General features: G+C 33.3%; 13 protein-coding genes across 26 annotated transcripts; 8 read left to right on the top strand and 5 right to left on the bottom strand.

The window, feature by feature from the left end:
• The first annotated feature begins 5,662 nt into the window (after positions 1 to 5,662).
• Positions 5,663 to 45,505, top strand: su(r) (dihydropyrimidine dehydrogenase su(r)). Its single transcript, XM_085949785.1, has 22 exons — positions 5,663 to 6,041; positions 16,021 to 16,131; positions 18,281 to 18,451; positions 21,875 to 22,036; positions 22,740 to 22,927; positions 23,985 to 24,111; positions 24,802 to 24,952; positions 25,121 to 25,296; positions 26,067 to 26,144; positions 26,668 to 26,800; positions 28,148 to 28,335; positions 28,777 to 28,992; positions 30,292 to 30,456; positions 34,363 to 34,515; positions 35,580 to 35,700; positions 37,039 to 37,122; positions 38,477 to 38,655; positions 38,993 to 39,172; positions 39,948 to 40,172; positions 41,632 to 41,696; positions 44,444 to 44,536; positions 45,298 to 45,505. The coding sequence occupies exons 1-22, from the start codon at positions 6,003 to 6,005 to the stop codon at positions 45,398 to 45,400; spliced, it is 3,108 nt and encodes a 1,035-aa protein (XP_085805911.1). The 5' UTR covers positions 5,663 to 6,002; the 3' UTR covers positions 45,401 to 45,505.
• A 5,823-nt stretch (positions 45,506 to 51,328) lies between these two features.
• On the bottom strand, positions 51,329 to 58,542 carry FucTB (alpha-(1,3)-fucosyltransferase 10). Its single transcript, XM_085949673.1, has one exon. The coding sequence runs from the start codon at positions 58,177 to 58,179 to the stop codon at positions 56,887 to 56,889; it is 1,293 nt and encodes a 430-aa protein (XP_085805799.1). The 5' UTR covers positions 58,180 to 58,542; the 3' UTR covers positions 51,329 to 56,886.
• Positions 58,543 to 71,091: 12,549 nt separating this feature from the next.
• RpS9 (ribosomal protein S9) lies at positions 71,092 to 74,655 on the bottom strand. Its single transcript, XM_085949953.1, has 4 exons — positions 74,610 to 74,655; positions 73,900 to 74,142; positions 72,937 to 73,123; positions 71,092 to 71,340 (listed from the first exon to the last, which is right to left on the bottom strand). The coding sequence occupies exons 2-4, from the start codon at positions 74,120 to 74,122 to the stop codon at positions 71,166 to 71,168; spliced, it is 585 nt and encodes a 194-aa protein (XP_085806079.1). The 5' UTR covers positions 74,123 to 74,142; positions 74,610 to 74,655; the 3' UTR covers positions 71,092 to 71,165.
• Positions 74,656 to 75,277: 622 nt separating this feature from the next.
• On the top strand, positions 75,278 to 278,238 carry LOC147070500 (spermatogenesis-associated protein 20). Of its 8 annotated transcripts, none has more exons than XM_085949534.1 (6): positions 75,278 to 75,412; positions 75,961 to 77,634; positions 116,129 to 116,337; positions 209,912 to 210,114; positions 258,342 to 258,477; positions 276,791 to 278,238. In XM_085949534.1, exons 2-6 carry the CDS (start codon positions 76,043 to 76,045, stop codon positions 276,910 to 276,912), a joined length of 2,262 nt encoding a protein of 753 aa, XP_085805660.1. In that variant the 5' UTR covers positions 75,278 to 75,412; positions 75,961 to 76,042; the 3' UTR covers positions 276,913 to 278,238. The 8 variants fall into 8 exon arrangements, 7 of the variants coding, with proteins under 7 accessions (XP_085805660.1, XP_085805658.1, XP_085805659.1 ...); XM_085949532.1 differs by having other exon boundaries at positions 75,291 to 75,412; positions 258,342 to 258,492; XM_085949533.1 differs by lacking the exon at positions 75,278 to 75,412 and adding an exon at positions 75,603 to 75,633.
• Positions 278,239 to 332,570: 54,332 nt separating this feature from the next.
• On the top strand, positions 332,571 to 962,873 carry LOC147070499 (voltage-dependent T-type calcium channel subunit alpha-1G-like). Its single transcript, XM_085949528.1, has 34 exons — positions 332,571 to 332,661; positions 335,852 to 336,066; positions 417,024 to 417,051; positions 418,332 to 418,693; positions 741,454 to 741,565; positions 742,154 to 742,287; positions 742,855 to 742,952; positions 756,545 to 756,716; positions 837,829 to 838,105; positions 843,833 to 843,925; positions 851,680 to 851,912; positions 864,823 to 864,931; positions 877,687 to 877,803; positions 879,663 to 879,873; positions 880,756 to 881,416; positions 885,502 to 885,711; positions 909,412 to 909,532; positions 931,790 to 931,945; positions 935,188 to 935,322; positions 935,835 to 936,194; positions 937,379 to 937,901; positions 938,947 to 939,146; positions 939,894 to 940,041; positions 941,958 to 942,342; positions 944,747 to 944,939; positions 945,953 to 946,102; positions 947,425 to 947,586; positions 950,371 to 950,589; positions 952,196 to 952,388; positions 952,975 to 953,544; positions 956,329 to 956,558; positions 957,128 to 957,301; positions 961,159 to 962,075; positions 962,115 to 962,873. The coding sequence occupies exons 4-34, from the start codon at positions 418,458 to 418,460 to the stop codon at positions 962,776 to 962,778; spliced, it is 8,163 nt and encodes a 2,720-aa protein (XP_085805654.1). The 5' UTR covers positions 332,571 to 332,661; positions 335,852 to 336,066; positions 417,024 to 417,051; positions 418,332 to 418,457; the 3' UTR covers positions 962,779 to 962,873.
• Positions 962,874 to 975,725: 12,852 nt separating this feature from the next.
• On the bottom strand, positions 975,726 to 987,359 carry LOC147070498 (luc7-like protein 3). 2 transcript variants are annotated; one of them, XR_015070984.1, is made up of 8 exons: positions 987,100 to 987,359; positions 986,808 to 987,003; positions 985,341 to 985,578; positions 983,478 to 983,615; positions 982,867 to 983,202; positions 982,401 to 982,498; positions 981,451 to 981,682; positions 975,726 to 977,387 (listed from the first exon to the last, which is right to left on the bottom strand). XR_015070984.1 is itself a non-coding variant. In XM_085949862.1 (7 exons), exons 1-7 carry the CDS (start codon positions 987,202 to 987,204, stop codon positions 981,579 to 981,581), a joined length of 1,215 nt encoding a protein of 404 aa, XP_085805988.1. In that variant the 5' UTR covers positions 987,205 to 987,359; the 3' UTR covers positions 980,443 to 981,578. The 2 variants fall into 2 exon arrangements, 1 of the variants encoding a protein (XP_085805988.1); XM_085949862.1 differs by lacking the exon at positions 975,726 to 977,387 and having other exon boundaries at positions 980,443 to 981,682.
• Positions 987,360 to 987,919: 560 nt separating this feature from the next.
• Positions 987,920 to 996,911, top strand: LOC147070497 (protein D2-like). 5 transcript variants are annotated; one of them, XM_085949864.1, is made up of 6 exons: positions 987,920 to 988,061; positions 992,531 to 992,669; positions 993,403 to 993,512; positions 994,393 to 994,516; positions 994,699 to 994,912; positions 996,674 to 996,911. In XM_085949864.1, the coding sequence occupies exons 2-6, from the start codon at positions 992,636 to 992,638 to the stop codon at positions 996,810 to 996,812; spliced, it is 621 nt and encodes a 206-aa protein (XP_085805990.1). In that variant the 5' UTR covers positions 987,920 to 988,061; positions 992,531 to 992,635; the 3' UTR covers positions 996,813 to 996,911. The 5 variants fall into 5 exon arrangements, with proteins under 5 accessions (XP_085805990.1, XP_085805989.1, XP_085805994.1 ...); XM_085949863.1 differs by having other exon boundaries at positions 987,920 to 988,107; positions 992,578 to 992,669; XM_085949866.1 differs by lacking the exon at positions 987,920 to 988,061 and adding an exon at positions 990,049 to 990,436 and having other exon boundaries at positions 992,578 to 992,669.
• Positions 996,912 to 1,003,898: 6,987 nt separating this feature from the next.
• On the top strand, positions 1,003,899 to 1,009,615 carry LOC147070496 (protein D3-like). The gene is made up of 4 exons (XM_085949526.1): positions 1,003,899 to 1,004,907; positions 1,006,477 to 1,006,600; positions 1,006,786 to 1,006,999; positions 1,009,445 to 1,009,615. Exons 1-4 carry the CDS (start codon positions 1,004,692 to 1,004,694, stop codon positions 1,009,587 to 1,009,589), a joined length of 699 nt encoding a protein of 232 aa, XP_085805652.1. The 5' UTR covers positions 1,003,899 to 1,004,691; the 3' UTR covers positions 1,009,590 to 1,009,615.
• Positions 1,009,616 to 1,017,415: 7,800 nt separating this feature from the next.
• Sap130 (Sin3A-associated protein 130) lies at positions 1,017,416 to 1,040,967 on the bottom strand. 2 transcript variants are annotated; one of them, XM_085949524.1, is made up of 17 exons: positions 1,040,013 to 1,040,967; positions 1,038,201 to 1,038,308; positions 1,035,488 to 1,035,671; positions 1,033,969 to 1,034,028; positions 1,033,214 to 1,033,285; positions 1,032,975 to 1,033,054; positions 1,032,677 to 1,032,728; positions 1,031,987 to 1,032,049; positions 1,031,800 to 1,031,879; positions 1,025,539 to 1,025,593; positions 1,024,444 to 1,024,746; positions 1,023,953 to 1,024,052; positions 1,023,569 to 1,023,871; positions 1,022,329 to 1,022,522; positions 1,020,483 to 1,020,673; positions 1,019,630 to 1,019,731; positions 1,017,416 to 1,018,775 (listed from the first exon to the last, which is right to left on the bottom strand). In XM_085949524.1, exons 1-17 carry the CDS (start codon positions 1,040,241 to 1,040,243, stop codon positions 1,018,623 to 1,018,625), a joined length of 2,331 nt encoding a protein of 776 aa, XP_085805650.1. In that variant the 5' UTR covers positions 1,040,244 to 1,040,967; the 3' UTR covers positions 1,017,416 to 1,018,622. The 2 variants fall into 2 exon arrangements, with proteins under 2 accessions (XP_085805650.1, XP_085805651.1); XM_085949525.1 differs by having other exon boundaries at positions 1,017,738 to 1,018,775; positions 1,020,483 to 1,020,667; positions 1,040,013 to 1,040,432.
• A 219-nt stretch (positions 1,040,968 to 1,041,186) lies between these two features.
• Positions 1,041,187 to 1,041,918, top strand: LOC147070494 (protein CFDP2-like). Its single transcript, XM_085949540.1, has one exon. It carries the CDS (start codon positions 1,041,187 to 1,041,189, stop codon positions 1,041,916 to 1,041,918), a length of 732 nt encoding a protein of 243 aa, XP_085805666.1.
• A 122-nt stretch (positions 1,041,919 to 1,042,040) lies between these two features.
• LOC147070493 (uncharacterized) lies at positions 1,042,041 to 1,051,095 on the top strand. The gene is made up of 2 exons (XM_085949539.1): positions 1,042,041 to 1,042,573; positions 1,050,933 to 1,051,095. The coding sequence occupies exons 1-2, from the start codon at positions 1,042,041 to 1,042,043 to the stop codon at positions 1,051,093 to 1,051,095; spliced, it is 696 nt and encodes a 231-aa protein (XP_085805665.1).
• A 5,970-nt stretch (positions 1,051,096 to 1,057,065) lies between these two features.
• Positions 1,057,066 to 1,067,745, top strand: LOC147070492 (ribosomal L1 domain-containing protein CG13096). Its single transcript, XM_085949522.1, has 5 exons — positions 1,057,066 to 1,057,606; positions 1,058,670 to 1,058,808; positions 1,064,305 to 1,064,731; positions 1,066,601 to 1,066,766; positions 1,067,432 to 1,067,745. Exons 1-5 carry the CDS (start codon positions 1,057,185 to 1,057,187, stop codon positions 1,067,676 to 1,067,678), a joined length of 1,401 nt encoding a protein of 466 aa, XP_085805648.1. The 5' UTR covers positions 1,057,066 to 1,057,184; the 3' UTR covers positions 1,067,679 to 1,067,745.
• Positions 1,067,746 to 1,070,799: 3,054 nt separating this feature from the next.
• Positions 1,070,800 to 1,079,506, bottom strand: LOC147070491 (ankyrin repeat domain-containing protein 40-like). The gene is made up of 4 exons (XM_085949523.1): positions 1,079,281 to 1,079,506; positions 1,077,645 to 1,077,919; positions 1,073,015 to 1,073,148; positions 1,070,800 to 1,072,301 (listed from the first exon to the last, which is right to left on the bottom strand). The coding sequence occupies exons 1-4, from the start codon at positions 1,079,400 to 1,079,402 to the stop codon at positions 1,072,119 to 1,072,121; spliced, it is 714 nt and encodes a 237-aa protein (XP_085805649.1). The 5' UTR covers positions 1,079,403 to 1,079,506; the 3' UTR covers positions 1,070,800 to 1,072,118.
• Positions 1,079,507 to 1,081,005: the final 1,499 nt, after the last annotated feature.

Below are 1,081,005 nucleotides of genomic sequence, written 5' to 3'. Positions count from 1 at the left end.
TGTTAATTATTGTCAATTCTTGGTGGAAATGCACTATACCGCCTGTACACGTGCATGGATTTACTTACTGGCAACAATAGTGTGTATTTTAAAATATCGTGACTATACCTAACTGTTTACACGTAAAAGTGTAGACTGCCTCTAATTTCATTCAAGAGTAAGCGAGACGCGATGTAGTCATATTATGGTACTATTTGACAGGTCGTGAAGATCGGTCAACCTCAAAATGAGTCTCTCCGTGGTGTTGTTCGTTTTTTGCCGGCAGGTTCGCCACTATCGTTCTACTGCGCAAGCGCAGATCGAAAAGATCCCAACTGTCGCATGAAAAATCAGAATCTTCAGAACTTTTTTGATTCATGCATGCAATCTTACATGACAAATACGCGTTTATACGTGCATTGTCTTGTTATGGCCGCGATAATACGTACTGTCCGCAGTAAATCCATGCACGTGGAAACGGGGTATTAGGATTGACATTGTAATCTGCATTAAATTATTTAATACAGTGTAATAAAGATTTATATCTCACAAAGATGTACCCACTCATGCTGCTATGCAGATTACGCAGTGGCAAACTTCACACTAGAAATAATTTCCAACACGCTAGGTGGGGGGGTGTGTTCATTCCAAAACACCCCACCAAAGCGCCTTCGTGTGATACAAAATATACTATACAGTAGGTAGGTACATATCTAACTATCTATAACAGGGTTGGCGAACCTTTTTATGTACGCGTGCCAAAATTTCCCAAATATTATTTTTCAACTGTCTGACGTGCCTAGCAGTTTTTCATGAGGAATAAATACTTTTTAAGAATTCTATTTAAACAAATGATGATATTCTAGATACCACTCAAAGAACATAGCACACGTATAGCGTTTCATACATTTCGGTCCACCAATTTTAAAACTGTCTGCCAGAATTACTACTACTAGCTTCACCAAGTTTTTGTTTCTTATTTGGTGCAATCATTTTTTGCGGGTAGAAATGAAATTGTTTGTTAATAGTCAGTTTGGTTCTTATCGCACAAATTGACACGAGAATTGCTCCGATCAGATGAGGCATTCTCTCGCTACAGTGGTCTCAAGCACTGTAATCGATCAAAATTAGAGGTTCGCGGTGCAGCATCCTTCGCCGCCTGATGAAGTTAGTGTGGTAATATTATATGTGACGCATAAAGTCTAACGACCGACCTATGCTATTATACATTTACATTAAACGTAATGCTTATTCTTGAAGAGTATTTGCCTCCTATTTTTTTATACAATGCGATCTGTCATTTATTATTATTATAGGTATTTTTTCTCTCTTCAAACGCGTGCCATGCAAAATCATCTCGCTTGCCACCAGCGGCGCGCGTGCCATAGGTTCGCTACCCCTGATCTATAATAACGTAGATAGGTACTTATTTTACGACTAGTACCGATAAGGCGAACTTGCTATGGTCAATATTATTATGTAAATGTTACTTTGAGTGTTACGTGAGGATGTCTTATAATAATTAATTAATTATTTATGATCAGTCGTCAGCGCCATTCATGTTATCGTCTGTTTATCAGGCCTTCTCAACATTTTTCTTAGCAACACGTCAAGGTTACAAAAAATATCATATTATACAGACCTTCAAACTTATCTGAAGAATTGACGGGGGAGCCACAGTCGAAAACTACCCAATCAAGACTCGCAACTGGACAGAATCTGACATTCGAATGACGTTTTCAATATGGCGTCGATCTGATAGTTTTTGACCGTTCTTCAGATAAGTTTGTAGGACTGTTCATCATTTGGAACACCTCTTAAATATTCATATTAGCAGGGCCGGTCTAGAGAGTACGAGGCCCGATTAAAGGATGGAGCGAGGCCCCTTCATACTAAGAAATTCTCACATACACTAGCAGACAGGCTGACATGACTCTAGCCTAGGGGCCCGGGTTCAGGGGGAGGGGGGCGGCGTGGCGGATCGACCACACAATTGAGGTAAACACACATCTTAAATTTGCTCTAATAGTAAAAAAGTCACCTGGGGCCCGATTTCCAAACTATCGTCTCGTGTGGCACCAGACGCCGACGCCGACGCCGACGCCGACGCCGACCACATGCCGCCCGCTCGAGCGTGTATTGGCTGACGTCACAATTACGTCATGTCGTCTGGTGCCACACGAGACGATAGTTTGGAAATCGAGCCCCTGGAGCGCTATTTTTCTCCGGGGTTATTGCCATTTTAAAATATAGATTTGGTTGTGTGATGCAATTTTTGGTTATTGCGTGTTGATATTCGACAACTCCATAATTCGATGTGTTAAAAATCGCTAAAAATACACTGAATTTTTATTGACCTCAAAAACCATTTAGAAAACGCCACTGTAGAACGTCGGACTGCCTTTAACCTTGGTGATAGGTAGGGGGCCCGCCAAAGGATCTTGGCCCGGGGGCCCGCTTCAGGATGTGGGGGAAGCCCAAGAATTCTACTCCCCCAAATTAAAAAAAAAAAATTAAATAGAAATTTGGCAAAAAACAAACATGAAAAAATATTTTATTGTCATCAAAAATAATCATATCAAAATTATGACATATAACTCAACATGTTAAATAACATTCTGAATTATGATGCAAAGCGACTTAGAAAGATCGATATGTATCGATGGAACACGGAAGCCTAAATTTATAAAATAATCTTAAGTAACATTCAAGAAAGCAGTTTACTATCCATGAAACAAAATCATGAGAAAATTGTTTTTTTCTTGAAATAGGCATTGTAGGTACCTTTATGATTCAGTTAATTTTTAGTGACTAGTTTGGGTGTTTCGCACCCCTAACACAAAACAGAATTAACTGAAAATGAATTCAATTCTACTTAAAGATGGCTGAAAGTATTAAAAAATGCATTGGCATTGTGTTCTGATATATTCTAAAAGTTTCAAATGTCTAGCTAGTCGGGAAGTCTGTTAAAAATCGATTGCAATATTTGTACCGGATAAACAACCACCGGACACATAAGAATACGACCTAATAAAAACGTTATAATGAAGCTTGTTCGACAAAATTTAAATAAAACAAACCTCGGTTCTCTAGACTAGTGTGCTGTCCATCTTTTGACAAATTTTAAAAACTCGTAGGTCTCGTGGTTTTAAACATGTAATTAAAACCTCGTATTTCACAACCAGTATTAGCAGATTCATCGATTAGAGAGGTGTCTAAAATATTGTTTTTATTTCGTTTTTCTTTCCCCTCAACATTCTTCTCTAACAGACTTACTTAGGGCACACTCAAGTTGTTATATATAGTGACAGTTCACATCCCGGGATACTGGTCTGAATACGATATAGCATATTTATCACTTTTTTTATTGATTTTGAAGTTAAGTGATAGGTATGTTAAAATAGTCCTGAAAAACCCTCATCCAAATACGGTATAGCAACACAACGCAGATCTTGCCTGCGTTCAATTGGAATATTAGTCTATGGAATCAAGCAAGATCAACGTGTGGTGCTGCAGTTTGCGAAAATTTGCAGCGCCGCCATGATATAATAATATTAATATTATTATAATGACAATGCTTGGAACTACTTCTACCGCCAATTTAACCAACGGACGACATGTGATACTGTTGATGAGTAGTAACAGTCAACAGTAGATATGCGTTGGTGGTCGTCGGAGCCGGTACCTACCTAATTGATGGCGTGTTTAAATCACTTTCATTCGCGGCCCTCGGATAACCAAACGGTGATCCGCGGAGTAAATTAAGAAATGGTTCAAGTATATAATATGTACCTACAACCATTATTTTTGTTACCTACTGAATTACTTAGGTAATTTTAGGGTTGTGACTCCAATAAAACATTCTGCACGTGTAGTGCTAAATAAAATAATGCCGAGTTCTTCTTATTATTGTGCCATCCCCTAGTGGAGGTCGACCACCATCAATGCGATCTTAGCTTTGCTTAATAGTTTAGCGGAGCTGCACCCGTACCAATCACGGAGGTTTTTAATCAATGAAACGCGGCGTCATCCTCTGATACGCTTACCATTGATTTTTCCTTGAATGACATGTTGGGGAATGCTGTACTTTTGTCCTCTCATAATGTGGCCGAGGTACTGTAGTTTCCTGGTTTTGATACTACGCAGAACTTCTCGAGTGCGGAGTTACTATTTTCAACAATGTTAATAATATGTACCTACCTTTCCAACACAATCACCGCTAACCTTTTAATTACCACATTTAAATAACACGTTAATTATATCTAATGGCCAACGACTCCAAACGCGCCAGTCGCGGTGTTAGCACTAAATTAGTTAACCCCTCATTTTTTATAAAGCAAATTTTTCAATATTTTGACGGAGAGACACTGAAACTTTCATAACAAAAGCAACGGTATGCTCAAAATTTGACTACGTAATTAATTAATAACTTCTTTCGATTTTTAACGCACTTTTTAATATCAGCACTCGAAATGGAAAATTTTACGAACCGGAGCGCTCGATAATTTTCCGAAAATATTACCATATTTATGTACTTAGGTATATTTTGTAAAAATAAGTGTGTCATATTTTTGTTATATGGCCTACCTTGCTCAGACGGTTAAATTATTTTTTACACGAGATGGAACGATAATCTCGGGGATTTCATGAACCGGAGCTGCGTTCCGGAGAGCTCCCGTCGATTTCGATTCGATTCAATTTTCCTAATTAAAAATAGTCTTTATTATCACAATTCAAAATATTTTGTGTAATATAATATCGATGACAACTTACTGTCACGCTGACAAAGTGCGAAAACGTGGTACGTCCTGAAAAAATGTCCCGTATCGCTGACCCGGCTCTACTGCACCACTTTAGGTTCCGCACACAACCGACGTAAAGCGATAGAAAAAAAATGCAGCCATTTTTTTATGTACATTTATCAATAAGCAGGGCTTGATATGAACGGGAGGTTTCGAGAAATCTTCGAGAATAATACCCCGTTTACACGTGCATGGATTTACTGTTGACAGTATTTAAGAAAATGTATGGGAAAACATGTATTATCCTGCTATTGGCAAGACTGCATGCATGCATCAAAAAAGTTTGGAAGCTTCTGAATTTTCATGTGACAGTAAGATTTTTTCGATCTGCGCCTGCGCAGTAGAACGATAGTAGTGAACCTGCCGGCAAAAAAAACGAATTTTCAGGTTGACCGATTGTCACAAACTGTCAAATAGTACGAAATTTTACCATACAATGACAACATCGCGTCTCGCTCACTCTTAAAGAATGCATTGCAGAGACAGTCTGCACTTTTACGTGTAAACAGTTATTAATTGTCACGCTAGTTTAAAATAAGCACTATCGCCGCCTGTAAATCCATGCACATGTACATGCTCCGTTTCGTCAAATTTTGTCTTGGTTGGTAAATTAAGAAAATTCGGGTGGGCGCAAAAATAGTATTTGCGACTATCGTAGGTATGTAAATCGTTGAATTAATTTATTTAGAGTAAGTACATTTACCATAATGATGGTTAAAAATATGACAGAATAGTAATAATGTGTTAGTGTATGGACATTTTATAATTTGAATAATACGCTGTGACACGTAAAGGTTTGAGAGGCAGAGCTTTACTTGATAATTTATTCAGATTTATATTTTATACAACGACATTCGTATATTCACTTTAGTTTAGAGTTCAGTCAGTGAGTTGTTGTCAGTGTATAACACCGCTTTCTGCTACAAACTAACGGTCAAGAAATCATTTATCAATATTTACCAAATTAATAAAACAAATATCGATATATAATAATTATTATTTAACGTACTACCTACCGAGTTTTAATTGCTTCAATTAAATACAATTAAATGCCTTCGTAAGTGAACATATAGACTTTTATTTTTTGGAATATTGAGATAAATTGGTGGACATAATTAATACGTTTTTAAAAATATTATCGTTTTACGATAGATATCAAGGTCGTTTTTGGTAAATAATAAAAAAAACTCGTTTGAATACGTGCAAATCGTACGCGAAATCATGGCATGTTCTGTGAGCAGGGAACTTCCTGATATCGAAGTAAGTACATACTTTACAATTAATTTACATAATAATATTATTGTGTTTTGCACGTGTTTGTTGATGCTAGGCAAGTGCCTAATAAAAACGCCCCAAAATAGATTTGTTAAACTCTGTTTTAAAGCAAATACCTACACACATTCCTAGTTTTGAAACTCAGTGGTGTAGTGACTTTGGCGATCCGGGAATTTCGACGAATTTCTCGTATTCTTCTGCGTATGTTAGGCATGGCCCCCACAAGGAGGGGGCTGACAGGGCTCTAGCCTGGGGGCCCGGGCTCAGGAGGGACCCGGTGTGGTGGATCAATCAGATATGTTAGATAAACACACAACACAAATTGACCCTAATAGTAAAAAAGTCGCCTGCGGCGCTAATTTATTTATAATATTAATGTTTATTATGATTTTAAATCATGTAGTTATGCGATGCAATTATTCATGTGTGACAATTCAATAATTCTGGTGGATGTATTAAAAAATCCACTAAAAATATACTTGATAAATACCTACTCTTAATTTTACCTCGAACACCATTTGGAAAAAGTTACTGTAGAGCGCCATACTGCCTTTAATATTAGTGATAGGTAGGGGGGTTACCAAAGACCCTGGCCTAGGGGCCCGATTCAGGTGTGAGGGCCATGATGCTAGGTATCAATACAATCCTTGTCCACACGAAGAGTTATTATTGCTCTTTTAAAGCAATTCTATTTAGTTCTTAGTGGGTTCATTTACAATCCGTCTATATTGCCTAATATTAATTTTCATGTTCCCACCAATATCACTCGCAAATCTGCGATCTTCACGATACCCCATCGCAGGACGGGTGTCATGTTTCATGATGCTGTGTATCGTGCGATTAGCCTGTTTGATGGCACCATAAAGTTTGATTTTTTAAAACTATATAATATTCGTGGATGTGTTAAATAGATAAAATGTGTAATTATTTTTATCATTTTACTTTAATATTTACAACGATTTTATTTGTATTTAAATAATTTTTGTATAATTGTATTTATTATGTTTTATGGCCCATTGGCCAATCTCTGTAATGTTATAATCCAGCGCTCGAAATGGAAAAGTTTACGAACCGGAGCGCACGACAGTTTTCTGAAGAACAATACATAGTTAGCATAGTTAGAAGACATAGTTATCATTTTTTTGGGAATTTCATAAAAATAAGTATGTTAGATTTTCTATTATATGGCCTATCCAGCTCAGACGGTCAAATTATTTTTTTCCATGAGACGGAGCGATAATTTTACCGATTTGAACGACAGGAACGGCGCTCCGGTCCATTTCGAGCCATGTATAATACTATTCTTTCTAAATAAATAAGTAAATAAATAAATAATTGAACGTGCCCTCAGACAGGTTTCTCCAATATTATTACGTCACCCACTAGTTCTAGTTTTGAATTACAGTGAAAAAGAAAATTAAGTAATTCGCTGTTAATTTGAACTTGAAAAAAATCGTGAGCCAGTAAACTGGGAGTAAAATGCAAGAGTAGTGATTAGGAGTGGATATGGAAAAATGAATTGCTTCTTCAAATTTTTTAGCATCCCATCCCTTAATGTTTTTGTCTATCTTTGTCATTGGTGTTACGAAAATTTTGGTACGTATCCGTAGAAATATTAAAAGACCTATGTGAAATTTAGAAAAAGTGTGCTGTGGGCGATAAGCAGTGGCGTACGGGAAAATTTAATAATAAAAAAAAAACATCCGGAGCAGTGGAGCACTACAAATTTCCGGTACTCCGGCTCCGCTCCTGCTCCGAGCTCCGCTCCAACGCTCTGGAAAAAAAGTCTATTTTCCTTCAGGTTTATTCCCATTTTAAAATACATGGTTGTGCAACGCAATTTTTAGCTGTTGTGTGTTAAAAAATCTCCACTGAATTTTATTTGACGTCGAACACTATTTGCAAAACGCCACTGTAAAGCATCGGATTGCCTTTAACCTTAGCGATATGTAAGGGGGCCCGCCAATGATCCTGGTATGCGGGCCCGATTCAGGATGTGGGGGTCATGGTAGGTAGTACCTATTCACTGAGGGAATTCATTTTATGAATAAAATACCAGAATAATAATTGTAACATTATTGTTATTTTTATGAAAGATATCATTATTTTAACAAAACTCCAAAAAACGGTATAAAATACTGAGGTATTTTATGACAGTACCTATCAAATTACCGTGGTATTTAAATGCATATTTAACAAAAAACGAAATTGTTTATAATTTATTATCGATAAACTGATAGGAGCCGAATGAATTGAGACCGGTAAAACAGACATCAATGGTAAATATTTACTTTAAACCGGGCTTGGGCCCAGATGGAAACGTGTTAATGTTTTAATAAGATTCATTGAATTTCTTGAAAATAAAAACTATATAAAGAAACGGTATGTAGGTACTATAAAGTTGGAACAGGTTGGAACACAAAAAGCATTTGCATACGCCATATCCACATATTCGATGAATGTAATCTAATGACATAGGTACTATGTAAACTTGTAGACTAATGATCTTTTTTCTCTAATTAAAATTTATTTATTTAAGTACGTACCTTGACATTAAAAATTACTAGCTTATACCGTTCACAGAATGTAATGAAACATATTATTATTAGAAAAGATAAGGTAACATAATGAAATAGTACATAGTAATTACCTAGGTACAATGACACTGTGATGATTTTGATGCAGATAATGCAATCAATTCATCAGAAGATTTTAAAAATGCGTAATTTTCACGAATTGGGTACCCATAAAATATTACCAAAACATAACAAAATCCCTGCAACTAACAGCAAAAGGGCCTATAACAGATTCGTACTATAACGTCATCAGTCATCACTTTAATTTTCAATAATATTTGAATACCAGAAAAGATACATTGTTACTTTTTATAGGTATAGGTACTGTTACATTCCCAAATGGCCCCCATTTGGGGATGTCTTTGTGAATCTGGAGAGGCCCAAATCGATATCAAATCAACAAATAGTAAGGGTTGATTGCGAAAATAATTAAATAATGTTAAATATCTGACCGGCAACGTTGTCTGAATGACGTTAAAAAAAAAATTGAATGGCAACGCCGCATTTGTACGGCTCGTAAGCGACCGTTTGTTTTAGCGGGAGAAGATTTTTGACAGCAACGCAGTAAGCAGTGTTAACCTCGCTATCCGACAAAACCATAAATTGAAAAGAATTTGTGTAAAAATGTAACCTTTAGAATATATTAACGTAAATATACCTTGCCGTTTCCAACAAAATTCCGGTGTGTTATTTGTTCACCTCCAAGTCCCGAATCCAGACGAAAATCCATACAACGAAGCATGCATGTTTTCACTTTCCAAAATGGAGGGAAATGACAGTACCTAGGTTCGTAGTTGCAATTAATTTTTTATCGTGAGGGACCTCAAAATCAGTCAGTGCATCGAGACTCTACGTCCTAAATCCGCCACTGCAATGATAGCTGCTATATAACATTATATTATTTAGCCAAGTGCATTGCACTCCTTGTATATGTTGGCATCATTATGCCATAGTACGTTTTCAGTTATCATCACTGTTGGCAGACTATCACATACTTATCGCAATGGATGTAAGCATACACTGCATTAAAACAAACATTGTCCAACATGCCATTCATAATGTTATGTATAGATATATACTTGGGTAATCAGTTTAATCACTGTTATCAGATGTCTAACTCACTATCATTTTCAATAGGCTATATAATATGTATTATTGTGAACTGAAGTCAGAATATAGGCTAGTTGGTGTAATATTGGTGGTAAGAAACCCATTCAAGCATGAAAACATGTCTGTGCATCCTTGATTAATACCTACCTTTTGACCACGAAAAAAGTTTTTTTGGAAAGCTTGAAGTTTGATGTTCAGAATTAAAATGTTGATATCTTTATCCTGAAGAGAATGATTCGACCTCGAGATTTTGACTGATTTGTATCAGGTATCGCCTAGTGATTTTGTTTTTTCAAATAAGTACTGAAATATTTCGCGGCTCCCTAGGGAGTCGCGTCCCCTAGTTTGAGAAGTACCGCACTAGCGCACCAAAGTAATATTGCCTGGTGTATTTTATTTTTTAATATCCTGCGTCGCCCATGTGAATCATACTTTGAAAACCTCTGGATTATCCCAGTAGTAGGTATTCAAACTGCGTCTACTTTTGTTCTAAAATTTAAGAAACTGCCTGAAGAACAGCTGGCACACTCATCCACTAATTGGTTAATAGGTAGATACATACCTACTACTCTAATGAATTGGAGTGACCTTTAACATCTTCCACTTTCCTGTAAGATACCAGTGCCCATTGTATACTTACGTAGAGGACAAAGTCATAAAATATGATAATATGTCATATTATGCAGGCAGTTAATTATCCCCGAAAGTTAACTGTCAGGCGTGATATTTTTTAATACGGCCGCCCATGAACGCGTTAACCGCGAGCTGTCAAAATGTCGTTTAGTATAATAACACATTTACCACGTCTTACTTGATTCTAATCAGATGCACTTCCAGACTCTGTGCAGTGTTATAACCGCTTTGTTTATGGAATTGATCTGATATTCGGGTTATTTTAGAGCAATAAACCCATTAACGTCCCGGGGGGTAGGCAGATTGAGCGTCGCTTGGGGGCGGCAGTCACTCGAAGGGCGGCAAATCGAGGAGAATCATTTGGTACCTATATATAGAAATAGCTACCTAAACTTAGTAACAACGAGAATATCTTTCCATTAAAAATTTCAGCTCACTGGTTGGAAACAAAATGTATTAATTAGCATAAAAGGTTTAACGGGACTGTATCTTTTGTATATGGTTCGCGATATCTAGTTTACTTCCGTTGCTTTTCGGCGTCCTTGGTGACCGTAACCGACACGTGCATATTTGCGAATAATTATAGTCTGACTTATTAACCAGTCCGCACGGAAGTTGCGTTATCGAAGAGTCGCTCCGATAATGCCTAAACCTTTTAGATCTCAGGCTAAAAATATCATCACAAATATTGCCAAATATGAAGAAGACAGCCACTGTGACATTGCACATTACCAACAACGTCAAAAATCCCTACATTTGGGGAAAATAATATTTATAAATTTAATTTTGTATATTTTAGTGGTACTTACTTATATATTTTGTTAGTAATGTATCCAAACAACACATTTCTTAGACATTGCAGTCATGAAAAGATTATAAAAATACTGTATAAAAAATGGGGCGGCATTTTGGCTCTGCCTAAGGGCAGCATTTTGTCTAGGGACATCACTGAATAAACCGTTACCGTATTTAACTATTTAGAATAACCCTGCTGAAGTGGCTAGCAATAGTTTCTACCACTCACCTAATCGTTCATCCAACTCATCGAATTGGTAAACCTGCCAGCCCATAATCTCAAAATGATTTGAGGATTATGTTAAATCATCGAGAAGATTTTGGGTGAAATGATGTTATAAGTAGAGTATACGCTTTATGACTTTGCACCCCGGATCTAGGATGAAACGATGTAATATTTATATAATATATACTTATAATTACTTATTCATTACCTAATACAAGTGAATATCTAATGATCTAATTTTATACGAAGTAATCAGAAAAAGAGGCGTATCAGTGTACCTAGTAAAAGGTGCAAAAAAGTGTAAAGTTATAAAACGTATAAGTACTCTACCCTCTACCTACTTTAATTCCATTTTGTTTGTTCTTCTGTAGATGATAATGTGTGAGCAACTTCAAATGATCTTATCTCGTGAATTAAGCCACCAAGTCGTGTTATTTTTCGTGCGTTGTTCAGCCTAATTTTGGCCAAGGAATCTTCAGTAAAAATTCAGCGCTCTATATCTATAGTCCATCGATTCGGAGTTTTTGAATCCCGGACAGTGTTGCGATCTTTTTCTATGCTGATTATAGTACAAAGGTGTAAAAATTATAGTATTTCTAAAAAATATATAGTAGAGGAACATTGGTCGTCTTGAATCCTGTAAAATTATAGCATTTTGGCATATTTGGCGTAAAATTATAGTATTTTACATTTTTCACAGAATTAAAATTATAGTATTGCACTATAACTCTATAATACGGTTGGCATCACTGATCCCGGACAAACTTTGTGCTTTATCGTATAGATGAGAGAGAATCGTCATTATTTTCAAAAAACTTTGTTTATCAGTTAGCTAACTAGGTAGCATAGCATAGCATCTGCGTCTTTGTTCTTACATTATAAACATATAAACAAACATAAAATTTATCTCAAGGCCGCTTGATAAAATTGCAAACATTATGTACGTAGCAGTGTTGCCATCTTTTTGTCACCGAATTATAGCACGCGGTCCAAGAAATTATAGTGTTTTGGCAAAAAAAAATATAGTACGCATTGTCATAATATGTTGAAAATGTATAGGTTTCTTTGTTTCTCTCCTTTTATTTAGGTAATTACCGCTTCCGACGAATTCAAGAAATTTTATTTTAAACCGAAGTCTAGGGTTTTTTTACGTTTTTCGAGTAATTTTTTCCAGGTTCTCCATTTTTTTTTAAAATCAGAAAAAAAGTTGGCAATAGATGAAAAATATCGCTAAAGTAACCTGGGAAAACTAAAAAAAAAGCCCTTTTGTCTAAAAAAAACGGTACGTAATTATTTTACGCGGAATTTTTTGAAAATGCAGAAAAATATTCGTCATTCAACGCGTACTATATTTTTTGCCGAAATAGTATCATTTTGGAGGCTCAATACTATAATTCTTTCTCTCTGTACTTTGAAGATATTGTACACTGGTAGGTAGGTACCAGTGACGTCCCTAGATAAAATGCCGCCTCTAAGTAGCGCCAAAATGCCGCCTCATTTGTTCATACATAATTTTTATCATCCTTTCATGAGTCCAAAATCTAAGAACTGTGTTGTATGGATACATTACTAACCAAATATCAGAGTAATTTTATTATTCGCAAATCTGCACGTGTCGTTTCTCGTCACCAAGGTCGTCGAAGAGCAACGGAAGTAAACTAGATATCGCGAACCCGACAAAACCAGTGAGCTGATTTTTTTAATAGAAAGATATTTTCGTTGTTACTAAGTTAAGGTACTTAGCTATTTCTATATATTCTAAATGATTTTCCTCGATTTGCCGCCCATCGAGTAACTGCCACCCCCAAGCGACGCTCAATCTGCCTACCCCCATGGGACGTCAATGGTAGGTACCTACCAGTGGCGAAGGGTGGAGGTAGGCTGTTAAGAATCGCTATAAATAGTGCATACTAAACTTTTTTAGTCATATGTATTTGTTTTTATTGAACTAAGACTACAATTTACAGATGGTGTTAGTTGGTTTTTAAAAATCAATTAAACCATGCCTAAACGAAACCATAATAGTTTTGGTCTAATTTGGGCAATACGACAAAATTGTACACACTGTTTCATTCATAGTTATTTGTTTTTGTTGGATTAAAAATACATATTACACATATTTTTGGTTAATTTTTTTAATTCATTAAGCCCTGCCTAAACCAAACTATAATAAATAAAAAATATTATTCTATTTATAAAATATTCAAAGTTATGTATGATTTAATTGCATAATTTTAGATATTTTATAGATAGACATGTATTTTTTGACTATTATCTATTATGGCTTGGTTTCTCAGGGTTTAATTGAATTTTAAAAAACTAACCAACACTATCTTTAAATTGTAGTCTTATTTCAATGAAAACAAATATGTATGTATGAAAAAAAATAATGTGCACTGTTTATGGCAGATCTTAACAGCCTACCTCCACCCTTCGCCACTGGTACCTACTTACTTCAGCACTGTCATCAGTAAGCAATGCATTATGCATTTATGCATTGGATTATTACGTGGTATCCACATTATTTATAATTTCGTTTTAACACTGGTTTTAAAAACTTTGATGTATTAAATTGCAATACGCCATGAATACCGAATCGTAGATATCGAGACTTTCTGAATAAGTGTCGAGCTTACAAAATACGCATCTGGCATATGGCATTAAATCTAGAATTTTTGACACCGCAAACTTTGTAAACCCACATGCTTTCCTCTTGTATATATTTTATTTCACTGATAAATTATTAATAATTAATATAACATACGGTATTTAAATGAATAAAAATTTCGTGTCTGATTAGGTCTAGGTTGTATGGTCTAGGTATTTATTAGTTGCGAAACAATTAATATTATCCTTCAATATATTATTAAATTGTCTTGTTCGCACAAAACATATTGAAAATTATTGTCTCATTTCTTTAAAGTGGCAGTACAATATAGTTTCTAGACATTTTTGATAAAAAATCTAGCATTTTTATAAATGACAGTTGTAGTGGCGGCTCAACGGCTTTCTAGGTGGTGGGGTTTGGCCATTAATTATACCTACATTCCTACCTACTTTCTCATATTGTATTTATTATGTACCAAGCTACTTATAACAAGATGATTTTATTGATGGGAAATGAGTAATTTTTCAGAATAAATAATTTATGTTTATCGTCACAAATCACACCTAAAAAGCGTGCTTAAAATATTAACTTAATTATTAATTATTATTATTATAGACTTTGTTTACACTTTTGAACAACGACATACAAAGAGCGTTTTTACTCACCTAGGGGTTATTTGATTCGCTCGCCATTATGCGTATACTAACGCTAATGCATTCACATCATTAAATTTGTAGAATGAGATTTGTACCGCAGCGACGGGATGGGACTGAGTCATCCCGGTCGGCGAAAAATAGACGCCATGGCTTTCTTAATGTGTAATGGTACTAATGGTGTCACCGTGAAATAGAGCGTATTTTTTTTTAATACCGCATAATCATCATTATGTTATTACATAATTTATAATCACTGCTTTATTTAATTGCATAATAATAATACATATCTCTTTAGAATTGCGACGGGCTTAGAAGATGGATGGATAAAATAAATTAAGCAGTTCATTTTAATCATGCAATTAAGTAGGTATATTACGACAATGATAAAAATATCGGACGTGTATTTTTAACATGATTTCAATGTGGGGATGGTCCCTACGAACCCTTAAGGTAGAACCGCCCCTGGACAGTTGGCAACCTGATCGAGACTCGAGAGATTACCTATGCAAGGGATGGCGAACCTTTTATAAAAGTGTGTCAAAATATATGCAAACATCTTGAAAAAAATAGTCGCGTATAAAGGGAAAAGTTAGCAACCTCATAAAATATTGAAACACTATCTACTAGGTCAGTGGTCGGCAAACTAATTAGTCAACAGAGCCAAATACAAGCCGAGTACAACGATTGAGATTTCTTTTGAGAGCCAAATTTCTTAAACTTAAGCTATATAGGTAGGTACACTGTTTATTAACTTAATAAACTTTAATTAAAGTTTTAAGTCTTGATTAAACTATAGGTACATTGAATAAAACTTGATAACAATGATCTTATTTATTGATAAAAATTAAATTGTATGTGAGGTATCCATAAAATTAAATCATGACAATGCCTGACAAACATTTAATGTGAACAATGGCCTTGGAGATTTATCTCTCATCTCAATTTACTCTTGATAAGATTCATGCTTGAAAAAGATTGTTCGTATGAATAATATGGAGAACCGAAAAGGGAAAGAACAGCAAACGTTATTTTTTAACTGATCATATGAAACAGAGCCGCATTCAAGGGACCAAAGAGCCACATGCGGCCCGAGAGCCGCGGTTTGCCGACCACTGTACTAGGTGCTTGTCAAAATTTATTTTACGTTAAATTGATGTAATTGGTTCATTTTTATTACGTTTCCGAGATTTAATGGACAAACCGAGCCAAGTTGTCGTTTTTATGATATTGTCAACTTGTGTGTGTACAGCTTTTATTAATGTTTTTTTTTTAATCTAAAGAAGGGAATTTAGATGGGTATCTATAAAATTACCTTGTGATTATTTAATTAATTAAAAAATAAATATTTATATTTTTTCAGAATTTACTAAAACTAAACCCGAGAGTGACCAAGTATTCCAGCCTCGTGCCTACATCATTCACAAAATCTAATAAGCAACATTGGAAACGCAATGCAGATCGTAAATGTGGGGTAAGCTATGTTAAGATAAACAAATTATTATCACGGCTATTAATATATTATGCCCAGCGGTTTCCAACCTATTCTGGAGCACATTTTTAATAAGTGAGCCAAAAAGTGAGCTTAAAAACATATCATAATGGTACTTATTGGGTAATGATACTTAGAAACGTGCAATACTTTTTTTACTAAACAAATAAAGATAACCATATTATACCTTACTAGGCGGCTCTCATGGTACAGTGCATAAGGCGCTGGCCTTCCACACGAGAGTTCTGGGTTCGATTCCCGGTGAGGACACAATATTTATGTGTTTTTCTCAAAGCCTGGGTGTTTGTGATTGTTCAAAATTACTAACAACCACTTTGTTCGAAAAATCATGGATATGGTTATTAGTAATTCTAAAAAATAATCTACACTTGGCACAGGTGCGCGAGAAAGCCCATTACCTGAACGTCTTTTACAGGGGGTAGTAAGAAGATGATAATGCTGTTTTGGTACTTTCCTTGGAGGGCAATGATACGGTCCTGCTATTTTTCTCGGTCCAACACCACATCCCATTCCTCATATTGTGATGCCAGCATGGGACATGTCGGTCGTTTTCATAGTCTCGTTACACCATGAGGAAGGATCGGCCACGATGACGGACCTTATAGGGTTTTACCACGAGGACGGAAAGTTTTGCACTGTCAGGCAGCATCAGGAGCAGGGACGCATTTACCATAGGGTTTAATATACTATAGCCCTGGACCCCAGGTGAAAAAACTCATGAAAACCGCTTGATCAACATTTCTTTAAATTACGTTTTGGAGGCCCCACTACGTATCGGCCGAGGTCCTCTTCAAATGTAAATCTTTCCCTGATCCAGAGTACATGTTACACGCATTGGAGCGCATCTTCGTTTTCACAGTCCTGTCTGCTCACAGACTCGAGTGTATCTGATGCTGTCTTACCTTTACACTCATATGATTTGGTGGAGACATCGTTTCGCAGAACTTAAAAGCCAAGACCCATGCATTTTGACCTGGATTATAATATGTCTCACAGCTATACATGAAAACAAGTGGTACGCACGCACTGAACAATAAATTGACTTTTGGTCCTCTCCTAAAACAGCGGTAAGGAATCTCTCTGTGACTCCGGGCGGCAGGATTTAAAGGACGGCAAAAGTCTTAAGAGATCATAAAGGCATAATATTCCAATAAAAACCATTAAATGTCTCAAAAGCTTGTTTCGCAGAGAGTCAATCATTGTTTTACTTTCTGTGACATATGCATGGTTGGACGTCGCTCATGATTTTGGCCTTCATTTATTTATTTATTTATTTATTTATTTGAAAAAGACACGTTGAGTACATAACAAATTATTAATTCAGGACGTTCACAACATGACATTTAGAATAAAAATTACAAGTAATCAGTTAGGAAAATCAGAAAAAACAAAGTGGAGGAAAAAAAGAAAGCAAAAATAGTTTTATACAAAAGAAATAAAATTTAAGAAAACAACAATGATTCAAAAAGTACAAATTAAACAATAAAATAGAATTTAAAAAACAGAATATATAATGGATCGCCAAAAATATCTACATCTCTAGGGAGTGCATTGACCAACCGCACAGCCCTCGCTATTGGTGCCTGGTGAGCCTGACATGAGGAAACAGCTTTAATCCAAAATAGGTCATGGCTGCGACCACGCATGTAATTGACGGGTGTGTAAAAATTTAAATTTTCTAGAATATCGGGATTGAAAATGATACCACGTGAGAGCAGGGAAAAATGCTTTAAGAGCAGAAGTGACCTATGAGCTTCAAGAGAATGAGAGGCGAGCATGCCTTGAAGAAAGTTAGTCGGAAAATACTCGTTTGAGAAGGTGTCAAAAGGAAAATAATTATAAACTTTAAAATAGAGATGACGACGATGACCTAACCTAACCTAACCTCAAACCATTTGCTAAGTCCTTGAATTAATTCATCCACATTCTTCTTCTGCCAGGGCCTTATGAGGTATCTTTCTTGTTCTGACATCTTTGGTAAATTTTTATTATTTATTCTTCGACATATCTGTGTTTCTTGGTGTTTCCAACTGTGCTTTCAGCAATTACAGAGAATAATATGTCCTTCACCCACAAGAATATTTTAATTTAATTGTATTTTAATCGCCAGGATTGCAACACGTTGACGAATGACTTCCGCGATATAAAGCACACCACGCTGTCCGAGCGCGGAGCTCTCAAAGAAGCGTCCCGATGCCTGAAATGCGCCGACGCCCCTTGCCAGAAGTCCTGTCCCACTCAACTCGACGTCAAGAGTTTCATCACTAGCATCGCCAATAAGGTGGAGCATTCATTATTATATTATTATTTGAATCCACTTTATGGTGGAGTGTTCAGTGTTTACCTGACGTTAGGTAGTTCGTCATAAAATGTTCGAATTTAATTTATCAAGTAGATGGCAACCACTTTCTCTCGCAAGCTGAGTATATGGACCTCTACAGACAGTGACGTCCCGTGGGGGTAGGCAGATTGAGTGTCGCTTGGGGGCGGCAGTTACTCGAAGGGCGGCAAATAGAGGAGAATCATTTAGTATATTTTATTATTTCGTTATTATTAACTAAATTTAATAATAACGAAAATAACCTTCCATTAAAAATCAGCTCACTGGTTGGAAACAAAGTGTATTAATTAACATAAAAGGTTTAACAGGACTGTAATTTTTTGTCGTGTTCGCGATGTCTAGTTTACTTCCGTTGCCCTTTGATGTCGTTGGTGACAATAAATGACACGTTCAGCTTTGTTAATAATTAAAATCTGACTTATTAAGTTATTAATTAAAAATATTTATAAATTTAATTTGGTATGTTTAGTCGTATATATTTTGTTAATAGTGTATCCATACAACACATTTCTTATATAATGGAGTCATGAAAGGATGATAAATAATACTGTATACAAAATGGATCGGCATTTTGGCACTGCATAGGGGCGGCATTCTGTCTAGGGACGTCACTGTCTACAGATCGGAATGTATGTTTGATCCAACGCAAGAACCCGATGAGTTAAGTCCTTGCGTTGGATAAAACACACATTGGAAAATAACATCATATTTGGCACGCTTTGAGTACAATAATCGTTTCATATTTATACAACATTATGAGACCGAATTGTCTCAACTATTCACCCTATTTGTCGGTACCTACAAGATAATAAAATGTCAATAGTATAAAAATTGTTCAGCTGATAACCAAAAGGTCATGTGAGGATATCATCGCAAGCGTAATCTATTCATCTGTTGGTTTTATTTTTTATTTAGAAATGTAATGTAAAATTGAGTAGGATGCTGTGGTCAGTCTCGTAATTGAAATTTATTTGTCAACATGAGTGAACATCGGAAATCGTAAGTGATGTGGAAGAGTATAAAGAAATAATAATTATTTATTATGTATTTATTATCATTTATCATAATATGCACGCTGTATATTTGTGAAATAAAAATTCACAAGTATACCACCCAAGGAGTGTTGACTAAAAGTACCAATTATTTTAAATTTTCATTGATTTTTTGCTTTAACACCGTTTAAAAATACTAAAAAGAATAAAAATACCTATGCTTGTACATATTTATCAAAAAGTTGCGTTGCAATGGACCGCACGCCACTATTGTCGCTGTACATATGTTGTCACCGGATGCCACCCAAACATACATACATGGCGCCACTAGTCAGTCACTTCGGGTTCGATACGAGAGACACGCCGTATGCTTCGGCGTCAGCGTCATTAAATATTTCCAGCAATGAGAGTGATTTTTCGCCAGCGAAAAACAGCATAAACGGGCAAGTGTATTGTCAAGTAGCGACACTGAATGAATATATTTCTCTTGCTAAATTTAATTTAAATCGAAAACTGTATTTTTATGAATAAATATTTTTATGTAAGTATAAATAAATTCGATTTGTTTTTGAGTTCAAGAATTTCGTATTTTGAGTTGATTTTAAGTAATGGAACCTATCTACCATTTTTGTATGGGCACCTTATCTTTTTTTACACGGCAGTCTTTGGTACGTATCCCCCGTGCATAAAGAGGATCGGGTGTATTACATTTCACCGTAGCACATTTCGCCATGAGCTTTCTTATCGGAAAGAGATGAACGTATACTATACGGTCATCTCTATAGCTTCGAGATGAAAAAATTACGCGTTGTTCGTGGAGCATTTTCATAGCCGATTTTGGCCTAACTTAACCTAACCTAACAAATAATCCAGTATATCGGCCATTTTCAAAATTTGTTTACTGCTGGCTTCCTGTAAAGTGACAAGAACCATGTTTTATTTAGACATGAATTTTATCTAAGTACTATACGACCCAAAGATGTTGGACGTTCTTTATATCATCATCATCAGCCGGGGTCAATCCACTGCTGGATGAAGGCTTCTTCCAACTCTCTCGATCTTGTGTCGTTCGGTGCCACGTATTTCCGCCGAACTTTACCAGTTCGTCAATCCAGCGGCTTTTAAGGAAACCCTGTGGCCGTTTTGTGCCCCTTGGGTACCACTGGATGACGGCATTTGTCTAGCGGCCGTCCTTTCGGCGAGCAATGTGCCCCGCCCATCTCCATTTCAGCTGTTTGGCAACGTCTATTACATCGCATACTCCTGTCTTCTTCTTCTGTTCTTTATATATGACCATATATTTCCGATACAACATTTCACGGTGAAGTGTGATACGGCGAACTGCATACGTACAAATTTCCGGACACGGTATTCAATACAATCCCTTATTATAAAGAAAAACATTTAGCGTTAAAACAATGCTTTTCAGCAAACTGTATAATATATTGTAATACCGTTGATAAGATAAAATAATATAATAGGAAATAATAATACATAAATATTAATCCGTTATTATAGGAAACACAATCCTATCAGACATAGTAAATCGGCATCGATACATAAATAGGGTGACAGTAATCTGTTCACACCATAATTCTAGTAATGATTTTTTTCAAAGATTGCAAAAGTAGGTATATCACTGTATGTATACAATACATTCAAACATTTACGCTGCAGATTCGTATGATGAAGGTATGGTTGACAAAATCACCGGCGCTGGCCATTGATTGTACGGCTCAAACACAGCACTGCAGTTGCAGCGCGTCGACTCAGGTCTTACTTGATTCCTAATGTACCCATTCGAATCTCAGATTGGATTTTTTTATCCTACTGGAGATTCTAATCGGATGCTTTTGGAATCAAGTAAGACCTGTGTTGACACACTGTAACTGCAGTACTGTGTATCTGAACCCATAATAGGGCACAAGTCGTGCTCTGTCGGTGTTAATAGAGATGGGATTGACACAAAAATAATAGGGATGGGAAAGCGAAATATTAATTATTAATTTCTACAGTAGGTAGGTATAATGATTTGTTTGTAATACAATAAATAGGTATGTCGTATAGTAAACAAATGTTTGTTTTTTCAACATTTTCATTATTTAATTGTTACCTGTATCACCCCTTGAGGCCCTAGAGCCACCACTGCACTCAAATATGCGTTAGAATATTGTATACATCAAAAAGCTTTGACGTATAAGGTGCCAGGTTATCGAATCCATGTCGAACACTTGATAACAATTCTGGAGGGATTTTTAGTATGCTAAAATTGTTAAGAAAGATGTTAATATTATTATCTTTTCTCATTGGTATTGCAAATATATAAGTGTGCACTGATTAACTAAGGAAGAGTACATACATAATGTTGCAGAACTACTATGGGGCGGCGAAAGCGATCCTGTCAGATAATCCCCTGGGGCTGACTTGCGGCATGGTATGCCCCACCAGCGACCTGTGCGTAGGCGGCTGCAACCTGCACGCCAGCGAGGAAGGCGCCATTAACATCGGTGGACTTCAGCATTTCGCCGTTGACGTATGTCACTTTCTCACAATATATGTTTACAGTTATTACACTTTAGTATTCCCAGATTATAAATCAAAGCATTCAGCCTCTCGATCAGACCACTGTCTTCCAAATTCGCAAAGGAGGCAGACCAGGCGTATATACAGAAAAATGGTATAGTGAGGTCCATTTGTGTTATGGATGAAGAAGTCGAGATTTGGTGATTTTCTCCGATGGATGGAAGAGTGAGTTTTATTTGCAGCGTAAACAATTGGTACAAGAGTATGTTATAATACTTATGATACTGTTCCGAGTTCCGAGTCTTGGTGGAATGAGATGTTGTGCGGAGCGATACAGAAACTGAGATACTAACAGACCGGGAAATTATGATCTGCTATTTATTGACGTACTCACAATCAAATTAATATTTAGGAAATATTTATTATAATTGAGTATATGGAGTTACGTCATTGGATATGCTAAGTAAGCTATTTAATGAGTTTGCCATAATTGGACACTCTACAACAGATAGTGCACGAATTCATGAGTGCTACGGTTCTTCCACAGACACAGGCCTTGCGTGTCCTAGAATGCCGAGAGGAGTGTGGCCAAGTCGTTGAGAAAGCTTTTCGACAGCTAAAGTATTTGAGTTACGTATTTTACACAAGTATTCTTCCATACCAGAATAATAACTATTAGAAGAATAATAAGGAGGTCTCAATCGCCTTTGCAGATTTTTCGTCAGATGGGTGTGAGGCAGACACGCGATCCCAACACGGCACCTCTGGCCCGCGGGGGCGCTCAGCGTGTTGCGCTCATAGGGGCAGGACCTGCCAGTCTCAGCTGCGCCTGCTTCCTCGCCAGGTTGGGCTACACCGATCTCACCATCTATGAAAAGGAGAACTACCTCGGCGGCCTAAGGTAACGTACCATCACCATTCTGAATGTATCCACTTTGATGGTAATCAGAGACGTTGTAGAAAACCTTATATAGTATACAGAGCCTAAATATATTATGAAAGTGCAGCAGAGAAAAGGAATCTTGTTTAAATTAGCCGCAATTCATTTCACATTTCAGATTCTTTTGTATCTGTCAAAACCCACAGGCATTTCAACCAAATTTAATTTCTACACAATTTAGATCTACTGAAACAGTCAATTCCATAAATTATAGTATTATTATTTTGAAGAATGCAGATATGCATTTCTTGATGATTTTTTTGATTGTTTTGCACTCTCACTTTGATTTATTCAGATCTACAAAGCTTTGTATTCTGGTCTTTTCGCTTTTTAAGATCGAAATCGAATGACGCCAATTCATGGCCCCCACATCCTGAAGTAGGCCACCAGGTCAGGATGTTTGGCGAGCCCGCTACCTATTACTAAGGTTAAGGGCAGTGTGATGCTCTACACTAGTGTTCCCTAAGTGGTATTCCGCGGAACCCCAGGGTTTCGCAAGGTAAAATTAAGCACATTCCGTGTATATTTAAGCGATTTTTTGTATTTTCAAATAAATTCGCTTGAATTATTCAGTCGTTGGCACTCGGAATCATATTACGAAGCACGAATAGCGATGTCTTTTTGTGGTAGCCAAGTAAGATCACCGTTTTTAATAAATAGCCATTTTTATTAGACTCTAACAAACTAAAAATAATTATAAAATACAATTCTAAACATGAATTATAATTATTTAATTATATCAGTCATGATATTATGTATATGAAATTCCATTGAACAGCCACATATTTTGAAATCTTAAAACTTTCGAAGCGCCTGCTGGGGATTTTTTAAATATTAGAGCACTTTTGTGGTGTGTTTATCTCATTTAACTCTTTGCCTATTTAACCCTAAGCCCGGACCCCCAGGCTATAACCCTGTCAGTGCCCCTCCTTGTGGGGGCCATGGACGTCATCATCACATAGTTAAAGCTGTCGATTGAAATTTAAATAGATAATATACTTTTATTTTGTTCATGCAGCACTTCGGAAATTCCCCAGTACCGTCTGCCATATGAAGTGGTGCAGTATGAGATCGACCTCATCAAGGACATGGGAGTCAAGATTGTCACCGGCCGCTCTCTCTCTACCAAAGACCTTACCGTCGAGGTGAATATTCTACTTTATGTTACAGTAGGAGAACCTCGATTATTTTGATTTTTGATAAACTTAATTTCATTTAGTTCGTATGAGTATCAGAAAAGACAGTTTCAAAGACCATTATGAAATAAATGTTCATTTCAAAATTCCAGAATGAAAAGGGTAAATGATATTTGAGAAAACTTCTTTTTGTAGATGCAGTCTTTTACATGATTGAGCTGTGACAGACTGGTGTTTTTTAGAATAGCCACATGGCGACACCGGTAAACACCCTACAGCTAGGGCTTCCTATTTAGAGATATTTTTGATGAGACTTGTACAGACTGGACATCTTTGAGAGGAAAATAGAAGAGTCTGAAGAGATCGAGGAGGTGGAATGTGATGAGGTGATAAAGGCAGCGGTAGTGTAGATGTTTATTGTCTTGATGCAGAGTACAGAGAGTTACATTGGTTGGAGGAAGATAACGGTACAGCGGTGAGAAAGATGGCATATGGTGAGGAAGGTTCAAACACAGAGGGGAGTAGAGACGTTTCCTGGAGGTGACCAAGACCATTGGTTTGTAGTGCCGATGATGATGATTATATGGATTTATCATTACCTGGTCTACATTCATCTTCAGTTTGCCCAGATTGTTGAAAATTCACTTTATTTCCATTTTGAATGAGTTTTATTTGTATTAATTGAATTCTCTGTTTTAGAAATTGTTGAATGACGGTCACGAAGCTGTGTTCTTGGGAATTGGGTTGCCTGAGCCGAAAATAATTCCAGTCTTCGAAGGATTGACAAAAGAAATGGGATTTTATACCAGCAAAAACTTTTTGCCAATGGTAGCAGAGGGAAGCAAAAAAGGTATCTAGTTCCATAATTGTATTGTTTACATTTTGCAATCAGACAGTAGCAGGGATCGAGTTGATTTGTGTAGTTTCATCATTAGTAATGTCGATAAAAATTACTGCAATAATTGTACTTGAAGAGTTTATAAAAGAACATTTGTTTAGATATAAAATTGTATTCTAGGTATGTGTGGTTGCAAAACGGTTTCATCGGTACCACATTTGTCGGGCAACGTGATCGTGCTGGGAGCAGGCGACACGGCCTTCGACTGTGCCACGTCAGCGCTGCGCTGTGGCGCTCGCCGAGTCTTCGTCGTCTTCCGAAAGGGTTTCACTGGCATCAGAGCCGTTCCCGAAGAGGTCTGTCCCTTATCTTTAACTTCAAAGCAAACCTGTACTCCTTTATTCAAATTGGGATTTACATATTTTATTTGACTCACTTACAGATATAAATGTGTAGGGAGTTTTTGTGATTACAGTCGAACTTGGTTATTCCGAGGAAGATGGGACCGACTGAATTTTCTCGTTATAAGCAATACTCGTTATATCGTTATATAACATTTTTCACGCCACGTTCTATTTAAGCATAGAACATAAAAAATCTGAAAACCAAACTACAAAAGAAGTTGTTTATTTTTTTTACATGCAATTTCAACCATATGCGTGGATACTTTACAATGTTGTCGGCGAAAACACTAATTAGGTACTTAGACAGTTAAGTAGTGTCATAAGCGTAATCCAATCCCGGCGGCATCGGTCTAGTTAACTGCCCGGTCGGATTTTATTGCTTAGGGTTGAAAATGTTGTTTTTAAGCGATTGAACAGTTTTGCTCGATATAACCGAGAAGTAGCTTGTTATAAAAGTGAATGAATGTATGGAGAAAATCATAAACTAAAATGTCAACGAATGTTTTCTCGTTACATCCGAGATCTCGCTATTTCCGTGATCGTAATAACCAAGTTCGACTGCATTTGGAAATAAATATTCATTGAGACAACTAATTTCTAAATTAATTATCTTATATCTATTTGAACCCATATAATATTGAATCAACATTGCCAAATCTATTAATGTAAAATGTATCTATGGTCTATGTGTAAAATAATTACTAATCGGACCGTTTTCTCAGGTGGAGTTGGCCAAAGAAGAAAAGTGTGAATTCATTCCGTTCATGTCACCCATGGAAGTCATCGTGAAGCAAGGAAAGGTAATCACACCACAAATTTTAGCACATTATCATGATCTTTTACCATCTGACAGTCATCAGTGGTGATGTTTTGTGTCGTAATAGATTTTTGGGCTTCCACCGTGTGTATTTCTTCCTTCTTTCCTCGACGTTTCGGGCTCGTTACAGAGGCCATTATCAAGAGATGATATCTTTTATGATGAAGTGTAGTGTAGGTAATGTAAACGTTGCTCTAAGAATGTCAAAAGGAATCCGATTAGCTAAGAGCAAACATTGCTCAGAGTAATGTGTCAATCGTTACGACCAGAGATACCGGCTCGAATATTGGATTTTGCTGATAGTGCCGGAAGCCTTGACGTTTTTAACCGTAACCCATCATCCCTATTAATATTATCATAAAACATATCATCTCTTGATAATGGTCTCTGCAACGAGCCCGCAACGTCGAGGAAAGAAGGAAGAAGTACACACGGTGGAAACCGTGAAAGCCTCGAACATTATATATTTTGTGTAGTTTGTAATGTTTTTTTTCTGTTGAATACAGATCACAGGAATGAAGTTCTGCCGCACGGAGCAAACGGATGATGACCAGTGGGTAGAAGATACCGATCAAGTGACTTCTTTGAAGGCCAACTACATTATATCGGCGTTCGGCTCCGGTCTCTTCGACCCGGACGGTACGTGCCCAACTAAATATCTAAATATATTTATTAAGTCTCCGAGTCAACCGCATTGTTAATAAAATTAGAGTAAACTTGTCAGACTTATTCAGTCGCTTCGTAAATACATTTCTTCGATTTGGTCCTCTTGTAATTACCAAGATATCCGAATTATTGACAGAATATAATATCATCTTAAATTTTACTTACTTCAAACATAGTATAATATGTTATGGGTTTGTGGATATAAAAAACAAATTTATAAAGTTGAGAAATTAAGGGGGGACATGCTCAGCGTAGGTCAAAATGGAGCTTTTGTTCTATTTTCAAAGCATGATCCTGGACATACCTTAAACGTTGTAGATAATCTATTTATATAATTTTGAAGCCTTATTATCCTTTATATTTATTTTAAACATTTGATGACTGCATAAAGTATTTTTATTACATAAAATAGTATTCTTTTAAACCTCTCGCTCTAATGTTTTGGAATATAGTCATATTTCAGTACATAAATGTGCAGTGGTGTTTAGATTTTTTACATTTATTAATTTTTAAACGCATTTATATAACCATCAGTTTTGAGTCAGCTTCAGATAAGAACTATGATCAGGAATCAATAGGGGATAAAGGAATGCTAATCGCTTTCCGTCTATCAAATCAAAGCCATGAGTTGATAGTGCTATAAAGTATGATTCACTTGAGATTGGAATGAAGGATTTGTAATAAACGTAACATATAACATGAAACTGTTTTTCGACCTTCTAGTTATCTATATAAACGATGGCCGCGCGGATTAAGCGTCGGCCTATAGCGTCATGGGTCCTAGGTTCGAATCCTGGATCTGGCAAGTTCACATATTGTTTTTCAATTTGTGTATGAGTCAGAGTATCGACCTAATAGGATGAGAAAGTGGCTGACATCCATTTCTCGTAAAAACAAAATCTGTTAATACAAACCTCCACTCTGTGGAGGCCCATATGATCTTATTAGGTTGTTCCGAGATCGTGGATATAATCCAATTTTATATCATTCCTAAATAACTCGTAAAATCGAATTATTAAAAATTGTGTGAACATTTTGGATAATTCTTTTGTAGGAGACACTCCGATCCATACTATTAAAATTTAAATGGTATTTATGGTGAAACAAAATGATCAAAGCACACTGTTGGGTTTATAATGTCATAGTGTTCATTTATTTTCTTCAATTTTCTTCAAAATAGCAGGGAGTAGGCAATACTTTTCTGAATAAGCTTACAAATCTTTGCACATGCACCATGTTTCGTAACGTCAATAGATCAGGTGCAAAAAACTGATCTTGAGCTAAATGATCAAGTTAGATATTGTTTATCTTGAATTGCAGTAAAAAGGGCCATGTTCTCGGTGAGACTAAACAGATGGGGCCTTCCCGATATCAACCCGGAGACGATGCAGAGTCTTTCTAACACATCGGTGTTCTGCGGCGGTGACCTGGCCGGTTGCGCCGAGACCACCGTGGAGTCTGTCAACGATGGAAAGACTGCAGCCTGGTTCATGCACTGCCACCTACAAGTACTCTTTATTTCACGCTCTATTCTATATTCTGGGAAAACTTAGTAACACCTGAATTCTGTAACTAAATATAGATACAATGCAAATGTAAACATGATTATTTGACTCCTGAACACAGCACTAGGTTTGAACTACACCAACTGAGGTAGATTCTAACTTCCATGAATGAAATACATAATTTGTAAAACCTTAGAAATAAATATATCCATTACAAACAAAAAAAACCTAACAAATTATTTGTATTGAATGTAGATTCGAACTCTCGTGCTTTACCAAGAAAGCTATTGATTCAATCACTAATTGAGGAAACACTTCCCAATAATGTGCACTTAAGGTGTTATTTAAAATTACATTAATTTTGGCAACTATCTTTTGTAATTTTCAATCAAGGTAAACTACACAGCTACATCCCATAATCGTATAAAATTAATGTTTTTCCAGGGCTTATCGCAGGAGCCAGGTGCAGTTCCTGTGGCGCTGCCGAAGTTTCACTGCGCCATCGACGAGGTGGACATCTCAGTGGAGATGTGCGGTATGCGCTTCGAGAACCCCTTCGGGCTGGCCAGCGCCCCACCCGCCACCACCTCTGCCATGATCCGCCGCTCCTTCGAGCAAGGATGGGCCTTTGCCGTCACCAAGACTTTCTCACTCGATAAGGTTACCACTTTCAGACAATCAGATTCACCAAAAATTTTTCAAAGCATTTTTTGAAAGGAAAGAAAGGACTGTAGATAATATTATAATATTATCAGTGGATACCAGAAAACCTGGACTGGAATGAGGCTATAAAGAAAATGTGCCATAGTATGTGGATAGATTTTCACCATAGGGCATCATTAGAAAAGGGGAAATGGAGTAAGTCGATTCTACCAACACCACGAGAGGTGCCCTGGTTTGTAGAGTCTTCTTTGACGAGGAATGAGCTTAAGTTAATACTGAGGCTAAGAACAGGGCACACCATGGGCAAAAGATTTGATGTCCTCATGGGAAGAAGCGAATCGCAGCTCTGCGATGAATGTCATGTTTTAGAGGACATTGTACATATAGCACTGCAATGCCCCAAATATGAAGTTCACAGAGTACAGCTGCGAATTGCAGATATCTATGAGAATGTCGACGAATTGAAGGGTGTCCTGGCGGTGGGTAAGACGGAAGAGCTAGGCAAAATTGTAAAGTTATTTAACAGAATAGGAGTGAGGACCTGATCGACGGATCCCCTTCTAGAAGAGAAGAGGCGATATGACAGCGAGTCGCAGTCAAAGCCTCGGTAAAATCACAAACAAAAAAAAAAAAAAAAAATATTATAATATTATAATACTGTCATAAAATACATATTTTATCATGATAAATACTGTACGCAAAGTGTTGCAATTTCTCCATACCAGTCAATTACAAACATACAAACTCCATTGTAAAATTAAGGATGGAAAGTCTTGGTCGCTCAGACGATGGTAAAATTAAAAAATGGTCACGATACTCAGCCATGAGTGTACGACCAAGAAGAAGAAGATTTTACTATATTACTTATGTGAGATTAGATGAAAATGGAAGACATAATGCACGTATTGACAAAATATTAAGATGTACCAATTAATATAGCTTTATTCTCGACTTCAACATGACGACGTCTACAATAATACTCTTTTAGTGTATTAATATATTTTACGTGATCATTAAAAGTTAATTTATAAGATGAGAAAAGACAAGGTATTATAATGACACCTACAAAGTCTACATATTATTTAGGCTAAGTTCGTAAAGATATCTCAAATTATTCGTTTTAGACCTTCACACACTACGTTTAACATTAAGAAACACTTTTCCATTTCCATGTTTTGTCTTGTATTGTGCACCTTTTCATAAATAGGCAACTTGTATAACCATGCCATCTATGAATATTTAGTGGTAGATGTTATGGGGTGTTTGACAAAAGTATTGCCACTTTGTTTCTTGCAGGACATGGTGACGAATGTCTCCCCTCGGATAGTGCGCGGAACGACTTCCGGGCAACACTTCGGTCCCGACCAAGGAGCCTTCCTCAACATCGAGCTCATCTCGGAGAAGAGCGCCGCCTACTGGTGTCAAAGCGTAACCGAACTCAAAAGAGATTTCCCCACTAAGGTCATTCCTCATTCATGATTTGGCAATTTTTCCACTGTAATGTAATGAATCATTAATTACACATGCATAGACTTAGTATCGACGGATTTTACTTTATAGTAATACGTTAGAAGATAACTAACTATTTTCATCTATGCGTGTAATGTTACCATTGGCAAGACAGTAAGAGTTTCATATATTTTATTTCTATTGGTGCACTAGTTGACAGCAAATCTTTTGAGACGTGGAGTTGAAAACTGATTTGTAACATTAAAAAAAAAGAACTTTACATCAACGGCATTGAAAAACCTTTCTCCATTGAGACAAATTTATATGTGAAGCAGAAAAATGGTTACCTACATTATATTGTAGCAATGCAAATTCATTTGTACCATACTTCATACTGTTATGATCGCATCTGTCAAAAACTTCAATATAATTTTAGATTCACACAATCAGTCAATTATTCGGTAATGTAAATGTACCAGTAGTTGACCATGTACCAGTAGTTGACCTTTTTTCAATAAAATGCCCAAAATAAGATACGTAGACACGGGATTGCTCTAAATTGTAAAGTTGAGACAAGTGAAGCCATCTGTGGTCGGATTGAGGAACTAACACATCACCATATGTCATAGGAGCGTCATAGCAGCTATTTGAAAACAACACATCACGCCGTAAGCATTTTATTTTTAATTTCTTAAGTAAACTGTTAAGGATATCAGTGGATGTAAGCATATGGCAATTTAATGTTTTTTTACTTCATAATATCAAGTTAATGCATTACGGGCAGTCATAACATTGAAGTATCGATATCATTTGTAATTTTTAAGTTATATTTGTCAGGAAGCAAGTTTGTGGGGGGGTCAACTACTCAAACTTTTTTTAATACTTTTTCAGTAGTTGACCAGGGTGGTCAACTACTAGATAAATTAAATAAAATTATGTCACTTAGTTTTGAACAATTTTTACATTCATAAGTATGGAATGATGATTATTTATTAATTAGAAGTGTCTAGGGTGGTTCTGTCCAGTAGATGACCTAGGCGTCAACTTTTTTTTTTGGTTTGTGTATTTTTTCTTCGGAAAACAAAAATTTCTTGAATTATAGCCCTGAATATATAGCAACTGAATGAAGCAGCCCAACAATAGCCGACTACTTACGAGAAATAGTGACGCGAGAAAAAAAATGCAAGGCATCACGGAGGATTTACTTTGGTCATTATAACGTACCCATATAATTAATAATGTTAACGTTAGTTTTGCCGCAAATTGTTTATCAGCCTACCTCACCATACTTTTTTATATAACCTGCCTGCTTCACCATACTTTCATATAACCTGCCGCCCCTAGGGGAGCAGGGTCTTAGCCAAAAAAGGAATCGAGACAGTGTACCAGCAGGTAAATGCCGACGATAAAGAATGCATAACCGTCATAGTAACAGGGAGTGTCGGTGGGGCTGTCACACCAACGACAGTCCTCTACAAGTACAAAAGAATTCCTCAAGACATTTCCGAAAATGTGGACTTTGTCCATGGAGCCCTTAAGCTGTAACAGTACCAGGAGAATCGTAAAGTGTGCTTTCAATGGTTACATCAGAGGAACCCAAGCGGTATTTAGAGGAGTTCCTGAGTAAAAACATTGATGAGGAAAATCTTGAATCATTCCGCAAAAACAATGAACCTGATAAAGATGATAAGTCACTGTCACGAAAAGTAAAAAATGAGTTGGAAAATATCACTCCACCTGACCCGGTCAGACTCAGCGATGACTCAGCATTGCAAGAAGAGGAATCCGATGATATGTGATATGATGTCTTTGGCCGCCTGGAATACTATGAATTATTATGATGTTTCATCTCCAATTGCTAGGGCACCTGTGGCTGGTCTAACGACTTGTGATGGTGATTCGTCTCCAATCGCCAGTGCACCTAAGGCTGGTATAAGGATTTGTAATGATACTTTGTCTCCAATCGCCAGTGAACCCGTGGCTGGTCCATCAAATATTCGTAGTCCATTCAAGAGACATTTTTTCTTCCCCGGTGAAGGGGAAGAAAAATTCAAGAAGAAAGCAAAAAAGGGAAAAAACCCCCACCCCACTTGCCAGGAGTATTTCCTAAACAAAAAGAGGAAGAAAAAAGAAATGGAACGGTTGAAAAAAGAACGAGCTGCAGAGAGGCAAAGAAAGAAAGAACTAAATGAGCAAGCAAAGGAAGAAAAAAAATGGGGGAATTGAAAGCATTCAAGAAGAAAATGCGTTTTTCTTCTGAGTCTTCTAACCCAAGTGTTGAAATTTCAGACTCAGCGGAGAGTGAATGTCATAAGTCTAGTGATGAAAGCTTTAAGCCTAAAACTCGATGGCTGCCCGTTATGAAAGTCATTAATGAACATTATATTATAATACTTCCCGGGGAAAATCGTCCATATTTCTAAAGTAAAAGCTACTATTTCATCGACGCAAAGTGCGGGAGACTATGGAAATGGCCAGAGCAATCCGGTGTACTTAGCCATGAATGGAAGGCTGTAGTATCCCACATAAATGACCCGACACAAGTAAGCAAAACTCGTAATGTTTATTTAGTTCCGGAATTGGACTTTATTTGGAATATCTAAGGATTTTTATGTTAAGTTTTATTTTGGTAAGTACTGAGCCTATGCGTTACTATGTAGTATGTATGTACTTAGTTGCTAAAATAAATATATTTTTGTATTTTTAGTTTGAAGTAACTAATTTTGCACTTTTTGTTACCCGAACAAAGCTGATGATTGGCTGTCAAACAAAATCCTCTCCTATGTAACTTGTTACTAAACCGCCCATTGCTACCAAGTTGATTCAAGTAGCTATGGGCTAGAGTGGTCTGACAGGAAGCCCTGAGGCAACTCTGATGACAGATTTGCCATAAAGCCTTCGGATTAGACATGGTCAACTACTGAAAAATATAGTGGTCAACTACTGGAACCCCTGATTAGACATGGTCAACTACTGAAACATATAGTGGTCAACTACTGGAACTTTCAATTTTTTGGATGGTCAACTACTGGAACAAAAACATGGTCTTGAAAAATTGAACACAATTTTTTTGTAACAGACCCTTTCTTAATTTTTGTCTTGTCATATTAATTAAGACATTTGATCCATTATGAGTAGACTTGCTTTGCCAACATTCGGTGTAATGCTAAACGTTAATCGTTATTTTTGCTGAATTTTTTTCTTAAATGGTCAACTACTGGTACGTTTACCTTACTGTTCGATTATCAGGAATACAGCGGATAACACATAGTATATTGAAAATAGCCTATAAACTGGATTATTTGTAAGGTTAACCTAACCAAACCTAACCTAACCTGACCCAACCTAACCTAACCTAAACTAACCCAAACTAACAAATAATCCAGTATATCGGGTATTCTCAAAATGTGTTTTCCGCTGTATTCCTGATAACCGAACAGTACCAATTATTCTAATAAAGGATTGGATGTGAAGATATTGTCAAGATAAAGATAAATCGTGAAACTTGAATGGATCATGAACCATTATTATTTAAATGAACAATCAGGTAAAATCGCATACGTATATTAAAATAAAATATCAAAATGGTCATTTTTTAAAGCGGCAACATACAGAATATTATTTTATATGATTCTGTCTATAGTGGAACAACTTAATCTTGAAATTGCGCAGAATACAATTTCTTCTACTGTGCACAAATTAGACAGGATACATTTTATTAGTGTTGCTGCTATTATTTCCGGCTGCTTTTACATGAAGCTTATTGCTTCGTTTTCTCTCGCTTGGTATCGCTCTAACTACGTCATATTTTCAGTCAAAACAATCGAACTTCACGTTTATGTGGTATGTTTATAGTTAGGTATAGTCTTTACTATGAACAAAGTTATATTTAAAACTGTGGATTGACTCCGTTTGCAGATTGTGATCGCATCGATAATGTGCTCGTACAATGAAGAGGACTGGACGGTGCTGGCGAAGAGGGCAGAGAAGTCGGGGGCAGATGCGCTCGAGCTCAACTTATCCTGCCCGCACGGCATGGGGGAGTCCGGGATGGGGTTGGCCTGTGGACAGGTGCTCGCCCACTTTTATACTTATTCAGTATTCTGTTTGTAGAATTTCCACGTCACCAAATACTGAAATTCCGTCAAATATTTATTACTGAATGATTCCCCTGTCCTTTATATGGTTGTTATATGGACTGTTGGGCAATCATGTCTCGAGGATGGAATATGCCCAAATATTTGGAGGTCTCTCTTTAATTGATCAGAAAGGAAAAGGAAGGTCGAGAGGGCTAGTTAAGACCGCTAGACTGCGGTAGTTGAACTGTATAAAAAGAGACACAGTAGGTACCAGTAGCGATGGGTGAAGGTAGGCTGTTAAGATCCGCCATAAAAGTGCACATTAAACTTTTTAAGTCATAGGTATTTGTTTTTATTGAACTAAGACTACAATTTACAGATGGTGACGGTTAGTTTTTAAAAAATCAATTAAACCTTGCTTAAACCAAACCACAATAGTTTTGGTATATTTTGGACGATATGACAAAATTGTAAACACCTTTTCACTCATACTTGTTTGTTTTCGTTGGATTAAGAATACATATTATTACACATATTGTTAGTTCATTTTTTTGAATTCATTAAGCCCTGGGCAAACCAAACTATAATAGATAAAAAAATATTATTCTATCTATAAAATATCCAAAGTTATGTATGATTAAATTGCATAATTTTAGATATTTTAAAGATAGACGAGTATTTTTTGACTATTATCTATTATGGCTTGGTTTTCGCAGGGTTTAATTGAATTTAAAAAACTAACCAACACCGTCTGTAAATTGTAGTTTTATTTCATTGAAAACAAATACTTATGACTGACAAAGTTTAATGTACATTATTTATGGCTGATCTTAAAAGCCTACCTCCACCTTCCGCCACTGGTAGGTACACAGTTTGTGGCTGAGATAGAGGAGTGGAGACGTTTCCTTGAGGTAGCCGAGATTCACGTTTGGTTGTATTATCGATTACGAATGAATAGAACAGAATAGAGGTGAAACGGGGAGTAGTTGCATTCAATACATCACAAATTATCCCATGCGTCCTGGACGAGGCAGTGACTTAAGCATAATATTTCAGGAGCCTGACCTGGTAAGGGGCATCTCCAAGTGGGTGCGAGCTGCTGTGAAGATCCCTTTCTTTGTGAAACTGACACCCAACATCACCGACATCACCACCCTTGCTGTCGCCGCCAAAGAAGGTCAGTCGTCATATCTTACACTAAGCAACCTATGTTTTTTAAATATTGTAGCAAGCTAAGGTTGAAGCCTGTTTTGAATGAAGCTAAATGAGGAGTATATATAAAATTAAGAGGTATTGTGGTATTACTTAGGGGTGGTTCATAAATTACATCACATGGTTTTTGGTATTTTTTGATCCCACATCTTTCAGTTCTCATCAAAATATTATTTGTAATCGGTTCTAGTTTTTCTAGGAATCACAAAATTTTGAATCCTGTGTTACGAATTGTTGAACAAGAACTTCTTGCCCACATGTTAAAACTGTGAACTAACAATCCCGCCCCAGTGCAGCTAATCGCACTTCCGTTTTCAAATGAGGAAAGCCCCCAAATTTAGCATTTCATTTTAAGCTCCGGTGGTGTACAAATCTATCAATTTACGTAATTTGAAGCTTTTTATAATATAAATATGAGTGATGGCAGAATTATTATTAGTAAACTTTTGGTTTATTGCGCGAAGAAGAAAAGGAGTCGCATCTATAAAGAGAGCCAATACATTATTTAATAACCCATTCACTGCGTCCAACGCAACTAGTGCGTTGGCCATCAGGTGGCCATTAGATATAATTAGCATGCTATTTAAATGTGGTAATTAAACATTATTTAAAATGGGTACACGCCTGTAGCACGCGTTGCAGCCATGACAGGTACGTCACTGAGAAGTCTTCTATATGCGACTGCAGCGACTTCTTGTTAGACAGTAGTGTACGATTCCTGTTCTAATATAATTTATTATGGAGCTCTAAGGATTCTCTAGAAATCATTATTATAACTAATACTGTATTAATAATAATATTCGATAAATTATGTAGGAAACAGGAGACAAGGTGAGACAAGGCGATATAAAAGACACGATCATATAGAGTCAGTAATAGCAACCATAGACAATTAAGAGTATACTTCAATGAAACGGCAAATAATTTTCAGCAATAGGTGGGACATAATTTCGCTTGCGTTGCCGGTCGGAGAGCGATAGTCGACCTGTGAGCACGTCAATTTGTTTTGTGATGGCGTCGGAGGAATTAATTCTTAAATCGTGTAAAGATGACTAAAAACGTTACGTATTTACTCTAAATAACAATAAACATAACATTAAATGGACGCATGTTAAATTTTTATGACAAATTATGTTTTGTTCGTCACGCGTCGTTTGTACAATCTGCGCGTCGCGTAGTCACAATCGTTTTAGACCATGCCTCAGCTGAAGTATAGCCTTAATAATTACGCTGTGTTACGCGGTCGCACTATAGATGACTGTCACGATTAATTGTTTTTGACGTGAGCACTTAAATGTTTCAGGCAATGCGGACGGAGTGTCAGCCATTAACACAGTTCAAGGTCTGATGAGTGTGCGGCCCGATGCCGTAGCATGGCCTCATGTTGGTAAGTCTACAATTTCTATGATTGCATTTGCATTAAATATAGCTCTGTCGAAGGTAAATCAATGAGAAGCTCGTTACCAAGTGTGAATCGAATACATAATACTTTTCAACCATCGATAAAATCAATAACTTTAATATTATTACATAGTTGTTCACTAAGTAGGTACATGATTTTTTATTATGCTTGTGGATAATGGGTGTCTTGGGTTTATATTACCCAAAAGAGTTTGTACTACTAACAAAATTGAATATAGAAAAAAAACATATTCTGTCATGGCATTCTAAACATAAACATTTGTTTAAGCTTATCCCATATTTCTCCACACTCGAGAATCGTACCTTTTTTCTGTATAAAGATAATTAGTTGAGTATGTGGCTCTCTTGGTTCAGCCACACAAATTGTACATAAGGATGCGGTACCCCTGCCTATATAAACAGTAACATAACCAACCTATGTCAGTGGTCGGCAACCTATTACCCGCGGGTAATTGAATTACTCACTACAACATTTTGCCAAGAAAATATGATAATATTTAATAAATAGATAGGTAAATAATCTAAAATTAGAATACATTGAATTCAAATGTTCAGTTCTATGGACAAATAAATTTAAAGATCTTCGCCAGCATCTAGAAAACACAGAACACGATCACATGAATGCAATATCATCATGCTGGTAAACTTAAACAAGCATTTAATTTAAGCATTGCTTTTGTTCTATTATCAGCATTTGGTTCAACATGAGCAAACATTTTCTCAAATGAAATGTGTCCAGAATACTCTGCGAAATTGAGAATCTTGATTCCTGTGTTTGACTTAAGATAACTACGTATTTGCCAAATGCTGAAAAACTTGCAAAAAAAAATCAAAACCAAGGAAGCCACTAATAAAAATATTATATTATAATGTACAAAATAAATTTGTATTTACACATATATATGCAAATGTACGCATCATATTATAATATTATTATGTATATATTTTTTGTTTTATAAAAATATATTAAAAATTTGTTTCAAACTTTTACCCACTAACAAAATAAATTTTTCAAAATTGTCAGAATGTAAAAGGTTGTCAGTAAAATGACATTTATGGAAACGTACAAAACTTTTATAAATTAGAATCCATTGTGTAAACGTAAACTATGTGTTTTGCTCATGTGGTGTGCTATTTGAAAATGCTGACAATATGAGCAAAACACGTATTGTAAAACATGGTGAATGGGTGTATACATGGTGAATACCAATTGATAAACACATTTTATAAATTATAATGAATTATCACTGAATAAACGCTACATTTTTGGAAGAAATTTTGAATAATTTCAAAGACTAACGAGCATAATGAATGCGTAGGTTACGAGAAGCGGACGACATACGGAGGCGTTTCTGGAAATGCGACCCGCCCCATGGCCCTGAAGGCTATTTCTTCCATCGCTAATAAGCTGCCTGGTTTCCCTATCCTTGGTATTGGTGGAGTCGATTCGCCCGAAGTGGCTTTACAGTTTCTGCAGTGCGGTGCTTCAGTTTTGCAGGTGAGTCTGTTATTATATGTTTACCGCACAATTCAGATGTTTCTTGCACTTACATCTTTTTTTTTTCTTTTCTTGCACTTTTTCTATGTAATTTAGTTGGTATTTGAAGAACATATCGTTAACTTAGTATAAAAGCTCTTGAAAAGATTAAAAATATATATTTATAATTTAATGTTATAAATATTTAAAAACTAACCTAAGCTCTATTTTATTTGGTAAAATGTTAAATGTTCAGATTAAACTTTTATTGCATTTATTCTCTGTATGCCTTATAGTCCTACAACCTAAACAATAGTCATTTAGAAGTTTAAAGAGATACGCTTTGTTTGATTTTCAGGTGGGAAGTGCCATACAAAATCAAGATTTCACTCTAATCGATGACTACTGCACAGGACTGAAGACGCTTCTGTACCTTCGTAACAGTGCCCCCGGCGATAATTGGCTAGGCCAGTCTCCGCCTACTCCTTTCCACCAGAAAGGAAAACCCGTTACTACCCTCAGAGACGACAATGGAGAGGTCCGCATTTACATTATGAAATTGAAGTTTTATACAATATACAGTCAAACTTGGTTATTGCGATCTCGGACATAGCGAGATCTCGGATATGGAATGAGGAAACATTCGTTGACATTTGGTTCATGATTTTCTCCATACATTTATTCACTGTTATAACAGGCAACTTATCGTATATACCGAGCTAAAATACTGTTAATGTGTCGATCGTTTATAAACATTTAGACCCTAAGCAATAAAATCCGATCGGATAGGATGCCGCCGGGGACGGATTACGTTTATGACACTAGTTAAGTGTCAAAGTACCTACCTACTTAATTGTTGTTTTCGCCGACAATAATGAAAAAGTATCCACGCATATGGTTGAAAAATCCAAGGTTTGTGTGTAGTCTGTAGGTACCTACCAGCGTTAATTACAATAAACAACTTCTTTTGTAGTTTATGAATGCCATGCTTTTTTCAGGGATTTTTAAGATGATTTTCAGATTTTTTATGTTCTATGCTTAAATACATCGTGGCGCAAAAATGTTATAAGTATAACGATATAACGAGTAATGCTTATAACGAGCAAAGTCAATCGGCCCCATCTTCCTCGTAATAAGCAAGTTCGACTGTAATTTTTGTTAGCTTTACTTCGCGATTGTATTAAAATCCAACACCATGTCACTAGGACGCCAAGCTGCAAGACCTTGCGAGACAGCTGGCTCTGCTAGTTCTTATTATTATTATAAGCCCGCTTGCAGTCAATCAGTTGCGTAATAAATTGTCTCTGTTACAGATTCTGGCCAATTTCGGGCCGTATGCCAAGCAGCGAGAGTCCAAATTGAGAGACATCCGATTGAAGTCGAGTCCCGCTCAAAACGGCAGTGAACCGGAGGTTGCTCCCGACAGTATACCCGCAGTTCCACCGACCATCAATCAGATCATCGGGGAGGCTCTTCCCAAAATCGGCGCCTACAAAAAATTAGACAACAAGAAGCAAGTGGTCGCACTCATAAATGACGTAAGTGAATCAATTATAATAGCAGAGTGCCGTTGTCATCGTAGATAGCTGCATTGTGTTCTCCGACTTATGTGTTCGAATCCTAGGTCTGACAAGTACGCATATTGTTTTTCAATTTGAGTATGAGTCAGAGTATGGAATTAATAGGTTGAGCAAGTGGCTGACATCCATTTCTCGTAAAAACAAAATCTGTTAATACAAACCTCTACTCTGTGGAGGCCCATATGATCTTATTAGGATCGGACATGGTCGAAAGTATAAATGAAGACTCTGCCAATCTTCGTAGTATTGATCGGTGTGTCCCTGGAAATCATCAAAATGTGGCAACCAAAGAATTTAGACTGTAAATAGGAGCTTTATATATTGTTATTTTATGTTATTTAACATACCCATGATGCATGGTTAAAATGATAAACTACACAAAATATTAACATCGCTCAGTTGCCATTTCAATTTTCTTATATTCAGCAACAGCACCATTTTTTTGTTCATTGTGATTACTTACTCGAGTGAAGTTGAAATGGTTTTACATCAAATGCTTTTGACTAAATAGAAGGAGTCTATATTGCACATCTGGTGCAACAACGTCACAAGCGCTAAAAAATCAAAAATGAGATTAATGTAATTTAAGCTGGCGTTGATGTTATGTCGCTCGCGGACGGAAAAAGCATTATGTTATTGCGATCGACTGTTGCAAGTTTTCAATGGGAGGGAACAAGAGAGAATGCAGTGTTAAGATGCTGAAGATGCTGCGGGGGGAAAACCACACGCCAGCATAAAGAATACAGTCCCTAGTTCTTATAATTTCTGTCAAAGGTCTCGCATGTCAAATTATTAAACCATGTGACTCTATCAAGTTCATGATCTTAAAATTTTTCTCCTGAAAAAAGGTGTGTTTTGCACTTATAACGTTATTGCACTGGATGTTATATCTTTCATTTGAAATTGTTTTGCAAGTGCATGAAGTTTGGCTAAGTTAGTAAACTCTACAAATATTAAGATCACTCAGTTGCCGTTCCGATTTTTTTACATATCGTCGTTGAAACTAGAAAAATGTGTAACTCCGTTTTAATCGAAAATTGACTTTGAATGCCATCTAGTGACCGTTGTTAATATCTACCCGTCTTGCGAATGATGTAATTCCAAAAAAGTCGTAACATTGTTAAATCATATATTTGTATACGAAACCATAATGTTTTTTGTCTCTCCTGTAAAGTAGTGTTTTTGGAGTTACACAATTTTATAGTTTCAACGACGATATGCAACGGCGGCCATTTTTTATGTTCATTGTGATTACTTACTCGAATGCAGTTATAAACGGTTTTACACAAATTTTACATGATTTTTCAACAAAATAATAATGCTGAAGTGCAGTATTATTGGATATATAGGTAACGATTTTTTATTTGTAACCTCACCTACCGCTGTCAATAACATAATGTATAAATATATTTTTCAGGACATGTGCATCAATTGCGGCAAATGCTACATGGCGTGTTCGGATTCAGGATACCAAGCGATCAGGTATTTTATTTGGAAATGTCATAAATAATTCGATGACCCAGTATTGAATGGTAACAATAGAGGTGAGTTAGAAATACTGTCACCAGTTTGCGTATTCAAGTCTCGGCATGTACTATCTATACTCAGTACGTGTGGCCCAATAAACTTGTTCCAAGAAACTTGAAACGTATTAAAAGTTCGAGTTCGAATGCATTCGATGATATCATATCAACTATCATTGCTCTCCCTTTCTACCCAGTTGTAAAGTTGGTATAGTGAAGGACAGAAATGGTAACATGTTCGTTTTATAGTAATACTACGGAGTTAGTTTTAGTTTTAGTTTCAGTTGAGTATTTATATCGAGTTGACGTCAGTCGTAAGTCCCGGAAAAGGTACTAGTATTCGAGTTCTGATAACGCTAACTGACTACGCGTTTATCTGGTTTCGTCACGTTGAGTTTCTCGATTTTTTAGTGTTATAATTGGAACTTATAAACATAAACTGAATTCAAATTGTATGCGTGATTGTATAAATGGATAATAATTATAATATTATACTTAATAAACAATTTGTGTAAAAATGGCTACTAAAAGGTTAAGTTTTGTGTGGAATCGTTTCATAGACAAATTATGCCATCTGTAATATTTGTAAAATAAAAAATTCATATAAGTCAATGTCAAATTTGAAGAAACATTTACAGCGCAAGCACCCAACTATTCATATTGAATTTGCCAGCCAAAATATAGCTCTACCTGTACATGAAAATACTTTACAAATAAATGAAACCAGCACTTTTAATGCTTCAGTATTTTCTACTGAAACAGGAGTGACTAGCGCCACAGTTTCTGCTGTACCTGTTTCGAAAATGGGACTTTTCGAAAAGCCGATGTATTTTTAACGATTCAATTAAAGCCGATATTTCAAATACCAGTAAGTATTTTGGAACAAGTTTCGCTACTAAGTATTTTTTTATACTGGTAGTAAGTATACTTAGTCTTCAAAATCGACCAGTTTTCCCACCCCTAGTAACAAGTCAAAAATTCGATATTTCGCGATATTGGTACTACTCGTAAAAATGAGCTCTTGTTGGTTTTGTATAGAAACAATTGGAAAAAAATAATTTAGATACCTTGAGAGCCAAAAACCCAATGAAATTTTACAAACTTTCAAACAAAACCAATTTTGTACAGATCGAATTGTTTCCATTTAAAATTAGCGATTGACCATACGTTTAAATTTAGAATAGATAAATTCTGACATATATCCTTTTAAAACTTGTGAAATCTTGTGTATTGAAAAATATTCAAAATATTAAAACATAATTATCTCAAAACTACGTTTTTTGAGTTGTTACTGTTTCATACTGGGTCATCCAATTATTATACTGATGATTTTTAAACGCAAACATCTCATTTGTTATTTATGCGTACGGTTAAAGAATTTGAGGTATCACTAGTATATTGATATGTATCGTTACTTTATTATTTTTAATGGCCACAAATATAACCGCCTGAATGTATATGCCCATCATGTTGTTAATAGTCAACCTATTCTATCGTTGATCAAATAATATAAGTTGGAAAATAGCATAGAACTTTCCCTGTAACTATACGTATTTTTGAATAAGTATAATACAAAATGGTCGGGTTCAAATTTCACATACTCCATCAGTGTTGCCATATTTTTCGATGCTGATTATAGTACAAAGGCGTAAAAATTATAGTATTTCTGAAAAAAATTATAGAATAGGAACATTTTTCATCTTGAATCCTTTAAAATTATAGTATTTTGATATATTTGGCATAAAATTATAGTATTGTACTATAATTATAGTACGGTTGGCATCACTGTACTCCATTAACTATTTAACTGTCATTGCTATCATTGTCTAATAATATAGTGGAATCCTGATTTTACATGGCCGGAATTAATGTTTTCTCACTTTTTGTGTGTAATTTATGCAGTCGTTTCATGTTTTTATTTCTAGCAATTTACATATAAACATATTCAATTCAATGCATGGCAATCATTGAAATGAATTCCAGACGCATGTGTGCGTTTCTATTTATAGACATGCTAGCAGTACCCAATACTAAGGTTACACAGGGCGATTGTATAAGATCATTGTTTTTTTTCTGTTTACGCCCGTTCAAATAATATCTCAGCTAAGAAAAACATTATCGGTTCAAGAGAAAACGAACATTCTCAAAAACTTTAACATAATATTCTTCCAAATTAATTTCTATGCTTTTTAATAAAAAATAAATCGATTTACATTTTCCCTTTATTGTATGTTTGGTTAGTTCCTTCAAAAATGTAAAATTGGGGGTTTCACTGTATACTCTTTATACGACAGATCATGAGACCCAATGATAATAGTGTAGTAATAAAAGTGAAACAATTACAAAAACACCCAGACTTTGAGGAAATCACATAAATGTATTGTGACCTCACTGAGGTCAAACCCGGAGTCCCCGGACAAGAAACCAGTGCTATACGCATTGTACTACAAGAGCCGTCAAGAAGTGGCATTTTCAAATAATTTACTCATTTATCTTGATTCAATTTGAGCAGTATGAAATAAACTTCAAGCGTAATACGTGCACAGCATTTGTGGGACACTTCTCGAGAGACTGAAGAGAAATATAAGGCGTACAGTCAGCGCAAACTTCAAAAGTATACAATCATACTTGTAGCTTTATGAACTTTAGATGGCTATATTCACCATGTCAGCGAAATTATAAATAATCGATTGTTTGTTGTTACAGCTTCGACGCGAAGACTCACATCCCGCACGTGACAGACGACTGCACGGGATGCAACCTTTGCCTCTCTGTCTGCCCCATCATTGACTGTATCACGTCAGTATCTTTATTTTGTATTCTCTTTTAGATACTACTTTCAGAATATGGCTTTTATAATATTTATAGATCCAGTAAGGTTTACAATAATTATGCTAAATAACTATGAAAAAAGTATTTCAAGCGTAAAGACCATATTTGATGATTCACATTCAGCTTTTCATAATATATCACATGTTTTTAAACCTAAGAAATATACCCAGCCAAAAATATTGCATTTCTAAAATCAACTTTTGACAGTACAAGATAAAAATGTGCGGCCGTTGCAAGATCAATTTTATTATTTATTGTTCTTCTTTTTATTCCTGGAGCTATGACCCTATATGGATATTGGCCTTCTCCAGCATCTGACTCGATTCATGTCTGTCCAAAGTCACTTTTCTCCAGTTTTGGACAACTGAAGCCTTTAACGGATTCTATGCCTTCAGCAAGTTTTCTCGCTCTATGAGGCTGGGATCGACAGGCCGTACATACAAATTTCCGACTTCAAACTGAAATTACTAGCCACTGTTGATTGATTTGCATAATACAACAAATTAAACACACAGTTAAATCTGTTTAAATAATTATGAAATACTAAGCCACAAATTATCTGTATTATATTACAGCGATTTTAGTAAAGCTTTATTTACTCTACATTCAACATGTGTCGTTAAAAATTTTCGGCCTGTCAGATACTGCCATAGTAATATCGTGAGGCATAAAAAAGGTTAAAACTGACATGATAATATCTATTGTAAATGTGTTGTTTTACATTTCAGCATGGTGCCTAAGACCATTCCGCATGTCATCAAGCGAGGTCTGGTGGAGGGAGACCCCAATATTTACCCCGTTCACGCCCTACATGGAGGAATCTGTCAATGAATTACATTTCATTATTGTTATTAATTAAAAATGCATGTAAATAATATATGAAAATGTATATTTGATATAAAATTATATTTTATGCAATAAAACAATTATTTCTTATTTATTGTGTGATTATTATAGTTTTTTTATGTTTAAATTATGTTTCCTAGCTTACAATTACATAATATAACACGTATCTCTACATACAAAAAGTTGCATGTTATAACGCTACCACTATTATCATGGCTATGTGCGTGTTAGCATCGAGCTGTGGGACTACGTTTCTCTCCCCACTTTCAGTGTATTTTTATGGCCCCGATCCTCGTTAAAGTCTTGACAACTGCATACAGCATTTTAAAATCGTAGCCAAGATATTTATAATGGTTCTACTATAGCAAGCAGCCAGCATATATGAAAGAATTTATCTTCAAACAATTGTATCAACCGGCAGGTTATAGTACAGCGTTATCACCGGCCTTCTGCGCGCTCTGAAGCGGAGATGGCAGGCCGTGATAACGTCAAGGTCAAAGCGGGGGTGGGGGACAGAAACGCACGGGGTATTTGGTCAAGGCTGGTTTATTTCATCGTATTGCAGGGTAGTCGTTACAGATACAGGTTATTGTCGTCGTTGGCGGTCGGTTGGTAATTGGCGGGCTGCAACGTGGTGTCGCGGGCTTGGCTGCTGGGGCTTCGCATCCGAGGCGATGCTCGCTGTCCGATGGGAGGTAGGGTCGGGGCTTGCGGCTTGGCGTGCTGCCGATGTCAGATGTGGTCTTTTTGGCGGGCTGTCCGGAATGCTGGCTTGGCTTCGCGTCCGAGGCGAGCGAAGGCGAGAAGAGATTTTGCCGATGTCAGATGCTGCTGGTTCGGCGGTTGATGTAAGAGAGATGCTGGCTGGTCGACGTATCAGGCAAGAGAGAGCTTTCGCGCCCATCCAGATCCAACTGCCAGATTCGCGGCGTCCTGTTTTATCCGTCGGTCAGGAAGCTCCCTGTTTTACCGACGGATTGACTAGTGGCGGCGCGAGCGGCCGTTTTTGATAGACCGCGTCTGTTTTGGCGGGGAATTTGAATTTCAGGAGACGGGTTCCGCTCGGCCGAGGGTTGCGATCACTGCGAAGAGTGGACGTAGGCTGTGGTATTTTGGGAAATATGATGGTTCGGTCCGCCCTTTGAGGTAGTCTCCTGTGGGAGATTTCCATCTGGTATCAGCGTGTTCTGTGCATAGTTATTTTGTGTGAAGTTACATACCTATTCATCTTGTTATATTGATTTTTGGGATCCGACTGAGCGGAGCTGTGTGTGAGAGTCCGTCCACACACGGACCCAATTGGCCAAGCCCACTTGATATCAACCAAAGCCAACTTTGATCACTTGAAAAATTTACTGCGTTATATGGAGGACGGAATAATTCCGATCGCTCCTTAGATTCATCACTTTCAATTCCTGACTCCTCTGTTTCGGCAGAGTTTCATTACACAGGTACACTTCATGTCATTAAAGATAAATGAGCAAGTCAAGATTCTTTTTATTTTCTAAAACTCTTTCTTTAAGCACTAAGGTGCATGGTTGCTACATCAGTCCCGTGCAGCATTGCTTCAGGACAAGGAAAAGTGTGGCACTAAAATCTTTTCACTCTGACTTGTTTATAGCGTCATGGAAGGCGGCCGTGCACAAACCGCGGCTGCATATACATGGCGGGTGGAGATGGAGAAACTCAAATCATTGATCAACTATGTACATATTATATGTTGTGGTGGTCCCTTAAAATATTGGGGGACATTTTGCAAAGCATGAAATGCATTTATTGAAAGGTTTAAGACATTCTGGCCATTTGGATGACTTCATTAAATTATTAATTGTAGAAATAATACTTTTACATATGCAAGACATTTTTCTTGGCAGTGTTAAAAAAAAAAAATGGGTTTGGTACCTACCTATTAACTTTGTAAGGGATTTTTAGACAATCATTTTTTGTTATTTTACATAAGGCACGTTCAGTGATGTCCCGTGGGGGTAGGCAGATCCAGCGTTGCATGTAGACGGCACATTATAAAGGAACGGAAACAAATATTACAACTTTTGAGAGCAATGGCGGTTTTCCACGAAGCAGACGATACGGATGCTTGATTAGAAAGTGTCTTAGTTTAAAAAACTGTCAAAGCATAAAAAATCCTGATAAAATAAGCATTATTGTTTAGTAATACATGTTGTTATGGCGGTTTATCGCTCATGCAGAATTTTCACAAGGGTGCCACCAAACCTGTCAGTGCCACAGACCAACACATATCTAGAACAACCAGTAGATTTCATGGAAATGCTCAAATTTTCAGTAGATGGTGCTTATGTCAATTTAAGATTTTTGGTGTATTTGTCAGTTTAAGAACACCAAACAAACTTATCGACAATTTGAGACTAAAAATCTAAGGGGACTGTATTCTAAGTCTGATTAAGGGCGGCACTTTGTCTAGGGACGTCACTGGGCAGGTTCCTAAATTATAGATGCCAACATAAAGTTTCAATCCATCAAATTAGGCCACCTTAGATGGCTGAACCATGTACATAGGATCGACAAGTCATGTATGATAAAGAAGCTTATATTCGGGAAACCGAAAGGCAAATGAAGACATGGTTGATCTCACGCAAAACAGTGTCGACTTGAATTAAAATAATCTTCATGCATTATGTTGTTATTTTATACTCGCTTAGCGTAAGGCCTGGATGGATGGCGTTCAGTGGGGCGTTCAGCGGCATGCGCAACTCAAACGTATAAGCATGTGTGAAATGCCCAAAAAGTCGTTAAACGTTTGAGTTGCGCACGCCGCTACCGCCCAGCTGAACGCCGTCCACTCAGGCCTTACGCTTAGAGTCGCTGTGTCATACCTGAGCTTTGGTGGAGAAAAGATAGGAGGTATAGGAAGTGATGGAGAAGGGGTGGGTTGCAAAAAGCTCTACCACCCCACTTAAGGGGGGACATGCTCGTCGAAGGTCAAAATTGAGTTTTTATTGTATTTTCAAACCATGATCCTGGACACTCCTTAAACGTTGTAGTTAATCTATTTATATAATTTTGAAGCCTTATTATCCTTTATATTTATTTTAAACATTTGATGACTGCATACAGTATTTTTGTTAGGTACATAAAATAGTATTCTTTTAAACCTCTCGCTCTAATGTTTTAGAATATAGTCATATTTCGGTACATAACTGTGCAGTGGTGTTAAGATTTTTTACATTTATTAATTTTTAAACGCATTTATAAAACCATTAGTATAATTTATTACGAGATAATTTTTGTAAAATATTCACGATAAAAATTATATTGATAATCTCTGTGATCCCAAATTTGACAAGAATTAGGCATTTTATTATTCAAAAAATCGGCAAGATTAACACATTTGAAGATGATTCTAAAGATACTTATTATAAGCTATGTCTTTCACCATTCAAAAGTGATAAACATCTTATGAATAATGATTGCTTTATAATAATTATTGACCTAAGAATAAGGTAGTCTTTTTTTGAAATACGCCATTTTTTTTGTCATTCCCCAGGGGCCTTATGTTAGAACTTGCGAGTCGTGTGAAACATCGTAGTCATTCGCGAAAGTGACGTAGTTATCGAAATAAGGCATGTCGAAACTTATCACTACCTGAATTAGTCATAATCTGTGTCGACAATATTACCCATACCAAAGGGCACTCGTGACCATAGTCCCCCATACGAGTTGAGTATGTGAGCATGCGCACTGATGTCTCGCGCCGATAACGCAGTTTAGTTTTCAACTGTCAAATAAAAGTGAAAGGTTAGGCTGCGAAAAGATAGTATTTTATTATTGGGCTCGCGAGAATAATTACCTACATATTATTATTTTATATTTCGCCAAAGCATTGCTATAGATTTGTATCGTTCACCCAATTATTGTAAAATATGTCAATCCCATAAATAGTTACTTTTGCGGCACTTTTAGGATCACGTAATCATCCGCGAAACAGATCAAATAATTATGTTAACTTATGTCAAAATGCTTTTTCACTCAGTGATGCACTATTTATACGTAATTTTCGATTAAACAAAGAGCTTGTGAGATATATTTTACAAATTCTCACGCCATATAGGTTTATTAGGTATCTTAAGTTTAATGTTACTACCTACCTACAAGCGTGAAGAGTTTACAATGCGAAAAAATGAATATGGTTGTATAGATTAAAATTAATCAAAGACATAGAAGATGTATGTTATATTTTGACACATTATTACGTTTATAATATTATATCCATGGAGAATTAAAAAGTCGTAGGTACCTAGGTATAATGTTGAGACGGACATAACCTCACCTACCTCATTTCAATTAAGATCACTTAATTGAAACCTCTCCATTCTTTTGCTACTTTTGCACGACGAAGGACGTGAATTCATGTACCTATTACCCGATTTCCATGTTTATTTTGATATTTCGTTTCGTATGTGACAGTGACCTTGAAAATCAAAACGTCAAAATGAATGAGTTCGCTGACGGAAAGAACACGGCATTACCAATTTATAAACAATAAAGATGCCGAATTATTATATTACCTATTCACAATGTTACTTAATACTCTGTTATCTTGAGTTCAATTAATTATGTTAATGTTTTATAATGGTTTGTAATGAATAAATACCTACATAAAAATAAATGTTATTGAAGACACTGTGTTTATTTTGTTAAATCTTGTTTTACAGTGTAATAATATTATATGGTTTCGCATTTATGTAAGGTTATATTCTACGTACATATATCTATATCATATTATACTAAATCAATCGAATATTGTAGGAATTATACACAAACATAACCAACAAAAATAATGATTTCGTTTGACATTTCATTTTTGATGTTTCATCTTGTACCATAGACACCGATTTTCTCGGTTTTGGCGATGTTGCCAACTAGTCACTCGCGAATTAAAATAGTCCGTAGCGAGTGGCTTCAAAAATAGGTGTTATCGTATACGGTATGAAACGGGCGATACTAACTTGTCATACCACACGGTTTTCGACCATACGACTCGCAAGTTCTAACATACCCGCCCAGTGGTTAAGCTACAACATACGGCCGTAGCCATAAAATGACAAACTATAATTGAAGTAGGGAGTAAAATGATATTGACGCGCGTGTTTGAACATGTACCGTTTAAAAAAAAATAAAAAAAAATTCGGTTAGGTACATGTTCAAACACGCGCGTTAACATAATTTTACTTCCTACTTTAATTATAGTTTGTCAATTTATGGCTACGGCCGTATGTTGTAGCTTAACCACTAGGGAATGACAAAAGAAATGGCGTATTTCAAAAAAACACTACCTTATTCTTAGGTCAATAAGTATTATAAAGCAATCATTATTCACAAGATGTTTATCACACTTGAATGGTCAAAAACATAGCTTATAATAAGTATCTTTAGAATCATCTTCAAATGTGTTAATCTTGGCGATTTTTTGAATAATAAAATGCCTAATTCTTGTCAAATTTGGGATCACAGAGATTATCAATATAATTTTTTATCGTGAATATTTTACAAAAATTATCTCATAATAAATTATACTAATGGTTTTATAAATGCGTTTAAAAATTAATATATGTAAAAAATCTTAACACCACTGCACAGTTATGTACCGAAATATGACTATATTCTAAAACATTAGAGCGTGAGGTTTAAAAGAATACTATTTTATGTAACAAAAATACTTTATGCAGTCATCAAATGTTAAAAATAAATATAAAGGATAATAAGGCTTCAAAATTATATAAATAGATTATCTAAAACGTTTAAGGAGTGTCCAGGATCATGGTTTGAAAATACAATAAAAACTCAATTTCGACCTTCGACGAGCATGTCCCCCCTTAAAATAATAATAAAAAATACACTGTTATTGTAATCATATTTTTATTTATTATGGTAACGATTGACATTCAATCTAGGAATTGATAAAGTATTGTCAATTTTGTGAAATATCATTCGCTTGACAATTAATTACAACAATTAGCTCATCTCATCCTGTCACAGTAAAACTTAATTTAACACCAAAAACTTTAATAAACCATTTTTTTTATTCAACGAATAAGACACAATATTTCAGAATGTAACATTCTATATACCTATTGAATATACATAATTTGAAAACATCTCATACATATACACACTAGAAAAAATCATTTTGTAGAAAAACATACGACACCCGACAGGATATATTAATATACTAAAACCGATAACCAACATTATAACGCAATTCGATAAGCATTTCATTTAATAACTGCTAGTTAAAATCGTCGTAATTTACTAAGATCGCCGTAGCCTAATTGGAAAAGCATCCTGGCGCGAATCCAGCAGATACAGGTTCAAGTCTCGCCGGATGTCATATTTTTTCTAGTGTGTATATGCACAAGATGTTTTCAAATTATCTAAAACTTTGTTTCATCTAAATTTTTATTGCACACAAAGGATTTATTAATTAATTATTGCGAACTTTCAGTTAAGTTACTTAGAGATCATTTCGCTAGGCCAAATAATTTTATTATTAAGCCAAGGTAAATCAAATTCATGCATCTCTCAGAATAAAAAAATGGTAATTGGATACAAAATGAACACTCATTTCCTATATAATACATTAAGGTGCTATTGAGCAACAATATAATTGGCAAAATGTGGCAGCATAGGAACAAATCTACAATCAATAATTGAAGGCACCCCCGAACAACGATAAGCGGCACATATTTCGCATATTAAGTTAAGAGCATACATAAGTGAAACGGCAAATAATTTTCAACAGTAGGTGGAACGAAATTTTGCAGTCGTCGCCAATCGGAGACTGATAGTCGAGGTGTGAGCACGTCAATTTGTTTTGTGATGCTGTCGGAGGAATGTATTCTTAAATTGTGAAAAAATGACTAAAAAACGTTCCGCATGTACTTGAAGAAGAAAACATGTCAATGAATATACTATTATTATTATGAATATAATAATAAACATAACATTAAAAGGACACATGCTGAATTTTTATGACAAATTATATTTCGTTCGGCTCGCGTCATTTGCACAATCCGCGCATCGCCTAGTCACGATCTTTTTAGACCATGCCTCAGCTGAAGTATAGCCTTAAGTATAGAACAATGAGAAGTAGATCCTTGTGAACGTTTTAATGTGTCGAACAGGTTTATCTTTCTCTCCTAGATGGTGCTGTAAGGTTTTGAAAACTACTTAATCCAAGAACAACAATAAGCAGATCAAAGATGGTGGATGTTACTGGTGTGAGCTTGTCAATCTTTTTTCCGACCATGCCCGATCCTAATAGGATCATATGGGCCTCCACAGAAACAGATTTTGTTTTTTTACTAGAAATGGTTATCAGCCACTTGCTCAACCTATTAGGTCCATACTCTGACTCGTGCACAATTTGAAAGATCCAGGATTCGAACCTACAACGCCATAGGCCGGCGCTTAAGCCGTGCGGCCATCGTATAGTAATAGTGGCTTAGATCAAGGCAGAAAAAGGAAGATTCTATGAAATCTAGAAGTATAGAAATCTATGTTTTCTATATTAATCATAATATAATATCAATAAATAAAAAATATTATTTTCCTGTAAAAATATTTGATTAAATATTTTTCTTCATTTCTCAAATTTATTGAAATGTGCCCCTTATCGTTGTTGCCTTCAATTATATTTTAATTAATGACAAATTAAACACTTTGGGAAGGAAGATACATCAGCGAGAACAAATCTTTATCATTTTTTTTAAATAATGGACCAGTGCGGTGCATGTTCCAGTATTTTACAAAATATTTACCATAGGTGTAGTAATTTAAACATTACACAAAGTATACTAGAACCATCATATCTTGGCTATGATTGTATAGCGCTGTATGGAGTATTATAGACTATGTACATATCGGAATGTGCAGGTCCGTAGTTCCCCAGATCACCGTTATGATGTCCATAGTCAAGATATAATGGTAAGGCTATACTCAAACTCTTGGAGAGTTTGAAGGGTACAAGATAATTATTGTCACTTCCCATTTAGTATTAAATTAAAACAATTATTATATCTTAATATCACATAAATAATATTAATTTAGTACTTCTATATATCCTAAATTACAATTTTATTTATTCTTTGGATTCCAATAAGACCTATTGAATAGGTAATAATTCGTGGTTTATTGGAGGGAACATTAATTATACAGTATACTAACTAATTGCGATATACTATACTTAATTATACAGTATCCGAACTAATTGCGATATACTATACAATATGCTAATTATAAGAACATTCATTATTACTGTCATAGTACATACAACTCTAAAATATTTTCCTCATTTATTCTTGTCTTTTCTCACACGTGCATGGATTTACTTGCATAGTGTGTATTTTAAACTATCGCACTAATAACTGTTTACACGTAAAAGTGCTGACTGTCTCGTCAATCTCATTCTTCAAGAGTAAGTGAGACGCAATGTTGTCATTTTATAGTACTATTTGACAGGTTGAGAAAATCGGTTAACCTCAAGATGAGTCTGCACGGTGTAGTTCATTTTTTACCGGTAGTTTCGCCACTATCGTTTTACTGCGCAGGCGCGGATATCGAACAATCCCAATTGAATACCATTGAGTAGAAAGGTGCAAAGTACCAAAAAAAACAAAAAACCATATTTTACGTGGGATGGGTGCCAAGTACTATATATATATATATAAGTACAGTATAGAGCTATGGCTCCAGAAGTATAGAAAACATTTTATGATCGATCAACAAATGGCAGTGTCCCGTGTTGTACACCATTTTTAATTTCATTTTTCATATCTATTATTATTATATTGATTTTTTAAGTATTGTAACATATGAAGCGTAATATCGGAGCTGCATTGTAAGTTTACTGAAAAAATGAATAAATGTTTTTAGCAAATAAAATGTTTTTCTTAATTTCCCACATTTTGAGTTTTGGCACATAGCACATTTCTACTCAACGGTATTCAATTGTCACGTGAAAATTCAGAAGCTTTCAAACTTTTTTGATTCATGCATGCAATCTTGCAACTTTACTTGTACGTGCATTTTCTCATTATGGCTGCGATAATACGTACTGTCAACGGTGAATCCATACACGTGTAAACGGGGTATAAGATTAGAATAATATTGAGGTTCTATTTATTGTATGTAATATTATTATAAAATAATGGTGTATTAATTCGTTGCTACTTTTAAAAAGTAAAATGACGTAATTATATATAATATATGACCACACAAATACAATATCTTTACTATAAAAAGCACCCAGTTTAGCAGGTCATAATCAATTTTAAATTATTATACAGTAATACCATGACTTCTCCGATTATTTCCACTTATGTCATCTGTATTTAAATAATATTAACCCAATGTTTACGGGCTCTTTTAATTAACGTGTTAATTTGCATTTCAAAAGCAATTAGCAAAAACACAATTTTGTACGGCCCGTAAGCATTGGGTTAATGATATTCTTTTCATTGAAAGTCTAGCAATTGTAACCCCAGGCATAAAAAGGATGATTGATTGATTGATAAAGAATTTTTATAGGAAAGAAGAAATCTTTTAACGTTCAATTTTTTTAAAAACTATCCTCTTTTAATCCTCTCTATGCCGCAATTAGTTAATTGGTGTAATTAACGTAAGAATTGGTGTAATTACGGCGAATAAACGCGCTTTCGACAGTTCAACGGTTAATTACAGGTAATCCCCGTTCATCGTGACCCCGGCGAGTACGCATTCGTTATATCGCGATCTTTTTTTAAAACTCTAAATTGTGGAAAGGGGAAATTATCCACCAAATTTAATATATACTGTGAATTAGACGGAACTCTATTGGAAACTAATGCTATCACGTACGTTTATTTCCATAAAGGAGAAGACTGCTACTGGATTAAAAGCATCCAAGGATTGTCTAACTCTTCTTTTCTCAACTCATTGAAGAAACTGATGGACGTGATAGAGATGCCATGCGGGTTTGGTGGAATCAATTTAATATTATGAAAGCTATCAGAAACATCGACGAAGCGTGGAATGAAGTCACCCAGTCGTGTATGAAGGGTCTTTCGAAAAAGTTGTTCAGTGAAATTGTTGAAGTTCACCACAATTATGAAAATGATATTCAAAATATCATCGAAGAGATAAGTCTTATAGCCATATCCGGAGGCATCGAAGGTGTTGATGTAAATGATATTCAGACTTTGTTAAAATTACAGGCCAAACCCTCAACTAATGAAGAGCTGCAGGAAATGGACTGCCATACGTCCCTAGAAAATGACTTCTCCAAACCTGTTCCCGTGCGAAAGTTAAGTGTTAAAACGATTGACAAGGCCCTTTCTCTTCACAATCAATGCATGGAGTTGTTAGAAGAGAACGACGAAGATGACGAGCGAGTGAGTGCTGTAAAACGTGGCTGTAATGCATTACTTGACAGTAATCGCAAATTTTTCACAATATGTAAACGTGGAGAGGCCAAACAAGGGAATCCCCTGTCCCCTGATCACGAAATTAGTGACAAAATCCTGAACGTCCTACGTCATGTGTATGTCACGCTGTCGGCACCTATGTTGACAATGTCTTTACTTTATTGTTATGCTATGTTACACAAGGTACGATCTATACCAAAGAGTGTTGTGAAAATTCATTCTTCATTATTGATAACAGTGTTTGAATATTTAATGAGCTGTAAAATAACTTGATATTATAAACATAATCACACACGCACACGATGTTTACGTATTATAACCATGGGGTTACTAATTGAATTTGCTAATATTTAATTATTGATCAAACTGATTGTCAAGAACAAAATCATGTCACTTAATCGATTACTGCGAAACCACAAACAACATAACTTCGGAGTATTACTGTACATTGAATAATATAGGTAATTTACATTTATATAAAAATAAATTTATTTGTCATCAATATTTTTACCTCTTTAATGTATTAATTAATATTAATGGCACATTCTAAAGGCAAGATTTTAGATATCACAATATTATGTAAATATTAAATTACATTTTTTCGGTAACTTTTATAATAATATAATTTCTTATAAGTAAAGAATTAAAAATTCTCATGTAAATATAATATGTAAGTAGGTAGGTACTTAAATATCTTTAACAGATAATAATATCGACACAGAATAAATTCAATAAAATTGAAATAGACCAGGGTTCTTAACCACTAGGTCGGAACCCAAAATTGGGTCGATTGGCGTATTGAGTGGGCCGTCAAATATTTTTGAGTTAATAACGTACTATACAGATGCACAGTACATATTTCAAACCTTTCGAGCCAATGCGTTTAAGGACGGAATTATGAAACATGCAATATTATACAATTTACTGATACAATATAATCGGAGGAATTATAAAATTCAAGCTGAATTATTATATTTAGTAAACTATCCTTGATAGTTTAGTGACGTCAGCTGTTTGATTGATCCCGGTCATTTAAACTATGTCATATAATGTATTGTAAAAATCTTGCTCAGTGTAATTTCGGCGTCCCTGATCGATCACGAGGCCGGAGAGGGCGATGGCCTTTCGGCGAGACGTCTCCCACTCTTCCATCCACCAACTATGCGAGTGTTCGTGGTCCGGTACGGAGGGGGCAGGCGCGGCGCAGCGGTAGTGGCTGCTGTTCGCCACGGAGGACGGTGCGCCATCGCCACGTCGGCTATCGTGGATCTTTCGGCACACAAAACACTCAAAGGCCTCGACGAAACTCCATTCGGAGACTTCGCGGGCGTCAACGGACCACGTCCGCTCTCTCAGAGATCTCAGCAGCCTTCGGTTGGTGATGCCGCCTCCGGTCTTGTGGGCCAAGTGCTTGTCGTACTCCTCGTCATTCCCGTTGAGGTGTTCTATGTAGCGGGCGAGCTCAGCAGGCGATCGGAAGTTTGCAGTCAGAATGGCAGAGTCAGGGTGCGGCAGCCAGTCCTCGACGGAGGGCGATCCCATGTAGACGGGCACGGAGCCCACCGCGAGGGGCCTCCAAAGCTTTTCTGTGATGTAGTCATCACACACGGCATTCTCGAAGGCTATGGTGAACTTGTAGCAGGCGACGAAATGCAGGAAGCGGTCGGCGTTCAAGTTGTTCAGGTAATCCCGGACGTGTCTCCGAGGAAGCTCTCTGTTGTTCAGGCACGCTCCGTATGAGTCGACGGGAATGTGCTTCATGAGCTCCCGCACGTAGCGATCTCGATCAGAGGCCGTGTCGCAGTCGGACTGGAGGTACAGGATGGGCGCGATCTCCGCCAGCAGGTCGTTCTTCTTCGCTGTAGGGACGAAGTACTTGGCAGAGAGCAGCTCTTCCGGCCCGTGCAGGTACTGCAGCGTAAGCGGCACATCACTGCATCTGCCAGCGGTCGAGGAGTAGTTGAAGAGCGCGAGGGCGGGCGGCTGCGCGAGGATTGGCGCATTTCTCGGGGACTCTTCGTGCAGCAGTCCCCACGCGATCTGCTGCGGCCGCCGGGGCAGCGGCAGGTCCAGGACGTCGAAGTCGCTGCCGTAGAACAGGAATCCGGCCGCGTTTGTAAGGCTCCTATCATTGGAGAAGATGCACGTCCATCCGCCCTCACAGTCTAGGGTTTTCCGGGCTTCCCCGGGAAAGTTAGGAGTCCACCAGATGACGACGGGCGTCCCGTGACCGTCGACTGCGCGGCGCGGCGGCAGCAGCAGGCGGATGGCGACGCAGGTGAGGGACGCCAACAGCAGAACGCGGGCGCAGGTCGAGCGCTTCATTTTTGGCGGAGCGAACGGGCGTCCCGCGTTATCATCGCGGACGCTCGACGGACAGGAAGCGGTTATCGGAGCATATAAAAATAGATAACCGTCGGTTTCCGCGTAGACTGTGAGATTTTATTATATTAGTAAAAAGTGGACGGTCGCTTGTCGAATTAATAAACACTGTAATACGACCATGGTTATTTTAAGTAGAACTTATATTAGGTGAAGGTGAATGAAGAATCTGAATAGCGATATGCAAACATTTGAACAATGGTATCGTTATTTCTGTCGGCGACGAAATGTAGAAATATACTGATATTATTAATTAGACTCGTATAAAAGTAAGATCGTTAAACATTGTTGACGTTTAATGTTTATTGTTTTGACGTCTAATCCGGACTTGTCACTTGACGGTTGGCAGCGGTGGTGTCATAGATAATATACATGGTGGTGTGGTTTATTAGTCTATGGTATTACCTATGGGTGTGGTATTGACACCTTCTTTTCGTAAATTATTATTTATGGTAGTCAATACAATAATAGATTACTATTACAAAAATAGACTATAATATGACGATCGGGCACATATATGCTAAGAGCGTTTTAGTGTCTATGATCAAATCTATGCCATTCCGACATACATATTGTATGAGAGCTATGACATCATATTTACACTCTGTGACACCCCGTGACACAGGACGCCAACATAAGAAACGGGTTTTTCGACATATATAATAATATGACGGATCGTCATAGAGTGTATTTGAAGCATTATAAATAAAAGCCATCAAAAATAGGCAAAATAAAATTGGACGTAGCGCTATTTGTATCTCACTTTTTAATTTATTCCGCATAAGGCATATAATTCCGTGGCACTGTCGTGAGTTTACCAGATGCATGGGAGACGCCCTTTTCAATATTGAAAGGAGTTTTACCTACCAATAAAACTCTTATTATTCATGTTAACTTTGAAGTCCTTCAGATAGGGTTTGCTCTTTCTTCTTCGCGTGAGGTTGTATTCTAATAATTTATTTTCCTTTTTCTTGTCATTGGTCATTCCTCCCTTTTTATTTACTGGTCATACCCGCGCGTCTATTTTTTATCTAATGAGTTTGGCACCCTTTTGTCTTCATTATGATATGGCTCAAGGAACCAGGTAGAAGTTACCTGGACTTCAAAGTCAACATGAATAATAAGAGTTTTATTGGTTGGTAAAACTCCTCTCATTATTCGAATTTGACTTTGAAGTCCTTTAGATATCTGTTTGTTATCACCTGGTGTTGGGTATGTCAAATTCCTGTATGTGACAATGATTCATTGACGAGGTATAGACCATCGTGACTTTCAATGTATATGGTTGAATAGAGAAGTTAATGGGTTCTTTTCCCCTTCTGATGGTGGTGTGTCCATCGTTCTCTGGTAGTTGTCGTGAAATGTCGACTCACTACGCCAGTTACCTCTCTTTAAGATATCATCTATTGGGTATATTTACAGTTTAAGGAAGCCACCACTGAGCGAATACTGCCTGGTGGTTCTTGTACACCTGCTTCGAACAGTACTGACCTTATCCAATTCCCTACAACTGAGGAGGTGGCTGGTTTTGGTGGTTCTCTGGAAGATATAAATAATTCCGAAATATCATTCCTCTCTCCTTGGGTTTGACATGCAGACGAGTTTCCGTAACCAGAATACTGGGTCGATGTTTTGACACGTGGAAGCGCTTAGCTTCCATTCCGATTGACGAAGCTTGGCGGTATCTGTCTTTGCGCCAAACATTGGCCATACAATTAAGTGGTCACCTTTATCCACTAATCCATTGTCTACTATTACTGAGTAGTGTGAGGTCATGATCCCTTCATCCCGATGCGAGAAGCAGCCGAGTAGGTAGCTGTCCTACGAGACGTTTCGAATAGGTTGTACTCCACCGGTGTTGTTTTCCTAAGAAGATCTACCACTCGTCCTGGATCCCAAACCAGTGGTTTGACGGGTTTCGTTTTGTGTACCGAAATTGCTTGTAACATATTGTGTTGTACTACCACGTTGAGCTGATATCTACAATGATAATCTGTTTGCAAAATGTGGCTATGGCTGACTTATGCACCAGGATGGTGTTGTACGACAAACCCTCCATGTTGTGCAAGTAGCCTAGGTATCTGGCCACTTGAATTGGTTGAGGGCTGTTATGATCCATTAGGTTCATGTTACACCATGTCATTGTCTTCCATTTGTTCCAAGCTGGTTTGTAAGTTGTTAGAGTAGAAGGCCGCCATCTGGAAGTACCCTTTCTTCCACCATTCAATTTGATGTTATTTCACCCCACCCGAAATTATCCATAGTTAAAGGGACAGGTCCTGGGTCCTTGGAGGTGGACGGTTGGTCTCCATACCTACTAGTGTCGTATGTAGGTGAGGCATTGTATAAGGAGGTACTATCGCCCCTTTTCGTAAGTCCACTTCCCAAAAGCATTGTTTCCAGCCCGATGCCACTAGTAAGTACTTCCCTTTTGCTGAGTTCAGGTGCGCTAGGACTCGTGAAAGTAAGTTTGGTGGGGGAAATATCCACGCAAGTCCTATACTCAGCTGAAGGCGTCGTGAAACAGCGCGCCACTGTCTGTAACGTCTCGTGACACATACGTTGCAACGACATGTGCTGTTTCGCTTGCGAATAAATCCACCTCGGGAACACCCCATTTTTGAAACAGGGGGGTGGTTGCGGTGTTGATGAGGTGCCACTCGGGAATGAGTTGTATGCGGGAGAGATGAACTGCCACACAGTTGTAATTTCTGCCGAAGTATTGTGCAGTAAACGTGATGTTGGCTTGACTGGTAAATACTAGTATCTGTCGGCATAGGTTTAGGAGGGTGACAGATTTTGTGCCGCCCTCGTTGTTGTGTGTCTGCAGAAGCAGATCTGATCCTATGATTGATTGTACCCGAGATTGAATTGCAAACATTTCCTTCCTGTTGGAATGCCATGCCATGTTAACTGGTCTTGTTCCCACGTACCTGATAGGTGGTGTTCATTCAGTTGGGCTTCCTAGCCTGTGTCGGCTGCGTCTGTCGTCAGGAAGTGATTGAATGTCGTTCTGTGTGTCAACTCTGAGGAGCCTATCACCTGGAGCCACCACATGATGTCATGTTAGGCCTTTGGTGGGATTGTCGCCTATTGGCGAGAATGGGACCTCGACAATATTGCTGACTGGAGCTTTGTAGCCGTCGGCAATGCAACCTTCCTCGTGGAGGTAGGATACGAAGTTAAGTAGCCCCAGAAGGGATTGAACATGTGCCTGCCTGAGGGACCAACTGCCTTTTTGTACCTGCGTTGTGTCAAATCTGAGGATCCTATCGCCTAGGGCCACCACATGATGCCCTGTTGGGCCTGTGGTGGGATTGTCATCAATTGGCGAGGATGGGACCTCGGCCATATTGATGACTGGAGCACTGTAGCCATCGGCAATACAACCTTCCTCGTGGAGGTAGGATGTGAAGTTGAGTCGCCCTAGAAGGGATTGGATATGTGCCTGTCTGAGGGACCAACCGCCTTTTTGTACCTGCATTCGCTAGCTTAGTATTGGTTTGTGACACAGACCACTTTTATCGAAAAAAACTTTTTTACGTAAAACGATCATTGAGTATTGTTATTGAGATCCCCGGGGTTCCAGCGGCTAGCTCAGGTGTCCATCGAACCCCGGATTCACAAAAAAAAAGAAATTCAAACGGTTGGAGTATAAATAAAACACGGTCTTTCGTGCTCGTAACGTGGTCTTCTTATATTTTCTTAATTTTTAGTTTTACAAATTATATTTGGGATTTTTACAGTGGTAGTCGTCAGGTCCGTACCTATCGGAAAGGGGACGCTTACTAATTACTTTTTTCTTTTTCAAACTTCGCGTACCCACGCCATTCCAGCAAAAAGGACTCTCGTGATTGGCCAAATTTTATCGCGTGATCTTTGATTCGGCGAATCACGAGCCTGACCCTGGCGCAGGCGCGTCGAAATTTGGACGTTGCCGACAAGCGCGGCAAAATTTATTATATTTAAATACTTATATTTAGTCTTAAAATTATCGCTTTCATCCATCATCATTTATACTTTTTAAATTAAATTAAATTTATCTTAATTACACCTCCGCCCAATATGTCATTTTCACACACCGGACGAAGGCCCTTACTTATAAATAAAAAATACTTACGTGGTTGAGCAAGGAATCAGATTAGATGTTTTATGAAGCCGTTTCTAGAGGTCAGGGTTACGTTTCGACTTGAGCTACTAAATGATTATTTTACACCGGGAGAAGCCCGCCTGTAACAGGGGTGTATCAATTCGCCCCATCTGGATTAAAGTCGAAAGGTACGCCCTGATCTCATCGGCCACCCATCCAATTCCTTGTTCATCCGTTAAGTACATGGCATGATAACAGTTTATAAAAAAAATTCAACTACAATCTAACTATTCTAACAAAAAAAAAACAACTAACTTTACGTATTGTTTCGATATTTATTTTAATTACTATTTTCCTGCTCAAAGCAATGCTCCTGAATAAGTCAGAGTTTGATTTATTTTCCTTTCTTATTATCATTTGTCATAATTTATTATTATTTTATTTTTCTCCTGTAATGTCGTGCGTTTATTTTGTTTTCGTAATGGTTTTGTTATTCTTCTCGTTCTTTTATACTAGTCAGCGAAGGGGTCGTGGAGCTGCAGTCTTTGACTCTTGGGCTGTCCAGTTTTTTTGTATTCCGAGAGGCTACATTTGTAGACGTTTGGCCCTCGTTCGGAATTATTATTTCGTGTTATGTTTTTCTTCTTCTGGTGCAATAGGAGCGTACCTCGTTTGGCGTCGTCTGCCTTTGCAACCAGGGCGTGGTAGTGGCGTTACTATTGAGCCAGGCTCGTTCCGAGCAGCGGATATCTTTCTGTGGAAAGTTTTCCACTGATCTGCTGGTCTCTGGAGTATCACCTCATAGATGGACAGGTACTGTGTCTCCATCTGTTCCTATTACTGCGGGCAAGGCATCGTATAGCGGTACAACGGCCAGGCTCGTTGACGGCGGCACGGCTTTCCCACAGGTACTAGGATGGATTTTCACAATAAGTATCCTTTTCCCTTTCTTTTTTTTTTATAATGGTTACACTTCGGAGGTACCTCTTGTTGTTTCACGATATCTTTCAGGCGTCACGTCCCTAGTCTCTCCATGAACCTGCGCGAGAAAGGAGAGTGCGCACTCTCCACTCCATCAAGCTTTGGTATCATGAATTTTCGGCTACGCTGCCTTTGGATGCGCTTACTTCGAGAGGTGGCTCCCTTTGTGCTTCCAAATTGTCTTCATCTGTATTTATTCTTTTTCTTTCTTTAGTAATTTATTCGTTCATTAGACTTCCTGTACTTTAAATTTATTCGAATTTACTTTATTAATTACTACTACCCCATACATTAAATAGCTACTAATTTTATATAAAATCTTCCCATTGTACTTATGGTACTTACTATCACTTTTAATATTTTACCCTAATACCCATAATTATTTTGCAACATTGTATTGACTGTATAAATCACATTGATATTAAAAATTGAAATATTCCACCCTCTCATTATATTTATTTCTGAATCAGTACACTTAAAACTGTGTAATTAACTTTATTTTTAGTGAAACCCATTTTATCTAAAAAAAAATTGTTGTTTCGTTTTACGCGCCCGACATCCTATTCCAAGGCGCGCCGCGCCGATTTGCGGTGCCTCTCACGTTTTGTTATTATTATTGAAACCCCGTTGAGAAATTTACGGCTTATTGACTCATCTTTTTTTTTTTTTTTATCACAGGCATACAATCTCTACTTTCATCCTCTTATACCTAATTTTAACTTATTAAAATTTAACATAACAACTTTCGTCGAGTGATGCCTTATTATTCCCGTTCCGTTTTCGCTGTGTTAAATTTACGATTGGTAATTTGTAAAGAAATAATAGTGACGGTCGTATACTATTTACTTCGTTTCTCTTTGGATTCAAATAATTATTAACACGGCGTAACTTTGAAACAGGTTTCGCGCTACTGTAGAATATCCTCTTTCCCGTTTATAAAATTGTTTGCGATTTTCAATGTTAATGTTTTCGAATTCATTCATATTTACTTTATTTGAACGGAAAGAATTGGCGTCACTTTGCGAAGCGTTATTTTTAGAACTAGAATGTACATTTTTCTTACTAACGAACTTAGGATTATAGGGCTCAGAAAGTGGGTCCTTAATTAACTTTTTATCCGTAATTAGAAGAATTTCCGGATATTTACGATTATTATCTTCACTTTTAACTACACTGTTTACACTGAAACTTCCAACAGCAACTCGGCGTTCACCCTTGACTAGAGGGTTGGCGACTGGTCCTGCTTCATCTCCTCGTGGTCGAGCCTGCGCCCGTACAGCTTCTTCGATTCATCTCAGCTTGCGCGCCTTCTCAGCCCTCTTGTGAGGCTCCCTAGCCTCGCGTTTCCTTTTTCTCTCCTCACCGAACATCCCGTGGTCGACTAGGGTACACGACATGTTAGTGATACCCTAGGAAAATCGGCATTTTGCTCGCCGTTTTTCGTCGTGAGTGGGCCGTGGCCTCTACGAGCCCTCCTCGCTGGATACCGTCAATGATGCGTCTGGTCTCCATAGGTGGGATTTGTGCAGCCATTCGTCGTACTGGAGACGCGCCGGTGCTACGGTCTCCAGCACGACGCTAGGCGCGGTCAGCTCCGTATGTGGACTGTCTTCGAACACCAGAGGGCTCTCCCGGTTTGATGTTGGAGACAGCACTTCTTCTTCGATAAGGGTTACGTCGGAGTCCACTTTTTAGTTAACCATTTCTTGGTTGTTCCGGCTCCTGGATCATAAACTTTTATTTAGCGTTCGCGGGCGTAAATTTTATTTCGCGGGTTCGGAAGAATCCATGCGATTCTTCGAGCTTCACGTTGCCAAGGGCGCCATTGAGATCCCCGGGGTTCCAGCGGCTAGCTCAGGTGTCCATCGAACCCCGGATTCACAAAAAAAAAAGAAATTCAAACGGTTGGAGTATAAATAAAACACGGTCTTTCGTGCTCGTAACGTGGTCTTCTTATATTTTCTTAATTTTTAGTTTTACAAATTATATTTGGGATTTTTACAGTGGTAGTCGTCAGGTCCGTACCTATCGGAAAGGGGACGCTTACTAATTACTTTTTTCTTTTTCAAACTTCGCGTACCCACGCCATTCCAGCAAAAAGGACTCTCGTGATTGGCCAAATTTTATCGCGTGATCTTTGATTCGGCGAATCACGAGCCTGACCCTGGCGCAGGCGCGTCGAAATTTGGACGTTGCCGACAAGCGCGGCAAAATTTATTATATTTAAATACTTATATTTAGTCTTAAAATTATCGCTTTCATCCATCATCATTTATACTTTTTAAATTAAATTAAATTTATCTTAATTACACCTCCGCCCAATATGTCATTTTCACACACCGGACGAAGGCCCTTACTTATAAATAAAAAATACTTACGTGGTTGAGCAAGGAATCAGATTAGATGTTTTATGAAGCCGTTTCTAGAGGTCAGGGTTACGTTTCGACTTGAGCTACTAAATGATTATTTTACACCGGGAGAAGCCCGCCTGTAACAGGGGTGTATCATTATGTTACATATCCAGTGAAAAAAGACCAAAAAATATTGAAATAAACTAGTTGTAAGTATATTTTTGTTCCAAATCCATAAAAATAATACAAAAGATTGGATTGGCTTGTTCCATATCCGGATATAGAACAAACCAATACTAATAATTCGCTACGCTATATTATAAGTTGTATTGGTTTGTTCCATATCCTTTTCGACCAATGGCATTGCGCATTTTATCTGGAAGAATGTGGACAAAGAACAAAACAATACGCAAAATAGTCAGTTTATTTAGTCATAGTTACATTTAGTTACGTCATGCATAACGTTTGACTGGCTTTAATTTGTTTGTGATTCGTATTGTATTATTATAAATATAAGTTTTAAAGTAAGTAAATAATGGATTTATCTCTATCTCCCTTAGAATTTCTGATAACATTTGATTTATAAAATGTTTTTTTCTCTTCCAAAGGCAAACGTATCAAATTTTTTTTGAATATCTTTAATTTTACAGCTTATTGCAATATAAATAAAACTGTATACAATTATTGTATTTGGCACGAATTCCTAAATGGCAGACCTGGAAATGTTTTGGGAAGTGCATTGATCAAAATACTGACACAGATCATTCGTGACATTCCAACCATAAATTAAGGCGAATTCTTCACTGAGCCTTTTTTAAAGAGGCACATAGCGGAAAAATACGAAGCTTGCAATTTGAGACATTTTTTTGATAATTTACAATTTCAACTGTATTAATGAATAAATATGTATCTGAAAACATTAAAAATAAAAATATTTTTTATTTTAAGTCAAAGACAAACTTACAATTGTAAAAAATGTAATAAAATGTGAATTTGTTCTATCGGTCCGCACCCTATTATATTAAATATTTTATGGTCATATTTATTATTAAAATTTAGTTTATTAGGTTTTCTAAGCATCACCTAAGCGATTTTTGACAAATTCATAGTTTTAATATTTTTTATATCTATTTAAAAAAACATCGATTTTTATAAAAAATATAAATGTGTATAACTTGAAATCCTTTTTATTTATATCAAATCAATTATTTTTATAAATATAAATAAAATATTAATATTAATATAAATAAAAAGGATTTCAAGTTATACACATTTATATTTTTTATAAAAATCGATGTTTTTTTAAATAGATATAAAAAATATTAAAACTATGAATTTGTCAAAAATCGCTTAGGTGATGCTTAGAAAACTTAATAAACTAAATTTTAATAATAAATATGACCATAAAATATATGTAATAATAGGGTGCGGATCGATAGAACAAATTCACATTTCATTACATTTTTTACAATTGTAAGTTTGTCTTTGACTTAAAATAAAAAATATTTTTATTTTTAATGTTTTCAGATACACATTTATTCATTAATACAGTTGAAATTGCAAATTATCAAAAAAATGTCTCAAATTGCAAGCTTCGTATTTTTCCGCTAGGTGCCTCTTTAAAAAAGGCTCAGTGAAGACTTCGCCTTAAGTATATAATTTTGTGATCGGATAAATGTGTAGGTAGGTACCTCAAAATAAAAATTCCGTAAAAACGTAATTGAACAAAAGTTTTCTGAACCTGGGCATGGAACATTACAAAAGTTAGATACTGCTCATAGCGTAATTGAACGTTTCCTAAGAAATTGGGAGGTTTATTCTCCATTTTCATTGATTCGGTAGGTACTTTGATATATTGAAAATTTCATAGGAAAAAAATGTTTTTTTAAGTTTTACAGCTAATGTTGGAGGCTGATTTTTTCGACTACCAAGTCATTGCAGCCTCTTATGATTTAACCAATATTCAAATCACAAAATTAAAGCATTTACAATACGAAAAACGATCTCTTCTGTCCAATGTGAAATGGCGAAAGGATTTCAATGATCACTTCATTGAAATTAATTTGATTCGTCGTAATATAATTACCCCTTCGTATACAAAATAGTAATTGCAATATTTTACCTCAAATTCCTATTTTAAAAAAGTATGTTCCAACAGGAAACAAGAAAATCGTTAACATTAAGTCACAAAATGATAAGGATATTTTCAAAGCATTATTTGCACTGTAAGCAATAATTAATGAGATTTTTTTTTCTAAAAACCTTTGTATACTTCGTTCAATTGCCTTATTTCCCTTTATAATTCTTATTTTTTTCGATGATATTGTATTATTATTAGAAATTTCTATTATGTCTTTTTTCAATAATTACTTACCTACCAAGATTATTTTAATGTTTTATTGTAATAATTTTTCTTATCGCATTAAATAATAAATATAATGACCTATAATGTATTTATTATTATTGATGAAAACACAGTAACAATGAAATATTACGCACGTTGTAATACAAAAATAGGAAAAAATATTATCTTGGTTTGTTCCATATCCATAATTTGTTCCATATCCACAAAAACGAAAAACATTGTGCATTTTGTGGATATGGAACATAACAAAAACGTGAAATAAAGCATTACGGTGTATAAGTGCCATGTAAAATCACTATTAATAAGATATATAGCTGAATATAATAACATCCCAACAGAAAGTTTGATTCTAAACCAAACGCAATCGCAGTAGTAAGCATGTGTACATGTAATGCTCGTTTCCCGCTAATTATTGAAGTTATTTGAATTGGTCTGTGTCACAAACCAATAGTAGGCTAGCGAGATGGTGACGGAGTGCTACACACTTCTCCGGCGACAGAAACCTCCGCTTGTTGTGTGTGTCCCACGTGATGTCCAGGAACCCTCATTGGCTTGGGTTCAGACAGGATCTTTTAATATTTATTAACCACCCTAAAGACTGTAGGAAGGTTATCATGTATTCCACCTGAACCGAGATTGTTTCTCGGATTGGTTGGCTACTAAGAAGTCGTCTGGTAAGTGAATATTCTCAGCCATTCTTTCGTAGGCGTTCGGCGACCCAATTGGTCAGGGATGCAAACATAATCGGAGCGGCTGACAGCACGAACGGGAGACACATGAATTGTAGGAGCTCCCCTTGGTAGGCTAGTCGAACGAATCGACGATGTCGAGAAGCCATGGGTACCTGGAAGTACGCCTGGCTTAGATGGTGGGTTGGCTGGTGGAGCCCGTACCTCCGATGGAGAACTCCCTTCCCGCAGGACGTCCCCCCTTGGGAGTACCCCGGCCATAATGTGAGTTGGAGGGCCTTCCGAGACTCTGAGCTCGGAGGAATCCTTGATAGTGCCTCCCGAGTGAAGGTATCCTTCCGGTAAGGATCTGAGTCATGTTCTCGCAAATTTTATTATGCGTTGTCCCCAAAACCCTCTTCGATTTTTTGGTACAGGCCCATCGCTGTTGTGATGTTTTGAGGATTGGTTGCCCAATCCACTAACCCTTGTATACCCTTCCAGAAGCTGTCCCGTTGGGAAAACATCGTATTCTGGGTTAGCTGATGACGAGTGGTCGCACCGACGCAACTTGTCATTTAGACCTAAACCTGGCGTTGTCCCACTCCTTGCCGGTCCCCCTGCTGAAATAAGGTACGTAACGAGGATACCTCAAACATCAGCATCTTAATCGACGCTCGTACGTTGAACTTTTCCTCCTGTAGCAGTTCTGCTTCGCCGTCTGGGGTCCATTGCTTTTATAATATCCTCCTCACGGTCATTCAGATGTTGCGCCACAATCACTGATCACTTAACGTCCGTTCAAGATAAATTTTTGATAGTTATAATGAACTGTCAGACGCAACATGTAAACAATAAGAAAGCCATATCATAATGAAGACAAAAGGGTCCCAAACTCCCTACATAAAAAAATAGACGCGCGGGTATGACCAGTAAATAAAAAGGGAGGAATGACCAACGACAAGAAAAAGGAAAATAAATTAGTAGAATATAACCTCACGCGAAGAAGAAAGAGCAAACCCTATCTTAAGGACTTCAAAGTCAAATTCGAATAATGAACGTTCCCTTATTGGTTGAATTAAACACGCGTGAAATCAACCAAGCTTTAAATATTAAACACGGACTTGGCGCTTTTTGTAATAAATCGAGACTTAAAATATTTTTTTTCGTAGGGTAAGGGTTATGTCGCGTTTTGGAATTTATAGATCAATACATATTCTGTAAAATTATACAAATACTTGCGTAATTTTTTTCTCGATTTTGACCAAATGGGGACTTATCGCTTTTTGGAATTAGACGCCTCATCTCATCTGTAGAATGGCCAAAAATGGAACTACCATAGATAGGACGCCGTTTTGAAAATTTCATTCGAATGTCGGATTTTTCATTATTTTACGAGTCTTGATTGGGTAGTTTTCGACAATGGCTTCCCCATCCCATTCTTTAGATAAGTTTGTTGATCTGTACCAATGACATTAATATGGACGATGCATCTGGAAAAAAAATGACTCACTTTTTCGTCGGGTGTGCCGAATGGCATAATCTGCTCTAACGCCATTACAATAAAGGTGATATTGCTATAAATTCCCAATGCTTTTTGTCGGTCTGCCGAATGGTTCGCTCAAATGAACATGACACTAGAAACACTGTTCTAACGCCATTACAATAAAGGTGATATTGCTATAAATTCCCGATGCATGATAGGTATCGCATAATGGAAATTGCGTGACATCTACTTGCGGCTATGCGTGAATTTACTTGCAAGCTACTGTAATGAGTGCGTTGTTCATTAATAATGTCATTGGTCTGTACATATTTAATTTTTTTTGTTTTCAGAATGCCTGGTAAACTAGTACAGGTAGGTACACTTTTATTTGGCTATAACCTGAAAACTGCTTTCCTGGTCACTATTATAGTCTATTATTTCATAATAACTCGATACCTACTTTCATTTGAAATGCTAGGTATGGTAATAATTTGTGAACAAAGCAGTTACTTTGGTCAAAACATGACCAAATAATACCATATCAGTTTCATCCAGGGAACTGAAATACCTAATGGGCCTGAATACTCTCAGCATTGCTCATTTAATATTGTATTACAAGCCTCAGTGGCGTAATTGATAATTAGTTAGGTATATTGTTTAATTTAAAATGTTTTTTAAGACCGCAAAAAAATTAATGTGGGCAATTCAAAGAGCTACCCTTTTGTAAAATCAACATTTTGCAGGCAACAGCACCAACTTTTACACCCGGCTTTTTCTTCATTAATTCTTTAAGTTTGATCACTGAATTCATGTTCCGACAAATATCCTTGAAAAACTTTAAATGTTCGTGGGTCGATCGTATAATTAATGCAAGAAAATTATTCAAAGGGATGACAAAAATAATAACAAAGGGCTAAGTCTCAAGATATTTATTTATCAATCTGAATCATCAAATACAAAATAAATCTTAAGAGTTAGGGTTCCGTGTTCAATCCTCCTCCTCATCAGCAGCTGCTGCACCGCCAGCACTCTTCTTCATGTTCTTCCTCTTCACGCGACCAGGGCGTCCGCCTCCGAACGGAGACTTAAGGCTGAAGTCGATGTGCTTCTGTGAGTCAAGACGCACCAGGAATGATGGGATGTTCACCACTTGCTTGCGGACACTGAATCAGAAATGAGTGTAAATTAGAATACTGGCATAAATTTTATAAAAGGCACATCATACTAAAGTAAACCATTTCGGCATGTTATTGGAATGTGAAATACCTCATGGTGTTAAGGTAAAATTACTACCGTACATTCTTATAGAAAATGTATTATAAAAAACTAATTCATAGTATTGCGTTCACTCTACTATAGAGTAAAAGTACTTAAATTTACCAAGTCGGCAAATACTAAAATAATAATATTGCAGCAATCTGATGTGTATATGCCTCTAAGAAAATTAGAGCATGAGCCGTAAAACATAAGTCTGTTAATCAGATGGTTGATCGCGTTATGCGACTAAAACCTGCGTTGGTAGGGAAACGTTATTTGCAACATTACTACATAATGTTAAAATGCTGTAGACTTGCCCAAAACATCATAAAATTAATGAAGACAAATGATAAAAATGAAAGAGCAATAATAGCACTGTTTGGAAAATTGTTTAATGCAGCATTTACATTACTGGCATGTCTTGTATTTAAAAGTAGCTCTCTATTCTACAATATAGTCAATATTAGTGTACCTTGCCACTGAACATCATAATAAAATGATTCAATTTCAAGACGTTGAATGCCGTTAAAACGACAAACAAGTGGTCCGTACGAAATGCTTGTTCAACTAGTGGCAATTTCCATTCCAATGAAAGACAGGTCTCGTCAAAGATTGCAAAACCTTTCAGTCATTCAGCATCCTATTAATAAAAACATGATTATAGTAGCACATAAAATTGGTTATACGTAATAAAAATATGGGAATTTAATCAGTGTCGGTATTGTATCCATTGTTTGAAACAGGAGAAACTATTGAAAAAATTCCTCCTGTGATTAATCAAGGACGATTTATCTTGCCTTAAAGATTAGAGTACAGTTTCAATGAATTGAAATGCCCCTTGCCCAGAAAATAAGGCTTGCCACATGAATCTTTCCAAATTAATATTCTGATATGCAAAATCGAGGGAACTCTGCAGCTTCATTAGAAATTATAATTGTACTGACATGTGCCAAACAGGTCACAGAATTCAAATATGTTAAGAGGAATCGCATAGTATTGCAACTCTCAGCAGAGGCCGAATCTGAACCCATAGTACTAGGGTCCCAAGTGTCTTCTGCATTAGATGAGGCCTTTTGGGGATGTCGTTTGTTCCTGAATAACTTTATACCGGTAACCCTATTCCAGCAGTGTATACCAGAAAATTTAGCGCCCACAATAGATAATTTTGATGATATGCGCATTAAGCAAGTGCTAAAATTGGTGTAGTAATTACTGCTAGAATAGGACTGTCAAGTAGTACCTATGATCTGAAAAAATGCTTTAGCCCATATGTGGAGACTAAGTGTACGTCCTGAGTGGCAGCGTTTTGCGTATAACTGTGTGAAAATGTTCATTGGAAATGTCTTTTTTGGTTATACATTTATACGGTTAAACGTATGAGTTGTGCAAAACGCTCAACGCTGCGCCGAACGCTGGCACTGAGGCCTCACACTAAAAATCATCAGAATACCAAATGGAAATATGGGATAAAGCAACAGCAAAATGTTTAGATTTATAATTACCGGATATGTCTCTGTCTGATCAAGACACGGGCATGATGGATGGACTTGGCGAGTCCAAGCTTGAAGACCTGTGTCTGCAGTCTCCTTTCTAAGAAATCCTCAATCTTCAGACCGAGCACGTAATCAAGCTTCATGCGGGTCTCATCGAGCACACCGATGCGCACAAGACGACGGAGGAGTGCATTACCTGGAATAAATTAAACAGGCTATAGTAATTTGCTTAAATTACCTTTATGAACAGGAAATTTGAGATAAACGTCAGTTTTTGTGTAATCAGCAGAGCTCGTCAGTCAAGAGGTACCAGAATATTTTATTTCATCACGTTGAATAGTAGTTAGTAGCAGTAAAAAAATAATCACTTAGAAACTAGGTGAGCCACATAGGTGTTTACTTATGCTAGCTGTTCACAATAGCCCAAGTCAGGTGAATGTTAGTGCATGTGGTGCCCACTGATAAGATGTGACGTGCATTTATAATTTAAACACAGATCAAAATGCGCGAACATTCACCTTGCTCGGGCCATTGCGATGAGGTGGCGTTATTCCGTGATGTTGGTACATCAGCAGACAAGTCATAATAATGCAAATCAAATCTAATAGGGAATAACTTTTGGTGTATGGAAATGTGTCAAAACAAGAAGGTTCTACGGAAAAACAGTAAACCTAATAATGCTGTAGTGGCATCTAACTGTTTCCGCAACTAAAAATATACAAATGGTGTGATACACCATGTTCACAAAGCCCACTTAAAATGTCTAGTCAAGCACGGGGTATAGGTCTATTGAAAATGAGGCACGTCTTAATATGCAGATTTCTAGCACTGTAGTGGAACGGATAAGACCATTATGAAATCATGCCACGATGGTGTTCCTATGTTCTCAAGCGATTATGAGGTCTTTTGAAACCAAAACCTATTGTAACTCAAAAATTATGGTATAATTTGGGGGAAAATCACTTTACCAACCTTCGAACAATCTCTTGGGTTCCTTCTCATCGAGAGTAAGAAGCTCTCGGGCAGCCTTTCGGATCTTGGCGAGTGTGTACTTGACCCTCCACACCTCACGTTTGTTGCGGAGACCAAACTCTCCGATGATTTTTAACTCCTGATCGAGACGGGTCTTCTCGTATGGACGACGTGGAGTAACGTACGTCTTCGAGAAGACGGATGGCACGCGGCCGTTCACCATTTTGAAGCGTGTGACCTAACCTAAAACAAACCGGGAAAACTTTAGTAAAACAATAAAAAAAAAAATACCAACAGGAATTGATTGTAGATAATAATTGGGGAATGCTATTATTTTCTCCTGGAATTAATACCAATAAGACAACTGCATCACTTAAAAATTACACTTATGACACGTGTAAAACGAAAAGGTTATAGAAAATTCACTTTAGAGAGAGATTGAAATACAAATGACAATAATTATGTTCTGTTAAATAAACAGAATGTGGTAAGGTTATAAGTTTTGACTGATGGTGCTGCACGAGAAAAAGAATGGTAGGTAGGTACACATCGTAATCCATAAATATGTACACCATCGTTGAAAGCTTACACGAAAAATTAATCGGGTAATGTTTTAAATTCATCAACGATTATAAAGATATGAATATTTAGTATTACTTTATCTATTTGAAATATGAAGAAATCTTTTATAAAATCTGTAGAATATTTACCTCACACGAGTAGACGTCCACCGGCCAACGATGGAATTTAATGAAGGAAGAGGAAGTGGAGCCACGAGTTTTGACATAAATCCAAAACTACGAAAATTGCCAGTATTATAAAATTAATCTATGGTTATTTTTGGAAAAAAATATATGCAAACCATAAACAAAGGTAGTTATCTACCTATTTAATTTAATAAAATAAAAATATTGTAGGTACAGCTTTTCACAGTTGCTATGATCAATTTCAATCTGCAAACTAAAATATTAATAATATTATGTAAGCAAAGGGAATAAATAATAAGATTTGGTACATACCTAGTCGTATCACGGATATTTTTTTTATAAATATTAGGGTATGTACAATAAATTATTTTAATACACGAATAATAATAAAAAAATCTAAAAAATGTATAAACGCACATATGAGGTTTAATTTATTTCATATTGTATTCGATTTATTAAAATAACAAAATTGGGTTATAGGTAGGTAGATATGGATAATCAGTAGTATCTGTGTAAAATCACCAAACATACAAATGGTAAATTTTACACAGTATTTAATTTAGTTAAAGTAATTCATTATTAATTTATAAACATTTCAAAGTTTTTAAAATTAAGACGTAGTCTGTAGAAAATTGTTGTTTTAAAAACGAGAGATGCAAATAAAAATTCCAAAAATAAATCGCCGTCTTGCTTATGGTTTTGCGGAGTTAAAATTTGAAACTCTATTTCAGTTTTCTATGATCATTTTTAAATAAATAAAGTCACTTTTGACAGAACGAAATAATTTGAATAGTTTAGGTGTGCAAGTGAGTAATAATATTTTCATTCTTTATATGGATACTAAAACATTCTATCTTCTATTGCATACCTAAAAATAGCCCGAATATATTTTTTTGAACTCCAGAGAAATATACATAATTATAAACACAGCAAGGCCGCGCGCCAACCTTCTCATTCGTCAACTGATGTACTTTCTCTATATGGAAACGAAACGTCACATTACATAAGGGAAAAATACGTCGTAGAGGTTCGTCGCGTTTTAAATATTTCTCTATTAATTTTGCCAATCGACGGCAACGAGAACTGATGAAGCCGTATTATGCAGTCTGGTAGAGTTGTACAATTAGTCAGAAGATTGTCAACCGGAGACAGTAGATTAAAACCAAATTTGAATGTGAATCAAAACATAACCAAGGACTGTCATATTGCCGTACCAAATAAAAACAATGACTTTAGTGATGCGAAACGCTTTTTCCGGTTTGTCATTGTTTTATGTATTATTCAACTAATAACAACCATCGTGTTCGTCACTTTCAATATTTTAATACGTCGAAATTGCTTTTGTTTGTTTCAGATTTAGGTCTTCGTCGAATCCTTTCTCGCCGGAAGTAACTCGCGTCTCTCTATTGATTTCTCCGGAAATATTAAGCAAAGCCATGTCTTCTGTATCGATGGTCGACGGCAAGGAAGCCACCGAGCCTCCCAAATTCACCAACCGCCTGGCGAAGGAGCAGTCGCCTTATCTGCTCCAACACGCCCACAATCCCGTGGATTGGTATCCCTGGGGAGAAGAAGCCTTCGAGAAAGCAAAGAAAGAAGACAAAATGATTTTCTTATCTGTCGGTTATTCAACATGTCATTGGTGCCACGTTATGGAACACGAATCCTTCGAAAATGAAGAGACGGCTAAAGTTATGAACGAGTATTATGTGAATGTGAAAGTGGACCGCGAAGAAAGGCCTGACATAGACAAAGTGTACATGATGTTTATTCAGGCCACGTCAGGTAGCGGAGGTTGGCCGATGTCGGTGTTCCTAACTCCGGACCTGCATCCTGTGACGGGGGGGACGTATTACCCTCCCGAGGACAAGTACGGCAGGCCGGGTTTTAGGACGTGCCTGACAAATTTGGCCGGTAAGTGGGCCAACCAACGCGAAGATTTTATAACCACCGGTGCTCATATTGTGGAAGTGTTAAAACAAGTGTCAAGCGTCGGTAAGCCTAATATAAATCCGAAGTCTGTGTTACCCGGTGAGAACATTTGGAAATCGTGCATCAGACAGTATATTGAAGATTTTCAGCCTGAATTCGGTGGCTTTAGAGAAGCTCCAAAATTTCCTCAGGCTTCTAATTTTAATTTCCTTTTCCACGCTTATGCGAGAGACAAAAATTCTGACATTGGTAAACAGTGTTTGGATATGTGCCTGCACACTTTAAAGAAGATGGCGTACGGGGGTATTCACGACCACATATCGAATGGTTTTGCTAGATATTCTGTTGATGACAGGTGGCATGTGCCCCATTTTGAAAAAATGCTCTATGATCAAGCTCAGTTGGCCATTGCATATACAGACGCCTATCTTGCTACGAAAAATGATTTCTTTGCTGATATCGTTAGAGATATTCTGACTTATGTAAATAGAGATTTGAGTCACGAATCTGGTGGATTTTACGGTGCCGAAGATGCTGATTCCCTTCCAACTGCAGATGCAACTGAGAAGAAAGAAGGAGCCTTCTGCGTTTGGGAGTATGACGAAATTGAAGAATTGTTAGCGAAGAAATCAGTAAAAGGGAGTGACAATCAATTGGGCATGATAATCCCTTACGCAGATATATTTCGTTACCATTTCAGCGTAGAGCGAGGTGGAAATGTGGACTTGGATGCAGATCCTCACGGAGAACTGTTAAATAAGAGTGTATTAATTATATTGGGAAGTCCAGGTCAAACAGCTGAGAAATTCGGTCTAACGGTACCTAAATTAAATGAAGTCTTAACAGAGTGTAAAAAGATTTTATATGACGCGAGACAGAAACGCCCCAGGCCGCATTTGGACTCAAAAATGCTGTGTTCCTGGAATGGGCTGATGATCGCTGGATTTTCAAAGGCCGGACAGACGCTTGGAGACACCGAGTACATCGACAGAGCGGTGAAAGCTGCGAGTTTTGTGAAGAAGCATCTTTACAATGAGTCCGATGGTACTTTGTTGCGGTCCTGTTACCGTGACGACGACGGGAAGGTTACACAAATGTAAGTTGAACTATATTTGTTTTTATTAATGGCTGCTTAATGGATTATTTTTAACATTGACACGTATTCTATTTTAGTACCACACCTGTTTGTAGACTGCAATAGACATTAGTTGGCTAGAGAAGTATCTACAGGTCCAAGTATCTTTTTAAAATCTTTTAATCTCATTTCTGCTGGAATCGTTCAAGTTTTTTAAGTTATTAGTACTCTAGAATCGAGGTTGATGACAAATAATTATTCTATAGTCCTTTACAATTAAAATAATGATGAAGTATCGCTTCTTATTCATTTGACTAAGTGCTTAGATTATTGATTATTGCATTATACTACTACTATAATAATATTTTTCTTCATTATTGTTAAATAGCTAATTAAATATTGTCTCTTATATTTTGAAAATGCACTAGTATCAAAATGAGTAGGTAATAATTGTTTTTTTTTACAAAACAAAGTTATCATCATGTAGGCATGTAAAAGAGAATTGTAAATAAACTAATGACAAATTTAATTAACATCACTGTTAATTCTTGATGACATGACACACTATCGGAAATAACAAACACTTAAATGTTTATTTATAAATTTTACTAGTAAGTACTTATCCCATAATGAGTATAATACACCCAAGACCTGTTTCAACGAATATTTTCAATTGAATATTAATTAAAGTCAAGACTAAACATATTAAATGTTTGTTATTTTTAATAATACATATGTATTGATATCATAAATTAAGTTTGTAAATAAGTAAAGGCAAATAATATGGTAAAAATATTTTTGTGACACACAATAAAATAATACTTTACTTTTATTAGTTGGCAACAATTTATACCGGTGACCAAAAGGTTTGTTTGCGGCGAGGGGTGAATGTAGGTTTTTAAGATTCAGCATTAATATTGCACACCAAACTTTGTCAGTCATACTTATTTGTTTTCATTGAACTAAAACTACAATGTGTAGATAGTGTTTGTTAGTTTTTAAAATTGAATTAAACTCTGCCAAATCCAACCCATACTAGATAATAGTAAGTCAAAAAATATTCATTAAATTAAAATGTGAATTTTCAATAATTTTAAAATTGCAAGCTTCTTATTTTTCCACTAGGTGCCTCAAGGTAGGCTGAATATTCGCCTTAAGGATTGTGGGAATGTATAGGTACTATTGACATCTGGTGACGGAATTACGAAACATGGAATTGTATATAATATTTTTTTTATGTATTATTACTAGTAGTGATCTGTGATTCAGTAGTTATAATATAATACAAGTGACTAGGGCCGTTATATTGAAAGAAAAAGTATTGATAACTTTACTGGTGTCATTATCGAATTATGTATTGGTCAAATAATATCAATACTCTTTTGACGGCACTAGACTCCGATTTCTTTAAGCTGGCGTACACGTCATTGCGTCGTATTGACGATGGAGCTGGTGGGGGGCGGACGTAATGCAGTGTTAAGAGCATACTTCAGTGAAACGGCAAATAATTTTCAACGATAGGTGCGACGAAATTTCGGACTCGCTGACAATTGGAGAACGAAAGTCGAGCTGTGTACACGTAAATTTGTTTTGTGATGGCGTCGGGGGAATTAATTCCTAAATCGTGTAAAGATGATTAAAAAATGTTACCCATATACTTGAAAAAGAAAACATATCAATGAATATATTATTATTATTACTAATAGAACAATAAACACAACATTAAATGTACGCATGTTGAATTTTTATGACAAATTATGTTTTCTTCTGCACGCATCGTTTGTACAATCTTCGCGATGTGTACTCATGATCGTTTTAGACCGTGCCCCAGGTGAAGTATAGCCTTAAGAGTTAAGATGCTGAAGCGGGGGGAATTTAGGAATTTAGTTCCACTAGTTCATAAAAGAACCGTGATGAAGTGTATACCAGCTTATAGAAATCGGACTCTAGTAATGACACACAACAGTTAGATTCTGTGTAGATATATTATATTCTCAAAATATATTACCTTTCTTTTATTAATACTTACAGGTATCTATCTAAAACCTTTATTTATATTGAACCAAGGTTTGGTATTATGAGTTGTGACCACACTGCAGCATATTGAATAATATAAATAAACAGAATTTCAAGTTATAATTTTTATTAAAATGCATAAACCTTTATGGAAGCAGACGTAGATCATTATTTTAGAGTATTAGTAGAGTCTGTCTTCTATAAGCTGGCGTGCCGGTTTCCCCAGCTGCTTCAGCATCCATCTCGTTTCCTTCCACATTTGAACGCGATGGCACAATGTTTTCCTTGTGACGTGTACGCCAGTTTATAGAATACAGACTCTAGTGAAGAGAAAAGAGAAGGAGGAGAAACAGAAAATAAAGCTTTTAAAACTTCTCAATTTTATCAGAGATAGATTATCTATTATGACAAGGCAACAAGCAAAGAGCACGTGACGTAATATTGTGAACGCATGCAGTGTTGTGACGTAAAAGACTTGACATAGAAGTTGGTCTATTACAGTTGACCTTGGTCTCTAATACATGTTTCTAGATGCTATTTTTTATAACGAACATCTTATGAATATAGTGAAATAATATGATTCTTTCGAGGATTGTGATATAGATAAATATGTAATTCATTTAATATTTCTGTAGATAGATTATTAATTCTATTAAACGAAATTACCAACAGCAAATCGTCTTTCGTTATCTACCCTTCTGTCAAAAAAGTGAGGTTATTTATAACTCGGCAGTGTTGCCGTATTTCAAATTCTAATGTTGCAAATTGTCAAATATAATATTTTTGATATTATTGTGATTGGGACGAAAATTTAATAATAATAAAAAAACATCCGGAGCAGTGGAGCACTACAAATCTTCGGTTCTCCGGCTGCGTTCCTGCTCCGGGTAAAACCCCATTGCTCCACTCCTCCGCGCTCGTGCTCCGAGCTCCGCTCCAACGCTCTGCATTTTTTTTTAGATTTTCCGACCAGAATCAAGCTCGTCAAAAATAAACAACAATTTAAAAAATAATACATGAAAGTGAGTTTTCCAAAATAAAATACAGCTCTCATCGTCACGGTCAAATAAAGGATTGTTCTCTTAACTAAAATACCGATGGTATACTTGAACATTTCAACGAGTATTCGTTATTCTCCCTGACAGGCGCGCACATAGAAAACTCTTTTAGGGGGGGGGGGGGGTTCCATTAAAAAAAATATCCTTAATCCGGACCCGGAAACCCCTCCCCCTTGCATGCGCGCCTGGTCCCCGATAATACAAGCTTATGTTATCGTGACAATTATTGATTATGTAGGTGTACATAATAGTATATAATAAAATATAATAAAATAAGATGGAAGGCCGGGCCATGTAAATAGCATGAGCGTGAATAGCTTTGACATTGGCCAAGTGATACTGCAAACTGCAATCATTGCTTATTCATGGCCTTACTCTTTGGTGCACTTAATACCAAACAGCCACACATGGAGATCGAATGTCACCCAATCAGCTGTTCATTTAAACATTAATACAGCGGAAGACTAATGTTTGTTAAACCATACCATTAAGATTCCACTTGCTTAGCAATGTGTAATAATTAATAATTGATTTATTGATTTTTGTCGTCATTATTTATGATATACAGTGATTCCCAATAATTTAGGTACTACTTACTGTTAATAACTTCCACTATTTGTTATAACTAGGGAGCGGATTTATATGCAACAAAAAACATGATTATATGCATGCACGTATGCACTTAATATCAATAAAATATTCACTAAAACCGAAGAAATATGCAGTTAAAAATTTACATTTTTCGTGGGAAAAATTGTAAATACCCACTTTATCCAATATTACTGACAAAAAATCGAATAACTAGTTAATAATTTTTCAACATAATACGATAGCAGAACAAAAAAAAAACACAAATAATGAATATAAAGTTAATCAATTACAATTTTCAAAATAGTTCAAAGTACAAATAATTGAATAATAAATGCAATATAAACCAAACAACTTAAAAAACAAAAACGACACACTTCACTATTCCTAAAATAAATTTTCTGTTTTTTGCCCGAAAAAAAATATTTTTTTTTCTCAATAATATGGCTCTGGCATTAAATTTTTCCGTATAAGTATGTCGGTATTTTGTTTATATGCGGAAAACGACCTCTCAACGTCCACAGAGGTGATTTGGCAAAATTTTAAATAAAAGTGCCCGAGTTGACTTCACTTTTTCTGATAAATCCACAGTTCGGAGATGGCATTAAAATGCAAGTTCATCTAAACTATCTATCTTCCTAACTTAGTAATATTTCGATAAAATAATTAAAAAAAAACAAAATTATAAATTCAAAAGTTCTAAAATATGCATTTATTTATGAAATGTGCACTAATAATGTCTCAAATATGCTCTAACGTCTCAAATATGCATTTATATGCACAATAAAATTTTATTTTTGGATTCTGTGTCTTTCAAAACAGATTTCTGTGCAACTCTCATAGCTGTGCATACACCCTAACAAAACATGCACTATAATACCATATAACTCCGGGCCCTAGTTATAACTCATGTTGCAAGAGATCAGGTAAATATTAAATAATAATATTTAAAAATATTGTGCCTTTACCACTGGCAGATTTCCCTGGCCCCAGCTGCATTTAATATATTATTTCAAGTTCATTGTTTTCGTGTTTTCTTTCGAGTCGATAACATAATGTTGATATAAATAGCCGGCCAGCATACAATACGGAATAAGTCATTTTTATTTTCGCTCCAATCATCTCCCGATTTTACAAAGCAACATTCCGTGTAATATTAATTTTATGCAATATAAGTTAGGTATTTTGAATGTTTTATCTTGTCCGAGAAACGTAGGTAATACAATAATAATGTATATTATAATATTAGGTATATTTCTTCTTCTTATCATGCCATCCCCTAGCGGAGGTCGGTCCAACAGGGCGATCTTAGCTTTGTCACCTTACTACCCATAACAATTCAGTGGAGCTGCATTCGTACCAATCACGGAGGTTCTTAAATGCGTGTCGTCCTCTGCTACGCTTACCGTTGATTTTTCCTTGGATGACGAGTTGGGGAATGTTGTAGTTTTGTCCTCATAATGTGGCCGATGTACTGTAGTTTTCTGGTTTTGCTACTACGCAGAACTTCTCGTTCCTTTCCCGGCCAGTCCAAGGAATTTTAGGGATGCATTTCGACAGCCACATCTCGAAAGCTTCAACTCTCCGTGACATCCCTTTGTTTTAGCGTACATACTTACATACCATAGGAAAGAATTGAGAGAACATCACAACGTACCATACGTAGTCTCAGACCTAGGTTAAGGTCTCGATTGCTAAGGAGGCGTCTCATTTTGAGAAAGGCACTTCTTGCGAATATCAATTCTAGTTTTAATTACCTGAGACTGGTCCCATTTCTAATTAACCCATGTTCCTATATATTTATAATGCGTCATATGTTCAATTGGTTCACTGTTTAAATATAATAAAACTTATTTAATGAATTTAATGTAATATAATGTGTAGTTATAGTAATAGATTCTTGGGTTTCCACCGCGTGTACTTCTTCCTTCCTTTCTCGACGTTTCGGGCTCGTTACAGAGGCATCAAGAGATATTTTATCTCACGCGGTGGAAATCCAAGAATCTATTACGATAAAAAAAACAACCGTGAAAGTCTCAAACATTATAATGTGTAGTTCATGGCCCCCACAAAAAGAGGGGGCTGACAGGGCTCTTATCTGGAGGCCCGGGCTCAGGAGGGGCCCGGCGAGGCCAGTCGGTACTTTAATAGTAAAAAAAAGTCGACTGCAGCGCTGTTTTCATTCAATAATATTGTTACTTAAAATGATATGGTTGTACGATAAAAATTTTAATTGTGTATCGACACTCGACAACTCCTTAATTCAAATGGATGTATTAAAATATACAACAAGAAACACTAAATATACACATTCATTTTACCGCGTACACCATTTGGAACGCTGCTGTAGAGCATCACACTGCCTTTATCCTTAGAGATAGGTAGGGGGGAGGGGGGCCCGCCAAAGATCCTAGAATGGGGGCCCGGTTTATGATGTGGGGGCCATGGTGTAGTTAGTTTGTATGTGAGAAACAATTAGTGTCCTATATATTTATAGTTAACATAACGTTTTGTGTGTCCGTAGAAGTGGAACGCATAATTTTTGGACCAATTACCATTTTATAAAATATAAATGTATTGAAGTAGTTATTACACTTTAAAATGTAATAAAGCCAAAATTATGATTCGAAAAATTACGGAATTATTTAAGCTGCTTCTATTCGATAGGATTTGACCCAGTCTGGTTAGCTCGGAAAGTTAGAACGCGGACGACTTGTCGCTAGTGATTGCAATACCGAATGAATATATCAATACCGGTATTTCTGTATTTATTTTTAAATACCGGTATTCGTCAAAACATATTGTAAAAATTAAAAGAGGTACCTACCTATCAACAGTAGCGCACCCAGGGGGGGGGGGGGGCAAGGGGCCCTGGCACCCCTCAAAATTATCAGAATAATTTTAAACATTGAAATTGAAAGCCGACAAACAATACCTTTGGACTTAGACAAATAAAAACACGACAAAATATGATTTGTAATTCTCCAGCACCCTTTTTAGAAAAAAATCTTAGATTTTAATTTCTAACACAAAAATTTCGAAACACTAATGTCAGGTTTTTTTAGAAACTCAATCCCTAATGGAACTGTCAAAAAATTCTCGGTGTCCACCCGAATTCCGGAGTGGTGTAGGTCATGGCTGGGGAGGGCTGACAGGGCTCTAGCCTGGGGGCCCGGGCTGCGGCGCTATTATACGTAATGGCCATGAACATTTTCAATTATATAATTGTGCAATATATTTTTTGATTATTATGTATCGATATTCGACAGCTCCATCATTAAAGTAGATGTATTAAAAATCGCCAATAATTCACTGTATGAGTATCCTTAATTTGAACTAAAACACAATTTGAAAAACGTTAATGTAGTGTTTCACACTGCCTTTAATCTTAGCGGTAGGTAGGGGGCCCGCCAAATATTATAGCCTGAGGGCCCGTTTCAGGATGTGGGGACCATAGTGTAGGTACACCGAGTGCAATAGACAAAAGGCCGAGAGAAAAGAAAACGAGAAATTAGGCTGTGAAGAAGAAAAAGATCCTATGGGACTAATTTACATTCTCGTCCTTGGCCCCCCCCAATATTAAATCCTGGGTGCGCCACTGCCTATCAATAAAACTAGCTATTAAAATCTATTGAAAACACTTTTTTATAGCACACGAAAGAACCTACTTACATTTATTATGTTGACCTTTATAAATATGTATAGATCATAATATTTAAAAACTGCTAATTTTTACAAATACCATCTCTTAAGTCCAGGTACAGGAAAATCTCTCTCAAATTCAACATTTGTTGGATGTACTATCAACGTTGGATCAATAGTTATAGAATAATTGGAAATATTTGCCACGGATGTTTTATTTTTCGAAATTTATGTTAATTCATCGTAAGTATATTAAATTTGAGGGATTTTGTTTTATTGTTATTTAATATTTGCTAGTTTAACTCAATATATTTGCGTTTTGGCAGCATTAATATGAGTACCTACAATAAGTGATGAAAAATTACCATTAAATTCATTTTTTAAAAACACCAACGTGTATGCTTTCTTAATACCGAAAATACCGGTAATTTGTATTTTTGAAACCGGTATTTCGGTATCGATAAATAATTGAATACCGCTTTTGAAATACCGGTATTGCAATCCCTACTTGTCGCAGTGATCTCGATAACCAGCACCGCAATTTCCTAACTATCAACTCGTGTGGCACCAGACGACATGACGTAATTGTGACGTCAGCCAATACATGCTCTAAGTATGCCGCCCAGCGCCAGTGCTCACCGTAGATATTATTACGATGAAACACCTATATGTGTATGGTGACAATGAATAGCGCCGCTGTCTGAGTAGCGTAATTTTCTCGAATGCTATTATCACTCCGGTAGTACGTCACAATGATGTCATATGACGTCATGTCGACCGGGCAGCTGGCACTCGCAAGTTCTAACATAGGGCCCCCTCAGACTAAATAAATTACGTTACAATTTTTCGAGTGCAATATTTACATGGAAAAGTGTAATACACGTAGACGCCTACAAAATTTTTGTGTTTTCAACTATTGGAAAATCGGAAAATACATTTTGTTGAATTTTCATATGCCCTATTTTTTAAGTCACTAACGTAATATGGTGTCCTTGTTCCGATCAGTCCATAATTGAAGTAATAAGAGGTCAAGCAACTAGAATAGTTGGTAACTACTTAATTACTTTTTGTTGTTATGCAAGCACTGTGATATTGCAATATGACCTTTATGATAAATATTGATTGAACATAATTAATTTATTACAAAGTAATAAAACGGTAGTAATGTGGGTGTTAAATATACGGAAGGACGTATTGGACGCATAGATTATTGGTATACCTATAATTATAACATATTGTTTAGTCCAGTGATGGAGGTCGATGCTATGCAATTTTTTAACGTTTGCCTTTTTTTCTAATTTAAATAATACTTGATATTTAATAATACTATTTAATGAATACTTGAAAGTGAATTCCATTCTGAAAATAATGAAATTACAAAACTAGCGACATTTTTAAATACTATGAAATTATTGGGTCTGTAATCGTAACTAATATTTGTGTGAACATACGTGATTTGCAGGTCGTGTGTGTCACAATATGTACACAATATTCATACTCAATTTGATATAAATAAAAAAGATTTTAAGTTATACATATTATACAGAAAACAACGTTATTCAATTATTCAAAACTCTTTTTAACAAACCAATGAGAATTGATAATAAGATTTCGGTGATAAATATAACCATAAATTAATAAGTATGTAGTAATCCTATTAGATTCTTTAACAAAACACATTTCATAACGTTTTTTTTTATTGTAGGCTTATTTTTTGACTTTAAAAAATATGTACATTTATTTTAATTTTTTTTAAAAATATGTATTAATTATTAAAGCACGTCAAAATGTAAATTCGGTGGTTGCAGGGTAAAAGTTCTTAAGTCGCGTTTTTACGAAATTAAGATTTTCTTAATGTCTATATTGTGTGTAAAGAATTTTGCTCTTTTTGTGTAGGTACATATCATTGAATTTGTCACATATAAGCAAAAGAAATATATTTTTTAATTTGTAGACATAGCGTAAATTGTGAACATCATTTTTAACTCTAAGTAAAATTACTTACTTATTCAAAACATTGAATATAACATGTTAAAAAAATAATTTTGCATAGGTAGGTACATAATGTAAAAGAAATAAAAACAGATACACCAATTAACTTCTAAGCAAGAGTATTTTGAAAACTGTGATATATTACAAAATCGATTATCGCAGCTGCAACCAAACTGATTTTTACCCCGTAACCACAGAATTATCAAGAGATTGTAACAATTTGTATGGTTTGCCGTGATGTGAAAATCCATTTTATAGCGGCGCGGCCCATTGACTGGACGCCGCAAGCGCAATGTATACAGATTATGATTTAACTCTATATTATAGTGGCGTGACTTCGAAAAGAGACCCATAGATGGCGCTGCCCATTGACTGGACGCCGCAAGCACTATGTAGACAGATTAAAATTTAACTCTATGTCGACTCTGTAATTATTAATATCTCTCACAATCTTACAGCCAGTCAGTTTAGTCTGATTAGCTCTAACCCTTTTGATCATACAGGTCCTCTATTTTGAGAATAAGAAAACAACTGCCTAAAATAGAAACAATACTATTTGATACGTGGAATAGTTTGCCTGAAACATATGACGCGTTAAATAAACTAGGTTTTGGTATTCTCACAGTCTTTGGCTCTACATATGCGAACGAACATTTTCATCTATGAACCAATTAAAAAATAAACTTAGAAGCAGAATAACGGATGAAATTTTACAATCATGTATTCAAGTAAAAATATAAGTAGATATTTCCCAGATATAGTAAAGCTATCAAAAGCGATGCATGGACGCCGTTCTAATTATTTTTTAATGAAAAATCTTGAACTTTCCCCCTCCTAAAATCTATATACATATGTATATTATATATTATTTATATGCGGCTCTCTGGTCTCTTTGTTATCCTGTTTCTTTGACAATTTGGCTCTTCTCACTTGACAAACTGCCGACCCTAGCGCTAGGCTAATTCGACTGTGGGTGTACCCCTGCTCTTATGAGTTACGATTCCGTTGCAATAACAAATTATAAATTGATGCATTATCGGAAAATGCTATAAATCAGATCCGTAAACTTTTCCACTTCAGTATGCGGAATAATACAGCGAATCATAATGCCAACTAAAACGTGGTTTACATTGATAGACACATTCTAGCACCGGTCCAAATATTTTGAGACTTGCGTGGGTGCATTAACGAATGTTCGAAAATTTATGTGAAGCTCGTTGCAAGTTTTTAAACTGTGAAATATTTGAATCATAATTCATAACCCGTCAGTCGTAAGGGTTGAGTGCTGTCCCGGTATATGGGACAACTGGGCGCCAGGACAATTAAGCGCCGCACTGTCGAATGAAATAAATACATTCTCGTCACGATTTATACACAAAGTAGACGAGTAATTTTAATCAGTTTCTATCTACACCCACGTTGGCCGCGCGGTTTAAGCGTTGGCCTATCTATAGTGTCGTGGGTCCCAGGTTCGAATCATGGGTCTGACAAGTACACGTCATATTGTTTTTAAATTTGTGTATGAGTCGGAGCATGAACCTAATAGGTTGAGCAAGTTAAAATTTGTCGCAATTAGTACGTCGCCTTGTAGCATAAAGGATAAATGCGCGGACGGGGCGTAAACCCAAGAGATGCAGAGTTCGATTCCCTGCCGGGGTGGCTTACTTTTTTTCAAAGAAGATTTTTTCTATTGGTTATAATATAATATATTTTCTCAGAAGTGCTTTTCAAAATTATGTATGTTCAATAAATATTTTTTTTAAAGTGCCTATAAGTACATAACGTCTATTTAATTTCGAATTGCGTGGCGTACAGTTGTCCCGGCGCCAAATCGTCCTAGACCCGATAAAAACGATTCATTTTCAATATTGTCCCTTCACACTAATTGCACATTCCACTTTATCGTTTCGTTAATACTGATGGTTGTTACTTGTTATGCTATAAATACATTACCATTACGTCACGTGAGATCACTTGCTAGGACCACAAGAATATTGAATAATTAAATTTTATAACGTACAAAATATTGTTTCACTTGCCTGTAGCTCCCTTCCAAACTACTGAAAACAAAAATAGGTGAGAGCAAGTGACACGAAAATGTGTAAATTATTAGAAAATCAATCTTCTATCACTCGTGAGGTGACCTTAGTGTGGTTCTTTTACATTTTGACAGATTTGACAGAACTGACACTTCGTTTTCGGCCTCAAATGTGTTAGCGATAGGAACGGAGCATCTTTGGTGATAATATTTTAAATAGCAAGTAAAACCACATTGCACACAATTTTAACGTAATGTTATATTAATGTGTTTCAAGCATTATCGTCATATTTCTTCAAACTTGTCCAAACACCGTTTTATCAAATGCTTTCGAATATCGGTATAATATTCCACTTGCGTGAGAGAATTTTGGTGGACGTTATTGATTAATAAAATTAGGTCTGTTTATTAGCTCAGTCAGTATCACTCATTTATCAATATTTTTTTTCTTTTAATATACTATAACTTGTCATTTGTAATCATCACTAAAATGAAAAAAATCCATAGCATCAAAATGCTCATGGCTTGAAGAATATATCGGCACACTTCAGACTTTCCTAGAGTCCCAGATATTTTGTATGAATTTGATCTCACAGAGTTCTTACAAAGTTTTCGTTCTTGTTCATTTATGTGCCTGCATTTATAATAATATTTCTACCATTTTAAGCAGTGGTGCACAACTTGTGGGACGCATACCCGCCATGCTATTTATCGTGTCCCACTTAAATGAAATATTCTTCTTCTTCTTCTCCTTCTTCTCCTTCTTCTTTCTCGGCACTACATCCCGGGGCGGGATTTGGCCTCCTCTACAATTGTCCTCCACACGCTCCTTTCCCTGGCTTATGTGATACCCTATTATGTGATACAATAATTTGGGGTTTCAGTGAAATGAGGTAACATATCATTGATGTACCTATGTATGCTGTAATATAGAGTTTTATGATAAATCTTTGAGAGATGAATGTGCCATGACGTCAAAATTACTTTACCTGTCAGTCCAATGAATTTTGCACATACGCCTATGTATGGCGAAGGGTGGAGTTAGGCTGTTAAGATCCGACATAAATAGTGCACACTAAAATTTGTCAGTTATAATTATTTGTTTTCATTTAACGAATAATACAAACTGCAGCTGATAGTGTAAGATAGTTATTCAAATTTAATTAAATCCTGCCTAAACCGAGCCATAATAGATAATAATAAACAATATTCGTCTATCTATAAAATATTTAAATGTATGCCATTAAATTATAAGTAGGTACATAACTTTAGATATTCTATAGATAGAGAATACTTTTAAATCTATTATCATTTGATTTCAGCAGGGATAACATGAATTTAAAAAAACTAACCACCACCATCTGCAATTTGTACTCTTAATTCAATGAAAACAATTAATAAACCAATTCTGACGTTAAATGCGGCATAGAAAGGATTACATATGACTGATATGGTGTGCACTATTTTTTTTGGATCTCCACAGCCTACCTCGACTATTGTGGCTTGGCCTAGGCAGAGTTTAATTGAATTTTAATAATTACAAGATGAAAATAACTTTTTATATACAACGTTTTTAAATTTTCTGTTGAATTATTATGCTCCACAAACAAACAAACAAATATAGAATACTAAAATGTCATTTTGACATTTCATTTTGATTTCCATAGTAACGCACGTATATATTAATAATTTAGTTGCTAGGACCACCCCCTTAGCAACCAATAATAGTCTTTTACTTTTTACAGATTTTTTAAAATAACTTTCCATACAAAACAGAATTAACTAAAAAATAATTCAATTCTGCTTAAAGATGGCTAAAAGTATTCAAAGAATGCATTGGCATCGTGTTCTGATATATTATTCTAAAAGTTTCAAATGTCTAGCTAGTCGGGAAGCTAGTAAAAATCGATTGCAAGATTTGTACTGGACAAACAACCACCGGACAAACAAGAATACGAGCTAATCAAAACGTATTTCATATATTCATTATAATAATGTCAACATAAATTTTACTAATGGTTTTATAAATGCGTTTAAAAATTAATAAATTAATTTTTATTATAATAAATAATAAATATAAATATATAATATAAATATATATAATAATATAAATATATAAAAATAATAAATAAAAAATTAATAAATAATTGTAAAAAATCTTAACACCACTGCACAGTTATGTACCGAAATATGACTATATTCTAAAACATTAGAGCGAGAGGTTTAAAAGAATACTATTTAATGTAACAAAAATACTTCATGCAGTCAGCAAATGTTTAAAATAACTATGAAGGATAATAAGGCTTCAAAATTATATAAAAATATTATCTACAACGCTTAAGGAGTGTCCAGGATCATGGTTTGAAAATACAATAAAAACTCAATTTTGACCTTCGACGAGCATGTCCCCCCTTAAGTAAATACAAAATCTCTTGAAAATTAAAAAATAAATGATTGGAGAAATAATGACAGACTGTTAAACTGTGTTGTATCGCTGATTTATTTTAATGCCAACTCGATTAAAATCTAAATGTGTTACATTTCTCTTAATTTAGCAGCTGTTCAAGATTTAACTCTGAATGAAATAAGAAGTTACACTGCGAATACATAACGTGTAAGTTTTCTGTCACCTATAAATAAAGCATTAGCCGCTTCGTAGAATATCCAGTGCGATATCAAAAATATAATCCGTAGAGAAACGTCTCGAATTCAGCATTTCGGAAGGCCGTCAAACAACTCCATCCCACTTCATAATTGTGATGTCTTTGATTTTTATTTTCTTTTTTTGTCGCTGTTTCAATGAGTCAAATATACGAAAATAAGAAACTGTGGAAAGTATCGTAATTAAGTTAATTTCCGAAAGCAGTGAAATGGACAGTTGACTTGACGCTGTGGGTGAATGCTTGAATAATTAATAGGCGCTAATGTTATTTTTCTGCCACGTATTTTGTGTCCAAAATTCTCCAATTTATTAGCTCTATCACAGAACAGATTAAGACGGTACTTCAGTGAAACGGCAAATTAATAATTTTCAACTATAGGTGCGACGAAATTTTGGATTCGCTGGCAATCGGAGAGCGAACTTCGAGCTGTGAACACGTCAATTTGTTTCGTGATGGTGACGGGGGTATTAATTCTTAAATCGTGTAAAGATGACTAAAAAACTTTACCCATTTACTTGAAAAAGAAAACATGTCATTGAATATATTATTATTGTTACTAATAGAACAATAAACAGAACATTAAATGGACGCATGTTGGATTTATATGACAAATTATATTTCGTTCGGCACGCGTCATTTGCACAATCCGCGCATCGCCTAGCCACGATCTTTTTAGACCATGCCTCAACTGAGGTATAGCCTTAATAAATAGAATTCCGACAGGCTATATCTCAATACACTACATTTTGACGCAGGATTTTGAATGTGTGAGTGTCCCATGAAAAACTACACATTATAGACGTGCAATAGTGTGTGTTGCAACTTTCAAATATACCGATATTGAATGAGCGTCAGTGCATAAAACGAGAGCAGTTTTCAGAACGAAATACAAGCGCGTTCTTGACACGTTAAGTTTATCCCATATTCTTCCACACTCTAGATCGGTTGCCTGTTCCTCCACACCCGTAAGGTATTTCAGTTCCCATTATTTCTGAGTTCCTTGAGCTAATTATATGGTGTGTAGTGGCCATGCCCCCCACATCCTAAAGCGGGCCCCCAAGCTAGGATCTATGGCGGCCCCTCCTACCTATCGCTTAGGTTAAGGGCAGTGTGATTTTTTACAGCAGTGTTCCCCAAATGGTTTCCACGGAACCCTAGGGTTAAGGGTTTTCGTGTATTTTTACCGATTTTAAATTAATCCAGTTGTTTTATTGAGTTGTCGACACTCTGCATATTATGAAGCACTGATCGCGACCTCATTTTGCGGTAGGCACCCAAGTAACATGGAACCTTTTGCCATATATTCGCCAGAAAACACACAAAATTATTATATAACAAAATTCTACGCGTGAATTATCATTTAATTATATCAATCAAAATATCACATCAAATTATATCGCACAGACACATATATGTTTAAATGTTAATAATCATTTAAGGAAATAGCGCCGCTGGCGACTTTTTTACTATTAGATCAAATTTGTGGTGTGTTTTCTCATTTAACTGGTCGGCTTGCCACGCGGGGCCCCCTCTAAACCCGGGCCCCCAGGCTAGAGCCCTGTCAGCCCCCACCCCTTGTGGGGGCCATGGAGTGGCTCTAGTTGATTTTTAATTACATTATATTATATAATACATAGCACGTCGTTTCTTTGGTGTATTAAAAAAACTATTCGTTCGATACGTGACCGGAAACTTGTACGTATGCAGTTCGCCGTATCACACACTTCAACGTGAAATGTTGTATCAGAAATATACGGCCGTATATTAAAGACCGTCCAACCTCTTTGAGTCATATAGTATTTACATAAAATTTATGTCTAAATAAAACACGGTTCTTGTCGGTTTACACTGTTTACAGGAAGCCAGCAGCAAACAAATTTTGAAAATAGCAGATATACCTACTTACTGGATTATTTGTTAGGCTAGGTTTTCATTCTTAAATTCATGAATTTTTCCAAAATCTGGAATATAGTATACGGTCATCTCTTTCCGATAGAAAGCTCACGGCGAACTGTGCCACGGTGAAATGTTTTACGTACAATTTACATATAACCCGTTCGATATCAGGCGAACAACATTCAAGTATTTTATATTTTACATAACTATGTCATTGACAGTGAAAACGTGATAGACATACAATAATTTATTACAAAAACAGAAAGTGATTATATTTCAGGTATTTAAACGAATAACTTATAAACATGTCTCATATACATGGTTTAATTTATTTAAGATATTCTAAGGTTATCAAAATTGAACTTTAGCAAATATAAATAAATATAAATCACCAGACATGACAAGAGCATAATATAATATTATATTATACTTACATAGTAGTTATTTATGGGTCCTCAATATTTTTATATAGTTCGTATTAAAATAGGCACTATGTAAGTAAATGAAAAACATTAAAGGAAACTATGTCTAGTCTACAAGATGGTATCGAAATATATTAAAATGATGCGGGTTATTAAATTTAATTAATTTCAATTTAATTTCAATTTCAATTTTAATTTATTTTACATATTGTGGACATTACAAATTATAAGTTTAAGACGTTCACAACATGACATTTAGAAACAAATAAATATTATTAAAAAAGTATTATGTAATATTGTAATTATGCAATATTAAGTTATTCTATAGTATAAATACAAAAAATATGAAGTATATAGGTACAAGGAAGTACACCGGATGAGTTAAGCAGACCCTATTTTAAGAATTTATAAAATAACGTCCACCTATACTCATTCTCACGTAGATGGAATATATCAACATCCGAAGCAATTTGGTTGAACAGAGTTATTGCTCTACCAATTGGCATCACCAAAGGCAGGTTAGTTCTGCTCCTCGGGAGAACAAACAACTGATGCTCCCGATTTCTAAGATAGTTATCACGGACACACAAGTCAATATTACCAAGAATGGCAGAGTTCTCATTCACACCACGTATTAGTCGAAAAAAATACGTGGCCAAATATTGATATCTTCTAGCACTTAAACTACAGTATGTTAGCATACCTAAGAGAAAGTCAGTTGGATAAAGCCACGGATAGTATCCATATAACCTCAAATAAAGGAGTCTCAAAAATTTCTTTTGAACTCGCTCCACCATAAGGTCATATTTCAACTGATGCGGGGCCCAAACAATCGACCCACTCTCAAGCCGGCTTCTCACTAAGGAATTATAAAGAATTTTTAATACAGTAACATCCGAAAAGACCCGGGAAGTACGCAAGACGAAGCCCAACATTTGTAGCGCCTTTTTACAAATGATAGCTATATGACCACTAAATGACAGCTTACTGTCAAACGTAATGCCAAGATCCCTTACAGATGGTATTCGCGAAAGAGCTCTGCCATTCATCGAATATTGGAAAAATAATACTCGCGAGGCTCTGGTAAATGATAAAATATTGCATTTTTCAATATTGAAGTCCAGTTTGTTACGCCTGCCCCAATCTAATATATTCTCTATATCAAGTTGGAGTTGACGACAATCGTCCAAGGTGACAACTTCCATGAAGAGTTTCAGGTCATCAGCGAACAACAAAAACATAGCATTTTTAATGATCATTGCTATGTCATTTATAAAAATCGTAAACAGCAATGGCCCCAAGTTTGAGCCCTGAGGGACACCAGAAAATGTATTGAACATCTGTGACTGATAAAGGACTTATGCACATAACATATTGTATTGTGTTACCTGGACTCGTGGGTTCCTGTTTAAATTAGATGGGATTCTTTTCGCACTGCGGATCTATTTGCAGTCAACTTTACAATTTTCCATAAAAACCGCAAGGATTTCAACCATATTTAAATTCACTGTAGCAGCAATTAATTCCATGAATTATTTAAAGATTATTATTTTGAAACGAAGCTATTTTTGTTAATTCTACTTTAATACAAAACAAAGTAAAGTGGAATTAACAATAATAAATTGTGTTTCAAAGTCATTATAATGGCTGCGAGACGTGGACCCTCAACACGAGAGATGTCCAAAGGCTAAGAGTCACACAGCGAGGCTTGAAAAGGTGCATGTTGGGCATCACGCGAAAGGACCGTAAGAGAAACGAATGGGTTAGGAAGCAGACAAGAGTACGCGATGTAATAGACGTTGCCAAACAGCTGAAATGGAGATAGGCGGGGCACATTGCTCGCCGAAAGGACGGCCGCTGGACAAATGCCGTCATCCAATGGTACCCAAGGGGTACGAAACGGCTACAGGGTCGCCCTAAAAGCCGCTGGATTGACGAACTGGTACAGTTCGGCGGAAATACGTGGCAGCGAACGACACAGGACCGAGAGAGTTGGAGAAAGCTTGGGGAGGCCTTCATCCAGCAGTGGGCTGATGATGATAATGGAGCTGATGATGATAATGGATAATGGATAATGGATAATGGAGCGAAGTCTTGCGTACTTTCCGGGTCTTTTTGGATGTGACGGTCCTCTATAAATCCTTAGTTAGAAATCGGCTTGAGAGTGGGTCGATTGTTTGGGCCTCGCATCAGCTGAAATACGATCTTATGGTGGAGCGAGTTCAAAAGAAATTTTTGAGACCCTTTACTTGACATAATATTACACCCATGTGAGGGTGAGAATAGATGTGCATTGTTTTATAAATTCTTAACATAATATGGTCAACTTAGCTCATTCGGTGTACTTCCTTGTACCTAATTTATAAGTTATGTATTTACTCTTTCTACTGTTTACAGTTTTAATATCATTTCTTTGTTTTTTAAAAATCATGTTGTGAACGTTTTAAATTAATAATTTGTAAAATTTCTTTCTTCTTCGACCATGTCCGATCCTAATAGGATCATATAAGCATCCACAGAGTGGAGGTTTGTATTAACAGATTTTGTTTTTACGAGAAATGGATGTCAGCCACTTGCTCAATCTATTAGGTCCATTCATACATAAATTGAAAAACGATGTGTACTTGTCCCAGGATTCGACCCTGGGACCCACAGCCGCGCGGCTAACTGTACGTAAAATAAATACAATTTGATTGATTTGATTTAATTTAAACTTTAAATAACAGGTTTGTATTAACAATTAATATTTAAACTGAGTTAAATTATGTTTACCGTAAGAATAATGTAGGTTTTAAATTTATAGTTGAAAATTCCTAAACAGCAATAAAACATTAATTAATAATATTTTAAACCGTAATTGGTCCTTATGATTTTCTTATTTAAACCCCCCCTCTAATGATAACTTTCACACATTCGATAATAATGTCTTTTGCTATTAGCCCCACCACACAATATTGACAATAATATTATAATATTTATAAGATTGCATAAAATCACACGTAAATTTTTCTACTGATACTTGATAAAGTTCACCACGTGAGCGTGCTGTCGTAAAACAATCTTGTTATGTTGTGAATACCACGTGATAAGTTCGTTTTATAAATTATCTTTTTCATGACATAAGATTCATATTTTTTTTTATTATTTTTATGGCCAATTCATGAAATTGTCGAATATATAACGATACGCGGTGGTAATGAGCGAACATGTGAACAAGCTATCATGAAATGATCGGTTACGTCATGTAAATTGTACGTAAAACATTACACCGTGGCACAGTTCGCCGTGAGCTTTCTATCGGAAAGAGATGACCGTAGGTATACTATAATATGTATAATATGCAGCCCTATGTTATAACTGTGATATGAAGTCAACCGACGACATGACGTAATTGTGACGTAAGCCAATACACGCTCGAGGCAAGCCGCCCAACGCACACGGCTCACCATAGATAGTATTATGCTGAAACACCTACTATATTTGTAGTATTTGAGTAGCGTTAATTTCTCGAATGCTATTATCACTCCGGTAGTACGTCATAATGATGTCATATGACGTCATGTCGACCGGGCGACTTCAACTCGCAAGTTATAATATAAGGCCCATGGTCTCTAATTTTATTAGATTCAATATGAACGTTCACTCAATTTTCATAGCTGATTTTGGAAACATTCATGAATTCAAGAATGGAAACCTCACCTAACCTAACAAATAATCCAGTATATCGGCTATTTTCAAAACTTGTTTGCTGCTGGCTTCCTATAAAGTGTAAACCGACAAGAGCCGTGATTATTTTAGACTTGGATTTTATCTCAGTACTATACGACCCAAATAAGTTGAACGGTCTTTAATATACGTCCATATTATAATTATTTCCGATACAACATTTCACGGTGAAGTCTGGTCCAGCGAATTGCAAACGTACAAGTTTCCGGACACGGAAATGATCAGGCAATATATAGGTATATCGTCAAATAACTTCTCAATATGGAATTGAATCGTGGTTGTTCGTGGATTACACCGGATAAGCAGAATATGTGAGAATTAACACCCCCTTTTTGTAACGGCACCCATCTGGGCGCCATCTCGCTCTTAAAGTCAATTCGCCACGCATTTGGTTTACGACGAACCAACTCTCGGATGCATAACGTTCATTGGCCTAATAAAGAAAATTGTTATATCAGATGGAAACGTATCGATATCGGAATCAAATAATGCTTGTTTGCGAGGGATTTTTTCTGAAAAAATACGCAAAATATCGGTATCTGCACCGAAAGAAAGTATCGAAACTTATATGACTTCCCTAGCCTTATTGGCATGAGGGCAATGCTCTGATTACATTATGATCACGTTACGTGCTGTCACATGCTGTTACAGCGACAAATTAAGTATATGGTTCCGCAAAGTATTTTGAATGATTACTATCTCCATAAATTCAATGATGGAGAGTGTCAACTCTAATGTATTAGTATTTTGAATTATTATTCCTTATTCATGGTAATTTTAATTAAATTTAACAGTTTCTACGTGTGCGTATGTTAAAATTACATGCGATATTGCATCCATAGATACTAATTTAATACAAACCAGAGAGAAAACCACTAAAAACAAAGAACACGCGATTTTGACGTGAGTTGAAAATGTGTAGGCCTGCAAAAAATAGAAAAAACGCCGTTCACTGACTAGTGCGGTCCATGAAGTAGCACGATACGCGTCAGGTGACCTCATTGTTGTTCTAGCGATTTCGGCAGATTTTGCTAACTGACAATGTTCGTTTAAACTTTATCAAGTTGTCCTTTGATGAACAATCACAAATAATTAATAATGTCATTCGTAAAAAAGTCAATTAATAAACGATGACGCAAACACGTACGGAAACTTTCCAGAAATGGCAAAAAAGTGTTGTAATACTGCAATTTCATGAGGCTCCTTCATACTGTGGAAATAGTCTTGCTGTAATATTTTTGTATGCATTTATGTACCTACCTGTTGTAATTTGGTTCAGATTTTTTTTTCATTACTATTTGCTATTTTGTTTTTCCGTTGCACTTGCAACATCGTTTGGCGTAAATCCAAAAAATTGTGAAGGTCATGCAACATAATTTTGTTTGCACCTCTATTTAATTGGCCCGAGTGACTTAGAAAGGGTATAGTTTATAGTCCTGCCAGCAGTGTTGCCAATTCTTGTCGACAACAATGATAATATGTCAGGCAGGGTAAAATAAGCTATTTGGCTGGAACAAACGAAATAAAATATCGCAAATTGCGCTTTTTGCCGAGAAAAACAAAACCCTCTCAGTAGTAACGGAAGAAAAATCGAAGAAATACAAGAATTTTTAAAGGTCTTTCGGAGATTAATCTGCAGTGGTATCAGAAATTTTCCTTCCAAGGAAAAATGTGAGACACTGTTTAGTTTGTCAAGAACTAAACGTAAGAAACTAGTAATCGTAACTAACATTTGTGTAAAAACCACACATTTTAACAAATTTGTGTCAACGGCGTTTAAATTTCGTTTCATGTTTGAAGACAAGAGCTTTTTTTATGGGACAGTCATAGAGAATTAAAGACCATACCTTTTAGATGACTAATTGCTAAATTTTTATTTTATATACGCGAAGATTCGGAATAATATACAAAAACATTAAAATAATGCATTACAAATTGTTTCATCGTGTTTTATCACTAAAATAGGTACCGACCTATAGTATAATGCTTCATAACTTTGCGCTCTGGCTCTTGGATGAAAATTATGTAATATATTCTAAATTTTTTTTTTTAATATTTTATCTATCTATTTATTTTCTACTACATATAATAATACAAGAGAACATCATTTTGATCTAATTTTATGCGAGGTAATCAGCCAAAGAAGGAAATCAGTATTAGTAAAGAGTGCAAAAAAGTGCAAAGTTATAAAACTTATACATATTCTACCTGCATTAAGTATCCGACAGTCAGAAATTTGATGTGCATGAAATTAAATAAACTAAATATCTAGCGTTATTTCAACACATTTAAAGCTGTTGGAGGCATCAAAAAACGCTAATAAAGACGCCACAAGCCAGATGCGTTTTTTTGCAAATGCCTATCGAAAAATTCTAGCAAAAAAACGCTAAATTGGCAACGCTGATTGTAGTACCTGATGTATATATAATTTTATATCTCGAATTACAAACATTATATGTAATTATGTATTGTATATATATATTTAAATACAAATTATATTAAACGTAAGTGTTAATAAATTAAAAATTTACATAGTGGGTCTAAATACCTCGCGTGTCAACAAAATGGAACATTTCGGCGTTGTCTGAAATCATATTATTTATATGCAACATCTGTTGTATTAATACAGTAATCGTCAACGTTTCTAGCATTATTCAAAGCTATCACATTGTTACTAAATTTTAAAATTGCAACTTTGTCGATGGGGTCAATAATACCATTCAGCTAATAATCATAGTATTTTTCTAACACAAGCAGAGCAATATATGGTAACAATCATGGCCTCCACAAGGGGGGGCTGGCAGGGCTCTAGCCTGGGGGCCCGGGCTCAGGAGGGGCCCGGCGAGGCCAGTCGACCAGATAAGTGAGATAAACACACAACACAAATTTGCTTTAATAGTAAAAAAGTCGCCTGCGGCGCTATTTTCCTTAAATAATGTTATTACTTAAAATTATATGGTTGTACGATAAAAATTTTAATTGTGTATCGACACTCGACAACTCCTTAATTCAAATAGATGTATTAAAATATACAACACAAAACACTAAATATACACCTTAATTTTACCGCGTACACCATTTGGAAAACTTTACTGTAGAGCATCACACTGCCTTTATCCTTATAGATAGGTAGGGGGGCCCGCCAAATATCCTTGCATGGGGGCCCGGTTCAGGATGTGGGGGCCATGGTAACAATATTCATAGCTAAATAACGCATCGATTTTAATACTAATGCGTGTAAGTAAAATGCATTATATACATGACTAAGCAGCGCACATGAAAGGGTTGAAACGTGGGTGTTCTATCTATGCGATCGCGCAGGAAAGACGCGTGCGTGCTTGCGTAAGAGAGATTGACAGGCAGATAGATAAATCAAGTCGAAAATATATATTGTTATACGTAGTCCAGATCAAGATATGTGGGTGAACAAATGAATATTGTATACAAATTGTTTGAAAGTTTATGACTGATTAAAATGTTTTGGTACAAATGTTCAAGTTTTGTTAAAATTCAGCCGCCGGTAGATACATGCGCGAAAATATTTCTAATAAATAATCTTTACATTAATTAATTCGGAACATTTCTCGTTTTGTATCATTAATAAATACCTATAGTATTTTTGGCGCATTTGGCGTAAAATTATAGTATAGTATACCTACTTATTATCGTGGAATTGTTCGGTCGGTAACATCGGTGATGGAACTACGTACTCTAGCACTTTCATCACGAAAAACAAACATTTTAAATCGGTTTGAGGCAGGCAATGCGCAGACTATGCATGCACTGCGATGCGTTCAAGCGAACGAAAAAATGCCCAAATGTAGGACAGGACTGAGTATAAATATGCCCAATGCATCTATTCTATACACAATACTGCTATCGGCCACTATCGGCGGCTATCGAGGGTAGTTTATTATATGTTTGTATTGAGGTATTATAATTGTTACAATAACCTAACCGTCTAAACAGTCAAAACTGTGTTAAAGTTAGCACAGCCAAGAGAGGTGCTGTTAAATCATTGCACCAATTGTAACAATTACACCTACATAACTTATTGTAAAAATTATAATACCTCCATATAAAAATATGAAAAATTATCCTTGATAGCCGCCGATAGTAGTCTTGTGTATAAAAGAGATGCGAAAGTGTGGCATCCAATTATTTTTATGGATTTTTTTTAAAGTGTAGGTAGGTACTATAATAAATTTTGTTTTGAGTTTTTAAACTCATATTACCCAGTATTGTGAACACTTGTTTTTTATGTCATGTCAATGCTTTGAATTTGTAATTTGCATGTTCATTATAATGTATGCAAAATAGGCGGCTCTCGTGGTGCAGTGGATAAGGCACTGGCCTTCCGCCCGAGAGTTCTGGATTCGACCCGGTGAGGACACAATATTTATGTGTTTTTCTCAAAGCCTGGGTGTTTGTGATTGTCCAAAATTACTAACAACCACCTTGTACGAAAAAGCAAGGAACATGGTTATTAAAAATTCAAAAAAAGTATGTAAAATAGATAAATTTTAATTCGAATTTTGGAATCGCATAACGGTTGATTACTAATGCATTTTGAAGTCAACGTAAGCAAATTGTCGAATCGTAAAATAAATTTGCACGGATTTCTCTATTAATTTAAGCAATTATTTAAGTTGGCTGGATTAGCGGTGTGATATTATAATTTTGAATGTTTGTAAAGCAGTCATGGACGTTTCACACGTCGTGCATGTGTATGTAATTGATGTAAATATACTATTTTCCACGCATTGTTTATTGGTATATTTCGACTGTAGATTATTTGGTTATTTTTATAATCATTTGCCGACTTCATTGTTATTTTACAATAGGTACACTGCAGTGGCGAAGACTCCATGTATACTAGGCGATTATTTAATTACTAAAGCCTACATTCTTAAGAAAAATATTTTTAAATTTTATATTGACATTAACTAATATAATCACATAATAATATAATTAATATGCCCAACGACATTTATAGTATAAATGTCATAATAATTTTACGATCTTTTCCCGTATTTCAATAAGCACCATTTATGGTATGCCTCGAAAGCTTAAAAAAATAAGCGACATCTCGCTTCGCTTCGCATATTGTTTGGATTATGTTCGCGTGAATCGAATTTTTTTTATATGAAGTTTTTTTCTCATATTTTCAAGACGTCTGGTTTGGCCCATACAAATCGCTAAGCTATTTACGGAGCGCTTACATATTACGTAAGTGCACATTTATTCAAAATAGTTAATAAGATAATTTAAAAAAATAATTTCTATGGGATTCAATCACATGCATATAAATATTGATCGTTGTTAAAAATATAAAATAATTTATCTCGTGATTTTTATTTATCATTTAGTTCATTCATAGACTAAGACAATTTATTCAGTCACTTATGTCAGTTGAAATCGGATATTGTATCTACATAAGTCTTTGTTTTAAATATAGAAGTACTTATTTTAAAATATCTAGTTTTACGGATTAAATTATAAATTGTTATGGAATAGATAAACAACGGATTTTTTCAAACATGACAATATATTTACATAATTCAAATTAATTGTTTAATTTAATTCCATCAGTGAGCTTTTGAACTTTCATCGATTTCTGTGTACCTCTTCATCAGTAGTAATTTCGGATTATCTTCTTATTTAATATATCTAACAAGTGTGCTTTCTCCACAGCCTACCTCTTTCCAAAAGTCACCCTTCGCCACTGTGGTACAGTAAGGCCGATATGCATATTATAATGTCCAGTTACGTTATATCATTTCGATGGCTAGGTATACTGATTCCGAGTTTTTTTTAGAAATAAATCCCTCGCGGAAAAGCATCATTATTGATACCAATAGTTGCAAGCATCGATACGTTTTCTTTCGATACGACGGCCATACATGTAGATATATGGGTGGTTCACAATAATTATGGATCAAATCCATCAAAATGGATCGTGAAATAATTGGACCTAAAGTTAAAATTCCATTCAGGAATGTTTTCACTGAGGTATACCCACTTACCATATTTTGATAGTACATGGATCAATAAATAAATAATCGAAACATAAAGTTTATTTAGGCTTTATTATTATTAGCGAATTAATGTTAGAAAATACCTCTTTATATTGTCGAAGGAACTGTCAAAATGGACACGATTCACATTCAATTTGATGTCTTATCAATACTAGTATTGCCATTTCTGCGGACAATTTTAGAGCTACTATTGTTATATTAACACACAATATAGAAATCTGTTTTATCTCGTCACGAAACGAATTTTATGAAAATTGGACTTGGTCAGAGCCATCTTTAGATTAATAAAGGCTGAGCATAACTTTTTGGACAAGCAACGAGTGGTCCACTGTTCAGCTGTCAAAATCAGATCCCAGATTGCTTGACATTTCGCCCTTTCTCGTTTCAAATTGAATTATAAAAAAATCTCAAATCAAATATATTATTAACTATCAGTGTTATTTATAAATAATATACATTCCTGTTATTCATCAGCTGTCAAAGTCAGACTAGTCCTTCACACAAAAACCGGTGGTAATATCGATTTTCAAAAAATATATAGCATTGATCTATGCATTACATTTGTAGAAGATGTGTTAATGCTAGTGTATTATTTAACATGTAACCATTGATATACTACTGGATGAATCATATGCTTCTTAAAATGACGCCCGATTTTCAGCGACTCGGCCTTTGTTAAAACTTACTGAGTAAGCCCGATCTAGCTTGCATCTTACTCTAACTAATAGTCAGCGCATGACGACTTGCTCTGTCTGTTTTGCATTGCAACACCCTTAGGTTCACTATTCCAAGAACGCAAATTTAGTTTTACAGCCAGGGCAATACGGGTGAAATTCGGGAATCCATGTTAACGGTCTTAACGCATTATACCTACAAGGAAATATTATAAGACGATATTCGTAATATCTTTTGTGGTACATTTTTAAAATGACACTTGTATGGGAACTGCTCATCTAGTAGTATATCAATGCATGTAACTCATATACCCAAATCAAACCATTCCCTGTGTGAACACGACAGATGCATCAGTATGAGCACTCTGTAGAAAAATGACAGGCAATGACAGGTCATCCTTAAAGTGCGGCCACACCGGCAACAAGTCGCGCGACAACTCGTTAAATTTTACGATAATTATCATAATTGCTTAAGAAATTTTACGATAATTATCATGCTTATCGTAAAATTTAACGAGTTGTCGCGCGACTTGTTTTCGGTGTGGACCCGGCATTAGACAACAATGAGAGTTGGGGGAAAAGTAAGCCCAGTCGTTGTGAATGTATCAGCTTTCTACTTGAGTCGGCAATAAATTGGTCCATAATTATTGTGAACCACCCATATGTAGGTCATAATTATTGACAGTTGCGAAAGTTAATTGGAAATTAATAGTAAATAATATGACTTCAATAATTTAATCGTTGCTTTATCAGTGGTTAATTGAATAAATGGGCACATAAGGATACATTATACCTACAGTGCCTTCTCATTCGTATTTTTTTATTTATATGAAAATGAAGTTAATATATTATTAAGATCTTTGTCGGAAGCGTGTTTGGTTTATTTATATAACCAATCTAGTGTTGATAGTGTGAAATATATAATACGTAATAAGACATTTTCTGCTAGTCTTTCGTGTTTTAGTCGTGTATCCTACTAGAATAACTGTTATTTAGCGTTTTGTGAATAGTGCATAATATGCATCTCGGCCTTAGCATACAAATATCAGTAGCGAAGGGTGGAGGTAGGCTGTTAAGATCCGCCATAAATAGCGCACATTAAACTTTGTTAGTCATACGTATTCGTTTTTATTGAACTAAGACTACAATTTATAGATGTGTTTTTAAAAATAAATTAAACCCTGCCTAAACCAAACTATAATAGTTTTGGTATACTTTGAGCGATACGATAATATTGTGCACACTTTTTCATTCATGCTTATTTGTTTATAAGCAAAAACTAAACAACAAACAGCAAAAAATCTAAACCAAACTATAATAATATTATAACAAATATTATTATATCTATAAAATATCCGCAATAAAATATTGCAATATTTTATAGATAGACGAGTATTTTTTGAATATTATTTATTATGGCTTGGTTTTAGCAGAGTTTAATTTTTAATTTAATTTTAAAAACTAACCAACACCATCTGTAAATAATAATTATTGTAGCTTCATTTCAATGAAAACAAATACGTATGACTGACAAAGTTAGTGTGCGCTATTTATGGCTGATCTTAACAGCCTACCTCCACCCTTCGCCACTGATACATATTATTATTATAATATACACTCGTGGTATCTATTTGTAATGATTGCTAATAGTATCGCAAGCTCAGTGAATTCTCACTAGTAGGTACTTATGTTAAAATACATTCGCTGTTATTTTAGCCTTAGCTTTCATCTTCAATTTACACAGATTTGTGCTGCATAGATTTAACCTTCATTCCGCTCGTAATTGCACAAGTTACGCGATTACACGCGACACCCACATGTTACGAGTACCTACCTACTAGTTAGATAATACATTTATTATTATCGTCACTCAGTAAATACTAATTTAATATTAAATTACTATTGAGATACTTCCTCATCGTTATATTGTAATCCTATGTATTTTTACAACGTTTTTATTAGGTCGTATCATTATTTGTCCGGTGGTTGTTTATCCAGTACTAATCTTGCATTCGATGTTTTACTAACTTCCCGACTAGCTAGACATTTGAAACTTTTAGAATATATCAGAACACGGTGCCAATGCATTTTTTTAATACTTTTAGCCATCTTTAAGTAGAATTGAATTCATTTTCAGTTAATTCTGTTTTGTATGGAAAGTTATTTCCGAAGAAATCCGTAATCCAATCCACTATTACTGGTTGCTAGGGGTCTGGGTCCTAGGAACTAAATTATTAATATATACGTGCGTTACTATGGAAATCAATATGAAATGTCAAAATGACATTTCACTATTATTTCTATCAAGTACAAATTTTTTTAATCGTTTAAGCTAGTCAAGTCAAGTTTATATGATTCAACAGAAAATTTAAAAACGTTTATAAAAAGTTCTTTTTATCTTGTAATTATTTCCAGTGTCGTTCTACGGTAAACCATTGATTGAACTGTCGGCATGGTAGAACTTCATTATTATGATTAGAAACGAACTTTTTTGCTTTGAGTAAAACTGTGGAATTAAAAAAAATGTTTCTCTCTAATCATTAACACCTTACACTAGTATTATAACCTCAGAGTTATAATACTAAAGAAAGATGGTTTTGTTCAGCTATATTATGTTGTTTTTTCAAGCGTTTTCTATCCACAGTAAAACCTCGATTCTATTGTACCTACCTATGAAACGTTATACCACCATATTGCTTCTCAGTGTGCCTACCAACACATTTAACCATATTTTCCGACGAAATTAACTAAAAGTATTTACCAAGTTACCACTAACGTTATATTTTGCATAAAGAGCTTAGATTTTTTAACGACTTATTTAGTATTCATCAGTGGCGAAGGGTGGAGGTAGGCTGTTAAGATTCGCTATAAATAGTGCACACTAAACTTTGTTAGTCATATGTATTTGTTTTTATTGAACTAAGACTTCAATTTACAGATGGTGTTAGTTAGTTTTTAAAAATCAATTAAACCCTGCCTAAACGAAACCATAATAGATTTAGTCTAATTTGGGCAATACGACAAAATTGTGTACAATTTTTCATTCATAGTTATTTGTTTTCGTTGGATTAAAACTACATATTACACATATTTTTGGTTCATTTTTTTGATTCATTAAGCCCTGCGTAAACCAAACTATAATAAATAAAAAATATTATTCTATCTATAAAATACTCAAAGTTATGTATGATTTAATTGCATAATTTTAGATATTTTATAGATAGACATATTGTATTTTTTGACTAATATCTATTATGGCTTGGTTTCTCAGGGTTTAATTGAATTTTAAAATCTAACCTACACTATCTGTAAATTGTAGTCTTATTTCAATGAAAACAAATATGTATGTCTGAAAAAGTTTAATGTGCACTATTTATGGCGGATCTTAACAGCCTACCTCCACCCTTCGCCACTGGTATTCATGTAAGCTTTCTGAAACTTTTGTGTAAAATTATATGCTTTGAGCATTTCAGTGAATATTTATACCAGACGAACGATACGAAACTGCGATGGGTTTGGGTTTAGTACACAAATCATTATTTTAACACACTGTACAATTATTTAGTTACAATGTAAGTATATTTGAGTAGTAAGTAGCAAATGAAATTCTCTCCATTTTTGAAATACACAGCAGTCACTCTTTAAAATGTTCATTTTAGACCAAATTATTTTATTATTTTTAATTTAAACAATGGTGTATTTAGTGTACTTTATTAATATAACATATAATGTACCTAGAAACGCGTCATTATTTTTATGTTAATATAATCAATGTGTACCGAAGTACTGTAAGCATGGCCCCCACAAGGGGGATTGACAGGGCTCTGGCCTGGGGGCTCGGGCTTAGGAGGGGCCCGGCGTGATGGATGGACCAAATAAGTGAGATAAGCGCACATCAAATTTTTGCTCTAATGGTAAAAAAGTCGCCTGCTGCGCTATTTTACTATATTAATATTTTAAAATATCTAATTATGCGATACAATTTTTAATTATTGTGTGTCAATACTCGACAACTACATAATTCAAGTAGATGTTTTCAAAACTACATAAATCGCTAAATAATTATACCTCGAATTTACCCTAGCGATAGGTAGGGGTGTCCGCCAAAGATTATAGCCTGGGGGCCCGTTTCAGGATGTGGGGGCCATGACTGTAAGTGATGGAGATAAGCCCGTTTGCTTGTAACCTAGGTACTCATTTGCATCGGCAAGGGATTAAGAGCGTACTTCAGTGAAACGGCAAATAATTTTAACAGTAGGTCCGACAAAATTTCTCACTCGTCGCCTGGACTCGCTAATCGGCGAGCGACAGTCGAAGTGTGCGCACGTCGATTTGTTTTGTCATGGCGTCGGATTAAAATATTCTTAAATCGTGTAAAGATGACTAAAAAACTTTACGTATGTACTTAAAAAAGAAAACATGTCAATGAATATACTATTATTATTAGTAATATAACAATACACATAGCATTAAATGGACGCATGTTGGATTTTTATGACAAATTATATTTCGTTCGGCACGGTCATTTGCACAATCAGCGCATCGCCTAGCCACGATCTTTTTAGACCATGCCTCAACTGAAATGTAGCCTTAAGAATACTTCTACGATTATTTCTTGAAGTATGTTGGATATATGTTATATAGATATACCTAATGTTATTTTTTTACAATGTGGAAATAAAGACTTGTGGTCGCTGTAAAATATGAATATGTAAGAATCGTGCGAAATGCATATAATAATGTTTAACATTACGGAATCACCTTGTGTCGATATTTTTATAGACTGCTAACAACAGTAACACTTAACTAGTTGCAGTCCAAGGATGGTCATGTTTACGCTTAGACCACCAATAGATTTGTTTACGGATATTATATTCAATTTCGCAAGAGATTGTGTTGAAAATCATTGTATCTTTGTATTACTGACATTGCCATTTGTATAAGCCTTCACCTACTTTTAATTGTTTGAATACTTGTATAAAATATTTTTTTATGTAATTTAATATTATATTATACTTACTTAATATTAATCAGACCTATCCCAAGTAATTCGGCTGCCTCTGTGCCAATCCTCTCTTTACTTTCATTCAATTTACAAGAACAAACAATCGAATTAAAAAAAAAACTTATCGAAATAGATAGTATAATAAAAGTAAGTATGTCTATATCATGACCCCCACACCCTAAAGCGGGCCCTCAGGCTAGGATCTTTGGCGGCCCCCCTACCTGCCGCTAAGGTTAAAGGCAGTGAGAAACACTACATTAACGTTTTTAAGTGTATTGGGTCAAATTAAGGGTAGGTACTTATACAGTTGTATTATTAGCGATTTTTGATACATCTGCTTTAGTTATGGGGTTGTCAAGTATCGACCCACAATAATGAAAAAATATATTGCACAATCATATAATTTAAAATTTTAATGGCCTTGAAGTATAATAGCGCCGCAGGCGACTTACTATCAAAGCTAATTTATGATGTGTGTTTATCTCACTTATCTGGTCAACCTGCCACGCTGGGTCCCCCCCACATCCCGGGCTCCCAGGCTAGAGCCCTATCAGCCTCCTCCCCATTGTGGGGGCCATGGTCTACATATCACTGCGTGTTGTGGTACCTACTGTGAAATTTAATGTATTTGCAAACTTAAATAAGCGTGGGTTGGTTGTAGCTTAAATTAGCTTAGTCGATATACATTGATACCTGACAACAATGACATTAATATGGACGAATCATCTGGAAAAGAAAATGACACTCACTTTATTGTCGGGTCTGCCGAATGGCATAATCTGTTCTAACGCCATTACAATAAAGGTGATATTGCTATAAATTCCTGATGCTTTTTGTTGGGTCTGCCGAATGGTTCGGTTCGAACGGGTTCGCTCAAATGAACATTGACATTAAAAACACTGCTCAAACACCATTACAATAAAGGTCATATTGCTATAAATTCCCGATGCGTGATATCGCATAATGGAAATTGCGTGACGTCTACCTATACATGCGAATTTACTTGCTAGCTACTGTATTGAGTGCGTCGTCCATTAATAATGTCATTGCCTGACAACAAATTAAAACAAAATGGAAAATATTTTTGCCGCCCTGTAAATTCGACCGCCTTTGTGGGTGCACATTTCACGCCTATAAGTAAATACTTTAATTATGTACCTACTTGCACAAACTGTATCAGGTTATTAGGTAGGTACCTACTTCAATTGAAATATGAAAAATATATTACCTTATAAAGATTCTGCTGAACCAATAACATTGCCCACTCTATATATTATATATTATACAATTTTTGTTGTAAGTTTTAGAGTAATAGTTCCTTGATCCAACACTTGAAAGAAAACTTCACGAAAATTGATCATAAGTAGATAGCGAAAATACATTTAAAAAATTCTTAAGGGGGGACATGCTCGTCGAAGGTCAAAATTGAGTTTTTATTGTATTTTCAAACCATGATCCTGGACACTCCTTAAACGTTGTAGATAATCTATTTACACAATTTTGAAGCCTTATTATCCTTTATAGTTATTTTAAACATTTGATGACTGCATGAAGTATTTTTGTTACATAAAATAGTATTCTTTTAAACCTCTCGCTCTAATGTTTTAGAATATGGTCATATTTCGGTACATAACTGTGCAATGTTGTTAAGATTTTTTACATTTATTAATTTTTAAACGCATTTATAAAACCATTAGCATAATTTATTACGAGATAATTTTTGTAAAATATTCACGATAAAAAAATATATTGATAATCTCTGTGATCCCAAATTTGACAAGAATTAGGCATTTTATTATTCAAAAAATCGGCAAGATTAACACATTTGAAGATGATTTTAAAGATATTTATTATAAGCTATGTCTTTGACTATTCAAGTGTGATAAACATCTTATGAATAATGATTGCTTTATAATAATTATTGACCTAAGAATAAGGTAGTGTTTTTTTGAAATACGCCATTTCTTTTGTCATTCCCCAGTGGTTAAGCTACAACATACGGCCGTAGCCATAAATTGACAAACTATAATTGAAGTAGGGAGTCAAATGATATTGACGCGCGTGTTTGAACATGTACCGTTTAAAAAAAAATAAAAAAAATTCAGTTAGGTACATGTTCAAACACGCGCGTTAACATAATTTTACTCCCTACTGTCAAATTTGGGATCACAGAGATTATCAATATATTTTTTTATCGTGAATATTTTACAAAAATTATCTCGTAATAAATTATGCTAATGGTTTTATAAATGCGTTTAAAAATTAATAAATGTAAAAAATCTTAACACCACTGCACAGTTATGTACTGAAATATGACTATATTCTAAAACATTAGAGCGAGAGGTTTAAAAGAATACTATTTTATGTAACAAAAATACTTCATGCAGTCATCAAATGTTTAAAATAACTATAAAGGATAATAAGGCTTCAAAATTATATAAATAGATTATCTACAACGTTTAAGGAGTGTCCAGGATCATGGTTTGAAAATACAATAAAAACTCAATTTTGACCTTCGACGAGCACTTCCCCCCTTAAGGCAATCAAATTGTTTCGATAGGTTTTTAAATTCATTGCAATCAATAAACAAAAATACGTTTTAAAGAAAATGACACTTTCTGACATTAGAGAATATAAATTTTCATATAAAAATAATATAAGATGGAATATGTATTCGTTTGTTTGTTTTTTTTAATCTTCTATAAAATTAGCGGATAGTATGCAAGTGACAGTATTTGTGAGTTCTTTTGTTTTTTTTGAAACCTATATAAAATGAGTGGATATCAAAATAATACGTTTTGAATTTAGAATGGTTACATGTAAAAAAAATAAAATAAATATAAAAATACATAATATGCATTTTACTAAACTAAAAATTCATTTTCCCAACAATGATCTATTAGCGGTAGTTTTAAGGTGACGTTATAGATAAAACACGAATCTTGATTGCATATTATATTATATATTTAAAGTTCATGTTAATTTGTGACAAATGTGGTAATTAATAATGGTTTTGACCACCGCCATCCGTAGATTAATAAAGCCTAAGCATATCTTTTTGCACAAGCAACGAGTGGTCCACTGTTCAGCTGTCAAAATCAGATTGCTTGACATATTGCTTCGCCCTTTCTCGTTTCAAATTGAATTATAACAATTTCTCAAATCAAATATATTAATTATCAGTGTTGTTTTTTATAAATACTAAACATTCCTGTTATTCATCAGTTGTCAAAGTCAGACTAGTCCTTCACACAAAAACCGGCGGTAATATCGATTTCCGAAAAATATGTAGTATTGATCTATGCATTACATTATTGTAGAAGGTGTGTTAATGCTAGTGTATTATTTTTCATGTAACTCATCTATCCAAATCAAATCAATCCATTCTCTGTGTGAACACGACAGATGCGTCAGTATGAGCACTCTATAGAACAACAATGACAGGTCATTCGTAGACAGCAACGGACGTGGCGGAAAAGGTAGGACCACTCGTTGTGAATGTATGTTTTGACTGATTTCCAAGGTCTTTTCCGCGAAATAACCCAAATTTCGAATAATGTTCAAATTGGCAAAATAGTCAGGTTGACTCAGTGCGTCCTCGATGGATAAATTATAATATTCTGATCATCTAAGGCTGAATGTTTGAAGGTTTGAATTGGAGTGACCCTGCAAGCGGCCGAAACGTGCTTCTCTCTTCGCAAATATCAGCTGTTCGCGTAAATTATTAGGTAAATATTCACCTTGCAGCGGTGAGATTACAAGTTTCGAATCTGAGCATTGAATTAATTTGACGTCTGAAATGTATGAGGTGGCGATCAAAACCGGAATTGTCCAATAATATGAGTTTTTCGGAAATATTATTAATCTGACGTCACTACACTTAATATGGCGGTCATTGCATTGTTGCAGGGGTTCACAAACTTTTTCGTCAAAGGGACAATTTTGAAATAAAAATATTTGGCGGGCCGCCCTTTCTTTTGTAAATATTTTCTGTTTTTAAAAAACCATATCCGATCCTAAAAGGATCATATGGGGCTCCACATAGTGAAGGTTTGTATTAACAGTTTTTTTTTTTTTACGAGAAATGGATGTCAGCCATTTGCTCAATCTATTAGGTCCATACTCTGGCTCATACACAAATTGAAAAACAATATGTGTACATGCCAGACACAGGATTAGAACCTGGAACCCACGACGCCAAAGGCCATCGCTTAAGCCGCGCGGCCATCGTGGGTGTAAAATATTACATTGTGTCAACTTATATTTTTAACTAACTATACTAAAAAATTATATTTTTTTTTCACCATCTGATTTATGCAATAAAATTGTTTGTTTGAAACTCAATCCTGCAATCTAGGCTCAAATTTTGTGGTGTGAATTCGCAAAACATATGCGATATGGTTGTCTATGAATTTTCATTATTAATGCTCATTGTAGAAAATGTTTTTTCTCGAATATAGGTATTTCCAAATAAAGAAGCCATTTGATGAGCATGTTTAACTATATTTGTATATACCTACATCAAGTGAAAGTCCTTTGTAGAATTCAATTCAATTCTTATCACGATAAGATGCTTTTGCTTCCACGTTCTCTTGCAAAACTATTATTGTCCGGGTTACTTGAAAAGGGATCTTGAAAAATATTAAAATTCATTTGACGTTTCTTTTCTGAATAAAAAATAATACATATTATCCAACATTAATATCGCGGGGCACATCAAAAAGTTACGCGGGACACACTTTGTGAACCCCTGTTATAAATGATGTTTGTATTAATTAAGTATAAATCCCATAAATGCATTGACTCCAAAACATAAATTACACATGCATAAGCAGCCTTCAAAGTATAATGCCAGGGTAGTACGAAGAGTATCACACCGACCTGACAAATAAAAATACAATAGGTTGATCATAACTTGATAGTAAACAATTTATTTTTGGTAGGTAGGTATATAATAAAATGGTCTGGTATATTTTCAATATTTATAATATTTTTTCTGATTTTATTGAAAACTTCTCGGTTATAAGTTATAAGTTATGGTGCATTTATTGGTAAAAAAATCTAGACTTTATAGATCTGATTCGGCCGGCCATAGAGACATTTATTCAGACGTGGGATTGGACATGTGCGGTTATGATCGCCACCTCTTTGTTGAATTATTGATAAAACCTTGTTTCTCGTTTTCGTTTATCACCGGTAGGTGGTTACGTGTGACATTGCACGTTTGTCGATTGCGATGAAATATTATATTATTAATGCTGTGCCGGATTCGTACCAACGAAATATTGCTTGAGATTATAACATATTGTGGAATATTGTAACCATTTGTTGCCTCCATTTTTACCCCCTTAGATATTGGATAACCAGTGGTGAAAAAAAAACTCAGCGTAGCAATGCGTAATGTATGCGGGGTCTGGGCTCGATTTCCGGATAGCTCACAATCGTGGAGGCTGACAGAGCTCTAGCCTAAAGGCCCGGGTTCAGGGGAGCCCGGTGTGGCGGGTCGATCAGATATGCTAGCTAGATAAATACACATCACAAGTTTGTTCTAATAGTAAAAAAGTCGCCTGCGGAGTTATTTCACGAGGGGGTAGGTATTACCATTTTAAAAATGAGGTTGTAAGATGCAGTTTTTGATTGTTTTGTGTTGATACTCGACAACTCCATAATTTAAGTAGGTAGATGTATTAAAACTACAAAAAATCGCTAAAAATACGAGTAGACTGAAGGCTCTTACTTTTAACACAATTGAGAAAACTCTTCACTTGCCATTAAACTTAGCAATAGGTAAGGGGGCCCGCCAAATATCATGACCAGAAGTCCGCTTTAGGATATGGAGGCCATGGTAACAATACATTGTAATTTTCTGTCTCGGTGTTTTGTGATTGTTTCATTACTACTACACTACTTTAATTGGCCTTATGGCCTATTGTAGTGTTAAAATAAATAAATTTTCATATTCTTAAATACACCCCTGCGATGCACTGCGGCAGCGTGCTCCGAATGCACGCCGAACGAGTTTTGCAAACTTGGTGTCGGTATTTGTCGCGAACACAAAGGATTTCGCTGTTGCAGTGTGGGCGGGTTAAATATTTTTTTTCTCGCGAAACGAGCTCGCCGCGCGCATGGAGTGATATGACGTGATTCCTGGTATTTATATTATTGAAGTGCTCGTCCCTTGCGCTAAAAATTCAAATTGTTCGTCGCGCGCTCGTTGGTCGTTCGCTGTGTGCGCGGGAAAAAATAATCTGTTCACGCGATGCGCGCAACTGCCGCAATTCGTATGTATTTACAAGGCATAAGAATCCACCCCCCCCGTAAATGACATTTCAACTTATAAATAGAAAAGAGAGGACTAGTCAAAATTAATAATCATTATAATTAAATTTGTTGCAATATTTCTTTGTTATAAAATTCAAAGAATAAACGTATCAGTCAGAAGTTATGTGTGTTATATGTGGTTGGTGAATCTCTTACCGATCAACTGTCAAAAAAGTAGAACTCTGAATGCATATTATAGGCTATTCGAGTTTTACAAAAATATATGGTTGTGGACGTTGTGGTAGACCTCCCAGTCAGAGAGCTGAAATTTGGTAGGAATGTAGCCCTTAACCTCTTTATTGAAAAAAAAAAGTCCCCAGCGATCTGAGTGGTGCAGTGCCTTTTTGCAATCTTGACTTGACTAATATTTTGGAGTAATCATTCACCTTCTTCTTTAGATGTTATATTAATTACACGTTATTTATTTGTTTTTCAGATCTGTTCCAATCAAAGGATTCTTGGACGATTATGCCTTCCTAATCAAAGGTCTTTTGGACCTGTACGAGGCTTCCTTAAACCGCGAGTGGCTGGTGTGGGCCAATAAACTCCAGGACAAGCAGGACGAGCTATTCTGGGACGAGAAGGGACATGGATACTTCACCAGTTCTGTCGGAGATGCTTCTGTTGTGCTGAGGTTGAAAGAAGGTATGTTAAGTAGTTTTTCTTATAGTTATTTTTCGGCGTTAATGATATTACTTAATTAGTTCCTGTGCGTGTGAAGTAAATAGAAAACCGTTGGAGATGGTGCTTTTCATTATATCGTGGGGTTTTTATGGATGACCTTGTTTTCTTTCTAGCATACAATATAATTATAATATAGACTCATTATCTGTTGTTAACTCTAAATACCTAAATTATAGACTTACCAACTTTTGGCAGCAACTAATGATATTATATAAATAGGTTGCAGTTTGGATGATACGTGAGATGATACCACGTCAAGAAAGCCAGGGCAGCTTTAACATTACAAAAGAAAGTACTATGTAACGATGACCGAAGCCTGGGAATCATAACGAGAATAGTAACATGCTGAGTCTAAGAAGGCATGAATACTCATATAGACACCGTTTAGAAAATTTGACACTTTTCATACATGGATGTATGGACGCAGCTGCATAAATATCAAAATATCAAATGGCGAGGATGAACAAGGCTGAAAAAATAATCAAATAAGTCACATCTAGAAAGATGGCATACTTTGGCCACATCATGCGGCATCCCGAGAGATATCAATTCCTGCATCTTATCATTTAAGAGAAGATTTTCGGTGACTAAGTAAAGAAGAATGTCCTGACTCGTTAAACTCAGAGACTGGTTTGAGGTCAGCAGGTCGATGCTAGAACTTGCGAGTCGTGTGGTCGACAACCGTGTGGGATGACAAGTTAATATCGCCCGTTTCATACCGTATACGATAATACCTATTTTTGAAGCCACTCGATACGGACTATTTTAACTCGCGAGTGACCAGTTGGCAACATCGCCAAAATCACGTATAATCATTTATGATGTACCCCGGGAAGTTGAGGACGTAGACTTCCTACAAGGCATTCATCAATCAATCCGCGAAATACAATTACCTGCCGAAGTGTTCACAAAAACAACCATCCGCAGTCATCTTGCAGGACCTCGAGAAGGCCCTACATGTCACCGAGTATTTTATGTCCAACCAGCAGTAAGGCACCTATTAATAGAACAAGGTCGGTGCTATTTTGAATGGTCGTCACACAGAGTGCGTGACTTTACTGGTATAACATTGTGCACACAATGTTGCATGTATGGACATCCGAGCAAATTTTGTAAAGAGCCTCAAGTCTGTTCCCACTGTGCATCACAGGGTCACATATCTACCGAGTGTCCAGAGTCTAATAAAACACCAATATGTGCAACTTGTACACGCTACGGGAAGCCCGCTAGTCACAAAACAGGGGAAAAACTATGCCCTGCACAAGAAGCATATTTAACAAAGTCTCTCAACTCAATTGATTATGGCTGCTAAAATAAAATTAGTACACGCCAATATCGGTCATAGCCAGATAGCAACAGTCGACCAATGGACATCAGACCAAAAGAAAAATCAAACTTCTAGGAATAAGGCAGTCAAAAAAATTATTTTTCTTTAACAAAATCTTCAGCGATGCCGCTCAGCAATGGATCACATAATAGCTCAGGCCAAATACTATGATATATTACTTCTTCAAGAGCCTTACGTCGGAAATACGGGCAGAGTAACATCTCCCAATAATCTAACAATATATCAGGCCGACGGAACATCGGAAAACCCCTGCAAAGCCGTAATAATCATCTCCAATCCTAACCTCCGCCTTCTTTGGAGAAGCGACATATCTGACCAGTGCAATGCATTTGCAAACTTGAAATCTGGAACCTTGCAGCTAACGATTGGATCAATTTATATACCACCACCATCCTCAACATTGGTAACACTCCAAAAAATTGAAAAATTAGGAAAAGATAAAGGCGAATATATAATAGGAGGAGATTTCAATGCAAAAAGCAGCTGGTGGGGGAGCCCGAAAAATGACAAAAGAGGCTATGAGGTCATCAGTTGCCTAGCCAGCATTGGGTGGCACGTATGTAATGAAGGATCAGTTCCAACTTACAGCACCTGGCGGAACGGGAAACATTTAAAATCTCATATCGATATCACTATCTCTTCACCAAACACAACACACAAAATTGCTAACTGGACAGTAGAAGACCAACACAACCCCATCTCAGACCACAACCCAATCACCTTTACTTGGAACAATACAATTAGCGTACTCTCACCCATGACCGACTCAACACGCATTTTTATAACAAATGAAAAAACCGACTGGAGAAAAATAAATGAATTGACAAGGGAAAACATGGCCGAGCTTAACATAGATAAACAGTTCCTTGAAAACATACATACAACTCCTGAACTCGACACTGCAGTGGAAACGGTCACCTCGGCAATCTCTATCGCATGCCATAAAATACTCCCACAAAAAACGCAACATGATATCAGGAAAAATCCAATCTGGTGGAACGCTGAATTAACAAAAATGAAAAGAATAACTCTCAGATCAAAACGGAAATTACAGAACTCAAGTGACATCATGCGACCACAAAAGCTCACTGACTATATCGACAAAAGAGAAGCATACAAAACAGCCATTGAGGAAGCAAAAATTAAAAGCGCTAAATTATTTTATGAATCTCAGACGCCAATGACAGCATGGTCTTCGCTATACAAAATAACAAAAAAAACTAATGCCAGCAATATTCAATCGACACTTACTACAGAGGGAGTAAAGCACTCATCCGCAAAAGACTCTGCAAAAGCCCTAATGGAAAAATTCTTTCCATACGATGATCCAACAACAGATACACCGATTCAACACTACATGAGACACACATCAGACAACCATATTCCGGGCAGAGAGGATGATATCCAATTCACACTTACTGAGATCCTATCCGCCTTACAGAATATGACTCCAAAAAAGGCACCTGGACACGACAACCTCACATTAGATATCTGCCAAAATTTCGCAAAAAACTTCCCTGAAGAAATTCTACTACTATACAATAAATGTCTGACACTCGTTCACTTCCCGAAATCCTGGAAAATAGCGATCATTAAGGCCGTTTCTAAGCCTGGGAAAGATGCTATGGACACAAAATCGTACAGGCCTATCGGCCTCCTTCCCGTTTTCGGAAAAGTGCTAGAAAAACTAGCAATTCAGAGAGTGCACTGGCATCTTACAAAAAACAACAAATTGAGCACTAAACAGTTTGGCTTTACCCCTCAAACATCAACAGAACACGCACTAAACAAAGCCGTACACATAATCTCAACGCATCTCGAATTGAAAGAATCACTCATAGCAATTTCCCTAGACATTCAAGGTGCATTTGATAACGCATGGTGGCCACACATAAAAAACGCCCTTGCAATCAAGTCAACACCGCCTAACTTGTACAAACTGTTTTGCAGTTATCTACAAGATAGGGAAGTAAAACTAAAGTATGCAGACGAAGAAATAAAACAAGACCAAACCCAAGGTTGCATCCAAGGATCAACTTGTGGCCCAACACTATGGAATATCGCCTTAGACAGTCTATTAACAATACTCTTACCCCACAATACACACATACAAGCCTTTGCTGACGATGTGTTAATATTGATAGCAGCAAAAGACACCGACGAACTGGAAGTAAAAACCAATAGCGTGCTTCAAAAAGTAAACTCATGGGGTGAAGACGTAAAACTAACCTTCTCAGATATTAAGACAAATATAATGTTTATCAACAAAAGGAAAATACGAACACCAGAAATCCAGTGGAAAGGAAAACCGAAAGAGTTGGTCGATTCCTTTAAAATTCTTGGCATAATACTAGACAGGCACATCAATTGGGCGAAACACGTCGACTACATATGTAAGAAAGCAGCTCAAATGGGAAAATTCTTTTTAAAAACAGCAAGAGCCACTTGGGGGGCGTCTCCTGAAGTTTTAAAAATTATATATCATGGAGCTGTGGAGCCAACCTTAACTTACGCGGCATCGGTCTGGAATAAAGCAACTCACAGAAAGTCGATCCAAAAAAGACTGAATTCCGCGCAAAGACCTTTCGCAATATCAATTTGCAAGGGATATCGCACAATATCGCTAACGTCAGCACAAGTCCTGGCAGGAATAGCGCCAATAGATATAAAAATACAAGAACTTACAGGAATATACCAAGTTAAAACAAGCCACATACTTCCCCGACACTTACCTACAGACAGAACATACGAAAACAAAATACACTACACACAACTTCCACATCCTGGTAACAGACATCTAGAAAATATAGAACACATAGGAACAGTCGACGAAGACACTAAAACAAAATACCACATCACAGGATTGGAGATCTACACAGATGGCAGTCTAATCGATAACAAAGTAGGGGCAGCTTTTGTAGCCTACAAAAATGGAACATTAATAACCCCCCGAAAATTTAAGCTCGAAAGCTACTGCACTGTTTTCCAAGCAGAAATATTTGCTATCAGAGAATCTCTCGAGTGGACACTCAAAAGATTAAAGTTCCACAGACACGACTATGTAAACATATTCTCAGATAGCCAATCCAGTCTGGTAGCTCTCCAAAACCCATCATCGACACACCCACTTGTAAGAGACATTTTAACACTGTCAACACAGCTTCGAATGATAGGAACAAACCCCAGATTCTTCTGGATAAGAAGTCACACAGGGATAGCCGAAAACGAGGAAGCTGATAAATACGCTAAACAAGCCACAACAGACAAAAGACCTTTAACCTATACACACTTCCCTCTGAGTTACGCAAAACAAAAACTAAACGAAGATACCATAGAGCTATGGAACCACAGATACACAACATCCGCCACAGGATCAATAACGCAGAAATTTATTCCAAACATAAACTGTGCCATCACTCTTGCCAGGAACTTAAAAATATCACACGAACTCACACAGATACTAACAGGCCACGGATCGGTGCGAGCTTATCTAAAAAGATTTAAATTGAGGGATGAAGACTGTTGTCCATGTGACAGCAACACATCTCAAACTGTGTGGCATGTCATCAACGACTGCCCTATACTAGAAAGGGAGCGATGGACTCTCAGGACTCGATGTAGACAACATAATCACGAAATTGACCTCCAAAAGCCTCACGAAGCACTAAGCAATAGAACAACACAAGAACACTACACAAAATATTTAATCCTGGCCATAAAGAAAATTAAAGATATAAATGGAGGCACCTAATTAGCCCCACATCAATGCAACTAACCCACCCAACCACCTTGTACGAAAAAGCAAGGGTATGGTTATTATTAAAAAAAAAAAAAAAAAAACATCGCCAAAACAGAGAAAATCGATGTCTATGGTACGAGATGAAACGTCAAAAATGAAATGTCAAACGAAATCATTATTTTTGTTGGTTATGTTTGTGTATAATTCCTATAATATTTGATTGACTTAGTATAATACCTATATATATATATATATATATATATATATATATGTACGTAGAATATAACCTTACATAAATGCGAAACGATATAATATTATTACACTATAAAACAAGATTTAACAAAATAAACACAGTGTCTTCAATAACATTTATTTTTATGTAGGTAGGTATTTATTCATTACAAACCATTATAAAACATAACATAATTAATTGAACTCAAGATAACAGAGTATTAAGTAACAATTGCCGTGTTCTTTCCGTCAGCGAACTCGTTCATTTTGACGTTTTGATTTTCAAGGTCACTGTCACATACGAAACGAAATATCAAAATAAACATGGAAATCGGGAAATAGGTACATGAATTCACGTCCTTCGTTGTGCAAAAGTAGCAAAAGAAAGGAGAGGTTTCAATTAAGTGATCTTAATTGAAATCAGGTAGGTAAGGTTATGTCCGTCTCAACATTATACCTACCTACGACTTTTTAATTCTCCATGGATATAATATTATAAACGTAATAATGTGTCAAAATATTACATACATCTTCTATGTTAAGCTATACAACCATATTCATTTTTTCGCATTGTATACTCTTCACGCTTGTAGGTAGGTAGTAACATTAAACTTACGATAATAAACCTATATGGCGTGAGAATTTGTAAAATATATCTCACAAGCTCTTTGTTTAACCGGAAATTACGTATAAATAGTGCATCACTAAGTGAAAAAGCGTTTTGACATAAGTTAACATAATTATTTGATCTGTTTCGCGGATGATTACGTGATCCTAAAAGTGCAGCAAAAGTAACTATTTATGGGATTGACGTATTTTACAATAATTGGGTGAACGATACAAATATATAGCAATGCTTTGGCGAAATATAAAATAATAATATTTAGGTAATTATTCTCGCGAGCCCAATAATAAAATACTATCTTTTCGCAGCCTAACCTTTCACTTTTATTTGACAGTTCAAAACTAAACTGCGTTATCGGCGCGAGACATCAGTGCGCATGCTCACAGACTCAACTCGTATGGGGGACTATGGTCACGAGTGCCCTTTGGTATGGGCAATAATGTCGACACAGATTATGACTAATTCAGGTAGTGATAGTTTCGACATGCCTTATTTCGATAACCTACGTCACTTTCGCGAATAACTACGATGTTTCATACGAGTCGTAAGTTACGGAATCGACCTGCAGCACTCTATCCTTGTTTATAGTAGAATTAGACAAGGAATAGGTGGCCAAACTCATCGCTGACATCTGATAACGGATATGGCACAGAAAGAAGGAGATTAATTAGTTGATAGGCAATCATCTGTCAATCTTCAACCGATCAGTATTATCTGTTACTCTTTAATTATGATGTCTGAAAAGGGGTTGAGTAATTGCATTACAATTATCGTATACTTTCAGAGGGTAGTTAAATAAAGATGCTGAAGAAAAATCTTTTTCTGTTCATAGTGGCATAACTATAAATGGTGCGAGACCCCGCAATGTGTGGTGTATGGGGCACCTTTCAATGTAAATTGGTACATATTCAAAAGTGTTAAAAAAATTAAATTATGTCATGTCTAAATGTATAATTCTATCATTTCTATGACATGTTATCTAAGCATCCATTGAAGGTGACTGAAGTGCGTCTAGTAGAACTTAACTATAAATCCTATAGAGTAGACTATAGAATCCAAAAAAAATTACAAATGGTAGTAGTTTTGCATTGCAGATTTATTTACAGCAAAACATACTTACTTGCGCCATGAGATTAACTTTCCAGGGTTGCACTGCTATCAAAACACTTTCATTAGTTTTATAAGCCAGAATCGTTTATACAATTACCCATCATTATTTAGATTTAGTTAGATGAACAATCACGTTATTACGAATGAAGTAACTTAGTAAGTAAGCCAAGTTAGTCTTTCAATTTTATTTACAAACATTGTTGAAACAATAATAATATGTTTCTGTTATCTAACAATTCAACCATACTAAAAACATCTTGGAATCTGTATAATTTACTTATTATAGTTAGTAGGGCAGGGCAATCTCTTAGAAATATGTAGATCTTTTGATTTTGATGTATTTCACACAAAATTTTTAGTGGTGTTGTGTGTCTTCATAGAGACAAATTAAAAAAATATCAACTATTTCTAATATAATAGTAGAAAATATAGTTATTTTCTTATTATTGACATGAAAATTCTTTTGAAATGTTATTAAAAAAATAGATATGGCGAAATAAATAGTAATAATAAAATTGTGTTGCATTTTGTTAGATTTTTTCACAAAATGAATATTAACGTATGCGCTGCCATCTGTTAATTTTTTTAGCCGGAAAGGCAGTTCTCTTTATTTTTATCTGTTGAAACTTTTATCGCACAATCACAGATGGCAGTATAAGACACATTTCGATGCTATAATTTCGTTAAAAATATTATTATCTTTTCTTTGACGAATAAAAAAATAATAATGCACGAAAATTATTATTGATCATTTTTTTATGACAATAATATTATGTTGTTGTTGAACGTCGAATAATATTACGGTTATACGGCCGTAGTCAAACGCCACGGGCGCCCTTGGAGTGGAAATTGCTCTCAAACTGTTTTATCGCGTTGTTGCGTGCCCCGAAAGCATCGTATTATTATCCATTTCCTTGTTTCCTCTAATAAACCATTATACCCCCCCATTGTAATCGTGATGATACTAAAGAGAAGATCACTTTCCGTGCACAATTCATATAAGACTTATAAGAGGTAGTAAACACTTAATTTCCTGTAACGTATTTTATGTTCCTGTCAGGTAAGGTATTCTTCGCATTTATGCATCGTGCCCTACTTCTTGGTAAATATAATGCAATTTCGTTAGCATAATATTTAAAATTTAAACAATGAAATTAAAAAAAGGTTTCATAAACAAACTTAATAAAGATATCGAAAATTCAGAAAATAATAAATTGCTGATAAAAATCCAGAGCTTTGGAGCGGAGCTCGGAGCGCACGGAGCAGTGGAGCAATGGGGTTTTACCCGGAGCAGGAGCGGAGCCGGAGTACCGAAAATGTGTAGTGCTCCGGACGTTTTTTATTATTGTTAAATTTTCGTCCTAAAATCCAATGAAAATATTATATTTGACACTTTGCAACGCTGGAATTATTTGAAACTGCCGAGTGATAAATAAGCTCACTTTTTTAAATAATGAAAATGACAAATAATAAACCTTCTTTTAAAACTAGTTATTTTAAAATAAAATAACATTTGTATATATATAATACCTATTAAAATTACCCGGAGTAGAGCAGACCCTGGAGCGGAGCTGGAACAAGTACCTATTAGGTCCCGGAGCGGAGCAACTCAAAAAAGGGTCCTCTCCAACCCTCTGTAAAAATCATCTTCACCATTATGCTATTATCAATTCCGTATTGTAATTAATATTAATGCAAATACCACTAAACATATTTCGGTGTTTGATAGCTTGCATGAAAGACCTGTACCAAAAAAGTTCTTCTCCTAAATGGGGGCTATTATTTAAAGTTTAAACTATCAGTTTTGCTAATATAGTCAATACGATCTGATTTCTATTGGTACCTGCAGCCAGGCGCGCACACAGAAAAATGATTTGGGGGTATCAATTTCGGCAAAGTATCGATAATAATTTATTTTTGAATTTCGGCGAGAATTTAACCAAGTCTAAGTAGGTGGCACTGACTTCCGAATTTATCCCACCCACTAGTATTAACCGTGGACTCCCATCGCAGTCTTCTGGATACATTCCTCATACCTAGACACTCCGCCTTTTTATTCTAGTGATGAACACATGGCCTGCTGCTCACCTACGAGTTATAGTGATGTGTCGCATCCATAAGTGGTTATCAAATGCGCGTAGCTTAAAAGCCATAATTATTAGTGCTAATATATATATATATATATATTATATTGTTTTGAATTTAATTGAAAAAAATATATATATATAAAATATGTATAGATACAACGTTAAGGGCTGCACTAGTAGAGTTGGGTTTCTCGAGAATTTTTCGAGATTTTCCATCCCGAATCTCGAGAATTGAAATTTTTAACATTTCAGGAAATCCTGGATCTCGAGAATCTTTTCTCGAGATTCGGGATCTTTATTATCAAATATTAATTGAAAAAACGATTTCTCTATATGAAAAAAGTGGACAGAAAACACAAAACGTTCAAAGACTTCTCGGGGCATTTAACACAATTAAGCCAACGTCGACTCAAAATGAGCGCAATTTTACAACATCAGGGAATTTTGTGTCTCAAAAGCGTACGCGATTGTCAGACGTAGCGATTGACAGTCTGTGTTTTTTGAAATGCTATTTTAATAAGTAATGTTTTTAATTATTTTTGTTTTCCTACTTCTATTTTTACACTGATTTTAGGATTTTTTCAGGTTTATTTTAAATTTCCCGATATATCGAGAATTCTCGAGAACTCTTTTCTGGAAATCCCGAATCTCGAGATTGAAATTTTCTCGGGAAATACCCAATTCTATGCACTAGTGATACGGACGGGCCGCGAGAGTGCTTGTTTTTACGTCGGTCAAGGGCGCCACGAAAGAAAAACAACGAAAATACGTTGAACTGGTTTCAAGTGTTGCCACCGGCGTGATACGTTGGGTGGATCGTTGTTGTTATTTTTACCGTGTACCACGGAGCTGAGTATGGATTAGCTATTTAAGCTATATATTGATATGGCTAATGACAATGGTCTAATTCAGTGGTTTCCAAACTTATTATACTATGTTACTACGCCTCCCTTTAAAAAAAAACTAATCTTGGCCCCTCCGCCCCCTTTTTTTCATTAAATAATACAGACACATTTATAAATATTCAACAATGTACTAATACAAAAATGAAAAAAAAAATAAACAAGGTTTTACTAAGTACTTATATATTCATTTTTAAATTAATTTGTTTTTCATGCGATGAATGTGCTTGTTTATTAGCACAATCAGTTTCAATAGTAGTCAATCCAAATTTATCATCGTTCATTGACAAATAGATTCTATCATGGGCTTCACATCCTGAAGCGGGCCCCGAGAGCAGGATCTTTCAACCACATATTTAAAATATTTAATAGTTCTGAAACAGAACAGCGCTTTTTTACTATTAATAAAATAATGTTAAAAGTGCATTTAACCAAGAACTCAGTAAATAGATTTTTGTTTGCTTCAATATATATCTAGCGTAGAAATAATTTAAATGTGGATACATGGCGAACTTATTTTTTTTGTAATTTTGATTTCCAAAGCTCCAAATTTTTATGAATGCCTTCACTTTGTCTTTTTAAATCGGTGAATGCATTAGTGATCCTTGCATTGATTTATTCACTCATTTTTAAAAAAAAATTTCAACCAAATACAACCAAATACAACAAAATAATTATCGTTCCTAAACAAACTTGCGTCAAATTTCAACACTATGATTTGACCCTTTTATTCAGACTTCATTTTTTCACGGGATAGCCAGCGTGCTTTACAATAGGGTGGAAATGCGGTATTATAAAATTTGTCTCCATATTTTCAGACAGGTTTGCAAACAACCTTTTATAGGACTGTTTTTTCATGTAGTTTATAGCTAGCGGCCGTTTTATAAACTATGCATTTGCAAACCTGTTGCTACATTAATTATTCTATTAAACTTTTCGCGCCTCCCTTTGCAACACTCCGCGCCTCCCATTTTGGAAATCGCTCCATTAGGGGAAGTCAAGGAACGCGATGAGTTGCCTCACTAAGATATGGCAAAATCGCAGCATCATCAAAGGCGAGTGAAGTAAGCTTAAGGATGCCTTCATACACCAGTGAATTGAAACAGGCTAATGTGAATGATTAAATTTGTAAAGATTAAAGTAGTTATTATTGTAAAGCCATCAAAACATATTTACCTTTTGAACTGCTTATTTCCCTTTATTAAGTTATTATAATATATATGTCAGACAACTACGGCGATAGTTACTCCAGATAATTTAATATAACAACGACAGTTGTGCCACTTCTGTCGCAAAAATATGACTTACTTAGTTATGTTCAGATTGCAAAAACCCATCGTCATCATCTGTCAGATGTTTTTAGCGTAATATATTTTTTACAGTCGGCCATTTACTTTTTAAAAAAATCTTGCGGCCACATTAGCATTAGGAGCAAAAGGAGATGGTAATATTCGCGAGATGAGACAGTGATGCGCTATGTACGATACACGAGCGAAACTTTTATCCGTTGGTTATTTCAGTGGCGAAGGATGACTTTTTGAATCAGGTAGGCTGTGGAGAAAGCACACTTGTTAGATTTATTTACGGGAAATAAGAATATAATCTGACATAACTACTGATGAATAGGTAGGTACACAAAAACCGATGAAATTTCAAAAGCTCACTGATCGTATAAAATTAAGCAATTAATTTGAATTATGTATTTTCTTAAATATAAACGCAAGATACGCTCAAAATATATTGAAAATATCCATTGTTGTGAGTCTGTTCCATAACAATTTATAATTTAACCCGTAAACTAGACATTTTAAAATACTTCTATATTTAAAACACAGACTTAGATACAATATCAGATTTCAACTTACATAATTGGCTGAATAAATTGTCTTAGTCTATGAATAAACTAACCGACAAATAAAAATAACGAGATAAATTATTTATTATTTTTAACAACAATCAATATTTATATGTGATTGAATCCCTAGATTTTTTTTTTTTCAATTATCTTATAAATTATTTTGAATAAATGTTCACTTACGTAAAATGTAAGCGCTCCTTAAATAGCTTACCAATTTATATGGGTCGCCACAGACGTCTTGAAATTATGAGAAACAAACTTCATATAAAAAAGTTTTCGATTCACGCGAACGTAATCCATACAATATGTGAAGCGAAACGAGATGTCGCTTATATTTTTAAACCTTCGAGACATGCCATAAATGGTGCTTATTGAAATAGTGGAAAAGATCGTAAAATTATTATGACAATTATACGATAGATGTCGTTGGGAATATTGAATATATTATTATGTGATTATATTATTTAATATGTCAATATAAAAATAAAAAATATTTTTCTTAAGGTAGGTTTTAAATAATCGCCTAGTATGGAGTCTTCGCCACTGGGTCATTTTATGTGTAATAAAATGATGGGCTCGGTTAGGTGTATTGAAGTAGGTACTTCGCTCATTAGGGTGGCGTCAACCACTGGTTGATCGAAGCTCAACGAATTTTTCGGCCGTAGGTCAGGTGTTTCATTGTACGGATGAAAGCAACAAGGCGCGGTACGGTAATCGTCGGGGTACGCAACGGAAATCATTCGCGTCATTCATCTACATACATGAACAATGTATAAAGGTAATGTGCGGTGACGCGCGGTAATAATTGGTAACACATGCTGCAGAATTGACATTGTCCACATGCTAAAATATCGCTCGCACATCGCCTCTTCTCTGTATATGTTTTTCACGTTGAGGTGTGAGATGCACGATTACATTACCGCGCCATGTTGATTACGTCATCCACCGTCAGACACCTGGCCTACAGCAAAATATGGTGGGTTGCTCAGTCGAATTGCCGCACCATAGAGGTATTAAATTAAAAGAGGGGCACTGAATCGGCTTTCTCATACAACTGAATGAAGCAGGCCAACAATTATTAATAGCCGACAACTTACGAGAAAATAGCGACGCGATAAAAAAAATGCAGGACATCACGTTTAAGTCAGTATTACGTACCCATATAATATAATGTAACGTGGAAATTTTGCCGCAACTTGATTACCAGCCCGCCTCACCACAATTTTTCACCATACCTGCCTGCTTCACCATACTTTCATATAACCTGCCGCCCCTAGATTACACACACTGTTGATTATTGTGTGTGTGAGGCCTCATGCACATGTCTCGGATACGTCAGAAGAAAAAAAAGCTGTAAGACGTAAGATCTGATCGCGGAACGTATTTCTGTATGTCCTCTCGACTTATACTTGGTGATGCCATTAACCCAAAAATGGATTAATTACAAATTCAAGACGTTCACAATGTGACACGAAAAACAAAGAAATAAGCAGTACTTATCGGAAAACGATTATAAAGAGTAAATAATATACAAATTGTAAACTACATAGAAGTACGCGTATGAGTTAAGTAGGCCATATTTTAAGAAATTATAAAACGACGTCAACCTGAACTCATTCTCTTGTAAGTGGAATATATCAATATTCGAAGCTATTTAGTTGTACACAGCTATTAGCCGCCTAATTGTCATTGTCATTGGCAGGTTAGTTGTGCGTCTTCGGAGAAAAAACTATTGATGTTCCCGAAGAATGGTAAAGCTGGAAAAAGCTCGTAGCCAAATATAGATCTCTTCTGATATATTATTATAAGTATATTTCGGTGGTTCAAAATAATTATGGATAAAGTCCATCAAAATGGAGGAATAAAGGAAAATTTAAAACTTCTTTTGAAAAATTCTGGAATGTTTTTACTGTATATACTTACCATATTTTGATAGTATATGGATCAATTATAATAAATAGTCGGAACATAAAGTACCTATATTTAGGCTTTATTAATATTGGCTATAATATAACTGATGTTGGCAAATAACCTCTTTATACTGCTGAAGGAACTGTCAAAATGGACATGATTCACATTCAATATGATGTCTTATCAATACTAATATTGCCATTTGTGCGGGAAATTGTAGAGCTATTATTGTGATATTAACACACAATATAGAAATCTGTTTTATCTAGCCATTGAAACATCGAAATTTATGAAAATTGGACTTGATCCATAATTATTGTGAACCAACCACCCATTTAAGAGAACATCAGTCGGATAAATGCACGGATCTTTAGTATCCATACAGCCTCAGATCTCGAGAATTTATTCTGAATGATGATCAACTAAACCACGTTGCACCTTAATCCATCCAATGAATTTAACCACACATTTTTCTTGGCTGTGTATATTTTTTCAGTTATTATGGAGAATGTAATTTAACCCTTTGCCCATTTGTATCTGTCGAGTTTACTGTGTTTTTTTTTGTTTAGCGCGATTTTTTTCTATTTTTCTTCGGAGCCGTCTAGAAAACTTTCTTCAGTAAATGTTTACTTTTTTATATTTTTTCTGTTTTCTTTGTTCTTGTGATTGTTGTGTGAGCAAAGAAAAAATAGAGAAAAGAATTAGCAGTGGCGGCTCGTATATCTAATAGTCTTTTATGCTTAGTGTATTCTTATTTTATTTGGAGTTTACTATTAGAGAATGAAAACCTGTGCTACATTATAAAATGGTTGGATTTTTGATTAATTTAATTTATCGTATACTTTAATGGATTCAGCGGTGCATTTCTTTGACGCAAATGACCCAACTGATTCGTCATAAAATTTAAAAAATGGCCTTCGAAGAGTTAAAACAGTCTCAAAATAATTAAATTATATTTCATTTTTAATAAAGATGTGCATTTCTCACAAACTGAGTGTAAAATATTACCCAAAGTATAACAAATATCCTGAATTTATTATTTGAATTTTTTTTACATATATTGTTATTTTTTTTTATCTAAATCAGTCAGTGCGTTGGGCCTCTATGTTTGCCACATCCAATCAATATATGCCCCACTGTAATACTTAATTATTTTATTAACGGCCCACATGCCCAACGTAGGTCAAAATAAAGTTTTATGGTATTTTCAAAGCATTGGCCTGAACATTCCTTAAACGTTGTAGATAATCTATTTATATAATTTTGAATTTTTAAGATTTATATATTTATTTTAAACATTTGATAACTTCATAAAGTATTTTTATTAAGTACATAAAATAGTATTCCTTTAAACCTCTCGATCTAATGTTTTAGAATATAGCCATATTTCAGTACATCCATGTGCAGTGGTGTTAAGATTTTTTAGATTTATTAATTTTTAAACGCATTTATAAAACCATTAGTAAAATTTATGTTGACATTATTATAGTGAATATATGAAATATTTAAGATAAAAAATTATATTTATAATCTCTGATTCCAAATTTGACAAGAATTAGCCATTTTATTATTAAAAAAATGGGCAAGGTTACCACATTTGAAGATAATTCTAAAGATACTGATTATAAGCTATGTCTTTGAACATTCAAATGTGATAAAACATCCTACGAATAATGATTGTTTTATAATAATTATTGACCTAAGAATAAGGTATTTTTTTGAAATACGCCATTTCTATTGGCATTTCCCATTGGTTAAGCTACAACATACGGCCGTAGCCATAAATTGACACACGATAAATGAAGTATGGAGTAAGATCATGTTAACGCGCGTGTTTTTAAATGTCAAAGACTTAGCTTATAATCAGTATCTTTAGAATTATCTTGTAATGTAAATATCAGGTTGTGAACGTCCTGATTCTTGATTTGTTATGTCCACAATCTTTTGTTTTCTTACATAAATAACAACAAATGAATAAATTAATTGTTAGATTTCTCGGCGCATGCTTCACACTTCATGTCGTAAATAATTATTGACATATAATTTGTTAAATTTTTATACCCGAGTTATAATAATTGATACATTTCACCGACGCGTCTTTAACAGTGTTTCAAAATCAATTTTTTCATACGAATGACCCGTTACTCGTGGAGTATTATGCCAATGTGCGGCTTGTATGTAGTAGGCTTGGTTTCCAGATCGCGTCTGGCACAGTAACAAGTAGGCCGCACAGTGGGACTATAACTGGGACCGAGTAACAGGTTGACCCGGTTACGGCGGCTGAGCCTCTCCCGAATCACCCGCCCCCTTCCAAGCCTGCCCTGCCACCCTGATCCCTTATTTTCAATGTAGATACAGTCGTTGATCAAATTTTATAAATATATTTTTAACATACATAATTTTCAAAGACACTTCTGAGAAAATATATTATAACCAATAGAAAAAATCTTGGTATACCTAAGTCGGTTATCCTGGATACAGCGGCAAACACAAATCAAGCTACTATTAGCAATCGGTTTTTGTTTATTAAATCAAAGTAGGCACCTACTACTTTGATTACTAACCGACGTCGCGGATCTCGCCAATATATGAGTACCTTGGTATCAAAGTGGGACATAAGCCATTTACAAAATTTTACAGGAGACTCACAAACATGTGTGAAAAGTGTCTGTTTTTCATATAACATACCAACTTTAAACTCAAAAATTTCTATGAAAACTACCGTTTTTGATACTTTTGGTGGATTTTTTGAAAAGAGCTTCACTTGCACTACCATAATCAATTAAAACATGAATTTAGTGGGAGGTGGCGTTTGTCCCACTTTGATACCAAGGTACTCATATGCTCTCTCTCTCGCCTCGCCAATATGTTGTAACTAACTCGAACTTGCTAATAATTTTTAATCAACTATTTCTTTTATTCAACGAATAATTCGCAAGATTTAAGAATGTACCATTCTAATTAATCTTGTGAATTATTCGTTGAATAAAAGAGTAGTTAATTGAAAATATATTTTTAAAGTGATGTCTCGTTGGCCGCGTTAGCGTAAAATAGCACAAAAAGGAATTTACCAAAATTTGTCACACCATTTCATAAAATATAAGATCAGTATGATATAGATAGACCAGTGGTCTCCAAACTCAAGAAGGATGTGAGCTACTTTCAGAAATTAAAATTGTCTGGCGAGCTGCTTACCATCTGCGCTCACGTGACGTCGTCTGTGTTTCTAACATTAGACTCTCCACCCCTCATGGTCCTCTGCTTCTTTCAGGGCAGGGTGAAGGCTGCTCCAAGTAAATTCCTTCATTTGGGTTCATTCTCTACTTCGCCTTCCCTGGAGGCTTCTCGAACCCACTAACTGACCTGCGCTGAATAATATGCCCGAAAAAACTGTAGAATGCATCTCAGACATTCTCTGGATGATTAATGTGTCCGTGCTCAAGAAATATGGACCATTCGGCCCTAACACGATATTTTGAAGGCATCAATTGCTTTCGGCTCCCTTCCCCTCAGGGGCCATGACCCTGTAAATGTATAGAGAATACTAATCTTTACACAAGCATTATTTCATTACAGTAAAGGGTTTATTGGGCTATAAAATATTGCATATTGGCCTTAATGACAAATTTAATACACTATAAATGGAAAAATAATTTAACGATCTTTTCCCCTATTTCAATAAGCACAATTTATGGCATGTCTCGAAAGTTTAAAAAAATAAGTGACATCTCGTTTCGCTTCACATATTGTTTGGATTATGTTCACGTGAATCGATTTTTTTATATGAATTTTGTTTCTCATAATTTGAAGACGGTTTGGCCCATACAAATCGTTAAGCTATTTAAGGAGTGCTTACATATTACGTAAGTACACATTTATTCAAAATAATTTAAAAATATATTTTCTATGGGATTCAATCACATATAATTAATATTGATTGTTGTTAAAATTATAAAATAATTTATCTCATGATTTTTATTTATCAGTTAGTTCATTCATAGACTAAGACAATTTATTCAGTCAGTTATGTCAGTATTTTAAAATGTCTAGTTTTATGGGTTAAATTATAAATTGTTATGGAACATATATACAACAACGGATTTTTTCAAAGATGACAATATATTTTGAGCGTATCTTGCGTTTATAAATGTTTAGGAAAATACATAATTCAAATTAATTGCTTAATTTTATACCATCAGTGAGCTTTTGAAATTTCATCGATTTTTGCGTACCTATTCATCAGTAGTTATGTTGGATTATTTCCCGTAAATATATCTAACAGGTGTAATTTCTCCACGGTCTACCTCTTTCCAAAAGTCTCCCTTCGCTACTGCCATTTACACACATTGAATTATCGGGTTTTTCATAGATGCTTAAAATTATTATAAATGTTTTCCAAATGCAATTTTGTCTCAGGTGTGAAAAGATGAATTTTATTTGTGCCGCACGTAGAGGCACGCACACATTATTGTTGAACACGAATCTTATAAAAAGTTTGCCCAATCAGTGTAGAAAACCAACCCCCAGACCTGGCCTCCCTCCGCCCCGTATTCCTGTCTACCCTTCGCTCGCGAAACCGAAAACTGTTGCGCGCCACCCGCTAATTATTACTTCGCAGGGCGGCCGGGCGACGTGGCGATGTGGAAGTGTGGAAACTTGGAAAGTTGGGGAAACGTGGAAGTGGGAAACAGGCCCGTACCTGCCTGCGAATGTCGGCTATCGATTTTATGGAGTGCCCCGTTTCGTGTTGTAAATTTGTTGTGTAGGGTTTGATTGACTTTGTATCGCTTATTGAGAATTTTGAAAGCATGCAAAATTTTTGATACGCTAGAAAGACGTTGAAGACAAAATTTTACAACAGATGTCGTCTAAATTTTGAAATTGCAAAACGAAATATTTTTTGACGTCGTTATCGTTGGACGTAGACGGTTTTATTTTTTGTGTTTGATAGTTGATAGGGTAGGTTGTTTCATTAGAATCACTATAACTTTAGAAGAAATAAACATAGCGTAACAAAAATTAAACTAATTTGTAGATTCCCAACCTTTTTATTGTATGGTGGAACCCTTGGGATTTTTTCTAGTAACTTGCTCCAGTTAAGACAATTATAAAATATACATGTAAAGCAGTAAGTAGTTATATACAGTGAATAAAATGTCACTTAGCGTCTTTTAAGTTGACAAGATGGGATAGTTATTTTAACATACCTTTTGTCCAAAGCTATTGGGCAAGCCAATAAATGTTATTATAAAAATCATATTTGTGCTGTAACTATACCGGTATATTGAAAAAATTAAACGCTTTGAAATAGTGCATAGTAGGCGGTGACATACGTTACTGACAACTGGATTTTTCGCTGTTTACTTTAAACGTAAAAATACTTTGTCAACATTGTTCCCTACTGGTAAATATAAGGTGTAAAGCGATCGGATCTTCTAAGCCGGCGAGACGGGTGGGAGTAAACAGGCCCGGATAACTGCGTCCCGGCGGTCATTGTATCAGATTTCAATCAATTTGGACGTTTTCGATGTTTTTTCTAAACCATTAAATAATTCAAGAAACAAGTAAGTATATTTAAAAAATATTTATTTTGCTAATTTCGCTCAAAACCTGACAAACTTCGATAGAGAAACCACTGATGTTTTTGGGTTTATAAGTCCTCAGTGAGAAACATTTTTAGTATCAATGCTCCTAGCTAGCATCGCTGGCCATGGTCATTTATTCGCTGCTACGTACATCTACCGTACTTTATGAGTTCGTCTATCCAGTGGGTTTTAGGGCGTCCTCGTGGTCGTTTAGTGCCCCTTGGGTACCACTGTATAACGGAATATGTCCAGTGGTTGTCCACACTCCGAGCGACATGTCCAGCCCATTGCCCATCTGCTTAGCGACTTCTATTTGCTGGAATGAAATGCCAATAGAAATGGCGTATTTCAAAAAAAAATACTACGAGGGTGGGTCAATAAGTCCTTAGAAAAGCCGACAGGTGGCGCGACTAGTACTGTAAGCGGTTTGTTTTCATGCAGCGGCACTACCGATTCAGTATGCTGCGAAGTTTCAATCAGATTAGTCGGGTTGTTGTGTGTTTCTCGTACATTAAAAAAAAAATTTGCTTGTGGAAAATGGAAAAATGGAAAATGGAGAAAATTGAGTTTAGAGCTGTTATTAAACATTTTAATATAAAAGGGTTAACAGCAAAGGAAATAAAAAATGAGTTGGATTTAGTTCACGGCATATCTGCTCCTTCACTTGCAACTATTTATAACTGGTTAAATGAATTTAAACGTGGTCGTACATCAACAAAGGATGAACCACGCTCAGGACGTCCTGTAGAGGTGACTACACCAGAAATGATCAACAAAATCCACGATATGGTGTTAAGTGACCAAAGATTAAAGTTGAGTGAGATAATTGAGGTTACAGGGATCTCAAAAGGTAGCGTCATTTCTATTTTACATGACAAATTGGGCATGAAAAATATTTCTGCAAGATGGGTGCCGCGTTTGCTCACAGTCGACAATAAACGCAATAGGGTGGTGGCCTCTAAAGCCCTGTTGTCGCTCATGCAACGCAATCCGGATGAATTTTTTCGTCGCTTTGTGACTGTAGATGAAACATGGATACACCACTATACTCCCGAGACGAAAGAACAGTCAAAGCAGTGGATTGCGAAGACAAACCATGTCCAAAGAAGGCGAAAACCGTAAAATCAGCTGGTAAGGTTATGGCTACTGTATTTTGGGATGCACGTGAAATTATTTTCGTTGACTATTTGGAAAAAGGAAGAACAATAACAGGGGATTATTATGCATCTTTATTGGACCAGCTAAAAAACGAAATTGAAGAAAAACGGCCTCATTTAAACAGGAAAAAATTCCTCTTTCATCAGGACAATGCCCGTGTTCACACATGTTTACGATCAATGGCTAAAATTGAAGAATTGAAGTTCGAATTGGTCGACCACCCACCGTATTCGCCAGATTTAGCCCCCAGTGACTTTTTCCTTTTCCCAAACTTAAAAAAATGGCTAAGTGGACAACGTTTTTTTTCAAATGAAGAAGTCATCGATCGGACAAATGCTTATTTTGAGAACCTTCCGAAAACTTATTTTTCTGACGGTTTAAAAAAAATTGAGAAACGTCAAACCAAGTGTATTGAGCTCCAAGGAGATTATGTTGAGAAATAAAAAAAAAATACAAAAATAAAAACTGTTTTAATGCTTTTTTCTAAGGAATTATTGACCCACCCTCGTACCTTATTCTTAGGTCAATAATTATTATAAAACAATAATTATTCGTAAGATGTTTTTTCACATTTGAATGGTCAGAGACATAGCTTATAATCAGTATCTTTAGAATTATCTTCAAATGTGTTAATCGTGCCTATTTTTTGAATAATAAAATGCCTAATTCTTGTCAAATTTGGGATCACAGATTATAAATATAATTTTTTATCGTAAATATTTCACTATATAATGTTAACAATAATTTTAATAATGGTTTTATAAATGCGTTTAAAAATTAATAAATCTAAAAAATCTTAATGTCCTGAAATATGACTATATTCTAAAACATTAGATCGAGAGGTTTAAAAGAATACTATTTTATGTACTTAATAAAAATACTTTATGCAGTCATCAAATGTTTAAAATACATATAAGGCTTCAAAATTATATAAATAGATTATCTACAAGGTTTAAGGAATGTCCAGGGTTATGCTCTGAAAATACCATAAAAGCTCCATTTTGACCTACGTGGCACATGTGGGCCGTTAATCTATGGTAAAAATTCAAAATTGGAAGGAAACATAACTACTTAGTATGTCATATTACGATAGTGGCCAACCACTGGAATGTTTACAAAGCTGTCGTGTTAGAAGAATAGTCGTACCATTTTTATTTATTATGCATTTAAATTTCGTAAAGTATGCTGGGTGTAGTGCCATGTTGACCTAATCCTCGTATCTACGCGCTGTACCATATTCCCAAGCTCGATAGCCAATCGATAGAAGTGGCCGTTTAGAAAATACACAGTGGGATAACTTCCGACGTATATCGCACACGGACCCGGCGCGCGCGGGAAAGTCTCAAGGACTTAGTAGGGTCTCACCGGGATAAGTCTGCGATGCCAACAAGTTAGCGGCGGTAAACACGGGATAATGGGCGATCGTTATTTTCGCGAGACGTGTCCTCCTCGTTTGCGTGATTTCTGCGGCTATTTCTGGCGCTCTGATACTTTTTCTTCCCGCACAATGTAGAACTTTATCTATCGGCAAATTTAATTAGTACAACCTGATCGGCATTACGTGTTGTGAGATTTCTGGTTCTATTTCTGTCCGCCTGATACTTTTCCTTCATGAAAAATCAGCCATAAAGTGATCCAGAACTCCATTATCATTATCCAGGGTCGGTCCACTGCTGGATGAATTTTACTCTTCTCGGTTATTAGTTCTATAGTAGAGGGTGATTTTAGGTGGACGTTGCTTAATAAGTTTTTAAGATAGGGTCTATCAATAGTTCACTCTGTGTGCTTTCATCTACTTTTATTTTTGTTATTTTTTTTTAAAATTTTATTATTAACTCATATTGCTCTGTATTTTTATTTGAAAAAAAAACACTTATTTTATGTCATGTGAACGCTTTAAATTTATAATTGGTTCATTATAATATGTAAAATAAATAAATTTGAATTTGAATAAATCCATCGAATTTTATGAGTTAGTCTATCCAGCGGGCTTTAGCCGGCGCTCACATCAAAACTCGTCCGCCTGAAACGTGTCGAATACGTCGATGTGACGTCATCGTGATTCACAAAACGCACTTTGCCAAATGAAGTTCCGCAGATTGGTCGAATGCGACTTTTTTTTTCTTCTTCCATGTCCGCCCCTTAGTCGAAGCATATGAACACCACGCGGCGCCTCCAAGAATCCCTGTCCTTCACCAGTCTTCTTGCTTTGTTCCAGGTCAAACCAGTATCCCGTAGCTCCGCCGTATACACTTGCGACTTTTTAGTTTGAAAAAAACATCTACTGTTGCAATCGACAAGTTGAACCGCACGGTCTTCATATGCCTCACCGAATCGCCGTTCTTGGAAGGTTTGATTTTAGGCGAGTTTACATGTGAGAGGGCGTCCCTACGGTCATTCAGTGCCGTTTGGTTGGCCCGTCGGTTAGTAATTAATGTAATCTACTTTGATTTAAAATACAAAAACCGATCGCCAATAGTAGCTCAATTTGGAAAGTGCTTCAGAGAGTATCAAAAGTCATTAGTTGAAATTTGTCGCAATTAAGAATGACGCCTTTAGCAAAGTGGTCTATGTAAATGGGCGCGATACCTGAGAGATGCAGGTTCGAGTGCTGCGGGATGTCTTACTTTTTCAAAAAGATATTTTCTATTGGTATTGATACGTAGCAATAATAAAATGTAGTATGCAATAAATTTGTTCAACATTTATATAAAATGTTTGAAAATCACTGCTTGTACCTACTACGGGATATGCGAGTTGTATTATAATTTGTGCCTTTGGGGAAAAACGGTTGAATTTCAAAAGAATTGAAACAATACATTTGTTAAATTTAATAATTGCTCATTTTGAGACACTCTGTGTTGGTAGTGTCTTTCTACACTACGTAGGTACCCAAACAATTCCAATTAAACGTAATAATGTAGATCGTTGACTAATATAATACACTTTTTTATATCTAATCCACTTTGTAAATAAAATTAATTATGAAAGTGAATAGCCATATTAGAGTCGAAACTATAAAAAAGTCTTGTTAATATGAAGGGTGTTAGCTACAATTTCTCCCTCCCAAATGCCATCGATCGTCTGTCCTTTTAATTAAAACAAATTATTCTATATCTATGTAGGCCAGGGTTCGCGAACCTTTTTACGTACGCGTGCCAAAGTAGGGAAAAATAGTTTTTAAGAATTCTATTAAAAAATGATGATGTTCTAGATATCATATCTTAGTGCTAGTAATATAGCTTTATCACTTTTTTCAGTTACGCCATTCATTTCCGTTCACCAATTTTGAAACTGTGCTAGAATTACTACTACCTACCAGCTTCACCAAGGATTATTTGATGCAGTCATTTTTTGTGGGTAGAAATGAAATCGTTTGTTAATCTATTAGTTTGATTGGTTATTTACGCATAAATTGACACCAGAATTGCTCCGACCAGATGAGACATTCTCTCGCTGCTGTGGTTTCAAGCATTGTAAATCGATCAAAATTATAGGTTAATGGCGCGGCATTCCCTCCGCCGCCTGGTGAGGTTAGCGCGATAATATTATATGTGACACATAAAGTCTAAGGACCGACCTATGAAATTATATATTTACATTACACGTAATGCTTGTTCTTCAAGAGTATTTGCCTGGTATTTTTTATACAATGCGAACTGTCATTTATTATTATATGTATTTTTCTCTTTTCAAAGCGTGCCATTCAAAATCATCTCGCGTGCCGTAGATTCGCCATCACTGTAAGTAGGCTCTTGTGTTTACAATATCAGCTGGTAGAGAATATTTCAATTATGCTGTCTGGGAATTCTTCGCTTTCTCGATGGGTTTGTTGCTTAGATAATTATTTAGTGTTTGCCTCCATATTTATTTATGACATTCTCTTGTGTCAATTTTCGTGAGAGAGGCATTAATAACCAAATTTTCATGTGTGACAATGGAATATTTACATACATTATAATCCGGCAACTAATTGAGTATACTATATGGTTGTGTTCCTTTCTGTAGTACTGTAGTGTAGTGTGTTATGAGTTATAAGTCAGTGGCGTATGAAGAGTGCCGATGCGTGTATAATCCAGCCATGTTATGGTTTTATTTGGAAATAATTCCCCATAGGACACTTGTGAGTCTTTGTATGAAACGTACGTATGTACGTTGAAAATGCGTAGTATTAGTGCCGAGTAATAACATACTACAAATCAACAGTCGTACATGCTGTGCTACGGCCGCCATTTTGGAAAATAGCGGACAATTTTCAGTATTTACTCATATCTAATAAACGGCTGAAATATCGAAAAATATTTCCAATCAAAATTGAAGATAATTTAAAAATACACATTTTTATTTTGAACAATTTTTGTCGTATCTACAACGGTTGCTGAGTTTTATGTTATACAACGACTGGATGAATGGGGATTTTAATGTTTTACGCTTTAAGGAGTGGGGCGTGGACACTTAGCCGGTTCTCACATCTAAACTCGCCTCGTCTGCCACACAGCCATAAATAAAATCTTCCAAGAGCGTCGATCCGGTGTTGCATATGATGACCGCGCACATCAACCTAGCGACAGTCGCACGTAACCTTCGAAACGTATAGATATGTTGGATGCGTCGATCGGCGAGTCGGTATAGGAATGACCAATTTGTATGTGTTTGTATGCGTCGTGGCATGTTCGACTTGCAGCCCGAGAAGAACTTGTCGATTGCAACTTCAAACACTTTCAAACTAAAAAGTCGTATTAGACCAATCCAGTTCCATTTGACAACGTGTGTTTTTTTGAATAAAGATGACGTCACATCGACGTATTCAACACGTTGCAGGCAAGACGAGTTTTGATGTAAGAGCCGGCTTATACAAACAAAGCTGATAAAACTTGAAGCTCTTGAAATGAGTGTGTACAGAAGTATGATCTGTATTAGCTGGAAAAACAAAATTACGAATGTTGAATTGATGTCGAGGATGTGAACAGCCAAGAAATTGGCATAATTCGCTTATCTCATGTTACATCCTGAGAAATGGCAACTTACGCCGCTTATTATTCAAGGGAAGATGAATAACGTCCTGGATCAAGACTGGTTTGAACTCTGCACTCCATTTCTGTTAAGAGCAGTGAAAGACAGGGAAAACATAGACGAAATCATCGATGACAACAGATAGCGAATATGGCACAAAAAGAAGAAAAGTGAAAGTCTCGAACAAATATTTAAATTTAATATACTATAGGTTAATAACTAGTAATACATTATCAAATATACCCGAGTCGAACTGAACTTTCCACAGTACAGTGATAGTAATATTACGTTCTCACCTTTTGGATACATCGCATTTTCTCTCTCTTACCCTCATGAAAGACGTATGGACGTTAGGAAATTACTATGTGTATTGGTATAAGCTCTTCTTACGTGTGGGAGTTTATGCGCTAATGAAAATCGCTGCAGTAGGTTTTTGCCCATTTTCTTTCACATGCGTACGTCTCTGAAAGTAGGTGTTTTTTTTTCTATACAAGTTTCTTAATGTAGATACAAGTAGAACTTATATAATCGAGATTGGTTTATCAATTTTTTGAAATTTTTAAAATTAAAGTATCACACGAGTTAATCGTTGTATTTCCGTCCAGAATTTATTAACACGGTACTTCAGTGAAACGCCAAATAATTTTCAACTATAGGTGCGATGAAATTTCGGACTGGCTGGTAATCGGAGAGCGAAAGTCGAGCTGTGAACACGTCAATTTGTTTTGTGATGGCGATGGGGGAATTAATTCTTAAATCGTGTAAAGATGACTAAAAAACGTTACCCATTTACTTGAAAAAGAAAACATGTTAATGAATATATTATTATTATTAGTAATATAACAATAAACATAACATTAAATAGACGCATGTTGACTTTTTATGACAAATTATCTTTTGTTCTGCACGCGTCATTTGCACAATCTTCGCGTCGCGTAGTCACGATCGTTTTAGACCGTGCCCCAGCTGAAGTATCGCCATAAGTCGAGATCTGTTCGTGCCAAAAAAATTCACCTGCAAATTTTCAAGAATCAAAGTCGAGAGCGTTCTTTTAACAATGTGAGAAATGAGACTATGAAAATTCTTGAAAAATTATCTCGAGAAACGAGAATCAATTTTCTTTATTAATTTATGAGAATTATCGGTCATATTATGCTCTTTAGAAATACATTAACATTTTGTACAAAATATTTTTTGCTTTGTTTTCTCTCTCTACTAAGTTGATTTACCTGTACTTTTTATTCTAAATGTCATGTTGTGAACGTCTTGAATTAATAATTTGTTATGTGATGGATTTGTCTTTTTTAAATAAATAACACTTGTCATAGTAATATGTTGTAGATATACCTATAAGCAGGTGCAGCTTTTATTTATATTAAAGTAGAGTTTAAAAAGATTACTATGGCTAATGATTAAAATAGATGTTATTCATTTCGTATTGCATATTTATTTTTTAGAGAGACATACCTACGTTTATTATTAGATTTTCTTTCAGATCTCTGCGCGTTATTCCTGAAATGCCCCTATTCATACCGCGTTGTTACTCTGGTGAGTGAATTCGTACCGAGTAAGAATGGAGGCCATAATATAACAATAATTAGTGCTTAATTAAATATTTTGTATGTGGATACATTGTCATACTATAATTTAGTTAATAGTTTACGTAGCCACTTCCTCGAATATTTCGCGAGTTTCACATTGTTTAGCAACAATATTGTACCCGAAAACCAAATATTCTCAAAATGTATTATTAGATCGCGGCTTGGCGGATAATTTTATTACATCGCCGGGCCCTCCATTGACAAAGTCTCCCAACATGTTTTTGTGTTTAATTTTCCTTAATAACTTAGTTGATAAGATCGTAAAGCAATTTAGGCGAGTCGCTGTGTTTTTGGGAAACTCATTTCGTTTTTCTTTTGGCGTTTTATCATCCTCTCCCTGCATAGTTTCTGAGCAAATTGGACGCCGAATTATTTATTCATAAAAGAAAATTGACTTGCTAATGTTGTTTCTTTGACAATGGAAAAGAATGAGGTGCATAGGCGGGGTTGGAAATTGATTTTAAACTACATTAATTCAGTGCCCTATTGAATGTTTTCCCATCTTCATAGTTGATGGAGTGCAATCAAAGTCTATAGTCTATGGCAGGAGTGGCTACACTTTTTTATTCTAGGATCGACTAGTTGAAAAAATAATTTATGGCGATCTACTGATATCACTTGTAATTATATCATGCGAGAACAATAAATACCCATTTTTATAATTCAAATACTTATGTATTTTGAAAACAGATATTTTATACATATAAAAAAATAATGATACAGAAACATCGAATTAACGACAATAATATACTTAAGTAATATTATTATGTCTTTCACTTATATAAAAATTAAGTAGGTAGGTACACATTAACACAATTTACCTGTATATCGAATATTAGAAATGTTGTAGTAGCCAAGTAACATGCAACCCTTCGCCAGGAAACATACTTAAAATAAATTCTATACAATGTGAATTATCATTTTAATTACATCAATAATCATATCACACCAAATTGCATCGCACAGCCATGTATTTTAAAATTTAAATATTCCTCGAGGAAACTAGCGCCTTTTTTACAATTCGAGCAAATGTGTGGTTTGTGTTTTTCTTACTTAACTGGTCGACAGCGGGGTCTCAGGCTAGAGCCCTGTCAGACCCCCCATGGCTGTTGTTGTATAATGCAATGATAACTGATAAAAGTGGGTACTGTTTCCTCATTTTTACATAAAGTAATAAACCCAACATGATTCCCAACCATCGCAGGAACTCCATCAGTCGTTACCGATACTAGTTTATGAATAGGAAATCGAGTACGATTAATATACGACTTAAATGCATTAAATATATCTTCTCTTTTAGATCGTTCCTCCATTCGTAAAACTGTTAATAATTCTTCTGAAACAAACATGTCTTTAAAAACCAATCGAATAAAAACGCATAGTTGTGCAATATCCGTGTAATCCACCGACTCGTCAAATTGCAAGGATATGAATTTACATTTATTTTATTAATGTTTTCCTGTAGAATTTCTTCCAAGTTCTCATCACTTGTGTTCTTCGCATGAGTGTATTTCTTGATAATGGTATGTAAGAGAAGAGATGAGAACTAGCGGATTTTAAGAGCTGGAACTTCGAATAGTTTTCACTCGTTCGAATAAGAAATAGTAAAATATATTATTATGTCCGCGATCGACCAAAAATACCTTCGCGATCGACGCACTGGCCATCCCTGGTCTATAGTGTAGTGTAGACCATGGATAAACATTATATCGATTGTCAATGTTTTATCTTTTACCTATCTAAATACATAGGTTTCATCGTTACGCTATGCTATGTTACACGAACTAATTTTATATATTATCATATCCTGTATTTATTGTTACCAATGAATTACTTAATAAATGTTGTTTCTCCCTATTTTCAGGTAAGGAAATTTCTATCGTCCACTACTACAGGCGTGGGTTAGGTAAGATTTTTTTAATGTCAAAATCTTTTATTTATTTCCACGTATGTAGGTACATAGTTTTAAAAAAATGCCACGAACCAGTAACAGGTAGTATGTTTAAGTTTACCAGGTTCAAAAAGTTGTGTTTAGACTTTATTTTTAGGATACCATGGGAATGAATCGCGAAGTTTTGGAACAAACTCGGGTATTCCCCAAGGTTAAAATCTTGGTCGAATTTTATTTTAAAGTTAAGTTTTATCTCATTCTTCTTGTTTGCTATTCGTAAATGATCTAAATCTTTTTTGAACTATTGAAAGCCCACCATGCTCTGCAATGATCTAGATGCCATTTCGGAATGTTCTAACGAAACGGTTAACTGTCAAACCGAGCTGTGATACTGGGCTCAATTTTTGACATTTATGATCAGTATAGTCTGGCAAATCATCATGAATAGAGTCACGCTTGAACAACGCTACCAAATAATCCGAATTTACTTAGAAAATCAGTCATCGAGTCAGCATCTTGTTACCGCTGTTTTAACCGCAAAATTGCGTTCAGCGACAAGGCTCATTTTTGGCTTAACGAGTTTATTAATAAGCAAATGTTATATATTTTTTATGAACTAACTGTGTAATGTTTGTGGACGTATTACACATGTTAAAACTAAAATTTGTTGAGATCCTGGTGCTATATAAGAATCAGTGTTAATACGTCCTATTGTTTATACTTTGATTTAATCATACCCATTATGGTCACACATATTACCTAACAATAATTTGAAATAATACTTAATCGATCCGGAATGAGTTGTGTATTCAAATCTCATTTTAACAATAATTTGAAATAATACTTAATCGATCCGGAATGAGTTGTGTATTCAAATTTCATTTTAACAATAATTTGAAATAATACTTAATCGATCCGGAATGAGTTGTGTATTCAAATCTCATTTTAACAATAATTTGAAATAATACTTAATCGATCCGGAATGAGTTGTGTATTCAAATCTCATTTGGTTTATTTTTTTCTCTCTTATCACTCTTAATAATTAAGATATTAATAATTACTAGCTGAGCCAGCTGGCTCTCGCCAGTCTGTCTCGCTAGTAATTATTATTGCATGTTGTTGAATTAATCCTTATATTTTTGTGTGAATGAAATTTTATTTAGAAACTTGCAGTTTTCTGCAGTGGAAAAAGCGTACTGACAAAATAGTTACTTATTGTTTTTATGCAGAGGTGCCACTGTTAATTTATAATAATACATGAAATGTGTTCGATTAGCAAAGTAATATGTAGGCTTAGGATTTTTAGATGGTAAAAAATGAATAATAGGTACCTAAAATATGTAGATATAATTGGAAAATATGTTATTGAAATTTCATAATTTTTTGCTAAAAAAACAAAAATAGGCGCTAAAAATTTAAGTAAGTAGATACGAGTATTACAATAAATCATATATTTTCAACAGTTTAATTTATTATTTATTTACAAACAGAAAATGCTTTATAAATAATAATAAATAATGCTTCAAATTTACGAAAGTGAATCTTTGACGATTTGTAACAAATTTTTATACATGGAAAAACTTCTTTCCACTTATACAGATGTTATTATTGCGTATGTAAATGAAACTATTTCTGAAGTAGAAAAAATTGAAACATCTGAGGCATCTGATGGATTTTCCAAAACAGCTTTAATATTATGCAGCGTTTGAAGTCCAGTATTTTTATTAAAAACACTATTTAATTGTGTACTTATTTTTATTCCAATTGGTCCAGGAACATTTCTTATGTAAGCAGCAGTAACATTAATTTGCTCCACTAGTGACTTTGCAGATGATTGTAACATTTCAATTGTGTTTACTAGTGTTATTGTGTAAATAAATTTTGTGTTTATGAGAAAATATGTGCTTAAACCTAACATATGTAAAAATATGTAATTATCCAAAAATATTTAAAAATAGATGCTAACAAATAGGGCTTAAATGTTTCAAAATTGTCTGAAACAGATGATTATTTTTGATATTTTGTTGTAGGGCCTAAATGCCTAAATACCTAAGAATACTAAGCCTAGTAATAATATGTAATACATACACTGCAGGATTAAGTAGTATTATTATTGATGTGTTATGAAAAATATGTATATTATGTCCAATAATATATATCAATAAATATTCCAAATTAAATAAATCTGAATAATGAAATTATTTTATAGCAAAAATCCATTTACGTTTTTCCCAAAATCTTTTATTTTATGGCAGTAATTTCAACTTACCTGGTTACCTGTTGTAATAACTAACCTGTTTTGTTACTGTCTATTAGAAACACTACGCTAATATTATCAAATACGCGTAAAATATCAAAACACGTAATAAAATGGCGAATGAGTAGATATAATATTTTATGAGGGTTCAAAAGTGTCCCCCCCTGTCACGTACCGCCACTGCTCGCGTAATAAATTTATTTTCCATGACAATTTCTGAAAGATGAACTCTACCCTACTACCTCACCGTACATTATCGTTAGTTTAATTCATATTTTTAAATAAAAGACACCGTCGCTTAATACGACAAATATATCATATAGTATATTCATTATTTTTGAAGTTATACTTCTTTAGGCGCGTTTGGGAAATCAGATCAGAGTGTATTTTTGGCGTGTGACATGTAACACATTTTTTCACACGAAAAAAAACGCACTCGATTGGATTCGAACCACCGATTGTTCGGTTATCAACCGAACGCACTACCTTTACGCCAGAGTATGATACTCCAATCGTGACGATTATACAGTATAATATTATAGTTTATAATTGTTCCGTTGCCTAGGCAGCGAATTTGTTATTGTCGGCCATTTGCAATTCCTTACGTAAACAAATTATTAAACGTGATAGTGGCAGTTGTTACTTTAAAAATAAAAAGAACCATAAATAATTATATAATTTAGTACTCGTAATATAAGTTAAAGTGTATAGAAATAAACCAACGGCGTTCCAATAAGCGGTCCCTTTTCTTGAGTTTGTAATTTAACAAGATAATTAAGAGCTAGTCGAAGGATCTATGTTATCACAAGTTTTGTTTTTGTTTTGTTACGCCAAATAAGTATAACTTCTAACGCGCGTACATAAGTACACACACCGATTTAAAAAAAATATATAAATCATTTATAAAAAAGTGCGAATTTAATTTTTTCATTGCATTGTAGCGCTCACGTGACGTTTATCAAAATACAACAACTTATCGCTGTAATCCAGTCTAGACTTTTGATTTATATTATTTATTTTTTCGTTGTTCTATTTTCAAATTCCAAAACATTTTTTTTGTTCATAGTATCTGATAATGACTAATGGTTTTTCGAGAAGGTATTGTGAAGATGGGAAAAACCTAAGCGATTGTAATTAATTATTGTACTAATTTTAGCGATAGTATTAATACAATGAGCTTAAACTGGGTAATTAATCATTGATTATAACTTCAATAATCTTTTGTCACTTTAAGATAATCTTTAGGTCATGATGCTCGCGATATTTTTTTGTTGCGCAAGTTTACGTAGGTATTTTCCGTTTATGCTACATCTAGGGTTATATTAATATCTGTATATATCTACCGTGCCAGACACTTAGGCCCAACGCAGACTATAGTGGAAATAGTCTTTAGTCACATTAGTCTTTGTCGTAAATAAATTGAGACAAAATAGTTTTGACTAGCACATATGCATAAGTCAAATCAGTCATTAGACTACGACAAATTTCTTAGTATGTCACCCAGGTTGCCGCAATGAGTATCGTAGTATTACGTAACGAATATTCAGATATTATATAGTCTAGTGGTGGAAGGGTGGAGGTAGGCTGTGGAGGTCCAACATAAACAGTGGATAGTAAACTTTGTCAGTATTACTTATTTATTTTCGTTGAATTGAGAATACACATTGCAGATGGTGATGGTTAGTTTTTAAAATTCAATTAAACCTTGCGTAAGCTAAATCATAATATAGTCATTACATCTATAACATATTTAACACTATATCTGATTTATTGGCATACTTTTAGATATTTTATCGACAGAAGCCGAGCCATTATTATAATATATGCTTTTACTATAAGTATATATTATTAGATTTGACTAAGTAGTATAGTAGAAGAATTATGAATGAAAACCGTTAATAAAACTGACAATTTGTGCACAGTTGTTACAGATGCATAACGAAATTATTTAAGTGTGATTTTGAAAAGCTTCACATTTTACTATGTGTATGTACTTTGTACTAATTGTGTCATTCTTACATATTGTCGTTAGAAAGGTTTAATCTCAATACATTGGTAACATTTCCTAGCAGTCTCCATAAGCGATAACTGATATTGTTTGTTTGTATGGCCGATATTACGTCTGCAAGGGCTCTTGTGAGATTTACTTAGACCTGTGATTCCAAACCTTTTGTACTTTGTGGAATCCTTGGAACATTTTATATAATATGTGAAATCAAGGAACCATTAACTAGCCGAAAAAATAAAAAAAATATACTTACCAGTAAAGCAGTGGGCGGTGAGAGACAAAGTGCCCTTTGGCAGGCCTTTATGTTGACAAAAGCGTTGTCTCTTATCATTTTAAATCTTAAAGTAAACACTGTATTAGCGCTGCAGGCGAAACATTCGATGGGATAATTAATTTAACATACATTTTGTCCAAAGCTATTGAGCAAACGCATAAACACACATTTAACAATATATAGTATACTAATAAATTATTTCTATGCTATACTGTGTTGCCAACCGTACTATGATTATAGTACAATACTATAATTTTAATTCCGCGAAAAATGTAAGATACTACAATTTTACACAAAATATGCCAAAAATACTTTTTACGGAATTAATTCCTGTGCTATAGTTTTTTTTTCAGAAATACTATGATATTAAAATTTACACCTTTGTAGAGAGGTGCTATAGTTAGCTTAGAAAAAGATGGCATCACTGCTGTGCTATAATTATAACGTTATCATTCAAATTTTAAACACTGACAGAAATAAAATGCACAGTGCGTGGTAGGCGGTGGCTTTCATTACTGATAATTTTATTTAAAACATATCACAGAAGCGTGAAGTTCGATAGTTTTGACAGAAAATATGACGTAGTAAGAGCGACGCCGAGCGAGAGAAAACGATGCAATAGGCTGAATAGGCTTCGTGTCAGAGTAGTCGGAAATAATAACGGTAACACTAATTAAAATTGACCTATGTAATTTGTGCGCAGTAGACAAAATCGCAATCTGTGCAATTTCAAAGTTAAGGTGTAAACTTTAACATAGGTACCTACTTCATCATTTAAAAAGTGAAACCTTTTTGAAGTTATACTTCTTTTGAGGCGTTTGGTAGAGAGTGAAATTGAGAGCCGTTACGCAAGTAATTGACAGTATGAAGTTAGCTGCGAATCAGTTAGCTGTATACGAACGCAAGTTTGATAGTAGAATTCCGTTGGGAACGAATTTATTATTGTTGGCCAAAATAAAATAAAAACAACGTAAAATAATTATATAATTTATTTAGTGATATAAGTTACAGTGTACAGAAACAAACCAGCGGCACTTCAATAAGCGGCCCTGAAGCGACAGATCTGAAACATGACGTCTCGCGCAATGATGTGATCATAGCCGACCATAGATAGTGACCATAGACTAAGGAGTATGGATTATTTTGCTTGATGAAATACCTATATTGTGAATTGTACTCCTTTTTCAATGTGATTAGCTGTCAAAACTAAGCTAACTTATATTTTTAAGTGTGATAGGTACGTTACCTTTGTTTGGTATTATTTAGTTTATGTGAAAACTATTTTCTAATTGTTTGAATATTTTTGGTTGATGTGAATTTTGACTAACGCGGTGTGCGATTATTTTGTTTTGTTACGCCAAATAAGTATAACTTCCAACGCGCGTACATAAGTACACGCAATTTTTTTATACCTATTACTAAATTTGTTTCAAGTGGTAGCTTTTGCAAATTCATGCCTAGCGGAGGGAACCCGATTGGGAATCCCTGACTTAGACGGAAGCATTACTTGAATGCTGAGATACCGGTGCGGCCTTGTTCTCATAATTTTCAATATCTACTCAGTAGCCTTTTCTCTGGATAATATTTATTTTATATATATGACACATTTATATAACCATATTTATATCTGTATATATATGATATGTATGTTATTCCGCAAACTGTAGCCAATCGTAATTTCATACGGACATGTGATGGAAAAATAACTTTATTTTCTCCGGGTCAGCTCATGTGTGTTATTTCTTTTTCGACATATTGGAATTATTGTTGATCTGTGGTCCGCAGTGTATTATTTACTGCATGAAATAATATATCACCACAAAATACTTCCATCAGCTCTATGTCATAATCATCGTCAGCCTGTTGTTAATATTGATGACCATCTTTTGTAATTTTGAGTCAAGGTTTAGGCAATAAGTATTAACCCTGATTCGTAGGTGTCAGGATCTCTCCAAATTTTAGTTATAATGTACTTGCACTTTCAATAAATTATTAAACGTTTTTTTTTAATTCACCGCATAATTCACAAGCTATCAAAATGTAACATTCTACATTTTGATAGCTTGTGATACATATCTAATTATAAGAAAAAATCTTTGAAAAAATACGTCGCCCGATGGGACTTTAACTCGTATTGACTGGATTCGCGGCAATGTACTTTGATAGAAAAAAAATCCATGTATCCATGTACGATGTGTACATACATATTTAAAAAAAATGTTTACTAGAAACAGGACTCTTAAACATTATTTCTGTTATGACATTTGAAATTATTTACCAAGCACATGAAGCATTGTTAGGTTGGTAAACTCCACAAATATAAGAACACACAGTTGCCAACGGTGGACATTTTTTATATTCACTTACACTAGTTATAGTAGGTTTTACACACATTTTATATGATTTTTGAAGTTATACCTACTTATTTTGGCGCGTTTCGGAAATCAGATCAGAGTGTATTTTTGGCGTGTGACATGTAACACATAATTTATTTTTTCACACGAAAAAAAAAACGCTCTCGATTGGATTCGAACGACCGATTGTTCGGTTTTCAGCCGAACGCACTACCTTTACGCCACAGTATGATACTGAAATCGTGACGATTATACAGCATAATATTATAGTTTAGAATTGTTCCATTGCCTAGGCAGTGAATTTATTATTGTCTGCCATTTGCAATGCCTTACGTAAACAAACGATTAAACGTCAGAGTGACAGTTGGTACTTTAAAAATAAAAACAACGAGAAACCATTATATAATTTAGTAATATAAGTTAAAGTGTATAGAAATAAACCAACGGCGTTCCAATAAGCGGTCCTTTTTCTTGAGTGTGTAATTTAACAAGATAATCAAGAGGTAGCCAAAGAATCTAGTTTATCACAAGTTTTGTTTTTGTTTTTTTACGCCAAAGAAGTATAACTTCTAACGCGCGTACATAAGTATACACACCAATTTTTTTTGTTCAATTTGATACATGTATGCGTTATTTATACTTATAGAAGAAGGTTTTTTCAATATATTTGGTAATTTTAATTATTTCGATATTTTTTAAAAATGTGTTTGGAAAATTCTAGATGAAATTGTCAAATTGACTAATATACATATAAAAAGATAAATTTAGTACGGTATCTATCTACTCATTGTTTATGAGGGATTTGATTTTATATGCAGTTCTTTTATTATTGCAATTTTGGAATGATTAATTGGCTCCGTGCCATAAAAAGCTACCTCTAATGTTTGACTGTGGGATATAAGCAACTTAAGTTTTTAGCGCGCGTAGACAGAGCGAAAGAATTATATTTATAAGGACTATTTTTTTCTATTATTAAGTTAAGACTATTCTAAAGACTTTAATGTTTAGAATAATCAAATATGCCATCTTCACTGGTATTGTTAATTGAATTGTTTTAAATGTCAAAAGAGTGGTTTTGCGCATTGTCTCTGCTGCCTACAACGTTTCGAGGTCTATGCTCATGTTAAAATGTAGAAGTTGTTTCGTACATTACGGGAGCAGACATGTAAACCAGCCCTGTCAATTTTGATACCTTAACATAAAACAATTTAACGTTGTAAGACTATATTGTTAATTCAATATAAACAATAATCAAATATGCATAATTTTTAAAACACTTATGAGAAAATATATTATAACCAATAGAAAAAATCTTTAAAAAACACCCCACCCCGCAGGAATCGAACTATTGGCTTTTATATATTTTCTCAGAAGTATTTTCAAAATTATGTATGTTCAATAATTAGAATGTTACATTCTTAAATCTTGTGAATTATTCGTTGAATAAAAAAAATAGTTAAAAAAAAATATTAGCAAGATCAAGTAAGTTACAACAAAAAATCTTGGAGTGATCCGCGACGTCGGTTATTAATTATTAAAGTAATACCTACTTTGCTTTAAAAATAGAAAAGCCGATCGCCAATAGTAGCTCAATTTGGAAAGCGCTTCAGTGAGTATTAAAAGCCATTAGTTAAAATTTGTCGCAATTAAGTATGGCGCCTTAAGCACAGTAGTCTATGTGCATAGGCGCGATACCCGAGAGATGCAGGTTCGATTGTCTTACTTTTTTCAAAAAGATTTTTTTCTATTGGTTATAATATATTTTCTCTGAAGTGTTTTCAAAGTTATGTATGTTCAATAATTAGAATGTTACATTCTTAAATCTTGTGAATTATTCGTTGAATAAAAAAATGCTTAGTTAATTATTAATCAAATAATCTTACACAACCTTGTATCAAAAAGCAAGACAAAAACAATGAAATTGTTTGAAAATTATCGTTTCTCACAAATAAATAATATATTTCTTTTACATATTACATAAATAATATATTACAGAAAAGGGGTCCGCAATTCATAAAAGTTTGCTTAAATCTGACATATTGGTTTTGTTTTTTCTTCCTACCTGATAGACTCGTTACTCATCCTGCAAGCTCAGGTTATATAGGGAGAGTGGCAGGTATTGTATATATACATACCTGAGGATTTACCATTGCAGGTGAGCTTGTAGGCGGTCGGTTCGTTGATATGAAATTTATTTTTTGCAATCCTGTATGAGCAGGAAATTGAAAACTACGGCTTCTACTTTTATACGATTTGCTCACTATGAGAAAACTATTGATGTTATACATAGTTGTGTATATTATATGTTCTGTGTGTGACGTTGTACTTATATGAGACGTAATTAACTTTCATCTAAATAGTGTGTTATAATGATGCAGTATATGCCAGAAGTGTTCAGTCCAGCATCTAGGAATGCGAACCAAGTACCTAAGTGAACCACGAAAAATATGCAGATTTGCTTTCCGTTTTGATACTGGAATTTGAAAACAGGTTACGAGATTCTCGAAGATATTCAATAGTCTCCTCCATTATTTATGAAGACGTTCGTTTATTTGAGAATGGTATGATGTTTTAGATTTATTTTCTGTGACATTCTGTGAAAATTTTCCTTTTATTTTTCCTGAACCCGAGAAAACACTTCTGCGGACTATCTATGGGTGTAAAAATAATTTTAACATATTACTATTAAATTCTAATGGATTTATGTTTTGTACTATTCCATTTGAGTTATTTTTTTGCAATCCGGGTTTCGCTTTTCGGCATCTTCAAGCACTGTGTACACTTACCAATAGGCAAATGCACACTGACAACGAATACTATTAACTCTAACTTATATAAAAATCAATACAATAAAGTAGGTGAAAACTTTATCTTCTATCTATTCAGTCAGGGATCACAATAAAAAAAATATATAAAAAACAAATTATGCATAGTTGGTGTTTGTAAAAAAACCCCTACCTTATCAATAATAATACACTCGATAAGCGTATATATATATAACGTCAAACCTAATAATAGATCATTAGTAATTATAAACAATAAAAATACTACACTAAAGAGGTGTAAAATCGTCCATTCTGGGAACAATGGTAACGTATTGGGAATTAATGGAATTACCTAATGAGATATAAGTATCTATGATATCAGTCTATAAAAGTTATTAGTTAAACAATTAATATTCAATTATATTCTTACATGATACCTACTTTTTATTTTTAAATGTAACACATCCAAAAATAAACCCTGCTAATATATATATATATATATTTATATACACACGTATACATACCTACATCCAAATACATACATATAAATGTTGTATATCAATAAGTACCATTGACCATATTATGGTATCGCATGTAAACTATCATATAGAATATAGATTATAGGATATAGCAATGGGCTATTAGGAAAGCTAAGTTGATCATTCAAGATAGGTAGGATCTGCAACTGTGCTCTATTCATATCTATTATACAGGTTGACATCTATATGCATTAGGTCATCTTCAAGTGTTTTTGCAATGTATTTATCCAATACGTCCATCTCAGAGCGCGATGCAGAACCATACTATGGACGTAAGTCCCTAAAATACGCGTCAATAAAGGCCAATATCGGCAACTTAGATTGCGTCGCCCACAGTATCCATAGATACTAATAAGTACGTCATATAAAATTGCAACGAACTTCAAAGTTATTCTTTCTAATGTTAATGTCTTGCAATTGTAAAATACGTTCACCTTAAATTTGCATCGAAGCTTTTATATCATTTGAACTTTTTCTAGTGGAACTTTTTGCATGTAAAACTTACGTCTAGTTGAATATCGACCGATATTGAACTTGCAGTTCAAATAAAGGCTGTCACTGAGTAGAGGTACCTATGCAAGATCCCCGTTGGGTAGAATTATTTTACTTGAAAACTTTTGCTTGGAAACGTGAGATAGTTTTCACAAAATTGGCAGAGAGCACTGCAGTTTTTAAAGTTTGGATACTTTCGTTGCATTGCACTAAAAAACGTTTTTTGTCTCAAGAAATGTGAAAAATCAGTTAGACATATTCGGGACATGTACAACTCTTTGCAGTTTACGAGTATGTGATCTATTTCAAATCATATTTCACATTTAAATGATAGTCTTTATTTTTACTGTGAACGGTAATTAGCCACTCGCCTAACCCAACAGGTCCGTGCTTTAATTAAACGCTGATTGAAAAATAACATATTATAATTCTTGGCAGATACGCATATACGTATATCTGTATTAATATAACTTCCATTGTGGATGTCCATTGTCCATATGCTCTGTTTAGACGTGTAATTGTATGTACATGGTAATTTATCCCAATGTCACGTTCCGTTTTCCGATCATAAGGCGCAAATGCTATAGAAAGCGGCGTGACGATGGACAGACAATTTCACCTAAATACAATGTAAATTATGTTCACCGAGAGTCTGTTGAATATTCCTTTCACGCCGTTCGCCTTTTTGTTATTGGTTATATCGATCTGAAATTTTCATCAATTGATTATTCGTTTTCGATTTCCGGAGAGAAGTATTAAAGAATATTCCATCGATCACACTTTTCGAGATAATTAAAACAAAACATTTCACGTCGTGAACCATTTCAATTGTGCATGCCATGTACGTAAGTCTTTTTTCGAAGACAATTTCCCATCCTTTCCACTTCGCATTAGGGGAGTAAGGGGGAATTGGAGCCTACTAAAGAAATTGTTGAAAAAAATTAACAAAATGTTCTAATCGCTTATTATTAAGACTTGAAATGAGTCCTTTGGTTACATAGTAATAATATTACTGCAATTTCCACTGCAAAATTTTATAACTAAGGTACAAAAAAAACGTTTTCCCAAAAAAAACCTTTGGCTCCAATTACCCCACATATGGGGTGATGAGAGCCAAAAGTTTACCAAAAATTTAATGGGGGGTTCATATTTTAATCGACACTTTTGACATCTCTCTTACTCTAGACGTGAACGTATGTATAGGGTTGTGTAACGAGCTGTATGGCATGTTGCACCATGAATATATATATATTTTAAAGATATTTTAAATATTCTGGCAATCATTTTTTTCTAATTATTGTTGGTGGAAATGAAGGGTTTATGACGCCACGTTTTAGTTAAACGAATCGGGTTTTGGTTCGCATAATACTCGCGGTCATGTCTTCGCGTTGCTTGTCTGCTTAATTGAAAGAACACGTTTATGCTTTCAAGTGGATTATAATATAACGCAATATATGACGTATTTGAGGGGTTAACAGCACGACATGAATAAGTCCACGGGCGACACTTTTGAGATAAGTATTAGAAGCTTTGTTAAAAATTATTATAATTAAACGATATTCGCGGAAATATTATTTAATTTAATAAATCGAGCAGAATTTGAATCTCACTTTGAATTTTAATTTTTAAACAAATAAATGCCTTCAAATCTGAGCGGATTTTTTTAAGAAATTCACAAAACATGCTAGGTATATTATATTATGGGTAATTTAATTCGATTTAAAAACTCAAAACCTGTCTATAGTATTTTTTCAACATTTTCTTATCAGATGGAGCATATGGACATCACAATTTGAAGGTATTATTAACCACGCTCGGAAATAGACATGCCGGAATGTATAAGAAATTATCATGTTAATTATACTATTTTCCATTCGAAACGGAACCCTGTAAATTTTAAGGGGTTCGGTTCCGACTCTATTTTCAGCTCTGATGTTAAGTTGAGAATAATTTACTACTAATCTGAGTTTTGTTTAAATGTGGACTTATTCAAATCGTGATTTGACCCCCTCATATGGCAGTATATTAATATAATTAGTTAGTTTGTTGAAACTCATAATTATTATTATAATGCTGAGTAGCAGTATTTATTATTATGTTCTTAGTTGGATGATTAACCTTCCAAGCGCCGCAGGGGTGGAAGTTCACCGTGATGATGATAATTATTATTTATTATTAGTACCTACCTACGTAGAGAGAACAAGACACGCGGTTGGCTGTAGGCGGCAAGGCATTCCGTGGTAACTGTATGATTATTAGACTGAATATTAAAATCTATAGTGGAATAATTTGAATGATGTTTTAACGTGGGACTTGTCTATAGTTATTAGGGATTTAGCCTATAATCTATATTTTAATAGATTTTGGCTCTATCTATGAATCAAAGTGGGTATTGTTATTGTCATGATTTTAAAATTATAAAAAAATGGCTGTTGGTGGCGCTTTTCGCAGTGGACTGTATGAATTGAAGGATGATGAGCCCGGATCTTGGGGTGAGGGTGATTTTTTAGAATGCCAGACACTGACCCTTTTGATGATTTATGATGGCTCCGTGGTATGGTTGCACTGTCACTGCGCGGTATTGTTTGTTTTAAGTCACCCGGTGCGCGCACTTGACGTTACGCAGTTTTATGGATGATAATTATATTGATGAATGGTGATGATTGATTATATGAGTGATGATAGCCTGTATCACTGCTTGCCAGGTATTCAGAAGTATCCGACGGTCCCACTATATCAAGCTGACGAACTACTTCTGAATCAGTCTGTATTATTGAGTCAATCACTAAGCGATGGAAAGCTATTGGATTGAATTATGACCGTAACTCCGCACTTGCCTGGTCTTGTGAAAATACCAAAGATTTTGGAGGTGGGTGGGGAAATAAGGAATAAATGCGAATAAAAATGGCTCAACCAGGCTGTTAATTTTAGCAGAATTATGTAGGAAAAATCGGCAGCTTAATCAATAAATTACACAATACCCTACAATGCGATACACGTGGATTCGTGTCCCACACGATTAAAGATTTTTTCAAGAATTATTTTATTATGTATTTATCTGCGGTTGTTACAAGTTAAGTGTATTTCAAGTTTGAAGATAACGATAAAAACTGCGATTAGTTTATATTGAGTTGATATAAGATTGTATTTATCATATTAAATTATGGAACATGATATGATTTCATTTATTGATATATCTACCTCTGCAGGTACTGCCACCTTCACAGTAGCTACGGTATTATGTGGATCATGGCCCCCACAAAGGAGGTTTGACAGGGCTCTAGCCTGGGCGCCTGGGCTCTGGGGGAGGGGGGCGTGGTGGGTTGACCTGATAATTGAGATAAACACACACCACAAATTTTCCCTACTGCGGAAAAAAGTCGCTTGCTGCGCTATTTTATTTGTGGAGTTTTAAAATTTTAAAATGTTTAGTTGTGTGATGCAATTTTTGATTGTTGTGTATCGATATTCGACAACTCCATGATTCAAATGGATTTATTCAACAATATAAAAAAAATCGCTAAAATACACAGAATACCTTTAATTTTACCTGAAACAACATTTAGAAAACGATTCTGTAAAAAGTCCCACTGCCTTTAACCCTAGCGATAGGTAGGGGGGCCCGCTTCAAGATGTGGGGGTCATGATGTGAACATAATATAAAAGTATATATATATATATTGAAAAAAGACGCGTTGTAATTATTATATATTTCAGCCCTTCAATAAATATTTTATAAAATTGTTAACTTTTTATTTATATGAACAAGGCTTAACGGATCGTTTCATGACAAGTGGACAGCCTCAATACAACTATAAAATATGTTTTCTTACTTTTGAAATATAAACGAAAAATTCACGTTTAAATTTCGTTTCGAAGATTTTGTACGAAATATAAAATGTATTTTTTTTTGTTCGCTTTCAAAAACCAATTTAACTCTTTCCGGCATTTTCGTCCTGAATTTAATAAGCAAATTCCATCGCGCGATGTAACTAAAGATATGATATACGCTTATCAAGTATCTCTCTATTAAAATTATTATTTCACTTTGCATATTTTCAATACTGCGGTAGATTGGGAAAATTGATTTTAAATTTAAAAAATGCCCTTTTTAAAGCTTCACTTGTGAAAAAAAATGATTAGGTAAATTTTATATTTTATCCCACTATTATACTACATATTAGGATACAAATATTTCATATTCAACATTTGTATAGATAGAGGACGGTGTTTTTACAACGTTTTTGTTAGCTCGTATTCTTGTTTGTCCCCGTGGTTGTTTGTCCAGTACAAATCTTGCAATCGATTTTTAACTAACTTCCCGACTAGCTAGACATTTGAAACTTTTAGAATATATCAGAACACGATGCCAATGCATTCATTTAATACCTTTAACCATCTTTAAGCAGAATTGAATTCATTTCCAGTTAATTCTGTTTTGTATGAAAATTTATTTCGGCAGAAATCCGTAACCCAATCCACTATTATTGGTTGCTACAGAGGTGGTCCTAGCAACTAAATTATTAATATTTACTTGCGTTACTATGAAAATCAAAATGACATTTCAGTATTCTATATTTGTTTGTTTGTTTGTTGCAAAATAGCAAAAAAATGATTGTTGGCAATTGCCGTATTTGTCCTAAATTATTCATACATAGAATTGTCAAGCTTATATGATTCAGCAGAAAATTAAAAAAACGTGGTATATAAAAGGTTCTTTTTATCTTGTAATTATTATATTTATTTTATTAACTCATTTGGTGCTAACACCGCGACTGGCGTGTTTGGAGTAATTGGCCATTAGATATAATTATCATGTTATTTAAATGTGGTAATTAAAAGGTTAGCAGTGATTGTGTTTTAAACATCGATTTTTATGAAGTTTAAACTTCATTTGATTAACATAAATCTAAACTATAATTATTATTTCGAATAAAAATGGAAAATTGTGCTTGTCTTATTGGGAACAATTAAATAATGTTTAATTGTAGATATATTATTTTATTTATTTAATGCATCTATGGTTTTAAAGTTATCCAATATTTTCAAACACAAAATTAATACAGTTACCATTAACTTCTGACTTACCTAGTTGTATCATTTTGTGGAGAAGGGAATGTAGAATCATATTTAATAGCTATTTCAAAAAAATCTAGTTATAATATTGAGAGGTGGCGATAATAATATGTACTTACCTTAAATATTGATATGTGTAATGTGTTATTTTTTAGTTATTATAGCAATAGTAATATTTACTAATGTATACATATGATGCAAAATTTAATGCTATGAATATTGCAATGCAAGTTTCCCGTTAAAATAAAATTTGCTTTTAACCCTGACCTCGTGCAATTAAATCAACAGTAGGCACAAACCGAGCGGGGGGATTATTGAAAATTGCATTGTGTTTGCAGCCCTGCCGGTTAATTATTTCGGCATTATAAGCCGAAGTCTGCCTTTCACCCGTTTGCTAATAATAACAGCCTGGTAGTGCTCACCTGTAAAAGCTTTGTGGATTCAACATCAGCAGCATTTTGTGCATGCTGTTTACCAAATTGTGTAATCCTGAAAGCGTCTAGATTCTGAGAATTTTAACATTGCTAAATAAACACGTATTTGACGGTATACATACAATGATGGCAGGCAGTGATAACATGCTCTTTGCAAGGAAAATAAATAATAATATGGAACCGTCACAGACACATTCGAGTACATATTATTGAAACCATTGAAGAAATCTTGAACTGAATATGGTCTATCACTGTAGCCTTCCCTTATGGAATTAAGTGATTTTATAAAGCTTGTGTCTTTCTGTGATCGGTTCACTACCTACTGTAATTGGTGGTATCCATGGATGACTGTTAAGGTGAATGCGCCACCCACCAGAAGCACCTAACGGAAAAATACGTTTAAAACTTTTTTTGATTATTAATAAATACGTATGTAGGTATCTAAATCATAAAAAGACAAATATTTAAAATCAAATCGAGTGCTTAAAGTCAAACAACGTTATCTGAAAAGTGTTTTTTTTGAGATAACGTTATTTTACATTTATGGCTACATGATAGTCAAACAACGTTATGTTTATATTTTCTAATTTCTTATTAAATCGTCAGTAAAGTGTAACGCTAACTACATAAGTTACCCTTGTTTTCATATTTTTTTAAAACTATCCCTATAAATTTTAACATCATCATAAGCAAGATAAATGTACAATACACAATAAATTATAAAATATTAACATTAGGTTTTAAATAAACCTTTCCCTTGTTGAGTTACAAGAATCTAAAATAACGATTTTTGGCTCTCCTGTAAAGTTGCACTTTTGTAGATGGTGTTGTTTGACACTAAGCCCTCGAAATATAAACAATTAAAACTTTATAAGATTTGAATCCGTTAAAAGATGCAATCTTATTGCTACATAATATTTTATCGTCATGTTTATTATTAAAATTTAGTTTAAATTTTCTCTAATTCATTGAAATGATTTTTGACTAATTCATAGTTTTAATGTATTTCACCAAGTTTTTCTTAGCTCGTATTCTTGTTTGTCCGGTGGTTGTTTATCCAGTACAAATCTTGCAATCGATTTTTAACTGACTTCCCGACTAGCTAGACATTTGAAACTATTAGAATATATCAGAACACGATGCCAATGCATTCTTTTAATACCTTTAGCCATCTTTAAGCAGAATTGAATTCATTTCCAGTTAATTCTGTTTTGTATGAAAATTTATTTCGGAAGAAATCCGTAACCCAATCCACTATTATTGGTTGCTACAGAGGTGGTCCTAGCAACTAAATTATTAATATTTACGTGCGTTACTATGAAAATCAAAATGACATTTCAGTATTCTATATTTGTTTGTTTGTTTGTTGCAAAATAGCAAAAAAATGATTGTTGGCAATTGCCGTATTTGTCCTAAATTATTCATACATAGAATTGTCAAGCTTATATGATTCAGCAGAAAATTAAAAAACGTGGTATATAAAAGGTTTTTTTTATCTTGTAATTATTATATTTATTTTATTAACTCATTTGGTGCTAACACCGCGACTGACGTGTTTGGAGTAATTGGCCATTAGATATAATTATCATGTTATTTAAATGTGGTAATTAAAAGGTTAGCAGTGATTGTGTTTTAAACATCGATTTTTATGAAGAAAAATGTGTATGTGTAACTCGAAAATATTTTTTTTTATATCAAATCAAAAATGTCTTCAGCTTTCAGTTTTCCGATTGAGGCCTCTGATAGGCGGCGCATTTACCTTAACGTGTCCGATCATGTAGTCATGGGCGTACGGTTCGATGGTCTGGAAAAATTAGTGTCGTTTGTCAACGCGTGTTTGGACCCAGAGCATAGATCTAAAAGGTTTAACAATCATCCATTTCTCGTAAAAATACATTTAATACGAAAACATCATGCGTAGAATACCATATTTTGGTTTGTTATTTTTCTCGCTCTGATTAATTACGCTGGTAGCCAAGAGATAAAGCTCTCGAACCTGGTGTGGGTATTCTGTTTTCTGCATTGGCGAGTGGTGGAGGTAGGCTGTTAAGTGCCGACATAAATAGTGCACACTAAACTTTGACAGTCATATTTATTTGTTTTCATTAAACTAAGAATACAATTTGCAGATTTTGCAGGTTAGTTTTAAAAAATTAAATAAACCCTGCCTGAACTAAATCATAATAGTTGAGGTATGCAATGGGCAATCCGACATATATTATTACAGATAGATTGGTGGTTAGTTTTTTTTTTAATTCATTAAGCCCTGCCTAACTAACCTAACGGTCTACCTCCACCCTTCACCACTGGTTTGCTGTGAGCATGGTAACAAATCCCGGCGACTTCACCAAAGGCTTTTTTTATGTATTGTTTGTAAAATAGATTTTCAAAAAAAAGTGACACCACCGCGTTCTGCAGATAATCGTATTCTACTAGAGCTTTCTAAAGCCAATGCAAAATAAGTCAATAAAGTAAATTTTATTAAATCTTGCGGCACACCGGTTGAAAAGCTTTACTTCAATGTGTTTAGCAATGATCTTGCAAATTTTACATATCTTCAAAAGGTTTTTCAAATTAATTGTCGATACTGGTTGAGAACCACCGGTTTCAGCTGTGGTGCAAAACTGATTTAAGTTATAATGTGAACTTTTCCAGAATTGAAAATGTTAACGCTGCGTTGAAAGAAATTTATGGGTTATTTTATACCCCCTTATCTACGACATATTAACGACATTTTCTGTTGTGTGGATTGTGCACTTTCCTAAGTTATATTATAAAATTTATCGCCAAGTTTTAGCACATAAAACCGTTAGCATTTCGATTATATTGCATTGTGCACTGCCATATCGTTAATATCATTATTAATGACATAACATATCTCTACATAATTCTTGTAGCTTGTAGTTGTTATTGACCAGAAAAAAAAGTATAAAATAAAATTTTCAATGTCTTGAACATACATTATTTGACCTCAGATATACAGGAACTTACTAGAAAATAATTACAAGATAAAAAGAACTTTTTATATACCACGTTTTTAAATTTTCTGTTGAATCATATAAACTTGACAATTCTATGTATTAATAAATATTTTTCATTCAAATGTCAAGCTAGTCGGGAAGTTAGTTAAAAATCGATTGCAAGATTTGTACTGGATAAACAACCACCGGACAAACAAGAATACGACCTAATAAAAACTTGAATTTGTAATCACTGGATTTGTGCCAATGTGCTTTATCAATTTAGTTACGGGCGTCATATCTAATCGCGACAATTTTAACTAGCAGTTTATTAGCTAGCGATTGGTTTTTGTGTTTTTAATCAAGATATCAATTCTGTTATCCAATGGCCAACTGATACTAGGATCACTAATTGAAAATAGATACTTCCTGATAGTGGCGAGGGATGGAGGTAGGCTGTTAAGATTCGACATAAATAGTGCACACTAAACTTTGTCAGTCAAACGTATTTGTTTTGATTGAACTAATACTACGATGTACAAAACCCCGCCTAATCCATGTCATAGTAGATAATAGTCAAAAAATATTCTATTATCTATAAAATATTTAAAATTATGAAATTAAACTATATATAATTCTTTTCGATTATGGTTTGGTTAGGGAGGGGTTAATGAATTTTAAAAACCAACCAACACAACACCATCTGTAATATAATATATTCTTAATTTAACGAAAACAAATAATAATTACTGATAAGTGTGCACTATTTTTGTCGGATCGCCCATAGCATACCTGAACCATCATGGTTTGGTTTAGGCAGGGTTTAATTGATTTTTTAGAACTAACCAACACCATCTGAAAATTGTATTCTTAGTTCAATTAAAAACAAATAAGTATGACTATCAAAGTTTAGTGTGCACTATTTATGTCGAATTTTAACAGCCTACTTCCACCCCTCGCCACTGCTTCCTAATATAATATATTTTACAATTTTTATTTATGAAATTTATTAGTATATTTACCACTATGATTGTTATATTCTTATATTTATTTTGTATTTGTATTACATTTAAATCAATTTTTTGTCTTTTTAAGTAATAGTATTTTTATATTCATACTGTATAAATGTGTCTTTATGTCCGCTAATATAATATAATATTGTTAGAACTACATGCTTTACAGTTTACATACGTATTATGGTTTTATGCAATCTAGCAACCCTCTATTTCACCGTGCTCGAATTGCTCAAGTGCTCAAAAAGACAATTAAAGGGATATATTAACTGCGCACTCAACGGGTGGATTGCCCCACTAATAAAATTATTTTATTGCAGTCTAGTCTTCGGCAACTTACTACTATCAAATGGGTTATTTGCTAACCTATGAGGAACCCTCGCAGTTCAACATTGTATCAATTTCAAATCAAATCAAATTTTTATTTTTCAAATCAAATTTATTTATTTTACATATAATGAACATAACAAATTATAAATTCAAAGCGTTCACCACATGACATAAAATAGGTGTTAATAATTTTTAAAAATAAAAATACAGAGAAGTGTGAGTTAATAATACAATAAGTAATAAAATAAGAAATAAAATAACAAAATAATACAATAAAAGTAGATGGAAACACACAGAGTAAACTTTGATAAACCGTATCTTAAAAAACTTCCACCTAAATTCACCCTCACGTAAATGGAATATATTAATCACTAGTCGCTATTCACACAACATTTATCACAAATAAAATTTAATAATACAGATTGGAGTGACTGCTTAATAATTTTTATTCATTCCTAAATAATGCGGCAAATATACAGCAGATTTCAATGGTTTAAAAAATCTTGGTAAAAACCAATAGATTCTGGTCTTTGTACTTTGCCTGAGAAAAGCCTTTGTACTGAGAAAATCAGTCGGATAGAGCCACGGATAATATCCATATAGCCGAAAGTAAAGGAGTCTCAAAAATTTTTTTTGGACTCTCCACCATAAGGCCGTACTTCAACTGATGCGGGGGCCAAACGATAGACGCACTCTCAAGTCTGCTTCTAACTAAGGAGTTATAGAGAATTTTTAGTACCGTAACATCCGAAAAGTTGTTTTCAAGTTCGTACAGTTTTCGTTAAAATAGCTACAGAAAATCGTCCCTTTCTAATTTAACACTGAACCGAAGTTGATAATCAGAAACATAAATAAAAACTAGTTAAACAAAACTTACTTTCTTTGGGGACTGAGAAAACAGAAGGTCAAAAGTTTATGGTTGAGCTTTTGTGGACTGTACTTTTGAAGAATGCTTGTGGATTCCGGATCTAGGGGGGGTTTAAACAGGATTCCAGGCACTGACCTTTGATGTTGAGAGGGATGGCGCGCGCTAGAGCTGGTCCTGGGTCATACACTCTCGCACTAGTATGTAAATAATTTCGGAGTGTCACTCTCACTGTTACACCTGGGTTAATATGAATGATTATGACGTTTGTATGAATGATGAGATACCCTGTGCCGGTAACACAGCTTGAATAGATGATCTGATTGACTAAGCTCGTACGGAGACTCGTATTGAGTTCTTACTTGGACGACGGCCACACTGTAGCAAGTTGACCCTGTCGTTGTCTACGAATAACTACGAGTATCTATGTCTATCGATTTATAAAAAAATCACACATTTATATTAAATTATGTCGACATTGATGCAAGAAATCGACAGGATCACTATTTTGAACAGTATAGTTTGGAGCCCCGGACCGTCCCTATATTATCACCGCTCTAGCATATGTGTACGTAATTTAAAATCTTGTGTAGAACAAAGAATTGCAACCCGAACGACTAGTCAATAGCGGAATTATCGATGTTAAGTATATTTAACAGAGCGTTGGAGCGGGCCCTTTATTGGGTTGCTTCGCTCGGGGACCTAATACTTGCTCCGGCTCCGCTCCAGGGTCTGCTCCGTTCCGGGTAAAACGTTTTACTAAGTATAATATGTACCTATACAAATGTTGAAAACATAAAAAAATAAGTAAAATAATTAATTCTATTAAAAAAAAATTCCGACAGCAAAAATCGTCTCTCATTATTTGCCTCTTCTGTCAAAAAGTTAAGTAATTATCACTCGGCAATGTTGCCATATTTCAAATAATTCAAGTGCTGCAAAGTGTCAAAATATAATGTTTTCATTGGATGTTAAGACGAAAATTTAATAATAAAAAAAAACATCCGGAGCAGTGGAGCACTACAAATTTTCGGTGCTTCGGCTCCGCTCCTGGTCCGAGTAATATCCCATTGCTCCAGTGCTCCATGCTCCTGCTACGAGCTCCGCTCCAACGCTCTGATATTTACGTAATCTAAATTTTTTGTTTTAGTTAAAACTTTTTGTATCTGAGTACCATGAAAATGCCTGAAGGAAAGGAACTTGGGACCAATGTAAATAAAGCAATATCATAAAGTATCGGGTCAGTTTTTCGATTTGATTTGAATGCAGAGATAAAGACAAATTTAAAATATATAACGTTCGAAACAAATGAAATATATTTTCTTGCCGGGTAACTGAATTGATTACAACATAATAATTTACGTAGCTCGATGTGTTTTGAAACACAAACAGACAGTTTTTATGATCGTCGTATATGTCGCAGTATCAGCCAATCGTATTCATTCACCAGAAGTTTCTTACGTATACTGTTTCATGGATAATTTTTCACTGACTTTAATACGAAATTTGAGCGTCAACTTCGCCTCACAAGATTTTCAAATTATTTCCACAAAATTTTCGATTTAAATTTCCGGACAAGTACCTATCACTTAAAAAATAATGTTGATTTAGGTGTATCAATCACGAAATTCGGACCGACCGTTGACCCGGTATTTGCAAGATTTGTGAGTCATTTTCAATCAAGAAAATTTAAATAATACTTTAGTAACCATTAATCGGTTTTAAATTGAGAATCAATGACAGTTTTAGAATAAAAAATTACGAATTTTATATTTACTTAAGAATTGACGTATTTTTTATTTAAGTAATAATTCAAAATATTTAAGAATGTAATATTCTTTTATTGATATACATAATTTGAAAACACGATACCCATGGGATTCGCGCCCATGTGAGCTGACCTCTAAGCTCTACGTGTCATATCTAATTGCGACGAAGTTAACTAATGTTTTTACAATACTCTCTGAGGCGCTTTCTAAATTGAGTTAATTTTTGGCAATCGGCTTTTGTATTTTAAATCAAAGTTTCTTTTATTTTGTTAACTGTCAATTCATGGTGGAACTGCATTGTATTGTTGTTTTTATTTAATAAAACGCAATTTTTTTTGTAGTACTTATTCCACTTTTAATCAATAGATTAGGACCGGTTTCGTCCGCCTCAGAGGGACATTTTCAACATTTTCAACCTTTGAAAATGTCCCTCTGAGGCGGACGAAACCGGTCCTAATCTATTGATTAAAAGTGGAATAAGTACTACAAAAATTTGCGTTTTATTAAATAAAAACAACAATTAAATCAAAGTATTAATATTACTAAACCGTTTCTTTTATTCAATGAATAATCCACAAGATTTTGAGAATGTAACATTCCATATATTGAACATGCATAACTTGAAAACACCTCAGATATATTATACCCACTAGAAAAAATCATATTTGAAAAAAAAATACGAAAATCGACGGGATTTGAACCCGTATAACGATTGGTGTCGCGCCAATCTGTGCATCTGAGGTGGTTTTCAAGTTATGTATATTCATATTAAATCAGTAAAGTATCCTAACACCGGTTAGTAATTGAAGTAATATTACATAATAGCAATTTTTTTAAAATGCATTTCAATATTTGAAAAATATGTACTAAAAGTAAAATGAATAGAATACGTTTAAACTTATAATACGTCTAACAACGTATTTACCATGACAACTGACGACACCCGAGTAGGACATGCAATCGGGTTTATCTACTAAGCCTTATTGTCTCCTATTATTGTGCGATGCAATCTTGTACGTGAGGGGGTGTTACACGTCGACGTCGGGACGCTTTTACGGGTGTCCCTTTCAGCCGGCGACGCCCGCCGTCGCGCGTACCCACTTCCCGATGATTAGGCACTCCAATATAAACCACTTTGCTATTGCTTTGTCCCAGATGATTTTATGTTCGCCTGGTAGTTTGTGTACATTTGCTCGCAGAATTCGCAATTGAAAATCGCAGTACGCTGCAATAATTATTATTGCTTGCAGAGTTTATGTAAGCCTGGTAGTTCCTGGCAGTACTGATTGATAAAACTAGTTTTTTTTAAGTGTACTTTAAAGTAAACTACATTTTAAATGTATATCAATAATTAAAAAAAGCACACAGCACAAAGCAAGTCATTGCGTCATCGTCATAGATGAATATTTTTCTTTTCTCATTACACCAGTTAAACTCAATATGTACACAAGGATACCCGAGAGATACAGGTTCGATCCTGTGGGGTGTCTTACTTTTTTCAAAAAGATATTTTCTATTGGTTATAATATATCTTCTCAGAAGTATTTTCAAAATTATGTATGTTCAATAATTAGAATGTTACATTCTTAAATCTTGTGAATTATTAGTTGAATAAAAAAAATAGTTAATTAAAAATTATTAGCTAGTTCAAGTAAGTTACAACAAAAAATCTTGGAGTGAACCGTGACGTCGGTTAGTAAATAAAGTAATACCTACTTTGATTTAAAATACAAAAGCCGATCGCCAACGTAGCTCAATTTAGAAAGCGCTTCAGTGAGTATTAAAAGTCATTAGTTAAAATTTGTCGTAATTAAGTATGACTCCTTCAGCATTTTGGTAAATGTGCGCGGGCGCGATACCCGACAGATGCAGGTTCGATTGCTGCGGGGTGAGGAGTCTTACTTATTCAAAAAGATTTTTTCTATTGGTTATAATATATTTTCTCAGAAGAATTATTTTTTATGCACAAAAGAATAAATTGTTAAATTAAATATTAATTTAAAACTAACAAATTTATATCATGCCAGTGCTATTAATCAAGCCTTTAGATTGTTTTTAATTTGATTATATATGTTAATTATGTATATATACAATTAGATAGATTGAATTAATTTCTATAAAATAATGTTTAGGTATATTATAAAACAGAAACTATTGAAGGTTACAATTTTAATGTCAGTTTTTTTTACAATGTTACGAACCCGCGAACACGACATTATAAGCCGACGCGGTAGCCGCTCGGCCATTGTGGGCGTTATTTAATTTAACCATAGTAAAATCGCTATCAAATATTGCAACGCAAAAAAAAATCTTTTCCTCTAGATATATAGTCCAAACTTAATAAATAAATTTAATCGATTTCGGAAAAAGAAACGCGTTCGGATATGAATTGTGTACTTTAATGGTTCAATTTGTCACCTCCAATTGGCGTATATTACGTATATTTACGAATAAAGATACGTTATAGTGCGGACGTAGCTTGCAAATATGACAGGGTAGCTGAAATCTGGTGAAAAAAAATGATTAGTGTACTTTCCTCACACGCTATCTAACCCGCCAATACAAACATAGAAACGCTAGAACGAAATGTAGTTGCGCTACGTACCTACCTATAATTTAATTGATGGCAACATTCATTCGATGACGTAAATTTACACAGGTGTACATGGAGTGACGTCCCTAGATAAAATGCCGCCCCTAGCCAGCGCCAGAATGCCGCTTAATTTTTTATCATTCTTTCATGAGTCCAATATGTTGCATGGATGCATTACTAACAACATATCATACTAATTATTCGTAAATCTGCACGTGTCGTTTCTGGTCACCAAGGACGTCGAAGAGCAACGGAAGTAAACCAGATATCGCGAACCCGACAAAACCACTGAGCTGATTTTTTTTGGAAAGATATTTCGTTATTACTAAGATTAGGTAGCTATTTCTTTATATTCCAAATGATTCTCCTCGATTTGCCGCCCTTCGAGTAACTACCGCCCCTAAGCGATGCTCAATCTGCCTACCCCCACAGGACGTCACTGTGTACATGTATACTATATTAAAAACAGAAAACAGCTATATGTAACCAATAATTATTATAAAAATCCTTTTTCCGTTATTTACGACTTGCTCAACGATTCAATATCCTTTCACTTAGCAGTGTTACAGATTTCTCTAATCTGATTCTGCTCACCGTCGCGTTTTCCTGCGCGCCGGATATTCAAATGTGCGGGCCGCCAGCCGCGCCACTTTGTTGAGCGAGCTTTTTTATTTTTACATCCAAGTTCACGGAACATTTCCCGAATCGAGCTCGTAAAATCTTGTTTCGATTTCGTTTTAATGTCTCTTCTGCACCGTTAAGTTCCGCTGGATTGCGGCGGGTCTGCATACATTGTTAGCGAGGCATGATCTATCTCCTCAAACCCCCGCCGCCCTGATACATAAAATCACATTCTTCACCACGTCTTGATTATATTTAAAAAAAAAATCGGTGTGTGTACTTATGTACGCGCGTTAGAAGTTATACTTCTTTGGCGTAACAAAACAAAAATAACAAAACAAAATATTATTGCGGAATGTACCTGCTTTGGAGAAAAAAAATCTCAAAACCTGTATTTGAAAAATTTAGTAAACCGCTATTTCGACCATCTTTGCTTAAACAGACGACTGTACAACTATTTTCGTTAACAATAATAATTTATTACAAATCAAAAGTATAACATAGCCTATGCCATATTTAATGGTTTAGCTGAAACGTGATATTGGCTTTTGTGATGAAACATAATAATTATTATTGTCTTCAATTATTATAAACCGCTAATAAATAAATTGACATGGAATATACGACAAATATTATTTTAAACTGGTAAAAATATGTATTTTTGTGTATGAAGTGTCTAAATATTGTAAATTTACAACATACCATTGTTTAAATTATTTACCAACTTAACATTCACAAAATTTATTTATTTATTGATATATAATTTTACTCATAAATAAAAGTTGCAACATTCAGTTTTTACCCAACCGGCTTAAGCCACAGCCCTCAATATCACAGCTGAAAATTACAAACCTTCAGCATTTAGAACACCTGGACGTCGCCGCGCAAAATAAATTATTTTGCATCGGCGGGCAAAACTTCCGTCCCACGCCAAATTAATGCGTTACATTTGCGCGCGCAACTTCGTCCCACGCCAAAAATACACTTTGATCTGTTTTTCCAAACGCGCCTAAAGAAGTATAACTTCAAAAATCTTACAATATACGTTACATTTTACATTGTTTCACGTAACTTTCTGTCCCATGGATTCATTGGTTCTGAATGAAATGAATTGTTAGCGAATTGTTACCTCCTTAAACTTCTGTTACCCTTATAGATAGATACATTACAAAATTCTTATCCAAAATAAGTACTTTTATAATTTTTCATTAATTACTTTTTTTATTCAACGAATAATTCACAAGATTTAAGAATGTAACATTCTAATTATTTAACATAAGTACATAATTTTTGAAAACACTATATATTATATTATAACCAATAGATTTTTTTTTTGAAAAAATAAGTAAGCCACTATTCTAAGGGTACCATACTTAATTACAAGAAATTTTAACTAATGGCCCTTGTAATAATCTCAGAAGCGCTTTCTAATTTTGGCTATCGGCTTTTGTATTTTAAATCAAAAATATTTTTTCTATTGGTTATAATATATTTTCTCAGAAGTGAATCCGTGACGTCGGTTAGTAATTAAAGTAATACCTACTTTGATTTAAAATACAAAAGCCGATAGCCAAAATTAGAAAGCGCTTCTGAGATTATTACAAGGGCCATTAGTTAAAATTTCTTGTAATTAAGTATGGTACCCTTAGAATAGTGGTCTGTGTACGTGGGCGCAAAACCCGAATTTTTCAAAAAGATTTTTTCTATTGGTTATAATATATTTTCTCAGAAGTGTTTTCAAAAATTATTGATATATAATTTTTCTCTTTATTGAAACCAAGTCGTGTGTACCAACATGATCTAAATTAAAATTAGTTTATCATATTATATATTTCTTAGTTATTACATTGTTTAAAATAAATTTCCGTCTCATGAATCCAGTTGCTCTGGATACATTGTTAGCGAGGCGTGATTTAAATTCTCAAACTTATGTGACCCTAATACATTTTCCCGAAATATTTCCTCTCTAATGGAAAATTTTCATTGCTAGTCTTTACTAGACGGAGCCTGAATATATGAATGTGGTGGTGATAAAACGGACTCCTAGATTATCATTTAATTTAGCTGGAAGTGTTTTCATTCAAGAGATGGTGGTAATTCATGAAAAATGGTATTTAGTAACAGTTACTAAACTGATCTTATAGGCAGCTTATTAAAACGGAAACAAGCGAATTACGTATGTAAACGTACCTACTTACACTCGGGAGTTTTAAATGATATAGCTACAATTTGTCGTAAAATCACACATTTTGTAGATCTATCCACAAACATTTAAAAATGCATGTCTTATGACTGCACCAGTATTTTATTTCAATAACTTAGGGAAAATACTTTCAAACCACAAGGACAAAATAAACCTTTAAATGATATTAGCGGCATTTATGAATTAGCATGCAATGGCTGTGATCGGGTCTACATCGGAAAAATCCGACGGGCCTTCAATATTATGATTAATTAACATTTTATTAGATGCCTAAAAACTAACCATATTTCAGAATATGCATTTGTTAAAATTATCCGAAAGCGGTTTCTTATTTCGGATTCATTTGTGGTAAACTTTACACAATTATTGCTCCCGGCATGTGTTAAAAACAAATTTTCGATTCAACAGAATTTTAAATTGATAAAAACAGTTAATTTATATTAACATGAAATTAATTTAATATTTATCCTGAGTAACCCTTACAGCTCACTGGCATATTATATTTATGAGTCTTTTTTTAAAATATAAGGCTTTCTTGAATACTTTTGTGATACCTATATACATATAGCAATCATAAGTGTGACACACTTCACTATTTATGTTTTGTTGTCGTGCCGGAAGCGATTGTCAGAATTTTCTCAATCATAACCTAGATCAATAGTGTATATTATCATTTAATTCCGACAATGTTTATTGTAATGTATGAGCTGCATTTGTATAAATAGCAAGGACGATCCATAACTGGTCACTCATCACGAGTCCGGTCACTCGACACAGTCAACCCCCATTCACTCGAGTCCAGTCTCGCCATACGATTAATCTCTCAATAACATCAATCAGTACATCCGTACCCACGATTCCAACATTACTCTGTCACCTTTATCATTGTATCTATATTTATTCTTGTATCGATAAAATAAATAATCTTTATCCTCGAAACTTCCTTGTCAGTCATGCGTATTTGTTTACATTGAACTAAGTTTATAATTTAAAGATGGTGTTGGTTAGTTTTTAAAAATAAATTAAACCTTGCCTAAACCAAACCACAATTGTTTTGGTATATTTTGGACGATACGACAAAACTGCACACTTTTTCATTCATACTTATTTGTTTTCGTTGGATTAAGAATGCATATTACACATATTGTTGGTTTATTTTTTTTAAATTCATTAAGCCCTGCCTACATCAAACTAAGATAATAGATAAAAAAAAATTATTTTATCTATAAAATATCCAAAGTTATGTATGATTTAATTGCATAAGTTTACATATTTTATAGATAGCCGAGTATTTTTTGACTATTATCTATTATGGCTTGGTGTTCGCAGGGTTTAATGGAATTATAAAAAAATAACCAACAGCATCTGAAAATAATTATTGTAGTCTTATTTCAATGAAAACAAATACGTATGACTGAGAAAGTATAGTGTGCACTATTTATGGCGGATCTTAATACTTTGGACGCGGAAGACGCACACGGTGCGTAATGACCAGGCGGCCGATCGATGTAATTAACGTGCATTTTAAAGGGGGCAATTAAAATCTCATTATCTATTCAGCAGCGAAAGCGTTAATAGCCTACCTCCACCCTTCGCCACTGATCCCCTGATACATGTTCATAAGCAGAAAAACAGTGTTTGTCGTAAATATGTATGTACATTATTATTATATTTAAAATTTCCTACGTAAAATAAAATAAATGAATATACGAGTGCTTTTTACACTGTAAAAGTTGTTTTTTTCTTTGCCAAAGTAGCCGGGATTTTTTCATAATTTTCTCGTTCCGTCCGTCGCTTCGTCGGGGGAGAAACACTGCCTTTTACCTATATTACCCAATAATGAGCTTTCTATGGAGGCCTGCCTCCATTCCGGGAAAAAATCTCTAGAAACACAAAGGTTAAGGTCGCCGGGAGAAAATTCATCTTGATTAGTTTGTATACAAAGTAAATTTTAAGCACAGTAGAAAAACTAAGAACCAGTCTATACCCAATGAATAGCTTTTCAATGTAAGTTACGTAGGTATTTTATGTTACCCTCTGTTGAACGACCTATTTCATGACGATAGAATTGAAAAGGGCCAGATTGATGGTGCGTACCTATTTAGATAAGTCAGATTTTTTTAGTTACCTACACTATATTAGGTATGTCATATAAAATACTAATCTTTAAGTTGGTTAACCTTTTCTAATTTGTTTTATATTATAAATAAATAAATTAATAAATGCAATTTTAAATTAGAGACCAACTAACACATGGTAACTACCTACATTTTGAATATCCATAATATTTTTTAATTGATTTTTAAGGCGTCGAGAGGGGGTGGCGAGTCAAGAAAATCTAGCAGGTGTCACTGACTTCCACATATACTCCACCTTCTACTTATAGCTTCTCGTCGCTTTAATCACGAAATATCACACTTTCCAGATACATTTCCCATACCCTGATACTCCGCACTTTAAATCTAGCGATAAACACCTGGGCTGCAGCTATAACTAACCTATGATTTATTTTGAGTAGTCTATGTGCGTGGGCGCGATACCCTAGAGATGGAGGCTCGATTCCTGCGGGGTGTCTTACTTTTTTCAAAAAGATTTTTACTATTGGTTAGAGGTAATATATTTTCTCATAAGTGTTTTCAAAATTATGTGTGTTCAATAATTAGATTGTTACATTCTTAAGTCTTGTGAATTATTCGTCGAATAAAAAAAATAGTTAATTAATAAGTAATATGCTATAGTAATAAGTTATAACTGTAGTTGTTTAAAACAATACAATACTCAATAATCATTTTTAAATAATCTAAATTTATTGACAATTTACATAACAGCGAAGTGACACAAAATATGGATGCAGTATGCAGTTGATAAGAATGCAACTGACGTTTTTTGTTGTTGATTGGTTGTTGCATCGATACGCGACTATCTGATTATTTTATCTTGTTATTTCGCTCCAATGGCGGCCGAATGTCACTGTGAAGTATGCTTCGTGAAGCTATCTATATCAGAGATAGTATACATAATAATTTGAACGTATTGCACAAAATAAATATACACAAACGAATGTATATGTATCGCCAGTATCGTATTCAGGAATGGGGGGCCTAATTAAATATTGCACAGTGCTTGAATGACTGAGAAACTACATATGCCGTAATTTGGTAATAGTGAGATAGTTTTGCATTACAAAAAAAAACTTTAAAGTGACTTCAAAATATGATAATATACTTCAACATATATGGAAGAGAAAGGTATTGGGCAGCAGCCGAGTATGTAGAAAGAACTTAACTTGACTACGACTACACAATTTTTGTAAGTAGTTAAATGTTAAGGCATTGTTGATATAATACTATTATTCCAAGATAAGGTGATGTATTACTAGCGCAGAACAGATTAATAAATAGTAGCGATAAGCTATATTCCAATACACTACATTTTGACGCAGGGTCTTGAATGTGTGAATGTCCTACGAAAATGAACCACAACCATTGACGTGCAATAGTCTGTGTTGCAACTTTCAATACACCAATTACCTATATTAAATGAGCGACAATGCATAAACCGAGAACAGTCGTTAGTATTCGACGTATGGCGTTTTCTTGACACGTGATTAAGTTTATCCCGTATTCTTCCGCACTCGAGATCGGTTGCCTGGTTCTCCATACTCGTTAGGTATTTCAGTTCCCATTATTTCTGAGTTCCCTGATTACATTTTTTTCGATAACCTTCGATGGAAGACGACACTAAGAGAAGAGAGTGTTTAATATTTTAAGTACCTACCTAATACAATAAGTAAGTACCTAAAATGTTGAAATACGATTGTAATATTGGATGGGTGGCTATAAGTGGGTAAGTGAATACATTTTTGTTCTAATCATCAAAATGCATTGGACATATTGTAAGATTATCTTATTTATATACTTAAGTGAAAAAATAATTTTAATCCTAATGCTTTTTATATATTTAAGTATATTATTGTTTTGTTAATGTATTATGCAGCACGCTGCGCTAATGATGCGTATCATTGTTAGGTGCTAGTCAGTCAATAATCGTATATAGTCAATATTATCGTCGTAGTATACTTACTGTCAATACATTATTCTCCATTTGGGGCAGAATATTAATTAATTTAATTTGTAAAGGCCAACAACATGACGATTTACAGATATATACAATAGATCATTTGAAAGTCACAGATCTAATCATAACAAGTCACAGTGTTACAGGAAAGGTAATAAATCCACGCACATTGTGGTAAAAATAAAATATACCCAATTTGTGAGGAATACACACCTTTAAGATTTTGGTATAAAACATAAGTACATATTTTTTTTGAAAAAAGTAAGACATCCAGGAGGAATCGAACCTGCATCTCTCGGGTTTCGCGCCCATGCACATATACCACTATGCCATAGGCGTAATACTTAATTCCGACACATTTTAATTAACGGCTCTTAATACTCTCCTTAATACTGAAGCGTTTTCCAAATTGAGTTACTGTTGGCGATCGGCTTTTATATTTTAAATCAAAGTAGGTATTACTTTAACTACTAACCGACGTCACGGATCACTCCAAGACTTTTTGTTGTAACTTACTTGAACTTGCTAATAATTTTTAATTAACTATTTTTTTTCAGCAAAACAAATAATTTTCAATAATAAATTTTTTCTATTGGTTATAATATATTTTCTCGGAAGTGTTTTCTAAACTATGTAAGTATGTTCAATAATTATTAGAATTTTACATTCTTAAATCTAGTGAATTATTCGTTGAATAAAAAAATAGTTAATTTTGGTATAATTTGATACTTAATTATTTGTCTAGTTTTAACTGTTTCAAGGCCCCCTTTTAAATCTTCTGACGAATCGATCGCGTCACATGCGTCAAAGAAAATTGCCGCTGATTGCATATGATATATTTTTGATGAAAATGATTTGACCTAGTTATTTTATTAAAAAGAAAAACTGTGGCCAACTTACATAAAAACATGTTTTTTCAATTACTTTGAAAAATATATTATAACAACAAAGGTCGGAAAAGATAAAATCTTGCCCACGATATTACGTAGTATAAATGGCCACAGATCTGCAGGTAGATATTGTACCGCTTGATCGTCAGATAAAAAGAATATTTCCTTAGATTACGCAATCCATTTTATTTTCTCCAAACTACATAAGCAAGTTCAGAGATATCAGGTAGGCGAAGTTAAAAATACCCTGGTAATTGCTTGCCTACGTTCGCCGGGTGAAACAGGTGTTTTTAAATGAGGAGTTTTTGCACCCTTAGGGAATTTTTATTCTGAAGGTTTTTTATATATTTTTTTTTATCTCCCCCGGTATTCGAACCCTCAATCCTCTCGTTATCCGAATTAACGAGGCGCAGGGATCTCTTACGGACCTCTTCTCTCGGACCCTCCTCGCGAAGTCCGCGAGTTTTGCGTCAGGGGTCTACAATATGACATGATATCTTATTCTTAAATACAATTCCCGTTTGCTTATTCGTGATTAATTTTCCGACCATTTTCCGACCATTCAACGGAGTGGAGGAGTGGAAACAATATGTGTACTTGCCAGACCCAGGATTCGAACCTGGAACCCTCGACTCAATATGCTGGCGTTTATGCCACGCGGCCATCGTGGGTGTCGATATAATATACCTACGTGAAAAATCGTTTTTTTTTTTGAAAATACGACGCCCGATGGGACTCGAACCTGTAAACACTGGAACCGCACTAAGTCTGTTTTACCAACTAGACTACGGTTGTCCTATTAACTAATTACGACGAAATTAATTAGTAGTTTTTACACAGGTTTCAAAATGCGTTAATTTTGCTTATAAGGTAAGATGTAACTACATTTTTTAATATTAAAATCATACACCTACTAGAAAAGTATTTTTTTGAAAAAAATACGTCGCGGGACTTGAACCTTTAACCACTGAAACAGCGCCAAATGTGCTTTACCAATTAATCACGCCTGTCCTATTATCTAATTACGTCGAAATTAATTACTTAGTAGTTTTTATATGAAATGCTTCAAAATTCGTTAATTTTGGTTATAACGTAAGATGCGACTACAGACATTGTTTAAATATTATAATTAAACCATTGCTGGACCGCGATCCTTACATCGTAAACTACTGAAATCTACGAATCTATTGTGAGTATAATATACCAGCCAGAACGACTGGGATATAAATATTCGACCACACATTAAGCCGGCATCAGATAAATATTTTGAATATATTAATATTAAGCCATGTACTCGATACTTTGTTTACTTGTTAATTAAATATAATATTTCCATCAGGTAAATTAGATACATACGTAATATATAAAAATGACGGGTTGAATTGAAAGCTTTCTAAAACTTTTAAAAGCTAATAGCATTATGTACTTTTACGTATAAATTATTTAATGTGAGAAACTAATATTTTCTTACAAATTTACTTTTTCGTGCGTTGGATGTGAATAGTTTTTTTCGGAATATGAATCCGTCAAAAATTTCATCAGAACCAATTCTTATTAACGAAACCATACATATTATATATACTGTTAATTTAACTGTTAGGTTAATTTTAGTATATAAATACAAATATTGTGTAATTTGAAATATATAAAAAAACTCTCATTATCATTATGTTATTATATTATTAGCGATGTTTTGCGTAAAATAAATGAAATATACAACAGTTAGATCTAAGCACGCACTCTTTTACCATCACCTCATCACAAATCTCCACCACTCTTATCTGCTCCCTGTATATACATACACATTTTTCTTCTCGATAAAAAAGTGCTATCAACACCTTTACATGACGTATTGACGTAGTTATTAGGAACTATTCGGTAGAAGGACATTTGGGTTAGCAGTTTAAGATTACTCAGTCGCCCAGCAAGGAAACTATGTGTATACTTCTTATCTCGCGCCTCTTGCCATGCCAGACCTGAAGCACTGCTGCGGAGCCTTGAGACTGTGCCACAAGGGTAAGTATCGGACTCTCTGGCGGCATCCGGAACACATGTCCCAGCCACGTAAAAGCGTCTCTTCGTGATTAACTCAATCACTGAGAACTGCTGTGTTCGCTCAATAACTCGATTGTTTATAACGCGGTCGTACCAATGTACCCCTAAGAATCGGCGGAGACATCGATTCTCAAAGCTCAAAAGCCGAGACCTTTGAAGTTTAGTAACATGCCACGTCTCACAGCCATACAGGAGTGTTGCCAATAAAAACAATGCTACATTTTCAGTCTTGAATAATCGATGTGTAAATTATTGGTTTTATATACCTAAATAGATTTAAAAGAAAACATTTCAACTTATTATAAGGATATTAAATAAAATCTTCTTTACTGGAGAGGCGTCCACATAACTATATAAAGATAAGGCTATATTTGAAAAAAAATCGATGCTCGACGGGATTTGAACCCGTATAACCACTGGTATCGCGCCAACTGTGCATATATAAATAGATTTAAAATAAAACATTTCAACCAAGGATATTGAATAAAATCTTCGTTACTGGAGATGGCGTCCACATATATAAAGATAAGGCAGTACTAATTTTCACACAAACTGAAATGCAGAAGTACCTACTACTATATTTTTCTATTGACTTGTTTCAGAACACCTTTCTATGAGATTTAGGAAAAAGCTCTTCATTCTAGTTCGAAACAAGCTTTTAATATATATACAACATGAAATCAATAATGGTTTATAGATATTATTATAATTTTTAATATTTTTCAGCATCTGTGACTAGGCCTTTACCGCCCTTATAAAATATATCCACTCTCATTCGGTGGTATATCTTCGTGGATAGCTTTTTATCTTATCACGCCGACAGTATTGAAATGAAATGAGAGTATGTAGGCATCTTCTAATTTATCACCATACTTCATTGAGATATATTTTATGTGTGCTGTTTTACAACGCCATCCACAAGTCCACAACTGATTTATATCTTTCAGCGGTGAACATTCCATACTAAACGATTATTTAGCGTTTACCTTGACGTATAAAGAAATCATTTATTTAACACAACTTCTATAGCAGGTATAACTTCGAAAAGAGACCCATGGATGGCGCGGCCCATTGACTAGATATCGCACGCGCTATGTAGACAGGTTAGGATTCAACTCTATATACAGCGGTGTAACTTCGAAAAGAGACACATAGATGGCCGATGGCGCTGCTAATTGACTGGACTTCGCAAGCACTATGTAGACGGATTAGGATTTCACTCTATGTTGACTCCGAAATTGATATCTCTCACAGATCTTTCACAGTTTTCTCAGTCTGATTAGCTCTGACCCTTTTGATCATATATGTCCACTATTTTGAGACTAACCACCTTACACTATTCAGATTCGTTTCTAATGATACGTGTGGTATCTAGTTTCCAAATGTGATACCTACCTGAAATGAACTAATCATTTGGCAACTGGTTATTTTGTCGAGCGAGTCATCTTATCTTGTTAATTCGTTTTCGTGTATCGTTTGAAATATTCTCTGATATTGTTTATTAATCTCTGTGAACACGGAATAAATACTAAAACCGGAAGTGTTCATATTTTATTATTAAAACATACTATAACTGGCGACCAAAAGTGTTTCTAAGTTATAAATAAATAAAAAACCATTCTATACTTATGTTACCGTGAGGTCTTCCAATGTCATGGGGTTTGTTCACCAACGTCATGAGTTCTGGCTCTTTCAGCAGAATGACATATTTAATCTGTTATCTCTAGTTGTAACTGACACGTATACTATTAGCCGTCTATACTCGGAGCAACTTACGCTATTAGCTAAACTGGTCCCCCTGATACACGTAACAATACAAATGTCCCAAGAAGTATAATAAGTAACTTCATTTAGTTGTCTGTATGTAATTATCCCAAGGGGCACTAAACGACCGTAGAGACGCCCTAAAACCTGCTGGATAGGCATATATAAAGTACGTGGTAGCTAAGAACTAATGCTCGAGAAGAGTGGAAGGCGCTAGGGGAGGGCTTTATCCAGCAGTACATAAGTGGACTTATAAATCACTATCGAGCGCATAAAAGCTTTTAATACTTCAGCCACATTTTCCGCAATGAGAAGTATGATTTTACTCCAACTTATAATGCAGGATAAGGTAGAGTGCACCATAAGTGTTTTAAAGATTTTCTTGGCTAGGTTCTAAGTGGTTCAATGTCAATGGGGTATGGGATCTGATACTTCAAGTTGGTCGCAAACCTTTAATAGCAAACGGTACCAAAAGAAGAATATAAATAAGTTTATATGATACACCGACGATATATTTAGGGATTGCAATACCGGTATTTAATTATTTATCGATACCGAAATACCGGTTTCAAGAATCCAAGATACCGTTTTTTTCGGTATTAAGAATTTTGAAAATGAATTTAATGATATTTTTCCATTACTTACCTACTACTATTGTATATTAAATTTAGTGTATAAGATTAATACTGCCAAAACAAAAATATATTGACTGAAACCAACAAAAGTTAAATAATAATAAACAGAATCCCTCAAATATACTTATAATTGTCATATAATATGTAATATATAATTGTCGCGATAAATTATCATATTTCGATATAGAAAACATTCATGGCAAATATTTCTATTAATTATTCTTTACTGATCCAACGTTGATTTTGAGAGAGATTTTCCTTACCTGGACTTACTAGTATTTGTAAAAATTATCAGTTCTAAAATTTTATGATCTATACATAGTCAATATAATAAATGTAGGTACTTAGGTTCTTTAGGTTGCTATAAAATTGTGTTTTAAATAGATGTTAATAGCTATATTTATTTATATGTACTTTTTTTTTTACTATAATATTGTTTGACGAATACCGATTTTAATACCGGTATTCAATAAGAAATACCGAAATACCGGTATTGATACATTCATTCGGTATTGCAATCCCTAGATATATTGCATGTTACTCGTAAGTTGCTCTATCTATACCTACATGGCTTCGTCGGTAGTATTTTTTGATGAATTGCTCTAACCTTAATAGTTTAAATTAGAGTAATTAGTATAAACATCGTAGAGTACCTACAATGTACAAAGGTACAGTGCAACCCTGAAACTGCCCCAAGCACACAAAGTGCTCTGCGGTCGCGAAAGGGTTTTGCTTACTGAATTGCGCCATCGACATGCTATGAACGCGTGGGATACGTACCTGAAATGTCTAAACCTGCTCTCCAACTCACCACATGATCCAATTCTTGACTGATGATGGCTTCCCTTGCAAACTCTCGGTCTGGCCTTGTACATCACTTACATGTCTGTGGTTACGAATTCTGGGATCCTAACTACGTGCTATGTGATGTGTTACAAAAGGGAAGCACTACTCAAGTAGTTTCAACCGATTGATCTTAAATTGCCTATCTCCACCCGTCACGTATGTTCAGCTGTGGACGTGCAGGGCCGCCTTCCATGACGGTTAAAACATATCTGAAAGAAAATAATTAATGTGCTCGATACGGAGCAGCACGGGACTGATGTAAAATCCATGCACCGTGGTGTTTAAAGAAAGAATTTACAGATAAAAGAGAAGGGTTGGACTGGCTCAGACAGTGTCGGTGACTTTATGTGTCCTCTGTATCAGCATACTGAATACCAAGATTTGAATGCGATGATGATTCTACGGAAGTAATCGGGATGAACCCGATTAATCTGCTCACCATACGACCCTGCAAATTTCTCAAATACCCCAAAGTGTGCCTCGGTTGATATCAAGTCTGCTTGGCCATGGAGCCTGGAAAACAGCTCGGCTCGCTCAGAATTCATAAATAGGCAATCCCAGATGACGTGTTCACATATTGGTGGTTTCAACCGACTGTTGAACCGTCCGACCTGGTTTCTACAAAGGCCAATTTTACATAATATGTATATACGGCGAGCGGCTCTCGTGGTGCAGTGGGTTAGGCGCTGGCCTTCCACCGGAGAGTTCTGGGTTCGATTCCCGGTCATGACAAAAACATTTATGTGTTTTCTCAAAGCTTGGGTGTTTGTAATTGTTCAAAATTACTAACAACCACCTTGTACGAAAAAGCAAGGACATGGTTATTAATAATTCTAAACAAATATATACGGCGAGTGACTGATTTCATCTGTTGGGCCTACCGGCCATCGATGACTAGATGCAACCACAAATCACAGGAAATAGCAGCCTCGATGAACCTTTCTAGGATGAACATACATAACTTGAAAACACCTCAGATATATACCAACTAGAAAAAAATATATTAAAAAAAAATACGATGCTCGACGGGATTTGAACCCGTATAACCACTGGTGTCGCGCCAACTGTGCATAAACCAATTATGCTACAAGCCTCCTATGTAATTGTGACAATTTAAACTAGTACCTAGGTTATACATGACATGCCTATCAAATTGCGTTATTATTGACTATCGGTTTTTGTGTTTTAAATCAAGGAATATTAATTATTCCTAATCTGTCAATCTAATCTATTGCGTCGTGGGTCTCAGGTTCGAATCCTGGGTCTGACAAGTACACATATTGTTTTTCAATTTGTGTATGAGTCAGAGTATGGACCTAATAGGTTGACCAAGTAGCTGACATCCATTCCTCGTAAAAACAAAATCTGTCAATACAAAACCTCCACTCTGTGGAGGTCCATATGATCCTATTAGGATCAAAAATGGTCGAAAATTTAATCAGTGTCATGTTATTAGTGTATTCCGGTCTGTCTACCAATTATTGTCCAAGATTATATCTGCAGCTCGTCAGCGAAATTGTCCGATCCATTCAGTGAAAATGACAAGGTTAGCAAGTTATGTAGAAATCTGAATATCTCGTAAAAAATGTTTTCTTCAACCCCCGTTGGATATGACCCCTTCACACTATAAGCCTTGGTGCGCTGTGGGACTAACCCTTTAACGGTGTGTTGTTTAATTAGCGTTGCGGTTTTAACCCCCACATCCCCGGCACGCCCCTGCGGCCGACATCTTACGTCGCGGAAAATAATAATATCTTGTTCATTTAAATATATTCCTACTCAGCAGACAGAAAGAGTAAATACGAGAATATTATATTCTTATTTTTGGAAATACATAGTTTTCTATATGAAAATTCCCAGAAAAAAAACCTGCTGTTGATTCGTACCCCCGTCTTTTTCTCTCCGGGCGAAGGCTTTTATCCATTAAGATTCCGATCCAACTGTTCTTTTTGCGAATGATTGATAATAACGCTAACTGAGGTATTTCAGGCTCTAAACGCAATGAGTATTGATTTATTCTTCTTCTTCTTCCACCCTGTCACGACCCAGCATTGGGGCATAGGGCAAGCACAAGTTCGCGCCACTTCCTTCGGTCCATCGTTAACTCTTGCTCCTCCCGTCATGTCAGACCTGCAGCACGTATGTCGCTTTTGTAGCACCGCTGCAGGGTGAGGGAGGGCCGGCCACGGCGACGGAGTTCTTGAGGCTGTGCCACAAGGGTACGAAGTGTCGCACTCTTTGGCGGCTTCCGGAACACGTATCCCAGCCGCGTAAAGCGTCTCTTCGCGATAACCTCAATTACCGAGTATCGCCTAACTTTAATAAATTCATAATATTATCATTTTGTGAAATAAAGTTGTAATTTGGAGAATGAATAGGTACGTTAAATTTGAAGCAAGATGATTCAGCAAAGGTAGAAAGAATTTATCAAGAGTCAAGACTGACAGAAGAAGACCGTGATGACCTAAAATATCAGATTTGTTTAAGGCTATATATTTCAGCTGAGGCATGGTCTAAAAGATCGTGACTAGGCGATGCGCGGATTGTGCAAATGACGCGAGCCGAACGAAATATAATTTGTCATAAAAATTCAACTTGCGTCCTTTTAATGTTATGTTTATTATTATATTCGTAATAATAATAGTATATTCATTGACATGTTTTCTTTTTCAAGTACATGCGGAACGTTTTTTTTTTGTCATCTTTACACGATTTAAGAATATATTCCTCCAACGCCATCACAAAACAAATTGACGTACCCACACTCGACTGTTAGTCTCCGATTGGCGACGACTGCGAAATTTCGTTCCACATACTGTTGATGAACATGCAGCACATGAACCAGATTTCCCGCATGACGTTTGGTAATATATATGACAAGGAAAGAGGATAATATGAATTGATCGTTGTATTTAGTTTTTAACAGTGACGAACACAGTTCAATTAGATATATGTCAATTACTGTAATATTATTAATGATATCTGAATGTTATATTGTATAAGGAATTCTCGTGCTCTTATTTCGAGGCGGTTTGTTGATTCTTGAGCATCCATACGTGGCATGTGGCAGACTACGTCAGGCTCATCGAATGGTTATTGAGCTCATGGTTGCAGTGACGTCTCCAGATGACATACTCAGTTGTTACTAAAGATCTTTCGCAAGATTCTACCCTCAAATGCCTGTTACTTTTGGGTAACACTGATACTTAATGTATTTTTTTAACATACTTACATGGATAACTGTTAATTATATGGGGATGTGAATAAAGTCGAGGGTAGGTGAAGTTCTAATGATAAGACTCAGATTAGATGCGTGTACTAGGAAAAATACCCACTATATTCCCCCACATAAATAATACAAATATTGTGAGAATAAAAGTGCTAATATGAATTATTGGACGTAACGGAGTGACTGTCGAATAGACATGGGAAAACTGGTCGATTTTGAAGACTAAGAATACTTACTACCAATATAAAAAAAATACTTACTATAGAAACTTGTTCCAAAATACTTACTAGTATTTGGAATACTATATAGATTATAGAGCGTTTGGCGTGCGTATGCGACAAAAGTTTCATACTCAACTGAAACTAAAACCAACTCCATATTAGTTTTTGAAATACGTATCGGCTCAGGGAACTCAGACTGTGTATCGACTTCAATAGAATCGCTAAAAATATGCTGAGCTCCGCTTGTTGAAAAGTCCCATTTATTATAAAATTTTAAACACATTTTAAATTTATGAGTTGTTTTTCTGTTAGGTTACAATATTATTGTTATTAAAAATGAATAACAGTGATTTTTTTTAATAATTTTAACATGTTTTGAGCGGTCATATAACAAGCGTAAGCCTGTGCGTCATCTCACCACTGTGCTGCGACACAAAATTTATGACCTATTATTCATACATTCGAACGCAATAGACTAATAAATTAAAATATACCTATATTCAAGTGCTATCTCGTTCGCGCGCATTTAATGTCAATAGTGTTAAAAGTCTACCAACTGGCGAGTGCACAGAACAGCGACTTGCGATGATATCATCACAAGTTTTTTGGAATAAGTTTATTGTGCCACACATACTGAGTATGGGTGGTTTCATCCGAAACTTGAGTACACAAACTGGTGACAGTATTTCCAACTCACCTCTACTGTTGAATTGCTCGTAAAGACTGATTTGTCTTGGGAGTGCATTGACTGAAAATTTGCTGTTGTGTTACTATTTTGCAATGACAATGAAATGTATGTTTGATTTTTAGTTGTTTAGTCATGTGTGTTTTTGTTTCATAAATTGTAAATATGTTACTTTTGTTAAATCAGCTTTTGAAATTTAATTGCCCTACATAATATATGTCTTGTTTCACCATAAGTATTGTTTTTTAGGATTTTAAACAATATGGTGTCGCGATATACATTATAGTTATGAATAGAGTTGGGTATTTCCCGAGAAAATCTCAATCTCAAGATTCGGGATTTCCCGAAATGATGAAATTTTGAATTCTCGAGATTCGGGATTTCCAGAAAAGAATTCTCGAGAATTCTCGAGATATCAGGAAATTTAAAAAAAAACCTGTAAAAATCCTAAAATCAATGTAAAAACAGACAAATTCCAAAAAAATATGATTTTTTTATTTATGTAAGAAGACAAACAAAATAGAAGTAGGAAAACAAAAATAATTCAAAACATTACTTATTAAAATGCAATTTTAAAAAATACAGACTGTCAATCGCGTACGCTTTTGAGATACAAAATTCCCTGATATTGCAAAAATTGCGCTCATTTTGTGTCGACATTGGCTTAATTGTGTTGAATGCCCCGGTCAGTCTTTGAACGTTTTGTGTTTTCTGTCCACTTTTTTCATATAGAAAATAGTTTTTTCAATTAATATTTGGTAATAAAGAAATCCCGAATCCCGAGAAAAGATTCTCGAGATCCGGGATTTCCCGAAACGTTAAAAATTTCACTTCTCGAGATTCGGGATAGAAAATCTCGAAAATTTCTCGAGAATTCCCGAAACCCAACTCTAGTCATGTGTGTTTTTGTTTCATAAATTGTAAATATGTTACTTTTGTTAAATCAGCTTTTGAAATTTAATTGACCTACATAAATGGCTTGATTCACCATAAGTATTGTTTTTTTGGGATTTTAAACAATATGGTGTTGCGATATACATTATAGTTATGAAGTAATGGTTTTATGCCCAGTCATGCTGGATGGTCCGTCTTGCTTATCGATGAGGTTATTGAGTTCATGTTCGTAGCGACATCGCCATATGCTATTCTCACAGATGGGACTAGAGACCTCTCATAATATTCTACATGTTACTTCTTGAAAAATTGACAGGTAATGTGGCTGTATCTTTGAACCATAGCATAAAACCGATCTCAGCTATGCTTTAAAAACTTTGTTTACCATTTTGTAATTTTTTGCATATCTGAAATACGTAACTGCGAATTATATTATTAGTGAGAATTGATAAAGTGCCTATATCTCGCTAATTCCATTACATTATGCTCGTATGCTAATTCGAATGGCCTAACTTGATTTATGAAAACACATATTATTATTAATCCGCTTGAAAAGTCTATAAATATGCCATGAATATGTATGAGAAAATAATATTACGAACGGCAATAAATCTCTCTTATTGGCCTACAAATACGGTCTGGAATGGTTTTTATTTTGCGATTTTACATGCCGTAAACGCATCGATCGAATGTGGTTTGGATGTAATATCTTTTTGGCTGTGAATCTCTCTCTATATTCAAAGAATCTATTACTATCAAGAACTGCCGATATACAAGGGTAGTTTTCAACAATAATTTACAGCTGTAAAGATACACACTTGATCAGCTGTTTTTCCAAGCAAATTTAGCCGTGTGGACCCGTTTATATTGTTTTTATATAAGGTAATGGAACCCCTTATATGTTTTGTTTCTAATTTCGTTTTTAAGAAGTGCAGTGGAAGAGTTTTATTTTAACCACATCTCAGGTACATGATTGCAACTTATGAGACAGTGAAAATATTTTATATTTCGCATTAAAATATTAACATTTTTTCTTAAAATGCTGAATCTACTTCATTTAATAAACTATTTCTTTATTCCAAGAATTGAAAAATGAATTGAGAAACATATAAGTAGCTTAGTTGGCAGAGTACGTTTTCGCGAATCCAGTAAACGCGGATTGGAGTTTCGCTGGGCGTTGTATTAAAAAAAAAGATTTTTTCTAGTAGTTTTAATATATTTCGCTGAGGTGTTTTCAAAGTATGTATTTATGTTCAATAAAGAATTTTACATTCTCAAATCATGTGATTTATTCGTTCAATACAATAATAGTGGGTATATTAAATTATTAGCAAGTGCAAGTACGTTATTATAACTAAAATTTGCAGAAATCTTGACAACGGATAGTAATTAAAGTACTTAATTGATACTTTGATTTAGAATACAAAAGCCGATTGCCAAAATTAACTCTATTTGTGAAGCGCTTGAAAAATCTAATAACTATTATTTAATTTCTTCGTAATTAAATAGGGCGCACATACCATATATGGTAGAGCACAATGGCGCGAATCCAGTGAACGCGTGTTCGAGTCGCACTGGGCGCTGTATTTAATTTTTTTCTTCAAATTATGTGTATCAAAAAATAGTTCCTACCAAACCACAAAACCCAGTCGCCAGTATTAGCTAAATTTGAAAGAGCTTCAGTTGGACTACTATTAGTTAATTTCATCGTAATTAGGTAGGTAGGTTACCAAATTAGCAAAGTACGTTGACCGGAATCCGCTGGATTTTACCAGGATTTTTAAACTATTGAAATCTGCTGTATAATTGCCACATTATTTAGGAATGAATAACAATTATAAAGCAGATACCTACTCCAATATGTATTATTGTGAATATTGACTAGTTAATTACAACGTAGTTAATTCGTATGACTTATAATATATCGGTGGGTAAGAGCACTCCAGACAGTGAAATTTTGAGTTCGAACCCCACTCGATTCCACCTTTTGATGTTATTTAAATTGTCTATTCTCATTACCTAATTAGAATTAAATTTTTTTAAATGTTGTGGAAATTAACTATTGACTAAAAAAACGATAATTTAAGTAATTTCTGGGAAAATACCTTAAATATTTCCCCCCGACTTTGATTCTTGAGGGGATTCGTTAAATTCTTTGCTGTTTTTTTCCCCTGGACGAACTAAAAAAATTCGACTCACAATTACAATTTCTTGAGAAATTAAGACGGTACCTACTTAAGTGAAACGGCAAATAATTTTCAACTATAGGTGCGACGAAATTTCGGAATGGCTGGCAATCGGAGAGCGAAAGTCGAGCTGTGAACACGTCAATTTGTTTTGTGATGGCGACGAGGGAATTAATTCTTAAACCGTGTAAAGATGACTAAAAAACGTTACCCATTTACTTGAAAAAGAAAACATGTCAATGAATATATTATTATTATTAGTAATAGAACAATAAACATAACATTAAATGGACGCATGTTGGCTTTTTATGACAAACTATGTTTTGTTCTGCATGCGTCATTTGCACAATCTTCGCGTCGCGTAGTCGCGTGCCCCAGCTGGAGTATAGCCTTAATGAATCATCTTGATTTCTCGTGAATAAAAAACATTTAATTCGAGAATTGAAATAATCACATACTCTACTTGGGTGCGCGAGTAAAATAAAGGTTGAATAACGCTGCGTTGTAGGTACTGTTTAATTAATTCTGGCTGTCTTATGAAATTATTATCACTTATTTTCCTAACAACATATAAATCTCGCTGACTTATATTCTTTAAAATTGTGCTACGTATTTATTGTAAGAGGCCAGGCAATATTCATAAATTACTCTCAGTTTGTCAGACCAGACCGCTGCGTGTGTCAAGCGTACGCCGATGTGTTTCAAGCGAACGAGACTCGCAGTGTTGCTGCCTCAAAATCACTTCTGCTTATTAGTTTTTTAAGTGTCTCTAAGGGAAAAACACTTGCCAACGAACCCTGGAGCTAATTTACGAGGGAAACTTATGTTCGACTGTATTTACGCTACTTGAGTGATTTTATTTTAAATGTATCTACCTATAAACAGAATAAACTGTAGTCTTAATGCAATTCTCTGAAGATCTCCAAAGAGCACTGCAGAAACTCACTGAATATAATGTCTCAATTAATAGTCCATAAAGTTCAAAGATAAACTCATAAATCACGTAATTTATTGTCGCTATATAAATATTTACGGTGATAAATACAACAACGCAACAGCATTCGCCATAGGACGTATCAACAAAGGCGTCCGGCAAGATGATACAATCGCACCCAAACTGTTTACAGCTACCCTTGAATTTTTTATTCATATGGGTACACGGGAGTATTTGAGTCATCTGCGCTTTGATAATCAATTTTCTGGCAAGGCTCAGAAGATCTGAAAGTCATTATAGAGAAACTAGTCAATGTAAGTGTTCAGTAGGCTTGAAAATAAACGTAGCAACGACGAAAGTAGTGTTTAAGGCTATACCTCAGTTGAGGCATGGTCTAAAAAGATCGTGGCTAGGCGATGCGCGGATTGCGGGTTGCGGGTGCAAATAACGCATGCCAAACGAAATATAATTTGTCATATAAATCCAACATGCGTCCATTTATTCTGTTTATTGTTCTATTAGTAACAATAATAATATATTCATTGACATGTTTTCTTTTTCAAGTAAATGGGTAACGTTTTTAGTCATCTTTACACGATTTAAGAATTAATACCCCCGTCGCCATCACGAAACAAATTGACGTATTGACACATCGACGTTCGCTCTCCGAATGCCAGCGAGTCCAAAATTTCGTCGCGCCTATAGTTGAAAATTATTTGCCGTTTCACTGATGTATCGTCTTAACTGCTTTGTTGGCAGAAAAAAGATCTTCATTATCGACAATCAGCTCGAACAGGCAACAGAATACATCAATTCATACAATCATACAATGATCAGATGTGTATTTAAATGAATGAATGAAATTGTTCGCAGAACACAGATGTCATGCAGAATTTTTGTGGCTAAAACGTAAAATTCCCGTAATCACATACGCATATGACATATTATGAACCCTCGATAAAAGAGAGATCAAGAAACTCAAAGTAGCACAGCGTAGTATGGAAAGATCCACGCTGGGAATAACGAGTAAGGACAAACAACGAAATACTTTGATAAGGGAACAGACAAGGCTAGTAAGCTAAGTAATAATTTAAAAAAAATATATATAATATAGCTGGTCGAATCTAGTCATTACGTATAATTGGTAATAATAATCGTGTAGTTCAGCTATACCTACGAAAATACGCGATAATGCAACACATGTGACCAAAATGAATGATATCAGTTTAGTGTAGCAGCAGTGGATTTGTCCATGATAATGCTTATGTTAATGAATATAAAATTATCTTCCATCGTTCAAAAATTTATCTTTACCTTCACTGAAAGATTGGATTGTTGGAACGCTCACCAAGGCCGACGAGCGTACTTTTAATGTATTCTAAATAAAGGAGCCGAATATATGTGAAGAGATGCATGTTGGGCATAATTATTTGGATATAATTAAAAGAAATACATGGTTAAGGTAGCAAACAAAATAGCGGACATAATACAATACGCCAAGATCTCGAAGTATAGATTGACAGAAGCCACTTCGCTCGAAGAATATGATCGTATATATATAATATTGTGATTTCACAAAATCACATTGACAAATTCGACGCGTTGCAGTCGAGACGAGTTTGTGTGTGCGACCAGGCTTAGTCCTAGAGGAAAACGTTCTGGGTTTTCTAGATGCACTAACGTTTCTGTATTTGAAAATATGCACATCCAGGATTGCCTTTCAATATCATGCGAGAAACGCGCCGAAAATTGGGAAAGAGGCTGTAGTCTCTGGTAAAGCTGTACAGTATAAAAGTATTGTATTTTGGTTTGCCTTTAATCACATTATCTTCCCATTCAATTTTCAATAACCACCCTTTATTAGATAATATGGTAATCTGACACTAATACAACGTGCAAATAAACAACCCTCATCTATGACACTGTCGTTTTAACGGTGAGTTGGGTTATGTTTATACTGTATCTATTATTTCAGTGTTAAGAACTTGTTGTTTTGATCATCGCATACCTCTTGCAAATTAACCTATGCTATGAAAGTACGTAACTACATACTAAATAATATAATCTGCTTTAAATGTATTTTTAAAAACTTGGAAACTAGTTTTCGCAGTGGGTAGTTTTCTTTTAGTTTTTTCTGATTGAATTTTTACTTTATGCGCGCCAGGATCTAAGTTTTTATGGTGCAACTATGGAAACGCCATGCGTGACAAGCGACTTCAGGATTAATTATTTTTATGTTTCCATTGTAGTGAAAGTAAATTTTTATTTTGTTGTAGGTTTTTGTAATAAAAGATACGATTGAAAGATAAATGAGTTGTTGATAAATGAATTGAGTCAATTTATGCAACCAGGGTTTCGCCTTTCGGCATCTTCTCGGCATATATCTCATTAGTGAACGATCGAGAGGTTTAAAAGAATACTATTTTATGTAATAAAAATATTTATGCAGTTATCAAAATGTTTAAAATAAATATAAAGGATGATAAGGTTTCAAAATTATGTAAATATATTATGTTTAAGGAATGTGCAGGCTTATTATGCTCTGAAAATACCATAAAATCTCCATTTTAACCTACGTGGTGAATGTGGGCCCTTAACAGGCCCTTATACAGGCAATACTAAGTATTTTAATAATTCTGTTCACTTCGTCCGCTTGGACTATAGTGTGGTGCGTCGTCCCGTCACGTAAGGCTGTGCCGACCCCGGAAGGTAGGCTCCTGTCGACGTGAGAAAGCTGGGAAATGCGACTGAATTAACGGTTTGGTCGTTGGCGATGCGGGCGTCTCTGTAACGGTGGAAAACCGAAAGTCTTGTGTTGACGAAAGGAAATTCTGTATTGCCGGCTGAATATTAACAATGCTTTACGTTGGGTATTAGTGAAATATCAACTGCATCTAAGTAGAGAGTTGTAACATTTAAGAAGGGCAAATCACAATCAAATCAAATCACAAAGTCTCAAGACAATATAGTATATGAACGTCCACAGTATGGAGTAATTTTTAAAACGTCCTGGCTTTTTAGTGAATAGTGATCAGCATGGCCCCCACATCTTGAAGCGGGCCCACCTACCTATCACCAAGGTTAAGGGTAGTGTGATGTTTTACAGTAGTGTTTCACAAATTCTACACGGGAATTATCATTTACACATATCAATCATCGTATCATATCGAATTGCAAAGCACTACCATATATTTAAAATATTTAATAGCCTTGATGAAAAGTAGCGCCGCAGGCGACTTTTTTCTCTGTTAGAGTAAATTTCTGATGTGTGTTAATGTCACTTAGCTGGTCGAACCGCCACGCCGGACCCCTAGGCTAGAGCCCTGTCAGCCACCCCTTGTGGGGGTCACGGTGATCACTGGCGAAGAGTGGGGGTAGGCTGTTACGATCCGACATAAATAGTGCACACTAAACTTTATCAGTCATACGTATTTGTTTTCATTGAGTTAATACTACAATGTGCTGATACTGTTAGTTAGTTTTCAAAAATCCATTAAACCCTCCCTAAACTAAACCATAATAGTTTAGGTATGCTATGGGCGATCCGAAAAAATAGTGCACTTTTTCTCAGTCATATTTATTTGTTTTCTTTTGAATTAAGAATACATATTATTACAGATGGTATTGGTTAGTTTTGTAAATTTAAAAAGCCCTGCCTGCAAAATATCCAAAATTATGTATGATTTAATGGCATAATTTTAGATATTCAATAGATATATGAATAGTTTTTGACTATTATCTACTATGGTATGGTTTACGCAGGGTTTAATTGATTAACCAACACTATCTACACATCGCAGTCTTAGTTCAATCAAAACTAACGTATGATTGAGAAGGCTTAGTGTAGACTATTAATGTCGGATCTTAACAGCTTACCTCCACCCTTCGCCACTGATAGTGAATCTGCTGATGTGTAATGAAAAACCATCACAGCCGATTTGAAAATTGACAAATAAAAAACGCCCAGGGTCAGCCGCGAATCACCAACCTTTCGGTTGATAATCATGCACGCTACCAATTGCATCATTAAGCCCGTTGAAAATATTTTGTATGTAATTGACATGATAAATAACTTCTATTGTTTTGATTAAAAGTCGGCCGGCCAACCATGTAAATCGCTCTACGGTAAAAAAGTAATGGATTTTTATATAGTGCACTTACGATGGCCAAGTTGGTTAAGCTAGTATGTTAAATCCATTTCAGTTTGACATACCTACCTAATTTGTTGGACGAATGACTGACAATGATCTCTCTCATCTCATCACCTGTGGAAGTGTTTAGCAAGCATGGTCTTTTACTTTACCTACTTAATATTCATTTACTTATATTACCCACACAGTTGGATATATCGACATATAATATTTTTTAACGCAATATAATTTTCAAACGAGTGTGCAACGAGTTGTTCAAATAGAAATTAGTCAATTTCATCAAAAGCACCCTCTACCATTTTCCCGTAATCGAGTTGCTTGTTTTAGAAAGGTTTTTTTTCAATACAGTTATTTTTTTTTCCATTTATAAATAAACTCGCTACATTTTCAAAGAACTCTCTTCCTTTTGACCCACGGTATTCTTTCGCTCCTTTGGGCTAATTAATACGAAATCAGTCTTGCTTTATCTAGCCTCGTCTACACTACGGCCCATAAATAATAAACATATATTTATTATTATTATTCGGTATCAATATTTATCTTGCATGTTAATTGCCTATCCCACATGCGGTAGATGCAAGGTTCGAAGTCGAACTGCCAAAACTAATTAATTATTGTTTTTGTTGTGCAGACTGTAAAGTGAATCTGGCTAAATTTAATTTTTCTGTATAAAATTGTACTTAAGTATGTTTTGATTTTTTTTGTTATAATTATTATTTTCTATATTCTCTTCTTCTCTTTTGTGAGGGTAATATTTGTTATAATGTAAATTCCATGTCGCACCCCCAGTAAAATACTGTAGTAAGTCAAAAATTGGCATTTTGCAGGAGAGCCATTTGAAGTTTCAAATATTCTTTGTAAATACAGGAAAAGTCTGAATGTAAAAATTATTACTCATTTTTATGGAAAAACATGATCTATTTTCAACTGTATTCATAATTTTTCTCTAAAACATATACAAACGGAGATATTTGAATATTTCTGAGTTACGACTGTATTTTATTAGGATATTTGACAATTTCATGGTAAAATTTGAATCAACTCAATAGTTTCTATGTAAATTTCCCTACCATCACTCTAATTATTTCAACTAATTTGTTGGGCACTGTAAAGGAAGGTTTTCAAAATATTAAGTTATGGTACAATCTTAAAAGATTTATTGAAAAAAAAGAAAAATACAATTATTAGTTCAAAACAACAAAAAAAATACTTAATTATTTAATTTAATGGGAAAATAAAATTTTTACAAACGATTTTTAATTTTTAAATATCACTTGGAAGAGAAGCAAAAATATCATAATAAAATTCACGATGTTTAGCGGTGCAGAGGAAAGCAAATCCTTTTTTTTAATTGTCATTGTTTTTGGCCACTCTTGATATGCTTTGGATAAATTGAGACCATCCATTGGTAACGGTTTACCTATTTGCTGTTGTCGAACATTCAATTTCCTACATTCTTCATGATAACTGGTTTTAAAAAAAATAATGTATGGATAGTCTCTGTCTACTTTTATAACTTTAATCTTCTGCCACAAAATTTTTTCTCTATTTTCATCCGTGTTGTAATTTTTAACGATTTCATCTGCTAGTTTTTTCATGTTGAGAAAATTATTTGTCGTCATGGGTTTAACTATCTATGGTTATCCTGTTTTCTTACTTGTTTGTACAATGGTAATCATTTGGCTGTGCACAAATATTGGTCCACTTTTTAGAGCCCTAGTCTTCTGCTGCTCAATTGTAGAATGGACGATATCGCCTTCATTTTGTTTATGCCCGGTGACCAAAAACTTATGAGAGATCGCTGTATTTTTTTTTGTGAATTTCCGGTGGCATATAAATACATTGCAGCAATGTATTTATTTTTATTCTGCCCGGCACAATTGTCACTGTAAAAAATAAAATGCTCATTGTGGTGATATTTTTCACATGCATTGTAATCGAGTACACAGCTACCAATTTTATTGGATCCTCGTGCAGCTTGACTCTCGTCCCACATGTATCAGTTTGCAATATTTTCAGTGATATTATAGACTGTACGATTGTACATTGCCAAACTTTCGCTTATAATAGAAAGTTGACACATTTCCGCAAGGAAGCGGTAAAACAGCCTGCAAATCATATACAGCTACATTAATGACGTTATTTTGGCCATTAGTTCGGGACTCTGCTACGTCTTTGATCTTTTCATCCTTTGCCTCTTTTTTCCAGGTTGATGTGTCTCATATTTTTATTGAAGTTGTTTTTTTTTTATCTGGTGGTGAAGAATTATTGTATAGGTCGCATTCAACGCACAAAATCTTTTTTTAGGCTTAAAGAAGCCAATATTAAATTCGTCATTAAATATGAATGCGTATAATAGTGTTCTTTTCCAAATGGCATATTGCTGTCAGCTTGTTGTTTTTTGTATAACCGATACATTTCAGCAACTGTTAATTTACCATCTAAATACAATTTAGACGTCTGTGCACGCAAATAATGTTACTCGATCACTGGGAAAGACTTAATGTGAGCTCTTATATCATTTTTTTAATCATCACCAATTTTTTTGTGATTTTTTGTGATCTCTTTGTTCTGGAATTGGCGTTCCGGAAAGAAGATCTCTTGTTTTCCACGCAGTGAAGCAGTACCTTTCACTCACCCCAAATGTGTTGATAAAGTATTTTTTGCGTACTTTTTGTATTTTACTTCCATTTAATTGTTGATAACAAAAATTGTTGCCTCTGCTGCTTCCTGTTTTTTTTGTTTGAATCCTTTGGAACAATAATATCCATGCAATTAGTGAGAAAATTACGCTGTATCTCAAGATTTTCCTGTAGTAACAGAGTTACAACAGTATTTTTTTGAAAAGTATTGTTTTAGTTTTTTAGAAAGCTTCTTGTAAAATACTGTCGTAACTTAGTTACAACACTATTTTATTATCTATTTAACAGTTTTCGGAAAGTAATGTACTGTATTAAGTGCTTTCTCTCCGACATTATTTGAGTTTGAGGTACGACAGTATTTTATTAAAATAGCAAAAAAAAAAATACGAATCCAACCACACCCATAACTCGAAAACGCCCATTTCAGACTTACGACAGTATCTTACTGGGGGTGCGATGTTGTGTAGGTCTTGAATTTAGATTTGTTATGTCCACAATGTTTTGTTTTCTTAAATAAATAAATATTTATTAAAATATATATAAAAATATTAAAACTATAAATTAATCAAAAATCTTTACAGTATGTACAATATAGAAAACCTATCATTGACTTAGAAAATAAAACATATTTTCTTTTTAATGTTTTCAGATACATATTTATTGAAATACTTTGACACTTGAAATTGTAAATTATCAAAAAAATGTCTCAAATTCCAAGCTTCGTATTTTTCCGCTAGGAGGATTCGCTTTTTTGGTGGATATAATCCATCCCTCCCGCCTAGTCCGCAACATCGTATGCCACGATTATTCACGCTCCAGGCAATATTTTAATATAATATAATCTTTGAAATTAAAATTATCTTATTAGATTGTATTAAATTGTAGTCAGCCTGTTACCTCAAGTGGGTAGGTGCTCACGCTTTGTTTCACGATGGCACTCGACGTCAGAAGTCGAGCACGTTCCGCTTTTGTGTTTTGTTGAACTTTTCCTTTTCCCCATCTTCTCCGTGTTGTTGTTATTATTATTATCAATATAATAATGTCACATCTTGGACGGAAACACTGCGTAACTCAATTTAGTCGAAAAATCAAATTCACAAGTTTTTTTCTTTACAAATTACGAAATTTTACGCCCTTAGAAGTAACATGTTTTAATTTAACAAACTTATTGTTTGTCTTTTCCAGCATTTTAAAATCTGGGTGTCTTGCCCACCAGTAACGTGTGGTTCATAGATGCCGGTGCCGAGGGGTGGAGGTAGGCTGTTAAGATCCGCACATACATAGTGCACACTAAACTTTGTCAGTCATACGTATTTATTTTCATTGAACTAAGACTACAATTTACAGATGGTGTTGGTTGGTTTTTAAAAATCAATTAAACCCTGCGAAAACAAAACCATAATAGTTTTGGTATATTTTGGGCGATACGATAAAACTGTGCATACTTTTTTATTCATATTTATTTGTTTTCGTTGAATTAAGAAAACATAATATTACACATATTTATGGTTAATTTTTTTAAATTCATTAAGCCCTACCTAAACCAAACTATAATATTAATACTTTCGACCGAAGGTACTTGATGGAATTTGAATTTAAATTCTAATGGATTCAAGCTCTGTACTATTCCATTTAAGTCGTTTTTTGCGACCCGGGTTTCGCCTTTCGTTTGTTATATCCTATAATATGATGTTTTACATATGAGACTATATTATGGTCAATTATTGTATTGACACACAATTTATATAATTATGTTTGTATGAGATTATATATATTTGTATGAGAGTCTAGGGATGAGGATTTAGGTATGCATAATTGTATAATATATATATATATATATATATATATATATATATTATATTAGGTGAGTTATATATTATATTATATTAAGCGAGTTTATATGTATAATTTTGTTTTCTTTTTATATTGTGACATTATATTGTGATATTATGACATCTCATTAGTTAACTCGATTAATTATTTTTCTTAGAATTGACGATTTACACCTCTTGAGTGTAGTATTTTTTATTGTTATAAAGAATTTTGACCTATTATTAGGTTTGACGATTTATTATAATAATATGCTGTCCAGTGTATTGTTATTAATAAGATAGGGTTTTTACTAATTGGGTTTTTTACTGACACTTCAGCTATTCATAATTTGTTTATTGTACTTTTTGTTGTAATTTCTGACTAAATAGGTAGGTAATGGAGTTTTTACCTACTTTATTGTATTGTTTTACTATATAAGGTAGAGTTAAGGGTGTTCGTTGTCAGTGTGTGTTTGCCTTTGGTGAGTGTACACGACGCCTGAAGATGCCGAAAGGCGAAACCCGGGTCGCAAAAAACGACTTAAATGGAATAGTACTGAGCTTGAATCCATTAGAATTCAAACTATAATAGATAAAAAATATTATTATCTATAAATTATCCAAAGTTATGTATGATTTAATTGAATAATTTAGGATATTTTATAGATAGACGAGTATTTTTCGACTATTATCTATTATGGCTTGGTTTTTGATGGGTTTAATTGAATTTTAAAAACTAACCAACACCATCTGTAAATTGTAGTTTTATTTCAATGAAAACAAAATACTCATGGTTGACAAAGATTAGTGTGCACTATTTATGGCGGATCTTAACAGCCTACCTTCACCCTTCTTTTTCTATTTTTTATTTAAATATAATATTTTTTAGTTATTATGGTATGGTTTAGGCAGGGCTCAATGAATCAACAATATGACGTGTAATATTATATATTCTTAATCCAACGAAAACAAATAAGTATGAATGAAAAAGTGAAGGTACACGATTTTGTTGTATCGCCCAAAATATACCAATATTATTATGGTTTGGCTTAGTCAGGGTTAATTTAGTGATTTCCAATCTTTTTTTGTATGACAGAACTCGTGAAGCATTTTGTAAAATTTCGCGGAACCCCTACTTAAAAAAAATTAACAAATATACGTAAAATGTCACCTCTTATTATATTAGTCACAATTTCAATGCAACGTAAATATGGAGCTGCAGGCGAAAAAATGATCACCAACACAGAACCTACTCCAAAAAATAAATTAGTCGCATTTGTCTATTCGCATTATTAACACAATCACTGCGTACCTTTTAATTATTTTTTAATTACCACATTTAATACTTGAGTTAGCGTTTACTTGGTAGAATTCCATTTTACAAGAAATGAAAATATAATTAATATTAAATTCTACAGGTTTTTAAAAGATTTGTCGATAGCTATTTCGGTTGTATGGTGTTTTTTTTTACATAACATTTACACATTTACATAACATGCTAATTGCATCTAATGGTCGTTTAACGGGGACACGGCAGCCGTGTCGTCCGCGTTGAACGAGATATTAAGATGTGTCGAAATGATGCAATGCGTGGCGAATTTTACTGTTAAAGGCCATACCTCAGTTGAGACACGGTCTAAAAAGATCGTCGCTAGGCGATGCGCGGATTGCGGGTCACGGGTGCAAATGAGGCATGTCAAACCAAATATAATTTGTCTTATAAATCCAACATGTGTCCATTTAATGTTCTGTTTATTGTTTTATCGGTAACAATAATAATATATTCATTGACATGTTTTCTTTTTAAAGTAAATGGGTAACGTTTTAAGTCATCTTTACACGATTTAAGAATTATTACGGCCGTCGCCATCACGAAGCAAAATGACGTGTTTCCAACTCTACATTCTCTCTCCGAATGGGAGCGAGTGCAAAATTTCGTCGCGCCTATGGTTGAAAATTATTTGCCGTTTCACTGATGAATCACCTTAAGTAAGTAACTATCATTTTGAAAAAAAAAACATTAAAAGATTACCAATTTCAATATCTAACATAAAATTCCAAAATGATTTAATGCAGTAAAACTACCCTGTGATTATCCTATTGCCAAGAAGGTTTTAAGTTGTACTTTTTTCGCGAGATTTTATGTTAACCCCGGTTGGAATCACTGGTGTAGAGTTATTGCGAAATCGTTTGGAATGAATTACTTATCTCCACTTCTAAAGATTCTCTATTATCAATATTACGTAATTATCTTTAAAATAAACCGAACCCACTGGGCTGCAACAGACATATTATACCATACTCTTTCATCGATCCCCGTCCCGATTCATTTATTTACAAAACTCAAATTAGATAAAATAACAAATAGTAGATATATCTGTATTATTCAACAGCATCCGCTCCTCACTCTGGCGTGGCGCGAGTGTTCTCCCAATATGCCGCCTAAATTAATAAACCTTTTAAGTGCAACATAATATTCTAACAACCGACACACACGATAATGAAAGGAAGATTTGCTACCAGTTAGACAAAATTAAGTGATCTTTCTTTGCAAGGGTGTACACGTCTGCACCGCGATTTCCTAACTCTCGTCTCGTGTGGCACCAGACGAGATGACGTAATTGTGACGTCACGCTCGAGGCATGCCGACCGCGCACAGAATAACCATAGAAAATTTTATTATGATACACCTATGTGTATGGTGACAATGAATAGCGCCGCTGTCTGACCACTCGCTATTTTCTCGAATGCTATTATCACTCCGGTAGTACGTCATAATGATGTCATATGACGTCATCTCGACCGGGAAGCTTGCACTCGCAAGTTCTAACATAGAGCCCCTGTTTAGCTAATCACTTTCGCACGACGATCGACCAGCAACTGCAGCCCTATGTTGTAACTTGTGACATGAAGTCACCCGGCGACATGACGTTATATGACATTATTGTGACGTACTACCGGAGTGAGTCAATAGTCTTCGAGAAATTAACGCTACTCTAATACTGGCGTTATTCATTGTCCCCATACACAAATAGGTGTTTCAGCATAATAATATCTATGATGAGCCGTGTGCATTGGGCGGCTCGCCTCGATGCGTGTATTTTGTTTACGTCACAATTACGTCATGTCGCCGGGTGAATTCATGTCACAAGTTACAACATAGGGCTGCTGTGGTCGCTCTCACGTTTCGAGCATTTTCAGTAGTTTCTACGTTTCCGCGCCTCCTGTCTAACCGCGCCGTGTCCCGGTTGACTGGTGACAGTGATTTTAAAATCATTTGATTTATCATGAGCACCTTATATGATTCTTCTTCTTCCACAACAGTTTTGTGTCCTTCTGCGTCATTTCTTACAATTAATATGTCGTTGCTTAGTGTCCCTCGGGTTAAGTGGTCAGCTTCAGTAAAATGTTCAAAAACACTGGTCTATTGCACTTAGTTTAATGATGCCCTCCGATACACCGCATGTAAAATAATACTATCGATGAGGGTACGTGGTGCATATTGAATTTAAATTAAAATTTTCTTGACATTTTTTTTTTTTTTTTTTCTAAAGACATTTTCTACTATTTTGTGTTAAGGCTATACCTCAGTTGAGGCACGGTCTAAAAATATCGTGGCTAGGCAATGCGCGGATTGCGGGTCGCGGGTGGAAATGACGCATGCCAAACGAAATATAATTTGTTATATAAATCCAACATGCGTTCATTCTTCTTTCTTAACTTTCTTCTTTAAGCACTACGGTGCATGGTTGCAGCATCAGTCTCGTGCGGCTCCGTCTCGGGATGGAATGAGCACTTAAAATCACTTCTTTCAGATACGTTTAAAGCGTCATAGAAAGCGGCCGTGTATATCCACAGCTATGCATATATGACGGGTGGTGGTGGGCACTAATGTTCTATTAGTAACAATAATAATATATTCATTGGCATGTTTTCTTTTTAAAGTAAATGGGTAACGTTTTTAGTCATCTTTACACGATTTAAGAATTAATACGCCCGTCGCCATCACGAAACAAATTGACGTGTTCCCAGCTCGGCGTTCTCTCTCCGAATGCCAGCGAGTCCAAAATTTCGTCGCGCCTATAGTTTAAAATTATTTGCCGTTTCACTGATATATCGTCTTAATCAGTTTTAGCTACCTGGGTTTCGACTTTTTCGGTGAGTTTTTACCATATTAAGATATACATACACATATATACGCACCTCACCCCACCTCACTACATATGCTATATGACCGCTTTACATACTCGTGACGAATTGTAGTGGGTTATTTTCGAGGTTATATCTTAACTTCGGAACCTTTTAAGATATCTAAATAAAACCAATGATAGTTTTTTCTATAAGCTGGGATAGTTTCATCAACACTGATCTAGTAGTTTTTGAGTACAGACAAAAAAACTTTTATTATTATTGTTATAGGTATCGTGAAAATAGTCAAAACTTTGATCAAACGGAAAATATTTCAAATTCTTTATTTTATTATTAGTAGTTATAGATTTCTTGACTGATCGTGTTTTTCTACCATGTAAAAGTGTAAAATATTATTCCAGCTAGATATCAGTGGCGAAGGATAACTTTTGGAAAGAGGTAGGCTATGGAGATCTGTTAAAAAGAACACACTTGTCAGGTATACTTACGAGAAATAAGAAGATAATACGATATTACTACTAATGAATAGGAACACACTAATGACAACGACACACTAATTTAATGAAACTTCAAAAAGTCACTGACGACATAAAATTAAGCGATCAGTTTAAATTACGTATTTTTTCAAAACATTTATACACATCAAAAATCATTAGATAAAAGTTCTTTTTATTTTTAAAAATGGTCTATATTTATTAATATTCGATTAAACACCATAGAAATATTTTTTTTAAATTATCTAATTAATAATTATTTAGTTTTAGGCTCTGCGATCGGAGCTTACCTTAGTTCATACAATTCGATAGACTGGGCGGGGCTACGTGACGTAAAGTCCATATAAAAAAAATTGAGAATTATTTGAAACATAATTGACCTTTATTTATGTCAAGACAGATGGCGCGCTGTGGTATATTTTTTAAAACCTTTGCAGATTATTTGGTAATTATCTGTGTAATACATTCCTACACATACGCCATCTCTCGTTGGCAAAATAAATTATTTTATAGAATATAATAATTATAATCAAGTGATTATATAAATAAGTCAATATGCAATTAAGAAATATTTTTCTTAAGAAGGTAAGCTTCATATAGTCGCCTAGTATGGAGTCTTCGCCACTGCCAGATATAACCGTTTGACATTTCATTACAATGTTTGAGATGTTACCACTTGGGTAGTTACTTAAAAATAAATGTCAAATTATCGATACACTGTTCTGTTATAATAGCGTGTGTGTATAAATAAACGTTTTTCGTGTCAAAAAGCGCTGTCTCCCGCCTTTCTGAAGTTGGTTGGCCTTGGCGGGCTATTCAAGAGCTTCGCGTGTATCGATTAAATAATTTTCATAACAGCTCTACATACGAAAAAGTTTGACAGTTTGTTATCATATCATTGAAAATATTGAATAAAAATAAGTATATGCTTACTCTCATTTATTTATAACTAGGTTGAAGTCACATCCAAGGGAAAACAATATCTAAATTCATATGACTTAATAAAATAAAACACAATATGTACATTCATCACCAGTTGGTAATGTCCTTTAGAAGCGAGTAAAAACCATCCTGCAGCATCTATTCTATACACAAGACTGCTTTCGACCGCTACAGCAGCTATCTAGGGTAGGTTTGTATCGAAGTATTAGCACTAATTGTAAGCCGTCTAAATAGTCAAAACTGTCTATCTCGCTCGAAAATTTACCACAGCTAAAAGAGGTGCTGTTAAAACATAGCACTTATTGTTATTGTTACAATAAGTGCTTATACTTCGATACAAACCTACCCTAGATAGCTGCCGTAGCTGCCGAAAGCAGTATTGTGTATAGAATAGATGTGACGACTAATTAAAAAAACAGTGAAACTAGTACAACATAATATTGTGTTTTGTTTTATTTTATTAATACAATGTATTTTCACCAAAAAATGACAGTTAACATCATAACAAATCTGAATTCTTATTGATTATTAGGAGCTTTATCCTGGCATATATAATATACAAACGTGTCTTATGTAAAATAGTAGATAAATATTGCCGCTATGAATTTTATTTGTTATCACTAATTAATGACTACGAACATATAATCTAAAAACACAATCCCCAAGTGCCGCGTCTTGGCTATAGACGGCCTTGCCCGGATCTCGAGAAATGAGCCATTATTTCGTTGCTATCCCCCAGAATAGGTACTATTATTACCTGTTGCATTAATATACTTACGTACCTGGATATTAATTATTATTAATAATTATTGTTATTGAATCCAGCATTCTGGTTGCGTGTTTCTTGATATCTTTTGTCTAAGTTATTTTGTTCTATATAAGTGGAATTATGTGGGATGTAGAAATCTTTTAGGCTGGACCTCGAAATACTTCAGACACGCACAAATAACTCTAAATCGTCGACGTTTTTGCTATCGTGCCCTTTATTTATTACTTGAACATTTCGCAGTGAGCAAATAAGGAAAATTCTATGCTTTCTTTTTTGTCGCCAATACTGTTCAACTTTGTTAAGATTCATAGGTTACTTATACCTACATGGTATCAAACTTCCTAACATACTGCGTAATACAGAGCATAAATTTTCTTTTATTATTCATTATTTGGAATTCCGTAGAAACATACATATTCGAAAAAAAAATGTTATAAAGCGGGAATCGAACCCATATCTATTGGAATCTTGTGAATTTGCTTTGCCAACTAGCCAATCTGTGTTATACATAATCATATATAACTTGGTTCTATGCGTCCTAGTTTAATCATAAATTTTGTTAATATTGGCGACCAGCTTTTGTGATTTGGAGTCAATATCAATCGACAACAGGTACTTAACAAATGGCGTGCGGTGTCTTTTGAGACAGGGCATTATCGTTTAAATAATATATTAAAATCAAAAGATGTGTTTGAAATACATTATTTCTACTGAATTCTCAATGCCACATTTTTAAAGAAATAAATTTTGTGTTACTAATTAAAGTGTTCGTAAAAAAAAATGTAAAGCATGAAAAAAAATACTATCAAATTACAAGTCACCACTATATTTGGTACCATAATTATGAAGTAGTACTAAGCAGCTACTATCTTTAAATTTATTTATTGGTTTTATGAATACTTATGGGCTATCGTGTTATTATCTTATCTTGGAATAATTAAGGCATGCACGGCTGCATCCACAGCATCTATGAATTACACGCTACTTACATTGATTCTTAGGCAGCGTCAGGATCTCTCCAAATTGTAGGTTTAACGCATTTGCACTTGCTAATATTTTTTAATCAAACCTTTTTTTCATTGAAATACACAAGGTGTATGATATTTTAACACTTTCTCTTCGTATATCTACTACCTACATACCTACTAATTTATTTATTGAATCCAAGACTTACATAATCTTGAAAATATTTATGTATAATCGTAAATCGGATATTCATTCATCTTTCAGTTTAATTTATTGCACTTAGGGCATTTGTACAATTATTAAAGATGCTAATAATTTCGTTCATTTTTGTTCGTAGGTTATTTTACGTTATAACCTAACCTAACTTCCTCTTCGCCATGCTCGTGTCCGGAAAGTTGTATATATGCAATTGGTCATATCAAAGTTTACCGTGAGCCGTTGTATCGGCAACAGGTGAACTAATAGCATTGAGATCAAATACAAGGGAAAGACGGATGATTCAAAATTAGGTTAACAAGTAGATGCTCGTAAGTATCAATACTTAGGTACCTCTACAACAGTGCTCCGAAACCTTTTTCCACCCACGGCACACCAAAGGTATTCCCAGAATTTCGCGGCACACCACACGTAAAACAATTTATACACCAAAACATGGACCCCACATTCTGAACGGGGATCCCAGGACAAGATCTTTAGCGGGCCCCCCTACCTATCGCTAAGATTAAAGAGTGAAGACAGTGTGATACTCTAAAATAGCGTTTTTCAAATAGGGATAATTTTTATTGACCGAAATCCAGTAAATAGCCAATGGAACATCGGCGAAGTTTAGTTCCCGATAGCGTCCCGTCGTTTATCAATTCAACAAATTTCTCTCGAATTTATAGAAAAAGCGCTTCTATAGAATTTTCGGCATTGGTTGCAAAAAGGTTTTGTATCCAGTAGGATTGATTGTATGAAAGTACTGATGAAATTTCTTTTGCAGCAAAGTTAAATGTTTTTGAGACAGAAAATTAATTGCTTGTTTTCAATGGTGTTCTGGTAGTTCCTTTGGAACATTTGTAGAGATCCTTGTCTTAACTCTTTCTGCCAAAGTTCGAGTTTATTTTTGAATTCTTCTACTTTATCAGAGTACGTCAATATATTTTCATTCTGACCTTGCATTGTTTTATTAAGTTCATGCAGGTGCTCAAATATATTACCAGCCATGTACGCAAATTTGGCTGTTGCAAAGCGGCACACCTACCATCGTCTCGCGGCACACCAGTGTGCCGCGGCACACGGGTTGCGGAGCACTGCTCTACAACACGGTCAATCTATTTCATTTGTGTAAATATACTCGTAATGCATCTATGATGACCGCGCGGCTTAAGCATCAGCCTATAGCGTCGTGGGTCCCAGGTTTGAATCCTGGGTCTGGTAAGTACGCATATTGTTTTTCAATTTATGTATGAGTCAGAGCATATACCTAATAGTTTGAGCAAGTGGCTGACATCGATCGACAAGGATCGGACATGGTAGAAAAAAAATATACTCGTTGGTATTATGTCATATAATAACTAATTTCTATATCTTTTTGTTTTCAGATCAAGATGGTGCGGAGCCATCTGGAAACAGCGTTTCCGCCCATAACCTGGTGCGTCTGTCGGCTCTCGGAGATGGTGCATCAGCCCGTCGCAACAAAGCTGAACAGACCCTGGCAGCATTCGCTGACAGAATGAAACATGCCCCAGCCGCCTTGCCCGAGATGCTGTCGGCTCTCATGTTCCACACTGATTCGCCAACTCAGGTTAGATTATGAAATGTCATTGTCAATATAGAAAGTAATGTACGCTGATTATGAATGAATTTTCTAACCGATTTCTGATTGGCTCTTTTTTGTGGACCCATTATTATAATAGATTTCATAATGCGCAAGACGGTTCGTGCCGATAGTGGGATGCACCTATATCACGATGTTGCCACAGATGCATATGAAAAAAGACTGCGTTATGGGGTATGCAGATTAAGCTGTCATATTTGACTGTATGGTCGAACGGTTGGAGGTAACTGTGGACGATGTATCTATAGTCTATGCTGTGGACACTTTAGCCGCGAAATCGAACCGTGTAGGTCTTCGTCTGAATGCGTCGATGACAAAATTTATAAGCAGTGCTGAATTGACGCCGACACTCCTTTGCAAGTTAAAATATTTGAAATCCGCATGGGTGTGGTGGGTGCATTCAGCCAACTTGCAGTCGCGTGGAGGTCTGTTAAGACCAAATGTCGTTTGTTCAACGTGTGTGTGATGACAATATGTTCTCTTGTATGGCTGTGAGACATGGCTGAATGTCTCCACTTTTGAGTATTGAGTTTCGATCTCAGAGTAATAATATAAAGATAGTGTTTATTGTTAAGCTAGAAGTCTTTTTTGTAGTTCTTCTCACAGTAGAATCTCAATTTTATTATTATTAACTTAACTACACGTAACTTACAGTACGGATACCAAATTTAAACACAACATAGTTAACGATATTTTCTACTAAAAAATAATTGAGTACCACTAACTTTAAATTTAAAACAAAAACAACAAATTTTAGCAATACATGCTCGCAGTTTTTGAATTGAATGGAGTCATTCATACCAATTAAATTCAGCCGTATAAATTCTATCCTACTCTAACGCATATTGCGGAGAATATACACGTGCCGAATGCTTTTCCACTCGCACTTATGGTTTGTTTTTGTTCAGGCTTTGGTTTCGATGTATCCGCCGAATCTTATGGGTACGTTGGTACGACCGCGTTATAAACAACCGTGTTCGTGAGCGGACACGTCAGCTCTTGGTGATTGAAGTAGTCGCGAAGAGACGCTCCAAGTAGCTGGGATATGTTACGGATGCAGCCAGAGAGTGCGATACTTTGTAGCTTCGGGGCACACGCTCTAGGATTTCTTCGGCGTGGTGGACTCTCTCTCACCCTGCAGCGGTTCTACAAAGTGATCTTAGGCTCATTTACATGAGTCACTGCGGATGATCCTCCGCAGGGAATTGGATTCAGGCATTCACTATTTGTTTACACGTGTCACCGAAAGTGAAATACTCGTTTCATTCCGAAATGGCGTCAAGTGAAATAGCGAATACAGAAATCGCAGAAACAGAAACCAAGAACCACAAAACAACACTTAGTTTATTTATTACTATCAGTATGTACTATCAAATATTATGTGGACTGCAGGAACATCTATTTAACCGGTTTGTTTTCAATTATTCAAAATGACAGATTACGTATCTATGTAAATATGATGACAGTACTCAGGGGCGCAGTGCGCATGCGCGGAATCATCCACAGCAATGTTATCTGTAAGGTGTGCGCGCGCACACTTACCAAAATGTGTACGCACACATGTTTTCATCGTAAAAAAGTTTCCTTTAGCAGATTTTAGTTTTGATCGAATTCACGAAACCATCACATGCACAATTATTCGACTCATTTCTCGAAAGGCGAAGGTCAAGTGTGACTAACGCGAGCACGCAAGTGAAGTTTTACGTCGAGCGGGATCACTATACCCGTCCCGTTCTACTTCATTTACTCAAAAAAAATATCGTTAGTGTTATAATTATATAAAATCACTGAAATTTTTAATAAATACCTTAAAAATATAAGTTTTAATGAAATTGTATTTGTGTGTTTGTGGAGCAGGGGAAGGTGTAAATTTACCGCACAGGGTGATGGCCCGTCACTGACGGGTGACAACGACCCTAGTTACGCCACTGCTCAGATGCGTTGATGATCCACACACACAATAGAAAAATTATAAGGAACGTTGATCCGCAGTGATAAAAATATGATCCAATGTAGAACAAGTTCAACTTCATTCACTTTTGATTCCGGATGATCACTTTCGATGATTCGTTGATGAATGTGCGTTTACACGGGTCACTGCGATGATCGTCAAAAGTGAACCATGTAAACGGGACTTAAAATTACCATTTCGGATGGTACAGCTCACCAAATAGTGACCGCACCAAATCACTAACATACTCCTTTTTCTGGAAATGTTGAATAAAGTGATATGTTACTGGTCTTTTGGGCGGTTTCCTTACATGGAAACAACGTGTCATATATATGTTAGAAAACTGAAACGTTAATTTTGAAAATAAAATACAATGACCTTTGAAATTGCTCTGTCGTAAAGTTTTCCGTAATAAATTACCAAGGAACCAGGGGCAGATTTAACTAGTCTGAGGCCTTTCTCGCAGCATAAATAATTAAGGCCCCTCATAGAAAAAATAAAAACATTGCAAAATTGGTAATTTCGGCTCTCATTTTTATTCACACCTAAGCAGATTCAATTGATTCCGTTCCTCTTTTCAATTTGACAACTAAATGGTATCACCGACAAAGTACATTATATAGCAGTGACACTCAAATGCTGGTCCGCGGCCAACGAAGTATACATGAAGCGCCTAGTTTCAAAAGCCCCTAAAACGGTTTTTGAAAATTTTTGAGTTAGATAATAATATGTAGTTAGATGGATATTTTTGTGACATATATATTATGATGGCCAAAGATTGAACTTTAAACAACGCCAAAATTCGTCAATACGTATGATCAAAAATTAGGGTAAATTTCAAAACTCGCTGAAATGGTTGGGTGTGCCTTTCAAATACCGCTAAAATGGAAAACCAAAATACTCTTTAGAATGTAACGAATTAAAAAATAACTACATAAAGTTCACAGATTTAATAGATATGATTTTTTCTCATTTTTATCAAAACTACCTAAAATCGTATTTCTCATTTTTCTCAGAACTACCTTAAATCGTTTTAGGGGCTTTTGAAACTAGGCGCTTCACATGTAGTTGAACATATGAAGACAATATTGTTAATATCAGGTTTTTCGCAAAAGTGGTCATTTGAGCAAAATATTCATTTACTTTTTGTATTCCATGCACATTCTCTATAATAAGAGTTTAATATTATTGTAAGTACCTTCACAGTGTCGTCAAGTATTATGGCTATTTTTGAATATTGGGGCCCCTTGTCTTTTAAATGCGGACCCTTATTTCTGTGCGCAGAGTACCAACGAATCCGCCCCTGCAGCGAGAGTTACTTTTGTCTTCGAGAGTAAAAATAAATATTTAGCAATAGCAATGAGTGACACACTTTAATATGTATGTTTTTTGTCAAAATAAAACAATAGAGCGATGCTAATTGTCTGCATTCCCTCAATCATAACTAGATCAGTAGGGTATGTTATGATTTGTAATTGCGACAATATCTCTTGTAATATATTATGTACTGCATTTGTATAAATTGGAAAGACACTCATGAACTCTCACTCAACTCATCGAGTCCGTCATTAGACACACTATTATTGTCACGAGTTCTTAGTTACTCGAAACAAGTCCCTCAGTTCATCGACACAAGCAGATCTCGATTACATCTCCTCATCAAGACAATACACATCTACATCCATCTACACCGCTGCCTCTATCAACTCACCTGCTTACATCTTCACCTAAGCCAGTGTTTCCCAAACTTTCGACATCTGTGTACCCCTTCTATATTTTTCGTTACAGTTAGTACCCCTCGTCAAAAAAAAATGCCTGAACTTTAATAACAATCAAAATATGTTTATTTTTTCCCCTTTTTAGTACATAAACAAAATAATAGTAAACGAAGAATAAAAGTTATGTTATAAATAATATTCATTATAATCGATGAAATTGTTTATGTTGAGACAGATCATCATAATTTGGTTCCCTGGTTGTTAATTTTAATCTGAGATGCGGTTCCACATCCAAAAGCCTGTTCTTTTTTTTGACTTAATCTCTATAAATAATGAAAAAGCAACTTCACATAGATATGAAGTTGGAAAACGCAAGATGTATTTCAGAACTTTCTTCGCTAAAACTGGATACACATGTTGCATTTGCAACCAGAATGATGTTAAAGTACACTCCTTATATTTATTTTTCAAGAATTCGTCTGAAGCTAATTCCAATAATTGCTCTTCTTCCGCATGCGATGAGCCTTCTAGCATGGATGTTGCATTGATGTCGTATTAATTCTTGTTGCACCAGGCGCAGCCAAAATGGTCAAGTGATTTGTTTGTCAATCTACATGTATGTTTGCCAATATGATAGCCAGTGCTTTAAGAGTAATCTGGTATGGGGAAAAATGCGGGGATTCCCTTTTATCGGGCGGAAAATGCGATGTAAACATTTTTGTGACGTCAATAATAATCACAGTTGTAAGCTTCCGACTTGTGTATTTTTCCCAATTGTACCTACTTAGATGAGTACCTTGATACAGTGCTCTTAGTATGCTATTATTTTGCCAATAATTAATACGCACTTCGCGTTGATAACTTCATGCCATACAAAAAATATTTGTATAACTGACAGTGAATTTAGATACACGTGCTAGTAGCTTTTATCTGGCGTACTGGAAACACGTGCATTGTGCCATTAGGAAGTGTGCTTTCCGTCAACATACCAATAGATCGCTTAAGGCTATACTTCAGTTGAGGCATGGTCTAAAAAGATCGTGGCTAGGCGATGCGCGGATTGTACAAATGACGCGTGCCGAACGAAATATAATTTGTCATAAAAATCCAACATGCGTCCATTTAATGTTATGTTTATTGTTATATTACTAATAATAATAGTATATTCATTGACATGTTTTCTTTTTCAAGTACATACGTAAAGTTTTTTAGTCATCTTTACACGCTTTAAGAATATTTTCATCCGACGCCATGACAAAACAAATCGACGTGCGGACACCTCGACGGTCGGTCTCCGATTGGCGACGAGTGTGAAATTTCGTCGCACCTACTGTTAATTACAACTACAATTATTTGCCGTTTCACTGAAGTTGCTCTTAATTATTTGGAGTGAGTTCAGCGATAATTTATAGTGTTTTTTTTTATATACCGTTGCGGTTTTGTTTTGGTCGATTTCTTCGCATGGCTACACTGTCGAAATGTTGTAGAACTGTTCACCTAGATCTGTTCATTTAAGTAGTCAAAACAACCAAACAATCTGGTACTATCAAATCAGATGAATAAGATACCCAATCGATACATTTACATTTTTACATTATTCGTCCATGAAATGGTTTGCTCATCTGTGTGCAACGTTGAAACCACAAATCTCACATATACGTAATGTTTTAGACTTTCACGGTTGTTTTTTTTTAACGTAATAGATTCTTGGATTGCCATCGCGTGTACTCTTCCTTCTTTTCTCGACGCTTCGACTCGGTAATGGCCTCCGCAACGAGCCCGAAACGTCGAGGAAAGAAGGAAGAATCTGCGACATATACCTACGTCGTTGCAAGGCGCACTATAACCAAGCCGTGACACAAAACTGTAAATTTTGACGGTAGTTCTAGTTATTGCTCATACTCGAATGCAATATGGTGAACTGTTTGTAAAAATGTGATTCTTGCATATTAAAATAACGTAATAATTTGAAGAAAATATGCAGTGGAAATTCTTCATTTATTGCAAATAGGTTACTGCTTTGCATTCGAAGATACCCAATAGCTAGCACTACCATCGTAATTCGCAATTCAGTGCCACAGCCTGAATATAGTCGACTTTGATGTCGTGGGTTCATATTTTTCAGTTACCTAGGAATTGGATAGACCAGCGTCAGAATAGAACAGCGATAGAACCTCTTATATATCGTAGCACGTTAAAAATGCGCCGCAGGCGACTTTTAATTTTTTCGTTTCGAATATTTTAGAATTCAAGTTAGAATTATTCAAATAAAATCTTAAAATAGTGTTGAAAGGATTTGAAGAGATAATGTTGCAGAGTTAAAATCCAACATTGTAACTTATATTACAGTGAATATATTTTACCACTTGCATAAAAAAAAGTTAACGTTTTTTCATTGGGGAGATGATAAACATAATATGTAGTTACTTCAATTAATACCACAAAGTATTTTGTAATCAATCAGGTACATAGGTAATTAAAATTTATGATCCAGGACATGGCAGTTTAAACATCCTAATGAGGCCTTTATTTCGTGATATCCAACGGACTTCTGAATGCATAAAAACTTGGGCCAAGTGATGATTATCCATAACGGCACATATAATTTTAATTATTACATTATTAAGATGGGTTTTAACAACCCTTTCATCAAAATCATATCGTACACAAAAACCAGCGACCCTTGCATAACGTTTAATTTTAATTCGCCTAATTATATGAACAGCACGCCGTAGGTTCTGGCTAGGGATTGCAATACCGAATGAATATATCAATACCGGTATTTCGGTATTTCTTATTGAATACCGGTATTAATACCGGTATTCGTCAAAAAATTGTATAAAAAAATAAGTAGGTACCTGTCAATAAATATGACTATTAAAATCTATTTAAAACACTATTTTATTACAACCTAAAATACCTACCTACATTTATTATGTTGAGCTTTGTAAATATGCATAGATCATAATATTTTAGAACTGCTAATTTTTACAAATACAATACGTCCGGGTCCAGAAAAATCTCTCTGAAATTCAACATTTGTTGGATATACCTACTATCAACGTTGGATCAATGGTTATAAAATAAATGGAAATATTAACCACGAATGTTTTCTTTTAGAAATATGTCAATTCATCGCGACAATTATTATCCTATAAATATATTTGAGTGATTTTGTTTTAACATTATTTAACCTTTGTTAGTTTCAGTCGATATATTTGCGTTTTGGAAGCATAAAACTTATATATTAAATTTAAAATACAATAAGTAGTAAGTAATGTCAAAATAACATTAATTTCAATTTGGAAAAACAAATGTGTATTCTTTCTTAATACCGAAAATACCGGTATATTGGATTTTTGAAACCGGTTTTTTGGTATCGATAAATAATTGAATACCGGTATTGCAATCCTTAGTTCTGGCTACTGGCATGGTTTTTACAGGCATTTGTATCGGTTGCATTAGCATAGATAAAACATTTCGACCTTTTATCTGATGTTGGGTTAACACTCATTGATTTTTGATAACGAAATAATACTTTCACAGTGCTTATGTCTTGCTGTTTAAATGTTGATAATGTTATCAGTACATGTTATCAATATTATCTTATTACTGGCAGTGGAAAAACTCGTTTGATGTATAAATATGTAACATTTGATTTTATTTTTCGGTAGATGGATTGAAATGTTTCCCTGGCAATTTAAAAAAATAAAACTACTTTATTTGCGATAGCATAATATCACAATTCCCAGGGGTGAATAATATGCCAGGAGGTATTCAATTCTGAGTAACACGAATTTATGGAAAAATAATAACCAATATGTTGGGTCACTAGTGTGGTGTTCGATGTGTAGATTGAGGATGATGATGATGAAGTCTACGATGTAGCAGGGTGAGATTTATTAGCAGCGTATCGGTACAATAGTATATTATACATGATAGTTACGAGCTAAGTACTTGGATTCGAGTGACATCTAGATAAATTATTCTTCGTTATTTATAGGTACACTAAAAGGTAATACATTAACATTAAATTCTGTTACATAATCATATTGAACTAAATATAGAGTCAGCGTTTTAAATTGAGTAGCGAAATGAAATATTATTTGTTATTACAGTTGTACGAAAATATAATACTATAAAAAATGATCATTCAGCTAATACACCGTAATGATTTATAATGTGCTGTGATATGTAATAATATACCGTATTTAATGTCGCCAAACAACTTGCTGATTTAGCTAAGATTGTTTGCTGGAAATGGATTCGCTGGGAATATATTACTGCAGAGCAATTTGATATAATAGATATTTGATCGCTTATTATTCTGCATCTACAAATATTGATTATAGCACAAAATGAGCATATTCATTGTGTAAACCTTTCTTTTGAAAAACGATTTTATATTCCTAAAAATAATGTAAGATTTTTTAAAATAATGTTAATATGTTTAACTTGTTACTATCTCAGTATTTTATCACCTACGTCAGGGTTGGGGAACCCTTTTACATACGCGTGCCAAAATTTCCCAAATATTATTTTTCGTCTGTTTGACGTACCAAGCAGTTTTTCAAATTTTACACTGTGGCTTTAGTAACTTGTTTAAAATATCTACATTCATAATAATATATTTGAAGTTAAATTAGAAGTTTAACATATTGTAATATATTACAAAGACACTAAGTACATGTTATGCAGAAGTGTTAGCGAACCTTTTTACGTACGCGTGCCAAAATTTCCTTAAAATTATTTTTCGACTATCTGACGTGCCGAGAGTGAGGAAAAATTAGTTTTTAAGAATTCTATTAACAAATGATACCACTAGATACCTAGAAACGACACACAGAACATAGCACACACTAGCTTTATCACTTTTTTTAATTACGCCACATTTTCGGTCCACCAATTATGAAACTGTCTGCCAAAATTACTACTAGGTACTAGCTCCACCAAGTATTAGTTTCTTATTCGGTACAGCCATTTTTTCGGAGTTATAGGCGAGTGAATAGTGAATAATGAAAGAATCGTTATTCACTAAGGGGGAAACGCTCCACACAGGCGCGAGATAAATGGAATCAGCTTAGAGAGGTCTTCGTTCAGCAGTGGATTAAGTAATCCAAGCTGATGATGATGGTGAAAAGGAATAGAACATAAAAAAATCATGAAATATTCTCCACCTAAAATCACCCCACGCACGTGAAATACATACATATTCGAAGCGATATGGCGGAACGCAGTCATTGGCCACCCAATTGGCATTATTTTACCAATGTCAGGTTAATTATAGACCTAGCGAGAACAACGTGCATATAATCACTGTCTCCGCGATAAAAAAAGAAAATCATAAATCACATCATTTAACTAAAAATGATTATTATTGAGGATGACACTAAGTACACATTACTGGTCTATTTTTGGTGTACAGGAATGTATTCGTAAAAAATTCAGTGGATGCGGGTTCCAGTCCAGCTAGGCGTCGTATATCGTATAGATTCTTTATAATATCTGACGTGTTTTCAAATTTTGTAAGAACGTATATTTGTTATTATATGTTATAATGTTTGAATGGTTAGGTCATGGGCTGCTTTCATGTTGATTTTAGAGATTTTGTTATACTTTCGTTAACATTTTATACTCAATTTGTGTGTAATGCAGGGCGTCGAATCGTTATTTTTTTCGTTTCGGTTTTTGTTCCGGTTCAAGTAAAGCATTTATATCGGTTCGGTTTCGGTTTTCGTTCCAAAAAAATAACGGTTTTTCCGGTTTTCGGTTCAGCTCCGAGTGATAATTTTAAAGTGTTTTTATTTGTATTAAAAAAATATTTTTCACCATTAGAACATTTTATGGTACTTTATAATATTCCGGCGCCACGCTACGAACCCAATTGTTATGCTGGACCGCACGGCCGTAGCCATATTTTTTTTAAACATAATATATTATGAATTATGAGAATTATATTGAGGTGCATCACGACAATTGAAGTGTTGAGTAAGATCATGTTAACGCACGTATTTGAACATGTACCGAACTGAAAAAACCGATAATATATTTTTTTTCGGTTGGGTTACGGTTTTCGTTCCAACAAAAATAACGGTTTTTCCGGTTTTCGGTTCAGGTCCGGTTCAAAGCCTTTGTATAATGTGCTTAATTTTAAGCTTTTAGTATAATTGAATAATTTTAATGCAGCTATGAACTTTTTCGAGGCTCCTTATTAAATCTTTTGACGAATCTATTGCTTCATCTGCGTCAAAGAAAATCGCTGCTATATATTATAACATCAATGGGTTAGTCCAGTTTTTAACGAAATTTAAATTATTATAATATAAACAAAAAAATAAATACGTATAGACCTTGATGTCAAAATATTATACGTCCAAATGCAGTAGGTATTTGCGAAGATATTGTTTCATTTGGATACACAATACATCGATTTAGATTTTTTTTAAATTTTAATCAAAACATAGAACACCTGTGCACTAACCCATTGATTGATATAATATGAATTTAAAACTAAAACTTTATGTTTTGATTGATTTATGAAATTCTTCGTCATCAAATGAAAATCGGAATTTCGCATTAAAATTTTTCGCTTTACTGTTCGCTGAGACGAAAATAAATAATGTGGGCACATTTTTTATCGCCGCAAAAAAATTTTGCGATACCTTTGTGTACAGGCAACAATAATTTCAAATGTTTTTTTTACGTTTTTTTTTCAGTAGGTACAACACGAAAAATTGTTTTTCCAAGCGTGACCGGCACGCGGCCTTTTCAATAATATGAAATCTTCTTTTTATATTTCGGTCAGGCGATGGCGCTCTGCTGTAAATAAACCAGCGGCTCTCAAGTCGTCCTCCGTACTCCGAAAGGTTGGAAATGCACTCATCTGTCAAATTTAAAGTTAATTATTTTCATGAGAGAACATATTATTAGCGAATTATGTACTTATTTAGGACACAACATGACATAAAAATATTATAAAGGTATTTAATACGTAACATTATTCGAAAGTTTTAACGAAAACTGTCTATAGTCAGGCCGCGACACTGAATTAAGAGTTCTGACGGAAGTGCTAGTTATTGCTTAAATTTTAATGCAATGAAATTAATTGTAACCTGTTCGCTGTAATTGAAAATTTCATTCATAACGTAGGTACTAACATTTTTTTTCATTTTCATAATTATGTAAAATAGTATAAAATATTGCATTTGTAGAATAAGCAACAACTAGCACTACCATCGAAATTCACAGTTTCGTGCCGCAGCCTGAATATAGTGGGCCTTGACACGCGCAAGTGAAATACAAGCGGTTCGGGCACAGGTGCTGTTCTTTTAATTGACATAACCAATAGCAGACGATGTCGATGTCTAAGATGGCTATCAAGGGCACAGATCAACACTAGCAAAAATATACATTATTCAAAAATACACATTATTTGAAAATAAAAAATATTTTTTTTTTTAAAATTATTGGTACCGGGCGGAACTCAAACCAGCATCCATTGAATTCTAGTCAGCTTAGCCACTTGCACCATATCAAATCACTATAAATTAAGCAAAATTTTGAATCAATGTATTACAGCAATAGATATGTATTTGCCTTAATTCCTAAACGGCGTCAGGATCTATTAAAATTTTAGTTCTATCGTTGGTATTTACATAGCAAACTATTTCTTTATCCAATGAATAATGATTGACACGATTTAAAAATGTCGCATTCTTTATTGGACATACATAATTTAGAAACACCTGTTTGACTTGCATATGTTTAATACAGAATGCTACATTCTTGAATATTGTCAATTATTCATTGAATAAAAGAGATGGCTTAAGTATTAAAAACTAGAAAGAATGGCAAAGTTTTAATTTACACTATATAAAAATTTATTTTAATGTTAAAAAAAATGTAGCACCTTATTACAAATGTTAATATGGCCACTAAATATCAGTTTACCTACATATTGCTATAAAATGCAATGTGTTGATCTATCGCCGTTGATATTCACGAGAGAACTCTGCCATGCATCGAATTTTGGAAAATGAATATTAATGAGAATCTAGTTCATAAACGTCAAAAGATTATATTTATCAATATTGATGTCCAGTTTGATCTGCCTGGCCCAATCCAATATTTGTATCGAATCGGAGTTCATGACAATCGTTTAAAGTGACAACTTCTAAGTAGAGATTCACGTCATCAGCGTACATATAATCAACAAAAACGGAACATTTAAAAGAATTTTCAGCGACGAGGGAAACCAAAGCGAAGAATTTGGTAGCCAGAAAAGACTATCGCCAGAGATAAGAGAGATATATAATATTATTATGTACATATTAGATACTGGCCCAAAGAGATTCGTATTTTAGAAAAGTTTAATATTCTTTCCACCGAATTCCTGTACCTAAATGTACGTTTAAAAATGGCACAACACGTGGTCGATATAACCTGTCGTGTGTGTTGTACAATGAATTGGAGAAATTTCTGAAAATGAAACTTTAAATTAACATTTAATAATAGTATGTGGGTGCCTATTGTAATCTTTCGACTGCGGCCTACCTTCCAATGGACAACAGGGGGCTATACATTGTGATTTCATTTCAATGGAGTGGGGTGGTAAATGGTGACGAATTCATACAAGTCGAGATCACACCAGACGTGTTTATTTTATTTCGAAACGTTAACAAAAGAGGGACTTGGGTATATTTAGGGATCCAGACCGTTTCTGAATCCGTTAGTGTTTTTTTGCATTTGCGACCATTTTTTTAGTGTCTTATTGCCCACTTGCTCTTAACGCCCCCACACTGACCCTGAGACCAGAAACTCTCCCAAAGATCTCTTCGGTGTCTGCAGTATCTAGATTCCCAAAATATTTGATCTACTACCTAGAGGAAAAGGTGGTATCATGGGCCCCTGCTAGTAAATTAGCCCACCTAGGATTTTCGTATTTCTGATAATGTCATCCAGCAGTGTATCATGAAATATAATTCTCCTATGTATTACGTGTCTAGGGAATCACGATTCCTCCGCGTGAAGCATACGCGTCGTCAGTGTCGGGCATTTTTATCACAACGTGTAAAGTGAAAGTTTATCGTCCTGCACAAAAAAAATATTTTCTTAGACTTTTTTAGGATTCAGAGACTTCTGAACTCTGAAGTGATTTTGTCTACATCGAAAGAACGTGAAATCAATATTTTCAAGTAAGTTTGCTCAGTCTTCAATATTTTAAATTATAATTCAAAAAATACCGCGACAGTGTGTGTTGATACAATGGCCCCCCATGGTGGTGTATAATTTGGCACCGGAGGCCATATTGCAACCATTTTACCTCGAGTAAAAATATTATTTTTAGGCATGCCGCGGATGAATCTTTCTCCGAGAAATAAGCATAAACTAAAATTATGAAGCGAGGAGTTATGATAAGTGCAGTAGTTGCAGTGCGGGAGAAGATGGTGGGCTACAAAAAGCGGTGATTCTAGGTGTCTGGTATATATGCATTCAACAGAAATATATTTAATAATGCTGATTTTATCGCAGCAGAGCATGAAGCTGCTGAACCTACAGTATATGAATCCATCTCAACTCCGATTGTTCCTGATCAGCCAAATTCCGTCAATGACTCTGCAGAAACGCTTCGCTCTCGACAGTCCTCTGAGAGTTCTCTTGTACTGCCTGAAAATATTGTGCCAGTTCCACAGCCTAAAAAGAAGAATTCAAACAGGGGACGTAAGGCATCATCGGCTGCTCTCCTGACCGGGTCCGCCCTACAAAGCTGGCTTAGAAGATTCTATGAAGAAAGCTGAACTTAAGCAATCAGTAACGGAAGTAGCTGGGCCTAGTCTTGGGAGGGTTAATCGAGGCCGTGGTGGTGGTCGTGGCTATGCTAGAGGCAGGGAGTTAACAATATAGAAAAACGACGTCGCATGAGTTCTGACTCAGAAACAACTGAAGAATCTGGACCTCCGAGCTCTGCCTCGGATATGTCCGAAGATGCAAATGCGATATCCATATTTTGCAGGGAACCTTATTCCATGGACCGACATGGTGAAATTTGGATTCAATATCTTATTTGTCACTTATGGGCACACAGCGAATGCACATCGTGCGAAAAATATGAATATGTGTCTGATTGTTGTTTAAATAATTAAAAATGACAAGATTACAAATTGTTTGATTGGTTCTGTAATATTTGATGCTTAGTTACTAGTACATACTGTCATCGACAAATATATCTTGTAAATTTCGATGGGGGCCATATTACCCTCACATTTTTCAAAAGTAGGAAAGCTTGGTTTTTTGTTTACATGTTTAATATAATTCAATTGTTTTCTTTTTGGTTCCACGTTTTAGCAGATACAAACTTAATAGTTTATTGAACATTAAACAATTTAGAAAAACACTTTTTGAGAGAGTATATTATAACCAGATTATAACCAATAGAAAAAATCTTTTTTGAAAAAAGTAAGCCAGCCTGGCCGGGAATCGAACCCTGCATCTGCTGGGTTTACGCCCCGCCCCATCCGTCGCATTTAACCAATATGCTACGGCGTGACATACTAATTGCGACAAATTTTAATTATCGGTCAATTTTAATACCTACTCATCAGCGCTCTTCCAAATCAAGCTACTTTGGCAATCGATTTTTGTTTCTTAAATCAAAGTAGGTAACTATTTACTATTACTTCGATTACTAACCGACGTCGTGGAATTTCTCCAATATTTTATTAAATCATCATTATTATATCATTATTAATCAATATTAAAAAATAAAACAATGGTTTCGACGAAGATTGTTTCGTTTATTTCCAATTCCAGTATACTGTCCAAGCTGGCCGAGTGTCCGGACTTTACTTCCTCCAAATATGTATTTAATATGATGATAATTTTCTTTTTATAGTTTGACACTATACCTAACTAGATTTTAAATGTTTCAATAAATTCCCCTTACTACTCTTGACCGACTTATTTATTTATGCTAACTTACGAAAATCTACGTAAAGAAAAGTTTTTGGGAAATTCTTGGTTCAGTGTCCTATGAAAATATTACTTTTTTGGAATGTTTTAACATTGCCTTTCTTTGTCCGGTTAAACCAAGCTCATAAATAATATCGCCACCTAGTAGGTACATAGTGTTCCGGAGAATTTTTTGCTGTAATTCAATTTAGTACGGGGCTACCCTAAAGCACTATTTCGACTTGTATGAAACTTAGTTATCTATGCGTTATAGTATTATTATTTGAAATAATACCCGTTTATATAATATTCTATGGGATTTTAAGAGCAGCCTTTCTTTGTTCCATTTCAAAGTTGTCAAACATATAAAAGTTTTGTCTGAATTCTGTCACAGTTTAGTTGGATGTGTGTCAAAATATATCTCACTTGATAAAACATCAAATAGGAAATGTTATATTGTGTTATATTTTTGGCGTATGAAGAGGTGTGTGAATAGAAAGGTCGTTTTTGTTGGGATGTTGTGAAGGGAGAGTTTATTTATCGGTACAAGAATATAATAAATACAATAATAAACGTGTGGTTATAATCGCGGGTACAGATGTACTGGTGAGATCGATGTGATCGAGAGATTGATTATATTAATGAACTGAGAGACTGGACTCGAGTGGAATGACGGTTGACTATGTCGAGTGACGGACTCGTGACGATAGTAGTGCGTCGGGTGACGGACTCGATGAGTGAGTGAGGATTCATGGATTATCCTTCTTATTTATACAAATGCAGTCCATAATATATTACAAGATATATTGTCGCAATTAACAAATCATAAAAAACACTACTGATCTAGTTATGATTGAGGAAATGGTAACTTCGTTTTCGCTCTATTGTTTTGTTTCGACAACAAAACATACATATTATTAAAGTGTGTCAATACAATACAAATATTCATCATCGTCAGCCGGGGTACCGTATCAAAAGCAGGTACAGGTGTATCAAAACAGTCCAGCTTTGTGATTATGATTAAAATCGAGGTAATATTAGGTATCTACTAACAAGAATAAAATTTATATATGGCGCCAAATAGGTGCGCAGAAAAGTGTTTTACCCCCCAGGGCAGTAACAAAAAATGCGCCCCATACGTAATACAAAACTTTTACTTAACCTATAACTTACCTCTAAATATTAAGTTCACATGTTTACCATTAACACATTAAAAAAAATAACTTATAATATACGTGTCATTTAGGCCCCGTTTTTGTTAGTATAAAAATACTTGATTTGAAAACACAACTTAAACACAAATATATGTCCAATAGAAAAAAATCGAACCTGTAAGTAGTACTTATTGTGAAAACCATTAGTTGAATTTGTCGCAATTCGATAAGATACATATAGCATAGTGGTCAGTGCGATTCCTGAGGGACGCAGGTTTGAATCCCGCTGGGTGTCGTATTTTTCTCAGAAGTGTTTTCACATTATGTATGTTCAATAAAAGAATGTCTGTCTTTTACTTGTATTCCTGTGGTTTTAATTGTGCATTGCACATCTTGCATATTTTCGTGAATGTTGGCAACACTGCTTGTACCTCAGATCTTCAATAAAATACCGTTCTGCGCAACAAACCACTCTGGCTTATTGGGCCCCGCTAGGTCCTGCATTCTGACCTTAGGTGTGTCATCGAAAGGGATCCAGTTTCAAGCCTTATATAGTAAAATTTGTGTAAAAATTTGAACTCCTTCAGAATAGCCATATTCATGGCCCCCACATCTTGAAGCAGCCCCCCAGGCCAGGATCAAGCAGTGGGACGCTTTACATAATCGTTTTTTTAATGTTGTTTCAGGAAAAAATAATGGTATTTAGATGTATTTTAGCGTTTTTTTTAATTGTTTAATAAATCCACTTGAATTATGGAGTTTTCGAATATCGTCAAACAGTAATAAAAAATTACATCACACAAATAGACATTTTAAAATCCTACGATAATAGAAATAAAATAGCGCCGCAGGCGACTTTTTTCCCATTAGATCAAATTTGTGATGCGTGTGTTTATCTCACTTATCAGGTCGACCCGTCGCGCCGGGTCCCCCATAGCCCGGGCCCCCAGGCTAGAGCCCTGTCAGCCCTCCCCTTGTGATATTAGATACTATTTTAGATGGTGATAGTAGTTAAACAGCTACCTTAATTTAAATTCTACTAATCGCCCAAGTCGATAGTTAATAATTATGTTAGTTAATTGAAAATATGAAATATTACCCCCGATTTATAAGTTAAACTCATTACGCTCAACTGATAGACTTTGTTTGTGTTATTTTCTACTCCGTTTATCTTCATTTATCTAGGCCCATAATATTAACTACGTGACCAATATAATTTTCAGTAGTTTAAATTCAATTTTCCCCCCTCTACGTTTAATGGGAATACCCCTGGCGGTGTTAATTTAATTCATTTTCGGCTTCTAATTGATATCACCGATCCGTTTATGCTGCTCTGGGGCTACACTGGACACTGGGGTGGAGTCGTAAGCGGGGTTGTAATTAAAACTATAAAAACAAAAAAAACACAAATTTAATGACATTATAATTAATGATTATGCGGTTATTCTAGTGTAAATTGGCAAGAAAACGCTGTGTTGACACTGTAACGCATTTCCGAAAATGGAAGAGCAAATCGTCTAAAATGCATCTAGTAAGAACTCTTGTCATCCCAATTTTTATAATATATACGTATTTCTACTCTGTGATGGTTACATCAATAAAGATGGATTTAAATTGTGGTACTGAAGGCAGATGCTTACTGAGATTCGTGGATGGCCAAACGAACGAACACGTCAATCATCAGCGATTTCCAAATTCGGAGCTGGATTTTCCAATTTTTCGGTCATATAGCTCGCAAGGAGCCTACAATTTGTAAGGAAATGAAGGGGCTGTTCATATCGGTGCAACCAGCGGTTCGGCCCATCGGATCGTATGATCTGGTCGCCACAGAGGGCAATATTGTTACAATTTAAAAAAACTGTGGCGTCACACTCAATTTGAAATTCTCTTTACTTAGATTGTTCGGAAATTTTGTAATAATTTTTGTTATTTACCATTTTTTTAATTTGCCTTTTTTGTGCACGTCATGTAAATTCAGTCAAACACACTTGAGTGCATGGCGGCATAAATCATGGGTAATTGCTTCTGAGATATTCCCAGTCATAAAAAAATGAAGGGCGAGTGTGGTTTGATGGAGCCATTAACTTCAATGATCGCAGGGACCACGACAACCTGGAAAAACTAATGGTATTTGGTCAAGTCTCAGGGATGGGGTGAGCTCTCTTCTGGACGGACTAAATCAAGAATACCTAAGTGGAGCTAAGTCACGGAGAATGCTGCCTGACGGCCAAACAATTCGGGTCTAAATCCTCAGTAATGGGGTCTGTACGAAGAAGACCAAGCAAATGTTAGTCACTTTCAATTCTTGGCAGAAAGACATCGTAGTAATTGTAAAGTTAGTAATAGTAATACGTTTGCCTGGCTCCTTTCCTGTATATAATAATTATTGGTATTACAGCAGTAGATGAAGAATACCACACGGACTCTCCGTCGATCGATTGACATACGACTCTGTCAGACCTCACGAAAGATGGAAGTATGGCTGCCATTCAATTTTAGATACAACACAAAGAGATGTTATTTTTTTAAGGTAGTAAAGGCAGAAAATAAAATTGAACATTCTGTTCAACCACATAAGTAGGTTTTTTTTTTTTGTGATTTTACCGAGGCTTTGACTGCGACTCGCTGTCATATCGCCTCTTCTCTTCTAGAAGGGGATCCTTCGATCAGGTCCTCACTCCTATTCTGTTAAATGGCTTTATAATTATTTTGTCTAGCTCTTCCGTCTTTCTTTCTTTCTTCTTTAGACGCCAGTGTTTTATGCACCAGAATCGCTCTCCTCCGTATCCATCCCTTCTGTATTTTCGATACATCGTGTAATCATTGAATTTCAGATAGTCTAATTCAGACCTCAGCCAAGTCTCTGAGATTAATGCTATTGAAATTTTTTGTCTTATTAAGTAGAGTTCTATATCATCCTTTTTTTTGCTTCATACTTCTGGCATTCCATTGTAAAATCCTAATTTGTTTTTTATTATCCATTTTGCTCCAGAACCTCCCCTAGAATTTCCTTTAAGTGTCCTTCTTTGAATTGTTTGCATACCCAGTCCACTGCTTTAATTATTAGTTGTTTAATGATCTGCTGCCAGTCTCCCCCTTTCAGCAAGACTTTCATAATTTCTCCCATCGCGTTAACCTCTGTCTTCCCTTTTGAATTTTTCTTATTTTTTGTAGGCTTTACGCTACTACCTGTAGATATTATTGTTGAGCCTGAAGCTTCTACCACCGCTTCTTCTTTCTTTTTGTTTTCCTTAGTTTTTTGAATTGTTTCGCTTTCATCTCTTCCTACGATTTTTTTTTGTTTTAATATGTCAGCATAGCTATTATTTAACATATTTTTTTTGCTTCCTTGAAAGGTATGTTCATTTTTTTCATTGCTTCTTTGCAATTCTTTTCCTCTTGCCACTTTGGGCATTTTTGGCTGTTTGCCGCGTGGTTACCTTTACAATTGATGCACGTAATTTCCTCATTTTTTTCGCAGGTTTTGTGGTTTTCACCACACTTAGGGCACGTTTCTACTGTACGTCCGCAATTGTTCGCGATATGCCCATATCGCCAGCATTTGTAGCATTGCATAACCCTGAATACATACGGTTCTACAGCAAAAGAGACTCCATATATGTAAATTGTTCTCGGCAATATTTTCTCCCCAAATTTAATACTGACTGACGAGGTCTTTGTCAGCTCTCCTGTATCACATTTTCTTGTCAACCTCTTAAGGTTGATTACTTTTGCATCACTTTTGATTTCCATTTGCAGTTCTTGGAGGTCCATATCAATATCGACTTTTCTTATTACTCCATAAGAGCAGGAGTCATTCTCTTTGGTCACAAAACCGAGATCTTTGAGTTCTCCAGCTTGTTTCACTTTATCTGCTTCTTTTTCGTCTTCTACTTGGATGTACGTCTTTAAATTTGTATTGTAAATTTTCTGTACTTTTACTCCTGCCTTATGCAGCATCTGCGCTATTTTCAATTTTAATGGAATTTTACTTCCCGTCGCTATCATGACGATGTTTTGGTTTCCCTTTGGAGTGACCCCAGAGTCTCTTCTGGGTTTTTTTCCAGAGGTCACCGTCTGCCATTCTTCTTCTTTTTCTCCAACCACTTCCTCTTCATCATCGTTTCTTTTCTTCTTCGTTTTTTTGGTTTCATTCACTTCCATCGTGGTGTTTTCCATTTTATTGCTTTTGCCGTTCACGCGGTCTTGGAATTCGCGCACAGTGTGAACAAAAAACAGTGTGGACAACCCCTCGCTTCACAGCGTTTGACGCACTCCCCGCACAAAGTGCACTATCCGTGCAACAATAAATATTTTTCACTTTTTCTCAAGCACTGGCACTGATTGTCAAAATCACATGGGACCACACATGTTGAGTTTATTGTCAAATTCATTTACAAACAATATTATTTTTGTTGTATCCCGTATTTATAACCGTTCGCGAGTAACCAGGCGAATTGCGTCCCGAATACGCAAGCGAAGTTGTACAACCTCACTCCACCGCTGTTGGCTTCCGACGCATAAGTAGGTTGTCAAGTAAAATGTAAGAGTTATCGAAAAAAACTTAATATCTAAAAATACCCCAGACAATACCGCTCCACCCCTCGAACCGCCTGCTCGAAACGAAGACAAACTTTAACCATTAATTACAGAGGCGGTGCGGGGTTATAGGCAAAACATCGGGCAGTCAGTACAACGTTGGTATTTATTTAATGTTTATTTTTACGCCGGAGAAAGTTTTAGGTGCCATTTTTTGTTTATGTTGGGTGAAAAAACAAAAATATTACCTTATGACAATGCAAGTGATTTTTATTTTTAAATGGAAATAAACAAAAAATTCTCCGCTTATTAAATCGATAGATAGAAAACAATTAAAATATTTTTTTAAATTAAGCAACTTTCAAGAAATAATAACAATAAATACTTAATAAATACTGAATAAATACTAAAAAAAACTTTTATTGTGTAAGTAAATACATCCGAGCCTGTTATCTAAAAACATTTGTAAACAATAATTGTTCTTTTTATACAAATATAAACCCAACCTTAAGATATAATAATCAGAGTTCAGTTAGAATCTGACCAACATAAGTGCCTACTATGCATTTTTTCCTTGGTTCATCATTGTTTATTAATTATCTTGTATTTTTCAATTAAAATGTAATCTCATTCGTTATAACGTAATCGAGAGTTCAATTCAACTCTGAGAAAAATGAAATGACAATAGGTAGTATTATAATTACAAGTCTTTCTAAACATGTACGATTACGGTTCCAGAATATGTTAAATCAAGATTGGGGTACTTTTAAATGTATAACAGCGATGTCTTCTTCTTTTTGGTATCGTCTATAATCGATGGTTGACGTCCAACATACAGTACACCTTTCCTATCCTGATTAGATCCCCAACGCCTTGACATTTAGTAAATTATAGAGTTTTCGTGGCTAAGAGAATTTCCTTCTACTTACGCTTCTGTGGCCATCTACCTTTCCCTGCGTGAGTTGGATTAATTCGTACTTCTCATTGCGAAAAATTTGGTCGAAGAATGCAGCTTTTCTGCGCTTGGTAATAAAATCTCGTCATTGATAACGTGATCAATCCGTGATGTCTTCATGGTACATCGATGCAGCCACATTTCGAAAGCCTCCAGCTTTCTTGTTAGACACATCGTAAATATCATCATCATAGATGAGGACTTTTCTATGATCATCGCATCAGAGTCGATTGAGTAATAATCATTTAAAAATTGTGTAATCATTGTGTCTTTAATTAAGTATATTAAATTCCATTAATCAAAATCAATTAAAGTCCATTTAAAAAGCAACCACGTGGAATAGATCAGTGTAGATTGAAGATTGAATGCTAGCAATCATTTTAGTTTGTTATATTGTAATGCAGTGGCGATGGGTGGAGGTAGGCTGCTAGGATCCGACATAAATAGTGCACATCAACTTTGTCAGTCACTCGTATTTGTTTTTATTGAACTAAGACTACAATTTACAGATGGAGTTGGTTAATTAAAAAAAAATTAAACCCTTCCTAAACCAAACCATAATAGTTTTGGTATGCTTTGGGCGATCCGACAAAAATTGTGCACACTTTTTCATTCATACTTATTTGTTTTCGTTGAATTTCAAATGCATATTACACATTTTGTTGGTCAGTTTTATAAAATTCATTAAGCCCTGCTAAACCAAGCCAAACTATATAAAAGTATTATTCTATTTATAAAATATCTAAAATTATGTATGATTTAATGTCATAATTATAGATATTTTATGGATATGTAGAAGATTATTTTTTGATTATTATATAATATTATGGCTTGGTTTTTGCAGGGCTTAATTGAATTTCAAAAACTATCTAACATCATCTGTAAATTGTAATCTTTGTTCAATGCAAATAAATAAGTATAACTGATAAAGTTTAGTATGGACAAATCTAGTCATCCGGTGGTATCCAAGAAGTCCAAATCGTCCGCAAGGTAGACCTAGAGGCCGCTGTATCGATGAAATGATAAATTCTGCGGAAGTACGTGGCAACGCAATGCACAGGACCGAGAGAAGTGGAAGCAGCTTGAAGAGGCCTTCATCCAGCAGTGGATAGATTCAGGCTGTCAATTCAATTTCAATTTCAATTGATTTATTTTACATATTGTGGACATTACAAATTATAGGTTTAAGACGTTCACAACATGACATTTAGAAACAAAGAAATATTATTAAAACAGTTTTATGTACATAACACAAGAGATAGATCAGTATTAAGTTATTCTACAGTATAAATGTGGAAATACAAAAAATATTAAGTATATAGGTACAAGGAAGTACACCGGATGAGTTAAGCAGACCCTATTTTAAGAATTTAAAAACAACGTCCACCTAAATTCACCCTCACGTAAGTGGAATATATCAATATCCGAAGCGATTTCATTAAACATGGTTATTGCCCTCCCAATTGGCATTACTAATGGCAGGTTAGTTCTGCACCGTGGGAGAACAAACAACGGATGCCCTCGATTCCTAAGGTAATTATCAGAGACACACAAGCCAACACCACCAAGAATGGCAGAGTTCATATTTACGCCGCGTATAAGTCTGAAAAAATATGTAGCTAAATAAAGATCCCTTCTAAATTTTTTGATGATGATGATGTACTATTTATATCAGGTCTTAACAGCCTACCTCCACCCTTCGCCGCTGTGGTAATGTTATACGAGGAACCCATGTTTGGAGCATTGGACCGCCGCCAAACTTTATGATATAAAGTTTTGTCACCATATTAATACTTGTCGACCGAATTTCATCAACTATAATGGGTAATAGGATAAAAGCCACTCACAGTTTAAAACAAATGTAGATGTATTCACAGCACCAAGTAAAGTTTGTTAAAATCAAGTCCGGTTTCGTAGGTTAAAATATTTTATCACGAGTCCAATGATGGTAAGTAAATTATAAATTATTTTTATTTGTTTTTACGTCCACCAGTGGGTCTATTCTATGCTTATCGACCGCTAAAGTGATAAAGTGAAAAATATTATCAAACTTAGGGTAGGTTTGTATCAAAATATTAGCACTTATTGTAACAATTACACGAAGCCGGTTTTTATTGTTGCAATAAGTGCTATATTTTAACAGCACCTATCTTGCTGCTGTTAAAATATCGCAATTATTGCAACAATAAAAACCGGCTTCGTGTAATTGTTACAATAAGTGCTAATATTTTGATACAAACCTACCCTAAGTTTGATACTATTTATCAATTTAGTGTTCGATAAGTATAGAATAGACCCACAGGGCCGGCCTTCATGAGTTTAATGGTTACTTTTAATCTTTACTATAATATTACCATTGGTATGTAAAAGATACGCGCACCAGTATATTTAAATTAAGTTGAGCTTCGTGGAGTCTGTATTCCTTTAGTAGTATAACACATATTATCAAGTCAACGCAATAACGACACAGCAACTTTATCTGTGTAATTTAGTTGTCATTCACATAATATAATACAACTTTGACACATAGTCACCGCAACTTTTTTTTAATATGTATGTATTGATAATAAAATACACGACGGCGTGGCGTGTTTGTACAGCGAAATACCCAACAAAATTATAGTATAAAAAAAAAGTTATACTTCTTTGGCGTAACAAAACAAAATAAGTCGTTACCTGAGTCTATTAATATTACAGTGGATTAGGTTGATAAAAACGTACGCGATTCATCTGTGTCTCATATAGCACATGATAATTGTAATTTAATTATTGTATTGGACTAAAACTCATCTTTGCCATACAGCGGATATAATCGATTCAGAAGTGCCCATGATGAATTAATAAAAAATCAAATTTTAATATATTTTTTGAATTATTTACCAAGTCAACATTCAGAAAATTATATATAATAATATATAATATAATAATATATAATTTTACTGATAAATAATACTTACATAAATATAGCCTCAAATCTTGATACGCAATCTTTACAATGAAAAATAAATATACACTCCAATATAAATTAAAGTTTTATGAATATAAATTAACAGTGTAGAATGTTAGTCTCCAGAAATTTGTTTATAAACATATATATTTATTATGACACAATATCGGTTATGTTTACAACATGTGCTGTTTACTTGGTTGTATTAAACGACTAACTAAATGACACTATGCGCATGCGCATGTACCCCTGAGACCGAAATGAATATAATCATAATAATAAATTATATGTTGAATCGGCGCGCGCAACTTCGTCACACGCCAAAAATACACTCTGATCTGTTTTCCCAAATGCACCAAAACAATTATAACTTCAAAACACATGCAGTAAATGTAAATTATTATGTTAACACAGTAGTTATACTTACGTTTTCTGGAATAAGAGCAAAGTTTTTGAGCAGCCGAAAACTGACGGTCCACGGACATCTAAGTCTAAAGCAATTGTTTCAATTTTGACAGATTGTTGAGTTGCTTTGGTGTTGCCATCCGAAATATGAAATTACCATCAGTAAAAAAAAACTCCCATTATGATGATAAATACGTAGGATACTTGATAAAGTCGCGTTGAAATTATTCATACCATGTTTTTGTTTCTATTCACCCCACATTCTCTATTTACACCAATCTACGGTAAGTAAAATTAGTTTTTATAAGTAGATATAGGTTTGAGTTGATGTTGCGGTCGTTCTCCGTGTGCGGACTGCCTTACTGTTACAGAACAAAATGAAAATGGCACTTTAGTGTGGAGGTCGCGATGACCCAACCTTATCAGGCGAGGCCTAATTTTATAAGCTAGCGCCATATGCTACCTGTCCGGTCGTACCTGTAAGTTTAGGATATTAGTTAAACCTGAAGCGGTTTACGAATAAATTCGTGCACATTATGTAGTTATAATATAATAATATGTGGGAATTGGAAATGTTTAGGATAAGTGATACTATTGCAGTATAATAGAATTGGTATTGTTATTGGCGTGTTGAAATGAAGTAACAGATCAGTAAAGTTGAGATTAGATTCATTGTTTTCGTCCGAGATTTTGTCTTGCCTGGTTAGTAATTGTTGAGTTGTAGACTAACAATTTTTATTATCCAAATAAGGCTAAAGATTAATGAATTGTATAATATGTGGATGCGTTGTATTGATACTGAAGTTTCGGGAGTATAATGTTTGAGATTTCCATAGTTATGTAGTCTTTCGTCGACGTTTTGGGCTCCTTGTAGAGGCCATTATCAAGAGATATGTGATTATATTCGAGGAATGAAGGAAGAAGTACACGCGGTGGAATCCCAAAAATCTATTACGATAAGTTTGGGGAGAATCGGAACCAACATTTAAATCATTGTCGAATTATATTATATAGTGTATATTATATACATACCTACATATATAGTAAGTATTCTTTTATTTGTTAATATTTACACAACCGTTTAGTTTATGTCAATAGTTGTAGTTATGACGCGCGCACGAATATTTTTACTCTAGCTTACACAGTAATATTATAGTTCAATTAAGATTGTGTCTGTGATTATTAAAATTCAAATCTATTTATTTTTACTTAGTGAACTTTACAAACTATAAATTCCAGACGTTCACAATATGAAATGAGGAAAAAATTAAGAAATCTCTAATAGCATTGACAATATTTATATAAAGAACAAAGTAAACAGAAACATCTTATAAAGTACTAGCTGAAGTACCCGGCTTCGCACAGGGTCGCTTCGTGGTTATATTTATCTTAGATATTTGAAAAATAATAAGAGGTAATTATTTTTTTAATATTAAAATATCTGTGTAATACAATATGGCAATATGAAAATAATTCTAATAGGAGTAAAGGTCAAACATAAGAACACTAAATTAAAATTGAATCCAAAATATGAAAACGTTATTAATGTTATTAATATGTAGTAAAAAAAAAATCTAAATTGGATGGAACAAACAAACAACAAACTTTGTATTTTATATAATAATAATTTAGAAACCTTCGCAGGTGTGCGCACAACAACTGACAAAAGTTTCATCCCAATCGGATGAATGGTATAGGAACGCATACGAATAGTAGAAGAAGATGATTTTCTAAATCTGAAATCTTCGTGGGCATGCGCATGACAACTCACCAAAGTTTCATTGCAATCGGATTAATGGTATAGGAACGCATACGAATAGAAGAAGACGAAGAAAATGGTTGTACTAATTCAAAAACCTTCACGGGCGTGCGCACAACAACTGGTCAAAATTTCATCACAATCGGATGAATGGCATAAGAACGCATACAAATAGAAGAAGAAAAAGATGATTGTACTAATTCAGAAACCTTTGCGGGCAAGGGCACAACACTTGATCAAAATTTCATTGCAATTGGATGAATGGTATAGGAACGCATAAGAATAGAAGTAGAAGATGATTTTCTAATTCAGAAATCTTCGTGGGCATGCGCACGACAACTCACCAAAGTTTCATTGCAATCGAATTAATGGTATAGGAACGCATACGAATAGAAGAAGAAGAAGAAAATGGTTGTACTAATTCAAAAACCTTTGCGGGCGTGCGTACAACAACTGGTCAAAATTTCATCACAATCGGATGAATGGCATAAGAACGCATACAAATAGAAGAAGAAAAAGATGATTGTACTAATTCAGAAACCTTTGCGGGCAAGGGCACAACACTTGATCAAAATTTCATTGCAATTGGATGAATGGTATAGGAACGCATAAGAATAGAAGTAGAAGATGATTTTCTAATTCAGAAATCTTCGTGGGCATGCGCACGACAACTCACCAAAGTTTCATTGCAATCGGATGAATGGTGTAGGTACGCATTCGAATAGAAGAAGAAGATGATGGTTTTACTAATTCGGAACCTTTGCAGGCGTGCGCACGACAACTCACCAAAGTTTCATTGCAATCGGATGAATGGTGTAGGTAGGCATTCGAATAGAAGAAGAAGATGATGGTTGTACTAATTCAGAAACCTTTGCGGGCAAGGGCACAACACTTGATCAAAATTTCATTGCAATTGGATGAATGGTATAGGAACGCATAAGAATAGAAGTAGAAGATGATTTTCTAATTCAGAAATCTTCGTGGGCATGCGCACGACAACTCACCAAAGTTTCATTGCAATCGGATGAATGGTGTAGGTACGCATTCGAATAGAAGAAGAAGATGATGGTTTTACTAATTCGGAACCTTTGCAGGCGTGCGCACGACAACTCACCAAAGTTTCATTGCAATCGGATGAATGGTATAGGAACGCATACGAATAGAAGAAGATGGTTGTACTAATTCAGAAAACTTCGCGGGCTTGCGCACAACAACTGGTCAAATTTTCATCGCAGTTGGATGAATGGTATAAGAACGCATACGAAAAGAAGAAGATAGAATGAAGAAGAAGAAGAAAATGATGATTTTTCTAATTTAGAAACCTTTATGGATGTGCATACAACCACTTACCAAAATTTCATTGCAATCGGATGAATGGTATAGGAACCAAGGAAGAAGAAGAAGATTCTTGTACTAATTCAAAAACCATTGCGGGTGTTACCACAATAACTGACGAAGGTTTCATCGCAATCGGATGAATGGTATAGGGACCATACGAATAAAAGAAGATAGAATGAAGAAGAAGAAGAAGAAGAAGATGGTTGTACTAATTCAAAAACCATTGCGGGTGTTACCACAACAACTGACGAAGGTTTTATTGCAATCGGATGAATGGTATAGGGACCATACGAATAAAAGAAGATAAAATTGAGAAGAAGAAGAAGATGGTTGTACTAATTCAGAAACCTTCGCGGGTGTTGGCACAATTATTGACGAAAATTTTATTGCAATCGGATGAATGGAATAGGAACGCATACGAATAGAAGAATATAGAATAGAAGAAGAAGAAGATGGTTGTACTAATTCAAAAACCATTGCGGGTGTTACCACAACAACTGACGAAGGTTTTATTGCAATCGGATGAATGGTATAGGGACCATACGAATAAAAGAAGATAAAATTGAGAAGAAGAAGAAGATGGTTGTACTATTTCAGAAACCTTTGCGGGTGTTAACACAACAACTGACGAAGGTTTTATTGCAATCGGATGAATGGTATAGGGACCATACGAATAAAAGAAGATAAAATGAAGAAGTAGAAGAAGAAGAAGATGGTTGTACTGTTTCAGAAACCTTTGCGGGTGTTAACACAACAACTGTCGAAGGTTTCATCGCAATCGGATGAACGGTATAGGAACCATACGAATAAAAGAAGATAAAATGAAGAAGAAGAAGAAGGTGATGATTTTTATAATTCAGAAACCTTTATGGACGTACATATAATCACTTACCAAAATTTCATTGCAATCAGATGAATGGTATAGGAACCATACGAATAAAAGAAAATAGAATGAAGAAGAAGAAAAAGATGATGATTTTTCTAATTCAGAAACCTTCATGGGTGTGCATACAACCACTCACCAAAATTTCATTGCAATCGGATGAATGGTATAGGAACGCATACGGGACAGACACACAGACAGACAGACATACAGACATTCATTTTTATATATTAGTATAGCCTATACTCTTTCCGCAAGTGCAAGCAATAAGTTTACAAAGTTTTATTGCAATCGGATGAACGGTATGGCTGCGCATTAAATACGAACAAACAAACACACAAATATTAATTTTTATATATTAGATAGATATGGAACTACTCCGAATTAGCTAAGTAGATCGTATTAAAAATACAATATATATATCACAACGTCCGCCTAACTCACGCAAGTGGAATATATAAATATCCGATGCCATTTGGTTGAACAAAGTTATTGCCCTGCCAATTAGCATTGCCAATGCCAGGTTAGTTTAGTTCTTCACCATAGCAGAGTAAACAATTGTTGTTCCCTCAGACCAATTAATAGGTGGTTCCGATTTCTAAAATAATTATCAAGAGACACAGCTCAACACTACAAATCTCATTTACATCGCGTACCTATACGTCAAATATAGATATCTTCTCGCGTTTATAATACAGTACTTCGTTCTAGGAAGCCACAATTTGGTGGGTGTGTATGTTTTTTTTTATTACCGAAGAAGTCCCTATTCACCCGACTGATAAAAAAATTGATACCTATAACTACTTTAAGTTTTGTTGAATTCATACAATTTTACTGTCGGTTAGAATATATTATATATATATATATACATACAGGCAAAATGAGGTGCTTCAATAATAATATTCAGCATCTGCAGGTATGGAATATTAACAATAAGGAGTTTTCAGTTGTTGGGTTTTACTTCTTGGATTAACCCCTAACTGTAAGGGTGTCGTCAAATCAAAATAATTTGTCGTCTTTATTTTTCAGTGTGTCGTGGATTTTTGTTGACGGTAGTCATATCTGTAAACTGTTTGAAGAATTCAACCTTTCCGCTATAATTTTGAAAACATGTAATAGCAACCCCTTCATAAGGTCGCCATTCATTAGAATATTAAAAATATATTTTATTTTTATTTTATTTTATTTTATTTGGGAAACCTCACAGTCGACATTGAAAGTACATATTACAACTTTTTACATAATATACAAGGACCAATAATGGGTTTCCACATTTATTATTACATTTATATTAAACTAAAACAAAGTGAGATAGAAGAAACAACTTTAAAATAAGTATATAATATAAGGTATGTGTTTACGTGCGTGTGTATATATGGGTGAGAGTGCGTGGGAGTAGGCTTTGGTATTTATTGCGGTAGTGTGAAGTTAGTTTTGTATGTTTTTTCACAAATTGTTTTTGTGAATGTGTCAAATGTTAGGTGTAAAATGTCTGTATCGCTGAAAAAATTATTGTACGTAGTCATTATTCTAACGAATACAGCATTACTAGCGTAGTTAGTGTTGTGTTTAGGTATATGGAATAATTTTTGAGAGCGCGTGCGTTTCTGGGGTACATTTAAACATATGCTGGACTGCACTATTTCGATCGAGTCAATGGCGTTATGTATGATTTGGTGTAGGAATTTAATGTCGTGGACAGTGCGTCGTGATTCCAGGGAGTTGATGTTGTAGTTATGTGTGCTGGTGGAATTATGTTGTGTTACTTGGGTTGGAGGTGATGATTTGTGATATCTTAGGTGCTTGATGAATCGTTTTTGTACTTTTTCAAGTCTGATTTTTTGTGATTTATAGGTGGGTGACCAAATAGTAGAAGCAAACTCTAAGATGCTGCGTACGTAGGAGAAATAAAGTAGTTTTATGACGTGTGTGTTGGTAAATGGCTTACCTGTACGCAAAACAAAACCTAATGCTTTTGAGGATTTTTGTGCAATGTGATCAATATGAGCATTAAAGTTTAGTTTTATATCCAATAGGACACCCAGGTCTCTGACTACCGGAGTGAATGGGATTGGCGCGGAATTAATTTCATACTGAAATTTTATTGGTGTACGGTTTCTTGTAAAATAAATAGATTGACACTTGGAAGCATTTAGAGTAAGGAGATTCTGGACACAATATGATGTTAGGCGTTCTATGTCTTCTTGCAGTCTATGGCAGTCAGCAAGGCTATTCACCTCCGTGTATAGCTTTAGATCGTCTGCATATAAAATATAGTTTGCGTGTTGAAAACACTTGCCAATGTCATTGATATATGAGTTGAATAAAAGTGGCCCCAGATGAGAACCCTGGGGAACGCCTGAGGGAATAGAGATAAAGTTTGAGCGGTGTCCACCAATAACTACGGCTTGGCATCGGTTGTGAATGTATGAAGTAAGCCAGCGGAGTAGATCTCCGTGAATACCAAGTAGTTCTAGTTTCTGGATCAGGATAGTATGATTAACTCTATCAAAGGCCTTAGAAAAATCGGTGTAGATGGTATCTACTTGCGATTTTTTATCCATGGAATTAAGAAGATAACTAGAGAATATTGCAAGATTTGTTACCACCGACCTGCGTTGCATGAAACCGTGTTGTTTTTCGCTAATGTTTTTACATATAGCAGGGTAAAGTTGATCATATACTATACGTTCGAAAAGTTTACTGAGTACTGATAGTATCGAGATTGGTCTGTAGTTTTCTGCTCTCGAAGTGGAGCCGTTTTTGAAAATTGGGATCACAAACGCTTCTTTCCACTTGTGCGGAAATGTACCGTCTCGGAGAGATTTTTTGAAGATTATGGATAAGGGGTATGCAAGCTCATCTGCGCAGTTGATTAGGTAAACTGGGGGAATATTATCGCTTCCTGTGCCTTTGCTTACATCAATGGTTTTAAGGTATTTCAGGACGATGTTTTCGGTGATGATTATATTTGACGTCGCGGCGATGTTGTTTTTTGAGTTGATGCTGGATAGGCATGGATCTAGATTGGGATCAGAATTGAAAGTTGTCAAGAAATATGTAGAAAATAATTCGGTGACTTCAATGTCATCTGAAGCAGTGACGCCGTTGTAATGGATGTTTTTGGGGATTGTATGAAATTTTCGCTTGTTTTTGACGAAGGTCCAAAAATATTTAGGGTGGGACTTAATGGAGCGTTCGGATATTGTGATGAAATTTTTTTAGCACTCTGTCTGCAATTTCTTTTGCCTTTTCCGTAATATACTAAAAGATTCATAATCTAGATAGTCACCATGAGTTTTCCATTTTTTATGGTACTTGTCCTTTTCTTTAATAATTTTGATAAGAGGTGTCGAATACCATCGAGGAAATGCTGAATTTTTTGTAGCTTTTTTAGGAATATGTAGCTCGATACTTTTGTTGAGAATGTTATAAAAACGTTCTACGGCGTCATCAATGTGAGGTGTGCTAAGACATTGAGACCAGTTGACAGAAGATAAATAGTTATTAATGGATGCATAGTCGCCCCGTCTAAATGCGAGTGTTTGTTTTTGATTTAACTTAATTCCGGGAGTTAGCACAGTATAAGGAAGATCGATCTCGAGAGCTGGATGATATGTATCCTCTGGGACTAATGGGTCATTTGAGTGACGCACTATTACGTCATTGTTTGACAAAACTAGGTCTAAGGCTCGATTTTGGATATTAGTTTGACCGTTATATTGGTTGAGTCCAGCTAGCGAAATACTGTCGACAACCAGAGATTCTGTAAAGTTATTTGTTTGAGATGGCGAGAAATATTGTGAGTGAATATGTTTCGTCCAAGATAAAGAGGGTATATTAAAGTCACCGATGATGAGGAAACGATCAGCAGCATATTCTACAGTCAGTCTGCAGATCGATTGAAAAAAGATAGATAATTTTTGTGAGTGGTAAGAGGTCCCCCCTGGGATGTATACGCATGCGACGTGAAGGTTGTAAGGAGTTCCGAGTGATTTGGAGGTAATAGTTACCCAAATACATTCAATGTTCTCAGGTTGCCAGGAACATTGTCGAACAGCGTTGAGGGTACGCATGGTGCACAGAAAAACACCACCGCCCTTGGATTTTTCAGAGTTAGTGAAGCTACGGTCGCAGCGGAACACATCGTACCTGTTGTCAGTGATTTCGGCATCAAAGATATCTGGTTGCAACCAACTTTCAGTGACACCTATGATGTCGTAGGCGTTACTCATAACGTTACTGGAAAATTCGTTAGTTTTCGAGCGAAGTCCACGTGTGTTTTGATAATATATAATAAGATTAGGCATATTTTACAAAAGTCTTATTGAATGTGTTTAGGCCAAAAGTATAAGGGTATGCCATAAATAGTTTATTATTTTTATTTATTAGCAAATTAGTGCCAGTAAATAAATGATTTAGATTCCGATGATAATTGTGTATATTATAAGTATTACAGTGCTCAAAGTAGATTATCAAAAAGCATTGTACGTAACGTAGGTGACTAATTGGATTATAAGTATTCGATGTAAAGATAATAATTAGTGACACTAAGTTGCTTACGATAATATCTATAATGGTATATTTACTAAATGGGTAATAACATCGTAGTGTTAATGTGTGTGTTTTGTGAAACGTAATATGAAGAAAACAGAAAACATAAATGAATATTATAAGTGAAAAAAAAATCCATGTCCATAATATCGCCGTTATCCTTTGGCCAGCTTTTCTAGGTCCCCCTCCGAATTTATGAGGATAGCTGGAGACGTTTCCAGCTTCCTCACGAATATTTTTCCGTTTCGCACCCAAGTAAAACGGAACCCCAGGTCTTTCGTGATGACTTTGGTTTTGCTGAGGAGAGCCTTAGTTTTTTGCGTGAGGTGCTCGTTCACGTACACCGGGAACGATGGGCCTAGAATGTTTAGAGCTGATGATTGGCAACCACCTTTTTGAGAGGCCAATCTGCGCATGCCAGAGATATATTTATTATCTACTCACTGCAATATTGAAGGAAACTAATAATTATTTTATTAATTACAAAACAATAATAATTGGGTTTTTGAATTTTGAACAATTCAAGTTTACATCTGATTAAATGAGATACGCCTAGAGGCTGTATCGAGAAATTATCAGAAAAGGTGAATCTCGAATTTAGAGAAATCATTTTTCCGAAATTTCGAGAATTTTCATTTCTCGAGAAATCATTAATGAGAATTTCGAGAATTCAGTAAATTGTTACTAGGCAAAAATTTGGAACGTATCAAGAATTATCGTAAAATTTGAATTTAAAACGGCTAAAAAATAATGAAAATATTTTTCGATAATGAGAGATTTCTCGAGACAAAAAAAATAATTCGAGTATTCCTGAGAAACGAGTCGACAAATTACAAGCTCAAGTTACGTCGGTGCATTTTTTTCCATTTTTTAATTATGTATCAAAACATAATGCACCCTGGAATTAAAATTTGGCTTTGTTTTTCGTCAGCCGTAAATATTTTCCGGAAATACATACCTACTGTAAATAATAATGTAGATGGAGAATGGAAAGGGCTGGTTGTTAGTTTTTTCACATATTATATTACCTACACTACTAGAAATATTTGAAGAAATATTTTAAGTTGAATGCAGTTGGTTTAATAAAATATATCGAAATTGACCGCATCAAATTTTCGTCTCGTAACTATAACAAAGTATGAAATGAAAAAAATAATTAAGGCTGCCGTAAACTTTTTGAATTTGGAATGTCTATTATTTATTTTCTGCATCGCTCGTTTTATTTATTTGTGTTTAATTTATTCGTCTACCCCTGCGTCCAGTAAACGAATCGTTTCGAATTTTGCTCTATTTTCAAAAATTGAAGCGTTTAAATCCCACAGTCTGTGAATAAAGCGAACAAAAAACGGGTTGATTTTCTTTCATTAAATCGTCGAGAAATGAACCTATTAATAATGCCCTTGATCCGCCGAGAGATGGCAGTCTATCTCCAGACCGCGAGCGTTTTTCATTCCCGCCTAAATTTTGCCACCACACTGTGTCAAATTATTGGGCATGCTGTGCATTTGTGAACGTCAAGCGCAGAATGGGTTTTAAGGAGACTTAGCCAAGTAATTTTATTGAAATATAATGTAATGTGTATTTTTTTTTAAATATTTATTTAAAATACGCGCAGTCTTTCAAAGTAAATATGTACCGGATTGCTTTTGGTAAGCAGTAATAGTTAACTGTTTACAAAATTAATACTATCGACTGATTCTAAGTGAGGGTAGAGGGTAGTTTTGTACTTTAGCTATTTTTTTATGACGCGGGTTTCGTCTTTAGGCATCTTCAGGCACTATGCACAATACATCATCAGCATCGTCATAAGTGGCCCAACAACCCAGGACGGGTCATATCCTCCATCAAGAACTTCATGCATCTCCGCCTATCCTGGGCGAGTGTCCTTTAACTAAGTGTCTGCGCCGGCTGTTTTAGCAATTTGTTGACAACGTCCAACCACCGGAGTCCAGGCCTGCCAATCACCCTCCGACATTCCGGTCGTGTATTCAGGAATCTCCCTCGGTTGAACACTGCCCATTCTTGCTACATGGCCAGCCCATCAGAGCCAACCAAGTTTAACGAATAACGAATTATTCTCGGAAGAGTTTATAGAGCTCCATGTTATGCCGAAAACGCTATTCTTCCCCTTCTAGTATGTGCCCATATATCCTACGTAGCAGCTTCCTCTCGAATATATCGAGCGCTATGGACACTGATAAATAGTAAATGCATACTGACACGGTATATTCCATCTGGAGTAACATATGGGTCCCACCTCGACCCTTTACTATTCATATTATATATTATTGATGTCAGCACCTGTTAACTTACCTCACAATTTTCTCGTCTCGTCAATAGAGTTATAATCTGATTTAGATAGACTGTATAAATACTGTCAATTGAATTACCTATATTTAAATGTCAATAAGTACTTGTTAGCCTTAAAATTACTAATTTTTGTTCTTCGGATTCTAAACCTTAGGTACCTACTTTATTTTTTATATATTCAATCAATAGTTGAGTTTGCTTCTGTCGTATGGAATCCACAGTAGGTACGTTATTTATATAAACCGTCATCCCAATAACTTTGTTTCAAAACCATAAACAATGAAACTATTGTAAACTTTATAAAATTAGGTAATGAGACGTAACGATAAGAAGTGATTCCATACTAACAAGCGCAGAAAAGCTGTATACTTGGGCCATTTTTTAGGTATATGGCAGCAGAGGTGTGGGGTATGAAGAGTTTGGCTATCCAACCTCTGTAAAGGCCAAATTACACCGGAAGTTTCTCACGCTGATCGCCTGCCACGATTGTCACTTTGGATCGTTGCCAAAATAGAACAATTCCTATTTTTTGTTCACGATTCAACGTAGTGTAGCGATAATTGGGCTGACGATTACCGTGTGTTATTGGTAATTGTCGACTGAACTGTCACCAATCTTCGATTAAGTTATGCACAAAATTAGGAATGACTCTAGGGAACGATCCAAAATTACATTTCACGATCGGGGCAGACGATCGCTGTGAGTATCTTCCAGTGTATTAATTGGTTGAATGTCCAAGGCGTTGCTGATCTGATACGACTGCCACAGGATAGTGAGATGTAGGTACTGTTTGGTTGCCGAAAGCAGGCGTCAAAAGAAGATGAAAAGGTCACTCGGTTATATTTTTTTATATATAGCTGTTTGTCATATTACATCGTAAGCATGTTTTTAATATATTATTTATTTTGCTTTGATTTTTTGTATTGTGAACTGCGTAATGTTAATTGATGGTAATAAGTAAATTTATTATGTTATATCAAAGCAAATTTCTTTAATGAGGAAAAGCTTATCGATGTAAGCTTTCTGGAAAAAGCTCCGACGTCTAGACGCTCAGACAGACAGACTGACAGACACCTGCTGTCATTACTTATTTGTCCGCCGCAAATTACCATGGACGCACCTTCCTAATGTCTTTTCATCCAAACCGCACTGCGGACCCATCAGCGTTAAGTATTTTTAGATCAGCATTTTATAGCTATGAAAAAAGAAAGAAAAATTTAATAGCAAAATACTATGTAGGTATGTTAATACAAAATATATCGACTTTTCTCGAAGACGTTAAAGAAATTCTTCTCTATATAGATGGAGTCCAAATATATGGAAGCGAAATTGATGAATGGGTTACTAATGATCCGTGACGTCGGTTAGTAATTAAGGTATATAATTAACCTTGATTTAATATGAAAAAAAAAACCGATAGCCAACATTGTAACGCAATTCGATAAGCATTTATGTAAGAACTACTAGTTAAAATCGTCGTAATTAAGTAGGTTGCCCGTAGTTTAATTGAAAAAGCACACTGGCTTTTTTCTGGTGGAGATATGCATGAGATGTTTTCAACTTATGTATATGTTCCACGATATGTTAATGGAAACATTTGGTATAAAAGCGAGAAATAACTATATTGTACGTCCCAGAGACAAACACCACAGATGAAGGGGATATGTGCCAAGCGCCTAGGTGCCCCGTCAAAAGCACAATACCCCAGGTGGCCCAAGTAGTATTAATTGTAGGGTCTAGGACGATTTGGCACCGGACAACTGGACGCCACGGAATTTGAAAATAAATAGACGTTAGGTACTTACAGGTACTTTAAAAAAAATATTCAATATTATTATTTATATTTCAATGATTATATTATGATTTAATAGTTGGTGAGAATGTAAATATGCAGACGTAAACAATGATTTAATCGTGCATATGTTTGAGTTCCAAAGAAAAAAGAGTTTTTATTTTATATAAAGCCTTAGGCATGATAATTCTCAATCCGCGATAAAGAATAGAGTAAAATGAATTCAAACTACTAAGTAGTAGATAGAAACTGATTAAAATACCTCGTCTACACGTATCTACGAAAGTGTCGCATTTGTCATTGACGAGTGTGTGTCGTGCCTGAAGATGCTGAAAGGTGAAATCCGGGTCGCAAAAATGAGTTAAATAAAATAATACAGCATTGAGAATATAAAGATTTATATTCATTTTTCCTAAAATCTTAAATTCACCAAATGCCAAAAGATGCTGTTTTACGGTATCGAGTCATGCAACCTTACAAATGCAGACTCACCAACCGTATTGTGGAACTTCTATATGATTGCAGCTGTAAGTAACGGTGAATTTTCAGAAATAATTAAATAAACTACCCTCTTGTAGGTGAAGGTTCGACATTTGACCTAGTTCACACCTAAATAGGGTTTCAATTTGGAATGCGCTTTATTCAAGCTGGCCAGATTTCAGAGTCCCGGCAAGCTTAACTAAATACCACCCACAAGATATATACGTCTGATATGAGATCCTGGTATGAATGACATGAAAAAATGGAAGAAGATTTCCGAACAATTCGGTGTCCACAATATGCTCCATCTAATACGCGAACATGGAGTGGAAAGAAAGAAATAATTTACTACTTAAATAAATTTTGTTGTGTATTAGGCATATAGAGTGCTTATTTAAGTTGTACATTTATTATTTCTATTTCATTTAGTAATTTTTGAATTACCCGTATTTATATTTGAATGATCTTTATCAATAGATATGTTCAATACGACCTAACCTTGGATAAAATCCTTTTCTAAGATAAGTTTCAATCACTATCTAAAATGGCACATTTTTTGGTCAATGTAAAGATAGATGGAATTTAGTTTTGACCAAAACTTTACTTTATAGTTTATGGTTTATGACATTCAAAACGTACGAGGTATAAATGAGAACTCTGCCATTCTGGGCAGTGTTGACCTGTGTGCCCCTGATAACTATCTTAGAAATAGAGACCATCAGTTGTTTATTCTCCCAAGGTGCAGAACCAACCTGCCACTGGTAATGCCAATTGGGAGGGCGATAACTATGTTCAACGAAATTGCTTCGGGTGTTGATATATTCCACCTACGTGAGAATGAGTTTAGGTGGACGTTGTTTTATAAATTCTTAAAATAGGGTCTGCTTAACTCATCCGGTGTACTTCCTTGTACCTATCTAATTTATTACTCATCTATCTCTTTTTTATTGTAATACTGTTATATTTACATATATTTGTTTCTAAATGTCATGTTGTGAACGAAAAAAAAATGAAAATTGAAATTATGCATAACTTTGAGTTTATAAATTAAAATTAATTACTTGTTTATAAAATATTGATTTTATTTAATAAAAAAAATGTCAACTCATTGTGATCTGACTCGATTACAATATTAAAAACGTTAACTCGTAAACTTGTGTAGTTTGTGAATGAGTGACTTAAAATAGGTGAGTCAGCGGCTGCTTGAAAGTCATTCATTGGCTATTTTTAAATTAGTTTGGTCATGAACGACTGAATTTTCATGCACATGAATGAAGGCAACGTCCTTTACCAGTGTTGGTGAAAAGCGATTTGTATTGGAAAAGAAACGCGTTTGAGGATGGGTCATAATCAGTCGTACACTGACTGTCAAGAGCCGTTTCAGACGGGACACCGGTGTCGCGCTCGTATATAATATAAGAGGCCTTTGTATTTGAATAAAGGGGTATTTGCATTATGTTTATGTATGCCCCAGAGCTTATGAGTCAACGCATAATTTCGCTTTATAAATTAGAACATAAAACTGGCTGCGGTAATAAAAACAAGTATATCGGCGGCTTGAGAATGTAGCGGCCGACGGAAAAGTGTACCGGACACGCGTTGATTCATTAGCTCTGGGGCGTTCATAAACATAATACAATGGCCCATTTATTCGAATACAAAGGCCTCCTTATTATATTCGAGCGCGACACCGGTGTCCCGTCTGAAACGGCCCAGTAATTACTTAGATGCAAGGGTATTTTAATGAATGAGACTGGCATTGTGAAGGGACGAGTGGTATCAGTCTTACTCACTCATTCATGATCCATGACATCACAAATGTATGACTGAATAAAATGTAATCGAAATTTCTTCTTTTAAAGTCTTCTGTTGACATTTATCACTTCTTGGTCGTGCACTCATGGCTGAGGATCGTGACCACATTTAAATTTCGCCATCCTTTGAGCGACCAAGACTTTCCATCCTTCTCGATCTTCCGCTTCTGTTGACATTTATATAACGTATTTCGTGAATACACTGCGAAAGCGTTGTCGTGGACCACCGCATATAATTATGGTGCCATCGACGTTTGTTTATAATTAATTGTTGTTCGGACATTATTCATAATTTGATAGGTGTTTTTGATATTTTTGCATGTCGATCATTTTGTACAATAGTTATATTTATATATTATTGGCGATTGCAGTAAACGGCGTATTAGAGTTTCCTAAACATCTTTGATATAAATGGGTAGGACACATAAGTCAAAGGAGATAATCTCTGGACACATTTTATTAAAGACGTCAAGTTAAATTCAGTAAAAATAATACAATTGAGTGCGTGGCATAAATACTCTTGAGACATGCAAAAAACTGCTGATGATAGACATCCAAACGTTCGATTATGACCGATGTTCGCGGGTTGGTTTGGTGAGTCCATATTTGTGTTGGACAAATTATTTAGTCATCGAGAAATAACCAAGCGGTAAAAAACGACTGAAAGGTCTTATAGGTTGAAAGAAAAGTTAATTTCTGCTGAAGTACGTTGTAACGTAAATTATAGTAACTTAGAGAGGCGTTTATCCAACGGTGGATTGATGATAATATCTATAAGCTTGTTTAATGTATATGTTACGCCGAATGTGCGAAATTGAATATTACATGAAATGGGCAAAATTTTGCCTAAATCATGAAAAATGCAAGCCCGTTGCATTATTCATGAATTAGACAAAATATCTGAAGAGTGCGTGAATTCGGCAGTAATTTTTCTGCCTAGTTCATGTATTGGACAAATTATATAGTAGCGCTACGGTGGTATTTTTTGCAACTAAACTAAATGTATCAAATGCTCATGCATTGGTCAAAATGTACATATATTATCTATGGTCAAAATAGGTGATCGCGCTCCGGTGGTGTTTTTTGCAACTAATCAAATTAAACAAATGTGTCAAATGTCGTCCTACAATGACGTTCATATCCATTTACTATGCGCAAAAAAAATCTAGAACTATAATATGATAACGGAAGAATTTTATTGAAAAGTATTTTCGCGATTTGATTCGTGCTTGGGTATCAAACGTGCAATGGTCGATTGAATGTTTGTGATAGTTTGTTGACACTTGATAGCTAACCTCAAAATGGACATTCAGTTGAATAATTTAATTCAGAATTACAAAACCTAACCTAACCTAACCTAACCTAACCTAACCTAACCTAACCTAATAATAATAATATTATATTATGTCCAATTATAACTAATAAAACCATCCGTATTAAATTTACTTTTTCTTCTGTCATGTTGACAGTTCAAGAATTCCACACCCTGGCGAATTCATGTACTCAGCAGAAAATTTACCTAATTCATGAGTAAGGCAACAGGCTTGACTATTACATGAATTAGCCAAAATTTTGCGCATTTCATGTAATAGTTAATTTCGCACATTCGGTGTAACATATATACCAGGGAACTCAGAAATAATGGGAACTGAAATACCCAACGGGTAAGGCGATAACAGGTAACCGTCTCGAGTAAGGATGAATCAGTGTTAAACTTACACACGTGTCAAGAATACGTTGTACGTCTAATACTGAAAACTGCTCTCGGTTTATGCATTTACGCTCATTTAATGTTAGTGTATTACACACACTATTGCACGTGCGTAATGCGTGCTTCATTTTCGTACGACACTCACACATTCAAAAACCTTGCTTCATCGTGCGGCGTATTGAATATAACCGATCGGTATTCTATTTATTATCTGTTCTGTGGTATATACATACTGACTTCTCTGGGTTCATCTCCAGCCTACTCTCGCTCGTAAAGTCAATTAGCACGCATTTCAGTTTACATGGCACGACGGATGTATAAAGTTAACTCCCCCCATTTGAACAGTGTTTTTAAAATTCAGTTTTAATCTGACCGGCACGAGAATAAGACGCGTTCCTAACTGAATATGTACTCCTCTTTTGCATAGGCGTTGTGCAAATAAATTGTTATAAACCAACTTTGTAATTTCAATACCTCAATAAATCAGTTTGCAGAAACAGTTTTCATTCTGAACCAGCTACCCCTAACTAAAAACATTCCGTATACTCAGTTTTCGTCCGGAGCGACGAAGGCGGTTTGTTAATATGTACCTACTCGATTTATTTCTGAAAAATATCACCGTGCCTATATTATGACATTGCATAAACCGCGACGGTATCTTTCAATATTGTTAAAAGCCAATCCTTACCTCGGCACAGAAACGTCTGCCACATCAATGATACCGTTGCGGAACCGATGCCTGTTGGGTTATTCGTGTCTTTTGACCCGGGTGGCACTTAGCAGATTGAGATACTCGCAACTATACTGCGAAGGTCCCGTCTGAGGGTTAACAGTTCGGTTATAATATCACTGAAAGGTGCGTGTAAAAAGCCCCGGATTGATGGAATATAGTATTTTACCACGTTATTATTAGCTCGTATTCTTGTTTGTCCGGTACAGATTTTTTCTTGTTTGTCCAAGATTTGTATTGGACGATTAAAGATTTTTAACTAACTTCCCGACTGGCTAGACATTTGAAACTTTTAGAATATATCAGAACACGACGACAATGCATTCTTTTAATACTTCTAGCCATTTTTAAGCAGAATTGAGTTCAGTTAATTCTGTTTTGTATGGAAAGTTATTATTGTTGGTTGCTAAGGGGGTCCTAGCAACTAAATTATTAATATATACGTGCGTTACTATGGAAATCAATATGAAATGTCAAAATGACATTTCAATATTCTATATTTATTCAGAATTTCTATCAAGTAAAATAAAAGGTTTTTATCAATACATAGAATTGTCAAGTTTATATGATTTAACAGAACATTTAAAAACGTGATATATGAAAAGTTCTTTTTATCTTGTAATTTATATAATATGTATCTACAGTTAATTGATAGACCGTCGAGTGTTTATATATGGATTATTCAAATACTCCTCAGTCTTACAAAATGATTATATAAGTTAATTATTATATTAAATTCTATATGTTGTTTTTTTAAGTTGATACCTATTTCGGTTGTGACACCATTATCAAGAATTTTCTCTCCACTACCCGCCACGTATCCACACTCGTTATGCAGGCGTATACCGTGGCTTAACGAATGTTAGGTTGTGCTGAGAGTGTCTCAGGACCTACTTACCAAGACAAAACAATCATATGTGCAAATTTACATCATTTCGAAAACACTCATGAGAAAATATTGCCAATAGAAAAAAATCTTTTTTGAAAAAATAAGACACCCTGCAGGAATCGAATCTGCATCTCTTCGGTATCGCGCCCTGTGCATTAACACTATGCTACGACTGCCATGCTTTATTGCGAAAATTTTTAAGTTTTAACTATTATTGGCCTTTTTAATACCTCCTCATGAGCGCTCTCCAAATTGAGTATGTTCAATAATTAGAATGGTATATTCTTAAAATCTTGTGAATTATTCGTTGAATAAAATGAATAGTTAATTAATATATTAATATTAATTAATTAATTATTAATAATAGTTAATCACACATAACATATTATGTGTGATTGAAGTGTTAGAATTTTCGTTATTATTGTAATAGCAACGACGGGGAAGGCGATTGATGCCTTCGTAATGAAATGTTGGGGCCGTATTTCTTGGATAGAGCACAGGACTGCGAACTTTTAAGTTTTGCGACTTTTTAGTTTGAAAAAAAAACTACTGTCGCAATCGACAAGTTACGCGCTTCTCGGGCTGGGAGTCAAAGACGCCAGGACGCATACAAACACCTACGGATTTGTCATTCCTATACTGGCTCACCGATCGCCGCATCCAAATATCTATACGTTTCGGAGGTTACGTGCAACTGTCGCTAGGTAGATGTGCGCGGTCTTCATATGCGACACCGGATCGATGTTCTCGGGAGCTTTGATTTATGGCTGTGCGGCAGACGGGGGAGTTTAGATGTGAGAGCCGGCTTACTTAAAACCTAGGTACTTACTTTAAAATATTTTAGCTGCAATGAAATCCAAATACCGATCCCGTTTAGTAGAAAAAGAGCACATTGTGCTAATAAACAAGGACATCCATTGCATGAAAAACAAATTAATTTAAAGATGAATATAATAAAAGTAGTAAAATCTTGTTTATTTTTATAATTAAATTTTCCTTCATTCTTGTATTGGTGCAATTTTGGCTATTTAAAAAGGTATTATTTCATGAAATAAAGGGGAGGAGGCGCCATGATTATTTTTTTAAAAGAGAGGCGTAGTAACATAAAGTTTGGCAACCACTGCTCTATTTAGTGAAGGAGTCAATGTAGCTTTTATTTACTGGCGGCGTCAATTAACCAATAGAATCACTGACCACTGAATCCGTCGATATAGACGTCGCAGCGCTTTTAAATTCAGGTATGCGACGCCAGATTACTTTGTAAGTTAAAGCTGTCCGTGTGTTGACCCGCGAGACGGCGTCGCGACGCCTTACTTGGCGATAAACAATATGTTACTTTGCTGCCCAGTCAAGCGTCCACTGGAAAAATACTTCTTTTATCATGTTTTCTACTGAACTTTCGCGTACGTCAGAGATATACAGTACTGGGCTGAAAAAGCATTCACTAATGTTCATTGAATATCATGCAGTGGCGAAGAATGGAGGTAGGCGGTTAAGATCCACCATACATAGTTCACACTAAACTTTGTCAGTCATACGTATTTGTTTTCATTGAAATAAGACTACAATTTTATTTTACAGATGGTGTTGGTTTGTTTTAAAAAATAATTAAACCCTGTGAAAGACAAGCCATAATAGATAATAGTATAAAATACTCGTTTATCTCGTATACTCGTCTATATATTATATTCTCAATCCAACGAAAACAAATAAGTAGGTATGAATGAAAAAGTGCGCACAACTTTGTCGTATCGCCTAAAATAATCCAAATAATGTATTATGGTTTGGTTTAGACATGGTTTAATTGATATTGGAAAACTAAACAACACCATCTGTAAATTGTAGTCTTAGTTCAATAAAAACAAATACGCATGGCTAACAAAGTTCACTGTGCACTATTTATGGCGAATCTTAACAGCCTACCTCCAACCTTCGCTTCTGATATCATGAATCATAGTAGATTTTTGGGTTTCCATCGTGTGTCCTTCCTTCTTTCCTCGACGTTTTGGGCTCGTTGCAGAGGCCATTATCAAGAGATGACATGTTTTTATGATGAAATATAGTGTGAATGTAAACGTTGCTTTAAGAATGTCAAAAGGAATCCGATTAGCTAAGAGCAAACGTTGCTCAGAGTAATGCGTCAATTGTTATGACCAGAGATAAAACAACATATCATCTCTTGATAATGGCCTCTGCAACGAGCCCGAAACGTCAAGGAAAGAAGGACACACTGGAAACCCAAAAATCTACTACGATGAAAAACAACCGCGAAAGCCTTAAACATGATATCATGAATCATGATAGTTATATTCCTATTTATTCTATATTCCTATATTCTTTATTATATACCTTTTCTAAATTTTCATAACCATGTGGTACTTCAGAGTTTCCCAAACTTTTTCTGCAATGGAACACTTCGCAAACCCGGAAATTTTAACGGAACACTTAGCTTATTTTTTAGATTGATTTCTACTAGTTAAATTTAAAAAAATGTTATTAAAACACAAAATTAACAAATTTTAATAGTCACAAAGTATAATAGTCATAAACTATTAAAGCAACTCGCCCAGAAATCATTTAAAGGCTGATCTTCAAATCAAACTCACTAATTAAATCAATAAGATTTTTTACTAGTTTTCAGAAAATATTGCAAAAGTGTATAAAACCTTTCCAAATTGTCGCGGAACACCTATTCAGGTTCGACGGAACATAGTTTGGGAAACCCAGTGGTACTTAATTACTGTGCAACGTTAATTTGTTATTTGAAACCAGTATATTTATATATCTTGCAAAAAAATAGAAATTATACAAAAAAATATATTAATGGTCCTCCACAAAGAGTTTAAAATAAATAAATGAATACGCTTGACTCGCCCATTACATTTCTTAAAGTCATAAAAATGAATTTAATTATTTTGGCAGACAGACAGAGCGAGAGTGTGTGCTGTGTTAATACAGACAAATATATTATTAAATTGTAATATTTTCTGATATTTACAACTGTTCATTCACTGGGTATTAGCAGCTTTGTGGAATATTGATTACCAGTAAAAGAAGTTTTCGTAGCGATTTCGTAAGCACGTCTCACTGTTATGATTTATCTAATTCTATTTCGACCACTGCAACTTTTATGGTACCATCTTTGGAAAGTCGACGTTCTATATCTGATCAATATTTTCTTTTTAAAATTATCAATGGTTTTGTTGACTCGCCAAACCTACTCGAAAGGGTGGGTTTCTATTGTCCATTAAGATTTACGCGAAACCAAACTTTATACCATATCAGTCGTAGCGGTTCTAATTATGCACAAAACTCTTTTATTCGGCGCTCTTGTTTAAATTCTTATATGTATTTCTCCACCGTTGATTCTTTTAATAATTCACCTGTTTCATTTAAACGCGCTATCTCCAAAATTTTGTATAAATAGATATATATATATATATATATATACCTACTTATATGTATATTTTTTATGTTACTTTTTTTTGTATATAATTTAATTATTTATTATTCTTCCTCATTTTTCTCATATAATTTTCTTATGTAATTTCTTTATATTTATGTTATTCGTACTCTCTATCTTGTTAGGCTTAACTATATTATAATGTATACATGGAAACTTTGCTGGTTGCAATAACTTTTCATTATTATATTTTAAATTTTCGTAATCAAAATGTAACTGTTTGTTTCCTTAATAAATAAAATTAAAAAAAATTTATATATAGGTACCTATTATTTACATAATGAAACCGTTACACATCTTTTATTGACGGAAAAACCAATTAAATTATCTTGATTATGATATCTTGTATTCGCTAATAAAAAGTGTTTACATATTATTATTATGGATGGATGATTATACAATAACAAATATTTTATTCTTTCTTTCCCAATTTCTTTATTTTTTATACAAATACTAACTTACCGTCGTTTACCTCTGACTTTTAGTTTTATGCATCTGTTTTCGTCGTATCGCGAAAGTTGGGAGTTTTTTTATTATTATTTTTCAAAAACAGTGCGCTGAATTTCTTCCTTACGCTTGCGAATTTGAAGAAATATCTACATACATTGTACCGTGGCTATTTTGTATTACATCAGCGTATTACCTATCTTACATTCTTGTAGAAATGTTCAGAATATAATATATTTCGTAAGTTTTATTTTTGTCTAACAATACATTGTTAGTGAAAACCATATTATGCACCTAAAAAATATTCAGTTGTCTAATTATTGACAATCGTAGTCTTTATAAACAGTTCTCCTTACAATTATCCTCTTCCAGTTTTCCCTGGAATGAAGATCCTGTGGGATGTTTGATTTGATCAGTTCAGCGTGCGAAGTTTCTTCCTTTTCCTCTTTCACCGTTTACTCTGTCAATTTTCATGAGCAGCTCCAGGCTAACCACAATAATGTGATATAGCACGTAAATTAATTACAGAAAACTGTTATTTTTTGAAAATCACGCAGTAGAATTATGTGTTTTTTTTTGTGTGATTTTACCGAGGCTTTGACTGCGACTCGCTGTCATATCGCCTCTTCTCTTCTAGAAGGGGATCCGCCGGTCAGGTCCTCACTCCTATACTGTTAAAGAACTTTACAATTTTGTCAAGCTCTTTCGTCTTACCCACCGCCAGGGCATCTTTCAATTCGTCGACATTCTCAAAGATATCCGCAATTCGCAGCTGTACTCTGTGACGTTCATATTTAGGGCATTGTACTGCTATATGTATAATGTCCTCTAAAACATCACATTCATCTCAGAGCTGCGAATCGCTTCTTCCCATGAGGACATCAAATCTTTTACCCATTCTCAGCCTCGGTATTAGTTTAAGCTCGTTCCTCTTCAAAGTAGACTACAAACCAGGGCACCAACCGTGAATTATGTCAGTTACACACTGGTACTCGAGAAGTCAATTCAGTAACATTTAAAATATAAATTCGTATTCAGTTAAAATTCCGACAGTTAAAAGACCATGTTCCCTATACCAAATCCGATTTAGTTTTTTCTATTATTAATGAATTTTACATTGTACAGTGTCTTGATCAGTGAATAGACTAGAATTCATTCAAATAATCTTTTCGTTCTAATCCTGATATTTCCATACCGGTTCACGACTTTCGACCAACTCGAGATAATATTATAACAACGTATGAAGAAGTGTTGGCTCCAGGTCAAGTCGGCCGTCCGTTGATACTTTACTCGTCAAATGTTTCGAAGATAACCACATAATTTAGTTTAAAATTTGTGACATGAAATATATATTAAAATAACCATGCAAATGTCTATTGTTAAATTGTCTTTATTTCTTCTTCTTCAGGTGTTCATAGCCGGCGGCCGCGACGACCCTCGTACGCTGGCCCTTCTGAGCGTGGTGCGAGCTCGTCTTCTTCCGGGCAGGATCGTCGCCGTGGCTGAGCCGGGCAGCAGCGAAGGTGCCGCCAATGGTAACACAGGTGTGTCAGAGATCCGTGAGTTTCGACTATTATTATCTTCGCGTGGTCTGCATCCAACTAGTACCTAGCTGCCTAAGAAAAGTGCTTATCCCCCCTAGAGTGTGTTGAGTTATAACCGCCAAAGATAAGGCTGGTATTATCATTTGTTGATGCACCGCATAAATTTGGCATGTATTTTGATTTCATTTCATTTATTCGGAGTCCCATCATTGCAGCAGCTGACTTATGTAAGTAATGCATGTCTGAGGGCGTCTGGGGATTGGGCAATAACACAAATATCATCGGCATTTTATGCATATTGAATTGAATTGACTTATATTATTATAGTTAAAATTAGGGTGAAAAAGTAAAAAACTGTCCATTTCATGACATTCCTCCCCATTTTTCCTCCATCTGACCTATATGTATTGTTACCATCGCAATAATAGATCGATGATACGTGTGAGTTGATGTATCACTGTAGTTGTGATCGATTGCCAAAGAGATCCGGTTTGATTTATTTAAAATTGCCGCGTTTTAGCAAGACGCGCGCTCCTTGTGGTGAAAATACTATAGCATAGTAATAATTGATTTCCGACATTGTTTGACATACCTGATAAAAGGTCAGTTGACTGACGTCCGCTACCCTTGCGAATACAAACAGGCATTCCATTAAAAATATAACTTTTCCAGGTTTGTTTTATTCGGGCCCCTTTAAATCTAATATATAAAAAATAATATTTGTTTGTTTGTTTGTTTGTTCGTATTTTATGCGCTGCTATACCGTTCATCCGATTGCGATAAAACTTTGTCAACTTATTGCTTGCACTTGCGCGAAGAGTATAGGCTATACTAATATATAAAAAATGAATGTCTGTCTGTCTGTCTGTCCCGTATGCGTTCCTATACCATTCATCCGATTGCGATGAAATTTTGGTAAGTGGTTGTGGTAACACCCGTAAAGGTTTCTGAATTAGTACAACCATCTTCTTCTTCTTCTTCTTCATTCTATCTTCTTTTATTCGTATGGTCCCTATATCATTCATCCGATTGCGATGAAACTTTCGTCAGTGGTTGTGCCAACACTCGCGAAGGTTTCTGAATTTGTACAACCATCTTCTTCTTCTTCTTCATTATATCTTCTTTTATTCGCATGGTTCCTATATCATTCATCCGATTGCGATGAAACCTTCGTCAGTTGTTGTGGTAACACCCGTATGCGTTCCTATACCATTCATCCGATTGCGATGAAACTTTTGTCAGCTGTTGTGCGCACACCTGCGAAGGTTTCTAAATTAGTATTATATTATATTAAATAACACCCACGGTGGCCGCGCGGCATAAACGTTGGACTACAAAGCCGTGGGTCCCAGGTTCGAATCCTGGGTCTGGCAAGTACACATATTGTTTTTCAATTTGTGTGTGTCAGGGTATGTACCTAATAGGTTGAGCAAGTGGCTGACATCCATTTCTCGTAAAAAACAAAATCTGTCAATACAAACCTCCACTCTGTGGAGGCCCATATGATCCTATCAGGATCGGACATGGTCGAAAAAAAAAATTATATTAAATACAAGCAAACCTGCGAAGGTTTCTAAATTAGTATTATATTAAATACAAACTTTGTTGTTTGTTTGTTCCATCCAATTTTGGTTTTTTTTTTTACTGCATATTAATAACATTAATAACGTTTGCATATTTTGGATTCGATTTTAATTTGGTGTTCTTTTGTTTGACCTTTACTCCTATTAGAATTATTTTCATATTGCCATATTGTATTACACAGATATTTTAATATTAACAAATAATTACCTCTTATTATTTTTTAAATATCTAAGATAAATATAACCACGAAGCGACCCAGTGCGAAGCCGGGTACTTCAGCTAGTAAGAAAACAAAAATCAATTCAATAACCGCGTATATTGTATAATAATTATTGTTATATGAATATGCTTTATCAAATGTGTAATAAAGTAGTGCTGAAATAAATGTGTTTCTCTGAAAATAAAGTGCCAGTTGTCAATTACTTACCCCTCTATTCGAGATTGTGTCTAGTTTCTTGCCATTCCCCGCAAAGCCTTTAGCTCTAGTATCACATATAATTATAGAGTATGCAGGTGGATTAAACTAATGCACATTTTTTAAACGTCTTCGTTGAGGCTACATTCAGTTTCTTTGAATAGAATTTTTAGTTACATTGATATGTACGCAACTAAATTCTGTATTAAACGAGATGTAATTTTATAGAATACAGAGTGAGTGTACATATTAATAATATACAAGCATGCACTTGTCTCATAACGTGTCTACCTGTCTAAATCACCTGGCGCAGTAGACAAATTGCGCACATCTATAGAGCTTTGCGAGTTATATAACACCGCTTATCAGAGCTTTAGAACACTAGTTTCCAACCCATGGATTTCGCCAACTAAATATTAAACTTAAAAATTGACTGTTATTTCATATTTAAATTTATTTATTTTGGATATAATTTATGTATAGTAGGTATAGTATATACAGGGTTGGCGAACCTTTTTACGTACGCGTGCCAAAGTTTACCCAAATATAATTTTTCGACTGTCTGACGTGCCAGGTAGTTTTTCTAGGGAAAAAAAATCTATTAAAAATGATGATGCTCCAGATACCACTCACAGAACATAGTACACGTAGCTTTTTCACTTTTTTCAATTAGGCCATACATTTCGGTCCACCATTTTGAAACTGTCTGCCAGAATTACTACTACATACTAGCTCAGCCAAGTTTTTGTTTTTTTATTTGGTACAGCCAATTTTGTGGGTAGAAATAAAATTGTTTGTTACTGCATTACTTAGTTTGGTTCGTAATGCGCAAATTGGCGCCAAAATTGCTCCGATGAGGCATTCTCTCGGTACAGTGATCTCAATCACTGTAAATCGGTCAAAATCAGAGATTCTCGGCGTGACTTCCCTTACCGCCTGATGAGGTTAGCGCGATAATATTATATGTGACGCATAAAGCCTAAATATCGACCTATGCAATTATATATTTACATTAAACGTACTGTTTAAGAGTATTTCCCTGCTATTTTTTATACAATGCGATCTGTCATATATTATTATTAAGTATAGGTTTTATGTTTCTCTTCAACATAAAATATTGGCGTGCCGTACAAAATCATCTCGCGTGCCACCACTGGAATAGTGTAGATGTCTTTTTATGTGATACTTCCTCGATTGATCCTTCGACTAAAAATATCACAGAATTTGGCTGAAAGTGGGTTTCATTAAACACACGGTTTCATTTGAACAAACGGTTTCATTATACATTTTAATAAAAGAGGAACAAATTATTTATCCACAAATAAAATCAAGCTGCTGTCGGTGGAAAAGTTAAAAATAGTCTTCAAGAGACTATGAAGATGAGATTGTCTATAGTAAAAGTAGAGAATAATTACGATAAACCAAATGCAAGGTTTGTTAATTTAAAAGTACAATCAAATCTGTGTAAAAAGTATAGTGTTTGACAGTATAAAAAAGTGTGAAATATTTTTTAATTTACGTTCATTTTCATTACGTTTTTTTTCCATCATATTAAAACTGTAGGTATTTTATGTAAATAACAATGGGTGGATAGCAAGTTACTTTGCTATTATAAAAGACAGTCGCGCCTCGAAAAAGGTTAAGAATTCCTGCTTTTGAAGATGCGCTGTTGAATATACAAAGCCATCTTTATTCGAGAGTAGGCACTTACCAGTGGTGAAGAATCGTTACTGAACGATTATTTAACTTTCCCTAAAAAAATATTTCAATCACCAAAATATCCAAGTGGCACGAATATTGTACATTATAATTTTATTATCAAGTCTGTTTTAATAACACAAATATATTTTATACCGAATAAATCCCTTTTCCAGGCATGAATCCTTAACATTCCCCCTGCATATTAATTTTTGGCCTATATCCCGATATCCTTTTCCACCACCAAATTATTGACTACTTCTTTTCAAGAGATATAGATTTTGATTCAAGGTTTACTATATATAGTCAGGCCGTGACACGAAACTGTAAATTTCAATCGTAGTAGGTACTTACTAATTATTGCTCACACATTGAGTGCAATATGGTAAACTGTTTGTAGATACATAACTCACATATTCGAATTCAAAAGTATTGAACTACTCCTACTACTCCTAAGGCACACTATGAGAAACAGATCTCCCTGATTGGTTAGAAAGACTTTGATGATAGAACTTACATTATTCGTTGAAAAATGTCAACAGTCAACTTTATCAACGATTTTCACATGGTTTAAAGCAGCGGTCCCCCACCGGTTGTCCGTGGACCACCAGTGGTCCGTGAGAGAATTTTGGTGGTCCGCAGAGTTATTCAAATATACCTACTTGCAATTTTCGTATTTATTAAAAAGTCATTGGAACCAAGACTCCAACAGCCTGTTTCAGACAAGCAGCAACAAAGGTCACACTGATTATCTTTCTGTTACCTGTAGTTAATCTTTTATGCACCTCTATGTCGACGTAGAAGTCATATTAATTTAATAATTGTATCGATTCTTTTTTAATAAAATGAAATTTAAAATGTTTTTTTTTTGCATTTTTCGTAATGAATCAGTGTTAATAATATTTATTAGAATTATTTTATCATTATATTGATATCGAATTTTTAACAAGTGTGGAAAAAATACGTGGTAGTGGTCCGCGGGATTCAAGATTTTGAGATTAGTGGTCCGCGAGGTCCAAAAGGTTGGAGACCGCTGGTTTAAAGTGACGTTTTAAGCCAACTGTTTTTCGTTATACATACAGGTTAATGTTTTTAGAATCACTTGGTCTATTATTGTAACACTGACAATGACAAACAATGACAAAATTGCAATATGTGAGTTATGACTGAGAGCGGCTACTCAATTGATTTGAAATTTGAACGAAATATGAAATCGAAACAATGAAGAACTAGCATTAACTAGTAACTTGTAACTCGCAATTTAGTGCCCCGGCCTGTCTATAGTCGGCGTCTGTTTGCTTGGTGGTAATTAATGATAATTTGTAGTATAGGTTTATCAGAAAATCGTTTGTGGCTGTTTTATCATATTTTAAATTTCAATTGAGTTACAGAGAGTGAAGTTTGAGAACCGTTCCCACAGGTTCAACCTTATTAACCTTGCATCAAAAGGTTATTCACGTTGGGTTTACTTTAACGTGCGCTGTAGGAGAAATTTGCATTTAATTGTCAATTCTGGTTTGGAGACAAGATTGCACTCTAAGTAACATGCACATTTCATATTTCGTATGTAAATTAATTCCATTACGATATAATTAGGTACATCATTTCATACAAAGTTTCTATGTAGGATTTTTTTAATTAATGCATTTACTGTGAGTATCGTCAACAAGTTAAGGGCCCGAGATAAAAGTCGAACTCGGTTATTACGATCACGGATATAGCGAGAAACATTCGTTGACATTTTAGTTTATGATTTTCTCCATATCATCATAATAAAAATCATCAAAAAGCTCAGTGTCTGGCATTCAGTTAAATGGCCCCTCCCCTAGATCCGGACTCCTCATCATCCTTCAAATTATACAGTCCACTGCGAAAAGCGCCACCATAATATGATATTTAGTTTACGTTTCACATTTTTTTTTGAGCTGATTTCGCGTTAACACAACGTGATATTTTAGTAATTAATTTATCATTCTTTTAGGTAATCAATATCTATTTTATGATTTGCGGAGCATGCTAGCAGATTTACCATAGCTCGTTATTTTAAAATATTAAAAAAACGTTTTGAATTTAAAATATCTACCTTATATTATATTTGACATTACTGTGGCATACAATTTTACTAGAAACATAAAGTTAATAGTGGAAAAAATATATTTTATGGCTGAGTATTACTGAAATATTAAAATAATGGCGAATTTTAATCTCCCCTTTCATCACACCGCAGACCAGGGAAATGGGAAATGAGGAAAATGCGTCATAATTATCCCTTTTATGTCTCTGATTAATTGGCATACTTATGAAGACGCCGCGAAACGTTGCAGACTCTACTTTGAAATGTAGCTATTTATTTTGTGGAATAAATAATTATTATGGACGCATGCAAATACTTAGGCCCAGATGCAAAGAATGTTGACGTTACGTTAAATCAAAATAACGACATATATTAATTGTCGCACTTGTAAAGAAAACAATTGAATTTTTTGAGAAAAGCACCAAACTTGGCCAATAGGTACTAATACATTTTTGAACTCAGGTGTGTGTGTGGGGGAGTCCTTCATTCGGGTAGGTATTTTGATGAATTGGTGAGTGAGAGACAATATTATAACGGGCACAACTATACAAATGGATAACACTGATGTTTATTTTATAATTCCGCGCAGAATTATGTTTTATTACACTAAAGCATGGACAAGCATTGGTCTTATTACAATTACATTTAAAGAGGTCTTAAATTAGGCACCGCACTATTGTTATTTTTGGGGTCGATTCGTTATTGTTATCCCACGCGCTTAACACTGGTTCACTTTTTATTTATTTCACTCTTGCGTGGTAGGGGTTATACGATTATTTATTAACACGGGAACACTACAAGGGATATACTGATTTGTAAAATCGAGACGGATGGAGTTTACTTTTTTCTAGGCGGCCCCCTCCGCAAAGACAAAGGGGACGCCGGAGACGTGTCTCCTGGCTTCGCGGGCGAAATCGTACTAAAAAGTTATTTTCGTCTACCAACTTTTTGGAAATCTAACGGTAGATTTTGGCTTGGTCTGTCAAGGTCGGATGTATCTTACAAAGGGTACTCAGGTAGGCTCTCTGTTTGAAAGCACGCAGGAATGCGCGTTTTGTTTTTGGCAGATATCGTTTTCGAAATATTGTTTTAGTGATATCTCTCAGGGGTTGCAAACTTGCGGGGCATATAGTGATTTTACGGGACGGTAGTCGTTCTTTTATCTAAGGTTTCTGATATGGGATTGGCGACGTCTCTTCGCGAGAAGTTGTATTTGGTATCAATACCTACATCATGTCCATACCTGTTGTCGACGCTTAAGAAGGGAAACCACCTGAAATTTTTACCCCTAAAAAAAGGCGGGCATGTTTTCCAAATTGCCCCTCATAGAATTTAAAATACTTGGAAGTAAGGTGTCAAATTAGATGTTGAATTAAAAAAAAATGTTCATATATTGTTTGTAGTCCATAAGACGAGATATCCAAAATGGCCAACGTGTAAAATTATGAGATTTGTGCTTATGACAATCATTGCGTTCTTTGTTATTTAAAAAAATAATTCAGATGTGTCTCACAATGACGTTGTTTGCACGAGAGACTATGATATAACTACGAAACTTTTAAAAGATTAAAATAAATTAAAAAGGTTACGTTGCTTTCGCATTCAAAATTTTATTATTGTCATGTTGAACACATGAGAAACCAATGGATTAGGAGAATATTAAAGCCTAAATAATTAAAGATCCCATCGTCCAAAGTATTTTGATATATAACTGCATCTTTGTATTTGGCGAGGTAGGTCGCCAACTCCTCGGTAATGATGTCCAAGAATCACTTACAACTTTTAAGAAATAAACACAGTGCAACAAAAATTAAACGACTATAAATAAATATTGGGATTAAACCGATCAAATCTCGAAGATCGGTGAGGCGAGTGGGGGCAAACAGGACTCGATTACTGCGTTCGGGTGGCCATTTTATTTGCATAACTCTATTTATGCGAACTCAAATAATCCAGATGTTTATGTTGTACTTTTAAAACCCTCAATTTGTTCAATAAACAAAAGAAATTCGAAACACCAAAGAAATAAATGGAGGAACATAACTCACTTCAGATTTCATCTAGACTTGACCTTTAATCGAGCATTAAAAAAAATATATTAGCCACAAATGCGAATATGTAAATAATTTTATGTAATTATCTCTTTAAACCACCTTGTACGAAAAAGCAAGGGAATAGTTCAGAATAAATAAATATTAAAAAATCTCTGGGATACCTGTGCTCCGATACCAGCTGAGATTTTCAACCTACTCGAGACCAAGATACGCCGTAGAACCAGCCGACCGATCTACATACCTACAAGACACCCGCATAATCTACTAGAAGATTATCGAAGAACCGGCCGACCAAGCAAATTACCTACTTGTTACATCCCGCCGACCAAGCAAAATACATACTTGCTATAACCTGCCGACCAAGCATATTACCTATTTGCCATACCGCCGCAAGTGACCAGACGATCAACCTACCTACTTCACAATGGAGCAGATCACCATAGAGATCACCAGACTCGCCGCATTCAGACCAACCAAACTACGGGACCTCATGACGCTGCACTTACTGCTCCTGACGGCATATCAGGAGCAGGCCGAGTCAGCTTTTCCCGCCGACCCTCCCGCCCGCCCTCATACACGGAGGACGAACAACGCTAGACCAAACACGCCAAGACGTATGACATCACAAACATGGACCAACAGGAACACCAAACACCACTACAGACCATCATCTCACTACAATAGATCACCATCTCGCACACCGATCAAGGATGCAGACCCCGTCACACACACTCAGGACGCAATAACGATCAACTATCCGTCGTTATCAGGGGCTTACCGATCGGCGTTCACACCGAGGACATCACCAACGATCTCCTTCGCAGTGGCTTTCCGATCATCAATGTCATGAGGATGACCCGGGGCAGGAGTCAGCATCCGATGCCTCTTGTCCTGGTCAGCCTCCTAGACAATGACAGAGGGAGGCAAATTCACACGCTACAGCACTCACTACACCGCAGAATCGAGATAGAATCGCCGAGGGGGTGCAATAACACACTGACCCAGCGCCCGGAGAGAAACCTCAGACAAGACCACATACGGAGCTCTCCTGTCATCTCAGATACTCACTCACCGACCAGACCACACAAAGACTGCGAACCGAATGAAGTAGAAGCACAGAGCGCCATCGTCCCGGCGCTACCCGCAACCCGACAGACCGCCAACATTGAAGTTAAAGTCCCTCCACCAAACCCGCCCAAACAGACAGACAGACCGCTAACAATGAAACACAGACGGACATGCTTCCGTCAGACAGCCCCATAACCACACTACTTCAGCTGCCAACCCCAGCAGACTCAAACCACAAGCCCAACACAGATGAACCCACCGCTGTGCCACCCTCGCCCACTCAACAACATGATGCCGACCTCAGCAGCGACGATGGGGAGATCTTGTTCACTCCAACGGGGTCTCCTTTCTTGTCACCGACCGGAAACCCCCAAACATCCCCGGAAACAGATGACAGTCTTGAAGCTGACATGAGATGCGCTGAAGGCACGGAAAAGCTGATGACACGACTCAACATCTCAAAAACCGACACCATCGCCAAAAAAGTCCTAGATGACGTCCGCAAAGCAGTGATCAAACTCGACGAGCTCGATGAGAACTTCACGCCACCAAAAACGGCAGCAGATCTTTTCGATCTGTTGGGTCTCGATGAGAGTTTTCTCTCGACACCACAAGCACAACAAAGCCTAAAACACGTCCAAAGAAAAACGAGAAAAACGATCAAATTTCAAACCGAACACGGCAACCAAACCATCAGGACAAACACAGAACACGACAACCCTTCAGAACCAGAACCCGAACAAGATAACACCCCTCAACAGGGGTGGAAAAGAAAGCCAAGAAAGAGAAATCACCATCGCCGACGATAAGAAAATCCTACGCAACAACGAAGCTCATGATCACCGCTCGAACAAGACCTAACTGGAAATAGACGACAAATCAACCAAACCAGATTCGGATCCAGAAACAGACGCTGATCCGGAACTGTACCCCGCAACTGGGGAAAAAAAGAAAAGGAAGAAGAAGAGCGAAGAGAAGATAGAAGACCGATGTAGCCGACAGAAGAGGTCGCGAAGCAAAAGAAGAAAGAAGCGAACGCGGTGGCCGAATGGATTGCCGAGATCGCAAGAATTAAATTAAACTCAATTGAATCAACAACACTTGACCTTGGAGGCATACAGCCTCTCCTGGTCCTCATCAAGAACCGGGAACAAATAACATCACCGCGTAAAAGCAGCCAAAACCAGCCTTCCAGATATAAATTACAAGATGAAGGGGATGTGGGACTATCCCGGGTGCCCCGAATCCATGGAATATCAAAAGCAAAAAGGATTTAATGAATCGGAGCTGTGCTCTGGTTCGCTCCGGTCCATTTCGAACCATATGTATATAGGTTATATGTAAATTGTACGTAAAACATTTCGAGAGCTTTTTTATCGGAAAGAGATGACCGTATACTATACGGTCTATAATTTTATTAGATTCTATAATCTATATGAACATTAATTCAATTTTCATAGCTGATTTTGGCAAAATTCATGAATTCAAGAATGAAAATCTAACCTGACAATAATAATCCAGTATGTCGGCTATTTTTAAAATTTATTTACTGCTGGCTTCCTGTAAAATGTAAAAGTAAACCGGCAAGAACCGTGTTTTATTTAGACATGAATTTTATGTCAGTTCTATACGACCTAAATATGTTGGATGGTCTTTAATATACGGCCATATATTTCCGATACAACATTTCACGGTGAAGTGTGATACCGTACGTACGTACCATACGTACAAGTTTCCGGGACACGATGTTTATAGCATACAATACTCGATTACTTAGGAGAAACCATGATTGAAACGCAAAAAATTGCATATTTACCAGATACTGTGAAAGAAAAGTGTATTCGGTGATGTCTGATGCCGTACTCGTGTGAAATACTACTTTGCCTTTTTTTATATGCTGTGATTTATATCTGGAATTGAACCAGTAAAATGATACTAATAACATTACAATCCGCAGGGAATCTGGCCGCCACTAATTGTGCCGTCTCCAATCAAACTTCTTCTGTTTCGTTCTTTTATTCTTCTTCTTCCGCTCTCCTCTTTTGTGTCCCCCAACATCCATCATCCTAATTCACGCCCACTTTTAGGCATCGACCTTCTGAAGACCATTAGGATGTCTTGTAAATGTCGCAAAAAATAATTACTTAACGAATGATTTCGTTTATTTTTTGTACGATTCGTTTGTTAGGACACAATATGTGTATTTAGATGAAAACGAATATAGATAACATTAATAATATCTCATAGTTTTAGAAATATATTATTAATAAGTGCCCGCGGTGGAGTAGTAGCAAAAAATGAGCCGTATTTTCTATGCTGTCTTGTTTGGATCTAGTTGGTCTATTGTATACTTATCGACCGCTAAAGTGATAAAGTTAACATTATCAAACTTAGGGTAGGTTCCTGTCAAAGTATTCGCACGTATTGTAACAATTACAATAAGTCAGTTGTAATTGTTGCAATGAGTGCTATATTTTCACTGCACCTTGGCTGTGATAAAATTTAGAGCGAGATATACAGTTTTTACTGTTTAGACGGCTAACTTATTGTAACAATTATTATAATAACTCAATACAAATATGTAATAAATACTATCATTTTATCACTTTAGCGGTCGATAGTGACCTTGTGTATAGAATAGACCTGCAGATGTAGTATTTTGTATATTTAGCAGCTACCTGAAAAATATGTAGACTTTATTGAAAATAATATGTACCTATATGTCATTATGATGCACTGTTTTTCTCATTCTAGACATGTCATTTCATTATCACAGAAAATAATTAAACCATAACATAGTAGGTAGGTATTATTTTAAACGCCAAAATTCTGGAGTCATTAAGACAGGGTATTACAATGACATACATATACATTTTTCTACAAAGTCTGCGGATTGTTCATGCTTAGCTGCCAAGATACAGTAAATTCTTTATTGTTTACCTACAACCGGTACTAGTTATCGTGTAGTATAGTGTAGGTCAGTATCAAAGACTGGCTGTTTGAGGGAGGTAAAAGAATTGAACCAAGAACGTCAGTAGAAACACTCAGGCAGAACGTCATTTAAGTACTTTTAAAACAATAATATTACGATGTTGCTACTGATGAAAATACTTAAACTATATAAATACGAAGTTTATGAAATAAACAAGGTGACATGACTTCGAAATCAAGTCGTCGGTCGTCATAAAAACAACAAGTACGCCTGCATGTCTGCTGCATGAATTCGGCACGCTTTATAATGTTATGTCTCTCTATCGATATTTTTAAAAAAATCACCACCAAACGTCGCCACCGATTTTCATATATATTATTGTTTTTACATTTTTTTTATATATTTACAGAACGTAGGTATGTACTTACCTATGTAAATATACATTTATCCAATAAGTAGGTATATCTGCGCATCTATTCTATACACAAGACTGCTATCGGCCGCTGTCGGCGGATATCGGCGGCTATCGAGGGTAGTTTTTCATATTTTTGTATTGAAGTATTATAATTGTTACAATACGTTAGTTGTAATTGTTACATTTAGTCCTATGTTTTAACAGCAACTCTCTTGGCTGTGCTAACTTTTAGAGCGAGATATACAGTTTTGATTGTTAGTTTAGGTGGCTAACTTAGATAGAAGTCTTATCTATAGAATAAATTCGATCGTAATGTTTATAGTACCTAAGTATAACTATGTAGATTTTTTAGAATTTCACGCTAGTATCACAAAGTGAACGAAAACATTGGCGAAGTGGCCAACGTATCAATTTAAACCAACACAGCACCGCATTACATTGGTGAATGTGAGTTGTATTCTTTTTACGAGAAAAACAAACCTGCGAACAAAAGATATCTGAAAGACATCAGTATAAAATGCGAGTTTTCTTGTTGTTTATGAGAGAATAAGGCGTTGATGGGGTGGGAGGGAAGGCGGGTTAAATGGTGGGGATGGATTATATTTGATTCGGCCAATGACCGCTAATCTCTGCTCAAATAAAGATTAATGGACCGATCTGTGGTGATCTCTTACTTCACATCTGAGACAGTCATGGCACACTATTGTTTTTTTGTTCTGTATATTTTACTTGGACCATAAGAGAAAAATATGTTCGAGAGATTGATGGTTTTTTAAGTTTGAAGTACGCATTCTGTGTTCGTTTATTTTTGAATTTAGAATTTTTTATTTACACCGTTTTTTTTTTACTAAATGTTAAACTCCGGCGGCATAGCTCGGAAAATTCACCCTATTGTGCACTATTGGATAACAGCATACACAAATTACCATTAGTCATTCGTAATATTTTTTTTTTGTAAAACCTTTTTACACAGATGGTAATTATATAAAATGAAAATTTTGGCCACCGTTTTGGCATTTTATGGGATTCCAATTGAAAAATATAAATTTTCACATATATATTAAGAGCGTACTTCAGTAAAACGGCAAATGATTTTCAACAGTAGGTGCGACGAAATTTCTCAGTAGTCGCCAATCGGAGACTGATAGTCGAGGTGTCTGCATGTCGATTTGTTTTATCATGGCATCGGATGAAAATATTCTTAAATCGTGTAAAGATGACTAAAAAACTTTACGTATGTACTTAAAAAAGAAAACATGCCAATGAATATACTATTATTATTCGTAATATAGCAATAAACATAACATTAAATGGACGCATGTTGGATTTTTATGACAAATTATATTTCGCTCGGCACGCGTCATTTGCACAATCCGCGCATCACCTAGCCACGATCTTTTTAGACCATGCCTCAGCTGAAGTATAGCCTTAAGAATACTTCTACGATTATATATAGGTTGAATATCAATGACTTTTTTCTTAAATGTTTGTTTCAAACTATATGACACCATGTTAGCTGATCAGATGATTTTACAGTCACTGTTATAGAAGTAAAAACAATCTTCAAGCAAACCATATAACCAAAAATGTTTCGATAAATCAATTGAAATTTTCTGGCAAATTATTTCGTATCGAATCACTACTACATCTGTTTATTTAACTTAGTTATTTTTTGTTATGTTATTTTCTGTAAAATGTAAGCTTTCTTTTTAAAAATATATTAAATATATAAAAAAAATGATAGTTTAAAGTGCCATAGCCTCCATTTATTATTATGGTTTGTTTTAGGTAGAATTTAATTGATTTTTTAAAACTTACCAATACCATCTGCAATATTTTTTTTATTCTTAATTCGATGAAAGCAAATAAAAGATGAATGACAAAGTTTAGTGTACATTATTTATGTCGGACCTCTACAGGCTACCTCTACCCATTCGTTACTGTTTAATAGTATTGATGATTATAGTCAGAAATGGTTGGGAAGCGATGTCCCCTGCCCCTGCGAACTTTACGTTCAAACTGAAGATTGTCCTTTTTACTGGTCCCATGAGTGCTTCTGCGATCCCCCAAAACCGTTTCTGCCCAATGAAGGGGCAATAAGGCGAGACGTTACCGAGTTGCTTTAAATCCATCTACATCACAAAGCCCTTTTCATGTTTGCCTGCTTATTCGTTTGATTTATTAACGCACAAGATATAAAGAATGAGTTTATTTTTAAATCTATCTTTTGGCTTGTAATGGAAGGGACTTATGGCTCGTAAACAAAGTAGAAAGCTGAAATTCGACACATTCGTAGATAAGCACTTATTGCAGTTCAAGCATATTATTTAGTATTGCACAGTTTTTGGAGTGGGCAGACTATGCAAAAGCTTTTCATAACTGTTGATTTTTATCTAAAAAAAATACTCGAAAATTCTACAAGTTGTTGGTCATTACTTGCCTTGTGAGACTTACAAGTTACTAGAATGATGTTGCCAATGTTGTGCTGTTGATGTCCATGTTGAAAAAATTTAACGCTTCACCTATATGATTTTTGAAATAGGTTTAATTTTTTATAGGAGTTTCTTCTTCTTCTTCTTTCACCCTGTCACGTCCCAACATTGGGGCATAGGGCAAGCACAAGTTGGCGCCACTTCCCTCGGTCCATCGCTAACTCCTGTGCCTCCCGCCATGTCAGACCTGCAGCACGTAGGTCGCTTTTGTAGCATCGCTGCAGGGTGAGGGAGGGCCGGCCACGGCGACGGAACCCTTGAGGCTGTGCCACAAGGGTACGAAGTGCTGCACTTTTTGGCGGCATCCGGAATACATGTCCCAGCCACGTGAATCGTCTCTTCGTGATAACTTCAATCACCGAAGGCTGTTGTGTCTGCTCACGAACTCGGATATTTGTAACGCGGTCGTACCAATGTACCCCTAAGATTCTGCGGAGACATCGATTCTCAAAGCTCAAAAGCCGAGACTCTTGAAGCTTAGTAAGATGCCATGTCTCACAGCCATACAGGAGCACAGGTAGCACGCACGCGTTAAACAAACGACATTTGGTCCTCACAGAATACAGCCTTGACCTCCATGCGACTCCAAGTTGGTTGAACGCAGAGCCCGCCACACCCATGCGGATTCCAAGCTCACTAGAAATACCACCATCATCGGCAACCGTGGCACCCAAGTACTTGAATCTGGACACCAGCTCGACGGGCAGACCAGAAACCCGCAGAGGAGTGTCGGCGTCGATGCAAGCAGCACTGCACATGGATTTGGTCTTAGCGGCATTCAGATGAAGACCCACACGCATCGAGTTCGCGGCTAGCCTGTTCACGGTCACCTCCAACCTCTCGATCGTCGAGTCAAACACGACTGCGTCGTCTGCATACTCCAAGTCGCACAGTCTTTCTTCGCATAGATCGCTTGTGTCATCATGATGTAGGCGTATCCCACTGTCGGGGCAAACCGTCTTACGCATTATGAAATCCATCATGATGATAAAAAGAAAGGGCGCAAGTACACATCCTTGCTTGACTCCTGACGTGATTTCAAAGAGGTCAGAGGATGTTCCGGCTGCTCTCACGCGACACTCTGTATTGGTGTAGAGAGCACTTATCACGGCGACCAGTATCCGTGGGACACCATATCCTAGCAGAATTTGCCACAGAGATTCACGATGAGGACTGTCAAATGCCTTTTCATAGTCCACGAAGCAGCAGGCGACAGGTATATTCATCTCTTGGTACTGTTGCAGAAGGCTTCGGAGAGTTGAAATATGCTCTGAGCAGGACTTCCCCGGGACAAATCCACTCTGCTGCGCACGCAAAACGTCCAGCATGGGACTTCTAATCCTGTACAGGAGAATCTGCGCCAACACCTTCCCGGGAACGCTGAGGAGAGTGATTCCTCTGTAATTATTACAGTCTTGTGGGTTACCCTTTTTGTGCAGAGTAACAACGGTACCATCCCTCCAGGCTTTAGGGCACTGCTCCCTTTCCCACACCTCGTGCAGAAGGTCACACAAGGACGGCAATACAGCGCTCAGTCCGCAGAGCAGAAATTCTGCATGGATGCCATCATCTCCAGGAGCTTTCCTGCGCTTCAATCTTTTGACAGCCTCTTTAGCAATTACATTTAAATATTCGCTCACGTCGAGGTCAACATTGTAGGATTGTTTTGGTAGGTCGCCAAAGACACACGTGTCGATACTTTTGGTTGATTATATATAAGACAATTTTGTATGACTGGTAAGTGTGCGTGTTGACAGTGCTGAGGTCCGCCATCGACTAGCTGGTAACGCCACAGTTTTTTTTCACGACCCAACATTGGGGCATAGGACAAACACAAGTTCACGCCACTTCCCTCGGTCCATCGCCAACTCTTGCGCCCCTCGCCATGTCAGACCTGCAGCACGTATGTTGCTTTTGTAGCACCGCTGCAGGGTGAGGGAGGGCCGGCCACGGCGACGGAGTCCTTGAGGCTGCGCCACAAGGGTACGAAGTGTCGCAATCTTTGGCGGCACCCGGAACACGTGTCTCAGCCACGTAAAGCTTATTCTCTCTCTCTCAAGCTCTCTTCATGATAATCTCAATCACCGAAGGCTGCTGTGTCTGCTCACGAACTCGGGTGTTTTTGTAACGCGGTCGTACCAATGTACCTCTAAGATTCGGCGGAGACATCGATTATCAAAGCTCAAAAGCCGAGACTCTTGAAGGTTAGTAAGATGCCATGTCTCACAGCCATACAGGAGCACAGGTAGCATGCATGCGTTAGACAAACGAGATTTGAACCTATTTGTGTACCTATCTAAAATATAATATTATGTAAAAATTAAAATTTTCGTTTTTCTAAATTGTTATGGCGGTAATGTCCGGGTTGATTTGTCGGGACCCCATTTGGCTGATTACATTACACGCAACGTTCCCTCTAATTTTTCTACCGTGTGTGCGCATCATCAACGCATCTGAGCAGTAGCGTAACTAGGGTTTGTGTCACCCGTCACCCGGTGTGTTAAATTTACACCCTCCCACAAATATACACATACAATTTTTCATGAAAACATATATTTTGAATGTATTTATTTCTGGCACGAACACATTTACCGTTTAAAAAATATTGTAAGAACTGTGATGTCTTCACAATAAGGACTACTATGAGACTATACTGACAATGTTTCTTGCAAGTTGAAACATGTCAAAGACTAAGAAATGTAGAGGACCCGGCACATAGGTGGTCACTGATAAACACTAAAATACGTATCTTCTTTTCGTATACTTTGGCACGCGATAGAACGGGCCGGATATAGTGATCCCGCTCGACGTAAAATTTCACTTGCGTGCTCGCGTCAGTCGCACTTGACCTTCGCCTTCCGAAAAATGAGTCGAAGAATTGTGCATGTGATGGTTTTGTGCATTCGAGCATATCTAAAATCTGGTAAAGGAAACTTTCTTTTACAACATTTTTGTGTGAGGACTGTGCGGGATATGAAAACATGTGTGCGGACACATCTTGGTAGTTGTGCGCGCGCGCGCACACGCGCACACCTTCCAGGGAACATTGATTACAAGATGAGCCAATTAGCCAATATAATTTATTGCTACTATCTATCTATTTTTCCGCAATGTATGATGTAATCTAAGTTAGTCATAATGCAGGCAAAGGTCGACGGTAGTAGAAGATTCTTGTGACTACGACATCTTTAATTAGTGACTCAATTTCCAAGGCGTTGGTGATCTGATACGACTATCCGGTACAGGGTGGTACTGTAATTTGGTCGCCAACCTTCGATAAGCGATACGACAGTGGCATCCTTGTTGACGTAATATTTTAAGTATGTAATTCTAACCGCTGCAAAGGGCGAATATTCTATTAGCTTAGGAACTTTATTATTTTATTATATTAATACTATTTTTTAGTCTCCATATAAAGTTAGTGTTTTGAAAACTTGTTTGATTTTGTTTTGTTAATCAATCTAGACGTGTTTTATTTTATGCCCCTCTCTTCTCATAATCGATTTTGTAAATTGTGTTTACCAGTCTGTTGAAGCACTTAGCATAATATTGTTTTCATTTTGTTTTCATTTTGTTTTCAGTTCTCTCCAGGATCAGACCCCTCGGCGGGGCTCCCGCAGCCTACGTTTGCCGCCATTACACCTGCTCTCTCCCAGTGACAGAAGCCTCAAAGCTCGAGGAACTTCTGGATGAGAAGCCTTGAGGACGTCGTCTCCGTAGTCCATCATCACAGAGTGGCTTACGTTGTAGTTTTTTGTAATACAATACAATTTGGAAATTGCTTAGGAATAGAGATGTTTAATTATCAAACAAATATTGTATTTTTATTGTTGATTCTGCATTTCCAGCTATGTGCGTGTTTCGACAGTTGAGAATTACAAACTTACATGGTTGGTTTGGTTATTTTTTACTAACTTAGATAAATATGATTCTGATTAGCATCACACTCCAATCATATTTTGTCAAAATAGCTCCTTCTCTAGAAATAAATCACTTAAAGGGGGGACTTTGAATATGCACCTATGATAGTGCCAGTGTCAAGTAACAACATACCAAAAATCAACACTCGTACATGCCGTGCTACGGCTGCCATATTGGAAAATGGCCGATGATTTTAATAAAAATAAAAAATACGTATCTTAACTATAACTAATTTGTATCGTATTTGCAGCGGTTATGTGACTGTAGAGTATGAATAATAATGTAAAAAAACAAATTTTGAATTTCGAATGTGACACTTTTTTAAATATACTGTGCACTACTGTCTCGTGAACTAAAATGGCTGAACATTTAAAATCAGCCGCAGTTTTCCAAGATGGCGGCATTACCACTTACTGGAAACCATGGTTACGCAAAAACAACTCTCTTCTTGAAGGGGATTACTTACGGATAAAACATTTATTGTAAAAACCAACATTTTACGAAACATTAATAAAAATCAAAGAATACCAAGAAATACAGCCAAAAATACATTTAAAAAATTACATTAAAGCCCTAGTAGGTTTTTACTTGGTAGGTACTGATTTCCTCAAAAGGGATTATATGCATATTATATAAATAGGATGCGATTTATTATTATTGAGTTAATCTGAATTATAGATTGATTTTAAATATAATATAAAGCAATATTGGTGTATAGGTGAAAATATAGAAATATCTACCAAGAAAAGATCAAAACTATACATACAACTTATTTGTGAAGTAATGAAGTATTTTTTCCCTTAATTATTAAGTTACTTAGTAATTTACCTTTTGTGTTACATGGCAATTTTAATACATTAGGAATACGGATGTATGCTCATGGCGGGTATTGTAGAATCAATAATGATATTTGTATTCAATATAAATTCATGGATGCCATTTATTCAATAATTTTATTTATTAACAAAATGCATAATAAATATCTGCAATTTTTAGCATTCTAAACAATTAATTCTAGTTGTTTTTGACAATATTTTGTAGTTACAATAAATTATTTATTTTTACATAAATAACAATTAAATAATGAATCACTTTGAATTCATTTCTTAAAAAAAAGAATACCAGTTATCATTTTTTGGTTACAATATGAGAAATTTAATAATACAGGCAATATTTGTATATAAGGCCTTATAATTGTTTACATTTTTATATATAGATAATATTATATACAGCCAACAATGCTATTTATGTGCTTTTTTGTAATAATTACTAGTCTTAAGTCACCTGTGTATAACATTACCACTGTTAGATCAACAGTGAAACACCGCTAAAATATATTGAAATTATGTATCAAACATAACGAAATTTATTGAATCGTTCTTAGTTTTTGTTCTTAGCTTTGTATCGGAATTTTTAATTTTTTTAAAGCATTTTAATTTCCCAATACTTATTCTATGAAATGTGTAACGGTTTCTATTTAAATTTCTATCTTACTCATTGCACTAGTCAGCAGGGGTCGGCAAACTCTTGGACCAAAAGAACCAAATATGAGTATCACAACGGTTAAAAAAAATCGAGAGTCATACATTATTTTTATAAATATGATTTATTTCAGTGAATAAGGAAGAAGTTTTGCAAATAAAACTAACGCAAATATAAGTTTTTTTATTGTTGACATTATAAATATATTTTTTACAGAAAATGAGTTACATACAATTTTCACGCATTCCTTAAAACTAAAGTAAACAATGACCTTCCTTGCATTTCTTTGGAGAATGTCTGTATGTTTGGTATGTAACTTGTAGTTTTCAATTTTAGGCGGGACTCCAAATTCTCATCGGTTATTTGGCATCTCTGAATGCTATTTATATTGTTCATCGTAGTATCTACCTTATTATGTAGATCTTTTAGAGCGCTCCGCCGTGTTGTGAAATTAAATTGTATTTTTCTCTCTCCAAATCCTCAATTTTGGTGGCAAGACCTATAAATTTGGAGCTACATAACTCTTTGCTTGTTAAATCCACCAAAAAAAATCTATTTCAAAAGTGTTCGTGTCAATATGAAATGGAGAAAAATTTAATTTGTCGACTTTTGCAATGGGCGGATTTAAAACGACAAGAATCATACCTTTTTTGTAAAAAATGTGAATTGGGAATATGGCAAAGAGCCGCACGCTAATACCCAAAGAGCCGCATGTGGCTCGCGAGCCGCGGTTTGCCGACCCCTGCACTAGTGCACTGTAAAACCTTTTCTTTCAATTATTATTTTCCCATAAGACCACCCGACCAATCACCATGAGCTTTTTGTTATTGGCGAGTTGTAGATGGCAAGAAAAACATCAAAAAAGCTTTTTCGGTTGTAGTACCTTAAAATATAGCTAAATATAACCGTCTCATAAAAATGAGATGTCATTCGCTGGCAAGCCAATTATTATTGAAAAATTGTTTAATACTCGTAGTATGTTGTAGGCATTGGGAAAGTATTGGAATTTATTATGAAAGAGTATTTTATTTATTATATTTTATTCGTGATTCGTATATAATACGTGGTAATGTTATTAATATAAATATATAATAATTAATTGTATTTTTATAGCTTAAGTTGTTATACGGGTATATGAGGCGTAAATGGGCGGTATAAATATATATATATCTATTAAATGCAATACTTATTATGTATGTACAACGGAATTATGTGTCATATACTTAATGACAAATGCTAGTAAAACATCATTTAAACATAAATATATATATATCTATAAATTAAAAGTCGTTGTACCGATTCCCTATAACACTTAACCAATTTCTCTAAATGGTTACATGCAGCATATTTGTATAATGACAATTGACCGAATCTATAAGGTTGATTCACACAAAATAGTAAAGCATTATTTGCACGGAATGTATTTTTTATATATCAGGTCCTTCTCGATGCGATAATCTGTTAGAATTAAATAAACGTAGAATTTATCTGAAGACAACGATGTTTCACTTGGAAAACATTAAAGAATTTAACACTTGAAATTAAATTAAGTACACTGGATAGTTACTTACCTGTCAGTCGTTTTGAATGGTTCCAGTAATTACATTTTAATTTAATAATGCAATTGCATCGTGTCCTTTTAATGACAATGCCCATGTATAAATGAAAATGTGCCGGGAACATAGGTCTACAATATATACAATATTTAGATACATTTAGTAACGCAGCGCTATACAATTGGTTGTCAATCATCAGAAAGGTGGACTTAGATGCCGCTGGATCGACGAAATAGTTATGTTACGTGAGAACGTAACGCACATAACCAAGACAATGGAATCAGCTTGGAAAGGCATTAATACAGAAATAAATATAGCCAGGCTAATGATAATGCTTAATAATATCGTATTGTACCACGTTTTTCTTAGCTCGTATTCTTGTTTGTCCGGTGGTTGTTTATCCAGTACAAATCTTGCAATCGATTTTTAACTAACTTCCCGACTAGCTACACATTTGAAACTTTTTGAATATTTCAGAACACGATGACAATGCATTCTTTTCATACTTTTAGCCATCTTTAAGTAGAACTGAATTCATTTTCAGTTAATTCTATTTTGTATAAAAAGTTATTTCGGAAGAAGTCCGTAATCCAATCCACTATTATTGGTTGCCAAGGGGGTGGTTTTAGCAACTAAATTATTAATATATACGCGCGTTACTATGGAAATCAAAATGACATTTCAATATTCTATATTTTGTTTGTTTGTTGCAAAATAGCAAAAAAATGATTCGTTGACTTGTTGATAGAATTGTCAAGTTTATATGATTCAACAGAAAATTTAAAAACGTGGTATATAAAAAGTTCTTTCTATCTTGTAATTATTTAATGATCATCGACAAAGATTTAATTTAATTTAATTCGATCTGAATGCTATTCTACATTTTGTGAATCGGCGTGATATTTTCGGCCAATTTTCTTTCGAACAAGTGTTTTCGTACACATTACATTCTAACTAATATTATATACTTAGAAGCAGCTGAATCTAATTCTCATTATCAGAATAACTTAATTGCAGTAGGGTTAGCCTAATTATGCGTTTAAATTGAATAGAATAGGCGTCAATTAATCCGTTCGGTGCATCTAAATGCAATCTGCTAATTCCAAGGACGTGACCAAACGGCTCGTATCGGAGATTAGTTCTAACATGCGCTGTTTCCGGGATTAACAGGATGATCGGGATTACTGATGGTTGTCGATTTACCCGTACTATAGACTCATTCACCGCCGTATTGGTAATCGGCACGTCGTGACGGGTACACAGAGATGTTAATTCTATCCAGATAGAAGTGTTATATCAATGAGTCAGTATACAGATATTATTGTATGTCACGCTTTATTATGTTTTGAGGAAATCGAATTTGAAAGGTTCGAAATTTAAAGTTCGACAAATAATGAATATATTATGTATATATTTGCAATTAAATACGACATTAATATCTTCATAATTACCCTATATGGACGCATAATATTTTTATAATATAATAATTATGATGCAGAGTGGTTTGGGCATAATAACTCAAATCCGATAAAAATTAGATACAATTGTGTATTAACCAATCGATACGGTAAAGTGAAGCTGAAAAAGGGTTACTAAAGCTAATACATAATTTGGATTCAAACCATTTTGCACTGGAGATTAATTTGTAGCAAGCTTCACATTGTTGTGCTCGTAGATTTATTTGCTAGGGTTGCTCCGAAATTAGTACACATTGCTTACTATAAATAGTCAACTATTTATAGCATGTCACTTTCCGAAATAAATGTTTTATTTCTCGTTCATATCAAGATATGTGCTTTCAAACACTATAGTATCATGTTTTGTACATCCATAAGTTGTGTTGAACAATCCGTGAAGGTAAAGCAACAATGATATTCCTGTTCGTAAAGTGACAAGCTATGTTGTGTGTACTATGGTGTAGTGTTACAAAAAATAAAAGATTTTTTTTTATGTCATGAACGATTGATATTTATATGAAAAATCACGTAAAATATAAGGTTTTAGTTAATGTTCACTAACTAACTGTTTAGTTGTTTTCGCCAAGACAGCGAACCAAGCGATTGAATGATAATACCCCCCCCCCCCCGTTTACGCAGTCACGCTCTTTTAATATATTTTTATCTTTACCTATTTATTTATGTTGTTAGTAAATTTAATTATTTTTTTTAATAATATTTTATCAAGTTATACTTATGTATAATTCGGTACCCCATAGGTATAAAAATGCAATTTATTTATTTTTGTACCAAATACGTACTATAGTTTTTTTTATCTAGAAGTTACTAAAAGCAAATTCAGCAAAATCATAAACCGTCAATTTTAATTTAAGTCTAGTTTAAAATATCATAAATTCCTGCAGTTATTAGTTTCAAAGTCCACAAGTTAGATAAAAATCTAACAATGTTATTTTTTTTATTTATTTAAAAAAAAATCTAAATTATTGAATAGCTTATGTTTGATAATTCAACGTGGAAGTTGTTAAAAATAACCGTTGTATTAAAAAAGAAGATATATTATAATCGTACTCCGTTGTATTTGCTTTTATTAGTTTCAATTATGATCAGTGAACAATAATTTAAAATATGAATAATTCCCGGTTAATTCGTCAATTTAAGTAAATAATTATATTATGTAATTTATATTATACTACATTTCCCGAGGGGTACCGAAATACTTTTAGTTACCTACATATTTGTATGTTATTTTATAAAAAAAAATATATATATTCATGGAAATAAGTTAAATTATAATATCATTATTTATTGATAATAATTTTATTATTTGTTGTTTTTAAGTTACCATTTATTGGTTCTAAATAATATATATTTAGTTGTATTAAAAACATAATTTTTTTCTGGCTTCATATTTTTTTTTAGAAAATTTGTGTAGAATGTAATCTTGACATCAGTTTTAACCAAGTTTTTGAGTGTTTAACACCAACTGTATTTAAAACTAATACATTACAAATTGTATCACAACTAATTCTAGTTACTTGATGTATTTTTTAAATTGTATTAAATATATCAAACAAATTAACGAATTATTGTAGTTGCCTGCTGGAATTTTCTACATGACAGCTCGTGCCATTGAAAAAAAAAACATGTTATATTCAATACAAAATAATAAAAAACTGCAAAAAAAATATTAGTAGGTACGTTTTTTAATTACTTAAACCAACCCTGATTTCCAAAAATTTGAATGTTTATTTTTTAATTGAAGATTATAATGGAAACCAACAAGAGAATCGTCTACATTCACCTACACCTCGAAAACCTAGACATTATTGAGCACATTTTGGCAAAAAAAATATCTCTCGAATTTATGGACCAATTACGGATAGCAACATTTGAAAGAGAAGTTACAATGCTGAGTTCAATAATAGCCTGTAGTTTAAGCAATTAAGATTGGGAGACTGTGCTGGTTAGGTCATGTGCAACGTAAGAACGACGATTAACCTAGAAAGAGGATAATGTCAAGCAACCCTATAGGAAGAAGAAGCAGTCTAAATATTCGATTGCTAGATAGGACCAGGGACATTTTAAGACCTTCGTAGGCCCTAGACACTTTTATTTCTAGAGATCTTACTACTAGTCAAATAACCCCCAGATAGGGCCGGGCCGTCCAATCGAAAGAAAAATTATCGATACTTGGTATGGGTATTGAAACTTCAAAGTATCTATTGTGCCTTATGGATAAGGCGGCCTTGGGTGGGGGCTGAGGGCTACTGTTGTGTGCCGAATATTTAAGAGAACTGGACAGCAGCTATGATGGATAGGGATTGCTATAGTAAGAGTAAGCTAGAACCTATATCGGATTGTGAGCCTCCTGAAAATCACTGGCTTTGCCAACAATCTCCATTCATCTTGAGGAAGTAAATGTATGGACTGTAAATGAGTCATTTGCGTGTCTACACATAAGCGGGGCTGAAGATGAAACCGAAACCGAACCCTGATACCACGGGAACCATTTAATTAATATAAAATTGAGACTGGAACCCTTTATTACGGATCTTAACCCGAAACGGAACTGAAACCACTTAAAAATGGTGGCGTTTCTGAGGTTCTATTATTTTTGGGTATAAATGCTCCCCTGTTAAAAATATTCTCAAAAAATGTTAAGAGACCTAGTGTTTTGGGTTTTAAAATAAAAATAAAATATCTAAAATACAGTTATAAATAAATCATCATCATCATCAGGGGCGCGACAACCCGGTGTGGGTCCTAGCCTCCTCCAACAGCTCCCTCCACCTGTCCCTATCCAGTGTGGCCGCTTTCCAATTTGGTACCCCCAGAATACGGCAGTCACTGGCAGCTCCATCTAACCAGCGAATCTTTGGCCTCCCTCTTCTTCTATGTCCTATTGGATTGATGGACATCACTCTCTTTGCCGGTTCATTGTCATTCATACGGTGCACATGACCTAGCCATCGCAGTCTCCCAATCTTAATTGATTGAACTGCGCTGCAATCTTCGTACAGTCTGTAGAGCTCAGCATTATATCTTCTCCAACAATTGGTGCCATCCCTGATCGGTCCATATATACGGCGGAGAATTTTTCTTTCAAAGATGTTCAGGGCTCGTTCATTTCGCAGAGTTAATGTCCAGGTTTCCGATGCGTAGGTGAGCACTGGCTTTACAAGTGTCTTGTAAAGAGTGCTTTTAGTTCGACGAGATAGTAAGCGGGACTTAAAATGTCTTAACAGACCAAAGTAGCATTTATTCGCAGACATGATTCTCTTGTTGATTTCTTCTGTAATATCATTATGTCGAGTTACAAGAGATCCAAGGTATATGAAACTGTCGACCGTATCAAACTTGTATGCACCAATATCTAACTTTGGTGCGACTTCTCGTGGTGTGACATAGACAGGCATGTATTTAGTTTTTGCCTCGTTTATTTGTAAACCCATTCTTTTGGCAGAGGCTTCTAGTGCTGTGAATGCCTTTTTCAGAGCCAATTATTCTGATATGGCAATAATGTCGATATCATCGGCATACGCCAGCAGCTGCACAGGCTTAGTAAATATCGTGCCGCTGCCACGGGCATCAATCTTTGCATCCCGTATCGCCTTTTCTAGCGCAATATTGAAAAGAAGGCATGCCAGAGAGTCACCTTGCCTTAGGCCATTCAGTGATACAAATGGCTCGGATATTTCCGCTTGAAGCTTTACCCGGCATTGTACTGGTGTCATTGTCATTTCTACAAGTTTAATTATTTTCGTCGGAATTTAAAATTCTCGCATTGCTTCGTATAGCCGGTATCGATTAATGCTATCATAAGCTGCCTTACAATCGATGAACAGGTGATACGTGTTAATATTGAATTCAGTGGTCTTTTCTAGAATCTGCCTTAGAGTGAATATTTGAGTAACACATGATCTCCCTCGTCTAAAGCCTCCTTGATAGTGCCCGAGTATTCCTTCTACAATGTCAGAATCGACAACAGTTAATATGCAGAGTTAAGAGGACGTTCTACAGAATTGGCCTTGAGAATTGAAAATATAATTTTTTAACATGTGGTCCATCATATCTGGTCTACTAGTTAATATAAAAAGGTCGTGTGAAAGTTTTTTGTGTCAATAAATTTGCTCTATGACTGATCAGACTCATATTTCACATTTATTTCATCAGGGCTGTCGAAGACATAAATCATAAATAATTATAATTTTAAATTTTTATTTATAATAATATGTATTATTTAAGTTTTGTGCATCTAATGCCGGGTCCACACTGGCAACAAGTTAAGTTGCTGGCAACCTCGTTAGATTTTACGATAATTATGATGATTATCGTAAAATTTCTTAAGCAATTATGGTAAGTATCGTAAAATTTAATGAGGTTGCCAGCAACTTGTTGCCAGTGTGGAAATCACTGTGGTTCACGTAGTGGCATGGACCTGGGGTTAACTAATTCAGGAAGTCAACACCCATGATAGAATTTTTTCCAGCTTTGGTTGCATGACCTATTCCAAAACTCTTCTTTAAAATTCGTTTCCGATTTTATAAATGGAAATTTCTCGGTGTACATAGTAAACAAACCTACGAATAAAAAAAGACAAGAAGGAACATACTGATTCATCGCAGTAAAATCTGGCAATCAAATTCGCCATTTTAAAAAGCGACGATTTTGCGTAAACAAATATCACGTGGTCTGTACGTGTGCGGCAAACTTCGAATGTGTTTGTAATTTTGTGTATTTTATGTTTGTGTATCACGCATTGTCGGCCATATTTGCCGGCCTTTCTGATTGCCGTGATTTGTACACATCTTCCTTCCTGTCTTTTTTTATTCGTAGAAACAAACAGTATTTTTTATTAGTTATATGAAGTTGGCATTGAATTTGTTATAAAATAATACACAATTAAAAGATTTTAAAAAAGAAAAAAACACATTTCCAAGCTTTCAGCCGTGCTCACTCATGCATGTCATTCGTCATTTAGATAAGTATATACACATTTTGATGTTATCTTTGCAAAGTGCGAATGTAATGTTTTCAAATAATTGATATGGATTAATTATACCATCGTACTATTTTCTCGAAATCATAAACATACTATAATAGTATTTGAGTATCAACCTATGTTCAATTTGAATTGGGTTATAATACTAATATACCCGTATATATATCAATAGTATGTTTGCTACAAAATCCACCCAAGTTATCAGTACGTACTTGCACAGGTTTGATTAAAAACTATGATGAAATTAACATTTTAAAAATATTAATGCTTAATATTATTTTGCCAGCCCTGTTTTCTGATCGGCTTCATCTCGCAGGTGTTCATAAAATAATAATAATGCTCCGCGCGGCAGACAATATCAGTAATAATAATAATGTTTCTTGAAATAAAATCTCCGATGATTAGTGATTTTTGCGAAAAGATCGATTTAAATTAACGTAGTTACGACGCCGAGGTCCTTTTCATACTGAATTATATTTGAATGTCGAGCTCTTCAGCGGCCCCTTAAGGAGTGTCACCCCTCTGTAGTTACTACATTCTAGTTGGTCTCCTTTCTTGTGCAGGGGACAAATCAGCCCATCCTTCCACTCTTCTGGCATCTTTTCTGAAGTCCATACTTGGTGGATTAGGCTATGTAAATTTTTGAGCAGGCTATAAATAAATAGACAGGTATTATGTAAATACGAGTATCGATTTTAATAACCAGCACTGAACCACGCAACCGAATTTTATTTCTTGGAATTATTGTTTTATTTTGTGGAATCGAACTCATCCCGATATTTACGAACTACGAACCGAGCACTTTAACTGGTGTGCTAACAGGTCTGCACATACATAAGACACTACGTCATACATGGCTTCCACAAGGGAAGGCTGACAGGGCTCTAGCCTGGGGGCCCGGCGTGGCGAGTCAACCAAATAAGTGAGATAAACACACATCACAAGTTTGTTCTAATACTAAAAATAGTCGCCTGCAACGCTATTTTCCTTTAACAATGGTTATAGTTTAGAATATGTTATTGTGTGATGTAATTTTTAATTGTGTCATTACTTGATAACTCCATAATTCAAGTGGATGTAAGTATTAAACATACACTAAATACCCTTAATTTTACCGTGAACGCCATTTGGAAAACACTACTGCAGAGCGTGACATTGACTTTAACCTTTACGATAGGTAGGAGGGCCGACAAAGATCATAGCCTTGGGGCCCACTGCAGGATGTGGGGGCCATGGCGTCATATTATACATAGGTACCATTATTGTTTATTTCTTGGTAGAGAATAAACAGTTTTTTGGCAACATTGTTTTATAATAACTACAGATAATGTTGTACCATTGGATGAGTGACGTAATTTGAAGATATGTATAAAAACATGGCGAATTATGAGAAACTTTATTCTGAATACCAAGGAGCTAACAATTACAGCTATGAAAAGGCATCAAGCTTCACTCTATATATTATAATATAATCTATATAGTAAAATGATAGTGTGCTCCAAAAACATTATGAATATTTTAGTAGTTTTTTGAAATAAGTAATAAGTACAAAAAGTTTTGTAGTACTTGTACAGTTTAAATTATAGAAGAATCTAAACGACTAGAGCATCTAGACCTTTTTCACGAATTCGAAATTGGTGTATTGATCTCTCGATATCACGAGATTCTCATTGACGATTTTTCGAATTATTCGTTGAATAGAAAAATACTTTATTAAATTATAGCGAGTGCATGTACGTAATAAATATACATTATTTGGAGAGATCTTTACACCGGTTAGTAATAATTAAGGTAGTTAGTTATTAATACTTACTTAGATTCATAATACAAAAGTCGATTTCCAAATAATAACGAAATTTAGAAAGCGTTTCAGTGAGAATTGTAAAAATCACAATTAAATAGGACACACGTAGCGTATTGATATAGCACAGGGGGCACGTGTTAGAATCTCGTTGGGTGACGTATTCAAGAAGATTTTTTATAGTGGTTATATGATTATTTCTATGAGGTGTTTTAAAATAGGTAGGTACTTAATCATTTTTCAAAAAAAAAAATGAGCGAATTGACCACAATAGTATGGTCACAATACCGAATATCGATTCGATAATATATACCTACTTAACGAGTTTTTTTTTACATAGGTTCTGCAAAATTGCATAATACACTAGTCGTCGCTATAGGATTTGTTTCCCGAATAGACCAAATGTCAATTTTTCAGGAGACGAAAAACAAATTTCATTGTCGTATATTGAAATATCAGTAGATGTATCAATCATTCTTTCTACACTGTATGATTGCAACATTATCTAAGAATAGATTCCAAGAATAATATACTGGTATAAATCAGTAAATGCACTGAAAATGCGTTTTATTTACAAGTACTCGTTGTGGATATTCGGGAATTTTTTTGCGCTCTCTCAGAATAATGGATATTCGGGACAAAACATGGACGTTCGGGACTTAAGACCGTAGCGTATTGCTGCACGGCCCACGGATTACTGAGTGGTTAAAAAGTACGCACCTCAAATGTTATATTTATTTACACGATAATTGGTAATGATTACTTTTACTATTTAAATACCTAATGATCGTAATAACCCAAGTTCGTAGGTAATAATAACATGCGGCATTCGCTTTTTTCGGTTTTTTTCGTAATAAGTAATAGAATAGTTTTTAATAATCTTTTTTTTTATTCAACGAATAATTCACAAGATTTAAGAATGTACCATTCTAATTATTGAACATACATAATTTTGAAAATCACTTCTGAGAAAATATATTAAAACCAATAGAAAAAATCTTTTTGAAAAAAGTAAGACGCCCGGCAGGATCGTCCCTGCATCTCCTGGGTTTACGACCAAGTCAACGAATTATCCACTATGCTACGAGGTGACATACTTATGACGACAAACTTTAACTATTGGCCTGTTAATACCTGCTCATCAGTATTCTTCAAAATCAAGCGACTATTGGCGATCGGTTTTTGTTTATTAAATAAAAGTAGGTATCTACTACTTCAATTACTAACCGACGTCACGGATTTATCAAATATTTTATGATGGTACTTACTCGTACTTGCTAACAATTTTATATTAATACTTAAAAAAAAAAAAAAAAAAAAACTATGTATATATATCTGTATATTATTATACCTATATATTTCTATAATTAACAATTAAACTTATTACAAACCACCAAATAAATATTATATATATTTACTATTGGAATGACAACACAAAATAATAGCATCTATAAATTAATTACCATTGGCTGCTAATATTAGGTAGGTACCAATATCCTAAGTATATAATATTCACCAAATAAATAGTTACTAACATACATATTAAATTAAATTAACTATCAGCACATTCAAAAATAAATCATAGCATCGCCTTTATTTTCATAGAAATACCTAGATTAAAAGTAAAATAAAGACAAACAATGTTTGATTAATAATAATTTGAAATAATAATTATTTTTTACGTCATAGTAGTTGCCGGGTCATACTGTAGAATTCATATAACCGTTGGGATTTTGTGTCATTTATCAAAACAAAATGCAGTTATTTAGGTTAAAATACTCACTTCCATAACTTTACTATAAGTTCAGGGCAAACTGGTGATGTATCAGCTATAAACGATCTCTTCAAATTAGATGAATTCACTATTAAAACATTAGTAACTTTAAAAACAATATCAATAAGACGAAATTTGAAAGAGGATTCCAGACGGCCGAAAAATATGAAAGTGGGCGTGATTGTTTTAGAGCTAGACAGCGTGAATGTGGGAGCGAGATGCACGGCGTCAGCGCGGTTTGATTGGCTAAAAGTCATATTCGGGAAATAAAAACTCAGCCAGAGATTTATTTCGACCGAAATTAACTTGGATATTCAGGTACGAATAGTTGGACATTCGGGAGAACAACACGGAGTAATTGTAACTTAACATGGCGTATTCGGGTTTTTCAAAAAAATATCTCTGTTCCTAGATAAAAAAATATTTTTTTTATAAATGATTTCGGTAGAGTTCGATAAAAGAAATTGAACTGCATTAAAATGTCGATTTCGACAAAAATGGATATTCGGGAAACAAATCCTATAGCGACGTAGTGACTAAGATATTAAAAAGGTGCTCGTTGATGTTTAAATTAAGACGAGAGATGCCAGGACCATTGCCGACTCAAGTAGAAAGCCGATACAATCACAACGACTGGTCCTACTTTTTCCACCCCTCCCGTTGTTGTTTATGTATGAACTGTCATTACCTGTCATTGTTCTATAGAGTGCTCATACTGACGCGTCTGTCGTGTTCACAGAAGGAATGGTTTGATTTGAATAGATAAGTTACATGATAAATAATACACTAGCATTAACACACCTTCTACAAATGTAATGTATAGATCAATGCTACATATTTTTTTGAAATCGGTATTACCACCGGTTTTTGTGTGAAGGACTTGTCTGACTTTGACAGCTGATGAATAACAGGAATGTATATTATTTATTAATAACACTGATAGTTAATATATTTGATTTGAAATTTTTTTATAATTCAATTTGAATTGAGAAAGGGCGAATCAATATATCAAGCAATCTGGGATCTGATTTTGACAGCTGAAAAGTGGACCACTCGTTGATTGTGCAAAAAGTTATGCTCAGGCTTTATTAATCTAAAGATGGCGGTGCCAGGATGCATGTAGGCCAACGTCGAAGAAAGAAGAAGACATAGTGATAGCTCAAATATAAAAGATAACAAATATAAATTCAAACGTAATATTTTTCAGCAATGTTACGTCAATCACTGTTGTTTCTTCTTCTTCAGCCATATCCGCCCATTAGTCGGAGCATATGGACACCACGCGGCGCCTCCAAGAATCCTTGTCCCTCGTCAGTCTTCTTGCTTCGTTCCAGGTTAAACCAGCATCCCGTAGCTCGTCGCCAACGTTGCCTCTTCACTCTCAGCGTGAGAGGCTGCTTGGTGCGTTCCATTATCTCCTCGTTGCTCCTAAAGTCATACACCCAGTATCCTTCCCAAACATCTGTTTTCGAAGCTCAGTATACGATTGCTCTGAGCCTTCGTAAGGTGCCATGATTCGCTACCGTAAAGCAGCACCATCAGAATGCAAGCATCGAATAGGCGGGGTCTAGGACGATTTGGCACCGCGAACTGGCCTCCGCCGATTGGCCTCCGGTTATTGGCCGCCGGTACAATCGGACACCGACCCAATTGGCCTCCGGGACGATCAGACGCCGGTACAATCGGGCGCCGGCCCAATTTGACACCGGCCCAACTGGCCGCCGGGAGATTGGACGCCGCACCGCTGAATAAAATGCGCAAAGGAAAAGACCTACGTAACGACTTCGTAGAGAAAGTAGACACGACACTTTAATAAATGCTTCTATCTACTTAGTGGTTGTACCTAATACATTTTGCGCTTAATATATTTTTATTATGATAGATAATAATTATTATTCATGCTTTATGCTGTTTATAAAAGAAAAGAATTCTTTTCTCGCCAGAACTTGAAGATGTGCATAATTAAGTAATTTTTGTGTATACCTACCTATCCATATTAAAAACAACAAATATTAATAATGAATTGGTTAGTTAAAATTTTGTCTTTTGGCGTTTTCTCGATTTCATGTTATTATAATTGAACTTTATATGTGTATATCACCCGTAAATAAGTATTTTGAAGATTATGAAATTACAAACAATATAAGTAGGTAAACTACTTGAAAGGTATATACATATTACATTAGATATTATGTTGACAAAGCGAATTTGTAACTTTATTGGAAGTTTTAGTCATTTTTATTTAAGTACATATAGTATATATATGATGTTTATAAAAATAATGGAATTCTTTCCTCGTCTTTTAAAGATGTGCACAATTAAATTTACGTATTTTTATTTATATTTACGAATCTGTAAGTGTTCCTATAAAGGGGATAATTAAGTATATGTTATGCGAAACTCAACTTTACAGAAAGCGAGGAAAAACACCAAATAAAAACAGTAAGTAACCAAAATCTATGTATTCGTATTTGTTATTTTTTTAAGTTTATTAAATGTATATGATTTAAAATACAACCATAAAACACTAAAGCTATTGTTATTTATTTCGTCGTGTGTTTTTTATTTTTTTGCCTGTTTCTAGTTTATTAGTCAAATTGGAGCCAGTTTGAATGAAAATTATATTCTTTCAAACTTTTCTTAAATTAAAACAATACATTTTAAAGTGTGTTTTAGGGTAAATAAAAATATCTTTAAATATTTAGGAAAATAATCTGCTGTAAATATTTCAGTAGGTTGATGGATAAATATGTAAAGTAACCTTATAGTACCGTCGTTTGGGGTGAATAGAGACTGTGGGGTGAAAAGAGACAAAAACATGGTATGAATTTATTTCAACACAACTTTAATAAGTATCCTACGTATTTATCATGAGTATGTGAATATTTTTTGACTGCTGGTAATCTCATATTTTGGATGACAACACCAAAGCAACTCTATAATCTGTCAAAATTTAAACAACTGCGTTAGACTTCGGTGTCCGTGAATCGTTACTTTTCGACTGCTCAAAAACTTTGATATTATTCCAGAAAACGTAAGTATAACTGTGTTAACATAATAATTTACATTTACTGCAAGTGTTTTTTATACTATAAACACAAGTTTGTATAGTATTTCATCGAATTTCGGCATTATTGGGCTCTTTTTACAGAACTTGAAATTTTCACATATTTTGGGGTGAATAGAGACGAGAAGGGGGTGAATAGAGACGCCATAAGGGGTGAATAGAGACGCAATACGGGGTGAATAAGGACAGCCTGTGGGTGAATAGAGACAGTGATGATACAGAAAACTTAAATTTAAATAGTTTGAAAAGTGACTATGTTTGGTATAATATTTCTTCTTTTTCTTTTTTTAGAAAGATCACTGTACAATATAAACATGCCAAGTGTTTTAAACCAGATCCCCGAAGCACCAAAAGACACCTCAAACACAACCCATAGGTTTTGAAGAATGCTGTACAAGCTATTATATTGGGAAAACTTCCAATAATACTAATTAATGTTAATAACTAAATAATAATGATTTTATTCATTGATAAATATCTTTTTAAATAGTGCACATGTAAAATTAATAATTTCATTTAATACCTAAACTCCATAGATTTGAGCATTTTTAATTTTCAGTTACCTACTCATCTACCTAATAAACTCACAATATTAATTTTATGTAACTAGATACCTACCTATTTTATAATATTTTCATAATTGATTGATAATTATCTTTCAAAAAGAAACCTAGTGCAATAATTGTAAAATAAATATTTTGATTTTATAAATTCCATAAATGTATGTAAAGTTAGTGTAAGGAAACCAAATGCTTATATATTTTATATATTGATAAATATTATGTTTTATAAAATTGCACTTGTAACATTATAATTCGATTTAATAATCTCAAATGTATGAATGTTTATAAATGACCTACATCTACCTACCTCCCTATACATTTTGTCTCTATTCACCTTCCAAGTCTCTATTCACCCCAATTCAAGTTAAATAGAGACATCGAACAAAATTGGCTGTTCTTTAATAACCTTAAAGGATATTTGAAAAATATGTCCATAAACATGTAGAAGGACTATAAAAACAAGTTTTAAGCTAATCGTGTTGATATAATTTGGAATAAGTATGCAGATACATTATCGTCAAGGGAAAAAAGTGTCTCTATCCACCCCAAACGACGGTAATTAATAATATTCACTATTTGCTAAGTCATATTTTTATAATAATACTTACATATGAATTTCTTTAACGGTATTAACTCACAGTGAAGCCTTGATGAAAAGACAGTACCTATATTAAATAATAAAATAAAATAAAACACAATATTATGCAGTGCTAAGCAAAATTGATAAATAAAACGACAATTATAATAATACATTTATTTTCAATGACAACCTATTTTAGACAATACATTTTAATAATATAAAAACAAAATGCAGTTCATAAATACACATCGTATGGGTATTTTATAATCCTACTTATGATGATTAAATAACATAATATACGTACATATTCATCTCAAAAAACCTCATAACAAAATAACATACGAAAACTACACAAAATATTTATTACTTTCCATAAAAATAAAGGAATAAATGGAGAAACCTAATAACACAATATTCTCGTACCTTCCTACCTATCTACCTAAAACTTGTAATGTAAATACACTTTTAATATATTCTACCTAACCGAATATTTTACTACTTTTCTTAATAAATTCTCAAAAATTCAACATACCTATATATTTGAATGTAAGTAAACTAAACGAATAAATTTTAATGGATTGAAGTTTTGTACTTTTCCATTTGAGTCGTTTTTTGCGACCCGAGTTTCGCCTTTCGGCACCTTCGGGCACTATGTGCATTTACCAAAAGGTAAATACACACTGTCGATGAATACAGTTAATAATTCTAACTTATATAATAAAGTAATACAATAAATTAGGTGAAACTTTATCACCTACCATTAAGTTCACAATAAAAATATAACAAACAAATTATGAATAGTTGAAGTGTTTGTAAAAAAACCCTACCTTCTCACTAATAATACATTCGATATGAGTATTAATCGTCAAAACATAATAATAGATCATAAGTAAATGTAATCAATAAAAATACTTACTACACTCAAGAGGTGTAAAATTGTCAATTCTGGGAACATAGCAACGTATTGGGAATTTAACGGAGGTTACTAATGAGATACCTATATCAATGATATCAATCTTGTGAAACAAATATTCGATATTATTCTTACATGCTACTTTTTTCCACTTCACTTCAAATACTTCAACTAATCATAATTTATTTGTTAATTTTTTATTATTATTTATTGTTATATTTTTTATTGTGATCATTGACTTAATAGGTAGGTGATAAAGTTTTTACCTACTTTATTGTATGAATTTGTTATATAAGTTAAAATTGACTGCATTCGTTGTCAGTGTGTGTTTACCATTGGTGAGTGCGCATAGTGCTTGAAGATGCCGAAAGGCGAAACTAGGGTCGCAAAAACGACTCCCTTGATACGTACCCTCGATCGATAGTAATAATATTATAAAGAGATAAAGCACAAAGATTAATCTTGAATAACAAATGAATCAAACAAAACTAAAGTTCAAATCTCAGAGTTATCGACTTAAGTTTATTGCAGAATCAAAGAAATAATATTATCTGTCCTATGTAATATTACTAACAACAGAACCATACTATAGGAAAAAGCGTATGACACAAAATAATTTTAATAATAGAAAAATAGGTACATAATACAAGTTGAGATATAATATGCATGCACATAGTGAATGATGGAAGTTGACTTATACATTTTTTTACGAATAATGAATTGTGTTTTCAAAGCCGGTTTGGTTCTAAAAGAACATAATATAATAACTTAGATGCAATTTTAATGTATTTTTAAATTTAGTTGACGTAACAATCAAACTTTAATGTAAATGCAGATAAATGAAAATGCATGTATAGATTTAGACTACCTTCATTTTTACATTAACAATATTATTTAAAATAAATTAATTGGATAACAATAATTGGTTGTTTTCCTTTGAAGCTAATTACAAATATACAATTTTAATACCACAATGATATTCTTAATAAGTAATCAAGTTATTACACAAATAAGGAAGTCAATTTTATTTATTAACTGTCTATGACATCATATCCGTTTTAAATCAATACATACTATAAATCAGTTTTAAGAAAGTACCAATGTAAATACAGAATTGGAAAAATATACCTAGCAATAACTAAAAATCTTGGAACGAGTAGGGTTTAAATCATAAAGATATTAAATGTTTAAACACACGTCTTTCGCCCAGCAAGCGTAGTAGGATTTTTCAATACTATATTTTTGATTAAGTACTTCTTCTTGGATTATTTACTGAATTGGCCAAAATATTTAAAATTAAAAATATTGTAAAAAATATGCTTACATATATTTTCATTCGCTGCGTCCAACGCAACTGGTGCGTTACCCATCAGGTGGCCATTAGATATAATTAGCATATTATTTAAATGTGGTAATTAATTATTAATTAAAAGATCCACAGCGAATGGGTTCTTAAAAAACAGTACAACTAAGAACTAAAATTTCATAATATAATCAATACCTATGTAATCTTATCATAATTTATATTAACAAATGATTTCAGTCAACAATGCATAGGGACCTACTGAAAATACTTAAAAATGTGAAACTTTGGATTTTCATCGTTGCTCGTTTTAGATTAAATGTATAGCATTTAACATAATAATGTACAGTGATAATCATAACTATTTAATAAATAATTTCCAAAGATATTATGGTACTTAGGTATTAAAGGATTAACCTCACATTTTATCAATATTAAGAAAAGTATGTCGAAAATAGAAAATAGTAAAAAAATGTTGATAGGTATTAATAATTAAAATATATATCAAGGATTACAACATTTGGTAGTTGTGAGAGAGTCCACTTAAATATTCTATTGGGTTTCTACTACCATACTCCCGTACAATTTTTAAAATACGGCTATCAGCATCTCTAATTTTTTTTAAATTTCATTGGTGGTTGATGTCCAGCCACTAAATGCTCCATATATACATCTCAACCTTTTTGTACCTTCCAAAGTCTATCAATGAATTTCCAAATACATGGATTTTTCATCCCTAATTCTACTTGTAATCGGCGATGCGCTGCCTCCGAATAATTATTTGTTCGGTCTTCTCCATGCAGCGTCCTCTCATGGAGATTCCAAATACATGGTGAAAATAAAGGCTGGTGCCTGCCAGTCCCACGTCTATTCCGGCGGCCCATATACGTGTCCTCAAACCAATTAATTACAGGGCTTAACTCTAATGGTAAATGTTCATATAGCGCATCTAGATATACATCCAGGTCTTCAATTTTCACGAATGCCAGGGCAATTATCATTCGAGCTTTTAAACTAAAATCAGCATCATTATTAAATTCACTAAGTAGGCCCATATATGCCACATGTTTCCTTAAATTCTGTGAAAGATGAAAAAAACATCCTTTGATTGTCACACCTGGAAACATTTCTAATGCTGCGCTTATTGCTGCCTGCTCAAAATCACAATTGATTGATTGAGGTCGCAGATTGGGCTGCAGCTCTTTAAGCGCAGCGAACATGCGAATATATGTTGTCCGTTTCTTATTAGGAAGAAGTGCATATATCACCGGTAATATGCCACCGTATCTCTCACACACTATAGTATACACTTGTGTAAACAATTTTGCTTCCACGATCTCCTTGAAATTTTGAAAACAAGGAAAAAATTATTGAACGAATAAAAGATTAGCCTTCGGCTAGAAACACAGTGAAAATAGAATCTCAAGAACTAAATTATAATCTTTAAACTTTTTCAATAGCATTCTTAAAAACTGTTTTTCATTTTTTTCTCATGAATCTCGGTATGTCAGACAGTCGAACAATTATAATAGGGAAATTTTGGCCCACGTACGTAATGAGGTTCGCCAACCCTGATCGAAATAATACTATTAAACCTATTTTTTCTCAAAAAAAGGGGTTTTCAAACTGTGTTCACTCGTATAATTCTGTTTAATATAATATTTATTTTATTAATTTTATTATGTTAACTATAAATTCATGGTGGAAATGAATTCTATTATTGATTTAATTTAATAAAACGCAATTTTTATCGTACTGACTAGACTAGCCTCTGGGTGGACGAAACCGGTTGCAGTTAAAAAAGGTTCATGTGATTGGGTCATCGATATATTTAATAATATGTTTACTGTTCAATTCTACTTATTAAGTCATAATTTGTGTTATACTAATTATTTAATTTATAAATACGCGCTGCAATATAATCAGTCAATGTCGATTTAATGATTTATTTTCTTCCAAACTCAATAATTACCCAGTATTATTTAACCTAACTAAGAAAATACGACATCCAACAGGATTCGCGCCCAGATGCATGCTCTGGCCACTAAGCTATACGAGTCCTATCTACTTGTATCAAAGTGAGCTAATGCTTTTATAATTCTCTCTGAAGCACTTTCTAAATTGCGTTACTTATTGGCAATCGGCTTTTGTATTTTAAATCAAAGTAGGTATTGAATTATCGATTTCAGGATCACTCCAATGCTTTATATTATATTTTGCTGATATTTTTGGACGAATTCACTGGACAGCCGGCTCTTAGATTGTTAGCCGATGAGTTAGACATTTTTCGAAATTCTTGTCCTATTAAAAATATTTTAAACGCTATTATAATATTTTGTATAATTCTCATGACAAAGGCCAATCATTTTTTAACCCCTGATCGAGCTAATGAGGTAGTTAGATCAGATTATTTTTAAATATATGGGGCTTTCCCACGTACCCAGGTATTTCCACAGATAAATTAAAAATAATTCCCTATTACAAACAACGGCTTCCTAGTGATTAATATAATAGGTATTATATATTTCGACGTAGTTACACAAAACAAACATTTAGTAATAAAAATGGAATAAGCAATTTTAAGCCGAAGATACCTAACACCTATTTCAAACGATAGTCTATTGATAATAATATGCACCTACATACAAATTTGCTTTGTCAACATAATATATAATAATGTAGGTACAGAATACATGTAGGTACTGAATACGGTATAGTTTGTTAATTATTATAGACTTGTATTATTTATTACGTAAACGCCTTGATTAATATAAATTGTACCTAATTATTAAAGATCGATTGACCAACACATTTCAAACAATAATATAATATATAATGTAATATGTAGGTACATTTCAAGTATTTTACCTACTTATATTGTTTGTAATTTCATAAACTTCAAAATACTTATTTACGGATGATGAATATAAAGTTCAATTATAATAACATGAAATCGAGAAAACGCCGAAAGATATTATTTTCACTAACCAATTCATTATTACTTAATTATGCACATCTTCAAGTTCTGACGAGGAAAGAATTCTTCTCTTTTTATAAACAGCATAAAGCATAAGTAATAATTATTATCAATCATAAGCGAACAATCTATAAGGTACAACCACTAAGTAGATAGAAGCATATTAAAGTGTCGTGTCTACTTTCTCTACCAAGTCGTTACGTAGGTCTTTTCCTTTGCGCATTTAATTCAGCCGTGCGGCGTCCAATCTACCGGCGGCCAGTTGGGCCGGTGTCCAATTGGGTCGGCGCCCGATTGTACCGGCGTCCGATCGTCCCGGAGGCCAATTGGGTCGGTGTCCGATTGTACCGGCGGCCAATAACCGGAGGCCAATCGGCGGAGGCCAGTTCGCGGTGTCAAATCGTCCCATTCCCAATAGGCGGCATTTGGCATTGCTTACTATTCAATAAATACTATTTAATTAATATAGGAGAAAAGATTTATTTGTTATTCAATTGTTTACGTGTGGCCCTGTACAAGATAAGTCGTTCGAATTAAACTAACTCGCGGCTTTGCGTATTTACGTTAAGTACCTGACGGCGCAAGAACGGAGTTACGATTTCGCAAAAGGCTGCCTTCATTCAAACTGCCGTGTACGCAATAATAATAATGTTATGTTATGTTAAGATGATCCAAAGCTGAGGGGATGCTTTATGTAACACGACGGCAAGGATCAAATTAACATAAGTACCGTCCTTCACAATTTCCTACATTTATGCCGTAAATTGCCTGAACCGGATGCGCTCGAAAGCTTTTCCTGTCGCGCGAAATTCGACTTAGCTATTTTGTGGTGATTAAATGTTCTTATATTTTAGCAATACCCATATTATGTAAAAAAATTGGGTAAGTTATAATTATTATTATATTTCATATTGTTCCTTGTGCATATTATTTAATTTCTCATTGTTGAAGGACGAGGCCGCTGTACTAATAGGGATGACCAGTGGGTCTATTCTATACTGCCCTTCCAAGGAAGAAGGCATATTCTGTTCACTTTAAAATTAGAATTATCAATAAAATACGGTTAAAATCCTTAGTGAAAAAATGGAATCTGCTAAAATAATACAAATTTCTTAGCAAAAAGCCAGTAATTGCACCTATTTATTACAGTTACTGCTTGTTTATTATTACTTTATTTGTATTTTAACATCCTACTAATAAAAATTATCACCATTTTTTATTAATTCACAGTACTAAAGTTGTAAAAAAACTACATTATGTCATTTATCTCGAAAGTGTGTGAGAGTCAGTTACTGCCTTCTTCCTTAGAAGGGCAGTATACTTATCGACCGCTAAAGTGATAAATACGACGGCTAACTAGAGAAGGTGTGTGCAATTTTAATGGCTGATTTTCGGAAAATTCATGAATTCAAGAATGAAAAACTAACCTAACCTAACAAATAATCCAGTATATCGGCTATTTTCAAAAATTGTTTGCTGCTGGCTTCCTGTAAAGTGTAAACCGACAAGAACCGTGCTTTATTTAGACATGAATTTTATGTCAGTACTATACGACCCAAAGAGGTTGGATGGTTTTTAATATACGGCCATATATTTCCCATGCCTCGCTGTGCGACTCTTAGCTTTTGGACATCTCTCGTGTTGAGGGTCCACGTCTCGCAGCCATACGTGAGCACGGGTAGCACACATTGGTTGAACACCCTACGCTTAATATATAATGGTTGGTCACTCTTGAAGATACTATTCAGACGTCCGAAAGCACTCCATCCCAGCTTTGTTCTTCGAGCAATTTCATCGTGCATGCTTCCGTCTATGAGCACCTGCAGTCCGAGATAGACGTAGCTGCTGACTTGCTCGAGTTGGGGCCATTAATACAGATAATCGCAGGGTCCGAAAAACAGTTCCTCATCACTTTTGTCTTTGAGACGTTTATCTTTAGGCCGACCGTAAGCCACGCGAAAGGACCGTAAGAGAAACGAATGGGTTAGGATGCAGACAGGAGTACGCGATGTAATAGACGTTGCCAAACAGCTGAAATGGAGATGGGCGAGGCAGATTGCTCGAAAGGACGGCCAATGGACAAATACCGTCATCCAGTGGTACCCAGGTCACCCTAAAAGCCGCTAGATTGACAAACTGGTAAAGTTCGGCGGAAATAAGCGAAAAATAAAGCGAAAGACACAGGACAGAGAGAGTTGGAAGAAGCTTGGGGAGGCCTTGATGCAGCAGTGGATTGACCCCGGCTGATGATATTTCCAATAAAAAATTCACGGTGAAGTGTGTTACGGCGAACTGCATACGTACAAGTTTCTGGACACGAAAAAGTTCATAATAATTAATTGAAAAGAGCTTTTCACCTAATTATTTATAAATATGAAAAATCGCAAAATTAAATTAAATTTCGACAATTTACGTAATTAGACACATCAGGTGTATTTTATGGCATATAAAAAATACGACGTGAATACAAAGCTACTGAAATCAAACGTATATTAAAAACTTATTCTGACAGCTGTATGCGTTGTCATATTTTAGTAATTAATCACTCAGCGAAATATTTATGGAAATTTTGGCGGGAACTAGACCTGTGCAGAATCATTCCTAATATTACACATTCAAAACGCGCTGGCCTAGTAATTATTCACAATATTGCAATGGCAAAGACTAAACGATTAATCAATGTAATTATTGTAACCATTTAACCATTACCACTATCGGCATGGTATCGATGAAAATGAATAGATACTTGTATTAATTCAATCGAATTAATAGATTTTTTTACAAGTATTACGAGCATACTTCAGTGAAACGGCAAATTTTCAACTATAGGTGCGACGAAATTTAGAACTCGCTGGCAATCGGAGAGCAAAAGTCGAGCTGTTAGCACGTAAGTTTGTTTTGTGATGGCGACGGGGGAATTAATTCTTAAATCGTGTAAAGATGACTAAAAAACGTTACCCATTTACTTGAAAAAGAAAAAATGTCAGTGAATATATTATTATTATTACTAATAGCGCAATAAACATAACATAAAATGGCCGCAAATGATAGAATTATTTAGGTATTACAAAATAAAATTCTACCTAATATTAAGAGCGTACTTCAGTGAAACGGCAAATAATTTTCAACAGTAGGTGCGACGAAATTTCTTACTAGTCGCCAATCGGAGACCGACAGTCGAGGTGTCTGCACGTCGATTTGTTTTGTCATGGCGTCGGATGAAAATATTCTTAAATCGTGTAAAGATGACTAAAAAACTTTATGTATGTACTTAAAAATGAAAACATGTCAATGAATATACTATTATTATTAGTAATATAACAACAATCATAACATTAAATGGACGCATGTTGGATTTTTATGACAAATTATATTTCGTTCGGCACGCGTCATTTGCACAATCCGCGCATCGCTTAGCCACGATCTTTTTAGACCATGCCTCAACTGAAGTATAGCCTTAAACAATAATTACTTTTTTTACTCAACGAATAATTTACAAGATTTAAGAATGTAACATTCTTATTATTGGACATACATAATTTTTGAAAACACTTCTGAGAAAATACAGATCCGTGACGTCGGTTAGTGATTGAAGTAATACCTACTTTGATTTAAAATACAAAAGCCGATAGCCAATAGTAGCTCAATTTAGAAAACGCTTCAGAGAGTATTACATGAGTAATTAGTTAATTAAGTATGGTACCTTAAGCATTGTGGCCTATATGCGTGGGCGCGAAACCTGAGCGATGTAGGTTCGATTCCAATGGGGTGTCTTACTTTTTTCATAAAAGATTTTTTCTAATGGTTTTAATATTATATTTTCTCAGAAGTGTTTTTAAAAAGGGCGGACGTGCTGAGCGTGGGTCAAAATGAAGTTTTTTTTCTATTTTCAAAGCATGATCCTGGCCATACCTTTAACGTTGTAGATAATCTATTTACATACTTTTGAAGCCATATTATCCTTTATATTTATTTTAAACATTGGATGACTGCATAAAATGTTTTTATTACATAACATAGTATTCTTTTATACCTCTCGCTCTAATGTTTTAGAATATAGTCATATTTCAGTACATAAATGTGCAGTGGTGTTAAGATTTTTTATATTTATTAATTTTTAAACGCATTTATAAAACTATCAGTATAATTTATATCGACATTATTATAGTGAAATATTTACGATAAAAAAATATATTGATAATCTCTGTGATCCCAAGTTTGACAAGAATTAGGCATTTTATTAATCAAAAAATGGGCAAGATTAACACATTTGAAGATAATTCTAAAGATACTCATTATAAGCTATGTTTTTGAATATTCAAGTGTGATAAACATCCTATGAATAATGATTGCTTTATAATAATTATTGACCTAAGAATAAGGTAGTGTTTTTTTGAAATACGCCATTTCTTTTGTCATTCCCTAGTGGTTAAGCTACAACATACGGCCGTAGCCATAAATTGACAAACTATAATTGAAGTATGGAGTAAAATAATGTTAACGCGCGTGTTTGAACATGTACCTAACCGAATTTTTTTTAAACGGTACATGCTCAAACACGCGCAAACACCCTGTAGCGGTTCTACAAAAGTGATCTACATGCTGCAGGTCTGGCTTGGCAGGAGACGCGAGAATTGGCGATATACCGAGGGAAGTTGCGTGAACTTGTACTTGCCCAATATCCCAATGCTGGGGCGTGACATGGTGAAAGAAGAAGAAGAAACATTCATTAATGTTCAATACAAGGCCGACTATATTCAGGCCGTGGTACACTAAATGGCGAATTACGTTACTATTGCTAGTTATTGATCATCTTCGAATGCAATGCGGTAACCTGTTTGCAATAAAAGGTGATTTTCGATTATTTATTCAGCCATCTATTGAAGTTTACAATATTGTATTCGAAGTATGACAACACCTCACACTACAATCAAAGTTTACAGTTTCCTGTCACGGCATGACAATAGTGTATCTTAGTCCAATCCGTGCTACAATATATTAATACTATTATAAGATGCACTTAAATGTGTCTTTTGTAGTTATTTTTTTCAGTTAAAAATAGTCGAGTGAAGAGTACGTGCTTAAGTAATTTAATGTTTTTGGTTTTCGTTTTATGACTTCTGTTACTTCGCACAGGTTTAAGTCGTTAACGATTTTTTGCAGAGTGGAAAACTGGATTTGTTTTCAACGGCCACTAATGACCGGGCATACAAAAAATAAAACGAAAAATATAAGTTAGTTGAACAATATTTTAACGTTTGGCAAATAAATAGGTGTCCCAGAGTCAATATTTGTTCTCACATCTTTTCACTTGTACATAATCATACATAATGAAACATAAATAAAACTAATAGCTTACTATTGATAATAATTGTCCGGTTGTCGACTCTGCAGAACTATTAATCATTACAGTGATGAAGTGGAAGTGGTTTGCAGTCTTGCCTTTTTTAAATTAGGTTGCTTCAAAATTTACCACTCATTGTAACCAGAGGGTTGGAGCGGACCCTTTTTGGGTTGCTTCGCTCCAGCTTCGCTCCAGGACCTAATACTTCCTCCAGCTCTGCTCCGTAGTCTGCTCCGCTCCGGCTAGGTATTATATTATTATGTATAAAAATGTTAAAAAATAAAAAATTGGTAGTTTTCAAATAATCGCCATTTTCATTATTAATTCTATTAAACTACCGGCAGCAAATCGTCTTTCATTATTTGCCTGTTCTGCCAAAAAAGTGAGGTTATTTATCACTCGGCAGTGTTGTCGTATTTTAAAAAATTCCATTGTTGCAAGTGTCGCGAGTGTGATGCACGGACTGAAAAGGGTATTTATTATAATTGTGTACATGGAATAAACTGTTTTCGTAAAAAAAAATATAAAAGCTCATGACATGTGCGGCACAATTACCGATATTTTTTCTAGTTTTTATTAAATTTAATCTTCTACTAAAAAAGAAAAAAAAATAACATCAATTTAATTTTACGTTGTATTGGGTTTAATTTTAATTTTGTCAGGTCGTTTATAAAAATGGTAGAAAAATACAAAAATAATGCTTGCTTTTTACGGCTGTTATCAATTTAAGTCGATTTTTTCGAACTTAAAATCTGCCAAATTGATTGAATTTTCCCGCAGAACGATTACCAGACATTTTTTGAGATATTTTTCAGATGTCGATCGTAATTTTTATTTTGACGTGAAAGGCATTGAATATAAATTGAAAACGAATCAGTGTTGTAATATCGCGGAAAAGAGGCTCATAAATTAAAGAATTTTGTAAAACAAAATTTAAATAATGCAGTATAAAAGGTGAAATAAAGGTTTGATGACAATAATTTAATTTTGAATTGTTGAATAATATTATATTCCAATTATATTTGGGTAAATGTGCCGCGGAGGTGGCCATGAGATTTTACAACTTTCTTTTTAGACCAAACCAAACCTAACCTAACCAATCTAACCTACCCCAACCTAATATTACCTCATATAATCTTGGTTTGTGATAATGGTGTATCGAAAATGTATGAAAATTTCAAATTTTCAATTAATGATTTTTGGATCGAAAAGCCGATGCGCCGACAAAAAAAGATATGTATTACATGAAATAAACTGTAAAATTATAAAAGCTCATGGCTACATCTGCGGCACAATTACCTATATTTGTTTTTATATTGGCTGTACAATATGATGTAACATAGTAAAATCTATCGGCATAAAATAGAACTAACGATATTAGTCGATATCAAACCTTTCAATCAACCAGTTCATAAATAATCCCGCAATTGAATAATCGTTACTCGTATACTGTCTTTGTCCACAGTATACATTCAACGATTAAACTATCAAAATAATAATAAAGCCATACCATCATGTAATATTAAAATAGTTGTGAAACAATAAAACAGTCCTGTGGTTATTGTCAAATATGTATCCATATAAAATTAAAATACCTAACAACTGCTGGGTGATCACGACGGAAAGAGATTTACAGCTAACTATAGTAGATCTTGACCGTCACATGGAAAGACCCCTGGGGGCCACAAAATGTTTCAGTATAACAACAAATATTAATATTTTTACATTGTATGTGTATATATTTAAATTTGTCAGATAAAAACAAATTATACAAAGTTTTTGATAAAATATCTATATTGACCGAAAAGATTATGGATAAAGCTGAGGTAAATAAATACATTGAAAAAAAGTTCAGGAATGACCTGTAGGTTTGTTCATCATTTTCCATCGGGATCACCATTTGAAGTTGTTTACTATTTTAATTTGGTATGGTGTCCAACTATTAAGTTTAATTTTATATGGATATATATCTGATTATCAAACACTGAACTGTTTTTATTTTTGTTTTATTGTGTACATTTGTACATTGTATTAGGTACACTTTGAGGATGTTTATATTTCGATAACGTGAATTTAGTATTTTTTAAATAGTTTTACATCATTTTAGGACAAACATTGTGTGCGAGGAACGAATATTCAATTAAGAAATTATTTGTGAAAAGCTTGATTGAAAGGTTTGATATCGACTAATCAGTATATCTAATACAATGTCATAATATGATAAGTACGAGTGACGAGTACTTAATTATAGTCTGAGATCGTTAGTTCTATTTTATGTTGATATATATTACTATATGACAATGGCGAGAGGTGGAGGTAGGCTGTGAAGATTCGACATACATAGTGCTCACAAAACTTTCACAGTCAGTCATATTTGTTTTCATTGAACTAATACTACGATGTGCAGACATTTTTGGTTAGTTTTTAAAAATCAATGAAACCCTGCGTAAACCAAGTCATAATAGATAATAGTCAAAAACTTCATCCATCCATAAAATATCTAAAAATATGCCATTAAACCACACAAATTTTTTAATATACATAATAATTAACGTTAAATAATACTCTTCTTAAACTGTTTTAAGCCTCAAAGATAATTATTAGTGAAATATATAGGTAATAATAAAAATAAATTCCCACAAATAATAAAAGAATGGAGATATACACCCTCTCTTTTTGACATTACTAATTGGGAATTGCAAGAGTTCGGCTTGGATTTTAAAAAAAATCGGTGTGTGTACTTATGTACGCGCGTTAGAAGTTATACTTTTTTGGCGTAACAAAACAAAAACGAAACTTGTGATAACCTAGATTCTTCGACTAGCTCTTTATTATCTTGTTAAATTACACACTCAAGAAAAAGGACCGCTATTGAAACGCCGTTGGTTTATTTCTACACACCTTAACTCAATGATACTCAACCTTTTTTTTCTTCGGGCCAAATACATAGATTTGTAAAGTAACGCGGGCCGCATCACTACTGGTGTGACGAAAAAAATCATGAAACCCCCCTTTTTTACAAAACATTTTTGAGATTTAAAAAATTATGCGTGTTTTTTAAATTAATCGTGTGCAATAGCAACACTCTTATACCAGATCTGATGTGGACCATAATGACAATCCTCTTCGGGTGTCACTATCTGTGCGTCAAAGTCGAAACGAATCTCAAGATATACGAAATTCCTGATAATAAATGTGTTTCGGGCCGCACATAAAAGCTTTAAGGGCCGCATGTGGCCCGCGGGCCGCAGGTTGAGTATCGCTGCCTTAACTTATATTACTAAATTATATAATTATTTATCGTTGTTTTAAATTTTAAAGCAACAACTGCCACTATGACGTTTAATAGTTTGTTTACGTAAGGAATTGCAAATGGCCGACAATAATAAATTCGCTGCCTAGGCAACGGAACAATTCTAAACTATAATATTATACTGTATAATAGTAACGATTGCAGTATCATACTGTGGCGTAAAGATAGTTTGTTCGGTTGATAACCGAACAATCAGTGGTTCGAATCCAATCGAGTGCGTTTATTTTTGTGAGAAAAAATAAAATTTGTTTTACATGTCACACGTCAAAACACTCTGATCTGATTTTCCAAATGCGCCTAAAGAAGTATAACTTCAAAAATATTTTTCTAAAGATTGTTCTGAAGATTGGTTTTAAAGTCTGACACCAGCTTTAAATTTAATCAAATATCGTAGACAAAAATCTTTATTTTAAAACCATTCTGACATATAATTAAATTTGAATTGTACGTACAAAATATTTAACGTTTTCGTTTCTACAATAATATAATATAGTTTATCATCACACTGACTATTTTTTGAATAAAAAAAAATAACCTTGAAAGGAAAAAAACCAAACCACAGAATTTATTAGTCGCTTGAGTGACGCAAAGTCTTAAGTTTTTCATATTATATACTATATAGCATTATTTTCATTTTCCTTCCTTTTGAAACAGCTGCGAGTGACGCCCAGGGATAATTTTAATATTATTATCATTGCTTACTGTTGAGATTTTTAATATCTCTTCTGTTTTGTTCTTTCTCCCTTTGTGTTATGTCGCCGGCATCTCTTTGACTTGACGGAAACGTCTTAACTGATAGCCTGCTCACCTTGCGAAAGAAAAATGCCGGGATGATGGCATTCTATAAGTCAGCGACACAGTCCTTGAGAAGAGTATTTTGGATATATTTGACGTTAGTCCTGATCATTTATTATTAACTACAGATGGTATCTGATCAACGTTACTGTTATGTGCCATTCAAATTTGTACCGTTAGTTAGTCACCCAGCGGGTTCGAGCGGCTGAAACATGTCGCATCTTGTTCATTTCTTTTGTTTGTTTTTATTGTTTCCTTCCTAGAAGTATTCCAGAATAACAAACCACTCGACAGCTGGACGTCTCACAAGAAGGACGCATTTGTGTACCTTGTAATTTTGTGTACCTTGTAATATTCAACATTATATTAGTTTACCAGAAATAATAATTGTATGTGATTTTGTGTTATAAATCGGGAATAAAAGAAACGTTAAATATAATTAATAATATCTTTTAATTAAAACCAACCCATAACATAAAATTGGTGTCAGGAAGTGTGGATAAAGCTAAAATAACGTGAAATAAATTAACGGTGAATTCAAATTCTTTAAAAATAGCAAGAATCCTAAAAATAAAACACATACTAATATTACGTATAAACTAATTGTTTTTTTAAAGTACATCGTTGTGAAAAACGAACGGAAATTAAAAATCTATTTAATAATATAAAGTTGTATATTCTCCTAAATCATCAAAATCATTAAAGCAAGAGTCTTCAAATATCTTCAAATTCCTAAATTCGACGAATAATCTCCAATTCTCCAATTCTTCAAAATCAAAACTCGAATTCTACAAGCTCCAACTTCAAATCTTCAAGCTCCAGCTTCATATTCTCAAGCTACAGCTTCATAATCTTCAAGCTACAGCTTCATATTCTTCAAGCGTCCATCAGATCTTCAAATCTCCAATATCATCAAGACATAATCTCCGAGTGTCAAGTGCTTAGTGTATATAACAGTGACAGTGTAAAGTGTAGGTATTTATTCTCCACAACAGAACGGTAAATTAATTATTTATTCATTTATATGAAAATTATCAATAACTACAATAATACTATGTCGTCACTAAGCTTAGATACCCTGATGAAATTTATTTCAACCTTCGATGGAGAAAGGAAAAATCTATACCCATTTCTTAATGACTGTGATACGGCTATTGAAATATGTCCGAATGAATTAAAACCCGTCCTGTTAAAATACATGATTCACTGCGTAGTAGGCAACGCCAAATATACAATTTCGAATTATAAATTTGAATCTTATGACAATTTCAAATCTTTTCTAAATACTACTTACGGTGAAAATAAACATACGTCTCAATTAGAATTAGAACTCAGAAATTGCAAACAGGATTATAAAGAACCTATTATCAAATTTATTCAGCGTGTAGAGAATTGCAGAAATAACCTCATCAATGCAATCAGACTTATACATAAAAATGACGACGAGTTAAAAGGTCGGATTAAACAAATCGAGGATAGTGCTCTAAATACCTTCATGCTAGGAATCCATCCTCAAACGTCTATGGTAGTTCGATTGTCTAAGCCAACAACATTAACAGAAGCAGCAAACGTGGCTATAGACGAGGATAAGATTTTAAATGATTTCAAAGGTATGCACATAAACTATAAAAATAATAATCATAATCAGTCACATCATTTCAATTACAACAATCAAAATATAAATCAGTTCAAAACTTCAGTAAATAAAGTGTGCAGGTATTGCAAAAAATCAGGACACTTAATCGAAGAGTGCAGAAAACGACAGTACAATAATCGTTTTAAAAATAATTCGAATCCTTCTCAGCTTCAAACTAATCAAACAAATCCAAATGTTTCTTTCGATCAATCTCCGCAAAATTCACAAAATTCGCAAAATTATCCAAACACTTTAAACTTCCAGCACTCCAGGAGACCTGCCTCCTCCCGGAACGTGCAAAGCATTCAGGCAGAATATTTTCATTAGAACCAAGTACAGCGTATGTTGAATTTCCATATACAGAAAAAAAAAATCTAAAATTATTGATTGATACTGGCGCCGACATCTCATTAGTAAAAATAAGTTCCCTAGATGGAAACGAACTTGTTAATGAAACTGAACTCGTCACGCTCAAAGGTATCGATAACTCTCCGAATCCAGTAAAAACTATCGGAACAGTTAATTTAACATTTCCTTTAAAATATATGCAAATTCGTCATACTATTCACATTATTCCAAACCATGTCACTAATGTTCCTTTAGACGGATTACTAGGTCATGACTTTTTCGTCAATAATAATGCGAAAATTGACTATGAAACTAATACATTACATATACACGATGAAATTATTCCTATATTCAATGAAATCAATAATCCTATGTATACCTTAAAGCCCAGATCTAAAACCCTTATAGAATTAGTTATTCAAAATCCTGAAATTAATGAAGGTGTAATACCAAATATCCAAATACTTCCAGACGTATACTTATCACGTACTCTTGCAAAGGTACTTCCAGGAAATAAAGTATATGCCACAATCGTCAACAACAGTATTAAGTCGGTCAATATCTTATCAAATAAAATAACTCTGGAACCATTTAATAAACACGAAAGTTTCGTTGATTTTACAAACTCTAATACTAACGCTTTTTCTCAAATCGGAAATCAAAATACTGTTCTTGTAAATAACCCATCTACCAATAATCCTTCATATTCATACAATGACTTTCTCGAGAAACAAAATGAACGTTTCAATGTCAACTTAAATGAAATCGACGAATCCCTTCTAAATCAAAAACAATCAATTGCGCACTGTATTTCAAATGATAAATCAATGTCCAAAGGGATAGCTTTAGAAATAAGTACAATCATTACCAATCATGATGAATTAGTTAGTACACATTCGAGAATAGGAGATGTACTCGAATCAAAATTTCGTAAAAATAATATTTACCACTTAATCACAAAACAAAATTTTTGGGAAAAACCAAACTATAATTCCGTTTTTCTGGCATTATCAAATTTAAAAAATATTCTTAAAAATAACAAAGAACCAAATATTTCATTTCCACGACTCGGTTGTGGTTTGGATAACCTCAATTGGGAAAAAATTAAAAAGATTATTCAATATGTTTTCAATAACTCAAATATAAATATCACTATTTGTCATAATACAATAATTAGCCCTAATCACAATGAAATTCCACAAATACTTAAGGAATACCATGATTCTCCTTTAAGCGGACATTCAGGATATCACAGGACCTTGAACCGTATACGACTTAAATATCGATGGACTTATATGCAAAAGGATATTAAAATGTATATTAAACAATGTGAATCATGCCAAAAAAATAAAATATCCCGAAAAAACTTAAAACAGCCCATAGAAATTACTACCACCAGTCTAAAACCATTTGAACGTATTGCTTTAGATATAGTAGGTCCTCTACCTTTAACCGAAAGTGGAAACAAATATATATTAACCCTCCAAGACGATTTAACAAAATACTCTCAATGTTACCCAATCCCGAATCATGAAGCAGTAACCATTGCAAAGGAACTAACTTCAAAATTTATTTGTCAATATGGAATTCCAGATAAAATACTTACCGATCAAGGAAAGGATTTTACTTCAAATATTCTCAAGGAAGTAGCCAAACTTTTTAAAATCGAACAGATACAAACTAGCGCATATACGCCTACCAGTAATGGATCCCTAGAACGAAGTCACGCTACTTTAGCTGATTATCTAAAACATTATATCTCTCCGAATCAAACCGATTGGGATGAATGGCTTCCATTCTCCATGTTTAGTTATAACACTACTCCGCATACCGCCACAAAATTTACACCATTCGAATTAGTTTTTGGAAATCCACCAAGTTTGCCGACAGCTCTAAAAACATCTGAATTCAAGTACACATACGATTCATTTATCGATAATCTTAAACTTAAATTAACGAAATCACATGAAATAGCTAGAAACAATTTGATAAAAGGAAAAGAAAAAACTCAGATAAGGTATAACAAGGACAAAACATTAAGAACATTTGAAATCGGTGATAAAATATACTTAACCAATAACGCCTCTAAAATAAATAAATCAAAAAAATTATCTCCTATTTTCCAAGGACCTTACGAAATTGTCAAGGTTAACAGTCCGTTAAATGTTACAATTAAGGTTCAGAATAAGTTAGTTAAGGTTCACACAAATAGAATTAAGCAAGCTAATTTAGATCCCTCACAATAAATAATCTCATTCAAAGGATTATGTTATTATTTACTTTATTATAATATGTACTAATATTAAGAATTTTATTGTCTTTCTAAATGTAAAAAAAAAAAAATATATATATATATATATATATACCTGTATGTAATATGACTTCAATTGTTCTAAATCTATTTGTCACACATCACAATCTATTGTTCACAACAAAATCTATTTTCGAAAACCAATGTATTAATATGATTATAATTTCTTTAACCAAACTCATGGTAAAAAAATTGTGTACCATAAGTTTATTCTTTTGAAGGGAGGTGTTATGTGCCATTCAAATTTGTACCGTTAGTTAGTCACCCAGCGGGTTCGAGCGGCTGAAACATGTCGCATCTTGTTCATTTCTTTTGTTTGTTTTTATTGTTTCCTTCCTAGAAGTATTCCAGAATAACAAACCACTCGACAGCTGGACGTCTCACAAGAAGGACGCATTTGTGTACCTTGTAATTTTGTGTACCTTGTAATATTCAACATTATATTAGTTTACCAGAAATAATAATTGTATGTGATTTTGTGTTATAAATCGGGAATAAAAGAAACGTTAAATATAATTAATAATATCTTTTAATTAAAACCAACCCATAACATTACCTCTAATTTTTCTATTATGTGTGCGGATCATCAATGCATCTGAGCAGTGGCGTAACTAGGATTGGTGTCACCCGGTGCGGTAAATTTACACCCACCTCCCCAAACACACACATATATTTTTCATTAATACCTATATTTTTAAGGTATTTACTAATTTCAGTGATTTTATATAATAATAACACTAACAACGATATTTTTTGAAGTAGATAAGTTTTGTATTATAAATATGTTAAGTAAAAAACACTGCTTTTTGGCACGAACACTTTTACCGTTCAAAAAATATTGTAAGAACTGTGATGTTTTCACAATAAGGACTACTATGAAACTGTACTGATAATGTTTCTTGCAAGTTGAAACATGTTAAAGACTAAGAAAAGTAGAGGACCCGGCACATATGTGGTCATTGATAAACACTAAAATACGTATCTTCGTTTCGTATACTTTGACACGCAATAGAACGGGACGGATAAAGTGATCCCACTCGACGTAAAATTTCACTTGCGTACTCGCGTTAGTCGCACTCGACCTTCGCCTTCCGAGAAATGAGTCGAAGAATTGTGCATGTGGTGGTTTTGTGCAAAGGAATCTTTCTTTTACAATATTTTTGTGTGAGGTCTGTGCGGGGGATGAAAACATGTGTGCGGACACATTTTGGTAGGTGTGCGTGCGCACATGCGCACACCTTACAGGCAACATTGTATCTGATCTGGATCCACTAATAGTCAAAATAATATTAAAATCGGAAGTAGCATTGCGGTTCATTGCTTCCGAAGTAGGATGTGTTATTTCTGACTTATACATTATATTTATAATAATTGAAGTCTGCTATTTTTGTTTGCAAATGATATATATACAGTTAATTCCACATTAAATTAAATTAAAATTTATTTCTATACAATAGACAGGATAATAATAAATTATCATTAGTAGTTAGTCCAGTGGCAAAGACTGTAGACTAGGTTATTATTTAAAGCCTACCTTTATCGGGGGTAATAGGAAGATGCTTGGTAGCCCCCGATGTTATGTATATCTGTTCGGAAGGTTGCGGATGTGTGCGTGCAATGGAGTGTTTCGGGACGTGATGAACAATACACAGAGATGGTATTTTCATGGTATTATATTGTGGTAATAAATTTAGTATTAAGTAAATTGCTGTCACATTTATATTGGTTGATTTAAGTAGATTGAATATAAAATTTAGAAAGGATGCGCGGACGAGTGGGGCGTATCGACTACATTGTAGCTAGGCCGGAAGACAAGCGTTTAATTATCGTTGCGTTGTTATTTGTGGTCTATCAATGACCACAGACAACAACATGACAGTTTGTAGAGAAGAAAAATGATTTTAAATTGCCTATTAACGAATTTAAATAACAATTTATTTATTCCATATTCTACAAAAATAATATAATTTATCAAGGATATCTGTCTGTAGATAGATTGATAGTCGGCTTACCAATTGAACGTGTCCAGTTATGGCACTAATATATCCAAAGAAAGTCTGCAGAAATTATAAAGAACATTTCACGCATACAGTACGTACATAATATGATTACACACGTATTGTAAAAAATATACATTGTCAAATCCAGTATCAAACTATCACGTGCCCTGATGCTGTATGTATTTTAGCCTAACGTGTTTACAGCGATGTAATTTTTATAAAAATACATAAATAGTAATTTACGTGCGCCGGATTCGATGCCAAATGGTCTCTTAGTTAAGACGCTCAACTATCGAGACAGTAGAATATTCTACCCCGTTTGGTTAAATATCGTGGTTGGGAATTACTTTTTCAGACCTTCCGGGGACCATGGCAAACGAGGCCGAAAGAGATGCTCAAAATATCAGTCCTATGCGACATTTCTTTTACCACGGGAAAACTCGTTTATAAATCGCAGTCCTCAGTTCCTAATGCATGCAACAAAATATTCATCAGAATCACCACCGCCTTTCGCTACAAAGAATTTTCCAGGGTTTTCGCAAGGCGGTTTCATAGGCCCTGGCCGAATTCAAATTAGCAATACCCGATGCGGGTAGAAGGCATATTTTCTCAGCCGGCACAATTTTCATTTGACTAGCATCAAGTAGAGTAGTTTGCGTGCCAAGTCGTTAAAGAAATCTCGATTGTAAATGCCAGGTATCCATAAAGGCATCTAGAAAAAAATAAATCTTATTTAGTGTCTATAGTCCTTTTTTTCGTGAAATATATTCTATAAAACGGTAAAATATAATCTTATTTATTTAACCTTTGCCAGTGACGTCAAAATGTGTCAAACTTATTGTTTTTTGTTTTTCTATGCACTTCTACAAAACCAGCACAGGTATTTAGTACAGATATGGGCTTCCTTCATTGGTCTCCTGTATAAAATAAAACTGTACATTATATTAAATTGTTTATAATTACTTTTTCTTGAGATTGTGTGTAACATCTTAAATTTACTATCCCGTTTAAGCGGAATGTTGTCTCGATTATGCGATTTAAATTACTGTCATTTCCTTAGTTTCTGGTCGTTGAGATTTGGCCCCAAATAACATATGGCCCACTTAAACGGAACCGTCTGTAAAAACGTAGAAACGGTTATTATGGATTTTTTCTCACTATTCACAGAAGTAACTTGCTATTGCTGATGTCAATTATGGAATAGAAAGTACCTGACTGTGTTCAGCTTAATTGCTTCGGAAATCAATACTCACTTATATCCACTTCAGTGAGGTTAATTTAGATGGACGTTGTTTACTTTCACTTGGCGAGTTGCTCTAATTTTTCACTGTTCACTACATTTTGTATGCCTTTTTATAAATATTTTGTATTTTTCAATAATAATAATTGTATCTCATCTTCACATGAGCTTTATATAAAACAACTCAGTTATTTTTCTTCTGAAACAATTGTAAACGTCATCTTCATCTATGGAATTAATAATAAAAGATCGTTAAAAAGCAGAAAAGACCAACGATTTCATGACAACATATATATATATATTATACTTAGCTATTATGTTTTGGTTTAGGCAGGGTTTAATTGAATTTAAAAAAATATTAACCATCACTGTCAGGCTGTCAGGTCATCGTAGCATTAGTTAAATGTTAGTGTCCACCATTTATGTCGGATCTTAACAGCCTACCTCCACCCCTCGCCAGCAATAGGTATGCCATATTTATTGTATTTTTGATGTATACGGTAAGGTAAATCTTACCATAATACGCTTTTAATGAACTATTTCTTTTATTCAAATGAATAATTCAATAATCAATTCAGATCACATTTGAAAAAAATATGAATATCTGAAGTGTTTTAAAGTTAGTATGTTCAAAATTTGGAATGTTACATTCTCAAAATCTTGTGAATTATTCATTTGAATAAAATAAATAGTTTATTAAAAATTGTTAGCAAGTTAAAGTAGACGTTTTAACTAAAATATTGGTGAGAGCCGGAGGTCGGTTAGTAATTAAGGTAGTTAATTTTCCTTAATTTAATACACAAAAATCGATAGTCAATAATAACGCAATTTGATAAGCATTTCATGTATAACGTACAAGTTTAAATTTCGTTATTAGATAGGAGTCTTGTAGCATAATTAGTTAATGCACAGATTGGCGCGACACCAATGGTTATACGGGTTCATATCCCGTAGAGGTTGGTTTTTTTTTGTATTTTTTTCAAATGTGATTTTTTCTAGTGATTATGTATCTGAAGTGTTATGTATGTTTAATAAGTTCTTATAAATATTATTTTATAACTATCACGTACAAATAGTATTTTTAAACAGAGCGTTGGAGCGGAGCTCGGAGCAGGAGCACGGAACACTGGAGCAATGTAGTAAAACACCGAATATTTGTAGTGCTCTACTGCTCCGGATGTTTTTTTTATTATTAAATTTTCGTCCTAAAATCCAATGAAAATAGTATATTTTGACACTTTGAAATTTGGCAACACTGCTGAGTGATAAATAATCTCACTTTTTTGACAGGAGAGGCAAATACTGCCGAGTGATAAATAATCTTTTTTGACAGAAGAGGCAAATAATGAGGGACGATTTGCTTTCGGAAATTTTGTTTAATATAATTAATAATGAGAATGACGATATTTTAAAACTACTTATTTTTTTTAACATTATTTGTGTACATATAATACTTATTAAAACTTTTTACCCGTAGCGGAGCAGACCTTGGAGCGGAGCCGAAGCAAGTATTTGGTCCCGGAGCGGAGCAACTCAAAGAAGGATTCGCTCCAACGCTGTAAAAAATGGTAAAAAATAAATGCGAGGACTTGATACACGCGCAACACCGCGCTCACTCTACGAGGTCACGGAGTCGATTCATTTTGATATGCAACAGGCAACAGGGTCGGCATCAGGTAGCGTCGAGTCCCTCCACGTATTGTTCCGGTGGAGAAATTTACTTATGCACGAAGGTGCTCTCGGTAGAGGGGCGCTCTTTTGGTTAATAGATGCGAAGGAAACTTGAATAGTATGTAAATTATTCAGTGCGATGCTCTGTCGGCAAGAAAGTATTGTTTAAATTTTATGTGTAGGTACTGCATATTAATATAAATTCAATTGATTTCTTAAAACCTTTTTTATACTTTTTCTTTCTCGATATTCGCTCCTTAGGTAGTGCATATGTAGGGATGTTAATAAATACTCTGAAGTGTCCATACGTTAATACTTTTTTTTTCAATATGTACCAGTATTTTCTCATACTATGCTTTTGTTCCAATACATTATGGATAGGTAGGTAAAATTTATGAATACTTTGATGTTTTTTGATACCTAGATGTAAAGAAAAATATATCGGGGAGTGTTTGGAGTTGTCATCTTACCCCCCGTTAATATATTATATTCAGACGGTTGCATTCGTATGTGTGATGTGATATTATAGGGGTCTGTATTAAGGAAACACGCGTGGGTATTTATATCGTTTTGTATTTTATATAAAGCACACTTACACTGGTGATATTACACTGCAGGATAACGATAACAACTGTGTCGTTTCCGTCTCGTTATTGTCTATGCTCTAAAATGAGTATAGATAATGGTATTATGTCGTCAGGTAATGATATTATGTCGTCTTCAGGTGGTTAATTTTTCCGGGAAATTTTTCCGGTCTGTCAGACGTGATTTTTTTTTTAACACGGCCGGTCATGACCGCGTTAACAGCGAGCAGTCAAATGTCGTTGAATAGCGCTGCAAGACATTATTATCATGTCACACTTGATTCTAGTCGGATGCACTTGGAATCAAGTAAGACGCCGTGTCATTTACTAATAATTATTATGCGTGCTCAGTATGCTAAGTTCCGGTATAGAGAAATACCTAGACACAACGACATCCTACTTCCTCTAAATTGAATATTTAATGGTATTTAATAGTCAATGTCTTGAGGGCGCGAAGACTCAGATAGCTCGGTCACGTTGTTAGATGCGATGGATTGAGATCTTTCTATAAAGTTTATGAAAAAACCTCTGTAGGCACTCGTTGTCTGGACCGCCCCCGGAAGAGATGGACGGATAACGTCAAAAGGGACGTAGCCCGACTGGAGAGAGAGAGAGAGTTTGGGATATAGATTCCTGGAGGATGGTTGTGCAGTCAACTATGTACTTGAACGTTTTGTAGCGCTAGCCTAAGTAGTAAGCAATACATCTGCTTCACGATTATTAGGGCTAATTAATGTTACTGTTTAGAAAGATTAGAAAAAACGATAGCTTGAAAATCCAATACCTAATGACGTATAATTAAATAGTGTTTAATATATACGAGTATTATACTATAGTAATGTATCTTGTGCGAAGAGTGACTTTTGAAAGGAGGTAGACTATGGGAATTTCAAAATACGGTACTTATGTCAAGAAACATTTCACAATTTCATCCCTCAAGCCAAAAGCGTACATAATAAAGAGAGATTTTTTTTTATTCTGTACTCTAAATAAGAATGATAATATGTTTGACTGATAAACCTGACAAATAATTATTAGCAATCCCATTACCATGTAGGTATATCTCATTTAGTGCTAACACCGCGACTAGCGCGTTTGGAGTCGTTGGCCATGAGATATAATTAACGTGTTATTTATGTGGTAATTAAAAGGTAATTAAAAGGTTGGTAAGGATTGTGCTAATGCAAAATGGTGCTCGTTAGTTAGTTTTTAAAATTCAATTGTAGGTACCCTCCACAAAAAATATCATAAATGATAAAAATAAAAATTTATAAAAAAATATATATCCATAATAATAATATAATGGCGTAGAAACAATTTTATTTTCAATATTTTATTTTAAGTTATTTTTTACTGAGGCTGACTTATATAATAAAACCTGCCACATTTTATACAACTTGCCAAAAGCTTAGTTTATCTGCCGCTGAATGGACGTCCAATTATATACCAAAAGAACAACGAATTACAGTAGCCTTTGATCGTATTAGAATCGGTGATGCATATACATATAATACCGCATGGATACCGCCCATACACCTGTAGATATATCTGGTTACTATTAAATTGCAATATAAATAGATGGGCTGGTTAGCCTTTTATTAATACAATCAATAATATAATAAAATTATTATAAATACAAATAATATTGAACATACATAACTTGAAAACAACTCAGATAAATACCCACCAGAAAAAAATATATTTGAAAAAATACGAAGCTCTAGTGATTTGAACCCGTATAACCATTGGTGTCGAGCCAATCTGTGCATTAACCTATTATGTTACGAGCCTCCTATCTAATTACGACAATTTAAACTAGTAGGTCTTACGTGAAATGTTTATCAAATTGCGTTATTATTGACTATCGGTTTTTGTGTATTTAATCAAGGAATATTAATTACCTTAATTACTAACCGACGCCCGGCTTTAGCCAAATATTTTAGTTATAACGTCGTCTACTTGAACTTGATAACAATTTTTGTTTTCATGTTATGTAGGTATGTCCAATATATGAAATGTTACTTATATAATTTTAATATATGAAAATCTTGTGAATTATTCATTGAATAAAAGAAATGGTTTATTACAAATATTATTATTCAAAATTTATTCTTCTTAGTAAGGTAGGCTCTTCATAATCACCTAATCTAGAGTGTGCTATTTTAGTATTATGTACCTATATACTCGTACCTATATATAATATATAAAAGTATACATATTTTAATAGTTTGAAAGCTCTTTTCGAAAGCTCCTTATGCATATACTTCGAAGGGGATAACTAGAAAATGGCTTAAGATGGATAAGGCTCTATAAAGTGAAATCGAATGTCCTTTAGTCATAGTGGAAATAAATGATGTATGTATTTCAGTTTTTTTTTTTTTAATATTGTTTAAACTCTGGATGATACGAGATATAGCAATTATTTTATCAAACAACAAAGAAAACTAAGTATATTATACTCGAGAGGTATGTAATAATATATTATATGGAATAATTTAAATAGTTCTTTACCCCGTGGGTAACTTTAGATCTTTTACCTGGTAGGTACTTCAGACAAGGCATCCAAATAACCGTTGTTTTTTTTACGAATAACTAACCGGTTAACCGGATTAAACCGTAAGATTTACATAATAATATATTGTATGTTTAAACATTAAAAAAAAAATATATTTAGATCCATAGTATATCAGTTAAGATTAGGGATTCCAATCCCGGGATTCCGAGCTATTTTCGATACTTATGAATCCCGGGATTGATAAACATAATCCCGAAACTTCGGGGATTGATTTTTTTATCAATTTTTATGGAAAATAAAATAAAAACGAAAATATAACAGAAAAAATACTAATAACAAATAACTACATTACAAATAATCTGAGTTTGAATGAAGTTTGATTTATGATGATGTGTAAGTTGCCGATTCAGTTTATTTTTTCACATAAATTAATACAAATGAGAAAGATTGGAAAAAACAATGTTTCGCACTATTAACAAAGTAATTCCACCATGATCTCATACGTTTTACGGCAGTTTCATATTTGGCTGACTAATTAGATTTATGAAGCGGATAGGCCGTAAGTGCACCATGATTTGCTTTACTATTTTAAATCTCGCTAACCCAATCATTAAGTCTTTACTATCAGAAACAGCAATCTCATATTAAATTCATATTATTATTTATATTACAATATTATTTACTCCATTAAACTTATCTATTTCCAAGATTGAACGTATACGATATTAACAATAAATGTCTTAAATAATATAAATTATGCAAGATTTATTTTTGACCGATTTTATCAATTTTATTTGTAAATATAAAAAAATATTATTAACAATGGAAAAAAATGCCAATCCCGGGACCAGTCCCGGGATCCCGGGATTGTCAAGTTATAATCCCGAAATCCCGGGATCAGAATTTTGGCTCTGGATTGGATAATACTTATCAGGCCATCTATATGTATCTACTTTCTCCGAAGGCCAGTAATTAGGCTTATTTTTAAATAAGCCAGTGCGCGTGTGATGTGATTCTAGCTAAGTAGTTAGAATTTGTGGACATTACTTTTGTATTTCAAAAAGGTTTTATTAATTGACTAGTTCCCACTAATAATAATAAGGATTATCAATTTATTGCGGAGTAGTAAACAAATTTAATGGGTAATATTTTATTTGTTGTAATGCTGTCTTGTTATGTCTTTGTACTAAGGCCGGAACAAAAACGAACCATAAGTGCGAATGAGAAAGCATTCGGCACTCTTACATCTCTGCAACACGCGTTAGTTTAGAGCAAGATAGAATTTCTACTGCTGAATTAAATATTTTTTGGAAACGTCGCCGGTAAATATTTTCATTTATAAACTGGGAGCACGTGTTGCTAAAATTTATTGTTTTTGTATTAAATATAAAGTTAGTGGTAATTATTTTTAGTTAATTTAGTAGAAAATGCGTTTAACAATATGTTGTTTTTAAATTTGGTAGCCGTACTGAGAAGTAGTAATATGATGGTATAACATTTATATAATTCTATTTTTTATTTACCTATGAAGAATTCAGACGTTTAACCGCGTAAAATTACCCAGTATATCGCGCTAATATGTATTGAGGCTTTACATGTGCTTATTATAGTACTAACAATGTGATTTTGTGTGTTACTGTGACTGTCCTTTTATTAATGTATACACCCGATCCTCTTTTTGCACGGGGATACGTACCGAAGACTACCGTGCAGAACAAAACCGTGTAAAAAAGGGTAAGGTGCCCATACAAAAATGTAGATAGGTTCCATCACCTAAAATCAACTCAACATACGAAATTCTCGAACTCAAAAATTAATCGAATTTATTTACTATTTATACAGAGATTATTAGCACAGAGAAATATATTTATTCAGTGTCGCTACTTTGACAATAGTTTACTGCTGTTTTTCGCTGTCGAAAAAATCACTCTCATCGCTGGAAATATTTAATGACGTTGACGCCAAAGCACGCGGCGCGTCTCTCGTGTCGAACCCGAAGTGACTGATTAGTGGCGCCATGTATTTCTGGGCGGCATCCGGCGATAACCTAATATGCATGCACCAGTGGCGTGCGGTCCATTGCAACGTAATTTTTATATAAATAAGTACATACATACGTATTTTTATTGTTTTCAGTTTTTTTTTAACCGTGTTAAAGCAACATAATCAGTGTATTAAATAAAAAAGAATAGGTACTTTTTTAAACCGTGTTATTTCGAAACAGTGCAATAAAAAGCCATGCAAAAAGAGTATCGGGTGTACCTCGATCCCGTCACCGACACCTTGCCGCCATACGAGTGAATGAATGAAGTAAATGCATCCAAACGGTCGAGTGATGCAGAAACGGCATAGAAATAAAACGCTTTATCTATTTATAGACCAAATCGATAAACAACATTGTTATGCACCCAGTGATTACAATAGATAACCAAAGGTATGCAATCTTTTCATAAATAATGATTGGTGTTTGGCCTATTTGGTATAATATGACAGTTCAGATTATTTCATAGTGGATAGCTGATAAGGCCGCATTGCACATGTCGATTTTCACATATAGAATATACATATACTTACCTATTAAGTTGTGATTATATTGAGATGCACGTTCCGCACTGTCACGCTGTCACGGTGACAAATTTAGTCTATAGTTAGGTCATTTTGCAGAATATTTTGAACTATCACCACCTCTGTAAATTCAATGTTGAAGAGTGCCCACTCTAATGTATTAGTATTTTGAATTATTATTAATGCTCATTTCAATTCATTTTAACACTTTCTACGTGTGCGTACGTTAAAATTATTTGCGATATTATATCCATAGATAATATTTTGAACAGAGCCCAATCTGCAGACCATATATTATAGACAACATTCTTATAGAAAATACATAGTGCCAACCGCTAAAAACAAAAATAACGATATTTTGACATGAGTCGAAAATGTGTAGGCATGTAGAAAATGATAAAAAATGTTCATTAGGTCATGTAGCAGGTGTCGATGTAGTGCGGTACAACGTGAGGTGACCTCATTGTTGTTCTGGTGATTTCGGCAGATTTTGCCAACTGACAATGTTCGTTTAAAGGTTGAAAATGTGCTACGGGGTGGGAGCATCAGTCTGATAAGATTTTTAATACCAAGAAAAACGACATTACACACTTGTCTTTGTTCCTGTAGCGGCAGCTTACTGTGACGTCACGTCTCACATCTGAATATAATCATAACTTTAAACGTATTATTTATTTATTCAATACAGGAATACTTAAGATGACCGTGTATTGTTATTGCCTGGTGGGGGGAGGGAGGTAAACGATAAATAACCGAAAAAATGCACATTTAGACGGCTATACTTGTGAGACAAAAGATAGTAGGTATACTTTGTAGCTATATAAAATTTTAAACGTCACCTGAAATGCGCACGGGTTAAAATTAAAAAAAAAACATTATTTGAAGTTGATTGAAGATGGAAAAAACAAATGAAAATGGTGTCATTCGAAAAATATTTATTGAAGATATGAATAACAGAAATTAAATACAATTATAATATTCTAAGAGAAGTTATGTAAATTTAAATGATTAACTTTGAACAGACAATTTCGTAGAATTGCCTTTTTAAATTTGTATATAAATATCTGTACTTACTCTTTCCTAGTTGACAATCATCCTTCGGTCGGTCCTGACTAATATTAAAATAAGTGAAACTAGTGATTATTTATAATTTAGTAAGATGCCCGTAGCTTAATTGGTAAAGCATACTAGCGCGAACCCAGCAGATACAGGTTCAAGTGCCGTCGGGTGTCGTATCCCCTGAAAAGGAGTCTATATAATACATCTTGTCAAAAAGTGATTTTACTGACTAAAACAGGTCTATATAGCATTGCTCACGTTATTGGAAAGTTTTATTATTTTATCTGCCACAGTTTTTGAGATATTAGCAATACTAAAATGATACCTATATAAATACCTACTTATATGATTTATTTTATTATCCAAAATAAAACGATTTTTTTTGTTAATGATAAAGAGTGCTTTCATGAACATAATTATTATTACAGATATACTCCTAAAGTCCGCATGATCGAATAAAATGTTTTTTTCCTCTCCTGAACAATTTTGTTTTTGCATATTGACCCCTTTTCGGGGGACGCCTTCAATTATATAAGGAAACGGGAGTATTAAAAGTTTGTTTTCTAAAGATGCAGAACTATTAAAATATCTGATAGCTGTATGTAGCTTATGTGTAAATAAGGCAATTTTTAGGGCATAAAATAATTGTTGTACACATTTCCTAAAAACAATAGAATTTATTAAATTAAATATATTTATATTTATTAAATTTAATAAGTTCTGAATGTACAATACGTACATTTTTCGCAGGGCAATATTGTGTTTAGAATAGACACGTGTAGTTTTGTGGGGGCAGGCGTTTACCTGGTTTCTGCAGAGCCCCAGACTTTCCTCCTTTCGCTGCAAATGAATAATTTATCGCCCCGCAAACTCCTCGCTTTGCAAAATCAATAGTTCATTGAGCTAACTGGCTTCTTACTGTTATTGAAATAGTTTTGCAGGATCGCAATACCGACTATACGCAGTTATGAATGAAAACCGTCCCTCTGATAAGAACATCAGAACAGCTGATGAATAACAGGAATGTATATTATTTATAAATAACACTGATAGTTAATATATTTGATTTGAGAATTTTTTATAATTCAATTTAAAACGAGAAAGGGCGAATCAATATGTCAAGCAATCTGGGATTTGATTTTGACACCTGAAGAGTGGACCACTCGTTGCTTGTGAAAAAAGATATGCTCAGACATTATTAATCTAAATGCTGCCTTCTTCTGATGCAGTCGATGCGTCCTTCTCTAAGATTGGATTTAAACTGAATTGAAAAGCTATTTTGATTTTATATAAAGCAAATATTATTAATATTACGTATGGCATTCACAGACGACAGTATCCGTTAGAACGAAGTTTGAAACAATAAGCGATAAAAATGCATTGCATTTCAGAGACTAGATTGATAAGAACAATGGTGCGATAAAGAAAATCTTTATCAAATGATTTCCAGCCATTCATTATGCATGGTTGTTTATTACTTTTTGATAATAATACAATCATAGGCTCAAAGCTGCGGGTCGAAGATTGATAACCAACTAAATTGTACTAGATAGTCCATCATTGTATTAGAGTGAAGGTATTGCTTTTATTCATGTCTTATTCGATTCGATTAAGAGCATACTTCAGTCAAACGGAAAATTATTTTCAACTATAGGTGTGACGAAATTTCGGACTCGCTGCCAATCGGAGAGCGATAGTCCAGCTGTGAACACGTCAATTTGTTTTGTGATGGCGTCGGGGGAATTAATTCTTAAATCGTGTAAAGATGACTAAAAAACGTCACCTATTTACTTGAAAAAGAAAACATGTCAATGAATATATTATTATTATTATTACTAATAGAACAATAAACATAACATTAAATGGACGCATGTTGATTTTTTATGACAATTTATGTTTTGTTCTGCACGTGTTGTTTGCACAATCTTCGCGTCGCGTGGTCACGATCGTTTTAGACCGTGCCCCAGCTGAAGTATAGCCTTAAAATCTAAGAAAAAACGATCAATATGACGTTAAAAAACTCACCAAAACGTACAAAAAAAAAATGATTTACCCCCATAAAATTGACCAATTTTATTAGGCTCATATTTATAGTAATGAAGGGTTTAAGGGTTTATTGGCTAAAATAAACTATTCAATTAAATTAAATTTAATTAAATAAATAAAATATTCCATTTATAAAAACAATAAAATTAACCATTTTTTATTCAACTAATAATTTACAAGATTTAAGAATGCACCTTACATTCTTTTTATTGAACATAAATAATTTTGAAAACACTTCTGAGAAAATAATATATAACCAATAGAAAAAATCTTTTTTGAAAAAAATACGACACCCGGAAGGAATCGAACCTGTGTCTCTCGGGATTAGCGCCCACGCACATCGACCACAATGACATCCTATCTAATTGCGAAAAATTTTATCGAAGTGCGCGGATTGCGATTCTATTATTGTCATCGCTATTATTTCCGACTGCTCGTACATGAAGCCTATTGCACCGTTTTCTCTCGCTCGACGTTGCCCTAACTCATATTTTCTGTCAAAACTATCGAGCTTTACGCTTCTGTGGTATGTTTATAATATTTTAAAAGTATTGTATTTTAAAAGTATTGTTTCAATCTTGAATTCAGGTTTATTTTATATCGCGTATGTATAAGTGAAATAATATAATAGTATATTCGGTTGAATTGTGTGTACAATATTCCTACTTCACTATTTTGACGTATGCCACAATATAGCAGTGGCGAAGGGTGACTTTTTGAAAGAGGTAGGCTGTGGGAGTAACCATGCTTGTCAGATATATTTGCGGGAAATAAGAAGATAACCCAATATTACTACTGATGAATAGGTACGCTAAAACGAAAAAATTTCAAAAGTTTCATTGGTTTGTTATAATTAGTTTATAAAAATAAGCAATTAGTTTGAATTAATTATGTATTTTCCTAAACATTTATAAACATAACATACGCTCAAAATATATTACCTATCATCTATGAAAATATCCGTTGTTGTATATGAATTATGTTCCATAACAATTTATAATTTAACTCGTAAAACTAGACATTTTAAAATACTTCTATATTTAAAACACAGAGTATTCAATACATATTTTATGTGATTGAATCCCATAGAAATTATTTTTTAAATTATCTTCTTATTAATTATTTTGAATAAATGCGCTCTCGCGATGCAAGCGCTAACGAAACAGCTTGTATATTTGTGTGCGGGACGCCAGACATTTTGAAATAATGAGAAAAAAACTTCATATTGAAAAACCCGTCGATTCACGCGAAAATAATCCTATACAATATGTGAAGCGAAACGCGGTGTGTTTTATTTCTTTAAACTTTCGAGAGATGCCATAGATGGTCGTTATTGAAATATGGGAAAAGATCGTAAAATTATGACAATTATACGATATATGTCTTTGGGCATATTGAATATATTATTATTTGTGTTTATATAAATACGTCAACATGAAAATAAAAATTATTTTTCTTAAGAAGGTAGGCTTTAAATAATCGCCTAATATGGAGTCTACGCCACTGCAATATAGTAATTACACGCGATTAGGTATTGCAATACAGAATGAAAATGTCAATACCGGTTTTTCGGTATTTATTATAGCATATCGGTATTAATACCGGTATTTCTAAAACATTAGAAGTAGGTGCTTATCAATAAATGTAGCTGTTATTTTTTTTTTTTAAATATTATTTTATAGCAAAAATCTTTTAAAAGACATTTAAAAATACGTATTGATCGAAATTGTAGAACTAGTGATTTATTTCAAATAATTTGAATATATTGATAATTTTAACTAAAGCCCTCAAAAGTTCATCAAGTGCAAATAAGTCCCGGCTGCAGGAAAAGCTTCTTAAATTCAACGCTTGTACAGTCATCAATAATTATAGAATAATTGAACATTTTTGTCACGGAAGTTTTCTATTTCGAAATAATATTATGATAATTCATCGCGACAATTACTTATATAAATTATATAAATATATTTGATGACATTTTATTTTTAATTATTTTTCCATCTCTGTTGGATTCACTCAATATATTTGCATTTTCGCATCACATAACTTATAATTCATTTTCAAAAACGTAAACGAATGTGCTTTCTTAATACCGAAAAATCCGGTATTTTGGATTTTTAAAACCGGTATTTCGGTATTGATAAATACTGGAATACCGGTTTTAAAATACCGGTATTGCAATCCCTACATACGATTATCATGTGTGCCACTATTTAGAAACGGTGCAGTTAGTTAAGTTAATTCAGTTGCGGTATGTCTGCATCTGGCCCATACCTAGCATTTGAGAGTTCAATATTAATGACTACCTACCACAACTGTGTACCTATGCCATGTGTTTCCGTCACGTGGATCGGCGTATGTTATTGCCTGCAAGAGTAAAATCTGCATATTTCATTACTTTCACTAAGTACATAACCTTGACGGCGGGTTTAACAGCACGTGCATTATCATTAGCCTCTACGAGGACCTCATAAAATATCTGCAGGATTTTCAGAATGGAGTCTACTTAACTTCAAGGATAATATTTATCTAGGGGCAAAACTTTTTATCAATATAGGGAAAAACGGCCTTTACCAGACAGAGCCGTGATAACATATATGAAACTGATACTGAAAAAAGGCTCATGGACTAACGATTAAATTAGCTGATTGTCAATTTTTATTGATAATTAATCGAAAGCAGACTCCACACCAGTGGCGAAGGGTGGAGGTAGGCTGTTAATATTTTACATAAATAGTGCACTCTAAAATTTGTCAGTTATATTTTTTGTTTTTCGTTGAAATAAGAATACAATTCGCAAATGGTGCTGGTTAGTTATTCAAATTCAATTAAAACTAAACCATAATGGTTTAGGTATGTTATAGGCGATTCGACAAAAATAGTGCACACTTTTTGGTCATACATATTTGTTTTCATTGAATTAAGAATACATAATTATTATAGGTGGTGTTGGTTAGTTTTTAAAATCCATTAAGCCATGCCTATATCAAACCGTAATCGATAAAAAATATTCTTCTATCTATAAAATATCTAAAATTATTACCATTAAACCATACATAATTTTAGATATTTTATAGATGCATGAGTATTTTTTGTCTATTATCTATTATGGCTTGGATTGGGCATGGCTTAATTGAAGTTTAAAAACTAACAAACACTATCTACACTCTGTAGTCTCAGTTCAATGAAAACTAATAAGTATGACTGAAAAAGTTTAGTATGCACTATTTATGCCGGATATTAACCGCCTACCTCCACTCTTTGCCACTGCTCCACACAATTATTGCTTCCGGATAACAAAAATCACTGAAAAAGTAATTTATATACAGTTTTAAATTTGTGGTATTGCAATAATAAACCAACTTGATATCCTTACGAATGGGTTTATTGTTTTATTAATTACTACGTGGATGATTAGTATTGGAACGAAGTGTCAATAGTGTGCATCTAATGTAGGTATCTACTACGGGTTTTTACAAACATTTCAAATATTCAAAATTTGTTTTTATGTTTCATTTTGGGTGATAAGTTTTTTTGCCAACTTTTATTGTATTAATTTGTAGAAATCATACTACTCAGAATTAAATTAGTGATACACTTAAATATGTGGGATTTCTTGTTAAAACAAAACATTAGAACAATAATACATGTCAGCGTTTCCTCAACCATGACTAGATCAGTAGTATTTGTTTTGATTTGTAATACGACAATATGTATTATAATATATGTACTGCATTAATATAAATAAGAAGTTATGATTTATCTAATTCTATTTCGACCACTGCAACTTTTATGGTACCATCTTTGGAAAGTCGACGTTCTATATCTGATCAATATTTTCTTTTTAAAATTATCAATGGTTATGTTGACTCGCCAAACCTACTCGAAAGGGTGGGTTTTCATTTTCCATCAAGATTTACGCGAAACCAAACTTTGTACCATATCAATCGTAGCGGTTCTAATTATCCACAAAACTCTTTTATTCGGCTCTATCGTTTAAATTATAATATGTATTTCTCCACCGTTGATCCTTTTAATAATTCACCTGTTTCATTTAAACGCGCTATCTCCAAAATTTTGTAGAAATGGATATACATATTTTTTTATAGAATTATTAGTAACCATGTCCTTACTTTTTCTTACAAGGTGGTTGTTAGTAATTTGTAACAATCACAAACACCCAGGCTTTGAGAAAAACACATAAGTGTTTTTGTCATGACCGGGAATCGAACCCAGAACTCTCGGGTGGAAGGCCAGCGCCTTACCCACTGCACCACGAGAGCCGCCTGTCTAAAAGTTTCAAATGTCTAGCTAGTCGGGAAGTTAGCTAAAAATCGATTGTAAGATTTATATAGGACAAACAAGAATACGAGCTAATAAAAACGTGATAAAATACTGATGATTAAACAAGACTAAACTGTCCAAGTGCACACGTTTTTCGGTTTCGTATAGCTTATTGCCAACAGGCAATCTCAGCCACTGCTTGCAGTTATTGAACATCCGTCACGACGAAGACATGAACCCTTCCAAACGGAAGTCCAATCTCCCTTCAAACGTCCAAGGCTGTACTCATTTATTTATTTTGTCATTATTTTATTATTATCTATGCCAATCTACAATCACTCGTGTAATATTGATACGTTATTACGTGAAAACAAACAAAAAATAATATCAGTGTTTTAATTGCTAATACCATATATTATATTTTACTCTACCCACATATAATTAAAGCCTCACTATGTCATTACGCTATCATTTCGATTCTATTATATTTGACTATAATATAAATTCTAACTACTATTGGTGGTTCGATCGTTTATATTCGGGGGTTTTACAGACCCGGTTACTAAGGTTAAAAATTAAAAATATAAATTAATAAATTAAGAAATAGGTAGAACAACTACAAGTATTAGTAATAAAATAAAATATAAAAATATTTGTCGGAAGTTGGATTCGAACCCACGCCAACAGAACTCCAATTCAATTTTTATACAATTACTGCAGCCTAAGATCGCCGTGCTCGTTGTGAAAAATTGTAATAAAATGAGTCTCACGGTAACATTTTACATTACACTCAAATTTGGTGCACAAAATTTTATTTTAATGTCACAGCGGAACATATACATTGTAAAAATAGTAATTAAGTAAAATCACTAATTATATACATTGCTCGCAACATCCATACGTCAAATCGATCATATTCCATTTTCAATTGGTGCGCGGGAGAACGAAAGGTAAGCGCCGCGGCGCCACCTGCGTCCCCACGTCGACGCTGTTGCTCGCTTATTATTTCACGTCGCCCCCCTCGCCTTCCAACCATATCCATTCCCTTAAAATACAACATCACAGAAATATTACACCGAACCGTAAAAACGCAGAAAGACCGTTCGACGGCAGGGGATGAAACTAAATTTTCAGTGTGTGTTTTCTTAGTTACAAATCACGCCGCCGGATTCGCGCGCGTTGTATGTGGTGATATCAGTACAGGGCTCGGTATAAGGTACAAAGAGTTTGGAGTCCGGTGGAATATTGTTCGCCAGTCGACCGCCGAATAGCGCCGCGGTAGGGCGACCGCGACTCGCGATTGAATATCGCGCACGAATTCCAAATTCGAATCGGGTGCCCGTTGGTTCGAATATATATTTTTTGTTTATTTTAAATAAATGTGACTTGGTTCGGTTCCAAATTCAAAATGATAATTTATTATAACATTTTAAAAAAAGAATTATAATTTTAACATACTTACCTATTATTAATTTATACAATGCGTTCGGAATTTAAATTTTATATGCAGATTTTATAATTTAAGGAAAATACATTTAAAAAAATATATAATTATAGATACCTAAGTATATTTTTGCAATAATAATTATCAATAATTTAAATTATATTACTTAAGATAACGATTAGATAATAATTATAATCTAAATTGTAAAATATTAAATAAAACATAATTTAATTTTTTTAGATTATTTTAAAAATATAAATTTTATTCACTTATAACAACGTGTATGCTATAACAATGAAAATCTAAATATGCAGCGACGTCTAGGTATAAAGGAAATCAGCTCAGTCTATAATTTAATTGAATAATATTGTTAAGGTTGTCAAAATATTTCACCAAAAACCATTTTCAGTAGGTACCTACCTAATAAATTTAGGAAGGAGTAGGAATAATTTAATTTGTCTGGGGTAGCCTTCATTAAGACGTCACTATTCTTCTACATAGCATAAAAATAATATCAATATTTGTGATAATTTATCTAAATAGTTTATGCAATGTACATTATATTTATAAAAATGATATATTATACAAGCTAGATGTGAAGACCCTCGTGAGATTCCCAGTTTTTTAAGTCCTACACATTTTCCATGAGTGCCTAGATAGGTTAAAATAATAAAATTGTATAGAACAATAAAAAATAACTTAGTTGAATAGTGACAATAAAATTGCTATATTATCCCATTACACTTAAATCGAAATATATTACTGTGTTCTAATGGATTTAAGTTTTGTACTATTCCATTTAAGTCGTTTTTTGTGACCCGGGTTTTGCTTTTTGGCATCTTCATGCGCCGTGTACACTCACCAAAGGCAAACACACATGAATTTAAATTCAAATTCCATCAAGTATCTTCGGTTGATAGTATTAATAATATTATTGTGTTATTTATACGTTATACCATATTATTATAAATTAGTGAAAATTATTATGATTACCAAAATATTATATCTATTGATAAATAGAGATTTAACAATTATCGATGAAGTTGTAATATAAATAAAATATATAAATTACAAAATGATATTAGAATCCGTGTAAAACATTGTCGATAATTCATAATTTAAATACCTATTTGAGTTTAACTATTGTTCTATTTCAAATTTAAAAAATAACGTTCCATATTCGATTTTTAAACTAAGCAAACAGAGCTCGTTGATAGCGATCTAAATATCGAATATACAGTTTCTTATATTCTCGACGGAAGGTTCATAATTTGAAAATAATATAAACTTTCTGTTCAAAATTCAAATTTTGTTTAGAATTGCTATTTTAGTGTGCCATTAGCTTCACTCGCGTGAAGTCAGTGCGCGGTTTGAATTTCGAATCGATCATGATTTGTCGATACGAATATAAAACCTACAGTGGTTAATTAATACGATAACCATTATTGAAGGCCTCTCCAAGCAAACGTATGTTTTTTTGTGCAAGAAGAATATTATATAATATATATATATATATGCTAGACACAGTGACAGATCTTCATAATTGTGCATAAATTAATAATTGATTGATTTATATAGTAATAATAATTATTCAACACGCCGGATAAAGAAATCTATTTTTTTTATTTATTAAATAACGATTTTATTTATTTATCTCTATAATTAGTTTGAATAGATAACGCTTTGGTTTTTTCCCCTATATAATTATTATAAGAAACCTATATAAGTTTAAGAAAAAAATATTTGTCGTAATATAAATATAATACTTATATTAATAAAATTTAGATAGTCTTGAACTTATGGTCATACTGTAATAAAATGGTTTTAAGCAAGTAGTTTACCATTTTCTATCCTAAATGGAAAATGTTAGAAAAAACATTAGAGTTAGAGTCATTCATCGATTTGTAAAACGAGGAATGGCTGTTAGCTATTCGCCTAACTAATTAGGCTGTAGTGCTGGATCAAACGCACATTGAAAAAAACGACATTCATTATTTTATCTAGCCGCAGGATCGAACCCGAAAATCACGGATACTATAGATGCATAATGCTGTCGTTGTAATGATAAAATCATTAATATAGTAGCATTTTTTGACCAATGTGCCAAATATATTGTACTATTTAATATATAATAAGATACAGTAAATATTATACCTAACAGAAATTAAACAAAAATCTTGATCGATAACCAATATATTATGAGGAAACATAATGAAACAAATTTATATAAAAAACAAATGATTTATAAAGCTTAGTATATAATTAATACCTTATATTATTTTTATTGTAATTGTAAATTTTGGTACTCATACTCGATAAAGCTCACTATGTGAGCGACATACGTGTTGTAAAGCAAGTGTTATAATATGTGCTAAACTCATTTTGTAAATTATCATGAATTACCATCAAGTAAACATTGAATATTATCAAATTAATAGGTCCATATTCCAAGCATACGTTGAATGTCAGTTTGCCAAAAATGAATTTCGAACTCGAGACCCATTGCTCCATATGCGTAATTTTATCCTCCGTCCATCGCGGGCGGTAAAAAATCTGCGAAGAAAACTCTTTGTTAGGTGGATTGTAGAGACAACGAAAGACATAGAATCTGTTAAAAATATTACCATTAGTGTTGTTATACTATAGAATCAAGCTATCTCTATCCTACGGTAATATTACCACCATATTAATTTAAATTATTGAATGTAGTTCGATAACGATCAGTATATTACTAAACAGATCCATCTCAAATAATGGTATGTTAAGCGGACGAAACCGGTGCTGAATTAAAATAAATTATGCGGATATCTATTAAATTATATTAAGTATATTTTATTTTTATAAATACAATATAAGCCAACAATGGATTATGGGCATAGTGATAACATAATATTTTTTTTGTAATTATTTCGTCTGAGATAATAAGATTAGATAATATTTATGCATATTTTCGTAGTTTGAAATATATATCGGCGTTCCTAATTCGCGAATTCAATGTTATTTGAGTCACATAAACGTTAGCTATAGAATAAGGTGTAATAAGTATATTATAATTTAAAATTAATTTCTTTAATATAATTTTTTATTCTAGTGTTGAATTTCTTTATCGACTGACATAACAGTATTAAAACAAAATGTGACAGTCTGTGAAAACTACCCGTTTGGTTTTTTATGAAACTGATTTTATTTAACAATATTATTTAGTTTTTTGTTTTGTTAAGTTAACGTGAAATAGTGATTTTGTTTTGTGAAGTGAAGAATAATCAGGATTGCAACTGTATGGTGCGAAGTGACCAGTAAAAAACGGTAAGAAATGAATATAGTTTTATATAATTATTATAATATTTCCTATACTGTCTTAAATTGGGTTACATCAGTGTATTTAAATTTTCATGAAGTTTTTCTCATATTATTTACCATCTAATGAACAATTTAAAATTAGGCATACATATCAGTGCGGTGAAAATATATTTAATTATATTTTGGGGGCGGTCCGGTGCTCTAAACATGGTATCTTATATGAATTCTTCATCAATCGATTTATAGCGGTTCGTACCACAACCATAAATATTTTTTTTTGAATTATTAATAACCATGTCCTTGCTTTTTCGTACAAGGTCGTTGTTAGTAATTTTGAACAATCACAAACACTCAGGCTTTGAGAAAAACACATAAATATTGTGTCTTTATCGGGAATCGAACCCAGAACTCTCGGGTGGAAGATATATCATATTATTACTCTTTAACCCGAAGTATACATTTAAAATTTTATTATTAAAAATAATTATTATAAGTCTAACCTAATTACTCTACAGTCTACACCTAAAAATTGAATAAATAATTTAGGAAAATTACTACTATCGACCGAGGGAGGGTACATGATTTAATTCGAATTTAGTATAGTTTTGCTTTTCGCCCACTCTGCGTATGCAATTCACCAATGGTAAATTCACACAGACATTGATTACGGATTATAGTGATTATACCATAACATTGTTTCTTTGTTTTATATTTAATAGGTATATATAGCAGTAGTGAATGGGCGGAGGTAGGTTGTTAAGATTCGGCATAAATAGTGCACACTAAAATTTGTCAGTTGAACGTATTTGTTTTCATTGAACTAAGACTACGATGTGTAGATAGTGTTTATAAGTTTGTAAACTTCAATTAAACCATGCCTAATCATAGTATATTATAGTAAAAAAAATATCTATACTATATCTAAAATTATGCCATTAAACCATACATCATTTTAGATATTTTATAGATAGAAGAATATGTTTTTATTGATTTTGTTTTGATATAGGCAGGGCTTAATGGATTTTTAAAACTAACTAACACCATCTGTAATAATATGTACTTATTCTTAATTCAACGAAAATGAATCAGTATGACTCAAACAGTGTGCACTATTTTTGTGGGATCGCCTGCCCTATAGCATACCTAAACTATTATGGTTTGATTTAGGCAGGGTTTAATTGAATTTCAAAAAACTAACCAGCACTATCTAAAAATTGTATTCTTAGTTCAATGAATGCAAAAATATGACTGAAAAAATTTTGTGTGCACTATTTATATCGAATCTTAACAGCCTACCTCCACCCCTTACCACCACCTCTTTCTCATTAGTTAATTTTATTAACTTTATCACAACTTTATCTAGTTCTATTGTTAATAAGTAGTGATATTTTAATGCGCCTATCGAATGTATTAATAGTGAGTATCTAATGTAACCACTACGGTTTTTTTCCACTATAAATGTCCAACATTAGTGTTTATACATCCCTTTTTGTAAGTAAAAAGGTTGTCTCGTTTTTTTTATTGTAGTAATTTGTAATATTAACGACAATTAATTTATATTTTGTCAATGTGAATTTACCATTGGTGAGTGCGAATACCGAAAGGTTGCAAATAACGAACCAAATAATAGAATTGTACAAAACTTAAATCAATTATAAATTAAATAGTTTCAGAACAATAGAGTAACTTCAATAATTCAAATGAAATATATAGCTTAATCTCAGGGTTAACAGTATCATGAAACATTGCATCCGTTTTTAATTTACATACTTATAGTAAACATTACAAATTATTAATTTAAGACGTTCACAACATAACATTTAGAAGAAAAGAGATAATAATAAAACAGTATTTATATATATATATATATATATATATATATATATATATATATATATATATATATATAAAAGAAAAAGATCAGCATTAAACAATTCTTCTTCTTATTGTGCCATCCCCTAGCGGAGGTCGGTCACCATCAAGGCGATCTTATCTTTGTCGTCTGCTACCCGGAACAGTTCAGTGGAGCTGTACTCGTACCAAACACGGAGGTTCTTAAGCCACGAAATTCGGCGCCGTCCTCTGCTACGCTTCCCATTGATCTTTCATTGAATGACAAGTTGGGGAATGCTGTATTTTTGTCCTCTCATAATGTGGCCGAGTTATTGTAGATTCCTGGTTTTGATACTACATAGAACTTCTCGGTCCTTCCCCATTCGATTGAGAACTTCAACATTTGTCACCCGGTCAGTCCAAGGAATTTTGAGGATGCGTCTATACAGCCACATCTCGAAAGCTTCAAGTCTCCGTGACATCTCTTGGTTTCGCGTCCATACTTCCATACCATAGAAAAGAATTGATAGCACATAACAACGTACCATACGCAGTCTCAGACCTAGGTTAGGTTAGGTTAGGTTAGAACAATAGAAAAGTGTAAATACAAAAAATATATAAATTAGATACAAGTACAGCGAATGAGCTAAGCAGACCCTATTATAACAATTTATAAAACAACGTCCACCTATATACTCATCTCACGCAGGTGAAATATGTCAATATCCGAAGTGATTTGGTTAAATAGAGTTATTGCCCTCCCAATTCGCATTACCAATGGCAGGTTAGTTCTGCACATTGGGAGAACAAACAACGGATGCCCTCGATTCTCCTAAGATAATTATCAGAGAAACACAAGCCAATATCACCAATAATGGCAGAGTTTCCATTTACGCGTCATATAAGTCGGAAAAATATGTAGTTAAATAAAGATCCCTTCTTATGCGGTGGGGTAGCCTGAAAATCACAGTAAGTGTATATCGTCTTGAATATAGATTATTTAAAAAAATATCAATATTACTATACGATAACATAATACAAATGTATAATTACCACTGCATAAAAATAAATCACGTAGGTAAACAATTTTACTGCCCTTCATAGTGTGTATAATGTAAAATTTGTATTGTTTTAGTAAAAAAAGTGTAATAATTATACATAGGTACACCTTGGTATTTTTCACTTAGAAAGTGACCCAAAAAGGTAATTCCCCGTGGACGAAATTACATCGGTGCCGCAAGATGCGTACATATTTTTTTACCATTGGTGTGTGAATAAATACAAAAAAAGGGGTACAATATCAATACTAGTAATTTGCTGGAATCATAATATGCTTGTCATATTGAACGATTGATAGTAATTACAATGTTTTTATTAGCTCGTATTCTTATTTGTCCGGTACAAATCTTGCAATCGATTTTTAACTAACTTCCCGACTAGCTAGACATTTGAAACTTTTAGAATATATCAGAACACGATGCCAATGTATTTTTTTAATACTTTTAGCCATCTTTAAGTAGAATTGAATTCATTTTAAGTTAATTCTGTTTTGTATGAAAAGTTATTTCGACACCATTATTGGTTGCTAGAGAAGTCTGGGGTCCTAGCAACTAAATTATTAATATATACGTGCGTTACTATGCAAATCAATATGACATGTCAAAATGACATTTCAGTATTATTTCTATCAAGTAAATTTTTTTTGATCGTTTAAGCTAGTCAAGTCAAGTTTATATGATTCAACAGAAAGTTTAAAAACGTTGTAAGTATATAAAAAGTTCTTTTTATCTTGTAATTATTTTATTATTACCTATTGCGAATCAATTACAATATATCGGTCAAGATCAAAAATATCAAAAAAATCCTTTTCCACTAGACGCAACATAAATATTATACAAAAAGGTGAAAAAATGACTCATAAATTATTATTCTTCTTCTTCTTCGGCCATGTCTACCACTTAGATGGAGCATATGGATACCACACGGCGCCTCCAAGAGTCCCTGTCGCTCGCCAGTCTTCCTCAGTCATTCCAGGTCATACCAGCATCCCGTAGCTCCACCGTATAAACTCTATAGCGGCCTTTAATCAAGTTGGCTTGAAGAATAGGAGAGCCACGTTAAAGTTATCTTCTGGCATTTGCAGTACGTGGCCGAGCCAGGTCCAACGTCGAGGATACATGGTTCGTTATATATTAATGATAACAATTTAAATGAACTGCAAGTCATTTAGCATTGCAGCTTAATAAACGCATCTTTCCTTGACGCAGATGATGCAATCGATTCATCAGAAGATATAAAAAGGGGGGCTTGAAACCGTTAAAACCTGTTATACAAATACTACATTGTATCTACAAAAATCTTAAAATTCTCACACATTTTGTATAAAATATTACCCAAAGCATAACGAAATCCTTGCAATTAACATCAAAGGAGACTGTAATAATGTAACTACTCAAACATATACGTAATTGCACACAAAAAATACTAATATTAAGACTTAAGTCATTGGACGCTAAAGACGCACCTGGCGCGTAACGATCAGGCGGCCATTCGATGTAATTAGCATGCTATTTAAATGTGATAATTAAAAAAGTAATTATGTACTCAGCAGTCAAACAGGATGTGATTTATGGTTTTTATTTTTTTTATTGTAGAATGAGGGGTGGTTAAAAATCTATCGCATAATCCCGCCACTAAAAGGCAGCCAAATACACTAAATTGTAATTATTTTGAATATTTAGATGAATAAAAGAATGTGTAGAACAGCGATATTACAGTTCCCAAAAAGTAAGGTATTATTTATATATAAAACGTTCTATAAATTCCCTAAAGTATTATAATAATATATGGGCAACGCATGGATCGTGGTGGCATCGTTTAATTCACCACACATTGTAAGTTAATGCAACTTAAAGGTCCAATTAAATCTGTAACAGCCAATCGATAGCGACCTCGCACACAGTTGCATAATTTAACAGTACGCGCACCTGTCATCTGTCAAATGCCTGGAACGTCATAGTAAGCAAAATGTAATTACATAGGTACCAGAAAATAGTTTCGTGAAAATTCATATTAATGAGATTGCTAAGCCAAAAGAGAGAATAGAAAATCGTACATATAGTAATTTAATATACCCATTAAATTGTTAAGCATTATATGTTAAAGGCGGACGTGATCAGCGTGGGTCAAAATGGAGCTTTTATTCTATTTTTATATAAATTATATTTATATTTCTGTGAAAAAAAAGATTTTTTTTTCGGTTAGGCACATGTTCAAACAGTTATCAAACGAGATATCAGAATCATTACCTACTAACCCAAAAGAAAAAAATCGTTTTTTTTAAACAGTACATGTTCAAACACGCGCGTTAACATGTTCTTACTCCCTACTTCAGTTGTAGTTTGTCAATCTATGGCTACGGCGGTATGTTGTAGCTTAACCACTGGGGAATGCCAAAAGAAATGGTGTATTTAAAAAAAACACTACCTTATTCTTAAGTCAATAATTATTATAAAACAATCATTAATCGTAGGATGTTTATCACAGTTGAATGGTCAAAGACATAGCTTATAATTAATATCTTTAGAATTATCTTCAAATGTGTTAATCTTGCCCATTTTTTGAATAATAAAATGCCTAATTCTTGTCAAATTTGGGATCACAGAGATTATCAATATAATTTTTTATCGTAAATATTTCACTATAATAATGTCCACATAAATTATACTGATGGTTTTATAAATGCGTTTAAAGATTAATAAATGTAAAAAATCCTAACACCACTGCACAGTTATTTACTGAAATATGACTATATTCTAAAACATTAGAGCGAGAGGTTTAAAAGAATACTATTTTATGTAATAAAAATACTTCATGCAGTCATCAAATGTTTAAAATAAATATAAAAGATAATAAGACTTTAAAATTATATACATAGATTATCTATAACGTTTAAGGAATGTCCAGAATCATGCTTTGAAAATAGAATAAAAGTTCCATTTTGACCTACGCTGAGCATGTCCCCCCTTAAGTATCTCAAAAGTTTCGTCATCAAGAGTTATTCCTTGATGAAATTGTATCATTATTTTTTATGACGTTAGCGAGCTCTATTATAAAATTGCATAATGAACAACTTTACATACATTTGATGATCGACCCACAGCAATAACTATCGTATTATACGATTAAATAGTGTTGTACTTACATATTAAAAGTATGAAATTTGTTACATATTTAACTAGAGTTTTTTTTAATTATATTTAATTTATTGAGATGCTAAATAATTTTTATGTCCTTTGATATTGTTTATTCTCGAACTATTTACTGATTTTGTACTAATATAAATGTTATTGAATAATTAACTACATGGCCCCACAAGCCACAGCCCGGGCTCTTATAAGTGAGATAAACACACATACCAAATTGCTCTAATGATAAAAAAGTCGCCTGCGGCGTTATTTTACTTTAGGAATATAAATATTTTTAAATATGTGATTGTGTAATGCAAATTTTGATTATTGTATGTCGATATTCGTAAACTTCATAACTCAAGTGGATTTATTGAAAGATACAAAAAAAATCGTTAAAAATACACTGAATACCCTTAATTTTACCTGGAACATCATTTGGAAAACGTTTCTGTAGAGCGTCAAACTGCTTTTAAGCCTAGCGATAGGTAGGAGGCCCGCTTCAGGATGTGGGGGCCATGATTAACTATATATTATATTTGATGCACTGGACATCAGTTATGCCGCATATGTAATCAATAACTAAGAAACTTATTATACAAAGATATACGATATATATATGAAAAATACTTACTAAAGCTGATAGATAATTAACTTAGTTGCAAGTCATTTCGTGTTAAAAATTCATTTGTAAAAGGTATTTTATAGAGTGGCTCATTATTATTTAGATGAAAAACCATAAATAATCGTCAATAACATATTAACATCAGTGAATCAAAATATTCGACCATTTTGTTTTTTGTTTCTTCTTCTTCTTTCTCGGCACTACATCCCGGGGCGGGATTTGGCCTCCTCTACAATTGTCCTCCACACGCTCCTTTCCCTGGCTGCTCCTCTCCAGTCTCCAGCCCTCCCCATCTTTCTCCAGTCCTCTTCGATACAGTCAGCCCACCTCTTCTTTGGTCTGCCCCTAGACCGTTTCCACTGTGGGATCCACTTGGTCATAATTTTTGGCGTTCTGTGCTCAGGCATTCTCTCAACGTGTACAGCCCACCTTAGTCTTTGGGATCGACAGAATTTCACCACCGTTTCATGTTTTATTAACTCTTCTAACTTCTTTTTGTTTAGAGGAATTCTTTTCGAAAAACATATTTAAAATTTTTAGCATCCATTGCAAAAAAAATCCCTTCAACCAGTTTAAAACACAAAATCTTTCAACACCCAGGATTGAGGAGGTCTAACCTAACATTTTCTCCAATATGATCAGCTTTTATGCCAAAAAAATCCGCCCGGAAATGTTACAAAAAGTACGATAAAATAGTGTTTCTAGAAACGAATAAATTCAAAGGGCACATAGCTCGAATAAAGGACTATCCAAATAAAGACATCAACTTACATAATTTTATCAGTAGCAAAGGCTGGAGGTAGGATATTAAGATCCACCATAAATAGTACACGGTAAACTTTGTTAGTCATACGTATTTGTTTTTATTGAACTAAACTAAAATTTACAGATGGTATTGGTTAGTTTTTAAAAATCAATTTAAAATCCTGCTTAAACCAAACCATAATAGTTTTGGTATATTTTGGGCAAAACGACAAAATTGTGCACACTTTTTCATTCATACTTATTTGTTTTTGTTGGATTAAGAATACATATTAGACATATTGTTGGTTAATTTTTTAAATTCATTAAGCCCTGCCCAAACCAAACTATAATAGATAAAAAATATTGTTCTGTTATAAAATATTAAAAGTTATGTATGATTGAATTGCATAATTTTACATATTTATAAATAGACAAATAATATTTTTTTACTTTTATCTATTGTGGCTTGGTTTCGCAAGTTTTAATTGAATTTTAAAAACTAACCAACACTGTCTGTAAATAAATTGTAGTCTTAGTTCAATGAAAGTAAATACATATGACTGATAAAGTTTAATGTGCACTATATTTATAGTGGATCTTAACACCCTACTTCCACCCTTCGCCACTGGTATTTATAATAGTAAAGAATATTGTTTTTGTATACCTCTGTAATATAATTACTGTCAAATATTCTAATACAAAGAGTTATATAATAATATAAGTCTCTTAAGGTATTATGGTCCTGGGTCTTTGAACGTCACTGTTTTCCATTCCCTCTCTCTCCACGACGGACGTATTGTTACAAGCTAAGACCCCGAAAACCTTAGAGGAAGAAGTTAAGAGTAATCGATCTTAATTAAATCTGTATCACCGAGTCTTTCATCATCGTTAGGAGGTCAATGCGAAAAATCTTTTTGATTTATTAATATGTGCCAGACTTACGTGTGCCCATTTCCATTTTTTATCGCATATTTTTTCATATATATTTTCCGGCTTAAACGACCTTTACGTCAGCAATTAAATGCATATTAAATATGGTATTTTGAACATTCAAATGGATAATTGCAACATATTAAAACAAACTTATATTTGTGTTAACAGGACGCTTTTCCAGCAACTGTAAAGTTTGTGCTCATCTATGCCTTGAAGACATGTACATTAACTCTGCAAAATGAACGAACCCCGAACATTTTTGAAACAAAACAAATCTTCTTAAGGCTATAATTCAGCTGGGGCACGCTCTAAAACGATCGTGACTACGCGACGCGAAGATTGTGCAAACGGCGCGTGCAGAACAAAACATAATTTGTCATAATCTATTAGTAACAATAATAATGTATTCATTGACATGTTTTCTTTTTCAAGTAAATGGGTAACGTTTTTTAGTCATCTTTACACGATTCCAAAATTTCGTCGCACCTATATTTGAAAATTATTTGCCGTTTCACTGAATGCTCTTAAAGAATGAGATTGGAGAGACAGTCAGCACTTTTACAGTAAACAGTTATTATCACGATAGTATAGAATACACAATATTGGTGCAAGTAAATCCATGCACGTGTACAGGCGCTATAAATGATATAATGCCAATGACATTATTACATCGACAACTCACTTCATACCGGCGCGCGCGAGAAATTGTGCATGAAAGTCATTCACAGATGTATAGGTAGATGTCACATGACCATTATGACGTATTCATTTCCATTATGCGATACAAGCTTCGAGAATTTATAGTAATATAACCTTTATTGTAATGGCGTATTAGTGTCATGACTCATTGCGTTAGAAACAGATTCTCGGTTACTTACGACTTCTCGGAGATTAGACGCAAGTAAGCCCAGCGCATCACAGGCGACTGTCCAATGGTTTCTGTCATTCAATTGCATTGAATAAACATTATCTTAAAATGGCATTTTATAAATAATAAATAATACTACCACATGAAAAGTGATATCCCATCTTTCTTGGAGTGTTTAGTAGATTTTTTTTACAATTTTTAACTAGGCACATTGGCATTTTGTAACACAATAATAACGGTGGAGTCAAAACCTGACAGTCAGAAATTTTGTATGGGCAGACCCAGCGGTGTCGCCAGACCGCTTGCAAGCAGAATGTTCATTTGAGCGTAGGATACCGATATTAAAATATGAATTTCGCCATCCGGCAGACCCGACACAAAGTGAGTGTCATTTTATTTTCTAGATGCTTCGTCCATATTAATGTCATTGTATAATGCAGAACGTAATTAAAATACATATATTTTGAGGCGATATAGGTGTAGTGAGTGGCAACAATTTAAGTCTGCTTATGGATACAACTTCGCTTACTGATGTACACGTCAATTTCGTAATTAGCCTCTCTGGATCTTAATATAAACCACTCTGGCAGGGTATTTTCCCGATATATTACAAAGTGCCCCTATAGTTGAAAAAAATGTTGAGAATCACAGTGTTATTTATAACAAAATTCTTTAATACCGTTTGCCATCAGTGCACTCATAGAAAATAATTATCAGTTTATTAGATAATATAATACGCACGAATGCTATGTACAATTATTTTACCAGCGGATTTAAGGGAAATATATTATTATGGCTGAAATTCTATCCCAGTAGTGTTTTAAAACCCTGTATTTAATATAATAACCTTTTGAAATACCGATAAATAAAATTGAAATATATTGATGAAGGACATGGCAACAGATATTGCAAAGTTTGAGCCATGTGGTCAAGGAATATTTTCTGGCGATGATTACTAATAGAAATATTACTCACAATAATATTGCATCATTTTTATGAGCTTTTAATATGAGAAAACGGGAGTCTAATGATAACGCGTGTTATTTTCTGCTTACGTATCTTAGAATTCGAGAGCATCCGTTGTTTTTTCTTTCAAGGTGCAAAACTAACTTGTCATTGGCAACGTATATTGGCTGGTAAATAACTGTGTTCCAGCAAATCGTTAATATATTCGATATTGATTATATATTCAACATACTTATAAAATTTTGAAAACACTTCTGAAAAAATATATTATAACCAATAGAAAAAGTCTTTTTTGAAAAAAGTAAGACAATCGAACCTGCATCTCTTGGGTTTCGCGCCCATGCACATAGACCACTATCCTATAGGCGTCTTACTTAATTACGACAAACTTTAACGAATGGCTTTTAATACTCTCTGAAGCGCTTTCCAAATTGAGTTACTATTGGCGATCGGGTTTTTTTATGTATAATCAAAGTGGATATTACTTTAATTGCTAACCGATGTCACGGATCACTCCAAGATTTTTTGTTGTAACTTACTTGAACTTGCGAATAATTTTTAATTAAGTATTTTATTTATTCAACGAATAATTCACAAGATTTATGAATCATTCTAATTATTGAACATACATAATTTTGAAAACACGTCTGAAAAAATATACGAGTATTATAAACAAAAGAAAAAGTCTTTTTTGAAAAATAAAGACAACCAACAGGAGTCGAACCTGCATCTCTCGGATTTTGCGCCCATGCACATAGACCACAATGCTATAGGCGTCATACTTAACGCTTTCGCTGCTGAAGAGATAATGAGATTTTAATTGCCCCCTTTAAAATGCACGTTAATTACATCGATCGGCCGCCTGGTCATTGCGCACCGTGTGCGTCTTCCGCGTCCAAAGTATTAACTGCGGCAAACTTTAACTAATGGCTCTTAATACTCTCGTTTTACTCTTGAAGTAATACTTTGTTATCTCTACAATATGGTAAAAATAAATAAATATTTGGAAACAATTATAACAAATCGTCAGGAAACAGGTTGCTATCTTACTAAGTCAAACAATATTTTATTTTAAATCATCATCATTATCATCAGCCGGGGTCAATCCACTGCTGGATGAAGATCTCCCCTAACTCCCTCTACTCTTCTCGATTCCCAGTTATTTGCCGAACTATATCTGTTCGTCTATCCAGCGGGTTTTAGTGCATCCCGGTGAGTGTTTAGTACCCCTTGGGTAACACTGTATGACGGCATTTGTCCAGTGGTTGTCATTTCATCTACTTAGCGACCGCGTATTCTTGCCTGGTTCCTTATATATTGGTTTATATTGTGATCTATACGCGTAATTCCCAACATGCACCTATCCATGGCATGTTGTTCTACTCGTAATTTTTGAATTTCTCTTACATTAAGAGTCCACGTTCCACATGCATATGTGAACTTTGGTAGCACACATATTATAGCAGTCAATTCAACCGTAATACAAAAAATGAAAAAAAAAACACTCTAGGTAAAAAATGTAATCCAAATTATTTATAGTAACTACTGCGTAATCATAGTAAAGGCTTGTTTACACGGGCTTAGTACTAATTATTAGTACTCAGTACTGACATTAATACCGACACGTATAAATAAACCGAATTCTAATAAGCGTTAATTTAAATCAGAGTACAAATGAGAGTAAATAGATAGGTACGCATCCTATTTACTAATCATTAGTAGTTACTCTCACTACAACTCCAATGGCACTCGCAACTTGTAGCAATGCGTAAACTAGTATTTAGTGACAAGTAAAAATACGAGTATGTAGTAGTGCCTCTTTTTTTGTCACTACTAATACATTTTTACTTGTGAACTCATGTACTCGTGGCTAGTACAACTAATACGTACTAATAAGCCCGTGTAAATAAGCCATTAATGTAGCATGCAATAGATCAGTGGTCTACAAACTCAATAAGGATATGAGCTGCTTTCAGAAAGTGAAATTGTCTGGCGAGTTACTTAAAGATATTCCTCCTTTATAATTTTTTTATCATCGTCCTTTATCGTACCATACAAAATATTATTAAATTAGTTAAAAGAAATTAAGACATCGAACTACCAATGAAACATAAAATGCGTACTTCAATTATTTATTTATAAACTAAATAATAAATAAAATATATCTTGAAATAAGTCTGAATAAAAGTAAAAATAATTAGTGAAAAGAATGGCATTCACTTTCCTCCACATTTTTTTCAATTTTCGGTTAGTACCTTGTCACTCCCATCCGAATGCAATTTTCATGATGTACATCTGTGGTATGTTTTTATATTTACTTTTAACCACCTTCATAGTGGAAAACGTTGATTCACATAAGTAGGTAGAACAAAACAATGCCTTCATTACGAGCGCAATTCGAACTGAAATTGGATACTTTTCTGTTGCAACGAAAGGCCATACAGATTCTACAGTTGACGCAACACGCTTAACGCTTTCGCTGCTGAATAGATAATGAGATTTTAATTGCCCCCTTTAAAATGCACGTTAATTACATCGATTGGCCGCCTGGTCATTACGCACCGTGTGCGTCTTCCGCGTCCAAAGTATTAAGCGACAAATCACATTGATAATCTATCAATACCATTTCTAATAAAGGGCCATCTTGTTGAAAATTTTCGACGACACAGCTGGATAGTTTTTCATTTCGGAGTCCAATAATACAATTTGAGAGGCAAATTTATAAATGATAAAATATCCTACGCGAGCCACCGGTAGCTCGCGAGCGACCGTTTAGCGATCACTGCAATGGAGTATTAGGATAATTATTTGTAATGTTGAACATCAAGAATTCAGGCATCCTATTAAACAATATACTAAATAAAAACAAATGAGAGGTATATCATACTATAATCAAAAGAAACGTCTATCAAAAATAAAGGTTGGCACATAAAGCACTGAGTAAAAATGTATATCTACCTACCTACATTTTCATGTCATTGAATTCCGGAAATGGGTTTGCCAGAGACTTTTCATTCTGGAGACATTGTTCAATTCTAAATTTAAACTACTCTTGGCCTCAAAAGGGCAAAGAGATATTATGCAACCTTGACCGGAAATTCTGAGTTTGTAGTTATAGACTGTGCGAATATTACATAATATAAAGAATATACAATAGGCCGATAGTAGTTTGTTATATTTTAATTAATACAACCTACATAAGAGTGTTAGAAAATAATTGAGAGTCAAATATATTTTTTCACTACACAATTTAAATTAATGTATTATGTTATACTTGAGCTTCGATATTATGACAATACTGAAACTAAATTCGATATAAATAAAAAGGATTTCAACTTATATGGTAAAAATAATCGATATTTTTTTTACATTTAGAATAAATTAAAACTTGGTATGAATTATCAAACATTTCTTCGGTTACTTCGACAGAACTTATTAACTATATTTTATTTTATGAAAAAAACATAAACTAATAAGCTGAAAACCTTAAATTGAATGAAATCATATTTTATAATGTTTTTTTATCGTTGACTATTATTTTACGTAAAATTATACCAATACATTATTATTTTTGATCTATTTTCGATTTAAAGTTTTAGTTTCAATTAATATTTATTTTATTATTAAAAAGAAAATTTCGTCAAATCAAAAAGAATCCATCATTTAAAAAAAATCGAAGTTTGACATTTTAAGTTAAAACATGAAAAAATATTTCATTACTACAACTGATCACCAGCGAACTTACCATACCTTGTAATAAAAATATTTTAATAATATTTTCGTGACTTTTAATGTAAAAAATCAGACTGAGAACTCATTATTTTTTTAGGATCACCCAATAAAAAGTTTTCAAATGTAAACTTTGAGAGTTGAATTTTGATATTTTTCTATGAAAAAACCTATCAATTGAAACTTTTAACCATTTAAGGTCTTAGGGACTTACTATTGAAAATAGCATAATATATTATACTTATGTATACATCGAATCATCTTAGTAGATGGTATTCGTATTCTAATGGTTTGATAAAAAAAACACTTTCTTTTGATTAATATTCATACTTTCGTAATCAAGTTTCTGGATCCGTGAGATATGGTGATTTAGTAAAAAATGTAAGTTTTTCATTTTGCAATTATTTATCGAAAGAGACTTCTAATGGAATTAGAATTGAATTTTTAAACTAAAATATTTATAATAATGTGTACTTTAGAATGAAGTGACTGCATCGTTTGCTTTATGAAAAACCACCACTGCAATTCAAAATTATAATATTTGTATAAGTTTATTCATTCGCCGCCTTTTATAATGTGACGTCCCTATGCAACGCATGATCTGCATACCCCCCACTGAACGTCACTGGCTGAACACATTTATCAAAGTAGAATGTTATATAGTCTTCCGACAACACAAACATGGACCCTCCAAACCACCCCCCTACCCGCCCCGCACCACACTCTATCTTAATCGAGCGTATCACCCTACGTTTGGTGTGAAGCATCAGAAGTTGCTTACGCCTGGGTATATCTCAGGAGCATATACCCAAGACAGAGGTCGCCATGCTCTCAAGTGAACTTTGACTGAGTTTAGAAAATTTTATAAAAGTGCCATGGGAGATAAAGACACGAAGGACGTAATTCACACAAATCAAATTTTACAGGAGGCACTAAAACGCTTCTGTTATGGTTTTCAGTCAAAGTTAAAATACAAAATATACATAATAATGAAGTGGATAATTCATAATTTGGTTTTTATATCCCTAATCTGATACTAATTATTGAGTTAACTAAAAAGAACAACACAAATTATGGCTTAGTAGTTTTTCCCTCTTAAAAAATGCTAGCTAAATTCAAATAATAAATCGGCATTTACAGCTAACATCCTTTGAACACAACGTGTATTTAGTTGTTTACAACAATATTATCTAATAAAACCTATTTTGAAAAAACTGAGGATTTTGTCATTTTCCTTTCTAAAGTCGATATATAAGCAACAAAAAATACAGCACAATACTGATAAACAAAACTATATAATCACGTCTCTGTTAGAGAACCAGCAGTTGTGATACTCAAAATTAAACCCATTTTGTATTTCAAAAATGTAACTACGACCTACCGATATCACTCAAAATTTTGGTGAGTAACTATTAAATAGGCTATGCTAAATTCCTAATTACATTTTAAAGAAATACTGGCAATACCAATGTAATAATAATGAGGTTTACCTTATCGCCAATGCACTGTGTGTTTTTGAGATAAAATTTATACGAAAAATCTATGTAAGTCGATCGAATTCTGCGCGTTTGGTGCAATCATGGAACGTATAATTTTATTATGAATTTATACAGGAATAAGAAAACTACACGCAGTAACATCCCATGGGAGTAGGTAGGCAATGCACAGCGTAAATAGAACATACTGTAATGGGCAACATCCTATGAAATGCGAATCATTGCGGACACCAAAAAAATCACCCTCTCACAAATGAAATATAACACGAGAAAAAATGGAAAATGCATATTATCATGGGTTGCATGGAAATTGTAAATTGTAAAGTTCACCATAAGTTGTCGTACCGGAAAGAAATGGCCGTGTAGCTAGAGTTGGGTTTCGGGAATTTCCCGACGGGAACTTTCGAGAATTTTTCAAGATTTTCTATCCCGAATCTCGAGAATTGAAATTGTTAACATTTCGGGAAATCCCGGATCTCGAGAATCTTTTCTCGGGATACGGGGTTTCTTTATTGTGATAAATTAATTGATAAAATGATTTTCTATACGAAAAAAGTGAACAGAAAACATAAAATGTTCAAATACTGATCGGGGAATTAAACACAATTAAGCCAACGTCGACTCAAAATGAGCGCAATTTTTGCAACATTAGGGAATTTTGTGTCTCAAAAGCGAACGCGATTGTCAGACGCAGCGATTTACAGTCTGTGCTTTTTGAAATTCTATTTTAATAAGTAATGTTTTGAATTATTTTTGTTTTCATGCTTCTATTGTCTTCTTACATAAATAAAAAAAATCATATATTTTTTAGAATTTGTCTGTATTTACACGGATTTTAGGATTTTTACAGTTTTTTTAAATTTACCGATATCTCGAGAATTCTCGAAAATTATTTTCTGAAAATCCCGAATCTCGAGAATTCAAAATTTCATCATTTCGGGAAATTTCGGAATCAGGGAATCTCGAGATTGAGATTTTCTCAGGAAATACCCAACTCTACGTGTAGTATTGCGATCAATGAAGACGGGTTTGTTCGTGGAGCATTGCAGATGTTCCAATTTTAATTTGATATTGATTGGCATTAAAATATCTTATAATAACGCTGTCATTATTATCAGATATTTGATAGGTATGACTTGATACTAACGAAAACCTACATGCTTACCTACTTTTGAATCACTCAGTATTTTATATAAATATATAAAATATGACTGAATTTTTAATTTACTTACTTACCAATCTATGTTCTTCTGCATTTCCTTTGTATTCCAGTGGTTAACGTATTTTTTAAGCATTTTATTTAGACTTGAATCTCAGTGTTATACTGCCATCGGTTTCCAATACACGGTGAACTGTAAAACGGACAATTATATACGTACAATTTTCTTGAGACGATTATTTTGAGTTTATTATATACCTTATCGTCACTGTTCTGGCAGAAGACACTAATTCGAAAAAATGTCATATTGAGTTAGTTATACCAAAATGTTCCTTATTTCAAACTTTACGGTCTGGAAACCTTTTTAATAAATAAACAGTCTTTATTTTAAAGTCATCCTTTTTAAGATTACTTAATAAACTCACATGATAGACCATTTCAAACATTTTAACAACTTCAAAGTCAAATTACTCAAAACTAGTATTCTCCAGTTAATGTGTTCTGCCAGAACAGAGACGATATTATACTCGCATAAGAAAATTGGGTACTGTTCGGTTAAAGCGGATACAGCGGAAAACGCATTTTGAAAATAGCCGATAAACTGGATTATTTGTTAGTTTGGGTTAGTTTAGGTTAGGTTAGATTGGGTTAGGTTAGGTTAGGTTAGGTTTGGTTAGGTTAACCTAACAAATAATCCAGTTTATCGACTATTTTAAAAATGCGTTTTCCGCTGTATCCGCTTTAACCGAACAGTACCGAAAATTGTTTACGTAGTGAGGAGCTTTTTCAAGTAAGGCTGCTGAATTTTTCGTTTGAGTTGATGTAATGACAATTGTGATAATAATTATTCTCAATACCTACCCTGCCTGCGATGAAGATAGTAATACTGATTATAATAATAAGCTAGTTATATAAATAAACATGAATTACTGGAAAATAAACGTGTAGTCTCGTATAGTAGAGGAAAAGATATGGGTAAAGCATTTACAAGACTTGTTTGGAACTTTTCATGGAACATAAAACTGAATAATAAAACTAATTCTAAACAATTTAAATCTTAGTCTTTAATGGTAGTAAATACAATACGTATTGAAATCGTTTCTTGGAAGGATTTTAAACGGAGTGGTATATCAAAAGATGAAAACTTGTCTGTTAAGTTTTCATTCAACTGAGAAGTAGTATCTATCCTATATTTAAAACATTTAAATAAGTTACTCTTTGACGATTCTATGAGTTTGCCTGAAATCACAGCGACAACAACTTTGGGATTTGACTTTCAAGCTTTAAGCTCCACGACTTTTGTCTTTTGTTTGTCTTTCTCAGGTTTTGCTTCAATCAACTTTTCATACATTTCCAGAAGTATATAAAAGCATTGGTTGAGAGGTGTGGCTTGCGAATCGATCATATTTATTTTCGCGTTATAATACACATTCTACCTGCCCGGTATAGCTTCCTATGGGAGAAGATTGGGCGCGATGTGGGATTTGGTAATAGGTACAAGACGCAGATGACGCAATAGATTCGTCAGAAGATTTAAAAAGGGGCCGAGAAACAGTTCAGACCAGTCCTATAGTTGTTAAAATATACCAAAAATATAACGAAAATGATAAGGTGGTAAGTAATAATATGGGTAGTTCACGTTAATTATGGATCAAGTCCAATTTTCATAAAATTTGATTTTTTTGTTTCAGTAGCTAGATAAAACAGATTTCTATATTGTGTGTTAATATCAAAATCCTCTACATTTTTTGCGTAAATGGCAATACTAGTATTGATAAGACATCAAATTGAATGTGAAATCATGTCCTTTTTGACAGTTCCTTCAGCAGTATAAAGATGTATTTGGTAACATTAATTTGCTAATATAGCCTGAATATACTTTATATTTCGACTATTTATTTTAATTGATCCATGTACAATCAAAATATGGTAAATATATACAGTGAAAAAAATCCTGAATTTTACGAAAGGAGTTTTAACTTTACGTCCAAATATCTCAGGATCCATTTTGGTGGACTTGATCCATTATTATTTTGAACCATCCATATATATGTATATCTTTTTGATCTTCTTGTATAGAGTGGTGGTGTGGACCCGTACATATACAATGCACAAAAATGTTTTTTTTTCAAATGTAGATTTTATACTCGATTTTTGATTTTCATCTTGGTTTGTCAACTATACCCATATTACGTAAATCGCTCTTGGAGTATCACATTAATTAGTTGTAGGCTGAGTGTGAAGTTTGTAAAAGAAATATATAGTTTATTCTAAAATACAAAATGCCTCACCTTTACACTCGTTATTACTACGTTTTTATTAGCTCGTATTCTTGTTTATCCACAACAATTTTTTTCTTGTTTGTCCAAAATTTGTATTGGACGATTGAAGATTTTAACTTACTTCCCGACTAGCTAGACATTTGAAACTTTTAGAATATATCAGAATACGACGACAATGCATTCTTTTATTACTTTTAGCCATTTTTAAGCAGAATTGAATTCATTTTCAGTTAATTCTGTTTTGTAGTATGGAAAATTATTATTGTCGGTTGCTAAGGAGGTCCTAGCAACTAAATAATTATTAATATATACGTGCGTTACTATGACACATTTTATGATACATTTTGATATTTCAGTATTCTATATTTATTCAGTATTTCTCTCAAGTACAAAAAAAGTATTTATTAATACATAGAATTGTCAAGTTTATATGATTCAACAGAAAATTTAAAAACGTGGTATATACTCGTATAAAGTTCTTTTTATCTTGTAATTATTTTTTATTGTTTTTTATCAGTACTATTCTATAATCAACGTGTCATGGGTTCGATTCACAAGCATACTAAGTATAAAGAGTGGAAGCAAGGGTCGTGAGTTATAAATATATGTGACATATGAGTTTGTGGTTCCAAAAATCACCTTAAAACCTAACTAAAATAAAACTCTTGTTATATGTTGTGTAAATACGGTTTTATTCACTTCAAAGAGACATAGTCACTGATACAAAATATATAATAATACAGATATTTAAACTAATAAATTTTAAGATTATTTTTTGAAGATGTAAACAATAATTAAATAAAAATATAACTACTTATGATCCATGAAGTGTATATTAATATTTAGACAATGAAAAGTATGTGGACTATAATGAATTATCTAGAATTAGAAAGAAAAAAAGAAACCACTGATAGTTAACAAAAATAAATAAAAATAAAAATAGTAACAATGAAAACGGACTTAACTGAATAGTTAACTATCTAAATTCTAAGATTACCAGGTTTGATATATCACAGATATATTTTATATTAACGTATTATCAATATTTAATTAGATAATAATACATTTATATTACATTTACAATAAAAATATATTATTAGTAAGAAATTTAAAGAACGCACGAGTAAAATAATAATAAGTAGTGGTTAGTTTATTGAAATAGTTAAATCTCATAAGTTTAGAATACGGTGTACATTATTTAGTATTTTAACTTACTATAGTGTAATGTAATAATATTATTATTATAAATGTGAGGCTTTTTAATTGTCTTGCCATTATCGTAAGGTTTCAAAGCGCTGTCTACCCTCGCCCCGGTGTTTTAACGAACTTACCGACGATTTTGATGCAAATAAACGGTGAAAAGTGAGGTTAAGTTACCAATTTATACGTGTCTGAACAAACAGCCCAGAATTAATAATATTTGCGCCGCAGGAGATATTTTAAAACGGCTCAGAAGTAATAATTTTAACTTTAAACATGTTAATGTAAACGATGGAAGACTGATCAACTGTGAATGCTGTTTGAATTAATTATATATATATATATATATATATATGTATTTATACGTTGCGATATCATCTTTTATATGTTTTATATGTATAAAAGAATTATTGAGAAAAGATTAGATAGATTAGAAAAGAAAATAACTATTAAATAAAAAAAAAATCGGTGTGTGTACTTATGTACGTTAGAAGTTATACTTCTTTGGCGTAACAAAACAAAAAATAACAAAACAATAATTATTATTATTATAAACCGCTAATAAATAAATTGACATGGGATATACGACAAATATTATTATAAACTGTAAAAATATATATTTTTGTGTATAAAGTGTCGTGTAAATATTGTAAATTTACAACAAACCATTGTTTGAATTATTTGCCAACTCAACATTCACAAAATTTATTTATTTATTGATATATAATTTTACTCATAATAATACTTACATAAAACATAGCCTCAAATCTTGATACACAATCTTTACAATGAAAAATAAATATACATAATAAATAAAAATAATAATAAATAATAATAAAAAAAATAAATAAAGTTTTATGAATATAAATTAACAGTGTAGAATGTTAGTCTCCAGAAATTTGTTTATAAACATATATATTTATTATGACACAATATTTGTTATGTTTACAACACGTGATCTTTACATGGTTGTATTATACGACTAACTAAATGACACTATGCGGACCGAAATGAATATAATCACACTAATAAATTGTGTTGCATCGGCGCACGCAACTTCTGTCCCACGCCAAATGCGTTACATCGGCGCGCGCAACTTTGTCACATGCCAAAAATACACGCTGTAAATACAATATGATCTGTTTTCCCAAGCGCGCCAAAATAAGTATAACTTCAAAAAGGTAAAAACAAAACGACGATTCAAATATTTAACTTCCAGAGGCTTGTTTTTTTTTTGGACCGAGAGAGCATGTTGTGATATCGGCCAATAAGTTAGTAAATTCTATAATCTGTACAGTGCACGTATTTAGTTGAACTTGACGGAAAATCAAGTGCCCTTTGTCAATTACCTACCTTTCAAATCGTGACAATGTCCAATTTACTACCATTTCCCGTACCATAAGCTACAGAATCACAATACGCATTGATTTCGTTTGCTAGAGCATGAGGCAGAATGCACACGCGGGTATGAACATCAAGACGCTGGATACGTCCTCTGGGACTGCCCGCTGATGGGATCCGACTGAGCGGAACTATTTGCCAGGTCCGTCCACACATGGACCCAATTGGCCACGCCGACTTGATATCAATCAAAGTCAACTTTGAGCCATTTGAATAGTTTGCTGCGTCGTATAGACGACGGAATAATTCCGCTACGGAATAATCACTTTTAACTTCTGACTCCTCTGGCTTGATGAGGGCATTTCAAGTCACTAAAGATAAATGACGGCAGAGCAAATGATCAAGATTCTTTTTTATTTTCTTAACTCTTTCTTTAAGTATTAAAGTGCATGGTTGCCGCATCAGACCCGTTTTGGAAGGAAGTGTTACACTAAAATATTAAATTTTCATTTTAGTGTCATGGAAGGCGGCCGTGCACAAAACTCTGTTGCATATACATGGCGGGCATTCAAATCAATACGTTTTGATTATTTAAAATACAGTTTTCGTATTCTTAGTGTCAGGAGGCCACATAGTTTCTTTTATTTATTATAGATCATTTTTAAGAAATCATAAAATTATATGCCATTGTTAACAAAGACGAAAATTGTTATAGCACGTGCGCTCACATAATGTAATTGTAATATTGCACATACATAACTTGAAAATACCTCAGATATATACCCACTAGAATAAATACGAAACTCGATGGGATTTGAACTTGTATAACCATTGGTATTGCCTCAATTTGTGCATTCACCAATTAAGCTACGAGCCTCCTATCTAATTACGACAATTTAAACTACACAAGAAATGTACATGAAATTAATTAGCTTAATTACTAACCGACGCCCGGCTCTCGCCAAATATTTTTGTTATAACGTCTACTTGAACTTGCTAACAATTTTAATAAACCATTTATTTTATTCAATGAATAATTAACAAGATTTTGAGATTATAATATTGTATGTTATGGGATGCTACATTCTCCAAATCTTGTGAATTATTTATTGAATAAAAGAAATGGTATATTAATAATAATTTATTGTAGTATGTTTCTAGCAAAGTCTCATATTGTAGTGAATTGAATAAACAAATATACGTCACCACTGACATCGTACATAAGTAGGGATTGCAATACCGGTATTCCAATATTTATCAATACTGAAATACTGGTTTTTAAAATCCAAAATACCGGAATTTCCGGTATTAAGAAAGCACACTCGTTTACGTTTTTGAAAATGAATTATAAGTTATGTGCTGCTAAAATGCAAATATATTGGAGTGAATCCAATAGAGGTGAAAAAATAATAAAACAAATTTCATCAAATATATTTATATAAGTAATTGTCGCGATGAATAATTATCAAAATATTATTTCGAATAGAAAACATCCGTGATAAAAATGTTCAATTATTCTATAATTATTACAATTTTTAGTACACTCGTTGAATTTATGAAGCTTTTCCTGCAGCCGGACTTATTTGCACTTGATGAAATTTTGAGGGCTTAATTAAAATTATCAATATGCAAATTATTTACAAATTATTTGTAAAAAATCACTAATTCTACAATTATGATCAATACGTATTTTTAAATGTCAACATAATAAATGAGCAGGTTTTTGCTACAAAATAATATTTAAAAAATATTTTAATAGCTTTATTTATTGATAAGCACCTACTTCTATTTTTAATGTTTAAGAAACACTAGTATTAATACCGGTTTTCAATAAAAAATACAGAAAAACCGGTATTGACATTTTCATTTGGCATTGCAATCCCTAAACATTGGTGCTGTCTCCATGAAATGTAATGTTATTATGTCGAGCGTGTTATTGTTATTAGGTTATGTGGGATTCCTTCAGACGCCCTTGTTTACATGGGTGACTTGCGTGGTTTGCGTTTGATTTAATTCAAACCGGATTAGTATAATTTCATGCACACGCGAAGCTTCCTTGCGATGTGATATTTAGCGTAAACAATAATACGTCGATTGCTAAGACAAAAGCGCGTAAGTGACGCATCTTATTTAAAATACTGGTAAGTCACGATTAAATACAAATTGTAAATGACATTGTTATGCATCTAGATAACTATGTCAGTGGAGAATAACTGGTTAGTTTTGACGTTAGTTTATTTATTATAGCGTGCACGATAGCCGAGAGGTTACCACATCGACTTATAATATCGAGGGTCGTGGGTTCGACTGCCGGGTCTGACAAAATTTACATGTTGTTTTTCTAAAATCAATTTCTCGTAAAAAACAAAAGAAAAATGTTAATACAACCTCCACTCACTGGAGGTCCATATTATGATCTTTTTAAGATCGAACATGGTAAAAAAACATATTATATATTTATTGGAATGTATGAAAAACCGAAATATATCAACAAATAACAATATCAAAAAAGATATCAAAAATGTTTATATCACTTTAATCGGTTTCGATATGGCGTTAGGTTTATAAAAAACATTTTTTTTTGTATTGGAGTAGCTGAATATCATTAAATGTTGTGTATGGATGGGATGTTTCTTCGATTTTAACTATATTATATTATATTTATACGGTTTTGTTATTAAATGCCTACATCAAGTGCCAATTTTAAACTTTTCCGAGAGCAATTTAAAAATATCGTCCCATTTGTGTTATTATGTGATTCTAAGCGCGCATTTCATATTGTTGCAAGTGCGATTTCTTCGAGGTAAAAGTTTACTAAAAGTCTACTAAGTTTATACAAAAAAATATAGCCTATCAGTTATGGAAGTTTCATCAACATTCGTCGAGTAGTTTTAAAGTTATAACGGAACGGACAGAATGATATACAGGAGAATTTAATGACGTAATGTAGAAATTTAGAATGTAGATAGATGTTTAGGAATTAAATAATGAAAAATAAATTATCTCGAAAAGTAAATCGATGATGCCTACGTTTTACACATTTTTTAAATCTGAAAACTAATCATGAAGAAATTATCGCAGGGCTATCAGATTGATAGAATCATTAACTAAAAGTTTTTTTTTTTTGAGAAAGTTGTATGGAGATTAAGTATAATAAAATATTGGTTTTTAGTAGGTACCTACGTAACAAATGGAAACGGTCGTACGGACAGTAACATTTTAAGTAGTATAGAATATGGTATATAGATAGATTTTGAAAAATCGACTATTGAAATGTTCAAAGTTAACGAACTCGAAAAATAAATCGACAATACCTACTTTTTAAATTTTTTTTCTGGAAACCGAACATGAGGAATTTATCGCTGAAGGTTTCCGATTAATTTAAAATTTTATTAAGTAGATAGTGTGCGTAGACATATACGTCTACACACACTATCTACTTAATAAAATAGTATTTATTTTTTGGTTTCGCAATGTCAAAAGTTTCCGGTTAAAATAACTGAGTAGGAGCTTTAGTTAAAATTCTCCAGTACATACGGCAATAATGTTTGTATGTGCGAAGTTTGCAGAACAAGCCGATCTATTTCTGTTCAAAATAGAAAACAATGAATCGCAAATGATTGCATTCGTTGGCTCAATCGTCGCCGAACCTATCTCAATCTTAAAATACCGCATATGACTACTTGAGATAACAGTTTCGAAGAGTGCCTGTTGCGGAGAGGAAAGGGATGGATACAGCGGAAAAACAGGGTGGACTTAGATATATGCCGTCTAAGTGCACACTACAGAAGAACTTACGTTAAGAAGATACGATATTGATTAAATCATTTTTCATTCAATATCGATTGAATTATATTACAGAAGATTTTTTTTAATCAAAATGCATACATATATTTTAATTCAACGAATAATTCATAAGATTTAAGAATGTAACATTCTAATTATTGAACATACATAATTTTGAAAACACTTATAACTTATAACTATAAATAAAAAATATATTTTAACGAATCGAACCTGCATCTCTCGGGTTTCGCGCCCGTGCACATTGACCACATTGCTAAAGGCGCCGTACTTAATTGCGACAAATTTTAAATAATGGCTCTTATAAATACTCTCTGAAGTGATTCTCAAAATTGAGCTACATTGGTTATTTTAAATCAAAATTGGTATTACCTTGATTACTAACTGACGTCACGGATTACTCCAAGATATTTTGTGTTGTAACTTACTTGAACTTGCTAATAATTTTTGATTAACTATTTTTTTATTCAACGAATAATTTACAAGATTTAAGAATGTAACATCTAATTATTGGACATACATAATTTTGAAAACACTTCTAAGAAAATATATTATAACCAATTTTTTATTTAAAAAAAAAATAAGACACCCCGCAGGAATCGAACCTGCATCTCTCGGGTATCGCGCCCATGCATATATACTACTATGCTAAAAGCGTCATACTTAATTGCGACAAATTTTAACGGTACTGTTCGGTTATCAGGAATACAGCGAAAAACACATTTTGAAAATAGCCGATAAACTGGATTATTTGTTAAGTTAACCTAACCTAACCTAACCTAATCCAACCTAACTTAACCTAAACTAACCCAAACTAACAAATAATCCAGTATATCGGGTATTTTCAAAATGTGTTTTCCGCTGTATTCATGATAACCGAACAGTACCATTTTATCTAATGGCTTTTAATACTCTCTGAAGCGTTTTCCAAATTGAGCTGCTATTGACGATCGGCTTTTGTAATTTAAATCAAAGTAGGTATTACTTTAATTACTAACCGACGTCAAACACAATGCAATTTGTTTACACATCGGAATAGGATAATGGTTGATATCATTTAGACAATTACACTAATCTAACTATCGCTGGTATGAGGACCTGATTAAGTTCGGTAGATTATACTGTGTCAATAAAAAAACAAGGATCCAGAGATATGGAGAGAGCTAGGGGAGAACTTTATTTAGTAGTGCATTGACCTCGGCTGATGACGCGTGTCCAGAAATACAAAACAATATAAATTTATACTTCGGATGATATCGTTATCATTTTTTTGGAATATTATATTAGTTATTCAATTAACGAAATTTTCTGACTCCTTTATGAAAGTGAACGTAAGCGGTTTCAAGCGAAATTTACATTGGGGTAGAATTTAAATGGCGTGGAAATTCATCCCCCGTGTTAATTGTTAAACAATTTTTCAATTAAGTTTGAAAGTCGCTCCACGGGGGTGAAATTGTACCGAATGTGACTAATTCAGCCGGCTAGATAGAGCAGAATTATGTATCTTTTTGAGGATGAGGGCCACTCTTAAACAAAGGTATTTTATATTATCCTTAGTGATCATTCATTGAACTTACAAATGAATACTACATCTGAAGAATCAAAACATGTTCATAAACAAATCTAATATATAAAAATCAATATTTGTTTGTTTGTTTGTTCGTATTTTATGCGCTGCCATACCGTTCATCTGATTACGATAAAACTTTGTCAACTTATTGCTTGCACTTGCGCGAAGAGTATAGGCTATATCTTATATATAAAAATGAATGTCTGTCTGTCTGTCTGTCCCGTATGCGTTCCTATACCATTTATCCAATTGCGATGAAATTTTAGTAAGTGGTTGTATGCACACCCGCGAAGGTTTCTGAATTAGTACAACCATATTCTTTTTTTCTTCTTCATTCTATCTTCTTTTATTCATATGGTTCCTATACCACTCATTCGATTGCAATGAAACTATTGTCATTTGTTATGCCCACACCCGCGAAGGTTTCTAAATAGTACAACCATCTTCTTCTTCTTCTATTCTTTATTCTTCTATTCGCATGCGTTCATATTCCATTCATCCGATTGCAACAAAACTTTCGTTAGTAATTGTGCCAACACCCGCGAAGGTTTCTGAATTAGTACAACCATCTTCTTCTTCTATTCCATCTTCTTCTATTTGTATGCGTTTCTATACCATTCATCCGATTGCAATGAAAGTTTGATCAAGTGTTGTTCTCACGCCCGCAAAGGTTTCTGAATTGGTACAACCATGTCCCTCTTCTTTTTCTTTTATTCTATTTTCTTCTATTCATATGCGTTCTTATACCATTCGTCCGATTGCGATGAAATTTTGATCAGTTGTTGTGTGCACGCCCGCGAAGGTTTCTGAATTAGCACAACCATCTTCTTTTTCTCTATTCGTATGCGTTTCTATACCATTCATCCGATTACAATCAAACTTTAGTCAGTTGTTGTGCGCACGCCCGTAAAGGTTTCTGAATTAGAAAAACCATCTTCTTCTATTCGTATGCATTCCCATACGATTCATCCGATTGCGATGAAACTTTTGTCAGTTGTCGTGCGCACACCCCCCGCGAAGGTTTCTTAATTTGTATTATATAAAATACAAAGTTTTTTTGTTTGTTTGTTCCATCCAATTTTTAATTTTTTTACAACATATTAATAACGTTTGCATATTTTGGATTCGATTTTAATTTAGTGTTCTTTTGTTTGACCTTTACTCCTATTAGAATTATTTTTATATTGCCATATTGTATTACACAGATATTTTAATATTAAAAAAAAATTACTAATTATTATTTTTTAAATATCTATGATAAAAATGTATCCACGAAACGGACCCTGTGCGAAGCCGGGTTCTTCAACTAGTAAGAACATAAAAATGACATTGATGGAAAATTAACTCTGACTTCATTGCATACACGCGTTATTAAAAATCCTATAAAGAATTGTTCTATTATTCTCTGTACGTATCCAATGAAATATTGTCAAATACTATGTATATACTTGATAAATGAATTCTGTGGAAGTTCAATGTTGCAATAAAAGTGTGTAAGGCGTAATGGGATCTAACTTGAAGAATGATATAACCAGCTCTTTCGACAGTTTAATGCACAAGGAAGATTCCAAGATTAGATCTGTGTGAGTCAGATAGTTATGGCATTGAAGTATACTCTTTTATCCAGTAAAGCATTTTAAGACTTAGCTGAAACATCCAGAGAGTAGAGGTTCTATTAACATTTGATATTAGCCACTTGCTCAACCTATTAGATCCCTGCTTTGGGTCCAAACTTACATTGAGAATCGGGCAAGCAATATTTTTTTTTGAATCGTTAATAACCATCTCCTTGCTCTTTCGTCCAAGGTGGTTGTTAGTAATTTTGAACAATCACAAACACCCAGGCTTTGAGAAAAACAAATAAATATTATTTCCTCACCGGGCATCGAACCCATAACTCTCGGCCTTGTGCAAGCAATAGTTGTATTCAACCAAATCGCTTTGGATATTGATATATTCCACCTACGTAGAATAGGTTTAGGTGGACGTCGTTTTATAAATTCTTAAAATAATGTTATATTTCTTGTTTTTTAAAATACTATTTATTTGTATTTTGTTAAATGTCAAATTTAAATGTCACTATGTATAGGTATGTAAATAAATCAATTTTTATTCTTCTTCTTATTGTGCCATCCCCTAGCAGAAGTCAGCCACCATCAAGGCGATCTTATATTTGTCGTCTGCTACCCGGAACAGTGCAGTGGAGCTGCACTCGTACTAATCACGGAGGTTCTTAAGGCACGAAATGTGGCGCCGTCATCTGCTACGCATTCCATTGATATTTCCTTGAATGTTAAGTTGAGGAATACTGTACTTTTGTCCTCTCATAATGTGGCCGAGGTACTGCAGTTTCCTGGTCTTGATACTACGTAAAACTTCTCGGTCCTTCCCCATTCGATTGAGATCTCCAACATTTGTCACCCGGTCAGTCGAAGGAATTTTGAGGATGCGTCTATACAGCCACATCTCGGAATCTCGAATTTTTATTGGGTATGTTTAATTGCTAAATTAAATCAATTTGTATTATATTTATTCAATTTACAATAATATTAACTTACAACCAATACAGGTATGTATGATCTGTCTTGGAATGAAATTTGTAACTTATCATTTATAAGTACAAACTTTTATCAAAAAAATGTAGTGCTCACTTACGAAAAAAACCGTTTTCTCACGCGTCGCTGCCCGAAATGATACTCGTATTATAACTTGCGGGTAACTTGTTACAATGTTGGAATTTAATGTAAACATTTTAGGAAGTCCGTTATCACTGCGTGGTCATAGTAACATAAATGCCGCCATGAGTGTTTGTATTAAAATTATTATTTCGCGATAAATAACTTTTAATTGACTGGCCACAACCTACAGAAAAGCTATTATTAAGCTATTGCCATTGCAGGGTCATGATTTAAAAGTTTAGTGTGAGAATATTATACAAAAGTTAGCCTTAGACTGTATACAATGTGTTGACATGTTGTATACAAGAACATATTATTATATTATATAACATCATCAGTCTGGATCTGTTCACAGCTGGACGAAGACTTGTCTAAGCTGATCGCGTTCCGATTTCAAGTACTTCCGAAAAATTATTGACCTATTGGGTCGATCTGGTGGCCTCTTTTGGACATTTGGATATTGTACCACTGGATGACTAGATTTATCGACCGATTGTCTCTTTTTCGTGCTATATGTCTAGGCGGGTTATATGTATATTGTGGGTACAACATTTCACCGTGGCGCAGTTAACCGTGAGCTATCTTATACGGTCTCACATTTTATTAGATTCAGTATGAACATTAATTCAATTTTCATAGCTGATTTTGGCAAAATTCAAGAATGAAAATCTAACCTAACCTAATCCAGTATATCTGCAATTTTCAAAATTTGTTTGCTGCTGGCTTCCTGTAAAGTGTAAACTGACAAGAACCGTGTTTTATTCAGACATGAATTTTATATCAGTAGGTACTATACGACCCAAAGAGGTTGGACGGTCTTATACGGCCATATATTTCCGATACAACATTTCACGGTGAAGTGTGATACGGCAAACTGCAAATGTATAAGTTTCCGGACACGGTTTAGGCTCACAGGTGTGTAATGTTATTATTTAAATTCAAAAAAAATTCTTGGGTGCCATCAGTATTTTGAAAATGTATTGCTCTATCGACTTACATTATTATAATTTTCATTCAGTTTATTGCCCGGAATATATCGGAGTGGGCAAGGTAAATGTTATTAAATTATTTATAAATTAATTTAATATTATAAAATGACTCCATTTTTATGAACACAAATTTTATTTTTCACTACCGAATAGCAAATCCACATCACACCACATTTTCTCCTATATAGACTAGTATGATGTATTATAGTTTTAAAGTTATTTATTACATTAATACCTAACAGTGACTTAAACCATTTGTACAAGTGAGTCGCATTATAATTAATTTTCGGTACATTAACAAAAAGGTCCACGAAACAAAATCGCCGCGCACATCTTATCCATAAAGCATATTCAGCTAAGCGCCCCCAGTGCCAAGAATATCAATTACAAATTCAGTTACACAGAAGAGCAGAGTTGTTGGGCTTGTTTACATAATGGCGGAATATACTGCTACCAGATACAAGTAACTTTGTCGTATTCAAATGAATTGAGTTAAGCGAGGTCTAGGACCTTTGTTTTCCCGGTCCCCCAAAGGATAGTGTAATCGTGCGTACTGAAGGCTTTCAGAATTTCATAATATAGTTAAGGGTGAACGAATATACGTAGACACCTATTCAATTTGACATATGTACATAATATATACACACGTATAATATATTTAAAGCGTAGTGCGCCAAGCGACGTGAATTTTCAAAAGTATAATGGTGTCCTGGACAATAAACTGTATTTCAAGGGATTCAACGTTTGATGATTTATAAAATGAGTCACTCAGTGTTCACCACATACCTATAGCTTGGGATTTTTTGAGTTTTTCATTTTTCGAGATTCGAGAATTTTCTAAATCAAGAATATTTGTTTTATAGAAATTTCAAGATTAGTTTTTTGATTTTTTAAGACGTCTCGACATTCTCGAGACATCTAAAAAGATTTTTTTTACCGGGAAATTTGATAATTTCCAATGAGAATTAAAATTGAGAGCTATTTTTTAGCTCTTTCGGCCAATATAATATAATCAGATTTCCTGGGCAGCTTAGCTTAGTGACAATTTATCAAATTCTCGAGAATCTCATTTATCGAATAACGAGAATTCTCAAAATATCGGAAAATTAGTTTTTCCAGATGCGAGATAGGCGTTTTCTGATTATTTCTCAAGAATTCTTGTGACAAGATTTTGCGATCATAGCTTATATATACACTTACCCCTGAAGAATGCTTTAAGTTTAAGAGATATATTTTACGTACGATATTTGGAGTAGTATATAATAATTTTGTAACCATGTCTATGTTTTGCTAGCCGGATAAACTCTCTAATTAATAATCTACCGACCCAAGTATAAACGCTGCAAAAATTACTTTACAATCAAGTAGTAAATTAAATTAAGGTACTAAGATATTACTTTTAATTGTTTTTCTTCTTTTCTAAGAAAGAACGTAGAAATAACGTTAATTATTCATAGATAGCGTCAAGATTGTTTAAATTTAAAAATAAAAATGTCATCAGGTTGTATTTGGTTCATGGTTTTTTTTTTTTTTTTAAGATTTTCGTCGCAATCTGTTACGACGTGAATGATACATTTAAAATCATGTGTATGGTCAGTTTTGAAAAAAAATAAAATATGGGGCACTTGATACCTTGATTTAAATACACAAAAATCGATACCAAACATTAACGCAACTCGATAAGTATTTCATTTAAAAACTACTGGTTATTTTCGTCGTAATTAATTTAAAAAAAAATTTGAGTGAATCCAGTGGTTACAATGTTCAAGTTCCATCGGACTATAATATATTCAATATAAAAATCATAACATTCTCAAGTCTTGAGAATTATTCGTTGAATAAAAGAAATAGTTTATTAAATTATAAGCAAGTGCAAGTACGTTATAACTAAAATTTGGAGTGATCCGGTCGACGTTTAGTAATTAGGAATCTTGATTGATACCTTGATTTAAAAACACAAAAAACGATAGCACAACCACAATTTGATAAACATTATTTTATGTAAAAACTACTAGCTAATTTCGTCGTTATTAAGTAGTATGCCCGTAGTTTAATAATTGGTAAAGCGCATTAGCGCGAATCCAACTGTGACAGTCCCGTCGGGCGTCGTATTTTTCAAAATAGACTTTTCCCCTTATGTATAATATCTGGGGTGTTTTAGAATTATGTATATTTATTTAACTATTTTTTATTCAATGAATAATTCACAAGATTTAAGAATGTAACATTCTAATTATTGAACATACATAATTTTGAAAACACTTCTGAGAAAATATATAATAGCCAATAGAAAAAGAGAGTGTTTAGAACTATTAGTTAAAGTTTGTCGCAATTAAGTATGACGCTTACAGCATAGTAGACACTCCGCAGGAATCGAACCTGCATCTCTCGGCTATCGCGCCCATGCACATCGACCACAATGCTGTAGGCATCCTACCTAATTGCGACAAATTTAACTAATGGCTCTTACAATATTCTTTTTGGCGTTTTCTAAATCTTGTGAATTATTCCTTGAATAAAAAAATAGTTAATTAAATTAATAGCAAGTTCAAGTAAATTTTCAAGATTTTTTTCTACTGGTTATAATATATTTTTTCAGAAGTGTTATGTCAAAATTATGTATGTATATTTATTAATATTAAATTATGTTGGAAGACGCCGATTCCCTCAGTGCGTCACGGTTTGATTATGATACAAATTAAGAAGTATCATATTTCTGACACGTTGCAAATTATTCTCATCCATCTCCAAGTCAAAGTATTCTCAAGATACCCATAGTATCCGTGATATTATGTTATTTCCCTTTTGTCGTCTTTAATGTACACTATGACGTTATGCCGCATGGCCCAGAGACCCCTGGGGTACCTACATTACATTTTGTCTTTTCAGCTTTTCTATACGGATCACACCGCAAAGGAGTGACCGGTATGCAGATTTAAGCAGAAGAGGGTAAACTAACCCTGTTAACTGCCTTTGTGATAGTTTGAATGGTGAGAATAATTAGCCAAATTTAATGAATTAGGTGGTATATTCGTATAATGAAGGCATTAATTAATATTTATATACTATCCTTTTTTATAAATAAAAAATAAAAATGTTAAATAAATTAATTTATAATATGCTAATTAGCGTGACACCCAGTGACGTCCCGTGGGGGTAGGCAGATTGAGCGTCGCTTGGGGGTGGCAGTTACTTGAAGGGCGGCAAATCGAGGAGAATCATTCGGTATATATAGAAATAGGTACCCAAACTTGGTAACGACAGAAATATCTTTCCATTTAATTCAGCTCACTGCTTGGAAAAAAATGTATTAATTGACATAGAAGGTTTAACAAGACTGTAATTATTTTGTCGGGTTCGCGATGTCTAGTTTACTTCCGTTGTCCTTAGACGTCACGTCCTTGATGATCTGCAATGACACGTGTAGATTTGCGAATTATATTTGAATTATAGGTAGGTACATACTTACCTAATTAATTTATCCAAATATTTTTGCCGGTCACTCGATAGTTTTGAAAGTTGTCAGGTGTATTTTTAAATGTATCTGAAACCATGGACTCGCAATACTGTCTATTGAAGTAGAGATGGCATTTAAATTAGATTTAGTGGTGTTATATTTTGTTAGTAATGTTTGTATATAACACATTTCTTAGATATTGGAGTCATGAAAGGATGATAAAAAATACTGTACTTATAAAAAATGGAGCGGAATTTTGGCGCTGCCTGCCATGGGGCGGCATTTTGTCTAGGGACATCAATGGTTACACCCACAGTGTACTAGTGGTAAATCATTTGAATATAAAAGTTTCGGGTCGCTTTGTGTAATACTGCGTCAGGTAAACTCACGTACTGATTTTCTGAATGGTTACTAAATCGTAACTATTCTTCTTGAAAAGACTTGTCACTTTGAAGCGAAAATAGCAATCTACCGATTCATTAATTTTAATCAAAATTAATAACTCATAATAAATTGTAATGAATATAATATATAATCGTGTCCGAAAATGTGTACATTGCAGTTGGCCATATCACAGTTCATCGTGGGATGTTGTACCGGAAATAAATGGTCTTATACTTATAAAATCCGTAATAAAGCTATCTAAAAAAACGGACAGACAATAAAATAGATGAATGCGTAAATTCACAATCATATTATCATATAATTAATGTATCAATACCATATTTCAATAAGGGTAAAACTCAAAATTTCAAGGTTTTTAGTTAATAATGCCATTAGATGTAAAAAGGTCTTCGATTTATAATTCAGCAAAAATTAGTATCAAAAATTTCTTCAATGTCGGAAAGACAATAAAGTGCGTAAATTCACAATCATATTATCATCTAATTTATGTATCGATAGGTACCATATTTAAATAAGGATAAAACTCAAAATTTCAAGGTTTTGAGTTAATAATACGTACCATTCGATGTAGAAAGGTCTTCAATTTATAATTAAGCAAAAAGTACTCAAAAATTTGTTTAATGTGTCATACAATCGAATAACCCTTTCTGAGATTAATCATTAATTCAAATACTGAAATGTCTGGGTTAATTCCTTATTAAACTGTAAAATTTCATTGTGCATTGCTGAATTACACTAAACAAAATTAAAAAAAAACATTATCCTCAAAATCAAGACTTTAAAATTAAAATGAGTATTTATGCAAAAATTTCAAACGACATTATCTTGGAAGAAGGTTTTTTGTGTTGTTTCTCTATTGAAATATTGTATCGAATTATAATTCCGGTACATGTTAAGTGTCAAGTCGTACCTATCAAATGTCTGATATATGTAATAATGACAGCGTTAAGTAATGTTCTTATTCAATTTAATAAAATTGGAACATTACTGGACAATGCTCCACGTAAGACGTGTAATTTTTTGATTTTAAGGGGAGACATTATCAGCGTAGGTCAAAATGGAGATCTTGTTCTATTTTCAAAGCATGATCCTGGACATTCCTTAAACGTTGTAGATAATCTATTTATATAATTTTGAAGCCTTATTTTCCTTTAGATTTATTTTAAACATTTCATGACAGCACATATGTTCAAACACGCGCGTTAACATCATTTTAATCCTTACTTCAATTATAGTTTGTCAATTATGTATGTTGTAGCTTAACTACTGGGGAATGCCAAAAGAAATGGCGTATTTTAAAAAAACACTACCTTATTCTTAGGTCAATAATTATTATAAAACAATCATTATTCGTAGGATATTAATGACATCTGAATGGTCAAAGATATAGCTTATAATTAGTATCTTTAGAATTATCTTCAAATGTGTTAATCTTGCCCATTTTTTGAATAATAAAATGCCTAATTCTGGTCAAATTTGGGATCACAGAGATTATCAATATAATATTTATCGTAAATATTTCACTATAATAATGTCAACATAAATTATACTGATGGTTGTATAAATGCGTATAAAAATTAATAAATGTAAAAAATCTTAACACCACTGCACATTTATGTACTGAAATATGACTATATTCTAAAACATTAGAGCGAGAGGTTTAAAAGAATACTATTTTATGTAATAAAAATACTTTATGCAGTCATCAAATGTTTAAAATAAATATAAAGGATAATAAGGAATCAAAATTATATAAATAGATTATCAACAACGTTTAAGGAATGTCCAGGATCATGCTTTGAAAAAAGAAAAAAAAGCTCCATTTTGACCCATGTTGAGCACGTCCGCCCTTAATGATATGCAGTGTTCTCTTCCCGCTAAGTTCAACTGTGCTACGGAGAAATTTAATGTAATACCTACAAATGATATTATGTAACCATATATAACAATATTTAGTTTAGTCATTCACGTAATTCAATATGTAAGGCAGTGCGTCACATATGCAATTAGATTTCCGGTGAAGTCATGATACATCTTTAAGCTAAATGTGTTTCTATGATCTTTGCACTGATACTATTATACTACATACTACTGAAAGTCTTGTCTTGATGGTGTTTTGAAAATCTACATATAGCTATAAACTAAAAAACAGCGACTTTTGAGGAATTGATAGAATTATTAAGGTATTACAAAATAAAATTCTACCTAAGAGCGTACTTCAGTGAAACGGCAAATAATTTTCAACAGTAGGTGCGACGAAATTTCTCACTAGTCGTCAATCGGAGACCGATAGTCGAGGTGTCTGCACGTCGATTTGTTTTGTCATGGCGTCGGATGAAAATATTCTTAAATCGTGTAAAGATGACTAAAAAACTTTATGTATGTACTTAAAAATGAAAACATGTCAATGAATATACTATTATTATTAGTAATATAACAACAAACATAACATTAAATGGACGCATGTTGGATTTTTATGACAAATAATATTTCGTTCGGCACGCGTCATTTGCACAATCCGCGCATCGCCTAGCCACGATCTTTTTAGACCATGCCTCAACTGAGGTATAGACTTAAGTAAATTCGAACTAATCTAACGGATATGTTGAATTTTTAAAAACTTTAGATAATTTTAAATTTTGCTTGACATTTCAAAACGACAAGCAGAATATTTAAATAAAAATAAAAATAATTGTTTCATTAATATTCTCGAAAGTTTAACTTTGAGCAGCAATGCACGCCACTGTTTTTTTAACTCAATATTTCACCCGTAAAGAATATTGCCGTATTTTAAGGTTCATCATTTTAACATATTTTTATATTTTACTTCTCAGCAATATTTTTATTATTAGGTAAATAATACAAAAAACTGAGGAAAATTATATATTTATGAGTTTTACGGTAGATGTATGAGATGCGATAAGCATTTAATGTAACAACTACTAGTTAAAATCATCGTAATTATCTAAGGCGCCCGTAATTTGATTGGTAAAACATACTGGCGCGAATCCAGCAGATACAGGTTGAAGTCCCGTCGGGTGTCGTATTTTTTTTTCTACTAAACGATTTTTTCCTAGTGTGTATATGCATGATATGTTTTAAAATTATGTATAAACAGTATATAGAATATTACATTCTGAAATCTTGTGTCTTATTCGTTGAATAAAAGAAATAGTTTATTAAAATTTTTTCATGCTTGAATCTTATTTCACCTATAAATGAGTTACCAGTTACCACAAATAATTGTGATTAGGTATATGAAAACACTCCTAACCTAATTTTTAATTATGTGACTCTTGTACGTGGTTAATCCTCAGATTTTCATTATTATAATATATTACATATTATTTATAATAACCTAATATTAATATTTCAACACGAAAGTGTCTCAAAAGACGTCATTAAATTCATATTATGGTTCTATTATTACTAAGCCGTGCTCGTTTAACGGAATCCTTTTTATATAGCTAACCTTTTCATGATGGAAACGTTATGATAGCTGTCCAAACTGTCGACAGACTCTAAGTTATCGAGTTTGCGTGCAGACAAGCTTCCAAAACTTTACTCTATTATGAAATTATGTGAGTATCGAATATTTTTTGTTACAAGTTATGAAATGGCTTAGTATTTCAGTGACAGTTATTCGTAGTATTCAAACTTATTAGATACATAGATAAAATTCATAATAAATATATACGTAAACAAAGTTTTCCAATTTAGAAATAGCCCAAATAAGTATTGGAAAAATTTGAAATTGAAATATTCATTCACATTTAAAATTAAATTTTTGTGGTACCCACCAGTGTTGCTAACTGTCGTTGACAAAAACATGCTAGACGGGGTAAGAAAATAAGCTATTTGGCAGGAAAAAATGCTAGAATTTTCGAAAATAAAATTGCAAGTAAATTTACTTTTCAAGAAGAAGTCAATACTTTAGAAGAAAAAACAGTGCAAACTTCGATATGTCGATACGTGTAAAAACCAGATCTTTTAACAGAAATATATTTCAAAATTGACAAAAAATACCTATATTGTGTCAACGACGTTCAAGTTTCATTTCATGTTTGAAGACGAGAACTTCTTAATTGTGGGACAGACATAGAGAATTATTAAAGAACATACCTTTTAGATGAAAATTGCTAAATTACTATTTTATATGCGCGAAGCTTTGAAATAATATACAAAAACATTAAATAATGCATGAAATTGTTTCATAGTGTTTATTTTTCATTAAAATAGTATCGATAGACTACCTGCATTAAGTATCCGATAGTCAGAAATTTATTGCGCATGATAATAAATAGACTAAACATCTAGCGATTTTTCTACAGATTTGAAGCTGTCGGAGGTAACAAAAAACGTTAGTAAAAACGCCACAATCCAGATGCATTTTTTGCAAGCTATCAAAAAATGCTACATCTGGCATTAAAAACGCTAAATTGGCAATGCTGGTTCCCACCAACTAATAATTATTTGTCCCTAGCCGGAGTTTTCAGTTTTTTTAGACTAATGGTTTTAATCAGAAAGTGTTAAAATAATGATTAAAAATATCTTATGAATTTTAAAAAGACAAAAAGTGTTTACAATACGAAATATGAAATAAACATATTATTATCCATTTTAAAATCTGAGTGAAAAATCGAAGCCGCCGAGAAAAAAAAATATTATTTCTTAAATTCATGGTCGAAAATGATTGCTATCAAATATTAAGACTATACCTCAGTTGAGTCATGGTCTAAAAAGATTGTGGCTAGGCGATGCGCGGATTGCGGGTCACGGGTGCAAATGACGCATGCCGACCGAAATATAATTTGTCATATAAATCCAACATGCGTCCATTACTGACATAACCGAAAAACTTGTCACACGAATAGATAATCGAAATGTGTACGATAATTTAATAATGGCTTTTTAACTACACATACCTAACACATGTCAATTTAGTATCAAAATACAACTCGATTAGGTTTCCTTAATCTCGACATTACTTATATTTTGACTGAGGATTTGCTTGGAATATTTAGCATTTACATTTTTAAATGACAACTATTTGCGGACCGGCGATTGGGAAACACTGATCTAGACCACTGGTTCCAAATATTTTTCAAGTCGCGACCCCCTCATTTACAAAAAAATGCATTTAACTAGGGTGAAGGGGACATAAATAGCAAATACTCATTTAACAAAAGTTTACTTGTGTATTTTTTCTCAGTAAGTTTGCACATAAAATCAGATTTTAATTTACAGTTATTGTTTTTTTCATGCCATCGATTGTTAATCGTGATATTTTTCTTTACTTTACTATAAATAAATTGTACCTACTTTATTTGGTTACCGTTAAAAATTTTACTTCCTTAGCTTGAAGTCTAATTTTATTTTTTTTCACCGATAACTGACAGTCATTATTTGTGAATTAATTAATAATTCATTTGGTTTTTTTTTTTTTTTTACTGAAACTGTATATTTCTAATATCAGCCGAATTCTCTGATTGTCGTTCGACGAGATTACTCAAGATTTTCACTATCAATATTTTCTTTAGTTTTATTTTCAGTTGGGGACTTTTTGGGGGTCACGACCCATGAGTTGAGAATCCGTGCTCTGGAAAATCTTTGTAGCAATTGTATTTTAGGGATGATGAGGAGAAGTTGTTGAGGGTTGATAAACGCAGCAGTAGTAGAGATGGATGAAGCGTTTATTATCTTGATGAAGAGTTACAAAAGGTTACAATGTTTAGAGTAAAGATTAACAGCGTGGAGTAATCGCGGTGAGCTCATGCTCAGACCGAGCCGCGATCCGGTGGAAATGACTACAAATCTACTGTTAATAATAATACTGAGAGCGAATGATGGAGTGACTATGATCGAATGACGAGTCAGGAGTGAAGAGTGAGACTGAGTCGTATCAATCGTTCTTCGCTATTTATATAAATGAAATCAATACATTACAAAAGTCACTTTTTATCTATGTTAATAAATCATATATAATTAATCTTTGTTGATCTAGGTTATGATTGAGAAACCTGGTGATCGCAGTGTCTTACGACCAGAACGTTGGAGCGTAGGTGGGAAGAAATTTCGCACTCGTTGCCAATCGGAGAGCAAAAGTCGAGCTGTGAGCACGTCAATTTGTTTTGTGATGGCGTCGGAGGAATATATTCTTAAATCGTGTAAAGATGACTAAAAAACGATACGCATTTACTCGAAAAAGAAAACATGTCAATGAATATAATATTATTATTAATACTTATATAACAATAGGCATAACATTAAATGGACGCATTTTGAATTTTTATGACAAATTATGTTTTGTTCTGCACGCGTCGTTTGCACAATCTGCGCGTCGCGTAGTCACGATCTTTTTAGACCATGCCTCAGCTGAAGTATAGCCTTAATAAGTATATGTATACAAATGTTAAAAAAATAAGTAGTTTTAAAATAATCGTCATTTTCATTATTAATTCTATTAAAAATAATCACTGACAGTAAATCGTCTCTCATTATTTGCCTCTTCTATCAAAAAAGTGAGGTTATTTATCACTCGGCAGTGTTGCCATATTTCAAATAATTCCAGTGTTACAAAGTGTCAAAATATACTATTTTCTTTGGATTTTAGGACGAAAATTGAATAATAAAAAAACATCCGGAGCAGTGGAGCACTACAAAATTTCGGTGCTCCGGCTCTGCTCCTGCTCCGGGTAAAATCCAATTGGTCCAGTGCTCTGGGCTCCTGCTTCGAGCTCAGCTCAAACGCTCTGCTTACGACTAGGAGTTTAAGAAGTCGAAATTCATGTTGACCAGGCATAAGGTTATTGATTGCTACATTATCATGAAAAAAATACACTCATTGTTACTATTATGATGCTAAATTTTTTAAGAACAAACTACCTCTGTATTAATTTACTAATAATTATAGTGACTTATTTTAAAGATATTTTGCGTTTAATTGGTGGTACGTAATTATTCGAGCTTCAATATTGGGACCATACCTAAATAAGATTTGATATAAATAAAAACGATTTCAAGTTATACACATTTATATTTTTATAAAAACCGATGTTTTTTAAAATAAATAGAAAAATATTAAAACTATGAATTATTAGTCAAAAATCTGTAATTATAAAGAAAAATAAATTTTAATAATAAATATGACCATAAAATACAATGTAATACTAACCTAACTGTGGACATAAATATGTAACAAATTCAGATTTTTTTTACAATACTTAATTATTGTAAGTTTATCTTTGACTTAAAAAAAATATTTTTTTTTTTAATGTTTTCAGATACATATTTATTTGGTACTGTTCGGTTATCAGGAATACAGCGGAAACACACATTTTGAAAATAGCCGATAAACTGGATTATTTGTTAGGTTAACCTAACCAAACCTAACCTAACCTAACCCAAACTAACAAATAATCCAGTATATCGGGTATTTTCAAAATGTGTTTTCCGCTGTATTCCTCATAACCGAACAGTACCAAATTTTATGTAATAATAAAAATATACGTAAAGATAATTTTATATTTTATCGTATTTGTTTGATAACCGAACAGTACCATTTATTTTATTAAATAACACAGTTGAAATTGTACATTATAAAAAAAATATCTCAAATTACAAGCTTCGTATTTTTCCGCTAAGTGCCTCTGTTGGTATAAGCATCCCCCTTAAGTAAGAACGTTGACGGCTGATAATGATTCAATACTCTCAGTGCACATGCACTCTTGTAACATCTGTGGAATCTTGATTCGCGTATGTTTATTTGGTGTTTTGTTAGTGCCGGCGGTATATTTAGCCGCAGTGTTCCATCCTGCGGGGCATTCTGACTTCTGACCATTGCGATTGAGTTATCGCCGGCGGCCTCACTCTATGCACTGTTCTGTTTGCCTGATAGCTTCAATTAACTTAGAGATATATTCTACCTACAGTATATTAATATTTTCTAGTAAGTTGATACGCACTTCTGTTCACTCTGTTATGTTTACAGTGTTTACCTGATACTTACAATCAGTTGCAAGATGAAAGTACCTATCAACATTTAGATCAATCCTAGGTTGTTTAGTACCGTATGATTTCATTCAACTAGCGGTTGTATATTTATCAATTGACAGTCCACCTACAACAGCTTTGTGATCTCTATCACACTATTTCATTATCTATTTTTTTTTTGCCGACATTTCTCTTACATTAATCGTCCATATTTTATATGCATAACATTTTATGCTTTAGCCACAATGGGAGGGTAAGGTTCGATGTGGGTCATCAATGTGGGGTTCGATGTGGGTTACCACTGTGGGAGTTGTCGACGTGTCGTAGGTCATTATGTTGAGGATGATGATGAAGAAGTCGAAGATGGAGAGATGAGAAGTCGAGATTTTGTGGTTGCTCTGATGGATGTTGGAGCGAGTTTTATTTGCAGCGTAAACAGTCGCTACAGGAGTATGTTATAATACTTATGATAATGTTCTGACGTCCAAATATCGGTACAATGAGATGTTGTGTGGGACGATACGGAGATTGAGATAGTAACAGACCAAGTGCTTAGATTATAGTGACATTTCCGATGAATTATTATTCGCTATTTATACAATCAAAATAATATTATTGTTATTGAAATAATCGTATCTGACGTTTGCGTCAATGGGTGACTGACTAAGTGAAAAATGGATATGCAGAATTTATTATTTAGGTCAGCTCCTTACCTAGTTTGCTATAATTTGACAATACGAAAAATAGATATTTAATTTGTAGTTCTATATCTCTATAGGAGCTCCATCTATGATGGCCGCGCGGCTTGAGCGTCGGCCTATAGCGTCGTGGGTCCCAGGTTCAAATTCTGGGTCTGACAAGTACAGATATTGTTTTTCAATGTGTGTATGAGTCAGAGTATGGGCCTAATAGGTTGAACAAGTGGCTGACATCCATTTCTCGTAAAAACAAAAATCTGGTACTACAAAACCTCTACTCTGTGGAGGCCCATACATGATCTTATTAGGATCGGACATGGTCGGAAAAAATAGGAGTTTATTTTTAAAGATAATAGTTATTTAGATGCCCAAATACGCGCCAGTTTGCTTCCACGCACATACCACGTTATATAATATACTAGATATTGAGATCGAGAAATCTTGTCTTGAGATTTTAATAGAGAATATGAGATTCTTTCGTTATGATAATGACAAGTTTTCTTATGGGTATGGTATCAATGCAATCTTCGTCCACCCGAGAAGTGATTGCTCTTTGAAATCGTTTCTTTTTAATTCTTTATGAGTTTATTTACAATCCGTCTATACTCGAAGAATTTTCATGTTCCCGTCAATATCACCCGTAACCCTGTAGTCTTCATGATACTCCGTCGCAGGACGGCTGTGATGTTTCATGATGCTGTGCACCGTGAGATTAGCCTATTTGATAGCACTATAAAGGTTAATTAATTTTTGTTGTAGTTGTGGTACTATATATTATTTGTGGACGTTAAATTTATTTTAGTTTTTATTATTTTTCATCGCCATCGTAGGTCGAATTTGTCAACGTAAACATAAAAATAAACTACATTAAAAATATTGACGAATCTCCATTAAGTGTTGTTTAAGAAAAATTTATGATACATACTGAAAAATAACTATAAATATTTACAAGATAAAAAGAACTTTTTATATACAACATTTTAAATGTTCTGTTAAATTATTATGCTCAATATGCTCAAACTTGTACTTGATATGAAGAAAATAAAAAAAACAAACAAATATACAAATATAGAATACTGAAATGTCATTTTGATTTCCATAGTAACGCACATATATATTAATAGTTTAGTTGCTAGGACTACACCCTTAGCAACCAATAATAGTCTTTTACTTTTTACGGATTTTTTCCATACAAAACAGAATTAACTGAAAATGAATTCATTTCTGCTTAAAGATGGCTAAACGTATTAAAAAAATGCATTTGGCATCGTGTTCTGATATATTCTAAAAGTTTCAAATGTCTAGCTAGTCGGGAAGTTAGTTAAAAATCGATCGCAAGATTTGTACTGGACAAACAACCACCGGACAAACAAGAATACGGACTAATAAAAACGTTGTAATAAAATAAACTACATTAAAAATGTTGACGAATTGCTGTTAAGTGTTGTGAAAGAAAAATAACTATAAAAATATGTAATTAGCAATATAACAAAAATTACTACATCTCCACTCTATTTGATTTCGTGATAGTATGTGTGTATGCTAAAATGGTGACGTCTAGGTACCTAATATACTTTCCTAATATGAAAAAGCTCGCTTTTAAGCCAATCATATTTCCCGTGAAATTATTATAACGTATGTACATAGTTAGAAATTTCTTATTATTTTGCCAAAGAAAACAATTTATACAGGCACCCGAAGGAGTCGACCGACGTCGCATCTTCCCGAAGAAGCCCGCTTTCAATTTTAATATGGTGGAATCCAATTAAAAGCATTGCTTTTACGAGCAGGCGGTCGCAATTTGAGTTATTTGTCAAACACAATTACTAAGTAATTATATTGTTGAAAGTAATCCGGTGATGCGAGCTAGACGACATTGTACCCACTAATTCGAATTAATTTATGAGCATTTATGAACTTTGATGTGTGTTCGCAAATTCGCGAGACATAGATGAAGCTTCCAGATAATACGGCAGAGAGATCAGACTAAGTCGGATTAAGTTTGTTCACCTGATTAATCAGCATATTACGCATATGATTCAACGTTGCCAATTCGGTACAGGATTAAAGTTTGATATAGTATGTGTTAGTCTTATAGAGATATAGAATTACAAATTAAATATCAATTTTCCATAGTGTAAAATTATAGCAAACTCGCTAAGGAGCTGACCGCAATAATAAATTCTGCATATCCGTTTTTCACTTAGTCAGTCATCCATTGACGCAAACGCCAGATAATAGCTGACTCGATTATTTCAATATAAAGAATATTATTTTGATTATATAAATAGCGAATAATAGTTCATCGGAAATGTCACTCGAATACACGTTTCCGGTCTATTACTATCTCAATCTCCGTATCGTCCCGCACAACATCTCATTGCACCGAGATGCGGACCTCGAATGCATATCATAAGTTTAGTATTGTAACATAGCTACTGGAATATACTCTTTTACCGATTGTTCATGATCTACGACACGTCGACGACTCCCACAGTGGGGGAATGGGACGATTTGGCACCGCGAACTGGCCTCCGCCGATTGGCCTCCGGTAATTGGCCGCCGGTACAATCGGACGCCGGCCCAATTGGACGCCGACCCAATTCGACGCCGACCCAATTGGTCTCCGGGAGGATTGGACGCCGCACAGTTGAATTAAATGCGCAAAGGAATAGACGTACGTTACGATTTGTTGGAGTAAATAAGCAAGTCAGTTTAATATGCTTCTATCTTCTCAGTAGTTGTACGAGGGTGGGTCAATAATTCCTTAGAAAAAAGCATTAAAACAGTTTTTATTTTTGTATTTTTTTTTTATTTCTCAACATAATCTCCTTGGAGCTCAATACACTTGGTTAGACGTTTCTCAATTTTTTTTAAACCGTCAGAAAAATAAGTTTTCGGAAGGTCCTCAAAATAAGCATTTGTCCGATCGATGACTTCTTCATTTGAAAAAAGACGTTGTCCACTTAGCCATTTTTTTAAGTTTGGGAAAAGGAAAAAGTCACTGGGGGCTAAATCTGGCGAATACGGTGGGTGGTCGACCAATTCGAACTTCAATTCTTCAATTTTAGCCATTGATCGTAAACATGTGTGAACACGGGCATTGTCCTGATGAAAGAGGATTTTTTTCCTGTTTAAATGAGGCCGTTTTTCTTCAATTTTATTTTTTAGCTGGTCCAATAAAGATGCATAATAATCTCCTGTTATTGTTTTTCCTTTTTCCAAATAGTCAACGAAAATAATTCCACGTGCATCCCAAAATACAGTAGCCATAACCTTACCAGCTGATTTTACGGTTTTCGCCTTCTTTGGACATGGTTCGCCTTTCGCAATCCACTGCTTTGACTGTTCTTTCGTCTCGGGAGTATAGTGGTGTATCCATGTTTCATCTACAGTCACAAAGCGACGAAAAAATTCATCCGAATTGCGTTGCATGAGCGACAACAGGGCTTTAGAGGCCACCACCCTATTGCGTTTATTGTCGACTGTGAGCAAACGCGGCACCCATCTTGCAGAAATTTTTTTCATGCCCAATTTGTCATGTAAAATAGAAATGACGCCACCTTTTGAGATCCCTGTAACCTCAATCATCTCACTCAACTTTAATCTTCGGTCACTTAACATCATATCGTGGATTTTATTGATCATTTCTGGTGTAGTCACCTCTACAGGACGTCCTGAGCGTGGTTCATCCTTTGTTGATGTACGACCACGTTTAAATTCATTTAACCAGTTATAAATAGTTGCAAGTGAAGGAGCAGATATGCCGTTAACTAAATCCAACTCATTTTTTATTTCGTTTGCTGTTAACCCTTTTATATTAAAATGTTTAATAACAGCTCTAAACTCAATTTTCTCCATTTTCCATTTTTCCATTTTCCACAAGCAAATTTTTTTTTAAATGTACGAGAAACACACAACAACCCGACCAATCTGATTGAAACTTCGCAGCATACTGAATCGGTAGTGCCGCTGCATGAAAACAAACCGCTTACAGTACTAGTCGCGCCACCTGTCGGCTTTTCTAAGGACTTATTGACCCACCCTCGTACCTCATACATTTCGCGCTTGACACATTTTTAATACAGATTGAGAATAATTATTATGCCTTATGATGTTTATTAAAAGAAAATAATTCTTCCCTCGTTAAAACTTAAAGATGTGTATAATCAATTAATTTATTGTCTATACATGGGTACTTATTTATATTTACAACAAATATTAAAAATAATGTTAGATGTTAGAATGAAAATTCATTATATTTAAGCGTTTTATCGTCGTAATATTATAATAAAGCTTAAACATGTATATTATTATGCATAAATGCGTATTTTAAGATAGTATGAAATTACAAACAAACTATTAAGTAAGTTATCTGCTAAGTATAAATGTTTCAGTATTTTGATTGATAAACTACTTAGGTACTGGGTGCCGGACGAAATCTTGAAGGCCAAAATCCCGAATGCTGAAATCCAGAATGGCCGAAATCCCGAAAAATAAGAAAAATACAAACATCAATAATTGCGCAATTTTTGCATGAGAGACAAAACCCCATTTTTTGTGGAAATATAAAAAAATGTAAAATACAAACATCAATAATTGCGCAATCTATTATAACAATTCTATTATAGTGCCGTCGATTTTTAAGTTAAGCTGGTTTTGTCTCTTGCCTCTGGCAAAAAGAACCACCTTAGTTTTGCTGGGAGCTACTTTGAGGCCTCGCGTTTCCAATAATAATTTCATTTCGTCAAGACTCTTCTACATTAACCTTTGACATTCATCTACTCTTTTTCCCGAACAAAAAAGTGCGAAATCATCTGCATATTGTACAATGTTGACCCTTGTTATTAACTTTAATATGTCAGTTGTAAGAATGTTGAATAGTAATGGGGATAGGGGGTCTCCTTGCGGAAGGCCTCTTGAGCATACCGTACTCTTCTTTTCATTATTAATGCACATGGTGATTTTTCTTTCATTTAAATACTGCTTAAGATATTTAGTGATCTTCCCACCGATTCCCCATTCATTCAACACCCTTGACACTTCTTTCACATGCACATTATTATACGCATCCTGGATGTACAGGAATGTTGTCAGGGTTACTTCGTTTTTGACCTGTGCTGCATTGATGTCTAGTACTAGGTTGCCTATGTTCTCCAGAGTCGACTTTTGCCTTCTGAATCCCGTAGTATTGTGATGAAATAGTTGTTTTTTCTCTGCAAACCATTCGATTCTTCTTGCAATCATCTGGTTGAACGTTTTGCACATGCATGATACGAGTGCAATTAGTCTGACTGACGACACTAAGGTAGGGTCTCGCCTTGGTTTTAAGATTGGGATAATCATCGTTTCCTTCCATTGCCTAGGGTTCCATGATTAAGTTGAATATCTCCACCAGTTTATTTTTTCCGATCTCTGGCAGCTGAGCGATCATGGAATATGAAACTTCGTCCATGCCGGGGGCAGTGTCTTTATTTTTGGTTACTGATCTTAGTTCCGCCACTGTAAGAATTTCATTCATTGTATCATTAGGATTATATGTTTCCTGTTCTGCGATTTCTTCCTTCGTTTCGTCACTTTTACTTGCTAGTTGTTGAAGGAGGAGTGACGCCATGCTTTCATCCAGTTGATTTTTGAATTTGTTTCCCAATTTGCCCTTCATCCAACTCATTTTTCTCCACATTTCTGAGTAGGAAGTTTCCGAGTTGACGGAGTCACAAAATGCTTTCCAACTTTCTCTTTTGGCTTTTAGGATTACTTTTCGAGTCGTGGCTTGCTTTTTCTTTAGTTCTAGGTAGTTTTCTGTTGAACTGATTTTTTTGAAGCGAGTATAGGCAAGCCTTCTCTCAGCGATTGCCTTTGATACTTCGGAGTTCCACCATGGTTTTGGTCTAAAGTTTGGGTGACTGCATACTTTGAGTCTCGGAATGCTTGAATTTGCCCCATTATTCAATATTGCCTCCAATTTATCATACTCTACTTGTACATCTCTGGTAGGTTCTGTAAGTCTGTCTATGTTATTTGAGATTATTTCTCGATATTGTTCCCAGTTTGCTCTAGGGTAATTTCTTCTTGGGATGATTTCTGTTTGGCATTGAATTTCCACAAACTCGATGATAATGGGTAAGTGGTCACTGCCCATCGTATCGGAGTCTATTTTCCAATCGGTTTCCAGTACCAGCTCGTTGGAGATAAATGTTATATCCGGTGCCACTCCTCTCTGATTTGGAGGGGCGGCCCTGGTACTTTGTCCATTGTTAATCGCTACTAAGTCAGAGTCAAGGCATACGTCAGCGACATCCTCTCCTCTTGCGTCTCGAAGTATATGATCCCACATTGGGTGGTGTGCATTGAAATCCCCACCCATAATTGATCCCTCTCCCATTTGATCGAAGAGCCTGCTCCATGCGTTTTTCCGAATGGTAACATTGGGTTTACAATATATTGCTGTCACTGTTTTTAGTTTTTGTGTCCCTCTGATTTCGACTTGACATGCCTCCAGTTCAGTTGGAAGGCCTTGTAGGGTCTTTTCTTTAGACGCCAGTGTTTTATGCACCAGAATCGCTATTCCTCCGTAACCATCCCCTCTGTCTTTTCTATACATCGTGTAATCATTGAATTTCAGATAGTCTAATTCAGACCTCAGCCAAGTCTCTGAGATTAATGCTATTGAATTTTTTTGTCTTATTAAGTAGAGTTCTATATCATCCTTTTTTTGCTTTATACTTCTGGCATTCCATTGTAAAATCCTAATTTGTTTTTATTATCCATTTTGCTCCAGAACCTCTCCTAGAATTTCCTTTAAGTGTCCTTCTTTGAATTGTTTGCATACCCAGTCCACTGCTTTAATTATTAGGTGTTTAATGATCTGCTGCCAGTCTCCCCCTTTCAGCAAGACTTTCATAATTTCTCCCATCGCGTTAACCTCTGTCTTCCCCTTTGAATTTTTCTTATTTTTTGTAGGCTTTACGCTACTACCTGTAGCTATTATTGTTGAGCCTGAAGCTTCTACCACCGCTTCTTCTTTCTTTTTGATTTCCTTAGTTTTTTGAATTGTTTCGCTTTCATCTCTTCCTACGATTTTTTTTTGTTTTAATATGTCAGCATAGCTATTATTTAAAATATTTTTTTTTGCTTCCTTGAAAGGTATGTTCATTTTTTTCATTGCTTCTTTGCAATTCTTTTCCTCTTGCCACTTTGGGCATTTTTGGCTGTTTGCCGCGTGGTTACCTTTGCAATTGATGCACGTAATTTCCTCATTTTTTTCGCAGGTTTTGTGGTTTTCACCACACTTAGGGCACGTTTCTACTGTACGTCCGCAATTGTTCGCGATATGCCCATATCGCCAGCATTTGTAGCATTGCATAACCCTGAATACATACGGTTCTACAGCAAAAGAGACTCCATATATGTAAATTGTTCTCGGCAATATTTTCTCCCCAAATTTAATACTGACTGACGAGGTCTTTGTCAGCTCTCCTGTATCACCTTTTCTTGTCAACCTCTTAAGGTTGATTACTTTTGCATCACTTTTGATTTCCATTTGCAGTTCTTGGAGGTCCATATCAATATCGACTTTTCTTATTACTCCATAAGAGCAGGAGTCATTCTCTTTGGTCACAAAACCGAGATCTTTGAGTTCTCCAGCTTGTTTCACTTTATCTGCTTCTTTTTCGTCTTCTACTTGGATGTACGCCTTTAAATTTTTATTGTAAATTTTCTGTACTTTTACTCCTGCCTTATGCAGCATCTGCGCTATTTTCAACTTTAATGGAATTTTACTTCCCGTCGCTATCATGACGATGTTTTGGTTTCCCTTTGGAGTGACCCCAGAGTCTCTTCTGGGTTTTTTTCCAGAGGTCACCGTCTGCCATTCTTCTTCTTTTTCTCCAACCACTTCCTCTTCATCATCGTTTCTTTTCTTCTTCGATTTTTTGGTTTCATTTACTTCCATTGTGGTGTTTTCCATTTTATTGTTTTTGCCGTTCACGCGGTCTTAGAATTCGCGCAACAGTGTGAACAAAAAACAGTGTGGACAACCCCTCGCTTCACAGCGTTTGACGCACTTCCCGCACAAAGTGCACTATCCGTGCAACAATAAATATTTTTCACTTTTTCTCAAGCACTGGCACTGATTGTCAAAATCACATGGGACCACACAAGTTGAGTTTATTGTCAAATTTATTTACAAACAATATTATTTTTGTTGTATCCCGTATTTATAACCGTTCGCGAGTAACCAGGCGAATAGCGACACGAATACGCAAGCGAAGTTGTACAACCTCACTCCACCGCTGTTGGCTTCCGACTGAATGAATATATTATTATTATTACTTAAATAACAATAAACATGACATTAAATGGACGCATGTTGAATTTTTATGACAAATTATGTTTTGTTTGTCACGCGTCGTTTGCACAATATGCGCGTCGCGTATTCACGATCTTTTTAGACCATGCCTCAGCTGAAGTATAGCCTTAATAATAAGATGATATTCAACGTGCACTTTGAAGCCGGCCGCAATTTTTAAGTAAGTATTGAATACTTCGATTTAATATTAACCTTATCTTTACTCTAATGTCACATTGGGTTACCTAACCCATTAAACTGCAATTTCTTCAGTTAATATGCTTTTCGTCATCTTCATATTTTGACTATTCCTGGAATTAGCAATATAACATTATCCAGTAAATACATTATAATTGATTTCATTTAAATGTCATAACATATAAATGCATATGACAGAATGACTTGTAGGCTGTTTTAATCTATAGAAATATTCGATTGATTATAATTAAGTTTCGGTGCCTTTTTGATAATTTTATAGATAAAACAATTAGCAGATAATGATGATGAAATCTTATTAGACTTATCTATATTTCCAAAATAGGTATTTCCCTTTTAACAATTGTAATATTGTCAATCTCATACGGTAGCTCAAGGTGACATCACCGGAACGGTCAGAATTTTTCAGCATCGTGTAGGGTAGGTTAAATTATAAACATTGGTGGCCGCAACAACACTGGTCGTATTCGTGGCCGCATTTATGGGCTTTAAGGTAAAAGAAAAACATCTTAACATGACCAACTAAAGCGCTATCAACATAAAGCCTGGTTCAGATTATGCTAGTATTTTAATCGAACGGCGAGCAATTTAGTAACTAAACGTGTTTGAATTTAGTAACTAAATTAGGTCGAGTAATTTTGTAAAATCATTTAGTCGACTGAATCAATCTTGTACTTTTTTTTTCGATAAATTAACAGCCTCTACCACTCCTCACTAAAGACCAAATAAACCGCGAGACAATTCTGATTACGTTATCAAAATTCATTAATGTATGGGGTGGGAATAAGGAACGAGGTGTTGAGGTTGAAATAACAAGAATCAGATAGGGTGCGTGTGATTGAGAAAAATACCCAGTTTATTCCCCCATAAATATAAATATTATTACAAAAATGAAATTCACTATAAAATATGACTGCAAATCAAATTAGAGTAAATGGCATAAATATGATACACGTAGTAAAACAAACAGATTCTATTTTACTTTGAAATGGCGATGAGTAACGTAACTGATGTGACGCGGTGTTGTTAATACAAATGCTCGTAAGAAAGTGGATGAGAAAGTGTCTAAAAGTAGATGTTTATATAGTATTTTATAGATTGAAAAACTGCATCGTGCTACTATTTTGAAATGACAATGAAATATGTTTGATTCTTAGTTGCTTGTTCAGGTGTGTGTTTTTGTTTCGTAAATTGTAAATAATAAATAATATTAATATCACTTTTGCTAAATCAGCTGTCTTTTGAAATTTAATTCACCTACATAAATAGCTTGTTTCACCATAAGTGTTTTTTTGGGATTTTAAGCAATAAGATGATGCGATATAAATTATAGTTAAGAAGTAATGGTTTTCTGCCAAGTCATGGTAGGGTACCCTGCAATTGAACGTAGTTATGCAGAATATAGCTATTCCACAATAATTCGAGCTGAGATAATGGCACTTTAGCAACAACATGATATTAAAAATGTATGTAAAATGTAAAATTGTAAATAGTATTTTATTTCAAGAATAATTTGTTTGCAGCTTGGCTATTTTCGGCAGAACGTAGAGAAAATCTTCTCGCATCTGATCCATATCATATCTCATTTTTTTAAATTTTTTGTGGACTAGCTGTTTTCTTCATAACTATGTCCAATTAATGTTCCTAGTATTTTGTTTTTGCAAGGAATTGCAATTCTTAAATTGTGAACGTCAGTTGAATTTGTGACTGAATTTTTATTATCAGCAAATTAATACAAATCTCCATCATTCTTAATGTTGAAAATTATTCTTTATGTTTTTTTACTCTAATTCCTTAAATAGGACATTTATAGCTCTAAGTGGTCTCTCTTATTGAACCATTTTATTGTCCATATTTATTTTGTTTTCCTAAACTTCTTGTAATTAAGCCATTACAAATAATTAAATAAATGTATTTATTTTGACTTTGCGTTGTTATCTGTTTATCTCGATACGCCACTCACGAATGAACTGTGTTCGAACACATATCAGTTTAAAACATTTAGCGGTAAGTAAATCACTCGCCACTCGACTAAAATACTAGCATAGTCTGAACTAGGCCTTCGAACGCTTACGGACAGGGGAGAGCATAAATTTTTCTCGATTAAAATTATATATTCTTTTAAAATATAATTTATCTCTAAGACTAGAGTGCCTGTTTAGTAATAAACAAGATTTACTTGTTTATGTATAAATTACACTAGACCGATACTTTCTATAAGCGTTTTTATGACTTATGACCATTGACCATGCGTATGTCTAGTTAACCTAATGTGTCAACAAGATGCATATATGGGTGTAAGTTTGTTGAGTCAATGATGAAAGTAGTATGTGAGTATATTTGTTAAACTAATATAACTATTTAAAGAGTGATAGGTATTATTGATATATCTCATTAAAACCAATGCTCATGGGCCGCACAAAATTGTGTTTTTGCTAATTGCTATTCAAATGCAAATTAACACGTTAATTAAAAGGGCCTGTAAGCATTGGGTTAACTCCATTAAATTCCAAATAGGTTGCCATTGTTTACCAGTATTTACGATTTTACACCTCTTGAATGTAGTCTTTATTGATTATTATTTAATGATCTATTATTAAGGTTGACGATGTATACGCCGATTGTTGTATTGGTATGGGTAGAGTTTTATTAAAAACACATTAACTCTGCATAATTTGTTTGATATATTTTTATTGTGATCCTTGACTTAATATGTAGGTGATAAAGTTTTTGCCTACTTTATTGTATTATTTTTTATAATAAGTTATATTCATTGTCATTGTGTGATTGCCTGTTGGTCAGTGTACATAGTGCCTAAAGATGCCGAAAGACGAAACCCGGCACGCAAAAAACGATTCAAATAGAATAGTAGAAAACTTAAATCCTTTCGAATTTAAATTCAATTTCCACCAAGTTACCTTCGGTCGATAGTATTAATATTGTCAAATATGCGTAAGCGTTGGACTATAACGCCATGGGTTCCAGGTTCGAATCCTGGGTCTAGCAAGTACACATATTGTTTTTCAAGTCAAGGTATGGACGTACTAGGTTGAGCAAGTGGCTGACATCAATTTCTCGTAAAAAACAAAATCTGATAACACAAACCTCTACTCTGTGGAGGCCCATATGATACTATTAGGATCGGACATGGTCGAAAAAAAGGATGTTGTTGATATTTTACTATTTCAAACAATTAATCTATAAAGTTATCAATCATCGTATTGCTTGTGTATTACTTACATCATTTAAAAAAAATCATAATAAATACGCGAATTTGTTTATATAAAACGGCGCGAATTTAGATTGACTTAATCGTGATCGTTTAGCTGTGGCGTTTATAAACTGTGTTCGAAAAATTTCGACACCGCCACCAAATGGCCGCCGACCTTGCCTTCTCAAGATGGCGGACAAATATTTACACCGCGAATATTTAAAGTTTTCCCGCGCTCTCGATTGGTTTCCGCGCGTTCGCTGTTTAGTTTACGATATTTCGCGCGCTTGATGACGAGGTATTTCACTTTCATTCTGAATGCGTTCCCACGAAAGAGTTTCGAGTGTTTGTTTTTATTGGGAAGCCATTTTTAAACAATATATCATAGATACATGAAGTCGATTCTGCAAAATTCGTGAGTTTTTTTCTTTCAAACAAAATTATTCGGACTTAATAACGGTGTGTATCATTTCAATCGTCATGTTAGTTATTGATTTTTAAAATTGAATATTGAATATACATATGATTAGTGATTGCAATACCGAATAGAAATACTAATACCGGTATTTCGGTATTTCCTATTGAATACCGATATTAATACCGGTATGCGTGAAATATATGGAAAAACAACAAAAGTATCTATCAATAAATATTAATATTCGATAGCTTGTGCCAGTACTGGTCTCCAAGGGCGTTGAAGAGCAACGAAAGTAAACTAGACATCGCGGAACCTGATGAAAAAATACAGTCATGTTAAACCTATTACGTTAATTAATACATTTTGTTTCCACTTTCAATACCGAATATATCGGTATTTTCTGATTTTGAAAACCGGTATTTTGGTATCGAAATATACTAGAATACCGGTTTTTAAATACCGTTATTGCAATCCCTACATATTATACAAGATTTTAAAATGTTTAATTTTTCATTAAACAATTTTGAAAAACCAACACATACCTACGCTTTCATACATCTACAGTACCTTAGTTAGAAGCCGGCTTGAGAGTGGGTCAATTGTTTGGGCCCCGCATTAGTTGAAAAATGATCTTATGGTGGAGCGAGTTCAAAAGAAATTTTTCAGACTCCTTTATTTGAGGTTATATGGTTACTATCCGTGGCTTTATCCGACTGACTTTCTATTAAGTATGCTCGCATACTGTAGTTTAAATTTCAGAAGATATCATTATTTGGCCACGCATTTTTTCGACTTATAGGTACGTGGTGTAAGTGAAAACTCTGCCATTCTTGGTAGTATTGACTTGTGTGTCCCTGATAACTTAGGAATCGGGAGCATCAGTTGTTTGTTCTCCCGAAGAGCAGAACAAACCTGCCATTGGTGATGCCAATTGGGAGGGCAATAACTCTGTTTAACCAAATCGCTTCGGATGTTGATATATTCCACCTACGTGAGAATGAGTATAGGTGTACGTTGTTAAATAAATTTTTAAAATAGGGTCCACTTGGCTCATTCTGTGTACTTCCATGCTTTATAATTTATAAATTTTGTACCTTTTACTTTACTTTTCATACTGTTTTTGTGATACTGCATATCGTCTCTGTTCTGGCAGAACACACCAACTGGAGAATACTAGTTTTGAGTAATTTGACTTTGAAGTTGTTAAAATGTTTGAAATGCTCTATCATGTGAGTTTATTAAGTAATCGTAAAAAGGATGACTTTAAAATAAGGACTGTTTATTTATTAAGAATGTTTCCAGACGGTAAAGTTTCAAATAAGGGACATTTTGGTATAACTAACTCAATATGTAATTTTTTCGAGTTAGTGTCTTCTGCCAGAACAGTGACGATATATTTACACTATTTTTTTGTTTTTAAATGTCATGTTTTGAACGTCTTAAATTTATAATTTGTAATGTTCACGGTATGTAAAAAATAATTGAATTGATTTTGAACATTATTATCTCTTGATAATGGCCTCTTTAACGAGCCCGAGACGTCGAAGAATGAATGATGAAGAACACGTGGTAAAAACCCAAAAACAAACCACGTAAGTCTCAATTATTATATCAGTCAAAATGAATAACAGCATCATTTGTCCGCTTTCAATCTATATCATCCCCTGCATCAATTGAAATTTACACTGTTGACAGCGATGCTTATGTGCTCAGAATTTATAATATGTGACATGTTCACATATCTCCATAATACCAAGGATTAAAAGCTTCCGCAGAAGAGTAGGTGGGTAATAAACGCGATTGCCTCACTAGGTAGAATAACGTATAGGTAGTCGTTTGGCTAAAACCGCATACGTTTTTTATACTGTGGTGTTGCCAGTGTGCTGAAGGAAAACCCATTTTTCTCTAAAACCTAATATACCTACGTATTTAAATCTATTTACATAATATATTTGTGTAGATAAAAATCATAAATAAGCTTTTAAAAAACATTTTCAACGCTGGAAATAGACTATCAAATATCTTTGACAAAGACGTTTTATCAAATTAATTTTAAGAGCATTCTTTTATAAAACACGAGAAAATATTTTTATGGAGATATAGAATTACAAATTAAATATTTTTTTTTCGTAGTGTCAAATTATAGCAAACTCGGTAAGGAACTGACCGCAATAATAAATTCCGCATATCCGTTTTTTACTTAGTCAGTCATCCATTGAAGCAAAAGCCAGATAGCTGACTTGACTATTTCAATAAAAAGAATATTATTTTGATTGTATAAATAGCGAATAATAATTCATCGGAAATGTCACTCGAATATATGTTTCCGGTCTGTTACTATCTCATAAGTTTAGTTTTGTAACATAACAACTGTAACATACTATTAATTGTACCGACCTTTGCGCCGCAAATAAAACTCGCTCCTGCATCAATCTTCGACTTCTTCATTATCATCCTCAACACCATGGCCTACGACAAGTTAACGACTCCCACAGTGGTAACTCCAATCGAACCCCACATTATTATTACCCTGCATCAAATAATTTAATATAGACTGTTATGTTTCCAATGCTTTATTTCTATTTTTGTAAACTCTGTGGCGAGTATTTTATTAATTTCTTGCCATCTTCCATATTGTAATGAGCTGTCAAAATAACAAAGACCGACTATTGCAATGTTTTGTGAAATCTACTTATAGTAATATGAATATAACAATATATTGCACAAAAGGTCATATTTACGTAACTTTTTTTGAAAATACTTTTTAAAATTATAACAATTACACGCTTTAAAAGGCCACTAATAATCAAGTAAAATTGTTGATTTTTGTACGTTTTAGTCACACTACTGATTTTTGAAAATTTCATCTGACGACATTGAAAAATAATATTCATAGACGTATTTTTGATAACACATGGGCCAAATTATCCACGTAGGCTTCATATCAACCTTGGCCAACTTTGAGGCATTTGAAAAATTTGCCGCGTCGAACGGAGAATTGAATAATTCCGATTGTCCTTAGATTTTTCCCTTTCAACTAACGATTCCTCTAATTCGATAGAGTTTTAAGTACATGGGTACAGAGGACAGTTCGTATTACTAAAGATAAATTGTGACACTGCAAGTCAATATCCTTTTTTATTTTCTAAACTCTTTCTTTAAGCACCAATACGCATGGTTGCTACATCAGTCCCGTGTAGTTTATTTTCGAGACAAGAAAGTATAGCACTAAAATCTTTTTATTCTAATACTTTCAGCATCATGGAAGGTGGTTGTGCACAAATCGCGGCTGACGAGTGAAGATAGGTAACTCAAATCATTGGCTCTAACCTCCAAAGAGTTTTTCAGTTCTTTGCCTAAATATCCCGAAAGTAAAACAATACTTTAGAAAGCCTCATAGTCATTCAAAATATCAAGAGGCGACATGGAAGATAAAAGTTGCCTACAATGACTTGACTAACTGAGGAACGCTACAGATTTCTTAATGCATTGAGTTATGTGAACGGCGAAATGCAGGGAATTTTAGAGACATAACTAAGATATTTTCAAGAAGATATTGAAACTATGAAAAGAAGTATTTTATTTATATTTATTAAAAAAGACACATTGAGCACATTATAAATTATTAATTCACGACGTTCACAACATGACATTTAGAATAAAAAGTACAGGTAAATAAACTTAGTAGAAAAAAATGCAAAAATTAATTTTATAGAAAAGAAATAAAATAAAAAAACAACAATAATTAAAAAAAATACAAATTAAACAATAAAATAGTTATAGAATTTTAAAAACAAAATACATAATCCATCACAAAAAATGTCTACATCTCTAGGGGGTGCATTGACCAGCCGCATAGCCCTCGCTATTGGTGCCTGGTGAGCCTGATAAGAGAAAACAGTTTTCACCCAAAATAGGTCATGGCTTATATATGTATAAATACTAATATTAAAGTGGGATGTAATATCACACTAAGCACTATGACCAAATATTTGATACCCTCACCAAAACTGGCTCATTGGTCTAGCAAATAATTAATTCATTGGTTTATGATTTTATAGCCTTGTCGTGGGGTACAAGTTTTATTTTTAAAATTGTATACAACGTCAACAGTATAAAATAAAACTATTTTAAACAAAGCTGTAAATTCTTACAAATTCCATTTAATCCTAAGTTAATTTCAAAACTTTTATTCTTTCCGAATATTTCGACCTTCGTTAAAATATTCCATAATCGCCGGGGAAACGCATTACTTGGCAACACCGACGGGGCACTTAGTGATATTAGTTTTACCCCAGACTCGTGCGAAGCCACGGGCGAAGACATTGCGAGATGATGTTTGCAGCCAACTTACTTTACTCTTACGGACGAGTCGGGGAACACCACTCCAATGTCACCCGAATTCTTTTCAGTGTAAGTTTAGATCAGTTCCCCAAACTTTTTGTCGGCTGAACCTTTAAACCTTTTGTAATATCCCAAAGACCCCACCCTTTTTTTTCTCCTCGCATTAACTATCGAGGTTTCTTAAGGACTTTGGCACGCAAACTACTCTACTTGATGCTAGTCAAAAAAATTGTGCCGGCTGAGAGAATATGCCTTATTGAAAACTATTCTTCTACCCGCATCGGGTATTGCTAATTTGAATTCGGCCAGTGCCTATGAAATCGCCTTGCAAAAACTCTGAAAAATTCTTTGTAGCGCAAGGCGGTGATGATTCTGATAAATATTTTGTCGTATTCATTGGGAACTGAGAACTGCAATTTGTAGTCGAGTTTTTTCCCCGTGGTAAAAGAAATGTCGCATAAGACTGATATTCTGAGCATATACTTATCCTATCATATGATTGCAGTCACTGGATCTGAAAGGCATGAATCATCATTACATGTCACCATTTATTATTTTTATTCTTTTTATTACCTGATACTTATTAATGTCGAGAAAGGTAAATAATTACAAAATATGTGTATGTAGCAGTACATGGTGAAGGGTAGAGGTAGGCTGTTAAGATTCTATTAATATAGTGCACACTAAACTTTGTTAGTCTTAATTGAATTTGAAAAACTAACCAACACCATAAAACAAATAAGTATGACTGACAAAGTGTAGTGTGCACTATTTATCTCGGATGTTAACAGCCTATCTCCATCCTCGCCACTGGTTATGTAGTAGCATAATAACTAGGAAGTAGATGCCGCTTTTAAGCAGACTAAAATCAGATTTTTCCTATTTTAGACTTGATTTCAAAAGAGTAAAATTGTATTAACTTAACTAAGTTTTAACGTAGGTACATAAAATAGTATTCTTTTAAACCTCTCGATCTAATGTTTTTGAATATAGTCATAGATCAATACATCCATGTGCAGCAGTATTAGGATTTTTTAGATTTACCTATTAATTTTTAAACGCATTTATAAAACCATAATAATATAAACCAAATAATAGAAATATTTACGAAAAAAAAAAAATATTTATAATCTCTGCGATTCCAAATATGACAAGAATTAGGCATTTTATTATTCAAAAAATAGGGACGATTACCACCACATTTGAAGATAATTCTAAAGATACTGATTATAAGCTATCTCTTTGACCATATACATGTGATAAAACATCTTACAAATAATGATTGTTTTATAATAATAATTATGGACCTAAGAATAAGGTAATATTTTTTTTGAAATACGCTATATCTAAAGGTTTTTCCCATTGGTTAAGCTATAACATACGGCCGTAGCCATAAATTGACAAACTATAACTGAAGTTGGGAGTAAGATCACGTTAATGCGCGTGTTTGAACATGTACCTAACCGATTTTTTTTATCGGTTCGGTACATGTTCAAGCGCATGTTGGGCATGTGGGCCGATAACTTTATTTAGCCTATTACCAAGTTGATGTCAATTTATAATATTATCGCTAGCTTGGGTTTTTGCAGAACCTCTAGATCGTGTTTCGGAGCCACGGTTGGGAATCACTGCGTTAGATACTTTGAGGCACTCTAACCTTGCGGTTTACGGACAAGACGATATTAGAGTTTCAATTTTGGAAAAGTAATGGATGCATTCAAGGATTCCGTGTTTGTCAGCAAACGACTGGTAAGATTGCTGTAATCAAGTATTTACTTTATATACTTATACTATATACTTATATATATAAAGTAAATAGTTTCTTTTCACAATTTAAATATACCGTACATATCCACACCATTTTAGATCTATACCATGGCATGGTATACAAGAAAACTTTCCAAGGCTTTGGTTGTGAGTAGTGTGCATTAGGGTGTTGAGCCTAGACGAGGAAAGCTATTATTTATAGCCATATTATGACGCCGTAAACTACTAAATGATAAATAATTGACATTAATTAAAAGACAAGACACTATATCGTGCATATTCCGACTAATTATATTATGCTCAGGACTAGTTTCATCCGTTTTAATAGATTGTCGACTCTAGTTATACTTTACTTAAAATGGATTTAAAAATGTTTTATAGAAAGTACAAATTATGAAGAATGACGAGTTGCGATTACAAGTATTTATTATTTTTTCAGCTCAGGCATGGTCTAAAAAGATCGTGACTAGGTGATGCGCGGATTGTGCGAATGACGCGAGTCGAACCAAATATAATTTGTCATAAAAATTCAACATGCGTCCTTTTAATGTTATGTTTATTATTATATTCGTAATAATAATAATATATTCATTGACATGTTTTCTTTTTCAAGTACATGCGGAACGTTTTTTAGTCATCTTTACATGATTTAAGAATATATTCCTCAGACGCCATCACAAAACAAATCGACGTGCTCACACCTCGACTGTCAGTTTCCGATTGGCAACGACTGCGAAATTTCGTTCCACCTACTGTTGAAAATTATTTGCCGTTTCACTTATATGCTCTTAAGTTAAGAAAAAAAAAATCCTAAAGTTAAATTTTTACTCATATTATAATATTAGAGATTGCAATAACCACATGAAAAAATCAATACCGGTACATATTCTTTATCAAAAAAGATAGGTAAAAAAAACTCTTTAAACATTGATATTTTATAGAAAAAGTATCTTAATACCTACATAATATTCTGTTATCTTTAAAAATATATATTGTAAAATTAATTGATTAATAGTTTTTTTATGATCGATCAACACTTTAAATAAAAAGTGTAGACTAGCGTCTGCACTCAAAATATTTGCATTTTGGCAGCACATAGTTTCTACAGTAAATTTAATAGGCAAGCAATGAAGAAATAACATTATATAGCGGCATGACATCGAAAAGAGACCCATAAATGGCACTGCCCATTGACTGGACGCCACAAGCACTATGTAGACGGATGAGAATTTAACTCTATGTTGACTCCGTAATTGATATCTCTAGCAGATCTCTCAGAGTCTTACAGCCAGTCAGTTTAGTCTGATTAGCTCTGACCCTTTTGATCACACATGTCCTCTATTTTAGACTAAGTACCTTACACAATCGAGATTCGTTTCAAGTGATAAGTGTGGAATCTAGTTGTCAAATGTGATACCTACCTGGACTGAACTAATCCTTTGGCAAGTTCATTTGGTTATATGATCGAGCGAGGCATCTTATCTTATTAATCTGTTTTCGTGTGCCGTTTGAAGCATTCTCTGTTGATTAATCTTTGTGAACTCGGAACAAATACTAAAACCGGAAGTGTTTCTATTTTATAGCTGAAACATACTATAACTGGCGACCAACGTGGGCCCAAAGTGTTTCCAAGTTATAAATAAATAAAAACCATTCTATAAATTGAAATAAAACAAGTATATATTATATGAATATAATTCTGTAAGGTAATGTTATTTGTACTAACTTGATATAGGCTTTTTAATAGAAGATAAATTTTCTAGCTCATGATTTAAATTAGTTATAATATAATCTAAAAGGGTGGCAAAGTTAATTTAATTTCTGTTAGCACTTTGGCAAAAACAAGAATATGTTTTTTACTTATGATAGAAATAATAGTTTGCATTAGCCATTACTAAAGTTTGTGGTAAACCAGCTATGTTGAGCTTTTAAATGCGTATAACTTTAACTTATAGGTGTGTTACATTTATTTATTCGAAATAAAGTTCAATGCGACTTACATAATACATATTGAGGCTTACTGGTAAGAACGCTATACATGTTGTTGGAAAAGTAGTCAAAGAGCGTGTGGGCATGCCGATTTCATTTTATTAAAGTCAACCAACAGGACCAATCACGGAATTATAAAATATTGATGGATGTATAAGTTATCAAGTCACCAGAGTAATAAAAAAAGAGCTAGCAATATAGGAAAGAAAAAAACAGACATAATTTAAAAATTGAATATTTGAAATATATAATCACTGGAAAAAAGAATCGGTGTGTGTATTTATGTACGCGCGTTAGAAGTTATACTTCTTTGGCGTAACAACTTGTGCTAACCTAGATTCTTCGACTAGCTCTTAATTATCTTGTTAACATCACAGTAGTCAGTGCATATGGCCGCGATTACCGAGAGACGCAAGTTTGAATCCTACTGGGTGTCGTAAAAATATTTTTGAAGTTATACTTCTTTAGGCGTGTTTGGTAAATCAGATCAGCGTATATTTTTGGCGTATTACATGTAACACATAATTTATTTTTTCACAGAAAAAAACGATTTGTTTGGATTGGATTGGATTCGAACCACCGATTGTTCGGTTATCAGCCGAACGCACTACCATTACGCCACAGTATGATACTGCAATCGTGATCATTATTCAGTATAATATTATAGTTTAGAATTGTTCCGTTGTCTAGGCAGCAAATTTATTATACAGTATAATATTATAGTTTAAAATTGTTCTGTTACCTAGGCAGCGAATTTATTATTATCGGTCATTTGCAATTTCTTACGTAAACAAACTGTGAAACGTCATAGTGGCAGTTGTTACTTTAAAAATAAAAACAACGAGAAACCATTATATAATTTAGTAATATAAGTTAAAGTGTATAGAAATAAACCAACGGCGCTTCAATAATCGGTCCTTTTTCTTGAGTGTGTAATTTAACAAGAGCTAGTCTTAGAATCTAGGTTATCACAAGTTTTGTTTTCGTTTTGTTACGCCAAAGAAGTATAACTTCTAACGCGCGTACATAAGTACACACACACATAGATTTTTTCAATAGATAACTGACAAGTGTCAATATCCTGAAAACATTTCTGTATGAGTTAGTTCAAACTGTAGTTAGTCGAGTTATAAAAGTACACAAGATACGTAAAACCAATAATATTATATACACACAATGCGAATACCTAACGACGCTATCTAAAATTACTTCTGACAGTTTGGATGGCCCGTCTAAAAGTCAGTGAAACTTCATGGAACATTTACACTACAGAATTAATTTTCACAACGTGCCTGTCATATATGGACGAGGCTAAAGTAACACCTAAATGGGATTATATGGTCAAGAAGGAAGATGGTAACGTTGAGTTCAGTCGTAAGTTGGAAGATACTTGTATGTAGTGTTTACCACTACTGAATTTAGTTTCAGACACTACCGTAATTAATTGAGATAACATTTTATCGGAATACCATTTTATAATAATTTATCATATATAACAGGGGTGGCCACACTTTTTTTTCTAGGATCGACTAGTTCAAAAAATTATTTATGGTGATCGACTGATATCACTTGTAATTATATCATGTCTGTACAATAAAAAACCATTTTTTTATAATTCAAATATTTATTTTGAAAACAGATATTTTATACATATAAAAAATAACGATACAGAAATATCGAATTAACGACAATAATATACTTAAGTAATATAAGTATGTCTTTTACTTCTAAAAAAATTAAGTAGGTACACATTAACTGTAATTTTGATATAGTTACACAATTTACCTGTATATCGAATATTATAAATTTTGTAGTAGCCAAGTAACATGCAACCCTTTGTCAGGAAACATACTTAAAATAAATTATATACAATATGAAATATCATTTAATTACATCAATAATCATATCACATCAAATTGCATAGCCATGTATTTTAAAAGTTAAACATCCCTCGAGGAAAATAGCGACACAGGCGACTTTTTTACAATTCGAGCAAATTTGTGGTTTATGTTTTTCTTACTTAACTGGTCGACCCGCTATGCCGGGCTCCCCTACGGCTAGAGCCCTGTCAGACACCCCTTGTGGGAGCCATGCCTGCTGGTATATAATGCAATGATAACTGATAAAAGTGGGCACTGTTTCCTCATTTTTACATAAAGTAATAAACCCAACACGATTCTCAACCATCGCAGAATTTCCATCAGTCGTCACCGATACTAGTTTATGAATAAGAAATCGAGTACGATTAATATACGACTTAAATGCATTAAATATATCTTCTCTTTTGGATCGTTCCTCCATTGGTAAAACTGTTAATAATTCTTCTGAAGCAAACATGTCTTTAAAAACCAATCGTATAAATTTAATTGTTGTACAATATCCGTGTAATCTACCGACTCGTCAAATTGAAAGGATAGGAATTTACATTTATTTTATTAATGTTTTCCTGTAGAATTTCTTCCAAGTTCTCATCACTTGTGTTCGTCGCATGAGTGTATTTTTTGATAATGATATGTAAGAGAAGATATAAGAACTAGCGGATTTTAAGAGCTGGAACGTCGAGTAGTTTTGATTCGTTTGAACAAGAAATAGTACAATATTATATTATTATATCCGCGATCGATGCACTGGCCATCCTTGATATATAATATATATGTATATATTATCACTGTCGGTGAGGTAAGTAAACAATAATTATTAATACGTATTACAAATATATTTTATAACAGTTTTTAATACAAGTAAATTCCTCAGTTTTAGTTCCTTCTCATCAGTGGCGAAGGGTGACTTTTGGAAAGAGGTAGTCTGTGGAGATCAAAGAAAAAGAGCGCACTTGTCAGGTATACTTATATAAGACGCTAATACGATATTACTACTGATGAATAGGTACACACTAATGTCAACGTCACACTAAATCGATAAAATTTCAATAGCTCACTGACGATATAGGTACACCAGAGCGATGAATATAAATTATGTATTTTCCTATACCTACACGTAACATACGCCTAAATAATGCCTAATCGGTAAATACAGCGGTATCAACAGCTCAAAATGACAAACAACTAAACAAAAAAATAATATATATTATATAATTATGTTAGAATATGACGTAATTAACTGATAAATAATAATCACTAGATAAAACTGTTTTTTAAATAATCGCCTACGATTGAGCCTTCGCCACTGCTTTATAATATAGTTATTTTATGCTATGATATGATAAAAAAATTCTCTTCCCAAGACAATTTTTTTTGGTCTATTTCAATAATAACTATTGGTTGCGCTTTTGTTGCTGTTGTTGGACTATCATTTTGTGGATGGTTGTGGATTACGCTTCAAGGGGGGGGGGGGGAATTTAAACAGGATGCAATTGTAATGTTGAAAGAGCTGGCGCTGGAGCTGGTTCGGTCTTCACACATTCACGCACTGGTAAACGGACGGTTCGGAATGTCACTCTCAGGGTTTCACTTGGGTTTTGGGATAAATTATGATGACAAATTCAGAGTAGATGACAGACGCGATGTTCGCTCTAACCGTATCAGATTTAGTGCAACAAAGGTTGAACAGATGCGTTTTGGATGAATCACTCTGTAGTTAGCAACGGCTTAGCTTTCACAAGCCTAGGCGCATCCACTGTCTTGAAGTAACTAACTGTAACTATAATCACGGTCGACTCATGACCAGTTACTGCTGGTCGCTTGGTCTTTCGACAATAACTGGGATTTTGGTAGGTAGGAAAAAAGGCCCAACCAACTATGATAACCTTAAAACAAGCCCAACTTTTCACGGATCTTTCAACAGATCACGTTAAACCCGGCTGTTTCTATTACGAAATTATAAAGTGAACCCGGTTTGGAATAACTGGTTTAACTTATCATGATGTTAACAAAAAGATTACGATTCGTACTGTTAAATTTCTACAAAATATACCATGTATATTAAAAAGCTATCGCGTTAAAAGATGTAATGTTTTTCGCTTCGTAGAATTGAAAAAGCTCATAAAAGCTATAGTCAAAAAGCTTGTTATTTTGTTGAGTGGGTAAATACACAAATGCTAAAAATAGGTCTGATTGGTGTCTTGGAAGCACTTAAAGCGGCTTTATAAGATTAACGCTAGCGATAATTCCTATGAATAATTATTACAGGAAGGAGTAAGTGCCGAAATAACTGTCATTACGTTTTATGTGGGCGACCCCTTGCGGGTTAGGAATTTTTGAATTTTAATGTATTTTTGTTGCGAAGAATGTTTTGATATTAGAGTTTTTGATTACCAACGAGAAAGGTTAGAATAATTGAGTCAGTTATTCAGGAATGAACTTGTATTATTCTTTACATTATAGCTTTTTTGCTTTAGGAATTATTTGCATTCTTTACGACTTAAAGCTTTTAAAGTTTACGTATAATATGAAAAGTTAGATGAATTCCTACATAAATTTAAAAAAATATGGTATTTATAAAATATGTTTATCATTTGGTACTCACCACATCAAAAAAAACTACGATACGTATTTCACACCCATGGTAAGCTTTTTCAAGTATTATTGATAAAGCTCATAAGTAATATTAGCGAAACATATTAGTTTTATATATTATTGTGAATTTAAATTCAAATTTATTTTTTTAAATATAGTATATAAATAATAATATACAGTCCTACGATGGCCGCGTGGCTTAAGCGTCGGTGTATAGCGTCGTATACAGGTTCGAATCCTATGTCTGGCAAATAAACATATTTTTTTCAATTTGTTAATTTTTTGAGTGTTCTGAAATTGTCTGAAAATCGTATCTTATGGTAAGATAATACGGAGTCAAAGTCCAGAGTACCAACTATTACCCTATTAATTATGATGGTTTTTATCGGGATTCACTCTACCTGGTATTTTGCATGACATCGCGTAAAAAGTTTCACTTCAATAACAGTGTTAACCATGGCCCCCACATCCTGAAGCGGGCCCCCAGGCTAGAATCTTTGACGGCCCCCCTACCTATCTCTAAGGATAAAGACAGTGTGACACTCTACAGTAGCGTTTTCCAAATGGTGTACGCAGTAAAATTAATGCGTATATTTAGTGTTTTTTTTTTTTGTATATTTTAATATTTACACCCATTTGAATTATTATGGAGTTATCAGTATCTATACACAATTAAACATTGTACAGAATTTGTGTAAAAATATCATTGAATGACAATAACGCCGCAGGCGACTTTTTTTACTATTGGAGCAGATTTGTGATTGTGTTTATCTCACTTATATGGTTAACTCGCCACGACGGGCCCCACCTGAGCCCGGGCCCCCAGGCTAGAGCCCTGTCAGCCCCCCCTTGTGGGGGCCATGGTGTTAACATGGCCGAGCGATAACGTATCGACTTGTAATGTCGTGGGTGACAGGTTTCGAATCCCGGATCTGGAAAATTCATCTGTTGTTTTTAATGTATGTATAGCATGGATCTAATATGTTGAGCAAGTGACAACTATCCATTTCTCATAAAAACTAATAACATTTGTTAAGTAACAAAACCTCCACTCTGTGGAGGTCTATATTATGATCTTCTTTGGATCGAACATGGTGATGTAATGTAATAGAATATATTAATTCGTATTATTTGTTTACAATCAATTCTAAAATGGAGGTTTGTTTGTTTGAAGGTTTACTAGTTATTTTTTGAAACTTTAAATTTGGTTAAAATGAGGGGGAGTAAGATTGTTTTTAAATAATTATAGATGATAATTATATTATACATATATACTTAATGCTTAAATAATAATAATGTTACAAAATCGTAAAAATCATTCGAACTTCAAACTGTCAAAAATGAACTAACTGAAAATGCCTAGCAATTGGTTTTTGGTTTTTCATAAATCATTCAAAAAACACGCACAAAAAGCATCTGGTAAATATTTTGCAAAATGTTTGCTGCATATTTGTGCTTGGCCTAGATATTTGAGAGTATTGTGACCAAATGAGAAAATATTGAAAGAATCTGGTCACTTACGACCATTAACAAAAATAATTGTATCTTTCACACCATTAATTAATATGTAATTTTAAATGTATATTATAATGTATACAACATTGACATTTTAGTGGAGCATGCTTAATATGACTGTAAAAGTGTTAGCGGGGTGGTAGGGGTGTTATAATAATCAATAATATAAATAGATACCTCAGGTTTTCACGTATATAAATCATTATATGAATTTTTAACTTATGGTATTTTATGCGTGTAAAATAACACACATTGTATATTAGCAGTATGTGCACCTATTTCCGTTCCATTTGATGTAATTTGATCAAGCTTTCTACATATTGTGTATGAAAAAATCATCGCATTCTAATAGTATTTTATTAGTATGTATATCATTTGATTTATCAACTTATAGTGATACGGTCTGGTTATACAAAAAAAATATTACATTAATAAAACAATAATTTTTATTCAAATTTAATTTTTAATGGATCAATTTTGGTTAAATTTATAGTAGAATGCTGACAATAATAATATATAGGTTACCAACTCGTGGGTAGTGGTCATTAGAGGGTCGTGAGATGATTTATAGAGGGTTTCACAATTAATTTTAAATTCTAATGAAAGGTAACATTTTTAAGTACCTAGAATAGGAAAAGAATTTAGCTCTTACTAAAATTTGATAAATATGTGGTAATAAAGTAAGAATTATCTATTTTTTTTTAAATTTTGATAAGCAAAAAGAGAAAAAAACATGTTGCTTGATAATTCATATTGAAATAGTAATCCACGTTTTAAGTTTTATTTTTAATTATTTGGATGTGTTTTTTAATTATATTAAAAATGCCTTTTTGATGTTAATTTTTGGGGGTTGTAATTTTCTTGGTTACTACAAATAAGTGGTCGCGACATTAAAACAGTTGGAAGTCACTCTAAAAGGTGACGGCTACGTGTAAGTTGTACATATGCAGTTCATCGTGGGACACTTATTCGTGCACCGCAGTACGTGAAACATGAGTTCGTATAACATTTCTTAATCAAATGACGAGTTCTTCGTTGAACATTTCACCGTGAAATACATTTGTACGTATCTTACAAAATGCGGCGATAGTTTGCAAATGGTACTGTTCCAATTAGATTAACCCTAACCTAACCTAATCTTGTAAAGACATCTCATAAAATTTGCCACATGTTGTGGCATACGTACAAATATACTCCGCGGTGAAATGTTCAACGAAGAACTCGTCATTTGATTAAATGTTACACGAACTCATGTTTCACGTACTGCGGCGCACGAATAAGTGTCCTGCTATGTCTTGAACTGTTTGAAGGTGACGGTAGTCATTTGCAATGAAAATGGTTCAGATATATTGTTTTTATGTTAAGTTTTATTTAATAAGCTAAACGCATGGTCACATTGTGTAATAATTCCAGGGGCGTAGAGTGTTTACCCGTTAGTTGTGTTTTTCATGCGCGCGTTAAAATTATGAAAATATATTTTTTAAATGTATGTAATGGCGGTGAAACTATTTCGGTCAGAGCAGGCCACCTCTGCTATCTAAACAGAATTTTAATGTTCCACAAATGGGCGGGATGAATATTTAATGGAAACTTTATCGACACCGCATTTTTATGCCGCTCGAAGCTACGATGGCGGCAGTACCGGATGTGAACTTGAAATATGGAATGCACGTCAAGTCACACTGCGAATTTTATAAAAATATAATTTATTTTGTCTGCACTAAGGCCTAGCGCAGACTGTAGTTAGACAGTAACCAGTAAGTAGATCAGGGATGAGCACACATGAGGTGAATGAGAGCCACATTGTGGATTTTCATAATATATATAAAGAGCCACACCATAGCCACGTTCTCACGTAGTATTAAATACCTACACAAATTTAAATTTAATTACATTTCTACACACATCTTCAGTGCTATAATTATATAAGTATAAAAAATACATATATAAGAAAATATTTTTTTTTCTTTTTTTTGTTAACTGTCAATTCATGATAAAACTGCATTGTATTGTTGTTTTAATTTAATAAAACGCATTTTTTTTTGTAGTACTTATTCCACTTTTAATCAATAAATTAGGACCGGTTTCGTCCGCCTCAGAGAGACATTTTCAACATTCCTTTGAACGTTCCCAATTTATTGATTAAAAGTGGAATAAGTACTAAAAAAATGCGTTTTATTGAATTAAACAACAGTACAATACAGTTCCACAATGAATTGACAGTTAACAAAATAAAAGAAATTTATTTAATCTCTAAAATTTTGTGTAAAATTTGTTACAGCCGTTCGCAGAAAATCTGTCAAATTCTCGTTTGTTAGCTGTGAACGATTTTTTTGATTTTACAAATCTAGATTCTAGCTAGACCATGAGAACAAAATATAGATGCGCACACTGGCTACGAGACATCTCATCGTTAAAATGTTCTAGCGACCATGCAAACAGCTGTTAGACAAGCCTGACTAACTGCTCTTTGCTTATTTTTGAAATGTATGCAAGCGCGCTGACTACGACAAAACAGACGAGTGCCCGAGCTGCCAGAATTATATGAGCATCCACAAGGAAGAGACGTGTTTTGTTGTGGTCTATTTGCAGAACCATGATTAAGAAAGAAGAACAAGACAAGTAGAAAAATTAATCGATAAGGCGGAAAAGCGGCCGAGTTTTTACAACGAATTTTCAAAACAAATGGGAAGAACTAATTGGCATAACATCAATGAGCAGCCTCAGTGACGTCCATTTTTATACCAATTAATAAATTTGTCGTAGTCTAAAAACTTATTTGACATAGTGTGCGCTGTGTGCTAGTCAAAACTGTTTTGTTTCATTTTTTTATGACAAATGAAAGTCTGATAAATGACAGTCTCATTTATGGTCTGCGCTAGGTCTAAGTATGAACACGAAGCTAGCTGTTAAGTAGGGGTGTGCGGAGTTTGAATTAAAAGAATTGGTTCTTAACAGTAACACAGTGAAACGCATGTAAGGAAGTGTCGATTTTAAACGAGGCGCATCTCTAAAATCATCAGGGTAGGGGGGGGGGGGGCGTGACCGGTCGACCAGACAACTGAGGATAAACACATAAACACACATTAAAAATTTGCTCTAATAGTAAAGGAAGTCGCTATTTTACCTTTACCTCAAATACCATGCTACCATAGAGCATCACACTGTCTTTAACTTTAGCGATAGGTAGGGATCCCGCCAAAGATTCTAGCCTGGGGACCTGTTTTAGGATGTGGGGGGCCATGATATATTGTATATTATGACTTCGGATCTTCCACTTGTCAGATAGCCACAAAGCTAGACTTACATAGTATGCAACATTAGTGTATTTAACAAAACAAAAATTGCCACATGGTCAATATTTCAATGGTAGATTAGTAACTTACTTTCAAAGAAAAAACAAATGGTCTAGAATTTTATTATGGTTATTTATCATAAACCCACAAATCAACATTAGATAGAAAATCATGACGAATTTACATACCTAGGTAAATATACTAAAAATACCGAGATATTTTGTTATTAATATCCGGCCCTGTATTGGCAGTAGGTAAATCAAATACCATTCGATTTTTGGAACAAGGATTCAGGGCATGTAAATCAGAGCACGTGCGCATTTTTTTACCCCGTGATTTACGCGAATCCACTTTCCCATTATTTTTTCATGAATTTCAATTAAACGTGCAAATAATGCTCGGATTTTGAAAGACCCTGCGTAAATGAGTAAATTCGTGATGTGTATGCAGATTTTGAAAGTAATAAAATTATACGGTTTTGCGTTCTTTTGTGTTATTAAGTGGATTTAAATTGCGTGATCAGAAATTAATATTAATAACGTCGAACACGTATCACCTAAAAATGTAACAACTAATTTTATGAGAAACGTTTAAAGTTGTTCATGACTTTAAGCCTTATCCTAAACTTTTGATTCATGATGTTACAATCCACTATAGCCATTTATCTCCACCATATATTAAAGATTAAACGGTTACATGTAAATTGTACGTATGAAGTTCATCGTGGGACACTTATTCGTGCGCCGCAATACGTGAAACATGAGTTCGTATAACATTTTATCAAATGGCGAGTTCTTCGTATCTTATAATATATCTTATAAAATGCGGCGATAGTTTGCAAATAATACTGTTCCAATTAGATTAACCCTAACCTAACCTAACCTAGTAAAGACATCTCATAAAATTTGTCACATGTTGTAGCATACGTACAAATATACTCCACGGCGAAATGTTCAACGAAGAACTCGTCATTTGATTAAATGTTACACGAACTCATGTTTCACGTACTGCGGCGCACGAATAAGTGTCCTGAGGTGAACTATTTACGTACAAATTTCCGGATACGATATTAAACTATATAAGACGCCGTCAAGCACAAAAACTGTCCGTTGCAAGCTATGAAAACTTCCAAATCTGTTTTGTACAGTTCCGAGTTTGGTTTCAAGGGGAAAATTGAACCGGGTTTGGTTCTAGGATTCGGTTTCATCAATTTAAAAATTACAACGTCGGTTTTTTAAACAACCAATATTACTGTTTAGTATATAGTATCTATTTAGATATTGTCACCAGACATAAAAAAGGCCCTGATGCCCGACAGTTTCAAATTCCAAATCCGCAATTTAATCAAAGTCAGGAGGACCCCGACCGAAAGTTTGGTTCTTCTGCCGTGCGGGATAGTGTCCCGGCTCAACCGATAACTTCTAAGGAGGGCCTCTCCGGCCGATGCGCGCCCAAAAATTTACAGTTCAAAGCTGCGACAAACAACCCGCCCGCACCCCTGGGATATCGAGTACCCCTCGCCGTTAATTTTTTTTTCGATATTTTTTGAAAGTCAGGGTCAGTTCCGATCTGGCAGCGAAGCCGGCAAAAACATTACCCCGCCGTTTTCGGCGCGGCGGATGCTTTTAACACGTGTTTCAGTTATGATCCTCACGTTAAAAATAATCAATCAAAAGCTATCATATCTTAGGAAGAGTGACACCCCTCATCGTTGCCGCGTGAATAATGATCTACATAGTTGCCATCAAAGTGAATCAGTGCTTAGCGCGCGGGAATAATAATGATAAACCGACCCCCAATATAAAGACAGTGCGGTAACTAATTTAAGACCTCTTTACATGTAAAAGTGATGTAATATTACCAATGTTTGCCTATGTCCTAGCTTAAATAAATGTAGTTCCACGTGGGACTGTCAAATTAAAGACGTGTTTTATCTCTAATTATATGTCCTGATGTCCACACCACCCTCATTCAAGGTGATACTCGTGAAGAACGCTGCCAGCATACATGTGAGTTCTCCAATCCTTTTCCTCTCGGTATCATTCTGGCGCCCAACGTGGGGCGACAGGAACCGATGGGTTCCGCGAACGTACGCCCTGAGAAACCCAAGTGTGTGACATCAAAAACCCATAGTTTTGTGAATTTTATAAATAAAAATAAATTCTCTGGCGCCCTATTATTAAAAACCCTAAACAAACATAAAAATATAAACTCGCCCACGCTACATACCGATAAAACATAGTGAAAATGAAGAGACAAAGAAATCCGACAAGAATAAATTCGCGCGTAAACCAACGAAATAAAAATCAAAACCAGGGGTGTTCAACCTCATAAACAGTGTTTATAAAAATAAATGCGAGCCTTCAAAAATTAAAACGATGTTATAGTCAGTGAAAAGAAATCTAGTGAAACGAAACCCGAGAATGCCATGAACGTGGGTTCTCACAGAACGGACGTTCCTACGATGCTGCAGCCACCCCGTCTACTGGCAGCTGCCGGGGACCACCGACACCGGAGGTCCTGGAAAAGTCCAGGGTATAACCTGCCTGTCAAGGTCGCCCCCCTCTGCCCGACAACCCCTAGCACGAGAAGTCAGCCCTGTCTTCGCATCCCCGCGTCAATCTTGCGACGGCGTCGCCGGACTCGAGCACACGTCCAGATTGCACCTCCCGCCGAACGACACCTGATCTCCGCAACCCTCCGCCTACCCCTGAATAGGCAACCCAGCCCCGACCACTGCAGCAGTCCGAAGAAGCCGATCATGTGACGACACTCTACCGAAACCGGCTACCCCTCCAGAATCGTTGGCACTTGCCGAGAAAAATCTCGCAAGACGAAATGGCGTCTCCGACGGCACGAGACTCATAACCCGTTGAGCATCCCGCTCGCGGGTCGAAAAAACGTGCCCCATGAAAACCCTATCAATGTGTTACCAACGCGAACCATTCGAAACCCCCGCGATTTATTAGTGAAATTTTCTTTGTTTTATCAATACACGCCCCATTTACTTTACGTGATCGCTGATATGAAATTCGAAACAAATTGCAGTATGGAGGTTTGTCACCAGACATAAAAAAGGCCCTGATGCCCGACAGTTTCAAATTCCAAATCCGCAATTTAATCAAAGTCAGGAGGACCCCGACCGAAAGTTTGGTTCTTCTGCCGTGCGGGATAGTGTCCCGGCTCAACCGATAACTTCTAAGGAGGGCCTCTCCGGCCGATGCGCGCCCAAAAATTTACAGTTCAAAGCTGCGACAAACAACCCGCCCGCACCCCTGGGATATCGAGTACCCCTCGCCGTTAATTTTTTTTTTGATATTTTTTGAAAGTCAGGGTCAGTTCCGATCTGGCAGCGAAGCCGGCAAAAACATTACCCCGCCGTTTTCGGCGCGGCGGATGCTTTTAACACGTGTTTCAGTTATGATCCTCACGTTAAAAATAATCAATCAAAAGCTATCATATCTTAGGAAGAGTGACACCCCTCATCGTTGCCGCGTGAATAATGATCTACATAGTTGCCATCAAAGTGAATCAGTGCTTAGCGCGCGGGAATAATAATGATAAACCGACCCCCAATATAAAGACAGTGCGGTAACTAATTTAAGACCTCTTTACATGTAAAAGTGATGTAATATTACCAATGTTTGCCTATGTCCTAGCTTAAATAAATGTAGTTCCACGTGGGACTGTCAAATTAAAGACGTGTTTTATCTCTAATTATATGTCCTGATGTCCACACCACCCTCATTCAAGGTGATACTCGTGAAGAACGCTGCCAGCATACATGTGAGTTCTCCAATCCTTTTCCTCTCGGTATCAATATACATAGGTGTATTACAGTGGCGAAGGGTGGAGGTAGGCTGTTAAGATCCGACATAAATTTTTCACACTAAACTTAGTCAATTATACGTATTTATTTTCATTGAACTAAGACTATAATTTACAGATGGTAATGGTTATTTTTTAAAATTCAATTAAACCCTGCAAGAACCAAGCCATAATAGATAATAGTCTAAAAGAATTCGTCTATCTATAAAATATCTATAATAATGTCATTAAATCATACATAAATTCGGATTGGTTAAAAAGGGTTTAATGAATTTTAAAAACCTGACCAACAACTCATTATTCTTAATTCAACCAAAACAAATAAGTATAAATAAAAAGTGTGCACAATTTTGTCGGATCACCCAAAGCTTACCAAATCTATTATGGTTTGGTTAAGGCAAGGTTTATTTGATTTTTCAAAAAATTAAGCAACTTTATCTGTAAATAATTGTAGTATGACTGACAATGTTTAATGTGCACTATTTATGTCGAATGTTAACAGCCTACTTCCACCTTTCGCCACTGGTGTATTATGGATATTTTGTTTTGATTCCGAAACTTAAATAATATATGTCTATAATATATATTATGAAGGAATGGTGAGGTGGGGGTAAATAAAATCGTGGTCGCTTGGAAGTTTCGAGTAGAAATTTTATTTATTGATACAAGAATAAATAAATACAATTATAAGTAATGTTATAATCGCGGTACGGATGTACTGATAAGGTTATCGAAAGATTAATCGGACCGCGAGACTATACTCGTGTGAATGACAGTTGACTGTGTCGAGTAACCGGACTCGTGATGAGTGACGAGTTACCTTACAAGTAAAATATTTATCTAGGTTATGATTGAGGAAATGCTGATGATCGCTTCCGCCACTTTGGTTCTGTTTTGATAAAAAAAAATATAAACTGATGAAATATGTAAGTCACACTTGCAATGCTGAGAGGTATGATTGCTATATAGCTATCCACGGGACACGATATCCAACATGGCGGCTAAAATGACCGTCATATATAAAATTATAATAAGATTGTGTTTTTATATTATTTTTGAAGCTTATGGTAACCATACATGCTTACTTCCATCGTTAGTATGACGTCTGGGTCTGTATTTTGTTGACTGTTGGTCGGTTGAGTACCTAGTGGGTAAGGGCCAGTTTGGGGGAATCCTGAAATTGTTCATTTGATATGTTAGAACGTTGGTTACTTTTGTCACTTTTAACTCATGAACGTATAATTGAAAGAAAATTATTGTAGATTTTCACTGCATCTTTTTAAGGTTTTAAAATAGGCCGCCAGAAAAATGACATTTTTTTAGTCAGTATTTCATTATTTAATTCAATTCAATTTCGATTTTTTTTTTATCATATCATATCGTGGACATTATAAATTATAAGTTTAAGACGTTCACAACATGACATGAAACATTATTATAAAGAAAAAAAGAAATAAAAACGATAAAAATGAAAATATAAAAAGAGAACAATATAATATAAACATACAAAAGCAGTGAAAATACAATTATTGAAGACCTGAGAAGGAAAACAGGACAAAAACCAAAAAGTCTAAAAACGGTTTTTCACAAAGAGAGAGTCCAAGCTCTTTGGTTTTTCGGTAATTTCATATAAAAAAAACTGTTCAAAACCACTTTAACTATCATGTTACATTAACTTTTTGAATGATAGAATCACACATATTTTTAAAATCACTTTATAAGCTCTCCTGTAAAATTCACTATAATTTGGTCTTTGTCCAGTTTTCATTCTCAAATCTTCAATTATACATATATAGAAGTTCAAAGAAGTACAAAGAGTTTATAAAATAACGTCCACATAAACTCACCTCACGCAAGTGGAATATATTAACACCCGAAGAAATTTTGTTGAACATAGTTATCACCCTCCCAATTGGCATTACCACTGGCAGGTTGGTTCTGCAACTTGGGAGAATAAACAACTGATGCTCTCTATTTCTAAGATAGTTATCAGGGACATACAGGTCAACACTGACCACTTCCCATTTATACCTCGTATAAGTCGAAAAAATACGTAGCTAAATAAAGATCTCTTCTGAATTAGATATAGATCGCCCAATGAGTTTTTTAATGATATTGCATACAATTTCTATAATGTCCAAATAATATTTCTCTGGAAATGACAATATGTACTTAATTATTTAAGTGTTCAAACTCCTGAATAACATAACGAATTTCGGCCATATACCTACTTCTCAGACTCTGGTTCCTTTGATCAAAATCCATCCCGCGATCGACGTATTGTACATACCTGGAATAGATGAAGGTTTAACACTATAAAGCAGGGGTAGTCAACCTTTTTATACATACCGCCGATTTTTGTATCTATGTTAGTAGTAAATTTTTCTAACCGCCCACCGGTTCCACAGTAATGGTGATTTATAAAGTAGGGAGTTTCGTTAAGTTTGGCAGAATAAATCTTTATAAAACAACTTACTGTAGTTCAATCTATCTTTTTATTTATACTTTGCATACATAGAAGTATGAAGTCTGATGAAATTATGTTTAATTAGGTAATTAAATTATTAACGAGATCCCTGAGGCTGATGCCGGGAAACTAAGTACTGTATATACTACCGCCCACCATGAAAGCTGGAATGCTCACTAGTGGTCGGTAGGGACCAGGTTGATTACCCCTGCAAAGGGACCCGTGGCGTCTTTCACTTGGTGTCATTGTGTAAGTGACCTTAATTTTCCATGTTGGCTCTTGGTGTTTGCGCCAACAATGCATCTTTCCAAATGATTGTTTTCCCTCCTGAGAAACGTATTTTAGATTCCACAGGTATTACAATCGTATTATAGGTATATGCTACATATTTATATTATATTTCCATTTTAAAAATGGAGAGAAGTTATATCCACAGTACAATATGATAATATCGTAATTTAAAAGTGAATTTCATGAAAATATTTTGATTATCTGTATTTTTACATACAAATTGGATAATTTTATTCCTATTTTTTCTGAATATATTAGAATTATTTTGAATTTGAACATATTATTGTGAATAATGTAGGTATATGAGTATTTAAATACGCATCTAAAAATACATTGTTAATTTTTCAATAATTGTGATTGTCATTCAATTGATATTATTTGTTTCATCACGTTATGTAAATTTTAAAGCATTAATTCGATACGTTTATAAATTTTCCAAAAATAATTAGGAGCGTGAGAAATTCAGTTTCGAGGTGAGATATAAGTGGGGGTCAATCCCTGACTAGTTTAACCCTCTGGCGGTCTTCGGATCTCCACACCGACTTCCCTCCAGAGTCCCCAGCACCCCATTGCTACACTTGCAAAACGTTGATGCGCACTAATGTAATCTTTAAGTTCTATTATCTAGAAAAATAAATCGACGAGACCCACGTTTATAAAAAACTTCTATCTATTGCATATCATTCTCAACCATCTGCGAGGAATCAATTAGTGTATTGTAAGGAGACATCACATCATGTTTAGAGTACTCGAATGCCCTTAATTTTAATAAAATATATTGATACTGCATTAGCACTTTTGTATCGAATTTAAAGTCTCTGAATTTATCGTTTGTATCTACCAATATAAAAATCGAACGTGTCAGAAAAAAGTTGCAGATTTAACATTTTTTTTTATTGAACATACATAATTTGAGCACACTTAGCGCCCGATACGACTAGTTAATTTCATCGTAATGAAATAGAACGTCCGTGGCTTTATTACTAAAGCATATTGATATGAATCCTGTGGATACAGATTCATTGTCCTGTCAGGCGTTGTTTTATCAAAGCCTTTTTTAGTACGTATTAATCTGAGGTGTTTCCATAGTATGTTTGTTCAATAAAAATAATGTTATATTTTCAAATATTAGAATATAATAGTAGATACAGAATATGTTTATAGATATCCCATGAAAATTGATGAGTATATTGGCTTATAAATTGGCATCATCAATAGTAGGTTAGCTCTACGCATTGGGAGAACAAAAAACTTCACACATTTCTAGAAAGTAATAATTAATACAACCACAATAATTCTAAATCGAATATGACATAATATAAAAAAAGACAATGTGTAATTTTTTTTCACGTGTGCGCCGTGCAAATGGCCTTAGGATACCTATCGGTAGTTTATCAGAATTATGTATTTATTGTGATGTATTATAATTGTTACAATAAGTTAGCCGTCTAAAGTGTCTATCTCGCTCTCGCACAGCCAAGAGAGGGGCTGTTAAAACATAACACTTTTTGACAATTTAGAGACGATTAACTTATTGTAAAAATTAATCGGCTCGATACATAAATATGATAAACTACCGTCGATATCCGCCGATAACCACCTTGTGTATGAATAGACGCACAGTACCGATTTGTGAACGCTGCGCTAAGTGTACTATGCATTTTTAGTACACAGAATATCATGTAAATTTGTTTAACGATGCCTTAAAACGCACATAGGGTAGTTAGTGTGTATGGAGCTGTAATTTTGTAGCTGGTCTATACTTTTAGTTGGTATCAGTATCTACGTCTTGATTTTAAATGATACAAAATAACTAATTTTATTTTTCTTTCTTTTTCAGATGCTGGTGTGCTCGTATCGTAATCAGTGTATGATTTTTTTTTTTAATATTAGATTGAAATTTAAAAAAAGTTTAATAATATCGTCACATAATAAATATTTCATTTTAAACTTTCAATTTTACTTTAGGCTAGTTAATTAAATTTACTTTGAAGTTTAATATAACATTTCTTTAAAGATTAAAGTCTGTTGATTATTTTGAATATTTTTAATATCGTCATATTATTTTACTTTGCTATTTGAAATTAAGTTTTTTTAATTTGATATAGATACCTACTATTAGATACAAAATATTCTCCTTAATTAAACATTCATAATATTTCGTCTAAAAATCCAATAATTTTAATAATCAGGTATTTCAATTTTAAATTACAATTTGTGATTTTTTCTGGGGTACTAGTTGCAAAGTGTGGTACACTTTTATTCCGAGGTAACTTGAAAATAGAATGTTTTTTTTTTATTTAAAAATAATTAAAACACTAGAGTTGTGAATAATAAAATATAACGATAATAAAAATATTCAATTATTATTAAAAAAAAAAAACAATTTATTATATTAGCCAGAATATTGAAATGCTATACGCATAATGGATATCAATGAAATCAGCCTTAATTCAGCAGTAGATTGATCCAAGCTGCAATTATATAAAATTCGGCTGATAAATGATACTGAGTATAAATTTCAGATTTAAACCAAATTTTGTTAACGCAAGGCGCTTGGTTTGATTGAAGAAAATTCGTAATAAATGTTGAAAATTTAAAAACTAGATGTAACCAATTTTGCAATTAATACCCTTATCACGAATCAAGTTATATTGTTATTTTTTTTAATAATATTCAGTACTGACTATATGGTGGAATTTAAAGATCTTTGATAAAGTAATATTTAGGATTAATTTGGTAATATTTGGTAACTTAATGAATGCAAGCATTCATATTCGCAGCGAAAAATATGATTTCAAATTCCACTAGGTTCAACGTTTTTTTCAATTCTTTCTAATTCGTAATTCAATGGTTTTTTTTATTCTGTATTAAAAATCATTGCACACTAAAATTGTCGTACGTATACCTACTGATATTCTCCAACAATTACACATATGACTTAAACATATGACGATAAGCAATATTCTAAATATTATTATTTTTATAATATATATTTTTTAAATAATTAATTTATGTAGTTAGGTAAAAAAATTTCTGTTATCATAATGTTTAAACACAGTAGGTATAAATGTATAATATGACTTCTATAATAATAAAACATAGGTACATACTAAAATATTATAATTAAAATGTCGGTTTTGCTTAGTGATTGTGATACCAGGGTCACATGTCCGATATGGATAAATTTTTCTTTATAGTATTTCAACCAAAATATAACAGCAAAGTGTTGAAATAAATGATTAAAAAATAGTGCTCACTCTACCAGAGCGTCATGTCATACTACGGGTATAGGGAGCGATCTGGCTCGGAGTCCGAGCGCGGCTCCGAGACCGACAGGGGTTCCGGGTCCGAATGCGGGTCCAGGGGAACCGGAAGTACGGCCACCAGCAGCGGAAGCAGTTCCAACGGGAAGGTGCTTCCGTATCCTGGCTTCACGGATGTGGCGATGCAGTACCTGACCCAGGATACAAGGCCCAGAAACTGGTGCCTGATGCTGATCACAAATCCATATCCTTTTTAATATGACAATAATGAGGATTTAATAACACATTGTTAATCTTCCATTTCAGGTAATAAATTTATTTTCAGGCATTACATCTTTGAAGACATCTCAGGTAAGTTATATTTCACTATTTTATGATTACTAATTTTTATCAAATTGAAATATTAAAACTCTGATAATCTACATATATTATTATGATTAAACAATATGTTAACATGTTTGTATACCCAATATTATATTTCTCAATTGATATATAAACTAGTATGAGATTACGGTTTACCAAAGTGACTATTTTTTTAATCAGGAAAATGTTTATAAAAACAAAACCATAAATTTATTTCGTGTTGGATATTAAATTAAAATCCATGCGACTAACTATCTGTACCTACGCTTACGGTATGCAACATTGATTTAAATCGCGATCAGAATGCATCAGTCATTCGAAGCAATAGCTAATGTCTGTATCACGTATTGTGGAATTATAGTTTACCAGTAATTTGCTACGGTTCAAATGAGGTGGACTACGATTAACGCAGTATTTGCTAGATATTTATAATAATTAGAATCGATAATGTACGTATCATAACCGGTTATTTCAATTTTTAATTGTTAGAAAATGGATACTTCCCAATATAATTTAATTTGCAATAATTCTTTATGGAATTTATGGGTAAATTTACCGTAATATGATTGTTACATCCTTAATTAATTTTTTTTATACCACCGATAAGTTGTGGTACTTTAACAGGTGGTTTCCGAGATATAACTTCAACTAGTCACGTCATTGAAATAAATGAATTAATAATGCCTAAATTAAGTACCTATACACCGAATTAAAAAAATGGCATGTTCGGATTCATAAGTTTGAATACTATTATAGGAGAACTACTATACTCTGTTTTAACTCAAACTATTTTTTAGAACGCATACTCAATAGTTTTCCATATAATAATATTGTCTGTGGGGATAAACGTGGTACTATTGGCAACACTATCATAAGACCACTGAACGTATAGTGTTATGAAATAGTTTTAGGTATAAAGTATGATCCAATATAATTATTTGATATGATACAATGTAGGTCAATAACTGACCAAATTCCCACGTTATATTGTCAATATCGCAAGCGATGTTTTTCATTCAATTAATAAGGGATATCTTTTGAAATAAGTACCGATTATAGATAAGTTTTATTGTCAGCGTTTATAGAGTAGGTATGTTCCTACAAGTTTTGTTGTAAGAAGTAATAATAAATTGTGATGTAAATTGTGATGGGTATCTAGGGGTATATATCGTCGCTTAAGAAACAACACCGCGGAAGTCAATTAATTAAAATTTTCAGGGGCAAATTTTTTTTGTGTTTAGTTAAAAAAAAACATTTTTTTAACTAAAAACAAAAAAAAATAAGTTAAAAGGTATCGATTTTCAATTTTTTGAGACGGTTTTTGTTTGCCCCTGAAAATTTTAATTAATTGACTTCCGCGGTGTTGTTTCTTAAGCGACGATATTTATGATGCTTTGTGTACAAATCTATTGATGGGAGACCCATTGAAGCATTGACCGTATGAATATATCGCAGGTACAATAGAGCGCTGAGCCAATAGGACGGACTTTTGTTACAGATCTCATCATGGCCCCCACATCTTGAAGCAGGCCCTCGGGATAAGATCTTTGGCGGGCCCCCTACCTATCTCTAATGTTAAAGGCAGTGTGACACATCACATTATCATTTTTTCAAATTTTGTTACAGCTCAAATTAAGGGCCCTTATTCAGTGTATTATTAACTATTTTTTTCCTATTTTTAATGCATCTACTTTCATCATGGAGTTGTCGAGTATCAATACGCAATAATCAAAAATTACATCGTTCAATTGTATAATTTAAAATTAATAAATGTTAATAATTGTGAAGTAGAATAACGCCTAAACTATTAAAGCAAATTTATGATGTGTGTTTATCTTTCTTTTCTGATCAACCTGCCTCGCCGGGCCCACCCAGAGCCCGTGCCCCCAGGCTAAAGCCCTGTCAGCCCCCCTTGTGGGGGCCATGGATCTCATACTGGTAACTTACGTAGTATGTTAAATACCTGTTTATACAATTATAAAAATAAAGTACTTTAATAAGATAAAATCGTTAACTACTTATTTTGAACTAATTACAGCAGCCTGGTCAAACAGTGGTATAACAATAGCTATTCTACGTTTTGCTTTTCGTTTAATCGAAAATAAAATACTAATAATAATATTTGTCTAACAAAGATACGATAAAGTTTCAATAAAAAACGTAAGCTTTCTTACAGTAAAATCCAGTGCTCTGAAATGAAATATTGTGGCGTAGAGACTCTTGTCTCTTTGTTCCCATTGTTTACACAAGCTATTTTCATTTCTGAGTTGTAGGTTTACATACTAGCACGTGGAGTCAAGCCCCTTGACCAAAAAATAACCATTTTGTTGTATGAACTTGTCCTGGTTACAACTGCGAAGTCGGCTGTCTTTTAAGTACATAGTATATACGTACACGTACATACATATGTATATGTAAATAGATTTTCTTGATGCTTTTTATATTATTGTGACGAAAACAATTTTTTATTTGGATTTGTAATAACTAGAGACAACACAAACATAGACCCCTCCAAAGCAACCCGCCCCGCACCACATTCGGTCTTAATCAACCATATCACGAGACCCTACGTTTGGGTGTGAAGCAATAACAGCTTTTTACGCCTGGGAATGTTTCAGGAGCAGATGCCCAAGATTGAGGTCACCACGTTCTCAAGTGAGCTTTGACTGAGTTTAATGAAAGACATAATTTCATAAAAAAAGTGCTATAGGAGAACATAAATAAATAAATTTAATGATATATAAGATACAAAAACAAAACTAAAATAATACGGACAAACTAAAAAGACAGTACTGCTCTTCCAAGGAAGAAGGCAGTAACTCGCAAAATTTGTGAAATTGGGTTATGAATGCCATCCGTTAGTTAATTTTGAAAGCTATATAATATTCTGCTCACTTTAAAATCAATATTATCACTAAAATACCTTAGTGAAAGACATCTGCTAAAATAATACACATTTATTAGCAAAAAGGCAGTCATTGCACCTATTGCAGTTACCTACTGCTTCTTTATTATAACTTTGTAATTTTAACATCCTAGTTATAAAAAATATCACCATTTTTTTTTGTTATTAATTCACAGTACTAAAATTTTAAGAAAAAAGACACATTTATGTCATTTATCTTGAAAGTGTGTGAAAGTCAGTTATTCCCCTTTTCATTGGAAGGGGAGAGTAGAAAAAACTTTGAATCCCGACAGCGTTTTGAGCCCATATTCATTGAATTCCAGTCAATGTGCTTTCCTAATAATTGATTCATATGCGTTCTACCTAAATACGATGAAATTAACTAGTAGTATATAATATAACGCGCGCGCTTATCAAATTCCGTTAGTATACAATATATCAACATAGTTATGGAAATATCCTTCTATATAGACGAAATTAGTCATAATAAATATAATATATTTAGTACCTACCACAGAATAGATTAATAAATAGAATTCAGATATACACCACATTTTAAAGCAGTATTTTGAATGTGTGAGTGTCCTACAAAAATGAAACACATTATTGACGTGCAATAGTGTATGTTGCATCCTTCAAATACACCAATATTAAATGGGCGTCAGTGAATAAACCGAGAGCAGTTGTCAGAAGGACAAGTTTAGAATGACGTATTCTTGACTCGTACCTATTTAAGTTTATTCCATATTCTTACACAGTCGAGATCGGTTGCCTATTTCTCCACACCAGTTAGATATTTGAGTTCCTATTAATTCTGTGTTCAATGGCACCTGCATATTATAAGCTTATATCATATATAATATGATGTAGCATGTATTATTATTTTTTTTTTTTTTTTTTGTGATTTTACCGAGGCTTTGACTGCGACTCGCTGTCATATCGCCTCTTCTCTTCTAGAAGGGGATCCGTCGATCAGGTCCTCACTCCTATTCTGTTAAATAACTTTACAATTTTGCCTAACTCTTCCGTCTTACCCACCGCCAGGACACCCTTCAATTCGTCGACATTCTCATAGATATCTGCAATTCGCAGCTGTACTCTGTGAACTTCATATTTGGGGCATTGCAGTGCTATATGTACAATGTCCTCTAAAACATGACATTCATCGCAGAGCTGCGATTCGCTTCTTCCCATGAGGACATCAAATCTTTTGCCCATGGTGTGCCCTGTTCTTAGCCTCAGTATTAACTTAAGCTCATTCCTCGTCAAAGAAGACTCTACAAACCAGGGCACCTCTCGTGGTGTTGGTAGAATCGACTTACTCCATTTCCCCTTTTCTAATGATGCCCTATGGTGAAAATCTATCCACATACTATGGCACATTTTCTTTATAGCCTCATTCCAGTCCAGGTTTTCTGGTATCCACTGATATGGTACCCCTGAATGGCCGGCTACCTTTGCCAGCTCATCTGCCCTTTCATTTCCCTCAATGCCCATGTGCGATGGGATCCATTGAAGGCATAGATCTCCTCCTCTATTTTTCTTGGCGTCGATCTGGTCAAGGATGTGGTATGCTATGGTTTTACTGTTATGTGAGCGAGTTGCTGCGGCAAGATGTTGTAAAGCGCTTTTAGATTCTGTTAAAATGACAGCGGATTGCGCCGAGAAATCATCGCTTAAAGTGTATTTAATTGCTTCGTTTATCGCGATGAGTTCCGCCGTCATTATTGGTATTGCTGGGTTTAGCTTCCAGCTCTTGTTTATACCTACTTCTGGTATCACAAGAGCTGCTCCTGCTCTATTCTGATCTTTGGATCCATTTGTATAAAGGTGGCTCCATCCTACGTACCTCTCTGTCAGCATTTTTTCGACACGCTCTCTTCCTTTATCGGATACTATGCTCCGTTTTGGTTTGTCTATTCCTTTGACCTCTAGTTGGATAACAGAGCTGAGGTCGTAGGTACCAACTGGCCTCCTCAGCGAATACATACCTAGGCATTTTGTATTTAATACCTCCCAACTTTCTGTGGCTTTTAGGATTCCTACCAGTAGAGGGAGCTTTCTTTTCTCATAATATGTATTGCTTTCAACAAGCTCGTATAGGAGTTTCACCTTTGCCAATATGGGGTTATCTATTATAGATTTCCACTTCATCCATGTCTTGGTAGCCAGTGCCCATCTCCTGACATTCAGTGGAGGTACGCTGAGTTCCGCTTGGAGCACGTGAATGGGTGTTGTCCTGATAAATCCTCCACATATTCTTAATGCTTTGGACTGGATGCGGTCTAGCCTCACCGAATTAGTTTCGGCGGCGGAGTGGTAAAACATGCTCCCGTAATCTAATCGGCTTCTAATGAGTGCCGTGTATAACCTTCTCATATGAATGGGGTGTACGCCCCACCCACCTCCCGCGAGTACTTTGAGTATGTTCAGAGGTTGTGTCAGGCTATTCGCGCAATGACTAATATGATGCTTCCACGTTAGTCTATAGTCCAGGTTCATACCTAAAAATTTATAAGTGTCTACTCTTTCTATTATAGTGCCGTCGATTTTTAAGTTAAGCTGGTTTTGTCTCTTGCCTCTGGCAAAAAGAACCACCTTAGTTTTGCTGGGAGCTACTTTGAGGCCTCGCGTTTCCAATAATAATTTCATTTCGTCAAGACTCTTCTGCATTAACCTTTGACATTCATCTACTCTTTTTCCCGAACAAAAAAGTGCGAAATCATCTGCATATTGTACAATATTGACCCTCGTCATTAACTTTAATATGTCAGTTGTAAGAATGTTGAATAGTAATGGGGACAGGGGGTCTCCTTGCGGAAGGCCTCTTGAGCATACCGTACTCTTCTTTTCATTATTAATGCACATGGTGATTTTTCTTTCATTTAAATACTGCTTAAGATATTTAGTGATCTTCCCACCGATTCCCCATTCATTCAACACCCTTGACACTTCTTTCACATGCACATTATTATACGCATCCTGGATGTCCAGGAATGTTGTCAGGGTTACTTCGTTTTTGACCTGTGCTGCATTGATGTCTAGTACTAGGTTGCCTATGTTCTCCAGAGTCGACTTTTGCCTTCTGAATCCCGTAGTATTGTGATGAAATAGTTGTTTTTTCTCTGCAAACCATTCGATTCTTCTTGCAATCATCTGGTTGAACGTTTTGCACATGCATGATATGAGTGCAATTGGTCTGACTGACGACACTAGGGTAGGGTCTCGCCCTGGTTTTAAGATTGGGATAATCATCGTTTCCTTCCATTGCCTAGGGACTTTGCCGGTTTCCATGATTAAGTTGAATATCTCCACTAGTTTATTTTTTCCGATCTCTGGCAGCTGAGCGATCATGGAATATGAAACTTCGTCCATGCCGGGGGCAGTGTCTTTATTTTTGGTTACTGATCTTAGTTCCGCCACTGTAAGAATTTCATTCATTGTATCATTAGGATTAGCATGTATTATTTTAATTACAAACATTTCAGTGATATCTAATTTAATCACCGTCTTACTGTGGATCTTTTAGGTTTTTTTTTTTTAAGTTGATATTTTAGGCAATTTATCATTTTATGTGAAGTTAATGATATTTATTTTTATGAAGTAGTATATATTTTAGGTTCTTCCTTCAACCTCCAGTCAGTAAAGTGGGAAGAGAAAAAAGACAATGAAATAATATCACAATTAATATCCAAGACATACTATTTTTAGATAAAGGTTGTATTTTAACCAATGACTATGCTGGATTTCCTTGTTCAAAATCAACCAACTTGCCAACCAGCGTTGGCTGACGAAATTAATTAAAGACAGAGATAAGTTAAAATACTGAATCTTTTGTTGTCAGTTAACAATGCCGACTTGTTTGTTTCGTCAAACCTTTCTGTCTATTCAATAAAAAAGCATGGAAGTCAGTGGCGGAACTTCAAATTATTCTGACCCCGTCCCTGAAAAAAATGTTCAGTGTACTCATTATTATATAATACATAATTACAAGATAAAAAAGAGCTTTTTATATACCACGTTTTTAAAATTTCTGTTGAATCATATAAACTTGACAATTCGATGTATTAATAAAATCTTTTTATTGTACTTGATAGAAATACTGAATAAATATAGAATACTGAAATGTCATTTTGACATTTCATATTGATTTTCATAGTAACACACGTATATATTAATAATTTAGTTGCTAGGACCCCCTTAGCAACCAACAATAATAACTTTCCATACAAAACAGAATTAACTGAAAATGAATAATTAAATTCTGCTTAAAAATGGCTAAACGTATTAAAAGAATGCATTGTCGCCGTGTTCTGATATATTCTAAAAGTTTCAAATGTCTAGCTAGTCGGGAAGTTGGTTAAAAATCTTCAATCGTCCAATATAAATCTTGGACAAACAAGAAAAAAATTATACTGGACACACAAGAAAAAATCTGTACCGGATAAACAAGAATACGAGCCAATAAAAACGTGATAAAATAATAATGCTACAAAATAATTATTAGCAACGTATTTAGCTTGATTGTTATTTAGTGATATCAATAAGGTCTCATTTACATAAGCGCATTTACACTTTCAAATTAAAATTATTTATTTTACACATAATAAACATGATAACTTATACAATTTAAAGCGTTCATCGTATAACATAAAAAATATTGTGTTATATTGAAATAAAAATTACAGGATAATATAAGTAAAATAATAAAATAGTAAAATTAAAAATACACAGAGACACACTGACTAGGTAGAAATCTTAAAAACTTATAAAATAACGTCCTTCTAAACTCTTCACATAAGTGGAATATATCAATATCCGAAGCGATTTGATTGAAGATAGTTATGTTACTTGTAGTATTAGCGGTTGTAAATATAGCATATATTGATGTATTAAATGAACGAAGTATCTGAAAAATGATATGACACCATGCCACATAGGTACATTTATTTTAATTTATCCGAGTCCTCTTATATACATTTTAATATTTATTAAAAAATAGATAAATACAGATGGAAGTGATTTTAACAATTACAATAAGTAGTTGTAATTGTTATAATAAATTCTATGTTTTAACACCACCTCTCTTGGGTGTGCTAAATTTTAGATCGAGATTGTTTTGACTTTATAGACGGCTAAATCATTGTAATAATTATAATACTTCGATACATACGTATTATGAAAAACTACCCTCGATAGCTGCGGATAGCAGTCTTGTATATAGAAAAGATGCGTAGATGTCTATAACCAATTCAGAAAGAGTACTCACTTGAGATATTGTATATAAGTTAAGATATTGAATGCTATGGTGTATATTGTATATCAATGTCAATTAAAATGACCACTATTTTATCTATTTATATATACACTGTTTTATCATAAAGTAACTTAATATTTTATAAAACATTATATTTGAGTTCATTTTTTGGTGGTATTTTGTATAGTTTTAATTTTGCTGCTACACCTACATTCCGAGAATTTAAAAATATGATCTGTGTAAAGTAAGAAATGCATATATTTTTTAAATACAATTTGAAAATAAACACTAGTTTGGCATTACGTTTGAGTCACTTTAAATATAATATAAAATATTTGGAGGTTGGACAAGCTGTATAGGTATAGGAATATTTGGATACTTAATAATTGTGAGTATCTATTTACATTATTTAAAAATGCACCCTCGTAAACTGCATCCCCAAAAATTCAACATTTGGCCAAGTTCCGCCACTGATAAAAGTGACTACAGAAAATGTTATATGTTTTTATTACAGTCTAACACTGACCTTCCACGAATGATGTAAATATAATTCAGTTTGCTTTGTGAGTGAATGACTTACATTTCCATAAGAATAATATATAATATTATATTATGTTTATTGACATGCCTTAATGTATGTAATAATTCCAATTTTATCCTTTTATATAATAGTTAAAGTATTATTTGAATACTGTATTGATCTAGGCGAGCTTTACAAAACCAATATACCATAGTAGATGCTTAAAAGCTTATAATTTATACCTATGTACCATAAAGGTAATACTTTGTACTTATGTCGAAATAAATATAAAGTTTTTGATAGTTATTTATTGATTATTTTATAAAGAAATACTTATTCTTTTCATGGTATATCTGTTATCGAAAATTGGCGATGAGTTTAGCCATTTTCTCCCTGTCCATCGCTGCTCTAAATAAGGATGAATTGCCGAGTCTCTCAGGTTTTTGAGGACGTTCTTCTTCTATCAATGCCTCGTTTACCAAAAATCTTCTATTCAATGATAAAATATGCAGAAATTGGTATCTTTCGAGACGCCGCATGGTGTGGCAAAAATATGGCAGCTTTCTTGTTTTTTGATATCATGGGCAATCTGAATGATTAATTATTTAAAGATAAAAATAAAATCAGAAGTAGTACGCCAAATTTCAAAATCTTACGTTTAGAAAGAATAATTAGGTAAATTAATATGAAGGCAATTGGTGAGAGAAAGATGAGCTTCTGAAATTTTTGTTTTAATGTTTAACATTATTTATGTATTTTTAATAAACCGTTTCTTTTATTCGACGAATAATTCACAAGATTTTGAGAATTTAACATTCCATATATTGAACATACATAACTTGAAAACACTTCAGATATATACCCAGTAGAAAAAATCATATTTGAAAAAAAATAACGAACTTTGATAACCATTAAATTTCATATATGACCTACTAGTTTAAATTGTCGCAATTAGATAGGAGGCTCGTAGCATAATTGGTTATGTACAGTTGGCGCGATACCAGTGGTTATACGGGTTGAAATCCCGTCGAGCATCGTATTTTTTTGGAGGTGTTTTCAAGTTATGTATGTTTATGTATTTGCCAAGTAAAATACTTAGCAATACTTACTCGTTTAATCAGAACCAGTTCTTTTTTAAATTAAATTTATTGTTGTAAACGTATTGATTTCTAATTTGTAATGTCCACAATGTTTTGTTTTTAAATAAATAAGTAAATGAAAAATTGGTTTCAACATAATGATAATAATTAATATATTATAGGTTACCTTTAATAAAACAAATCGAATTATAACCTTTAAAATATCGAATAAATAAAATTTAGTGCCAATTACATGAGTGATATACGCAGATTTAGCCTTTGAACTAAATTCTGAATGCAAGTAGAAAATCCTGGAATTTAAATAAAATTTAGTTTTCCATCTGTATTAAAATTGTCTACGATAGTAAATGTTCCGTTAACTGTGTTTTGTAATTTCGTATTCATGTTGCATATAGCCGGCACAGGCTAGCACAAAAAATACAAGCCCAGTCAATATGAATTAAAAATCCAATGCATATTTTATTATACTATGCATTTCATGCGAGGAAAATTTAAATTCTTCATTGCAACTGTACTGTACCCGAAAGCCTTTTTTAAACGCAACCAAAAGTAGAGACGGCCGAAAGATTTCGTTCATACAAACATTCATCGTTATAAATGACCAGAATTATTTGACTAATCGATACTTAAAATATTTCATATAATTTTAAACATAATAATTTATCGTATAGCTTTTTTTAAACTAAATTATATTATCTTAAATTGCGTTGGTTTAATATTTTGTTTATATCGACATTGGAATCACTATATGAATGACATTGTTCAAAAACTGTGATTGCGCTGCGGCTAACTCAAATAGAAGTCTCAAAGTACTTAGTGTGGGTTATCAGCACAGTTGGTACCACTGTTCTGTGAAAAACTCTTCTAATTAGAGAGACTTTTCCATTAGAAGTGCCACTATATAATGGTAGTTTAGCACGGCTTTATTATTCATGGCGGATTACTTATATATTTTTGAATGGCAACACTTTCTATTCATTTTCTGTTTTAAGTCCGGCGCTACATATTCAAAATAATTCGTATATTATTAATTTTACATTTTAAGTAGAATATAATGATTTTTGCGCAATCGTCATTTGCCTTTAAAAAGTTGTACGTCTATTTTAAATTCACATCTTTAACCATGTCACGTTGAAAATATATCGTAAATAGAATAGAAATTCAATTAAGATACATATTATCCAATATAACGAATCTATTCACAATACTACTAATACATCCATTATTCAATACTTGTGATAATCGACGTTTTTGTGTTTGAAGAATAAATTATTGTTTCAAACGTTAATTTCTTTTTCGCATCGCATCGCATTTAATTTAAAAATATAAAAAATCTAAATTTTATTAACTGATTAACCCTTCATTCGATTAAATATAGGCAACATAATGTTGGACGTATGTTATTGGTATATTTCTTTCAATTTATCGTTTTATACAAACCATTGAGTTTTAAATATTCTTGTGACGGATTTTGGAGATTATAATAAATCATTAAAATATTGTACGAAATATTGATATAAATTATAAATTAAGTACCTATGGTCTTTTTTGTCTCTATGGAAACATCAGTTTTTATAAATATACACCCCATAATATGGATTTCAAAATTTCATAAAAGGATTTCAAGTTACACACATTTATACTTTTGTAAAAATCAATGTTTTTAAAATAAATATAAAAAATAATAAAACTATGAATTAGTCAAAAATCTCTTAAACAAAGCTTAGAAAACTTAATAAACTAAATTTTAATAATAAATATAACCATAAAATATATGTAATAATAAGATGGGGTCCTGCAACATATTCACATTTTTTTACGATTGTAAGATTATCTTTGACTTATTAATTAACACAATTGAAATTGTAAATTATCAAAAAACTCTCAAATTGGAAGCTTCGTATTTCTCCGCTAGGTGCCTCCGGTAGGTAAAGACATCGTCTTAATTGTGTATATTCAATAATATGAACGATCGCTAAAAATAATGATCGTTTCCAGGACTTACCACTTAAGCCAAAACCAAAGTAAAAAGTATAGCGAGCAGGCTCTCAGTACAGAACAATCAATAAAGCTACGTAATTGTCAGGTTGGCAGGCTTCCTCGGCACAGTCGCGAGCTTTTTGACGGAGGCTGCGGCGGTAATTGAAAGCGGTCTATCCACAATGGCTTCACAATATAATGTTACTGCAGCACAAAATCAACTTTGCCATAAGAACTTGAAACTGGCTCCATAGACGTGCGAGATTTGCAACATTTTGTTCGAAGTGCTTTCAATCTTTCTTTTTTTGAAAATTAATATTAATGAGGCTATTTAAACTATGTATGTTCACAAAATGATAATATTATAAATTATATTACATTCTATAGGGTTTTTATGTCACCACATAACACATTAAGACATCATTTTGGCGGCTCTCGTGATGCAGTGCGTAAGGCGCTGGCTTTCCATCCCGGAGTTCCCGGTTCGATTCCCGATGGGGTCAAAATATATTTACATAACCTAATATATGTAAATTCCTCAAGCCTGGGAGTTTACCACTATTATTGGCCTTCACGGCCTGTTGTGGTGTTTAATAAAGAATTAAATAAATAAATAAAATCACGCCGTCTCATTCTGTGAGTTTATACTCAAGCATAGACAATTCGATTATTTTTGTAGTTTTGATAATGGGGTTACAACCAAAATAGATAGCTATCGATTAAAAATATTTTGTAAAATTTAATATAATTTATAAAATGAAATTTTACAAAATAAATGCTGACTCGATTAATATAATTATGTTCAATAAATAATAATTATACAATTATTAGCAAATACAACTATGTACGTTAAAACTAAGATTTTGAGAGATCCTAACGCCATCTAGCAATCAAGGTCTTTCCTCTAATTGAACTTAATTCAAAATTACAAAACAAGGTTATTAATATAAACGGAATTTGTTATAAATCTTTTCGTAGATTAGGTTAGGGGCGTTAGGCACTTATAATGTCGTGGGTTCCGGAATCGAGTCCCAAATTTGACAAACCCCCAAAAAAACTGTTAATAAAATTTCCAATCAGTGGAGGCTCATTATTTGATCTTCTTAGGATGGAAAGTTTAAAAAATATCAAACTGAAGTAATTGCAGCTTCGCGGACTAAAAAACTCTAAGTTCAAACCACTGCTTTTTATAGTAGCGTATCCAGCTTATTTACCTTTAGCGGTCCTTTCCCGACTTTCACTGCAGTTTTAATTGGGAAAGTTCTCCTTACATACCCCTCACTGGAAACTTGGGATGACGACAGTTTATTAAATATACCCAAGAAAACCATTCTACAGTAGGTACAAATAAAAAGCTATAGCTTCTTCAAGATTTAATGTTAACACTGGGTATAAGTACACATTGTTAGATCTAAGATTTTTAAATATTGTATGTAGGTATTCAATATAAAAAAATAAACATTATTCGCAAGTACAAGAAGATCGGTTATAAAAAATAGTTTGTGTCGGACGTCGTTGAGAATTAAAATAGTAATATCATTTACCTTAATTGCTTACATAGAACTTAGTTAGAATAATATTTCACATTAATTATAGACCAATTGATAGCTTAAAGAGAAGAGCACTCACCCGTAAAGTAAACTACGTGAATCCAATTCGCACTATTATATCGAGGATTGATTACTATATAAAAATATGTTCTGTTCCTGATTTTCTAGTCTAAACCGATTTATACATTACCCACAAGGAAATTATGCAATAGTGTATAAATCATTTTCCTCAAAAATGCACGTGCATAAATATTTGTTTGTAACTCAACATATTATGTAGTTCACATCACATGTAGTTTACACAGTACATATCGATATAACCACTCCATTTTTTTTAAATTATGCTCAATAAAAGAATGTTACATTCTTAAATCTTGTGAATTATTTGTAGAATGAAAGTGTTTATTAAATTATTAGCAAGTGTGAGTACGTTATAACAAAAATTTGGAGTAATCCTGACGCCAGTTAGTAATTAAGATAATTCAATAGTTTCATTTAAAATACAACAGACGATTGGCAATAAGTAACGTAATTTAGAAAGCGTTTCAGAGATTATTGAAAAAATTATTAATTAACCTCATAGAAAATAGTAGGACACCTATAGTTTAGTGGCCAACGTAGAGTGCGCAGGTTCGAATCCTGCTGGGTATCGTATTTTTTTTCAAAAAGATTTTTTCTAGTGGTTACATATTTCTTAGAAGTGTTTTCATGTGTGTTCAGAGTAACAATTTTACTAACAAGACCACGCATACCTTGTTTTACAATGTATTTTTTTCTTGTATATTAGTATATTACACGATTCGCGCCAGAATACAAAAAAAAATATGAGCATTTCTGTCAATCAGTTTCGATCAAATCTGTCATCAGATTTCATAAAACTTATAGTACATATATAAATTCAATGGATTTAAGTTTTGTACTATTCCATTTGAGTCGTTTTTTGCAACCCGGGTTTCGCCTTTCGGCATCATCAGGCGCTGTGTATACTCACCAAAAGGCAAATACACACTGACAATAGTACAAAACTTAAATCCATTAGAATTTAAATTCAAATTCCATCAAGTACCTTCGGTCGGTAGTTTTTTTTTTATTTTTAGAATTATTAATAACCATGTCCTTGCTTTTTCGTACAAGGTAGTTGGTTAGTAATTTTGAACAATGACAAACACCCAGGCTTTGAGAAAAATACATAAATATTGTGTGTTCTGACCGGGAATCGAACCCAGGAACTCTCGGGTGGAAGGCAAGCGCCTTACGCACTGCACCACGAGAGCCGCCCGGTCGGTAGTATTAATATTATTAATAGTATACAGTATGCGTTCTCTCAGTGGTTTTCAGTAATGTATGTTATTAATTATTAATTAATGTACTTAAGATTATCTATTAATATAGAAAATATTGCGTTCAAAATACTCTAAAGGTATTTTTTGGCACACTATAACAACGAAAATATAAAACAGTTTCAAAATGCATCCCCTTAGAAATAAAATTTCCTTTGCTTTTAGACATCGTTTAGCCTTTGAAAAGAAAAATCTCCACGAGTAGTGAGTATAATTCTATTGAAAATTTTCTTTTGAGGAAGTTTTTAAGAGACGTGGAACATATTGCATTATCGGAGTTGCTTTTTTATATGGCTTTTTGGAAAGTAGAAAGAAAATTGTTATATTCAGATTTGTATGCGGTTAAAACTGCATAGCAAGTCGGTATAGATATCCGCTTAATTATCAAAAAATTCATTAATAATAAAGACACATTGCTAAATCTGTATTTAATAAAAGAGTAATAATCAAATATTATTATTCATTAATAAAGTTATAATGCCCGCCAACTATAGTAACATCACATAGTTGGTTCATTCCATTAGCATTAGCGGAATTCGATATACCTTGAAGCGGAATAGATTTTGGTCGATCACACCATAGACAATAGTAACTCTTCTTTCGACCATGTCCGATCCTAATAGGATTATATATACCTCCACAGAGTGGAGGTTTGTATTAACAGATTTTATTTTTACGAGAAATGGGTGTCAGCCACTTGCCTCAACCTATTAGGTCCATACTCTGACTCATACACAAATTGAATAATAATAAGTGTACTTGCCAGACCCATGATTAGAACCTGGGACCCTCGACACTATAGGTCAGCACTTAAGCCATGCAACTATCGTGGGTGTCGTAATTTAGTCGTAAAATATTAAAAAGCAATCTTCTCCTTCGGTCATATCAGCCCCCTAGTTGGTGCATATATACACACCATCCAGTGCCTCCAAGAATCCCTGTCGCTAGCCAGTCTTCTTGCATCGTTCCAAGTCATGTCAGAATCCCGTAGCTCCTCCGTATATATTATAGTAGTGAAGGGTGGAGGTAGGCTGTTAAGATCCGCACATAAATAGTGTATATTAAACTTTGTTAGTTATACGAATTTGTTTTTATTGAACTAATAATACAATTTATATAATATGGTATTGATTAGTTTTTATAAATCAATAAACCGTGCCAAAACCAAATCATAATAGTTTTAGTATATTTTGGGCGATAGGTATTACAAAATTGTGCACTTTTTTTCATTCATACTTATTTGTGTTTGTTGGATTAAGAATACATAATACACATGTTGTTGGTTCATTTTTTTTAATTCATTAGCCCTGCCTAAACCAAACTATAATACATAAAAATATTATTATATCTATAAAATACTCAGTTATAAATGATATAATTGCATTATTTGAGATATATTATACATAGACGAGTATTTTTTACTATTATCAGCTATTATGGCTTGGTTTCGCAGGGTTAAATTAAATTTAAAAAAATAACTAACACCATCTGTAAATTGTAGTCTTATTTCAATGAAAACAAATACGTATGACTGACAAAGTTTAGTGTGCACTATTTATGGTGAATCTTAACAGACTACCTCCACCTTCGCCACTGATATATTGTATAGACAGTATTTAGCTACGTTCCAAGACACCGGAATCCGGTTGGCTAGAACAAAAATTTATACAAGTTGTAATACATGATTTTATAGGTAGTTTCCAGGGGAAGCATTGAGTATTCATATTTTATGCGTCACTCATGGCTTTCAGCAATAATGAGAGAATCTATGTTATGACGCGAAGGTGTAATATGAATCCTCACGATTTAAAATAATACATAGTTTCCTCTTACCGTCGCGCAGTAGGCTTTTTGGACAGCAGGAGAATAGTTTGACGGCAATCTCTATGTAACAAAACTATCATTGATTTTGAGGTTCTTCGTTTTATTCACATATTAGTGGATCGACCCCGGCTGATTATGATGTTGAAAAATTACATGGGGTTGTGATAGATCACTGCCAGTTTTGATACAGGGCAGTAGATCAAAAGCTTACCTGAAATTGGACATGCCTGGTTTAATGGACCAATCAGCCAGTGAAAGATGTAAGTTCAAATCCCAGTCGGTCCAACTTTTTTTCTAATGATATTTATACGTCCTTTAAAGTTTTCATACGTTTACGTCTATGTTCTGTATGTATTTGCTCCGGTATTTTCGACTGAATTATTTATCTATAAACTGCTGCATTAGCACGGCGTAGGTTTTGTAGTCTCCTGACTTTTCTGGGTACGCTATTGTCAAACTCGTTCAATTGTCAAGCGGTGACGCTTCACTAATAGTTCTTTCTTATCCACAATGGTTTACTTTTTATTGATGTGTATATTGCCCAAGGTTACTAAAGGTTTCAGCACCCCATCCCTATACTTATAATTACCCTTAATTCACATTTTAAAACACAATAATTTCTCAATACTCTAATCACTCGATAATATGTTAAAACTGCGCTGTATGCATCTGTCAAACTACATATTATTATTATGAGAGTGTCTTTTGTTTTCTTTCAAGACCCGATTAAAATGATTCCTACATTTTTTTAAATTTAGAATTTTTGTTTATACGTTGATGTTTAATAAGTTTTCCACTAGTATCGCTCTCTCTTACATTTTTCTATTCTTACATGTGTTTTCTCTCATGCAAAGCGTCAATGACATTGAGCTACTTTACAGGCTGCATGTTGGCGAATTTAAAAACGGGCGAGTTAGCTAGTGCGATTGTGATGAGGGCACACAAAACTTTCCACTCGCTCAGAAGCCAATAAGCTAGCGAGTTGAAACCGTCATTTTTGGTACTATTTTTGACAGGACGTATTGAGTAGTTCGTTTTTTTACCGGGAAGTCGCTACCATCGCTCTACTACACAGACGCAGTATAGCGTGTAGCTCGTAAAGTTGACCGGCTTTCAATTTTTCTCGGTAGATTGTTTATAATCTGCTTGGGCGAGTTTACAAGCAGATTGTAAATTCGCCAACAAGCAGCTTGTAAAGTAGCTCAATGTCATTGAGGCTTTACAGACAACATTATGGTGAATGTCGCGGACTATCACGCGACGTCACAGTAAGCTGTCGCTACGGGAAAAGTGTGTAATGTCTTTTTTCTTAGTGCTTAAAATATTATCAGGCTGATGGTCCCACCCGTAGCACATTTTGAATCTTTAAACGAACATTTCAGTTGGCAAGAATGAGGTCACCTCACGTTGTACTGCACTGTATCGACACCTGCATGACTCAATGAACGTTTTTATCATCTTTTACATGCCTACACATTTTCGAATCATGTCAAAATCACGTGTTTTTTGTTTTTTGCGGTTGGCACTATGTATTTTCTATAAAAATGTTGTCTATTGTCTATGGTCTACGGGTTGGGTTCTGTTCAAAATATTATTGAATTTACAGAGATCGTGTTCGTTAAAAATATTTTGCAAAATGACGAAACCATAGACTAAATTTATCGCCGTCGAATATAATCACAACTTAAGTCTTCTTCCTGTATCGCTCTCTCTTACACTTTCTCATGCATTATAGACAAATGAACTACAATAAAGAAAATTTTCAAAATTATGTATTAAAAAAAAACCATAATAATCTGGTTACTGGTGGTTTTATTCTTATATAACCGACCGCATATTTGATATTAAATTCGAAGTATTTATCATTTTTTCCCAGATGTCGATTTACACAATTTTACTTGCATCTCAATACTTTACGGTTAGTATTATTTGCCAAGAAGCTGTTAGCGGTTTGCAGTTTGCGGTATTTATAATATTATGAAAGCTTTCAAAATATTGGTTTTAACGATGTGGCAGTAATAAATATTGAGTGCGATCTTGGATCTGCACTAAGACACTAGTATGGAAATAACATTCTTAGATTTTAGTTTAGGAAATAATATTCAACAAATCGACAGCTTTAACAGATTTACTTATGAGTTGCAATTTTGTTTTTGTTACAGTATTTCACAAGATTTGCGAATATAACGCTCTTAATTTGAAATACGTATGATAAAAATACCTCAGATATTATATAATATATATATACTAGCTGACCCGGCAAACGTTGTTCTGCCATATAAATTATTTCTAGTGAATATTTTGGTTGTTAAATAAAAAATAACGAATGTATCGTAAGTGTGTGGGGATGGGATCTATGACAGAAAGAGGAATAGAGCGCTGTAGACGATGACCGCCAATAAAAACAAAAAAACATCAACCATTCATTTTCTCAATTCAAAATGACTAATGATGTTCATAATGAATGAATTACCTGTAACAGGATCTCGTTGTTTAATGTTTATGCAATATCCGTCTTGTCCCTTCCAGAAAATTAGCGGATATTGGAGAGCGTCATATGAACGGTGTGTGTCAGCGATGAACTCCAGATTATTGTTTCTTCTTCGACTCACGATTTCTCGCGTCGATGTGCGGTCGCCAACCATGATTCCAGCAATGTCGTCAACAACAGGTGCATTGAATCGACGCACGTGCTCTCCAGCTGGTGTTTTATCAGGATTGATGACAATAGCGTGATTGTCACTTTGCAATTCGTGCATGTGTGCTTTGAAGAATTTCAATAATTCATTGTGCTCATTCAACAGGGCGTCCAGTTCGCCGACGATGCGCCTGGAAATAGGCGAATTGAGGCCATTGTAGCCGCAACGTGCATCCACATGATCCTCACCGCCCATGAAGTAGATTTGTAAAAATTTATGTGGTTCGTTTGGCATTGGCAGCAATGAGCCTACTTTGTGGTATACTTGGCCTTTGATTTTGAACGTAGAATGGAATTGTTGACCATTTGCCGCAGTATTGTGAACTATTTCTGTTGCTCCGAACGAAGTCATTTGGAAGCATGAATTGAATGTGCGAATGGACTTCAGGAACAGGTTTGAATCTGGATCCGTGCCGATGAGCAAGCCGTTCAATGGTTCTGGTGGTATCTCAATTTCTGGTAGTTGCACTTTTCCTGATGCGCAACACATCCCGGCTGACTCATGTTTGAATTTGAGCGCATGACAATGGGGACATTCTTTGTCCATAGCACCAATCAGCACTTTTGGATGAGCGGAATATTCAATATCTGGCTCGTACTCGAATGCGAGACGAAGGAACGAAGCGGATGTAAATGTTCGATGTACTTGTTGGCGTTGTCGGTCATTTGCTCTGCGTGTGTTAACTACGAACCGGCGCGCTTGGCTCCGTTCCAATTGTCGTTGTTGATTTCGTTCAGCTCGTGCCTCTTGTGATTGAGATGCACGCAATTGCGACATGCTTACACGCACGTTTTTGTTTTCTTGTTGGATTTGTTCGTCTGTTCTCTCTGCTCTACTATTTCGCATGTTTGTTGCTTTATTCGTTCCATGGCCTAAATGGCCCCCCTTGCGTCTTGCTGGCATTGTGCACTGTAATACACGCACATAAAAATAGATAAATTAAAATAAATCGTACAAAATTTTGCACGCACTGCGTTGTGATATGCCGAATGAAATGTTAAAATGACGCGACGCTTCTCTTGAATTCTTCTCGGACGTAGCGCCACAACAACAACAACATAAATAATTTCGTTCTGTTTGAAATACGAACGACGGTTAAATTTGTTCATACAAAAATAATAAAATCGCGATTAAAAAATGGGAGAGTGGGGGTAGGAGGGTTAAAATTTGGGGTTATAAGTATTTTTTTATGCCAAATAATAAAAAAAAAAACACAAAAAAAAAATTGTCAAAAAAATAAAAGAATTTTTTTCTGGATAGAGATACCCTAATCATCTAGCGATATGAAATATACTTGTTGACCTATTCTCATACCTAACAAATATACATAAAAAAAAATTCATAAAAATCGGACGAGCCATTTCGGAGGAGTTCGACCACAAACATCGTGACACGAGATTTGGACAATGGATGCGGGTTCAAGTTCTACTCCCGTCGTATTTTTTAAAGTTTTTTTTCTCATAAGTATAATATATCGCAGGTGCTTTCAAATTATATAGGTATGTACAAAATTTTAACGATGATCGAATAAAAGAAATTCGATATACTTGACATATACCTATACTTCAGAGCAAAAATATCTTAAGGCTATACTCGTCGCACCTACTGTTGAAAATTATTTGCCGTTTCACTGAAGTACGCTCTTAACTAAATAAATAACGAGTGAAGTTTTTGTACCAGAATCATCATAAAAAATGTGAAGTACAATAATTCATACTATGAGTCTAATCATAACTTAAATCTGAAATTATTAAAACAATGAAACTGACATACTTATTTATATTAAAATTTAATGCGTAAAAAATCATATATCGGGTTTTCGCGACTCAGGTTTTGCCTTCCGGAAAAATCGTTCACTGTGCACACAATTATAAACGTAGAAATTACAAACCTTCGCAGATTTCCCCCCAGTTTTAAGAGGTATGACTGAATTGGTAACTTAATAATTATAATAGTTGATATTCTGTAAGTTTGCGTCGTATATAATGAAATAGTTTGACCTGCTGTTCGTGACTTGTTTTGACGGTTAATTAGATCTAATGATATTGCTATAGTAAATTTTGTCAGTCTCACTTTCATATTTAATTTAGGTTACATATTAATAAATGAAGGTTTTATTTATTATCATTGGTTTATATTAAAAAAAAGTTTATAAAGCTTCCAGTACTTTACCTGTGGAGTTTCGTTACTTTACGACATTAAAATAAGCTTGTTGATTGTATTAACTGTGGAAATTTCTAAATAGGTACTTAGAAAGAAAACACTTGGTTTTCCCCTTCATGGTTAATTCTTTACCATTGCAATAATATTTTTCTTTCTTTCACCCTGTCACATCCATCGTCAACCCTCTCGACTCCCGCTATGCCAGACTTGCAGCGCGTATATCGCTTTTGTAGCACTGCTGCAGAGTAAGAGAGTGTCGGCCACGGTGACGGACTCCTTAAAGCTGTATCACAAGAGTACAAAGTGTCGTTCTCTCTGGCAACACAAGTCACAGCCAAGTGAAGCGTCTCTTCGTGATTACTTCAATCACCAAGGGCTGCCATATTTGCTCACGGACTCAGGCGTTTGTAACGCGGTCGTACTAATGTACCCTTAAGACTCGGCGGAGACATCGATTCACAAAGCACAAGAGATCTTTGAAATTTAGTAAGATGCCAGATCTCAAAGCCATAAGAACAGGTAGCACGCACACGTTGAACAAACAACATTTGGCCGAGAAAATAGTCTTAATCTCTATGCGATTCCATGCTGGAATTCAATCTTTTAATGTATTAAATGGTAATTAACTATATTCTATGTCAGTTGTTTATTTAAAATCGGTGAGTATAAGTGCCTGAATATGCAGAAAAGCGAAACTCAGGTCGCAAAAGTGACTTGAAAGTACAAAACTTAAATCAATAATTAGAATACAAATGATGGGTAAAAGTAATTCATTTGTTTGTCTATCAGAATAAAATATCAAAGTGATTGAATTCTGTGATTTTAAATATTATACAAATTAATATACTTACTAGGTATTTTTTTATAAATTCATTACGTGTTTCACGATAAATTATAAATTATTTAAGAGCATTCCTCCTAACCTCTGGGCACTAAAGGCATATGGATGAAAATCATTTTCTTTTGTTTGATTTTTGATCAAAGAGATTTTCTTTCGGTTATAACATTTTAGGTAGAAATTTTCTTTCTCTGGGTGTATATATATTTTTTTATATCGTAAAGTATCGGTATTTTGTGAAAAATTACATTTTTTTTAATAATATTCGTATCCCAAAGGAAATTTATTTTTAAGCTTTACGAATTTATTGACGAGAAAATTCTCTTTTGTGGAATAACTAAAACATTTTTGTTCCTTTCTGGTTGTTAATTTTTTTTCAGCAACAATACCTTTTAGTAAAATACGAGTATATAGATTTTAAAAATGAATTGATAGAACAAGAAATCCAGATGGTTGTCACTTTAAAAAAAAAATCTAATACTGAACAAACCCATTAATACATCCACGATCTTTGTAATTAAAATAGAGAAGAAAACATGACTTAATTAGATTCATGGATGGCATGCGAGTTTATCAAGGGTGTCTCTGATAACTATCTTAGAAATTGAGAGTATCAGGTGTTTATTCTCCCAAAGTGCAGAACTAACCTGCCATTGGTGATGTCAACAGGGAGAGCGATACTTCTATTCAACCAAATTACTTCGGATATTAATATAATTCACATATGTGAGAAAGAGTTTAGGTAGACGGTGTTTTATAAATTACTACAATTGGGCCTACATAACACTTTCGGCTTATTTACATGTGTCTTCATAATAATCTTTATTTTTACTGTTTACACTATTCTTATACTGATTCTATCTCCTTGTTTTTTTAGGGCTTGCGCAGACAGAGCGCGGTCAGGCGGTCTGCGTTCCGCGTTCGGAGTTCGGCGTTCTTTGTACTGTATGGACTTCATACTGTATGGGTACACAGCCGGCGGTCAGACCGCGCCGGTCAATTGGAACGCTAGAGTTCTGGAGTTCTATGCCCGGAATTACAAAGAACGCCGTACCTCCCGTCCAGTCCCGTCATAGGAATTTGAGCAGTCACACAACATAGAGCGAAACCACACGGGGGAGTGAGTACGCAACAGCGGTGCTTTCTCACTTCCACTCGCAGTCGGAATATAGCGGTCTCGTATTATGCAGCGCTGGTGTCAGTACAACGTTTGTAAACAAATGGAACGCTTATTGTTGACCGCCACCTGTCTGCTGTCCCTGAACGTTAGCGGTCAACGGTCGGTTGAACGCAGAACTCCGACCGCTCTCTGTCTGCGCAAGCCCTTAATGTTATGTTGTGAACGTCTTGATTTTTTAATTTGAAAAGTTTACTATCTGTTAATAAATAAATTTTGTTTTGTCGACACATTGTGTATACATATAGAAATATTTTTTATATTTAATTATTTTTTATTCAGTACTGTAGGTACTGCGAATCCCGGGTCTTTTTGTTTGATTGTTTTTCGATTTGAGTAAGGACCTAATATATTGAGCAATTAACTAAAATCCATTTATCGTAAAAATAAAAATGTTAATACTGACCTCTTATCTTAGCCTATATTATGATCTTATTAGGATCGGACATGGTAAAAAGAAAGAATAATAACACAGTGTAAAAATAACTTCATTACTACTTGAAATAGCCTCAGAAACATACCGATAAGAAAAAATATTAAAAAAACCCAAAGAATTTATGGAGGTATATTATTTATTATTTTATCTGAAACCCCCCCCCCCTGACCAATGTATACGGACTGATGAAAACTGCATGAAACTTAATTCATAAATCAAGACTAGATAAAACGACAAGCACACGCCCATCTACAATAAGACACTTTGCTGTCCAGATTAACTAGGCGTATACATATTACTAACTGGTCATACTAACGTCTATTTCTTACAATAGCAACGAATCAAAAAAAGCTATAAATCACATATCGATAAATCTCGAAAGCTTTACCAGTCAGTCAACGGGTCTGACGGACCCTTTTTGATGGAGTGCCAAGCGTCTGGCATATGGCCAGTTCGTTTGTTGATGCTCAAGTATGAAAAATCCAAATAATTCACGGTTCGTCCGTCTCAGGTCGTTTGTAATATAATTCGGCACTGTGATTAAAACTTTAGTTATGGCGTTTTTGCAGTGAATTTTACGGAAGGAGTCAAGTATACAGTATCGTATTAAGACCTTATAAGCTCATGCTCTTAATTATTTTTTGAAGTTATACTTCTTTTGGGGCGTTTGGTAGAGAGTGAAATTGAGAGCTGCGCGCGCACACCGTTACAAAAGTGCGCGACAGTATGAAGTTAGCTGCAAATCAATTTGTATACAAACGCAAGTTTGATAGTAATTTATTATTGTCGGTCATTTGCCATTGTTTACGTAAACAAACGATTAAATGTGATGCGATTAAGAGTGACAGTTGTTACTTTAAAAATAAAAACAACGAGAAATAATTATATAATTTAGTAATAAAAGTTAAAGTGTTTAGAAATAAACCAACGGAGCTCCAATAAGCGGCCCTTTTTCTTGAGTGTGTAATTTAACAAGATAATTAAGAGCTATTCGAAGAATCTAGGTTATTACAAGTTTTGTTTTTGTTTTGTTACGCCAAAGAAGTATAACTTCTAACGCGCGTACATAATAGTCCAGTCAAATTAGACCGAAAAATACGTTATGGTTGCAAAAGGTCGGGTAGAAGATTTTTTTTTTTAATTTGTATATATGGTTATGAGTGACAATAAAACGAGTTTTGCCAATTCGGATGACTTCGGCACAACTTTTGGCGGGCAAAAAACCGCAAAATTTTGGGTATTTTTTTGGTTTTTCGCTTATATCTCAAAAACGGTTGGTCGTAGAAAAATATTGTTTAACATAGAATTAAAGCTTATTAAATTTCCTATAAATATTTATATAATACGTTTTTTTTTTATCTTTAACAGTTTATGAGATATTTGCTGTTGAAAACATGCGTTTTATCAAAATTTTGGGTGTTTTTTTGGTTTTTCGGTTATATCTCAAAAACGGTTGGTCGTAGCAAAAATATTGTTATATGCAAAATTAAAGTGTATTAGATTTCCTAAAATGTTTATGTAATACGTTTTTTTGTATCTCTGACCGTTTATGAGATAATTGCTGTTGAAAACAGTATATCGTCGCTCTAGGATTATATTGTCCAAAGCCACAATATGTGAAATGTTCAGGAGACGAAAAACAAAGTTCACTACCTTATATTTCAATATTATTATTTTATTTTTACATTTAATAAATAGGTTGGGTAGGTAATGGTGGGTTTATTACATTCATGGAATTTGGGCCACAGGTAATGGAGTGACTAGTTAGATAAAGTCCATTAATTTCGCTGGGTTTTTTCAGTTAATATGCTATGGGTATTAAATATGTTGTTATTGTTATTTGAAATTATCCTATAATTACCTTTTATTGGTTTAAGAATATCTTTCTGATTCAAAATATGGTCAGTAATATTAAAATTATTAAGAATTGAAATTATTAGGGTACCTACTTATATAACAATAAAATATTAGTTACCTATTAAAAAAAATATTTGGGATTTATTAATTAGTTAATTTGTTTGGGTTTACAAACTAGTATATTGTAAATGGGCGCAATGTTCCAGATGGTGCGTGGGGATGGGGGGAGAGTTAGTGGGAGTGGTATAAAGGGCCACATTCTAATTTCTACTTTTACCAGTATTGAGACTCACAGCACCAACATTAACAATCAGTTTATTGTGGTTGACGGAGGACATCTCCTACATAAAGTAGTTTGGCCCCGAAATTCATGCTTTGATGACATTGCGAAGATGTATTCGGATTATTTGACAAAACATTATAAGTTACAAATTGAAGTTGTATTTGACGGATATCCATCCAATGCTGCATCCAGTGGGACAAAGTTTGTAGAAAGATTACGCCGTATAAATTTAAAACCATGCCCTGAAATTATGTTTCAAGGAAACACTGTCAATCAGGTGGACCAGGAACTTTTTTTGAGCATCGGAAGTAATAAAAATCACTTGATAACACTACTTGAAACACATTTCTCACGGGTTGGCATAAAAGTGAACCAGGCAGAAAAGGATGCCGATGTTTTAATTGTAACTACTGCCATTTCAAAAGCAAATGAATTTAAAAGCATAGTAATAATAGGTGAAGATATTGACCTTCTTGTACTGATTTCGGCAAGAGGACAATTCTTGGACAACTTATTCTTTCGAAAACCTGGAAAGGGAAGTAAACCAGCTGTGTTGTTCTCGACAAAATCGTTTAAATATGACGCACGTACCATTCTTTTCACACACGCGTCCAGTGGGTGTGATACAACATCCTATCTATTTGGCCATGGAAAGATTAAATTGTGTGGTATTTTGGAGAAGAATATTCAGTTGAAGGAAGTGGTCACAGTATTCAACAATCCAGATGCCAGCACTGATGAAATAGCTGTAGCAGGAGAACAGGTACTTATGAGGTTGTACAGTGATGCCTGTAGACCTGAGGAAACACTGGACACTGCGTTATCGGCTATTCATGAAATCGGACAAACAGATAAATTTAATCTATCAAGACTACCACCAACTCGAGACGCAGCGCGACACCATTCACTAAGATCCTACTACCAAATACAAACTTGGCTTGGCAATGTTAAAAAACCAGAAGATTGGGGGTGGCAGTGAACCAGCAATGGCCTAATACCCGTGGAGATCATTAAAGATCCAGCGCCTAAAAAAATATTGAAAGTACTTTCTTGTGCATGCAAGAAGGGGTGCAGTAAAGCATGTACCTGTCGAAAATCAGCGATGAACTGTTCGTCAATTTGCAAGAACTGCAGTGGAGTAAATTGTGAAAATGTAGCAGATATTTCTGGATTGGAGGAAGAGGACGCTGAAGAAGATGACTTTTATACTCAAGCAGAACTTCCCAGTAATGAACAGGTAATGGATGATATGAAATTAATATATATATATATATATATAATATCTCTCCATTCTTTTCAAATTAATGGAATATATATAGTTTTGTAGGATAATGATCCCGACGTGGGAGCTGCATTGCAAGACTTTGACGACGTAAAACCTTTGCCTACTCCACCTCACCAAAGCGGCAGAAATGGTTAAAAAATTAAGATATTTGGTGAATATTATTATTCTGTACATATTAACATTTGTTTTGCAATCATTACTAAAACTATGAATATACTTTATTTGTAAGATCTTAAGTTTAGATTAGTATTTCTTCTTATTAATTGAGTTTGCATTTACTTGGTAGAATTCCATTTTACAAGAAATGAAAATATAATTAATATTAAATTCTACAGGTTTTTAAAAAAGGTTTGTCGATAGCTATTTCGGTTGTAACACCATTATCAAGACTACTCAAGACTATCAAGTCTTGATAATGGTGTTACAACCGAAATAGCTATCGACAAACCTTTTTTAAAAACCTGTAGAATTTAATATTAATTATATTTTCATTTCTAGTATTTCTTCTCATTAAAGTTTGATTTTTACTAAAACGCGTGTTTTCAACAGCAAATATCTCATAAACGGTTAAAGATAGAAAAATCTAATATAATCCTAGAGCGACGATATACTGTTTTCAACAGCAATTATCTCATAAACGGTCAGAGATAGAAAAAAACGTATTACATAAACATTTTAGGAAATCTAATACACTTTAATTTTGCATATAACAATATTTTTGCTACGACCAACCGTTTTTGAGATATAACCGAAAAACCAAAAAAACACCCAAAATTTTGATAAAACGCATGTTTTCAACAGCAAATATCTCATAAACTGTTAAAGATAAAAAAAAAACGTATTATATAAATATTTATAGGAAATTTAATAAGCTTTAATTCTATGTTAAACAATATTTTTCTACGACCAACCGTTTTTGAGATATAAGCGAAAAACCAAAAAAACACCCAAAATTTTGCGGTTTTTTGCCCGCCAAAAGTTGTGCCGAAGTCATCCGAATTGGCAAAATTCGTTTTCTTGTCACTCATTACCATATATACAAATTAAAAAAAAAAAATCTTCTACCCGACCTTTTGCAACCATAAAGTACAGATTGACTGGACTATAAGTACACATACCGATTTTTTTAATCACTTATTTAGATACTAGATATTTTTAACTAAACAAAGTCGCAATTGAAAATGTTTACGGGGCACTCAAAATTGTGTTTTTGCTAATTGCTTTTCAAATAAAAATAACACGCTAATTACAAAATTAAATAAAAGGGCCCGTAAGCATTGTGTTAATCACTTATTTAGATACTAGATATTATTAACTCAACAAAGTCACAATTGAAAAAATCGCAAAATCAATATCGCTATCGCTAATAGGTCAAGAATTATCAATATTTTTTCCGCCCCTATAATGTGATATATTATTTGTAGAAACGTTGAGATCTACTATAAATTTAATGTTTTTTTTTGTTTGAATTATTAATAACCATGTCCTTGCTTTTTCGTATAAGGTTGTTGATAGTAATTTTGAACAATCACAAACACCCAGGCTTTGAGAAAAACACATAAATATTGTGTCCTCACCGGGAATCGAAACCAGAACTCTCGGGTGGAAGGCCAGTGCCTTACTCACTACACCACGAGTGCCGCTATAAATTTAATGTTAATAAATAGTGCACAGTAAACTTTGCCGGTAACACTCATTTGTTTTCATACATAACTTGAAAATACCTCAGATATATCCTACCCACTAGAAAAAATCACATTAAAAAAAATACGATGGTATCGCACCAATATGATTAAACTAATTAAGCTACGGGCCTCCTACTTAATTAAGATAATTTTAATTAGTGGGTCCTACATGAAATGCATATCAAATCGCGTTATTTTTTACTATCGGTTTTTGTGTTTTAAATTAAGGAATCATCAATTGCCTTAATTACTAAGCGATGTTTGTGTTTTCAACTTATGCATGTTCAATATTAGAATGCTATATTCTTTTATTATATATTATATGTTATACATTGTGAAGTATTCGTTGAATAAAAGAAATAGTGAACTTAGAATACAATCAGCAGATGGTGCTGTTTAGTTTTTTAAAATCAATCAAAACTCTGCCTAAACCAATCCATAATACTTAACGTATGCTATGAGTTATCTGATAAAAATAGTACAGACTTTTCCAGTCATATATAGTTTTCGTTGAGTTAAGAATACATATTATTACAGGCGGTGTTGGTTAGTTTTTTTTAAATTAATTAAGCCCTGCCTAACCTAAACCATTATCGTTAAAAAAATATTCTTCTATCTGAAATGGTGGTTAAATTTGAGATATTTTATAGATAAACGAATATTTTTTGCAAGAAATGAAAATTTAATTAATATTAAATTCTACAGGTTTAACCTGTAGAAATTAATATTAATTATATTTTCATTTCTTGTAAAATGGAATTCTACCAAGTAAATGCTAACTCAATTAAGGGGGGACATGCTCGTCGAAGGTCAAAATTGAGTTTTTATTGTATTTTCAAACCATGATCCTGGACACTCCTTAAACGTTGTAGATAATCTATTTATATAATTTTGAAGCCTTATTATCCTTTATAGTTATTTTAAACATTTGATGACTGCAGGAAGTATTTTTGTTACATAAAATAGTATTCTTTTAAACCTCTCGCTCTAATGTTTTAGAATATAGTCATATTTCGGTACATAACTGTGCAGTGGTGTTAAGATTTTTTAAATTTATTAATTTTTAAACGCATTTATAAAACCATTAGTATAATTTATTACCAGATAATTTTTGTAAAATATTCACGATAAAAAAATATTTTGATAATCTCTGTGATCCCAAATTTGACAAGAATTAGGCATTTTATTATTCAAAAAATCGGCAAGATTAACAAATTTGAAGATAATTCTAAAGATATTTATTATAAGCTATATCTTTGACCATTCAAGTGTGATGAACATCTTATGAATAATGATTGCTTTATAATAATTATTGACCTAAGAATAAGGTAGTGTTTTTTTGAAATACGCCATTTCTTTTGTCATTCCCCAGTGGTTAAGCTACAACATACGGCCGTAGCCATAAATTGACAAACTAAAATTGAAGTAGGGAGTAAGATCATGTTAACGCGCGTGTTTGAACATGTACCTAAACGGAAAAAAAATCTTTTTTTTTTAAACGGTACATGTGCAAACACGCGCGTCAATATCATTTTACTCCCTACTTCAATTATAGTTTTTCAATTTATGGCTACGGCCGTATGTTGTAGCTTAACCACTGGGGAATGACAAAAGAAATGGCGTATTTCAAAAAAACACTACCTTATTCTTAGGTCAATAATTATTATAAAGCAATCATTATTCATAAGATGTTTATCACACTTGAATGGTCAAAGACATAGCTTATAATAAATATCTTTAGAATTATCTTCAAATGTGTTAATCTTGCCGATTTTTTGAATAATAAAATGCCTAATTCTTGTCAAATTTGGGATCACAGAGATTATCAATATAATTTTTTATCGTGAATATTTTACAAAAATTATCTCATAATAAATTATGGTAATGGTTTTATAAATGCGTTTAAAAATTAATAAATGTAAAAAATCTTAACACCACCTCACATGGACGTACTGAAATATGACTATATTCTAAAACATTAGAGCGAGAGGTTTAAAAGAATACTATTTTATGTAACAAAAATACTTCATGCAGTCATCAAATGTTTAAAATAACTATAAAGGATAATAAAGCTTCAAAATTATATAAATAGATTATCTACAACGTTTAAGGAGTGTCCAGGATCATGGTTTGAAAATACAATAAAAACTCAATTTTGACCTTCGACGAGCATGTCCCCCCTTAATAAATAATATTTTTGCCTAATATCTATTATGGCTTTGTTTCGACCATGTCCGATCCTAATAGGATCATATGAGCCTCCACAAAGTGGAGGTTTGCATTGACAGATTTTGTTTTTACGAGAAATGGATGTCAGACACTTGCTCAACCTATTAGGTCCATACTCTGACTCATATACAAATTGAAAAACAATATGTGTACTTGCCAGAACCAGGTTCGAATGGCTTTGTTTACGCAGGATTTAATTGATTTTTAAAAACTAACCAACACTATCTGCAAATTGTAGTCTTGATTCAATTAAAAGAAATATGTATAACTGACGAAGTTGAGTGTGCACTATTTATGTCAGATATTAACACCCTATCTCCACTCTTCGCCACTGAAAGTTAATATATGGAGAGCGCGAAGATTCACGTGGACTTGTCTAGAGCTTTCCATGACGTTTATAAAGAAACACCGGTCAGTACTCAGTATTGAACCATCTTGGATTAATTGGGGCGGAAAACATTAAGAGAAATGCAGAGAGACTAATATGACTTACTAGAGAAAGAGAGAACTAGGAATAGTTTCCTGGAAGACGTCTGTGTAGTCAACCGTGAACCTGGATGGTCTCTAGTAAAAGATCAATTAAGTTAGTTCTCTGATATTAATATTTCTCATACTTCTTGAAATATTATTTAAAGGAAACAAGATATGACTGTTGAGAATCAAACATATAAATTTAATTTTCTTTGCGTATAAAGTATCAAAGTTTAAGGTCTGATTTTGAGCGACTCGTATAATATACCATAACATAACCTTATCGGACATTTTCTCTCTTTATCTGGAGAGAGCGAAATATGAAACCACAATTTCACACAATAAAATGTGGCATAAAACAAAAATTGTGAAAAGGGTTAGATTTTTTTCTGTGTTTACGCATAAAAACTCACGCGTATATCATCTGATAGCTGTCATTTGCGTTTATAGCGCACTCCCACGATGACACGGTGCCATATAAAACAATAAATAAAACCATAAATGTAGCTATTTCGGCGTGGGTTGTAAATGATCATTTATGAATACACATCATTAAACATGACATGATAATAGTTTAGTAAAGTTATGAAGAAAATCATATATAAGAATCGAAATCCTACGAAGTATTTTACCATGTTTTTATTATCTCGTTTTCTTGTTTGTCCCGTATAGATTTTTTTTTGTTTGTCCAAGATCTTTAACTAACTTGCCGACTAGCTAGACATTTGAAACTTTTAGAATAAATCAGAACACGACGGGAATGCATTTTTTATTACTTTTGGCCATCTTTAAGCAGAACTAAATTCATTTTCAGTTAATTCTGTTTTGTATGTTTTGGAAAAAAATCGTTAAATGTAATATTAACTACTCACTATTATTGGTTGCTAAGTGGGTCCTAGTGACTAAATTATTAATATACACGTGGGTTACTATGGAAATCGATATGAAATGTCAAAATGAAATTTCAGTATTCTATATTTATTCAGTATTTCTATTAAGTACAATAAAAAGTTTTTATTAATACATAGAATTGTCAAGTTGAATTGTCATGATTCAACAGAAAATTTAAAAACGTGGTATATAAAAAGTTCTTTTTATCTTGTAATTATTTAGACTTATTATTAATGTAACCATTTTTATCACGCCAGCTACCATTATTTTTTAAATTTGGAAGGTTTTAAAGAAAATGAATATAGATAGCATTTACTGTTATTAGTTCTTAATTCAAATTTACTATTGAAAGTATCCGCATCTGGTCTACTTTAACCAAATACGCTATTAACTATTGTATGTCTTGTTTTGTGTATTAGTAGCTTTGTTTTTATATATATACATTACTGAAATTTATGATAAGTAGAATAAAGCCTCAATGACATTGAGCTACTCTACAAGCTGCTTGTTGGCGAATTTAAAAGCGGGCGAGTCAGCTAGTTCAATTGTGATGATGACATACAAAACTTTCCACTCGCCCAGAAGCCAATAAGCTAGCGAGTTGAAACCGTCATTTTTGGTACTATTTTGACAGGACGTATTGAGTAGTTTTTTAGTAGACGTTTTTTTACCGGGAGTTCGTTACTATCGCTCTACTGCGCAGACGCAGTAGGCCCACATGCCAGCGTGTAGCGTGTAAAGTTGACCAGCTTTGAACTTTTCTCGGTAGATTGTTTACAATCTGCTTGTTAGCTTGTTCGATGATGACACTGGGCGAGTTTACAAGCAGATTGTAAATTCGCCTACAAGCAGCTTGTAAAGTGGCTCAATGTCATCGAGGCTTTAATATGTAGGTTCTATCAGTGATTCGCTTTGCGACTTCGATGGAATCTTCTTGGTTTGGCATGGCTTAGTGAGGTTTAAATGTTTGAATTTAAATATATTAAAACCCTGATTTATACAAACTAATATATAGCTTCAGGATATATATATATAAATCGTTTATGTTTTCCTAAGTATCTACATCCACGGTATAACCATCCAGTCAATGACGAAATATGACATTATATTGAATGAACGTCGAGAAGAAAATGTTCATACATATGTAAAATATAACTATGAAAGTAAAGTTGATCTTCACAGATGTTTTATAAAATTGGCGTGCATATACTAATATAGTATACCTAAAACATTTTTAAAATTTGATACCCTAATATAATAAAATATGTACTCCACAATTTAAAGTTTTTTTAATGTCAGTTATCAGCCGTTTGCATGTTTTCTATATTTGGAATAACAGGGATGAAAGTAGACACAACGGTTTATAACACGAAACGAACGAAAATTTTATTTTTTGTTGACACTACAAAGATTTGAATTTAGAACTTTCTGCAAGGTATAGTCCTACAAACTTATCTAAAGAACGGTCAAAAATGGAACTACAACCTACCATATGGTAAACATCATTCGAACGTCAGATTCTGTCCAGTTGCTAGTTTTGATTGGATAGTTTTCGACTGTAGCTCCTCCATCTGTTCTTTAGATAAGTTTGTAGGTCTGTATATTGTTTATTATTCGAGAGCTACAATTTCTTAACTGCAGTATATTATATTAATCTTTAAAATATACAAAATGGCCGCCCAAAAACAGCTGTTTCATTTTTTTGCCGTTAAAAATACGAATTGCTTTGACAAATCAATTGAAATATGGAAAATATAGACTCGTGTATAATCTGAGAGTAATTAATGTTTCAACATGCAAGATATAATATTAATTTATTCATGTAATCATTAAAAATTCTGGCGGTATTGTTTTATGGTAGCGAGTAATACCAGTTTACAAAGACTTTCAGCAAATATATGCTAGCTTTGAGAACAGAATTAAAACATCAAAGAAAGGGCCATGCGGCATAATATATTGGTTCTTTGGTAAAGCTACGACTCTGGACATTGCTTGGTCACATAAAATGAAAGCCTCAAGAGAATATACAGTCTGGTTTACTGAAGTCAGGTGTCTGTGAAGATCGTTAAATAGATTTATGGTGGCTATTCCGTATTACATAGGAAGGCGCATAAAGATTGGAAAGCGACATTGCCACGTGATGTGCGTATGCCATAATATGGCTAAAGAAGAAGAAAACATGGTTTCAAATATGGTTTCTTCATCAAAAATATTGAAATCTATCAAAGAGTTTGCACCTGCTTTCGAAGAGAAAAATTTTCTCATCCGTTCTTTATTCGAAAACGATAGATATTGCGTTTGCTTATTTGTTTTTTTTTAAATTTAGAATTGCAAAGCTCATCGTCGATTGTATTTTTAAGTCGTCGTATGTAATACTAGTGTAATATACGTGGTCTAAATGAGAACTCTGCCATTCTTGGTAGTATTGACTTGTGTGTCCCTGATAAATATCTTAGAAATCGGGAGCATCAGTTGTTTGTTCTCCCGAAGAGAACAACTAACATGCCATTGGTGTTGCCAATTGGGAGGGCAATAACTCTGTTCAACTAAATCGCTTCGGATGTTGATATATTCCATCTACGTGAGGATGAGTATAGGTGGACGTTGTTTTATATATTCTTAAAATAGGATCTGCTTAACTCATCCGGTGTACTTCCTTATACTTATAGGCACACTTTATATTTTTTGTATTTACACATTTCTACTGTTCGATAACTTAATCCTGATCTATCTCTTTTTTATGTACCTAATAGTGTTATAATAGTATTTCTTTGCTTTTAAATGTCATGTTGTGAACGTCTTAAAACTTATAATTTGTAATGTCCACAATAAAGCAGATATTATTGGTTACCGATGTTGCCATAAAGAATACAATTATTGAAAAAAATCAACGTTATATTTACAAAAGTATCCTAGTTTATGAACACGTCATGCAATCTTATACTATAAAAAAAACACTAAAATAACGTAGTAATAACACATTATGTACATTGATAATGATGAAATACGAGTAGTAAATTGCAAGCGTGTTGTAAATGTCAACATTTTCTAACAAAAGGATCCGGTGCGCCATTTGCTCCAAAGATAAATCCTTCCAATACTTTTACCATAATGTGAAAATGGCAAAAGCCTTTTACCGACTTAGCCTTAAAGCTGGGTGCAAAAATCAACACTGCCGAGGTGAACACTTTTTAATTGTGACGATGCAAATAGAAACTAGTTGATGTTGACGTCTGATGGGGTAATATTAAAAATCAGAAGTAAAAGAGTAAAGAGCAATGTTGCATTAAGTGTAGATAATTAGCTAATATTGTATTTTGAATTATTTTCAAAGAATAAAAGGCCAGGACTAATCATTCTCTATTATAGTCGTATAATAGGAATGAATATTTTAATACTTATATAAGATATAAATAAAATACATAGGTATTACATGTGACAGTTTACACAGATGAACGTTATGACAAATATTATTATTTGTTATGAGAAATGCAGATCGCAAAATGAGTCAGTTGAAAACTCAATTGAAAAGTTTTAAAGAATATATTTAATATTTTAAATAATAATAATAAATGCAAATAAATTATTTTTATAACGCGCGTGTTTACGGAAAAATGATTTAAGAATCATGAATATCTTATCAAACAAAATAATAATGATTTTATTCTCAAATTTAGAATGACAACGTTTGAATTATTATAACATATAAATTCCAATGATGAGAATAGATGTTTCATAATAATTGCATATTATATACTTATTTTGTTTTCTATAAAGTCTACATGTCAATTTACACAGTGAGTGTAAAATCACAGTAACTGCAGATGTAATAATTTAGAGATAGGGTTTAAATATTTCATTTATGCAAGAAAAGTAGAGTTTCTTTAATAAAAGACAATATTAAAAGTTTCCTAAGTTTACATTTAATTTTTCAAAATTACAAGATTTGTCACATTTAAATCTTGAAATTTGCATTTACTGTGGTTTTATACTTACGGTGCGAATTGTTTAGGCTTAGCTTCCACACATACACAAAATTCTTCATGTTCGACTTTCATGCGACAAGTGGCACCTTAAACCATTACCATTAGTGATTACATTACTGATATGCCAAGAACCATTATCCCGATATTTACTGATATAAAAATACAAGTATTTTCGGTATTCACAGACTAGAAACAAGAGAGGTTGATTGGGATTTCAGATGTACTTACAGATATACAGATCAAAAAATCATTTGGACTTAGAAATCAGAAATATTTAATTCGATCACAAAATCAAAAACGATAAAAGTAATATACGTATAACTTAATAAATTTTAAAGGCTGATATCACAGATATAATAATATCTCATTAGTTAACTCCATTAATTCCAAATGCTTTGCCATTGTTCCCAGAATGAACGATTTTACATCTCTTGAGTGTACATAGTATTTATTATACACAAAAATAATGTTTTACAAACATTTCAACTATTCATAATTTGTTTATATTTTTTTTTAATGTGACCCTTGACTTATTAGGTAGGTACTCGTAATAGAGTTTTTACATACTTTATTGTATTGGTTTAGTAAGAGTTAAGTTAGAGTTAATAGTATTCGTGTTCAATGTTTATTTTCCTTTTGGTGAGTGTACACAGTGCTTGAAGATGCCCATGAAGGTGAAACCCGAGTCACAAAAACAGCTCAAATGGCATAGTACACAACTTACTTCCATTAGGATTTAATATACTTCGACTTCCATTTATATTGACGATAAAGATGAATGAATCATACCGGTCCGGTATTTAGTAAGAAATACGGAAATACCGGTATTGGTATTTTAATCCGGTATTGCAATCCCTTCCGTAAATGCACGATATGGTATTGCATGTATAAATAAAATTATTATACATATAGGTATGTATCTTTATTTTTGATAATGAAAAGTTATTTAAAAAGGTGCAGTTCTTTGCAGTGGAACAAATGTACTGACAGTTTATAAGTTTTATATAAACGCTACTAACTTTTCTTCTTCTTATTGTGTCATTCACTAGTGGAGGTCGGCCACTATCAAGGCGATCTTAGCTTTGTCATCTGCTGCGCGGAACAGTTCAGTGAAGTGGTGGTACTATAAAACATTAGAAATTATTTGATTACTATTTTAATCAAACAAATTTAATAAAAAAACATTGATTGATGCCAAAAAGAAACTCCACCCGCTTAAGAGTTATAAACATCAAAACATTTTACATGTTTTTTCTTAGAATACATACTATTCGATAATGAAATTACGTTATCTGAAAACCTACTTATTTGAACGAATTCTCGCTCTCGAACAAGCCATTGCGATCTCTTCTTTAACCGATTTTATTCGATCTTATTTGTCGGTCGTTAATTGTTAACGACCTCGGAAGGGGAAACCGATTCCTACCGACTCAAGGCGCGTTAACCTCACTTTAGTGCGCGTTTCGGGCCGTGCGGATGTTTTACTTTTCGTGTTTTCTCTTTTTTTCTTTCCCACAACATTAATACGTATCATATTTGGGGAAAATAAAAGTTTTACAAGGGTTGTTTTTAAGCGCGTATCGTAAAAACTGACGGATCAGGAGTTAATATACTATACCCGATTACAAATCTAATAAATCCACAGGATGTCTTTAAAATTAGACATCGGCTTCGCGATTCGTAAATATTGCAAATGTATGTTATTATGCGTGAAAAAATATATCTGTGTGCAAAAACAAAAGGGAGATGAGTCGTAAAAAATTGAATATGCCAAATTTAACTATACTTGCTTTTCCTTCCACCAACTGTATCGTCTCCACACCTGTTATACAGGCGCATACCGTGATGAAAGTTAGGCGCCTTTCAAAGTCGTGCTGAGAGTGTCCCAGAGCGCGATTTCTAGTAAATTACACTCAACTTAAATATTTCAATTTAAATTAAAACTAAACGGTTTTTACTTTCTCACTAGTCTTAGATTTATGACGTTTACAAATAGTTGTAGTGATACATTGAAACAAAGAATTCCTGCCCTGAGAGCTCGGGTGCTCCATCTGGCTAACCATTTCTATTATCTCTATGGCATTATTCTAGTTCCTTCCACCTTTGAAGCAGCATTCAAGTATGACCTTTCATAATATAATATTCATTGTAGTTATCACGCGATTCTGAAGGGTTACCAGCCTGTAGGACGAGCAATAATACAAGTTACCTCCTTGCTTCGAAATCCTTATTTTATTTCTTTTATCCCCCTTTCAAATAATTCATCTTCCTACAATATATACTGTAACTATTTAATTTAACCCCCCTCTTTCTTTTTATTCTCACTATAATACTGGCGCCCAACGTGGGGCTGAAAATTACGACTGTGAGATAAGAATCTCATGCTCAACCGACTGAGCTAGCTGGGCATCCGATGACCCAGAAAACTGGAGAACGTCCTCTTCTAACGAAGTACTAAGGCTAAGAGACCGCAACCTCTTCGCGCTACTTTTAACCCTCTTTTCAACGTTTGTCGCCCGCCATGTATTGGCTGATTAGTGAGATTCCCAAATGGCCGGATAAACTCAAGTAGTTATGTAAGATAAGTATACTTGAACATAACAATCTTTCATTATTCAGGATTTTAATTTTCCCCACTCCGGTTAACTGAGGCCAGCTACAGCTATTCGAATAACTTTCAATGTAAAAACTTAATAGTATAACATGCTATATTTAAAACTGTAAATATAAGATGTGTAATGTAAAAATATATTGTTTGAAGGATAATATATGGAATATATGTGTATATATTATGCGAGCATGTACGCTGCCATCAAACGATGTTATACTGAAGCATTTAATAAATTTTATTTCTGGATTGAGAGTTCTGAAACAAAGAAATAATAAAAATAGAATATAAAGAAAAAAGAAAACGAATAAAACACTATAGTGAATAGAGTGGAAATTCCTCTTCAACTTTTTAGTGCTACCTGTTGGGTTGTAGTGATTCTAAACATTTTATTGGACATATTATACGTATGAATTTTATTAATATAATCTTTAGCATTCTTAAGGTTGTTAGTATTTTTTTTATGAAAAATAAAAACCGTTTCTGATTTTGTAATTTTATTATATCATATATTTTATTATAGAGATGAGTAAACACAGCCAAGTTAGAGTTCAAGACATTCACAATATGACATAAGTGATACAATAATACATTATTTTAAATATACAATAATGCAGTGTGATTAAAAATACATAAGTATACAAAATGAAACATAACCAAGTGCAAGAAAGTATACCAAAGTAGGAAGTAAGTAGAATAAATTAATACGTAAAATACGTTCAATAATGTCACATTTTATATCGACATATTAACCCTTTAAATTCAATTCAACACTATACCAGATGTATGTTTTTCTTCCGATAACATGACTGTCAGCTTTTTTGTAATACATGACTATTCATGACTATTCAAAAGCTAGAATATTACACCATATTTTCTTGAAAATCAACACACTGGTCTAATTTTCCAATTATTATAATTAAGAGATGTACAAATTTTATTAGTTACAAATATTTATTTTATTTTATTCAATATTTTTTGTTTCATGAAAACAATCTGCTTACTTATGTATTAATTTTTGAAATGGTTGTTTGTGAAGATCTACTATTAATCACAATATTATGTTATTACTTTACTCTACTGGTATAATTGTAAATATAACAGTTGGCAACATTGCATACATCCTGTGCGTTATGTTGCTCGTGCGTAGGCGCTATAGTTGCTAGTGAGACGAATCGGATCAGGAGATTTGTACGTAAACAGTTCACCGCAGGACACTAATTATTCGTGCCCCGCAGTTCGTGAAACATGAGCTCGTGTAACATTTAATCAAATGACGAGTTCTTTGTTGAACATTTCACCGTGGAGTATATTTGTACGTATGCTACAACATGTGGCGAATTTTATGAGATGTATTTATTGGGTTAGCTTAGGTTAGGGTTAATCTAATTGGAACAGTACTATTTGCAAACTATCGGCGCATTTTGTAAGATACGTACAAATGTATTCCACGGTGAAATGTTCAACGAAGAACTCGTCATTTGATAAAATGTTATACGAACTCATGTTTCACGTACTGCGGTGCACGAATAAGTATCCCACGATGAACTGCATACGTACAACTTTCATCTAACCGAGACGAATAGCTTTTCCGAGAATCGCCACAAGAATATTTAAGTGGGCACCTATATTTGAGTTGGTCACAAGCATAGTGAACCAAGTCCATTCTGGTTATTTTTGAGTAAGCTAGGTTCAAACATAATATTTGAGTATTTCTTATTCTGTGAGGGTATGATTTATCTTACATAATAACTTAAATAATGTACTCAAGCTAACACTTCTAAATTGCAATCATACCTACCCTTACAGTGTTAGAAATACTCAAATATTATGTTTGAACCTAGCTTACTCAAAAATAAACAGAATGAACTTGGTTCACTATGCTTGTGAACCACTCATTTGTTATTATCGTGTGGCTTCGATATTGTTCATTCAGATTCAAATACACATTTTTTTACTATAATAGCTCAAATAGACTATGACGATCGGTCATATGAATGCCGAAAACCCCGTTTCTTATGTTGGCGTCCTGTGTCACAGGGCGTCACAGCGTGTAAATACGATGTCATAGCTGTCATACAATATATATGTATTTATGTCGGAATGGAATATATATGATCATAGACACTAAAACGCTCTTGGCACATATGTGCCCGATCGTCATAATAAATAGTCTATTTGAACCTTAAGAATATAAATGTAATAATACAAATATCTCTAGATTTTCAATAAAAATCCGCATTCAACCACGTTACAATACGAATCGGTAAAATAAATAATTAATTATATTCTCTGTGTCTTCTCTCTGTGACGAGAATTTCTACATTGTTTTACAAATTAAATACATTATTTATGGATCGTGCGGGGGCTAAGTGTACCCGCGACAAATTGTTCAAGACCGCTGCTTAGAACTGCGGCCGGGATAGACGCAACAGTTTGGGAAAATTTACCGTGCGAAATGCTCGAGAAAACCAAAGAAATCCCTCCAGGAACAGGCAGAGGGAGGAGCTTTAAGCTCTATTCTATGTAATTTACAACTTGTATTTTCTTTGGCGCCTGCTTTGTCGCTGTCTCTTTTTAGAGAATTGTGTGCATATTATATTAAAACATGATTTATCTGATGGCTAAATATATGTACAATATAATATTATTCAGAATGTTTTTGGTTGCCTTTCTTTGTTTATTGTTTGCCTATTAAAATAGACGTTATCAATAATTGTCGTTGACAACAATAATATGCTTAAAAGTAAATAAACTAGTTGTTAAAAGAAATGATCGATTTTGTAAAAATCGAGAAAAAACTACCATGCATCAAAATTAAATTATTTGTGTTTTTTATTTGATAAATAATTAAATATACCTACATAACACACAACGAAGAACTAAATGTAAAACTAATTAAACTGAACTTATTTCAATGAACGTAAAAGTTTTATTTATTTTGACTTGATTTTTGACAACGCAACCGAAGTTCTTGGTAAAGACCCTTCAAGCAAGACTGTTTATTATTTTTAATTATAACTTGAGTTGAAAAACTTTGCTCACCTAGATATGTCGTAGAAAATGGGAGATGAACTGCGATAGCCTTGTCGGATATCCGAGGATATTCTTTATTAACCGAAATCCAGAAAATAGCCAATGGAACATCGGCAAAGTTGAGTTTTAGCGTCCCGTCGTTTCTATAGAATTTTTGGCATTGGTTGCAAAAGGGTTTCGAATCCAGTCGTATTGATTGTATGAGAGTAATGATGAAATTTCTTTTGCAGCAAATGTTAAATGTTTTTGAGACGGATCCAAAATTAATTGCTTATTTTCAATGCTGGTTTGGTAGGTCCTTTGGTACATTGTAGAGATTCTTGCCTTAACTACTTTTAATTTATCGGGGTCAATCCACTGCTGGATGAAGGCCTCCCCAAGCTTTCTCCAACTCTCTCGGTCCTGTGTCATTCGCTGCCACGTATTTCTGCCGAACTTTACCAGTTCGTCAATCCAGCGGCTTTTAGGGCGACCCTGGGGCCGTTTCGTACCCCTTGGGTACCACTGGATGACGGCATTTGTCCAGCGGCCGTCCTTTCGGCGAGCAATGTACCCCGCCCATCTCCATTTCAGCTGTTTGGCAACGTCTATTACATCGCGTACTCTTGTCTGCTTCCTAATCCATTCGTTCCTCTTACGGTCCTTTCGCGTAATGCCCAACATGCACCTCTCCATGCCTCGCTGTGTGACTCTTAGCCTTTGGACATCTCTCGTGTTGAGGGTCCACGTCTCGCAGCCATACGTGAGTACGGGTAGCACACATTGGTTGAACACCCTACGCTTAAGACATAATGGTAGGTCATTCTTGAAGATAATATTCAGACGTCCGAAAGCACTCCATTCCAGCTTTGTTCTTCGAGCAATTTCATCGTGCATGCTTCCATCTATGGATACCTGCTGCCCGAGATAGACGTAGCTGCTGAATTTGCTCGAGTTGGGTGCCAGAAATACAGATAATCGCAGGGTCCGAAAAACAGTTCCTCATCACTTTTGTCTTTGAGACATTTATCTTTAGACCGACCGTTTGACTGACATCCGCGAGTTCTTGCATTCTACCTTAGAGGTCTTTCGGGTCTTGTGAGAGTATAACAATATCATCTGCAAAGCGCAGGTGACTGAGGTGCTCCCCATTAATTGGATCACCATTTTCCTCCCAATCAAGTTTCCTAAATAAGTCCTCAAGAGTAGCGGTGAATAGTTTAGGTGAAATGGTATCACCTTGCCGGACACCTTTGTTAATGTAATATCAATAACTTATTGTATAATATACAAAATTATAATATTTTTTTTAAAGTAATGCACCGCGGCACACCTAGCACATCTAGGCATACCGGTTGCGGAGCACTGCTTTAAGGGACAAAAATGTTTATTTTTGGACTATTTTAGTGTAATATTCTACCTTTTAAATGTTACATATAAAGTAGTTTGTGGTATTTGAAAACGCTTCAATATTAATGCCATATGCCAGATTATTATTTTACAATCTAAATGCATATTATGATAATCAGTGTAAATAGTTAAATTACAATGATTTATTTTTAAAATCTTCTTTATATTAACCTATATTACAATAGATATTTATTGGACATTTAGATAATATACCAAAACAACTTATCTAATTAAGATGATAATATAGTTCTTTGACTGTTATCGGAAAGCATATTTGGAAACCTTGACAATTTTCCTTTAAAATCAATTTACTCAAAAGGTAAACTTGTGTGTTCGTTTCCATACCTTAGATATTATTATTATTATTAATTGACTTAGATACATAAAAGTAGACATTTTCGAGTTATTTATTTGAAGTAGGATCTAAAAATATTTATTTCTTTCTTTAAAGAAATTTATTGGAACTTTTGCTTCAGATATTTTTGATAGTCTCAACTGTTTTAACGAACGGGGGTTTATTTATTTAATAAATCTCGAATACGTATCGCCTGTTTATTTTTCTATTTTTCTATTGTTGTATTGATTTGATTAAGATAATTTTCTTTTTGGCAAGCGATCAAAGATTAAGTCATAGATATCGACTCCGTATGTTACGTAACTACCCACTTGGTCAGGCCTGGGCAAGACGTCGGCCGTGGTCCATCGGAGGACCATCAGGAAATTTTGGACCGACAACATAAAAAAAAATATCTTAAATTTCACAAAATCGAAAGTATTATTATTAATTTAAAATTCAAAGATGACCGCTGTACTTACAGCTATGAATATTACCGTATATTGCTTTGCTTATGATATTAATGTTGACATGTGGCATTACCACCTGGTATTTTTTTTAAATAGTCATTTATTTATCTATGAGTTTATGAAATTTACTCAACTTGGTTGGTTATATGCATTAGGATCCATTGAATACTCATCTCCTCAATTTATTAATTTTGAAAATATATAATTTTGAAAACACTTCTGAGAAAATATATAAACAATAGACAAAATCATTTAAAAAAAAAATACAATACTCAGCAGAAATCGAACCCGTGTCTCTCAGGTTTTGCGCCCACACACATCGATCACGATGCTATTTATAAGCATCCTATCTAATTGCGACGAATTTTAACTAATGTCTCTTACAATAGTCTCTGAAACGTTTTCCAAATTGAGTTACTATTCACAATCGGCTTTTGTTTTTTGAATCAAAGTAGGTATTAATTACTTTAATTACTAACCTATCTCACGGATCACTCCAATTTTTTTTTTGTTGTAACTTACTTGAACTTAATACTTTAATTAACTATTTTTTTTATTCAACGAATAATTCTCAAGAATAAAGAATGTAACATTCTTTTTATTAAACATACTTAACACTTTTGAACAAATATCTAACAAAAAAATAGAAAAAAAACTTTTTTGAAAAAAATACGACACCCAGCAGGAATCGAACCTGCATCTTTCGAACCTTGTCATTAGTCGCAATTAGATAGGATACTTATAACCTAACCCGAATAAAAATAATGTTACATTCTTAAATCTTGTGAATTATTCGTCGAATAAAAAAAATAGTTAATTATTAAGTTTGTTTTAGTTTTTGACAATATTATCAAAAAAAATGTACATTAGGTACCTTGCAAAGTACATAAAAAGTAAATTGGAAAACATAAGCTGTATCAATTAGGGAACATCTCATATCTAATGTATGAAAAAAAACTTTCAAATCCCATTCAAAGTCGAGCGTAATTTTATCTGTCATATTTTCAAATTATTTCCAAGTACACGACTTAACTTTGTACGTGCGTTCTCTTTTACGAAATGATATACGAAAGCTGAATGATATTTTATATACATTTTTTAACAAATGTGAAATATGGTTAATGAAAATTCGTATTCAGGTGTTCTATATGATATAATAATAATATGCTCTTCTAACGTATCGACTTATATCGAATTATATTGATTGATATTGAGGTTTCTGACAAATGTAGTACTTACCTACCAATAATAATTGAAGCGCCTAGTTTCAAAAGCCCCTAAAACGATTTTAAGTAGTTCTGAGAAAAATGAGAAAAATGATTTTAGGTAGTTTTGAGAAAAATGAGAAAAAATCATATCTATTAAATCTGTGAACTTTATGTATTTATTTTTTAATTTGTTACGTTCTAAAGAGTATTTTGGTTTTCCATTATAGGGGTATTTGAAAACCACATTAAACCATTTTAGCGGGTTTTGAAATTTCCCCTAATTTTTGATCATACGTATTGACGGTTTGTGGTGTTTTTTTAAAGTTCAATCTTTGACCATATTTGATAAAAATATCCATCTAAATACATATTATCGAACTCAAAAAATTTCAAAAACCTTTTTAGCGGCTTTTGAAACTAAGCGCTTTATGCTAACTGTATAATCCACATAATTACTAATATTCTCCGAATTGTGCATTCGTAGACTAAATTATGCAAGTGCACATGCGAATAATTATTAACTATTCCCACAACTGGTGTATTACCGAATTATTAATTCAAATATTCAACATTTACCAATAACCAGCGGTAAAATATTTATTAAGCACACCATTCGTATGCCTATGATAGCCGATCGGCTTACGTGTTGACTTATAATACGTGGGTCCCATTTTCAACTCCTGGGTTTGGCAATTACACATATTGTTTTCCAATTTGTGATTAGAGTTAGAGTATGGACCTAATAGATTGAGCAAGTGGTTTTGGTCAAAACAAAAATTACATTCAATATAGCAACGTTTACATTCATATACCTACACCACACTTCGTCATAAAACATATCATCTTTTGATAATGGCTTCTGCAACGAGCCCGAAACGTCGAGGAAAGAAGGAAGAAGTCCACACTGTGGAAACCCAAGAATCTATTACGGTGAAGACCTATAGATTTTTTTTACGTTCCATTAAAATATGAACATTTTTCATTGTTTACATTTTACAATATCCATTTTAGATTTTTAGTCAATATATGTTTCAAGGTTTGCCATATCTGGATTGATAGTACTTTTCTTCGATTTTCCATAGCTCATTTTTTTATTTGCTCACAGGGACCGGCTGGCTTTATATGTATTATTAAGTAAGGGCCGGATTGGACGCTACTTCGCAAATGTTGCGCTGTTTTGACAAGGGATTAGAGGGGCGGATCGCGGCGGGGGTCTGCTCTGGCAAAAGGACTTTATGCTTGCTAAGGGGGATGGAACTGTTTTAGACGGTGGGGGGCTAATAAGCAAACACTCGCAAAATAAGGAATACTCACAGGACTCTAAATAGATTATTAATGGAGAATTCTGGCCGTGTTACATATTATTTCTTTGAAATTATGTATTTTTTATTGCATTAACTTTACGAGTTCTGAGTTTCGTTCAACTTTTGGAACTCTGTGAGAACATTAAGTTGATGGATAAAGATTTTTTTTATATACTTATACCGACCATGTCCGATCCTAATAAGATCATATGGGCCTCCACAGAGTGAAAGTTTGTATTAACAGATTTTGTTTTTAGGTAATAGAAATGGATTTCAACCAATTGCTCAATCTATTAGGTCCATACTCTGACTCATACACAAATTGAAAATCAATATGACAGTGTACTTATCAGACCCAATATTTGAACCAGGGATCCGCAACGCTATAATATTTGCCGATGATTAAGCCGCGCGGCCATCGTGGGTGTTTACTTTACCCTATCTTACACCAGCGTCGGAATTCAGGGAAACCACAAGGTTGCGCCATTTATATCGATTCATCGTCATATGCTGCACATCCCGTTATGTGAGACATATAATGCGTAGATCGCTTTTGTAGCAACGCTGCATGGTGAGGAAGAGTTGGCGTATTGCATTCTATAGCGGTATCTGATTTACATTTTCTAAACTACGTGAAGCGCCTATCCGTGATTACATCCATCAAGAAGGTAAAGTTAGGACAAAGAGTATTTGTAACGTAGCCATACCAGTGCACCTCTAAGACTTAGTGGATACAATATCGATTATCAAAGCTAAAACACCAAGACCTTGAGACCTTGATAAGATGCGACATCTCATACTAATATATGAGCACAAGTAATACGCATGCATTAAACAAGTGACATTTTGTCCTCAATTTTAACCTGCACCCAACTCTAATTTGGCTGAATACAGTCTCTGTAATAGCCATAAGTCAAACTTACTTAGAATGACTGCAATCGTCAGCAACCATAGCACTGAATTTAAACTTGATTACCGGCGGACCTGAAACCTGCAGAGGGGTATGCACTGCACATGGAGTTAGTATTTTCCACATTCAGATTAAGACCTACATGGTTTGAGTTCGTATTTAGACTGTTCTTAGTTACCTCCAACTATTTGATCGACAAATCAAGGCTATCATCTGCGTACTCCAAAATTGCACACTCTGATTGGTTTTTTATGACATTAGTAAGTACATTTATTTGTACTAATTATCCAAATAATTAAATCAGTTCAGTGCAGTAATATTCACACATTATTTTTATATGAAGATGTCTTCATTCGTCAAATGTCATTATATATATTAACGATTTTATATGATTATAACTTTATTAATATTCAAACAAAACAAATAATACATAAGTAAATAAAAACGTATATTCTAACGGATTTAAGTTTTGTACTATACCATTTAAGTCGTTTTTTACGACCCCGGTTTCGCCTTTCGGCATCTTCAGGCGCCGTGTACACTCACTAAAGGCAAACACACACTGACAACGAACACTCTTAACTCTAGTTTATATAACAAATCAATACAATAAAGTGGGTAAAAACTCTATTACCTACCTATCAAGTGAAAGGTCATAAAAAATACAACAAACAAATTATGAATAGTTGAAGTGTCAGTAAAAACCTAATTAGTAAAAGCCCTATCTTATTAACTCTCTTAATAACACTCGATAACCTTATTAACACTCGATAGCATATTATAATAAATCGTCAAAGTCTAACGATAGATCATTATTTTTTATAAACAATAAAAATACTACACTCAAGAGGTGTAAATAATTAATGGAGTTAACTAATGAGATATTGGTCTTTAATAATACTCTTACATGGTACCTACTTTTTATAACATTATTTTTAAAACTATACATATAAACTCAAATACTATAATATATTTATGTATATACACACCTATACATACCTAAATCCTCATCCATACATTCTCGTACATCCTGATTTTGAAAATGTAACTACTTTATATTAAAATACCCGAACGTATAATATTAATTTTGTAACATCATACAAATTCCTCTTTAATGTAAATTTTAGAGCGATGCACATTTCATTTGTTTCGAAACGCACGAAATTTGTTTGCATATCAAATATGCTACTTTACGGAACGTACAGATGTTATTAACATGTCGGCCGAATAGAAGTTTCCGAATAATTTCATATTGTTCGATTTTCAAACGGCCCATTTGCTCTGGCAGCTGCCGATCGGCGTGTTCCGTCAAATTTTCAAATATAGATTGTGACGTGTCGGAAATGCAAACAACATGACGTTTCAACTTCCGGTCCAATATTTTCTCATTTATAATGTTTAAATTTGCTTACGGATTTCATGTACGCCTGATACTTTTAAATGTGGAAAACATAAGTGATATGCCATCTATCGGCGATTGGAAACAATGGGAACACGAATTTAAGTTTATACATCATAAAATAAAATTGATTTTCTTGTGGGGTGTTATTGTGGGGTTCGATGTGGGCATCAATGTGGGGTTCGATTTGAGTTGTGGGAGTCGTCAACGTGTCGTAGGTCATGGTGTTGAGGATGACGATGAAGAAGTCGAAGATGGACGCAGAAGCGACTTTTATTTGCGGCGTAATGGTCGGTACAATAGTGTGTTACAGTAGTAATGTTGCAATAATAAACTTGTGATCGGATCCGAGGTCCGCATCTCGGTACAATGAGATGTTGTGCGGGACGATACGGAGATTATTATACAATCAAAATAATATTATTTTAATTGAAATAATCGAGTCAACTATTTATTATCTCGCGTTTGCGGCAATGGATGACTGACTAAGTGGAAAACGGATATGTGAAATTTATTATTGCGGTCAGCTCCTTACCGAGTTTGCCATAATTTGACACTACAGAAAATAGATAATTAATTTGTAATTCTATATATCAATACAATTATAGCTCTTTATGACTTAATAATATACAAAATCATCATAGAGTATAGAAATACATTTTTTTCCATATCCGATCATCAGAGGATCATATGGGTCTCCACAGAATGGAGGTTATATTAACAAATAATAATGGTTCAATTGTTACAGTTTAGCTTAAAATGAACCTTCAATGCAAAATGACCTGCAGTATATTATAATCAGTAGGCTTAGTAACCTGATAATAATATTTACATGCAAATGACTGTAATGTAAAGACTCCATCTGGACAGAAGATTCATTTTCTTCCACATAACATAATAGATTATATAGTAGGTAGTATTTGCAGCGCTCGAAATGGAAAAATTTACGAATCTGAATATTTGGCGATTTAATTTTATGATGTAAGTATTTTATTAAAATAAGTGTATTAGATTTTTTTGTTATATTATGGCCTATCTAGGCTCAGACGGTCAGATTAATTTGTTCAGGAGACGGAGCGATAATTTTGGGAATTTCCTGAAACAGAACGCCACTCCGATGGGTTCCGGTCCATTTTGAAGCCTGAGTATTTGTGATAATATACCTTTTAGTTTAGTAATGAAGAAGACTTCACAATATTTATTTATTTATTATTTAACAATATATATTTTTTGACAGTACCAGGACAAATAATGGTGTCAAATATAAATATCATAATCTGTCGCAATCACATCCACATAACAGATCAATTACAATAATGTTAAGATAATAATCAGAGACACACAAGCCAACACCACCAAGAATGGCAGAGTTCACATTTACGCCGCGTATAAGTCGGAAAAATATGTAGCTAAATAAAGATCCCTTCTAAATTTTAAGCTACAGTATGTAAGCCATGGGGCGGCAGGTTGTATGAAAGTATGGTGAAGCAGGCTAGTATGGTGAAAAAGTATGGTGAGGCAGGCTGGTAATCAAGTTGCGGCTAAATTTCCACCTTAACATTATATTCCATGGGTGCGTTATAATGACCAAAGTAAATCCTCCATGATGCCCTGAATTTTTTTATCGCGTCGCTATTTCTCATAAGTTGTCGGCTATTGTTGGCCTGCTTCATTCAGTTGTATGAGAAAGCCGATTTCTTGCCCCTCTTTTTATTTAATACCTCTATGATGTAAGCATACCTAAGAAAAAGTCAGTCGGATAGAGTTACGGATAATATCCATACAGCTGAAAGTAAAGGAGCCTCAAAAATTTATTTTTGGTTTATTTCCATGGCCCTTCATCGTTCTTGGTGACCAACAAAGACACATGTTATAAAAAATAACATTTAAAGAGATTTTTACATATAATATATATATATATATACATATTACGTATATTATATATATTTATTGGTAAGCTAGTTTTTTTAGTAACTTAACCGTGAATCGTACCCGAAGCCTCCAGATGAGACAAAATGTGCCTTACAAATTATACTACGATTATAAAGTTGAAGTTGTTTTTGGTAGAATACATCGTTACATACCTATACTTAATTTGAAAGTAAAATTTATCACTGAGAAAAAAATTGCGTGATATTTCTTTTATATTGATGACAAAACGTAATTACATCGTATTTTTTAACTTCGTTAAAAATTATCTTTCTTACCTATCTAATTTGCGTTATCGTTAGACATTAAAAGGTCTCAGGATTAAAAGAAAAATGTTTTTTTCTGTCGTTGATTTTTCGAAAAGAAAAAAAATACGAAGAATTTCGTTGAAAAGAATTCTAAATAAAGTAAACAACGAAGAAAATACCTTCACTTGTTTGTGCAAACAAAAAAAAAACAAGAAAATTCAAATAACAACATTTTATTTACTGTTTTTTGAGGGTGATTTAATATTCTGATTTTCAAGACGAAATTAAATCACCCATAAGGATTTTTCAATTTGTCGAATAAATTCATAAAAAGACTAATAATTTTGCATTTAAAATATCTCAAGCTCCTTATACGTAATAAATATTATATCACAGTGGAACATTTATCATAATATCTACATTTTAAATAATACTTCAAATTCATTTACATTTTTAATATTATGAAATTTGGTAAATTTATTTATGTTACGAGAAACATGCTGGGAAAAAAATGAAGAACGTCATTAACAAATTTAATTAAAACTACATAATTTGAATGATTCATAAATAATGAAATTATTGATGATAGTTTTAAGCGTTTTCACAAACATACATAATATATAAATTACTACATCAAATTGTTGTATTACAATTTTGAGCGCACTATCTGAAGGATATCAGCTATAGTGCAACAGATTAATGTATTAAAAAACGAAATTTTAGTATTAAATAACTATTTTTTTATTCAACTAATAATTCACAAGATATAAGAATGTTGCAAGTCAGTTACAACAAAAAATCTTGGAGTGATCCGTGACGTCGGTTAGTAATTAAAAGTAATACCTACTTTGATTTAAAATTCAAGAGCAGCTCGCCAATAGTAGCTCAATAATTAATTGGAAAGCGCTTAAGTGAGTATTAATAGCCATTAGTTAAAATTTGTCGTAATTAAGTATGACTCCTTTAGCATAGTAGACTATGTGCGTGGGCGCGATACCCGAGAGATGCAGGTTCGATTCCTGCAGGGTGTCTTATTTTTTTCAAAAAGATTTTTTCTATTGGTTATAATATTTATTTTATCAGAACTGTTTTTAAAATTATATATGTTCGAAATATTATTACTTTATTAAAATTGTTCACTCAGAAAGAGAAATATTTACGCATCTTCTTGAGTGTGTTTTTGGTATTTTATTGCCTTTGTGAAAACATAATAATCAATAAAATGAATCGTACAATGATTCATATAAGCATTCTGCAGTTTATAAACGGAAAATACTACAGCACCACTTTTCCGAAACACATTCCAGTTATACGGTCAATGTTGAAGTTTTTGGTAAATATTTACATAATTTCGTCTAGTAAATATTTCATTTTGCTTAGAACGGTCTTGATTTTTTTTTGTTTTTAAATCGGTTGAATTTTGGTTATACAGACCTGAAACACTTTTAATAATGGTAATAAAAATATACATTGTCTCATGATTGGTTTTTTTATAATAAAATACCGGATATTAGCATTTTCCAGAAGTCATGCACGGTAAATGTTTGTAAGATACTTAAAACAATAATCTAATTTTAGTGTGTTACCAAAAATAAAACAAATCATTAAGCAAAAATTACCTGAGTATCCAGTAAATATTTATTTTTAATAAATAATAACAAAGTCTGAACCGATTTGTAAGTGACCGATCTTTTGCTAAGGGATGCGTTTTGTATTTATAGTAGGCATATTTTGTGCTATTGTGAGCTGTCATGGGAAAGTACTTAGCATGAATTTTGTAGCTATAGGTCCGCTATTTTATATTAAGACATTAGATTGCGCCCTATATTAATTTATAAATAAATTAATTTCTTTTATTTTGTTAACTGTCAATTCATGGTGGAACTGCATTGTATTGTTGAAAATGTCCCACTGAGGCGAACGAAATCGGTCCTAATATATTAATTAAAAGTGGAATAAGTACTATAAAAAATTGCGTTTTATTAAATAAATTAACAAAGCCTTTGCGTGTGTTTGCAAAGTGTTTTTTATATGAACATTCCAGAAAGCAACCATTTGGTATGCAACCAAGTGGCATACAAAAATATTCCGTAGAGTACGTTGAAAGCAAAAGGGCTTCTCTCCACCACAGTGACACAAGTCCAAATTTGTAATTTTTGAGTTAAGTATGCAGAAATGTTCCAAGATATCATTTCTATCCGCATAAATAGCGGCATAATTCTTAAAAATATAATGGTGGCCATAAAAGCATTTTTGTCATTATAATATATTATGACATTTTACCTGAATTCAAACAGAATAGTGGTACAATGGGAGAGCAATAACTCTGTTCAACCAAATCACTTCAAATATTGACATATTTCACCTGCTTGAGGATGAGTATAATAGGGGGGATTGTTTTATAAATTCTTAAAATAGGTTAGCTCAATTGGTATATTTCTTTGTAACTATATAACGTTTGAGACTTTCACGGTTGGTTTTTTTATCGTAATAGATTTTTGGGTTTCCACCGTGTGTACTTCTTCCTTCTTTCCTTGACGTCATATCTCATGATAATGGCCTCTGCAACGAGCCCGAAACGTCGAGGAAAGAAGGAAGAAGTACACACGGTGGAAACCCAAGAATCTGTTATGATTCCTTGTATATAATTTATATGTTTTTTTGTATTTACACTTTTCTACTGCTTATTAACTTTTATATCATCATCATCCACTCATTCCTCTTTTTGTCCTTTCGCGTTATGCTCAGCATGCACCTCTCCATAATATGTTGTGCTACTCTAAGTTTCTAGATCTCTCTTTTACTTAGGCTCCATGTTTCACACGCATATGTGATCACGGGAAGCACACACTGGTTGAATGCTTTAGGGACAGTGGAAGGTTACCTTTGAAGACATTATTCGGGCGGCCAAAAGCACTCCAGCCTAACTTTACTCTGCGAACAATTTCATTAAAATATACATCCATCTATAGACACTTGTTGTCCCAGATAGATGTAGCTGTTCACCTGTTCGTGAGTGCCATTGATGAGGATTTCTTTTTGGCCAGCAAAGCAGTTGAACATGACTTTCGTCTTAACTTTTATATAATACTGTTTAGTCATGATGTGAACGTCTTAAATTAATCTTTTGTAATGTTCACTATAAATATAAAAAATGAATATTATTTGTACCAAAAAAACTCAAAATTGGGGTACTGGAAAAGTAGATAAATAGATTTATTATTCACATTCTGAATCTATTAAGTATTACACCAACATATTTGAAACCATGTTAGGTTTGTGTGTTTATGAAAATACATTTTCGTCTATTTAAACAGTGATTTTAGCGTGTGTGCGCTTGTTGGTTAGAGAAGTATAAAAACCTTTTACGGTCCAGATATAAAACAATTGTCGTATTATCTTATTCCGGTATAGTGCTTTTACCGCCCGAAGACTTTTCAAATAAATGAAAGTTGCAGAGTGCAGTAATGTTGAACATTTAGACAAAAGTTAAAGCTCGTAATTACTGTTACCATTCGCATATTAAACACGACTAACTACTTAAACTTCGAAATGCAACAATGTTAAAACCACTATCCGTGCAATACTGTCGTTATCTACTTATAGTCGTTATCTACTATATATTATAAAATTGTGAATTGATTTACATTTTAGTTTCTGAATGCCAGAAGGTAAACGAAGAGCTAGTCGATTTCATGCAAAAGTAATATTACATTTTGATAACTTTTTGGAGTCTTTAGTTTTTCCACGTTTTTCTTAGCTCGTATTCTTGTTTGTCCGGTGGTTGTTTATCCAGTACAAATCTTGCAATCGATTTTCAACTAACTCCCCGACTAGCTAGACATTTGAAACTTTTAGCACGACGACAAAGCATTCTTTTAATACTTTTAGCCATCTTTAAGTAGAATTGAATTAATTTTCAATTAATTCTGTTTTGTATCGAAAGTTATTTCGGAATAAATCCGTAAAAAGTAAAACACTATTGTTGGTTGCTAAGGGGGTCCTAGCAACTAAATTATTAATATATACGTGCGTTACTATGGAAATCAAAATGTCATTTCAGTATTCTATATTTGTTTGTTTGTTTGTTTTTGATTTACTTCATATCAAGTACAAGTTTGAGCATAATAATTCAACAGAAAATTTAAAAACGTTGTATATAAAAAGTTATTTTCATCTTGTAATTATTTTCGGTATGATCACAATATTGAAGTTAGATTTGATATAAATATAATAAATAGATTCAGAATAAACATGAGCATAAAATAATATATAATAATAAGAGGATTTCATATATGTTTTTCTCCATAACTGTAAGCTTATCTTTGATATTGAAAATTTTTTTTTAAATATTTTTGGACAGGTATCAAATTAAAAAAACATTTTATTCAAACAACTGCTCAAACTGTACGCTATTTTTCGCTGGGTACCTCTGGTAGGTGATGTATTAATTCCCCTCAATAATTAGTACTCATAGTTATGATTTCTATATTACATTCATTTTATATAATATCTTGAATAGTAAGGAATACAAACTCATCTCCAGTTGGTGTCAGATTAATTTTCTATGCAACACTGAATAAGACATTATGTCGAGTTGGTGTATTATTTTTGTATATAACACAAATTAGTGTATCGTTTAAATAACATTTTACCGTCGAATATCACACTAATTGAGATTTTTCCTACAACTATCGCGTTTATCAATATACCTAGAACTAATCTGTATTAAAATAATTACGAGATAAAAAAAACTTTGTATATAACACGTTTTTAAATTTTCTGTTGAATCATATAAACTTGACAATTCCGTGTATTAATAATTAAGGACAAATAAGGCAATTGTCAACAAATCATTTTTTTGCTATTTTGCAACAAACAAACAAATATAGAATACTGAAATGTCATTTTGATTTCCATAGTAACGCACGTATATATTAATAATTTAGTTGCTAGGACTACTCCCTTAGCAACGAATAATAGTGGATTGGATAACGGATTTCTTCCGAAATAACTTTTCATACAAAACAGAATTAACTGAAAATGAATTCAATTCTACTTAAAGATGGCTAAAAGAATGCATTGGCATCGTGTTCTGATATATTCTAAAAGTTTCAAATGTCTAGCTAGTTGGAAAGTTAGTTAAAAATCGATATGCAAGATTTGTACTGGATAAACAAACTCCGGACAAACAAGAATACGAGATATGAAAAACGTGGTAAAATACTATCCCTCGTAATTTATAATAATTTAAAATATTCCACCAAGAACTGGCAGTTAATATCATTTTGAAAAAAATCTTCATATGATGTAGGTAATATTAGTTTTAACTGTTCAAAGCATGCAAAGTTATCAGTTAAATTTGCGATAATTAAATTTGTAATGCTTTTACTTTAAAATGATTGTAGACGCAGTTAAGTGCATAAACGTTTGTCTCTTTCACGAGAACCTATTAAAACTATGTCAGTCGTTTACGATTCAACAGTTATTACAGTTTTAAGATGAAGTAGATTCACGTAGTTTAAAATTACTTTATTTAAAATATATTTGTAGTTCTTAGTCATATATTAGTTTTGTGGGTATTTGAATATTCAGTGCTTAAAAAGATAGAATTGATTGTGTTTAATCTAGGTATAAGATAATGAAATGCTTTCAACATAAAATAAATATTGTTCGTGTTAATAATTCCCAATACATTGCCATTGTTCTCAGTATTGACGATTTTACACCTCTTGAATACTTATAGTATTTTTATTGATTATACTTACTAATGATATATTATTAGGTTTTTGATGATTTATACGTTTATCGAGTGTAGGGGTTTTTTAGAAACACTATTAATAATTTATTTTTTATATTTTTTATCGTGACCCTTGACTTAATAGGTAGGTGATAATTTTTTTACATACTTTACTGTATTAATGTATTATATAAGTTAGAATTAACTGTATTCGTTTTTAGCGTGTATTTACCTTTTGGTGAGTGCACCTAGTGCTTGAAGATACCGAAAGTCGAAACCCAGCTAAGACTTTTTGACTCACTTTTTTTGTAGTATTCCATTTGAGGCGAAAACGACTCAAATAAAATTTCATCGTAATTAGATCGGATGCCTGTTGTTTAATTGGTTAAGCACATTGGCGCGAATTCAGTGTTTACAGGTTACAGGTAACACCCGTTGGGCGTCGTATTTTTTCAAAAAGATATTTTGTCTAGTAGGTATATATTATATCTATATATATATAATATATATCTGAGGCTTTTCCAAATTACGTATGTTCAAAATGTTAATTTTCAAATTTTGTCAATATTATTTGTTGAATAAAAAAAATAGTTTATACGATTTATATAAGTATTCACTTATCGTTAAAACTATTATGGCTATACTTCAGCTGGGGAACGGTCTAAAACGATCGTGACTACGCGACGAGAAGATTGCACAAACGACGCGTGCAGAACAAAACATAATTTGTCATAATAATTCAACATGCGTCCATTTAATGTTATGTTTATTGTTCTATTAGTAATAATAATAATATATTCATTGACATGTTTTCTTTTTCAAGTAAATGGGTAACGTTTTTTAGTCATATTTACACGATTTAAGAATTAATTCCTCCGACGCCATCACGAAACAAATTTACGTGTTCGCAGCTTGACTTTCGCTCTCTGATTGGCAGCGAGTCGAAATTTCGTCGCACCTATAGTTGAAAATTATTTTCCGTTTCACTGAAGTATGCTCTTAAGAGGGAACGTTTCATATGGTTTAGCCATGAACACAGAAAGGCCGAGACACATACGGGAAAATTAATAAAATTTAGGAAGCGACTTGTCATAAGAAGTATTGGTCGTTCACGTATAATGTACTGATCAGAGTTGTACACGACAGTGATTTTTGGAGACGGATTTTAGAGAAGGTCACAATAATATGAATGTGGAGAATACTGTCAGAAGAAGAATTAAACCACATTCTAAAGAAGTCCATAAATACAATGAGTGTTTAACATTTATGTTTCACACATCGTTTTAAAAGCTCGTGCCTACAAAAAATCCTTTAAAAACAAAATAGAGCTAAAATTTCCTTTCCGTTGCAACTTTTAAATCGAATAAAAACTTTTGCAAACAATTTCCACATTGTTTTTTGTCCGCTGTGGATTTTCCTTTCTGCACTTACTTCCTTTTTCATTTTTCCGCTTTTGAAAACCTTTTATATCTCTTAACTTAGCAGGATTATGTTATTTAAAATCAACAAAAACTATTTTCTTTAATGTTTTTATAATTTTAAATGGCACTTGGCGAAAAAATATTTTTTTTTGAAAAGCATTTTTTTGTCGATTGAAGTAATTTATTTATTAAAAGTAAAACTTTATTTAAAAGTAAACAGGTATATTACAACATATAATGTTTTGTCGTCTTGATTTATCTATAACGTCTAAGAGAAAATTATATGTTAAACATTACAAACGTTACATTTCAAAATCAGCCAAGTCCACCTTTAGGTATTTTTGACTTTTTTGTGAATTGCTGAAGAACTACTGCTTTATAACATTTCTGCATTATCGAAATGTGGAATTTATTAATTTAAAATATTCTATAGTCGAAATAATATAAACTTTCACCCTTGTGACTGTGTATTTGAGAAAAAAAAGCTGTTTTTCTCGTATTCATATATTATGGATTTTGAAATCTAGCGACACATATATAGAAGAGAATGAGATGCGAAGGCGTATTAAAAGACGAAAACAAAATCAAAATTTGAAAAATAAGCTAACTGGGTCGTGAAAGAGAACAAAACAAATAGTTGGATACTCTCACAATAGTTTAATGTATTATGACTGAGAATATGCAGTGGCGAAGGATGGGGGTAGGCTGTTAAGATCAGCCATAAATAGCGCACATTAAACTTTCTCAGTCATACGTATTTATTTTCATTTACCTAAGACTACAATTTTACAGATGGTGTTGGTTAGTTTTTAAAATTCAATTAAACCCTGCGAAAACCAAACCATAATAGATAATAGTCAAAAAATAGTCGTCTATCTATAAAATATCTAAGACTAAAGTTGACAGATTGAAACATTTATTTTTTTAAATTCAATTAAACCTTGCGAAAACAAATACGTAACAGACCAATAATTGTCAAAAAATATTCTTCTAACGATAAAATATCTAAAATTATGCAAATAAATCATACATAACTTTGAATATTTTATAGATAGAATATATTTTTTTATCTATTATGGTTTGGTCTAGGCAGGGCTTAATGAATTTAAAAAAATTAACCAACAGCACGTGTAATATGTATTATTAATCCAACGAAAATAAATAAGTATGAATAAAGAAGTGTGCACAATTTTGTCGTATCGCCCAAAATATACCAAAACTATTATGGTTTGGTTTCTTCTTCTTCTTTCACCCTGTCACGTCCCAACATTGGGGCATAGGGCAAGCACAAGTTGGCGCCACTTCCCTCGGTCCATCGCCAACTCCTGTGCCTCCCGCCATGTCAGACCTGCAGCACGTAGGTCGCTTTTGTAGCATCGCTGCAGGGTGAGGGAGGGCCGGCCACGGCGACGGAACCCTTGAGGCTGTGCCACAAGGGTACGAAGTGCCGCACTCTTTGGCGGCATCCGGAATACATGTCCCAGCTACGTGAATCGTCTCTTCGTGATAACTTCAATCACCGAAGGCTGTTGTGTCTGCTCACGAACTCGGATATTTGTAACGCGGTCGTACCAATGTACCCCTAAGATTCTGCGGAGACATCGATTCGCAAAGCTCAAAAGCCGTGACTCTTGAAGCTTAGTAAGATGCCATGTCTCACAGCCATACAGGAGCACAGGTAGCACGCACGCGTTAAACAAACGACATTTGGTCCTCACAGAATACAGCCTTGACCTCCATGCGACTCCAAGTTGGTTGAACGCAGAGCCCGCCACACCCATGCGGATTCCAAGCTCACTAGAAATACCACCATCATCGGCAACCGTGGCACCCAAGTACTTGAATCTGGACACCAGCTCGACGGGCAGACCAGAAACCCGCAGAGGAGTGTCGGCGTCGATGCAAGCAGCACTGCACATGGATTTGGTCTTAGCGGCATTCAGATGAAGACCCACACGCATCGAGTTCGCGGCTAGCCTGTTCACGGTCACCTCCAACCTCTCGATCGTCGAGTCAAACACGACTGCGTCGTCTGCATACTCCAAGTCGCACAGTCTTTCTTCGCATAGATCGCTTGTGTCATCATGATGTAGGCGTATCCCACTGTCGGGGCAAACCGTCTTACGCATTATGAAATCCATCATGATGATAAAAAGAAAGGGCGCAAGTACACATCCTTGCTTGACTCCTGACGTGATTTCAAAGAGGTCAGAGGATGTTCCGGCTGCTCTCACGCGACACTCTGTATTGGTGTAGAGAGCACTTATCAACCAACCGATACCATCTGTAAACTGTAGCCTTAGTTAAAAAAAAGAAACAAATACGTATGACTAATAAAGTTTAATGTGCATTATTTATGGCGGATCTTAAGAGCCTACCTCCGCCCTTCGCTACTGCAATATAGACAGGTGGCCTGGACCAAGTATTTTTTCTAGTTTATAAACAAAACTCTATATTTATTTTGTTAATTAATGATATTACTTTCTTTGCTATGATTATTCTGCGAGTGTTCTTCTTTTTGCAATCTCTAGTAACTGTTTTCTTTTAAGTATTTGAAATATTTATTAATATGACCAGTGCAAAAAATCCAATAGGTGAAATTATTTTCTTCAAGATTGCCACAACCGCTTTTCGCAGCATAGAGAAAGTCTGATCAGTTTGACATTTAGTATGAAACGTGGCGAATAAAAAATGAAATTCTATTACTGCTTATAAACAAATATAAAATGCGTAAATACTTCATTCGATAAACATAAAAATGGTTTTTTATGGCTTGAATACTCGATATTTTTCGCTCATACAAAACTACTTCAATTATTCGACTGTCAAAATAAAATACGGCATATGTTTATTGAATACGTTTTATTGGATCGTAAATAAAATAATTTCAGTCTGTGTGGCGTTTTAAAAATGGATATTATAAGATCTATCATTTTATTAAATTAATATTAATTTACATAGTTTTTTTATGAAAGTATATTGAACATACATAGCTTGAAAACACCTCAGATATATACCTACACTAAAAAAAAAACTCTACAGGATTTGAACCCGTATAATCATTGGTATCGCGCCAATCTGTGCATTAACCAATTATGCTTTAAGCCTCGTATCTAATGACGACAATTTAAACAAGTAGATCATACATGAAATGCTTATCAAATTGCGTTATTATTGACTATCGATTTTTGTGTATTAATCAAGGAATATTAATTACCTTAATTATTAACCAACGCCCGGCTCTCGTCAAATATTTTTAGTTGTTATGTCTACTTGAACTTACTAATAATTAAAAGGTTTCTGTAATGTCTATCCTCTGATATATAATATAATACTATATATTCAAAAGAATTAGTGCACAGATTCTGTTTTGTTTAAGATTTAGAAAGCTAAATTTTTCGATTTTTGCATCATGGATTCCGAAATGCAACCTTTTAAATGATCAAATGACTCCACCTTTTACACTCATCTATTTATTCAGAGCAGAGTGATGTCTATAGTAAGCTACCGTACTTCGTATTCTGCTAAAACTTAAAGATAATATTTTTCTCCCTTACCTATTCACAAATAGAAAAATGCAACCGTGTAATCATCAACAGCAGTATGACAATATAAAATAAGTCTTGGTTGCCATCAGGAGACGTTTACACTCTTCTCTTTCTGCTGAAGGCTATCTACACCACTTAAGCCTCAGCAGACCTTACCAACATATGACTTGACTCTGTAATCAATAAATAAAAAGTGATAAATATTCTATGTCGTATTCCGAGAGTTAATTAACTCGGGATATTAACTGTTAGGCATAATCACTTTGACACTGTGATACTGGCGTCACTAAGCTACGCACCAAGACAGAGTGGTCGCATTGCATGCCCAGAAGCTGTGAAATTTCATTGATTAGGCAAAATATTTTCAACAAGATGCAAAAACAAGATGCATTTGCACAATGTAGAATATAAAATGTAATATATTATATACATATTATAAACGCCATATAAACTACAAAAATAAAACTACCCAAGATAATATTATAGCGTATGCCTAATTTCAATTATTTTTCTTTAGGTTAAACCAGGGGTAGGCAAACTCTTGGACCAAAAGAGCCAAATATGAGTATCACAACGGTTATTTTTTTTTTCGAGAGCCATAGATATATTTTAATAAATATGATTTATTTTAGTGAATGTTATTGTTTATTTATCAAGTGAAGAAGATTTTGCGAATAAAACTAACGCAAATATAAGTTTTTTTATTGTTGAAATTATAAATATATTTTTTTACTGAAAATGAGTTACATACCATTTTCATGTATTCCTTAAAACTAATGTGAACAATGACCGTCCTTGCATTTCTTTGGAGAGTGTCTGTATGTTTGGTGTATAACTTGTAGTTTTCAATTTTAGGCGTGACTCCAAATTCTCATCGGTTATTTGGCTTCTCCAAATGCTATTTATATTGTTCATATTTGAAAATGATTGTTCACATACATATCATGTAGACTCGAATATGAGTTCGGAAAGCTATACCATGTATTAAAATCGTAGTATCTACCTTATTATGTAGATCTTTTAGAGCGCTCTGCTGAGATGTGAAATTAAATTGCATTTTTCTCTCTCCAAATCCTCAATTTTGGTGGCAAGACCTACAAATTAGGAGCTACATAACTCTTTGCTTGTTAAATCCACAAAAAAAATCTATTTCAAAAGTGCTCGTGTCAATATGAAATGGAGACAAAATTAATTTGTCGACTATTGGAATGGGCGGATTTAAAACGACAACAATCATGCTTTTTTTGTAAAAAATATGAATTGGGAATTTGGCAAAGAGCCACACGCCAATACCCAAAGAGCCGCATGTGGCTCGCGAGCCGCGGTTTGCCGACCCCTGGGTTAAACAAACGTCGAATAAGGCTCAGAATGCCGATAAATGAGGGTTTTATAGAATTTATTTTAGAGAAGTCTTAATCTCTTTGTCTCTGTAAAAGTGTGAACAATTGTACAATTTATTTCTTATTAATTCATTAATTAAATTTTCTGTATAATACGTAAACCCAGATATATGAAATGCTCTGCTTAAAAAAAATATAGTCAATGATTGTAAGTAGTGAGCTTAAAGCATTGTCACGAACATGCATATGTCTTTTTTGCTTGATATACGTTTATTCCGATTTCTTGTCCTATATGTAGGTACTTCTTTAAAAATTCAATTAAAACTTTTTAAATAAACGATGGATATTATTGTTATTAAAATAAAAATACATTTTTGATTCATTTACTGCACCCATATATATATATATATCGAACACACTTGACCCATTTCTCTTTGATTAGGGGTTTCTTTTAAATAAAAAAATCACATAGGGCTTTCAATAGACAATCGAGGCTTCATTCAACCATATTTCATATTTCTTTCAGGTAAAAAAAGAAAAAATGACAGACACTTGGAAATATTCGATTTTGTTCAAGACTGCCTGCTTCAAAGCTTTGATTGAAAATTGACCTTAGACGAAATATCTATTGAAGAATATATTGATGTCAATGAAACTTTGACGTTATTATTTTTGATAGATTAATAATATGTTTTATTGTTGTTTTTATTTAATAAAACGCAATTTTTTTGTAGTAATTATTCCACTTTTAATCAATAGATTAGGACCGGTTTCGTCCGCCTCAGTGGTTTCGTGACATTTGGTGACATTTTCAACTGAATACATTTTTTTAAAAACAATATTTATCAAACAAAATCCAAAGCGATAGAAATAATATAACAATAGGTACATAAATAATTATCCGTCCAATAATACCTTTCCAATAACAGATTAATTTAAAACTAATGAGGTTGGACATTAATATTTCATACTACGTCAGGGGCATTAAACAAATTTATTTTAAATATTAACAAACCACAAAATATGAAACAATCTACGCTTACGATAAGTGGAATAAGTACTACAAAAAATTGCGTTTTATTCAATAAAAACAACAATACAATGCAGTTCCACCATGAATTGACAGTTAACAAAATAAAAGAAATATGTTTTATATGAAACTAAATGATAACCAGTGTAATTTTTTTATGAATCTTTTACTGCCAGTAAGTTAAAAAAAACTTTGAATCAAAATTTATCAATCCATACTTGGATGAAGGTCTCCCTAGAACTATTGACTCTTTATGGCCTCTAGTTATTTGCTGGTACGTACTTTCACTTAACTCGTTGAGCCCGTTAATCCAGCGAGTAATCGTTTAGTACCTGGTTGCGCTTTTCGCAATGGACTGTAATTTGAGGATGCTGGTTGGTGGATTACGGATCTAGGGGGGAGGTCTTTAACAGGATGCCAGACATTGACCTTTCATGTTGAGAAGGCTTGCGCTCGCTGGAGCCGGTTCGGTGTTCAGGCACTCACGCACTGGTAAACAGATGGTTTGGAATGTCACTCTCACGGTTTCACTTGATTTTTGGATGAATGATGATGACAAGTTCAGGATGGATGTTTGGTCAAACCGAAACAGATTTAGCGCAACGATGGTCAAAAATATGCGTTTTGAGTCACTGTTGTTTAACGCGGCCTCGTTCGTATCGTATCAGATAGAACGCGATAGCTTTAACAAACCTAGGCGCATCGGCTGTCTTGACGTACCTGCTTGTGACGCCGAATAGGTGCTCCGTGGACGAATCACCCTATATTATACACAGCGGTCTACAAACACTATCCTACCCAGTGACTCATAACGTATCTGTTCGACCGTCGTTGAACTAAATCTTTTAAGGTTTGAGCGAACGTCGCGTCTATATTATCATCAACTTCATAATATATCATCCATTCAAAGAGTATCGTCCGTTTACCAGTGCGTGAGTGCGTGGATAGTGAACCGACCCCAGCGCGCGCCAGCCCCCTCAACATAAAGGCATGGCATCATGAGTCCTAGATCCTAACCCCCCCTAGATCCGTAATCCACCATCACCTTCAAATGATAGTCCACTGCTAAAAGCGCCACCAATACGATTAGTGATTTTTTATAACAATCGAAAAAAAAAAAACATCATGTTAGGTACATGATTAGTTTTAGTTTGTACGAGAAATAGTTGGAAATGAAAATATAATGAAAACTTAGCTAACAGAGATAGAGTAATGCTGTTTTAATAATATAATACACTGAAAATCCAATGAAATGATTCACTCGTATACATGACATGACATGACATGTGGCTATTTCATGTACCTACGAACACGAGAAAACTTTTCAACTTCTTAATCTAAAACCTTAAATCTTTTTGCGGGGAAAAGTTAATTTTCTTTTGACTGAAAAGTTTGAACTCTCGTGTAAAACTGTGGAGACGTGCTCTGTTCAGATAATGGATAAAACTTTCAGCGCGCGACAAGTTAGAAACGTGTTATGTTACTGATGTCTGCGAGAGATATAAGTACATATTTAACGTGGAATGAATTATTGATGGTTCACATTAAACATGTATGGTGTTTACACTATTGACTATTATGACTCAGCTTTGGATACAAAATCTCAATATTATTAAAATGAATACGTTAACAGAATAAGCAAAATATATTAACGTGGAATTTTTATTTATAAAGATTAAACATACCATGAAAACATGTTTTTATTTATTTAAAGCATACGTAGATAGAATGGATAGTATGATTATTGATTAGAGAATTAATATATACACATACAATCAATGTATATGAAATGTAATATAATTAAACACATCTATACTTATATACAATGCTACGTCAAATGCTTATTTTTAATTAAGTAAATTAATTGATGCTATTGTGGTAGTCATACTCGCAGCATCTAACCTGAATAAACCGATAGTCAATAGTAACGCAATTTGATAAGTATTTCATGTATGATCTACTAGTTTAAATTGTCGTAATTAGATAGAAGGCTCGTAGCATAATTGGTTAATACACAGATTAAGATTTTTTCTAGTGGGTATAATGTCTGAGGTGTTTTCAAGTTATGTATGAATAAATCAGTTGAATCGTCAGCTCTTTAAGCTGAGTCGAACAAAGCCAAAAATATAACTACCTATCACCAAATTATATCGTCTGTCCCATGAACATGGCCCCTACATCCCCCAGGCTAGAATCTTTGCCACCCCCCCCCTACCTATCGCTAAGGATAAAGGCAGTGTGATGCTCTACAGTAAAATTGTGTATATGGTAAAATTAATGTGTATATTTAGTGTTTTTTGTATATTTTAATACATCCATTGAGTAGCACGCGAAATGATTTTGCATGGCACGCGAATGTTTTATCTTTAAAGGAAAAATATACCTACAATAATTTACAAAAAAGAAAAATAAATGTACATATTATTATAATATTTAAAAAATAATGATGACATCTATCGTATCTTTTTGAAAATTAGCTAGAAAACAGATTAAAAATAGGCTAGAAACACGATGAAAAAAAGAATGTCAAGATCTCAATTGTAATTTTTAAACCTTTTTTAATAGAATTATTATTTGTCATCATTTTCCACATGAAAAACTGATCGGCACGTCAGACAGTCGAAATATAATATTTGGCAAATTTTGGCACGTGTGCGTAAAAAGAATCGCCAACTCTGATTTAGAGTAAGCTCTAAAATATACTCCAAATTCTTATTTCTTATCTGTCCAGCAAACCGTTTTATTTCAGACTATTTGGGGTTTATTTTTAATGTAATTTATATGATATCACGTGACATCATTTCATGCCCAAGAATCAAAAGTATGGCATGGTACTCGTAGCAAGTGTAAATATATGCACGCGTCAACAAAAATGTAACAAAAACTAACGACAAAAATGTAAGACAAATTCACACAAAAAGCATTCCCCGCTTAAAGTCCATGACAGGCAAAAAGGACATCACTTTTTTGTTGTTGTATTTATTTAACAGATTCGCTTTCTTTGCCACCGCTGAAAGGATGTTTGTCCTAAATATTTGTTCGTAAATCCTTTGCATCTTTTTCAGGATTTAACGGGAAATATATCTTTACATAAGAAAAAATGCCGTTAACGTTTTGATGGTGCCTTTTGCGGATCAAATATTATAATATATATTTAGATTTTGAAAAATTAATAATGTATTATTAAAACACACAGAACAGATAATAAATAAAATACCGATAGGCTATATTCAATACGCCGCATCTTGATGCAGGGTTTTGAATATGTGAGTGTCCTACGAAAGTGAAACACGCATTATGCACGTGCAATAGTGTGTGTGATACACAAACATTAAATGAGCGTAAATGCATAAACCGAGAGCAGTTTTCAGTATTCGACGTAAAACGTATTCTTGACAAGTGTGTAAGTTTAACCCGGATTCTTCCTTACTCGAGTCAGTTACCTGCTATTGCCTTACCCGTTATGTATTTCAGTTCTCATTATTTCTGAGTTCCCTGTTAAAACACTATCGATTGCTCCAGAATATCGCATCGGAGGATAGGGCAAGTACAAAGTCACGCATTTTTTTCAAAGCTCAAATTTCATCGGCAAATTCTCAGGCCAACCGTCTGGCTAGCAGTGGCGAAAGGTGGAGGTAGGCTGTTAAGACTCGATACAAATAGTGCATACTAAACTTTATCACTCGTACTTATTTGTTTTGATTGAACTAAGAATACGATTTGCAGATGGTGCTGGTTGTTTGTCATATTCAATTAAACCCTACTTAAACCGAACTACAATGGTTTAGTTGTGCTATGGGCGATCCAACAGAAAAGCGCACACTTTTTCAGTCATTCTTATTTGTTTTAGAATGCATATTATTACAGATGGTGTTAATTGTTTTAGCCATGCCTATACCAAACCATATCTAATCGGAAAAAAATATTCTTCTATCTATAAAATACGTAAAATTTTGTAAGGTTTAATGGCATAATTTTAGATATTTTATAGATAAACGAATATTTTTTGACTATTATTTACAATAACTTGAATTAGGCAGGGTTTAATTGAATTTTGAAAACCTAAAATCTACATATTGCAATGTTGGTTAAATGAAAACAAATACGTTTGACTTACAAAGTTTAGTATGCACTATTTATGTCAGATCTTAACAGCCTACCTCCACACTTCGCCACTGCTGGCTAGACTATCTGCCACGATTGCCCCCGATAGTGAGAAGTAACATTTGAGTCGTGAGTGAATTCCTATTTTTTGGGCACTTGAGATTGTACGGAACTATCCGAATTAACTCATTCGCTGCTGAATAGATAATGACTTTTTAATTATCACCATTAAAATGCACGTTAATTACATCGATACGCCGCGCCAGGTGCGTATTCAGCGTCCAAAGTATTAACGTTGAGATCCTATGAGCGGCCGCGCGAGCGTGTTTTGTGTGCCGTGCGTTTGATATGATATAACAACACAAATTTGACGTTTACCAATGATAAAACTTCCTTCATCTCTACCTACGTCTAATCACCGAAACCAGTCAACCTGCGACTGTCTGGCTTGCTGTTCAGGATGCGTCTTGGTGGTTGTACACTGTCTATTTATGCTACATTACCCGCATATCGGAGTCTACCAAATTCAACGAAATAAGAATGTAAATTATTCTTATTGGAAGAGGTTAGAGAATCAAATGTCATTTGCTTGTTTATAGTACTCAGCGCCCTTTGTTAAATACATCGAGCATATAGTGATCGCCAAAAATGATCTGATCGACGTATTGTACCTATAATATCAGGATTGTACGTTAGAAGAGGATATAACTAGACTTTAGTTGAAGTTATAGATCAAAATAAATAAGATAAGAGGCATAATAATATAGTCTCAAAGGTTAGAAGTAGAGAGCTTTTAGCCTTGGTAAGATACAACTATACAGAAACATAGGTAGAACGCACGCATTGAGTAAGGTGCATTCGGTCATAAAAGAATACATTGTTGACCTTCATGCGATTCTACGTTGGCCGAATACAAATCCAGCCATACCCAAGTGGCTTTCAAGCTCACTAGAAATATGTCATGTTTCAATATCTTTCTCTCAAAAATATCCAAATTCCTCTAAGCACATATCATGGGGTTATTGCCAACAGTTGATCTGAAAGAAGTCTGGAAATCATGTTATGGAGTAATTACAATTTTGACATGCTCTCTAAAATCGGGTATTATCCTAATTTCTTTGTATTTTATGTGCATGTTTTATATATCGGATGACCTTGATTTTTTTAGCATACATATTTATATATAGACACAATCCGTTGTTAACTTTAAATATAAAATCATGTTATGGAGTAATTGCAATTTGATGTTTGACATGCTCTCTAAAATCAGGCATAATATAATGCTAATATATTTGTGCTTTATGTGCATGTTCTATTTATATCGATTGACGTTTTTTTAGCATGCATATTTATATATATACACAATCCGTTGTTAACTTTAAATACCTAAATTATCGAACATTATATAATTTAGAAAAACGCTAACTGAGAGAGTATAATATCACAACCAATAGAAAAAACTTTTTTTGAAAAAAGTAAGCCAACCGGTCGGGAATCGAACCCGGCATCTCCAACGGGTAAACGCCCCAAACTCGTCGCATTCAACCATTATGCTACGGTAAGACATACTAATAACGACAAATATTTTAGCTATTGGCTATTAAATACCTACCACTCAGCGCTCTTCGAAATCATGCTACTTCGGCAATCGATTTTTGTTTATTAAATCAAAGTAGGTAGCTATTTTACTATTACTAAGATTACTAACCGACGTCTAGGACTTTTCTAAATTATATAATGTTCAATAATCAGAATGATATATTCTTAAATCTTGTGAATTATTCGTTTGAATAAAGGAAATAGTTAACCTAAATTATCGTCTTACCAACTTTTGGCAGCAACCCCAGGATATTAATTTGATTACTGTGCGTTTGATTTCGTTATTTTATTATATCTATTTAATAACATGTGGATTTAAACAATTTAAGGCATAAAATGTTTTTTTATAATATACAAAAAACTACGTATAGCTTATTTTATTGGCTATAAAAGCACGAAATATCCAATTGTGATTTACAAAAGCCCCTTTATAATAACTGAAACCTAGTATTACTCGATATAAATTGGTTATTTGAAACAGATTATTTCACTACAGTGAATATCAGATTACTGTTGGAATTCGTAATAATACCATTATCCATTTCTCCTACTAATATTTTTATATGTATCATACTATTGACTACGATTTAGAAAATTCCACACACACATTTTACTCGTAGACACTGTGGAATCCGAATATTCCAGTTAATAATATATTCTTTTACATTTTTAATCAATCTAAATCAATGAATTAATGAAAAATTTACGTATTATCAATAAAATTATCGCATTGTATCGTACCGTTTTTTAAAGTTAAATAAAATCAATAAATTATGAATGTTAAAACGGATTAATATCATAGTCACAGGAATCTTTGGATGAATTGTATTGTAAGTATGGACGTTCAGGTCCGGATCAAGGCATTGAGAACACCAAGCGACGCGTAAAATTACATCCCTGGCAGGTTCACCCAATTTCAGGCCCGACCATAGAATGAAATGCTACATGAAAAGCGTTTATCTTTTTATTTTTCTTTATTTGAGAAATAGGGCGCCCAGTTGTGTGCATGCGTTTGTAATGCTGGGAAAACCACTGAAATTAAACATACTATTATATTGTATTGTGTTTTTTTTTATCAAATGACATTAGCATATTTTTTTTCTATTATTGTTCAAAAACTGTGAGTAAATATAAAGAATCTTACAATTTTTGCTCCAAAGCCAAAAAATAGACGCCTCCACAGATAATTTTAACATAGTACTGTTTTCGTAAGAAATAGTCGCTAACCATTCTCATAATATATTATGCTTTGGATTAACCACGGATTAAACGACATCATGTAATTTTTGCCAGACGCAGGATCATCTCATGGGGGTTACTGCCAAAAGTACTCAATATGAAGATGGTCACTATAAAGTTTGATATCTTCGATAAATAAATCTTATCCTCAGCCTAATTGAATTTTTAATATATTGACGGATATTCTATTATTCAAGGTTGCTAAACAGGTAACATTGTCTACACAAAAGATTATTATTTAATAAGAAAGACCCATTGTTTAATTTAATAAAACGCATTTTTTTTGTAGTACTTATTCCACTTTTAATCAATAAATTAGGACCAGTTTCGTCCGCCTCAGAGGGACATTTTCAACAGAATACATTTTTTTCCAAACAAAATCCAAAGCGACAGAAATAATATAACAATAAGTACATAAATTATCTGTCCAATAATATCTGCCCAATAACAAATTAATTTAAAATAATGAGGTTAGACATTAATATTTCATACTACATCTTAGGCACTAAACAAATAATTTTAAAATATTAACAAAACACAAAATATGAAACAATCAACACTTACAATAACATTAATATCAACAAATATTTATGATTAGTCAATATTTACAATAAAAAATAAAATAAACTATATTATCAATTGAAGTAAGATCCAATACAAAAACAAATACAACCAAAATATGAGTCAAAATTAAATAAAAATAAAAATAATACACAATACACAATATATAAAGTTATGTTATAACAATCCCAAATATTAAATAGGGAATAACGGAGAAAACATAAAATATAATTGATCATATAACAAATTAGAATTAGGCAAAAATTTATACCTCTTAATCTCTAGGATTTTCTGTTTATCCAGTTGTATAGACTTCTCATTCAAATGCAGGATTTAAATTTTTTTAATGATATTAAACGAGTGATTATTTAAACATAGATGATTTCCAAAAGATGAAGATTCCTTGCCAGTGTATTAAAAGTGGAATAAGTACTACAAAAAAATTGCGTTTTATTAAATTAAACAACAATATAATGCAGTTCCACCATGAATTGACAGTTAACAAAATAAAAGAAATACTTATCAACATTTGGCAGACAAGATTTTACATATTTTCATAGTTTACTATGTCTTCCTATTGGAATAAGGGATGAATATCATCAAAAGTCATTTTGCAGTGGTCCCATTGTCAGTGTAGTTATTTAAGTTATTGCAGTACAAGTTAGATCAACCATGATTTAATGATTCAATTTATCCTCTATAATTGAACTAATATTAAATTTATGTCTTCCACAAACGATGGAATGTATTGAAAAATAGAATTTATTACACAAAAACATTTAAATATACTTAAAAACTTTTGGCATAATATTTTTTTACATTAGTTTATATTATTTGATACCGAATTTCAATAATTAAACCTAAAGATATTGATAAGTGTCGACTTATAAACTTTTCCCTCACCACGTCATATTATTGAATAATAATAAGTTACAAACTTTTTTCGACATTGATATTTATTTACATATACATAATTATTGATTATTAACTCAAAATACTTAAAAGATCGACTTACCAACTTTTGGCACCAACTCCATAGTATGACATTATAATATATTATTTACGTATATGTAATATTTTTTGTTACAAGTTTTGAAATAATACATTATTTTTATCGAGTATGTATATACATAATATATTAAAATAAGTGTTATTCTTTATGTTTATTAAATCTGTTAAAATAGTAACTCTTTTCACCGTAGTAAAACTTACTGTTATAGTAGCATTTGAAACGTCCACTTAAATTAATTTAAACCATGTGCTTGGACACCCTTTCGGTCAAAGAGACCTAACACGAAATGAGTTCGGGTGACTCTAAATGTAAAGAGACCCAATGACTGTGAAAGGGCATGTTCCTTGGAAATCTACTATACACCTGTATTTGCTGAAGGCTACCCAGAGTCAATATAAAGAGTGTCCTGTTATCTTTTCAATTGAAAATAGGCAGGTACATCATTATTTGCAATAAAAGGGTTGTGCATTTATTTATGTAAATCGATATACAGTAATATGATAGGGCATAGGCGATTGTAGCAACAATCCTGTTTGAATCCTATAAAACAATACCACTACAATTATTGCAAACCGCTTTTACAGCGGGAATGTTACCTCTGATTTACTGATTAATTCATACCTTTAGTTATTTATGAATTACGGAGTGTTAAATCGCTAGAGAGATATTTATTTATTTAAGGCCATACCTCAGTTGAGACACGGTCTAAAAAGATCGTCGCTGGGCGATGCGCGGATTGCGGGTCGCGGGTGCAAATGAGGCATGTCAAACCAAATATAATTTGTCTTATAAATCCAACATGTGTCCATTTAATTTTCTGTTTATTGTTTTATCAGTAACAATAATAATATATCCATTGACATGTTTTCTTTTTAAAGTAAATGGGTAACGTTTTAAGTCATCTTTACACGATTTAAGAATTATTACGGCCGTCGCCATCACGAAGCGAAATGACGTGTTTCCAGGTCTACATTCTTTCTCCGAATGGGAGCGAGTGCAAAATTTCGTCGCGCCTATGGTTGAAAATTATTTGCCGTTTCACTGATGAATCACCTTAAGAATACAAAACATTGTGGACATAACAAATCTAAATCCAAGACGTACACAATATGAGATTTACATTATAAGTCAAACATTACCCTCACAAGAGAGAAGAAGAGAATAAAGAAAAAAAATATAATAACATTAATAATAATAACAAAAAAAAAATGAAATAAAATTAAAACATACCTAAGTACAATTTAATACAGGAAAATATAATTTTTGAAAACAAAAAACATACAATTTTATACAGAAAAATACAGTTTCAAAAACAAAATGCAAAGTACATCATTGAAAATGTCTATGCCTTTAGGGAGCACATTTACTAATCATGCACCAATCGCTAATGGTGCCTGATAGGCTTGACACGCGGAAACGGTTCTAATCCAGAATAAATCATGGATGCGACCACGTAGGTAATTGACAGGCGCATGTAAATTCAAATTCATTAGGATACCAGGATTGGAAACCATCCCTCGCGATAACAAGAAAAAGTGTTTTAAGAGCAGAAGAGACCGACGAGATCCAAGAGAGTGAAATGTAAGCATGGCTTGTAGAAAGGCAGTCGGAAAATAATCATCTGACGAATTATCGAAAGGAAAATAGTAAACATATATCGAAAGGAGCTTTTGAAACTTACTAGTCATTATCATCGCGACACAGAAGAAGACATGTTTCATCATATATATTAAATTTGTAAGAGGTATTTGAAATACATAAACCATGTTGGTCAAGTCCAAAGATTTTTTCTAAGGAATCTTATACGTTATCTCTGTTATGCCATTTCTAATTATTTTTCAAGCGAATAAAGGTGATTATTTTAATTGTCATTGGGATTACTTATTCGAGTGCTATTATAAACGTTTTTACACAAATTTTATATGATTTTTAAACTTAATAATAATGCTGAAGTGTAAAAATATTGGCTACTTATCTACTCATAGTGAATGATTGTCTTTTTATACGCCCTGCAAATTGGCAAATAAATAATATCATAGCAGGATTGTGAAGTTCTCTGTAAATGAATCTACGAATGCGAAGTCACTAGTGACTAATTTCATATGTAGACTATTGGTCTTTTTTTTGCTTCAATTTCATACATTCAGACTATATCTCTATAGAAGAAGGTTTTCAATATCTTTCGTCACACCAGATATTTAAATTTTGAAATAGGTACATTATTTTTATGGAATAATAAGTTAACAGATTTTATGATTATGAATCCACGAATCGAACTGTGTATCCATGGTAATAAATAAACAATCGTGTTGATTCTGAAACTTTTTGTTTTCCGATTGCTTATTTTCTTTACAACATTATTATTATATTCGGCACTACAACCCAATTTACGTCTTGGCTATACCCAGGAAATATTTATTCTACCCTCAATCTACTACGTGCTTCCTCTACAGCATTTGATTTTGAGAAACTGTGTTTCTTTATAAATATACCAACTATCTTCTTTCGATAATTATCCTAATAAGATCATAATATGGACCTCCAAAAAGTAGAGGTTTGAATTAACAGATTTTGTTTATACGAGAAATGGATGTCAGTGTAGGTCCATACTCTGACTCATACACAAATAAAAAAATATTATGACGTGTTGGTACTTACCAGACCCAGGGTTCGAACTTGGGACCAACGACGATATGGGTGTGGGTGTAGAGACCAACCATACGTTGCATAAGAATATCTCAAATTATATATTATAATTTTGTATATTTTAGGACACCCTGCGAATGAGTACTCCAGCCACTTGTAGGATGTGTGTATCCACCTCAGGTAATACATACCTTTGTTAGATTAACGAGTTTCTCCTATAACGGAAATTAAATTGGCTCTACCTTACTCTACCTATTATGCCTACTTGTACAAAATCCAACTGAGTGTTTTATAATCGTGCAATGAAGTTCCATCCGAGTTTCAATGCGCGTATTTTAATTTTATTATACACGGTTAGTACCAAATGTAAAGCGGAAATGTATATTAATAGGAAATGATTTTTCATAGAAAAAATAATAATCATGGAACTTCAGCTTATTTTTCATCTTCTGGAAGACATATTACAACATCCGTTTCCGTTATTGCTATACCTAGCCTTGTGATCAATCGTTGACATAGTCTTATACGGAGAATAACATATTGTTATTATAGTAATTTATCAATTTTCCCGAAAGTTTTGCTCTCATAAGCTTTCACCCAAAAATAAAATCATTTTAACGTTAATACTATCGATCAAGGGTACCTACTCGATGGAATTTTAATTTAAATTCTAACGGATTTAAGTTTTCTACTATTCCGTTTGAGTAGTTTTTTTGTAACCAGGGTTTCGTCTTTCGGTATCTTCAGGCACCATGTGCATTCACCAATGGTAAATTTGACACTGACGATGAATAATTAACTATAAGAGATAGAATAATTAGTATAACTTAAAATCCTTTTCAATATCGAATCGGGCTTAGATATTTGGTGATATCAAAACTGATCGCATTGACATGTAGCAACTTTGCAGTTACTTGGTATATAAAAAATAGCAAAAAAGCCGTTGGAATTTTTATGAAACACTAGCTGAAGTACCCGGCTTCACACGGGGTCGCTTCGTGGTTATATTTATCTTAGATATTTGAAAAATAATAAGAGGTAATTATTTCTTTAATATTAAAATATCTGTGTAATACAGTATGGCAATATGAAAATAATTATAATAGGAGTAAAGGTCAAACGTAAGAACACTAAATTAAAATCGAATCCAAAATATGAAAACGTTATTAATGTTATAAATATGTAGTAAAAAAAAATCAAAATTGGATGGAACAAACAAACAACAAACTTTGTATGTTATATAATAATAATTTAGAAACCGCACGTAACTGACAAAAGTTTCATCGCAATCTGATGAATGGTATAGGAACGCATACGAATAGTAGAAGAAGATGATTTTCTAATTCAGAAACCTTCGTGGGCATGTGCATGACAACTCACCAAAGTTTCATTGCAATCGGATTAATGGTATAGGAACGCATACGAATAGAAGAAGAAGAAGATGGTTGTACTAATTCAAAAACCTTCGCGGGCTTGCGCACAACAACTGGTCAAAATTTCATCACAATCGGATGAATGGCATAAGAACGCATACAAATAGAAGAAGAAAAAGATGATTGTAGTAATTCAGAAACCTTTGCGGGCAAGGGCACAACAACTCACCAAAGTTTCATTGCAATCGGATGAATGGTATAGGAACGCATACGAATAGAAGAAGAAGAAGATTGTTGTACTAATTAAAAAACCATTGCGGGTGTTACCACAACAACTGATGATGGTTTCATTGCAATCGGATGAATGGTATAGGGACCATACGAATAAAAGAAGATAGAATGAAGAAGAAGAAGAAGATAGTTGTACTAATTCAGAAACCTTTGCGGGTGTTGGCACAATTACTGACGAAAATTTTATTGCAATCGGATGAATGGAATAGGAACGCATACGAATAGAAGAATATAGAATAGAAGAAGAAGAAGAAGATGGTTGTACTAATTCAAAAACCATTGCGGGTGTTACCACAACAACTGATGAAGGTTTCATCGCAATCGGATGAATGGTATAGGGACCATACGAATAAAAGAAGATAGAATGAAGAAGAAGAAGAAAATGATGATTTTTCTAATTTAGAAACCTTCATGGGTGTGCATACAACCACTTGCCAAAATTTCATTGCAATCGGATGAATGGTATAGGAACCATACGAATAAAAGGAGATAGAATGAAGAAAAAGAAGAAGATGATGATTTTTCTAATTTAGAAACCTTTATGGGTGTGCATACAACCACTTACCAAAATTTCATTGCAATCGGGTGAATGGTATAGGAACCATACGAATAAAAGAAAATATAATGAAGAAGAAGAAGAAGATGATGATTTTTCTAATTTAGAAACCTTTATGGGTATGCATACAACCACCTACCAAAATTTCATTGCAATCGGATGAATGGTATAGGAACGCATACGGGACAGACACACAGACAGACAGACATACAGACAGACAGACATTCATTTTTATATATTAGTATAGCCTATACTCTTCCCGCAAGTGCAAGCAATAAGTTTACAAAGTTTTATCGCAATCGGATGAACGGTATGGCTGCGCAATAAATACGAACAAACAAACACACAAATATTAATTTTTATATATTAGATTATAGTATAATATTAGTGCTGTAAACCATCATATCTTTATATTATATTATTTTTTACAGTGTGATTTATTTTAATTCTTCTATTTTATCTAAGTATTTTCTGTCCGTTATATTAAAAGATGTATTTTCAAACTACGATATTATCATCAAAACAAATCAAGCTCTTCCTTAAAAATATTGATAGATTATGATATTAGTATCATTATGATTTTTTTACGATAGAAATTTCATTGATATGAATACAATAAAACTTTTATGAATGGATGTTTTTAGTATTTTATTTAAGTGAAAATACGGCCTCTCCTGAAAACTTTTCGAAGAAAAGAAATAATCTCTATAACATAACCATTTTTTCAAAACTTTTCTTGTTGTACCTAACCACAAATTGTTTAGAAAGTATTTTATTTACTTACATGAAACATTATTTAAATCATGTGAATAATAAAATTCAAACTGGTCTAAAAATCGAGGAGTAATTATGTTTGGGAATTATTTTTACGCTATGTTACGTCATTATTTTTGAAGTTATACTTCTTTAGGCGCGTTTGCGAAATCAGATCAGAGTGTATTTTTGGTGGGTGACATGTAACACAAAATTTATAATTAAAAAACGCACTCGATTGGATTCGAACCGCGATTGTTCGGTTATCAGCCGAACACACTGCCATTACGCCACACTATGATATATGCAATCGTGACGATTATACAGTATAATATAATAGTTTAGAATTGTTCCATTGCCTAGGCCGCGAATTTATTATTGTTGGCCATTTGCAATTCCTTACGTAAACAAACTATTAAACGTCATAGTGGCAGTTGTTACTTTAAAAATAAAAACAACGATAAATAATTATATAACTTAGTAATATAAGTTAAAGTGTATAGAAATAAACCAACGGCGTTCCAATTTTTCTTGAGTGTGTAATTTAACAAGATAATTAAGAGCTAGTCGAAGAATCTAGGTTATCACAAGTTTTGTTTTGTTACGCCAAAGAAGTATAACTTCTAACGCGCGTATATAAGTACACAAACTGAGGTTACTTCATGAATTTTGAATTATTTAAGTTGTATACCATTCCAAATGAATAATGTTATGCGGTCTAGCTTTCACCTTTAGGCATCTTCAGGCAGTATTCACATTGCACACTCACCGATGGAAAATGCAAACAGACATAACATATTATAGTCAATTTTGGTTTACATACAAAATTAATAAATTTTGGAGATTCTTAAGTGGTTAAAATAATTAACATAGATACTCACCGTCAGCACATTTAACAAGCATATTAACATGTCATTACTTATAAGCAATATATTAACTAAGTAATGAGATAATAAATTATAGTTTTATCAATGTTATAGTAATAATATGATCTATATTAAGAAAAACAATGTTCTCCTACTTCATACTTGTAACATTCAAAATGTTCGAACGTATAAGGCATAAAGTCCACTAAAGCGGGCTTGCTCGCGCATATTCTATGTGAATCATCGAAAATACAACGTAATCAAATACGCCAGCGCACACTGGATTTGACGACGCATTGTGCCCGTTGTGTGGCTTCTCAGCGGCACGAATTAACGAAAATACGACGTAGTCCATTCATTGAACACGGCAAACAAAATCACGCTCCTGGAAGCGTCGTCTATAGACGGGCGAGAATGCATTATTTAATAACAGTGAACTCTTTTTTTAGTTATTGCGTGTCCGATATTTTGCTGGTAGAATGATGTCATCGTAAATATTAATTACAAGCCCCGAGAAATTTTATAATATTTTTATTGCTTTGTTATGAGAGACGCTGATAATAAAAATTATTTTGTGCTCCTTGAGCCCCTTATTACATAGGTGAAGGGTAATGCGCGGGTGGGCTTTATGCCTAAAGCTTACAAAAATACAAAATTATGTGGTACAAAATATCAGGCAGTAGGTAAATTATTTCCAATATATATTATTGAAAATTGTTTGTAGTAATAAAATATTATACATATTTATATTGTAGATATTTTTATTTCTTTGTAGATAGATAGATACTGATATAACTGTAAATCACTTGGGACTTTCAATTTTATCTGTTGTGTTCTTTGGTACTTGAGTTTTCGAAGTGTGCGCTATCTTTTGTTTCCTTTGTCGACTTTTCTATCTCGTTACTGAGAGCACTATAAATATCACTGTTATATTGTTTAAAATTGCACTGAATTAAATTCTGTTAAATTTGTCTTCACTACCTAACAATGTTATCAAAGCATTATATTATTATATTTAGGGTAAATTATTGCTAGGTAAACGAATGAGATGAAAGATTTCATGATCACTTTTCTGAGATGATAATATTATATAGACACTAATAATTAGACAACGACAAATCGTTTAAGGTTAAGACTTAAGTCTTCTTCTTTGGCAATATCTTCGGCCATATCTGCCCCTTAGTTGGAGCATATGGACACCACGCGGCGGCTCCAAGAATCCCTGTCGCTCGTCAGTCTTCTTGCTTCGTTCCAGGTCAAACCAGCATCCCGTAGCTCTACCGTATACACTCTATAGGTAGTGTTTAGCGACCTTCCAAGACGCCGGAATCCGGTCAGATTGAAGTTCTCTTCTGGTATCCGCAGCACGTGGCCGAGCCAGGTCCAACGTTGCCTCTCCACTCTCAGCGTGATGCTAGGTTGCTTGGTGCGTTCTCTTAACTTAAGTCACTGGGTCGTAATAACCATATTATAATAATCGTTTTCGCAATTTTAATGATTAAAATCACAGTAGGTAAATGGAAAAAAAATCATTTTATAATAAGTGCTAAGTTTTCCACACTATCACTATGTTTTTATGGATAGCATTTTTTTTATATACGCAATTGTATGTACTTAATAAACGTTCAATACGTGCAACAAAATTTGGTAAGCATTATTATAATCATTGCTTAATTTTGAATAGTTTCAGTGATATTTTCAGTCACTCGGGGTCAATTCAAAGACAATTGTATTTTTGTACATTTATGATGTGAGAGCCGACAATTTTTTTTTTTAAATTACCAAATAATCAGTTAAGAAAGCTCATCGTCTGACTCTTGATGATTTATATAATAACATATATATCATCATCAAAATTCTAATAGATTAAAGTTTTGTACTATTCCATTTAAGTCGTTTTTTGCCACCCGGGTTTTGCCTTTTATATAAAATGTATATACGTATCTATGAAAATGTATGGATGAGGATTTAGGTATGTATATACAATATACATATATATTATATTAGGTGAGTTTATATGTAAAGTTTAAAAAATATTATTATAAAAAAGTAGGTACCATGTAAGAGAATTATTAAAGACGAATATCTCATTAGTTAACTCCATTAATTATTTTCCAATATATGACCATTGTTCTTAAAATTGACGATTTACACCTCATGAGTAGTATTTTTATTGTTTATAAAGAATAATGATCTATTATTAGGCTTGACGATTTATTATAATTGTATGTTATAAGTGAGTGTATGAGTGTATTGTTATAAGATAGGGTTTTTACTAATTAGGTTTTTTACTGACACTTCAACTATTCATAATTTGTTTGTTGTATTTTTGTGGCATTTGACTTGATAGGTAGGTAATGGAGTTTTTACCTACTTTATTGTATTGATTTATTATATAAGATAGAGTTAAAAGTGTTCGTTGTCAGTGTGTGTTTGCCTTTGGTTAGTGTACACGGCGTCTGAAGATACCGAAGGGTGAAACCCGGGTCGCAAAAAACGACTTAAATGGAATAGTACAAAACCTAATTCCATCAAGTACCTTCGGTCGATAGTATTAATATTAATATCATCATCAGTCTGATATTATCCACTTCTAGATAAAAGTATTTTCAACGTAATTTTAATACTCTCTTGTGTTCTGCGTTGCCATGGACTTTCACAGAACTTAACTATTTAGGAAATACAGTGATCTCTAGATATACTTTTTCGTCATTTATAATAAACTAGAAGGGGGGACATGCTCAGCGTAGGTCAAAATGGAGCTTTTGTTCTATTTTCAAAGCATGATCCTGGACATACCTTAAACGTTGTAGACAATCTATTTATATAATTTTGAAGCCGTATTATCCTTAATTTTTATTTTAATCATTTGATGACTGCATAAAGTATTTTTATTACATAAAATAGTATTCTTTTAAATCTCTCGCTCTAATGTTTTAGATCGTAACACCACTGCACAGTTTTGTACAGAAATATGACTATATTCTAAAACATTAGAGCGAGAGGTTTAAAAGAATACTATTTCATGTAATAAAAATACTTTATGCAGTCATCAAATGTTTAAAATAAATATAAAGGATAATAAGGCTTCAAAATTATATAAATAGATTATCTACAACGTTTAAGGTTTGTCCAGGATCATGCTTTGAAAATAGAAAAAAAGGTCCATTTTGACCCACACTGAGCACGTCCGCCCTTAAGTAATATGTAGATTTAACCATCGTATCTACATACTTTATAAATATATTTATATATATAATTTACATTAAACTGTACGGTTGTAGCATGTTGTCGTCTAGCTTAGTATTGTGTATAGAGTTAGGTATCAAGAAATACAAATAAAATGGATATAACATTATGGTGTGACCTTATGCTTCACCCCATGTAGTTTAGGATTTTAAGAGTACAAAAGAATACTTTCTTTTTAAATTGAATTATTAGAAATCTTTTCAATATTGAATTTCATTTAAAGAACTCCAAGCATTTAGTAATCTCTCACAAAAATAATGGTCGTGGGTTGAAAAACGTGAGACCAAAGTACAAGTTTGACGTTTTCATACTCAATCGAGCGGAAAGAAAGAAAAGAAAATATCCTAAAGATGGATGGAAAGAGGAAAATGAAGGAAAACTGACTGTCTTTCTGCTGAAAGATGTCATTTTTGTTCGCCGAAGGTTTTTCCAGCGTGTTTTTCTTTCATCAGTTTGGCGATGCCCAAAGGAAAATTCGTTGGGAAACGGGAAACCGCGACGAGGAAAATGGATTATATTTCTTTATTCTTGAGCCTTGATTTTGTCACTAAGTATTATGTTGATTTAGAATTAGAAGTTATACAAAATATTATGATAGATAATATTTTTATATGAAATAGGAAATAAAACTAATTTAATTATATTAATGGAACTTAAAAACACTCATAGTTTTTGGTATATTTATTATATAATATTATGGACACTTGGATTTATATCAATGGATAAAGAACTTGCTCAGTAAGCCAACGTTATATTATATAACCTCCAATTTAAACACATATTATTTACTCTACTTACAAGTAAAAATGGTAAAATACAATTTATATAAGGTTTACCTCCCATACCCATCCGTCTATAATCCGTAATAGTGCCTAACATAGGTCAATACGTTAATATCAATTAGATAATACTGTGATATTATGAATTACATACTAATGTAATATTGTATTGTAATATCTAGGTAGATGTTATGTTTAATTATTTTATTGTTTATTTACTTATAATATTTTCCATAACCATGTCCATGTCCGATCCTAATAAAATCATATGGGCCTCTTTAGAGTGAAGGTTTGTATTAACAGATTCTATTTTTATGAGAAATGGATGTCAGCCACTTGCACAACCTTTAGGTCCATACTCTGACTCATACATAAATTGAAAAACCATAACATGTGTACTTGCCAGACCCAGGATTCAAACATGGGACCCTCGATACTATAAACCGGCACTTAAGCCATACGGCCATTGTGGGTGATATGATATATAAGTGTATATTATATATATATTAAAACACCTCAGCGAAATATATAACCAGTAGAAAAAAATACGATGTCCAACGAGATTCGTACTTATGTGATCTACCAACTATGCGTCCTATCCAATTACGATGAGATTAACAAGTAGTTTTTACAATACTCTCTGAAGTGTTTTCTTAATTTCAGTAGAAGAATATAATCGTTGGTAGACCACGTGGGCACGGGTTGTAATCCCGCCGGTGCATGTAATTTTCTTAAATCATGTAAATATTATTCGTTGAATAAAAATTGTTAATTAAGTATAGGTACTGAAGTGCAGAATTGAGGATGCATTATGTTCTCCGAAGTGATGCTTATAAGTCGTCAGAATATACGAGTATATATATATATTACTTTTACATGGTTACAAATTATAATTTTAGTATATTATATAGGTACTTATTTTTTGATAGTCTAGTAGTCAATAAAAAGTATATGCTTGAATGCATGTGTCTAAAGCCACAACCGTGAGGTGGTTATCAATCCCATATCTGACAATAAAAAAACCTTATCTTTTTTTATACGGATCTTGGAAAATGATTAATAAAATCCTTTGTAAAATATAGTATATAATAAACTAAATACAGCTAATAACGAGTCTTCAGTCTTTACAATACATACTTCAATTCAATATATTTAAAAACAAATATTATTTAGATCATTCAACAGGACCAATTACAGAGGATAGATATGAATATAATGTAGAAAAAATATATATTATGTGATGGTCCCAATAACAGGCGGACACAAAAAGTATGATAAATCAAATTAAATTAAATCAAATATTATATACAGCTGCAATGAATATAATTAGATAGTTATTGAAAATCGATAAAGAAAAATAGAGAGAAAAAAAAAACATAAAAAAGTATATACATAGACAGGCAATGCAAGAAAAGAAAAAAAAATAAAAATAATTACAAGATAAAAAGAACTTTTTATAATATACCACGTTTTTAAATTTTCTGTTGAATCATATAAACTTGACAATTCTATGTATTAATAAATACTTTTTTTTGTACTTGATAGAAATACTGAATAAATTAATATAGAATACTGAAATGTCATTTTTACATTTCATATTGATTTCCATAGTAACGCACGTATATATTAATAATTTAGTTGCTAGGACCCCTTAGCAACCAATAATAGTGTTTTACTTTTAACGAATTTTTTTCCGAAATAACTTTCCATATAAAACAGAATTAACTGAAAATGAATTCAATTCTGCTTAAAGATGGCTGAAAATATTAAAATTAATGCATTGTCATCTGATATATTCTAAAAGTTTCAAATGTCTATCTAGTCGGGAAGTTAGTTAAAAATCGATTGCAAGATTTGTATTGGACAAACAAGAAAAAAATTGTACTGGACAAACAAGAATACGAGCTAATAAAAACGAGGTAATAAATAAGCAGTCGTCCAGATACAATTAGTCGTGGATTTTGGAGCAATTTAATTTGAAAGAGGCAAGGGAACAAAACAGATCCACTCGATCACTGTGAAGATTCAAGGTTCTGCAGTTCTTCAGAGTCGAGCCACCGGACACTTGTAACATAAATTTATTGGTTTTATATGTTTGAAGTTTATGTACGTTAAAAGTGTCAGTTGCCTGACGAAGTTGAGCAATTTAAATTTAAAAATCAAGTTTGTTATAAAGAGTTTTTGAAAATGGTTTAAAAAAAAAACATATAAAAAACCAGTATCGGATAAATTTGTCTACACGAAAATCGTCTACTGGATATTTATTGAATACATTTTAGGATAATCCCATTTAGAGTTGAATTTAAATAGCACTCATGTAAAGGCGAAATTCGAATTACGAGTACCTTACGGTACATGACTTTCGTGAGAGACTCATGAAAGATGCTCAAGCGTTTATGTAAGTATTTTCATCGCATAGGCTTTGTGCATGATTCATAGTCACAGTTCACCTCTCAGATTTTAATCTATAGAGATATTTCTGAGAGAGGAAAAAGGGCATTAAGAAGGGATTTTTTTTTTTAAATTTATTTATTAGATATTATGTCATACTTCAAACTATATGAATTAATTAACTATTTCTTTTATTCAACGAATAATTCACAAGATTTAAGAATGTACCATTCTAATTATTGAACATCCATAATTTTGAAAAATACTTCTGAGAAAATATATTATAGCCAATAGCAAAAATCCTTTTTGAAAAAAGTAAGCCACCCCGGCAGGGATCGAACTCTGCGTCACTTGGGTTTACGCCCCGTCCGCGCATTTATCCTTTATGATACAAGGCGACGTACTAATTGCGACAAATTTTAACTATTGGCCTTTTTAATATTGATTAATAATGATTGCCAAAGTAGCTTCATTTCGAAGAGCGCTGATGAGCAGGTATTGAAAAAGCCAATAGTTAATGTTAATGTAGTAATCTAAATGAACATTCTGCCTTTTAAAACTCTCCAATAAAACTTACTCAAACCACCACAATATATTATGGCCATATATTAAAGACCGTCCAACCTCTTTGGATCGTATAGTAGTGACATACAATTCATGTCTAAATAAACCTCGGTTCTAGTCGGTTTACACTTTGCAGGAAGCCAGCAGCAAACAAATTTTGAAAAAAGCCGATATACTGGATTATTTGTCAGGTTAGATTACGTTTTCATTCTTGAATTCATGAATTTTGCCAAAATCAAATTGAATCTAATAAAATTGGAGACCGTATAGTATACGGTCATCTCTTTCCGATAACTGTGCCAAGGTGAATTTTTTTACGTACAATTTACATACAGTCGGCCATCTTCGGCGGCACAACTTCCATAAGAGGGACAATTGATGAAGGTATTGCTATCATATTAGCAGCTGTGTACCGTATTTCAAATCTCTGAACAAACAGGTAGTCGGCGATAATTCAGCGTGACATAAAAATAAGGGGTATAGAAGCAAAGGCAGCAATCTTGGAAAAATTTTCAAAATAACGTATGAATGCAGAAATATAGAGATGCTCATTATGCACATGGTAAAACAATATTTGAGGCGCAAACCTACATTTTTTCATACAAAAATCACTTTAAAAATTCACATTAGAAGCAAAGGCTGCATTCTTATATATTCAATATTATTACCATACAAAAAAGTCACGTGACAAAATGGCCACTCGGTACAGTTTGGGAGCAAACACAGCAAACTTTCAATTGGTTAAACGCAAAACCAGCAATCTTATAAATTTGGAAGAAAATGTAGCAATATTGACTTTTATAATTAAAATATCTTAATAAATGTAGCAAAATTACTGATTTTTATTATACAGATTATTTTTTTAATCTTGTTTCATTGAATAAAAAACAAAAAGTTCTGCATTAAACTTATCTGCCTTAAATTACTTTTTTTAACCTTTTCTCCAAAACACTGATTTGGTAGAAAGCTGCCTTTGCTTCTATACTCTTCAAATATGACAGAAGCATTTTAACATTTCTTTTTATACTGTAAAGTAAATTTATTATATTACTATATAATATTATCTACATACCGCGTCGGGTCAAACATATTGTGTCAAACTTTTGATATTCCTTAAAAAAATCAAGAAGTAAAAATGGTGTTGTGTCTTTGATCTCAGTAAGAATTTATATTCAACCTTACTATACTCGAAATTTTCTTGTGTCAATCTCAGAGACAATCTTAAAAGGTGTGTGTTTTTATAGAGTCGTGATACTCGAACAAAAAAATAAACGATAGACAGCATTTTTGTGAAGGCATTCTTCATTGAGGTATTCTCTTTATATAGTTCCTTATTCAAGGATCCTCCGTTTGACATATTTGATTTCACCTTTTATCGACGACTCTCAAGTGATCACTCTTCATTTATATTAATTTAGAGAAATATTCTCCAGTATACAATCTTTCAAAGTGATAGAATTTCAAAGTAATTTATTTCCTGAATGTCAATAAATGTATCATATTTAAAACATAAAAAAAATATCGCAACTACTCTAGGTAGGTACTTATGTACATATAATATAAAAATTCCGTTTAAAAAATTCTAAAAATATTTATGATACTACCTTAAAAAAAAACACAATTATGAAAACCTCAGAAAAATAAATACATAAAAAAAGATAGACCGAATGGGACTCGAACTCACGTTTTTCACTTCATGGGTGAGTGCTTTTGCTTTAAGCTATCGATCTGTCTACAATCGATGCGGATTATTTTTTAAGCTAATATATTTTGTGCTAACGTATCATGAAAATAGTCAAACCGCTGATTGGAAGAAAAATTTTTCAAAATCACAGTAACTGTATTAAAATAAACCATTTCTTTTATTCGACGAATAGTACATATAATTCATAAGATTTGAGAATGCAACATTCTATATATTGAACATACATAATTTGAAAACAACTCAGATACCTTAATTTAAAACCCAAAAACCGATAGTAAAAAATAACGCAGTTTGATGTAAAAACTACTATTATTGATTCACTTTTATTATTTAATAAATCTGGCCGGTTTCGTCCGCCTCACAGAGACATCTTCGACTGAATAATATTGAAAAAATAGGTAAATAATAAAAGTGGAATAAGTACTAAACAATTTTGCATTTTATTAAATTAATCAATAATACAATGCAGTTCAACCAAAAGAAATTAAGAACTACTAGTTAAAATTATCGTTATTAAGTAGGATGCTCGTAGCTTAATTGGATAAAACACATTAGCGCGATACTAGTGGTTATATAGCTTCAAACCCCGTCGGATGTCATATTTTGTTTTTGAAAAGATTTGTTCTAGTATGTATATATATATATATATATATTTCGACCATGTCCGATCCTAATAGGATCGAGGAAACCTATGTAATTATTACTAGTTAAATTCATCGTAATTATTAATTATTAATTGGCACGAATTCAGGTGGTTACAGGTTCAAGTCCCGTTGGGCATCGTATTTTTTTCAAAAAAGATTTTTCGGTACTGTTCGTTTATCAGGAATACAGCGGAAAACACATTTTGAAAATACCCGATATACTGGATTATTTGTTAGTTTGGGTTAGTTTAGGTTAGGTTAGGTTGGGTTAGGTTAGGTTTGGTTAGGTTAACCTAACAAATAATCCAGTTTATCGGCTATTTTCAAAATGTGTTTTCAGCTGTATTCCTGATAACCGAACAGTACCGATTTTTCTAGTAGGTGGTGTTTTAAAATTATTTCATTCTATGTAAAAAGTGTTAAAATGAAGTTTGTTTTAAAAACATATATATTATTATTTTTATTATTATATTTTATTATTATTATCACTTCAAGCAGCTTTCAAAATATGCAATGTAGCTTGATAAAAGATTATCTCGTCGATAAATATCCCCGACCATGTCCGATCCTAATAGGATCATATGGGCCTCCGCAGAGTAGAAGTTTGTATTAGCAGATCTTGTTTTTTACGAGAAATGGATGTCAGCCACTTGCTCAACCTATTAGGTCTATACCCTGACTCACACAAATTGAAAAACAATATGTGTACTTGCCAGACCCAAGATTCGAACCTGAGACCCACGGCGTGATAGTCCAACGCTTAAGCCACACGGCCACCGTGGGTGTCAATATGTATGTATGTATATCTATATACTTAAGGTATTTTCAAGTTATGTATGTATATTAAATTAGAATTTATTATGAGTATAAATCCGAGTAAACAACTTAAAACTCATTCAAAGTATTCAAAGCTAATGATATTCAAAATAACGGATTTATAATAATATGAATATGATAAAGAAGCAGTAGGAAGAAGAAAAATTGCGGAGGGATTGGGGCTATTGTGATGCAAAGTGGCGCTCATTTGATAGCACATTCAGGTGAGAACTTTCTAGAGTGTTGACAAAAGCTCCGAGCTTACGAAGTTGTAAAAAAAAGTCCAACCAGATCTCACTCAAATGATTTTACGTCAAATTGATTTTTACAAGATTGAGTTTTTAATGGATTTTTACAACGTAAACATAAAACTTTTTTGTAAAAATTCGGATCCGTTTAAGTAGATGTTTAAAAAGCTTTCAATATTTTTATACCCTTCTTCAGGTATTTTTAATTTTTACCTTCTTGAGAATACTTTTTTATAAAATAATATTTATCTAGAATATAATAATATTATATAATATAATATTTGACTAGAACTTAACGTCCCACATGCCCAACGTAGGTCAAAATGGAAATTTTGTGGTATTTTCAAATCATTAGCCTGAACATTCCTTAAACGTTGTAGATAATTTAATTATATAATTTTGAAGCCTTATTATCCTTTATATTTATTTTAAACATTTAATGACTGCGTAAAGTACTTTTATTACATAAAATAGTATTGTTTTAAACCTCTCGATCTAATGTTTTAGAATATAGTCATACTTCAGTACATCCATGTGCAGTGGTGTTAAGATTTTTTAGATTTATTCATTTTTAAACGCATTTATAAAACCATTAGTAAAATTAATATTAACATTATATCGTTGGGCAGGTGGGCCCTTAAGTATTTCAATATTTGATGGCAGCTTATTAACGTTGTGGTGTGGTTTAATATTATTAATAGAATAACTAACAGTCTGTACGTCAGCACATTGAATCATATTATTTTGTTGTTTTAATTTAATAAAACGCATTTTTTGTAGTACTTATTCCACTTTTAATCAATAAATTAGGACCGGTTTTGACCGCCTCAGAGAAACATTTTCGACTGAAAATTCAACTTTGATTCAGTTGAAAATGTCCCTCTGAGGCGGTCATAACCGGTCCTAATTTATTGATTAAAAGTGGAATAAGTACTACAAAAAAAATGCGTTTTTATTAAATTAAAACAACAATACAATGCAGTTCCACCATGAATTGACCGTTAATAAAATAAAAGAAACATTGAATCATGTTTATATTTTTAACAACTATATGCAAATATTTTTCTGAACGTTCATCTAAATATAATATGAAACTATGGTGGTGCATTATAAAAATTATTTAATTTTACCCTTGTAGCATTTAAGCAAGACGTTTTATCTCAGCGTAGACTAGACAAATAAATCTAAGTACATAAAAATTTATTTTTTCTATAAATTAATCTACAATGCGAAATGATTTGCATGTTTAACTTTTTCAAGGATTTTGAGTATGATCACTTAGTTAGACGAATAGATACTTGACAGTCCTTTTAAAATGTCTCCAGACCGTAAAGGTCAAACCATTACCAAAATGCATACAATGTTTTATAATGTTTGATTCTTTTTAGTACTTTGATAACAAAACTGGTTGTCAGTTCATTAGCAGATTGTAAAATACCTTGAATAACGTAGTTATTAGAATGTATTTGCATGGCTCATGACGGAGCAGTACCCAATTTAGAAGATAAGAGCACTCACCGGAGAGTGAATTATATAAGTTCATATCCCACTCGGTTCAACCTTTTTTTGATTTTTTACATATATATGCTTCTAGGTGTTTAATAGTTACGTTATCATCATCAGCTTCACTTGATTCACTGTTAGATGAAGCCCCCCCCTTAACTCATTAATTCCTTACATTCTTCTCGGTCTCTAGTTCTTTTCTGCTATATACATCCACCGAACTTCATGAGTTCATGAGTCATATTAGTTTTAGGGCGTCCCTTTCAATTTTATGAGAAAATATAAACGCAGGCCCTAGCCGTGGCACTTAGTTACTATTTACGATGGTAGTTCTAGTTATTGATTATCATCGAATGCAAAGAAGTAACTTTGTTTCTTCCTGCAGTAAAGATTTTCAATTTCATTAAATAATTATGTTTTTCTACATAAAATTTACCTTATTGCATTCGAAGTATGAGCTATAATTAACACTAACATCGAATAAACCCATCAGAAGCGTTATGCAAATAGGAAAATACTGCTGTAGAGATGTAACAATGATCCTTAATGGAAAGGAATTAGAGCTAAAATCCTATTTACATTCACCTGTTTACAGAAGAATGAATGATTTGTATGAAAAGATTCAACTGTGTCGTTTGTCCGTGATATTATTCCCATGCTGTTTCCGTTAGTAAATGTATGTTCGTAAGGGACTTTGCTTGCATTATAGGTAGGTACTTTTATATTTCCATATAACTGTGTGTGCCAAAATTTAATTAAATTTGATATGTATGGAAGAGTAAACAAACATTAGGCTACCTTTCAACTTCTGATAGTAAAAATTTACTCGCGCCATAAAGATAATAATTTTAATACCACTTTTCACTTAAATTCAAATAAATTTTCCATTTATGAATCGTAACTTTTGACCTGGATTTAGAACTGGGATATATTTACATGTTTTTAAATGCGCATTACGTTTTGGTTATTTTTTAGATTTTGGCTGCCTGATTCGGGTACGTGGACGAAGCCATTCTCTTCGACTCGATCTTCTACTGTCATTTGTTTAAGATCGAATTTCATGTAAATATATCTACGGCACGGCCCCACAAGGGAGGGACTGACAGGGCTTTAGCCTAGGGGCCCGGGCGAAGGGAAGCCTGGCGTGGCGGGTAGATCAGATATGTGAGATATCACGAATTCACGAGAACGCATATCACGAATATCCTCTCATAATAAAAAAAGTTTAAATTACACGGCATGAGGTTGTACGGTGCAAGTTTTAACTGTGTTGATGGTCGACATCTCAATAATTCAAGTAGATGTATCAAAACTCCAAAAAATGCTAAAAATACACTGAAGGCCCTTATTTTTTCCTCAAACACAATTTTGAAAATGCTTGTGTTGAGTATCATACTTGCCATTAAACTTAGCGATAAACTGTTGTTAAGGCTATACTTCAGCTGAAGCACGGTCAAACAATCGTGACTACGCGACGAACAAAACATAATTTGTTATAAAAATTCAACATGAGTCCATTTAATGTAATGTTTATTGTTATTTAAGTAATAATAATGATATATTCATTGACATGTTTTGTTTTTCGAGTAAATACGTATCATTTTTTATTCATCTTTACACGATTTAAGAATTAATTCCTCCGGCGCCATATAAGGTTTAGAAAAATGTAAACAAAACACTGTTAAACCAACTTATTATGAAAATACAAATAGGGACTGATGTAACAACCATGCATCGTGGTACTTTAAAAATGAATCTTGAGAGAAAAGAGTTGGACTGGTTCAGCTTTTCCTTCAGACCCACCACAAAAGGCCATGCGCCATGTCAATAGGTATACAAATGCAAATACTACAGATGATAAGGATAAAAAGCCGATTGGCACTCGTGCCTCATATTATACCTACATATAATTGAATTGAAAAATGACATTAAGACGTGTCCTCTGTTTCCGCATATTAAATAATATCAAGATTTGAATACGATGATGATTCCATGGAGGAATTAGGACCAACATAATTAACCTGTGCTCCAAATGACGATTAGCCAAGTGGGCCCGTGTATGGACGCACCCTGGCAAATAGCTCCGTTCGCTCAGAGCTGATTGCCATTAAGTAACTATTGTAAAACTAACTAACCAATATTAATTGTAAAAATATTTTTTAACTTCATCGCAATTAGATAGAACACATATACGTTAGTAGTCAGGGCACATGAGCATAAATCCCGGAGGCGTAGGTCCGAATCCTGTCCTTTCTTTGTTACAATACTAAATCTTCTGAATTATTAGTAAACTAAAAAAATAGTTCATTGGAAAAATGGCATAATATAATAGTGCATATAAATAAAAACACATGACAGAAACTCTCCCACTTGAATTTAGTATACATAAATAAAAGCTCTCATACAAATTTCGAAATATATGCTAGGTCACATCCCAGTCGGTCTAATATTATTTTTAGAATTATTCTAATAGGTATGTTTCTGAGACTTTTTTATAGTTATATATTTTCAATAAAGATTGCTATATATAATTAAATTATTAAAATTACATTGTTATTCATGTTAACCTTATTTAAACTTTGAAACTTTGATTATATATACAGATATTAATTTCATATAAACATTATTGTTAATTGAGTAATGATGGTTTTGTGGTGACTCCAAAATCACGCAGTGTGGCGACCGGGTAACTTGTCCGTGGTGAGTTCCTGAGGCGAAAGCTCATCTACATTATCTTCGCTGTGTTGCGGAATTTGCTGGCGTTCGGCCAAAGCTTTCGGGAGCTTTGCAGCCGCGAGGCGCCACTGGATAGCCTAACCAAACAGACGTCCATAATCGTAAAACGGAACCAACTACTATCTGCCATTACAGAGGTTTGCAATCGGCTCGTTATGAAGTAAAAGCTTTTTGGAATAATTTTATTAACTGACTGTTTAGGTTTATGACGAAAAATTGTTAAAATTTTTCTACTTTTGTTAACAAATTTATACTTAACTGAAATTTTGAAAACATTGCTATATTATAATATGGCCATTTAATTAAACCATAAACTTAACCATACACCATTAAACCATTTGGAAGAGCGCTGATGAGTAGGTATTAAAATTGACCAATAGTTAAAATTTGTAGCAATTAGTATTTCACTACGTAGCATATTGGTAAATGCGACGGATGGGGCGTAAGCCCGGGAGATACAGGGTTCGATTCCCCTTCGGGGTGGCTTACTTTTTTCAAAAAAGAATTTATCTATTGGTTATAATATACTCTCTCAGAAAGTGTTTTTCAAAATTATGTATGTTCAATAATTAGAATGATACATTTTTAAATCTTGTGAATTATTCGTTGAATAAAATAAATAGTTAATCATAATTAAAGTCTTGCAGTTTTTTTGAGATATTAGTATTCGCTGCGTTGCCCATCAGGTGGCCATTATATATAATTGGCATGTTATTTAAATGTGGTAATTAAATATTAATTAAAAGGTCCGCAGCGAATGGGTTTTAACTAATATCTCTTATCTGCAAGACTTTAATTATTACAAAATTATTCTTTGACAGTAATTGTTTCGGGCTATAAACCCACCGTACGACGATATTTGTAAACAAAATGCTTGAAGCTTCAAGTCACAACAAAAAGAGCGAATGTATTTAATTAATCCATATTCTTCCTCTGCACAACCAGTTGCGTAGTTTCATTTAGGTACTTTGATTATGTATTATTTATTTTTAATTTAATCATTGCTAAAGATGCGCCAGGCGCGTGGCTATTAGATCTAACACTTTCACTGCTGACGAGTTAATTACCACATTTAATTAGCATGCTAATTGCTACACACCAGGCGTGTCTTTAGCAGTGACCGAGTTGTGGTAATTAACTGGCCAGAATGGAATGTGTTAAAATAATGCATGTTATGTTAAGAAAAATTATCTTGATCCATTAAAGAATGTCACATTCTTAAATATGTCGGATGATTAATTTTAATTAAAAAGTGAAAAATCCTGACGCCTACTATGAGTCAAGATCAGAGCAATGCCTTATTTTTCATACATCGATTTAATAAAATTATGGCAGGCAATTAATATAATAACGAAATTTGAAATAACACTTGTATATTGTTAGTTAGTTAGTCAGTTGAAGGTATATAGAAGATTTCTGGTAACAAAAGCTAACAGTATTATAATGTTATGGATGAACGGTTTCAGAAACTGGTTTTAGCTCAGTAATCCAACCCTATTTAAAGTAGCAACATACAGGGAAAATATACCTGAAATTATCGCTGACATTCGATAATGAAAACGATGAAAAAATATGTACATGATATAATGTACTAAAATGGTTTATCAGAATTAGCATCACTATAATTATATGACTGTGCTTAATTTGTGGGAGAATGTTATTGAAAGCTCCTGGTCTTATGTTTTGGCAAGTCAGTGCTTAACACGTGTACCTGCATGGCAAATATTTTAAAGATATGCGCGCAATTCACTCTGGAATCAATAATGCGTAAGACCATCGGATAAACTTAGCAAACATATCTTTAACACACACACATAATGTAAATATTGGATTAACAATTTGTTCTAGTTTAGTAAGAAACGCGCGAAAACACAATTTACTTTAATCACATTTGTAATATTGTATATATTTCGAAATAACATACTTTTAAAATAAAATCTAGAAAAAAATAGGACTCGAATTCACGTCTTTCACTTTATGGGTGAGTGCTTTCGTCTCTAAACTATAGATTTGTCTATAATTCACGCGAACTATTTCTTATAACTACGGTTTTGTTTTGTTTTTTGACATTAAATGGAAATTTTACGATTTTTTAATTTTATTTAAAAATGATTGGATAGCAGTGGCGAAGGGTGGAGGTAGGCTATATCCCCCCTAAATGGTGCACACTAAACTTTGTCAGTCATATGTATTTATTTTCATTGAAATAAGACTACAATTTACAGATTGGTGTTGGTTAGTTTTAAAATTTAAAATTTTAATTTTAATTTTAAAATTAAAACCCTGCTAAAACCAAACCATAATAGACAAAACAATAACAGTCCAAAAATACTCGTTTATCTATAAAATATCTAAAATTATGCAATTAAATCATAGATAGAATAATATTTTTTATCTATTATAGTTTGGTTTAGGCAAGGCTTAATGAATTTAAAAAAATGAATATGTGTAATTTGTATTCTTAATCCAACGATAACAAATTAATATGAATGAAAAAGTATGCAAAATTTTGTCGTATTGCCCAAAATATACCAAAACAATTATGGTTTGGTTTAGGCAGGGTTTAATTGATTTTTAAAAACTAACCGATACCTTCTGAAAATTGTAGTCTTAGTTCAATAAAAACAAATACGTATGACTAACAAAGTTTAATGTGCACTATTTATGGGGGATCTTAACAGCCTACCTCCACCCTTCGCTTCTAGTGGATAGTATATTATAAGTGATATTGGATGGAACGTTCTTTTTTTATCTTGTATAAAAATGAGTGGATATAAAAATAATGCGTTTTAAATTTGGAATGGTTAATTATAAAGAAATATCGGAAAATACATACCCCTTACACGTTTAATATAATATAGTATGATGTTATGAAGAAAAGAGAGTATTTACCTATCTAATTTAATTGAATTAAACAGTATATACCTAGGTATATTGCGTAATCCACATAATTTAATGATACTCAGGAAGGGGTTTATTTACTTAAAAGGGTGTTGTTAATGAAAATGGATGAAATCGGTTGTGTTCGTTATAAAATTGTGTGGATTAAATACATAATTATTATGATTTTAGGGATTATGATGGGTGGCTATTTTCATAAGTAGGGAAGTTTTTATCAATTTTATAATTGTTTCCAGGCGGCATAGGGAGCTGTCATCTCAAAAAAATCTTAACATATCTTTTTCGAATATACATAACTTGGACCCACTAGAAAAAATCACCCGACGGGATTTTTTCTAGTGGGTACATATCTGACGTGTTTTCAAGTTATACATAGTCAAAATATAAGATATTACATTTTCAAATCTTGTGAATCATTTGTTGAATAAAATAAATGGTATATCTTTTTTGGAATAATTATAATGACTGGTACATTAGTTAAATATTTCACCTTTTCAAGAGATAGCAGTGTGTGTACAATATATTAAATTGTATAAAACAATTGACTGAGGTAAATACAGCTAAGTAAAGTAAATCAGAAATCAGCAGTAATGAGTGTAGTGAATTGTATAGCACGTAAACACGCTTGTGGCATACATACGGTCGTAGGTAAGTAATTAAGTAAATAAGTAGGTAGTTATTTAAAAAAAAATGTATCAAAGCTACTATCCTACAGCCCCATAGATCATTCTAACACATCGGCTACTCACCAAGATATAATTAAGTACAGAACCCAAGTGACAAATATGCTTCTTTTCTTCTTTCGACCATGTCCGATCCTAATAAGATCATAAGAGCCTCCACAGAGTGAAGGTTTGTATTAACGGATTTTGTTTTTACGAGAAATGGATATCAGCCACTTGCTCAATCTATTAGGTCCATACTCTGACTCATACACAAATTAAAAAACAATATCCGTACTTGTCAGACTCAGGATTCGTACCTGGGACCCACAACGCTATCAACCGACGCTAAAACCGCAATAGGAAAGTATAAATATGTATTTTTTATATTGTATTATAAGAGCATTATAAGTACCTAAACGTTACCCAAATCTACTGATAAAACCAATAATTACTTATCACCGTGACACGAAAATTTTGTATCATATACAAAAATCATAATACAAACTGGTACATTTGTATAAACTGTATGTAATTTACTTGTATTGTGGCAACAGAAAAATCGTGACATATTGTTTGCTAAAGCAGTCCACAGAGTTTTTCAAAAGAAAATCCATGCATGCAGGGAGGAAAGCCCTAAAGAAAAGAGGAAAAATACTTAGCGCATTCAGACACACGCGAGATTTTTTTTTATTCCGCGAGCGATTTCAAAAGAAGAAGTTATTTTGCCTTTTTCTGAATGCGGTAAAAAATAATGTTTTATTTCTGCGCTAACAAAAAAAAATGTTTCGAAAACACGACTTTTTGTTAAAAAAAAACCTGTTCATAAACACAGAACAACAACTAAATGAGTGGAAGTGAGGCCAATATTGGCTTTATTATTTGGTGGAAAAAAAATATAATATAACATACATTAATAACGAGATATGGAGTTTTATATTAAAAAAGAATGTTATTTTTTAACATTGTAATAAAGAAAAACTTTTAATATTTGAATATTAAGCGTTTTTTTAATTCTATTGTCATTATTAAAATGAATTTTAAAGCATTTTTTTTTATTTTAAACATTTCTTCATAATTTTTCATAACTTCAGTTAAATGACAGGAAGTCTTCTTTGGTCTGGTGAAAAGACGGTTAGGCTATGAGTATGTAATCTTGACTAATTAGACTATAATATAAAAATTGACACATACTATTTGGCAATAATGCAGTGACGATATTTTGTAACTGACAAAAGGAGAGTGAAAATGTAAACTAGATGTAGTTAATACCAAAACTAAGTTGTATATTACTAACGATAATGGAGTGAAGAAAAACTAATAATCATTACTAATAATAAAATTGGTGAGTCTGAGTATCTGTCATTTTGTTCGGTTGAACCCCAAGAAATAATAAGCCAATATTGGCAAAACCTATACATAATATATTATTTATTTTTGGTATTTACTTAGTAAATTTTTAGTAGACTTTTATCACAATTTGTGACAATATGAGGTGAGGCGCGAATCTGGAATTTTGTTTACCGCACGATCACTAGTGTATATTAAAAGTGAATACGTCATGGATCTGATGGTATTATACGTAATAATGTTGATGAATACATTCTATACAGATGTAAAATTTATTTATATTATGTGAAAATAATGGTAAGGTTACAAAGGCCTAATATGTTTAAATTAGCTGTAAGTCATTTTGGTTTGTAGATTAATTTGTACCAAGCTTTACCTGCTTTGATATTTATTTGTCAGTATTGAAATAAAGAGATAAAATATGATGATCATATAATTAAAAATCATGTACAATCGCAAATAACCGATGTTAGGTAACCAAACTTAAACGACAAAATAAAGCCATTATTATATTATGTTGTGGTCAAAAATACAATTCGTTGAATACGGAAAGAATATTAATCAAGATGTTGGTACAAATTCAGTCATACTAATCATTTTGCTTTTATGAAACACAAAGTTTTTATAAAATATATTTCTATTTAATTTATATTACATAATATTAAGTAGTATATTATTGCGTACTATGGCGTTGAATTCTATTATCTAGTAATTTTGTATAATTTATTTGTACATATTTTATATAATTACCTACTTGAAGTATTCGATTTACTTACAACTAGTGTTATAAACTTTCAATTGTATGTAAAAGGAGGCGTATTAGGTTTGTTTACTAGAAGCTCAGCATCCACCTACCCTATAAACTTTTAAGTTCATTTCACGAGAGCTTAACTTTGGGACGAAGCCAGCTGATGCAAACGACTAAAATGGGAAAAGCTCTGACCATATATTATGAAATATTATCGTTGTTTTTGACAATATAAAATTGGCGATATTTTTATTTAAGTGTTACGTTTCTCTGTAACTAATGCATTAAGTAATAACATCTCGTTCCATCAAGAATTAACAGTGAAAATAATTTATAATAAAATACTTAAATTCAGGCAATAAATAATGTCACAAACATAAAATTATCACAAATGTATTTTAAAAGAATAATGTTTTGCGGACTTTTGTGGACTGTAATTTTGAAGGATGCTTGTGGATTCCGGATCTGGGGAGGGGAGCAATTTAAACAGGATGCCAGACACTGACCTTTGATGTTGAGAGTTGGCGCGCGCTGGAATTGGCCACAGATCATGCACTCACGCACTAGTAAGTAAATAGTTTTGGAGTGTGACTCGTACTATTACTCTTGAGTTAATATGAATGATGATGACGTTTGTATGAATGATCAGATACCCTGTGCTGGTAACACGGCTTAAATAGATGATTTACTGAGCTCGTACGGAGACTCATATTGAGTTCTTACTTAAACGACGTCCACACTGTAGCAAGTTGACTCTCTCGTTGTCTGCGAATAACTCACTGTTATGAAATCACGGTCGACGGATGACCCTTGATTGTTAAGCGTCTTGTTGACAATAACGAAATAAATGATAGTAGGCGTGACAAATTTATCTGGCTCAAGGATGGGATTGGGATCATAATCGGCCCAACCATAACTTAAAAAGCTTCAGATATATTATTATCTTGGGCCAAGAGACATCTTGAGTAACGTAGGCCATGTATGATACATGAGTCGTTCCACACCCTCGTATTGTCATTATTCAAATTGACCAATCGTATAATATTTGGCTGATAACACTGAGGCATTAAAAATTAAATAAAAATACTAGTCTTTCACTATTACAAAGAAAAACTCAATTTTCCATCCATTGCGACGATAAGTTTTGTTTTACTAACTATTATCCTAATATGCAAAAAGCCTACTGCATGGCGGTAAGGGAAACTATTATTCAGTATAATATGCGGGAATTCACAAAGTATCTTTATTTCACTCATACGGCTAGCAGTGGGTGATGCAAGAAGAATCGAGTGATACGATTAGGTTACGCGGTAATTCGAAAATGACTTTCAATTACGCTGGTTAAGGGGGAGAGTGCGCCGCGTAGGTCAAAATGGAGCTTTTATGCCATTTTCAAAGCATGATCCTGGACATTCCTTAAAAATTGTAGATAATCTATTTATATAATTTTAAATCCTTATTATCCTTTATATTTATTTTAAACATTTGATGACTGCATAAAGTAATTTTATTACATAAAATAGTATTCTTTTAAACCTCTCGCCCTAATGTTTTAGAATATAGTCATATTTCGGTACATCCATGTGCAGTGGTGTTAATATTTTTTAGATTTATTAATTTTTAAACGCATTAACAAAACCATTAGTAAAATTAATGTTAACATTATATTATAGTGACATATTTACGATAAAAATTATATTTAATAATATTTGTGATCCCAAATTTGACAAAAATTAGACATTTTATTATTCAAAAAATTGGTATGATTAACACATTAATAATAAAATGCCTAATTTCTGTCAAATTTGGGATCACAAAGATTATTAAATATATTTTTTATCGTAAATTTAATCACTATATAATGTTAACATTAATTTTACTTATGGTTTTGTTAATGCGTTTAAAAATTAATAAATCTAAAAAAACTTAACACCACTGCACATGGATGTACCGAAATATGACTATATTCTAAAACATTAGTACGAGAGGTTTAAAAGAATACTATTTTATGTAATAAAAATACTTTATGCAGTCATTAAATGTTTAAAATAAATATAAAAGATAATAAGGCTTCAAAATTATATAAATAGATTATCTAAAATGTTTAAGGAATGTCCAGGGTTATGCTCTGAATATACCATAAAAGCTACATTTTGACCTACGCTGAGCATGTGGGCCGTTAAGGAAATAAATGGTTGGTTCATCAAAATCTTATTATAATACAATTAATTGATTGTACACTTAAATTTTTATAGCTCAATTTTTATGGTGCATATGGCATCAAAATTCATCCCGCAATCGACCATGGCATGAACATATTTTATGAGGTCTATAAATCGTAGGCTGAGAAAAGATATGGAATCACAACGACACAAATATATGTATTTATTAGTTTTCCGAGTGTTCAAACACATCCGTAAAAATACATAGAATTCTTTATTTTTAACCTTTATTGGCACTCTTACCGTTAAATATTTCAAAGTATCGTCTACTGGCATCGTTTTAAACGCAAAGTAATCCGTCTTTATAAAATGGTTAAGTAAATATTAAACCCCTTCTCTTAATCGTATTATGGCATAATTGAAATATTTAAAAATATGCAAGACTAGAAAATTACAGACCGTATAATCTATGTGTTTATGTGATTACATCGCTCGCGTGAACGGACGGATTATGTTTTTACACTTTCGTTCATTTATAATTTATTTATAAAAAGCTTACAAATTTTAGTATTATTTATTCGTGGTCACAGTTTTTTTGGACACAAATCCGGAAATAAAAAAAACTTCTGAGGCCAGTTCTCACATATGAGGATGTTGAGTTATTAGCAACAAATCTCTTTATATATTGTTTCCAGGATTTTATGTATGTTTCTGAGGTTGTTCTAAATGAACTATGTTTTTGTATTTTTTATTCTTGTATGCATACTCCTCAGTTAAAGCACATGGATACCAATTGGCACAATCGGCACCTTCAAGAATCCGTCACTCACCAGTTTTTTTAATATCTTGTCAAGTAATACTAGAACCCCGTACCTCCACCATTTATATGCTATAGATAGCATTATTTAATGTTTTTTAGAACGCTATGAGTCAACTAAAAAAACCACAGTGTTACAAACACCACTGGTTGCGCTTTTCATAGTGGACTGTAATTTTATGACGGAATGATTGTGATTGTCGATGTGGATGCTGGGGAGAGGTTATGTTAGGATGCCAGGCACTAACCTTATTGCTGTTGAGGCTGGATCCGTGGTCTGGTTGCACTATCACTCGCGCGGTATTGTTTTTTGGATTACCAGGTTCGTGGCACTTGACGGTACAATTTTGGTGAATGAAGTTAATGAATGAAATCGATGAATGGCTTGACATGTATTCAGAAGTATTGCTTGGACGATAGTCACACTTTATCAATCTGACCCAGCCGTGGTCTACATATAACTTCTGAATCAGTCTGTATAATCGAATTAATCATTAAACGACTGCTTAGTTTCAATAAACCTCGGTGCGTCCACTGTTTTGAGGTAACTAGATGTAACTGGTTGTTCTTTTATCATGGTAGACTTATGATCCGTGACTGCTGGTTGCCTGGTCTTGCGACAATAACTAGGGATTTGAGGTAGGTGGGAAATATAGGTATAAAAGCGACCTTAATTGGCCCAATCAACCACTAAATATACTATAATTATAATATTAACAATTAACCCTCCTTCCTATACAGTGTTGAAACCAGAGCTCTTACCTTTCCTGCGTTGAATCCATGCATTAGATTAGAGATGTAATACTGGCTAAGAACTTAGAATTCTATGTGCGACTATCTGCACAAAATGTCTATATATTATATTATATACAGCATGTATATTATAAGTATGTATCTGAAGAATTTCCTCCAACCTCTTAATCCGTTTAACCAAACTCCATAATATATTTTATACGTACAGTAATATCATCGATGGCATCGTAGAAAGGTCATCAGGTTTCCTTCCAGTCAGTTGACGCGTGAAATTTAAACGACATATAAAGCGATACTAAATTAGTTCGGGTCAACTCTGAAGGCTTCATAACCGGTACTTTTAGGGTTTAATCTTGAAAATCACTTAAGTTTAATTAGTGAAAGGTCAAAGGAACATGTTATAATATATGAATCGAATATTTATTATGCCTTGATGGTTTGTTTATGGTAATTGGCGATCGTTTTTTCACATATACGTCTATTAACTAATTGGTTGATACTTTGATAAACTGTGAATTCGTAAACTTGATATCTAAATAATGTAATAAATTTTGTCAAATAAATCGTCTCTGTTCTGGTAGAACACACTAACTGGAGAATACTAGTTTTGAGTAATTTGACTTTGAAGTTGTTAAAATGTTTGAAATAGTCTATCATATGAGTTTATTAAGTAATCGTAGAAAGGATGACTTTAAAATAAAGACTGTTTATTTATTAAGAAGGTTTCCAGACGGTAAAGTTTGAAATAAGGAACATTTTGGTATAACTAACTCAATATGTAATTTTTTCGAATTAGTGTCTTCTGCCAGAACAGTGACTAAATTATCATGGCCGATTGTAAATGGAGAAAATAGGTCTCTACAATGTAAAAATTGAATAAAGACGCCCTATTTATAAAGAATGGTTATTAGCCATCCACTTCTACCAATCGTTTTGGTCTTTGTACTTTGATTAAATACACATTAAAAAAGAAACATAATTGTTTTATGTCTCCACTTTGTGGTGATATATTTGTGTACCGTTTAAGAGCGAACCTGGAAATTTACCCTTTTACTTATAATATAACCTGAGTAGTAGGCTTAATTCTCTATATATATATATAAATATTTGAACCGAAAGCCACAAGTTTCATTTATATAGTAAATGAAATTATAATATCAAGTTAGTGGTAATTAAATTAACATTTAAAAATGTCATAAATTAAGATAACTGTGTATTTGTTTATGTTGAAATTAAATAATTATTTTACTTAAGTCTTAAACAATCATTTTCAATATTATTGATCCTGCAAAGATTTAAAAGTTTCGCTAAATAAGTTTTACCAAATTCAAGGAAGCCTCATATTATTTTAAAGGCTCAATAAAACAACCTCGCAGCAAAGTTTTCCTCGTAAACAACTCTGGGAATTATTTGACTCTGAGAATTTAGAACTCGACGGAAAAAAAGTTCACTTTTAATTAATATTTTCAAAGCGCACCTTTGACATTATATATATTTATGTTAAGTTAAATGTATTCGCATATAGAAAAACGAAAAAAATATAGCATGATATTTTCAGTGATGAATATTTGTGTTTCTATGAATGCTAAAAGTTTTACTATGAAGAAATTTTAAGCTCAAAGAAATCTAATAACATTTAGATTGTTTAAAAGAAATACATACGACGACCTCAAAATATACGGATTTATAAATATATATTATTATACAGATATATCTAGATATATATTGATTACGATTGAATAATAAAATACAAAGGAACCGGGACCAATGATTGAGATAATGAGATAATGAGATAATGAGAAAATTAGAATATGTAATTCTGGTTGTCATCAAGAATATCTTTCTAGAGAAAAAATCGAGTGAAGATTTTTTTACATAAGAAACGAGCCTGCATCTCCCGGGTAGTACGCCCACGCACATAGTCCACTGTGCTAAAGGAGTCATATTTAATTACGACAAATTTTAATATTCACTGAACCGTTTTTCAAATTGACCTAGTATTGGCGATCGGCTTTTGTATTTTAAATCAAAGTTGCTAATACTTTAATTTCTAACCGACGTCACGGATTTTTTTTTTTTTCACCATTTTTTTTTTGTAATCTTCTCGAACTTGCTAATAATTTTTAATTAACCTTTTTTATTCAACAAATAATCCACAAGATTTAAGAATGTAACATTATAATTATTGAACATACATAATTTTGAAAACACTTCTGAGAAAATATTCCTAGAAAAATGACTGGATTTAGAGAGCTAAAGACATAGAGAAAATACTCCTTTATCATAGTGGACTATGACGTGCCTGGGTGCCATACCCGAGAGATGCAGGTTTGATTCCTTACTTTTTTCAAAAAGATTTTTTCTATTGGTTATAACATATTTTCTCAGAAGTGTTTTCAAAATTATGTATATTAAGTAATTAGAATGTCACATTTGTTGAATAAAAAAATACTCATGTATTACGTTTAAAATAACTTCTCCAGATCTTGAGAAATCAATAAATCAATGTTGAATTATTGAGTCTTAAGAATTGAAAAAACTCGAGAAATCACAAGCTGTAATCGATACGTATAATAAAATCCTGCAAAAATTACCTAAAAAGAACTAGTCAAAGTGCTGATATTCTTAGTATTCTTTTACGGCATTGAAACGTTCAGATAATCTGAAAAGAAGAGAATCAACGCGTTTGAGATGTAAAGAAGGTGCTTTGCATTCCATAGACGGTTATGCACAGAATAATGTCTCCATATTAAAAAGAGTTTTACATTAAAGACAGTCTCTCATCTACATGCACGAGACATATTATTCAATTCGTCGGTCACATTATTAGAAAAGATTCGAGCAGTCTGAAAAGAAGATTGCGAGGGCGTGTGCCTTCCAGATGAAGTAACTTTATTAAGAAAGCAACTGAACTAATCGTGGATAAATCGACTAGATCGGCACAGAAAGATTGCAATGCCTGTAATTTCAGTGATTACATTCATCAATAGTGAGATAGTGGATAGGAGAATGTTTAAAAGTTGTATTGATTATAATATTAATTTGAATATCGGGAAAACAAAATAAAATTAAGAAGCGTTTTTTTTTAATTTCACACTTTGACATAATCTAAATATAATATATAATTATTGCGAGTACTTGACTTATAAACGTAAGATCTTCTGTTGTTTAGGATGTAGATCCAATATCTATTAATTGTATACAGAAGGTTGCGTCGTGTGTGTGATATTATATGTTCGGGGCACAATAGAAATAAGGCACAATGATGTATTTTCTTGGGTTTATATTGTAGCACTACATTTTAGATTATATATATTTGATGTACGGCATTAAAGAATAGTGACACATTGGTATTGATGTCATGTTACGTAAGATTTACATTGTGATTTGAATTGTATTGGATATTCACTTAGTTGCGCCTGAATATTTGACTGTACACATCTATGCCTAAAATGCAACTGATTGTTGGCTGTCATTTCCGCTTGGTTTTATTGTGTTATACAAATGACCACATACAATAATACGTCGGTTGTAGAGTTAGGTAAACCTCTACAGACCTACCGTATCCCTTTTCTATCATCAAAGTAATGGGCAAGCACAAGGTAGCGCTATTTTTTAAATCCAGCGGCATCTTCCATACCAACCCTAAATTTTTGCAACCAATTGAGAGGTTAAAAATTAAACAACTATGATATATTGGTAAAAATAAATAATTAGTAACGTTTTTCACATTATGCACTACGTACTTATTTTTGCAAAATTAATAAAAGCTTAAATAGTACTGATTTTTTTTCGTTTTAATTAAATTATGTTAATTAAATATTAATTAATTATTAATAGCACGGTATGTTTGAATTTGCTTGCCCGATTTGTATTTTGTATTTATTTAAACAATATTCACTTATAACAAAAATTAAAATTAAAATCACTAACACACATTAATAATAAAATTATCAATATTTACAACGTTAATATCCTTTATTTATAATCGCTGTCAACTTTGAAACAATATACGAAACATAGTTATTTACTAAGTAAATACACTTATATACTTAGACAAATACGTCTTATATACTTGGATTCTTCTAAGTTTTATGTTCTCATTTTTTGAACGATATTTTTATTATATATATTTTTTTAAATATTTTACTAATTATATAAATAACCATCATTCATCAAACAAAGAAATACCTCAACTAAACTAGCTTAGAATTATATAGCATTCATGTAACGTAATTTGAGCTCGCGTAACTAAGTTAGTTATCGGGTTTGGTTTGTTTACCCGAGAGGCCTGTCTACAAACAATCATTCGACGATTAAGATCGTTTAGGGCTCCTTGGAGACTACTATTTATTTCAATTATACACGTCAAAGCACAATCAAACAGTAACTAAACTAGTCTTTAAATAATGGTTAACTGTTAGTTACTTATAAATTATTAAGATAATTTAATGTAATTTAAATTTCCTCCACTCATACAACAGCAAGGTGTAGCTGCAATATACAATTTGAGATTATATTAATATCTATAAACATATTTTAGTATATAAAAAAGTACATGAAGCCGCAAAATCTACTAGGGAGACATAATATAAAACCAAAACCCTAATCCATGTCAACGCATCCTCAGCTGATAGGATGTTGAAAGTTTTCCAAGAAAGGCATACAGAATGCAAGGTTTATTGTCATACTCAATGATTGATTATATTATGATTTAATAGTTGGTGAGAATGTAAATATGCAGATGTAAACAATGATTTAATCGTGCATATGTTTCAGTTCCAACGAAAAAAGAGTTTTTTATTTTATATAAAGCCTTAGGCATGCTAATTCTCAATCCGCGATAAAAAATACATCATGTTAAGAGTAAAATGAATTCAAACTACTAAGTAGTAGATAGAAACTGATTAAAATACCTCGTCTACGCGTGTCTACGACAGTGCGGCGTCCAATTTTCTGGAGGCCAGTCGTCCCATTCCCATAGAATGTTTACTGACTTATGTCTTAGTATTATATTATAGTATATGTACTTAACAATTAGAACATTTTTAAATCTTATAGTTCGACTTTACCTCTATTCCTAGCGTATCTATGATCTCCAAACTCGTTCTTCCTCAAGAGTTTCCAATGATCATTTAGTAGTTATGTCTCTGGAATACACTGTTTAAAATCTTGGAATGGCTAACTTCACAGATTCGTATTTTTGTCGATCAATCTAACTGCATTTATAGTTATGACAAATGCTCAGCCTACCAGAAGCACATATATGAAAAATACGGAACATACTATTTGAGACAACGTACTCGTATTAAAAATTTACACTTTTAAGTATTAAATATTAAAAAATAATCAATAATAAAATTATAAAAGAGTTCTTTAAAGGATCCTATGTCATTATTTTTTATTAAGTATATTAATGTTATGTTTATCATTAAAAAAGTTAGGTTATTAATTTTATATAACTAAAATATTTTTCAATACTTAATTTATAGTTTCAATTTATTGTATATTTAAGTTTAAATATTGTGACCATACCGAAATCAGATATCTTTCAGACAATTTCTCTTTACTCAATGTAGCCCTGGGAAGCCAAAAAGTTGGACACCGATAATTGAAATGACGTATAAATGTATAAAGGTAGACAGAAATTTATTTAATGGAATAACGTATTATTAAATTAATTGGAATTTAAAATATTATACACCTCCTACAAAGTAAAAATAAGTTAGCAGACGGATCTGTGCTGGAAATAAATTTAGTTAGAAGTTGAAGGTTTTCAGAATAATTACTAGTCGTTATGATAAAATGTATACTGTTTAAATATAGACCTAAGGCTTCAAAGTTTACCATAAAAGGTATGTTAATTTAGAAAAATTAGCATATTATTACATGAGTGCTTACTTATTATTTGAATATTCAGATAAAGTGAGAAGTTGTCTTCTGTCTGAAATGATAGTCAGGTTAGATTGAAATCATTAGTGATAAAGGTTCAGAGTATGCAATATTGGTGTGTATCATCAAAGACTTTAAAATCACAGCTCATACTAGTATTTTCGTAGATAAACCAGTCTGTGAATAACTAATTAAACATAAATATAAAACTGTTTTGCCAATGTAATGCTTAATTTTGAGTCAGGCTATATCATCACAATTTCGCTCTCACGAAATTACGATGACATACGCATATTACAGTCAACCATAGGTTGAATATGGTTGAGGTTGCTCTTATTTGGAGACATGAGACCCTCAGGGAGAGGTACGAGCCGTCTCTTATACGGTCCCAGTCACACGAGGAGACTGGAAGCCTCTGAATGTGGCTTTTAGGACTGTGTTCAGGGGATCTCAATCCACAAAACTTACCAGTGTTTCTCAGAAAGGGCGCCAGCTCCTATACTATACTGTAAAGGAACGCATTTATATTACCATTGACATAATTAAAACTCTAGGTTAGATAGTATAAATTGCAATATGCAAATGTTTGTATAAAAACATTTCAACTGTTTTGATGGAATTATCTAAACGATATGTTATTAGGGTATTTTAAATTATACAGGTATGTTCAATAACAAATACTACATTCATATATCTTTTGTAACGTAGGAAATATCTAGCAATTAGTTCAAAGTGTAAGTTATAATTTTATTTTGTGTACAATAAAAGTATATCTACTATTTTCTAATTTTTTTAGCATGTCACCTGCTGAAACGAATATTCTATCTCTGCTTCATGATGAGAGAATAAATAAATAATAAAATACTATAGGTGATTTTAAATAATAAAGAACCTATTTTTTGTCCATAAAATATTATATTAAACAATCCGTGGAAGGAAAGTTAAAGTGATATGATAAAATGTTAAAGTGACTAGATATTCCCCACTTAATATACCATCTCAGTATATTTTGTTTATTAGTAAAGTTTTAAAATATTGTTTTATAACTGATATACAATGGTATACAATATATTATGTTAGTTCGATTGCAAATACAAAAAAATATATACAAGGAAAATTATATGGTTAACAGAAATAATAAAAAAAACGATCTGTAATAATTACAAGATAAAAAGAACTTTTTACATACATACGTTTTTAAATTTTCTGTTGAATTATTATGCTCAATATGCTCAAACTTGTACTTGATATGAAGTAAATAAAAAACAAACAAACAAACAAACAAACAAACAAATATAGACTTCTGAAATGTCATTTTAATTTCCATAGTAACGCACGTATATATTAATAATTTAGTTGCTAGGATCACCCACTAAGCAACCAATAATAGTGGATTGGATAACGGATTTCTTCCGAAATAAGTTTTCATACAAAACAGAATTAACTGAAAATGAATTCAATTCACTTAAAGATGGCTAAAAGTATTAAAATAATGCTTTGTCATCGTGTTCTGATATATTCCAAAAGTTTAAATGTCTAGCTAGTCGGGAAGTTAGTTAAAAATTGATTGCAAGATTTGTACCGGGAAAACAACCACCGGAAAAATAAGAATACGAGCTAATAAAAACGTTGTAAAAATAAATTGCTAATAATAGTGCGAAATCTACTGCTGCATCATTGCTAGAATAGTTGATAACCATTGCTTCAGTATTGTTTCTAAGAGATGAAGCATTGTATTGACAGTCAATCGGTTTCTATTTAGTTTTTATTATTGTAATGACCAAAAAAGTCTTCTAAAATGAATATGTAGACAATAAGTGATTTTAGTGATATCCAAAACTGAAAAAAAATATCTGTATTTCATTTGCAAACAAACACCAGAGTGGCATTAGAGAATATATTTTGTAAATATTTTTTTAATGACGATTTTCTTAGTATTTTTTGCATTATGCATTTTAAAATAGGTGTCAGTACTACTTGCAGACCGGTAGAAATATACTTCGGACCAGCGGTTGCAAAACACTGCCCTTTCTAATACCAAGTATTATTAACAGTGGAAAACATAGTAATAATTAAAAAAGATCAGCATGTACGTAAAATCAAAATATTTCCAGGAAGATACTGTTGTCATCTAGAAATTAAAGTGTTATTCATTGATTTAAAATACACATATTGTTTTTCAATTTGTTGAGCAATGGCTAAAATCCAGTTCTGATAAAAACTCTGTGGAGCCCCATATCAACTTATTAGGATCGGGCATGGTCAAAAGATAGAAAAAATAAGCGTTGATTAAAAATTCACAAAAAGATGGTCACTAATATTAATGGATCTGAGATATCAGCTCGGACGGATATTTTTTAGTTAATTTTGATGGGATAAGTAGTATGGTATGCATTTCTTATTGATCGAAATCCATTGGACGAAGGTTTTTGCAGGATACCTACTTATATTTAAAAAAAACGGTATGTGTACTTATGTACGCGCATTAGAAGTTATACTTCTTTGGCGTAACAAAACTTGTGATAAAATAGATTCTTTGACTAGCTCTTAATTATCTTGTTAAATTACACACTCAAGAAGAAGGACCGCTCATTAGAACACCGTTGGTTTATTTCTATACACTTTAACTTATATTACTAAATTATATAATGGTTTCTCGTTGTTTTTATTTTTAAAGTACCAATTTTCAATCTGACGTTTAATCGTTTGTTTACGTAAGGAAGTGCAAATGGCCGACAATAATAAATTCGCTGCCTAGGCAACGGAACAATTCTTAACTATAATATTTTACTGTATAATCGTCACGAATACAGTATCATACTGTGGCGTAGAGGTAGTGCGTTCGGCTGATGACCGAGCAATCGGTGGTTCGAATCCAATCGAGTGCGTTCTTTTTCGAGTGAAAAAATAAATTATGTGTTACATGTCACACGCCAAAAATACGCTCTGATCTGATTTCCCAAACGCGCCAAAAGAAGTATAACTTCAAATATTATAAAATAAATGGTCACCAATATTAATGGAATTTGAGATATCAACTCGGACCGATATTTTTTTGTTAATTTTGATGGGATTAGTAGTATGGTATGCATTTCTTATTGGTCGAAATCCATTGGACAAAGGTTTGATTTTTGCAATGTACTCATATTTAAAAAAAAAATCTATTAGGTACGTATATTTCTGAGGTATTAAAAATTATGTATATTTAATTAATGATTTTTCATATATGCAATTTAACCTACCTAGTTGTAAAATCAATAAACTTTTATCAAAGAAAGATATTGATTGACGGATTTATCGTTCACGTACGAAATGTACTAAAAAATTGAGTCCGAACGCTTTTCCAAAAATACATCTATCGCTCGCTTTCATCGCGCCTTTTATGCGGCGTATACCTACTCGAAATGTAAAAAGAAAATAAATTTCATTTTGTACACAGCTCAGACGTTCAATTTACCGGAAAAACGATTTTCACCTCACCGTGGCCTAAGCCACGAAAAAGGAAATGCGATTGACAATTTTCCTGCCTGGGTGTAATGAGTCAAAGCACTGAAGGGGTTTGCTTGGGTCAACGTTGTTTTTTCTACCATGGCGTGCAAATCGGAAGAGGAAATGACGTAGCGATTATTTTTAATGATATTATAATAAGCACAGATTCCCTATTTTTACAAAATGAATGTGTACACATAATTAGTTAAATTATTACGTTTTGATATTTCAAACATTTTTACCTGCCGCTATAATTTACACCGGTTAAAATATAATATTTTCAATAGCCATCACTTAACTTCAAAATAATATACAAGTGATAAATGAGTGATTAACAAACATAGTGAACTAAATCCATTCTGGTTATTTTTGGGTAAGCTATGTTCAAACAAAATATTTGAGTATTTCTAATTCTGTAAGGGTATGATTGCAATTCTGAAGTGTTAATTTGAGTACATTTAAGTTATTATGTAAGGGAAATCATACCATTACAGAATAAAAAATAATCAAATATTATATTTGAACCTAGCTTACTCAAAAATAATCAGAATGGACTTGGTTCACTATGTTTGTGAAACACTCAAATATGAAATGTCGTAATCGGACAGCAAATTATTCCAGGAAGTTAACTGTTAAGCGTAGGTAATATTTTTTAACAGGGCCGTGTTAACAGCGAGCTAGTACTGCAGAATACCTTTAAGACTTTAACTCGATTTGAAATGCATCCGATTAAAATCAAGTAAGACGCAGTGCCGTGTTTACGTGTATTGTAAATAAACGCCTTGTATGTGAAATTGTTCTGGTTGATATCCGTGTTATTTTGGAGCAATAAATTTAAAATTAACTTCGTAGAATAGCCCTACAAATAAGTCATTCAAAATATTTTTTAGATGGTCATATTTGGATTAGTTGTTAATTATATTTTTTGGCGTTGGATGAGGGAGAAGTGTCGAGGGCAGCAGTGATGTAGATGTTTATTATTTTGATGCAGAGTACAGCGAGTTACAATGATCGGAGTAAACACAAACGGTATAGCTTGTACTTAGACCGACTGACGATCTACTGTTCAGCAGATGACTGTGTCAAGTGACGGACTCAAGTGAAGTAGTGAGTTACGGATCGTCTTCGCTATTTATACAAATGAAATCAATACATTACAAGAGTCATTGTCGCAATTAAATAAATCATAATAAACACTGTTGATGTAGGTTATGATTGAGGAAATGCTGATAATCGCTTCCGCCACTTTGATTTGTTTTGACAACAAAACAAAAGTATTGAAGTGTGTCACCCTTGTAATGCTGATTGGTATGATTGCTATAATTTAATCTCTTGAGATGTTTGATGACTTGTTACTTTTTTCGTGCTGTGATATTGTATTCGAAATATATGCAATATAAATAAGTTATACTCTTATAATATTTATTTGTAATATAGTACTATTTGAAGTTGTTTATTATTTTACGAATATGTAGGTAGGTATCTAATAAAGAAGGTAACCCATGTAAATTATTTATGTTGTATTTATTTAATTATTAATTACAAGTTTATTAAAAGATTTGCAGAAGACATTAATCTTAGTAATCCTTTTTAGTTTCACTTTTGATATTCTATTTAGGCCCCATCATATTATATAGAAGATCTTCGGTAAAATATATTATTTTGGGGACCCAAAATTGTGCTTAAAAATATTTTTTATTTCCTTATTTAAAGTATTTAAATAATATCAAAAACATCACTTTGAAACGCCACTGGCTGCAACCTAATATTATATGCTGTTTCTTTACCTGTGCTGTTGTAGAATAGCCTCCGAGCCAAGAACAAAAAATAACAGAGCTTTGAGCTTACAGCTTCAAGGAAAGTGGTTTGGTTTATACATAATCTGATTGAGAAAGTGGGATAAATTGAATACATATTATGGCTTACAAGTTTTTTTTGTATATTAACTACATATTAGATTTAGAGTGTTTTCCAATACAACGTAAATACACTATCCATTAAATATGAATTTTGCAGGCATCTAAATAAAGCCATACATTTTTTAGTTAAGAAATATGGCTTAGTAATTGAATTGGAAAGTTGTAAGTGTTTTACATCTGTTTAAGAAATTCATACATTATTTGGTGGTGTACATCAGATTTTCCTAAATGTATTGCGCTTTATTTTACAGTAGTGTTTCCTAAAGTGTGGTACGCGTACCTCCAGAGATACGGGAAGAGTTTGGTGGGGGTATGCGCTGCACCGGGTTTTGGATGCGCCTGTTGCAATAAGTATTAATACAATATCAATACAACATTCATACTAAAAAGTTTATCACATTGCAATTGTTGGAATTAGTTTCGTTAGTTAGTTAGTTTATTGTCATTAAATGCGCATGAACGAAATAGCACTTGAATATAGGTATATTTTAATTTATTAGTCTATTGCGTTCGAATGTATGAATAATAATAGGTCTTAAATTGTGTGTCGCAGCACAGTGGTGAGATGACGCACAGGCTTAGGCTTGTTATATACCGCTCAAAACATGTTTAAAATTAAAAAAAATCACTGTTATTCATTTTTGTTAATAATAATATTGTAACCTAACAGAAAAATAACTCATAAATTTAAAATTTTATAATAAATGGGACTTTTCGACAAGCGGAGCTCAGCGTATTTTAAGCGATTATATTGAAGCCGATACACAGTCTGAGTTTCCTGAGCCGATACGTATTTTAAAATACTAATACTATGGAGTTGGTTTTATTTTCAGTTGAGTATGAAATTTTTGTCGCATACGCACGCCAAACGATCTATATAGTATTCCAAATACTAGTAAGTATTTTGGAACAAGTTTATATACTAAGTATTTTTTATACTGGTAGTAAGTATACTTAGTCTTCAAAATCGACCCGTTTTCCCATCTCTAGTACTCAGTGTTACGAAAATTATAGAAGGGGTTCACAGATGTCGAAAGTTTGGGATAGAGCAGGGGGGGGCAAACTTTTTGGATGGAGGGCCGAATTCAAGAGTTCAAAATAAGCGGCGGGCCGCAAGTAAAATACCATTTTTAGATATACACTATTTATTATCACGAAAAATATACATTACAAAAAAATTAATAATAAAAATGAAACTGAAACATTTTTTAACATTTTTTTAAATTCAGGTAATAATTTTGTAGTTCATATTCTCAAAACTGCTTGTAAATGGGCATCGGAGATATTTGATCGAAAAGAATTTTTATTGAGGTTCATGATCGAAAATATTTGTTCACATACATAGGTTGATCCAAAAATAACGAACATTTTTCTTGCATAATCTTTAAGTTGGTCGAATTCGTCTGAATTAAGGGCATTGTAAAATTTGGAGATTTCTTCACGACGAAGCAATTCTCTTAAATCAGTGTCACACTGCAGATCAATAATCTCAAGTTGTAGCTCTGTTGGTCCACTATCAATATCTATTGAAAATGGATCGCGTACTATTGCTAAACTTGTCTCAATTTTTCGGAAGTGACCAAATCTTTGTAAAAAATCGTCATTCAGAGCTTTAATAATTTTACAATATTCTTCAAATTTATATTCTGGTATATTCAGCAACTACAAAGTTGGAAAGTGGTCCACGTTGTTATTCGATATTTGTTGAAGGAATAATTTGAGTTTTAATTGAAATCTGAAACTTTTTACCATATCATGGGCATATATTTTTTCCTTGCAACGCGGAGTTAAAAGTATTTAAATGTGTCACGATGTTCAACGTAGAAAATAGTGATTACATAGTGTGAGACGAGACGCAATGAAGACGTACTGAGATAATACATTTACAAAACAACAAATTCTTCAAATTTTAATCAATATTTTTTTAAAAATTATAAAAAGTTATTCGTAATCAGAAGTACAATTAATGATGGCGGGCCGCAAAAAAATACCCGGCGGGCCGCAGTTTGCCCACCCCTGGGATAGAGCATATTTTTGTCACCCATATCCCCTAAAATAAAGTCGGAAACGACATTCAAACCATTGAACATTTGAATATCTATTAAATCTACATAAATTAATAAAAATCTGATCAGAATACGTTTACTCAGACCTCGATAGATTACCCTCTAAGTATATGAAACCGGTCATGGATTTCATTAACTAATAATGCAGTACTATTTTATTATATTGTGAAACATTACGGAATTAGTATAAATAGCTAGATTATAAACGAACTATTTTTTTTATTCAACCAATAATTCACAAGATTTAAAAATGTGACATTCTTTATTGAACATAAATAATGTGAAAACACATATGAGAAATACATCATCAGCCTGAATCTATCCACTGCTGGATGAAGGCCTCTTTAAGCTGCTTCCACTTCTCTCGGTTACAGTACCGAGATCCGTTGCCACGTATTTCCGCAGAACTTTATCAAATCATCGATCCAGCGGCATCTAGGTATACCTTGCGGACGTTTTGTACTTCTTAGATACCACTGGATGACTAGATTTGTCTAACGATTGTCTATGTGTCCAGCCCATCTCCATTTAAGGATTTTAATAAACTCTATTACATCGCAAACCCTTGTCTGCTTCCTTATGCAGTCATTCATCTTTTTGTCTTTTCGCATCATGCCTAGCATGCATCTCTCCATACCACGTTGTGCTACTTTAAGTTTCTGGATCTCTATTTTACTTAGGGTCCATGTTTCACACGCATATGTGATCACGGGAAGCACACACTTTGCGCTTTAGGCACAGTAGAAGTTCACTCTTGAAGACATTATTCAGGCAGCCAAAAGCACTCCAGCTCTCTGAACTCTATCCCAGATAGATGTAGCTTTTCAAGTGTGTGTCATTTATGAGGATCTCTTATTGGCGCGCAAAGCAGTTGAAATATATAACCACTAGAATTTATTTTAAAATTTATTCTCAAAGTCAAATTTGTGACCAAGATATTGGGTCGGAATAAAGGATATTTTGCACGAATGGTAAAGGAGGCCATTGAAATCCACAGAATCCCTGAAAATATTAATAGGGATGGTGGATTAGGGTTAAAAACGTCATGGCTTCCGGCACTATCAGCAAAATCTAATATTCGAGCCGGTATCCCCGGTCGTAATGATTAACAGATTACTCTGAGCAACGTTTGCTCTTAGATAATCGAATTCCTTTTGACATTCTTAGAGCAACGTTTACATTCACACACCTACACTACATTTCATCATAAAACATATCTCTTGATAATGGCCTCTGCAACGAGCCCGAAACGTCGAGTAAAGAAGAAAGAAGGAGACACGGTGAAAACCCAAGAATATACTACGATAGTCGACCTGTTTGCATGTCAATTTGTTTTGTGATGGCGTCGGAGGAATATATTCTTAAATCGTGTAAAGATGACTAAAAAACGTTCCGCATGTACTTGAAAAAGAAAACATGTCAATGAATATACTATTATTATTATGAATATAATAATAAACATAATATAAAAAGGACGCATGTTGAATTTTTATGACCAATTATATTTCGTTCGGCTCGCGTCATTTGCACAATCCACGCATCGCCTAGTCACGATTTTTTTAGACCATGTCTCAGCTGAGGAATAGCCTTAATCAAGAATGTTGTATATTATTTAGTTAACAGAGCAATTTTTTCGAGCAGAACATGATTGGAGAAGAACGTAAAGGTTTTATATCAAACAACGCACGTACTTATTGAAATTTTCCCGGTGTTTACAAATTAATGATTTTTCTAATAGCCCTTATATTATAATGGCGTCGTTTTTATCCCTTAATGATGTATTATTATGTGAGTTGCAATATTATATAAATAAATAGAAGCTAAATGAGTTAGTAAAAATAACTATAACCAGAAAAACTACTTTGTTGTATATACTTATAGACTTATACTTACTACAAGTTGCACGACCCCATTAAAGTAAAGCTTGGTGTTTGACTACACTGCAAAACGTAGAAGCATGCCAACCTGTTGAATAAATAAACTCATCATCACTAAACTTTCTCCTACAAATGCAATGTATTGTTTTTAATAGTATTCTGTAATATATATATATTAGGTATATTATAATATACATATATATTTACACTTTATTCAAATAATAATATATAACATATATTATATGCACAAAATTTCATACTATATATACTAATAATAATTAAAATATCTTTTGACATCTTCAAAAAACATCGTAAACAATTTAATGAATTAAATAAGCAACAATCAATCCAATGTTTAATGCGCTGGCCTTTCATCCGGGGACTCCGGTTTCGATTTCCAATGGATAAGAAGGCAAACGAAGGTACTCAATAAAGGTCGCAAATTTATGAAATGGCAATAGGCTGCACTTGTAACTCGGTGAGTGGACAACTACTAGACAAATGCCGTCATACAGTAGTATTCAAAGGGTACTAAATTACTTCAGTGGGTCTATTCTATCTGTCTAACACTAAAGTGATAAAGTATTAGCACTTATTGTAACAATTACAATAAGTTGGTTGTAATTGTTGCAATAAGCGTTACAGCGCCTCTCTGACTGCTTTTAAAATATAGCATCATTGCAACAATGAGGAGAGTGAGAAGAGCTAAATAAATCCTTCATCCATCAATGGACCCACCCCTTTGATGATGATGGTGGAGGTGCTTTTGTATTCAGTCGCAAGATGCATATAGTCATTAGTGGAACTACTGTATCACTCACATTAACTAACCTTCTTAACCATTTTTTAAACATTATAGTAGTAGTTTATTTAATTCAGGTATTCAAATTTGGTAGATAACATATTTTATTAATAACTAGCTAAAGTACCCGGCTTCGCACGGGGTCGCTTCGTGGTTATATTTATCTTAGATATTTGAAAAATAATAAGAGGTAATTATTTCTTTAATATTAAAATATCTGTGTAATACAATATGGCAATATGAAAATAATTATAATAGGAGTAAAGGTCAAACATAAGAACACTAAATTAAAATCGAATCCAAAATATGAAAACGTTATTAATGTTATAAATATGTAGTAAAAAAAAAATCAAAATTGGATGGAACAAACAAACAACAAACTTTGTATGTTATATAATAATAATTTAGAAACCGCACACAACTGACAAAAGTTTCATCGCAATCGGATGAATGGTATAGGAACGCATACGAATAGTAGAAGAAGATGATTTTCTAATTCAGAAACCTTCGTGGGCATGCGCATGACAACTCACCAAAGTTTCATTGCAATCGGATTAATGGTATAGGAACGCATACGAATAGAAGAAGATGGTTGTACTAATTCAAAAACCTTCGCGGGCTTGCGCACAACAACTGGTCAAAATTTCATCACAATCGGATGAATGGCATAAGAACGCATACAAATAGAAGAAGAAAAAGATGATTGTAGTAATTCAGAAACCTTTGCGGGCAAGGGCACAACAACTCACCAAAGTTTCATTGCAATCGGATGAATGGTATAGGAACGCATACGAATAGAAGAAGAAGAAGATGGTTGTACTAATTCAGAACTCTTCGCGGGCGTGCTCACAACAACTGGTCAAAATTTCATCGCAATCGGATGAATGGTATAAGAACGCATACAAATAGAAGAAGATAGAATAGAAGAAAAAAGAAAATAGTTGTAACAATTCAGAGACCTTTGCGGCGTGAGCACAACAGTTGATCAAAATTTCATTGTAATCGGATGAATGGTATAGGAACGCATACGAATAGAAGATAGAATAGAAGAAGAAGATGGTTGTACCAATTCAGAAACCTTCGCGGGTGTTGGCACAATTACTGACGAAAAATTTGTTGCAATCGGATGAATGGAATAGAAACGCATACGAATAGAAGAATATAGAATAGAAGAAGAAGAAGAAGATAGTTGTACTAATTCAAAAACCATTGCGGGTGTTACCACAACAACTGACGAAGGTTTCATCGCAATCGGATAAATGGTATAGGGACCATACGAATAAAAGAAGATAGAATGAAGAAGAAGAAGAAGAAGATGGTTGTACTAATTCAAAAACCATTGCGGGTGTTACCACAACAACTGACGAAGGTTTCATCGCAATCGGATAAATGGTATAGGGACCATACGAATAAAAGAAGATAGAATGAAGAAGAAGAAGAAGAAGATGGTTGTACTAATTCAGAAACCTTCGCGGGTGTAGGCACAATTACTAACGAAAATTTTATTGCAATCGGATGAATGGAATAGGAACGCATACGAATAGAAGAATATAGAATAGAAGAAGAAGAAGAAGAAGATGATTGTACTAATTTAAAAACCATTGCGGGTGTTACCACAACAACTGATGAAGGTTTCATTGCAATCGGATGAATGGTATAGGGACCATACAAATAAAAGAAGATAGAATGAAGAAGAAGAAGAAGAAGATGGTTGTACTAATTCAGAAACCTTCGCGGGTGTAAGCACAATTACTAACGAAAATTTTATTGCAATCGGATGAATGGAATAGGAACGCATACGAATAGAAGAATATAGAATAGAAGAAGAAGAAGAGGAAGATGGTTGTACTAATTCAAAAACCATTGCGGGTGTTACCACAACAACTGATGAAGGTTTCATTGCAATCGGATGAATGGTATAGGGACCATACAAATAAAAGAAGATAGAATGAAGAAGAAGAAGAAGATAGTTGTACTAATTCAGAAACCTTTGCGGGTGTTGGCACAATTACTGACGAAAATTTTATTGCAATCGGATGAATGGAATAGGAACGCATACGAATAGAAGAATATAGAATAGAAGAAGAAGAAGAAGAAGAAGATGGTTGTACTAATTCAAAAACCATTGCGGGTGTTACCACAACAACTGATGAAGGTTTCATCGCAATCGGATGAATGGTATAGGGACCATACGAATAAAAGAAGATAGAATGAAGAAGAAGAAGAAAATGATGATTTTTCTAATTTAGAAACCTTCATGGGTGTGCATACAACCACTTGCCAAAATTTCATTGCAAACGGATAAATGGTATAGGAACCATACGAATAAAAGAAGATAGAATGAAGAAGAAGAAGAAGATGATGATTTTTCTAATTCAGAAACCTTTATGGGTGTGCATACAACTACTTACCAAAATTTCATTGCAATCGGATGAATGGTATAGGAACCATACGAATAAAAGAAAATATAATGAAGAAGAAGAAGAAGATGATGATTTTTCTAATTCAGAAACCTTTATGGGTATGCATACAACCACTTACCAAAATTTCATTGCAATCGGATGAATGGTATAGGAACGCATACGGGACAGACAGACAGACATTCATTTTTATATATTAGTATAGCCTATACTCTTCCCGCAAGTGCAAGCAATAAGTTTACAAAGTTTTATCGCAATCGGATGAACGGTATGGCTGCGCATTAAATACGAACAAACAAACACACAAATATTAATTTTTATATATTAGATATGCTCTATACTAAATCATAATAAACGTTGTAAATGTTATAAACAATTATCTACTTAATCTATTTTGATTTAATTAACCACTACAAATATACACGCGAGCTTTTCAACTTAGCAGAGCTTTTATTAATAATTTAATTACAGCGTATTGTTTTAAACTTACTGACGACCTATGCCGGGGTATTACGTTAAGTATTTTATCTACTGTACTCAGTGTCGTTGCTTATATTATGCTGAATTAATAAGGGCTTTAAACAAACTTTAGCTAGAGGGCGGGTGCGATATTTTGCTTAGTGTTATATGTACAAATATGTTGAAGAAAACCTTCTCCATTAAACTTACATCTCCTCTCTTCATTAAAGTAATATTAAAAAGGGAGAGTAGTTGTGCTTATAATTAAAATACCTGCAAGTTATTTTATACTGCAAATCCATTCGAAATTTCAATTTGATATGAACGTATGGTATTATTTTATTAATATTACATTCATCAATCGTTTTGAATAAAATACATGCTAAATTTATAGTGGAACTGATACGTTTACATTCAAATACATTAATGTAGCTATAACTATAACTGTTTTTGAACTGACTGATCGCATAGTTTTGTGTACACAGTGTCACGATATAATATACAGTTAACATATTTTTTTTTTTACAAAATATGGCTAGACTCAAATCTGATGACGTGATTTTTCTTTTTATCATAATTACCCATCCTTGCAGAACTTATTAAGTGTGGAGCTTGTAATTTTTGTAAAGATTTTGTGTTTTTCGTTTAGACAATATCCCTCTTATGTTATTGTGGTATATAATCGAATAATTATTAACCAATGTTAAGATTTTAAGGGAACCGTTATCTCCTAAATGTATCTAACATGTGTCTAGCCTCCTGACAAAGAGATAGCCGTTCCTTTAAACTAGTATTTAGGAGGAGAAGTATTAATACATATGCAGAATATTTAGAAATATTTACAAGATATAAAAAACTTTTTATAGACCACGTTTTAAAATTTTCTGTTGAATCATATAAACTTGACAATTCTATGTATTAATAATTTAGGACAAATAAGGCAATTGTTAACAAATCATTTTTTTGCTATTTTGCAACAAACAAACAAATATAGAATACTGAAATGTCATTTTGATTTCCATACTAACGCACGTATATATTATTAATTTAGTTGCTAGGACCACCCCTTTAGCAACCAATAATAACTTTTCATACAAAACAGAATTAATTAACTGAAAATGAATTCAATTCTACTTAAAGATGGCTAAAAGTATTAAAAGAATGCATTGGCATCATGTTCTGATATATTCTAAAAGTTTTAAATGTCTAGCTAGTTAAAAATCGATTGCAAGATTTGTACTGGATAACAACCACCTGACAAACAAGAATACGAGCTGAGAAAAGCGTGGTAAAAAAAACACAAAAATGTTGAATATTATTTATACAATGCTACTAGGTGATTATTGAATGGTACCATAATGTTTAGAAATCGCCGTCAATAATCGTAAAATTTAGCAGTAAGTAGATATACTTATGAAATCAAGAGTTATTAGGATGATATGATGTCTAGTATGACAATGTAAGGAAAAACAGTATTTTCATTAACTAAAATACTTGTTTCCTTGTTTCTCTATAGGTAATTTCGATATGTATGTCTAACACAAATATTCAAAATTTAGCAGTTTCTTGAAAAGACGATCGGATTTAATATTAATACATGTCACCTGTTCATAAACTTCAAGGTAACTTATGACAGCATTAATCAAAATCAGATATATGAAGTAATAGATTCTAATGAAAATTATTAAACTGGCAGAATTGACAATAATTACACCAGTGCAAAGACAGGTGAATTATTCTCAGTCGGAAATAACTGAGCCTACAAATCCAAATGGGTGTGTCTATGTAGTCTTGTATGTTTATCTCAGTGGCGAAGGGTGGAGGTAGGCTGTTAAGATCCGCCATAAATACTGCACATTAAACTTCGTTAGTCAAGGGTATTTGTTTTTCTTGAACTAAGACTACAATTTACAGATGGTATCAATTAGTTTTTAAAAATCAATTAAGCCCTGTCTAAGCCAAACCATAATAGTTTTGGTATACTTTGGGCAAAATGACAAAATTAAGTACACTTTTTCATTTATACTTATTTTTTTTCGTTGGATTAAGAATAAATTTAACACATATTGTTGATTCATTTCTTTAAATTCATTAAACCCTGCCTAAACCAAACTATAGTAGATAACAAAATAATATTCTATTTATAAAATACCTAGTTATGTATGATTTAATTGCATAATTTTAGATATTTTATAGATATACCAGTATTTTTTGACTATTATTTATCATGGCTTGGTTTTGCAGGGTTTAATTAAATTTAAAAAATGAATCAACACCACCTGTAAATTGTAGTCGTATTTCAATGAAAACAAATACGTATGACTGACAAAGTTTAGTGTGCATTATTCATGGCGGTTCTTAACAGCCTACCTCCACCATTCGCCACTGAATCTTAATCATAATCATAGCATACTATAGAAGATGAATTTCTTTATAGAAACTATAAATATATAGAATTCTGGTGTTGTGGATGGTAGGCGTTTGTGTGTAGAGGTTTCATATAACTCTACAAATGTCATATTGTCTGTGGTCATTAACAGACTACAGACAACAACGCAACGGAAATCAAGCAGTTGTCTATCGGCCTTTCTATAATGTAGTCGAGACGCGTCCCGCGTCTTTCACTTCATCAAAATTCCAAATTAATTTAAATATTTTAACTCAAACTAAAATCAATGTTACAGTCATAACTTTGTGCCGTGTTTATCTTAAATTTATTACTACAATATAAAACCAAGAAACTACCAACTCTGTGTATTATTCATATCTACCCGAGCGTATCATGCCACTCTCAATCTCAATCAAGCAACCTTCGACGATTAAACATAAAATCGGGGGTAACAATAACACAGTCCGTTCATCCCTCCAATATGTGTTGAGGAACTCCCATTTGGCGGTAGATTAGATGGTTGAGTTGACTATCACCTGTAATAAGATGTGCGAATAAAGATCTTGCCTCTTTCAAAATAAAGCTGCATAGAGTTGCTTCCTCATAACTTTACACTCCCGGCTCTAGGATGGAACTGATATAAATTATTCTGAAAATATTTTTTTTACATATTTATTTTCTTAATAAGTACTATATTCATTAATATAAATGCATATCATTTGATCTAATGTTATGCGTGGTAATTTGGCAAAGAGGCCAATCAGTATAGCAAACAGTGCAAAGTTATAAAACGTATAGGTACTTTACTTACCAATTATTATTAAGGGCCCACATGCCCAACGAAGGTCAAAATGGAGATTATATGGTATTTTCAAAGGAGTAGTCTGAACATTGCTTAAACGTTAGAGATAATCTATTTATATAATTTTGAAGCCTTTTTATTCTTTATATTAAATTTATTTTAAAGATTTTATGACTGCATAAAGTATTTTTATTACATAAAATAGTATTCTTTTAAACTTTTTAATTTAATGTTTTAGAATATAGTCATATTTCAGTACATCCATGGGCAGTGGTATTAAGGTTTTTTTACATTTATTAATTTTTAAACGCATTTATAAAACCATTAGTAAAATTTATGTTGACATTATTATAGTGAAATATTTACGATAAAAAATTATATTTATAATCTCTGTGATCCCAAATTTGACAAGAATTAGGCATTTTATAATTTAAAAAATGGGCAACATTACCACATTTGAAGATAATTCTAAAGATACTTTTTTTTAGAATTATTAATAACCATGTCCTTGCTTTTTCGTACAAGGTTAAAGATACTTATTATAAGCTATGTCTTTGGCCATTCAAATGTGATAACACATCCTACGAATAATGATCGTTTTATAATAATTATTGACCTAAGAATAAGGTAGTATTTTTTTGAAATACGCCATTTCTATTGGCATTTCCCATTAGTTAAGCTACAACATACGGCCGTAGCCATAAGTTGAAAAACGATAACTGAAGTAGGGAGTACGATCATGTTAAGGAGCGTGTTTGAACATGTACCTAACCGAAAAAAAAAACGATTTTTTTCGGTTCGGTACATGTTCAAATACGCGCGTTAACCTGGGCCTTTGACCTACGTTGGGCATGTAGGCCGTTAATAATAATTGTAATACTATTCAGGTTTTCAAAATGTGGCTGCATATACGTATTCCCAAAATTTCTTGGACTGATAGGATGACAAAATATATTGCAGTCCTCAAATGAATTGAACAAGATTAAGAAGTTCTACGTAGTATCAAAACCATAAAATTTCAGTACATATTACAAATATTACGATAAAAATATAGCATTCCTCGAGTGCACAAAACGATTAAGCGTAAACGCCGTATTTTGTAGTGTGAGAATTTCCTTAATTGAAATGAGTGCAGATACATCCAACTGTTTTGGGTAGCATATAATGATAGAGAAAAGATTATCCATATATGGTAGTCGACTTTTAGTAGGGTATGGCGCCAAAATAAGAAGAAATTGTAATGTACACCCGATCCTCTTTTTGCACGGGGGATACGTTCCAAAGACTACCGTGCAAAAGAAAACCGTGTAAAAAAAGATAAGGTGCCCATACAAAAATCGTAGATAGGTTCCATTACTTAAAATCAACTCAAAATACGAAATTCTTGAACTCAAAAATAAATCAAATTTATTTATTATGTATACATTAAAATATGTATACATAAAAATAAATAGTTTTCGATTTAAATTAAATTTAGCATAGAGAAATATATTCATTCAGTCTCGTTACTTGACAATAAACGTGCCCGTTTACTGCTGTTTTTCTCTGGCGAAAATCACTCTCGTCGCTGGAAATATTAAATGACGCTGACGCTGAAGCACGCGGCGCGTCTCTCGTATCGAACCCGAAGTGACTGACTAGTGTCACCATGTATGTACGTATGTATATCTGGTTGGCATCAGGTGACAACATATATGTATGCACCAGCGGCGTGCGGTCCATTGTAACACATTTGTTTGATAACTATGTACATACATATGTATTTTTAGTTTTTTTAAACTAAATCAGGATAAATAAAAGATAATAAAAAATAATCGGTACTTTTTTAAACCGTGCAAAAAAAAGCCGTGCAAAAAGAGGATCGGGTGTATTTTGTCTTTTATTTTATGATGAAGTACTTACTTGAATCATGCTAATTATATCAACCGATGTAAAAGCTTTTTATTGCACAGCAATTATTAAGAATAACATATCAATCGAAGTCAATTGTTTTATATTGAAGGGTTGACTTATTGGTGTCTACAATTTAAAATACATTAGACTTCTTCCCTGCTTTCCATGTATTCATATTAGTAGTACCCCTAGAATGGAAAAGATCACGAGATCTCTATTAGTCAATACATGACTGATCCAACTGACGAAAAATTTTGAATTCGTCTCTGCTAGTTATGTGTTGAAGAACTTTTAAGTAGCCAGATAAAATGCGCTCAGGCATGTAGCGAAGAAATAATACAATTTTAAATCCTTAACGTTCAACAAATACGTAGCTTGGCGGGCGTTATTTACTCTTATTTTGATATTTTTACCTCTCCGTTTGTGCGCCATATTATTTATGCTAGTATTGTGTGATAAATACGCATCATTTTCCACGGGAACCGTATCTGTATTGCAAAAAAATATAAGATTGCGCTATCGTCACGCCAGTAAGATTTACATTTTGATATTTTATTATCACGTTTTTATTTTTTTATTCCTTTGACTAGTTATTATTTACTATTTTTAAAAATAATATAGATTCATTTATTAACAGTAGAATTGAAAACAAATAGCTGAGAATTACATAGAGAATTAATAATAATAAAGTAAAACAAAAAATGTGAGAAAAGGTATAAAATTAAACTTGTCACATATATGTATAATTATATAACTATTGATATACTAAGTTTCTCCAGGCATATAAAATACCTCCTCTAACCCTCTGGATATCTCAAGAGTACCTAAAACAGAGACTGAATTACCTCTTTGGATTTCTATGCTTATTCGCTGTCTCAGGTACTCAGTTGAACGACATTAACCTGTTTTAGCAATCAAGCATCGACCGATATTAGCAACCGTCTTCAAAACATAGTCCCCAGGGTTCAAATGTCTTGAAACCCAGAAGACAGACGATATAATTAGGTGACAGACAGTCGTATTTTTAGTCTTGACTTGACCTGATGATTGAACTAAATTATTCAGGTGAGATGCCGCGAGTGTAATCACCACAGTGGCATTCTAAACCATTTCCCTTCCCTCTATAGAATCGTTGTGATACTATCAGGTTGCTTCCCATCTTGTCGACAAACACCAAGAGGCTCCTGTATTGACGGAACTCCTGACGATACCAGGGTTTGCTTGTTTATTTTTATACGACTGTTTATTAATGGGAAACCAGTTGCCACATATTGTTAATTTTAATTAGAATTGTAAGTATGTATTAAAATAACATGCATACTATTATAATAAAAATATTAATTTATTGAGCTTTTTTCTTAGGAATTAGTGTGATAAAGTATAATAGTCCTTTATTCGTTGCTCAAGTAAGATTTTTCTTTCGTATTATAGGTATTATTCAGGCGCTCAAATGCATTTCATGCCAGTTTTTTTCTACAAGACGTAATCTCGTTAAACATCTTCTTCTTCCATGGCGCAACAACCCGGGGTGGGATTTGGCCTCCTCCACAACCGCTCTCCACTCACTCCGGTCTCTCGCCACACTTCTCCAGTTACCGGGTCTTCCTATATGAAGCCAGGATCTCGGGAATCTCGTTATACATACTACCGTAAATTGATATATTTTGTTGTCCAAGAGAGACGTAGTTGTTGACTTGTTTGATTTTGTATATATTTATATGTATATATGGAATTTCTCTCGTATCTCGTGCTTTATTTTTCTGTTCTCTCATAACCTAATATTGAGAAATTTTAATTACATATTGAAATGCAAACTTATTTACACTTAATCACATTTTACTCAATCTATTTCATAATACTTTTACTATAATATAGTATGTAATATCTGTGATTACTTCACTGGTTAGAGTACTTTTGATTTAGTCTATTTGTTAAATGTATTTATAACAATGTAACTGTTTTTTTATTTTGCTTTTAAAACACCTGAATATAGAATGTTGGTCCGAGTATAGTATAGTGATTTACACGATTCGGTGTTTGAAAATTTGTTGAGGGTATTCCCACCACCACAGTGTGATAAAAGCGGTGGCCAAAAAAATAAAATAAGTCAGCCGCCATTTGTAATCTGTCTCGAGAAAAAATACATCTGCCATCTGGCGGTGTTCGTAAAAAACTACGCACCGAAACTTTTTTCCCTTTATAATCCATCACCGGTGGTGAAAACCATTCTCAAGCGAATTCAGGATATTTTTTATGAAAGGTATATGACGTTTATTTGTATTTCATTGATTTTCTGCGATTGGATGTTTTTGAAGATATACTTCTTTAGGCGCATTTGGCGTGTGACATGTAACACATAATTTATTTTTTCACACACAAAAACACACTCGATTGGATTCGAACCAACGATTGTTCGGTTATAAGCTGAACGCACAACCATTACGCCGCAGAATGGTACTGCAATCGTGACGATTATACAGTATATAGTTAAGAATTGTTCCGTTGCTAGGCAGCGAATTTATTATTGTCGGCCATTTCAAATTCCTTACTTAAACAAACTATTAAACGTTATAGTGGCAGTTATTACTCTAAAAATAAAAGCAAGGATAAATAATTATAAAATTTAGTAATATAAGTTAAAGTGTATAGAAATAAACCAACGGCGTTCCAATAAGCGGTCCTTTTTCTTGAGTGTGTAATTTACTAAGATTATTAAGAGCTACTCAAAGAATTTAGTTTATCAAAAACTTTGTTTTTGTTTTGGTACGCCAAAGAAGTACAACTTCTAACGCGCGTAGATAAGTACACACACCGATTTTTTATATACATACTTATACAATAGGATACTTATATGTCTCGCGGGGATAAACAGGTAATACGCCTACTGCTTTTGGGCGGCAAAATAATAAAATAATGCGATTATTCATTGCCGACTGAAGAGAAAACCGATACATTCACGACTGGTCTTACCTTTCCACCCCTCCCGTTGTCTATGGATGACCTATCATTGTCTATAGAGTGCTTATAATGACGTGTCTCTTCTGTTCACTTATGGATTATTTAAATGATAAATAATACACTAGTATTAATACACCTTCTACAAATGTAATGCATAGATCAATGCTACGTGTTTTTTGGAAATCGATATTACTACCGGTTTTTGTGTGAAGGACTAGTCTGAATTTGACAGTGCTGATGAATAATAGGAATGTATATTATTTATTAATAACACTGATAGTTAATATATTTGACTTGAGAATTTTTTATAATTCAATTTGAAACGAGAGAGGGCGAATCAATATGTCAAGCAATCTGGGATCTGATTTTGACAGCTGAAAGTGGACCACTCGTTGCTTGTGCAAAAAGTTATGCCCAAGCTTTATTAATCTAAAGATGGCGGTGAGTAAGTATAATATTATATCTTATGTGTTTTCAAATTATGTATGATATTATATTATTATAAGCAGTATATTGTTGACATAAAAAGATAATAATTGTTAAACAATTAATCTATTCATTGAGTGGTACACAAATGGTAGAAATGGTTCAAAGGGTCGACTTAATGCCTGACGAGATGACTGTCAAGTTATGCTGACGTATAGGTAAATCATTCTACAGTGGCACCATAGGCGATTCGCGAGTGTATTGAATTGCTTGCGACAATGCCTGTTTCAATGCTAGCAAACAATACCACTACAACTGCAAGCCGCGTTTGCCGTACCCATGGTGCCACTGTAAAACGATTTACCTATACTTGAAATCACTATGCACAATACCGAGAGAAATAACGTCTGAAGAGCTTGAAGAGACGTTCATAAAGAATTGAGTTGATTCAAGCTGACAATAATTAGTATGCTCTTAAAATATCTAATATGACTTTTTAAAGATCTAATGAAATATAAAACCAAAATCTAATTTACGTTTTTCATCATTACTATACGACATAGATAGAGCTTTTCATTTTATTAATTTAAAATCGACAGGAAATGTGGGAAAACTTTTAAAAGCTCACCTTTACTTCAGCACGAAAGGTAAGTAATTTTATTCAGTATTCTCTCATATTTCTCACCCCCGGCTGTTGTAAATGTGGCTCTTATTGAAGGCATTGAGAACGTGCGGTTAAAGTTTGGGGATGAATTGAGTCATCCCTATAAATAATGTGGAGAGATCCGTGGCAAAGTGGAAAGTATTTCGTATCGATTTCAGTAACATTATAATGTTGATATATTATATTCCCCTAACAGATATCTAAGCATAATATGCCGATGATATTTTTATTGAACAACTTGTAAATTTGTAATTCTGATAGATTAGCTGTAAGTTAACACACACACAGTTAAGTCACACATAATCAACAGGATTATAAAATCCTAAATATACTAAATATAATAATCTTCTTCTTCTTCGACCATGTCCGATTCTAATAAGATCATATGGATCCCCACGGAGTGGAGGTTTGTATTAACATATTTTGTTTTTACGAGAAATGGATATCAGCCACTTGTTCAACCTATTAGTTCTATACTCTGACTCATACACAAATTGAAAAACAATATGTATACTTGTCAGACCTAGGATTCGAACCTGGGACCCACGACGTGGTGAATATAATAATAGATAGATAATAATTGATGTATATGTTACAACGAATGTGTGAAATTGCGTATTACACGAAATCGGCAATATTTTGCCTAATTCATGAATAAGACAACGGGCTTGCATTATTCATGAATTAGGCAATTTATCTGCCGAGTGCGTGAATTTGGCAGGGTATGAAATTCTTAAACTGTCAACATGACAGTAGAAAAAGTAAATTTAATACGGAAGGTTTTATTAGTTATAGGACATAATATAATATTATTATTATTAGGTTATGTTAGGTTTTTTAATTTTGAATTCAACCGAATGTTCATTTTAAGGTTAGCTAACAAGGTGTCAACTAACTATCAAATCATACTATCACAAACAAACAATCGACCATTGCCTGAGACCCAAGCACGAATATACCTTTTAATAAAATTCTTCCGTTATGTACACTAATGTACACATCATATTTTAATAGTATTTTTGATGAAAAGATAGTGCATTCACTTGTACGTAATAAATAACAGAAGTAGGCTGTTTGAAAAACACTTCTGCAAAACATTTCAAATATTATGTATGAGTCAGAATTAATAGTTCTGCATTCAGATGACGATTTGTGTAACGTCGTTTTATTGCATAGGTTGTGTACTAAACCGCATTTGTAATAATTATAATCCAGCTAGAATACGCGTAATATATCGACTGTATAGTGCTGCATCTATATACTTAAATGCTCTAGGAAATGATTTTAAAATCCTAAGTATTTCACGAGAAATTTCTTTCAGTTCTTAGTGTCAGTAAATAAAGAAGTCATAACGTGGTTACGTAATACTATATATAAATTAGTTTAAAAAAATACTACATAATCTGAATGGCAATCATTGTTTTAAAATTTATCGATATTAGTTAACAGGTTTTCGTGACTAGATGTCCAACGCAAGAAATCGAAACCTGATACAAAACAACATTTTAAAGCTATAAAATGTACTTAATTTACCAATATACGAAAACTAATAAATGCAAAATCAATACAATATGGAAAACGTCCAATTGAAATTAAAATGAATAACATGTTTTATCGTAAAATATACCTGGGTAACTACCTCATATTTTTTACCACGTTTTTCTTGGCTCGTATTCTTGTGTGTCCGGTGGTTGTTTATTCAGTACAAATCTTGCAATCGATTTTTAACTAACTTTCCGACTAGCTAGACATTTGAAACTTTTAGAATATATCAGAACACGACGACAATGCATTCTTTTAATACTTTTGGCCATCTTTAAGCAGAATTGAATTCATTTTCAGTTAATTCTGTTTTGTATGTTTAGGAAAAAAAATCGTTAAAAGTAATATTTACTACTCACTTTTATTGGTTGCTATGTGGATCCTAGCAACTAAATTATTAATATATACGTGCGTTACTATGGAAATCAATATGAAATGTCAAAATGACATTTCTGTATTCTGCAATATTTATTCAGTATTTCTATCAAGTACAATAAAAAGTTTTTATTAATACATAGAATTGTCAAGTTTATATGATTCAATAGGAAATTTAAAAACATGGTATATAAAAAGTTAATTTTATCTTGTAATTATTTTTACCCAAGCTCATCTGTTGAGCCTAGTAAATATTTTTACTTATACGTTAATAATTTAAATGACTTTAAATAATACACGTTGAAATATTTTTTAAACGATATTATAAAAAAAGCGTAAGGCTTGTCGTGGTTCAAGGGACAGTGAGAAAATCTATTTTCCAAGAGGAAAAACGATCAAACTATTTGTTATTCTGAAATAATATTGTGGCGAGGAAATATCTTTTATAAGATATTGGGTTTTTTGGGAAACGAATGTCTTATATCTGTTTGCAGACGACAGTTGGCCGTTATTTTAGCTGGCAAAAAATATAGATTTATCGTTGATTATTGACGAAAAATATTACACTGTCGAGAACATGACAATTTACTTGACAGTTTTAAAAAAATATTTTATTGGTTTTGAGTATTTTTACTTGAGTGACATAAAAGCTGTATATCCAGTTTCTGGTCATATGGTTTGTCTTAGTTTGACATAAACGCATAATATATACCAGCGATTTCCAAACTGGGGGACACGCCTCCTTGGGGAAGCGCGGACTGTTGCAAAGGGAGGCGCGAAAAGTTTACGGCAGCTGGTTATAAACTACATAAAAAAACAGTGATATAAAAGTTAAGTTGTTTGCAAACCTGTATGAAGATATGGGGAATAATTTCATTATACCTGTGCATGGCCCCCACAACAAGAGGGGGGCTGACAGGGCTCCAGCCTAGGGGCCCAGCGTTGCGGATCGACCAGTTAAGTGAGATAAATACACACCACAAATTTGTTCTATTAGTAAAAATGGGCGATGTTTTGGTTACAAAATGTTAACATTTTATGATATTATATGATAAATCACACATAGAATTTTATTTTATACTTAATTATTTGTAGTGTATTTCCTGACTAATAAAAATGGCTATATGGAAAAAAACCTTTGTTCAATTTTGGATGAATCAAACTGAAGAATAATATAATACTTTGTCAAGAAAAGCAATGAGAGTAGGTACTGCTGCCATTCGTAACATCATATTATTCATGCGAAATGAAATTTTCTGCATTAGATGCCATATATCGAGCCCGTTTAGAAGAAAAAATACTCTTGTGTAAAAATGTATTTAATGAAATAAATGGGGGGGGAGGCGCCAAGATTAGATTGTTTTACTAGGGAGGCGTAGTAACGTAAAGTTTGGAAACCACTGATATATACCAAGAAAACGACGCCGGTACTTGAAAAAAGCCAATATATTAACGATTACAAGAAACACTGTATCACAAAAAAAAATAACTTTTAATAGTATAAATAGCGATCATGCTAACCTGCATTAAATTAGTGACACACTTTAATATGTAGGTTTTGTTATAAAAACAAAACATTAACAATAATAATTGTCAGAGTTTCCTCAATCATAACTAGACCAGTAGTGTTTGTTTTGATTGAGAATCACGACAATCTATGGTAATGTAATAATATATGTACTGCATTTATATAAATAAGAAGAACAATCTATGAACTAATATTCCACTCATCGAGACCCTTACGAGACGTAGGTTCTGCTATTATCACGAGGTCTTCACTCGGCATAGTGCATCTAGAGATTGCAATACCGGTATTTCAAAACCAGTATTCCAGTATTTATCAATACCGAAATACTGGTTTTAAAAATCCAAAATACCGAAATTTTTGGTACCTACTAAGAAAACACACTCGTTTACGTTTTTGAAAAAGAATTTTAAGTTATGTGCTGCTAAAATGCAAATATATTAAGTGAATCCAATAGAGGTGAAAAAATAATAAAACAAATCAATCAAATATATTTATATAAGTAGGCAATTGTCGCGATGAATTATCATAATACTGTTTCGAAATAGAAAACATCCGTGACAAAAATGTTCAATTATTCTATAATTATTGATGACTGACTGTACAAGCGTTGAATTTTAGAAGCTTTTCCTGCAGCCGGACTTATTTGCACTTGATGAACTTTTGAGGGCTTTAGTTAAAATTATCAATAATATATATTCAAATTATTTGTACAAAATCACTAGTTCTACAATTATGATCAATACAAATTTTAAATTTCAACATAATAAATGTATGTAGGTTTTTGCTATAAAATAATATATTAATAGCTGTATTTATTGATAGACGGAAGCATGCACGATGAAATTGCTCGAAGAACAAAGCTGGGATGGAGTGCTTTCAGACGTCTGAATATTATCTTCAAGAGTGACCTACCATTATGTCTTACGCGTAGGGTGTTCAAACAATGTGTGCTACCCGTGCTCACGTATGGCTGCGAGACGTGGACCCTCAACACGAGAGATGTCCAAAGGCTAACAGTCACACAGCGAGGCATGGAGAGGTGCATGTTGGGCATCACGCGAAAGGACCGTAAGAGGAACAAATGGGTTAGGAAGCAGACAAGAGTACGCGATGTAATAGACGTTGCCAAACAGCCGAAATGGAGATGGACGTGGCACATTGCTCGCCGAAAGGACGGCCGCTGGATAAATGCCGTCATCCGGTGGTACCCAAGGGGTACGAAACGGCCACAGGGTCGCCCTAAAAGCCGCTGAATTGACGAACTGGTAAAGTTCGGCGGAAATACGTGGCAGCGAACGACACAGGACCGAGAGAGTTGGAGAAAGCTTGGGGAGGCCTTCATCCAGCAGTGTATTGACCCCGGCTGATGATGATGATGATTTATTGATAAGCACCTACCTCTGTTTTTTTAATGTTTAAGGCCATTGGACCCGTTTTTTCCTGTCTTCTCGGAATCGCGGAAATGATAAGCATGTTTAAAACGAATTGATACACAATAAACTCTTTATTTATTTAAAATCTAATAAATAGTATTCAACTAAAACGTTCTGTGTCATTAAAATTTTTCGAATCGCTTTACTTTTTAAAATAAATGACAAATAGTAAGTCCTGTTTTCGAAATTGGTCAAAACGACTGTCACGCCACAATGAATGTTGAACTTAATAATAGTTTTGCAGGTATATATTGTATGAGAGAAATGGGTAAAACAATACATTTCATTGATTAACTTACGTACTTTTTTTAATTTCAGAAAAATAAAGATTTTAAAGCCATTTTAGTTTGAGTATACATCAGCCAATTTTGAATGATTTTTTCTCACAAAATAATATATACTGCACAATAAAAATATTTTTTTATTATAATATAACATTTCCGTAATACTATAAATAATAATTTATAATAAAAAAATAAATAAAACCCCATAAATTCGGTACAATTAGTGACGCTATATTACCAAAACATGTCGTACATTTTCATGTATTTATCCTGTTTTCAGACAATTTAGAAATATAATTATTTTGCAAAATTAACAAAAAGAGACCATTTGATCGATTAGTCTATACAGTTTTTCTAATTTCTTATTTCTAACGTTAGTACATGGCAGTGGCGAAGGGTGACTTTTGGAAAGAGGTAGGCTGTGGAGATATGATAAAAAGAGCACACTTGTCAGATATACTTACGAGAATAGTACGATATTTACTACTAATGAATAGGCACACACTAATAAATGATAACGACACACTAATTCAATGAAACTTCAAAAACTCATTGACGACATAAAAATGAGCGATGTGTTTAAATTACGTATTTTTCAAAACATGTATACCCATCAAAAATCATTAGATAAAATTTATTTTTATTTTTAAAAACAATCTATACTTACTTATTTATTAATATTCGATTAAACGCCGTTGAAATTATTTTTTTAATTATCTAATTATTAATGATTTTGGACAAAGTGCGCAGTCGTGACAACAATATTATGCGCGAATGTTTTAGGCTCTGCGAAAGGAGCTTGCCTCATTTCGTACAAATCAGCAGACTTGCTGAGGTTACGAGACGTAAAGTCCATACAAAAAAAAATCAGAATTATTCCAAACATAATCGGAAATTTATTTACGTCGATAAGTCGCGGCATTTATTATTTAATTTACGGCGCGGCGCGCTGTGGTTTTTTTAATACCTTTGCAGTTGTTTTGTAAACTGTGTAATACTGTAATACATTCCTACATATGCGATCTCGTTGGCAAAATAAATTATTTTTATATAACATAAAATAATGAAGTGATTAAGTATATAAATATGTCAATATGCAATTAAAAAATATTTTTCTTAAGAAGGTAGGCTTTAAATAATCGCCTAGTATGGAGTCTTCGCCACTGGTACATGGTTAGTACGATCTGGAATTTCAACGGGTAAGGACGTCTTTTTTTTCCCAAAATTTAGTCCGAAGCAATATTATTTGACTCATGGAAAAATGACCTCTACTCTCTTTGCAGTAACAATCAAATTGGCAAGTCGCAATTATTTGTATCGTTCTATTCCGAACACAGGACGCATGCCAGGTGCTATAATTTGTGTTGACTAAAATATCAAACATCATATCGTCACCGTTCAGGCAAAAGTCACCAACCCTAAAAACATAGTTTTGAGATATCGCAATTTGAAAGTTTGAAAATGCAGGAAAAATCAGATTTTAATGTTTTTAAGGTTTTATCTACATTAAATTATTTTCTCATGTCTTCTTAATAATTTCTTTAAGGTACTTTTACTTTTTGATGCTAATTAAAACATCTGGAAGGTTTTAAAGGAGGCAAGGTAGCTCAAATTATGGTTTGGTGACTTTTGCTTGTTAATAATCTGAACAATGTTAGCCAAAAGAAGCATCAGTAAAACTCACCATCCATAGTATAGTGACTTTTGCTTGTATATTTATAACGAAGGATTTTTTTTTATATAGTCAATAATGTCTATTCACCTATAATGACTTTTGCTTGTTAAGATTTTATCGAAAGTCATTTAGTGAAAAACAAATAATTCGGATTTAAGCAAAATTTTACTAACTAATGTACCGAGGTGAGTTTTGCATCTTAAAGAACATAATTTTACGCTTCGGGTGACATACTCAACTCAAAACTGCCATTTTCAGGGTTGGTGACTTTTGCCTGAACGGTGACGATATAGTACCACTGAATGTCAAACTGAAAAAAATGTAGTTTTATTATATTTATTATATTATTTATTATCTTGTAATTGAAATGGTTGCAGCATGTGAGATATTGTAAGATAATTGAATCTAACAACCACGATGGCTACAAGGAAGTACTGAGGTATTCGTTCGGTGACCCATTTATAAAAAAAAAATATTTTAGTCTTGAGCAGTTTAGATAAAATTTAGGTGGACTTTAATTGTTTTGATAAATATGTACCTACTTGGTTAGGCTTTAAGCGATTTGAAAAACTTTGCATGTACTTAATACAGTTTTTATGTACCTGGGTGGCCATGTTTTGTTATTTTCAAAGTGACGTACGTATCCAGGAGTATGTTTATTGGCATTATCAAAATGCGTTTTCCGCTGTATCCGCTTTAACCGAACAGTACCGAAAATTTGAAGTAAAATACGTTTTCGAATGCTGTCATCGTAATAGCCACTGAAACATGTGTCACAATTTTATTAATCGTTAAAATAATAATAAAAAAAGTCTTTTGGGGCACAAAATCACGTATATGTTTTATGATATATGTATTTTTCAGATGGTTTGTGGTAAAATCTTTTTTTTCATACTGCCACAATTCAACTATTCATAATTAATTGTTTGTTAAATTTTTCATAGTGATCTTTGACTTAATAGGTAGGTGATAAAGTTTTTATCTTACTTTATTGTATTAATTTATTGTTAAGTGAGAATTAGCTGCTTTCGTTGTCAGTGTGTATTTGATGAGTGCGCATAGTGCCTGACGATGTCGAAAGGCGAAACCAGGATCGCATAAAACGACTCAAATGAAATAGTACAAAACTTAAATCCATTAGAATTTAATATATTTAATGCCGAGTTGAATTGAATGGAATCACCTTAGACATTTATTAGTAATTATTTAACACAAGTAAAAAATATAATGAGGTAAGAACCTAGTTCATTGAATAATAAAAATAATATTACTCTTTACATCACAACTGACAAGATTTATATGAATTGTATATTGCCTCTACTCTTGATCCTAGACTAACACGGTTGATGGATATAAGAAACCCTCAATATAATAATTATATTAGATGCTATCAATAGAGAAGAAAAAAAATTTTAAAAATAATAATTTATAATAGTTATTCTAATACATTACATACCGTTAAGCCTGTACACTAATTAAAGAACCAATTATTAATTTTCTATACACTAATGTTCCGAAATCCTCCGCGGCGACCAAAACGTACTGCCGTCAAATACACGTTATTATAATAATGGTTTCTTAAATCTTGATTGTTGCGTACTAAATTTAAAAAAATTGTGCCTCGACAAATATTCATTGAATTGGTTTCTTTTATGAGTCATGTTTTTATAATTCAATAAAAACGCAATAATAACAGACATCTTTTATGCCATCTTGTGAATGTTTTAAACTTATAATTTGTAATGTTAGCTCATGAAAAAATGAATAACTTTTGTATTCATACACACCGATATATATAAATAATATACCAATTTGAAACACCTCAGAAACATACATAAGTATTAGATTTTTTTTTGAAAAATATTTGGACTGAATTTGAACCTACAATATGATAGGTTCAAGAAAAGGTGTCACTTCACAAATTCAGCATATCAATAATATAAGGTTTTTATTTGGAGGTCTACTATTTTTATTATTATAATTTATTCTACCTACCACAAAAATGTTTATAAAATATGTTAGAAAAAAAAATATTATTAATTCAACACTTTTAAAACCTCTGACTTCGTATCTACTCCAGGAGACGCCGAGCGAAGCGATTTTTGTTTTTTTACTTTGATATGCGCTGAAGCTTATGGCTAATTGTTGAGGCGCTTAAGTCAAATTTGATTCTTACGAATGAACCCATAGGCCTTAAGAAATACCGGTTATAATCTCGCGTCATCATTCTTATTATTGCATACAGTATATTCTTGTATCAACCAATCAACTCTCATCTCAACACCATCTTACCTCCAAATATGGTATGGTATGTCCAGGTATGTCCAATTTTAGGTAGGATGAAGTTTACAGTTTACTATATAGTATCAAAACATGCAATATTTCATCTAATGCAATACCCCATTGGATTGTCTATAGATGGATGTATATTTGATGAAATTATTCGCAGAGTAAAGTTAGGCTGGAGTGCTTTTGTCCGCCTGAATAATATCTTCAAAAGTGACCTTCCACTGTGCCTAAAGCGCAAAGTGTTCAACCAGTGTGTGCTTCCCGTGAACACAATATGCGTGTGAAACATGGACCCTAAGTAAAATAGAGATCCAGAAACTTAGAGTAGGGAGGAACTTAGGAGAGGTGCATGCTGGGCATAACGCGAAAGGACAAAAAGAGGAATGAGTGGATAAGGAAGCAGACAAGGGTTTGCGATGTAATAGAGTTTATTAAAATCCTTAAATGGAGATGGGCTGGACACATAACTCGAAGAAGAGACAGTCGTTAGACAAATCTAGTCATCCAGTGGTATCTAAGAAGTACAAAACGTCCGCAAGATAGACCTAGATGCCGCTGGATCAATGAATTGATAAAGTTCTGCGGAAATACGTGGCAACGGTTCTCGGTTCTGTAACTGAGAGAAGTGGAAGCAGCTTAAAGAGGCCTTCATCCATCAGTGAATAGATTCAGGCTGATGATGATGATGATGAATACCCCATTATTATCCAGTGCCTAATTTACTACCATTTTAAATTTTTAATACATATTACTGCTTATATTTAAAAGAATGGATGACTTGACAGTGTAAAACAAAAGGCGTAAAAAACTCAACATCTAAACAAAGTCGGCGTAAAAATTATTCAGAATATCGCCCAAAATAAACAATGACAAGTCGCTCCTTCTGAAAAGAAAATTTTAGCAACAGTTTGTATAGGGGAAATCCCCTTGTTTTCTCAACCCACTGCGCATACGTTCGCTCTCATTATTTATGCATTTCTGCGCATAGGTTCCGTCCGACGTCGCCCCCCTTCTCTTTCCGGCAGAGCCTTACGGCCGGTAGCGGCTGGAAAGCCTTTTTTAAAGCGCTTGCGTGGGTGTAATGCCCATCGTTAGCCTTCCTGCGAAACCTCAAAACGCTAAGTTGATTTTTTCCACGTGATAAACCGTAACTTGTAATGAAGGCCCTTGCAGAATATAGTTACGTACACTAAGCACTACTTATGTACATTGTTAATTAGTAATTTATATAATTTTATATAAAATAAACAGGTAAGTTAATAATTATAGTATATTATTATTATTATCATTACAAACGATTAACTACCTGTCTAACTCACACAGTCAAATCAGCCGAAACTTTATCTTTATAAACTTGAAATATATCTTGTGCAAATCAATAATAAGACTAAATATCATTACTTGCTCGTAAGTAATAGTGTTAGCTCATAAAAAATAGGGTTATCTTTGGATACAGAAATAATCCTTGAATCTTGAATTTGCTATGAATGGTTAGGTCAGTGTGAAATACGGAAACGTACGTGCAATATTATTATTTACAATGATTTGTTGCAAGTGCGTTATTTTCGAGAATTTATATTTTGAGAAGATGGAATTTACTAAATTAGTACCAGCAATATAATCTATACGTATGAAATATTCATCAATTTTATTCAGTAGTTTTTTAGTTATAATATATATAAAAAATATTCTTAGATATCATAAAAATTGTCAAAACTCATCCAAAGGCGTATAAATATTATATAAATATAGAAATTAATTATATACCTACTTAAATTTTATTATCAGTATGGACTACAATCTACAATCTACAAAATACATTAGAGCAGGAATTTTATTTTGCATGTAATATAATAATATAGTATATACCATTACCACCTTCATATATATCACTCCTGCAATACTTCTGTACCCGCGTACTGAAACTCTGTCGAAGCAGAAGAGTTGAAAGTGATGAATATAAGTTGGAATCAGAATTGCTCCGTTCTCCGTGCGATGCAGCAAACTTTTCAAATGCCTCATTGTGGGCTTTGGTTGATATCAAGTCTGCGTAGCTAATTGGGCCCGTGTATGGACGGACCCTGGCAAACAGCTACGCTTGCTCAGAATTAAATAAGCGGGCCATCCTACATGACGCATTTAACGGTGCGGTGTTTTAAATGTTACATCTCTATATATATAAAAATCTCGTGTCACGATGTTTGTGGTCGAACTCCTCCGAAATGGCTCGACCGATTTTTATGATTTTTTTTATGTATATTTGTTAGGTATGAGAATAGGTCAACAAGTATATTTCATACTGCTAGGTGATTAGGGTTTCTCTATCCAGAAAATTTTTCTTTTATTTTTTTGAAAATTTTATTTTTTTATTTTTTTTATTATTTGGCATAAAAAAATACCTATAACCCCAAATTTTCACTTTCCTACCCCTACCCTCCCATTTTTTAATCGCGATTTTATTATTTTTGTATGAACAAATTTAACCGTCGTTCGTATTTCAAACAGAACGAAATTATTTATGTTGTTGAATGACAGATGGCGCTACGTCCGAGGAGAATTCAAGAGAAGCGTCGCGTCATTTTGACATTTCATTCGGCATATCACAACGCAGTGCGTGCAAAATTTTGTACGATTTATTTTAATTTATCTATTTTTATGTGCGTGTATTACAGTGCACAATGCCAGCAAGACGCAAGGCGGGCCATTTGGGCCGTCGAACGAATAAAGCAACAAACATGCGAAATAGTAGAGCAGAAAGAACAGACGAACAAATCCACCAAGATAACAAAAACGTGCGTGTAAGCATGTCGCAATTGCGTACATCTCAATCACAAGAGGCACGAGCTGAACAAAATCAACAACGACAATTGGAACGGAGCCAAGCGCGCCAGTTCGTAATAAACACACGCAGAGCAAATGACCGACAACGCCAACAAGTACATCGAACATTTACATCCGCTTTGTTCCTTCGTCTCGCATTCGAGTACGAGCCAGATATTGAATATTCCGCTCATCAGAAAGTGCTGATTGGTGCTATGGACAAAGAATGTCCCCATTGTCATGCGCTCAAATTCAAACATGAGTCAGCCGGGATGTGTTGCGCATCAGGAAAAGTGCAACTACCAGAAATTGAGATACCACCAGAATCATTGAACGGCTTGCTCATCGGCACGGTTCCAGATTCAAACCAGTTCCTGAAGTCCATTCGCACATTCAATTTATGCTTCCAAATGACTTCGTCCGGAGCAACAGAAATAGTTCACAATACTGCGGCAAATGGTCAACAATTCCATTTTACGTTCAAAATCAAAGATCAAGTATACCACAAAGTAGGCTCATTGCTGCCAATGCCAAACGAACCACATACATTTTTACAAATCTACTTCATGGGCGCGGCGGTGAGGCCATCAATCATGTGGATGCACGTTGCGGCTACAATAGCCTCAATTCGCCTAATGCCAGGCGCATCGTCGGCGAAGTGGACGCCCTGTTGAATGAGCACAATGAATTATTGAAATTCTTCAAAGCACACATGCACGAATTGCAAAGTGACAATCACGCTATTGTCATCAATCCTGATAAAACACCAGCTGGAGAGCACGTACGTCGATTCAATGCGACTGTTGTTGACGACATTGCTGGAATCATGGTTGGCGACCGCACATCGACGCGAGAATTCGTGATTCGAAGAAGAAACAATAATCTGGAGTTCATCGCTGACACACACCGTTCATACGACGCTCTCCAATATCCGCTAATTTTCTGGAAGGGACAATACAGATATTGCATAAATAGTAAACAACGAGATCCTGTCACAGGTAATTCATTCATTATGAATATCATTACTCATTTTGAATTGAGAAAATTAATGGTTGATGTTTTTTTGTTTTTATCGGCGGTCATCGTCTACAGCGCTCTATTCCTCTTTCTGTCATAGATCCCATCCCCACACACTTACGATACATTCGTTATTTTTTATTTAATAACCAAAATATTCACTAGAAATAATTTATATAGCAGAACAACGTTTGCCGGGTCAGCTAGTAATATATAATATCAGATAGATGCTTTCATCTTTGGGAACATTTTGAGCGGAAAAATCGGTTAGAAAAATCTGCCAAAATGTATCAGTACCACATTAAGGTCACCTCACGCGTATCACGTGATAGAACGTTTTTTTAATTAATACATTTTTGAGTCATGTGCTCTCAAATATATTTGATTTTATAAAATGACAGGTTATTGACAATGTTATTATAGGTTGTCAGTTTTTATTATTGAATGTTCTGATATACACTCATTGACAAATATATCGAAGAAAATACATAATCTAATATAAGTTTAATAATATTATACTAAAACAAATCTCAATATTTCCGTGTTAATAACATAATAATATTGTAAATAAAGCAAAAAGTGGTTTCTATTTCTATAATAATTTTATTTCCAAGCGACAAACTGTGTCGGGAATAATTTATAATAACAATATGTTTAATACAACATATTTAAATACAAGTATATATTTTGGAAATAACAATGGGATCTGTAGAGGTTATACCTAACTCCATATAACTGATATGTATATGATCTAAAAATGAGGAATGACAATGTCAGATCGGAAACGTTAGATATTGGATCACTTCAATAAAATATACACTTACGTGACACATGTACATTCTTAAGTGTCAAAGTAAAAAGATCGGTACTGTTCGGTTATCAGGAATATAGCGGAAAACACATTTTGAAAATACCCGATATACTGGATTATTTGTTAGTTTGGGTTAGTTTAGGTTAGGTTAGGTTAGGTTAGGTATGGTTAGGTATGGTTAGGTTAACCTTACAAATAATCCAGTTTATCGGCTATTTTCAAAATGTGTTTTCCGCTGTATTCCTGATAACCGAACAGTACCAAAAGATCGTATACCTACCAATGTAATCATTAAAAACCTTTATCTACTGCCGTATAATTATCAAGTGTAAAATAATATTTGCGTTATACAAATATAAACTATCTATAAGTCCCCGAGTGTTTCCATTCACAAAGACCCGTAGCTATATCATATCTATACATTCGTATGCAACCTGTCATAGTATAATATAATATATAGCGGGGTAGTTGACACTATACAGCAACTTACCCTTATAATAGATTTTGTATTTTTTAATGAACAAAGTTTAATCTAAAATATGGAGGAAATCTTGCAAAATACTGACAATTATTGTTGAATAATTTCGAGTTATGGAAAGTATTTAAAACGCATTAAAAGTTTGAATATCAAATATTTACTTAATATTCTCTGGGATATAGTCTCTGGGATTTCATTCCGTCTTAAACTTTATAGGTTTGTGTTATTTATTTAAGTCTTTGTCAACCTTTTAACTTTTCGGAACGCCATCTTTAAAATCCTGTCCGAGTTTTAAATTCTAAATATTATGGAGTAAGATTTTTTTGAACATTAGATCTTTTATGTGTAAAAGTTTCGTAACAGTAAATGGTGCGTGAGTATTTCAAAAAGCTAGCGAAACATCCTGAATAAATAAATTTAATTCGAGTCAAAAAGTTGAAGTTCGTTTTACGTTTTTAAACTTTTTGAATCAATTATATTTGAAAAAAAATATAAGGACGAATCAAAATTTTCGACGATTGTGTAATGCGATTTCACTGTAAAACTTTATGCTAATACATTTTTTAGCACGTTTTAAATTCAATAATGACGTAATAGAGTTTTAGAATATACGCGTATTTTTTTATATGTTTTTGTTAAATCTACATGTAAATTAAACTTTATTGTCGTCGGATATTAGTTAGAAATGGTAAAAAAATCTTGCAGATCAAAGTTACTAAAGCTATGTATTAATTATGTTTTAGTTAATTTGTTAAATCAATTAAATGTTTAATCATCATGGATAAATGTAACATGTAAAACATATTAACTCTATTAATTTGAAATATCTCGCATAAATATTTGTCTTGATCTATCTGTATGTCTGTCTGTAACGCATAACTGTATACAGATAAAAGACGCATGGAAAGCGATAAAGTAAGAGAAACCATACACATAAACTCAAATTATAAATTTGAAAAATAAACTGAAACGCAAGTAAAGTAATCGTTTATTTTAATCGGGTCGTAAAATAAAATAAATAATTGGATACTCTCATAATAGTTTGACAGATACTTATAATGCACTACTAACATATCACTATATCCAAGAATGTTGACAGGTGGTATCTACAGCAGCCTCGTATTTTTTCTGGTATAATATAACTTCCGAAAAAACATCATGATTTGTAGAATGTGTTCAGTTTTTTATTAAAATTTTTGGTTTGTATCTGGGCTAGTATAAATATTTATTTTTTCATGGTACATAGATTGTTTCACTTAGATATATTACAACACTACTGTCATTGGGTCTCATTGCATGTTTGCAGTACTAAAAATAATATATAGGCATCCGGTAACTTTTTGTTGTAGGGATGCTATTGAAAAATACATATTATATACTTACCCTTTTTACTACTATAGAAACTTTAAAAGAAATACTATCAAGTCCAGTTACAGAGTTGTACCATAGAATTGTATAATAAATAGTAAATGCACAATATTTTTGCATAATACTTGGCTATAATATATTAGACTGTATGTGAAGAAGATCAAATTTTATGAAGAAAAGTGAATATAGGGATGGATTCCAGGCACAAACCTTTCCTCTCACTTTCCTGTCTCCTGGTCACTCACTAGCACTTGTTTGTTTTGATAAGGTTGAGTCATTCGCGCGGCGGATTAACCTGTAGTTCTGGGGTTGGTTTTATTATCGTTTTTAATACTTTAATTTTTACTGTAAGTTGTAAGCGAAACATTTTGCACTGAATAATGAGAAATATGGAAGAGTACAGAACGACAATGGTCGGTGAGGGTTTAGCAAAAATATTGGCATGCACAGTAATTTATTAATTATTTATGGGTGTGCTCCGCACTTACACCTTCTATGGATCGTACGCCACTGATATGTATAATATATATGGGGATCATCGCTGTGGGATGTGGTGTGATAGATGATGAAGTCGTCAGAAGGAGAGATGATAAATCGAGATTTTGGTGGTTGATCCGATGGATAGAGGAGCGAGTTTTATTTTTGCAGCGGTACAAGACTATGTTACAGTAGTTATGTTACAATACTTATGGTACTGTTCCGAGGTCCGAATCTCGGTAGGATAAGATTTTATACGGAGAGATTCCGAGAATGAGATACTAACAGACTGGAAACTTATATTCGAGTGACATGTCCAATGAATTATGATCCGCTATTTTTATTAAGTACTCACAATCAAAATAATATCTTGAAAACAATATTCAGGAAATAAATAATATAATTTAGTCAGCTGCTATATGGAGTTTGCATCATCGGATATAGTTGACTATGTGGAAAAATGAATATCGCGGAAATAATCTGCAGTAAGCTATTTACTAAGTTTACCACAATTGGACACTCCGGGAAATGGATATTATTAGAGAATTTGTAATTTCGGTAATATATTTAATATCACTGATCAATATGTTGACACGGACTGAGTTTTTTATCACTATATATACAATATTATTCGCACAATTTAAGATATTTTCACATTATATCTGTGGATATACTTTGATAGGTACTAGTTTAAAATATTCATGAAAGCGTGCATACCCTTTAGGAATGAATGTATTGTAAACCCTTTTAAAATCGTATAAAACAACACTATGCATTATTCATTAAGCTATAACACAATGCAAGGGCTCCAAAGGTTTCCGAAGAAATGAATGAGGCAATAATTTTCTGGTAACATTCTAAGAATTCGAAAGCGGCTTAGACTGTTGATCTGAACTCCGCAGTGAGAAATATGAAATTGTCAAAATACAATGTATTGTATTATAATATATTTAAATATTTGATTTTGAACCGAAGCTAAACGTTTTATATCATCATCATCATCAGCTAGGATCGATTTACTGCTGGAAGAAGGCCTCTCTTAGCTCATTCTACCCTTCCAGGTACCTAGTTCTTTGCTGCCACGTACATCCATCGAACATTACGAGTTCATCAAGCGGATTTTATTACGTCCCTAATGTTGACAGGTGGCACTACCACCTGATATTTTTTTAGAGTAAATAATAATAAAATCAATTTGTAATAATCAATAATGAAAGTATATTATTTCAAATATTCAATTAAAATGTTTTTTTTTTTCAAATATTATGTAAGCACTTTTGTAGGTATATTTATTTATTTGCCAAAATGATGTAGGTGATTTCAAGAATAAAAAATTAAACTAAGTACGTATATTATTTCATTCTTGAAGAAGTCTACAAAATGTAATCCAATTTGACGACTAAAACGTTAATAAGTTTTCATACAAAGCATGACTTATCGATAAATAGTTACGTGGTGATAAATTAGTCCCAACTAGGGAATCAAATCCCGAGCCAAAATTCTGATCCCGGGATTTCGGGATTACAATTTGACAATCCCGGGAGCCCGGGACTGGTCCCGGGATTGTCATTTTTTTCCATTATTAATATAATATTTTTATATTTACAAATAACATTGTTAAAATCGGTCAAAAATAAATATAGTAAATTTATACTATTTAAGACATTTATTGTTAATATTGTATACGTTCAATCTTGGAAATACATAAGTTTAATGGAGTAAATAATATTGTAATATAAATAATAATGTGAATTTAATATGAGATTGCTATTTCTGATAGTAAAGACGTAATGAATGGGTAAGCGAGATTTAAAATAGTAAAGCAAATCAAGGTGTACTTATGGCCTTTCCGCTTCATAAATCTAATTAGTCAGCCAAATATGAAACTGCCGAACGTATGAGATCATGGTGGGATTACTTTGTTAATAGTGCTAAGCGTTGTTTTTTCCCCAATCTTTCTCAATTTTTATTAATTTATGTGAAAAAATAAAATGAATAGGCAACTTACACATGGGTATAAATCAAACTTCATTCAAACTCAGTTTATTTCTAATGTAGTTATTTGTTATTAAAGTATTTTTTCTGTTATATTTTCGTTTTTATTTTATTTTCCATAAAAATTGATAAAAAAATCAATCGTGAAAGTTTCGGGATTATGTTTATCAATCCCGCGATTCATAGGTATCGAAAATAGCTCGGGATCCCGGGATTGGAATCCTTACTCTCAACTTATGTCAGTTACACTCATTTAATCGTCAGCGCTATAATTGAGTATAACACATTTATTGTAGAATATATATTTATTAACAGTCTTAAAAACCCAAAAGAATTTATTATAATTTTTTCATAAAACGAATGGGTTTTATTTGTGTTTGTATTTTAACACGTTTCAAATAGTGGCTACAAAAAATATAATATTTTTTATTATCCAAGATAATTTCATACTTATTATGTATCAAGAATTATAAAAAAAATCAGAATATTTTTCTTGTAACAAAGCACTGTTTCATTTTAACGGAAGCATTTTCTTATGAATGCTCGCAGCGTTTAAATTATTATTTGTAAGTAAGCACAAATAATGATCATTCCACATTTCATGCAAGAGTTTTTTTTTATATAGCCTGCGGGACTGTTCTGGTTTGGATACATTTTCAATTTAGTTATAAAGACATTCATAGAGAAAGATTATTAAAAATAAGAAAAAAATGTATTTAAATTACTTTTAGAATAAATATATTTATTCAAATATATTACTCACCTAGTTTATTTATTTTTTATATACACCGTTTCATAATATTAATATTTAATTTATAATCGATAAAGTAAAAATTTCATTTTTTTTGGTTCTATACGTTTACTAATATTCCAGTATATCGGCTATTTTCAAAATGTGTTTGCCACTGTATCCAGGATAACCGACTAGTACCATTTATTTTTTAATATATTGTGGATATTACAAATTATAAGTTTAAGACGTACACAACACGAAGAAAAGTAATAAAAGCGGTAAAAATTTAAATAAAAAAAGAGAACATAATAATATAAACATACAAAAGCAGTGAAAATACAATTATACATCTATAGAAGTTCAAAAAAGTACACCGACTTTGCTAAGGAGTCCTATATTAAGAATTTATAAAATAGCGTCCACCTAAACTCACCCTCACTCAAGTGGAATATATCAAAACCAGAAGCAATTTGGTTGAACATAGTTATCGCCCTCCCAATTGGCATTACTAGTAGTAGGTTGGCTCTGCACCTTGGGAGAATAAACAACTGATGCTCTCTATTTCCAAGATAGTTATCAGGGACACACAGGTCAACACTGCCTAGAATGGCAGAGTTCTCATTTATACCTCGTATAAGTCGTAAAAAATATGTAGCTAAATAAAGAAGCCCAACATCTTAAGCGCCTTGTTACAAATGGTAACTATATGGATAATTAATATCAGTTTACTCTCAAACGTAATGCCATGGTCCCTTACAGATGATATTCGTGACAGAACTCTGCCATGCATCGAGTATTGGAAAAACAACACTTTTGAGGCTCTGGTAAACGACAAAAGATTGCATTTATCAATATTGAATTCTAGTTTTAATCTAATATTATCCAATTTAATATTTAACTCCCAATCTAATATTATATTATCAGTAGTTTCAGATGTATTATTTTGACAGATTATTAAATCACAATGATTAAATTTTATTCTACCACCTAAGTACATGAATTCCTTTCTCGGGAGTTTTCATTCAATCTTGGATTTAAAATATCCTAAGATAAAGCTCAAGATCATTGTTTATCGTTTATCTCTTTCTCCAAACCATCTGAACGTTGCTAATTATTCTGAAAATACTACAGAATTAATAGCTTTCGTTTAAATGTTCTCAGTATTTTTCTGTGTTTTGTTTATCCACCAGTTTTCTGAGCCATAAAATATGATAATTGACCTTATCGATATTTATAAATTTAATTTAAAATAAATTTTTAATTATTGTTATTATTAAGAAAATTTAGTGATTGAATTTATTATGTAAATACTCGTTTTAGCTTACAATGGCTTACTTACTTAAGTACTTAGCATTACATCATGTTTACATGATATTTCAAGTAGAGTAGAGTGTACATTTTATAACTTTGCACTTTTTACTACACTGATACGCCTCTTTGCCTAATTACCTCTCATAAAATTAGATCAAATAATAGTCACTTGTATTAATATATATATATAGCAATAAATAAATAAATAGATACCTAATATATGTAAAAGAAATACATTATAATATATTACATTATTTGAATCCTAGAGGCAGAGTGGAAAGTTATGAACCATATACTCTAATAATGCCGAAGGGTAGTATTACTAGCTGCTTATCCACTCATCATGACGGATTGATTTTTTATACGCCATGAAAATTGGCAAATAAATATCACAGCGATAGTATAAAGGACCTGCAACACGAAGTCGTCTTGTAGCTAACGTAATCAGTGGCCCAGTTTTTCAATTTCATACATTAAAACTTCATATCTATAGAAAGAGAATTTGTCAGCATCTTTGGCCCAGATCATTGCGTCAGCTGAATGCAGAACTATTCTCACATTTGAAATATTTTACAGAAGTGTCCTTTGAATTATCCTATTTAAGTACATTATCGTATTTTATCCTATTTATACACATTTATGCATACTTATTTTCATTAATTATAAACTAAGGACTATTATATAGTCCTCCTAAAATATGATGTATATATGTATATATATATGTTGTTTCAAAGAACTCCCTTATGAAATAATTCAATTAGAATAGTTCTGCATTCGGCTGACAATTGCTTTATAAGTCATTTTTTTATTATTCAAGTAATTTATTACATTAATAATTATTAGAATTTAGCGCGAAATTCAATTCCAAAGTAAACATAATAAAATTATTATAAATATCTGAGTAATGTCAAAATATATTTGGCTACAATATTATTATTATTACATTGTACATGATCATTTTCCGATAGTTCCCCCTTATCAAGCCTTCAGATTTTTCCACGTGAGGTTTTCTGTACACAATTGATTCGATTACATTGGCGTATCACGTACTATCGCGTAGAAGGGGTATATACCTTCATTTGTTGAAGCAAAAGGTATGAAGCCCTTGTCTTACATTTCAGGACTTAACGCTTTGATTCCCGGTCACGTAGTTGTGCACGCGTGATTGAAACAGATTCCAAGTATATTGTTGTCCACCCAAGGACTGTGAAAAATTGATAACTATAAATTATTTGTTAAAAAAAATCATCAGAAAATTAGTACCTATAGCATACATTTTTTTAAAATATATGGAAACATCTATTAAGATGAAACCGGTCATGGGTGTAGTTACATTACACGCTTGTCTTGGTTTATCTGTATGTTTATAACGCATTTGTGACACAAAAGTTTGCATGCGTAAGAGCATGTATCTTTGTGGCGCGGTCGCATAAATATAAAACTCACGTTGCATCTCTCTCATGCTCGTTCGCATGTTTCTTAACCCATTCACTAGTGTAACGTGAAATGTACACCGGCTTTATCGAAATAGATATCTACAAATCTATATTCTTATTAAAATCGACGCGTTCTATAGCTATGAATATTGTTGCCTCTAATTGCTTTGCTTATTATATTATTGCAAGCCAAATAATATCAGTGGGCACATCGACAAGTATGTTAGTACTGCCACCTGGTATTTTTTTTCGGATAGTATCCATACAACCTCAAGTAAAGGAGTCTCCAAAAATTTCTTTTGAACTCGCTCCACCATAAGGCCGTATTTAAACTTATGCGGGGCCCAAACAATCGACCCACTCTCAAGCCGGCTTATATCTAAGGAGTTATAAAGAATTTGTAATACCAGATTAAAATGGAAAGCCCAGGTGAAGGGATTCAAATAAAAACACATAGCATCCAATACGTGACTTACAGGGGACAGAAAAGGCTGATACAAAATTTGGAATTATTTCAAAAGTAATCCCAAATCACGATTGTGATAACAAGGAAGAAAATTGTTTCACCCCCACTCTGTGTATATTTATGTATATTATATTTTCTCCATCAAATTTTCCCTACAAATAACGTTTAATATATCAAAGGAACGAGATAAAAAAATAAAATAAAAATATAAAAGGCGATTGTTTTTCGTTCCCTGGAAAAAATAATGACAACGGCGACTGATTGTATCGACTAAAAAATAATTCTTTTGAATTTCGATATTTTTTAGTTTTATTTAGTAATATTCTTTATTTTTATTCTCTTCAAATATATCCCAGGGCTCAACTGGTTACAGGACATACAAGGAGCAATTATAATATTGCTTTGATATCAGTCATACGTCTTGCTTTCACTGTAGTGGCTAAATTATGAAAACAGTCTCAATGACTCGCAAATTCACGCCAACCATACTGAGAAATAATCAATCATACATAACTATTACATACAACGATACATATTAAAACGTCTGGGTTCTTGAAGTGATTGATTTATTTATAACATATTGTGAATTGCTTATATAATATAAGCTCTGTGAGGCCAATATGATCATTTTGATCTACTAGGATCGGATATGGTAGAAAATATATAAAACATAGAAGTAGGTAAGTCTAAAATAAAAATGGTCAGGTTGGTACGTAACACTGAACAATCTTTTCTCACACTCTCTCATGAATTACACCGCAAACTATATGAGATTATTTTTTTTACATTTAGCAATCATACCACTCAGCATTGTGTGACAAGTGACATACTTTAATATGTATGTTTTCTTGTCAAAACAAAACAATAGAGCGATAATATTAGTCATCATTTCCTAAATCAGAACTGGATCAGTAGGGTCTGTTATGATTGGTAATTGCGACAATATCTCTTGTAATATAATATGTACTGCATTTGTATAAATTGGAAGGAGAATGCAGAAATCCTCACTCAACTTATCGAGTCCGTCACGAGACGCACTATTATTGTCACGAGTCCTTCACTCGACATATTCAACGTCATTCCACTCAAATAAAGTCTCTCAGTTTATTAATACAATCAATCTCGCGATTATATACTCACGTTATCATCCTTATTGTTGTATTCACTGTATTCATATAACAATCAATAAATTCTCCTACAAATATCCATGCAACAATAATTTTTATCTCCACCTCATCATCTACTGCTAAACAAGTTACTGTTTATATAAATAAAATATTCTCATTTTGTATTTTAATGGTAAAATAATAAGTAACGCCTCAGTGACAATAATTAGTAATAATTACAAGATAAAAATAACTTTTTATATACCTACAATGTCTGTTGAATCATATAAACTTGACTTGACTAGCTTAAACGATCAAAAAAAAATTTACTTGATAGAAATAATACTGACATGTCATATTGATTTCCATAGTAACGCACGTATATATTAATATTAATAATTTAGTTGCTAGGACCCACTTAACAACCAATAATAGTTTTGCATTTGACGGATTTTTTCCAAAATAACTTTTCATACAAAACAGAATTACTGAAAATGAATTCAATTCTACTTAAAGATGGCTAAAAGTATTTTAAAAATCCATTGGCATCGTGTTCTGATATATTATAAAAGTTTAAAATATCTAGCTGGTCGGTAAGTTAGTTAAAAATCGATTGTATGATTTGTACCGGACAAACAACCACCGGACAAATAAGAATACGAGCTAAAAAAACGTTGTAAAAAATAGATAGCCAAGTCAGCGTTTAGTGGAGGTTTTACTCATTATTGTTGAATCAGGTGTATCAATAATAGTAACCTTACTCTTTTCTCCAGACACATTAAAATATATTCAAAGTGAAATTATTATTATACACACAGATTGTTGGATCAGAAGATGTTCAGTGATATGCGATTGGTGAGTGTAATTTGGGCATAATAAAGATTAGATTTGTACTATGTATGGTTCATAATTTGAGTCATATTGGCTGGGTAAATTGTAAATTTGTAGTTTTTAATCATAGTGTATTTTTTCTCTCCTATATTACCTAGGTACGTTGAATGCTTTGCAAAAATTACACCTGATATAGATTATCAACCTTAAACAGAAATTTATTTCCGTAAAGTCAGCTGCAGCAAAAATGGGACTACGAATAAACGAAAGTAAAATAGAATACATGCCAGTTATACATAGTAGATTGGCAAATGATAATGGCAGTCTTATCGTTGGCGGCAATTTTATTGAAATTGTGAAGTAATTTTCTTATCTCGGACCCCTGATCACAAACAAAACAAAGCACTCTCATTGAAAGTGAAAACAATTCTACATACAAATCTCCTGCGTCCAATATTAATGTATATATCAGAATACTGGGCATTCAGCAAACAGGATGAAAAAACATGAATATGTTTGAGTGAATCTTTTGGGTTAATCAAGAAGATAAAATTTGGAGCTTTACGCACTTTATGGAGGCAAAAAGATCACGTGCCATATGAAAATGTAAGAGAAAACCTGAACGGCCGAAACTGAGATGGCTGGACTGCGAAAGAATACTCGGCCAAAGCAACTGGAGAGTGTCAGCGATAGATCGTCTAGGGTGAAGGAAGATTTTGACTGAAGCCAAGACCCACCAAAGGTTGCAGTGCCATACATGATGATATGTTAGAATATCTCTAACATATATTAAAAATCTGTTTAATTATCATAAAAGTTCATAATTTTATTCTTCTGATATTGTAAAAGACTCCATTGTAAATCTAATTAAAAAAGGGGTCAAACTATGTTGTTAGTCAAAAGGACGTACAGTATTAACAGTACATAATATGTGCATTTTGTGATTGTTAAATTCATTCATTGGCAAATATCATTTTTAATATAAATATTTAATAGAGCACCCATTTTTAAAGAATCCTATAAACAATCACAAAATAAATACAATATTATTTTCTTACTTACACGTTGGTCTTACACATTAAAAAATAGAAGAATACAAACAAGATCTTTTCTGATAAATACATCACGTTCCTTAAAAGATAAAATCAAATTATGTTTCCTTTCAAAAAACGTTAAAATTAAAAAATCGAAATGGAAGTATTGTTTGTAGTTCAAGGATTTAAAACCTTTATTGGAAAATTAGTCAAAAAATGTTAAGAAATCTTGGTCTATTATAAGTACAAGTTGGTTATGGAGAAACCAGGCGGGAACCGCGTTAAAAGTCATAGATGATTTTGGCAAAATTCATGAATTCAAGAATGAAAACCTAACCTAACCTAAACTAACCTTACCTAAAAATTAATCCAATATATCGGATATTTTTAAAATGTGTTTGCCGCTGGTTTCCCCATAACGACTTGTGCCATATTATATTATAATAATACAATAAGAATTATATAATATACTGCATTCCTGTCTATCCATATGGTGCATTTTGTCATGTATTGCGTCATACGAATGATGATTGTACCGTTAATAAAATTCTGTACAAGCCAAACCATCATAAAATTCAACCTTGTATATCCATCTGTCATAAAGGGACCCACCCCTTTATCCCTTGTAGTCTACCTACCCTCTCCAGCCCCCCGGAGTCCCCGATACGCTCCACTTGATCAATAGAGCCATTACATTCACTTGTTGATTTGGCAAGACCGTGAGATATAGCGCTCAGCTTGCTAACACCACAGAGACGAGTTGCTTGTAAATATTTTAGTTTTTGCAATACATTACTATTATATTGTTCAGGTTGTTTCATCTGAGGTTTTCTAGAAACATGATTCACGGAAAATTCGTAATTCACTAGGTATTGTTATTATACTAATGTATTGACAAGGCTCGTAAATAGACGTAACAAAAATAAGATTTTTAAATATTATCACATTTTACCGGGTCAAAAAAAGTTTCTCTTGAAACGTTAGATGGCAATACTTGAATTTTACTTAAAAATCAAATTGACTGTGAGCTGAACGTTATTAGAAAACCTAGAAGCGGCAGGTTATATGAAAGTATGGTGAAGCAGGGATGTTCCTATAAAAGTATGGTGAGGCAGGCTGGTAATCAAGTTGAGGCAAAACTTCCACGTATATGGGTACGTTATAATAACGGTCAAAAGGGCAAAGTAAATTATTAATATATACGTACTATGGATATCAATATGACATTTCAGTATTATTTCTTTCAAGTATAAATTTTTTTGATTGTTTAAGCTAGTCAAGTCAAGTTTATATGATTCAACAAAAAATTTAAAAACGTTCTATATAAAAAGTTCTTTTTATCTTAATTCTTCTGACTAAAATAATATTGTAGTAACGTTATCACCAATAATTAACTTAAAGTGGTCCCAGCATAAAACGCAACAAACGCTCTGTGATACCCAGCTTTTTTTATCGCGTCTCTATTTCTCGTGAGCTGTCGGCTATTGTTGGCCTGCTTCATTCAGTTGTATGAGAAAGCCAATTAATCGCCACTCTTTTTATTTAATACATCTATGGAGAAAACTCTTCTTTATCCATGAACTTATCAGGGTATATTATCTATTTCACATATTCCAGGAAGAAAAGTACAAGATATTTGTTACCATTTTTTCAGGAGTTTAGTGACCTCATTTTATGATTCCTGATTCTGAAAGTATAACTATATATAAAATTGTATTTTTGATGTAACGTATTTTTTGCATAAATGAAAATAAGTTAATAAATAACTTCAGTTTCTTTTAAATACATCAAACTCTGATCTGGTGGAAGGTATCAGAAAATTAAAAATGTACACTAAATAATATTTAAATCGATTTTTGTTGAAAGTATTCTTTAGAAACCATTCTCACTCTCTTGGGTAAAAAAGTACGTAAATCATAAGTAAATTTCAAACTATTAAAAAAAAGATAAAAAAAAATTAATATCGCATAGGAATAATATAAATAATTTTAAGTCTATCATAAATTGACGTATATATTCCAAATTTACATAACAGTAAAAGTAAAAGTAAAAGTTCAGCGATAGTATGTGCCTAGGTGTTTTATTTAATTATTTTTAAAAGCCTGGAGTAGACCTAAACTAGTTGAGGTAGTCTCCATTCTGATCGGCCTTTGGCTATTCCATTCCAGTTGTCATCACTAAAATGCTAACCATCTTTTTTTTTATTTAATTAGTCATAATAAGTTAGCTAATAGATCTCAAAGAGATTAAACACATTTTACAAATAACTAGTTACTATAAAAATGGATTCCCATGCTCATTGTAATCAAATACAAACTTACATTATTTTTTGGCATATACTCAGGTCAGTTAAATAATTTAGATTTTTAAAGCAAATTTAAAACCGCACGTTTATCGGTACATGGTCACCTTTATCAAGTGTATGACGAATTACCACTAACCAGAGTACCTATCTTGAAAAAAAAAATTTTTTCTTTCGTACTTCAACTCATACAGTTTTTTTTATTCCATGTTCGATGACCTCCATACAGTAAAGATTGTATTAAAAGATCTTTATTTTTACAAGAAATGGATGTCAGCTACTTTCTCAAACTATTATTTCCATACTCTGCATCTAAACACACTTTAAAAACTGTCGTTTTTGCGAGACCCAGGATTGGAGCTAGGGATCTACGACTTTATAATTCGACATGTTACCGTTACATACCTATATTAAACTATCGAATTAATTGAGTCAGAATTTACATATACGAACACATACATTTTAATCAATAATTCTCTATTTCCAATATCATACTATATTCAACTAGCCCTACTTGAACTACTTGATAATGGTGTAACAACCGAATCAGCCATCAATTATTGATAAATCATTTTGTATAATTTTATAATATATATTTATAATTATTACAACCAATTAACACTTAGGATAGTAAGAGGGTGTTTTAACCCCTTTTAATATTTTTAATCATTCTCTGCACGTTGGTTATTGATATTGTTCCGGACGTCACGCCATAGACAATAAACATAAAGAATGATTGCATTGCACCATCAATGGCGTTGTCAATTCGTTTTTATGGTCAATAATTTTCATAGCCTCACTGAATGGTAGTTATTTCCTTTTGCTGATTAGGTCTCGAGACGACCCCAAACATTGGTTCATAAACATAGATTATTATTAAGCGGAAATGATGCGTTGGTGAATATTATTATCAATTTGCTGAATTCTATCAATTGTTATTGGCATGGAATTTCATTTCCTAAATGGGTAGGTCACGTTTCCACATTTTAAAAATATAAACTGATATTATACCCAGAAGTAAAAATACGGTTACCGATTATCAAAATACAGTCCGTAAACTACAGCATTTTACCACGTTTTTATTAGCTCGCATTCTTATTTGTCCGATACAGATTTTTTCTTGTGTATCCACTACACTTTTTTTTCTTGTTTTCCCAAAATTTGTATTGGACGATTGAAGATTTTTTTCTTCCCGACTAGCTCTAGCTAGACATTTGAAACTTTTAGAATATGAACACGACAACAATGCATTCTTTTAAGGGCGGACGTGCTCAGCGTGGGTCAAAATGTAGCTTTTTTCTATTTTCAAAGCATGATCGTGGACATACCTTAAACGTTGTAGATAATCTATTTATATAATTTTGAAGCCTTATTATCTTTTATATTTATTTTAAACATTTGATGACTGCATAAAGTATTTTTATTACATAAAATAGTATTCTTTTAAACCTCTCGCACTAATGTTTTAGAATATAGTCATATTTCAGTACATAAATGTGCAGTGGTGTTAAGATTTTTTACATTTACCAATTTTTAAACGCATTAATAAAACCATCAGTATAATTTATGTTGACATTATGATAGTGAAATATTTACGATAAAAAATTAAGTATATTGATAATCTCTGTGATCCCAAATTTGACAAGAATTAGGCATTTTATTATTCAAAAAATGGGCAAGATTAACACATTTGAAGATAATTCTAAAGATACTTATTATAATCTATGTTATTGGCCATTCAAGTGTAATAAACATCCTACGAATAATGATTGCTGTATAATAATTATTAACCTAAGAATAAGGTAGTGTTTTTTTGAAATACGCCATTTCTTTTGGCATTCCCCAGTGATTAAGCTACAACATACGGCCGTAGCCATAAATTGACAAACTATAATTGAAGTAGGGAGTAAAGTGATGTTAACGCGCGTGTTTGAACATGTACCGTTTAAAAAAAATCAGTTAGGTTCTGTATATATTGTTCAAGTATAATAATATACGACATTCTTGATAGGTAAATACCGATTTAGTATAGTTTTAAAATTATATTTTAAATGATTGAAGTGCCTAGATCTAACTGTTGTATATTTCATTTGATTTTACGCGATACGTCGCTAGTAATATAATAACATAATGATAATGAGCGTTTTTTTTAAATATTTTAAATTACATAATATTTTTGAATTGCATTTATATACATTGAAAAATTAACATAATATACTATGGGTTTTGCGTTTTATGCTGGGACCACTTTAAGTTAATTATTGGTGATAACGTTAATACAATATTATTTTAGTCAGAAGAATTAAGATACAAATAATTACAAGATAAAAAGAACTTTTTATATACAACGTTTTTAAATTTTCTGTTGAATCATATAAACTTGACTTGACTAGCTTAAACGATCAAAAAAATGTATACTTGAAAGAAATAATACTGAAATGTCATATTGATTTCTATAGTAACGCACGTTTATATTAATAATTTTGTTGCTAGGACCCCAGACCCCTAGCAACCAATAATGGTGTCGAAATAACTTTTCATACAAAACAGAATTAACTGAAAATGAATTCAGTTCTACTTAAAGATGGCTAAAAGTATTAAAAAAATGCATTGGCATTGTGTTCTGATATATTCTAAAAGTTTAAAATGTCTAGCTAGTCGGGAAGTTAGTTAAAAATCGATTGCAAGATTTTTACCGGACAAATAAGAATACGAGCTAAGAAAAACGTTGTAATAATACGTATAACACTCGAAGTTTTAGTGCAAAGATAATATATGTCCAGTTTTTGTCGAAATTGAGTTAACATACAAAAAATGTTCGTCTGCATTATAACTTTATGCTGTAAACACATCATACCTTCAAATAGGATATATTTTGAGAAGATAGCGTATCATACAAATATACAATATGTCCATTTCTCATGCATCTCAAATTTTAAACATCGATTTTCTAAAACATACTAAACTGGACATACAATATCTTTGCACTAAAACTCGTGTATTTTTTCACGTGCCAGAAGAATTTCCACGCGTGCCAAACGTGGAATGTTTTCTTTAGGTTTGCAACTGCTGGTAGTGCAATTCAAACGGCCCAACGTCATAAACGGTGTAGTTTATGCCGATCGTAATTGTAACGACAGAGCAAATAATTATTACGTTATTACTAATATAGAATTTTGGTTACGTCAGAGCACTTCGTCGTCCATCAATACAAATTTGGTTGAAATCTATGCAGCTTATTGTAAGGGTCAGACAATTCTCACGATACGCTGTTTCTTAAATTTTAATATTGTCATTTAACCGTGAGATTTTATTGTAACTACACTATTGAGGGTGCAACAGTACTCTGAAGATATATTGATAATTATTAAACTATCGATGATTTAGTCATTTTTTACCTATACTTATAATCAACGTTCCCTCTAATTTGTCTATTGTGTGTGTGGATCATCAATGCATTACAACAGACGGGCCGTCACCCGGTGCGGTAAATTAATTTACACCCCCCCACAAACACACAAATACAATTTTCCATTAACACTTTTATTTTTAAGGTATTTAATTATTTCAGTGATTTAAGTGAGTGACGGGACGCTTGACATAAAATTTCACTTGCGTGCTCGCGTTAGTCGCACTTGACCTTCGCCTCCCGGGAAATGAGTCGAAGAATTATTGTGCTTGTGATGGTTTCGTGCCTTCGAGCAAAATTAAAATCTGGCAAAAGAAACTTTCTTTTACAATATTTTTGTGTGAGGACTGTGCGGCGATGAAAACATGTGTGCGGACATTTTGGTAGGTATGCGCGTGTACGCGTTGCCCATAATACCTATGCACCTACATATTATTCTCTAATATATTATTTTTTTAATACATGAAGATAAACCACACGCAAATAATTCTTTCACATTCCCCTTTATACATCTGTGTAAGAGTGGTGGGAAATTTCTAATTTGATATTCAACCCCGTCTGGCTGTCCGTCGTGTTGCTTCGTGAACCACGCTGCTTAAATCATCTGATGGGAGATGCACTATCTGCTTCAATATTGTATGAATAGCGAGTGATTTCGAACCTGTTAAGAAATATTATTACTGATAAAATATAATATAGGTATTATGAGTACCCACATTGCATCAAGTTTATATATTTCCCATAAACATAATTGAATATAGCATTATAAGCAGGTATTTTACGGGTGAACCATTATTATTTGTCACGTAAAATTACAAATAATAAAATGAAGCAAACGGGTTTGGGTCAAAATCCCGAAACCCGAAATCCCGAAGGCGTACAAGTTTTTCACAAGTTTTTAAAAGTCTGATTTTCCCACTGACATATTAAATTATTAAAATACTTATAATATATTTTTCATTGCATTTTATTTTTTAAAAAAGTAGTATTTTTTGTTTTCAGGTGGTAGTTGTTGAGATTTATTATAGTTTATATTTATTTATTTTTCGGTATTAAGGCCTTCGGAATTCCAGCCATTCGGGCTTTCAGTCTTTGTAATTTTGACTTTCGGGATTTTGTCCGGCACCTGAAGTAAACGTAGACCGGATATCTCTCCCTCTCTCTCTCTCTCTGAAATTATTAGGTTTTTATAGTTACTTTTCCACCATACGTTCCGGAATCAAATCACTATCACGTATTGCAATATAGAGATGACGATAAGCTCTATCCTTTTAGTCCAATCTTTTTGTACTATTTGCATTATTATTTTAAAAATCATTAAATTTGAATTTTTACATGTTGCAAGTGTGATTTAATAGTTTCGAGTAACTGATTAATATAATATGGCATCAAAAATAGGAGAAAATAAATTACCCGTAAATCTGTAATAATATCATCTATATACCAGTTTACCGGTAATCTAGCAGTAAATATGATGGTATTATTTTTATATTATTGGCGTATTAAAATACTTATAATATAAGTCACAAATAATTTTAATTTGACAATTTTAATGACTAAACTAGAACTGATTTTAGTACCGATCGCTGATACTGAAGAGAAATATCTTTCTGATTCTACACTAGATCTCTGAAATGTCATTAATTTATGATTTTCTTAAAGTAGATATATAATTACATTGAGAAGTAGAAATAATTGGTATTTATCGAAAAACCGGTAAATATAACCGGTAATAATATTTCACTGTATTTATCAGTAAACTGGGTCGAAAAAAACGTTAATGCACGGTCTTATAATAACTAATTACAATTTCAAAAAAGTAATATTTGCCTTTACGATAAACAACGGAGATTGGCTAATATTTTTTTGTGGTTCACTCAAACTGTTGTTTAAAAAAAATTGTACCGTAGAAAATCTCACATAGTATTTTATAAAACAAAATTGATTTGACGTTGCAACCTTCACCTCCGTTCAATGAACACTGCTTTAAATCCAATACAACTCAGGTTCATAAGGGCGCCCTGCAATGTACCGAGCTTTAATACGCCTTATAGGGTGAAAAGTCAGTTGAAATTTGATGAGGGAACATTTTCAACAATGCATAGCAGAGAATTTAAGCTTTACAGCATAATCAGGCAGCTTTTAGATAATACGAGAGCTTTTGTATATGACTATAAGTCTTAAGCATATTCTTGAACTTGTTAAATACGTTACAATATATAATTGGCCAATTTGTTGATAATTTAGTAAATTTTCGGAGTTGTATATAAATAAGGTTAATTAGTTAAAAGTTATATTATATTGTCTCTTCATATTATAATACATGAGAATCTCTAAGAAATGAAAAACGTTTGATGAAAGTAATCATTTACGCGTATCTAAGAAGTAGATAATCATTTTATTTACATAGATATTTGTTTACATAGATACCTAGTTAATTGGAATGACATGAAAATGACTGCGGAATTACATTGATATGCAACGTACATAACCGGAAAGAATTGAATATGCTCGGAAAGGTTACGTGTAAATTGTACGTAAAACGTTTCACCGTGACACAGTTTGCCTTAAGATTTCTATCGGAAAGAGATTACCATATTTTGGAGTATACTATACATTAATTCAATTTTCATAGCTGATTTTAGCAAAATTCATAAATTTAAGAATGAAAACCTAACCTGACCTAACAAATAATCCAGTATATCAGCTATTTTCAAAATTTGTTTTCTGCTGTGTTCTATTTAGACATGAATTTTATGTCAGTACTATACAACCGGAAGATGTTAGACGGTCTTTAGTATACGGCCATATATTTCCGATACAAGATTTCACGGTGAAGTGTGATACGGCGAACTGCATACGTACAAGTTTCCGGACATGGTTAGGAAATGCTTTCAAACAGTGAAATTTTGCATGTGGATGCTCACGGATGAATACTTATAATATATTTATAATAAAATATAACAAACAGAAAGCTCTATTTAAATGAGGAAGGTTTTTTTCAACATCTTTGCCTAGACTTATTATATAACACTTGTAATTTAAAAAGTTATATAAAGTACCAACCCTTTGTAGAAATATACACACCGAAAAAATGCAGAAAACATTTTTACACACCATTCCGCAAAAAAAAAAAAAAAATGAAAAGGCTAAAATACATTTTTCGCGATGGAAACTGTGTATGTGAAAAACGTAATCCATATGTTTCACATCGGGCCTAATTATTATTACTTGGGCTTTCCACTCGACACAGGTGTGCATGTTGTACCTGTCTCCCTCTGGTGGTGGGTCAATTTGTTAATTTATCAACCCCATTTCGCGGTCACTATGTGGACAATCGCATTTCGGTTTTTTCATCAATGTCGTCATTGTTATTCTTTTTTTTGGGGTGTATGGATACTATACGAGAATAATTTACCAATAGAGGTATTAAATAAAGGTATTTATTTAAAAGGTGGGCAAGAAATCGGCTTTCTCATACAACTGAATGAAGCAGGCCAACAATAGCCGACAACTTACGAGAAATAGCGACGCGATAAAAAAAATGCATGGCATCACGGAGGATTTACTTTGGTCATTATAACGTACCCATATAAAATAATGTTAAAGTGGAATTTTTGCTGCAAATTGATTACCAGCCTGCCTCACTATACTTTGTCACCATACTTGCCTGCTTCACCATACTTTCATATAACCTGCCGCCCCTAGAATTTACCCCTCCGACTTTCTCTTCGGTATGCTTGTATCTAAACCAAGTGGCGATGATTCCTAACAAACCGATTATCAGCGGTTACTTTAAGAAAAAATGAATGGTCAATTGATAACAAACGGTTATTTACTATTTAGTGGTTTTAAAACACAGTTATTTTTGTTTATTCTACTTTAAATGTCATTTACGCTGCTGTTTCAGGCTATAAACGGTCGACTATAACTAAAATTAAACATTCCGATAGCGTCTTTACAACCTCAGACTGTTGTAATAAAGCGAGAAGGTATGTAATATGTAAATATCTTAATATCCGTATCTCCTCTCTTCCCGATCACAACAGTGTTGTTTGTAGTCCTTCTCTATATTAGGTATAATATAATTATTATTTATATAGCATTTAAAAAATATTATTTATTTTATATAAGCACATACACATATATTATATACACACGCACATACATATAAATAATATAATGATATTAGTAATATAATAGTTTAAGGATCAGACTAAGTAGGTTAACATTAATTTTACCTTAGAGCTGAAAGTGCGGAAGTCACATATTTGATATTTTGCATGAGAGCAGTTTTAAAATAGTTAATCTAATCTAATTAAAATACTCACAGGTACTTTTACATTGAAGTGTCATCTCTGGATTTATTTTAATCATTTACCATTTGAATTTTACCATTACTTGTAAAGGAATCATTTAATTACGAAAATATATTAATCAATAATGTCTAATATTAAGTAGAAAAAATATATATTGTACCTACGTATGCCTTTTTTAATTATGCAGTGGAATTTATTTGAGTTTCACAAATGATTATTTTATTCATTTCTCAGGAATGTAGAAACCATAAAGTAATCTTAGAAATTGTAAATCGTCGTAATTAGTTACCCTTAGCGACGCTACTGAAAAGTGAAACTCATAATTGAAGGGAGATATTTATTTGCACAATTTAACGTAAGAAACTGAAAGCTTATTTTCGATAATCGCTGGCAACATTAAAAAAGATGGTTATCGTATTGAAAATGGATGGTTTTCACAAATCAATGACAATTACTATCAAATAGTGAATTTGTACACGGAAAGAAATAGTTTTTACTTATCAATGCACTATTGTAACTAATTATTTATACACAAATTCACTAATATAGTAATAAAATTATTTAGAAATCAAGCACCTGTGCTTGATTATGTTTCTCTCTTAATAAAAATATAATTAAAAAGTTATATGATTAATATATATACAAAAATTGGACTCTTTCATTAAGTTTTTTCAATGTATATGACTATTTAAACTTCATTTAGATGCAGACGATCCATTTGCGAAAGCTCACCGTCGAATGTTCGCATGTTTTGTCCACTTGTTGCTACTTAATAACAAATGATTAACGTATAAACTTTTAATAGTTCCAATAGTAAAACATTCTGTACCTAATGCACATATTAGTATATAAACACCTCGGATATAAAATACGACGCCCGATGGGTCTTGAAATTTTATTCACTGAATTGGCGCCAATAGTATTTTAAAATTATGTAATATGGAAAACTATAAAAATGTGGTATCAAAAACATAGTTTTTTAATTTAACATTACCTTGCCCTTCGTACCTATCAGGGATATCGCTCTTTGTCCGCATTTAGTCTCTACCAGATCCTATATGCATGCACAACATGCAATATAGGTAATATTAAGTTCCATTATCTCGAAAAGAAGATGGCGGAGACCACATATTTGAAGTAACTGGTCGGTTTTCATATATTGTATCGTTACCACCGTAGCACATATGCAGTGAACCTTAATTCTTGTGGTAGGTATACAAAAAATAGGCAAAAATATTTTTTAGCGGATCAAAAAAACTTGACCCAGAAAAGGTGACACACACAAATGTGGCAAAGTTTAGCTTTTTTTACATTATTAATAGATATCATAATTACATGATTGTAATGGAAAAAATGCTATTTCAAAACTGCATCTAATTTTTAATTGCAAAAATATTACCAAAGCGGCTAAAATGCATCTTGCAAGATCTCTTGTCTTCCCGACTTTTAAATACGTCTCTGAGACTCGGACAGTAGCGGCAAGAGAAAGGCAGATGCTTTAAATGTGGTGCTAGAGGTGGATGCAGACAATCTAACTACTTGAGGCCAAACTTAGCAACTACTTCATAATCATAAAACTCCAGATTAGAAACAAACTCTTTTCGGCTTACATTTGCTGTAGTCTTTAATCTTTTGGTCATAATATATAATACAATAGGCTGGAAAATCTCATGATGTTTTTTCGAGTCAAAGATTGGAGGAAGCGAGAAAAGGATCTCTCTAGAGCAGTGGTTCTCGTGTGAAATTTAACTGTGGCCGCACAATTGACATTGACAGTTCTATGAAAACGTCTGGTGGCCGCACCAAATTTCACTTTTGTGGTGATTGAAAAAAATTGTTAAGTTTTGTTTACTGAAAAAATGGATCAATTTATTTATAGACAAGTCCATTTAATAAAAGACATTTGAACATTTAGTGAATATCTATTTATTTAAAAATAATGCAAATGGAAATTCCTCAATACTCCTTTTTTCGAATGCGAGCCGCATGTGTGCTTCTAAGTTTACATATGTCAACTGGCTTCCATAATTGTTTTTTTATGAAATGCATTACACTGAATGATCTTTCACAGTATACAGTAGTAGAAAAAATCGATAATATTAATAAAACGATTGTTGCCAATTCTTTGAATTGACTTGATTCTAGGTCAACGTACAACTTCAACCAAAATTTTTCAACTGTGGTATTATTAAAATGGTTTTTAAGTACTTGGTTATGACTTATTTCCAATAACGCATTTTGACGTTAGCCGAGTTAATTTAATTCAATACTGAAAATGATGTTAGTGGCCGCACATGAGAACCCCTGCTTTATAGTCTAGATGGACAAAACCAAGAGTGCCGCGAGTTTCGCATTGACAAAACCCTGCGTGACGCTGAATGCCTAAAAGAATAGAGAAAAGCCGAGGAGAAGACTCTCGCTTGCCTTGGTCACGATCCTCAGTCATAGAATCCCGACAAAAAAGAAGTAGATAAAAACAATAGAATAATGTTGTCTATTCCATTTAACAGCTTGTTAATTGTTGTATATTTCATGTAAAATTCGATGTCTTAACTTTAACGGTAAATTTAGTATTCACGAGTACATAAAAGATTATGTTTTATTACGGCGGTTTATGACGTCTGAATTGGATGGATTTGCAGTCTCTTTCCTTCGCGTTCTCCCACACCGATCTTCCAATACAAACAGAGTGCCTATATCGTTGTTTCACTTCAACTAGCACTGACATATTATTCAAGAGTATCTTTCATCTCGCTTCTTTCTATTTTACCGACGCCAGGCATTCTGCCAAGCTGGGGCTATATATAGGCACAACCAAAAGGAACACTGCGATGGTATGAGACGTAAAAAATACCGGTTTATTAAATCGTTTCATTTTTTATCTCGTTTAAAGGGAAGTGAGTTAAAAATTATGCGCAAGAGAAACTTTTTATGTAAGCCTAATGATATTAAGTCAATGTTGGTTGATTCGGATCGTCCTGTGCTACTTTTTAATGTTTTCAGAGACAATTTATTATTTTTCCCGGTCATAGTGGCCATTTTTTTTTTAGATATTATTGGGTTTGCTAAGGCAAAAGACCTAAGTGTCAATTTGAAACTTTACAGAACAGCAATTAAAGATTTTCTGCTAACTTCTTCCACCCTGTCACGTCCCAACATTGGGGCATAGGGCAAGCACAAGTTGGCGCCACTTCCCTCGGTCCATCGCCAAATCACGTAGGTCGCTCTTGTAGTACCGTTTTCCACTAACAACCTTACCAAAAAGATTTTGCATGTTTTTGTAACTCTTACTGACACACTTTCGTTGAAAATTCTAACATTATAACTACATAAATAACTATTTTTTCCAGGGATTCCATTACGTCCTTTTGATTTAGCACTCTTATTAGTTAAAACTACACACAAAAGGTTTATACAGAATTATATCATATTAAATCAATTTATAATAATAATACTATCGATCGAAGGTACTTGATAGAATTTGAATTTAAATTATTCTAATGGATTGAAGTTTTAAAAAAGTTAAAAAAAATTGTAGCATGTAAAAATATTTGTCTAATATAACTTTTTAAAGACTGGTAGATATTATTGATATATCTCATTAGTTACTTCATTAACGCTTTCGCTGCTGAAGAGATAATGAGATTTTAATTGCCCCCTTTAAAATGCACGTATATTACATCGATCGGCCGCCTGGTCATTACGCGCCGTGTGCGTCTTCCGCGTCCAAAGTATTAAATTCCTAGTATTGACGATTTTAGACCTCTTGAATGTAATATTATTAAAATGATCTATTATTAGCGTTTGACGATGTATACGTCTATTGATTGTATTATTAGTGATAGTGGTTTTTTACAAACACTTCAACTATTCATAGTTTGTTGACTTAATAGGTTAGTGATAAAGTATTTACCCACTTTATTGAATTAATGTTTATATAATTTAAAATTAATTGTATTCGTTGTCAGTGTGTATTTATCTTTTGGTGAGTGCACATAGTGCCTGAAGATGTCGAAAGGCGAAACCCGAGTTGCAAAAACGACTCAAATGGAATAATATAAATCTTAAATCTATTAGAATTTAAATAAATAAAATTGTACTATATATGTAGGGATTCATGCGAACTTTTGGTGTTACAGCATTTGACAGATATTCTAGAGTGATTTTGGTATTGGAAACGATTGAGTATAATACATATAAAAAAACTCATAATTTATGGTGCTTCTAGCAATAACTATGGACTATTGCCAAGTACTTATTGCGTCAATTATTTTGAAATACTGGGTATTAATTATGATTACGAAACATACAATATTTAATATGAATGTTAGTATGTGGGGACTAATCGATAATGTCTTAGGGTTAAATGGCAGTCTGCTATTTGATGTTTAGCTATGATTATTTAATTCTATTATTAAATTTGAAATTGAGCTTGTACAGATAGCGCGTGTACCAAATTTGTGCTGAGTCTATATAACGCATTTCATAAGCATGAGTCAACACGTAGACACAACAATATTTTTGCAACTATCGGTAATAATTATTGCCACCATCTTGACTCGCAGGCAGTATGCGCGTACTCGAGAGTCTGGCAAGCGTTTGCATTATGCGAGCAAGAAGTAATACGCCGCAAATGCATATGGACGGCTCAATAGCGTCATCTGTACCTCGGAAGCGTGCAAGTTGTTACGCGCTAGTCATATCGCACCATTTGGGCAGGCTCTTAATTCAAGGCATAGAAAATAGATCTCAAAGTACAAGTTCGATAAACATCAAAGTCGTAATTTAAGATTTACTTTAGCAAACGCTACAATTGCAATGCACAATCAAAATGAATTTAGTTATTAGCTTTCAGTTTTCAGCTTGAATCTCTCTATATCTTAATATAAGCATGTTTTTTTCAACAGTTTTGAATTTAAGCCATTTTTATTTTGTAAATTTAGACTATGACAAATGAATTACGGCTTTTAAAATGCCGAGACAACTGGAAATAATATCTAAATATTATTTTTATGATTAATTTGTGGCATAGTTTTGGAATATGAATATAATATAAATTATGGTAAATAATTATCATCCGCCTGAGTCATGAAACTGACGCATTGAGCGAACTAGCTTCAGAAAAAATAAGAAGAAACAATTATATTGATTACGTATTAATCTTTTCTTATTGTTTTATACGAACTTTTTTACGAATTAATTACCTATTTTGACGTGGCTATTTCAGTATTTTTGGTAATATTTGGCAAAGTTTTTAAAGAAATAAACATAGAAAAATAAATATATATACCAGTATTATAGGAAAAGAGTCCCTCAATGACTTAAATGGGTTGGGAAAAATATACCTCGATAACTGAGTTCCGACAGTCATTTTATGTGCATAACTCTGTGAGATTTAAACCAATTTGAATATTTACATTACACTTAGTTAATCAATCAATCATTCATTCAATAAATAAAACAAATGTAACAAAAAAATAATATATAGACCTACTTCTTAAATTCTCACTTTTTATTGATGTTTGTGAAAATGTTCAATAAAATTCGTTGTATGTTTCTACTCAATTCATCTTTAGTTATAAAGTTTAATTGAACAATGAAATCGAATAATTAGGTTCAGACAATAACGTCTGGACTATTTCGAAATTTAAATTAAATTAATTCGACACCTGCAATATTTAAATCGCGTTTTAAAACTTTTAATAACTGTTAAAAATATTTTTTTATTAACCAGAATAACTATTTTTGAAAATATTTTCCAGTCTAGTTTAATTTGAAAAATTAAATTACTTATTATGGATTGATAATTAAATTAATATTGCAAAGATTATTAGAATAATATGGATCAATAAATTTTGTGTGGATACTTTTCACACCGAGAAAAGTTAGTTGGACAAAATATTATCAATGAATTTTAATACGACTTTATAATTGGTTATTCTCATCGTAGGTACTAATCTAATCTAACGTAATAAAAAATTAAAACAGGTTAAAATCATTATAAATCTTTCGTCTTTTTTCATTAAAACTCATTGTTAATCAAGAAATATGACTGAAATGGTAAATTTGATTTATTGACAAACAAATTTACTCAATCAATCAATAAATCACATTCTTAACCAAAAAAAAAAAAAAAATTGAATATACGTTTTCATAGTAGGTAGAATTAATATATTATAACGATTAAAAAACAAATCTTTAATTGCTTTTAGATTTAATGCAACATATAGCAGACAAAAAATTACGACCCTGTTTATTCTTCAATACATCTTCTATCATTCAGGCACGCACTGCTTTTTCTGGTATCTACTAACTGTTTTTCTGTTATTGCATTTTTCTTCTTTTTTATTTAAAATTTTAACGATAAATTATTGTATTTTGTTGTAGATTTATAGATTAATTAATATATATTATTATAGTATGTAAGATAATTTTTAATGTTGTATTTTATAAATTATTTTGTTTTATATACGAATGCGCCGTTTATATATAAATAGATTTTGGGTATGAATTTAAAACACAAATAAAGACTGTAATAAGTATAGTAAAATAAACAAAAAATGTCGTTATATAATATGAAAACTGTCACTTTATGCATTTTACCATTACCATCGCGCCAAGTTGAAATTACTTAATAATATAATACGCTGGAAAAGTATATAAGAAAGAAGAGCTTTTAAAGAGGTTTTCAAATATTTAGTAGGCATTATTTTTTATGAAATTTAATTAATTTAATATTCTGAAGTTTATTGCAAGCGATTTAAATTGTGGCAGGTGTACCTCAGGTGAAAAGCGCAGGTCGATCAATACAAAAACAGGTAGCATATTATTCATAATGATTGCAGAAACAACAGCACTACGTATCTCCAATTTTCCAAAAAAATATAAATAAATAGAATATTGTAATGGGATTATGTTGCGTTAAATGCAATATTTTTATTTTGATTAAAATTAGGAAAAGCATTATTCACACTATTATTAAGTACCAACCTACCTTAGTAATTTTTCTTTACTTTTATGATAAAACCTAAACATTATAATAATTCAATTTTTTTTCAATTTCATTTAGATCTCTAATAATCTCTAGTATACATTTACCTTTACTTATGAATTAAAATTTACCTTGTATAAAGTATACTTAGTTAAAAATGAAGATATTGCTATATATCTAGGTTATTTATGTACCTAGTTGTATAACAGAAGTTTTAAAATGAAAACATAAAACAGACACATATCCAGAAATGTATTGGCCATGCAAGATTTGAAAGAAATCCCGGTAGTAAATTCAAATTCTTTTAGTAAATATTTGAAAACAAATTATGAAAAACGCATTTAGGTTTATTATTCCAATTGTATAACATTACTCAAATTTAAAACTGGTGAATGAGAGGATAGGCACGCACTATTCTGTGGCAAATTATTTTTTTTTGCCCATGTCCTATCTAATAAGATCATATGGGCCTCCACAGGTTTGCAGATTTTGTTCAGAGTTTGGTTAACAGATTTATTTTTGTCAGTTTGTGAGAAATGGATGTCAGCCAGTTGCTCAACCTATTAGGTCCATACTCACACACATACATACATTGAAAAACAATATGTGTACTTGCCAGACCCATGATTCGAACCTAGGACCCACATCGCTATAGGCCGACGCTAAAGCCACGTGGCCATCGTGGGTATGTTAAGTACAATTATATTTACCTCTGAGTTGTTCGATATTCAAAAATAGTTTAGAGGATTCATTCATATTAATTTAAACATAAAAATTGACGAGCGTCAATTTCAAGTCACCAGCTTACACAAGGCACACGAAAAATCATTAAGTGTGATGATATCAGTTAATACTTTCGACGCTGAAGACGCACATGCGCGTAATGATCAGGCGGCCGATCGATGTAATTAACGTGCATTTTAAAGGTGCTAATTAAAATCTCATTATATAGTCAGCAGCGAATGAGTTAAGTGTATTATTAACACTGTTTGTATCTCTGATTACTTTCCTGAAACGGGGAGATTTGATCATTAGTCTAATTATAACATTATTCAAGACATTTTTCAAAATGCCCAATCTAATGATAACTGATATCAAAACCGAAAAACACACTATCGTATTTGGAAAAATATTTCACTTACGTACCGTTAAAATATTAAGGCTATACCTCAGTTAATGCATGGTTTAAAGAGATCGTGGCTAAGCGATGCGCGGATTGTGCAAATGACGCGTGCCGAACGAAATATAATTTTTCATATAAATCCAACATGCGCCCATTTAATGTTCTGTTTATTGATCTATTAGTAACAATAATAATATATTCATTGACATGTTTTCTTTATCAAGTAAATGGGTAACGTATTTTAGTCATCTTTAGATGATTTAAGAATTAATACCCCCGTCGCCATCACGAAACAAATTGACGTTTTCACAGCTGTACTTTCGCTCTCCGATTGCCAGCGAGTCCAAAATTTCGTCGCACCTATAGTTGAAAATTATTTGCCGTTTCACTGAAGTATGCTCTTAAGTAACGATACATAATTGGTTTCATTATGCAGAAAATAATAAAAGCATTGTTTGATTTCATTGTCTAAATATTATTAATATTTAAGAAAAATATATTTAGAAATTGAGATGCGAGGTTCTTCAAAAGCTGTGTTAGACAGTTCGTATACAATCGTAAATCACAAACGCGTGCATAAAATTATATGTTTGTACACACAGCCTCCCGCACACTTGCAAATTTTCCGGCTTAACCGATAAGAGTTAAGAGCTGACGTCGATACACTCATTCACACATATTTGCACGCACACTATCTTAAATCACGTACACATCAGTGATTGAATAGTGTGCATACGACTTTTGGGCTCCCTGTTTTTTTTGTAATTTCATTCTATAATATTATTTTTGAAGTTATACTTCTTTAGGTGCGTTTGGAGAATCAGACCAGAGTGTATTTTTGGCGTGTGACATGTAACACATAATTTACTTTTTCACAGGGAAAAAAACACTCGATTGGATTCGAACCACCGATTGTTCGGTTATCAGCCGAACGCACTACATTTACGCCACAGTATGATACTGCAATCATGACGATTATACAGTATAATAATATAGTTTAGAATTGTTCCGTTGCCTAGGCGAACGAATTTATTATTGTCGGCCATTTGCAATTCCTTGCGTAAATATACTATTAAACGTCAGAGTGACATTTAACCAACGAGAAACCATTATATAATGTAGTAATATAAGTTAGAATGTATAGAAATAAACCAACGGCGCTTCAATAAGCGGCCGCCCGTTTTCTTACGTGTGTAATTTAACAAGATAATTAAGAGCTAGTCGAAGAATCTAGGTTATCACAAGTTTTGTTTTTTTTTGTTACGATAAAGAAGTATAACTTCTAACGCGCGTACATAAGTACACACACCGATTCTTTTTTTTTTTTGGTTCTATTATCATTATCACCATCATCAAGTATCTTTCTAATGAAAATCTTTGCTGTATACGTTAGCAGCTTAATTTAGAATATAGGCTTTCACGGAGTATATAATGAACTTTACTTTGTATTTTAAATAGAAATAAAGACACTTCTATGATAGCGGTATGATGAAAAGTATGTTTAATGAAGAGTATATTATAATATACCAACGTTTTTAAATACTCCTACAGCTCACGGTGAACTGTGATACATCGAGCTGCATACGTGCAATGTACACATAATCGAGTATACCCAGTTTTTTCGTAGAAGGTAGTTGGGAGAGATAATTAAATTAACCTAACCTAACCGAATCATTTATTAAAACAATTTTCTCGATTACAGTTTTTAGGTGTGTGCAGTAATTTATATTCCTCCATGTATATCTTTAATTTTCTTTATGACCAGAATTAAATATTGTGTATAGTGCTCTTGTGTTGTTTTGTTGTTTAGTACTTCGAGAGGTGTTTTAAGGTCAATTTTGTTATGATTTATCGTTATTACGAGGGTGGGTCAATAATTCCTTAGAAAAAAGCATTAAAACAGGTTTTATTTTTGTATTTTTTTTTTATTTCTCAACATAATTTCCTTGGAGCTCAATACACTTGGTTAGACGTTCCTCAATTTTTTTAAACCGTCAGAAAAATAAGTTTTCGGAAGGTCCTCAAAATAAGCATTTGTCCGATCGATGACTTCTTCATCTGAAAAAAAAACGTTGTCCACTTAGCCATTTTTTTAAGTTTGGGAAAAGGAAAAAGTCACTGGGGGCTAAATCTGGCGAATACGGTGGGTGGTAGACCAATTCGAACTTCAATTCTTCAATTTTAGCCATTGATCGTAAACATGTGTGAACACGGGCATTGTCCTGATGAAAGAGGATTTTTTTCCTGTTTAAATGAGGCCGTTTTTCTTCAATTTTGTTTTTTAGCTGGTCCAATAAAGATGCATAATAATCCCCTGTTATTGTTTTTCCTTTTTCCAAATAGTCAACGAAAATAATTCCACGTGCATCCCAAAATACAGCAGCCATAACCTTACCAGCTGATTTTACGGTTTTCGCCTTCTTTGGATATGGTTTGCCTTCGCAATCCACTGCTTTCACTGTTCTTTCGTCTCGGGAGTATAGTGGTGTATCCATGTTTCATCTACAGTCACAAAGCGACGAAAAAATTCATCCGGATTGCGTTGCATGAGCGACAACAGGGCTTTAGAGGCCACCACCCTACTGCGTTTATTGTCGACTGTGAGCAAACGCGGCACCCATCTTGCAGAAATATTTTTCATGCCCAATTTGTCATGTAAAATAGAAATGACGCTACCTTTTGAGATCCCTGTAACCTCAATTATCTCACTCAACTTTAATCTTCGGTCACTTAACACCATATCGTGGATTTTATTGATCATTTCTGGTGTAGTCACCTCTACAGGACGTCCTGAGCGTGGTTCATCCTTTGTTGATGTACGACCACGTTTAAATTCATTTAACCAGTTATAAATAGTTGCAAGTGAAGGAGCAGATATGCCGTGAACTAAATCCAACTCATTTTTTATTTCCTTTGCTGTTAACCCTTTTATATTAAAATGTTTAATAACAACTCTAAACTCAATTTTCTCCATTTTCCACAAGCAATTTTTTTTTTAAATGTACGAGAAACACACAACAACCCGACCAATCTGATTGAAACTTCGCAGCATACTGAATCGGTAGTGCCGCTGCATGAAAACAAACCGCTTGCAGTACTAGTCGCGCCACCTGTCGGCTTTTCTAAGGACTTATTGACCCACCCTCGTATCTTAGGACGGCCTTGACAAAGAAATATCAGAACACACGTATAAATCTTGCAATAAAATCATCAATCTGCAATAATAAAGATAAATTTCACCCCAACACCCCAAAAATACCACATCTATACCTTTATATTTTCAAAAACAATAATGATAAATTCATAAATCTTGTGTATCAGTTATTGAAATATAAATTATTTAATTATTATCAATTCACCTATTCCAAATAACCCGATCAAAAACAAAATCATTATTAACTTATGCGGAATATGTTTAATATAATATTGTTTTTTTTTTTTAATTTTTATTAATACTATATATCTTTCCACTAATAATTGGCTGTTAAAAATAAATTAAAGTGATTATTAATCTGTCATTCTAACCGTTTTTTATGACCGTTTGCATAAAATAAGGGAAGGCATACTAATAATGGAATATCATCCAATCCTTTGATGACATTCCATATTGTTTTGAAGGATAATTATTTGTGTTTTTCTAGGTATCCTTTTTAATTATTTCTACTAAAAGAAAATACATCTTAAATTGAAATTAAGCACAAACATGTATGTATATCGTAGACCCAAATACTATTTTTCTGTTGCATTAAATAAGAAATATAATACATTTTATGCCTCTATATTTTACGTCACAGAATAATAGCATAATTATAATTTTATTATATGCCACTTTCTATGATACATGCAGTCTGGAAAAATATATCTGCAATACATTTTTAAATAACTTTTATTTTACAACGATACTTGCATAAATGATAGCGTGCATTAAAACAATATTTCAAAACCGTTTTTATACAAGTGACAGCTTATTAAAAAACTCATTTTACGTAAATAAAAAACATCTTTCAGTACAAACAATAATAATTCGTCTGTAGGGATACTATAAAAATATATATTCTTTTAAAATTATTTTAATAATATAATTCTCAATTAACTATTTAAAACACTTCTTCAAAATTCTTCAAAAAAAAATTTTTCTGTTGGTTATAAGTTTGTTTTTTTTTAGAATTAATAATAACCATGTCCTTGCTTTTTCTATAACATAATATTTTCTCAGAAATGTTTCCGAAATTATGTATGGTCAATATAATTCTCGTTAGAACAATTTTCCTATTTATAATAGTCAAACAATTTATCCAAATTAAAATCCTTTAAATTATATAGTACATACTAAAAACTAGACATTTTCGAAAAACCAACATGAACTATCACACCAACCCTCATAGTTATGTGCAAATGTCACTGGTTATCATAATATGAAGAAGATTTCGGGATCGATTCCTGGTGAAGTCACAATACATCTTTGCATTTTTTTCCAGCCTGGGTGTTTCTGTGACTATTTTACCGCTACTACTACACTACTGTAATTGTGTTTCGTCGCCTGTTGCAGTGTCAATATAAAATAATATTTATCATTATTTTATCCAAGTATTAAAAAAAAACGTGACGGGAATTTGTACGTATGCAGTTTGCCTTATCACAACTTCACCGTGAAACGTTGTATCGGAAATATATGGTCGTAAATTAAAGACCGTCAAACCTCTTAGGGTCGTAAAGTACCGAGATAAAATTCATGTCTAAATAAAACACGGCTCTTTTCGGCTTACAGGAAGCCAGCGGCAAACAAAATTTGAAAATAGCCGATATACTGGACTATTTGTTAGGTTAGGTTTAAATTGGAACATTATTGTTTTCAAAGCTCCACGAATAACGCGTAATATTTTCATCGCGGTGCTATGAAGACATAATATAGTATACGGTCATCTCTTTTCAATAAGAAAGCTCACGGCAACTGTGTTACGGTGAAATATAATACCTACAATTTACATGTAACCTAAAAAAACCCCCTAAGTAACTTGCATAGCCTTTTTCTCCAATTAAATCATTTATCACCTGGGGTTTCATATAAGAGATACATTTTGTTTTTTTACGAAGTAAGAAACACGCTAATGTGATGATAGAAAAATAAGGAAGATGTTTTACTCGTATATACCATTGTTATTACTGCTTCATTGCCTTTGGCCATGGAATAAGAGATACATAACCATTTCACAAAATCCTTCATTATGACATAATCAGGCTAAATAAAAAAAATGACTATGGCATGTATGACGGATAAATATGTGAGTATTGAAACACTTAATGTAATTTATGGAAAACTAACTTTTAGTGTTATGGATTTGATAACTAGAGTAATTTATTTATAGCCACCATCTTTGTATTCACTTTTCAATACGAATCACATTTTGACATAGGTATTTGTATTGTTATTAAAACATTTATTTTGTTTTAACGAATAGTTCATAAGATTAACCATAGTGTAACATTATTTATATTGAACATACATAGTTTGAAAATACCCATAATAAATAATTACCAATAATAATGTTTTAATAATTATCAAAAATATTAAAACTATAAATTAGTCAAAAATCTCTTAAACAATGCTTAGAAAACTTAATAAACTAAATTTTAATAATAAATATGACCATAAAATATATTATGTTATAATAAGATGGGGACGTATACAAAATTCACATTTTCTAACATTTTTCTTAATTTGTAGGTTTATCTTTGACTTAAAATAAAAAAATCTTTTTAATGTTTTCAGAAAGGTACATTGTTTATTAATTAATACAGTTATAATTGTAAATTATCAAAAAAATGTCTCAAATTGCAAGCTTCATATTTCTCATCTAGGTGCCTCTGGCAGAAAGGCTGAGTAAAGACATCTCCTTAAATAATAATAATAAAAAAAGAAATTACTCAAAATTCGTAGAAGTAACAAAAACACTGTTTGAAAACTGTTATCGAATTTTATTATATAAACGTCAGTTAAGTATACTAATATATGCATTCATACTAGAAATTTTCTGATTCCTATCAGTGTAGAAATAACTACTATAATAGTATAAACAAGGTTTTTATTGTTTACTATAATATATTTATTTACTGTGGCGTTAAAATTAATATAAATAATAATAGTATATTATAAATAAAAATACCCTGAATGTACGATCGCTGTCAGTTTATATATATACATACGTAGTTAGTAGTTTCGTAGAGAACCGTAGCACTCCGTAGCACCTTCATACATGTTTCTTATGCCTTGGCGTAGACCCCCTTCTACTATATCTGACCTGCGCGGTATCATTTCATATTGCCGACAAACGGTAAAACAAATATGTTGTCGCGATAAATCCTCCCTTCCGAACTGTTGTCCATAAGTTTACTAAGCTTATTACATAAGTATGTTATTTTGAGGGTAAATATTATGTAGGAATGAGTGTGTAATAATTTGGTGAACATGTGATAGTCCTTTCATATATATTATGTCAAACGTGCTAAAAAAAATGAGCTTAAGTAACAATTTGCAACTAAAGAAAAAAGAAAATTCTAATTTTAGAGGTTTCATCGTACATTTTTCCTAATTATTCTTTCAAAAAAAATCAGTTGAAACTTTGTCACGGAATAACTTATCTTTATACAGTTTTTAGCATGTTCAGAAATTGCATTGTTACAATTGTTTATATTTCAGTTTACCATGACCTATTGTATCGGACACTGATGGTCATATAGCATCAAAATCATATTAATGTCTAAAAAGAATATCAAATTAATGTTCTTATTGAATTTAATAAAATTGGAACATACATAATTCTGAAAACACTAACTACTAACCGATGTCACGGATAGTATTTAAAGTAATACCTACTTTGATTTAATGAAATATACAAAAGCCGATCGCCAATAGTAGCTCAATTTCAAAAGCGCTTCAGTGAATATTAAAAGCCATTTGTTAAAATTTGTCGCAATTAAGTATGACTCCTTTAGCATAGTGGTCTATGTGCGTGAGCGCGATACTCGAGAGATGCAGGTTCGATTCCTGCGGGGTGTCTTACTTTTTTCAAAAAGATTTTTTCTATTGGTTATAATACATTTTCTCAGAAGTGTTTTCAGAATTATGTACCTGTGTTCAATAATTAGAATGTTACATTCTTAAATCTTGTGAATTATTCGTTGAATAAAAAAAATAGTTAGTGAAAAAAGAATTACATTTAAAAACCAGTTTTAAATAACGTATAAAATGCGGGGTTTCATGAAAGAAATATATAATTATAAAAATATCTATTTACAGAGTAACCTTCTAACAGTAGGTAATGTGTTCGCTTTATATTATTTATTTATAAATTCATTACATACCTGACTAAATTTTTCATATTCAAAATAGCTCAATAAAACTGTAATAATACACACGTGTCTGTCGGGTATTCGGTGCCACACTTAACCTATTTTTGAAAAGTCGATTTTAATCTACGGCCGAATTAAAAACATTGAATGAAAAAAAACCTTTCTCTAATTTTTGAGTCAATTAATTCCTATTTATTTATATTTCGAATGTAAAGGTAAAAAAAAACAAATGCATATTTTGACGAAAATTTTTAAAAGATTTTGACAAATTAACTAATCGATATTGTTTATTAATTTCTTGCTTTCATTAGCTTGTATGCTGAGTACAAGGTCAATCTTTTACCACGGTTTTCTTAGCTCGTAAGCTTGTTTGTCCGGTGGTTGTTTATCCAGTACAAATCTTGCAATCGATTTTTAACTAACTTCCCGACTAGCTAGTCATTTGAAACTTTTATAATATATCAGAACACGATGCCAATGCATTTTTTTAATACTTTTAGCCATCTTTAAGTTGGAATTGAATTCATTTTCAGTTAATTCTGTTTTGTATGAAAAGTTATTTCGGAAGAAATCCGTAATCCAATCCACTATTATTGGTTGCTAAGCGGGTGGTCCTAGCAACTAAATTATTAATATATACGTGCGTTACTATGGAAAACAAAATGACATTTCAGTATTCTATATTTGTTTGTTGCAAAATAGCAAAAAAATGATTTGTTGACAATTGCCTTATTTGTCCTAAATTATTTATACATAGAATTGTCAAGTTTATATAATTCATCAGAAAATTTAAAAAACGTGGTATATAAAAAGTTCTTTTTATCTTGTAAATATTATATTTATCCGGCGACTTATAGTTTTAAAAACACTACTGTTTTAAAATGACATTATTATCTTTATGTCTATCAAAACGTTATTAGTTTAGTTGTCGTAAATTAAGTTATCAATATCTACAGCTGTTTCGGTTTATAACATTGTTTTAACAAAAACTACAACACGCCGCGAACTCGAAACGTGTGGGTCTTCATCTGAACGAACCTAAGACCAAATCCACGTGCAGTGCTGCATGCATTGACGCCGACACTCCTCTGCGGGTAGCCGGTCTTCCCGTCGAGATGGTGTCCAGGTTCAAATACTTGGGTGCCACGGTTGCCGATGATGGTGGTATTTCTAGTGAGCTTAGAATCCACATGGGTATAGCGGGGCCTGCATTCAACTAACTTGGAGTCGCATTGAGGTCAAGGCTGTATTCTACGAGAACCAAATGTCCTTTTTTCAACGCGTGCGTGCTACCTGTGCTCCTGTATGGCTACGTTAAAGTTCCCACCACCACCCGTCATATATGCACAGCCGTGGATATGCAAGGCCGCTTTCTATGACGCTTTAAACGTGTCTGAAAGACGTGATTTTAAGTGCTCATTCCGTCCGAGACTGATGCTGCAAGCATGCACCGTAGTGCTTAATGAAGAAAGTTAAGAAAGAAAATTTTTTGATCCGCCGAATATTAGGGGTACATTGGTACGACCGCATTACAAACATTCGAGTTCGTGAGTGGAAACAGCAGTCTTCGGTAATTGAGGAAATCACAAAGAGACGCTTTAAATGATGTTCCGGATGCCGCCAAAGAGTGCGATAATTCGTACCCTTGTGGCACAGCCTCAAGGGTTTCGTCGTCGTGACTGGCCCTCCCACACCCTACAGCGGTGCTACAAAAATGATCTTCGCGCTGTAGGTCTAGCATGATGGGAGGCGCAAGAGTTGGCGATGGATTGAGGGAAGTGACGTGCTATGGCGTGGTATAGGGCCCTATGCCCTAATGCTAGGTCGTGACGGGGCGAAAGAAGAAGAATAACACAACATACTACGAAACCTAATTACAGTGCTAAGTAAAACTCATTATAGAAACACGCAGGCTTGATAAAATCGCAAAGATATATTATGACCTCACAAGGATTCAAACTCAGGGTCCATTTCAAATAATATTAACGCCAACGCGAGACGAATAATAACTGTATCCAGTAAAATGAAAACTAACTTTATTCATCGATACAAAATGCTACACTCATTTTCGTACGAACTTGATCAGAAATTGTTAGTATCGACGTGGCGTGAATTATTTATGAGTTGTATATAGTCAGTTTGATCTTTTCTATCATTTCTCACATCAAAAATAGGTTACATATATTTTCAATCACAATAAAAATGCTATGATATTACTATTATGCCAATTTAAATAATTTTTACATGGATTCTCAAATACACGGAAAGGGTAAATTTATGATAAAAGACTGGAAAGATTACTGAAAAGGTATACCTAATACAAAACAACCCCTTCATCGAACATACTTACTATGATTGGGTAATGTTGATTAAAAGCAGTTTATAATAATTACAAGATAAAAAGAACTTTTTATAAACCACGTTTTTAAATTTTCTATTGAATCATATAAACTTGACAATTCTATGTATTAACGGCCCACATGCTCAGCGTACGTGATAATAGAGCTTTTATGCTATTTTCAAAGCATGATCCTGGACATTCCTTAAACGTTATAGATAATCTATTTACATAATTTTGAAGCCTTATTATCCTTTATATTTATTTTAAACATTTGATGATAAACATAAAATAGTATTCTTTTAAACCTCTCGCTCTAATGTTTTAAAATATAGTCGTATTTCAGTACGTCCATGTGAAATGGTGTTAAGATTTTTTATATTTACTAATTTTTAAAAGCATTTATAAAATCGTTAGTAAAATTTATATCGACATTATTATAGTGAAATATCTACAATCAAAAATTATATTGATAATCTCTGTGATCCCAAATTTGACAAGAATTAGGCATTTTATTATTCAAAAAATGGGCAAGATTTACACATTTAAAGATAATTTTAAAGATACTAATTATAAGCTATGTCTCTGACCATTCAAATGTAATAAAAATTCTACGAATAATGTTTGATTTATAATAATTATTGACCTAAGAATAAGGTAGTATTTTTTTTGAAATACGCCATTTCTATTGGCATTTCCCAGTGGCTAAGCTACAACATACGGCCGTAGCCATAAATTGAAAAACTTTAAATGAAGTATGGAGTTAGATCATGTTAACGCGCGTGTTTGAACGTGTACCTAACCGATTTTTTTAAACGTTACATGAATTGAACTGAAAATGAATTCAATTCTGCTCAAAGATGGCCAAAAGTATTAAAAAAATGCATTGTCGTCGTGTTCTGATATATTCTAAAAGTTTCGAATGTCTAGCTGGCAGGGAAGTTAGTTAAAAATCTTGGACAAACAAGAAAAAATTTGTACTGCACAAGAAAAAATCTTTACCGGACAAACAAGAATACGAGCCAATAAAAACGTGGTAAAAATTGAATCGTAGATATCATTAATAAAACTTTTGTACTCTTCCCAAGGAATTCATAATTTTATTGACCGGGTTTTAGCTTATGGCATCTTCAGAAAATGATTCATGTTCTTTTTATATGAAGGACGTTTGAAATTTTGTCGCTAACCGTTAACTGAGGCCATTATCAGTTTTGGCTATCAAAAAGTCACTGCATATCACCTATGCACAATAATTAACTAAAAACGTGTCTCAAATAATACTATATTAATAGATTATATTCTAAATTAGCATCACCATTCGCCTTAGTATACAGAATAAAGACTCGATTTTTTTTTTAATAAATGAGATAAATAACGATCGGATCTGAGTCCACACCCCACCTCACCAACCAGCCCCTGCTATTTGCTTCCCTTGTCAGATTTATTTTTAATGTATGCAGGCGCGAGCCCATCTACCGGTCTACCTTATTTTTAAAGGTTTATTGACATAGTGCAATGAAAGTCTACTGAATCGGTTTCAACCGTGCATTTTATATGCTGTGAAAGTTTTCTAAATAAATCTTTAATGGTTTGTGTGCTATAACGTAACAATATAGAATAGAAGAAGTATTTAGTACTTACAAATCAAAATCCAAATATTTTTAAATTTCAGACAGATACTTTATTGAACATACATAACTGGAAAACATCTCAGATATATACCTACTTATTTTGAAAAAAATACGATGCTCGACGGGATTTGACCCCGTATGACCACTGGTATCGCACCAACTGTACATTAACCAATTATGAGACGAACCTCCTATCTTATTACGACAATTTAAACTAGTAGATGATATGTGAAATGCTTATTAAATTGCGTCAATATTGACTATCGTTGTTTGTGTATTAAATCAAGGAATATTAATTGCCTTAATTACTAACCGACGCCCGGCTCTCGCCAAATATTTTAGTTATAACGTCTACTTGAACTTGTTAACAATTTTTATCAAACCATTTCTTTTATTCAACGAATAATTCACAAGATTTTGAGAATATAACATTCCATATATTGAACATATATAACTTGAAAACAATTAACAAAACAGTTAATGCACAGTTGTTCAATAACAACTTTTCGTAAAAAAATGTAGAAAGCTCATTAAGAAGCGGCCATATAGAGTTTTAGAACCAATTAAAATAATATTCGAGAAATAATTAATATTGATTAACATTTTATCATGTCAGAAGGATAATACTAGAGTGATTGTATTGTTGTATATAATATTATATATCGTGTATAAGCAATTAATATTGGAGGTCATATCATAGTTATTTAAAGGTAAACATACCTTTGCATCTCACTTATAATTAATTAAGGTCAGGGATGCTTTGAACACGCATTAGTTCATCGTTTCTCAAAGTTTTATGGAACTTTAATATTCACATTCGCGTTTAGCAAATTTTATTACTACACTGATTCTTAGTAAAATATAATGAAAAAGGAAATATTAATGAACAATCTTTGAAAATTTTTAACAGAATTTTAAGGATTCTCATTTCTCTTAAAATTAATAATGAAATTCTCGAGAATAAAAAAATATTTACAACGAATAAATAAAATCCGCGAGATTTACCGGAAAACAATCTCTTGACTATGAATTTGGTTGTGAACATTGCCAGCGGAAAAAGCAGTGTATGTAATATGAAAGAAAAATGATTTAGTCTTTGAAAGAAAAAAAACGTTCATACTTCATTCACAATGCGTAGGTTTGTCTTTTTATTAATATTCTTGACTGCTTTTTTCATCTCGCAATATTATTTTATACACGATATATCAATAAGCTCATTTTAAATGTGTTTTTAAGGTTGTGATTCTGAAACACGTTTAACCTTCTCTTTGCGATACTAATAAATTCCGTCTGTTTCGGTGATGTCACCTTTGGTTACCGTAAGAAATTGACAATATAAAATTGTTTTTTCCGCAGCATAAATAAGTCTTATAAAGTTTAATCATTATTAATATTACAAAGATTTATCTATAAAATTATCAAAAACGCATCAAAATTTAATTATAGTCATACGAGTATTTCTATACATTCTTACAGCCTATAAGTCATAATACTATCTCGATCTTACCCTCTACTTTCATATCTCTTTCTCACAAATGAGTATGTCTTTTATTATCGCATATACTTTTCTATCTATCTCTTTTATTCATAATCGAATACGCCGATCTGTTTGCAGTGTGCATTATTATAATTTATGAAAGGTAAATTAAATCTGACGAATAACTAGATTATATTATACATTTTTGGAAATTATGACATTTTAATTAAATGTTATATTTATGATAAAAAAAATACCCGAAATATGAAGATGACAACGTGCCCTTAACTGAAACGTTTGCAGTTTATTGGGCTGGGTAACCTAAGTCGGCATTATAGTAACTGGAGTATTAGACGTTATAACGCGGTTGGATTCTACTGTATAGATCCCTTGTTTTTTTTTTGTTCAATCAAAATATGCTTGATTAAAATCACACCAAAAACTATTAAGACAAGGCCCCCAATTAGGGTTGTCAACTTTTTCTGTGACGATTCCGGCACAAATAGCTCAAAACTGAACATCATCATCATCATCAGTCAGCCATTACCTAGTTTTCTGAGGAAACTTTATGTACCTATGAAAAAATTAAAATACAGTTTCTTTTTATTTTTTATATTTTTTTTTTATTTTAACTATTATAAAAACTGAATTACACACATATATATATATTATTGCATACAATCGCCAATTCTTTCGCAAGTGAGTCCATATTTATAAAGTTTGCTAATTCTGTACACGATTCACTATTAAGTCGTATTTGCAATTCCGCCTTTACTAAGTCGATATTCCTGCTATTTCTGGCTTCCGTCCACATACTGTTCATGTGACTAATAATTACGCTTTCTGGGTAAGCATTACTTGTAGGGATGGACAAAATGAAAGCCACAATTTTCATCTGCTTGACCGATTTTTCATGCTTATTGATATCCATAGTTTGTCATCGTTTTTTTCTTTGTTCAGAGCAGAGAAAACCAATCGAGACTCTGTATATTCATTATATAACGCATATATTTATCAAACGCTTTGATCAGACCGACGTGTCTAGATGATAGTAGGGGAGAGAACGTACATTGGAAGAACGTTCAACGGGTTGACACTATGTCAATTTTAGAATAGTTTTCTCTTAATTTCCGGGACAATTCAGCATTCACCCGGGATCCGGGACAGCGATTTCAATTCCGGGACAATCTTGGCCAATTTGGGATGGTTGGCAACCCTACCTCCAATGCGCGAGACTCTGATACCAGCCCTGACTGTAAAGGCGTCTTAAAAATAATGGTAGATGTTTCATTCGATGCTGGACACAACGGAAATACCTAATATGCATACAGCATATAAGTAAAATGTACGTTGAAGATTAGTTTGAAGAAAACTTTTCAAAACAAAAAAGATATATATTTAGTATGACAATACAAAAGCTTAAAAAAATATTATTAAACACATAATTTTTATTTAGTGTGCTATTTTTTTCATAAATACCCAGTCGATAAGTTTTGTTGAATTTATTGAATTTTATACGTGTCAGCTAAGCTTTAGTTAGCAATTATACATTACTTATATTTTGGGTACTAACGTATCAATGTAATAAAAATATTTATTACTCTTTGTATGAATATAATATTATAATGAAGGTCTTTTGTTCAATGGGATTATTCATCAATGGGTACGACCCAAGTTTGACAATCATTGAATGGATTCCTTTTGAGACCTTTCCCGGTATGAGTTGGAATTTATAATCAATAGTTCCTATATGAGAAAATTATTAATTTCGGAATGAATTAATTATTTGAATAATAGGGTTAGTTCATTATATTGTTCTATTTCTAATTTAAACTGTGATATAAAATGGTTATATGAGTATTATAGTAATATGGACGTCATTAAATTTAATACTTAGGTGTACAAGTAAAAAGACAATTTATTTTGATATAGAAAATTTATAACCTATAAAATTGATCGCCGAAGAAAAACAACGTATTTTTTTATGCATTCCTTTTATTTATTTTATGGTTGATATATTATTTAGAAATAATATCAAAATACAAAATGTTTTATTTAAGGCGTTTTTTACCTTACTATAACTCTAGAAAATCAACATTAGAGCTTAAAAGTGTAATTTTTTTAAAAACGAATCCGCAATGCGAAATGTAGTAAAACAGTTGTTAATTGTGATGTTCGTTGCTAATCAGAACAAATAAGATTTAAACAGATTTTTTTACAAACAATCTATTTGCTTTAGGCACAATGCACACTGAAATTCGATTCGACACCAACATAGTCATGATTCATAACTGCTAGCTATATCGCAAGTCTCTTCCACGCCCACAGCCGCGACAGTGACACGACCTGACCTCTTGGTCAAAACGGATGAACGCCATTGTATATCCGACAATAAAACAGCGATTTGTATTGGCAGAAATTGGGTATATTCATATAAGTTAGAAATACAGTGTTTCAATTTTTTTAAGGATATTTCATAATTTGAAATGTCATTTTATTATGATCAACGTCAATTTTTCTTTCATGATCTGACACTTACAATGTACATACTTGAAAGGTTACTCACACACTTTAAAATAGTAAGTACTCTATGTGTAGTGAACACACTTTATAAACTACAAACAAGCAAAATTAATGACATTATAAATCTGTTAAATTAAAACCAAATTATGTTTAATTAAAACAACAATATTGGATCCACACTGTGTACTAGTGGTGAAGTGTGTAGGTATGCTGTTAAGATCCGCCATAAATAGTGCACACTAAACTTGGTCAGTCATAATGTATTTGTTTTCATTGACCTCAGACTACAATTAACAGATGGTGTTGGTTAGTTTTTAAAATTCAATTAAACTCTGTGAAACAAAGCCATAATAGATAATAGTCAAAAAATACTCATCTATCTATAAAATATGTAAAACTATGCCATCAAAATCAAACATAATTTTGGATATTTTATAGATGGAATAATATTTTTTATCTATTATAGTTTGGTTTTTACAGGGTTTAATTAATTTAAAAAATGAACCAACAACCGTGTAATGTGTATTCTTAATCCAACGAAAATAAATAAGTATGAATGAAAAAGTGTGCACAATTGTATCGTATCGCCCAAAATATATCAAAATTATTGTGGTTTGGTTTAGGCAGGGTTTAATTATTTTTTTTTAAACTAACCATCACCATCTGTAAATTGTAGTCTTAGTTCAATAAGACCAAATACTTATGACTAACAAAGTTTAATGTGCACTATTTATGGTGGATCTTAACAGCCTGCCTACACCCTTTGCTACTACTTTGTACGTACATAAATGACATGTGTTTTGTAAATGCCATCAAAATCACATCGACAAAATCGACATGTTGCAGTCGAAACGGGTAACCCGGATTACTCATGGATCCAGCCAACAGGCACTGCCTTAAATAATTACAGAAAAAGCTTAAGTAAACATTACTTTATAAGCCAGAATGATTACGACTTATGTATAAAGCGGATGAATTTATAAATTATGGAACACGGTACTTCTGTACAAATAGTTTGTTCAACATGTTTATAACCACTAAAATAACCTTAAGTAATTCGTTTCTATGTTGGGTCGTTTTAAAGAATTATCACAGTTTCAAGTAAAACAATGTACGGGAAAGTTTTAGCACTAAATAGGTAGGGCAAATAATATAACTAACACCTGTCAACCATGGCCGATTACGGTGAACACAAACGGGACGTGAAAATTTGTTTGTTGAAGGGATGATACCGAACTGAATGTAAATATTTGCCAGCCACAAAGGGTTAAGCCTGAGCAGGTGTTTCTATACGATCAAATTCACAGTCTGGCGGAGAAATGGTTAATAGCCATTAAAATTTATTTAAAAATACCTTCCGGAGAATCTAACGTGAAATAAAAACTAATGCTACTCGTACCATTGTAAGCTTGCTTTATTTAGAGTGGAAACTGGTCATCGATCGCTATACATAATATATTAAATGTTTAATTTTTATCTCATGCTCACATACAGAGTTACCAACAGTAGTTGATAAAAATATACCAGACGGGGTAAATAAATATTCCAATTGGTAGAGAAAAAAATGAGGTTTCCTGAAGAATATAATGTTCAATAGCCTTCTTCTTTGATACCCACAATCAGTGATCAATGGAATCTTTGCTGAAGCGTCTACTATGTACTTTGATGAAGTTGAACTCCGACTATCTTCACTAGATCCTGGGTTTAAGTCTCGGGTCTAGCACAATTTATAGTCAGAATATAGACCTAATAGATTAAGCAGGTTAACATTAATTTTTCGTAAAAACAAAAATTTCTTAATACAACCTCTACCCAGTGGAGGCCCATATAATGCGCTTTGGAGTGAACATAGCAAAATAATCTAATAGCATATCAACCACTATCAGTGCAATCTTTCGTTTTGCGTCTGCTACCTGGATGGAGTTCGTAGGAGTTGTACTCGGAGAATTTTCGAGAACGTCTCAACTATCTGTGATAATTCTTAGTTTAGCCGTTTAGCCAAAACCGATTTCTTAACCACGTAAATTTTAAAACCTACTGTTATGATTTATATAATGACAGAAACGACGAAGCTAATTCTATTTCGACAACTGCATCTTTCATCTTTGGACAGTCGACGTTATCTTTTTGATCAGTATTTTCTTTACAAAATTATCAATGGTTTTGTTGACTCGCCAAACCTACTCGGTGCGTTTCCACTGTCCATCAAGATTTACACGAAACCAAGCATTGTACCATGTTAATCGTAGTGATTCAAATTATGCACAAAACTCTTTTATTCGGCGCTCTTCTTTAAATTACAATATGTCTTTCTCCGCCGTTGATCCTTTCAATAATACATCTGTTTCGTTTAAACGCGCTATCTCCAAAATTTTGTATAATGGAAATTAACTAAATTTAAAATGAATGTATATATTATATAATATAACTTTTTTGTCTACAATTATTACTCATTTTTCATATGTAATTTCGTTATATTATTTATGTTCTTCTTACTTTCTCACTTTTTATTCCTGTTAGGCTAAATTATATTATAATTTATACATGGAAACTTTGTTGGTTGCAATATAATTTCACTATTAGTTTTTAAACACATTTTTCTATTCAAAATGTAACTTCTAATGAATTCAAGCTCTGTACTATTCCATTTAAGTCGTTTTATTTAATTACATTGACGATTTATTATAATATGCTATCGAATGTATTGTTATTAATAAGATAGGGTTTTTACTAATTACGTTTTTAGCTGACACTTCAACTATTCATAATTTTTTTTATTGTATTTTTTGTAACCTATGACTTGATAGGTAGGTAATGGAGTTTTTACCTACTTTATTGTATTGATTTATTATATTAGCTAGAGTAAAGAGAGTTCGTTGTCAGTGTGTGTTTACCTTTGGTGAGTGTACACGGCGCCTGATGATGCCGAAAGGCGAAACCCGGGTCGCAAAAAAACAACTTAAATAGAATAGTACAGAGCTTGAATCCATTAGAATTTAAATTCAAATTCCATCAAGTACCTTCGGTCGATAGTATTAATATCAAAATTTAACTGTTTGTTTCTTTAATAAATAAAATAAAAGCATATGTAGGATTCACTAAAAAGGTATACTTACCCAGTTTAGTTAAGTTAATCTTTAATTGCATGGTGTTTCCCTTTAGTAACAAACTGTATTATAGTTTATATTTTGTGTGAATGTGCAGTGGAAAAACTTTAATGATAAAATAGTTATACTTTAAATTCACAGGTACCACAGTTAAATTATAATAATATTAAACATTCAATGTGATCGATTACAAAAGTAATATGTACTTACAATAAAATTACAGGTTTTCAATCATACATTTAAGGGTTAATATAATTTATCTAGTTTATTCCAGTTGAATATTTGTGAAGAATTTATAAAGGAAGGTTAGACGGTCTAGACGAGTTGTTCAAAATAAGGTAAAACTCATTCAGTATATACATTAAAGTTATTTTACGTTTTTGACCCTTTATTTAAGTTTACAAACGGTTGGCAGAATAAAATTAAATCCTTTTAAAAAGTTTACTGCTGAAATAATCAGGAAATAATTTGGCCAGCCTTTGCCCGATGGTGCAAAAGCACTAAGTAAGTATCCAAATGCTTAGTGCCACTGCCTAAGGGTAGGTTCTGTAACAATAAAGTTGGCTGTTATTTTTATTCCGCGTAATCCCTCGGGGTGTTTTTTAACTCTTTTATATTGTTAATTAAATTCCCTGCCCCATCTTGCCGAGCAGCATGTACGCCACTGGAAAATAAACTTTTGAGATAGACGTTATAAACGAAAACGGATTTTACAGGCATCGTAATCATCATTATCAGCTTCCAGTAAAACACTTGTAATAACACTACAACACAATAATAAAAAAAGACTGTATGTAGCTATATTTTTATATTGTAGGTTTACCCAACTCATTAACCGAGGTATTATTGTCTGTGGTCATTTTTATGGCAACAAAAAATAATACCAAGCGGAAATGACAGCCAAAAAATCAGTTGCATTTTTGGGCTAGAACTATATAGTCAAACATTCACGCGCAATTCAGTGAATATCCAATTCAACCAAAATCATAATGTAAATCTTACGTAACATAACCATCAATATCAATGTGACAGTTTCCTTCAATGCCGTGTACAATCCAATTTTTTTATTTAACGATTTCTTTTATTAAACGAATAATTCACAAGATTTAAGAATGTACTATTGCCAAAATTCGAAAAGCACTGTTGAGCAGGTATTAAAAAAAGGCAAATAGTTAAAATTTGTCGCTATTAGTACGTCACCTTGTAGCATAGAGGATAATGCGTGGACGGGGCCGTAATCCCAGAGATGCAGGGTTCAATTCCCTGCCGGGGTGGCTTACTTTTTCAAAAAAGATTTTTTCTATTGGTTATAATATATTCTCTCAGCAGCGTTTTTCAAAGTTATGTATGTACACTCCAAAATGTTTTACCACAATATAAAACAAACAATGCCAACGCTGTGTCTTATTTCAACTGTGTTCTTAACATACTATAATATCACACACACGACGCAACCTTCTGCATACAATTAATATATGTTGGATCTACGCACCAAACAACAAACTATCTTAAGTCTATAATATGCAATAATACCAAATGTCCAAACACTAATACTATGTGATATAACAATACAACGGAACAATGATAATGAAAATTAGAAATTTAGATACACAAGGAGTACGATTAAAATTTATTTTTATGTAAAACAATGATAAAAAATATCGTATATACGTTAATGTTTCTTAGCTTATTAGATCATAAATATCGTGACATTTATATTCAATTTTGGGGAGTTGACTGCACAAAATTTCTAATAAATATGATAATTTTTTTGGAAAAATATTCTATTGAATTCCCATATATTTTAGAATACTAAATCGCTGTAAAATTATAATAAGTAAGTAAAATGTAAGACACTGAGTACCTGCACAGTATTCTTTTTCCAGTACTTAATGCATGGCAGAGTTTTCTCGCGAATATCATCTGTAAGGGATCTTGGCGTTATGTTTGACAGTAAACTGGCGTTTAGTGGTCATATAGATACCACACACCCACGATGGCCGCGCGGCTTAAGCGTTGGACTATAACGCCGTGGGTCCCAGGTTAAAATCCTGGGTCTGGCAAGTACACATATTGTTTTTCAATTTGTGTGAGTCAGGATATGGACCTAATAGGTTGAGCAAGTGGCTGACATCCATTTCTCGTAAAAAACAAAATCTGTTAATAAAACCTCTACTCTGTGGAGGCCCATATGATCCTATTAGGATCGGATATGGTCAAAAAAATTGATAACATTTGTAAAAAGGCGCTACAGATGTTGGGCTTTGTCTTGCATACTCTTCGGGTCTTTTCGGATGTTATGGTATTAAAAATTCTCTATAACTCCTTAGGGTATCTGGGCCTCGCAACAGTTGAAATTAGGTCTTATGATGGAGAGTTTCCCAAAAGAAATTTCGGTACTGTTCGGTTATCGGGAATACAGCGGAAAACACATTTTGAAAATAGCCGATAAACTGGATTATACCCAACACGCACTTTTCCATAGCACGTTTTGGATTTCTTTTACATCAAAATCCCATGTATCACATGTATACGTGAGCACTGGTAACACATAATGAGAGGTCATTGTTAAAGATACTATGCAGAACCAAATATCTGATAACAATTATAAAACTATAATTTAATAAAATATCTACCTATGCTTTTATCTTGTAAAAATATTAGCTTATTAATTTAGCATAGTGGTAATAAAAATTTAACAATTTATTAAATTGGGGAGAGTGGGCTGAGTCCAGACGGATCGTTGACAGTCAATTTATTTTAAAATCTCGCTGGAGAAAATTTTGAAAATTGTGAACAGAATAATTACGATAATAAATTATCGCTGTTTAGTCTGCGAATAGGGCGCAATAAAAAAAGGCTAAAACATCTATTAATCACAATAAATGTAAGTAAGTACATTTATTACTCCTCCAGTTTTTGTTTGCATCTTTCATTAAATTTATTTAATTTTCGACAATAAAATGTTTTAAAGTAATGAAAATAGTTTACATAGTTTACTTTTTATTAGCATTGTTGTAATTGTTTTTGGTCTGCCGAATACAAAACTATTTCTAATAAAAATTGCATTACTAATGCCTTGTTGTTGTACGTTGCACCTATTGTTATTGGATTATATCAATATGTCTTGCTACATATAAAAAATGATCTCGGTTAGGTACTATAATACAGTAGCTCAACTTTGAAAAATTATCAATTATTATAGTGATTTTCGAATTGTTTTGTTCTCTTGATTCGAAAAGAATTTCCTCCAAAACGTATCATTCATATTAACTGGATAATTTTAGGTTATGCAATTCGTATTTTATCTTTATATTGCATCTTTTTATGTATATTTTTATCTATTATTTGAACTGGAGTTTACTTAATAGAACTCCACTATAATGGTTTTAAAACACAGTTATTTTTGTTATTTCTACTTTAAATTACTCATTTACATTGACAGCTGTTTCGTAGTATAAATTTACCTTCGTAACGGTCGACTATAACATGTCATCATCATCACTTACTTGTCGGGGTCGACCCAGTGCTAGATGAAGGCCTTCCTTAGCTCTATCTATCTCCACTTCGGTCCCCATCTCTTTGCTTCCACGTACATCCACCGAACTTTATGAGCTCGTCTATCCAGCGGGTATTAGGGCATGTACTTGTATATATACGTGTGTATGCATATGAATGTGTGCTTGTGTGCATGTAAATAAGAATACATATTGTTATAAATAAAAATAAATAAAAAATAATACTTAACTCATTTAGTGCTAACACCGCGACTGGCGCGTTTTGGAGCAGTTGGCCAATCGATATAATTAACGTGTTATTTAAATGTAGTAATTAAAATGTAATTAAAACTTCAGCAGTGAAAATATTGTATGTTTATGCCACGGGCGTGAATGAGAAAAGACGATAAACAGATGTTAAGATATTGACTGATACTGATATATTGTAGAACATGCACATAAACACAGATAACTCGGGTCGCAAAAAACGACTCAAATGGAATAGTACAAAACTTAAATCCATTATTACAGTCAAGAAATTCCATTTCAAGACAAAGTCGGCAGTGTTTTTCCGTTTCAATTTCGTTTCAATTTCGTTTTTTCCCTGATTCTTACAAAAATCTCGATTTTTCGAAATTCTCATTATTTATTATTTTTCGAGATTTTAGAATCTCTTTTCTTATTATTTCTCGAAAACTCTCGACTCGAGAAATCATGATCATAACCTCTCACACAATAGGCAAAAAATTTGCTAAAGTTAAATAACTATACTACATATACGGCTATTTAAAATTTTAATATAAGATAATATTTTATGGTTGTCATTAATTAAAGTAGCTTTAGTACTTGGAAACTCTTTTGTGTTACAAAAAATCAGTATTCTCGTCAGCACAAAATGAAGAGCTTAGAAAACATTTTCCACCTACACACATATTATAAGAGCCGTAGGTTATACAAGTTTTCCGAGCTTTTTTCGTGCCAGAGTTACATACTTACAAAATATTGAATGGTACCTATATTACCGAGGGTGAAAAAGGTTTTTTCCCACAAAACTTTTCGACCATACAACAAATTACCCCGGGATACTTGACACTACTCCGGCGATACTTTTAACTTTTTCCAACTCTGGGATTCATAAGTTTTTTCTTCGACATGTACGACCGTTTTCCAAGTTTTTTTTTTTGGATTTAGTACCCAGTGTCAGTGGCGGAAACTTGTTGCTAAACAATTATTTACCGTTTACCTTAAAAATTTGTTTCTGATTACGGGCTTTTATTTCGAAGTACCCCAAATAATAAGGTCAATATTTGATTATATATTTTTTTTTGAAGTTATACTTCTTTTGGCGCGTTTGGGAATTCTGATCAGAGTGTATTTTTGGCGTGTGACATGTAACACATAATTTATTTTTTCACACGAAAAAAAAACGCACTCGATTGGATTCGAACCACCGATTGTTCGGTTATCAGCTGAGCGCACTACCTTTACGCCGCAGTATGATACTGCAATCGTGACAATTATACAGCATAATATTATAGTTTAGAATTGTCGGCCATTTGCCCTTACGTAAACAAACTATTAAACGTCAGAGTGACAGTTGGTACTTTAAAAATAAAAACAACGAGAAACCATTATATAATTTAGTAATATAAGTTAAAGTGTATAGAAATAAACCAACGGCGTTCCAATAAGCGGTCCTTTTTCTTGAGTGTGTAATTTAACAAGATAATTAAGAGCTAGTCAAAGAATTTAGTTTATCAGAAGTTTTGTTTTTGTTTTGTTACGCCAAAGAAGTATAACTTCTAACGCGCGTACATTAGTACCGATTTTTTTATATTTTAATTTTCTTCGATGGTTCTATAGCTGAAATTGACGACTGGCCTCTATAATTCTTCTTTGATTTTTTACCAGCAACATCCTTATGCACTCTCCTACATTATTTTTGCAGCGTCTCGGTATTATCATGAGTGTTTTGGTTTTTGGGAATTCATCGAGCATCTTCTTCGGAATGTGGGAGCAGAATGGAAAGTCACAGAAAAATCTATAAGTAGATAATATTGTTTGTTATGCGCCGATCTCTCCATACTTTGCCATCATTTACTGGTCCATATACTGTCATGCTAAGAAAAAAGACAGTGTTTTTGGTTGTAGTAAAATAAGAACCCAAATTTTAAACTACCCTTTCTCTTATTGGTTGCGCCTTTTATAGTGGACTGTAATTGATTGGTAGATTGATTGTGATGGTGGATGTGGATGGTGGGGAGGGTTACATAAGGATGTCAGGAACTGACATTTTTGCAGTTGAGGCTGGCTCTGTGGTCTGGTTGCACTATCATTCGCGCGGTATTCTTTGTTGACTTTTATTACATATATGCCCAGATATAAACTATAAGTTGGAAACAACTGCCAACTTAATTATATTACTAAAATATCCTAAAATAAAATTTCTTAAATTGAAATAATTGTTGTATTTCAACTATATTTTTATTGGGTATAATTCGAGTTACGTGACTTTTTATTCACTTTATGTGCAATATATATACATAAATGCCTTTTATGTAATATTTCAATATAGTAATATTCTTTTATTTTGAAGATAATATGCTGTTTTACCCACAAGAGATTTATTTGTGCCATATTTTCTGACGCAAAAAAAGAAAAATGCCTGTATTTACGTATGGGTAATCACTATGGAAAATTGAAGGTAAACAAAATTCGATTCAATTCAACTATTTTATCTATTTTTCGATATAAAACAGATTTATTTTATTATTTATAAAATACAATTCAAATATTTCATATTCGTTGTAATACTTATTGTTTCAGTTTTATTATAATGTAATATATTATTTTAATTTATGAAATTTTATAATTATTAAGGTATACTGTGCGGGTTGAAAATAACATTATAAGTAAATTTCGATATTTATTTTACTCTAGTGGACCGCACGCCACGCCATATTGGTTCAATATAGCTATGGAGACATAATCGACAAAGTACTACATTATGTAATAATATTAGGTACCAAAATAATTATCGAACCATTCTATTGTAATTCTCACTTACCAGAAGTAGGTATTGTTTCGCGAAACAAATATTTTACTTTTACCAAGGCCAATTTTGTTACAAAAGCCTAAGAAGATGATAATATGCATTATTATGAAAACACTTTAGAAAAATATACTTACCAAAAAATACGATTCTGGCTTTTGGAAAGACCTGAATAGACTCTTTGGTGCGAAGAACGATGCATTTCCACTCTTCAGTCTGCCGGGGAGTTCGAGGTTCCTATCGTTCTTTTGGTATATATTAGTAGGTACTTAAAAAAGCGGTGCTTTCGAATGTTCAGTTTTTTACCAAAATATTTTCTGGCGGTCTATTTAAATAAATATAAAATGTATATATTACATAATATAAATATTTATATTTAAAGAAAAACACATCGTACAATAGGGATAATTTTTCGCAATACCATATTATTATTGATTTGTTATTAAACGTTTTATGTATACTTAAAAATGTTATTAATAAATAAATACAAATGGACGATTAATCAAAGCTTTAGAATTTTATTATTAACAGCAGACGATTTCCTTTTGAAGTATCATTAATTTCATTTTGGTGACGGAAAGCTGTCATAAGTATTTTATTACAGAATCTAAAAGCTTTTTATTAAGCATTAAGTTTATTGCTATTTAAAATAAGTAGGTAGCTACTCTCTAACAATGTATCGAAGCTTTAAGGTTAAATCCAGTAGCCATTATAGATTGTCTCGATAATGTTTTTTACGTAGTTTTGAAAATAACGTAATTACATAATTATGCTGAGATTGAATTAATATTTTAAACTATTTTGTCAATAAATGGTTCATGATGTATTTTTCAATGTCTTAGATCTAAATAATATACATAATAATTTCTAGATCTATGAATGTGACATTTTTGTTTTATTGAACTCTTTTGACATTATTACTTTATTTAATTTCTTGCTAATATAAACAATAAAAATTAACTGTATTAGTCTACGCTTATTTAAATGAATGTAGCAATTAGTCAGTCATCTAGACCAGATGCACTTGAGAAGACCTGTGATTTTTTTCTACCGTTCTGAGAGGTTAAGTTGAGGAATAGCAACGGAGTAAATACAGGAGATAACTGGGCACACCATTCAATCTACTCTGAGAAAATCAGGGGATCGTCAGAAATGAAGAGTTTTGATTTCTCAGGTAATAACTATATTTTAAAACGGTCACAATCCTTAATCAGGGAATAACTGTGAAGAAGACTGATTCAACTATCTTTAATATATTTACTTCATCAGTTCGTTTCTGCACAGTACGCTGGAGAAAAGAACAGGTAAGCGAGAATGCGTTGTTTCTAAGTAATCTAATTACAAATAATTAATAAAATTATGTAATGCAGTTCCACCATGAATTGACAGTTAACACTTTAAAAAAAAAAACAGGTTTTTGTCCTTAACATAATTTTGCTGCCGCAGTTGACGGGCTAAATAGCATGTTGTCTTGCAAAGCCCGTACTATACAATCATTACGATGGTAGTGTAATTTCTGGTATTTTTATCGTTAATCTACCCGTGATTTGCAATAAATCAGTTTATAAATTGCTCATTGAGTGCACGTGGAAAATAATCAATTCACGTGTAGTATACAACAGTCTCAGTTCATATGTGTGTGCAAGGCACTAGATGCAATCATTAATAATAGGTACTGTCACCAGATGAAGATATCAGATTACCCTTACGGCGCAATTTCAGTTTAAGCAGTAATATCAGTAAAGTTACATGTACGTCACGAATGGTGCCTTCCGTGAACTCAAAGACTGCTTTCTCTTTTTTTACCATAGTAAACCATCTTTATCTCTCGATGGTCAGCGCCCATGATAGACTAATCGACATCCAGAATTAAAGCTTGGCAACTGAGGATGGTTGACCTCATATCCTGAATGTATTGATTGATGTCCCGAACAGTTTAGTATTTTTTTCTCTTCTTGCCTAATAAACTAGGAAATATTATATATTTTTCCTTTTATAATTTGAACGGTACTGTAGTTTCCCAGTTTTAATATCGTGTAAAAGTTCGCAGTCCTTTTTCATTTGTTTAATGACATCAACATCAGTCATCCTGTCAGTTCACGGGATTTCCAGTATACGTCTAATTTACATTTCTATAAGAAAAAAGTTGTTTTGTGTTCAAAATACAAGTGTTTTCTTATAATAAATTATACTAAATTGGAATTCCACATTTTACAAGTAAATTTATCTATATACTTATGCAAAATTCTATTTTACTCTACATAGATATTACATTTTGTCTTACAAGTAATATTTTAAAATTCCATATGCCATTATCAATCAACTTCTTTGTCAACATTTTGGAGGCAGCGAATTCTATGACAGTGTATTTTAAAGCAACGAAAAAAATGCTATCTACTAAATGAAATCTTTCAAATTTACTTAAGTTTCATAATAAACACCGGTTATGTTATTGTCGTATTTTTGTGAATTAATCCATTTCGAACCTATACTTTGAATTTTATTTTAATTCATCGTTATACTTTAGAACACATAAATAATCTGGTTACCTAGAATGGACGACAGAAACCTCTCAGTTATGATTTCAAGTCAAGTGATATATTAAACGATTTTACAATGTCGGTTTTCTGACAAATGTATGTTTTATTGAATATATTGGGGGGTGTTTACATATTCCAACTAGTTCCCAAAGAACAAAAACAACGTTAGTTTATCAGGTAGCTAACAGGTTCGAAACCTATGTCTGGCAAGTGCACATATATTGTTTTTCAATTTGTGTATGAGTCAGAGTATGGACCTAATATGATCAAGTGGCTGACATCCATTTCTCGTAAAAACAAAAATCTGTTAATACAAACCTCAGTTCTGTGGAGGGCCATATGATTTTATTAAAATCGGACATGGTCGGGGGGGGAAAAACAGTGATACAACTAACCGTCTATGATCAGGGTACGTCTGTTGATCTTCTGTCGAACCTTCTTGTGATTTCCAGGAAATTTTATAAAAATGCACTGTTTCGATAAGTATTACCCAAATAAAACTGTACATCACTTCACATGTACTGATGATGCATTATTTCATTGCTAATAGTACATACAAGAATATTTACATATGTAATAAAATTAGATATAAATGTAAAAAAATTAGGTAACCCTAAGAATGTAATATTATATAGTTACTTATAGTTAGATTCTTTTTCTTATTGTGCCATCCCCTAGCAGAGGTCGACCACCACCAAAGCGCTCTTAGATTTGTCATATGCTACCCAGAATAGTTCAGTGGAGCTGCACATGTACCAATCACGGAGGCTCTTAAGCCACGATATGCGGCGTCGTTGATCTTTCCTTGAATGATAAGTTAGGGAATGCTGTACTTTTTTCCTCTGCCATAATGTGGCCGAGGTGCTGTAGTTTCCTGGTTTTGATACTACGTAGAACTTCTCGGTCTTTCCCCATTCGATTAAAACTTCAACATTTGTCACCCGGTCAGACCAAGGAATTTTTAGGATGCGTCTATACAGTCACATCTCGAAAGCTTCAAGTCTCCGTGACATTTCTTGGTTTAGCGTCCATACTTCCATACCATAGAAAAAAATTGAAAGAACATAACAACGTACCATACGCAGTCTCAGACCTAGGTTAAGGTCTCGATTTCTAAGGAGGCGTCTCATTTTGAGAAAAGCACTCCTTGCGATCTAAATTCTAGTTTTTATTTCCTGAGACTGGTCCCATTTCTCATTTCTCATTTACCCATGTACCTAAATGTTTATAATGGGTCACACGTTCAATTGGGTTGCTGTTAATGAAAAATAGTTAGTTATCGGATAAGCAAAAATCTTAATACAATATTATTTTTAAATTAAACTATTTTTTTAATTCAATTTGGTTGGGTCAGAACCCGTTGGACCCGTCCCACCGAGCATCTATATTTTTTCGAGATTTATTTTTATTTATTTATTACATATAAGTGAAATTAACACGACGACTGCCATAAGATTTTATTTGAAAAAATAGTTTATAGAAATTATTTAGATGCTTAGTTGGTATATTTATAATTGTGTAAAAACTTTTTTTTTTGTGATTTTACCGAGGCTTTGACTGCGACTCGCTGTCATATCGTCTCTTCTCTTCTAGAAGAGGATCCGCCGATCAGGTCCTCACTCCTATTCTGTTAAATAACTTTACAATTTTGCCTAGCTCTTCCGGCTTACCTACCGCCAGGACACCTTTCAATTCGTCGAAATTCTCATAGATATCCGCAATTTGCTGCTGTACTCTGTAGAGTTCATATTTAGGGCATTGTAGTGCTATATGTACTATGTCCTCTAAAACATAGTTGCGATTCGCTTCTTTACATGAGGACATCAAATCTTTTGCCCATTGTGTGCCCTGCTCTTAGCCTCAGTATTATCTTAAGCTCATTCCTCGTCAAAGGAGACTCTACAAACCAGGGCACCTCCCGTGGTGATGGTAGAATAGACTTACTACATTTCCTCTTTTCTAATGATGCCCTATGGTGAAAATCTATCCACATACTTTGGCCCATTTTATTTATAGCCTCATGCCAGTCCACGTTTTCTGGTATCCACTGATATGGTACCTCTGAATGGCCAGCTTCCTTTGCCAGATCATCCGCTCTTTCATTGCCCTCAATACCCATATGCGATGGGATCCACTGAAGTCTCTCCTCCTAACATAAAATTAATAATGCTTACTTTTTAGATAGTTATATTTTTGCATTACTACGATATTATTTATTTAGGAAGATGATTTAAGTCAAGGTCTCTTATATATATAAGTATATATTATAAAAGTTCCATAATTCTGCCGAGCTTTCAGCTTTCAAAAGTCTGAATGAACGAATCCAGGTGAATTGGAGATGTGGAAAAAATCCAATAACGGTTTCCTCGGAAGGCAAAAGCGGAAGAAAATTGCACGGAGAGGCATTTCTTGTTGTTATTATTAACTTTGAATTTGATAAAGTGAATTATTGTGGATTTTCCCGCGCGTTTTTCTTATCTTTTTCGCGCCAATTCTCAACCTGTTTGTGGATGTTTTTGTTGTTTAATGTGACGAATTAAAAAGTAATTGTTTTGAAAATTATAAATAACTTAATTTTATTTACCTTCAAGAAATTGAGGGAAATATTAATTGTTTTATAACACCTGATAAGATAGTAGGAAATATATTCGTATGAAACGATTCACTACTGATTTTTAATTAAATATATTTTTTATTCAATGAATAAATTTACAAGATTTAGGAATGTAACATTCTAATTATCGAACATAAATAATATTAAAACACTTCTGAGAAAATATATTGTTTCTTTTATTGTGTTAACTGTCAATTCATGGTGGAACTGCATTGTATTGTTGTTTTTATTTAATAAAACGCAATTTTTTTATATATTAATTAAAAGTGGAATAAGTAGGTACTATTAAAAAAATTGCGTTTTATTAAATAAAAACAACAATAAAATATATTGTAACCAATAGAAAAAAGTAAGAATCGAACCTGCATCTCTCGGTTATCACGCTCACGCACATAGTCCGATATGCTAAAGGAGTCCATATAGTAATCCATCAATGGAAGGTTATCTATAAAATATACATTTGTTATGAAAGCTCTTCATGTGGCATTCAAGGTTCATATCAATTTATAGATCCAATATGATAATAAAATTAGTCACTTCTCAGAAGAATACCAACGTTTTAGCTGCGAATGTACGTATATTTACCAGTGGCGAAGACTCCATACTAGGCGATTATTTGAAGCCTACCTTCTTAAGAAAAATATTTTTTAATTGCATATTGACTTATTTATATAATCACTTCATTATAATATATTCTATAAAATAATTTATTTTGCCAACGAGAGATGCCGTATGTGTAGGAATATATTACACAGATAATTACAAAACAATCTGCAAAGGTTTTAAAAAATATACCACAGCGCGCCATCTGTCTTGACGTAAATAAAGGTCGGATTATGTTTCAAATAATTCTCAATTTTTTTTCATATGGACTGTACGTCACGTAGCCCCGCCCAGTCTATCGAATTGTGTGAACTAAGGTAAGCTCCGATCACAGAGCCTAAAACTAAATAATTAATAATTAGATATATTAAAAAATAATTTATCTGGTGCTTAATCGAATATTAATAAATATATACTGTTTTTAAAAATAAAAAGAACTTTTATCGAAGTAATGATTTTTGATGTGTATAAGTGTTTTGAAAAAATACATTATTTAAACTGATTGCCTAATTTTATGTCGTCAGTAAGTTTTTGAAGTTTCGTTAAATTCTACCTATTCATTAGTAGTAATATCGTATTATCTTCTTATTTCTCGTAAGTATACTTGACAAGTGTGTTCTTTTTCTCAGATCTCCACAGCCTACCTTTTTCCAAAAGTCACCCTTCGCCACTGATATTTACATATCCCAGTAGTATATATACATAGGCACAAAAAGCCCTTCGGCCTTTATAACAAACTATTGTAAATACTCCTAGTGTTCACGGAACTACGTAGCCAGTGACCGATTTGACGGTATATAACTTGCAAGAGAAAGCTATGCGAGATATGCGCGTCGTGATTGAAATCTCGAGTGATGTGCGTCCGGATTGATCGACCGTGTAATACAGACGCATTCTATGAATACAGACCTTGCGATTATTTGCACGAAGGCTGCAATATTGAATATATAAATACATTTCACCGATGGGAGAACCTTTTTTCCGTATATTCGATTTTCAAAACATCAATATTAATTACTACATCATTATCATAAAGCGCGAATCAAATTGAGGTGCATGACGCCTACTATCATGCTGTCGCGGCGACAAATTTAGTCTATGGTTTCGTCATCTTGCAGAATATTTTGAACGATCACCATCTCTGTGAATTCACTGAAGAATGACACTGATGAAGAGTGCCAACTATAATGAATTAGTAATTTGAATTAATATTAATTATTCGAATATATCGATAATATTTTGAACAGAACCCAACCTGCAGACCATAGATAATAGACAACATTATTATAGAAAATACAAAGTGCCAACCGTTAAAAACAAAAAAACACGTGATTTTGACATGAGTCGAAAATGTGTAGGCATGTAGAAAATGATAAAAAACGTTCAAAACGCCATGCAAGTGTCGATGCAGTGCGGTACAACGTGATATGACCTCATTGTTGTTCTGGTAATTTCGGCAGATTTTGCTGACTAACAATGTTCGTTTTAAGGTTCAAAATGTGCTACGGGATGGGAACATCGGTCTAATGACATTTTAAACACCAGGAAAATGTCGTTACGTAGCGGCAGCTTACTGTGACGCTTGTTTCGCGATTAAGAATCTTATGCTAGAATCACATTACTATAACATCGCGTGAGCACACGTGCGTACACGGTTACCTAGCCTCCAATGGAAAAAAAAAGTGTGAAATTTTGTTTTACTTGATATTTAAAATGATATCAGACATCAGACATAATAATATGTTACCAGCACTAAACGTTGAGGAAAGAAATATGAAGAACACGCGGTGAAAACACAAAATTAAATTACGATAAATAGTGTCAGTTAGCGAAATCTGACAAAATGAACCACACAAAGGTCACCTCATGCGCACCACGCTATTATACAACCAACCTGACACGTGATATGACTTTTTTCTGAAAGTTTACAAGTTTATGAGTCATGTGATCTCTGGTGATGTGGTATTTATTTCTATTTTAGCGGTAATTGGACAGATAATTGGAAAAGTTGTCAGTTTTTATTATTGAATGTTCTGAATACACGACGCCAAGAGACGTGATGGTAATGTGTATGTAGTATTACCCATGTTTACAGAATATCGTGAACGTTGAAAGATTTCAACAGAAAAGAGTTGAGAGAACATAACAGTAAACCATAAGCTGTCTTACATCTAGGGGGCTCGATTGCTAAGTAGGTAGCTCTCATTGACACCGAGTTAAAGCAAAAAATATTTAAAAAAAAAAAAAAAATATATACCTAACTTTAAAAAATACAAATAAGCGCACATTTAACTAATGCTGTCGCCAATTGTATTGCTTACATCCTGCCGCCATGAGATTAAATTAATAAATTACAGTGATAAATTAATTCTCCGGTACGAAAAATACCTCTGTTATTCCCATTAATTTTCTATTGGATGTTTTAGTATCCGGATGTTTGTATACGGATAGGTCATCTATAACTCACGATTTCATATGCGATGTTAGATAAATATTAGCACTTATCCGTGGTTCACCATAAATTCATTTTAATCACCCGCTATCAGCTGGCAACCCAACCTTCAATCCACTTTATCTTGACACAAGAAAGCGCGTGAAAATATCGCGCCAAATGTCACTCCGGTGTGATAAATTATCACTGCTTATAAGACACGCACATGAAATATTTTAAAATGGTGTTTCTCAAAATATAACATGGGAATCTGTGTAACGTCTTGTTAACACGGGATTAGTATTTACTAATCATTAGTATTCGTACTCACACTAATATCGACACGTGTAAAAAGGCCGAGTACGAATGCTTATTACTAATTCTGCCTGTTTACACGTGGCGATATTAGTGAGAGTAGTGAGTAATAATAAAGCACTAAACCCACGTAAGCAGGCCTTATCATCTATCTGTCGAGATGTCTGCGAGTTAGGTTATGTTCAAAATATTATTGAATTTACAGAGACTTGTTACTAGATTACTCAATCATTGAATTTACGGAGATCGTGTTCGTTCAAAATATTCTGCAAAATGACGAAACCATAGACTAAATTTGTCGCCGTGACAGTACGCGACATGCATCTTATTATAATCACAACTTTACTGAATCATATGTTTCAAGAGACATGCATGAACGACACAGAAGTTTTAGTTGAAAATATTGTCCTCTGAAAATCTGCGAACCACTTTGTTGGAAGCGCTAGTTTTAGAGCGAGCTGTTCATTTTAATTAAGTATATAATTCCAAGGGATGTTTCAAAATATTGTGGATTTAGGCTTCATATTTGACATGAAGCTTATTATGCAAACGCAAAAGACTTGTAACCATTTAAATAATAAACTTGCCGTGAAAATAGAAATATTGTTATTTTGTGCTCATGTTACAACGTAAGGAAATTGACAGATCGTGTATGTAGTGAAATGTGGTAGATTTTAATTTGAAATACCACGAAGGCTTGTAATACTTTACAGTTAAGACATATTATAATTTTGTTTATTTTTAAAACTGAATATAACGTTTTTATTCGTATATTTTTTATATATAATACTTACACATCATCATTATTTCTCACATAAAACCCTGGGTGAATGTTGACCTCCTCCAAAAACTGGATCATCCAGATACTTTTTAATTGTTTTGCCCGAGCATCTTTAAGGTTTCCCATTCTATCCACGTGGCCAATGTAATGCAGTTTTTACATTATTTATATATGCTACTTTTCACTCCCATAAAGTGTATACAGCCACTTAATATACCTTGACTTCCATATTATGTTATTTCAACAACCATTCTTCTTCTCATATGTGTAACTTTTTAAGGATATCCAATTTTCTATCGTACTATTTGAGCATCCAGCATTCTGATCCATTCATTTCTTGGGTGCAGGAGTTATCTTTTAGATTGTTGTCAATATTATATACTAGTTTAATATTATCAGCGGGTCTATTCTATACAGTACCCTGCTTTCAGTCCGCTACGGCAACTGAATATAGTAGGAAAGTATCGAATAATTAACACTTATTGTAACAATTACAATAAGTTAGCCATCTGAACTATCAAAACTGTCTATCTTGGTCTGAAATTTATCACAACCAAGAGAGGTGCTGTTAAAACATAGTACTTATTGTAACAATTATAACTAAATTATTGTAATTGTTACAATAAATGTTAATAATTCGATACTTTTCTACGCTATTTAGCTGCCGTAGCGGACCAAAAGTAGCCTTGTGTATAGAATATACACGCAGGTGGCAGTACCATTTTTTGTCGATGTTTTCACACGTCTTCTTCCTGATTCTCTTTCTCTATCCCATACGTTTACTGGTATGTTTTATATTATTGTCTTTATTCTGATATTTCAGATTCAATTAATTATTTTCTGTGAACTGCTGCATCAGCCTGGCATAGTCTTTGTATTGTCTTCTGACTTTTCCGAGCATGCCATCACTGAACACGGTCACTTGTTAAACGGTGACACTTCTTAGCTGATGATTCTTCCTCCTCCACAATGTTTCTACTTTGTGATTGATCGCGTATGTTGTCTAGGGTTACAGTAGATTACAGCGCCCTATTTCTATTATAATTACACTTCAACCTTTTGTATAACACACTAATTTGTCGATAATATAACCACTCGATATACTATTAACGCACAGTAAAGCAGCTGTCAAATTATTATGAGACTATCATTTGTTTTTTTTTTCACTATTAAAATAATCGGTTCTTTCGATTTTTCAAATATGGAATTTGCATTTATTTAATAAGTTTTCTCCATGTCTCCATGTCTCCCTGTCTCTTACACCTTATCGTATGTTTTATCTTATGCGTTACAAATAATCCAAGATAAATATAAAAAGTAAAGTTGTGATTAAATTGATATGCATGTCGCGTACTGTCACGCTATCACGGCGACAAATTTAGTCTACAGGTCATTTTGCTGAATATTTTGAACGAACACGATCTCTGTAAATTCAATGATGGAGTAACCTAGTAACGAGGCTCTGTAAATTCAATAATATTTTGAACGGAACGTAACCCGCAGACCATAGATAATAGACAACATTCTTATAGAAAATACATAGCCCCAACCTCTAAAAACAAAACACATGCGATTTGCACATGATTTAAAAATATATAGGCATTAAAAATGATAAAAAACGTTCATTTAGTCATGCAGGTGTCTATGCAGTGCAGTACAACGTGAGGTGACCTCATTGTTGTTCTGGTGATTTTGGCAGATTTTGCCAACTGACAATGTTCGTTTAAAGGTTCAAAATGTATAACGGGATAGGAGCATCAGTCTAATAATATTTTAAACACTCTTTTTCCATATCGGCAGCTTACTGTAATGTCATGTGATAGTACGCGACATGCACCGTGATATATTTCGCAATTAATTGTATTGGTACATTGATAATATTGTCATGTTGTGCTATTAGTTGATGAAATATAAGAATTGATTACGGTTTAGATTGGTTTCATCTTTGTTAAAATAATATTATATAAGTATAGTCTAAACAGAAATCTCACAAATATTGTTTTTAAAACTGCTTGTTAGGTACCAATTCAAAATGAAAGCAGTACTGAACATACATAACTTGAGAACACATCAGATATAATATACCCACTAGAAAAAATCATATTTAAAAAAAAAATACGATGCTCGACGGGATTTGAAGCCGTATAACCATTGATATCGCGCCAACTGTGCATAATCAATTATGCTCCGAGTCTCCTATCTAATTGCGACAATTTAAACTTGTAGGTCATACATGGAATGCTTATCAATGTGATAGTGTGATTAGATAGGTGTTTTCAAGTTATGTATGTTCAATATATGGAATGTTACATTCTCAAAATCTTGCGAATTATTCGTTGAATAAAAGAAATGGTTTATGAAAGCAGTATTATTTATAATCAAATAATTATGGAAACAATAATAAGTACGATAAACAAAATGTAATTAAAATATTGAAGTGTTTGTAATTTGAAATACTTATATTTGAGTAACTTATAAATTTGAAAATTAATTACATATACTTAAAATATATTGTATAATATTATTACAACGCGATTAGCCAATTAATATATTTCACCTGACTTGCACGGGCAAATCTCTAGAGATTAAATAAACAGCAGCTAACAGATAGTCACTTGTTATATAAACCAAACCAAACTAAGCTAAGCAATAACCAATCGGGAATCAGAAATCTCACATCACTATTAATGAATGGCGCCTTGATATTCTGCTCAAAGCTTTAACAAACAATCAAAATGATATACTCAATGTTATGTTGTAGGTACTACAGCCTATTTCAAGATGGATCAATGAAATATATACACTGCATTCTTATAAATAAAATAAAATATAAGTTTGATTCAAAAGTAAGTTTAGTGTATATATTATATACCTACACGTTCAGTGGCCTAATCAGTGCTTCCCAAACGTTTTCATACCACGCCCCCCCGAAATCTAAAAGAAAAAAATCGGTGCGTGTACTTAAGTATGCGCGTTAGAAGTTATACTTCTTTGGCGTAACAACATAAAAATAATCGCACACCGCGTAAGTCAAAATTCACATCAACCAAAAATATTCAAACAGTTAGAAAATAGTTTTCACATAAACTAAATATAAACCAAACAAAAGTAACGTACCTATCACACCTACAAATATAAGTAAGCTTAGTTTTGACAGCTAATCACATAGAAAAAGGAGTACAATTCACAACGCGAAACAATATTTTTCACCAAGAAAAATGCTAAAAAACTAGAATTAAAGAGGGCCGCTTATTGGAGTGCCGCTGGTTTATTTCTATTCACTTTAACTTATATCACTAAATAAATTATATAATTTTTTGTTTTTATTTTATTTTGGCCAACAATAATAAATTTGTTTCCTAGGCAACGGAACAATTCTACTTTCAAACTTGTATTTTTATACAGCTGATTGATTCGCAGCTAACTTCATACTGTCAATTACTTTCGTAACGGCTCTCAATTTCACTCTCTACCAAACACCCCACAAGAAGTATAACTTCAAAAAACAAAACCAATTGGTCATAAAGCAGTCATACTGATATCTTACAATACTATCAATTGTACGCAATTTTTGATTTGCTGTGTTTAATCCGAAATATTAATTGACTTTTGATATTGTCTCCCATGCATTCAATTATTTTTCTTTTGATTATATTATTTTCAGTAAATATAAATATTTTTGAATGATGTTCTTATCTGACTAATTTAAATATATAATATTGCATAAAATGTAAATAAATAAATATTTTTGGTTCTACTGAAATATTTATATATGGGCGACCCTTGACTTTGGGTTGCTCTGGCTTTTAAATGATATCGAAGGAAAAATCCGATTTTTAATAACGTAATGCAAGACATTGTGGAAAAGAGGATATTATATTATATTGTAATGTATCAAATATTATACATTTATTCATTAAAATCTCTTTCTACTTATCGTCGCTATAGGATTGGTTTCTCGAATATACGTTTTTGTCAAAATCGACCTTTTAATGCAGAATATTTTTTTGTATCTAAACGGACTAGAACCATGTTTTTCTTTAAATCACTTTGTAATGGTAATGAATACATCATTCATATACTGTAAAAATAACTATTTAAATATTTCCATGTATTTAAATATAGGATTATGAAATTTGTTTTTCGTTTCCTGAACATTTAGTCTATTTGAAAAACCAATCCTACGGCGACGTTATGTTTTTGCTGCCCTATACCTTATGTATACCATTATAAGCTAGACTAAATCGTAATATTCATTGCGAAAAATAGGATCAAAGTATGCAGCTTCTCTACGCTTGATAGTAGTTACAAGTAAGTTCTTGAATTGGTACAGAACATGGTTTAACTCAGAATATTGATGTCTTGAAATTTGATCGTCCACTCCTACATAAAGGAATTCTTCTCTATGCAGAATTTCACTCCTGCTGGTCTTGTGTCTCTACATTGTTTACCTTGGATACTTACTACATTTTTCAAGCGGTTATATTTTTTTGAGTTATATGTCCTTTTCGCCCATATTTGATGCGTTTAATTGACCCTATTATATCGTAAAAATTTACTCAACTCTACAACTGACGCATTATTATCTATGCTCATTTATATAGCAAAGACATTACTATGAACAGGAAATGACAGTCAATCAATCAGTTGCATTTTGGATTTTCAACAGTGTAGTTCATTTACGTGCGCAACTCCGCGTAACATTCAACTTAAATTCAAATCATAATGTAAACCTTGTTTATCCAAACTTTATATCTACAATAAAACCAATAAAATACCACCACTGTGTATTATTCAACTGTGTGTCCCTAATATACCATATCACGCACACTCAACGCAACTTTCCAGAATAGGATATTAATAACATCGGTGATAAAAACAGCACATATGTTCACCCCCCAATAATACCAATTCATTTTTTTTATTACTACACGTTACAACTACTATGTATACACCTTTTCATACAAATCTCTTTAAGTTTCTGTTACTATGATATAACTTTACTAATTCGTATATTAAAACAACTCATATTACGCAAGGTCAAAAAATTTATTACATTATAATTTTGCTATCTTGATAGAACAAAAACTTTAATCGAACGACTTGTTAAAGTAGTGTGTAGTTTTTAATCTATGGCATCTTAAAATCATTGTGGAAATTGGAAAACTTTTATACAATCCGTACAGAAGAGTTATTTAACGAAATTCAGAACTAGTAACTATTCTAATGAATTCAAGCTCTGTACTATTCCATTTAAGTCGTTTTTTGCGACCCGGGTTTTGCCTTTCGGCATCTTCAGGCGTCGTGTACACTCACCAAAGGCACATACACACTGACAACGAACACCCTTAACTCTACCTTATATAGTAAATCGATACAATAAAGTAGGTAAAAACTCCAATACCTACCTATTTAGTCAGAAATTACAACAAAAAATACAATAAACAAATTATGAATAGCTGAAGTAAAAAACCTAATTAGTAAAAACCCTCTCTTATTAATAACAATACACTGGACAGCATATTATTATAATAAATCGTCAAACCTAATAATAGGTCAAAATTCTTTATAACAATAAAAATACTACACTCAAGAGGTGTAAATCGTCAATTCTAAGAAAAAATAATTAATCGAGTTAACTATGAGATATTAGTCTTTAATAATACTCTTACAAGGTACCTACTTTTAAAACATTATTTTTTAACAAAAACAAAATTATACATATAAACTCGCTTAATATAAAATATAACTCACCTAATATAATATATATATATATATTTAATATAATATATATAACTTTTTTGGTTGCAATATAGTTTCACTATTAGTTTTTGAACATATTTTTCTATTCAAAATGTAACCTCTAATGGATTCAAGCTCTGTACTATTCCATTTAAGTCGTTTTATTTAATTATCATTGACGACTTATTATAATATGCTATCGAATGTATTGTTATTAATAAGATAGGGTTTTTACTAATTAGGTTTTTAACTGATACTTCAACTATTCATATTTTTTTTATTGTATTTTTTGTAACCTATAAGTGATAGGTAGGTAATGGAGTTTTTACCTACTTTATTGTATTGATTTATTATATTAGCTAGAGTAAAGAGAGTTCGTTGTCAGTGTGTGTTTACCTTTGGTGAGTATACACGGCGCCTGAAGATGCTGAAAGGCGAAACCCGGGTCGCAAAAAACGACTTAAATGGAATAGTACAGAGTTTCAATCCATTAGAATTTAAATTCAAATTCCATCAAGTACCTTCGGTCGAAAGTATTAATATAGTAACTATTATTAAATTTTTGCAATATCATAATTGCCAAGCTGTATATTCGAAGGTTGATATTTTAATACCTAAATTATTATATGATTGACTTGTTTGTGATATTTAGTAATATTGAAACAATTACCTTTAAATTTAGAGAAAGAAAATAATATTTGAAAAGGGTAACATGTGTTGTATGAGCCGATTAATTTCCTGTTCAAGTAACCTATCCCAGCCTCACCATAATTAATGATAAATTAGTGCAACTCAGAATTTTTAAAAAAACATCAACAGCTCAAGAATAAAAATGAACGCTAAAAAAACACTATCTAACCTCAAAATATAAACAAAACTACATGTGACCTTTTATACGTAATGTATCTTGCGTACCTAACGATAGTTTCAAGTCTGAATGCACATCATGTCGACTGTGAAAGTAAAAAGGGCGTAATCCACACAATTTTACAGGTTTTCGGTCAAAATTAAAATACAAAATACCTTGAAGTGCATGAAAATTATTAATTTGGTTTTCATATCTTTAATCTGATATTAATTATTGAGTTAATTAAAAAAAACAACAAAAATGATGGTAAAGTCGTTTTTCCCACATCACTTTCTTCTTTTTTTTATTTCTAGCTAAATTTAGATAATAATTCGGCACTTATTCAGCTTACATCCTTTGGACACAACGTGTCACAACAGTCATGTCATCTACAATGCTATTATCCAATAAAACCTATTTTTTTTTTAAAACTGAGGGTTGCGCCCTTTTATTTTCTACAGTCTATGTATATATAGAAGGCACTCTTCATTTTGAATGTTTGTGCCAGTCACCATCAATCTGTTATTTCAAACCACATACACCTCCTTTCCCTATATTCGCAATTACATTACAGTATACATTCCACCTATTCTCTTCTAATTTTTGTCATCTCTTAAACATCTATCCTCTATTTATACATACAAGTAACTAAAAACCCTTCTTTCAAAATCACTACATTATTAATTTTTAATTATAATTGCAACTTCTTTAATGTTGGCATATTATAAATGAATTGACGTGAGAGTTAAGTTTAGGATATGAATGCAATCAGCTAGGGAGGATTGTTTAGCTCTGAATTAATCCAGGTTGATATTATAATAATGATACTATTAGTTTCAAAGTTGATAACCTCCATATTCTACCATTTTGAGATACTTGTAAATTGTCAAGTAAATTTAGGATTGCATAGATACTGGCTTTTTGCAAATACATCAATCAGAAAATAACGTTCTTAACGCCATTAAATTTAATAAAAAATCATGTTTGAAGTTAGTCGTAGAATATTAAAAAAATGGAAACTTTGCAGTCAACCTCCGGTTTAACTCTATTTAACTAACAAAATAAACTGGCTTTTAGCAGTGGACGGTAATTTGTGGATGCTGGTGGATAGATTACGGATCATGGGGGGGAGGGTTACTCAGGATGCAGACACTGACCTTTTTATGTTGAGAGGGATGGCGCGCGCTGGAGCCGGTTCGGTATTCACGCATTCATGCACTGGTAAACGGACAGTTCGGAATGTCACTTGAACTAACTCTTGAATCAGTCTGTATAATTTAATTATACAATAAACGGTAGCTTAGTGGTAACGGGCCTACATGCACCCGTTATTTTGAGCTAACTAAATGTTATTCGCAATCACGGTCATCTCATAACCTTTAACTACTAGTCGCCCTGGTCTTGTGACAATAATAAATAAGGATTCGAGGGTAAGTGGGAAGAAAGGATAAATGCGCCCACAATTGGCCCAACCACACGTCATACAATGAAAAGTACTTACAGATCCAAAATCAATACGTGGAGGTTAGATACCAAAAAGTGGAGGTTACCGACTTTGAAACTTATAGTCTCAAATATTACATTTAAAAAAAGGCTTGTGAATGACTTAAGCAGACCTTATTCTAAATTTAATAAAACAAGTTCATTTGTGTAGGCGTTACTATTATTTTAAGAATACCCTGTAGTCGCATTCAGGTAACAGAGTTGCTCTCATGAGATTGCATTAAGCAGATCATGCCACAAACAAACAGTAGTGGGCATACTATTTCAACATAGGCTACAAGCAAACCATGTAAGCGTTTCGCTACAAATATATTCAATTATGTACATACACACATATACATAATATATAATATATGGATAGAATATAAGATATAACATAATACTTAACTTTTTTATGGTGTTAGTTTTCAATTCTATATAAAATAAAATACATTATTTTGTAGTACTTCTTCCACTCAATTTAATCATGAACAGTTTCGTCTGCTTCAAAGAAACATTATCAACTGGTACAGAATATTTATATCTACATAACACAAATATATTTATATATTATATAATTATTAATTTTAACTAATACTATTAATTAATGTTTAATAAAAACGCATTTTTTATCGTACTGATTCCAATTCGTATTGACTGGACCGGTTTCGTTTGCCTCGGAACTAAGATAATAAACAAATTCAAACAAGAGACAACAACATTCACAAATACATTAAGTAGCCTATCAAACAATGTTATGATACTCACATTTCGTAATTAAAATGAATAAATTGAATATTAATAATGTTTCATTAAACATCAAAGGGCACTACAACCTAATCAGTAGGTACGATAAAATTTTCGTGTTTATTAAAATTAATAATACAACGAATTTGCACCATGAATTATTGACAGTTGATGCAATAAAAGATATTAAAATTTAACTAACAAATTCTAAATATTGTCATATTGATAGTTATCAGCATATTAATCATAGTAATTACGAATTCCTTAATATCCGTTTCCCGTATTGTCCAATTATTGCAAAGTCAGTAAATAACTGACTGCAATTATAATTTCCATAATATCTGTTTTTCCACATAGTCAGCCATATCCAATGAGTGCAACTCAATATAAAATAGCTAACTAAATTATAATAGTTATTTCCTAAATATTCTTTTCAAGATATTATTTTGATTGTGAGTACGTCGATAAATAGCGGATCACAATTGGTTGAAAATGTCACTCGATTATAACTTCCCGGTCTGTTAGTATCTCAATCTCTGTATCGCTCTGCTCAGCATTTCATCTACCGAGTCTCGGACCTCGGAAGAGTATCATAATTACTGTAATATAATTCTTGTAAATTACTCTTGTACTGATTGTTTACGCTGCAAATAAAACTCGCTCCTCCATCCATCGGAGCGACCACCAAATCACGACTTCTGATTTCTCCTCCTGATGACTCTCCATGTCTCCTCCTGACCATCCTCCCACAGCGTCGTCCAAATAAATATATAATTAGCTGTAACGATAAATATTCGTTAAAGTTTTCTATGTCTAAATGCGTAACGCTAATGCCGTGTCCACATGGCAACAAGTTGCTGGGAACCTCATTAAATTTCACGATAATTATCATAATTTATATGACCATAAATTATTTTAATCAAAATTTAATGAGGTTGCCAGCAAATTGTTGCCAATATGGACACCGCTTAACGTAGAAAATATTATTCTATATGTGTCTACCACTAAAAATGTTCCAAGATCACCTTGATTAAGATCAATTTGTAATACAAAAAATTTCTGAAATTATTTATAGTACATATTTTTACGTTAATCGCCCCAATAAATTGAGAAAACCAATTACATTTAGGATCAATTATTATAAATATGAAAGTAAGCATAGTACTGTGAAAAGATCAAAGTTTTATAATAGCTTTATTATCATTAATATGTATTAGACACGTAACTAATCTGTTTTTCTTTAACCTTCAATGTAATATTACAAGTTATATAATTACACGCTTAGTAACCACTATTACAAATGAATAGATTTGTTGGTACTTCTATCATAACAGCCAAACAATACAGACTTTGACAGGTATCGTAAGTTTCAGTATTACTGTTGCTAACTTCATGGTGGTAGATATAATGGCGGCCATGTTGGATTGAGATTAAAGCCAGATTATCGCTTGTCTGATTTTACTGTAGTGCAGGCGACAGCATGAAACTAAATTTAAATATCTCTCGTATGATATTACCTAGAAGCATGAAAGTAAAAAATCAATAGTCTTTGGGGTTGCAAGTCATGATTTATATAACAATCATTGTATGCAACCAAACGTGATTTTATTGAAAAATATATACATTTATATTGATAGTAAGTAATCGCGCGTTTACACATGCATGGATTTACTGTCACCAATAGTGTGTATATTCAACCATCGCGATAGTAACTGTTTACACGTAACAGTGCTGATCTGTCTCGGCAATCTTATTCTTCAAGCGTAATGCGTCAATGACATTCAGATACTTTACGAGCTGCTTGTTGGCGAATTTACAATCTGCCTGTAAAGTCACCCAGTGAGTGTCATCATCAAACAAGCTAACAAGAAGATTGTAAACAATCTACCGAGAAGAGTTGAAAGCCGGTCAACTTTACACGCTACTCGCCGATGTGTGGGCCTACTTCGTCTGCGCAGTAGAGCGTAGTAGCGACCTCCCGGTAAAAACGAACTACGTTCTGTCAAAATAGTCGCTAGCTTGTTGGCTTCTCAGCGAATGGAAAGTTTTGTGTGTCATCATCATAATCGCAGTAGCTAAATCGCCAGCTTTTAAATTCGCCAACAAACAGCTCGTAAAGTAGCTTAATGTAATTGACGCATAAAATAGATGCGTTGTTGGAATTGTAATGTACTATTTGATAGGTTGTGAAAATTGGTAAACGTCATAATGCACTGCGCAGTGTAGTTCGTATTTTTTAGTTCTATCGCGTGAAAATTCAGAAGCCGCTGAATTTTTTTGATGCAATATTGCAACTTGCACGATAATACGTATTATACGTACATTTTATTGTTATGGCTGCGATAATAAGTACTGTCAGCAGTAAATTCATGCACGTGTAAATAGGCTATAAATAACTAATTGATGGAGAATATTGTATGGAAAACCAGGTTCGGCCTACCGGATCGCCTCTAAATTATATTACAATTTATATTGTAATTGCATTATCACATGTGTACCGAATTTCAAGTCTCTTTCTGTACTGGAAATAGTTAAAAAGGCTTTTTAGGTATGGGTGAAAAACTTGATTGAAAAACGCAACAGAATTTAGCAGATTTTTTTTAAATTTTGAAAATCTTCAGGATACCTAATAATAATGTTACGGCGTTTTTCTTTCAAAATGATAAATTGTCTATAATGAAGAATCTTACATTCTTAAATATTTTGCATATTCAGTATTAAATAATAAAAACAATATTTTAATATAATAGAGCATATTTTTTTCAACGTTTTTATAAGGTCGTATTCTTGTTTGTCAGGTGGTTGTTTATCCAGTACAAATCTTGCAATCAATTTTTAACTAACTTCCCGACTAGCTAGACATTTGAAACTTTTAGAATATATCAGAACACGATGCCAATGCATTTTTTTTAAATACTTTTAGTCATCTTTAAGTAGAATTGAATTCATTTTCAGTTAATTCTCTTTTGTATGAAAAGTTATTTCGGAAGAAATCCGTAATCCAATCCACTATTATTGGTTGCTAGAGGTCTGGGGTCCTAGCAAATAAATTATTAATATATACGTGCGTTACTATGGAAATCAATATGACATGTCAAAATGACATTTCAGTATTATTTCTATCAAGTACAATTTTTTTTTTGATCGTTTAAGCTAGTCAAGTCAAGTTTATATGATTCAACAGAAAATTTAAAAACGTTCTATATAAAAAGTTCTTTTTATCTTGTAATTATTTATTATTCACTTGCAACCAATTCACCATAAAGCGCGTAGTATTAATTTAAGTTTATATTGAAATATGAATGCAATGCATTCTAAAAACAATTGAAAGGAATGATTTTCAAATACTTGCATTATTGTGATAATTGGTTTAAAAATATTTTTATTACATATACTCTCATCGTGACCGAAATTGTGATGGCTGGACTGTACCACGGGAGATTTAAAAATGCTCGGTTAAAGCAGCTGGAGTGTGTCGGCACTCCGTATCCGGAAATTTGTACGTAAACAGTTCACCGCAGGACACTTATTCGTTCGCCGCAGTACGTGAAACATGAGTTCGTGTAACATTTAATCAAATGACGAGTTCTTCGTTGAACATTTCACCGTGGAGTATATTTGTACGTATGCTACAATATGTGGAGATGTCTTTACTAGGTTAGGTTAGGTTAGGGTTAATCTAAATTGGAACAGTACTATTTGCAAACTATCGCCACACTTTGTAAGATACGTACAAATGTATTCCACGGTGAAATGTTCAACGAAGAATTCGTCATTTGATAAAATGTTATACGAACTCATGTTTCACGTACTGCGGCGCACGAATAAGTGTCCCACGATGAACTACATACGTACAACTTACATGTAACCGGATTGTCCAGGATCGAAGAAGGAGGCCAATACCCACCAAAGATTATAGTACCATAAATGATGATACTCTCATCGTAATATATGTATATTAATATGAATATAAGAAAAAATATAGGAATTATTCTTCCATATATTGCATAATATTATTTTTCTTCTTGAAAAAGAATGAAACATAAATTGAAACGAAACTTAATATTTCTTCAATATTCACGGGTCTACGCTAAAACGCGCTATTTTCCTCTTCTTGCGCATTATAATAATGTCTTTCCGAGTACGTGCATCAGTGATTTCAAACCGTTTTTTATTTGAAAGAATCTATGAACTATTTTATAAAATTTCGGGGAACCCCTTTAATAAATACTTCGGAGTATTAATGGAAACACCGCTCTAAGTATGTCAAAATTATTTGGTTTAATACATTGTTATTCTTTTAGATACTAGAATGGCCTTTGTAATCAACCAAAATTACGATAATAATCAACCCTAAAATTATCAACCAATAATGACAATACTGAATACCAAACTTATATCAATGATTAATCCTTGCAATAAATAAATAAATTTGAAATTTGAATTAGAACCTTGGTTGGAAATCACTGACATAGACATAGATACGCGAGAGCAATTTAATTCTGGCTACATCAGCGTCTGGCTTTACTCAGTTTTGGGCAATTCGTCTTAGTTTCTCGTAATACATCACTTTTCTTTCCTTTTGTCTTTCCTAATGCTTCCTTTTCGTACTATCCAAATCTCGCATTAATAAATTATCAGGTGTTTTTCCACTCGTTAAAATGAAAATCGCAGTTTTTACATGGGAGCTATGTGAAGACGTTATAAATACATATGTTTATATGTAATTATTTATACACTTAGGTATACATTTTTTATATTTATTGTGACCAGCTCAGTGAGTCTTCTATGGGTCTTGGCACAGTCAACACGCATACTTACAATTCATAAAAAGTTTCCCAGCGTTGTAACTTACACGTTTATTTATAGTGATAATGATTTGAGTACACGAGTTGGTATTTATATCATTTATAATTATGTCGCAAATATGTTTGTTGTTATTACATGGCAGATATCATGGTGTTATATTATATCGATAAGGTTTAACATGACTCTTTTAACTTGATAATTCAGCGAAGGACATTTACACAGAATCAAGGTCACTAGAAAACTGTCATTTCATTTCCGCCTTGCCACTGTCTATGCCCCAAATATGAGTATAGACGACGTGACAGTTGTAGAGTTGGGTAAAACCTCTACAAAGTAAATATCAATTTTGAGGATGAAGATGGCATAAAATAATCTTTTATAGGTAATAGAAATTTCGACAATTTGTGAATTAAACAAAAAAACTTAACTGTTATGACATTACTTTTTAGTTGGCATCACTGGATAGTCAATAAAAAGTCTTCCACCATACGCATAAAATATCAGTGGGTACTTTAACAATTCTGTAGATGTTTACATTATAATTAGACTAGGTAACACAGTTGATTATTTTCAGTCAAATGAACCATTTTATTTTTTACTAGGTACTTGTGCGTTCGGGATGGTTTTCAATTTTGAGCTTTTTTGGTCACTGGCGAATGGAAGTTGTAAAAAGAATGTTACAAAGCCTTTTAAATGAAATATACGAAACTTTATAGTCTGATATATGAAAGATTTACTATATTATATTAAATATCTTTTATTTAGTGATAAAACGAAAGGAAATATTACGAATTCCGAACAATGTAAAGCAGTGGCAATAAATTGAAGCTAAACGATTATTTAATGTTGCCAAGATTCGTAAAAATAATTTTGATGTGATACTTTTATAGACATAATACCAACAACGCAACTAATATTATGAGTAATATGAACTCACACATTATGTACGCGTGTCATAAATCGTCACTTATTTGTGTAAGTACACAAATGTAATCAAAGCCGCACTTAAGGGCGGACGTGCTCAGCGTGGGTCAAAATGGAGCTTTTTTTCTATTTTCAAAACCATGATCTTGGACATACCTTAAACGTTGTAGATAATTTATTTATGTAATTTTGAAGCTTTATTATCTGTTACATTTAATTTAAACATTTGATGACTGCCTAAAGTATTTTTATTATTTAAAATAGTATTCTTTTAAGCCTCTCGCTCTAATGTTTTAGAATGTAGTCATATTTCGGTACATAAATGTGTAGTGATGTTAGGATTTTTTACATTTATTAATTTTTAAACGCATTCATAAAACCATCAGTATAATTTATATCGACATTATTATAGTGAAATATTTACAATAAAAAATTATATTGATAATCTCTGTGATCCCAAATTTGACAATAATTAGGCATTTTATTATTCAAAAATGGGCAAGATTAACACATTTGAAGATAATTATAAAGATACTAATTATAAGCTATGTTTTTGACCATTCAAATGTAATAAACATCCTACGAATAATGATTGCTTTATAAAAATTATTGACCTAAGAATAAGGTAGTGTTTTTTTGAAATACGCCATTTCTTTTGGCATTCCCCAGTGGTTAAGCTACAACATACAGCCGTAGCCATAAATTGACAAACTATAATTGAAGTACGGAGTAAAATGAGGTTAACGCGCGTGTTTGAACATGTACCGTTTAAAAAAAAATATCGGTCAAGATACTATTAGATAAAGAAGAAAATTAGTTTCAATACAAAATTATATAGAAAATTAACTGAGCCGTAGCTTGTGACAGAATAACCTCCGCACTTTATTTTATATATCTACTTCGATTATAGGTCAAGGCTTGAACAAAAACGAACCATAAGTGAGAGTGAGTAAGCATTCGGCATGCTTATATCTCCGTACTGCGTTAGAGTAAGGTAGAGTTTCTAAGGCTGATTTTTTTTTCAAAACGTCGCCGGTAAAAATGGATTAAACTGATTACATTAATTTAAAAACTGCGAGCACGTGTTGCTAAAATTTATTGTTTTTGTCTTAAATATAAAGTTAGTGGTAATTATTTTTAGTTATTTTAGAAAAACTAATTATTGTTTATTATGTTGTGTTTAAATTTGGTATCCGTACTGAGACGCAACACCATGGTATAACGTTTCATGGTTATATATTACATATAACACGTGCGTTAACATGATCTTACTCCCTACTTCATTTATTGTTTGTCAATTTATGGCTACGACCGTATGTTGTAGCTTAGCTACTGGAAAATGCCAATAGAATTGGCGTATTTCAAAAAAATACTACCTTATTCTTAGGTCAATAATTATTATAAAGCAAACATTATTCGTAAAATGTTTATCACATTTGAATGGTCAATAACATAGCTTATAATCAGTATCTTTAGAATTATCTTCAAATGTGTTAATCGTGCCCATTTTTGAATAATAAAATGCCTAATTCTTGTCAAATTTGGGATCAAAAAGATTATAAAAAATATTTTTTTATCGTAAATATGTCACTATATAATGATAACATTAATTTTACTAATGGTTTTTTAAATGCGTTTAAAAATTAATTAATCTAAAAAATTTTAACACCACTTCACAAGACATGGATGTACTGAAATATTACTATATTCTAAAACATTACAGCGAAAGGTTTAAAAGAATACTATTTTATGTAATAAAAATACTTTATGCAGTCATCAAATATTTAAAATAAATATAAAGGATAATAAGGCTTCAAAATTATATAAATAGATTATCTACAACGTTTAAGGAATGTCCAGGGTTATGCTCTGAAAATTCCATAAAAGCTCAATTTTGACTTATGCCGAGCATGTGGGTTGTCAATATGAAAATGTATAATGTATTTCGTCTTGCAGCTGAAATACCTATTTAATTTTTAAAAAAAAAATCACCTAGAAGGTTTTACTTTTTAAATTAGTATTAAATTATAATATTGTAAGAGCACCCGTTCACTTTTCTTGGGTTGTAATACAGTCAACACTCCGGAAGACATATTTTTACAGCGTTTTTTTTGGGACCACGATAATGATGCAAGATTTCGGGTTCATGTAAAAAATCTTTTTTACAAGGCCCATGATTATTACGAGATCCATTATATGATTTAAGCTCTTGGATATTTTATAAAAATAGCCCCGAACTGAAATATCAAAAAGCTCAATTATTATTATGAAGAATGATTTCACATTTTGATTCCTCAAACTTGTTGAGTTTTGCCACGAGGGTTCAATTACAATATTGCAAAAATAAAAAAAGAACCTGTGCACCAACTTTAATTAAGTATAGAGTAAGTTTTAGATTTTTATTTGTTATTTTAATATACCTAAGTACAAACCATAGACCTGTAAAGGTAAAACGTTGTAGTAGGGAGAGATAAATGTTGACATATTGCTTAACGGCTTACGTGCTCCAAGTAGATCAAAATGGAGATTTTATGGTATTTTCAGAGCATAAGCCTGGAAATTCCTTAAACGTTGTAGATAATCTATTGATATTATTTTGATGCCTTATTATCTTTTATATTTATTTTAAACATTAATTGATGACTACACAAAGTATTTTTATTATATTAAATAGTATTTTTTTTAATCCTCTCGATCTAATGTTTTAGAATATAGTCATATTTCAGTACTTTTTAAACGCATTTATAAAACCATTAGTAAAATTTATGTTGACATTATTATAGTGAAATATTTACGATACAAAATTAATTTAATAATGTCTGTGATCCCAAATTTGACGAGCATTAGGCATGTTATTATACAAAAAATGGGCACGATTAACACATTTGAAGATAATTCTAAAGGTATTGATTATAAGCGATGTCTTTGATCTTTCAAATGTGATAAAACATCCTACAAATATTGATTGTTTTAATTGATAAAGTAATGAATTTTCACTTGTATAACAATGTGTAAGCTGGCAAAGAAAAAAATACTCATTTGTTGCTAATTAATTTAAAGTTCGAACTTAGATACGGACGTCAGCGATTTTCCGGGAAAAATCTCTTTTCGCGCAAATTATTTAAAATTCTGACGTCACATTTCTAGATACTGACAACATTTCATTAAAATTAAACAGTCTGCTGAGAAGAATTTTCGCCCTTCTTCTGTCAAAGCTATTACTCTCACAGCGCGCAGTAGAGCAGTGCATAAAATGCCAATAAAAACTGTATAAAACAGTGGTTTGTAAAATGAGTGACTTATTTTGACAGTATTAGTTGAGGCTTTAGAGACGTCAATCTTTTGATGGGCATGGATTTTTTGAGACAATTTGCCATTTCATTATCTGGCAGCTATAACTATAGATATTAAATTACATTTATTATGTATTGTGTACATACTAGCGACAGTGGCACACGGCCGGAGAAATATTTAAAGTTTTTATTTACAGGCATTTAAAATAATATTATTTATGTACTTATAAATAATTTTACTGTCCTGGATCAACCATGTACTCAACAGTCTACATTACCACCCATTTACCTTTGCGTCTGCTCACATTTAAAAAAATATATAAATAATTGTTATAATATTTCAAATCGATTAATAAAAATATTTGTAATTGAATTTTTGTGTTGGTTGATTGTATATATCAAATTTATCGTCGATTTATGGTCACCTTATTTATGCGAATTATTATTTTCAACAATGAATGTAATATAATCTAATTACAGAACGTGTCTTAAAGGTGTGAATATAAATAAATGTTTAACTGTTAACCATGTCCGATTCTAATAAGATATATATTTTTTTTGCAAGACTAGGGATTCCAATCTGGAACCTATGACATTATAGGCCATAGGCCAGATACGTAACCGTTCGGCTATTGTTGTGGCTTTAGGAATATAAATATCTACAATATACATTCCTAACTGTGAAAAAATGGTTGAAGTATGTAATTAAATGCTGAAGATCCCACTGATCAACTTGAGAAAAAACATCTTATTATCTGTTTCACACATTTAAAAATGCTTTTAATAATACTTTAAAATGTCATTAATACACAATTAGTCACTAGGACGTTTTACAACAATACACTTAGTATTTATATTATTAAACTACTTTTTTTATTCAACGAATAATTCACAAGCCCAACGGGCTTTTTTCAAAGATTTTATTTGTAGTAAGTTGATATATTAATATTTTGTATTTGTGATCATTATCGTCACAATTACAAAATAAAAGCTGTTTCTAGAAGATTGAATAGAGTAGAGCTAAAAACAAAAGAGAGCATGAGACATGAGAGAAACAGAAAGACAAGGGCCTTGAATTACCTGATCTTCTTCAAGCGCAACAATAATTACTTCCGCAACCTCGCAACTGACAACTGTAAAATTTAATTAGAAAACAAGAAGGGATTACACGGCTGAAGGCACGTGCAATCTATGGTTAAAGATGTACATAATAAAGTCCTGGGCGCCACACGATCTTGAGACCGTGAAATATTATAATTATTTAACAGTGTGGAATAAAATAGGAACAATAAATAAAAGAGCAATTTATATACTTGACAGAAACTATATTATCGTCAAAAGCAAAAAATTAGAAATAAATTAAAAGGTTATTAACAGTAACGCCCCTATACAAAATGCCGCCCCTGGGCAGCGCCAAAATGTCGCCCCATTTTTGTATACTTACAGTATTTGTATCATCCGTGTACGTGTCACATCTGGTCACTATGGAAATCGAAGAGCAACGGAAGTAAACTAGACATCGCAAACTCGGCAAAAAAATACAGTCCTGTCAAACCTTTTATGTTAATTAATACATTTTGAGTGAGCTGATTTTTTAATGAAAAGATATTTTCGTTATTACTAAGTTTAGTTTGGGGAGCTATTTCTATATACCAAATGATTCTCCTCGATTTGCCGCCCCTCGAGTAACTGCCGCCCCCAAGCGATGCTCAACATGCCTACCCCCATGGGACGTCACTGGTTATTAAGCGGCTTGATATTGAAATTTGGAAATACTATAATAAATACAAGCAGCTAAGTTTGAAAAGAAACATTGGAAGAGTAGTGAATCAAATAATAGATTTGAAATACCAAACTGGAACGATCAGAGGCTTCAAGCACTGCGGCTGCAATCGTGCTCCGTTAAGTGACGTCCATTATAAATGTTGGGTAAAACTCAAGCGGAGCACGACTATACTAGACGACAGTCAGAACCAAAAAGCCATGTTGCTGCGTTCGCACTTTGCGACCTCCGTTGCGGCCGGAAATTCCATCAGCGACATCTGTTTTAATCGCGTACGCTCCATCGACGTGACCATAGATAATCGTCGGGGTTGCCAGAGGTATGAAAGTTAGTTATGTTCATTTTGAACATAACAAAGTACATATAAATCTGAGTGTTTTTAAATGATGTACTAGTATGTTTATATACAGAAAGTTAAATTCTCAAATCCTGTGAATTATTCGTGGTTTAATTTTTTTTTTTTTAATTTCAGCAAGTGCAACTACGTTATAACTAAAAATTTAAAGAAATCTAGACGTCGGTTAGTAATTAAAGTATTTAATCGATACCTTGATTTAAAACACAAAGCACACAGCTAAAAATTACCGCAATTTTAATGATGTAAAAACCAATAGGTAAACTCATCGTAATTAGACAGGACGCCCTTTACGGTTCAATAACTTCATGTCCTTTGGGCGTCGTATTTTGTTCATTTTTTATTCTAGTAGGTTTTTTCAAATTAAATATATTATTTAATATTTATTTGTAAAATACATTATTATTTATTAGAAATAATTAAAAGATAAAAAAAACTTTTTATGTACAACGTTTTTAAATTTTCTATTAAATTACGAGGGTGGGTCAATAAGTCCTTAGAAAAGCCGACAGGTGGCGCGACTAGTACTGTAAGCGGTTTGTTTTCATGCAGCGGCACTACCGATTCAGTATGCTGCGAAGTTTCAATCAAATTGGTCGGGTTGTTGTGTGTTTCTCGTACATTTAAAAAAAAATTTGCTTGTGGAAAATGGAAAAATGGAAAATGGAGAAAATTGAGTTTAGAGCTGTTATTAAACATTTTAATATAAAAGGGTTAACAGCAAAGGAAATAAAAAATGAGTTGGATTTAGTTCACGGCATATCTGCTCCTTCACTTGCAACTATTTATAACTGGTTAAATGAATTTAAACGTGGTCGTACATCAACAAAGGATGAACCACGCTCAGGACGTCTTGTAGAGGTGACTACACCAGAAATGATCAATAAAATCCACGATATGGTGTTAAGTGACCGAAGATTAAAGTTGAGTGAGATAATTGAGGTTACAGGGATCTCAAAAGGTAGCGTCATTTCTATTTTACATGACAAATTGTGCATGAAAAATATTTCTGCAAGATGGGTGCCGCGTTTGCTCACAGTCGACAATAAACGCAATAAGCTCGTGGCCTCTAAGGCCCTGTTGTCGCTCATGCAACGCAATCCGGATGAATTTTTTCGTCGCTTTGTGACTGTAGATGAAACATGGATACACCACTATACTCCCGAGACGAAAGAACAGTCAAAGCAGTGGATTGCGAAGGCAAACCATGTCCAAAGAAGGTGAAAACCGTAAAATCAGCTGGTAAGGTTATGGCTACTGTATTTTGAGATGCACGTGAAATTATTTTCGTTGACTATTTGGAAAAAGGAAAAACAATAACAGGGGATTATTATGCATCTTTATTGGACCAGCTAAAAAACAAAATTGAAGAAAAACGGCCTCATTTAAACAGGAAAAAAATCCTCTTTCATCAGGACAATGCCCGTGTTCACACATGTTTACGATCAATGGCTAAAATTGAAGAATTGAAGTTCGAATTGGTCGACCACCCACCGTATTCGCCAGATTTAGCCCCCAGTGACTTTTTCCTTTTCCCAAACTTAAAAAAATGGCTAAGTGGACAACGTTTTTTTTCAAATGAAGAAGTCATCGATCGGACAAATGCTTATTTTGAGGACCTTCCGAAAACTTATTTTTCTGACGGTTTAAAAAAAATTGAGAAAGGTCTAACCAAGTGTATTGAGCTCCAAGGAGATTATGTTGAGAAATAAAAAAAAATACAAAAATAAAAACTGTTTTAATGCTTTTTTCTAAGGAATTATTGACCCACCCTCGTATTATGCTCAATATGCTCAAACTTGTACTTGATATGAAGTAAATAATAAAAAAAAACAAACAAATATAGAATACTGAAATGTCATTTTGACATGTCATTTTTATTTCCATAGTAACGCACGTATATATTATTAATTTAGTTGCTAGGACCACCCCCTTAGGAACCAATAATAGTCTTTTACTTTTACGGATTTTTCTGAAATAACTTTCCATATAAAACAGAATTAACTGAAAATGAATTCAATTCTGCTTAAAGATGTCTAAAAGTATTATAAGAATCTATTGGCATCGTGTTCTGATATATTCTGAGAGTTTCAAATGTTTAGCTAGTCGGGAAGTTAATTAAAAATCGATTGCAAGATTTGTACTGGACAAATAACCACCGGACAAACAAGAATACGAGCGAATAAAAACGTAGTAAAAAATGGCAGCTATTACATTTTAAACTGTTTAATGTAGTCCTAATGAAAATAAAGCTCTAGGTAGACGTAGTTATTGACTTGTTCAATTTGACTAATTGGGTGACATTGATTAGATCTCTCTTCGATCAAAAAAGCAGTTAAAATTTATTTTCGTCGTGAATAACCAAGGGTATGCATTTTAATTGACTTTGCTAAAAACTTCAAATGAAAATAGGCTGAACACTCTGCTCGAAGAAGAGCTAAACGCTTGACAAATTCAGTCACTCCGTGGTACCCAATATATGGAAATCATCCAAAAAGAAGACTTGGATTAACGAAATGGTACCTACTTACCAAAGTACCAAGGGGAATATAATCAGTTAAATAAGATCCAGGATTTATTTTAATAAAAATTAAAAATATAACCTCATGAGAATTGATCACACTTGAATTGATTAGATAATAACAAAAAAACAATTGAGACTAACGTTTCGCAAAAAAAAGTTGAGTACTTTACCAAAGTTTTATCATCCGTTAATATTGTATGAAAACGATTTATATCGCTCAGACTATAAAGCAGCTTCGGTAAACCTTTTCGTTTCATGGTTCAGTGGACTAATGACTATTTTACAAGCACTTAATAAAATATAATAGGGAACATCATTTACAATGTTAGGGTAAGCTTGTATGCCACGGGGAAGAAGAAAAAAATATAACGATAATTTATTGTTTTTTTGATAGTCCCTATTAGAAATGGCTATTTGAACATGTATTTAACAATGTTTTATAATATAGTTACATAATGATAAAATAATTAATGTCGCAACGTGTATAAATGTGAAATGTATAGAAAAGAATATTTAATTTTCATAGTAAATGAAGCTAATGTCATACCGATTATTTAATATCGTACTGTTTTCTTGCTAGCCAAACCATCATGTAAGCTGCTCGTGTGTTTCATACCTTAATGTTAAATATGTGTGGAGTGGATAAGGAAGCAGACAAGGATTTGATACAGTTCGTTAAAAGGCTCAAATGGAGATGGACTGGACACATAGCTCGAAGAAGAGACAATCGTTGGACAAATTTATTCATCCAGTGGTATTCAAGAGGTACAAAACGTCCGCAAGTTAGACCTAGAGGCCGCTGGATCGATGGAATGATAAAGTTCTGCGGAAGTAAGTGGCAACGCAACGCACAGGACCGAAAAAAGTGGAATTAGCTTGGAGAGGCCTTCATCCAGCAGTGGATAGATTCAGGTTGATGACGATGTTAAATATTAAATTTATATTTAAAACGGTGAATCATACAAACTTAATTTTTGTATCTAAATATTTAAAACTATTTACCATAGCGTTTTGTAACAGCGATTAGAGTTTTTATTTATAATATATTTCTATTCTAATAGATTTAAATTTTATACTATTCCATTTGAGTCGTTTATTGCGACCCGGGTTTCGCCTTTCGGCATCTTCATGTGCTGTGTACGCTCACCAAAAGATAAATACATACTGACAATGAATACAGTAATTGTTAATTCTAACTTATATCCATCAGAATTTATATTCAAATTCCATCAAGTACCCTTGGACGATAATATTGACATTATTTATTTCTGTAGTTAATAAACAACCATTTGCTGCAAGGATATTTCTTTTGAATTCTGTCATTATCAACCAGGGTAGATCAAATGCTGAATAAAGCCCTTTCCTAGGTCTTTCTACTTTTCTTGCTCTACAATTACACACTGCCACGTACTGCTACAGCGGTTTTATGACGGCTTCTTGAGCGTTGTTTAATGCCCTTATGGATACCAATTGATGAATACATATTTTATCAAACGGTAATTTATGCACTCGCTGAGCACAATATGCTGTCATTTCATAAAATTGTCAATATATACATATTACAATTTGAATATGACCAGGTGCTCCAAACATCATCCAAACTTCTTCAAAAAAAACATGTTTCTTTGTTATGACTTATAGATTCTGTACATTTAGAATGGTATATCTTTATACCATATATGTTATAGATACTAATTCAATGTGCAATAAAAGTGCTATCTATGATGATGATACAACTATGGTAGGTTTTATATTTAACATATATCTTAATCTTGACTTAACTTATTCTTAGATTGTAATCATACAATTCGATGCAACGAGCATATACTTACATTAACTTACAAACTTCTTCTCTCTTGTACTGTAATATAACTTGCTGCTGGTAGAAGAAGAGCCTGATTGATAACCATTAACTTGGTCTTATTTTTATCCATAAGAAGGTCGTATTAGCGACTCTTTAATTATTAATTTTCTGCTCACCAATAAATTATTATTCCGTCGTACTAATAATCTAGAGCCTTAGTATAAGGGTAGTTTTTTTTTAATCTTTGTTTAATTATTATTGAATTGAAAAATATCGCTCGCAAGATGTGAGTTTCTGATAGCCTTAAATGCTGTAGAACCTTACCTATAGGAATATAGTAACAAGACAAAAGGGAAAGTTTTTCCGATAACCCGAGTTTTATCCTCCCGGTTTAAGGGAAGAATAACTTTCTATTCGCTAATATTGAAATGATTTTGTAAACACTTTGTCCTGAAATAAAATCTTATCATTCCTTTTATTTTCAATGTACGAAACTTTTAATATTTAAGAACCCCTTTAAAACTTCAGTTCAAGTAATATTTACTGATTTTATAAATAATTTTCTTGTAAAATAATATCGTTTAATTTTAATATTGATGGAAGGTTTGTATCAAAGTAAAAAAATAATACAAAGTAGTTGCCCCTTTTTTCAGTGGACTCTAATTTGAAGATTCTTGTGTATTACGGATCTAGAGGGGTGGGGTTTAAGCAGTGATTTAATCCAGGCACTAAAATTTGATGTTGAGTGAGCTAGCGCGCTGGAGATGGTTTGGTGTTCATGCACTCACGCACTGGTAAACGAGTAGTTCGGAATATCACTCTCACAGTTTCACTTGTGATTTGGGATAAATGATAATAACAAGTTCAGGATTGATGATAAAAGCGACGTTCACTCAAACCATATCAGATTTAGCGCAACGAAGGTCGAACAGATGCGTTTTGGGTGAGTCACTCTGTGGTTAACGCGGCTTTTGTCATATTGTATCAGATCACGGCATGATAGAGTCTTAGCTTTAACAAGCCTAAGCGCATCCACTGTCTTGAAGTACTTGAATGTAACTAAATCACGGTCGAGTGATGACTCATGACTGGCGACAATATCTAGGAATTAGAGGTAGGTGGGAAAGAAGGAATGAGGGCCACAATAATTGGCCTAACCATAAATACATAATATTAAAACACACCAGAGAAATGTAATATAACCACTAGAAAAAATCTTTTTGAAAAAAATATAACGCCCAGCTGGATTCCAATTTGAGCCCCTGAGATTCATACCCATGTGTTCTACCAACTAAGCTATGTATGTTCTATCTAATTGTGATGAAATTAACGAGTTGTTTTAATAATTCTTTCTGAAGCATTTCCAAGTAGATGGTGTTGATTCGGCAATAGTTTAGTTTTTAAAGTTTTCACGCACGAAATAGTTATTTTACACACACACATACCTACTGCATTATGACTTAAAAGCTCTATCTAAAATAAAATCATAGCGGCGTGTTTTCGAATAAAACCCATTGATGGCGCGGGCCATTGACTGGACGCCGCAAGCGTTATGTAGACAGATTAAGACTTAACTATATATATAGTGGCGTGACTTCGAAAAGAGACACATAGATGGCACTGCCCATTGACTGGACGCCGCAATCACTATGTAGAGTGTAGATGGATTAGGATTTAACTATATGTAATTGATATCTCTCACAGTCTTACAGCCAGTCAGTTTAGTCTGATCAGCTCTGACCCTTTTGATCATACAGGTCCTCTATTTTGAGACTAAGCATATAGTTGTCAAATGTGATACCTACCTGAACTGAACTAAGTTTTAGTGGCTAAGTGGCTGAGCTAGTCATCTAATCTTGTTAATCTGTTTTCGTGTACCGTTTGAAGTATTCTCTGTTATTGTTGATTAATCTCTGTGAACTCGGAATAAATATTAAAACCGGAAATATTTATATTTTATAACTATAACATACTAGAAATGGCGAACAAGGTGGGCACAAAGTGTTTCTAAGTTATAAATAAAACCATCTTATAAAATTAATTAATCCAATGCTTATTTATCTGTACACAAAATAGTCAGATAACACCAAATTATAAATCTATTTAGTTGAAAAATCGATGTTAAGAAATCAAAATCAATACTGGCTTATTGCCTGCTGTAGTCTAGTTCGTAGCGTAACGTTCTGTAGATCAGAAGATTCAAGATTTTAAAGGCGTAAATTCTTAATATGTACGTTTGAATGTCTACTCTTCAATAAAATAATAAGGGTTGACATTGAAAACTATTGTTCACAACCAATTTTTATAAAAATGTGTGTAAAGCAATTCATACACTATGATAGATCAATACTATATATTGTCTGGAAAGGAAATTGTCAAATAAAACAAAAACACTAATGAAGCAGTCTGTCTTTTCAATACTGAATAAGTACCTAAATTACTCATTTTTTGTTATTTTTTTTTACTAAAAAACATTGAAAATTTCAAGCTTATCGTAGGAAAAAATGGAGGTTTTATGCTATTTTCAAAGCATGATCCTGGACGTTTTTTAAACGTTGTAGATAATCTATTTATATAATTTTGAAGCCTTATTATCTTTTATATTTATTTTAAACATTTGATGACTTCATAAAGTATTTTTATTTCATAAAATAGTATTCTTTTAAACCTCTCGATCTAATGTTTTAGAATATAGTCATATTTCAGTACATCCATATGCAGTGCTCTTAAGATTTTTTATATTTATTAATTTTTAAAAGCATTTATAAAACCATTAGTAAAATTTATCTTGACATTATTATAGTGAAATATTTACGATAAAAAATATATTGATAATCTCTGTGATCCCAAATTTAACTAGAATTAGGCATTATATTATTCAAAAAATGGGCAAGATTTACACATTTTAAGGTAATTCTAAAGATATTGATTATAAGCCAAGTCTTTGACCATTCAAATGTGTTAAACATTCTACCAATAATGTTTGCTTTATAATAATTATTGACCTAAAAATAAGGTAGTATTTTTTTGAAATACGACATTTTTATTGGCATTCCCCAGTGGTTAAGCTACAACATACGGCCGTAGCACATAAATTGACAAACGATAAATGAAGTAGCAAGTAAGATCATGTTAACGCGCGTGTTTGAACATGTACCTAACCGAAAAAAAAAAATTTTTTTAAACAAAATTATATAAATATCTATGACGTTTAAGGAATGTCCAGGTTTATGCTCTGAAAATAGCATAAAACCTCCATTTTGACCTACGTTGAACATGTGGGTCGTGATTACACGTAAATACAGGTAAGGCTTTTATAAAAATAAAGTAGATCATGGCATCATCCATTTTTTCCCACTCTACATTCCAGTGGTAATATTTTCATTCTTCATTCTACGATCTCCAGGTGTTCTTTTACTTCATCGGGGGTTGGTTAATTGCGGCTCTTTTATTACGTGGGTGCCGCTCTTAAGAAATATTGAATGTAAAAATAAAATATCTATATTTTCATTTATTTAGGATGAGAGAAGATTTAATTTTTCTTACAATATACAAAGCATGGTTTTAGTAATGTTACGGAACTGGATATTTAAATTACCAAGAGCATTATAGCAATAAGGCTTATCCGTCTCCGATAAACTTTTGACTTGATTTTTTTGGAAAGGATGGTGAAGAGTTTCGTGTCCGGAAACTTGTACATATGCAGTTCATCGTATTACACTTCACCGTGTAATGTAGTATTGGAAATATATGGCCGTACATTAAAGACCGTCCAACCTCTTTGGGTCCTATAGTACTGATATAAAATCATGTCTAAATAAAACACCGTTTTTGTCGGTTTACACATTACAGGAAGCAAGCAGCAAATAATTTTTGAAAATAGCCGATATACTGGATTATTTGTTAGGTTAGGTTTCCTTCTTGAATTCATAAATTTTGCCAAAATGAGCTATGAAAATTGAATTAATTTTCATATTGAAGCTAATAAAATTGGAGACCGTATGGAATACGGTCATCTGTTTCCGATAGAAAGCTCACGATAAACTGTGCCACGGTGAAATGTTTTACGTACAATTTACATGTAACCAAAAAGTTCATAGCTCTTAGAAAATATATAAATCATTGTGCTAGTCATATGTGGCTCTTCTGTGTCAAAAATTAGCCAACTCTTGTGTTTGCGTCTTATTTGTATGTGGGCAATTTATTGCAGACTTTGCATTATATTGTTTATTGTGTAGCTTCACAGACTTTAATCAGTCCGTAAAAAGTCTTGGCACTGACAATACAGTCATACAACTTTTCTTGTACTGCAATTCAAACGTTCATACATTAACATTATATTAAAATCAAAAACAGAATAAACTTACCTACTGTCAAAAGTATCCTCGTATGATTTACTGGTCACCTAAAAAACCAATCCCACATATAATGTAAAATAATTTTATGATTATTTTACTACCTTAAAGTGAATGTACTTTGCTGTTAAAAAAGTGTCCAATCAAATAAATCTAAAAAAACCGCTCGATAACTTTATGTACAGAGCTTCTTTTTTATTTATTTAGGTCAACAAATAGGATCAATCAAAGAATAATACAATATGAGATATAACATAAAAATAGGCGATGGTTCCAACAGCAGGCAAACACAGAAAGCATAGTTGAATACAGTTATTAAATATACATTAGAGAGTGCTATTAATAATTATTAAACGAGAAAATATAGGTACCTAGTACTTACAATATAATGAAAAATGAAAGATACTAAAAGACAATAAAAGTATACCTGTTTGAAGAAAAGAGAGGCAATTTAAAATAAAACAATCAAGCATACAGTATCCAGTAACAATGGGTGGTAAATTTTTGAGTAATTTAATTGAAAAGAGGCAAAAGAACAAAACAGTTCCACAGTTATGATTCATAGCTTAATCCACCGGACAATAGTAATCTAGATTGATTTTATATGTTTGAATATGTAGAAGTTAACAGATGTTGGGACAAATACTGAGTATGTAAAACATAATGTAAGACAATAACCGTGGACAATCTGAATGATTATTAATTATAATTAAATATTTATTTTATTCAACGAATAATTCACAAGATTTAAGTATATAATTATTATCATTCTGATTATTGAACATATATCTAATATATAAAAATTAATATTTGTGTGTTTGTGTGTTTGTTTGTTCGTATTTAATGCGCAGCCACACCGTTCATCCGATTGCGATAAAACTTTGTAAACTTATTGCTTGCACTTGCGGGAAGAGTATAGGCTATACTAATATATAAAAATGAATGTCTGTCTGTCTGTATGTCTGTCTGTCTGTGTGTCTGTCCCGTATGCGTTCCTATACCATTCATCCGATTGCAATGAAATTTTGGTAAGTGGTTGTATGCACATTCATGAAGGTTTCTGAATTAGAAAAATCATCATTTTCTTCTTTTTCTTTATTCTATCTTCTTTTATTCGTATGGTTCCTATACCGTTCATCCGATTGCGATGAAACCTTCGTCAGTTATTGTGTTAACACCCGCAAAGGTTTCTAAAATAGTACAACCATCTTCTTCTTCTTCTTCATTTTATCTTCTTTTATTCGTATGGTCCCTATACCATTCATCCGATTGCAATAAAACTTTCGTCAGTTGTTGTGGTAACACCCGCAATGGTTTTTGAATTAGTACAACCATCTTCTTCTTCTTCTTTTTCTTCTATTCTATATTATTCTATTCGTATGCGTTCCTATTCCATTCATCCGATTGCAATAAAATTTTCGTCAATAATTGTGCCAACACCCGCGAAGGTTTCTGAATTAGTACAACCATCTTCTTCTTCTTCTTCTTCTTCTTCATTCTATTTTCTTTTATTCGTATGGTCCCTATACCATTCATCCGATTGCGATGAAACCTTCGTCAGTTATTGTGGTAACACCCGCAATGGTTTTTGAATTAGTACAAGTATCTTCTTCTTCTTCCTTGGTTCCTATGCCATTCATCCGATTGCAATGAAAATTTGGTAGGTGGTTGTATGCACATCCATGAAGGTTTCTGAATTATAAAAATCATCATCTTCTTCTTCTTCTTCATTCTATCTTCTTCTATTCGTATGCGTTCTTATACCATTCATCAAATTGCGATGAAAATTTGACCAGTTGTTGTGCGCAAGCCCGCGAAGTTTCTGAATTAGTACAACCATCTTCTTCTATTCGTATGCGTTCCTATACCATTCATCCGATTGCAATGAAACTTTGGTGAGTTGTCGTGCGCACGCCTGCAAAGGTTTCTGAATTAGTAAAACCATCATCTTCTTCTTCTTCTTCATTCTATCTTCTTCTATTCGTATGCGTTCTCATACCATTCATCCAATTGCGATGAAAATTTGACCAGTTGTTGTGCGCAAGCCCGCAAAGGTTTCTGAATTAGTACAACCATCTTCTTCTATTCCTATGCGTTCCTATACCATTCATCCGATTGCAATGAAACTTTGGTGAGTTGTCTTGCGCACGCCTGCAAAGGTTTCTGAATTAGTAAAACTATCATCTTCTTCTTCTATTCGAATTCGTACCTACACCATTCATCCGATTGCAATGAAACTTTGGCGAGTTGTCGTGCGCATGCCCACAAAGATTTCTGAATTAGAAAATCATCTTCTACTTCTATTCTTATGCGTTCCTATACCATTCATCCGATTGCAATGACATTTTGATCAAGTGTTGTGCCCTTGCCCGCAAAGGTTTCTTAATTAGTACAATCATCTTTTTCTTCTTCTATTTGTATGCGTTCTTATGCCATTCATCCGATTGTGATGAAATTTTGACCAGTTGTTGTGCGCACGCCCGCGAAGGTTTTTGAATTAGTACAACCATCTTCTTCTTCTTCTATTCGTATGCGTTCCTATACCATTAATCCGATTGCAATGAAACTTTGGTGAGTTGTCATGCGCATGCCCACAAAGATTTCTGATTTAGAAAATCATCTTCTTCTACTATTCGTATGCGCTCCTATACCATTCATCCGATTGCGATGAAACTTTTGTCAGTTGTTGTGCGCACACCTGCGAAGGTTTCAAAATTATATTATATAAAATACAAAGTTTGTTGTTTGTTTTTTCCATCCAATTTTGATTTTTTTTTACTACATATTAATAACATTAATAACGTTTTCATATTTTGGATTCGATTTTAATTTAGTGTTCTTATGTTTGACCTTTACTCCTATTAGAATTATTTTCATATTGCCATATTGTATTACACAGATATTTTAATATTAAAAAAATAATTACCTCTTATTATTTTTCAAATATCTAAGATAAATATAACCACAAAGCGACCCTGTGCAAAGCCGGGTACTTCAGCTAGTAATTTGTAAAAACACTTTCTGAGAGAGTATATTATAACCAATAGAAAAAAACTTTTTTGAAAAAAGTAAGCCACCCCGGTCGGGAATCGAACCCTGCATCTCCCGGGTTAACGCCCCATCCGTCGCATTTAACCAATATGCTACGGCGTGACATACTAATTGCGACAAATTAAAAGTAGCTTGATTTGGAAAAGCGCTGATGAGTAGGTATTAAAAATGACCAATAGTTAAAATTTGTCGCAATTAGTATGTCACGCCGTAGCATATTGGTTAAATGCGACGGATGGGGCGTTAACCCGGGAGATGCAGGGTTCAATTCACGGCCGGGGTGGCTTACTTTTTTCAAAAAAGATTTTTTCTATTGGTTATAATATACTCTCTCAGAAAGTGTTTTTCTAAATTATATATGTTCGATTATTAATTAATTAAAAGATTATTATAATCAGAGATAGTACGCCGGAATTATAAAAATTGGATTTTAAAACATTTCATTTGGATTGAATTATTATTATTCTTCTTCTTTCACCCTGTTTCGACCCAGCATTGGGGCATAGGGCAAGCATAAGTTCGCTTCACTTACCTCAATCCATCGCCAACTCTCGGGCCTCCCACCATGCTCTAGACCTGCAGCGCGTACATCGCTTTTGTAGCACCGCTGCAGGGTGAGAGAGGGTCGGCCACGACGACGGAACCCTTGATGCTGTGTCACAAAGAGTACGAAGTTTCGCACTCTTTGACGGCATCCGGAACACATGTCCTAACCACGTAAAGCATTTCTTCGTACCTCAGTCACCGAAGCTGTATATGCTCACGAACTCGGGTAATTGTAACGCGGTCGTACCGATGTACCCCTAAAAAGCTCCAAAGCAGAGACCTTTGAAACTTAATAAGATGCAATGTCTCATAGGTATACAGGAGCACAGGTAGCACGTACGCGTTGAACAAATTATTATTAGGCATGTTAATAATATAAAGGTAATTGGTGAAAAAAGTAGGTCGATATAAGGACATTTAAATATTTTATATATTATGAAATCAATACATTATTGTTTAAAATTAAATTCAGTTTATTTAAAGATGATTTACCAAGATTTTCGTTAGTATATTGTTAATAATATTATTCAAAATCCTACGATTATTGAAAATATGACAGATAATATTACTAAATTAATGATGTCTATTATTGCCAAACAAGCCAAAATGAATTACCTAGTTTGTTAGCTATAATCATGGGGTATGGCTTAGTTTAAAGTAGAACTTTAAGCTAAGTACCCAATAATTATGAATTCTGTCTAAAATAATAGACATCTGCGGCAAAATACGACGAACCAAATAGCGTCAAAGGAAATCTCGCTCTGAAGACATTTCCACGTAGACTGAAATTAGACAGGGTGTCCGGGGACTGAATGCATTCATTTTCAATTTCAAATTATTTATTTTTTAATATATTGTGAACATTACATATTATAAGTTTAAGACGTTCACAATATGACACGAAACATTATTATAAAGAAGAGAAAAAAAGAAAAGTGATAAAAGGGATAAAAATAAAAATATTAAAAGAGAACATAATATAAACATACAAAGCAGTAAAAATACAATTATACATCTATAGAACTTCAAAAAAGTACACCGAGTTTGCTAAGGAGACTCTATTTTAAGAATTTATAAAATAGCGTCCACACTCTCACGCAAGTGGAATATATCAACACCCGAAGTAATTTGGTTGGACATAGTTATCGCCTTCCCAATTTTCATTACCAGTAGCAGGTTGGTTCTGCATCTTAGGAGAATAAACAACTGATGCTCTCTATTTCTAAGATAGTTATCAGGGACATACAGGTCAAAACTACCCATAATGGGAGAGTTCTCATTCATACCTCGTACAAGTCTAAAAAAATACATAGCTAAATAAAGATCTCTTCTAAATTGCAGACTGCAGTATGTAAGCATAGATAGAGTATCCTCCATGTAACTTTGTAATTGTACACAGTGACAAGATTTGTGTGTAATACTCACTGCGTATTAGTATATTAATAAATGCCAGGCGCCTGCTTCATCATGATTTTATCAAATAATTCAAAATAATTTAATAAAATCTATTCCAAATTGCAAGGTTACGTGGAGGGTAGTATATCTATCTACCTGAGAGAAAGTCAGTCAAATCCATGGAATATTTGATATTATTTACTAAACCAAAACCACTTTTGGAAGTTTTTCAATGTCACATCAAAAAATCTAAATTTTAATGTACTATGAATTTAAAGAATTCAAAATATAGTATAATAGAATTAATCTGATTTAAGAATTTATAATGTGCAATGAGATTTTTTTGCCTATGAGATAAATGATGTTTGAGACACTTGGTAAAGATTCCATGTACGCCGTTCTGTTAGAAATAAACAAAGGACTGTTTTTTTATATAATGTCTCCAATAGGTTCTACTGTTATTTGTTTCTGACTACAAGAAATGTAGCACTGGACTCACGACAACAAATTAATATTGACAGTATTCCCTGAATAGTAACTAAATACTTTTTTTAAATGTCTATTTACTTGTCAAAAAAAAATGTTGAAAAACATGTACATAAATGGTTTATAGTTGAAAATATCTAAACTTTGCAATTATATTAAATACATGCATAGCAATAATCATTAATCGTATGTTTATTTATAATATTTACTATATCGTAATACTAATTAACTATTGTGAATTATCGAGTCACAAGTAGCAGAGAAGAAACACTTGTGTCTGTGACATTTTCTTTCGTTAATTTAATCATACAATTTCAAAAAACTTTACTAAAAATACTCTTTGCTTGCACTGGAAAAATTAATCATGATGATTAATGGTTATCACAAATATGATTCTAGACAATTATTATATTCCCGTTAGATTATATTCATAAAAAACAATTATACAACACATAATAATGCATAACGAAATTCTTACATTCAGAAAACATGTAGGTATTACATTATATTATAATATGTGAATTGATTTATCTGTCTGTCATTCTATCTGTAACGTATATGTTGTATATCAAATCAAATGGAAACTTTCATGCGAAAGAGTTTGCGTCTTTATTGCGCGATCGCATACATAGAACACTCTCTCATGCGCTCTGCTTTTAATCGCTTGGTCACGTATATGCATTTCGCTCATACGCTTCTTAACCCATTCACTCACGAAACTCACGTAAAATATACCGGCTTTATCGAAATAGATAACTAGCAATCTATATTGGTATTAAAATTGACGCGTTCTTTAGCTATGAATATTTTTACTATATTGCTGCCTGATTTCCAGGTTGTTCTATGTCACTTTTAGTAAAGAGTACTCTCAGAAGTGCAATTTGAAAGTTCACATTGAAATATAAACACAACCAAAATAATTAAATATATTAAAAACCGTGTTTTATAATATATAAATGAATAACTTATTTTCGAGATTATTGATAAATCCGTTCATAATTTTTGTATTCTGACTAATAGGTTAAACAGAGTTCTAGAAAATGAACGAAATGGCATTAATAAGTAATTTTGCTTAAAAATGTGATATAGAACAACCTAGAAATCAGGCAGTGATATATTGCTTTGCGAGGCCTTAAAAAGCCTTAAATAATTACTATGAACATATATTAGTGCATCCAAGTACCAGTCACCCTGTACAAGTCGCACGGATTTGGCTGGTTTTGTTGCTGGTACCCTCATTTGTTCCTTTTGGTCTGTGACAGTGCAAGACAGAATGTACCGTGACAAAGTTCCAACGGAAGATAAATGTTTTGGAACAAGAAGTTATGTTTAATCTCGAGGCGACGCTTACTCATTCATTTCGTTCCATTGTGTGCCATCGCCGTCCGTCTTCTTTACTACAAAAGACAGTTGGAACTACTTACGGAAGCCATGGAATATGAAATGCCCTGATCTACTCGGATATTTATTGTTTTGGATGTGGAGATCGTTTTTATCATTTTATCAAACCGGATATGATGAAAATGGCGTCCAATTGCCACCTGATAGATACATATATAATTACAACATAAAAAGAACTTTTTATATACCACGTTTTTAAATTTTCTGTTGAATCATATAAACTTGACAATTCTGTGTATTAATAAAAACTTTTTATTGTACTTGATAGAAATACTCAATAAATATGGAATACAGAAATGTCATTTTGACATTTCATATTGATTTCCATAGTAACGCACGTATATATTAATAATTTAGTTGCTATGACCCCCTTACCAACCGACAATAATAACTTTCCATACAAAACAGAAGTAACTGTAAATGAATTCAATTCTGCTTAAAAATGACTAAAAGTATTAAAAGAATGCATTGTCGTTGTGTTCTTTTATATTCTAAAAGTTTCAAATGTCTAGTTATTCAGGAAGTTAGTTAAAAATCTTCAATCGTCCAATACAAATCTTGGACAAACAAGAAAAAAATGTACTGGACACACAAAAAAATATTAGTACTGGACAAACAAGAATACGAGCTAATAAAAACGTGGTAATAAATCGACTTTTCCTAAATGTTATGTCCTTATATCCATTCCAAATTCAAAATGCATTATTCTAGTATCCACTAATTGTAAACAACCATTTAAAAAAAAAAAGAAGGATCACAAATATTCTCACTTTCATACTATCCGTTAATTTTATAGAAGATTAAAAAAAACAAAATAAAACATATTCTTCTGTCATTCTTTTAGTCCATCAATCGTATTATTGTATTTTCTTAGTCCTTGTGATAAATTTTCTTTAATTTGTTTGCCAGGTAAAAATCTAAATACTTAGTGAAATAACAAGTTTGCGTGTGGAATGGGCAAGGTAAACGTTGTCGATATATTAACAAATTGATTATTAATGGTGATATTTATGATAATATTAGTCCACTTTTATGTAGGTACCTAACATTAAAATTAAAATTGAACATTATTTCTTATTACGATATATTTTTCTACCAAATAGCAATTCTCACACTACGTCACACGTGATCCCATGAGGAGTAGTTCTAGGAAGCTAATAAATTATTAGATTTACAGATATTGCCAAAATAAATCCTCAATATCGAAAGCTGGATTGCAAAAAATGATTGAAATAAAAATATATACTTAAATCTAAAATCAATTCGATTTTATATATAACTTCCATACATAATTCGATCAAGATACATTAGTAAGCAATTCGAAACATAATTTTACATAGTACCAATTGGTTCGCAAAAACATTGGTTCTATTCCCGGTGAGGTCAAAATATATTTACATAATTTTATATGTGTTGTGGTGTTTAATAAAGAAACAATAAAAAAATAAAAACAAATAAAAAAAATATTGTGGGTACTTATAGTAAAAATGATATTCTAGTAAATAACATTCAAGCAAGATTTCATCGGTGGCCTTCCACCGACAAATACCAGTGAAGTAAATGAATAAATTATATTATATTGTACTTATATAGTTAAATCTTCATAGAATTAAACCTCTAAGGTATGCAAGTAAATACTTTTGACACATTTAGGCCCTTCTTGAAGGTGGTGCGGTACGCAGGAATCCAGGTGCGCGCTGAAAATGCGACGGGTTTACGCATTCTGCTCAATTATCCTGTTACCTTTTTAAACGACACCCTTAATGGCTTTAACGGGAATATAGATTAAACCATGAAATATGATCTCTTACTTGTTCACGTGGCCTTATCTGTACGGTAACCGGACAAAATAGAACATGACAAAACAGAACAGTGACAAAACAGAACAGTGACAAAACAGAATGAAGAAGAACAGCCAGCGGAAAAATGAAACATTAATTTTTGTGGAATCTATTTAGGTTAGGTAAGGTCATTATTTCGTTATACCTAGTCACCCAATCATTTTGAACACAGACAGGCGGCTCTCGTGGTGCAGTGGGTAAGGCGCTGACCTTCCGCCCGAGAGTTCTGGGTTCGATCCCCGGTGAGGACACAATATTTATGTGTTTTTCTCAAAGCCTGGGTGTTTGTGATTGTCCAAAATTACTAACAACCACCTTGTACGAAAAATCAAGGACATGGTGATTAATAATTTAAAAAAAAAAAAATCATTTTGAACATATTATATTGATTAAGATGAAATATCCTAATCTTGCCGGCAAAGTCCCGTTTATTTGAGGCTTTGTAGCGGTTAGGAATGTAGAAATTTGGTATATAATTTGATTTATTATGGCGTATTGAAAATCTGTGCTATTAAAAATCTATCAATATAATAGAGATAGGACAATTTCAATATTAAATTTATATTTTTCCTGAAAGGTCATAGTTATATTTATCATTGTTCTGTTTTGTCATGGAACCATCTTACTTATTTATTAATTTACCAACGGCACACGCACAGACTTGGATTTTGTATTCACTCGGTTTAATTTACTATTTACAACAGTACCTAAGTCAAAAGCGGTGATTCTTGTGTATCTCTGAAGTGTAAATAAAAAAATATCAAAGTGTGTAAGACGTATCTTTTATTGTTTTGCACTAACAAACAGTCCCGTCGTTATTATGAAAGCTCGCCAAAAACAAAACCAACTACAGTGATATCGCGTTTCTCCAAAGTAAAGTAAATGTTTTATGACGTGGAAACCATATTATCAAATTCATTCGCTCGTATGGCGGAAGGGTTTCGATGATAAAGTAAACAAAACTCTAGCGTTCACTAACATACACACATACAAAATGATATTAATCAAATTGTCAGTAGGTAATAACATTGTATGAGTTAAGATCAGTGGCAAATACTCCATACTAGGCGATTATTTAAAGCCTACCTTCTTAAGAAAAATATTTTTTAATTTCATATTGACGTAATAATTACTTTTATTCTATAAACACTAATTTAATTTGCCAACGACATCTATCAAATAAGTAGTATATATACATACACAAATTACAGCAGCATCTGTTGAAGGTTTAAAAAATATGCTACAGCACGTCATGTCTCTTCAGCTGTTATTGTATGTATCGGATTATTTGCCGATGAATCTATTGTCACGTAACATTAGCTTAGTCAAGAGATATGTATGGAATACGATAAGCTTTAATATTCAAGCTTAAAATCTTTACGCACCTTTGCACATTTGTCCAAAATAATTAATATTAAGATACTAAAAAAAAAACTATCAGATTCAATCACAAATAAAAAAATAAAAAATTATTTTATCTCATGATTTTTATTTATCAGTTAGTTCAGTCATAGACATAATTTATTCAGTCAGTTATGACAATCGAAATACAGAGGAACGTTTTATTGATTTGTAAGATTTGTGATTTAAATTCAGCGTATTACGGTTAACCTTTTTACATAATTAACCGCCAGAATACGTAAAGTGTTAAATGTGATATATTTATCACAATTAGCTCTTTTTCAATATTAAATGATATGTTAGAATAGGCCTGCAGATCCAGTGAGTCGTGTGTAAGTACGATTTTGCAGAAAATATCTTTTATATAAGTACTTAATATTATATTGATAACAGAAACCTGAAACTTCAAAAACAAAAAAGTCGAAAGTGCATTGACATCAAGTGGCAGGATATTTTTGAATTACGTTTTCACAAAAATTTTCTATTGGGCATCATATTGGCTCTCAGGTACACGTCATGTTTTCTTCTTTTTTATAATTATAAATATTCTTAATTTTAAAAAAAGTATATAACCAAATTGTCAATATGATAGCCTAAGGTTTGATTCCAAGATTCAGCATTAACATAATTATTTATAAAATCGGTAGGTATCACATACCCAAAAAATATTTATATATGATAAATACCAAATAATTATCAATTTAAATTTAATGTACATAATATGTATAATTCAGTGCAATGTGTTAAACACTAATATTATTCAACATACAATATTATTACTGTTTTAAAAAATCTGTTAATATAATTTCCACAGTGTGAAAGCATGTATGCTCACTTGGTGAAGTATTTACTTTTTTTATACCAAGAAATATATTGCATTAAAAGTGTCTTTTATTCTTAGTTTTTCAAGTATGAATTTTGCGTTACTCTTAGCAGTTTAAGAGGTTTTGAAAATATCCCTCCAACGCCACATTTAAAAAGAAGCGATACCTATTCAATACGTCTATTTTAATGTATAATGTTTCTACCATATACAAATATAATGATATGTATAAAATAACCTTTACAATACGAAATAACATTTAGTCAACGTTTAAAATACACTATATTTACATATTATTAATATTACTCTCTTGTTAGCCGCTATTTAATGAATATTATTTATACACAAACCATTTAAAACATTTCCTGCTCAGTTTAGTTCACTAAAGCATCAGTTATTATTATATGTACATTAATTTATAAAGAAATATGTTATCTTCTTCTTATTGTGCCATCCCCTAGAGGAGGTTGGCCACCATCAAGGCGATCTTATCTTTGTCGGCTGCTACCCGGAACAGTTCAGTGGAGCTGCACTCGTACCAATCACGGAGGTTCTTAAGCCACGAAATGCGTCGCCGTCCTCTGCTACGCTTCCCATTGATATTTTCTTGAATGACAAGTTGGGGAATGCTGTATTTTTGTCCTCTCATAATGTGGCCGAGGTACTGTAGTTTCCTGGTTTTGATACTACGTAGAACTTCTCGGTCCTTCCCCATTCGATTGAGATTTTTAACATTTGTCACCCGGTCAGTCCAAGGAATTTTGAGGATGCGCCTATACAGCCACATCTCGAAAGCTTCAAGTCTCCGTGACATCTTTTATAAATACGTTAAAAAAATCTCTTGGTTTAGCGTCCATACTTCCATACCATGATATATACATACATTATATGTCATGAAGGTATCTTGTTTCTTTCTTATTGGTGATCCAGAAATCCATCCAGAAAATCTTTGGTTGCCCCAGGTTTTTTGATATAATTTGTTTACCACCAGATGATGAAATTTGTCCAGTGACCCAACGTCTAATTCCACTTTGTATTATATAAAAATATATTTTTATTTTCTCCCTTAATACATTCACTGCTGACCGGGTAATTACTTTTTAATTACCACATTTAAATATCATGTTAATTATATCTAATGGTCAACTACTGCAAACGCGCCAGTCGCGTTGTTAGCACTAAACGAGTTCAACTAAGTAATTTATTTTTGACCCGTACGCGTTATGCCCAAAATGGATCTTTCATACCGCATTGAGTTAGATTCCATTAATTTAAATCTATTTTGAATTTTAGATTCATGTTTTGCATCAATATGTTATTACTGGAATAACTCATTCGTACTCTCTAGCAACACATATGTAGACATTTTATACTGCAAATATATTATATAGGTTTAAAGTTGTTAAAAAAAACTAATTGGTTTGCATATTTTCGTTCCATATTCAAATGAAATTTTGCATACACCACAATTTTAATTCCGCACGGATTGGTTTACTCTAGCAAAAATAAAAACAATTTATAAGTTTTACAAAATATTATAATAAACGTATCTAAACTAAAATCTGGGAGTTATATAAAATAATTACAAGATAAAAAGAACTTTTTATATACCACGTTTAAAAATTTTCTGTTGAATCATAAAACTTGACAATTCTATGTAATAATAATTTAGGTCAAATAGGGCATTTGTCAACAAATATTTTTTTTTGCTATTTTGCAACAAACAAACAAACATAGAATACTGAAATGTCATTTTGATTTCCATAGTAACGCACGTGTATATTAATAATTTAGTTTCTAGGACCACCCCCTTAGCAACCAATAATAGTGAATTGGATTACGGATTTCTTCCAAAATAACTTTTCATACAAAACAGAATTAACTGAAATTGAATTCGATTCTACTTAAAGATGGTTAAAAGTATTAAAAGAATGCATTGGCATCGTGTTCTGATATATTCTAACTAGCTAGTCGGGAAGTTAGTTAAAAATCGATTGCAAGATTTGTACTGGATAAACAACCACCGGACAAACAAGAATACGAGCTAAGAAAAACGTGGTAAAATAGATATACTCTAGTAGTGCCGAAGACAGTAAAAATATCTAGTTTTGTTTTTATTGTGTATACTCATGAAGAAATTATTTAATTACTAGCATTTATAATATATTAACCATAGCGCAAGTACACAGTGACATCTCTATAATTTTAATAGATTTAGTATATTATTTAGACAGTAATTGACTCGTTTAAACATTTTATTAAAATTTATTTAAAGTTATTGCACGTCACTTTACTACCCACTTTAATTTTGGAGAGGTATATTATTTAAATGTTGAATTTATTGTTCACTTGTTACAGATTACATTCAGATATAACAAACTGTACTTTTTGTAATGTAATAAGATACATTTTGTTAGTTTTACATTATCCCGGATGGACAACGTCCGATTGCTCTATGACGTATTTTTATTATCGAATGGGACAGTAAGCTTTATTTTTATGACAATAGATGTTATTGTTGACGCTTGTTGATATATTATATTATAATATTTAATATAATATTTGAAAATTCTTAACGAATAGTGGCTGTTAAATACCTTAAGATAATACTTATATATTGATATCGCTAACAATATATAAATACAGCGTGCTAGCCTCATCCAATTAGTTGACACGTGGATTTACTTGTTCTTGTTATACCGATTAATTTCGGGTTTATGTTACGGGTGTATTTTTTTGTATCATATTCAATCTTCAGAAAATAGTAGGCCAGTGTGATCTTGTATGTTTATTTAACAATACCTGTAGTTTTATAAAACATACCGAATACCTGTGACAGAAATATCGCACTTTACTAGGTTCATCTGAAGTACAGCACGAGTTCATCCTAGCAACTATCCCCGAAAGCCTTCCAGATATATTTAAGGCTTCAGGGCGATTTTCCTTCCCTTTTTTGCGACCCAGAAAAGGGTTAGAAAGTGGAGAGGGTCATGAAAAAACGTGCCTAAGTGAGCCCCAATGCGAAATAAATTATTCACTTTAAAAAGGGGGTGCCCTTGCAAGAGTCAAGGTGATTTGGTTGCGGTATGGAGGTATTGTTAAATGATAGCATTACAATACAATGAAAAATCGTTTTTTTAGAAATCAATTAACTCTTTACTAACTAACTCTTTACTAACTAACTCTTTTTATAATATTACTTAACGACACGCCACAGATCGTCGTTAATTTTCTACAAACACGTATCTCAAAAAACACATCTTTTCAGGAGAGGCAAATAACAACTTTATTTTCTCAGTTTTTAATTCAGAAATAAATTTTCTTCTATGAAACATATATATAAAATAGTTACACATATTTTCATGAAAAAAATGTTATTTTTGTTCAATCTATCGCACTATACTTTCGACCGATCAGTCATATTGTCGGAGATACGAGAATGCGTCGCAACTTTACTGTGAGTCATTCCACAATATTACTGCAGTAAACACGTATCTTGACTTACGAGAAAGTGCTTCAGTATAATAATCATCTGTCGGAGTTCAGTATTATGTATGCTTACAAACACGTAACTCAAGATACGAGTTTATAATATTCATAAAATTCTTTTATTGTGACACGAGTTTTTTGTTATTGCTTATATCTATTGTTATAAAGTATGTTTTGAGATACGTGTTAGTGGAATATGCGCGTATTCAAATTCTGAATTCATTGCATCAAACAACTCAAAACTGACGAAAATTGAGATACGTGTTTGTAGAAAATTAACGACGAGATATGATATCTGCCATTACAAAACAGCTGTATGAAATTCTTATATTTAAAAAAATACACGGAAATATTTATATGTTTTTTAGTTATTCTACTTTTTTTGGACGTGTTTTTGAGGAGTGATGTCTAATTTGTATTGAAAATATGTTGTATTTTACATAAAACAAATTTAAAGATTTTCAAAGTAGCCATGTACGTGGATGGTTTCATAATAACAAAATTCCGCTAAGTTTTCGGGCGAGACCTGTTTTTCAAACTGATATGACGAAACTTGCAAATGTTTATTTCACAACTTGGCAATTGAACAAACTAATTAAAGGCAGGAAACAAGGAGGAAATTACAAGAGTCAGACTTTAACGTTAGCACTTAATTGCTTGTCGAAGTTTCACCTGGATTACTGAGAAATGGGCATCATATAGTTTAAACTATTTGAGAAGAGTTAAATATAACAAATTGTAAGCTATTTCAGGAAAAAGAAACTTAATGCCTTCAAATAATGCTTAAAATAAAAAAACAAATATACATTTACATACTACAACTAAAAGGATATTCAATTATCGTAATAGATTTTTGGGTTTCCACCGTGTGTATACCGTGTGTATCATCAAGAGATATGATGGCCTCTGCAACGAGCCCGAAACGTTGAGGAAAGAAAGAAGAAGTACACACGGTGGAAACTCAAAAATCTATTACGATAAAAAACAACCGTGAAAGTCTCAAACAGGTTATCCAATTCCCGATACGATTTTGTTTTTACACGCAATAGAGCCAGTGTTTCGTGTAGCGTGTGTGGCTTGTAGCCCATCCTGTTGGAACCACATGTTTTCCGAATCGAAATCTTCTATTTCCGGTCACAAAGTCACTTATTATTATTGCTTATAGTGGATGTCATTAACCGTAACGGAAGCTTTTTAATTTTTTAAGAAATACGGCCTACAGTCTAAAAACAGCATTAAATAGTAACTTTGGTATTATGTAACGGACTCTCGCTTGCGGGTTTCCCTCATCCTGAATATGGCAGTGCACATATCATCATCAATATCAGTTACCTGCTCTTTTAAGGCCCGATCGGCGAATCTGCGATGCTGCTGTGGTCCGTTACTTTTAGTTTTTACGTGAACTTTATTTTATATAGTTGTAGGTGAAGATCTTAATGAAAAATCACTATAAAGAGCCGTAAGAGGCCAAGTTGCTCCGATCTTCTTGGAATCTTATTTATGGCTCTTTGGTCACACTTTCGCATACCTACTGCAGCAATGTTTTCACGTCATCGGGAAAGACAAACATTCACAGGTGTTACTGTTGTCAGTCAATTTAAAACACTACCAGTCTCTTTAATTTTCTTAATCGGTTTTCGAATACAGGCTACAGTAAGTTGCGCGATGATTTGTACCAAATACTGAGTTTAATTTCACGTCAGTACATTTTCGTAGTAGGATTGTACGATTTTTATACGTTGTATGGTGGACAAACAATCCGTTGTTAAATATTAGATTTTGAACTTAGTAGTTTATAGTTTAGGTGGTTTACTTTACACATTAATTATTATAATATATACCTACATACTCTATCAATTATTATACATTATATCCGAAGCTAGTTATATTAATAAGATTTTTATTAATATTGATTGAGGGTAGTTTTATATTGTTAATTAATACCCGTTTCAGAATAAATATCACTATTTCGAAATGTAAAATTAATTCGACAATATAAATAACCTACGTCGGGGTCCATACACTGACTCACACACAAATTGTAAAACAATATGTGTACTTGCCAGACCCAGGATTCGAATCTGGGACCCACGGTGTGATAGTCCAACGCTTATTCCTCAATCATGTATTCATTAACCCATAAAACATTATTTAATTCTGCTGCGGCACGGTCTATAATGATCGTGACTACGCGACGCGAAAATTGTGCAAATGACGCATGCAGAACAAAACATAATTTGTCATAAAAAGTCAACATGCGTCCATTTAATGTTATGTTTATTGTTCTATTACTAATAATAATAATATATTCAGTGACATGTTTTCTTTTTCAAGTAAATGGGTTACGTTTTTTTAATCATCTTTACATGATTTAATAATTAATTACCCCGTCGCCATCACAAAACAAATTTACGTGTTCACAACTCGACTTTCGCTCTCCGATTGCCAGCCAGTCCGCAATTTCGTCGCACCTATAGTTGAAAATTATTTGCCGTTTCACTGAAGTACCGTCTTAATATTTAAATATTACTGATTCCATTTGCATTATTATTATTATCCATTACTGATTACTAGAAATGATGCCAGGATTTGAATTTACGCGACGTATAAACGGGAAAGTAAAATATTGTGCCAAATAAAGTTTTAAAGAAGATATATTTTACAATAAATTATTAACAGCCTACATGCTCAGCATACGTCAAAATGGAGCTTTTATGCTATTTTAAAAACATGATCCTGGACATTCCTTAAACGTTGCAGATAATCTATTTACATAATATTGAAGCCTTATTATCCTATATATTTATTTTAAACATTTAATGACTGCGTAAAGTATTTTTATTACATAAAATAGTATTCTTTTAAACCTCTCGCTCTAATATTTTAGAATATAGTCATTACGTCCATGTGAAGTGGTTGTTAAGATTTTTTATATTTATTAATTTTTAAAAGCATTTATAAAACCATTAGTAAAATTTATGTCGACATTATTAGAGTGAAATATTTACAATAAAAAAATATATTGATAATCTCTGTGATCCCAAATTTGACAAGAATTAGGCATTTTATTATTCAAAAAATGGGCAAGATTTTCACATTTACAGATACTGATTACAAGCTATGTCTTGGACCATTCAAATGTGATAAACATTCTACGAATAATGTTTGCTTTATAATAATTATTGACCTAAGAATAAGGTAGTATTTTTTTGAAATACGCCATTTCTATTGGTATTTCTCAGTGGCTAAGCTACAACATACGACCGTAGCCATAAATTGACAAACGATAAATGAAGTAGGGAGTAAGATCATGGTAACGCGCGTGTTTGAACATGTACCGTTTAAAAAAAATCGGTTAGGTTAGGAATGTCCAAGATCATGCTTTGAAAATAGCATAAAAGCTCCATGTCCCCCCTTAATAGGTAGCAAAATTTATTTAAAAAAAAATCAGACTGGTGAGTTCCATTAATATTGGAAAATATATAACTGCTAATTTTTATCACATTTTTTTCAATATCTAACGATTACCAAGTAAACTAAATATAACTACGGAAATTCGCTTCATCACCTAACATCGCTATAAAGCCTGCCGGGAAATTGTCCCATCAAGTTAAAAGCCTCTTCCATTTTTTAATTGGAAATCACTTTCAGATGGAAATATTATTGTGACCGGCCGAATCGAAAGGGTGATTAAGTACTGGCAGTGAAGGGATAACTGCCAACGGATATTAGACAATTACTATTCTTGAAATGTGTATATAATTTATATAGCAGAGAATTATCTTCGGTAAAATCTTTTCTTAAGGGGGGACATGCTCGTCGTAGGTCAAAATTGAGTTTTTATTGTATTTTCAAACCATGACCCTGGACACTCCTTAAATGTTGTAGATAATCTATTTATATAATTTTGAAGCCTTATTATCCTTTATATTTATTTTAAACATTTGATGACTGCATAAAGTATGTTTGTTACATAAAATAGTATTCTTTTAAACCTCTCGCTCTAATGTTTTAGAATATAGTCATATTTCGGTACATGAATGTGCAGTGGTGTTAAGATTTTTTACTTTTATTAATTTTTAGACGCATTTATAAAACCATTAGTATAATTTATGACGAGATAATTTTAGTAAAATATTCACGATAAAAAATTATATTGATAATCTCTGTGATCCCAAATTTGACAAGAATTAGGCATTTTATTATTCAAAAATCGGCAAGATTAACACATTTGAAGATAATTCTAAAGATACTCATTATAAGCTATGTCTTTGACCATTCAAGTGTGATAAACATCCTACGAATAATGATTGCTTTATAATAAATATTGACCTAAGAATAAGGTAGTGTTTTTTTGAAATACGCCATTTCTTTTGTCATTCCCTAGTGGTTAAGCTACAACATACGGCCGTAGCCATAAATTGACAAACTATAATTAAAGTAGTGAGTAAAATTATGTTAACGCGCGTGTTTGAACATGTACCTAACCGATTTTTTTTTATTTTTTTTAAACGGTACATGTTCAAACACGCGCGTGAATTGCAGACACCCAGCAGGAATTGAACCTGCTTCTCTCGGGTTTCACGCCCATGTACATAAGCCACTATGATATAGGCGCCATACTTAATTGCGTCAAATTTTAGCTAATGGGTTTTAATACTATTAAGTATTACTTTAATTACTAACCGACGTCACGGATCACTCCAAGATTTTTTGTTGTAACTCAATTTGGAAAGAGTTTCAGAGAGTATTAAGAGCCATTTGTTGAAATTTGTCGCAATAAAGTATGGCACCTATAGCATAGTGGTCTATGTGAATGGGCGCGAAATCCGAGAGATGCGGGTTCGATTCCTGCTGCGTGTTTTACTTTTTTCAAAAAAGATTTTTTCTATTGGTTATAATATATATATAAGCCCACGGTGGCCGCGCGGCATAAGCGTTGGACTATAAAGCCGTGGGTCCCAGGTTCGAATCCTGGGTCTGACAAGTACACATATTGTTTTTCAATTTGTGTGTGTCAGGGTAAGGACCTAATAGGTTGAGCAAGTGGCTGACATCCATTTCTCGTAAAAAACAAAATCTGTCAATACAAACCTCCACTCTGTGGAAGCCCATATGATCCTATCAGGATCGGACATGGTCGCAAAAAAAAAAAAAAAAGAATATATTGAGAGAAGCGGAAGATCGAGAAGGATGGAAAGTCTTGGTCGCTCAAAGGATGGCGAAATTTAAATGTGGTCACGATCCTCAGCCATGAGTGCACGACCAATAAGGATAATATATTATTTTCTCCAAAGTGTTTTCAAAACTGTGTACGTTCATTAACTAGAATGTTGCATTCTTAAATATTGTTAATTATTCGTTCAATTAAAAAAATAGTAAATTCAAAATTATTGTTTATTTTTTATACAATTGCCGGTACCGAAAAGGTTTACTAAAAGCTCTAAAATAAAATATTTGCCGCGATCAAAATATAACCTAAGACTTTTTAATTAGCGTAATTAGTAATTGATGTTTAGAAATACCTACCTACTAATAATTACGTTGAAACACTTATGTAATAGAAAGTATGCAAACAAACACAAATATTACAATACTATAATATATACCTCGGGCGTATCCGGGATTTGAAACGATGACTTCTAGAGGACTCTAGGTAAAAGGTCATAATTATGAAATGAAATTAATTATAATTAACACATATTTCAGAATTAAGTATTGAGTTTGTTATTATTTGAATTGACATTCACCCGGTAAAACTTCACCATAATGGTTTTAAGTATGAGTTATTACCATTGTTTCGGGCTATAAATTCATCTTAAAAACGATCCTTTGATAATTTACAAGGACATCGAAAGATATGATTTTTTATATTTCATCCACTCTCCATTCAATGAACTAATTCAAAATCATAACAATAGTTTCTTATGATTATCAAAAATAGTTCTCAACAGAGAGGCACCAGTAGAATCTGGATATAATATGTTACCACGTTCTCATCAGCTTATTGGATGGCAGAATTTTTCTCAAATTGACATTTAATCAAGCCTTAAATTATCGGTAACTATAAATATAGAGTTCACTAATACAAAAATGCCTTAAAGATATTATGGCAGGCAAAAATGTTTTATTTATTGGGTTAGATTATTAAGAATTTAGAAGAAAGTATGTCAGCAAGAGTTATTCAGTGGAAGTAGCAAAAATTGTCACTTCTGCCTTAGCAAAATCGATTTATATTATAATTATTTAAGTATATGTACTTTAATAGTAAATACTGTCTTCATTTCTCGATCTTTTTACTAATGTATCTCTTGTGAATGGTCAAAAATGTTAACATAATAGAATTGTCAGCATCGCCTTTGGCAAGAGCGAAGTCTAACCCGAGTAAATTTTTTCACTTAGTCGCAATAGCGTGTCAACGTACTTTGTCTTCTTAGTGTCCCTAAAATGTACTTAAAACCATCAGTTTCTCCATATTCTTCGACCCATGACAATCAATATCTTTGAAGAGAACAATCAACATAGAGAACGTAAATACATCTGTCCAAAAACTTGGAAGCATTAAATTTGGTGTCAACCACAGCACAGATAATAAATAGAATCCCGTTAGGCTGTATACCAGAGAACTCAGAAATAATGGGAACTGAAATACACAACGGGTAAGGCGATAGCAGGTAACCGACTCGAGTAAGGAATAATCCGGGTTAAACTTACACACGTGTTAAGAATACGTTTTACGTCGAATACTAAAAACTGCTCTCGGTTTATACATGTACGCTCATTTAATGTTGGTGTATTACACACACTATTGCACGTGCATAATGCGTGCTTCATTTTCGTAGGACACTCACACATTCAAAAGCCTGCTTCACCATGCGGCGTATTGAATATTACCTATCGGTATTCTATTTATTATCTGTTCTGTGCTATATACCAATACAGTAAATTTTGACGCAGGGTTTTGAATGCGTGAGTGTCCTCAAAAAATGAACTAGGCATTATACACGCGCAATAGTGTGGGTAATACACCAATATTAAATGATCGCCAATGTATTAACCGAGAGAAGTTGTCAGTATTAGACGTATGACATATTTTGACACGTGTTTAAATTTATCCCGTATTCTTCCTTACTCGAGATCGGTTGCCTGCTTCTCCTTACCCGTTAGTTATATCAGTTCCCATTATTTCTGAGTTCCCTGAGTAGCATAATTGCTAAATTTATAGTGATTTAGTGTGGTTTAGTATATATAATTTACATAGTTAGTATGGTACCTATCAACACTTCATTTTAAAAACATCAATTGTTTTTCATTATTTTGCCTTCTCAGTTTAAGTCTCAATAAGTATTTATGAGACATTATCACGTTTTGAAAAAAATATTGAGATTCTCGATACTTCCATCGATTTAATATATAGGGTAGGCCTTTAGCTGAATTCACATATTATAATTCGATGCACACATATTACGTAAATATTATTTGTAGAGTATTCAGAACTATTCATTGACCGGTGTATTGGTAATGATATGTATCCAATGAGATATAGTGGTTTTCAGCTAATGACATTTCATATCGGGTTTGCCCAAACTGAATGTGGGCAAAGTCTGATATTCGTTTGTAAGAACGTCTCCATGAGTGCTGTGAAAAATTCAAACTTCATTAGATACTTCGTAATACGTGACGTTTTGTCGTATTGTTAAATGATTGCAAATGATTTATTTAGATATTGAAAACGTACTTGAGTGCCAAAATAAAATCCATCATTAGGTGTAATTTATAATGAAATCTTGGGTTGTTAATGAATTTATAGATGCTTACATTAATTCTCTATGATTTATTATTTATTCAATTTCAAAATGTATCGGTGGGATAGGATGCCATTGCAATCGGTTCGACGTTAAATTATTACACAGTGTTGAGGTTAAGACTGCTAAATATGCAACCCATTAAAATTCCGTATGCTTCTCAAACAATAATTGTACGGATGCATTTACACTCACCATATTCGCAAATATAATTATTAAGTATATAAAAAAAAATATTATAATTTAATAACGATAGCAGGATAATGTTACGTCTATTTAGGAATAGGCATATTATCAATCAACCAATTTAATATTATAATCATATCATACAAAAAATACAATAATCTCCTATATATTATTATCCTACAGCTGTGCCCGTTTTTGCGAACGATTGTGTGCCTTATTCGTCATGTCCAATAGGTTTAAATGAAAAATGCAGTAGAGAAACGTCCTTTATTCAAGTAAAAAAGTATGGAATTTGATAAATTTTGTTGCATTTTAGGGTTTTTTAGGGTTATTTTGATTGTTTTACAATAGATTTTCGATCGGCACGTGACTTTTTTTACAACACATATTATTAAATTGGGGAATTTATTTTTTCAATGTGCTTGCAACACTGCATAAAGAGATTTTAAAAAATGGCCGCCGCGTATTTACGTTTTCACAACCTGTAAACATAATATTAATATTAGAAGTGATTTAATTTGTTTTAAGTTATATTTCTACCTACCACTCTGTTCGGCTCATCTGTAAAACGTGTTTTCACTAATATTAAAACATTTGCGATAAACTATTCTCAAGCAAATTGACTGAATACACCGGTTCAACTGTGTTTATATTTTAAAACGTATTTTTACAAATATTAAAACATAGGTATTTTGTGACAAACTACTCTCAATCAAATTGACTGGATACACATAATGTTATAAGTGATTCATCAAGTGCTTTATAAAGTTTCAACCATCTGAATGACAGAGGAAAGTTCTCAAATAGGTAACTATTTTGACATTTCCCTCGACCTGATATGTCAAAAGTTTTAACCGCATAATACATTCGCACAAATGAGGTAGGTAGATATCTATCAATCATCTGACTGCAGTAATCATTATTATTTAATTTACAACATTCTGCTCTGTTTATGAGAATGTTATTTATAATGTAATTTTGCATTGAACTACCTACATACAATCTTTCATATTTTTTTGTTTTTTCGTTTATGGATTCGAATTGTTAGGTTTTACTTTACAGGAATCTAGATTATCATCCGCCAGAGTCTATAGTCACAGGTATGTTATTTACGGTCACACCAGTACGATACTAATACGCTACCTATATTTTTTGACCATTTCCGATTGGAGTGGAGTTTGTATTAACAGATTTTTTTGTTTTTACGATAAATGGATGTTAGCCACTCGCTTAACCTATTAGGTCCATACTCTGACTCCAAACACAAATTCAAAAATAATATAATATCGTGGCTTGGCATGTAATACCGCGTTAGCGACCATTTTACCCAAATGTATGACGTGTTGACGCCATTCGATTCAAAATATAAATCTCCACGTATGTGCATTCATAGAAAGCTGGATATTTGTTTAAATTGAAGTTTTAATAGACATTTTGTAACACCGCGTATGTGATTTGCAAGGCAATACCGCTATTTCTTTCTTCTGCACAATTTTCTGAGAATCTCCTTCAAAATGTGGATAATGTTGACATGATAATTGCTTTGACTAGCAGAATCTTATTAATTGCATTTTTCGAAATTTATCTGATCGGTCATTTATTATTTTATCAGCTGTCACATGTCATTGGCTGTCACAATAACAACCATAGACTAAAATACTTTTATTCGAACTTTTATATTCAAAGACAACGTAAACATAATTATTTTTAGGGAGGTAAATTATTAAAAATTACATTTACTATAAATATTACACAACGTTTATATTATTTTATTTTATATTGTTAATATTTTATTATATAATATAAGTAAAATGCATGCGTGCGTATAAGCAAATAAAATAGTGAATTTCATATCCTAATCACACTATGAGTCGTCTACGTCGTATTATCCATTATTTCCATTCGCGTGGTTATATAGAAGAATTAATATGTGTCACTATGCTTATTAGGATTTCACTACTGGATGAAGGTTATAAATCAATAATCCTCTTGGTCATATGAACTGCTATAATATCTTTCAATTAAAAAACCAAATAAAAGGTGCTATTAATGACTACTCATTTATATCGTCATTATAATCATGAACCAGGATCAATCCACTGCTCGATGAAGGCCTCTCAAAACTAATTCCATTCCTATTTTATATATACATTGCAGCATTTATCAAATATTTTAATATAATATTTTCATTTCATCGTTATCATCATTAGACCAGATCAATCCACTGCTAGATGAAGGCCACTCTAATTCACTTTTTTTGGTTCTATGAACAATTGCCATATTACATAATCTACCTATTTATAATGCCATTATCATAATCAGTTTGGATCAATATACTGCTTGACGAAGCCTTTCCAACCTAATTACATCCTCTCAGATCTATGTGTTTCCTCTTTTATAAACATTTGTTTCGATATGAACGTCCCGCAGCGGAAAGCATTATATTATCGTTAAAATTTTAATTCAAATTTTGATTTTTTAAATATTATTCTATGGCTGCAAGCATTTTTTTAGACATTGAAACAAAATAATTTAATTGTTTAAATTTATTTTTTATATGGTTAACCCTCTTCTATTACCTCAAAAGGATATGCGCGAGATTAGTATTTACATTATATTGAATTGCAATCAAATTGTCAGCTATTCTGCTAGGTCTAGCAGCCTGGGATGGTATCAGATGACATCCTGAAGGCCAAAATCCAGAATTATGCATATGACGCCAAATTTTATCGACAGTAACGACTTACAAATTGCAAAAGTGACAAATCAGTGACATGTCAAACGGCGCCGTCTCTGCATATTTCACAATTTTATTAAAATCCAACATCATGTCATTAGGACGCCAAGCTGTCTGCAAGACCTAGCGAGACAGACTGGCGAGAGCCAGCTGGCTCAGCTAGTATTATTATTAATGGAACTGGATTTTACGTGGTAGAAGTTTATCAAAAGGATTTTTAAATAATTTTGCGATATTTGAGTTATTTATTTATTTACAGGTCGATGGTGTATTGAATGGTAACAAGTCAAAAATTCAATATTTCGTAGCGATTGTCCATACGTTTCAATTTCAAATACATACATTCTGACATGTATCCTTTTAAAACTTGTCAAATCTTGTGTATCAAATGTTAAAACATGATTATCTCAAGACTACGTTTTTTGAGTTGTTACTGTTCAATACTGGGCCATCGAGGTGTTTTGGATTATAAACCAAATTTATATGATAAGATAAATCGACCTAATATATCAAACCTAAAATGGTTACAATTCAAAATGATGACAGAAAGAAAGGGTGTATTTTATTAAAATCTGCTTCGCTCCTTGCACACAGCAGTGACGTAGTTTTCATTTTTTTAGTATTTTTTTTATTAAATATAATTTTCTTCATCACAGATTTTACCATTTTTAATTGTTATAAAATACATTTGATGTTTGGCGACAAATTACTTGGTATTTATAAAACTGGGGTACCTATTCTGATTTCACGACAAAAAATATATTTATTACGGTACTTATTTTGGTCGCATAGTTAAACTCTATCAAGTATGCACGTTACAATTTTACGTTTATATCTCTATAATATAATTACATAATATGAATCATTTAAGAGCATACTTCAGTGAAACGGAAAATAATTTTCAGCAATAGGTGGGACGTAATTGAGGAGCAAACATTCAAAAAGTGATTTGTCACACATTTTGAAAAATGCCGTTTATTGTCAATTCTGATAGTCCATATATAAATCTATGAAAGAAAACCAGAATCAGTGTTCAAAGAATCTTTTATCCTATAAAAAAATATAATGCCTTGATTTTCATTCAAATAGTGTTTTGCCCACAAGTTTCATGCAAATCGTGTTTTGTCCAAATTTCAAATCAAAAAATGAACCACTTCCGCGAATTTTGGATTATACAAAATACCAGGTTTAAATTTTTTTCCTTAAACAGTTTTATAATAAAAAAACCATTTTGAGTACAATATGTTTTTCTTGATTATCTCAGCTCAACATCTGTGTGACAAATCACGTTTTGAATGTTTGCTCCTCAATTTTGCATGCGTTGCCAGTCGGAGAGCGATAGTCGACCTGTGAGCACGTCAATTTGTTTTGTGATGACGTTGGAGGAATTAATTCTTAAATCGTGTAAGGATGTCAATGAATATATTATTAAAATTACTTAAATAACAATAAACATAACATTAAATGGACGCATGTTGAATTTTTATGACAATTTTATTACACAATCTGCGCGTCGCGTAGTCACAATCGTTTTAGACCGTGCCTCAGCTGAAGTCTTAGCTGAGCTCAGCCTTATAATAATGTGAGAATTTCCAGTCGCAAATTTTCTAAATAATAATTAGATTAGTTATTTTGAGTATAAATGGTATAAAATGCAAGGGAATAAATACTTGGGGAATTTCAACAAGCTCTGCAGTAGAACGAGTTAATAGCCTCTTGCGGGGTATTATTAATTAAGCTCGAACACGGGGAAGGAAATTGATTTATTGATAACAGATGACTTGTCGATAAAGTTATATGGGGCGGCATTTTGATGGGGTGGTAATTGCTGGTAACGATTAAGCCTTATTGCCATGATAACATCGCGAGGGTGGCGACGCTGTCTCTACTTGCACCCCGAAAGACATAACTTATTTACAGTCAAGATGAGGCAGTTAAGAATTTGGCGATTAAAAACTTGCGATTACAAAATAAATATTACAATTTTTTAATGTATGTATTTTACATTGTTTATACACCCACGGTGGCCGCGTGGCTTAAACGTTGGACTATCACGCCGTAGGCCCCATATTCGAATCCTGGGTCTGGCAAGTACACATATTGTTTTTCAATTTGTGTGTGAGTCAGGGTATGGACCTAGTAGATTGAGCAAGTGGCTGACATCCATTTCTCGTAAAAAACAAAATCTGTTAATACAAACCTCTACTCTGTGGAGGCCCATAATATGATCCGATTAGGATCGGACATGGTCTTAATAATTAATAATTATTTCATAACTAGAAAATATTACCAGCGCATCTATTCTGTACACAAGACTACTATCGGCCGCTATCGGCGGCTATCGAGGATAGTTTATCATATAATATATACATACAATAAGTTTGTGCACTATGTAAGCACATCAGCGCATCTATTCTATACACAAAACTGCTATGGCAGCTGACGAGGGTAGTTTTTCATACTTTTGTATCAACGTTTTCGCACTTATTCTAAGAATTACAATAAGTTATTTGTAATTGTTACAATAAATGCTATGTTTTAACAGCACATCTCTTGGCTGTGTTAACTTTTAGAGCGAGATAGACATTTTTGTCAGTTTAGACGGCTAAATTATTGTAACAATTATAATACCTCGATACATAAATATGATAAATTGATAATATTTATCACTTTAGCCGTCGATAGTCGCTTTGTGTATTGTAACAATAAAATTATAATACCTGAATACATAAATATGATAAACTACCCTCGATAGCCGCCGATAGCAACCGATAGCAGTATTATGTATAGGATATATGCGTAGGTGTCAGTGCGACTAAGTCAATATTCTTATATGTCTTCTCCCTGTCGTCCACTCTTTCATACGTTTACGTGTATGTGCTATCTTACTATTTTTGTTATGATGTTTCAGATTTAATTATTTGTATCTGAGCTGTTGCTTGATTTGTGTCAGGTAGTTGGTTCTTCGTCATACATAAGGTTACTATTTTCTTATGTTACTATTATTATGCTGTATAAGGTTACAATTGGTTGCAGCACCCTATCCCTATGCTTGCATACTGCAGTCTGCAATTTAAAAGAGATCTTTATTTAGCTACGTATTTTTTTCGACTTATATGAGGTATAAATGAGAACTCTGCCATTCTGGGCAGTGTTGACCTGTGTGTCCCTGATAACTATCTTAGAAATAGAGAACATCAATTGTTTATTCTCTTAAGGAGCAGAACTAACCTGCCACTGGCAATTGAGAGGGTGATATCTATGTTTAACCAAATTGCTTCTGGTGTTGATATATTCCACTTGCGTGAGGGTGACTTTAGGTGGACGCTATTTTATTAATTTTTAAAATAGGGTCTCCTAAGCAAACTTGGTGTACCTCTTTGAACTTCTTTAGATGTATAATTGTGTTTTCAATGCTTTTGTATGTTTATATTGTATTCTCTTTTATATTTTCATTTTTATTGTTTTTATTACCTTTCTTCTTCATAATAAGGTTTCATGTCATATTGCGAACGTCTTAAACTTGTATTTTGTAATGTCCACAATATATTGTTAAAAAAATGAAATTGAAATATAACAACTCTTAAAACCATTGGATAACACATGATTTGATACTCCAATCACTCAATATGCTAATGACGAGAAACTGGAAAGAAAGTTCCCGCCATTATATTTTTGGCTATTATGAAAATAGTATTGGTTAGTTCATAAAAAATATACCTTGAGCGATGTGGGACCATATTATGTATGTTTCTGAAGTGTTTAAAATTATTTATGGAAACAATTTAGCCTAGGCAATTATAGATGATTCTAAAATGTATGGTACCAGTCCAGTATTAGATACAAAAATGGCTGTTACTCTGTAACTATTATGATTCTTTCTCTAGCCGTAATGAGTTTTCTGTTTTCACTTAGACGCAATTAAATTTAATGCATTTTCTCCGCAGCGCTATTACTGAAAATGCTACATAGTAACAAAATAAATTTACTTACTCACTGTTACGGCTACTGAAGTATAATGGTTAGTTAGGGCTATTTGTAGCAATGTCATAACTCCATATTTAAAAAAATATATATTTATAACGTGCTAAATTCACACAATTTGTTTAGATGATATGATATTTATATACTTGAATATTCGGTATATTGCGATAGTCATTGTGGATGTAGTTTTTAATTGGAAAATCTGCTGACCTCCGTATTATTGCAACTTCGAGGCATTTCGATGACCATGCCCGAAGTAGTCGAACCCCATCGAAGTATGTCACACCTGTAGAATATACTGATTGTAGATGCGATGATTGTGCGATAGTTAAATGACTTGCTAATTCTTACGTTGTCGAAATAACGCTGACAAGGCTCGAGGTCGTTGCCCGCTACACTATGTATTGTAAATCATGTTTCATAGAAATATGAATGCATTAAATTTGCAGAGATGTTTTCAAATTATGAATGTTCTATAAATAATGTTACATTCTCAAATCTTGTGAATTGTTCTTTGAATAAAAAAAAGTTTATTAAATTATTTGCAAGTGCATTATAACTAAAATTTGTAGTAATCTAGACGTCGGTGAGTAATAATTATTGATACCTCGATTTAAATCACAATAGCCGATTTCCAAAAATTGACACAATGTTTTGAGCGCTTCAATATGGAAATAAAACTAGTTAATTTTGTCGTGATTAGATAGGATGCACATTGCTCATTGGTAAAGCATATTGGTGCGAATCCAGTGAGTGTGGACTTAAATCTCGCAGGGCTTTGTATTATTTCTAGTAGTGTTTTAAAATTATATAATATAATCGTTTTTGTTTATGAGATGTGATTGTTTAAATATTTTAAATACAAATAATAATAATATATGTTCTTGCAATTATAATGGTTTAAGTTTTGTACTATTCCATATGAGTCTTTTTTGGAAGCCGGGGTCTAATGATAAATACACACTGACAACGAATACAGTTAAATACTGCTTATATAATTAATCAGTTGATAAATATAATAAAATAAGGTAAAATCCTTATAATCTACATATGTACTATGTAATGGGTCAAGTATTAAAAACTAAAGATTTCAAATCATCCAACTGCATTATAAGCTTGCTGCATTCCATTAGGATATACTTATACTCGTAACTATGCATTTAAGTGAAAAAAAAAATAAAAAAAATTTTACGACTAAATAAATGACTACTTATAATGGATGTGAGGAGTCTCTTATAGTCAAACTTTTAAGAAATTAGAAAATAAAATTAATATCAAAATTATTATATTTTAAAGGTATAAAGCCTGCCAACTCTAATCATTCGTGTAGATCAGTGGTCAGCAAACCGCGGCTCGCGAGCCACGTGCGGCTCTTTGGCTATTGGCGTGCGGCTCTTTGCAAAATTCACAATTTTTATTTCTTGTCATTGATTGTACACTTATTATATTATATAATGATATTATCGCCAGACTAATTTTTCCTCCGTGATGGTTGATGCAAAAAGGTATGATTGTTGTTGTTTTAAATCCGCCCATTGCAAAAGTCGACAAACAAAATTTTATTTTTCTCCATTTGATATTGACACGAGCACTTTTGAAATACAATTTTATTGGTGTATTTAACAAGCAAAGAGTTATGGAGCTCCAAATTTGTAGGTCTTGCCACCAAAATTGAGGATTTGGAGACAGAAAAATGCAATTTAATTGCACAACACAAGTGTAGCTCTCTAAACTTCATAAGGTATAATGGTAGATACTACGATTTTTAATACATAGAATAGCTTTCCTAACTCATAATAGAGTCTACATAATATGTATGTGAACAATCATTTTCAAACATGACCAATATAATTAGCATGTAGAGAAGTCAAATAACCGATGAGAATATAGAGTCGCGCCTGAAATTAAAATCTACAAGTTACATACCAAACATACAGAAACTCTCCAATGAAATGCAAGGAAGATCATTGTTAACATTAGTTTTAAGGAATACGTGAAAATTGTATGTAATTCATATTCTGTAAAAATTATATTTATAATTTCAACAATAAAAACATATAATTAGGTTAGTTTTATTCGGGAAATCTTCTTCACTTAATAAGTAAACAATTATAAAAAGTAATTAATTCATTTAAATATACATATGGCTCTCGAATTTTTTTTAACCGTTGTGCCACTCATATTTTGCTCCTTTGGTTCAAGAGTTTGCCGACCCTGGTGTAGATTAAGTTATATAGGCAAGACCGGTAAAAAATTCAAAATAAACACAGACGAGTTTATAAAAAAGCTATAAAATACTATAGTTTATGAAGCAAGGTTTTTGCCATATATAGATACATGATGACCTTTGAACAGTTAAAAAAGCGAGCATCTTAACACGTATTGTAAAGTACCTACCGCTTGTCGCGAAATCACAACTTATGTTTTATTCATGGCCTCTTATCCCGTCACAACATTTTTAATTTCCCCATAAAACACCTTAAGTGTTGTTGGCACCAGTGCCACCTTAATTAATAATTTAGAGGGGTTCTCCATAATATTCAACATATCAAAGCCCCTAAGGCCTAGAAACTTTATATTAAATATTGATTAAAAATCACTGAAATATTAAGGGTCACGTGCGCCACAGGTAGGTACGGTAGGTCAAAATGGAGACTTTATGGTATTTTCAGAGCATAACCCTGGACATTCCTTAAACGTTGTAGATAATCTATTTATATAATTTTGAAGCCTTGTTATCCTTTATATTTATTTTAATATTAATAATAAAATGCCTAATTCTTGTCAAATTTGGGTTTACAGAGATTATAAAATATAATTTTTTATCGTAAATATTTTACTATATAATGTTAATATTAATTTTACTAATGGTTTTAAATGTGTTTAAAAATTAATTAATCTAAAAAATCTTAACACCACTGCACATGGATGTACTGAATTATGACTAAATTCTAAAACATTTGATCAAGAGGTTTAAAAGAATACTATTTTATGTAATAAAAACACTCTATGCAGTCATCAAATGTTTAAAATAAATATAAAAGATAATAAGGCTTCAAAACTACATAAATAGATTATCTACGAAGTTTAAGGAATGTCCAGGGTTATTCTCTGAAAATACCAAAAAAAAATCCATTTGACCTACGTGGCGCACGTGGACCGTTAACTACTACCATTGATAAAACATAAAACCAAGCTATAGTATAATATTATGTGAACTGAATTTATAGTACCTAAGTCTTTAAGATTTATTTATAAAAAAAGCTAGATGTGACCACCCAGACGGCCGCGTGGCTTAAGCGTTGGCCTATAACATTGTGCGTCTTAGGTTCAAATTCTGGGTCTGGTAAGTACATAATATATTGTTTTTCAATTTGTGTATGAGTCAGAGTATAGATCTAGTAGATCGAGTAAGTGGCTGACATCCATTTCTCGTAAAAACAAAATCTGTTACTACAAACCTTCAATCTGTAGAGGCCCATATGATTTTATTATGATCGGACATGGTCGGAAGAAGACGTGGCCCATTATTATTGATTTTGAATTTAGTCATATATATTATGATGTGTTTCGGGTATAATAGAGAAACAACATTATTGACTGTACATCGTAAAACTGGGCAAATGAGACGATCAAAATAAATAAATCGTATAGTTTCCAAAAACATACTGTCTAGTATTTAAGCATAGGAAATGCACGAGGTCACTCTACGTCACTCGGTAAATTGCCTTTGTAGCACCGTTGCAGAGTGAGAGAGGGTCAACCATGGTGACAATTCTCTATCACAAGTGTACATAGTGTCGAACTCTATGGCTGCTTCTGAATTATATACCCAAGTCAATGTGAAGCGTCTCTTCGTAAATAAAACACTTCAGTCACCGAGGGCTGACGTGTTCGCTCACTGAATTGAGTGTTGGTAACATTGTCGCACCAGTATACCCCTAAAAAGTCGATTCGCAAAGCTTAAAAGTTGAAAGCTTTGAAACATAGTAAAACACCATAGCTCACGGGCAAGACACAGTTAGAAATCACGGATTGATTCAACTTTTCTCACAAGATAATTCACCATGATTTTTTGATCAGTTAACACAATCACTGCTAACCTTTTAATTACCCTTTAATTACAACATTTAAATAACACGTTAATTGTATCTAAAAAACCAACGAATCCAAACGCGCAAGTTGCGGTGTTAGAACTAAATGAGTTAAAGAGATGTAATGTAGCTTGTTGTATAACACCATTAAATCATATGCATTACAAAAAAATCAGTGTGTGTACTTGCACGTGCGTTAGAAGTTTTACTTCTTTGTGCGTAACAAAACAAAAACAAAACTTGTGATAAACTAGATTCTTTGACTAGCTCTAAATTATCTTGCTAAATTACACACCCAAGAAAATGGACCGCTTATGAAACGCCGTTGGTTTATTTCTATACATTTTAACTTATATTACTAAATTATATAATGGTTTTTCGTTGTTTTTATTTTTAAAGTACCAACTGTCACTCTGACGTTAAATCGTTTATTTACGTAAGGAATCGCAAATGGTCGACAATAATAAATTCACTGCCTAGGCAACGGAACAATTCTAAACTATCAATCGTGACGATTATACTATACTGTATAATCGTCACGATTATAGTACCATACCGTGGCGTAAAGGTAGTGCATTCGGCTGATAACCGAACAATCGGTGGTTGGAATCCAATCGAGTGCGTTTTTTTTCGTGTGAAAAAATAAATTATGTGTTACATGTCACACGCCAAAAATACATTCTGGTCTGATTTCCCAAACGCGCCAAATAAGTATAACTTTTAAAAATGAATATCGATTTTCTCTATTTCTTTTACAACTAATTTTTTACTTATGTATTTCGTTTTGATTATATATAAAGAGATTGCTGTATTAGGATTATTCTACGCGAGCAAGTACATCACTGCGGTGCACTTGTTATCAAACATATCTATTGGTTTATATTTAACCTATAATATACCAACATGAACATTTTTATGCACCCGTCAATTAATTACATGCGTGGTCGCAGCCATGACCTATTTTGGGTGATAGCTGTTTCCTCATGTCAGGTTCACCAGGCACCAATAGCGAAGGCTGTGCGGCTGGTCAATGCACTCCCTAGAGATGTAGACATTTTTGGCGATATATTATGTATTATGTTTATAAAACTCTATTTTATTGTTTAATTTGTGTTTTTTTTTATTAATTATTGTTGATTTTTTATTTTGAAGATAATTTTTGATTTGTTTTTTTCTCAACCTTATTTTTTCTCAAGTTAATTTACTTGTTAGTTTTATTCTAAATTTCATGTTGTGAACGTCTTGAATTATTAATTTGTTAAGTGCTCAATGTTTTTTTAAATAAATAAAGAAAATAAATTATAATGGAAATAGGAAGAGACATTTAAAAAGTGGGCGGCGGTCGGAACGCATCTGGAGGCATCATTATCGCTAGTGGTAAAACGACTAATCAAACTTCATTAGACGATTGTCCCGCCGCACCATGAATGGTTATTGCCTCATTCATAATTAGTCACAGTGGTTGTTCTGCGATTTAAAATAATGTCCACATCTGAACAGTTCATTGGTGTGCTTTGAAGGTCACGTGTACTTTATAATATTTAGGCGTGATTGGTAACGGGTGAGGCTCAGCTTTTTACCGTAGAATGCCCCCAAAACATTTAATAAACCCTTTATTCCCGCCACTGCCTCGATTTGCTTTATTTCACCATCTTACAGGAAAGAAATTAAAGATGAAACAAGGCTTTATGCAAAGCGAGTATAATTTTGTCGAATTGACTGACTTGGAAAATCGTTTTGGCAACACTGAAAAGTCATAGAGCAACATTATCATCCCTCGAAATTATGCAAAGTACCACACTGATTTTAACGAGCGTGATTTCACTGCATTTTGACTATTGTCCGAATGGCTTAGGCACAAAATAAAAAAAAAAGTATTTTAAACATTATCTGTTAAATTTGAAATTAAATAATATTATTCAATACTGCAAGAATACAATTTTGCAAAACTATAATAATCACCACGTTTTTTCCGGTACAGATTTTTTCTTGTTTGTCCAAGATTTTTAGCTAACTTCCAGACTAGACATTTGAAACTTTTAGAATATGACGACGACAATGCATTCTTTTAATACTTTTGGCCATCTTTAAGCAGAATTGAATTCATTTTCAGTTAATTCTGTTTTGTATATATCGGAAAAAAATCGTTAAAAGTAATATTTACTACTCACTATTATTGGTTGCTAAGTGTGTACTAGCAACTAAATTATTAATATGTACGTGCGTTACTATGGAAATCAATATTAAATGTCAAAATGACATTTCGGTAGGTATTCTATAATATTTATTCAGTATTTCTATCAAGTACAATACAAAGTGTTTATTAATACATAGTCAAGTTTATATGATTCAACAGAAAATTTAAAAACGTGGTATATAAAAAGTTCTTTTTTTCTTGACATTATTTTCAAAATAACTATTTTGTTGTCAGAGAAGAGCTGGTCATTCAAATCAAACGAGTAAGGGTTAATAAGTAAATTAAGCCCCCGATGTTGACTAGTGACAAATCACCAATTTAAAAAAAAATGTTGGTTTGAATCCTATGTCTGGCAAAGTAACATGTTAATGATTGTTTCACTTATATTACTAATTAGACTACTGTTTCACTGCACTACTGTCAATGGGCATCGTGGCCTGTTGCAGTGTTAAAAATAATATTTTTATATGGAAATAATAATATGTATATTGGCGGCTCTCGAGGTGCAGTGCGTAAGGCGCTTGCCTTCCGCCCGAGAGTTTTGGGTTCGATTCCCGGTCAGGACAGAATATTTATGTGATTTTCTCACAGCCTGGGTGTTTGTGATTGTTCAAAATTACTAACAACCACTTTGTACGAAAAAGCAAGGACATGGTTATTAATAATTCTAAAAAAATATGTATTATTTTTAAATTTACAATTTAATTCGCAATAAATATTTCGTTCTGTACCTACTTTATATTATAAATAAAAAATAATCCAATGCGTTGCCCATCAGGTAACCATAAGATATAATTAGCATGTTATTTTAATGTGGTAATTAAATATGAATTAAAAGGTCTGCAGTAAATGAGATTTATTAAAATCCTTCTTCATATTCGATTGATATTCATGCCATGTTTTAAAACACAGTGACAACTATGAAAATGTAAGTTAAGTCTATTGAAACTTAAAGCCAAGTTTCTTTAGCAAATAAACATGTTTATCCTTTTCAGTAGAAGAAAATAAGAAAAAATACGAATATTAGGTGAATAATTGTTTGCCTTGAAGGTTGCTAGAAATTATCTTAACTCATCTAGGCATTTTATATTTCTTCAAATACATTTAACAAAGAAAGAACCGAAAAAAATGTAAGGCAATATTATCTAATGTTCCAGAGAGAAAGATTTACGCGTGAACTTCTGGCTTTAGGCCAATGTGAATCTCTCCAAAAAGTTATAAGACTATGATGTTACATACTTTTCAATATAAGCTGATGTAAAGAAATACGAAATTATTTATTCTCTTTAGTTTGTTGTACGTTTTATTTTCATCATTAGAATTATGAGCCGTGAGAATTTGTTAAATATTCCATTTATCTCATTATATCACGTTCCAGTATCGGAGCGTAGCCCAAGTATAATATTATAATGTATATCAATTTTCATCCACTACGATCTGTAATTATTTGGTTTATCCTCGTCATACCTGCGCGCATTAAGAAGGTATATTGTTATAACAGTTAAATAATACCCAATAATCAAACCCACCCCGTCCAATACTTATTCTCTGTATTTTTATTTTAAAATTTATTAACACTTATTTTATGTCATGTCGTGAACGCTTTGAATTTATAATTTGTTATGTTCATTATATGTAAAATAAATAAATTTGATTTGATTTGATTTGATTTGTATCTCATGATACAAAAGCTGGGAATATTTTAGTATTAATAATCCAATAAACTAAAGTATTTTAATATGTTTATTTTTAAAACGGATTTTTTCATCTTTTTTCGACCATGTCCAATCCTATGGGCCTCCATAGAGTGGAAGTTTGTATTAAAAGATTTTGTTTTTACGAGAAATGGATGTCAGCCACTTGTTCAACCACTCATACACTAAATTGAAAAACAATGTGTTTACTTGCCAGACCCAGGATTTGAACCTGGGACCCACAACATCATAGGCCGACGCTTAAGCCGCGTGGCCATCGTAAGTGTAAAACGGATAGTCTTATAAAATCAAACAAAGTACGAGTAGACAATTAAACAGAATCATAAGGGAGAAGAATATCAGTCGACCCGTGTGTTCTTAATGGAGTAAAATTAATCTTTGTGGAAACCGGTCGAACAGTCCAATAGTCCGAATAGCTGGTTGAAGCACATTAAATAACGCTTTCCTTTCGGTACATATTTCAGGACATTCCCAAAAAAATGTAAATAGCGTCATTTGATTTACAGTCACAAATGCGTGTAGAGTGATCTGCTTGGTCAAACTGGGATAGTTTTCCAGAAAAGTTGCAAAGTCAGGAGTTGACTAGCATGCAGAGTGCAATATATGTAGAGTGGTTATCTCGATTCACGACTCATAGCTAAACATTACCACAAATCACGGTAATATAAATTTATTCATTTTATTAATAACTAATATGACAAATTACAAATTCAAAGCGTTCATGACATGGCATAAAAAATACTGGGAAATATGAGTAAAAAAGGACATGGAACCACACCGAGTGAACTTATTAGAACCTTTCTTAAAGTAGAGTATATACTTGTATTAGACATAGTTAATGCGCTCCCAATTGATATTACCAATAGCAGGTTATTTGTGAATATTGGGAAAAGAAGTAGGTAACGGATGCTTCTGATTTCTAAGATAATTATCAGGGACACACAAGTATATAATGACAAAGAATGATAGAGTTTCCATCTGTACCACATACCTATAAGTTGGAAAACATATGAAGCTTCATTATCAGTTATAGATCTCTTCCAAAATTTAAGCTGCAGTGTATAAGCATACGAAAGAAAATGTTATTCCGATAGAGCCACGGATGATATCCATACAGCCTAAAGTAATGAAATCTCTCGTCTAATGTGCCGACTAGACGGCAGTGACTTGCCTGCATGGTACAGTTTGTGCAAAAATACGGAACACTTTTCGATGTGCGCGAGCTACGGTTTTCCCGTCCATATACACGGGCTTCCCGTTACAAACCGGTTTGCGCAGGTAAGCTAGTGGTAATTTATGAGCGTCTAGCCCAGGGGTAGTAAACCTTTTTATATTACCTGCCCACTATTGTAACTCTGTTAGTAGTAAAATTTTCTAACAATTTTTTAACAGCCCACCGGTTCCACAGTAATAATGATTTATAAAGTGAGGAAGTAACTTTACTTAATAAAATTTATTAAGTAGAGTTAAAGCAAGTTAAGGCATATAATAATAATTACTTACCAAATACTTTATGTCAGAGTTTGGTAGAATAAATCTTTATAAAATAACTTACTGTAGTTAAACATTTGTATTTTGCATACATAAGAGCATGAAAAATTTTATGAAAACTTATTGAAAATGTTTCTAAAACCCTTACCGCCCACCATGAAAGCTGGAACGCCCACTAGTCGGCGGTGGGGACCAGGTTGACTACCCCTGGTCTAGCCGGTGCTTTATATACATAAACCTTGCCGAAGTGACGGGATTACAGGCTGGTAATTCTCCCACCGATTGTCTTACCGTACTTCATTGTTTCCGCAGTGGAATCCGACATTGGAAAACTGGTCGATTTTGAAGACTAAGTATACTTACTACCAGTATAAAAAAATACTTAGTATCGAAACTGGTTCCAAAATTCTTACTAGTATTTGGAATATTATGTAGAGCGTTTGGCGTGTAGAGCTGTGTCAATGCTTTTTAGAAGACATTTTACACAAATTGTTTACATAATTATAATCCATTTACACGATCACGCATAAAATTTGAATTCAGTTTATAAGTTCCAATTATAACACTAAAAATTGAGAAAGTCGACATGACGAAACCAGATAAACGCGAAAATATTTATCAGTCTCATTATCAACTGGAACTAAAACTAACTCCATATTATTACTATAAAACGAACTTGTTACCATTTCTGTCCTTCACTATACCAACTTTACAACTAGAGAAAAAGGGAGAGCAATGACAGTTGAGTATATCACGGCTCGACATACCGTCGCTATAGGATTTGTTTCCCGAATAGACCAAATGTCAATTTTACAGGAGACCAAAAACAAATTTCATTGTCGTATATTTTAATATCAGTAGATGTATCAATCATTCTTTCTATACTGTAAGATTGCAACATTATCTAAGAATAGATTCCAAGAATAATATACTGGTATAAATCATTATATGCACAGAAAATACGTTTTATTTACAAGTACTCACTGTGGATATTCGGGAAATTTTTAGCGCTCTCTCAGAATAATGGATATTCGGGACAAAACATGGACGTTCGGGATTTAAGACCGTAGCGTATTGCTGCACGGCCCACAGATTACTGAGTGGTCAAAAAGTACGCGCCTCAAATGTTATATTTATTTACATGATAATTGTTAATAATTACCTCTACTATTTAAATACTTAATGATCGTAATTACCCAGGTTCGTATGTAATAATATCATGCGGCAATCGCTTTTTCGGTTTTTTTCGGATTAAGAAATAAAATAGTTTTTAAGTAATTAACTATTTTTTATTGAACGAATAATTCACAAGATTTAAGAATGTACCATTCTAATAATTGAACATACTTACATAATTTTTTTAAATCACTTCAGAGAAAATATATTATACGGTACTACTTCAATTACTAACCGCCGTCACGGTCATTTCTCCAATATTTTATGATGGTAGGTACTTACTCGTACTTGCTAACAATTTTATATTAATACTTTTTCCAAAAAAAAAAAAATCTATTTATATATATCTTCATACTACTTCAATTACTAACCGCCGTCATGGTCATTTATCCAATATTTTATGATGGTAGGTACTTGCTCGTACTTGGTAACAATTTTTTATTAATACTTTTTCAAAAACAAAAAAGTCTATTTATATATATCTGTATATTATTATATCTATATATTTCTATAATTGACAATTAAACTTATTACAAACCACCAAATAAATATTATAGATTTACTATTGTAAGGAATAACAACACAAAATAATAGCATGTATAAATTAATTACCATTGGCTGCTAGTATTAGGTAGGTACCAATATCCTAAGTATATAATATCCACCAAATAAATAGTTACTAACATACATATTAAATTAAATTAAATATCAGCGCATTCAAAAATAAATAATAGCATCGCCTTTATTTTCATAGAAATACCTAGATTAAAAGTAAAATAAAGACAAACAATGTTTGATTAATAATAATTTGAAATAATAATTATTTTTTACGTCATAGTAGTTGCCGGGTCATACTGTAGAATTCATATAACCGTTGGGATTTTGTGTCATTTATCAAAACAAAATGCAGTTATTTAGGTTAAAATACTCAGGTCCACAACTCTACTGTAAGTTCAGGGCGAACTGGTGATGTAACAGCTATGAATGATCTCTTCAAATTTGATGAATTCACTATTAAAACAATAGTAACGTTAAAAACAATATCAATAAGACGAAATTTGAAAGAAGTCTCCAGACGGCCAAAAAATATGAAAGTGGGCGTGATTGTTTTAGAGCTAGACAGCGTGAATGTGGGAGCGAGATGCACGGCGTGAGCGCGGTTTGATTGGCTAAAGTCATATTCGGGAAATAAACACTCAGCCAGAGATATATTTCGACCGAAATTAACTTGGATATTCAGGTACGAATAGTTGGACATTCGGGAGAACACCACGGAGTAATTGTAACTTAACATGGCGTATTCGGGTTTTTTAAAAAAATATCTCTGTTCCTAGATAAAAATATATTGTTTTTATAAATGATTTCGGTAGAGTTCGATAAAAGAAATTGAACTGCATTAAAATGTCGATTTCGACAAAAATGGATATTCGGGAAACAAATCCTATAGCGACGATACGTGTAGTATACTATCTCGCTCGCGTGCATTTAATGTCAATAGTATTGAAAGTCTACCAACAGTATGATCTCATCGCACGCGTTCGAACTTCGAAAAAGTTTCTTGGAATAAGTTTATTGGGCCACACGTACTGAGTATGGATAGTTGCATGCCGAAACTTAGAGTAGTACACAAACTGGTGACAGTATTTCTAACTCACATCTAGTCACCTTCAAGGCATTGCGACCTTTCACGACCGTGAGTGATTATCGTGTGATATTAAACTTTGACTAACTAACCACTAACTAACAAAAGTTTTTCAGCCGGTAGTAGATAAACACACTTTAAAGAATGATTCATCAAAAGAAAGTTTCTAATTTATATTTTTTAATAATATTCACAATTTCAAAAAGCCCCTTTAAAAACAGATTATATCTTCAAAAATTGTCCGAGTGGAAAAGTTTCATCAAAAGGTGCCGAGTTTTCAAGTTTTAATTACAAGATGTCCATTAGTAAGGTTTTAAAAATTACTTTTCGTGCCAAAAAAAAAAAGTTTTACGAACATTTAAACATTAATGAAATGGACAGAATTCTGAGAAATATTTTTTCAGTTAATTACTTAAAGTTCTCACTCAAATTATTCGTTCGAGTAAGAAACAGTTTAAATTTTTATTTTACAGTATACTTGCACTTCGGTAATTGGACATATTTTTGCATTGCTAAGTGGAATGGCTTTTTTGCATTTTAATTATGCTGAAAGTATCCTCTCTGGCAAACGGAATACTAAATTAATTATACACGTTCAATAGTTTTGCCATAAAACTAGACATAGTTAAATGGGTGTTGAACTAGACAAAGTGATACAATATTGTTGATGTTATTATAGTCCACCATAGTAACCGTAACAATAATCACATTTTCCCTGCCTATATCTAAATATGTACTAATAAAAATATTTTGGAAAATATACGACACCTAGCATGATTCGAACCTATGCGTCCCTATACCCTGCCCATTAAGTTACATGTATCCTATATGATGAAGTTAACTAAGAAGTTTTTACAATACACTTTGAAGCGCTTTCTAAATTGCGTTACTTATTGGCAATTTGATTTTGTTTTTTTAAATAAAAGTATTGAATTAGTTTAATTATTAACCGCTGTCAGGATCTCTCCAAATTTTTAGTATAATGTACTTGAACTTGCTAATAATTTAATCAACGATTTTTTATTAATTAATTATTCATAAGGTTTTAAACATACATAATTTTAAATACTTCAGAGGAATATAATAGAGCCATAAATATTCATTTTTATGTTTTTGTTTTTGTGTGAAAATCATGTTTTAATCGTTTTGTTCTTTGAACACAGTGATGTTGATGCGCAGTTCATTTTGTGCACCAGTAAAATATATACCTATGTTTAAAATTAAAAAAAAAACATATTTTATTTTTCCAATTAAGAAGGGTTCGGTGAATGCGCATATGAAGCTGGTGGGGGTCAGTACCTCCAACAAGGTTAAGAACCTCTGATCTAGTGGTTATATATTTCTGAGAAATGTTTTTAATAATGTATTTTATAACAAAATAATGCGATTATGTTCTTATTAATTGATTGGGGATGCATTATATTATTGAGGGTGGAAGGAAGTCCGCAGACAAGTGCAATGTGTCGATAGTATTTAAGTTACAGTTAAGAAAACCTAGAAATAAGTACATCTTAATAACTAATCTTAAAGTGCATTGCAAACCTAAAATTTACAACAATATAAATATTTTACAATCAGTAAACTCGTCCGTGCGAATCGACATATGAGCATTTCCCGCAGGCCGAAGGAATGCTTACGTGTCGGGTTTCATTTGTCGTATCACAGGAATTAACAAGTAAACAGTGCATTCCTGCTACTGTGTCGTGAGAAATCCATTGTTTGATTGATAACATTTGTGTCATAGTCAAATTTTGCAGACAAAATTCTAGGAAGCAATCCACGGTGTGGGAACAAAACAACAGTACCTAATCAACCCACGCCGTCGATAGCATTTCCTTTGTCTCCTTTCAATATAAAAACAAATGTTACAATCCAACAAACTACTAGTACCTTGAAATCGTTCAAACTAATCACACGCTTCTCGCTTCGACGTAAAGATAATTTTCATTACAAACACAATCTCCGTAAATCTTATTTGTAAACTTTGCATTGTAACAAACTGTAATTTGAACTTGTATTTTGTGGTTAAGGGATAATAAATTTGGGGCTACTTTAATACGCATCAAAACCTTCTGATTCTATTCATTACCTACCCCTCATCACACCATCCCTTACCTCATTATCATCTTGACGGTAACCAAAATCTTATTTCTGCAGTTATATCTGTATTAGATCAAAAAAAAAACAATCCATCTCATTGTGTTCACCGGAAAATAGATTTTAATAAAAACTGCCAATAGTCTTACATCACTATGTTGACATAAATTTAATTAAATTTTAGTTTTCGGGTGATTTATGTAGCTACCTGAAAAACTGCCTTTTCCCCTTAAAATATCAGCTAACAATGAGAATGAATTCGTTAGATATAGTAATTTTCCATGTCTCTGTATAACCCTCGTCTCAGGGTTGAACATCTATTTCAAGCAAAAAACACCCTAAATCAAATAGACATGTAGATAATGTGCTTACTAGGTCATAATGAAACGGCTTATATCTCACTATACAATTTAATTCCATGCATCAGTTAAATATTAGTCGTAAATATGTTTGTTTGCCTAATTATCATTATATTTCACCCCTAAATAAGATATCGATTGATGACCGTCATTTTTATTTAAAGTCACTAACTGAGTTATAGTAATATTCAGACAGCTATAGAAGCAACAATTAGCTTTCACAATCGACACGTTGTGCATAATCCATCGCCTACACCCATCAGATTTAGGTACACGATCACAAAAAATCTCGCATGTGTACGTACATAATGGCGAAACGTCAAAATAGTTTTAGTTTTTTTTTTCAACGACAGTAGTGTAGTGAACTAGTAATGTAGTTAGTATAAGAAGTGAAACAGCCAGGCTTTGAGAAAATCACATAAATATGTTGCAATCATACCACTCAGAAATAAATGAGTGACATACTTTAATATGTATTTATTGTCAAATCAAAACAATAGAGCGATAATGATCAGTAGACTAGACCATTAGGATCTGTTATGATGTGTTAATTGCGACAATATCTCTTGTAATATATTATGTAATGCATTTGTATGAATTGGGAAGACAATCCTTGAATCCTCACTCACTCATCGAGTCCGTCAGTCGGCGCACACACTCATCACGAGTTCGGTCATTCAACATTCGTCTCTCGAGCACAGACTCCCGAGCTGGCCACCCGATCATCATCACTACCAGATCGCGCCTCGGTCTGAGCATCTAGCTCACAGCTACTGACCAACTCTCTGTAATACTGCATCAAGATAAATAAACATCCACATCCTACTCCACTACCACTGCCTTCATCATTCACCACCTGCTCCCTTATTTACCGCCAAAGTGGTGATGACCCCGACGTGATACGACGACAAAAATCCCAAAAATACATTGTGACCTCACCGAGCTTAGAGTTCCCCGATAAAAGGCCAACCCCTTACGTATTGTTAACAATACAAAAGTATATCAATATCATATTTTAAGTACATACTTACATAAATCTATACCATATCAATTTTATATTGCAACCAATTCAATACCACTGTAATACAATAATTACAAGATAAAAAGAACTTTTTATATACAACGTTTTTAAATTTTCTGTTGAACCATATAAACTTGACTTGACTAGCTTAAACAATCAAAAAAATATGTACTTGACATGTCATATTGATTTCCATAGTAACGCAAGTATATATTAATAATTTAGTTGCTAGGACCCCAAACCCTTAGCAACCAATAATGGTGTCGAAATAACTTTTCATACAAAACAGAATTAGCTGAAAATGAATTCAATTCTACTTAAAGATGGCTAAAAGTATTAAAAAATGTATTGGCATCGTGTTCTGATATATTCTAAAAGTTTCAAATGTCTAGCTAGTCGGTAAGTTAGTTAAAAATCGATTGCAAGATTTGTACCGGACAAAGAACCACCGGACAAATAAGAATACGAGCTAAGAAAAACGTTGTAAAATAGTTTATGACTATATTTAATTAAGCGTCGATGACATTGAGCTACCTGTCGGCGAGTTTAAAAGCGGGCGAGTCAACTGTGCGATTGTGATGATGACACACAAAACTTTCCACTCGCACAGAAGCCAACAAGCTAGCGAGTTGAAAACGTCATTTTTGGTACTATTTTGACAGGATATTGAGTAGTTCATTTTTTTTACCGGGAGGTCGCCACTATCGCTCTACTGCGCAGACGCAGATCGGCCCACATGCCAGCATGTAGCGTGGAAAGTAGCCCGACTTTCTACTTTTCTCTGTAGATTATTTACAATCTGCTTATTAGCTAGTTCGATGATGACACTGGGCGAGTTTACAAGCAGATTGTAAATTCGCTGGCTTGTAACTTGTAAAGTTGCTGAATGTCATCGACGCATTATACACCCTCCCCTACCTATTAAATATTTTTTATAAAAAGTTTTTGAAAGCTATATTAGGTACTGTCTTTTGTTCCACTATTCCAGAAGTTTGAATTCCGAACGTTGGGGCAAATATTTATTTTAATCTAAACTTAAATTGAGCGCAAACAAATAAACAGTCAACTGCGATTTGAATCGAATCCAACATTGTGTGCTCGAGATTGCTTTGAAATGTTTTCTCTAAACATTACTGAATATTGCTTACATACAATAATACTGTTTATAGAATGCAGAATATACTCTACTTTTTGGCACAATTCATCATTATTGTATTTTATGAAGTTTTTATTTATTTGCTGTGTAAGAGATTTTAGAAAGATTTCTTATTCTTTGACTGCCACTGTGCAACGATTAAAAAATAGCTGGATTAAGTACCTACTGTATTTTACAACGTTTTTAGTAGGTCGTGTTCTTATTTGTCCGGTGGTAGTTTATCCGGTACAAATCTTGCAATGGATTTTTAACTAACTTCCCGACTAGTTAGACATTTGAAACTTTTAGAATATATCAGAACACGATGCCAATGCATTTTTTAATACTTTTAGCCATCTTTAAGTAGAATTGATTTCATTTTCAGTTAATTCTGATTTTTATGAAAAGTTCTTTTGGAAGATATCCGTAATCCAATCCATTATTATTGGTAGCTAAAGGGGTGGTCCTAGCAACTATATTATTAATATATACGTGTGTTACTATGAAAATCAATATGACATGTTAAAATGATATTTCAGTATTATTTCTATCAAGTACAAATTTTTTTGATCGTTTAAGCTAGTCAAGTCAAGTATATATGATTCAACAGAAAATTTAAAAACTTTGTACATAAAAAGTTATTTTTATCTTGTAATTATTTATAATGAATTTAATATTGTACGTAAATAATAATGTTGAGGTTTAATATTATCAAAATCCCAAAAAGCCAGAGCTGCTCCTTGAGCTTCCTGCTTGAACGCATCCCTTTTATCACTCCCCTCTGTTCCCAATACCTCGCTATCTTAGGGGCAGATCAGGTGATCCTTAGAATAATGTAAGTATCACAGTATATCTGCATTTATCCAATGGTTATTCACTCAGACAATAATATGTCCAGCTCATTGCTACTCCGTTAATATGATGAGTTGTGACACATCGCATACTTATGTCCGCCTCAATTAACAGTGTTCTTTTCGCATTTTCCCTAAAATACACTATTAGTTGTTTTTTATCACTTCGAAATTTATGGTGACTTCTTTTTCATTTACTCGTGTGGCACCAGGTTGTAGATAACAACGTATAAATATAAAGAAAATTAAAACCACAGTTACAAAATAAATATAAACTAGGATCATCTATTAATTGTCACTAGAGAGGCTCCTCTAAAACCGCAATCAATCCCAGCGCCTTATAATCAGCTTGATGAATAGCAAAAAATCCTCCAGGATAGGCATGTAGATTAAAGGTTACAATGAGATGCTCAGTATTTGGATTTATTTTTACAGGAGGATGAAGCTTAATTTTACAATAACTTTCTTAACTTCTTAAATTATTAAACCATAAAACACACTTAAATCAAACTCAAGGGAAATAGAAACCACACCGTACCTAAATTCATGACAGTATTTTAATTTAAAAACAAAACATATAACTGTAAAACTACAGTATTGTAAAACACAGATAAGAGGATACAAAGTAATGATAATAGTTACTCGCCCTTGAAAACAATATGTTGATAAATTCTACATGTTGTTAAATTACATTTAAAAATTCGTCATTATTATTTAACGTATTTTTTGGGCAAATATCGAACAGAAATGATCGTTCCCCGAATTTTTATTCATATTCTATTTTTTAATACCGCATTTATTAACATTTTTTCATATTCTGTATAACTTTAAGTTATACTGACACTTAACAATGTGAGCTGTGAAATTTTAAAAGTGGAACACCGCATTTAAGTTTTAAAAATCCTCACAATAATAATTATACTTTCATTTACAGCGCTAGCTATAAAATATTGCTAGCAATATTTTAATCCAATATTCAGAGTGACATTTTATACTTGACAATATAATACGTAAAGTGTTGATTTTCCAATAGAGTCGGTTCGGATTTCATATTTATATTTACTCTCGCGTTGTGCAAAATGCATCTCTCTATTACCAGCAATGCGTCCGTGACACGTTGTGAATGCATTTTCCGTCAAATAGAACTTGCATTGGATGCGAAATTCGACGCTAGGAAAATATAGCGGAGGAAAATAATTCTAAAGCTTCACATGACAGCGATAAATTTCAAATGCTTTTGAATTCGATTCGGCTTAAAATAATAATATATTTTGAACTGTAGATATATTATATACTCGTAGCATATCTTTTATAAATAATGATTTATTTGATCACATATTAACATTAATTAAATATTATATATTATATATAAATTAAATATAACACCTATTAGGATCGCAAATGGTCGAAAGAAAGAAGATAAAAGTTTTAAAAGCTTTCATATATTGTTAGCAATTTTAAAGAATTTAACCTGATATCAGTGACGTCTCTAGACAAAATGCCGCCCCTCGGCAGCGCCAAAATGCCGCCCCATTTTTTATACAGTATTTTTTATCATCCTTTCATGACTCTAAGAAATGGCAAAATATATAGGTATCCACTAAAACATACAAAATTAAATTAAAAATATTTTCCCCTAAAAGTGGGGATTTTTTTGATGTTGGTAATTCTTATATGTCATTTTTGAAATGCATACATTAATTTACTGTCTTGAGGAATTAAAGGCGATCCATGTCGCTTTTTTTCTTCACAAAACTTGGCAAAATTTGTAATGATGTTCTTTTTTAGCCCGAGATCACAATGGTTTAAGCACTATTAAATCGATATAATGACGGCGCTATACTTCGATACAGAATAAAATCTTTAACATCTTTAGTTTTGATAACCAACGCAACTTCCATGCGCACTGGTTAAATAGTCAGAATGTAATTATTCGCAAATCTGCACGTGTCGTTTCTGGTTACCAAGGACGTCGAAAGGCAATGGAAGTAAACTAGACATAGCGAACCCGACAAAAAATACAGTCATATTAAACCTTTTATGGTAATTAATATTTATTTTTTTCAACCAGTGAGCGGAATTTTTTAATAGAAAGATATTTTTGTTATTACTAAGTTTGGAAGCTATTTCTATATTCATATACTAAATGATTCTCCTCGATTTGCCGCCCTTCGAGTAACTGCCACTCCCAAGCGACGCTCAATCTGCCTACCCCCACGGGATGTCACTGCCTGATATATAGTGTAAACTAACGATATTAGGTCAACTTATTACATCATATGATCAAGCGAATTTTCTTGGAGAGGGTGGGTTTGATGTATACACTGCATTTGCACGTGGAGACATTTTTATTCTTCAAGGCAAAATAAGTTACATTTGGGTATAAGGTATAATATTACATATTGAACATACATAACTTGAAAACACCTAAGATTATACCCACTAGATAAAATCATATTTGAAAAAAAATACGATGCTCGACGGGATTGAACCCGTATAACCATTGGTATCGCGCCAACTTTGCATTAATCAATTATGCTACGAGCTTTCTATCTAATTGCGACAATTTAACAAGCATGAAATGCTTATCGAACTGCGTTATTATTAGTTATTATTGATTATTTATTACTGTTCAAAAGATTTCATAATTTAGCATTTTAGTCTTGATTTTTTTAAATTGAAAAGGACGTCATAAATAAAGTTTGAACCGATCCTGACTCCATTTATGAATAAAAATTGTGTTGAGACCGAAATAACTATCGACTAAAATCTGAATTTGGGGTAATAATATAATACCATTGTAAAATAGAATCCAATCCGATAAATACATTCATTGTCAATGTTATTAATTACTATAGCAATTAGTTTCGTCACTATAGATAATACTGTCATTATATATGGAGGCTACAGTAGGTACTATAGATCATATACAGGTCATCAGGGAAATCATAGAGCGCTACCAGGAATACAAACTGCCATTATATCTTGGTTTTATAGACTATGAAAAGGCGTTTGATTCCATCAAAAAAAACTCTCAATTATAGACGCCCTTAGCAACCAAGGAATTTCCAGACGCTATATAAACATATTGAACAGTATATACAGTGATGCCACAGCATGCGTGAAACTCCACAAACGGTCGTGTAAATTCCCCATTAACAAAGGTGTCCGGCAAGGTGATACCATTTCACCTAAACTATTCACCGCTACTCTTGAGGACTTATTTAGGAAACTTGATTGGGAGTAAAAAGGTGTTCCAATTAATGGGGAGCACCTCAGTCACCTGCGCTTTGCAGATGATATTGTTATACTCTCACAAGACCCGAAAGACCTCCAAGGTAGAATGCAAGAACTCGCGGATGTCAGTCAAACGGTCGGTCTAAAGATAAATGTCTCAAAGACAAAAGTGATGAGGAACTGTTTTTCGGACACTGCGATTATCTGTATTTCTGGCACCCAACTCGAGCAAGTCAGCAGCTACGTCTATCTCTGACAGCAGGTGTCCATAGATGGAAGCATGCACGATGAAATTGCTCGAAGAACAAAGCTGGGATGGAGTGCTTTCGGACGTCTGAATAGTATTTTCAAGAGTGACCTACCACTATGTCTTAAGCGTAGGGTGTTCAAATCAAATCAAATTCAAATCAAATTTATTTATTTTACATATAATGAACATAACAAATTACAAATTCAAAACGTTCACGACATGACATAAAATAAGTGTTAATACGGTACGGTTAATACATAATTTTTAGCTAACCGGCAACCGTGGAGTTTCCACTCTCGACACCCATTCTTTTATGAATGAGTGAAGTGGCCAGTTATCCGCCCTCAAAACAGTGTCCGTGACATCAGAAGGGATACCTACCTTGAAGGATGCGTAGTCCCCCCTTGATTTAATTTTCACGACTGTGAAATCAGCGGTACATAACTTATTTAAATAGGTTAAAACATCAGCCGTTGTTGTATCTCTGTGAAGCGGGCAGATGTGATACTGCTTCACAACAGTTTTCGCTCGTCCAGCGAGGTTTCCCCGAACCGCGACACGCCGCTTCCGTGCAACGGTGGCCCATCCATCAACAATCCTAGGCGTAGGTAAATCTTCAGCTGGTTTCGGTTGTGAGGCCTCGTGTGACGATGAGGAGTCCTCTTCTGGGGCGACCAATGTGTGCTGGGGTTCAACCAATGTGTGCTACCCGTGCTCACGTATGGCTGCTAGACGTGGACCCTCAACACGAGAGATGTCCAAAGGCTAAGAGTCACACAGCGAGGCTTGGCGAGGTGCATGTTGGGCATCACGCGAAAGGACCGTAAGAGGAACGAATGGGTTAGAAAGCAGACAAGAGTACGCGATGTAATAGACGTTGCCAAACAGCTGAAATGGATATGGGCGGGGCACATTGCTCGCCGAAAAAACGGCCGCTGGACAAATGCCGTCATCCAGTGGTACCCAAGGGGTACGAAACGGCCACAGGGTCGCCCTAAAAGCCGCTGGATTGACGAACTGGTAAAGTTCGGCGGAAATACATGGCAGCAAACGACACAGGACCGAGAGAGTTGGTGAAAGCTTGGGGAGGCCTTCGTCCAGCAGTGGATTGACCCCGGCTAATGATGATGATATATGGAAAAACTAGTCGTATTCAGCATATCAGTTAAGAGATTTATAATGTCAATATTCATTAATAGATTTGGATTAAAATAATAAAATTAGACCTGACATTTTCTAGATTTTTTATTCATCTTTTTATCAAATTAAATACAATATAAAAATAATATTAATAAACATTTCATAATGATATTACACATCTTTATACATATTCTGTACCAATAATTGTGCGACAAATTACACCAAGAGAGGCTTTCAGACTAATCTGACGGAAGTCATGTAAAAATTCATAGTTGGGGAGGCAATTAAAACCTGAATAAATGTGCAGAGAAGATTTACAATGCCGTTGTGTGCTACTGCGTTTTATTGTCTGCGTCCGTTTTGATAATAGTTTTATAAAATTAATTTATCACTTGGTATTCAACATATATAAATATTATTTAATACAATTCGTATTAATAAACCATGTCTTTTATTCAACGAATAATTCACAAGAATTGAGAATGTAACATTCCATATATTGAACATACATAACTTGAAAGTACCTGAGATACCTACTAGAAAAAAATCAAATTTGTAAAAAATACGACGCCCGGCGGGATTTGAACCCGTATATACACTGGTATCGCGCCAATATGTATGTAGGTATATACCTGATGTGTTTTTAAGTTATGTATGTTCGACAAATATTAATTTCTCTATTGTATTAAATCAATATACAAGCTGTTTTTGGATAGATAACAGTAAGAATCAATTAATAATCAGCATAAAAGAAATGGCTGTCAACAATTTACTCGTGAGGTATTCTCTAATTTTCAGACATTTCAGTCATCATTATTTTAAAATTAAACTAAATTTAATCTACCTTAATAACGCCTGTACACGTGCATGGATTTACTGGCAGCAATAATGCGTATTTTAAACTATCGTGACAAAAAACTGTTTACACGTAAAAGTGCTATCTGTCTCTCCAATGTCATTCTTCAAGAGTAAGCGAGACGCTATTGTCATTTGATGGTAGTATTTGACAGCTAGTGAAAATCGGTTAACCTCAGAATGAGTATAGTTCGTTTTTTTGCCGGCAGGTTCGTCACTATTGTTTTACTACGCAGGTGGATATCTCGCTCGAAAAGCTTCCAAACTTTTTGGTTCATGCATGCAAGCTTGCAACGGTAGGATAACACATGTTTACCCATACATTTTATTGCTATGGCCGCGATAATACTTACTGTCAATATTAAATCCATGCAGTGTAAACGGGGTATAACTCGAATACTATATTTTGGTACTAAATACATCATAAAGCTGGCCATGTGACCAAAATACGTACCTACATATCTAAAATATTTTTTTCTGAGTATAAATGCAATGGAACTTTTACAATATTTGTCACATTATATTAAATTATTTCAATATGTTTGATTAGCTGAACGAAATATAGCAAAACTGTCTGCCATTATTAAAATTATTAATTGTTGCCATAAATAAAATTGACTAAGTTTACATAATATAAATTTGGCAATTAAAAGACGATACAAATTTATGAAGGTAAAATGGAAGATTATAAATAAAATTATTATAGATATCAATACCCGTCGATAAAGTAGTTTTCTGCAATACCTACGTTGGTATCACTGACAGCTCGTAGATTTCTTTTCAATTGCCAGTCAAACGCTAATTTTTAAAATAACACTTTGTGAGAAAATATAAATTATAACCAATAGAAAAAATCATTTTGAAAAAAGTAAGCCACCTCGGCAGGGAATCAAACCCTGCATCTCCTGGGTTTACGCCCCGTCCGTGCATTACCTATATGCTACAAGGTGACGTACTAATTGCGACAAATTTTAACTACAAGTAAGTTACATCATAAAAAACAATTGGAGAAATCCACGACGTTGGCTAGTAATTGAAGTAATAGGTATCTACTTTGATTAAATAAACAAAAACCGATTGCCAAAGTAGCTTGATTTAGAAGAGCACTGATGAGTGAGTATTAAAAAAGGCCAATTGTTAAAATTTGTCGCAATTATTAGTATGTCACCTTGTAGTATAGAGGTAATGCACGGACGGGCCGTAAAACCGGGAGATGCAGGGTTCGATTCCCTGCCGGGGTGGCTTAATTTTTTCAAAAAGATTTTTTCTATTGGTTATAATATATTTTCTCAGAAAGCGTTTTTAAAAATTATGTATGTTCAATAATTAGAATGGTACATTCTTAAAATCTTGTGAATTATTCGTTGAATAAAAGAAATAGTTAATTATAAATATTTTTTAAATTCTCATGAATTATTTATGGTAAAATCGAAAGATTTGTCATTAAATGAATTGCAAAGTAAAAAATCTCAATTTTTCCTTTTTTTCTAACACAGCAAATAGAAATGGTATAGAAACATAAATTTAATCTTCTTCCATTTCAGAGGAGACAGCTCTATTGCTTCATTTAAAGTGTACCTTTCAACATCGTACGACAATGATAATAATATCCCCTTTGAAATGCAGATACGTAAATGCACGAGTCTTCAGGAAACCGAATGCTTTACATCCGGCGCATGTCCTTTATGACAGAATTACTTCACGTTACTTGAGTCACATAATTATTTACTGAGACGTTCATACATACATTCTATTCCCTTTGTAAGTTGTTTTAGATGCATTTAGCGGTAAGTGACTATAAATTTAAACTTACCTGTATATGCGAAGATAATGTATAGTGATTGGTGGCGCTTTTAGCAATGAACTGTATAATTTGAAGGTGATGGTGGATAGTGGATTACAGATTATGGGGGGGGAGTTTACACAGGACGCCAGGCACTGACTTTTATGTTGAGAGGACTGGCGCGCATTGGGGGCGGTTCAGTGTTCACGCACTCACACACTGGTAAATGGACGATACACTTTGGATGGATGATATATGAGGATAATGAATGCTGATGATAGGTTGTATGATTAATGGACGCGACGTTCACTCAAACCGTAACAGACTTAATGCAACGAAGGTTGAACAGATATGTTTGTATAATGCGGTGCGGCAACACGAACCCGTTCGTTCTCTTGTGCTGACTGACTGTTCTTCGTAATTACGGTCGATTCATGACCCGTAGCTGTTGGTCACGTGGTCTTATGGCAATAATAAATAAGTGGATTTGAGTAGGTGAGGAATAAGGCTGGAGGCCACCATTTTTGGCGCAACCAGGGATAATTAGGATTATTAGGAGGATTTTTATTTAAAGTAAATTGGATGTGCTTTTTTTTCTTTATTTTTTTTTTTAAATAAATACATTATTTATTTAAAGCTTAAAGAGTACGAGAATTAAATTTATACTTGGGAAATGTGTATGGAACACAACACCAGACAAAAGCTCACTTCAATTCCCGTAGCATTCTTCTATTCATTTCTGGTGGGAAAAAATCACAGTATAATAATATCGTTAAGAAAAATATAGTTAAAAACAGCTTTCACAAAACCACGTACTTTAATATGTGCGAATCTTTCCGCGTTATGCCTAATATGCAACTTTTCATAGTCGTAGTTTTTGGATTTATTTTACATTATGATTTCATGTTTCACAGGCATATGTGAGAGTTGGTAATACAAGTTGGTTGAACACTTTACGCTTAAGACACAATGGTAGGTCACTTTTGAAGATGCTATTCAGGTGCCCATGCCAGTGTATATCTACGAGAAAGAGCATATATACCACCGTCAATTATTCGTGTCCGAGATGAACGTAATTGCTAACTTGCTGGATATGAGTGCCATTTATGAGGATCACAAAGACACTAATGGATAATGAAGCAGGCAAGAGTACGCGATGTGATAGAGGTCGCTAAGTAGATAAAATGACAATTGAATGGACATGTCTCTCGGCAAGTGGATAATTTTATTGCTGGACAAATTTTGTCAATACAAAGGTACCCAAGGGGCACAAAAAACCCTCAGAAATTCCCTAAAACTCGCTGGATAGACAAACTCATTATTTTAGATAGATATACGTGGTAGCAAAGAACTAAGGGCTGATAACAGTGAAGGGAGCTATGGGGGGGCGTTCATCCAGCAGTGGATATACCCCGGCTGATGTTGATATTATAAAAATATGGAGAACACTAATATTTACATCAGTGTTATTTTTGCGACATTTGAAATTCCTCGGTAGTTCCATAATTATTATTAATACGTGTTTTTCGCAATATATGTCAATCCGAGATCCGGGACTTGAACCTGTATCTGCTGGATTCGCGCCAGTATGTTTAACGAATTAAACTACGGGCGCCTTAGATAATTACAACGATTTTAATAAATAATTGTCACATGAAATGGTTATCGAATTGCGTTATAAGGTTGGCTATCGGTTTTACATACGAATCCAGCAGATACAGGTTCATGTCCCGTCGGGTGTCGTATTTTTTACGCTACAAAAACGATTTTTTTCTAGTGTGTATATGCGTGAGATGTTTTCTAATTATGTATATTCAGTATTGTTTGTTGAATAATATAAATAGTTTATTAAACAATATACATCCTAAAGTAGAGGATACAAATATTTGAATATTCAGATTTTTAGTAAAGTGCAAATATTTTATTTTAACATTGTTTAAATAATTTTTCGCGATGCACTGAATTTTAGATAGCCCAAAGAAGACATTAGTAAACACTCTGAGCGCATCATTTTATTATTTGAGGCAAAGCAGATGGAACAAAACGTCAAAATGTTAACAACAGATGATTGATCCCTTTATAAGTTACGACTCCCCTGCTATTAATAAAACATTTTTATGCGGTACCCGTTTATATAAAGCGATATGATAAATCTCCTCTTTTGGGAAATGTTTTTTGCATGCTGTAAATATATGGATTTCGGATAATATTCTAATGCCTTCACAACGCTCTCCGGACGATCATTTTAGTCAGTTTACATCTTGTATTTACTTACAAACAAAAAATTTGGTACTGTTCGGTTATCAGAAATACAGCGGAAAACACATTTTGAAAATAGTCGATAAACTGGATTATTTGTTAGGTTAACCTAACCAAACCTAACCTAACCTAACTTAACCTAACTTAACCTAACCCAACCTAACCTAAACTAACCCAAACTAACAAATAATCCAGTTTATCGGCTATTTTCAAAATGTGTTTTCCGCTGTATTCCTGATAAACGAACAGTCCAAAAAAAATTTTAATAAGAATAAAATATATTAATAAATTAAACAAAATAAAAGTGATACAACTTTGCAATAAACTGGAAAAAAAATAATTATTCAAATATATTATGACCACGTTATGTGCTATCACGTGGTATTATAGTAAGCTGCCGCTACGGGGGAAAAGTGTGTAATGTCGTTTTTATTGGTGTTTAAATTGTTATCAGACTGATGCTCCCATCCTGTAGCACATTTTGATAGTTTAAACGAACACTGTCAGTTGGAAAAATCTGCCGAAATCGCTAAAAGAACAATGAGGTCACCTCACGTTGAACTGCACTGCATCGACACCTGCATGACGTTTTGAACGTTTTTATCATATTCCACATGCCTACACTTTTCGAATGTCATGTCAAAATCACCTTTTTTTGTTTTTAGCGGTTGGCACTATGTATTTTCGATAAGAAAATTATCTATGGTCTGCAGATTGTGTTCTGTTAAAAATATTATCTATGGATGCAATACCGCAAGTAATTTTAACGTACGCATACGTAGAAACTGTTTAAATTAATTGAAATTAGTATAAATAATGAATATTAATTCAAAATACTAATACAATAGAGTTGGCACTCTCTATCATTGAATTTATAGAGATATTGATCGTTCAAAATATTCTGCGGAATCACAAAACCATAGACAAAATTTGTCGTCGTGACAGCATGTGACAGCACGCGACGTGCATCGTAATGTATTTGAACCTTAATTTTCTTCCGCGATGCAAAAAAGAATCTAGGTACTAATTATTATGTAAAAAAATATCGATAACTGTCAAATAATTTGAATGCACGCGGTTGTAATAGTTATGATGATTCCTGGCAAGTGGCACATGTCAAAATAAATGCAGGAAAAAAAAATATTTTTTAAATCAATTGCGATATCAAGATATTGCACCTGCACGAAAAAATGATTAGTTATGAGGGATCTAGGACGATTCGGCGCCGGGAAACTAGACGCCATGTAATCGAATGAAATTCGTAAATAAATAGACGTTCGTGAGTTATAGGTACTTGTATTTAATATTATTATTTATATTTCAATTATTATTTAATACTTGATGAGAATTTAAATATGCACACGTAAATAATGATTCAATTGTGAATATGTTTTAAGTTCCAACAAGAAGAACATTTTTATGTAAAGCCTTCAGATATGATAATTCTCAATCCGCAATATAAAATATTATGTTAAGAACGAAATGAATTAAAACTACTAAGTAGTAGATACAAACTGATTAAAATTCCTCGTCTACTTTAAATCGTAACGAACGTCTATTTATTAAATTTCAATAATCAGTGCGGCGCCAAATTGACCTCGCGCCTAGTGTCCCATCCCCGTTATAAGGCCATCTTACAAGGAACGTCCGTCAAGTACATAATTTGGTTTAAGAACGCACTTACTGACCACACATCGGAGCACAGGTCAAGCACAAAATCACTTCACTTCCCTCGACCTATTGAGACATCTCACGCCTTCAGTACTGTAAAACCTGTAGTGAGTAGATTTGTTTTGTAGTACCGCTGCAGGGTAAGAGAGAGAGTTGAACACGGTGATGGAATATTTGCGGCTGCGTCACAACGGTAATAAACTAGCAAATATTTTTGGTTGTGTGTGTATTGTTTTATGAGATATTCCGTTACATCTTTATGCGCATTTTTATTTTTATGTGGTGTTACACTAGGATACGTATCGCACACGAGGGAGAAATTACAATTTTACTTAATTCAGTGTTTTTGAAAGGGTCAAGCATCCTATATAAGATGATGTGAATTTTATTTATAAGCTAACCCCTATTCCAACAAAACCAGTTACATGACTTTTTATACACTTAGCAAGTCGTTGAAAGAGTTATTTAACAATAATCGCTCTCTAGAGGAATACTTTAGATATTTAAATAACCACTACTTTCTTGTTGAAACATAATTTAGTATTATGTTTTCATAGTTAATAAATTTATTTTAATGTGTGTTGAGGTAAAATACCCTCAGAGTTATGTAATATTTCCCTCAATATTTCTCTCAGACGTAGCACATAATTATTATATGCAGCCAGATGCGTACACAGAAAATGTTTGGAGGGGTACATTTTGAAAAAATATCTATAATATTTTTAATTGATTTTTAAGACGGCAGGAAGGGACGTGGTTAAGAAAATTTGGCAGGTGCCACTGTCTTCCACATTTACCCCACAGCTTTTCGTCGTTTCAACCACAAAATATCGCACTGTTCCATATACATTCCTCATATCCAGACACTTTGAGTCTTTCTATAAAACCTGACCTGCAGCTATAACTAAGGATGTTCACCTACGAGTTAATGCAAGGTGTTGCATCCATAAGTGGTTATCAAATGCGCGTGGCTTAACGTTAGTTTGTGTTGTCATAACATTGGATGCCTCAGATAGCTGCACCAATTTATGGGTGCCAAAGTCAGTTCAAAGAATGTATTTTAAGTACGCATTTATTTAGGTCAAATCTCTCTTAGGTACTTCTTCTTCGATGGCGCTACAGCTCAAGTCGAGCCCTGGCCTCCTCCACCGCCATCCTCCAGCCGGAACGGTCTTCCGCACGTCTTTTCAAGTTCCTGATTTTTAGCAGCTGGTTGGCATCTTTTGTAATGTTATTACCCCATCGTGTGCGTGGCTTTCCCACTGGCCTTTCCCCCCCTGGGTTTGCTACTAGGATATTTTTCGGTATCCGTGACTCAGGCATACGCTGAACATGGCCTGCCCAGCTTAGCCTCTGGAGTTTTATGAAGGTGGAGCGTTTTGAATCTTGGTATAAGCGGTATAGTTCCGAGTTGTACCTAATTCTCCACTCCCCACCATCATTCATGACCACCTAAACATCATATTAATAGAAATTCATAATAATATGTAAGATATTAATTACGTTTAAAACGTTTCTATTAGTAGTTACAGTTTCTATTGTTGTGTTGAATCAAAAAAGGGTTTATGAAATTAACAAAGCATGAGAGAAAGGCTCTATTATGTGGACCGTAATTACTATTTGGCTTATTCAACTTGAAAATGTAGTTAAGTCTTTAGTTACTTACGATAGAGCCTTATTCATTATAGTAATTTTCACTAATTGCATCTTTAACGTAAACTGGGCAAATGATTAATTAATAAAACTATCAATGATATAATTAGAAGATAAAAAGAACTTTTTATATAAAACGTTTTTAAATTCTCTGTTGAATATGCACAAACTTGTACTTGATATGAAGTAAATAAAAAAAAAAACAAATATAGAATACTGAAATGTCATTTTGACATTTCATTTTGATTTCCATAGTAACGCACGTATATATTAATAATTAAGTTACTAGGACCACCCCCTTAGCAACCAATAATAGTCTTTTACTTTTTACGGATTTTTCTGAAATAACTTTCCACACAAAACATAATTAACTGAATTACTAATCTTACTTTATCTTACTAATCTGCTTAAAGATAGCTAAAAGTATAAAAATAATGCATTGGCATCGTGTTCTGATATATTCTAAAAGTTTCAAATGTCTAGCTAGTCAGGAAGTTAGTTAAAAATCGATTGCAAGATTTGCACCGGACAAATAAGAATACGAGCTATTAGAAACGTTGTAAAATTGTTGTAACTATTCCTAGAAATAAACATTTAAATAAAAAATAATGCTATCGCCTAAGGGTACTTGATGGAATTTTAATTTAAATTCTAATTAATTTACGTCATATTATGAAACTTTAATTTTCTATTTTGGTGTATAAGAAAACGTAGCCAGTAAGTAGAATTTTGAATTCTTCCAGGTTACAACCACTTGAATGAGTTAAGTATATCATCATTATTACCTGGATGAAGGCCTCCTTTAACTACATCCACTCTTGTCGCTCCTTAGTTTTTCGCTTCGACGTATATCCACTGATCTTTATGAGATTGTCTAGCCAACGGGCTTTAGGGCGTTCCTGTGGGCTTTTAGTGCCTCTCGGGTACCCCTGTATGACAAAATTGTCAAACGGTTGTCCACATGCCAAGCGACTTTTGGGCCACTTTTCTACCTTTCCATGCCACGTGGCGCTGCTGGTATGTTTTTGATTTCTCTTACATTAGGAGTCCATGTTTTACAAGCATATATGAACGTTGATAGCACACATTGGTTGAACATTTTACGCGTTATAAACAATGAGAGTTCACGTTTAAAGAAACTATTAAAAAACAAATGCACTCCGTGCCAGTTTGGTTCTGCGAGAAATCTCGTCATGTATACCACCGCTAATTGACATTATTTGTCCGAGATTGACGTAATTGCTGACCCGCTCGATTTAAGGTGATACCTTTACCTACTAGAGACATCTAGCGGAAAAATACGAAGCTTGCATTTAGAGACATTTTTTGATAATTTACAATTTCAACTGTGTTTATTAATTAATATGTATCTGAAAACATTAAAAAGAAAAATATTTTAAAATTTACGTAAACTTACAATTGAAAAAAATGTAATAAAATGTGAATTTGTTGCAGGACCCCATCTTATTATTACATATATTTTATGGTCATAGTTTTTATTAAAATTTAGTTTATTAAGTTTTCTATGTTTTGACGTAGTGATTTTGGACTAATTCATAGTTTTAATATTTTTATATTTATTTCAAAAAAAACATCGATTATAATTAAAATTTAATTATGTATTACTTGAAATTCTTTTTATTTATATCAACTCAAGTTTCAATATAGGGACTATAACTAAATAAAATTTAATAAAATAAAAAGAACTTTAAGTTATACACATTCATATTTTTATAAAAATCGATGTTTTTTAAATAAATGTAAAAAATATTAAAACGATGAAGTAGTCAAAAATCTAAACGGTTTAAAATTGAAAACTGAATAAACTAAATTTTAATAAGACATATAACAATAAATACAATGTAATAATAACGTCATTCGTGACATAAATATGTAACAAATTCACATTTTTTTACAATTGTTTATATTTGACTTTAAAAAATCTTTTTAATGTTTTCAGATACATACTCGTAATATGTATTAATTAATACAGTTTAAATTGTAAATTATCAAAAAATGTTTCATATTGCAAGCTTCATATTTTTCCGCTAGGTGCCTCTGTTGGTATAAGGATCCCTCTAAACCAGTAGTGGGTATATATCTGAGGTGTTATGTATGTTCAATATATTATGGAATGTTACATTCTCAAAAATCTTGGGAATAATTCGTTGAATAAGAGAAATGGTTTATTAAAAATTTTATTATAATTAATTGTGATCTGGGTCACAGATATCCGATGATAACCACAAATATACATAATATTATTATTTACGGTATTTACAAAGAAATATAAATACTTTTTTAATCTATTAAGTCCTTATATACTTAATAAGTAAACTAAATAAATTGTTCACTGAAGAATAACTCTTTCGTACAATATTTTATACCTGACTAAATCATTCAAATTTGATCGTAAAGTTTCGTAAAGCCTTTCATCACTTTGAACCACCGTCCGTGCTATTTTAAATAAAAGTTTACGGTAAATGTAGCATTAAATTGTTAATCTCACTACGTACCTATCAATATATTAAAATTTAAACAATGGTACACTTTAAAAGTAATATAATTTATAAATGAATTAATATACCTTGAAAATTTATAAAATATCTAACTGACGATAAATATTTATTCGTTGAATATAAATTCAACTTTTTGAATTATTACTCTTAAATCATTAATACTTCTTCGTATTCTCTATATGGAATTTTCTAAACGACCGCTAGAATAGTTAGCAAGTACTTACCAAAGTTCACAATCACTAACTCTACTAATAAAAGGAAGGCTTTGAAGTTAGTTTACATACAAAAAATCGGTGTGTGTACTTATGTACGCGCGTTAGAAGTTATACTTCTTTAGCGTAACAAAATAAAATAATCGCACACCGCGTTAGTCAAAATTCACATCAACCAAAAATATTCAAACAGTTAGAAAATAGTTTTCACATAAACTAAATATGTAATACCAAACAAAAGTAACGTACCTACCACACTTAAAAATATTAAGCTTAGTTTTTACAGCTAATCACATATAAAAAGGAGTAGGTACAATTCACAACGCGAAAGAATATTTTTCACCAAGCAAAATAATCAATATCCCTTATTCTATGGTAACTATGGTCGGCTATGATCACATCATTGCGCGAGACGTCATGTTTCAGATCTGTCAAATAATAAATTATGATATAAGATATAATTTACGCTTTAATAGCCCCATATCAATAAAAACTAGAATATAGGGCCGCTTATTGGATTGCCGCTGGTTTATTTCTAGACACTTTAACTTATATCACAATAATAAATTCGTTTCCTAAGCAACGGAACAATTCTTCGTACATATAATAATACATTCACTGCCTAGGTAACGGAACAATTCTAAACTATAATATTATACTGTATAATCGTCACGATTGCAGTGTCATTCTGTGGCGTAATGGTTGTGCGTTCGGCTGATAACCGAACAATCGTTGGTTCGAATCCAATCGAGCGCGTTTTGTTTCGTGTGAAAAAAATAAATTATGTGTTACATGTCACACGCCAAAAATACAATCTGATCTGATTTTCCAAACGCGCTTAAAGAAGTATAACTTCAAAAATTAAACCGAGAATTAGAAACATTTGGAGTCGATTTTGTTTATTCCTGATTTTCTGGCTTTTCAGTTTCCGATTTTGATTAACCTTTTCATTTACATTAAAGACGTATGTCCATAGTGATACAAAGGCGTCACAAGTTTTATCGACAGTTGATCAGTGAGTACTTACTTCGACTTTGCACCCTTGACCTGATTTCTATACAATCTACAAGTAGGGACCTACCTCAGTTGTAAGCCTTTGGAAAATTTCACGAAGATGATTTCTGTTAAGATTGACGACATCATGATTTTACTATTATATGATTTTTTTTTATTTAAGCTTAAAGCTTTTAATTTATAAAGCTCAATTTTGGATAAACTGTAAATAGCTTTTTTAGCTATTATATTTTTTGACGTTTCTGCTTTTAATAGTAGCATATTATGTGCCTCCATAGAGTGAAGATTTTATTGAAAACAACGTGAGATTTTTATAAATACTCGTTTGAACACACAACCATGACCTTATAGACCCCAAATATATAGAGAAGAGCGCTGTACTTACTACTCGACCTTGGATTTTATTTGGCGGTTTTATATAAGTATAATATACTGAAAATACTAAATAAAAGAAAAAATATTTCAGTGAAATATTTTTTACTCTTATATCTTATTTTTCACACCCGAGGGAGGGTGGTCAGATGAATAAAGCAAATTTTTTTTTAATAATTATTAATAACCATCTCTTAGCTTTTTCGTACAAGGTGATTGTTAGTAATTTTGAACAATCGCAAACACCCAGGCTTTAAAACAATCACGTGAATATATTTTTTCCTTGCCGGGAATCGAATCCAGAGCTCCCGGGTGGAAGGCCAGCGTCTTACGTACTGCACCATGAGAGCCGCCCAATCAAGCACATTATATTCCAGTTTTTTATTCTTCTGGTTCAACTCCAGTCCTATCAAAGATTGGAGACTTCCTCACTACCAGCTTGGCCGACCTAAGTCCCACACACCACCTTCACATAAGAAGTGACGAGAGTTAGCTTGGTCACTGATATAGTTACCAATTTCAAATCTATACTTTAGTTACTTCAATATGATAATTAAATAATAATTAAAAGGTCCGCTAAAATGGTGAAATAGTGGCGGTTATGGTGAACTTATAAGAGAGCCATTTAGATGCAACTATTATCTATTTAGGTGGACTAATTACATTAAACTCTAATCAGTTTATTTCTTCATCTTTGCGTTCAATCACTGTAAACTTTCCAGTAAATTGTAGCTTTAGACTCGAGCTAAGCGGAGCTTTATCTTTATAGGGGTATCTGATTAGAAACAACTTCCACTTTTGCACTTCAGCGGTCCACTCCCAATTAAGAAACTACGCGATATAGATAGAGCATTTCCAATCTGATTTCCATTATGCTTAACCATCGCTATTACCGATTTAGTTTAAACTAAGTTTTGATGTGGTTCTATTCACTGAATAAAATATAAAGAGGTAAGGAATACATAAACTGAAAAATTTCATAAATATAATATCCCTAAGCTTATTAAGCTTATTTGTGCTGGAACCCGATGGATGCTGATTTGATTCCGTAAGAATAAGAATCAACATATTGTTATGACTACCAATTTTGTAATACACTAAAATTTGGAACAGTTTATACGCTATTAATAAATCAAATTTAAAAGGTAATTTTATTTACATGCACATTGCATACTGAGTATCGCATTCCATTACAAACAAAAGAGATAGATTTAAAAGTTTATGCGAGAAAGAGAGACAATCTAAATTGTGAGAAAGAGATGAAAATAAGGCATGAGATCAACATATTACTGACTTTTGGGCTGTAAGAATGTATAAAAATACTCGTATAATGATCGTATCCAGAAATTTGTACGTGAACAGTTCACCGCAGGACACTTATTCAAGCGCCGCAGTACGTGAAACATGAGTTCGTGTAACATTTAATCAAATGACGAGTTCTAGTTGAACATTTCACCGTGGAATATATTTGTACATAATGCTACAACATGTGGCAAATTTTATGAAATGTCTTTACTAGGTTAAGTTAGGTTAGGCTAGGGTTATACTAATTGTAACAGTACTATTTGCAAACTATCGCCGCATTTTGTAAGATACCTACAAATATATTCCACGGTGAAATGTTCAACGAAGAACTCGTCATTTGATAAAATGTTATACGAACTCATGTTTAACGTACTGCGGCGCACGAATAAGTGTCCCACGATGAACTGCATACGTACAACTTACATTTAACCTACGATTATAATGAAGTTTGCGTAAACACCTTTCTGATAATTTTATATATAAAACAAATAGCAAATAATGTTGATGGAACCTTATTTGACTAATATATGTTGCAAAAATAGGCATTTTTGTTTACCTATTGTAATATTAATTGAGTTAGCATTTACTTGGTAGAATTCCATTTTACAAGAAATGAAAATATAATTAATATTAAATTCTACAGGTTTCTTCTAAAATTTCTTGTAAAACCTGTAGAATTTAATATTAATTATATTTTCATTTCTTATATTGTAATATTGTTAATTTCATTTAGTAACCCAATGTAACATCACCGAAACAGATGGAATTTATCATCATCGTAAAGGGAAGGTTAATAAGGTATATTACAGTGAAACAAAAGCTTGTAGTATTAATTCTAGACTTGTTTTAACTCAATAAAATCCAATTAAAACCAATAAAAACAAGTCAGCTTAAAATTTTAATGAAATCAACTACTTAATTCAATAATTATTAGCCTTTGTAATTTTTCTGAGCTTTATTTACGTGTAGTATAAAAGCTCCATCTATATGAAAATGAAAAAGGTTTTTCTTCAGAGACTTTGTATAATACAGATGTCTACTTACGATAGAACCGTACATAATAATATGTAACACTGCGAGTGGAAACATATATAGAAACGCCCGCAATACGTCAAGCAAACACGGACGCAGGAGGAAGAGACGTAAAGGAGAGATAATGGCCCATAAAGGGTCCCTCAGGGGTGCCTTTCACTGCGCCGCTGCCTGAGCTCACCTCCCTGTTGCGCGTCAGATGCTTTCAACAACGGGTCGCGGTCCATTTCCTGGGATTACCGCGTGCTCTGTTATATTGTAGTCGTTTGTGCGAGTCGTGAGACGATACTGTGCAGAGATATTTAGGTTTTCATGAAATTTTGCACTATCACATTTTTTGATTGAACTGACTCCAATGTGGTTGAACTGTCATTATAACATTCTTTAATAATTCAGACAGTATAAAATGTGTTTGTTTCTTATTGGTAATCATCGTCATAATTCATGTTGGAGCAGCCTGGGCTGTCTTCATTTTCATTCAGACATATCCTCCGCAACCGTATACCATATTATCTGATCATTTCCGCATCCTGGAAAATGTTATTTATCTACTGAAACTTCAAAACTTAACGAAACCAGTGATGATTTTCAACGGTGATTAAAGGGGTACCTACCTCAAAACAGTTTAAATTTTCATATTTATAATAAATTGACGTTTTGGAATTTCAATTTTGTAGAACAAATTTTAATACTCAATTCAACAATGTTAAAATCAGTGACGTCCCATGTCATCAGCCGAATGAAAAACTATTCTAACCAACATTTGAAATATTTGACAAAAATGTTCTGCGAAAAATCTAGATCATTATTTTTAATTATTGTTTTTCATATTTGTAATAAATTGACGTTTTGGAATTTCGATTTCTCAAAACAAATACTTTTTTTTTTAATTAGTGACGTTCCATATCATCACCTGAATACAAAACTGTTCTAACCTAGGGGCGGCATGATATATGAAAGTATGGTGAAGCCGGCAAGTATGGTGAAAAAGTATGGTGACACAGATTGGTAATCAATTTGCGGCAAAATTTCCACGTTAACATTATATTATATGGGTACGTTATAACGACCAAAGTAAATCATCCGTGATGCTCTGCATTTTTTTTATCGCGTCGCCGTTTCTCGTGAGTTATCGGCTGTTGTCGGCATACTTCATTCAGTTGTATGAGGAAGCCAAATCGTTGCCTATCTCTACTTTTAATACATCTATGATTCTAACCAACATTTGAAATACTTGAGAAAAATGTTCTACGAAAAATCTGCATCATTATTTTCATTAATTGTTCTACTAAAATATGATATAGATACACATAGATAATAAATAATTTAAGAAGGCTGTTTCAAAGAACTCCCTTCTAAAATAGTTCTGCATTCAGCTGACGTATGTGAGTAGGATGATTATAAGTTACTTAAAGACTACAGATAAAGGTATAACATGCAACTATTATGTATGTACCTAACAGTGGCGTGCGGTGACTTTTTTAGAGGGCATGATGACATAAAAATTACATATTATGAATAAACATTAACTACTTTATTATTGTCTAATTGGACTAATTGAATCTTGAAACAAGGTTGAAGTTTTACGCTTTTCAATTTCACAATAAATACTTATATGATATTATCAATATACCTACCTATATTATATTATTGAATATTTTTGGGTATGTTTCGCATGCGCAGTATCTATGGACCGCACGCAACTGCTAGTTGCTACTTACATATTTGACAGTTGATTCCGTGGACATGATTTTTTTCTACTGCGGTGCTAACATCTCGTTCTGTTACATTACTAAAAGTTTATAACATATTATATATATATATTTATATATATTTTAGACTTTGATTAAGCGTACTTTTATAATTGTATTTCGCCAACTTACGTGTTATTCTTGTTTCAATAATCATAAATTCGTTGAAACTAATTGAGCTAAATACTAAATGTGTAGATATTACTGTTGTATGTATGTATGTATTGTTATTTATAAAAAAGAAGTCTGTTTACATGAATAAATTTAATGTAATGCACTTTAGTTAAGCTTGTATTATTTATATAAAGTAAAAATAATAAATCGTACAAATGCAAGGATTTATTTAGAAAATTTAAATTCAATTGTTTTATCGTAGGGGCTTTCAAAATCAATCAATGCATCTACGTTACTGAACACGCCATTGCACGTAATTAACGTCGCGTATTGTCACGCTGTCACAGCGACAAACTTAGTCTATGGTTTCGTCATTTTGCAGAATTATTCGGTAAATTCAATGATGGAGTACCCTAGTAACGAGTCTCCGTAAATTCAATAATATTTTGAACAGAACCCAACCTGCACACCATAGGTAATAGACAACATTTTTACAGAGGCGGCTCTCGTGGTGCAGTGGGTAAGGCGCTGGCCTTCCACCCGAGAGTTCTGGGTTCGATTCCCAGTCATGACAAAAACATTAATGTGTTTTTCTCAAAGCCTGGGTGTTTGTGATTGTTTAAAATTACTAACAACCACCTTGTACGAAAAAGCAAGGATATGGTTATTAATAATTTAAAAAAAAAAACATTTTTATAGATATAGAAAATACATAGTGCCAACCACTAAAAACAAAAAATACTCAATTTTGACACAAGTCAAAATATATAGGCATATAGAAAATGATAAAAAAATGTTAATTGAGTCATGCAGGTGTCGATGCAGTGCGGTACAACGTGAGGTGATCTCATTGTTGTTCTGGTTATTTTGGCATATTTTGCTAACTGACAATGTTCGTTTAACATGTGCTACGGGATGGAAGCATCAGTCTGATAACATTTTAAACATCAAGAAAAACGATATTACACACTTTTTTCCTGCTTTTCCTGCGGCTGTTTACTGTGACGTCACGTGATAGTACGTGACGTACGTGCAGAATACTATAATCACAACTTAACTCGAAACTATCACAAAAAAATTAAATTTGAAAACCCATACTGTCTTGTAAATTTGAGTGCAATATGGGTTTATCAGAATATTATAAGTTTCCCAAACACTCTTTTTGTAATGTTTCCCCTGCAGGGTTAAATAACGAAATGCTTCAGTTCAGATCACCTGACCAAATAATATCTCGGTGAAAGAATAAACCAGAACACGTCTCCAAACTGAATTTTCGAAAACAACCCTTTTTGAAGAGAAGGGGATGGAAAATTTCCGCCAAACGATAAGTTTATCCAGTTTAAATTTGCTACCGGGGAATTTATAGGGAATAGTAAATGGTGTTTTCCTTTGAGTATTGCCAATATGGAAAATTTATGTTTCTTCGATATCTCTTGAATTTATCCCTTCGGCATTTATTTTCATTTCGTAAAATGAATGTACGTCTTTAATAATATAGTTTAGGTATTAACTAATGGGAATTCGACCGAATTGGGATAATCTCTGCTCTAAATAAATTTACCTCTAAAATAACTGATTTTAAAATAAATTAGCTAATAAACTAAATTAGATAAACTATATTATAGTTAAAACTAAACACTATACGACTATTAAATAGTTTATAATATAAGAAATACGCATTATATAATAAATGCTAAACCATTCCACACAATATAATTGGCACATTTTCTATATCTGACAAGATTCTGTAAGAATAGTAAGTAAAGTTCGTTTTTAAGCACATAGCCACCTTACTTTTTGATGCATCACCAGCCACGTTTCCACAATTCCCACTCTGTTTTTAATCTGTTATGGTACATAAATATGTATGCATTTTATACAGTATATTATTATAATACGTCTACGGTACCCGCGCGGTTTAAGCGTTGGACTGTAACGCCGTGGGTCCCAGGTTCGAATCATGGGTCTAGCAAGTACACATATTGTTTTTCAATTTGTGTGTGTCAGGGTATGGACATAATAGGTTGAGCAAGTGGCTGACATCCATTTCTCGTAAAAAACAAAATCTGTCAATACAAATCTCTACTCTGTGGAGGCCCATATGATCCTATTAGGATTGGACATGGTCGAAAGTAGAAAGAATTATAATATAATGTATATATACCGATCACTAACATTTGTATAGCGTAAAATCAACAAGTCATTTAACTATCAATTGCTTCATCTAGCATAAACGTTTTATTACAGGCAATGACGTATCAATTGCCTATCTCATGCTTTCTCATCAAAACACCTCGTCAGACATTTCGGTCAGCTGTTTTCTCAATATTAACCTAGATAAACGGTGGCTCGTGTAAGATATTGATTGCTTTTATATAAATAGCGAATGACGATTGATAAGAACCACTCCACTCGAGTCCGTCACTCGACACAGTCCACTCTCACTTCTCATTCGACACTCAATATTCGTCTCTCGAGTACAGATTCCTAAGCTCGTCCCGATCATCATCACTACTGGATCACGTCTCGGTCTGAGAATCTAGCTCACCGCGATACTCGGTACCGATATCTTACTTCGACCATTGTAACTCTCTATACTCAACATCAAGACAATAAACATCTACATCCATCTCTACTACTGCTGCCTTTATCATCTCATCACCTTCTCCCTCATCAAGCGCCTAATATACAATCAATGGAATATATTGATAATGCAGTATATAACCAATTAATATAGTTTGCATATTAAATAAATGAGTGGATAAGGAAGCAGACAAAAGTTTGCGATGTAATAGAGTTTATTAAAAGCCTTAAATGAAGATTGGCTGGACACATAGCTCGAAGAAGAGACAATCGTTGGACAAATCTAGTCATCCAATGGTATCCAAGAAGTACAAAACGTCCGCAAGGTAGACCTAGAGACCGCTAGATCGATGGAATGATAAATTTCTGTGGAACTACGTGGCAACGCAATGCAAAGGACCGAGAGAAGTGGAAGCAGCTTGAAGAGACCTTCATCCAGCAGTGGATAGATTCAGGCTGATGATGATGATGAATATAGTTTGCAAAAATGCCCTTATTACAACGTAGGTGGAGTATTTTTGTCAATATATTTTATCTTTATTTATTTGTTTATGAAATAATACAATTTTCATGATCTGACTCGAGCAAACTAAACATGTATGAGGCATGGTACTTTTTTATTAATCACACACTTTCTCATTTTAATATACATAAGTGAAACGGCAAATAATTTTCAACAGTAGGTGGAACGAAATTTCGCAGTCGTCGCCAATCAGAGACTGACAGTCGAGGAGTGAGCACGTCAATTTGTTTTGTGATGGCGTCGGAGGAATATATTCTTAAATCGTGTAAAGATGACTAAAAAACGTTCCGCATGTACTTGAAAAAGAAAACATGTCAATGAATATACTATTATTATTACGAATATAATAATAAACATAACATTAAAAGGACGCATGTTGAATTTTTATGAAAAATTATATTTCGTTCGGCTCGCGCCATTTGCACAATCCGCGCATCGCCTAGTCACGATCTTTTTAGACCATGCCTCAGCTGAAGTATAGCCTTAAGGGGGGACATGCTCGTCGAATGTCAAAATTGAGTTTTTATTGTATTTTCAAACCATGATTCTGGACACTCCTTAAACGTTGTAGATAATCTATTTATATAATTTTGAAGCCTTATTATCCTTTATAGTTATTTTGAACATTTGATGACTGCATAAAGTATTTTTGTTACATAAAATAGTATTCTTTTAAACCTCTCGCTCTAATGTTTTAGAATATAGTCATATTTCGGTACTTAACTGTGCAGTGGTGTTAAGATTTTTTACGTTTATTAATTTTTAAACGCATTTATAAAACCATTAGTATCATTTATTACGAGATAATTTTTGTAAAATATTCACGATAAAAAATTATATTGATAATCTCTGTGATCCCAAATTTGACAAGAATTAGGCATTATATTATTCAAAAAATCGGCAAGATTAACACATTTGAAGATGATTTTAAAGATATTTATTATAAGCTATGTCTTTGACCATTTAAGTGTGATAAACATCTTATGAATAATGATTGCTTTATAATAATTATTGACCTAAGAATAAGGTAGTGTTTTTTTGAAATACGCCATTTCTTTTGTCATTCCCCAGTGGTTAAGCCACAACATACGGCCGTAGCCATAAATTGACAAACTATAATTAAAATAGGGAGTAAAATTATGTTAACGCGCGTGTTTGAACATGTACCTAACTGAATTTTTTTTTATTTTTTTTTAAATGTTACATGTTCAAACACGCGCGTCAATATCATTTTACTCCCTACTTCAATTAGAGTTTGTCAATTTATGGCTACGGCCGTATGTTGTAGCTTAACCACTGGGGAATGACAAAAGAAATGGCGTATTTCAAAAAAACACTACCTTATTCTTAGGTCAATAATTATTATAAAGCAATCATTATTCATAAGATGTTTATCACACTTGAATGGTCAAAGACATAGCTTATAATAAGTATCTTTAAAATTATCTTCAAATGTGTTAATCTTGCCGATTTTTTGAATAATAAAATGCCTAATTCTTGTCAAATTTGGGATCACAGAGATTATCAATATAATTTTTTATCGTGAATATTTTACAAAAATTATCTCGTAATAAATTATACTAATGGTTTTATAAATGCGTTTAAAAATTAATAAATGTAAAAAAATTTAACACCGCTGCACAGTTATGTACCGAAATATAACTATATTCTAAAACATTAGAGCGAGAGGTTTAAAAGAATACTATTTTATGTAACAAAAATACTTTATGCAGTCATCAAATGTTCAAAATAACTATAAAGGATAATAAGGCTTCAAAATTATATAAATAGATTATCTACAACGTTTAAGGAGTGTCCAGAGTCATGGTTTGAAAATACAATAAAAACTCAATTTTGACCTTCGACGAGCATGTCCCCCCTTAATACGTCAGTGAAAATACACCGAAATGAACATACATCAGCTGATTGCATTTCGTTTGGTCTAAGTTTGATTTGTAAAGTACTTAATTCATTAGTAATTTTAAGGTTATTATAAAAAAAATACGTGAAATATTCCATAAGTAAAAGAAGCCTTGATTAAGGATATTGAGTACTTAATCCAATTTACTAAATAAAAAAACTGCGTAGGTATATGGAGGTATATTTAATGGAGATTATGAAGTGTATGCACAATAATTTACTAGATACATTAAACAAAACATTTGAACATTATTTATTTTTTAAATATTTAATAGTGTATAATTTCAATTACGCACGTGCTTTTGCATGTTTATTCAATTATTTGCTATTTGCCAATAATTACGGTGCAAATTAAATATATATTTATTTAAATTGCAGTCTCGATTATTTGTTTAATTGCTCGAAGCCCGCCTAATGTATTATTATTGTTTTCCGCCGTTCAATATATAAAAACTATATTTGTATACCTACATAGTATATAAAAACTATTTTTATATTCAACGAATTATAAAACTTACAAAATTTGATAATGTGACATTATTTAATATATTGATCATACATAATTGGAAAACACCTCAGATATTATATATTATGCCTACTAGAATAAATCTTTGGAAAAAATACCTGGACATGAACCCGTATCTACTGGATTCGCACCAATGTGCTATAAAAATTAAGCCACGTCATGCGTCCGATCTAATCACAACGAAATTAACTAGTAGTCTTAATTAATTTATATTATCTTGGAGCGCGTTCATTTTAACAATCGGCTTTTGTGGTATAAATTAAGATATCGATTACCTTAATTACTAGACGCAGTCTTTTTATGTTAGGTGCTGCGTATTTCGTTTTTGAAATTTTATTTTATTGTTTAACATTATTTACGTTCTCTTCTTCTTGTTAGTATAAAAATATTGGTTTTTAAAGTTAAATGTCATGTTGTGGACGTACTGCATTATGTACCTGCACAATGTATTGTTTTTAAACAAATAAACCCATTAATAACGATTCTAATGGATTTAAGTTTTGAACTAACTATTCCATTTGAGTCGTTTTTTGCGGCCCAGGTTTCGCGTTTCGGCATCTTCAGGCACAAAGGCAAATATACACTAACAACGAATACAATTAACTCTAACTTATATAACCAATCAATACAATAAAGTAGGTAAAAATTCCATTACCTACCTATCAAGTCAAGGGTCACAATAAAAAATAGAACAAGCAAATTATGAATAGTTACACTAGATAAACGTATAATAAATCGTCAAAACACAATAATAGGATAGGGGGTTTTTTACAAACACTTCAACTATTCATAATTTCGAGGGTCTACTGACAGAAAGCATTAACTCATTAAAACAAGTTCTGAGATAATCGCAAAAAGGACTATAATTTTTTTTCAAAGCGTTCTCGCACGTAGATTTTTTATGATTTAAAAACATTTTTTCTACATTATAAAGACGAACCTTTATGGCAAACACAATATACGACATGTTACAAGTCCTGTATTTTGTATACGCAGAACGCATTAGGTCATTATCATGCTTTCTACCAGAATAAAAAAAATAACAATATGATTTAATAATGTTTCTATTTTCTCACCATTATATCCTATGCCTTTGTGCATTTTACCAGGACGTAGAGTGTAAAATTGTATACATTTTGGCATTTAAAACAGAAAAACAGCAAAAACTGAAATAATGCGTTCTGTCAGTATACCCTCGATTTGTTTGTTATACTTTTTATTGTGACCCTTGACTTGATAGGTAGGTATTGGTGTTTTACTTAGTTAGAAACGATTCTATTGGACTAGTAAAAAACTTAAATCCATTAGAATTTAATATTGAATTATTTAATGTTTGCTTTTAATTCCGTATAACTCATAACAAACACTATGTATTTAAAACGTGAACTATTTTTGGTAATTGTGCCGCAGATGCCGTCATGAGCTTTTATGATATTTTTTTTACGAAAACATTTTATTCCATGAAGATAATTATAATAAATACTTTTTCTGTCGGCGCATAGGCTTTTCGATCCAATAATTGTTAATTTAAAATTTGAAATTTTCATACATTTTGATGCATCATTATCACAAACTAAGATTACACCCACGGTGGCCGCGCTGCTTAAGCGTTGGACTATCACGCCGTGGGTCCCAGGTTTGAATCCTGGGTCTGGCAAGTACACATATTGTTTTTCAATTTGTGTGTGAGTCAAGGTATGGACCTAATAGGTTAAGCAAGTGGCTGACATCCATTTCTTGTAAAAAAAAAAAAAAAATCTGTAAATACAAACCTCTACTCTGTGGAGGCTCATATGATCCTATTAGGATCGGACATGGTCGGAAAGATTATATTAGGTAATATTAGGTTGGGTATGTTAGATTAGGTTAGGTTAGGTTAGGTTAGGTTTGGTTTAGTCTAAAAAGAAAGTTATAAAATCTTATGACGGCAGCTGCGGCACATTTACCATATTTTATATACAACATATATTATTAAAAATTGTCTAATAGTGCTGGAATTTTCGCTGATTTTTAGTTATTCACATTACGATAACTTGAAGTAGATAATATAATATTATTACAAGTATCTGACATTGAATAGACCATAGTTATAAAGTATGCTTATTTCCATCCGTTACAAGTACGACTATCTGAATAAATTATAACGTCGCTAAAATGTCAAGGCCTCTTTAGAAAATTTTCAAATATTATAAAATTTGGAGCAGACTTCCGTTCATTTTAGGTTCATTCAATTTTTACTCGAATATAATTTTAAAATATTTCATTGAAGCGTTAGTCGACAAGCGATTATTCGAAAACGTGAAAATACTTTTAAACAGTTTCTTGTTTGATTTATTTAAGTTTTACATGTATTTTACGATCTTTTAAATGACTTTTTTGGCTTTTATTTTTCAGTGTTTATTAGTTTAACATTGCTGCCTCCTGAAAATTCTCAGTGGAAAAAAAATTAACTACTCACTTAATTCTAATTCAAACCTCGAACGTTTCATGAAAATGTTTCTAACCAGATTTATTTTTACAAGCCATGGATGTTAACTACTAGATTCATTTGGATCTAACATAATACAACTTGTGAATATCCCAGACCCAGAATTCAAACACATGACCCACAATTTTTAAAGCGGAAACTTTAACGACTACGCGAACGCATATTACTATATATTATTATAATATTAATATTATCAATTATATTTTAATTTTTAATTTTTTTTATTTTTGAAGTTATACTTCTTTAGGCGCGTTTGGGAAAACAGATCAGAGTGTATTTTTGGCGTGTGACGCGCGCAAATGTAACATATTAATTTGGCGTGGGACGTGGGGCGGAAGTTTTTCCCGGCAATGCAACATAATTTATCTTGCGCGGCCACGTTCGGGTGTTCACTTTTATTGTGATTTGTTTAATTTTATTATGATTTTATTCTGATTATTAATTAAAATTTGAGGCCACATTTATGTAAGTATTATTTATGAGTAAAATTATATATCAATAAATAAATAAATTTAGTGAATGTTGAGTTGGTAAATAATTCAAACAATGGTATGTTGTAAATTTACAATATTTAGACACTACATGCCAAATATGTTGGACGTTCTTTTAATACTAGGATCAAAGAACATTTAGCCTGTGCCAAAAATGGTAATGAATCTTTAGCTTTTGGAAATCATTTAAGTTTAAATAATCACTCTTTTAATATCAGTAAAAATTTTAAAATCCTGCATTTGAATGAGAAATCTATAAAATTGGATAAACAGGAAATCCTAGAAATTAATAGGTATAAATTTTTGCCCAATTCTAATTTGTTAAATGATCAATTATATTTTGTGTCTTCTCCATTATTATACTCTATTTAATATTTGGGATTGTCATAACATAACTTTATATATTGTACATTATTTATAATTTTTATTTTTATTTAATTTTGACTCATATTTTGGTTGTATTTGTTTTTTATTCGATCTCACTTCAATTGATAATATTGTTTTATTTTATTTTTTATAAAAATTTTATAGTAAATTTTGACTAATCATAATTATTTGTTGATATTAATGTTATTGTAAGTGTAGATTGTTTCATATTTTGTGGTTTGTTAATATTTTAAATAATTTGTTTAATGCCCCTGACGTAGTATGAAATATTAATGTCCAACCTCATTAGTTTTAAATTAGTCTGTTATTGGGAAGGTATTATTGGACGGATAATTATTATTTACATATTGTTATATTATTTCTATCGCTTTGAATTTTGTTTGATAAATATTGTTTTAAAAAAATGTATTCAGTTGAAAATGTCCCACTGAGGCGGACAAAACCGGTCCTAATATATTAATTAAAGTGGAATAAGTACTATAAAAAAAATTTGTGTTTTATTAAATAAAAACAGTAATACAATGCAGTTCCACCATGAATTGACAGTTAACAAAATAAAATAAAAAAAATGGTCTAACATTATCACTCTAGTTTAGTGTTGTACAATACGCACTCTGGTATAATATAGTGCCGCTTCATTAATTATTTAGATCATGTATTTTTTTTAATTTGTTGTGTACTTGATTTAGGCATTGGTAAATTACGTGTTGTAATACTACATGCAATAATCAGTTTATAGTAACTAAAATATGATAAGTAAGTCATCGATTTTAATTGTTATAAATATCTAGCAGATACTGCATTAATAGTAGTCCACCTCATTCGAACCATCGCAAAAAATGCGTCATTGTTCTTTAATGCGCGATATATACGTTACTCAATCACTCAACTGGGTTATTATATTGCGAGTGCGACAGAAATACCAAACTGCGCTTTTCTCATAATAACAACCCTCTCAATTTCATGTTTGTTTCACTTTAATTTTCATTTAATAAAAAGCGAACCTATAGCATCTATATGAAGGTAACCAAGGTCTTAGGATAACAATATTTAACTGTCAAAGTTGCTTGTACTTCTACTCTACTTGATCATTTGACTTGAAAAGAATTTAACACGAAATTTAACAAAAATTAAATTTAAAAAAAAATAAAAAAGCTTTCCTCCAAAAGTTACCGTTTGAAGTTTCCGCCTAGTAACAATGTACTTAGTCGTAAAGTTTTAATATGAATCGCGTTGCAATAACATCTTATTGAATACCCGAGAGAGAGAGAGTGTAGCAAAAGTAAACTTTGTCCGTCCCCTTTCTAAGAGCTTTGAGTTGAAATTACTTATGTAAACATTTCGTTAATTAACTGAGAACAGCTTGAATACTGTGACGCGGTGTAATAGAGCTTTCATTTTTATATCGTTCTCTGTAAGTGTAGAATAATATAAAATCATTCTGTCATGTAATATTATCATTACTTTAGTTAAGTTATTTTAAAATTATAATAATATATTTAGTGTTATAGAGGGATTTATGTCAGCGGGTGTATTTTAATAAAAATGATAGATATTTCGTTATTATTTAATTGTATTATTTTGAAATATTTCGAAAGCCTCTCAATAAAAAACGAAAGCTTCTATTGTTTACACAGTGTTTCCATATCAGAACAGAATGGAAACCCTTTTTGCTGTGAAAAAAGGGAAAAAATCATAACTGCGTTGAAGCATTTTCTCTTTTTTCGAAACGGAAAAACACAAAGACCTGTCATCGGGCAAACAACGCAAAATATTTTTGCTTCGGGGTTTTTTTTCATTTGTGGAGACAGGAGTTAGCGGAAATATTTGATAGCCGACGGCGTGCTTTATGATTAGAAAGTATGTTTTGTTTCACCTGTATGCATGCATCAGAAGAGATCAGTTGCTGTAATTATGTTCAACAAGGAATATATATATATATATATATTATATTTTAAATACACTACAGCCTTTTAAACGAAAAACGTGTCTTTGTAAGCATATAATATATTCATCATAATATTATTTATTTTCGACGCTCTCGATGTTTTGTCCAAAAGTGTTGACAGTTAAAAGCGTTGACAGCTTCAAGTACATGAGGGTATACATCACGGGAGATGGTATTTTACAGAAAGAGCTCGCTATCGGAAAAGGAATGGCTGGAGCGACATTCAACTCAATGCGGAGTGTCTGGGACTCGGTTAAAAATAAATGCCGCCTATTCGACGCTTGCATTCTGATGGTGCTGCTTTACGGTAGCGAATCATTGCACCTTGCAAAGGCTCAGAGCAACCGTGTACTAAGCTTCGAAAACAGGTGTTTGTGATGGATAACTTTAGGACTAATGAGGAGATAAGAGAATGCATGAAGCAGCCTCTCATCACACTGAGAGTGAAGAGGCGACGTTGAACTTTGCTCGGTCACGTGCTGCGGATGCCAGAGGAGAACCTCAATTTGGCTTTCCTGTTCACCATGCCGATCGAATTCCGGCGTCCTGGAAGGCCGCTAAATACTATCTATAGAATGTATACGGCAGAGCTACCGGATGCTGGCTTGACCTGAAACGATCTAAGAAGACTGGCGAGCGACGGGGATTCTTGGAGGCGCCACGTGGTCTCCATATACTCCAACTAAGGGACGGATATGGCAGAAGAAAAAAGAAGAATTTATTTTAATTTATTGTCTGTAGATACGAAGATTATATCATTAATTATATCGTATTAAAATTGAATTATCTGTCAGTGATTTAGAAATATTTGCCTTTTGATTAGCGTTGTGATTATTTACATGATAGGTACTTAAACACAATTAAATTAGTGATATGACATTTTAAAACATCATAGCAGTCATTCTATTATGTGTTCTGTATTATTTGGTAAATCATTATGGAAATATATACAGTTTCAGAGCGTCTACAATTAAATTTATAATAACAATAAAAAATATATTCGTGCTACGTTTCAGGCAAAACGTCAAATTTATAGTCAAACTGATTGACTTACAAAGCTTACTTTTCCAAATGAGTAAATCGAGTATTTTTTTCGATGTTAAGAATATGTCTTTGTTAAGAATCCAACCCGTCAAAAACCTAAACGTACTACTGAACTTATCGATGTTGTGAATCAAAGTATGGATAACAATCAGTTACACGTCATTCTGAAGAACTTGGATTTTCTTATGGCTCTATATGGAATATTCTTCATAAAGATTTGCATTTGAAGGCGTACAAAATACAGATAACCCAAGAAATTATATCTATTTAGGGACGTCGGAGTCGCCAATGTGGGGTTCGAATCATGTTACCCCTGGGGGGGGGGGGTCGTCGTGGTATCGTAGGCTATGGTGTGGAGGATGATTATGAAGAAGTCGAAGATGGATGCAGGAGCGAGTTTTATTGGCGTAACGGTCGGTACAATAGTATGTTATAGTCATGGCCTCCATATCCTGAAGCGGGCCCCCAGGCCAAGATCTTTGCCGGCCCCCCTACCTATCGCTAAGATTAAAGGCGGTCTGATGTTCTACAGTAGCGTTTTCCAAATGGTGTTCGAGATCAAATAAAATGCAGTGTATTTTTAGCGATTTTTTAACACATCGAATTATTGAGTTGTCGATTATTAATACAAAACACTAAAAATTGTGTCGCACAACCATAATAGCGCCGCAGGCAACTTTTTTTACTATAAGGCAAATTTAATGTGTGCGTTTATCTCATTTATCTGGTCGGTCCGCCACGCCGGACCCCCCTGAGTCTGGGCCCATAGGCTTAGAGTCCTGTCAGCCCCTCCCTTGTGGGGACCATGGTTACAGTAGTTATGTTACAATACTAAACTTATGATAAGTACGGATCCGAGGTCCGCATCTCGGTACGTGCGAAGCGATATAAAGACTGCGATAGTAACAGACTGGAAACATATATTCGAGTGAACTCTCGATGAAAAATTATTTGCTTATATATACAGTCAAAATACTATACTTTTCATTATAACTTAGTAAATAATTATATTGATCGAGTCAGCGACTAAAATGGCATTTGCGTCAATGGACATACGAGTAGCTGACTATTGTATTAAATATAGATATCCCGGAAATAACAATAAAATCATATTTACTGACCTTACTAAATTATTTGCTTATTCAATTAATTGCAATATTTAATTTTGCCGATCCACAATCTGCTGACAGCTATATCTATATTTATGTCTTTTGAAATTCGGTGTTGCTAATAATTTTTGGGTTGCACCCATAAAAATAAATATTCCTCAACTTGAGAAACAATAATATTGTTAGTAAAACGTAGTGATTTCATTTTAATTTACGATACCTTCAGAAACCATTATTTCTGCGAAAAATAATGGCAGAGATGTCTTCATAAATGAGCTAAATATACCAAATTACATAATGTATAATACGTACGTTAAGTAGAAAGAGGAAGGCCAAAGAAACAAGAAATAATAATATTATAAAAGAAAACATAAAAGAATATGACTATTTTTATTTCACATGATACTCTGCCTCCCATATTTTCTTTTAAGTATCTCTTTAGCTTCTTTAAAAGATTTCATTTGCTTTTGGATAAAAAAAAGTTTACTTTCCATGTCACCTGTATGTAATTCATAACAGTGCCAAACACAAGTCAATTAGATAATAGCAAGTAAATCAGTGTTTTTCAACCTGTGGATCGGTGAAGATATGAAGATATGCTAACGTAAAATAAAACAAAAGTTATATTTATATAGGTATTATCTACCATTTTTTTTTTTATTAGTTTTGAAATCATATGGTATAATTATTGATGGATATAATAGATATATTATAACTCCGATTGTGAATACAAAAGAATATATACCATAGAAATTCTATTGTTAACAGAAATAATCAGAAACCGATCTGTAAATGAATTATTGTTAATGATAGTGTGAAAACTGCTGCTGCATCTTTGCTAGAATAGTTGATAACCGTGGCTTTGGTCTTGTTTAGGAGAGATCAAGCACTGCATTGACATCTATTCGGTTTCTACAATAAAAATTATTTAGTTTTTATTGCTGACATGGCTAAAGAAGTCTTTTTACATGTAGGTATATAGTACGTATGTAGTCAAAAATCCGGACAATAATTTAAGTGATATCCTAAGCTGAAGCAATATTTGTAATTTATGTCTAAACACCCGATTGGTATTTGCATGTTTCATTTTTTGAATGATGATTTGTTTACAATTTTTGGCATAATATGCATATTAAAATGGGTGACAATACTATTTGCTGTGTTATGTGGACCGGCGGTTGGGAGATAATCATAGACATCTGCGGGTCTATTCTATACAAAAGGCGACCATCGACCGCTAACGTGCTAACGTGATAATGTGTTAGTATTTATTACATACATTTTATATTGAAATATTATAATTGTAATTGTATTGTAATCAGTTAATCAGTCGAAGCTGTCTCTCTCGCTCTCTCTCTATCGCTCATGCTCTAAATTTTAGCACAGGCAGGGTGCATGCCGTTAAAATATATCATTTATTGCAACAATTAATACCGGCTAATTATAATTGTTACAATAAGTGTTAATAATTTGATACAAACATACCCTAGTTAGCGGTTTTAGCGGACGAAAGCAGCCTTTTGTATAGAATAGACCCGCTGGAGTAAATAATACTGCAATATCCTAAAATGTAATAGTATTCTGCGTGGACATTCCAACGCATCTATTCTATACACAAGACTGCTATCGGCAGCTATCGAGGGTAGTTTTTCATATGTTTGTATCGATGTATTATAATTGTTACAATAAGTTTAGCAGTCTAAACAGTCAAAAATGTATATCTCGCTCTAAAATTTAACACAGCCAAGAGAGGTGCTGTTAAAACATAGCACTTATTGTAAAAATTACAACTAACTAATTGTAATTGTTACAATAAGTGCTAGTACTTCAATACAAACCTACCCTAGATAGCTACCGTAGCGGCCGATAACAGTCTTGTGTGTAGAATAGACACGCAGATGTGCTTACATGGTGAACAAGTGTGTCTTGAAAGAGTCCCCACATTACAAATGTGGTGAGATTCAAACCAGGAAGCACATCGTAGAATTATGCAACTTATATACTTTCCTCGGAAAGTTTCAGCCATATACTCGTCCTAGATAAAACTGAGGCTGATAAATGTATTGATATATCTTGAAAATTTCTACTGTCACTGTGACTTGTCATAATATGACTTAAGCGTCAATTACATTGAGCTACTTTACGAGCTATTTGTTGGCGAATTTAATAGCGGGCGATTCAGCTACAGCGATTATGATGATGACACACAAAACTTTCCATTCGCTGAGAAGCCACAAGCCAGCGACTATTTTGACAGAACGTAGTTCGTTTTTTTTACCGGGAGGTTGCTACTGCGCTCTATTGCGCAGACGCAGTAGGCCCACTCGCCGGCGTGTAGCGTGTAAAGTTGACCGGCTTCAACTTTTCTCAGTAGAGTGTTTACAATCTGCTTGTTAGCTTGTTCGATGATTACACTAGACGACTTTACAGGCAGATTGTAAATTCGCCAACAAACAGCTCGTAAAGTAGCTCAATGTAATTGACGCTTAAGTCTGTACTTTTATTTTTGTAATTTTATTTTTACTTTCGCCATATTACAATATTATATTTTAGTAGGTAGCTGTTTTATTTCTTTTATTTATGTTTTCATTTATTTAATACGTGTTATATACGTTGTTTATTTGCTTATATAAGTATACTTAAAAGCACTATTGAGGAGGCGTTCTATTCTCCCGGGTGACGCCTGTAAGCCGTCGCAAAAAAGCCTCCAAAGCCTGTCAGAATTTACGTAGTATGAAAACGTCCACAAATATTTTTTTCGATATAGATAAATAATTTATACAACAAAAACAAAATTGAGTATATTAAAACCGTGAATATCCAAAAACCATTGTGGAAGGTTTATTATTAATGTATAAACTCGAGCAAAGGCGTTCATCATTTTATACCCTCGTTCCGAGTAAGGGATCATGTATGATCCGACCAAACTGTTTCTGGCAACAGGTAAAAGGCTCTAACCCACCCCCCCCCCCCCACCTTCGGTCACGGTTAAATAAGGTTAGAGGCGAATTATGAGGAGCATTTTGCGATACGAGCGTCGCTAAAATACGTATACAATATGCATAGTGTCGTTCTACGTGGTTAGTTATAAAACTTACCTCATTTTATCAGATTCAGGGAAAAATTTACTTTACCTACGTAATGCAGACAGTATATTTTGCTAATTTATTAGTTTTTGTAGGATGTGTTAAAGGAAGCCTTTTTTTATTAACATTTTCCGTTATGAAATGTTACGTCACGCTACCCAACTTTTAAAATATGTGGTGGCGCTTTTCGCAAGTGGTCTATAACTTTAAGGATGATGTGGATTCCGGATCCATGGGAAGGGGCGACTTAACAGAATGCCAGACACTGACCTTTGTTCCGTGGTCTAGTTACACTATCACTCGCGCGGTATTGTTCGTCAGGTTATTCAGTGCGAGGCACTTGACGGTATATTGTTAATGGATGATGGGTGACGTTAATGAATGATGAAAGCCAGTATCACGGCTTGCCAGGTATTCAGAAGAATTGCTTGTACGACAGTCACACTATATCAAGCTGACCTGGCCGTGGCCCACGAACAACTTCTGAATCAGTCTGTACAACGCAATGCGGCAACACGCACTCGCTTGTTCGCTTGAGCTGACTACGTGAAACGACTGTTTTGAAGTCACTTTTAAATCATGCTGTAGGTAGGAAAAGTTTAACAACTTGCCTATGTCCGCTTGCTGACTATTAATTGAGATAACTAAAAGTTATTCGCATCGCGGTCTATAACGACCCGTGACTGCCGGTCACTTGGTCTTATGACAATAATACTGGGATTTGAGGGAGGTGGGAAGTAAGGATTACGGCCACCACAACTTATCCCAACCAATACGTTTCTATTATTTTGTCATGTTTTATTTCATAATATTATTATTATTATTGTTGTATTTTATTGTTATAATGTGTATGTACCGCTGTGAAATATTTCCTTAACTTCAATAAAATATCCACGTGGTTCGAGAGAGTCTCCATGCTTGTCATCCTACTGAACTGCGTGACCCTGGGGATGTACCAGCCCTGCGTGGATGACCAGTGCGTCACCAACAGATGCAAGATCCTGCAGGTGAGAATTTTGTTATATTAATTAAAATATTTTTTTTCAAGTTTCTTTTACATCTCAGTCAATCAAACTCCTACGGTGCTTTTTTGTTTGGCCCATTTATCTTTCGTTCTGTCACTCAACATCAGGAGTCAAGTGCTCTATTTAATGCTACTCTAAGTAGTCCGAATAAGTTTGGAAAACTCTGAATTGAAACTCAGAAAACAGTTTAAGTCGTGATAACTAGCGCTTAGTACAGTTTTTTGATTTATCTGAAACCAGGGTAACTTTAACAAAACAATACAAATATTTTAATAGATTTAAATTCAAATTCCATCAAGTACCTTCGGTCGATAGTATTAATATCATTACAAATAGAGTTGGGTATTTCCCGAGAAAATCTCAATTTCTAGATTCGGGATTTCCCGAAATGATGAAATTTTGAATTCTCGAGATTCGGGATTTTCAGAAAAAAATTCTCGAGAATTCTCGAGATATCGGGAAAATTTAAAAAAAAACCAGTAAAAATTTTTGTTAAAAAATTTCAATTTTCGAGATTTTCCATCCCGAAACCCAACTCTAATTACAAATATGTATTTTCTCGTTTTATAGATGTTTGACGATTTCATCTTCGCCTTTTTCTCCCTGGAGATGACCATCAAAATGGTGGCGATGGGCGTCTACGGCAAGTCAACTTACCTCGCAGACTCCTGGAACAGGCTGGACTTCTTCATCGTCCTCGCTGGGTAAGATAATTTGCACTTCCAAAACACCATTTATAATGGATGTATTCAACGATGCGGTAATAATACTGGTAATAAATAGTCTATCGTTGACAAAAACGATATGAAAAAATTCACATTAAAAATTTCACCAGTGACAATTCAATAGTGACAGTATTTATATCATAGTTTTACAGTAATACTTATTATATGTTATTGCCAAGGCCGAAAGATTTGTATAACGGCAAATAATTTTCAACAGTAGGTGCGATGAAATTTCTCACTAGTCGCCAATCGGAGACCGACAGTTGAAGTTTCCGCACGTCGATTTGTTTTGTCATGGCGCCGGATGAAAATATTCTTAAATCGTGTAAATATGACTAAAAATCTTTACGTATGTACTTAAAAAGGAAAACATGTCAAAGAATATACTATTATTATTAGTAATATAACATTAAATGGACGCATTTTGGATTTTTATGATAAATTTGATTTCGTTCGGCACGCGTCATTTGCACAATCAAATTCGCAAAAAAAAAAAAAACTCAACTGAAGTGTAGCCTTAATTTATTCACAACGTCTTTTTTGCAGGGCTTTGGAGTACTGCTTACACGTGGAGAATATGAATCTATCAGCAATTAGGACCATCAGAGTATTGAGACCCCTCAGAGCAATTAACCGAATACCAAGTAAGTCTTATTTCTTTCATTGTAAAAACTACAATTTGAATATTTACATTACTATTATAATTTTTTTAGTAAATTTCAGTTTATTTACATAAGCAGGGACGCGCAAAGCTGTGGTCTTAGGGATGCAAAACACCCGGGTGGCAAAAGTCCGAAAATCAATATTTAAAATGATTAATTTTTAAATGTATGTTATTTAATTACGTAAACTGAATATTATAATGTAATATATGAAGTACCTACTTACTTTGACTACTGCCAAAGGTCGGCACTTACCACAGGACGGTAAAAAAAAGAATTAAAATTACAATATAAAAATAACTTTTTATATACCACGTTTTTAAATTTTCTGTTGAATCATTTAAACTTGACAATTCTATGTAATAAATATAAAATACTGAAATATCATTTTGACATTTCATATTGATTGCCATAGTAACGCACGTATATATTAATAATTTAGTTGCTAGGACCCACTTAGCAACCAATAATAGTGAGTATTAAATATTACTTTTAACGATTTTTTTCCGAAACATACAAAAAAGAATTAACTGAAAATGCATTCAATTCTGCTTAAAGATAGCCAAATTTTAAATAAAATGCATTCCCGTCGTGTTCTGATATATTCTAAAAGTTTCAAATGTCTAGCTAACCGACTAGTTCTTCCGATAGCCGACTTCCCGAGAAGTTAGTTAAAAATCTTGGACAAACAAGAAAAAATCTGTTCGGGACAAACAAGAATACGAACTAATAATAACATAGTAAAATAAAAAAAAGTATTCTTTCCTCGTAGTATGGGTTAGTATCAAATAACGTTTCTGCAAAATCCTTCGTACAACAAAGGGCGCTATAAAATGAGAGTCATAAATTTACGATATTCCAAGAGAAACAATTCGTCTCATTAGTGTGTTTTACGGACACTAAAAAAGTCGCCTGCGGAGCAATTTTTTTGCTGTTTGATAAATTGTGTTTTTTAGTCCATCCATCACCCACACCACATATAAATCATTTCAGATTCGCTTCATTTTATAATTCAGAAAGTCATAGTTTTTCTTTCATATTATTTTAATGAAAATAAAATAATTATTTTAACTTTGATTTCTTTCATATTTTCACTAAAAGAATTTTTTATTTAGGAGGGGGAGGGTAAATATAGATAGGTATGATTAAGCATTTGGCCGATAAGCCTAGCTTAGATTATGCTTGTATTTTAGTCGAGTGGCGAGTGATTTACGTACCACTAACTGTTTTAGTAACTAAAAAGAGTGTTCGAACACAGTAGGTATGTTAGAGAGTGGCGTGTCAAGATTAATAGAGTAGAACGTATAATAGTAGTAAATTAATTTGTAATGTCTTTATTAGCAGAAGTGGAAGAATATAAAGCAAAAAAATGGATCAATAGGAGAGATGCACCGGGAGCTACAAATGTTCTTCTCCAGGATCTAGAGAAGATCCCAAAGAATACTTTTAAATACTAATATGTAATGACTGAGGTTTGTTTTAATTTTCTGGTAACAAACCTGTAGCAATCATATCACTGAGTGACACACTTTAATATGTAGATATATTTTGTTTTCAAAACAAAACAGCGATAATATTAGTCAACACTTCCTACTAGATCAGTAGGGTCTGTTATGACTTTTGTTAATTGCGACAATATCTCTTGTAATATAATATGGACTGCATTTGTATAAATCGAAATAATAATGTTTGAACCCTCACTCAACTCATCGTTTCCATCACGAGTCGCACTACTATTGTCACGAGTTCTTCACTCAACATATTTAACCATTATCCACTCAAATAAAGTCTCTTAGTTTATTAATATAATCAATCTCTTGGTGACATTGATCTCACCATTACACCATTACCCGCGATTATAATCTCACTTTATCATCTTTATCATCTTTATTAAAGTGTTATTGTATTATTGTATCGATTAATAAACTCTCATCCAAATATCGATATGTAGGGTCAATATCCTACCATCCAGCATGACTTGGCAGGAAACCATTAATTTATAACTACAATGTAGATTGCAACATAATATTGTTAAAATTGCAAAACAAGCGATTTATGTGAATCAATCAAATTTCAACAGAAAGATAATGTAGCAAAATAATTTAATAATTCACTTAATCAATAATATTGCAAACTAATAAATAATGCTATGTAAGTTTATCATGATATGCACACAAGTTGTTTATATGAAAATCAATCTTACTCAATTATTAACCGCCCACATGCTCAGCGTAGGTCAAAATTGAGTTTTTATTGTATTTTCAAACCATGATTCTGGACATTTTTTAAACGTTGAAGATAATCTATTTATATAATTTTGAAGCCTTATTATTCTTTATATTTATTTTAAACATTTAATGACTGCATAAAGTATTTTTGTTACATAAAATAGTATTCTTTTAAACCTCTCGCTCTAATGTTTTAGAATATAGTCATATTTCAGTACATGAATGTGCAGTGGTGTTAAGATTTTTTACATTTATTAATTTTTAATCGCATTTATAAAACTATTAGTATAATTTATGACGAGATAATTTTAGTAAAATATTTACGATAAAAAATTATATTGATAATATCTGTGATCCCAAGTTTGACAAGAATTAGGCATTTTATTATTCAAAAAATCGGCAAGATTTACACGTTTGAAGATAATTCTAAAGATACTAATTATAATCTATGTCTTTGACCATTCAAGTGTGATAAACATCTTACGAATAATGATTGCTTTATAATAATTATTGACCTAAGAATAAGGTAGTGTTTTTTTGAAATACGCCATTTCTTTTGCCATTACCCAGTGGTTAAGCTACAACATACGGCCGTAGCCATAAATTGACAAACTATAATTAAAGTAGGGAGTAAAATGATATTGACGCGCGTATTTGAACATGTACCGTTTAAAAAAAATCGGTTAGGTACATGTTAAAACACGCGCGTTAACATAATTTTACTCCTTATTTTAATTATAGTTTCTCAATTTATGGCTACGGTCGTATGTTGTAGCTTAACCACTGGGGAATGACAAAAGAAATGGCGTATTTCAAAAAAACACTACCTTATACTTAGGTCAATAATTAATATAAAGCAATCATTATTCGTAAAATGTTTATTTCACTTGAATAGTCAAAGACATAGCTTATAATTAGTATCTTTAGAATTATCTTCAAATGTGTTAATCTTTCCCCATTTTTTGAATAATATAATGCCTAATTCTTGTCAAATTTGGGATCACAGAGATTATCAATATAATTTTTTATCGTGAATATTTTACTAAAATTATCTCGTCATAAATTATACTAATGGTTTTATAAATGCGTTTAAAAATTAATAAATGTAAAAATTCTTAACACTATTGCACATTCATGTACCGAAATATGACTATATTCTAAAACATTAGAGCGAAAGGTTTAAAAGAATACTATTTTATGTAACGAAAATACTTTATGCAGTCATCAAATGTTTAAAATAAATATAAAGGATAATAAGGCTTCAAAATTATATAAATAGATTATCTACAACGTTTAAGGAATGTCCAGGATCATGGTTTGAAAATGCAATAAAAGCTCCATTTTGACCTACGCCGAGCATGTCCCCCCTTAAAAGCTGAAATTAAAATCAATTGTTTATACTTTACGAAACTAATCATGCGTTACACAATAATGCATGATTATCAAAATATTTAAGTAGTGATAGCAGCATTTTTCTATTGTATCGAATCAATATAAAACACTCAGTAGAAGAAATCAAAATCGTCAGTCAGTTATCAAAGATTTAACCGTAAGGTTATCGTTCGCTTTGCCCGATCGATTTCGTAAATCCATCAGAACGCATTATCGTGATTTCACTCAGCTAAATTATAATCTGTAAACTCATCTGTAATAAGTAAATTAATATTTATTTGGAAGGAGATAATAAAACCAGGGTTCATTTCATTCACGCACTAAATTCTGAGTTATTCATTGGATTCAACCTACCCTCCGGTTACTTACTCCATCTCACTTCCTCAGATCTATTTATACTACCGCTGGTTGTCATTTACACTTATTTCATCCACATCATCCACTTCCAAAAACCCATTTAATAAGTGCAATTCCTAAAAAAACAAGATCTTGGCAACTCGGCTAAAGATAACGTCTTCAGAATTGTCTCGCGGGTTGTTTGGTATTTAGTGTGGAGTAGTGGGTGCCGGTACTTGGACAAAAATTAGAACAAAGTAGATTGACTCGACTTAATTATTTATTTATTAAATAACTCTCTACTCGACTAAAATACTAGTATAATCTGAGGCAGGCTTTAGTGCTATTTTACAACGTTTTTATTGGTTCGTATTCTTATTTGTCCGTTGTTGTTTATCCAGTACAAATCTTGCAATCTATTTTTAACTAACTTCCCGACTAGCTAGACATTTGAAACTTTTAGAATATATCATAACACAATTCCAATGCATTCTTTTAATACTTTTAGCGATCTTTAAGTAGAATTGAATTAATTTTTAGTTAATTCTGTTTTGTATGAAAAGTTATTTCGGAAGAAATCCGTAATCCAGGTTGCTTAGTGGGTGGTCCTAGAAATCAAAATGACATTTTAGTATTCTATATGTTTTTTTTTGTTTGTTTTTTATTTACTTCATATCAAGTACAAGTTTGAGCATATTGAGCATAATCATTGAACAGAAAATTTAAAAACGTTGTATATAAAAAAAGTTCTTTTTATCTGGTTATTATTATTGACTCCCTTCGTCTCAGTAAATATACCATACATATTAAATCAACCTCCCTTTTCATTCATATATTACTAATGTAATATCAATGTGATATCAATACTATACGTTTCTTCAGATATCAGAAAACTACCATTCAGAGATGATGATTGTATGAATAGAAACATGGATTCGATATAACCTTTGACATTATTTATTCGTTTTCTCACTATATGTCGAATTTCATTAATATTAAATGCGATATCTATGAAGACATTAATTCGATTTCGGTACCTATGTTATTATGTTTAACACATTGATCAAAAGTCTATCTAGTAATTGCTTTTATAAATAATGCCGTGGGAAGAAAACTACATATTATCAAGAATATGGAATGATTATGTGTTTATTTTTTGATTGATTTCTGTATTACGCACCCTCAGACCTACACTGACGTAAGTCTGAGTTTCACTGTTTTGAGTTATGAATGCAGTTCAATTACATTTATTTTTCTCCATCTCAGGAGAACACTGGCGTATCTCTAAAAAAATATTTAACGAGATGCACCCCTAACTCCAGTGTTATTTTAAATAAAATCAGTCAAATATCGAGAACAACACTCCATTGACTCTGATACTCTTAAATGAATGCCCTAAGATATATTTTTTTTCCAATTCTACAAAAAAATGGACATTGTAAAGCCATTAGACATTAAATCAAGTACCATAAACATGGTTAAAAAGTTTGCTTAGGCTCTCCTGGAAAATGATTGATGTTGACTTACTTCAGTATAGGTCTGGGGGTGCGATTAGTTAGTTTTAAATAAATTCCATTAACCATGATTAATAAAGCATATTATGTAGAATAATGGTTAACTAATGAAATTATCTAATGATTTTTTTTTAATTCACAAGATTTTAAAATGTAATATTCTTTATTAAATATACATAATTTTAAAACACCTCAGATAAAAACACAAATACTAGAAAAAATATTTAAAAAAAAAATACGACACCCAGAACTCGCGCCCATGTACCTAATTACTAAGCTATGTGTGTCCTATCTAATTGCGACAAATTTAGCTAGTGATTTTTAACTAGGCTTTTGTATTTTAAAACAAAGTATTAATGTTACCTTAATTACTGACTTGTGTCAAGATCTTTTCAAAATCTCGTTATAAATGCCGCTCGGTGTTTTTCTAGTGCTTGTATAATAATTATTAAATCATGTATGTTTAATAAAATTAATATTTTTTAAATAAACCACAACCATAATCATTTTTTTTAATCTATAATCTTTGTCGGACTTTGACCTCATTCAGAAACTTTTTACATCCCATACAAAAATATCAGAGCATAAGCCTGGACATTCCTTAAACGTTGTAGATAAACTATTTATATAACTTTGAAGCCTTATTATACTTTATATTTATTTTAAACATTAAATGTCAAATTTTGATGACTGCATAAAGTATTTTTATTACAAAAAATAGTATTCTTTTAAACCTCCCGATCTAATGTTTTAGAATATAGTCATATTTCAGTACATCCATGTGCAGTGGTGTTAAGATTTTTTAGATTTATTAATTTTTAAACGAATTTTTAAAACCATTCAAAAAATTGTTGTTAACATTATATAGTGAAATATGTACGATTAAAAATTATATTTATAATCTCTGTGATCCCAAATTTGACAAAAATTAGGCATTTTACTATTCAAAAAATGGGCACGATTAACACATTTTTATAAAGATGTTTATATACGCTTGTATGTCACTCAAAATTCTTTGCAGTCATGTCATCAAAATAATGGTTGTATAATAATTGTCATGTTTGCAAATCAACCAACGTAAACATAAAAATGTAAATAAGTTAGTTAATGACGTATATAAAATGTCTTCCGTATTCTTATAATTAATGTAAAAATGGAGACCGACGTCATTTTAATTTTTGACATTATATTTCTAAATTATGAATCTACCTACATTAATATTTTGTCGATCGTTGGGTTTTTGGCTGCGCAGAATAACAGCAAGCGATGAACATTTATAATTAAAACTTCAGGCTATACATAGAAAACTAATGAAGTCATCAATCTGATTGAAAGTCCTTGAAAATTATTTCCACCAACACTCGGAGTGCGTTATGATTATTATTATTACATTATATCCCCATAAATTTATGTTGGTATTCATAATGTCAATTTTCAACTTATGTTCTCTCCAGCAAAACATAATGTTTTTTAATTATTTAATTTCGTAACATACCCCCACGTCCAGTGATGTAGTGGGGCAGGGCGCGTGTGGTCGGCGCTCCCATACTTTTTTTGGATTTGGAAATTTTGCGTAATATAAATTGTACAAAATTTTAACTTTTTTAATACCCAAATCCGTTCTCTTGAAAATATTGTTTATTTAAAACGTTAAAAAACGTTATACAACCACATCAGTGATGTCGTGATATCTTAAATAAGAGCCTTTACGATGAGACGAATGCTTAAATATTGTGTTAGGCTGGTTTGGATTAGTCGTGAGTAATGTAGTAACTAAACGTGTACGAACCAGTGGCGAAGGGTGACTTTTTGAAAGAGGTAGGCTGTCAGATATATTTGCGGGAAATAAGAAGATAACCCAATATTACTACTGATGAATAGGTACGCTAAAACGAATAAATTTCAAAAACTTAATTGGTTTGTTATAATAAGTTCATAAAAATAAGCAATTAGTTTGAATTACTTATGTATTTTTCTAAACATTTATAAACGTAACATACGCTCAAAATATATTACCTATCATCTATGAAAATATCCGTTGTTGTATATATATTATGCTCCATAACAATGTATAATTTAACCCGTAAAACTAGACATTTTAAAATACTTTTATATTTAAAACACAGACTTTGGTAGGTACAATATCAGATATCTAAATTGTCTAATGAGTGAACTAATAAATAAATAAAAATCACGAGATAAATTATTTTATATTTTTAACAACAATCAATACATATTTATGTGATTCAATCCCATAGAAATTATGTTTTAAATTATCTTCTTATTAATTATTTTGAATAAATGTGGTTTCGCGACGTAATCGCTAACAAAACAGCTTGTACATTTGTATGCGGGACGCCAGACATTTTGAAATAATGAGGAAAAACTTCATATTGAAAAACCCGTCGATTTACGAGAAAATAATCCTATACAATATGTGAAGCGAAACGCGGTGTGTTGTATTTTTTTAAACTTTCGAGAGATGCCATAGATTGTGCTTATTGAAATATGGGAAAAGATCGTAAAATTATGACAATTATACGATACATGTCTTTGGGCATATTGAATATAATATTATTAATTGTGATTATATTATATAAATACGTCAACATGAAAATAAAAATTATATTTCTTAAGAAGGTAGGCTTTAAATAATCGCCTAGTATGGACTCTTCGCCACTGGTACTAACATACAAATTTAGTCGAGGTACCGCAAAAAAAGACGTAATTGTAGGTACGTCAAAACCCAATTAAATGACACTATTCTAGCATCAATTAAATTAAATTAATTATTGCCTTATATAACCCCGTCTGGGTTTTAGTGTGTGAAGGGTAATTTCAACACAATATGACTCTAATAACTAAGAGAAATGTATTAACTAATAAGATATACTATAACACAGCAAAATATCGTCTGAGATATCTTAGCATTATCCAGATTACAGGGTTTCCCTTCTATATTACTCACTGTGAACCGTTTTAAATTTAATCCTATAATAATAATCCCATCTTCCTGGCTTGGGGACTTTTACAGCTAAAGTTTCTTATTGATATGTTTTCGATTCAATTTGATTAAGAAGCTAAATTATCTTTCGGATACCTCAAGTTGAATATTAAATTCGCCAAATCTCTCTAAGGGGCTTAAACCTTTTACCCACATCAAAAGATGTCACCTTATATATCAAACTTCAAAATTAACCCTTATTGGAAGTCAAGGTCTGTTCTATGATTCTAAATATAACACTGACCATTTTCAGTCAGTCACAGGCTTATTTTGAGTTAAGAAGATATTACGCTTTGTTACTATACATTTTATATTATTTTATTACATATAACAATTCCTATTTCAGTGTAGAATGCAAAATAATATTATTCGTTTTTTATGTAAAGTCTCTATAGCTAGAAACACATTACCATAACGTCACGTAAGAGCACGTGAGCTTACGATAAGTTCTCACCATAAACCACAAGTACGCAATGTTGATTTACTTGGCATTAAAATATTATAAGACAGATGATGCACCCATACATCCAAAAATGTGTCTTCTTCTTGGTCGTACACTCATGGCTGAGGATCGTGACCACTTTTTTAAATTTTGCCATCCTTTGAGCGACCAAGACTGTCCATCTTTCTCGATTTCCGCTTCTCTCAGGGCAGAATGAATGGTGCCTCCAGTCAGCTCTTTCTCTGCTTCGCCTTCCCTGGAGGCCACCCAAAACCACCAGTTTCTCCAAGTTGTCTGGTCCGCGCCGGACAATATGTCCAAAAAAGAACTGCAGAATGCGTCTTAGACATAATGCCGAGAGCCGTTTATATGCAGTCTCTGGATGATTGACTAGTTAGTCATGTGTTCCGTCCAAGGAATACGAAAGATTCGGCGCCAACACCACATTTCAAAGGCATAGATTGAAATTTTATCACGGCCAAACACACATGAGGTTGACTATAGTGTAGTTGTGATACATGTTTGCTAACTCTAACTGAAACTAATCGCATAAAATGTGCTACGGAATGGGAACATCTGTCTGATAATATTTGAAATACTAAGTAAAACAACATTACACACATGCGCTTACGTTATGTCACGATAATGTGTTTCTAGCATGATTGGCCTCTACACACCGACCATACTTTATATGGTAATAAAAGTCAGCACTGCATGTTTTTTGCCCTTTTGAATTAATAATCTACTCTGCCAGAATTTAGTGTTGTAACTTATTAACGTATTGTTTAAAATTTTCCAGTTGTAAACTTATAGTTTAAACATTTCACCACAAAAACACACACAATAAACAACCGCGAACTAACAAACTCACTATCAAACGTAAAGAAAACTTTTGTTTTAAACTCCTCTGATTACGAGCACAGTATTTTCGCGAAAGCTTTCCTTTAAGCCCACGTAGGTAAATGTAAAGACATATTAAGTTTAGCATAACAAGGTGCTTTCGGAAAGTTTCCTGCTGTATTGTAAAGGTTGGCAGCAACAGTTCGTTCAACAAGTTACAATACGACTATACAGAGATGGTATAGACTTTTATTATTTGCCTAAAAGCTGTGTTTACTTATACAAATTTGGTTCATGCAACAGTCATTTTGATTATATACGAACACCGTATCGTTACTATAAATGCTGGATAATAATTATCAATTTTTGTGGCGTGACATCTTCAGTTGATTTTTATTAGTGATAGATAGCTTTGAAAATACAAGAACAGATCCAAAATAGTCTTTATTGGGTATACAAGTATGGTCCTTCTCTGATCATTGTTTGCAATAAAGTCGTGTAGTAAGGGAGTGTGATGATGGGTAGGTTACGAATGAACAGAAGGGTTTTGATGCGTGATAAAGTAGCCCAAATTTATTCAATTACAGATCGTACAACGAGAAGTTTACAAATAATATTTACGAAGATTGTGTTTGCAATGAAAATTATTTTACGTCGAAGCGAGAAGCGTGTAATTAGTTTGAATGATTTGAAGATACTAGAATACTGTTTTATTGTGAGATTTGTTTTTATATTAAAAGAAGACAAAAGAAATGTCAGAAACGGCGTGGTTGATTGCCGTTATTTTGTTCCCACACCGTGGATTGTTTCCTAGAATTTTGTCTGCGAAATTTGACTATGACACAAATGTTATCAATTAAATAATGGATTTCTCACGACAAAGTAGCATAAATGCACCATTTACTTGTTAATTCTTGTAATACGACAGGTGAAACCTGACACGTAAGCATTCCTTCGGACTGCTTAGGTTTACTATATATTGTTGTAAATTTAGGTTTGCAATACACTTTAAGATTAGTTATAAGATGTACATATTTCTAGGTTTTCTTAACTATTACTTAAATGCTATTGACACGTTGCACTTATCTGCGGAACTTCCTTCCACCCTCAGTCGTTAAACGCTTTTAAACGCTTATAACGTGTTTTGTACTGAATTAATTCTGACATATTTCTAACGTAAAAGAAATTAACTCATTAGCTCTGTGTAAGCGATTAATTGCATTTTATAATACAAGTTATCGTCAAAATCAAATTTGTTTTTATCATTGTCAAATCTCAATATAAATAAATGTTTTTAGCCGACCACGTGAAAATTTGTGTTCATATTGAATGCACTCTATTTCAAAATTGTAAATTTTAGTATAAAGTATTTGTGCGAGGGATTTTTACGATGTATAATTACAACGTTTTTCTTAGCTGGTGTTCTTACTTGTCCGGTGGTTCTTTGTCCGGTACAAATCTTGCAATCGATTTTTAACTAACTTCCCAACTAGTTAAACATTTGAAACTTTTAGAGTATATCAGAACACGATGACAATGCATTCTTTTAGCCATCTTTAAGTAGAATTGAATTAATTTTCAGTTAATTCTGTTTTGTATGAAAAGATATTTCGACACCATTATTGGTTGCTAGGGGTCTGGGGTCCTAGCAACTAAATTATTAATATAGACTTGCAGGGAAATCAATATGACATGTCAAGTACAATTTTCTTTGATCGTTTAAGCTAGTCAAGTCAAGTTTATATGGTTCAACAGAAAAATTTTAAATGTTGAATATAAAAAGTTCTTTTTATCTTATAATTATTTGTATTTTCACTGCGTTTGTATGTTTATACTATGTTCTCTTTTTATCTAATTTATTATTATTTTTTCTTTCTTCTTTATAATAATGTTTCATGTCATGTTGTGAACGTCTTAAACTTATAATTTGTAATGTCCATAATAATATGTAAAATAAATAAATTGAAATTGAAATTGAAAAAAATATATATTATTATGTACCTGCATATTTTTTATTATTACGATCGAATGTATTGTCACCATTTTTAATACGATAAATTTGTTCATGCAGAGACACTTAAAATAAATAATTACATTAATATTGGGACTGATTGCTTTTAATAATGAACCTAATACAACAAATTTTCAAAATACTGGCGAATAATACAGCTACAGCTTCTACATGCGTCGAAAAAAAAAGCTTTATGATAAATAATGTGAAAGCTTCTATAGAGTTCTGCGCTCCATTGCGATTTTCATACATTATCACAAACCAATAACAATATTATATAAAATGACAATAATTTTAGCTAAAACGAAAAAAAATGCTTCTTGAAGTCGCTGAATATCTTGAATCAAACACTTTTTTCTGCAGACCTGCAAAAGAAAAAATCGACGGGTTCAGATGTCAATGAGCTTGGTCGTCCTAAAAACATTATTTTCTTATGCCATGCTTTGGAAGAAGTCGCTTACTATCAAAACGATATTTCCTTATTCGTCTACCAAAACACCATGGAGGAACTATACTTAATTGCAATACTAATTATATTCAATGCAATCATGAAGGTTCTTCAATAATGAAGTGACTTTGTCTACTTCGTTTTTAGTTGATCTTTTGCTGTATAATACTTGTGGAATGCAATAATTTTAAGTTCTCATTATGTGGCTAGATTAACTACTGTATTTTTTTTTTATATATATATATATAAGTTGGAAACATTTGTCTTTATATGAATCCAATATTTTTTTCATGATACTTTTTTACAGCCACATCTCGAAGGCTTTGAAGACTTTATCTATGTAATATTTCTCGGTTCTAAAATAATATATTCAATAAAACAGTAGAATTAGTGTATACCGCGTGAGTTCAGTTACGAGAAGTAAAGATACCATTGAGAGCTTAGTAAAAGCTGCCCTAGTAAAAGCTCCCAAGAAAATAATGTAAAGAGACTTGGAGTCCGCTGAAAAGTTTTAATTACGCCGTCTGTTTGAATGGCATGCAAACTTTCGAACAATGGCTGATTAAATCAATGGACACTTCGTTTGACTAATTTATTTATTAACTGAAATCCAGGTTCTGTTTTATGAATTAAAATTCAATTCAATTCAATGGATATTAACTTATACACTTAGCAATGTATATTTTTATTATATTTTAATCATAAAAGCTTTATATTATCAATTTAATTAAAAATGATTTTTTAATAGATTGCTTTGTTTGTGTACTGGCAATTCGAACTGGAAAGATATTGTATTAATTAAAATAAAACATAATTGAATAGTATTACATTTATTCGACATTATTTGATAACGATGATATCCACCATTGATCTATTTAAGGGGAGGGGTGTACTTCAAGGAACCCTTATAATACGAAAATTCGCAATTCAATATATTTTACATTACAAAAAAGTTTATATTATTATTTATTACATATTGTATATATATGTTTATTTGCTATTTTTATTATTAAATTGTAGTTTAATACGTTTTTTAACGTGTCAGAAAATATTCTGAACAAGTAATTCATATTTTTATTTATTTTTCTATAAAATAAAAAAATATACTATTTGACACCAGCTGTATATTTATATTGTATTGAGGTATGCCATAGTCACAGTACCTTGTAATAAAGCTTCTGCTTGTCTGACCTAGATAAAATGCTGTACATTTTGTACACTATTTACCACATAGGCAGTTATACTTCTCTGAACTGGATTTAAACGGAATTTACTTTTTTTTAATATTTCCAAGGTTACTAGACAATAGTTATTTTTACATATTGTACACTAATCTAAAATATATATTTCTTAACCCAGGTATGCGAATCCTGGTGATGCTCTTATTAGACACCTTACCAATGCTCGGAAACGTTCTCCTGCTGTGCTTCTTTGTCTTCTTCATCTTCGGGATCGTTGGAGTCCAGCTCTGGGAGGGAATCCTGAGACAAAGATGTGAGCTAGATCTACCTCCAGAAGTGCGCAGACCAAAGTATGTGATATTTATATACTTTTGAATAAGTTAATTGTTTTTTTTTAATAATATTTAAATTAAGGAATCTTTAACATGAAGATATGACAATTAAATAAATATAATTATGTATATATACTGAATTTTAAGGTGAGTATGTAGTTTATTAATAATTTGTACAAATTAAAATATATTTATTTTAAATTATTATATACTTAGTAGAAATTTTTGCGATTTAAAAATAATATTTATTTTTGTTTAGTTTTATAAACAAGCTATAGTTATAATATTAATTAGTTAGTCTTTATACTATTAGGGAAAATTCATTAAATAACAATTTTATTATAAGGTTTAGTGCAGATGTTTTATTTTTATATTAATTAATTACGCATTCATTTTATTTAATTTTAGTAAATATTTTATTTTTAATAATATGTACATTTTATATTCATATTTATTGCATTATTTTAATTATAAGTAATACATAAAAAATACATTTTTAATTATATAAATTAAGTATCGAAAACATCAAACATTTTCAACCTTAACACGAATTCGATCAAAAATAAGCAGTCATAATGATTAGCATGTATAATTGTCATATTTCTTCATAAATGTATTTATATCGATAGGCTTTTCGGAGTAGTTACTCTCTTATCCACAAAGTAAATTATTACATTCAATTTTCTTTGTATCTGGGAAAATTTTCAGAATAATACAATTTTCTTCCCATTCTCTGCTGATGGAAATTGATTGAAAAGTTCGCTAAGGGTGTTACGAAGTTTGCAATCAGATTTCCTGATTGGATGAAAATTTTCATTTAAAAATAATCGCACCTGTTGCATAATTTAAACACAATTCACGAGTTAAAATATCATTTCCATTTATTTAAAAAATGTCTAAAAAATATGTTTATGTAAAAAAAATGCATGAATTATTATTTAAGTATATAAAAACACAATAAATGCAATATTGTCTTTAATACACTACACAAATAAATATTATTTTACAATATTTAAAATAATTATTTAACATTAAATTATTTAAAAATTTAACATGAAATAATATGTTCAAAACTTTAACCTATGTAATATAAAGTAAATCAGCCAAAGTTTCATCGCAAGTTTTAGAAAAAAATCAATAAAATATGACACACCGGTATATTACATTGTCTTTTATTTTCATGTCTGATCAGTGTCAAATCACTGGGTCTATAGTTTTCCAACCAGGAATCTTGAACAACTTTTTTAATTCTTAAATATATCCAAAATTTAAGTTAGTGTAATAATTTCAGATTCAAAATACTATACAAAGATTTACTTAAGTCGTTACAGATTTCTACGGTGTATGGAAAAATACATTAGAATCATTTGTTTCATTAAACCATTTTTCTATTCAAATGAAGAATATATCATTTTTTTAAATGTAGCATTTTCTTTTATACCTACACAAATTTTGTAACACGATATACAATTAAGAGACAATAAAATTGGGTACCGAATGGGATTTGTGGTTAGTGTAGCCAGCTAGCCTACAATCTCTAATAAAGATAACAGTATCAGTTATATATTAAATTTAATTGTGGGTTGCAATTTTTTTTTAATTTTCTCAAAACATATAAAACTAGATATACAACACGTGTGCATTATTAACCCATTGACATAGTTAACTTAGTTTACTTTTCATTATTAATAATTATTAAACTCAACACACGAAGTAACTATTTATAATATAAAACCTGCCACATCCACTGTCTTATTTCTACAAAATATTTCAGTAGTTTTTAAAATAATAATTGAAATACATACCCAGTATAATAATAAAATGCTTTTTCTGTTTTTATATTAATTGTTGATTGCACAGATTGTATAACTGTTTTTGTTTCTTTATTTTTATTTTTATTTTGTCAATTGCATCTGTAAAATAGCAAAACCCAGCTTTATAAAACCACAGCTTATCAAAGTTTGTAAGTTAATAAATATTCTAATATTCTTAATAATTATTTCACAGATTAAACACTTTTGCAACTGCATTTTGTGTATACTAGGTATAAATAAAATTAAATTTATCAGCTTTTTGAAATTCTATAAAAATATTTAGTTGCAATTTTCTTAACTAATTGTAAATTTAAAATTCCTATTTTTTTACATATTTTTATAGTCAAGATATTTACACTCACTATAATCAATCAATCATCCATAGTTGTGTTTAATTTAAGAATTATTTTATTGATATTTTGATATTTTAATTATTATTATTTTCATCTCATAATCAATGTAACATTTCAACATTCTCACTTTCACATATGTACTATAAAATAAAAACTTTGTTTTCATTGGTTTAGAACAGTTTGACATGTGCACATGCGCAAGCTTTAAACATTTTTCTGGTAATTTGAAAATTTTGAACTCACGATAACCGAGCGGCTTACGAGTTAGCTTATAACGGATGAAATATAAAAGACGTGGGTCCCAGGCTGAAATCCTAGGTCTGGCAAATACGCGTATTGTTTTTCAATTTTTATTTGGAGTCAGAGTATTGACCTAATAGATTGACTAAGTGGCTAACATTCATTTATTATGTCAATCAAATTGAACATCATTTTCTTCCAGTAGATCAGAGCTGAGCCAGTAAATTATAAATTTAATCATACTATCTACTGCAATGCTGTAGCTGTAGATTAACTGCAAAATTTGGATTGCGCAAGTGTAAATACTGTCAACAAACCATTCACAACACTAATTGAAACACACCTTAATGATATATATTTAACTAAATCATTAAGGCACATATAAACGTGTTACAAAGTACTCACATCTAGATTACACAAATTACATTATACACGTATATAAGTGTATTCTATAAATTGTTAATTATTTTTAAGTTGGTAGGTAGGTACTTACATAAATATTGCACACTGTCACATCATTATTTGACAACCCTATTAATATAAAGTTTATTATTGATGTACGAAATGTATCAACACTTCGAAAAGTAACACAAGAAAATTGTGTAATATTAATTATTATTTTTAATATCTTCATATCGCTTTCAAAGTGGTCTACTGTAATAAAAATTTTGGAAAGCATAATAATCATATCGTATTTACACATGATTCTTAAATAATTGCCATTTTTAAGTGATTAAAAAGTTTTAATAATGAACCTGATGATTTATATAATCTTAAGATTAATATTGAGCCAACGAGAATCAGAACTACTGTATATATAAACTATGTATTGGTAAATATATAAACTATTTATTTAGGTGAAAAAATAGTATACTTAATTAAATTAACTAACGGATGAAAATCAATAATTTTGTTCAAGAACAAGATCTTCAAGAGAAAGAGAGAGAAATATTATATAATCTTAAACAAAATAATTAAATCATGTCTCAGCATAAGTATCTACCGGAATATCAATGAATTTTAAGGAAAAATGATATTTCAAAAAGACAATACCTAATATGTATTAAAATTGATGAGAGTTTTATACTATTCTATAGCAATCAGTTTTAGCTTCCAGAGCTGCCTTCACACTTTGTATATAAATATAGAGCCTTCTACATGTCTTTGCTCCATCCCGCACGGCTTTCCACGGCAGACAAAGCTTTCGCCAATGTAAAACCTATGGCTCTCTTGATTTGGCCTGTCCATCTGAAGCGAGCTCTTCCTCCCCGCCTTTGACCCCCGACCCGAGGTTTTTCCAGGTTGACATCTTCTCTGCGTGCTTCTTCTTCTTTTTTCTCGGCACTACATCCCGGGGCGGGATTTGGCCTCCTCTACAATTGTCCTCTACACGCTCCTTTCCCTGGCTGCTCCTCTCCAGTCTCCAGCCCTCCCCATCTTTCTCCAGTCCTCTTCGATACAGTCAGCCCACCTCTTCTTTGGTCTGCCCCTAGACCATTTTCACTGTGGGATCCACTTGGTCATGATTTTTGGCGTCCTGTGCTCAGGAATTCTCTCAACGTGTCCAGCCCACCTTAGTCTTTGGGATCGACAGAATTTCACCACCGTTTCATGTTTTATTAACTATTCTAACTCGTGGTTCATTTTTATCCTGTAACTTCCATTTTCCAATGTGGGCCCGAAAATTCTCCTGAGGATCTTTCTTTCGAATATGGCCAGTTCATGTTCTTCCCTTTGAATGAGGCACCATGTCTCACAGCCATAGGTAGCTACTGGTCGAATAACTGTTTTGTAGATAAGCAGTTTGCTATTCTTGCTCAGGATTTTCGAACTCAGTAGACCCTTACAGGCGTAGAAGCACTTATTAGCAGCTATGAGTCGTATGCTCACCTCTTCTGTTGTTTTATTGAGTGTGTTTAGGTTAGAGCCCAGGTACGTGAAGCTCTGAACCTCTTCCCATACCTGCTGCTCCACACAGATATTTCGAGGTGGACTCTGCTCTCGCGTGGATACCATGTATTTTGTTTTGCAGGCATTTATTTCTAATCCAAGCTTTTCCGCTTCCTTTTTCCTTCTCTGCATGCTATATGACCAAAAAAATTAAAAGTTCGACGAAGTTAAACCGAGAAGAGTCTCCTCAAAGAAACCGGTTCCAAATTTTAAGTTCACTGATTACGGAGTCGTTGGTGCATACTAGATAGTTATTATATATTTACCTAATTAAATACTACAAAATTCTCATCAATTATCAACTTAGTCAATTAATTTTCTATTTATATTATATTTTTTTAATGTTGATAAGTAAAGATTGATTCTTGTTGCCTCAAATATGAAATTATTATTAGTGCATTTTTTATTAACTTTGTATTATTTCTAATATACAACGAAATATATTTATTCTGTGTAATTATTTCAAAGTGTTTGATACGATTTCAAAGCCGACAGTACCCTCGTAGAATATGAAAAATATATGTTTTGTAGTAGTGGCACATTTTGTTCCAGCCAAGCCCTGTTATATGTTTGTATGTTCCAGAGATCTATGGGAATGGTACAGAGTGCGCGTGCGAGTGAACTCGTAAGCCAGAACCCCCACACATTTAAAACACTATTCACCTATTGTATATCTCTTCTCACACTTCTTTGTTGTGACTCGATACTGCCTACCTATTGATTGATAACTGTTACTCTGTCATAGTTAGGTGTTACACTATCTCTATCCAAATATAAATTAAGAATATCTCGAAATTTACTTATTATGTCTGCAGTCTCAAGGAAAATGGAGATACAACATTGAAATGCATCTATATAATATTACAAAAATCAAATAGGAGATTATTGAAATCAGCACAGTATTGCTTTTGTCGAAATAAAATATCAACCTTTATCTTAGTGTTTATTAACTGATAAATAAAATATTTAAAAAAAAAACGGTATGTGTACTTATGTACGCGCGTTTGAAGTTATATTTTTTTGGCGTAACAAAACAAAACTTGTGATAAACTAGATTCTTTGACTAGCTCTTAATTATCTTGTTAAAAACACACTCAAGAATAAGGATCGCTTATTGAAACGCCGTTGGTTTATTTCTATACACTTTAACTTATATTACTAAATTGTATAATGGTTTCTCGTTGTTTTTATTTTTAAACTGTCACTCTGACGTTTAATAGTTTGTTTACGTATGGAATTGCAAATTGCCGACAATAATAAATTCGCTGCCTAGGCAACGGAAAAATTCTAAACTATAATATTATACTGTATAATCGTCACGATTGCAGAACCATACCGTGGCGTAAAGGTAGTGCGTTCAGCTGATAACCGAACAATCGGTGGTTCCAATCCAATCGAGTGCAATTTTTTCTGTGAAAAAATAAATTATGTGTTACATGTAACACGCCAAAAATACACTCTGATCTGATTTTTCAAACGCGCCTAAAGAAGTATAACTTCAAAAAAACTGTGTGATTTTACATCACAGAACGAGAAAGGTTAAGAGATGTCAAAATATACTACTGATTCTAAGGCATCTCCCTATTTATTGTTGTAAAAAAATAAAGACGATATCACACATATCTAAATTTCACATTGTTTTGACTTATCGTCTATTTCCTTGGCATTGCAGATATAATCTTTGGTAGATATTATCTGACCTGTAACGCAGTGCATAATATAATATAATATTATTTTACTTATAAGTAACAGGTTTATCATTTTTTTTAACATTCGTTCCTTAATCTACCATCGGGTTGAGGCTTATTAAAAGTCAAATTAATCTTAATGGGAGGTAAGTATATATTCGGTGTGATCAGTATTGATGAGTTAAATACATACTGTCTATTCTATATTTAAATTTAATATTTTAAAAATATTATTCACATAATTTCATGATAAAAACTGCTAATATATTATGCAATTTTAACAGTACAATTCGAGGGTTTAGTGTCAAACAACACTATCTAGAAAAGTGCAACTTTACAGGAGAGCCAAAAATCGTTATTTTAGATTCTTGTAACTCAACAAGGGAAATGTTTATTTAAAACCTAATGTTAATATTTTATAATTTATTGTGTATTTATCTTGCTTATGATGATGTTAAAATTTAAAGGGATAGTTTAAAAAAATATATGAAAACAAGGGTAACTTATGTAGTTAGCGTTAAACTTTACTGACGATTTAATAAGAAATTAGAAAAGATTGACATAACGTTGTTTGACCATCATGTAGCCATAAATGTAAAATAACGTTATCTCAAAAAAAAAAACACTTTTTTGTAGATAACGTTGTCTGACTTTAAGCACTCGAATTATTAGGGTACTTTCAACAAAATGATTAATTAATTCAAAATACAAATAAACATGATCAAAAAATCAACTACACTTGCATTGCGATATTACTCATGACGTGCATATTTCAATTCATGATTCACGATTCAAAACGTGTCAAATACATTTAATTTATCATATTATGTGGGTAAATTAAAATATATTGCAATAACAACGCATAATACAAATTCGTTTGCATTTAACTATGCTACAACATCCACTTTAATATTAAAATGTTGTATACAACGCTGTATCTACAAGTAATTTAATGTACCGATGGATAAATTTTAGCATAAATTACTTAGAAAACTTATACTGTAAAGATATTATCTTCCCCACTAGGGAAATAATATAAAATTATATTACATTTTTTTTATGGTTAGATCATTAATTTATATAGGCACATAACAATAAAATTAACGGTTAAATGCGGTACAGCTTCGACTAATTCACCCGCCATAAAAATGTACAATTTCGAGATATTCTTTTTTATATAAAAAAATATACATACAATGTTTATTTTTCCTTTCAGGACTGATGTCAAATAAAACAAATATTTCCTCACAGCTCTCTGCTCAAAATACATGAAAAAATTGATTAACTATCATAAACAATGACACTTAACCGATACAACATAATATTATATTATATTTTATATTTACAAAGTGTTCTAAATCACACAACTTTACACTTTTGTTACATACAATATATTATTATCAAAGTCGTACAAAAGACTGTTATAAAAAATAACAATTAAAAGTTATTCATGGTTAATTGTTTTCATAACCGCTTCCATTCGTGTTTTGTGATTATTTTTTTTGACGATATTATTAATTTTTTCACTCATTTTAGTATAGATCCCCTTAGCATAATTTATCGATGCATATTATTAATCAATCAATAATTAACTTTTTATACGAGTATTTCCGTCAATAGACAATTTGACATCATCTTGAATACTTCATTTAGTGATTTCGATTGTTTAGAGAATTCTTTCTTTTTGTTAGATAAATGTCGTTAATACATTTTTTAGTTTGAAGTCTGCAACAATTTCAGGTTTTTCATTATTAATAACATGACGAATGAATATACAATGACAGAAATCATCAGTACGATTCGTGATAAAACATACAATCATATATTTAAATTTCATCGTTCAATATTAAAAAATATATTTGGGATACGATATTTATTTAAAACTATGTTTCAATTTATATTAATTATAATTGAATTAATGCTGTTTCATTCAATTTTAAGTTTAACGCATTAAAATTGTAGTACTAATAATTAAAAAAAATCATATTTTGAATTATTTAAAGGAAAAGTTATGGTAGATAAATTTAACCTCGAACATGCGGCATTCGTGGTGCAATGGGTAAGGCGCTGGCCTTCCGAGATTCGATTCCCGGTCATGACAAAAACATTTATGTGTTTTTCTCAAAGCCTGGGTGTTTGTGATTTTTCAAAATTACTAACAACCACCTTTTACGAAAAGGCAAGGATGTGGTTATTTATAATTCTAAAAAAAACCTTAAACATGCGCTAGAATTTGGCAGAACTAATGTTATGTTATGACTATATAGTTAACAATATTGCATCGCTTTCACTCACTTGGTGCCCCTACGACTATGTCTAGGTTTCTGTCCAATTTATAGAACATCACACTAATATGATATGTTTATAGTGATACATAACTACGATATAATAGAAATTTTTGTATAATATAATCTAAATGGAACAGCATTGCATTAAAATAAGCTTAAAATCTCAAATAAATGCTATATATTATATTTTTTTATAATTCGTACATATTAATACTTCGGTGAAATGCTGTTGTTTTTCGACGACTTTGTAATTCGTACTGGTAGTTTTGGTCAAATTTCACACATTTTTTTTGTAAAAATTATCGTATACAACAATAATAAATTATCACAGTTTCTAGTACAATACATAATACATGATAGATACCTACTTAAGTTTACAATTTTTATTTAAAGTTTACTTTGGGGTAGAACAACTTTGTTTCAGTTTTTTTTCTTAAAATCACAAGTTTGCATTTAAATTTTATTATGAATATCATACATTGTTTATCAAATATTGTGTGATTTAGTACATACATAAATTCATATTGTAGATTCGTTTTAATTTGAAAAATTAAATCCAATTACAGTCCGTATTTAAAGTGACACATAACTAATTTATTTCTAAAGTATTTAAACAAAATAAATATTTATTATAACTTAGTTCATATATACTACCAAGAGTATCAAGACAGTATTATAAAGTGTGATTGAGTTATAAAGTCTTGTGTCTCAATTTATCACAAGTAGAAATAATAACATAGTTTTAAAATTGTTTAATCATAACGTAAACTGTTTGTTGTAATTTAATTAACCATAAGTTATAATATATACAGGAAATAGTCTAATTAATAAAAATATAAATATTGTAAAGTTTTAGCTTCAATTAAACTTTTTTTTTTATTTAATCATCAATATGAAATATAGTTGTCTATCAGACTGATTTTTCTGATAAAGCTTTGATATTTCGGTTCTTGGAATTAATAATAAAAACAATCACAAATTTGTAAATCAAAATCAAAGGACTTGTGTACAAAATTATTCCTCAAATTCAACTCTCGATGTTGGACATTTCAAATCGAATTACACGTCTCCATGAGCAATGTCAATTGTTTGCAGACTTCAAAGAATTGTATAACTGTTAGAAATTGAATTATTTTTTTTATTTACCCTCCAGTAGTCAGAAAAGTCTTCGTTATGTCTGAACTTAATTATAATTTCGTAATTGGTATCATAAATGTCTAGATGAACACAAAACTAGATACAAAATTTCTCGTTAGAAGTACTTCCAATACGTTTTTGTTATGTTTTTTTATTGTTTTAATGTACAATTAGATTTTCTTTGATGTACTTTTAAGAGTATTATTTTAAAAGTTCGTGCTTATTTTAGTGAAACAATAATTGAATATGCATTAGAGATAATTGGAGAAACTTCTCTCATAAATATCATTATTTTTTTTCATTTAGATTATTTTTAATTATAATATTTACATTATGTGTGTGTTTTTGTTGTCATGCCATTTTATCCATTGTTTTATTTCAGGTACGATAATATAAACTAACATTAATAATTTATATTATATTGTAGCAAACATTTTAAATATACAAAATATAAAATAACGGTAGGTACATGTCATAGCTACCCAGGGGCGGCTCTACCTTAAGGGTTCGTAGGGACCACCCCCACATCGTTATCGTGTCAAAAATATACGTCCAATATTTTTATCCATATAAACCTGTCGCAATTTTATATATATTTATAATTATTATAAAAATAAATAAAGCAATGATTATACATTATGTAATAACATATTGATGATTATGCGGTATTAAAATAATTAATTAAATTGAATACGCTGTATTTCACGGTGACACCTATGTACCGATTAAGAAAGCTATGACGTCTATTTTTCGTTGCCCGGGGTCACTTAGTCCCATCCCGTCGCCGTGGTACAAATCTTGTTCTACAAATGTTGTGAATGCATTAGCGTTAGTATACGTATACTGGGGAGCGAACCAAATAACCACATGGTGAATAAAAACGCTCACTGTATGTCGTTGTTCAAAACTGAAAATGCTTAGTCTATAATAATAATTAATAATAATTAATCAAATGTGATTTAGTAACGACTCAAATAATCATATTATTCATTCTGAAAAATACAAATTTCCTCATTAATAAAATCATATTATTATAAGTAGGTTGGCACATAATGTATAATAATATGAAAAAGTATGTAGGCATGTGGTATATTTAATAATTAATAGCTAAACCCCATCACATAGAAATCGATGCGCTACTATAGCTACCACCTAAATCCACTGCAATATACGTTAAAACTATTATGTGCTATGTTTTGACATAGGAATACTTAAAACTTTACAAAGTGTAACGCATGTATTGTAAGAAAAACAATAGTATCAAAAATCACGTAATAAACAGATAGAATTTGATTAGATTACATTACAGATGTTAGAAATATAAATTGTGTCGCTAGATTTCAAAATCAGCCAAGTCCACCTTTAGATATTTTTGACTTTTTTGTGAATTGCTGAAAAACTACTGCTTTTTAACATTTCTGCATTATCGAAATATGGAACATATTAATTTTAAATATTTTATATTCGAAATAATATAAACTTTCACCCTTGTGACTGTGTACTTGAGAATACAAAAGGCTGTTTTTCTCCTATTCATCTACTGTAGACTTAGCTGATTTTGAAATCTAGCTACACAATTATAGTGGTTCACCCTTATTATTCACTGTCTCGATGAAGACGTATCAATAATTTCCCAGTGTGATTGAAGTAAACTTGTGGCTATCGGTACGATAACTTGATAAATTTACCTCTTATTACTATTTCTTAACTGATGAAAATATAAAGATAACTTTAATTATTTAATATTTTTGAAACATGACGTATAATATGTTGGTAAACTGAAATTCAATTGGTTTGAACATCATTATTAATTGTAAAATTGCAAAAGCGTATTTTTTTGCTGGTTTAATAATTATATTTCATTCATAAAACTTCTTTCTCTAAAACTACTTATGTTATAAAATACATATGGCAAAAGTAATTCTGACCAGCTGGTTCCGCCATTGTAATATTTAAAAAATATTATGTAAGTTATAAATTTGAGAATTCGGTGAGGATTATTTTTGGAACTCGTGCCGTTGCATTGAGTCACAACATTTTAATATCTATACAAATATTGGGTGCATCATATTCAAATTCGATTAAAATTTTTGAAGTTATACTTCTTTTGGCGGGTTTGTGAAAACAGATCGGAGTGTATTTTTGGCGTGTGACGCCGGTGTAACTCATTTAGCGTGTGACGGAAGTTGCGTGCGCCGATGCAACCCAATTTATTATTATGATTATTCATTTAGATTTGAGGCTATATTTATGTAAGTATTATTTATGAGTAAAATTATGTATCAATAAATAAATAAATTTTGTGAATGTTGAGTTGGTAAATAATTCAAACAATGGTATGTTGTAAATTTACAATATTTAGATACTTCATACACAAAAATACATATTTTTACAGTTTAGGATAATATTTGTCGCATATCCCATGTCCATTTATTTATTAGCGGTTTATAATAATTGAAGACAATAATAATTATTATGTTTCATCACAAAAGCCAATATCACGTTTCAGTTAAACCATTAAATAGGGCATAGCCTATGTTTTACTTTTGATTTGTAATAAATTATTATTGTTAACGAAAATAGTTAGAATATAGAAAATAGTTATTAATCTGTTTAACCAAAGGTGGTCGAAATAGCGGTTTGCTAAATTTTTCAAACACATGTTTTGAGATTTTTTTTCTTCCAAAGTAGGTACATTCTACAATAATATTATTTATTCGCATACATAATAATTATTATTGCTGATGATACCTATATTGAGACCGAAATGAATATAATCATAATAACACGCCAATAAAATTTGATTTTTATTAATTCATCATGGGCACTTCTGAATCGATTATAACCGCTGTATGGTAAAGATGAGTTTTGGTCCAATACAATATTTAAATTACAATTATCATGTGCTACACACCGATTTTTTTTAAGTACATATTATAGTGAACTTTACAGATTCTTCATTCAAAACGTTCAGAACATGATTAATATGGAAAAACAAAGAATAAATATTTAACAGTATGAAAATAGTATAAAGAGTAAATACAAAAATATTATAAAGTATGTACACGGAAGCACGCCGAATGAGCTACGTAGACCTTATTTTAAGGATTTATAAAACAGCGTCCAACTAAACTCATCCTCACGAAACTGAAATACTCGTATATCAATATAGGATGCGATTTGGTTGAAAATAGTTATCGTCCACCCAATTGGCATTCCCAATAGCAGGTTAGTTCTGCACGTTGGGAGAACTTTCAAATAACTGATGTTTATGATTTCTGAGATATACAGGATATACGAGGGGAGTTTCATAAATTCGCGGAATGGTGGTGAAAGTCGCAAGTATTGGGGTTAAAATTATTTTACAACGTTTTCCTTAGGTCGTATTCTTATTTGTCTGGTGGTTGTTTGTCCGGTACAAATCTTGCAATCGATTTTTAACTAACCTCCCGACTAGCTAGACATTTGAAACTTTTAGAATATATCAGAACACGATGCTAATGCATTTTTTTAATACTTTTAGTCATCTTTAAGTAGAATTGGATTCATTTTTAGTTAATTCTGTTGAAAAGTTATTTTGATACCATTATTGTTTGCTAGGGGGTCATAGCAACTAAATTATTAATAATATATACGTGCGTTACTATGGAAATCAATTTGGAATGACATTTCATTATTCAGTATTTCTATCAAGTACAATTTTTTGATCATTAAGCTAGTCTAGTCAAGTTTATATGATTCAACAGAAAATTTAAAAACGTTGTATATAAAATGTTCTTTTTATCTTGTAATTGTTTTATTGTTAGGTAATCCTTTTTAGGTATACTTCAAATTATTATCTTTTTTTCTACATAGCGTGAACATTATATATAAATTTAAGACGTTCACAACATGACATTTAAAAACAAAGAAACAGTGTAAAGAAGAAATCAATTTTAAGTTGATTGTTCTATTAAATCTCTTCCAATATTCAAAAGAATAATCATTGGAAGTCTATGATAATTTTAAAAATGTCAAATATTGAGCTCCGCGCGGTACTTTAATTCCTCACAAAATAGGGAAAAACAGCAGAAACTATCCAAAATGAAATGAAATTGGTTTATGGCACTTTTTGTTGTGGTAAAACCATGATTTACAAATGGTCACATTTATTTAAGTGTAAGAAAAAGTAAGTGTTAAGAATGTACTCATACTATCATTGAAATATCGTTCATCAATGGTTTTCTTGCAATCATTACTCATTTCAAATTTCATTTTTTTTTCAAATTCTCCTCTGAGAAAGATATTTATGTAATATTTGATATTACAACGTTTTTCTTAGCTCGTATTCTTATTTGACCGGTGGTTCTTTGTCCGGTACAAATCTTGCAATCGATTTTTAACTAACTTCCCGACTAGCTAGACATTTGAAACTTTTAGAATATATCAGAACACGATGCCAATGCATTTTTTTAATTTTTTTAGCCACCTTTAAGTAAAATTAAATTCATTTTCAGTTAATTCTGTTTTGTATGAAAAGTTATTTCGGAAGAAATCCGTAATCCAATCCACTATTATTGGTTGCTAGGGGTCTGGGGTCCTAGCAACTAAATTATTAATATATACGTGCGTTACTATGAAAATCAATATGAATGTCAAAATGACATTTCAGTATTATTTCTATCAAGTACATTTTTTTTGATCGTTTAAGCTAGTCAAGTCAAGTTTATATGATTTAACAGAAATTTTAAGAACGTTCTTTTTATCTTGTAATTATTTTTATTGTTCCAAACTACCATAAAACTAATAAATCTGTTCAACTAGTAAAACCATAGCCAACTTTGTATAAAACGGTTCTGTATCACTATTGTATACAAACCCCTTTCGTCTGAGCGTTGTCTGATACCCGTGCTATGTGGCCATGTGTACTAACACGCGCTTTCCTGCACAACTAATTTAACAAACCCCTAACGCGCCTATAAAACCAGCCGCCGTCCGTTAAGGGTTGGCAGTAAAAGCCTGCGAAGTAATAATTAAATTTAATGAATGATTGCGGACTAAAATAGACGTATCTCTGACTGAAAAGGTAAAATGACTGTGCAAGGTTTTAATATCCTTTTAAATACAAAAAAACATTTTGTATTGTGATCTAGAATATTTGTCTTTTACCTAATGGATGATTGCTTCACATTTGATGGCTGTATTAATTTAAATAATACCAAGGTCCCAGTACTGCTCAATATGGGAGCAAATGTGGTCAGGCGTGCAACTTGTAATATTCAACTGTAATCAGCTAAATGAAGGTTGCTCTAAGCTGACTACACCTTTTCCGTTATGTGCAATGCATATCCACGTATTACCGCAGAACTTAACTATTTTTCTATCAAACGTCGTCAAGGTCTACCGTTCGGATGTTTTCTATCTTTCAAGTTATATGCATGTATAATTTAAATAGGAACTAGTTTTTCAGAATAACAGCAACACGATATTCGTTTGTTTTGAAAATCTGTCATCGAACATTCGGTAGATACATTATATAAATATGGCGTGAGAAAAAAATATATATTCATCATAATATGTACCAATATTAAAAAAAAAAACTAGGTATATATTTTTAACATAATATGAATAACTACCCGGCATTACTTACTACGGGAGCAAGTGTGATGTGGTATGGGACTTGCTGAATCCAACAATATTCATGTCTAATTATTTAATTAAAAACTATTTTTCAGTAGGTACGTTATCCAAATGATAGTAACGTTCATTTGCTTTAAAAAATCTTTTAACGAGTATTTAGTAAAAATAATTTATTTTAAATTTGGAACGTTTTAATATAACGTATATAATAATATTATGATCTTTCTCCTCATATTCGTGCCATATCCGTTAACGGACATGATTTTGGTAATCTTTTCTCTGTCTATCGTTATTCTTAATATGGGTAAATGTTGAGCTCAAACCCATATCTCAGATTTTTGATCAAGAGCATATTTTTTCTGCCAGGACCTTGCTTCCTTAATACCTCTTCTTTAATATTGAAATCCAGAACTGTATATTTGTCGGGATATTGCACCACATAATCAACTTATGTCAGTTTCTTAGATTTAATTTGATCGATTATGTATTTTACCTTTTTAACCTCGACACTCGTAAGTTTGTACTTTCAGCTGATGTACATCCTGTACATCCAAGTTTTGAATGTGATTGTACACATCTCAATTTCGTATATGAAGACTGAAAAGTCATCAAACAAAGTTATGATTCCTAAGTTTAAGTCATGTGGACGACCCATATAGTAGTAACTCTGCTATCTCAACTGCGCATTCATTGTGTGATCTACGTGACATAACACCGAAATCAATAGTTTTAAAAAATGAAAATAACCTCACATCTACCTATTACCAAAACCTTATAATATAGTCAGGCCGTGGCACGAAACAATAATTTCGATCGTAGTACTTTTTTTTAAATTATTAATAACCATGTCCTTGCTTTTTCGTACAAGGTGGTTGTTAGTAATTTTGAACAATCACAAACACCCAGGCTTTGAGAAAAACACATAAATATTGTGTCCTCACTGAGTATCGAACCCAGAACTCTCGAGTGGAAGGCCAGCGCCTTACGCACTGTACCACGAGAGCCGCCTCCTAGTGCTTGTTATTGTTTATACCTACTTCGAATGCAATATGGTACCCAATCTGTTTGTAGAAAATGGTAATTGTTTTATAATATTGAAAAAAATTGTAATACGTTGAGGAACGAAAAATGTAATAGAATTTAATCTATAACAATCACTACAATCGGAACTTGCAATTTAATTTCGCAACTCGAAATAAACACGATACGTAGCTACTATTTATTTGTCAATGTCTAAATAATATATATTTTTTAATTTACCACTAGACGTCGCCAGCTTTTCATTCATTTTAAACGAATGAATATTAATTCAAACATTCTATTGAAATTATATAGATACATAGATCGCTTAGGCCCGTTTCAGACGGGACACCGGTGTCGTGCTTGATATAATATAGGAGGTCTTTGTAATGAATAAAGGGGCCTTTGTATTATTTTTATGAACGCCACAGAGCTAATGAGTCAACGCATAATTTCGCGTTATAAATTAGACCATAAAACTGGCTGCAGTAATTTATTACCGCAGACTTGTTTTTAAACAAGTGTATCGGCGGCTTTAAAACGTAGCGGCCGACAGAAAAGTGTGCTGGACATGCGTTCACTCATTAGCTGTGGGGCGTTCATAAACATAATACAAAGGCCTACTTATTATATATGGTCGTGACACCGGTGTCCCGTCTGAAACGGTCCTTAGTCGTGCTGTTTAATTTATATATCGTCACTGTTACTGTATTTATATATCGTTACTGGCAGAAAACACTAATTCGAAAAATGACAAAATACCAAAATGTTCCTTATTTCAAACTTTACCGTCTGGAAACCTTCTTAAGTCTTTATTTTAAAGTCATCTTTTTTACGATTACTTAATAAAATCACATGATAGACCATTATTTCAAACATTTTAACAACTTCAAAGTCAAATTACTCAAAACTAGTATTCTCCAGTTAGTGTGTTCTGCCAGAACAGAGACGATATGTACATACATATAAATCGATTTGCATTATTTATAGCACTAATTGCATATTGCGGTTAATAGATGCTTGTAATTAAATGATTTCTCTACAGTATAATGTAAACGATGAATAATCGTTTAACACGAGTTTACTACTGCCAACAGGCAACAGAATGATGAATAATTAACGCAATGTTAAGATATTATACTAAATCTACCGCAATTAATACAAAATAACAGACGAAATTATTGTTTTAGGTACCATAAATAATTAATATAAACTATATTATTCATAATGATAATTTATAATTGTAAATCATACAATATTCTCTTATAGATACAATTTTATATACAACATACTATTATAATCGCATTTGTAAATAAATACCGCACAAAAACCAATTATTTTTTACAACGTGTAGCTTTTGACTGACAGCAAAAGCAAAAAGGTAAATGAAAAATCAACATTTTATCTAGATAATAAAAGATATTGTTTTAAAAATAACATATTATCTACATAAAATAATAAACAATATACCTACATACCACTATCCATGTATGAAATATTATTTTTGAATAATTATCAGCCTATTTCAATCTACTGCTGAATGATCCTGAAACTCTCTTCACTCTTCTCGGTCCCTAGTTCTACGTTGTCACGTATACCCATCCACTATCGAATTTTATGGCGTTACTGTGATCGCTTAATACCTCTTGAGTACCACTGAATGACGGCATTTAGCCAGCGATTGTCCACTCAATGAGCGACATGTCCAACTATTGTCATTTCATCTCGTATCGCATCGCTTTCTCTTGTCTGCCTCCTTATGTATTAGATTATTTTGTGGTCTTCTGCGGTGTGTCCAACATGCACTTTTAAATACCTATAGCTTTTGAAATTCTCTTATATGCTAAATCATTTACGAAGCGGAATGAAATTTTCAATTTTTCCATAATAAGCGGAGCTGCACTTCGGTGTCCGCTCCGATCCATTCCAAGCACTGTCTACATATTGCGTCGCTACCACTCGTAAGTTATCGGCGATTGAGAAAGCCAATTCTTTGCTGGTTACACTCTTGCCAAACTTTTTATAGACGATACTATCAAATTGATACCTAAATTGTTGAGTAATTAATACATAAGAGCATACATCAGTGAAAAGTGGCAAATAATTTTCAACAATAGGTGGGACAAAATTTCGCAGTCGTTGCCAATCGGAGAGCGATAGTCGAGCTGTGAGCATGTCAATTTGTTTTGTGATGGTGTCGCAGGAGTATATTCTTGAATCATGTAAAGATGACTAAAAAACGTTACGCATTTACTCGAAAAAGAAAACATGTCAATAAATATATTATTATTATTACTAATATAACAATAAACATAGCATTAAATGGACGCATGTTGAATTTTTATGACAAATTATGTTTTGTTCGGCACGCGTCGTTTGCACAATCTTCGCGTCGCGTAGTCACGATCGTTTTAGAGCGTGCCCCAGCTGAAGTATAGCCATAAGGTTAATGATTTCACATATTCCTTAAAATTAAAAAAAAATTTATTTATGTTATATTTAAAAAAGACACATTGAGCATAATATTATATAACAAATTATTATTCAATACGTTTACATCATGACATTTAGAATAATAAGTAAATCAAATAGGCGGCTCTCGTGGTGCAGTGCGTAAGGCGCTTGCCTTCCACCCGAGTGTTCCTGGGTTCGATTCCCGGTCAAGACACACAATATTTATGTGTTTTTCTCAAAGCCTGGGTGTTTTTTTATTCAAAATTACTAACAACCACCTTGTACGAAAAAGCAAGGACATGGTTATCAATAATTCAAAAAAAAAGTAAATCAAATAGAGAAAAAACAAGGTTAGAGAAAAAAGCAAAGCGAAAAATAATTTTAGAAAAGAAATAAAATAAATAGGATTTAAAAAACAGAATACATAATGCTTCGTTAAAAATGTCTACGTCTGTAGGGAAAGCATTGACCAGCCGCCTAGTCCTTGCTATTGGTGCCTGGTGAGCCTGACATGAGGAAAAAGATTATTGACAAAGCTTAAATTTGATGGTCTCGTTCAAGTCATTCATTTTTAAACAATATATTATTCATTAGTGCCGGAATTGAAGTCGGCCATTAAAAAGTTCTTCAAAATTATTTAAAAGAATATTAAATTCCACGTCACGGATACTTCGACAAGTACGCGACTAAAGTGTGTTTTAATCCGTGGAAGAAAATGCCTCGAAAAAACTTCTCTAAATAGACGAATACGTGCTTGAGGGGCCGGATTAAAATTTGACGAAAAAAAAATCAGGGGATATTTTTCGAACAGTGACAACTGTAAAAAAAAGATTAATGAAAAATCACCGCAAATAACTTTTATTATTATCGTGCCGAAAAAAAATCGAATATTTTATTTGTCGTTTATAAAAAGGTATTAACTGCAAAAACGTTGTTTTATATGAATATGAGCATTATCTTATTTTATAGAGATGAAGCCTAAACATGTGGTAATGAAAATTCGAATTATTCTAGGGATGCCCTGCATATACATCCGCACACCACTGACGTATAATATAATATATACGTCAACAGCCGCGACTGCGCGAGTGGATATGAATCCATATCAAAGAGCTTCTACTATAAATAACTAAAGTCATAACATAAACTATTTATCGTACATAATTTTGAAAACACCCATGAGAAAATATAGCCAATAGAAAAAATCTTTTTTGAAAAAAGTAAGACATCCGGCAGGAATCGAACCTGCGTCACTTGGGTATCGCGCCCTGTGCATTACCACTATGCTACGACTGCCATGCTTAATTGCGACAAATTTTAACTATTGGCCTTTTTAATGCCTGCTCATAAGCGCTCTCCAAATTTATTACGGTAGGCGATCGGTTTTTGTATTCAAATATATTTTAATGCACAGGGCGCGATACACAAGAGACGCAGGCTCGATTCCTGCCGGGTGTCTTACTTTTTTCAAAAAAGTTTTTTTTTCTATTGGCTATATTTTCTCATGAGTGTTTTAAAATTATTTATGTTCAACAATTAGAATGTTATATTCATAAAATCTTGTGAATTATTCGTTGAATAAAAGAAATAGTTAGTTTAAACTATTTGTATTTAGTTTTTTAAATTCAATTAGACCCTGCAAAAACCAGGCCATAATAGATAATAGTCAAAAATACTCATCTATCTATAATATATGTAAAATTATGCAATTAAATCATACGTAACTTTGAATATTTTATTGATAGAATAACATTTGTTATCTATTATTATAGTTTGGTTGGCCGGGCCTAATAAATTAAAGAAAATAACCAACAATATGTGTTATATGTATTCTTAATCCAACGAAAACAAATAAGTATGAATGAAAAAGTGTGTACAATTTTGTCGTATCGCCCAAAATATACCAAAACTATTTTGGTTTGGTATATGCAGTGCTTAATTGATTTTTAAAAATTAACCAATACCATTTGTAAATTGTTGTTTTAGTTAAATAAAAACAAATACGTATGACTAACAAAGCTTAATGTGCAATATTTATGGCAAATCTTAACAGCATACCTCCACCCTTCGCTACTGGTCTATATTACGTTTGACTCTATTGTATACAAATATGTCTTGTCAATTTTTTGAAGAAATAATTAAATCTGACAAATAGCAGGCGTGCCGTTTTTTTACGTAGCAATTCGATTTATCGCGTCGCGTGTCCATTGTGGACAAAGGAAAAAAGATTTTTTATTTTTGGCAATATGTCCCGCGTCGTGTTTTTATGCTTTTAATTTTCCACGGCGATTTATTGACGGTTCATTTGAAAAAGATGATTAACGAGCCGGACCAATAACAATGTTTATCTATGCCGGCTATCACAGGTATATTTTTCGGGGAAAATGGAAATATATAGTAGAAATTTGTGTGCCAACCTTTAACGCAGGTATATTTCAAAGAGTCTAAAATTAATTAGTTCGTGTAAAAAACTAAAGGCACAATAAGTAAATATCCATAATATACTACGTATATTGAAAATATTCCGTAAAAAAATGATTTAACGTCCGTTACCTAATAATAATAATAATACTATACACGATTCTTTAAGTTTACTTTCATACACTACTCTAGGAAATATATGCAAAGTTTTGAAATTCGATCTTAGTGATAGTTGTTAAGAGCATTCTTCAAATTTCGGCCGCGTTGCCAGTCGGAGAGCGATAGTCGACCTGTTAGCACGTCAATTTATTTTGTGATGGCGTCGGAGGAATTAATTCTTAAATAGTGTAAAGATGACTAAAGAATGTTATGTATTTACTCGAAAAACAAAACATGTCAATGAATATATTATTATTATTACTAAAATAACAATAAACATAACATTAAATGGACTCATATTGAATTTTTATAACAAATTATGTTTTGTTCGTCATGCGTAGGGATTCCAATCCCGGGATCCCGGGATCCCGAGCTATTTTCGATACCTATGAATCCCGGGATTGATAAACATAATCCCGGGATTTCGGGATTAATTTTTTTATCAATTTTTATGGGAAATAAAAAAAAAGCGAAAATATAACAGAAAAAATACTTTTAATAAAAAATAACTACATAATAAATAAACTGAGTTTGAATAAAGTTTGATTTATACCCATGTGTAGGTTGCCGATTCATTTTATTTTTTCACATAAATTATTAAAAATGGAAAGATTGGAAAAAAACAATGCTTCGTACTTTTAACAAAGTAATTCCACCATGATATCATACGTTTTACGGCAGTTTCATATTTGTCTGACTAATTAGATTTATGAAGCGGAAAGGCCATAAGTACGCCATGATTATTTGCTTTACTATTTTAAATCTCGCTAATCCATTCATTGAGTCTTTACTATCAGAAACAGCAATCTCCTATTAAATTAATATTATTATTTAAATTACAATATTATTTACTCCGTTAAACTTGTGTATTTTCAAGATTGAACGTATATAATATTAACAATACATATCTTAAATAGTATAAATTATACTAGATTTATTTTTGACCGATTTTATCAATGTTATTTGTAAATATAAAAATTTTATATTAGCAATGGAAAAAATGCCAATCCCGGGACCAGTCCCGGGATCCTGGGATTGTCAAATTGTAATCCCGAAATCCCGGGATCAGAATCTTGGCTCGGGATTGGATTCCCTAGTCATGCGTCATTTGCACAATCTGCGCGTCGCGTAGTCACGATCGTTTTAGACCGTGCCTCAGTTGAAGTTTAGCCTTAATTAAACTTCAAATGCAATACAGTTGTAGTTTCCATAAAATGATATTTATATGAAAAGGTAATCAAAAAATTGGATATCTTTAAAAAAAAGATACTGAAGATCCACCATTTGCGCAAGAATTTTAATTAGTTGCGCAACTTCTCTCATGCATGCGCACTTAAAAACAATTTTTACACAAATTATTAATCTACGTTCTTTGGAACGCACGTGCGCACTAGAGAATACGAGATTTCATCTTGTAATTTCAGTATGTACCTAGCTATTTGCTTCAAATTATAAAATGACGATGGATTTGTAGATAACAGATTAAAAACGTTAATAATATTATTATCTCCATTATATTATTTCACACCTTAGGATGTCAGTCACAAGTGACTTTAAAAATGTATACTTACTCAATTAAAATGATACTTGCATAAAAACTAGCTTGAAATTTTTAACATTTAAAAATAATTGTCAATTCTAAAATGAATGCAAAATAATACTAGGCAATTCTAAGCGAAACCTTTATGAAACTAAGTAAAGGTATAAGTATTCAACGTCAATGATATTTTATTTAGATATTGGATTTTTGGAACAATAAAATATTTTCTCTGCGGCCCTAAATGAGCTTTACGGTTTTATGCGATTGTCTCAAAATGTCGGAATATGGAACTTGTCGACTTTGAAACTAATTATTTTTTTTAATACCCCCAGTATTACATACCCCATTTTTAAGTTACTTATTATGTAGCAATACTTGTTTCATATTATTAAGTACATACCAATAATAAATAAATAAAAAATCCTTTTTATTTCTTACAAACAAAAGTAAATGACAGTTAAATGACTATATATATAACCTATGAATATATATATCTATGTATGGGTTTATTATCTACTTATTTTCTAGTTTATATAATATTAATTATTATTATTTTTTTATATTTTTTGTATAATACATATATATATTAAGATTTTTTATTTTTGTATATAATATTATTAGATAATGTTTATAAATTTAACAATGGTATGTAATTAGTTTGTTTGTTTTGTAAGAACCCCTCTTCGGGTGAAGGCCTCCTCCAAAGTGTTAATCTCTGGCCTCTCTGGTTTCTTTCTCCATACCCGTTTGATTTCGTAGCTTAGTATTCGTCTTGTCTGGGTTGGCCTATTTTTGCATTTAGGTCGCCCATTTTTATAAAAGTTTTATGAGCTTGGTTAATAGCTTTGTTTACATTTGTATAAAAAGTATCAATTTCTTCTTCTTTCGCTATTTCTGTGGGTGCGTATACTTGTATGAGAGATAATTCGTTTCCTTGTATTGTTAAATTCAATAGTGCTACTCTATCTGTTATACCTATGAAGTACATACCAATATGAAAGTAATAAACCATTGTTAAATTAAAAAAATTAAGTGTTATTAAAATCTCATTACAAGCAGATGGTTACAAAAATCATAATCACATAAAAATCCATACAGCGTATAATATGATAATAATAACATATTACGGTATATATTGGCACACGAGGAATGGCCAATTTACAAAATGGCCGTTAAATATTATTTTTCATACCCGTCCGATATCACAAATAACAAGGCAGTTTCATCGCTTAACGGCGCCGAGTCTCGCCAAATTTTGGCAAATTTAACCATTTTTTTCGACACCGCCAATAAACTCGCGAAACATGACGTAATGGCGGTGTTTTCGAACTAAATACGCGGTAAATCGGATAAAACTTTTCGCTTAAGTACCGGTTATATTAGGGCGAATTACAATTTAAGTTTATATGAACTTTTGATTAAAAAAAATATTTTTCGTAAAATAATCAAGAATAGAATATTATAATATAAGAATATTATGTAAGTATCAGTAGCGTGTAGTGACTTTTGAGATAAGGGATGCCCTTCAAAATGTATGGTTTTAAAAACTGCATTAAGTAGTAATAGGTCTCTCAGCCAGAGTTGAGGCAAGCCATAGCGAATACAGATACAAAAAATTGTGTATATTGGTGCATTTCTGAGGCAATGGGTATTGCACAACGTCTACGAGAAATAGCCGGTTGTCTTGCTTACACCTACTTATTGCGCTTATAGCGAATAGAGGACAACATGCGAATACGTTGATGGTCTGTTTGTAAACAATGCGTCTGTGTGAGTATTGCTTCACCTCAACTTTAGTTAACACATCTATACAATTCAATTCAATTTATTTTAACATATTGTGACATTACAAATTATAAGTTTAAGACATTAACAACATGACATGAACATTATTAATTATTATTATTAAGTATAAAGAAGGGATAAAAATGAAAATATAAAACGAGAACATAACATAAACAAACAAAACAATTAAAATACAATTATACATCTATATAAGTTCAAAAAAGTATACCGAGTTTGCTAAAAAGACCCTATTTTAAGCATTTATAAAATAACGTCCACTTAAACTCACTCTCACGCAAGTGGAATATATGAACATCCGAAGCAATTTGGTTGAACATGGTTATCGCCCTCCCAATTATCATTACCAGTGGCAGGTTGATTCTGCACCTTGAGAGAATAAGCAACTGATGCTCTCTATTTCTAAGATAGTTACCAGGGAGAATGGACCTATAATTGCTATCAACATTCCTATTTACAGGGGGTTTTTGTAGAAAGTAGATATTTTAAGAAATAATATTCATTTTACAAACATATCATCTACTCAGTGATTGCAACATAATACACGGTACTATTTAAATAGGCATAGTAAATATTTGATTCTATAATTTGTTGGTAAAATATGGTAGGTAAAATGATTATATTTAAGTATATATATTAATTTATTTTAGGTCTTAATAGTATATTCAATATTTTCATCATCTTCGATTTAGGGGTGCTCTGCATCCACGTGATCTACAAACCGCACGCCACTGATATGTAGTATGATGTTATATTTGATTTTTGGACTGACAATGTGAATGTTTTCTTCAACAAATTGGCAGTGGTAAGCAAAATAGTACCGGGTCGCAGTTTTTAAAAATCCTATTACTCTCTCCCCTCCATCCCCCATATTTTATGAAACTCGTGTTTTAATATTTTGACGGATATATAGACATTTTCTTAACAGAAATAATAACGATTATCGATCGATTTACAAACAAAACGATGCGACGGCACGTACAGATTTTCACCTATAATAATTTAGAAATTGAACTGACTAATCACTAATCTTGCATTTGTATCTCTAGTTAACTGGTTTAGTTTAGTTTAGTGGTTAAGTTAAAAATAACAGCAACATAATTATTCTGTTCAATCACGTGATTCAAACTTAGTTACTAGTAGATGCCAACTACTCTATGAACAATAAAAGTAAAATTTTCATACACCGCAAATTTGTTTTAAAAAGTTGCCTGCGGCGCATGAGGCGCTATTTTATTTCACATATTATACAGTAAAAAAATAAGTGGTTGAGCTACGCGTTGGTATGTATTATACATTTCTAATTATTGTGTGTTTATATATTTTAACCACTTTTAATTTGAGTAAGTAATATTTTATGCTGGAAAAACAAACAATATTTATTTTATGGTGATTTTAATAAGTAACTAAATGATAATCAAAGTATATACTTTCCTTTTATAATGCGTTTTAGTGTGTTTTCTCACTCTAAAAATACATATTAATGCAACTGTGACAAGAGGTCGCAGGTTATTTGACTATTATTGACACGCAACTAGTGTTTTAAAATAATGAGAGCCGAGTACCGATATTGAAGTTAATGGCCCCACCAAACCACACCCGGTCTTAATCGGGCGTATCACGGGATCCTACGTTTGGATGTGAAGCATCATTTTTTTATAACTGGGAATGTCTCAGGAGCAGTTACCCATGCTTTCGTCTGAGCTTTGACTGGGCTTACTGATTTTAGTCCAATGCAAAGTGCTGGGGCAGAGAAAAGACGCAGAGAAATAACAAAAAGAAAATGGATTAAAAATATATATAACAAAAAACGAAGCTAATTATATGGACACACAAAAATTATGTGAAGAGATCTTCACGCCCGCAGTAAGACGCCGCAAATTTTCTATTAGCAAGATAATTGGCCTTTGTGGCGACCAGATTAGACGGCCCGATGGGGCCCAACAGCTGATTGGATCAACTTAAGCATCTCTTCCCTCTCGGAGCACATTATCAGACATTCCCAGAGGGTGTGGTTTTTCATCCTGTTTTTCTCCGCCGTATGGACATGTCGGTCGGGTAGCAACCCACCATGGCCTGTCAAAAATTTACTGGTGTAGTAGTCAGGAGTCAACATGGTTATCTCCAATCGCCATTTTATATTAGGGAAAAATAAATAATTAGTGAGCCCTTGGACGTTTTATCCCACTTTCGTTGCCAACAACTGAATTCAATTGGATTTTTGTTTAAATATACCTACCTTAATTTTACCTCGCTTGACTATTGGGCTTCGCGGAATACCACTTGAAAAACGCTGCTTTGATTTACGTTCTACATTCTTGTGACGAATTGTAATAATTTACTGACCTTTTACAATAAATCCATACATTATCAAAGTTTACCAATAAAATACATCATCCACGGCATCTACAAACAGCTTGAAAAGTGTCCCGCATAGCTTTTACCTTATGTAGATACTAAATATAGGCTTGTTTGAAAAAGCTCAACATAATAATATATGGCCTGTGTTACGTACCTATCCGCCAAACAAGTTCAAAGCCCCATGCCAAATATTTACATCACTGTATCGTATTTCATGGTGTTTATATGATCGTAAGGAAATCACTGACGTTCGGGTTTTCCGGTTAGAGGTTTCACAATGGATTGCTTATGAGGCTTGCCTCGGAACAATGTCTACAAACTACTGATACTTATTGCTTTTCAACATTTTAATGTTGTATTTATCATCATCATTGTCACTACAACCCAGTGGCGAAGGGTGGGGGTAGGCTGTTAATATCCAACATAACGCACTCCCAGAAGTACACTGTAGTATGTAAAGGCATTTTCCAGGGGAGCCGAAACAAACTTTTTGAACCATGTTTATGTACTTGATTTAATGTGTAATGGCTTTACAATATCCTTATTTTTTTTTGTAGAATTGGGGAAAAAAATATTTTTCTAGTGGCAATTATAAAATGATTAAAAAGATAGTTTGAGATCTAGGTTACAGGAATCCAATGACAGCCAATTATCTTTCAAAAAAATCATAATTTGTTATTGATCTAAGTCGTTGTGAAAACCTTCTCTATAGATATGGAGAATAAATGTAAGTATATAATTTAAGTAGAAAAAGGATCAATGGTCCCACTGATTAAGTTAGCTAAAATAAATATTGCATTGGAGATTTTTTTACAAATGAACTTATATTACTATAATTTATTGTCAATTTGCGGGACGTTTAAAAAGATAATAATACTATATGTCGGTATTGTTATTTAGTTGAAAAATCATGTAAAAATTCTGGAAAATCATTTATAACTGTATTCGAGTATATTATAAGCACAGTGAACATAAAAATGGCCGCCATTGGGCATGTAAGAAAATCGGAATGACAACTGAGCGATAACAATATTTATCGAGTTTTACCACAGAACAGATAATAAATAGAATTCCGATTGGCAATATTCAATACACTACATTTTGACGTAGGGTTTTTAATGTGTGAGAACGAAAATGAAACACGCATTATGCACGTGCAATTCTGTGTGTAATAAACCAATATTAAATGAGCGTCAATGCATAAATCGAGAGCAGTTGTCAGTATTCAACGTATGACGTATTGTTGTCACGTGTTTAACTTTATCCTGGATTATACCTTATTCGAGATCAGTTACCTGCTGCTTCTTTCCCCTTAGCTATTTCAGCTCCCATTATTTCTGAATTCCTTGAGTTTTACCCATGCTTCCTGCGCTTGAAAAATAATTTCAAATGTTATGTCAACAGAAAATATTAAATATTGTATAAGATTTCTTCTATTTATAGTCTAAATTATTTGGTTTAATTCGCATTTTACTGATTGTTTCCTCTTAACTGTGAATTACCACATTCAAATATGTGAATTGTAATAACGCGGAACAGAAAAAAGAAATGTAAAGGTTTCAATTAAAGAGTGGACCGTATATACTGTATATTGTATAGTAATATGGCTGACCATGTATCACAAAGTTTCAAACGTCATAAATCAAAGATTTCAGACTTAGCACGGTTTTCACTTATAAACCTTTTTTTATATTATGCCGGTGGTAGTAACAATGTAATATATTTTTATCAGGGTATCGCACCGTGGGTTTTGACGACACGTGTTGAATATTTTACGAAAAAAATCAGGAACATAATGTACGAGAGCGCCTTTTCTTCTAACATGATTACATTTTTCAGATATTTTATTGAAACTGAGATTGTTTGATGACAAATTCATGAACTGAATAATAATGCAGTTCTTAAAATATAGTGTTGTAGGGATTTAGAGGAAAGATCTTTTAAAAGAGACGTATTTTAGAAACTATAGTATAATAATATTATGTTACCATTCACCAAATCATCTGTCGCCACTAGCAAAGTGTGTGTGTGTTGTAGGAAGGTGGGATATCCCAATGTTACCAATTATAGTTACAGAAAAAAGTGCTAAGAGTAAGCCTAAACAAAAATTAACTATAAGTGCAGGTGAGAAAGCATTCAGCACATGTTATACTGCCCTTCTAGGGAAAAATCAGTAACTAACTCTCACACACTTTCAAGATAAATGACATACCGTGTTTTTTAAGTTATACTTTTTTTTAGCGCGTTTGGAAAATCAGATCAGAGTGTACTTTTGGCGTGTGACATGTAACACATAATTTATTTTTTACACAAAAATAAACGCACTCGATTGGATTCGAACCACCGATTGTTCGGCTACCAGCCGAACGCACAACCATTACGCAACAGTAAGTGTAAGAGCGTTAGAGTAAAATTGAAGACATATGAATAAACTTATAAACTTACATACTTAGTTAAGCTAAAAGTGAAGCCGGTAAATATTGGTTTCACTGATGTGCTTTAGGCAAAACCGCCAGTACATGTTACTGAAATATATAGGTAGTTTTTAGTGCGAAATATAAATTTAGTATGTAGTCAATATTTTTAGTTAATTTAGTAGAAAATATGATAAATTGTGCTGTTTTTAAGTGTTGTAAGTGTAATTAAAAGCAAGATGATCGTATAACGTTTCATAGGTACGTTAATAATAATAAAATTGACGTTATATTATCTCTCATATGCAAAGAAAACGGTTTCATATAACCGGACAATACCCTATCTCTTTTATTTTGTTAACTGTCAATTCATGGTGGAACTGCATTGTATTGTTGTTTTTATTTAATAAAATGCAATTTTTTTATAGTAAGTACTTATTCCACTTTAATTAATATATTAGGACCGGTTTCGTCCGCCTCAGTGGGACATTTTCAACTCTGTAAAATGTCCCACTGAGGCGGACAAAACCGGCCCTAATATATTAATTACAGTGGAATAAATACTATAAAAAAATTACGTTTTATTAAATAAAAACAACAATACCCTATCTCCTTAATATTATTACTCTGAGGCTAGGAGTCATATTTACGGGGCTTAAATTTGAATTTTGTTTAATCTTCAGTATTTATTTTACTGATACAATTTACTGAATATAAAATCATATATTCATACGTTTTCCTTGATTAAATAGATATTGTACCGATTTTATATACTGAGCCACACATTGGTTACAAAACGCGGGAAAATTAATTATTCTTAAAGTATATTTAAGATATGGCCTAAATAATCGATTAATAATGAGTATTCGCAAACCCCTATCGTCATAATGATAATACGTTGACGAGATGAGATTTGTATCACGTCATTATTATGATTGGAATAACTGTTTGACCTAAACACCCGCTTAATTTTATAAATTTCAAAGATCCCGCCATTTTCACATAATATTAAAAAGTACCTATGAAACCTTTTCTAATGCAGTAGTCGTTTTACCACGCTTTGACATACTCGAGATTGGAAGGAGTATTTAGTTAGAATCTTGGGTTTATTGCCAGTCAAAATTGAAGTTTATACAAAAACCTTTAAAATCATATCTGTAATTTTTCCCGTAAGAATATTAAAGATGTGCATAAATTTAAAAAAAAAAACGTTATGTCCGCGTAAAAACTTTTGTTTTCTTGCAAACAAACCACTCCTCGAAATTAAATCACATCAATTAGTTTTCTTCCGTCTATTAAAAGTATCTTAGAACAAAATAGTTACAGTACCTATGTAGTAAAATAACTTATACCTAGTATCAGTAAATATATCAGTTCCAGAAGGCCACACACTACAGTATTCATTATATTACGAATAAATTCCTGAGTACTAAAGATCGACATACATGAATTTTCAATCCTAAGCGGCTTACAGCTAATTCAATCATTATCTTATTAATCTTTTCCAACTTTACTATCATACACCTATAGAAAAGTTCAGTTTTCATAGATGAGGGGTTTTTACAGCTAAATATAATTTAAAATAACTACCTAAATAACAGCGGCATGACAATTACCTGCTATTGATAAAACTCGGCTTAAAATTCAAGACATGAAACGAACTGTGATTGGACATTCTTTTAAAAAACGGCTCGAGATTTTATTCTTGAAGGCGGATGTATTGTTTACCTGTGGGGCCAATTGTGTACCTATTTCAAACCAGTGATCGTGAACAAGGAACTGACTATTAAATTTAATAAACGAAAAAATACATATTAACAAGTTTACATAAATATTGTAAATAAGTCCAGGTGGACGGTGGGTCTGAGTATACGTCATAATATAAGGGACGCATTTTCTTTTATGATTCGTCTACCTGAGACAATAGTGTACAGTGCAATGGCGAAGGGTCGAGATAGGCTGTTAAGATACGACATAAATAGTGCTTACTAAATTTTGTCAGACGTACGTATTATTTGTTTTCATTGAACTAAGACTACAGTCATATTGCAGATAGTGTTAGTTAGTTTTTAAAATTTAATTAAACCCATGCGATTCCCAGTGATGTCACAATACAATTATGTAATTGTTTGAAAACAACGGTAGTTCTGTATTGATTTCATTGCTACTACTATATTAGTATTTTACTACTACTATAATACTACTGTAATCCAGCTTTATAATCAGGAATACGTGTATTAATTAAGACGCTAAGTACCAAAAAAATAAAAACTGACATTTTTATAGAAAAATGTTCTACATACCAACGCCAATAACTTCAACTATAGTCTAAGTGCCTCAAGCAAGTCAAAAAATACAGCAAAATAATTAAACCTGTCGACGTTGTAAGTCCGTTGGCGTGTTTTATTTATAATGGTGTAAGTAGCACTGCAGTGGTCAACGGCATTCAATATAAAATAGCTGACGATGGTGTGTTGACACTTGCGAGTTCATAATACCTAAAATTATAGAAGCTGCCGTGATTGCTTCACACTGTAAAACTACATTTTTCAAAAGGTCTACTTCATGAAATTTTACTGCATTGACTCGGTATTTTGTAACTACAGGCAATACTACTTTTTGGTACTTAGAGCCTTATTTAATACACGTATTCAGTTGTAGTGTTTTAAAGAAAAAATCATCATAGGTACACATGTTTCGCTCATATAGTGATCTTTATCAAGTCTGTGTATCAATATTTTTCGTTTGAGTAATATAATAATTTTATATTTTTCATGCCATGATGGAGGAGGGGAGGGGGCAAAAACATGATGTGAGAAAAAAAAATCTGGTAATTTTCCAAATGACAATAAATGGATTTTAAATCTGAAAATCAAGAATTTTGGGAAGCAAATTGTGGTTTTTTAAAAATTATCATTAATATCTAGAAAGCCTTTTATTTATAGTAATTGATTACACATAGTATTCTTGTCGATCGTTCTTATAATAATGACAAACGACATATCGAAGAAAAACAATAAATACAGTCCTTGAAAAGGTTCAGATCGCAAATCTCAAGTGTACCGTGACGTCACACGGTAGATGTCGCCGGCGAACCGTCACTTCCGGCTGGCGGGCGGCGGGAAAAGCCGTTTCCGCTCCAGCTGCGCCATTTTAGCGCGGGAAAACGAACTGTCAAGGACGGGGAATATCTCCCTGCGAGATGTGTTGAGTTGGTTTCTGCTATCTGATTTTCTTCCGGTGCCATAGATATCAGTGTCGAGAATCGCAGCCTAGCTTACAAATCGATCGTATTAGTAGGTGTAGTTGATTATTGATGCAATGCTTGTTTACAGGGAATATCTAATAACGGAATTGTGAGATATTTTTTTGAAAAACTTACAGGCTTACTACAAGGGGTGCAGTCGTTAATTACTTCGTTGGACTACACCCGTTATTAGTTTCATATTAGAGAGTTGCTTGTGTGTGTGACATGTGTTCGGGCAGCGTTGAAGGAAACACAGAGTTGGTATTTATATAATATTTTATAATATGGTGCGACTAAATTTATTGTTATTACACGGCAGATATTTTTCAATTTCAATTTCAATTTATTTAGTTTTTTACACATTGTGGTTTAATAAGTTTAAGACGTTCACAACATGACAGTTAAAAACAAAAAAACAGTATAATGAAGATATAAATGTATTCAGTATCACAAAAACAGTATGAAAAGTAAAGTAAAAGGTATACAATTACAAAAAAAAAATGCAAAAATATAAATTATAAAGCATGGAAGCACACCGAGTGAGCTAAGTGTACCCTATTTTAAGAATTTATAAAATAGCGTCCACCTAAACTCACTCTCACGCAATTGTAATATATCAACACCCGAAGCAATTCGGTTGAACATAGTTGTCGCCCTCCCAATTGGCATAACCGGTGGCAGTACCAGTGTCAGTGGCAGGCATATCGTGGTATTATATTGCTATGGTTTAACATGACTCTTTTAACTTGATAATTAAGCGAAGGACTGAGCGTCCTTATAACCTCTAAACAGACTCAAGGTCTCTAGACAACTGTCATTTCATTTCCGCCTCGCCACTGTCTATGCCCCAAACATGAGCATAAACAATGACGTGACAGATGTAGAGTCGGGTAAAACCTCTACACTACCTATTATAAAAACAAAATCTTTTTTTAAAAATCAACAATGCGCCGGCCACACGGCAGCGACTTGCCTGCGCGGTTTTTCCTCTGCAAAAAAAAACGGAACACTCTCGCATGGCCACACGGCACAAGTAAAACTGCGCAAACCTCATTACATTACGACAGAAGTCGTCGTCGTGAAAACACTGTTTTTCGGAATCGCAGCAATGTCGTCAAGTGACGATTTGTTTTTGTCACAAGCGTTTTTCTATTGTTTATTGGTTAAAAAAAGAGAAATTAATCCTCCAGATCCAAGTGGACCAAACAATGGCTACTGAGAAGAAACATACCTACACTCGCATATAAATCAGCATTTTTTGCTTAAATATAATATATACTAGTGGCGAAGGGTGGAGGTATGCTGTTAAGATCCGCTATAAATGGTGATCACTAAGCTTTGTCAGTTATACATATTTGTTTCCATTGAAATAAGACTACAATTTACAGATGGTTTTGATTAGTTTTGAAAATTCAATTAAACCCTGCGAAAACCAAGCCATAATAGATAATAGTCAAAAAAATACTAGTCAGTCTATAAAATATCTAAAATTATGCAATTAAATCATACATAAATATGAATATTTTATAGATATAATATTTTTTTTTAGTTAAGCCAGTTATTTTTGTTCAGGCAGAGCTTAATGAATTTAAAAAACGTACCAACAATAATATGTGTAATATTATGTATTCTTAATCCAACGAAAACAAATAAGTATGAATGAAAAAAGACCGTAACCTTCGACGAACTGAGCGCGGCTTGTAAAACTCGGTTTGCGCAGTTAAAATTTTAAGCAAGTCGAATTTAGCGCAGGCCGCACTTTTTGGTTTGTGCGATTTAAAGCTGTTATGCCATCTACACGCACGGGTTTGCCTGCGCAAACCGGTTTGCGCAGGTAACACCGTGGTGAAGCATGAGTGTGTGGCCGGCCTTTAAGTGGTATTTCAACTCACTCTGATGAGTGCTCTTATTCAATAGCGTTATCATGAAATCTTCATAACGTCCGGTGTGGTTCAATACAAACCTTAACATCGTCCACCGCTTTCTTCCCACTGATGTAATTCTATATAGCACCACTAGCGTCTCTCCAGTCTACGACGAATTCTCAAAAGTACATTACAAAATCTTGTATATATTATTAATTGATTCAATGTCTCGAAGGTCTCAGCTTTTGAGCTTTGTGAATCGATGTCTCCACCGAATCTTAGGGGTACATTGGTACGACCGCGTTACAAACACCCGAATTTACGAGCAGACAAAGCAACCTGCTAACGTAATCACGAAGAGACGTTTTACGTGGCTGGAATACGTGTTCCGAATGCCGCCAAAGAGTGCGACACTTCGTACCATTGTGGCATAGCCTCAAGGGTTCCGTCGTCGTGGCCGGCCCTACCTCACCCTGCAGCGGTGCTACAAAAGCGATCTACGAGCTGCAGGTCTGGAATGGCGGGAGGCGCAAGAGTTGGCGATGGACCGAGGGAAGTGGTGCGAACTTGTGCTTGCCCTATGCCCCAACGCTGGGTCGTGACAGGGTGAAAGAAGAAGAAAATATAAATATTATTAATTAATATCACTCGCGGACATATCGATGTTTTTTTTTTAATATGGATTCTCAGAATTGTAACGTTACCGATAATGATAGAAATTATGAAATACAACTCAATTCACATTAAATTGTAAGCGATTGATTCACAAAGCTAATATACTCGGAAGCTTTCTTAAAAGCACAATTTTATTTATATATTATAAGTACAAGCCAAACCGTAAGCTCCCGTTTAGGCCTGGTGAGCCTTTTGCGGTAAGGCGATTGGAAATATAATATTTACCCTTCCTTACACATATGGGGATGATTGATTGAGGAGTCGACTCTGAAATCTGAGAACAGATTGCTCGTTTATATATTATATAATATATGTAATATGTACACATTTTAATGTCGTGTATTGTGTACATTTTATCGCAAATATAATAATGCTAAGTATACATTTATCTACGTATAATATATGCAATAAAAATGTTGTCTTAAGTTATACAACGGTATTAATTTCAATCATATTATTTATTGTTGGTGTGAATATTGTTTCTCGTTTCGTATAATATTTAGCATAATACCAAAGCATGCTTTTGTTATAGGTGTGGAAACAAGTGCTGAACTATTTTTTTCTTTCTTTCTTTGACACTAGTGTTGTAGTAGTAGTGAAACAATCACAGACTTTGGCAAAAAATAATATACTTAGATATATTGTAACCTCATCAGTAATCTAACTGGTGGACCCGCCGTAAGAGAATCCAGCGCCATACGCATTATACCTATTAGGATGGCATATAGCTGAAAAATATGGTAACGTCATGTAAATTTCAATTTTTCGTAGTACAGTTTACCGTTAGTTGTTTTACCGGAAACAGGTGGCCATATAGCATTGAGATTTTTTTAAAAAATGAAGTGTTGTTCGTGAAGCGTTTTACCGTGAAGTAAATTGTACGTATGTCACAAGACCATTTTAGATGTGACACATGTTTGCATTTTTGTTTTCACAATACTCCAATTTTGTTGTATTCAATAATAAGCTTAATTTGATATTAATTACTATCAAATATCTAGTAATATTGTCATTATTTTCAAATATTTGATATGCACAAATTAGTACATACGAGCACCTATTTGTTAGTATACCTTAGGATCATTTAGAATTATATAATATAAATAATATATTCGATATGATTGAATTTGCAATTTACTTAACTAAATATTTTCTGCTGTCTTTCCCTTCTATTGTAGTATTTTTATTTCGTATTTTAAGTGTTTCATATAAGCACCGGCTAGACTCTCATGCTTTACCACAAGCTTACCTGCGCAAACCGGTTTGTATTGAGAAGGCCGTATGTATGGACGGGAAAACTGTACCTCGCGCAAACCGAAAAGGGATGTAAAGTGTTCCGTATTTTTTGCACAAACTATAATGCGCAGGGAAGTCGCTGCCATCTAGTTGGCGCATTGCACGTGAATTTGGTCTCAATGCTATACGTCCACTCGTTTCCGATACAACAGCTCACGCTTTCGGTGAATTGCATACGTAAGTTTTTTCGGATACGGAAATATACAATAGTATGCTGTCCCAGCTTGACATTATTATCGCAATGTTGCCAAAAAAAATGAGTACAGTATCACGTGGTATAATCAACATTATTGTCAATGCAATATAATGTTAATTTATAAGCGTCGATGTCATTTAATTTGACGGCTTATATTTTAGATTTGTACTGTTAATGAGTTGGGTTCCGATGATTCAATTAAAAACTAGTTTAATAAAGGAGTGTCGTGAATTCGTAGTTAAATTACTACTTGAATTATGGATTTTACAAAGTATATTATAAAGAATACGTAGATATTTTACTTATGTCAAAATACAAGGACAACATGTTCGATTTAGCAATCTGATATTATATGACATGGACACACAATACGTAAACCAAATATAATTTTTAAAAAGTCATAGTGGCTTCAGATTTATAACTACCATTTCCGGGTCCAGATTAATCTACGTTAAAATATCGCAACAAAATCTATATGTATTCCGATAATATTAATGGATAGGTACTTATAGCTAGTTACACTACATTACCCAGCAACTGGTAATAGTTGCAAATTTTTTTTGGCAATTTTTTCGGCAATCTGCAGTTTTTCATGCTCGTTTACGGGGCCCTTAAGGTAATCTTGATACAATTTCCTTTTGATATATCATAAAGCGAATCCGAAATCTTGTACGTATGTAGTTTGCCGTATCACACTTCACCGTGAAATGTTGCATCGGAAATATATGGCCGTATATTAAAGATCGTCCAACTTCTTTGGGCCGTATAGTACTGACATAAAATTCATGTCTAAATAAAACACGGTTCTTATAGCCTTACACTTTACAGGAAGCCAGCAGCAAACAAATTTTAAAATATCCGATATACTGGATTGTTTGTTAGGTTAGGTTAGGTTTTCATTTTTGAATTCATGAATTTTGCCAAAATCAGCTCTGAAAATTGAATTTATGATCATATTAAATCTAATAAAATATTCGGTCATATCTTTCCGATAAGAAATCTCACGGCGTACTGTGCCACGGCAAATTGTTTTACGTACAGTTTGCATGTAACCCTTTTTGTAAGTTAGAGAAAACTTAATAAATTAAATTTTAATAATAACCATGGCCACTAAATAATATGTAATAATAAGATGATATCCTTTAACAAATTCACATTTTGTAACGTTTTCCTATAATTGTAGACCATGTAATTAATATACGGTCATTTTTTTTTCGATAAGAAAGCTCACGGCGAACTGTGCCACGGTTACATGTTTTATTTACAATTTACATGTAACCATCATAAAGTGGGTGTGTTTGTATCTAAATATTAACTTACGCTTTCTGACAATTCGAAAAGAATGCCAATTCAATTTATTCACCGGCAAAAGTAGAAAACTCATTTTCCGAAAGGCAACGATTGTTGTTTTTTTATATTATTTATTTCTACATAGCGATAGTGTTGTATTTGTATGAAACGATTGGTAAGTGCTTTCGGAGTTGCGACTGGCACGGTTCGATCAAATGACATGGTCTCCGTGCGTGATACCTCCTCGTTTATCAATTGAGATCACGATAGAAAATAGCGAAATCTATTTTTCAGGGAAGCGTGAAATTTTGATTCAAAAATAAATAATGAAACTCGATAAATAAATCGCTGATAATAAATCTTATCTACTTGTTGATAAGTGAGAAAAACAAATTTGGAAAATAAATCATTTTGAAACGCACAACTAAATACGTAACGCCAATATGTCATCATCATCATCACCAGGGGCGCGACAACCCGCTCCAGCAGCTCCACACCTGCAACGCGTCGATCGCTTTTGTAGCACCGCTGCAGGGTGAGGGAGGTCCGGCCACGACGACGGAACCCTTGAGGCTGTGCCACAAGGGTACGAAGTGTCACACTCTTTGGCGGCATCCGGAACATATGTCCCAGCCACGTAAAACGTCTCTTCGTGATTACTTCAATCATCGACGGTTGCTCACGAACTCGGGTGTTTGTAACGAGGTCGTACCAATGTACCCCTAAGATTCGGCGAAAACATCGATTCTCAAAGCTCAAGAGCCGAGACCTTTGATGCTTAGTACGATGCCATGTCTCACAGCCATACAGGAGCACAGGTAGCACGCACGCGTTAAAAAAACGACATATGATTACAAAACATATTGACTGACATTCTGAAAATTACGAATGCGAATGTTCAAGAAAAACTGTTACCAGGTTTTAGTTGTAAATAATAAATTGTCCTAAATAAATTGTATGTATACAGGTCTTCTCTCGAACTAAAACTGGAAAGATCCCGCGATATTTTCTTTCATTTCATATTATAGTATTGTACCCGTTTCATCATCATCAGGGACGCAACAACCCGGTTTGGGTCTTGGCCTCCTCCAACAGCTCCCTCTACCTGTCCCTATCCATTGTGGCCGCTTTCCAATTCGGTACCCCCAGAATACGGCAGTCACTGACAGCTCCATCCAACCAGCGAATCTTTAGCCTGCCTCTACTTCTACGCCCAATTGGATTGCTGGACATCACTCTCTTTGCCGTTTCAGTGTCATTCATACGGTGCACATGACCTAGCCATCGCAGTCTCCCAATCTTAATTGATTGAACTGCGCTGCAATCTTCGTACAGCCCATAGAGCTCAGCATTATATCTTCTCCTCCAATTGGTGCCGTCCCTGATCGGTCCATATATACGGAGAAGAATTTTTCTTTCAAAGATGTTCAGGTTTTCGATGCGTAGATGAGCACTAGCTTTACAAGTGTCTTGTATGCCAACATGTATAACGCATTATTTTTTGCGAGTAGATAGTAAAAAAACATTTGTTTCAAAAATAAAATACAATATTCGAAAACGAAACCAAAAAATAAATAAAATCACAGATCTAGTCATATAACAAGTCACAGTCACAGTGGGACCAGCAAGGCATTAATCCATGCTGCAGCCTTCAGTTTCATCTGGTGTATCTCTGAAATTCTTCCAGGAGTGGCATATACTTTGTACATGGCCCCCACAAGTGTAGGGCTGACAGAGCTCTAGCCTAAGGGCCAAGGCTTAGGATGGACCCGATGTGGCAGGTCAATCAGATAAGTAAATTAAACACACATTACAAATTTGCTCTAATAGTACAAAGTTGCCTGCGGCGCTATTTTACTTCATTGATATTAACATTTCAAATTATGTGATTGTGCGATGCAATTTTTGATAATCGTGTGTCAATACTCGGAAAATAATTATTCCTATTCCAACAACTAATCATAATTCAAATGGATGTATCAAAAAATACAAAAAAATCTCTAAAAACTATTAATTTTACCTCAAACACCATTTGGAAAACGCTACTTTAGAGTATCACACTGCCTTTGACCTTAGCAATAGGTAGGGGGCCACCAAAGATCCTAGCATGGAGGCCTACTTCAGGATGTGGGTGCCATGACCCTGTCTGAATCTACGATGTGATCTGTTCTCTGAATCTCACCATACTTGCAAAGTGTGGACTCTTTTAATCTTTCCATAATATGAGCACATTTGGAATTAATTAATTTATTTTATTTATTTATTTAAGAATACAAAACTTGTGGACATAACAAATCTAAATTCAAGACGTACACAACATGAGATTAACATTAAAAATCAAATATTACCTTCACAAGAGAGAAGAAGAGAATATAGAAAAAAATATACCTATAATAACAATAATAATAATAACAATAACAAAAAATTAAATAAAATCAAAACATACTTAAGTACAATTTAATACAGAAAATTAAATTTTTGAAAACAAAAAACATACAATTTTATACAGAAAAACAAAATGCAAAGTACATTATTGAAAATGTTTATGTCTTTAGGGAGCACATACCGGATTCGGATTCAGGCGAATTATATTTACAATTAACGATTTTCCTTGGTTTTATCCATAAATACAGAATTAAGAAAAGGACCGAATCGATTTTAATATTTTCATATCAATGTGATAGACAACGGTTGGGTTCAGGCGCACACTCCTCTACACATCAGTTCCATTTCAGTGCCTCATACTCAATTAAGAGCTCGAACGAGCTAGCGAGATCGACAACGTTTGGATATAGACGCGCGTCTTTATAACCGCACCTCACCTCACCAATCATCCTCAGCTATCTAACGAATTCACTAATAGTTTTTGCTGAATTGTTCATTGTTTTGGAGAAGGGTTGTCTTGTAACAATATCGAGCAGTATAGTCCAAAAGCTGTGCAAGTTTCATCAATATTTCACAATTCTTCTAATACCTAGATATATTTTCCAAAGTGATTATAGATTGTATATACTTTTTTTAATTAAATTTTTATGTCGGATATATTTTTAATTTGCCTATTACGGGCAGTAATTTCAAAACGTACTCTGAAACCTTTCAACCGATATTTAACATTTTATCTTCAAAATATTATTAAAAAAAATGTGATATCAAAATGTGCGGCCGATGCTACATTTGTTTGCGAATACTTTCCACGTGCAAAAACACAGCGAACTTAATAAAAGCCTCTTATAAACTCAAATATTTTCACAAGAGCCATAAATTCGTTTAAGTGATTGTTTTCGAAAGACAAACTTTTTGCTTACAACAAACTACTTACACATAGATAAACTATGTAGGCTTAGAATATTTTTTTCATTACTATATTTTATTGTCACTATTATATATACCTATATTATGAATACATCCAAAAACAAGGGAGAAACAGCATTTGAGTGTATGATAAATGTTCTGTGAAACCCAATATTATGTTCCATTTGTATTGTTTAGGAACTAGCTTTAACCCCGATCGAACATGTAAACCAATTGCAACATGGTCATAAATCAAAATTGTCAACAATGTTGCAACTCTCTTCTGCGCATATATTAATGCAGCACCGTAACGTAACAGTGAATGACCGACCGCAAACTGCAGCATCTGTGAATGCGCCAGGCAACATTTTTCTATTATACATGTAGCGATCTTGTTGATTGAAATATAATGTTATATGCTGACGCTATGCCCTACAGTACATTAAGTTACAATTTTGTTTTTATTGAATTATAAAGATAAGACCTTTCTACATTGAATGGTATTATTAACTCAAAATCTTGAAATTTTGAGATGTTTCCATAATATATAGAACTAGGGTATCAACTATTGGAGAGATCACATTTTTTTTTGACGTTTCCGTTCTGGTTTTGTATATGCTCATTTTTAGAGTATAGACATGTCAGTTGTAAAGTTTTAAGTAAAACCTCTACATCTACAGAGGATTCTGCCTTTAGATTATACGTATTGGATGAAATTCGTAAGGTATACAATTGGTTAAATAACTAAGTGAATGAATCTTTGATGGGATGCCATTTGTTCCATGATTTTACCAATTACCACTACGTTTTTTGCTGTTTTTCCAAGTTTTGTTGGATGACGACTCCAAGATAATCAAGCAATAACGTATCGGCCTTTAATGTCGTTGGTCCTCGGTTTAAATCCAGAGTCTGGCAAAAATTGTAGATGTAGTATATTTGGACCTAGAGTATAAACCGAATAAGTTAAGCAAGTGTCTAACATCCATTTCTCGTTTTAAAAAAATACTGATAATGCAACTTCCACTCTAGGAAATCCAATCCCGGGATCCCGGACAATTTTCGATACCTATTAATCCCGGAATTAGTAAACGTAATCCCGAATTTTTCGGGATTGATTTTTTATCAATCACAATCAATTGGTATGTGAACATATCACAGGCAGAATCTCCGAATGCTCACGGATAATAAATAACCATTTTACTACCATACGCAATCGTCAAAACATCAGAAAAATAATAAATCCGTTTATTTAAATGAATTTTATTTAGAGGACGAAAATTATTAAGTGGAAAAGGTAGAGCTCATTTAAGGTGCTAAAATATAATGTTTTAATGGATGTAAAATGCATTAACATCTAAACTTAATGATAACATCTGGGGAAGTTAATGCATTCGTAGTCAATAAAAACGTTATTATTTAATCCTAGTTTTAAAATAATAACAATCTGAAATTCGAAAATATGACAAATCAACAAAAAATCACTCCTTTTAGATATTATAAGACAATCTGGTATCTTTTTATTTCAATCAGTTCTAAGATCGTATTTTTAAGAACTATAGAAAAAATGCCAATCCCGTAATCATGGCTGGATTCCCTACTCCATTCGCAAATGGTAAGAAAAATAAAAACAAAAATTGTTCACCCTACAGGTTTTCCAGAAAAAAATAATTGACATACAATATGCAGTTTGCTAAATTTATATTTTCCAAAAATATTCCCTTTCCACTATAGAATTATTCCAGTTGGTAGTATTTGGCGGGGATTGAATGTCCCAGCGTCGAATTTGCCGTAGACACATCGTTAGCGTTTTTGGAAGATTCACAAAACGTTTCCAAACAAATCCACACAATGGGCGGAGGCAAGCGATCCCATTGTCTTGTTTGTGGATATCTTTCGGGGAAGGCTTTGTGGAATTATAAACTGGTAATGGCCTTTCCAATAATGGAAGGTTTTTTAAAGATCTCGGCATCTAAAAGCACTACAATGCTTTTTAAAGCCATTTAAAAGAGTTATAGCAGCGTTTCCCAATTAATTTTAGTCGCGATTCGTAAATTGAGATCCAAAATTACAACTTTAGGCGAAATTCAGTGCTAACGTTTATAATATGTTTAAGTAAGTATCTGGCCGTAAAACGTAGAAGGTTCAATTTAATAAAATTTACCGATAATTATTCACAATTTAAACTATTTTAAAAAATAATAAAACTAAATCAAATATGAAGCGCGTAGTTTCAAAAGCCCCTAAAATGATTTTAGGTAGTTCTGAGAAAAATGAGAAAAACTCATATCTATTAAATCTGTGAACTTTACATATTATCATTTTTTAATTCGTACATTCTTAAGAGTATGTTAGCTTATCCATTTTAGGGGTATTTGAAAAGCATACCCAAATATTTAAGCTGGTTTTAAAATTTTTGAAGTTGAATCTTTGGCCATGATATAGGTAATAAAAATATCCATCAAAATAGATAGCTATCTATCTCAAAAAATTTCAAACACTGTTTTAAGGTAAATATACATTTATAAAATGTTGCGATTGTTGAACAATTTTATCCGATTTTATATATTTTGTACGGCTAAGTTTTCTAAAATATACCGGTGATATTTTTGAATATTTTATACTTTAAAACATTTTTTTTATTTTAAAATAGGTATGTTAACATAAATAATTACAAGATAAAAAGAACTTTTTATATACCACGTTTTTAATTTTTCTGTTGAATTATATAAACTTGACAATTTTACGTATTAATAAAAACTTTTTATTGTACTTGATAGAAATACTGAAGACATATTAAAATGTCATTTTGACATTTCATATTAATTTTCATAGTAACGCACGTATATATTAATAATTTAGTTGCTAAGACCCCCTTAGCAACCGACAATAATAACTTTCCATACAAAACAGAATTAACTGAAAATGAATTCAATTCTGCTTAAAAATGGCTAAAAGAATGCATTGTCATCGTGTTCTGATATATTCTAAAAGTTTCAAATGTCTAGCTAGTCGGGAAGTTAGTTAAAACTCTTCAATCATCTAATACATATCTTGGACAAACAAGAAAAAAAATGTACTGGACACACAAGAAAAAATCTGTACCGGACAAACAAGAATACGAGCTAATAAAAACGTGGTAATAAAATACGTATTACTGGAAATCCTTTTTCATTTATATCGAATTGAGCTTTGATATATTCAGTGATCACAATACTGAATGTAAAATGTTCTTCAATATCACTTTCATAAAAGCTCTATTCGCATTGTAGGCGATTTTTTCTATCTTTGGTGCCAAGTGACTTTATATCTAGTTATTTTAATTTAATACTTAGTAAATTATATAGAAATTTCATCAAGGGATTTGATTCCATTCGATTACCTTGTAGAATGCATGGATGATTTCGAATAATTTGACTGCAGTCGATTTTACAGAATCTAATCAGGTTTTATTGGAGAACTGGTTTGAATGGTAGACTATTGTGGACTATTGTGGTTATTTGGATTGTATTGGATTACTAAAGCTGAATTAATGTATTTATACTGCATGTAAAACCCTATTTTAAATGTATCAAACGAAAAAAGTTAAACAATAGATAGATAATAAAAGAATCGGTCATCATTGTATGAATCAATCTACTATTTTTATTGATCGTGGTAATTTCATACCATTTTAATTGTCAAATTACACGATAAAGGCCCACCCACATTGAGGTACATGTTGCAGACTATCACGTGAACGCATGGCGATAAAAATTTCTATGGTTTCGTCATTTTGAAGAATATTTTGAACGTGCACCATCTCGTAAATTCACTGAATAATGACTGATGAAGAGTGCCTACTATAATGTATTAGTAATTTGAATTATTATTAATTGTTCATCCTGATTTCAATTAATTTTAACAGTTTCTACATGTGCGTGTGTTGAAATACATGCGGCACGATATTCATAGACAATAGAACACAGCCTGCAGATCATAGATAATAGACAACATTCTTATAGAAAATACATAGTGCCAACTGCTATAAACAAAAAAGAACATCAGTTTGACAGTTTGACGTGACAGACGAAAAGTGTTGGCATTTGGAATATGATAAAAACGTTCAATTGTCGTTCATTGAATCATGCAGGTGCTGATGCAGTGAAGTTCAACGTGAAGTGCGCTCATTCTTGTTTTAATGATTACGGCAGATTTTGCCAACTGACAATGATCGTTTAAAGGTTCAAAATGTCCTACGGGATGGGAGCATCAGTTTGATAAGATTTTAAATACCAAGAACAACGACATTACACACTTGTCCATCCCGTAGCGGTAGCCCGTGATAGCAGGCAACAAGCACCGTGACATGCACCTCAATGTGGGTGGGCCTTAAGTCTCGTCGACTCGGAAACTCACCCCGACTGTCTGGTAACATCCAATGCATCCTCTTTTTTAAACATCACTTATTTTACCTTATCAACTGGTTTTAATAATACTTTCGCCAAGACTATAGAGAAGTTTACATGGATTTAAGATCCGCGAAAGGTTAGAGTAGCTGGAGTAACGTCTCATGCGGCTAGGAGGTCATTCAATTCAATTCAATTCAATTTATTTATTTTTACATATTGTGGACATTACAAATTATAAGTTTCAGACGTTCACAACACGACATGAAATATTATTATAAAGAAGAAAGAACAACAAAAGTTGCTCGGAGGCGAAGAATAAAAAGAAGTACTTAATGCAAATAATACAACTATTCAAAGTAAATACTAGAAATTTTCGTCTGTAATAATCTTTGCATAATATGCTATATAATATATTATATTCGCTTAAAACAGCGAAATAATTTAGTATACAAGTTGGTAATGCCTCTAAAACTGTGCGGTATTTTACGTCAACTCGAAGGTGGTATTTTGCAAATGTATGTTACTGGGTTATGATTTCGATACTATAAAAACTGTATGAATTACAGTAGACTCGCCCATCTCATTAATTGTTATTTTAGAACAGCGTTAAAAAGCACAAAGAGAGACAAAAAAGCTTAGAAACTTGTGTCATACGGCTTAGGATGGGCTTTCCAGATATTGAGGTTATACTTCTTTAAGCGCGTTTGGATAATCAGAGTGTATTTATGGCGTGTGACATGCAACACATAATTTATTTTTTCACAGAAAAAAAACGCACTCGATTGGATTCGAACCACCGATTGTTTGGTTATCAGCCGAACGCATTACCTTTACGCCACAGTATGATACTGCAATAGTGATCATTATACAGTATAATATTATAGTTTAGAATTGTTCCGTTGCTTAGGCAGCGAATTTATTATTGTCGGCCATTTGCAACTCCTTACGTAAACAAACTATTAATCGTCAGAGTGACATTTCGTCAGCTGAATGCAGAACTATTCTATCTTACATTTGAATTTTTTCAAGAGAGAGTTTTTTTGAAACAACTTGCTGAAATTATTTATTATCTTTGTGGATAAATGTACGCATTATATTTTAGTAGGATTACTGATGATAAAATTGGTGATTTTGGTCAATATAAATAATAGTCGGTCTATATAAAAATCGGTCTATATAAATAATAAATAACTGAAGTAGGCTATTTCAAAAAAATCTTCTGCAAAATATTTCAAATGTGAATTAGAATAGTTCTGCATTCAGCTGACGATTTGGTACTTTAAAAATAAAAACAACGAGAAACCATTATATAATTTAGTAATATAAGTTAAAGTGTATAGAAAAAAACCAATAAGCGGTACTTTTTCTTGAGAGAGTAATTTACAAAGATAATTAAGAGCTAGTCGAAGAATCTAGGTTATCACGTCATGTTTTGTTTTTGTTTTGTTACGCCAAAGAAGTATAACTTCTAACGCGCGTACATAAGTATATACACCGATTTTTTTTAAATATATAATAATATATTATTAATAATATAAAATATACAAAATCTTTAGTCGGTCTTAGGTATATAGTTTTTTTTTTTAAATTGTTGACATATTAGCCAGTTAACTGACCGGCCAATCAAAATCCGCAGCAGTCGATGTTCCAGTGTTTACTCTCTCACCGGCAATAACTTCATTTGCTGCTTCGTAAACCCTCTCGCTGGGCGAATTATTTCTGTGCTGTTGTTTCGGACATGTGGGGGTCGGGGCGCGTACGGATTCAGTAATAGCCACTCTCCTAATAGCCAGTTTTATTGATCACTCATTAACCTGCGCCAATGGGCTGCCGGGGAATTGCACACTGTGCGAAAACGCATATTAGTGATTGGTATAATAAGCACTCTGACGTGATATAAACACTGATGTATCAGTATGATTGAGAATATAGCATAAAATCGTCCGCAAGAAAGGAATGTGAAAGTACGAAATAATATCATTAAAGTATTAGAAAAACATAATGTGTGAGAAGGTTTTAGATTCAATTTGAATACAGTATGAAGTAATTTTTTAAATATAGAATATTCAAACAAATTAAAAGGATTCTACAGTCATGAATTGATTTCAACGCATTTTGTACAGTCCGATCTAACTTGACGAATATAATAATTAATATAAGTAATATATACATATTCAGATTGGTTCTGCACCTTGGGAGAATAAATAACTGATGCTCTATATTTCTAAGATACTCGTAGTAATCAGGGACACACAGGTCAACACTGCCCAAAATGGCAGAGTTCTTATTTATACCTCGTATAAGTCGAAAATAATACGTAGCTAAATAAAGATATCTTCTAAATTGCAGAATGCAGTATGTAAGCATACCTAAGAGAAAGTCAGTTGGATAAAGCCACGGATAGTATCCATACAACCTCAAGTAAATAGTCTCAAGAATTTCTTCTGAACCCTCTCAACCATAAGGCGATACTTCAACTGATGCAGTACCCAAACAATAGACCCACTCTCAAGCCTGTTTAGAATTAAATAATTAAACAAAAGTTTTAATACTGTAACATCCGAAAAGACCCGAGAAGTACGCATCACGAAGATCTCGAAATGTATTTTCTCCGTATTAGAGGTTGAATCGATCAATAGCTATTCTCACTATCACCGAAAAATTTGCACTTCGAATCAGATATTAAAACTAGCATTAGTAATCCATCGGTGTAGTGACATCAGTTAAACCACAATCTCATTTCCAGTAAGTACCAACGTTGGGGTTAACCACTCACCATTTCGCATAAACCTTCATACTTAGTCTACCTCAGCATTTGCATACAGAATGGATTTGGAGCTCGTTGCATTTCTCTAACCATTATCTATATACAACAATGATTATACTTGCATTAAACGTGCACTATTCCATTGCTATATACCAAAATAGTATTTTAATGCATTCCATTTTTTGGTGATACTCGTATACCTACATGTTAGTCCAATTTTGCATCAATCTATCAATTGAATATTTCACAAAATCGAACTTTTAAAAGATTTTTTCTAATATATAAGTGTCGCTAGATTTCAAAATCAGCCAAGTCCACCTTTAGGTATTTTTGACTTGTTTGTGAATTGTTGAAGAACTACTGCTTTCTAACATTTCTGCATTATCGGAACGTGAAACTTATTAATATTAAATATTTTGTAATCGAAATAATAAAAACTTTCATCCTTGTGACTATGTACCTACTTGAGAAAACGAAAAGCTGTTTTTCTTCTATTCATACATTATGGACATGGCTGATTTTGAAATCTAGCGACACAATAATATGTATCAATGATGAAGGATGAATTTAGCCTCTTATGATCCGACATAGATAGTGCACAGTAAACTATATCAGTAATACGTATTTGTTTGCATTGAACTAAGACTACAATTTATAGATTATGTTGGTTAGTTTTTACCACGTTTTTCTTAGCTCGTATTCTTGTTTGTCCGGTGTTTGTTTATCCAGTACAAATCTTGCAATTGATTTTTAACTAACTTCCCGATTAGCTAGACATTTGAAACTTTTCTCCTTCTCTTGAGCCCCCTCTTAAGTAGAATTGAATTCATTTTCAGTTAATTCTGTTTTGTATGAAAAGTTATTTCGGAAGAAATTCGTAATCCAATCCACTATTATTGGTTGCTAAGGGGGTGGTTCTAGCAACTTAATTATTAATATATACGTGCGTTACTATGGAAATCAAAATGACATTTCAGTATTCTATATTTGTTTGTTGCAAAATAGCAAAAAAAATGATTCGTTGCCAATTGCCTTATTTGTCCTGAATTATTAATAGGTACTTAGAATATTCAAGTTTATATGATTCAACAGAAAATTTAAAAACGTGGTATATAAAAAGTTCTTTTTATCTTGTAATTATTAAAATTCAATTAAACCCTACTTAAACCAAGCTATAACAGATAATAGTCAAAAAATATTCGTATATCAGAATCTATAAAATAACTAAAATTATGCCATTAAATCATACGTAATTTTGGATATTTCATAGATAGAATAATATTTTATCTATTATGGTTTAGGCAGAGCTTAACGAATTTAAAAAAACTAACCCACACTATCTGCAAATTGTAGTCTAAGTTCAGTGAAAAAAATACGTATTGCTGGCAAAGTTTAGTGTGCAGTATTTATGTCGGATCTTAATACACTATCTTCACCCTTCGATACTGATATAATATATACATCTGATGTGTTTTCCAATTATGTATGTTTCATTCTCATACCTTATGAATTATTCATCAAACAGAAAAATAGCTTATTAAATTATTAGCAAATAGAAGGACGTTAAAACCAAAATTTGGAAAGATCCTGAAAGTATATAAGAGAGTATTTCAGATGTATTACTAATTTAGCAAACATTAGATAATTTCGTCATTATTAGGTAGGACGCTGGTATATCCATGGTAAAACAAATTGGTGCGAATCCGATGGATGCGGGTTCGACTGTCGCTTGATGTCGTATTTTTCAAAGAATATTTCTAACAGGTGATCTGCGGGTCTATTCTATACACACGGCGACTATCGACCGCTAAAGAGATAAAGTAATAGTATTCATTACATATTAGTATTGGGGTATTATAATTGATACAATAAGTTAGCCATCTAAACAGTCAAAACTGTCTATCTCGCTCTAAATTTTATCACCGCCAAGAGAGGTGCTGAACCGTTTACTGCATAGTGTCGCAAATTTGCGACATTTCAAACTATTTAGATATCGCCAATGCCAGCTGTGTAAATTATCAAATAATATCCTTTTTCGATGCCTAGAAAACTGTTTTACCATAAACATCCTACTTTACCGATGTTGTTTAGATATTTCAAGAAATAAAGCATTTCTGCAGTATAGTCTCTGCATTTCTGATTTGACAGTTGACGAATTCGTTCGTACGCGAAAATCCGCATTTGTAAATAGATAAATAAAAAATGTACAGAAGATTAAAATTGGTTGAATAAAAATATCTACACATCAAAATAAGGTGTGTACATTTTTATAATTGTTATCATTTGGTTTTGTATTTTGTCATACTGAAATGTAAGATTTCCTAATGTCGTAAATCTGCGACACCACGCAGTAACATACAAAATTTAATGAAATTTTCGAAAAAAAAAAACTATTTTTCCTTCATTCACAAGGCATTTTGACAATAAAAATTTTCAAAAAAAAATCGTGCAGTGAAGTGATTGCAACAATTACAACCAACTTATTGTAATTGTTACAATAAGTGCTAATACTTTGATAAAAACCTACCCTAGTTAACCGTCGTATTAATCACTTTATCACCTTAGCCGTCGATAACTATAGAATAAACCCACTGATGTGTTTATAAATGTTATAATTAAATTTTAATTCGACTTATAATTGCATCAATAAAACTTTAAATGTTTCCCGTTGCTTTTATTTTGTCAATCAAATTACGACATCTATCATGTAACATTTTATTAATTGATGCCCTAAGGTTTTTGCTGTAAAGGAAATATTTGTGTACTTTTCTCTTTATATCAATTGAAGTCTCGAGCGTCCGATATTTTTCTATTTATGTTTTATCCACAAAATCCACAAAACTTTCTAAACAAATGAGGAAACTCGCAAACGCGCACCCTTTTCCAGCCGGGTAGAAAATCAAAGGCGACTTTTCCAAAATATCGAAGCCATTTTTTTCACTTTGCGACTTCTGAGATTTCGCTTTTATGGGCGAATAGATAGCCTTTTACCTTTGCGAGTTTTGCAAAAAACAAATACACAATTTGCTCCACAAACACATTTTCCGTGACGCCTTTTATATCGACAAACAATATTATCGGTTTACAATATTCCGTTTAACGATATTAGACCTAGGAGTCGTTTTTGTCGTTATTATTTTAGTCATATCATTTTACTCGATTATCCTTCAGTACCCACTTGTCACTTGTATGAAGACTAGTCACATTTTGTTTCTTTTGAATATTTTTACAAGACAGTATTTTTTATATTTTAAGCAGCCACCTTCAGCCATATATTATTTTAAAGATAAATGTATGAATGATTTTTTTGTTAGAATGTTGTTGAAAAATAGATCTTTAAGTATTTAATTTAAATTAAAATAATGAAAAAAAACAAAGAAACAGTTTATCCGTTAGTAATCAGAGAGTAAAAAAAAATAAGATAGTAACCAAATTAAACCCTGACGGCTAAAATTATTAAGCATGAAACATGCTTTCCCTACTGATTCTCGGAGGACTAGTTCTCCAAATTCGAAAGAAAACAAAATTAATTGCGGGTCTCGGGTTTACACGTTATTCCCGAAGTGCCGTGCGTGGCCGACTGGAGTCTCTCGCGGTCGCGCTACTTTATTTTTCGTTACGCCTGTGCGATTTTTCATAACGAATCCGTCCGGGAGGTCAAGACAAAAGCATGTATCCATGCTAAAATAAAGTGGTTACGCTTTTCATGTTCCGATCATAATAATATCATATTATGGGCCTCCACAAAGTGGAGGTTTGTATTAACAGATTGCCACAGACAGCCACTTGCTCAACCTATTAGGTCCATACTCTGACTAACACACAAATTGAAAAACAATATTTGTACTTGCCAGACCCAGTACTCGAACCTGGGACCCACGACACTTAGACCGACGCTCAAGCCACACGGCTATTGTGTGTGGGGGGGGGGGCGCTTTTCATAGTGGACTGTAATTGATTTTGATGGAATGATTGTGATAGTGGATTTGGATACTGGGGGGGTTATGTTAGGATGCCAATAACTGACCTTTTATGGTATTGATAATCTTGCTTCGTGGTCTGGTTACACTATCACTCGCGCGGTGTTATTTGTTGGGTTACCCGGTACGCGGCACTTGATGTTCAAATGTGGTTTTGGTTGTAAGTGTCTGTAAGCGCGCGGTCGATGAATGACAAGAGCCGGTATCACGGCTAGCCAGGTGTTTACAATTATCGCTTGGATGACGGTCACACTGTATCAAGTTGACTCGACCGTGGTCTACGAATAACTTTTGAATCAGTCTGTATGCGCAAATATTAATATTAATACCACCCCGTTAAGTAATATCCTATTCACCTAAGTAATCTGTGATGAGTTCTCCGGATTTTCTACCCAAAGGGTATACCTTCTTCACACATGCCTCTGCACCTTGGTGCGGAATCAGTTTTCTCCATCTTTTCAAAATTTGAAATAATCTTTAATGAAATATAACAATTATAATATGTCCTTTATTTTTAAAACTAATATATTTACACTATTAGATAAAGTTGTCCTTAGGTCCTAGGCAATCAAAAGTGCTCCATTTCATTAACCTTTACCAGCGTCAAGATGGCAAATATCCAGTTTTTAAGTCAGCAGCGCTATATTATAGTCGTATAGTCAATATAATCATACAATAAATGCAAGTCAAACAGCAGTTCGTAAACAGGAAGTACCTTTTAGTATATTATTTATTACCAATATATTCTTTTAAAAAATAATAATATGAATTATATTCATTATAATTATAAAAATTAGCGTAATCTTTAAGCTTTATTTGTATTACAAACATAAATCTAGTAATTATCAAACCATGACCTTGTTATATAACATTCATCCGGTATTCACAACATCAAAATGAACAAAAATATTTTTTTTTTTCAATAATTTAAGCCAAAAGCTTAGTCTGTTCTTTTTTCTAAAATAAATTATCACTGCTGTGATAAAATAACGGAAATATAAAATTTATTTATTATGTCTCGTCTTTTTGGTGAACGTGGTGTTAAATCTTCAAAATGGTTTACTATCTTTTTTTAGATTTCCATACAAAAAACGTTCGGTTTCATAATTTATTCCGACTGCCCTAAGGCTTTTTTAAAGTTTGTATATGGTCTTGAGCTTTAGAATAATAAATGACAACTTATTTCATATGGTTTTTCTATATATCTAAGCGTTTTTTAAGCACGGTTTCAAACCACCTATTCAAATCTAACTGATAGATAGAATTGTTAGCAATAGTTTTCTTTGTTGTTTTCATATATTAATAATATATGGTAAAAATCAGGAATGGGGAACCTATGGCACGCGTGCCACCAGTGGCACTCGAGATAATTTTGCATGGCACGCGAATGTTTCATTTTGAAGAGAAAAGAAATTACTATTTTATATATAAGATTTAAAAAATATTTTTTGTATTAAAAAGTTTTACAAATACATAAATACGTACTTATTTATAATAATATAAAAAAATAATGGCGACATAGCTATGCGGGTTTTCATATTGTGTTTAGGTACCTACCAATCGACGCCCAAACGGAAACGACGAAATTCAAGCATACATAATGACAAATCGCATTGTATAAAAAATTACGGGCAAATCATTTAAAAAAAATAATCATTACGTTTAACGGTTTAAACGTTTGCATAGGTCCAGTCTTTAGGGTCGGGAAATTAAAAATAAAAATATTCAATCAACAAGCCTTATGAAATTAATTATCGGCAGTCATTCAATTACTTGTTATTTTACCTCAAACATAATCTATAAACATGGAAAACTGCTCAGTGATGGAGAATATAATATGAAAGAAGAGTGGTTTAAATGTTTCCACGATCTCTTTGAGTAATTTGAAAACAAGGGAAAAAATATTCAAAGAATAAAAGATATCCTTTCGGCTAGAAATACGATGAAAGATAGAAAACCTATCAATAACCCAATTGTAATGTTTAAACCTTTTTAATGGAGTTCTTAAAACTATTTTTTTTAGCCATAAAAAAACTACTTGGCACGTCAGACAGTCGAAAAATATTATTTGGGAAATTTTGGCATGCGTACGTAAAAAGGTTCGCCATCTCTAGTGTATATTATGCCATGTTTGTTTTAAGTCCCACCTATCTTTCAATCTTCTGGGATATCTAGATTTATATTTTGTGTGTCTATTGGAGTTTTCTTCTTTCTGATTTCTCTAATAATTGTTTCGTTTACTCTCCGATCTGTGAGGGTTGTGCCAGCGATGTATCGTTTTTAGGTTCTCCAATATACATTTGTTTTTAGGTTCTCCAATATACATTTTTTTTTAATCTGTAGTTATTATGACCTCAAACATACATGTCATAATTGTTATTATTATTAATAATTCATGTTTTATAAATGTCATGTAGACATTCTGAGATCACTGCACCTTTATTTACTAGTCATTAAATTTAACTATTAAAATCTTGTTATCTGAGAAAATCCTAGAGAGGATAACTACTTTATTTGGTAATTTATATGAAATACGAAGATATCAGTGATATGCGATTCATAGATACTATAAATGCGTCATATCCCGTAATTATTCCACGATATTCAAATAAATAAACTTTAAAATACGAAACATAATTGTAATAAAAACCGAAGAAAATAGCAAATTATTATTACAATTTTATATTATCTTAATTAATCAAGGCATCCCAAGGTGGATCATAGTATTATGCAGAAATTTTTTCTGACTCCCTCGTTCTTAAAATAAATATCATCATCATCAGCCTGAATCTATCCACTGCTAGATGAAGGCCTCTTCAAGCTGCTTCCACTTCTCTCGGTCCTGTGCGTTGCGTTGCCACGTACTTCCGCAGAACTTTATCATTTCATCGATCTAGCGGCCTCTAGGTCTATCTTGTGGATGTTTTGTACTTTTTGGATACCACTGGATGACTAGATTTGGCCAACGATTGTCTCTTCTTCGATCTTAAAATATAAAGCTAAATAAATATACTTAAAATATAAAATACATGTCCGCTGTTTATATTATAGTATGTATTATATTAATTAATATATTACTTAATTTATAATTGAATTTGCAAAATCTTTGCCAAAGTGTCGTTTTTTTATATTATAAATTAGTGTAGTAGGTACCTAACCATTTTCAAAAAAACCTAAATAAAACAATATACTAAACTAATATACAATATACCTATAATACAAAAATATAGAAAAGTGATCCCTATTATTGAGTAAACTACTTTGCTCAAAGGTTTACAATATAAAAATATGTATATTTTTTTCGATGTAAAAACTTAAATTTTTTAACTTGCTAGTATGCATCAATCTCAAGAATTTGTAAGTAAACTATAATTATTATGAATTGCACGTATTATGCCATCTAATATACAGGTATAATATATATTTTAAATTTAAAAAATAGTGTATTTTTCCGTGTGTACACTGTTTGAATCACTTGGAAGGTATAGCAAATAACATTTTATCGTAACGTTGCATGTTTGTATAAAATAGCATAAATCCCATCTAGTGACATTTATCAATGCGCAAATATCCTTTAACACCGTTATATATGCAAAATATATCAAATAGTAAAAGACTTCTAAAGAAAAACTCACAACAAAATGGTTGGGCAGGCTTGATTCCGCTAGTCACCACCCACATCCGGTAGGCGCTGTCGTCGTGCCACTTCCGGCGGGAAAAAATACGCGCGGTCAACCGCACTTCCGCTACTTGTCCAATAACAGCACCGGGGCATAGTGGAATCAAAATAGAATCATACAAAAGAATGTCTGTGCTTGGATAGACAAGACGTGTTTGTTATTTAATTGAGGTTGATTGACTTGCAAAAATATTAAGTTAAATTTACTACGAAATGTTATAAAGAATTATTACAAATTCACAAAAATAGGGAGACAGAAATAAATCCCGATAGACCGACGAGTTTTAAATATAAAAATTAATTACTGATATGGTTAGATTTATGTCGAAGGGTAATTTTTTACTTTCGATATACGGGGCAATCGAATATTTTATACTTTTCACACAATATATACGACATAATTACTTAAGGGGCTAGCAAAAATATAGATGAATGTTTATATAATAACTGTCAAGGTGTCACAGCACCTTCTTGTTAGGGAGAAATATATATATTTTTTGAAGTTATACTTCTTTAGGCGCGTTTGGAAAATCAGATCAGAGTGTATTTTTGGCGTGTGACATGTAAATGTAACACATAATTTGTTTTTTCACACGAAAAAAAACGCACTCGATTGAATTCGAACCACCGATTGTTCGGTTATCAGCCGAACACACTACCTTTATGCCACAGTATGATATTGCAATCTTGACGATTATACAGTATAAAATTATAGTTTAGAATTGTTCCGTCCCCTAGGCAGCGAATTTATTATTGTCGGCCATTTGCAATTCCTTACGTAAACAAACTAATAAACGTCAGAGTGACATTTGGTACTTTAAAAATAAAAACAACGAGAAACCATTATATAATTTATTAATATAAGTTAAAGTGTATAGAAATAAACCAACGGCGTTCCAATAAGCGGTCCTTTTTCTTGAGTGTGTAAATTAACAAGATAATTAAGAGCTAGTCAAAGAATCTAGTTTATCACATGTTTTGTTTTGTTACGCCAAAGAAGTATAACTTCTAACGCGCGTACATAAGTACACACTGATTTTTTTTTTATTTTAATTTAATATCGGCTGATAGGTACGCGCACTTTGGCGCGAAAAGGGTGGCACATTAGATTCGGACGCAACTAGGCAATCAAGTCTAGTTGCCGACTAATAGTTATCTTTTTCTTCATGCCATGCAGAGGTAGAAGTGACTGTACTGTACCGTTATTTCAAAATTTGTGGAATTCTTCGTTTTGTTATGGTGCTTACTGGTCTAATTTAAAAGTTGCAAATATAATTAGGGGTTATATTTAGAGTACATGCTTCATAACTTTGCACTTCGGCACTAGGACGAAAATGTTGTAATATATTCTTAAGTTTTTTACATATATTATCTATTTATTTTCTTATTACTACATATTATATTAATACAAGTGACTATTATTTGATCTAATTTTATGCGAGGTAGTCAGGAAAATAGGCATATTAGTGTAGTAAAAAGTACAAAGTTATAAAACGTAGGTATACCTACTATAATACTCCTTTAATGATTACAGGATTTTTGATTGAAAGTTAAGGCATTCATTACCTTAATTAGTACTAATTATTAAACATATAGAATAAAAAATGCAGGGTTTCAAAGCAACTTTGCTTGGCATCGATCAATCGAGCTTTGGTTTTCTGTATACATCAAATCTCGTTTCGATATAAATAAAAAAATCCAAGTTATGCACAATATTATTTTTAGATGCGTATCGATTATCTAAAATGAAAATTATTAGTAAAATGTATTAAATTACAGTTTTTGCTAAAAAGATAACTCTCACCCTTAATGGTCAATATCATGTTCACCTTTTACCGCACGTGGAGAGCGAATATTTCTTTATATATGGGTAGGCACGAAACCTACAAATTGTTACAAAAATACTTTCAATGTCAACTTCACGTAGAGATTATTTATTGTTCAAATTCAATTCTAACAATAATAATTATAATCTATTCTCCGCTATTTTCGTCCAGTCATTCTCAGCTTTGGAACTATTAGATAACACCCTCATAAATTAGGCCTAAAGCTGACATCATCCGAATAGAGTGAGTTATGGGCCGACATGTCAACCTCTTAGAGGTTATGTGTCTATACCAACTTCCTTAGAGACTCAGTTGTATGGGATTTCAATTTGATTTAATTAATTATTATCATTGAGTCGACCTCTATAGTGTACTGGGTAATAGTACCATCGCTATACAGTGTGCAAGATTTTAGTTAAATTACTACTAACTTAAACCAGTGTGTAAAATAATAATCAATAAATAATTTACAAGATTTAAAAATATCACATTCTGTGTTGAACATACATAATTTGAAATCACTTCAGATATAATATAATACCTATTTAAAAAAAAAATCGGTGTGTGTACTTATATACGCGCGTTAGAATTTATACTTCTTTGGCGTAACAAAAACAAAACTTGTGATAACCTAGATTCTTTGACTAGCTCTTTATTATCGTGTTAAATTACACACTCAAGAAAAAGGACCGCTTATTAGAACGCCGTTGGTTTATTTCTATAGACTTTAACTAACATTACTAAATTATATAATTATTTATCGTTGTTTTTATTTTTAAAGTAACAATTTATGACGTTTAATAGTTTGTTTATGTAAGGAATTGCAAGTGGTCGGCAATAATAAATTCGCTGCCTAGGCGACGGAACAATTCTAAACTATAATATTATACTCTATAATCATCAAGATTGCAGTATCATACTGTGGCGTAAAGGTAGTGAGTTCGGCTGATAACCGAACAATCGGTGGTTCGAATCCAATCGAGTGCATTTTTTTCGCGTGTGTTACATATCACGCCAAAAATACACTCTGATCTGATTTCCCAAACGCGCCAAAAGAAGTATAATTTCAATAATTTACAAGATTTAAAAATTTCACATTCTGTCTTGAACATACATAATTTTAAATCACCTCAGATATAATATAATACCTATTAGAAAAAAAACTATGTTAATAATATTTACCAATTGAGACACGTGATTCCTGTCTAATTACAACGAAATTAACTAGCAGTATCTTAAGCCAGCTTAAGCGTTGGCCTATCGCGTCGTGGGTCCCTGGTTCGAATCCTGGGTCCTGAAAGTACACATATTGTTTTTCAAATTGTGTATGAGTCATAGTATGGACCTACTAGGTTGAGCAAGTGGCTGACATCCGCTTCTCGTATAAACAAAAATATGTCAATATAAACCTCCACACTGTGGAGCCCCATATGATCTTATAAGGATCGGATATGGTCTGGGGATTTACATTTTGAAGTCACAATCTCTCAAAACATTAGTTATAATGCACTTGCACTTCCTAATAATTTGATAAACTATTTTTTGTATTAAATGAATAATTCACAACATTTGAAAATGTAACATTCTTTTTCGAACTTAGAAAATTTGACAAAAAAACACCTCAGATAATATTATTATATTCCTTAGAAAAAATCCTATTTTTTTACCACGTTTTTCTTAGCTCGTATTATTCTTTATCCGGTGGTTGTTTATCCAGTACAAATCTTGCAATCGATTTTTAACTAACTTTCCGACTAGCTAGACATTTGAAACTTTTAGAATATACCAGAACACGATACCAATGTATTCTTTTAATACTTTTAGCTATCTTTAAGTAGAATTGAATTCATTTTCAGTTAATTCTGTTTTGTATGAAAAGTTATTTCGGAAGAAATCCGTAATCCAATCCACTATTATTGGTTGCTAAGGAGGTGGTCCTAGCAACTAAATTATTAATATATACGTGCGTTACTATGGAAATCAAAATGAAATTTCAGTATTCTATATTTGTTTGTTTGTTGCAAAATAGCAAAAAAATGATTTGTTGATAATTGCCTTATTTGTCCTAAATTATTAATACATAGAATTGTCAAGTTTATATTATGATTCAATAGAAAATTTAAAAACGTGGTATATAAAAAGTTCTTTTTATTTTGTAATTATTCCAAATTGGATTCAAACGCATTAACTGTACGGTGAGTGCTCTTCTTTAAGTTATCAATCCGTCCATAATACTAATTATTTTTTTTCAACTTCACTGTCTGAAGCATTATAAAGTCCCCCAATGAAAGGCTATTAAATTGCTAACATTAATAATTTTAATGGCATGTTTTATTTGCGAATAATTTTTAATTAACATTTAAATATTCAATTGCGTAACATATTTATTTTTAAATTTATATAATCTATAATCACTATTACTATATGCAAGTTCATCTTATACATGATTAAGTACGCGATAGCAGTAGGCCGAACATGTCGCTTGACCAATTGAAAATCTCTGGATACAATGGGCACAAAACAGCCATAGGCTCTTTGGATCGATAAACTGACAACATTTAGCGGATATACACTGCAGTGAATAACTAGTGACCGAGAAGCATGAAAGAGGCTAAGGGAGGTATTCATTCACCACTGGATCAATTGCTTCATTATGTTACTATTAACGATACGATACTATTGATTAATATTAGTTTAGTTTTGAACAGTGCCGTTACAATAAAAATACTCTGATGTTTTGTACGTTTTTGTTACTTGATACTTAGCGACTAAAGCTCTATCGAATTCTGTCAGGTTGAGCTTAAAGCTAAGCGCTTTTTGTAAGTGTGACTAATCGTAGTGTCCCCTACGTAATTGAGAGGTCATTATTTCACTTTTGACCTCTGAGTGTAATCTTTTTCGATTATACGCTATATCGTTGTAAGTATAATATAACACAAATATAATAATAGAGTATTTTGTAATTTTCATTTATACAAAGATAAGTTTACCGTCTGCAATATTTTTTGGGTCACGATCTCTCTGTCCACTCAAAGTCTTTTCAGTTTTCACCCTGTATACCCAGAGACTTGAAATTTGGTACGTATGTGCGAGCGGTCGGGTACTACGAAGAAGACGTTTCCATATAAAGTTATTTATATAAAAAAAAACTTTTTTTGTTATTAATCCAATCACTTACTTACACTTACCTATAAATTCCGATTCCAGATAGAAATGCAAAAGAATATAGGTGTCGTCGATTTACTTTTTGAGATATCCAATGGAAGTACAATATTGTATTGCGGTTTCTGCGAATATTTAAGAGAGGATATGACCTATTGTAGGGCCCCTGGTAGGCGGAGAGCTGAAAACCACTCGTAACTATATACGTTCATATAATCTTGAATAATAAATCAAACTGTACTGGAAGAAAATTCGGTAAATCTACTATTAAAGTGCACATGGAACAAGAAAATATGCCAAACACCTCTACTAGCCTCATAAATATTTAATTATAGGTGTTTAGTTTCCCATATATTTCCAATGTACGAGGGTGGGTCAATAATTCCTTAGAAAAAAGCATTAAAACAGTTTTTATTTTTGTATTTTTTTTTATTTTTCAACATAATCTCCTTGGAGCTCAATACACTTGGTTAGACGTTTCTCAATTTTTTTTAAACCGTCAGAAAAATAAGTTTTCGGAAGGTCCTCAAAATAAGCATTTGTCCGATCGATGACTTCTTCATTTGAAAAAAAACGTTGTCCACTTAGCCATTTTTTTAAGTTTGGGAAAAGGAAAAAGTCACTGGGGGCTAAATCTGGCGAATACGGTGGGTGGTCGACCAATTCGAACTTCAATTCTTCAATTTTAGCCATTGATCGTAAACATGTGTGAACACGGGCATTGTCCTGATGAAAGAGGATTTTTTTCCTGTTTAAATGAGGCCGTTTTTCTTCAATTTCGTTTTTTAGCTGGTCCAATAAAGATGCATAATAATCCTCTGTTATTGTTTTTCCTTTTTCCAAATAGTCAACGAAAATAATTCCACGTGCATCCCAAAATACAGTAGCCATAACCTTACCAGCTGATTTTACGGTTTTCGCCTTCTTTGGACATGGTTTGCCTTCGCAATCCACTGCTTTGACTGTTCTTTCGTCTCGGGAGTATAGTGGTGTATCCATGTTTCATCTACAGTCACAAAGCGACGAAAAAATTCATCCGGATTGCGTTGCATGAGCGACAACAGGGCTTTAGAGGCCACCACCCTATTGCGTTTATTGTCGACTGTGAGCAAACGCGGCACCCATCTTGCAGAAGTTTTTTTCATGCCCAATTTGTCATGTAAAATAGAAATGACGCTACCTTTTGAGATCCCTGTAACCTCAATTATCTCACTCAACTTTAATCTTCGGTCACTTAACACCATATCGTGGATTTTATTGATCATTTCTGGTGTAGTCACCTCTACAGGACGTCCTGAGCGTGGTTCATCCTTTGTTGATGTACGACCACGTTTAAATTCATTTAACCAGTTATAAATAGTTGCAAGTGAAGGAGCAGATATGCCGTGAACTAAATCCAACTCATTTTTTATTTCCTTTGCTGTTAACCCTTTTATATTAAAATGTTTAATAACAGCTCTAAACTCAATTTTCTCCATTTTCCATTTTTCCATTTTCCACAAGCAAATTTTTTTTTTAAATGTACGAGAAACACACAACAACCCGACCAATCTGATTGAAACTTCGCAGCATACTGAATCGGTAGTGCCGCTGCATGAAAACAAACCGCTTACAGTACTAGTCGCGCCACCTGTCGGCTTTTCTAAGGACTTATTGACCCACCCTCGTATGTTAAAGCTATACTTCAGCTGGGGCACGGTCTAAAACGATCGTGACTACGCGACGCGAAGATTGTGCAAATGACGCGTGCATAACAAAACATAAATTGTCATAAAAAGTCAACATGCGTCCATTTAATGTAATTTTTATTGTTCTATTACTAATAATAATAATATATTCATTGACATGTTTTCTTTTTCAAGTAAATGGGTAACGTTTTTTAGTCGTCTACGCGATTTAAGAATTAATTCCCCCGTCGCCATCACAAAATAAATTGACGTGTTCACAGCTCGACTTTCGCACTCCGATTGCCAGCCAGTCTTAAAATTATTTGCCGTTTCACTGAAGTACCGTCTTAAATAAACAAAAATATTCTATACCAACTCCGAAATATGTAGTACCTATATCAAAAGATAAGCAAAGGATTTCTAACCAAAGTGCCGTAAAATTACGCAAATAACAAATACCTTTATATTCTTAACCTTATTACAGAGAATGGTGATCACTGAAATTAAAAGAGTTTACAACAATCTGTTTCCATCTGGAGAAATAGTTCTGCGCTGATTTTGTCGCCTCATTGTCAATTTAATTGCGTTCTTGATCGATATCAGAAATATTTTTTTTTCCAAAGGCGCATAATTAACTTGCCATTAATAATGCTAACTCAACTAAATCGCTTCGGATATTGATATATTCCACTTGTGAAAGCACGAGTTTTAAGGACACATTTTTTTTAAATACATAATTATAATATAATTTCTCAGTGTTTTCAAAACTATGTATGTTCAATAATTAGAATGATACATTCTTAAATCCTGTGAATTACTCGTTTAATAAAAAAGTAAATAATTAAAAATTATTAGCAAGTTTCACGAAACTACGACACTAAAATATCTTCCTACTTTGATTTAAAATACAAAAGTCGATCGCCAATAGTAGCTCAATTTGAAAAGCGGTTCAAAGAGTATTATAAGAGCTATTAGCTTAGACTATAGATACATCTAGACGCCACCCGTTGCATTGCTAAATGAAGCTGCGTGGCCGTGCGTTTGGTTTGTGGGCGAGCGAACGCATTCGTACACAAATGTTTGAGACCATAGACCATTTCGCTAATGCTCAGAATTAAAATACTATTTTTTTTATGTTATATAGTATTTTTAAGCGGTCAAAATGCAACTATTAGGTAAAGATATCCTTAATTTAAATTATTTTACAGAAACACTAGGTCACTGATATTAAAATATATAATAATATACAAATAAATTATCACGAACATGTATCAACTTACCTATGAAACGTAATACCATCTTCTTGCTTATTAGTACGGCTACCATATTTTGTTACAACACACAGAACCATCTTTTCTACTTAATTAACTAAAAATATTTACCACTGACTTTATGTTTAACACAAAAAATAGCAATTTTAGCAACACGGTTATCGACGCTTAGTTAAGCAATAAGCTAAGATTTGCCGGCTACACCGTAGCAAACCATCTCCCACATCTGTAAACCTTTTATCTTACTCTAGCGCATGTCGCAGAGATTATAAGGGTGCCGAATACTTTCTCACTCGCACTTATGCATCGTTTTTGTTCAGGCCTTAGCTATTAGTTAAAATTTGTCGTAATTAAGTATGGTACGAGTACCTTTAGCAAAACCCCAGATGCAGGTACAATTCCTGTAGGGTGTCTTACTTTTTTCAAAAAGATTTTTTTCTCTTGGTTATAATATATTTTCTCAGAAGTGTTTTCAAAATTATGTATATATATTTATATATTATACTCAAATAACTTTGACCTCTCGCTTAATATCTAATATATTGATCAAAACATTATTTTGATATTGTTACAAATATTTTATGAACGATGATTTTGCCCGATTTATCGGTTAACCGACAACGTGTCCATTCAGGCAAGGTGCATTCGGCTTTTGTCCGCTGCACCGGAAAATTCGATCAATTTACGTCGGCACGCAAAACCTTATGACATAATCGTTTGGTTGGATTGTTGGTCAATATGCATTCACGATACGTTAAGCTGGCCGACAATAGAAGGTTTAGCATTTCGGCGAAAACAGAATCGAAAACAATACTGAAATTGTTAGTTAAATAAAGCTTTTTGAATGGAAACGTAAATCACACAACACAATGGGCATACAGTATCGCAATGAAAACGGTTTTCAAATAGTTCAATGTTAAATATTATGTAAGTTTTATTGGTTACGCAAGTGAATATTGGTGGTTTTATAGTTGGAAAATTGGAATGTGATACTTACGATTTGATAGCTAACTTTCAATAGAAGTACAAAGTACTGACAACCCAAGAAAAAGGAGGCTGTTGAATACTACAACTGTAAGCCCTTGGCCACAGTGACGGGCGGGCAGCGGGACGGCAGAGGCGGGTACAACTGAAACGTATAACCGTGTGTGATATGCCCAAAAAAAGACACTGTCTACGAACATTTCACGCACGGTTATACGTTTGAGTTGCGCATGCCGACCACTAAGTTCTTGCACTAAGAGAGAAAAGAAGCGAGGTAGTGAAGTGTGAAATTCGCGAGGGATTTACAAGTCATTCCTCAGCGCACACCACTGATTGTACCTACTACTGTCCATGCAGTAGCGCTGTATTTTTTGCCTTTAATTATCTCAAAAAGTAGATCGATTGCATATTTTTTATGTGGAAACTGACCACGAAGAATTGATTAGCGAAAAATTTACTTCGATTGGTAAATAACAAAATAAATAATAAGTATGATCGTTAATAAAAAATATTACATTCTCAAAACTTGTGAATGACTCAATATTTTTTTTTTTATTAAATTATTCGCAAATGCAAGTACGTTAACACTAAAATTTAGAGAGATATTATTAGTACATTGATTCAACCAATAATAGCCAGTAGGAAATATTAACCAAATTTGCGAAGCGCATTGGTAAAGTACATTGACCTGAATCCGATGGATGCAGATTAGAGCCATGTCCGACGCTATATTTTTTCAAGATTTTTTACTAATAGATATGATTCTGAGGTGTTTTTAAATTGTGTATATTAAATAAATAATATAAGTATATATTGCACAATATCGTTGTGGTTCAGTGCGATATTGGAATATGAAAGTGAACTACAAGCAATAGACCTCGCCTCGTTATAAGTAGAGACTTTATGATATACTTGTTTGTATACTTGCTGGTTCAAGTCGTAACGTTTTTTGCAACGCCTAGTCATCCTATCGTCCAGTTGTCCGGCGTCGAGTTGGCGACACCGAGTAGTCTCATTTCTGAATTCTTCGCCTCATTTTCTTTTTGTTGTTGCCTATACAATACAAGGGGCGTCATGATATCTTATTATCTTTTGTATAGAGAAAAAAAATACAAATATAATTTCATGACAGTATTTTGGCGACTAATACTTTAAGCCGTCTTATACCATCTGTGGGTCATTAATTTTTCAATTGTTACAATTCATTAAGATCGTGTTTATTTATTCATTTAATGTGAATTATCATTATTTATTAGGTTTTTTGTGGAAGCCTGACCAAGCGAATAAATAAAAACGTTAACCAACGTAGCAAAACAAAATAATCTTCCACTGAATGACCTTTGTTTTGAAGCAGCCGTATTTTATAAAAAGCCTTCGTGAACAATGATGCCCCCAAGACCTCGTCCCAGTTTTCTAGAACCAGTTCTTTAAATTGGGCCTTAATTATAATTATCTATATAATATTGGAAAGCCTCAGAAATATACGTATTTGAGTAATCTACAAAATTTATAATTTTCAAATTGAATAATTATGATTAGGTAACGCAAAGACGGTAATCTTCTGTTAACAGATTTTGAATAACAATAATTTTAGTGAAGCAATGCACAGGGACAGTTTCAACAAATGATAGCACTATTTACTTTTACACAGTTTATCAATTGAATCATCATTTAGGTACTTAATAGAATTCCATTTTACAAAATGATAATATTATAAATTATAAAATATTTTATAAGATGTTCTAAGTTTATAGCGTATTAATACCACTATTAATCATCACCATAGTAGTCAAAAGCTTTGCGCAGTAAGTGAAAGACATGTGATTGAATGATACCCATATTTCTAATTATTATTTCTAAGATTTTTCGTAATTATGTACGTATTTCGTATGTTTTTAGGCTTTTTAAAGGTTCGTAGTTTAACGAATTTTTGTGAAAAATATAAAATCTATATTATTATTTGAATATTAATATTATAATAACAGGCATATACAACTTCAAATTGGCTGTGCGGGTCTATTCTATACACAAGCGTGCTTTCGGTCTGCTACGATAGCTAAATAGGGTAGGAAAGTATCGAATAATTAACACTTATTGCAACAATTACAATTAATTAACCGTCTGAACTGTCAAAACTGTCTATCTCGGACTAAAATTTATCACAGCTAAAATAGGTGCTGTTAAAACATAGTTCTTATTGTAACAATTATAACTAAAATATTGTAATTGTCATAATAAGTGTTAATAATTCGATACTTTCCTACCCTATTTAGCTGCCGTAGTGGACCAAAAGCAGCCTTGTGTATAGAATAGACCCAGTGATCTACTATCCAGTATAAAAATGGTTGTGATCTTTTACACTCTACCATTGTTATTATTCAAATTGAAAAATCTAGTATATTTGGATTAGAACACTGAAGCATAATTAATTACACAAAAACACTTTTCTTTCGCCGTTGGAAATAAACACTTAATTTTCCATACGTGGTGAAAATAATAAGTTTTGGTCTCCGATCGATCGACACAAAATCCACCCCGCGACCGACGCATTGGACATACCGTATATATCTCAAGATGTTTTAGAAACATGTTTTATCGAGCCGGTTGATATAAATTTTATTCCGGACAGCACTATCCGGAAGTGGAAGTTGTCACAAAGAAAAAAGAGGGACGTTCAGAAGTTATTATTTATCTACATAATGAATGATATACGGAAGTAAAATATTGACAAAAAATAAGCGGCTAATTTCCCTGACAGAGTAATCTAAATTATCTTAAATATAGTTTTTCATATTTATGATAAATGACATAAATAATAATTGTAGCTTAGACTGAATACAAAACAATAATTCAGTTTGCCTTGAAAATCAATTGGTGATTACTAGCATTTAATAATATGATATCCAAGTGACACAAATAAAAAAATACGTGTTTTATCATTATTAATTCCTACTAATCGATAGCTCCGAATGATCAAGCATCGACGAAGCCATTCAAGTTTGGTGAACCAGAAGGTAATAACTTTGAGAAAATAACTTTGGTGGGTTGATGATATCTCCCTGCGCAGACAAGGTGGGATTGGGCCTGCTCTAGGTGTGGGAGAAAGAGTAGAAATCTTCTTCTTCCTCTTTTGCCATATCCGCCCCTTAACTGGAGCATATGGATACCATGTGGCGCCTCCAAGAATCCCTGTCGCTTGCCAGACTTCTTGCTTCGTTCCAGGTCAAACCAGCATCCCGTAGATCTACCGTATACACTCTGTAGATTGTATTTAGCGGCCTTCCAGAACGCCGGAATCCGGTCGGCTTGAAGAACAGGGAAGCCAGGTTGAAGTTCTCTTCTGGCATCTGCAGCACGTGGCCGAGCCAGGTCCAACGTCGTCTCTTCACTTTCAGCGTGATGAGAGGCTGCTTGGTGCGTTCTCTTATCTCCTCGTTGCTCCTAAAGTCATACCACTGCACACCCAGTATTCGTCGCAAACATCTGCTTTCGAAGCTCAGTATACGGTTGCTCTGAGCCTTTGTAAGGTGCCATGATTCGCTACCGTAAAGCAGCACCGTCAGAATGCAAGCGTCGAATAGGCGGCATTTGGTTTTGACCGAGTACAATCGTGAGTGCCAGACATTCCGCATCGAGTTTAATGTTGCTCCAGCCATTCCCATTTGAATAGCGAGCTCTTTCTGCAAAATGCCATCTCCCGTGATGTGTACCCCCAGGTACTTGAAGCTTTTGACGCTCTCGATGTTTTGTCCGTCGCTAATCAGAGGGAAATCTGGATCAGGACAGGTGCTATTACACAAGACGTTGGTTTTCTTCGCGTTGATTTTCAAACCAACGCGAGAGGAGTTGTTAGCAACCTGTCGATTGTTTCTTGAATGCCTTCGATTGAGTTATCGAATAGGATAGCGTCATCGGCGTATTCCAGGTCACATAGTTTCACCGTGGCGGTAACAGGTATGCCTCGGTCGGGTGGTATTGACTTCCGTAGTATGAGTAAATATAAACATACAATTTCTCGCTTTAAACTGATGCATAATTTCTCTTTACCGTCGCGCAGTAGGCTCTTTGTACAGTAATAAAATAGTTTACTGGTGAATGCAATGCAAAGTGAGAGTAAACCAAAGATGACCAAAACCCATAATTTTCACTACGAATGGGAAATCGTCTTATTGCTGAATTTGTAACGTCTCAGTGTCCTTATAAAAATTGATCATCAGATTTAACCTGTCCACCATCAATATTATTTTTATTATAGGTATTCTCAATTTTAATACTATCTAAGAATCTGCCAGACGTTCCATTTTAAAAAGTCTATTTTGGTTTATTTACTAATTCTGCAAAAAATCGTAAAAGCTTTTTCATTAAAATTTATTTATATAAAATTTGAAAAGTGGTTATTTTGCTTTCGTTAAATAAAAATGCTCGCATTAAACTGCAGAAAAGTATATCAGTACCTAATTGAATTGTCTACATATTTTTATAATTAGAAATAAATAAACTAAGCTTTTGTTGAATTTCATTTGATTAAATAGATAACAGCCGTTTGACATATTATAACACTTTTTAAAAAGACATTTTTTTTATTTTTAAGAAAGTAATATTATTAATTCGACAAACATAATTTGGAATTCCTCAGAAACATACTTATTAAAAAAATATATCGACTCAATCCCACATCTAACGGATTCCGGATCTTGCTTAAAATCCACGAATTATGGTCGCCGATTTTAATTGAATTTATTAAACCTTGGACGCATAGTTTTTGATTAATTTCATCGTAATGATGGCAGCTAATATATACCTATATTTTTCAGGTATCCTGAACAGCATTCTCCTCCATTGAGGTATGACTAAAGTGGCATTTCTTGATTATTGGGTTACCAAAATTTCATCAAAACCATTCCGTCATATTTTACGAATTCAACCAGATACATAAAACTGTACACTTCATAACGTGACAAATATTCAGTAACGCAATCTAGTATTGGCATTGTACGCAACTGGTAATCTTTATTGCCCAATAATCCTTATGCCACCATTTATTACAACGTTTTTATTAACTTGTATTCTTGTTTGTCCGGTGGTTGATTGTCCAGTACAAATCTTGCATTCGATTTTTAACTAACTTCCCGACCAGCTAGACATTTGAAACTTTTAGAATATATCAGAACACGATGCCAATGTATTATTTTAATACTTTTATCCATCTTTAAGCAGAATTGAATGCATTTTCAATTAATTCTGTTTTGTATGGAAAGTTATTTCAAAAAAATCTGTAAAAAGTAAAAGACTATTATTGGTTGGTAAGGGGGTGGTCCTAGCAACTAAATTATTAATATATACGTGCGTTACTATGGAAATTAAAATGAAATGCCAAAATGACATTTCAGTATTCTATATTTTTTTGTTTGTTTGTTTTTTATTTACTTCATATCAAGTACAAGTTTGAGCATATTGATCATAATAATTCAACAGAAAATTTAAAAACGTTGTATATAAAAAAAAAAAATTTATCTTGTAATTATCTTTATTTCGTTTGTAAAATAGATATGCACAAAAAACATGTTAAGTTCATTAATTTATCTACATTAAAATACGTATTTATTCAATAAAGCGTTCTGCGACAAAAATAAACCGTGTTTGCTTAGAATATAATACAATGATTTATTATAACACTATCAATCAATCTTATATCGTATAGTTGTTATCATAAATGGTGCAAGTTAATACATTTGTATAGGAATACAGCCTTTATTTTATATGGAGGCTTAATACGAAGCTCATAAATCGTATGCGATATAAGAATCAAAACTCGAATAAAAACGTTGTTACGACATTTAATCAGTTAATCAAGCATTTACTGTCCTTTGGTAGGAAATAAATCGCGTCTAGTTGGATAATAATTGTATGGGATCTTAATCTGCTTAAAAGGCTTTTAAGTGAAGCTACACTTTGTCTCGCGAGACTTTACAAAGCTTTTTCAGTTTTGTCTTTCACTTCTCGAGTGTTGTGCTGGTTTATTTTCAAAAATATCTTTCTCGTACCATTATAGACTCATCTCCTGACAGTGCTTCTCTTCCACAGTTTGAGATGCAAGAAAATGTAGTTATGTTAAAAAATGGTGTCAGCAAAAACACTTTTTTTATATCAGTGTTTTCCAACAGTAGCTCAAAAGGAATTTTACTATATTACAATAACATCATCATCAGTTAGAACCGATCACGTGTTCGTCGATCTACCAGGTGTTATAGCAAACCATCAGCTTGACTTTAAAAAACTAATTAATTTGTGATAGGTATTGTTAAATGATAACATCTAACCACCATTCAACACTGTTATCCAAGCTATGTGGAGAACAGGCACCGCTAGCTCAGGGTACTGGGTTTCCACACTATCTCTCTGATGAATTCCAATCCTGTTACGGAAAGGACCATCGAAATCAATTGGTATTCGATGGATAATGTCTACCATACCGCTGCAGCGGTTAATTGCGAGCACTGAAAACTTGACTCTATTGGACGCCAAAGCCTTTTCTATGAAAGAAAAGAACATAAAAGAACATAATATTACGGGATACAATTAAATTAAATGAAACACCGTGATAATTTTAACCTCACTGTATTTAAAATAAATGCAATTAAAAGTCAATGATACATAAATGGCGACATGACGCCATAGAAAAATCACCACCGTTCACAAACGACGAGGTTATAATACATAAATATTTACGTTATACAAAAGACACCATATCAGCGTCTGCTAACTGAAATTCTAACACAATAAGTTCTCAGCAACTAACTTAAACTTAAACCAAAATATCCACATGTGAGTGAGGTTATAATTAAAGCAAAGACTTAAAATTAATTAATACTAAAAAATGAAATGTATTTACAGCCGCATAGCGATTCCGCTATGCGGGATGTGCTCCTCCCACGTCCACTCGTGTCAAGGGTCAACCAGAAAGGACGGAAATCCAAACAAAATTCGATCGCCTGACATCGATCCCCCCACCACTCAAACAACCCGGAAGCTTGAAGTGCCAATCGCAGGATTTTTGTGTTGCCCGCGAGAGAAAAACCTCTCCACTAATTACAATGGTTAATTAGCCCGTTGGTGACGTCTGCAACGTCACAATATACAATATAATATGCTACGTAGGTACTATAAAATAATACGTACACATATTTAAGGCTATACTTCAGCTGAGACATGGTCTAAAAAGATCGTGACTAGGCGATGCGCGGATTATGCAAACGACGCGAGCCGAACTAAATATAATTTCATAAAAATTCAACATGCGTCCTTTTAATGTTATATTTATTATTATATTCGTAATAATAATAGTATATTCATTGACTTCTTTTCAAGTACATGTGGAACGTTTTTTAGTCATCTTTACACGATTTAAGAATATATTCCTCCGACGCCATCACAAAACAAATTGACATGCTCACACCTCGACTGTCAGTCTCCGATTGGCGACGACTGCTAAATTTCGTTCCACCTACTGTTGAAAATTATATGCCGTTACACTTATGTATGCTCTTAATATATCCGTGCATATCACTGAAAAATTAACATGCAAAATTGACGCGGGATTCGAACCATCGGCTCTCGTCTATAAAAGCGGATATTTTTATGATTTAACAACGACGTGTGCGTAAAATCATAATCATCCTTGGAAAGTTTCAATCATATATGAAAGCACTGTTTTGATAATTATGCACTAGATGGTGTTGCGATTTATCATATAAAATGTATATTTGATTATTATTCGACAATAATAATTGTACGGTTTATTTATATAAGTTATACTTATTTTGGGGCGTTTGGTAGAGAGTGAAATTGAGAGCTGTGCGCGATAGTATGAAGTTAGCTGCGAATCAGTTAGCTTTATATAAACGCAAGTTTGATAATAGAATTGTTACGTTGCCTAGGCAACGAATTTATTATTGTCGGCTATTTGCAATTCCTTACGTAAACAAACGATTAAACATCAGAATGACAGTTGTTACTTTAAAAATAAAAACAACGAGAAATAATTAAGCATATAATTTAGTAATATAAGTTAAATTATATAGAAATAAACCCACGGCGCTCTAATTTGCGGCCCTTTTTCTTGAGTGTGTAATAATTATATAATATATAAGATAATTAAGAGCTAGTCGAAGAATCTAGGTTATCATGAGTTTTGTTTTGTTACGCCAAAGAAGTATAACTTCTAATCCACGTACATAAGTACACACACCGATTTATTTTTATGTCATATATTAGCGTCAACTATATTATTATATTTAGGTTAAAATATCTCTAGTTATCGTGATGATTTCTTTTACAACTAAATTTAAATGCGTATGTATTATTGTATAAAATTAAAAAAAAATGTTAAAAATAAGTATTTTTTCTCAATTTCACGATACATTTAAATTTCATTTTAATGTCAGTATAACGGATATAGTTTTTGTTATGATTGAATTTAAAAAAAAATTGGTACTAAAAATATATATGTATTATTAAATAATTAATTGAAAGAAAAATATTATTATAGTTAAAACAACTTAGCTTTTGGGAATAGCGTCTCTATCCTAAGGCGTCGGTTTATAGATAAGTGCATTTTCCATTCAATTTGGCGCCACGACGCCAGAATCTCCCGACGACGCGCGACGCTCGGCGTCCTTTCACGGCGATATGAAAACTTTCAAAGCCTACAGCTACTTATCAGAGCCTTTTCAGAGTTATTCCACGCGTGACAGCCTACCTGCTTATGTAGTACCGAGGCTTTAATTGAATCCAAAGTACCGGGATTGAATATACGGGCTTTATTCATATTTCAATACGATCAAGTTTCAGATTGAATGTCCTTATTAGTCGAATTTTGCAGTTCATATACTGTGTCATACTATTCATCATTTTAAAGTAAAGCTTTGTTTAAGGTATCGCTAGATTATCGTATCTATATTATTATTTCCATATTTAATAGCATTTGTTTCATAATGTTTTTATTTAAAGTTATAGTATTTTCAACAAAATTAAAGTATCAACTAAATTACAAAAGTGTATAAAGCGACAATTTAAATGCTCATTAACTCAAAAATTCGCACGATGTATTCCATTCGGAATTTTGTCACTGTTTCCACGCGATCACACTATAAACTCAGTCTATCCTCGATATACTTGTATTTCGTGCAAGCTTTACTACACATTGTGTATTTCCGTTTGGTGTTTCGTTACACTTTTCTTAGATTACAACTGTATGATCTTTGGGAAAATGTTGCGATGTAAGTTAGTTGTAAGTACATCTCAGAAATAATGTGTATCAAATCACTTACTTTCCATCTACACTTTCCAATTATTTACTTACAAGTAAATTCATTCAATACAATATTTTACAAGCTCATATCGTTTTAGTATTATTAGCATGTTTTGTTTTATTTTCAAGCCGCAACAGTGTTTGTATATATTTTTTTGAATATGTACGAATATTTTGTATATTTTTTGCGTTAATCTTTATTTTACTCTGTTAATAAATTCCGTTGTGAAATAAAGTTACGCTACGTTTCACAATAAAACAGTATTTAAAAATGAACATTCGCATCTATATAGTTATAAAATTATATTACATACTTTTTGTTTAGTCAATAAATCTGGTGATAACTCCAAAACTATTAAACAATTGATATGCATTTTATCTGGAATATGAAATGTTTAAATACTGCGTACTTTAAATTAGCAGAACAGAATGGATATGGTTAATATGTCCTATAATGTAACATCGTTCAGCTCTATAATCAATATGTTATGCGATTTCATGGCACTGTATATATTTTAAAGAACAAAAAGAAATGTCAGTAGAATATACATACACGTAGAGTTGGGTTTCGGGAATTCTCGAGAATTTTTTGAGATTTTCCATCCCGAATCTCGAGAATTGAAATTTTGAACATTTCGGAAAATCCCTGAAAAAAAAATTACACAATTAAGCCAACGTCGACTCAAAATGAGCGCATTTTTTTCAAGAATTTTGTGTCTCAAAAGCATGCGCGATTGTCAGACACAGCCATTGACAGTCTGTTTTTTTGTAATGTTTTAAATTATTTTTGTGTTTCTACTTCTATTTGTTTGTCTTCTTATTTAAAAAAAATTATATTTTTTTAATTTGTCTGTTTTTCCAGGTTTTTTTTTAAATTCCTCGATATCTCGAGAATTCTGGAAAATTCTTTTCTGGAAATTCCGAATCTCCAGAATTCAAAATTTCATCATTTCAGGAAATTCCAAATCTTGAGATTGAGGTTTACTCGGGAAATACCCAACTCTACATATACGTACGTGAAAGAACGGTGGGATTTTTAGTTCCGTAAATCCACGCTAATACATCTGTGGTTATGATACAATGGCCAATACCTTGGCCAGTCTGTGATGTAAACTCACTCCGCTCTTAAAATATATGTATTTCAGTACATTTTTCGTCATCTACTTCATGTTGTAAATTTTCACAGAATAATTGACAAAACAAATGACAAATAGTAATAAATTACTAATTATAAATCTGTGTACGTAGCCAAACCCGATGTTACCATTGTGAAATACTGTAAAATCGTAAGACTGGTGCGGTAACCCAATGTGACGATACAAGTGAAATGAAATGTATTTATCAGCACAGTAAGAGACAAGATATTACATACCTAACTCATTCTGTTCCTTTAATATGAAAGCATGTATTTGCAATAATAATTTGTTTTCGATTTATGTATTTGGTTTTTTCTTACTTACATAAATTATTATAGTGTAAATAATATTAACAGTATGTATTATACATTTAAGTGTGTTTACAGTGTATACGAATGTATTTCATGTGTATAAACCAAGTTTTTAAATGAATTTATGTAGATTAATTTAATTGATATTATGGCACTTGTCAATTAGACCAACTCCACTTAGCGCAAACCAGTTTGAAAATTAAAATAAAAACAAAACACATTGTATGTAGAAACGTATTTTTAGATTATGGTAGGTTGTGTTAGTTTGTGTTTGTTTTTACGTGTCAAATGATCAAATAGCGCAACACCAAGACGTTTTGCATCGAGTGGAACAATTGACAAGTACCGATAGTATTTTAAAAACCTGCGAAATAATATTACAACTAAGAGAATGAAATCTATAGTATATATATTGTTTTGTTACCTTTTCTATCTTAATCTATAAACTAATAGCTACGTAAGATTGGATGTCGACTGCACCATTTCTTGGTTGCTATACTGATATTATTTCTCAATTTTTTTATTGGATATTATTCCACAAAAGGTAATACCAGGTAATGAAATAAAAATGTCAATCAATGGCATAACTGTTATAATTAAACAAATATATACTTTAAATATTAACCTAAATATTAGGTGTATTACAATTAATCAATATTATGGTAAACTCACATTTTTAATCTCTAATAAATTTAGATATGTACAACAATATTAACGTTTGGAAACATTTTTACCGCGTTTTTATTAGCTCATATTCTTGTTTGTCCAAATCTTGCAATCGATTTTTAACTAACTTCCCGACTAGATAGACATTTAAAACTTTTAGAATATATCAGAACACGATTACAATGCTTTTTTCTAATACTTTTAGCCATCTTTAAGCAGAATTGAATTCATTTTATTTTCACTTAATTCTGTTTTGTATGGAAAGATATTTCGGAAAAAATTCGTAAAAAGTAAAATACTATTATTGGTTGCTAAGGGGGTTCTAGCAACTAAATTATTAATATATACGTGCGTTACTATGGAAATCAATATAAAATGTCAAAATGATATTTCTGTATTCTATATTAAATTTAGTCAGTATTACTGTCAAGTACAAAAAAAAGTATTTATTAATACATAGAATTGTCAAGTTTATATGATTCAACAGAAAATTTAAAAACGTGGTATATAAAAAGTTCTTTTTATCTCTAGATTTGAAATTTACATCAAAATGCCTGGATATAATTATCATAAAAAATATATACAGTATAATATTGATACTTTACTTACTTAATATAAAATTTTCGTTTAAAAAATATTCCTATTTGTAAAAAGCTATCACTTCGATGCCAGATTCAGTACGTAAATTTAGAGAATCTTTTATACTTTTATACCATTTGAAATCGATCACTATGCTTTTTATCCCCTTAATACTCTATAAAATAACCCAAATGTATAATATAAAAACAATCCAATAATAAAAATATAAAATTGAAAAATTTCCATATAATCTGAGATTTGCCCTTCGTGCTTTTTATGTCTCTTTATGGCTCGTGCAAAAAAGCTCTTTATTTCGTGTCTATTTTAGTTTAGTCGACGAATCAAATAAAATTTCAGACGACAGCTAGATTATTTAAATTTTAAAAGGTCGTAAATTTTAATTCGCTGTGACAAATCCCAAAAAACAATATACGTAATAAAAATCTGCCAAAATAATATTGTAGGTAGCTATAAATTAGTATTTTGTTTGCAAATTGTTTTTAAAAGAGTAAGTGGACTGTATTAGCGGAGTTTAACTGCAACCACGCGGGAAAGGCAGGGTAGACGAGTGTGGATTAACGAATTGGAATCACTGATGTTGAAGTTATCTAAAAGTATATTAACAAGCAGTATCCCGGGATGTGCACATGATTTTTTTTGTTATAATAATGATATATGCTATTGCATTAAAGACAGTTGGAACACTTTAGTGATTAGGCGTTGCTTTATTGAAGTTTTTTTCGCAACTGACTGAACTAGGCTGAATTAAGCAAGTGTTCATTGATTATTTATGTGGCTAGGGTTAGGAAGGTAGGTAGGGCACAATAAGCTCAAACCAAAGCAATTAGTACGTTGCCCATCAGGTGGCCATTAGATATAATTAGCATGATATTTAAATGTGGTAATTGAATATTAACTAAAAGGTCCGCAGCTAATGGGATTTATAATGCTGCCTCTTTCATAATGGCCCAAGTAAGGCGAATGTACGTAGTCATAATTGTGAAAAGGGCGTCACACGCGTTGTATGGCCCACGGCCGGCAAATGTTTGACGTCTATCGGCACAGTGTCCGTGTTTCAACACGCATCAAAGAGCTTATACTTAGGCCCTTGTGAAGGAAAACATTACACATTTTTTTTTGAATATAACCGTCCTCGTCCGGTCTTAAATAAATAAATAAATGTAATCAAATATCAATTATTTTCGATCTTCAAAGCATTGCATTTATAAAAATATTAAATAAACACTATAGATATAATACGTGGATATTAAATACTATTTAAAAGAGACGAGATAATTGAAAGGAAATAGAATATACCTACATTATAGACCGATTAGAAATATAGGAGAAAATTAAAACAATAAATCGCTAATAGTTGAAACTGAACCTATCTATTTAATGTAAAAAATACGTCAATATTAATAGGGCTATCAAATATGTCAACCGCACGATAAGCAGCATCATTCAACATCACCTTTTCCCTGATTTTGCGTACCTTGAAAATTGTTAAAACGAGTTACATTCGTGAAAATATAGAAAGTATTATATTCTTGTTAGTATATAATATTATCACGAATTGAATAAACATGAAGTATGTTGATAGGATAGGATACTGTGAAGAAAACGAATGGGAAATTTTCTTTGACTTTTATTGTCCTAAGTTATATTGTCATATACGAGGGTGGGTCAATAAGTCCTTAGAAAAGCCGACAGGTGGCGCGACTAGTACTGCAAGCGGTTTGTTTTCATGCAGCGGCACTACCGATTCAGTATGCTGCGAAGTTTCAATCAGATTGGTCGGGTTGTTGTGTGTTTCTCGTACATTTAAAAAAAAAATTTGCTTGTGGAAAATGGAAAAATGGAAAATGGAGAAAATTGAGTTTAGAGTTGTTATTAAACATTTTAATATAAAAGGGTTAACAGCAAAGGAAATAAAAAATGAGTTGGATTTAGTTCACGGCATATCTGCTCCTTCACTTGCAACTATTTATAACTGGTTAAATGAATTTAAACGTGGCCGTACATCAACAAAGGATAAACCACTCTCAGGACGTCCTGTAGAGGTGACTACACCAGAAATGATCAATAAAATCCACGATATGGTGTTAAGTGACCGAAGATTAAAGTTGAGTGAGATAATTGAGGTTACAGGGATCTCAAAAGGTAGCGTCATTTCTATTTTACATGACAAATTGGGCATGAAAAATATTTCTGCAAGATGGGTGCCACGTTTGCTCACAGTCGACAATAAACGCAGTAGGGTGGTGGCCTCTAAAGCTCTGTTGTCGCTCATGCAACGCAATCCGGATGAATTTTTTCGTCGCTTTGTGACTGTAGATGAAACATGGATACACCACTATACTCCCGAGACGAAAGAACAGTCAAAGCAGTGGATTGCGAAGGCAAACCATATCCAAAGAAGGCGAAAACCGTAAAATCAGCTGGTAAGGTTATGGCTACTGTATTTTGGGATGCGCGTGAAATTATTTTCGTTGACTATTTGGAAAAAGGAAAAACAATAACAGGGGATTATTATGCATCTTTATTGGACCAGCTAAAAAACAAAATTGAAGAAAAACGGCCTCATTTAAACAGGAAAAAAATCCTCTTTCATCAGGACAATGCCCGTGTTCACACATGTTTACGATCAATGGCTAAAATTGAAGAATCGAAGTTCGAATTGGTCGACCACCCACCGTATTCGCCAGATTTAGCCCCCAGTGACTTTTTCCTTTTCCCAAACTTAAAAAAATGGCTAAGTGGACAACGTTTTTTTTCAAATGAAGAAGTCATCGATCGGACAAATGCTTATTTTGAGGACCTTCCGAAAACTTATTTTTCTGACGGTTTAAAAAAAATTGAGAAACATCTAACCAAGTCTATTGAGCTCCAAGGAAATTATGTTGAGAAATAAAAAAAAAATACAAAAATAAAACCTGTTTTAATGCTTTTTTCTAAGGAATTATTGACCCACCCTCGTATTATGGAAAAAATTCACACATCTACAAAAAAAAACGATACAGTAAATTTTCTCAGGAAATGGTAAAAGCATGTATTTTTTTCCCTGATTTTGGTTGAGTGACTTTATACCATTGTCTTATTTTGCATTTTTTCAAGTGTGTTTTATTATTGACTTCATTTATTTATTATCAAAAATTCCTCCCATTCAATTATTTTGAATAATATCGAAAACAACCATTTGTATTTTTAAAAATTGCCTCTAAGTTTTTCGCATGTTTGAACCGTATCTCATTGTAGGACAATATGTAATACATTAATATATTATAATAGATATTCATCAAGCTGATTTGAATTTGATATAGGTATTTATTGAAAATATGCTTTAAAATCTAAAGATTTTAAACTGTATCTACTTAAATACTAAACTAATAAGAAATAATTACTGTATTTCACGTACAGCATAATAGTCGTTGATCACAGCCGTGATTGTATTTAATTGAGAGCAAAGAAATCAATTAAAAATAGATTAACAATAGTAAAACGTATTGGTCTAACTTTGCGAATATTATTGGTCTTTGGATCGCTGTATATTATCGAGAAGAGATATTCTAATCATATTCCTTAAGTACTATTCCCTTAGCACCTACTACCATTCGACAATATTAATTTTAATGTTTCAATAATATTACAATTATTTTGCGACCAATTTAATTTCTTCGTATCTTAAAGTTTTGATTATATTGAGATGCACGTCGCGTAGGTACTATCACGCTATCACAACGATAAATTTAGTATATGGTTTCGTCATTTTGTAGAATATTTTGAACGATTGCCACTCTGTAAATTCAATAATGGAAAGTGCCAACTCTATTGAATTAATTATTCATTATTCATGCTAATTTAAATTCATTTTTAACAGTTTTTACGTGTGTGTACGTTAAAATTACTTGTGATGTTATATCCATAGATAATATTTTGAATAGAACCCAACCTGCAGAGCATAGATAACAGACAAAATTCTTATAGAAAATACATAGTGCCAACCGTTAAAAACAAAAATTTCGCGATTTTTACATGAGTCGAAAATGTGTAGGCATATAGAAAATCACATGCCTAATAGCATAATACACTAACAAAGTTTAATGTGCACTATTTATGGCGGATCTTAACAGTCTACCTTCACCCTTCGCCACTGAATATACGAACTTAGTTTCAAACTGTAAGCGTAATGGTTATCATTTTCTGCCACTGGTGCCGTACTCAGTATCGTCGTTCACTCATCATAAATACTCTCTAATGATGGTCTAATGGTGTGTCCACAGTATATCGTTCTACTACGAGTTCTCCAAGGAGCAAGACTACATCTGCACGACTCCTGAGGACTCCGGAATGCACCTCTGCAACGACTTCCCGCCCTTCCGCTACGGACCCCTCGTGTGCAATGAGACCGCGCAGGCCAATTCACAAAACTATCCGACCAATGTATCCTGCGTCAACTGGAACCAGTATTACACAAAATGTACGCAGCGGGGCTCGAATCCCTTTCAAGGCACCATTAGCTTTGATAATATAGGACTGGCTTGGGTAGCAATTTTTTTGGTGAGTAAATCTTCATATATTTATTTATTTAAGAAAACAAAACATTGTGGACAATGCATCATCATCAGGGGCGCGACAACCCGGTGTGGGTCTTGGCCTCCTCCAGCAGCTCCCTCCACCTGTCCCTACCCAGTGTGGCATTTTCCAATTTGATACCCCTAGAACACGGCAGTCATTGGCAGCTCCATCCAACCAGCGAATCTTTGGCCTGCCTCTTCTTCTACGCCCTATTGGATTGCCGGACATCACTCTCTTTACCGGTTCATTGTCATTCATACGGTGCACATGTCCTAGCCATCGCAGTCTCCCAATCTTAATTGGTTGAACTGTGCTGCAATCTTCGTATAGCCCGTAGAGCTCAGCATTATATCTTCACCTCCAATTGGTGCCGTCACTGATCGGTCCATATATACGGCGGAGAATTTTTCTTTCAAAAATGTTCAGGGCTCGTTCATTTCGCAGAGTTAATGTCCAGGTTTCCGATGCGTAGGTGAGCACTAGCTTTACAAGTGTCTTGTAAAAAGTGCTTTTAGTTTGGATAAAATAGTATGCGGGACTTAAAATATTTTAACAGGTCAAAGTAGCATTTATTAGCAGACATGATTCTCTTGTTGATTTCTTCTGTAATATCATTATGTCGAGTTACAAGAGAACCAAGGTAAGTATATGAAATTATCGACCGTATCAAACTTATATGCACCGATATCTAGCTTTGGTGAGCCTTCTCGTGGTGTGACAGACAGGCATGTATTTAGTTTTTGTAAGCCCATTCTTTTGGCAGAGGCTTCTAGTATTGTGAATGTCTTTGACATTGTGGACATAACAAATCTAAATTCAAGGCGTACACAACATGAGTTTTACATTATAACAAATATTACCCTCACAGGAGAGAAGAAGAGAATATATAAAATAATAAAAATAAAAACATACTTAAGTACAATTTTATACAGAAAAATTAAATTTCGACCACAAAATACATAGCACGTCACCGAAAATTCTACGTCTTTGGGGAGCGCATTGACTAGTCTCGCACCGCTCGATAATGTTGCCTGAAAGGCTTGACACGAGGAAACGGTTCCGATCCAGAATAAATCATGGCTGCAACCACGTAGTGATAGGTATGGGTTTACGGAGGGTGTTGATTTACACTTTTCCACATATTAATTATATACTACCGATTCAGGGACATTAAGTATATTTCGCTTGGCAAGTAACAATTAATTACTAACAACATTTGTAAACGCGCGATTTGGTGCGAAAAAGGTAGCGAATCGTATTTAGAGGCGACGTAAGGGCTCAACAAGGGTAGGTAGCCGACTGACCGTATCTACTGTCGACCATCCATCCACCCAGAAACAGATAACGGTAACTTTCTTTTTCTTTGTTTCGCTGTGCATAATGGTCTAGCATTGACTCATTTACAATTACAATAATATCAGTATATTCCCAACTCTGTCGATTGAAGGATTTTTGATGGGGGATTTAGGCATTATGATAATATAATAAATATTATTTGGTATCAGTAGGTAATAAACACCAGTGGGTCTATTCTATACTTATCGACCGCTAAAGTGATAAAGTGATAAATATTATCAAAATTAGGGTAGGTTTGTATCAAAGTATTAGCACTTATTGTAACAATTACAATAAGTTGGTTGTAATTGTTGCAATAAGTGCTAATACTTTGATACAAACCTACCCTAAGTTTGGTAATATTTATCACTTTAGGGGTCGATAAGTATAGAATAGACTCACAGGATTGGAAACCATTCCTCGCGATAACGGGTAAAAGTGTTTCAAGAGCAGAAGAGACCGACGAGACTCAAGAGAGTGAAATGTAAGCATACGTTGTAGAAAGGCAGTCGAAAAGTAATCATTTGACAAATTATCAAAAGGAAAATAGTTATATGTCTTAAAACTTAAAATAAAGAAAGTTGAAGAAATTTCTTCTGGACGCGTTCTAAGATAAGCTTATAGGAAACTTCATAATATAATTATATTATAGTGATTATTAGTAAGTCTATTCTACCATCACCACGAGAGGTGCCCTGGTTTGTAGAGTCTTCTTTGACCAGGAATGAGCTTAAGTTAATACTGAGGCTAAGAACAGGGCACACCATGGGCAAAAGATTCGATGTCCTCATGGGAAGAAGCGAATCGTAGCTGTGCGATGAATGTCATGTTTTAGAGGGCATTGTATATATAGCACTGCAATACCCCAAATATGAAATTCACAGAGTACAGCTGCGAATTGCGGATGTCTATGAGAATGTCGACGAATCGAAAGGTGTCCTGGCGGTGGGTAAGACGGAAGAGCTAGGCAAAATTGTAAAGTTATTTAACAGAATAGGAGTGAGGACCTGATCGACGGATCCCCTTCTAGAAGAGAAGAGGCGATATGACAGCGAGTCGCAGTCAAAGCCTCGGTAAAATCACAAAAAAAAAGTGATTATTATGAAATATAACCATGAACCAATATAATAAATAACCTTGTTTTGTTCATCATTTCGATGTGCCATACACTTTCAAATATCGTTATTGTTTAACGATAGACAATACAGATATATCCGACTGTACAACGATCATCCAGACATCTTTATTTTGAGCTCTCATTCTATAATCGGTCACACTCAGCCTATCTGCTTTTCTCTTACTAAATCTGTTAAAAAATCTCTACAGATGGTACTCAAAATCTACATTGGATTATACAGTCAATAAAATAATGAAATATAATTTAGGTCCATCTGCTCATTAGTATTTAGAGTTTAATAGATATACCTATTATATATTATAATGATATCAAGGGTATTACATAAGTTTATTATATTAAACAAGTTATTTAGAGATACATCAATTAAAGGACTGCTCATTTTAATATGTGGTTAATTACGGTATAATATCTCAAAATTACCGTTAAACATAGCATAAGTTTACTGAAGTTTTTCTCTAACGACATAGTTTGATGTTTTTCTCTGAAACAATAAAAAAAGCTTCCGACAAAACCTAACGCAGGCATCGGTACATGATGAGTATTAAATAATACAACATTATTTACCTACATTAATAAATATTTTTTATTTGATTATATTATGATTTGTTACTCGCTGAACAAGATTTAAAGATGTAACACTCTTCATTAAAAATACAGAATATGGAAATACTTCAGAAATCCTAGAAAAAAATACCAAATGTGACTTGTGAATGTGACGCAAGATGGCGTTAGGATTTTTCCATTTATTTTAAACACAAGATCTTGATCATTATCATCAAATTCGATTAATGTACGGATAAATGAAGGCTCTTCGAAGTTAAACATATTATTCTTTTTAGTTATGTAAATTGCGTTGCCTTTACCTTTCCGATGTACCAACCACTAGATATGTCCAGCTATCGTCACTTTTTCGAACTGTGTGTCATAAAAATAACAAAATAACAATTTGTAACACTGTTATATTATCTTTGTTATAATCTTCGCCAAATAAAAGTAAATTAATTTGACAGTTTAAAATTAAGTATCAATGTAAATGTTTTCAAAACAGCTGTTTTAGATCTTCCATCTTGAATTTCACGTGCCAATAGTAATTCATTGAAGTGACAGTTGGCGGCAGCACTATCCACGTTTATGCCATAATAGTATTTAGATTTGATATAATGAAGTGAATGGAGACAGTTTTGCCGAACATATACAATAAATTTATACTTATTCAATACAAAACAGTACGTTTGTTACTATTTCGCGATATTAAATCAAATCTTAACGTCCATAACGATGATTAAATTTATGATAACCTGTAAACCAGCGATTTACAAACTGAGGAGGCGCGGACTGTTGCAAAAGGAGGCGCGAAAAGTTTAACACAATAATGTAGCCACATAATTGCAGTTTGCAAGTGCATAGTTCATAAAACGGCAGCTAGTTATAAACTACATAAAAAACAGTCATATAAAAGTTAGGTTGTTTGCAAACCTGTATGAAGATATGGAGACTAATTTTATTATAAGTACCTCATTTCTATACTATTATGCATGGCCCCTACAAGAGAGGGGGGGCTGACAGGGCTCCAGCCTGGGGGCCCGGCATTGCGGATCGACCAGTTAAGTGAGATAAACACACACCACATATTCGTTCTATTAGTAAAAAAAATCACCTGCGGCACTGTTTCGGTTGCAGAATGTTAACATTTTATGATATATGTGTATGTGAGATACAATTTGATGTGATTGTGTGATGTGTGTGATTGATGATAATTCACATGTAAAATTTTATTTTATAATTATTTGTAGTGTATTTCCTGACTAATAAAAATGGCTAGGTATATGGAAACTAAAACTTTTGTTCAATTTTGGTTGAATCGAACTGAAGAATAATATAATACTTTGTCAAGAAAAGCAATGCAAGTAGGTACTGCTACCATTCGTATTATCATATTTATGCGAAACGGAATTTTCTGCATTGGATGCAATGAAATCCATATATCGAGCTCGTTTAGTAGAAAAAAGCACCTTGTTTAAAAATGTATTTAATGAAATAAAGGGGGGGGAGGCGCCAAGATTATATTTTTTTAAAAGGGAAGTGTAGTAACGTAAAGTTTGGAAACCACTGCTGTAAACTATTTTAATTTTAAGTGAATAGATAATAATCGGTGTTGGGATCTAAGTTTTCAACTGAAGTCATAAGACGATTGTTAATAGAAATTCGAGTTTATTCCAAATAAATTGATAACATGATAACAAGCGGTCGATTTTATAGTACGAACTATTATAAACACAATCTATCATTGTGTTTCTTATATAGCCAAATTACACAAATCGATTCGATGACGTCATCTATATAGAGCTGTCGCACACAATACAAATACCAATTGAATCGTCTTGACGCATGTCGTGATTTATTCATAATGCTAAAGGAGTCATACTTAATAACGACAAATTTTAACTATTGGCTTTTTAAATACTTAATGAAGTCCTTTCCAAATTGACTTACTATTGGCAATCGGCTTTTGTATTTTTAAATCAAAGTAGGTATTACATTAATTACTAACCGACGTCACAGATCACTCCAAGAATTGTTGTTTGTAACTTACTTGAACTTGCTAATAATTTTTAATTAAGTACCTATTTTTTTATTAAACGAATGGTACATTCTTAAATCTTGTGAATCATTCGTTGAATAGAAAAAATAGTAGGGGCCATGCAATACTTAATACATTGACTTCTCACACAAGGAAATCTATTCCAACTACGTAACACCATAACACAGTTTCGTTATATTTCTGGATTAAAGATAACTCTATTGTATTACTGGTATATTCTGCGTGCGAGATTACCGTAAATAACCGAAAGCATGATATTGAGGGAAGATGGTATCCATGTCTCACCCTCAGTTCAAATTCTTGTCTGTTTTATGCAAACTCGCGCCTGCAAAGTTTTTCAAAATATTTTTGACAGATCACAGGTTTATATAATTATTAGTAGCCAAAAGGAGCGATGATAATAAACGTTTTTTTTATATTTCATAACCTCGAAATACTTAACGCTTACAATTCATCACAGTAATAAAATTATAATATTGTGTATTTCATTTTTTTAAGATTTATTCCCAATTACATATTTCTGATTTTATTAAGCTCGGAAAAAAATATGTTTCCAAAAAAATAATAGTTCCTAAATAGAAACAGTAATATAGGTACTTAATACTAATCACATTATTATTCTTGTTATTTCCAGGTTATATCATTAGAAGGTTGGACAGACATAATGTATTACGTGCAAGATGCCCACAGCTTTTGGGATTGGATATATTTTGTACTTCTCATTGTGGTAAGTATCTACTTAATATACAAGTTTTTTTTGGATAACGCTTGTTGAATTCGTTCTTTGTTATTCATTTTTTACTTGTAGGGATGCTGTCACTATTTGCAACAATATATTTTCTACTTTGTGTTTGTAACTAATTGAATATTGGCTAGCAGCCAATAAAGTATTATGGTATGTAGTATTATAGACTGTTAGCTTTTCTATGTTCTAAAAATATTTATTTAATTACAATAGTAAAAAATCCTTAGAATAAGTAAAGTTACGTAAAATTGTCCACACAATTGAACAATAAATACTAAAATAGTATAATTACTACTTCAACAATTATTTTTGGGGGTGCTATATATATATACCTACAGCATATATGGACCGTACGCCATTGTTACATACACCAGTGAGTGCCATGAAATAAAAATTAGAATTGAGGTGGCAAGAAACACTTTTCAAAACATAGTTTCTGCTAATTCAATTTAATTTAATTCAATTCGATTTATTTTATTTTTAACATATTGTGGACACTACAAATTATAAGTTTAAGATGTTCACAATATGATATGAAACATTATTATAAAGAATAAAGGGAAAAAAAGAAAAGTAATAAAAGGGATAAAAATGAAAATATGAAAAAAGAACGTAATATAAACATACAAAAGCAAAAGCAGTGAAAATATAATTATACAAATATATAAGTTCAAAGACGTACACCGAGTTCGCTAAGGAGACCCTATTTTTTAAATTTATAAAATAGCGTCCACCTCAACTCACGCAATTGGAATATATCAACACCCGAAGCAATTTTGTTGAACATAGTTATCGCCCTCCCAATTGGCATTACCAGTAGCAGGTTGGCTCTGCATCTTGGGAGAATAAACAACTGATAGGTACTCCCTATTTCTAAAGCTCAAATTACATTTTCAGATTGCGTCTGGCCCGATCGTCTGCCACGACTGTCAAACTCTATTCTCTATGGTTTTCAAGGATCGTGAGCGATCGGGACAAAAGTGGAAAATTTTCAATTATTCCGTCGTGCGATCCATTCATTAGCAAGCGAAGATTGCCGAAAGCGTACGATAATAGCCGAATACTCGCCCGCTGGCGAGCCACGCAAACGTTCGTTCGTTCTACTGCTCGATTTCAACAACTACAAGGTGGCTAATAGGTAGGTGACTAACGCTGAGAACACGGTCCTCGTCGATTTAATACACGCCAGTTGAAATATAGCTAAACTCGCTACAATTAGTCTTAATCGATTGGCTTGGAGTTCAAGCTCGCCCAATTATTCATGATGTAAATAAACAATAAGTATACAAAACTTTCTATAATAATGTCAAATGGCCGCGCAAATTTCAACAGATGCTCGCTAGGCTTGACAGCTCAGTTTTTTTGACGTATAAAATTGCGCGGGAATACGGTCAGTGTAGCCACCAAAATATCTAGTTTTTGATCAACCTATATTTTTATAAAAATAGCAACACTATGTTTATTTTAAATCAATCAAAAGCAAGGACCAACGCGATTGAATCGTTGCATGTAATTCGACATTAATATGGACGAAGCACCTGGAAAAAAATGACACTCACTTTTTTGTCGGGTCTGCCGAAAGGCATAACTGTTCTAATGCCATTTACAGTAAAGGTGATATTGCTATAAATTCCCGATGCTTTTTGTCGGGTCTGCCGAATGGTTCGGTTTGAACGGGTTCGCTCAAATAATGAACATTGACACCAGAAACACTGTTCTAACGCCATTATAATTAAAGTGATATTGCTATAAATTCCCGATGCATGATGTCGCATAATGGAAATTGCGTGACGTTTTCCTATGCATGTGCGAATGTCGCTATGCACGAATTTACTTGCTAGCTACTGTACTGAGTGCGTTGTCCATTAATAATGTCATTGGTGTAATTGCAAATAGTGTTAAAACGTTGGCCACGACGGTTGTTGGATCGGGTTGGGTCTGTGCGTCTGCCAATGTAATTAAGCCTTTATATAGTTATCAGGGACACACAGGTCAACACTGCCCAGAATGGCAGAAAAACAAAACATTTATTAGTCTGAACACCAGATCAGATACTACACCATATCGATATGGATTGTCATATTATTATCTACTCTAACAGAAAAAGGTACCCTCCATAAAATAGGCCCAACGAAGAAGAAATCTTTAAAATTATAAATACATTATTGATATTATAACTAAAATTACTTACGTCATTTTTCTCCGTGAACGTAGTATGATTTAATCATAAACATAAGAAATACTTTTTATATCTAGTCTCACGTTGCATAAAATAATTATTAGCTATGTACATAGTATTATTATATATTTACCTGTGGTACCAATATTAATGTCAGCAGTGTTGCCAAAGAGATGACTAAAAATACCGCTCGCAAGCATTGAGGGAAATCGCGGCGTAAAATTTTATGTATCTCCATGAAAAACATCTGTGTTGCATTTTAATTTTACAACACTGTTTTACAATATATTTATACAATATGATTACATTACATATACAATGTTTATAAGTGAAAACTTCAATGAAACTCAAAAAAGGACATATTCACATAGGAAACGTCCAATTAATAAAATATAATACTAATATTTATAAGTATTGCTGTAAATAGATAATTTTTGTCAAATTTAATGCTAAGAGGTTTTTAAAAGCTATATAAAATGAAATATCAAAAGTTTGCGTCGAAATATTGAAAAAATAAAAGCGATGATCGTGGGTTTTTTTTTATTTTCACTTTATCGCTTAAGACTACTATACTTCAGTGAAACGGCAAATAATTTTCAACAATAGGTGCGACGAAATTTCGGACTCGCTGCCAATCAAATAGCGAAAGTCGAGCTGTGTACACGTCAATTTGTTTTGTGATGGCGTCGGGGGAATTAATTCTTAAATCGAGTAAAGATGACTAAAAAACGTTACCCATTTACTTGAAAAAGAAAACACGTCAATGAATATATTATTATTATTACTAATGGAACAATAAACAAAACATTAAATGGACGCATGTTGAATTTTATGACAAATTATGTTTTTTTCTGCATGCGTCGTTTGCACAATCTTCGCGTCGCGTAGTCACGATCGTTTTATACCGTGCCCCAGCTGAAGTATAGCCTCAATATTTTAACTATTTATATAGCTATTAATTTTTTGATCAGTTTATAAATTATATTGGTGACATAATATGTATTATTTGAAATATACGAAGGCTGTATTTTATGCTATGCTAAGTGATTGCGTAATTACACAGTCAAAGAAATAGTTAAGTACTAATCTTAAATAAAAGTAATAAGTAAAAATGTTAACACAAGGTTGTTTTATCGAAGGTTATATAGTCAAATATACTCTACCTATTGCAGCCTCGATCTACCAACTCTCGTTTTCTTGTCTATTGAAGAGAAGCCTTTTGGGTGGTTGGTTATCTTCACCGTTGAGGCATGGAGTCGCCGTACTTTTTCATGTGTTGTGTAAATGCTTCAAATATTGTCATGTAGGCCTATTCTAACATAATATGTTATCATATAATATCAAATATTACCTATCACTTATTACGTAAGTATATATTATTATATACTTACATGATAAGTGATATTGTCAGTTAACATTAAAAAGGAGCTAATTGTAATCACATATTTTATCACTTTAGGGATTCTGGCGATTAATTATGTAAAAAAGTTGAGAAACTTTGAGAACGAGACGGAGTATGTCAATTTTACATATTGAGAATGTAGATGCAAGATTCGAATGTTGTACTGCAATCGCAATGACATGACTAATAAAATTTTAGGTTATGTTGATATGTCTGACGTGTTAATACAAAATTCTTGTGTTCGGCTCATTATCGAATAAATGGCGCTGGTTCGGCTTTCTCCGCTTAGGTTCGGCAGCAGGAATATATCCTAATTTGACTGACATGTCTGCTAACCTAAATTTTCACCGTATTTTGAATTGGAGATAGCCGCCGATAACTGTTTTGTCTATATTAATATACTATATTAATAACCGTAGAGAATATACCCGATGATCAACAAATCTATGTAATAGGTACCTACTGCACTAAAAAGAAACTCGAATGAAAATATCGCCACTTTAAAGAGAAATCATTAATCGATATAATCTCCATTTGACAGCCATTTAAAAAAAAACTTACCTTTTGTTTCGCCATTCAGCACAATGACGTCACCCTTTGACAGCCAATGGAGCGCCGTTAATCTTTCGCTGTCAACCATACTCAACCGACGCTGGCTGGCTTGTTTATTTTCCAACGTGGCGACACTTTTTTTGCGCATGGCAACGTATGGGTGTCAGCGAAAGGCGGGAAAATTGCGCCCGACATGGCATTTTTATTTATATGATACCCGCACCGTAGTAATGCAATGACATGCATAATGATTGATAGATCCATAGATACTGTGTATTTAATTTTGTCTATTAAACGCATTACCACCATCAGCTTTGATCCACAGCTAAATGGAGGCCACTTCAAGATGATTCCATTCACTTCGGTTCTGTGAATTACATTCGTATGTATTTCTACAACACTATGTCGATGGCAAGCATGGAGCATATATCGATTGAAAATTAGGCAAGTTTTAGTATGCCAATTGCATTGAAGGTCGTGACCACTCCCAAATACAGTAATCTTCCGAGTGACGAAGACTCTCCACCCCTCACGGTTCTCAGTCTTTCTCAGTGCGAAGTGAAGGCTGCCCCCAGTAACCTCTTTCAATTGCTAGCTCAAACGCGCCGATACTCTTTTTCTACCCAACACCATCAGTCTCTCCAAGTTATCCGACCCATAGAGAACAATGTGTTCAAAAAATATGGTGTCTCAGACACATAGTCGAGACCCATTTCTTTATCTAGAGCAGTCAACCTTTTTATACTGTTAAATAAATTTTATCTAGGCCACATACAACCTACGATCCATTAACACTGTTATCCAAGTCTATATGGATAACAGGCACCGCTAGCTCAGGGTACAGGGTTTTTGCACTATCTCTCTGATGAATTCCAATCGTGTTACGGAAAGGACCATCGGAATCAATTGGTATCCGATGAATATCTTTATCATACCATTGCAACGGTTAATTGCGAGCATTGAAAACTAAACTCGAACTGGACGCCAAAGCCGTTTCTGTGAAAGAAAAGAACGTAAAAGAACATAATATTATAGGATACAATTAAATTAAATGAAACACCGTGATAATTTAACCTCACTGTATTTAATATGACATTGTAATTAAAATTCAATGGTACTATATCTTAATAACAAATAATTACGAAAGTACAAAATGGCGGTATAACTCCGAAGTCAAACCACCATCGTTCATAAACGACGGTATTATAATACATAAACGAATATTTACGTTACACAAAAGACGCACTATCGTCTGCAAACTAAGATATTAATACAATAAGTCCTCAGCAACTTAACCTAGCTTAAACAAAATATCCACATGTGAGTGAGGTTATAATTAAAACAAATACATAAAAAAATGAAATGTATTTACAGCCGCATGGCAATTCCGCCATGCGGGACTCGCTGATACCACGTCTTCTTGTGTCAAAGGTCAACCAGAAAACGAATTGATGCAAGCGGATGTTGATCGGCCAAGGAACGATCCCGCCACCACTCATCAAACCCGTATGCTTTCTCGAAGTACCAACCGCAGGATTTTTGTGTTTCCCGCGAGAGAAAAAACCTCTCCACTAATTAAAATTGTTAATTAACCCGTAGGTGACGTCTGCAACGTCACAATACCTACCGCCCACCTTTGTGTCTCTGTTAGTAGTAAAATTTTCTAACCGTCCACATTAATGGTGATTTATAAAGTAGGGGGGTAACTTTGCTTTTAAATAAAGCAGAGTCACAGCAAGTTAACGCATATAATAATAATTACTTACCAACTACTTGCAAAGCAATCGAACGTGTGACCCATTATAAATATTTAGGTACATGGGTCAATGAGAAATGGGACCAGTCTCAGGAAATAAAAACTAGAATTGAGATTGCAAGGAGCGCCTTTCTCAAAATGAGACGCCTCCTTAGCAATCGAGATCTTAACCTAGGTCTGAGACTGCGTATGGTACGTTGTTATGTGCTCTCAATTCTTTTCTATGGTATGGAAGTATGGACGCTAAACCAAGAGATATCACGGATACTTGAAGCTTTCGAGATGTGGCTGTATAGACGCATCCTCAAAATTCCTTGAACACTCCGGGTGACAAATGTTGAAGTTCTCAATCGAATGGGGAAGGACCCAGAAGTTCTACATAGTATCAAAACCAGGAAACTACAGTACCTCGGCCACATTATGAGAGGACAAAAATATAGCATTCCCCAACATGTCATTCAAGGAAAGATCAATGGGAAGCGTAGCAGAGGACGGTGCCGCATTTCGTGGCTTAAGAACCTCCGTGATTGGTATGAGTGCAGCTCCACCGAACTGTTCCGGGTAGCAGACGACAAAGATAAGATCGTCTTGATGGTGGCCGACCTCCGCTAGGGGATGGCACAATAAGAAGAAGACCAAATACTTTATGTCAGACTTTTGCTAACTTTGGCAGAATAAATCTTTATAAAACAACGTAGTTAAATTTATCTTTTTATTTATACTTTGCATACATAGAAGCTTGAAGTCTGATTAAATTACATTTAATTAATTAAATTATTAACGAGATCCCCGAGGCTGATGCTGTGATACACTAAATACTGGATATCTGGCTCAATTTTTGTGAGAAACAAACGTAGGTTTCCTCTTTTGGAAATATTCAGGCGGTTTTTTTCTTTGTTCATAATATGATTGACAGCATTAAAGCCTGATTCCACAAGATATAAAGTAGGAAAAGGTATCAATAAACTGACATTTTTCACATATTTAGATGTACGACAGGCATTTTTTTTCATTTTGCCATAGGTTTTCATATCCACCACTATCGAATTTATGTATACTTAAAACCCCTACCGCCCGGCGCCCACCATAAAAGCTGAAACTCCCACTAGTGGGCGGTAGGAACCAGGTTGACTACCCCTGATCTAGAACGTCTGAATATGATTTGTTCTGTGCTCTATCCAAGAAACACGAAGCATTTGGTGCTAACAACACATTTCGAAGACATCAATTGCCTTCCATTCCCTTGCCCTCGGCGTCCATGACTTGACACCGTACAAAAATATGTATAGCATTAATGTTTGCATAAGCATTGCCAAAGTAGCTTGATTTGGAAGAGCGCTGATGAGTAGGTATTAAAATTGACCAATACTTAAAATTTGTCGCAATTAGTATGTCACTGCGTAGCATATTGGTAAATGCGACGGATGGGGCGTAAACCCGGGAGATACAGGGTTCAATTCCCCGCCGGGGTGGCTTACGTTTTTCAAAAAAAGATTTTATCTATTGGTTATAATATACTCACTCAGAAAGTGTTTTTCAAAATTATGTATGTTTGCATAAGCATTATCATAGCAATTTAGCGCAGCTCTATTTATAATTATATCATATATAATTAGGTTTTCCATATCTATGTGGCACAATCAGATATTATATCGATTATGATAAAAAACATGCAAGATTTTAGATAGCAAATAATGCATTTATTTCTTACATTATACGCACACTTTAACATTGAACATTTTGGATTTCGTCAACTCAGGGAGATATTATCAACTGTTAACCAGATGTCCATGTAACTATGACTAGAGAAAATATAATTAATTATCTATTGTGACTTTCTTCCTTAGATTGGCTCATTCTTCATGATCAACCTCTGCCTCGTCGTCATAGCAACGCAGTTTGCGGAAACAAAGAAACGGGAGATGGAGAGGATGCGGCAGGAACGGGCCAGGTTCACTTCCACCTCAACCTTGGCATCTTCAACCAATAACAGTGAACCAGCCACTTGTTATGCTGAGATAGTCAAATATATTGCACATCTCTGGAGAAGATTCAATAGAAGATTAGCCAAAAAGATCAGGTATGGACACGTATTGTGCCAATAATATATTTGTGGCGTTTGGTCGATTTATTATACTGTAACATTGATTCAAGTTACTTCTAATGGACAACAGAGGGTTAATGGTGAATGATACTGAATTCAATTTAAGGTTTTTACATTTAACAGGAACTCAATTACAGAAGAAGGTAGAGGGTTTGGTTGAACTTTCCCATAGCATCCAGCAATAATAACAGGGTGGTCTCTGTTAAAAAAATAAATCTCTATTATGCGATCGAGAAGGTTTCGAATCTCGCTTGTGTCTAATTATATTGCATTGATACGCCATGAAGATGTATTGTTATGTTGGTAATATAGTAGATACTCGTACCTACTTACATCGTTTTGTAAGTTTCTTTATTTATCAAACTATAACTTAAGATGGTATTCGATTGTTGGTTTATTAAATGTATCATTGCAATGTTTTTTCTCGCGTTACTGGGAGAAATTAAATGTTTGAATCGATCTATTGAAAAATATCAGTGTTTCCCTAATAAATTGACCAAATCCCACAAATTTTATATTACTGTACACCTTTTTATTGAATAAAAAATATAAGTATCTATATTTCAAAGTATACTTTTACACTTTATTCAAATTAAAGCCTTTTAGGATTTGTCATTTGAAATAAACACTGAATTATTAAATAATGATATGATATTAATTTAATGAAAAGTGTTTATTATAATACTCTGACTACAATACAATTTATTTAATATTATGAATTTCCCTGTAATAATAAGTTGTTTATGGAGTTAAGTTTGAAAATTACATAGAAGTAAAATGTGCTACAGTCGGTAGTGATTGAATTAATATTTGCGTGTAAATGAAAATTATGTGTAAATTAAATATTATGTAAATGGGACAACTTGGTATCACCGACTGGACGTTAGGACAACTGGTTGACAATACAACTGGATGCCGGGCATCTTGGCGACGCTACAGATGAAATGTGAAGAAATTGACGCACGACATGAACTGTTATTGTGCAATATCTCTGTTCGGTGTAAGCTGGCTCTCACATTAAAACTCGTCTCGCCTGCAACGTGCCAAATACGTCGATGTGACGTCATCATTATTCACAAAACACACGTTGCCAAATGGAGCTCCACAGATTGGTCGAATGCGACTTTGTAGTTTTGAAAAAAACATCTACTGTTGCAATAGACAAGTTGCATGCTGCTCGGGCCGCGAGTCGTCGAAGACACCAGGATTCATACAAACACCTACGAATTGGTCATTCTCATACCAGCTCGCCGATTCGAAGGTTACGTGCGACTGTCGCTAGGTAGATGTGCACGGTCTTCATATGCAACACCGGATCGACGTTCTTGGAAGGTTTGATTTATGACTGTGCAGCAGACGAGGCGAGTTTAGATGTGAGAGCCGGCTAAGATTGGAACGTGAAAGCGCCACATCGACATGAGTTTTTGCAACAACCATTAACCTCAACTAAATTGTAGGTAGATTTGAAGTCATTATCTACGTGTATTTCTTTGCGCATTTCATTCACTCGTCGTATAGTTGCCCCATGTCCAGTCAGTGTCCACATACTACAATGGTGGTAAATTAATTTGTTTGTTAATTTACAAATAAATTTGTTTACACCTAACAGAATGTGTATAAAGGTTACTAAGATATGACAATTTTTCGGTTACATATAAGTTGTACGTATGCAGTTCATCGTGGGACACTTATTCGTGCGCCGCAGTACGTGAAACATGAGTTCGTATAACATTTTATCAAATGACGAGTTCTTCGTTGAACATTTCACCGTGGAATACATTTGTACGTATCTTACAAAATGCGGCAATAGTTTGCAAATAGTAATGTTCCAATTAGATTAACCCTAACCTAACCTAATCTAACCTAACCTAGTAAAGACATCTCCACATGTTGTAGCATACGTACAAATATACTCCACGGTGAAATGTTCAACAAAGAACTCGTCGTTTGTTTAAATGTTACACGAACTCGTGTTTCACGTACTACGGCGCACGAATAAGTGTCCTGCGGTGAACTGTTTACGCACAAATTTCCGGATACGCAATTTTTCACCGACCTGTATACAATATAAGTACCTATGCATTTTAAATTAATATATTTCTTTAAGTATATATCCAACATTGCTTATCGAATTATATGTTATATCTAATAGAATTATCAATGATAAAATATGCACTTAATGATAACTCAATTCGATTATACTCGTATTGAGTGCAAGACTGTCACTTTACAAAAAAAATCGGTTTTGGGTTATGAATAGAATAAAATGGCTTGTGTTAGTATTTTCTACAATTATAATTATGTATTGTATGATAATTAGATAATATTTTATTAAAAAAGCAGATAGAGACTATTATCGCATTTTTCATTATGCAATATAATATTATGTTTCTCGATTTTTCGCATTATTTGAAAATGTGACAGTCTTGCACTCAGCGTGCAAAATAATAACAGGTTTTTTATAATAACACTTTAAAACTTTCTATAGTTATTAAAAATGCACATTTTTACAAAATATTTTATAAATTATATATTTTTTAAGCTCTGTATTTTTATATTAATATATTATACTCGTAGTATTTTGAAAATTTAAGTAGTATTGGTAATTGTATCAATTTTAATTTGCAAATAGTTAATTAATTAGTCTAAGTAGGTATTTAATTAATTCGTTGATTATATGAACTAATTAAGTATTGCAAGAACTCGTCATAAGTTGGTTTAGGAAAATATCAAAAAGTAATTGTAGATTATATACTATTAATCTCAATTTTATTTAGTATTTATAACACCAATAATTGGTAATTTGGCTTTCATTTACATATTTTATATACAATTACAACAATTTACAAGTCAATTAAATGCACATTGATTATACAAACATAATTAAATGTACTTTTAATAAAAATGCTATTGTAATAAGAATATAATCAAGAATACTTTAATAGTTTTCATATTCAAAAAGTAATTAATTATTATCAATGACTTTTACTTTTTTGTAAGTCTATTGTTAGGTTAAAAACATTATATAATGTTCAGTTGTGGGTTAGCTACGTATGTATTACTATGTAATGATCATCTCGGTATTATATAAACATAGACAGCCCCAGTCATTTATTAGTCATTATTATATATAATTAGTCAAGGCCTAAAGTTCCATGAAGAAGAGTGTAAATATTCATAATCCGAAACTTTACAAATTTGAAATACCTAGTCGAAATCAATAACTTGCATCATCTACCTTCTGGTCACATAATACTTTTGATACATAATAATGTATCAAAAGTAATTTATTATAATATATATTATATATTTTAACAAATTACAAACAGTTTAATATTATTTATGTGAAACTTTACAAGGCAACAGGATAATTATTATAATTTTATTTAATTAAAAAGAAAAAAAACAGGAGGAAACTAAAGATTCCTTCTTATTCATTCTAGTATAATATATTTGAAATATAATACCTACCTATATACCGGATACCAATTTATTTTAAAATAGGATATTATTTTATTTATCGTAACTGATCAATTTCCGTTTCCGGCGTGAATATTAAATTAAATTAATTACAAGGTTTTATTTTACGGACGTATTTTTTATGCTAATAATTTCATGGCCTTCCAATAAACCGTACTAAAGTTCTTCGTTATAAAAATTTTCGCATTCCAGAGAAGCATTATCTGTCCTGTAGTTACGAGTGGTCGATGAGATGCTCGTTAAGTTGAGATTTTTAAATTTAGAATTTTAAACTAATATTAATAAAATTTGGTCTAATAGGGTCTTATATAGGTTTGTGTGGCAAAATACAGGATGCTAATCACATCTCCTAAAAGTATCTTCCATATCTTCAATTAAAAGATAAGAACTGCTCAAGTCTGTCCAACCTTCAGTCGAGCCGATCGGCTATATGGCGAGATACAAGGTTTCTTCTAATCTAGACGCAATCAAAATAATACGGGTGAAACAGGAACAGGAAGTGTGTTTTTTTGTCATTGGCTATAATAATTTTAGCTAGCATTCGACTATCTAGCTATAAAGAGCGCATCCAAGCTTGCAGGCCTCCCTCCTTTATTTGAGCATGGTGGCCTTTAGATTTATACTTTACCACGTTTTTATTAGCTCATATTTAGGGAATCCAATCCCGAGCCAAAATTCTGATCCCGGGATTTCGGGATTACAATTTTATAATCCCGGGATTCCGGGACTGGTCCCGGGATTGGCATTCTTCCATAGTTAATACATTTTTTTTTATATTTACAAATAACATTAATAAAATCGGTCAAAAATAAATCTAGTATAATTTATACTATTTAAGACATTTTTATACAACGTTTTCATTAGCTCGTATTCTTATTTGTCCGGTGGTTTTTTGTCCGGTACAAATCTTGCAATCGATTTTTAACTAACTTCCCGACGAGCTAGACATTTTAAACTTTTAGAATATATCAGAACACGATGTCAATGCATTATTTTAATACGTTTAGCCATTTTTAAGCAGAATTAAATTCATTTTCAATTAATTCTGTTTTGTATGGAAAGTTATTATTGTTGGTTGCTAAGGGGCCCTAGCAACTAAATTATTAATATATACGTGCGTCACTATGAAAATCAATATGAAATGTCAAGATGACATTTCCATCTTTAAGCCATGACAGCCATCTTTAAGCAGAATTGAATTCATTTTCAATTAATTCTGTTTTGTATAGAAAGTTATTTCAGAAAAATACGTAAAAAGTTGAAGACTACTAAGGCGGTGATCCTAGCAACTAAATTATTAATATATACTTGCGTTACTATGGAAATCAAAATGAAATGTCAAAATGACATTTCAGTATTTTTTATTTATTTGTTTTTTTTATTTAATTCATATCAAGTACAAGTTTGAGCATATTTAGTATAATAATTCAACATAAAATTTAAAATCGTTGTATATACAAAGTTCTTTTTATCTTGTTATTATTATTGTTAATTATGTTAATTTTTCAACCTTGATTTAATCTTGATGAAGTTTAATGGAGTAAATAATGTTGTAAAATAAATAATAATGTGAATTTAATATGACATTGCTGTTTTTGGTAGTAAGGACTTAATTAATGGGTTAGCTAGATTTAAAATATTAAAGCAAATCGTGGTATATGGCCTTTCCGCTTCATAAATATAATTAATCAGCCAAATATGAAACTGCCGTAAAACTTATGAGATCATGGTGGAATTACTTTGTTAAAAGAAAAAGTTAAAAGTGCGAAGAATTGTTTTTTTTCCAATCTTTCTCATTTTTATTGATTTATGTGAAAAAATAAAATGAATCGGCAACTTACATATGGGTATAAATCAAACTTATTCAAACTCAGTTTATTTCTAATTTAGTTATTTGTTATTAAAAGTATTTTTTCTGCTATATTTTAGTTTTTATTTTATTTTCCATAAAAATTGATAAAAAATCAATCCCGAAATCCCGGGATTATGTTTACCAATCCCGGGATTCAAAGGTATCGAAAAAAGCTCGGGATCCCGGGTTTGGAATCCCTACTCATATTCTTGTTTGTCCAGTACTAATCTTTTCTTGTGTATCCAGTACATATTTTTCTTGTTTGTCCGAGATTTGTATTGGACGATTGAAGATTTTTAACTAACTTCCCGACTAGCTTTTGGAACTTTTAGAATATATCAGAACACGACGACAATGCATTATTTTAATACGTTTAGCCATTTTTAAGCAGAATTAAATTCATTTTCAATTAATTCTGTTTTGTATGGAAAGTTATTATTGTTGGTTGCTAAGGGGCCCTAGCAACTAAATTATTAATATATACGTGCGTCACTATGGAAATCAATATGAAATGTCAAGATGACATTTCAGTATTCTATATTTATTCAGTATTTCTATCAAGTACAATAAAAAGTTTTTATTAATACATAGTATTATCAAGTTTATATGATTCAACAGAAAATTTAAAAACGTGGTATTTCTTTTTATCTTGTAATTGTTTATTCTAAAATCCCAATTATGTTCCTTGTTTTGAAAATCAATTCCGAACACCAGTCGGGTGTCTTAAGCCGCATTAAGACCAAGCGAGCGAATGTTTGTTCATCCCCCACTCCAGCGAAATTCTCTTGCCTCAAACGCTTTTTGTTGAGCGAGCATAATACTTTCGATGGAGTCAGGAAGAACAAACATTCGCTTGCTTGATCTAAATGCGGCTTTAGAGAGTGGTCTAAAAAGCTATCAACTTGGAATCTAGACAAGAATTTTTGAGGTAAAGAATTGAAAAAAATATCTTGCTCGGAAAAACTGAATATGTTTTATTTTTATGCGCAGCCTAAGAGAAATATTGCTTTTGTGCCAATGTACCCCAATAAAGATAAAGTGTTTTACATTTGTGATTTAGATTGTATACATAATTATTATTATTCAATACGTTTTGTTCGATGTTTATTTTGTTTTCTGTCACAAAATAATCGCATATACTTTGTGACAGTAAGCTCGCTTATAATTCTCCTTTATAGGATTTCAAATATAGAATACTTTTCGCATCATATACGCAATAACAGTGTATCTCAGTGGCGAAGTGTGACTTTTGGAAAGAGGTAGGCTGTGGAGATCTGATAAAAAGAACACACTAATCAGGTATACTTACGGGAAATAAGAAGATAATACGATATTACTACTAATGAATAGATACACACTAATGACAACGACACACTAATTTAATGACTTCAAAAACTCACTGACGACATAAAATTAAGCGATCAGTTTAAATTACGTATTTTTTCAAAACATTTATATACATCAAAAATCATTAGATAAAAGTTCTTTTTATTTTTAAAATCAGTATATTTATTAATATTCGATTAAACACCATAGAATTTTTCTTTTCGGTTTTAGGCTTTGCGATCGGAGCTTACCTTAGTACATACAATTTGATAGACTAGGCAGGGCTACGAGACGTAAAGTCCATATGAAAAAAAATGAGAATTATTTGAAACATAATCCGACCTTTATTTACATCAAGGCAGATGACGCGCTATGGTATATTTTTTAAAACCTTTGCAGATTATTTTGTTATTATCTGTGTAGTACATTCCTACACATACGGCATCTCTCGTTGGCAAAATAAATTATTTTATAGAATATAATTATAATCAAGTGATTATATAAATAAGTCAATATGCAATTAAAAAATATTTTTCTTAAGAAGGTAGTCTTCAAATAATAGCCTAGTATGAAGTGTTCGCCACTGGTGTATGTCTGTATTAAATTTGCAGAACGTATATTTCTTAAATTGAGCCTGCGTATTTATTTCTTATTGGGATTATGTTTGTTGTAGGTACATTTACGAAGATGGAGTTTCTCGTTTCATTTATAGCTTTTGCAAATTTATCCGTTTAATGTCGACTTTGTAAATATTTCGCGAAAGTCTTAACGCGCAAGATGCTTGATCGTTTTGTACACGTTCGAAATCCCTCTTGACAGTTTGATTCTGTGTGTAAGAGGCTTAAAACATCAAGTGCCCATCTTTGCTGCGCTTACCCTAAGCACGCCAAAGTGGTACAGGTTCTTATTTATCAACAATATAATATAAAATAAAATACAATGTCGGTTTTTTATTGAAAATTTTTCAAAAATATAATATTAATTAGGGGATGTACACAGGGTTGTGTCAAGTGGGGTGCGAATCACCCGATGAACAGAATTCAGAAGACGGCAAAAAGTTTAAAAAATATAATTATTAAATTATTTTTTTTTATTTAATATCAAATAATATACATAATGTTTTAAGAATGTTAGATTCTTTGTTACTTGTTACAATTTTTAAAAAACCTCAGAAACAGGGAACTCAGAAATAATGGGAACTGAAATACACAACGGGTAAGGCGATAGCAGGTAACCGACTCGAGTAAGGATGAATCCGGGTTAAACTTACACACGTGTCTAGAATACGTTTAGCGTCGAATACTAAAAACTGCTCTCGGTTTATGCATTTACGCTCCTTTAATGTTGGTGTATTACACACACTATTGCACGTGCATAATGCGTGCTTCATTTTTGTAGGACACTCACACATTCAAAAGCCTGCTTCACCATGCGGCGTATTGAATATAGCCTATTGGTATTCTATTTATTATCTGTTCTGTGCTCAGAAACATACATAAATAAGTACAAGAACGCCAATAACCAAATTTGAATTAGCATCAAACGTCTATTATTAGTACCTAATGTCGTTTACCTTAATATTTGATCATTAAGTAGTTTACCTCCAGATTAGTGGAATTTGAAATACCTCAGTTTAAAAATGTTAATATAAGAAATTATTATCATAAATCACAGACGGATCGATAGCTTAGAGGCCAAAGTACTCATTCGGAAAGTGAAAAACGCGAGTTCGACTTCCACTTTATCCATCTCTTTTTTAGAATATTTTTCTAATATATATGTTTCCTAAGTTTTTAAAAATAGTGTATTTTTCTATATTTTTGACATTTTTATTATAAATACAGTCGAACTTGGTTATTACGAGTAAGATGGAACCGACTGAATTTGCTCGTTATAAGCATTACTCGTTATAACGTTATATAACATTTTTCGCGCCACATTTTATTTAAGCATAGAACATAAAAAATCTTAAAACCATCGTAAAAATCGCCGAAACAAGCACAGCATTCATAAACTACAAAAGAAGTTGTTTTTTTGTAATAAAGTGCTGAACCGCCGGCGCCGGTAGGTACCTACTGACTTCACAAAGCTTGGATTTTTTACATGCAATTTCAACCATATGCGTGGATACTTTTTCAATGTTGTCGGCGAAAACACAAATTAGGTACTTAGACACTTTACTAGTGTCATAAACGTAATCTGATCCCGGCGGCATCGGTCTAGTTAACTTCCCGGTCGAATTTTATTGCTAAGGTTCGAAAATGTTGTTTTTAAACGATCAACACATTAACAGTTTTGCTTGGTATACCCGAAAAGCATCTCGTTATAAAAGTGAATAAATGTATGGAGAAAATCATAAAATAAAATGTCAACGAATGTTTCCTCATTACATCCGAGATCTCGCTATTTCCGTGATCGTAATAACCAAATTCGACTGTATATTATATTAAATTACGCAAACTCAATCTTATGTTGAACTAATATAATATGCCTACTTACATATGCTACTTACTGTCAGAGAGCGGCACTCACCACAGGACAGCAAATCAAATAATTAAAGCGGAATATATTTAAAATACGAATCTTATTTGCAAATGCATCACATTTGAGAAGCGTCAGTTTTACGTTGCCACCCGGACGGCAGCCACACTTGGTTCGGCCCTGAATATACAATTAATATATTATTAAATTTTAATCACACATACATGTATCGATTTATTAAATCAATTTGTCAACTTTGTAATGTTTGTAAATGTTATGTTTAAGTCCAAAGTTTCTATAGGTACATTATATTGAGTAGATCTGGCTTTGCAAACCAAAGGAATACATTTTTGTAATAATAAAAAATTGCAAGGTTAATTAATTGGATGACAGTAAAGTTGCATATTTAGCTGTTGTCTCTATTCACCCAATTGTATTTATTCACACAATTTTACAGCACTTACTTTAATAATAAATGTCCACATTGATGTAAAACAACCATTAACGTTATTCACAAATAATTCATATATTCAAGAAAAATTATTCATAAAGTCAAAAATTACAAATCTTTTTTCGTAGGAAATCATAAAATTATTTTCTTCACCTTTTCCGGCGATAATATTTTACGAGGCGTCACTGTTTTTCTTTGTCAGCAGTTTAACAAAAGAATTTCAATGCGATACCTACTCAAATAAGACTCAACAAGTTGTAACTATAGCAATCGTCGGGCTATCTATATATCATAGTTTGATTTTATTACCACGTTTTTATTAGCTCGTATTCTTGTTTGTCCGGTAGAGATTTTTTCTTGTGCAGTACAAATTTTTTCTTGTTTGTCCAAGATTTTTAACTAACTTTCCGACTAGCTAGACATTTGAAACTTTTATTATATACTAGAACACGACGACAATGCATTATTTTAATACTTTTGGCCATCTTTAAGCAGAATTGAATTCATTTTCAGTTAATTCTGTTTTGTATGTTTCGGAAAAAATTCGATAAAAGTAATATTGACTACTCACTATTGTGAGTTCACGGTTGCTAGGAGTCTAGGGTCCTAGCAACTAAATTATTAATATATTCGTGCGTTACAATGGAAATCAATATGAAATGTGAAAATGATATTTCTTTATTCTATAATATTTATTCAGTATTTCTATCAAAAGTACAATAAAAAGTTTTTACTAATACATATAATTGTCAAGTTTATATGATACAACAGAAAATTTAAAAACGTGGTATATAAAAAGTTCTTTTTATCTTAAAATTTTTATTTGTAGCTTGGGCACATAAAATTGGAAAGTGATACATAACGTAAAATAAATACGTAACGTGTGATGGACTGAAGGAATATTCACTCGATGAAATATTTACTACAACACAATATAACATTTACTATAAAGCAGGGGAGGGCAAACTGCGGCTTGCGGGCCGCATGTGGCCCGCCGGGTATTTTTTTGCGGCCCGCCATCATTAATTGTACTTTTGATTACGAATAACTTTTTTTATATTTTTTTAAAAAATATTGACAATAGATTAAAATTTGAAGAATTAGTTGTTTCGTAAATGTATTATCTCAGTACATCTTTCTTGCGTCTCGTCTCGCACTATGTAAGCACTATTTTCTACGTTGAACATCGATTTCAATAGATATTGATAGTGTACCGACAGAGCAACAACTTGAGATTATTGATCTGTAGTGTGACACTAATTTAAGAGAATTGCATCGTCGTGAAGAAATCTCCAAATTTTACAATGCCCTTAATTCAGACAAATTCGACCAACTTAAAGATTATGCAAGAAAAATGTTCGTTATTTTTGGATCAATCTATATATGTGAACAAACATTTTTGATATAGAAATTCTTTACGATCAAATATCTCCGATGCCCATTTACAAGAAGTTTTGAGAATATCAACTACAAAATTAACATCTGAATTAAAAAACAATGTACAACAGTTTCATTATTCTCATAATTTTTTTTTAATGTTTATTTTTAGTGATAATAAATAGTGTATATCTAAAAATGGTATTTTACTTGCGGCCCGCCGCTCATTTTGAATTCTTGAATTTGGCCCTCCATCCAAAAAGTTTGCCCCCCCCTGCTATAAAGTAAACCATGAGTTTTTTAGTACGTTATAACATTAATACTATCATGATTACAAGAATCCATGAAGAAATGCTATTACAAATGATATATGTATGGCGAATTTTTTTTAGTTAAGAATTGCGTGGTAGAAATTGTGGGATCGATAAAATTTAGTCAAAAAAATGTCCTTGATCTGATTATTATATTGTGTGAATATCCTTCAAATAGAAGCTAATTTTGTCTAAAATAAATAATTATCCATCACAATGAGTGACGTATATAATACTTCATTATAGATATAAATATATAATACTAATTTTTCACTGATTTTATTGAAGTTAAGTCAAAACAATATTCTATAGGTTTTTACATGTCTGGTTTCTGTTGTATGTATGTATCTATCTATATTCAGTGATCATACTTTTAAAATAATATGTATAAGTAGGATATTTTAATTGAGAACCGATAAGTTATTTATGAGTTTATAATTATTCATGTAGTTAAATGTCTATTTACAATAGCAAATAGACACATTAATTATTATTTTAAACATTATATCTGTGATAGACGTTGAATTTAAATTTAAATTCCATTACAGTATAAAAATAACAAAAAAATCTTTAAAAAACTGATTATCAAACTTTAAGATGATATATATCAATCTTGTGAACATGCCGCTTGATTTATAATAAATAACGACGCTTGGATATGCAAGTCGCAAAGCCCACAGGAGACGGTGGGGCATCGGCGTACACGTCAATATTTCAAGCGGGGTACCACTAAATGTTACCGGGCATAAAGCACGCGGGTTGATAAGTTTACGTCACTAGAGAGTTGGTAAAACATTGACGTCTCCTACGTCACTTTCCATCATCTTTTGTTATAAGTTCTATCGAGTATTTTCACTAATAAATTCTTCATGGTTGGTTTCCAGTAATGTAAAAAAACTTGCTGTTGATTTACTTTCTGAGATAGCGAAAGGCATATATTTCACTACTTTATCACTGAATGGGTAATACGATGAGCGGGGTGCACCCAATAATGTCTAATATACCCTTCGTCATGTCACGCCGCCTCCTGTGGACAGTCTTTTGAAATATTACATTATTATTAAGCTTTTAAATATAAATCAGTAAAACATATCTATGTTTAAGTATTCACACTGTAACAAAACATCTTTGTTATTATTTTCAATGTATTTAATACCCATATTTTACAACAACCACAAAAATATAAAACAATCTTCGTGTATTTATAAGTATAATAATATTATCATGTATGTAGATATTATAAGACATACTCATTTATAAATGCCTAGAGTTTTAAATTCGCTTTCGAAAGGTGAAAATGACTTTTAATTTTAACTACAATACTTAGTTTTATTTAATTAAGTAATTAAACTTTTTAGCACTTGCAACTACACTTTGCGCTTTTTTTCTCTCTATAGTAAGTTCTAAATTTGAAAATGCTTAATAAACATCTTTGACGCGTTCTTACTATGTTATTTTATCATCTTTGCGTCGCCTCACAGCTCACTTCATGCCGTTTAAAATGTATCTTGTTGAAATTTTTATGCATCTTGGCACTTTTTCCCCCGCTTTTTTTGAGTTGAATTTTGTTTTTTATAGTTGGCTATCGTTTTAATTGTTTCTAAATAGGTTATACAAATACAGGCGGGAGCAGGAGAAGGAAGCAAAGGGAGGGGAGACGCTGGCTCTGAGCGGCAAGCAGAGACAACATCATCCGTGCTGCCCGAGAATGAAAATGGTCAGTATTTATTAAATTTACACATAATTGATTTTAATTGTAATGTATCGGAGTATAAAGCCGTGAGTCTCGGGTTCGAATCTGGCAAAATCATATATTGTTTCTTCAATGCGTATTTTAGATCCAGAGTATGGAGCTCATCGGTTGGTTCCTCAGAGTAATGATATATTACAGAGAGGGCATATTTTTCGGTAAAATGAAGCCGTGTTTCTAGCATATAACGCACAGTAGAACAATGATTTTATTATTATAAACTTAACTTACTATGAAACGTTATACCATCGTGTTGCTTCTCAATACGACTACCAAATTTAAACACAACATAGTTGACCATAATAATGTTGTGTTAAAATAACTAAAAATAATTACCACCAACTTTATATTTAATACAAAAACTATAAATTTCAGCAACACGTGCTCGCAGTTTTAAATGCATGTAATCGGCAAAATCAATTTTTTCCGGCGACGTTTTCAAATTGTTAAAATTCAGCCGTAGAAATTCTATCTTACTCCAACGCATAGAGTGGAGATATAAACGTGCCGAATGCTTACTCACTCGCACTTATGGTTCGTTTTTGTTCAGGCTTTGGTTGGTTCTATGTTCAAGTTTACATACATAACTAATTAGCTTAGCCGGCCAGTTGTCTATTTTACTGATGATGGGTCGGGCGTCCAAGGTTGCAGAGTGGGAATGTTGCGGTGGCAAAATTTAATTTTGTGCGCGTAAAGGTCTTCACCTTAGTAGGTGGAAAGAGGACGTTCTTTAGATTGTCATAAATTCATTATTTTTTACATCATTATCATGCCGCGGGTGAAGTATTTTATTGAATGAAAGAATTCTCGTCTTGGGAGTCCTTGCTTTCTTCTAGCTGGCCATTTTCTTGCCCATTCCCAGATTCTTCAAATTTTTACTTCTACTTTACTTTCTCTAGTATTCAAATACCACGTTACCTACATATGCAAAAATATAGTCGATGTTAAAATAAAAGTAAAAATAATTTAATTTAATAAAATTTGGAGTACCTCTATCATTCAAACTACTTTTTCTAACGAAGAAATTGTTGTAATAATTCACAAATGTGCACAATTTTCTTATGAACCCACAAAGCACTTTAGTCACTGTTCATATTTCTTGGGAAATACCTCACGTAAATATGGAAGTGCTGGATATTAAGCATACATAAATGGTTCTTTCTGGTGGAAACTGTTTTCATTTGCATACTATTGAAACATGTTTTTCTTATAGAACACAGGGCCGTGCCAAGGGTGGCTGCCGCCCGGGCATCCGGCCAAAATTACCATCCCCTTCAAAAATATTTTTTTATTTTTAAAATGAAAGATATCAAAACAATGTTTTGAAATAGATATTATTATCATCAAAATGTTAATAGTACAACAAAAGTAATGGAATATTATATACTGCATTATAACCTGAAGCGACTTGAAACGATTGTGTAAAAATATGTTTATAACATGAAAACAACTGCGCACTTTGATAGTAAATGAAACTTAAAAGAGACACTTATTTTCTGCCTCCCTTTTTTTTAGTATACATAGTTATATTTTTGCAGAATCGTTATATTTATTATAATATGAGACTGACTTACACTATTTAGACTTTAAAAGAATGCTTTGGCCATTTATTATTTTTTAGTGATTCTTTTTACGCATAGTAGAGTAATTTTACAGACTAAGTAAATCCGGCTAATGCGTTACGAAAAACCGTTTTTTTTCTAGATGCTTTTATGAATATCTCGCATTTACTATCAAGGTTTCTGTAAGGACTTTGGCACGTAAACTACTCTACTTGATGTTAGTCAAATGAAAATTATTTTGCCAGTGTATCGGGTAATGCTAATTTCAATTCGGCCAGGCCCTATGAAATCACCTTCCAAAAACCCTGGAAAATTCTTTGTAGCGCAAGGCGGTGGTGATTATGATGAATATTTTGTCGTATTCACTGAGAACTGAGAACTGAGATTTATAGCAGCATTTACGAAAAAACCATTACGAACGATTATAAAATTGAAAAATAAAATACGCGCACGCTCGGTATTGAACCACGAACATTTCGTTTAACAGCCGATTGCACTACCAATTGCACCATTGAAGTTGTAGATTATTTTTAAATCATTGAGAATACTTTGTACACACAACTAATGGATAAAATAGGGCAGATTGCTTTTCAAGTCGGTCGGCCAACCATGTAAATCGCTCAAAACTCACGCGGTAATGAAATTTAATTTCATTGACAATTACATTTAGTATAATATATATATATATATATATATATATATATACATATTATGTACCATCCACGTGTATATATAATATGTACCATACATATTATATATCAGACCTGGGCAAATGCGGCACTTCGTTGAGTTACGTGCGGCTCCCAATATCCCTTGATAACAATATAAGTATTCTCTTTCCCCATGATACTTGCATTTTCGCGAGTTTTCTTTTCTATATGTGAATATGGTGTGGCTTTTTATATATATATATGACCTCATGTATGCCCATCCCTGTTATATATTATTATTAGCAATATTGGCTACTTTATCTTTTGTGTAAAAAAACATATAACAAAAACTATTTAACCGAATGAGTTTAATATGAAGATATTAATCTACTTCTTCCACCATGTCACAACCCAATATTGAGGCATAGGGCAAAGACAAGTTTGCGCCACTTCCCTCGGTCTATCGCCAACTCTTGCGCCTGCCGCCATGTGTCAGACCTGCAGCACGTAGGTCGCTCTTGTAGCACCGCTGCAGGGTGAGGGAGGGCCGGCCATGGCGACGGAACCCTTGATGCTGTGCCACAAGGGTACGAAGTGTCGCACTCCTTGGCGGCATCCGGAATACCGGATATTCCGGATATGAAGATAGGATGGATTAAAATATCACGTATCTAAATGTCGTACGTATTATAAATTAACAATTCGTAACGTTGATAAAATAAAATGAATTAATTTACCTGAATTGATTCTTGATATTTTCGATTTTCATTTGTTTTGTCTGTTGTTGAAACACCGTAAATAAATAAATAAATAAAACAATAATAAGTCCAATCAAAGCGAAACAAAAAGACTCTCGTATTCTATTTTTGTATATTCGCGTTGTTTAAGTACCTACCACTAGTGAGCCGATTTCCAATATATTTTTAATCTATTTTTTCCAAAGTCTAAGGCAGACATTTTTTATTTATGGTCATTTTAATGAAGAATCAATACAGCAATTACGGAATCTGAACACGCAATCAGAGTAGTATTAGCTACAGAAAGACAAAACAAAAATAATTAAATGTCTTTTATAAAATTTAACTATCATTGGTATTCACCACTCTATATTATAATATGAAACGTGTTTCTTTCACATAATACATTTTTATTATCTATTGATTCCAGAATATATTAAATTATTATATAGTTAAAATTCCGTATTCATACTTTTTAGGCATTCTTAGAGCACCGAACCGCCCCGAATTTTAATTAAATACAATATCTTCACCGTATATTTACACACACCGATTAAATTCTTCGAGTTTACAGAAAAGTTGTAAGGAGGTTATTTAAGTTATACAGTTTGCAGCCATCGCGGGCCGCGAAGTAGTCCAATGCGTACCTACGCAAATAGATTTTTTATCCGAGGACTCCGGTTGATTACCCGTGAGGTCGCAATACATACAAAATGATTTTCTCAAAGCCTGCATGTTTCGGAGATTGTTTCACTGACTAATGTTTTAGTATTAAAAAGAAAAGAAAAAGAATGTATATTAAACATAATTATCAATTTATTCAACTACATAATACCTAATTACAACGAAATAGCTAATAATCATGCAATTGAAGCGCTTCTCAAATGTCATTCATATTAGCGATCAGTATTTGTGGTTTGAATCAAGGTACCAATAATAGCTACTTACTTTAACTTCCAGCCAATTTGTGAATCCCTTCAAATTTTAGTTTCAACGTACTTGCACTTGCTAGTAATTGAATAAACTATTTTTTTCTATTCAATGAAAAATTCACAAGATTTTTTTTCGACCATATCCGATCCTAAAAAGATCATAAATGGGCCTCCACATTGTGGAAGTTTGTATTAAGGCTATACTTCAGCTGAGGCATGGTCTAAAAGATCGTGTTTATGCGACGCGCTGATTGTGCAAATGACGCGTGCCGAAAAAAACATAATTTGTCATAAAAATTCAACATGCGTCCATTTAATGTTATGTTTATTGTTATATTAGTAACAATAATAATATATTCATTGACATTTTTTCGAGTACCTACATGTGTAACTTTTTTTAGACATCTTTACACGATATAAGAATATATTCCTACGACGCCTCACAAAACAAATTGACCTGCTCACATCTCGACTACCGCTCTCTGATTGGCGACGAGTGCGAAATTTCGTCCCACCTATTGTTGAAAATTATTTTTCGTTTCACTTATGTATGCTCCTAACAGATTTTGTTTTTACGAGAAATGGATGTCAGCCACTTGCTCAACCTATTGGGTCCATACTCTGACTCAAACACAAATTGTTAAACAATATGTGTATTTGTCAGACCCAAGATTCAAACCTGGGATTCATGATACTATAGTCCAGCGTTGAAGCTGCGCGGCCATCATAGGGTTCCACAAGATTTAAGGAAGTAATATTATTTTTATTAAACATAATGTTAGAGCAAAATAAAATTTCATTCACCAAATTAAATATAACCAGAGTATATTATATAAAATATTTCAAACAACACTATTTTATGTAAACAAAATTATATAAGTAAATTCATTGAGTTGTCTCTGAACATGCTTGATAGGTATGGGTGTGGAAATTATTATGTTTTATGTAGAACATCATAAAATATGCTAAGCGTAGTATTGCGTCGGAAACAGTAGCAAAAACTTCTTTATTTCACGCCCATCTTTTATATGATTAATATATTACATCAAGAGAGAACCTCTCGTATTGTACATGTAATATATGTTACATATATATTATATCTTGACGCCAGAGATAAAGTGTTGTTTCTCACTAATTTAGTTTTTGGAGTTTTCATATATTTCATATCGGGTTTTCTGATTATACCGGATAGTATTTATACTACAATTTAAATGAAGATAACGCAGGTATACTATAGTTATATCGTATCGAATTTGGAAGCTAAACTGCTTATATAAATAATATTATAATGGTTTTAACGCACGCAAATACGTCTTCTTGAAATCTATTGAATTTTTTTTACATAGAGTGAGTTTTACAAATTATAAATTTGAGACGTTCAAAATAGAATTAAACAGTGTAAAGAAGAAATAATTGTAGTATCACAAAAACAGTACAAAAATTGAATAGGTACAAAAATTACTCATTTTCACGTAGGTGGAATATATCAACATCAGCCAATTGGTTAAACAGAGTTATTGCCCTCTCAATTGGCATCATCAATAGCAGGTTAGTTCAGCACCTTGGGAGATAAACAACTGTTTTCTAAGATAGTTATCAGGTAAATCATTATTACCAATGAATGGTAGACTTCTCATTTACACCACGTATAAGTCGAAAAAAATACGTGGCCAAATATTGATAAATTCTAGCATTTAAACTACAGTGTGTAAGCATACCTAAAAGAAAGCCAGTTTGAAAAAGCTTCGGATAGTAGCCAAATAACCTAAAATAAAGGAGTCTCAAAAATTTCTTTGAGTAAAAATAATTTGGTAAAGAGATAGTTGGTACTAATTGTGTTGCTAGATTCAAACAAAATTTGAATCTAGCAATGTGAACAGAAACCATTCTGTCGTTTCTCGGAAAAGTTCAATCGTACGTATGTAGTTTATAATAATAATATAAAAATATGACACAAAGGTGGGCCACAAGCCAAAAAAGATTAAAAAACACCGGTGTTTGCGATAGCCCTATTTCACGTCGACCCTCGAAGGTGTCGCTGACGGTGAACCTTTCCAAATTATTGTTTTCCTTTCTGATAATGTGTCTAAATAACTGTAGATTTTTCTAAGGATATATTTTAAAGAGCCCGTTTATCAGGTTCATTTCGTTCAGAGCGGAGATATTAGTACCTATTTTATACTATTATTAATATGTATCTGAAAGCCGAACAACCAAAACTTAAATTTAAAAAAAACAATATATAAGTGATCATTTTAAAATAGCGTTTATTAATTTATTTATCGTACGCACTTCTTGACAATATTAGTAACTATGACATTGAAATAATTATAATATGTATGCTTATTATATATATTTTTGGTGTGCGTCCGGGCTAGTATAAATACTTTTACACTTTGCTCGGCTATATTGGTAGTCGAATAGTAGAGCCAGTGCGGAAATTGTACTTTTTGTAACCATGGTATCGAACGCCGGCAACAGTACCAAAAAAAATCGGTCGTAAAATAGATTTTGACAAAAAATGTGACACGTCCGCGTTACGATTTTTTTCATGACCTACATTCAATAAACGTATTATATGTTAAAACTTTAAAACCTAACTGTGTCAGATACGACGCATTACCTCGGGTGCTGACATATATACGTGCTATGCGTAATGTATATGCAACATACATTTATATTTATATATATGTATATATACATATATATATGTACGTGTAAAGTTTTCCCCTGTAAGATGAAACATACTCATCCACTTGCATGAGTCTTTTCTTAGCCGTTTTCCTATTTACGAGTCTCGTATTTGTCTTGTAAATATTTTATAACACCAACGATTGAATGAAATTCAATACAAAAAGCACCTACATGATACAATAATATTCCTATTATTGAAGCATATGACATTTGGTAATGTAGCCAGCGTATTTTATAACCTAAGGCATGTATTTTTATCGAATCTAATTTATTTCGGTACTAGAAAACTTTGTTAACGAATACCTACACGTCTTTTGACGCCCCCGGTGAAGTAGTAATTGAGCATCTTATCATCTTTAACAATTCCCCTTGCTTAAGGCAAAATGACACCACAAGGCGCCTTCAAGATACATCCCTGTCGCTCTTCGGTCTTCATGTGGCATTCCAGGCCATTCCAGCATCCCATAGCTACTCCGTGTACGTACTAGAGTGCAAAAAGTTTAAGTTGATGTGCGGTAGCTTGAAGAACTAGAATCCTCTCCTCTCGCGTTTCTGTATTCATTCCCCTCACCTTAAAAGCATTTGACTTTTCTTATAAGTGCGCGGTAGACGTGTTAATAATGGCAAACGTTTAAAAAAATGACAGCAGGAAGATTATAAGTCATCTTATCTCCTACTGTGAAGAAGAAAAACGACAAAATAAGCTCATTCGGCCCTTAAACAACGTCATCAAAAGAGTTGCCGCGATTACAGGTACAAAACACACTTGAAATTTTAACGTTGCCATATAAAATTTATCATATGTTAATGGGAAAAAAATGTATATCATTGTATTTGAAATTTGCGAAATTTGCAAAAATATATACCTATTTAAGGAAGTGGGAAATAATATCTTTCAATCCTGGCAAAACTCTCACAATACTTTGAAATCGAAAACAATACGAGCGCCGCCGCCAAGTCTCACGTTAAACTTTTCGGTCTCTATAAATTGTATTTAGCGGCGTTCCAGGACGCCAGAATCCGGTTGGCTTGAAAAACAGCCAGGTTGACGTTTTCTTCAGAGATCCGCAGCACGTGGCCAGGTCCAATGTCGCTTCTTTACTCGCTACATGATGAGAAGCTGCTTATTTTGTTCTTGTATCTCCTCATTACTCTTCTAAGTCGTACCACTCAGTATCAATCGCAAACATCTACGTTCAATTCCCTGAGCCTTCGTAAGGTGCCATAATTCGCAACCGTAAAGCAGCACCACCAGAATGCAAGTGTCGAATAGGTGTCGTTTAGTTTTAACAGAGTAAGTCGCGAGTCTCAGGCACTATCGAGTTGAATGTTTTTCCAGCCATTAAAAATTCAGATAGCGAGTTCTTTTTGCTAAATTCTATTTTCCATATAGTGTACACAGCATCATAAAACATTACATCAGTCCTGCATTTAGACAGCATCCATGCCGCAGAGCTACAAACATAATATTAGTGGGAACAAGAAAATTAATACTTACCAGTATAGACGGATTGTAAATGTAACTACTAAGAAATAAAAAGAAATGTTTTGAAAGAACAATCACTCTTTGGGTAGACAGGGATTTTATTATGTATATAAATAAATAAGAAATATCAATGAACTTCTAAGCTAAAGTATTTTGAAAATTTCCATAATAATAAAATATATACTTCAAGCGCGATTATCTCAGCTGTAACAAAATTCACTTAGGAACTTTTAAGCCCGGAACCACAGAGTTGACCACTTTCTATAAATATTTCTATAATATTCGTTAACACAGATTAAAGTATCTTCTTCAGAAATTTGAAAATTCAATTTTAAAACCTGTTAAATGAGGATTTTTTTTATCCATTCTTGAATAATTTACTAACCATTAAGCCTGAAATTTTTTTTCTGAAGTTATACTTCTTTACGCGCGTTTGAAAAATCAGATCAGAGTGTATTTTTGGCGTGTGACATGTAACACATAATTTATTTTTTCACACAAAAAACACACTCGATTGGATTCGAACCAATGATTGTTGGGTGGGTTATCAGCCGAACGCACAAACATTACGCCATAGAATGATACTGCAATCGTGACGATTATACAGTATAATAGTATAGTTTAGAATTGTTCCGTTGCTAGGCAGCGAATTTATTATTGTCGGCCATTTGCAATTCCTTACGTAAACAAACTATTAAACGTCATAGTGGCAGTTGTTATTTTAAAAATAAAACAACGATAAATAATTATACAATTTAGTAACCAACGGCGTTCCAATAAGCGGTCCTTTTTCTTGAGTGTGTAATTTAACAAGATAATTAAGAGCTAGTCAAAGAATCTAGGTTATCACAATTTTTGTTTTGTTACGCCAAAGAAGTATAATTTCTAACACGCGTACATAAGTACACACACCAATTTTTTATTATTATATGAATACCAAAATGCAAAATATAGAAGGCTGAAAACTTCAATTGGGCCTTGTGCCGCAAAGAGTCAATTTGGGCCGCGGGTTGGCCATGCCTGCTCTAAATCATTATTTACTGGTGTATTCAATTATAAAACTTTAAATGGATGCCTCAAAACACTTGTTTGTTTATTAACTTTAGCAATCGACGTTAGAGTTCATATTCCTGTACACTGTTTTCATTTACACACACCGATTTTTTTCCTTAGACACCACAAGTGATCACCTTTTCCATATTTATACATCAGGAGTCGGATAATAAGTTGTTAATTCTACCCAAATATGGTAAACGTAGAAACTTTGTAGGCAACGAATGCCTAAAATATATTAAGAAAAATAAATCGTTCGATATTTTACATGTGAAAGTAATAAAGTTGACGCTGCCTTTTCCAAAAACCCGGAAATACACCATTTAAGTAAAGTTGCTCTAACATAAAACTTTAATACCAAGACCATTTTTTCATAAATGCATGTCATCAATGACTACCTAAAATTGGAAAAGGAGCAATGGGTTCTTTGATCTCTGTGCACACAACATATTCACGAAATTGACCTCCAAACAACTTAATATATAATAATTATCTCTTTGAACCACCTAATAGTAAAAAGTTCGTAATAAATTATTTAAAAAAAAAAACCTGGGAGATGATTTTACTGAAATGCTTCATTCAGTTCGTCAAACATTTTACAACGTTTATATTAGCACGTATTCTTGTTTGTCTGGTGGTTGCTTGTCCAGTAAAAATCTTGCAATCAATTTTTAACTAACTTCCGACTAGCTAGACATTTGAAACTTTTAGAATATATCAGAACACAATACCAATGCATTCTTTTAACACTTTTAACCATCTTTAAGCAGAATTGAATTCATTTTCAGTTAATTCTGTTTTGTATGGAAAGTTATTTCAGAAAAATCCGTAAAAAGTAAAATACTATTATTGGTTGCTAAGGGGGTGGTCCTAGCAACTAAATTATTAATATATACATGCTTTACTATGGAAATCAAAATGAAATGTCAAAATGACATTTCAGTATTCTATATTTGTTCGTTTGTTTGTTTTTTATTTACTTATATCAAGTATAAGTTTGAGCATATTGAGCATAATAATTCAACAGAAAATTTAAAAACGTTGTATATAAAAAGTTCTTTTTATCTTGTAATTATTATATTATCTTCATGTGTGCTATTATTATATGACAGCATATTATGTTGTTTTTTTTATTTAATCATCGACCATGAAAAAAAATCTTCATAATTTGAAGAGCAATTACCTATTTTATGTAGGTACTTTAAGGTCTGTGGAGAAGTAATATTATTTTATACGATTTATTTTTGTAAAACTCAAAAATTCCTCCAACTCCAAGAAGTATAAATCCCAAAAAACAAACCTTTATAATATAAGCTTAGTAAAATATTTTCAGGTGCTAGGCAAAGATTAAAAAGTTAACTCATATTTCCCTATGAAAAAATCAAGGCTCTGCAAAGGTAAACTATAATAGTATGTTTTATTTTACGCTGGCCTCTAACTTTATAACCAATCCAGGACCGGTGCAAAACCAACAAAATGCGTGGTTTTGTGTTTTCCCGGAGCTTTCAGAAATGAGCTTTTACGGCTTGTTTGTTGTAGCAATGTTGATGTTTATTCTCAGCAGCTTTTTTCACAGTTTCTACACAGAGGTAGCTCTATTAGGGTTTGCAATACCGGGTTTTTGCATACTGGGAATTTGGGATCCTACTCGATTTCTTGATACTTTTCATCATAATAATAGGGTATCTTAAGATTTTTTTAATCAAGCGTCAGTATTTCTTTTTTTGAGAATGCTCTAAACGGAGGTGGAATGCTGATGTTTCTAAGATTTTTGAGCCAGGATTTTTTTCTTCTGCCAGGCAATATTTCCTTGGATGATACGATACATACTTTGATATCTTTCAGGATGCTACATGGAGTGGCCGAATTATGCTAACTTTACACATTTTGCTTTTCTGAGTATTTTTTTGGTATTTTTCATGCTTGATACGAGTATCACCTTGACATTTGTATTTTTGTCTTTCCAGCGGAAACAGAGTATGCTTATGTACAGTAAGATTTTGGAAGCTTGAAATTTTCTAATCAATGTTTCTGTAAGACTATTCGTGTATACGCCTACACTCTAATATAGTTCGATCGAAAAGACATATCATCTTACAATTCTCTTTCTGATTCCCTAATTTACGTTGTGGCTACATAGTATTTTCCTCATGTGAAAATCACATTGATCTTCTCCACTCGTTTCAGTTCAGTGGTGTCCGTATTCCAGAATGCAACATAAGTATTTTAATGGAATGTGCTTGCGTATACTCATTTTTTAGTATTCAGAATAAGACAGTATTAGTTTCAGATATTTTTTAAATAACCATGAAAAAATCTCTTCACATTAACTCAATTAAAAAATGGTACAACGTTTAACCAACATGTACTACTAATACAAACAAAACGAATGCAAAATATGTACTATAACCGTAAGAGAATTCAAAAGAAGAATATTAGAGTAGCATAACATGGAAATATGCATGTTGGGAATATGGTTGAGAGTCTACTGAATGCCCAAACGGATAAAAAGGCAACACCAGTATGAAATGTGGCATGGTAATTGTCCATACATATCACACCACGTGGATCGATGAACTTACCATGTGCCTTAGAAGTACGTGGTAACAAATAATAATTGAGGACCAAAATGGATGAAAGGAGATAGATTAGGTCATCGTGTAGCAGGAATGGGACAACTAGACGCCAGGACAATTGGACGCCGCACTGCCGTAGACACGTATACAGAACGGATATGAGGAATTTTAACCAGTTTCTATCTACTACTTAGTAGTTTTAATTCATTTTACTCTTTAAATAATGTTTTTTTTTTATTGCGGATTGCAAATTACCATGCCTAAGATTTTACATAAAATAAAAAACTCTTTTTCGTTGGCACTTAAACATATGCACAATTTAATCATTATTTACGTTGGCATATATAAATTCTCATCAACTAATAAATCATAATATAACAATTTAAATATAAATAATAATGTTAAATATTTTTTGAAAGTACCTATAAGTACCTAACGTTTATTTAATTTCGAATTGCGTGGCGTCCAGTTGTCCCGGCGCCAAATCGTCCTAAACCCTCTAGCATTGTATCAATCTCAGCTGGAACAAATATACCAATAGCTACATTACAGGGAAAACATATGTTTCTTTCTATAGCCTGGGTCCGGATTCTGATCTCAAAATTATTCTTTCCGGTATTACAGGCCCTACAACATACATGTATTGTGCCGAGCACTTTGTAAAAAAAGCAGTTGTTGTTTTAAATTAAATTTTGCGGCTGAAATCACGTTTGTTAAAACAAGGACTTTCCGTCTTGACCTCAGTATGTTCACGCCTAAAGAAAATTAAATGGAGAGAAGAAAATATTATTTAATTTGTAAAAAGATGTAATATGCAAAAATCGAAATTAATGCCATTCACAAAATACCTAGTCACAAGGCCAACAATGAATTTAACGTAACAGTTGATTTATGTGATCATAAATTAATACGAATAACTAATAATAGAAAAGATAAAAATTCAATACATTCTTTCAAAAATACATAATACAGATAACTATAAAATAATAAATAGGTTATGTAATATATTTAACCGTAAAATAAATCTTACAGCAAGGACAGGGGCAGTGTATACAGCAGCAGCCTTTAGAAGGGGGAGATGCAGTCGAAGATCCACCTTCTCCACGACCACTCCTCAGAGCGGCTTCCATATGTGCCTCAGAAAATGATGTAAGTTTCTATAATCTACATTATTTTTATGTCAAATTATTAATCTACCGGGTGGCATTAAGCTAACATTTCAAACCCTGCAATACGACTTACTTCTCCGAGAGATTTAGTATTATTTATTAATAGCAGTAGTATGTCACTGTACCTAGAATGTCGCGACCGCCAACGTCGAAAGCCTGACTTAAGAGTTTTTCAACGAAGATAATTGCAATATAATAATTATTATGTACATACAGAACTTCTGAGTAATTCTGAGAATTTCTTAGAATTCAAACTTCTGAGAAATGTAATATAACCTCTACAAAATAATCTTTTTTAAAAAATACGATACCTCTCAGGGTTCGAACCTGCGCCCCTCAGAAATCGCGCCCATGCTATACCTAGGTATCGTATCTAATTGTAAAAAAATTAAATAATTGTTTGTACAATACTCTATGAAGACATTTCTAAATTGCATTACTAATTATTGGAAATCGGCTTTTGTATTTTAAATCTAAGTCTAAGTATATATGATAAAAAATAGGCACTTTAAAAAAACTGAAATGGTTGAAGCAATACGGATACATTGAGTGACATGCTCAAAAAATATGAATGCCAGTCGCTGGATCTGGATCATTTAATTTAATTTCAACCAGTGACGTCCCGTGGGGGTAGGCAGTTGAGCGTCGCTTGGGGGCGGCAGTTACTCGAAGGGCGGCAAATCGAGGAGAATCATTAAATATATATAGGAATTCAATTCAATTCAATTTAATTTATTTATTTTACATATTGTGGACATTACAAATTAGATGTTCACAATATGACATTTAGAAACAAAGAAATATTATTAAAACAGTATTAGGTACATAACAAAAGAGAGACATCAGTATTGAGTTATTATAGAGTATAAATGTGTAAATACAAAAAATATAAATTATATAGGTACAAGGAAGTACACCGGATGAGTTAAGCAGACCCTATTTTAAGAATTTATAAAATAACGTCCACCTATATGAGTATAGGTTCCTCACGTAGATGGAATATGGTTGAACAGAGTTTTTGCTCTCCCAATTGGCATCACCAATGGCAGGTTATTTCTGCTCCTCGGGAGAACAAGGAATAGGTACCTAAACTTAGTAATAACGGAAATATCTTTCCATTAAAAAATTCAGCTCACTGGTTGGAAACAAAATGTATTAATTAGCATAAAAGGTTAAACAAGACTGTATTTTTTCGTCAGGTTCGCGGTGTCTAGTTTACTTCCGTTGTCTTTGGACATCACTCCTTGATGAACAGCACTGACACGTGCAGATTTTCGAATTATATTTGAATTAGTACCTAATTAATTTATCTAAATATTTTTGCCAGTCATCCGCGAGTTTTGAAAGATGTCAGGTGTATTTTTAAATAATATCTGAAACTGTGGACTCGCAATATTGTCTATTGAAGTAGAGATGACATTTAAATTAAATTTTGTGGTATATATTTTGTTAATAATGTATTTCTTAGATATTGAAGTCATGAAAGGATAATAAAAAATACTGTATAATGGGGTGGCATTTTGACGCTGCCCAGGGGCGGCATTTTGTCTAAGGACGTCACTAATTTCAATTAAACCGTTATTAGCGTTTGTAATTGACTAGTTATTTAAAATAAATTGTAATATTTTGATTTACCTGGATATCTATATTATGTACTCATATAATAATATATTGTTCTATAATGCGCGATTACCATTCAGTAAAAGATAAAATAATATAAATTAAATTATATATTCCACGAGATTCTTACTAAACTTTCTATATATCATTATTTGAACTGTCAATTTATTAGATAGCTCAATTCAATTATACTGCAACATATTATTATGTTTCTAATAGAATGCATCAGGTCTCGCCCTGTTATCACCACCATCACTCGGCCGGCGGAGATCTTCGGTGATGTTCAGTGACGTGGTGGTGCTCCATGGAGTCGAGTGCGGGAGTGGGAGTAGCAGTTCTATCGGTGGTGGGACAGGTTCTAATCTTCAGCCTGGACCTCCTCAGCAGATGGAGAAGAATGTCTGTTCTAGCGAAAAAATGACACAAACTGGTTAGTGAAATATTAATGTTGTATATCTATATTATAATTATAATCATTATTGAAATGTTACAGAATTAACTATAATTATAAATTTACTATACCCATTTTTAAAAAGAAATAATGGATGAGTAGCACAAAACTTAAATCAATTAGAATTAAAATGTCATGACGACGTTTCAGGAAATATTGTACACATGTAACGTTATGTTGGCCACGTCCTTTTGCCAAAAATAATCATTTCTAAAATATTTCCTTTCGTATATTTTAAGCCAGAGATGACTAACCTATGGCACGCGTTTTAAGAGAGGAAACATTATCCCACTAACCTTATCAGGTGGCGTGGTATGCCGCAGCCCGAAGCTCTAATTTTGATCGATTTACAATATTTCAGAACACTACAGCGAGATAATGCCTCGTCTGATCGGAACAATTCTTGAGTCAATTTGTGCGTAAAAAACCAAACTAATTTATACATTACCTAACAAACAATTTTATTTTTAACCACAAAAAATGACTGCACCAAATAAAAATCAAAAACTTAGTGTAGCTAGTAGTAGTAGGTAATTCTGGCTGACTGTTTCAAAATTAGTAGACCTTAATGTATGGCGTAATTGATAAAACTATATGTATGCTGTGTTCTGTGGGTGGTATCTAGAACATTATAATTTTTAACTAGAATTCTTGAAAAGTATTTTTTTACCACATAAAAAACATGCTAGGCACGTCAGACAGTCGAAAAATAATATTTGGGAGATTTTGGCACGCGTACGTAAAAAGGTTTGCTAACCCTGTTCTAAGCCCTTTGAACAAAAATTGCTCTAATTATTTAATAGGCCAATCATTACTCTCGTATATGAAGAGAATAATCAATATTATTTTAATTGTGTGCAGGAGATGGCAACATTTGGCAGACGAATACAACCCAACAACCGCCCAACTCCGACCTGGGCCTCGGAGACGCCGCGATGACTTGCCAAGAACTCCTGGCCCTCTCCGGTGCGCTATCAGCAGCTCTTCCAACAGGCCAAATGGCGCTGGACTCCTTCTTCGATTCCTTAACCAAAGGAATCACGAAGAGAAACTCTACAGCAATAACGCAAACCAATAACACAGCCGTTTGCGATATGCAGAGGCTAAGTCCGCCAATCTTGGACATGGATGATTTCTCATGCTGTGGGGATATGCAGCAATGCGAAATAGGTCCAATGCACAAAGAAGAGAAAAAAAGAAGAAACAGTTGTACAAGAGCTTTAATACGAAGTTTTAAATTATTTTGCTCTTTTTTTACGTGCCTCAGAAGATTGATTAAGAAATTAGTTGAACATAAATACTTTCAGCAAGGAATCTTGTTGGCGATTCTCATCAACACGTTATCCATGGGTATAGAATATCACAATCAACCAGAAGAACTGACAGTGATTGTGGAGTACAGTAATGTGGTGTTTTCGGCTATTTTCGCTGTCGAGATGTTACTCAAAGTGGTTGCGGAAGGTCCCTTTGGCTATATAGCGAACGGTTTTAACGTATTTGACGGAGTTATTGTTATTTTGAGGTAAGTTTATTTATATTTATTACATGTTTATTAAAAGATCGCATAGATCGGGAATGGGACAACTGGACGCCAGGACAATCGGACGCTCCACTGTTGTAGACACGTAAACAGAACGTAGACGATGAATAATTTTAATCATTTTCTATCTACTACGTAGTTTTTTTAATTTATTTTATTCTTAACATAATGTTTATTATTTCGGATTGAGAATAACCATGGCTGAGGTTTTATATAAAAATAAAAATACCTATTTTATGTATTTAAAATTCTTTATGCAGTCATCAAATGTTTAAAATAAATATAAAGGATAGTAAGGCTTCAAAATTATATAAATATATTATCTACAACGTTTAAGGAATGTCCAGGGTTATGCTCTGAAAATACCATAAAATCTCCATTTTGACCTACGCTGAGCATGTGGGCCGCTAAACATATGCACGATTAAATTATTATTTTCGTGTGCATATTTATATTCTCACCAACTATTAAATCATAATATAATAATTTAAATATGAATAATAATATTAAATATTTACCTAATATTAATAATAAATATTACTAAATAAAAAATACTAAATATTAATAATATAATAATATTAAATATATAACCTAACCTAACATAACGTCTATTTATTTTCGAATTGCGTGGGGTCCAATTGTCCCGGCGCCAAATCGTCCTAGAACGCACAGCAAATTTTACATGTAACATCACATCGGTATATCAGTTTCGTTGACGAATGTATATATTGTTATAAAACGATAATCCTTACATCAAACACTCAAAAATAATAATATTTGTGAAATTTGGATGATTTAAATTTTCTTTTAACTGAAATAACGATCTCTGTTATTATCAGAATCATGAGAATTAGTTAACAGCATTCGAGGTTATTCAACTATAAGATAAACCATGCTGCAATAAGAATATAAACAAGAAACGATCTGAAAACGGAAACATATTTAAGAATAGTTTGATTTGGTGTGATGCATTTTTTGCTAGTTAAACGCGAATCAAATTGAGGTGCATGTCGCCTACTGTCACGCTAATTTAGTCTATGGTTTTGTCATTTTGCAGAATATTTTGAACGATCACCATCTCGGTAAATTCACTAAAGAATAACACTGATGAAAAGTGCGAACTATAATGTATTAGTAATTTGAATTATTATTAATTATTCATGCTAATTTCAATTAATTTTAACAGTTTCTACGTGTGCGTGCGTTAAAATTACTTTCTACATGACAGCCATAGATAATATTTTGAACCTAACGTGCAGACCATAGATAATAGACAACATATAGAAAATACAAAGTACCAACCGCTAAAAATAAAAAAAACGTAATTTTGACATAACAGTCGAAAAGTGTAGACATGTAGAAGATAATAAAAACGTCCATTGAGTCATGCAGGTGTCGATGCAGTGCAGTTTAACGTGAGGTGACTTCATTGTTGTTCTGGTGATTTCGGCAGATTTTGCTAACTGACAATGTTCTTTTAAAGGTTCAAAATATGCTACGGGATGAGAGCATCAGTCTAATGACATTTTAAACACCAAGATAAACGACATTACACAATTTTTTTCCCATAGCGGCAGCTTACTGTGACGTCACGTGATAGTAGGCGACATGCACCTCAATTTGGTCAGAACTTTAGTGTCTTTATCAATTTAAAATATTATGTTCTGTCTGGTCACACTTAATGAACGATTAGTAAAAAAACATTCAATTAACGATAATAAATCGTTTTGAAGATAGTTTTTGTAGTCCGCAACAGCTGTCGACTTTACCGTTTCAAAATTTTTGAAATCAATTAAAAACTTTGTTTTATATCCACTATAATGGAGTTTTTGAACGCCATTTCAACTATTAACATTAAAATACATTGATTGAATTGAACACGTAGTAAACTCCCATTATAATGTCAAGAAACAAAATTTGAAAATTCGAAGAATTTTATTTCCAGATTTTGACAGCTGCTGTTTCAAATGATCAATTTACTAATCACAGGAAAATTGTAACAGTTGAGACTTAATAATTCTCGAAATAGTTTATTAATCGGTAATATTGAATTTATTAAAAAAAATTATATTCTATATGAGTCTTCACAGATACAATGTGTTAGATAGTTAATTACTCTCTCAATGTATTGACTAAATACGTTAAATAAAATACGTGGATATTATGTTGAATTAAAAAAAAAATTATCCCAACGTGGCGGCAGGATTCGAAAATCAATGGTACAAAAGGCGAGTGTTCTACCAAGTGCAGTGGGTGCCAAAACATAATAATCAACTTTGATCAAGTATAATAATATTTTTCACAAGTACATAATTGGTCTGGGACTAGACGTGAATATTATTGTACCAAGGACACCAGTGCATCTATTCTATACACAAGACTGCTATCGGCAGCTATTGAGGGTAGTGTTGTATCGAAACATTAGCACTTATTGTAACAATTACAATAAGTGCTATGTTTTAACAGCACCTCTTTTGGGTGTGCTAAATTTTATAGCGAGATATACAGTTTTGACTGTTTAGACGGCTAACTTATTGTAACAATTATATTACTTCGATACAAACATGAAAAACTACCCTCGATAGCTGCCGATAGCAGTCTTGTGTATAGATGCGCTGAACCACATACAGATAGATGAAATACGTGAAGAATACATGACATGCATTACTACTAGAACCAGCAAATACGTAATAATAAACTATCTATCTGTAACAAATCTAGGTTTATGATTGTAGAAAAGCTGCTTTTACATTCCAATCTTGCACTGAACTAAATCGATGTTATGTAATAATAATGCTATATATGTGTAAATATAGTAAACTTTTGGTCGACTTAATATATTGCACAACCTACAATACACCGACCAAACGATCTATATTATATTTATTCAATATTCAGGATTGCAAAATTATATTGATAATATTTAATACATATTGCATAATATTTTATTGATGCTTTGTGTTGGTATGTGCTGATTAAAAGCTTTGTGGAATTCGTTGCCCAATTTGCAAAATATTGAAACCTTTTTTTATTGATTGCTGCGCGATATCACTGCAATTCTGTGCAATTTTAAAACTTGAAAGTATACGTGCTGGCATAAGTCACTATAATAATCATCAGTGGCGAAGGGTGACTTTTGGAAAGAGGTAGGCTGTGGAGATCTGATAAAAAGAACACACTTGTCAGGTATACTTACGAGAAATAAGAAGTTAATACGATATTACTACTAATGAATAGGTACACACTAATGACAACGACACACTAATTTAATGTAACTTCAAAATCTCACTGACGACATAAAATTAAGCGATCAGTTTAAATTACGTATTTTTTCAAAACGTCGAAAATCATTAGATAAAAGTTCTTTTTTATTTTGAAAAACAGTCTATATTTATTAATATTCGATTAAACACCATAGAATTTTTTTTCGGTTTTAGTCTCTGCGATTGGAGCTTGCGTTAGTTCATATGATTCGATAGACTGGGCGGGGCTACGAGACGTAAAGTCCATATGAAAAAAATTGAGAATTATTTGAAACATAATCCGACCTTTATTTACTTCAAGACAGATGGCGCGCTGTGGTATATTTTTTAAAACCTTTGCAAATTGTTTTGTAATTATCTGTGTAATACATTCCTACATATACGGCGTCTCTCGTTGGCAAAATAAATTATTTTATAGAATATATAATCAAGTGATTACATAAATAAGTCAATATGCAATTAAAAAATATTTTTCTTAAGAAGGTAGGCTTCAAATAATCGTCTAGTATGGAGTCTTCGCCACTGATAATTATAAACCTTGCTTTATTATAGTTAGACGTGCTGTTAATTAGTACGTGAATTTCTTCACATGTTTTATTCATCTCTAGCGACACCCTAATGTCCGACGTCCAGTTGTCTTTTAGTCATATCATAATCTATACATAACTAAAAATAAAGAAAATGATTCGTATTGTCTGTTTAATATATTTATATTTCTAACCACTAAAAATATTAAATGTAAAATTGGTTATTAATACTTTATATTATATTATATTGTGTATGTTAATATTAAAATCTTTTTAGTGCTTTTGAACTGGCCCAAACGTTCATGGGCGAAAGAGAGCAGGCCGGTAGTTCAGGTTTATCAGTTCTGAGGACCTTCAGACTGCTGCGGATACTGAAGCTGGTCCGCTTCATGCCCAACCTTCGAAGGCAGCTGTTCGTCATGCTGCGGACGATGGACAACGTCGCCGTATTCTTCTCACTCCTCGTCCTTTTTATTTTCATATTCAGGTTGGTATACTTAAAAACAATAATCGGGTTAATAATAAATTATTTTTTTATTCAACGACTAATAATTCACAAGATTTCAGAATATAACATTCTTAATTTGGAAACTTCTCAGAAGACTATTTCTAACATAAATATTTCTGAGGAATTTCCAAATTATAAATTCTCAGATTATTTGTGAAAAAATAAAATATAATTATTTTATGTATGATTTTGTGTATAACAATTTTATTTATAGGAAACCAATTAAAATTTATTATTCGCATCAGTAGAATACCGAATTTCTTTCGGAATCCAATGTCCTTTTAGTCTTAGGGGTCGTCTGTATATGACGATATAATGTTAAGATTTGTAAATAAGGGGATAGGGGGGTTGTTAACAATATTACGCCAACAAATAATTAAAACTTATTATTTGTATTAGTAGAATACCAAATTTCTTTCGGAATAAAATGCTCTTTTAGTCTTAGGGGTCGTTCATATATGACGATATAATGTGAGAATTTGTAAATTAGGGGATAGGGGGGTTTTTAACAATAATATGCCAAATAACCAACAAAATATAAACTAATTTTTTAATAATAAAATATTATGTCAGAACGTTAACCTGAAACCGATAATTTTCAACGAACTTGTTTTTTTAACGAATGTGTGAGATTGGGAGAAATCTGACGTAATTTACTCAGGGGGTAAAAAGTTTTGTAAAAAAGTTTGACGATGGAGGGAGGAGGGTGGTTAAAAATACCCACCAAAAACAAATAAATCCACCATAACATAAAAAAAACATTTTTTTAGAAATAAAAATATGAAAATACACAGTCAACAGTTTGATATTTTTTTTAATTAATCACCTAATTAGTTTTAAAAACGTCATTATTATTCTTCAATATTCTACAGTTACCTTTTGAATGTTAGGTACTTCTTATAATAATAATAAAAAAATCGGTGTGTGTACTTATGTATGCGCGTTAGAAGTTATACTACTTTGGCGTAACAAAAAAAAAACAAAACAAAAACAAAGCTTATGATAACCTAGATAGCTCTTAATTATCTTGTTAAATTACACACATAAGAAAACGGGCCGCTTATTGAAGCGCCGTTGGTTTATTTATATACACTTTAACTTATATTACTAAATTATATAATGGTTTCTCGTTGTTTTTATTTTTAAAGTACCAAATGTCACTGTGACGTTTAATAGTTTGTTTACGTAAGGAATCGCAAATGGCCGACAATAATAAATTCGCTGCCTAGGCAACGGAACAATTCTAAGGGCTTGCGCAGACAGAGCGCGGTCAGGCGGTCTGCGTTCCGCGTTCGGAGATCGGCGTTTTTTGTACTGTATGGACTTCATACTGTATGGGTACACAGCCAGCGGTCAGACCGCGCCGGTCAATTGGAACGCTAGAGTTCTGGAGTTCTATGCCCGGAATTACAAAGAACGCCGTACCTCCCGTCCAGTCCCGTCATAGGAATATGAGCAGTCACACAACATAGAGCGAAACCACACGGGGGAGTGAGTACGCAACAGCGGTGCTTTCTCACTTCCACTCGCAGTCGGAATATAGCGGTCTCACATTATGCAGCGCTTGTGTCAGTACAACGTTTGTAAACAAATGGAACGCTTATTGTTGACCGCCACCTGTCTGCTGCCCCTGAACGTTAGCGGTCAACGGTCGGTTGAACGCAGAACTCCGACCGCTCTCTGTCTGCGCAAGCCCTAAACTATAATGTTATACTGTATAATCGTCAAGATTTCAGTATCATACTGTGGCGTAAAGGTAGTGCGTTCGGCTGATAACCGAACAATCGTTGGTTCGAATCTAATCGAGTGCGTTTTTTTCTGTGAAAAAATAAATTATGTGTTACATGTCACACGCCAAAAATACACTGATCTGATTTTGCAAACGCGCCTATAGAAGTATAACTTCAATAAATTCTTTTTAATAACAACAGTAGATTCTTACACAATCTTAATTTATGGAATATTTTATTTATATAGATTTAAAAAAATCGTAAAATTAGATGAACTGCCATTAAAAAGATTTAAATTATTTGTCAGATTATTGACAAACATATTATCAATATAATATTACTTGTTATGTCTAATTTACAGTGCGATATGTTTTCTTAGGATAACGTTGTAATTTTGCTAGTGCATTCAATGTAAACATAGCTATCAATATTATATTATACATTCCTGACATACAAAATTCCATACAAAATACGGCTGCGTTTATTGAGTACAAACTTACATAAATTTTATATTACATGCATTCAATGCCTGTGAAATTTTGACGTAAATTAATTTTAACGTATAGGTTTCAGAGTCTAATATAAATAAATAAAGTCATTTATTGTTAATCAGTTGTGTAAATATCAAGTCAATAAAGACAGAATAGTAATTGGGTAGTGTTTTGCATCAAACCACATCTTATAACGGAATTATTAAACATGCAATTAAATACGAGGGTGGGTCAATAATTCCTTAGAAAAAAGCATTAAAACAGGTTTTATTTTTGTATTTTTTTTTTATTTCTCAACATAATTTCCTTGGAGCTCAATACACTTGGTTAGACGTTTCTCAATTTTTTTTAAACCGTCAGAAAAATAAGTTTTCGGAAAGTCCTCAAAATAAGCATTTGTCCGATCGATGACTTCTTCATTTGAAAAAAAACGTTGTCCACTTAGCCAATTTTTTTAAGTTTGGGAAAAGGAAAAAGTCACTGGGGGCTAAATCTGGCGAATACGGTGGGTGGTCGACCAATTCAAACTTCAATTCTTCAATTTTAGCCATTGATCGTAAACATGTGTGAACACGGGCATTGTCCTGATGAAAGAGGATTTTTTTCCTGTTTAAATGAGGCCGTTTTTCTTCAATTTTGTTTTTTAGCTGGTCCAATAAAGATGCATAATAATCCCCTGTTATTGTTTTTCCTTTTTCCAAATAGTCAACGAAAATAATTTCACGTGCATCCCAAATTACAGTAGCCATAACCTTACCAGCTGATTTTACGGTTTTCGCCTTCTTTGGACATGGTTTGCCTTCGCAATCCACTGCTTTGACTGTTCTTTCGTCTCGGGAGTATAGTGGTGTATCCATGTTTCATCTACAGTCACAAAGCGACGAAAAAATTCATCCGGATTGCGTTGCATGAGCGACAACAGGGCTTTAGAGGCCACCACCCTACTGCGTTTATTGTCGACTGTGAGCAAACGCGGCACCCATCTTGCAGAAATATTTTTCATGCCCAATTTGTCATGTAAAATAGAAATGACGCTACCTTTTGAGATCCCTGTAACCTCAATTATCTCACTCAACTTTAATCTTCGGTCACTTAACACCATATCGTGGATTTTATTGATCATTTCTGGTGTAGTCACCTCTACAGGACGTCCTGAGCGTGGTTCATCCTTTGTTGATGTACGACCACGTTTAAATTCATTTAACCAGTTATAAATAGTTGCAAGTGAAGGAGCAGATATGCCGTGAACTAAATCCAACTCATTTTTTATTTCCTTTGCTGTTAACCCTTTTATATTAAAATGTTTAATAACAACTCTAAACTCAATTTTCTCCATTTTCCATTTTTCCATTTTCCACAAGCAAATTTTTTTTTAAATGTACGAGAAACACACAACAACCCGACCAATCTGATTGAAACTTCGCAGCATACTGAATCGGTAGTGCCGCTGCATGAAAACAAACCGCTTGCAGTACTAGTCGCGCCACCTGTCGGCTTTTCTAAGGACTTATTGACCCACCCTCGTACAATTTAAAAAATACATTTTAAAGTGATATAATTAATCAATACATAAGTTCATCTAAAAACAGAATGAAAAGTAAGAAATATATTTTCAATTGCAAGATAAACTTATGTACACTTCGTCAAATGACAAACCACTAATTACACAATGCTTACGGGCCCTTTTAATTAATTTTGTAATTAACGTGTTAATTTGCATTTGAAAAGTAATTAGCAAAAACACAATTTTGTGCGGCCCGTAAGCTATGGGTTAATAGAAAATTTTAAAAGTTGCTTTTTCTTTCTAATAATATGTCGATCCATCAAGAATTAACAGTAAACATAATTAATAATAGTTAAATTAGTTCTTTTGATGGTATAGAAGAATATTTTTAATAATTTTTTAGTAAAATTATTAAGAAATGGTATTTTTGTCGGAGACTACAGGCCGTTTTATTCTAAACTGTATACATTTAAACTAAATAGAACGTCTACATCTTTACAATACTATTTATAATGAATTTTTCTATGGTACCTAATTGAGTTTTAAATTTTAAAAAAATACTCAGATATTCTTACCCCATCCATCTACATAACTCTAATAAATATAAATTATTAACTTTATATTATTTTCTTTAATTTATTTTGTACCAAAAGTATTTAATTCTTTATTACATTGTATTTAATTTCACGTCTTGTAATGCTGTCACTAGATGTGGCCAGTAAGTATTTCGCTTCACTCTCATAGTAATAATAATTATTATAACGTTGTTGACCTGTTCCTCTGATGTGACAAAACTAAAATATGAAAAAGAAACAAAAGACTGCAGGTAAATTTTAAAATTTTCTGTTAAAATTCTGTGAATAACTTGATTTATCAAAATAACAGCTAGTGAATTGCTCGTCATTATCGAGTGTTAGTAATAGCTCCGACTTAATGACGTTCTAAATCAAAAGTTTTTGTTAATAATTATATTTTAATTCTGGTAAAGTATACGTTTGATAACTTTGCATTTTTTTTACACTTTCTACACTGATACGCCTATTTGCCTGATTACCTCGCATAAAATTAGATCAAGTGATATTTACTTGTATAAAATATAAATGTAGTTACAAATAAATAAATATATGATATAAGTTAATATGTAAAAAAAATATTTTTAGAATATTGTATTACATCATTTTCATCTTAAAGACGGAGTACAAATTTATGAAGCATATACTCTATCTAGTATAGAGATTTTTAAGGTTTTATTAAACAATGCCGTGCAATATAAATAAACAAAAAATATATTATTAAAAAAAATATCATAAGGAAGATTTTAACCGATCAAAAACGATAACCATGCGTTGTAAATAATAGATATTATGGCAATGCTATTAAATCATAAAATGTATTTTATCAGGTAAAAATATTACATCGCTAAAAAAAAACTATGTAGGTTAGAACTAAATGGTTTAGCCATATCATAAAAATTATATCGTAAAACCGAAGTATTATCGTATCAACATTAAATAAATAAAATACTTATGCAGGTATACATAAATTATTCAATGTTTGTATCGGAAAAACAGAACGTGTAATTGCCGTACCATGCATGTCAATATTGTATAAGGTAATTTATAAACGAAGTTAATCGATTTTAGTTCAAACGTACAATTTTGTATCTCGTCACTTCAATACTGCAAGTAGGTAACGAGATTTTTACTGTTTTTTGAGAATAATACTAAATCTGACTGTTACATTGCTTAGTTATTTACATACCTAATGCAATCCACAAACAATTCTCAACTTGATGACAAATATTTTCATAAATCTCAAGGTCTAAATTCTACAATAATTAGGTACCTGTAGGTATACAGCAGTGGCGAAGGGTGGAGTTAGGCTGTTAAGATACGACATAAATAGTGCACACAAAATTTTGTCAGTCATACGTTGTTGTTTTTATTGAACTAAGACTACAATTTATGGTTTTGGTTAGTTTAAAAAAAAAACAATTAAATCCTGCCTAAATCAGACCACAATAGTTTTGGTATACCTACTATGGGAGACCCGAATAGTGCACACTTTTTCTTTCATACTAATTTCATTTAGTAGAATTAAGAATACATATTACATGTCATGATGTTGGTTTTTTTTAATTAACTACGCCCTTCCCAAACCAAACCAAAAAAGGTAAAATATATCTATAAAATATCCAAAATGATGTAAGTAGTATGATTAATGGCATAATTTTAGATATTTTATGGATAGACGAGTATTTTTTGACTATTATATATCATGGCTTGGTCTTCGCAGGGTTTAATTAAATTTTAAAAAACTAACCAACACCATCTGTAAATTGAACATAGTTTTGCAGAAAGTAGCCAGTCCACAAAAAATAAAAACATGAACATATATAATTTAGAAAAACACTTTCTGAGAGCATACATTATAACCAATAGAAAAAATCTTTTTTGAAAAAAGTAAGCCAACCCGACGGGGATTCGAACTCCGTATCTCCCAGGTATACGCCCTGATCCGCTGCATTACCATTATGCTACGAGGTGACATACTAATACCGACAAATTTTAACTATTGGTCAATATTAATACCTACTCATCAATGTTAGTTGTTAACATTGATGAGTAGGTATTAATATTGACCAATAGTTAAAATTTGTCGCTATTAGTATGTCACCTCGTAGCATAATGGTAATGCAGCGGATCAGGGCATATACCTGGGAGATACGGAGTTCGAATCCCCGTCGGGTTGGCTTACTTTTTTCAAAAAAGATTTTTTCTATTGGTTATAATGTATGCTCTCAGAAAGTGTTTTTCTAAATTATATATGTTCAATAATCAGAATGATATATTCTTAAATCTTGTGAATTATTCATTGAATAAAAGAAATAGTTAAATAAAAACATGAGATTTGATATAGATCAGATGCGAGAAGGTTTTCTCTACATTCTGCCGAAAATAGCCAAGCCGCAAAAAAAATATTCTTGAAATAAAATACTATTTACAATTTGACATTTTACATTTTTACATACATTTTTAATAATCATGTTGTTACTAAAGTGCCATTATCTCAGCGCGACATTATTGTGGACTGGCTACATTCTGCATAACTACGTTCAATTGTAGTCTTAGTTAAATGAAAACAAATACATATGACTGATAAAGTTTAGTGTGCAACATTTATGTCGGATCTTAACAGCCTACCTCCACCCTTCGCCACTGGTATACAGTTAATAAAGTACGAATTACACGATCATACTCGCAGGCTCAACGACTTACGTCGAGTATCTCATTTTGAATATATACATTGTGTCGTAGGTAGAATAAAACTTTTTTTTTCGATACGATCTATGTTAGCGACGAAAGTGAAAGATTGTGTATAGTAGCGCCTGTACACGTGCATGTATTTACTGGCAGATATAAGATAATAACTGTTTACACGTAAAAGTGGTGACTATCTCTCCAATCTCATTCTACAAGAGTAAGCGAGACGCGATGTTGTCATTTTATGGTACTATTTAACAGGTAGTGAAAATCGGTTAACCTCAAAATGAATATAGTTCGTTTTTTTACCGGCAAGTTCGCCACTATCATTGTACTTTCCAAACTTTTTTGATTCATCCATGCAATCTTGCCAACTGCAGGATAATAAATATTTACCCATACATTTTCTTGTTATGGCCGCGATAACACTTACTGTCAACAGTAAATCCGTGCATGTGTAAACAGGGTTTAAGGAAATGTCATTTAACGTTTCATTCTTTAAGGACAGTCATCTGAATTTATTCATTATTTTAACACACCATAATAAATAATATACAAGTAAATATAATCAAAAGGTTGGTACTAGTCTAGTCTAAATGCGGTTGCGATGGCATTTTATAGATGGTCATAATTCTTACGACTAGCAACACAACGTACTAAGTTATGATCCAATCAAAACAAACGTCAACACGATCGAATCGATTGCTCACAGCGATTGGTGTGCATCTACGAATTTTTGAGTTTACTCATCATCGCTGTAAGATTGGTTTCCCGAATAGACCAAATGTTCAGGTGACGAAAAACAAATATCATAATCCTATATTTAAATACATGGAGATATTTAAATTGTTGTTTTTACAGCATATGAATGATGTATTCATTACCATTACTAAGTCATCATCATCAGCCGGGGTCAATCCACTGCTGGATGAAGGCCTCCCCAAGCTTTCTCCAACTCTATCGGTCCTGTGTCGTTTGCTGCCACGTATTTCCGCCGAACTTTACCAGTTCGTCAATCCAGCGGCTTTTAGGGCGACCCTGCGGCCGTTTCGTACCCCTTGGGTACTATTGGATGACGGCATTTGTCCAGCGGTCGTCCTTTCGGTGAGCAATGTGCCCCGCCCATCTCTATTTCAGCTGTTTGGCAACGTCTATTACATCGCGTACTCTTGTCTGCTTCCTAACCCATTCGTTTCTCTTACGGTCCTTTCGCGTGATGCCCAACATGCACCTCTCCGTGCCTCGCTGTGTGACTCTTAGCCTTTGGACATCTCTCGTGTTGAGGGTCCACGTCTCGCAGCCATACGTGAGCACGGGTATCACACATTGGTTGAACACCCTACGCTTAAGATATAATGGTAGGTCATTCTTGAAGATACGTAAGGATGGTTCTGGTTCATTTAGATACAAAAAAACATTCTGCATTAAAAGGTCGATTTCGACAAAAACGGATATTTGGCAAACCAATCCTATAGCGATGTCATGTAATTAGAAGAAACTGACAAAAAAAAATTAATCATACATTTTGACAGTGACAAATAATAATATTACCACGATGAAGCTATAGAGAACTAATACAATTAAGTACTAAATATGTGCACTAATTTGTAGTGCATATTTCTTGAACTTCAAATATATTTTGGTTTCAGATTTTGTTGTTGTATCGAACGATACAATAAGTTCTTAACAATTGGAAGATAGCTTAGACACACTGTCGTTATCTTTCTCAGATGCTTTAGATTTTAGAAGTTAAACGCCGTATTGGCTTGCGATAATTGCTTTCCAGGCAAAAATATATTAATTATGCGTGTTGCAATGACTATTTTTTGGTTCTACAATCATCGCTTCAATATACTATATTCAAATTTACCAGGTAAAATTAAAACAAAAAATATAAAATTTAAAAAAAACCCTGATTTGTCTACAGTAAGTACAGTACTGTTTACAGTAAATAATTATTTTGACAGACTAATAATAAAACTAACATTTTTTATACAAGATTTATCAATAATGATATTAAATACATATCGTCATGTACAGGCCAATTGTCGTAATGCTCACTTTTCACCGAAGTGACACTTTGATGACAGTGGACTTATTGCATACTCTTACACGAACTGGCCAAGTATCATAAATCCCAAAAAAATATTTTATATCAAAATAAATCAAAACTATTTTTAAGTCATTCGTAATTTGATAAAAAATATTCCAGCCTAATGCTGTAAACTCTCTAAACATAAGCACTGTGTGCCAATAAAAGAAAATTCTCAATTTGCAACAAAATAATATATATAAAATAATAAATAAATATTATATAAAATAATAAGTAAATCCAATGCCTACAGTTTTTTTCACTTCCTAAACAATTTTATATTTGAGGATTACGCCAATTGGCCTGTACAGTGACAATATCTAAAATATAGGACACGATTTTTGCTAATTATCAACAGATATCTTAATTAATTATGGGATATTATCCCATAATTAATTATAAAATACCATTTGAAGGTACAACGTAAAAATACTCTAATATATAAATTGAGTATATAAGGTATGATATCTTACTCAGAAAAATAGAAATATAATTTTACAAATAAAGAAATGAAAAAAGAAATTTTATTATTATAAATTTATATTTTCTGCAAATTGGACTCATGACCTTTTTGAGGCCAGATCCTAAAAATCAATTTCCCAGTAAAATATAAATCGAAGTTGTCCAGTAAGTAACTTGATATATTTAAAACCTTAAATATTCTACCTGAAAGTAGTCTGCATTAAAAAAAGTTTATTGATTTTAAGCCTCGCGTGTTGTTTTTAAAAACAAGTTAAATTATTTTATTATTTCTTCTACCTATTGTTTTAGCGTAGTTTGAAACCATATAATAGACTTACAATCATAAAGCTTCCAAGTTTTGTTATAAATAATTAAAAAAACATTTCAGTTGCCCTTCAAACAAAACTTCGGTATACCTACTTGAAATACAAGCTTTTTGTTGTGTGGTTAGAATTTTAAACTCTCGAATTAGCGTGAAAAGATTATAAAAAATATTATTCCGTAATAATAAATAATAAACAATTTTTTTTATTCAACGAATAATTCACAAGATTTGAGAATATTACATTCCATTTACTTATCATACATAAGTTGAAAACAATTTGGCGAGATCCGGGCTTCGGTTAGTAATTAAGTTAATTAATATTCCTTGATTTAAAATGCAAAAACCGATAGTCAATAAAAAGGCAATTTGATAAGCATTTCATGTAGGATATACTAGTTTAAATTATCTCAATTAGGTAGGAGGCTCGTAGTTAAGTTGGTTAAAGCATATTGTCGCGATACCATTGGATATACGGGTTCAATATTACGGTAAATAATAATATAAAGAGATGCCTTCCTCCATCGAAAACGGCTATGATAATGATGAGGAAGCTATTCCTTTTTTTCTAAACAAGGTATATTATGATAACTATAACCAATGCATAAGGCACCGGCTAAAGATCCGGGGACTGTGTGTTTAATTCCACAATACATCAAAATTTTATCAAAGACTGGTTTCTTGTGAATATTTTACTACTACTATACTACTCACTATATGTTATAATGTTAAAACGTGTAAACAAAATAACTGCAGATATGATAGGTAGTTGATTTTCTCTATTCAAAAATATCTGAACTGTGAAAAGGTATGAAGCCTGATCAAATAGATACTGGGAGTGTACTTTATAAAATGCCATTTTGAAATAATATTTATTGTAAGCCACCATAAGAAATATTTATTGTATTTATTTTACAACCTGGCTAACCACAAATTCGACGGTTGTAAAATTTACATTTGCCAAATTTTGATCTCTGATAATTTTAACATAAAAAGTCGGGCTTATATTATTAAATTTTGTTTTCAATGTCAGACGAAAAATAATGTAGGTCGCCCTGCCCGCGTTTTGTCGCGAAATTAATAATTATTATCGTTTTCTTATTAAAACCACCCTCCCTTTGCCGATTAGGCTCGATCACTGGAGGGAAATTATATTTTCACTGTCACTGTGGAAAACGAGTGAAATGTTTTTCGGGGGAGGCCCGCGCCGAATTTAATTAAAATCGAATTGTAAGGTAAAAACTAATATTTTGGATGGTTAACTTTATTTCGTTTTTCCTGATTTGCAAAAGTTTACGCGCAATATATATAATACATATTATTACTTTTTGAAAACGGTTAAGATGTTTTATCAAAGTTTGTAAAAGATGAACCGTATCATAATGTATGTATTTATTTTACATCGTTTTTCTTAGCTCGTATTCTTATTTGTCCGGTGGTTGTTTGACCGGTACAAATCTTGCAATCTATTTTTAACTAACTTCCTGATTAGCTAGACATTTAAAACTTTTAAAATATATATCATAACACGATGCCAATGCATTTTTTAATACTTTTAGCCATCTTTAAGTAGAATTGATTTCATTTTCAGTTAATTCCATTTTGTATGAAAAGTTATTTCGGAAGAAATCCATAAAAAGTAAAACTATTATTGGTTGCTAATTGGCTCCTAGCAACTAAATTGTTAATATTAATATATACGTGCGTTACTATGGAAATCAATATGAAGTGTCAAAATGACATTTCAGTAAATTTATTCAGTATTTCTATAAAGTACATTTTTTAGATCGTTTAAGCTAGTCAAGTCAAGTTTATATGATTCAACAGAAAATTTAAAAACGTTGTATATAAAAAGCTCTTTTTATCTTGTAATTATTTATTTAATCACATTTTGAAACGAATAAATTCAAGTACCTACTCAAGATTATCAAAGAAAAATAGACACCAATAAACATTTTAGTGGGTAACTCGACATTCTAAGACGTTTTTAAGTACTTGGTACCTAAGTACCAACACCTCCCAAAAGAATGAGATGAACCTCGAACTCGCCAGTATACTGAAGAGTGGAAGTGCAGCGTTCCTCGTACTGAAGAGTCTATTCAGATCCAAGCTACTAAGCCAGGTTCAAAATGATAAAATTCAGACTATACAATGTGACCGTGAAAACGATATCTCTGTATGGGTGTGAAATCTGGAGCCTAACGTAGAAACAAGAGGCGGCGCTCGTGGTGCAGTGGGTAAGGCACTGGCCTTCCGCTCGAGCGTTCTGGGTTCGATTTCCGGTGAGGACACAATATTTATGTGTTTTTCTCAAAGCCTGGGTGTTTGTGATTGTCCAAAATTACTAACAACTACCTTGTACGAAAAAGCAAGGACAATGGTTATTAATAATTAAAAAAAAATAATCGTAGAAACAAAACAAGAAAGGCAATCGAAATACATATTCTAAAATAAAATTCTCTGAAGAATACTTGGACCAATTGAAGACAATCAAAGATGGCGCATACGAAAGAATGCTGAAATCTGCGAACAATTAATTTAAACCAATATATTCACTATCTTGAGGGCGCGAAGACTCAGGTCAGCCGGTCACGTTGTTAAATGCGATGGATAAAGTTTATGAAGGAACCCCCTTTGTAGGCATTCGCCCTCTGAGCCTCCTTCGGATGAGATGGGTGAATAACTGTGAATAACAGAGAAACTACGTGTGACCAACTGGAGATAGAGAGTTTGGATTAGAGATTCCTGTAGGACGGTTTTACAGTCGGCCATGAACCTGAGTGGTCTGTAGTGCGATCTTAATTAACTAACTAGTTCGTTGATTTATTTATTTTAGTATAACGTACCATGACCAGTGACATCGCATCACATAATTGAAATATAGTTTAAAATATCAATAATTTGCCGAAACCGCACGACTTAATTTTAAAACACTACGCTAACGCAATGTGACGCTACAGTATCAATAGGAATTTATTGCACAGTAAGGGCCGTTTCAGACGGGACACCGGTGTCGCGCTCGATATAATATAGAAGGCTTTTGTATTCGAATAAAGGGGCCTTTGCATTATATTTATGAACGCTCCAGAGCTAATGAGTCAAAGCGTGTCTGGTACACTTTTCCGTCAGCCGCTACATTCTCAAGCCGCCGATATACTTGTTTTTATTACCGCAGCCAGTTTTATGTTCTAATTTATAACGCGAAATTATGCCTTGACTCATTAGCTCTGTGGCGTTCATAAATATAATACAAAGGCCTCCTATATTATATCAAGCGCGACACTGATGTCCCGTCTGAAACGGGCCTAAGAGAAAGGTTAATTGACTCACGACAAGAGGACTGCATCACATTTTCAGCGAAGTCTTTTTTACTACGCCGAAAAATATGACGCAGCATTTTTTATATGTCGTAATTTTTCCGGACATCAGGTTTTTAAGGCGCGACATTTCAGACCACACTCTTATGCTTTGATACTTTCGCTGAAGAAAAAAAAATCTGTCTCTCCAAGATATGCCCCGACTGCTTTTTTTGCAGACGATTTAGTTTAGTTGTTTTTTTTTTCCCAATATAAAAAGTTTTTCTAGCGGGTTTTCGATTAGCACAGGCGACATTTTGACGTCCTATTGCTTTTTTCGCCGAAGTTTTCTTGAATTTAATGGCAACCGTGGCAATTTGTTGAGATTTAATAATATGAGGCTAGATATAAAAAACCGATATCGAGAAGGCGTACGTAAAAGTTTTTTTTTAAATATATTTTTGAGACACATTTTTTTAACATCTACTTACGTTTATTTCTTACTCCAAATCGTATTTGTGTAAATATACATGTTAAAAACAGTTATTTCTTCATACAACATATTTTTTAATACTTTAAATAAACCTAAACTACTTTTTATTCAAGTTTTTATTGAAAATATATTAATATTAATACTATCGACCGATGGTACTTGATGGAATTAGAATTTAAATTCTAATAGATTCAAGTTTTGTACTATTCCATTTCAATCGTTTTTTTTGACCAGGGTTTCGCCTTTCGGCATCTTCAGGCACTGTACACACTCACCAAAAGGCAAATAAACACTAACTTATATGACCAATCAATACAATAAACTAGGTAAAAACTCCATTACTTATTACTTATCTAGCAAGTCAAGGGTTACAATAAAAAATATAACAAACCAATTATAAATAGTCAGTGTTAGTTTAAATTAGTTATTTTAAGTTAGTTTAAATAAGGTTAGCAAAAAATAGTTAAAAAAATGCTTGGTTTTTACGAAAGACAATAATTATTATTTTGCAATCCTTTTCGAATATTGCACAACCCATAATACAACATTCACAACCAGGGTTTTAGAACCACAGTATAATCCCGACTGGTTGTGAATACAATAGGCCACCTTAGGTTAGATTGTTTTTTAAAAATGAAAATACATACATACATGTAAAACTTAAAACACTTTTATAATATATGAAAAAAAATAATATTCTACCTAATTGTTAAACAGCCCATAACATACCTAAAAAATTATCAAATGTATACATAATATAATTAAACTGTAAAACATAAGAAAAATAAATTGTATATCACATTAAAAGATCCAGTTCATCCAAAAACCTTCAACACAATATAAATAAATAGTGATGTATTTTTTAGAAATGTAAAATATTCTTCACATAATGTGTATTATATTTTTCTAACTCTTCAATATGAGAAATTACAGGTAAAACTACTAGGTAACTACTTACTATCACATAATACTTATTATACATAATGCTTGTAGTATAATTAATTCTAGTACACAATATATTTTGTTTATTCGCAGATATTTTGCACATAATGTGAATAATTTTCTTCTCCTTCAAGTGACTATACATTTTACTCAGCACTCCGAATCTCTATATATTTAGGTACACACTTTTGTAAAACATATTTCATCTTATGCTATGTTTAGCCGGCTTTAAAATACAATGCGTACTTATTATATTAGTTAAAATCGGTCATTATCTTAAACTTTAAATGTGTAAATTTATACGACATTGTTATTATTTACAATTTTTTTCAGTTATTAGCCGCGCGCCGACATAACCACAAGACGTTGGATTTTGTTAAATATCTATATACCTAGCGCAAACACCCTTCGCCGGCTCTACACTCACATAGGAGGACACGTCTGCGGCATGTGACGAGGTCAAACGCGACAGCTAGACGTTCTAGTGTTCGGAGGTCGTAAATGGGCACCGTTATGCTTTTACACGTTAAAACACCGACTAGATGCTCATGCTTTACTACAATCTTACCTGCGCAAACCGGTTTGTATTGGGAAGACCGTGTGTATGGACGGGAAAACTGTAGCTCGCGCAAACCATAAAGCGCTGTAAAAGTGATACCGCGCAGGCAAGTCGCTGCCGTCTAGCCGGCGCGCATAAGGGTTAACATGGGTACCAACTTAAAGATTCACCTAACATCATGCTTTCAGTTATTTTAGGTAATCTTGCACGCAAAATACACCAGATAATCCAGAAATATAACGAAACTGTTATGGTGTTACGTAGTTGGAATAGATATACTGATGTGAGAAGTCAATGTATTACGTAGTGAAGTATGAGAGCCGTTAAATGATGATGACATGATAGTTAAAAGACATAAAATAATGTTTAGTAATTGGTTTTATATATTTCTGCCGTATAGCCGGCGCATTAGCAACAGTTTTATAGAAATTAAATAAATTACGTACGAAGAATAATATGTTAACCCAATTAATTTATTATTAATAAGGTTTATTTATTTTAGAAAAAAAAATATACAATTGAAATTTAGCGTAAATTGACAACGTCTTATTGAAATGTTCTCCTACAATACTATATAACTACCATTAAATAACCACGAAAAAAATAAGAAGCCAATTATTGGTATCAGTTAGATTTAATTATTGTGTAAAAGGTAGACGATTTTAGAGTGTAGACTGAACAATTGAAGAAGGGTCCTTAATATTATACATAAATATTTTAATTAATGTTCCAGGTAACAAGCCTCATAATATCTATGCATTCCTGAGATACTGACTACCTTTTCTCAAAAAATAACACTTTCATACAAAGCAATTTAAAAAAACATGCCGTACTTAAATTTAATTAGCTACGGGTTTATTGTTTTAAGAATTTCGAGTTTCTGTTGTGAATAGACTCAAATTTTGAATTAGGCTTGATAGATATATTAATTTAGGCTTAAAATCTGTACCTAACTCATTTTTAACAAAACTGGTTTTAATCCAGTCTTACTGAGGTACAAAATCATTATAATATGTATTAAGTAGAAGTCAATACAAGATACACTATATTGAACGTGAAGTAGTTAAGACTTTCGTAATATTATCTTTATGATAATATTGCCTATCAAGTAGGGATTGCAATTTCAGATTTTTTTAAATTCTGGGATTAATTATCTCGTCTCCAATCTCGAGATAAGAATTGTTAAACATTAAATTTTTCACTTTTTTTTCAGAATCCATTTATACTAAAGTTGATAATATTATAAAAATTGATAGACAAAAAAAAAAGTTTTAAAAGTTTTTTTATTATGATTGAGCATGGAAGAAATTTTAAAATTATATAAAAAAGTTGCCAATCGCCTAATCCCATGAAAATCGATAAGGCAGCTATCTAATATACTTGATTAAAGCCGTTTTTTTTTTTGGAAAAACTTTTAACAATCTTATGATAAAATGTAAAAATTTCTGCTAAAGTTACAATATTAATTAACAGCTTTAAAATATTATAAAAGCCTAAATTATTTCGCCATCAATATTGAATTTAAAAATATAATTTTCATGATAAGATATTTTTAATTAAATTGACTACATTGTTAGATGTATTTTGTTCACAAACAATAATCATATTAAATTATTACACTTAATACATAATCTGGGATCCCATAAGTTTCAACTTTAATATTAATATCAATCATAAGGATAGAATAGACGTATGTATTTATATGTATATATTATCAATGCATATAATTTAATTACATATATTTATCGCCTAGGTCAGGGGTCGGCAAACTCTTGGATCAAAGGAGCCAAATATGAGTCACAACGATTAAAAAAAATTCGAGAGCCTATTGTTCGTGTTTGAAAATGCTTGTTCACATACATATTATGTAGACTCGAATATGAGTTAAGCAAGCTATTCCATGTATTATATGTCGATCTTTTAGAGCGCTCCACTTGTGTTGTGAAATTAAATTGCATTTTGCCTCTCCAAATCCTCAATTTTGTTAGCAAGACCTACAAATTTTGAGCTCCATAACTCTTTGCTTATTAAATCCACCAATAAAATTGTATTTTAAAAGTACTCGTGACATGGAAATCATTCTCAAATGGAGAAAATTTTAATTTGTCGACTTTTGCAATGGGCGGATTTATAACAACAACAATCATACAGTTTCGCATCAACCATCACGGAGGAAAAATTAGTCTCGCGATGATGTCATTATATAATATAATAAGTGTACAAATCAATGACAAAAAATAAAAGTTAGGAATTTTGCAAAAGTTTTTGTAAAAATTGGAAATTGGGAATTTGGAAAAGAGCCGCACGCCAATGACCAAAGAGCCATATGCGGCTCGCAAGCCGCTGTTTGTTGACCTCTGGCCTAGGTAGACGAATATTTAAAATGATTTTATGTTATATTATCATATCAAAAAAAAAACCCAGAACCTATTTATTATTACATATTTGCATACTTATTTTTGTTCATTCACGACACTTTTTATTACATTTAATTTTGTCAACATATATTAAAATCTTTTATCAATATACATTAAAATAAATTTATGTGTTTTTATGTGTTCTGTATTTATTTATTATGGGTCTACGCCGTACCAGTGTATATGCTACGCCGGTCTACGTGTTTTTTATCTACGGCACACTGTTCTCAATAAAATGAATTATTATGCTTAAAAATTCTAGCAAAACTTTATATATTTCGTATATTAATTTGTATCCATACTGTATACTAATAATATGGTAAATGTATTTTACATTATGCCTGAAATTAGCTATTATAGAAATATTAATGCAATAATTAATATAAACTAAATCAATATTTCTACTCTAAATCTGACTATAACCTCCAAAATATGGTATATCCGGATAATTGAACACGCGGATAGATTCAAAACATTATTTAAAAAAACCAACTCACTGTGATATGGAATAATCACTACGATATCACAGATCAATGATAGTCATTAGAGTTATGAATAATTTACGATTGTTTATTGTAAAAACATGCTGTGTAAATAACGAATTGTAATTCAAGACATTCTAAATATGATATTTAGATTTTAAAACAACAGGTAAATCATATTACAATAAAAATACATAGCTAATAATAATCTTCGAATTAACAGCGCATCATGATAATATCTACGTCTCTAGAAAGCGCATTGACCATCACCACAGCTTTCGCTATTGGTGCTTGATTAAGTGTTGACACCAGTAGAGTTATTTTAAATAGTTAACACGGTAACACGTTTAAATTATTTGTATTGCTACAAAATAACACAAATATCACTCGGAGAAAATTTCTAAACGAGACTTTTATATACAATAACTGTTAAGACACGGCACTGTGTCTTACTTGTTTCCAAATATATCCAATTATAATTAAGTAAGACATGTTAATTGTGCTACTCAACGTAATATGACAGTACGCAGTTAACGCAGTCATGGGCGGCCATACTAAAAAATTATTACACCCGACATTTAACTTCCCTAGATAATTAACTGCCTGAATACGACATGTCATATTTATGACTTTTTTTATTGATTTTTGAGTAAAATTATATGCTAGTGTAGGGAAAAAAATTGATCTACAAAAGGTGATGGCTGCGACTAAGTGTTTCATTACAGACAATAATTGTATAAGTTACATATGTAGGCAGATGTTTATCCATTCCTCAATAATACAGCAACCACAAAATAAAAAAGCATCCTAGAATTAAAATGTCTTAGTTTTTCGTCAGCGCTACGGCCAATATTCCTAGAATCATAATAATATCTACTTCTTATTGTGCCATCCCCTAGCGGAGGTCGGCCACCACCAAGGCGATCTTATCTTTGTCGTCTGCTACATTATAACTTATAATAATATAATGGATATATATTATCTATTATTGTCAATCATACATTAAGCCTGATAGTTTTGACTTTAAAATCGTGGTTCCAAAACATGTTAATGTGTCACTATCCCGGGTATTTATATTCGCGTCGAAACCTTACAGTAATAATTAAATTGCAACAAGACGCAAGCTAAATTGTTATGATCGAGTGAAGTGTGGTAGGAAGCGATGCGCTAGATTATAATGAAGTGAACTCTTCAAGTGTACTCAAATCTTGTGAGGTCGGCACCAACGCTACGACATGGAGTGCTTTCGTTCTTAACGTGTTAATATGAGAATATTTTTTGACACTCTATAAGTTGCAAATTAAAACGTAGGTATCGTGAAAAATATTAGTCAGATGAATGGGTATAGGTAATTAGTATGATGAATTTAGGTATAATATTGTATTTATTTAAATATTCTAAATCAGCGCTGTCCAACTTCTTTTAGGCCGCGGGCCATTTTTTCTTTAGCAAACATTTCGGGGCCAAAGAGGATAGGTAAATGAAAAGTCAGTTAATGTCAATACAAAAGTTATTTTTTATACAAAAATAACACATAACTAGAAATAATAAAAACAATAATAGGTACATAATATAATTAAGTTAAGTATTTTTTTTTTGTAAACAAATTTATTCATCATAAATGAATTAAGTTTACAAAACAAAGATTATACTTATACGTACTTATAAGTTATTTAATGTGAGTATTGTGGCCTTAGTTGTTGAGCAACAATTTCTTTTCTGTCAAAATCAACATTTGTTGTGGCAAGTTCTAATTAAATTTTCAAGCTTGGAGTCCTTCAAGCTGTTCTTTCCTTTCTTACCTTCTCTTATTTTTGGGTATTTTTCTATATCCAAAAGTTTGAACACTTCTATTCTAGTTGCTCTACTAGATGCAATAATTGGGTCAGCCTAAAGGTCGCATAATTCCAATTTATATTTAGTATTATAATGAAATGTTTTCATATTTTAATGTATGATGGGTAATTCTCTCCCCAATGTTTGATGAAAAATTTACTGTACAGCTCGCGGGCCGCAAAAAAAAATTGGCGGGCAGCCAATTGGACAGCGCTGTTCTAAATGAAGGATTTGAAACTTTGAATTTTTCTCATTTTATATAAATTTAAACTCAGTAGAATGAAAAGCTTTATGAGTGGTATTTCAAAATTTATTTTAGTTTCTTTATCGTCAATATAATGTAATCTTTTGCTCTACCATTTTTTGTAAAGTCAGTTTAAACAGACTGAGTATAAGTACAGTAGGTTGCTTAAATTCTACCAAAGTTTTAAAGCTTTCAATATTTCAATAACATATATTGGTACATAAATTTAAAAAAAAAAAAACATAATAAGTAAACCTGCTCATTTAATATTAAATAATATGTAGATTATTTTTGAATTGCAATACCTGCGTAGGTATGTTTAGATCAGTATTTCCCAAAGTGGATGATTTCATTTCCTAGGGGGCGCTGTAGCGATTTGAGGGGGCAGTTGTAGCCTCCGAAGCAATTGAGGTACATTGAATATACGGGCGGTATTAGCAAAACGAAAGTAGAAGAAAATTTTGAAAGACTGTTCTTACATGTTTAATGTGTTTCACAGTACAAATTATAGCAATATGCGCTCATATCGGCTAAAAAGATCTTAAAAAGCAAGTGTTGGAAAATGATCATGTCGGCAGGAATATGCGCTTTTATATATGAAATATAATTCTAGACTTTTTCTGAATTTTGTGATAAGTGCAATAAATAAGTTTAATTCATAGTTTGTAAAATAAGGTAGATTTCCAGGAGGTCATGGCGCATTTATTTTGTTTTTGAAAAGAAGGCAGTAGAGAAAATAAAATTTAAGAGCATACTTCAGTGAAACGGCAAATAATTTTCAACTATGGACGAAATTTCTGACTGGCTGCCAATCGGAGAGCGAAAGTCGAGCTGTAAACACGCCAAGCTGTTTTGTGATGGCGTCGGGGTAATTAATTCTTAAATCGTGTAAAGATGACTAAAAAACGTTACCCATTTACTTGAAAAAGAAAACATGTCAATGAATATATTAATATTATTACAAATAAAACAATAAACATAACACTAAATGGACGCATGTTGAATTTTTATGACAAATTATGTTTTGTTCTGCACGCGTCGTTTGCACATTCTTCGCGTCGCGCAGTCACGATCGTTTTAAACCATGCCCCAGCTGAAGTATAGCCTTAAAATATATGTATGATAAAGTTACGGACAGAAGTATATAGAAATAAAAGTGCCTACGACCTATGAAGGTGCGATCCACAATAAAGTTAAATTATTAAAGAATACATCAATTTGTTTTTACTAATTTTCTGAGTGATTAACACACATTTTAACAGTGTTTTTTTTAATATTAATTAACTGTATGGAGTTCTTTTTTTTAAATAGCAACGGCCTTTTTAACACTATAATATTAATTTATCTATCACATAATCAACTTAAGTAAATTCCTACGGTATATACTGTTAAATCCAATTATGCACCAAATATACTTTGTTTATTCTACATTCAATAAAATTCAACCTCACCTAATAAAAGTCATATATTTCTATGGGACAATAAAACGTTTTATTACTTTAAATAATGAGTGGATGTCGTTTTAATGTGTATTATGCTATTTACGATAGAATAAAATGAACTTTCATTAAATTTATTCAAAGTCCCTCAGCATTAATCCGGTTTCATTCTCGGCTTAAAAATTAATTATAAATCTTTTTTTTTTCAGTATTATATTCTAAAAACAAGTAATATTCTTTCTTATATTATTTAATAAGAATTTGTGGCAAAAAGTTAATGATTTTAATGCGATAAAATCTTTGACAATGTTTTATTATATAAATCAAATAATTTCAATGCATAGTAATATAATTAAAACAAATTATATGATTCACCAAATTTAGCAACGATCGGAGACGTTTTCGTCTGCTTGAAAGAGTATTAATTGTCAATCGATATTTTGTTTTCGTTTTTCCCACTGTTGAGTATAATGACTCACTTACAATGTTCTTATGTATCCCTAGCGATCTTTGCATTGCTGTATGTATACCTAAAGTTATTTACTTAGTCCGGCCTTCGTGTAGATGACATCCTTCTACGTCGACCCTATGGGTATTTCAAAATTATTATTTTCCATTCTGGCTTTGTAGCCAAAAAACTGCGAAACTCTTTGCATACATATTTTAGTGACCCGGTCTATACAAATTTAATTATGTATATTGGTATCAACTGGTACAAATTAGGGATTGCAATACCGGTATTTCAAAACCGGTATTCCAGTATTTATCAATACCAAAATACCGGTTTCAAAAATCCAAAATACCGGAATTTTTGGTATTAAGAAAGTACACTCGTTTACGTTTTTGAAAATTAATTATAAGTAATGTGCTGCTAAAATGCAAATAATAATATATTGAGTGAATCCAACAGAGGTGAAAAAATATTAAAACGAAATTTCATCAAATATATTTATATAAGTAATTATCGCACCCTTTACACCCACGGTGGCCGCGCGGCTTAAGCGTTAGACTATCACGCCGCGGGTCTCAGGTATGAATCCTGGGTCTGGAAAGTACGCATATTGTTTTTGCATAGTGTGTGTGAGTCAGGGTATGGATTTAATAGGTTGAGCAAGTGTCTGATATCCATTTCTCGTAAAAAACAAAATCTGTTAATGCAAACCTCTACACTGTAGAGGCCTATATGATCCTATTAAGATCGGACATGTTCGGAGGAATTGTCGCGATATTATCATAATATTATTTCGAAATAGAAAACATCCGTGACAAAAATGTTCAAATATTCTATAATTATTGATGACTGTACAAGCGTTGAATTTAAGAAGCTTTTCCTGCAGCCGGGACTTATTTGCACTTGATGAACTTTTGAGGGCTTTAGTTAAAATTATCAGAATATTCAAATTATTTGTAAAAAATAAGTAGTTCTACAATTATGATCAATACATATTTTAAATGTCAACACAATAAAAGTAGGTATGAAGGTTTTTGCTATAAAATAATATTTTTAAAAGATTTTAATAGCCATATTTATTGATAAGCACCTACTTCTGTTTTTTTAATGTTTAAGAAATACCGGTATTCAATAAAAAATACCGAAAAACCGGTATTTACATTTTTATTCGGTATTGCAATCCCTAGTACAAATGATACAAAATACAATATATTGTTATGTTTGTTTGTATCCATTGGCGATATCATTCGAATCAAACAAAACCTATCACATAATTATTGTTAAATGGTGTAAATTATGTTTAATTTATTTATATTATTTTAATTGGTTTTATTTTTCTACTATTTAGATCCATTATAATGAATAATTTACATAATTTTTATTTGATAACATTATGTAACGTTTTCAAATTTAGGTGCGTATATCATAAAAATAGTATAGTAATATGTTTTTTGGATTATGTATGGTACAGCAGGTAATAATATTAATTATATTAAAGGTTTAAACACATCTGCACTGTTTTGAAAGAATAATATTTTTTGTGTTTTTTTTCCAACGCATCTTTTTATACTTTTTGGGCGCTTGTCAAACTTTACCCTCTGCTGTGTCCACAATTTAATTTTTACTTAACTGTTGGATGGTGTCCGCTGCTTGTAGCATCCTCGGAATGAACCTGTTCGGGTGCAAGTTCTGCGAACACTCGCACCACGGCGAGGACGTGGAGTGTGACAGAAAAAACTTTGACACCCTCTTGAGGGCAATTGTCACTGTGTTTCAGGTATTTTTTTTCATCAACAATTTTCTTATGCGATGCTTTTTCCTAACAACAAAAACAGATCACTCCGAAAAAATATCAGACTACATTTATCATCATCGACAAGCAATCGCCAAAATTACCTTGTACAGTTCAGCATACAATAGTTGTACAATTGAAAATACAAGTTTTATTTATACACCGAACAGAAACTTTTAAATTCATTTTTTTCTACATGCACATCTGTTACTGATTTGTGCTAATATTTAACCACATTATAAAATACAGGTACTTGTTAAATAGCCAAGACTTAAAACAAACCACTATAAAACAACACTGTGATGTACAGTTTTCGCAAAATATAGTCATTTTAGATGTAAAAAGGAAACGAAGCCTAACTCAAATTACTTTAGCTTCAGAATAAGCACTTACTCGTAAGTTATTACGTTAGGTTTTAGTTGATAGGCTGCAAATAAGGTTTCATTTAAAAATAACAAATGACAGAATGGAATTCAATTTATTTGTACAGTGGTTTAAATGCGTCGCGATGTTTAACAAGTACCAAAAATTAAAAATAAAAGCAGTGTCAATATGATGTGTGTGTAAAACTTATTTGAATGTTTTGTTCGGCTCTATATAACTATGTTTTTAGAGTAAATCTGAATATAACATTTTAAATATGCTTATAATCTTACTTTTAAAATAAAATGCTTTTATTATATACAACAACCAAGTTAATTATTTCATCGTTTATAGTGGTACCAACAAAAAAATATTGCACAGAGCAAACTAAAATTCAATAAATAAGCCGTAATGGTATAGTTCACTATCTTCTTTATCACACATAAAGATACAATATGGTTTACCATAGACCATCCATTAAAAACGCAATAAAATATTTTATCAGAAAAAATCTATCGTGAGATGGTATATTTCGATCGTAGTGCAAGTTAGTAATTTCAAATGCAATCCAAAAATGGTTTGCAATAAATTAATATTTCATTTATTACGTGAACAATAAACAATAATTAGCACTACGGTCAGAACGCGCAATTTTACACATCGGCTTAATTATATAGAAATTTAGTAAAATTTGGTATTTATTGAATTTTAAACTCTTGCTGGTATTAAAACATTTTTTTTTTCAATTTTTAATATAATATTGGTTTTGAATTTTCTTTTTTTTTTAATTTTTGTATCTGATTGTACTTTTTGACATAATTTCTTATTCTAAAATTTTTAATACATACATGGCTTTGAAAATATATAATATTTCAGCTTTATTAAATTTATATTTCAATTTATGTATAAACTAATAATGTTACTTTTTTTCAGATTTACTCAAAAAATCTGTACTTTTCAACTGTACCTCTATTACGCGATCATTATCAGAGCATTAATATAAAAAATAAACACATTGAAATTGCACCGTCAAATTATTAACTAAAAATGCTTGACGTAACAAGTCTGTACATTTTTTTTTCACAACAAATGCATAAATCCTAACAGAATTTATCATCCGATTATGTATTATTATCGTAGCTCCATACCGGCAAATAACAAAACATATATTACAGTTTGTAATAATAAAACTGCTTCCATTCGACCACATTGCATAACGATTGTACCTATTACACATTAATTAATGTCTGCGTACACTTCAGCGGCGGCGAAAGCGGTAGCGGTGATTTAACAAACTACGCGGTGAAGAATTCATCAGACCTTCTATGTAAAGATCTGTTGACTGTTTTATCGTTTTGTTTGAACGCTACTGCCACGTCATCTCTTGAGCGTACGTCAGACTAATATGTGAAATATTTATTTTAATGTTAAATTACCGCAAACGCTCTAACCCTCAAAACCAATCTCACAAAATTATACTAAACAGAAAGTCATTAATAATTACCGAGTGATATACCAATCAGCGACGAGCCACCAACATTACAAATATTACCCCGAGGTAGGTGCCAACCTGTAAAACATTTGAAAACTAGCGTTTCCCCTTTAAGGTACAGTAATTATATTATTAACTAGGTATTTATAGACCAATTATCGAGTATTTACCAAGTAATTTAATACTGAATGCTTTTTTTACTCTTGTGCATGATATCCACATTATTTTTTACTTCTCTCTTTATAAATTATTGATTATTTAATATTTTATACTTCTATTATAATTTGTAAATATTATTATTGATAAGGCATATGCATATTTGAGTGGTAGCGATGTCGATATGAAGCTTTATCTAAAGATACATATCAAACACGTGGGTTCAGCTACATCAGTATCTCGTTTAACCGAAATGAAAATGAAATAATACATTATTTACAATACTCATGTATTGAGACTTAAGTACTGATGAATCTGTCACTACGCGACAAACCGCTATGCGTCTGTAGTAACACAATGTCGCTGTCGCCACCGTTCCTATGTGTGTATAGTCCTTTACGATTCCTCCACTTTTTCGCTTATTATTGCATCTATCACGACTCATTCATTTGTATATATAAATATATTTACAATAAAAGATAAAATGATCTTTTAAAACCATTTTTGCACATATTATTAAGAATGCTTATGCATTATTCCAAAAATTAATTAATCACTAGAACATTGTTATTTTAACTTTGATACTTTAGTGAAATTCACACATTAATTTGCACATTGAACGAACGCTTTGTTCACTTTGAAATTCAATCACCATGCAACTGTCGATAATTAGTAGCGATTTTATCAGTAAATCAAACAATTAATCAGCTACAAATAGTGGTATTTTGAGCTGTTAAAATGTTGATATTTCAAATGCATACATAAATAACTTGATAGCTCATTGATTCATTCGTGACCTGTGAAATAATTAAGTATGTAATCAACATATCTGTTGATATTTCCACAAACCTTTTATTCTAGATAATAACTACTACAAGATTCATATTTTGTCCATCCGTTTTAATAGAAACTTCAATAGCATTAGTCTCACTAACCCATTTTAAAACATGTATTATCAGAATTATCACTACAACACCTATAATCTTATGATTATGAACAAAAGTGAAAAAAAATATTGGAGAATGATATTTTGACAGCGTCTGTTTAAAAGGTAAAGTTTGCCTCAAAAAACAGTTGATTGTACATATGAATATATTTTTTTAATATCTACAACAAAAACTAGTAAGTGATTGATTTGTTTCCAATGATATTATACCAGATTATTTGTATTATTAAGTATATAGATAAAGTATATTGAAACAGGATTTATTAATAATTGGGTTAGCGTATATTATGTACGTGGTAGAGTTCATTTTATGAGTTAATTAACCATATTTTTCCACAAGTTTTTATGGTTAACTCAATAGCTATTATTATTTCCACAATAAAACTAAGCCAGCTATTGAATTTGCCTATGTTGTTCGGGTAAAATTACAAATCCATAAGTAAATCGATTTTTGTAGAAAATAAGTTTTAAATACCATTATTTGACAGAATTTTCTTCACTTTACCTTTGGGTAAATAACAAATAAGTAAGTTATGAATAAATATGTTGTTTTAAATAGATTTAAAATAAGCATAGTAAAATATACTTAAATAATTTAACATTGAACTTAGCTTGAGTTTTATTCACTATTTAAACAAAAAATAAGTTGTTATGTATTCAATGTTCATTTATTTATTATACATAAAATATGATGGAAATTTAACAACTCTTAAAATAAATTCTACATGTTTTAATAATAAATAATGTTATCAAAGGCTAACACAAATAACAATAATTTGTTTAATATACTTTATTCATTATATGCCATACCTCAATATTATTTAGATAATACATTGAAACCCGATATAGCTATCAACTTATTGTTAAGAAGATTTTTTATTTAGGAAACATTGAAAAAATATGTAAAGTCTACGATGAATAAATCAATACATTTTGATAATTTTCAAATAGTTTTTTAGCAGTAAAATCTAAGCAATATTTATTAATTGTTTATATTGTCTTTTTTTTTATATAATTAGGTACATAAACTTATAATATTTTTTCGTAAAAATGCAGAACTAAATATTATTCTATCACAACGTTATTTTGTTCAATGCAAGAAATGGTTTTGAATGCTCCCCCTCCTTTCAACAGCACTGGTGAAAATAACATTGTATTCATCAATATTTTATTTTTTTCGCATACATTCATCACTCTATGAGGAAGTGTCTACATGAATTTATTGCTTTTCAGCTTATTTTAATCCCCCCTCCCCCTTTTTCTTGCCTCTCAGCTAAAGTAGAATGGTTATATTATTTTCATGTTGTATCCCCTCCGTCTGTTTTTGTGTTACCACTATGCCAAAACTGGATACTGAAATCTAAATTGGTATAACTATAACTATTCTACATTATTTATGGTAAATACTTTGAAACTTAAATTATTTCGCCACCAAATGAACGGAGCCCTCTCTGAATGGTCGTTGAAACTATTTCGCAATTATTTCGTTACTTCTACGTAAATTCTACGATGAAAATGTACCATATTATATTGTATTTTAGACTATTCATCTTCATCTGGTTATATACCCATTGTCGGACTTATTTGTGAAGGAAACATCCAACCCACAACAGGTAAATTTAACAAAAAGTTTTCGCTTAGTGGACCATTTGGACTTCCATAAAGCGACGATTATATTAACATACTTATTACGAGGAAGGGTTATTAGTCATGTGTCTTGATTGTATTATAAGCATGGCCCCCACAAGGGGGGGCTGACAGGGCTCTAGCCTGGCGGCCCGGGCTCAGGAAGGGCCCGGCGTGGCGAGCCGACCAAATAAGTGAGATAAACACAGATCACAAATTTGACCTAATGATATTAATAATTAAAACTATTTGGTTGTACGATGCAATTTTTTACTGTATTGATACTCGACAACTCCATCATTCAAATGGATGTACTCGTACATATTAAAAATATAAACAATCGCTAAAAAACACTATGGATAACGCTACTGCAGTACGTCACACTGACTTTACCCTTAGCGATAGGTAGAGGGCCCGCCAAACATCCTACCCTGGGAGCCCGCTTCAGGATGTGGGGGCCATGATTATAAGTGACACACAAATATTCTATCCAGCCACGAGACTTAATCCCGCAAACCATGGTTTTGGTTGCGAGCTTTTTGCCACAACTCCACGGTGATCGCAAGTATAGTTGTAGAATACTAAAAGACCCATATAATTTTACTAGGCCTAGATTTTATGATGTTTCACCTACTGTAAGAATACAAAAGTCTGAATATATTTTGTATTAATATTTTGTAACGACTCAAGGTAAATTCAGAGGCAAACTTAAATATATGAATGATTAAAATATGATTAAAAAATAAGATGAAAGCCATAAATCACACCCTTAAATTAAAATTAATAATAATTGTGAATGAAAAGGATGACAAATTAGTAATTAGTGGTTTATTTTTTTTATAAAAAGTACTCATATGTTTGAGTGAATCTGCCAATTCAATTAAAATGTATTGATTTCGAATAATATAGTATTTTAGGAGATATTATGCCAGTTACAGGAATTTATCATGCTTCAGGTAACATTGTATACCTTCTCAAAGTGTGAGAAATATGCATATTTTAAGATTTTTGGTAAAATTTAATAATATTATATCACTAGTTTTTACTGTTTCAAGGCCCCTTTTTAAATAATATGACAAATCGACTACATCTGCGTCACTGGGTAAATTTAAGTATTTTTTTTCTTTTTTTTCATATAATAAAATGGTTGGTTAAATGAAGCTTTTATAATACTTATACAAATATTACAAAATCGACTCGAGCTTAATTTATAAAATGGGCATTGTTAAACATATAATATGACAAAATGGTGCGTTAGTTGGTTACTCCATAAAAAGGTTTTGCTAAATATCTATCAAAGATACTTCAGGAATACACCACAAATAAAATTCAATTAATATGATGATATACTGGTACAATATGCTTTATTCTTGTTACAAGAGGCTTCTTATTAATATACCGAAAGAGTATAAAAGAGTCGGTAAACCTAAACGTCGATGGTTAGACTATACTTTATTATACTGATATAGCATTTTTGAGGTTGAAGTAATAGAAGAGAAAAATATAATCAGATGAAGAGAGTGATTTTGTAAGAAGTAAGTGAAAATATTGGGTGGGTGGTAATACTATTGACGTACAGTACCTACACCTAGTAACATTTGAAACTGTGGGTTAACTTATTGGTGTTTTATGATTGATCCAGATATAAGACCCAATGGATTAGGCAAATGACCAACAACTATTCCTCGTAAAAAAATACATTACTATAAACTTCATCTTATCCAAGCTAATATGCTCCGCTTATAAGCGAAAATGTTAATTTATCGAAATCGCATCAATTCTCAACATCTTGGACAAATTTTACGTTCCGTATATTGGTAAAAATATCTATAATTTAGAGTAAAACGCATTTTTATATCATACATCAATCAACGTTTTTTTTTAAATACCTACATTAAAATTACTTATGTATTATCGCAAATGTTTTTTTTTCTAAATTATCAAAAAAACATGTTACACTATGTTTTATCATAAAAAAACAACGTACTATTTTATAATAAATAATAAACAAATTTGGTACAATAAACAATTATTTTGTGACAGTTTATTGTTGCTGAATTATTAATTGCGTATTTTTCTTAGAATTTTTCTTCTTTTTTCTTTAAATTATACTTTTTAATTGTATGTCATGTAATTCTGTCACAAGACGTAACCGGCGACTTTTACTCTAAACCTTTTTTTACATAGTACAGGTTTGTTAAAATAATCATATTATACAATAATTAGAAATCAGAAAATATAATATTATTATAATTATATTTGGTATTACACATTATTTAGAAACTATGTATTTGTTTCCTGTCATTATAAATACATTATCTATTTCATAAAAACGATCTCCGGCGAGATGGATACTTCCGTAATGGAAAAAAACAAAAAGACTGAAAAATAAACAAGGTTGCTTTTTTACGTTATAATTTATTCAAATATTCAAACAATCTTTTGCTTATCATGATTTTCAACACATTTTACGATTAATTAACGCAAAGGGTACTGTTTGCCCAATCATTTTAAAACATTAGGTGAAGCAAACTTTTTGTTAAAATCCCTACGCCGGGCAAAATCCCAATTATAAAATATTCACCCAACACGTGTAACCATCATATTAAGCTAATTGATATTAATAATATATTAGTATGGAAAGCAATATTATATTACGGTGTTACATGACTAAGCAGTATTTTAAGAATATAATACTAAATGAATTAATTGATAATAAACCATCATCGTCAGGAATTTGATTACCCACAATAGACCCTGGCTTCCTTCAACAACTCTTGACATACCTGTTCAAATTTTCCAGTTTTCAATATGGTGCCCGAAGTATATGGCAGTCATTGATAATTCCATTCAGGGCTTAGGCTATCCGCTCACGCAGAAACTAAAATCTAACGAACTGGTTGGTGATGGAACTCATAAACTGGCCAGTGACTGATGTTTCGTACATGGCGCTACTGAAACCTAATAATCTCATAACCTCAAACTGTCAAACCCATTGTTTTTCCGTATTATCTTTATGGGAATATTCTGGCAGCCTGTAATTATACAGGCAGGAGTATTTCTCAACATCTGCCATATATGTTAAATTAAAAATCGGTTCGCCCATCTTTAACTTTTGACATATTGACTTGTTATTGCATGTACTACCAATTTTGGTAAGAAAATATATTTTTTTCATCGAACGTATTGATATTAGTACCACTGTTTTATGGGTGACTGGAAACTGAGAGACTGGGAGACTAGCATATCGCTTCTCTTCTCGTCGCGAACGTTTTGAAACTGAGAGATTCCAGTCTTGACGTCAGCGAGCCGCCATTGAAGTACATTAGCTAAATACTTAAGTTTCATTATCGTCTTTTTTGAGTATGTACGTGAGCGGGTGGCCTTAGCCGACGATTTTTTTGCCTTTTCTGTACCTTATTGATTATTCGACATCACTTTCTTTACTGATTCATTATTCTTCATAATCTACTCAGCCGCAATACTCTTAGTTTCCCAATCTTAATTGATTAAACTACGCTGCAATATTACATAAATACGGTGGAAAATTTCTTTTCCAAAAATATAAATACAGCTCATTCATTTCAGAGAGTTTATATTCAGGCTTCAAAGGCGTCACTGGCTTTACTGGTGTTTGATAATACGTGCTTTTAGTTTGACAGTAGATACTAAGTGGGATATTTGTCTTAATAAACCAAAGTATCTTTAAGTATTCATTTTTCTTATTATCTGTATTATATCAGAAGATTTAAAAGCGGCCAATTCTAGGGATTTTTATCTGGAATCTACTGTATGGATGTAAATACTATAGGAGGCCAACATCCACATATAGTTGTAACGCCAGGAAGAAGAAGAAGCTTTAAAATAAACTTAGATAGAAATACCTGTATATTACTTTGTATATATTTTACATTGCAGTCATATTTATATTCTTATTTTCCATTATCCTTCTCTTTCATAAGGTTAGCATATATTGACTTTACAATTTAAATATTAATAAACATTAACAATATAAATGCTTCAATGTTCTGAAGATAGGTTGTGTGCATAAAAAAGGCAATATTACAATGATAAATTGACAATTTTACTCATCTTTAAATGTCAGTACTTACCTAATTCCTATAGCGGACTTACTCCTTGTACGAAAAGAGAAAGGATACAAGTCAAAAATCATTACTCTTCGAGAGACATAAAAGATGATTGACTTTTGTACGAGATTAGATGTGAATTTCTATGCGAAATTTGATAATAATTCAGCAGATTCCATTCTTTTAGGCTAATCCTCTACCTACCAGAGCACCTAGCGGAAAAATACGAAGCTTGCAATTAGAGACATTTCTTGATAACTTACAATTTAAACTGTATTAATTAATAAATAATATGTATCTGAAAACATTAAAAAGAAAAATATTTTTTATTTTAAGTCAATGATAAACTTACAATTTTATAAAATGTGAATTTGTTAAAAGATCCCATCTAATTATTACATATTATTTTATTGACATTAAATAAATCTCTTATTACAATATAGAAAACTTAATAAACTAAATTGTATTAATAAATATGACCATAAAATAAAACTTAAGATGGGATTCTTTAACAAATTCACATTTTATAATATTTTTTTTTAAATTGTAAGTTTATCTTTGACTTAAAATAAAAAATATTTTTCTTTTTAATGTTTTCAGATAAGTACATAATATACAGTTTAAATTGTAAATGTCTCAAATTGCAAGCTTCATATTTTCCTCTAGGTGCCTCTGGTAGGTAGAGGATTCGCCTTAAGCAGTTAAATAAAGAAGTAACAGTGTTAATTTTAATACGAAAAAAATATTATCTACATTAAATATCTCCGTAACAAAACAATTTCTCCAATCATACTAAATTTAATATCACACAATAATTGAGATCGCATTTAGGTACATATTTCATAGAATATCATTTTAAAATAGTATTATTTTTATAATTATTATTAATCTTCACAAATTTAGTTTTTTTAGTAAGTAGGTAGCTATTTCAAAAAATCTATCGACTAAAAAATATGTAATTTAATATTATTAATTTATTTTAATTGTTTTGCGCAATGAAATATTTTTGGTATTGTAAAAATTGAAAGTTCCAACGTTCATAATGAAATATTTTATTCTAATTGCAACACTGCTAACCTCGCCGTACCAATTACCATAATGACAGTGCTTTAAATATTGTAATTCCCGGGCTTTTGTTTTACACAAAATATTTGAAAATAGAATTTTATATAAGCCGAATAACACTGGTCACTTCTGCAGTATAGGTGCTAACTCTACAGATACTACATTATTCATGTTTTCGTCCGAAAATACGGGTCATATTTTCCACACAGAGCATAAATTTTCATACAAATCGCATCATAACATGCAGCTTATTGCATTTTTAGTATAATTCTGTAGACACCCTGTAATATAATTCCAACCCATAAATCTGTTTATAGACTTCAATATAATATTGATTTTTCTCCATTTTTTTAAAGTGTTATAATCCATTTTAGTTTAAATTTATCCAAAAGTACTTCACCTCCATGTACTTTCATAGTTTTTCTCGACTTCGATTTTACTTTTTGGCATATTTTGACAAAAATAAATGTTTAATACATAGGCTGTTGTCAATATATGTTATTCCGGTCCATATTAATAATATGTATGTATTTAAATAAAATCAATTTGCATTTAGCACCCACAAACCTTTAGTTGATCAACATAGAAATTAGCAATAAATGTTAATTATACAAAACCATCAACTTAACATTATGAAATCTTTTATGTAAATAAAAGGGATACAAATTAATAACATGCAATTGAGACATGTATGCCAACATTTTTTTATAATAAGGATTAGAATTTATTAAAAAAATATATATATCTCCCTTTTCCTTCACAATTTTAATCATACAGTTATTGGTATACGTATCTGAATTTAATGTTTTGACTTGTCCCTCTTTTCTTTGAATGAACAGAAATAGTGTTAAGCGGAAACTATCATATTTTCCTTGTACATATAAGCCATTTCATCAAATCAACACAAATTTAATAAAGGATTTTCTTACTGTAATCAATGATAGCTTTGTAGGGAACCACTTAAATATATTATATTCTTATTTTTTATATTAATAATATTGTCTTATAACAACACAACGTTTTACCAACTTGGACTGAATCCATCACTGGTCGTTACTAGGTTTGATAATATAAATTACCAGCATTCTAGTATTGCTAACTCAATAATATTCTTACGTTTTGTCGACAACTGTTTCGTATATATTTCTACCCCTTTTAGTAGTGATTTTTTTTTAAATATAAATATTCTATTTTATCTATAGATATAATATAAAAATGCTTTTATTGAAAAAGTTTAATAAATCCATTTTATTCTTTTTATGAATTCATATTGATATAAAAGCAATAGGAAATAATTATGAAGGATTTATCATACATAATATATTATTATTTCAATATATGGAGTGAAGAAATGTGTGGTATAAATAAAATTGTAGACACAAAAAATTATGGGCGACGAATGTTTCTAACTTAACCCAACCAAAATATTGTACAAAGTTGTATATCAAATTGTTGATGACTTTTTATTTTATAACACAACACTATAACAACTGCTACTTAACTGTCAATCAAACTATTTTAATAAAGTTATATTTTATTAAACGTCAAATTTTCCAATTTGTTTTCATAAAATCTTCAGTAAAATTATTATTAATCGTTTTATTTTAATAAAATATAAATTGAATCTCGCGATCTCTATTCATCTCACTTGAAAATTATAAAGTTACAATCTAAAATTTCAACGAATTTCGACAAATCATTTATTAATGTCTGAATAAATTTTGCTAATAAATTATTTATATCTCCTCAAGAAAGAGGTAATGTTTATATAAATATATTTATTATAATTAATTAACACTATAGTTATTATTAATTTTTCACTTATACTTTAAAAAAATATTATAAATCATTAATAAAAATAGTTTTAAGTCTTATGTTTAATATATAACGATATTTTCTTACGTTTTTAAATTAAATTTTAGCTAATATTTATATTTAATGTAAAAAATCGTTTGTAGTTTTAATTTAAAAATAATTTGGCTTATTGAAACAAATCCACGATTACATCACCAAATTCAAAAATATTCATAATATACATCTATAATTAAATTTATAAGTTTAATTAACAAAGTAGGTAAATCCGCATTCGTATTGTATAACACAAAAGATACCCAATCAGCATAATATGTAGAATTTTTGTCACTTGCAGCGCTAATTATTATAATTGAATTGAAATGGTAAGTATTAGGCTGTGCACTCACAAGTTACCGCAACAGCTGAACGCTACAGTTACAACCAGTGTAAACGCAAAGCAACCTTTAGAACTGTATAAGTCGTAGAAAAAACCAGTAACTGCAATTTATTGCTTAGTGAATACACGCCCTTACGATATAGGTAACACAAAGCGAAAATAATAATTATACGATAAATTATTATTCACTCATCCACAGCTTTTAACTAACAAAAGTTTAAGATATTAAAGATATTAAGCACAGGTATTGCTTTTATATTGTATATTTGAAAATCTAGGGTTTCCGATGTGGATTAATTTATTATTTATTATTACTAATATTTTTTTATAATAATATGCTTCGCCATTATCAAAGATGTTATACCCATCAACGTGTTTATTCCAGCAGACGATTTAATTGAAATGCAAATTATAACACAAGTTCACGTAGGTATTTTCTTATATAAGAAAAATATGCGTGAACATATTGTGATTATTTTTACATAACAGTCAACGTGACTGCAAGAATAAACTTCCTGCAGGCTTGTTCTAGTGGGCACTACAAGTACAATGTTGTACAGCGGTATTTAGCGTATGTTTACGCATTGATACAATGTATGTTAGTTCATAAGTATAGCTCAACAATAGCATACACGGGACACCTGTGTGCGCCACCGGCGTGGCGATATTTTGCATTTATACATAACTGAATGGGCTCTTTCAGACAGGGACACACGAGTGTCGTGTTCATTATTATAATATGTAAATGCAGAATCTCACCACGCCGGTGGCTTGCTAAAAGTGTCCCGTGTGAAACGGCTCTTATTCTTGAAGCTATGTTACAATATTATATTAAGTCAAATATCACACATGAAACTAACAATTATTTACATTCTGCTAAATACCGCATAAAGGTGTGTACACAGTAGGGTGAAACGACGAAAAAATGAATGGTATTGTTTCACTACAGAACTCTCTTCATAAATAATAAAGTTTTTTTACTATGAAGACAGATCTTCGCTATTTATGTTAAATATAATTATAAAGGAGGCGACTGACTTGTATCATTTCCATGTAATGTAACATTCGCGGCGAGCTTTTTACCATCGTACGACTTTTAGCACTATGTTCAATCGTGGTCTATTTTAGCGATGACGCACGGACTATAGATCTACCATCATAAATTGGCATTTCAGCGAGGGCGCTAGTATGACATTGAGAATATTACCATAACTAACAAAAAAATGGTAATTTATAATTTTTTATTGGTAGTAGATTTCTGTACAAATATTATGCAATCCATAATTCGAGAAACATGTTGTAAAATTAAATGGCATTTGTAACAAATTTATCCTCGATAGACAATTTTAGTTTCAAATTTGACCGGCTGCCAACTTACGATGGTAGATCTTTAGTACTGGCTACTAATGTAACACACAAAGGGATTCGCACAAAAGCCGACAGTTTAGTGGAGCATACGGTGCTCGCATCGACCGGTTCCGCTCGCTGCAGTGACTGCTGTAATGCTCGAGTTGTATCTTACATTATGCCGCATTTAGACCAAGCGAGCGAATGTTTCTTCTTCCCCCACTCCAGCAAAATTCTTATGCTCGCTCAACAAAAAGCGTTTACGTCAAGAGAATTTCTCTGGAGTGGGGAAGAACAAACATTCGCTCTCTTGGTCTAAATGCGGCTTTACATTACATGGAAATTAGTCGCCACCATTATAATTAATATTAATTTTATTAGGTATTCCAATTTTTAATTAAAAATATCTGTTAGGATAAAACTTATATAAGATGTATAATAATTGTGAAACAAGTATGTACTAAAAAATAAGTTATTACTAAACATTTTAAAATGTTTATTATTTTTAATAAAAAAACACTCCATCAATATTTCTTGCCAGCCGTAAAATTCTGTTTTATAATTTGTTTTACTTAGTTATAAAAAATGGCTTTCTTTCGCCGATTTGCCTCAGTCTGTACATACCCTAATAGTAAAGTTTCTCTTCTACAGAGTACGTTGCGTTGCGTCAGTATGTGTTTCAAATAATGTATGTATGTGTGTAATTCTACACATTTAATTGCCACAACAAACCATGTGCGGCTGATCTACGTCACTTTGGCGCATAACGGCGTACTTAGTGAAGCAGAGTCTTTAAGTTAAAGTTCCCGCCAGAATAAGCCCGCCGAATCCGAAAATCGAATCATTTCCGCCTGCCATATTCTCATATATTGTTGCCCTCCCGAAAATTTCTCTCGCACACACACACGCCAACTGTCGGGCACGGGATTCCTGCAGCATCCTGGGGATGTATCTATTTGGCGGTAAGTTTTGCAAGTATGTCTACGATAGCGGAAGCGAGCGGGAGTGCACCTGCCCGGAAATAGTGGCCCAACATCCCAGGTGCGAGTGCGACCGGAAACACTTCAACAATATACTGTGGGCGACAGTGACGGTTTTTCAGGTATGCCGTGTTCGCACCGGCGCGGTGTTTGTTATGTCGCATGTTTGCATCTGTACACATCTCGCTTATTAGCATGCTGTGAATATTTCGTGCATGTTTGAACGTACTAATGACTTGTCGTTGTTTACTGGTAGCTCCTTTAGTGACAATTTTCTATGCATGTAGTATTTATTTTTGAAATAAAAAAGTGAAAACCACAAATATATAAATATATAGCAATAATAATTATATTATTTAAAAAAAATGTATTTATTACACTATATTATTAAAAACAACTTCATAAAAAACAATATTTTAATACATATTGCAATTTTCATAACTTTCAAATAAGTTTTAAAACGAATATAAGAAATAAATTAGTGTTTTTTTCTAAATTCTGGATAACAAAACTTTATTGTGTATTTTACATAACTTTATATTATTCACACATTAAAATATATACCTAGGTATTATTTTCAACAATCATATACGAATGCCAGCTTATTTTTCTGTGAGCATTTTCTTCGATGAATGTCCCCCATACGCACCACAAACTCTTTTAAATACAATACTATTTCTTGAGTCATGTTAAATAAATACTATTTACTTATACCCCCCCCCCCCCCCAATGGCTGACAGTTTAATTCTTCTACTTCTTGTTCTTCTCACATCGAAGGCTAGACACTATCGCTATCACTTTCTCTTTGGACTCCTTGCATCATGAGATCTTAATGTGACCGAACCATTTTCGAATCTGAAAAAACCGCAACGCTTTTTATATGACTTGTATTACGAATGATTATTTTAATTCTCTCCCAATTCAATGTGTTGATTATCTTCTTACAAAATTCTGTCTAATTTATCGGCTATTGTACGAGTAGTATTATAACTTAGGCACTTATCTTCAAGATAAAAGGAAATTTTTATCAATAAATTATTATGATCATACGTACCCGCAAAAAAAGAGTCAGTGTTTGTTTATAATAGTGATTATAAACCAATAAAAATTATTTGGTTTTTACGTATATTTAAATAACTATCAAAAATCAGTATGGGACATCAACTATAACTTATACCTATCGTTTAAATTGTTAATAAAAAAAAATCGGTGTGTGTACTTCTGTACGCGCGTTAGAAGTTATACTTCTTTGGCGTAACAAAACAAAAACAAAACTTGTGATAAACTAGATTCTTTGACTAGCTCTTAATTATCTTGTTAGATGTAAGAAAAAGGACCGCTTATTGGAACGCCGTTGGTTTATTTATATACACTTTAACTTATATTACTAAATTATATAATGGTTTCTCGTTGTTTTTATTTTTAACGTACCACCTGTCGTTCACTCTGGCGTTTAATCGTTTGTTTACGTAAGGAATTGCAAATGGCTGAAAATAATAAATTCACTGCCTAGGCAACGGAACAATTCTAAACTATAATATTATACTGTATAATCGTCATGATTGTATTGCACATACTGTGACGTAAAGGTAGTGCGTTCGGCTGATAACCGAACAATCGGTGGTTCGAATCCAATCTAGTGCGTTTTTTTTGTGTGAAAAAATAAATTATGTGTTACATGTCACACGCCAAAAATACACTCTGATCTGATTTCCCAAACGCGCCAAAAGAAGTATAACTTCAAAAATGAAATCAAGTTAAATATTCAGTACCTATTTTCTAATTATCAAACTACCTACATTACACACTATTCTAGACATTATTCAATAATTACAAAATTTCGAAATATAAGTACATTTATTGTATATTAAATGTTTCACCAATTGCCAGATAAACGGATTTTCATATTGATCACCTACCCTTTTCGTGACATAAGAAATATTATATTATCTTAAAAACCCTTTTTTAATCACTGTATTATTTATACAAAGAGAGTGACTATCAACATAAATAAGTCAATAATAAAAAACATATTTAAAAAAATATTTTAATGTCCTACTTACTGATCATTTATAGATTTTAAAAATATTATATAGTAATTAACGTAACATGTCTGTTAAATTTTGACTTTACCTCGGAAGCCAACGATCACACGTCTAACTAATCTCACCTTTAGACAATAAATCTCCAAATATTAACAGTGGCGTGCGGTCCATGGATGCTGTGGATGCAGCGCGTGCCTTGTATATTTACAAAATATTTATATGATAGTGTGGTGGTCCGCCGCGCGGCTTAAACGTTGGACTATAACGCCGTGATTCCCAGGTTGGAATCCTGGGTCTGACAAATACACATATTGTTTTTCAATTTGTGTGTAAGTCAGAGTATGGACCTAATAGGTTGAGCAAGTGGCTGACATCCATTTCTCGTAAAAAACAAAATCTGTTAATACAAACTTCTACTCTGTGGAGGCCCATATGATCATATTAGGATCGGACATGGTTCAATTGAAATTGAATTAAGTATCCACAAAACTAATAAATAAATTCAATTACATACTAGCTGCTCGGGCACTTCTCCCAGTGAGGGAAAATGTACTGTGGTATGGGACTTTCTATTAATTTGGTGGTATATGTTTTATGCTTTGGAAATCTATTTATATTTTCATGACTACAACTACTTCTGACAGTAGATACCCCCCACATTCATTTGTTTTGATAAATGTCATCGAGTATTCAGTATGAATAATCTTTTTAAAATTGGAATATAGACATATTGCTTTTGAATAGCATGTCTGATCTCAAAAGACAGACTCACATCATTGCTAATTAACTATTTTATAACACTATTATGATCAATCACTGACGTAAAATTTGGGAAGTGACTCTTCAATTTCGCTGCGTTTTCGTTAATTATGACATTTCTACTGTTTTCAGTTTAAAACAATCGTGTCTATTTAATTATTGGTTAGTTTAAAACAGCATCGTGTTATGCGTACGAATTAACTGCACGATATCCAACATATTTTTAGAGAATAATAATTATTAGGGTATATTATAGACCTTTTCATTATTTTACTATCTTGTGCCTGGAAAATAGACTCCCCACCCCTACTCTGATGTAAAGCTACTCACACTTACTCAATGATTATATAATTATATATTATAATATACTCACAGCTTCCACTACTTACAAGAATCAAACTCTACTTTCATTTACTACTTACTGTCTCATTCACCCCACGCTTATGTCATCATATTATAAACATCCACTTAAATATAAAATTATTGATTTTAATATAAATTAAATGTTTATTATTTTTCTTGTATTTTTTTTTTAATTTACCGGAGTGTTTTTGGTGTTACCCATTATATAAGATACAGATTTATCAATTATTCATGGTCAAGTATACACTGTAATTTAATTTATTATTTTTATGTTGGTACTTGAATCATAATTGATTTATTTTATTTTACAAAATGGATTCTGTGTGATTTTTTTGTTTGTATATTTTTTGCTTCGTTGACTCTCAAATTATAATGCAAGTAAACAAATTTGTAACCATTATTTGTAACTGAATATGTAGGTAAAATATTTTAATTGTTAAATTATAAAGCTGTTAAAAAAATTATCTTGCCGAACTTTATAGTAAATATTATGTACGTGTAATGAAAACACGCATTGAAAAAACAAGGGTTACATTAGATCAAGCCGCGGGATTTGAACAACCGACCAACAGATTAAGAAACGGGCGTTCTATCTAATTTATTCCATATAATTAATTAATATTATTGTACATTTGTTACCAAATTCATTTATTTCTCATAAATCTCCGTGCCTTTCTCTCCCAAGGCACTTTTTATAAAATTACGTATTTCAGCAAACTCAGTCAAAACTCACTTGAGAGCGTAGTGATTTTAGTCTTGGGCATCTGCTCCTGAGACATTCCTAGGCGTTAAAAAATGCTGATGCTTCACATCCAAAAGTATGGCTTCGTGATACGCTCGATTAAGACCGAGTGTGGTGCCGGGAGGGTTGGTTTGGAGGGGTCTATGTTCGTGTTGTTGCCAACCCGTACTCGAGTGTATTTTTTCATCGTGGACATTTCGAAAGAAATGATTTCTTATACCACGTTGTTATTTGTTTGCAGGGCTCAAAATGGACCGGAGTGCACCGGAACACTGTTTCGGTCCATGAAATCGGCAAAATTATTGATCTGTTTCGCAGAAATATTAATTTGACCGTCTGGGCTAGATAATATGCCATATTATAACAAAAAAATAACACTTTTATTTTTATAAAATATACATGAAATTAGATAATTATGTACCTTTGTTAATATTTTCGGAAAATTTTCAAGCGCTCCGGTTCGTAAAATTTCCTATTTCGAGCGCTGATTGCTTGATCTTAAAATGCAAAATACTCGTACTATTCAATATTAAATTTATATTACGATCAATGAAAAATGCTACAATTTGAGAGTCATCCAAGCATTTTAAAAAAATGTATTATTTGTATATTTTAAGCAAATGTGAGGTTTGATACAATAAGATTATTACATTAATATGTTTTCGTGAGCAAACACGTGTTGCGGATTTAATGTGTGCTAATAAATGGACGATCAATGTTTAGTTCTTTGCCAGAAGTTTGGTTGTCAAAAAAAGCTGGTGCAATGTCTAGTAGATATATGTTTGATGTTCACTGTGTACCTCTCATATAATATATATTTTAAGAAATATATAATTTAATTTTACTCTTTAAATATATCAAATTAATTAGACTTAATTTATTAATGATATTCTTTATACAACATTTTAAAGAAACTATTTTTACAAAATTATAAAAATGCTTTATTACATTTACACAGATTCAAACAAGTTCATATATTAATATTTTATTGAAGTGTTTTGTATTGCAGTTCCTTCGCATATTGAGTTTCGTATCGAAGTTTATGATCATGCTTCTGAAGGTAAATAATGTTCTTATTCTAATTATGCCATCCCCTAGCGGAGGTCGGCCACCATCAAGGCAATCATAGATTTGTCATCTGCTGTCCGGAACAGTTCAGTGGAGCTGCACTCGTACCAATCACGAAGGTTCTTAAACCACGAAATGCGGCGTTGTCCTCTGTTACGCTTACCCAAGCTTTCCTTGAATGACAAGTTGTAGAATGCTGTACTTTTGTCCTCTCATAATGTGGCCGAGGTACTGTAGTTTCCTGGTTTTGATACTACGCAGAACTTCTCGGTCCTTTCCCATTCGATTGAGAACTTCAACATTTTGTCACCCGGTCTATAGAGCCACATGTCGAAAGCTTCAACTCTCCATAGTAATCATCATGGCTGGAAAATCAAATTGCATGGCCCTCAGTGTCGGGCAGGTCTTGGCTTAAATGGTCAGAGGGTGCTAAGAATCCCCGGGCCGGCTAAGTATATTGCGACCTGGAATGTGCAAAAAAAATGTTAAAAATAGTTAAAAAAAGAATATTCTGGATATATTTGAACCATCATTATATTAAACGTAAATGGGTTTATAACCCCGAAACTGGAACCACATATTAGTGCCAGGGTTCCAAGTTATACGAACATATTCTTAAACACATTTTAGATAGTTTTTATCAAAAATCGTTACAAAAATTCCAACGTAGGTAATAATAGGATTTAGTCTTTTTTTTTTTTAATTTTTAGTGTCGAGCCAAGAACGAAATCTTGAAGAAAAACATGGTTTAGGTAGTACATATATAAATAATTACTGAAATAGAATAATAAAAAAAAACTGACTACTATTTGATGGAGTTAATACTGATCAAAACAATTATTGCAATAAAAAAGTGAGACACAATCTCACCTTCCTCAGCAGGCTTATGCAATCTGGCATAACCTCGCATAATATATAGAAGTTATGTTAATTTAGTATAATGGTAGATAATTCACAGTTTGCAAGTCTGAATTATCAAAAACCATCATTATATTAAACCTATTCTATGATACATTAATTATGCAATTCTAGGTTATCCAATTTAATAACATGATCGTGCCAATTCACAAAATCTAAAAAACACTTAAATCAAATGGTATTTTCATCGATCAACTCTTTAACGACATGGACATATGTATGAATTTAAAAAAAAATCGGTGTATGTACTTATGTACGCGCGGTAGAAGTTATACTTCTTTGGCGTAACAAAACAAAAACAAAACTTGTGATAAACTAAATTCTTTGACTAGCTCTTAATTATATTGTTAAATTACACACTCAAGAAAAAGGACCGCTTATTGGAACGCCGTTGGTTTATTTCCATACACTTTAACTTATATTACTAAATTATACAATGGTTTCTCGTTGTTTTTATTTTTAAAGTACTAACTGTCACTCTGACATTTAATTATTTGTTTACGTAAGGAATTGCAAATGGCAGACAATAATAAATTCGCTGCCTAGGCAACGGAACAATTCTAAACTATAATATAATACTGTATAATCATCACGATTGCAGTATCATACTGTGGCGTAAAGGTAGTGGGTTCGGCCGATAACCGAACAATCGGCAGTTCGAATCCAATCGAGTGCGTTTTTTTTCTGTGAAAAAATAAATTATATGTTACATATTGTCACACGCCAAAAATACACTCTGATCTGATTTTCAAAACGCGCCTAAAGAAGTATAACTTAAAAAAAAACCCCTAACTATTAAATTTGTAAATGTTGGAAGTATTTAGATTAACTAAAAGGTAAGTAATCAAACACCCGCCTAAATTACTCGTATAAATTCAATTTAATAATGTCCAATACTCTCGTCAGTGGCGTAGTATTAATAGAGGTAGGCTGTTAAGATACGATATAAATAGTGCACACTACTACTCGTCAACCATATTTATATATTTTATATTCATTAAACTAAGACTACAAATTGCAGTAGTGTTGGTTAGTTAGTCAATCAAACTTTGCATAAAACAAGCCATAATGGATAATAATTATTAGTAGTCAAAAATATTCATATATTTATCTCAGAAATATCCAAAATTATGCCATTAAAAATATCATATACAATTTTAGATATTTTATTCTTTCTTTTTCTTTCGACCATGTCCGATCCTAATTGATCATATGGGCCTCCACAGAGTAGAGGTTTGTATTAATAGATTTTGTTTTTTACTAGAAACGGATGTCAGCCTATTAGGTCCATACCCTGACAGACACAAACTGAAAAAAAATATGTGTACTTGCCAGACCCAGGATTCGAACCTGGGCCCCACGGCGTTATAGTCCAACGCTTAAGCCACGCGGCCACCGTGGGTTTATAGATAAATCAAAACAAATAAATATTACTGACAAAGTTTAGTGTGAACTATTTATGTCAGATTTCCACAGCCTACCTCCACCCCTCGCCAATGACTCTTATTATATCTACAAATCATTGTGTTCAAATAAATCAGTTTTTTTCAATTTTCATAAATTATTGTTTCGGTAAAAATTTCGGCAATCGATAATTTTTTTCATTCAATTTTAATGTTTTTCTGCTATTTGTGATTCGGTCTAATGGTTTCTGTAAATGTTCTTTCGTACAAAAGTGTTTGAGGAAGTTGCTTATGATAAAATCGTTCTTTATTTAAATAACAAAAGCTCTGGAAAAACTACAGATAAATTGTGTTATAATTAATGATGATAACATTGATATTATTCAAACAGTGAGAGTAAACAAAACAAATAATGAATGGAATTTGTTGATATAATGATAACAGCCAACGTAATTTGTCGTCAATATGCAAGGAACTGTAAAAACAAAATTCACTTCAGGCAGCTATAAAAAATATCAAAATAAAAATTTTCATCAGTGAACCAAAAAAATTATGGGCTTTTTAACTGAAAATACTTAATCGCGACGTCGGCGTCGGGGCTGTAAGGAGCTTTGCCGATTAAAGCGAGCTTTTTCGCGAACACGTTTTGTATTTCGGGCTGTTGTAATAATGTCTAACGACTGTTTTCAGATATTAACGCAAGAAGACTGGAATGTCGTCCTTTTCAATGGAATGGAAAAAACGAGCCATTGGGCTGCCCTTTATTTCGTGGCGCTGATGACTTTCGGAAACTATGTGCTCTTTAATTTGCTCGTCGCCATTTTGGTGGAAGGATTCAGTTCTGAGGTAATTTTTATGTTAATATTAATCATCATTATCCTAACCCAGTAACAGTGTCATTATGATTTCCAGAATATAAAATGTTAGAATTCCACGATGTCAAGAATTGTTTTACCTTAACTTGTCAACTAAGACCATTACGACGGCTAGACGCATCGCAGGAAGTAGCTGTTGAGGCGAACATTTCTGGGGTGGTTAGGATATGGAGTTATTTATAATTAATGGGCGTAACACCTCCCCACCCACACTCCCCGCATTCACCCACTGAAATATGTACATGTCCGAATCGTTCCAGAAATGTTCATCTTGACAAAATGCATCCTACGGTTTGTCATTGCGTCTAGCGGTAATATGTATTATTTAAGAGAATGTTCGTAAATAAAATAATATAGGTACCTATATACTGTTTCGTAATATATTATACACATATGTTGGAATTGACGAATGTGACTTCATCCTGCACCATTGCATTGCAAATATTTTTCTAATTTATATACTTATATATTATGCTTCAGCTCATCTATTCTATACACAAGGCTACTTTCGGTGGATATCGGCGGCAATCGAAGGTAGTTTATCATATTCATGTATTGAGTTATTATAATTTTATTGTTACAATGAGTTAGCTGGCTAAACTGTCAAAACTGTCTATCTCGCTCTAAAAGTTAACACAGCCAAGAGAGGTGGTGTTAAAACATAGCACTTTTTGACAGTTCAGAGGTTTACTTATTGTAACAATTCAACGCCTCAATACATAAATATGATAAAAAAAATACCCTCGATAGCCGCCGTTAACAGCCTTGTGTATAGAATAGATGCGTTGATGTTTTACGAAAAGTTATGTATAAGTACCGATACAATAAAAATATTACATTCATAAATCTATGTACTTATTGAAGTATGAATAGAAAAAAAAACTCACTAATCTCTTAACTTTCGCGGAAAAATATGCTAAATAATTATAAAACTTTGTTTAAAATCATCAATCAAGAATATTTTATGCAATTATGTATAAAATTTATTGTGTTTTTTTTTTGTTGGTATAAGTAAAGTTTAAATAATGTTGGTACCAGGCATACAACTACAAAAAATGTGGAAACATCACTTGTTTTTTCCCGCGTTTTTTGAAAATTCTATTCATGATTACAATAATTCCTGGCAGTCATCCTCTCTCATAGACATTATAATATGGTATACACCAGTGGTTCTCACGTGAACTGTAACTGTGGCCGCACAATTGACATTGACATTTCTATGGAAACGTCTGGTGGCCGCATTCAATTTCACTTTTGTTGTGATTGAAAAAATTAAAACTAAATTTTATTGACTAAAAAAATGGATCAATTTATTGAAAGAAAAGTCCATTTAATAAAAGACATTTGAACATTTTAGTACATTTCTATTTATTTAAAAATAATGCAAATGGAAATTCTTCAATACATACACCTCTTTTTCAATGCGAGCCGCATGGCTGCTTCTATGTTTACATCTCTCAACTGGCTTCGATATTTGCAAAGAGATTGGAATCTCTTTGGATATTTGTTTTTTATGAAGTGCATTACACTGATTGATCTTTCACAGTATACAGTAGTAGGAAAAATCGACAATATTAATAAAGCAATTGTTGTCAATTCTTTGAATTGACTCGATTCTTGGTCAACGTATAACTTCGACCAAAATTTTTCAACCGTGGTATTATTAAAATGGTTTTTAAATACTTTTTCATGACTCATTTCCAATAACGCATATTTAACGATAGCCCATTTAATTTAATTAAATACTGAAAATGATGTTGGTGGCCGCAGAAAAATCCTCTGGTGGCCGCACATGAGAACCCCTGGTCTACACGAGTAACATGACCATTACAGCGAAGTTCAATTAATAAAAAATGGCAATTTTTCTTTAAAATTAATCAATTATTATTTATTTAAATTCAATAAAAAAGTGCTTCAAATAACACACCACCTTGGGTACCTACTCGATGTGCCTCGCGAAGTGTGGAGGTAGGCTGTTAACAGCCGACATATATGGTGCACATTAAACTTTGTTAGTCATACGTATTTGTTTTTATTGAACTAATACTACAATTTACAGATAGATGGTGTTGGTTAGTTTTTAAATATTAATTAAGCCCTGCCTAAACCAAACCATAATAGATAATAGTCAAAAAAATTCGCTAATGAGTATCCGGCTTAACAAAACAGATTTTTTTTACGTTTCTTTTATTCGCCGTGAGTGCGAATGGTCATAGCTTGAGAACTCACTGTACTTTATAATGAAGCAACCGTAGCCCCGTCCATCGTAGGCGCGTTCGGCGGAGCGTTGAGCGGAGCGCGCAACTCAAACGTATAACCGTATAACCAAAAAAAGACATTGTCTACGAACACTTTCACACACGGTTATACGTTTGAGTTGCGCGCGCCGCTCAACGTATGGGGCAACGTATGGTATCAACATGGGGCCATGGGGGCGGCATTATAAATCTGGTTTAGGTCGGCAATTCGCCCAGGGAAATTACTGGCTATGGTCGATTGTCACTCAATACATTTTACAACGTTTTTATTAGGTAGTATTCTTATTTGTCCAGTGATTGTTTATCCAGTACAAATCTTGCAATCGATTTTTAACTAACTTCCCGACTAGCTAGACATTTTAAACTTTTAAAATATATCAGAACACGATGCCAATGCATTTTTTTAATACTTTTAGCCATCTTTAAGTAGAATAGTCATTTCGGAAGAAATCCGTTAAAAGTAAAACACTTTTATTGGTTGCTAGGGGTCTGGGGTTCTAGCAACTAAATTATAAATATATACGTGCGTTACTATGGAAATCGATATGAAATGTCAAAATGACATTTCAGTATTCTATATTTATTCAGAATTTATTTCTATCAAGTACAAATTTTTTTGATCGTTTAAGCTAGTCAAGTCAAGTTTATATTGATTCAACAGAAAATTTAAAAACGTTGTAGGTATATAAAAAGTTCTTTTTATATTGTAATTATTTTAATTCAATCAAATTATAATCGCATTTGAATCAGGATCGAATTTATTATTATATTCGTTTGTCTCATGGTTTTTCGTGAATGTTTTCGAACGTGAATTCGAATTTCGAATGTCTTATTTACCATGTTCTAGGTTTGATTAACCATATTCTATGATCAAACATAATGAAATGGGTATATGATTAAAAAAAAAATCAGTCTTATAATACCTATGTACATTAATTTGCATTGCTATTTTCAGAGAAACGAAAGACGAGAACGGGAACAGAGGGAGTTGGCGAAGTCTAAACTGTCTGCAGAGTGCTTCTCCGATAATAACGACATGCAATACGATGAGTCGAGGTCCATCTCGGAGTCCAGCGAAAGTTTGACGCAGGTAATTAAAATAATTTGACCACATACCCAGTGACGTCCCGTGTGGGTATGCAGATTGAGCGTCGCTTGGGGGCGGCAGTTACTCGAAGGGCGGAAAATCGAGGAGAATCATTTGGAATATATATAAATAGCTACCTAATAACGAAAAAACATTTCCATTAAAAAACTCAGCTTATTGGTTTTGTCGGGTTTGTGATATCTAGTTCACTTCCGTTGCCCTTCAACGTCCATGGTGACTAGAAACGACACGTGCAGATTTGCGAATTATTACAGTCTGATATTTTGTTAGTAATGTATCCATACAACACATTTCTTAGAATCTTAGATATTGGACTCATGAAAGGATGATAAAAATACTGTATAAAAAATGGGGCGACATTTTGGCGCTGCCTAGGGGCGGCATTTTTTCTAAGGACGTCACTGCACATACACAAAAGAGAAAATAAGTATTCGACAAGGTTTGCCGTTTTTCAAACCTAATTAATAACTGACATGTAATGTTCAATTTTTCAGGTTGATGTCAAAAATCAATGGCGCTCAGCTGACGACGTCCGCAAGTCCGCCAAAGAAGGAGCATCGAAAGGCCAGCAGAACACCAACTCCAAGCACCGGCATCGCTGCGACAGGAGACGCTGCACAGAGAAAACGCAGCAGTCCAAGTGCAACATCCGCAAGGAGTCCAAGATGATGATGGCGATGCAGAGCCAAAATCAGCCGCAGCTTCCGACCATCACGACGACGGCCGCTACTCCTCAGGACTCCCCGAACACAACGCTGGAGCCGGGAGCTTCGTTTAGAGAATTCAATTATCCTGCCTGTGGCCTGTCGCATTCTTCGTTGATCGACAGTCTGGATTCGATCGATAGGAGTTCGGTAAGTACTTGGGAGCTTTTTATTATTATTGGTAAGTATTTATTAAAAAAGAGTAAGTATCTTTACAGTTTTCATTTAAATTTTAATAGTTGGTAAGTATTTAACAACGTATGATTGATACAGTCGAAAGGTTTTCAGTATACTGAATCGTGCATATATTATGACGTCACGCCTTAAAAGGAGATAGAGAGTCTAATACAGTGATGCACAAATAATAAGTACTTCATCACCAATATGCAACTATTAAATTAAAAATAATAAAATCTATGTCTCGTCTAGTACAATATATATCATTATTTTTCAATTTTGTTACTGACTGCAATTCAGTCCGGCGTCCTGACTATAGTTGGCCTTGATGTGCATTATATCACAAATGTTATATTTGGATAGTTTGTAGAGAAACCAACGAAACAGAAGACATGCTTGCAAGAGAGATGAACGTATTCTAACAGAAACATTTTGTAGGCTCTTTCCTTATTCGGAGGAAGGAAAGGAAAGGAGGAGGAAGATGGGACCGACTGATTTTGCTCGTTATAAGCGTTCTCGTTATATCAGAGAATATGTATTTTAAATGAGCGGTCACACAACACAAAATGTGGCAATTCAAACAAAAATACACAATTACAATTTTTCCCCGAAACAAGCATGGCATTCATAAACTACAAAAGAAATTGTTTATTAATGAAGGCTGGTAGGTACCTACTGACTTCACAAACCTTTGATTTTTTCAATACAGTTTCAACCATATGCCTGTATACTTTTTCAATATTGTCGGCAAAAACACCAATTAGACACTTAACTAGTGTCATAAACGTAATCTGGTCCCGGCGGTATTCTGTCCGGTCGGATTTTATTGCTTAGGGTCGAAAATGTTTTTAAACGAACGAACAGTTTAAGAAAATTTTTGACGATATTTTAACTCGGTATAACCGATAAGTAGCTCGTTATAAAAGTGAATAAATGTATGGAGAAAATCAGAATGTTTCCTCGTTACATCCGAGATCTCGCTATATCCGTGATCGTATTAACCGAGCTCGACTGTAATTCAATTACATGTAAGTACTTAAGTAGGTATATTTTCAAAAATAGGAAGAATTTTTTGCCTTTAAGCAGAACAATTTCGAAAATCCAGAGATTAATAAAAGATAATATTCTAATTATTGTGATGTATCTGTATGTTCTAGTCTGCAAGCATCCCTGGCCTGCTAAAGCCGCCAAACAGCTTCACATTGACTTTGTCTTCAGCCAAAAATGTAACGGCGTCCATAAAATCAAACGACAGAGACAAACTAAACGTAGTCGACCACACGAAACCTATCGTTGTAAACGGGCAAGAGAGGTTAATACTACCGAGGGCGGCCATATCAGGTTCAACCGAAAGACTGGAGTCGTCAAATTATGCGCCGACTCAATACGAAAAGAATATTCAGCTGTCAAAAAGTTCCCTCCAAAACGAATTGATAATGCAATCAAACAGTAACATAATTGCCACATCCGACAAGTCGAGTCTGCTCAATGAGAAGAAGCAGCCGAGTATCGCTGATGATGGCCAGTTGCAGAATGATGGTAAATGTAAGATACAAAGAGGATATAGCTGGAAGTTGACGCGGCCTAGTTTAAGAAGAAAGAATTCCAATACGAAGCACAGAAGTGGGTCTGATTCGGATGCAATTATTATTTTGAATAACGGCAGGGATCATTCTATGTGTAAGTTCATTATATATTCAAATACCAATTACGATTTTATCAATATTTGAGTCCCTTAGTTCCTAAACCCGCTAAGACGGTTTTTTTGAATTTCAAGTAAATCACGAATAACTGTTTTGTGAATTTAAGATGATTCAATTCAATTTAATTTAATTCAATTCAAATCAATTTATTTTACATATTGTGGACATTACAAATTATAAGTTTAAGACGTTCACAATATGACATGGAAACAGTATTATAAAGAAGAAAGAAAAAGAAAAGTAGTAAAAGGGATAAAAATTATGTTGATTGTTGATGCAAGTAGTGGTGACGTTTGTTTAGCGATTTAAGCGTAGGTATGGTGAAAATCATGGTTTGAATCACGACATCTGATTGGTCGGCTATGTAGAGCGGGTTTAGTACCTGTTATTTATCCTAGAGTGGATTTGGCGACTCCCGAAACAGGGCGGAATTTAATACTCGCACCTGGCCCTATTGATAGAGCATAATTTTATTGAGAAATCTCACATAGCGGGTTTGGCGACTAGCAACTCATTTCAAATAAACATTCCGTATTTTTATATATACTGTCCAAATAGTATTTATACTTGCTATTTGGTATTTGGCATGTAATTTATTTTACATTTTTTTACTTTTAAAATATTTCTTTGGTCTGCATTTTACATAAATTTCGACATTTCAACTGTCTAATTATATAATATAAAAATATAATATAAATACAATTATTGTAATATGTACTGAATGTATTATAGTACATAATAATATCCATTTATCATTGGCTTGGAAACAAATTTAAGAGCAACTGTTAAGAACTGGAATTTTCAATCGTCTGAAGACAATCTGGTTATACCAATCCAAACTCCACTGTTAAATTTAAAAAAAAATAACCCTTCTAAATATAATTTTATACTGACCAAGTATTATTAAAACTAATACTTCATGTTCATGCTTTTATAATATTATTAAGTCAGATCAAAAGTGTTTAGCTTTTAATAAAAAATACTGCTACAATTAATTTTACTAAATAAAGTTCACATCGCAGGTCCCGGCTCCACATTTCAACATGGCCTTCGCAAGAACGACTCGCTTCTGCAGTCAACGAACAGAATACAAAACGATACACAGGGCGATACCCCGAACAACAAAACCACTAAAGGAATATCACCACAGAATAGCTTTAAGGGAATATCTCCACAAAATTCCGTGAGAGAAAGGGCGTCCACGTATAGTTCAGTACCTCAGGTAAACATTAAATAATTTACCAATAAATGCTAAAATGTGATCACTAATTAATCTATGTCCATGTATCTGATACACATTGTTTCGCTATGTATTAGGGTCGTTAGTGTCCGATTGTGTCGTCTGTTCTGTCTTATGCCGCGTCAGAATATTAAAGCAACCACTCAAAAAATCAGATGTTTTCTCCAATTTATGAGTGCCATGGGTCTTCCACTGACACAGGCCTTGTTGCGTGTCGTAGAATATCAAGGGAATATGGGTCAACCCTTTTAGAAAAATATTTGACAGCCAAATCATCCAAGTCATGACCGTCAGTCATGAGATCCTGACGAAGAAGAAGAAGTAATATTCACTCCACCTAAATAATTTGTATTTTTTTGTCCTGGGTGGGTTTGGATCCGAGACCCCTCCCCCTCTTGTGTGCGTACCTGATGACCAACATGAAGATCAAATTCCTATTCAAAGACACTGTTTAAATCTAAAAATTCTTACAATAAATGTAATTTTATATAAATGGCTTCTACAGTTGCACTGGCTGCCATTCCGTTCGTAGACCTTTTAAAAGATGGAAGGCTAATTGAGAAGCACCATCAGAACCGTCTGAATAAAATATTGGGGGCCTACAACAATAATACAGAACACTTCAAAGATGTCATTTACGAACATTTATTTGTTTCATTGAGAACCTTTACCAAAAAACAGTACATATATATTATAATCTGTTAATAATAATTAATGATTTGCTTGCAGGTTGCATGGAGTGGTGGACTTCCTCCTACGCAGACGTCGCCGCCTCAAAAATCAAATCACCAATCCAATTTACAATATCCTCACCATAGAAATCTTCAACAGAGGGCAGCACATCATAGATTATCTCTAACACCAGATCTTTTGACAGGTTAGATAGTTTTAATCAAAAACTTTGATTGAATGACAAGTACAATACTATATTAATTTGCTTGAATTCTATATTTATTATGATACTTTTATTAATGATAACTGCCATTTTGGATTTGTGGCGATGCTTGGCGATTCACCCGATTTCATCCGCGTAAAGGCTTGTTTACACGGACTCAATATTAAACCTTGTATTCATTAGGGAACAAAATGTCCCTCAACATGACGCTACAATATAGTGAGGCATTTTTATGTGACGCGGGACTTTTTGCGTGTCCTCGCACCGCAAGCGAGCACATAAGCTGCCTATCAGTCCGCGTCAGATGTTGGCAAGTTTAGTGTAGACGGGTGCGCAACGTGTCGCTCAGTATGGCTCAACAAAACGATCCGTCAGACATTCAAAGATCACTTAGAATATCCACTCTTCTTTCTCTTTGTAGTAAGTAGTTCCGTACCCACTACTTCTTTCTCTTACATTTAGATAAATTATTTGTTAGAATAAATATGTACACCGCACTGACCAACACAACCTCCTCGGGTGACATTTTTGTGTCAGCTGATATGATTCCTGGTGTAAACAAGCAAAATGTTTCGTGACATTGTTCCCGAGACACCGACGTAGATGTTGAGCATCATGTCCTGCAACTTGTTGCTCCATTTGTCTCTTAGTGAATACGAGGTTTCAATCATTAGTACTCACTAGTCACGCTACTTAAAATCCTGAGTAGAGTTTACACGAGTTGACAAATAAAATTTTAATATTAGTTTCACCATTTTAAAAACAAAAAAAAAGTATACTATATACATATTTGTCACTAAACACTAGATGGGTGGTTTGGTTTGTGACAAGCTGCAAGTGCGAGTGGACATGGTGGCAGTACGTACAAATAATAGAATGGCTTTTTATTCACTCGCACTTGCATTTTTACTAATGCTTATTAATATTCGGCCTGTTTACACATGTATTAGTGCGGTATTAGTGCGGTATTAGTGCGAATAGCAAGTACTAATGATCTGTACTACACACATGTAAACAAATCCTAAGTTAAAATACCCGCAATGGCCGAGCAGCAACGTGTCAGCTTATGAAGTTGTGGGGTTTTCAATTTGTTGTTATGTATCCATAACTCCCCTCTCTACGATATCTCCCCAATGACAATAAATTGTCTTTTGTTTAATTCATCGACACCCTAAGTTACTAATTATGTACCATTGTTAAGAATATTCGATCGGTGTGATTTCGACTATTGCAATGTACCTACTCAATATTATATTATTGATCAACCCCAATTTATCCACCCTATCTCGCTGTGTTACTACACAAATATAAACCCCTGTACATGAACATAGCATCACTAATACTACTTACTTACTATTTCATATTATTTATACTATTATAAATGATTCTGATATCATTCAATTCGGACCATTCAACTTGTTCAAACTAACCTCAGCTCTGCTCACCGAGTTGTTTCACTACAGACCGAACTCTCCTGAGTTATTTCCCTTTTATTTTTACACCATGTTACTGAAAATTGAGAATTGACGAATAAACATCTCTGAAGATTAACATCCATCGAGTCTTATTACTGACATACACCTTCCACTGGACCACGTGAAGGATTGGGGCGCGTTGTTAAGGATTTCCGTTGCCGAAAAGATAACACTGTGTTTGGACTAAGAGCATGGATCTAATAGATTGAGCAAGTGACCAACATTCATTTAAGATTTTAAGGGCACCTATGACTATACATCAGGTCGTATGCATCAAATTTTAGAGTAATTTTACATTTTGGTGTTATCGAAATGCAAAATCACCTTTGTGATAAATATGTATGGGTTTATATAAAGATAAATAGCCCTTATCTTTGACTATGACTCAAGACCTAAAATTATTATGCCTTTCAATTGTTTTAGGATGTCATCCGACAACCATCGAAAACAACAACGAGAAACAACAAAACGAAATCAAAGTCCAGCCGATCCAGCAGCAATTAAACACAATGTCACCGCCAAAGTCTTCCAATATCATCATCTCAAATCTGACAGCTCCCGAGAAGCCGGACAATAGTGGGCTGAGTCCGCTGCCAAGTATTAAACAAATTAGAGACGATATCAACTCGGGACAGAACCCCGTTAACAATAATAGTAACAACAATTCCAATGTCGTTGTGAACATGAACATGGAACACAGAAATAGTGGTAATACCAAACTGAAGGAGTTATTTAAGTTCTTCGAGCCTAAAGGATGCCTTAAAGAGAGAGATGAATACTCGCTGTATGTTTTCGCAAATAATAATAGGTATGATTTTTTTCTTTTATTAAAAATGATAATGTTTATTAACATAATAATTTGTTTCCTAAACCCTATTAAGCCCAAATGCAGAGATTTTAACTTAAGCTAACCTTCACTAAAGACTAATAAGACATGGTTGTTAATGTGGATACTAAGCGTGTCCGGAAATTTGTACATATACAGTTCGCCGTATCACACTTCACCGTGAAATTTTGTATCGGAAATATATGGTTGTATATTAAGAGCATACTTCAGTGAAACGGTAAATAATTTTCAACTATAGATGCGACGAAATTTCGGACGCGCTGGCAATCGGAGAGCGAATGTCGAGCTGTGAATACGTCAATTTGTTTTTTGATGGCGACGGGGGAATTAATTCTTAAATCATGTAAAGATGATTAAAAAACGTCACGCATGTACTCAAAAAAGAAAATATGTCAATGAATATATTATTAGTATTACTAATATAACAATAAACATAACATTAAATGGACGCATGTTGAATTTTTATGACAAATTATGTTTTGTTCCGTACGCGTCGTTTGCACAATCTGCGCGTCGCGTAGTCACGATCTTTTTAGATCATGCCTCAGCTGAAGTATAGCCTTAAGCCCAAATGCAGAGATTTTAACTAGAGCTAACCTTAACGAAAGGATAGATATGGTTGTTGATGCGGATACTAAGTGTGTCCGAAAATTTGTTCTTATGCAGTTCGCCGTATCACACTTCACCGTGAAATGTTATAACAGAAATATATGGTTGTATATTAAAGACCGTTCAACCTATTTGGGTCGTATAGTACTGAGATAAAATTCATGTCTAAATAAAACACAGTTCTTGTCGGTTTACGGGAAGCCAGTGGCAAACAAATTTTGAAAATAGCCGATATACTGGATTATTTATTAGGTTAGGTTTTCATTCTTTAATGTTCATATTAAATCTACTAAAATTGGAGACCGTATAGTATACGGTTATCTCTTTCCGATAAGAAAGCTCACGGCGAACTGTGTTACGGTGAAATGTAATATGTACATTTTTTTTTTTTGATTCATAGTGGAACTGCATTTATTGTTGTTTGATATAAGAAAATGCAATTTTTTTTTAAATGATAGAAATTCCACAAGATTTTTTGTGTCGTTTAATTGGTAACCATAGGAAAATTAATATTCCGGAGTCATCATATTGAAATATGCTAGTTTATATTCACCATCTTTGGCCTGTTTTGATATTTTATTATATTGTAGATATGACAAATGCGACTTTTGTGATAACCTACGTATGTATATTGTGAATATTTTGGTTTCGGTACAAGTCAACCTCGTTTTCAAAATGGCCAATGTATGTATAAAAATACAACATTTGGTACCGATCGTTTTGGCAGAAATCAATATACAGTATAACCTCGTTTTTACGTGCCCGGAATTCACGTTTTCCCGGCAATGGCGTGTATTTTTTTCAGTCCCGAAGTATTTCAGTACATTTAATACCCGCATTTACGTTTTTCTTTCCCGCGATTTACGTTGGAAATATTCAAAATATGCGTGTTACGCGCGCTTGACAATGATTGGGTCGTGACATTCGAACGATTTTTCAATAAAAATTTTAATTGAATGTTGTTTTTTAATAAAACGTTATTTTTTTAGAAACATAAAATTTAAATGTTCTTTTTTTCAATACCCCCATTTTACATTTTCCCTCCAATTAGGTTTTTTTTTCTAGTCCCTTAAAAAACGTAAAATAGGGGTTATACTGTATATATATAAATAGTCAAAGAGGCACTGAGCGAGAAAAAGCCATGCAATATTATTGATGTAAGTACAGTTGACAATAGTAACCAAAACAATAATCGTACTAGCCCTGCCTAATTCCTGCGCTAGAAGAAATCGCATTTGCACATGATCAGGGTTAAATCATTGTTCCACTAAAGTTATTATTGATAAAACAATATCACACGTTCAACTACAAATTCAAGTTTCAGGGGTTTGAACTGTATCGATGATGGATTTCCAGTCAAGTCAGTTCTAAATATTGTCAAAATACCAATTCAAAATTGTAGAATGATATTGGTTTCTCACTATTATAATGGGTTCGACACAAGGCCCACTATAGTCAGGCCATGACACACAACTGTAAACTTTGTTGGTAGAGCGATCTTACAAGCTTTGAATGCAATATGGTAAATTGTTTGTAGAAAATGATGATTATTGCATATCGAAATCAATGGTAAATAATTTGAACAAAATATGGAATCATATTGCATTCGATGATAATTAATACTTAGCACTACCATCATAATTCGCAATTCAGTGCCACGACTTAAATATAATTTCTAATGGATTCAATTCTACTATGTAAACACCAGTTCAATCAGTTATGAGTATCTTATACATTACGTTATCTTCCATTTCAGGTTTCGGAGGTTATGTTACTGGATAGTTGAACGAAAGTGGTTTGATAATGTGATTCTTCTTTTCATCGCTCTCAACTGCATAACTCTTGCAATGGAGCGACCCAATATTCCACCCACCAGCACCGAGAGAGCATTCCTTGCTACTGCCAACTACGTCTTCACTGGAGTCTTTGCCTTGGAAATGTTTGTCAAGGTAAGAAAACCTAAATAATCACTCGTGAAAATAAGGAACAATAGCTATTCTTTACTTTAATTAATAGAGTCATGAGGGGCTTAAAACTCAAGGGATGCAAGTGACAACTAAGTAAAATATATTAAGTTAAAGGCAATTTTCATATCACTTCATACATACATAATGTTAAAAATATACATACAAAATACTGCTCTCAGCATAATTAGAATTTCCATTAGAGCATAAAGTAGAAAATTGCAATATATCATATGAATTAAGTAACATTTAATTCCGAGCAATAGTTTCTAACTCCACAATCTCGCTGTGTATGAAGGGAGTTGTTATATTTTCATAGCAACATTTATAATTTGAAATATTTGAAAAACTCAACCACCAATGCTTTGCAGGCAGCATTGTTGTTTGTGTAGGATGCAGGAGCTTACAAAGGAAAATTGCAAAATATGTTAAAAGATAAATATCTTGAAGATAAAAGTAATGACTAATTGCTGTGAAGAACTAAGAACTGAGAAGAGTGGATATAGCTATGGGTAGAGTTGGGTATTTCCCGAGAAAATCTCAATCTCGAGATTCGGGATTTCGAACGTTTTGTGTTTTCTGTCCACTTTTTCCATATAGAAAATCGTTTTTTCAATTAATATTTGGTAATGAAGAAATCCCGAATCCCGAGAAAAGATTCTCGAGATCCGGGATTTCCCGAAATGTTAAAAATTTCAATTCTTGAGAATTCCCGTCGGGAAATTCCCGAAACCCAACTCTAGCTATGGGGAAGCCTTCATCCAACAGTGGATTGACTCCACTATCCCGCCAATGATAACCAATTTCAATCTTTTAGTCTGATGTGTATTTCTTGATCGTTTATGCACTTGTACCTCTCTAACTCTCCGCCATAATTATTATTAACTTTTTAATTCACTCAATTGCTACGTCTCTTAAACATAAAATATGGTTTCCATAGCCCGTGTTCAAGAAGCCATTTCTGAGACCACTTTCATTGAAATACATTGATCTTTCAGGTTGTGGCAGCTGGTATGTTCTACGGTCCTGACGCCTACTTCACATCAGGCTGGAACATCATGGACGGTTCCCTCGTCATCATCTCAATCATTGATCTCCTCATGTCACTCTTATCAGAGTCAAGTCCTAGAATATTTGGAATACTAAGGGTAAACTATATAATTTACTTTAAAAAACACTAATTTTATTGTATTGTTTATCTACACTCATCAACTACCATGCGACAGTGGCGAAGAGTGGTAGGTTATAAAAGGCAACTGAAAACAATGCTAGGTTACTCAAAATTTTACTATTTTAAAATAGATATTTTAAAGCCACGGGATCAAACCTCAGCCGACACCACGGCTCCTTTGACCGTTTCGTCCACCAAGCTATTGGAGGTGTGCAAAGCACGCGAAAAATAAATACATATGTAATACACTTTCAAGCATCATGATGGAGACAGATGACAGGTGACATTACCTTTCCAAGATCAGTTACATCATTCTGTTGTGTCTTGAACAGCTAGCTTCATGATTGTATATAAGTACACAAGTAGTTTTCACTAGGGATTACAATACCGGTATTTCAAAACCGGTATTCCAGTATTTATCAATACCGAAATATCGGTTTTAAAAATCCAAAATACCAAATTTTTCGGTATTAAGAAACGACACTCGTTTACGTTTTTGACGATGAATTTAATGTTATTTCTTCATTAATTTATACTGTATTACCTATTCAATTGAGTGTATAAGTTATGTGCTGATAAAATGCAAAATATTACTGAATCCAACATAGGTGATATCACAATAAAACACAATTCATTAAATATACTCATTTATAAAATTGTCTCGATAAATTAACCTACTGATATTATTTCCAAATAAAAAGCATCCGTGACGAATGTTCAATTATTCTATAATAACATTATTGATGATTGTACAAGTTTTGAATTGAAGCTTTTCCTGCAGCCGCACTTATTTACACTTAACCCAATGCTTACGGGCCGCACAAAATTGTGTTTTTGCTAATTACTTTTCAAATGCAAATTAACACGTTAATTACAAAATTAATTAAAAGGGCCCGTAAGCATTGTGTAATGAACTTTTTGAGATATATTCAAATTATTTGTAAAAATCACCAAACTCTACAATATTGTGATTAAAACCTACATATTTTTACATGTCACAATAATAAATGTAGATAGGTACCTAGGTTTTATCTATAAAATAATGTTTTAAAGAAATTGTAATGGCTATATTTACTGATAAGTAGGTATTTATGTTTTAACGAATACCGGTTTTCGATAAGAAATACCAAAAAACCAGTAGTGATATTTTCATTCGGTATTGCAATTCCTAGTTTTCACATCTATTAAATAGGTTACGTAGAAAATAAAATAATCAAATTCAAATATATCATATTGATCAATCAAACATGTACACGTAAATATAATGAACATGCACGAATCAATTTTTCGTACTTTCAGGTTTTTAGGTTATTAAGATCATTGCGGCCACTGAGGGTGATCAACAGGGCTCCTGGTCTCAAGCTAGTCGTGCAAACACTCCTCTCTTCTTTGAGGCCCATCGGAAACATTGTCCTCATTTGCTGCACATTCTTCATCATCTTTGGAATACTCGGAGTTCAGGTAATAGTAAAATAATCAATTTCAACCAAAAACGTTGTAAAAAAGGTGAATATCTGAAAGTGAAGCTGATAATAATGCTACTAATGTCTCATTTAGATGAGTCGCTGCGGATGATCATCTGCAGTGGATTGAATCCAGGTATTCACTTTTTGTTTACACGTGTCACCGAGAGTGAAATACTCAATTCATTACAAAATGGCATCAAATGTAATTGTGGTTCATATTGGAATTCAAACAATTATTTGTGATTGTTTGTTATATGAATGCAGAAATGTCATCGAGAGAAAGAGGAATAGGAAAAAGAGGCATTGGAGAAAACCATGGGTAATGCGACGTAACGTAACATATTCTTTCATTAGGTATTATTATATTTTAGATGAACAATCATGTAAAATCGCAAATAACAGTACCCACATAAGTAAATATCGAAAGCAAGAATGTTACCAGCAGACTACAATAACAGCGCGACCTACCCCGCCCCACCGTCCATTCGGTGGTGACGTGTTGAAAAAAACATTTTAATAATAAATGTACCATTAGTGCAGGGGTAGTCAACTTTTTTATACCTACCACCCACTTTAGTATCTCTGTTAGTGGTAAAAAAATTTAACCGCCCACCGATTCCACAGTAATGGTGATTTGTAAAGTAGGGAAGTAACTTTACTTTATAAAATTTTACCGTTTGACAGCCACCGAACTTTTGTGTGCAAAAGTAACCTAATAAAATCTTCATTATCGTTCTGGCAAAGCTGTCGAAACACTCTATCATTTTTTAAATTGGATCTGATCTTGTTTACGGCTCGAATTATTGTAGTTAATGATGAATGGAGACTCGTACTTAGATATTTTCCTACAAGATGTTGTCTGTGCACAACACAATGGATACATAAAACATTTGACACTTGAGGTGTCTAATTACAAAAAGCGACAAGTCCACAATTCAATATTTTCGGGAAACAACGTTTTTATGTTTCAAGCTTCAATTATTTGTTTTAACGTGAGATTATTTTTTCCGTCGTATTCTATGTCGAAATTAGAACCATATTGCAATTTGTTTCAGCCGATAAACTCTTAAATGTAATAAATATAGACAAAATAAAATTGGACCTAGCGCTATTTGTATCTCACTTTTTAATTTACTCCGCATAAGGCACATATTTCCGTGGCACTGTCATGAGTTTACCAGATGCTGCAGTATGGGAGACGCCCTTTTCAATATTGAACGTTCCCTTATTGGTTGACTTAAACACGCGCGAAATCAACCAAGCTTTGAATAATATGAAACACGGACTTGGCGCTTTTTGTAATAAATCGAAACTTAAAATATTTTTTTTCGTAGGGTTATGTCGCGTTTTGGAATTTATAGATCAAAACATATTGTGTAAAATTATACAAAGAATACATGCATATTTTTTTCTCGATTTTGACCAAATGTGGACTTATCGATTTTTAGAATTAGACGCCTCACTTCTTCCTTCAAATAAGCAACAAATCCACGATAGAGACCTACCATTAATGGTGATCCATCAGTTGCGCATGCAACAATATTATTCAAATGAATATTATTTTTTGTAAAGTATGATTAAACAGTATTACATATAGATAATACTCTTGTATCTGTAATGAGATTTATTGCGAACAGCATTTCTTCTCGTAATGTATTGTTTTCGACAAAATAACGTACATATGCCACCAATAAAGCATTAATATCTGCAATGGTAGACTCGTCCAATTGCATGGGAAATCAATTATGGAAACCCCTACCGCCCACCATGAAAGCTGGAACACCCTCTAGTGGGCGGTAGGGACCAGGTTGACTACTCCTGATCTAGTGTGTAGTATGTTTTAAAAGATTCTTTTACTTGTCCTCCCATTAAAAATGTGCATCAAAATATGTTATTCAATTTATGTTTGTACGAGTGTTAGGCCGAGGCCACACAGGTAGATGCGTCGCTTGGTGCTTAGTGCTATGCTACGAGCTAGGTAACATATCCCAGCGAACGGACACATACTATACTATCGCAATGGCCACACTGCACGCTTCGCACCTCGCTACATGATTATTAGTCACCTAGTGAGTCTACCAGCGAACAAACATGTTGGTTAATTTTATTTTGTCGCCAAGTGATTTTGCAAGACGGAGGAAATTTTAATTTAAATTTAAAAAAAAATGCCCAACAATAAGTCTAATGTTTCCTGGTTCATCCTCAAATAACTAAAAATCTTTTCATCGTATTTCCGAAATTCTTTGTAGAGAAGTTGAGAGTGCTTCTAGATGAATTGACATTATGCACCCAACAAGTTTGAATTTGAGACTTTCAAAATTTTAAACTTAAATTCTCTGTGAGAAGTATCTTTCTGGTTAGTTTTGAGAGTGACATTGTTGTTGACTTGTGCGCTCCCAAATGTCAACTGAATTTGTACCTAAGCACGAAGCGTGCAATGTGGCAGTAGTGTTTTTAATAGACATGCATAGCACCTAGCTTAGCACTAAGCGAAGCACTTCGGTGTGGCCGAAGCCTTAAAGTTTATAAGGAAATCGCTAGCATTTATTTTTTTAATAATATTTTTCCAAAAGAAACCTCATTTTCTTACAACTGCCATAACACTACGTCTTACGTGAGCGACGCGCGCAACTCACTACAACCAAAAAAAGACTGTTTACAAACATTTTCACACACGGTTATACATTTGAGTTGCGCGTGCCGCTCAACGCTTCGCCGAGTTCGCCCACGTAAAACGCCCCGTTATTGTGTACTGCATTGTCTATTTCTTTGATTCCAGTTGTTTAAGGGAGCATTCTTCTACTGTGAAGGAGAGAACATCAAAGGTGTCAAGAACAAAACAGAATGCTTAGCGATTAAGGGCAACGCCTGGATCAACCGCAAGTACAATTTTGATGACTTGGGCAAAGCCCTCATGTCGCTCTTCGTGCTGAGTTCCAGAGACGGATGGGTTAACATCATGTACACCGGACTGGATGCAGTCGGCGTCGATCAACAGGTGAACAAATTGAACAAGATTTTGGATATAACAAACCTTTTGAAATTTTAGTATAAAAACACTTGATGGCATCTCTGGTATATTTTTAGTGTGGTAGATTTGGTAACCATAACAATAATTTTAATTATAAATAAGCAGATTAAAATTTGAAACATAGCCGGCTTGATTATAGCTGCCATATTTACACTAACTTTTCAAGAGGATGACGTGCACATTTGCCATATTATTTATAATCACTAGGCTAGGATTCTTAGGTATTTAAATATTTTTTTTGAGTGGCCCCGCAACAAAATATCAAAAATATCTATCTGTTTCAGACAAGTTTGAACCATTTAAGCCCTATTTGTTAGCACCTATTTTTTAATGTTTTTGGATAATTACATATTTTTACATATTCGTCACATAAACACAAAATTAATTAACACAATAACACTAATAAACACAATTGAAATGTTAGAATCATCTACATTCTACAAAGTCATTAAGTAGTGGAGCAAATTAATATGTTAAGCAATACTGCTGCTAAAATAAGAAAATGTTCCTGGACCAATTGGAATAAAAATAAATACAAAATTAAATAGTATTTTAAATAAAAATACTGGACTTCAAACGCTGCAGAATATTTAAGCTGTTTTGGAAATTCCATCAGATGCCTCAGATGTTTCAATTTTTTCTACTTCAGAAATAGTTTCATTTACATACGCAATAATAACATCTGTTGAACCAAGTGGAAAGAAGTTTTTCCGTGTATAAAAATTTGCTAGGATCAAATCGTCAAAGATTCGCTTTCGAAAATTTGAAGCATTATTTTATTATCTATTGTAATAAAGCGTTTTCTATTTGTGCATAAATAATAAATTAAACTGTTGAACTATGTATGATATATTGTAAAACTTACTTAAACTTTTAGCACCTATTTTTGTGTTTTAGCACCTAATTATGAAATTTTAATAACATATTTTCCAATTGTTAGGTACCTATTATTCATATTTTAGCACCTAAAATTCCTAAGCCTAGTAATCACTAATTTAAATATTTTGGCATTATCTGCACAAGTTCTACTGAATCCATAAATTTTTCATACATTTCAGTCTATTGCCATTTTTAGAGCATGAGATATAGTTACTACTAAAAAACCATTTAAACGCAATGTATGTTTTTATACAAGCAGTAGCTTTGACCACGAAATCAAAAATACATAAAATGACATATTATAGTGGATAAAATTCATTTAAATGCAATGTTACATTCAAAGAAACGTGACTGAAAATCACATGAATTAATTGATACAGGTAAACAGTACAGGTCTCTATTAATATTCTTTGCCCCTTTTGTGCAGCCCAGTATCGCCAATAGTGACTCAATTTGGAAAGCGTTTTAGAGAGTATTAAGAGCCATTAGTTAAAATTTGTCGCAATTAAGTATGACGCCTATAGCATAGTGGTCTATGTGCATGGGCGCGAAACCCGAAAGATGCAGGTTCGATTCCTGCAGGGTGTCTTACTTTTTTCAAAAAAGATTTTTTCTATTGGTTATAATATATTTTCTCAGAAGTGTTTTCAAAATTATGTATGTTCAATATACTAATGAGTACTGAATTCTACAGCCAATCGTGAATTATTCGGAATGGCGTTTGCTGTACTTCATCGCCTTCATCCTGTTGGTGGGATTCTTCGTATTAAATATGTTCGTCGGAGTTGTCGTGGAGAACTTCCACAGATGTCGCGAGGAGCAGGAGAAAGAGGAAAGAGTGAGAAGAGCTGCAAAAAGAGCACTGCAAATGGAGAAAAAAAGAAGAAGTAGGTTTCGCTAATGTCATGCAATTTAATTTTTTTTAGTTCATGTTAACCCTTAACCTAATCACTGCCAGCCAATTTTTACTAGTTGGACACTTCGCGAGTGGAGAACTACAAGGTTCTAAGTGTTTGTCTTTAGAGAAACAAAAGCAAAATGAGGCAGCTTAGAATACTACTTCATTGTTGGGTTTGTTTTTTCAAGGACGAACACTTAGAACCTTGTAGTATTAGGCTCGCGACTTGTAGGCCAGCTATTTTTGGAATAAAATAAATCCCTTATAAAATATGAAATAGGAACAGAATAATAAATATTTGTGAAATCTTACCGAATCAACATGTTTCTCGAGTTTATCGTGAATATTTTCACACTAAAATGATAAATATTGCTTAGAAAATATACATAAATAGTTTATTCAGAAATTATAACGTTTACAAGAACCCGCGGGTTAACTCGTCCGTGGCCTGACACGACATACATGCTTTGGCGAGTTAACTCGTCCGTGGCACTGATCAGGTCAATAATAATAATAAAATAAATACTATATTATTTATATAATAATTGTTTGAAATATTCTTTGTTTGATTTCAGAAATGCACGAGCCTCCATACTACTCAAACTACTCGCAAGGAAGGCTGTTTGTCCACAACGTTGTCACCTCCAAATACTTTGACCTGGCAATCGCAGGCGTAATCGGCCTAAATGTAGTCACAATGGCAATCGAATACTATCGAATGCCGGCCGCCTTAGGATACGCCCTCAAAATATTCAACTATTTTTTCACAGCAGTGTTCATTTTAGAAGCAATCATGAAATTACTAGCATTGGGCTTTAAAATCTATCTAAAAGACAAATGGAATCAGTTAGATATCTTCATCGTAATTTTGTCCATCGTCGGTATCGTGTTGGAGGAGTTGCAGTCCAACATAATTCCAATTAACCCCACCATAATGAGAGTGATGAGGGTCCTGAGAATAGCGAGAGTTCTAAAGCTACTAAAGATGGCCAAAGGAATAAGAGCCCTATTAGACACTGTTATGCAGGCATTGCCTCAAGTGGGTAATTTGGGATTGCTATTCTTTTTGTTGTTTTTTATATTTGCTGCTTTGGGAGTCGAGCTCTTCGGACGGCTGGAGTGTTCCGACGAAGTGCCTTGCCAAGGTTCGTGTAACAGTCTTCATTTAGACTTCAAAAATCAATCACTCGTCTTTCTCGACACTCACTTACTGCAACGTTGAATGAAAGCCGCCGGACAAATCTTCAGACGAGTCAGTTAAAAGTCATCGATACTACAATAATGATTCTGTATTCAAATCCATGTCTGCTCCCGAGGAGATCAAACCTAATAACCGGTGGATTAACTTAACAAACACCTCCACAACACCTCAACACTCAATGTATCCCCAAAAACAATATGTAATTGTAATTTATATAATATAATAATATTCTTTTTAACATCATAACAGGCCATGAGGCCCAATGACAGTAGTGTAGTGAAACAGTAGTGTAATCAGTAATACAATCACAAATACCCAGGCTTTGAGAAAATCACATAAATCAAGTGAATAGTATATTGAATGTAGTTTGCAAATTTGCATCGGGTACCTACTGATTATCTATGCAAACATGAAAAACCATTAGTATTAAAAATGTAGCTTACTGTATTATTCTAACTATGTATACTTAATATCTAACTATGGTATTATATATTTGATGTAGTGTAATTTAATAGTACATTTGCGGACATGACGTCTTTAAACGTCGTATTTTGTGAGATGTGATATGACACGATGTCCATATTGACGTCCTGTACTGTGGAGCGGAATACGACACAACATTTAGAGAAGTCATATTTTGGATTAAAACAATATGTTCCCTGCTACTTGTGTCACTGTGCGAACATATTTCTATTAGATAGTGTCGTCCTTAGTGTTTAATATCCGCTTACTAAAAATGTTTTTAAATGATTTTTATCAATGCCATAGAAATAATAATATTCAATTTCCCAATCAACAGAAAACACCAAAACGATGTAACTGTCATAAAATTCTTAGCTAATTTTTACCACATGTGTTGAAAAGTATTTTTTACACCTGTATTATATGGCGAATTTAATGTTTTAAATGCAAAAACATATATACTTATATACTTCTTTACAATGATTGGATATATTCAGTGCTTTTTCTTTGAGATACGCCCACCTTTTTCATTAAATATGTATATTTTAAAACTCTAGTTTATTTAAATATTTGAAATGTTGCATAAAAAATTACGCATTACTTAAAAAATAATTACAATATAGACATCTTTTTCTCTTGTGAAAAAGGCACTGCATAATATACTTATCATACCAGCCACATTATCCCTCCGAGAGTGGACATGGAAACATAAACAAAAATGACTTGTAACTGACTTGTCCGACGATATGTCATGCAGCATGCATCCTAACAGACCGATTTCGAGCTTCCTCTGAACCCCTTTTCTACCGCACAATGACACCGTCTCTTTCTCTCACGATTTTTAAGGATATAAATAATTACTCTTCTTCTTTACCTGTCTTCGATTGGCGACACAATCTCTTTTACCACCAATCAAGCGACAACCTACCTATTCTGCAATGAGTTTGCACGTCTTTGAACCAGTATCTCTATCCACACATATTAAACATTTTTTTTCTTTTCTACAGATACAAAGGTTACTTACTTTATGGTATGCTCAACGTAAAAATTAAACTGTGTATCTTTATTAAATTTATGATACTAGTCACTTATAAGACATTTTCATAGTAATAATTATCATTATTTAATAATATGTGACAAGACATGTAAAATTTGTTATGTACGTAAAAATGAAGCAACACATTTTAATTTTTATATTAACAATGTATATTATTGTATAAAATGTTAAACTATGTAAAAACTGGAATTTTTAAGCATACAATCCAAATTTCACAAGCCCAGTTAAATTTTTGGAGGCCTATCTTAATAGGATTGAACATGGTCGAAAGAAAAAAGAAGTTAAATTTTTAACCAAACCTCGAGTCAACTCGGGTTTGTTAAGAAGTTTAACATGGCTACTGTGTCTATGTTTAAAAGCAGAGACAATTTTTTACTCGAGAAACGAAAAAATCATCTCTTGATTTACAAATTTAACCAATTTTGGATTATTGGAATATTAGCATAGGTAGGTAAATTGATAAAGTTTGAATGTTGGTTTTGGCCAAATTTTAAAACAGCTGTCACTGTTTGCAGTGTCTTTGGAAAAGTTGAATAAAGTATATTTTTTTTTAATGATAAAAATAATTGTAATCGTAAAGAGGATAATTTAGAAGGTCTTTAAAAATAGTCTAACTAATGGACGTCAGTTCGTTTTAATGATGCATGAAAGATATATACGTTTTCATCAAGACAACGAACTAAATGTAGATTATACAAGAATACCTCTTGTAAAAATAATAAAACTGTCTGAAATTAAACAATAATTATCTTATTTTTAGCTTATGTTCTGAATACATTAGGTTGGATATTTTTTCAAGAATAGTCAATGTGTTTTCTAAGCGTTTATTATAAAATATGTAAATAATTAGATGTGGAATTACGGTGACACTTAACATAGAGACAACATTCATCTGCGGCTCCTCATCTATGAATGAGCATGAATATTCTTGCCCAACTAAGCCAAGACACAAGTTGCTATGAAAATATAGATTCAAAATAATTATATCCTTACCGCTTTCAATTATTAGAGATTACGCTCCATAAATAAATAGAAGAATCATAGTATTATATTATTTAGTTTGACATATTAACTTTCTAAAAATTTGAGGACTCGAAAAGCTGTACATTTCGACAATCCAGGCTAGCACGTTGTTAAATGTCAAGTGAAGCGGTTTGTGTAGGAGAGTAGGCGTAGGATAACTTAAACAGGACTTAAACAAACTTCTAGGATTAGGAGAGCACGCCCACTTTGCCAACTTTGGCATGGCGTTTCTGACGCTGTTCCGCGTGGCGACAGGCGACAACTGGAACGGCATCATGAAAGACACTCTTCGCGAGGAATGCGACCACACGGTGGACTGCGTCAAGAACTGCTGCGTCTCCACTGTCATCGCGCCCATCTTCTTCGTCATCTTCGTTCTCATGGCGCAGTTTGTCTTGGTCAATGTCGTGGTGGCGGTGAGTTTATCACGACTTTAAACTGAACAGTGATCGCATTCAAAATACATATCATCATGAATGGTATCCTAATCGACAAGCTTAATATGTTTTATTGGCCCAGAATTAAAATTTTCTACTTTACTGAACTTTATGACTGAAAACAAAAAATATTAATTAGAATTTGCCCTTTAAATTTATAATAAAAATAAATTTGAGACTTTATTCTAATCTTGCTGTGAAATTTTGGAAGACTGATTTACTGATGGAGTCAAAAACTAGACATTAAAGGAACAAACCGTCAGAAGACTGGAGGCTTACGAGGATCTATGAGGATTTTCCGTAGTCTAAGTATAGGCAGAAGGAAATTCTATTGGATACACAACCCCTGAAAGTGGTTCAATGTGCTTTAATAAGACTAGCCCAGGACAGGTAATAATTGTACTGCAATTTGGTTGCCAAGATTCGATAGAAGATGATATTATAAGAATATATTGAATGGTTACAAATGAACCAACAAATTATGTATTTTAAGATGTCTATTTAAGTGTACAAATCTTTAAATTTCTAATTGTTAAATATTGTAACAGGTATTAATGAAACATCTGGAAGAATCACACAAGCAGATGGAAGATGAGATGGACATGGAAGTGGAATTAGAAAGAGAGTTCGAAAAGGAGCAGGAAGACCAAGAAGACCAGGCCCTCTGCCTCGCTTTGGAAATGGATTCGGCCATCAACAGACCGTCTAGACCTCTCAAAAAGGTAATTCCTATTCAACGGGTAAACGGCAGATATTTTTTTCAACTGAACATATAGCATTCACGCTGTGTACATGTGTTTTGTCAATGCCAACAAAATTTAATCAACAAATTAGATGTGTCGCCATCGAGACATGTTTGTATATGCGTTCAGCCCTAAGATGCATAATGGACCAACGTTTAAAGAACTTTTAATCCTAAAATTCTGGGATTAGATAAAATAAAAGAAATCTAGAATCTAGAAATATATCCGGTACCAATGTAATATGAATTAAAACTAATGTTCACATCTAGTAGCACTTTTTGGTTGTTAATTTAGTTTATATGGAGTATTTTAACTGTGCATATTACTGTTTCCAATCCCCTAATCCAGCGATACTCAACCTGTGGCCCGAAACACATTTATTATCAGGAATTTCATATATCTTGAGATGCGTTTCGACTTTGACACACAGATTTTGACACACACACCCGAAGAGGATTGTCATTATGGTCCACATCAGATCTGGTATAAGAGTGTTGCTATTGCACACGATTAATTTAAAAAACACGCATAATTTTTAAAATCTCAAAAATGTTTTGTAGAAAAGGGGAGGTTTCATGGTTTTTTTCGTCACACCAGTAGTGATGCGGCCCACGTTACTTTACAAATATATGTATTTGGCCCGAAGAAAAAAAAGGTTGAGTATCATTGCCCTAATCCCATGAATGTCAGGTGATTTTAATATTACTTTATATAAAAACTGTCCACTTTTGTCCACTGTCCACAAGGGTCTGGGGTCCTAGCAACTAAATTATTAATATATACGTGCGTTACTATGGAAATCAATATGAGTGTCAAAATGACATTTCAGTATTATTTCTATCAGATACAAATTTTTTTGATCGTTTAAGCTAGTCAAGTCAAGTTTATATGATTCAACAGAAAATTTAAAAACGTTGTATATAAAAAGTTCTTTTTATCTTGTAATTATTAGGATTATCTTTGAAATGAACAAGTCTTGTAATTCAAGAAACCAGAAATGATCACAGAAGTTTTATAACTGTATTTATTACACTTTAAAGGCTCTGGCACACAGAACGCGATCTGTTGCAGCGGGCAGAGATCTGCCCCCCACGGGTGGCGATCTAGTTGTATACACACAATTGTATCATCCCCGCTACACACAGGGCAATCTGCGATCACGACTGGCTCGTTGCAACAGCTGTAGCGGGGATATTGCAATCCTGTGTTGTACAACTGGATCGCTGCCTGGCGCGACAGATCGCGTTCTGTGTGCCAGAGCCTTAAATGTCAAATTAATAACGAGCAAAAGTGGGTTTTTGAAGCAATAAATAATATTAACAATAAGGAAAATGACCTTTGTAAGTTATAATGATATTTTACGTGATTTTTGATATCATAAGATTCAAAATGGAATCATAAGTGTTCTGTGTCAAGCATTGTTTATTGTATTATTATGCACCAGTTCATAAAACATTATTCATCTTCAATATTGAGAGGGCTTGTATCGCTACCAAGTAAAACCGGAGAACACTGGAAACTGGAATTTTGACGACAAGCTTTTTCTATGGTGTTATGTAGATCAGTGTTCTTCAACCTTTTAACACCCGCGGCCCGGTGAACATAAGATAAATTTAATATTTCACTGACCGGTATTAGCCAGAAATAATTACCATTATAGATAGAATTTTATTTATTAAATCTTATGTTTTAAAATTACAACTTTTGGTTAGTGCCACATCTGGTGCTGCTTCTTTGTAAGCAAATTTGATATACATGGTTGCAGCATTGTTTCTGAGAGACGAAACGCTGCATTAACATCCATTTGATTTCTCTTTTTGGTTTTTATTACTGACATAGATGAAAAGTTCTTTTCACATAAATAGGAAGTCGAAAAAATTACCAATAATCTGATCTTTATAATTCACATATGGATATTCTTTATCAAGGGATATCCAAAATTGAGACAATGATTGCATTTTATGTCTAGACACCAGGATAGCTCAATCAGCTTTTCTTTCTCACGAAGATCAAGTGCGCATGATTTAATATCTTCCAAAAAGGGATTATTAATGCAGATGTTTAGAGGTCCACCTTTACGTAGGTCTTAATTTTCAGAGAAATATTTGTTCAAGTTTTCAGCTAACGCTTTTAAATGTTGGCTTATGATGTTGAATATGACTTTCTGGTTAATATCAGCAGCATTCAAAAATTCTCCCAGCATTTCATCTAGTGCGAATTCCCCGAATCGTGTAGCGATATAGTCGGTTGATAGGATGGTGTAAGCTTTCGCGGACCGGTAATAAATTCTCGCAGACCACCGGTTGAAGAACACTGATGTAGATCATATAATATTAAATTTATTTATTTCTTCTTTTACTTTCGACCATGTCCGATCCTAACAGGATCACGGGCCATTAACAGATTTTGTTTTTACGAGAAATGAATGTCAGCCACTTGCTCAACCTATTAGGTCCATACTCTGACTCATACACAAACTGAAAAATAATAATTTATGTGTACTTGCCAGACCCAGGATTCGAACCTGGGACCCACGACGCTATAGGCCAACTCTTAAGCCGCGCGGCCATCGTGGGTGTTTTTATTTACATACAAAAAATACGTCAATACAGCATGTGGCAAGATGACATACATTTCAAAAAAAAAATAATACATAGAATAGGAGATAAAGCAAAAATATTACTATGACATACACCTAACACAACCAAATACAGTATAACCTCGTTTTTACGTGCCCGGAATTCACGTTTTCCCGGCAATTGCGTGTATTTTTTTCAGTCCCGATGTATTTCAGTACATTTAATACCCGCATTTACGTTTTTCTTTCCCGCGATTTACGTCGGAAATATTCAAAATATGCGAGTTACGCGCACTTGACAATGATTGGGTCGTGACATTCGAACGATTTTTCAATAAAAATTTTAATTGAATGTTGTTTTTTAATAAAACGTTATTTTTTTAGAAACATAAAATTTAAATGTTCTTTTTTTCAATACCCCCCTTTTACATTTTCCCTCCAATTAGGTTTTTTTTCTTCAGTCCCTTAAAAAACGTAAAATAGGGGTTATACTGTACTATTATTGACCAAGGGGATAATAATTCTGTGTACAAAAGGAAAAGGGAGATAAGTCTGTCTAACATTTTTCAAATAACTTTAACCACATTTTTTAATGAAGGGGTTACTCATTCCTTAGGTTAAATTAGTAAATTTCACACTCCACAAACTCCATCTTCTATTGGCTTTCCTGAAAATTAGTGAATTTGACTTATCTCCCTTTTCCTATAACACACAGAATTCTATTATTGAAAATATGAAACAAAAAAAAAACAAATAGGCTCCGGTTTTATCTATTGAGTTTCATTTTACCCTTATAACTAGCCTAACCAAACGTGATCATATCTTTATAACAATATCCAAATCTTGAGAAACTCGTAAATCCCATTTACTTCAAGAACTTGACTGCTTCTTATTATACAAATGGTTATTTTTAATTGTTCAAATCAAATCCCGCTCATCGTTAGCAGGTTTAGCAATTGCACCTGAAGCTTATTAGAGAATTTTTCTGTGTGCAAAAGGAAAAAGGAGATAAGTCTTAAAATTGAGGGTTTAGTTAAGTTTGGCAAATTAGTCATAAATCAGAGAGAAGGGACAAGTCGAATCAATGCCATTGAATTAGTAAATCTCACATCAATGTTACAAAATTGTTCAAAAGTAAATTTTGGCTCCCCTGAAAAATATAAATTTAGGCTTATCACCCTTTTTCTATCGTATACAGCATTTATTACTGTTGCTTTATAAATGTCATCATGTACAATACCACCTCACTTTATCATAGGTAAACTCACTGCCATCCGATTTTGTATATTCTGCACCGAGCGGCCGCAACTCACTCCAGCTGTACGGGGGCAGTCCCCTCGCGCCGCGCGCCGTTCTCCGTCGCTTGCAATACCACGGCACACGCCGCCAGACGCTGCACGCGCCGCACTTGTCCGCCGCCCTCGCCGCGCGCTCCTTTGACCACCCCAGGGGATTCCTCTCCCGCGGTGCCTCCACCGAATCCTACCAAGTGAGGCGACGCCTGTCCCGTGAACCTTCCACTGAATCCTATCAGATTAGACGGCTCCTAACGAGAGACTCTTCGACAGAATCCTATCACGCGCGACGACACCATCTCACTCGAGAGTCTTCTACGGAGTCCTACCAGAACCGACGACTCCGAAAGCGAATGGACTCTGTGACGTCGGACATCATCCAAGACAAAAACAGCTCCACTTCCAACGTTTTGTATGAAGAGGAGCCTTGTTTTATTGATGAAGATGACGAAATTGATGTAGAGAGGATTGCCGTTATACCGGAAGTTGAAAGAGAACCGACGATAACGCAGAGTAATAAACCTCAGCCCATTCAGGCAAGGACCGATTCTGACGAGACAGATTTGCCTATCAAACGAGACGGTTCACTTTATAAGAGGAAATATAAAAACGGAAGTTTGGCCTGTGAGCAGACTTGCCTGCTGAAACCCGAACAGGCTGCAACCGAACCAGAAAAGCCTAAACAAAGTCCGTCCACTTTCTTAAACGTGCCCAAAAATGCGAGGCTTTCTCATAAAATGTACGGCAGCACGAAACATCTCTTCAAGCAGCAGGCGATCGATAACGAATGCTTGGAGGAGTCTAGCTTACTTCTCCCGCCGTCTTGCGATGTCAAAGTTGACAACTCAGTACCGTTTCTTCGAGTCGATTTACCGGCTGAGTTCCCTGCTCCGCAAAGTAAGCCTCAGAGCTCTATCAGTCTGTCTCCGTCGTTGTTGACAGAGTCTAATAAATATAAGTCGATAACATTACCGGTGCAGATTGAAGTCCAACCTCAATCGCCAACGGAAATTCCGACATCGAAATCTTTTCTGAGTCTTAAAGAAATTAATGTATCAAAACCTCCGCCTCCTCCGAGTATTATAACAGTAGTGGAGAGTGATTTTAACGTCCCGGTAATGTCGGAAGAGGAGAGCATACGCAAGGTGATAGCCGAGAGGCGACAAATCGACATGATGAAGCCGGACTACAGCATGTTTACACCAAAGGCATCAGCGGTGTTTCACGGAACGACCCAAGTCATGATCGAAAGCTGCCATTCCCCTAAGGAAGAACCGACGTCGAATCTTACAGCTTCGCAGGCGACGTTCAAAAACAACAGACACCTGAGCGCAGACAGGATGTCCGCGGCCAATTTCAGTACCAGCGGAGAGTCCGGCGACTTCCTGCTGGGCCAGAGAAGCTCGGAGTCTTACGAAGAGACCAGCGATGAGCAAGCCGCGACGAATAACAGCGCGTCCACAGCGGTGGTGGACAAGACAAACAGTATCAATGACGCCGACGATTTAGACTGTTTAATAGTTGTGTGCGGTGACGATAAAGAAGGTAGTGAAGTACCGAATGCGGCTGCGAAAGATTGTTAACTTGAACGTGGCTGGTCAAATTTCAATATGGAGACATTGCTTTAATTAAAAATGTTTTATTTAACAACGGTGAAACACAATTTTAATAATGCTGTTTGTTGTCAAACACTGAAATGCTGTTGAAAAATTATAAACGAACAAAAATTTACCATAGACGTATTGAAACAATATTGTTTTGTTATAATTTTAAAACAAGGAATATTTGTTAATAATTTATTAAATGAGATTTAAAATATCTTTTAATACACCATAGATATTGTTACACTGATTAATATTGATGACAATTAATTTACGGGGAGGAGTGGTTGAAAAATCAAGCTACCATTATAAAATCATAATATTTTAAATTACACAACTTTTATTGAATGGTAACATAGATTTTGAGACAATAATGTACTAAATCACTAAATATTACAATTTCTTCAAAATAATGAGTCAATTACAAACATACAAATATATTTTACCGTTTAGTAGAGTGTGTTGCTTAAATAAACATTTAAAATAGCCATGGATACAATTGGAGTATGAAACAAAAGATAATGATTTCGTTCAAAATTTTAGAGTATAGAGATTTTCATTAATAATAGAACATTACTGTGAGAAAAGAGCATTATAATGATACAAATAATCCTCCCACACGTTTACAGATTGTTCAGGCTTAAGGGAGACTTTACTATAATTGAGGCGTCTAATTACAATATTTTCGGGAAACAACGTTTTTATGTTTCAATCTTCAATTATTTGTATTAACATGAGATTATTTTTTCCGTTGTATTCTATGTCGAAATTAGAACCAAATGGCAATTTGTTTCAGCCAATAAACTCTTAAATGTAATAAATATAGGCAAAATAAAATTGGACGTAGCGCTGTTTGTACCTCACTTTTAAATTTATTCCGCATAAGGCACATATTTCCGTGGCACTGTCACGAGTTTACCAGATGCTACAGCATGGGAGACGCCCTTTTCAATATTGAACGTTCCCTTATTGGTTGACTTAAACACGCGCGAAATCAACCAAACTTTAAATATTATGAAACACGGACTTGGCGCTTTTTGTAATAAATCGAGACTTAAAATATTTTTTTTCATAGGGCTATGTCGCGTTTTGGAATTTATAGATCAATACATATTGTGTAAAATTATACAAAGAATATGTGCATATTTTTTCTCGATTTTGACCGAATGTGGACTTATCGCTTTTTGGAATTAGACGCCTCAATTATTCATTTATGACCTAGGTAACTCTCCTGGTAATAAAAGAATTTTTAAGTAACTACTACCGTGATAATATGTTAAGATCATTAATAATTTGTAGTTTTTATATAATTATATCATAATTGAACAGATCAACTACATATTATTCAAAAATTATATTATTCAATGCATAATATTATTATCAACTTACTTATACCTACTCTATAAATAGGTAATGTTAAAAACCACAATGGCTACTGCTTCTCTCTCCAATGTTGGTCTAAGCATAACCAATCATAAACCTAAATTGATTTTAATTCATGATGTTGTCCATTTGGTATTTCAGTGTAACATATACTTAAAGAGGTATCTTGAGTTAATGGAGAATTGTATTTCATCTTATTTATAGCAATGAAACCATATTCAAACCATGGCAGACTGGCCCAATAAAATTGAATGAACAATTTGTTAGTTTATTTTCGAATTATGGAGAATCGGTTTGTTTCCAAAACGCACAAGTATCGAAATGAAATAATGGGACAAATGAAAAAAAATAATTGTGATATTCGTAAAACACTGATTGTGAGTGAAATGAGGTGCAATTATTTGTATTATTCTTTTAAAAAGAAGAGTTAAATAAAATAATGTTTCAAAGATTTTATTTTACAATACGACAAATCATCTGTCAATCTGTTATACACAATAAATCACGACGAGGGGGGTGTTATATTTATATAAAATATTATTTACTGATTATTGAATAAAGCCAATTCAGATAAACGTGCATTTATAATATAAAGAAATGTTAAATGTTTATAAATAAGCAATATTTGAATGAAGTAAATTTAAAATGATGTCTTTAAAACAGAATTTAGAGCAGTGTGTACCAACATAATAGAAATATGTTACATAATTATTATGTCATTAAAATAATAAAGTTGTTAGACCTGCCCTTATTTATACAATCCATTACTGTCAACTTTTTTCATCTTACAAAATGGAGGAATCAACAATTTTCAAATTTTTATACTGTTTTCATTCTACTAATTCAAATTTCAATGGCAAAACATCTCCTGTATTAAATTGTCAAAACCATTTTATTGCTTTCTCATTAGGTACACATCAATATGATTTTTTTTTATTTTAAATGTGTTAACCCTTAAATGCAAGATGGCAACCTTTTATTTTACAGTGGTATCTGTGAATTAAAACTATAAACCATAGACTAATATACTATTATAAACTATTTGTCAACACTGTAGAGAACTGCTAGTTTTTAAATAAAATTCCATTCACAAGAAAAAATATAATAAATAATACAGTTTGTTGGTGAAAGGCACCACCATGCAATTATGGGTTAACATGTGAAAAAATTTACAATACTTCTTCGCATCTCAGAGAAATTAATCTCTTAGAAAAATATTTTAAACTATTGCCTATTGAAACAAAATAATTGAACCAAACAAATACAAGCAATAAAAATGCTTTATAATAAATACTGTGAATCAGTTTTGGATGAAATTTAATGACTATTCATAATATTACCTACTTAATCTTTTACTGCTCTACAAATTTAATATTCAGATTCATTCTTTATAACTGTCAAGTACATTTTTTAATAACTAGTATGGTACTTACTTAAACTCTTTTGACTATAATTGATCATTCTGATCATTTGGTCAACATTGTCAAATCAATGGTTTTAGAATGAACAAAAATTAGCTTTGTTTCAAAACCGTTATACATAATGGAGTTCTACCATGCGTAAATTCAATCCATTTAAACACTTAATATTTGCAGTCTTTCGTTACTTTATAACAACTGCAAATCTGACATTTTTCATTAGGACAGACAAGCCGAGAAAAAAAACTCGATTAGGGGTTGTTGATATCGTCGCTGTATTTTAAATACCTCCAATGTGGTTTGAGTCATATTCTGAGATAATTGAAAAAAAACTGTTTTAAAAATTAATCGTAAATGATATATGTTTTAACATTTTTTGTAGATCCTAATCATAAATCAAAATTGGACAATCATTTTTTTATTTTTTATTATTTATAATATATTTATAGCTTTAACTATATATAAAATATATGTATTCGTAGCTTTTTCCATGTTTTTATCACATATGATTAATTCTATATGCACCGTGTTGAATACGTTGAATCATGTGTAAACATGCTGTGTTCACATAAGATTATTTAAATACTGACCTATTGCGGCAGACGCTCACATAAGATTAATTACAGTGATGATTTTGGATAATTAATTTTATTTGATCTTTCCACAAGTTATATTATAATACATAATAATGGTAGAGAAAAAAAATGCGCATTACATGGTATCAATTACTCATTTTCATCACATAGGAGGTATTTAATATACTGCGATGATAATATATGACTTCATACCCTAGTGGGGGGGGGGTGATTTTTTGTGAAGTGACGATTTGTGATGGGGGGTTGTATAAAATGTGATATCACAAAACCAACAAAATATAAACTCATTTTTGTTTACAATATCTGTTCTGTGCAAAAGGAAAAAGGTGATAAGTCTAATTAAGAAGAGTCATAAGAAAAATGATTTTTTAACTATCTACTGCAAGAGAACTTTGAACAATGTTGTTGTCTTGAATTTACTATTTCAAAGCCGTTGATTTGACTCATTATTTTTCGTTTTTCGCATATATTATATAATCGAATGCCGAATATAATATAATCATTCATTATAATATATTCAACATATTCAGCCCTTTTCCTTATTCATACAGAAATATATGAGATTGTTATATTTAGGGGAAGTTTTAAATTTGATGTAATTTAGACAGGGGGTGGGAGGCTAAACTAATTTATGAACAACCATGTAGGTACAATCATTATTTCAAGTAAGTACCTACTTACGTTTCTTTAGCATATTAAAGGTTGTCTAAAACTATAAAGAGTGAAATTGAATATTATGAATTGAATTTATTTTATAACAAACAAAAATATTAAATCAATACCTCTGTCATTCTGACTGTCAACTTTGTACTTTCTTAAAAAAAAACTAGAAAATGTTGTAGGCAGCGAATGTTTTAGCATTTGCTAAAGATAAAAATTAGATAGGCGGCCGTCATTAACAGTATTAAATATGAAATATTTTATTAAAACGCTTGCAAAGTAGTAATTACAAATTAAAGTACAGATTGTTGTATTATCGTCAATTACTTTGGATGATTATATAAATTTAATATGTTGAACTGTAGGTATTACAGAAAACTGTTTTGTTCTTATAACAAATAATTCAATCAATATTGTGAAAAGAAATTATATTGTTAAAACATAGAAAAAATTTACATGTATGGTTACTATTATTCTATAGTATTAAAATGTATGTAGGTACATATTATTATACCTTCCTAATTACTGATGTATTAGTCCTGATAATTTTACTTTTGTGTTAAAACACACGCATAAAAAAACCATCATATTTTGTATGTGATTTCGATGGCAAAACTGAGTTTTTCTGAGCGTATTACATATTGAATACAATTCCATTTACAGACATTCAGATTTGGTCAGGCCGACTTTGTAAGACCGAAAATAATATCAGATCCTCCGTAAGTGTATCGTCTGACATACCTATTCCTGGTAACTGACGCCTGACCGAATCTGTCCGTCTTTAATATTGTCAAGTAGTTAAAGTCGTCAGTCAGGCTTAAATGTCGATCTGAGAAAGTATGTAAATGAACAGTGATGGCAACTGTCAGTACCAAGTGCAAAGTTATCGTTGAGTCTTCAAACTTCCGTTATAATATATTTCACATACAGTGACAAAGATGCTAGAAACTAAGCTCTCGAGATCGTACTTTGATAAAATGCAATGCACGACTAATCTGTTCTCTCGAAAAGCAAAAAAACTCTAAACATATTATTTGATCATGCAGATCTTTAGGTTACTAACAGAGTAAGATCGTTTTTAAGGGCATTAAAGATCGGTATCTACATCTACTTGTTGCATTGTATCATTGTCATGTATCTTCAGCAATATGATACGATGCAACAGTATCCGTTAGTAGAGTGACATCAATCATTAGATTATTTTACAGATGACAAATAGTCGATCAAGACTGTTGCATAAATTACTATTCTATTTTATTAATACGTGACGGTGCAATACTTGCTTGTCCACATATGCAGATACATATGCAATAGGTGGATACCGGTCTTAATACATGTGTAGTTTGCATGCGTTGAATACAACAGCAAAATTGTGACTTTTAAAAAGATGCACAACTGATTCAGATTACTGCCTGAATGAATTTTTTTGTAGGGTCCCTTTTAAACATATTTTAAAGGTGAGAACAGGAATGTAATACCAAATATTAGAAATACTTCGACATATGGATAAATCCAAAGTAACTAATTAATCACATGTAATAGTGATGAAATAATCTAGTAAACTATCTAGTATTTATAATTATGGAATTGTTGGAAATAACGACAAGCTGTTGTCGAATAAATGTATTAAAATATATTATATTTTTGAAAAGTAATGAAATTAGAAATCAAGATTAAATTTAAAAGTGACACTCTCAAAGAGTTTTAATTAATTAAAATAATAGAAAATATTTATTCAAAACTTGCGTTGATTATTGTGTAGATTGTAACGAAGCAGATCTATTAAAACAGATAAATAATTTAAATGTGTATCGGGTTTAGAGAAAAAAAGTATATTTTAGTGTTATGAACAAATTAAGAGGAGATTGAGCTTAATCGGTGTTAAATAGGCCTAAAATACTTTCATAAAACTAATCATGGTGAAATGCAAAACGTTAGGAACTATCTGATTTAGGGAACTATTCTGCTGGCAAAAGAAAATATGTACCGTACCCACCCTAATATAAAACAGAGACATCGATCGCTTCCCCGCTATCTATATTCCGCCCCTCCATACTGGTTCCATTTGTCACAAAATATGATGACACATCATCCCTATTATTAAAGCCTCAATGACATTGAGCTACTTTACAAGCTGCTTGTTGGCGAATTTAAAAGCGGGCGAGTCAGCTAGTGCGATTGTGATGACACACAAAACTTTCCACTCACTCAGAAGCCAACAAACTAGCGAGTTGAAACCATCATTTTTGGTACTATTTTGACAGAACGTATTGAGTAGTTCGTTTTTTTACCGGGAGGTCACAGACGCAGTAAGCCCACACGCCAGCGTGAAGCGTGTAAAGTTGACCGGCTTTCAACTTTTCTCGGTAGATTGTTTATAATCTGCTTGTTAGCTTGTTGATCTAATCTTATTGAGGCAGTTCACCTATCGGTAAATCTTTTTCTGATCTGCTTGTCTTAGAATATTAGGGTGGGTACAGTTACTCATTCTTAAATATTGAAAACAATAGAATAGATATTAAAATCTGTTATTGAAAATGTAGGAGAATTAATGCTAATATTATCAATGTTAATTAAATAATAATAAAAAACATAGCCTATGTAAAATAGTCCTTTGACTTTATAGTATTGAAAAGTGAGTAAATAATATTTTAACGGAAGTAAAAAAATATGAATTTAGTTAGATTTAATTTGTCTGTGAATTGATCTTTCTAGGATTGAAAGCTGACACCGTTTTTTACTTACTGTTCTATTGTAAAATTAAATCTACTTGAATATTTTTGGTATACAAAATTGAAAATGACAATCTCTTCAAAAATTGCCTTCCTGAATTTATTTTTTATGCATCCGGATAGCAAATAGATCGTGTATAATATAATAAATTGTTGAAAGAGACTTAAGTAAAAATTATAACGTTTTTTATAATAGATAGTATAACTTTCAATAAAATATAACAAAAAAAAAACAATACTTATTCATTTTGGCATTTTTTAACTTTATATTATTGGTTCACATCTATATATATATTTTTGGAAATCATTAACCGGTCGAGTGCATTATATTTTTAATCGATATCGACAATCAGCGCCATATCTCCTTGAAACGTCAAACTAAAGTTATTAACATTCGATCCGACAATCGCATTTAATTTAATATATCGATTAACACCACAAATGTCCGAATGTCCGTTCTCGGATAATTAATCAGATTCAGAAACTTATTGAAAAAACTATCTCCGTGATATTGAAAGAAATTAATAAGTGACGTTACAAAATGGTAATAAATTGACGTCTCCGTTCCACTATAATGTTTAATAACACGGATTAGAGTATCCTCTTTATAATATTTTTGAATAATTTGAGTTTACAGTCAACTGAATGAAGTTACACCAGTGGATTTTTATTTTTATCTATCCCCGTATAATACAGCAACCATAAAGTAAATAAATACTTAAATGGAAATGAATATCCAGGGAGTTGAAATATTGTCTGCGATAAATTTTATGTGAATCGAAAAATTCTGTGAAAGTTATCAATTTTTCACTCCTAAGGAAAACATAAGCCTCCACAGAAATATATTATATTCTAAATATTTTTAACCGATACTTTTCTTTTGATACAATACTGGTATAATTACGTTTTCTTTCGATACGACGGCCCTAATCTGGCAGTACTCTAGCATGGATGAGGACAATAATTGTGGTTCTGGAACATTTTTGAGACGGTTCATTCATGATGATATTTTACAGAGTATCATCGGTATGCTTTAGTCTTTGAAAACATACTGCACTCATCTGGTTATATCTCTTTTATTATAATCTGTGATATTCCATACTATAACTATGTACCATAACAACTAAGATAATTTTATCTATAAAATACTTATTTTGTTAGTCTCCAGTGCCATGTTATCCAATACACTACGAAAACGCAACATTTCTTTGGTGTTCTTGTGTAAACTATAAAAAAACTGAAAGAAGTAAGTAATATAGTTAACATATTGTAATAGATAGCAACTAGTCCTCTTAGAAATCTATAATTTGAAATGTTATTTTGTACTTATTCATTGTTTAGGATGTTTAGACAAACATGTGTGGTAATATTGTTTATTTAAAATGTTTTTGATTTGATTCTTTCACACTGAGGCATAATTTAACAAGTGTACATGAACCCGCAATACTATACGTCTTACATGCTATTATATTATTTCATCTCTATTGTAAATAATAATTGTACTTAATAGTTTCAAAAGAATACAATCAATATTTGGCATAAGCTTATTTTCATTTTCCTGTTTTGTAGAGTCAATTTCATTTTTTTTTGTAAATGTATTTCATTAATAATCTTTTTACTTCTTCTTACATCTGACCACTGTCAAATAAAACACTATTTTTATCCAATTGACATTCTGAAACTGCTGTCAACAAGTTTAATTAATATATACCTACTCTTAGCTCCCAGTGTGACGAATGGCAGAATGTCTTGCTACTTAAGTCATGGTATCCTTGTCAGGCAAAAATTCATATTTTTTTCTATGTATGTTTAATAAAAGTTAAGACTCAATGGGTCGAGTCATTACCGACTCAAGTAAAAATCCGATACATTCACAACGACTGGTCTTACTTTTTCCGCCCCTCCCGTTGTGTTGTCTATGGATGACCTGTCCATTGCCTGTCATTTTTCTATAGAGTGCTCATACTGACGCATCTGTCGTGTTCACATAGGGAATGGTTTGATTTGGATAGATGAGTTACATGATAAATAATACACTAGCATTAACACACCTTCTACAAATCTAATGCATGGATCAATGCTTCATATTTTTTGGAAATCGATATAACCACCGGTTTTTGTGAGAAGAACTAGTCTGACTTTGACAGCTGATGAATAACAGGAATGTATATTATTTATAAATAGCACTGATTTTTTTAGAATTCAATTTGAAACGAGAAAGGGCGAATCAATATGTCAAGCAATCTGGTATCTGATTTTGACAGCTGAAAATTGGACCACTCGTTGCTTGTGCAAAAAGTTATGCTCAGGCTCTATTAATCTAAAGATGGCGGTGGTCAGGTCGAATGGCGTATAACCATTCCATATTCATCTTGTCAAGTAGCAAGACTCACTTTAACTATTTGAATCGCATACTTTGCAATTCGAATTAAAACGATCTGTCATTTTGACATGTCAGAATTTAAGCGCTCAGGATTAAAGGAGTACAAGTAACATTATCAATTTAAAATGAGTTAGAAACAGTCCACCGCATACTTATTTATATGTGATACTGGGTTCAAACAGGTAACTGTTTTGTGTTATTCCTAACAATGAATAATTATACTGCTTAACTGATGTACATTTTATTATTTTAAGAGCCATATCTAATTTGAACGTTTAACCCTGATTTGTCCTCCTTTCAAACACTAAAAACAAAAGAACAATTTTTTTTTTTTGAGTAATAATGAAACATTTTAAACAAGCTTTCATTTACAGTTATGTAGAATCGTCATTCGCTTTGAAATACGTAACTCGATCACCAGTGGACTTGTAATCCTTCAATCCTCAGGTCAACTATGAAACCTAATTTGTAACCAAAACCTAACAACCTACGTGCAATCCTTGGTTACAGTACGGTGTGTGGTTTTCGTTTGTATCAGTGTATACATAAATCGATGACTAAAATTGCGCCGCACCATGTATACTACGATCCTCCCAAAAGTCTGTGAATTTGTGAAGGTTCATATTATTATGATCCACTTAAAATGGTAATTTACCATCCTTTTTCGTTACAATAATGTAAATGAGATACCCACCGATAAAGAAGATATCTATCTTATCGACAGTAGAAATGTCAAACCAATAACTTTACTATAACTAAAATGATTAGGTATGTACAAAAAGCTAGAGTACATTTTGTTTGATTCATCAATAAATAAAAATCATCATCATCGTCTACTTGAGACGAGTAATTATAAACATGGAGAAGTAATAATATAATCTACTTAAAGTATATCTAATCAATAGTAGAATATCATGGTTCTTATTACAAAGTCAACTTCCCAAACCAAATAAAGAACTTAATTATTTGGAATTGAAATACTGTCAACTTTGTATAATACGTACGCTAGAAAATCAGGCCTTGGTGTGTTTAGCTGTTTCAGTCATTCTTTTTTTTCTAATCATTGTTTTAACTATTAATTGTATTTGACTATAATATAATATATATATATATTTGGTCCTTGGTCAATCTATGATAAGTGTAAAATGGGTAATTTAGAGAAAGTGTATAGTTTTAATAGGTTTTGTGAGGGAGAGAGGTATTTGATGGTTAGTTTTACAAAATTTATTGATGCAGTTTCTTTTCTCCGTTTTCAGATAGAAATTAAACATTCAAACAAAAAATATTAGTTTTACATTTATCATAAATTTACCAATGAACTGAGATATAATTTCTGATGAATATAATGATAGGTTATCTCTATAGTATGATGATTATTTCGAATGACTCAAATTTTTTTTGAATAAACCAGCAAAAAAATTGTAATATTTTCTATTTCCATCAAAATAATCTGAATTCATTATTTATTGGCTTATTAACGTCTAAAGAAATATTCTTCATACTACGAACGATAGGTAACAATTGAATTTGACACTTCAAATTTAATAATTTATCTTTATTGGTTACCACCGTAACGGAAGCAAATAGCCCAATGTATATTAGATTTTAATTTAGACAGCTTTAGAATATTTAAACAACCCTGTTGGTTAATTGTCATCTTAACATTTCTCTTACTGTGCTAATAAATTGTGTTGTCCTGTGCTGTACCAAACTAGTTTCATGATATGCCAGTAATTTAAAAGAGATTCCAGTTTTAGCAACAAAGTATAGATTTAAAAATATTTCTTTATTTGCTATTTGTTTTATTGATGATTCCAGGAATAGCTTAAATATGAAGTGCATATTAACTGAAATAATAAATAATTAAAAGCCTGTGTAACGTGAAGTGGTGGCACATAGCAGGCAAGGTTAAACGAACTTTTTCAATGGGGATACTCTCGGTGTGTGAAATTGAATGAAAGGAAGCTTCGATTGATGCGTGACAGATGGCGTGGTGTATATTATTAGCTCGTAAAGTGACTTTAAGACTTGCGTAAACTAAACTGTAAAAATGTCAATAACTAGATTGTAAAATTTCAAACTAGTCTCTCGTGAAATAATTCCCGACCTGTGCCTTCCCTATCGATGACTTTGTAAATTATTATTTCATTAAATTTTAAATATTATTATGTAGTTACTATCTAGCGGTCATACTTTTCTACAATTTGGTTTTATTATAGTGGTACCACAGTGAGAGTAAAGAGAGAAAAGGCGGGCTAATTTGTATATTCTCTATGGTCGCTGTCGCCGAAAACGTTTGCATTCATTTATCTCACTCGGCCCCCCCTCCCACTCTTTCTCAATACCCGCCGGAACTATCAAACCTTACTCACAGTGCGGTACTTTAAATTTATAGAATATAATTTTTTTTTCATCTATTTTTACTCCATTTGTATGTCAACAATAAATTATATTGAGTAACTCGTATACAGATATTTTGTATAGACATATTTTTCGGTATTAAAAACTAGGATTACTTTATAAAACTAATATTATTTGTTTTAAAACAGCGGTTTTCAACAATTCGGTTGTAACACAATAATGTGTTTGCAAGCATTTCACAGATGTCATATTATTTTAACATCAACATAACGGCCCATTAAAATTATTGGAACATTACATAACTTATGACAATGAATTTGATGGAGTCGGAATTGATAGTAACATGGTATTTACTATTTACTCGTATATTAAAATAATTATGTATGAAAAATCAAATACATTTTTAAATACTTTAATATTTAAATGTACTATTTAATGTATATTTTATAAATTAAGTCATGAGAAAAAATAGTAATACCTGTTATATCCTTCGATTAAACATTGAAAATAAAGATTCCATACGTATTTAAGAACTAAGTAAGCATTAAAGCTCGATAAAAACATCTCTCGTACTATAAATACATTAAACAGTATATTGTCTCATTTGTAATTACTGCAATGTGCGATATTAGTTTTGAATTAATTGAATTGTATCAGCAGATAAGTTGTAATATTACAATGCCCACCGAAGAGAGATCAAAACTATAAAGGTGTGATAGCTGATCTCATTTTTTTTTAAATGCTCACGGCGAGTTAGAAACGGGTTATCGATAATACTTACTTCTCACTGTGTCGTAACAACAAAAGGTTGAGAGCCGCTGACATGACATAACACACATGAAGCTGTAAATAACAAAAGATTCACTATGGTTTATCAATTGAAACCGATCATGTAATGTTATGTACTTTAATTGTATTCATCTTCTTTCTTGTCTTCAAAGATAATGTTAATTTTCTGATTATGTAATTTAGATGAAATCTGAATATCAATGTTCTTTCATAATCTGGAAAAAAGTATGTCTCAAAACCAGACAAACATAGACAATGTCTATTAATCTGTAATGTTAAGTTTTAAAGTGTTAGGTCGGTTGATCATACAATAATAAAAAAAAAACAATACATATTAGAGTGGAACACCTTTGTGTTTTATTTATTTTAATTTATCAAGAAATTTTACATATTAAGTTTTACACTACAATATTATTTTCATACTGAAGGAAAAGAAATTACTTCCCTTATCCCTCTTACACCATACAGAATTTATATATATTTACTATAATTATCATATTTTTTATGACAATTTAAAATATTGTAGTAACTTTACTAAAGCAGTATTTCTACATAAAAAAATCATATTTTATTCATAAGCACTTTTATTAATTTTTTCATCCTCTTTGACAGACCACATTTTAAACTCACAACCAGATGCAGAGATGTAAGTAAACCTAACTAAAATGTTGTTTTATAACCTGGTGCAGTCGATAATTATGCATATAACATTGATAAACGTCAAAAATATGAAAATTACGCAACATAAATTATTGAATAATTAATATAAATAAATACGCAAATATTATATACTTTCAATAAATTAATGATTGCTATAACCTGTGGTTTAATTGATTAAATGCATACACTAGAGATACAGTGATCCTAGTAACTTTAATGAGCATTCAAATATTATTTCAATGACAGTTAAGTCACGCGTCACATAACTTCTGTAATTATTAATACTATATGTCTTGTGTGTATACGTTGACGATCGGTACATGATACATTAATTAGTTTTGTCGCAAAATTCATTAATATTATATGGCTTCAATTAATGCTTATAAACAAATTTGACATGTACCACTTGCCATAAAATGTAGAGGAACTGATCACTAAACGTTTATGAATAGTTATCCTAGTTTAACCTGATTTATATCTCTGCATCACTGCACGTACTACATAATATAAAACAAATCAATAGACAGGATTCGAGGAAACAAACTTTTCAATTAACAGTGAAAAGTTAAAGATTAACAAAATAATAATGGATGACTTTTGTAAAATTGTTTATCTGTGTTGTGATGTAAAAGGGGTAACGGAAGAGGAGAAGGATTCACGGTGGACGAAAAGAAGTCTACGCTTACAGGCCACAAAAACTATTATTAATTATTACACTAACATACAGATAATTATGTAACTTTTCGTTGATAGTTAAGGAAGGAGTGTGGCCCCGTAAACATCAAGAAAAAAACTATATTTTAAAAGACATTATAAATACCTCTTGATACAATGATGACAATTGCTTTTTAACACCTAAAATGTCTTCCACTTATGACACTAAAACACAATCGTAATTAAAGAATTGTACAAGAATAACTTTTGATGCACTAAGATGTCAAAATCTTAAAAAGAGAAATCTCGAATACATAATATTAAAATATTATCATAAGTAAAATTAATAATGTATTACGTAATCTATATTGAGTCACTTATAATTAATTTTTGACACTAACATTAATATTTTTACGAATAGCACAAGAAAAAATGCTACATTTACAAAATATATCATGATCGTATCGTCTAATGCTGATGATCTTTGATTACGACAAACATAAGAGGAATACAAAGCAATACAGACCTACTGATTGTATTTCAAATATTTTACATTTATTATGCATGCCAGAAAAATAGACAGAATAGACACTTTCAAAATGGGTAATATTTCAAGTTACAATACATTATTGATAGAATGAACGAACCAAACTGTAAATGTAACAATTTCTTATCGATTCAAATGAAAAATCATTCAGTTTACACTCGAGATTTTTACACACAATATCGCATTTTTAAGTTGTCACCTTGCAAATCTCTCTGGCTCTCGACGGCGGATGGTGCGGTTCGCCGGTCAAACGAACGGCTAGCGAGCGTGCGAGCGAAGTACCGACGACGGCGTAGTATCTGGAGAATGTTGGTATACCTCTTATAGCAGCAGACGTAGAAGGCTACCCGGGCGGAAGACTGCAGCCGTTGGAGATTAATGAAGCATGGCTCACCTGGATTTTGACAACTGCAAAGGTCCACCAAACAACAGCAATGATAAACAATGTCCAAAGCAACGGGGACCATCCGGATAATGAGAGCGGGCAAGACGAATCGTTTTATCTTCGTCACACGTATTATTGTTGCAATAAGCGTGAATCAATGAATAAAGTCATCGTCGGCCGCAAGACTAGAGTTTTGATGTGTGTACAAAACAGAGATCGTCAATTGATGTGCAGATTTAAAAATGATACCAACAAATCATAAATACGCAGGCGGGCAACGAACATGTAATACCGGGCTAAAACCGCTCCCTCCTTTACCCTCAGGCTTTAGAATACTGACAGATTAAATTTTAGATCTGTACATAATACGGATCCCAGACGAACTGTTTGTTTTTGACAACTTTGGGTTTTTCAGTTTTTATTAGTTTAAAATTAATCACAAAGCTAAAAGGCTAAATAGAATTTGATATCGGTTATTGCTCTTCACACACTTTCTGACGACTGACTGATAATATATGCAATATTTAATATAGTAATAGGAAAATTTTTCAGACCACATAGTTACACATTCAGGTAACACATTGAAGTTGACACAATATTACAGTTAATTAGAAATTAAGCAAATCCACATAAATTTTGCTTCAAAAGTGATTTTTTAAATATTTCTAAAACAAGAAAAATGTAGCATTAAAAGTTTAAGAAATACCTATACTACATAAAATAAGGTAAATATTTTGCAAAGTAACAGCAGTCGTTCTACGAGACTGTTCCACAAGTTTTAAATAAAGTTACGGGTAAACTTAAAAGAAAATAATTTCCTGTAAATATGTATGAAATATAAAAAATGATACTATAATATAAAAAGTAGGTGTACATAGAAAATATTAATTTTCAAATAAGAAATCACGAAAGAAAACAATGACAAATTTTTTTTCTCGTTTCTACTGGATATTACGGTTTCTCTAAATGAGATTTTACCTGAGGGCCTATGTAGTATTTATCAATATGGCATGTATTATTAAATTTAATTGTTATTTTTGAGACGTCAATAGACACTACTAAACAGCAGACTTAATATCTATCTACAATCTACATCAACTGAGGTGGTAGGAGAATGACATGCATTCCAATGGAAATGAGATAATTAACAACTATAATTGAGCCATTTGTGATTGTGCAATGAATGTTAGTTCCTATTGGACATAGAAAACAGAACTCACCAATCTGTTATAAAACCCGGTAAAGAAAAAAACGCTTTCAGCCCAGTATTAATAAAAGAAATGGCATTGCTATAGCTGTCACAGCTATCATTTGCATTGAATGAGAGAGGGCGGCGCGATGCCCGCTTCCGACGTTTCCATTCCGCACATGAATCTCCGATCTGTTGATGTATTTGTCTGTTGTAAAAATAAATACCTCGGAATTGTGTCTAGAGAGTGCGCTAGCAGACGAGACGAGCAGACAGCTTCTAAGACCAACTTAACGCCGTTCGGTTCGGATAAACAAAATGGAACACTTAGAACGTAAGCTATCGTCCGACCCATCATAAATAAGTAATTATTGTGAGGCGGTAAATAACACAGTGGTAATCTTTCCGTCGGGTGGATCCTCGCGCGCATGCTGACGATGGAATCGAATGCTTTCTGACCTGACGAGAAGGGTTCATCCGTTTCCGACTGTTCCTCATAAAGAGATAGTGTCGGCTTTATCTTTCAAATGAATATAAAATGTTTCCAGTTATTCTGTGGTCGGTTAGTGACAGGTGAATTGAAAATTATCTTCCGTGAAAAAAGTGACACGTAAATTATTTAGTAAATATGTATCAGCCTGAACATTGTTTATATAAAAATATTGCATTCTATAATAAGGCATGCCCAAAGACATTAAAGAAAAGCCTCGTTTTATACAAATGTAGCTTTTGTATATGAAAGTGAAGGTAAAACAATATTACTAAGGTTGTCAATGATTAGATTAACTGTAAGTCATTACACATTACAGGTTCATTTGTAGCAAAGTTCACACCTCTTGTGCTTTGAGATAACAACGCTTCGTATTAGTGTTACAAGCCTAAAAGATTTTGATACAATGAACAATCATTATTTACATGAAAATTTGTAAAAATCAAAAATCACCAAAGCAAGGTGTCAACAGCAAGCATGCCGCCACTTTCTTTTATATTTATGAACAAAAGATTTAATGCATTGTATGCAGAGAATAGTAACATTTCTATAGTTACCAATTTAACAATAATAAAACATCCCGCTGGAATCGCTATCAAGTGTACCGCAAAACTAAATGTATTATTTCCTTTATTAGAGTAATCAGATTTCTCTAGGCATGTTCTATATTACATAATTCTTAAAAACACACATATACACTGCTTTGGCAGGCAGTTAAAGTGGATAATTATTTAATAGAAAATGTTCTTCTATTCAATGACGGTTTAGATACCGGCCAACGAAAGATGTATGCATTGATGCAAGTGATGCAATAAATATTTATACGGGAACTTTTCGCATTGCCTCTTAAAAAAATATCAACCTCATGTTCATGGCAATACAATTATACAGTCGTTTGGTTATTTAATTCAATTATTGTTAGTAGATTAAAAAAATTACAATTAAAAAATGTGCGAGTAATATATGATCGTTTCTCTCAGATCAGAAAACATTCCCTATAAAACCAAAAACAGTAAAAGAAAAAAAACAAAAATATAAAAGCAGCCTTGTACGACAAAAAGAAACATAACTTAACGATAAATTAAATTAAATTAAAAAAACGCTAGATTCTTTCATTGCAGTGATAAATACCTCCGAAAGGCCGAGTGCGGTGGAGCGGAGACTATATCCCAAGCGTCGGAAACTTTCATATAAACCTGTCCTACAAAGACTCGAAGATCGACTGACGCGTTCGCACTCTTAATTCTGACGCAGCTGATCAAACAATGCATTAATCACATCATACTTAACTTGCGATATTCAAATATTAAAATGATATTAACTCCCCCATAAAAGAAAGCGAAAACGATATTGTATTAAAAGAAAACCTTCCAAAGGATGTGTCCCATAAAATATATTTGCAAATAGAAAAAATTAAAAAAAGCACAATCACATAAATGTAATAAGGAGTAATCTATTGATGTTTAGTTAGTATGATGTAGTGTTTTTCTTTTGCACAAACCAATCGTCACCGAGACAAAACAATGTCTTTAAATTTCCACTAACCTGCAAATTGCAATACCCTATATGTAGTGAAGGAAAACATGTTAACAAAATACACTGTAATATTATTAATAAATTTATCCTACGGAATGCTCGAAAGTTAAATCACTTCTTGCTTAATTAAGAAGTTCGTTCCCACAGCGGAGTCGTGGCGGAATGCCTGTCTCTGAAACCGTGGGCGCGGGTTCCATTGCCACTTTTGGCAAAAATCGTTTTTTTTTTTTCAATGAATCAGGCGAATAGCCAACAGCCAGCCAATCCATGTAAGAAAGTAATAAGTACGCTCGAGAACAAAGAGTGAAAGTTTAAATAAATTAATTATGTAATAGATAAAAGTTAAATTCTTTGATAGAAACAATTGATTCATCAGTAGCATAATACATCATACATCATCACAATATTATGTATGTTTTTGATAATATGAGAAAGTCATAAATTAGACTTTGATAGTAAGTAATAAAAATTAATTACACTATAACATTACATACTTTGTAGTATGATTATTAAAAGAATATGATAAGGAAGATTTAAACAGAACAAAAATTATCATCAAAATGACGAAGAAGTATATTACAAATATAGGAAAGGGTTATAAAAAAAAAAAAAATGATTTTTATTTCAGTGCCGTTATGTATTTTAATGCAAAATGTAGAGAATTTATTAAAAAACTGAGTATAATAACACATAATCTTAAATAGAAAGAATTGACAAAGATAAAGCGATGTTAGATGGATTTGTCATTGACAAACGATAATACGTAATGTGAAATGCAGCTTTGACAAAAACTATACGAATAAGGCGATAACGCAAAGGGGAGCGGTGGAGGGGGTTAAGTGGTTAAGGCGGTGCTAGTCCAATCGCTTACCTGGTGGACGTATTTATTGTGTGATACCTCTGGACTCCTCTCTGAGACGAACGCCTCCGCCGAACGGACGACGGTGATCAATGTGCGGCGTCGGCGGTAGAATCCAGAGGCTGCGAGTGAGGCGCGGCCTAGCGACCGCGCGATCTGCTTCTTCGCCGTCTTCCTCCGCCCTGTCCGTCCCTGGAACGTTCTCCGCCTGAAGGTCCGCCACTGTTGCTACCGAGTCCGCCGCCTGCCATCAAACAGTAATTTAATAAGATTTTGAAATAATGAAGGAGACTTAAGAAGCCACATTAATATTTTCTGCGTTGGTAGCATTGGATTGCTATCAAGTGTAACTAATGAAGTATTAGTTATGTGACAGTTTATTGAAGAAAATGATTTAGATTTGTCAGTTGACTTACAATGTCAATTACACTTTTTATTTATATTTAATTTTCAATTTGGGATAACACACATTTTGCCATTTGTGTGAATAGAATTTAGATATCGTTTTACATACAGTAAAAACTCGTTAATAAGACCACGGGTAATTCGAAATTTTCACGAAAAAAAAGTCCCTTGAACATTATTTTCATATAAAACCATACCTATAATTCGAATTTTGTAATTATTTTAGAGTCCTGGCATATAAAAATATTCAATAAATCGTAATAAAGCACACTTTTCATGAGCCAGTCATTGAAAATTGTGACGCACTTTTCTTAAAACATCATAAATTACTTATTTTAAGAAGGTAATAAAAATAATCCTGACATTTTATGACCCGTTAACACACACGGAACCAGAAATTTTGTAGGCACAGCTCTGATCGTAAATGATATTAATTCAAATCAAAAAAAAAAATCACAATTTTTATATTTTTCCCCCATACATTTCATAATTTGTAATTGGATTTTTTTTTCGATTTTCGGTCCAGTGGAATTCATATTAACGAGGTTTTACTGTACCTCTATCCCCCCTGTCTCTGTCGCGGTCCCCTCGATGCCGCCTCTCTTGGTCGCGCCCGTCTCGCTGCCCACCGCCTCTTCTGTCGTCACGGCTCGACCTAAAGCAAAAACATACTTATAAAACCAATTTTTTGACAGTATCAGACTAAATAGCGGCAGGGGTTAAATGCCTTACAGACGATTTGACAAAATTACCTATCACCCAGGGGGGGATTTGTCGCTACGCTGAGTGCGCGCAGGAATAGGGTCCCACATTGGCAAGCAGTTTTATTATGGATGTAATTAGCAATCTGTGAGATGGCCCACTAAATATGATGTTAATATTATATATTAGTGCGGAATTGTATTTTATGTGTAAAGGTGAAAACAAATAATGCACCATTGATGATCTCTCCTTCATTGAAGATGAACATCTTTATGCCACACCAGTTTTCACGGGCCCAATTGAAAAACAATAATATATAACCTGTGACTGCTCCTTCCACTACGTTCTCTCTCCTTGTCTGATGATCTCTCCTTTTCCTTTTCAGCACCACGATCTCTATCTCTCTGGCCTTCTCGATTCTGGCCTTCTCGATTCTGGGCTTCCCGATTCTGGCCTTCTCGATCCCGCCCTCTCTCACTCTCGCCCCTGCCGCTGCGCCTATCTCTCTCCCTCTCTCGTTCACCGCTTCCCAGACCACCGTTTCTACTCCTTTCTCTGTCTCTCTTGAGCTCTTCATTGCGGCGCTGTTCTTTATCGTTGCGTTGTTTTTCACGCTCTTGCATTATTTCATTGTACGCTTCTTTCAAACGAGAATAACTGAAAAAAGAAAGATGGTTATATTATTTGTATTAGCCATTGTTTCCCACATTAGCCACAGTTTGACAATAACAAGAGGCAGTCGTGTTCTGCTGAATCCGTGGAGTTGCCCAATACGTTAATAACTACAATTCAACTTCAATTCAATGCACGAGAATTTCAAAATTTCTTTCACCTGATAACATTAATATAAATGGCGTTTCACTAATAAAATTAATCATCTCGACAGCTTTCAGTCAGTATGTATTGTTATTGAACCAAGAAACTGTTGTTACCCGACATGCTGCTTGCCCATGAGATGATCATCGATCCTCTGTTGGGCGTCTCCGACAATCAAAAATGCGCCGCACACTCCGCACACCTCCATTTGCTTCTCTTGGGCCGCTGCCAGCTCAGCTGTCGCATTCCAATGACTGGTGGAAAAACATAACATCTGCATTATAAAACGAACCAATAAATACAGTATAACCTCGTTTTTACGTGCCCGGAATTCACGTTTTCCCGGCAATTCCGTGTAATTTTTTCAGTCCCGATGTATTTCAGTACATTTAATACCCGCATTTACGTTTTTCTTTCCCGCGATTTACGTCGGAAATATTCAAAATATGCGAGTTACGCGCGCTTGACAATGATTGGGTCGTGACATTCGAACGGCGTAAGGTGTTTGGAGGGAAAACTCCGTGTCTTTAGAACGGCGCACTTGATTGGTCCATTGGTCGCCATCTTTTCTTTTGGCATCGTGTTTGTGTTTTGTATACACTCCGTCTGTCATTATTCTGTCATCAGTCTTACAAGTTACAAGTTAACGGTTTATTTATTTCATATTGCATTCGGTTCGATTATTATTCATTTTTACATCCTCATTCTTTCAAACACATAATGTCTAACCAAAGGAAAGCTTTGTCAGTGCAAGAGAAAAGGAACATTCTCGAAAAAGTGAATAGAGACTTGGTGGAAGTTGATGACATTGTTGACAGTCATTTAACACCAGTCTGCTGAAGTACTGTCTGATGAAGAAGAGGTTGATATTCCAACAAAAGAAGAAGCATTGAGGTTCATCGAGGGTTTAAAAACCTACTTTACAAGCTTTGCTGATATCCAAGATGACACTTTTAAATGTTTATATAGTCTTGAAAGAGAATTACATAACAAAAAAAACAAAAATGCAACAAACTAACATACCGTCGCTATAGGATTGGTTTCCCGAATATCCGTTTTTGTCGAAATCGACCTTTTAATGCAGAATATTTCTAATTGGACTAGAACCATCCCTTTCTTTAAATTACTTTGTAATGGTAATGAATACATCATTCATATGCTGAAAAAATAACAATTTAAATATCTCCATGTATTTAAATATAGGATTATGAAAATTGTTTTTTGTCTCCTGAACATTTGGTCTATTCGGTAAACCAATCCTACAGCGACGATACATGATTTTTTTAATAAAAAATAAAAAAAATCGATAAAAATTTTAATTGAATGTTGTTTTTTACTAAAACGTTATTTTTTTAGAAACAAAATTTAAATGTTCTTTTTTTCAATATCCCCCTTTTACATTTTCCCTCCAATTAGGTTTTTTTTTCAGTCCCTTAAAAAACGTAAAATAGGGGTTATACTGTAATTAGATTAGTAGGTATATATCGATAGTTTAGTGCACAGATATTGTATGTCCAGTTTAGTATGTTTTGAGAAAATCGAAGTTTAAAATTTGAGATGCATGAGAAATAGACATAATAGGTATATTATGAATGATACAGTATCTTCTAAAATATCCTATTTGGACATACAACATTTTTACAGCATAAAGATATGATGCAGACGAACATTTTGTGTATGTTAACTCAAATTCGACAAAAACTGGAGATACAATATCTGTGCACTAAAACATCGATACGTCTCATATTTCAAATGAAGTTGTCTACTTATTCGCATTTGACAATAAACGATGACACATTAAAATTGTTACTGTTTAGAAGCTTAAAAATAAAAAAAAACAATATTTATAGTTAAAAAAAATTATTACTGTCTTCGATGACTTTGAACGTTATCACAATATCATATCGAAAATACTTATCTACAACATTATTCGTGGACTTTGAATGGTGAAATGAAATGGAATAATGGATTGGACTCACCCATAGTTGTGCAGCTGCTCCTTCTCGTCCTTGAGCTGATCGCAGAGCTTCATGAGTCCTTGGGCCTGCTCCACGTCTCCTCGGATCCCAGCCTGCTCCGCCTCCCCTTCCAGTTTGGCCACCTTCTCGCTGAGCAGTTGGATTTGCTCCTGGTTCCTTTCCGTCTGCGCCGCGGTCAGGGGGATCTCAGGTTTTGAATTCATCAGCTCCAGCCGCTGTTGGCCCTTTTGAATTTTACCTAAAAGGAAAAAGCGCATCTTATAATAAATATGAAACTATAAAATAACTATCAGGCTCAAACTGACCTACAAATCTAAGTGCTGAAGACATATATTAAAAAATTGTAAGATGTAAGAAATCTTTAAAATGGATAGAACAATATTGAGGAGTGTCGATAGGGCCATATTATGGCTAAGCGCGAGCGGGAGGGGAGAGTATAGCTTGCCGGCGCAGCGAGACTCCACTAAATTTTCGTAACGATTATGGCTCGGAGATCATGAGTAAAACATATTCCATGTTAAAAATGGGGCGGCACTTTGTCTAGGAACGTCACCAAACCTAATTTACCTCGGCACACGGAATGTGAGTTTAGTTTGAAGAAAAGCTAGTGTATTCACCAACAAATTTCACTCGACTCAGACCGCATGTCGCATGTCTTGGTGCTACGGTTATGCATGTGCAGACGCTACGAGTTGATCATTTCTAATCCAACTTTCAAACTCGTCAGCCGCCTTATATCTTACTCCTACCAGTTTGAATTGTTGTTGACATTTCGAGAGGTCGCACACGTCACTGTCGCATAACTAAGCCGGCTCTCACATCAAAACTCATCTCGTCTGCAAAGTGCAGAATACGCCGATGTAACGTCATCGTTATTCAAGTTATTCACAAAACACATGTTGCCAAATGGCGTTCCACAGATCGGTTGAATGCAACTTTTTAGTTTGAAAAAATATCAATCATTGAATCAGGCTGCGAATCGAAGATGCCAGAACGCATAAGAACACCTACAAATTGGTCATTCCTATACTAGCTCGCCGATCACCACATCCAAATATCTATATGTTTCGAGGGTTACGTGCGCTGTCGCTAGGTAGATGTGCGCAGTCTCCATATGCAACACCGGATCGACATTCTTAGAAGGTTTGATTTATGGCTGTGCAGCAGACGAGGCGAGATTAAATAATATAAGAGCCGGCTAATGTGCGCTGGCAACTGCTCTTCCAATATTCTTGCAAGGTTTGATTTATGACTGTCTCAGACGAGACAATCTGCGTGTGCGAAGCGTCTAAGTGTTACACGCACACACTTATACAATAATCACTATTAGCCTGAATAATGACTGAATAGTGTTTAGTGACATTATATGCATCTCAGCTTATAATCATATGATAAAAACACTGACTTCAAAGAAGCGCCCAACACCAGAATTATGTTCTAAAAGTAATAAACAACTAATTGACTCACGTTCGACATCGTTAATCATGTTTTGGCAAAATCTCAGGAACTCATCTTGATAGTAGTTCTTTTTATAGCACGGTTCCTCTTTCTCGAACAGCTCTTTGACTTCGTCGTCATGGATACGTTGGCAACTTCCTAAGTCCGCTCTCGTATTCACGAACAGATCGTGCGGGCAAAACTTTACCATGTAATACTTGCAGTACTGCAAAATAACAAAATATAGACATATTCAATACCGACGCCATGATACAGAAAATAACAAAATCAATCTCTTTGTTGTCAAAATTTTGTTACTCACGGCCGTGTCTGCCCAATTTAGCTTCTGAGTTTTCTCGTTTGGATTTGTATTCCTGTGTCTCCCCATTAACTCATCCAAGAGTTGGGCTGCTGCCATTACGGCCATCGCGGCGCTTTAATATTGTATTAGTGTTACGTATAACAAATGAGATGAGTTTTCTTCGAAACAACAAAACCTGCACCGATTCTACGTTTCCAAAACGGAAGATATTATTAAAGATGGCTGACTCAAAAATAACCTGCTGGGTGCTCACTAGCGCTTGCTAGCGCTCACTACCCTGCAGCCCAGTGTTGCCATGTCTACTGAAATTTGATTATCTGCTGAAATTTTGGTCAGGACAAGAAGAAATTATGATATTAGTGATGAATAAAGGTCACTTTTTACATGATTTTTTAAAAGACACTTATTAGATTATGTCAATATACACGCTTTTACTAAACACAATCGTTGAATTTCATACATTTTTGTCAATCTACTAATATTTTGAAGAAAAAATCAAAAATCTACTGAATATTGAAAATTTTAGTTGGCAACACTGCTGCAGCCTCCAGCTGATATTATTGCCATCACTCTAAAATTAAAATAAAGTCGAAAGGCCAGTTCATAGCCATGTTTCTATTAATGGTTTTCACAACATTCTTATAATATTTACACTATAAAACCTCAAAAATATTATATATAGTATACAAATATTGATTTAGGGAACACACTTGATAAATGAATGCCGAAGAAGCCATGCAATTGGCATTGGGTATGCTAGAACTAGTGCATAAGGTCTTATAATATTTTTAACGAGCTAGTAACCCTGTCTTTGACCGTCAAAGTCAAAAAGTTTGACGTTTCTCTGACCCGGTGTTTCAGTGATATCTCTAGTAACTATGTACAAATTTCTAATATTTAGTACTTAACTAACATTGTTTTTACATACTAAACTTATTTTTTAGCTCATGATACATTATGCAGTAATTATAATACATTAGATCATCACTTACTTCATTAGTTACCTTTGTAAGTCGGAATAACCACGTGACTGCTAAGTAATTTAAGTGAATAAAATGTATTTTCCAAAAGTTCTTGATCACGTCTTTATGTGGTGGCGGTCCTGATCCTGATGAAGTTAATTCTAATCATAATTCATTTTCTATTCGCGTACTAATTATCTAGAACTTACGAGTATTTGTTGTCAATCATTCCCATTATCTGGATAACGAAGACTAGACATTTAGCTAAAATAAAAACCGTATGTTGTGATTTTAAAATTGCGTTTAGTATGGTTTAACACTGACAATACGTTATGTCGAAAATGTTAACCTCACAGGGGAGAAGAGTGAAAAATAACTAACTTTTAAATGTTCTCATTAGATGCAATTACACTTTACAATTTTGCCAAGCTCTTCCGTTTTACCCACCGTCAGGGCTTTTTCCAATTCGTCGACATTCTCATAGATGTCCGCAATTCGCAGCTGTACTCTGACATTCATATTTAGGGCATTGTACTGCTATGTTACAATGTCCTCTAAAACATCACATTCATCGCAGAGCTGCGAATCGCTTCTTCCCATGAGGACATCAAATCTTTTACCCATTGTGTGCCCTGTTCTTAGCCTCAGTATTAGCTTAAGCTCGTTCCTCTTCAAAGGAGACTCTACAAACTGTGGTGATGGTAGAATAAATTTACTCCATTTCCCCTTTTCTAATGATGCCCTATGGTGAAAATCTATCCACATACTCTGGCACATTTTCTTTATAGCCTCATTCCAGTCCAGGTTTTCTGGTATCCACTGATATGGCACCCCTGAATGGCCAGATCATCCACCCTTTCATTGCCCTCAATACCCATGTGCGATGGGATCCATTGAAGGCATAGTTCTCCTCCTCTATTTTTCTTGGCTTCGATCTAGTCAAGGATGTGAAATGCTATGCTTTTACTGTTATTTTGGCCTTTGTTAATTTACGGCTATTTTCAAAATGTGTTTGCAGCTGTATTCTCCATAACCGACTTGTACCGAAAATAGTTCTGTTTTACTCATCCAGTATTTCACTTCAATTTTTAGCAGCATTTACAGATTTTTACCCAAAGCTAGAGTGGAAACATGCAGTCCTTCTAGTCCAAACCGTAAGGCACTCGCCAGGGATTCCGGGCTGTATTTCCGGTGACATCACAATACAGATGTATAATTTTTTAAAGCTAGAGCATCAGATTTCTTTCACCATTTAGTTTTTGAGTTGTTACCGTTTGTTCTTTGACATTGTTTCCTCGATGTTTCAGGATTTCATAATTTTTGAAACTTTCACAGTTGATAGATTTTTGGGATTTCACCACGTGTATTTCTCCCTTCTTTCCCCGTATTTCGGGCTCGTTGCAGAGGTCATTATCAAGAGATATTCGGATTATATGCGATGGCTAGGTCATGTACACCGTATGAATGACAATGAACCGGCAAAGAGAGTGATGTCCAGCAATCCAATAGGGCGTAGAAGAAGAGGCAGGCCAAAGATTCACTGGTTGGATGGAGCTGCCAGTGACTGCCGTATTCTGGGTGTACCGAATTGGAAAGCAGCCACACTGAATAGGGACAGGTGAAAGGAACTGTTGGAGGAGGCCAGGACCCACACTGGGTTGTCGCGCCCCCGATGATGATGATTCGGATTATATAGTTTTCTTTACAAAGGACGACAAAATATCCCTTATTCCAGCCTAGAAATTAATTTGTGATGTGTATCCATAGAGTATCTGAAATCGTTTCAATCAATATTTCCTCTCATGTTTTTAGTTATCCACTAGGTTTTGCCAATATATAAGGAACACTGACTATATTAACTCATTTGGTACTAACACCACAACTGACGCGTTTGGAGTAATTGGCCATTAGATATAATTAACATGTTATTTAAATGTGGTAGCAGTGATTGTGTTAAGATTTTATTTGAAAGTGACATGACTTCCAGCTCTTACAGAAAAATCAATCTAGTATCTCTGCAACTAACACAGTAAACTATCACCCCCTTTTGACTATCAGCTAAGCTGTACCCTTTTCGACATATGTTAAAGCAGAATTCACACATCTCTTGAGAATAAGAATGTACAACGCACGGTGACAAACCAACATTAACAACCAACCTTGAAAATCTCACAGTAATTGATGCCCTGTAGCATATTGTAATGTAAAAAGGAAAAAATAATAATCATCCTCTCTGATACCTGACAATGGTTTCATTAGGACGTTCATTTTAATGTGCTCAGTGGACCATGAAAAGTGTGTCTGCCTACGTAAACACATAATAAAGGAAATCGAAATTGCTCTGTCATTTATGGTACAGCAAGTCCATAATATCGGTAAAAAAAAATCCATTTTACTTGCTGTTATTACGATACTTAGTAATAATTGGTCTACAATATGGTGATGTTGAAACTTAATTTTGTTTAGTTACCTATTATTAAAATTTGGAAGGCCATCGTAATTAGATAAAAATCAATTTGGTTTTTTTCTAGTACCTACTAGATACTTTTAATTTATTATTATCTTTCAGTCAAATTGAAAATGTTCTAAATCAAAATTGTTGAAAAGACTTAGGAATTTAAAATTCTCATCGATGAAGATCATTGCTTCAAGATGTGCCGCTAAATCTTATTTTTACTTTTTATTATTTTACCACGTTTTTATTAGCTCGTATTCCTGTTTGTCCAAAACAAATCTTGCATTTTTAACTAACTTCCCGACTAGATAGACATTTGAAACTTTTAGAATATATCAGAACACGATGACAATGCATTCTTTTAATACTTTTAGCCATCTTTAAGCAGAATTGAATTCATTTTCAGTTAATTCTGTTTTGTATGGAAAGTTATTTCAGAAAAAAATCGTAAAAAGTACAAACACTATTATTGGTTGCTAAGGGGGTCCTAGCAACTAAATTATTAATATATACGTGCGTTACTATGGAAATCAATATGAAATGTCAAAATGAAATTTCAGTATTCTATATTTATTCAGTATTTCTATCAAGTACAGAAAAAAGTATTCATTAATACATAGAATTGTCAAGTTTATATGATTCAACAGAAAATTTAAAAATGTAGCATATAAAAAGTTCTTTTTATCTTGTAATTATTCTACATTCAATACAAATTTTACCTTTGTGAACTATACTTTTTGAGACACGGAACTCTAAAAATGCATTATTAATTAAATCAAAAATTAATTATTAAGAATCTGATATCAGAAGTCTGGCAGAAGATCAAGTAGTGTCTCTGCCATTTTATTATGTAATTTGAAAAACTCTGCTTTAAATTAACAAACATAAAAATTCACATGTGTTATAATCAATGTTTTTTTTTTTAAAAAAAAGGTGCCAGAACTCAATTAACTCACATCATATATTTGAATAATAGTATATAGTGATTTCCATGGTCCCCACATCCTGAAGCGGGCCCCTTACCTATCACTAAGGTTAAAGGTAGTCTGACGCTCTATAGTAGCGTTTTTCAAATGGTGTTCGAGGTAAAATTAAAGGTAGTCAGTGTATCAACAAACATCAACCAAAAAATGCAATTTACATATGCAATTTATATAATGCAACTACACAACTAAATATTTTTAAATGTTAATAAGCCTGAAGGAAATTAGCGATTTTACAATTAGATTAGAGCAAATTTGTGATGTGCGTTTATCTCACTTATCTGGTCGATCCCCCAGGATAGAGCCCTGTCAATCCCCCCTTTGTCGGGGCCATGGTGATTTCCAAAGTTCAGTCCAATTCTCGTCTGGCAAATCGTCTCGATTCCTCTATGGCCGAATGTCTTCTACTGAGTAAACACCAATCAACATTTTGATGGATCGAAAAGTGTCAAAGGTGGTCCAACGACTTCGATGAAAAAAAGTGCCGAAATTGTTTTGGTCTTCAACGAAGCTCTTATTGGGGTATTAATTAGATTCATTTGCGAAAATTCGCGTTCACATTCAGTTGAAGAAATGGTAATAGAATTCAATGCATATATCAAACGTGATAATTTTTCAGGATATTCCTTTTCATGTGAAATTCAGGAAAATTAACTTGTACTATGTAAACGCGAACATTGTTTCGTCTAATTTCTTTTGAAACATTAAAAATGCCATGAAAAACGCCGTTCCACCACATTATTTTATACATTTTGATACACCATTATCACAAACTAAGATTATATGAGGTAATAGTTGGGGTAGGTTTGGTTTGGTTTGGTCTAAAAAGAATGTTGTAAAATCTCATGGCCACATGCCATGCCACGGCACATTTACCGAATATTTTAGCCTACATTTTCAACTGTATATACCTGCCACATTTTTAATGAACCCATAAAATATTAAATCTAATGGGAAAATAATTGTGTAAGTCCTGTATAAAACAAACATGCATATTTGCTTGTCTGTACAATGAGGCACAAGCCAATCAGTTAATTAGTAATTTTAATATAAAAGAATTGTTATCTTCCCTTTTCAGGCAGTTGTGTTTCTGACAGATAAGCTATTAGATTAGCAGCCAGTTTTAAAAAATCGAAATGGCCAAACTATACCTCGTTTTTATTTTTGCTGGTAAGGTTCTACAATATTATGACACTATTATAATAATCGCTGTTCAATATTCAATGTATTAAAGCAGAGGTCAGAGCTACATTTTCAGACTAATGGGTCACATTCAAATTGTTATTAGACATATTTGTTTAGATTATTTGTAATCGTATGTCGCTTACTACGTAGGACAATTTTTAAACTTTGCAGCAGAGTTAACGCAGGAATTGTATTGTTTGGCTGGAGGCAGCATGTATGGTGGCGGTTCAGGGGTGATTTTTCTACTGATAAACATTTTAAAACATAACATGTGTTTCGAGGCGGGACAAAGGGAAAGATTTCTTGAATCTTACATTATGTCTCAGTTACCGTTAGCCGTATATTTTGTTTTCATCCTTAAGGGACGCGTGCAAATGGTTGTAAGTCAGACTAAAATTACATTTCCATATCGTAGGCATTTTGATATTCTTTAGATTTTCGATTGTGAATTATATATGGCATTTACATAGGGTAGGGTAGGTTTGGTGTTATGCTGTATAACAAAACGCCTTTATTCCAATATGCCAATGTATATAATATGTATTTTTCTATGGGCACTGATTCAATCAAACTAAAAACGTTTTGGAGTCACCATCGAGTGTTGTAATACAAAAAGTTACCACGAGTTCAAACTCTTTTCTAAATTTATTACATATATTAGATGGAAAGATTATTATATACATAGATAACTAATGTATTTGTAACTCTTTATTGGCAGTAATGTCAGGTGGATTAATAGCTCGTGCCATGTCAACTGCCGCCAAGAGTTTCCTCGCGAATCAGATCGTTCCTGATGTCATTGCCGTAGCTCCGGCGGAACTTCTTAAGGTAAACAACTTATATTATACTTTTTTAATTAAATATTTTTCTATTTATTTATACACAACGGACATGTATTAGAAAAGAGACTTAACTCAAAATTTGCAATTATTCGGGAGAAACATTTTAATTTTTATTCGATCTTTGATTCTCCGTATTTTCAAAACAATGAGACAAAAATAAAATAAAAACAGTTCACGTTTTGAAGATATTTCTCACATATGTGTACTGGAAAAGCGACGCAAGTAAAAAAATGTCACTGTTCAAATTCGCACAACGTCAAATATGGCCCATTGGAAAAGTAACAGTTGTGAAATCTAGGGATGAAAAAAATTAAATAAATTACTTTCGCATATACGCACGCACATGTAGATGGCGCTAGTGAGGTTCCAGTGGTGATGATAACTGAAAATCGACAAATTTTGATTTAGGTCTCTTTTCTAATACATATGCGAGTCAACATTTAACAATACATCATTCTTTATTGAATTTTGAACGATAACAGAAACATGCTTGTTGAACAAAAACTTTTTAAAAATGTGCTGAATGGGAATTGAATATCTATTGCAATCCGGGCGGTGTGCTTTACCAATTTATCTACTGGAGAATCAAAAGACCCCCTCATTTTCACATAAAGACGCCAGATGCTAATGTGAATCAAAATTTTTCACTCGAACGATTCCAATTGTGATGAATATTGCATTCCAATGAATTTTATCCCAGCATGAAAATAATTGTTTGTTGCAGTGATTGTTTTTAATTTAGTACACAGAAATTAAGAAACCATATATTGGGCATTTGACTACATACTTTGGGTTGTCACAGAGGATTTCGGATCATTTATAACCTTTATGTAAGCTAATAAAACAAAATTGTTTCTTATTTTCAGATAAAGTACCCGTCAGGGGTGGAAGTATCAGAAGGAAATGAACTTACTCCGACCCAAGTGAAGGACGTTCCATCGGTGGAATGGAACGCCACTCCAGGAACTCTTTACACCTTGTGCATGACTGGTAAGAATATTTGGAAAATTCCATTTTCCTGTTGAATTAATGATTCCTAATGTAGTACCTATGAGTGAGGATGTCACTGGCACCTCAAATACTGAACTTTCCATGAAAATGTTAATTACATAAAATAAGTATCTAAATGTAAAATCGGTTGTGACTATGATTTACTCTTTTATTTTTCACAGATCCCGATGCACCGTCCCGTGCCAAGCATGATTTCCGCGAATGGCATCACTGGCTAGTCGGCAACATCCAGGGCAGTGCCATTTCTACCGGAGACGTGCTGTCGGCATACGTGGGCAGCGGTCCTCCACCAGACACGGGTCTCCATAGATACATCTTCCTCGTATACCAGCAAGCCAGCAAGATCGACTTCTCCGAGCCGCGTCTGACTAACACGTGAATAATTTTATTTGTTTCTGTCTTTAATATATAAATATATTATAACTATATCTAGAGCAGCGATTTCCAAATTGGGAGGCCCGCCTCCCTGGGGAGCCACAAACTATTGCAAAGGGAGGCGCGAACAGGATGATGAATTTGGATTGACTATTGTTGAAAATTAAAAATTGAATAAATCATCTTGCGATACTTCGTTGAAACAAAAATTTCAAAGTTTTCACTCTTTTCACTAGGTCAATTTTGGTTGAATCGAAGTGAAGAATGCAATATTTTGTCAAGCAAAGCAATGTATGAAATGCTCCCTACCGTAACATCAATTCATGCGAAACGGGATTTTCTGCAGCAATGAAATCCAAATATCGAGCCCGTTTAGTAGAAGATAGAGAGCTACGAGTAGCACTCTCCGCAATGACACCTAGTGTGATAAACAAACACATACATTGTATTAAAAACCAATTAATTTAAATATGAATAAAACGTTGGTAATATTCTGTAAAAAACTATATTTTATTTTTTGTACCATTTAGAATGGGTCTGTATTATTTTTTTAAATAAAGGGCGGGGGGGAGGCGCCAAAATTAGATTTTTTTAAGGGAGACATACTGACATAAAGTTTGGAGATCACTGAACTAGAGGATTATGAACATTTTCTATTGTAACACTTAATGGCGAATGAACAAAGTTTTTTCGTATGGTTGAACTGGCAGCCGTAGAAAAATACTTACAATCTGCATCTGACTGATGAAAAATGACAGCTTTAAAATCTTGTTTGTGACCCACCATCTTTAGCGACCTTTCGACATTTTCGTTTCGTTATTACGTACGTATGACATAATATATTGCATGATCGAAGAAGAAGAATAAATTAGACATCACCAAATACCATATTGACAAATAGGATCTTTCATAAAATTCTATACTCAAATACTTCCGGAAATCGCTGATAATTAAAATCCATGTTACTGAACCATAGCATAATACTGGTCTGTTATATAAACAGTCTTTTGTGTTTCTTGATAATCTAAAGGATTAGAGGTGCTTATAGAGACTTGTGTTGTTCGCACCTATCGGTGGCGAGGGTTGGAGATAAACTGATAAGATTTGACATAAATAGTGCACAATAAACTTTGTCAGTCATACTTATTTGATTCCATTGAACTAAGAATACAATTTGGGGATGAGGGTTCCTGGTTAGTTTTTAAAATTCAATTAAACCCTGCTTAAACCAAAGCATAATAATATTAATACTATCGACCGAAGGTACTTGATCGAATTTGAATTAAAATTCTAATGGATTTAAGTTTTGTACTTTTCCATTTGAGTATGGAATACTACAAAACTTAAATCCATTATAATTCAAAGCATAATAGTTTAGGTATGCTATGGACGATCAGACAAAAATAGTGCACTTAAAATTTTGTCGGTCACCCTTTGCCACTGGCACCTATGATCATTCTTTTAATCTCTGCTCATGTGAATATTATTATTAATGACAATACAGACCTCTGTCAGACATTGCTCTCCATCATCTCCTCTCCCTTGTCCCAGAACGCCACTTAGACACACCAAGAGTCTAGAGGTTCCCTTCTACTCCATCCAGCCACTGAAGCTATAGTCTGCCGACGCATCGTCACTCCAGTTTTGTTGACATTAAGCGCTTTGATGCTGATGTATCCTTCATCATTTCTATATATCACCCATATTGATATTAATTGTAATCCAATGTAGACAAACTTGCTTATTTATTTTTGTTTCCAGGAGTGCCAACAACCGTGAGAAATTCTCCATAGACAAGTTTGCAAAGAAATACAATCTGGGAGATCCCATTGCCGGAAACTTCTACCAAGCGCAGTACGATGACTACGTGCCCATCCTTTACAAACAACTCGGTGCTTGAAGATCCATCTCTACATCTGATTCAACTCAATACTCTTCACTTGATTTGTTACTTTTATAGGCAACTACGATACAATAAAACATTATATTTCTAAATTAATTGAACCTTTTATTATTTTTTGTCTCCTTTTATCAAAACCTTTATAGGTAAACTTATTAATAAAATATTTTCTCCAAAACTTCTCATCCACACACCCACTAGTAAGAGACATTTTAACACTATCAACACAGCTTCAAATGATAGGAACAAACCTTAGATTCTTTTGAATATGAAGTTATACAGGGATAACTGGAAAACATGCTGATAGATACGCTAAATAACCCACAACAGACAAAAGATCTTCAACTTATACATACATCCCCCTAGAGTTGGGTATTTCCCGAGAAAATCTCGAGATTCGGGATTTCCCGAAATGATGAAATTTTGAATTCTCGAGTTTCGGGATTTCTAGAAAAGAATTCTCGAGATATCGAGAAATTTAAAAAATCCTAAAATCAGTGTAAAAACACAAATTCCAAAAAAATATGATTTCTTTTATTTATGTAAGAAGACAAACAAAATAGAAGTAGGAAAACAAAAATAATTAAAAACATTACCTCTTGGAATGGAATTTCAAAAAACACAGACAATCGCGTACACTTTTGAGACACAAAATTCCCTGATGTTGCAAAAATTGTGCTCATTTTGAGTCGACATTGGCTTAATTGTATCAGTTTTTGAATGTTTTGTGTTTTCTGTCCACTTTTTTCGTAAAGAAAATCGTTTTTTCAATTAATATTTGATAATAAAGAAATCCCAAGAATAGATTCTATAGATCCAGGATTTCACAAAATGTTAAAAAATTTCAATTCTCGAGATTCAGGATGGAAAATTTCTCGAGAATTCCCATCGGGAAAATCCCAAAACCCAACTCTACATCCCCTTAAGGGGGGACATGCTCAGCGTAGGTCAAAATGGAGCTTTTGTTCTATTTTCAAAGCATGATCCTGGACATACCTTAAACGTTGTAGATAATCTATTTATATAATTTTGAAGCCTTATTATCCTTTATATTTATTTTAAACATTTGATGACTGCATAAAGTATTTTTATTACATAAAATAGTATTCTTTTAAGGCTCTCGCTCTAATGTTTTAGAATATGGTCATATTTCGGTACATAACTGTGCAGTGGTGTTAAGATTTTTTACGTTTATTAATTTTTAAACGCATTTATAAAACCATTAGTATAATTTATGACGAGATAATTTTAGTAAAATATTTACGATAAAAAATTATATTGATAATCTCTGTGATCCCAAATTTGACAAGAATTAGGCATTTTATTATTCAAAAAATGGGCAAGATTAACACATTTGAAGATAATTCTAAAAATACTGATTATAAGCTATGTCTTTGACCATTCAAGTGTGATAAACATCCTACGAATAATGATTGCTTTATAATAATTATTGATCTAATAATAAGGTAGTGATTTTTTTAAATACGCCATTTCTTTTGGCATTCCTCAGTTTTTAAGCTACAACATACGGCCGTAGCCATAAATTGACAAACAAAAATTGAAGTAGGTAGTAAGATCATGTTAACGCGCGTGTTTGAACATGTACCGAACCGAAAAAAAAATCTTTTTTTTTTTAAACGGTACATGTTCAAACACGCGCGTTAACATCATTTTACTCCCTCTCGACTTTGGACCTGACTCGGCCACGTGCTGCGGATGCCAGAAGAGAACCTCAATCCAGCTTGCCTGTTCTTCAAGCCAACCGGATTCCAGCGTCCTGGAAGGCATCTAAATACTATCGAGTGGATAGAGCGGACTGGGATTCTTGGATGCGCCACATGGTGACCGTATGCTCCAGCTAAGGGGCGGATATGGCCAAAGAAGAAGAAAAAGAATTCGAAATATATTCTTAGTATAATTTTATTTTTAATTTTTGAATCAATGAATGAATAATCAGTCAGGTTTCAAACCAAATGTTTACAGCAGAAAAATAATATAGTCCTCGGCAGACAGTTATTTTCATACATTTGTCTCACTAGGCATACTATCTTTGCATATCTCCATGACTGGCTGTTCAGTGGATCAGTCCAATAGAAATTACAGATATTTTTGTGACCTTTTTAACATGTCAAGTAGACTTGAACAATCCAAAGATTTCACTGAGCTTAGGTAGATGCTACTGCCTAATTTGAATCTTCATCATGTATGGCACAACCCTTGGCGGGTTTTGACCCCCTTCAAAAACATCCTCCATCCTGGATGATCTATCACTGACACTCTCAAGTTGATTTGACTGAGCATTCTTAAATCTCCTGTGGCGCAGTTCAGCCATCTCAATTTTGGCCGTTCAGGTCTTCCCTTGTCTTCGGGGGTTGCGTACATTGTTTGCTGGTATATCCTCCGGCATTCTATGCACATGACCAATCCAACGCAATCTCTGTATTTTCATATTCCGCATAATCTTTTTGCTCCTATAAAGTGTGTACAGCTCCTCTTTATACCTTGACCTCCAAATGCCACTTTCTTGAACAGCCCCAAAGATTCTTCTCAACACTCTCCTCTCAAAGATATCCATAATTCTCTCATCCTATTTGCTGAGTGCCCAACATTCTCATCCATAAATGAATACTAGGCACAGGAGAGTTTTATATTACGTTATTTTGGTTTTCCTTGAGAGTGTCTTGTTCTTTAGAAGCATTTTGAGACCAAAATATCACCTGTTGACGAGGGTGTTCCGGCGGTTTATTTTGTCGCTTGTATTGTTTGTGTTTGTGACAAGGGACCCTAGATAAACAAATGAATCCATAGTTCCAAAAGCAACACCGCCAATGATAAAGGTGTGGCTGCACCAAATTGCGGTAGCCGTAATCAGTACTTTCCCACCTCCCTCAAATCCCAGTATTATTGTCACAAGACCAAATGACCGGCAGTCACGGGTCATTATAGACCGTGATGCAAATAACATTTAGTTAGCTCAAGTAATAGGCAGCAAGCGGATGTGGGATAGTTGTTCAACTTTACCGTCGTTTCCTATCTATAGTGTGACTCAAAAAGAGTCAATTCAAAACCGCCGTCACGCGTGGGTCAGCTCAAGAATACCGCTGGTGCGTGTTGCTGCACAGCGTTAAAATACAGACTGATTCAGAAGTAGTTCGTGGACCCCGGCCGGGTCAGCTTATTGTAACCGTCGTTCAAGCGATACTTCAGAATACCTGCCAAGCCGTGATCCCGGCTCTCATCATTTATATAACATCATTCATCAACCTCATTATCATCCATAAACAGAATTCCGTCAAGTGCCGCGCACCGGGTAACCCAAACAAACAATACCGAGCTAGTGATAGTATAACCAGACCACGGAGCCATCATCAACATCATAAAAGGTCAGTTCAGTGTCTGGCGTCCTGTTAAATCGCCCCCACCCCTAGATCTGGAATCCACATCATCCTTAAAATTATACAGTCCACTGCTAAAAGCGCCACCAAGGTGCTATTGTCATATCTTGCATTGTGGAGAACTAGCATGTATTTTATTTTAATTTCGTTCCGGCATGTTTGCAGCAGCTGACATTACGGAAATAAATTCCCGTTTTGACGGCTTCTGGGAAATTTGAATATGGACACAAATAAAAATTACATTTGTTGGTTAATAAATTCTCATAGTTAAATGAAAAGTAAATGCTTAGTAAGCAGTCTTCACCATTGGTGAATTGTCATCATCTGTTCTTACTGTGTGGTCGAAATACTCTAAAACGCCATGAGACAATTTATCTTTTAAAAATCCGTGTCCTGCCAAGTTAATGCTTACTTAATTCTTAGTAAAGTCTCCATTAAATTTAACCTAATGATAATAGGGATATAATATGATTCATCAGATAAAGCAGCGTGGTATTCTAACACGCAAATTGCCAACATCCTTCCATTAGTCACCGTTAAAATACTGATCGACAGGAAGTTGCCATACATAACTAAACAATTGTCACATTTTTTTTTTCTAATTTGACAAAATATACACAACAATAGCTAGGTAATCATTTATAATCCATCAAATTTTCTGTAATAACGTTGGTTTGTCAAAATTAACAAACTTTTAAAGAAGATAAACCCTAAACTCAACTCCTTATCTGACAATTCAAATCGTAATGAACAACAGATCTTTCCAAAACAATCTGTTGGGTTCAGAGCTGAAAATAAAACTGGTACTGATCCTCGTCTATGACACTCAGATTGAACTACGTCTATTTCAAACAACAAATGTCAATAATTGATGGTAGAATGTATCTCGCAATTGCTTGAAGAAACAAATTGACATGGAGCGCATTTGAGTGTCTGAATAGTATTTCCAAAAGTGACCTCCCATTGTGTCTTAAGCAGTGGCGGCTCGTCCATATGCACTGCGGAACTGCAGCACCCCCAAACAAATTTAGAATAATGTAATATTATAATATACATATGAAAATATAAATATTATTTAAGCGTGTTAAGATTGCCCGCGCACCGATACATCCAATAATAATTATCATAAACCGCGTTGAAAGTGATGCATCGCGTGATTTCATGCAGTACCATTTTCAATAGAATATGCTCGAATAGGCGAAGGAGAGGCACGGGGAGTGAGGCTCGCCGCTCAGCCGCCGTTAAATTTATGTACCTATTGTTATATTATTTCTGTCGCTTTGGATTTTGTTTGATAAATATTGTTTTAAAAAAAATGTATTCAGTTGAAAATGTCCCTCTGAGGTGGACGAAACCGGTCCTAATTTATTGATTAAAGGTGGATTAAGTACTACAAAAAAAATTGCGTTTTATTAAATTAAACAACAATTTTAAAATGAATTTGCATTGTCTGTAAAATTCCCTGTAAGACCTTTTTCACAAAAAATATTACGAATTGATTTATTATTTCATGTAAATTACAATGCGGAAATCAAACGACAACTATTGAGATTATTGGATCTGCAATCGTAACTAATATTTGTACAAACATTGGTAATCTGCACCACACGTTGGAAACATAAGAAAGATTAGTTTAATAATATTTAAACTAAACTAAACATAAGTATTCATAAGTTTATTTAGATTTTTTAGGGTTAAGCCGAGTATAGTATAACATTTTTCAGCGAGTTGCTCAGCTTTGCTATATATGTAGTGTAATAGTATAGGTATATGATAACACATTGTGTATTGTTATTATTTTCTATTTTATTCTCAGTGAGATAAAAAAATTAGATGGCAGTGAAGAAATAGGGACCGAGAAGAGTGGAAGGAGCAGTGGATCAACCCTGGCCGATGATGATATTCAAATCAACGTGTAATTTCTGTATTTTTACATTATGATAATCCGTACATAATATTTCTCCCATGTACCTGTCATCCCCGCTCTTCAAGGAGTGACTGGGAAGGTGAAGTGACAAGGATGAATGGGTATTCATTGCACTAGTCCATGAAAAAAGATTGAAAAGCCCTGATCTATTGGACAGAGAAGACCAATCAAATATTGTAAATTTGGGATAACAGCAATATCATTATAGATAAAATTGAATACATTTCCGTGCCAAATAAAATGCATGAAATTCCTGACAATAATGAATAATAATATAGATATATTATGTTTTGGCAGCAACATATTACTCTCCAACCGTGAATAGATAATTTATTCTAGAAATTTTACTATCATTTTCACTAAAACGTGCATCATTATTCTGTTCAGTGTAATATTTACGTTATTTATATAAAAGCAAAAATTTTAATACTATTAATCATTTGAAATTTGTCACTGAATGGCTATCAACTAAATCTGTGTTTTTGTTATATTTTTTTTTATTTATCATGAAGAATTTTCCTGCTGTTTGTTTTGCCGTAATGGTAGGTCAGTAAAACAATATTCGAAATACAACTAATTGAAAAACTGAGGATTTAAACGATCCAAGTGTAAATATAATAGGACAATCTTAACTTCATTTTCTATGGCAGTCCATTTCCTGCAGCTCTTCATTAGTTAAGGGTTCACTGTGTGATTTTGATCAAGTCTGAATATCATCTACATCAACACCTTCGATCGAAGCCTCCGGATATGGCCATAAGACTAATCTCTTCGATGATATTTTAAATATCATTTTCATAATTGCAGTGAACTTCAACAATTTCACTGAACAACCTTTTCCAAACACCCTTTATACACGACTGGGTGACTTCATTATTCAAGCTTCGTCAATGTTTCTGATAGCTTTCATATTATATGTTTCCACCAAACCCGCATGGCATCTCTATCATCTCCATCAGTTTCTTCAATGAGTTGAGAGAAGAAGAGTTAGACGATCCTTGGATGCTTTAAATCCAGAAGCAGACTTCTCCCCTTCAGTTCAATGAAAACAAATAAGTATGACTGACAAAGTATGCATTACTTTAGTCGGGTCTCCACAGCATACCTCTACTATTATGGTTTAATCTAGTGATACACCCCTGTTACAGGCGGGCTTCTCCCGGTGTAAAATAATCATTTAGTAGCTCAAGTCGAAACGTAACCCTGACCTCTAGAAACGGCTTCATAAAACATCTAATCTGATTCCTTGCTCAACCACGTAAGTATTTTTTTTTATTTAAAAAGTATAAATGATGATGCATGAAAGCGATAATTTTAAGACTAAATATAAGTATTTAAATATAATAAATTTTGCCGCGCTTGTCGGCAACGTCCAAATTTCGACGCGCCTGCGCCAGGGTCAGGCTCGTGATTCGCCGAATCAAAGATCACGCGATAAAATTTGGCCAATCACGAGAGTCCTTTTTGCTGGAATGGCGTGGGTACGCGAAGTTTGAAAAAGAAAAAAGTAATTAGTAAGCGTCCCCTTTCCGATAGGATGGGACCTGCGAAACTTATTGTCAAAACAAAATATGTAAACGTTTAAAGAAAATGTAAAATATAAGAAGACCACGTTACGAGCACGAAAGACCGTGTTTTATTTATACTCCAACCGTTTGAATTTCTTTTTTTGTGAATCCGGGGTTCGATGGACGCCTGAGCTAGCCGCTGGAACCCCGGGGATCTCACTAGCCATGGTTTAATTGGTTTTTAAAAGCTAACCAATGCCATCTGCAATTTGTATTTTTAGTTCAATGAAAACAAATAATTAAGACTGACAAAGTGTAGTGTGCTCTATTTATGTTGAATTTCCACAGCCTACCTCCACCATTCGCTCTGGTATATTGTGGTTTACTCATTAATACAATGTATTCCAAGTAAACGATTGACAGTTGTTAAAACCATTAAAGTGATAAAAACCCATTATTATTACATTTGAAAAGATATTTGTATTCTTTTATGTTTATTTGTGTTTAGAGTTGGGCATATCTAGCAAAAACATTCAAATTAGATAGATAGGTAATCGATTGAGGTTTGATTTTTTCACTGCGCTCCTTACAAACAAAAATCGTATTCAGTTGGAGCTCACCTATATTACAGCGATATAAAATCTCATTGGGTGAAAACCGTTACGCTACTAATCAGTCGATACGTTATTGGCTGCATACTGTTTAATACAAATACATTGACCAATGAACTGCCCCGAATGCTTTATGAACTGTCAGAATCTATATTATGAATTTAGCTAAAAGCTTGTATGGTAAATCAATAGTGTATTCCAATGTTAGGAATAAAAAGTCTATACGAGGGCTGTTCAAAAAGACTCTGATGTTTGTTTTTCTCGCTGAAATATATGAGTGAATTTTTTCCAGCCAACAGAAAGTGTCAGTCACTAGCTACCAGCATTTATATTTCACACAAAACAACGATACGACTTGAGCAGTGGTATTACATCAAATTTAAAATAATTTAGGACCACTGGGATAAAGTGAATGCAACCCCAAAGAGACTATTTTAAATGGGATCAGGGTTTCAGACCCACGGGACTAATTATTGTATTTTTCCCGTTATGTGGAAACTACTTTTTTTAATAAATATTATATCTCACTTCTACCGTTTTACAGTGATCCAGAAGAAATCCGATGCTAGAATTCCGTCTGTAGTAGGAAAGTCTTTCAACCATTATCGTATCGTTCCCAAAGTCATACCAATAGCGCCAAGTGATCTTCTCAGGGTAGGTACCATAAAACTAAAACTTAATTGAGTCATCTAGTTTCAAAAACAGATAAGTTGACTATTCAGTATTTGAAGTAAACAATGTTTTTGTGTGGCAAACTGGTCGCTTTGAAAGGTAGTTTTTATTTTTCATTGTACCTATTGCATTTTTGAATTCTCATATTTGAATACCGTTAAGAAGAAAGGTGCAAAGTACCAAAAATATAAAAAACCATATTTTAAGTGGAATGGGTGCCAAGTACCATTATGTGTTAAGTTGGAAAAGGGCTATGGCTCCAGAAGTATAGAAAACATTTTATGATCGATCAACAAATGGCAGTGCCCCGTATTGTATACCATTTTTAATTTCATTTTTCATTATTTTTTTTCATATCTATTATTATTATATTGCTTTTTAAGTATTGTAACCAACCTATGAAGCGTAATATCGGAGCTGCATTGTAAGTTTACTGAAAAAATGAATAAAAGTTTTTAACAAATAAAATGTTTTTCTTAATTTCCTACACTTTTGATTCTTGGCACGTAGCACCTTTCTACTCAACAGTATTCATTTGTATTAGGTGATAAACCCTTTTTTGCTATAAATATAAGCATATTAAAAATAGACATACCTACATGTTGACATTTTACCATTTTAGATAACCAGCTTGAATATTAAGTCATTATGTATCTAAATATTTTTTTCATATGATTTAGGTTGGTTTTAGAAGTTATAGATTACAGTGTTTACAGCGCGGTTTAAGCATCGGCTTATAGTGTCGTGGGTCCCAGGTTCGAATCCTGGGTCTGACAAATACACAATATATTGTTTTTCAATTTGTGTTTGAGTCAGAGTATGGACCTACCCTAATAGGTTGAGCAAATGGCTGACATCCATTTCTCCTAAAAAAAATCTGTTAATACAAACCTCCACTCTGCGGAGGCCCATATGAACTTATTAGGATTGGACACGGTCGGAAAAAAAAAATGTATACCTTTATAACTTTTCATACCTGTTTGAATACTGTTTCACGTGGTGATATGAAAACTACTCTAAACACTCATTTATGGTTATAATATGAGGCTGTTAGTTTCAAATTCGGCAACCTAAATATTCTGCATTTTGAGATGATCTCAAAATACCGTCATGCATATTTAGGACCGCAAATAGAATATTTTCTTTTTATAAACATATAATTATAAAAAGCGACTAGTGAACTAAATCTCCTGTTTAAAGTTAGCCATAAAATATAAAAAATGGCGACTGAAGAATATAAACAACTTTGCAATCGACCTTCAGCTTAATTCTAAATGTATAGGGTAGCAGAAGCCAGTTCCTATGTATTGGAGCATTAGGACCACCTTTCTATCGTGTACAACTTCTTTGTTCTTTATAAAAAATCAACAAAAACATCGCAGACATCTTCCGCTTTACATTTACCGCATCATTAATGTGTACATTTTAGTGTTCCTGTAAAATCAAATCTGTCTTCAATGTATCATACCTTTATTCTGCACAGGTGCATTAGCTCTCTATTAGTGTGGTTTTGTGATGAATTAACTAACTATTATTGATCTATATTTTTAGGTAAAATTTCCTACTGGTGTTGAAGCTTTGGAAGGAAACAGACTACCCCCAACCCTCGTGAAAGATATACCAATTCTAGAGTGGAATGCTGATCCAAACAGTTCTTATGCACTCTGTATGACTGGTAAGAAAATATTTCTTGTTTTAGCGAGTAATTATTAAATATTTATTGTAGATTAAATAATTAAGAAGCACTGGTTTTATCCACCATACAAGCTTTCTAAATGCCTGTATTTTACAATCAGCAAGGCATTGTACAAATTATCAATCTGATTTATAAATTTGTATAGTGTTGATTAATCTCCACAGATCCAGGTCCAGTACCAAGAGAAAGGAAACCGCCCAAAGAATGGAATCACTGGCTAGTCGGTAACATTCCTGGAATGGTCATATCATCGGGAGACACTCTTACAGAGTTCGTGGGCAGTGTACCAAAGCAGAATAGTGGCTACCATCGATTTGTGTTCCTCGTCTTCAGGCAACCTTCCAAATTGGAGTTCACTGAGCAGCATATCACTAACATGTAATTATTTTCATATCCCTGTTAAGTGACATAAAGTGTTTTGGTTGTCATAGAAACTATTACAAAGCGAAAATCCACAACAGACTATTTGCTTTCATTATGGTGATAACTGATATCATAAAATTATCACAAACATCTAATTGAGATGCTGAGAAACAAAGAAACACCCGATTCTGTTTATGCATGGTTTTGAAATAACGTGGTCCAAGAAAACGCACCAATTATTATTTTTGAACTAATTTATTTACTTTAACACTGTTACAAAATAGTTTTCAAAAACATTATGTTGCTTTGGTCGCATATATTTAGCGTAGGTACACCAGATGTCTTCCAACCCAAACATCGGGTTGGAAGGTGTGTCATTATTTTTAAATCACATCAAATTTATTTATTTTACATATAATGAACATAACAAATTATAAATTCTTTCATTATTCTCTGTATTTTTATTTTTAAAAATTATTAACACTTATTTTATGTCATGTCATGAACGCTTTTTCATCGTATTCATAAAATATCAAATCCAGCTTTGTTAGTTAGAATAAACCTAGCGGTTGATTGCAATACGGTTATATTCATCAGCTGCCATTATTATATTTTAGGACTAATTTTATATCTCTTTTATTTTATTATTATTACTATATTTAATTTGAATGAACTTACCGGATGGCTGGCAATGACGTCTAAAGACGCGAACTTTTACATGAACGGAAACGCCGCTCATACAAAAATGATGTCTTTAAACGGGAAACGGGGGGGTAAATCAATTATTTTAAACATACAAATATGTTGAACACACAACGACATATATTGAGAATGTCGTTACATACTCAGAATTGAAACAGAATTCGTTTGAACCACTTGAAACTTAAATTGATTTTATTTTTGCAATAAAATTCGCCGCGGCAAGGTACCGCGATACATACACCTACCGGCAGTAAAAAGGTTAAGGACATTTTATTCCACTAATTGCTAATATATTTGCAAAGAAAATGTTCTATTTGACTTTTTCTATTTTGTTTTTGCCATATCTGGAATTCGAACCTAGGACTCACGACATTATAGACCAACACGTTACCAATCGACCATCGTGGGCGTGAATATATATTATATACACCTCATTTATTTTGTGTTGCTGCATAAACCATTTATCGATTAATAGACCCTTTTTTCATTAATTCGTATGGACACGAGGTGTTGCCGACAGCATCCCAATATACATTAACTAAAGCAGAGACAAAGTAACACAAAATCACATTGTCAGCACTACAGAGGCACCGATAAAGTCTCAACTTATGCCAGCACGTTTTCATCAGCCTGGTAGATGACAGAGTCCAGCGGTTTGGATTTTTCCACACTCATATAAAGAGTGAGTTAATCACCGCTTATCAGTGATGCCAACCGTACTATAATTATAGTACAATACTATAATTTAAATTCTGCGAAAAATGTAATATACTATAATTTTACGCCAAATATACCAAAATACTATAATTTTAAAGGATTCAAGACGAAAAATGTTCCTGTACTATATTTCTTTTAGAAATACTATATTTTTTACGGCTTTGTACTATAATCAGCATATAAAAAGATGGCAACACTGCCGCTTATGCATGTTACAAGCACATCGATTTTATGTCCACAGCGAATGCAGTTTAGGTCTGTTTACCGGGTAGATCTACTATTGGGAATCAGATTCACCATCGTGATTATGCACTTCTTAACGCGATGAGTTTTATTATATGACGTGGCAGTGTCTCCAAAAGATTTGATGGGCAGCATCAAAATTAATATAATCATCCAGTGATATTCAAGGTGCCGCCAAAATGAAACTGAAGATAGTAATATTTCCCAAATTCGGTCGGATTTATAATAATAGACTGATGAACAAACTATATTTTGTTTCTTTTAATGTCTCATATTAAGGTGCTTTTAGATGTCAGTTCTGTTGTCCGTTCAGTCGAGGTTTCAGCTGTGGTCCGTTAAATTTTGAAACGGCGGTGTAGCTTAGACGATCAGTTGACTGTTCAGTCAAGGTTTCAGTTGCCAGGTCAGTTAGGAATCGGCGGTGTATATTTACGTATTTCTTATCCACTAAAAATGAATATTATTTTTATAATTACTTTCTTAGGTTGGTGTAATGCAGTACCTATATCTATTATGATATTTCAATCAAAATTAGAAAAGTAATATTAAAAATATGGCAACATACTAATTTACACGTCAATTTAACTGGCAACTCTAAAAACGGATACGATAACTGATAGAAAATCCATCCTGTCTCATCTCCGTTTTGGTTTCAGTCAGCCGCTTCAGTTTTGCATTTACAGCTCGACGGAAACTGATTGGATAACAAAACTGATCGCTTAATAGCACCTTTAGGTATCTCCTTTCGTATTTTTTAAGTCATTTCTCAACGTTATTACGTTTCTATTTCTGTTGCAGTACTGCCCAGGGAAGAGATGGGTTCCTGGTGGCCAAGTTTGCTGAGAAATATTCATTGGGAGTTCCAGTGGCGGGTAATTTCTACATGGCCAAATATGATGAATATGTTCCCATTCTATTAACACAACTGGATCCACCTACATAACTGAAATATATATTTTATATAAACTATAGTGTGTTGTTAATAATAAACAATTATTCAGGAAATAATCTGTTAATATTCTAGCAAAGTAGCTGAATGATAATACATAAGTGGCTAAATTGGTAGAGCACATTGGCCAGAATCCGATGGATGAAGGTTTGAGTTCTGTCCGGTGCCATATTTTTCCATAATATATTGTTTCCTAATACACAATAAGTATGTTTCTGAGGTTTTTCAAAATGATGTATGTTCTCTATTCCCCTTATATATCAGTGGCAAAGGGTGGAGGTAGGCTGTTAAGATTCGACCTAAATAGTACACACTTTGTCAGTCTTTGTCAGTCATACTTATTTGGTTTTATTGAACTAAGAATATAATTTGCAGATGGTATTGGTTAGTTTTTAAAAATCACTTACACCCTGCCTAACCAAACCATAATAGTTTTGGTATATTTTGGGCGATACGACAAAATTTTGCACACTTTTTCATTCATACTTATTTGTTTTCGTTGGATTAAGAATACATATAACACGTATATTATTATTGGTTCATTCTTTTAAATTCATTAAGCTCTACCTAAACCAAACTTTAATAGAGAAAAAATTTTATTCTATCGATAAAATATGCAAAGTTATGTATGATCTAATCGCATAATTTTAGATATTTTATAGATAAGGCGAGTATTTTTTGACTATTATCTATTATGACTTGGTTTTGCAGGGTTTAATTGAATTTTATAAACAAACCAATACCATCTGTAATTGTTGGGTCTTATTGCAATAAAAACAAATATGTATGACTGGCAAAGCTTAGTGTGCACTTTTTATGGCAGATCTTAACAGCCTACCTCCACCCTTCGCCACTGTTATATATATAGGGATGGTATATGGTGGGAATCATTCCTTTTATTCCGTTCAAAACATTCTGGGATCCACTGATATGGCATCCGTGATAGGCCTAGCTTCCTTAGCCGGACCATCCATTATTTCATTGCCCTCAACTCCCACATGTGATAGAATCCATTGCAGGCATGGATTTACCCACTATTTTGTTAACCCCTTTTTATTATCTCATGTAGCTATACCATAATTAATTACAACACAAACTGTAAATGAAAAAATTAGGAACGTGTGACCTTCATTAACCTAATTTGTAAAAGGGACAAATTAGAGTTAGGAAATTAGTGACTGTTGTGGTTTATTAGAGTGGTTGCGGATTAAACTTGTTTAAGTGATATTATTTAAATAATTACCAAGATAAAAAGAACTTTTTGTATACCACGTTTTTAAATTTTCTGTTGAATCATATAAACTTGACACCCATGGTGGCCGCACGGCTTAAGCGTTGGACTATCACACCGTGGGTCTCAGGTTCGAATCCTGTGTCTGGCAAGTACACATATTGCTTTTCAATTTGTGTGTGAGTCAGGGTATGGACCTAATATGTTGAGCAAGTGGCTGACATCCATTTCTCGCAAAAATAAAATCTGTTAATACAAACCTCCACTCTGTGGAGGCCCATATGATCCTATTAGGATCGGACATGGTCGAAGAAAGAAAAAAAATATATGTCAAATCTGAGGTTACATATTGTAAATTGTTTCACAGTGACACAATTCGCCTTCAGCTTTCTATCAGAAAGACATGACCGTATACTATACGGTCTCCAATTTTATTAGATTCAATATGAACATTAATTCAATTTTCAAAGCTGATTTTGGCAAAATTCATGAATTCAAGAATGAAAACGTACCATAGCAAATAATCCAGTATATCGGCTGTTTTCAACATTTGTTTGCCGCTGGCTTCCTGTAAAGTGTAAACCGACAAGAACCGTGTTTTATTTAGACATGAATTGTATGTCAGTACTATACGACCCAAAGAGGTTGGACGGTCTTTAATATACGACCATATATTTCCGATACAACATTTCACGGTGAAGTATGATACGGCGAACTGTATACGTACATGTTTGCGGACACGCAAATAACAGCCTACCACCACCCCTCGCGACTGCCATACAGTATGCACTTTGTATTCGTTCAATCTTCGGCTTCTCAGTTATTAAAGCAGGATTACAATAATAAAAACCAACAATTCGTATGAAAATATTTAATCAAATAAAACTTTAAATATTTTATCAAACGAATTCAATAATGTACAACTAAAATAACCTTACGACTATAAACCTCAATTATTAAAACAATTTATGTACAAAGTTTTACATAGATCAAATTATTTTCATTCGCAAAATATGCTACATGATGCCTTCATCTCTTCTTGATGATCGAGAAATATCTACAATCTTTTCTATAAATAATATTATAAGTAGACATGTGGCAATATTTGGAATTACTCAAGGTAAGTGGACTCATAGACAGTGGCACGCTCGCTTAGATACCAATTTATGACTTTTTTTTACATATTGATATGCTAATACATATGTACAACAAAGATTCAGTATTTCTAACGTAGATTTCTCTAATTAATAATTATCTTCGATAGATATACAGTCGAACTCGGTTATTACGATCACAGAAATAGCGAGATCTCGGATGTAACGAGGAAACATACGTTGACATTTTAGTTTATGATTTTCTCCATACATTTATTCACTTTTCACAAAAATATCGTCAAAAATTTTCTTAAAACTGTTAACGTGTCGATCGTTTAAAAACATTTTCGACCCTAAGCAATAAAATCCGACCGGGCAGGATGCTGCCGGGATCGGATTACGTTTATGACACTAGTTAAGTGTCTAAGTACCTAATTGGTGTTTTCGCCGACAACATTGAAAAAGTATCCACGCATATGGTTGAAATTGCATGTAAAAAATCCATGCTTTGTGAAGTCAGTAGGTACATACTAGCGCCGACGGCCTCAACACTTCATTACAACTAACAACTTCTTTTGTAGTTTATGAATGCCATGCTTGTTTCAGGGATTTTTATGATGTTTTCAGATTTTTTATGTTCTATGCATAAATAGAAAGGGGCGAGAAAAATGTTATATAACGAGTAATGCTTATAACGAGCAAATTCAGTCGGTCCCATCTTCCTCGTAATAACCAAGTTCGACTGTATATATTACACATATGTCTAAATGAACTCTCCATATTTTATACATTTATTATACCCGTATTCGGGGTACAATTATTCGTAGGGTTGCTGCTGAAAGTTATTAAGTCGATAATTTAGGTATTTAGAGTAGTTGAAAACGGATTAAGTATGTGTTTATATATAAATATGTATGCTACAAAAAAAATTACGGTCATCCAATACATACGCACATAAAACACAAAGAAATTAGCATTATGCCTGATTTTAGAGGGCTTGCAAAATTTGAATTTGCAATTACTCCATAACATGATTTCGAGATTTACCAACTTTTGGCAGTAACCACCCCACAAATTATTATCTATGTGACACAGATAAAACAAGTTTCAATACAATTACGTTCAATGTTATTGATTTAATATCTTTGTAGAATTCCATGATCTATGGCAAAATAACCAATTTGTTTTTAATACTACAAAATAGCCATTTTAGTCTATATCAGGATTATCAATGGGAGATGGAATGTTAAATTCTAGACCCAAACATAAAGTATACAAAGATATACCGTGTATTAATAACAGAATTCTACACACGCAATGCCTCCAAATTATCTTTCGTTGAATAAAAGAAATGGTTTATTAAATTATTAGCAAGTGCAAGTACGTTGTAACTAAAAATTTGGAGTGATCCGGGCGTCAGTTAGTAATTAGGGGAAATAATGATACCTTAATTTAAAACACCAAAACCGATAGTCAACATTATTAATGCAATTTGTTAAGCATTTCATGTAAGAATAATTCGGCCCCTTAGAGTCAAAGAAACGTATTTCGTTTTTCTCTACTTTACAGGAGACCCCAAACACAAGTAAATTTACATTCCAGACATTTACAAGAAAGTGTGAAAAAGTTTCTTTGTCACTTAACGTAACATGTCATTATTTAATGTCCAGTACCATACATAACTCAAAATTGTTAAAAATTACGATAGGTTTCTTTGACTCTAGTTAAATTCATCGTAATTAAGTAGGATGCCCATAGCTCAATTAGTAAAGCAAATTGGCACGAATTCAGGTGGTTACAGGTTCAAGTCCCGTTGGGCATCGTATTTTTTTCAAAAAAGATTTTTCTAGTAGGTGGTGTTTTAAAGTTATTTCATTCTATGTAAAAAGTGTTAAAATGAAGTTCGTTTTAAAAACATATATATTTAAATTTTTAAGTTGTTATCACTTCAAGCAGCCTTCAAAACATGTAATGTAACTTGATAAAAGATTATCTTGTCGATAAATATAACAAATATATATGTACGGGAGTGATATTCTGTTTCTTTATATGTGCGTAATAATGCTATAATTAAAAAGGAACAGCATGTAATTAATTCTTAATCAAAAACTCAAACTTGCAATAGTTCATTATTTGTAAACTTCCGATTTTGATTGTCAACAAAACAAAATGCATAAAGCGAGAGCACATTTACCCATAATAGACGAGTTGAGAGCATTACAACTTCTGCTACGCACAACTCATATAAATAATAATTAATGTACAATTTATTTACATGTTTCTTTAGACTAATATTGGCCAATTTTGTATTATGTATATATTATTTACATATAAAATTGCAGACATAATATACTAATTTTGCTATATTATTTTAATTGAAAAATCACTGGTGGCATTATAAATGTAATCACTATTACAAAAAGACTCTTAACCGAGATATTCCAACCACGTAACACCGCAACACCTTTTTGTTATAGTTCTGTATTCCAGATAACAACATTGTGATACGGATATATCTTTGAATCCTACGAATTTATTAAAAATATTTTGCATAATAATAACAGCTTGACGGTTTTCCTAATTAGTGCAGCTGGCAGAGTCATTGTTAAAGGCTTGATGACATTGAGCTACTTTACAAGCTGCTTGTTGGCGAATTTAAAAGTGGGCGAGTCAGCTAGTGCGATTGTGATGATGACACAAAACTTTCCACTCACTCAGAAGCCACAAGCTAGCGACTATTTTGACAGGACGTAGTTCATTTTTTTACGGGGAGGTCGCCACTATCGCTCTACTGCGAAGATGCAGACCGTCCCACACGCCAGCGAGTAGCGTGTAAAAGTAGACCGGCCTTCAACTTTTCTCGGTAGATTGTTTATAATCTGCTTGTTAACTTGTTCGGTGATGACAACTGGGCTAGTTTACAAGCAGATTGTAAATTCACCAACAAGTAGCTCAATGTCATCGAGCCCTAAGAAACGTTATCTTTTTCATAACCCCGAGATAACGCTTGGAATACACCACGGCAAATCACTGGCTGAATTCCATTTTCAAGAAAAATTTGAATTTTAAATGCGACATTGTTCTTTTTCAAATTCTCTGTTTATCTCCATCTCTATTGCAGGGAATATTTTGTCGACATCTGCAATGATTCTTCTTGTTCTATCGCCATTTTCAAATATATTTTCAAATTCCATATCGTTCTATAATCAATATTATTTAAAAAAAATATATTCATTCCATTTTGTTCTATCGCGTACTGTTATTACCACGTTTTTCTTAGCCCGTATTCTTGTTTGTCCGGTGGTAGTTTATCCGGTACAAATCTTGCAACCGATTTTTAACAAACTTTCCGACTAGCTAGACATTTGAAACTTTTAGAATATATCAGAACACGATGCCAATGCATTTTTTTAATACTTTTAGCCACCTTTAAGTAGAATTGAATTCATTTTCAGTTAATTCTGTTTTGTATGAAAAGTTATTTCGGAAGAAATCCGTAATCCAATCCACTATTATTGGTTGCTAGGGGTCTGGGGTCCTAGCAACTAAATTATTAATATATACATGCGTTACTATGGAAATCAATATGACATGTCAAAATGACATTTCAGTATTATTTCTATCAAGTACAAATTTTTTTGATCGTTTAAGCTAGTCAAGTCAAGTTTATATGATTCAACAGAAAATTTAAAAACGTTGTATATAAAAAGTTCTTTTTATCTTGTAATTATTTTTAATTCTGACCAATACCATCTAGCGCTCTGACTCATGTGACTAATATAACGTGACTTGAATTTGAATACTGTAATCACCATTCGACATTGATTATCGCATTTTCGTAAATGTTAGTGTAGTTTTTTGTTAATAATATTATGTATTATAAAAATCTGATTTAGTATTTCTTAGTAAATTACTATTATCTATCAGCAGCAACGTGAAATTACTTCCAATTACTGCAAAAATCCTCAAATAAATGTAATTACAAAACACAGGAAAAGCATTGTATCTAATATGGTTTTTGTCAAAACAAGTTATTCTTTCAAATTAAATATGTACACAATTGTAAACATATACATATTATATTATGTATATATAAGTCATAAGTCAAGTATATAAGACGGAGCTACGGGATGCTTGTTTGACCTGGAACGAAACAAGAAGACTGGCGAGCGACAGGGATTCTTGGAGGCGCCGCGTGTTCACATGCTAAGGGGCGGATATGGCCAAAGAAGATATAAGTCATTTATTTATTTGAATGTAAACTTTCAAATTGACCTGAATATTTCTCTAAAATGGAGATAGAACAAGACGAAATTCAGTCAGTGATATTTATCACAGTTTGTAATGATTACAAGTGTTACGTTAAAATAGACATATTTCTACATTTTTTTCAATGACTACATATATTTGGAAAATGGATCCAGGGCATGAGAGTCTGTGATGTTGTTCGTCATCTATTTTTATTTCATTTATTGTTAATGAGAAATCTTCATAAACAAACTGAAATTGTCAATTTATAGACATTAATACATTTTTAAAAATTATGGCTGTAAATGGCACTACGAGAAAGGATTCTGTCAAAAAATTCGACTTAAGAGTAGCAATGTGATATGGATAGGTGCATGCTGGTTATAACACACCAACAAAAAAAGGAACCTACAAGAGTATGTGATGTGATAAAGTTGCGCCAAACAAATGAAATAATAATGAGCCAGGCAAATCTCATATTTTATTATTTCAAATGTCACCGCAAAATATTTGGTGTTATTATTATTCCTAACTCAATATTTTTGTTTAATACAGTACGAACCTCGATTGTCCGGATTAATTGGAGAGAACGGTAAATCCAGATAATTGAAAAAATAATAAAGCACCTACAGTAGGCGCTCGGTAATCCGGCGTTCACCAATCCGGCACGTCCAATAGTTCGGCATTTTGCAACTCAGCTCTCCTGCTCTATAATCTGGCAGGTTTCACATTAAACTGCCGGATTACAGAGCGGATAGCCGTTCGCTCGGCAGTTCGGTGCCCGACCTTGATAGATTAACACGTATTTGTTATAGAAATCCAATAATCCGGCATTTCTGACAATCCGGTATGGGTGAAAAAATATGGGTGCCGGATTACCGAGTGCCTACTGTATTTTACTTCCAGAATAAGCCCTTTTAAGAATAATTTTTGAAAAATTGACTTTTTTTACTGATCAAAGTGACGTTTTAAAACAAAGATAATCGGAACGAACGTTTGTGCATAAAACCTTCAGATCGTTATGTGCGTAAATCGTATTAATAAGTAAACATAACAAATAAGTTACAACTGCCTAAAATAATGCTGAGAAATGCCGCATGTACAAGTTTGTTGCACGATACAAGCTAAAGACTAGATGACACTGTTACAACTTAAACAACACAAGAATACTACTTGATCAAGATTTTTCTAGACTCTTTAGCAATTTTAATTAATGTTATAAGTACAATGTAATATTTTTTTTATTTATATGATACATATAATCAATATCTAATGCAGTAGGATAATTTTCTATTATCACTGTATCGTCAGTGTGTAATTCGATTAAACCACTAATTCACCATTAAATCTATATCTCGTCTACACGAGGTGTAGAATTTACGAAGACTTACATTGTTTTGCTTAACACATACAAAAAGTATATGCCCACCCCACTATCCAGTTTAGTAAAATGTTAGTTTTTAATTAACTTAGGAAGCATAACGGCAGCATCTTGACATCACTGTTCAAGAGAACATTTAAGTTGCGATTATATTATACTGCACGTCGCGTACTATCACGTGACGTCACAGTAAGCTGCCACTACGGGAAAAAAATGTGTAATGTCATTTTTCTTGGTGTTTAAAATGTTATCAGACTGATGCTCCCATTCCGTAGCACATTTTGAACCTTTAAACAAACATTGTCAGCTAGCAAAATCAACAATGAGGTCACCTCACGTTGTATCGCACTGCATCGACACCTGGATGACTCAATGAACATTTTTTATCATTTTCTACAGCCTACATATTATTTTCGACTCATGTCAAAATCGCGTGTTTTTTGTTTTTAGCAGTTGGCACTATGTATTTTCTATAAAAATGTTGTTTATTATCTATGGTCTGCAGGTTGGGTTCTGTTCGCATGAATAATGAATAATAATTCAAAATACTAATACATTAGAGTTGGCACTTTCGTTCAAAATATTCTGCAAAATGACGAAACCATAGACTAAATTTGTCACCGTGACAGTACGCGACGTGCATCTCAATATAATCACAACTTTAGCAATGATAAATCAAGCCGCCCCGTCGCTACCCTGCCTCCTGTGGGCTTGGCATCTAAGATACAAATATATCATACTATGTAAAAAATATGGTAGCAACAAAATGTTGCTGTTACTATGGCAACATATTGCAACAGTGTAATCTGGTCTTTATTAATAGTAAAATATACACTAAACATCAGTTGGCATAGAAATGCAATATAACAACAATTTTAATATGCACAATCCTCAAAATGATTATTTCTAAACACAATTTAAATTAAAACTAATATCCATTGTCACGAGAGTCAAATGTACACAATTAAATGCCATCGATTGGCTCACCATTATTTAAATACAAAGTTCCACCAGTGGGGATGCGAAGGAGAAGATGTGAGGAGGCGGGGATGGTCTCCTTAGAGGGAAGGGGGTCAGCACTGATTGCGGTGTTTCTTGAAGCAGCGCTTGTCGGCCTGGCGGGCGAGGATGTCGCTGACGTAGCCCTTGTGCTGGAATATCCGGAGTACGTTGGCGCGGGCCTCCGCCACACCCTCGCCTACGATTTTGCTGCGCTGAATATTACCCTGTGAATTGTACAAGTATTCTTTACATACTGGACCTAAAACTCAGACATAACTTAAAATGGAATAATATACCAAAGTAAAACGCGATTTCTCTTGTTAATTTCTTGTGGTATATGTAATATTGGTCTACGAAAACCCCAAAAATAGACGAAACTGCATCACTATGAATTCGCAATGCAAAATAACTTGCAGGTAATTTAAACATTAGTTTCACTTTCATTTATTTAGGCTCACTCTTTTAGAGCTTGTCTAGAAATTTGTATGTATACAGTTGGCCACGAACATCGCGTAATTTTTTGATCTCAATGCTAGACGGCAACTGAACTGCGCTGATACGTACGATTTACATGTAACCCATTTACAGAATGCTTTCTTCCATCTCTAGTTAGGACATTTTCTATTAATCGGCTGAATTGAAAATATCGCAATGTTTTTTAAAATAAAAGTAATTTAAAAAAATCCATTATTTAATTATAACGATAGCCTTTCACCGATGTAAACAAAATTAAGTTGTAACAATGCTGCACTATTATTGCCGATTATTATGTATCGAAACAATAGCAAATGAAACATATACAACTTTTTTTTGCCAATATGTATTATGAATTCACTGTATTACAAATGACATAGCTTCCATTTTCTCTATTTTATGACATCTATGTGAGCCAGACAGACTTGTTATGGTCAACTGAACGCATAAAAATGACCGTCTTTATAATAGACTCGGTAATATAGAATATAGACGACATAATCGTAGACTTGGCGGCTCAAGATTAATTTGTATATCTCTCCATCGTTGGAACCGATCTTCCATATATTGAAATGTTTCAAATGATTATAAAAATATTTCCAACCTTGAGTAGTTCACAGAGCCTGTCAAGTTCAGGACTTGGTTTGGACTCCAAAGCCTGCAAAGCGGCCGCAGCCTGGTCAAAGACTCCTAATTCTAATTCCCTCTGAAAAACAAAAAAACAGACGATTTGTATTATGATAATATTATGCATCATAGCCTGAACTTCCATCCTTAAGATTTACACTAATTATCATCAGCATGTAAATATAGCTCAGTGGTAGAGTGTTCGACTGGAGGTCGAAAGGATGGCGGTTCAAGCCCAACCATAGGCATTATTTTTTTTAATATTAAACAATACATAACAAAGAGTAACGGGAGATATTTTAGTCAATCCGAGCCAAGGGGATATAGCTCAGTGTTACCAGCGGCGGAGGGTGGAGGTTGACTGCTAAGGTCCGACATAAATAATGCAAACTAAATTTGTCAGTTAAAAGTATTGATTTCCATTGAACTAAGAATACAATTTGCAGATGGTGCTGGTTAGTTTTTATAATTCAAATAAACCCTGACTAAATCAGACCACGATAGTTTAGGTATGCTATCGGTGATCCGACAAAAATAGGTATGACTGACAAAGTTTAGTGTGCACAATTTATGTTTGAGTCAGCTTTAATGCTTTTTGATTGCAGCCAGATTCACTATATCGGCGATTTTGGTGTACAAAAAGTTTCACTTTAAAAAGAGTGAATTTTTCCAGGAGAATGTAGCGTTGAAATAAAACCCTAAAAATTCAAAACTAGAGAACTATAGGATGGTTTTACCCGAAAATAATCGACGCTCAATGATTAATTTTATTCTTATCGTCTATTTCACAGTGTTTCAAAATGGCGCACAAGGCCAGATAATGGTCTTACCAGATCATCCATCTGTGCGGTGAGGTGATGCAGCTTCCACCCGTTGGCCTTCTGCAACACCTGTCGCTGCGAGGCAAGCTCCACAACGGAGGGGCGCTTCTCCTCGCGGATGCGTACGTCCGTGGGACGCGTGAAGTGCAGCGCCGTCGCCCGCCAACCGCACCGCCACCCGGCACCAAGTTGGACTACATCTGATCAAATGAAATATCAATACATAAAGAAAAAAAGCTGTTCGGGATACGGCTCTGAACATTCAGAAGACCAGCTGGGATTAACAATGCTACATTCTTAAATCAAAGCAATTCAAAATTAAAAATTATTGGTAAGTTTAAGAACGTTAACACCCAAATTTGGAGCAATCCTTACACCATCTATGAATCAAACATAGTAAATTCTCCATGATAAAATTTTAAATACTGCAGAAAACATCCACATAGTATGTCTTTAATGAAATTTGAAAGGAACGCACATGGGTTGTATATCAGGGGGTAATGCACTTGTCAGGCAAACGATGGACGTGTATTCGTATCCCAGTCAGTCCAAGATTTTCCCTCGGAATAAATATGTATCTAAGATTTTTGCAAATGTATTTTCAAGAAAGAATGCTACATTTATCAAATCATATAGGAATATCTATTCAGTGTTGATAAAAGAAATATTAAAATTAAAGATGGCTTCTTCTGTTTTTATCAATGTCAATATTGTGTATTGTGGGGTTTCTGCCAAAAGTTGGCAAGTGTCGAAATCATGTTATGGAGTAGGTACATAATTACAATTTGAAAGTTTGACATGCCCTATAAAATAAGGCATAATGCTAATTTCTTTGTGCTTTATGTACATCGTCGGTAATTTTCTACCAACACGTATCTCAAAATACACAACTTTTCAGGAGAGGCAAATAACAACTTTATTCTTTCGGTTTTAAATTTAGAAATAAATTTTCTTCAATGAAATATCCATTTCGTATAATTACACATATTTTCATGAAAAAAATGTTATGTTTCTTCAATTTATCGCACTATACTTTCAACCGATCAGTCATATTGTCGAAGATACGAGAATGCGTTACAACTTTACTGTGAATATTACTGCAGCAAACACGTATCTTGACTTACGAGAAAGAGCTTCAGTATAATCATCTGTCGGAGTTCAGTATTCTGTATACTTACAAACACGTAACTCAAGATACGAGTTTATAATATTTATAAAAGTCTTTTATTGTGATACGAGTTTTATGTAATTGCTTAAATCTATTAGGTTATAAAGTATGTTTTGAGATACGTGTTAGTGGAATATGTGCGTATTCAAATTCTGAATTCATTACATCAAACAACTCAAGCTGATAAAAAATGAGATAATATGTGTTTGTAGAAAATTAACGACGACATGTTGTATATATCGAATGACCTTGAATTTTTTTTCTAGCATACATATTTATACAGACACATAATCCGTTGTTAACTCTAAATACCTAAATTATCGACATACCAACTTTTGGCAGCAACACCACGAATGTCAATTTTAATATTTCGAGTTGTTTATGTGAAGACTCATTCCTCGTATGACACTACAATTTTTATCAAGTATTAAAACTGGACGTTGTAGTGACCAGATCGGATGACGCAATGAGACCAACATCTGGTTGGATCGATATAAATAATTTTTCCTTTTACGCACTCACTTCAGGATATTCCCAGAGGATGTGGAAATGATAATATTTTCACGGTTATTATCACCTAGCTGACATCTTTATCATCTCATTCTTCAGTTAAGATTCGTCTGCATAACAATTATTGTCATGTTAATATTATTGGCCAAAAATACATACTTAAAAAGTTATACTCACGTTTTGGCGGCTTATCAGGTTGAGCGGCAGCCGTATCCATTTGCAGGGAAGACGTAGGCGTAGTGGTAGTATTGGCCGAAAGATTAGTGTGCAAATCCGCCGTCGGGGGAGAAGGCGCCGAATGGGAGGGAGTGCCTTCTGAGGGGAACTCGAAATCCCCCACCCGAGAACCGCAATGCACTTCACTGCTTAACCTGACGGGGAAATACGTTGTAATTCAAAATTATTACCGCCAAAAATTGACTATATCCTAATACAGTCAGCAAGTGCAACGATAGCACTGTTGGATTGGTTGCAGTAAAAAAAAATGTTTTACAGTAAGTAGCTTTGAGTTGAAACTTTAACACCACAAAAGCTGTTCTACTGCAAGTTTACTATTGGAAGGTTGTATCAGAGAATAATCAAAGCTCGATGATTACCCACTTTCTTATCTTCCGTGTATTTAAATATCTTTTTACATTAGGTAGTCAAGCTTAGAATGACATATTCTTGACACGTGTTTAAGTTTATCCCACATTCTTCCACAATCGAGACCGGTTTCCTGTTACTCCACAACCCGTTAAGTATTTCAATTCCCATTAATTCTGTGTTCCCTGGTCTTCTCCGTCTCACTCTCGTTTTCTCTCATGCGTTACAGATAATTCAAGACAAATATAAGGTAATAAATAGACAGTGAAATACACTGAACCATCATACTTAATTTAAAATATTTAGATGAATAATGGCATTTTATAAATAATAAATAATACTAACACATGAAAAATGATATCCCATCTTTCTTGGAGTGTTTAGTAGATTTTTTTACAATTTTTAACTAGGCACATTGGCATTTTGTAACAAAATAATAACGGTAGAGTCGAAACCTGACAGTCAGAAATTTTGTATGGGCAGACCCAGCGGTGTCGCCAGACCGTTTGCAAGCAGAATGTTCATTTGAGCGTAGGATACCGATATTAAATTATGAATTTCGCCATCCGGCAGACCCGACACAAAGTGAGTGTCATTTTATTTTCTAGATGCTTCGTCCATATTAATGTCATTGTTCTCACTAGAGATTAGAGATTTTCGCAAGAGTAAATCAGAGAAGTGTCATGTCTACAATTTTTTTTTCAGGATGACGATGATGCTTATTCGACTGTACTGACACTTTTTATGAAACTTGCATGCTAGACCAAAACGACGCGACATAAAAATCGGTTTACATCCCTTACTAATACATTATGTTGGTCAAACTACTTACAATAACTGTTTTCTGGGCTTCTTCCGCGGTGAGCAATTATTATAGGAAGACTGGTCATTATTCTGCTGCTGGGAGGGTGTGGTCTGCGAAGACATGGAGGCCATCAGGTTATTGGAGTTCGCCATCGCAGCGGAGAGGTTCTTGATAGTCAGAGAGTTATTGACAATGTTGGGCGGAGGCGGCGTGATGGTGGAGTGGTCATCGTCTTCCGGTTCGGGGGTGGAGGTGGCCGACACGGTCGTCGAACCGCCGGGAGAGGGGGGAGGCGAAGCGGGCGGGATATTTTGCAATTTCATTGGGGATCTGGAAAATTGTTTGCATCGATTAGTTTACTAGTTACGACCATTAAATATTGAACAATATCCGTTATAAAAAAATATTTACCCTTCGTTATCTCTTTTCCGGAGAATTGATGGTCGTTGAGGACCTCCTGGGCTGATCGGGGCGCGGCTCATTTCATTTGTATTCGTATTCATATTTCCGCCTAGAAACAAACATATGGAAGTAATAATGAATACGTAATTTGGCACCATGTTACCAAAGCCCATTACCTATTTCTCTCTACTTTACAAGTCAAGGCTTATTATGACAATAGTCTCATATAGAATCATGTATGTAATTAACTAATTGGGTCAATCTGAAATTATAGTGAAATGTTATAATAAAAGTTTGAAGATCTCTTCAAATGCAATGCAAAGTCAATAGTTAACTCAATCATTCTAACCAGAGTCCTTTTTTGGCTTTGATTTCATACATTTAGGCTCCATTTCAACATCTTTGGTAGCCATTAGCCATTGATCATTGAAGGAACCCTACTCGCAGAAGTGTTTTGGTACACATAAAGCAGTTTAAAAAAAATACAGATTTCAACTTACCAAAAGAATTGACAGGTGCAAGCAACGGCACACTGGTCAGAATCTGCGCAGCCGAAAGAGCCGTGGGCATCGAGGACATTGATGACATCGCGGACATCGACGACATCGAAGTCATCGAAGAAATCGAAGAGATGGACGATAACGTTGACATTGCGGGAGGCGGCGTCGGAGTGACAACAGACGTTGCGATGGAGAGGGTCGGGATAGCCGTCACAATGGGCGTCGGGATTATAGGTTTTATTGGAAGGGGCTGATTAGCCGGACCGGCTGTGCCGCTCGACACTTCATAATAGTAAGTACTGCCTGTGAGACATTAAACACATATTAGGCCAATAAATCGATCATTGACAAATATCTTTCATAAAAAATATTTTTTTAAATCTTTTATAGTGTAATACAGTACATTCTCAGTTATCTGCCCCTCGATTATCCGACAACTACTATAATCCGCTGTTATTTTTACCAGTTGAAAGCACAAAATCAAGCTCTATAATTCGCCGGTATTCGATTGTCAAATTCAGTAGTCTGTCGCGTACAAGTATACAACGCAGATGAGACGGGTTTATTTTGGAAACTTCTTCTTTGTAAAACGTGCGTTCATCGTGAAGAAAGTAATGTACCAGGGAGGAAAGTGCCCAAGGACCGAATCATAATTATGCCGTGCTCCAATGCAACCGGGACACACAAACTGAAGCTTTTGGTCATAGGAAAAGCCAGGAATCCTAAGCCATTCAAGAATATCTGCCTCACTTTACAACTGGTTGTGTCAAGTGATTTACTGTTTAATATTTAGTTAATAAACTTAGTTTATAAATATGTATAATTTAGTAAATACTTGATTTTGATTGTAAATAAAACCATATTTGCTAGTATAAATTTCTCAAAAAAACTATTTTGTATGTATGCACGGTAATCCGTCGCTTTCACTAATTGGACACTTGTCTGGCTTTTTGGGTGGCGGATTACCGAGAGAGTACTGTAGTCAATATTTTATAAAATATGGCTTTCACAAAAGCCTGAAGTTGCATAGAAAAACGGCAATTTTAACACACTGTAACCCGCTTCTACATTATTAATTATGATCGTATTACATACCTGGTCGTGGAGGTATAATAGCCGGTCTCAAGCCCAATGTAGCAACACCGACCACCTAGAAAAAATAGTGAAACTTAATTCAACAGTTCGGACATCATTACAGTAAAACCTCGTTAATACAAATTCCACAGAACCGAAAATCGGAAAAAAAATCGAATTACAAATTATGAAATGTATGGGGGAAAATATTAAAATTTAAAAAAAATAAATTTGATTTTCATCAATATTGTTTACGATCATAGATGTGCCTACCAAATTTCCAGTTCCGTGTGTGTTAATGGGTCATAAAATGTCAGGAATATTTTTATTCCCTTCCTAAAATAAGTAATTTACGATGTTTTACGAAAAGTCTGTCACAATTTTCAAAGACTGGCGGCTCATGAAATAGTGTACTTTATTACGATTTATTGAATATTTTTATATGCCAGGATTCCGAAATAATTTCGAATTACGAAATTCGAATTATAGGTATGGTTGGTACTGTTCGGTTATACCGGAGCCAGCGGAAAACGCATTTTGAAAATAGCCGATAAACTGGATTATTTGTTAGTTTGGGTTAGTTTAGGTTCGGTTAGGTTGGGTTAGGTTAGGTTAGGTTAGGTTAGGTTAGGTTTGGTTAGGTTAACCTAACAAATAATCCAGTTTATCGGCTATTTTCAAAATGCGTTTTCCGCTGGCTCCGGTATAACCGAACAGTACCGTATGGTTTTATATGAAAATAATGTTCAAGGGACTTTTTTTCACGAAGATTTTGAATTACGGCGAATTTCGAATTATAAGTGTTCTTATTAAGGCTTATGGGTTCATTTGCAAGAATCAAATTTGACGTAAGCGACAAGCATTGGAACAAAATAAACATGTTATTGTATAGGTATATAGAAGTATTATATTATAACATTTTAATGTACACGTGCAATATGCTGCTGTCTGCTGTCTGCCGCCTAAGCGAAGTTTGAGCGAAATCAGGGGTTTCGAAAGTACGAGTATTATTTAATAAATAATATTTTTTTCCTAACAAATTATATAGATTTTTGTAGGTAGTAGGTAGAATAAATTATAAGAATAAAAATAGTAGACCTCCAAATAAGAACGTCATATTATTGATATGCTGAATTTGTGAAGTGATACATTTTCTTGAACCTATCATATTGTAGGAACAAATTCAGTGCAAATATTTTTCAAAAAAAAATCTAATACTTATGTAGGTTTCTGAGGTATTTGAAATATATATACTTATGTATTATATAATTTTCCCACGGCAAATTCGGTGTGTATGAATACAAAAAAAAACGAAAGTGTGAACAAATATAATTTTAATAATTTTCATAAGCTCATTACAAATTATACGTTTAACCCTTTTTGCTTCGCTTTAGGTTCATCCGTACTGAGAGTAAAAGATAAGTCACACATATTACACTTAATAACAAATTCAGATACAGATCCTCTTCTAACTTCGGAAAATATAAATAAATTTGCCATAGTCATGAAAAAAAAATTGAATGACTTGATATTTCAATGAGGCGATTAAAAAATAAATTAAAATTTACAATGCGGCGTCCATCCAAATCTTGAAGCGGTTTCCCAATAGACGCACATTTCGGAAATAAATGAAAGTATAAAATTAATAAAACAATATAATTATAACACTAGCTGAAGTACCCGGCTTCGCACAGGGTCGCTTCGTGGATACATTTATCTAAAATATCTGCAATACAATATGCCAATATGAAAATAATTCTAATAGGAGTAAAGGTCAAACAAAAAACACTAAATTAAAATCGAATCCACAATATACAAACGTTATAAATAGTATTAATATGTAATTAATATGTATGTAACGAAGAAGAAGAGGCGGGTTCAATCTGAAATTCGAGACCTCCACCACGCACTCCGGCTCGTCAGCCGCCGTCTACCCTCCAAATGTTGTCGAAATCCGACTGCGCCTGTTGATTTTTATAAACAAAAACCGACACAACGGTACAAACATCCAAATATATTTTCGAAATTATAGTAAGTATAGATAATAAATAAAAACGGGAAGTGAAATATGTGTTATTTATATCATTGAAACAATACACGTATTAAAAATTAAATCAATCCAAAAATTGTTTATAGGTATCCAAATTAAGAAACTATTTAATGTGTATGATTATAATTATTGATAACACCTGGCCGGCCTATAATAATGAATATGGGCCGATAATAATAGAATTCATTATGTCAACATTGGAAGAGGGTTGTCCACTGATTTTTTTTTAAATGTTTGATTTCTAACATTTAATTAATATAAAATAATAATGCGTTTGCGGCTAGATAACTAACTCATTGGCACCGGGGAAGTGGAATGCGCATTATGCGCAATTAATTTTTAAATGGCAAATATCACGTTAATTATTACATTATTTAAAATGCCCCGGTGGCAACGAACTATGTTACATTAAATACCATTATCTCCTCAGCGGAACATATGGAGGCTTATACTATCAGACTTTTTATGAGGAATGGTAGTTAATCTGGATAAAACACACATTGCAAAAACATGTAATTTTGCCAGACGTGGGATTCGAACCCACACCCACTGCGCTATGCCAACTACTCCACTGTAGGATAGTAAAAAATAATATTCTTTTCGACCGTATCCGATCCTAATAGGATCATATGGGCCTCCACGGAGTGGAGGTTTGTATTGACAGATTTTTGTTTTTACGATAAATGTATGTCAGCCACTTGCTCAACCTATTAGATCCATACTTGTGAATCATACACAAATTGAAAAACAATATGTGTACTTGTTAGACCCAGGATTCGAACCTGGGACCCACGACGCAATAAGCCAACACTTACGCCGCGTGGCTATCATGGGTGTGTTATAAAAATAATTATAAAAATAATAATTATCATAAAATAAATTGCTAACGGAAAGGCATGATTATCTGAAGATACAAAATAATATTGTACCGTTGGGCAATCATTTGAGATGTTTTTCCACTTCGACGGCGACCAGCGCATGGTTTGGCTAATGTACCGCTCATGATTTTCCCATGTATAATACGAAGCCACCTTCAAAGAATGTTTAGTAAATTATCTTTTGAATAAACTTGCACAAAAATCTAATAAACATATTTTTGATTTCAAGAAATTCACGCAAGCTACCTTATAAAATATGTGGCAACCCTGTGACTGGCTTAAGTTTTGTTTAACACTGTTGTTATGTAAATATTACGTCTGTCAAAATAATATTCCGCGATGAACTAAATTCTGGAAGAAAAAAAACACGTCCTCACTGCGTCCCAGTTGGTCGCCGACTAACTATATTAATATCGAAAGAATGAAAAAACTGTATGGATCAATCAATCAAATTGCCTTTTTTTAATAATTTTGCAAAATAATTATATTTCTAAAACGTCTGAAAACAGGATAAATACATGAAAATGTACGACGTGTTTTAGTAATACAGCGTCACTAATTATACCAAATGTATGGGGTTTTATTTATTTTTTCATTGTTAATTATTATTTATAGTATTACGTGAATGTTATATTATAATAAAAAAAAAAATTTATTGTGCAGTATATATTATTTTGTGAGAAAAAATCATTCAAAATTGGCTGATGTATACTCAAACTAAAATGGCTTTAAAATCTTTATTTTTCCGAAATTAAAAAAAGTACGTGAGTTAATCAATGAAATGTATTGTTTTACCTATTTCTTTGATACAATATATACCTGCAAAACTATTATTAAGCTCAACATTCATTGTGGCGTGACAGTCGTTTTGACCAATTTCGAAAACAGGACTGACTAATTGTCATTTATTTTAAAAAGTAAAGCGATTCGAAAAATTTTAATGACACAGAACGTTTTAGTTGAATACTATTTATTAGATTTTAAATAAATAAAGAGTTTATTGTGTATCAATTCGTTTTAAACATGCTTATCATTTCCGCGATTCCGAGAAGACAGGAAAAAACGGGTCCAATGGCCTTAATTAACGAGGTTCTACTGTATATATTAGATTTCTAAGAGAGCAACATAATATTACATGCCGACATCATTTATGATCAAATTTAAGAAAATAAGTGAATTAACTCTTTTACTCCCAGCTGATTTAGCCTAGCATATGCGAAAACTCCCAAGCGTTTTTTGACAACAAATCGTCGATTTAGTTTTTTTTAAATAACTAATTCTACACATGTTTTAAAAATTTGAAACTTTTTTTGTGTGTTCTCAATGGTGTATAAAGTAATAATAAGTAATAATATTGATAGTTTACATCAATAAAACAAAAGAAAAAAATAATGTATCAATATTTATTTAGAAATGAACGGATAAAACTATGTTTGAACAACAAAACAAGTGTGACAACATTTTTTTATTTATAATTGATATATCAAATTTTATAATATAATCTATCCTTATGTAGTAACAGAAAAAAAAAATAAACATATTATTATTTCTCTATGAAATAGAATTTTTATAAAGTAATCAAAAAAAATCGTATAGTGTCAAGGTATTCAAGAATATTATTCAATTCACGAAATCGCAAGAGAATTCGATACAGTATCGACGACTAACTGATATGGAATGAAGTAATTTCAAAAAATAAGTCTCAAAGCACTAAATCATTTATAATATTATTTATATTCATGTATTTTTTCACCATCTTACCAAAAATACAGTGGCATCCATTGTTAGTTCAAAAATTACAAATTTCATTTTGTAATGTGATATATGAATCATAAAACAACTAAAAGAAATATCAGAATTTAAAATGTGTCATAAAAATAATGTTTTATTATTTTTATGACCCTCTTTGGTCTCAAGTTCGACAGCAGAGCAATTATGACTTGTGAGTTATTACTCGTTATTAGGGTATGGCATAATTATAAACAATGCCGACACTAAAATAAATGTTAGTCACCACCCAACACACAGTGAATATAATGCTTCGTCTACATGAACGAAATATGACGGGAAAAAATTTGGAATAAATCGTAAATTTGGTTCCAAACTTTCGGCCGATGGATCGGCCCAGATGGAGTTTTCGCATAGGTATGGTGGGCCGAAATATCGGCCCCGTGGGAGTAAAAGGGTTAATAACTATAGTGGAACCATTTAATTATTTCTGTTGTCGACTGAACGTACATTGAGCCTATTGTATCACTTTACCTCCAACTACGATGTCTTATTCATGCCAAAACAATCGTACCTCACGGTATTGTGATATATTTATAGAAATGGTAAACAGTGGATTGAATAGACGGTGTTACCAAAATACTAATGCATAAGTAAAGGATATAACGTATCAATAATTCTTTCTTTTTTTTCCTAATTTAAATAACCTAGTGTAAAAGTTTCAGATAATTCTAACAGCTGCTGGTAGGCACATGAGATACCACCGTGGGCGAACAACACACTGAACAGACCACCTCGTAAACTAAATGTTTCTCATCGATAAATTCAGTGATCAACAATTGTAGTTCAAATGTTAAGGTTCGAATACACCATCATCACGTTATGTGCTGTCACAGTAAGCTGCCGCTATGGAAAAAAAAAGTGTAATGTCATTTTTTTTTTGTATTTAAAATGTTATCAAACTAACGCTTCCATACCGTAGCACATTTTGAACCTTTAAACGAACATTGTCAGTTCAAGCAAAATCTGCTGAAATGGCCAGAACAACAATGAGGTCACCTTACGTGTATCACGCTACATCATCAACCGCATGACCCAATGAATGTTTTTTATTATGTTCTGCATGCCTACACTATGGATTTTCTATTAAATTATTATCTATGTCTGGTGTTAAAGTCTATTATCTATGGGTGCAATATTGCAAGTAATTTTAACGTACGCACACGTAGAAACTGTTAGAATTAATTGAAATTACCATGAATAATAAATAATAATTCAAAATACTAATAAATTAGAGATGGCACTTTCCATAATTGAAATTATAGAGATAGTGATCATTCAAAATATTCTGCGGAATGACGAAACCATAAAATTTGTCGCCGTGACAGCACATGACGTGATCATAATGTAATCGCAGCATTTGTCTCCAGCAATTTTATAACCTGCTGTAATGACCTTCAACATAACGTGATGAGGCATCGAGCCGTTTGGTGCTCACACCCCTGTCAACCTGAGGTGGCCATGTTTCATTTCATCACAAAGCTGTAGTGTCACAAAAGACTCCTGTTTCTATAATTTTATTTTAACACAATGAATAAAATAATGAATTGCTTGGTTCTACTTTACCTTTCCCGGTTGATAATTTCTTTGACCTAATGGGACAACCTTGGGAACAGTTGATCTCACAGGAGTCAGTGTTTGTATACCTAAAAAAGACAATAAAAATTTACAATCTGAAGATATTGGCAACATAATTTAGAAGTAAAACATTTAAGAATAAGTGATGATTATTTTAGAAGAATTCATTTGTTACCTTGAGGAGGGGGTGTTCTCTGAGGTGAAGGGATGTTAGCTGGCCGAATCGCTCTAGCCACGACTGTGAACAAAAAAAAACAACATTTTATAATATAGACCAACATTTCCCAAACTTGTGACCCAGAGAATTTCAGTTTCGCTTGATTTTTTAAACCATTTTCAAAAATTTATTAACATAGCGAGACTGCTAAATCAAAAGGTAGGTAGGTAGTCATTTATGCGGTTAGATTATTTAGGATGTCATGTTTAGTGGCCCAAAAGTGTGTTAACAATAGTTACTGCATGACTAAGTTACAACCACTTTTTGGCAAAGTGCCATTTAATGAAAAATATATGACAAAACCAATAAAATAAATTTCAAATTGCTCTTCTGAACAGTTACAAATTGTCACTAATGCCCTTCAGACTTGGCAAATTCGATGCAGTGACCCTCCCCCCCCCCCCCCCCCCCCACTTCTAGCTTGCCATAGGTAAAAAATTATATTTTTGGTTGCCATCAATTACTCATCACAAATGGGTGAGGCTTCAGTTTCCATTGTTTTATTTTAATATTTTGGCTGATGTCGTTGCTATCTACCGTACACACCAACGTATATATTTCGATTCAATCTTGAATCTCAAAACTAATCGATCACACCTTACGCTAAGTTAGAACTGCGGTAGTATTTAAATTAATGTGATCCCGTACCTGTTGTGTTAACTTGGGTTACTTGTCTTAAAGCAGGACGTGTTGTCGCTATCTGAAAGAAAAGCCATGATATTTACATTCTAAATTATTTGACATCAATATTGTCAGATTAACCCAGAAAAAAAAATTCTAATTACAAAATTGTAGATTCGAATTATAAAATATATTTTATAGTTGCATCAAAGGAACCAAAATTGTATCAAGGGGTCTGAGTATATTGACGGAAAACATAGAATTTAACACTACAAGTGTATACAAAAGTGTAATAGAATCGACTAGAGTTTTGATTGGCACTTACTTGTAATGTGTGCGGCCGAGGCGGTCTCGGGGCATAGACAAGAGCCCCCGATCTGATCTGTGCACTTCCTGTGGACCATGCTGTAAACATAGATTGAGAACATAATATGAGGGGTATTACAATAGCAATAGCAGAAATCTCATATACATACAACTTAAATGCAAAAGAATGTTTTGAAAGGACAAAAGATTAAAATATGGTGAGAAGATGAATGAATCAAAAGAATAATATATATTAACCTGGCGATGGAGTGGACACTCTTGGAGCAGCAGATCCCCGTGGTACGGCTAAGCTGGCCACAGCTGCTGGTCCTGAACAAGACGACAATCAATATTATGGCATTGCTATTTTTCCAAATAGCTATTCTTTTCAATTAGATTTGAATTTTAAATGAAGAGAATTAAAATAATTTTGCAGGTTTCAAGACAGAAAAAATGTTGGAATTGTGTTTGAATCAAAGTGACATAATATATTAAATATTGATCTAGTGGACAGAAAGGTTGTCATGTATAAATACAAATAAAACGCAGGTTCGAACCTGCGGTTTAAAAAAAATGCATGTTGTATCTGAAATGTGTATTTGATCCTGTACACGGACCCAATGGGCTGGGCGAATCAGTTGTGAAGGGTGGAGGTAGGCTGTGAAGATCCGACATAAATACTGCACACTAAACTTTGTCAGACATACTTATTTGTTTTCATTGAACTAAGAATACAAATTGCACATGGTATTTGTTAATATTTAATATTCAATCAAACATGTAAGTATGACTGACAAAATTTTGTGTGCACTATTTATGTCGGATTTACATAGCCTACCCCACTCTTCGTCTCTGGGGCGGATACATAGTTAACAATTCCTGGTGAAAAAAATCTCTTAATATGACCTCTACTCTGTGGAGGCCCATATTATGCTCTGTTTAACATCAAACGTGGTATGTAATTTACTTTTAATTTTACGATATTCAAATGATTAGTTTGTCCGTTGACTTACCTCTAGGTACATGATAACTGGTGGTTATTTGCTTCACTGCTGCCACAGATGTAGATATCGCTGCAAGGAAATTATCATGGTCAATTCAATTGCCAAAATGTGACAATAATACATAGTAAGTAAAAGTGCGTTGAAACGGTCCAAGTACGATCCAAGTACACCGAGTGCCATCCAAGTGACAGCTTCATAATAATTATTCCTATCCAAGCTACTCGGACCGCGTCCTACTCATCCAAGTTAGCTTGGATAGGAATACAGTAAAACCTCGTTAATACGAATTCCATGGGACCGAAAATCGAAAAAAAATTCGAATTACGAAATATGAAATGTATGGGGGAAAAATTTTTAAATTTTGAAAAACAATTTTTTGATTTTCATTAATTTCGTTTCCGATCATAGATGTACCTACCGAATTGAGTCATAAAATGTCACGATTATTTTTATTACCTTCATAAAATAAGTAATTTTTGATGTTTTAAGAAAAATCTGTCATAATTTTCAATGACTGGCTCATGAAATAGTGTACTTTATTACGATTTATTGAATATTTTTATATGCCAGGGACTCTGAAATCATTTCAAATTACGAAATTCGAATTATAGGTATCGTTTTATATGAAAATAATGTTCAAGGGACTTTTTTTTCGCGAAAATTTCGAATTACAGCGAATTTATTAGTATGAAGATGTCTCATACGAGTGCTCTTAGATGGCACTCGGTCCAAGTGTACAACGCGGCTTAAGTGAAACAACATTCAAAATTATATTGTTGCCATTCAGGGGAAACATGAGGTTTTATGACATTATTGTTTCTCATAAAAAACTATATAATTTGATTTTTTGGATATTATAATTCTGTGAATATGAATACATAATTATTGTCGAACAAGAACTTCTGGTCCACGTGTTAAAACTGTGAACTAACAATCTCCTCCAGTATAACTAATTGCACAGTTTTTTAAATGAGGAACGCCCCCAAATTTCTCATTTCATTTTACACCGCCGTGGTAAATGGATCTACCAATTTACGTAATTTGAAGCTTTTTAAAATAAAAATATATCTAAAACTATCAGGAGTGATGTTAGAATTAGTATTAGTAAACTTTTGGTTTATTGCGAAGAAGAAAGAGTCGCATCTAAAAGGAGAGCCGATACATTATTTACATACGCATCTAGCACGCGCTGCCGCCATAATAGGTACGTCACTGAGAAGTCTTCCATATGTGACCACGGTGACAGTATATTTTTTATTTAAAGAATATCAAAAGTTTGTGTCGATATATCAAAGCAAAAGAAACAAGTATTGTAAAATATTTTAACGGATATGATTAACACAAAAAAAACACATTGGTTTCTTTTCGTTGATCAAAATTTTGTTGCAGGCTCGCTCAAAAAATACAATCATTGGAGGCATATCTGAACCAGGGGTCAACACTGTTGGAACCCCTGCCTTATGTAATCCAATCAGAATAATAAATATGAAGTGTACATGGCAGAGAAAGGTGAATGGAAATGCCTTACTACTTATGGGTCTGGCAGACACAGCGCTGAGGGGTGTGGCAAGATGGCCGTGCTGCTGCAGAGGCAGCGGTAGGGGGAGCGTGGGGAGATTCAGAGGGGCCAGGACTCGCACGGCAGCCGGTAGACTTCTCAGTGTGCCCTGGCCTGCCCCTTGTCCACTCATTCCGCTGCCAGGAGCTCCACTCTATGACACCAATAAAAATATCCGATTAACATGGCATATCATTTATTTGGACTATAAAGCCGTGGGTCCCAGGTTCGAATCCTGGGTCTGGCAAGTACACATATTGTTTTTCAATTGGTGTGTGTCAGGGTATGGACCTAATAGGTTGAGCAAGTGGCTGACATCCATTTCTCGTAAAAAACAAAATCTGTCAATACAAACCTCCACTCTGTGGAGGCCCATATGATCCTATCAGGATCGGACATGGTCGGGGGGAAAAAAAAAAAAAAAAAAAAAAATTTAAGAAGTTCCCCGCAATGGACAAAGAGTCCGAGTGTCCACTTTTGAAGCCACGGGTTGCGGATTCGAATCCAACGACTAGCAAATTCACATGTCGTTATTCAATGGGTGTTTACATCCAGAGTATAAACCGAATAGTGCATTTAGTTGATTTTGGAGATAAGTGATTCGTCACCATTCAGGCAAAAGTCACCAACCCTAAAAACATCAGAGTTTAATGTTTTTAAGGTTTTATCTACATTAAATTATTTTCTCATGTCTTCTTAATAATTTCTTTAAAGTACTTTTACTTTTTGATGTTAATTAAAACATCTGGAAGGTTTTGAAGGAGGCAAGGTAGCTCAATTATGGTTTGGTGACTTTTGCTTGTTAATAATCTGAACAATGTTAGCCAAAAGAAGGATCAGTAAAACTCACCATCCATAGTATAGTGACTTTTGCTTGTATATTTATAACGAAGGATTTATTTTTTTATAGAGTAAATAATGTCTATTCACCTATAATGACTTTTGCTTGTTAAGATTTTATCGAAAGTCATTTAGTGAAAAACAAATAATTCGGATTTAAGCAAAATTTTACTAACTAATGTACCGTGGTGAGTTTTGCATCTTAAAGAACAGAATTTTACGCTTCGGGTGACATACTCAACTCAAAACTGCCATTTTCAGGGTTGGTGACTTTTGCCTGAACGGTGACGATATGTTAGAATTATCCTGCAGAAATATTAATTTTTGACATTCTTTTTTCCGTTTTTACTTTACCTCACACAATGATAAACCTTTACATAATCAAGAATATACACTTTGCCAGTGTTGGAAAAGAAACCGGAACCGAATCCTAGAACGCCTTGATTATTTTGAAACCGGGGCCAGAATCGTTGATTCTGAATTTTGACGATTGTCTTCGACCAGAACCCCTCAAAAATTTTAAGATTCCGCAGGTTTTATTTTTAGAGAATTATTATTACATTATTTTTGGTTCGTTCACTCATACCGGAGTCAGTGATTTCAAATATTCCAACATAATGTTTTCCAAATCATAAATAAAATAAATTTTGTTGAATATCTACAAATTGTGGTATCCATAACATACTCACACCACTGAGTAAGGATATCTAACATAATACGGATGAAAATAATTTTTTGAGTTTCGAAATAAGAATTATTCAAAATGTAATATCAACAATTAGTTAGGTATAAGCGCTTGGCCACAGTGACGGGCGGGCAACGGCGTCTTGCGCAACTCAAACGTATAACAGTGTGTAATATGCCTCAAAAAAGACACTGTCTACGAACATTTCACACACGGTTATACGTTTGAGTTGCGCTAGACGCTACGCTACGTTCTTGCACTAAGTATGTATGAATATTTTTTTTAATGAAGCAAACCCGAAACATATTTGATTTTTCTACTGGAACCGAACTGTTGAATTTTTTGGGTTCCAACAACTCACGTGACATGTGACACAATTAATCTGATTAATATAAAATTAGCAAACTAAACAAATTTTGATGCTAACCAAGGCCTGAACAAAAACGATGCATAAGTGGGAGTGAGAAAGTATTCGGCACCCTTATAATCTCAGCGACACGCACTAGAGTAAGATAAAAGGTTTACAGATGTGTGAGATGATTTGCTGTGGTGTCGCCGCCAAATCTTAGTTTGTTGCATTGCTAAGCATGCGAGTGCGTGTTGCTAAAATTGATATTTTTTGTGTTAAACATAAAGTCATTGGTAAATATTTTTAGTTAATTAAGTAGAAAAGATGATTCTGTGTGTTATATTAAAATGTGGTAAGCGTACTGATAAGCAAGAAGATGGTATTACGTTTCATAGGTAAGTTGATACATGTTCGTGATGATTTATTTGTATATTATTATATATTGTAATATCAGTGACCTAGTGTTTCTTTAAAATAACTTAAATTATGGATATCTTTACCTAATGGTTGCATTTTGACCGCTTAAAAATACTATATGACGTAAAAAAATAGAAAATTATATTTTAATTCTGAGCGTCTAGTGCGAGCACTAATGAAATGGTCTATGGTCTCAAACATTTGTGTACGAATGCGCTCGCTCGCCCACAAACCAAACATACGGCACGCAGCTTCATTTAGCAATGCAATGGGTGGCGTCTAGATGTATCTATAGTCGAAGATGCTAACCCTTTCTATTATTATAATAGTAATAAGGGTACATAGGTACTTTATTTTGTTTTAGAGGAAATGTAGATTAACTATCTGCCTACCTGGATTCCTTGGCTGACAATCTGGGCTCCTTGGAGAAGTGGATGGGCCACACCACTCGCTCCAACAACCGTCCCTGTCAGGGTTTGTCCTCCGCCCACCAGTTGAGCCTGACACACAAACAACGTGAATCATATTATTATTAATGATTAAGTGAGGATTTTAAGTTTTTATATTAAAGATTGATTGTTTATTCCACGCAACGTGAAAACTATTTAGACTTATATTTTATACTTATATTATAGACTATTTATTACTTACATGAACAAATAAATATAGCCCTCAAAATTTTAAGAAATGAAATACTTACCTACTAAAAGTTATTTTTATCTTTTACCATTTTACCAGAAATTTACAAGTACTAATCTATTACTAACAAACATTTTTTTTTCATATTTTGAAAGGAATTAAGCTTGGGTTTCTTAATCTTTTTGAGCCGCGATTCAAATTGAGGTAATAAGTCTTGGAATCCCGACCCACGAAAAAGTAATTCTTACTTCAAAAACCTCTGAATGTTTTTAAAAATGATGTTTGTACATTTGCAACGTATAGTACTTATGCTATTTATTATCAAAAAATGTTATTATTTTGGAAAATGCTCCTCAACCCACTCAATATGCTAATCGACTCAATTTAGGGTTGTAACCCACAGGTTAAGAATCCCTGAATTAAACAGAAGGATTACAGCCAACCCCATGGACCCCACAAGAGGGGGCTGACAGGGCTCTAGCCTGGGGGCCTGAACTCATGGGGGGCCTGGCGTGGCGAGTCAACCAGATAAGTGAGATAGACACGCATCACAAATTTACTCTAATAGTAAAAAAAGTCGCTATTAGTAGGTGGCGCGGCACTATTTTACTTCAATAATATTAATATTTTAAAATATGTGGCAATGCTATGTAATTTTTAATTGTGTATTGATACTTGACAACTCAAGTGGATTTAAGTGCTAAAAATACACTGCATATCCATATTTTTACCGTGAACACCATTTGAAAAACGCTACTGTAAGGCGTCACACTGTCTTTAACCTTAGCGATAGGTAGGGGGGCCCGACAAAGATCCTAACCAGGGAGCCCATTTCATTATGTGGGGGCCATGGCCTACCCATATTATATTCAACATCAGTATGCAGTTATGATATTCATGGTTTACTGTTAGTAATGATTACGACATGACCAGTCACGATTTGAGCGTCAAGAGAGAGAATATGGGTCTCCAGAGTGTGGACGTGTATTAACAGAGTTTACAAGGATTGCTACTTCCAAGTCATTCACTAAATGTGTCGGTTTTGTAAACATGACTTGGTCAGCTTGATTCGAACCTGTGTCCCAGAATCAAAAGTACATTACAGACCCCCCCCCATCATTGTTTCATATTATTAATATCAATCTTTCAAATGAGACTTTAGAGAATTTTGACTAAACAAAACTCCTTGATATGCACAAAAAAGGTAGACAATATCAGAAAAATTTTCAAATTGGTACTTAGACAAAAACCATTAGGAATAATTGAGCTAATTAATTTTAATTACAGCCAAATATTTCTAGCATATTTTTATCATAAGTGTAGAGAACGGAATAATTTTACAAATTTTCCATTAGATAATAAATTCGTTAAAGGGAATAGTTTGCAACAATATGGCAATCCCAAAAATGTTGTTGATAAAATTTTTGAGATAAGATATCACTTTGAAAACAACTTTGAAAAAAATAACTGATTCTTCTTTGAAATTTTTAGCATAAATGAATGGGAATGATTATAAAATGGTCAAATAATGTATGTGGACAATTTTTCATGATCAAAAGACTCGCCTGAGAACCGATTCCTTGAGATATGATCTGGGTTGACGGTCTCATTAGGCTGAGGGGAAGCGTATGCGTAATTATCTGGCCAGGAGCCGCTGACAACTTGGAACCGGTCACAAGATGAGGAACCTTCGAATCGGAAGAAGGCGTTCCTTTTATTATCGTGATCTTCTGAGCCAAGTCTATCGGATACATCTTGGTGGCTGGAATTTTCTCGCCGTCCGGATTGTTATTCATTTTAGCACGCCCGGCCGCAAACAGAGTAAGCGCATGTACGAGAAACGCGATGGGTGTACGAATTTCGATGACCTGTTTTTGGTAGCTTCCCTTTTGAAATTCAAACAATTTTCATACGTGCGCACAAACATACCGAGAGCGAAACGGTACCAAAACGATGCTAACTGACCTGTCAAAAAAAGCCTAGAGAAATTAATGTTACACGAAGTAAAAAAAAACGCTCCGTTTATGGGCATCTCCAATGTCGCCCGCAAGCTCTAAAATATATCCCGAAATCTTTTCGTGCAACATCAATCACTGTTCACTTATTAAGTTCCTGATTAAGTAATTTATTTTCTTATTTAGAGAAAGACCTCCCCCTGATTTTTATAAAATTCTTATTTTCAGTATTTTTTTTGCATTCGTGTTAAGGAAATTTGTACAAAATAATATAGGTACCTAATGAATGTCATAAATAATTATTATTAAGTAACGGCGAGACGTGTTGACACTGTGTAATGCTAAATTGAAATTAGAATAGGTAGGTAGTTACCTAGATTAACTTACTTATAAACTTCAATTATTATGTTATTAACATATTTTTGAGGAATTGATAATAATTATTAAAACCTAGGTATTATATGGAGGCAAATGGTTGGCTAGGGCCTCAATGAAATGCACTAATGCCAATAGGTACATTTCTATAAAATGTTGAGACGCTACTCTACAGATGGCCAACAAATCCTATCTCTGCCTCCACGTCGCGTCCCCTGGGCAATGCAGATGTGGTGTGTCTTGTGACAGTGTAACTCTGTAACTCATCTGGAGCTAATAGAGAAGGGTGAAAGGCGAAACTCTGGCGCCTTAAAACGAGAGACCCCTTGGCTACGGGAAGAAAAACCCAGACAGAAAACCACATGCCAACCCGTTTGGACAGCGTGGTGTGTTATGTCCAAATACCCCCATGAAACAAAAACAAAAATCTCGGCCCTTTTTCTCCGGAGGCCAACCTGACACTGATCACGGCAGCAATCAGCAAGGGAAGGCAGAGGGTGCTAAGAATCCACGGAAAGACGGTAACGGCTGCCTACCGATGACCATTGCCACCTATAACGCGAGAACATTATCCAGCAACGCCAAACTTCTAGAGCTCGAAGAACTCGAAAAAATCAATTGGGATGTTGTCGGACTCAGCGAGGTAAAACGACAAGGAGACGATATCGTCAATCTCCACAACGGACATGTACTCTGTTATAACGGGACTAATACCGGACGCACAAGCGGTGTCGGATTTTTAATCCACAGACTGTGGAAAGATCTCATAGTTGAATTTGATTTCTCCTCAGATAGAGTAGCAAGTTTAACACTTCAGCTCAACAAAAGATACCAGATTCTGCTTTTGCAAGTTTATGCGCCCACTCAAAACTCACCTGATGAAGAAGTGGAGGAGCTTTATTATGAAGAAATCAGTACGTTGAAAAATAAACGGAAATGTCACTTCACTATCATCATGGGGGACTTTAATGCACGAATCGGATCCCAACACCAGGATGATGTAGCGGTCGGGCACTTCGGACATGGCACCAGGGATGGCCGAGGAGACATGTTAGTGGAGTTTGCGGAAAACCACAATCTCTACATCATGAACTCATTCTTCAAAAAGAAGCCTTCCCGAAAGAGCTGGATAACATGCTAACGGCTTTCCAGGCTGAAAATGACCCCATCTCCCTACAAAAAACCGAAGCAATAACAAAAATTATTGTAGAATCTTTGGAAGAGACAGTCGCTGCTGTGGTTGAACGAGTAAGCAAACTTTCAATGGAGACGTTGGATCTTATGAAGCTGCATAGAAGTACGAAAAGCGAGCAACAAGTTGTAAATGATCTTGAGTACTCCATGCTGTGCAAAACTCTGCGTAAAAACATACGAGAAGATCTTCGTAAGTTCAATATGAACCTTGTAGAATCAATTGTTGCATCAGAAAGGAGCTTACATAAGAACAAGCAGCATCTGTCAATAGGGAGACGGCAGATCACGACACTAAAAGCGCAAGATGGAAGTATCGTGCGTAACTGGGATCATCTACTGGACACTGTTGTAGAGTTTTACAGCGCTCTATACAAAGATGACACTGACATCAATTCAGATCCTCCGGTGAACGGAGAATATGGAGATCCTCTTCCCAAGGTTACTACCACAGAGGTGGAATATGCTATAATGTGCATGAAGAGTGGGAAAGCCCCGGGAGAAGATGGGCTGACTATCGATGTTCTCAAACGGGCCGGGAGGACTGTGAGTGAAGTACTCTCACGTCTGTTGACGTCTTGTCTGGACGAAGAGAACATCCCAGAGTCATGGAAAAATGCTTCCATTATTATTCTCCATAAGAAAGGAGACACTGAAGATCTGAAAAACTATCGACCAATTAGTCTACTGCCAATTCTGTATAAGGTTTTCACGAAAATACTCTCAAACCATCTCGAAACAGTTTTAGACGAGAACCAAGCAAGCCGGATTCAGAAGAGGCTACAGTACTATGGATCATATACAGGTCGTCAGGGAAATCATAGAGCGCTACCAGGAGTAGAAACTGCCATTATATCTTGGTTTTATAGACTATGAAAAGGCGTTTGATTCCATCAAAAAATTCTCAATTATAGACGCCCTTAGCAACCAAGGAATTTCCAGACGCTATATAAACATCATCATCAGCCTGAATCTATCCACTGCTGGATGAAGGCCTCTTCAAGTTGCTTCCACTTCTCTCGGTCCTGTGCATTGCGTTGCCACGTACTTCCGCAGAACTTTATCATTTCATCGATCCAGCGGCCTCTAGGTCTACCTTGTGGACGTTTTGTACTTCTTGGATACCACTGGATGACTAGATTTGTCCAACAATTGTCTCTTCTTCGAGCTATGTGTCCAGCCCATCTCCATTTAAGGCTTTTAATAAACTCTATTACATCGCAAACCCTTGTCTGCTTCCTTATCCACTCATTCCTCTTTTTGTCCTTTCGCGTTATGCCCAGCATGCACCTCTCCATACCACGTTGTGCTACTCTAAGTTTCTGGATCTCTCTTTTACTTAGGGTCCATGTTTCACACGCATATGTCATCACGGGAAGCACACACTGGTTGAACACTTTGCGCTTTAGGCACAGTGGAAGGTCACTTTTGAAGACATTATTCAGGCGGCCAAAAGCACTCCAGCCTAGCTTTACTCTGCGAACAATTTCATCAAATATACATCGGGTGGGCAAAGGCTGACTATGGCCTCAATGATGTATACCGATGCCAATAGGTATACTTCTAAAAAATGTTGAGACGCCACTGTCCAAGAAAGTCAGCAAATCCTATCTCTAGCCTCCGCGTGGCGTCCCCCGGGCAATGCAGATAATGTGCTGTATAACGCAACATAATATCTGTAGCCAATAGAGAAGGGTGCAAGGCGAAACTCTGGCGCCTTAAAACGAGAGACCTTTGGCTACGGGAAGGATCACCCAGACAGAAAAACCACACACCAACCCGTCTGGACAGCGTGGTGTGTTATGTCCAAAACCTTCATATGAAAACAAAAACTTCTAGAACCCGGCCCTCATTCTCCGGAGGCCAACCTGATACTGATCACGGCAGCGATCAGCGAAGGAAGGCAGAGGGTGCTAAAAATCCCCGGAGACCCGGAAAAGGCTGCCAACAGATGACCATTGCTACATATAACGCAAGAACATTGTCCAGCGATGCCAAACTTGTAGAGTTTCAAGAAGAGCTCCGGAATATCCACTGGGATGTTGTCGGACTCAGCGAAGTAAGGCGTAAAGGTGAGAGTATTATTACTTTACAAAGCGGACATGTGCTGTACTCCAAAGGAACCGATGAAGGACGCACGAGCGGTGTTGGATTTGTTGTCAACAAAGCCTGGAGGGACCGCATAGTCGAGTTCAACTGCATTTCTGACAGGGTCGCAAGCGTGATACTTAAAATCAATGCTAGGTACCGCATTCAGATTTTGCAAGTATATGCTCCGACACAGAGCTATCCTGATGAAAAAGTGGAAGAGTTTTACGAGGAAATAACATCCTTGAAAAATAAAAGTAAATGCCACTTCAACATCATAATGGGAGATTTCAATGCACGTATTGGATCATACCAAAGAGATGACGTAGCGGTCGGACATTTCGGACATGGCTCAAGGGATGGTAGAGGGGACATGCTTGTGGAGTTTGCTGAAACCAACAATCTTCACATCATGAATTCCTTTTTTCAACATAAACCTACACGTAAATGGACGTGGAGAAGCCCGACAGGAAGGACCAGCGAAATCGATTACATCCTCACTGACAGAAAATATACATTTTTAAACTGTAAGGTGATCAATCAGTTTAACACCGGCAGTGATCACCGGATGGTGAGATGTAAGATAAGATTGAACGTCAAATCAGAAAGATCCAAACTGCAGAAGAAGTCAAATGCTCGCGTATACCTGCAGAACAATACTGAATTCCAAAATGAACTCAAAAATGCACTATCGGCTTTCTTAGATGAGAACGAAACCGTTTCCCTATCCAACGCGGAGGATATAACGAATATTATTCTACAATGTGCAGAAAAAACAGGCGTAAAAAGCTCAGAAGTTACACCTTCCACCAAGCTTTCGAAGGCAACATTGAATCTTATGGAGCAGAGATGGAAAACCAAGAGCGATAGACAGGCGCAAAACGATATGGAGTTTTCATCACTTTGCAAAACCCTCCGAAGGAAGATTAGAGAAGACCTTCGTAAATTCAATGTAAACCTCATACAAGCAATTGTGAAAGCAGGCAGAAGTTTAAACAAAAACAAGCAATGCTTGTCGATAGGAAAACGTCAAATCACAGCACTAAAAGCAAAAGATGGTTCTATCGTCAGAAATTGGGAACACTTGTTAAGCCGAGTTGAAGAGTTCTACAGCGATCTCTACAGTGATGACACTGACAATACGACTATAGACTTAGATCTTCAGAGAAATGGAAATTCGGAAGACCATACTCCCGAAATTACATCCTGGGAAGTAACCCATGCTTTAAATTACATGAAAAGTGGGAAAGCCCCCGGGGAAGACGGTTTAACGATAGATATCCTCAAAAAAGCAGGAAAGGATGCAAATGAAGTACTTGCACAATTGTTCACAGCCTGCATATGCAAAGAGGATGTCCCAGAGGTATGGAAAAATGCCAGCATTGTCATTCTTCACAAAAAAGGTGACAGAGAAGACCTAGCAAATTATCGTCCAATAAGTCTACTCCCTATTCTCTACAAGACGTTCACAAAAATTCTCTCAAACCGTCTGCAAAATGTACTAGACGAGAACCAACCGAGAGAACAAGCCGGATTTAGAGGAGGATACAGCACTATGGACCATATCCAAGTCGTCAGAGAAATCATAGAGCGGTACCAGGAATACAAACTGCCACTATGCATGGGTTTTATAGACTATGAGAAGGCGTTTGATTCGATAAAGAAATGTTCAATACTCGACGCACTCAGAAAACAAGGAATCCCTGGACGCTATATAAATATTTTCAATAATATATACAGTAGCGCAACAGCATCTGTAAATCTCCATAAACCATCGCGCAGATTTCCTATCAGCAAAGGAGTCCGACAAGGTGATACAATCTCACCTAAACTATTTACAGCTACCCTTGAAGACTTATTCAGGCAACTTGACTGGAATGACAAAGGGATCCCCATAAATGGAGAATACCTGAGTCATCTGCGCTTTGCCGATGACATAGTAATTTTCTCGCAAGACTCAGAAGACCTCCAAAGCAGAATGCAGGAACTCGCTGAAGTAAGCAACAAAGTAGGTTTGAAAATAAATGTAACAAAGACGAAAGTCATGTTCAACTGCTTTGCAGGCCAAAAAGAGATCCTCATCAATGGCACTCAGCTCGAACAGGTGAAAAGCTACATCTATCTGGGACAACAAGTATCTATATAAACATATTGAACAGTATATACAGTGATGCCACAGCATGCGTGAAACTCCACAAACGGTCGTGTAAATTTCCCATTAACAAACTAAAGGTGTCCGGAAAAGTGATACCATTTCACCTAAACTATTCATCGCTACTCTTGAGGACGTATTTAGGAAACTTGATTCGAAGGAAAAAGGTGTTCCAATTAATGGGGAGCACCTCAGTCACCTGCGCTTTGCAGATGATATTGTTATACTCTCACAAGACCCGAAAGACCTCCAAGGTAGAATTCAAGAACTCGCGGATATCAGTCAAACGGTCGGTCTAAAGATAAATGTCTCAAAGACAAAAGTGATGAGTAACTGTTTTTCGGACCCTGCGATTATCTGTATTTCTGGCACCCAACTCGAGCAAGTCATCAGCTACGTCTATCTCGGACAGCAGGTGTCCATAGACGGAAGGACGCACGATGAAATTGCTCGAAGAACAAAGTTGGGATGGACTGCTTTCGGACGTCTGAATAGTATTTTCAAGAGTGACCTACCATTATGTCTTAAGCGTAGGTTGTTCAACCAATGTGTGCTACCCGTGCTCACGTATGGCTGCTAGACGTGGACCCTCAACACGAGAGATGTCCAAAGGCTAAGAGTCACACAGCGAGGCACGGAAAGGTGTATGTTGGGCATCACGCGAAAGGACCGTAAGATAAACGAATGGGTTAGGAAGCAGACAAGAGTACGCGATGTAATAGACGTTGCCAAACAGCTGAAATGGAGATGGGCGGGGCACATTGCTCGCCGAAAGGACGGCCGCTGGACAAATGCCGTCATCCAGTGGTACCCAAGGGGCACGAAACGGCCACAGGGTCGCCCTAAAAGCCGCTGGATTGACGAACTGGTAAAGTTCGGCGGAAATACGTGGCAGCGAACGACACAGGACCGAAACAGTTGGAGAAAGCTTGGGGTGGCCTTCCAACAGTGGGTTGACCCCGGCTGATGATGATATTATTATCAGGGAAAAGTGAAAAAAATATTCTTAAATTAAATGTTAATAAATAGGTACCTAGGTAATGAAAGAAGTTTTACCTACCAATAAAACTCTTATTATTCATGTTGAATTTGACGTCCTTAAGTCATTGTTGTAGGGTTTGCTCTTCCTTCTTCGCGTAAGGTGTTTTTCTACTAATTTAATTTTCTTTTTTCTTGTCGTTGGTCATTCCTCCCTTTTTTATTTACTGGTCATACCCGCGCGTCCGTTTTTTTTATGTATGGAGTTTGGGACTCCTTTGTCTTCATTATGATATGGCTCAAGGAACCAGGAAAAAGTTACCTAGACTTCAAAGTCAAGGTGAATAATAAGAGTTTTATTGGTAGGTAAAACTCCTTTCATTATTCGAATTTGACTTTGAAGTCCTTGAGAAATCTGTTTGTTATCACCTGGTGTTGGGTGTGCCAAATGCCTGTATGTGACAATGATTCATTGACGAGGTATAGACCATCGTGACGTTCAATGTATAGGGTTGAATAGAGAAGTTAATTGGTTCTTTTCCCCTTGTGATGGTGGTGTGTCCATCGTTCTCTGGTAGTTGTCGTAAAATATCGACTCACTACGCCAGTTACCTCTCTTTAAGATAACATCTATTGGGTATATTTACAGTTTAAGGAAGCCACCACTGAGCGGACACTGCCTGGTGGTTCTTTTACCCCTGCTTCTAACAGTGCTGACCTTATCCAATTCCCTATAACTGTACTGGTGGCTGGTTTTGGTGGTCCTCTTGAAGATATAAATAATTCCGAAATATCCCCACCTTCCTCTCTCTTTGGGTTTGACATACAGACGAGTTTCCGTAACCAGAATACTGGGTCGATGTTTTGACACGTGGAAGCGCTTAGCTTCTATTCCGATTGACGATGCTTGGCGATATCTGTCTTTGCGCCAAACATTGGCCATACAATTATGTGGTCACCTTTATTCACTAATCCATTGTCAACTATTACTGAGTAGTGTGAGGTCATGAACCCTTCGTCCCGATGCGAGAAGCAGCCGAGTAGCTGTCCTGCGAGACGTTTCGTATAGGTTGTATTCCACCGGTGTTGTTTTCCTAAGATGATCTAGGTACCTACCACACGTCCTGGATCCCAAACCTGTAGTTTGACGGGTTTGGTTTTATGTACCGAAATTGCCTTTGACATATTGTTTTGTACTACCACGTTGATGGTGATATCTCCAATGATGATTGGTTTGCAAAATGTGGCTATGGCTAACTTATGCACCAGGATGGTGTTGTACGACAAACCCTCCGTGTTGTGCAAGTAGCCTAGATATCTGGCCAATTCCATTGGTTGAGGGCTATTATGATCCATTAGATTCGTGTTACACCATGTCATTGTCTTCCATTTGTTCCAAGCTGGTTTGTAAGTTTTTAGAGTCGAAGGCCGCAATCTGGAAGTAAGAAGTGCCCTTTCTTCCACCATTCAATTTGATGTTACTTCACTCCACCAGAAATTAACCATAGTTAAAGGGACAGGTCCTGGGTCCTTGGAGGTGGACGGTTGGTCTCCGTACCTACTAGTGTCGTATGTAGGTGAGGTATTGTATAAGGAGGTACTATCGCCCTTTTTCGTAAGTCCACTCCCCAAAAGCATTGTTTCCAGCTCGGTGCCACTAGTAAGTACTTCCCTTTTGCTGAGTTCAGGTGCGCTAGAACTCGTGAAAGTAAGTTTGGTGGGGAAAATATCCACGCCAGTCTGAAGTCCTATACTCGGCTGAAGGCATCGTGAAACAGTGCGCCACTGTAACGTCTCGTGAGACGTACGTTGCAATGACATGTGCTGTTTCGCTTGTGAATAAATCCACCTAAGGAAATCCCCATCTTTGTAACAGAGGGGTGGTTGTGGTCAGTGGCGCACCCAGGATTTAATATTGGGGGGGGGGGGGGCAAGGAGGAGAATGTAAATTAGTCACATAGGCTCTTTCTTCTTCATATAATTATTTTTACAAATTTTAACAATACACGGCGGTATATTTCTACAGTTTCTCCTAGTTTTTATTAAATTGGAGGCATAACGGCAGTAACCGTTGAGCGTGTCATCAGCAACTGGCGGATTGGAAGTGACTAACAGCGACCATGCTGGACATGTGCGCCTAGTATGCTAAAGCATTACTCAAATATTATCGGCTGTGCTGCCCGCTTGGTCTAGAGAGCTACAATATTTATGCCGAATTCCACTGAAAAAATGTTCTCTTGACTTACACTACCACCAACTAGTGGGTGAAAGTGGGTGTAGTCGTTCTTTTCACCGAGTGTTTATCGTCGAACGTTTGGTTTTTTAATATTGAGGTTCCAAAATATTAATTGAAAATAGACAAAAAAAAAGTATAAGTGCATTTAACTTATACACAAACCTACTCAACCATAGCCTAATTTCTCGTTTATCGGTATTTTGTTTATTGCACTCGGTGTACTGTTACACCCCCGAATGGTCCCCATTTGGGGATGTCTCTGTGTATCTGGAGAGGCCCGAGTCGGTATCAAATCCAACAAATAGTAAGGGTTGATTGCGAAAATAATTTATTAAATAATGTTAAATATCTGACCGGCAACATTGTCTGAATGCCGCTAAAAAAATACGAATGGCAACGCCGCATTTGTACGGCTCGTAAGCGACTGTTTGTTTTAGCGGGAGAAGCATTTTTGACAGCAACGCAGTAAGCAGTGTTAACCTCGCTATCCGACAAAACCATAAATTGAAAATAATTTGTATAAAAATGTAACCTTTTGAATATATTAACGTAAATATACCTTACCGTTTCCAACACAATTCCGGTGTGTTATTTGTTCACCTCCAAGTCCTTCCAAGGGCCCTTTGCCCCCCCCCCCTGGGTGCGCCACTGGTTGAGGTGTTGATGAGGTGCCACGCAGTTGTAATTTCTGCGGAGGTATTGTGCAGTAAACGTGATGTTGGCTCGACTGGTAAATACTAGTATCTGTCGGCATGGATTTAGGAGGGAGACAGATTTTGTGCCGCCCTCGTTGATGATGTATGCCACCACTGTGTTGTTGTCTATCTGCAGAAGCAGATCTGATCCTATGATTGCTTGTACCCGAGATTGCATTGCAAACATTTCCTTCCTGTTGGAATGCCATGCCATGCTAACTGGTCTTGTTTCCACGTACCTGATAGGTGGTGTTCATTCAATTGGGCTCCCCAGCCTGTGTCGGCTGCGTCTATCGTCAGGAAGTGATTGAATGTCGTTCTGTGTGTCAACTCTGAGGATCCTATCACCTGGAGCCACCACATGATGTCCTGTCAGGCCTGTGGTGGGATTGTCGCCTATTGGTGAGAATGGAACGTCGACAATATTGATGACTGGAGCTTTGTAGCCGTCGGCAATGCAACCTTGCTCGTGGAGGTAGGATGCGAAATTAAGTCGCCCCAGAAGGGATTAAACATGTACCTGTCTGAGGGACCAATAATTGCCTTTTTGTACCTGCGTTAGCAGCTGATGGTGACGGAGTGTTACACACTTCTCCGGCGACAGAAACCTCCGCTTGTTGTGTGTGTCCCACGTGATGTCCAGGAACCCTCATTGTTGGCTTGGGATCAGACAGGATATTTTTATATTTATTAACCACCCTAAAGACTGTAGGAAGGTTATCCTGTTTTCTACCTGAACCGAGACTGTTTCTCGGATTGGTTGGATACTAAGAAGTCACCTAGGTAAGTGAATATTCTCAGCCATTCTTTTGTAGGCGTTCGGCGACCCAATTGGTCAGGGATGCAAATATAATCAGAGCGGCTGACAGCACGAACGGGAGACACGAGAATTGTAGGAGCTCCCTCGGTAGCCTAGTCGAAGGAATCGACGATGTTGAGAAACATGGGTATCTGGCAGTGGCGAAGGCTCCATACTAAGCGATTATTTAAAGCTTACCTTCTATTTTCAAGTATTTAATTTAAATAAATAAATATCTATATTGTCTAGGACTAGGTTATAATAAAAATATTGATTCTCATCTATCGTCGGTATTTAGAAGTAGAGCGTTTAATTTAGTCAAGTTTCGAATCAAAAATAAATGACGGAACGTCACAGCGTGAGTGCTATTTTTAGAATTATGTCGACATAATCCAAGCCGAATTTTCTACCGCAATTCAGTTGCCAACTTCATACATGTCTGCGTTTTTGTTCCAGACTTGGAAGCGTTACAGGACAAGCTTACGCGCTATGTTGATTTGTTTATTGTCGATGATTATCTTTTTTAAGCAAATAATAAATAATAAGGATGATTAAAAAAAAACTATTGTGTTCGATCACATATAATTTATAAATTGTTATTAAAAATAAATATTGTATTAATTCGCGATTATTATTTAGGTTACTTCAGTCATAGACAAACATAACATGCTATTCACTGACATTTCAAAGCGGTGATAAGGTTTTATTTTATAATATAAAATTTAGTGTATTACTGTGTTTTGAATGTGGATAAATTATCTCATATTGTACCGAAATCATTCGCCAGTGCTTTAAATATATAGGTATTTATTAAATTGTCTAGTGTCCCGATCGAAGATGTGCGAATGATTGCATTTAAAAAAAATCATTCCCGAGTTTGACGTTTCTTCAAAAATTAAAAATTATCAAACTTGACCTTCCAAGGGTTCATTTAGATTTGAATACAGCAAAAAAACTTATATTAGACATTTTCACAACAATTTATAAGATAAATATTTGTTTTTAACTGGCAGTTATACATTAAACAAACTTTTTTGTTGGCGATGCGTATTGTTTGCTAAAGAAAAGTCTGCGTAGAACTTTACTGCCATAAGTGATTTAAATAATTTGACAAATTCAGCGGTGAAACCTATGACCAGTGTGTCGTTGTCATTAGTGTGCACCTATTCATCAATAGTAATATCGTAAGTATTATCTTCTTCTTTCGGGTAAGTTACCTGACAAGTGTGCTCTTTTTCTCTGATCTCCACAGCTTACCTCTTTCCAAAAGTCACCCTTCGCCACTGGTGCCTGGAGGTACGCCTGGCTTAGATCTATTATTACTAGCTAGTCTTCTTTTTGTAAGAAGGCTGGAACCTCGTAATGGTGAATTAGTTTGAATGGCTTTGGCTGTATGAACGCATTCAAATGCTTTCGGTTGAAAACAGGGCATAGGGTCCCGTCCTGTTTCTTGATCAGAAACAGGATTGAGAGAAAACTGGGGGTTGGACCCGCTTCTTCTAGAACCCCTGAGTTCTCTAAGTCCTCGATCTCGGGGGTGACCTCTGCTGATTGTTGCGTTTGAAATTCTTTCCGTAAAAGTAAAGAAGGACTTACCAATGTGTCCGCACAAAAGGTATGCGGGCTACGGTTATTATTTTTACCAATGTTGGGGGGAGGTACACTACGCCATCCAGACTCCCCGAAAGTCTCTTAGGCGGCCCTCAATGTTGTTGGTCGTCCAGATGCGGTCACCTCCGCTTAGAGTACGGATCCCTGGTGGAGCCCGTACCTCCGATGGGGAACTCCCTTCCCACAGGACGTCGCCCCTAGGGAGAACTCCGGCCATAATGTAAGTTCGAGGGCCTTCCGGGACTCTGAGCTCGGAGGAATACTTGATAGTGCCTCCTGAGTGAAGGACTTCACTGAAGACGAAATCACCTGGTGCCGAGCTTGCATAATCTCGGCGCGCTTCCCGGTAAGGATCTGAGTCATGTCCTTGCAAATTTTATTATGCGTTGTCTCCAAACCCTCTTCTATTTTTAGGTACAAGCCCATCACTGTTATGATGTTTTGAGGATTGGTTGCCCAATCCACTCACTCTTGCATACCCTTCCAGAAGCTGTCCCGTTGGGAAAAACATCGCATTCTGCGGTGGTCCTCTCCGTGAGGTGGTAATATATAAAGTAGCGCAACAACATCTCCATAAACCATCGCGCATTTCCTTTTAGCAAAAGAGTCCGACAAGGTGATACAATCTCACCTAAACTATTTACAGCTACACTTGAAGACTTATTTAGAGAACTTGACTGGAATGATGCGGGCCCCCATAAATGGAGAATACGTGAGTCATCTGCGCTTTCCCGATGACAGTAAATAGAAGTTTTCAAGACTCAGAAGACCTCCAAAACAGAATGCAGGAACTCGCTGGAGTAAGCAACAAAGTAGGCTTGAAAATAAATATGTCAAAGAAGAAAGTCATGTTCATGTGCTTTGCGGGCCAAAAAGAGATCCTCATCAATGGCATTCAGCTCGAACAGGTGAAAAACTACATCTATCTGGCACAACAAGTCTCTATAGATGGATGTATATTTGATGAAATTGTTCGCAGAGTAAAGCTAGGCTGGAGTGCTTTTCGCCGCCTGAATAATTTCTTCAAAAATGACCTCCCACTGTGCCTAAAGTGCAAAGTGTGCAACCAGTGTGTACTTCCCGTAATCACATGCGTGTGAAACATGGACCCCAAGTAAAAGAGAGATCCAGAAACTTAGAGTAGCATAACGTGGAATGGAAAGGTGCATGCTGGGCATAACGCAAACGGACAAAAAGAAGAATGAGTGGATAAGGGAACAGACAAGGATTAATGATGTGATAGAGTTTGCTAAAAACCCCAAATGGAAATGGGCTGGACACATAGGTCGAAGAAAGAACAACAGTTGGACAAATTTATTCATCCAGTGGTATCCAAGAGGTAATAGATCTAGAAGCCGCTGGATCGATGAAATGATAAAGTTCTGCGGAAAAACTTGGCAACGCAACGCACAGGGACGAGAGAAGTGGAATCAACTTGGAGATTAGAGAGGCCTTCATCCAGCAGTGAATAGATTCAGGCTGGTGATGATGATGAATACATAATAAAATTTTAAAAATAATGTGTTTTGCTTTGTTATATTTATACCTATAATTTTTTTTAACTTATAATTTGTTTTATTTTGGATAGGTAAATAAGATACATATCCACATTTAACAAAATATCTTTAGAGGCAGAAGGATGCAAATCCACACTACGTTTTTTATTTTATTTTTTTAGATATAAAATTGTATTATATTTATTCTTTTCTTACATATTCCAGAAGTACTAATTAGAATACAAAAAATAATGATCATTATATTTATATTTTCTTAGAAGTTATGAATATTCGTTTAAAATAAAAATTGTTTTTTGGCTCTCCTGAACAATTGGGTATTTGGCACTTGCATCCGTCTGCCTCTGAGGTGCAGATATTATAGTATAGAATTGTTCCGTTGTCTAGGCAGCGAATTTATTATTGTCGGCCATTTGCAATTCCTTACGTAAACAAACTATTAAATGTTAGAGTGACATTTTTAGTAAGTAGTATCACTCCCCTCCATTTTGGTAAGAGAATTTCTCAACTGTCACTTTGTGTTTTGTTTTCTTTTTTATCGTCTGTATTTGGGATGAAGGTGGATAATTGACACACCGGAATTGTGATGGAAAACGGCGAGTTTATTTACGTTTATTATACTATATGGTTACATTTTTTAATAATTTAATTCTACGGAGGGCGAAATGTACGCGTTCGCGATTTTGCTGCTTGTCGCGATCTGCGCGCCATCTTGAAAAATCATTCCCAACGGTTTTTTTTCTTGGGCGACGTTGCATATCTCCAACGGTCAAAGACAATGTTGCCAGCCGACTTTTAACAGTATTTATTTTCGTAATCAGCGCTTTATTATTTGTTGGCTTTGATACCGATTCGGGCGTCTCCAGATACACAAAGACATCCCCAAATGGGGACCATACGGGGGTGTCACAAGCGCACCTCTCCGGAAAGGCCCGAATGGGGATCGGGCCAACTAAGGGCTGATTACGATAGCGTGTGTAACTGGACAGTGCGGCGGCTTGATAAGGGGTGGTTGCGTCTCTAGACGTTGAAGGATCGAAGCCCTCCCGGTACGTCGGCGGCTGGAGAGACTCGGATGCAGCACTGTAGCATAGTGGTTCGCGGTTCCCAGGCCTACCGTAAAGCTGCTGAGAGAGGAGGGCGTCGCGCCCAGCCCTCTCAACACCCTCGGACCGTCGGCAACCGGAGAGTTTCGGATGCAGCACTACGCCGCTTTGTGGGCGTAGTGGTTCGCTGCTCCCCATGTCTACCGTACGGGCGGATGCTGAGAGAGGACGTCGCACCCAGCCTTCCCAACAGCGACCGTCCGAAAATCAGTCGATCCCTCACAAAAATGCATACCGGCGCATTACTCGACCCCTTTTTGCTCGTTTGCCCTGCCGTGGCTATCGAATTACACGCACTGCACTGATATTATACAAATATAATATGCAGAAAACTTAATTTAATACTTAAAATGGCTTTAAAGTTCATAAAAATAATTAAAAAAATATATCAGGGCCCGAAATGGACCGGAACGCCATTCTGCCCCATACAACCGCTCCGGGTTGTAAAATTTTCCACTTCGAGCACTGAAATAACTTATTATACATCGCTTCCAAACACAAAACACTTAAAACTAACTAATCTATGATGCTAATGGCTGAGGATGCTGCTTGGCTGCTATCCGCTGATGGAGGCTGCTTTGCTCAGCTGAAGAAGGCCGCTTTGTAGCTCTCTTCATCATGGTGCATCTGGGCCAGGGCTGATTGCAAGGCTCACAGACACGCTGCTGTTGACGAAGAGGGCTCAAGCGGCTGATGATGCAGGGCATTTGATGCCGTTTTCCCTCGTTGGAGCCAGGGTCTTGCCCGATACACTCGTCCGTGGGCCAAGTTCGCTGGCGGATGCAGTTGGTCGGGAGTACATCGGGAGCCATGACTTCGCAATCCGGGTGTTTCTGCTCTTTTCTTCACTGGCTTGGCTTTAGCATCATCCTCTTTCTACTGCTTATTATTATCTTTTTGTTGAGCGCCACCAGAGGCAAGCCTCTGGATGCTTCTTCCTCGCCGTTTCCTATTCCGGTGTTTGGATCTCAGGGTGTGTGTACAGGTGAAAGAAATTTCACCTGCTTCTTGATTCCAGACGATCAAAATCAAGAAGCGTAGTCCCACGTTGACTGGGGCCACTTATCACTTCCCTCCATTTTGGTATGTGATTATTTTTCAACTGTCACTTTGTGTTTTGTTTTCTTTTTTATCGTCTGTATTTGGGATGAAGGTGGATAATTGACACACCGGAATTGTGATGGAAAACGGCGAGTTTATTTACGTTTATTATACTATAAGGTTACATTTTTTAATAATTTAATTTTACGGAGGGCGAAATGTACGCGTTCGCGATTTTGCTGCTTGTCGCGATCTGCGCGCCATCTTGAAAAATCATTTCCAACGGTTTTTTTTCTTGGGCGACGTTGCATATCTCCAACGGTCAAAGACAATGTTGCCGGCCGACTTTTAACAGTATTTATTTTCGTAATCAGCGCTTTATTATTTGTTGGCTTTGTTGATATTTAAGTCTAGTCAAAGAATTTAGTTTATCACAAGCTTGTTTTTTGTGTTGTTACGCCAAAGAAGTACACCGTTTTTTATTAATTAACGACAAGATGTGTTGAATAATACTGTATTAATACTAAATTGTGAATAGATTAACAGTTACCTACTTAAAAAATTAAATTCTGCATCAAATATAGTGGTAAACTTCAATATTCTATAATCAATACCTAATTATTATTCATTTTCATTAGAATCTCGTTCAAGCGTTACTAGTAATACTGTATGATTAGATAATGATGAAATGATAATGTTTGTAACTTGGTACAGCATTAATATTTTGTTTCAAATTATGTAGAACCAGTAGTACTAGGGTTTTTTATTGATATAAAATTTTGTACTGTACATTACTGTATAATTGACTTTGTTAGGAAAGTGAGTTTATTTAATGGGATTATTCCTTCTTTTATACTGGCAATTCCATTTGGACCGCATGTCCAAAAAATTGTAAACGAAACCGCCTGTGTTAATTTTTGGTTATGTCAACTTGTCAAGTGTAATAGTAATATTTGTAATACCTTTGATTGTTTTAAGTGATACGATATATTTAACATGAAGATTAATAAAAAGTTAAATTTGGCTCCTAAGCCATTAAAAGATTCAGCTAAGATTCATAAGTCAGACAATAAACAGAACAAAAAAAATATAAACAAAAACGTGTCGAAACCTATACCAGAAGAAATTAAAGAAAAGAAGTCTAAAACGACAGACGTATCCAAGAAAAGCAAGAAGAAAAATGAAATTAGTGTTCCAGATAAAATTGACATACCTACGCCACCGGTTAAAACAGCTAAAGCGGAGGACTGTAAACTAAATGTCAGCGACGAAACAGTGATCAAAGCGATTAACGTTATAAAACAACTGGATAGTTTGGCGCAGGAGAAGAAAGCCGAGCTTTTTGCAGAAGACGGAGTAATTTCAGTACAGATAGATTGCATTAAAATCCCCAAATGCGTTAAACGCAAATTAAGATTGTAAGTAAACGTTTCTTCCATCAGAACTTTCCTAGACCCGTTTATTGTATTAAAAGAGGTGGAAAATATTCGGTGCTTTTGACTGGCCGTCCGCCGTCGTTGGCTGTCAGTCGCCATTGTTGAATTCTGCTATCTTTTTGTCATCGAATTATAGTACGCGGTCCAAGAAATGATAGTATTTCGGCAAAAATTATGGGTCGTGCTGAAAATGTAAAAATATGCTAACCGGCGAATTCAATTAATTCCATTTTTCAAAATTGTGGTATTTTTGAGGTACTAATACGTAATTTTCCAGCAGATTCACCACTATCGTGAAAATTCAGAAGCTGCTGAACTTTTTTGATCCATGTATGCACTCTTGCAACTTGCTTGATACTACGTATATTTATACGTGCATTTTTTTTGTTATGGCTGCGATAATAGGTACATACTGTCAGCAGTAAATCCATGGACGTGTAAACAGGGTATTATAGACATGCTAAAAATCCCCTGACAAGTCACCAGACTTGCCCACTTTTAAAGTTGTGATAATACATAATATAATATTTGTCGATAAGCCTGAAATAATGTGGTATTTGGGTGTGAATTTACATAGAATATAGTGAATATATTGTCAAGACAACGCAAATATTGCCTCGCCTTTTTAGAATCTTATAAATTTTTTTAGAAATTTGGAGTAGAGAAATTTCTCATTCGTGTAAAATAACCAATAAATTTAAAGCATTACGCATGTTTCGATTAATGATAGTTCGAGCTCACGGTATTGGTTAATGGATGAATTTAGCAATTCTGTGAGTAAAATATCAAACAAGTTTTAAATCCAAAAGCCAATGTTGGTGACGTTAAATTATGTGGAAAAAGGGTTGCCAACTTTCAGTCGTCTGATTTGTATGACAATGAATGAGGAAGTCATCGCAAACAATATACACTTCATGATTAAACCGGCACTCCCGTCCTCCATTTATATAATTGTTATAATACACCAACTATCATATCAACCTGAAATCTACTGGCATTTCTTAAATCATTTGACTTATGTGATATATATCTAAATTTGTTACAGAACTCTACCCCATTGGCTCGTCACAGATGTATCAGAAGTTTGTCTATTCGTTTGCGATTTAAAGAGAGGTAGCCGCGTTGATCATGAACCCACAGTCGAGCATTACGAGGACTTGTTTAAAGAGAAAGATATTAAAATGGTAAGTTTTGTTAGCACTTGAAATATATTTAATAATCAGTTACATTGCGCGAGTGGAGAACTACAAGGTTCTAAGTGTTTATTTTTGGAGAAACTAAAGAAACAACGAGGCCAGCGTTGCCAATTTAGTGTTTTTCTTGCCAGATCTAGCATTTTTCGATAGGCACCTAGCTTGCAAAAAACGCATGTGGCTTGTGGCGTTATACTAGCGTTTTTTGATGCCTCCAACAACTTTAGACGTGTTGATAAGATAAAACACTAGATATTTAGTTTATTTATTTTCATGCGCTTCAAATTTCTGACTATCAGATACTTAATGCAGGTATATCGGTACCTATTTTAGTGAGAAATAAAACACGATGAAACCATTTCATGCATTATTTAATGTTTTTGTATATCATTCCGAATCTCCGCGTATATAAAATAATAATTAATAATCCAGAAGGTATGTTCTTTAATTATCTATGTATGTATGTCCTAAGCTTTCGTCTTCGAACGTGAAAGAAAACTTGAACGCCGTTGACACAATATAGGTATTTGTTGTCAATTTTGAAATATATTTCTGTTAAAATGTGTGGTTTTTACACATATCGTCATTTTTTCGATAAGCGAAAGCAAAGGTATCGACTTCGTTCTTGGTAGAATAAGTAAATTTACTTGCAATTTTATTTTCACAAAATCTAGTGTTTTTCTTGCCAAATAGCTTGTTTTCATACCCCTCCCCTTCTGGCATATTTTTGTCAACAGTGAATGAGGCAGCTTAGAATTAATACTACTTCGTTGTTGGGTTTCTTATGTCAAGGATGAACACTTAAAACCTTGTAGTAGAGGTGAGTTGGAAATACTGTCACCAGTTTGTGTACTCAAGTTTCGGATGAAACTACCCATACTCAGTATGTGTGGCCCAATGAACTTATACCAAAAAACTTGTGATGATATCATCGCGAGTCGCTGTTCTGTGCACTCGCCAGTTGGTAGACTTTCAACACTATTGACATTAAATACGCGCGAAGGAGATAGCACTTGAATATAGGTATATTTAATATATTAGTCCATGGTTTCCCAAACTATGGGTCGCGACCCACCAGTGGGTCGCGAGCGAATATTGAGTGGGCCCTAGCCACTGTATACGTGAATTAAAAAAAATAGGAAGTGATAAATTTGATATTTCATTCAGCTATTTATAATTCCTAAAAATTGAAGTTGATCAAACGGATCAGACATTTTTGCAGTTCACGATAAAATTCGAGCGTTCATGAAAAGCTTAAGTTGTGGAAAAGTTGTATTGAGAATGGCAAGTATGATTGTTTTGAAACACTTGAAACTTTTATTATTGAAAATCAAGTGCAGCCTAAGATGAACGTACTGTCTGAAATTTCTAGTCATTTATCACTGTTAATAAATAACTTTGATGAATATTTTGGGGAAGAGATGAAAAAGTTTGATTCGTTGCGTTGGATTTGTAACCCATTTCAAGACGGCTTACCAACTAGTATGTCAACAAAAGCAAGTGAAGAACTCATTGATTTATCAAAAGATACGTCACTGAAAAATAGTTTCAATTGTAAACAGTTAACGAAATTCTGGCTCTCAGTTGCTGATAATTATCCTTGCCTGTTTGATGAAGCTATGAAAGTCCTCCCCCCCTTTACTACCTCATATCTATGTGAGTTCGGATTTTCGGCTATGGTTAACATTAAAAATAAATACCGAAATAAATTGGATATATCAAACTCACTGCGATTAAAAGTAACTAAAGTTGAAGTTGATGCTTAAACTGTAATGAAGAAAAAGAAGAAACAAATACATCCTTCCCATTGAAATAATTTTGTAAAAAAACCTTGCAGGTGTAGGTATTTAAGTAATAAGTTTTTTTTATTTAAGTTGTGATTCTTATTTCAAGTCTTTCATTCATATTGGTAACACTTATAAAAAATATTTTTTTATTTCAATTAGAACAAATAAGACAGCATTAAGTAGTTCCACGACTCGCCACTAGGGAATCTGAGCATTACCAATATTTATGCCTTCTTTTCTCTAAGACAGCTAAGAGGTGGGTCCCAAGATTGGAAATTTTTGTTAGATGGGTCGGAGCCCAGTCAACTTTGGGAACCACTGTATTAGTTTATTGCGTTCGAATGTATAAATAATAGGTCATAAATTTTGTGTCGCAGCACAGTGGTGAGATGACGCACAGGCTCAGCCTTGTTATATTATGAACGCTCACAAAAGGTTTAAATTTTTTTTTTTAAATCACTGTTATTCATTTTTGTTAACAAGAATATTGTAACCTAACAGAAATACAACTCATAAATTTAAAATGTGTATTCTATAAATATGTGTATGTGGATTCTATTGAAGCCGATACACAGTCTGAGTTCCCTGAGCCGATACGTATTTCAAATACTAATATGGAGTTGGTTTTAGTTGAGTATGAAACTTTTGTCAAACTCGTTTGAGCCAAACGCTCTATATAGTATTCCAAATACTAGTAAGTATTTTGTAACAAGTTTCTATACTAAGTATTTTTTTATACTGGTAGTAAGTATACTTAGTCTTCAAAATCGACCAGTTTTCCCATCCCTTCCTTGTAGTATTTGGCTCGTGATTGGTTAAGGTGGAGTGCTGTAGATATTTGAGACATCTAGTGATGGAATTATCTCCATATAAACTGATCTCGAGTACATAGAATGTGTAATTACATATGACTGCTTAATTGGTCCTCTGGTTAATTGCAGTCGCTTATTTCGACCTAGCCAAGAAACTAACTGGAATTTACATAGCTTATTTGGGACAGTAAATTTAAGATCACAATATACATAATATGTACATTATATATCACAAAAAGTTTACCGTCAAATCGGTGTGGCACTGCGATGGTCGTTAGGTCTGCTGGAGTCAATCACTACCGTACCGTATTTAATTACCGCTACACCGTCTTGCTTGTGCGATGTTTGTGTAGATTTGCTCTACGTCTGCATTGAATACATGTGCTGATTTTGTAGAAGTGAAAACATACAAAAACGAAAGACAGATTACTTTTGCCGAATTAAATTGTATTACCCAACTTATTACTTTTAGAATTTATTATTCTTCCGGCTATTGTATAGAAATAGATCAATTGTTTTTTAAAAGAAAAATATGTATTTAATTTTATGTGGAATTCGCTTAATTGGGGTAACCAAAATGCCCTAGTCCCGATGTGTCAAAAGTAAGCGGAATCGACTATATATTGATGTCCAAAACAATTCGGTTGGACTTAGTTATTGCTCTCCTGATAATTGCCTAATGATGACTGAGTCTGTGTCAACTTATAATGTCGTGGGTTTTTAAATGTCTGTTTGGATCCAATGGGTTAAGCTAGTGGTTATCTCAGATTATTACGCAGACAATGTGTTTCGCCATTGCCGACTCAAGTAGAAAGCTGATACATTCACAACGAGTGGTCTTACCTATTCCGTCCCTCCCGTTGCTGTCTACGAATGACCTGTCATTGTTCTATAGAATGCTCTTACTGACGCGTCTGTCGTGTTCACACGGAATGGTTTGATTTGGATAGATGAGTTACATGATAAATAATACACTAGCATTAACACACCTTCTACAATAATGTAATGCATAGATCAATGCTAGATATTTTTTAGAAATCGATATTACCACCGGTTTTTGTGTAAAGGACTAGTCTGACTTTGACAACTGATGAATAACAGGAATGTATAGTCTTTATAAACAAATAACACTGATAGTTAATATATTTGATTTGAGAATTTTTTATAATTCAATTTGAAACGATAAAGGGCGAATCAATATGTCAAGCAATCAGGGATCTGATTTTGACAGCTGAACAGTGGACCACTAGTTGCTTGTGCTAAAAGATATGCTCAGGCTTTATTAATCTAAAGATGGCGCTGGTTTCACAGATCTAAAAACTGTCAACAAAGTAGTATGTTAACCATGCTGAAACCTGTGCCAAAAGCGTATTTTACTTGAAGAGGATGAACATTGGAGAAAGAACATTGCTGAAAGCATTTGTTACATGCTTTCTACCTCAACTAAACTATGAAATGTAAAATGTAAATGAAAAAAAAAATGATAAATGATGGAACAGATTAATAAATAGAAATGTAAAAGCCATTGTCATGGATCAATGTTCTGAAGCACAGTAGTTTATGGCCTGACCGCAGTAAAACCCAAGTAAACAAAAACCACGTCGACTGTTCCCAAAGTTTGAAAGCACGTTACAAACTAAAGTACACATTATTAACTATTGCAAATAGCATAATATTCTTTAACACATGTTACAAGTTTATCCCACATTTTTCCACACTCAAGATATTTAGCCTGTTATGACACACCCAGTAGGGTAAGCCTGTTCCCATTATTTTTGTGTTCACTGGGATAAATAAATACATATAAAGAAAGCCTTGAAAGTCATGACATTACTGAGGATAAATATAAATTCATCAGCGAAGCGATCTTGAACAAATCCAGGTAATTCAGCTAGTTATAGGTATATACATGGAAGATAAGAAAGTGGGTAATCGTTGAGCTTTGATTATTCTCTGATACAACCTTCCAATAGTAAATTTGCAGTAGAACAGCTTTTGTGGTGTTAAAGTTTCAACTCAAAGCTACATACTGTGAAACATTTTTTTTCTATTCAACTGTGCTCTTTTCTCCCTAAAGTGTCGACCCAAGACCTGTCAGAAATTATTGTGTACGCATCAATTCTTATGTGAGTTTTGCTAAAAGCCTACTCTCTATCAGCGGCAAAGGGTGGAGTAGGCTGTTGAAATTTGACATAAATAGTGCACACTAAACTTGTTTGTTTTCATTGAACTAAGAATGCAAATTGCAGATGGTGCTGGTTAGTTTTTTTAAGTTACTTTTATTTTTACTAAGCTTAAGTAACTAAATTCTGCCTAAACCAAACCATAATAGTTTAGGTATGCTATGGGCGATCCAAGAAAAATAGTGCACACTTTTTCAGTCATACTTATTTGTTTTCGTTGAATTAAGAATACATATGCAGGTGGTATTGGTTGGCATTTTAAAATTTATTTAGCCATATCTATACCAAACCGTAATCGATAAAAATTATTCTTCTATCACTAAAATATCTAAAATTATGTATGGCTTATTGGTATAATTTTAGATATTTTATAGATAAACGAATATTTTTTGACTATTATCTACTATGGCTGGTATTGGGAAAGGTTTAATTGAATTTTAAAAACTAACTAACACTATCTGGACTTAGTTCAATGAAAACAAATACGTTTTACTGACAAAGTTTAGTGTGGTCTATTTATATCAGATCTTAACAGCCTACCTCCACACTTCGCCATTGCCCTATTTGGTAAATCAATGTATTTATAAGTATGATTTCATAAGCGTAATACAATTTTTTAACTGTGTGTACAATATTCGACCAGTCATATTTAGCACTTGGAAGTAAACAAGACATTACTTACATTGGCTGCTTTAATTTTGACAGATAAAAACAATATTGCCGGTACGTCAACTGCGCGTGGAATACAGCCAGATTGAGATGCGAAGACGCCTCATGACGCAGCACGACTTCTTCCTGGTGGACTCTCGAGTGAGCGGTCTCCTTGCCCACAAGCTGGGCAAGATGTTCTTCCAGAAGAACATGCTGCCGACGCCTGTCCGAATGCACGCAAAGGACCTGCAGAGCCAGATCAACAATGCTCTGCACAAGACGGTGATGCGGCTGCACAGCGAGGGAACCACCTATTCCATGCGGGTGGCCAACACCAAGCACTCCGTGGAAGAGACTTGCGAAAACATCCAGGCCGTGCTGCTGCAGATATCTGAGCAGTTCCCGGGTGGATGGGAAAACATTCGCTCCGTTTATGTAAAGTCTGCGAAATCTATGGCGATTCCAGTTTATTTGACACTGCGTAAGTATACAATAATTGATATATGTGTAAGGAAATATCTAGAAGAAAAGTATCTTAAGTAGATAGATGAATAGTCAGACCCTTCCCGATTTTGTAAAAGATGTGTGTTTGAATCCTATTCTGTCCAAAATGATTGATAAAATGGAATCAATCACCTCAGATGCATAAATAGGATTTATTTGCAAGGATGTTTGAATCAGTAGCTTAATTGGTGAAAAGAACTTCCTCGGCAAGTGAAAATGGTGGCTTCGAATCCCACTCAATCCAATGCTAGAGTTTCTATAATATCGACTGTGGAAAGGCAAAAGGACTTAACCCTCACTTTTTGCAAAATACGTTTTATTGAATAATAGCATTGCACACAACTAAATACACGTTCTGCCTAAAGGATGTAAGCTGCAAAATGCCAAATTATTATCAAATTTTAACTTTTAATTTTTAAAAAAGAAGGGCGTTTGAAATTTGCGTCCAGGTAAAAGGATTTATTCCACATCAATGACATTATTAGTCGTTCAAGTAATTTTTTACGGAAAGGAAAAAGGCGTTATGCATCTTACGTTGCAAATGTATGAAAATAATGGTAGTTTTACTAAACTCTGCCGGCCGACCGGGTAAGTTAAGAACCAGAAGGTAGACTTAAGCCACATACATTTCACGGTCGGTCGTTTGACAGTTAACACGGATTTCGACAGTCTTTTCATAAAACATCATTTAAAGTTTAAACATTGAGTGAAAATGGCAACAGAACGAAGCAAAATTATTCTTGAAAAGTGTGGTGTTAATATGGACGCAACAAATAATCCCGACAAGAACTGTTAGTGTTTAAAATTACATCTTGAAGTTTTTATATCACACACGAGAAGAGCTATTGTAAATTCTATCTATATCGGTATGAAACGGCCTGTTACAACTTATATTATGTTTTAATTGTCGATTATTGATTAATTGATTTGATGATTTCATAATATCTGAGAAAAGTAATGCAATATTTGCTAATTCAATTAAAACACCGCCATGCGATTTATAGGTTATGTGGTATGTCAAAAATACTTCTCAATTGAAATTGTTTTCAATTCGCTTTAATTTACGATTAATATCATTGTAATAGACTAATATCATTATTATGCACTGTTTTATGTTAATATATTATAGTAATAACATAAATCGCAAGTAAAATGTACGTGTCTAACTCCAAATATGTTAATACCTACCTAATTTTTTGTCAGGTAAAATGACTTAACCCTCATTTTTATTAGTTTTTCTTCAATAACTTCATTATTTAATTATAGATTGGGGGAAAAAAACACCAAATTATTAATCATCATGCACTTCAAGTTTGTGTCTATTTTATATTTAGACTTTGGCCCAAAATCATTATCAAAACGTTTTTTGTGCCTCCTGTAAAATTTGATTAGTGTGGATTAACTCCTTTTGCCTTTCCACAGTCGATATGTATGTTTCTGAGGCATTTCCAAATTATGTATTTTCAATAAAAACAATGCTAGACTCAAATTTTGTGTATATTTATTTAGTCTTGAAAGTGAGCTCTAACATTGCATCTTCGCCTTGCATGTTACAAGAGGCAACATGGTTTACTCTTTTATCTCTCATTTCTGACGTCATATCACTGTAGGCATTTGTTCTCGAAGTTTAGCATACGGTTGCTCTGAGCCTTCGTTATGTGCCATGACTAAAGCATCACCATCAGCAAGCGTTGGACAGACTTTATTTGATTCTAACCGAGGACAGATGTACCTCCTCCTAGACTTTCCAGATGTTACTATTCGAGTATTAAACTCTCTTATGCAAAGCATAATTAAGATCAAAGCTAATAAAAATGATTATTTAATCGTTTTTTTTTTCTGTCAGGCAACAAAAATTCAGTCGTGAGACCCGTCGTAAAGTCACTCAGAGATGAACCAGAAGTGACTGAAGGCGAGCTGAGTACAATTCTGGGTGGCACGGTTTCCGTACATCCCGACGGTACTGTCGATCTGAAGATTGACAAATCTGTGGCTGAAGAAGAAGACGAAAGGTAACATAAACATATCCAATTGGTCTCACTTACATTGTCAATCGCAATACCTAACATAATATAATTTTTCAACATAACTTTCGTAATTATAATGTTATTACTATCTAAGTAGGTACCGTTCTTTTAGGCCATCCTCCCACGGCGCAACTGAAGTCCGACGGTACTGAAACTAAAATTCCAGCCAGTATCTAGCTAATGTATTTCAATGGCGGCTCGCTGACGGCGAGACTGGAATCTCTCAGCTTCAAAACGGTCGCGAAGAGACGCGACATGCTAGTCGCGCGGTCTCTGAAGTTTCCAGTCACCGTAAAACAGTGGTACCAACATCATTAGATTTCGGTGAAAAATCATATTTTCTTACCAAAATTGGTTAAATATGAATCGGAAAATTAAAATAACCTTATGTAAACGCTGCAGCGCGCGTGTTGTCAGTTTTTGTATAACACAGCTGATAGTCCAGTTTGACAGTTTGAGGTTATGTGATTATTATTTCAACTGGGTTTCAGTAGCGCCGTGTGCGAAGCATCACATTGGTCAGTTTGTGAGTTCCTTCACAAACCAGTTTCATCAGATTTCAGTTGCGCCGTGGGAGGATGGCCTTAGTTATAATAATCATTAAATGTACTACAAAGAATTGGAGTTTCAACATTTTTTTGTTGTTTCAGTGATTATGAAGAAACACCAGCCAAGAAGCCGAAATTGGCAGAAAAGCCTGCTGCAGTGGAACCCTCAAAGAAACAGAAAAAAGTAAACGGCGTCGACAATAAAAAAGCAGCTCCTAAAGTAGAAGAAAGTGCTTCTGATGAAGACGATGGCTCAGATGATGAGGTCCCAGCTGATGAAAGTGATGAGGAAGAAGAAGATTTAAGTGAAGAGGAGGAGGGAAACAGTGATGCGCTCGATTCTGATTGAGTGGAGTAATTGTGAGTCAAGTTGAATTGAAATTTAAATATTCAATAAAAAATACATACCAACAATATTTTTACTGTGGATTTTATTTGTTAGCAAATTCCAATGTTGTTATAACCTACCTATCACCAGATCTTTATAATGTTGTTCAAGTTTTGGTTCCAAAGTTTGCAATGATGGATATCTTTAAATTTTTCAATAGCTTCAGAGATAAAGACATTGAACTGCGGTGATAGTACATAGTATGCTAATATCTCGGTTTACATCTGACGTATGTCTTGAGCATACAGCGAAAAATGACCAAGTTATTGTGCCAGAAGATATCTTTTACTAGAATAAATAACCATGTCAATTTAGTTACCAAAATATTTCAAAGTAATTATTATAAATTGCAAAATAATTATTAAGTATATAATAAAAAAATTCAATCTCAATTTTCCAACAAACATGTTGTATTTTGACTTTTCGCAATATGTTTACGATATTATATAATGTTTGAGGCTTTCACGGTTGTTTTTTATCGTAGTAGATTTTTGGGTTTCCACCGTGTGTCCTTCTTCCTTCTTTAGTCGATATTTCGGGCTCGTTGCAGAGGCCATTATCAAGAGATGATATGTTTCATCATATCAAACATCAAATTTTTTTTCGATTTTCGGTCCCATGGAATTCGTATTAACGAGGTTTTACTGTATATATTTTAAAATGGTAATAACCCTGAAGTAAAATAGCGACTTTTTTTACTATTATAGCAAATTTACGATGTGTGTTTTTCTCATTTATCTGGTCGACTCGCCATGCCGCCCCCCCTGATCCTAGGCCCCTAGGCTAGAGCCCTGTCAGTCCCCCCTTTTGAGGGCCATGACTTGCAGTAATAAATTGGAATTAAAATTTTAGCCCCATCAATTACTCTCAGTTCTAGTGTTAATTTGATATAAATAATACAATGTTAATAATATTTAAAATAATTTATTATGAAAGTATTTATTTATATAATAGCATTAAACACAAAACTTACAAAAGAAAATGTCAAAGAACTTTTAAATACTTTGGTAATACTTAATTATATACGATTTAATAATCTCTATCAACATTATTTAGGTAAAATAAAAAAAAATGTAAATAAATTTTCAGATCTTTAGATATTCACAATAATTGCCAAACAAAAATAAAGCATGATGGTATCACAGTCATAAATCAAATAAACAATAAGTCTTCACAATCAAAATCCAACAGAAACTGCAATCACATACCGATGTTCTAATGTCAATACCCCATATCTGACCTATATGGCGAAAATGACTTCTTGATATACTAAAAATAACAAAAATACTGTCCATCGACTGCAAAATTCCCATATCTGTATTATAACAAAAATGGTACAGCCATTTTAGTAATTTCCCATATCTGAACTTTGCAGAAATAAACCTGTAACAGCCCGTATCTTGCCTCTAAGCTGTCAAGCGTGTTGCATGACGTGTGTTGAATTCAGCTTCAAAATGTCACTTTCGAATTATTTAAAAGGTAAAACAGTAGGTAATTAATATAACAAATTTATTATATAAATGTCACATTTTATTGGATGTTATCATTATATTAGGCGTTATGTGCTTTGCTTTACCACTTTTACGATACGGGTTATTGGCATGCTATGCAGTTACAACATGTATGAACTATTAACAGTCAGATATGGGATATTAAATATTTAGTTTTTTTAGCTTCCTGCACAATTTGTAAAGTCACTTACGGTATTTTGACATTAGGCCATTGACACATGTGTTATTTGACACAATATTATTATGCAGCTAGGTTGAAAGCCTATCCTAGGATGTACGAAATAATATCTAAATTTCTGTTTGAACTTTATGCTGGCATTCATCATGTAAAATAGTCCCCTACAAAATTGTCATCTAATCGCTTCCAACATTTTTTTTTCCACCGCCATATAAAATATCTCGTGTATGTAAATGTAATACTTTCACAATTCAAAATTGGTGATATGCATAATATAATTCTAATCTTAAAATAAAATATGATTGAAATAAAAAATTAATGTTAAAACCAACCAATTACCTTAGCCGGCTCTCACATCTAAACTTGCCTCGTTTGCCGCACAGCGATAAATCAAGCCTTCTAGGAACGTCGATCTGATGTTGCATATGAAGACCTACGCACATCTACCTAGCGACAGTCGCACGTAATCTCTCGAAACGTATAGATATTTGGATGCGGCCAGCCGGTATAGGAATTACCAATTCGTAGGTGTGTGTATGCGCTCTGGTGTCTTCCGAGTCGCTGTCCGATACGCATGCGATTGTAGCAGCACTAGATGTTTTTTTCAAACTAAAAAGTTGCATTCGACCAATCTGTGCAAAGCTCAAGTCACATCGACGTATTCGACACGAGTTTTGATGTGCGAGCCGGCTTAAAAACATGATTTTCAAAATATTGGTTTGTGGTATTTGGAAATCATTGAACAAAACTTGACAAACGCTGTAAAGTTATGTAATTAACATGTCAAATTTATCAATGGTCATGTGATCTACTTTGGCATTTTTGAATAATTCAATTCTAATTTTAAGGACTAGTACAGACCAGCATACACCTTCCCATATACAAATTAGTGTATAGTTTTTATACATTCTTTATTTGTTTGTGGGCAGATGTATGTTATTCTGTATTAGGCTTGACTTGCACAATAAAAGATATATGTATTGCATAAAATACATAAGGAATGTATAAATAAAAGTACATAGATATAATATATTATCTTGTCATAATATAGGAGTAGTATAGACTTAAAATAACAATAATAAAATTAATAACAAACCCTAGAGAGATCACTACCAAGTACAAACCAGATTAAAACACCAGTGGCACTTGCAGGTGATATTTACTAGGGTTGTAATAAATGCATCGAAATAAATCAGACTTAACTTTAACCATCGCAGGCTACATTGATATTATAGTTCAACATAAATTATAAAGGAATAGCAGCCATTTACAGCGGGAATTATGATTGGATCACATAATGCTATACATCATAAAGCAAGGAGTACTCAGGCCTTTAGGATTCATAAGTTCTGGGTAAAACAGGAAACAACGAGATTTAAGTTTGAGGTTTTTTCAATTTGAAAACTGGGTGATTAAAAAGATTCATCAATTTATTGAAGCATTATTATCAATGACCGTTGGTTATCTAATTTGTAATGCATATCCACAGCTATTCTTTTTTCTATCATGTGTTTTCGAGACAACTATTCTGGTTCATCCCTTGTCATGGCCGCATCATTGGGTTAAAACATGTCAGCTGTACGTATCAAGCAGACAGACTACCACGTTCATCACAATTAATTCTCTTCCAAACTGCAGTCATCAATACATAAAGGATTTAAGAAGTATTATAAACCACCATCAGCACTGCATGTTATTAATGTAATAAGAACCTCTTTGGTGGCTGGGTTCAGAGGTCAGTGGCGGCTGGTCTAATATCATGCATGTGCAGTGTGCACTGCACTCCTTGTATTTTTTTAACACCAATAAATGCATATCATTGTTCTTATCACATAGCAGACCAGAAACTGATAGTATAAATAGTATATACAGTCAAACTCGGTTATTATGATCACGGATATAGCGAGATCTCAGATGTAACGAGGAAATATTTGTTGACATTTTAGTTTATTTTCTCCATACATTTATTCACTTTTATAACGAGCTACTTATCGGATATACCGAGCTAAAATATCGTCAAAAATTTTCTTAAAAATGTTAATGTGTCGATCGTTTAAAAACATTTCGGCTCTAAGCAATAAAATCCGACCGGACAGGATGCCGCCGAGATCGGATTACGTTTATGACACTAGTTAAGTGTCTAAGTACCTACCTAATTGGTGTTTTCGCCGACAATATTGAAAAAGTTTCTACGCATATGGTTGAAATTGCATGTAAAAAATACAAGGTTTGTGAAGTCAGTAGGTACCTACCAGCGTTCATTACAATTAAAAACTTCTTTTGTAGTTTATGAATGCCATGCATGTTTCGGAGAAAAATTCTAATTGTGTATTTTTGTTAGAATTGCGACTTTCTGTGTTTGTGTTATGTGACCGCTCATTTAAAGGTACCTATTCTCTGATATGCCGAGTAACGCTTATAGCGAGCAAATTCAGTCGGTCCCATCTTCCTCGTAATAACCAAGTTCGACTGTATGTACTTCATACCTCATCTTTACGCAAAACAATTTCTCCGAAATGTTTAAATCGTTTTCATCATAAGTGGATTGTCGGGAAGAATTTTTACACAAAGTAAATTTTCAGTACAGTCCCTAAAATACAATTTAAAAACAATTGCTGGTGGCTATTCTATACCATTATTATTCTAAGAAGAAAACTGTCATAAATTTATGAATCATAATTAACACCCATTATCCTAAATTAAACATAACCCTCAATACAGCACCGTCTGATTCCTGTTGGTTGAAATGGAAGGGTAGATATTGGTAGGGGGCATGTGAGGGACGAGAGGCGTGGCTTCTTTGAGGACCACTTCCAATTCCTGAAGAGATCGAAGTCTTCTGACGTCTGCATCAGATCGCACTCTCGTGTCGGGAAGTTTTCTTATTCGGTTTACCTGAAATTTTTCATTGACATTCTAAAATAAAGCATCAAAAGAACGTTGCGGTGCAGATTTATTCGTTTGGAGAGATCCTGACGTCATCTACAAATCATAGTCAGTACCTACTGTTAATACCTTACTTCAATAATATTGTTATGAAATTGCGTTAATAACAATGGTCGAAAGAAGAAGAATGTATGTAACAGAGGTATTCCAAATTATGTAATTTCATAATATGAGGCTATCAGTTTGAAAGTCAGTAACCTTCATTTTTATATTTTGTGGTATTTTTTTGAATCTGAGGACGTGAAGTATTTTTTTATCATGTATATGCTTGTTATACTGTTATCCTGCTATGTTTGTTAGTTAAATTGAATTAAACTGAAGGTTGATTGCAAAGTTGTTTATATTTATCAGCTATCATTGTTTATATTTTATGACTAACTTTCAACACTTTTTTTTATTAATTTTAATGAAGTTAAGAAAATTTAATTCACTGTTCGCTTTTTCTAATAATTGTTTACTAATACGTTTTCAAATAGAAAATATTCTATTTGCTCAGTCCGATTATGTTTTTTTTGCAAATATCTCAAAATGGCAGAATATATATATAAAAAACCAACAGCCTCACATATAGTACTATGCACATTACATATTATTATATTAAGTTATTTTTATAGTTTGCATTGAGAAAGATGAGGTAGATAGGAAACTATTTTTTTGATTACCTGTTCAGGAAGTATTTCCAATTCCTGGCAGCAGACAGCCAGAAGGCTTTGGTATGTGGCACCCATTCCCGGCAATTCCACTTCGATGAAGTCAGGGTCGGTGGAATTTGCAATTCGAACTTTGATCACCATATCTGAAATTGCAGTTGAAAAAGGTTAATCACAATGTAGCATAATGTTTACTTCACCCTGTCACGCATCAGCATTGGGGCCAGTGGCGGCCGGTGGTTTCCAAAATTGCTTTCATTGGGGGTGCACTAAAAATTTTCTTACCTATTTAAAAAGCATATCAATTCAGCGTTGTTTCTGTTTAGCGAACACACCTCAATCACTTCTCATTAAAGTCCGGAACTGTTTGTAAAAGTTTTTTCTCAATGATTAACACAGGTAGACAGTTAATTCTGTCCTGATTAATGGTAAGTATTTCTTAAAGACGATTTAATTCTTTTAATGGTTGAAAAACACTTTTCACAGATGTCATCGGACCAGCGGCGGCTCCTCTAACACCATGCATGTGCGCTGCACTGCTTTTTCCTAAACATCACTCAATGTGCAACAATGCTATTCATAAGTCATCACTCGTTTATCGCAATTTAGTCCATGTAAATTTATACCAAAAGCATATACTCAGTAAACAGTCACCGAATTTGTGCGCTCGACGTGAACACACAAATATGGAATTAGTTTGCCGTTCATGTTACATTGGGTAATAACAGTTCAAGCCGACACGTGAAAACGATAAATAACTCATTAATACACAAAATTTTATGACCACTTGGGACGGAGCTCAAAAGTTACGCGGAAAAATGTAGTAACTGAGATTTAGCAGGATTGATAAAAAAATAGATTTTTTTTATTTAAATCTCATATAAATTCATTGAAAATAGGCTGATATTGAATAAAAATTGATTATAAACATAAATATTTTGGATCGATCCTTTAATCGTTCTATATTTGCAAATATTTGAATATAATTTATAAAAAATTAAAATCTTAGTTACCATGTTCTTTCTCAAAGTAAGTGAATTATTAGCATGATGTCATATTTTTAACAATGCAGGCATTTTGCTGGAGTTTTATTGCTTTTTGTAGACGAAAAAACTGACGATTTGTCGAGAGTCGAAAAATACGTACCTACCTATTCAAAACAATCGATAGTTACCCATTTTGTTTTTTTTATATTTTCTTCAAATATTATTTCTTACATACAATTCAGTATGATTTCTGCGGTCGTCGGTATAGTTGGCTTTTTTAGGTGTTTTGTCACGTTATTTCGATAGTTTTGTTCATAAAAATAAATTCATAACAATATATATACTTATTGTTTAATCAGGGAAGTGTATGTGTTTTAAAATGATACATTTTGAATAAAAGATTTATAATACTTAATACTTATAATTATAGTTCAATCAGTGAAGTGTATGTGTTTTAAAATGATGTCGGTAAACGTAGACTTTATCAATAATAATAAAAAGAGTCGGAATAAAAAAAGGATGGTCCGATGACATCTGTGGAAACTAATTCCATATTTGTGCGTTCACGTCGAGCGCACAAATTCGGTGACTGTTTACTGAGTATATGCTTTTGGTATAAATTTACATGGATTAAATTGCGATAAACGAGTGATGACTTATGAATAGCATTGTTGCTTAGAAAAAAGCAGTGCAGCGCACATGCATGGTGTTAGAGGAGCCGCCGCTGGTCCGATGACATCTGTGAAAAGTGTTTTTCAACCATTAAAAGAATTAAATCGTCTTTCAGAAATACTTACCATGAATCAGGACTGACTTAACATGTCTACCTGTCTTAAGCATTGAGAAAAAACTTTTACAAACAGTTCAAGACTTTAATGAGAGGTGATTGAGGTGTTCGCTAAACAGAAACAACGGTGAATTGATATGCTTTTTAAATAAGGTAAGAAAATTTTTAGTGCACCCCCAATGAAAGCAATTTTGGAAACCACCGGCCGCCACAGCATCGGACCATCCTTTTTTTATTCTGACTCTTATTATTATTATTATTGATAAAGTCTACGTTTACCGACATCATTTTAAAACACATACACTTTACTGATTAAAGTATAATTATATTAATCTTTTATTCAAAATTTATTTTTATGAACAAAATTATCGAAATAACGTGACAAAACACCTAAAAAAGGCCGACTATAGATCGCAACCACAGAAACCATATTGAATTGTTATTCTAAGTAAATAAATATTTGAAGAAAATATTTAAAAAAAAAAAAATGTATAACTGTCGATTGGAATAAGTAGGTACGTATTTTTCGACTCTCGGCGTCAGTTGCGCCGTCTACAAAAAGCAATAAAAGTCCGCGCCGCATTGTTAAAAATATGACATCTGTTATAATAATTCACTCACTTTGAGAAAGAACATAATAACTAAGATATTATTTTTTTATAAATTATATTCAAATATCTGCAAATATAGAACGATTTAAGGATTGTATCCATAATATTTATGTTGATAATCAATTTTTATTCAATACCAACCTATTTCCAATGAATTTATATAAGATTTAAATAAAAAAAATCATTTTTTTTATTAATCCTGCTAAATCTCAGTTACTACGTTTTTCCGCGTAACTTTTGTGCTGCGTTCCAAATGGTCATAAAATTTTGTGTATTCATGAGTTGTTTATCGTTTTCACGTGTCGGCTTGAACTGTTATTACCCAATGTAATATGAACGGCAAACTAAGATCCATATTTGTGCGTTCACCACGAGCGCTCGAATTCGGTGACTGTTCACTGAGTACATGCTTTTGGTATAAATTTACATGGATTAAATTGCGATAAACGAGTGATGATTTATGAATAGCATTGTTGCACATTGAGTGATGTTTAGGAAAAGGCAGTGCAGCGCACATGCATGGTGTTAAAGGAGCCGCCGCTGATTGGGGCAATAAGACAAACACAAGATCACCACTTCCCTCATCCATCGCCATGAGATGGATCCATCATGTGAGAATTTGCAATGGCGATGGGACCCTTGAGATTGTGTCACAAGGGTACAGAGTAACATAATATGTAATAATAATATATTGTTATCTAGGTTTGTGGCTTATTTAATTTAATATTTAACATGGGCTAAGAGAAGTTCTTCATAACTACCAGCTGCTAGCTTACCGACCGCCAGCATCTCTTCAGCAACCCTTCCTGTGTCACAACGGCATTCAAACACTCTGTTGACCACCCACAGTCGACATGAGACGCAACTGACTACCAAAACACTAACGTATGAACGGAGATAAAGTGAAAGACAATATTAATTATTATTGTTTCTTATTTGTTAATTTAACCAGTGCGGCAATGTGCGTGTAGTCGTTGTGTGTACTAAATTAAAACCCAACAGCGAGAATTTAAATAAATTCTGTGGCATTAAAACTGACAGTTGAAGAAGCTCTGGTTCTCTGCCCGGTTCTGCAAGCCATTATGACAACTATGGGTTAACAATATTGCGATACGTTTGATTGGTTCTGATAATGTCGTAAAGTACCCCAGTAGACCTATTCTCACTACATAATAATATCTTCATTATTTATACAAATCTGAAATAACAATTTTGTGTTACATGTGTATTCACAGTGCAAGAGGGTTATCTAAATCGCAAGATAACACCTGTCAAATGAAAATGTTAAGTTGTTACAGTAGAAATGCCAATGAGTTATGTCGATTAGCTACCAAAAGGATATCTGACTAAACGACACATCCAATATATATATGATTTGATGTCTAACTAAGTTTGTTGAATTCACTGCAATGTCAATGGAATTGGATTGGATAGATTTTAATGTAGCGTATAATATTATATTCTATCAAAATATGAATTCCACATAATAACGTCTATGGAAGGATACATTGGCATTCTAATTTGTTAAAAATATTTTGTGTAATAGTTACGGCTCATGGAATTATTTTATTGAATGCGGATCGCCGGAGGCACTGTTAACAAAAAAATGCAGTTTTTTATATTTACCTAATATTCAAAGATACACAACGCTTATTGTTAAATCGTAGCATTATTAATTACATTGAAATAGATCTGCAGATCGTAATTACACGAGTTTCATTCTTCATGGTGGCGCTTTTCGCAAGTGGACTGTAATTTTTAAGGATGATGTGGATTCCGGATCTAGGGGTGGGGGCGATTTAACAGAATGCCAGACACTGACCTTTATAATGATTTATGATGGCTCCGTGGTCTGGTTGAACAGTCACTCGCGCAGTATTGTTTGTTGGGGTTAACCGGTGCGCGGCATTTGATGGATGAATGCTAATGACTTATTAATGATGATGGCAGGTTGTATGAATGATGAGAGCCGGTATCACGGCTTGCCAGGTATTCAGAAGTATCCGATGGTCACACTATATCAAGCTGACGAACTACTTCTGAATCAGTCTGTATTAATGAGTCAATCGCTAAGCGACAGAAAGCTATTAGAAACCCACACGCGTCTGTTGTATCGATCTAACCGAATGTCTCTTGCATTTACGCTCGAATTATGACCGTAACTCCGCACTTGCCTGGTCGTGTGACAATACCAAGGAATTTGGAGGTGGGTGGGGAAATAAGGAATAAATGCGAATAAAAATGGCTCAACCATTTACCTTGCACTGGGTGATGGTTCTTGGCATATTCTTGTCGGTTCATGTTGATCATGTTGTGAGGAGGTTCGTAGGACAATCGGTCGGTGGGCGAGCGACTATTTGGAGACATGGGCGGCGATTCGGTGGACTGCAGGAGACCTGCAACTTCCAAAGACGGTGTCAGCTCCTTGGCCGTTTGGCCGATGAGGGTTCTGACGGAACTGTCTGCACCTCTTGATAGGAGTAACGATACCATGGATACGTGAGAATTCTTAGCGGCCCAGTGTAATGCAGTCCTGGAGAAAGAAATAGTATTCTTCTTTAATATCATGCCATTTGTACAAAATATCAAATACGTCAAAGAGTTAGGACAATATCTAGAGGGAATCATATGATCGTTTTATATTACAATATTTGATAGCGATTCAAGGATAAATTTTATATGGTTGATTGAATTGGTAATTATAGAAAAATGACTAATTTTGCTTTGGTTACTTATGTATGTAGCAGTGGCGAAGAGTGGAGGTAGGCTTTCAAGATCCGCCATAAATAGTACACACTAAATTTAGTCAGTCAACACGTATTTGTTTTCATTGAAATAAAACTGTAATTTATAGATGCTGTTGGGTTAGTTTTTTAAAATTCATTTAACCTGCAAAAACCAAGCCATAATGGATAATAGTCAAAAAATACTTGTCTATCCATAAAATATCTAAAATTATGCAATTAAGTCATACCTACATAACTTTAGATAGAATAATATTTTTTTTATCTATTATAGTTTGGTTCAGGCAGGGTTTAATGAATTCAAAAAAATTAACCAACAATATGTTAAATATGTATTCTTAATCCAATAAAAACTAATAAGTATTATTAACTAATTTTGTTATATCGCCCAAGATATACCAAAACTATTATGGTTAGGTTAAGCATGGCTTAATTTATTTTTAAAAACTAACCAACACCATCTGTAAATTGTAGACTTAGTTCAATGAAATCAACTACGGATGACTGACAAAGTTTATTGTAAACTATTTATCTCGCATCTTACCTACCTCCACCCTTCGCCACTGATATTAGCGATTTTATGTGATTGTACATATACATAATGATGGTTTATTCATTATTGAATAAAGAAAGCGATTTTAGGCTGGCATCACCAATGCAAGTCAGTGCATCCTGACTGATAAATGATATCTAAGTGTGAAGATTGCAATGCAAAATGACTTGCAGCTGATTTAATAATACCATTCATTCATAACAAATTCAAGTTTCATAGTTTATCTTAGTACTTAGTATCAGCATAATTTATTACTAATTGACTGTTTCGGTCTAAACTAAAATTGAATTGTTTTTGACAGATGCAGTCAATAACATTGTCAAGTCTGATTACTATTATTTGCGAAGCGACTTGCAGCTAATGGAATCATTCGTCTTTCGTTAGAATCAACGTATAATTCGGACAAAATAAAACACATGAAAATAACATAACACATTTTGTAGGAACCGTGTTATTATAATATGACATATGATAAGACCGTATCGACATAGCCTCTGTGTTTGCTGTTTTAGTTTAACCATTATTCAATGGTTCAATTAAATCATACATTGGCGAAATTTTGCCCGTGTAAGCTAGTCAGTAATTGAATTTATTTACCATCCATTCAGTACATTTCTTGAATTGATGTCTACACCATTGTCCAGTAGCTTTATAGCCGATTCAAAGTCGTCAACGCAACAAGCTTGTCTTAGTTTTTCTTCGAGTGCTCTCTTATCCATTTCCCTATTATTCTATTTCGTTAAAATCTGTTGTGTGTTAACTATGAAACCGTTCATTAAATTCTATTTTGACTGCACGTTTGACAGTTGGGTACGTAGCTGCCAGTCTAAATAAATTATATTTTGTATTAATATTTTCACGTCGATACCATGTCGATATTTTAGTTTCTATAAGAAGCTATAATTTTTTTTAAATAATTAAAAATAATCAAAATGATTAAACCTTAGGCAGGATTAGGATTTAATAAAATTTTGAATGAGTATGTAGGTAGGTAGTTATTTATTTTCTAAATTTACTGGTGGTAACATTATTTTATTTATCAAATGGCGGGTAATATGAAAACATCGACTAATAATATTATACTGAGTGAAATTCGTATAGCAAAATTTTCGTGGTTTGAAAATAAAACCCAATTTCGCCAAACGACAGCTTAAAAAAAATCAAAGAGACAAAACTCATTAATTACACATTTCTCTATAAAATATTATTATATAATATGTTAAATTTAATATGAATTTTGTTTTATTAAATTTCTCTTTTTAGATCAGAAGCAAGCAAGAAAGAATACGCCAATACTCCACAATGTACTGTCATGGGGTCTCACGGACTGACAACTGTTGTAGTATTGGAAACAGAATTAAACCTATTAGCTTTCTGTAACATATACATTCATTATTTTATAGAATTGACAGAATTAATTGTATTGAGGGAGACTTTCACAGTTACGAGCTTCCTGGCTTTAGGCTACCACGCAAATATGGCATGTGTCTGAACTGAATCAGATTTGGGCATTCCACAGTGTTGCCATATTTTGAAAGTGGAATTATAGTACAGAGCCTCCAAAATTATAGTATTTGGGGATAAAATATAGTACGCGTTGTCATCTGTTGAAAATGAAAATTTTCCCAATTTTTCATAGTCGGCTCGTTTTTATTAGGAGAAATATTTCGCCGCGGGCCGCATGTTCCCTATTTTTCATGGTCGCCTTTTTTTTTAGGAAAAATATTTCGTCGCGGGCCGCAGGTTCCCAATTTTTCATGGTCGGCTGGCAAATGCAAAATTATAGTACTTTTATATTAAATTATAGTACGATTTTCAAAATTATAGTATTTTGGGCGTACTATACCTATTTTATATCGTACATAGTACGCGGACCAAAATTATAGTACAAATACTATAATTATAGTACGGTTGGCAACACTGGCATTCCAGCGCATCTATTCTATACAGTATACACAATATTGCTTTCGGCCGCTACGGCAGCAATCTAGGGTAGGTTTGTATCGAAGTATTAGGACTGTACGGTGAATACCCTACAATCCAGCATGACTAGGCATGAAACCATTAATTTATAACTGCAATATATCTTGCAACATAATATTGTTAAAATTGCAAAACAAGCGATTTATGTGAGTCAATCAAATTTCAACAGAAAGCTAATTTGACAAAATAATATAATAATTCAATTAATCAATAATATCGCAAATTAAGAAATATATGATATGCGCACAAGTTGTTTGTATGAAAATCAATCTTGCGCAATTATTAAAACTGCATAATTGTTCAAATTAAAATCAATTGTTTATAATTTACGAAACGAAT

This window comes from Rhyacophila brunnea, unplaced genomic scaffold (assembly GCF_057557595.1).
Source record: "Rhyacophila brunnea isolate RB1 unplaced genomic scaffold, BYU_Rbru_1.0 scaffold_22, whole genome shotgun sequence".
Classification (NCBI taxonomy): Eukaryota; Metazoa; Arthropoda; class Insecta; order Trichoptera; family Rhyacophilidae; genus Rhyacophila; species Rhyacophila brunnea.
The sequence above is the reverse complement of the archived record's forward strand: the minus strand, read 5'-3'. Positions and strand labels throughout refer to the sequence as shown.

Coding starts and splice junctions, on each gene's coding strand:
- FucTB (XM_085949673.1), bottom strand. CDS start 58,179: ATGAAGCGCTCGACCTGCGCCCGCGTTCTGCTGTTGGCGTCCCTCACC.
- RpS9 (XM_085949953.1), bottom strand. CDS start 74,122: ATGGTGAACGGCCGCGTGCCATCCGTCTTCTCGAAGACGTACGTTACT. Junction 73,124..73,899: donor ACCCAAGAGATTGTTCGAAG/GTTGGTAAAGTG, acceptor AATTTATTCCAG/GTAATGCACTCCTCCGTCGT. Junction 71,341..72,936: donor ATCAGACAGAGACATATCCG/GTAATTATAAAT, acceptor TTTCTGATTCAG/TGTCCGCAAGCAAGTGGTGA.
- LOC147070500 (XM_085949529.1), top strand. CDS start 75,706: ATGCAGTCTGGTAGAGTTGTACAATTAGTCAGAAGATTGTCAACCGGA. Junction 116,338..209,911: donor TGTGCTGAGGTTGAAAGAAG/GTATGTTAAGTA, acceptor TTTTGTTTTCAG/ATCAAGATGGTGCGGAGCCA. Junction 210,115..258,341: donor ACACTGATTCGCCAACTCAG/GTTAGATTATGA, acceptor CTTCTTCTTCAG/GTGTTCATAGCCGGCGGCCG.
- LOC147070499 (XM_085949528.1), top strand. CDS start 418,458: ATGTCATACTACGGGTATAGGGAGCGATCTGGCTCGGAGTCCGAGCGC. Junction 879,874..880,755: donor CGAAAAAATGACACAAACTG/GTTAGTGAAATA, acceptor AATTGTGTGCAG/GAGATGGCAACATTTGGCAG. Junction 946,103..947,424: donor GAATATTTGGAATACTAAGG/GTAAACTATATA, acceptor TCGTACTTTCAG/GTTTTTAGGTTATTAAGATC.
- LOC147070498 (XM_085949862.1), bottom strand. CDS start 987,204: ATGGCCGTAATGGCAGCAGCCCAACTCTTGGATGAGTTAATGGGGAGA. Junction 983,203..983,477: donor ATGGGCAAGCAGCATGTCGG/GTAACAACAGTT, acceptor TTCTTTTTTCAG/TTATTCTCGTTTGAAAGAAG. Junction 982,499..982,866: donor AGTGGAAGGAGCAGTCACAG/GTTATATATTAT, acceptor TTTTTGCTTTAG/GTCGAGCCGTGACGACAGAA.
- LOC147070497 (XM_085949864.1), top strand. CDS start 992,636: ATGGCCAAACTATACCTCGTTTTTATTTTTGCTG. Junction 992,670..993,402: donor CCTCGTTTTTATTTTTGCTG/GTAAGGTTCTAC, acceptor CTTTATTGGCAG/TAATGTCAGGTGGATTAATA. Junction 993,513..994,392: donor CTCCGGCGGAACTTCTTAAG/GTAAACAACTTA, acceptor TCTTATTTTCAG/ATAAAGTACCCGTCAGGGGT.
- LOC147070496 (XM_085949526.1), top strand. CDS start 1,004,692: ATGGGATCAGGGTTTCAGACCCACGGGACTAATTATTGTATTTTTCCC. Junction 1,004,908..1,006,476: donor CGCCAAGTGATCTTCTCAGG/GTAGGTACCATA, acceptor CTATATTTTTAG/GTAAAATTTCCTACTGGTGT. Junction 1,007,000..1,009,444: donor GAGCAGCATATCACTAACAT/GTAATTATTTTC, acceptor TTTCTGTTGCAG/TACTGCCCAGGGAAGAGATG.
- Sap130 (XM_085949524.1), bottom strand. CDS start 1,040,243: ATGAATAACAATCCGGACGGCGAGAAAATTCCAGCCACCAAGATGTAT. Junction 1,031,880..1,031,986: donor GAGAACACCCCCTCCTCAAG/GTAACAAATGAA, acceptor TGTCTTTTTTAG/GTATACAAACACTGACTCCT. Junction 1,020,674..1,022,328: donor ACCTGATAAGCCGCCAAAAC/GTGAGTATAACT, acceptor TCATTTGATCAG/ATGTAGTCCAACTTGGTGCC.
- LOC147070494 (XM_085949540.1), top strand. CDS start 1,041,187: ATGAAACAAAAACAAAAATCTCGGCCCTTTTTCTCCGGAGGCCAACCT.
- LOC147070493 (XM_085949539.1), top strand. CDS start 1,042,041: ATGGAGACGTTGGATCTTATGAAGCTGCATAGAAGTACGAAAAGCGAG. Junction 1,042,574..1,050,932: donor GACGAAGAGAACATCCCAGA/GTCATGGAAAAA, acceptor ATTCTTTTGTAG/GCGTTCGGCGACCCAATTGG.
- LOC147070492 (XM_085949522.1), top strand. CDS start 1,057,185: ATGAAGATTAATAAAAAGTTAAATTTGGCTCCTAAGCCATTAAAAGAT. Junction 1,058,809..1,064,304: donor AAGAGAAAGATATTAAAATG/GTAAGTTTTGTT, acceptor TAATTTTGACAG/ATAAAAACAATATTGCCGGT. Junction 1,064,732..1,066,600: donor TCCAGTTTATTTGACACTGC/GTAAGTATACAA, acceptor TTTTTCTGTCAG/GCAACAAAAATTCAGTCGTG.
- LOC147070491 (XM_085949523.1), bottom strand. CDS start 1,079,402: ATGGATAAGAGAGCACTCGAAGAAAAACTAAGACAAGCTTGTTGCGTT. Junction 1,077,920..1,079,280: donor AGAAATGTACTGAATGGATG/GTAAATAAATTC, acceptor TTCTTTCTCCAG/GACTGCATTACACTGGGCCG. Junction 1,072,302..1,073,014: donor TGGAAATACTTCCTGAACAG/GTAATCAAAAAA, acceptor GAAAAATTTCAG/GTAAACCGAATAAGAAAACT.